Here is a 1,153,433-nt window from a genome sequence, read left to right on the forward strand (position 1 = left end):
TTATAAAATATGATCATTGGCCATCGGCGAGTTTTTCTTTTCAGTGAATAATTGCACACCATTTGATCCAGTTTGCCGACCCCAAACATAGTCTCGTTGCATGTAGTTATAACTTCTGATTTTTTCTTTGCAGTGGAATTGGCCATTTTTGACTGTTCATGAAGTGAACTTACATATTAGCATAATTACTACTTTATCTCTTTTGGGGTAATAGGAAGCTAGCATAAGTTTAACTTGAAATCCAAATAAAGTGAAATTGCATTCTCTTTTTTCGAGGACACAAACTCCGAAGGCAATTCTGGCTTTTTCGTTCGCATCGTTCCGACAAGTGCAAACGTTTTCTCATGTAGATCCCTGGCAAGATGTACATTTGTGAAGAAATTGTCGCATATAATATTTCTTCCACTTCCTTCTATTTCCTTTATTAAGTCTTTCCAACTATCTCACCTTCATTTATCTCCTTATTATCTCCAATTTCTTTTCCTTTTTATATTTGAGCCTTCCAAACATACGCTGTTTCAGAATCGCAAATCAACCACAACTTGATTGTATATTTTTTCAGGTTTCGATGGCATATACTGTCTCAAAGGGTAATGTCTTTTGAAAGTTACGAGCTGTTCATACACAGTCATATTCCAACTAGGAGCATATGCCTCCCTGAGATACACTATCCAAAACTCAAATACATTCCTGATAGGCTCCAGCTTATCTGATGATCTGTTTTATTCTTTTTCTGTGTGGTCAAAGCGCATCACTCTTGTTATTGCCTTGAATCTGTCACGACTCATTATTTGAGAAAAAATGCACACAAGTAAATTTTACTATACATTTCACTCAAATCTTCGTTCTTTGACTAGAATACGTCCATAAGAATAACCTCTTCAATATATTTTTTCAACTTTTCTCTCGTCAGCTCTTTGCATTGCTTCCCATACGCAAGATGACTTTCCTTATTTGTCCAAGAGCAAATTTTCTTAAGAAGTGGTCTCGAAAAATGTGAAGAAAGATTGATGAAGGAGTTTCACATCTTTCTGCCCATTTTGTTGGCCTTTGGATCTCTTTGATACGCCTAGTGACGGGTTTCGATCACTCTGCTTTCTGCGGTACTTGTGGCTCTTGTAACACTTCCTTATGTGATTCGATTTCTCCATCATCCACTTGCACTTCCACTTGCATATCCTCTAGAATGCGGGTTGATTCCTCAACTGCGTCGTATTCACCATCATCACTTGACAAAAAAAAAGAGTCAGAATCTTCTGAGCTTTCCAATTCTTCTAAAAGTAAACCTCGCTCTTCTTTTTTGCAGTGAATCCCCTGGTATATAGAACGAGAGACATTTGCATATAGTCACTTTTTCCAACCATTCGTAACGCACACTCCACATATTGTCCCACATGAAAACTTTGGTTCTGCAAAAAGTATTGTCGAATTTTAATTCATTCCTCTACATTCTTCAATATAATTATAATATTCAGGCCGTTAAAATCATTAGACTAGGTACTAAAACATTTCTAATGGTACTAAGTACTAAACAGGAACGAAATCTGCTGGAGTACAGTCTTTTGAATTGCAAAATAAAGTAATACCTAATTATTACACCTAATATTTTAGAATTCGATCTGGAATAATAGTAAAAATTTTGATTTTCAATGTTTATAGCGTGAGTAAAACGTGATTTCGAAACGGATTACCATGTGTCCCATATGTACAAGATACCATTTATTATCTACTTCTGTAATTATACAGATAAGTAACAGAGAAGAAGGAAAACTTTATTTAAAAAAATAAATTGGTTGAAATAGAACATCACATGATCGAATATTACATTTTTAGTATTGAGTCATATTATCTTTCCGTGTATGTGCTATTTATGTAATATATAGAAAAAATATACACTACACCTAATATTCGAAAGTGTAGTGACAGTTCCAGCGAAGGAAGTGATTCAAATATGTATTTTACGCACAAGAAAAACAAACTACGTGTGAATAATATGGCCGGGTCCAATAAGCCCGTCTGTCCGTAAATGGAATCATCCATAATTGTGATGAAACTAATTGATATTGAAAACAAGCAAAACAGGGTCTTGATTGTCTTTAAAAATGATGAATAGTCGCGGAAGCTGGCAAGGGAAGAGAGCGAGATTAGTGAATGGGAACACCCTGGTCGTCCTTGTCCAAAAAACTTGCGCCCTGCACACAATATTGGTGTCAAAGTAATGTTGCAAATTCTTGGGGCAACACCTTTGTCCTGCACTCTGGAGAAAGCGATGGCAGGTTCAGACACGGCCTCCGAGACATTTTAATGACAATACAGAGTGTCACACGACTAGCTCGTGAATCAGTGGCAGTGGGAGATATTGTAACATCCACCTGTTTACCTGATGTGAGTATATATGATTACTTTTTTGCCAAATGAACGAACCAATTCATGGGAAGCACTACAAAAGAGAAGTATCGCTTGTGATCCTTGCGGAACATCGACAAAGATAGATGAGCTGACGTGTACGATGCCTTCCATAGATTGAACAGAAGTTGATGGAGATGGTAGTCAACTACATTGAAGGAATGCAACAGGTGCCTACCTGTATTTAAAGCTAGGTATGAAATATAACAATGTTGTCATTGCTTACTATCTATGCCTTATAAGAATAATTTAACATCCACTTTCTTTTTAATGGTTCTGTTCGCATCCGCAGGTAAATTTCGAATCCGCAGGTGCACACAGTAAAGAAAAAGAGTTTGAAAAGATGTAGAAAACAGTTTATAATTAATCTGCTGATATCGTGTATACGGTTAAAGTAAAGATTATGGGAAGATGGGAACAAAACCTATTTCTCATTAGCAAATATAAAAACAATAACATGTATGTAGACTATGCATAGTGAATTATTTACAAAATATTCGTATGCTTTCACAGACTGAAACAAGACTTTCGATTCACTTTTAGTATGTAAAAGTCTGCTCCCTCTGAAAAAGTCATGACCCTTTATGGGTTTAACCTTACCTATAGCGTACACCGGGCCTAAGGTTTAGGGGGAACAATTACTTTATTTAACTGTGAACGAATAACAATAAGAGTTGGTGATAAGCCACAAGCGTATACCCATAAATCAAAACAAATTCTGTGACACTTTATACTTTACGTGGATGTCTAATTTCTTTGTCCTGAAGTAGTTCTAATTACTTTGATTTTAGTTATTGATTTATTTTATATTTACAAGTCCAATCAATTCAAAGTAATCCAACTGAAGAAACATTTGGCTTCCTCTGAGTACCATTGAACAATAGGTCTCAGCGGCTTAAGATTGAAGAACTACTTAAGCTTGAAGAATATAATCGGATTTGAAAAAATTTTAACACCTCAGATCGAAGAAAAATTCTGCTTCATTAATTATATTCATCTTAAGAAGTAAAAGAATATTAGATAATATTTAGACATAATTTCTCTCTTTAATATTTTCCATGCAGAATTAAAATTTACCCTTAGGAAACTGTTTCTGGGTTTAAATTTCTTGAATACAACATAGTTTTTTTTTTTTTTTTTTTTAGTTCATTATCTAAATGAGCTTACAACAAATTATAAATTACCAAAGTTAAACTTCCATGGTAACAAAATATAAATTCTGTGCGATAAGTAGAATTTCTGAGACTAAATATCTTAATTTATAATATGGCTCCAAAATTCAACCTTCTTTAATTTGATGGAATTGCTTTCAACTCAGTTTTCTTTCTTCTTTAGTGGTGAGTTTCGTAGCTTTTAACTTTGAGTGAAAATTAGATTTGTAGGTAGAAGTAAATAATAGAAATATCAGTATGTCGTTTGTTACTGTACGAGGTTATTCAAATATCTTCGGACATCTTTGTTTTTAAAAAAAAATAAGAAAAAAATATGAAATATCGTAGGAGATTGTAGGAGAGGTGGGCTGCAATTCGTGGGGCACATGACGAGCATGGCCACCGTGTTAGATGGAAATTCAAATTTTTAAGTGGAAACGAGAGCGTGTCTAATGTTAAATAACACCAGCGTCCATTCAGGAATCCAAAAGTGAAGTTGTTTCTTTCATATATTGGATGGTTAGCATGTTATGAATACTGAATGTTTGAAACGTGTCGCTGTTCCTGACAAAACTTGAAGTGCAGAGCATTTCACCTGATTTGTCATTACAAAAAATAAAAGTACTTATTGACGTCAGAATTTGTATCTATTGGATCACATACGTTTTCCATTGCTAATGCCCTTATTTAACACAAGCTTGGACGTTCAAAAGATCCGAACACTGTCATGTGACTTTAATATTTCTATTACATACTTGTCATTTGAGAGTTCGATAGAAACATTTATTGTTGGTGTGGAAAGTTCCTATCCAATATTTTGAGAAACAGTGGACGGAAATACACTGTAGCGCTGAGAAAAGTGGCACAACCATAAGAACTGCGAAGAAATACCATAGGGAGTCCAACAGTTCTACAGAAAATTTACTTACAAATTATCCGTAAGTGAAAGAAAGTAAGAAATAGAAGAGCCTATGGAAAATGAAAGATCTTTACAATTATAAAGACTTGCGGTATTTGCCTTTTCCATTCAAGTTACAAAGTACGGTATTTATAAAAGTCTTGATGCGTCAACTCAATAAAACGTAACCTCATTCAACCAGGAGAATATGCTAAATTTGGAAGTGAATATAACTCAATAAGTGATATTCAGGTAATGAGAGAACTCATAGAAAACTGATAGTATAAATTAATCGATGTATCTTGTGTTCATGGACTCTGTCCACGTGGAATTATAAACCAGATATAGGATACCCTCCCAAAGTGTGTAACTCGATACACATTTGTGCATTTTCTTCCTAAAATTACAATAGCTTTAGTACAGTAATAATTGAGGTAACCTAAAGCCTACACCTCATCTGTATTTTTTTCTTTTCTTACAAGTTTACTAGTTTTTGGTGAGAATATAAATGATAGTACTTAAAATTTGCTCTTTTGTCTTTCTCGGGTGTAGAATATCACCAGTTCAATACTACTAGCTGTAGTGTCTTGTAATTAGTATTGACCTCCCTCTAACAAACATTCCTGTGAACGCGCCAGGTCAACAATATTCTTAAGTCAAGTCAAAGAAGCCTTCGCAAAAGTTGTTGCTAATTGGTAACGACTATGAACATTCCAGTGCAACTGTTAGTTTTACAAATACAGTATTATTGTTCACATGCTTAAATGTTCCGGTCATTGAATTGAGAGTTCAAAGGATGGGTGTAATGGGAGGCATCTAACCAATTTTTGCATTACTAGTAAACTTTTTTTAGTAAACTAGTAAATTAGTAAACTAGTAAATTTTTGCATTACTGTATGGTTTTGAAATATCACAGAAAGCTAGATAGAAAAACTTCAATTATATAGCAAAAATACAGCATTGATAATAAATTCAGAAAATAGAATCTAATTTTTAGCACCTTCTATAGAAAGCTAAGGATACAAATTAAAACTATGGAATATAGAAGTAGAAATTATACATGTCCATGCTCGCCCGCGGTTGCGCCCTCTCAATTTTTGAAGTGTGTTGTTCTTGGAAATACATGTCCAGACATACTAATTTTCTTATATACTATATTACTTAACATATTTGTATAAAATACTATAGTACTATAGTTTATTTGCTATAGCTAATAAGGATATGTGCGTAAATAATTGTCGTTTTATGATGGCATGTGCACGTATGCTTTTATGTACGGTTTTAACTTCAGTCCCCTTAAAACACGTCTGCAACTTCCCTCACTCCCATGAACCTGTTGACTCAATCTCGTGGTTGACTTTCGAGGACTTCTTGTCATTATCTCCTCCACCTGCATCTTTAATTCAGGTGTGCAGACAGATGGTCGTCTGCTCTTGGGAGCATTTTGAACCGATCCTGTACGCCGCCAATTTTCAATCAATTCCTGAATGGTGCTTTTTGCTGGCACAGAACGTCCTGGAAATTTCTCCCGAAACAAATTCTTTGTTTTCACAAAAGATCCAGTAAGAATGAACCCTTCAACAATGGCAACACGCTCGGGTATCGAATACGGCATTATCACACACTGACACTCACCCGGCTTAACACAACGAGGCCTTTTTCTCAACTGGTTTCGACAAGTTTCACTGGCTGCGGCTGCACGTTACTGCTGCAGGTCACATAAGTCGACCCGACCTCGACACGCCATCTCTTGGTAGGAAGGTAGATTATTTAAGTGTTGCCAAAAACAATATACCAGAATATTACGACGGGCCGGTTTTACGTGCCGCACCCTGTATATATATATATATATATATATATATATATATATATATATATATATATATATATATATATATATATATATATATATATAAATATATTAGGGTGACACTTATTTTGCGTAATTTCGTGTTGCGATACGCACACCGCTCAAAAGGAATTCTATGTAACCGCACCATAAACACGCATTAGTGAAATAGCAGCACCCTACGGGAACGTTAAACAGTGCCGACTTGACGACAAGTAATGAAATGGCGTTTCCACATTTTAATATAATTTAGAATTTCCAACTGTGATAACGGAGTAACTAAAGGAGAGAGAGAAACGAAACTTTGCACGAAGCAACTACAGAAAGGGCGACATCTGCTCGTTTATTGACAAACCGCACCGGATGAGCAGCATTACCAACCAAACACATTCTTCTGCCTTGCATTATATGTTTTAAAGTATACAGAACTAGTGACCTTTTCCGAGATATTGTATCTGTTCCAAACTCAATTTATCCCTTCTAATGATGGCAACACTGTTCAGCGGATGCCTCTAGACTTAGAATCAATACAAACAATTCCTATCAATATCTGATTTAAGGTGTACAAAACGTTATTATCTCACTTCCTGTGTGCATGAACACACATTACATATTATTTCTCTAAAATTTTGCAAACTGATCTGCCTCTACAATCTCTTTTGTCTTTATTTTCATTGCTGCTTCCACGGTGATATTCAATTTAGGTTATTCCGTTTAAAAAAACAAAACATTGTCTTTGGTTGGCAACACTGTTCATCCGGTGCTATTTGTCAATAAACGAGCAGATGTCGCCCTATCTCTAGTTGCTACGTGCAAAGTTTTGTTTCTCTGTTCCTTTTAGTTTCTCCGTTATCGCGGTTAGAAATTCTAAATTATATTAAAATGTGGAAACGCCATTTCATGACTGTCGTCAAGTCGACACGAGTTAACGTTCTCGTAGAGAGCTGCTATTTCACTAATGAATGTTTATGGTCACATAGAATACATTTGAGGGGTGTGTGTATCGCAACACGAAATTACCCACTATATATATATATAATAGTAACTGTGACTAAATGAGAGGACACCTATGAAATTTATATGCCCAACAGTATACTTTGCCATGAAATATTGATTATTTAAATGTAATGATAATGGTTTCGAGCACTGATCATTACGTCAGAATTTCGTATGAGAAAATGTGTTTGTGAAAATAATGGACTATATTTGCACTTCGTAGCTTAACATTCAATCGTAATAGTGGGTACGCACTGATCATTTGGTCCGACGATGTGAATAGTGTTCATCTAGCAAATGATTGCGGTTAGTTTGCAAATAATTGCAGAAGGAATAGCTGTTTCTCCTAATTGACACAATTTAAATATACGCGTTCAGCTTTACAAATGTAATAGTACTTCGTGGTTCTGATTTTTTCACGTTACCTGATTAAACCAAGTTTATCACTGTTCGAAGAGGTGAAGAAGTGGATAGGAGTGAATAATATAATAAATTTATTACAGTAGAATATCTTTTTTACCGTACCAGAGTGTCCAATATTCCAATCTTCATAAATTTTCACTTCTTTTATTTTAAAAATATAGTGTTTGAAATTAGTTTGAAGTTTGCGCCCTTGCGGACTGGTAGCGACTAGTAAGATTTGGCAAACAACTTACTGGTACAAAATTTATTTTATTTAAGTTTTTTTTAATTTTGGCAAATCCCTGTTAGAATTTTTCTATTTATTTATTTTATTCTAGTTTTCTATACTTTACTCGTAACTCTTCTCAGTTTCTGAGGGGTCAGATTATTTAGAAGTTCTAAATTAGAGACCACATTGACCTTCCGTAGGACCGGAGGCTTCAATGGCGTTGACCGGATATTGTGGGTAGTGAGATTTCCACAAAGTCCTTGTCTTTATGACTCCCATTATGGGCATGGACTTGTCACGTACTTTGAGATATATATTTAGGTCACGCTTTTAGTAGGACATCTGTTTCGGCATATATGACTATATTTGGCTATGGATTGTCATATGTCTAAATTCGACCATTTATCTCCGTAGTATTTAGTGTACTAGTGTATTTTCCTTTGGCGCGCCGCTGTTTTCTTCTCTAGCTAAACTTCCATTTTCTCTTCTCTAAGAAGTTTTTTAAAATGTTTTCAATCTCCCCCCCAAAAAAATTTAACTTTACAAATATTTTACAATTTAACATATATCACAACCTTTTCAGCTACTATGGGTTTTCAGATATATTTTGCTGTTTGCAAGGAAGGACCTAGACCAAGCAGAATGATCACAAGAGCGTTTGTTCGCTGTACATGAACCCACACCATGACGAGGAAGGAATGGTTTATATCCACCTTTGACAGAGAAAGATATCCACTGTTCATCCTCTATCAAATTTCCCACCTACCACACACGAATCCGGCAACGGTATTCGCCGACTGAGAGGCAGATTACATAAAAATAAAGAGTGATAAAATTAATGATGAATGAAGATATTCTCTGAGTCCTAACCTTTCGCGGACTTTGACAATCCGCTGCATAAAAGGGAACAAGATTTTGGAGAAGTCAAGAACCACTATATAACTGCAATTAAATAAGTTTGTTCAGATACATGGTTAAAGAGAATACTGGAGAGACTTTCATATAGTAGTGGATTGATGACAGTTATAGGTGATGCTATTTTAAAATATATTTTATAAAAAAATATTGATAAGCAAAAAGATTTGGCTCCAAATACGCTCACCAAAATAATGTTAAGGTCTTATGTGTTTTTGGTATTACTGGAAGTTTCGAATATTAGTTTTTATTAACGATACCTATGAAATTAAACCTCCAGTAAAAAAATATTACCTTCTGTACTACATTAAATATTTACCACATTACATTATAAAGATGTGAGTTGTGCGCATTTTATCTAGTGAATTCTATTATCCAGAAGCTTGCACTGTATATTTTGGGCATAAGTTACAAAAACATAGAATGATAATGCGAGTGTAAACACTACATTGTCTTATGTCTCTAGTTTCATCCAGAATTTAATGATTAAGTATGTGATCGTTGCCAAGTAGCTAATAATGAATTGAGTTCGTGGAATAATGGATATCTTTTAACACATGAAAATTTTACGTGTTATACAGAACAAAACACCAGAGAGCTTTTCATGGCCCAATCGACTCACGCCTTTATGGGAAGAACTATAAGGAGGTTCGGTTACCTGACTCATAATTACCAATGTTTCATATCAAATAACACAATCAGACATTTTCAGATGAAGTTTCTGATTACTTAGATTTTTCTTCTATTTCTATATAATTTGAGGATGCTGGTTACGAAAATGAACTTCGTTTTACGCTTAACCCTAGATAGGCGTGTGGGTGACAGGTGTTCCCCAGTGATTTTTGTCTCGAATTTACAATACTGTGTATAGTTATTCTGAGTTGCGCCTTTCAGTAGCTGAAGGTTGGTTATTGATGTTTATTATTGTGGCAGTATTACATTTCTGTTTCCCGTCTGCAGTTTGTAACAAATAAATTCTCTCTGTAGCTGCGAATTTGGGTGACAATTGTCAACCACGCGCCTATATACGTAACTAGTAAAATGCCAAAACGCCGGAAGACGAAGACAACAAAAGATAAAAATGTTGCTCTGCAGTGGCTTGAGGAGGAAGAGAAGGAGTCGGAGGTGTATTCTGATGAGAGTGATTATGGAATTTATCACGTAAGTGCAAATCACCACAACACTGAATGGGAATACAATGACCCATGGTGATACTTTTTGATCTTCTAAAGATATGTTCAATTAATGCACTTTGCATCCTGAAATTCAATACCAGTTCACCGCAATTGTCATGAAGGAGTTGTTTTGGAGGATATCACCTGGAAAATGACACGCCTGAGAAGCAACACCTATTCTATATTTCTGAAGTTGCAGTTGAAATTAGGAAGAGGGGCCAACTCCGACTGTTACTTGGTGTTGAGGAAGAGACAATGATCGATCTTGAGAAGCCATCAGCCTCCAGAAGACATTGTCATGCTTGCGAAAGATTAAGAGACAAAACTACAAGGAAATGTTGCTTGAAATGTAAGAGATGGATGTGTGGAGAACATCTCAAAGACATTTATGTAACATGCTTGAAATCAGTTTAGTAATCATGAAACAAAACTATATTATATTCAGTAGAACACTATGTACAATCAAAAAATAACCTGTGATTAACATTTTATCAGATAAATGAAAGAATCGCCATTTAAAGGTGATTTTACTTATTTTAGAAAAATAATAGGTAGGTGACAGCTGTCACCCACGCGCCTAATCGTTCAACACAAACGTACGCGCCTAACGCAGGGTTTAAAAAATCAGCTTTCTTCAAAATGTTTGGTACCGTCTTCTGTAATCCACCACCAAAACAGTTTTCAGGGAGTTTGAGTTTTGTGTCACAATTTACATCAGCAGAAGTGCTGCTATCTGTTTTAGGCGCTCTTACACTTATTTTTGGTTTATTTCAATCCATAAAGACGTAAAAATGGTGCTAAGTCGAGAATATTTGATTTAGGATTTAGGATTTAGATTTCTGGACTTCCGGCATCTAAGGCCATTTAGCCTGTCACGTTTCGGCATTTACCTGGTGTGAATGAGGAAAACCCAGGAAAAACTCATTCAGAGTGATTAGCCTGAAAAAGCGTTTTACACTTTTTTCACCGAGTGCCCCCACCAGGAATCGAACCCGGCACCGCTCGCACCGAAGGTCTAGAATATTTCCGTGTTGAATTACTTTCCATGTAATATCCCAATGCTCTTCTTTCTTCAGAAAGCATTGTTGCCAAATCGCAACATTAAAACCCACTATGTTCTTCTTCCTCGCCGACTCTATTTTATTAGTAGTAACCACTTATTTATGCCACATTTTGTTATTCCTCATATAGTCATGTTTGCTTAATAAGAAAGAAAATGCTTTTTGTAAACGCAATTGTTGGCAACTATATAGAAAAGGCACACCAATAGTATGTTAGTAAAATTATTCCATGTCAGGTAGTTGATTTAACCACTACCATTTTAACAATTTACTCCAAAATCCGATGCAGTTGAAGCAGCATTAGTCACACATTAAATTTTATCAAAAGTAGTATAGCACAGCCATTTTTCTATTACTGATGTGAGTATTATATGATGATAGGCTTCCGGATTAATTTCTTAAAAGACTAATCTGGAACATGATGTAATACTTTTGTATACTCTTTCGCAGGTTGTGTTATGTTCATTTTCTAAATGACGTCTGGCGTTCCAACATATACGGAACACTACAAGTGGCCGCTTGAAATACGGTTTAAAAAAGGGTAAGCAAAACTTAATACTATTTACATTATGTCTACCGTAGTTCATTTAGTGAAGTTCAAAGTTAAAATTTTATTTTAATGCTATTTTCTAACACTGTCTGTCTGATCATCCTGAAAGTTTAGCTAATTGTCAGAAATGACACTTTAAGATCACAGGTTGATGAAGTAAAAGCCATTCGTAGACCATAACTGCAATATTGTGAAATGAAAAGCATGTGTAGTTGTAGTGACAGAAAGCGCAACACTTGCTGTATCGATATTTGTGATACTGGGACATTTGTGGTATTATTCGAAATAACTTCTTATTCTCCAAGCTAAGAGAGGATATTTTCGGATGTTCAGTTAGAGGATAAGCACACAGTATTAACTGCTATACAAAGACCAAATTTTATAAAATTGGTGTAGCCAGCAAGTTGTTCTAGAGGAGAATAATATGACTTTTTCAGAGGATTTGGAGCTTCTTGCATACTAAAAGCAAACTAAATATCTTCTTTCGAATATAAAACCATTATTAACTCACCATACATATATACATACATACATACAAACCTTTCTAAGAACACTAAGAATATGTAAACCCGAATATAAGGATCAATATACAGAAAAGTGAAAAAAAACATTTACTAAAATACATTATAGACACATTTGAAAGATGTAAACAAATGCTTGTTTGTGATTGGCCAAACGCCTGTCCATGATATTTAAAGGAAACTTCTAGAAATATTTATATTTTTGTTTTCTTTTATAGGTTTCATTAATAGTTTTCCAACGACTATTTTCCAGTCTTTATTCAAAGTTGAAATATTATATTCTTCTTTCTTCGTTTTCAGTGTATTGAGATATTTCTAATTACGAGGAAGTCTTACGGAATTATCAGTATTACGGAGAGCAACTTACCTGCGGAGTGATTTATCACAAGTCACTCATTTTGTACACAGTTGTCCATTAATGAGCATATTTAGGGATTTTTGGTCAGATCTAGTTCGGAATAAATATAAGAGACGAAGTCAAAATTAACGTTCAATGGATTAGTAATTTATTTTCATGATTTATAATAGAGTTCAATTAGTACATAACAGATAGAGATAAGCACATAACAGTAACACATAATGCTAGGGCAGAACACATTCTGAGGAGAGCCTCATCTCTGAAACTGATTTATAGTAATTTGTAAGTCCTTATTCCTAGACCTTCCTCCTCAAACACTGATTAAAGTGAAATTTACACCCACTAATGTACGTTTCCTGTTGGAACAGTGTTCTGCGAGATGTTATTGCTGCTTGCTTGAAATCCAATTTGATTAATTTCGGATTCCAATAATTAATATTAGCCTTTACCAAACTGAAAAAAAAATCCCTGATACGTCTTACTAGCTCTTGTTGGTAAGAGGCCGAAGATCAAAGGAAGAATATTTGTTTCCTCCAAGTTATGTTCCCGTTCTTGAAATTTCGATACAGGCCCGTATCCACGGGGGGCTAGGGTGGGTCGCCCCCCCTAAATTTTCACTGCCCCCCTAAAATTTTTACGGTAGGCTTGCATATGAACTATAATATGGTTGGGTCGGGCCCCCCTAACTTCTACCGGGCATCCCTACATTTTTGGGCTGGCTACCGGCCTGTTTAGATACTGTCTGTACTGAAAACCCTGATGAAAAGTGCATGGTTTCTTCTTAGAGGTTTCGATTACTGTGGTGGTTTTCATTAGGTGGCCCTCGTGATCTACTCTTACATATCCATAATCTACGAAGTCAGCCAATCAGAATGAATCACATAATATTAGACGGTTCCATCTCCAATCCACCTCCTTTATTATTATATTCATTCTGATTTAGATTAACTTGGGGTGAAATTGATGCTTTTGGCGCACGTTCCACGGTATGTACAGCAAATGTCCCACTGTCTAAGGAAAAGTATTGAACAGTACCGCGAATGTCCCAGAAGAACTGGTTTTCTGGTTGTACTGCAAATGTCCTGATACCGTACTGACATATCATGGTATTTGTCTTTGTTCGTGTCAGGCCCGCAGCCAGGGAGGGGCTAGAGGGGGAATTGTCCCCCTTAAATTATTTTTTGCCCGCTCTAAAATAACGCTGAAGAGAATTTTCAAAAGTGACTCAAAAACTGTGAAATTCTTGTGAATTGTACTCATTTCCGTGTAAAATTATATGTTCCTTGCTAGATGCACCAAATATCTTACATTGCCTTTACCCATTTCAAACCGTACTCTATTATTGCAACGATGACATTCATCTAAGGATATCAGGTGCACTTCCAAACAACAGTTTCATAGTCCACAACGTTAGTTGTGAATATTAATAAACGGTAGTCTCGCTTCTTTTGGAAGGAAGGAAGATTATATCAATATATTTTGTATTGATATAACCTAAAATTGCTATAATATAATTTTGTTCTAATGTTTAAAAAATAAATACTTCAATTTTAATTATTAATATAAAACAAAGTACCTCGCAAACAGCTTGTATTAAGCACACAAAAATGAAACAAAAATTTACGGTTTCGATATTTCAAAAATAAATACCTTTCTCTAAATAATAAATAAATGTACAATTTTATTGTGTTCTTTGATGTCTTTGCCATTGCTCCCTCAGTCTTCATTTCTGCCCCCCCCCCTTGCTAATAAATTAGGCTAGCTACGGGTTTGGCTCCTGTACAGTATATATATAATGATTCTATATTTTTAGTTGTTGCTGGAATAACATTGGAAATTAGCTTAGCGCTTCTACAACAGGTCCACTCAGGATCAATGTGCTGTCATACAGCTTCTCACTGTTGAAAGATACCTTCCAGATGACGTGTTTCGTCCTATTAAGTGCATGAGTATGAAAAGAAACTGTAATCGATTTGTCAAGAATATTTTGAGAAGGACGTGCAGGAACAAGTTGTTATCTGGTGAATCCCACATTATTGAAACTGAACACAATTCGATGGCTTAGTGTCATAGAAACGTATCTACAAAAAATTAGTTTTTCACAATCGCGAATAGAAATTGTTTTTTCGTATTTGATTTTAGTTTTTGATAATCCAAAAGGTTTTGTATTTGATTTGTATTTTGTTTTGTATTGAATTTTTGTTTTGTTTTGTATTTTTGTTTACAAGGAAGTTTGACTTACCATCATTTCACAGAAAAAATTGAGCTCTGATAATGTCAGAAATGTTCGTATCTAAAAAAATGTAGATACGTTCCTTTGACAATAAGCCATCGAATTGTGGAAAGGAGTCTGAAGTTACAGGCGCAAATAGCTGCCTCAGCACTTGATCCACAGTGGAGCAATTCAACAAGAGTACTAAGAGAGATGTAATGGAACGCATCGGGAGCATACGGCGTATTCCCAGTATACGGCGTAGTATTTTTAAATATAAATTTACGGATGACAAGTTTACGTTATATTTTTAAAAAATAATGATCGAGCATATACTTACCAAAAATCCCAGCATTATATCACTGAGAAGACTGTAAAACACCTGCTGTATCACCAAGTGTGTTCATAGTGGATTCGAGGATGTTGACAGAGCGATAAATTACTAGTGTATCTCGAACATTTGTCGGCTTATTGCTCCTGCGAATGAGTTTTCAACCTAGTTGAAAATCTTCCAGTATGAAAATGCCACCAATTCCCACACCTCATGAAATTCATGCTACAAGAGTCTATAGAAAAAGTAATTAATAATGTTTTCTGGTATGTACATGTAGTATGTGACGAGTTGATGGAAAGAGTACACAGATTGTCAGTAACTTCTTGCCTCTCACATGTTGTATAAGTTTGCTTTCGTTTCTTTTATTTGCAATGTAGAAGAGGGTGTGCTTACTGGGGAAAAGAAATGTGTAAATCGACTTTTGCGTGAACAACGTTACATGCGGGTTTTGGATTCAATTCCGGGTGAATATTGATTATGAAAAATGTTTTGTAGAAGCCAGATAGCACGCTCTGATTAGCCATTTCATCCAGATGACATTCGATGATTGGCTAGTGTCTTTGAATATGTGGTTGATATCGCTCTTTCCTTAAGCGATCAGGCAAAACTGATTGTCTTTGGTGATTGCTTTAAAAAACTAAATATATATCATAACAAGTGTCATGAAAATTGGTAACATTTAGTAGACTTTTGTGACATATTTTGGCTCCTTCAAGCTTGTGGAGGACGAGAGGAAGTTTTCGTTCCTTAAATGTGCAATGATTTCCCTGAGAGTGCTTCCAGAATTTTGATCAGTAGGATGAGATGAAGCTGTTGACTGCTCAGTTTCCAACTTCAGTGCATAAATGGGTTGGCCAAATGCATTTATGGTCTGTCAAGAAACTTTAGTCACTGAAATCCAAAGGATGTAAATTTGTGAGTAGCAAGGTGAGTTCATCCTTCTATGTTCTCTTGAAAAACAGAACAGCCGTTGAAATTTTGCGGAGTGGTTGCCATTATAATTGACAGAATAAGCTGGATCCTGACGATCGCTTTTTGGCATTCAAACTGAAAATATGAGTGTGGGGATTTCAAGCAGAATGACAGTGCATGGTAGTTCGTTTGGCTTTGTCTGAGACGCTGACATCTGAAACATTGTAAGAACTGAGGAAGTTTGTAAAACTTAATATACATGCGATAGTGAAGGAGAGTAGACAATTTATAAATTTCTCCTACTTCTGATTTTTCTTTGCACATTAATCAGCAAGAATGCAATAGCCTTCTTTTCCTCTTCAGTTATTCTACTTGTAGTGGTAGAAATGTCTAATATCTGCTCTACTGAGTGAAATACAAAACCTAGTTCTTGAAGTGCCAGTTTAAATTTTGTCATGTCCGTATCAAGTACATATTTGCCAATGACCACTTTGAATGTGGTTTTCTTTGGTTTGGCGTCATTGGCATATTTCAATTTATACTTCTACAGATAGGTTTCCAGAGTGAAGAAATCTTTCTTAGTTTTACAGACAACGTGTGCAAAATTCTGGATAATGGTGAATGTTGGGATATCGTGACACTCTTGCTTGACAAGTTCACAAAACTCGTATTTCTTACTTGTTGTGCTCTATACTTTTAAGGTTGGAATTAGTACTTTGGAGTTTACTGTTTAAACTTATGCTGGAGATTTTCTTGATATATTGGTATCAGTGATGTCTGTAATTGTCTCAAGCTGATTTGAAGTCATGCTATTTTGCTGATCAGCGCTTGCAAGTTCGTTTGGGGATTTGAGATAATATAGGCTTACCTACCCCCTAAACGATGATGATTGCTGAATCCCCCCGAACCAAAGGTCTCGGTGGTAATGAACGAAATGTATCCTTGATTATATCAGTTCCTGATTGCTGCGAAGAACTCGATTCTGTATAAAGTAATTGGAGGTTTGATTTGAATATCAGATTTCAGTCGAGAAGCTTGCTTTTGGACGCGAGGATTTGACTTCACGATTCGATTTCATGATATGCGAACCGGTATTCCATGAACAATTGACAGCTCTTCTAGAAAGCTAGGCAGTATCCAGAAACTTTGGAATATTTAGTACATAAACAATTACCATGCGTATGTTCTACTCATTTAGGCGCATTTTTTGTTGAATAAAGATTAATTGAGTATTAACGTACATTTTTCACTAGCACAAGTAAAACGTATCTGCTCCATATGCTCTCAGCTTCTATTCTAATGTCTTCGTTAATTGTCATGTACCAATTATGTTTGGCTTCAAGGAACCAAGAGAACACTACTGTGCGACTTTGAACTATCTTCGCAAATTCATTAAAACCAAGAAACCTAGATTGTGGACTTGTGGTGTATCAATGGTTCGAATGCCAACCTTCTAAATTTTACATCGGCAACATACGTAGATTGGTTACACAATGGGACAAATGTTTGAAGACATACGGTGATTTCTTCTGAAGTATAAATGTTGTGACACCCTCATTAATACCTTGGGAGACGAGGGTTTGATTCGTGGCGGAAGCTCATGTGATTCGGATTCCACGTTAATCAGTAGGTCCCGTCTTATATAGCCTCGCTGTAGAAAGGGACGTTAAACTCAAACTCAACTCAACTGAACTTTCATTGATACCTTTATGTTGTGTATAAATTGTACTTAAATACTATTAGTTAGTACTATTAGTTTTTTCACAGGTAACGTCTACAAATGGGTTTCAGTTGATTACGCCACATAAATTATCTTTATATCGTCTTCGTATACTACAGATAACATATTAACTGTTAATTTCAGAGGTGGTATGGGGAAGGGCAGGTTTGACAGCCTATTGGGCAGATTTCTCCGAATTTGAACACGCGCTAGACTGTACTTTCCGCTTGTGAAGAACGTACAAGAGTATGTTGCAATATATATATAACGTCGCATTGTATATATTACACTGAACTGCAGTGGTTATTTAAGAAACGTTTAAGGGTATTCTAGTTATTTTAGGATACTGGACTCAACTAGTTTTAAAATTATTTCCTAAAGTCAGTTGTTCCTTAAGCTAATAAGCATTATTTGTACAGTAAACTTAGTTTGCGGAAAAAATTGTGTTCTTCATACCGCCATAGAAGGAAAACTGGAAGGAAAGCAAGGACTCGAATAGGAAGAAAAAGAACACAAGTGATCGACGATTTGAAAATAGAAGAAAATATTGGGAGTTAAAAGATGGAGCTGAAAATCAAGAAACGTGGAAGAAAGATTTCCAGGTCCAAACATAAAATTGAAAAAAATCTCACTAGTCCCAGGACTTGCCAAAAGACAGAATACTTAATAATAATAAATTAGTACCAAAACTGTCAGGTAAATATAAATTTAAATGCGGCTGCAATTATGTTAGTGCTAATGAAATGTCCGCTTCAACATTTGGTGGGAAACGCACACAGTTGTGAGTGATTTTTATTTTCGAATTCGAATTGGGATATTCGGCTGTAAAAGGAAAGAAAGAAAGGAAAAGGAACAGTTGCAAGACAAGATAGAACATGACAGCAAGCCAAAAAAAAACATTACCAGTGGACCAGGAATGGTCATTAAGTGTACCATTCACTGTTGGTTTCTCAAATTTCATTCCGGTGACATAGCATTGCAAAAAGTAACCCCGACCAACATCACGTTTGGATGAGCTTCTCAGGAATGCCACAGAAGGGAACCTTAGGAGTTTTGGTGTCGCTGGAGACAAGCTGAACAGACGCACATCATATCATTGTAGTACGGCTGCTCCTTGCAATCAGTAAACTACAAAAGATGGATTCATGGGTGCCACATGACATCAACCAACAAGAATCGCCCTCTGAGAGTTTGCAGTTTGCTGAGTGTAAGGAAGGTTTCCTGCATCGGATTGTTGCTTCAGATGAAACTAGATTTGATATGAAAATCGTAAACAATCAGAACAATGGTTGAATTGTTATCAGAATCCGAAACGGCTTCCAAAGTTGGTAGATGTTATAGCTGGTACAGTGGTAGATGGTGGGGATGATCCATTATACATTTCTCAGCTAACCTAAAAATTAATGCAGGTCAGTAGTAAGAGCCCCAGTTGATCTAACTTTTGTGCCCTTGGGTCCCTGAGTTTGTGATCATGGTCCTTGTCCAGGGTTCTGACCAGGCCTGCATTAAACCATCCCTCTAAATTATGCCAGGGCTGTCTTGGGCCACCCCTTAAATTTTTGGGGGTACCTAGAACCACACCCTTAAATTTTAGAAAATTGACAAATCTAAAAAATTGTTATAATAATGTAGGTCCAGGATATGTATCTCTGTAAGTTTGAGTGGTCAATTTGTTCTCTTCATGAATAGAAAATTTCCAACAATTGTAATTCTTCAAATAATTAAAATAACATTACTAAATAAAGTAAGCATGAGAGAATGATGTACGAGGGTCACTACCAAAGTTTTGAGATACGCATTGTTGTGGCACAGTATTTGAATTCCAACAATTGCGTTCGGTAGTGGTATCCAGAGCGAAGAAGCGAAGCAAGTTTCAACTCGCCTCGCTTATCGGCGTGGCCGTATAGCCTTCACTTGTTTGTTGATGTGACCAATATTCGGCTGTCTAGAATGGAGCTCGAAAGGGAACATTTTCGGGCAATGATCCTTTACGACTTCAAAAGTGGTTTGAACGAGACACAAAGCCTTGACCGTTTGCAGGGGGCATTTGGGGACCTTCCTCCTTACCGTGCTACATTTTTTCGGTGGTTTGGTGAATTCAGAAGAGGCCGGACATCGCTTAATGATGAAGAGAGAGCTGGACGTCCGGCAACAGCTGTGTCAGATGAAAACATTGACGCTGTGGAACAAATGATTCGAGAAAATCCTCCAACAACTTTCAAGGACATTGAATCTACAGTGAACATTGGATCGCCAGCAGTAACAAAAATTCTTCATGATCATCTTCGGCTCAGGAAGGTTTCATCTCGTTGGGTGCCACACGCTTTGACTGAATAGCAGAAGCGCATGCGTGTGGAATGGTGTGAAGAAATGCTTGCAAGATTTGATGGAGGCAATTCTCGACGCGTCTCTGACATTTTTACTAGTGATGAGACTTGGATCTATCAATTTGTCCCTGAAAATAAACGCCAGTCTGCAGTTTGGATCTTTCCAGACGAAAATCCACCCACGAAAGTGAAGCGACCGCGAAGTGTGGGGAAGAAGATGGTCGCAACTTTCTTCTCCAAATCTGGCCATGTTGCAACTGTTCCACTTGAAGAATAAAGAACTGTTACTGCTTAGTTGTACACCTAACAAAAGTGTTCCAGAGCTTCGGGAACGGCGTCAAAGAACTGGATTGCATGGGATCCTGCTTCATCATGACAATGGGTCCGCACACAGGGCCAACAACACAATTCAGTTTTTAGAATCTACGGAGGTCATACTTATTACTCATCCGCCGTATAGCCCTGACCTGGCCCCGTGTGATTTTTTTCTGTCCCCCAGGATCAAAGATCGCATGCGTGGGAAGAGATTTTGCAGCCCTGAAGAAGCTGTAGTGACTTACGAGAATGAACTTTCAACACTTGAAGAAAAAGACTGGCAACACTACTTCCAAAAGTAGTTTTCGAGAATGCAAAAGTGTGTACAGTGTAATGGTGAATAATTTGAGAAAATGTAAGTGTTAAATTGATTTTAAGTATGTAAGTTATTTCACATCTCAAAACTTTCGTAGTGACCCTCGTAATAGGAGGATGGGTAGGCTTTAATTATATTTGTGCACAACCATATGAAATATTTCCATTTTAATTATCTTTATGAAAATTCATACGAAAAGTTCTGCTATCATTATCTCTGTGCACCCATATGAAAAGTCCCATTTTTAATTACATTTTTTGCATATCCATATGCAAAGTTGTCATTTAATTATATCTTTCTGCTTTAATTACCATTGTTTGTACCTATAGGAAGTCTGTGCTTTGATCACCTTTGCGCATACTTATATGAAACAGTCGTTCTATGGTAAGCTGTTAATATTAGTTATTATTAACGTTAACTTTACTCTTTTCAGAGTAGCGAGACCAGTATCAACTATCTGGTACGATAATTATATACCAAAGACAGTTACGTCTCTTGCTCAAGAAAGCTATTTTCCATTATGCAATGAACCAAATACAGGATTCTGCAAGAGGTTGGAAGAAATTAAGAAAATTGATCCTTGCAAACATGACAAGATGTACAATACGTTGAAACAGTTACCTCCTATTGTAAGTTCACTTCAATATTATTATTGTGAAATAATTTTTCAATCGTATTAAGTCACTGGAATCTGCCTACGTCAACCTTTTCGGGATTTGTATATATAACATACATGTGTATTCTTTCAAAACGCTCATTTGACATCTATTACGGCAGGATTATTTGTTCACTCGTACATGCATTGTGAAACAGGTCACATGTGTTTTGAGAATGAGCTCGTCAAGTTGGTGGGGGTCATAACGTCATCTGTTTGGCCTTCAAGAGTACAACGCAAAAGGTTTATTTTGTTCTCTCGCAAATGCTATCTATAGTACGGCCAACAAGAGATGGTCTCTGACGTTTCTTACCACATGCGGTGGGACATTGCAGCCCCTACTTTGATACCAGTGTTACCAACCACGATCACTCTGTCTTATACCATTAATTAAATTGCCACTACAGTTGCACCGAAAGAAACCTTGACACGCGAGTAGTGGCAATGTCACTGCGAGCTGTCAGAGACGTTCTCTTACTGGACGCACTAAATGTTTTATAGAATCAAGCAATACACATATATGTCGTCGACATAACCATCAGACAGAGTACATGTGTTATGGCTTCTTTTCTCCTTCTCTCTCCTCCCCCTCTAAGATTTCTTTATCATTGTTTACTTTGAGTAAAAGGCACTGGTCTTCAGTTTAAAATTCATTCTTTATATAAACACAAACTTAAAGAAAGAAAGAAGTTTCAACTGAATGTGTTTAGAACAAAGCATTTTCTGTTGGTGATAAAATGTAAACGCTGAAGAAAAACTTTTATGTTCTATTTTAGTCACCACTGCAAGGGCCTAATACGTGACAAATCAATCGAAACCTGTCAAATTGAGCGCAGCAGGCTTTCTTTCCTGCTTTGTTCAATAAAGAGGCGAAAATTAAAACATTTGCAATTTGTTGGAGTTAGTTCGATCACCGCAAAAGATGCATACGTTTCAATTGCTAAGAGTACACATTTAAGTTGATTGTATAGCCGGTGGTAGCAGTTTGTAATGCATAATACACTAGAAATTTCACACAAACAATCCGTTAATGTAATGGTTGTTTGGAAGTAATTTCATGTTGAGAAAAACATTGATGACGACACTTTGATGTATTGTAAAGAAAAATGCACTTTACAACACTTGTCAGCACGCTCTCCAGAAACGAATGCTTGCCCTGACAGTACAACACAGAAGAAGAGAAATTTCCTCGTTTAACTTTTAAAGTTAAAACCATCTCATATGGGATTCTCATCCCACTTTATACTATTTATCAAGCCTTTGAGGAGCTAACGAAGAGTTTATACTGTCTAATTTAATATTTCTCCGAATGTTTGGCATACTTCACAGTAATCAGCCTTAGTAGCTGCCTCCAGTACCCCGTGTTCATTGCTTGTGAACTTCCTCTATAAGATTTGTCTTATAAAGTTCCGCAGCCATTCTTAAATTCTTTAAGCCAGTGTTGCACAATCCATTTATTTGCCACATCCCTACGAAAATTCGGACATGTTTTTGCTTCTTATCTCACTGGTGTTTGTTCCAAGTTTGAACAGGTACACATACAAGACCAAGGTAAGACTTTCGAGAGTTCTCATGTTTTACCTGTTGTCAGTAGCATTTCTAACTGTAGCGACCATAAACAACGAAATATGAAAGGAACATTCACTGATATGTTACGTCGCTTTCTTCAGTTTCACATCTAAATGAAATTGTGTACGAAGCACGTGCAATGTTACCACATAGAAATACGACAGAACATCGTTGGTGCACAATATTTTCTGGAAATGATATTCGTTTATCACTGGTTTATAATTTATGATTATAGACTGTAGTTACAACATACTAGAAAAGTTGTACAAATATTCTCAATGCTGTAGAAATTAATTGGAAGAAAAATGATTAAAATAAAATTATATTTTTCGTATCAACAGAAGCGAAAGAACTAACATCGTTCCTCTAGTAAAAAGTGCTTATACTTGGATACGTTTCTAATTGTTCTAACACTGACTTGAGAAAACCAATGAAGCTATTTTAAATACAGGATGTTAATGAACTAGACCGACAAACTGAAACAGATGATTCCTCACATCAAAATAAGGGGAAAAGTTCATGTGGACCCGTGGTCAAAACTGCATAGTTTCAGAGCTGAGACTTTTCCGAAACCGTGGGAAAATGGACTTTGGAAGCGAATATCTTCAAAACTATTAGCTACTGAGCTCAGGTGGCATGTTGTTTTCTGAGACTTGTAATCTGCTCTACCCAAAAATGCATGATTCTGAACTGTTCAGTGGAGGCGCAAGGGAGTCCCCCACAGGAAGTTGGGGTCTTGCATATTTCCTTAGGACAGATGGGTCCGATTCATGATAAATTGAGCGATGTGTCAACAAGTAACAAAATGGCGTTGAGAGACCATAAATATTTTTAACAAAATCAAGGTGGCGAAGGATTTTTGATGTGTTGTGCATGATTGCATAACTACAACAGGGACAGAACGTAGTGGATAAAATGAAATTAAATAAAATAGTCCGTGGGAGAAGACGCAATTTTTAGCCGCACCATGATTATACACACACACACACACACACATATATATATATATATATATATATATATATATATATATATATATATATATATATATATATATATATATATATAAAGTTTTTCAGCTGATCTTATATGATTTTGGGGTGCTGATTTCGAATCCTATGAGTGCCACTCTGTAAACCTTGGGAAAACTTCGCAAACGGGTTAAAGAGGGGGTGGTCTTCTCTTACTTTCCATGTCTTGAATTACAGGATTATTTAAGCATAATTTAATTTTTTTCATGTCTTTTTGACAGTAGAATGCTAATTTCTAAACCAATTAACAGAATTTGATAATTTTCACACAAATGTCAGGGTTGCCAATTATCAATAAAATTTACAGAAAATTTTTATACAAAATATTTTATTTTACAAACTTTTTAGGGCGTGTCCTAAGTACAGGTAGGTATCTTACTGCACTCATTATGTTATAGTCTTATGGCCTTTCTCGGTACCGATACTACTACAAATAAAGTACTGACTTACCTTTGGCTTTCAACCCTTGTAAACTCTAGGAAACACACCCGGGATCCTTTGATTACAAAATGGTACGTGATATTATTCGTCCCTTGTGGCAAATGTGAACGCACCCGTAAACAACGGTTTTTTTTTAATTTACTAGCAATTTGTTTTCGCTGTCCCTATGATAATCTAATATGATCATACAGCAGAGAGGGGTTTGGGAGGTGGAGGATTACATTCAATATAGGTTGCTGTTATTCCCAGAAGTGTCTGTGTTTTCTTCCATGACACTGTGTAGTGCTGCTTTCAATAGTCTCTGATCCATTCAATGACACTCTCACATTGTTACTGCCTGGAAATATCATATGTTCTCTCTTCCATTACTACCTACCAGAAAACCCACATGTACTTTCCGTGTCAGTCACCGACATGCGCAGGTGCCTTTTTAGGAGTTTCCACGGATTTCTCCCATTGTCAAGCATATTATAATTCCCCCAAATCTTTTCATATTTCATTAATCATCAGCCTTCTATAGCCCAAGAGGCAACACTGTGGAATATATATTTGTTTAAAACAAATCTGGGAGGACAAGTTAACAACTCTTCTCGAGTATCTTCTTAACACGAATTTCTTAACCAATATTGTTGCTTTCATGAGTCATCATCTCCATACATTGTCAACAATCTATTGTTCGCTACGTGGGAAGGGGGTACCTGGTAGTGTGCACCTATATGACAAGGGGTCCACTTTAGATCCACGGCCGAGTGTGCTTTGGATGAACACTGTATCAATTGTTTTCTTTCCTTTTTCTTTTTTTGCGAGGGATTCTGCCATCTTCTTGCAGATCCTCATTGCACCAGTTCTTCCAAAATCGTTACGTATTATAAAAGTCTGTCTCCTTTAACACACAAGTTATCATTGTAAGTCATAAACCTGCATATGTAATGATTTTATTTAATTTCATTTTATCCACTGCATTCAGTTCCTGTTATAGTTATGCAACCGCGCACAACACATCAAAAATTCTTCGCCACCTTGATTTTGTTCAAAATATTTATGGTCTCTCAACGCCATTTTTTTAGTTGTTGAAACATCGTTCCATCTATCAAGAATCGGACCCATCTGTCCTAACGGAACATCCGGGACCCCACTTCTTGTGGAGGACTCCCTTGCGCCGCCACTGAACAATTCAGAATCATGCATTTTTGGATAGAGCAGATTACAGGGCTCAGAAAATAACATGCCGCCTGAGCTCAATAGCTAATAGTTTTGGAGATATTCGCCCCCCAAGTTCATTTTCCCACGGTTTCGGAAAGTCCTAGCTCTGAAATTATGCACTTTCTACCCCGGGACCATATGAACTTTTTTCTTATTTTGATGTGAGGAATCATCTGTTTCAGTTTGTCGGTCTAGTTTATTAATACCCTGTATATTCATGCATGACGTCATGATAAAAATGGCCTCAGAGTTAGAACATTTATATTTGTTTATATCTCAACTTGAGATTACGTTTCTAGGAACCCTATAGGTGCGTATGCTTAAAAGTAGTTTCCTTGGGTTTAGCGTCCCTTGATTAATATATAAAGCACGGTTAGAACTGTATTGCAGCGTCGGTACTTTTACCATTGTCATAAGCAATACTTCAAAGATCCAAACTTTGAGGTCATTTCTCACGTGATGCCATGGACGAATATGTTTAAAAATAGTTATACTGAATTTAGTGTCTTCAACCAAGTGTGGACGCTTATTGCTAATGGTGTGATATATAGTTCTTTGGTTAAAAATGAGAAGCAGAGATTTGTATGCAATGAGTGACGTAAAGTACTTCAGCATTTTTTTTTAAAGTTAAGGCATCTTGTAGAATCATAATGTATACCTTCAAGACTTTTTGGATCATCTTCAGCAATGTGTGGTTACCTCTAATTGTCTTCGTACTCACCTATTAAATTTTCATTTTTTCTTTATAATTTTCCATTTCAATTTAAAGTTTTTCTTGAGATTAATTTTTCGTTAAAAATCTTTTTTTTTTGTTGTTGTTGTATTTTCTACTAGAATGTTCCGGACATGTCCTTTAGGATAGACCCTAGTAATATTTTTGTATTGGTATTTTCATAACAGCCACAGAAATTTAGTGTTGTGTAATCATTGTACATATATATTACATCTTTCTCACATTTTCACTAGATCAAAATATAATATATAATTCAGGTATGTTTCATGGAAACCAACATTTGTTAGTCGTTTCCAACTTACATACCACTAGAAATCTAGACCTGACTGTTACTTTGGCCATTAATTGTCTATCAGGTCTATTCTCCTCCCCTATTCCATTCCTATTATGTCACCTCTTTATATACTTTCATGTCGCTTACTTCTCGCTTTTTCAATTTTGGATGCTTTTCAAGGATATTTACAAGCGCAGTGTTTCATAATTTTACATGACGTTTTGCTTCCTGCATTCCTCTTAGAAGATGGACAAGTTTTAATGTTTTCCAGTTCAGTTTCATTTTAATTCACACTGGCACGTAGCCAGGATTTCGTGAAAGGGGGGCGTGACATGAAATACTGTGGTCATCATACCAGGGGCTCGATCACTCTAAACTATTTTACTGAAACATATATTGGTTCGTTTAGCCAGGATTTCGTAATGGAGGGGGGAAGTGTGACATAAAATTCTGAAGGCCCAGGAGCTTAATCAATCTAAACTACTTTACTATCAACATATATTGGTTTGTTAGGACAATAAAATTAGGATATCTTGGTAAGTATTTTAATAACAAACTATGAAGAAATCTCGAGTAAAATAATAATAATAATAATAAAACGCATTGAAAAAGATTTTACAATATTTACGTCCTTCCTCCGTGTATTCAAATATAACAATTTTCCTTTTATTATGACCTCAACTATTATAAAAAGGACATATTCATTATTATAGAAAGTACTTCAATAATGTAAAAAGTATTTGAATAATGTCTTGTAAAATATTTTACAATATCTGCGTTCCTTTCTGTGTCGAATCAAATGCTAATAGAACTTTCTTTGCACATAAATTTTTGTTTTTATTATTCCGTCAACTACTGTCGGTTCGAAATGACAGGTTAAAGGAGCAGTAGAAAATTGTTTTTGGAATAATATGTTTGATATTGCAAGGATGCGATGACGATAAATTATGATAAAAAAATGTCCACGCTGTTGCTCAACGGCACTATGCATTCGGAAGCTTGAAATCTCCCTGACTAGTAGCAGAAATTCTGAGAATTCTGTAACTTTTCTAGAAATTTCAAATTTTCTGATTCTTCCAGGATATCGTGTTCACCTCGCCACCATGTATTGCAAGTAATACAAATCTCCTCATAAGAAAGAGTAACCAAAAGCTTCCTGTAGTTTTTACTTTTTTTATTTTTAACGCTGATCCTTCTTTTTCTCATTTCATTTTGTTTCTTCATTCCTTAATTTTTTCATTTCTGGTCTCGAAGGGGGGATCCGGATCCCCCGGACCCCTTCGCTTGGCTACGTGCCTGATTCACATCATTTTCTTCAAGGTTTCCTTAGATTTTTGCCTTATTCTTGTTACAAGACGAACGAGTGTCATGACTACCTGAACCATCAAATGGGATCAAATCCGACGGATCTAGGACATTTTCAACTGTGTTGGAACTTTACTACATTATTTTGTTAACATAAAAAACTTATCGTAGAGGATGTGTCTCAGAAATGCAATAAGCACAAGAAAAGAATTTTTGGGCTCCAAGGAAGCAAACTGGAGCCACCTAAGTTTGATATAGCTTGTAAACTAGACCACGAAGAACACAAATCTGAAGGAATTTTAACAATCAGACTTTCGGAACTCGAGATATTCGAACATAAAGTGACCACGAAAGCAAACAGGACCCCATCTGATTCTTATATATCTTGTGAAGTAGATTACGAGGAACATGAATCTGAAGGAATTTTGGCATTCTGAATTTCGGGACTCGAGATATCCCAACATAAAGTGACCACTGAAGCAAACTGGACCCCACCTGATTTGTATATATTTTGTAAACTAGACCACGAGAAACACAAATCTGAAGGAATTTTAACAATCAGACTTTCGGGACTCGAGATATTCAAACATAAAGTGATGATGAAAGCAAACTGGACCCGATCTGATTGGTATATATTTTGTAAACTAGACAACGAGGAACACAAATCTGAAGGAATTTTGACATTTCAAATTTCGGAACTCGAGATATCCTAACATAAAGTGACCAGGGAAGCAAACTGGACACCACCTGATTTTCATGTATTTTGCAAACTAGATCACGAGGAATAACAATCTGAAGGAATTTTGATACTCCGACCTCCCGAACTCGAGATATTAGAACTTATAATTTTAACTACAGTGTATCTACACGAAGCACAATATTCTCTATTTGAAACATATGTTCTGTGGGATGTAGTTATGGTATATTTAGTAGTTTTAGCAACACGTTTTTAGCCCCGTCAGAAACTGAAACTCGCTATTGAGATTAAGTAAGTGTTGCAGACCAACTTTAGAAATTCAGTCTATAAGTAATGGATATCTCACATGTTAGTCTAGTGTAAAACAGTTTAATAGAAAAGAATACAGATTGGAACTGCAATTCACAGTTTACAAGCGCAGTTCCTGGGGGCGCGGTGGCTCAGTGGTAGAGCGTTCACCTCCAGTGTTTGGGGGGTCTCTGGTTCGATCCCAGCTTGCGCCGTGTGGACTTTGTGGTGGACAACACCGTGCTCATGGGTTTTCTCGGGGTTCTTCCGTTTCCTCACACTTTCTTCATTCCACCATTTCACTCATCTCTCATCATCACCGTCTCCTTTAGTCTAACCGGCATAAGCGTGGAACGTAAAAATTTAAGATTTCATTTCATTTTCATTTCAAGCGCAGTTCCCACCATAGTTGAGATAATAAAGCGTCAGTGTGTTTAACTTTGCACCTGGTCTGCCAATGTAACAATGTCGTATTTAAAAAGGTTTCTCAATGCTGATAATCACTTGTATCAAAAGTATGCACAAAATAATTTAAGTAGCCAAAATCATGAGTATGTAACTTCACTCAAGAAAAGAAAAAAATTTGTTGCTTTGAAGCACTCTGGTAATGAGATAAACATTCAGTTCAATAAAGAGTTGTTCTTTTATATTATTCTTGATGCACCCTAACTGACAAACACTTGCATGCAAAAGAAGAAAAGTAGTTCTCACCTGCTATATAGCATTCAGAATGAAGAAAGAAAATAATTTTTTCACTTAAATACCTAGGTAAAATATTAATTCTGCACTTTGATTTAAAATAGGCGAATATACAGTTTGTCCAATAAGTCAGTTATATGGCCTACTTGACGGTCATAAAGTATTCTCCTGTGTTTTTGGCGTTGTAAGAGATTTAGTTATATTTCATGGAGACAAAGGATCGTGTCTTTTCCTCGCTGTTTATGTGGTAGTAATTTGTGTTTTTTTAATAATACGAATAATGTTAAATAAAAAGGAGCAGATGAAACAGTCACGTAAACAAATGATCATAGCAGAGAAAACTAACAACGGAATATGGCCTGAATTGGTTGATTTGACAAAGGACAATTTTCTCCGAATATTTTATTCTGAAGAATTCACTATTGAATTTTTACATAAATATCGCCTGATTCACAGACCAGAAGATCAATACACAGAAGATGTTGTCTGCCATCTGTGCCAGAACAACTTAAGGGTTGTTAGTCAGAAAAATTCCAAATTGGGCTGGGGCTTTCGTTGTATGAACAAAGGATGCAAACTCCGAAATTGTTCAAAGTACAAGCATCTCAAAGGAAAATGCAGCACCCTGTGCACACAGCGATTCTCATCGTTCCACAACACAATTTTCGAGAACACTCATTTGACATTCATTTAGTCTTTCATCTAATTTGCATTTGGCTTACAAGGAGAAGACTACCGACAAATCGATGCTTTTGAAAGAACTAAAGTACAATTTCGGATTGGACAAAAGTGTTTCGTGAAATATGTTACTTTGCTCTCCGTAAACGACCAAAGTTCAGAGGGATGCCATCAAGATTAACGAATGTCATCTCTACACACTCAAGACCAACCGAAGTCCAAAACTGAGAGGAGATTCTCTATGGGTGTTGGAGCTACTGAAAAAGACACTGGATACTGCTTTGTTGAAATCACAGAAACAAGGAATGCAGAAATCCTGGAGCAGATAATCCGCGATAACATTGAAGAAGACTTGACTCTGACAACTGATCATTGGAGTGGCTACAATCATATAGTGGAAAAGTGCAAAATTCACCACAAACGAATCAATCATTCACAGTGCTTTAAAAAACTGAACGTGAAGGTCACGAACGAAAGGGACTCACATAAGTTCGAGCTTGTAAGAATGAAAACAAATCATTGCGAAAATATGTGGGGAAAAATGGGACCACACATCAAATAAAGAAGATTTTATCGAATTCTCATCCATCTATTGCGATAAATTTGTTTACTTCCAGACTATTCTCAGGCCTTTGAAATACAATCATACGGGTTATATCTTGAGACATTTGCGGCGAATGTTCCAACAATTGTTCATCGCCATTCGAGACGTGTATTCCGGCATTGGAGGCGTGTGATATGAACATCCTAACGAAGAAGAAGAAGAACTTGAAGTCTATTTTGTTGAGGAGCCTCGTTAACATGACATATCCCCACTCAAAAAAGATGTTTCTGCGAATCACTTTGAATCAGCTATTTTGCTACTAAAAAGTAGCAAGGAAACCAAGAATCCGCCTCCCAAAATTTCAACAAAACCAGACTAGCATCCATCAACTCAGCATCGAAACCAATCTCTTGTAGAACTGAACATACGATCTCGTGTTGCACTAAGGTGGATGCGTTTGCATCACACATCCTGAGGATCTTGATACATTTCTTCCAACTCTTAATTGGGTTGATGAAGTTTTCCAATCTATTCAGCATCAAGATCAAGTCTATCTCTGGCAAATTCCACAGGTTCATCCCTCGAGAGACGAACATCATATGCATCGGCACCCTCAATTGGCTTTCTAGTTCACTTATTTCACAGTTCCACGGATAAATGGACTTGGCAATTGTTTGTTTTAAAACCATCAGCTCTACTGTCTTCGGTCATGAATTGTACGCTTACTTTTTTTACGAATTTATACTGTCAAGTACATGTGGAAGTTTTGAGACTGGATACTCACTCCTCAAGAAGATCCTCAACACGAAACTCAGCGTATCCAACTCTTCACCGACAGCCAAAATTATCTCCTAAATCACGAAGATCATAGCTCTGAGATCGTCTTCGAAGAAAACATAAGTGAAGGTGGAATAGCTGAGGAAGGATGGGGAGCGTCATTAGCCTGGCAAGAGCATTTTGTAGAACAATTTACTGTTATAGCCTAAGCAAACGAACAGGATTAGCAGCGGTTGAAAACCATCAAACCATTCCAAAGTAGAAGAGTTCTCGAGAAATTGCCATCAATATACACCTGATGTTTACCAACAGTATGATCCCTTAAGAATGTTGCTTCTTGATGCTCACTATGAGCCACTTATCAATGTCCAGAAAGAAATTAACTTTCATTTTCTTAAGTTATGAATTTGGCTATTCTATTCATTGTTATAATCTTATGCATTAAACCTATGTAGTGCCAGTTTGCATTATGAAGTTAATAAATAAATAAATATGTGGTATGTAGTTATATATATATATATATATATATATATATATATATATATATATATATATGTGTGTGTGTGTGTGTGTGTGTGTGTGTGTGTGTGTGTGTGTGCTCTTCAACAAGCACCTGGTTCTCGTCCCGACGAATGGAAACTGCTCACGCCGGCCAAGAGTGCTTACGTTTTATCTTAAAATACATCCCACAGGACATATGTTTCATATAGAGAATATTGTGTTTTCTCGTATAGATACATAGGGTCTATATTAAACTTTAATGTCTCGAATTCCGGAAGTCGGAATGTCAAAATTCCTTCAGATTCGCGTTCCTCATAGTCTAGTTTACAAAATATATAAAAATCAGGTGGAGTCCAGTTTGCTTCCCTGCAACCAAATTTTTGACGAATTGTTCACATAGTTAGAAAACATTAAAATATGTCCGATGTCGCCCCATGTGGTCGAGTGATTACGGACACAATAGTACTTCAGCATAATAGTGCGAAGCTGTGTCACTATGGTGTGAAATCGGACCGTAAACAATATTTGAAAGCAAAAAGGAAGGTTGTCGGACATTTATTTGAATGCTTTTATAGTTTCAATTATACATTTACAATTATATTTAATATAGTGACATACCAATGTCCTGTAAACTTGGAAAAGAAAAATACATATTGGTTTGAACCAATAGGACGATAGAGAACAAGAAGTAAGATTTGTACACACAGTCATGTTCCGTTTGTCCATTTGAGCTTCACATTAATATGCAGTTATGTGGAAGTTTACCCCTTACTTCACGAGGCTTGGCTAACACTCGGAAAATCTGTTCTTTGCCAACCCTATCTTCATCATCCAGATAGCCTTTCTGCCAGATATCACTTTACAAGATACCTTATATCTTCAGATGTAAAAGGGAAACCCCAACTTTCAGCTCTAAGAATGCCATGCACTAACATGTTTTCGTCTTCTGCACTTAGAACAGTTTGGCCTCTCCTAGTTCTGGTGTGTTTGTTTTTTATTATCGAACGCGGCACCTGATAAGCATATCTGCTTTACGATAGGACAGTCTTCCCTCCTCGACAAGGACAACATGAATATTAGCTTCAAGTCGCGCCGAATTGCAATTTCGTTTTCGCTACACACCAAATAATAATGTGGCACCGTCCAAAATCACCCCTACATCACTCTACTCCATTTTCAAATATGCACAAAGTTGCAAAACGAGAGGTTATTACTTATGTAACCAACGTATATTCATAGCCAGTAACTGAGGGTTAATAGTTTCCGCAAAAGGTTATGTGTAGTTTATTACTTTGATCTTCAATCACGTTATTTCCCAGGATACGCATTTTCTTTCTCTCCACAATGGCATTTCCACCCGTGTGTTTAGGGGTGGTAAATTACGTTACTGCTTTACTATTTACATCTAATGCGTGAGGCACCACCAATTGACCACCAGCCGAAACCGCGACTGTCTAGCTTTAACAACAGCAGAGGAAGCTACAAAAACAACAAATTAAATTCCAATCGTCCGACTTTAACCCATTTGTTGGTAGTTGAAACTTGCGAACAGTCGTAGAACAAACGTTTCATTTGTACTTAGGAACAAAAAATCTGCACACCGAAATATTTCACAAGCTTATATAGCAATTCAAAGTCTACTACCATGCCAAGTTTAATCCAAATTGGATGAGTTTTGTTGAACTCATAGAACATATAGTCCAATTTATGATTAATTTCTGATTAAGTTTTCAAGGAAAAATCTAATGAATGATGAAAAGAAAGTAAGTAAGTAAGGCCCGAACACAGGAGTATTTGTGTAGATAATTATCCGAATTTTGCAATAAAACTTTAAAATATCAATTTTCTTCCAAATGGAGTACTTCGTAAGTCAAATCACTTTCAGAAATATTTTTAACAACTGTGTGGATGCCCTTCTTTCATCTAAAGCAGCTTCGTAGCGAAGAAATTGCGAACAATGAAGAGTCCTATACCTTGAAAAAACTGGGGAAATTATTGTATAAAATGAAGAACACTCATTACACGATCGGGGAATGTTAAGATAGGGGGATTTGCTCCTTACTTTTATTGTTTATAATGTGATCTTATATTTAATGAAAGATGTGGGCTTAGAAGTATGGATATGTTCTGGATACACCCTTGGCCAAACAGGACATTTTAAAATCAACGAAATAGAGGCATCAGTCCTTAAAGTGTTAGCCAAATAATTGGCATTCCTTCTCACTTCGCTTTCACAACTCAAGGTTTGACATGACTTGACTTAAATTTAGCATTCCTTTCAACAGCGAGGCTATGTGAGACGTGGACCCACGGCTTAACGTTCATCCGAATCACATGGTCTCCCACCGGGAATTGAACCCAGGTCTCCCACGCCAAAGGTGCGTATGTTAACCGCTTAGCTACGAGGAAGCTCAACTCAAGGTTCGATAGAAAACGAAATAGGTTCACACAAGGTTCGATAAATGAATCTTTACTTTTAGTTACCGAGTGGTAATCACTTGTACTATTATTATCTGTTGACTAAACGAACAGGGACATAACGTTCTGTAGATCACATGTTTTTGTCCTCTAATTTATCCTTCTAAAACTCATCGAAATGTCCACTGATATGAAAGGTTTGAATTTCCAGTTAGTTCGAATTCTTTTTCCCTTCTATTAGTAGTTTGAGCAACTTATTGAAGAAATTTGAAACTTATTTACTTATTTAAACACTTTATATTTAAGGAAGCAGTAGTAGTTCCTTAACCTTTAAACTGAGGATGGCGTATATATAGGTCATGCATAATATAGAGTTGTATTTCGGGTGACCCGTACAGGATGACCCAAAAGAAGTGGTAAAAGTTGAAACCAGAGATTCCTCGCGGCAAACCAACACGGACGTTTATCTGAAAAACAGCCCTGAAATGTACAGGGCGGTGCTAAACACCGCCGAAAGTAGTGGAAAAATTAATTTTATACCTGCGCACCGTGTTGACGTTAGGAACGAGGAAGTCAGTACGTAGGTACTTACAAAGAAACTATATTTATTTTACCTGATTGTTATGTTCAAAACCGTGACATAACTGCTCAAAGGTTTTCCCATACGTTGTCTGGGAATTCATCAGGTGAATGTACGGCCGCAGGAAGAATAATGCGGAGCAGTGAAGATGAAAATAGACATGGATGACGATTGTATCCATGTATCGCCTTCCTAGCTCCCATCATCATCGTGGTACGCGGATGTAAAGACCCTTTTTCCATCACTTTCGGAGGTGCCTAGCTTCACTCTGATAAAATTTGGGACTTTTTGTCAGATAAACATCTTCTGTTTCGGTTTAGAACGAGGAATCTCTGGTTTCAGATTTTAACATTTATTTGGAAATACTTTGAATTAGGTTCTACTGGATCTGCCAGAAGTTGTTTATTCACAATTTTGCTACGAGATTTAGTAGTAGTGTTGTTGCAATAGATATAATGAAAAGAATGCTATTTTTTCTATTTTAATTTTTATTTTAAAATAAATTTGCAAACAAATTTAAGAGGAAAAGAATGCTTTTCAAGAGCAACTTGTCACCAAAACTTTCATACTTGAGAGGTTAATACACGCAATATAATAAAGAAGAAAAACTAATTATTTGCCCAATCGAAAAATTAAATGTTGTTAGTACTATTTCAGTTATATGTATTTTTTATTCTGTCCCAGATTAGCAAAAATAGCATAACATAATTATTTCTTCAAATCGACTTTTAGGTCAAATTCAAGCAAAATTACCTGCTTAAGGCTGGAGGTGTGCCACCTACACAAGAAACAGTAAATAGAGTTTACGATGATAGATATATAACCCAATATGGAGAGGATTTCATCAGACAACGTAAGTTACAATGTATTTACTTACTTCATATTATAATAAACTGTGATACTATAATATTATATCGCCATGTACATCAGGATATTCACTTGCTCAAAATGGTCGCTGTGAGTTTGTTATATAATAACAAAGATTCGAGTCAATTGTACAATACAGTGGTTGTCTACTTGTGGCACAGTAATGCTTGAAATTGTATTTGTCTCATAATGTTTCTTCTATTCAAAATTTCTGAATAAATTTAATAATGGTAGTGAATTGTGTCAGTCTTAGATCATGTTCTTATTTTATTACTATTATTATTGTTATATTACACTTATCCCTCTATTTTATGGATCTCCCTCTAATATTGGAAGCAACGGACAAAAAGTGGAGCAGCCGATTCCGTTCGGAAGTCCTGTTCCAACAGCCTTTACCTTAGGCACTAGCTACTGTTCTTTATATGCATTGCAGCTCAGTGATAATATATCATAGCAGCTGGAAACCTCCGATGACTGAGAATAAATTTCGACAAACGAAGAACACTTCTTCACCATCCGTGAATTCTGATTTTAAACTGAAAACAATGAATTTACGACATCGTAGTGTATATTTACAGTGTATTAGACATTGCTAGATTGGATAGCGTTCTTGATTAAAAGTACAGTATTGCACTATTCCTCTTTCAAACATGATGTTATTGTCTGCATTGACCACTATAGACATAGTGTCGGAACACACAATTGTTGACATCGGACGCATGTTCCCCTTTTCTTCGTTAAAACGAAGGATGAGTATATATACAAATCGTAGCAATAAATTTAAAAGATATTGAGAAAATTTACCGGCTGAGATGGATTTTCGAACAACATTGTATGTGAGAAATTTTTTTAGCATCTTACTGTAGAGTCTAGACGGGAGATTTTCAACTTGAGTGTCTTGTAATAAAGATGTCACGAGATAAATTCAGATTATAAGATGAATTAGAAACTAGTGATAAAATAATACCAAATTCCTTTACGTTTGTTCAACGTATTAACTGTGTGATTGACTTGTGGATTTCTATAATTTTATGCAAGTAATGTTCAATGATATCACTAGATGTTTCTGTTCTTAACTATATATTTGGGTTTATATTTTAACTCTTCGAGTCTTGACACCGTAGCGAACAAAATAGGTCATATCCTACTTCTTCAGAATCTGCTCATTATTGTAACTTTGTTTATCAGCGCCCGGCGCGGGCTGCGATTCTACCGCCCCTAAAAAGTTATGTGTTACCCCTCTTCTCGTGGTGAACCTTAATGCTATGTGCTAAGTTAATTATCAATTAAGGCAAAAGTTAGCGTACATAGCCAATTAGGAGCATTTATTTTCATTTTGGTATACCAATGTTTCTGAACACTGTACTTACGCACTGTACGTACGCAAGTTTACAGCACTTGCAAATGAATTTCACACGTTTTCAGGGCAGCGAACTCTGAAACTACATCATCAAAATCTATTCCATGTGTCAAGTATCTTTGAGTAATTAAAATTACCAAGTTAGTCAGCCTCGCCTGCGTCATAGAAGATCTTAAGTAAATCTTAATTGGCTTTAACTTAGAGAAGCTGTTCAAATCTGGCAACGATAATTCGAATCATCAAAAAAGGTCCATTACAATATGACAATATTTGAGGCAGAAATACCAAGGTAAAACTGTTGGATAAAATGTAGTTCAAAGGGACAATTATCCATATCTCCTTGTTCTGATTTGTCATCTAATTTTGGCAAACGTTTCCTCTTCGCTTGAAATTCTTCCTTCTTAACGTAACCAGGCATTACGCGTTTCTACTCGTATTCCTAACCCCTGAAGCTTTGATAGTGCCAAGAAGAAAAATTGGTTGTCTACTTCATGAAATTGCTGAAATTTTATAGAAATCTCTTCTGTAATCGTATCCAGTTACATAAATATGTTTTCGTATTTGAATTCAGCATCTACATATCCATATCTGTGAGTTTGCTTCTTCTTTCATGTTCAACATTGTGTAAGCTAGATATCCAATTACTTGCTAACATCCTTGGCAAAATTGAATCCGTCATCCACACGGTTATCTTTGTTATTCAGGAAGAACGATTCTACTGCAAAGTATTTTGCCACACAATCATGACTATTTATTCCTTTTGTTTGCAAGTACAACTATGTGTCATTACTTTCCCCAAACACACAACTACAGAGCCCGGGATAACACAAAAGTGTGAATGATTGCATTGCAAATAACAATAAGGCATCAGATTCTTGTTGTATATCTTAAACAAAGATTTGGGATAAGTGGGGTGAGGTTGGTTGTATAGTACATTCCATCGAATTTCAATCAAACCCTTCAAAGTTTGTCCTGTAACAGCAATAAGAGCGATCCATCTATGGGTTGACCAGTAGAAAAGAAATCAAAGCACCCTTCAATGTTGAAAAGAATATACCAGACTCATCTGCGAAGAAGGCAATGGATACGCCAACCATATTCTAAGAATGATTTGTGAATGCTACGAATGTCCTTTAAGGGTCACTCTCATTAATGCGTTGTCGGACTCCAAGCCTAGAGACATGGTAGTATTCTATTTGTCCCTCTTTTCTCTTTTAAAAACAGAATTGTGCAAAACATTGCCACACATGTTTACTCATTTTTCATTATTTGTTTACGTATCGAATTTCACGCCTCCAACTTAAGAGAATACTCACATTAAGCATCTTTTAAATAAAGAATCGAAAATTTGAATACTTAATGGAAACTTTCCTCTTTAGAAGTCGAAGTTTGAAAAGGTTGAAATACGTTTCAGATTAATTCGAATTACACGTTTATATACCAAATTTCTTACATTGAACTTAAACGAATACTGATATAAAGTTTTTCTGTGTAAATAATCGGAAATTTGAATATTATAGAAATTCTTTTCTTTCCTCATTAGATGGTGAATTATTGAAACATATTTTATTTTTAATTAAGAGTTTAAATATCGAAAATCCACTTCTCTAACTTAAATGAATCCTGGTCCCGATGTAAAGATGTTCGGTCACCTAGAGGCCATACCGTTCAACGTCTCAAGACCAAATTTAAAACTTTATGTTTTTATACGATTCCCTAGGGATATTTCTATTTAATTTTCTTCCTACCCCTAAAACTTAAGGTTAGCTTACTCAAAGGTGAAAATTAAAATTTACGATTTTCCCAAAAATGGCTCTACCGATTTCCTTCATATTTCATAAACCAATGTTCCAATCGTTATTCTAGGAAATATCCAGAAAGGGTAGTGTATTTTTGGGGTGAGTTTTGCGGACTATTTTCTCAAAAAGAACAGGCGATTTTGTTCAAATTTCATTAAAAGGTGTGTTTTAATAACCTAACAATATTGCATAACTTATTTTCCTTGAAACAATTCATAAGAGGTAGTTTAATCTTGAAGATGAGTCCCCCTCCCGAAAAAAAGAGAAAACACTCAGATGATTTTGTTCATGTGTCATTTATAACTCTACAGTGTTCCGCAAAACATTTGGTACGAAAATGTTTGCAAAGGTAGTTTTTTATAATTAATATTATATATTTATTATATACAACTTAAGCGATTTCATTGATATTTCTCAAATAAATGTTTCATTAATAACCCTAATACATGATGGTCGTTTGTTATTTAAAAAAAAATATCCAGAAACAGTAGTTTACTTTCGCGGCTGAATTTTCTTCAAACAAAGTTTTCCAATAACATAATTTTGTTCCTATTTCATAAATAAATATTTCAGTAATAACTGCAATATAACATGATTTAGTTTAAGAATTAACTAAAAAAAAAGTTTAGTACGGTGGTTCGTACTTTTTACTTATAACATAAAGGCAAAGTCAAACAAATGGGCTTCCTAACATATTTTTCCTTTTCGTATAAATATTATAATTAGCATATTTCAACTGCAACTAATAATAATAATAATAATAATAATAATAATAATAATAATAATAATAATAATAATAATAATAATATAGTCTATGCATTGTGAGTTATTAATACTTTTTCATTGTGAAGCAGGGCTTTCTGCTCGTTTTTAGTATGTGAAACTCCGGTCCCCCCAAGAAGACCTTGCTGAGTATACCCCTGTCTCATCTTTCTAATTTCTTTTGGAGCCTATGTATTCTTCCGATTTTATCTGTGGAGATTTGCTAGAGCCAGTGTTTTCTGAAAATATTGTCATATTTATATCAGATGTTCTAAAAATGGAGCCAACGGACAATAGAACACTATTCTTCAGGTCAAAATAAAGTGAAAATGTTATATAATTGTATACCTTCCGAGGCCTCCTTCAGCCGTTATAGTGAACCAAAAGTTTTATCATGTGACAACATCGCATATTAACTTGGAACCGTGGGCCTAGTTAGGAATTGCCTCCTGAGGCCAGACCTTTTGATCGGTCTCGGACCTGTGAAATATTCCATGGGGTGGCCATCTTATAGGTGAAATTTTTATTTTTTGTCGAAAAGTTGGGGCGCAATGCCCTCCTATGCCCCCCATAGCTCTGCCTATGCTTGGAATCATTAGCATTGCTCTGGAAATCCAGCAAATAGATTGATTGTTATGCTAATAAATGGTGTTAGTGTTAATGTCTATTGACTAACTGTCATCTGTCAAGAATCGATGTAACTGTTTGATGGATTAATAGATCTACTCAATGGTTCTTTATCTGCGACGTTGTCATATAGTGCAATTCGCGTCTTCAGACGAGTACCTGAAAAGTAGACAATTATATATATAGGAGAAACTGGAGTATTCACGAAACTGAGGTAAAGCCGAACACCTAAGTTTACGCCCAAGGAAGCTTGTTAGAAAACAAACGATTTTGCTGCACGCTAGCAGAGAGACGTGGAAAAGTGTAGGATAAATTTGATGACAGTCAGTTAAGTGGATTGCCTGGAAGAAGACGTTTTGTTGTTTTTGTCGATTCACTTATAACGTTGATTCAACAATCTGGGCAAGATAAGTTGGCTCTTATCTTACCTATACTGTTACAGAGAAGGCTATATATTCTTGTACATTTAAGCATCAGTTCTTTGTAATCTTACTAGCGTGTATGCAGTCAACAATTAGTTTCAACTATAACAATAAAATGGCGTCTCTTGGGGAAATAACAGACATAATGTTTGCCATTACCCCGGGGTGTTCGGGATTGTCTTATGGTGTTAAATAAATTATCAAAAATATTTAAATACTTTTTTTAAAAATTGAGAAGTAAGTAATAAGTTAATGAAATTGATTTGGGAAATAGATCATGTTTTGGTAATAAGCATCATTAGCTTTATTAATTAGAATAATTTGCTATATTTACTATCTGCTATATTTATTAGTTATGTTTGTAATTATAATTCTTATTAAAGATTTAAATACTAAATTACGGTATATTTTTAATATATTTTAATGTCTTTCGCTTCTTTCATAAAGGAAAGTTGGTATGTTCGGGATTACCCCGAAGACTGGGGCAATCCCGAACATGGGTACATTTTTAAAACATGTCACTGATTTGTTAAAAAAATGTTACTTTGACTCTCCTCTGCACTTTAGTAAACAGGAAAGTCTCCAAGTTCTCTATATACAAGAAATCTTGATTTTATCTCTAAGCACAAGAGTTATTTATAATCAAAGCTTGTATATAGAGAAGCTGGAGTTCGCGAATCCCCCGGTCTCCCCTACGAGTATTTTTCGCTTTGTTTTGACCTGTAGAATAGTGCTCTGTAGTCTATGGGCACCATTTTCAGAACGCCCGATATAATTAAATGGTTAATTCTAGCCACACCGTGAGATTTTTTCATATTATTGTCCTTATTATGTGTTTGCTGCATATCAGCGTGTTAAAGTACATAATAAATTCCAAATAAAATATTTCATTATGAAGATGTGTTCACATTCTGGCATTGCAGAATATGGTATTCCTATATACGTGACAGGTGAAAGACCATCTTTTCCTCCAGTGTTTAGGAAATACACTGTAATATATACGACACTCATCATACACTTCAGTTGCTTCTGTTAAAGTCGTGATTTATAACTATGATGGGAGAATTATGGCCTGCAGGCTAGACACGGACCCACGAAAGGTACCATGTGGCTCGCGGTATGATTTCTATTTTGACGAATGAAAGGATGGATTAAGTAAAAGAAATAATACGGAATTAGTTTCTTTTTCTTCTTTCCTCCTTTTATGTTTCGCTTAGTGGCCCCAAATTCATTTATTTACTTATCTATGATATTGGAACGTTATGTTAATATTTAAGAGTGAGCCATTGTTTTGTTTTCGATTAATCATATTTGTTGTTTTTTTTTCTTTCTTCCTTCAGCACCCTCTTGAAAATGTTTGAACCTCGCTGTTTTCAGCTATCATTTGAAACACATGTCAGACAAAACATTCTCGAAAAAGTACCCCTAGTCGATCTATCAGTAATTGCTTCAATCTATGATAGACATACTACATATATAGATAAATGAACAGTATAAATTCAGCCTAATATTATTAGTTTTACATGTAAATTAGAAGTTACAAAACCTCTGGATACGTAGTAATGTCCATTTGATTTCTGTTTGTTGTCTGTGAAACTCAATTACTATTATTTTTAGATAATTTTCATGATTTAGTAAATATATTTGTTTAAAGCCCAATGGTAGGCTACAAGCTCACGACGAAAATCATTACACATAATGCGTCATAAAATGTAAAATACCAGCAATTGAAGTATACTAATATAAAGTGGGCTGATCACGTTTTATATCTAACCTAACCTAATTAACACGTTTAATTATACAGTCAAAGTGTAGAAAGAAGTTAAAAATAAACACATTCATACCATACTGAAAAAACAGCATGGCCAAGTTATCATGTGTGACGTACCTTATTTATTTCTGTCTGGCTTGTGAAATATGGTAGTTAACGATTACTTCTTCAAAGGGGTATACGTCAAACACATGTGTTGCAACAAACTTATTCGCTAACACCTTACATATTATTTTTATAATTAAACTACATACAATAATACTACCTAACACTTTGATTGCAGGATTTGAAGAAAACAGTCTCGTTTTGCTCTATCTCGAATCGCTCTTCAAAAGCTTTACGATCACTATTTTGAATACACCATAAGTTAATTAAGTAACTTAAAACAATCTTTTTCTCATTTTATGTTGATTTCAAGTAAGTTGAGAACATAAGTGAATATATAACAAAATCGATATTATGTCACAGCATCATCACATCATGACTCAAAAAACACCACTAACAGCACAGCACGTTATGCACCTTCTCAAAATCAATATTCTGAATCAATCTATAGCGAATAACTCCACGATATGATGTCAAGAAGACTTAACGGCCCTGTTAGGATCACACTTTCATCACGTCATTATGATAGTTCTCAGTATCAGTTCAGAAGGTGCAAAATTTCTGAAAACCGAACCAACAACGACGTTTCGACATTCAACTCACTTCATCAGGTGATCTACGTAATGAAACAGATCATCAGGGACAGTAAGAACAAATAACTGGTGCCAACAAAACCATTGTACAATCCTCAGATTCAGATATGGACACCAATACGATGGGTGTAGATGGTTCGTCTGAAGGGTTCCAACAAGAACGCTCTAAAAATGCTTTGAGACATCAACTAGAAGCAAACGGTTCCGATACACAATGGATCAACCCTACAGACCATTCACAAGAATAGAGGGAGAAAATTACTCACAACGCCATTACCACTCCATACTAAACTTCCACCGCATCCAAAACGAAAATATTTACATCTACGGAATCTAATAAAACTGTGTGTTCACCAAGAAATCGAATATGCCCATGACTTTAAACCGAATGCAATTCAAATGCACAACTACATAAAATTCTAATGTTTCATCATAGTGGATTACGAAAAGATAGAATCTTACTGCAAGCAATGGAAACAACAATATGCCAAAGACGCAACAAGAAGGACCTTCCACTCAAAGTGGTCACTCGTAAGTTGCCGATTGACACTCCTGCGTATTAAACAATGTATTCTTAACTTAGATTACTTGGTACTAGATGTAAAACAAATAAAATGGAAGACATCCTCTTCAGGAAATCAGTACCCTACCTCTCTTCTTAGTAACATTCGCAGGGAATAATAGATCTCAAGCCAATTGCAAGGCCACTTTAAGGATGTTTAACGAGCACCTGTCCAAAGAAAACTCGAGATCAACTTGCTCAGTGCTACAATTATGGTGGTGACTATCTAGTGAACTTAAGAGGATGTCCTGTCTCTGAAGCGGAGAAAAAACTGCGAGAACAACTTTATCAAGCTTACCAGAAATCTCTCGTCACCAACATTAATTTTTCTCCATTACTGCAGCAGGCAGCACATCCAGTTTCTCAGCATTACAAGCCAATACTATTGTTACCAGCTCCTGGTACAGCTCGAGTACTGCAACAACATGACCGACATCTTTCAAGACTTCACAGGTCACCTCAAGTGACGCGGACCTAAGCTTTATTCTAAAATGCAGCTGTTTAATGGCCTTAACTTGGCAGCAGTGTTTCAAAAACCCAAAACAGGCTACCAAAAATTGAAACAGACTACCGATAATATCAGTATACCTACTACACTTGTCGAAATAGTTGTCTATATACTAAATAATGACAGTTATTAAACGCACGAGACAGTTATTAAACATAATACGACATACATCGGAGTGAGACTTGACTGGAAATTAACACTCCATCAGCATCTACAGTAAACCGTCAAAAGAGCCAAACACAGAATCGATTGCTCTCCTGTCTTTTGCGATATCCACAGCTAAACCTAAAGACAAATATTCACCTCTGTCACATGATGTTCAGACTTATGCTTTCTTATGTACTTCAACCATTACGGTGGGTCAAAAAAAAAACTTTTTTGGAATTTCGATTGGCCGGGTTGCGGAAAAGTTGCCTCGTGTTAGTGGTAGGTAACACAGAAAATTTGATTTTTTTAAATCAACTCCTTCCTTTGCCTCATGGAACTTGAATATTTTATAGCTGCAGCTATGCAACCCGCACGACGCTACGTAGAAAATTGTGCTGCAAAGCTATAACCTTTCGTTGTTTTTCACACTGGAGCGCTCTGAGGCCAAAAATAAAACGCAAGATAAAAGTGAGATGCGATATTGTTCCTATGTGGTTAAAAATTATAATCAATTAGACGAAAAAATTGTATTGATGTTTTCAAAACACATTATGAATATAGGTCATGAAAAATTGTTGATAAACCTTCCCCTGTATCTCTTAGCTCGTTTTTGTACATACACACCGAAACTCCCGGCCAATCGAAATTTAAAAAATAAAAAAAAAAGTATTTTTCGACCCACGCTACCAACCATGCTAACATGCGCCTATTTCATGTGTCAAAAAAGTATAAATTAATCAGAAGAATGCTTTCAGGCTTATTACGGGCCACACGGGAGATACTAGAGGAGCACAATTGCATGAAGAGCTCAATATTGTATACATAGTGACAATGATGGATTTACTACATAGGAAATTCTGACACACATTAAGGACTTCGGCAATTCCGTTCTAAATAATGTTATCACCCTTCAAACACAAAGCAATTTATGGCTGACCTCAACCACCACCATGAGTAATGCATTTAATCTTGTTTAAGTCCTTCGACTACAGACAAGAAGAAATCCAACTCCAAACAACAATCAACACGTCCAGCATAAAGAAAACGAATTGCATCTTATGGATTGCAGCTTCATCGGTCACTAATAAACAACAAAAGTGAGAAGTTATACATGTTAAAACTTGCGCATGGGTTTATCTTTGAATCCGACATTTATACCAGTAAACTTCAGGAACACTTACAAACAGTTTATTGATTACCTGTTCATTTATATACAACATTGAATATTGTTTATTTTAACCACGGAGTTTCAATTTCACAGTTACATGGGACACACTCAAATAGTGACTCGTGATTATAAACATGAGCGTTCTGCTACCTGGTATACCTTGAGTTTACTACCTCATTGATATTCCTAAGTAGGCATGGGATCTCTAGATCAGAAATAATTTAATTTTTCTTGTTGGAATATATATTAGCACTTCACTAGATATCCGAAAGACAAGAAGCAAACTGATGGTCCATCGTAATATCGCATGTTCAACTGTGGTCTACTGTGAGATAACCCATAACGGGGCGTTAATTAAATCTTTTTAATAGATCTGAGGGACATCGTTGTTTAACTGCTTATGTGACACAGAACTATCTTTTAATTTTACAATTTGCACCGGTATAGCTATTAATAAGATGACAATGACTTTTCCGTTAAATTATCCATTATTCAAAAATCGTTCTTTTTTATCATGTTTTAATATTGTTTTTATTGCTGGTTAATATTCGAATCCACAACATAGTATATCTTGTAACTATGAATGTTGTTGATTCGATTTTTTTGTTTTAGTTTGTATAAATGTTATTATTATTATTATTATTATTATTATTATTATTATTATTATTATTATTATTATTATTATTATTATTATTTAGCATCTACTGAAACAAAGCGTTATTTGACTGTGAAAGGAGATCCACTTAACATCGAACTGAAGACCTCCCCAAGCTGTACAGGAATGCAAACGTGGGGACAGATTCCTGGTAGTGGCCATATCCCAGGATCTCGGTACTTCTCAGAGAAGAAACGTTTCCCAGACGCACTGCATGGACTAACTATCACCAAAGAAGCTGATCCACTGTTGGCCAAAATCAATGTTCGAGTTCCTCCACCAAAATTGAAGGATACATTTGCAAGAAGTAAGTCATATAACAAAATTTAAAGATATTTTACATTTTTAAAAGTTACAGTAGCGGTTTACGGTCAAAGAAAATGAGATTGTTGACTTGATTGAGGTAAAAGTACTAAATGAAAGAGAAAAAGAACGTCAAAATAATGAGTCTATTTTTAGCAAATCATTCCAGTTGTTTCCAGATTATACCAGTTATATCATATAACTTAGAATTACAAGTGCCTGGGTATATTCTCCTTAAGGAAATATTACTAGAAATTGGTCTTGATGTGAAAATTGAACATCTAAACAAAACTTCCACTCCCAGGACTTTCATGAGCCATATAGACTTGACATCGTTTGTACACTCCGCATCAAAAAGATTGCGACAGCTAACGCCGTGCAGTTAGGCTACCCAATATACACCTTCTTATCCCATCATCGTGTCAGGTAAAGAGACTCCCTCTCTCTCCTCCTTTCTCCTCTCCCATACTAAAATTAGCTAACAATATTCTAATTTTAAACTATACATGTATTGGCTTCTATAAAATGAAATAACAAAACCGAGACGAAACAAGATTCATAAGTTGATGTAGGGAGAAACTGAAACACACTCAATGAAAAGTTGTAACCAATGGATGTCTATTATACAGAGATTAAAAAATCAAGCAGAGAGAGAGAAAAAAGAAGAAAAAGAAAAGAACAGATAATACTGTGGAATTCAAACGTAGTAAGGAAAGAACCTAACATTATAAAGTTGCATTTCCAGAAATCCAACAGTAATATAGAAATAACGTTTGTTTTTACATATTTTTCCAGAACTATTCGAATATATAGATAATGATTCAAACATTCATTATGTCACTTTCATAATGGATAGCATACTCAATTTCCAGCAGAACTGTATAACTCCGAGACATATCTACGATAATGTCAAAAGTTTAACACACATGCTTTGTTTCCGCGTGGTTCAATTGCAAATTCGGTAGTGTTCATTGGACGTACTGATCGAAAAACACATTCTAATGTACCCAGTAGATAGCGTTGTTCATATCCTCCACTTCAAACTACTAACGGAAACTGAACAAAAAAAACGAAAAGAAAAAGAAAGAAAGAAAGAGAAAATTGAAGAATGCTATTTTACTGCTAAATTTCTATCAGAAGTCCCTATATTAAAAGTAGAAACTGTATCGTAATGAAAAGTTACAAATGTTCGAAAGCAAAAGTTCGGACTTGTATATGGATTGTTCACTAGTCCTTCTTGGTGAACTTAGTCCACTTGGTGTATATCTATCCTGATTTTGGTTAGTTTTGAACTTCTTGATTTTTTTTATAATGGATAAATCACATATCACATTTCCTAAATCCATCCAAACTCCATACACTAATTTCACTTTCACGTAATCTTCCCATGCCTTGTAGCATAACTTTATGCGTAGATTCCTTTGCATAATATTGCGTCATTACGTTTACTAATAGAAGTGTTTTAAAGCAAAGTATATTAATTAACTTACAAACCTCACTAGTGACTAACAATCAATGAAGAAACACCTCTGTGTCTAGGTTTCATCTTTAGTATATTCCTATGCCTCTTGCAGCATGAACAAACACTATTCTAACCACAAAGGTACACACTTCCACAACCTTACATTTATATCATTTACATCAACCATTTTCTCAAGCTACCTAACTTTACGTGTTATGTTAGCCTTCATTACATAAAGAGAAGCAGAAATAAATATTGAACACCATTTCAACCAAGTCACCCACTTATGGTGCATGTTAACCTAAAAGTAACTTCCGCCACATCCGGCTCATTTCCGACATAAAACCTAATACACAGTGTAAACATTTAGATGATAACACGATTCAATTGTACTTACACATCTCAACACATTGTCCGATGATTCTAGATAATATTCAACCTTAACTCTCAAACCCCTAACAGTTCTTAATAGTAAAATGTCAACTTGAGAGATAAAAACATTAAATATGTATTTGTTACTTTCTCAATTTAAAATGTGTATTTCGTTTGTTCATGGAGTAAATACAACAAATGTAAAAATGGTAAATGAGAATTTCATGTATTTCTTCGGTGAGAACTCATGTGAGTCACAGGTCTCATATAACCTTAGTGATGAACTGAACGCTAAATTCCAAATCAATCAACAAGGAAATGACGTTTGTTTAAAAAATATTATAAACCCATTTCTCAGTCTTGAGTATTAATTGGTTTCCCATCCATTATGATATCGATATACGTATATGCTTACTTGGAATTTGCTAGTATAACTAGTATATCGAACTCTCAAGATCTCCACAGGCAACATGTCTGTTCGCAGTGTGAGATGAGTTAAAAGTAATCAGAAATTCGAAACTACTAATATGGGTTGTTTACAGTGGATGAATTAGATTATAAGATGGAAATGATCAAATTAGTCCGAACAGGACACAGAGGTCTAAAGGTGCATTAATTTAAAGTGAGATAATAATGTCCTCTCCATTTCTCCTGTCATAACATTCACAAATATGATTATCTGACAAAAGTAATAAACAAGTCATTTAGTAAATAAAAAACTTAGAAGTAATAATTAGATGTTATTTTAGTTTAGTTTAGTACCCCTTTCAGTAGCGAGGCTATATGAGACTTGGACTTTCTGTTTAACGTGGGATCTGAACCACATGAGCTCCTGTTAACTATATTTTGCCTGCGATACCGGTACTTAACATTTCCAAATGTGCTTGGGTATATGGTTGAAAGTATCTAACATTGCATATGTATAGTCTTGTTCGAAAAATCTGGCCACCCGGTGGGTTGAAAAAGCCCTGTAATTCTATTAGAGTTGACAATAAATCAAACAAATATGGAATTTATTTGGCCATTTTTGATCTTTATTCAGAAGCAAAATGTTACCATTTCATATGTGTAGTTACCAGAATATGTAAGGTCGGTGAACCAAATATTTTCAACAAGACTATACAATGTAAGATGTTGCGTTATCCTAATTCTCTTCTGAAGAGAAACTGAAGAGTGTAGCGGTAGGATTGCAAGTGATAATTCTACATATAAAATAATTAAACTGAATAAAACAGTTAAACTATAATATAAGATACATAATACAAATCGTTCAGACGAAACTCACAAGGAATGGTCACGAACTGGCTTCGCTGAGATCCGAACGAGACAATTTTGTTTGCATTTGATATGTTGTTATAACTAGACCAATCTCAAAGTTATAGTGCCACCGGTCGGGATATAGTGACTTAGAACACGTTTTGTAATGTGAAAGCTACAAAGCTGACAGAATAGCTTGAACAGGGTCATTTATTTGGAAACGGCTGGGTAGATAGAAAACTCGGGGAACACGTCCCATCACTTTCAAGGGCATACCTTTTTGAGGTAAAAAAAAAAGTTCGCCTCAGGATCCTCCGCAGGGACCCAGACGGGATTCAACTCAAAAGTTTCAAATGACAAGGATGGCTAAGTAGTCCAATTATGTTGCATCTTCATTCATTCGACCCGTTCAAATAGAGATCTACGAATGGCCCGACCGAAATACAGAGGTTGTCGCCCCAGGTGGCAGCTCTAACCGCCGCAGCAGACGATTGGAAGCATCATAGAACGGAACTACTACTGTTTTTTTTATTTTATTTACCATTTCGATTTTTCTTATTTCTTTGTCATTCCCACTTTAATTTTCTATTCTGTTTGTATCATACATAAATTAGTCTGTCATTATGAATTCAAGATTTCGCGTTTTTGAATATTTCGTAAGTTTTCGTCACCTTCGCTTACTGATCAACATTCATGCCAACTTTTGCTTTCCTAGTTTCAGCAGTTTGGAGTAGCTACCCTTTCGATATAGGTTTTAAGCGGCCATGGACTTTTCAATTAAGTTTGTCTTTACATTTTGACCTGCCATCATTTTGCACAGTTTTATCGTAGAGAGTCGAGACTGGTCCATCTTCTTTCATTTCACAACAGTTTTTAAAGGATGTACTACTTAACTCCCATGCCATTTGAAACTTTTGATTTCGACTCCACTTAGGACCCAGCGGGGTCCCTGAGACAAAATGTTTTTACTTTAAATTATTGTACTTTGAAAATAGCGCCACACGTCCTTTTCTGTTTTTACATTTGTCTCACCGTTTCTGATTTATAGCAGTCGTCATAAACTTTTCAATTAAGTTTTTGTTTACATTTTGACCCGCAGCCATTTTGCATAGGGTTGTCGTAAAGTGTCGAGACTTGGTCCATCTTCTTTCATTTTACATATTTCAAACGACGTGCTACTTAAACCCACCTTGCCATTTGAAACTTTTGAGTTCGACCCCGCCTGGGAGCCTGGGGCAAACATTTTTACCCCAAAATGTGTTCCCTTGAAAATGATGAGATAGGTGTTCGCCGAGTTTTCCATCTACCCAACAAATGACCCGGTTTAAACTCTGCCAGTTTTGCAGCTTTATATTACAAAATATGTTCTAACTCGCGATGTCCCGACCGATGGCACGTATAACTTTGGAATTTGCCTAGTTGTAACATATCAAATGCAAGCAAAATTGTCTCGTTCCGATTTCAGCGGAGCCATTTCATGACCTTCCCTTGTCAGATCGAATTTTTGATATTATTCGAAAGTACTTTAAGTGCCACTATCTCTAAGCAAAATTCAAAAATCCGTTATTCAAATAATTCTTATCATTCTAACACAAATATTGCACAACTAGATGAGTTGAACGACATCATTTCAAGCACCATCAAATTTAATATCATTTAAGTACGTATCCTTCTTCGTATGACTCTTATTTTATGCTGTATCATAGTGTGACATTAATAGTCATCGGTAGGTAACAATGCTCATATACAACAACGTCATTTGAAATTTTGCTTGTGGGGACAGCATCCTCCAATTGCCTATAAAAGTTTGAATTTCATATTTTTCCTTAGTATATTACGCGAAATGTTTTGTGCAATCCCCGATCAAGTCAATAGATTGATTTTAGGTAGCCTAACTTAATTTCATTTCATTTTATTTCGTCTTTGTAATCATACATATTGCACGAATTTGTGCGTGTGAATAAGACTCGTCAAGGCATAAAGATACATAAACATACATAGTTGTGACGTATATATGCTGATTACATTAAAATACTAGGCTATATCTACGGTCAAAGCAAAAACACAAAAATAGACGTTTTTAATACTATCAGTAATCAAATTTATTTACACATCTAGGTATCCATTCACGGAATAAAAGCAATGCTGTAATAGATAGGTTTTCAGTAATCTCTTAAATTCTTCTCCTTGTTCTACATTCGAATATACTGAAGAAGTTTGTTATATAATATGGTACCCATAAATGTTGGATTCCTTTCGTATAACTTCGGGCGATGCTGTTTGCTGGGGATTTCCTAATTACGCCTGGTATCATATTTATGGGTTGATGATGTGTTAAGTAATTCAATATTGGTTTTAACAAAGAGCAACATGCGAAATATGTATAGTGAGGGTAAAGGCAATATTTTAAGTTCCTTGAGTATTGGCCTACATGAGTCGTCTATTTTGGCCCCTGTTATAGTTCTTAAAACCCTTTTTTGAATCACGAACAATATAGGACGTTTTTGGGGAACTTTCCCAGAAGACTATGCCATATGTTAGTAAAGACTGAAAGAGTCCAAAGTATAAGTTACGAAGCGTATCTAGATTTAAAACATGTTTGATAGATTTTGTTGCATAGAGCATTTTATTCATCTTTTGAGCCAATGAAGATATGAGTTTTCCTAAGAAAGATTGTGATTTAGTCAAAGTTCCAGAAATTTTGTTGAGTTTGAATACAATATTATTTGATTATTTAACATTATATCAATATCTACGCAATGCTTATTTTGAATGTGATAGAAATTTAGGGCTGTAGATTTGTCTGTATTTAATTTTACCTTGTTTTAGGCAAATCAGTTTTCTAAACTGCTGGTTGTCTCGTCAATTTTATTGCGGATAATATCATAATGTTGTGTCTGCTGTGGATAGACTTGTGTCATCAGCGTACATAGTTGTATTTGCTACCTTGGATAGTTGGATAGTTTCATTGTTTGAATGGTTGATAGTTTCATATTTAATAAATAATTCACTTCAAATGAATTTTTGTCAAGTGACTTGCTAATAGTATTCCATCTATTTTTATTATTAGGCACGTATATAATAGTAAAAATGTTAATTTTTGTAAGTTGTACACTGTCATTGAGAGGCTACCTTGACAGTCATTCAAACTTGCCTTTTCTGGACCGACATGGATTTCAAGAAAATCGTAGACCTTTATATTGGTGGACCAAGTACACCTTCTAACTGTCACAGGAACATTAACAATGCCTCGTTGTAAAGCTTATGGAACATAGATTTCAACGAGCCCCATGTGCCAAACGTAGAAGAAAAAGAAGTTTTTTTTATAAAATGAGAAATTTTTTGTTTGAAAATTTGTGAAAGACTGGCAACAACAGTGTTACTTGTCGTACGCTGAAAAATATATTTTCACGTATACGCCAGATATTGGGTACAATCATGTACAACAAATGAAGTATACCAAGTGAGAAAATAATTCCGAACATGATTCCTACGAGAATTGCATATTTATCGAAATGTTTTGGTCTAACCTAACGTTGGCAGCCCTAACCACGCCGCTAATTGTCACAGAGATATAAGCCATACCTCGTTAGAAAGCTTCTGGGACACAGATTTGTGCTCTCTGTGTCAAACCCATAGACGAAGAATAAATTTTGAAAAATGATAACATTTTTGTTTTTGAAAATTTGTGTGACGGTGGCAACACTGTTATTTGTCGTATGCAAGAAAAAAGTTCTCATATATACACAGGGTATCACTAATTAGTTTGCTAATTTTTCTTTATTGATACCACTTTTTATGCTTGTAGCTTCTTTGCAGGAGAGTTCCTCCCAAATGCTGAGGGGGATGGGGACTAAAAACATCCAACTTTTTCTCCTGCCCTTCAGGTGTGGGATCCCTGATATGGATGAAATGCACACCATTGGAAAATTTTCGTCCTTGCTGAAAAGATAGACACCCAAACGGTCTCTCTAGGTTAATTAGGCGTCGAGCTATGGAGGTTTAAACTGCGGGCTCAGCCCTCGAGGCGTTGGTCCTGAAAAATACAGAGTAATTTACCGAGTATAGTTTAATAAGGTAATTTCAGAATTCTGTTACTGTAATAAGGTATGATTGTTACATTACAAAAATTATTAAGTATAAACAATTTTCTTTTCTCGTCCTATTACATAATGAGCCAGTTATATAAAACGTTGGACCAGTAGAATTGTTACCATTAAGTTTTGCTGCGCAATCATTGTACGCAGAATGGTTAGTGTAGTTAGTACTCAATGCTGTAGTTCGGACCTTTAAAATTTCTCTGGAATATCTCCTATCATTTTCTTCTATCTCGCAATTGTGCCAGTGAAGCATATATTGGATTGATGTTTCAAGTCATCAGACTCTTATCACATTTATTATTATTATTATTATTATTATTATTATTATTATTATTATTATTATTATTATTATTATTATTAATAATAATAATAATAATAATAACAATAATAATAATAATAATAATAATAATAATAATAATAATAATAATAATAATAATAATAATAATAATAATAATAGACACTGTATATGAAGTCCCAACTAGTTCGTTAATGGATGTGAAGGCGACATTCAAAACAAAATAACATAAAATTTCACTCCTTCCCAACCAGACGCTTCCCCATAGAAAAGGCTAACGTTATAAATTGACTTTTCTACATTTTAATATGTCAAAAATTATGTGTGAGATAATGAAAGTTAATATTTTGTGGTTTGTTCGATGTTCATTAAATTTAGGTGGTTTAGTTATGACTGTATCATTGTATTTTCGTAGTTTATTTTTAGTACTTTCATTTCAGAAAATGAACATAAACTGCAGGCATTAGTTACCAACCCTGAAAAAAAAAAATCACGCACCACAAAGCTACGTTAATGTATATTGCATAAAAGTTAGTAATGCATAACTTAGCAATGAAGTAAAACAAAGTTGGTATCAATTTCTGTTTAACCAGATCTTTCATACGTGAAATTTCAAAATTGACAAAACTATTTTAATATTTTAAACATAATTATAATTCCTTTTCTCATAATAAGTTTCTTACAAAAATACTTTATTAGAGTAATATTATGAATATGTACTATTTTAACCGGTCCACATCAAGCACTGATATTTTGTTTGGTACTTGCATTAAATAAAAACAATAAACAACGGGACCTCGTAAAGAGTTGGCCCTCGCTGGCCGCCAGGTCTTCGTTTCCATAAAATGGTTCTAATCCTAGTGTCATTGGAATCAATATATAGACTATAAAGCATGCAGTTGAAGATTGAACTTCTGTCCAGTGTAGAGTCTTTCAGATGCTGAAGACATATAACTTTATGGCCTATGTATTAGTGATCGAGTTGCATTATTTTTATTTTCATTGCAGGTGGTTACATCCGAGTGAAAAAGATGCCTTGCAGCACAGAAACTGAATATCGGCTTTCCTTTGGTGAAGATTTGTTGGACGAAGCGGTAAACCATCAAACTCAATATGTTTACTACACTCCTCCGGACGTTACAAAATGCTTACCAAATTACTATGCTGAGGAGAAGGAGAAGAAGACCAAATCCAGCAAATGCAAATGCAAGCAGCCATAATATGAAAAAAGGGATTAAATTGATAATGTGTATTTTCTTTTTTCATTGAGCTATACTAGAAACTTTGTCAAACGTTAATAAAATGCAAATTAAATTTTCTTTAATATTATTCTAGAAATATATATCTTGTTTTTGATTTATCTTATTTTCATCCTATTTGGCAGCCAAAAATGTTCTGTCTGGAAGACAATATGAAATAAGACATACCTCCAAAATCAGAAATATAGTGCTAGCACCAATTATCTCCCTGATTTCTTTCGTATGTTGTGTTAAAAATATAAGATGTACAATATTGAAACATATAAAATTAAAATTTAAAAAATCTTCAAGTTCCAGCTACAAATGTTATAAATGCTCGATTACCTTCCTTTAGTCACGTGGCACACAGTATCTCAACTCCACCCACACACGTAGGAACATATTCTGGTCCATAGTTCTTGGATCCAATTCTTGAAGTTGTCAAGATTAGCTGGCGAGGTTGGTTCCCTCAGCACTTTCTACATTGATCGCTGTTGTTTATCGAGCTATCTGCTTGCCTTTACAGTTGATTTGCTACCGCTTCGCATAAGCTTCTCTTACATGCTCAACAGTTTCGTCGACAACAGATGAGATTCCTGGATTCATTCTTGCAGACACCCAATTGTAAATTTTGAGTACTAATCACGTATTGTCTTTTCACTTAGTCCTTCTTTATGAAATCGTATGCATTATTGTCTTATGATGGTAACTACTGCTCTTGTTGTATGGAACTCAAGGACGAAATATGCACACTTCTTTTCTGTCTCTGTCATTTCTCAGCGATCACAGCAATGTGCTAAGGTTTCTCTCGATATTCGAAACGAAACTTAGTGAGTTTTCCTTTTCATACAATATATTTCAACACACAACGCCTTATATTGTTAGCACAACATGTGACAGAAATCAAGATAATTTGTGCTAGCTCTGTAGATCAATATCAACACACACTTAGGCAAACCATGAATCCACCGGTACCTTCTCCAGTGCGTGAGTTACCTCGTTAAGTTTTCGGAATCTTCGCTCCCGCAGAGAGTTGTCAATAGAATGGAACAAATGTGAAATTGCATTGTTGTCTCCGGGTCATAGAGGATACGATACATTAGTGCTTCCCAGTTAGATCAGATAAAGATGTCAAGAGATTCTTAATAACACGTGACTTCGTAGTATTCTGAAGCAGACTAACGCCTCCATGGTTTACAAGAACTGGCTTCGCGGTTTTGAGCATTTCAGTGTGTAAACAATTTGGCGATGCAGTCTGCGATGTATGATATCCTGAGAACTCACTAAACACATAACCTTCCTTTAGGACAGTGTAGATTTCACTTTTACGAGTAGGTTCATGATATGCCAACCAATAATGACGGTGCTGTTGTATCTCGTAAAGAAGTCGCCTTTGATTGCACTTGGTACTTCAACTAGAAACGGATCTTCCTTCTAAATAGACAACAAAGAAACAAAGCTGTTGTATGTATCGCTTTTTGAGCCGCAGTCAATTCCCTTGTCGTGTCTTTCTACTTTAAACTGATTCCGAATCTGGTAGATGTGTTGGCAAATGGTATGTGTACTGCAGCGAATGTTTCTCCCAATGTTCATGGTTGATTATCATCGGCCCCAATTGCCGCTTTAAGTGCCTTGATTTCTATACCTTTTGAATATTCTAGGGAGTCTTTCTGTATTTGTTTGCATCAAAAGAATGTAAAGTTTGCTTTTTGGTTTGCAATAATCGATATCGCATACTAATTCTCTGCTATAAAGTCAATAATGCATATTTCCCCTTTTGGAAATATTAATCCTCCGCAAATGTTTTTCAGTCACATCACCAAACGCATATATATATATATATATATATATATATATATATATATATATATATATATATATATATATATATATATTGCTTTGTGGGCTTCAAATTTTCCGAAAACTGAATGAAGTCCCAGGATTTTAATAAACTATGATCATTCAATATGTACAGTCAAAAACAATATTAAGTATAGGTTGGTGCTACCATTTCTTATACTTCCAAACTATACTTAATATTGTTTCATACTGTACAAATTATTAGGATCATGCAAGTGGGGCTTACAATATTGTTTTGTTAGTACGTTCAAGCTTCCATTACTAAACAAGCCTGGTACAACAATTTATAGTGATTGCTGGAAGTCGGATAGTGATAGGTTGAATGAGGTAGGATTTGAGCACTTCCCAGTCATTCATTACTTGAATTTTGTAGCTCCATTGACAGGAATTCACACTCGAAATTTTGAGCGTTTCTGGCGCTACGCTAAGTACAATATTCCACAATATGGTAACAGGGAGCACCATTTCGCTGGGTAACTGGTTTCCTTTCTTTTCAGGAGACATTTTCTTCCGCAAACGCGAGTACATGATTTCCTTCTGGGGGTTGGTATACTATACCCACCTAAAATTTAAGGTAAGTTAAAAACTATAATGCTTAGTATAGAGTATGATTAGTTAAGGTAAAGTACAGTAGAGTAGTGTTAGGTTAGGGTGGAGTTAACTATGGTAGACTAGGATAGGAGCTGGGTTAGGTTAGGTAAGTTTGGACCCCTACAGTGACTCAAAAAAGTATTCGTACAGTTTTCTGTTTAAAATTTTTTAACGAGTAAAATAAGTTGAGATTATATACATCATATATATGAAACCTGTACATTTACCTGCACACTATTTTTCACCATTAGTTCACCAGTTGCGCCACTATTCAGTACAGTTTGCTGGTTCCACGTCCTACTCCCGTCGAAAAAGTATTTGTCCACCCTAGGTACTTATGTTCGTTGTAAAGATATGTATATATATATATATATATATATATATATATATATATATATATATATATATATATATATATTCAAATGATCACAAATGATCGATATTAGTATTGAATCTATAGTTTTCTGATATGAATATAACACTTCCGATGTTGTTTAAATCCAAATTCAGCCCCGCTACTTGGGGAGGGGGAGATATATAAAAATGATATATATTAGTATCGAATCTGTAGTTTTCGGGGTCGCTGAGATGAACAGTGACACTTCCGGTGCTGTTTAAATCCAAATTCGGCCCCACAACTTAGAAGAGGGGCAAATATATAAAATGATTGATATTAGTATCGAATTGATAGTTTTCGGTGTCGCTGAGATGAATAGTGACACTTTCAATGCCGTTTAAATCGAAATTCAGTCCCACAGCTTGGAAGAGGAGTAAGATATATAAAAATGATCCAAAATGACCTATATTGGTGTCGAAACCATAGATTTTGGAATCGCTGAGGAACAGAGACACTTCCGATGCCGTTTAAATCATAATTCATCCCTCGTTAATACTCCTACCCTAACAGCACAATCACAGAGCAGACATATGCCTATCATATTCCCTCAGGTACCTGGGAATGTATCTAGTATGTGCCTTATGTACCTCTGAGAGAGAAATCACATGGATGGTAAGTGACAGTCTCAGTCTATGTCCGCCCCTAGGCACATGCCTGACGTACCTAGGGAACGTGCCTAGTATGTTCTAGTTATGATCCACATGATCTAGTTATAATCGTAAGGTATGATCTAGTTATGATCGTAAGCGTCAATGATCCACAAAATTACTCCCCCAAGATATGTTAAATCGCCTATATGTGTAATGTATTTACATTAAGACGAGTCTAAAAACACTTTAAACAAGTAAAAAAAAATACTCCAGGATGGGCGCAAACCACCAGCCTTTGGATTACTAGCCGCGTGCTCTACCTTTTTTAACAGTCTTTTTTTTTTTTCAAAAAATTACATAACAAATGTATATATAATATTCATAATAGAGAAAGAATTACAAAACACAAAGGATACAACTGCAACACAATTGAAAAGAAACCATGTTAAAGATATTCACACAAAATTCACACACAGACACAGGAAAAAATTAATAAACAGCAGTCGGTTAGTAATTAAAATGACGTAAGCGTAGATCTGGAGGCATTGTTTCAAAGGAGCACTGTAGTTTATAAATATACATTGCTTGTGTCATCAGCTCATTTTCTGTAAATAATATACCCACTGTGTAAATAGTTAACCACACTATAGTATTGTGTTTAGGACGTGGAAAATATTTAAAATCCGGCAAAAAGAAAAACGGCACACTATTAATAAACAGTGGTTCAACACGGAGTATGCGTGAGATAATGTTTGTATAACTACGCCACAGAGGTTGGGTGTAAGGACAGGTTTGCAAGCGATGGGTAAGTGTATCAACTTGTCCACATCGGATACATTCAACATCAGGTTGAAGACCGATTTCCCATGCTCTATGGTTAGTAAGAAATATATTATGCACTAAACTATACCATAACTCTCTCATGCCAGGTTATAAAAAGAAGAGTTAATATTATGTCAAATTTGCGCCCAAAAACAGTTTGGGTGTCCTGTGACACATTTAGGGGGTGTAGCGAAAATTTGCATAATAAGTATACAATTGTTTGACACTTATGTCTTCAATAGCTGTGTTACTGGTAAGAGCATACGCGATACCTAAAATGACGGTGCGGAGGTAATAATAAAGTTGAGACCAGCTCTGGATAAAAATAGGTGCACTGAGAGTCACGTGCCTAGGACATCGCATGATATGGCAAGCAGAGAAATATTCAGAAAAAGAAGTTGAGAGTTCGCACAGGCGGTTTAATAACAGACAACGACCTTGAAGAGCCACGTCTTTAATACCTAACCCTCCTATTTGCTTACTGGTGCACACAGTTCTACGATGAACGCGTAGTGGTATTTGATACCACAAAAAGGCAAACATCTTTGTTAAGTGTATTGGCGTGTGATACAAAAAGTTCAGAAACCTGCATACTATAGTACAATGAACTGCAAGCAAACATTTTTAAGAAGGTCGCTCTCTCATGTAATGTAAGATTTTGCGCTTTGTATATAGAAAGTAAGTTAATAACCTTAGCTCCATATGTTGCTTGAATAGATGCTTTTATATTGTTATGCCAAATAATGACAAAAATTTTATGAGTGTAAACTACAGGGAAGGGGGAGACAAAAGTACAAGAAGACGTATTATTCAAACAGAATAGTTTAGTTTTCGTGGGATATAATTCCGCATCGGACAGTTGACTAAATATCTGAAGATTATTAAGAATGGTATCTAAATCCCGTTGTGAACAAAAGAAAAAGCATATATCATCTATGTAAGTCTGAAGTTTAATGGTAGCTGGAGGAACACACAACCCCGTCATTTCAGTCTGGATCTTATGCAGAATCGGCATAACAGCAATGCTGTAGAGCAAGAGGGATAAAGGGCACCCCTGAATGAGCCCCCGGTTAATTGGGAAGGCCCTTGTTAAGGCTCAGTTCAGCTTAATTTGGGCAGTACGCTGGGCGTATAAAGCCTTAAGCATATTTAAATATATTGGGCCAAAATGAAACCTCTCAAGAACTGTAAGTAAGTACTGATGGCTTAGTTTATCGAATGCTTGAGAAAAGTCAGTACTCAGAAAAGTCAGCAGTCAGTCAGCGGCATTTAAATTCGGACGACTTTTAAAATATGCTACCGTGTCCCTAATATTCACTAAAGCAAGGTAGATAGGATAATGCTGTTCGTGGCCAAATTGTTCCGGTAACAAAATGGAACTTAAACTATTACGTAAGCGGGCTGCTAGAACTTTGGCGAGAAGTTTATAATCACAACAGGCAAGACTAATAGGTCTTAAATGATTGATTCGTTTGCTCTTGGCTTGCTTATGAATGATCACTAGAGTACTGTGCAGAAATGTTTTGCCGACTTGATAAATAGATCGAAAGGCATTAAAAAGTTCAGTTAAAAAAGGAATGAAAAGATCTAGAAATGATTGGTAAAATTCGTAAGGTAGGGAGTTAATGTCACTGGATTTATTCTTTTTGCATGATAGAGAGCATGCTGAATTTCTCCTCAGAAAAGGGAGCATCAAGCTTTGCTTACAGATTTGCTTCAATGCTGGTTTGCCCCGTTGTTCTCACCATTGGATAATATTGGTCCTTCTCAAATGGTGCTGATTTATTTCTCTCCAGCGCTGGCGTAGCAGCTGCTGGAATTCTGGCTCAGAAAGAATGCCGGTATTTAAATGTCATAAGCGATTATATTTCAGAAGCTTTTGAAGTGGTAGCTGGATAGTCATAACTAGTCCCATATGATCCGGAAAACAAACTGGGATCATTTCAATAAATTGCATATTTGGAAGTAAAGACTGTCAGATATAAAAAGAATCAAGGTGTGAAGATCCAGTGGCGTATAAATACGTGTGTCCAGGATTGTGTGGATGAAAATGACGCCAGACATCACATAAATTAAATTGGTTAATCGCCTGTAATAAAGTAGGATAGAAGTTCGATGTAGAAGTGGAATCTTAAACGGAAACTATACTGTTATGATCTCCGCCCCATATAATCAAACGAGAACTGGCATGTAAGGCGGAGGCTACCTCGGAATTAAAGAAATTATGACGGTCACGCCATCTGTGAGTACCCGTGGGTGCATATGAGATGCAAAATCGAACATTATCCACATTTCCAGTAATAATCCTGCCGTTGGGATGCTTGTATAACTGTTCAAAGTTTAAATCGTTGCGAAGTATAATAGCAGTACCTGTGCCGTTAACGGTTTTGTTAGGAAAAAAGGTGTGCTGGTAAAGGCCTTGAAGTTGGATTACGGTCACTTCCTGGACAAATAGTATATCAAGAGAGTAGCATTTAATAAAATCCAAAACTGCACTTTGCTTGGTAGGAGATGTGAGACCATTAAAATTTACCGTTCCTATTTAAAGGAGTATATTGGGGGCTGCAATGAAAAGTGCGGAGCGGGTTGGAGGACACGCCAACAAAACACAAAAGGCGCAAGATATGGAGCAAAAGGACTCAATATAAACAAAAACAAAAGTCCCAAACAGACCACTAGCGTATCCTCACTGTGTAGCGGTGATGTCCAAAGTCTCGTGGAAAACCTCCCCGTCAATAGGGGAAGCTGTAGCGTCTAATTGAGACGTTTGTCTTAATCTAGTACGGGTTACTCTCCTAGTCGAATTATAGGAGGTCTTCCCGGTCAGTTTCAGAACTTTGCCCGTATTAATTTCGTGGCTGTAGCGTTTCTTCCTTTTAAGTTGTTCACTAATAGGGGTGCATTAATGCCATCCACACTTGAGGTAGGCATAATGTGGGGACCGCTACAAGTCGAGTCGAGCACATCGAAGAGGAGGCACTTAGTCAGGGTGATCACTAGCCATAAGTTCAAGCTGAGTATTGTCTGAAATATCGGATGTTAGTGGCTGGGGTCCACGACACTCGGACGTATCAGATAAGTCACCTACCTTATTTATGTATGGGTTAGCCTCAGAGAGAAACTGGCAAGCCATACCATCGTCAGGAAGAGGGACCTGTGAGGATGCATCACTGGGTCAGGACATAGAAACTGCCTCGCAGGGGACTGTCGGTGCAGGGTCATCCACAGTTGTCGGCGTGGTACGAGGAGCGGGACAAGTCTTAGTCGGCAACACCGGGAAAACACTAGTTATGATTAGCAGGCACATCCTTAAGTTCTAATATAGGTCGAGCAATTCGGTTACCCGAAGTAGAATTTCCAGAAGGATCACTGGAATTTGCAGAAGGATCGCTGGAATTTCCAGAAGGATCATTATCTAAACGGCCGCTAAATGTCCGGCGATCACACTGAGACACCAAATGCTTGTCGCTGTCACACCTCGCACAAGTTTTAGTCTCTCCGAGGTACGTCACCCAACAGCAAAGAGAACTAAGAGTAATATATCAAGAAATCTTCTTTTTAAAAATCATTTTCACAACTTTGCGGCCAGTACGTACTTTATAGTAATGACCGTCAATATAAAGTTCGTCACTAATGATAAGAATGTCACCATAAACTTGAAGCACCTGTTTCACTTGGGTATCAGTAATTTCCATAGGTACCGCGTGGATACGTAAGAATTTAATTGCATGAGAAGCCGAGTCAAGCGGAAGATTGTAAGTGCCTTCGCCATCTATATACGTCACTTTATTGTCAAATTTATTAATAACCTGTTCACACAGCTATTGCACAATTAATTTGATATATAAAAGTTTACGTGGAAAATCGAGTTCGATATTGAGTACTGCATCTTGTGAAAGTTCAAAAGTGGTTCGTATCCACTCGTGGAGCGAAATCGAATTGGGGACTTTTGAAACACTTTGAAAACTAATTCGAAGTGTGTTAAGCCTAATCAGCGCCGTGCTGGGACACTAACGAGGGCGGTGGACAAGTCTAAAAAAAAGGGCGCCCATACAAACGTGAATATATATAATATGTGAGTGTGTGTGCGTTATAACTTAATTAAAATCTTAAACATCCAGAGGTGTTTCCAAAATTTTCGTAAAAATGCAACAGCAGCCATACTCGAGAACAAAATGTAGGATCGGAACTGGGCAACATTAGTGTACGATGGTGTGTAGTGCAATGGCGGTGCAAGGGTGACTCCCAAAGAAATTGGAGTATGCCTTCGAGTATTTTAGTAAACGTTGAATTAGGAAATGTACAACAATCAAGTAAAAGTAATAGTACAGAGTTCAAATTAGAACACTTAGAATTCGAAAGAGAAATACACATGTGTGATTGATCTATTTTGTCTCAGCACAAAATAAACTTCCGGAAGAAGAATTTAAATGAAGTCTTTAACGTATCACAGTTATATCTGCTAGGTTAATGGTAATGCATGTCAAATGAACTGCTTCCTGTCCAAGGTAAGAATGTGTGAAAATGGAAAAAATAAGTTTGATCCAGATTAGGTTTATAACGACTGTGCACAAGAGAGTCAGGCAGCAAAGATCATGTATGATGAACAAGAGTACAAGGGATTCTTCACATCACAGCAGTGATTGTCACAAATTATGTCAATACAATTTGGACCAAAGTAAGCTGCATTGAAAGATTTCCTCCTCGTAATACGTCATTCTGAGAAAGATAATAATTCCGAGCACAGAAGCAATAAAACTTGAAACACAAAGTGTTACGTGTGTTGCAATGATACAAAGAAGTACAGTTTCAAGCTACCGATTTATTCTGTTTCGTACAAAGTAGAATAACTATGAAATACTCATAGATACCTTGTACAGTATTTGTGCAATGCAATATGTGCACACTCGACAGATGTGAATAATAAGAATTAACAGTCTGATATTGTGGACCATTGACCGTATTGCAAAGATTATGTCGGCGAAGAAAATTTTTCCGCATGCGGTGAAACACACCTGAAATTTCGGAGATGACTGCCGCAGCTATATTAATTCGAGCAACAAGTTCTTCGGCTGTCGTAATTGGTGTTGTATACAAAACGCAATCAAAGGGGCGTGAGGTAGGGTGATCAAGGTCGTCACAACACAGGTCCTTCTCCCCAATCCAAAGAATTGGAATGTTTCATTTAGGTAGGTTTGCATATTTTTGTTAAAATGTGAATGTGCTCTGTTATGCTGGTATCACATCTGCTGCCTTATGTTCAAGGGCACATGTTCTAACAATTTCGGGAGAACATTGCGTAAAAATAAAAAAATAAGTCCTTCCACACAGTCCGTAATAAATAAGGTCCTACCACAAAATTATCCACCATACTGCACGGCACGCTCGCATTAAATGTCTGCTGATGATTCTTCACTACACTTGCATGTGGACTTTTACGTCCTACACTTGGCTAGTGCTAGTTTGAGGGCGATTTCTGATCATGCCAAGTTCACTGTCTTCAAATTCAACTGCACACATGGTGCGATTCCGATTTCACGTAGGGGAAATTGAAGAGACCTTATCTCTCGAATGCGAATATGGACGTGTAGAGAAAATACAAGGAATATTGGTCTCCTTTGAGAGCGACGGTCACGATATAAACGAATCGCCTCTGGGCTATTTGTTTTGCTTCTCCATAAATGAGGTGCATATCTTCCAGCTCATGGATAGGGTAATCTGCCATTGCGCAGGCACATACAGATTAATACAATCAATTTTACTTAAACGCCAAAGTCTACACTTTTATTCGATCGTGAATACCTAGACACAACCATCTAACGTTGAACGCATCACTTTCTATTCTGTTATACAGCAATTCCATCGGACTATTTGCGTAAATGCCTACTATAACACAGCCACGCTAACTGACGCTATTCCACGATAAAACTGGAAGACAGTCTTTTGCGAGCCACTCGCAATTGACACACAAGGGACGATAGTTCCGTAGTGTGCGCCCAAAGCATCATGCACTTAGTGAAAGTACTATAAGCTAGGTATGTACTGATACATGTACGGAAAAATGCCACATTCTCTTTCTTCCATGTAGATATTCCATCGAGCTACAAGGTACATTGGAACGGAGAAAAATGATTTCCCCCCATTTTTGGATGTAATTCCAACGAACTTTCTTCTAGAAATTTTCTACAGCAGTGACAACATCAGAATGTAAGTGAGCTACACTAGGACGCGATTTTGGTATATTCACAATAGCAATGTAGTTTTTCGTAGCTCATGGGTAAGGGGCGGTTTGCCAACTCCAAGGGAGGGGAAAAACCCCTCGAAAGTATTCCTGGAAGAATATTCACCTAATGGATAAATCAAGTATACTGTCTCAGTGCATTTCTTTGTATCGATATGTAAAGTGTACAACATCTTGTGTTTCGTCTATTTTTGTTGCTTCTGTGCACAGAAATAATATATACCACGGAATTACATATTACGAGAAGGAAACCCTTTAATCCAGCTTACTTTTGACAAATATATATTCAGGAAATATTTGGGAATCTTTGTGTTATGTGGAAAATCCATTATACATTCGTTCATCGCTTATGATCTTTGCATTTTTGGATACTACATGTTGTGTTTATTTACATGCCACCTGACTGTCCTATGCACAGTTGTTTAAAACCTAATCTTAATCAAAGTTACTTTTTCATTTTCATACACACGTAACTTGGACAGGAAGCTGTTCATTTATCATCCGTCAGCATTAGCCTACCACGGAATTACACATTACACGGAAGAAACATAACTGTGATACGTTAAAGATTTCGTTTCATTAAATTTTTTCTTCCGAGAGTGTTTTGTACTGAGACAAAATACATCAATTACACATATCTATCTCTCTTCCTTTCGAATTATAAGTATTCTTCTAACTTGAACGATATACTATTATTTCGGCTGCAATGAAATTGCGCACACTTTTCCAGTTTTATCAATTTTATCTGATAAGCCGTTGACAAGCTTTCATAATGTACAAGATTGCGCACAAAAATATTAAGCAACGTTGTCACATGGACAATATTTTCTCTTTTGTCATGTTTGTATATGTGCGTGACTATTGACAAGTGTAATTCTGAAAATACAGAGGAATTAACACATAAGCATATGAAGAAGTGCAGAGAAGTGATGAACTGTATTCGAAAAAAAAACTCACACCAGTTCGTCCGAGAAATATTACAGTCTGTTGAGCAAACGGTTGAAAGAGAAGATGAGTTAAGTCATGATGGAGAAAAAGTTTCTATTTGCAAATGAAGAAACTAAGATTATCGTCCTTGGCTAGTAGTGGGAAGTATGCCGTGTATATTATTATTTTTAATAATAACTTTGAGAATGTCATCGTAATGGTTTGCTTCGTTTTATTTAGGTTTCCACCTAGAATATGGGCTTCAGAACCCTCAGTAGCTCTTCGATCAACGAATGGGGCCGAAGCATTTCATAAGCATTACAATGAACAAGTCTATTCACCGGATCCAAATATTTATTAAGAGATTTCATCTTTGGTGAAGATACAATCAGAAACAAAATTGAAATTAAGATCATTTACGAAAGGATATTCCAATACACAATGAAAGGAAGATTTGAGGAGACATAACTTAATATTGAAACTGTATCAGATACTTAAAGGTGATACATATTCAGAGTATCAGACAAGGAGAATTAAGTTTCTAAAAATTGTAAACTTAAAATTGAAACTAGGAAAGTTTTAGCATGTGCATTATAAATATGAAAACTTGGTTTTGGAGATACCTTGACTTGTAGTTACTGATCAAATCATATTTAATTAAGCCTCAATATAATTTGCATTTTATATCTAATTTTTGTTTCTATTCTAGTCTGAAGGAAAACCCTGTTTGCGCACAGATTTTAAAGGTATCATTGTGGCAATGTTGGACAAAAATCTGTGTTCAGAGATTTGTGCGCAATTTGGGATCTAGAGTGTGCGCAATCCAGTTGCTCCCTATTATTTCTGATTGATGAAATCTTGAATTTGATTTTTTGTTCATTTCCCTCACTCAACGTTTGATAAAATACTAAAAGGAATACTCCACTTTCTCTGGGAGTCACCCTTGTGCCTCCATTGCACTATATCCCATTGTACACTAACTCAATCTAAAATTAATGGCCATTCTCTTTTATCTGACTTTGATCCGACCTTTTGTTCTTGAGTTTTGGCTGTTTTTACATTTTTCGACAAATTTTTGGGTGATCAAGGTGCCGAAAGGGGGTCTTTTTATACCCAGCTTGGTTCATATGTTACGTTTTATCTCGGTGTCAGGAATCACCGCCCGAGGTTTGTTATAATAATTAATTTACACCCTGTGTATATAGGGCTCCATTTTATGTATTAAATTCACCCAATTTATTTAGTAACATAAATAGCTAAACCGTGTAAACGTCTTTATTAGAGAAACATTATTATTTCTTCTAATAAATTTTTGTCCAACAAAATGAAGCTAAATATATACTAATAAATGAATATAGTTATATTTTAGAAATACATTAGGTACTGATTGTTCGAACACTGCTCTAAAACACACAGGAACAATCAAATTTTAATATAAAGAGCTTAAAATAAACTTAAATTCTTTAAACTGCGCTATATCAATTACGCTTAACTTCTGAAACTTTTTTTGCCAATAAATGACTAGCAGCACGAAAAGCTCCTACTTATCGTATCAAATAGACCTGCATGTTAATTGCTTTACTGGCTTTATACATAATTTGAAAAGTGATTGTACTCTTTACCTGTTCTTCCTCAATAGCAACTGTATGAATGCATAATACAAAACTAGTACACAGAAGAATTTTTAAAAAAATATTTGTAATATGATATTTCGTAGGTCGTCTTTTATAAGGGCGAACTATACCCTTTGCAGGTTCTTTAAAACAGTCATTGTATGAATTTACTATACTGAAATGGTATGCCACAGAACAATTAAAGCCACTAATATATAAAGTGATATTTCACAGGGCGCACTGTACCCTTCAAACGAGTCTTAACAGTAAAAATATGTATTCATTGTACAGAACTGTGCCATATAGAAGAATAAATAAAACCGTTTATATTTGATGTGGTTTCGTAAGGGCGCCTTACATAAAGGGCGCAGTGTGCCCTTTACAGGTTCTTTACGATCAGTAAAAGTATGTATTCATTGTACAGAACTGTGTCATACAGAAGAATAAATAAAACCGTTTATGCTTGATGTGGTTTCGCAAGGGTGCCTTATGTAAAGGGCGCAGTGTCCCTTCACAGGTTCTTTACCAACAGTAAAGGTATGTATTCATTATACAGAACTGTGCCATGCAGATGAATAAATAAAACCGTTTATATTTGATGCGGTTTCGTAAGGGCGCCTTACATAAAGGGCGCAGCCTACCCCTCTCCGGTTCTTTACCAACAGTAAAAGTATGTATTCATTATACAGAACTGTACCATACAGAAGATTAAATAAAACCGTTTATTTTTGGTGTTGTTTTGCAAGGGCGCCTTATATAAAGGGCGCAGTGTACTTATCACAGGTTCTTTACCAATAACAACTGTAAGAATTTATTGTACAAAAAACTCGTACTTTTATTTATAATGTGATGTTCCGGAGGGCGCACCGGGACATGACCCGGTGTCCTGGTGGGCCAGCACGGGCCTGAGCCTAAAATTGGCCATCTTATTCAGTCGTAATCTTGCACTATAGGCCTACTCAACAAAAAATGGGAAAAAATCACCCAAATCAAATCGCAAGATCACTTGCTGAAAACTATAAAGCACAACAAAAAACTCACAAAAAAGAAACAGTCACCACTTGAAGAATCAGCACCAAAGCGCGAGCAACACAGGACATGTTGCCTCTACGAAAACTCAGGCGGAACTCCTACCGACTTGACCACGAAGGCGATGAAGACAATGTCGCTTGTAGAGGGATAAATTGTTGAGGTCTTTTGAATTTGGCTAATCAGAGTACTCCTTTAACCGCGTATATTCGACGAAAACCGTTTGGGATCAGATAAAATCTACTCGCCATGTAATTTTATAACAAAATGGCGAGTGTATATTTACTTTATTTCATGGTTCTTCCATATTCACTTTCAAATGATCGGCAACAGTTGCTATCTAATAAATTTGATGCGTTTGTTGCTTCTAGTATACAATCACTTAGAAAAAGAAGCAACAAATGCATCAAATGTGGAAGATGAATTTAGAACACCTAAATGTAGCATGCCTAGCACATCTTGTGCTGTTAGAGTATCTGAAACGCACCTAGAACATGACAAATATACATATGTCACAAGTGACGAAAAATGAAATGAAATCTTTGAGTTTTACGTTCCACGGTTATGCCGGTTAGGCTAAAGGAGACGGTGATCATGATGAGAGACGAGTGAAATGGTGGCATGAAGAAAGTGGGCGGAAACGGGAGAACCCCGAGAAAACCCACGATCACGGTGTTTGTCCACCACAAAGTTCACTTGGCGGGGGCTGGAATCCCAAGCACCAGAGGTGAACCCTCTACCACTGAGCCACCGCGCCTCCCTCACAAGTGACAATATAAAAACAAATGACTGTTAGAGTACGAAACTGAGTGAGGTACATAGTTGCAAACATCAATTAGGTGTAACAAGTACCTAAAACTGTAGGTTGCTGAAGTAAATACTTATCACACGAATATCATATGCGCCAAGCGTCGGGTATCTAAAAAGTAGTTGGGACACCTAAATGGCATATACCTAGCACATCCTGTGCTGTTAGGGCAAGAGGGAACGGTGACGTAAAAATAATTGACATTAGTGTCGAATTCATGGTTTTTGAGGTGCCTAAATTTATTGGTGACAGTTTTAGTGCCCTTTATATCCAAAATGAATCTGTTCTCTCCGTGCAAGAAACGGGCATTCTGCTAGTAGTATATGAAAAAGAAGTAAAGATGGTAATACATATACTCCTTACAGTGACACACGTGCTACCTGCAATAATAATAATATACCGTAAGGTAGGGTTACTTTCCATCAGATTTAAGGAATTTTAAGAAAATCGCATGTAACTACAAACGAAATTATTTAGAACTGCATTTTAAACATATAACAGCTAGATATGTAAGGAAAACATTCGTGCAAGTGCATTACTAAATATGCAGTATGACCATAGTTATTGAAATTTAAAACTTTGGTGGAAAGTTACCTTATAGGTGGGGATAGGCCTACTTTCCACAACATAAAAAAGATATGTTCAACATACGAACACAATATTTCTGTGCAATATTTATACATTTCACTTCCTACACAAAACTGCATACAGTCTAGAAATATTGATAGTAGAATTATGGTAACGATATCAGTACTTAGTATGAATTATCCCTATTTGAAGAGAAAATTATGTATTTTCTGGTAATGGCACAGGAATCACATTTTGATAATTTAGCATATGTCCCACAGAAATGCCAACTCAGGAGAAGAAAAGAAATCCCGTGAATTGATTTGCCTTGCTTGCTCTTTATGTTCATGAATATCATCGCAAACGTAATCAGCGGAATATTTACGGGGTTTGGGGCTTTTAGGCTGAAGCCCAAAGAAAATGAATTATTTCTTTTTTATATATATAAAAATAATGTATTCATTTCTATGCGTATAAGCTTCAAGAACCCCAAGTCTAGTGATTTCTAGAAAAAAAACTAAGCTTTTCTGAGTGAAGCCCCTTTAAAACTACTTTCTGGATCCGCCACTGTTTGTAATCTATTTTCCAATAAGAAATCCATTCCGGCATCTAACTAAATAGGAAATTTGCCTATATTAGAAGGCAGGAGGTACCAGGAGAAGTAATTTCTAAGTTTTCATTATGCCGAGGTAACCGAATTGCTCGACCCTTTTACAATGTTTTCATTATCCGAAATGAAAGGCATTAATAATTGTAGAATCCGTTAAGAACATAGTACCTTTTAGTACACAGTGTTTCTAAATGAAGTCTGGATTTTCAATAACGATTATTACGTTTCAATAGTGCCCACGTTCGTATTTTCATCGGGATTGGTTTCCTCATAATAGGAATTGGTGCAACCACTGCAATTACAATCTACACACAACGAGGTACATATCAGTCCTGTTTTTCTGCACTTAAATACGCGTTCACATTCCATCTTGCAGCTACAATATATGTTAAAATAGAGAGTCTGAAGCTTGAGCTTTCACTGTGATGATTGGTTACAAACACGTTTCAACCCTCTGTGATCTCCAGAAAGTAGGGGTATCTTGTTACACTTCCAGAGTTGTGCCTGGTGATAAACCCGAAATAAGTGCTGATAGGCTGCTGCACTGGTAGGTGGCAAAGATTCCAACTGAATTTCACTTGTGACAGGATATTTCACAATAGCTTTCATGAATGCTTTATAACGCAGCTGATCTAAGGTAAGCACTGACGTTTCAGCACCGTACCAAGTAAGAAGAAACAATTCACCAGGAGCAGTGACGAATTCAAGAATCAAATTCTCATCGTTGAAAATGCCGATTTACTCTTGTAGGTCTTTGCGTTTCTTCAGCAAATGCTTTTGCCTTTGCTTGGCGGTAAGGAGCTGATGTTATATCGCACCTGTGACAGCATATAAGAATGGTAAGTGTGTCTTTATGTTTCCAAGATTTTCTTGTAATTTTCTTGAACTGAAGACTTTAGAAGGGATTTTTCCCCGGCCAGGGTTAATGAATGTGCATCTATAAAGGTAACAAATAAAGTTTTGTCACTTTCTCACCCACCACGTTCGATTGATATGTCACCTAAGACGTACCTGGAAGATCAAACATAGCCCCATGAGCATCAACGATCTTCTGCCAAGGTTCGGGAAGGCCATGGATTCCATCGCGGTAGAAATTGGTGGGCCGTGAAGAGAAGGTATCAAGTGCATTTTGCACCTCTACTAGGAATTTGATCTGGTGTCCTCTAAGATGATTGTCCAAGGAATTGAACATGTGATAATCGGACAGTGTAATGTCCGGGGAGTATGGCGGATGCAATATTGTTTTCCATCCAAAGCGTAGAACAGTGTCACGGGTCATCCTAGCCACGTGGGGCTTAGTGTTGTCCTGTAACAGGAGGATCCCTTTGCGATTCAGAAGTGCTGGCTCCAGAGTTTTGAGTTTTTCTTGAACACGGATCAACTGCTGACAGTACACAGTTGCGTTAATGCTCTAACCAGCTGGAAGTAATTCCTAATGCACGATGCCGTGAGCAATCCAACAAATACACAGGAGGACCAGGACAGGAGGTGTTCTTATGGTGCAGGCTGGTTTCGGCTGTTTTGTAACCGGTTCATGGGATGCTAACCAATGATGACGGCGCCGTGGAGCTCCGTACAGGACTCACTTCTCATCACGTCAACACCCTGTCCGGAAATCTCTCCTACCTCAAACGAGACAGCAAAGAAACACAGGTATCTGCTCGTATTGCTTCTGGCCCGGAATCAAATCATGTGGGACCTATCGATTCAACTTGTAGTGCATTCCAAGTTGATGGTGGTAGTGCCGAATGGTTTCTCCACTCACACTGAATTGTAGTCCCAGTTCCTCACACATCTGGCCACTGTTCCCTCAACTGCTGCCTCAAGATCATTTTGTACGTGTGTTGGTCTTGCGGCACGTGGTTCGTCTTCGAGTGCTTCGTTGCCGTCCTTAAACTTGTAAAACCACCGCTGCACTGTTCGCGTAGTCACGACACAGTCACCAAAGGTCTGGCATATCTTCCGCCCCGCTGCACCGACATTTGACTCCAGTTTCAACTCGTACAGCATACATGCCCTTATGACTCTCTGTGAAAGTCTCATGTTCACTCTATCCTTACGCAAGTTCACGGTTTAAAAAAACTGAACTGCCACAACCAGGTAGGATGTTGGATATACCCACTCCAACAACTGACCTTCGTCTTATCTCCATTTGCATTCAACTCACGATGTGAGAGCTAATTGAATACAGACCTCCAAAAAAGCGACAGAACTTTCTTGGTTAATTTTATATTTCCTCACTTGCTAATGAGGCCGAAAGTACAAGCAAATCAATATCTTCCATTAATAATTGATCCAGGATGTGGTTGTTTGAAAGAGAGTTCTATTGCTGTACGCACAATCTGGACACGCGTATTTCTATTCTTGAAAAACATTGGTGAAAGCAGCCGTGAGATGATTAGAAAGTATTCCAATAAATCTAGATTTGCTCTTCAGATTCACAAAGAACTTCTCTTGAGATGTGGCGTTGAAGAAGTAAACATAACAGCTGGGGGATGTAGCTTGACAGAATGCATTATTCGCCCTGTGCATAGTCAAAGAGTAGTACTTAATGATATTTTATTTGTTGTTCCGATTCTATCACTATGATTTGAATGAAACTTGGATATTATATTGTGTGTATTATGGTGTATTTAATGTAAGTTTAATTGCTACTCTCAGAGAACGAGATTGTTAACTGATTAAGAAAAAGGAATCGGAAGAAGAAAAGTTTAGGGATATTTTAAAAAATTCCTCCGTAACGTTCCTCATATGTGTAGTAGACTGGTAAGTGTATGTAAAAGTAGTCCTTTGTTATTCGAATGAAGTGAAAATAACATCAATAATGCAAATAATACGTGAGTTATAGTTATCAAAGTCAGAAACAGTTATTACCTTTAAAAACCACTATTCGGCGGCCATTTTGCAATATGGTGTCCAAATTCATCATCGGATGCTTCAGGACTTTTAGTATGTAGTTATATATATATATATATATATATATATATATATACACGTTCGCTAAGGTATCTGCAAAATTTCAACTTGTTCTGCTTTTTTTTCTGGGCTAATATATAAAAAAAAACTAATTGAAAGAAGGGAAATTTGAGATTTTTAAAAGAAAATCCCTCTGTTACTTCCCGCATGTGAACTAAACTAATAGTTGTAATACATGGCCTGTAAGCGTAATTCTTTGTCATTTGATTGAAGTAAAAATAACATCAATAGTGCAAATATAACGTGAGGTATAGCTATTATAGTGAGAACCAGTCATTACCTTGTTAAAACACACTTTGTCAGCCATTTTCCAATATGGCGGCCAAACCGCTCACCAGCTATTCCAAGACTTTTAGTATGTTATTATATACACCTTTCCAAAGTTATGTGCAAAATTTCATCTCGTTATGTTTTTTTTTCTGGGTTAATGTATAAGAAAACTAATCGGAAGAAGGGAAATTTTGGGATTTTTAAAAAGAAATCCTCCGTTACTTCCCTTATGTGGAGTAAACTGGTAAGTGTAATACGTGGTCTGTAAGCGTAGTCCTTTCTTAGTCGAATGAAGTAAAAATAACATCAATAGTACAAATACAACGTGAGTTATAGTTATTAAAGTGAAAACCAATCATTATGTTGAAAAAACACAGTTTGTCGGCCATTTTCCAATATGGTGACCACATCCGTCACCGAATTTTTCAGGACTTTCAGTATGTTGTTTTATACATCTTCCAAAAGGTATGTGCAAAATTTCAGCTTGTTATGATTTTTTTCTGGGTTTAGCTTTTTTTTTTTTTTTTTGTCTAATTTGACTGGACTATAAACAATGAATATATTACTATAAGGTAGAAGACTATCGGCAATAAGAATAGGACCCTATGTTGAAGCAACACAAATATCATAATGAAGCAATAAAACCAAACAAAAGCACAAAATAAAATAATTATAGAAAATAGAAGTTCTACATACGGTCAGGTCCTTATTCTTCATAGCACCTATTACAAAACCCTTTTAAACACAATTTTCACTTTCGCTTCACATGTCTTTAAATCCACTGCAACCACTTTTGACACTAAGAAAATTTAGATGTTGGTCCGATGAATTACCTTGATCAAATACACCCAACGTATATGCTGAAATACACCGAGCAATCGGTTGTATTATTTAACGTTATTTTCACTAGATGACAGCAAAATACGGAACTGCTATCAATCGCTCAAGAAAACTTGAGATCTACGAGTATAGTGAATCAATTTAAGTTAATGTCTCATTTTGTCAATTATCCAATGCAATACGTAGTTATTAGTGACTCTTTTTTTATCATCACAGTTACAATAGGTATGTCACATAATTAATAAATCGTTTGTGTTTAATACAAGTAGTGATGAGTTGCTAGAATTTTTGGTGGGGTGTATGGTGGGCTAGAATTAGTGATGAGTTGAATTTTTCAAACTCAAGTGCTTTCGAAAATGTAGCATATCCTCGCCATTATGCCCTCCATTATATCCTGGATGTAATAGGAATAAGAGGTGGAAAGTTAAAAGGGAAGTGTAAAGTCTTGTTAAACTAAACACATTACAAATCAGTGTCTATTATGAATTTAAAATATCCTAATACCAGAAGAGATATTGGTCTTAAAACATCTTATTCACTTTATGCTCAATGTCTTTAAACTAAGTTCCTTTTCACGTTATAACTAACAAAGAAGCTTTAGAGTTAGATAATTTGCTGTTAGAATATCAACCACTATCAGCATTATCTCATGATTTGTATTTTCCCTAACTCTAAATTCAAGTACCTGTTCAATTAACTTACTATACAGGCTTAACACAAAAAATTATGTTCCTCTGAAAATCGAACCAGGTACTACACGCGGAGCTTACAATTCGACTTTATGTTGATATTTTTATACATTTCTTAATTTTATGTACTAGCACTGCCGCTATTATTATTAATAGTTTTAATATTTTCTAAAATTTACTACTGTTGACCTACAGAATTTATGAGAACATACGTCATAAGTTGTGGAGAAGACAATGACAACAAAAAAGTTCCCCTTGCAAAAAAAAAAAAAAAAAAAAAAAAACCAGTGCTCTTATTAACTTGATATTGCTGCGATGGATATATCAGGTGTTCTAAAAACGGCGCCCATAGACCACGGAGCACTATTCTACAGGCCAAAATGAAGCGAAAATGTTATATAATTTTATGCCCTCGGGACCCTCCTTCAGCCGCTATGGGGAATCAAAATTTCACTATGTCGCAGACTATCTTGAAGTCATTTCCTTTTCCTCTACGAATACAACAAGCAGTTGAATCGATTGCTACACTAATAAGTTATGCTAGTGTTAATCAATATCGACTTTAGCTGCTATATGTAAAGAACCGATATAACTATTTGATAGATCGGTAGATCTAATGTATGGTTCTTTATTTGTGACGTTGCCACATATATATTGGTTTTATTTTGATTGTAGAATAATGCTCTGTGGTCCGTGGGCACCATTTTTAGAACACCCGATATATATATATATATATATATATATATATATATATATATATATATATATATAGTCTATTCCATGTAAATGAATATATTTCGATGGGAACGAGAGAGTGTCTTAAAAGTGGGACTCAGATTCATCCGGCATCTTTCATGATCACCCTTCATTTCCATCAAGTTTTACAGTTAAATTACTACGTTACAAAACAATAATGACATTAATTACTGATGTAGGTAATTGGAACCTAGATCTGCACTTGAAGATATAAAAAGTTATCACGAGAAAAAAGACGAGAGTATAATTTTTGAATGTGGGTCAAACACAAACTAAGTGTAACTCCAGCTAACTTACATATGTAATACAATGAGACAAAGATTGCCTGAGTCGAATATGAAAATTTTTAATAGTAATCATGGAAAATCCTAAAGTTGAACCTTGCAGTGAAGAATGTAAAACTCCTTCATGTTTGGGAAGGTTGCTAACGTACAATGTTGTACCGGATGTTATTAATGAAGTGCCCGTAGACGTTTTGCAGGTTAAATATGGTGATCTGTGCGTTGACTTCGGGAACGAGTTAACCCCAACTCAAGTAAAGTGTCCTCCTTGTGTATGTTGGCCAGCAGAAAGTGATAGTTTATATACACTATGCATGACAGATCCAGACGCTCCAAGTCGTGACAATCCCATCTATAGAGAATGGCACCATTGGCTTGTAGTAAATATTCCTGGAACTGATATTTCAAAAGGATACACACTGTCGGAGTATTTAGGCGCTGGACCTCCAGAAGGGACCGGATTCCACCGTTATGTGTTCGTGGCTTTTAAGCAACCAGACTATTTAGTTTGTACAGAATCTAGGCTTACTAACAGATCCCCTGACAATCGAGAATGTTTTTCCATCAGGAAATTTGCCAAGAAGTATAACCTAGGAGAGCCGGTGGCTGCCAACTTTTTCCTCGCTCAATGGGATGAGTATGTGCCTGTATTTTATAAGAAACTAAATGGTAAGTGAATATTTCATCATGGTGTTTTCAAGTTTTAAAAAATAAGTTATAATATTTTGTTGTTAAATTCATTAATTTTTGTGAATTATAGTTTCATCTCTACGGATTCGAATAAATCCAAGAAAATCACATTAACAATGTTATCAAATAATATTTAAAAAATATTATTAGGCATTTTAATGAGTAGCTCTACCTAGTTAGATTTGTTTATATTCTGTATACGGTAATGACTTTGGGCTATGTTTAGTTGAAGGGATTCAAAAGTACGTAAAATATAGATTTACAGGAGAAATAAGTTAAAATAACGGAATTGTAATTGATTTCTGTGTCATTTAATAAATCGTACTACATGTTGTGGAAGTGAGAAATCCAAAATGCTATAGAGACTATACGTACTTACCGCACATAAGGAAATATGACTACAAATATGCAAGTAGTTAGCCCCTAACCTAATCTAAACTAACCTAATATTAACAGAAATAAGCGAAATTTTATCATTTATTCAAAAATAAGGCTGGACTTCTTTAACTAAACACAGACCGTGACTTGTATTTAACTATACTTTCATCATCATCATCATCATAGGTATTCTGGCATTATTGGCAAGTCACTTACCGCAACTGAGAAGCTTCCATGCTCTACGGTCTTCCGCAAACCTCTTCATCTTCACGTACGATTTTTGTTCTGATATCGTCCATTAATCGTAATCTCCTTCGCTCCCTCACTCTCTTTCCTGCCACCATACCGTCTAAATCGTCCCTCATAATACGTTCCTTCTTGCACAATGTTCCAATCTGTTTCTCTTACCTCTTCTTAATAATATCTTATTGTTCTATCATCCCCCTCCATTTTTAAGACCCTGTTACTCGCTTTCGACTCGATTCAGCTAATTCTCTCCATTCTTCTCCACACCCACATTTCGAAAGCTTCCAGTCGTTTTTCATAACTGTTGCGTAATGTCCGTGTTTCTGACTCATACCGTACAGTACTCCACACTAACAAGGGACATCACCCAATTGTCCGGCTCCGATTTCAATGAAATTTTTGTTGCTGATAGAGGACATGTATTCTTTAGTTGTGATGACAGAAATTTTTGCCATGGTGCATGTTTTCTATTTTTTAATAATTTTTAAGTGTTGTGATGTGGTTAATAGAGATTACTGCAGAAGTCCCTTACTACCCTTTGTAAACGGAGTGTTAATGAAAGAACAGCCATACAGATACGTATAGGGCCTAGAGGGAAGTCGTATGGTACGTATGACCTTGACGGCAGCCATCTTAAAATCCGCCATTTTGAATTAAGGTTAAGTTTTTTAAATGGGAATAGGGTAATACGATACATAATTTCGGGCTAGAATTTAATCAGGGAGACAATGGTGAAGTTAGTTTTAAGATGCACCCATTTGGTGAAAAGTTACAGGCATATTAATTGTTTATACTTACTATGTGCGTAAGTCCCTTACCTCCGCTTCTAACCCGCATATTAATGATAATAAGTGGATAAAGATTTCGGTAATACATATTATGCCTAGAAAGAAGTGACACAATAAGGGTATCATTGACGGCAGCCATATGAAGTTTTGAAAACTGAAAACCATAGCATGTGGCACCAAATTTTAATTGTAAATTTTCTCCAAAAACCAATGGTATGCTTATTTTTGTTCTATAGTTAACCAGTATAAATTTATGACTTTTCTAATGTGCACGAAACGTCCATTATTCGATCTTTCAAGTTGGAAACACTCCTAATTTTCACCGCATGTTTTAAGATTCCAACTGGCAGTTTGCAATTGTTTCCATGGCTCATGTTTTCTAAATTTATTACATTCTTTTAAAGAGTTGTGGTTTGTCAGTTCATGAATAGTGTTTGGATAAGCATCCAGCAATCTTTCTGAATTTTGAAGACTTGCCATGTAATTATTAATTTCCTAGGCAGTGTAATTATTATTTTAACCCAGAGTACATGAGGAACCTATGGACCTATGTGATGTAAAGAAATACAAATGAAATTATAAGAAATTGGTGTAACACGAACTCAAAATTATCATGAAATGTAGCATATATGTTGCGCAAACGACTTTACAACGTTAAAGGAACAGCAGCAATGATAGGAAATATCAAAGAGGCATAATATGACTGTTCCCAACACGCTGTTTGTACCATGAACAAAATATGAAAACAGGTAACTTGTTTATAAAGAGGTGTAACTTAATCGAGTTCCCGATCAATACTGATTATAAATATTACAAACATGAACCATCGACAACAATCGCTAGAAAACGAATGACTTTTTTGTCTGACTAGCTAAAATATTGCCATAGAAAATAAATAAATAAATAAATATACAATAAACAAATAAATATAAAACAAAACAAAAGACCATTGATTTACAACAATCATATTTTGTCTTCTTTTTTGAAGTGAATTTTCAACTTATTTCTCGTCTCATCTACTATCCATTACAAGCTACGTCTCCGGTATTACCTGAATGCAAAGTTGAAGTTCTTTCGTTCTGCGATGATTCATGTCAGTAAACGAGTTTTTGAAGGGCAGGTATAGGAAATAAATAATTACATTGCCTATGAAATTAATAATTACATGGCAAGTCTTCAAAATTCAGAAAGATTGCTGGATGCTTATCCAAACACTATTCATGAACTGACAAATCACAACTCTTTAAAAGAATGTAATAAATTTAGAAAACATGAGCCATGGAAACAATTGCAAAGTGCCAGTTGGAATCCTAAAACATGCGGTGAAAATTAGGAGTGTTGCCAGTTTGAAAGATCGAATAATGGACGTTTCGTGCACATTAGAAGAGTTATAAATTTATACTGGTTAACTATGGAACAAAAATAAGCATACCATTGGCTTTTGGGGAAAATTTTCTATTAAAATTTGATGCCACACGCTATGGTTTTCAGTTTTCAAAACTTCACTTTAATTCAAAATGGCGGATTTCAAGATGGCTGCCGTCAATGATACCCTTATCGTATCACTTCTTTCTAGGCATAATATGTATTACCGAAACCTTTATCCACTTATTATCATTAATACGCGGGTTAGAAGCGGAGGTAAGAGACTTACGCACATAGTAAGTATAAAGAATTAATATGCCTGTAACTTTTCACCAAATGGGTGCATCTTAAAACTAACTTCACCATTGTCTCCCTGATTAAATTCTAACCCGAAATTATGTATCACATTACCCTATTCCCATTTAAAAAACTTAACCTTAATTCAAAATGGCGGATTTCAAGATGACTGCCGTCAAGGTCATACGTACCATACGACTTCCCTCTAGGCCCTATACGTATCTACATGGTTGTTCTTTCATTAACACTCCGTTTACAAAGGGTAGTAAGGGACTTCTGCAGTAATCTCTATTAACCGCATCACAACATTTAAAAATTATTAAAAAATAGAAAACATGCACCATGGCAAAAATTTCTGTCATCACAACTAATGAATACATGTCCTCTATCAGCAACAAAAATTTCATTGAAATCGGAGCCGGACAATTGGGTGATGTCCCTTGTAAGCATTTTTTGTGTTTTTCTCAATTAAAGGACGATATAAAAACAGAAAGATCATACGTGAAGACGAAGAGGTTAGCAGAAGACCATGGAGCATGGATGATTCTCAGCTGCTGCAAGTAATTACATCTGCCAATAAGGGTAGAATACCTATGATGATTATTATTCAAGGTTCCACATTATAATATTTTTTCCTCCTCAAGGCTTCTTTCGCCGTTTCAATCCTTGCTTTCATTTCACGTTCACTTCATATCATCACTAATAATACTACCCAGGTATCGAAAACTAATCACCCGTTATAGTATTTTCTCTCCTCCTACTTCTATATTTGACACAGACCGCTTTGTTCCAATCACCACCACTTATCTTCACATTTATTTTCATCCCATACTCTTCACAGACCTTCCTCAAGCTTTCTAATATCTTATTGATTTTCTCTTCAGATTCTGCAACCAGATATATATAGGCCTGGATCCAAGGGAGGCTATAGGGACTATAGACCTCCTTGAGGCTCAGGTATACACTGGATAAAAGGGTTTCAATCCTGCTTTACACTGGATAAAGCGGCAAACTATGGTTTAGCCCCTTCCTTGATCATATCCTGGATCCGCCATATATATATATAGTCTACTAATAAGGTTTATACTAATAATATATATAGTGCTATAGTCCTAAAATTTTTAGAGGGTATATACTGTTCTGTGATCATCTATAATTGTCATAAAAGACATAAAAGGTATTTTTCAATGAAAACGCATGTATTAATTCAATTAAAATATAAAGGATACATTACTATTTTATAGTCTAAAAGCATTTCATGCCATCTATCCCACCAATCATTCACATTACCATTCGATCCATTCCATGTTCTTCACTCCTCCGTCCCATGGCTCCGGGTTCATGCGTCTTAAAACCACAAATCAATTTATCATAAACAGGCCATAGTAAGGTTGGCATCTGAAAAGAGCAGTTCACATCTGAGGCTTATCTTTCTACTGTGCTCGATCCCAGGTTTCAATTGCCAGGTCATCGGCCCGGCACAACCCCCAACCTGGAGGACCAGGCTGACTGCAGTTCCGAAGAAGTGAGAGATGGAGGCGCCACATTCCGATGCCGGGTTACCATTGAAATCATGGCCCAATTAAATAAATAAATATAAACGAAACAAAAGTAGAAAGTACTATACGTTTTGAAGCAGAAGGTACACTCTAATGACTACGATTAAGCAGAGGGTATACGGCGTGTACCGCCGTGTACTCTCGACTACAGCTCTGAATATATACCGTGGAGCACATTCTTAAACTGAAGGTTGGATGCGAGTAACACTTCCAATCTGGGCAGATTTAAACTCTAAGTTGTAGGGATAATCTCAATGCCATAAGGAAAATATACATTTGTTATAATCGATTTTTTTACATTGTTTAACCTTAGTAAGTTAAAAGTCACTATCAACCTATTAAAGATAAGCATATGTAATATTTATATACACACTATATAATGATCTATAGGTATACGAATCATATAGAAAATATTATTGTTGCTTTGCTACAGGTTCCAAAATTGAAGTTTTATTATTTGTATAGTAATATAGTACAACTATTATATTAAATCTTTTAGAAGTACATAGAAGAAGAGCAAAATAAACATTACCAATACTTAAGAAGGAATCTCTGAGAAAATCTAGATACATCTTATATCACTGACTATTATTCTTTTTTCGTATTCAATAGTCTTTTCACATTACATTCCAGATTGGTTCATAAGTCACACTCAGTTATAACATATTTTGATCTGATGTTAACCACTTTATTGCAATTACGCAAAATGTAGTAGACATCCCCTTCTTTGTGTAAACACAGTAGAAACAATATTTTGTTGCACCCTCTAGAGAGGGAGTCTTGACACTTTCTTCTTCTTTGGAGGTACTTACTTTCCCACTTCCTGACAGCACCGTTGTCTTCTGTGCTTCTGTACTCTCCTTTTCTGAAAGAAGTCCTTGTATGGTCTCCTTAAGGCTACGTCTGATAGTAGGGATCATCAATCGATGTTTCTGCCATGATGCTGTCCATTGATCCTGCAGAGAACGCATTAAAATAAGTCTACTAAAAGTCTTTCTTCCGTCTCCATATTTCTTTGAAAAGTTGTGAACGTAAATAACATAGGAATTGATGTTATCTATGTTTACCATATTATAGGAAAAGCAGAGGGGCTAGCGCTTTGTTTTCCTGTTGCAATTCATCTTATGACACACCTAGTCAAAAGTGTCCACCGCTCCTTTTGTGTCATTATAGGAATTATTTCCGGTTTTCCTTATGCCTCCTGGATATCTGCATTTGAATGCATAGAAGAAACAATAGTTACGAGGTTTTCAGATTTCAAGAAGAAAGAAACTTCTGTAAGATTTTCATGGTGTAAGAACAAACTTGTTCCAACATACCGTTCCTAGAATTTCATGTTGGCGAATCTGCAGGTTCTTTTTTCTTATTTTTCTTTGTGGTTCCTATTACAGTGAAGTTTTCCCGCAAGAGTTCCCGCACTAATAGTACACTTACAAACCAATTATTCATTATGATAATACGATTGGATCCCTTGATGGTTGATATAAGCTTTTTCACGAAGTAATCAGGTACTGGGATTCCTGGAGGTGTTGTTCCCTTTCCCAGATAAGCATGTATTTCGATAAATTATTATTAAACTGTACTTATCAGACTTCGATGGCAAAAATATTCGGAAAACAAAGAGCCCTCTAAATTCAACTAGCTGTTCGTCTATTGTGACGTAAGCAGTTGCTTTCTAGTATTTCCGGCAGTTACACAAAAGCATTTCCCATATATCTTTTATTGGAGTACCCCTGCTTTGTTTTTCTTTGTTTCTTCTCTTCTTTCTCGGGAATCGGAATGAAGACTATTTATAAGAAATTTGACCCTCTAACATAGCTCTACCTAGGTAAATCTGTCACCACAGTAGGAATCATCAAACAAAAGTTCCGCCGAAAGGTGATTGTTTTGCAAAGCTGCTGCTAAAATCCGAATAGAGCGTATAATTCCTCAGAGGTGAAATCGGAAATATTTGGTTTGGTTTGAAGTTCTTTCTCTGTAAGGCTATACCTCCATTTGTGTGAAGAAGACTGCAGTATATAATATCCTGTGAAAAGAATAGATTGAAGCAATCCTGAGCAACACACCAACCGCAGTAGTAATAGGCCCAGGTCTAAAATGAAGTATATTCCTTCTTGGAATCTTCCCATCTAAATCTGTGATTGGATTTGTCTTCCAGGATAAACCATTTTTTCCAAGTACTTCAGTAACTCCACTAAACTTCACTTGCCTTTCTTCAATTGGAACTTCTTCACTTGCCTTCTTCCCTCTAAAATATTCTGCCCTTTCTGTCCGATCTTTTCCAGATTCTTCTCTTGAACGCGTGGTGAGACTTCTACGCTCGTTTTTACTACATTTGGCAACTTTCCACTTTTGGTTGGGTTTGAGGTTTCACATTCAACAATGCGAATAGCTGACAGAATTTTCTTCAGGGACACTTTCACAGGTGTAGTAATCTGGATATTTGTCATTAGAGTCAGGGATGAATTCAGGGGGTAGCCCGGGTCAATTTCACCCGCGAAGAAAATTCATACCCCCGGAAGATATTCTTAAAATTGCAATCTGAAAATGTGGAGATTAGTTAACCCTATTACCCGCTTATCTTTCCGTGCACGTGCAGAAGAAATCCAATTTTTCAATATAAATAGCTATAAATGACGCATTCTATATAAATATTATGCACTGTAACATGTAAAATAGAATGCCAAACAGTTAATAGAACCTGGGTTTCTTAACGCTATGAGCGAGTTTGGCAGAACATGGAACTGTCAACTATTGATGAAAGGTTTGTATTTTAGTGAGTACTGTACTCTCTCCCTATATTATACTTGTATGTTAGTACTTACCACTAGCACAGTTTGAGATAGGAGAGGAAACGAAAGATGGGAAATATCCATCGATCATTGTATATGATGTCTGAAGTCAGTACGATGTTTTTCCTTCCTTTAAAAAAACACAAAGACCTAAATCCCTTTATTTGGAGCGGAAGTAACAGAAGTAAGTGCAGGGAAGAAGCTGAGGCGAATATACTGGATTTAAAAAGAATCAGAAGTGTGAGAAATAATGGAAACTGTTTTGTTAAAATATTTCTATGTATGTTTCTTTCAGGAAAATTAAAATATTTGAGTTATTTTAAATCTTCTTTTACCAAACTTCTACATTAATAACAAACAGTAACTACTGTAAACAGGAAATAATAAGAAAAATAACTACTATAAACAACAATTAAAGTTTAGTATAAAAATACATTTTTTGTCAGTCTTTATGTATGGAATAATAATTTAATTATTTCAAATAAAATTAGACATTTTAAAAATTATTATCTTACATTGAATATTTATCCGCAATTAGTCCAAAATTAGATGTATATGTGGATGGATTTGTTAAATATGCTACTTTCTTGCAAATATATAGAAAACTGCCTCCCCCCAAAGAGTTTATGCCCCCCCTCCCGGGTGAAATTATCTGAATTCAACGCTGGTCAGAGTCATCCGCTTTTTCCGATCTAACATCAAATTCAACATTATCTTCCTCTATTTTTCAGTCTAAGTCCTCTAATATCTGTAAAATAGCTTCCTCGCTATTTATTGCACCACACTCGTCCATTTTTATGGTAATAATTACCGGTAAGTCTTTATGAATGACAATGGTCCATTGATAGTAAACATATGTTTTAAAAAAAGTGCAAGAAACCTAACGCTAAAGGTAAACACAAGCTAAACTTACGTGTAAGATTTTACGTTAAGAGCTAAACATACGCCAAATTTACTTATAAGCTTCTACACTTAAGATATGCGGGTTGTATCAGGAGTGACTTTGGTTTTCCTCATTTTCAACCAATTTGCACCGCGAGTATCAAATCATGGTCAAAATTTATGGGCGAGTTGAAGCTGCTTCTATGGTGGAAAATAGGTGGTATTCACTCAAACATAAAGCAAAAATATTTTAGTTCGAATATTTTCGACGCACTTTTCGCTAGAAATTTGAAGGGCGAAATAGGCCTACATTGGTAAGGCCCTTTAAACGTAGTATGTTCATATTTTGTTTCACTTTCGTAGCTTAAGTCATTTCCGTGGAGACGCTGTAGCTCAGTTGTAGAGCGTTCACCTCTGGTGCATGATGTTCCTGGTTCGATCCCAGCTCGCGCCAAGTGAGCTTTGTGGTGGACAAACACCGTGTGCGTGGATTTTCTCGGGATCTCCTGTTTCCTCCCACTTTCTCCATTCCACCATTTTATTCATTTATCATCATCACCGTCTCCTTTAGCCCACACGACATAAGCGTATGACGTAAGTCTTAAAGATTTCACTTCACTTTTTAAGTCGTTTTCGAGATATGAATACTTTCTGAGTTTCGAATTTTCAACAATAATTTCGAAATTCGAAGGAATTTGAAGTTGATTTGCTGACCAAAGTTATCTTTGGATATGAGGTACGTTTGGTATAAATACCACAGCAATCCGTGTAAGCGCACTTTTCACCACCTTATCTGGCTATACCCTTTACATCTTTTACAATTGCAATGCAGAGTGTGAAACATTCCGTTGAAGAGTGTAACAAGACAAGCGTGTCTTTGAAATAATACTAGTTTAGAAAAATGTGTACTTCATGGTGTACAATGTTTATGTAGATCAAGTGATACTTGGATCAACAGCCATCATGAATACACACTTGTATTGATAGCTAGTTTATTTGTAACAATATAAACATAAACTGTATAAACAATAACTGTCATGGATGTAGGCAGTTAACAGAAACAATGACCAACAAGTATTGCTTGTAAGAAAAGTAGAAGTTCATTTCAAGAGTACAAACAGTACAACCAAATGTATCAACATATAGAAGAGTTATTATTTCACATAGCATCATTTGTCTATCGCTAGAAAAATTATGCTCCTCGACAAAAAAATAAATACGGTAAATAAAAATAAAATAAATAAAAATAAAAAATAAAAATAAAAATAAAAATATAAATATAAAATTGTTTACATAAAATTTTCTGGTTGAACATAAGCTTTTAGTTGGATTTTCTTTCTTCATCTGCGTCGTATTTCTAGTTCCTAGAAGCTTTGGTTTTACAAAAAGCTTTATCAATAAAAATCTTTCAGTTTGAAAAATTTACAACACAAAAATTGTCAAATAAAAGGTTTGAAAGTAAAAATCTCCAAACAATTTGAAAACAAAGCTTTCAGTTTGTAAACCCAAACTTTGAAACAAAAATTTTCACACAGGATTCGAAAATTGGGAGATTGATATGCACATGCAATATTGTGTCTTCCCACACAAGAACATCAAACGACCAAAATGATCATGTTGGACAATGTTTCTGGGTGATGTGTATTCCTACCTGTCGCTAGATGAGTGCACGGTGAGTACTCAGATTGAATCTGCTCTCATTTGAGAAAAGAACGCGACCCCTCTCCTCCCTGTGGTCCAGTCTTAATGTTCTTGGCATCAAGTGCCTGGGGTGTCCAGGAGTCAACGGAATACAACGTAACGCCTGTCGGGCAAAGAGACCACCCAATGCAGTCGACATACCACTATGGAGTGTGAGATCGGATAGTACTCTTGTAGTACTCTTGGATATGTTTGCAATTGCATCCGCTGTTTGAAGTCGGTCTCTTCTTGCCCATATTACAATCTAGCAATAGTTGACCTCTCCTTCGCACACATTACCTGGGGTTCAGAAAGCTTCTAATGTACGCGAAACAATGCAGTGGGCAATACCATTCTCCTGGGCAACATTAATTACATTTTGTTCTTCTTCCAGTTTTCCGGTAATTCTCCTCCATATGAAGTTCCCCAAAATGTGTTCGGGCTGTGCATGCACCTTAACAGCTCTGTGACTAATACACACACTCAGGCGCCAACTTAAAGAAAATATTAGAGGGGGGGGGGCATACAATGAATAAATATCATAATCTTATTCAGCCATTTCTTATCAACTATTTGATGAAGCCCCCCACTCGCAGACTTTTTTCTTTTGCTTATTGATCTTGACTTGTCATATCAGTGCTACCAGAATGTTGGTTGAAGCTACAGTGCTATTCTAAACACCGTTTGGAAATGGCGTTTTCTATCGAATAAGAAGGCTGTTCGTAATGTTGAATGAAAGGCATGTCGAAGTTTACGACAAAAATTCTTGCTCCTCTTTGTTAATTATTCCTCGACTGGATTATATTCAGGGGCGAGGACCCCATCTTTAAATATTGGAGGGGCCAAAAGTGTCCTGCCTCCCCCCCCCCCCCCAAGTCGGCGCCTATGCACACACTGTCTCGTCTCTTTCATTCAACTGCTCTAATTTCATTCACCATTACCATCACGCTAAGCAACGTCTTCCTCCCTGTGCACGTCTGAGAAAGCCCTGGCAACATGCTGTCGGCTATCATTCATTTGCATCCACCAGGCAATATTATATATATACATATATATATATATATATATATATATATATATATATATATATATATATATATATATATATATATATAGGGTGTTTCAGAACAGCACCAACACGTTTGGGAGGTGATTCCTGACACCAAGATAAGGCAAAAAGTATAGGCCATCCTGGGTGCACAAATGTTCTTCCTTTTGAAGTTATAGGCAGCCGAAACATGAAAAAATGTACTTTAAAGGTCCATAGCTCCAAAACTGTGGGATCTACTGTAGTCGGGTCAAGATTTCACTTAGGAACTAGTATGTACCCTATCCAAATATCCAAGTTTCAGAATCCTAAGGTACTTCCACAACAATTTTTATAGAAGTAGTTGGAGAGTACTTCAAATTATATGCCCGTAGCCAAAGTCCCTCTATAAAAATTGCTTCGTGAGTACCTTAGGATTCTGAAACATGAATTTTTGGATAGTGCACATATTTGTTTCTAAGTGAAGTCTTAACCCGGCTATGGCAGCTCCCAAAGTTTTGGAGCTATGGACTTTTAAAAATCATTTTTTCATGCTTTCGGCAGCCTATAACTCCGAAAGGAAGCATTTGTGCACCTAGGATATATATCCTCCTTAAGTTTTACACACCAGTGTACATTTAAACATGGCATGTTTGTACTTTTACTACTTCTCATATATATTGCATTTTGAAGTGGAATGATTGCAATGTTTTTTTTTCTTTCTTTATCGGGGGATAATGTGCTCTGTAATCTGACTCCACTAAACTTCTTTTATATAAATCTCTTTTGATAGCACACTGTAATAAAAGCTCGCATGGACGGGTTAATACGTTTGTATGTTAAATTATTGCTCATTATTATATTGAATATGTATATTTTGGCTTTGACTATTACAAATATTACAATGTCGCACGGACGTCTTAACACTAGGTTCGTACCTCTCTAAATGACTTATTGGACTAACTTTTCACGCTCAGTGTATCCAACTACAATATAATACTACTAATTCAATTCTCTTTTTTTCTTTTTTATGCATACAAAATAATTCAACAGATCTTTACAAAATGTTTAACACTACACGATTCCTTACAATTAAAAATAATTATTCGGTATACCAAATTGTTGCTTAACTAAAACGTTACATAAAAAATAACATAGAGTTGGTAATTTAACTCTTTAAATTACCAATTGCTTTAATACGTATGTCTTAATGATTAATATGTTTTTTGACCACGGATTAATAGGTTTTGTGCTTCTTTTTACTGTTCAAAATTTTGAACTGTCTTTACACTTAGCAACACTGTAATACTCTCGCGGGTGAAGCCCGGATAGATCTGCACGTTCCATTGCCCACAATGTACCACTTGAATGTAATTCGTGCGAACGGCCGTACGATCGCCAGATACGGATAGGTGTGTAGGGAGACTAGTCATCCATTCCAAGAGGGTTACAATGTTTTTTGTAGTGTAACAATGAATGTCTACGTGGTTCTAAAGTCAGAAAACGTTATTACGCTCCCTGAACTCAGCATTATTATACTGCTTACAGCGAACTCACATGTGGGGCGATCGATAAGGTTTTGTCCTGCCATGTACTACTAGAAGTTTGAAATTAATATATGTTATTTGTCCTTTTCCACATAGTTATTGTGCAAAATAACACACTTCTTTAAGCTGTCTTTCAAATTTCATAGCATTCTTTGAGAAAATTTCAGTTGGGTTAAAAAAAAAAAAAAAACATTACTCAACAGCGGAAATGATCAATGTGATGGATGATTAGAAGACAGAACCTATCCTTTCAGCGACTGCTTCATTTTGGAAACGAAAACAGATGTGAAGGTACAAAGTCAAGAGTGGCGAATGGGCTTTACACAAACCAATGTTTTATTTCCTTTACCTTGTGGGTAAGAATATCGCCTACTAACAGAGGAACATTTGTCCTTAATATGTCACGGCGCTTTTCCTTGGAGCTGTACAAAATTTTTACAGCAGACCCTTGTAATATGTCCCAGTCACATTATGATCGTAGATTAATTAGACAATCAGTATGACCAGAAAATTGAAAATGTGATTTTATTGGCAGAAGTGTGTACATGGACCTTTTTGAATCGAGAGACTGAGAATGTTTTCACTGTATTTCAAAACTTCAGTGTCTAGAGTCATGGCACTATATTCTACATTCGTTGATTGTCACAAAATGATCATAAAACTTGTTCTTATTGGGTACACAGAGGGCCAACACTTCGGATTTACAATTAATTCAATTCTGTTTCTGGAAAAGGTATAGCACGGTTCGGTCCTTTCACTTACTCCAAACATCATGTAGCACATTTTGTTTGTTTGTTTGTTTTTCATATGAAAGAAAAGACTTTTTGATTACTTCAAGTATGTTATTATTTCAAATCATTTAAGTTCGGGAATTTGTAAAAGTCACGAAGCTTTGGATCTACATTTGAGAAATGTCTTTAACTTATCATATTCTGAACAGAAAAATACTTTGAGGGCGGTTGTAGGAGAAAAATTGTAGAAGACAGTGATAGGTGTCACTAAATCTGTTGAATATGTTGAATATAATTTAAATGTATTTTCGAAGTGTCTTTGAGAATACATTGGCGACTCTCCTCTTCCCTGCTTTTCACCTGTGCAACTTCCACAGAGAGAGAGAGAGAGAGAGAGAGAGAGAAATCACTGATTTAAGCAGCTAGGACATTAGCGTTTTCATCAATATCATTAGATATCGTTTTAATGATTTCAAATATTAATTTTGTCGTCAATAAGGAACAAAACAACATGTCATTAGAATTGCATATTCCACAAGTTATATATATATATGTTACATTTTATGATACTACTCTATGTCCTCTTTTGCCAGCGAAAATACATATTTCTAAAATTTGTTTCTGTTGCTTACAAGTGTTAATATGTTTTGTGAAAAATATTATTTAGAATTATTTTTTAACGATCTTGTATGTCATTAGCTTTTTATATTAACAATATTATATTAGCTTTTTAGAGTATTCTATCTTTATTTACAAAATGAGCTTCTTTGCAGCTGAGAAAAATGCCAGAAGATTAGGACGGATGTTGCAAGAACGTGTTGTACCTGATGTGATTTATGACGTACCTTTCGATGTGGCAGAAGTGATGTATGGAAATGTGCATGTGGATTTTGGCAATGTATTAACCCCAACCCAAGTGAAGAATCCTCCAACAGTGACTTGGCCAGCAGAACCAGGTGCTTTATACACACTCTGCATGACAGATCCAGATGCTCCAAGCCGAGGAAACCCTATTTTCCGTGAGTGGCACCACTGGTTGGTTGTCAATATTCCAGGGAACGACGTGTCAAGAGGAGAGACGCTGTCTCAATATGTTGGAGCTGGTCCACCTAAAGGCACAGGACTACATCGTTATGTGATTTTAGCATACAAGCAGCCCGCAGAATTACATTGCACAGAAGCACGTCTTTCGAATAGGTCACTTGATAATCGTGGGGGATTCTCTATAAGAGATTTTGCAAAGAAATACGTTCTGCATCAACCTGTAGCTGGTAATTTCTTTCAGGCAGAATGGGACACATACGTCCCTGAACTTTACAGACAACTTAACTGTAAGTATACTTTCATTTTCATAATACTACCAAACTTTGAAAGATGGCTTTATCAAACTAAGGAAAAAAGTTCTAGAAACTTAAAATGGAAAATCCATTCTTTCAGAGCTATAAGTTGCAAAAATGCCAAAGCCGATGTCCGCTAACTTAATGATTTGGTACATGAGGTTCCGGGCTTGGTTCCCGGTGAGAAAGTATTGACAATATTACAAGGTTCGGACTCCACCTTAAATTGTAGGTCCACGCTTCATATAGTCTCGATGCTGAAAAGGGTTGTTGAGCTTCAACAACTGCAACAAATTATAAAGTGAAATAAATTAATTTATATATAAAACTCTCAGGTTTGAAAACCTGGAATTTAAGTTAAGCAATTTAAGAAAACATCTGAATGAGAATTTTGTCTATCCATGTTTGTATATACACTATTGTTTCTATTCAGCGAAGGTAAGCCCGGTTGTCAGAAGAATTTTCATAACTTACTTATTGTTACCGCACTATTCCTAAATATCAATGTTTAGATAATACTTAAAAAAAGAAAAATGTTCTATAATATCTGAAACTTCTTCCGACTTTCAGCAGTTTATAACTGAATATATAGTTGGCATAAATTTATTGAAATACATTTATACCAACTGTTATCCCTACACTGTCTACATATATATGTGTGTGTATGTGTGTGTATATGCGTATGTGTACATATATATATATATATATATATATATATATATATATATATATATATATATATATATATGCCTGAGCCGTAGAATGTTGGTTGTCCACGTTTGGTACATATTGTAGAAAGTTCATATCTGAGACCCAAACAGCATGGCCTTTTAGTATTAAAAAGTTCGTAGTCCAACTATCAATAATTCAAGAAATGCAAAGTCTGTTGTCCTTTGAAGATATAGACGTAAAAGATCGGAAAAGGACTGCCGACCTTAATCCTCTAAAATTTGACTTTTGTAACACCTGACATTTTACGTCTCAAGCACAGAATATATATAATCATCTCTAAAAGTTTAGAAGTAATGTTTTTGCAACATGTAATAAAAACTTATTGCAATACATTTATACCAACTTAAAAATATGAACAATAATAATATTATAATAATAGAGTCAATGGATATAACATGGAAAACAATAGAACATCCGAAAATTACCTACAATTTAGTATTCGAAAATAATTAAAATATATAAAAAATATCTATCATGTTAATTATCGACAAGGGATATATATGATAGCTTCAATTCATGACTAAATTGGTAAACTGCTACTTTTAAATTACGCCAATATTGATTTGAAGAAAACTTAAGATAATCTGGTAAATATATATGATCAAATTATAGTATACGTAGATCTCATGAGACTTTTCAATATTTTTCAGTGTCAAGTACACTAACTAATAATATCTGTTCCTAACTAATGGCAATTCAGAATCGAAACAAGAGACCAATGCGTTACTTTACTCATATTACCATTACTTTACCCATAACAAATATTATACTATAACAAATACAATAATTTATTACAAATTGTGCAATACATTAACCAATATCCCTACCCATTAACCTAATGCTTGGTGCATCTGGTTCCATGTTCGATTTCCAGTGGAAGAATATTGAAATTCAAACCTATTATCAAAAGTGGTGTTTGGATCCTACTTTAAACTGTAGACCCATGTGTCATATTGCGTCGGTGCCGAAAAGGTGCTAAACTCAACAAACAAACAAAACTAATTACTTATCATAATTAATTAGTAAATTCAATGACGTTTTCTTCATCACAGATTAAATATTTTCACTTAACAATATAAAGTGTCTCACTAGTTAAAGAATCCAGCATTTTCTTAATCATTTTGACACTGGTGAAAATATTATAACAAAATTTGAAGCAGACTACTTCATTTAGTAAGAAATACTGTAACAATATGTGCTAAAAGTGATAACCATTTTTGTTCAGACAGTGTTTAATCCAATACATTATATTTTGGAACGTTCTTACCAGAACGTCTGCTGTCACTGTCTGAATTTTTCGTTGATATTTCCTTTCAAGACGTATTTGTAGATTTTTTTTCATAAGCTAACCATTTCCCATTTCTTATTAAAGTAATCAGACCGAGTTAGATCAAGCGAGTTTGGTGAAGGAAGTTCGTTCGAAATTACGCGTTCACCGTAAAAGGACTACATTTTGGCATATCTGGTATGTTCCTCTATTCTGTTAGAGGTAACTAATGGTTAAACTTCTTCGTTGTCAAATTGATTTAAAAAGTGTTGAAGACTTTCATATATGCAGCTATTGTGATAGTTTTATTAAGGGATATGGGAACGAATTACGCACTGAAAGAACATTGCACCTCAAACATCAGTCTTGTCACAATGAAGGAGTTCTACATACATCATGTAATGGTTTACACTTGCTCAAATAGGAAAATTTTGAGTATTAATGTATTCTGACAAGTGAAACTGCGTATCATTCGAAAATCAAATGTAACTAGAATCTTTTAGTTTCCTGAAGATATGTCTGAAATCATCGACAATTCACCACTTTTATAACTTGGTCAGACTCTTTTTAATTCGTGGACACGAAGGTAGGTATGCGTAAAGCTTTACTTTGCTTGTTTCAAAGAATGATGACAAGTGTTTCTGGATAACTCTGATTCCTGTGAAAGTCGGTGGAAGTTTTCCTGGAGGACACCAATTTATAGATTAACACCAATGAGTAAAGGGAAGATCAGGCAATGATGCAGAGACTTTCGGGAAGGGCGTTCAAATGTTCATGACGATAAGCATAGCGGAAGGCCTAGTGTTCAGACGGACGATCTGGTGAAACGCGTTAACGAGAAAGTGCGATCCATTCTCAATAACTAAACTCGCCAAAGGATTTTCGAAAGTGTCTGCAAAAACAGTGCATCGAATTGTGACTGACAAGCTGGGCTATCACAAACTGTGTGCGAGGTGAGTGCCAAAAATTCTGAAGACGTTCACAAAGAGCAAGGAATAACACCGGCACGTGACTTTTTGACCCCGTGGTGGGAGGATAGGGATGGCCTCTTTTCTCATACAGTGACGGGGGATGAAACCTAGATATCGCACGCCACAGGAAAGTCAAACTAGCAGTCAATACAATTATGACATTCTGGTTCTCATAAAGCGAACAAATTCAACACCAACAGTTCACAAAATCATGGCAAACTTGTTTGGGTCCAAACGGAGTGATTCTTGTGGAATGTTTGCAACCAGGACGAATAATTACAGCAACAGTGTATTGCCAAATACTGAATATTTGCGACATGCCATCCAAAATTGTCGGAAAGAGATGTCTAATCTCTGATTTTTTTTTTCTGATCCATGACAACACCTGCTCACACACAGCTGCTCATAATGTTGAGACAATTAAAAGATTTCAATGGGAACTATTTAGTCATCCCCTTACAGCCCCGATCTTTATTTATTTTTCTTCAACTGGAAAAACGTGTTTCGACGACAGTGAAGTGCTCAAGATATCAGTTCTGAACTGATTGCACTCTCAGGCGGTAGATTTTTACACAGAGGGTATACGTACTGAAACTTGTAACAGAAATGTTGAGGTTCATGATGACTACTTCGAAAAATAGCCAATATTTTATATCAATCACAATAAATTTCTTCTCTTATCATTTTCCATTTTTTTTAATATCGGCATTCTTTTTGACATGCGCCTTGTAAATGAAGGATAAATAACCATATGAAGACTACCAGGACAGAGTAAGGACGAGCCATAGTGAAGTGTGCTCTGAAACAAGGTAGTTTGTTATCTCCTATTTATTCAAAATAAGGCATAATTAGAACAGGAAAAGAGAGCAGAGTAATAGGAACATGTTTGTATTTTTATATGACATGATGTTTGACGTGAAGCTTAGGAAGCAGTACAAAGACAGTTGGATGATTGTAAGAAATTTACAAATATATATGTAAACTGTATATAGCCTCCGTATACGCCAAGTGAAGACTGGAGTGCCTTGTAAGGACATCAACAGGGAAAGAAATAAAACTACGAGGAAACTAATGAAGACATCAGAAACTTTCAAATATACCCAGAGATTACGTAAATGTTTAAATGAAAATAGAACTTAGAAGAAGTGTACAGCAAGGGAATGGGTTTAATCGAAGTGTGAAACATTTTTTGGATTGAAATATAACTATGAGAATTACTGCGCTATTGTGCAGTACATACTTCAAATCTATAATTAACTAGGCTGCTCTTTATGTCAAGTATAATAACAAAATAAAATAGGACACAATCCAGGTAAAGGGAATAGATTCCTAAGGAGCACTATCATAGAGACCAAAAAGAAAAGTTAGTAACATAATAGATAGAAAAGTAATAGGAAAGTAATCACTAGTAACATAAAGTACGAAAGGATGTAGAAAGAAGGAGAATAAGATGGGAAAGCTTCCAGAATAAAGAATCCTGTCCGGAGTGAGAATATCATTGGAGAGGAGTTGAAAACGCTCAGGCCCAACAGAATGCTAGAAACTGAGACCTATACCAATGATAACATTGAATGTTACAGTAGTATTAAAAAACAGTGTACATTAAATATGTGGATATTTTTAAGTATTTACTTCATTTTATTTTTTTTATGGTATTTTAAAGGCAAAAAGTAGTGAGTTCGGGTCCTATGAGATCTATCTTCAAATTTAATAATAAATAAAAACATGAACTTAGTATAAATGCAAATTAGTTTATTTTTAAGAGTTATATTAAATAATGAAATAGGATTAGGAGGGAAATGCAGATTGTATTTATATCTTAAATATATTTTTCGCAAAGGCAGTAAAGAATACCATGATAATTAGATATTTTTTTTGAAAGTTCTCTCTTAGAATTAATTTGCAACTAACAGATAAAAAAATAATTAATCTTTAAAGTAAATAAGTAAATAAAGAATTTTATAAGAAGTTAGTGTTAAATCACTCAGGTTTAACAACACTAAGCATCAACATCAAGCATAACAATTCTATACTAAAACAGATTATACAACACAATTAAAAAGAAAATTGTAGATAAAAGTAGTTTGTATTTCTAAAATATTTTTACTTTTCAGCGGAGAGGAATGCAGCGCGTTTAGCGAAGATGCGAGAATATCAAATTATTCCAGATGTAATTGATGCTAAACCTGTAGAAGTGGCAGAAGTTAGGTATGGAGGCTACAATGTGGATTTCGGAAATGAATTAACACCTACACAAGTAAAATATCCACCAGAAATAGTTTGGCAAACTGAGCCGTGTGCTCTCTATACTTTGTGCATGACAGATCCAGATGCCCCTAGCCGTAAAGAACCTGTCAACAGAGAAGTTATTCACTGGCTTGTCGTAAATATTCATGGAGTAACTATATCTACTGGAGAAACGTTAGCCGAATATATAGGCTCTGGCCCTCCAGAAGGTACTGGATTACACCGTTACGTTTTTTTGGTTTATAAGCAGCCATCTAAACTGATTTGTTCCTCAGAGCCTCATCTCAGCAACAGATCATCAGAAGGACGTTCCGGATTTTCCATCAGAAAGTTTGCCATAAAGTACAACCTTGGATTGCCGGTAGCTGGGAATTTTTATCAAGCACAATGGGATGAGTATGTTCCTATTTTGAAGAAAAGACTGAATGGTGAGTTAAATATAGCTTTTTTGTTTTCGTAAATAATCTGTTTCGTGGTCTAAATGTAAGTAGCCAACTAAAATAAATTTTCTTGTTGGTAGCGTTCTACGAAAGAAATCATATGTTTATTAGTTTCTAGAAAGCATTTGTTTCAGGACTACAAGTCACATATCTTATCTACGTACACTAGTTGAGAGCTTTTGAACAATAGATATTAGCGTAGAATCCTAAATTTAGCCGATTTCTTAAAATGTCCTCCGTTTATAGTAGTTTTACTTTGCTGTATAGCTTGGAGCAACTTATAAATGCGATAGTTCGAATTAGTATACAAAATCAAATTAGATCCAAATCCTGCAGAAATTTAATTGTACTATATATATATATATATGGATAGATAGATATAGATATAGATACATGGAGTGCAGTGTCTTGGTAAGTTAGTTATTATTTGAAACAGATTGACAAGTTAATATAATGTTTTGTTAACAGTTAACTTTCTTTGCAGAATGGTGTGTTATGTTGTGTAAAAATGGAGATTATAAATAAATAAGAATATAAGCCGAAATTATAATGATTTTGCTCAACAACTAACTCTGTAGTCTGTATTCATTCTGCTTTCAAGATATTAACTCCTAAAATTTCAGTGAACATATTGAAAATATCTTCGATTCGGTTTTTAAATAACTTCCCTTGACGTTCTAAGTATTGAAGGAGCTTAAAGAGAGCTACAGAAAACAGCGCTCAGCAACATTATTTATTTTACATGGAAAGATTAAAGATATTAAATTAACTTTGGGTTTGATATATTTTTGCATTTTGTGAAAAAAAAATCTCGAATAAATATTCCTTGTTTGCTTAAATTGCAGAGATTAGTGTTTAGAGATTTTAGTTTCAGTAAAAATTGATCCAAAAAGGTTTATCTTGTCCATGATTTTCTATCCACGATAAACCATAAGTTTGGCATAAAGTTTAACATACATAAATTAGATTGTATGTAATTAATTAGATTTAATTAACTAAATATTTGCTTGAGAGTTACTATGCATATGGATAATTTCAATTATTTTGGCCTTACTTTTCAGCGGAAAAAGATGCAAGAAGTTTAGAAAAGATGAGAAGACATGATATTGTACCGGAGGTGATTAGTTCCTTACCTAAGGAAGTGTTGGATGTGAGGTTTGGAGATATATTTGTTAATTTTGGCAATGAGTTAACACCTACTCAAGTGAAGAGTGCTCCAAGTGTGCGGTGGTTAAGTGAACATAACAAACTATACACTTTATGTATGACAGATCCGGATGCTCCAAGTCGAAAAAATCCAATTTATAGGGAGTGGCATCATTGGCTGGTGGTAAATATACCAGGCAACAATATCTTGCAAGGAGAGACTCTTACACCATACATAGGTTCAGCACCTCCAAAGGGTACAGGATTACATCGGTATATTTTCCTGATTTACAAACAGCAATATAAGATTTTCTGTTCTGAACCACGTCTTACAGATAAATCTGATGCACATCGCGCGTTGTTTTCAATAAGAAACTTTGCTAGAAAATATGAACTGGGTGAACCATTTGCTGGTAACTTTTATGTAGCTCAATGGGATGCGTATGTGCCAGAAATAGAAAATCGTCTAAATGGTAAGTATCATATCCAGAGCTTCTTAACTAGAAATAAACATTAAATTTTAATTAAAAGTTCATTTTTCGACAGTCTTTTGTTACGTGAAATAATGACTACTGAAGTAGACACAGATATTTGCCATCGATTTCGCTTCTATTGCGTGCATTCTCTAGAAAATCTGTAACATTTCCTTCATCTCTTGGTAGAAGAATTAACATATATAGTACTATGTCGAGTCAAATAACTAGTCTTTATTTACCTTTTGCATGAGAAACTTAATATATAATATTTGGCTCGCGGTTTAACGTTAAATTTTAGAATTTTATGTACTTTGAGTTCGATAAGTCTTCATAAAGAGTGAGAAAGTAATAGCGTAAATCAAATAAGAATAAGAATTGAGGCTTGAAGAAACGAAGAATTGCATTTCCAAGAAGCTGACAAATTACTAAAATGTGAAGACAAGTGACTTATTTTTGCCTCCGATTTTATTACTTAAATTAAATATTTCCTTTTCATCTGGGAATGTCATCAGCACCATTTTCACAAGATATTTACTTTTACATCTCTTACCGTAAGTTTGTTTTATTTAAAGAATAATTAGTGCAAAGTATTCAGTGATTTAATTTCGACGTTTGATTACTCTTAATAATCGTCCCTGTATTTCCCGTCAATTCGCTGTTTTAACAAAACTTCTAGTGGCGGTTTCTCTTAATGTTTGCATGTTTGTACAAACCTCCTTACAATATTTTTCAATTTTTATTTGTGCTAAATCACTTTTCGTTTTATTGTTGACATCATCTTTCTTTAAACAAGTGCGTTTGAAACGAAGTTGGCTAGTTTTCTTTCTGCTTGGGAGTTTGACAAACTCTCCAGGTTAACAGTTTCTGGGCCACTGCAGGGGGTGCGCGGTGCGGGGATTATCACTGCCTCATAAGGATCCATATGTTTGCAGATCTTTTGCAAGCAAATCTACCAAACAAAAACAAACTTTTCCAAAACAAAGCGCTTAGGAACTGAAACTTCTCCACCGTCCCTCCCCCTGCAGTATTGGATGACACGATTCTCACCTGAAGGAGAATGGTCTGCTCCTTTGTAACAATGTTGTGTACCTTAACGAAGTCGCCACAGAGAGGGAGAAAAAAAAACTTGCACCTTGCCTAAATGCGAGATTGCCAAGTGGTCATCTCATAACTATAGGTTCTGTCAACCAAGTAAGGCTAAGGCAGCTATGGAGAATGTAAAGGCGACCCCGTGAAGAGTGAAGACCGATTGAAAGTGTCAATATTTAATACACTAGTGCTTGAATGAGTAGAAATTTGGCAGGACAAATAGAAAGTTTTCCTTTTCATATGTGTATAGGTGGATGAGAAAGTTGGATAGCAGTTTTTAGAAAAAGAGCGTTATTGGGGAGGAGGGTGAGAGTTTAAAGCACACTTTGTAGTGTTGTGTGTGTGTGTGTGTGTGTGTGTACAGGGTTTTTGTTCATTGGAATATGGTTGCTGTAATTGCATGATTACGTGTCTATCCCTGATATGCGTGAAGTGGCAATGAATTCCGTAACATATCTGTTGAATGAGCTGTTTTCAAAAAGAACTTCAGAAGCAAAAACATCGGAAGGCCGATTCCAACTCTCAATATAAGGCAAATAATTAGAAGTCAGAAACAAACATTATAGGGAAGTTTAATCCCAACTTGTACGAACAGCATAAGTGGTTATGTGGATGTGGATTTTCCGTGTTTGTTGTTTAGGGAGGGGGAAACTGGAGTGAAAAAGATGTTGTGGATATCCAGCATCTGCACGAGAAAATCAAGAAACATAAAAATTCGTCATCTCCTATAAAACAATGTAAAACACGTTGTTAATCTCATTGTGTTGGGAAATGTGAATATTTCTGCTCAACTAGAAACTCAGTTAAAGACAGCCCATTGAGAATCACAGTCAAAAAGTGACGCAAAACAAGTACGTGCTCAATATTATTATATGTTTAAAAATAATAAATAAATAAAATTGATTTAAAACAGTGTAAAAGGTAAAAGTGTATTAGTATACCACAATAATGTAACGGGTAGTATAATGGGATTATAGTTATTGTCCCCTGGAGACAATTATATAAATGATCCATGACATTTTATTTAGATGTGACAGATAGTAGAATAAAAGAAATTGAATAAAAATAAGAATAAGAATGCATAATGTAATTAATTAATATTTAGAATAAGAGAAATAATTACATATAACAAATACACAAATAAAATACAAAAGAAAAACAAGAATGTGAGATTCTAATTGAATATTTAAGTTGTTATACGTTACCCATACGTTTCATTTAATTATACTTATCTTTTTCTGAATTTTTAATTAATGACCTGATTGATACTCAGAAACTTCATAATAAAATTGTGAAAAGTTGAATGGATCTAGTACCCAGAATGAACGCTGGAAGACGAATGATGGATAGAATTGGAATGATTGAAGCAGAATGATTAATTTATACCTTGGTTTAACAAATTTGTTTATTATTATTACTATTATTATTATTATTATCATTAATTAATTTATTTATTTATTTATTTACGTGAATGTCCTAGTTTGTTATAATTAGTTTTGCTTTTTGGAAATGTTGTCACTATATTTTTGAATTTTAGAAATTTCAAACAATGTTTTTCGATAAATATTATTGTTATGTATAAAAATATAAAGTAAATAAAAAATATAAAGTAAGCTTTCTTGTCCAGTTACGGAAAATCCGTGTATTATTTGTTCAAATTACGACGTCACCAGATATTTTTCATGTTTTTAACATTTCTTGAAAACAACAGATCACTGAAGCACATATTGAAATCAACTAGATGTTATGTTATAGTTTGTTGTGGGAAAGTTTATTTTCCAGTTCACACAACCTTAGCCTGAGGTTACTTTTACTTTTAGATTCTTTAGCTATTGTATGCAAATATTCGCACTGAAAAATATTATTTTAATTGTCCATTCTGTTATATATATATATATATATATATATATATATATATATATATATATATATATATATATATATATATATATATATATATAACCTTATGCATTACTTGTGATCATTCTTTAATTATGTGACAATATAATCATCAGCATTCGGTTTTGTGGCGCCTTTGAACTAGCTTTAAGAGGACATGATGAAACACAGTCTTCTTCAAATCCAGGCGTATTTCGTGGATTAGTAATTTCAGTGCTGAAATTGATAGCAGATCTCGAGAGTCATTTAGAAAGCGCAATAATTTTCAAGAGTGCATAAAAAATCATACAAAATGAGCTTCTCCATTGCATGCTTGAAGTATGCCATGAAGAAATCGGTATTATTATTATTATTATTATTATTATTATTATTATTATTATTATTATTATTATTATTATTATTATTATTATTATTATTATTATTATTATTTGTAATAATAATAATGAAAAAGGCAAGGTCATCTATTGTGCATCACCCAAAATTCAAAGCACGAGCCACCACTGAAAAATACTATTCATATTAATAATTTATATGGAATTCCATAATATATTTTTAATTTATGCTCTATATGGTTGCCTCTTAATTTATTTTTGGCTGTTGTAAACATTAATTCCACGAGCAGATTTAACACTTCACAAATTTTGTGAATTTCAGGACCAAGGTGCTTGAATACTTATTTTGGTTTTGTAGTTTGTCAATGAGATTTCTTCTGAAAGCTAATTCTACATTTTTGTTAACATCAGATGTAAGTATTCTGTTGATGTTGTGTTTGGGTCCCGTAATAAGATCTTTTTTAACAGTGAAGTTGTGCAAACTGAATACGATCTGGAACAAGAATATAAAGAAGTAATAAAATATAAATAAATATTGTTCATTAATTTTATGTTTTACTTGAGATACTGATTATATCGTTCCATTTGTTCTAGGTTGTCCTTATCTAAGTTGAGTTTGGGTTTTTTTGTTCTAATGAAAAAGAACTCGGGAACTCTAGTTTCTATATTATTGTAACATGGTTATAAAACCGTGGTGCATTCTATTTTATGTTTTGTATCCTGCAGATGTTTCGAAAAACTGAAAGTAGGGGTTCTTCTCCCTTAACGTCCCCTGATACTTTCTTTAATCCTGGTTGAAATGTTCGTCTTTGTTATACTATTATAAGATTCGTTACATTCGCACGTAAAATTGTAGGCCCTTGAAGAAACCAATTCATCCGTGAAATAATTTTTGTAAGTTGATAAGATATTTTCAAATCAAAGTAGTTCCATATTTTACCGAGAAAATGATTCCAAAAGTATTCTCTCTTTCCTTTAGCCTTTCAAAAATGTCTGGCCAACAGAGTAAGAAAACCCATTTTTTGCAAAGCTTCCTGTTGTTCTTTGGATTTCTATAATGTTTCCATGCTGAATTTTTAAAAAAAATTTCTAGTGTATGTGTACAAAAGTCATTTTTCATCCCTAAATCAAAGAGTATTTTGCTGGATTTATTAAGTTTTGTTTCTCCAGTGAAACACCAGAAGGCCCTTAGAAAGAAAGTTTTTATATATATATATATATATTCGTCTTGATGAGCTCCAAATGTGTTGATTCTTTGTAAACAAAAAATCTGAGGCTATTTTTTATTCTGTAGATCGAAGTGCAGAATTTGTTGTGCCGTTGTGCATTCTATAAATGTGGTAAATGTGGATGTCCAAATAATTAATGCCACTTCTGACTCTTCTTCTGTGGTAGATTATATACTGTTGTGAATGCTGTTGAAAATTAAATCAACAAAATTTTGCTTCCTACACAGAAAATAATATAAAAATATGTTCAGAAAATCAGAACTTGGTTAATGGTGGCTTAAGAACAAAGTCAACAGTGATTAGAAAACGGGAATAGACTGTGACAGGGTAGAACAACTCATTCATAAGAAAAGCTCCCAACCGGATTCCATACAAGAACATCGAAATGGACGGGAGGAAATCCCGCAAGTTACTGACAAATATGGTTTCAATTCAAAAGCTTTAGTAAAACAAAATTAACAGCCAATAACAAATTCAAACACCACAGAAAGTTTTCTTTTCAAAAGGAATAGCCATCCATAAGAGGGACGCGAAAATATGCAGATGATAATTGTACAAACTCATTCCAAATGCAAAGGTCATCGGTTAATATTCCAGTATGTCATGGAATTTTATCCAGCTAAATGGCACAGGTCCAAAGACTAAAAACCTATTCCCCAGCTTGACCAATACCAAGTTCCCAGGAAATTTTATGAGATTTTCAATAAAGGATTTCAATCCAGTTCGTACAATTTAAAATTTTTAATTTCGAAATTCATATCTTTCATCGAAAGGGCGACCAATTTCATTGAAGACTCCACAGAAAAGGACATTTTTTTTCTACAAATGCAAATTGGTATTAGACTTTAAATCTAAAAAAAAAAAAAAAAAAAAAAAAATCTCGCAAATATAAACTACTCATAAACAAATTTTTCACAGAATTTAAAGATTGGCTTAACAAAAACAACTGTTGGTACATCAAGTTAAAAATAATACGTTCACCATCATAAATGAAAAGAGTTACAAAGAGAAACTACTATCCCAAATCAACAATACATCCTTTTTCAAAGTGAAAAATCCCCCCATTAAATTATTAAAAAGTAAAAATTGTTCTCGAAGAATCTTTGATTATTGACCAGACCACAGGTGAATTCCTTAAAGTAGACGTCCGGTGATTATCGTTCATCTTTGGACTACCGAGAATTCATAAAGAAAATGTTCTTTTAAGACTGATAATCTCAAGCAAAACTCTTCAACTTACAAATTGGCTAAGAGGCTAACATATTTCATTCCTGACAAGATCAAAGTTTTAAATACTCCATCAAGAATGATATGGAGATTATTCCAGACATCATGTCACGAATTAGTGAGGATGATTTATATCTGGCTTCATTAGGCGTTACAGATATGTTCAATTCAATAAAGATCAATTTAGCCATAAACTGTACACAAGGAAAAGTAAGAGTAAACATGGTATTCGATCTTATCATCTACGAAACCACTAAACTCCTTGGATGCTGTCTTGACAATAGTTATTTCCAATTAGAAGTACATGTCTACAAGCAAAAAGAATGTCTTGGGATGGGAAGCCCATTATTTCCTCTACTTGCCAATGTAGTTATGAATTATTTCGAAAAGAAAATTCTTAGCGAAGATAAATGCAGATTTCTTAGATATTTTCGGTATGTTGATGATGATCAAACCCAAACAACAATAACAGAAAATTTGATAAAAATTGGTCTTTTCTACCCCTCTGGCCACGCATTTTTAAAAGTTAAAGAAAAGAGGTAATAGCTTTAAAATCAATTTCTTGGTAAATATAGAACCGTTTGATTTGAAAGTTTCTTATGAACATACAAAAACTATTTCAAGGATGAATTGACCTTGTTGTAGACCTACAATGTTTCGTCCGAATGTAATGAATCCTATATTAGTATGACAAAGATCATTTCTACTAGGATTAAAGAGCATGACAGGGACGAAAAGGGAGAAGAACACTTCTCCCTTTCCGTTTTCTAGAACCATCTGCACGATTCAGAGTGCAATATAGAACGCACCACAATTTTATACCTATGTTACAATAATACACAAAGAAAAGTTTTTGAGTTCTTTTTCATCAGGCCCAAAGGATCTAAACTCTACTTAGACAAAGACAACCTAGATTATAAATGGAACAACATAATCAATATCTCAAGGAAAACACAAAATTAATGGACAATATTTATTTATATTTTATTATATTATTTATATTTTTGTTCCAGATTGTTTCCAGTTTACACAACTTCATCGTTAAGAAAATTACCAATCTTAGTACGAAAGCTAAACAGGATCTCAACACGTGTTTTCTGAGGATATTTACATTACTTCAGAAAACTGGATCTGGACACATTGCGTTAATTTGGAGTTCAATCATCAATTAAAGTTATTTTACAAATTCACAGCCGATGTCAACAAAAAAGTAGAACTAGCTTTCAGAAGAAAGCTCATTGACAAACTACATCAGCGAAAATAAGTGTTCAACCACCTCTGTCCTGAAATTCACAAAATTTGCTGAGTGTTAAATCTGCCCGCGGAATTAATGTTTACTACAGTCAAAAATAAATTGAGCGACAACCATGTAGAGGATAAATTAGACACATATTATGGAATTCCGTATAAATTATTAATATGAACAGTATTTTTGTATAAACAGTGAATTGACAGGAAATAGAGAGACAATTATTAATGGCAGTCAGAAATCGAAATTACTAAATATATGGTGCGGCAGAAATAGTTAGACGATGTTTTTTTTGCAAATTAAATATTTTAATGACCTTTTATGAACAAAAGTTTTACATGTTCAGAATGTACATACAAAAGCATTACATATGGTAACTACGTCTTGAAAATTACGTCAGTAATGTGTGCACCATGGTTATTCAAACAGATCTCTGCACGTCGCCTCACAGCACTCACAGCTCGTTGAACCATGTCCAGCGGGGTTTGGTGGATTGCATGTTGAATGGATTCACGCAAATCCTGTAATGTTGCAGGTTTTGTTGCATACACTTGTTGCTTCAAGTAACCCCATAGGAAGAAGTTACATGTTGATAGGTCGGGCGAGCATGCAGGCCAAGGAACATTGCCGCGACGAGAGACAACCCGTCCTGAAAACATTCTCCCAAGAATGTTGATCGATACAATTGCTGTGTGTGATGTGCCTTGTTGGAACCACATCTGTCTAAGGCGACGCCGTAACAGTTCTGGGAGTAAAAAGTTTTTCGAGCATGTCCACATATCGAGCACACGTGACAGTTACAGTGTTACCATCCTCGTCGTTGAGAAATTATGGTCCAATAATCCCATCAAAATAAACACCACACCATACTGTTACTTTAGGGCTATGAAGGGGCACTTCATGCAACAACCTTGGATTTCTGGGTGCCCAGTAACGGAAATTCTGCTTATTTACACACCCATCAATGTGAAAATGAGCCTCGTCGGACATGATTAATCTCTGTAGAAAGTTTGGGTTCTCATTAATCATTTGCAACAGCGTATTGTAGAATTGTACGCGAGCATTAAAATCTTCAGGGAGCAACATGTAAATCATCTGAATTTTGAATGGGTGGAAGTGTAGGTCCTGGTGTAATATTCGCCGAACACTCCTATCTGACATGCCAAGTGACACAGCTCAACGCCTTGGACTTCTAATTAATGCTTCTCGAACCCTCTCTATGTTACCTGGTGTTCTCACTGAACGCCGACGACCTGGGGATTTCTTTGACCTTGCAGAAGCCGGAGCTCGGAACTTTTTCACTCAATTAAGAATAGTTTGTCGTGTTGGTACTTGTCCATTTCTGCCAATGTTAAAATGACTCCGAAACTTAAGCTGCGTAATTGTTGCAGTCTTTGTTCTTGAAGAAACACTCCACTGCGAAAGCGCGATGTTCGTCCGACCAACGCTCCATGGCTACTGACGGAAGGCTTACGTAATTCTTCCAATACTTTGCATGCGCACCGAACAGTCGAACAAACCTACATGCATACACAATGCTTTGAACTACTTTACAAAACAAAACAACAATGAGCACGTTATCTATCGGGTTACGTTTTCAATGTTCATTTTACATCGTCTAACTATTTCTGCCTCAACCTTTATTTTGCACTAATTGCTCTTTAAATAAAACAAAATTTACAATAGGAGATGTAAAAGTAAGAATCCGGTAACATAATAATAAAAATGGTACTGATAATTTTCTCAGAGAGGAAGGAAATATTCCATTAAAGCAATAAACATGGAGGAACAAGATGAGCCACTTTTGTAATGAATGTGTACGCTATAGCTTTCGTAAGCAGAAACTAAAATATGATCCTTTCTTCCTTTGCCTATCGGAGTAGTAAAATGTAATCAAATGTTCATCATTCTTACCGTGAAAGTCTGATTGTAGACTTTGCTTCTTTCTTCTTATTAACTAAGTCACAGTTTTCTCTGATCCCCAGTCTAGGTGTTCCTTGTCCAAATTTAGTAGTGACTTAAGAGTTGTAATAGACCAAACTCCTCTTTATTATCTTGCAAAATTAATATCTGCCTTTAGAAGTTTTACCTCTGTGATATCATTTGATAAATCATTCAAATGTATAGAAAGACTTAAGAGCTGTTAGTCTTTTTTAAAGTTTCTAAAATACCCTTTTATCTTGGTTACTTTTTTATGTATTGCTTGTATATGAACAATTAGAAAAGCAATTAATTTAATAGGCAGGTACAATTACCTTGCAGCAAATCAATGGAATAACTTTTAAAATTAGTGTAACATTTTTGTATGGTACGTCCTGGTCTCAATGCTAAATAGTACAAGGAAGGATCAATAAACAGTACACATTGTTTCACACTTTATACTGATCTTGAATGCGAAATTGGAAAGGGAAGTGTAGCTAGCAGTTTTCAATACGATGTATCTCTAATGGCAGAAGTCTAAACTACTGAGTACAACTGGCGCATATCTTACAGTTGTCTGTTTGAAAAAAAAAAAAAAAAAAAAAAAAAAAAAAAGATGTTCGTTTTCTGTGGGCAAAAGAACATACCCTAAGTGAAATTCACCAAATAAAATGTGTGAGTGTACCATTATAGGGAAGACTATATGAATCATAGCATTTCTAAGTGGTGCAGATACCTTGAAAAAGGCCGTTTGAACTTTGCGGATTTATCATGTACCGAGCGTCTAGTAGCACTAATGAACAGAATGTCACGGCCACTGAACAGGCAATTAGTAATGAATTGTACGGTACAGTGTGTGATGAGGAGCATGACAACTGAAATTTGGCAAAGTGAATGCTCGGTGAATGCAAAGAGCCTCAGAGACGTCCATGAAGTGCATCAAATGATGACCTATTTGGAACATCTGGCACGATACGCTGAAGAGGGACATGCTTTTCTTGAAGGTGTTTTACATATGGTGAGTTATGGGCGTAAACCATTACACGTTTGAAACAAAACTGTCATCTATGGAGTGGAAACATACCAATTCCACAATAAAGAAGAAATTCAAAGAGACTCAATCTGCTGTTTAGCGGCTGCATTCTGGAATGTAAAAGAGATTCTACTAGTGGATAATCTAACACACGAGATCACTGTGTATGATGGACCATATAAAACAACATTAGCTAAATTGTGGCACGCACTTCGTGACAAACGCCTTAACATTAATGCTGGAATTGTCAAACTCCATACCAATGCACGTACCCATGATGCTACTTCTGTTTGTGAGATACTCGAGAAATTTGGATAGGAAATGCTCGAGCACGCACCTAATCTGGCGGCTTTAGACCGTAAACCTTTTGGCTTGATGAAGAAACTCTTGTCCAACCCATGTTTCAATTCCGATGACAAAGTCAAATCGGTTGTGCGAAGATGGCTATACTCTCAAAAGACGGATTTCTATTAACAGATGTGTTGAGATACTTGGCAGTCATATTGAAAAATACAGTAGAGCGTCGATTATCCGAAGTAATTGGGGGACATGGGTGTTCGGAAAACTGGTTTGTTCGGATAATCGAACTGTACATGTTTATTTGCCAAAAAGAAGTATTGTACAGTAAATTTATTCATAAAAAGAAGTGTGCTGATTGTTGAAACACAGCGACTGGCGGCTTGGCCGGTCAGCAGCGCCTTATGAAAGCCCCATTAGAAGCAATGTTCCGCCATCGGTGGCTCAGTGCGGCGACTACTGTGGGAAACTTGGTTTGGGAGTGAGGGGGATGATGGACGGTAGGGTGGGAGAGTAACAGGTGCGAGCGAGTACACAGTTCGGTTAAGTGGTCGTTCGGTTGACCGACGTTCGGATAATCGACGCTCTACTGTAACATTGATATGAGGCTTTACTTTGTATACATTCTCAGTGTATTACCTATTACACTTCCTTCTGAATAAATCGTTGTGCGTCACTATTAAATTTATATATATATATATATATATATATATACATACATATACTGGGTGATCTACAATTATGTCTCTATTTTTATTTTACTGCTATTGTTATCACAAACGATGTAATATAAATAACTCTACCGTTATATTATGCTCTCTTCTATGCTATTACGTGCAATTATGAAATTATTACGTTATTGGTGTTTGTTGCAAGTCTAACCAGTAATTAAGTGAAGATGGCGCAGAGATTGAACATTACTGACTGTGCTCGGATTGCAGCGAGAATGGAAGTAGTGGCAGTTTCCCGTAATGTTGAAAGACGGTAGAGACGGGAGAAGGAGAGGCATGCGACTTTGGACGTGAAAACAATAACGAGACTGTATGCGAATTTGTTGTGTACGGGTTCGGTTACTCACCAAAAGAGTACTGAGCCCCCAAAGAGATTTGCCACTGAAAAGGCTAAAGCTAACGCTGCTGTGGCGTTTGCGCAAAGTCCTTCGAAGTGTCTGAGACAATATCATAGGGAATCTGGCTTATCGTATAGTTCTATCCAACGGCTAATGAAGAAGATCGACTGGAGACGATAGAAACCACATTTTGTCCATGCATTGTCACCGGAAGACTGTGGTGTTAGGGTGGAGTTTGCTGAATCCACATTACAAAGGGTGGAAGAGGAAACAGATATACGAGTAACATTCTGTGGTAGACAAAGCAGTGTTCCATATGGGTGAATTCATAAATCGCCATAATTGCCATCACTGGTGCCCAAGTAACAACAGTCCTGGAGCTATAATTGAAGAATTTCAGTCACATCCTTCGCTGACTGTGCTGTGTAGTATTCGTGATGATGCTCTTATCGGTTCTTACAGTCTTCGTGAAACAATGAATGCGGAAAGATATATGCACATACAACAAACGTTTGTATATCCCTTTCAACCTGGGACGGAGTGGACAATTTGTACTTTATGCATGATGGGGCACCTCCCAATTTTACGTTGATTTCGCGAGAATGGCTGGACAATGAATTCCAGGCCGCGTTATTGGACGTTGCGGAAATATTGAGTGACCACCGAGAAGTCCAAATTTGACCCACTGGATTTTTTTCCTCTAGTGGTATTTGAAACAGAAAGTGTATGCCAGAAACCTGCGTGATTTGGACACTTTGAAAGCAGTCATTAAGGAAGAGTTTGTGCGGCGCGCGGTTACCAAACGAAATGTTGCAACGATCTGTGATGAACGTTGGGCCCAGACTGCGATGGTGTGCTACTAATGCTGGTGCCTCGTTGAATAAAATGGCAAGGACCATAGTACAGAATAGAATTGACAGCAACCATGTAACATTGTTAATGACAGAATAATAGTAAAATGAAAATAGGGATATAACTGTGGATCACCCTATATATATATATATATATATATATATATATATATATATATATATATATATATATATATATATATATATACACCTAAATTTGTATGAAGAAATAGGAAATTTGGAATATGTATCTATTCCATGAACTTGTCTTTCCTCCGCCAAATTTTTATAAGAATAAAAGTTACGAAGTATGGGGGAGAAACACGTCCGGACATTTGTTTTACCCTCTAAGGGTGCGAAGATATTGAATGTAATACTGTATGTTACAGTTAATTTGCACACATCTTTCTTCAAAAAATATTGTTACTAATGCAAACCAAAAGATCTCAGCAATTCAATTGGTTATTGCTTTCATTTTATCTTATTCAATCAATTGACATCCAGGTACCTAAATGACTGAATGTTGGAAGTCTTTTATTATTTAACAAGTGGGTTCCAAAAATGAGTTAACACTCGATTGGTCAAACTAGAGATCCTGTGGTTTGGCCCTCTACTTGCTAATAACACTGCCCAACAACAAATTATACCTGCTGGGTCAAAATAGGAGATTCTTAAGGAAACGATTGTGCTCATTTACGAAATTACCATAAGAATGTTCTGTCACGTCAGGTTCAAAAGATATGAACAGATTTAGTGTTCTCATTATATATTATACGTAAATTAAATAGCTCCCACTTAGATTAGCACATGGCCACACCTATAAAATTTTGACACGCTCAAAAAAAAAATCACTTGACACTCTTGTTAAATTAGGTTACAAATGTACAATTGATATATATGAACATATACGTAACAATGGTGAAGATTAAGAAGGGGGTATATGAGGATATAACCTTTCGAGTTATTATTATTATTATTAACATTATTATTATGATTATTAACCTTGGTATTCATGAATATGAAACTCTCATGGATATAAGTTGTTTATACATGACAATGAGAAATTTTATCTGAAATTTTGATGATTTCATGATTTAATTTATTACTAGTATCCTCCTTAGCCAGATTCTATCTACTCCACTCATGCCTTATAACGAAACATTTTTGTTGCCTTGATTATAAACGCTTGCCTTTCTAGTGGTGGTTGTAATCCTGTTTATAAGAAATGAACAATAATCCTCATCATAGCAGGATCCTTACGACCTTGTTATCTCTTTTCTATCACAGAAGTATCTTGAAACATTTCCCCTTTTTCATCATTAACATCTCTTAGATTTTGAGGAGAAAAATCTAGATCTGCAGGAAGGAAGTACATTTTCAAGGACTGCAATCCATGTTTTCATAGCATCTCAACAAATTTTGACCAATATTCTGTAATTGTAGTCATTTCTGTTTCCAAGAAAGTCATCACTTTTAAACTGTACGACGCTTTTAAAGTACTGCCAAACTGCTAACTCAGCTTCTTGTAAAAGATTTTCAAATGTTTTGTCCAAAACGAACTTCCTGTTTTAAGGGTCGATGAAAATTCCTTCCCTCAATTTTTCATATGTCATCTCTGGAAACATATTTTACAGATACTTAGATACATCCTCATTTCTATTGAGTGCCTTCTCAAAGTTCTCCAACAACCCAAATTTTATGTGGAAGGAAGGAAGAAAACTTTTATGAGGCAGAACCAATGGTTCTGCTTTTATGCTATATACTCCTGGAACAAATTCTTCCTTCTTCTTCCAATGTTCGTCTTTCACATGGCTATCCCACAAACACAAAAGCAACAGAATTTTGCGAAACCACTTTGTAATTCAGCCAGTAAGCCAATCAGTCACCATATATCTTCCAATCAGGATCTTGATATTTTATAACACATACAGTTACAGACATATTTTTATGATTTTCTTTCAAACCGACAGACTGAAACACTAGAACTGATGACAGCGTGTTACCAGTATGAAGCAATATTACTTTCAAACTAAATGTTAAAGAATCGATGAACAATCACCACTCGTCTGGATTGCATACAACACCTACTTTGTTCATCAAACCAGTAATGTTGTAACCCTTCAGTCACAGTGTATGTAGTATATTTTGTTTAATTCTCGTCCTAATAATTTTAAACCTCACTGTATAACAATAAAAGGTATAATCGTGTTTTATTGTATAAATTTGTAGTTTACATCTGGAATCCGTTTTGCCTTCGTTTACATAAAATTAATTTAGAAGTTTCATAATAATTAAGCATGTAGGTTTTTGGGAAATAATTTCTTCTGTTTATATATTATATTTCTCCGTAATTTTTCGTGTATGGGCATCTCATTTGGATAATTATAAAATATATATTATTATTTCAATGTAATTGATATGTTAGTGCTTGGATAGAATTTTCTGAATTTTCCACCAATACGAAAACTGGTAGGACACTTAGGACCCCCTTCGTCCCGATGAGATACCCATATCCTGCCAAAATCTGGTTTTATCCAGTTTTTACAATTTTTTATTCGTTTTTTAATCCCGCCGCGCAAAATTTCTGCGTTGTGATTGGAAACTAGATGCAACCTTAGTGGTTTGGCGCGTTTCTATAATATTTCTTCGAGAGTCATAGTGGAGTCAACAACGTGTATATCACCGCTGTCCAAAATTTAACAAATTTTGTGGAAAAGCTACTAAAACCCGGATAATGATAGTTTAAATCGTTAAATAATCAACTCAGAAGCAAAGTGGACTCCTGAACTATTAAAATTTGATCCGAGAAAAGAACAGGAAGATATAAAATACGGAATCTCGTACCGTGATCGTCATGTTTGAAATCATAAACATCCCAGGATAGGTCTGAAGTGCTAGTGGATTGGTTTTCCGGTTTTGAAATTTTTTCAAGCTAAGATTTCAAGATTCGAATTCAAAATTTTCCCCTTTACCTGATCACTACAGAGTTAGATAAGATAACCTATCCGTGACATAGTTTTTTCGTTGTGTGTAATATATTTATAAGTTAGGTAAGAACATGGTGGTATACGTGGTTTATGAGTTAGTTAAATTAATTTCTAAAATGTCCGAGTAAATTTCAGTAAGAACTCCTATCTACTTTCATTTGGCCTAGCTTCCTAAAAACTCAATATGGGTTGAACAATGACGTGAAGATTCCTTTCAGAGGAGAATCTTCCTAGGCAAGGACCACCTAGTTCTAGCTACTGCCTCCCTTTTTCACGTTACAGCCGATCCAAAATATGTTAATTTTTGAAAGTATATCCATGTTTAGTGTAGATATGTAGATTTCCACTTTGTACAATAATGCTATGTCTTTATATGTGTAGTTATAGATTGTGAGTAGATGTAATATGTGTGTGTGAAAATGTTTGATAGTTTATCTAATGACAATGTATTGCTGAATTTTCAATTATTCATCTCTTCCGGAGTAATCTAATGAGCAATCCACATATAAATTAGATTCGTCATGATTCCGCAATATTTATTTTGTAATATTGAACGTGTAGTTAATCTACAAATAGTACCCAGTACATTTTCCGGTGCATTGAAAGTGCCACCTAACGCGAGGCAACAATAATATTTCACGAGTCATTTCTTAGGGATAGCATACTGAGCTTGGTGAAGTTGAAACTGGTAGTTTTTGGATTTTTTAAAAATATTTCTATAATCCCTACGATTTCGGCAAGTAACTAAATTTTAAAAATGCATTATCAAGTGTTCACACCAGAAGTGTCATCCAGTTTTGATGTCAAACAACTAAGTGGTAATAAAAAATTAAACTTTACATATTGTCTTAATTATAATCAGTTATTAAGAACACAACTCCCGAAGTTGTAGGCCTTGAATTGTTGATATTTCATAGCTTTATTTTTTTTCATTTCTTCTGCGAGTACTCTACTGCTTGATTTTCGGAATATATACATTTGCAGATGAGTACAGTATTGAAATATGAATCGTTTCGTACAGCAATGTGCATATCAAAATAGAAATGAGTATAATTGTAGATGTGAGTGAGAGTAAACAAACAAGTAAGCTACTAGTGCTATGTACCGCGTTAAAAGTAGGTAACTTTAGTTCGCAAAGCTGATGAAGGAGTATCGTTCATAGAAGATAATTATTAGCTAGAAGTGTAAATCAGTAAATAATACTAATTTCGTTTGTGTATATACTTTAATAAGCTGCAAAGTGTAAACATAGGGTGTCGTTTGTGTTGGGAGAAGTGAATTTTGGATCGTGCGAATCTTTCCGTGAAGTGGTCGGTGCTTGAGAAATTTTTATTTAAGTTTATAACCCCTACTCCGTTATCCTTATTGGGTATGCAAATATGGGTTATAAAAAGTAATTTATAGTACATGAGTACTCGTTTACAGTGGCAATATAGATTTGAATGTATAGGATATAACTGCTATAGGCAGTTTTGGACATTTTAATAATTGGGCGTCTTGAGAATGTACCTCTATGAAATGAAATATGAATAAATGAATATAAATAAATAATTATAGATGAAAATATAATAATCGTCGTCAGATGATAGGAGACCTTATAGTATATGTTGGCCCAGTTTATTCTCTTTTTCCCACTGGTTAGGGTTGTGATTTAAATATAGTTGTATGAATGTTGATGCATGACAGCGAATGTTTCAAGCAGTGGCCCCGGCATTGAAAGTTCGTACGGAAGCGAATGTTGCATACGTTGTTCGCTATATTTACACCTTGTAACTTGTCTATATTATCATAATTCCATAATTCAATCCATTAGAAATAAAATAGATGAACTAGACATACTAATCAGAAACGACACTGAGCTGATGAACCCAGATGTAATTTGTATTACCGAACACTGGTTGAGGGAAGATGAAATAGAGTATACAGTCCTACCAAATTATATATGTGTTGGTGGATTTTGCCGGACATTCAGTAGATGCGGTGGTGCTTTAATGTTTGTGAGAAAAATATTAAAGTATAAGGTAAAAAACAACAGCATGTATCTGAATGAGGAACAGACATTTGAGCATGCAGTAATAGAAATCGAAAAATCAGGACATAGGTTCATTATAATAGTCATGTATAGAACACCTGACAGCTCCTTTCCCCGTTTTATTGAAAAATTAGAACAACTGTTAACTTTAGTTAAGAAAGAAAGTAAACCAATCGTATTATGTGGCGACCTAAACATTGATTTCCTGACACCATCAAATCACCTAACATTATTATCAAACACTTTGCAATCCTTCGGCCTACAACACACTATAAACACTCCAACCCGCATTACAGAAAACTCAGAATCTTGTATAGATCAAATTATAATAGATAATGAAACTACTTCCTTTAAAGCAAATAATCTTAACACATCACTCTCCGACCATAATGCAGTTCAAATAAACATAACACTTCAACCCCAAGATCGGAAAATTGATAGAAAAGAATGTAAGTGGGCAAGAAACTTTCATGAAACGAACGTGGAGTACTTTCAATATCTTCTTAGCAAGGAAGACTGGACGGACACACTACTAGAAAATGACGTAAACAATAAATACAGACAGTTCATTAATACAGTTAGGCACTATTTCGAAATAGTCTTTCCACTTAAAAAGATAAAGGTATATTCTCACAAAACTAGATGCAACTGGATAACACGAGGCATAATTAATTCCTGCATGAGAAAGAAACAACTACATACAATTGTAAAAAGGACGAATAATAGGAAACTAAAAGAATATTTTAATAAATATAGGAGTATTCTTAAAGGTGTAATAAAAGAAGCAAAGAAAATGCACACATCAAATAGGATATCTAAATCTGATAACAAGAACAAAACACTATGGCAAGTAGTAAATGAACAATCAACCGCATCAAAAACGCAAAAAATAGAAATTAAAAAAATAATTCAGCATGGCCGAGAAATAACAAATAAACAACATATTGCAAACCTACTTAATGATTTTTTTGCCAACGTTGCAAAACATACTCAAATTCTGAGTCTGAAAAGACTAACAACATAAAATTATCTAGTAATTCTGTATCTATATACTTAATACCTACCACAGAGTTAGAAATAAGATCGATTATTAAAAAAATGAAGACGAAAAAATCTTCTGGGCCCGACGATATTCCTTATTACTTGCTTAAAATGTGTGCCGAATATTTTCTTATACCGTTGACTGATATATGCAATTCCTCTCTTGAAACGGGAACATTTCCAGAAGATCTTAAACTTGCAAAAATAAGACCTATACACAAAAAAGGATCAACTACTGACCCAGGAAATTATCGTCCTATCTCTATTCTATCTGTTTTCTCCAAAATTTTAGAAAAAGTTATGTATAACAGATTGGTGCCCTTTTTGGAAAAGAATAATATCTTCACGAAGAGCCAATTCGGGTTTAGGAAGTGCAAATCAATTAACAATGCTGTAGTTGCTTTTCTAAGTGATATATATAAAGCGAGAGAGAGAAGAAATAAAATATATGGAATTTTTCTGGATCTCACAAAAGCCTTTGACCTTGTTAATCACAAAATTTTATTGAATAAATTGCGTAGTTATGGTATTAGAGGTCATGCTAATTTATGGTTCCACTCCTATTTGACTAACCGCATGCAATATGTAGAAATAGGTCCAACCAAGTCAGAGGTAAGACACATTAGGCACGGAGTTCCACAAGGATCAATATTAGGTCCTATACTTTTCCTTATCTACATTAACGATCTTCCTGATTATATAGTTCCAAACAAAAGCGTACTTTTTGCGGATGATACAAATATTTTAGTTGAAATTCCAAATAACATTTGCTCCGAGGAAATCATATTTAAGAACACGACAGATAAAATTACAGAATGGATAAAAGCAAACCAACTTAACTTAAATGCAGCGAAAACAACTATAATGAGCTTCAATGAAGGAAAACTGAACTCTCTAAATATACATCAAATACGTATAGACGGGGAACTCATACAGGTATCTGACTCTTGTAAATTTTTAGGGATAAAATTGGACTCTAAGTTAACATGGGACGATCACGTGAATGATTTGTTGAGGAAACTAAGCGCAAAAATATATCTTATACGTAAAGTTAGTAAGATTCTAACTACAGAAACATTGAAAACAATTTATTTCGGATTGATTCAGTCAATTCTATCGTATGGAATCATTTTTTGGGGTAATACCTGTTATGCAAAGAAAGTGTTTACTATGCAGAAGAAAATGTTACGAATAATGTTATCAGTCCCGTTTCATACACCAAGTAGACCACTGTTTCAGAAACTTAAAATATTACCATTGCCGTGTATATACATTCTAGAAACAACATCATTTATACATATGAATAAAAGAAACTTTCAACTCAACTCGGACCTACACGAATACAACACAAGAACAACCAATCATATTCATATCCAAAATTTCCGTCTAACAAGAACTCAAAATTCGTTACACCACATAGGAATAAAACTTTATAATAAATTACCAGATCGTGTCAAACGAATGCCAAACTTGCAGTTTAAAAGACACCTCAAGTTACTGTTACTCAAACATCTTTTCTATGGTTTAGATGAATATCTTCACTGTGATCTTTCTTTATAATGTAAATATCAAAATTTATTTGAATTTTAAAATATATAAAACAAGGTAAATTTATATTTTCTCTAAAAGTACACTTAGTTTGTTTTATTGTTACGTATATATTTTATATTATTACTTTATATATTGTATTATTATATATTATTTTTTTTAATGATTGTAATACTAATTGTAGCGTACCTCTTGCAATTATTATTATTATAACTTGTAATAGTAACTGTATCTCTTGACGAAGCCATGAACGCTAAGTTCTTACGGCGGAAAATGAAATAAATAAATAAATAAATAAATTATTCAAAACTGAGATGAAAGCATCGCGAGTGAAATAAATTGGTCAAATAGTCAAAGGAATAGTGTTGCTGGAAACGATCAGTATTTCGTATTCTTTTATAATTTTCACCATTTACACGTATTAGTGATTTAAGTGAACCTGATATGTAAATGTTTGTATGTATTGACAGTATAATTGGCTTGACGATGTGGGTAGTGTTTGTTTATTAAATATTTCCGTACATCTTAAGAGAAATTACAGAACGTTATAAACAATTTGTGAATTGTTGTGCAGTTAAAGTAGACGTGTACCCTTAACATTTGACTCGCATTCGTGCCTGTTCGTTTGTTTGAGCAGTGTTGCCCATACGGAATAAAGTTAGTCACTGTTTACATAGGTGATAGGATAGATGAAGGCGAATAATATATTATATTTAGTACGGTAAAATTTTATTTTTTCCCCGTACCAGACGCCACCCACTATAATATTCTTATTGTTTCTAATTATGAAATTATTTAGAATCAGGGGTCCAAGATTTCGCTCCCTTGCGAAATTGGTAGCGCTAGCAAGGTTTCGGTCCAAAATAACTTGCTAGTACAAAATTATTTTTATTTAAATATTTTCTTAAATTTTTGGTTATCACCGTTTTGGATATCTCTTCACTTACTGACTTTTGAACTGTTTTCTTTATATCTTAACGTAAAATCTTTTTACTTCAGTAAGGAGTCGGATTTTTTTTTTTTTTTTAATTATAAATCTCTAAATTAAGAGACCACATCACCACCCTGGAGTAATTCAGACTCTGGAGAAAGTTCAACCGGATATGGCGACAGAAGGGCATGTTGGAAAGGGGAAGTTCTTTACAACTAGTCTCTTTATAACACCTTTCAGGACACAGACTTGTTGCGAGCTCCGAGTGGGCAATAGCCCTGTATAGGGAAGGGCGAGCATCTATTGGCATAGAAATATTTTGGCTTTAAATCAACACAATGGTTGTACATTTTTTTATCCGACTACTTCTTTTGTTCTACCTTTCTCTCTATACTCTTATCTTCTTTCCATCTGTCTATCCTCTTATCCTCTTTTCTAAGTTTTTGTTTTGTTTAGCAACCTGCCCCTTGTTTAACTTGACAATTTACATAATCACTTAGTATAACTGATTCAAATCTAGAGATATCATTTAGATATTCGTTTTAATTTGCACGAGATATTGTAAGTTATAATTTGTGGGTTATATACCTCTGTAGTATGCTGAGGAATACTTTACCATCGCTAGATTCGACCTACCGTGGTCGTGAACGATTGTTCGGTGGATGATTTATTCATGTTTTCATTTTCTCTACAGTGAAATCTAACTGAAATATTTTAGATTTTTTTAACCTTGCCATATCAATACGAAATATTTCGGGCCCCACAAACCGTCGTAGTCATTGCATTCAGTTTTGGTTCAATACCGCGTTAGAGATAAATCTTTACTGATTTTATTTCCGTGGGCCCACAATTTATTGCTAAATTCGAGCTTTGTCATTATGTATTTTAAACTGCAAAATTATCAATAATATAAATCAATTTGCAATATCTATTCATTATTATATTGCACAGTGTATAATATTCCGCGGCCATACCTGCCTGCTACTCTTGATAACTACAAATTTCAAATCTCTAAGGATCGATTAAGATGTGAACATGTTGTTTTCTTTGTTGTGGGGCTACTCATTGATTTGTCGAGTTTTTCTCTTTGCATGTGATATGTTTACGCAACATTAAAAATTATAATGAACGGGATAGTTAACTGTCACTTGTATAAGATGATTAAATATATATGTGTATCGAAATATAAATATGCGATAGATGTCTATTTATTACGAAGAGTGTAGTATAATGTCAAGATACGTTGTATCAATGTAAACTAAGGGTTTGTTGCTTTTCCCGTTCGGTTACGATATAATAGATACGTTGTATTGCTATGGTTTCGTAACTTCGATAAACATAGAATTTAAATGTGTAGAGTATACCGCTTTGTACTTAAATATTATTGTTGCCCTTGTGATGTAATCGAACCTATATATGTGTCTAACACCTCTATGTATCACCTTACTAATTGCATGTTGGATGTAGTAAAGAGGCAGGTTATGGTTAACGTTGGATGTATCCATAAATATTGTGAAACCAGAATTCTTTGATATAATTACATCTCTATTTCCTTTCCGCGACTTACGGATCTCCAAAATTAGATAGTGTCATTAATCTAAGTGAAATTACTGTGGTCGCTTCGTAACAGTGATAAGCAATATTCACAATATAGTTTAAAGTTTTTTTTTTTTTTTTTCATGACAAGTCCACCGAGGACATCTTTCATAATGAGTAATCTTACTAACTTGTAGTACTCTAAATTATATTAACGTAACTGTGATCTTTTGAAATCTTCAAGATATCTCGATTTTGACTATACACCCAACTAAGTGGTGAGAATAAAGATTTAGTCTGTTCAGAAGTGGGTAGTAGAAATTCAAGTGTGCTAAAGACTAATATAATATAGTCTAATAATTATACACACGTAATATGTATCAGTTCGAAATAAATAATTATCACAGTATGTATGTATGTTGAAGGAAGATACAGTGTGCGTAGACGCCTGACGAGTGAAATATGGATACGCTAAACACGTGATATTATCTAAAGCTACTAGAAAATAGACTCGTTCAGTGAAATTTTCTTCCTTTTTATAATACTATGACGAATGAGATTCGATCTCTTGTCACAAATGTTTGATTTTGTAGTAACCTGTGTTAAATTTCACGATCCAAATATGGTAGATATGTTTAACGTTTTATGTATACTAATATATATATATATATATATATATATATATATATATATATATATATATATATATATATATATATATATATATATATATATGTGTGTGTGTGTGTGTGTGTGTGTGTGTGTGTAACTGCATGTAACTAATATCTTTTTTTGTGTTCTTATCATCAGTAGATGTAATAATTGTTATAAAACTGTAGTTAGGTAATAGTTTCCTTTCTAAAGAAATACTTAACCTGTTTACCCACACGTATATTAATACAATGTCAAATATGGTATGAATGTGTGATTGAATGAATGATAATTCTGGTCTTAAGTAAAGAACTTTAAAGTTTACTGTAAACTAATAATCTTTGTTATGTGTATATTTTAATCGAAAAGTGTGTTTACATATGGTTCATGACCTAGATTATGAAAATTACTTATACCTGGCTCTATAAGGCTAATTCGAAATGGCTCTATAAGGCCACAAGCCGAAGCAGTGGAATAGAACAAGCGATAATAATTATTTTGTCCAAAAACTTCAAGAACTCCAATTTATGGATAATAAGCTTATCACCTGAAATTTCTTTCCCTTGACTAACTCAAATACTACTTTGATTCATTGTGCAAAATTCAATAAGCAAGTAAAGATTGCTTCATAACCAGAAACGACGAATGGGTCAATGAACTTAAAATTTCTCATCATTTGGGTTGGGTCTAGGTGACTTCGACTGCTGCATTTACCTGGATTCAGGTCAGAGTTGTATGGGTAGACATGTGTCTTGCAATAAATCAGTTCAAACTCGGTTCTCAGGTAATAGAGCGGGAATATAAAGAACTTCTTGTACCTATTTAAGTTTCTTTACTATATTTCGATGATTATCCTGTGTTTCTTCGTTTCTGCCTCTTCTATTCCTTTCTCTTTTATCTTCTTCTGTCTTCGCCATATACTATTCAATACACCTTTCCTGTAACTTTTTCTTCTTGTCTTTTACTACCTCCAACCTAATATATTTCCATCAGAAGACCTTTCTAATCCTCTTTCTTCCTTCTATTTCTTGTTCTTCTTGTTGTTCCTCTTCTTCCTCTGCTTCCTTCACCTTCCCCTTAACTTCCCTATATCTCTCTCTTTCAGTCTTTTTTTATTTTAATAAAACTGAAGGAAAGTGGTGACTAGGAGTTGTCGTCATATGCGCGGTCAATAAGTTTAGTTCGTTTTCATCTTCGGAAGTCCGATTTTGAATAACTATTGAAGAAATACATATAAATATTAAATTTAGCGATTAACTTACTTTATTTTATTAAATTAAGATACCCGATGATTGAGTATTCAGAAGTTTTAAAATGGCGACCACAGCGACTGTCTTCACCGTCGTCTTCTTTCAATGTCAGTACAGAAATGCATATTCTCCACTACAGCAAAGTATTGCGCAAAGTGCTGGTGCCTATGACGAAACTCAGTAAGTTTTGTACCAAGGGCAAGTAATTACCATTGCTGAAGTCTATATCCTGGAATTTCGGATGCTTGTTTAGACAAATTTAAGTTAGTATTAAATCATCCAGGTCTTCCTGCTGCTGTACTAAATATATCTCACTGTCAATGTGCTTAAGCATAGTTCGGATCCTTGAAGTAGAAACCGCCGGCTCCGATGAAATAGCAGGTCCATTTTCTTTAGTCTTCTTTAGCAGGTATTAAGATGGGAGTAATGTAAAGATGTCATTCTTCAATATCGAAAGGAGATTTAATACTATGCCAAACGATTCTCTCCTTAATGTCATGGAAAACCTATAATTCATGTATTTCAATTAATTGTAACGCTGCAAATTAAACAGTCACCTTACATGTGAACAGGAATTGGAAATTATTAAATATAATTTAGATTTATGTCCAAAATTGAAAACTCAAAAATACAACTATGATCCACATATAATTGACGTACGTAGCTCTATTAACATGAACTGATCATACATCTACTTTCTATCTATACACTCTGGAAGTAGAATAAAGTAAAAAAGAGTACAAGGAGGTATATTTAAAAATACTTTGAAATTAAGATCAGGGAAAATACTACATTATCTTACTCTTACGTAAGTTTTACATATGCTTGACTAAAGTGTTATTAAGTATTTTGTGCTAATGAGCACGATAGCACAGTGGGAGAGCGCTCATCTCTGGTGCGAGTTCTAGTTCTATCCGAAGCCATGTGAGTTTGTGGTAGATAACATCACGCCCGTGAGTTTTCTCGGGGTTCTTCCGTTGCGTCACTTTCTCATTTCACCAGTTGTTTCATATTCATTTACGTTCATAAATCATCCGTCTCTAGCCTAGAAGGCACACTCGTGGCCAGCAGTTTTTACTTTTTCATCTTGTTTTTTTGTTAAGTTACTAACAAATGTATTTAAGAGTTTTTTTACTGAACAATTTTCTTTTCAGCCGAAAGAAATGCCAAGAGATTGATGCGACTGGACATGTATGGTGTAGTTTCTGATGTAATTGACTGTGTACCAAAGGATGTAGTAGAACTTGCTTACGGTGATAAGAGTGTGGACTTTGGAAATGAATTGACTCCAACACAGGTGAAAAATCCTCCAACATCAGTGTGGTGGCCAATAGAAAATGACAGCTTTTACACTCTTTGCATGACAGATCCTGATGCTCCAAGTCGTCAGGAACCTACAGATCGAGAGTGGCATCATTGGCTTGTTGTAAATATTCCGGGTAAAGACATATCGAAAGGAGAAACTTTATCACAGTACATTGGGTCTGGTCCCCCAGAGGGAACTGGCTTACACCGATATGTATTTGTTGTTTATAAGCAGCCAATTAAATTGCAATTTATTGAACCTTTTCTGACAAATAGATCTGTTCAGAATCGTGGTGGATTCAGTATCAGAGGATTTGCTAAAAAGTATAATCTTGGTTGTCATATTGCAGCAAACTTTTTCCAAGCACAATGGGATGAATATGTACCAGAACTCTACAAACAACTAGGAGGTAAGGGAATAAAAGAACTCATTAACTTTAAAGTTTCAGTGTTGTTAAGGAATCATTATGAATAACACAATTTTATTTAAAAACATCGTCATAATATTATAGTGGATGAATTTGAACCCTTGAGAATCATTACAATACTAGTTTAAAATATCATAAAATAGAAAGAATTGCAGATTTCTTTTTCTCTGTTATGATAGAAACGCATTTGGGTTATGCACTATATTTAAAAAGCTTTCCGCCCTTTTCTAGTGGCCGTATGAACGTGGTCCCAGATTTGATACCCGCTGGAAGAACAAATAATAATAATAATAATAATAATAATAATAATAATAATAATAATAATAATAATAATAATAATAATAATAATAATAATAATAATAATAATAATAATAATAATATTACAATTATTTACTTTCATTAATCATCTGTATCTTTTATCCTTGGGACGTTAAACTAAATATTAAATTTATTTGCCAAAATAAAAAAATACGATTTTCATACCCATTAGATTGTCCTCTCACCTTTTCATAGTTCTCCTCCCTTTCCGAATTAGATGCTTTTTCAAGGATCATTCCTAAATTGAGGTCGCCAAATAGGTAATCCAATTGATCAGCAGTTGTAAACTATTCTATAAACATATTTTCTTCCTTGGAGAAAAGAACTCTCTGTCCTATTAATTCATTTTCCGTACTTTAAATAAGATTGTAAAACAGAATAGTATTATCTATGTTACATGGTAAACTTTCAAACCGTAAACCAATATACATATTTACCCTTCTTGATTATTTCAGAATTCCGAGAATATTTCAAGGCAGCATATATATATATATATATATATATATATATATATATATATATATATATATATATATATATAGATAGATAGATAGATAGATAGATAGATATCATTACAGATTCGGATTCACGAGTTCGAAATATTGAAATGTATGAAAATTGGAGCTTTGTATTTAAAAGAGGAAATAAAATGCCATTGCTTAGTGATAATCCATATACATGTTAACGGAAAGCATCAATACTTTTACTTTGATAGTGACAATGAATGTTTGGGGACTTTTAAAAAAGCAATAGGTGCTTAACAGCAAAATCTCACAAAAACAAGGTTTTGTTTATAATATTGACAGTTCAGAATACGTGAACTAGTATAAACTACATGAAAAATAAAAATGATGCACAGAAATATTGCACTACCTATATATTTCCTTTTATCTTGAATTTTTTTTCTATTTACCATACCCTTTCTATTCATTTTTTTTTTTTTTTTGGTCTATTTAAATACAACTTTTGTCTTGGAGTTAAGTTCTTCTGGTTTCTGTTAATTTTCTCTCCGTTTCCTTGCCACACAGTTGCCTTGAAAGAAGCCTTTAGTTTACTTGATCATTTATATATTATCTAAAATAACCGATTAAAATGCAGAAATATAGCATGAAAAATATATTACAACATGTCCATTAATTTTGTAAGTTCTTGCTTGGTTTTATTTCATCGATTAATTTGGTAGTCTTTATACTTCAGAGATACATTATTATATACTTTGTGATTAGACTTCCACTCTTAGTTGTTAAACATCAGATGTCGAGACTACGCTTCTACTGGTTATTATAAAAAATTAACTATAACAATACAGCTCGATAGGATGTGAACCTTAAGTATCTAAGCAATCAAATCTGTAATGACTGTTATATACCGAAAAAAGAATTGTTTCAAATTTCGCTACAAGAATGTAGACGATAAATTGCTAAATTCGCAAATAATACGTTGTCATGTATACAATTAACCTAAAATATCATCTTTAGCAAATATTCATTAGACTCCCGAAATAATATTTGTTGTAAAAAGTCATTCAGTCACTAGTTTCCAGCAATTAAAAAGGTGCTTATACTCGTTTATTATTGCTACACCATCAATACGCATAACTAGTGCATCTTTCCTATTGGGTTTTCCCTGACTGCCTGAAATAATACGCGATTATAAAAAGTGACATATTAATTTGCGAAAAATTATAGATCAGTATATCCTTGTTTAAATTTTCCAAAATAATTGAATTGTTAATGAAACATGGGTTGTTGCCTTATCTAAAACACAGAAAACTTGTCATTTCTTACATAGTTTCCTTCAGAAAAAAAATGTACTACTGCAATGCTTGATCTCTTACATAAAACAAAACCAATAGCATGTACATACCGGGTATTAGATTGTTTAAATTATTCGCTTCTGTTACCCATAATAAGTTCTTAAAGCATTAAAAAAAATTGTAATAATTGGTTTGCATAAAGCTAGATATCAGATTTGAACTGAATGACCACGAGAACAATGTGGATTTATTTCTTCACTAAACCATCCGTGGTAAATGTACAGGGTGTTTCAAAACAACTCCGACAACGTTTGGGAAGTGATTCCTGACACCAAGATAAAACAAAACTATAGACCGACCTCGGTGCACAAATGCTTCCTTTCGGAGTTATAGGCTGCTGAAAACAAGAAAAAAAATAACTTTAAAGGTCCATAGCTCCAAAACTATGGGACCTATCGTACTCGGGTCAAGATTTTACTTAGGAACTAATACGCGCGCAATCCAAAATACATGTTTCAGAATCCTAAGGTACTCACGCAACAATTTTTATAAAGGCAGTTTGGCAACGGGCATATCATCTGAAGTACTCACCAACTACCTCCAACTACCTTTATAAAAATTGTTGCTGAGTGCCGCACGATTCTGAAACTTGGATATTTGGATAGGTCACATACTAGTTCCTAAATAAAGTCTTGACCTGACTACGATAGATCTCATAGGATTGAAGCATGGACCTTTAAAGTTCATTTTTTCATGTTTTCGGCAGCCAATAACTCCGGAAGGAAGAATTTGTGCACCCAATTCATCTATACTTTTGGTCTTGTTTTAGTGCGAGGAATCACCTCCCTCGTTATCAGTGTTGTTTTGAAACATCCTGTAGATATTTCGTGAGGCTTTGGTTGAGCTTTGAGCTATTTCATGTTTGCATTTAAGGCCTGTTGAAAGGAAATTTAATCTATATACAGAGAAAAGCAATGCCATGAATACAATATAATATCAAATGAATGAAATAATCACAAAGAGTTACGAAAGAATTCGAAAATTGGTTTTATCGTAATAATAACACAAACAAAACCAAATATTTATATTACTCCACTTAATAATATGTACATTTTAATCCATACGTAACTGTTCAATATGCAATCATAGAATATGTAACAAATGTAAAGCTACTTAAAGGTAAAAATAGACGCATAATTCAATAACAATCAAAATCTACCTACTTTATATTTTATAAATAACCGTATAATAAAGTTTCTCGGACTTCGTGTAGACGATAAAATTAATTTTAAAGCACACACTACAAATCTAGTAATACTGTTTTGTCCATTATTTATTCGTGTAGATTATTAATTTCCATAGTAGGTAAAAGATGTTAATGTGTCCATTATGCTGTCTTCTATTTACGTATAAAATACAGCGCTACTTCCGAGGCTTCTTTGAATGATTTAATTAAACATTATACTGTATAATGTAAATACGTAAACACTTCCGCAAAGGCTGTGTAAAAGGTCCTTTTGAGTTTTCCTTATATATATGTATATATATTGTGTATGTGTGTGTGTATAATTGTCAAATAGATATAATTATTTAAATACACAAAATAACTCATACATATAAACATACACACAAGCAAAATAACTTAATTTCAATAATTATATTTTACACTTGTTATGCTATAAATATATAAATAAGAATAATACCATCAATTAAAATAATAAGAATATGTTTATATGACGTACCTATTACTCGGTAGAAAAAGATTTAAATGGCTCTTTAGCACGTGGTTAAAAATTTTACGTATATTAATTAAAGTACTTACTTTCTTTAACGTATTTATATATTAATGTATTAATGTATATTAATATATATATGTATATAATAAAATGTGCATATAATCCTAGAAATTACAAGTATATGTGCAATTTAACTCATATATACGTATATATGCTCTGAATCATTTATGCAAATGTTTCCAATGATGGTTGATTTACAAAGCACAATAATCATATATAAATGAATGAACGTATAACGTAAAAGTGTCTGAAAATATTGTTCTATGACAAAAATTAGCATATTTATGCGTAATATGAAGCGTAACATAGATATGACTTACCGTCAGATATGTCTCTACCAGTCTCCATCATTTAATACATCATAATCAGTTTCCTGTTAACCTTGTTATTTATAATAATCTTTTGAACGACCCTCTTTGTCTGATTTTCTGAACATGTGTTACAGTACTTGAAAGATTTGTCTTTGACACTATGGTTGACATGTACTTAAAACGCGATGGCAATCAACCATGTTGAAGCCAGCTAGTAATTCCCAATATCAGCTGTTGGATAGATCAGAGTTATACAATTTTTCAATTCGCACGACCTGGTGCATCTGTATTGCTGCTTACGAGACTAGCTGAAGCACGAAAATAATTCCATTAATTTAATTTAAGGGTCTACTTCTTGTTGAATCATTTCAGAAGTTTTTTTTCCTTCCCTTATGATTACCATTTGAAATTCTAAACCCCAATTATTTGCTTTACTATTTCTGCCTCCTAAAATGCAGCTATGATTATTTCCTGATAAATAGTACCTTAGCATTTATAAGTGTATGTGCAAAATAAAAGATCTCAAGTTCGAATTATGTTAAAGAGCTGAAACAATTTGCCCTAACTAGAACTATTAATGTCGTGTATCTATTGCCAATTCTTGTTACCTTGGTTTGTTGGATATGTAGAATATTTTATCAACTGTTTTGTTCTCCTCGTATACATATAACTAGTTGTAAACAGTATATTTAGGTGTATTCCTTATTATTTGAGAATTGTGAATCTTTTACAGTAATACCTACTGAGCCAAAACCACCTCTTCCTCCGAAGGAAGAAAGTCTCTATGAAAAAGTAAAGAAAATGCCCCAGAAGTTCCCAGTGCAGCCCCGTTTTCCTGATTCTAACTACAGATTAAATTACAGCAACGCATCTGATCCCTTTGTGGCACGTATTAATGAAAAGTTTCAAGGACCTCCAGTATTGAACACTTTTGAGCGAAGTAAGTGCAATTATGTATGTCACTAGGAAATAAATGTTAACTATTATTATTATTCATAACAAACTCCTGTATTCCAGCTGCTATCAAGCTCTGAAAATTATCTAAAAGTTTTATATTAGTAAGTAAATATATATTGTATTAACTTTCACAATTTAGTATTATTAAATAGATGTGTCTCTGCTTCAAGTAAAACAAGTGTAATTAAGGTGTGAACGTTAATTAACGCTATAGTTGATAACATTACTTTTCTCTCTGCGATGTATGTAACTCATATAGATATTATAGACCAAAAGGACCAAATTCATTTGGAGGTCAAATTTCTTAGGCGCGAATGAGTGTATATAAATAAACACTAGAGCGAATCTAAAGGATTTTGTTTTATTCTATGGCTCCCAGTAATATTAACATTCAAGAATGTATTGGCTTGTTGCAAAATTAATGAAGGACGCCAGGTAGTTTACTTCGAGTGGCCATAAAACGTTCTGTCTGTATGTCTTGTTAAGATAATCGTTCGACAGGTCACAATCTGCTCTTTGATGATATACATAATAAGAAATATCTCTACACTTTCTTCTATTTTCAGACCTGAGAAGAGAGATTATGAACATGATTTACACCAAATTTATTTCAACAGATTTAAGCTCGGTTGCAGAGCCATACAAACAGCTCAAAACATTAATTTTGAATGAAGACAATACGAACGAATACATAGCACAACATTGGCTCCAAATATTCCGTCATGAAGACTGAAGCTTGGAAGATAAGGGAGGTCATGGACGTTGTTCTGCTACTGACGACGACAAATTGGTGATCATCGAAACAGGTTTGCAGGAAATGACACTAGTGATTGCGAAGATCTCAATGTTTTTTTTATATATGACGGCATTTGGAACTAAGAATGGTTTAACAAATGGATGTCGCAAGAATTGACCAAAAACCTAACAAATCGTCGTCATAAAAATAATCAATCTTTCGACTAGTCACGGCATGCAATGAGAAATGGATCCTGCACGATAATCGACACGTTCCGGCAATAGTTGGTTCACATTTTCGCTCCTAAAATATTTCCAAAGTCGACGTTGTACAAAGATGCTTGTAGTGCGGTAAACTTGTTTGTAGCTGAATGAATCCATTATGGTTTACTTATTCTAGGTGAGGTCATTACGGTCGAGAAATATTGAGAACATTGACAGAATCAATCGACAACTGCAACTTTAGTTAGTAAGAAAGTCTAATCATGTTAAACGACAAAATGTGGATAAATGACACTGAAGAAATTATACGCATTTCGATTCTAATTGCTGATCTATTCACCATACTCGCCACATTTCACTCAGTGACTTCAACCTTTTTCTGAACCTAGACATTTTCCGTGAGGACACGTCTTCAAGTACCAATATAATGTTCAAAATGATTTTGAAGACTATTAACTTCAGAATACCAGATTTTTATACTACTGGGATCAAAAAACATGTGCTAATAACTTTAAGTTTTATTTTGATTAATTCCATTCAGCCTTAGGTAGGTTATGACAGTTAGAACTTATAGTTTAAAATTTTCCATTAATTTCGCAAGAATCCAATATATTATAATCAATTTATTGTTTAATTACATGTATTATAAGTGGACTCTGCAAAGCATCCAAAACATGTATCTAACGTTTAAATAAGTATATTATAAGTAACTATGGGACTAGTAGTCCCGCAGTCAGCCCATAGTACCGTGCATGTGCGTCCGCATAAAATATTTTTGCATTTTCATATCATTTACATCCTCCTAAACAATATTAAGAAGGGTGTCGCTCTTACACCCTTGGGCATTTTGCATAATACCCATTAACCCTTTCGAATCCAATGACGTTAAGCAATTTTTAGGACCTTTTTTTAAGTATCTACTGCTTCAACACAATTCATCAGAATTTTATGGTTCATATGTCATTCTCTTTAAAATAATGCAGTCTTTCAAATGCTATAAAGATCATACTCTTACAACGTACGAGAAAAGGGAAATTTAGAAAAAATCAGAAAATTACTCTGAAAAAATCCCTTTTTCGACTTTTGGGGTTCTTGGTGAAAGTACGGTACCACAATATACATTGAGATATTGGTAATGTTCATGTCAATCATTATTTTGATATCTTATATAATGACGTCGTTATAAAATGTTTCTCAATTCTCTGTGCAAGTAAAAAAAAAAAAAAAAAAAAAAAAAAGGTTTCATCGGTGCGTAGGTTAGGCTTTGATGCAAACTACAGGCTTTGGTACAAGTAAGCAGCTAATGTTTGATACTAATTGTCTGTAGTACTTCACGACGTTGTCTTGTCGTCATTGGATTCGAAAGGGTTACTATGAAAACTAAGTGCTGCTATTACTGATAAATCAAATTTTGTGCATACACCTCAAAGTTATTATCCCACCAGAAACTTGGCGTTGTGTAACACTCAAGGCTTTTTATCGATCACAAGTTGCTTTAAACATCTTGAAAGGGTTTTGCTGATGTCAGTAGCCAATCAGAAGAAAGATATCTTAGATGTTGTATGTATATACGATTGTACAGTTATCCTGTATCACATTGTGTCTGATGAAGCCAAAGAGTTAGTTGGCGAAACTGTAACACGTGTTGAATTTTTAATTTAAAAAAATATAGTTTTGCTCAGCAAATAATTAGTTTATATTTAATCTTAAAAGTATGTTTTAAAAGTAAGTATATATATATATATATATATATATAGTTTTTGTAAAAAAAAAAAAAATATCCTTGGCTTCCTGAAAGCATTGTCACTGCGAGCACTTTTCACAGTCACTACGAGCAAAAAGAGTCTACAAGTCATGAATAAAATATTCGGTCTCCTCTTCGTTTACGTTTGTATTTGCAGCGGCGATTGTTTTATTATTTTTTTTTTCGTTATTACACCGTGCTTCGTCATGACAGAGATAAAACATAGTACATGACAGTTTAACTGCATTGCAACGACAATAAGCTGTTAAGAATGGTTTATCAGATGAACAACGACAATGAATCATATCAAACACTTCTGGAGGTGCCAATTCAGTATTTGATAACAGTAGCACAAGAACAAGAGATTTCGACGCATCTTCACGTTTCCAGCCATACAAAGGGGGATCAAACTTGGAAGGCTAAAATTCGCACCCTGACATCCATATGACAGTTTGAATGTTTGTTCTACGCACATTTAACTCGAACACTCCCGTTGTAGATGAGAGACTTTTCAAACCAGGAGATGACCTTGCCTTTCGCCTTGATATCTTTGTCATCCACGCATCGACTAGTACATCAGATATATTTTCTCTCCTTTTACTTTCGTAGAAACGAACATGAAATACTAAGTTTCTTTTACAATATCGCCAATATTTGCATGAAATTTTCCAAGTAGCTTGAGTCTGTTGCCGCAGTGCACTCCCTTTTCGATGCCAAAACACTGGGCAACCGTGTCTCACCCTGAGAGAGCGTGTGTACCTGGAAGATCTGGAAAAAATGCCTTATCTTTTTCTACGCTTGCACCAACGTTGATAACGGTCCTGATAGTCCACTGCTTTCTATGGTTAACACTCGCGACAGTTTAAATGAGAGAAGGAAGTACATGAGAAGTATGAAAACATCGGTATTGTCGCACGTAACTGTGATACTCTTCACTCCCTTTTGCGCGATCCTCACTACTTGCTGCACTACGATCACACCTGCTTTTTCGTATGTTGTCTGCAAATCAGTTCTGTGTGCTATCTCTTTGGAGTGGGGTCCTTTCCAGTTATGACCAATTTATAGCCCAAATTTCTGATATGAACATCAGTTAGAAGTTGCTGGATAATTAACTCTGTCAGTTGTATCTTGTTTTCAGTGACAGTAAGTACATTTTCCGGTATGAAAGTGATGTTCCCAAACTCGACTTTTGCCTCCTGCTACCAAACTGGCCAGCTCGGGCCAATCGTGTACCACTCTTAATGATGTAGTTGCAGTATCGAATACCAAATACATATTAGAGAACCTTGTCTTCTGAAACACGTATTCACATACGTTACTGGAATAGCCATGAACAGTTCCATTGTTGGGACAGTCTACTACCCACAGTATAGTACTTCCATCAATCACTGTATCTTCTGGTCTGAGGATTACTCTTGCAGATGCATCAACTTTTAGCTGATTCATTATGAATGATTTCGCCTTTGTTATTCTCATCTTCCGGTAGTCATCAAATATGGCAATTGGTACCGGGACAAATTCGTGTTTGAGGACAGATTGAAAATTGATGTCTCTTGGCCCTTGTAATCCAGGAACACGAGAGCAGATCAACGTGGCATCACATACATCTGTAGTTCCAACGCATATGGACTTCCTGTTAATAGTCATCGTTATAAATTTCTTTGGTATGGAGAAACCTGCCTGCCAAGAAGGTGAATATTAAACCATTTGATCCATTCCAATATTCAACGATTGTGAATATTCACTTTTCTGACGCAATTCTGCCAGTGACTACGTTGGTAAGAGATTGAGAATGGTCTTTCGTGTCAAACGGATCAATACACGTTTCTAGCCTACTCTCGAGTTTCTCTCTGTCAATTCTATCTGCTCGAATCCTTGCTGGTTTCTTTCCTTTGTAAGCAGTGACTTCATCCCTCTGACTGTCGTTGGTCAAGTCGGATAGATCTTGCAAAATATGACTAAAAACGCGCATGCTGTATGCCCACGTCTTCATACTTTCTGGTTTCATTGTCAGTCCGATGTTTCCGCGGGATCCTTTACCGTATCTCGTAAATGTCGTTTCGATATACATGTCAGACCAAATGCCGTTCCACAGCCCTTCCTTGTGGTGCATGACGTGCTCCCCTACCATGAATTTCTTTAGTACATCACCATGATATTTTTGCATTGACTACAAATAATACAAACCGTACCCTGTATAATTGTGGTGACCAGCAGAAAAGAAATACAGCAGCATTTGCTTTACTGCCCACAGGTGTAGTGGCCATTCACTTTCAAGTTCAGCTCTCACAAACACCAACACAATAATAATAATAATAATAACAGACTTTACTAAATTTTCCACAAAATAGTTTGGATGTAGAGCTGCTTGATGCTTTGTTCTTTTTAAATATAAGTTCTACTTTTGAATTTACCGCAAGAAAAATAGATCTCTAAACTTCTTCAACAACCGATTGAAGAGCTCTGAAATTCTATGGAAACATATTACCAGATAGCATTTTTGGAACACTTCCAAATGCTGCCTTCAAAATATCTTCAAGACCATTTCATGTCATCAGACATCCAACGCAACCAATAAAGATCATTAGTCTGTGCATTCCCCCAAGTTTTGGAATGAAAGTTGAAAACCGTTTGGGGTAAAACCAGCTGATTTGCACAGCCAACTTGTACAGTTGCTGGTCGTTTGTGAATATAGTCACATTTTGTCCGCACATATTGTTAAGTCGTATGTCCTCAACCATTGTTATGAATATGGTGTCGAGGTCTACAGGATTCATGTCTATTAAGGTGGTATATATGGCCCTTGTTGCTGTTAGAGAATCTTGTCCTTGCTGGCGGCACAATTATGTATTAAATCTAGCAAATTCTAGGGTATCTGCTCAGTTCCTATCCGTTTTATAAATTGTAAATCAAAGTCTCTACATCTAGATAAGGGTGTGCCCTAAAATGATTGTCTATAGAAATATTTTTTTCTTACTGGCAAATTAATGTTTTCTCGTCCCACGCATACTGTATTTTCTATGGTTAATATCAGTGGCGGCTAATGATAGTGTTGCAGCGTTGCGCAACGACCAAAGTATTTAAAAAAAGAAATCATCAATAGTAGTAAAGAACAGAAAAATACTTTTTAATACTCGCATATATACACTTTAAATAACATATTTTTTACTTCCGTAACTGTCCGTTTCGTTAATCCATTTTAAAAAGCGAAAAATAATCCATCACAGAGTCTCTAATTTACATTGTGTTGCAGCGAGCATACAACGACCAGATTCCTTCAGCGCGGGAATTGAAGCGAATGTTAAGTCTCCTTTCCCCTATCTCAGAAGTTAAAGGGACTGGTCGTTGCAGTGCTTCTGCAACACAGCACGGTTTCCAGTGAACGAGAAGGTTTTTCGCGCTAAATAAGATTTCTGAATTTTCTTTCACTAGCAATTAACAAATGGAATTTGTTTTTATGCATTCATATTTTTAAATTGCAGGACCATACTGAAGCAAATCAATATAATGACAATTAAAAAAAGTGATTGCAGAATTACAAAATAAGAAAGAAAATATCTAGTAGAGCGGAAAACAAATTAAAGTAGACCCGCATTTACAAGTTAATTCTTAGCTTATATTGATAATGAGAGCTTCTTCCACAGTAATTTGTGATTCAAATATTAATAAGTCAGGATGTAGAATCGCCCCCCTCCCTCTGTGGATAGCCTAGTATTTTAGTATATACATATTTCTTTTATAAAATAAGTATATTTTATACTCTTGATAATTTCCACATAAAACTGTATGATGGGGAACGTCACATTGAATTTGGGACTAGTTAGCAATGCTCAGGAGCGTAGCCACGAGGGGGTCCACCGGGTCCGGACCTCCCCAAAATTTCGAAACTTGACTAAAATTTGTAGACTTTCCTAACAAACTATATTTGTTTAACAGAGAAACGATTGATGTAGGCTAAATATTTTATTTTACGCCTCATCATGTACTCTCTCTTTTCTTAAAAACAATTGTTCTGGCTTTTTTTTTTTTTTTTTGCTAAGAATATAGGTGACAGTTATTACTTATCGTGTTTTCGGATACAGAATAAGAAAGGTATATATTGCATAGACGTATCGAACCCCTCCAACACACATTTCTGGGTGTAGAACTGACAGTGCTGTTTGTTTTGATGTTCTTCGACTTTACCTTCTTTTAGGTATACATGCTGATCCTACATCTGGCGGGTTTCGAGGTTTCCTTTCCAGAACATATGACATTGATAAGCATTGTTTCGCGTCATGTGGCAGTATATTGTGTTCATCGTGCATTGCGTAACAACCAAGACGGATGATTTGGAATGTAGTTTTTTTCTTTTACGCACATGTGTGTGTGTTGATGTAGGAATGTGTAACATTCGGAATTCATATAGCAGTACCTCTTTTGTATCACTGTTTTGATTTTTATTTATTAAATTTAATTTTATTGTGTGTGCTTTAATTCTGTAAATAACCCACAAATTCTGAATGAATTGTATACCGTGACTTCTGTAAATAGCTTACAAAAAACATTGACCAGCTTTTAACTGAAGAAAAACTTGCAATTAAGGCCTAGAGAAAACAAGCAAAGGACAATTCAGGAGAGTGTTCGAAAAAAAAAAATTCAGTTTAAATTTACAGGATGTTTTATGGCAGTAATCGTTTGCACTAGATACATTTCCTCAATTTATTTTAAATTTTCCTGGATAAACTGTGAATAAAGTGTGTTCAATGGACATTTTTTATAACACTAATCTCTGTTACGAACTCTCTTCAGTCAACGCTGAAGAGGAATTCGGATCACTGTCAGGGATTGAGTTTGCTAGAATGAATCGTTCGCAATAATCTAGAAAAAATATTTAGTGAATCTACAAAGCTTCTGAAATTTATATTAACTGTACCTATGGCGTCAGCAAAAGACGAAAAGTGTTTTTCTACATGACCACCGGCATGTATTAGACAGATTTGCTCTAATCAAAGAGAGGAGAATGAACTTACTAATTAATTAAGGTAATTAATCGGATAAAATGTTCTGCATTTTTTTATTTTAAAAAAAACAGAATTTTATTTAATTTCACATGTCACATAGCATTTGCATCTAAAGTTATGCTGATTAGTCAATGAGTCCACTTCATATCTTCTGTCTCTTATCGTTCTTACTGCAACACCCAAAACCACAATCCACCGGCCGCCACTGGTTAATATAATTTCTTTTTGAATTTTCTGTATATACATAAATTTTACATTATTAAATATGGACTCAACAACAATGGTAAACTGCTCAAAGTATTTTTCGTCCGTACACTGCGTACACATTGCAGAAATTCCTATTTTGGATGCATCTGTCCATAAACACAAAGGTTTGTCTGGCCGGTAAGGAGCTAGTATTGGTGCTTCCAAAAGTTTCTTCTTTAATGTCTCAAATGCCTGTTGGTGAGTAGAGTCCCAACTAAATTTCACGCCCTTTTTTAATAACTTTTGTAAATTTTGTACTACTTCCGCGTAATTAGGTAAAAATTTCCTTACAAAATTGCACAAACCGAGAAACGATCTAACGTTCTTCGTCGATTTTGGGACAGGATAAGTTTCAATTGCTTTTAGCAGCCGATCTGAGATTTGGTAGCCATAACGCGACACTTTGTGTCCGAGCGCTAAAATTTCTTGAAATAAAAATTGAGATTTTTCTACTGAAATTCTAAGTCCTGATTTTCTAAGACGTTTAAATAGATCTCTTAAAATCTCAATTAATGCTCCTGTGAGTTGGCAAAAATGTATAAATCGTCTACATAACAGGCTATGTTTTCTGGATGGAGGTTGGCCAACACCATAGACATGAATCTATTGTACACAGCACCACTATTTACAAATCCTTGGGGAGTAACACAATACTGAAATGTCCCAAGTGACGGTAGAGAAAAGGCAAAATATGGACGAGAATCTGGTGTTAATTCTATATTAAAATATGCTGAAGAGACGTCCAAATTTACATACCAAACATGTCCAGCCATGGAAGAAATTATATCATGTATAGGTGGTAAAGCCAAGGAATGATGAACCACTTTTGAATTCAACATTCGCATATCAGCTATTTTTCTCAACTTTCCCGATAGTTTTCTCAAAAATAACACTGGCGAATTAAAAGGAGAATTAGACCTTTCCACAACACGTTGCTGAATTAAAGTATTCATGTATTCACGTACTTCTGATTGCAAGGCTTTCGGAATTTGATATTGTTTACGAGAGGTAGGTAACTCTGACTTTAGTTGCACCCTGTATTGATATCCTCTCGCACGGCCTAATTTATTTGGATTCCAGGTAAAAATATCGGCAAATTCCCAACATAGATCTATTACTTTTCATTTATATTCCGGACTAGCTTTTTCTCCTATTTTCAATTTTGAAGCATCAAATAACCTTTGACCTTCTTCCAAAAATTCATGATTTATGTAATCGTCATCTTCTAATGCGGTAATAACATCTGTCGGTTGAATATATACGTCTTCTGCCTTACCAACTACAAGATTAGTATTCAATACTACCTTATGTGCTAATGGATTTATTATTTCAATAACTGGAGACTTATCTGACACAAGAGCTCTCGGAATTAAAATTCCTAATCTTTCCGGTAATTCTTGATTCGGTTCAAGAACAATTTCTTTATGTGACCTAGATTGTTTTAATGTAAGTGGAACGATAACCTTAGATCTCGCTGGTAGCATAGATCTTTTCTTTACAACAAATTTAGGTGCAAGAGCTTCCTCAACCAAAAAGAATACGAAATTCGACACATTATGCTCCTTATTTACATCAATTTCTGTATTCTTGGGTGGTAATCCAAACCTAGTTAACGTTAAAAGATTCTTTCCTAGACACAAGTTAGCTTGATGAAATATTAAGAAATCGTTTCCTATTAACACTTTCGGTTTAAAATGTTCCAAGACACGAAACTTGTGGTGAAAAGTCCTTCCATTAATGCAAAATCTAACAATTGCCATATATTTTATAATTACGGGGTTCTGAGATACACCCGACACTTTAGTCTGTGTTTCAATAAGTGTTACATTTCTGGGCAACAATGATTTTTCTATGATGCTGATGGTAGAAGCAGAATCAGCAATAGCATTAATTGTCTTAGAATTTACGTCTATAGGAAACTTAGCTATTTCGTTTTCTATATTTAAAGGGACTTGAATGAATTCCTTTTTCGATTTTCTAGCATTTTTACGCCATTCGTTATATGTGACTATATTATCTTTCTGTTGACGGTTTTGATTATTAGGCTGTACTTTGTTATTCTCCGAACATGCACCGCCGTCATGCACGGATGAACTCAGTTTAAACCTTGCGTTTGAGATGCATTTGCGTTTGAAACCTGCATAAGTGGGAACTACATATTGGGGAAAACTTTGTTGTACAGGTATCATTTGTGGAATGCACAGATTTCCCTGTGACATATAATTTGGGTCATTAACTACTGGTAATTGCCAAGTTTGATACATCTGGGGTACAAATGACCGTTGTGGGTAGTAGTTATTTCGACCTCTACTTTTAAAATTATTTTTACCCCTAAAAACTTTGCCTCTATATGAACCTGTTCCAACACTATTTTGTGACTGATAATTATTTTGTCTATAATTTCTCGAATTTCCTCTGAAATTTCCACGAAAATTTCCTCTATGGAAACCTCTGTTGTTCTGATTAAAATTTTGTTTAGCAGAATTATTTCCCTGTGTTATCTGTACATTAGTTTCCTCACATTGTTTTTGTGTATCCTCAAAATTTTCCATTTTCAACGTTAATTGTTCTAGTTGTTTCTGAACATTCTCCATTGCCTGCGATATTTTTGTCATGTTCTTTGTTATTTCGTTCCGATCCACTAGTTTCAAATTTATTGTCGTCCTGTTTAGTCACTTTCGCAACCTGCGAACTTGATCTTATATTAGTACGCGGTCTCCTATTTTGACGCAAAACTATATTATCTTCATCTTCATCTGACTCGGATAATTCGGCCTCACTTGATTCTGATGATGTTTCAGAATCCGACGACATATATTTACGCAATTTTCCCAATTTACGCAACTCGTTTTTCATTGATGAATTTAGTCTAGCATGAAGCTCGTGTTTCTTCCTATTTTTCACCCTATACCTATTCGTTTCGAGATTATTCAAGGCTTGAATAAACTCATCCAATGAATTAAATTGCTGCATACCTACTCTTTCTAAAAAGTATGGCCTCAAACCGTTTGTCAAAATAGAAATAATCTGAACTTCCGTTAATGTAGGTGCTCCTTTATCTATTAGTCCTAACACATCGTATATGTAACTCTGTACCGACTCGTGTTTCTTTTGAACTCTGTTTTGAATTTTGGCAAAGATATCTACATTCTCTTTCGGTGTTTTAAAACACTTTTTTACTTCTTCCTTAAATGTGTCATATGACTTAGAATTTAACTGCTTTCTATTTATAAAAACATGTAATCTTTCTTTATCTTTTCCTGAAAAACACGTAATTACTAAATCTTTAGCCTCATCCGGGGATAATTTGTTTAGCTTTATAGTATCGTCAAATGCAGAAAAGAATTGCTGAATAGTCATTTCTTTCGGATCATATTTAGGAAAAGGAAAAGCATTGCTATACACATTTACAATAGGTCGTGAATTTTGGTTGGGTGTTCCTGACTGAGAACTAGATTGAGAAACATTATGGGAGGGAGATAGAGGGGTCGCCATGTCTGATCTTAATTTCACCCTACGTCTGCTCATAAGTTTTATAAGAATAATATTTAATTCTTGAACGTGATTTCTGTACTGAAACTAACTTCGTTTTTCAAGATAACCTTCGCACACGCTAATGTCTACATAAGCATTTCCTGTTTCAATGCACTGCAATACGATATCCTAAGAATGCCTGACATATGAAAAAAACAACTCAAACATGAACGCAAAACGTATATATATGTATATGTAATATTTCTTTGTTGTAAGTTACCACAGAATTCTCTATAGGAAATGGTAACAAATCTGATATCCCATGTAATTTTTCTCTGCATGATTTAATTCCTTACTCATATATGTGTGGCTTCGGATCGATATCTATATTTTAAACGGAAAATTGTTCTATAACGTGTTTCTAACACGGGCGCTAGCCACAAAATTCGGCGCTTATTCCACCATAACATATGCCAACATATTGGACCGAGAATCCGAACGTTGACATATACAATTTTATCCACACATAACTCAATGTATTAATAACCATAATAGCAAAGGGGCAATTTGAAGAGATTTCTTATAATAAACTTAACCATTAAATTTTAGGTAGAGCAAATAATTAGTTAAGATGGATAAATTAAATTGTAGAAATAAAAGTAGAGATATCAGATCAGAATATTACCCAAATCTGGTGCTGAGGCCTTACGTTAAAATTTATAATAGCTGTCATAATGAATTTTGAAGATAGGATAAGAATTAAACGAATTTTGAGACAAGGTCGAATAATAAGGTGTAATATCAATTAATAACCAGCATTGTACTCACCCAGACTTTGACGAGTAAAATTTTTAGATTTTGATCCTTCCAGTCAGACGGTCACTTCAGAACTCTCTCTAATTCCCTACTCTTTTTCGTCCACCTACCTTTTCTTCCTCGTTTTGGTAGCGACATTTCTTCCGCTTACCATTACATTTTTAGAGTTACTTCATAACGTGAAGTAGGAAGTCTTATTATTTCCTTGATACATTGCTGCATAACATATTTTTATATTTTCTATTTAGAAGAATGTTTTAACTAGACATAGTTTAAATTATTATGAGACTTCCTTGATTTCTTTGCATGTGTGAATAACCTACAGCACCAGACTGGGGATTGAATTTTATTTGCATTTAATATAACAAGGTTTACAAAATATTAAGCCAAAACCAATGAAATATTAATCGCCCTTCACCAAAATGCTTTAGTCATATTACAATGTTGTTAAGTCGTATGTCCTCAACCATTGCTGTGAATATGGTGTCGAGGTCTACAGGATTCATGTCTATTAAGGTGGTATATATGGCCCTTGTTGCTGTTAGAGAATCTTGTCCTTGCTGGCGGCACAATTATGTATTAAATCTAGCAAATTCTAGGGTATCTGCTCAGTTCCTATCCGTTTTATAAATTGTAAATCAAAGTCTCTACATCTAGATAAGGGTGTGCCCTAAAATGATTGTCTATAGAAATATTTTTTTCTTACTGGCAAATTAATGTTTTCTCGTCCCACGCATACTGTATTTTCTATGGTTAATATCAGTGGCGGCTAATGATAGTGTTGCAGCGTTGCGCAACGACCAAAGTATTTAAAAAAAGAAATCATCAATAGTAGTAAAGAACAGAAAAATACTTTTTAATACTCGCATATATACACTTTAAATAACATATTTTTTACTTCCGTAACTGTCCGTTTCGTTAATCCATTTTAAAAAGCGAAAAATAATCCATCACAGCGTCTCTAATTTACATTGTGTTGCAGCGAGCATACAACGACCAGATTCCTTCAGCGCGGGAATTGAAGCGAATGTTAAGTCTCCTTTCCCCTATCTCAGAAGTTAAAGGGACTGGTCGTTGCAGTGCTTCTGCAACACAGCACGGTTTCCAGTGAACGAGAAGGTTTTTCGCGCTAAATAAGATTTCTGAATTTTCTTTCACTAGCAATTAACAAATGGAATTTGTTTTTATGCATTCATATTTTTAAATTGCAGGACCATACTGAAGCAAATCAATATAATGACAATTAAAAAAAGTGATTGCAGAATTACAAAATAAGAAAGAAAATATCTAGTAGAGCGGAAAACAAATTAAAGTAGACCCGCATTTACAAGTTAATTCTTAGCTTATATTGATAATGAGAGCTTCTTCCACAGTAATTTGTGATTCAAATATTAATAAGTCAGGATGTAGAATCGCCCCCCTCCCTCTGTGGATAGCCTAGTATTTTAGTATATACATATTTCTTTTATAAAATAAGTATATTTTATACTCTTGATAATTTCCACATAAAACTGTATGATGGGGAACGTCACATTGAATTTGGGACTAGTTAGCAATGCTCAGGGGCGTAGCCACGAGGGGGTCCACCGGGTCCGGACCTCCCCAAAATTTCGAAACTTGACTAAAATTTGTAGACTTTCCTAACAAACTATATTTGTTTAACAGAGAAACGATTGATGTAGGCTAAATATTTTATTTTACGCCTCATCATGTACTCTCTCTTTTCTTAAAAACAATTGTTCTGGCTTTTTTTTTTTTTTTTTTTTTTTGCTAAGAATATAGGTGACAGTTATTACTTATCGTGTTTTCGGATACAGAATAAGAAAGGTATATATTGCATAGACGTATCGAACCCCTCCAACACACATTTCTGGGTGTAGAACTGACAGTGCTGTTTGTTTTGATGTTCTTCGACTTTACCTTCTGTTAGGTATACATGCTGATCCTACATCTGGCGGGTTTCGAGGTTTCCTTTCCAGAACATATGACATTGATAAGCATTGTTTCGCGTCATGTGGCAGTATATTGTGTTCATCGTGCATTGCGTAACAACCAAGACGGATGATTTGGAATGTAGTTTTTTTCTTTTACGCACATGTGTGTGTGTTGATGTAGGAATGTGTAACATTCGGAATTCATATAGCAGTACCTCTTTTGTATCACTGTTTTGATTTTTATTTATTAAATTTAATTTTATTGTGTGTGCTTTAATTCTGTAAATAACCCACAAATTCTGAATGAATTGTATACCGTGACTTCTGTAAATAGCTTACAAAAAACATTGACCAGCTTTTAACTGAGGAAAAACTTGCAATTAAGGCCTAGAGAAAACAAGCAAAGGACAATTCAGGAGAGTGTTCGAAAAAAAAAAATTTCAGTTTAAATTTACAGGATGTTTTATGGCAGTAATCGTTTGCACTAGATACATTTCCTCAATTTATTTTAAATTTTCCTGGATAAACTGTGAATAAAGTGTGTTCAATGGACATTTTTTATAACACTAATCTCTGTTACGAACTCTCTTCAGTCAACGCTGAAGAGGAATTCGGATCACTGTCAGGGATTGAGTTTGCTAGAATGAATCGTTCGCAATAATCTAGAAAAAATATTTAGTGAATCTACAAAGCTTCTGAAATTTATATTAACTGTACCTATGGCGTTAGCAAAAGACGAAAAGTGTTTTTCTACATGACCACCGGCATGTATTAGACAGATTTGCTCTAATCAAAGAGAGGAGAATGAACTTACTAATTAATTAAGGTGATTAATCGGATAAAATGTTCTGCATTTTTTTATTTTTAAGAAAACAGAATTTTATTTAATTTCACATGTCACATAGCATTTGCATCTAAAGTTATGCTGATTAGTCAATGAGTCCACTTTATATCTTCTGTCTCTTATCGTTCTTACTGCAACACCCAAAACCACAATCCACCGGCCGCCACTGGTTAATATAATTTCTTTTTGAATTTTCTGTATATACATAAATTTTACATTATTAAATATGGACTCAACAACAATGGTAAACTGCTCAAAGTATTCTTTGACCATTAAAATATAAGTGTAGACACCTTTATTTCTATGATAGAACAAGATCTTGGAGAGATATAAATGAAAATAGAAATTCCGTTAATGGCGGTAGCTTTTTGTACATACATAAATTTTACATGATTAAATATGGATTCAACAACAATGTTAAACTGCTCAAAGTATTTTTTGACCATTGAAACATAGGTATACACACATATATTCATATTACAGAACAAAAAGTGGAAGAGAGATTATTGAAACTAGAAATTCCGTTAATGGCGGCAGCCATTTCATATTAACGTGTTTTATACAAATTGCCCAAGGGTGTTAGGGCGACACCCTTCCTAATATTACTTGGCAGGGTTAAAAGATTATGAAAACGTGAAAATATTTTATGCGGACGTGAATGCACGGTACACTCAAAATCAGGGGTTTGACGGCCGGACTATAGTCAAGTAATACTTGTATGTCAAGGTAAGTGGAAAACTAAATTAAAAAGTACACATAAATGTACACATACCAGATTCACACTCATATCAAATGATTTCATTACTGATACGCATGTAATAAATTAAACCAGGCTTTTGAGTATATTAGGATGTTGAGCGATAGATGTACGTGAAAAGCATAAATCACCATTTTGAAGGAAATCAATGATGTACAATATATTTATAATTATTGATAAAACACAAAATTGCTGCAATGGATGATTTTACAGCTAATCGCTGAACAGGGCCGTGCCGAGGGGAGGGGGGGGAAGCGGAGCGACGGCCTCGGGCGCGAAGTAAGGGGACGAAAAATTCGGGAGAAAAAAGGAAAAAAAGATAGGAAAAATTGCTTGGAATATATGTATGGGGGCGCCGTCGTATACTCTCGCCCCGGGCGCTGATTTTCCACGGCACGGCCCTGTCGCTGCATAACAATTTCACTGCTCGTCAGAAAATACAAAATGTTTAGAAACTACACTAAAATATACTACACAGCCAAGAAATAAAATAAAATAAAAAATAAAGATAAAAAATTATATAACACCAATTAACCTAAAATAAAACCTTGAATAGTTTTTAAACATTAATTACCGTTTATAATCATCTTGTTTGACATAAAAACATTTTTAATCTGGACTTACACAGAAATATCTGTTTGAAGGTAATCGCCTTCGTTATTGAACAGATGATTATGCAACAATAATTTTACCTCTTTTTAAATTTCAAAATTGAAATTTGATTAACAGTATAATATCTAGGCATATAATTTATATACTTGTATAATTTTATTTCTATGTGGTGTATCGAGTTTTGGGTTTTTGTTTACCTAAAGTTTTGTATATGGATATGATTAATGGTTCTCATGTTGTATTGATGTAAATTTTAGAATTGATACTGGTGTAAAATTTAATTGAAAAAATCTCTCTTACACGTATATATAAATGATGATGTTTTGAGAATATATATACACACATATTGTAATATATTTAGCTCCAGATAGAGTAGTCTGCTGGGTATATGAAACAAACTGATAACATTATTTGTAGTATATTTTATTTCTGTTTATTTTATTTTACTTATTTAATATTTTATTTTTATTTATTTATTTTCCATTGTAAACACTTTCGTTGCATAGCTTTAGATCTTAAAAAATAACTCCATAAGAAATTAATAAGTAGTCAATCCAAAGTACGTAGATCTTTTTATATAATGGCTAAATTTAGCTATAAACTGCAGAATTGTTTGTTGAATCTTTGTGAGTTGAAACTTAGCACAAGATGAAAATCCCTTACGATAAAAGCTATAGGGGAGAATCACAAAAGGTACGAACTTGAGCTCTGAGTCCTATTGATATGATTGCCGCAATTACTCCGTTCTCATCTTCCCTATTTTTAATTTTTAAATATTTTTTTTTAAATCATAGAATTGTTGTAATTAACGTCTTCACTGACATACTAAAAGTCCTCACTCCTCACTGATCCGACCCGTACCAAGGCCAGTATTTTAGAAAAATGGCGGATGCCTTCATTCGATTTTTGTTAATGTCTCATAAACGAGTAACTTTAGAAAAACTAAAGAAAATGAACTAGACTAATTTGAGGGAGTAAATACATGTATCAAATAGAGTTTTTTAAGATTTATTCCAAGACTCAATATTCTGCAGAAAAAATGATCACTTTCTTGAAAATTGTGTTAGAGAAGTACCTAAGAGTTGTCATTTTATCGGAATGTTCAAATACTTATACAATTAATGGCCTTCATTCAACTGCAGATGACGTGTTTTTTATGATATATGTGAATTTTAGGATATTCCTTGCTTCTTGACGATCGGGAAAAATGTTTTGGAAACATTCTACGTTTTTTGTATCGTCCTTGTTTTTATAAATGAAAATGCAAATACGGTTTATTTCGTTAATATCAGGTTTGTACCCAGAAGAAACCAATGGGCCGTGGTCCCTACTTAAAAAATGCTAGCAAAAAAGAAAGCATGGTCACATTGCTCGAAAATGTCACAAAAGTGACAGGTATTGATGATACATCAGGATTAATATCACAATGATACATTTAGTACTATCTTTACTTAAGTTAGTATATAAAGTTCAGGTAATCTCTCCTCCAAAACATCCTGAGAGAGGCACTGGCTCCGTCTCCTGAAATATTTCCTGAGCCCGGCTGTGATTAATCTAAAACAGTGATCATCAAACCGTCGATAGCAAGCTACTAGTAGTTTGCAGGGACATTTTTCGGTAGATCGCGTTAACATTCCGGTTGGATAACCTTGATTCTTCCACTGATTCCTCCATAAACAATTGTAAAAAGAAAGTTGGTAGTTCTTTTGGTTGGTAGCTCACAGTAGGATTTAAAAATCATGCAGCAGCTCAGAAGCTTCATAAGTTTGACGATCATTGATCTAAAACAATTTTAGTTGATTTTCTTTCATGTATCAATCGTTGACTACGAGAAAATTTTAGACTGATTTGCAATAAGATCAGAAAAGCGCTGTCGGATCATTAGCGTTTGTATTGCATTTGCAAAGCAGTGAAAAATAACCTTCAATTAAAATGGGAATTTATTTATTTATTTACTTACAAATGTTTCAAATACAGATCAATGTCCATTTTACACTGAAACAAAGCGCTTAGTGTGAATCATTGCGTTTTCATTGGTTAATAAGGAGGAAATATTTTGCGATGCTGCTATTGGGACGTGATATCTTGCGATTTAACTAGCTGCTATAACTGAAAAGGATAAGCAATTTAAAGATCTGTTAAGTATTTTTGAAAGACATATTTGCTGTTACTATGAAAACACTTACTCTCCAATCCACATAGTTTTTTGTCAGTAACTTAATTTTCTATGATGTCTAAGAGTCCGTTTATTATGAACTGAAAATCAGCACTTTCCTGACAATGCATATTTTACCGGATTCAAATGATATCTTGATATCTCTGAGTATTCATGTCGTTTACCTGAGAAAGTTTTCCGTTTATGCATATAATCTGGTTATGCATATCTCATATTATTGTTCCTTCTTCGATACTAAGCATGAAATACTCGAAATACGACTTCTAATCTTCTTCCTCAATCGTCACCTCTCAACAACTTTCCATTGCAATTTTTTCTTTACAAATTTTCCTACGTTTTCTTATACAGATCTTAATCTCAAACTGCTACATTCTTCTCCAACAGAACAGGTACGATTTCTTGAAGTCAAAATAATATTCAGTAGGCCATAATTTCTTTTTACAGATCTTTTCGTCCAGCTGTATTCCTTAACATTAAATTGAATGATGTTTTTATTTTCGTATGCAACGTCTTTCTACAAACATTATAAACGGAAAGGGAGCCATTATTTTACTAGTATTTTATATTTTTATATACAGGGTGCTTCAGATAAAATGTCCAGTGCTTATAAATCAGAAACGTCTGAGAATAAAGAGATGAAACAAAAACTGAGATAGGAAAATGTCATAGGGCACATCACATGGTGTTGTTGTGGTGACCCCCAGGGCCCTCCTTGAAGGAAGCCCAGGTGCCAACTTGAAATTTTCAAATAGGAACATGTATTGAATCATACCTCATTCGATAGTGCTTGAAAAACGAAACAACGTTTGTAGGGAAAAAATTCGATTTGGGACACCGTTTTCAAAATGGCTACAAAAGTGTGTCCTGTATTAATTTGAAGTTGGCTCCTGTGCCCCCAACTTTTGCGGACATTTTGAAAACGGTGGCCCAAGTCGAAAATTGTTTCCCATAAAAGTTGTTTCGTTTTGCAAGCACCACCGAATGAGGTATGATTCAATTCATGTTCCCATTTGAAAATTTGAAGTTGGCACCTGGCTCTCTTCAAGGAGGGTCCTGGGGGTCACTAGAACACCACCATGTGATATGCCCTCTGACATTTTCCTATCTCAGTTTTTGTTTTATCTTTTTATTCTCAGCCGTTTCTGTTTTATAAGCACTGGACGTTTTATCTGAAACACTCTGTATATACACACCAGCCTTCGGATAGATGAGGACTTCACTCTCAGATACCGCGTTTGCTTGGACTACGACCTCGCAACTCATATTTCAGTCATTGTTTCTGATCTTCACACGGCAAGAATACGTTTGTGGCATTATCCTTCGCGAAAACTTTAAATCCCTTTTGCCCCTTAGTATAAGTATTTCAAGCCGAAATGATAAAAGCCGATATCGGCCCTAGCTAATTGTGTTCAAAAGTTAATTTCAAATGGTTCACTTGTTTTACCGTGATGTCGAGATTAACAACCTCGGTCATTATTATGTATTGTTTAAAAAAGAAATAGAAATTGTCCCTTTCGTTAAAACCAGAATTTCTGGAAACGCTGTGTCATATGCCCATTTGTTCTGAATAAGTAGTTTACATACGAAATTTCACATTTCCAAGGGATTTCGAGATATGACCATCTTATAACAATTACAACTTCCATCTTTTTTTCTTCCTTTCTAATGTCAAAAAAAATGCTGAAACATTTTTATTTTAAATGAAAAATCTTAATACTAATTTTCATGTACCTAACCTTCAGAGCTTTCGAGACTAGTCATCTTATTACAACAATTTTCAACTCTTATTCTTTTTTCTTCTCATACTCTTTTGTCCCTTTTAGAACAATGTCAGAAAAAAAACACTTCTTTTATTATTTTAAATGAAAAGTTTAAATACCAAATTTTATGATTCTAACCCTAAAGGATTTCGAGATATGACTATTTTGTTATAACAATTGTAACCTCACACTTTTTTCGTCCGTTCTAGAGGAAATGTCAAGAACACTGAAATACGTGTCTAATTATTTTAGATGAGAAGTTCATATACCAAATTTCACATTTCTACCCTTCAAAAATTCGGAGATATGGACATTTCGCCATAATAATTTTTACCCCCATTTTCCCCTTAAATTTTCAAAAAGCCTTCCTTAGAAATACCTTACGTCACAATTTCTATGTCCCATCCAAATTTCAAGTTTCTAGCTTAATCGGTTTGGGAAGAAAACTACCTGTATCTATTGTATCACTTCTTGGCGGAATATTGAAGTCCTATAGTTCGGAAATCTACAGTACTTGCATTATTATTGAAACTTGTGTTTCTGCATTTTGTGGGGAAGGGGAAAAAGAAGAGGACAAATACAAATAAAATTTTACAACTTAATAAAAAAAGCAAAAAAAGAAAGAAAAAAGAAAGAAAGAAAGAAAGTAAAAGAAAACATAGCTTAAACTTTTAACACTTCTTTCCTACTTATAAACCTTAGTTGAATAGGCAGAAAATCATTCTATTATATTACTAGCAATATACTGAAACTCGACCTGTTATTCATCAAAATACTATTCTAAAGTAAATAAGTTGAAGACGGATTTGACAATGTGCTATTTTCAAAAAATTATAAACACTAACCTTGTAAGTATACTTTGTCATATTAGAATCATTTAAAAATTCTGTCTGTTGTGAAAAATATTCGAATAATACGTCTTTCATGTATTTGTATACTAGAAGATATATTGATATTTACACTTCATCAGTTTAATATTTCTGAACTTCTTGACAAATAATAAGTTCGTTACGGTATCTTTTGCTGTTTACAGTTCAAAGAAAAAGCAATTCCTACAACATCATTTCAGAAAATAGGCAATCTTCTAATTTATCCAGAGTAATTTGTGCTATACAATTTGGCAGAATTATTTTCAGAGCTAAGTCACTTTCAACTTATAGATATTCCATCTTGTTATTGATATTGACAGCTTTCAATTCCGCATTACATTATTACCTCAAGTGCACAGTGACCTTGGACCTTCCTCTATCTTCTTCATCATCCCGAACTCTCTGTCCAGGTCGGACGTTCAATCAGAGCCTTCCATCCTCGCTCTTTCTATCCATATTTCTTTCCCAAACATCTTGTCCGCATTTCCGGTCCTTTTTTTCTGTGCTTTCCTTACTTTCTGCAACGATCTTTTTCTTGGCGTTCCTCTCGGTGTTCTCTTTTCTTTGGTCTCTTAACTTTTTCCTTGCTATTTTCTGCTTCTCCATTTTTTACATGTGAACGAATCATCTTATTCCCCCTTCTCAATCCATTCTACTCTTTCCACAATAATCTTCTCCCTTATTTTATCATATCTGACGCTTATCTGTTCTTATTTTCTGTTCTATTCCTCCCCGAAATTTAACTTTAGCGGCCTGTATTCTGCTTTTCTCTCTTCCCATTGTTGGGCAGGTCTCCGATCAGTATGTGAGGATTAATATATATATATAAATACTTGTATATATTTGTATACAGTACCTTTTTGCATTGTTTCGGTATCTCCTTTCTCCACGTCAGGAGTCATCATTTGTATGTCTCTAAATTGTGTAAAAATTAGAATTTGAAATAAATGATTGGTTACTCATTTCTATCAACTGTTTGTAATGATTTATATTACTTTCAACCATTACATAATGTACTGTACTATTTTCAGCTGGATCAATTCGTGTAATGATGAGAGAGACTGGTGACACAGAGTATCAAAGGAAATATGGGAAAGACGAATTGAAAGAGCACAGAAGAGAAGAAGATAAATGCGTGTGCTCCGTTACACCTGACAATATTGCATGTCTTCCTCTGGATAGAAAGTAGACTTACCAAATTTCTTTACCAAATAAACACAAAAAAGTATATTAAATTAATCTACTATATAAGCATTTCAGCAAAGAAACATAAATGTCACTACAAGAATACCATAATTTGATAGTATATTTTCCAGATTTGTCTAATCAACCAATGAGAAAAATAGAAAATTGAGTAAAATATTGTAGAATTGTATAAATAAGAAAGAAAAATAAAGAAGTATTATTTACATTCTTTACAACAGAACTCCGTTCCGTTATTCCGTTATTTATTCTTATAATGTGATACATTCAATAGCTAAGCCGAAATATAACCTAATAACTTTAAAATACCTAAATTATTATTAGAGAAATTTATAGTTTTATTTTTTAAATTACTTATTTACTTTTAATTTTGTTTATTTATTTTATTGACTCAATCTATAAAGAAAATATAAGGATTTGCATCAATTTTTGTGTAGTAATATTATTAAGTTCTTTCAAGAAGGCTTTTTGTGACGACTTGTAGTCTCCTACTATATTGTGCGTCACGCATAAAAATAGTGTACAGTTATTTCTCTTTCTTTCTCTCTCTGTCAAGCTACTGTTTCGCCATGAGGTTAAGTACTTGAGCATACTAATTATCGAAAAGACTTTGCACAAGAGTAGAAATTGTAGATAATAATGGTATTCATACGATATGTTCATTATTCGTTGCTGATGGTCTAGTGGCTAGATTGCGCGCCTTTGATGCACGTGGTTCCAAGTTCGATCTCCGGTGGGAGAACATTGAACACATTACGGTAGTTTAGATCTTACTTAATTGTTCTCAGATAATTTCCAGCCAATAGAGATATCTTCTTGGAAGACACATTAATTAGTTTCAAGCCTACCGACAACAGACGATCATAAACATTAAATGAAGTAAGTTCAAAATTTCTCTCAAAATATGTGAACATACACCGATGGACATTAAAAAAAAAAGCAATACCAACAAGCAAGCATTGGATTGGTTTCACATTTGTAGAAAAAAATACTCCGGCGAGAGCTCATATGGTTCGGATTTCACGTTAATCAGTAGGTCCCGTCTCATATAGCCTTGCTGCTGAAAGGAACGTTAAACTCAAAATCAACTCAACTTAATTTTAAAAAAATACTTGAGTACCTGTTTCTTTTTTGATATTCTTACTGCACCCACAGACTACACTTTGATGCTTATGCTGATGAGGAAGAGCCCCTTCTCCCAAGAGAAGATAATTCAGAACATAACCAATTTGTTAAAATCTTATGTAATATTAAAAGAAGGTGCTGGGAAATAAGTTTTGTTTTTAACATGATTGTACAATACTTGCAATAAAATATAATAAAAGTGATATTACCGGGGATTACAAATCGAATATACTGCATACTAGCAGAATCAGTTGTTGATATCACTATCCTAAGACAGGTAGCCTTAAGCTCGTTAGCCCCTTCTCTACGCCTTTGATCTATAGTGTGGATTTATGCATATACTTTAAATAGTATCGTTGAATAAAATACACTATCTTTGGTGCGAGCGGTCCCGGTGCGGACACAGTTCAAAAAATGTAAAAGCTTTTTCTGGCCAGCCATTCTAAGTGAAATTTTCCTGGTTTTTCGTCCTTCACACTAGGCAAATGCCGGGATGGTACCTAACATACAGGTCCCAGGCTGCTCCCTTCCTTCCCCTTCCTTAGATAGTGTGATCGCCGAGGGATGTCATCCCTGATATGTGACGGGCTCAAATGGACATAGATGCCGAACGAGAAGAAATCTAATATTCCTAAATCCTAAAATACACAATTTTAATAAGAGTTTTCATACTTCTGTCTACCGCATAGGTAGCTGTGATTGTTGCTTTATTAAATGCAATATTAGTACATTTTTTACTTTCGTTTTTATAAAGTTTCACACTTCATAAGTAGTCCTTCTAATAACGAAATGCTTTGCTTTTCATAGTGAGTTTTTCTTTCGTTGCCATGTTTCTTTCTTTCAAATCACAATAATCACTTTAACAATATTATAAAACAGCAAACCAAGAAATGGACTGTGTGTATTGTCTTGTAATGCTCTTATGTTCTGACCACCGTGTAAAGTAATGCAGAAAAGCTTTCATACCTTCCCTCGCAATAACTCTTTCAACCAATAACAGCAAATAAACACATAGCAGCGACTCTACAAGAGAAACGCACAGACTAGTCAGATAAGATGAAACTGATTCTAAAATATACTGTTACGATACTCTACGTCCTGAGATTCCTGGTTCGATTTCAACTACTTTTAATTATTTTATTTTATTTTATTTTAATCTCAGAAGACTTTGATTATGTAGCCTAAAGCTTCCTGGAAGCATTTCTGTGAACCTTTTTGATTTATTAGATTAGTACAATAACAGATTCCTTTCAACCACAATAATGTTTTGCCAACCTTGCTCGTTAGCCTTTTTTTGCAACCGGTTATTTTTCTACATGTGTCCAACAACGTTTCCTGGCTTCGACGTGTCACTAAACTGTGCTTGAGGATAATGCCCATATATTAAGCTTATTTATGAATCTATCAGCGACCACCTAGCACTCTTCACGCTTGTAACAGCAATTTCATCAGTTAAGAGAAATTGTTATGTTACTACGTCTGTGATTATTACGAAGTTGGATTTCGTTTGATTATTTCTATCTGCTAAGGTTTGGGTTCCCAACTTCGATTCCCTGAGTAAGTTCACGCATGCAGCTTGAGATAGTTTAACCAGCTTTGAGGTCTAGGGCTCACGAAACAACCTGTCATTCTCTGACTTCACGAACACGTTGTTGAGAGGAAATCCAAGTATGAAGATTTGACCATATATGGAAATGAGGAGGACAGAGGATGGTTCGTATCTCCGTCCGGAAGACAAAACCATTTACTTCAAAAGTTTCGGGAGAATACATTCATGATTCTCATACTAGCAATTAGGTAGAGACAGAGGGGTAGGATGGATTTATATCTACTGAAGAAGGTAAAGTAACTTCTTCGAAACAGTTGAGTGACAAAGCCAGACTTAGACTGTTTTCACCTATTCACATCTGCTGCACATTTCTAGAAAATGAAATTTGTGTTCTTATTTTATTAACTAGCACCTTTGAGCTACGTCTCCAACGTTTATTTTTTGAATTAGTTGTATTTAGTGAATGGCTAACTCATTCACTTTGCAACTCTTGAGGCTGCTGGTGGAGACCACTCCTCAACGATTAAGATCTTTTAAGTTAAGAATTAGTAAAGATTGTGGCCTTTATTACTCTAACCATAACGGCAAGCACGTCATGTTACAATACGCTAATCAAGCATTTCGTTATAGCACGATCAAGAAGAGAGAGTACACCTAAGATTAATGAAATATATTCCAAAATTATGATCAATTCTCAACTTTACTCTGCTGGAACAGTTATTATTATTAATTTATGCGCTGTAAGAAAAATATGAATCATTTAGTAACACATTCTATTGTTTAATTTCTTTTAATGTACATACTTATTTTCTAAATATGAAGAATTAGTTTACAACTTTTTTCATGAGTTCTTATTTTAAGCTTTTTCAGAGTTATATTGATAATTTGTTGTAGGTATAGTAGCCTCGTTCAAAATGTTTAATGTTTTCTGATATGCTAGAGTGGTGTAAGGCATTAAGCTTACCATCAAAAGATGTTACGTTCTATTCTTCGACTTTCTCATCTTACTTTTCAATCTAAAGGTCAGACTCATTGTCGCAAAACTCAAAAATACAATACAACAAATAGATTTCAAAAGGATTTCTCACTGTTCCAAACGCATTCCGTTCCATTTAATGGGTTGCTTGAAATTCCTGCTGCGCTATTCAAGACTAAATAACATTTTCTCTTTCTCTTTATTTAGAATATTAAACAGCGCTTTATTAACTGATATAAAACACAGTCAATATTTCTTACAGACAATATAGAGAAAGGAAATGTGCCTAAAATCAAGGCCCCCTCCAAAGGAATCTTTGATAGTTTCATACTTATGGTAACTTCCTCGAGTCTCTTCCTCTTTGTAATGGAGACAGCACGCGCTGAAATCTTATAAAAATCATTTGGCACCTAATTACCCAGATTCAATAAATTTCCGAAAGATGCTAATTAAAACAATCATGGAAAAACTATGATTATATTCATAATATATTGAGTCATTCTATCTTACATTGTTTTAAGTTAATGTTTTATGACTTATTTATTTTGTTTATTATCAACAATCAAGCTGTTGCTAAGAGTTAGGTATTTGTTATTAGCGTGATCAAGTGGAGTGAATTGAAGATGAGTGCTCTTTCCCCATCTTTTTCTAGTGACGTAGAGGATAGAAACGATACGATCAATGATTTCATTTAACTTACACTTAGAACTAGCAATCAATTACATGTGCTAGCTTATAACTTGGCTGTTAAGGTTACTTAAGGGCAACAGGGAGAAGGGCAACAGCGCCCTGGAGTAAGACCCTCTGCAAAGGAAGCTTCGAAGATTGTTTACCTTAATGGTATCTTCCTCAGATTCCTTTTCCCTTCGTAATTTGCAGGCCATGGGCGCTGAGGGCCTTTACACAATCAACTGGCATCTTCTCAAGCCCGGCAAATTCCCGAAAAATGCTCTATATTGTAAATACATGATCATAATTTATTTTACTGTAAGAATAAATTTATATTTTGTGCTGCGACTGATCTTAGGAAAAAACAATCACTTACCAAATTCTAGAAAAAATATTATAACACCTAGGTATATAAAGAAATATAAGATAATTAATTGTCAACTAAGCAGGTTTTGTCAGAAAGTTAAAATTTTCAAATTTTTAAAGTTTAAGATGATTTTTAAAATAAGGTTAAAATCAAAAAAGTCAGTTTCCTTAATACATCATTTTCAGGAGAATGTAAATTAAAATTTCATTTAATTTTCATTTAAAAGGTAAATTGATGTTTATTTTAACATTACATACAAACCAGGCAAACATTCAAAATCACTTTATTGTCATTAATGAAATTGGTTAAAATACAATTAATAATAATAATATTAATAATAATATGAAACATAATGACAAATCAGTCACAGAATTAAATGACGTGGAATGTTTTAAAGATGTTCTTCGTGAAAATTTTAATTTAGAATTAGGACATTGCGCAGATAGCCAGGTTATGAATTCTCCATCGCTCATTAGCAACCATGACTTTATAGATACACCAAATATCATTGAGTCTGATGTAATTCAAGCAATTAAAGTTATTAAGGCGATCACAGCTCCTGGTCCTGACAATATCCCCTATTATATAATTAAAGCCTGTAGTACCGAATTGTCAACTGCTTTAACAAATATATTTAATGTATCCCTGAGAAATGGTGAGTTTCCTTCAATGTGGAAACAAGTATATATTGTACCAGTACACAAAACAGGTGATCGTAGAATTATAAAACATTATAGGCCAATAACATTTGTCAATGCATTTTGCAAAATTTTTGAAATTATAATACATCAACATTTATATTTTAATGTAAAAAACAAATTAAGTGAATTTCAGCATGGATTTTATAAAGGGAAATCGATTGTAAAAAATCTTGTACATTTTACTGATTTTACACATTTAGGACTTAAGAATAGATTACAAGTAGACACTATATATATAGATATGTCAAAAGCTTTTGATTCCATAGAACATGAACTTCTTATTCATAAATTAAGAAACATAGGCCTATCTCCATTGTGCATTCGCTGGTTTGTGAGCTATCTAGCAAACATAACATTTAAAGTAAAAATTGGTCAAATAACCTCTAGTTATGGTTGTATAAATAATGGCATACCTCAAGGATCTCCTCTGGTACCCCTTCTTTTTTTTCCCCATGCTTATTAATGATCTGCATGAGAAAATTAAATACTCAAATATTTTGTTGTATGCCGATGATTTAAAATTATTTAGAATAGTAAATAGCAAGTTTGATAACTACTTACTACAGGAAGATCTAGATACTGTTAGTACATGGTGTAAAAATAACTTATTGAAAATAAATTTCGAGAAAACTAGATACATATCATATACTAACAAAACTCAATACTACGTGAGCAAATATGTAGTTAATGGAGTAACATTGCGTAAAGATGAACAGATTAAAGATTTGGGTATAATGTTTGACAGAAATATGAAATTTCCCTATCATATAAATTATATAATCCAAGGGACGAAGAGTATAATAGGATTCATTTTCAGACAATTGCCTGAGTTTAAAAATGCTAGTTCATATGTATATTTATACAAGATGCTTGCGAGATCAAGACTACAGTTTGGTGTAGTTATTCGGAATAGTATAGGTATAACATTGACAAACAAAATTGAGTCAGACCAAATGTTTTATTAGGTTACTATGCCATAAAATGAATAGAGATTACTACTCACGTAGTTATGAATACTGAAATCAGTTTTGGGGATTGCAGGCATTGAGCGACAGGAGAAAATTTATTGACAGAGATTTTATTAAGAAACTGCTAGACAATAGATATCATAGTGAATATTACTTGTATAATATAGGTATAAGGGTACCAATGTATAATACGAGAAATAGATCAATATTTGTTCCTTTAAATCCGAAATCTGTAATGTTAAGAAGATTGACCAGTTCTTTTAATTTGGTTTAATTTATTTTTATCAGTATAGAAGCATGAATTTTAGAGCTTGACAAATATTATTTTTAGTATTTATGACGATGTATCTATTTTGAAACTAAAAATATTTGGTATTAATTTGACAAGGAATTATTAATTCGATATTATTTTATTTTATCATTATGTTTTATTGTATTAGTATGTAGCTTACATTGTATGTAATATGTGTTAATCTTGTCTGATAAAGTGCTGTATTTTTGTCATTAGGCTGTTCATAGCACAGAAATAAACATTATTATTATTATTATTATTATTATTATTATTATTATTATTATTATTATTATTATTATTATTATTATTATTATTATTATTATTATTACTTAACTTTTTAATTTAGTCATCACAAAATTATCCGTAAGTTTTTAAGTTGATCTCAATAGTTCATGTTCTGATAACCGGAAACAGCGTGAAGATACTACTATCCCTTTGGGGATCCATGGTACAATTTTTGTACCATACGGGTGTTTCATGGTACATTGCGTTATAACTCTTCTATTTGAGCTTTTTCGTCCGGGTTTTTTGTTTTTCAAGTCCAGAGGCATTGTAGAAGACATTACGTATGGTTTCAGACCGTCCTGCGTCCAGACATAGGAGGTGACGACGTCATAATTTTGAAATATATATTTTCCCTTATGAAGCCTATGTTCATTATTTTTTGGCGGGCTTATTTTTTCACGTAGAAGATTGAAATTTTGCACAAACATTCAGTCCACAGAGTAGTATTTATCAGATTTTTTCCGATTTCTTTGTTAAAACAGGAAGGGGGGAAACAAAGGGGCAAAAGGTTGTAAAAAGGGATATTTTTACCAAAAAAATCCCGTTTTTCAGGATTTTCCCGCCTCACATACATGATGGGGACACGTGAGTCATACCATCTGAAAGGCAGTTCCATTCTGAAGAGAATGACGGTCGAATTATTATTCTAGGGTAATTAGGGACGTCTCAGTGAATTTTTATCAAAATATACTTCTGTATAGGGAAAAATGGGGCATGGTCGGTACATTTTTTGGCGGGCTTATTTTTTCACGTAGAAGGTTGAAATTTTGCAGAAACATTCAGTCCACCGAGTAGTATTTACCAGATTTTTTTCCGATTTCTGCGTAAAAACAGGGGGGTCCAGATGGGCAAAAGTTGAAAAAAGGGATTTTTAGACCAAAAAAATCTATTTCTTTTGGATTTTCCCGCCTTACATACATGATGGAGACACGTGAGTCATACCGTCTGAAAGGCAGTTCTATTTTGAAGAGAATGATGGGCGAAACATGACCCTAGGATAATTAGGGATGTCTCAGGAAATTTTTCCCTGAGATCATGGTATTTTGCGGTAATTTGGGGCATTTTGGGGATTCTTGATAAAATTTCTCCCGCCCTTACTATTCAAGATAGAAACTTGAAATTTGGTACACACATTTAGTTTACCAAGTACTATTTATCAGATTTTTTTGAGGTCTCTACGTTCACACAAGGGGGGGGGGCAGCGGGGCCCAAATTTGACAAAAAAAATTTCCCTCAAAATTTTCCATTTGACATCAATTTTCCCTCTCCTGGTATATGGTATGGGCATGCAAGTGATACCATTTGAAAGCCAGTTCTATTCTGAAGAGAATGAGGTATGAACCATGATCCTAGGATAAATAGTGACGATGCAGTAGCTGCTTGACTGAAAGTCTAAAAAATAGCCCAAAGGGGAGGATCCGGAAAGGGCTATGTCAAGATTTTTATTTATTTATTTATTTATTCACAAAGTTTTATACACTACTAGGCCAAGTAGCTGAAACAACATAAAGACAAAAAAATCAAACGAAAATAAAAAAGAGATAAAACATAGAAAAAAAGTTGATGTCTTAATATACAAGGTTCTCATCAATTGAATTCTAAAGTTTCTCTCAGATTTAAAAATGTTACATTCTGTTGCCAACGTATTGTAATCGTGCAGTAGTCTGTAAACAAGGAGTGATTTACAATCCATAACGTAGGTGTCTCATCTATTAGCAAATTGAAAGAGCGAGTTCGCCGGCGAGGAACACGGAAGTTAATCTGCGATAGTAAAAATTTAGAATCAATTTTGCCATCGATGATCTTATATAGATAAAGTAAATCAGCTTCGAGGCGTCATTTGTCAGGGGAACATAAGTTAATTGAAGACATTAGTTCTTGTTTGGAGTAATTGCGTAACTCAGGAATTCTAGATCTAATTATGACAAGAAAGAAGTTTAATACAGAGTCAATATGAGATAGATTAATAGGTACTGCCATGTTCAATACAGGGAGAACAATATTCAATGATCGGAAAATTAAAAGCCTTATAGAACATCGTAAGGGCTGGGAGACTTTGTATTTCCGTGAAAGAGCAATACTTGAAATATTCCTTGTAAATATTACAATCTCTCTCTCTCTCTTCTTTTATGAGGACAAAGTCCTCAATAATAATACGAAATATTAAGTATAATAATCTCAAGTAAGCTATTCTTGGTTAAAAATTTAATTACTAAAATTTGACAATTTTCATGGAATGAAGTGAATATGCTGTTTTTAGATATGAGAACATAATTTTAGGAAAGTGAATTTGGGAAATGTCATTTCGTGAGATCTAATGATTTTTACGAAATGTGATGAATCTACCACTTTCGGGTGCAATATAAAATTATTAATCTAGACCTCAATTTCTTCGAAGCTGATTCAAAGATGAACTTCGCCAAACTCTTTTGTTGGGACCAAACTGTTTATATGAAACTAAGACAACAAGATAGTTTACTTACGTATTGACTTTAGTAAAACTCATTTAGAGGAGGGGGCGCGGTGGCTCAGTGGTAGAGCGTTCACCTCCGGTGCTTGGGGTCCCTGGTTCGATCCCTGCTCGCGCCGTGTGGACTTTGTGGTGGACAAACATCGTGCTCGTGGGTTTTCTCGGGATTCTCCCACTTTCTTCATTCCACCATTTCATCCATTTCTCATTATCACCGTATCCTTTAGCCTAACCGGCATAAGCGTGGGACGTAAAACTTATAGATTTCATTTTTTATTTAGAGGACTAAATCGAATAATATTCTTGAGTGAAAATTTTCTTAGAAATAGACATAATGATTTTCATGAAATGGATGAGTATAGTATTTTCGAGCTCAAGGAAGTAACATGATTTAGCTCAGTTTTCTTACTTTTAGAAATGTTATAAAAGAACAATTTTGGAAAAACTTGTTTACACGGAGGGTAATGTTTTAATGAAATTGGGCTGCGATAAAGTTATTAATCATGAAGTTATTATTAATCATTTACAGTTTTTTGATATTACAAAGTGATTTAGTTATGTTTCAATTTGGAGAATTCACGTAGTTACTTCTAAGGAAGGAAAGATAACAATTTTTCAGATTGGTTGATATTTGGTGTCCTTCTTCAGGACTATCGGATAAAAGTAACTATCTGCTTTTTTGTTTGTTCTAAACTACAACTACTGAATTCATAATATAATTTCTTCATCACATATCTGTTGTATATCATGAATACTTTTTCTAATTTCATAAATATAAAAGTCTGTTTAACAATAAAGTGATTCTAATTTAACTTTTTTGTGTTAACATTTAATTTTTGGGCTCTTTTAGCATTTTTATTGGTTAGTTTTTTATTAATATTAATATATAGTTTGTTAAATGTTCTTAATCTAACGTGATGCATCTTGACAGTTGGATTCTAACCAATTCTGTGGTTTAATATAATCATCATCCTCTTTCGTTATTTATTCCCGGAATAATTTCAAAGGGAGGAAGCTTTGCTCCCCTAGAGATAAGAAAAATTGCTTTTGATTGTCAATATACCAAAAAATAGTGTATACCAGTGCAGCCTCTTCATATTTCCAGTTTGCCCCCGCCTGGACTTTTTTTTTTTTTTTTTTTTAAGAAAGCCTGAGTAGTAGTGAAAAAATTGAATTAGAGCAGCGGGGCGGGGCCGACATGGCTTGGTTGCTCGCAAATTCTCCATTTCTGAATGAGAGTTGACTGATTAATTATTATAATGCTTTTGTAGGATACTCCTAACTATTCATTATGAGTAAAGCAAAGGAATTATCAAAATATAACAAAATTTGTATTTCAATTTTATGCTGAGGTCGGTCCAATTCTTAAGGACGTTCACTGTCCCAAAAACTGCTCAACTGAGGCTCTCTTTCAAGCTAATTGTTTTCCTTTCTTTGATATTGTCATACATACCAGTCATGAAATCAGGAGCTTCGAACACGCCTAATGAAAATAGAAGGTAAATGGATTTAACGACATGTTAAACTGCAAATAAACGTAACATTTATGACACTTCTCATTCCACCGAAATTAGTAATTTAAAATTAATCACTCGCCAATATTTTTCATTACCGTATAAGTAACTGTTATGAAATGAAATCTTTCACTTCCCACTTTTATAAACTGTAGGATGTAAGCTGCTCTTTTCGAGCCCCCCAGTTTGTAAGTTACTCTTACGAGCCCTCAGCTGTAACGGTAACGGACGTATACCTGCCTGCGTGCGAGTGCTATTACCAGACTCCCTGAATCTAAGGTTATTACATTACCTACAATTAACAGCTATCTTTCAAAAAGAATATTCCTCTGGAGGATTGATAGAGCCACTAATTACAAATAATTAACTTCACCAAAGGTTGTTTACGGCCAGGTCTGCATAAGATTCTCCTCTCTCCCTTATTTCCTTTAACTTACTCAAGGGAGACAGAGAGAAAAGATGAGTTAAATATATCTTAATCCTTTAAATACCCTCGTACAACCTTTTCAGTCGACCAATTCTAAATTTACCAATTTATTCACCCTGTTTGCAAGAATCTAGGGGAGTTCTTACTACAACTAGCATATAGACTCAAATTATAAAGAAAACTCATCAAATTTCCTCTTTTAGATATCTTTATTTCAATAAAGAACGAACGATGAGAAAATAGTTTACGATCTCTAGATAAAATATTTATCTGTCTCTATTTGCCTTCCCGGAGACAGAGAGGGACTTAAGTATATCTTTATCCTAATCCCTAAAGAATAGGGAATTAGTCCCTACTATAATGGATCTAAGATTCCTACTTCAGTCATTAATACAAGGTTACTTAAACTTATACTCTAAATTATCAGGGTTCACTCAGGAAGCGTTCTCTTACAAGCTGATGAAGTGAACCAATTTACTGTTCTCAAAGGTGCCTTCACCACTTATCCAGCACCTGGCCTAAACCTAAGCGAGGAAAAGTCCGGAACCAGGCCTTCCTCAAGAAGGATTCTATCTAACAAAATTTACTAGGATTAGGTTCAGTGAGGATATAGGAATAGACCCCAATAAGAGGCCTTTCTAGATCAGCACTCAGATCTATAGGTATAGGTTAAATTTCACCCCGTTCCAGTCCCCTAGCATTCTAGAGCGGAACTAAATGTGTTTTTAAAATTCAATCTATCTGCCTGGCCTTATATAGCCAGACGTCGGCCGGACACGAACCCGGAGCCCTCCAATTCAAAATCAAAAGCCTATCCACTGGACCCAATCTAGGAGCCCAGGAAAACTCTAATGTAAACTAAAAACACTAAATATCCTAATTAAAATGCTTAAGGAGAAATCGCGAGCTAAACATTATCTAAAATAAAATATATATAATTATTTATTTTCATAGATTTTGAATTAAAACAAACATAGCTCTAAGCTACCCCGTGGACTCACTTGCCCACTCGCTATACTATACATGAACTTTTCGGCTTATTTCGAAGATACTCTAACGACAGTCATCATTTAGACTGTTCTAACCAAGGAACTCCCATCCCCTGAAATGGAACCAGAGAAGGACAAAACTGCCTCTCCCGCTATTCGAAGCACTAAATGGTTCCCCACCTCAAGAGAATGCCTTCTATATATATGAGAGGTTCGGAAAGATATCCAACTGTTTTCTAGCAAAACTACCTATTGACCGATATAGATGGCATAGGCGGAATAAAAGAAAGCGAAAGTAAAGTAAGGTCCCCGCTCCCCTCTGTTTGTATCCTAAACGTTTCTGGCAACGGACAATGTTTCCAACTAACATTCGTTATCTATAAAAGAGGAAGATTTATATATATATATATATATATATATATATATATATATATATATATATATATATATATATATATATATATATATATATATGTGCTGCAAAAGGAATATGCTAGATTAATATATGGATTACACATAGTAGATACAAGATATCTTACATGAAATAGTAATAGTAAGAATAATATATATATCACATAACCTTTTACCTTTTGAAACCAGCGCTGGTTTATCTTATACCTATATTGTAATTACAAATATACAAGAATATATTCATGTTTATGTATATATATATTTACCTTAAAATTTATATGAATAGTAATAAGTATAATAATAGAATTATATAAAAACTAGCAAGTGGCCCTGAAGGGGTCCCTTGCAAGGATAAAGGGAACGAGGAAGATGAGAATGAATGAAATGGTGTAATGAAGGAAGTAATGAAGGAAAGGAGAAAACGAGAGAACCAATGCACACGGTGTTTGTCCATTATAAACTCTACGTGTCACGAGCTGAGATCGAACCAGTACTCAAGTGTCTTTATCCAGGAAATAATTTGTGACAGTGACAGAATGATACTGAGATTTTGATAGTAATCGTAAAGAGTACAGAAGCCTACATTTTCTTGTTATGCTTAATCGGTATCTTAACTCTGATTTCATCAAAGTCCCTAATTTAAAACTATGTTACACTTAAGAATGAAATGAGGATGTCTCAACAGGCAAACATAAAATGTAATATGATATACAAAATGAATAATAAGCCAAAATAAAATAAAATAAAATAAATATTGATAATAGCCGAAATATCTAATACTTACAATCGCGATATGTGTTTTCCTTTCTACCTGGAAATATACTTCTACAACTAACAAAAGAGAATTTCCTATATTCAGAGTAATTTTAGCATCAAATTGCATAGTTTTCTAATTCACGGTAACTCCCATTGATTGAAAACAGGCAAATCACTCCAAACAATATTTTTTTATTAAATGATGTCAAGGAGAAAGTCTTCAGACTTCATGTTTCTTTTCATTAGAGCAGCAGACAAAAATACATGGTCATTGAAAATTGAATTTCTGTCCCCAATATTAATACAAAAAAAATTCTAATAAAATGCCGATCGTTGGAATAAAGACGTGCTTCTCTATCCTCAGGAAAACAGACTTCCTTCGGAACACCATGACAGAAGAAATACTATCTAAGTAGTGATGCTCTCCATTCAGAGAGATTTGAACAGCTTCCAGATTTCAATCAGTAGGTAATAAAAAATGCTACTAGAAAAGAACAGAGGATAGTGTTACACTTTAAATAACTTACTAGTTAAATAATGTTGTTTAACTTCGTGATGGATATATGGATTTATTTCTTTTTTCGTATATCTTTCATTTATGCCTTACAGTGCATTGTATATACGTATATTTATTCTTTTCTTGTTAAATCTCCAAACTATGCTATGCATAAGTGTCGGAATATCACGGCATTGTCCGTGTACAGATCAGAGCAAACATTGTAAGAGATCAAAAAATGAGTTGTTTTTTTTTTTTTTCAATAGATTCAGCGTCTAAACAGAGTATATCGCCACAACCCGCATCACTCTATCAAAAACGGAAGTGGTTCAAATTTATTACTACTTTCTGTTTCAATAACGATTTTTAAAAATCAAGAAAAATAAGAGATATCTAGATACAGTTTTTATCTAATTGATTCAACGTTCCAAAAAATACGAGGCTGATCAACAAAGACAGACTGATTATTGTACCGCAGCTTCCTTTGTTGCCGAATGGTGGCACGTTTGTTAGTTGAAAGAGTTGTGTTTCATGTATACTCTCACTAGATGGCAGCCTTGTATCGGTAGATTGGGAGTAATCCGCTGTGTTTTAGACATTGCTTCCATTTTGTCTTACAGCGTGTTGTGTATATGCATGCAATGGAGGTTACACGAGAAGAACACTATGGAGCAATAAAGTTTTGTTTTCGCTTGAACCATACAGCTTCTGAAACATACGAAAAGCTCAAGCAAGCTTGTTCCAGAGTCAACAGTCGTGTGGTACCCAACGGGCAGATTCATGGTACATATGGAGGTGATGGTGCATCATTGAAAAAACACTACCATATGAAATTCCCAACACTTCATTTAGTTGTACGTAATGTTATCCTTTGAGCCTCACGGACAATCACAGCAGCAGTATTGATGTTTCTTTATGTCGCAGCAGAGGCCGAAACACCAGGTCCACCTTGCTTAACGCATGAAACTCGTTTTTCTTTGAATTCTTTGAAGCAACGAAACACTGTTGCTCGAGGTAATGCACTTTCACCGTAAGCTTGCTTGAGCTTTTCGTATGTTTCAGAAGCTGTATGGTTCAAGCGAAAACAAAATTGTGTTACTCCATACCGTTCTTCTCGTGTAACTTCCATTGTATGCATATACACAGTACGTTGTGAGGCGAAATGGAAGCAGTGTCTAAAACAGCGGATTACTCCCAACCTACCGATACGATAATGCTGCCACCTAGTGAGAGTATACCTGAAACACAGCACTTTCAACTATCAAAAGTGCCGGCATTCAGCAACAAAGGAAACTGCGGTACAATAATCAGTCTCAGTCTTTGTTGATCAGCCCTCGTAGCCATTTCCTCCGTTAAACCTTTATTTAAATCCAAAGTAGTTCGAATTAATCATTTTCGATTCAACGTTTATCACAATGGAACAAAAATGTTATTAAAAGCGGTTTTCTGCAAACGACTCAGGATATGAAGAGAACACACTATCTCAACCCAGAACACTACCAGAACCGCAAGTGGATGGAGTTTACTGCTACGTCCGGTTTCAATACCGATTTTGGTAGAGCAAAAACGGTAAAAGATATGAAGACGTGGTATTTTGCAATTGATTCAGCTCCCCAAGAAAAGGTTTCCCTTACCTATTTATTTTTTTCAAGCCGGAAGTGGTTTATATTTATTATGTCCTGTTTCAAAATGTATCGCCGTAGAGTAAAAAGGTAATATATACCTGCACTCGATTTTGCAATCGATTTAGGGTGTCAAGAGAACATACCATCACAACCCACAACACTCTCCCGAAACCAGAAATGATTGAAACTTACTCGTACTTCTGGTTTCAATATTGATTTTCGTAGAGAAAAAACTGCAAGGGATATCGAAATGTAGTTTTGTTTTGCAATCGGTTCAGTTTCTCAGGAGTAGGTTCTATTTCCACCTTTAACCTTTAGTTGAATCCGGAAATGGTGTATATTAACCATTTTCAGTTTCAACCTTTATCGCCATATAGCAAAAATAGTTAAGCCATAGCGATTAATGGCTTTTTGATACAAATTCAGCGTCCAAGGAAACAGATTCTGTCTTATTAATATATCGCAACCAGTAGTAATAGATGTACTACTTCAAGTTTGAGTATTGAATTCCAATGGTTTGGAAGTCTACTGTAGTCCACACTATGAAACGAAACTCACCTATTTTAGTCTGACGACCACCATGATGCACCAAGGCTAAAGGAGACGGTGATGATGGGATGGATGACGATAGCGGAATGATGAAATTGGGAGGAAACGAGAGAACCCGAAAAAACCCACTTGGTGGGAGCTGAAATCGAACCAGGACCTCCTGTACCAGAGGTGAACGCTCTACCACTGAACCACCGAGGTCTCTATATTTATCTCTTGTACAATAACATCGGTATAGAAGTTTTATATATAAATAATGTATAAACGTACATTGACAGTGATTATTCATTTATATATATATATATATATATATATATATATATATATATATATATATATATATATATTAAATCAATAAATCAATATTAGTGAATGTACCTAAATCTATAAACATAAAAATAAAGCCTGAAGGATCATTCGTGTTCATATTTCGTAAGTATTAAAAACGTTATAATTATTTGGACGAGACCTAAGAGCAACGGAGGAAGGACCACTCGCTCGTACGTACATGCCTCTCATATTGCAACCCCTGCTTGAGCGTACCACGATCCGACGTAAGTTAGGAAACGTGAATAGTTTGAAATTAGGTTGTTGCGACTTTTGATATAGAAGTCAAGGTTCACCTCATGGATTCCATACTTTCTATTCCTTATTTCTTAACGGTGTAACGAATTCAGTACTAATGCTGCCCACGAGACGAAACGAGACAGAATTTTCGCGACGAGGATTAGCTCTTGCAATAGAAACAAATGTATTTCTCGAGACGAGATAACCCTAAATCTCTCGAGACAATGAAAACGCCACTGTGCACTTCGAGATACCACAAACTGATTTAAAGTTTTGCGATACACAAAATTCGACAAGCTGGACATAAGAGCATCTCCTTGACCTCTTCATTATAACAGAATCGCGTCTCAGTCCGGGTGCTTTCTAGCTTTCAAATCCATTAGCCAACCACTTCATAGTGACGCAATGCGATGCCTTTTGTATCATCTTTGCATGAATCCCACAATGTCTTCATTATTTGTGGCTGCAAATTCTTTGTAATTCCCTGGCTATTTAAAGAAATTTAGGGTATCACAGAAATGAATGTTCAGGAAGAAACACTGCTCCAATGTGTATTACAGCGCTCCATATTTCGTGTTTGCAAAACTGTAACGTTATGAGAGTAATTAAAAACATTTAAAAGTTCAGAATGAAAATTCTGGTCGCTTATCGTGAAAAAACATACAAAGTCGTTTCTCGTTGGCATATTTTGTCATTTCTCAAAAAATATTCTTATTTGGAAAATGAAACTTTTACATATGTAGGTCAATACTGTGCTTTTACTATGCATGTTGTAAACTAGTTAATTTTCTATCATTCTACGAAGTTGTAGTAGTATTAAAGGTTCTCTGAGCTCAAATGGTTCTGGTCGACGACACTTAGCATTTTATATCATTAATGTGATATCTTCAAAAATTTGAATTACGCGCATTGTGTAACAAATCTTAATATCTTTAGTGCAAAAATTTCGAAGTTTTGAACTGTGCTCACAGTATACCAAATTTTATTATCTTCACCGTAAAAGCCCATAAAGTTAAACATTCTAATAGAATTTGCGAACATTCTAATAAAACTTAGTTCTTGTAATTTAGCTAAAATCTTTCAAGATTTGAATAGTGCTTATATATATGCACGAACTTCGTTATCATTTAATTTAATTAAAATCATTCGAGGTTTGAATAAATGTATTCATAGTACATCGGAACATTCTAATGATTTGTTTTAATTAAAATCTTACAAGTTTTTAATAAACATGCGCTAAGTATATCAGAATTTCATTGCTTTGATTTAAACCTTACAAGATTTGAATTGTGTACACAGCGTACCACAATTTCGTTATCTTTACATGAAAACAAAGTTAAATGTTTGACAAATTTTACATACACTATACCGAAATTTACTTATCTTTCGTATATAATCTTTCAAACTTTGAGTTATGCTTACAATGTACCAGAACTTTTCAGATCTGGGACGCATGTGGATGAAAATCGGCCCGAGTACTGAAACCGTATTACCGGAACGTCAGCAGTTTGAGTTGTATAAAAACCTTTTATTTTATTCAATGGCATCATTATTAGAGGATCAGTACTTGGAAGAGTAGCATTCGAAGTTCAGTCATTCATCGAGTTAAGCATTATTAACTTTATTATTAAGAGAATCGTCTAAGAAGTACCAACGTCGAAATACAACCGACTGCTGTTATTGGGATACGATCATTCAGTGCTTGGCTCGAATATCATCACCGGCAACAGGTATGTGTCACAACCAAATTCTGTGCTAATCCGATTCGTTATTCATGATTTACACACTAAGCCATACTTTCTTAAGTCTTCATTACACAAACAACACTTCACACACAAATGATTATTAAGTTTGTTAAATACACATGTTTTAAATAGACATTTTTGTTATCATTTTAATAGGGCTCTGGTTGGCCTTCAATTAGTGCAACCAGTGGTGGAGTATCCCCAAATTACCTCTCAGATAAATGCGAGTAAATACAAAGTTGCTTAATGCTATTTAGATCGATCTGGGGAGCTCAGAGTGCTCTACCTAATCAAATTCTATTCAATTTAAATCAAGAGCAACCCAGGTTGGCAATAGTATGAATTGTTCACATAGCGTATTATATACATAAATATGCCTTACTGAAGAGACATTCTAGTTCGGTCTACATTTGTCTGTTCATCCCTCAGTGTTAATGTCTTTACTTGAAGCCATTGTGTAACTTTCAATATTCGCCACATCTTGACCTGAAATATAATTGCCTCCTGAACCTTTAGCGTAGTTTTGAAAAAAAAAAAAAAAACAAAAAAAAAAAAAAAACAACAAAAAAAAAAAAAAAAAAAAAAACCTTGTTTGAAGGCAAAATAAGGTGATAGGAGAAACCTGTTCAGCGTGAGGGAATTTTCTAAGATAATCTGTGAACGAGATGAGTGTATGCGATTCGAATCTTGATGCGGTTTACGAGTTCATACAAATATTAGGTTATTCTTTATAAACTAGGTGCTTAATAAGGACTTAAAGCAGTGGTCTCTTAATCAAGGACGAGTGAAATACAAGCACTGGTCTGCAGATTACTAAGAAACTTACATTGTCATCATCATGTCACTTTCCTTTTAAAATATTCGTGCTTTTCTGTTTGACACGGAAGGCTTCTAGAATAGTTGGATTGAAGCTTAGCATTTGTTTTCAGCACCGAGGCTATAAGAGACGAGACTACCTATGTATATATGTATGTAGTTTTCGAGAAAAACGAGTAAAACTAATTTTTATGGCACTAAGGTTTGTCGTTCGTTGACAACAATAATTGATAGTCTTTTGTTCTCTTTGAGGAAATTGTGTTTGTTGTTGTTTTCCTTCTCGTTACAGTGACACACACACATTCGTAATAATCACACAGATTCTTCTATCACTTACGCCCATACTATTTGTGACTTACAGAAGGGAGAACTTAAAAACAGTAGCTGTACTTTGCGCACGTCACTGATCTGAGATATAATAATTAAAAATAATAAATTGAAGAAGTTAGGATATTATCTAAGAAGTTGCGATCTCAGATAAATGATTCAAAGTGTAATGAAAGAGGAGGGAAAAGGAAGTGAAGAATGTTACACTTTGTTTTAAGTAATTCTAATAAACGATAAATAAAACTTCGTTAATTAGACCGAGGGAGCGCTCTATCAGTGGTAGGGTGCATACATTTGGCGCAAGAAAGATTTGTTTCATAGGAGAATACTTATTCTATGGTGTAAGGCATTATTCTCACTGTTATCTCGGGAGCATAATGGCTAAGTAGTAGATTGCTTACATCTGGTGTGTGGGGTCCCTGGTTCTGTGTAACGCACACATGACATATTATTTGCATACCAATATTTAAATTAGTGTTTAGATTATAATCATTTACATATCAGGGATTACATGTACTATTAATTTTCTGAATTAGTTTATTGATTTATGTGTTTTTAATTAACGAAAGAGGATGGCTGCATATAATTATAAGATGTATTATTATGTATATGTATGTATTATGTTTTGATATTAAATAATTATGATTTTAATTGGAAGTCCTAGAATCAGCATTACTCTAATTTTAATCGAGGATTCTGTCTTAAATGTAAAATTCAGTTTATCTTTGTTTGTATGTATAAACAGTGACATTCACATAGTAGTAATATCCAGTGCATCTAAGTTTATTGTTTAATAAAACCTACATCAAAAGGTTAAAAGCTACATCTATTAGACGTTGGAGAAAGAGATGGTCCATTCCCAAACCATCCTGTTGTTGGTAATATGTCTTCATACTGAAAGACGTTAGTATTAAGACAAAGTTCTAGAAGTATAATAATTCCTTTGGTTTCAAAATCTAGTTTTTGATTTTGTTTAAGTGTGTTAAGTGTACACTTAACAGGTTGACTGCCATGAGACCCAAAATTGGGTTTCAAGTACTGTCATTCGTGAGGCCGTGATATCCATTTCTGTCTCTCACCTCGCCAGCTGTTTCAAGCCGCGATACCTGTATAAAGGTTTCACTTTTCACTTGTTAACATGATAAAAAATTATCTTTTTTCTCCAGAATGTTACACGGTACTCGTACTCGTAGCTTGGCCCTAAAAAGCAAACGGTGCTTATAACAATGGCGTCAAATGAATGTACCATCTTGATTCATTTCCACAATTTTTTATTACTTACTCCACAAAGTGTTACACACTATCTGGGCTTGGCAGTCAACCTGTTAATTTTCAGATTTTTAAGTATTAATGAAAATTTGTTAGAATTTTTGTTCGATTGTAATATAATATGATTAGTCGATAACATGTTCCTTCTTTCATAGTATATCCATCTTTGGACAAGAATATTTGGGATTAACAACGTGTAACACTTCTTTCCTTTATAGCATGTCCGGGAATCCCTCCGTTCCTTTGGAGAATCCCGTGCGCACGCATAGCTGCGTTTTCAAAGATGCATTTTTCAATAGAGAAGGTATGACTTTCTAAGTGACGTTTTTAACTGCACTCTCTACGATGTATTGTTTTTAAGCTGTTGGCCTTTGAAGTTCATTTCCTCACGCTTTCGACACTCTGTCACTCCTAAACGGGATGGAATTTCCTCCATGTTCACTATACCTACCATTCACCACACATATATATATATATATACCTACCTTACTAAACACAACCATGCACTGAGCAAGGCTATGTGATAAAAATATATACACATAAAAACACAAACACGTAACAGTTTCAATACACTAACTGTGTCTTCATCAGACTTCCACTCCTTCTGGCTACTTGGGAGTTGATCTCCGGAAGGTATATTAGAAGTGAGCAACTCCCAAATAGCCAGAAGGAATGGATGTCTGATGAAAACACAGTTAGTGTATTGAAACTGTTACGTGATTTGTTGTTTTATATATTTATCACATAGTCTTGCTCAGTGTATTGTTGTGTTTAGTTTCACAATATGTAAACAGGTCTGATAGAATAGTTATATCTATATCTATCTATCTATATATATATATCTATATCTATCTATCTATCTATATATATATATATATATATATATATATATATATATATATATATATATATATATATATAAATTAAAGTTGCATATTTGTTTTGGAAAAGAACATATAATATCAAATAAACCGAAATAACTATTAAGATTTTTTTCTTTGTTACAATTGAGATAAAATTACATGCTCATTGTTGTTTTTATTTCTCCATAGAAATAAGGAAAAATACTGTACAGACGAACATCTGTCAGTGCCCATGGGGCAGTCTGACTAAATTTCAAAATTCCAGTCACCGCATGGATAATATCTTTGGGTATGGCCCTTCCTAGGTTGCCAAATGCAAAAACATCTAAATATATAACATTCAAAATTTTCTCTAGGCTCCTCCAACAATTTCTGAAGGTAAAGTTAAGTTAGACTTTTGATTATTTTTTAACTTTTTATACATTTTTCTTTTTTCTCTTTTGCTTTTCCATCAGTTAATGAACCAGCCAGTTTAAGAGTTAATTATATATATACACTCAGTCCTAATGGATATAACCGTGCTTTCATATGAAATAGAAAATATTGAAGAACACTTCAATTAAAGTGAAGTTGTAATTCTCTTTACAAGTTAGGAAGAATATTTCGATACGTCATATAGGTTGAAGATGATGCTGAGAAATCAATGTGGTTGCCGATACAAGCTCCTCTTGTAGAAAGTTTTTTATGAAGTGTATTTTATTGCTGTACCTTGCATAATTTTATCTGTATCAAAGAACATATTTATAATATATAATACAATATAATGGTCTTACCCGTGTTATACAATGAAAATATGAAGTTTTTGACGAAAGTTCATCTAAGTGTCACTCATTTATGTAACAAAATGCCTATTTAAATTCATACACATAAGTCATTTATATAAATTTCAATTTACTAATAGAAAAGAATTCTTGTACTATTAGTAACCATCTTAATAACATTCTCTGATTATAATGAACTTGTAATGGAGCGAAATCTTCCACGTAAAAAGACAGGTATAGTACTTCCAAACAAACTGTAATAGTTAGCGAGCATGGATATTGACTCGGTTTTTGGTAGATTCCATAATTTTCGGTGATGACTCAGTATAGTGAGAAAAATAGGGTGTCGTTTGAATTAAAAAGTATTGGAATATGAATGAAGATATGAGAACTAATGGTATTGATATTAGATTCACTGACAATAAATTACCCTAATTCAGTCCTCCGAGAGCCTTTAATAGGTTGGAAGGTATTACCGAAATGTTATCATTATTACTGATCTTTGAGCCTTAATTGCGTGTGAGATATTGTACAGTCAGCGACAAAATTTCTTTCCGCTTGGTAAAATTTATTTTGGGAATAATAGTAATATATCTGTGATACAACGGGATATGACTGGAACGTACAGAAAACTACTTTTCTTATAAAGGATTAATAGAGAAGATTACCTATTCTTAGAACGCTGAGCTTAAAAAGTTGTTTTCTCCCATCTCTTAGCGTTTTTTGAAACTTGTATGCCAGCAGGACCTTTCGTCTTCTAAAGAAGTGCAGAAGACTTTAGACTACGTAACAAAAAAGTCTTATTTTAAAATTATCTAAAACAAACACCTCACACTTCATTTGTCTTTAGCTAAAACTGGAATACGATCAGATATCAATCACAATAAAACACCAGAAAAAGAAGGAAGCCTTCTCTTGATAGTGGCGTCGTTTATCTCAAAATGTAATTTATTCAAGTAAGGGTTGCCTCTCATCTGTAGGTACAAGTCGTTCCTATCTATGTGTTAGCAATATTTGTTTCATTTTAATAAAACTTCCAGTCAATTGCTGAGAATTTACATCAAATTATCCTGATCTTACATAATTTTGATATTTTATTATAATGAAATACGTTTAAAATACGAGGGGCTACAGAGAAGTTCTTAGCCTAACCCAGAAGTGTACGTAAAACGATAGAATTTTACAGTTATTCTACATATTCCCTTCGATGTCCAATACACTCCCTTACACAGTGCTCCAATTTTTACAGACCAGTTTTAAAAATTCTGAAGAATGTTCGTTGATCCCTGTTCCGTAGCATTAATCGTCTCCTTGTCAGATCAAAACATAGTGTCCTCTCAGGTGCTATTTGAGTTTGGAGACAATGTCGGAACTAGATCAAAAAAAATAAGAAGAATGTTCTAGACATTGAAACCCTAGATCATGCAATGTCACTTGTGTTTGTAATACTCGATGGAGAGGGGCATTGTCCTGTAAAAACAGAATTTCTTTTTTCAATTTTCCACGGCATTGCACTTTCAATTTGCCTTTCAGTTTTGTAAGTAATACAGAGCAACACTCTGCATTAAATATCTGACCCTTGAGCAGGTAGTTTTATGAGTACGACTCCATCCTTATCCCAGTAGAAATCTGCAAATACTTTCCCAGCCGACTTCTCTCTCGAGAACTTGGCGTGACGGGAACTTGAGTACAGCCACTTCATCGATTGTTGTTTCGTTTCAAGATCATAGTGATACAACCATGTTTCACCTATGGTTACTATTCGTGAAAGAAATAGAAATTGGTCGGCATTGTGGTCAAAAAAGGAGATTATTTCCGTTAATGTCCTCATTTTTTCATGGTTTTGATCTGCTGGCAGATATCTGGGAATCTACTTTGCAGAGCTTGCATATGCCTAGTTCATTATGAGTTATGCTACTGACGCATTCTCGAGAAATGTTCACACGTTTTGCTGAGATTCTGTGATTTTTAAGAATAATGGCATGAATTTCATTCACGATTTTAGGGAACAATCACTGTTTTTGATCTTCCTGCAATCTTCTGTTGAAAAATCGTTACGTTTAAACTGTGTCACCCACTTCTTCACCGCTGCATGTGACGGAGGAAAGTCTCGTAGTGTTTCACTGATTTCCTCGTGGATTTGCTTCAGTGACTCCTTGTTAGAACAAAAATTTAATGGCAGCTCTGATCACGATATTCGTGAATTTCGCTGGCTGGGCACATATGATTACTATGGGGACATGAAAATCACAATAAGAATTTTCTTATTATTATGAAAATTTGTATTTTTATGTACAGAGATAGGTTCTTTAAAACTGCAAATTTGATAATTCTACCTGCACTCATTCTGGGTTGGGCTACAAATTTATCGGCATCCCCTCGTATATTTATTTTTGTAAAGTTGTGTATTATCTAAAATGTCGACTAATATACAATTTGGTTATATGTATTTGTAGAGACGAGAGACCAGATTTTTTTTCTTTTTGGTTTGTTTTAATAATGTAATTGCTTTAAAGATATTTTTTATTTCAGTCTTTGTCGACTAGATTCAATATCTCTTTTCCTTAAGTAATAATAGAAGTTTATTTTGAATATGTTCTGAATTACGAACACACAAAATAGGTTCATTTGGTACAATAAAGAGATCATAAAAAGACATGCTAATTTACTTTCTTAGAGCTGTTTCATTTCTAGTTTTCCAGGTTGCATTAAAGAATTAATATCAAGCTATAATTATGGAGAACAGCACTTACCAAGTTGACTATAAATGCCCCTGCCCTAAAAAGCAGGTAGCTAAGTAAGTAAAATTCTTACATATTGTAGTAAAATTTAAAGCATAATATTAACTAAAAAAGATAATATTACTAATCATGTTACATTACGAAGTATCTGCAATCTATATGAAGCTACGAACTATGCCATCTGACAAACATAGGTACTGTTTTGAAACACAATATTAATATAAGTGGTCCTGCAAGAGCCAATTCTCCATTTATCAGCCCCTTAACTATTTCTATGTTCATTAAAATAGGTTTTCTTAGTATGAACACATGAACAGCATTGAAACTATTTCTACAATCAGTAAGGAAAAAAGTATCCGGTTAAATTTACTTGTTATTCTTTAACCATATCCTCATCTGCTTTGATATGAACATCACATTTGAGAAAGACATCTCAACACTGAAGAAGCGTGCAGATCAAACTTACCAACAATATACAAAACCTTCATGACCATATTAAATACACGCGTATGCCTGAGCCATTCCACGAACCATGATCCCTTTCACTACTTCGATCCTTAAACAACTGCAGAAAAAAAAAAAACTTCTTTCCGCTAGCATTTTCCAACTTGGATTTCACCTTCTCAACCATACTGCAAACAATTCGATTTGAAAGAAAGAAGAAAACAAACTCTACCATAGGATTTTCTATTCCAAATTTCCTTACTAAGAAGCTAGCAGTCTCTATTTCCTAGAGTAACTTACAAATTTTGCTTATCCCACATTCTCCACCTTACTTGAAATGGAAAGGGCTCTCTTTCGCTCTCTCTGACTTTTTCCGTTCTAGCATCTCTCCGCATCTAGACATTCAAGGCACCTCTTCGTCTTCTACCGTTACACTACCTTTCATTCACCACTTGCTGAAAGGCTTTCCATATCCATATAAAATCATTTATTAAAAATCCCCAGCCTCTTATTCTTGCCAAAGAAATACCAGAAGTTTAGATGTAAAATTGTATCACATTCGACCCCAGTCTTAAGTTTTCAACACTCTACAAAGACAGCGAACACATTTCAACATTCCGATTTAATTTGTGATTCTTTCAATCGCATCTACATTCTTAACTGCATCTATTGTTCGATCATGTTGGAGAAAGCCTTCTTTCGATTCGGATCAAGAATCACCTATACTCCAGAGAACGTAAGCACCTCATTTTCTTCTTTTAGAACACAAAACCCATGTAATAGTACATTAAATACACTATTCACATAAATATTCTCAAACTTTCTCCTACAGACCCTTCCACTTCCCTCAGAAAGAGTCTTGTATTACCATTCTATATGGCAAATACTCCCCTCCCCTTCTTGCTTGGTCTTAACCATCCATAATATCTCACTTCAATACATTTACTCCGTTTCCCATGCATGTACTTTTAGTATTATGAAATTTTTAAATAATATTTTTGTCATTACTTTTTCATTATCACTTCGTAATTTTATTATTATTATTATTATTATTATTATTATTATTATTATTATTATTATTATTATTATTATTATTATTATTATTATTATTATTATTATTATTATTATTATTAATAATAATAATAATAATAATAATAATAATAATAATAATAATAATAATAATATTTTGTTTTTGATTTATTTTCAAAATTATTTCATTGCTTTTTATTTTCTATTATTTTATCTTTTTCAGTTCTTAATCTGTTCCTTTTCTTTGATTTTACATAACTGTACATATATAAATTTTCGTCTTCATTTATTATTTCATCTCCCTTCAGTTCTCTTATTGACCAAATCACATTACTAGTTCTATTTTTCCTCACTAAACTTACCTCACTTTTTTTTAATATTATAACATGAACCTGTATTCCAATATAAGGTCGAACTAAACTCTTACAAACTCTTTTCCATTCTTTAAATTTTCTTTTTTTATTCCATTTCTTCCTTCCTTCCTTCCTTCCTCTCCGTATCTGATGAAGTATTGACCGAAAGTACTTATAGTGTATCTTTTTCACTGTTGTGTGACAAAGCTTTCACTACTTTCTGGAAAGTAAGTTGTTTCTCATGCTTTCTTCGGGATTTTTTCTAATCGTGTTATTAGTTGAAGTTGCCATGAACGAAGTTGATATTAACTCTTAATTGAATAATTATCTTCTTTTACATTTGTATGATTTTGTTTTATTTATAACGATAAGCTCTACAAGCTATCAGAAATATTATCATCATTGGAGACAATAGAAAGCGTTAACAGAAGTCATAGGAAACAATTAATGAAATTGAATTCATGTTGTCTCCAACAAGATTTTGTTGTTTATTTCTTTAATGTCTAAAATTTTAAGCTGAATTTCAAAGGAGATATTCTTTAAGGTAGATATGCTTCCCATACTTCTTGGGACTTAATCTATTTCACTCGTATTCTCTGCGCCGTCTAAATTAAATTTTTAAAACATATATCCTCTATATTCCATTTTTATTGTCATTTTTTACGATTAAAAATTATAATTTCATCAGTAATTCTTCTACTTTATTTTATTTATTTATCGATTTCTAAATGCGATCGATAGTTTGTTATTTTAGTTTGAATTTCCACGTCTAATAGAGATTGAACCCAGAACCATGTCCCCAGAAGACCTAATACCCACTTGACTACTTGGGAGCCCTTAGGATTTAGATTTCTGGGCTTTCGGCATCAATGGCCATGTTAGCCCGTCACGTGTAAGGGATTACGTCGCTCGGCAATCATACTATCCGGGAAAAGGAAAGGAAGGAAGCAGCCTGGGACCTATAAGTTAGGTACCATCCCGGCATTTGCCTGGTGTGATTCAGGAAAACCCAGGAAAACCTAATTCAGGATGGCTGGCCTGAAAAAGCTTTTTACACATTTTCAACTGAGTGCCTCCACCAGGAATCGAATCCGGGACGGCTCGACTTGGGAGCCCTTATGAGAAACCTTAGTACATATATAGAACTAGATTGTAATGCGTACTACAGGCTTCATTTTCTGGAAGTAAGCAATATCAAGAATGATCGTCTCACTCTTGAAAGTAAAAAATTATGCCAGATATCCATTTCTCTGGTTCCTGTTACGCTTTGATAATGCGTCACGGAACGTAAGAAATATGTGTTGATGATTATGAAGCAATAGTCTAAAAGTTTTAAAGACAAAAGAAGTCGATATTGTCTAAATTCGTGTTGAAGTGGATTGCAAAAAAATGTCTAAATCTTACAAGTTTACTATCTTTTTTTGGAGATAAAAGAATGAAAATCAGACATCATTTCCGGACCAAAGCAGTACTTTCTTTTTCACAAAGCTGTTTAAAATATTTATTTCAAGTTACAGTTTTATAACCTACATTTTTATTTCAAATTTATCTACCTGATAATCTCAACTGTCTAATAATTTCCCACATTTTAATGTCGCCCGACTGATGGTAATTACATGCCTATAAAGTTCTTGGTAAAATATTTACTTTGAACCGGGCATCTTAGAAAGTTTCTGGGAGAAAAACTTTTAACTTCTTTCCGAATTTAATGTAAAATAATATTATTGATTTATATAAATTCGTTCAGTCCTACAACACCAAGACCGGGTCATCTTTAACCACTGTATATTGCAATGTCTCTTTAAGTGACTCTCTAGTGGTTAACGCATCGGCGCGGTATGTGCCGGGTCGGGGTTCGAGTCTCGGTCCAGTCAATCACTTTTCACTCTTTGTGAGATAGAATTCACATCTATAGAGGATCTGGTGCAAAAATTCGGTTGTTTCCTATTTCATTAGTATCTAGCACCTAAAACTGTTTACAGTTTCCTTTTATTATCGATTGGATTGAATTGGGACCTTATATATCAAGGTATAGATCACAGAATACTTTTTAAACATAATTTCTTTTCTCAATTTAACTTCATAAACAATTCCTAATCGTTTATTCTTATTCTTTTCATCTTTGAAATTATGTTAATTGCCTTAAGACCAGGTGCAACAATTCCACTTTTGTATTAAGTCCTTTGTAAAATTTTCTTAAATGATCTTAAAGTCCAAATCGATGCTTCACTCGTTAAGCAACGGAATATTTTATTTTTAAGGCTACGTATTGTACATGTATTAAACATAAAGTTACATTACTAAGTAAACTTATGTAAAATTTATTACACAGAATCGTAACCTATTCGTAGTGTGTGGGAAAATCCATAAAATCCTAAGTTTATTTTTTACTATTGAAATATCTTTAAAAATTTTTGTTTTCTCTTAACAGAAGTGCCAGGCCTCCTATGGGTACACCAGCTGTATCTCCAGGTTCCACGAGAGACTTAAAACTTCCAGAAAAACTGGCCAAGAAAACGAAAAAAATGACAAAGCGTTATGATGAGTTGAAGTCTGCTCAACATAAACTCTGTAAAGCACTTGGTGTTGTGAGGCATGAGGTAAGTTAAATTATTGTGTTCCATTTTGACACAGAAAATCAGTATTTAAAAAAAAGAAGAAAAAACTAGAATACATTTATGTTTCTGATGTATTAGTGAATATTTTAAAGTTAGTATTTAGCCAATAAAACGTAATTGCATGGACCAGTCACATTTTTGGGTTAGACCAGGTAAATTTTGTTTTGTAATTGCTCTTTAAAAATGTGTTCATATTAACTACTCAAATTATACAACTGAAAAAGGGATTAAATGAATAATGCATTGGAATTAAACTTGAGAGGAAACTCTTAGTAAATGAACTGAAATGAATTAGCACGAAATTATTTCTTTACTTCTGCAATAATACCTCAATTTATCAAATAATAATATTTTTTTTTCTTAGAAAGCGTTATTTGTGCTTGAGTAGTTCGACAATATTCTCTTGTACGTGCTTTAGAAAAGTAAACGATGCTTTTAAAATTCGATAATTATATAAAACAAAAAACCTGGATTGTTTATTAAAGAGATATAAGTCATAGTGATAATACTTGTGGAAATTCAAACGGAAATTGAAATCAGTAGTAAATATAAGTTCGAGGACGAGATTAAAGAGTGAAAATGTACATCTGAATCAGAGTCTAATCCAGTTCTTCGGCTTACCGTACCACTGCACTAACCACTATGACACCCAGCCCTTTTCCATAAGTTTTCATACTTTCAGTTGTGTTCAGTGAACAAAGACCGCACATAATCTCCTTTATAGAATATGATTTTAAGTTATCGGCTGATTACTTTTCCCAACATGTAAATTAGACTGGAGATATACTGGAGAAAGTTAATTGTAATTAAAGTATTCATGTAAATATAACTAAAATTTAAGTAAAAACAAATAGTAATTAATTGCTTGAAGAGCTATATCTCTTAATAAGAAGGTATGCTTCGTAAATGTCTAATAACAACTAATAATAACACGCATATTTTTCAAATCCACTACTTAAGGAAATTATAAAAAGTAAATTTTTTCCTTTAAAATTTTCTTTTATTGTTAATCGTTTTGATCCGCTAACGTATAGTGTTAGAACAAAAGAGTTCCATGATTAGCATGGAAGGCAGATACAAATTCTAACTTAAGAATACAACGAAAAGTAAAACTATGTACACGTACTATAGCTGACACTTCATTTGACAGAAAAGAAAAGAACAACACACTGAGCAAGGCTATGTAATAATGTGTGTAAAAAAAAAAACACTATCATGTAACATTTTCAACACAATAACTGTGTCTTCATCAGACTTCCACTACTTCTGGCTGCTTGGGAGTTGGTCATACTCTCCAGAGATCAACTTTTAATTAGGCTCCGCCCCTTCATTAAAAAGTAACACTTATGTGGCTTTCACTTTCACTTTTTAGCTGCACAAGTGTCCAATTAAAAAATTGCTTTTTTTGCTGGATACATTCTGTACTCTAATTATCCTTATTTTCTTTATTATTTTTTTCTTCTTTCTTTCTTCTTCCTTTTCATTTCTTCTTCTTTAAGCATTATCTTCTCCCACTCTTTATTTATCGAAAATCTTACATTCCAATTCATCATTTTCTCAATGAATAAAGAGTGGGTGAAGATTCTGCTTAAAGAAGAAGAAATGAAAAGGAAGAAGAAAGAAAGAAAGAAGAAAACAACAAGGAAAATAAGGATAATTAGAGTACAGAATATATCCAGCGAAAAAAGTAAGTTTTTAATTGGACACGTGTGCAGCTAAAAAGTGAAAGTGAAAGTCACACAAGTGTTACTTTTTAATGAAGGGGCGGAGCCTAATTAAAAGTTGATCTCTGGAGACTATATAAGTGATGACCAACTCCCAATCAGCCAGAAGGAGTGGAAGTCTGATGAAGACACAGTTATTGTGTTGAAACTGTTACGTGATAGTGTTTTTTACATATCACATAGCCTTGCTCAGCGTGTTGTTGTATATTAGTACAAAATGGAAACAAGGCCTGATAGAATAGTTAAAAGGAAAGAAGTAGGAAGAAACAGATTAAGTATATTATTCGACAACTGACAATGAAAGCTAGTAAATGCAAACAGTATTGGAATTCCTATAACAATGGTATACACACTGGTCTGCAAAAAGGTATTTGTTCTTTTACAAGAATCAAAGTTACCAAGTCTAAGTGTCTTTTCACTGTAAATTCAAAAATGTAATCAGAATTTTTTCATTAGACCAAGATTTTGTTGTAACGTCATTTTTTTCACCCTTATCCGCGAAATGGACCACATTTTCTTGAAACATAGATGTGTTTGGAACTGTGTAGTTAAGCTGTTTCTTAACGTAGAAGAACGATTAAGGTGACAGATTATTGTGGAAGGATAAAGTTTATATCTGGTATGGAGTTCGTCATGATTGATCCCATAGAGAGGTGGTGTCATTGAATTTTGGTAAAATATTGTGGAAATTGTATATTTTCGCTTGAGCAAGTCGCCTGTCTTGTTGCACCTTAACAACGAGCGACCAAATTATAAAGTTAGATAGCTTATGAGACATATATATCATATAGGTATTCGGTTTGCTGAAGGTGTTCTTGTTGTGCAGTAAAGAAAAAAAATCAAAAAAGTAAACATCATTGTTATTTACCTAAGAAGTTGTAAATGATGATTTTTGGCTATGTTTAGCTTCTGGGATATCTCTTTTCAATGTTCAGCAGTACTCAGTCAGCATCTTAGAATTCCATTTGCCATGACACCTTATTTTCTTTGTAAAACTTTGCTAATGAAATCGCTCGATATGTTTATTGCTTACTGAGCCAAGATTTTCTGAAAAAAAAATCTAAATGAGAGTGTAAGAAGTGAATTTTTAAAGACATATCGCATTCCATATCTTGGTACAAATTCACAAAAACATTTCTTGTTTCACGATAGTTGTCTGCTTTATATTTTCCAAGAAAACCACGACAGGTACATACGATGGATTTTCACGCTTTGTCTTCCAGGGAATTCAACAGTTGTGCAAAATTATCATAATCCAATAATGATGTAATCTGTGGCCCAATAAATATTCCTTTTTAAAATTTTGTATCGATAACTTTGGGAAATTTAAATATGAAATCAGGATTTTTTTTTTTTATCAAGAGCTTTTACAAAATTCTTCATAAGACGCAATTTGACATCCAGCGGTGGTAAGTACACGTGTTCGGGATTCACCAATGAGGTGTGACAAAGATTTTTGCTCCCAGGAATAAGAGTTTCACGTTTAGGCTATTGCTTCTTAACGTAGTGAATCTTCCTATCTCTACTGTCTCATTCACACAAAGAAACAGCAGAATTTGGTGTATCCAAGTTGAAAATCAAGCAGTAAACCTATTATCTTTAAATTAACAGATTTTCCAGTTATATTTTGTGTGCTAGAATTAATCTAATAGTAATGTCAGACTCATGGGCCACGGTTATTAATGGTAATTCATTGCCATCATGCAGAAGTACCGTCTTGAAAGTAATGTGGGAGGAGTTTGTAAACAATCACTATTCATGTGGCTGGTGTTCATGTCCAAGAACCTCAAGAACTACACTAACATTACTACAAAACATTTCATCCTCCTCTGCTGAGAAATAGTCTTTGAAATCACTATTGCAACTAATACATGCATATCTTTGTTTATTTATGTAGTGGATTCCAACCTTTCAGCCTCGAACCTAAAAGTTCGGCTTGTTGTTTGGACTACTTTAAATCCTGAACGAGATCGTTGAAATCTTAATAGGCAGGCTTCTGATGAGGAAGCGTCGAATGTTGGATCTCTTCTCTCTTGCATTTCTTCCATAGTATGTTCTGTGTTGGAGTCAGGATCATCAATTATGGTCATGAAATCTGTACACTTTGGCACAGAATACTAGTCACTCTGTACTACAGGCCTCATTACAGATGGCAAATTTAGATATGTGATACGCGTAGTATATTTACTTTTAGATGTGATTCCTTTTATGTTTGTTAAACAAAAGTACCAATCACGGGAATGTTTTTTTTTTTTTTTTTTTAATGTTCCCAACATGCATATAACGTGTGCTTTTTTATCCTGTGAGAAAGCACACACATGACACACAACATATATTCAGAGCCCAAATCACCAAAATCACCAGTTTTATAGCCAAAATAAAGCTCGATAACATTTTTTTTTTTTTTTTTTCATAAGCGGCATAAAATTTCGCCTTCGATATTTAAAATTTAGTTTGCCATAAATGTAGCAGAAATTGTCCGGGTGATTCAAACACTTTCTTGGCATTATGCATTTTTTTTTTAACAACACGAGGAATGAAATAAAAATCACTCCACTTACACAAAAATAAGTCTGACGAGCTCACTAAACGATCACTACTGGCTGCCTGCTGAACACGTCTGACCTTGATCTGCATTTGAGTGCTGTCAGACCTACACACACACAAACACAAACAAACAACAAATTTATCGGCATATGGCATGTATGTCTCATAAGCTGTCTAACTTTATAATTTTGTCTACCGTTATTAAGGTGAGGCAAGGGCGAGGGGGAGAGTTGCGCAATTGAAAATATACAATTTTCATAATGTTTTACCCAAATTCAGTGACCTGCTCCCACCTCCCTATGAGATCGATTAGAACAAACTCTATACCAGGTAAAAGCTTTGTCCTCCCAAAAACTATGCAAATGTCGATCAAGACCAGCATGTCACGACATTACCAATAACAAGAACATCCAGCACCAAACAGTGTTAAACTATTTGAAGAAAGCTAGCTGCAAGAAGAAGCTCGTTGTTTGGGTGCCATATGATTGGATTCAAAGACATTTACCCAATCGAATTTCTATCTGCGAAGCTCTACTGAAACGTAACGAACTCGAACTATTTCTGAAGCAGTTGATCACGAGTGATGAAAAGTGAATAACCTAAACAATAATCTCTGAAAAATATTGTGGTCGAAGCGGAGCAGAAGTGCCATTATGGAAAAATCCACACCAACGCCAAGGAAGGTTTGGTGGGATTGGAGGGGCATTGTGCATTACGAGGTGGTGCGACCAGTCAGAACGATAGACTGTCGACAATTTGCGCGAGTGCGCTTAGTAATTCTAAAGAAGTGGCCGAAACTGATCAGAAGAAAGAGTATCGTACACCACACTGACAATGCAAGACCGATGCACTGACAACGCCAATCCGATGTATCTTTAATGATCCGTCAGGAATTGAGATAACTTAACTAGAATTTCTTAATGTATCAACCATCTAGTCCTGATCTGGCATTGTCAGACTATCATTTGTTTCTGTGTAAAATGGGCTACCTCTCTCAATTCCAAAGAGAGCACATTTTGGCGCTTGCTTATTTGATGCGAGTGTGACGGAAATGGTAAATGGTAATGGGTGTGTCGTGAGGCACAATGTCCAAAGTGATAACGGCCAACAAGACTTACCTCAAAATAACGTCAGAAAAGAGGAACAATGGTTGGAAGAAAATCCTTAGTGAAAGGTCCCGTGGAGCATTAAAGCAGGCTGTCACTAAGAACCGTCGTGCGATGCGATTCAAGTCGTGGAAATATACAAACAACACTCCCACACCCTGTATCGACATCATAGTTTGCCGGGAGTTACATAATATGGGCATATGGGGTTGGGTTACACTAGCGTTACCGCTGATAAGGAACCAACACACTTTAGCACTACTTCAATCGTGCCGCGAACATGCAACATGAAACCCGACCGCTGATGTACTAAAGGACCGCTGATGATTGTAGTGCGATTGCCGAGGGACGTCACCTCCTCACTTATTATGCGTTCATATGTAAAGTTCTGGATGATCTTTGGCTTTTTCAACTCAATGTCTATTTCACTCTATTGTATAGTATATTTCTCTCTCTCTCTCTCTCTCTCTCTATATATATATATATATATATATATATATATATATATATATATATATATATATATATATATATATATATATATATATATATATATATATATATTCTTACTGACAGTGTTGCCAAATAATTAATCACTTCTCTTTTCTACTTGCTTTTAGGTCTCTCTTCTTTCTCCAACATTCATATTCTCTTACATAGCCAAACCATCTTACTAATTAAGCTTTTGTAATATTATCTTTTTTGGCCACTATTATTGAATATGTTTTTTTTTTTTCTTATATAATGAACTGTTAATAAATTAAAATTGTGAACAAGTTTATGAAGAAAGCCGGGACTTAATTGTAGTCATGTAACAATTTTCGTTTAATCTGGCTTGGTTTGTATGGAGCTAACACTCTTTTCAGCACCGAGTCAATATGGCTCAATATGGGACAGAAAACTAGAACTCTAAATCACATGAGTTCCAACCGCTATCTGAACTGGGATCTCCCGGACCAAAGGTGTGTATGTTAACCATATAACCAAGATGGAGAACTATAACTTATTTCTCTGGAAGCAAGGTGGCATGGTGATCTTTTATGATTATCAGTGCACTCACCAACAGTAACAAATTCGTCTCGACGTGCTTCGTAGCCTATGTAAATAGTAAAGTCCGTCTTTCACAACGTTAACCGAATTGCACCCTCAGACTAAACAAAATATTTCACAGGTCGAATTAAAGTCAACTCTTTTGTAATTGATCTAAATTTTTCCCAAAATTGACTTTAACCCTAATTGATGATTATGTATATTACAAAGGAAACTTTCCTTTAGCTTGCAGAGCACAACTAAGAGTCATTAAGCGGAATTTTTTAATTTCATTTTGTTTCATAAGAGAAAGAAAAAATGTTTCTTCAATTAAAATTGGAGCAATAATTTCATACTTTTGAAAAATGCAACTACATGTGCTTTTAACTCTTTGCTTCTTATTATCATGATAATTATCGATGGTTTATCGGTAGATGTAACATGAAGTTATTTACTTCATCATTAGTTATGGAAATTTGCATTAAAGGTTTTTTTTCCCCACATTTTCAAGGTAAGGGGATAACAAAAATTACAGTGTTTTTCAAAAAAATATTTTCCATTGCAGCTATCTAGTAAAATACAGTCTCAGTGTTAGTAATTGAGTTGAGTTGATTTTGGGTTTAACATCCCTTTCAGCAGCGAGGCTATGTGAGACGTGGACCTACTGATTAACGTGGAATCCGAACCACATGAGCTCCCGCCGGGAATCGAACCCGGGTCTCCCACGCCAAAGGCGTATTAGTAATTGAGTGCTAAATGTTTTCGAAAATATATCTTATTGTAAAGAAATCCATTTTATCCTATGATCTAACAAATTCCTTTCAGAAAAAAAAAAAAATTCTCAGCAATGAACAACGCATGGAAGAGTCGAATTGCTTTCTTCAATAGTAGTTTTAAGAAACCTGAAGTTATTTCGATATGAAGGATATGTAATAAGAATATGACAAATCCTATCGCTGTTGTTCAGTGGACAATTATTATTGCTGTCTGGTTTAATAGCATTCTTGGAACAAAATATGAAATTGTTTAGTTCAGGAGTTACCACGAATATATGACCGGAAATGATTCGTCTTGTTGCTAGATGGTTTGAAGAGTAATATGCAACTACCATGTTGCAACGCGTTATTCTGAAAAAGCTGATCGTACTTAAGTGAAAAGTACTTTATTTGATAACCTCAATTTACACAATAAAAGTAAACTCAATAATTGACAATACTGATTGCATGACAGTAGTCATTACCTGTCATGAAAGTTTAAAGACAACGCTTATAAGAATTTTACTTCTTTCAACAGCTGTAAACTAAAAGCCTTAATATTTTATTTTCCATTTTTTACTTCAATCTTAAAACTTCATTCTTACTTCGTGATCAAGGTTGTTGAACTTATTCGAAATGTAGAAGGTGTAATTAAGATTGATTTTTATTATTTTTCTTCCTTAGTGCATTTAAGGAAGTTATTTTGTAACGAAAGATGCTATTGTTATGATACATGTACGATAAGTCTAATAGATATCATACAGGGTGTCCGAGAAGTCCTTCCTTGATTACAGAAATTGATAACTCAGGCTAGAAATAAAATAGAAATATGAAACTGGTGTTGAATTGCTTACAAACTATAAAAGTTTTGGTCACATCAGTACACTTCCACATGAGCACCCTTGGTAGCACGTAGCACATCTAGGCGATATTCAATTTCCATCCACACATTAGCCAACATCACTGGAGGGATCGATGCAACGACTGTGGTTATTCGTTGCTGCAGGGTTTCAAGATCTGGTACACGTGTTCGGTAGACCTCATCCTTGACATAACCCCATAAAAAGAAGTCTAATCGGAATCGGAATCGGAAAAGGCAATTCGTCTGAGATAACCATTATCGTCCTCAATACGTGATAGCATTTCGACCGCAAAGTCATATCGACGTGTACCGTCGTCGGGCAACAAGGCCTGAACGAATTGCACTTTGTAAGCACGAAACAATAAACGTTTGTGTAAAATGTCATGGATAGAGCTTTTTGGCATCTGTAATTCACGTGAGGCCCTGCGCACCGATTTCTTAGGACTTCTCAGAAAAGACTGCCGCACAGCCTCCACCGTGTCTGCTGAGGTTCTTGGTCGACCAGACCTCGGAAGGTCAGCATCCGACCTTGTGTTCTTGAACTTCTCATACCAGGCTTTAATGCTCTTGACATCAGGTGGAGTCCTCCCAAATGTTGTCTGGAACTGTCTCTGCACCGTGGTTGGTGATCGTGTCTCATGGTACCACAGGACACACTGTGCCTTCTCCTGGTTGGTTGGCATGGCTTCTTGGGCTTCTTACTTACGTACTACAAACCTTAAAAAAAAAAAAAAAAAAAAAAAAGACTTGGTAAAACAGAACAAACCTAACACAGACAAAAACTTTTATAGTTTGTAAACAATTCAACACCAGTTTCATATTTCTATCTTATTTCTAGCCTGAGTTATCAATTTCTGTAATCAGGGAAGGACTTCTCGGACACCCTGTATTTTAAGGTAATATGATTATCTGACTTTTCAAAACGAAGTGTCTAGATAAAAATCATTTGAAAAAATATAGAAGCCTGGTTTCCCAATCCCTGAAGCCGTTTACTTTTAGGGCCATCCGAGTATATCATTCATGAGATACGATTACCAGATGTCGTTCGAACGAATAAAGTTTGGAAGTTTGTATATTTACCAAGAAAATATAAGAACATCGTAACGCATTAATTGCAAAATACTGCTGTTTGTATACAAGTATGAATCACTAGCAACATTTGTGACTCTTGTGTATAGCACTGTATAATAATTTCTCAGAAAGAATCTTCTTTCCTTGTTAATTGACGTAACTACCCGGGTTCGATTCCCTGCTGATAGGAACGATAAACTCAATATCAACTCAACTCAATTAATTGATCTAACTGTTCACTTTCTTCATGTGAACAAGAGACATTTTCCGGACATAAGTGTATGCAGGATTTTCTTCTTATTTTGGTTTAAATATTCTGAATTTCAACATTGAACAGCTTTTCCAGAAATGTTTTGCATATAAAGATAAAGATTATTACATCATCCTTTTATATATTTTGTAAAAATTTTTACGTGGTATTTTATTTCTGTATTATTTTTACTACGAGCAGAGAAAATTTACATTAACTTTAACATTCTTTTGTAGATGCGAGATATCGATAATGCCTTGATGGATGTGGCAGCAGAAATAGAAAAAGCAACTGATGGACGAGCTGCTCCAATGGAGAGTGTGTACCAAACAGATTACTCCAAAAAACGTAAGTGATTGAAATATTTATTATATTCTGGTTGTTTGTTATATCATTACAGATGGTAACAAAAGTGGTTCTGGCAAAAATGTAAAAAAAAAAAAAAAAAAAAAATGCACCTTTTCAGATCTGTAAGCTACTTTAAAAAGCGTGCCGGCAGGAGCTCATGTAGTTCGGATTCCACGTTAATCAGTAGGTTCACGTCTCATATAGCCTCGCTGCTGAACGAAATGTTAAACTCAAAATCAACTTAAGTCAACTCTAAAAAGAGTGCGAAAATAAATTTTCAGGAAACCTAGCTCAACAGTAATGTGACATAAAAAAGCAGCTGGGGAAGTTACACACAAGAAATATATCTACAATTTCGAAATATTCATGCTTCAGAATCGTACGGTATCTGCACTGCAAACTTTATAAAAGATGACTGGTTTTCAGCTCGAAATCATTCCAGTATTCATTATTACCATATACAAGAAGTCATCCCACTGTTACGATAATTTCTGAAACATGTCTACGTAGAAATCATGATATTAGTGAATGGATAACCCAGGCGCTTATCCAGAAATTTTCAATGGGAGGTGGGGCTGAAAATTTGGGGCAAAACTGAATACTACATAGGCCTATTTTGTGTTGAACATGAATCCAGATATGCAAGTATGGCTATTATACACACACAATATATGCATACATGTATAATTGTATATACACACATGCATTATATATTTATACATTAACAAATATGCGCAGGAGAAAAATACCAAGAACAGAAAGAGCCGAGTTGGTATGGGGCTTTAAAGCGTTCCGCTGCAATAACATTTTCACTTGTTAAAAGTGTTTGTTGGTGTGTGTGTGTGTGGTGGGGGATGGAAGTGAAGAGGGATTTGTCATTCTGTTGCAAATATGCTTCCTTTTGTTCTGCATTTCGACAAGAGATGTTAGGTGACAATTTCGTGAGTTTCTCTCTTATCGCTGCAAGCACATTGAAAGAAAACTTTGCACTTAATGAAGGAAGGGGGAGGGGCTCGAGCCGGGTGAGCTTCCTCCTAAATATGCCACCGGAAAAACCCTTCAAACTACATTTATGTTCGTTTCATTTTTATCAAGTATAGAGGTAATTACTGAAATGTTTACTTTCTCATTCTTTTGATAGTTTATAGCTCTGAAATATGCATTTTTTCCCACATAAAAGTTTTATGTTTCATTTGTTTAAATGAATCACTTCCCAAAGTTTGCAATATAGTTTCGAAAATTTTCTACATATGAGGGTAACCCACACGAAAGAAAACGCTCACCGAGGACTATGTGTTCTGTTATTAGCATAACAAATTGTACATAGCATAATACACTATCGATTATTACGAACATTGAGGCGGTCCAGAACTTTAAAGAATATATAAATGGTTGCTGTGTCTATCTTTTAATTGTACGACACTTAGTCTATTATAAGCAAATAACAAATACTTAATTCTGGCGAAGACTTTTGACTTTTAGTTAGATATTTAGGGGAATAGAAATAGTTCAAAAATTATTATTATTTCAATTGATATGCAAATAGCCACATATAAAGAAATTTTATGTAATATTTCTGAAATTTGGTTTCATCGTCAATACGTGTAATGAACAAAAACATTGAATTATCAATTTTTGTTATAAAAGTGTACAAAACAATCATTATATGTAATCTTTAATAGTAAATGTTAATGTCTTTTATATATGGTTTCAGCATCTCAAGAATAGGTATCTTTTCTGCTCATATCACTCTATCATAACCGGAAGAGGTTGAAATCAACTGTATCTTCTGGTTTCAATTTGTTATAGAGGAAAAATGGTCAAGAGGTGGCGAGTAATTTATATACCGAATGTATAAAAATTCCGGGGTATAGGCCACTCCTTTATGATAAAGATACGAGAAAATTTGTAAGTGAGGAATGTTGTTAGAAAAAGGTTGTTTTCAGTCTAAAGTGGTAGAATTTTTCTAATTACATTAGCCGTTTGGACTTTATAATGATAAGGCGCTCTATGTTAAGTGGGAAAGCAGGCTATTCCCTTCAGCACTCACCATATCAACACTACAGCATTTTTGTGAAACTGATTCGCGGTGTTCTTGGTTACCTCAAACAACAGTGTGCATATTCTTCGTTCATTTTTGCGTATTCTTACGTTCCCACCGAATAGCTTGCCAGACTGAAAATGTTGTTTTCCTATTTACCATTTATGTAATCCTCATATGATTACATTCATTAATATATGCTTCAATAAATATAGAACCTCATGCTAATATAAAATATAATTTAATCTCTAAGTTATAAGTATACATGTTCAGTGATCATTTAATGTAATTGCGCTGGAGAGAATTTCTTTCCTGAATTTCCTCACTGGAGATTCCAGCTTTTTTTCCTTACTTCTGACTATCAAATTTATATCTTCCTTCGTCCTTCTCCTCCAATAATTTCTCCATCTTCTCCGGGAAATCCGTTAAAAATTACTGCACGTCAAAAATGCATTCACTTTAAAAAAATAAATAAAAATCCTATAATACAACTCATAATAGAAACATATTTTTAAGTAGACAGTATTACTCAAATAGCTAATCTAGAATGTACTTTTGGATCATTAGATTATATGTATAATGAATTTCGTTTCAATTACGAAACAACTGAAAATATGAAGTTAAATCTGAGTAATGCAATTTAAGAGCTATAATTTCTTTCGTCAATGATCGTTTGTATTATTGCTATCTTAGAGAACATACACAATTATTATTATTAAAAGAAATCCTATACTTGTATACAACTATTGGTTACTCTTATTTATCACAAATTAAGAGCTATATGTACAGTCAGAAACAATTATAGGTTGGATGTATAAGAAATGATAGCTACGACCTACACTTAATATTGTTTCTGACTGTACAACACAGACAATACTTTTATTTGAGTTTTTTTTTTTTTTTTTTTTAATTATATCATACAACATATTGAAAGCTGCTTCCTTTTATTGTATTGTACTTTTTTCATTACAGAATTCCCCATTGTCGACTACACTAAGACAATGACTGCGGTTGATAAAGGTATTTGGACTGACCCTAGGAAGACTGTTCCTGTAGATAAGTTGCAGATTGGAGGACTCCAAGGCTACAAGGATCCTTGCAATTTCCGCTTTAATGCTCTTAACACTGTCGACGTTGGAGCACCTTCTCCTTTGAGCCTTGACAGAGGTAAGAATCTTACTAATCATATATTTTTTTTATTTATTTATGTTTAAGCTGCTTGAAATTTCCGACATAGTTTGAGATATCACCAATACAACTCTTTTATTTTATAACAGAGATAAATACTGGTAACTCTGTTATTCCAAATATATGTATAAATCAAAATTACAGGTATTTACGTTAAGGTTCAGCCAATAACATCTGAATCTCCTAAATATATACTTCTCTTTTAAGTTCGAATAGCATGTTAACAGAGAAAAGTAAGAAGAATAATATTTTTCTATGGAGAAAGAATGTATGGTTTGAGAGGAGAAAATGTTAGATACAATACCGATATGTCGCACACAAAGTAGTTGCAGACTTAAGGCACAACTAAAAAAATTGTAAAAAAGAAGTGAATAGAAATAGCTAATGAAATGTAATGACTGATAATGGATATTATGAAAATAGGAAGATAGAAAAAAATAGGGGCGAGGTTGGTGATAAGACAAAAGCAGTGTAATGTTGAACTTTTGTTTTAGAAAAAAAAAGATAATAACTATAAAAATTGAGAAAATATAAATAAAAGATATGAAGAGCAGATTGTTTGGTTTATATCAGATCGATTTTGAATGGTACTCACCTTATAGAGACCTCACCGATGGTGTTCTATTAGACTTTAGCACTATAGATTACCGCACTAGGTCAATGTTTCCATTGGAGCAAACGTCGGCAAAACACAAGTAAGGAAATTCGATCTCATCCCTCTCTGCAAGTTTTCCAGAGTCCAGCGTGATTGCGCGAACACCGATGCTGGAGACATTTAATAAGCCAATCCCTCAGCAATTCATTGGACTTGCATCAGAGATCTTCACAGGCATATCTTGAAACAAAATGACATGAATTCATAGTTTCCGATCCGTTTCCTGGTAAAAGCGCAGATATGTTCTGATGGTTTTTGAAGTGTTTTCCACATGAATCCTCACCCGGTTGGAATCCACACCGTATAATTGTGGGACGTCGATTCAAAAGATGGATGTCGTAATGAATTCTTGGAAGCATCTTGTGTTTACTTTGACAATTTCACGTTTCTATCAATCTCGTGTATTAATAACTTCAGCACGTAACTGAATCCCATAACAATCATAAGATCATTCAGGAAGTTTTCCTTACAATGGAGAAGAAAGGTGCAGTGACCCTTAGTATGTCAGCGCCAAAATGTTACTACTAGCAATGAGATGGATGCATGTTACATCCTTGTTATGACTGTCTACCATTCAGACTCAGCCTTGGCTTTTCATGCAGTTCCTCTCAGTTTATTTGCGATATGAATGTTGTGTCGGAGCAAGTGATGTATGTGAACCTTGTGAACGCAACTCAGTCGAAGCCCATTACGAATAGCTGTATTTTACAGTTGATGATGCCAATTAGAATCTCTAGCACATCGTATGTTGGGTCAGTGGATTTCCCTGGAATGACCTGCATTGCGGGTGTCACTTTTAATGGAGCTCTTTTCTTAGTGCTTACTCCTTTGCCACGGGCTACTAGTTTACGTAACGGGCCACAATAGCTTTTACAAACGAGACTCAAATCATGAACCCATTTTTCCAACATTATTTCATTATGTGTAAGTAAGAGAAATGAGCATAGAAAAGAGTCATAACATTCCCTTATCAGCAACGGTTTAATTTAAACACCAGTCGGTAAGACACACATTTACAACTTCAGAAACGCAACGGCTAAACAGCAGACGCATCTTTCCAGCATCATTCCCCATATAACAGTGGCGTTATTAATTCTACCATATAGAAACGTAATAACCTTCTCCCTCCTTCTCGTCTCTCTCTCTCTCTCTGATTGATAGATACATACTTTCATCAATTTAATGAAAACACTTAGATTTGGAAATGTACCAGATGTCTGAGTTGGCAACGACCAGACGACAACCGAAGCACCGCGTTGTTGGTGGTGGTGAGTTAGGACAAACTCCGTACTGCGTGACGAGCTGTAAAATGGCAGTGTTGAGTGAACTGTGTAGATGGTGGCAGTGTAAAGTGGGCGGCCTCTGATTACTAAAGAGAGAAAATTGTTGGTGCTTGGTTATGTGTTGTGAACGTGACGAAAGTAGAAAGTGTGTGTTGTCACGAAGGTCAGTGTCAAAGATGTTGGTGGTCTGTAAAACTCAGAGCAAAAGAGCAATCGAAGGGGAGCAATTCTTGGAAGGAAAACCTCAGTGGCAGGTCTCGCCAAACAAACTTGATTGTCACCCAGAACCGTAGCGCTACTGTGCTGCAAGTGACAGATGGATTAAACTTGCACTTCCAAAAGCCTGTGTCGACAATCACAGTCCGCCGCGAATTACAAGATATGGACATATGGGGTGGGGTTGCATGGGTAAATTTAATATAAGGGACCATAACGCTTTAGCACAAAGTCAATGGTACCGCAAATATCCAACATTGACCATTGAGGACTGGAAACGCGTAACATGATTCGATGAATCATCGTTCACCTTATTTCAAACTACTGGCCATGTTTATGTGGCACAAACTTAACAAGAATCCATATTATGATCCGACCAAACGTAACGACTGCCTACACTGTTCCATATAATTCATTGAGGCAGTGTCTTGAAGCAAAGTCTTGGCATATTCTCAGACGATCCTCAGGCACATACTTTCCCCAATTTAGCAATACTTCGAAAGTTGGGGGAAGAACAAGAGAGCCAGATTGTACTTGAGGAAGATCACCTTGACTTCCCTCCGTTTTTCATTGAGGTTCTGCTTCTTTTGACACAATTAAAATATCTTGCATAACAAATCACTTTATTGACGTAAGTCCTGACGAATAATTTGTAACGTCTCTCTTCTAGACTTACTTAATTTGGCTTAGAGTCTAATGAAGGTCTTAACTCAGATTGCTCTCGGTAATGGGATCGCAAAGCAACTCGCTCCTAGTCTCTCAAAAGCTCGTGCAGCGCAATTCTCAATATTTATAAATAACCTCACTCGTCACACTAACTTTAGATCTGTATACTCTACATCGGAAAGTGCATCCTCATGTGGCCTTCCTTTTAGTGTTACAGAACTAGTTTCAAGCTTTTTGTTATTATATTATCTCGTATTAGTAAGCGGTAATATTAACAGAATGTGATGAAATTAAACCTCAAAAAATATTAGATTTAATTTTCCTGTCACTCCTAAAATACATTCATTTCTCATTTATTGGGATCTTAGACCAGTAAAAAGAAAGAAAACTATAGTCCAGAAGTTCATCAGTGGTACATTCAAGACTGCACACAAAAAGTTTCAGTACTGAGTGCGGGCTGGTAACCCATTTACTATACCAACGAAAGGGACATAAAGTTTTAAGGGTTTACAAAGGGGACACCATGTAAAAACGAATGTTATTAACTTGTGGAATAAACCTAAATATATATTTTAGCAATGGAATTTATCATTCAATTCTAAATATATAAGAAAACACAGAAATTATTGTGCAAAGTCTCCTGTTAAAAAACAAAATTAATTTCAAATAAATTACAGAAAACATGAAATTATTTAAAACAATAAAAAATTACCTTAATATCATAGTGAGAATCACAAAGTGAAGTTGTTTAAGTCTCTTCCTTTAATAAGCTGCTACTTCCGCAAAATACAGATGCTTTATTTCATGAATTTCTTTATCGATATCTTTTAACTTGTAAATTTAGTGATAAAATAAACATTTTGAATTTGAAGAATTACAACAGGACGCTGTTACATCGACACTAATATGCAGTGTTGTCCATCTTACCTTTCATGTTTTTCTATTGTTATTTATTTAATAACTTTTATCTGTGTATTATATCCCGAAACTAGTTCCAAAAAAAGAAAGAAAAAAAAGCTTTTTGAGGGGTACCTAAGTAACATAAATGTATCACTTCATTGACACATTTGTGTCAACACTTCATTGGTACAACACTTTGTTGACTCTGGTGTCAAAAATTTAATTTTTAGTTTAGTTATCTTCGAAATAAGTCAAATTTTCATATTATTGTCTCTATTGTCCATTGAATATATTAAAGGTTTTTTTTTTTTTTTTTTTTTTTAACTTTCCGGAAAAGAAAAACAGAAGACAAACAGAAAAGTTGTCTTTCGAAATGTTCGTTGTGAAATCATTGCAATCAAAATCACTGAGCTACTTCTAAAATTAAATATTTTCTTATAAGTACATCCCCATGTAATGAATGCACAGATGATGAAGGAGTACACTAACTAAAGTGCAGGAACAATACAATGAGTGAGTCAACCAGAATCACTACTGTCATATAAACGCGTTATTACTCGAATAAATTCTGATTCATGCTACACATTATGTGAATAAGGTAACACTTATAGTATGATGTTATTTTATTTTTTTATTATCTTTTTTACAGTTCCTATAAATATTCAACAGTACTTTTATCCTCAGACGGGTAGAAGTGAGTACCAGGACACTATAGGCAGGAAAGGCAAAGAAGTGGTCGACCAACTAGAAGCGTGGAGGGAGCCACTGCCGTCATCGAGAAGAAGATGTTTTTAACAACCTTAAAACTTCAAGCTTTATAATTTGAACTTATAAGATGAATCACAGGAATACTTTAAAATGTAGCTAAATAGATTAAGGAAATAAAATGAAATGAAAATATGCGTGTATTCTTTTGCGGTTCTAGGAAGATATAACAATACATACACAATCAGTGGTGAATTGGACGTAAAGGGTTCAGGTTGATTGATCATGCATAGAGGTTTGCTCCATAGAGCATGTGACTAATTGCGTTATTAGTTATTTCACACCTACAACTTTTCAACCTTTAAATAGTTAAGCCCTATCAATAGTTATAATTATATGATTGACTAATAGAGCACAGGCGAACCCTCTTCACCGGGTCAATCTGCCACTGTAAACAATAGTTAAGAGGGGTTTATATACATGTGAATTTAGATTTAAAAAAAAAAAAATCTTTTAACATTGAAAGATATAACTTTGAAATTAACATTGATAAGGTACAGATGGGGAGAAAAAGAAATTAAGATTAACATTCTATAGAAATGGGGTTTTTTAACAACAAAGAAACGTGACAAAAACTAAGAATTTCCTTATTGATGTCAGAGTGATATGTACGCTCTAATTATAATGTCTTCTATCTTTACACTGACTCCTAAATCTTCAAACAGAATCTTACATATATAAAAAACTTTTATATATATATATATATATATATATATATATATATATATATATAAAAGTTTTTTATCTCAAAAAATCAATGCAACGGAATGTTTTCTCTCGAATGTTTTTAATTGTATACCATCATCAGTTCTCGCGTTAAAAGGGATCCAGCATTTCGAGTTACATCTCGATGCAGACCCAGCATTTTCAATACAATTTTTTGAATAGAAAAGAACATTTCTATAATCTTTCTTAGGGAATCGACAAGTACATTGAATATGTTCCATGAGTTATGTCTTAAATTCATCAAGAGTTCGAGATTTACTCGGACATAGCTATCCCTTTGCCTATATCCATTAAAAATCAAATCACGGAGAATAAGGCATGGTATTCGTATAGCATCTTTTGAGACCGTCAACAGTTTATCCACAATATGGAAAATGCTCATTGAGGAAATTCTTTACAGAGTAGCGAAATTTGGAAAACCCCGTGTTTGTATAAAATAACAGCTCATGAGCTCTTGTCCACACAAACATTTCTAACATTTCCGAGCAACTTTCAGTGATTATGGTATTCTGCAATAGATATTGCCCAATAATACTAAAAAGTTGTACTGCACGAGACTGTCAATTTCGGCTTGTTCTATTTCCTTTCAACCCTTTTCAGTGGATCCCCATCTTCGTAGTATGATAGTTTTGCAGTACGCCCATATCTCGTTTTAATAGAACTTTCAATATGAGCTTATGGAGATGTAAACTTAGCGAGAGAGGAAGGTAAGCCCCCTGAACACAGCTCCGACGTAAGATGATTTGAATCAGGGATCTTAGTCTGGATTAATCAAAGGAGTGAAACTGGGATTTTTTTTTTTTTTTTTAATAAATGATGCAGTGAATGTGAGTAAGATTGGGGATTAGGATTAGGGGGGGGGGGTAATCTGATATTTGACTTGTGCTAAAGTTATTTACCATGGTTTATATTCCACTTCTGTGAGTGTTTTCGATGCAGCTTCTTGGTTTAGTTCCTGCTTTGGCCGGTAGTTGTGGCTAGCACTAGACTTTGCTCCTGCTCGATTGGCTTCTACTGAACTGAAGCATTTTAACCCCCAAATCTGGATGGTGTTGGGCAGCGTGTCCTTCCCTAGAAACGTCATCCTGGTTTGTTCGCATTATGCAGTTAACCTCTCAATCGTCTCACCTGAAGTATTCCCACAAACTGAATCCATCCGCTGACCTCATTAGGTAGGTTATATAAACGGAAATGCCAGTGTGGGTGTTAAGCAATGCACTATGATTTCCAGAATTTCCGTTTGTGAGACTGGAGCACGAGCCAAGTTCAAACACTTGGGTAAGGATTATAAGTGCGGAAGATTATGTGATGATATATTAGGAAAATGAGTGAACTACGAAGAAAGAAATGCTTCAACTTTATTACAACAGCAGATTTTTGTTATTTTTATAAATAGGTCTTACAATTTTCTTTTTGTTCTAATGTTGTAACGAATAGATGTTTCTCAAATGATGGTGACGCATTGGCTTTCATGTCTTCTCATCCAATAAATTTGAAATTGATTTAATTTTGGTTCTCTGGGTTCCTTTGTGTGCAGCATATTCTTTCTTTGTATATTATACAAAGTAGCTGTTATAACTGTTTACGAACTCCCACACATGAAACAGCTTCATCACTTAAAAAGATAATTTTCGAACGGATTATTATACTTTTCCTACCATGTACATATATGGTTTCAACTGAACTAGCTATCGTGTCTTGGTCCAAGAAAAAATTGAACTATTTCTCAATTTTCTGAAAATGCATTAGAGCCAACTTCAGAAGAAGAGAGATTCATAAATCTGGAAAATGAAAATTCATGTCTATATTTTAAATAATGTTCCATTAACCTTATCTGTGATCAGGTGAAGAAGGAGTACCTTAGCAACTAAGTAGGTAATAATAATAATAATAATAATAATAATAATAATAATAATAATAATAATAATAATAATAATAATAATAATAATAATAATAATAATAATAATAATAATAATAATAATAACAATAATAATAATCCAAAGTTTTTTTAAGAAGTGCATTGGACTTTAAGTTCGCCAGTTTGGTTATTCATTGTTTCAGCTAACGTTGGTAGTCCACCCAAGAAAAGAAAGAAGATAGTTTATTATTCATATTATTCAAATCTCTTTCAAGATTTGTTGTAAGCTTTTAATTAATTAGATTTGTAAGTAGGACTTGTGTTCCGTCTTATCTCAGGGGGCAATTATACGTGGGGCAATAAATAAAGATAAGCATATATCCCTCTAAAGACGACTGGCAATCCTAACCTTAGTGTTAAACAACTTAAATGCTATTAAAATTAAACAGAGAGAACATATGTCAATAGTCAATAAATTTAACGACTAGATGTTTTCACTAAAACAAAACAATACACTACCAGCGCATCAATTTTAATGCAATATGCATCCAAATTTTCAATAAGAAGTCTTTGCTTGTGAGTATAATGCTCGTACGCAATGCTTAGTTTATACAAGAAATTTATCTCATACAATGTTGCATTACTTTATTAGCTTTCTTACATCTTGCTGAAGTCATTGTTCTGTGATAATAAGTAAATATTGCGAAGCGACACCAGGTTTTAACACAAGAAAATTTTCATATTTTTGTGCTCGAATATAATATGTATCTATTCTACGTAATAAACTCTTAATTTTTTAGATACTATTTAGTTTTAAAGGATGTACCTTAAATTTGCATCTTATATTATTGTAAATACTGTATGATAGCTAGCTATAATAAACATGAGCCAATAAGAAAAGCTATTGGAAATTTAAATAGGAAATTATATTTAAAATAACATGGTTTGAACATAATGGGAGGATTCCCTCGTAGCAATGATGCCTCAGATTTGGGTTCGATTCATTGCGAGAAATTATTAGAGTTCCTTAATTTACCATGTCGGTTTTGATTCTCTTAGTCCTATACCAAGGACGAATGCTCTTTGGGGCATTTAATGATCAGTTTCAAGTGAGTAGCAGAGAAGGTAATAGAGCATAAGGTATAAAAGCAATATACAAATTTAATTACTCATATGGCAACAGGTCAATAGTCAGGAAAAAAACCCAGGAAGATTGAACCCCATAAATGCTGTCTATTTTCACTCCTGGAATTATACTGAAGTTCGTTTGAGAATATAATTTGAGTCTTTTTTATATATAGTGTCAACTGCTAAGATATTTATGTACAATTAGAAACTGTACATAATTTTCATATACAGTTAGAAACTAAAACGATAGGATTAAGAAACAATGTCGAGACAGCGAAAAACACTCTCGTTACACCCAACAAGAGGCTTCCAGTAAAATGTTGTGTGATACAAAACGGATGGCTTGCCAGGGAAATCCAGTCCTACAAGAGGAGATAGTGCATATATTCCATGCGTCTCCAGCTAGTGTCACCTGAACTTTTCATGAACACTTCAAATTACTCAGTTAGTTATGTTCCTCGTCAATCTTTCCTCTAATATTTCGAGTTAGACATTTGACTACTGATCATCAGGGTATACAATAGCTTAAATCCTTCTCATAATATGATCATCACGTTGTACTTTTGTGCTTCAGTATTGTGAATATTGCGTAAAATTGTATTTATAAACAATAAGAACACTCTATAAGTGTTGACAAAAATAAGCAGCCATAAGTATCGATAAAATTTTACTCAGTATTCATAAATAACTAATGCTGTAAAAGAAATAAATAAAAATGAAGATTGTGTTTTGAAAAAGAACTTAAAATCCATTGTGTGCCCTGGAGATGAGTGACAGAGTGTCTCACTCGAAATATTGGAAGATTGACTAAAGAACTGTACTAGGTGAGTAATTTAAGGAATCACAATGTGCTCCATATACTCGATTATTAATTATTCAAAACTATCTAAGATTACAATGCTGTCATAAAGCCTGGTACACCAGATTTAATCTACCCAATATCAACTGAGGGAAACTATGAACGCGAGTTGGCAGGTAACAAGTGGGAATATGTGGTTTCACTAAATAAGTCATTTATTTACTTATCCGACAATGTTCAAATATGGTCTATTATCTATTTGCTAAAGGGACGTAATGGCTTTGTCCGATACCGCTAGGCAACTTTCCTGAAGGAATTCATGTTCGTTGCGGGATTGAGCATGCTGGGAAGTTGGTGAGCTGTAAGATTGACAGAAATGTAAAGTAAAACCGCATATTTTCAATCAACCATTATGGTCTTCATTTAGCTAAGAGATATTCCACGTTTGTGTAGACAGAATACTCCAAGGTGTCATTCATATGGATAAGTCATCTAGTTAGACCACTCGAATGTCTTCGTTTTTACCAAGAAATGGAGCACGAAAAGGCATCCATGTTTCATTCACAGACTTTCAATGAAATGTCTGATAGCGCATCAATAGATTTTTGTTGGTCTGGACTTCTTAAACAATGTCATGTCTGAACTAGTTATGGTTTCTGGAAAGGTTGTAGAAAATAATATAGAAGAATACCTATTCATATTCTTCAGTGTAGGCACCTTTAATGGCGTATTTGGCCCAATCAAACATTACTGCTGGTGTCGACATGTTTCTTGAGATGATTATTGTGCATCATACTTGTTCCAGAATAACTTTCTGTTACGCAAATTCCATTTTTAGTTTAATCTTTATATGAATATTTGTAAAATTCATGTTGAAAACAGAACTAAATATGTCCATCAAATGGTATAAATCTACCATTTTGAAGTGCACATAGGTTACTTCAAACGACGAAGCTTGATGTTCAGATGTTGATCAATAACAATAAATACGGAAAGTAGAATTAGGAGCTTAAAATTATATTTCAGGTTTCTTTAAAAAAAAAAAAAAAAAAAAAAAAAAAAAAAAAAAACTTGAGGTTAAAGTATATGCGATTATTTCATTTCGGATTTCTTTCTTTTGTCTTAAATTAGTTAATGAATAAAGGTAAAGACAGTAATTTCGGAGAGGGCTGTCATAAAGGAATTTTTGCACAAAAATTAATGCTCAGATCTAAAGGAGATTAAGGCCTTTGTCAACAATAAATAGCAAAATACGTACATGCATGTTCAGTACCATTACTGTCCATATGAAATTTAAGGTGCAACTGAAGCTCTTCTTTGGCCTCATCCCCACTTTTTTCTTTTTAATTTTAGCGAATAGCTTAAAGACAATGAAGAATGCAAAATAAATAAATAAATGTAGAAAATGGGTCAAGTAGTATCTAGAAAACGATCTTCTATGAAATAGTAATTGTTTCCAAGACCCTCCTTATAGTGTCTAAATTCGGGTGCCCAAGAGTTATGACGTCATAAACCGCGCACTCAAATTTCTGATCTAAAATATAAGAAAAGGTTTGGAAACAATTATTTGTTTATTTAAACTAAAAATACAAGCTGATTTTAAACTGAGCAAAGTAACGTTTCTTTAAAAATAATAAATGTATAACAGTTTCGCCAACTAACTGAACATATTGGCTTCATCAGATGCTATGAAACCAATCACCAACTGACTGAACATATTGGCTTCATCAGACACTATGAAACCATGGCTTCATCAGACACTATGAACCAATCGCCAACTGACTGAACATATTGGCTTCATCAGACGCTATGAAACCAATCATCAACTGACTGAACATATTGGCTTCATCAGACACTATGAAACCAATCATCAACTGACTGAACATATTGGCTTCATCAGACGCTATGAAACCAATCATCAACTGACTGAACATATTGGCTTCATCAGACACTATGAACCAATCGCCAACTGACTGAACATATTGGCTTCATCAGACACTATGAAACCATGGCTTCATCAGACACTATGAACCAATCGCCAACTGACTGAACATATTGGCTTCATCAGACGCTATGAAACCAATCATCAACTGACTGAACATATTGGCTTCATCAGACACTATGAAACCAATCATCAACTGACTGAACATATTGGCTTCATCAGACGCTATGAAACCAATCATCAACTGACTGAACATATTGGCTTCATCAGACACTATGAACCAATCGCCAACTGACTGAACATATTGGCTTCATCAGACACTATGAAACCATGGCTTCATCAGACACTATGAACCAATCGCCAACTGACTGAACATATTGGCTTCATCAGACACTATGAAACCATGGCTTCATCAGACACTATGAACCAATCACCAACTGACTGAACATATTGGCTTCATCAGACACTTTAACAAAAAAGAGGGAGTTGCATATAAATATAAACAAAATCCTAGAAGCTAGTTCTGAGCGTTGATTGGCTGGTCAGAACGGACTCAGCCAATCATAATAGAAGTTACCAGAAGTGAAATTAAAACATCATAAATCCCTTTCCTTCCCTGATCTGGCAGAAAAATAAGCTACAAATCAAGTTTTTTTTTTCAATAACTTGCCCCATTGTTCGACAATTTTAAGTCATCTGTTTTTATATGAAAAACTTGGATTTGTATCTTATTTTTCTGCCAGATCAGGGAGGAAAAAGGATTTGTGGTGTTTAGTTTCACTTTTGGCAACTTCTATTATGATTGGCTGAATCTGTTCTGACTAGCCAATCAGCGCTTAAAACTAGCTACTAGAATCCTCTCATATTTATATTCAACTTCCTCTTGTTTGTTAAGGTGTCTGATGAAGCCAATATGTTCAGTCAGTTGGCGAAACTGTTACACTTTTATTATTTTATAAATAAACGTTGCTTAGCTCAGCGATTTGTATTTTTAGTTTAAGGTATTTAAGATAGCAAAGCTAGTATGAACCAGTTAGTTATTGTTTACTTAATACCGTTTTGTAAATACTACCTGGCTCGCTTTATCTTTAAGTTATTCACTAAATTAAAAAAAAGTCCGTGTGAACTTGTAATGAGACTTAAATAATCACAATATATTAGTGTAGAAATACACTAATATTAATGCTCAAATTTAAATATGGTTACGACTGTTATCCAATATTTAAACAATTAAATTTAAACAATGAAGTTGCAACTGAATCATCACAATAACTTTAAATCTGCAAATTGCTTGTACACTATCGACATCTATTAGCATCGGATGGGAAGGCAGTGTAGTTAGCAACATTTATTAGAGAAACTGTGTGCTATTAGGAATTAGAGTGACACACTGACATGTTGTCTTTTATAAATATAATTATCAACGAACTTAAAAAGTTTGTTACTGAATTCTCTATGTTTGTGAGTTTGTATGTGTGGGTGGGTGTGTTATTTGCGAGTTTTTCAATTTTGAGTCCACCATTCTATAGAACACCAAAAACTATCTGAAAGAAGTGATGGAATTTTTCGCATCACTCTTACTCTTACCCAGATATTGACCAAAAAAGTTCGGATTTCAGGAGATTTAAAGAGCCATATCTCGGGAGCAGTGTCATAGAGAGATGATGATATCTTGCGAATTTTTCAATTTTGAGCCCTCCATTTTGACCATGTGTCTTCATAAAATGAATTACGCAGAACGTTTCAACAGAACTCTTAAACAAAACACGTAGAAAAAATTTAGTTTTTTCTTATGTGTATTCTACCGGACTTGCAGAGCATTGCTACGACTGACTGTTTATTTGCTTATTGAAGTTTAATGTCCCTTTTCAGCAGCGAGGCTATATGAGATATAGACCTACAGTTTGAAGTGGAACCCGAACTACCGTAATATGTTCAAAGTTTTCGAAGTTCTTCCACCGAGAATCGATGCGTGCTGGCCACTAGACCAGCAGGGAGGGCGCCAAGAGTGATTTTGCCACAGCAGAACATGCTATTATTATTATTTACAAAGCTATGTCATTTGATTTATTAAAACTTTTGTCTCTAATGGGTTGAGAATTGATTGTTGTTTTCAAATTCATCTATTCATAACATATATTGCTATCGTAAAATGTATTTTATTTTTATTTTGTAGTGTATTTTATTCTTCTCTAAAAGGGAACAAAATCAGAGGAAACTAATAATTATAATTTACGCAATAATATTTCAATCCAAATTTTTATTTAAATATTTGGGTCTATAAGTACTTTCGGTTTCATACATTAGTACCACATACTAATAACATATCCATGTAAGACTTTAGAACGTAGTCCAGGGAAAACAAATTCTTCCTTTTAATTGTAAATATTACAATAATATAGACTAATAATTAACTGTATCCTTTTCCTTCCGAAGGATTTTAGGACTTCAGAGTGAAAGTATCCGAATTTTCCATTCCATATATCTACTATCAGTTTGTTTATTTACTTATCTTTGCTAGGATATGTAACGTTATGGCTTTATAAAAGGTTAATCTTTATAGAACTTGTGTTTGGTTGGTTGAATTGGTATATAGCGTCCAGTTCATCACCGAAGCTACATGAAACATGGCATAGACTTCGTGTGGTTCGGGTCCCACGTTAAACTTCAGGTTTTCGTCTTAGGCAAATTCAATGCTGAAAAGGACATTAAACTCTAAAATAGCTAACAAATCTGTCTAACACTACGAGACTGGTCATCACAATTTTATACTCAGTGGATCTCGAGAACACGAACTAAAACGTTACCACTTTCATATCCAGCTTTCTACACTTATTGTTGAGATGAGAATTTCTTCCTTCCTTCTCTCTGGCGGTGGAAGTAGAAAGCCGGATATGTTCTGTTACTTCCAGTGTTGCTAACCAGGAAAACACATTGTTAATAGTCTATTAACATTTATATCAATCGTAGTTTTAATGTCACATGATCATGCTCTTTAGAATAAAGGAGGCAATGTTAAATGAAGCAGGACTGATAAGGAAATAATTAGTGATATGAAAAATGCGACAGAAAGGAAGGCAAAACCTTGAGGAAATCCACAATGTTAGTTATTACAAAATCTATTTATGATAACGACTCAGGATTGAATCAGTTGTTTGGAATCCCTCTTTCTTATTTTAAAATTTCCCTTTCACTCTATGTACAATTTCTCAGAAACCTATCTCTTCTATTGTTGCTTGTAGCAGAGATTATGTACTTAATTTTCTAAATTAGTTAATTAATTGTAAACTGATAAAAAAAATGATTTTAACGAAGTCCGCACTGGAAAAATTGGCAGAATTTTCGTGATAGACATATTTCGTTACTATAATAAAGACAATCGACAGTCAGAATAAATAAAATTATAAAATAGAAGAAAGAAATATAAGGCGATTTCATGAGCTTAGCAGAAAGTGACTTAACACTTTACCACTTTACGATAAAAACTATTCATAATTTATTTTGTAAGTTGAAAATGTTAAAACCTGGATTTACAAAAAATCACACAAAAAATGGAATATAATACTTTTATACTTCTATATTTGTAAACAAGGTATATAACAGTGTATCTTGCAATTTCAAAGAACTCCATATTTTTTTTTTTTCTTTTCTTTTTCTTGAATTCTTAATTTTCAGTGAGAATACTGTATACTTTGACCTTACATTATGTTATGTTGTATTCTTCATATTTCGGAGGATGGTGATTTATTATGCTACGAGCAATTAAAATTTAGACATTTCTTCATATTTCGTACGCTGTATATATGTGTGTATCATAAATAAACAAAAACGTTCCAAAATACTCCAATTCCATTGTCAAAATCTGTTACAAAATAAATAACTGTCTTTTATTGTTATATGCAATGTTAGTTTTATTCTGAAGTTATTTTACTATATGATAGTTATTTTTTTTATGATGTTTCAATCAAACACACACATTCTATCCTAGATGAGAGATCAGAGTGCAAATGTAGTTAGATTTTGTCAGGAAAGAAAACTTCTTTACGCGCCCGAAATTGCTGAGGATGATTACTCCGCTCATTTCACTCGTATGTTGGACAAGTTGAAGGAAAAAATTGGAATGAGTACGCCTCTAGTTTCAACACTCGAACTTGCGCGAATGGAAAAAAAAAAGTTTTCTATCTTCTCGTCTTAGAGATTAAATGCCCTTGTTTCAGGATAATGCAATATCTATACAACGACTTTTCAAATTAAAGGTCGAGTATTGACAGCATTTCTGATCTCTTATACAAACTATATTGTCAATTTTGTTAATATCAAATGAAATGTTCATTCATATTTACAACATATAGCAATAATCAGCAGTTCAAAAAGCAACCATTGTCATTTCATTATTTTTGTAGTAATCTTTCATAGTTACCATCTTATTTGCTTAAAATGCAGATCTAAACTTTTTCGGCCAGGAATTTTCAAAATTTACAGCGTTAGATAACGTATTAATTCAACCATAAAAAGTTTCCTCAAGATAAACACCAAATTTATACCATGTAAGTACTTTTAAAAGAAAAGATTCATTAGAAAGCACACTGATGAGATAGATTTACTGTTAAACTAATATCCTTTGTGCTTACATTTTAATGTCAAGTCATAAATATAAATGGTTGGAATTCAAGTTTCTTATGTAGGATTTCAGCTTGCTGTCCTTAATTCATAATTATATCATTTAACAAAAGAACTTACTTATAGTTTTTATAGGAGATAAAAATGTAAGGCAGAGACATGTATAAACTTTTGAATTAGGCAAAAGAGGACAAAACACCTACAGCTAATTCACTTGAGCTTGATAAAAGAATCAAAAGTGTTATGCCATTAAAAATTGCGTGTTGTTGAAGAGAAAATTTGTAAAATGTTAAACCATTAAACGATATTTGTCATCCTTCCCCTGAGCGATGGTCGTGAAACTGCGGGATAAAACCAAACCTGGTTCATTCAAAAAGTCATAAAATATATGTTGATGTTCGTACTAGTCGAAGCCGATTACGTATAGTTCTATCCATTAACTCATCTTGATGAGAAAGTGTTTAGCTCAACAATTCCTACAAGTATGAACTTTTATTAAGTTATTCGATGGAAATATAAAAGGTTGATTCAACCTGCATACAATTGTTTCTATCTTTCGCGCACAAATATAATTAACTTATTATTAGATTCAATTCTCATTGATATAGTCATTTTCTTGTTAATGAGATTATTATTTATATTTATAAGCGTTTGCATACATTCTTCGTGCGGCCTCAAGATTCAAGAATCTGATTTGTTACGTATTTTCTTCATGAGACTATTTGTCAGATAATGCCAAACATCTTTGCAGTTCTGCTCTCATTGTGATCCATGTAACATATGCGAAAAAATAACTACTTTTGCACTTATTCGTATAATGAAGGTGTTTCTGCTATAATTACTGTCTATCTCTGCAAGTTGTTGATGAAGTTTCAATATAATTGGACACGCGGAATTTGATAATTTCCAATAACATTTAGGTGTTCGAAATTACCGTAGTTCGTTATGTTAAACGTTTTAACCTTCAGTGATTTCATATGCATTTTTCAAGTAAAGGTAAATAAATAACTTGACTTTTTATTCAGCACGCACAGTATACAAAATATATTATAATATAATACAATAAAAACTAAGGAGGTAGTAATGGAATAAAAGTTACAATTTTAACTAAATACTTTGAATGACAGATCTTAATCTCTACCTGTTACAGAAACTAGAAGCTCTTTTTAAAAAGAATTATATTTGTTTCTGAATACTCCTTAACGATTCTCACAACATTGTTTCTTATAAAAATGATATTTCGAATTACAAGTTTTAACAGTATTCAAGTCAACAAGAAAGTTGATATTATTTGTTGCAATTCTAACATTTCCGTAATTTTTTTATAGCATTTAATAGGTTTCAGTCGTATTGATAAGCTAATAACACTATCACTTGACTAGGGATTTCAGAAATCAGGTCTGATGCTTATCAATTATTGTTCTTTGCTTTAATATTTCATTTGCTTCCTCTCACTGCCTAACGAAGCGCCAGAAAGAGCACATTCATCATGGCTTTCTTGTTAGTGTTTTGTGACAGATTTCAACTTGAACAAACAAAGGAAACTTGGTAATTCTTCATTAATCACACATTTTTATTTACCCAACTATTGGAGTAACTTGTGTCAATAAAAGCCAATCAATACATTAACACAAATTTATTTCTAAGACGGGAAATCAAGACCAAGAGTCTTCTAACGAGGAATATTATCCTCTTTCACGCTGTCAACAGTTCATCACCGGGTAATCCTGATTCATCTCACCTTTAGTCTTTAGGATGTTTTCATGTCTAATTTTTATTTGAAATGAAGATAAAAGATTTGAAGGTGATCCACATCAGTTGGACCAGGAAATGTACAGTAGAATAGAACATTGTTCATCACAGGCATGTATCGCATAGCTTGATATCACACAGAGAAAAAGGTGTGACCGATGCTATAGGGAGTGTTGGATTATGATTTTACTTTTCATGTTTGCATTTTACCAACGCTCATTTGATGATCATTATAATTTCTATATATTGAAATGTCTATTTGGTAGTCAATAATAATAGTTCTGGATTAGCCTTTCACCAATTTTGTTATAAAAATAATCCTCTATGGAATAATTACAAAATTTCTTTGAAAAATACAAATGAGTGTTTACAGTGTTAATCCTTAGCACACATATAGTGCTTCGGTTGATAAAGGTTGGAATTAGTTATGTACGGGTAACCCTTTTGCCCAATGCAGCCCCCAGGGTTTTTATAAAGGAACCTCCACACCTATGGAAGACGGTTTATAAGGATCCTCCTTCGCCCAAAGCAACCCCCGGAGGTGGGTTGTGATTAGGAATCTCTTTCGCTCAATGCAGCTACTGAAGATTATGTAAGGTAGGAAAACTCCTTTGTCCAATGTGACCTCAGGAGCGGGTGTTGTAAGTTAAGTGATCAATGGTCAACTGATAATTTGGTCTTACCAAGGTCCCTTTTTATGGATGGCTTCTATGCGAGTCGATCATCTTCGGATTCCACCGTGTCAACTTTGTGTCTTCCTGTTATTTCCGCGTATCGTCTGCTTGTGTTGATGTTTATAAACAATAGCACTGTTTTACAGTTGTAACATGTGCTTGAAGAAATAATACACACTGAAAAGTGGGGATCCTTACAATATATGCTGAAAATAATCACAATACTGAAAGTGTATAAGATTTTTCGTTAAATGCTTCATCAGGCAGGAAGATGGGAAAGTAGAAAGAAATAAAAATAAAAGACGAAAGAAAAGCTGACAAACGCCCAGGTAGAAAATATGTTGGAATTACATGATTACATGAATTACAGAATTACACGATTAAGTGGTAGAGTTATCAAGCTGTGAAGTTAAAATTAACGGAATGGGCACGTTGATAAGAGTACAGAGAGTGCAGAAGAACAAAGGAATAATAAATATAAATAATACATTTTGAATAAAATAGGGTAAAACTATTAAAAAAACGAAGGATGAAGTTAATCAAGAAATTAACAAAAAGTTTAACAAAGTAAATAATAAGGGAAAAAACAGATTAAAGCGAACTAAGAAGCTTCAGACGTGTAAAGCTGTGGAACACAGTCTCTGTTGCCGAACCGAACCAGTTCCTGTCCAATCTTGGGCACCAAGCCGACGTTAAGCCGACATTCTACTTATATATCTGCGAGTGTTCTCTTATCTGCGCCCAGGTCTTCCTAATGATCGTTTTCCAATTGGACTTCCAGTTATGACTTTGAAAGCATTCTAGTTTCTTCCATTCTGGTTACATGACTTGCCCACCTGAGCCTCTCAGACTTGATAACTCTAACAATGTTTGGTAAAGGGTATAAATAATGGAGTTCCTCGTTATGGAGTTTCCGCCATTTCTCATTCCCGTTCCTCTTGGGTCCCAATATGCGTATCAGGATCTTGTTCTCAAATACTTTCAGTCTGCGTTCTTCCCTTAGACTAAGCAACCATCTTTCTGAACCATACAGAACAACAGGCATGATTATAGTTTTATGTTTTAAGCTTCAAATTTCTCGATAGAATTCGCGACGACAAGATATTTTGAACTGAATAATAACACGAACTCCCTGCTTTTAGCCGACATTTAATTTCTTCTTGAATATGGTTTCGTCTCTTAATACTGATTCTAGATATTTCAAAGTATCCACTTGGTCAAAAATCATTTGATATTTTAACGCATCTATAACGGAAACAGTTATTCTGTTATGTTTTAATTAAGAGTCTACATAGTGAATGTTACATCTGAACTCCAGCGAATCCTCACATTTGACATTTTCTGATTAATCAAACGGAAATTTTGCTATTATATAAATGTCTTTCCTTGTCCACTTAAAAGCATAATTAAAAAAAAAAAAAAAAAAAAATGAAACAGATATTATTTTATTTTTAATGGTAAGTTTACATCCGGAGTTTCATCTCCTCAACTTTAGGGATTTGTAAGATGCTGAATTCATAGCAGAAAACTTGAACCCCTCTTTACCTCTTTAGGATAAGTGTTTCAAATTTTTTTTCTTATCTCTTGCTTCATGACAAAGAAGCATTTGTAATAATTTCACGTTTCTTCCTATAATAGTTTACCTGGGCAATAATGAGTCACTTCTATTGTTTAATGTAACAGCATAGATAATATTAATTTAAAATAATGATAGTATTTAATAATTATTACTTATAAAAACGATTGAAGAAAATAATAAAAATAACTAATACATGAATAATTATTATTAAACATTAAAATGATATAAAAATAATAAATTAAGTAATACGTAAAATATTTAATACTGTTTATTATATTTTGTTAATTTCTTTACCAATTTTCATTTTCCAATACTTTTTCCTTATATTATATAAGAATTATTATCTTAATTTGTTACTTCCTTACTCTAACTACATTTCTATTGATTACCTCTCCTGATATTTGTTTTATCTTCTTGTTAAACTGTGTCTATTTATGACACGTGGTCAGGGGCGGCTTTAGGATTGTAATTTTGGGTAGGCCCGCTCCCTTGCTTACGGATACATATACACATTTAATTAATTAATGACAGTAGGAAATTACTTTTTACAGTAGTGTTGATGCTATTTTTTAAATAATTATCTACCATTAATATAAATAGTGGAAAATATTGTAAGAATCCCCACATCACGACAAAAGCACATGTTAATACAACACGTGCTATTGATAACAAACAATGAAGCAGACGAGAAGTCAACACTGAAGACACCGGAGGAAGCCGAAAGGTGACGGACCTCACGAAAGGACCCGAAGAGGACAAAGAAAAGCGCAACCACGGAGGGATCTGGCATCAGTCGACCAACTGATCGTAACCTATCCTAAACCCTGGAGGCTGCTGTGAATATAATGGTTTATCCTAACCACAACTAGACCCTAGAGGCTGCTATGAAGCTAAGGGGATCACCTTAAACAGCACCATACCTCGCAAAGGCTGCTATAAGCTGCTTCCAAGAACCGAATCCTTGAGAACCCTGGAGGCTGCTATGAAGCTAAGGGGTTACCCGTACAGAACATTATAACCTGCAAACCTTGATCATTATAGAGAAAATTTGTTATTATAACTTTTGTAGACAAAAGACTTAATTTTGTAATAAAAATTGGTGAATGGATAAATCTCGCCCTGTCCATTATTTGACTCTACCCGTAAACATAATATGGTGATAGGCACTGGAGTTTTGTACTGGGCATTCTTTTTATTAACTTTTTAGCAGACACTAATGAGGTCAGTATCAAAATCCATCTAAGTCTCACTATCCCTCCTTTTATTCTTACCTTTCCCGAGTGCGATTTATGCCGGAAACTAGATCAGGTAAACAGACATATAGGTCAGGGGAAAATGATACACATATGACAGAGGGTGCATCTAATATATCTTTTAATATGCCTCATGTGACGAAATATTCAGGACACGTACATGAGGACCCGGACAGATTTTACATGCTATTTGATCATATGGCAACCATGCAATCATGGTCACCAGCTAAAAAGAAGGAAATTTTACCTATACACTTCCAGGACACGGCATTAGAACTCGTGTTGCAGCTTGAAAAACAAAATCAATTCGGAACGATGTCTTATGAAACTTTAAAATCTAAATTAGTTGCACTATGTAGGCCGAAAGTTCCATCATACAAAACAAAAACTTAACTAATTGGCTAAACATATCTTTACCATTAGAAAGACTCAAGCCACCGGCGCCTACTACTACGAAAGTGAGACTCAACCGATACAGACTACAAATACCGGATGCGACACAAATATAGATACTAATTTTAACCATTAATGAACTGGAATACATTTATTAATTACAGTGATGACACTTCTGCCCACTCTGAGGTAAATGATAGTGACTGCCTTCATCCTGCTTAGATGGGACGGAAACATAGTGTTATTACCACTACATATAGATATATCACACCAAGTTTTCTCATAGTGATTTTCTAGTGTATCATAGTGTTAATAGTGTTTTATAGTGTCTTTTATAATGTTTCCAACGGTATCAGTGTTGTGGTGCAAATAACTTTCATTAATAACAATTATGCATTTTTCTAAAAAATAATCTTGCAGATTATTTTTTTTTCCAGTGTGGGGGGTGTAAGGATTCCCACATCACGACAAAAGCACATGTTAATACAACACATGTTATTGATTACAAACAATGAAGCAGACGAGAAGTCAACACAGAAGACACCGGAGGAAGCCGAAAGGTGACGGACCTCACGAAAGATCCCGAAAAGGACAAATAAAAGCGCAACCACGGAGGAACCTGGCATCAATCGACCAACTGATCGTAACCTAACCTAAATCCTGGAGGCTGCTATGAATCTAATGGTTTATCCTAACCACAACTAGACCCTAGAGGGTGCTATGAAGCTAAGGGGTTCACCTTAAACAGTACCTTACCTCGTTAAGGCTGCTACGAGCTGAGATTTCCTAGAACCGAATCCTTGAAAACACTGGAGGCTGCTATGAAGCTAAGGGGTTACCCGTAAAGAACATTATAACCTACAAACCTTGGTCATTATAGAGAAACTTTGTTATTAAAACTTTTGTAGACAAAAGACTTAATTTTGTAATAAAAATTGGTGAAGGGATAAATCTCGCCCTGTCCATTATTTGACTCTACCCGTAAACATTACAATATATTTACTCGTTATTGTATCTTTCAGCGTTTATATATTTTTCAAAATTTTTGACTAGGTCCATGTCTACCCGGCCTACCCGCTAAAGCTGCCATTGCACGTGGTAAATTTATCTTGTGATATCTGATCCAGTATTCCAACAGAACTTTTTCTCCTTAATTCTTTCTTCTCTATCTCATGAAGTGTTTTAGGAAAATACTCATAGTGCACGTTTTAATGTTGTAATTATGTTATCATTATCTTCTGGTAAGTAATTCATTTTCTATTGCCGATTTGAAATTCCTTTTTTTTCGATTATCTATCTATCTATCTATCTATCTATCTATCTATCTATCTATCTATATATATATATATATATATATATATATATATATATATATATAAGTAGAAAGCTAATAAAATTGCTTCATATCCTACTATTGTTACAAAACATTATAACTTTATGTTGAAGAAGTAATGCTTCACATCTTAAACACTAATTCAAGTTATTTTTATTTCAGTTTCCTGTGACTTCGCAGCTTGTTGAAGTTGATTATTTTTAACAGAGCATCATGGCGATGAATAGTACTTATATGCGTGATTATGTCTTCCACGGCTTCAAAAGTGTTGACAAGAAAGAGTAAGTACCGGCACACTGATGTAGTGTTCAATGGTATGAAAGAACATTACAAATAATTTAGTGGTAGTTTATGATATAATGTGACGTTTCTTTAGGTGTGTTTGTATATTTAGAGCATTTAAGAACTTCAATTGCAACGTTTTAGACGAAATTCTGCTCAGTTTGAGTAAAATAAAATCGAAACTGATTTAGGATGGTAAGAGCACAGCATTCTGAATTAGTTATGCTGAACAGTGACCTAAAAGATAGGTGAATCCCCCAAAGTACACTCGTTCTTCCACTTAATATTTGCTGCTAGTTATAGCCCTAGCTATAGCTTAGCAATATGGGAATAGTAAACATATACGATATATTTTGTGTTTTAGAGGAAGTGTACTGTATATTTATACTTAGGTATATCACGGTAATAACTATACAGGTTTATGTTGATACCTATGGTAGATATGATATAGATATGAAATAGATATGATATTTTAAAACAACATCGACAATGTTTGGGAGGTGATTCCTGACACCAAGACAGGACAAAAGGTATAGACCAACCTGGGTGCACATGAAAACATGAAAAAATGGACTTTGAAGATTTATAACTCCAAAACTATGGGATCTACCGTAGTTGGGTCAAGTCTTCATTTAAGAATTAGTATGTGTCCTATTGCAACTTAGAAGTTGGGGAGGGAGAACTATAAAAAAATTAATAAAAGTTAATAACTCGTGAGCAACCCGACCGATCTCTACCAAATTTTCAACATAGATGAGGTAAGGGCCTGAGATTGTTTTTATGATTTCACTTTGACGATGCAACTTTGACAAGAGGAGGAGGGGAAAGAGACTTAAAAATGATCGAAAATGATCGATATTAGTGTCAAATCCATAGTTTTCGGGGTCACTGAGATGAGCAGTGACACTTCCAATGCCGGCCAAATCCAAATTCATACATCTAGTAACTAAAAAGTACCATTTCTGAATACAATAGAAAACTACTTGTATGTGTATTCTAATTCTAAATGTTTCTTAAATACTTGAATCATTACAAAATATTTTCCTCTATTTTATAAGTATGCTTTCACTTTTATCGCTTTAATATTCACTCACTATTCATTTTCAGATATTGTTAATAATTATTGCTTAAATTTAAAATAATTATTGCGTAAATTATTTCTACACAAAACTATCTCCATGTATGTTGTTAAACAATAGTTAAATGAAAGCTAACGTGTACTGCAAGACGTGAAATATTTTTTTTTTAAATTACGTATTCTATTTTATTTATGAGATTAAAATCAAAATCTCACCACATTATCCACACACACACATTTACAATACAAAAAAATATAACACTATATGGTACTTTACATTTAGCACGAGTAGAAACAAAATTTTGGGCACTTCTACTCAATACACAATATAACTAGCATGCAATTGTTGACAACAGATTCGGACGCGTATTCTTAATTTTTAGTAATTGTGTTTGAGTTTCATCATCCATTCTTTTCTTCCATCGCAGTTCTTGAATTACATCCTCTCCGTCATTTACAGAAGTGATTGAGTCGAGAATTCATAAATGTTACGAAAGTAGGTTGTCTAGCCGTACACCATATTTATACGAGTAATTCACGCACTTGAATTTTTAAACAATACTTTTAAAAAACAAAATTTTAACTGAGTTATCATGAATTCGAGAAAAAATTCCCATTCTCAGTGATATGTTAGTACAATTCTGTTTGAGGAATTCTTGGAATTCGTGAACATAAGGTTAAGAATGAGTCAATCCCGAGAAGAACTATCTGAAGTGAAACTAAATTTGGCCGTTTTCTGCACTGGTCTTAACAACATGAGTGAGTTGTATACCAATAGATTGCTGAAGGAAAACATAGTTTGGACACCAGCTTGACAGGTAAGACTCTCATCGATTAAACAGATGTGTTCCTGGATAGTGAGGGAATGGGACATGCTAAATCAACTCATTACAAGTTCTTTGAAGCCTGGAATTCTCAATGCTCTGGACGCCAACGAGAACAACGTTTTCTGGTAACAGATTGAGAAAAATGTGACTGAATCAGATGAAAACTATAGTTCTAAGGGAGGGAGCAATGATTACTGTAAGTTTCAGTCATATAAATATAATTTTTGCACTGATTATCATATTTTAGTTTCATCATAAATCTATGTAAACTAGTTTTCGAGCACAAACTACACACCAACTTTTAGATTTCTTAATAATAATAATAAAAAAAAAAAAAAAAGTGGGGGCATGAATTACTCGAATAAACACGGTATATAAGTATAAACAACTTTATACTGGAGAAATAGTCTGGATACTAAAGAAAAGTAGGGAAAGAAGTAACACAAAATTGAAATAAAACAACGAACTTATCTAACGAAAGCAAGAAAAGAAGTTACACATGCTTTGAACATGCCAAGCGTCTTAGACTTGTATTTATGTACAATTTTGCTTGTTTGTTTCAAAAGGTTTTGCTACAGCCAACTAAAACAGCAATGTTCATTGACAAACCGTCTAAATATAATACAACATGTATTCCTACAGCTAGGTAATAAACATTGGCTGTTTTATTTTCGTCCTTAATTTGATTTTTATCTGAAAAGAATTATATTAAAACAGTATATGTCGTACTCAATCGATCGAACTCATCCGATCTTGACCAAAGTTGGGATTGTGATGGAAATTCACGAGCTTAGTACACATATGATATGAAATTGGTGTGCAAGCCTTTGATTCCTTAGTCATTCGACATCGAATTTGGGGTTCGAGTTAGTGAAGTTATAAATCATTGGCCCTGGAGTTATTGACTACCAAATTTGGGTTTGGACTTTGTAAAATAAAGAAATGATTGACAAAACCCATCCAATCTTGACCAAATCTTGGTATGGTGGTAAAGATTGACGAGTTTGTACACATTCGAGCATAGCATGAAATATTATGACCTACGGAACTTTAGTTTTTGAGTTCGTGGCCACTGAATTCAGGTTTGAACTCGGTGAAATCAAGGAATTTCACTGAAACACAATTGACTGAACTTATTCGATCTTGATCAAAATTGGGATGTTGATAGGACATGGCAAGCTTAGTATATACATGAAATATTTTGGTGTGCAGACTTTTGGTTCCTGAGCTATTGGCCATGAAATATGGGGTTCGACTTAGTGAAACCTCATTATATGTGATACACAATCGACGATACTAACGCCATCTTGATAAAATTTGGTATGGTTTAGAGCTCCTGTAGCTTAGTCTGTTCATGAAATATTATAATAGATAGAACATTTATTCTTGAGTTATTGACCACCAAGTTTGGATTTGGACTTAGTGAAATGAAGAAATTTCAATAAATCATGTCTATAAAATCCATCTGATTACAACAAAACTTGGTTGACGAAGAATTTTGTACATATTCGAGCTTATTATGAAATATTGTACAGATATTTATTTTTCGAGTTACTGACCATTGAAATTGGGTTTGAACTCAGTAAAATAAAACATTTTGCTGAAACACTATTCATGAAACTTGTTCGATCTTGACCAAAATTAAAATAGTGCTAGACTTTTATAAATTTACTACGCATATTAAATACAAAGATTTCAAATTTGGCCAAATAGAGACCTTTAAGTCCCGAGTTATTAGCCACTAAGTTTCAGACTTTGACTAGACAAACTTGTTACGAGAAATAAGTACTGTGTGCATTTATAATCAAGACTTGCTAAAAATTATTGAAGGGTGATTTTGTTCCGATTTAGGAAAACTCATTAGTTAATTCTTCTTATAATTAAACCTTACCTATCTTTCATAGGAAACCTGATCCTATTAAGATTTACAAGGCGTCCATGATTCCATTATCGGCAACTGGATTGCCCGAGGACGTATTAAAAGAACGATATCCTCAGGCGCATATTAGCTCTGTAAGTACTTTCAAACGAATTGTTACCTATACCTTATTTAAACAGTTAATTAAAGTTTAACATAATAACGAAAGAGTCTTTAATGTAGCTTTGAAAACTATAAGAAAATATAATATACATTCAAAGCTATATGCAAACTAATAGACAGATGGAGTTACTTTACTGTACTATATTTTCCCAATCGGGTAGAGAAACTGACATAGCAGATATGTACTTGAACTAGGATTTACAGCAGTGTAATACAAACTTTTACAAGAGTACTAGAGAATTGGTTCGAGAGTTTTATTACTATATTACATGTTTCAAGGCATTTTTCTTTTACCTATATACCTTCTCAAAGAGATTACAGTGCTACAGTGTTATAATTCATAAGAAAAATATCTGAACAGAAATAGATTAACAGAACTTTCTTCTTACATCATAGTATATGAAGAATTTGTGTATCATGTAGATTGTCCATTTGAGTATACTTCGTTAGTCATTCTCAGATGTATCAAATAAACAGTTGGAAGTAATTTGAGTAATTATCTTTTTCTGTTCTTAGATAAAGGGAAGCAAAATAAAAAGAAAGGAAAGTAAAAATAATTGAAATTCAACTACCTTGTATACTTCTTTCGAGATTATAAGTCATATATATGTAAACAATGCTATATACAAGTCTCTCTATGCTTAGTCGGTAATCATTTTATTATTTACTGAACAAATTCCTCATGTATCTTTCCAAATTTAAGAGTCTTTTATCTTTTCCAAACTTTCAAACTATGCTATGCATAAGTATCGGAAGTCTTATATAGTAATATACTTCAGACTCCATCACTCCAAGATAATCGTCTAGCAATCTCCTCCAAATAGAAAAATTCAGGAAGCATGTAATGATTTAGACCGTATGTGTAGTGATCAATTGATACATTAAGATTTCAGGCATATTGATGTAAAGTTTGATGGTTTCCATTGGTAAATAAGGAAACTACAAGGTGAAAAGTAGATGTGAATTACTCTGCCCATAGTAATCATGATGATTTTTCTAAATAAAAACGGTGATATAAGACAGTGTTAGTAATTACCAAGATTTTTCTTATTACATTACAGTGCTTAAACTACAACTAGTTTAAACGGTTCGAAAATATGGTTAAGAAATAATCAAGCTACAAGCAAAAACGTGTCTCTAATAAAGTCTGTTGTGTATTTCATAAGGAGTACATTGAGTGAAATTAATGTATTCGTCATAAAATCTCTATAACGGTGTTAGAAGATATTATAACATTTTTATGTAGTATAAAGCGTGCACTTTTAAGCAAATTTTATAGAATTAAAATTAGTGTGGTAATAAGAAAGATACAACCATTTTAATTGGAATATGACATTTATTGCAAAATAATCTTTGTTTACATTTGGCACAGTAAATCGTAGAATGCTACTTCTTCAAATTAAACGAAACGGCGGATTTAAGTAAGTAGCTAAATCAAAGAAATTAAAAAATCAAGAATTTAACAGAAATTAATAAATAGTTTAAAACAAGGAACATAATGTAATAAATGGAAAAAATTTCGTTGTGTAGATTGTTATGCATAACAATGTGATGACTGTAGTGAAGTGCTAAGACTGTTTAAAATTATTTCTTTTATATATTCAGTATATATATCAGTGCAGGGTTATAAATATTGAAGCAGGAGACGCTCACAAGTATCAATCTACAATAAACTTGGTTAACATATTATGTAAAAGGTGCGAAAAAAGTAATAGGGTAAATCATTATGTTCCACATATGACCTCAAGGTAAGAAATCACTCAGAAATAACAAGCTCTAAATCAAAACAAACTGTCCACACCACTCATCAAGCACGCGAAATTGAAGAGGAACATGAAAACGTGTGCTCTTCATGTAATAAGCTGACTTAGCGTCAAAAGAAGAAATCATAAACACTCTTTTGATGGTATCAATAGACTAAAACAACTTACTAGCAAAGTTAACGAAGGTTATACAGGAAGTAACGTATTAACAAGGAATGTGGATGTGGTCGCATCCCGCAAACCAGCGTGGTCATCAGTTGTGAAAAAAAAAAAAAAAGTACCTCCTTCCGGTTTACGTCTCAATCTCTCACCTATATGACTTTAAATCCTTGTCAGGTTTTAAACGGTGAAGAGTCCAATGAAATATCATCTAAGAAAACAAAGGTAAGTCAAGTGCAAAATGGGTTAGAGTCAAGTTCAGGAAAGAAAGTGTCTGTTCAAAAAGCTATCAAGGTGACAAGTGGTAAATGTGTGCTCTGTAACAGAAATAGCTCTGTTACTAAAAGTGATGATGTGTTAAATGATGGAAATGCTAGACTGAGAATTGAAAATAAGAGAAAAGGTAAGGCTGAAGGAAGGAAATGTATCAGTGTGTATGCCGATAGTCATGGTAGAGGTCTGGCTCATTTAACTCAAGAAAATAACCCATCAGTGTTTGTAACTGAGTACGTGAAACAGGTGCTAGAAGAAATGAAGTGATGAAAGGTAGTTTTAATAGTGATCACAAAAGAATAAAAATGGTAATAGATAGCGAGAAACTTTTGGTATAGATTTACCGAGTTTCCACCTCAGCTCAAACTCCTCTATTGAAACCGGAAATAGTAAAAATCTGCTACTACCTCCAGTTGCAGTATTGATTTCTATAGCCAGTTTCGTAGGAGGGGTTAAAGGGGTCCTCTTTTTGACTCTTCATATCCTTCTCGAATTTCTACGTGTCCTCCTTGTATTTCTTCGGAGACTGCATCCGTGGGCTGCTTGGCAGTGCTTGTGCTGAAGCACGGGTATTGTTTACTAACATGATGGGATATTGCAATATTATCTCAACAGAGCAAGAATAATCATAGGTAGCGAGAAACTTTTTTAAAATGTAAATTTAGTGTTCCCAAAATAGGCACAATCTCGGCTTTAGTCCTTGTATTGTGATCGAAAATAATCTTTTTTTTAATTCTTCTTCTTCTTCTTCTTGTTATTCTTATTCTTATTCTTATTCTTATTCTTATTCTTATTCTTATTCTTATTCTTATTCTTATTCTTATTATTATCATCTTCAAGAGACAATAAGTGCAGACGACAAAGTTGTAACGTAGCAATTTTCCTCTTCTTAATTCCGTTCCCTGAGTCAAACTTTCTACTTTGGACATTTGTGTAAGTCAGAGGAACTCAATTATGTAGGTAACAGAAATTTTGTTCTGTTAGATTTATCTTTAACCATGTCGGTCCCGGCGTCCCCCACAGTGGACATAAAATATGATGATATTATTCTTTATTTACAACTTGAACATCAGATTGGCAACATTGAAAACTGTTTACAAGGGATGATCATAAATAGCTCATGCCCTGTAAACAGATTTCAATGTTGCTAGTCTGATTTTAAAGCTGTAAAGGAAGAATAATATGGTCATATTTTATGTCCTCTGTGGGGAACACCGGGACCGACATGGATAATGGTACACTGGTATGAAAGTAGCTTTTTTTCTTGCTATAAATCTTACTTATAGATATTCATAATATGTTATTGTATTCTCTCTGTTCAGTATGAAAATGATGAGTACATTTTGATGAAATCTCGCCGGGAGAAAATGAAGACAACTTATATGAGGGACTTCGCTGCACGAGGTAAATATTCATTCTAGATAGTGATGCACCGTTCTGTGCTACACATGTGAAGGATACGGATATGATATTTTATTATCTACTTAGATTTTTATTGATTTATTTTGCATTTTTAGGACAAAAATATTACAGCTCAAATGAGGCGCCTAGTATCAAAATTCGCCACATACATTTCGCTTAGTTTCGAGTAATCTCACAAAACGTGCAGTGAAACTCCATATACACGCGTACAAAGTCCCATATTTGAACTAGTTTTTTTTACTATTAAATATTAAGCTTTTAAACAAAATACTGTTTCCATGGAATTCGTTTAGATCCAACATATAACAAGTGATATATAACTCAATTTCGGAAAAAAAAAATAATAATGGATTTGGCGTCTTTTGATGATAGGCGCCTAAAATATATTAAATAAAGACAAAAAAACTTCGTAAAAAGTATGGGAATCTAGGAAAGCAATATAACTTTTCTCTCCAGTTAAAACAAAGAAGTGTGATAAAAAGTTATGCCTCAACTTGGAGAAAGTATAAAATTATTAATATAAAAGCTATCATTTTTGTTAGCATATGTGTGTTTGTCCATCTACGAATATGTATTTTAGCACATCACCAAAACAAAAAAAGGTTAATATCGAGGAACGTTATGCCATCAATTTTTATGTGAAGTTGATGAAGATCGTCGCTGAAGCGTACATTGAAGATGGAAGGCTGTTATACTCTCTTTTGTGGAAAAGTTTTGTTAGGAAAGTCATGATCAAAAATAATGTACGATTTTAATTATTATATGATAATTTTCGCTATATGTTTAATAAAAAATCTATTCACCTTGCACCCACAACTACTGTGTCTTGTTTAGAATCCATATCTTCTATATTTCAGTCCGTTCTAGAACCAGGATTGCAAAGAGTCACTTCAGAAGCTAGAAGATATTAAACATCATTTTTGAGCCTTGTCCTGTAAAGAAACAGACTAAGTATTTAAAAAATACGCTATTTATATTTAACACTAAAGTTGGAGTTGTGTATGGACCTCTCAGTGTTACTTTACAATTCCAACTTTACACCGTTAAACATACCACTGGAACTTACTATCAATAGTACACGATCCTGGTTATTACAAAATGGCGCATCTGCTTATGAAACTGATTTTTTTTATTACAATTACTTGAGGTCTGATTAACAACCAATGTATTCCAATTTGAAAATCATTACGTCTCTCAGAATGATGGCTTAGCCATGGGTAACACATTATCCCCAATATTATCTAATATTGTTTTAAATCAAATTGAAACTTCTATTTTACAACAGGATACATTTAAATATATTAGATATTACCGCTATGCTGACGATATTTTACTATTGTACGTGACGAAAATACACTTGTATAAATATTTGAACAATTCAACAATCAGCATCCTAGGCTGAAGTTCACCCTTGAACGTGAATCAGATAACTGTCTTCCATTTTTAGACTTATTGATTACCCGATCACATAATAAATTTATAACAAAAGTATATCGAAAACCTAATGCAGGCACTACTTACGTACATCAACAGTCAGCTCATCCGCCAATGTACAAGGCCAATATTTGGAAGAACTTCTTTCGCAGAGCATTATTAATTTGATCGTCAAAAAGATCTTAATGAAGAAATACAGTTTTTATACAAAATAGGACAAGAAAACGGTTATAAGCTTCTATTTTACCAAACTAGGGGTTTAATCAAACACGTAGATCGTTGCAAGTCCCCAAAACGGTAACTTCCAAAGAGTCAAAAACTTGGATTGGAATTCCTTATTTTCCACAACTATCAACAAAAATTCAACGTATTTTTGCAAAACATAACATACCTTGCTTCAAGTATTCCCCCCAAAACTTTACAAAAACATCTCACTGGATTTAAAAGCTACTTTGTTGATCCGTTAAATAAGTTAAGTATTTACCGCGATCAATGCGAATGTGACTCCTCATATATAGGCCAAACAAAACGCAATATTAACTATCGAATTAAGGAACATGTTAGACAATCAAAAAAGTCACAAGAAGAGGGCATGTCGGGTTTGGCACTTCATTTAAAACAACATACACATTATATAAAACAGGTTAAGGTAATAGGTTCAGCAAAAACAAAAAACAACGGGAGATCAAAGAATCATTCTTTATTCATAAATACAAACCTGCATTGAACGTTGATACTGGCAACATTGATAGAACTTGGGTACCTACCTTTGATGCCTACTTTGAATCTGACAATATTGACGTAACATAGACACCCCGCTTTCTTTAATTCAGTCCACTCTTTTTTATACTTCGCTTTGCTCGTTCATCTCAGGATCGACTCTTTACATTACATTTATTTATTTAGTGGCATGTATTCCTTGTTTTACACCTTTTGTCTCCTATCTGTTTTAATCCATTTCACCTTGCCACTGAGGAAGAAATCAGTTGTGAGTTCCGAAACGTCTAAAAAGTGCTTAGGTTTTTCAAGGGAGGATTCATTGGTAAGTAGCCATTTTTTTGTTAATTTAAATCATCCTCTCATGCGCCCATATAATTATAATTATAATTTTTCAGTAGTTTTTTTCAAATACTTAATTTTATTTCGTTACAGCACAAAGCACAAACATAATGTTTAACCCATTACTGCCCCTTGGCAACTTAAGTTGCCACGGCAATTTTTCGTTATAGTGCAGAAATTCATGGATTGACGTTGCAGGTTTTAACCATGAAGTTACTTTGAAGTCTGTTTCGTCATAGAATCGTTGCATTTTCTTTCTATGATGTAAGGTTAGCATTGTTTTTGGCTACAATGTGTTTTGAGGAGAAAGACTCAACTGGATTGATTTCAAAGACTCCAGAAGGAAGGATTGAAGGTCTGTAAAGGAAGGATTAACTCGATTTTAATAGTTATGTTTTCGCAGTGTATTTTCTCCCTCAAAATTGTAACTTTCCAAAATGTTCCCTTTTTTGAATATGTATGTGCCATTTGGTAACTTAAGTTGCCGGCCTAAAAAACAAGAAAAAAATAAATATTTTTCAGAAATATTCTAATGTCTATTTTAGAGTACTATTAAGACCAAATAGGCGAAAAGAAACTTTTCAAAATACCACTGGGGAATTCTGGGCACTAATGGGTTAATTGGGGTTTTCTAGTTTCTGAGGTGACTCTTTCCAACCAGAGAGCCGATAGAAAATATGGATTTCTGTAAATAAGAGAGAGCTTGTAGAGTGAAACAAAACCTTTACTTTATTGTACCAAGGTATGCCTTGTAAGCTAAAGGAGAATGATAAATGTTAGGAATAATACTGAAAGATTCAATTGAATGAAAACAGTGAAAGAAAATGGCATGAACATGATGTTTTTCACAAGAAAAGAAATCCATCCAGGGAAGATGAAATTGTGTAAGGAGAAAATGTTAGAAGTTGGGCACATGTAAATGAGTGGATCGAACATGATGTATTTCCATCAACATTTTCGGTATTATTTGTTTCCGGTAGGTTCAGAAGACATGAACTATATGAAGCTTACAAAGGTTATTGACTTATAAATATTATAATGAAAAATATAATTACTTAAATTTTCGAAATTCAATTGCTTAAATTGTTTAAATTTCCGAAAGATGGAGGCTTAAAGAGCAAATGGATCAAAGATAAGGAAGTTAAGGAAACGTATTTATCTGAAAATAAACTGAAATCACACCACCTTATGTTTTCTTTACCTAGCAGATTTATTGTTTGGAACCATCAGTGTGAGTTCGGGAACCTTGCACTCAGATTGAGTGCGTAAGTGACGAAATTACTTTATTTATCCATTAATAGAAGGAATTGAAATATTTGTAATTTATTACTTTGTTGATTGTTAGTAGGCTTCCGTGACGGTTGTGCAGAGCCGATATGTAGTGTATTGATTTTTGATATGTATTTTATGTCAGATAATGAGACATGTAGTCGACAGTATTAATTGTTTAAGTATTAGCTGTAGAAAGCACTGATAGCTTAAACTTATTTCATGGCATATAATTTAAGTGAGCATCTTACGTTATGTAGGCAGTACCAAGTGATTAGGGTTAAGCAGACAGCGTCGTAACACTATGTGTACAATGGAATCTGAATCAATAATGTTAGCTGCTATTTGGGATTGGCACTTTTACTGGTAATTACTGGGTGTTTCTTGCATAATCGGAAATATATTGTACGCCATTTTCAACCTCTTCAGAACCGTACAGATCAGCACTCTGGTACTGGACCAATTCAACATCAAAAAGAAAGGTTTGAGAGAGAAAAAGACAATATATTATCACTATTATGGAATTTTACGTGGGAACTGCATAAGATGTTCTTGGAAAACAGAAAAAGTTAGGGAAAAAATCTCGGTTCAACGGTCAGTTTTCACAAGATTCAACGTTAACATTGATCGAGTGCAGGTTTTCGTTCATCAATATCCACGTTTGACAAAGGGCATGTAGATGAAGAACTTATTTTGAATCTGATATTGTGCACAAAGTTTTAAACACGAAGAAAAAAGAAGTCAGAAAATATAGTTTCCAGGACTCGAGTATTTTCACAACAAATGTCAGTACACCGCATGAAATGAAATCTTTCACGATCGTACATCTTCTTACATGTGTTACAATATTATTGCTGTAGATAGAAATGAGGATGTTACTGTGACTGAAGGCACGAATATTGTAAAATGTTGCACTTTGAATGCTTAAATTAATAACACGATTTGTACGGGAAAAAAGAGTATCATTAGTTCTTAAACATCATTCTTGAAATAGGCTCTAAATTTGGAACACAGTCATTCCACATGATGGAGTCAAATTTATACTATATATAAATACTATATCTACAGTTTTAGAATTGTGTTGAATATATAGTGAATATCTGAAGGTATGACTTGATATGGGAATGATTTCCAGCCATAACTAAGATTTCTTGTCAAGTTTTTTCTTGCATTTTCTGTTGTTACTCACTCAAAGATGATACTTTTGGCCATTATATACTAAAATGTTTGATTTAATAAAGCACAAGTTTATCTATAACATTTAAAATACCTTGCATGTTTCAACGGCTCGAGGGAAGACAATGGTATGCACCACTTCCGCTGAAATTGAGTTATTAGGTGGAATTTACTAGGATCGGACCATAGAACAGTATGTAGGTTGTTTAATTTCGGAAATGTACTGCAAATGGCAGGGAAGCATGGCAGGGTGTGTGTCATTGTATTGAATTTCGTGGAATATTGAATTTTCTTTTGCAGTTTACTTTAAAGTTAGAAAAATATGACTTACCATTGTCTTTTCCCGAGCTGCTCATTTAAGCATCATAATTATAGTCATAGGTATTCTGATGTTACTGAAAGCCCAATTACTGGAACTTTAGTATTTCAGTACATTACGACCACTTTGACCAGAATTACTCAGTTTAACACTGTCTTGCATGAATTCTAATCTTATTCTTTCTCCTCTACTTCTTTCCCTTTTTATTTTAGTGTTTCTTCTCGAAATGTCTTCTGTAGTATCTCCGATAATAAAATTAATGAGTTACAATCTTGATCCTCCTTTTCTTTTTGCTTTCCTATGTCTTTTCTAGTGCTCCTTCTAGTAGAAATGTCTTCAATATCTACAAAGATAGAAAGTAATGATTTTCAATTTTATTCTTCTTCCATATCCTTTCCTTTATATTTCATAGTACTTCTCGTTGATATTTTCCTTAATACTTACGAGAATAACATCTAATGAGTTGCAATCTTCTTTTCTTCTTCTTCTTTTTCTTCTCTTTGTTTCCATGTATCCTTTATAGTGTTTTTTCTCGTAGACTCTTCCTTTTCTCTTTCCTTTCCTATGTACTATATAATACTTCTTCTCGTAGACATCTTCTTTAATATCTACGATAATAAAATTAATGAATTGCAATCTTGTTCTTCTTATTCTCTTTCCTTTCCTATGTATTTTATAGTGCTTCTTCTCGTAGACATCTTTAATCTCTACGATAATAAAATCTAATGAATTGCAATCTTATTCTTCCTTTTCGCTTTCCTTTCCTATGCACTTTTTAGCGCTCCTTCTCGTAGATATCTCCTTAATGTCCAAACTTTTTTCATACTGAAATGACCGAAATGAGACACCAAACTAAATCAAAGAAAAGAAAACGCAAGAATCAGTTCAGCTTACGGCTTCTTTCTCACAAACTCTATCTTTAGATACTCTTTTAAGTGCAAAGAAACTTTCTTGAGAGAAAGTCGTTTGAGATACTTTTAATTGAACCGCTTCTGCAGAAAGCAAACATGACCACATTTCGTAATTTTACGGGAGAGACAGAAAAAACTGAAAAAAAACTATTTTTACATTTTCACCATAACGTATTTTTCCTTTAATGATAGAAGTATATGTGATTAAAATACTCATGCAAAATTTATGTATCACGTATGGGGATAGAGGGAGGCACTGTTTTGTGTTTTGGACACTGATTTCTGCAGTAAATGCATTGTTCAAATGAATTGTGGACTGAATTGATTAAAGACGACCATGAAATTGATAAATATCATTTACTGGAAGAAACCTTAGCTGTTAAACATGAGTTGTGTAACTACAAATTAATCAGCCATCGTTATCATCAGAACGTGTTTACGTCGTGATGGGTTAGGATGCTATTGAACTGAAAATACCATTTCTTCTTAAGGTATGTAGACCAACGTTTTTTAATGTCATTCATTTTCTTGTTTATGGGCAGGACATAACGTTTAGAAGAGTTCCTCAGCCTAAAATTATTCAATATCAAACCACTAATATTCATGTTACAGTGAACATTGTATGGAGTTGCAGATGAGAAGTACATCTCATGGTATTTTGAAATGGTGAAAGTCGTTTTTAGGTGTTTAGCGACTTTTTGCCATAACAATCATCGTTTAGGCACGCTACTGTGTAAAATTCAGGCCACCAGGAACTCTAGTCTATGAAATCAGTCACTTTAATTTGAACAATCGAAAACTTGTTGGAGATGGTCGAGGAAATTTTAATGAGCTGAACAATGTCATCCACTGCGTAGTTTTAATCCTTTCTCACAAGAGAGGGTCACGAAGTTGCTCCGCTGAGATCCGAACGAGACAATTGTGTTTGCATTTGATATGTTATAACTAGACGAATCCCAAAGTTATGCGTGCCACCGGGCGAGATATTGTGAGTTACAATATATTTTGTAATGTGAAAGCTACAAAAAAAATTACCTGGCAGAATAGTTTGAATCGAGTCATTTGTTCGGAAACAGTTGGGTAAATGAAAAACTCGGCGAACACGTATCCCATCATTTTCAGGAACACATTTTTGATGGTAAAAAGTTTGCCCCAGAGTTCCCCGCAGGGTCCCCAAAAGCGCAGCTCGATGCACTGAAATGATTTGCTCGTGGTTTAGTACTATTCGCCAATCTTGTAAATGAATGTTTTTTTCATGTTTGGTATTGCTTGAAATTTTACTTTCAAACCCACGAATGACATACAAATGTAAAAATCACGAATACATTACAATAGAGCTCCCAACCTGACTGCTGCAGTAAGTCCTTTATGTGTGAACTACGTATGATGAAATTAGAAAAATACCCGAAGGTATTCAACTTTCGTTATCAGTATGAGTAGTCAGAGTTGTGTCTTCATCGCTTATTCGTTATATTCACGTAAAAGATATCGAGAGAACCGTGACGAACATGCATTAGGAACAAAACATATATATGTTGTTACGGAATGAAATAATAGTTGAAGTGAATCGAAATTCAATTGTTCTTTAGTCTTCTTATTGTTTCTAAATACATAATAGAGAAAAATAGAGATTTAGATTTATACTGGTATAAATGACATAGGTTTTACGCGGCCATCTTGGATTCAAAGTGGCCATAGTTTTCAATTAAGCTTTTATTTACATTTTGACCTGCCGCCATTTTGCACAGGATTGTAGAAAGTCGAGACTTGCCTCATCTGCGTTAATTTAACAACAGCTTTCAAACGATGTGTCACTTAACCCCTCTTGCCCTTTGAAACTTTCTAGTTGGACCCCGCCTGGGACCCTGTGGGGGCCCGGAGACAAGACGTTTTAACTTAAATCGTTGTACTTTGAAAATAATACCACAGTTTCTTCCCTGTTTTCACATTTGTCTCACCGTTTCCGATTTATAGGGGTGATCATGATTTATTCAATTAAGTTTTTGTTTACATTTTGACCCGCCGCCATTTTGCACAGAGTTGTCGTAAAGAGTCAAGAATTGTTCCATTTTCTTCCATTTTACAACAGCTTTCGAACGATGTGCTACTTAACCCCACTTGCCATTTGAAAATTTTGAGTTGGACCCCGTCTGGGATCCTGTGGGGCACCCTGGGGCAAACTTTTTTATCCCAAAAAGTATGTCCTTGAAAATGATGGGATATGTGTTCCCCGAGCTTTCCATTTACTCAACCGTTTCCGAACAAATGACCCGGTTGAAGCTATTCTGCCAGGTTTATACCTTTTACCTTACAAAATATGTTGTACCGCACGACATTCCGCCCGGTGGCACGCATAACTTTGGGATTCGTGTAGTTATAATATATCAAATGCAAACACAATTTTCTCGTTTGGATCTAGTGGAACCACTTTGTGACCCTCCCTTGTCAGCTTCGTCCGTATTATTCCGAAATCCCTATCATTAGGCATGAAGAAATGACCTCTAACGGGAAATCTACAAACTTTCATTTACTGCCGATAGGGAACTCGTCCGGGAAAAGTTTCCTTTTTGCATAAACGGAAAATTGAAGGTGTTGCGATGCCCATTTGTACTGAGCGAACAAGTGTCATTTCGGTGTTAAACGATGCATTGACCTATTACAAACCATTATCAGCACAAAAAAGGAAATGTGAAAATGTTGTACATGTTTGCTTTCTGCAGTAAGAGGTTCAATTTTCTACCATGTAGATTTCATTGTATTATTGTAAATTGAATTTTTACATTTAGTGGTTAAATCATATCAATATATGATGTATGATCATATTCAAATACATCCAGTGTTGGGTAAGTTGCTTGTAAAAATGTAACGCGTTACAAGTTACTTTACTTTTTCTTAAAATGTAACGCGTTAGTAACGCGTTACTTGCCTCAAAAAAGTAACTGTTACTTTACTTCGAAAGTAACGCGTTACTAACGCGTTACTTTTAGATCCGAAACTTTGAATATGTGAAAAAAATCTTATTACTTCAGTTTTCCGTACTACTATTACTACCGCTATTATTATTATTATTATTATTATTATTATTATTATTATTATTATTATTATTATTATTATTATTATTATTATTATTATTATTATTATTATTATTATTACACGTTCTGAATCGATTTATGTAAATGCAAGGACAAATTTTTACTTGACAGCTATATGAACATTTTAATGTAATGTAACATTGACTAAAATGCCACACTGCGTTACTCGTAGGGATAGGCACGAGTGAGTTCAAGCAAGTTTTCTTTGAAACTCGATTCGACTAGAAACAGACATCTTTGAGCTCGACCCGAGAACTCGACTTGAAAAATTTCCTCCAACCCGACTCGAATTCGGTCGAGTTTCGAGTCGAGTCGAACCAAATCTCGTGTATGGTTTCGAGTACTCTCTTCAAGTATCTTACATAGACAATATAATTATATTCAATGGTACTACTACAATTTATTATTATTATTATTATTATTATTATTATTATTATTATTATTATTATTATTATTATTATTATTATTATTATTATTATTATTATTATTATTATTATTATTATTATTATTATTATTATTATAACACTGTGTATACACATGAAAGATAGGCGGTTTATATCTGAATTCTAAGAAAGTAGTTGATTGCCAACCTCGGTAGTCGTGAAGTCTAGGAGTCAAGGACATTGTTCACGAGCTTCTGAATTTGGGTTGAGGGTCTAGGTTGAGTATTCGGGCTCGAGCCAAACATTGTTAAAAGTTATAGGGCACTGGCCAAATATCTTCAAAACTGCTCGCCTTTGGTTTAGAATTGTCAACGGCTCGAGCAGATCGGCTCACAGCTCATTCAGTATCGACCCAAACCGAGAAGTAGCCGAGCCAACAGCTCACCCAACCGAGTCGGCTAGAGTCCTTCGCTCGGTTAAATCGAACCGAGCAGATGGCTCATCCCAACCAACCAGCTCGAGCCGATGGTTCATCCCAAGCGAGTCGACTCGAGCCATCAGCTCAGTTAAGCTGAGCCGAGGTAAGCTTGTTATAAAAAAAATCTCTTGTAATCTCGCTATCGAGATGAGACTAGATGCGAACAGTGTCCCCTCTCGTAAGCAACACTAAAAGTGTTCCATATAACTGCTTAGCTTACATTTCTCATGGCTTTCGCTTTCCAGTGTAATCAGACCATGATTTCAAAACGAGTTAAAACGAGCGAGCCATTTATCAAACTCGACTCGACTCGAAACTCGACGCCAAAAGCAGTGAATCGGCTCGGAACTCGACTCGAGAATATTACTTTTGACTCGACTCGAAACTCGACTTGGATTCGAGTCGAGTTTTAGCTTGACTTATGCTCATCCCTTGTTAGAAAAATGGTTGCTTATTATTATTCTGCTTAACAATGTTGCTATGTAAAATTAAAAATACAGAATATAGAGAAACATTACACTACAACTGAAAATGAGAACACATGAACTGGGGGTGAATCAAAACTTGCCAGTAACTCTAAAATCGATACATGCTTTTTAAAGCTAGTTGTTCCAAACTCTATAATCAACGGGACTTTAGGATACGCAAACTGATCTCAAAGAACTCTAATATTACATACCATCAACATTACATCAATAAAGTAGGCCTGCTTATCAGAACACAATTTATTCATATTAACCCCTTATTGTATGTGGTTAATTATGGCACCCTAGTTGTTGATAAATATTTCCCGCCGGGGCACCACTTTACTTTTAAATTCTGTTCACCATCATCTTCAGCTTTTAAGAAAAGTATTCTCTCAAATGTTCAAACGATAAAATATTTTATCCATCTTTATAAAAACAACACCAATGAAAGTAAAATAGACTACCAGTACCATTGCACTAGTAGTTCACTCACTGAATGTATTGATTTGTAGCTTTGAAAATCTAAGACAAAATCTTCCAGGTGCTTGCAATCAGTACACTTTATTTCCCTGAGGCTGTTCTCATCTTCCAAAAAACAGCAAGTGGCAGTATATTTTGTTATATAAATAAATAAATCAAATTGTATCTATGAATATATTTGCAAGCCTACCAACATAAAGTTCGTAAGGCGAAACGGGAAGATGCACATCGAGATTTCCCGTTCCGCCTTACATTAAGATGAAAAGTGATAACAAGTTTTACATGCAAATTTCATTGCTAGAGGTCATAAGGCGAAACGGGAAAAGGCGAACAGTGCAGGAATCGTCGGTCACTGACATCGTTCATGCTCCATTGTTCCATTCTGAGAAATTCACTTACAGGAAAGAAACATTTGTTTCCGAAAAAAATATACATATATTGTAGTTACTCATCCGAAATGTAATGCGAAAAAAGTAACGCAAACTAGGTACGTTACTTAAAAATTTGTAACGCGTTACCGTTACAGTTACTTTGTAAAAAATGTAACGCGTTACTCGGAAACGTTACTTAAAAAGTAACGCGTTACTTGCGTTACGTTACTTCCCAAGACTGAACACATCATATAAATATATTTTTGCATTATTTTTTCAGAGCCTCCTGATGAGGAGACAGAGAAAGCTATTCAAGCAGCACTTGGCTGTGTTGATCTCAGGAATTACCGGAAATCAAGGCCAAAGAAGACGCCGTTCTTGTTGCCAATGCCTACAACATCACCTCAAAGTAAATATTTCCATTTACTATCTATTTATTTAAGACATAGAATTTTCATTTCCATTGTGTATCCTAACAAAATGACTAATACTAGATTAAGGTGAACACGTTTTCTTCAATGACCAGAAATTTATTAAACAAATTAGAATAAAATGAAATTATGAGTAAATATAATATACACTTCCCGATTTTTCAGTGTATATTATATTTGACTTGCGTTCATATTTATTCAGTAGTGTACAAAAGAAATTATATTGAATCTTCTAACAAAATTTTTCTCGATAAAATTGAGATAATTCTGCTTTGATAATAACATCTTCGACGTGTACATTAGGAAGAGTATTGAAGTATTGCAACAAAATAACTAAGATATGTAGCTCCTACATTAACAACAAATATTGGTTGATTGCTATTAAAAACTCTAACTGATCCATGTAATTTTCAAAGGTTAAAAAAAAAAAAAATCCACTAGTTCGTTACGCTGCTCTTCGTTTGTAGCCACACACTTTGCCATTGCTCAATTAACTAATGTTCCATAGCGATAGAAGACTTGAGTCTGTGATGCAAATAATTCCTCAACCGTATGTTTCATCTTGTGGTCATCAGGAAAGCTTATCCCTTTCAAGAGTGGATCGAGATGCTGAAAGACATAGTAGTTGGTAGGAAGGAAATCAGAAGAATATTGCGGTTAAGAAAAGGATTCATACTGCAATTCACCAAGAGTTGGCATCGTCCCTTGAGCGAAATGTGGGCGTGCATTGTCCTGCCACATGGAAACAAAGTTCGGAGTGCATTTTGTGAAGTTAAACATTGCAGTGTTTCACACTGGAGTTTCGTCTTGACGGAGAAAGTCATGGTGTATCATCCTTAGCATAGATCACGGAGAGGTGGTTTTGAAAGTTGTCCTGGTCGTTAATCTGGGGCTGACGGTTTGCGATTATCGTACTAGATTTATTTTTAATCAAAAATGACAATCCGATGAGAAAATCTTTGTAGTTAATCCGTAAACTCAGAGAGAATCTGCTTACCTCCAGACTGCAATCATTGTTGGCCGGTGGCAATTCATGTGGCACTCATGAGTCAATTTTTCAACTTATCGATTGAGTAGAGTCATCGAGCGACAGTATTATGGTGGACGCCCAACTCATCTGCGGTTGTATGAACACTTTTCTGAGGGTTAGACTCAACGGTGTTTTTGGTGGAGTTCATCAAAATATACTATCAGAAAGTGCTCTTTGTTTTCTACTTTGTTCTCATTAAACGCAAGTTCTAGTATTTAGTTTTTATCTTAAGAAGGAGTATTTAGATTTTAAATAGTTAGTATCTGATAAAACTAAAATTTATGGTTCTTTAATTGTCTGGTCTTTATACATGTGTATTGTAGTAACCAGTAGACTTGAACATATATAGACTTCTATATTTATCTATCTATCTACCTACGATAGACGGGAATTAACTAACTCCCTATTGAAAATTGTTTATCTTTTTTTCAATACTTTACCAATTTTCTTGATATGCATTGCTAAAGTTTCACATAAGTGCCATCATTACTCATTAGCTTTCGTAACCGGTTGGGGATGTATCCGAGAGAAGTTTGCAGTTATTCCAGCGGTACGTTTGCAAGAACTTGGCAAATTCTCTAATCCAATTCATCAAGAGTTTTTGATTTTGTGCGATGAATTTGCTTTTTCGCCCACCTCCAAGGAAAAAAGTTGCACGGTGTTAGGCTATGACTCCTTGCTAGCCATTCAAAGGGGCCACAACATCCCAACCAGTGCCTGGATATTGAATGTGAAACCACACATGGAGAAGATGTGCGAAATGAAGCAGGGGCCTCATCTTGAATAAAAATTACTTTATTGTAATTGTCCCACGTGGATACAATAAGCTGAACATAATCTTCTAGCATAGCAAGGTACAGTTCTGCATTCATTATGTCCCGAATGGCGTATGGACCTACAACTTCCGTTTATGTCATGCTACATCACACCGTGACGTTTAAAGATGCTGGTTTATTTCAACAATTACCCTCAGATCCTTTCCTGCCCAATAATAACAATTGTGCCGATAAACAAATCCCTCATCACAAAATACGGGTTCATCTGACCACAGGATATTATCGCAAATATTGAATCGGTCTTCATACCAAACAAGCATGATCTTCCGATACTCCAACTGATGATTAGAGTCTTCCGCGATTATTCCTAGTAATTATGTGGTTTCCATGGACGAAAGTTGCACATTTCTTTCAGAACAGTTCGGATTGTATGTCAAATTAAATCATTCTCGCGAGATGCCTATCTTTGTGATTTCTGAGGACATGGGGTGTACATTTCCTGAACCACTTCCACATTTTACTTTGTCTTGAATGTTGAGGGGTGACCTCATCTACTAATATCTGCTACAGAACCTGTGTCCATTAGTTTCGAATGACAATTCCTTGTGGTCTTTGCATCTACCGAAGCACGAGGTCCTTCCACATTTCGCCACTATCTCTGTGCTTGTGCCACGGACTACCATGCTTCGTACCAGGATGCCAGCTGAACCCGCTCACCCAAGGTTAGATGTTGAGCCATGGTCTGCCAATGATACTTCTCATAGCATAAGTGAGATATCATATAACAAATTCTATTATTGTAGGGAACATTTTTACATAAAAAATGATTAAATATTAAAAAAACAATTTTCAATAGGAAACTAATTCTTGCCCACCCTACATATATAAATTTTTCACACTATTTGTGATAACTATTTTCAAACTATGTCCTTAGATTAAAATTCATCTTGCAAATCTCTGGTGAATTGCAGTACCTTTCGGTTTAACATTAATTGGTCTTTTTCTAAAGGTACGAGATTGTTAGTTATCTTAGTTGATGAATGTACATTTGTTTCATTCCATAGTATTTTTGCATTAGGTTTTACAGTCATTCAATTTAATCAGCAGTCATAGATATTGACATGATACCAGAAAATCGATGTAAAAATAAAGCGTCAGTATAAGATAAGAAATTTCCCTGCTTCTTAACATCCGTTTCTGTTATTCCTTCTTTGTCCAATACTTTCTCTACAGTCATTTCTTTCTTTGATTATTGACTTGCATCAATTTTTCCGGATCATGAAGGGAATCATAAGGAAGAAAGTTATTACAATATTTTTTTGTATTTTGAATTACCTGTCGAAAGAAAATTCTCATGAACAGAAGACCAGAGAGAAATAGTGAGGTTTTAGAAAAATATTGTATATATATTCTCGTAAACAAGTTTAGCATCATTTCCAAGCAAACTATGTTTAATAACTTTATTTTATCATTTGTAAGAAAACTAACTACCGTTGTTAATTAATAATCTTAAATATTTATTATTATTTGTAATTATTAAATACTCTACTTGTTTACTAATTTAAGTTTTTAAATAAATTTTCAGTTTACTCGTATATTTCGCCACTTTTCTTGCTAACACCGATAAGCGAGTACCAAGACACCATTGGCAAAAATGGAAGCAAATTCCTTAAAGAATTATGAACTTATCTCCAGATTATCACTTAAGTTCACCGACAGTATGATTGCATCACAGAAAACTAAAAGATAGAAGTATGTATATTTATGCAGTAAATAAATTATCCAACAAAGTATAACATTTAAGTATTTATTAAATGATATAAAGTAGTAAGCGAGTGAGTTTCTGTCTTCTTCGGTGAATTTCTGTTTTCTTTTGTGACATAAAATAAGAGAGAGAAAGCTCCAAGTTCTCACATTGACTAAATCTTACGAAAGAGATATTTGGTTGTCTTTTTGTCCTTGACGTGGCAGCGTAAGTGCAAAACGACGAATATTGTTGAAGTTGAAAAAAAATAAAAGACAAGTTTTATATCCCATACATTACCTAACTTACCGGTAAACCCAGAGTTAAGTATTAGAGCATAAAGAATAGAAGAACAAGTGTGAACACTCTTTTTAATTTATGAGGTGTGACGCAACATGACGCTGGTGTTGCATCCAGTCTAAAACTCCAATGCAGTCCCTAGCAGATGGTCTGTCAATTTCACGATAATATTTTATTCTTTGTCGTATATTAGCTAAATACCTTTCCACAAATTAGACTCGGGGCCGCGGTGGCTCAGTGGTAGAGCGTTCACTTCTGGTGCATGGGGTCCTTGGTTAGATCCCAACTCGCGCCAAATGAAATTTGTGGTGGACAAACGCCGAGTGCATGGATTTTCTCGGGTTTCTCCCGTTTCCTCTCACTTTCTTCATTCCATCGTTTCATTCACTTTTTATCATCGCCGTCTCCTTCAGCCTAGAAGGCATAACAGTGTGAAGTAAAACTTAAAGATTTCATTTCATTTTACAAATTAGACTGATAGAATGCATATAAGTTGTGATAAATAGCATATTTTGGAAAACCACAAGGTATTTGGGTTTCGAATACTTTCAATCGAAATTATTTGTGTTCATTTTTATTTAATGGTTGATACAAATCAAATAGCCTAATTCCAATTCTACCTGTATTCATAGGTTCGTATATGAAATCTTTTACTGGTTTAAATAATTTAATTAGTTAAACAATTCCCATGGGGAAAATGATTATAGTTTTTCGAACTAGATGTAAAGCAAGCTCTTTCAGACTATATTCTAGTGTAACAAAACTTCATGAATTTAACAAAAGCTTGTAGAAGTTATTCAGAAAAGATATCAACTCTTTGTCGTATATTAGCTAAATACCTTTCCACAAATTAGACTCGGGGCCGCGGTGGCTCAGTGGTAGAGCGTTCACTTCTGGTGCATACCTTAAAGATTATACCTTAAGACAATTACAAACGAAGAAGAATGTAGAAATTGAAAATACATGAAAAACAATACGAATAAGTTTAATCTTTCCTGGCTACGTGATTTAAATAAATTTTCTACGGCTATTAGCCAGGTGAAAATATTGAGCTCCGACGTTTCGAATCCAGACATTGCATTCATCTTCAGAACTGTTATAAAGAGACTTGTCTTTTGCATCAAATCTTTCACAAGAGTTCCAGTCAAGGTTATGATTAAGTTGATACGAAATCACTTCAGTCTGGAACTAACTGACCTGTTCCAATATACATTGACTTCACACGTACTTTGTGTATGTTAATGGACTATGAAAAAACGGATGGAAAAAAAGGGGTCCTCTCTCCTTCAAGCCGTTGCCAACTTCCACATAGAATTCTTTGAACATGTACCCCTTGATGGTTTTTATTCCTTCCCGTTTCTTTAGATAGGAACATGGTACTTTTGCTATCTGGCCACATGGTTCTGAAACATTACAGTCAGTGGTGCTATGGTGCTATTCTAATTTTTTAACAACCGGTTCTCTATATACCTAGGTATATATATATATATATATATATATATATATATATATATATATAATGGCACCCACGGACTACAGAACATATTTTACAAGTTAAAACAAATAAAAAATATGTATAATTTTATTCCTTTCGGGTCCTCGTTTGGAGATGAATTTCAGTATGTGGCAACGTCACAGATAAAGAACCACAAAGAAGATATATCAATCTATCAAATAGTTACACCGGTTCTTTTCAGATGAAAATTAAAGTTGACACTAGAAACGCTTACTAGCATAACAATCTATGTAACTGCTTGATGGATTCGTAGGGGAATGCTAATGGTTCCAAGTTAATCTGGGACGTTGTCGCATAATGAAATTTTGATTCCCTATATCGGCTGAAAGAGACCTTAGAGGTATGCCATTATATAGCATTTTCGCTTTATTTGGATCTGAAAAATAACTCTCTGTTGTTCGTGGGCGCCATTTTTTGAGCACCCTATATATTTTTCTTCTTTTTTATTTCGCTTCTTTATTTCACTCTTGGTTAAGTCATGCGTTATATATGTGTGTATGTTTGTCTGGGTATAACAAACGGTTCTGCGAACTCGAAATATTTTAACAACCGGTTCTCGTGAACCGGCTGAATAGCACCACTGATTACAGTATTTTCTGAAATTTCGCAACAGTCGCCACCCTCAGATTAAATTCACCATGGAATCAGAGCGAAATAGATGCCTTCCTTTTCTTTATATACTTGTTTGTCGCCAACTTGACGGAACATTAGAACACAGCGTACATAGGAAGCCGACAGACGCAGGTATTTATTCCAACGCAGGTATGCTAGTGGCTGTTATCACAAGTCACAACGTTTTACAGTACTAAATTCCTTGACCCACAGTTCAGTTTCCTAAAGTAGCAAGGAAAGTTTACAAAAGAAGTTCAGTCGTCTTGTTTGATGCTACAAGGAAGTGTTTAAAGTCTTACAGATATCAACATGGCCGTAAAAAAATCCATTACTTACCAAGAGGACCTGTACAAACTAATCGAGAAAGTCAAGAGTAAGAAGGATTATCTGTTCTCTACTGTATTACCTTTCACCGACCATATCTCTTGTAAGTACTTGCCAGGCATGATAAAAGAAACATGATATAAGAATTACTCACAAACCTCCAGCTAACATCAGATTTTTAATCAAGCCTGTGAAGGACAACCTATACTTGCGCACTCCTGGAGTATAATGAATCCCTTGTGAATGTGCAGATCATACATAGGGCAAACTGGATGCACTATAGAACAACGATACAAAGAACACAAGAGCTACATAAGACTTTAGCATTCCGAAAAGCCAGGACTAGCAAAACATAGCTTAGAGCTGGGATATAAAGTCAATTTCACAACCATAGTTGCCAAATACAGCAATTTCTGGGACAGAATAATAAAGAAAGCCATAGCTGTCTCATGTGAAAGTAACAATCTCAATAGAGACAATGGATTTTAATTCAGTCTTATCTGGTCGGCAATTTATAGAAGAAGAAACAAGTGTTGAAAACAGGCTCTTGTCGTAATCACAACAGCCAATCAGCATTTCTCTCAGCCAATCAACACCCCATTCATAGCCCAGCCTCTACATAACCATTATATATATTCACTGAAGATGAATCCAATGTCTCCATTCGAAACATTGGAAGTTAATATTTTCATCTGGCTGATAGACCGAGAAAACTTATTTGAGTTGAAATAAATTTCGAGCAGAGATGTGCATAGAGATAGGAATAAATAGATTATTTTTTTAATTTTATAAAATCTTAAATGGGACAAAATGTAGTAAGGAATCCTAAACCTCAGAAAACGAGCGTGTAGGTAAACAATGTCGAATAACGTATAATTTCGAAGTACAGAACAAATATTGAACGTAATAGAGGTCAGAAGATAAAATAAAATACGAAGTAGTGATGTAAGAAATTCAGAAACATATTAAACGTACGCAAAGAAAGCAAACGAAACATGAAAAGACAATAGATGCAAAAAAAATGGAGAAAAATACGAATTAAGGAAATACAAAGAATACCTATATGTAAGAAAATAGTAAGAAGATTAGTGAACAAGTACATCTATGTAACGTTTTCGAAGATAGAAATTTGAAAATGTTTAAACAATCAAATTACTTGCCAATAGAAGAAATACTTTAAGGAAATTCATGAAGGGACAAATTCCTCCATTGATTAAAGAAATTGAAATTCCCGAATTTTATACTGGAAATTTGAGGATTAAAAAAAGAATGAGGAAAAGGAAATTTCCTGAAAAAGAACTATTAAATTACTAAATGAGATGTACATTCTAGATAGGAAAAGTGCTAATAGATTTTGAGAGGAAAATCCTAATTTTTCTTTCAGAGAAGAAGAGAGAGCGAAAACGTAAATACTAGGGAACGATAAGTTAGCTATAATGCAATGAAAGAGTTAGTTGCCCTCAATGAGAAAGCTATCAAGATGAACAGAAAGATGTTCCGCAAGTGAAATTTACAGAGAGCATCGCATTGGTGACAAATAAATAAGTAAAAAGAGTTCATTAACAAGACATTAGTAATTTTGAATGAAATATTTTTAAATATAGCATTTGTGATGACAAATATGAAGATGAAAACCCTCAGGAGCATGATGAAAGAACAGGGAAAGGAAATAATTGCCACTGACGTTGAGAATATTTAAATGACATTGTATTCTCGAATAGAAGAGACATTGGGAATATATATCATGAGCAGAACAGGTATTTTACGAAATGGAATACTAGCAACGTAGAACGTGCCGATATCAGCACATGTATGGAACGTAGCTCTAAATGAATAAGTAAGATAAACGTTTACCGATAATCTATATTATAAAATTGAAAGTGACTAAGTTTGTGACTCCTAATCTCTTGAACCTCTCGACCGATCTCGATAAAATTTTCAACATAGATGAGGTTCGGGTCTGGAATGAATTTTATCATATAACTTTGACGGACGAGAGACCCGGGTTCGATTCCCGGCGGGAGCTCATGTGGTTCGGATTCCACGTTAATCACTAGGTCCGTGTCTCAAGTAGCCTCGCTGCTGAACGGGACGTTAAACTCACAATCAACTCAACTCAACTTTGACGGAATAAAGTAGGGGAGGGGGAGGAGGAGAACGGAACAACGTAGAGGAGGAGGAGAGGGATATATATATATATATATATATATATATATATATATATATATATATATATATAATTCGATCTTTATAAAAAAGAAAGTTACTATATTTGTGACTTAATAACTCTTGAACCACCTGACCGATCTCAATCAAATTTTCAACGTGGATGAAGTTTGGGACTGGGAAGTTTCTAAAATAATTTTTACTTTGACAGTAGAACTTAGGGGATGGGGAGGGGAGGTATATATAAAAATAAATAAAACTTAATAACTCTTGAACCATCCGACCAATCTCGATCAAAATTTTAACATAGATGAGGTTCGGGCCTGGAATGGTTTCTATCATATCACTTTGACTGTGCAACTTAGAAGAGAGGGAGGGGGAGAGACTTTAAAATGACCGAAAATGAACGATATTAGTATCGAATGTATAGTTTTGGGATTCGCTGAGATGAACAGTGGGATTTGCGATCCCGTTTACATATAAATTCAGCCCCGCAACTTGGGGATAGAGGGAGGTGGAGATACAGAAAAATGATCGAAAATGACCATTGTCAAATCCATAGTTTTCGAGGTCGCTGAAATGAACATTGGCGCTTGCGATCCTGTGTACATCCAAATTCAGCCCTGCAACTGGTGGGAGGGGAGGGAGATATACAAAAAAATTATCGAAAATGACCAATATCAGTGTTAAATTCATAGTTTTTGGGGTTGTTGAGATGTACTTCCGATGCCATGCCCCGCAACATGGGGGAGGGAGATATATAAAATCATCGAAAGTGACACATATTAACGCCAAATCCATAGTTTTCCGGGAAGCTGAGATGAACAGTGACACTTCCGATGTCATTTAAATCCAAATTCAGCCACGCAACACTGGGAGGAGGAGGGGAGAAATACAAAAATGTTCGAAAATGAGCGATATCAGAGAGCACCTTAGTAATAGTAAAAAGTAACTGACTAACGGAACATATGACTATTTTTGCTTAATTTAACCAGCGAAGCAGGTAACATGCTAGTATATCTAATAATTTTCTTTGTGAGATATATCAAGATTTCGACTTTCGGTTGGGCAGTCTATTCTCGAATGAGCTAGAGATGTGAGATGTTGTAGAACTAAAACAAAAGAAATTATAAATGTTGTTAAGTTATAATATTTTATTACAAAATTATTACAGTCAATATGATGAATTGTCTATAGAGAACCCACATATTCATTTAAGTAACATATCAAATTAAACGTTACAACTTTTCGCTGAGTCAGATTTTCGATTTGTTCTCTGGAGATCCCAAGTACTTACTGGACATCCTAAGTAGGAAATCAAGGGTAGGGCATGATTCAAGTCCAAATAAGGAAAATAATACGTATTTTACAATCTTGTAGCCTAAATAAAGAACTGATATGATCGCCAAAGTTTTGAAGCAGTCCAACCTGTAAAGGAAACATATAAACACAAATTAACACAAAAAACGAAGTTACTAATATACTTATGTAATTAAAAAAATGAATCTTCGGAAATGTAAGTCATGTTCTAGTTTAAAAAGCACATACTACCAAGTACACAATAAATCACAATTTCAAAGCTATCAGCAATAATTAAGTATTTCATTATGTTACTGTAGATCACTATGTGCTAACAATAACATTTGATAAAATGTTTTATCTCCACATTAGTCCTGTTGCTCCTTCATTGCTATTTTACTGTATATTCTACAGTAATACAATCATAATTTTGTTCTAGAAGCCTACCTGGATTTAGCTCTATAATCACATACGTCAATTTAAAATAAATATACTTTTAAAGTAGCAAGCATTATATACTATAGAGTTATTAATGCATTATTTATTTATGAAACTACAAGTGTGTTATAGATATTTTACAGAAAGAAAAAAAAAGGAATGAAAACGAAAGAACAGAAAAATGCCCAAACAAAATTCACTAGTTCTGATATACTGGACGTTAAGGCTTTTCCCGTACCATATGGAAGATTCCTAGGAAAATACTTATGAAATATGAACAAATTCGTTATAGGTGTTTTCGAATATTTCATTGGAGTATACCACTACTCCTGAAATTTTCCGAAAGAATAGAATATTCTTATTATATGACTGTTAATTAAGTATCACATTATGAAATATGAATTCAGATCATTGTGTCTATTTTAGTTAAATGTCAACTAAAGCAGGGAATTCGTGTTATTATTCAATTCAAAATCTCTGATCGTCGCGAATTTTGTCGGGGAATTTTGTAGCTTAAAACATATAAAACGATAATCATGCCTGTTGTTCTGTGTGATTGCGAAACATGGTCGCTAAACTCTGAGGGAAGAACGTAGACTGAAAGTATTTGAGAATAAGATCCTGAGACGAATATTCGGGCCAAAGAGGGATGGGAATAGAAAATGGCGGAAACTTAACTGGCGGAAAATGGCGTAATAACGAGGGATTACACAATTTATACAGTTTACCAAACATTGTTAGGATCATCAAGTCTAGGAGACTCAGGTGGGCAGGCCATGTAGCCAGGATGGAAGAAATTAGGAACGCTTTCAAAGTCTTAGCTGGAAGACCAATCGGAAAACGACCAATAGGAAGACTTTGGCGCAGATGGAAGGACAATATTAAGATGGATCTCGAAGAAATGGGTATACAAAGTAGAAACTGGATCCAGTTGGCTAAGGATAGAAGTCAGTGGTGAGCTTCTGTGTACTCGGCATTGAACGTCCGGGTTCCATACACCATAGAGTTAGTTAGTTAGTGTTTATTTTCAAGAAAATTGTCTAAACAAACCTCTTCACATCTAATGGCATTATTTGTGCCTTTAAGCGGGCAATTGCTTCCTGAGTTTGATATATATATATATATATATATATATATATATATATATATATATATATACACCTGTATGTAGGGGAAAGTAGTACACAGTGGATCAGAAGGCGTTATTCATTTGTTTATTGCACAAATTCAACTAGCGCATGTCAGTTATTCTGTTTTCAGATTACACATTTATTAACGAAATGTCAACAACTGAGGATGCTTCTAACTTGTGGTGAAGTGAAAAATCTGTTTTCCTCGTGCTAAAGTAAAAAATTAAGTAACAGAAGTGAATGCTCTGACTTTGTGATTAATCTTGTAATTTCGAATATCATGAGCATGGGAAGTAGGTAAGAATGTATTTGTAATATAGCATTGTTTATTTTGTTCTTCTACTTTAATAGTTCCTTGGCGTGGGAAATTGTTTGACTTGACAGCAACAAGTACACAGTGGCTCACATCGGTGTGGTACACAGTCGATCACATCGGTGTGGTACACAGTGGACTGATCCACTTAGTACCTCGTTGTGTTTATAGAAGTTCAAGTATATGGCATACTCATTCAGAAACACATCATAATATTGGGATCTTACGGAACTTTTACTATCATGTTACAGATGAATGGTTTGACATCGTTTATATTTTTGCCACCAGCTATGTTTTTTCCTAGGAAATATTTTGAACATCATGTAATCAGTGAGGTATCGCCTAACCCACTTAGTTTGAGAACTTCATCAGGATGGATTAATTAAAAAATTGTTTCCACATTCTAGCAATAAAATACAACCAATTGTATTTGCCTGTTTTCGTACCATTGAAAACATATTAAAATGCAGCTGTGGATATTTAATTGTTACAAAACCCAAGAGTATCCATGTCAATATACGAAGCAGCTCAATCTTGGGAATAGTATTTGCACGAGCAGTGATTCCAACCAACATCAAAGCAGGTTTTAGAAAGATAGGAATGTTTCCTTACGATCAAAATGTATTTACAGACAATGGCTCTTTTCTACGCTGTATGCACGCAAAAACAAATAGAAGACCAAATCAATGTACCTTCCTTAAGCAACAATTCTTTAATTCAAGAAGTAGAGAATGTAGATGCAGATTCGAAAGAAAATGCTTTCCAGAAAGAACTTAAACTGTTTTTGTGTCACCTCAAGAAACATCGTAGAAAGAAAGGTAGAAGTCGTTTCTTCACAGACACTCCGGAAAGAGCTAAACGTTTTGAAGGCAAAGCCAGTAAATAAAGGGAGTCCAAATTCAGCAGCAATATGAAACAAAAAGGATAAAAGAAAGACGTTCCGTCCCGAAGAAAGTGAAAGAAAATGGTAGTTCAACGGAGAATTGCGATTTTCAGCCAATTGTATTATAAGATTCTTCAGATGATGATGATACTTTAGAAAACAAAATCTTTTAGTTTGTCACACGATTATGCCCCTCAGGCTAAGGAAGACGGTCGATGTTACTTTAGAGACAGAAACTACTACTTATGATGATTTGAAACAGAGTCAAAGAGAAGTTCAACCTGGTGATTACGTTGTTGTGAGATTTCTTTCACGGACACATTACATTGGTCAAATCACGACTAGGAAAAACAATGATTTAGATTTTCGATTTCGTCTTTAGATTTCGCTCTGTATCTTACCTGATAGTTTCATCCAACCAAATAATCCAGATATTTAACCCATACACAATATTTGAATAGTAAGAGGGCTTCCAAAACCTCTTGACTAATAATTTGCATAATCAGACAAATTGAATCCAGTACAGAAAGTTGAATACTTCATTCTTATAATGAATTGCTTATATTAATGTGCATAATTACTTAAACTTCTAAATTTACTAATCCCGAACCAATGCTTCTCTGTACAAGATATCAATTTAATTGTCTAAAACGTTTGTTTTATAAGAGTCGTTTGTATTATTTATTTTAGTAATCAATTCCTGAAATTAATAGTATGCTATTGAGATCTTGTAATACTTCAATTCTAACTTATATTTAGAATTTTAAAATTTATTTTGTATTGTGAGTAATAGTATAGATTTTGACAATAATGCTTACAATTTTATGTAGATTTGGAGATTTTCAAATGATGGGGCTCTTTATCATACGTTTCTATTCATTACTTTCAATACATTGTTCCTTTGATCCACTGTGTACGCATATATGATCCACTGTGTACGATGGTGGTACACAGTGAATCACTTTACAAGCATTAGCGTTAACTGTAACTGTAAGATACAGAGCAGCGCTACAAATTAATAAATTACTTATGAATGTAGTGGAGACATGTGTCCATGTTCTACACTAAACAAATTCCAGTAATACTTGCATTAAACGAATTTATGCTGAAAGTTTTAAAAATTGATCCACTGTGTACTACCTTCTCATATATATAGGTGGTTTGGGGCAACTCCGACAGGCTAAGGATATTTCACAAAATAAATGCATAATGAAGCAGCTAATGTAAAAGTCAAAATATACATTTTGAAGTTAGTTTAATGAAGAACATAATACAACACACTCATCCAAATTCAACATTCATAAGTACATGAATTCTGCGTTTGATGACAGATATACGAGGTGTCGAAGTTTCCCCATTTATTTGGGGAACATCGACATTTACTTGGGGAACTCCGACAATATAATATAATACCCAGTTAATCCATTTAATGTAATCTAAAACACTTTTAGCGGACAGTATGTAGTAACGTGTAATATATTTATGCTAATAATATAAGGAAATGGCAATAACAGTGCAAGACATTGTCAATTACTCGAAAACCACAACGAAGTGCTACATAGTAACATTGCAACAAAACACAAAAATAATATTGGAAAAGATATCTCTATTGATTAATGATTCTAAACATCTGAAAGTCTTAATCAGTATCAGAACAAACAGAACACACAAAGAAAGGATCAGTACCACCATCAACACACAGTTCGTGATACCAAGTTTTACATTGGGTGCACTTTATCCGATCTCCATAATCAGGACTGTCATTATATTTGCATTTGCAAATAGGACAATAACATGATTTGTACATAGAGCGACCGCGAGTTGTGGATCTCTTAGTTGTAGGAGGAAGAACCCTCTTACCACGTGTCTTGTGTTCGAAAAGGCGTTTCCTAATCTTGAGTGCACCCATGTACATAGAAGATGTTACAACTATTCCTCTCTGCTGATACTTACGGCTATTCCTTTGTCTTGTAGATGCAGAAGATCCAGATGTTTTCTGCGGCGTTTGTGCAGTCATGGAAAGTAACATATGTGTCTAATGTTGGTCCTGTAGTCGGAAGTACTTCTGTCAGAGTAATTTGTACTGTCTGCGATTTGATGAAACGGCTGCAAGTTGGCTGATCTTGTGTATGTAAATTTTAGGTTGAATGATCATCCTCTTTTCTTCAGATTACGCACTGGCACTGGATGAATGAATTGAGAATGGTAGGATTGCGTGATCTATAATTTTGGATGGATCAAAGGGAAATATTCCTGTTGACCGAAATCCACTGATATCTGTAGATGTAGATGCTGCTTTCATCCATGCTTGATTAAAGATATGACAAAAAAATTGTGCCTTCAACAATAGTCTTCCCAGGATTTGCTCGTAGAAACAACCGTCAAGCTTCATTGTAATATTGTTTCAGCGGTTTGAAAAATGAAATGTCAAGAGATTGTAACACATGTGTAGAATGGGGTGGTAAGCACAACATGTTAATACCTAATTTTAAAAGCGTGTTCCAAAACCTTTAGATCCTTAGAATGTGACGAGTGTCCATAAAGAATAAGTAAAATTGGACCTTCGGGTTTGTATGTTGAGAGATTATCAAGGTATTTTAAAAATACGTCCCCTGTCAGCACGTCCGAAAGGCCATTCCAGCTTTCACAGTGTCCACAGCTGCGCTCATGGTTTCTACAATCCAGCTACATTTTAAGCTTTTTCGGACGTAATTGCGCACCAAATTTAATCTGAAAATTACAGGATAAATTCTCATAAGTCTCTTTACTAGATGTGTTGTGTAGTATATTGAATTGATAAAATAAAGCTGACAGTCAGTTCATGTCGAAGTTCCCCAACTTTTCGATGTCGGAGTTACCCAACACTGTACAGTTTCATTTATCACCTTTTATCTACATATGGCAACACTGTGCACGATCCCTAGACATATGTGCATGCAGGCTAATGACACCCGACCACCATACACCATGTATTATTGTAAAGTTTTATGTACCCTTGTGCTGAGATCTTAATCATGAAACGCATAATCTTACATCCCTACTGTATTTTAATGTATTCACACTCACCTCTATGTCAATTTTACTTTGTTCTGTCCGTTTCCTCCAAGCAACCAGGTCAAAAGCACTGCGTCAACTTCTGCACACTACTACAATCTCAACACGATTGGCGCGTGCTCTTTATTTGTTTACCATTCTGAGTTACAGTGTTGCTAACTACCAAATGTCAAAGTTCCCCAACTGTCGGAGTTGCCCCAAACTACTATATATTCATGAATAATATATTAATGTGTCGGTGAAAAATAGAAAAACCTGTTATATCGGACAGTTTTGCTCCTCCCCTTCAAAGCAAAAGCTAAAATGGCGCTACTGCTCCCATCATCCATACAGAACTCATTCATTGCTTGACGTTATGCTTATAGGACCTAAATGCTCTGGCAACCAGCACAAACTGCGCTCTGTACATGGTTTCTGACTTGAGCTTCAGAAGCAGAATTTTATTTCTTATGATTTCTATGTATGGATTTGTAGGGTTTAAACTTTACCTTCAGAGAAAAAATACATGTACCACTACTCCCTGTCGGTTTCTGGTTACTTCAAAGGCAAAACAAAATTTTACATTATAAATAGATATCATTGCATATTGTCTCTTAGAAGATGTACTCAGTTTGGTCATGATAGTTTTATATCCGAAAATTTGATAGGTGATTAAAATTTGATAGACACATTTATTTTATGGATACATAGGCACATAGGCACATTTATACATGTTATAAAGACAAAATATTAAATTACATTAACTAATATCGTAAAACTTACCTTGTGTTTAAATTAACCAAAATCTTTCAGAGTGCAACACCATCGGATGGGAATTAGATGGTTTCAAAGTGAGTGCATCATACACGTGATATAAAATAATATGAATCAGTAGTCTAAGTTTAGACATGTCAGTTTATACATTTTGAAATAACCAGAAACCGACAAGAAAGTCATAATAGTTTCCAAGCAAATATTTACACCCGACCAATTTCTGGGTAGAAACCTTGAGAGCCCAAATTGGATGTAACTTCTAACAAGTAACATTTAATGACGTTAGTCAATATCACGTAACCTGATATTGTCTTTGAAGCAACCAAAAGCGAAAAAGTTCAGATTTCGAGTTTTGTTCCAAGCAACCAGAAACCGACAAAGAGAGTAATTTCCTAGGGAATTTATCTACAAAAATTATTGGATAGAAAGTATAAGAGTGCAAACTGAGTGCATGTCCTAAAATACAATAGTGAAATATCATAACATAGCTTCAAAAGCAACTAGTAGCCAACAGGGCATTTTCGGATACAAGATAAGGGACAAAATAAATGTTTCTTCTATTATAAAAGACAATAAAATGATAATAATATCGTAACATCTGACTTCCTCTTCGAAATTACTAAATTTTACTTTCCCCAAACAAATATTCGGATATAAAGCCATTTCGTCCAAAATGACTGCTTCCAAGGAGATAACATGTAATGATATCAATTTGTAATGTAACATCTGATTGTATCTGTGAAGGAACCAGTAGCGACATGGGGCTACACTTTTGGGTAGAAATAGGAATGTGACAAAATAAATGTGTTTTCTAAGAGATAATGTAAAATGATACTAAGTAATATATCAACATCTGAGTTTGTCTTTGAAATAACGAGAAACCGAAGAGGGAAGTACCGTAATTATTTCTTACGAAAATTTACCTTCTCCAAAGCAAATTTTCGGATATAAAGCCATATGGATTGAAGTGAGTACGTCTCTTAAAAGATAACATGAAATTAAATTAATTTAGGCCTATAATGTAACTTTTACTTTGTTTATGAACTAACCACAGACCGACAGGAGGTATTAATTTCCTAGGAAAATATTACCCTCTATTAAATTTTCGGATATAAGGCCATCTTACCCAAAGTGAGTGCATCTCCTAAGAGATAATATTCAATGATATCAGTTTGTAATGTAACATTTCACATTGTCTTTGAATAACTAGGAACCTACAAGGAGGTAAAAATTTCTAGGGTAAAAGTTTTCGTGGGTAAAGATTTCCAGAGGGTAAAAGTTCTCAGGGATTAAGAAAGCCGGTGACACAGGACCAATCTCCTAACTTCGTCTCTCAGAATCTTGTTTCGCATGTTGCAGATTTCCTTCGCTCGAAAAATGTCTGATGATATGAACTTTCATAATTGAGGGTTTCCTCCTACCAGTGAAATAGTAAGAAATCAAATACAGATACAGTGACTGTTATGAATAGTTCTAAGTTACTTACTGTTTGTGTTGTTCTCACTTCTATCTGCACACTAAAAAAGGTAGAACTTTTGCACTTACAGAAAGTGGCCTTCTGTGCACTTTCATGTAGAGTTAATAATATTAATAATAGGCCTATATGATTGATTACCTGTGGGAACTTTCTGTTAGCATATCACATTAAGCTGTAGGCCCACGGGTAATACGAAAGTGTGATGAACGTAACAAAACTCGAACAAAATTATTTTCATAATCTATATAATGGATCATCGGGTTAGGACTAGTGACGGACAATGGGGATATTCCCATTGGGAAGGAAAATTAAGAAAATGGGAATATTCCCGTTTTTTTCCCTGGCATATAAATTCTCGGGAAGGAATTCATTTCCATTTCTTTACTTTATTTTCCAAAATATAAAAACCATATGAGTAATTACTTCATTTTCATTTATTAACATTTACTTCTAGGTTTCAAATAATTTAGAGATTAAAAAATTGAAATTCGTTGACTGTACTTTATACAACTAATTAATAATATGATTTTTAAATTTCCATTTCCATTTGGACTAGAAAGTAGCAAAGTAAATACTAATTTATAACTGCTCAAAAGGAACCAATTTGAAAAGTAATTTAGAAATTCTGTAGAGATAGAGGTGAAGTACACTATACTCTCGCTAATCCGGCCCTCAGTAGTCCGGCCTCTCAGTAATCCGGCGCACATCCAACCAAAAACACGTGCACAATGAATTATCGTGCGCATGCGCATCAATGCTTAGTTAAACAATCCTTTATATACTGTACGTATTCGAAATTGTAGCATTCTTTACAGTTCAGAATCATGTCTTCTAAAAGGAAACACGTTACGCTAGACCTCAAACAGAAACTCGAAATTTTAGATAAGTTAAATCGAGATTCTTCGCAGAAAGCCATTGCTGCTGAGTTCAGTGCTGGGCGAGCAACTATTTATGACATCAAAAAGAAAGATGTTATTTGACAGTACTCAACACAAATGGATAGTGAGTTGGGAAAAATCAAATGTCAGGCACTCAATAATCTGGCACTTCCACTAATTCGGCACCGATATGTGCCAGGAATGGCTGGATTAGCGAGAGTCTAGTGTACTATCAATACACCCCGAATAACTGTCAGTGATAGATGTCGGTCTGCTGCTGTCACTGATTCCTATTTCGCTCTCTGGGAAAGAATGAGATATTGAATAAAGAAAATTTTGTAGTCGTAAATACATATACTTTTAAAATGTAATGTTTACATGTGAAAATTAGGCTTGCTCCTCAGGATGATTCATTGGTACCGGTGTTAATGAGGATTTGTTTGCTTCCTTTTACGTGTGTATTTATGTGCCGGTACCGAGTTTTATTGGGAAATTTTTATAACACAGTGTATATTTTTCGAAATAGACTATCTTCTTATATTAGAGATTTAATAGTACATAGTAAGAATACAATAACAAAACACTGTGTACCTCAAATCAACAATTTGTATATATGCCATCCCATACACTGCAACCTTACAATTTTTTTGAGAGACTACGTATGTTTTCTGGCAGTTACCAACCTAATTTGTTTATAACATAAAACTTTAATATGATTATAATATTAGTAGTAGGGCCATTTACATACAAATTTAAACTGTTTAGCGGTGTAAAGGTATGTGGACTTTCCATCCCAAATATTTTTCTACATATTTACGCGCATAAAACACATTGTAAGTAAACATACATTTATGCGTAAAATAACTAAACTAACTCTATGGCCTATGGAACCCGGAGGTTCAATGACGCGTTCACAAAAGCTCTCCACTGACTTCTATCCTTAGCTTATTGGATCCATTTTCTACTTTGTATTCCTATCTCTGCGAGATCCATCTTAATATTGTCCTCTCATCTGCGCCTAGGTCTTCCTTATGGTCGTTTTCCGATGGGTCTTCCAGTCAAGACTTTGAAAGCGTTTCTACTTTCTTCCATCATGGCTACATGACCCGCCCACCTAAGCCTCCTAGACTTGACGGCCCTAACAATGTTGGGTGAACCGTATAAATTATGTAATTCCTCGTTATGAAGTTTCCGCCATTCCCCATTCCCGTTCCTCTTGGGTCCGAATATTCATCTTAGGATCTTGTTCTCAAATACTTTCAGTCTGTGTTCTTCCCTCAGAGTAAGCGATCATGTTTCGCAACCATACAGAACAACAGGCATGATTATCGTTCTTTATATTTTAAGCTTCAAATTCTTCGACAGAATTCCCGACGACAAGAGATTTTGAACCGAATAGTAACACGAATTCCCTGCTTTTAGTCGAAATTTAATTACTTCGTGAATATGATTTTCGTCTGTTAATATCGATCCTAAATATTTGAAAGTATCCACTTTATCAAAAGTATTATTTAATATTTTAAAGCATCCACAATTTGCCGTATTACGGTCCATACGCTATTGAGTTTTCTCTGCATTTACTTCTAAGCCCATGTCCCTGCAAGCGTTTAATAAGATCTCTGCATTTCCTTCTATTGTTCTTCTATCATCCTCTATTACATTTACATCAGCACCATATGCCATAACCTGGTGAATACCATTCAACTCTAGGCCCTGGTTGCTATCTTTGATTTTCCTTATGGCGTATTCCAGCACAAAGTTAAATAATAATGGCGACAACGCATCTCCTTGTTTCAGGCCATTTTGGAAAGCTCGTGGACAAAAACTTTCCTACCCGGACTTTACTTTGGGATTCATTTAAACATATCTTAATTAATCTAATTAACTTTCTCGGTATTCCAAGTTCTGTAAGAACGTTGTATAATGTTTCTCACCTAACCGAGTCGTACGCCTTTCTAAAATCAATAAATAGTTGATGTACCGGGGTATTGTATTCCCACTTTTTTTCGAGTATTTGGCGAATGGTAAATATTTGGTCGATGGTTGATCGATTTCGTCTAAATCCGCACTGATAATCTCCAATACTTTCATCTGCGTATGGAGTCAGTCTTGCTAATAGAATATTTGAAAGGATTTTATAGGATGTTGACAGAAGAGAAATGCCTCGATAATTATTACAGTCAGTTTTGTCGCCTTTCTTGTGAATTGGAACAATGATTGATTCTTTCCACTCTTGTGGCAATTCTTCCTTGTTCCAGATACGGAGAATGAGTTTGTGTATCTTGTTCCACAATTTTTCGACTCCAGCTAAAATTAGCTCAGCCGGAATTTCATCTATACCCGGAGATTTGTGTTTCTCTAATTTCTTTATAGCGGTTTCTACTTCTATTCGGTGGGGTTCTGGAATATACGGTTCTGCGGTGTGTATCTCCCTTTCTCCACGCACATTAGTTTTTGGCTGTGTGTTCAGCAAATCGTCAAAGAAATCTTTCCATCTATTTAAGAGGCTATCCGTATCAGTGAGAACTGTTCCGTCAGCTTTCTTTAATATATAAGCACGAGGTTGATAGCCTTTCTTAAATTCGCTGATCCCCTTATATATGTCCCGAATATTTTTATTTTTACTATTATCTTCTAGTTCCTTAATTTTAGCTTTCAAAAAATCGCGTTTCTTTGTTTTAAAAGATTTGGAAGTTTCCCGCCTGATATCTGCGAAATTTTGTGTAATTATTTCATTCGGATTTTGTAGCCAGCGTAATTTTGCCTGTTTTCTCTTCTCTGCTAGATTAGGGCATTCCTGGTCGAACTATGGTTTGTTCCTACGTATTTCCGCGTATCCCAATTTTTCTATTGCTGAACTTTTAATGCTATCTCTAATTTCAATCCAAGTATCCTCAACACTAGTGCACTCCGAGTCTTCTAAAACCGAGAATCTATTCGAAACTTCAATCTGATATTCCTCTCTTACCTGGCTCTCTTCTAATTTCTTTAAATGAAATCTCTCCGTTTTCGGACATTGCATATTACCTTTATTGAACGATAATCTCTGTCGTATTGTCGCTACTACCAGGTAGTGATCAATATCACAATCAGCCCCTCTAAACGACCGGACATCAATTATGCTAGATTGCCTTCTTCTATCTACTAAAACGTGATCAATTTGATTATGTGTTTTTTCCGTCTGGTGATGTCCAAGTCTATTTATGAACGTCACGATGTGGGAATTTTATGCGTAAAATAGCATAAAATAACATAATACTGTTCAGAATATATATTTTAAAGAATCCTCTGTAGACAAAAGTAATAAGTATACTGTTATAAAACGAATTTTATTTTGAAATCATAATATAGTTATAGAATGCAATTTTCTTTGTCTTTGTACATAAATTCCCGGAATATTCCCATTTTTGGGAATCTTCCCAAAATATTTCCCGAGAATTTACCCATTACTAGTTAGGACCAAGTTTCCTCAACAATCTTTCCCGTGTCTTGTGAATAATATATTGGTGCACGAATACATACGCATATTCTACGCACTCTGTAGCAGGACAGTACGCAAGGGTAGGTCCTGGGGGTCCATACCCCCAAAATCCACACTTCTGTGTAAACTTAGTGCAATTCTAGGGGTTTTGGAACCCTAACCGAAATAAATTCCTGCACACGTGCCTGCCCAGTAGTGCTTTTGCGTATTTATCATAAGCATTATCTGTTAGAATGTTGTGATCAAAAATTTCTTTTCGTTCTTTTTGCAGTTTTTGCGTTTCTTACATCTTATATTGTTTTATTTAATTTGTGTTACTTATTTGCCTTTAAAATGGTAATGTTATTTTTATTATATATTCTTCATCACAGGAAACATTTAAAAATGTAAATAAAAAAATACATCACAAATTTCTGTAGCTCGAATGGATTAATTGTATTTACACTGATTTTAATTGTGGATGGAATTTGGTTCTCGAAACAGCGTAAAGAAACGGTTCCATTGCATACATATAAGATAATGCTTACCAGAGAAAATATAATTTCTCATTTTCGAACTTCTCCCGAAATTTATCAGCAAAGTTAAGCTCTTCACTATTGTTATTCCTTTTCTTTCTTTGTTGAGGTTCCATTGTTGCTCAAGACTTATGCAGAAAATTTGTTATTGTTACTGCTTCCTAATAGGCCTATATAAGAAACAAATGAAAATAGTTATTTGTAGTTATTTTACAAATGTTATATTAACTTAATAATACTGTACAGTATATAACGTAAAAATTTAAAATATGTAAAACCAATACTTCTTGCTATTTGTTTCTCTTACATAAAGCAAATTCAGAAATAAAGAGATAGATGCATTGAAAAATAATTTCTAATTGAAGAAGACTTGTTATAAAAAAGATTTTAATAAGTTCGTTTTCAGCTTACCTCACAGTGTTCCTCACAATTTTTCAGTTAATGACAATTTTAGAGGAGCACAATTTTTCGATAGTCCTTAACTTAAAACGTGGCAGTACATAAGACACATACATAAATAGACAAAGTAGCTAATTCTGGAAAATAAAAATACCGGTACACCCAGCAACAAACTACATGAAACGATCATACCGGCCTGTGAGTGTATGGATCGATGTATCGGAATATTTACTGGAGAAGGAGGAACGATGAGCGTTGCGTGAATTAGAGAGGCGGGCCTGAAAAGCAAATCATTCTTAAAATTTTGACATAAAATCTGAAGCTACGTAAAATTACATCAAAATGGATTGGCATGCCCTCACGGAGGTTCAAAAGTGGATATGCAGCTTGTTCCGATTACCTACAGCGCTATGAGATAAAGCCAACCAATTTCTTTTAAAGATCATCCCCATGAACAAATTCTGGGGCAGGGCGTATGTGAACCTGAGTTAAAATAACAGTAGCCAGAGCGGAGACATTCAGGAATACTGCGGAGACAGAAGTTCCGGCAGAATTCCTTGCCCACACGATTGGTGGTGATTGTAGCATGTGACACAGGAGGGAGTAAGTAGTAGAAAATGGATCGATCTGGGCCATAAGAGGCCAACTCAGGAGCCCCTGGGAAATTGAGCACCTTGAACCGTGAAACCACGGTCTTTTACGACCTCCATTTTAGGGGTGAATTTATTCCCTTTTATGACCACTTTTTAGGGGGTGTACTCGTTGTCTTTTATGAGCACATTTTTAGGGGTGAACTCGTTCCCTTTTATGAGCATATTTTTCCAACCCCTACGAACACATAGCAGAACATCAGATAACAGATAAGAATATGAAACATAGAAGGGGTGTATTCATTCTCTTTTATGAGCATATTTTCCAATCCCTACGAACACATAACATAAGGGTGTATTCGTTTTCAACCCCTTAGCATCAGACTACATAACAACAGAACTAGTAAAAGATAAAAGAGTATGGTATATTTTCCAACATAGCGCATCAGACAGAGACTACGAAACATGGCAAGGGTGAACTCGTTTCCAACCCCTATTTCAACGTAACACACAACCACCTCCATTTTAGGGGTGTACTCGTTTTCCAACCCTTATTTTACCATAGCAGAACATCAGACTTCAACCCTTAATTGAACATAGCAGAAATTACATAAGACTACGGGGGTGTATTCCACCCCTATTTGAACTTAGCAGAAATTACATAAGACTACGGGGGTGTATTCCATCCCTATTTGAACATAATGAACATAGCATAGAATAGGGGTGTGTTCGTTCCTTTTTATGAGCATATTTTTCCAACCCCTATTTTAATTACGAAACATAGCAAGAGTCGTTTCAACCCTTATTTTAATTACGAACACACAGCAGAGCATTCCACCCCTATTTGAACATAATGAACATAGCAGAGCGGAGAATACGTAAGATTCGTTCCCTTATTACGAAACATAGCATAAGACTATGTAACATATCAGGGCTAGTAAAAGAGTATGGCTCATTTTTCAACCTCTATTGGGGTGTACTCGTTCCAACCCCTATTTGAACATAACAGATAATACATTCGAACCCTATAGCAAAGATTCTTTTAAGGAGTGAACTTGTTCTAACCTATATTTAAAGATTGCAAAGGAATGCGAACTTCCGTGTTTTGTTATCAGTTACATAATAACTTCCGCCATATGTGGATAATTCTCATTACGTCATTCATCCGGATTTTAAAAAAAACATTGAGCTAGTTTTCTCTTCAACAGACAATACGGATTTAATAGTATAACTTGTCATTCAACGATAGGATTGAAAAAAAAGGAATCCCCGAACGTAATGCAATCAATCACAAAGGTATATGTCGATCGCTCGCGGTATAACTTGTCATTCAACGATAGGATTAAAAAAAAGAGGGGAATCCCCGACCGTGACTCATTCCTATTACGCAATATTGCGCAATGCATTCACACAGGTATAAAAGACTGACCGAGATGTTTTTTTGTAATCAGTTATTTCTTGGTGCTTCAGGTGTAAAGTTCAGATTTTTTTGTGTGTGTTTATATTATTAGTGTGTTTTTTTAGGTAAGACATTTTATAACAATAATATCATATTATAAAAACTCACTTCAGAATTATTATAGTAACATTGAGTTATTTTTTAAAAAAAATGGCAACAAAAAAGGTTAAACCAAATACTATCAATTTACCAACTGATACTCTATTTAATAATAATTTGAAAAAAATCATTTTAAAATGTGATACTGTTTTAAATGAGGATAGTGGATGTTTTTTAAATAATAAAAGAAAAGACTGTTTAGATATATTAAAACAAGAACAAACTAATACATCTTTTAAAGTAAATTTTTCTTTGGCTACAACTTTTGTAAAACCAGTAGCTTTAGAAACATGTAGATTCTTTGTAAATAGTGGTAACGAAATTATTTTACCGAATACAGATGTGAATTCTATAATTGAAAAACTATTTAATAAAATTTTAGTTGAACAACAAAATAGAGCAATTAAGAAATCAGGGTGGTCTTTATGTTCTGAACCAAACCATCACTTAGAAATTAAAATTAGTAAATATGATCTTCTGTCAGCTTCATCTTTCATAAAATTGCCTCAATGGATTTTATCCATAAAGAAATGTTATAAATATTCAAAATAACGATAATAGATGTTTTATGTATAGTATTCTAGCTGCTTTATATCCCGCAAAAGAACATCCACATCGTGTGAATAATTACATACAATATATTAATACTTTATTACCGTTATTTGAAAAAACGATTATAAAATTCCCCGTTGAAGTAGAACATATAAGCAAATTTGAACATATTTATAATTCTGTATTTACTAAGGAACAAAGTTCTATTAATATATATGGCATTGATTATGATAATGAAACAATTTTTTCGTTACGTATAAGCGAAAACACATCTGTATTTAAACATATAGATTTACTGTATTGTGAAGAAAATTGCAATAGTCATTATTGTCTTATAAAAATCTCAATGCGTTATTGAAAAGTCATAAAGAGAAAACTTATGTAAAATTACCTCAATGGATTTTATCCACAAAATGTGTTGTAAATATTCAAAATAACGATAATAGATGTTTTATGTATAGTATTCTAGCTGCTTTATATCCCGCAAAAGAACATCCACATCGTGTGCATAATTACATACAATATATTAATACTTTATTACCGTTATTTGAAAAAAACGAATATAAAATTCCCCGCTGAAGTAGAACACATAAACAAATTTGAACATATGTATAATTCTGTATTTACTAAGGAACACACTTCTATTAATATATATGGCATTATGATAATGAAACAATTTTTCCCTTACGTATAAGCGAAAATACAGGTATATTTAAACATATAGATTTATTATATTTAAACTCTCATTATTGTTTAATTACAAATTTAAATGGTTTAGTTAGACACCAGTTAGGTACTCACCAAACATTTATTTGTAGACGATGTTTAGTATCTTTTTATAACAAATCAAAATTAGATGAACATGAGAAATTATGTAAAGAACACACTCCAACCAAAATTAAGATGCCGAAACAAGGAGAAGTTTCAAAATTTCGAAATTTGAAATTGTTATTACAGAATGATGTGATAATAGTTGCAGATTTTGAAAGTTTATTAAAACCTATAAATAAACAAAGTAGATCTCATACAATACAAATTCAGCAACATATACCATGCAGTTTTGGTTATATTGTATGTTGGAGTAACAACTATATGAAATCAGATTTAGTTATTTATCGGGGAGAAAATGTACCGATGAAGTTTATGTCTGCTATGGAGAATGAATTAAGAAAAATCATAAACATATTAGATCAACAAAAAACAATAATACCATTAAATAGTTCTCAGTTACAACAGTATAATCTATCCACTAAATGCTCTGTTTGCGATAGTAAATATATGAGTAACAATAGAAAAGTTAAACATCATAACCATTTAACTGGTCAATATATTGCCACGGTGTGCAACAATTGCAATTTGCAAATTAAACGTCAAAGTAATTTTATCCCTCTTCTTCCATAATTTGTCTGCTTATGATGCACATTTATTTGTGAAAGAATTAGGTTGCACACCTGGCAATATTTCCGTAATTGCTGAAAGCACTGAGAAATACATCACATTCTCTAAGAACTTTAATTTTAATGGTAGACCTATCGAGTTACGTTTTGTAGACCTATTTAAATTTCTTCCATACAGTCTCGAAAATTTGGTGTCAAAATTAAAACCTGAGCAATTCGTCTATACAAAGCAATATTTTTCTGATGATAAGTTCCCTTTAATTCTTCGTAAGGGAATTTATTATTATGATTACATAACAAATTTAGATACATTTAATGAAATTGAATTTCCTGAAAGAGAGGCATCTAATAGCAAATTGAGTGGAACACAAATTTCCGAGACTGATTATCAATATGCAAAACTGATTTGGCGTGTGTTTAAATGTCTAAATTTAGGGGACTACCATGATCTATATTTAAAATGTGATATACTTCTCACAGCAGATGTGTTGGAGAATTTTCGAAAGACGTGTTTAAATGCTTTTTGCATTGATCCGATTAATTGTTTTACTGCACCTGGTTTGGCATGGCAAGCCATGTTATATAAAACAAAAATTGAACTTCAACTTTTATCAGATATCAATATGTATATGTTTGTAGAAAAATCGATTCGCGGAGGTATTACACAAGCTGTATTAAGGTATGCCAAAGCTAATAATCCTTACGTACATGATTTTGATGCGGAAAAAGAAAAATCTTATTTACTCTATATTGACATGAACAATCTGTACGGACTATCATTTGGTGGTTTTCGGTGGGAGGATAAAATTGACAATTGGCAAGACAAGAATGAAATTATCAATTGGCCCACGGATAGTGAATGGTTTTTTTTCTAGAAGTAGACTTAGAGTATCCAAATTATTTACACGAATACCATTCTGATTTTCCGTGTGCTCCCACTAATGAAGTTCCACCAAATGATAAATACTCAAAATTACTATTGACACTTAAATCGAAATCGAATTATATCTTGCATTATAGAGTATTACAATTTTATCTAAAACAAGGTTTAATATTGGTAAAAGTACATAAAATATTATGGTTTCGTCAATCTAAATGGCTTGCATCTTATATACAAGAAAATACTCAACGTCGTGCAAATGCCACAATTGAATTTGAAAAAGATTTCTATAAGTTATTAAATAATTCTGTATACAGAAAGACAATGGAAAGTGTACGAAAACGAATTGATATAAAATTAATTAACAATGAAAAAAGTGTAAAAAATTAGTAGCGCAAGATCAGTTTCAAAATTGGGTAAAATTAGGAGATAATCTTGCATTATTCCATATGTTAAAAAATCTGTAACTTTAAATAAACCGATCTATGTAGGAGCTACAGTTTTGTAACTATCAAAATTAGCAATGTATGAATTCCATTACAATATAATGAAACCTCGATATGGAGATAAGATTAGTATTACTTACATGGATACTGACTCTTTCTTTTACTACATTAAAACCGATGATATTTATAAAGATATAAAAGACATGAACGAATATTTTGATACTTCAAATTATGCAGAAAATCATGCTTTACATAACACAAAAAATAAACACGTTTTGGGTAAAATGAAAGACGAGTTAAGTGGAGTTCCTATCATTGAATATGTTTGTTTACGAGCAAAAAATTATGCAATAAAAACTGATGAAAATAAGGAATTGAAAAAATGTAAAGGGATCAAGAAAAATGTAGTTAAAGAACAAATTACGTTTAACGATTATAAATCATGTCTATTTCAAAACGAAACTATTCATAAAACACAATTTGAAATTAAAAGCAAATATCACAATTTAACAACAAATCAGGTAACAAAATTAGCGTTAGATCCGTATGATGACAAGAGAAAAATTTTAAATTGTAATATACATACTGTTCCTTGGGGGTATCATAATAAAGATTTAACATGTAAGATTTGTATATTGTAAATATGATAATGTTTTTTGGATATATTAGTATTGATAAATATGTCACAATCACTTCGAGAACAAATAGTTGCAGAATTACATAAAAGTGCAAGACGAAACTATCCTCGAATACCCGTTATAACGAAAGGTATTCATGATTTATGGCAAGCTGATTTAGTTGAAATGAATAGTGGAAAATTGAAAGGTCTAGCAAAAATTAATCGAAATTTCAAATATTTATTAACTGTGATAGATACATTCTCTAAATATGCTTGGGCTATTCCTGTGAAAAATAAAACTGGGAAAGAAACTACACAAGCATTTATAACAGTACTGAGAAAAGCAAACAAAAGCCCCAAATTTTTACAAACTGACAGGGGTCGAGAATTTTATAATTCAGAGTTTCAGAAGGCAATGAACCAAAATAGTATTAAACATTATTCCACGTACAGTGATGTGAAAGCAAGTATTATTGAAAGATTTAATAGATCATTACGTAATTTAATGTGGAGACAATTTACATTGCAGGGAAATTATAAATGGATTGGCATTCTGCCGGAATTACTACAAAAATATAATAATACTATTCATTCCACTATTAAAATGAAACCTATCGACTCTATTAAAAAAGAAAATGAAAAACATCTATTGACAAACATCTATTGCAAAAAGTTTTCTGTGATAAACAGAAAAAGTAAATTTAAGATAGGTGAATATGTAAGAATTAGTAAACTTAAGCGTCCTGGTTTTGATAGAGGTTTTACACGCAATTGGAGTACAGAAATTTTTCGAATTGCTAGTTTTCTTCACTAATCCTCCAACATATCACTTAGTAGACTGAAATAATAAACCTATTGAGGGAAGATTTTACGGACACGAATTACAATTAACGAAATTTCCAAAAACATATTTAATTGAAAAAGTTTTGCGAAAGAAAAATAATAAGGCCTATGTGAAATGGTTAGGTCTGCCAAAAAGTGAAAATTCTTGGATTGATTTAAAACATACTATACTGTAAAAACAGAAAAGTCAAGAATTTATAGGTGAAGCATGTCGTCACAAGTATTTTAAATTCTAGCAACACTGTAAATTTTCGTTGCTTAGTTAAATTGTCATCGTTATCACGAGGTCTATCAGTATCACAAGTAAAAAGTATATTAAATCAAATTTGTTCTGTTTTTTTATGTAAAGGAGAAAAGAAAGCAAAATATTTAAAAACGCTATTTAAAATAAATGTAATATATCTGTAATAGAGATGGAATGGAAAATTCCTTTTACATGTATGGTAGCAGGTCCTACAGGCTATGGAAAATCAAGTTTTGTTAAAACATTTCTTGACCATTATAGTAAGTTATTTAAAAATATTGTATGGTGTTATGGTGAATGGCAGCCGTTGTATGATACTCTTTCAGGCTGTACGTTTAAAGATGATTTACTTCAAAATAATGAATTTCAAGCACACGAAGGTCCACATCTTGTCATTATTGATGATTTAATGCGTGAGTGTGACCATCGGATTGTAGATATTTTTACTAAGGGTAGCCATCATAGAAATATAAGTGTAATATTTATAACACAGAATATTTTTCATCAACAAAAAGGAATGCGGGATATTTCGTTAAATTGCCATTATATTGTTTGTTTCAAAAATCCTAGAGACCAAGCTCAAATTAATTATCTCGCACGACAATTATATCCAGGTAATACAAAATTTATTCAAGAAGCAACTCGAATTGCACATGGTTATTTACTTTTTGATTTAAAACAAAATACTCCTGATGAGCAGCGAGTTCGAACAAATATCTTTCCAACAGATTCTTTTAATTATGTTTATGTGCCTGTAAAAAATAATTGCAATATGGTTTATATTCTAACAACTATTTGTGCTTTAATAGCCGTAAAAAATGATTAGTAAGGAAAATACACATTTTAAAACTTTTAGCAAAGTCAAAACCGAAAGCACGTAAGGCAATTTTACAAAATGCAGATCCTGATTTAATTCGAACTATTTGTGAATGTTCCTATAACGTATTACAGGGAAATGTTCCATTAAATAAAACAGAGATAAATAAGCTAAAAAATATAAAAAGGAACTGAGATATTTGGTGAAAAAAGGTCCATCATTAAAACAAAAGAAACGAATAATTATACAAAAAGGTGGTTTTCTTACTGCATTGCTTGCACCTATTTTAGGAGGTATACTATCTAGTTTAATTAAATAATTATGCAAAACGCACAAAAACTTATTTTAATCTCACCAGAAAAATTACATCATTATCAAACGATATCTAATCTTGATGATGAAATGAAAGAAATTTTAAATAATAAAAGTTTAAATGCAGAAGAAAAATGGATAAGATATAGAGAAGTCTTACAAAAATATTTAAATATAATTCAAAAACCGGCAGCAGTTACAACAACAGCAACTACTACTACTACTACGGACAAGGAAGAAGAAGAGGATGAGGAGGAGGAGGAGGATGAAATAATATCTACTCTCCCTGAAATTTGTAAACGTAAAGCAAGACCTTTATTACGTAAATTAAAACAAAATCCAAATATTCAATGGGACGATAATGGAAATGTGAATATTAATAATAAATTAATTCCAGGTGCAAATATAGTGGATTTGATATCCGATTTTGTTAGATGTCGTAAGAAAAATATTTCAGTTGCCGGCTGGAAACCTTTTGCTACGTTATTAGCAAAAGCCAATATACCCTTAGAGTACATTGGTAATCCTCAACGAATAGATTTTATTAGAAAACTCACAGAGGACGAAGAGGATGGTCCTCCACCCCGTAAACGCAAATGGTGTACTTATAAGCAATAATACTAATATTCTATTGTAATCTATTGATATTTGTGAGTATATAGAAAGAAAGAAAGATGAATGAGCCGTACTTTAATTATTACACACATCAAGCAGGAGGTGATTATAACGTGTATAAAGGTACAGCATATCAAGAAGGTTATGGCATTGGTAGTTTACTAGGAGGTTTATTTCGTACTGTATTTCCTTTATTAAAACAAGGTGCAAAAACTGTTGGTAAAGAGTTGATACGTACAGGAATTAATGTAGCAGGAGATGTACTAGATAATAATAGACCTATTGAAGAGTCTTTGCATGATCGATGGCAAGAAGCTAAAACAAATTTAAAAAATAAAGCTCAAAATAAATTAAATCAGGTGTTGGAAGGATCTGGAAGAAAAAGAAAGTTCATTTTAGTGGTGGTGGTGGTGTGAAACGGATATAAAGATCCAAAGATATTTTTGATTGATTGATTATGGAACAAAGTGATAGTTTTTATCTCACACTTCCTAGCAATAGTTCTATGGAATATTTTCCTCAAAATACTCTTGCTTGTTATACTACTAAATTATATCAACCTATTGTACTGGAAAAGGGAGTGTGGGAAACAGCTGTTGTTGAAGTACATTATACAAGTTCATTTCAGAATGTTTCCAAATATACAATTAATATTTATTACCGTCTCATGAATACAAAAAGCTGGAACATAACTAAAATCTTACCAGGACACTATTATAATGTTGATGATATTCTATCTCAATTAATCATAAAAGTGATATATTAAATTTACAATTAAAAGTTAAAGCATCAGTAAAACGAATCGAAGTCAGTAGAGTAATAAAAGATCAAGAGAAGCATATAGAAGTACGTCTATCTCCTGAACTAGCCAGAATACTAGGCTTTGATCACATACAACAAGAAGATATTGCAGTTGTGCATCATGCTCGTTATCCACCTGATTTACAAAAATCGCTACCTACACTTATGTATATTTACAGTGATATTGTAGAACCACAAATGGTAAGTGACACCATAGCTCCGTTGTTACGTATTATAAATACAAATATTACAGCGCATGGTATTAATAATGTACATATTTTTGATAATCCTCATTATGTGCCAGTGCAACGTAAACAATTTGATCAAATTATTATTGATTTAAGAGATAGTACAGGTAATAAACTTCCTTTCCAATATGGCAGTGTATGTGTAAAATTACATTTTCGTAGACGTTATACGGTATTGTAAATTTTACCATGTGTGAATAATAATAGTAAGAAAAAGAGAAAAATGCAGTGTGAGTGTATGAAATCAGAATTAGATTTATTTGCTGGTTTACCCACTCAAACCAGTATTATAGGTAATAAAATAGTTCCATATAAGCCTGTGGCTTCAATATCTGATAATGCACCAATAGAATTTGTAGTCCCCGGTCATGGGGATGATTATATTGACTTACCGCACACAATGTTTTATATTAAAGGTAAAATTACTAAATCAGATGGTTTTAATTTAACTTCTGCCGATAAGAAAATCGGCCCTGTAAATGATTTTCTCAATGCAATGTTCAGTGAAGTGCAATTATATTTAAATAATCAACTTATTTCCTACTCTTCACATACATATCCATATCGATCGTATATTGAAAAACTACTAAATTATAATGCTGAAGCTAAAACAACGCATCTTCAAACATCAATGTGGTTTAAAGATACTGCAGGGCATATGGACAGTGTGGCCGATGCTAATGTAGGATTTAAACAACGTTTTCTTCTCACTGCTTTAAGTCAGTCATTTGAATTATTGGGTTATATTCATGCTGATATTTTCAATCAGGAGAAATTTTTACTGAGTGGTGTACAATTGCGTATTAAACTAATTCCAGCTAAACCTACATTTTGTCTAATGGGTGACGCAGATGCTGATGGAAAAGTTGTAATTACAGATGCAACATTGCTTGTGAAAAAGGTTGATGTATCACCAGCAGTTAAAATATCACAAAATAAAGTATTACAAAATCCTAAATTTAGAATAAAATATCCTATAACAAGAGTGCAGGTGAAGACAGAAACTCTGCCACAAGGAATTATGGATAGTACACTTCCAGATCTGTTTTCAGGCATAGTGCCTAAACGTATTATTATTGGTTTTGTTACTAATACTGCTTTCAATGGTACTTATCAAACAAATCCATTCAATTTTCAACATTTTAGTATGTCATTTTTTACATTGTATGTTGATGGAACGGCAGTCCCATTCAAAGCATTACAACCGGATTTTGATAATAATCTATATGTACAAGCATATTCTACGTTATTTACAGGTTCAGGTATTTATTATTCAAATCAAGGTAATAATATTTCACTCGCTGAATATCCTAATGATTATATTCTACTGGTGTTTGATTTAACTCCTGATTCAAGCGCAAGTGCTGCATTTCATACTAGTCCACAACGGCAAGGAAGTGTAGGGCTACGTTTAGAGGTTCATTTTAAAGAAGCACTGCCATCTCCTATAACAGCAATTATTTATGGTGAATTCTCTTCAGAATTAGAAATTCCAGAGAAAAATATATATTAATTTAAAAAAAATATTAAATACAATTGAACTTTATGAAGCATTGCAACAAAATTTGCCTAAAGATCATTTTATTGGTGTATATGCTGCTGATGAGTTACCTTTGTTTATTCATACATTTCCAGCCGCCATAATTATAAATACTGATTCTAGTGATAAACCTGGTGAACATTGGGTTGCTGTTTATATATCTAATATGTGTGTGGGAGAGTATTTCGATAGCTACGGTATACCTCCCTATAAACAACATCATATAAGGTTTTTAAAACGAAACTGTCTGTATTATACATGGAATAATAGACGTATTCAAGGCGATTTATCTCAATTTTGTGGACATTACTGTTTTCTATATCTAGCATGTCGTGCATCTGGTTATTCACTGCACGATTTTTTAAACAAATTCTCACTCACTACTATTGATGCTAATGATATTATGCTTTATTCATTTATGAGAGTATGATGATGTTATTTTTTTAAACTCCGCCATTGCCGGTCCCAAGCCCTGGATGGGAAAGGAGGAGTGTTGGGGGTGTTGCTACCCCCGTAAAAGAAAATAGTCTCTGCTATGTTCAAATAGGGTTGGAATGCTCTGCTGTGTGTTCGTAATTAAAATAAGGGTTGAAACGAGTTCACCCCTGCTATGTTTCGTAGTCTCTGTCTGATGCGCTATGTTATCATACTCTTTTACTAGTTCTGCTATGTTAAAATAGGGGTTGAAAAATATGCTCATAAAAGGGAACGAGCTCACACTAAAAATGGACTATGCTCAAATAAGGGTGGAAAAATAGGTCCACTGCTATGTTACATTAAAACGAGTACACCCCTAAAATATGATCGTAAAAGGTAACGACGTTCAAATAGAGTGGAATACACCCCTATTCTCTGCTATGTTCATGGGTGGAATACACCCCCGTAGTCTTATGTATTCTCTGCTAACTTCAAATAGGGGTTGGAAACGAGTTCACCCTTGCTTTATGTATTATCTGCTATGTTCCAATAGGGGTTGAATATTATTTATTCACTGCTATCTTCAATTAAGGTTGAAAAATAAGTCATACTCTTTTACTAGTTCTGCTATGTTAAAATAGGGGTTGAAAACGAGTATACCCTTGTTATGTTATGTGTTCGTAGGGGTTGGAAAAATATGCTCATAAAAGGGAACGAGTTCACCCCTAAAAATGTGCTCATAAAAGACAACGAGTACACCCCCTAAAAAGTGGTCATAAAAGGGAATAAATTCACCCCTAAAATGGAGGTCGTAAAAGAAAGTGGGTTCACGGTTCAAGGTGCTCGATTTCCTAGGGGCTCCTGAGTTGGCCTCTTATGGCCCAGATCGATCCATTTTCTACTACTGGAGTATTTATTTTTTTTATTTCGTTCCTCGTGGCACCACAGTCTCATAAGCGTATTACAAAGACTTCCATCTACGACGCGCTGTAAGGAAGAGACATCTAGATCTACTGCATAATGCAATCATACTGCACGATAATGCAAAGTCACATAAGATGGCTTGTGTATCAATCTACTATGCCGCTGAGGATTGGAAGCACCCAGCAAATTCTCTGGATTTGTCATCATATGATTTTGACCTCATGCCCAAAGTGAAGTAACCACTGTCTGTAAGACGATATGCAACCCGCCTGGATATTGAAAATGCTGTGCGCGAACAGATCAACCGCTTCAGGCACGGTGCAGAGGATAATTCTGCAGATGGTATTCCACGTTTTCCACGAAGATTGCAGCATGCTGTGAACAATGCAGGAGATTGTTTTGAAAGTTTATCGTAATCAAACAAGTCCTTGTAACATCGATAGGGATGTGCACGAATCGAGACATGTCTCGAATCTCGACTTGACTCAACTCGAATATCCATGTTTTACCATCCTCCGTTATCGGCGAAACGAACGAGTTATTAGTATTTAAAGGAGCATCCCTATACCTCAATTTCCTATTTACAGTTCGTTTTGCCGATAACGGAGGATGGTAAAACATGGATATTTAGATAGTTCGCATACTAGTTCCTTTGTAATTCCTTAAACCGCTTGGGATCGGTCCTGTAGTTTGTAAGACAGAGCGTTTCGAAACGTGAATTTTCGAATTTTCGGCGGTTCATAATTCTGAAAGGAGACATTTTTAGTCCCATGTTTATTTTTTTTCTTTCATTTCATATAAGGAATCACCTCCCTAAGTTGTCGATGAAGATGTTACCTGCCACCCTGTATAATACAATTTTAATACGTCATCGATCGTCGAAATATTAGTGGGTTGCTATGATTTACTCCCAATCCTCGCGCATATACATCTTCATGCATGTACATTTTTTGAACGACTGTAGTACTTTCTCGCATGGGCGCTACCTTGGTAGACTCAAGGGGGCAGATCCTCTGAATATTGCTTGAGCCTTTATATTTGTATTAAAATCATCATTGATGTCGCCCATAGATCTAAACAACGCTGAAGTTTGCAACTGCGAATACAGCTACTAAAAGCTACTAGTGTAATGCTATAGAAGAGAAGGGAAACAACAATCCTTTTAAATATTTTTCACAAATACGCCCAGTGGTGCTATTCAGCCGGTTCGCACCGGTTCGGGCGAACCGGTTGTTAAAATATTTCGAGTTCGCAAAACCGTTTGTTATACCGAGATAAACTTAACACACATCACCACACAAACACAAACACAAACACACATACACACATCACTAAACCAAGCGTGAAAGAAAGAAGCCAAACAAAGTATGTGTTTAAACCTGGCAGAACCCATTTTCAGAATTTGAAAATTAAATCATGCAGATCGTTTGTCCACGATTGTTCTCATAAAATTTTCGTTTGTTCAGGATTTATAAACAATTTATACCAAAAACAAAATGAACGGTGGCAACTTTAAGTAGCAGAACCCATGGGCGCCCATGTTGTGGTTTCCAAGGGGGGCAAGTATAAGCGACATTTCAAATATAGTTTCAAATTTTGCTGTAACTAATGTAAAAATTCTATTGAGTTTTCGATAATCCCAAGTATAATTTCCTTTTAGGGGAGGCGAGCGCCCCACCTTGCCCCCAGATGGATGCCCTTGGCAACACCCACTTTTGGCAATCGAAAATAAACCATGCAGATAAGATTTCTATATCTTTTGTATTTCTATTAGCATAGCATGTGTGTGCGTTGCAAATTTCAGCTGGAAGGGCGGATTTGTAGAATACAAATTTTTCATAGCCAAAAACAATTGATTTATTTGAAGAAAATTACTTTGCTCTGTACATACGAGAAGATTAATGGAGGGCGGGGGTAACGGTAATTTTTATTTTAAGTGTCTTTGTTCTTAGAAATTCTTCAGCTACAGGGTTAAACGTACGATCTCTCAGAAGCCACTGATATACGCCATTTTCAGCGGTGTTGCAACTTTATCAATGTTTTTCATATCTCCGAAATGGTTTGAGATATCGAAGTACTGTAAAGGCAAAATAATTTACACATCAATTACAAACCATACAAGTAACTAGATATGTACTTATCTCAGCATTTTTTCAAAATGAAGGCTTTCAGAAAAATAAAATTTTCAAGCCCTGGTAACTTCGTACCTATTCATTCGGAACAAGTCACACCATGACCATGGTATCCAACACTAAAGTACTTTTGATGTGTATTATCCTCTGCATCTATGTTGTGCTCTATGTGCGTTAGAGGCTTCCGAACTTTGGATGCGTGTGATACTATAACATGCTTAGTTTGCAACTTCGAATAATAAAAGTGTATTTTAAGTTTACGTTTGACATGTTGATTTGAAATATTTAATAATCTGACGTAGTGCCATTTAAAAAAACTATAACTTTATATTGGGATGGCAACACTGTTTGTTGGGTCTTTCTGTTTAATACATACAAAGATGTCCCTTTCCTTATAGTTGCTTCGTGCAAAGTTTCGCTTTTCTCTCTCTTTTGGTTGGTCCGTTATAGCGGATGATCAAGATAAATTGTCCACCCTGTATATATTGTCAAATATCATCTAACAAGACATCAATGAGGATTTTAATACACATATGAAGGCTTAAGCAATATTCGGGGGACCGGCCCCCCTTGAACCTAGCAGGACCAGCCTCCATGCACGAAAGTACTACAGTCGTCCAAAAACTGTGAAAATACTATAATGTAACATCCAACGAAGATCTTAAGGGAATGGCTGTGAAGAAAAAGAACATGTATTTTACGAGTTAATAAGGCAATAAATCATGAAGCCTGATTGAAAATTTATTGTTACTGTTTCAATATGGTTAGTTACTCAGTCAGCTTAACTATCCATATTGAAAATACGTATATACACCGTTATTCTGACGTTTCTATTTTCATTTCAAACTTCAACACGGAAGCTTATTAACGTCCACGAAATATTTATATGCACAAAGATCATAAACAGTGAAGGATTTATATGTTGACCGCGTACAGTTTAAAAGATAGGAAAATTAAAAATATGCTTTATATAACACTTGAGACAGACTGTACAATACAATTTATGTAAAACCAGCGCCGTAACTTAGATTTTTTCTGGGGGGAGGGGGCGATCATTAATACTCTTATTTGGACTCCTAGAAAAAGTTGTTTTTCTAATTCTTGGGCTCCCTATTTCCACCTTTCTCTTACTTTTTTGGGCTGCCGGAGTCTGTGGGCCCTCCCGCATGGCAAGGTCTATGGGCCAGTAGTAATGCCCCTGGGCCCTTTCCATACATGCCGAATTAATTAAGGAGACACTATTGACAAATCTCAAAGCCATAGGAATAAATGTTATTCCTAGGGCCATTAATAGTAAAAAGTTTTTACTGAAATGGGCCCACGACTCATTTTTGTTTTATTTACTTTAAGTATACTGTTTTGTTTATGTAATGTAGTGAACCTGTTTGATGCTTTATTTATAATTTCATGTTCGTATCGTATATGGAGTAAGAAAATTTTGTCTTAAAATGGGCTCCCCTCGAACGACGGGGAGCTTCCCTGGGAGGGCTGTTGCTCCTCCTGCCCCCACAAGTTACGGCCCTGAAGCATAGTTTTGTCTTTTGAGTAACACGATTGGTTGTTTATCTGTTTGATAATTGATTGGAATGTGTGCTACTCACTGTAAAAGTTCTGTGCTCTGTAAATACAATTACAATTACGTCAATTCTGTAGAATTTACTTAAGGGGACAAACTACTAAATATTTTTGAAAAACTAATAATTTTTCTTTTGCCTGTTTTTCGTAAGTGGAAAGAGGTAATAACATGTAATTTACCACAATAATAGATAATGTTATTCTACTCCCGAAAATAAGAATCGGAAGAATTTTCAGTGCTGCCATCCATAGAAATTACAGTGTGACCAGAATCTGAATTACTCAAAAATCTAGGTACAGGAAGCGACTAGAAAAATGAACTCAACGGTAATTGATGACTTATCAACCTGTCTATGTTTCTTGTTTACTACTTTTTAAATAATATCTCTATTTATTTTATTAAACTTACATAAATTATTACAAAATAAATAATTTATTAAAAAATAAATAAAAATATTATTTAAAAAGTAGTAAGCAAAGAACATAGTCATAATGATAAGTCATCAATTACTGTTGAGTTCATTTTTCTAGTCACTGCCTTTACCTAGATTTTTGAGTAATTCAAATTCTGATCACACTGTAATTTCTATGGATGGCACCACTGAATATTCTTCCGATTCAAATTTTCGGGTGTAGAATAACATTATCTATTATTGTGGTAAGTTACATTTTATTATCTCTTTCCACTTACGAAAAACGGGTAAAAGAAAAAATACCGGTATTAGTTTTTCAAAAATATTTAGTAGTCTGCCGCCTTAATGATAAAGCTAGAAGTACCGCAAAAAAACCTTTACATAATGAATTCTATCCTTTGTAATCTGTTATGGATAGATATCAGTGTAAATGGTTTATGCAATGCAATTGTAATGAAGTATTAATTCTGAGCTATTGCAACGGTAATGAAATCATTTTAATTGAAGTATATACGAATGCAAATTTAACTAAGAAATGGATGCCAGTTTACTTTCTTAGATTATATAATTCAACCCTCTAATAATATTGTGCGTTGATTGAATTCCTTTCAACACTGAGGTTAGATGAGACAGAACCTGTATTGTCCAAAGTGGGATCCAGCTTGCTACTTGGGTTTCAATAGTCCTGCTCACTGAACGAAAAGTAGTTTTTAAATTCGAGCCGAGCCGAGAAACATAATGACGCATCCCCCTCAATTGTCTATCCGTAGGTGTTCTTCCATGAAGAAAAATCTTTTCGATTAATTTTTACACCCCCTCAAACGTATTTATATAGATTTTTACCCCCCCCCAAATATTTCAATGACGCAGTTTGCGTCATAGCCCCCCCCTGTGGGCACCGCTGCATTACACAATATATTCAATTGATGCGTTTAGTGCATAAGGGATTCAAATTCAGTTATGGTCATTTTGGACATTCCTTAAGATCTCTATCTAAAGCTCCTTTCAGAGCCCAAAAGATTCATGTCCAGATACTGTGAATAGTTCTTATAATAATAATAATAATAATAATAATAATAATAATAATAATAATAATAATAATAATAATAATAATAATAATAATAATTTTTCATGTACTTAAACCTACCGTACAAAGTTCATGTCTCTCCTTCTCACAACTTAGGCGATTGAACTTGCTTTCTTTGTGCTCTGAAGGCCTCAAATATGGTTTGCGTATTGTTGCATCACACCCTTCGTTGACCTCTCGTAGCGCAGAAGAATTCTCATAACTTTTAGATGAAATTAAGATAAAAATTAGGACATAAACTTACAAAACGAGATGAGAAGAGGAAAGCTTTTGCTAAAGTTGGTTTAATAATAGGCGGTACATTTACGTATGGCTCAAATGAACAAGTCTGCAGGATATAATTGCAAAACAATTTGTTCACTCTGTTTACTCAGAAACCTTACATTCTGACTAGAGTAAAACAATTTAAAGGATACAGAAAGATTGTGCTTACCTGGCTCTTAATGTTGCCTTCAAATGACATTATAATAGGAAACCATAACAGCTTGAAGTGAAAAAAGAACAATGAAGGTCAAGGTATTCAAGTTCAAGGATACATAATAAATTAATAATAATTAATACAATTATGCAAAAGAAAGTTGAGTAATTCACTCTAATTTTAATTTAAAGAAAACTATATTGTGAACGATAATAATATGCCAAATTCATTTCTATCTTGAAAGAAGATATAGCTTGAATTCAGTAATTCATTCTGTATCACATCTTTACGTAAGTGTGAGGTTGTGATGAATGAACAAGGAATTGTCTTAGATGGGATTCGATCTAAAGTACCAATGGATTATATTCCCAGCAACACACGCTCCAACAGCGTTAGCCGCAAGGCAACAAATGAGCCAATCACTTCCATTTTACATACTTTCAATGTCACGTTGTTAGTATTAGTTCAAGAAAGTATTGTCCGTCAGAAAACGAATGGACGTGTAAATCTTGAGAACAATTTATTTGTAGGTTGACATCTTGCAGAATACAGTGATGTCAAATTCATAAAACGTACTGAAAACCAGAAATATAATAGAAACCTTGGATGCGGACATTTTCTTTCCCTTCTCAGAGGAGTCGGTTTGTTTGAATCTGCATACCAGGATGCACTGAATTTGCACTTTTTTGAAAACCGCGTACTTTTAGTATCTTTCTGTAAAATATCGCAGATGAATCGGCCAGTTTCTTCAGGTGGCACCAACAGCCTAAATTTAAAAAAATGTTAAAAATACTTTTTGTAAAAAAAAAGAATTAACCCTCAACTGGTGTAGTGAATTTTTAGTGCATACTAAGGACTCCTCCCTGGGACTCCTTTTTAATTATGAATTATTAAAAGGAGCACAATTACTTTTGAAAGACAAACTTGTTTTAATTATACATTGTAGCTATAGGACATAACGCACCATAGATATAATAAAGAAATATAGCAATGTGCATGGATATAACATGCTTAAACCAGTCTGGTATAAGTTTTCTAATGTAAATAAAGATAGCTTTATATATGCCTACACTGATACTGATATGCAAATAATAATAATAAACGAACTCCTCAAAATTATTGTCAATGGAATGTAAAACATTGACAAATTTGTAAAATTTTTGAAGTATATATTAGTATCTCCAATTTTGCAAAGGTCTGTTCTATCTTACTTCTTACTGCATCACTTTCATTTTTTGACGTGAAACGTGTAACATGTAATTAACTTTTTTTCTGTAAATTCAAATTCATACACATTCACATTAGATGGGCCAGGTTTGTCAAGCATATTGAACGAGAAAAAGTTCAATGTCTTCAAAATGTATAAAATATGAACACTGCCGAGCTCTTTCGTGGCTAAGCGGTTAGCGTACTAACCTTTCAAGTGGGAGACCAGGGTTTGATTCTTATCAGTTCGGGTTCCACGTTGATTAGTAGGTTATGTCTCATATAGTCTCGCTGCTGAAAAGGACGTAAAATCTCAAAATGAACTCAACTCATGAACACTGTCCTCGAACAAAATAGTAACACAATTAGTGACGTGTGGTCCCTGGGACTCCACTAACTGCAAGGAAACGTAACAATGACGGTTAGACATCCGAATTCTACAGCTACTTGTAGCCAATTGCAAGCAAGGAAGATACTAGGAGTGGCACGTATTCAAGATCAATCGTCTGCTACAGAGAGAAGAAAAAAAAAATATGTTAGGTGTCCGTGAGACCTCACGTAATCAATTAAGGGTTAAAATATTTACTTTTATGAAATTAGCTTATCGTTACTGCTATTTTTTGTTAGAAAGGTTTATATTTTACGTGCAAAATCTCACCTTGATCGGTCAGTCATTCAACTCCCACCAATGGCTTAAAAGTTGCACAAAAATGTTCCAAAAGTTATTTTCCTTTCATTGTTTTGCAAAATTAAGTTTCAATGTTTGTGTTCCTAGTGAGCGTTTAACTTAAAAAATAGTTCTTTTGCATCTGCAGCTCTAAGCTTATTTGAAACATTGATGAAAATAACCCATAACTCACTATGGGGTAACAGGGGTTGCAGTTCGAGCTTCACTAACTCATACATACTAATGTTATATGTGATAGTGCAGAATCATATCCTTACTCTAATATCATGAATTGCTTTTTGTGTTAATTCTAGCACTAATTCTAGCATGTTCTCTCTCAATAGTAGTGTTGTTAGGATAAATCTATGTTGCACCTCTTGCTCATATACTGCAGGTGCCGCCCCAGTCACCAACTACGAGATTCTTTCTACAGTACGGATATGAGAAAATAAGGAGGTAATAGATTTATCGCTTTTTTAACAGTTTGTTTTAACTTCTCCAAGCTCAAGTGTTTAGTCAGTGGTGGCTCGGTCAGTCTACATGTTGATCAATTAATCATACCAACATTGTCGCTTCTCTTGAAAGTATAGTGCAATGGACATATTGAAGACTTCCTTAAGAAACCTGTTCAGAGAATCGCCTGTATAATACACACAAATGAGCTCTCATTTCGTCATTTGATTGAATCTGTAGACGACAAGATTACCGACCCAAATAAGTTTATAGGTCCAATCTGATCAGTACTTACAATCTACGGAGAGCTGTCATTTATGAGTTTTTAGTCATTTCCAGTAGACTGGGATCTCAGCTTCACAAAGGATTCATTGAGCACCAATCAGACACATTTGCTGAGCATCTGCCAGGTAGTTTCTTCAGGAAAATGCCCCATTGGGATAACTGACAAGAAACCCAGTAAAATTCATCAATCCAGGGGACTGACTACAGCATATAGAGTGTTGCGTTTGTACTTAAGGACAAAAGAACTAGTGGATGAACTTAAAGTCACCGTCCAGTACATCATGTAGAACAGTACGCAATCTCGTTCACTGTGATCCGTAAACCATACTGTGAAGCAGATTGTCATTTGTGCCAAATCATCATGACTTCTGGTATAACGGAAGCAAATTATAAGGAAACACTGATTGCACTGATGCACTGATGCAGAAATTGATGCACTGATTCGTAGAAATGGGTTGTACGCAATGATGAAAAATTTCTGGAAAATTTTGAAACGAAAAATTTTCCGATTCATAAAAACATACTACACTTATTCCTACATCGTTGTTTAGCAGTGATGTGAGGTGGAAATTTTTCTTCTATATTTTTCCGGAAAATTTTCCGTTCTAAACAAATATCAATGATAAAGTAATAATAATTCCTCAGTAATCATAAAATTGATTGAATTCATGTATAGAAATGTAAAAAAGTGAAAGATCGTTTAAAAAATCTGAAAAGTTTCATGGCTCAGACAATTTTCGGTAGTATGTGTAGTGCGTCCAGTAAGAGAACGTCTCTGACAGCTCGCAGTGACATTGCCACTACTCGTGTGTCAAGGTTTTTTTTTTTCAGTGCAACTGTAGTGGCAATTTAATTAATGGTATAAGACAGAGTGATCGTGGTTGGTAATACTGGTATCAAAGTAGGGGCAGCAATGTCCCACCACATGTGGTAAGAAACGTCAGACACCATCTCTTGTTGGCCGTGCTATAGGAACAAGTGAAACAATTTTTCATGAATCGAAAAATTGTCTGTCCTGTATGGAAAAATTAAAAACTTTTTATGAGTCAGAAAATTTTCATCATTTTGAAGCAAAAAGTAAAACAACTTTTTGTGAATCGGAAAGTTTTATTGCTCTGTAGAAACAAGTTAAAGGAATATTCATGGATCGGAAAATTTTAATTGCCATGTTGAAACAAGTGGAAAAACTTTTCATAAGCTGGCAAATTTTGGATATTATGTATAGTGATGTTAGGTGGAAAATTTTCCACAAATTTGAATTCCTGTAGAGGAAAGTTAGCAATAAATTATAATTTTCTAAGTAGCTTTAGGGAACCAGAAAATTTCCTAATATTTCAAGTTGGAAAGTAAAAATTTACATAGTCTCTCTCTCTCTCTCTCTGTGTGTGTGTGTGTATAAAGTGTAGGGAACATACATGGAGTTCGTAGAGAACAAATATCCAATTTCAATTCTTGAAATGTGACAAGAAATCGAAAAGAAACATTTGTGAATTTATCAAATATTTCAAAAACAGAAAATTCCACTATTTCTTCACATATAGGCCTGCCTATGTAATGAAATAACTACATTAAAGTTAATCATGAAGATTATTTATGTAACAGAAAATGAGAAGAAATGCTTTGATTTTATTGTGTTTAATACTCGTAAATCATAATTTCAATATTGGAATTTTGTATAATCAACATCTTAGAGCAGATATTTGTATTGTAAAACTACCATTATTATGTATAAAATGTATTAGAAATAATAACGATTTGATAGAAGAAGGATATATATATATATATATATATATATATATATATATAATTTTGTAAATTAAAATGAAATTTCTTGTTGTGTTTAGAACGCAGCGCTAATAGTGCAGCTTCTTACGTTTTTTTAAAAATTATTTTATTGGAAGAATAACTACACAAATCAGCTTCCGTATTAGTTATTTCACTTTCTCTTCTGAATGACTATGAATAAATAAATGTTTATTTTCAGGAAATGGTCAGTATTTGTTTTCATGAGTTTCTTAAAATCGAATTTTGGGTAGTCAAAAATTTACAGTGGGCACTTTATATTATCTTTACTTATTTATACATGTTGCGGTATGCAAATCTAGGAAAGTAGCAAAGCTATGAGAAAACTTCGTCATACGCTTATTGAACTGACAAAATATAATTTTGTGAGATCAAAGGTGGTTTGAAGTTTTTGAAACCTTTTTGAGAAAATGAAGAATCGTTAGATTTTCACTTCATGAAACTTTTTAAGACAATATTTATTACCAATAAATTTTAAGGCTAAACAACGATGTAGGAATAAGTAGAGAATGTTTTTATGAATCGGAAAATATTCATCCCACTTTTAATAAATTTAAATTTTAAATAATAGAATGGAATATTTCTACTCTACGAACTCCATGTATGTTCTCTGCACTTTACACACACACACAACGGAGGGGGAGAGAGAAAGAGAGAGAAAAAAAGAGAGAGTTGAATTTAGTTGATTTTGAGTTTAACATCCCTTTCAGCAGCGAAGCTATGAGACGGGACCTACTGATTAACGTGGAATCCGAACTACATGAGCTCCCGCCGGGAAACGAAGCCAGGTCTCCCATGCCAAAAGTGCGTATGCTAACCGCTTAGTAACGAAGGAGCTAGCAAAAAAAGAGAGAGAAAAACACTATGTAAATTTTTACTTCCCAACTTGAAATATTAAAAAATTTTCCGGTTCCCGAAAGCTAATTGCAAAATTATAACTTGTTGCTGACTAACTTTCCTCTACAGGAATTAAATTTTATTGCTCAATGTGCAGTTAAATGTAGTGGAAAATTTTCCGCCTAACATCACTATATATAATATCCAAAATTGTCCGGCTTATGAAAAGCTATTTCCACTTGTTTCTATATCATAATGAAAATTTTCCGATCTATGAAAATCCCTTTCACTTGTTTCTACAGAAGAATAAAAGTTTCCGATTCACAAAAAGTTGTTTTACTTTTTGCTTCAAAATGATGATAATTTTCCGTCTCATAAAAAGTTTTTAATTTTTCCATACAGGACAGACAATTTTTCGATTCATGAAAAATTGTTTCACTTGTTCCTACATAGTACTGAAAATTGTCTGAGCCCTGAAAATTTTCAGATTCTTTAAACGATCTTTCACTTTTTAACATTTCTATACATGTATTCAATCAATTTTATGATTACTTAGAAATTGTTACTTCATTACTAATATTTTTGTGGAACGGAAAATTTTCCGGAAAAATATAGTTAAAAATTTTCCGGAAAATTTTCCACCTCACATCACTAGTTGTACGATCATCTCGAGATTCTACTTAGATCACTGTTGACTGGCCAAGAAGTTGGAGGCAAGACAAATGACCCCATCTGGTGATCGCGTACCGTTATGTGAGTTTGTCGTTCCTGAATTCAGTTTACATGCGACAAACTATGTTGATATCATGAAATGGTCAATATGTACACTGGCAGAGCCACCACTCACTAAAACCTTGAGCTTGGAGAAGTTAAAATAAAATGGAAGACAGCCCCATAAGCTGTTCAATCTATTACATCCTTACTATACTGTAAAAAGTATGTAGTTGGTGACTGGGGCGGCATCTGCGGTATGTAGACAAGAAGCGCGGCTTGGATTTATCCTAAGAACACTACAATCGAAAGAGAATATATATATATATATATATATATATATATATATATATATATATATATATATATATATATATATATATATATATATATATATATATATACACTACACTATCACATACAACGTTAGTATGTACGGGTGGGCGAAACAACTCGAACTGCATCCCCTCTTCCCTTCCCTAGTAATCTGATTTATTTTCACCAACCAACGTTTCAAATAAGGGCAGAGCTGCGAATGCAAAAGATTTGTTTCTTACTCAATTAACCATTCACAAGAAACAGAAACATTTATAATTAATTTTATAAAACAATGAAAGTAAATAACTTTTTAAGTACATTTGTCGAACTTTTAAGCCATTGGTGGCAGCTGAATGCCTGACCGATCGCGATCAAGTTGATTTTTTTTTTTCACGTAAAATGTATACCTACCTTTCTAACGAAAATGCCGCTATGGATAAGGTTATTTCATAACTATTATTATTATTATTATTATTATTATTATTATTATTATTATTATTATTATTATTATTATTATTATTATTATTATTTACAATTGTGCATTTTATAATAAATTTTGAAATTTTAGGCTGTTGGAAGAAACCGACCAATCCACCTGCGATTTCCCACACGTTATGTGAAGACCATTTTGTAGAAACAAGTAAGAGTAAGCTGATTTTAAAAAAAGTGTAAATTCGATACATCCTAGTGTGTAAGTAATACAATTTCTAAATCAATGTTGTATTCTGTATCGCTTCTTATTTCATATTTGTAGACATGGGTGTCTCTGGCGGGACTAGGGTTGGGGGGACGAGGGAGACACATCCCCCCAATATTTTGAAGTACAAAATATTCAATATTTTATTTTAATTTAATTTATTACCTAACGACAGAATAATAATTATATTTATTTGGAATAGAATATTTAGACTATGAAAAGATTATAACAGACTTCTTGATATACCTTAGGCGGTCCGTGAATGTAAGCAGAAAGGTAACAAATGGAATCGAAGATAATAAGCAGGTTGGGCTAGGTAGTACCGTTTAAATCACTTTCTATGATGTCCCCTCCTCCAAATTTTACATGCAAGAGACGCCAGTGTGTGTAAGCCAATTAGGGGGTGAGAGCTAAGAACATTTAAAAACAACTCTATGAAATCTGCATTTTTCTCAAAATAGACCCGGTATCAATGATCGAACTTTGCAGAATAGTTTTGGTAACAAAAATATTAAAGAAAAATATTTGGATTTAAAAGTTGAAGTCTATGGCCAGCTGGGGGCCGCGGTGGCTCAGTGGTAGAGCGTTCACCTCTGATGCATGGGGTCCTTGGTTCGATAACAGCTCGCGCTAAGTGAACTTTGTGGTGGCCAAATACCGTGTGTGTGGGTTTTCTGGGGTTTTCCCGTTTCGTCCCACTTGTTTCATTCCACCATTTCATTCATTTCTCATCATCATCGTCTCCTTTAGCCTAACCGGCAAAAACGTGGGATATAAAACTTAAAGATTTCATTTCTATGTCCAGCTACTATCTTTCTGTTACGTATGGAGTTAAAACAAATAGCAGTGTCATGTGTACATTACATGAAGGAGTGTGGTTTGTACGGCGTGATATTTTCTCAATTATTATTGAAACTGGAAGTGGTCGTAGAATTCTACCACTTCCGATTTTAGTAGTAGAGATATTATAGTGCAGATGCAATATATTCTTGGCACGCTTAACTGATTGCAGAAAAATGGTTATCTCTATTACCGTTTTCACTCTATAGATTTCACCGTCAAAATTGGAGGTGATTGATTTCTACTACTTCGGTTTTAATATAGATATTATCTTTGGCCACTTAATCGATTGTAGAAAATCGATTCTCGCTGTTATAGGTTTTACTGTATAACGATGAGCATTAAAATCAGAAATCGTTAATTTCTACCACTTGCGGTTTGAATATGAGATGAAAAGAGAAAATGTTACGTATTCTTAGAACGCTAAGTCGATTCCATAAGACTGCCACTTGCTATCTCGTATTGTTTTGCGTTATTTAGATCAACATTGAAACCGAAAGCTGTAATAGTTTTCTATCATTTCAGATTTTAGTAGTTAGTTAAAATGAATATGAGATGTATTCGTGGTATGTTTAATCAGTTCCAGAAAATCATTTCTCGCTATCTATCACCGCTCTTACTCTATAGTGGTAAACGTAAAACAAGAAGGTTGATTTTACCACTTCCTGTTTGAATAACTTCTGAATCAAAGAACTTTTGATCTTTGACATCCTGACTAAGTTTGAGTGCTGATTTATCAAGTAATTCAGTTCTTGAGATCTTTTGTCTTCCGGACGAACGGTCGAACATACGAACATGGTAAATACAGAGGGCGCATCTGGTATTTGAGAACATACATTATAAGTGACATAATATCCTATACATCATAGTTACAAACCATTTCTTTTGCAGGTTAACGTGGAAAAACTTTGAGCAATTCAGGAAATGAAGAGACATGCTGTCATCATCTCTAATTCAGAGAATGCTGCATTCCTGAATTTCGCACGGTCTTTCATCTTTAAAGTTAGGAAAGAACTAGAGGCTGTCAAGGGCGATGTGGCCACCGTTTTTCCCACAGGAAGCAACATTGTCGGCGCTCGGACAGTATCAGGAAGCCGCATTTCTTTCATTTCGTTCAAGATAACATTCATGAAGATCCTGAAAAAACAAAAATCACGCTGGTCCACACTAGAGGGTTGAAGGTGATGAGCAAGCATACGGCGGATGGTTCATGAGAACTTTCGTTACAAGTCGTAAATGATGTGAAGAATACAGTTCTAGACCCACTGACCAGAGACAAGCGCTTCCCAAACAAGTTAAAATTTTCGGTGGAGCAAGGAATGCTCTGGATTTTCTGGATGAGAGAGAGAGAGAGTGAAACAGAAACATATATTTGTTCAGACTTAGACGATCGGTTGCTGTGTTAAAGCCACGAAGAAACTTCGTCCGTCCTGCAGATCAAATTTCCAATTCAATTTGCCTGCAAAAAAAAAGGAAACTTAAGGCTTTACTTTTGAATAATACTTTTCTTTAACACCGTGGGGTTCATAGTAGAATTGTCAAAAATATTGCCCTACGAAATTAGTGGCGGTATTGGTCAAGTGCTATATATGGAGCATTGGACTTCATGGTTCAGAGACTTGGACATTACGGAAGTTAGAGAAGAAATATTTAGAGAGCTTTGAAATGTGGTGTTGGAGGAATGGAGAAGATAAAATGCACAGAAAGAGTAACAAACGAAGACGTTTTAAAACGAATAGGAGAGAAGAGGACGCTTCTAGCCACCATCCTTCGTAGAAAGGCCAGTTGGATTGGACCCATCTTACGAAGAAATTGTCTTCTTCATACCGCCATAGAAGAAAAGATGAAAGGAAAGAAAGGAGTAGGGAGAAGAACACAACCGATCGATGACTTGAAAATTAGAAGATAATATTGGGAGTTAAAAGAGGAAGCTGAAAATCGAGAAAGATGAAAGAAACATTTCCAGGCTGAAACTGAAAACTAAGAAGAAGAAGAAAGGAAGAAAAATCTATTTGGGCCTGGGCCTAGGCAGACTTAATAACGATTATTCTCAAGTACCGAAACTTTTGTATTTTGCATACCGAAATATTGACTTCAAAATATATCATAGATCCTTATCGAAATACAGTCATACTGAAATATCGAAGTTCCAAAATACTGAACCATATCAAAGTACGAAAAATACCGGGGAAAATTAGAATCATTGTCGGAATACATAGTTATATCAAAGTTTTCTCTTTCTAAACTGAAGTAAAGCGTTTCGATAAATTTATCTCTTTAATACAGAATAATAGAAGCACGTTTGATTCTCTGTGAGAGTTTCCGTAGTTCGAATGCGACGTTAAAGTGTTGATTCATATCTCATAAAACTTCCTTGCTGAAAAGGATGTTAAACATAAGACAAACAAGAATTTCCTCACAATAAAACAAGCCAAAGGCAAACGAAATTTCAAGGGCTAGTAATTGGTTGATTGTATTCGAGTTTAGGGTCCCATTTCAGCAGTGAGACTATGTGAGACATGGACGTACAATTTAAAGTGGAACCCGAACCATCATAATACGTTCAAATTTCGCGGCTTTCTCACCAGAAATCATACCTGGGATCCTGATAACGAAAGACATGCACGTTAGCCACTATACCAACGAAGAAGGCTTCAGGGGCTAGTAAATTGTATGAGATCTTTCGTCAAAGTAATTGTTTCTAGTTGATACAAGTTTGAGTGTTTCCCAGAAAGACTATGCTTAATTCATTACGATAGGCCTATATAAAAATGAACAGAAACAACAACATACTGCGTATGTGCAATGAAATAGGTGCAAGGGTGGTTTCGAGACGAGACAAGAAGACTTTAGACAGTGCCGGTCTCAACTCGATTGAAAAATATCTGACTCAATCTCGATCTCGTCTTGAGTTGAAAATCACCGCCGCCTTGTTCTTGTTCTCGATAAACACACGCTTGTCACGATCTCGGTTCCGGTCTCGATAGTCTCAAGGGGACAGGGTGGTTCAGTGATAGAGCGCTTATCACTGATGCGTGGAGTCCCTGGTTCGATACCTGGCGAAGTAAGTTTGTAGTGTACAATATTGTTCAGGGTGTTCCCGTTTCCTCCTAATTCTCATTCCACCAATTTTTCCGTGAACATTCACTTACTTAATCGTCCATCTCTGTTAGCTTGAAGGGTATGATTGTTGGGACGTTAAATTGAAAGAAAGATTTCTATAGTCTCGAAATAAACTGTGAAGAAATAAATTGATAGATTACTCCTACAATATGTCTTGTTTCGCAACTCTAAGTTTAGCTCACACTTTATAATAACTAGACATCAATTTTTTAAGCGAATGTATATTTTGTTTGATTATATGCGTCTCTGTTGAATTTAACAGGGGTTTCTAACAACAATAATACAGCTCGAATTTGAAGTTTTATACTGCATATAAATAATTTTTCAAAGATTAGAGCATATAGGGCTATTAGTTCTCAAGTTCATATTCAGCATATTATATAAGTTTTATGTTAGATATGCTTATAGGATGGAATATCTTCAGCTTTAGTTTATATTTGCAATGCATTTACATGTCAATGCATAGGAGGATGGAAGAATGCCTAATTTATGGAGGACGAATAATGTTGGCCGATCAGCAGAATAAAGACGCTTACAGTTGCCGAGACTTTAAGACAAATCTGAGAATTATAAAAACACTGTAATAGTGTCGACATCAATTGAGAAAAACGAGACGCCAGAAATGCTGCTTAGCTGTAATTGAGGTTCGGCATGAGCTCCAGTCAGTTTCTGGTAAATTCGGACACTGTGAAAAAGAAATTGGCGGATGTTATTGTCTGAAACTCTGATTATAAAACAATAAAAGCTATGGGAAAATACATTTAAAGGTTAGATTTCAACTTGCCAGAAATTATACATACTAAACTTGCTCCTCTATATAAATATTGTCCAGTAACATCTATTGAGATTGTGGAGTCATTTTCTGGCTACAAATCTCACAAACTGACAGCAAAAAATGTAGAGATATATACATATTGTGGTATACTGTGAGGCTAATTACGGGAAGGAGAAAATCCTTAAAAACGAAAAGTTTTTATTTTATTCTATTTATTTATTTATTTATTTATCTCTTTTACAATGGAAACGTGTATAAAAGTGAGGCTTATATTATTTCGTGTAAAGAAACTGCACTATATGAAGAAAAACAACTAGAGATCTTGTTCTCATATCACTGTATTTATTTTAATCTCATAATTTGTGTATGTTTTTAAAAGTTAGAAGTATATAAACAATAAATATGATAAAAGTAAATTCTGAAGGGAAGTCCCTAAAAGGTAACGTACACTTTCGAAATGATATTTCACCTACAAAACTTTGCCACAACTTTATTGCATGTTTGGAAATGCTCCCTTTTTATTGCAATGTTAGTGCATATTAAGTCATATTTTAACACATTTAACAGCATAGTTGCATGCATATTTATGAATTTTAAGTGCATAAAAGTCCGTTGTCTAATAATAACACAGATTTTTTAAAATTTATGGTCCAGCAGCTATTGAATTAATCTTTGTTGCGCGTGATCTCGGGTTGGATCTCAAACGACTTAGATTCGAACTAAGATATCTCAAGTATGGCAGTTTGAGGTTGTCATTGATTCACAGTTCTACATTAATTTCGCAACAACCCAAAATCTCTCACGATTTCCCAATCTTTTACCAGTCTACGCTCACCTTAAAATTCACGGAACCTAGAAGTACAAGAAAAATACTCTGTAGAATATAGACACAAAACAATCAAATATTTTTACACTCAGAAAATTGATTCACGGGCTATATATATAGTCTTAATGCTAAAAATGAGTCAAATTTCCCTTTAATCGAATCTAAGAACTCATTCTTGTTTCACCCAGATGTATAGTGAGAAATGACATAAGTTACTCAAAGCTTCATCTGGAATTTAAGAAAATTTATTTTTTACTCACGAAAAATTGTTAACCGTAACAGTTTAGCCTGATACAAATAGAGCTCCTTCTTGGCTAAGCTTTTAGCGTCCGCGCCTTTTGCGTGGGAGACCCGGGTTTGATTCCCGACGGGAGCTCATATGGTTCAAATTGCTTGTTAATCAGTAGGTCCATGTCTCATATAGCCTCACTGCTGAAAGGTTCAATAAACTCAAAACCAATTGAACTCAACTGATAGAAATATTTCTTGGCCTACATAACTTCCCTCAAGATTCGTCACCAGTGGGTCGCGACTTATGTGTTGAGATTCACTTCAATATTGGCTATATGTATTAATATTTTTTCTAATATTCTATGACCTTGTATGTAATACTGCTCATAATTTAATAACTATTTGTTTTTAAAAATTCTTTCAAATTAAATTTCCTTGTTTTGAATAGTTTCTGGTGGTGACATAACCTCTATGAGATTCTAATTCATTTAGCACGCTCCTATGGTTTAACTGTCAGAAACGCTCAAACACTATAAATTTGTAGCGAAAATGAATTTCTATTCGAATGACCGACGTAAAATGTAGTTAAAACAAACACACAGCCTACAAGAAATTCCTCGCTTCCATTATAATGGACAATCATAAAGAATGAATTTTAAAAATGCTGAGAACCTTGTGGTATAACTTCAATGTTCTCTTTTACGAGTACGATGCTCAAACATCAAGTTTTGTATCACAAACTGCTTTAAAGCCTTTGGCAGAAGTACTACACTACGAGAACACCAGTACATAAATGTGGGAAATAGCGATTTCTTTCCTGCAATGTTTCCTCAGGAGGACAGGACTTCGTGTGAATGCGTATATGTTTCTTCTCTCGCTCTCTGCTTGTGTATGTCCTATATGTATATGCATGTGTGTGTGAGAGAGAGAGAGAAAAAGAGAGAGAGAGAGAGCTAAAAGTTGGGAGAGAATGAAAGAGAGGTGGAAGGAGAAGCAAAACGAGATTCTAATTTTGGCCTCTCGAACTCTCTTGAAGTCTAGTCAGAGTTCCCATCTAAAATTATCGCTTTCTCCCCCTTTCCCAACACAGAGTGTATCTGTGGACTGCTTACGTCATGTTCGCTGCTGTCACCTATGTTCCATATATCACACATGTGCGACCCACAATTCCGAATTTTCATCCTGACGTTTCTGTTTTCGTATTATTATTATTACTCTTTCCTTCTTAAACTATTACTTTAAAAAACGTTAATTATCTTTCTCCTTCTTTGAAATAAATAAAAGTCATTGAGAAAGAACCCGCCGAAACACATTCATTTCCTTTATATTTCTGTTAGTGTTAACAAAATGCAGGCATAAGCAGTGATTCATCTACACCCCCTAACACCCCAGCACCCCCTTAAGATTTTCGGAAGACCCCCGGAAATAAATTCTTTACATCTCCCAACTAGGGGGGTGCAATATTAGAAAGATTCATTCTCGTTCTGCCTAAAGCCCTCCAGGACTTTGTAGTAAATATTTTAAATTATCTTTAGGCAGAACAGGAATTTCCTTTCTGCCTAATCTTTGGAGACAGGGAATTCTATGCGAGGAGGAAATTTTTAGGGAAAAGCTTGACTCCTAGCGTGTTTGTATGCAGATCGGAACTCATGTGTAAAATGGCTTTAGTAACGACCGCGGAAACTAAATCCAAGCGGTCAAAATGCAAGGAAAATTCACGAGTACAAAATCCAAAGGACAAAATCACAGGAGTATATATTGGATATGCACACCCTATTTGATTATTTTTCCCCTTCAATTGTCATATATTCTAAAATGTTATCTGTATTTTTTTCAACTGAAATAACTTTTTCTTTCTTTTAAAATGCTGAAAACTCATAAAATGCGTAAAAATGTTATAATAGAAGGGAAGATTAGCTTTAATTACTTTCACACATACCCATATGAAAAGTTCTGGGTATTTCTACTTAATTATACCTTTAATACATTTGAAATACGTATGGCATATTACAGTAAGACAATTCATTTTAATTACGAAAAATAGCTGTGAGGCTATTTGATTTTTTTAAAAAAGTCGTTTTTGTGTGGTAGAATGTAGCAGTCTTTTATTTTGAGTAATTTATATATTTTTTTTAATTCTGAAATACTGATCAAGATTTTTTTTTAAGCAAAGATCAAAATTTGAAATATATACTTACTATAAGAGTGTTACGTCTTTTAATGGGTTTTCAGCATTTTAAAAAAATGTTATTTCCGTAAAATGAAGAATTTCAGATAACATTTTAGATGCATAATAGTTGAAGAAAAAAATAATCATTATTTTATCAATCTGCGCCTATGATTCTGTCGCTTGAATTTAGTCCGTTTCGTCTGAATTTTCCTTGGGGTTTGTCCTCTTGAATTTTGTTCTATATTCGTAATAATCTGTTTGGTAATTCTAACAGAGGCTGTGTTCAAGTTTCATCATAAATTTTAGATGTTATTCTTCTTGTTCTTCTCGGAAAAATTACGAGGATACTGTTCTTTATCAGCAGTGTTATTCATATCTACTTTGGTAAAGATGAATGTGATTAAAAAAAAAAAAATCTGCGGGCAAATGTAAAATGGATTGACTCAGTTGCAAGAAAGTCGTTTGACATTGTAACTGAAACGAACATAAAATAAACTTAATTCGGTATAATATCAAATTATTTCACATCAAGATTTCATTCACTTTTTCAGCAGTTCATCTCTAATATGTGCAGTACGTAAAAGGTGCCGCAGTTCAAATCCTCAAGACATGTTTGTTCATATAATAAGTAAACAATTCAAGAGGATGCATAAGGCGACTCTTAAGAAATAATGTTAATGTTCAACATCACAACTCCTTTTTCGGCATCACCTTATCATCTGATTTGTCTTATATACATAGTTCTATACTATATGCAATGTATCAGATATACTTCTATTTTCATGTGTATATTGTCAATGTAAATAGAAGCAAGACAAAATATCAATATCAAAATTGAAATACTTGATTTTTTTTTTTTTTTTTGTAATTTCAATCAAATCAAAAGGTCAGATAATCGGGGATAAGGGCCGTCTTACGCATCATTTGGATTGTTAACTTAATATATGGCCAAACATGTCTTGAGGATGTGAACTGTGGCAGTGGCGGTTTTACGTACTGCGAGCAATGGCGGTTTTAGCGGGTAGGCCGGGTAGACACAGGCCTACCCAAAAAGTTTGAAAAATATATACATACTAAAAAAATACAATAAAGAGTAAACATCTTTTCCACTTTCTTATATTAATGGTAAATAATTATTTAATAAACATCAACCATTACTGCAAAAGTAACTTCATATTGTCACTAATCAATCAAATGTGCATATGTATTCATACGCGAGGGAGCGGGCCTACCCAACATTAAAATCCTAAAGTCGCCTCTGACTGCGAGCCTTAGCATGTTGGAGGTGAACTACTGGAAAACTGAATAAAATTATGTTGTGGAACGACTTGTTACTAGACCGAAGTAAGTTTGTTTTATCTTCGTTTCAGCTACAATGTCAAACGGCTTTCTTGCAACTGAGTCAATCAATTTTACATTTCTCTGCAGGTAGCTCTTTTTGTTTTTTAAAAAATCACATTCATTTTTACTGAAATAGATGTGAATAACGCTGTTAATAACAGAACTGTATCTAGTCATTTTTCCTAGAAGAACAAGTAGAATAACATCTAAAATTTATGATAAAACAAAGAAATAGTTATTCTTCTTACAGAATCTGTTACAGTTACTAAAGAAAAATTCTCTTGAAGAAATCCCTCCCTGGACAGAATTCCTCGTCTCGAAAGATTAGGCAGAACGGGAATTCCATTAAAAGATCATTTAAAATATTTTCTACAAAGTGCTGGAGGGCCTTTAGGCAGAACGGGAACACACCATTAAAAATCTTGCTATTTTGGTTTTTAAAAGATTTTGCGTTCTTGTTTTTAAGTGCCAATAGAATAAAACAAATTACTTTCGACAAGATAAATTTTCAAGCATAGCACGGAACACAAGATTGAATGGAAATCAAGCTTTACAAGGCTGTAATCTTCACAACAACGTTTGATTAATCAATTGCCAACGATTTCATCTCGACGTCACATCAAGCATGAGAAAAAATGAAATGAAATCTTTGAGTTTTACGTCCCACGTTTATGCCGGTTAGGCTAAAGGAGACGGTGATGATGAGTAATGAATGAAATGGTGGAATGAAGAAAGTGGGAGGAAACGGGAGAACCCCGAGAAAACCCACGCACACGGTGTTTGTCCACCACAAAGTTCACTTGGCGGGGCTCAGATCGAACCCGGGACCCCAAGCACCAGGGGTGAACGCTCTACCACTGAGCCACCGCGGCCCCATCAAGCACGAGAAAGTCGACTCTAATAGGCTCTGGCTGAGGAAGGAAATCCAATGCAATCGTTCGTTGCATCAACGAATTTTAAAATTTGTAAAAAAAAAGCGATATTGCACCCCCCAGATTTTTTGAACACCCCCTAAGTTCAAAATTCTAGATAAATCTCTGCGCATTAGGAGTCATATTAAGAAAGTCAACCTGCAAGACCACTAAACGCTATAGTTTCTGCTGTCGGAAGTCTTATAGAACGGTTATGTCGTTCCCTCCGTCCGTTTGTCTATCGACAGGTACCAGAACAACAATGCTAAGAGATATCGAGAAACTGTTTTTAGCAATCGATTCAGTGTCCGAAGAATACGTGTCATCTCTTCCATAAACCTTTATTCAAACCGAAAGTATTTCAAATTAATTATTTCCGTTTTCAAAGTAGGCTATATAACCATTGAACAAAAACGGCAACAAATAGCGAGTAGCAGTTTCTTGCAAACGTTTCAGTATCTCAAAGCAACATATAATGACTATGGCTCTACCCAAACCGGAAGTGCTTGAAATTTACTACTATTTCCGGTTTCAATGCTAATTTACATAGAGTAAAAACGGTAAAAGGCATCAAGAAGCGGTTTGTTGAGTCGCACCAGGGTCTCAAGTTCCTTTTTCTCTTTTAATCCTCTATTCAGAATGAAAGTGTTTAAATTAACCATTTCCGATTTCAACGTTCATCGCCTAAGAACGAAAACAGTAACATATAGCAAGATTTTTTTTTGCAAACGATTCAGTGTCTCAAGGGAACATACTATTCCTAGTCGCAATACTATATGAATACTTGAAAACTGGAAGGAGTTGAAGTTTACTGATACTTCCAATTTTTCCAATACTGATCTCCATCCAGCAAATACGAACCAACATGTCGAGAAACATTTTTTTGGTAATCAATTCAGCATCTCAAGAATTTGTGCTATCTTCTTCGTTAACCCTCTATTCAAACCCGAAGTGGTAGAAATGAACTTTTTACGGTTTCAACATTGGTCATCATATAACAAAACTAGTAATACATTGTAGATAGCGAGAAGCAGTTATGTGCAGATATAGTGTCTCAAGAGAACATATCACCACTATTTGTAAGTCTCCTGAAACTACAAGTGTTTGAAATTTAATAGTACTTCCTTTTTCAATACTTATTTTTACAAAGCAAAAACTCTAAGTTATATCGAAATATGAAACGGTTCTTTGACGCAGATTCAAAGTCCCAGGAAAGAATTTTGTCTCGGCTTTTACCTATCTGTTCAAATTGAAAGTGATGAAAATGTGAGATTTCCAGTTACAACACTAATCGTATAACGAATAAAATAAAAATAGATAGACAAGCAGTTTTTTAACGAACTTAAAAAGTTCGTTACGAAATTCTCTATGCCTCTGTGTGTGTGTGTTATTTGCGATTGTTTTCAATTTTGAGCCATCCATTCGATAGAGCATCAAAAACTATCTCAAAGAAGTGCTGGAATTTTTGGCGTCATTCTTACCGTTCCCAAGATATTGGCCAAAACGTTCCGATTTTGGGAGATTTAAGGAGACATATCTCGGTAACCGTAAGTCATACAGAGATATTGGTGTTGATCAATATCTAAGAGGATGGTGAACACTTTCATACCAAATAGTAACCTGTAGCCAGTAGATAAACTGGTTTGTTATGAATTCAGTGTTGCAAGAATATGGATACCTCTGATTTTATTCCTTTATTGCAACCGAAAGTGATAGACACCAATTACAACTTCCGGTTTCATCATTGATGTCCATAGAACTTTGGTGAATGCGGCATTGAACCTGCGGGTCCCATAGGGAAAAGTGCAAAAGCAGCAAGAGATAGCGAGCGGGTAATGGCTTTTTGATAAGGATTCTGAGTTCGAGGAACAAGTTCTATTTTTTTTTATCTTATTCCTCTATTCATGTAATTTTAGATATACATTACCTACTCTAAGTTTGAGTATTAAATTTATGCAGTTTGGAAGTTTCCCATAGTTTCACACTGTAAAACGAAACTCACTCGTTTATTTTCAGTTTCTCCCTCAAATAGAGTAAATTTCGCTTTTCTGTACACTTCGTTAGCAGAATTATAATAATTAACTTTCGAATACGCAATTATGGCTGATTCATTGTTTCTCATTTGTCGTCAAACCTTAATTTTCTCACTTCTGAGAAGGTAGTTATTAAACATGGTTTTGTGTCCCCTGTCAGAGGTGATATATTTTATACTTAGATGTACTACATAGCATGAGATCAGAACCACATAGGCTCCCACAGGCAGGGCTAGCTCTACTGTATGTGGAATACGTGTACTTGCATAGAGCACCAAATTTTGGAGTCGGCAAAAATCTGGCATGAAGTATGCAAAATTGAATATATAAATAATATATCAAATAAAAATTCTTATTGGAATCAGATTTTATGGTAAATTAGTTACATTTACGATCTGATCATTCTATTCGCATATTATATTTTAATGTGTTATTACTGTCACTGACTGTAACAGAAACTAGAACTTATTGAAACTTACTTCCCTCTGAAACTCGATTAGAGACTTGTAATGAGTTCAACGAAATATCACCGGTGTAACCAGAACTTTTCATTAAATATGCACAATAGTAGATAAAGCTGCCTCACCCTCTCACTATAACATTCTTATTGTGTTCATTTTATTGGCTTTTGAGTATATTAAAGATCAGATAAATTGCTATTTCAACAAATTGAGAATAACAAAATGGAAATAAAATGCATGAAAATCGAAATTGGACTATTCTGGTCTTATTTCTGATTTCGCGAGTGTGAAAGCAGGAACAGTTTTTTTAAAAATACAAATTGATCCTCTTTAAGAATAGGAATAGCTATCCATCCAAAATGAGATTTTCCTCATTGAAACTACGTAAATGCTGGAATGGTACCTAATATATAGGTCACAGACCACTTCCTTCCTTCCCTTTCCTTTGATAGTGTGACCGCTGACTAGTGATGAGCGCAAGAGTCTTGGTCTTGCAGTTTTTGCAAGAGTCTTGCATGCAAGACCAAGACCAAGACCAAGACCAAGACCAGGAATCCCGATGCAAGACCAAGACCAAGACCAAGGGGTGCAAGACCAAGACCAAGACCAAGACCATACCTGCAAGACCAAGACCAAGACCAAGACTCTTGCGCAAGAGTCTTGCACAAGTATGGTACTACTTAATTTTTTATAGAATGTAAAAAGGAAGGGGGAAATCATTACATCTTTCACGTGAACTTCTTGGCTCCAGTAAAAATACCGCCGGAGTGAATGTGTTCCCAGAAGTTTATGCAATCCATGTGAGTCGATCTGCTCCTGTAACATATAGCTACAGTATGTCGTTTTTTGAATCGGTTGTTCACGAGACGACCGAAAGCATAATTCTATGAATTGTTACAAGATATAATAACTTCAGTGTCTGATTTACTTTGGTCATTATTTGATCATTCACGACGGCCCATGATTGATTTTGGGAAATCATACGAATAATAGTTGTGTCCATAAGAAGTGGATAAGTAAAAGTAAACTAGAAAATGTTATGGCCACGGTGGCTCAGTAGTAGAGCGTTCACCTCTGGTACATGGAGCCCTGGTTCGATTGCAGCTTGCGCTATGTGAGCTTCTTTGGTGAACAAACACACCTTGTGCGTGGGTTTTCCCGTTTCCTCGTACTTTCTTCATTCCACCATTTCTCATCATCACTGTTTCCCTTAGCATCAGTGTAATAATCGTGGGACGTTAAACTAGATATTTCATTTCATTTCAAAACATATTAGTAGTGTTCTTCTTCCAAAACTAAAGAAATGTAGTATTGAACATCGGCAATTCCGTACACCATAGGTGCCGACTACATGGGTATGGCCTTGGCTCTGAGGTTCAAGCATCCGTTGGAAATTTTTAATGCGTACTTATAAAATTAATATTGAAATAACATTTTCATGACATTGACAGAAACTTAGCGCATGTGACCGCAAGTTTGATTTCATAGGTGGATGCTTATACGTTGAATAATTGTTTATCAATATAACTTATAGCCCCCTTAGGTATACGGCATATCTAGGATTCAACGATATAACATTATACAACAATAAATAATCTATATTCACAACTGAGAGTGATTTCGTACTTATTTCACATAACTTGAAGTTTTATGCCGTTATTATGTATTTCTAATGTAGGTCAAAAGTATTTATATAAATTGAATTTACACAAAAGACATAGACAGTTAAGTCGTTTTCAGTTTTCACTCAAATTATTCTAAAATATTGGGGCCGCGGTGGCTCAGTGGTAGAGCGTTCAGCTCTGGTGTTTGGGGTCCCGCGTTCGATCCCAGGCCCCGCCAAGTAAACTTTGTGGTGGGCAAACAACGTGTGTGTGGGTTTCCTCCCACTTTCTTCTTTCCACCATTTTCATTTATTTTTCATCATCACTGTCTCCTTTAGCCTAGCCGGCATAATCGTGGGACGTAAAACTCACAAATTTAATTTCATTTCATATTCTAAAATATTAAAAGGTTTAATTATTATTATTTTAATTTTTTCTCTCTTTTTTGGCCAATATTGCAAAACATATCATCATCGACATAATAATAGCTATTCTGCCATTATTGGCAGGTCACTTGCTGCAGCTGAGAAGCTTCGATGACTGTGGTCCTCAGTTAGTCTCTTCGTCTTAACGTAGCAATTTTCTGTCTTAATATCTTTCTTCAACTACAATCTCCTTCGCACCCTCCCTCTAGCACGTCCCTCATAATACAGTTCCTCCTCAGCCAATGTCCTCTTAATTACATCTAAAATTCTTCTTTTCTTCCCTACTGCTAATATTTCTAAAACCTTCGTATTCGTTTTCCGTTCAACCCAGCTGATTCGCTCCTTTTTCTCCATGCCCACATTTCAAAAGTCTAATTGTTTCATTGTTTTTGCGTAATGTCCTTGTTTCTGTCCCATACAGTACATATTAGAATCAGTAAAACAAAATTTCAATATTTAATTGGGAGTTTGTTCAATACAAAGATGAGCTAATCGTGGTTGTAAATAAAAAAAAAATCTGACGCCTTTAGAGTGTAAAAATAATTTTGCAATTTATGGTATTTGTGCCGTCTTCGTTTTCTTTCATGCTCACTGTCAGGGGGTAGTCTCCCCAGTTTGGGAACCAGTGGAGTATTGGGTCTGTTAAAACATATAAAAATATTACGAAATGTTGAGATTTATAAGTAATGAAGCGTGATCACCCATTGAAAAAAAAAGTAAAGGCCATCGCCTATGTTGTACAGTATCATCACACTTACACGAAGGTAAAATATATTACATTTAGAAACATACACTGTATTTCCCTCACCATTGACGCAATGTAGGATTTATTATCCCTTATATCCAGAGTAAAATTGACTTATGACAAGCATAGATTTCTTAAAAGCAAAACTTGCAAGACTCTTGCAAGCAAGACCAAGACTGGGTGTGCAAGACCAAGACCAAGACCAAGACTAGGTGTGCAAGACCAAGACCAAGACCAAGACCGAGGGTTCCAGTGCAAGACCAAGACCAAGACCGCATGTGCAAGACCAAGACCAAGACCAAGACCACCCGGGTCTTGGTCTTGGTCTTGCATTTGCTCATCACTACCGCTGACGGACGTCATTCCTCATACGTGACGGTCTAATATAGCCATAGATGCCGAAACCCAGAAATCTAATTCCTAATCCCAATCCTAAGAATAATAGTGTAATTAAATATGCCTGCATTTATAATTATTCATCCCATAAAATGAGAAGTTAGCATGAGGCTGTAAGGAACTTCATTTCTTCCTACTTTCAATTGGCAGCATCGAGCGATATGTTTCCAGTGATGAAAATTTTCCGGAAAATTTTGAAATGGAAAATTTTCCGATTCATAAAAGCATACTCCACTTATTCCTATATCGTTGTTTACCCGTGATGTGAGGTGGAAAATTGTCTGCTATATTTTTCCGAAAAAAATTCCGTTCTAAAAGAAAATATAAGTAATCAAGTAACAAGTTCTCAGTAATCATAGAAATGATTGAATTCATGTATAGAAGTGTTAAAAAGTGAAAGATCATTTAAAGAATCTGAAAATTTTCATGGCTCAGATAATTTTCAGTACTATGTAGGAACAAGTGAAACAATTTTTCATGGATCGAAAAATTGTCTGTCCTGTGTGGAAAAATTTTAAAACTTTTTATGAGTCCGAAAACTTTCATCATTTTGAAGCAAAAAGTAAAACAACTTTTTGTGAATCGGGAAGTTTTATTGTTCTGTAGAAACAAGTTAAAGGAATTTTCATAGATCAGAAAATTTTCATTGAGATGTGGAAACAAATGGAAAACTTTTCATAAACCAGACAACTTTGGATATTATGTACAGTGATGTTAGGTGGAAAATTTTCCACTACATTTAATTCCACAATTTTCCTCTGCACATTGAGGTATAAAATTCAATTCCTGTAGAGGAAAGTTAGATGCGAATTTTCATGGATTGGAAAATTTTCATTGCGATGAAGAAACAAGTGGAAAAACTTTTCATTAGCCGGACAATTTTGGATATTATGTATAGTGATGTTAGGTGGAAAATTTTCCACTGTATTTAACTGCACATTGAGCTATAAAATTCAATTCCTGCAGAGGAAAGTTAGACAGCAACAAGTTATGATTTTCCAATTAGCTTTCGAGAACCAGAAAATTTTCTAATATTTCAAGTTGGGAAGTAAACACTTACACAGTCTCTCTCTCTCTCTCTGTGTGTGTGTGTGTGTGTTTGTGTGTGTGTGTGTGTTTTTTTTTTTTTTTTGTGTGTGTAAAGTGTAGTGAACATACATCGAGTTCGTAGAGAGCAAATATCCCATTTCATTATTTAAAATGTAACGAGAAACCGGAAGGAAATATTTGTGAATTTATGAATTATTTCAAAAACAGAAAATTCCACTATTTCTTCACATATAGGCTTGCGTATGTAATGAAATAACTACATAAAAGTTCTTTATGAAGATTATTTTTGTAACAGAAAATAAGAAATGCTTTGGTTTTATTGCTTTTCTTTAACACTCGTAAACCATAATTTCAATATTGGAATTTTGTTTAAACAACATCTTAGAGCAGATATTTGTATTGTAAAACTACTATTATTATCTAGAAAAATGTATTAGAAATAATGATGATTCGATAGAACAAGTACATATATATATATGTTTTCTCTTTTGTAAATTAAAATGAAATTACTTGTTGCTTTTAGAATGCGGCGCTAACAGTGCAGCTTTGTACGTTTCTTTTATTATTATTATTATTATTATTATTATTATTATTATTATTATTATTATTATTATTATTATTATTATTATTATTTTTGTAAAAACAACTACACAAATCAGCTTCTTTATTAGTTATATTTCACTTTCTCTTCTGAGTGAATATATGAATAAATAAATGTTTATTTCCAGAAAATGGTCAGTATTTGTTTTCATGAGTTACTAAACTCGAAGTTTTTATGTAGTCAAAAAGTTACAGGCGAGGACACCCGGGTTCGATTCCTGGCGGGAGCTCATGTAGTTCGGATTCCACGTTAATCAGTAGATCCCGTCTCATATAGCCTTGCTGCTGAAAAGGACGTTAAACTCAAAATCAACTCAACTCAACTCAAAAATTTACAGTAGGCACTTTATATTATCTCTACTTATTTATAAATGTTGCCGTATGTAAATCCAGAAAAGTAGCAAAGCTATAAGAAAACTCCGTCTTACGCGTATTAAACTGACGAAATATAATTTTGTGAGATCAAACGTGGATTCTGAGGGAAGAGCGCATTGAAGTTTTTGAAACATTTTTGAAGAAATGAAGAATCGTTAGATTTTCACTTCATGAAACTTTTTAAGATAATATTTATTATCAATAAATTTTACGGCTGCTAAACGATGTAGGAATAAGTGGAGTATGTTTCATGAATCGGAAAATATTTATCACTTTTAATAAATTGAAATTTTATATAATAGAATGGGATATTTGTACTCTACGAACTCGATGTATATTCTCTGCACTTTAAACACACGGACACACTGAGAGAGAGAGAGAGAGCGAAAGAGAGAAAGAAAGTAGTTGAATTGAGTTGATTTTGAGTTTAACGTCCCTTTCAACAGGGAGACTATATAAAACGGTACCAACTGATTAACGTGGAATCCGAACTATATATGCTCCCGCTGGGAATAGAAGCCAGGTTTCCCATGCCAAAGGCGCGTATGCTAACCTCTTAGCAACGAAGGAGCTAGCAAAGAGAGAGAGAGAGAGAGAGAGAGAGAGAGAGAGAGAGAGAGAGAGAGAGAGAGAAACACTATGTAAATTCTTACTACCCAACTTGAAATATTAGAAAATTTTCCGGTTCCCGAAAGCTAATTGGAAAATTATAGTTTGTTGCTGACTAATTTTCCTCTACAAAAATTCAATTTTGTAGCTGAATGTGCACTTAAATATAGTGGAAAATTTTCCACCTAACATTCCTATACATAATATCCAAAATTGTCTGGCTTATGAAGTTTTTCCACTTGTTTCTACATCGTAATGAAAATTTTCCGATCTATGAAAATTCATTTCACTTGTTTCTACAGAGTAATAAAACTTCCCGATTCACAAAAAAGTTGTTTTACTTTTTGCTTCAAAATGATGAAAGTTTTCGGACTCATAAAAAGTTTTTAAATTTTTCCATAGAAGACAGACAATTTTTCGATTCATGAAAAATTGTAACACTTGTTCCCACATAGTACTGAAAATTATCTGAGCCATGAAAATTTTCAGATTCTTTAAACGATCTTTCACTTTTTAACATTTCTATACATGAGTTCAATCAATTTTATAATTACTTAGGAATTGTTACTTGATTACTGATATGTTATTTAGAACGGAAAATTTTCCGGAAAAATATAGCGGAAAATTTTCCATTTCACATCACTATATGTTTCACATACCGTAAGTCTCATAATCTTTTCCCTATTAAGATCATGCAGCGAAACTTATAAGAGTGTGTTGCTAGATAGTCCGTCCATCCGTTACTTGGCGTGATAGATCTGAAACGGATTAAGGATGGCCAAAATTTTCCGGAATCGGAAATTTCACTTTCCGGATTTTGGAAATATTCCGGAGATCGGAAAATTTCCGGACACAGGAAAAGTTCCGATATTCTGAAAATTTCCGGATGTCGGAAGTATCAGGAATTTGTAAAAATTCAAAAATTTAGAAAAAATACGGAATTTAGAAAATTCCGATTTAAAAAAATCCAGAATACGGAAAGAACCCAGAATTTGAAAAATTACGGAATTCTGAAAAATTTCGGAATTTTTCCCAATTCCGGAATTTATTCGAATTCTGGATTTTTGACATCAGAATTTTTCCGACATCGGAATTTTTTCGATTTTACTTTTCGGATTCCGGAGAGTAAAAATTCCGGGATTGGCCATTCCTTGAACGGGTGCAAATTTTTAGTTCCGATTTTACCAAGACAGCTGCAGCCATTATCTCAGCCGATTATAGCTCATTATCTATACATATAAGCTAATTTTTAAATTCTATTTTAAATTTTATTTTTGCATTATATTGCTAGAATGATTATCTCTACCGAGTTCGTTAACGGAGTCAATTTGTTAACGGAATAACGGATAAAGATAACTTGAAATATTCGATCGCAGCCCGAGGCGTATGGACTTTGTGGTGGACAAACACACTGCTCGTGGGTTTTCTAGGAGTTCTCCCGTTTCCTCCCACTTTTTCATTCCACTATTTCATTCATTCTCATCATCATCCTTTAGTTTAACATTCATAGCCGTGGGCCGTAAAACTTAAAGATTTTATTTCATATTTTACTATACCAGCTAGTCTAAAGGAGACAGTAATGATGAGATATGAAGGAAATGGTGGAATGAAAAAACGGAAGAACTCTAAGAGAACCCATACACACGGTGTTTGTCCACCACAAAGCTCACTTGGCGCGAGCTGGAACCAAACCAAGGATCCCATGCACTACAAGTGAAAGTTCTAGAACTGAGCCACCGCAACCTCAATATCAACTTTGTGTATACCAGCGTTTCCCAACCTTTTTCAACTTGCGGCACACTACGGGTGTAACTTGAATTCTCGCGGCACACTTATAGATATTATTATTATTATTATTATTATTATTATTATTATTATTATTATTATTATTATTATTATTATTATTATTATTATTATTTGCAAATATCAAATATTATGGTATTTTATTTCTGTGATTTACTGATCTCCTTCTCACAGAGATGAAACCTCGATCACTGGTTTTCCCATGCTAATTCATTATGCTTATTTTTTTATTCTAATTTTAAAATAGAAAACAATTTCAATGAAATAAAGGACTCAGATTTTTAAAAATACACTTTCTTTTTCGAAAACTGTATCCAACTTTTCACTAAGAACGAAGATCACTAAATAACGAACGAACAAACAAATGTCTTGTACTTTTAACTTTGTTGTTTTAACCAAAACCGGTGCATATTATTGCAATCACACAGCTTGCGATGCGTGGAAGTCAAAACACAGCTATTGAACAAAGTGTTGTTCTGTCATTCACGTGCGAATGAGTGTTCTACGAACGTTCAGTTGACGCGTACCGTACAAGTGCTTCCATTTCTCGGTGTTAGTATGACTCTCAATTGAAGCGTAACATAGCAGCTAACCGTGGAAATATGTACGAGCCGAAATACTGTCTGCTACACAGTAATAGATGTAGAATAATATATTACAATTACAGTACTTTTTTCCATGGTAGAAATTCATAGTAATGTGAAATACAAAAATATACATTTTTTCCTATGTCTTGCAGTTTGGTTGCTATTGATAGAATTAATAATTTTGTTTCGATTTCCTCGCGGCACACCAGCGGCCCATTCGCGGCACACCAGTGTGCCGCGGCACACAGGTTGGGAAACGCTGGTGTATACTATGTTGTGATCATTGTGACTACGAAAAATCATCTAAATAATCAGACTAATGCTTGTATACTCAATTGTTTGAGATATTGCCCTTTAAAAGTTTCGACATTTTCAACATATTACATCGTAGTTTGTGATCCAAGTGTTTATATCAACTAAGGTTACATTATACTTTTATGTGTGAATTCCTGGGTTGTTTATGTTCTGGAGAGATTTGAATTGTAAATTTTCAGAAAGCTGTAGTTCCCTTAGTTTGAAATCTTACATTCCAGTTCGCGCCAAGTAAGCTTTGTGATGGACAAATACCGTGTGCGTGGATTTTCTCGGGTTTCTCCACTTCCTTCATTCCACTATTTCATTCATTTCTCATCACCGTTTCTTTTAGTCTAGCCGTTATAATCGTTGGACGTAAAACTTGGAGATTTAATTTTATTTAATTTTTTCGCAATCTTACATGCTTTCTTTTTATATTCAGAGTTGAAATATGTAATAATCTATATTAATGCCATTTAAAAATAACAATAATAAGAAACCTTTACATGTTAAGTGGCAACACTGTTCAACTAATGGTATTACAGAGTATGTTAGATGATTTTCTTCTATCGGTATTTGCTTTGCCGTATAAATGTTCAGTGTTTTCAACTTTTTATTTTAAAAGTTGCAAAGGCTTTAAAGATACATTGTCCACCCTGTATATTAATTTGCATTAATAATGTTAGTAGTACTATAGAATACTTTCATCCTTTATTTGTTTTGTTTTGTTCTATCAGTAAATTAAGTTTTGTACCTGAAAGTTTAGAGTACCGTTAAACAAATTTTAAAGGACCATTTAAGATCGAAATGGTTTTGTTTTATCAGCAAGTTAAGATAATAAGAAAATGTGCTACGGAATTGCTAGGCTTTATTTTAGTCACATGAGAATTTTGCACTTTTTTATAAAAGCTACTTCGTTTGGTCGCAGACTCGACAAAATTTCATTTTGACCAAAATTTGGGCATGCAAAAAAAAAAAAAAAAAAAAGTGTGTGCATAAAGAAGAACTATTATGGATCTTAAATTATTGCATTTTATCTTACCTGGAAAACTGACTTTGATATCTATAAGAACTTCATATGCTCCGAAGCATTATGCAATGAATTTGAGGATATTTCTAAAAAGCCGCTTGCCTAAAACACGTTTGTCAACTGGCAATGATTCGGCTAATGTTGTTAATGTATTTTTGAGGACTTTGATTTGGTTAAGAAGCAATTCTATCTATACTTTAAGACAGATTGGTGTTTTTCTTATCTTTTGTATGATTTGCATGTCTACGTTATCTTTTATGTTCCTTGTGTTTCATTTAATGTATAGTTTTATATCATTATGATCAGGGGTAAAAGTGGATCTGAAAAGGTGGGCGGACGATGTAGTGGCATGATGTCATACCGTCCACTCTGCCTATCTTTGCTCATTGTATTAAAAACAAAACTGGAGGGACGCCGTAAATATTTTTTCCAGGTGGGAGGACGGTGTTTTCCCGCGTTCCCATTCACTTTTACCTCCCTGATTACGATATATTCATTTTTAATTTGATGTAATTTTGTGTACTGAAAATTGGAATCAGAGCCATAGCTAGAGATTTCGGGGCGAAGTAGAATTCGTTGCCCCCCACTCAACTCACCAAGCTATTCATTCTTTTTTTCTTTTTGTTTACATATAGGAGAAGGAACTGTTGTTATGCTACGCTGAATTTTTATCAAGTTGCTTGGACAGACCATTGCAACAACCAAAAGTGCTCGTTACGTATTCTTTTATAAATAAGAGCCGTTTTTAAGAGGTTCACTTTGGACTTTTTACTAAACTTGACAAAACTATCTTTGAATAGTATACAGATCCACTTGGAGAACACTTATGGAAATTTAAAGTACATACTATGGATAAGAAATGAAATTTCAATAATTAGAAAGTGTGTGCTTTTAAAATTTCGAAATGTTAGTATTCCTCTTGTTTACCTTCATATTTAATATTAAACGTAAACAGCAACTTTCATATGGCTTTTCACCCCTCTCATTTTCATACCTTTATTTTCACCGTCGTGATTAATTCAATTCAGTAGAGAACAGGATTAGCTAACCAAACCCATCACCACCAAACGCCGAATATGTATTTGATACTTTGACCGTTGTTGATTTTGAAAACAGCAATGCATACACAGGTCATACTCGGGACCTTGGGTGTCTTCCCACTTGCGACACTCCTATAAGCGACAGGAACTGTTAACTGTCCTATGAGCGACCGATTCGATTTATTAAGTGCCCTATGAGTCACCGATTCGTTCATACTAAGATAATGGAAGAAGATAAGGTTCTCTCTTCTTTAACTTGTTTTATACTAATGTGATTTAGAACCTAACAAAATGTACTATGAAAAATTTCGCTCTACCTGAATTTAATACGTGAGAATGCTCTCATTATATTAACAATCTTTTATACATTTTTCCTAATATTATATTTTTGAATTAATTTATATGAATACATAGACTCTATCAAGGGGAAAACTAACTAAATATTTAGAGTAGCTCCGCCTTTGTCTATGATTCTATTATAATTAAAAATGTCATGTTAAAATGATACGGAGCATAAGTTTAGATTGAATATGTTTATGGCATAAGAAGAGAACCAGAAAGAGATATCGGCGCCCGAAGAAAATTTTCCAGGGAGGGGCATTCCATGGTTGCTGTATCACGTCTGGTATATCTGGTATTTAATATACATGGTTTGCTATATTACGTATACATTTTTGTGAGCCAGGGGGCGACCCCTGCCTTTCCATCGGATGCCCATGAAAAAAGGTGTTTACCATTTGAGGATATCAAAGAAATTATTACACAAGTTACAAATCTCTTGCAGGATAACAGTTCGTCTAGTTATAAGAGATTATTTCAGATTGCTTCACGACAAGCTTTTATGTATAAGTCAAAACAAGGGAGGAAGGCAAATTAAGCAATTAGTTTACATTTTAGCAGCTTGGAATAGGGGGGGGCGGTAGTTTTTGGATTGTTTTACCTTTAGGAATATAATTTTCATGGAAATATCCCTGTTGTCTCGTTAAGTTATTTGATATGTTTATGTCAAATCTAACTCAAAATTAAAATAAGTTTTATTTGCACTCACAGTAGAGGAAAAATATATATGACGAACAGTATCACTGGCACGTATATATTTCATACCAAGGTTGTTCGGGCGCTAATAACGCCAGAGGCAAACATATTTTACGAGATGGAATCGTATCATCTTTCAACATCTCAATGTAAATGAATCGGTCGCTCATAGGACAGATAACAGTTCCTGTCGCTAATAGGACTGTCGCTTCTGGGACTAATTCGGACCTTGTATATCACACCGTCATTAACAACTCATTTATAATAACCTTTTTAAAAGTAATACGTAAAAACTTGTGAGTGTTATTGAAATGTTTGGGTTGCGAGCGGAGTAGGGAAGAAAATTTTTACCAAATTTATTTCTTAGCAAACCGAGAACAATATTGATTTAATAGGGCTGCAATACTTTTAAGGGACCCCGCGTCATTTACTCTTTTCCAAAACGTTTTCTTTCTTCTTCCTCGTTCGGCGCTCTTTTGCTATCAGCACCCGGGGCAACAGCCTCGCTCGCTTTCCCTGTAGCTACGGCTCTGATTGTAAAATTGGACATATTGTCAGTCATTTTCTGATTTAAAAGAAAAAAATATTATTACTATCTGTTATCGCTGGTCTAGTGGATAGCTCGTGAGCCTTTGGTGCATATGATCCTGGTTTCGACTCCCGGTGGGAGCGCAAAAAAATTAATTACACAGTCATTTACATTCAGTAATCATGTCACCTTTAGCCTAAAGGGCATAACCGTGGAACGTTAAACTAAAATATTATTATTATACAATATTTGCTTTCTTCATTTCTTCGCTTTCGTCTTAGTACTTCAAATGCCACTTATCTCGAAGTTGGGACAACTTCAGATAAACGACAGCGCCTCGCAACGGCTTTACCTCGAAATGCTAACTCTTGGAGAAACATCTCGGTTTGCATAAGACTTCTTGATTGCAGCTCCATCCATCGCCCAACGGTGGAACTCTCTCTCTCTTGAAAATGTGAGTGTATTTGTTGTGGCAATGACGAGGGAGGGTCGGCGTAGGAGGATTGCCAAGATAAGTCCATACGAAATGCGAAGCTGTTGAGTGTGTAGCAAAAGTCGAGTGCGCGTGCTTAAAATTTCAAAGGCAAACTTTTAAGTTATATTACGCGTCTGCCGTTCAGTTGACGAATTACGATCAAAGTGGTTTACTTTTGTGGTATATATTATTTTACAGTGACATTATCTGAAGCAAGCACATGTTGAATGTACTTTTAAACTATAAACAGAATAAAAATTTAGGTAATTTTCAGTCATTACAACTACAAGCAACAACATTAGGAAACCTGTAGAAAAATTTATTTGTGTTTCAATTATGCTACTAGCGATGACAAAATGGATTTCTCGAAGAAAATTATTACTTAAGTACTTAAATGTTCACGTAGATGTACGTACTGCTATTATTATTATTATTATTACTAAAACTTGTGAGCCAGTGTACCCGGTAGGCACTAATTAAGTGAGTGTATTCGTTGTTCAACGTATATCTTTGCGTGTGCTTCGTGAAAATCGCGTACAGAAGTCAAATTTTACTCAATGCGTTTAACGAATATTTGATTCATAAAAGTTTGTGCCTAGAAGGTCGAAGGTTTGGTGTTTATTCCGAAGAAACATGGGAAAGTGATTGGAAACTCCTAAAATCCCAAACAGCTCTGAACAGTACTAATGGGAATTCCTACTAATTCAGAATATCTGGAGTTTTCCCCTATCGGTGAGTGTTCACTGCAACTTTGGATATATTTAGAAATTAAACATTTCTCCCCCTCTTGTTTCTGTCCGTGTCTGAAAGTATAAGTCTGTGGGAAATTTTAATTATTATATTTTGCTTCTGAAACATTTGATAGTGACCTGAGAAGGCAGGTGGGAAAAAAATCTTTATAATTGAGAAATTTAATAGTTAAGTGTTTATAATTGACAACTGTTGCCTGTGTTGAATGAATTCCCACTTCTGATAGCATTTAATTACTTTCATTTGGATTTTGGTGTTTACTATGACCTATGGTATGTTGTTACAATGTTGGCAAAGGTGCATATTTACCTAACATACAAGCGAAAATTTATCAATTTAGTACATAGTATTTTTTTTTGACGTAACAGAATCACCCAAATTACTTAATACGCGACTTACATAGTCAAGTCACATAATTACAATATTGCTGTATGTCAAATATTACTTTAATATAGATAATTATATATATATATATATATATATATATATATATATATATATATATATATATATATTACTTTTAGTTCTACTGCTGGGTCATGTTTCATTTATAAAATATTACTATGTAAATACTATATTGCTCAAGTGTAAGTTCGTAAGAAACAGCAGTAGTATATTCTAGTAGTTTTAAATAGACAAATCCTGCAAAGTTTAACAGCCAATAGCACAGGTAGCGACATCTATCAGCACGAGTGTTTATTATTAGGATTAGCGTGACTCAAAGACTGAGACGTTTGCATATGTTGCAATCTCTTACGAAGTTACACTTAAGCAATTTACAAATTAGACGTACGTAACATTCAAGTTACGTAAAGGTTTACGGAACAAATTACTGCACTTACGTAAGTTTCGGGGGTTATTATTTTTGTGTACTAGTGAAAAATGAATGTCAATTGGTCAATTTCTCTCCAAGTGATTGAAAGAAAAGAATATATATAGGGGAGACTTGCACCTTACGTTACGCTGCTGACTAATTTTGCTTTATGTTAACTCATAAAATTTGTTGACATTAGTTCTGCACTTGCGGTTTAGAATCTATAGCACCAAGCTTACATGAGACAATTACTTACATCAGCATAGATCAACAGACAATTACTTAGATCACTGAAACGTCAGTGTTTATTCAATATAAGAATTTGGAGAGTTTTCCATCTTTCAAGAACGTGCATTTTTAAAGTGCATTCTGAAATAGCTAGAGAAACTATACTTTTAATCCTATTAAATTATCTGTATAAGCTATCAGATTCTATTTGAAGAAGTAACGTAAGTATAAACTATTTATTGCATCGAGTAAGAGATTCACTATGAGATCTAATTATCTTATTATATACAAATTAATCCTCACATAATCCAAGACTACTATCCTTTAAAACAAATCTTAATAACTTATTATAGTATGCTTGTGAACATAGATAAAACAAACGCATTTTTTAAAAGTAAAAAATGGGTTACTGTTTACTCTTATTAAGCCAGTGCACACTGCATTCCACATTTTTATAAAGAAACTTGAGAAGATTTCTCTAGAGAAAGTTGGCTAAACCAGGTCTCCCATACCGACGGCAAGAATACTAGTCATTAACCGACGAAGTTCATTCATGCCTTTAAAACCTTTATTCCACATATCCCAAATTATATTCTATCTTATTCTAAAACTCTAAATGTCAGTTAAAATATGCACAGGAATACCAATTATTTTGAACACAGTTATACACTGTAGGCAGTAATGATTTCAGGGGGAGGTCTGGAACTGCGAAATCCCGCCGTCAGAGCGAATCTCTAATCGTGCTCAACAACGCTTAGGCCCTATCAGTATTTTTGAAGTACTATTTTAACCCCATGTGTACTGAAATTTCCCCTGGGCAAACCGTCTAAAATTACCACTGACTGTTGGAAAGTGAATTCTCTGGTAATCAATTCCACTAAAATTTTCCCTGTGTTACAGACAATCATTTTCGTCTTAAACTACATACTGTAGACTAGGAGAAGACATCATAGTTTTTGGCTTGCAAGATGCTGACAGGACGAAAATGCAGATAAAAGAATGAAATTGTCAAAAATATATTTAAGCCTATATTTATTTTTTAACCATTTTGGTCGCGTTCGTGACTATAGACTTAAGTAAAAGCAAAACTGAAAATACCATCATGAAGAAGCAGTATTAAAACAGAGATCTAGTCACTGAACTGTTATAAGACACCTATTGTTCTATGAAAGGATTTAGAACCGTTTTTATTGTTATGTATAAATTGTCAAGGAGACGCATGGCAATACAAAATACAAAATAGAAAACGCGATTTGTAAAAATTTGTGTGATTCTTGCAAAACGTGTTACTAGAAATTAATATATGATATATTCAGAATTATATTAACTAAATGTAGAATCTTTATTACTATTGCAGCTATAAATGAAACTTCTAATCTCTCTTTCTCTCTCAGTATATATGTATATATGGCTGAATGAGTGACTGAATATATGTGTGTGAAAATGAATTAAATGAAATTTCTAGCTTAACGTCCCACGTAATGCCATTCATAAAATGAGATGTGGTACGAAGCAGGAGAAGAAACCCACAGACTCGTACGATAAAGTCATATGGCCAGGGATCAAACACGAAGCACCCACACCAGTGGTGAGCACTCTACCACCGAGCCATTCTGCCCGCACCCTTCCATTTCTTCTGGGTATGTTCTTATTACAAACTGAATGACTGCTTTCAAATGATAACCAACCACATTCTCTCAATAAGCTAACACTCATTTTACAAATAACACTTCAGTTTCTATAAAGTATAAATCAAGTTCTAACTTTTGTATACGAGCAGAATCATAACCGTTGTGATTTTATACAAAACGTTAGATGCTAACAAGTAGCCATTTTAGAACACAGGCGGTTTACATTACGTCTGTCAAACACGGATCAACTGAAGTAAACTTATTAGAAAGCAGTTGAAACTTCCAAAGAAAAAGTAAACCGCAACTAGTGCCAATTCTATTTCCTAGAAATAATAATAATTATTTACAAGTGAGTTTCCTTTCACATTGTTCAACTCACGGTGATTTGATATTGAAACCTACAGTAGTAGATCAATCACTGATGGTTGCAATAGAGCGATAAGATCGGAGGTGGAACCTATGCTTCAGGCTTCAGGCTTCCTTTTCTCTTTTCAAAAACACATTTTCGCTATCTTACCGTTTTCCATTTATAGGAATCAATATTGGAGCTGGAATTTCTACTGTTTTACTACTTCCGCCTTGCATAGAAGAATAAGAGCTGATATGGAATTTACACAATCAGGGGTCGAACATCCCCAAAACTTTCAACATATATTTGTACAGTTTCTCAATAAAACTATATTTGTTTAACAGGGAAATTATTGATGTAGCATGAAAATTTGATATTTCACGTCATCTGTACTCTTTCTCTTGCTAGAAACATCTACGTAATTCTATTTTTTTTCTGAAAATATAGGTGGAAATATTTTACAAGTACTACTTATCATTTTTTCGGGTGGAGAATAATATTCGTTCACTCCTACATAGACGTAGTAGCTTGTAGTATTTGACCCCCCCCCCAAAGCTAGAACCCTCCCAACAAAAGTTTCTGAGTGTTCGCCTAACACAATGTATTCGAATCAATATCCAAAAGCAGCTTTTCTCTATCCTGGAAAGTTTTTATCTCCATAGCAATAAGTGTCAAAACTTCAAATCTTAAATTTCTACACCCCGTATTTGAATAGAGGATTAAGGGTGCACGGTGGCTCAGTGGTAGAGAGCTTAGCTCTGGTGAGTGGGTTCCCTGGATCGATCCCCGGCCAAGTGTGTTTGGGTGGACAATATCATGTCTGTGGACTTTCTCGGGATACTCCTGTTTCCTCTCACTTTCTCATTCCACTAATTTTTCCACCAACATTCACTTGTCTAAATCCGTTTCCCTTAGCTTAACGGACATACTCGTAGACGTTAAACTGAAAGATTTCATTTCTTTTACTTTTTCTCCATAGAGATTAATATTGAAGTCGGAGGTGGTAGTGAATTTCTGTTCAATATTTGATGTACGCAGCATTAGAGCAATCACTGTATATTCCTCGCGTAGTTTTACATCTTTTAAGTAATCACCCCGCTAAGTAAGAAAGCATTTAGTCATTCTGTCATTCTGCATATTTCGTAACATAATGAGGTGTTGGATGGCAAAGTGGCGTAACTCAGTTTTAAGATATTGTGAGATGTTGAGATTTTTATTAGAATAGATATAGAAAAAGCGGACAAAATCGGTTCTTTGTGCTGCCATTGTTTGGCCTATGGCCTGGTCTTTTAACTCTGAAATACGCAATTTTGCCATCCTACAGGTTATCGTTTCAACTTCACGGAAATGACTTAATCTAATTTTGTTTAAATGAGTTACGCCACTTTGCCATCCAATGCCTCATATATGAAATACACCTTTCTTCCCCCAAATTTCTGATAAATTTAAAAGGTAAAACATGTATTATCCTCTCCTCTCATTTGGCAATTTCCTTCGATTTAACTTTTCGATATATTAGTGAATAATTCAATGGTGTTAAATATCTAGACCATATCCCTTCTTTAGTCTATTTCGAGGCCCACGCGGAGGATTATTTCCCTGTTTTTCTAAAGTAAAGAGATATTTCAATGCTTTAATTTTACGGAATTCCTCCCCCCTCTTAGATTGTAAAAATGAAATTAAATGTCGACTAAAAGAAGGGAATTCGTGTTATTATTAAGTTCAAAATCTTTTGTTGTTTCGAATTCTGTTGAGAAATTTGAAGTTTAAAATGTATAAAACGATAATCATGCTTATTGTTCTATACGGTTGCGAAACATGGTCGCTTACTCTGAGGGAAGAACGTAGACTGAAAGTATTTGAGAACAAGATCCTGAAACGAATATTCGGACCCAAGAGGAACGGGAATGCGGAACGGCGGAAACTTCATAACGAGGAAGTACACAATCTATACCGTTTACCAAACATTTATTGGGTCAAGTTTACGAGGCTTAGGTGGGCAAGTCATGTAGCCAGGATGAGAGAAAGTAGAAACGCTTTCAAAGTTTTCACTGGAAGTCTAATCGGAAAACGATCATTGGGTAGACCTAGGCCCATATGGGAGGATAACATTAAGACAAATCTCGCAGAAATACCTGTAGAAAGTAGAGGCTGGATCCAGTTGGCTGAGGATAGAAGTCAGTGGAGAGCTTTTATGAACGCAGCATTGAACCTTCGGGTTCCACAGGCCATAGAGTTAGTTATAATTTTAATATTTAATAATCATGTTCAAGTAATATGAGTATTACATTTATGTATAATGCAAATTCAGTTTGGAAATTAACGAACGTTTAATAGACTTAAAAAAAAAGAAGCAAAATCATATAATGAAAGTTTATTTCAAAGAAAAAAAATAACAAATCAATGGGCTAATGAGTAAAGGTGGCTAGGGTACTTAAAACCGTTGACAGCTAAGAATATCAGAATTTCAGAATGTATGATAGGTAGAATATTAACTACTTTTAAATTGACTAATAACTGCTTCTATGCCATGTGATTGATTGATTTGCATTATGTCTTTTGTCAGTACTGAGATGAGGGTATTGTGTAGATAATTATAGGTCTATATCTTTCACATTTACTTCAACGGTTATTTAAAATATACAATGTGTATATATATAGTTGCAATTTAGGTAAGATATTAAAAGTTTTCTTGACATAAGATGAACCAATTTCTTAGAAGTAATTGATATCTTGTTATCTTGTGTATATCCTAAATATGTGGTTCCCAGAAGTTTGCAAAATTATATAATATATATATAATTTAACGCACAAAGTGATAATAAGTATCATCCTTTCATACCGAAGACTCATCCCAACATCACGGCACTGACTGCTATAACTAATCTGCGAATATTCTTTTGGGTTCTTTTGTATAACAGCATATTCATGACAAACATTTTATCATCAATTTCAACTTTTCTATGTATTGAAATGCCTATCGCAGAATAGTCTTCTAGTGGATCGTAGTGCCAATTCCGTGCACCATATGGTAGGAGTCTGCGCAAACTAAGGAAAAGACTTCTTCCACTGGCTATGGCACATGGCGTCAAAGAATTAATTACAAAAACTATGGGTATCCAATGGTAACGATCCCCGACAAAAGATTTCGAGGAGATTAGGAATTGATATACAAAATACGTCTCCTATGTTCAACTGCTTCTCGAATGATCGGCCAATATAGATCTAGTTGCTCTGAAAGATTTAAATCTATATTTTTTCCGACAGAATGGATAGTATTATAATCGGCAATTGAATTTTGTGTCCTGGCATCTACTAAGTTCATTTCACTAGATATCACAAGCATTCAACTGTAGATATGACTGCAGAAGGACCAATCCATACTAAATGTTAATTACAGATCTCGTTAGTTCTGATCCTGTCGGTGTAGCAACAGTTCCTAGTACATTAACTAGTTACTGGAATGGTTTGCACACCATAAAGGATAGCGTCTAAAAGCGACAAATAGTCAAATTTCCTCAATACTTCTTTCTCGCTTCAAACTTCCTGTACATATGAAATGCCTGGCTTTATACTGTGTTCATCATGCGGCTGCTGGTGGTTCCTTCTCATCCTTTGTTCCACTCCTGATGCACCAGGGAGGTCTTCAAGATCATTCTGTCCATTATGTAACCATCAACAAATATGAAGTAGGGGCGAATATGCCCATAAATAAACCGAACTTCAGTTTCTTTACCAATTCAGGCTTCTCTTTATATGAAAAGCATTTGATGTATTTTGAAAAGTTCAAATTGCTTGATTACATCACCTTGTAATTAACTTTATTACTTTCCCGCATGCATACGCACAACTCCGTCTTCTTTCTTCGTCTCGTTGCACAAATTAAGCAATACATTTACATCTATGGTTAATGGAACGTTGACCGAGTAGTAGATTTCAAATAACGAATCCAGTGCTTACAGCAGTAAGACAATGAAGTTTTGGCATGGTGTGATAAACTGAATTCGTGATGTGGAGAAGTGTACAGCATAGTTTCACTATAGGCTGTGTTTAGTATTTAATAAAAGATACAGATTTCCGCCTTCTCACTCAATTTTGATAAGGTATTATACTATGCAGTAGCAAAGCCATCCTACACCAACAGCAAACTATACATTTTGAAATATTCTGAAAACCAATTATAACTTATTCATGTGGAGTACTTAATAAAATACTGTATTTACGAGGATTCAGGTTAAAGAAAGGCAACATTTCTGTAGTTCTGAATTAACTATGTTACCAAGGGTGAGATTACCTACGTTCCTTCAATGTAATTTCTTCGATTCATATCTACCACGTTCTGCCACCCATGACGATGAGGTTGTGCACCGTAATCCAGCTCACTTCTGTGATCAGTGACTACTCTAACTTTAAGTTTAAATAATGCCACATAACATTTAGGTTTGGTTTTGAGTTGGAATGGAATTTAATATCCGTTTCAGCACATAGGCTATATGATACTAATTGACCTACAGCTTAACGTCATATCTGAACCACATGATCTCCTACCGAGAATCAAACATGGGACCACTCACGCAGAAGGTGATTACGGTAACCATACAGCCAAAAGGAAGCTTAACGAGCAGATTTCTTTCTCCTAGTACAAGCATAACAATCAGTTTGCAATCACTTGCTTGTATTCAGCGAGTACACTTATTCGTCATAGTTTCAAACAGAAAAGATAACAGAGTTCTTTAATATTATATATTATTGGATTGTTTACTTCTAAAGGGGAACAAGTTATTAAATAATCGATCTTTAAGAAAGTCAAGAAAACAAATTTTAGAAGAAAAGTTAGAGTGCTGAGGTAACTCAGTAGCAGAGCGCTTATCTCAGGCCGCGGGGTATCGAGTTCGATTCCAGCTCCACCATATGGGCTATGTGGTGGACAAACATCGTGTGCGTGGGTTCTCCATTTTCTTCCACTTTCGTCATTACACCGCTGTCATCCATCGCACCACCATCGTTTTCGTTAGTCTGGGTGCATAAATTTAAAAAAAGAAGGAAAGAAACATGATTCTATATAGACCCCTATTATTAGAAAATTTTCTTTGAAGAAAAACATTGAGTGGCTGCATAACTCCTAAAAATAACAGTTGGTACTGCTTAAAACTAAAAAGTAGTTCCATTACTCATTTGCGATCATTAATAGAGAAATGAAATAAGTGATTTTTACGTGTTATATTCTAGAAAATTTTCATTTATAACTAATTAGTACTTCAAAATATATCCCTATGCCCCAAGTTTCTTTATAGAAATAGTTGCGTAAATATCACAGGTTTGTAAAACCTAGATATTTGGATAAGTGTATATTATCATGTTAATGAAAGAACGAAACAACTGATTTAAACTTATTTTTACACAACAAACCACCCTACCTACCTCTGTAGGTGCGAATTGAATAATACACGAAGAGTGAAAAAGTGAACAACTGGATCGCAACTCGAACCCAAGATCTGCGTACCGTGCCGATGCATTAATCACTATGCACCCAGTCCGCTTCTAGAACAGCCATACATTCTGACATTCTTTCTTTGTTCTTCCACTGAGACCACGTATATTATTTTGTAAGTGTTTTCTTGATCCGGCTGCAATAGATCCCATAGCTTTGGAACTATTAAGGATTAAAAACCCATTCTCCGTCGCTCCTGGTGACCTAAACCTTTAATAGGATATGCCTCTCGTCCTATGTTCATTATATAATTTCCGCCTCCCTGGAAGTCCCTATCGAGATGACCATCGCCATTATTTCAGTAGCCAGTAGAAAGGAAGAAGTTATGACTGAGTGATCAACTCCTCAACGGCTTAAGCTAGAAGCTTGAAATTTTGACAGTAGATATGATTTCTAGCGTAAGATGTAATTTATTAAGGAAGAATTTTTGTAAATTCGGCACGGAAGACGGGGAGTATAATTATTGTAATAACATTCCTAAATCTTGGAATCTCTTAAGGTTACAGGCATGAAATTTTGTATATGGACTTTTGATTTAAAATAATTGAAACGAGCGAAGCATGCTTCTACCATTCGGCTTGATTGGCATTTGTGTGTGTCTGACTGTTCCACGAAAAGCGATCGTAAAACCTGCCCGATTTTATTGGAATTCGGCACATGTTTTTTTTTTTCAATTTTTTGAAGTAAGTCTGTTGTTTGAGGTTGGAATTCATGAAGAATAAGGAGATAAATTGGTACCCAATCTACCTCGTGTTGCAAATTTGAACATATACATACAAAAATATTTTCGCAGGACAAAAAACGTGAATATTATTCAACTTTTACAACACAGACCGAAATTGTTTTGCTTCATGTGTTGTTTGAAATTTTCTACTTTTCTTCCTAATAGTATGATATATATTCCATGTTATTATTATTTATATCTTTAGCTTTTGTAGATGTTACACCATAGTAAAGTTATCATAACGTATTTTATTTATTTAGTTTCTTCACAATTTATTCTTAGTGAACATTTTAGCATCATATACTTACACGATCCAAATCGTTTTACACTCGATAATTACTAACTTTTTATCTTCTCATCTATAGGTATTTCTACATCAACATATCCACGTTTCATATAGCCTCGCTGCTGAATGAGACGCTAAACTCAAAATCAAATCAAATAGTATAGTAGTAGACTCTTTGAGAATCCAATTTTCTCCAATTGGTCATTCACAACTACGGTAATGAAAAAGAAAGAGATTTTAATAGTAAAATATCTTTATCTTTTATGGTATTTAATTGACAGTAAAATATAATGGAGATAGACTTATATTTGTAAACCTACTAATGCGATGGTTATAACCTATGCAATCAAAGGCTTTGATATGTCTAAATTTGCTATCTATTTGTAACTGTTCGTAAATGCTAAGTACTTAAAATCGCATTAAAAATAATTTATGTACACTAATAAAAATCTGCGTCAAGCTTATTCAAATTACTTTTTTGCATTAAAAATATTCATATATTCTTATCTGTTAAAATACCAATTATCTTATTAAAAAGTGAGTTAGTAACGTTATTAGCCTATAATTTCTTATTCTTTGACTATCTTTGTGTATTGACGCCCATAATCGTTTATGTGTTGTGTGACAATATAGCCTGTTTCCATATTGAAAGAAATTCAACACTTCTTAACGATGAGCTAGTTGGGCGTAGGATAGTGCTTTACTTACTATCTCAATCGTTTCAATTATTTATCTGCGATGTTTGAAATACATATTAATTCACAGTTACTACTACAATATTGACATTCCATCATGAGGATACGTATTATTAAATCAAACTTTTCGCTAAGATTAACTTTAAACTGTTATGCAATCTCATTTGACTATCAGTAAGATATAGTATATTTTATCTGACTTGATATTTATTTACAATTTACTTTCTTAAAATATTTTCCCAGAATACACTATACGATATTATTGATAACGCATAACATTTTCTTCACTATTGTCAAATTCGAGTGTTTCTGATAGCATGTGATATTAATTTACCTGGCTTTGACCAAATACGTATTTCGTTTTCTGATTTAATACATTTAAACTTTAAATAAACTTTCAATTCTCAATTAATTCAACAGGCTTTGTAGTTATAGTGCTACTCCTACTACTACTACTATTACTAATTATTATTGTTATTTGTTTAGTCTCATTTTTAGACATGCAATTTAATGCGAAATGCAAACCATCTTATGTGTTCAAATTTCAATGTTCTCCCACCGTGAATCGGTCTCGGTTCCCATGAAACAAAGATACGTACACTAGCCAATTTTTAGTTTGCCACAACTGGATCGTTTGCCTTCATGGTCTTCTAAATGCTCTTAGTAACTTTTCTACTTGAATCTGTATGACATGAATACAAATACAGAAACTTCGAAAACATAATATCTGTTATGCTCTTCAGAGAAACTCAAAATCCCGTTGGATTTCGCCTAACGCTGCCGCTCACTCTACTGCACTACACCGGTACTAGACAATCTTACAGGGCTATTATTATTATTATTATTATTATTATTATTATTATTATTTCCATCATAGATGAATGTTATATTATAGTTTTATATTTTCTCATATACTGAAAAGCAAATAAATAAATACATAAAAATGCATTTCAGAACGAAACTTCTTTTATGTAATCCGAAAGAATGACACAATTTTAAATGCTAATGTTTTCAAAAAGTTACTTAATTTTTAGTAGTACGTCACCATATCGTTGATGTCGTAGTTAACTTAGAGGTTTATTGTTAAAGATAGAGAATGTTTACTGTTAAAGAAAAAATTTAACTTTTTTAAGATGTAATCACACTTTCTCATTAAAGACACAATTTGTTTCTAACTCTTCTTTTATTAAGATTTTGAAATAATTATGTGGACAAACGTTAAATGAAAATTCTTTAATCCTTACACACGATGAAATAGTAAATGTAAATCTGCTTTTTTCTTTTACAGAGATAAAATTCTATTTATTTTATGTATAAAATAAAGATGTTCTTTACTATCTCTGTAACGACTCAAAGGACAAGCAACATCTCACATTACAATAATATTTGATATCACGATAGTATACATTTAAATATCTCAATCTCCTAAAAGTAGCTTAACATTACGTTGAAATACCAAGAAGACTTCTCGATCATACAGGTTCTCACGAGATTAATTTCTGTCATGTGACAGTTATCATTCGGATAATTCTGTCAGTAGACACGAACATTGTAAGTGAAGCTCAAATAATATAAAGAGTGTCTCATAAAAGCGCCACTTTTGAAATGTCCGACATTTCTGTTCTAGTCAGTTGGTAGCACTGAACGTTATACAGTTCTCATCTGTTGTCTTTGTGGCTAGTAGTCACGGAGCACCAAATAGCGCATGACGTCGGCGCTCCGTGGAATGTTTGGTCAACGTCATCACAGTAGACTTATTCGGTGCATTACGTTGACCAAACATTCCACTAAGTCCTAGGCTAGTCGAGTTTCTTGCTACAATCCCTTTGCCTGGCAACACGTTTTTCCTTTTTTCCTTCCTTTTGAAATCTTTTACACAGCAGGCGGTCTATTGTTCCGACCCGCACCAAATACGCTCGAGCTGACGTTTTCTCAGCGATTTTATTGCTTTCGCGTTTATGATTAGCCATCTACATTTAAATACATGGCTAACGTATTCCAAGAGTACGCGTGAGCGATAAATACGCTTTGCGATCGCCTCAAATAGCCGGGTACTAAGTTTGCGAACAGTCTCTACACAACATTCGCCACATTTTAAATAAGTTTTCACTATGAGAATACGCTGTTCTGTCGTGAAGCGCTCCATTCCTATCTGCATAAAAACCAGTTGACGGTCATGCGCTATTCGGTGCTTCGTGACTACAAGCCACAAAACAACAGATGAAAATCGTGTAACATTCAGTGCTGCCAACTTACCAGAAAGGAAATGGCGTGCATTTCAAAAGTTTCGTTGTTTATGAGATAACCTTTGTATTTTATCTGAAAGCGATACTTACGATATTACCGATAGTAAACAGTACTTTTCACCCTCTATTTTTTAAAGCAATCGTTGGAAATATTATACAACTTGTTTCATTTTTAAATAGTTGCACCAAATGTGGTATTCAAATTTAAAGTGGCTTACTACTCAGCAACGTACACATTCAGTCTATTCAGTGTTGTTTAATGCAATGTTATATAGAATACATAGTGTAAAATATATCAATTCCTGATCAACTTTAAAGTTAAAAGAACTTTAAGCTCTGAAAACTTCGTTTAGCATTATTTTGGATGGCATTTTCACAGGCACGTAGCCAGGATTTCGTGAAGGGGGGGGGGGAGGTCCGTGACATGAAATACTGTGGTCATCACACCAGGGGCTCGATCACTCGAAACTATTTTACTGGAACATATATTGGTTCGTTTAGCGACGATTTCATAATAGGGAGGGGGGAGGGGAGGGTAACATGAAATTCTCAAGGCCCAGGAGCTTGATCAATCTAAACTACTTTACTATCGACATATATTGGTTTGTTAGGACAATAAAATGAGAATATGTTGGTAAGTATGTTAATAACAAACTATGAAGAAATCTCTAGTAAAATAATGTAAAAAAAAGTATTGACAAATATTTTACATTATTTACGTGCTTCCTCTGTTTATTCAAATATAACAATTTTCCTTTCATTACGACCTCAACTATTATAAAAAATACATATTCACTATTATAAAAAGTAAATACTCAATAATGTATTGTAAAATATTTTACAATATCTGCGTTCCTTTCTCTGTTGAATCAAATGCTAACAGAACTTTCTTTCCACATAAATTTTTGTTTTTATCATTCCGTCAACTACTGTCGATTCCTAATGACAGGTTAAAGAAGCACTAGAAAATTGTTTTTGAAATAACATTTGATATAGCAAGGATGCGATGACGAAAAATTATGATAAAAAATGTCCACGCTGTTACACAACGGCACTATGTTTTCGGAAGCTTGAAATCTCCCTGATTAGTAGCAGAAATTCTGAGAATTCCGCAACTTTTTTAGAATATACTAGAGAATACGTGCCTGGTTTTCAGAAAATATCTGTACAACAAATACTGATTTTCTACGTATAACACACACACATAGACACACACACACACACACACACACACACACACACACACACATATATATATATATATATATATATATATATATATATATATATATAATAACTCAGTTTCTAGAATTCACTTTTGATGAGTCAAGAGCACACTGCAAGTTGTTACAAATTTTGTAACCAGATATTTTGTATAGTTAATTTGCTGCCAGAGGAGAAAATTGAAAATTTATTTATAAGTCTTCTCAGTTGTCCTTCAAAACTACCTCTCTTCATGGGAGAGATCAAGTTTCTTGAAACTAATTAACAGACAGGAATAATTGATTGCCATGATGACCTTCATGTGATGGGAATAGATAACAATTTCAATCTACTTTATTTCTGTTTTGGAGAAAAAGAAATTAAAACATTTCCTAGAAACGTATTTCATGCGAAAGGGTATCAAAAAGTTTTGCAATCATCTGGAAGAAAACAATCATGCATACCTTTGAGACCATGATAAAATTTGTGCTTCTCTAGTAGTTCGTAACACATTTTTGCTAACCTTCTTCATCTTGCATAAGCCGTTTTAATAGAAGTCTGCACTTTGCGCTTGGTACCACATTTTTTTTTCAAAAATTACGTCATTCCTAGTATCAAAATGACGTCCTTTGAGTGGACACATTATTTTTGAAAGAAGAAAAAATAAGAGGGTGCTAGATCCGGTTAACAAGTAGAGTGAGGCAAGATTTCATATCCTAGCTACACAGCTTCTGCTATGGATGCATTACGTGAATGACCTTGTGTATTGTCTTCTAATAGCAGCAGCCATTTAATGAACATCTTGGACATTTAGTCTTGAGTTCCTCTCGCAAATAAATTAGGAAATGAGAATAATATTAACTAGTGATAGTTTGACTCTCTGGCAAGTAGTCTGTCATGATGATCCACTCATAGTCACAGATCATGGACAGCATCACTTTGTCAGGAAAGTTTGCACCTTTGTTTTTAGGGATGATGGAGGAGGGGTATTTTCACTGCTTACTCATTCCTATGTTTCTGGGTCATAAAGACTCATTATAACTAGTCGAATGAAAAAGTCCTCTTCATTAAGCTCACAGAGATAAAATATTTTCCTTGGCGCTCCTTCAAGAGTTCTCTTCTTGTAAGTAGTGTGTAGTAGTGGTACCCACCGTGCTGATAGTTTGTAAAATGCAGCTGGTTATGAACTACATTCCAAACAGATCCTTAACTAAAAACCAAATTTTAGCAATAGCACAGTGCGATCTCCACTTTCTCCGTTATCATGACGACATCGTCTGTGAAAGATGGTCTCCCAAACCTAGAGATACCGGAAATAATCATGTGTCTGGTCTGAAACGCCATTTCCATTTAACTATATCTCATAGCATGTACTTTCATTCCCATGAATTACTTTATTCTCCTCGTGAATTTGATTTGCTGATTTCCCATGAAGATACAAGTTTGTTAATCATTACACCTTAACTGTTTTACCTGTAAAACGAAATATGAATCAATATTTTGTATGGTTAATTTCGAAAAATCAAAATATAATATTGTATGCATGTCTGTAGTTCGTCTCCTCCTGAGTGAATGAACGTTTTTTTTTTTAAATACCACGTTGTACACATTGTACTAGGCTGCAGCTCTACTTTTGAAATAAAATAATTACTTTCAAACTGATTTAGTCTTGTGTTGTAATAAAATAATTAGCATTATGTTATTTCTTCTGAGGTATAGTTTCCTGTGAGATATGAAAGATCTCTTTCACTAAGTGGATAACACCTGAGGGTCTTGGCATGGCAATATCTACCTTTGCAATTAAAATTAATACTGATATAATGAAGACTTGCAATTTTTTTCTGGCATGTACGTCACATGTAAAAGCTCACATACGTGTTAAAACATTTTACTTTGGATGTGTTACATTACTAACCTCTATAATTAACCAGATAAGAACCGAGAACGAAATTTTAAAAAAGAGCAATTTTAAGTTATCCCACTCTCTTCTAACTTTTATTTCTTTCATTTTTGTCACATTTCTATCTGAAATTCGAACAACACCATTCTACTATATATGGTACAAGAAGAAAATAGTATTTTTGAAAACATAGTTTGTCTATAAGTTTGTACATTTCTTTAGTTAATCAAGCGCCATCCGAGAACTTCAGACTAGTCTTCAGGTGTTATACCCAGATTCGATCCTGATAGGAACTTATGAGATTCGGATCACACGTTAATCCACACATCCACGTTCTGTAGCCTCGTGTTGAAGGAAAAAGTTAAACTCCAACCATTCATAATATACCGTAAACTGGGGTGACTTCGGACAGTCGGGGCGACTTCGGACATTATGACGCCTATGAGTTTTAATGTTCTCTCTCATTGCTGTCGTGCTTCAAATAAGCCACAATGCATTACAATCAAGTCTGTATTGTTGGTTTTTACCGACTTCAGTTATTATAAGTTCTATTGTTGGCACCAACCCTTGAAAAATAGTCTTTGTTCTTGCCGATAATATTTTCTATTGTTACCGCGTGGCTGAAAAACCTCTTTATTGGGAAGCCTTCGCCGAATGTCAACTTAAGTCGAATATCCGTTCGCATGCACCTGGTGTTCGGTATTGAATTTAGCCAGTCAGTTCAAATGTAATCATTAGAGAGGTTCAGCTGAGAACGTTAATTTGAATTGTAAGCCAAGTGTGAGGTGACTTCGGACATGGTACGAGTGTATAAGAAAATTGTAGGGGGTCGGCCCTATCGACATTACAGCAGTGAAAATTTTCAAAAGGCCGTAAGTGCGGTCCTTTCGAGGAAAGTATCAATAAGGCAAGCTGCGAGACAGTATCAGGTACCAAGGAGTACCCTTTCTGACAAACTAAGAAACAAGCATCCAGGTGACCATGGAGGTCAGAAGTGTTTGACATTCAAAGAAGAACAGCAGCGTGTACAGGGACTCATGAAATGCTCTGAATGGGGTTTCCCGTGTCGAATATCAGGCGTTCAGCTCATAGTTCAGGGCTACTTGAACAGAGTAGGCAGAATAGAAAAGCGATTTAGGAATAATTGCCCAGGTTCCGAATGGTGCAAGTTATTTCTTCAACGCTACCCTGAACTTTCACACAGATTTGGAGAAAATGTAAAACGATTTCGTGCTGCTGTTAATTGTGAGATGCTAAACAACTATTTCGACAATTTGGAAGAAGTTCTGGATGGCGTACCACCATCAAATATAATAAATTACGATGAGACAAATTTCACAGATGACCCTGGCAAATCCAAGGTGATTGTAAAGAGAGGATGTAAACACCCAGAACTCATAAGGGACACGTCAAAAGCCAGTGACTCAGAAGATACCCCATGCATTGTTTGCAGTGAGCTGTGGTCGCGAAGTAAGCCTGGAGAAGAGTGGGTCAGGTGTCAAGTTTGCAAAGGGTGGGCACACGAACAGTGTGCAGAGTTTCCCAGAAAGCAATATAAATGTGTTACATGTAAGTAAAAAATGTGTATCTTCTTTTGTCAATCTCAAATTTCTTATGTCTCATTTCCTTGTTTTTTTTTTAACACTACCCGTATTGGTTTCATCATCATTGTAAATTGAAATAAAGCATAATCCTGAAATGAAAACAATAAATGTAAAATAAATAAAAAGAAACCTAAAAACAATTATTAAAAAGTCAATTATGACATGGTTAATCACCCCGTATAATATACTTAACAAATTATGTCCGAATACACTCCTGTTGATGCACATAAATCGGAAATACATTAAAAATAAATAGTGTCCGAAGCAGCCCCAGAATGTGAGGTGACTCCGGACATCGTTTATGTTTTTTTTACTGTTGTTGTGACCATGTCTACTTTCTTTGCTGGCCATCAAATGATAAGTAAAGCCTTGACTAATATATATTATTTTTTCCATTATGGTATTATAATTATTACAAACATAAACTAAAAAAAATTAAAAAATTGTCCGAAGTCACCCCAATTTACGGTACTCCAAAATTGAATTATTTTTCAACTTGAAATTTTATGTGTAATTGTAATTACGTAGTCTTATTTCCTGGTTGTTATACAGTACAGTAGTATATGTAATTATTACTTGCTCTTGTAAAATCTTTACGTACACTTACCTTGTTGCTCTCAAATCGAAGATGGATAAAAGTAGTGTTTGCAATTTAGGTTGAAAGGCACTGACGAAATTTATGAAATGCACATCATATTTACAAAATCCTGGAAAGTTATATTTGAAAGCAGTTTCACGTTTACACCACGTGAAGAAGTTTGGTTTTATGATGTGATAATTTTTCAAATTAATATTCAAACCGGAAGTGATGGTAAGTTTCTACTACTTCTGCTTTTAGTAGAGATACTACAACGAAGATGAAATATTGTCTTGGGACACCCAATCGCTTGCAGAAAACAATTTCTCACTATCTGTTATCGTTTTTTGTCTTTTAGTGATCAATGTAAAACCGGAAACAGTTTACTTCTACCACTTCTTGTTTTGAGTATCACCTCCAACGACGAACTCGCTTCATAACTTTTAATCTTGAAACATTCTGATCAAATTTGCTGATGACGTATCAATCAGCCAATTCTTGACTTTTTTCTTTCTTCTTCTTTTTTGTCTCTCGGGTGGATACACGAATAAATATATAAAAGTGTTTTGGTAACTAAATTCCCTAAAAATTGTTATTTTATCTCAGGTAACAAGAAATGTTTTAATATGAAGACGCGAGATACGTTTTAGTATTAACTGTATTTAGCATTTTAATAATAATAATAATAATAATAATAATAATAATAATAATAATAATAATAATAATAATAATAATAATAATAATAATATATTCAGTGCTGTTAATCGAAAACACCGAACTCATGACTTTCCAATTTTGTAGATCGTAAGAGCTTGGGAAGGCTAGCGATAAGAGCATTGCAATAATTTTAGGGTCCAGCGTCCTACCTATTAAGCAAATTTAAGATATATATATATATATATATATATATATATATATATATATATATATATATATATATATATATATATATATATATATATATATATATATATTAAAAGGGGCTGGAATAATTTGTCCAGCTTGAAGTCTTCGATATAAAGCCCAACTTGTCAATATTATTCTCTTTATCTGGTGTTGACGGAAAACTGACTTAGATAGCTAGGTATTATGGGTACGATAAAATATCAAATAATACTTTCGACAAAGTAGATACTTTCAAATATCTAAGATCAATATTAACAGACCAAAACCATATTTACGAAGAAATTAAATGTAAACTAAAAGCAAGAAATTCGTGTTAGTATTCACTTCAAAATCTTTTGTCGTCGCGAATTCTATCGAGGAATTTGAAGATTAAAATTTATAAAACGATTATCATGCTTGCTGTTCTGTATGACTGAGAAAACATGATCGTTTACTCCGAGGAAAGAACGTAGACTGAAAGTATTTGAGAATAAGATCCGAGACGAATATTCGGACCCAAGAGAAACGAAACTGGGAAATGGCAGAAACTTCATAACGAGGAACTGCATAATTTATACCGTTTACCAAATATTGCTAGGGTCAGCAAGTCTGGGAGGCTCAGGTAGGTATCTCATGTAGCCAGAACGGAAGAAAGTAGGAACGCTTTTAAACTTCTAACTCGAAGTTCAATCGAAAGCAACTATTAGGGAGACCTAGACGCAGACGAGAGGACAATATTAAAGTGAATCTGAGGAAATAGCAATACATAGTAGAAGTTGGACCAAGTTTTCTAAGAACAGAAGTCAATGGTGGGATTGAACTTTCGGGTTCCATAGGCCATAGAGTTAGTTAACTTTAACTTGAGTCTTTAAAGACAGTATATTAAAAATAACCAAGAAAGATTAGAACAAATGAAATTCTTTAGAACTTTTGTTACATCTATGTGACTCTTAGAAGTTCAATTTAATATTCATTCATGTTAAAATGAACAAATAATTGGACAAGTCAAGTGAAATCAAATACTGTGCAACAACATAGTTCAACATTTATAACAGCATCTAAACAGTTCAAGCTATGTGCGTAGATTCATCTACGCTTAACTGTTATTCAGTTTCTGCGTGTATGCGTGTGTTGCATAGCAACAGCACTGTATATGACAAAATGTTTTGGATAGTATCCAGTATCCACGTGATTCAGACGTGCCTGATGGTTAGAGAGTTTCTTGTGCCCTGTGACAAATAGCATGGAGAATAGCCTGCTACAGAACCATTTATTTCAACTGAGCAAAAGCATCGCTAGTTCACACCTGTTCGCTCCGGCGAGTGTGCTTATTTAAACTAATGTATCTCAGTTGGTACAGTGTTTGGCACAGTTTGATCTCTATATCTTATTTATAGAGTCAAAGAAATCTTCGATAGGTAAGGTCCATGACATTTTCTCTTGCATATGCCCTTCCTACACGGTTTTGGAAAGCGGATTAATCAGGATGACCACAATTTCGAAAGTAGAACTCACAAGGAACCATTCCGATTTTGTGAATTCAATTGCTGAAAACGATTGCTAGCACTAGATTCAGCACCAAAAGAAACAGAGAAAAAGAGAGTGTTTAGTGGCAGACATATACAGGGTAGGAGATAAATGAGGGCAAAGTGGGAAGATAGAAGATAGAAAATATCTAGAAATGTCATGTTAATTTTGAAACGAATAAAGGGATTAAGATCAAATGTTGGATGTGAAGAATGCATGTAGATTTCCACTGAATAGGCGTAATGTGAATCGTGGGGGGCATCTGAAAAGTCGCCATATTGGAATTAGCGCAAGAAGAATATACGGGAAAGGGGTCATGTGACATATGGCTCTTGACACACACCATCTATTAAATAGTGACCAATAAGATTTGAGACCTCTATAACAGTAGGCGTTCCACGCTATGGCAATGTATCAATACTGTTGTAAAGCTGAAGTGAATGAGGAACTAGAAACTCTAGATACCATGTAGTACAACTTCATTAACTTGCAATCACTCACCCACTTTGAGTTTACAGCACCAAGATTCTAAGCTATGATTAGATATGCTTTCTACAAAACTGGATATTTGCAACAGCATCTGGCGCATTCATGACACCTGTCGACTACTGCTTCAATTTCAATACCAGAGACAGCTATGACAAGTCTGATTTCCATCTTTATCGTTTTTGAAATGTGCCCACTGTTGTCTCCATTTTTGTATCAACCACACAATCATTCTTAAGGTTCATAACAATTGCAATTAAACAGAGGTCTCGAACTGTATTTGGTCACTATTGATTTCAATAGACGGTGTGCGTCAAGAGCCATATGTCTCATGACCCCTTTCCCGTATATTCTTCTTGCGCTAATTCCAACATGGCTGCTTTTCAGATGTCTTCCATGATTCATATTACACCTATTCAGTGGAGCTCTACAACTGCTAATGACTTCCAACACTTGATCTCAATCCCTTTATTCTTTTCAAAATTAACATGGCATTTCTAGACATTTTCTACCTTCTATTTTCGCACTTTGCCCTCATTTATCTCCTACCCTGTATAAGGCCTGCCACTAAACACTCTCTTTTCCTCTGTTTCTTTTGGTGGTGAATCCAGTGCAACCAATCATTTTCAGCAATTAAATTTACAAAATCGGAATGGCTCCTTGTCAGTAAAACTATATAAATAAAAGGTAATGGCTACCGCACTAAACTTTATCGCTCCAACTCCTTAAACTAAATCACGTTATGACCCAGTTTTTAATTAAATATTTTCTTGTGAAATATGAGCAAAGTTAAAGTCGTTTTCGGAAAACTTAGCCCGAAGTAAACTGCCCTCAAAAATAAACTATCCCTTGTGGATTTATTCCATAAGAGCCTTATTAACGGAGTATCTATTTATACAATATCATCTGTCTCATGAGTCATATTTGAGAAAAATGTCACAAAACCACCCAGAGTAAACCATCCTTTATAAATATATTAATGGAAATCATTTGTGGAAAATTATGGGATTGTTAATGAAATATTTATTTGTGAAATATGAACAAAATCATCTGAGATTTTTTTTTTTTAAAGAAAATAGTCCTAAAAATTCAACGCAAGAGTAAACTATTTCTTGTGGATCTTTTCATAAGAAATTGCTTATCTTGTATTGTAGTGCTTATTAATGACATTTATTCATGAACCATGAACAAAATCCTTGAGTTACTTTTCTGAGATAATCGCTCAAATATATTCACCTCCAAGAGTAAATTATCCCTCGTGAACCTTTTCAAGACAAATGAGTTACATCATATTGTCAGTCATATTGTCAGAAAATATTTAGCTGTGAAATATGAACAAAATAGCCTCCTGAGTCGTTCTTAAGAAAAATGTTCGAAAGAATGCACTCCCGAGAACAAACTACCCCTTATAGACTTTTCCAGCAATATTTCTTATATTAAAGTCTAGGGTTGCTAATGAAATATTGATATACGAAGTATAAACAAAATCGTTAGAACCGTTTTCGAGAAAATTACAATTTCTTATTTTCACCCATCAGTACATACATTGCCCGTATTTTTAAGGTAGGAAAGAAATTCGAGTCCCTACCCTAGAGAATCTTTTAAAAACCTGAAGTTTAAAATTTTGGTACTGATTCGTTGAAGGGTATGGTATCTAGGCGAATGAACATATTTAGATCAGGACGAACGAACTTAGGGACAGATGATCAAAAATCACTTTTTCGGTATGTAGAGGCCATGAAACGTGTAAATCCGTTGAAATCTTCAATTCTATTTTTTTAACAATCACCATACTGTGCAGCCATCCATGGTCAATTTGAAAGCTAAGATAACGCACGAATAAGTTGTACAATACGGATGACAGAACTGACAAGTTGCGCCCAGAATTTTATAAAACTTATATTTGGTAGAGCGTAAAGTACGGGATCTGACCTGGATTCCATTTAAATAAAACTGAACACTTACAAAATGAAACAGATTTTGAAAGGGTAGAATTTGGTAAGAAGTTAAATAGGTATTAGGATAGGTTAATGTACTCGTACTTACTCACAGGTTTCTGTACTCCTTTACTCATGGTTCCTTTGGTGGATCGACGTTTGTTCATTCGCGAGTCTCCTTGATCTATACTTTCAAGTAAACGATGAAGGGGCAGCGTGACTCTAACAGAGTAGCCAATGTATCTGCAGTGATTAACTCAACCGAGATTAAAATCACTTTGCAAAAGACGAGACATTGCCATTAACAACTTAATAACGTTAAGGATAGTAAATGCTCTCAAAGCCAAAGTAAGAAATAATTTCTAGAAAACTCAAAATAGTGGTTCGCGCTGTTGCATGTTTCTTGGCTCGAAATCCAACTCCAACTGCCTCTTTCAAAACTCTTCCAATGGTCTTCGCGTAACGTCTCTTTCGGGTTATTTCCTAGTTCATCGACAGTTTCTTCCGTGACGTTGAAAAGTGCAAACTACATAGATTAACCATAGGTGAGGTGATGACAGAAACTTCCTTGTTTGTAAAGTAAATGAACTTTAGAAAAGAAGAATTGTAATACAACTTCAACATTAATCAAATGATGATGCTTTTCACTGAGTTTAACTTAAAATCATATTCACGAAGAAATTAAATCTCGACTAAAAGCAGGAAATTCGTGTTACTATTCGCTTCAAAATCTCTTGTTGTCGCGAATTCTGTCGAGGAATTTGAAGCTTAAAATATATAAAACGATAATCATGCCTGTTGTTCTGTATGGTTGCGAAACATGGTCACTTACTCTGAGGGAAGAACATAGACTGAAAGTATTTGAGAACAAGATCCTGAAACGAAGTATTCGGACCCATGAGGAACGGGAATGGGGAATGGCGGAAACTTCATAACGAGGAACTACATAATTTATATGGTTTACCCAACATTGTTAGGGTCGTCAAGTCTAGGAGGCTTAGATGGGCGGGTCATGTAGCTAGAATGGAAGAAAGTAGAAACGCTTTCAAACTCTTGACTGGAAGACCAATCGGAAAATGACCTTTAGGAAGACCTAGGCGCAGATGGGAGGACAATATTAAGATGGATCTCGCAGAGATTGGAATACGAAGTAGAAACTGGATGCAGTTAGCTAAGGATAGAAGTCAATGGAGAGCTTTTGTGAACGCGGCATTGAACCTCCGGGTTCCATAGACCATAGAGTTAGTTAGTTAAAATAAAATGTTCTGATGTTTGAAATAAAATAACTCATAATGTATACAAATACATAACAAATTCGTATATCTTCACAATACTGTTTTCTCTCGTCGTTCTAAAGTAGTGAAAATGACTATAACAATGTTTGGTGGCCAACTTCTAGACCGCTGCACCAATTTTGGTGAGTTTTGGCACCTGGGTTTTTATTACATTAACTTTTCCTAGATCATTCCCTAGAGGGAGAAAACATCCCTAGCAATGGTAATTCAATACTAACATATGGGGTAACATTTAACGACAATGAGTTCATTTTTTATTTCAATTGCACAGAAAACAGTTTTCTTTTTCTTCTTTCTCTTAAACATATTCAATTTTATTTCTAGGATTTTAACGCCATTGATTGTGTTTTAACCGAGTACAAGGTTGGCAAAATAGCATAGAATGTTTTACACAATAGAGCATCATGCTCTTTAATTATTTCAATTTAAATTTAAAACACAATTTCAATTTTAGACACAATTTAGTGTATTGCAATTTTTATAGTATTATACATAATTTCTTGTATGTTCTACGTTTCTGCCTTTCTTCTTATTTAACAAAATAGTGGAAACCGAATTACTTGAAACAGGCCAATTCATCCATTTTGGAACGGGCCATCTTCTACAATTATAAATAATATCAACAAAAAGTTTTAAAACAATTATAGTGAAGCAGTCAACTGGGCCATAGTACTGTAACTTTTTTATAAAATCCCCCGCAAGGGAGATGAATAGATAACCGACAGCAATTACGAGTCTCCTTTATATATGCCAACAAAACTATTATCTAAGAAAGTACGGTAATAATGGCTGAAGTTTGTGAAGGTGAGCTCGAGAGGAAAGAGTTGTAAAATCGCAAATGTCGTTTTGTGTTTATCGCTATGAAAAAAAGATATCCTGTAAAAATAGTTCAAGAATTTTGAGTAGTTTAAATACAAGATACTATGTTTAATTTAAATATTATTGAAAAAAATGATTTTTTGTATAGTTTTACGGTTTTACGTCTCATGGTTATTCTCTTTAAGCTAAAGGAGGCAGATAATTAATGAAAGAGAATAATATACTCTCGCACCCGCAATCGAACTCGGGACCATGTAAATCAAAGACAAACCTTCTATAAACAATACACTATTACAGCTTATTGTTTTAATCTTGAGTGATTAGCAAAAGAAGATAAACAACAATTATATAATTATGTAAAGAATATATCGAGATTTTAGATAGTGTGTGCTGTACTTCCTAAGAAGTGTTTCAAACTAATATTCTGCAGGAGAACAATTAATCACTATCACTGCACTTTCATTCAAATGTGTATCCGAGGTGAGAAAGAAAGTTCAAATACAAGATTCGAATATCCCGGGAAAACCTACGTGCGCTGTGTTCGTCCACCACGTTGTTCATTTGGCGCAGGGTGGCATCGAATCAGAAACACTACGCACCACCACAGGTGAGTACTCTACCACTGAGCCACCGTGAATTTCAACCAAACTTTGTACACAAATGAGTTATAATATAGTAAAATATACTCTGGAAGTAAGACACCACTGCAGAGATGGAGTGGGTCAAGTGGGTCAAGATTTGTGAGTGAGTCAGTGAGTAGAGGGTCAACAGGGTGTGACCCACTGTGACCCACATCCCACCGTGTCCCACTCAAAACCACTGACCCATTCTAACCCACCGACCCACTACGACCTACAGACCCACTCTGCTCCGTGCATAGTAAACAGCGGTTAACACTAGTGAATTTGTCTATGTTTTACTTTCAAGTCCTCCAGTTTTCTTTGTGAGATGAGTATATTTCAGTGAAAAAAGAATTTTTGGATATTGATATTTGTAATTGTAATAATAGCGATAGGACTTACAACCTGGGCTTTGAGATACGGCCTGTGAGTTTTTAGAGGAGCTAACTATTGAAAAAATATTTTAATTACCTGTAATATATGAATTATTATATAAAAAGTTGAATGTAACTATGTGTGCGTGATCATCACAGGCAAATTACAAAGACAGGTGAAATGACTTTTTATATATAGTTAGGCCCCAATCCCAACTAGTATGTTACCATATCGTTTTCATTATAATACATATCCTAATGGAATGTCCGAATTTTTGCGAAAAATTGAGTACCTCACGAGCCGGTCAACTTAGGGAGCATATTAACTCTTTCTTAAAATTAAACAAAACGTGTTCTAGCAATTTTTAAAATTTTCTTTTATGGGGGGCACTTTCTATATTAGGGAAAATGTTAGTGGATTGATTTGTAAAATTAATCGAAAATTATCGATATTAGTTGAGAAACAAATAAACAATTATTAATAGAGAAACAAAAACTACATTACTTCGCATTTTATATCCACTGCTTTCTGTTATAATAATTGCTGAAGCTTGTGTCTACTATATAGAGCGTTCAGAGCAAAAGACAATCAAGCCATAAAGTTGTGAGGGAAATAGACATAAAATATGTACTGTAAGCTTAATTTCATGGAAATTTTAAGTTTGTACGGTATGCTTAATTAGATAGAAAATTTTATACCTACTTTTTTCCCTTTACGTTGGTCTAGTTTACCTTGATTTGAGACTTTCAAATTTTATCCTATTTTCCACTGTAAAGTATCTGTAATTCAACAAGGAAATAATTATATATGATAATTAAATTGAAATTCCTAGTAATTTAGCCCATGCAGATCTGCAGCCATAATATTTGACTTTGAGGCCAATTCTTCAACGAATGCAACACAACCGCAACGTTTGACCTCGAGAATCCAATTCTTCAACAAATGCAAAGCTACAACCGCAACTTTGACCTTGAGAATATAATTTTTCAGCAAATGCAAAAGTTACAATCGTAACTTTGACCTTGAGAATACACTTCTTCAACGAATGCAGAGCTACAACCGTCACGTTTGACCTTCAGAAGCCAATTCGTCAACGAATGCAAAGCTACAATCATAACGTTTGACCTTGAGAGGCCAATTCTTCAACGAATGCAAAACTACAACCATAATGTTTGACCTTGAGAATCCAATTCTTCAACGAATGCAAAGTTATAACCATTATATTTGACCTTGAGAATCCAATTCTTCAACGAATGCAAAGTTATAACCATTATATTTGACCTTGAGAATCCAATTCTTCAACAAATGTAAAGCTACAACCGTCAGGTTTGACCTTGAGAATACAATTTTTCATCAAATGCAACGCTATCCGTAACTTTGACCTTGAGTATACACTTCTTCAACGAATGCAAAGCTACTTTGATCTTGAGACACACTAGTAAAGAATTTGCTTTTACCGAAGCTGGTAACGACATATTCACTCCTTAGTATTTTTAAATGGTAACCTTGTGCCTGAACAAAATGCATCAGGAATACTGAGGTCAGTATCAGAGATAGACTGCGTCAGTGAGTCAAGGTTTGTGAGTGGGTCGTGGATCAACAGTACGTGACCCACTGCGACCTACCACTTATCGTGACTCACTCAGACCCACTGACCCACTCTGACCCACCGACCCAATACGATCTATCGACCCACTCTTTCTTAGTACATTGTAGACAGCATCTTCTGAATACTGGTGAATTTCTCTGCGTTTTTCCATTTTCTTCCTTTTCTTCAGTTGTTTCTACTTACTTGCCTGAGATGAGTATCTGTAAGTGAAAAAAGAAGTTCAGGAATTTTATTGATTATAATAATAGCAATAGTACTTACTACCTGGCTTTTGAGACACAACCTGTGAGATTTTAGAGGAGCGAACTACGAGAAAAAACATTTTTGAATCACGTGTAATTGAATCTAACTATGTGTGCGTGATCTTCACGGCCAAATTGCGAAGTCAATTGAAATGACTTTTGGTTTATAGTTAGGTCCAAATCCCAACTGGTATGTTATTACTTTTCATTATATTACATATCCTAGCGGGGAGTGGGGGTCCGAATTTTTTTTGCGAAAAATTGAGTATCTCACGAGCCGTTCAACTTAGGGAACTGAAATTCAGTATATAATCTCATTATTAACAATAAACAGTACTAACATTGTCCTAACATTTTTAAAATTCTCTTTTATGGAGGATACTTTCTATATAAGGGAAATTGTTAGGGGATTGATTTGTAAAAATAATTGAAAACGATCGATATTAATTGAGAAATAAATTGAGAAACAAAATGACAGTGTTTCGCATTTTATATCCACGGCTTTCTATTTTAATAATAATTGCTAAAGCTTGTGTTTATTATATTGTAATGATTTTATGGGTAGATACTACATGACGGTTCGGGCTAGTCTTTTCCACTTCACCAAATTATTATAAAATTGATAATTACAAAATGTCTTTGGTTACAAAGAGTAAAATAGTGTCTATCTTTTTATTGACCATATCAGAGGATATAGGTGTTTTGCACGGTGCATCTTCTCTCAAGGCAGTCTCCAAGGCGCCTACAGGTTCTGGTGAGTCTTGAAGGAAAGCTTCCTCAGCCCAAGGCAGCTTCGCGATGCTTGGTTGTAGTGAGGATCCCTAGTCCAATGCGACCTCGGGTAAGGATAGGTGTATCCCTAGTCCAATGCAACCTCAGAGCAGGTGTTGGTTAGTTGATCAGTTGGTCGACTGATGCCAGGTCCCTCGGTGGTTGGGCTTTTATTTGTCCTTTTCGGATCCTTTCGTGAGGTCCGTCTTCTTTCGGGTCCCTCAGTGTCTTCCGTATCAGCTTCTCATCTGTTACACTGTTTATAATCAATAGCACGTGTTGTATTGACATGTGCTTCTGTGGTGATGTGGGGATCCTAACAATATAGAGTGCTCAGAGCACAAGGCAATTAAGCCATAAAGTTGTGAGAAAACGGATATAAAATTTGTACTGTAAGCTTACTTGATGAGAATTTTAAGTTTGTAAAGTATGCTTAATTATATGGAAAATTTTACACGTTTTTCCTTTACATTGGTCTACTTTACCTTGATTTGGGACTTCCAAATTTTATCCTATTTTTCACTGAATTCAATTCAATAATTCAATCTGTAATTCAAAAAGGAAATAATTATATATGATAATTAAATAGAAATTCATTGTAATTTGGCCCATGACAAACGATTTACCATTTTATATCGTAAAGGTAAGATTTTCAGGTGTTGTAACAGAGTGGTGTTTGAGCGATTGACGTAGAAATTCAAACTCCGATTAGTGATAATTTCACACCCTTGTTTTATTACGAGTGTAATACCCTTCAGTTAGTGGAGAGGTGGGCGTGGATCATGGGGTCAGAGTTAATGACGATGGCTTTGGTGGGTAGGAGTGGATCACAGTGAATTAGAGTGGTTCATGGTGGGTGGTGGGTCGGAGTGGATCATGATAGGTCAGAGTGGGTCATAATGGGTGGTAGGTCAGTGAATTGCGGGCCAAGTTTTCATTGACCCACGTCATCTCAGGATCCCTGTACCGTCAGAGAGTAGGAAGGGTTAACATGTAACTATAATTGAAAACGACCGATATTAGAGTTAAATCCATAATTTTCGGAGCCGTTGAAATGAAAAGCGGTACTTTCGATTCTGTTTAATTCCAAGTACAGTCCCCATTGGCATGGAGAGAGAGAAAAGATGAAAAATAAAATATCCAAACAACTTATATTAGTGTGGAATCCCTAGGTTTCGAGGTTGCTTGGATGAATAGTGACAGTTTTGAAGTCGTTGAAGTCCAACTTCTGTCTAAATCAACATGGGGATGAGAAGGAGTGAAAGCACAATGTAAGAGGGAAAGGAGGTTCAAATATACATTTTAAATATTTCCAGAAACATAATCTTCCAGTGCGAAGATCGAACAAGTCAGCTAGTTTAAAAACACTGAGTGAAAACAGCTGATAATGTAATATTAACATCGAAACAAATTAATGACCTCGGCGACATAAAAGTTACATTTTGAAACAATTACATGCAGGAAATAAATGTTCTTGTTTTTGAAAAGTACATGAAGCATGAATTCCAAGATTCTGTGAACTTTAGCTCTAGTCAAGTATTCGGTAGTCGCTAAATGCCTTGAAGTAGTCTGTACACTCCATTATTTCTCTATTCAACTTGATTGTGTATACGTACATACGATGGTACGTGTTTGTGTTATTTACCACTATGTTGCAGCAGCATATAACGGAGATACACAATATGTTTATGGTTTCATTGCTCGTACTATTGCATTGGTGTGAGAGTTCCTGATTCGATTTCCAGTGGGTGTAGACCTAAATGTTCTTTGTATCTTAAGTTAATTTGCAGGTTGATGTTTACACATAACGTCGGTGCTGAAAGCGGGTGTTAAATATAAAGCATAATTTGAAAATAGAATTATGTGAAAACAAATTACGATTATAATAAAAACTGATAGTTACGTTTTCCACAATAAGGTTGATTAAAGAAATACAACCTTGAAAAGGAATATTACAAATAATAATAATAATAATAATAATAATAATAATAATAATAATAATAATAATAATAATAATAATGTCTAGTCCTAGGTTAATCCATTTCAAATAGTTATAGCATTATTACTGTGTATTTTTAACCGACTTCAAAAAAGGAGAATGTTTTCAATTCGACCTGTTTTTATTTATGATTCCATCGATTTTGATGATTCCACCCTTCATCCGCTTTTGATGATTCTTTCTTTCTTTGATACTTTTCCGGTTGTCCCATATAAATATTATTAGGATGTAGTAATAATCTTGGATTTTGATAAAGTAATTTTGCATATGCCTCCTAACTATCATCGTTAGAAAGAGAAGTTTTAAACTTTTGGATGTTTTCCTCTTTTCTTCCACAAATCCAACACTTGAGCCAAATTTTAAGTTTCTATGTCTATAGGAAGAACTTCATAGATTTTAAATCAAGTAACGTAATCATACGTAATTTTTCACTCACTTCCTGATTTTCTTCCTTGGAGAGGGAAATTTCATGTTTTCGAAATTTTCCCCTTTATTTCTGTTACCAATTCTACGTTTATGCCAAATTTTAAATTTCATGCCTATTGGCAGTAGCCTATATGTTTAGAATCAAGTGAAGTAACTATGTAAAGTTGTGCCTCATTTTTTAAATTTTTTCTCCTTGTAGGGGGAAACATTCAGTAAGTTTTTTTCCTTTATTTGTTGTGCCAACCCCACATTTCTCCCAAATGTCAAGTTTTCATGTTTACTGTAAGTACCCTATAGGTTTTGAATTAAGTGACGTAACTACATGTAATTTTTCCCATGCCCCGTAATTTGTCTTCTAGGAGGAGAAAAATTGCAGTTTCCGTATTTTTCCTTTTACCTGTACCTCATATCTTACATTTGTGCCAAATTTCAAGTTTTTATGTCTACAAGAAGCGCCTTATAGTTATTGAATCAAATGACGTAAGTTTGAATTTATCCTCTAATTTTCTTCCTTGAAGGAGGAAATTTATAATTTTCGGACTTTTTGTGCACTTGTATCACAAATTACACATTTATGACACATTTCAAATGTTCATGTCTACAGAAAGTATCCTATAGGTTTTGAATCAAGTAACGTAACTACATGTAATTTTGTCCTTGACCCCTATTTTTTCTCCTTGGAGATGAAAATTTAAAGTTTTTGGATTTTTCACTTTGCTTGCAACACAAACCCTACATTTGTGCCAAATTTTGAGTTTCTATGTGTACAAGAAGTACCCTATAGGCTTTGAGTCCAGTGTTCAGAGAACTTCACTGGCGCACTGGCTTGCGCTTTGCTTAAATAATCAAGTTGAAAGAGCAATCAAATGATATATACTTTTGAAATTATATTTCCCCAAATGTAACTTTAGAATTGGCAGATAAGTTAGGATTAGTTACGTAATTAATCGTAGATTAAATATTATTTTTTAAAAATTAACTAAATGAATTTTAACTTTAAAATTGTTCAGGGTTTTTGATCCATACACCTTTCTTCATATTGTACAGCACCACCTACCCCACAGTATTGAAAATTAATTAAAAATTTCCATGTTGCTTAGACATATTTTATATTTGTTGCAGTGAAGAGGATTCTCATGAAGTTTAAGCCTTCTGCCATTGTTGTCTTAAACAAGTTTTGGTGAAGAATTTTTTTTAAAAAATATGTCTGGGAAGTAACAGTACAAAACACATTTTATTGATGTCTGTAGGAAGTTAAGATTGCTTCTGCATTCGCCTCTGTATTGAATTACTTGTTCACTATTCACTGAGGAAAAATAATCCAAACATTTTAAGAGAGCATATCTATGCTATATTGGATATTCGTAGTAATGATTGTATTTTACATATTTATGAAAGAAAGATAGAAGTCAGAAAAACAGTACGTACAGGTTAGTAAGTAAGGTTTTAAAAGAACATTGATTCTGTAAATAATAAAATAGAATAATAATGCGTTTTGACTGGTCCTTTACCTCGGGATGAAATGTAAAATCGCAGCATACCGGTAAGTAATGTAGGAAATTCTTAAAACTAGTCAAACTTAATCTCAAAAATTGCTGAATCGTGACGTTCATGTCCGTAAAGGCAAACTCATTTTTCATTTCCTTCAGAGACCATAAAAAGATTATATTTTAAATGAAAACAAACTAATGATTTTTTAAAAAATCCAGAAGTCAGGTTTATATCTACAATGCACCTTCGAACAACTTCGGAACGAATTGACCAACGCGCGTGGTTTGTGGGCAAGAAGCGTGTGTTCAATTCCCTCTAAGGGCACTGACTTCGGATACAAACCGAGTAGTTGTTCCGATTCACTATAAATATTGCTTGAATTGCTCTTTATTTCAGCGGGCGAGGTTCACCGAGAATATCGTCTCATATACTCACGATCATGAAATGGACGATAAATTCCAGTCAACTAATTAATTAATTGAGTCCATGATAATGGGAAGCACGCTAACTGATAGGAATTTTTAGTTTTTGGCACAAACTTGAGAAAACGATGTAGTTAACACTACAATAGGTATATTTCAAACTATTAGCCAAATATAGTTGTTTTTGTGAACAGACATCATGATGCAAAAATGCCAGGATATGATTGAGTTATAGAGTATTTCTATAAATATTTAAATAGTTGGATTATTTAGTAGGAGTGAAGTTTAGTGTTCCTTTCGGTACTAAGACTATATAAGATAAGAACCTACAGTTTAAGGAGGAATTCGAATCAAAGCAATGCATTCAAATTATTCAAGGCTCTCACTGGGAATTGAACCCGGGACACCGTACCCCAAAAGTGCTCGTGCTAGCCACTAGACCAAAGATGAGGTCTTGGAGCAGCTGGAGATGAATAAAACTCGTTTCTATAACTTTTAATGTAAATCAACTTACTGTGCCTCAAACTCAACCAGTTCATGTTTGAACAATATTATGTCATTTGCTCTTTAAAATACTTGAGAACAACTCACCTATTACGTGTGTTAATACAAGGTATGGCATTGATCCAATATATAATAGCGGACGTTTGTGAAAAGCTGCGGAAAGTTGATTATTATAAGTGAAAAATGCAAAATGTTTACTTACCAACCATCTATAAGTATACTTTTACTTCCAGAGCAGTTGGCTCATTATTTAACACTTTCGTTTATTTGGAGTTTGATTCTCTTTTCAGTATCAACGAAACGTGAATTGTAGACCTGCATATTAAGGAGATCTGAACCATATATAATACTACTTCAAACTGAACCTAGATCTTCTACTGCCAATGCGAGAAAACTATCCAATTAGCTCTTTCATTTTTGAAGATAAACTATTTATTAGTGAAGACTATCGTTGGATAATTGGATAAGCTGTTCCGTGAATGAGGTGAACATTTGAGATATGTTATGAACAAGTTTGTTTAGACGTTTATGCTTATAGCGTATTTTTCGCACAGGGAAAATCAGAATATTTACGCTATTTCAAGCACTGTACAATAGTTTAGACGAGAGTATGGATTATACAAGTTTCTATATGACAGCAGGTTAAGGTAGTCCTGATGAGTTCTGAAGATAGACGTAAACAAGAAAATACGTTTGGTGGTAGGTCCAAGAATAGACATTTGTGTGTAACTACTATAGCTTACAAGATAGACAGCAGTTTGATTATTTAAAAATCAACACAACTAAAGCTGTTTGAATAATAAAGGAAACACTAACAGTTTGGCACCATCATGATACGGATTTACGCTATAGAGATAAGGGCCTCATTTTCAAATATTGAAGCATTTGATGTAGCTACTACGAGACGATTACAACTGTATATACAAAGATTTGAACAAGTTTTGTTGTCATCGGCATTGCCAGAAGAACGGGAATTGCCATCTTTTGTATCGATCATTTGTCTTCTTGCTTACGAGAAATTGCAAAGTTTGTGCATCTCAGTAGTCAGCTCAGAAGTCCTACGAAGACTTAAAAGACTGATGTTGGCACGTTATGGTCAAAAGACTCCTGAGATAGCAGAACGTTTTATGTTTCATGGGATTAAATAGTTAGGTTATCTTAGCGTAATTTGTAATGGTTCTGATAAATCAAGTGTCATATTGCAACTTTGAGTTTTCCGTGGAACATTCACTTAGGGACCAATTCATTTTCGAATTGGAGAATAATACTGCTCGTAGGCAAATGTTAGCTATATTCTCTCTAAATTTTCAGCAGGCAGTCGATATGCCTTCGCTGTGGAAAATACAGAGAAACATATAAAATTGTTTAGATCACCAAGTGTGCAGCACCAAGAAATTTGTAAATTAGAATGCTAAAGGAGAGAGAGAGAGAGAGAGAGAGAGAGAGAGAGAGAGAGAGAGAGAGAATAAAATACCTAAGAAATCGGCTGATCTAAGTCCAAACAATAGTGGTTCACATCAAAAGACAAGACAATTATCGTAATCACCTCGTCAACATGTTCGTTATATCATCAATAGAGCTACTGTCTTAAACAGAAGCGGTCACTTAAGAAAGAAGATTGCCCAGCCTACGGCAAGAGATGTTTCAAATGTGCGGACTTACATCAGTTTTCGTCTGCCTATTCTCTACAAGAAAAAGAAGCTGACTTAAGTGTAGTACAAGATAATGTGACTCACTCGAGAAATACCATAGAACAATCTGATAATGTTCGTGCATTTCAAGCTGAAAAGGTAATAGACTTGGATAAGTAATAGAGATGAATGTGCTGGTGGTCCTGCGTATAATAGCATTATTCAAAAGGTTGCAGACAGACTAAGATATCTGTATGGATTTTCCTGTTACACCAGACACGAATATCGTTCTAAATAATCTTTCTGTCAAGAATGATAACAATTATTCTACAGGTTACGACAGATTAGAAAACACCTGGGACTCCACCGATATATATACTGCATATCGACTAAAAATGTTAATTTTTAATCAAGTGCAAACTTGTTAATCCAGTATGTAGGGGTATGAACCCAGAAAAAAGTAACTTAATGAAACTTGCAGGACAGCTTCTTTCCATAGGCATATTCTAAAAGTACCCAGATACCCGCCTTAAGCTTCACCCAATACAACTGCCGTTTCTAATTTGGCTGCCGCCGTCTATTAGAACAATCATATTTACCATGGTTTCTTACCTTATGTTCAATTATACGGTCTTGAAACATAACAAAATATTTTGAAAATCAAATTTCCTTTTGTTTCATATATGATACATCCCCGTAGGTTAGGTAGACACAAAATTACAAATGATAGAGTTGGCTTTCGTCGCTTAATCTTGTATCTGTTTCTTTCAAGCGTATTTTTCCGATTTTTTAAAAATCTCTTCCATAAAGAAGATAGACTTCATCAACCAGCCAAAACGTTTAAATAGATGAAAATACAGGAGGAAATATGGATGATGTTATACTGTTTTTACATGAATTTTCATGAAGTGGCACTACTTTGTCTCTGTTCCAGAAAGGAAAGAAAACTTGTTAGAAACTACTTGGGAGATAGACAGTCAATTGCAACAGTTTATGAGTTTATTCAACAGGTCTACTGCGAATCCTCAAGAACTAGTAAAAGTGGGATAACATTTACAATTACATTTCTCTGCATCACATGATTTTGACGCACTGGTTCTCTGTCGATATTTTACATATTTCACTTCAGTCACTCATCCCTCAGTTTTACCTATAAGAGCAATTGCGAGTAGACGACACGTTTTAAAGGTGTATCATCAGAAGCAAACTTGGCTGGAGCAAGATATTTCAGCAATTGACTGGGGATAGGAGGAGAAAATGAAGAATGCTACTGAATTACTTGTGTGGACATACCAGTACCAAATTCTTTTCTGAAGCTGGTGTATTGCAAATGTAAAACTCTCATATACTTAGTCCAACTGTTCATGTTCGAAATTGTTTTACTTAGACATGGGCATTAATTGTAGGGAAATAACATTTTGGGAACCAAAACACAACAAGATAAAAGTAACATGTTGGCGTTGTCTTATGTAGTGTTGAACCACCCTTGAATTATACGCGTATTACTTTTATGAATATTTCGAAATTCCTTCTTTCTTTTTCTGTTTAGTTTTCAAGTGTAATATGTACCTTTACTGTTCTGAAAGAAACAAGAGATTGTTATATAAAAACCTAGACTACTAAAATATAAACGATCTCCTTAAAACTCATTGTTTCACAAACATTTTTCATCTGAAGCAGCAGTGGGTCTCATCCAACCCAACCATATCATTTACGTCCCAGCAATGTAAAATGTCAGGGATGGATTAATTTTTGTGTCTTTTATGTGTTACAAATTGTTTCTATCGTTTATATATATATATATATATATATATATATATATATATATATATATATATATATATATATATATATATATATATATATATATATATAACTGAGTTTTTCTTAAACATCGTTTTCTCTGCGGATTATTTTATTGAATAAGTTTACAGAATTTTTCGTATAATGTCCTATTATTCTTAAATGTATATACCATGTTTTGTACTTATCAATTGTATTTGTGGCATGTTAACATGATTTCTTTAAATTTTTTTTTACTTATGTAAATACTATATGTTTAATCAGGAAAATACACTTGAAAAAGTAAAAAAAAAAAAAAAAAGAAAAGAAAAAGAAGTACAAAGTTAAGCGACACAACCTTACTATATCATTGGTATACAGAGATGAATTAGACCCTATTTATCAAGTAGCTGTTTCAATAATAAAGGAAGCGCTAACACTAATACTATCAGATAGCCGAGTGTTGAAAGAAACTAGGGTATTGGCAGCGTTGCATCTTCCGTAGTTTTCCCTTCATGTAACTCATTCTATAAGAGACGGCAAAAGAAAAGAGAGAAGAGGATAAAGAATCTTAACGTCAGTTTCTCCCGGAAGCACATGACAGACATACACACACACATTTAAATAAACATATTTCTATGACGTCATATCTTCTCTTATAAAGGAAATGAACGAATTAAGAAGGGGAAGCGCACAGAGGGGAAGGAAATGACGCGACAAAGCAAGAAACAAGAAATGAAGGTGGGTACCTCAAACTGTAAGAGATTTCTGTATAAAATGAAAGAAGATCGTGTGTGTTTAGACTGACATTCCTGTGATGGTTTTCATATGTATCAATAAAGAAAAATTCTTTTCATCAATCAAAACAGAGACAAAAATGCGATAGAAAGGAATTTGTTAGCAGTAACAAAGAAATAGTACCCTATGCTGAATGCAGGAGATAAGCTTCGTGAAAAAAAGGAAAAGAAAAAAGAAAATATATATGGAACAATGTAAAATGTTTAAAGTTATAGTATGTTTTGTATGTTTTTCGTACCTCGTGTTCTATTTATAGAATGTCAAACGTCTCAGATGTAACAGAAATTCCTAATAGTAAATAGTCATGTTATTAGATATCGGATTTGTGTTAACATCCAGTTCAAAATCTTTTGTCGTCAGGAATTCTGTCGAGGAATTTCAAGCATAAATATATAAAACGATAGTCATGCCTCTCCTGTATGGTTGCGAAACATGGTCGCTTACTCTGAGGGAAGAACGTAGAATGAAAGTATTTGAGAACAAGATCCTCAGACAAATATTTGGACCCAAGAGAAACGGGAATGAGGAATGGTGGGAACTTCATAACGATGAACTACATAATTTATACGGTTTACCAAACATTGTTAGAGGCATCAAGTCTAGGAGACTTAGGTGGGCAGGTCATGTAGCCAGAATGGAAGAAAGTAGAAACGCTTTCAAAGTCTTGACTGGAAGACCAATCGAAAAACGACCATTAGGGACACCTAGACGCAGATGGGAGGAAAATATTAAGATGGATCTCGGAGAAATAGAAATATAAAGTAGAAGGGCTAAGGGTAGAAGTCAATGGAGAGCTTTTGTGAACGCAGCATTGAACCTCTGAGTTTTATAGGCCATAGAGTTAGCTAGTTATCTTCACTATTGCTTGTCCTCCGTGACGCTAATAGATGTTGCTAACAATCTGCTGATTAAAATTTTTTGAGACATTTAATTACAACTTAAAAAATATTTTTTGAGTTTAGTTATTTCAAAATAGCTAGTGATGATCAATGCTGTGAAATTAAATCGCTGAAAAAAGTTTTTTCCTTTTTTTTCCCGGAGAAATTGAAAAATTGGAGGAATGGGAGTTTTGTTTGTATATCACTTCTACCAATATACATTACCTTTGATGAACTTTAAATATAGTATTGCTTGCTTCAAATACGACTATTGTGATGGATGAAACGCTCTTAGACAATAGTAATGAAATTGAACGAAGAAAGAGGTCTTCTTGATTAATCTTTGAGATTCGTGAATGTGTGTACTGATTCGTTCATTACTAGATGTCCAAATCTATTAGAAGTAAGCAAAGGCGTCGATTTCTCTGTAAATTTACGGGGTGGGGGTGGGGGCGTTTAGATGCAGAAGCGTATCGTCGATCCAATGGCAAAATCGCGAATGTCTAAATTTGACTTTGAGTTATAAGCATTTCAATATTTAACTTACTCCGAAAAATCAGTATATAGACTTAGGTACATGTTTTAGGAATTGACGACAACTTCTAATATACTCATATTTTACAAATGGGGCTTTGGTATTGAAATCTGTGTGCCCAAGTAATATGAAACTGCATTTAGGTGAATATAGCAAAATTTGCACATTCGCGGTTTCGGCATTAGACCGAGGATTTTAAGATAAATTACACTCAAATTATGCCAAATATTGTATTTCATGAATACAATGCAGGGAGGTTCACATGATTTTTGGGGGATCCCGGGTCCCGCGGCCCCCAGCATTGGCGCCCTTGGGAGTAGGACCTTGAAATTTTGTAGAAATAATTTCCTTGTACCCTAGATTGCAGGTAAAATGCGAGTTTGCTGTTTACGGCCACTAACAGAGGAAAAGATGATCTTCGATTTGTTGTTGCTCTTCAGATATCAGAGCCTATTAGATAGAGAACTTTTGTATAAATATTCCCCATGTGCCGTACCTTGACGATAAGATGAAGTTTTACGGGGTAAGCTAATGTAGTTAGCCAGATATAACTTAAAAATAAACAATTGAAATACCATTTAGAATTACAATGTTCCTGAAAATTATTAATTATATTACATTATTAAATATTTTGTAGTGATCCAGGGCTTTACGGAATAAAATTTAGGAACAACTGCTATATAATAACTGCTAACTGCTAACTGCTAATAGTTTCCTCGAACAATTCTACACAATAGTACCAGATGGACACACTATACAGTTATAGTTGTAAATTCCATTTAGAGGTGATCTAATGCTCTGCACAATGGAAATTTAAAATTAGAAGGGATTCGTAAAATTAATCTTCTAATGTTACTTTTCATTGATAAAATCAACTTTCATAATGAAGTAATAACCACGAGAAGAAGGAAAATAAATACAGCTGTAAAATACGAAAAAAGAAAAAGAGCTAGAAACATGGCCATTTTAGTAATATTTTCAGAAGACTATTCTACAATTCTCGGTTACTGTTTTAATAAAGAAATGTCAAAGTTCCATCTTAATTCCGGCCGAAGTATTCTTCCACTTCATTGCGCTGGCAATGTCACTGCAATTGGGTTAGTCGACGTGCGAGCACCGCTGGTCATACACCAGTTCAGGTGTCGCGTACTATAATATGGTATTCTATTAATTCAGGGGTGTAGAAGGAAAACCTCTAAATCCATTTTCAATTTTGTCAAGAGACGAAACAAAATGACTTCCCCGCGGTGGCTCAGTGATAGAGCCTTCACCTCTGTTGCAAGGGATCCCGGGTTCAATCCCAGCTCCCGCCAAGTGAACTTTGTAGTGGACAAACACCGTGTGCGTGGGTTTCCTCGGGGTTCTACCGTTTCCTCCCTTCTTTCTTCATTCCACCATTTCATTCATTTCTCATCATCAACGTCTCCTTTAGCCTAGCCGGCATAACAGTGGGACGTAAAACTCAAAGATTTCATTTCAAAATGACTCCCTTATGTTTCAGAACTGTTCACAAATTTCTTTATTTAGTGGTCACTACTTAATGCAAATGAGTGAAATCTTCTACTGAAGAAAAACAATCGTTCAGCAATTCTAAAACATAAGGGAGTCACTTATGGGTCATTCCATGTCAAATCACCTAATTTTGAAACATGACAGTGCTTCAATGTCTCAGATTCTCTTCAAAAATTTTTTCATACATAAATACCAATGAAATTATGTTAAATTAATTTTTTTTCAATTTTTTGGATAAGAAATGGGCCGTGGAGAAATTTTTGAAAAATGTGAATCTTGCTTCAATTTTACTTTCCGGCACTCAGTATTATGGAACTAAAATTACCATAATTTCCTTATTTTCGAAGTTATTGCGCTCATCCAGGTGTCAAATGAAAGCTTAATGTTTGTTCTTTCAATAGATCTTAAGTAACCTTGCAAAAGGTTACACTGTCAAACATTAAGGGGTATACAAAGCAAATTTGAGGGTTTTTACAAATTGTGCCATTGATCAAAAGTTACAACTATGAAACTTTTGACATTTTTTTGTACATTCATCTTAACATATACATGGTATGGTTAAAAAATAAAGAGAGTGTTTTTTTTGTATTTTTGAAATTATTATTTTTTATGTACTTAAATATATTGTTTTAAGTGTTCTTACAAATTGTGTCATTGCTCATAAGTTACAACTATGAAACTTTTGAAACTTTTTAAAATCGAATCGTCTTAGCACATACGTGATATGGTTAAAAAATAAAAAGAGTGCTTTTGGTATTTTTGTGATTATTATTTTTTTGGTATTTTACATGTATGGAAATATACAGTTTTAAGTTTTGTTACAAATTGTGTCATTGCACGTAAGTTACAATTATGAAACATTTGAAACTTTTTAAATAGAATCATCTTAGCACATACATGATATGGTTAAAAAATAAAAAGGGTACTTTTGGTATTTTTGTAAATATTATTTTTTTGGGTATTTTACGTGTATGGAAATATACGGTTTTAAGTTTTGTTATAAATTGTGTAATTGCTCATAAGTTACAACTATGACACTCTTGAAGCTTCTTTTTATAGAATCATTTTATCACATACATATGGTTAAAAATAAAAAGGGTGTTTTTGGTATTTTTGCAAATATTATTACTATTATTAATTGTGTGTTAAATGTACAGAAACATACAGACTTACTGTTGTTAACAGATTATGCCTTTCCTCTGAAGTAGTGATGGCCAATTCCGCAATTTTTACTTTCAAGATTCCGGAACGGAAAATCGGAAAAAATTCGGAATTCGGAAAAATTCCGATTCTGGAAAAATCTGAAATTCGGAAAAATTCCGAAAAGTGAAATTTCCGATTTCGGAAAATTTTGGCGACCTCTACTCTGAGGTAACAACTGTCACACTTTAAAGCTTTTTCAAATAATCATCTTAGTAAATATTAGGTATGCTTAAAAATAGAACTTGTATAATGTGTGGTTTTGGTATTACCATAATATTATATTTTTGTACTTTAAGTATGACTTTCATCTTTTTTCCAAATTATACCATCGCTTACAACTATCAACCTTTTATAACTTTTTATAGGATTAGCTTGCATTTATTAGGTATGATTAAATAATAAAAACGGATACCTTTTTTTTTGTAATAATCTTGCGGTTTTGTGAATGGAAAATATAGGCCTAGCAATGTAAGTTGAGTGATTATTACAAACCCTATCAACAGAAATAAGAAATAATAGACTAATGTACATAGATGAAAACAATAAACATACATACCAGTAATACTTCTTAGAATTACGTAGCTTTACATACAAAATGCCGTGTCCTATGTTTCACAGTTCATTCTTTTCATTGATGATATTATATCTTCTTTTAATTTTGCTTTCAGTTGCGTAAGTCCGGGCTGATTGGCTTGTAAGAAATGGAACAGAAACTTCCCAGATGATATTTTCAAATGGTATCCAACAAAAGTCTTCATTTTCTGGCCAGTAGAATATAGAAGGCCCAGAGCGATTCATTAATTGCACTCTGACGTACAAAAATAATAATTACAAAAATATCAAAAGCACCCTTTTTATACTTTAACCACATCATGTATGTGCTAAAAAGGTCCTATAAAAAGGTTTCAAGAGTTTCACAGTTCTAATTTACGAGCAATGACAATTTGTAACGAAATTTAAAACTGTATATTTCCGTACATGTAAATACCAAATAATAATAATAATAATAATAATAATAATAATAATAATAATAATAATAATAAATATAATTACAAAAATACCAAAAGCACCCTTTTTATTTTTTAACCATATCATGTACGGGCTAAGATGATTCTATTTAAAAAGTTTCAAAAGTTTCATAGTTGTACCTTACGAGCACTTACCATAGTTGACACAATTTGTAAGAACACTTAAAACTGTATATTTCAATACATAAAATATAATAATTACAAAAATACAAAAAGCACCCTCTTTATTTTTTAACCATACCATGTACGTTAAGATGAATGTACAAAAAAAGTTTCAAAAGTTTCATAATTATAACTTTTGAGCAATGGCACAATTTGTAAAAACCCTCAAATTTGCTTTGTATACCCCTTAATGTTTGACAGTGTAACCTTTTGCAAGGTTACTTAAGATCTACTGAAAGAGCAAAAATTAAGCTTTCATTTGACATCTGGATGAGCCCAATAACTTCAAAAATAAGGAAGTTATGGTAATTTAGTTCCATGATGCTGAGTGCCGGAAAGTGAAATTGAAGCAAAATTCACATTTTTTAAAAAAAAATTCCTCCACGGCCCATTTCTCATCCAAAAAAATCGTAAAAAATAATTTAACATAATTTCATTGGTATTTATGTATGAAAAAAAATCAAAGAGAATCTGAGACATTGAAGCACAGTGCTCTAGGTTATTTGACATGGAATAACCCTTATTTTTATTTCCTGATAAAATTGAAGAGCGGATTTAGCAGGTTTTGCTTCTATACCCCTGAATTCATTCTCCGACTCTCGTACGAGCTGTGAGCATCATTTCTCAACTTCTAAATTTAAGTTCGTTAGGTATAACTTGAATTAAAAAGTAAATTATATTTTTTCTAAAAAGTTTTAAAGCTATTTTGAGGAAAGTTTTACTATCAGCATGTTTAAAATTTAACAGAAAATTAAGTCGGTATTATTGAGCATAACAAATATATATAAAAAAGATAAATCTGAAAATATTTATGTGATATATTTTCTTTATTGCGTCTGGATTAGGAAATGAAATCTTTCAGTTGGACACCCCACAATTATGCCTGTTGGGCTAAGGGAAATGGATGGTTTAGTCAAGAGACTGATAATGATGGGATAATTGGTAGAATGAGAAAGTGGGAGGAATTGGGAGTATTTCTAGAAAACCAATGGACAGGATGTTGTTCTCTACAAACTTATGGTGAAAGTACCAATGCCCGTCACTTTAAGGCTGAAACATTACTCTTTTGTCACTTTTGTGAGCATCGTGAATCTTTCGGAGCTGTACCATAGTTTGGAAGACACATTGATCCTTCTTGTACATGACCACGTAGTTACAATTCAAGTCCAATAGCCGTTCAAGGAAAATCAAATATATTTTTAAATACCTTATTTTGCACCAGTACCCATCACCTCAAAATTGAAATGTTCCAGTGATCGTCAGGGTTTTGCACCAGTGTCCGTCACTCACATAAGTTGACATATTTTATTTAAAAACTAACTGTTGATCAGTTTATGGTTAAGAATAGAGTATCAAGTACTAAGCTTAAGTACTGTACAACATTTTTAGCACTCAAGAAAGAAAATAAAAATGTTTTTACAGACTTGAAAAGCAATTGTAGAAAGAAAAATGTTAACTGAATTCAAAAGTTAACTGTATATCACTTTAATCTTAAGACTACAATATGAAAAACTAAGTTTAATAACTATACTTCTCTTTAAGCACTCAAGAATGAAAATAAAAAGGTTTGTACATATTTTTTAAAAAAAATTAAGAAATAAAATATAACTGAACTCACAATTTAACTATACATTACGCCAAGCTTAAGAATACACTATATATATTAATATATAAAACAAAGATTAACAATATATTACTTTAAGCCTGGGGATGCACACGATACAAGATTTGATGCTGTCTTCTCTCGAAAAGATGCCGCGAAAAATATGTCTTGTCTCGGAAACTGTATCTGTTTCTATTGGGAGAGCTCTCTCTTGTCTCGAATTTCGTAAAGAAAATTCTGTCTCGTTTCGTCTCGTGCGCATCCCCAATCAGGCCCGTAGCCAAAAACTTCATTTCGGAGGTGGTTCGATATGGCTTTACGATATCCGGATTTAGATATCGATAATCGATATCGACAAAATATCAAAATATAAACAATATCGAAAGTATCGATATATCGTTATTTTCATACTTGAATGTATCAATCCTTCGATCGCAATATCATGGCAATATCACGGTGTAAAATCATGGCAATCAAAGTGAGGAAAGACTAACTGGTGAGTAAAGAGTAATAGGAATTATACCGCTTACCACTAGGTCACTCATTAATTAAATATGAAATACACGTTATTCAAGTATGAATTACTCTAATTATTTGGCAAACTTCTGACTTTATTTCACACTATTTTCCCTGTCACCCAGCAGGTTTCTAGTGGGTGAAATTTTCTCTCAAAAATATTTAGTGGAGGGTTTCCCATCCCCCGAGATTTCACTCTCTGCGTGCAACTAGGAAGAGAGCAAAATTTACAGTTTTAATAAAGTGGTCGAACGTAGTGTTGACAGTGTTTATTACCGTGACGACTATTGGTTCCTTTAATATACAAAGTATGATCCAGTAAGCAATCAGGTGTGGCGAACTCTAGTACAAGTACGTAAAATGTGATCCAATAGTTGCCCACTTCCATTAACTCATAAAGTTGCTCGGAGATATACAATCTATCACGACAAACGTATTCTAGGGGTATTAAATCCAAGGTTTAATCATTCAGATTAATAAAACAACTATAGTCTTGCAATTGATAAATGACGAAAACCATACCTGATTCGCTTACGTTTTTATACTTGCGAACACTCTCCTTCACGTTGTTGCATCACACACTTCGATTCTTTCCTTTAAAGCATTCCTCCACCGAGGGTTCTGTTGTTATACGTCAGTGACATAGTGAGAAAGGATGTAACGAAGCTAGTAGTGTATATCTGAACTTTTAATCTAACTTGTTTTTCTTATTTTAAGGATTTTAATGTGTAAACGACGGGCATTGGTGCAGTGACGGCCACTGTTGTTTTACCCTACTTGCCATGGATCAAACCAGGGATCTCCCCACACACCAGAGGCATGCGCTCTATCACTGAGCCACCGTACGCACCTTTAATAGGGTTCATTGCGTCCTGTATATACACTGAGAAAAAAAGGACTTTCCGTGTGGATACATCGTATTTACGCGGGTACGCTCCTTAAGTAATGTAATTTCATGTATAAAAGTACATCAGGTGAGAACACCATGCCAAGTCTGGAGTTCGGCGTCGAACTAGACTCGCTGTGATTGGATAATTTCATTCACATGATTGATTTCGTGTTAAAAACTATTACTCTAGTAAGGTAGGTAGTCACAGATTTAGAAAGAACCAAGAGGGGACACTCGTAGGAAGGTAGTAACAACATTATATACCTACTTTACCACCGTCGGAATGGGTATGGCGTTAATTCTAGATTTGAAATGGTGGTTCCACAATACAAAATTTTCACTGGACGGTGGTGTAGATCGTACACGGATGAAACAACATTACTTAATGTGGTGACGCGCGTAACCTGTTAAAAACAGCATTTACATGCCGACTGGATTATGCATTTTTCTCCGTGTACATATTTCTGTACTATAAATACAGGACACACGTTTCGAATAATAATATTATTAATAATAAATAGTGAAATCATATATCTAAACATATGTACATGCAATACATAAGTTACTTTGACATTTAAAAATAAGTGAAGTTAACATTTTTTCAACAGTACACGTAATTTCTTGACCATTTTAATTAGAAGGTACTTCATGAACTTTAGAGGGCCGTTTCCACACCAAAATTCATATTTCAAAGCGGAGTTTATTAGTGTATTTATCTGCTGATTTCGAATTTTTTCAGCAACTGTTTGTCTTGCAACACATAGTTATGACTTCATTACAAGTCATGTTCAAATTCACTAAACACTACAAAACAATGAGAGAATCTAATGTTACAGTTCTTTTGTACTGAAAAGACCATCTTAAAAGTTTGAACTATCGATACTAGTAGGTACATAAAGGCCAAAAGTATATCCTGTACAACTTTTATACAGTATAGGAAAATAGACTGTAAAATACAGGATAATCTCGTATATAATGTACAGAACGTCTGGCAGCTTTAGTATGGATGAATATTGTTTGCTAGCTTTCTATAATGTTTGTAATAATACAATATGTAATGTGTAAACATAGTTACAATATGTAATTTTGCATATACGTTATTGTTTTTATTTGTTGCTAAAGAACATCAATTTATTGTAACGGGAAATGCAGAGAATATTCTAGCGACAACTATACAAAGAAGTTCCCGAACTGACGAAAAGCCAGAGAACTTGAATGAACAACCTGTCACGAGTCATGTAAATTCACAAAGGTCCATCGTTATCTTATCACGAACTGCGGTATACAATGTTTCATGAAAGGCACAGGAACAAAACTATGTGCCTTTTTCTTCATCGTATGAAATGCATTTTGTGTACCTCGTTTTCTATAGATGTTCCTTTGGACAATTGCTGAGAATGTGTAGGTGATGAGATGTGTTTGTTTTGAGGAACAAAAGTATGAATTCTGCGAGTTCATAACTGCTGCCAACAGAGTGAAGAGAGAATCTATTAAAGAAACCATCATCTTTGTTACATTTCATACAGAAATGTAGCGCGAGTAGGAGGAAGGAAACGTCTACGTTCTCTTTTCTCCTCACTGAAAAGAAAAAAAAAAACATCAATGTGTGTGCGTCCCTTTGCAACTCTTTGCAGACAGCAATCAGTGATGCTACCAATATCTCTCTTTGCCGAATGTGTAAAAATTCCCTTTTGATGCAGATTTTTCCCATCTTGTTCGTAGTGTTAGAAATTTTTAATTTATTATTGTTGCATGGTTCTTCGATGAACATCTTCAACTAGGGAACACGTAGTAGAAATAATTGAGTGTGAAGACGGAATGTTTTAAGTCAGCGTTACTACAAGTTGTGTCAGTTGCTAAACTTCCTTCAACTATTGTTACTTCAGCAATTATTTTGGCTGTATAATGTTATTAATAGATGAAATATCCATATAAATTAGTTCTTTTTATAAATAATGAAGTCTGGGAGGGAAAGTAAAAAAAAAAAACTCTGGGGGCACGATGACTCAATGATAGAGAGGTTACCTCTCGTGCGGTGGGTACCTGGTTCGGTTCCCTGCCAAGTAATTTTGTGGTGGATAACATCGTGTCCATGGATTTTCTCGGGGTACTTCCGTTTCCTCCCATATTATCATTCTACCAATTCTTCCACTTGCCTTAATCATTCCTTTCCTTTAGCCTAACGAAAATTCTCATGGGACGTTAAACAGAATAGTTCATTTCACTATCAATTATGATGTATGTTACACAATTTACTTGAATTTGATTTTTCCTGTCTATTTTGAGACAAATATTCAATCTAAAAGAGTCACAAATCGGACCACATTTTGAGAATGCTGTTTTAAACAAATGTCAAAGCAAAATGTAAACTAAAACATTGAAAGGGCATATCCGGTTTGTCGTAAGGACCAGACTGTGTCAAGTGATCAGGTCAAAAGTCACGTTGCTTGCTAAATCGAATCTGGAGTTTCTAAATCTAGATGTGAGATATTTCAAGCACGTAACCTCTACGTGGAGCAAACTGGGTAATTCGAAGAATATACAGTATATATAGACCTACTATCTGTATATCATTATTATTAATTATACTCAAACAACTTGACTTTTGACAATGCTCTATCCATATTTATCTTACGTGCTGTACATCGTTTTTAAGCTCTTCATTATATCTTTGCAATAAGCTTTCAATTAGCCATATCCTCATTACACTTTTGAGATAATGTGAATAGCTTCATTTTTCGTTTATTTTTCATTGACTTTAATGTTCATGTTTCGTGATTTTTTACTGTGTGCTATCCAATTTAGGACAAATTCTTTTCTAAATGTAAATTCTACATAGTCCGTTCTATAGTTCAGCTGAATTTCAGCCATTTCTCTCTTTCAAATTTTGAGATAGCTGGATAAATTAATTGTTATTCATTTATTTTCCACTGACATTAATGTTAATATTTCCTGTTTTTTCTATGTTCCATTTATTTTAGGATAATTTGCTTTCAAAATATAGAATCTACATAGTCTCCTTTATATTTGATCTGAATTTCAGCCATCTTCCCCTTTTGGGTTTTGAAATAAGTGGAAGAATTATTTGTTATTCATTGGTTTTCCATTGATATTAATGTTAATATTTCATACTTTTTCTCACAATGTTCCATCCATTAAGACAATTTTCATTTAAAATATAGAATCTACACAGTCTCTTCTACATTTGATCTGAATTTGAGCCATCTTCCCCTTTTGGGTTTTGAAATAAGTGGAAGAAATATTTGTTATTCATTGCTTTTCCAATTATATTAATGTTAATATTTTATACTTTTTCTCACTATGTTCCATCCATTAAGACAATTTGCATTTGAAATATAAAATCTACATAGTTTCTTCACACTTGAGCTGAATTTCAGCTATCTTAACCGAAGTTTGTTCACATCGTTGTAACTGGAAAGGTCCTTTTGACCGTTTTTTGGATTTGTTCACAGGGCAGTTTTATTTAGAAAATACCTTCGAAAAATAGCTACAGGGATTAGGAGAATGGAAGTTGCGATTATTATAATGTGATATTCATATATCGGACTTCCTTAAAGTTAGATACATGAAATTCGCTATTTAGGCCTTTTATTTAAAGTAATTAAACACGTGTTCCATCATTTTAGACTTCCAGGCTATACTACACGTAAGTGTAGGAACCCTTACCTCCCTCTTTCGCTCTGTCGACAAGCTAAAATGGTAAGAGTTTTCGAGGAGCGGTATCTTGCATTCAATTAAGTACCCCGCAGGAATAGCTTCCATTTCTTCCATTAACCATATTCAAACTGAAAGCGGTAGAAATAAACTGGTTTCGGTTTCAAGGTTGATCAGCATAAAACAGAAAACGTAATAGGTAAAAGTAACAAGTGGTTTTCTGGAACCAATTCAGCGTCACAATAAAACAGACGGTACTATAACCACTCATAGAGTTCTACCTAAATAGGAAGTGAATCAAATTTACTAGTACTTTTGGTTTCAATACTGATTCGCATAGAGGAAAAATTGAGAGATATCGAGATGTGTCTCTTTTTAATCGATTCAAGTCCTGAGACGAAGTTCCATCAGCTCCATCAACCCTTTATTCAAACTGGAAGTGGTAGAAATAAAGTTTTCCCGGTTTCAACGTTGATCGCCATAGTACGAAAACGGTAAGAGATAACGGCAATTGGGTTTATATAACAGATTCATCATCACAAAAAAACATAATTACCCGAAACATTATTCTGAAATCGGAAGTAGCGGAAATGGTTCAAATTATTTAGTACTTGCGGTTTTAATATTTATTTCCATAGAGCAGACACAGTAAGAGATATCAAGAAACTTTTTTCCTTTTGGAATCGATTTAACATCGCAACAATAAGTCCCATCTCCTCCATTAAACCTATGTTTAATCGGGAAATGTATAAATCAACAGTTTCCGGCTTCAACGTTGATAGTCACAGAACAATAACTATAATAGATAGCGGCAAAAGTTTCTTTAGAATCGATTCAACGTCTCCACAAATAATGCCATCTCCACTCGTATTATTCTACTAAAACAATAAGTTCTAGAAATCAAACATTTCCGATTCCAACGATGATCGCCATAGAACAAAACGGTTATAGACACTGACAAGCAGTTTCTTGGAAACAATACAATGTCTAAAGGAAACATATCACAACCACCCGTAACACTCAACCAAAAATTGATATGGAAAAATTTACATTTGCTAGCACTTCCGGTTTCAACGGTGATCATCAGAAAGCAAAAGTGGTAATGGATGTAAACAAGCAGTTTTTGAATTGATTTAGAGTCTCAGGAAAATATACTATATTCATTTGTATTACTCTACTGAAACCGAAAGTAGTAGAAATTTGGTAATACTTTCCATTTTTAACATTGATTTCCGTGGGGCAAATATAGTAAGAGATATCGAGAAGTTTCTTACAATTTATTCATCTTCTCAAGAATGTTCCCATCTCCTTAAGTAATCATCTATATAAACAAGAAGTGGTAGGAATCAAAAAGTTGATCACTATATATATCAAAAACGGTAGTACATAGTGTAAGAGGATTTTTGAATTCGATTCAGAGTCTCATAGAAAGAGATAGTATCTCCACCCGTGTTACTGTACTAAATCTGAAGTGACAGAAATTTGTTTGTGCTGCCGGTTCAATATTGATCTTCACTTAGCGAAAACGATAATAGATATCGAGAAGCGGTTTCCCGGAATAGATTCAACGTCGAAGGAATAGATTCCACCTTTTTTGTTAAACTTCTATTCAAACCGGAAGTGCACAAATCATTAATTTCCGGTTTCAACCTTTATCACCATAGAATTAAAACGAAAACAGCTACAATCGTTTTCGTTTTTTTTATTTTTCAATCGATCCAGATTTGGCTTTTTAGAGAGAACTCAGCAAATTTTATTTTTGAACAATTCTCAAATATAAGGGTTAATCTTATGTACACCCATCCAAATTTTGATGGAAAGCATCAATGTACCCAAGTTTTATGAAAGGGATTGAACCTCTCTATTTGCTCATGTAACCATATAAGTTAATAAAGCCTCATCAAAGAGGATAAGTGAAAAATCTCCGAAATTTGAATTTTTGACAATTTTTTACCCATGAAAGGGAACAAGCAGAACTAACCAAATTTACAAAAACATATATTTGAGCCCTGCAGAACGTTTACTATTTTTTTGACAATCTCTAAACTTAACGCGTAATCCTATGTATTATTCCCCAATTTTGAGAATGCAGTATCAATATACCCATGTCTTACGTAAGGACATTAACTCTTGCACCCACTCGTATAGCCCTCGTCCAAGACGATAAAGATAGGTAAAAAAAAAAACTTCCAAAATGTATTTTTTTGGCAATATTTTATCCATGAAAAAGAATGAAATGGACTACCTAGTTTCATAGAGGTGTATACCATGGTCCTATACTACTCTACCAAATTTTCAATTTTCACAATTTCCAAAATTTAAGGGATCGGTCCTATGTAGCCCTCCAACATTTTAGAAGGGAGCATCAAAGCACCCATGTTCTATGAAAGTGAATGAACCTCTGTACTCTACCATTTATTCACATATCGTGTTGAATCTAATCAAAGAGGATAGATTAGGTGAATAACCTACCACGTGGCGAATATATGATAAAATTAATATTTGGCAATTTTCTATCTGCAGAAGGAATAAAAGGAACCACATAAATTTACAGAGTTATATATTTGGGCTCTAGAAATCATTTATCAATTTTTCTTTTTGACAATTCCCAAATATAAGGGAAAGCCTTATCTCCTCCTAAATTTTAAAGGGAGTATCAATATAGCCACGTTTTATGAAAGAGATTAGACCCCTGTACTTGCTCATATAAGTTAATAAAGTCTTATCAAAAATGATAAAATAAGTGAAAAACCTCTAAAATTTAAATTTCGAAAATTTTTTTTATCTATGAAAGGGAACAAAGAAGGATTACGTAACCTTACCGAAGTATATACTCAAGTCCTTTATTACCATACTAGATCTTTAAATTTGACAATTCCCAAATTTAAGGAGTGGTCCTTTGTACCGCTCCCAAAATTCAAGAAGGGCGTGTCAATTTGCCGGTGTCTTATGAAAGATAATGGATCCGTGTATTCAAGTACGTGACAATATAACGTGATAATTCATCATCGAAGGGAATCAAATAGGTTAAAAACATTTCATTTGAAGTTTTTGCAATTTTTTATTCATAAATGAAACCGAAATAGACCACCAAAACTTACAGAGATATATACCATGATCCTTACTACCATACCAAACTTTTAGTTTTGCAATTTTCAAACCTCTAGTTCATTGACCCTGGGTTAGGGACGATGGTCTTTTTATCAGGAACCCAGGGACACAAAAGTGCGATCAAGTTTCTCGCAAACTACTTACATGGCTACTTATTTTTAACAAGAAGTTTATATTATTACTTAAAGTCCTGTTTTGATTAAATCCTGAAACAAGCTCGGACTCTCCTTCAGCGAAATCAAAAGGAGTTCGATTAGTCTCTGCTAAACAGGAAGCAAACCACACGGGACAGTCCTGGTTTGAAAATTGTTGTGTTGGTATCCGATGGTTAATATTTTGTCCCAGTTTTTAGTTGTTAAGATCTTTTTTAACCCTTTTGTGTGCTCTCTCTTTATTGCAGTATTCTGAAATATGATTTTTGGTATGCATACTTTTACTTTAATAGCTGCACTGTAACCTAAATTTATAGTACGTTTGAATACTTGCAGAACATGCTACTTCACAACGTACAGTTAACTTGTAATCATTGGATCTAACAGGCATGTTATTTTCCTAACCATCCAACAAGAATGAAATAAAAAAGTGTCTCTTTTGGTGTTTTGGTTAGATATTTTCTACAGATGGAATGACTGAAACTAAGTCTCCTACCAAATTGTCTTAATTTGTAATAGAATAATGATGGTAACAACTATTTATATACCAAGTTTTATTTCCCTAATGCAAGAGGTTTGTAAGATACTCAATTTTCCATATATATTTAACTCTCCCTCTACGCTTAGTACGCGTATTTTAATGAAAGTGACATAAAATTTCGATTCTAGGACAGTGCTATTCATGTTCGAAAATTCATTTCGAACTGGTCAGCCGAATGTCGATTTGAATGCTAAAAAAAAAAAAACAGATCTCCTTATTGTGAATTTTCGAATCAGAATTTAAACCTGATTTTTCGAACCTGAATTTTCAAATCCTCTGAAATAAGTGCTCCATTATTTTTTTAGGCAAGAGTTTACATAAAGAATTTCATAACTAAAACTTTAGCGAATCATGGCATTTTGTATTTTCTGAGTAAATAGTGGCAAATATTTATTTAGGAGCGGAATTTTCGAAATTCAGTACTACAGATCTGCTTCCGTTTCCTTACTTAGAAGGGGAATTTTCGAAAACGCTGAAACAGGAATTTAATGGAATTTAATCGTTTTTAGTTAAGGGTTTACATACCGAAATTTCTTATCTTAAATTTAAGCAAATCCTTACAGTTGGCATTTACTGAATATATAGTGGGAAATTTTAATAATATAGTAATTGGATCCCTTTCGCCTTTAAGAGTGGAATTTTTTTGGAACGCTTAGAAATTATTCAACTATTTTTAGTTAGGAATTTCACATCAGAAATTTGAGAAATCTTACATTTGATATTTTCTGAATAAATAGAAAGATATTTTAATATTTCAGAAATTGCCTCCCTTTTCCTTTTTGGTGCAAAATTTAAAAAAAAAAGTATGATGAGACTCATGTTGAGGTATTTAAATAATAATATTATGAACCAAGTTACATCTACCTAGCATCCACATTAGCCGAAACGACATAATCGAGGGACGTTAAAGTTAAAGATTTCATTTTCATTTGATTATCATCTATCATATGTGATACATCCACCTAGCTTCAGGGATAATTGTAATACTTTAAAAAAAAGCAATACCTAATTTAGAATATTTATGTAAAAAAAAAATCTTTCTTAGTCTCTTGCTTTTGTAGCAAAAGCAGTATTCTGTCGAAGTTTCACATTTCTAATTATAGTAGTATGGCCTGGGGAATGACGAGAGAGTCACTTCAACTTCTTTTATATACTCGTATAACTAGCTGAACCTGGACTCTCTACGCACAGCATCATTCACATATGAGCATGAATCTCCTTGTCATTCCTCACAGACAAGTGAAAGACGTCTTTATAAAAATCGGCAAGGGGTACCATAAAGGGGAGATTTTTTCCATTATTGTTTCAATATTCGCACCGTTTGCAAGACTGAGCCTACTATACTTCCGGTTGGAGTTTCTAATTCATGTATAATCAGAACCACTTTCTTCTTGCATGCAATATGTAATAAGCAAACATATTACATATACAAAATGAAATGAAATGTAATCTTTGAGTTTTACGTTCCACGGTTATGCCGATTAGGCTAAAGGAGACGGTGATTATGAGAAATGAATGAAATGGTGGAATGAAAAAAGTGAGAGGAAACGGGAGATCCACGAGAAAACCCACGAACACGGTGTTTGTCCACCACAAAGTCCACACGGCGCGAGCGTGGATCGAACCAGGGACCCCAAGCACCGGAGGTGAACGCTCTACCACTGAGTCACCGCGTCCCCTCATTACATATACAATTATAATGTGAGTGATATATGGTGTTCAATGGGCAAAACATTCCAAACAATAAATATTCATCTTAGCCTGGAGAAATGGTTATCCTTCATTTTTAATCATTTGGCCATGAAACAAACGCCTCAGAGATATACAACTCCTGTATATAACTATGTTGATTTGGAATGTATAACTCACAAGATATAGTGCTTTACTTTTTTAAAAAATCAACACTTCCAGTGTACCCGTACAAAATGTAATAAAGAAATAACGGCCTCGTTTTCTTAAATATTCAATTAGAACTAGACAATCTGTACAAAATTTGGAATCGATCAGTGAAAACGACACGTTTCTAGCATTTGTGGTTTTCGAGATCTCATTGTCGAAAGGATTGGAGACAAACATATAAACTTTTCATGGAGACAAACATATAAACCTAGCATTTTAATATATAGATAGTATAGATTAGGCCTGACAATATACTCATATATTTTTAACACAAGCTCAGTTGTACTTCAGAAGGCATGTAAACATACGCCGCAAGTAGCATTACAGCATATATTTCAAAATATTTAGCACATACAGAAAATATGAGTAATGTTTTCTGAAACTGAGATTAGGTAATGAACTTAATCTCGTTCATTTGTCTCGTAAAAATGTCGTTTGTATAAAACCGTTTATAAAATCTATATTCAATCTCGTTTATTTGTCTCGTAAAATTAATTCGCTGTGTAAATTTAAAATGTAACCGGAATCCTTCAAATTCCTAGTGTGTAGTTTGCAGGATTAATAGTGTACATTGCACACAAAGTTCTTGGCTGTATTATTTTATCGTAAATATGGATTATAATTATAATTAACGCATGCTTTATTTCTTTTTTACCGAGGCAATTAAATATTTGATTGTCCCATTGTTTAACCCCGCCATGGCCAGTCCCAAGCCCGTGCTGAGAAAGGGGGAGAGACCCCCTGTGTATGCCCAGGTCACATGCCTTGTAGTGGCTCGGTAACCCCCAGGGGGAGATATGGTTTCGGGAGCAGCGTGGGAACACGCTTAACTCTTGTCTATCCTGTGCTAAAAGCTGGCAACGATTATTTAGTTGTCGGTGCGAACCAGGATAACAACCAAGCAGCGGAGGTGAGGCTCCGGCTATCCTCCGAAATGGGCGACTAACTCGTGCCATTGGATCTGGGAGAGTACGTGTGACCTCATCACGTCCTCAGTGAGGTAGGTAGTCTTGACTGCCGCACCTATCGGCGGAGGTGAGTCTTCGGGCATCATCCGAAATGGGTAACTAGGCCGTGCCCTTGGGTCCGGGAGATAAGGCTACGTGGTGCCCCAACACGTATGAAAGAGTGGGTAGCTGGTGTGCCCTGGGTGGGCGGATCCAGTGCCCCACCTGGAGGATGATGTAGGTACTGCCCTCAAAGAGAGTGTAATGCGTTCTCTTGGGTCCGGGATGGGATACCTAGTATCCTAACGCATACTCGTACCTCAGGAGCGCTGAGGAAGTGAGAGAGTGCGGAAGTGAGGAAGTGAGTGCGCTGAGAGGTCACTCCTTCGTCCCAGGCTTACACATTCACTGGGTGCAGGAGCCATGACCCTACCAGGGGAGCCGCTGCTCCCAAATGGCCATTGTCTTTAAAGGTTGACAGTCTACATCAGCCATTGGGTCTGATAATGTACGGTGTACCTCTACCGCAATCAGAGGTAGTTCCGTATTGATTGAACGGCCCTACCGAGGAAGGGTGTGGGTGTCCCTTCTAATGGTGTTGTACACGTACCATTGGGTTTCGGACAGTAGCTTAGCTACAACTTGTACGTGGTACCTAAACACGTAAAAGATAGGTAGCCCCGTATTGTTTGGGCGAGCCTACCAGGGGAGACACGGCTCCCAAATGACAATGTTGAAAGAAAAAAAAAACGAAGATAAAAGAGCTAATGTAGAGGAGTCGCTAAAATTAATTCTCTTTAACGAGGACGATTACGAAACATCACCTACTGATTGAAATCCGGATTATTTTCCAATAAAGTAAATTCCAATAAACTTTCTTGTTATTGTTGATTATTCCATATCGGACTCCCGAAGAAAACTCATCTAAACAACTTATTGACCGTGCCAATAGCGACTACTCTCAATCATGACTCCATTTTCTTTCATTTAGAAATAGAAAAGAAAGAGAAGAAAGTAGAGGGGTAAAAGAAGGAGGTAGAAAAAGAAGAAAGAAAAAGAGATAGGGTATTTTAATAAGAAACAGATTACTGGATAATTCCGGAAATATAGTAAAAGGTCGGGAAAGTCGTTGAAAGATGAATCATTCTAAATGTTATTAACGACTAATCAATTTTGGAATGCTTCGAAATAGACACATGTTCCCTCATACCACCCAGACCTAGCTCCAGGCACCACGATCGTGGGGTTGCCCAGACCTAGACCTGGAGATGAGAAAAGTGAAATCATTCTTTGTACTGTTATTCCAACCGGTGATTGATAACCATCCAGCATCCGAACTCTGTTCTCTAGGATCGACCACACATATGAATTAGCCAAGAGGAAAAAAAAATCAGACTTATAAACTCAATATAAATTTATGTATCGTATCAATAAGAATTTCAACTTCCTGGAAGAAAGATGTCGTATTTAGGCTCATCCTGCTATTTTTGTTTCACTCCTAGAACCGATTTAAACCATTAGTAGCGGTCCTTCATGACCTAGGTTATTTACCTTAACACATATATTAAAACACGACACATATATTATAGATGTTAATACAACAAATGATATCACTAAAATTACTTATATTAAATCTATCATGCATTCACACGCTCACTCACTCAGGACAGTGTATATATGGTTAAAGGAAACCATCTAACTACAAAGATACAAATAATTTATTACATCCATAGTGAAAAGAAAAGACAAACAAATAATTATGAAGAAAATATTAAAAGCACAAGTTATTGGTTATATATTAATAGAGTACATAGTGTTATATTCTAGTAAATTTTTATATATTCAATCATATTGACAAATGGAAAGAAAAGAAAAAAAATATAATTACATGTATCATATCTTAGGCATGCTAAAACAAATTATGAATTGCGACATACGCAAAAAGACACTTATTTCACTTGAAAAAAAAATTGACAAAGAGGAAAGAAAAGAAAAAAAAAAGAACTTTTTGGTGTATCAGAACTTATATGAGTCTCTACCTCACATCGGGTAATAAAATATTAATGATTTTGAGCGTTCAAATCACAGATCACGCACTACTCATAGTGTCCAAAACATTTCGCTCCATTTGACTTAGTTTGTGGTCATTTATATATCTATATATATATCTAACTATCGGTTTACAAAACCCATTTATCGTCTATATTTGGTTTGTAACTCGTAACAGTTTATGTCTGCAATCGCACATTACGACGCTTTACCCATCTAGGGATTTTGAGAAAATAACTTTCACTAGAGGATGTTTCTCCTCTTAGACGATCCATTTCCAAACTTATTATTTGAATAGTTTTAAGTTATTTATTTAACACAGGGACACGTCATGAGACCTTTCTTCAAGATCACTTTCGTATATATGTGTATATAATTCGGATTTTTAAAAACGATCTCCCGCAGGTGTACGGAGTATAAAGGTTCAAATTGAGGATAAAAAAAAACTGGTCAAGTCACAGGATACATATGAAGGTGAGAAGGATTCAAGGTGCACTTTCCACAATGATTTTAGGTTGGTAGTTCGGGGATAATATGCGTTATGATGTGAGTTACGTTTAGACCTGCCGTTACTTTCCAATACATGCCATTACATAATTACATAAGGTACCATTTACATTTATTCAAAAGAAAAGGAAAATTACTTAAGTGCACGGCGGTATTCTTAACAAAATCTACATTCTTACATTCGTCGGAGAACTTACTGGTAAACTATAGCAACCAATACACGTTTAGGGGGACAGACACGAGCGCTCTTACATATATTCATAATACATTTAATATCATACTTTTACTTTAAAATCATATTCGTATACTAAGTACATATACATCTCGACGTATTCATTCCTCTCTATATATATATATTTATTATAAATGCGCACACATTTAAATTAATCACCCCAACAATAAATTTTTTGAAAAAGTTGCAAACATTGTCCAAAAACAAATGACTTCCGACATTACATATGAAAAAGAAAATTGATTTTTACTTGATACCGCGCATCTATAAATTTTTCATTTTTATATAATCAACTCGTGTTTAAATCATGAAAAAAAAACTTTGGAAGGCAGGCACGTAACACAGAGCATTTCTAAAGATATAACTAGATAACCTAAAATACAATTTCTGGGCCCAGATCAACTACAAGGTAATCGAAAACCAAAACAGAAAGGAAAGTGACCAACGGATTAAAAAATAACTTAAAGGGACGACGGTGAAAGAACGTAATTGAAGTGTCGTCAACTACGAAGTCTTTGTTCATTTCGGCGATAGGTCAAAATGTGATGGAGGACCCAATCACTATCTACTTTATCCATGAATCGTGTCTTGCAACGTCTCAGCTGGTAATTTCAGATCAGAGTTGTACGTTAAATAAATCGTAAGCGACAAGTTCAAAATCGGGGGGGGGGGGGGGAAGGTTGAAATAAAAAAATCTCGAAGTAAGAAGGAAGAGACAAGGGAGAGAAAGCGGCGCCAACGAAAGGAGAAAGATTAAAGTACTACTCGCTACTCAGAAGAGTGATCGAATTTAAATATATAACAACTCATAGCCAAAAATATTCACATATGCCGAAAAAGGGTGGTTTACTTAAATACGTAAACTAGGAGGGAGTCCCTGCTGCCAAGGATGCAAGTTCTGTGTCCATCAGATCCCAATCCCACAAGAGTTTGGTTGTAAGATTGAAATCCGAGCCCCGCATCCGGCCCAAACCAGCAGGATAAAAGGAGAGGGGGAAGGGGACCAGGTAACTGCGTCCCCAATTTTGAAATCTCTAAGTAAAAAAAATATTCGACCCCTTAGAAAAACTAAGAAGGTTCGAGGGCAGTAATGAAACTAGAATAGAAGTGTTAGCTAAGATATCCCTAACTAATGATTTGCCAAAAATAAAAAAAAAATTAAATAAACTGAATTTTGGATCGGTGATTTCTATGGCCAAACCTCACCGATAGCTCCCCTTCGCAGAATGCGCTAAATTCTGAGGCATCGATTAATTTCCATCACTATCTAGTTTGGAAACTAAGAAAAGAAAACGAAAATATTCAAGGTGGGATGGGATCGATGCCCGGGTACGGAAAAATAAATTTCAATAATTAATTGTTTTGATTCTGTAACCCTGTCAGAGCTGTCGCCTCCATGAACATTGTAAGCTAGCCCGAGTAGGTAACGTGAAGAAAAAAAAATCTCACGGAGCAGGATATTCTATTTTAAAACTGACCAGAAAATATAATTCACTACAGCCCTGATATATAACTACTACTGTCTTTTCACAATTTATTATTCAATATGTCTAGTCAGCGATTGTATGATTCTACCCCTTCTATCAGATGGTATTAGTATGGTTGATTATTATTATAACACATTAAACTACAAAGTATTACAATAGTCCGACTATATATCGCCCTCCGGTCCGCGTGATATTATGGTGCAGGGGTCAGAACCTGAGATGTTTGTAGCTACACGTATCTATTCAATATCTATATATCAACACGCGGCGAAGTATTCACTGGGCTACTATACATTTAACTATATGGGTGTCCTATCTTCTATATTCATCTACTACAATATTCATATACTTATTAATATTCATATAATATTCATATAATCATTCTTTTCATTTACTACGACGCTATATTTTACAAACACCCTGTTTCCTCTATCTACGCCCAGCCTATATACACATTTCATCATGACACTTTAAAATCTATAATCACTACAAACATTTCCCGTTCCGATCACCGCACGACAACCTCACTCGAACCCAAGACTCTTTCACCACACACACAATACTACGTAATACCTGGTAGCTTTATTAAGAACGAAGAGAAAAAAAATCCTACGTATATTCACTGAAAATAGGATTATCTGCGATAATGTTTAATGTTTATAAAATTCTGCAGCAACAATGAACTTCTGCAGCCACGAAGAAAAATGAACATCTAATATAATTCCAAAGCGAAGAACTAGCATCATATCGCCCGACTTCTGTTAAAGATTTACGTATAGTTTATTTATTTAAATATTTCGATTTCTAGACTAGGCAGAGTGTTGAAATTTTCAGAATATATTAATTTTGGGTCACTTGACCTAACTGTACATTCATATGGGCTGTGAATTATACCTTCTAGGTTTTATTTCGGAAAGAAAGGTCAATTTCATGAAAACTAAATCACTAAGTACCTCGACAGAAGAATGGCGGTTAGTACTGACTTTTGACACTAGGGCTAGCGACGATATAATCAACCCTTGAACAACTGAATGTGACCTTGTACACGGAATTATTATACTATATTACGTTCACTTTTGAATATTGTGTATGAGTTCACTTAATGACGGAATAATAAAGAATTTATCACATAGTAAATACTACACTGTCCATATTTAATTATCTCACACACTCTTTCATCACTTAACTACCACAATGACTACTACTACATTACAAATATACACATACTACTTAAACTACAAGACACATCATGCCAATACACACCAATCATCACTATCATTAATACATGTTATCCTAATAAATATACACAGAAAACATTCATATTTTACCATGTTAAATCGGCTCTATGAAAAGTAACGAAAGGAAAGAAATGAACAGGGCCAACTGGCCCTTATATTTATTAAATCACATTCTTTACTCAACCTGTTTAATCAATGCCCTGAGGGGACATATCGAAGTATTAGCTAACAATAGGACCCCTGCCCTGAAGGGGCAGGAACCCGGAACAAACTACATGTTCAACTCATTCCGCTGGAAGCCGTACTCCCAATTTGGGAGTCAGATAGGAGCCCTTATTGTAAATTTACACGTGCATTATGGTTACTATCCTAACTACAGCAAAATTGAATACCGCCATGTATGTTAAAAAAAATCACTCGCTACCTACATAAACAAATCTATATATGGACAGGTCTTGTAACCCTCAATTAGCAGGAAAATTGGAGGTGAAAATATCAGGGGAAACACTGATCTTCAGAACCGGTTTTAGGAAAAAAAAACAGAAATTACACTACTTCTGAATCCTGTCCATAGCGATCAGTAGATGAAATCATGGCGTCCCTATACTGCACTTCCTATTTTAGTTCTTCAGTCCGGTTTTTACTATGAAAATCTAGCAAATTTATGGCTCCTTAGCTTCCTGCTTGGTAGTTATTCCATTATCAACTAGATTTACCTTGTTAATGCAGCTTTTCCAGCTAATTTCTACCTTTTATATCCTGGGAAGATCTTAGTCCGGCGTCTTCAGTGAAATTCTTGGCATGGAATGGAATAATTGCGCCCTAATATCATAGCGTGGGTTTATCAGCCAATCAAAACTAAGCATTTTGGCGGTGGGGCTTTGAAACGAATAAAATTTGGTAAAATCTGGATTAAACTAGATTTTAGAAGGACCTAGGTATCTAAAAGAGAGGTGAAGGGTGGTCCTGAAAATTCTGTCGAATTTTAGATTGGTTATTTAATCTGACGAGTTCCGTCCAATAGTGGATCTATATTTTCAGATAGCACTGACACCGTAAGAATTGTAATAATCCATTTACATATCCATATACAAGACTTATTACTAATTTAATATATAAATAAAGATATTGATTCCCAAAACTCTAATTCCCAATAAATTTTTTACAGTTTTCCATGTTAATTTGAAATAGAATAACGAACAATATTACGAATTATATAAACAGCCAGAAATTTTTTGTTGAACGTCAAGTACAGTCGGTGCAAAAAATTTCGGGCACCCTCCTATTAAGAACATAATATCATTAGACTGTAATGGCATATTACAGTTCCCCGGCGTCGTTAAAAAAAAATTTGTTTGAATAACAAAATTTTGTTGAATAGAATTAACATGTATTAATACTAATAAACTAACTACTCACTCATACTCTCATACACTCAAATGAGACAGTGTAACATTCACTTTGGGTATTGAGATAGAAGTTCCCGTTTTTTGTCCTCAGTACAGTTGAAAAGCTTAAGATTTTGGAAATTGTGAGTTCCGATACTTTCACCTTTTAGATTGTATAATACAGCGCAATTTTTCGATAATTTAACTGCTAAAATGTTCACAAAGGAACAGGACTGACAGGAGTTCCAGCTGAGATATTGAAAGAGACAACTCATATAACTATCCTTCCTCATTTCACCAGGTAGTTGCGGAATTAGTTTGTCGATTTGACAGCGGTCTCGCGACTATCAATCCCTCGAGTGGCTAGAATTCCATTTCAGCCATTAGTTGGTATTTGCGAAGGGGCAGAATTCTGAGATCTACTTGCACAATTATTGTTAACATTGCCGTTTTGACCAGTACCGTTTTCTCTTCTCCGGTACGCCCCGTTAAAGTTCCTCCTATTATCGTCCCTATTCGGGTTCGATTCCCCCATTGTGCGGTCATAGGGGCGATAACCCCGGCGATTGTTAAACATCGGTCGGTTACGGAACAGACGTCGACCGTTATATTGATTGCTTTCTGAGCCACTCCCACTCGGATAGCGAGATCCAGCTTGGGTGTAACTCAGAAAGTCCGTTTGGCAACTTGCCGTTGCCTTGCTTTTCACGGGTTTCACAACTTTTGCTTGTCGGGCGAAATACCTCTTTGGTGGGCCTCCAGTTTCTTTCCCACACAGGGCAGCTAGGCGTGACGTAACTTCTCGCACCGTTTGGCACAAGTGGGAAGCAATAGCCCGCGACTCATCTGGTGGAAGAGCGTTCACTATTATGTTTACTAGCTCGGCTTGCGATGGATTTTCTGCAATCTGATAGTACAGTTCGATGATCTTCCAAGCATAGTCCAAAAGGGACCCATACTTGGCTCGATCATATCTTAAAGATTGGAGGTTGCGTTTCTGAAGCCTCTCTATATGTTCGTTGCAGTATTCTTCCTTAAAAAGGATCAGAAAATCATCAAACGTATGAATTCTATATTTAATAGAAGCAAACCACGCGCCTGATGCTGCAATTAAAAGTTTTTCAACTATTTGTAAACGTTCTCTATCGGTCAGCCGATACATTTCTAAACACTGCTGCAATCTACGCAGAAAAACACGAGGCTGTCCATTGGTAATATTCCCGTCAAAAGTGGGAAAACGTTCGATGTCCCTCAGCGAAACCTTGGAACCCATACTAACATAAGCAGGGGAATAGTTACTGGGAATTAACATATTATCCTGCACAATCGGAGTCGTCACCGGATTTACCACCGACGACGTAGTAGCGGTGTTATAATTACCCATGTAAGTGAAAGGGATTCTGTTGGTCGTATTGAATATGTTGGGATCCATCCCCGGACCAATCGCACCCATGAACAACGACTCAGAATGGCACCCATCTCCTCTTCCCGGCAACACGCTATGTGATTGTATACCTCCATGTAAGGAGGGAGCACTCACGCTAGTGACCGTAGTCGTCACAGCACTCGACTGATTCGGCACACTATTGGAATTGAACCACGACTTTGGTTCTAACCGATGCATGGGGTAGTGCGTCGCAATATCCCGTGCATCAACTGACGTTAAATTTTCTTTTCCTGCGCCACGGGTAGTTGTTATAGCGGGTAATATTTCTGAGGAATCGCTACCGGGGAAAGGATAGGTTACCTCTGATTTTTCGCGACTAGATTTCGTCATTTCTTTTTGAATATTTACTATATCGTTTTGAATTTTCGAAATTTTCTGGTCAGTTACTTCCCGTTTGGTTTCCAATGATAAGTCTGACAAGGTTGACTTTAAACTATCAATTTCGGCCTGCTGTGTTTCTAATTTATTGTTGATTTTATGCAATTTGGTATCCATTTGTTCAATTTCAGAATTTACATGATCTAATTTATCCTCAGTCTCCTGCTTAAGTTGCTTTACAGATTGCTGAGCCTCGCATCTGACCGAGTCAATTTCATTAGACATTTGCTCTCTCAATGTAGTTATTGAGGAAGCAAAGTCCGAACATATGTTGTCGATTTTCTGGGTTAATACCTCGAATCGAGATTCGGTTTCTCGTTTCGAGGTGTCAAATTTTTCATTTATTTCACGTCTCATCTCCAGGCTATTATTATTTATTTCGCGTCTCATTTCCAGGCTATTATTATCTATTTTTTCATCTATTTTTTGTAGCATTTGTTGCAATGAAAGGAGGAGAGCGTCATTATTAGATGACACAGTCTTCCTTTGCTTTTCTTTGGGTTTATCACCAATTGGATCCCCATCTTTTTCATCATCGAGGTCAGATATCTCCACTGGAGATATTTGGCCTCGGTTCTTCGGGGTACTATACCCTCGCTCACCGTCCGAATCAGGATGTTCATTTTCTTTTTCAGAGGATAAACTCATGGGTTCACGCGACTGGTGGAGCTTCCCCTCACATTCTTTGCAGTATTTAACTATTTCACCAGCCCGGACCTTTTCTGCATTTTCAGCAGTATCCTCTAAATTAATACAACTGAAATGGATCCATTTCAGCCCACATTCGTGACACCTCACTAGCCTACGAGAGACGCGAGCTCTTTTCTCACTACTTTCTAAAGTACATTGTGTACATGAGACTTCCGCGTTCTCGTGTGATACTACTTCCCTATTGGTTGCCATAGTTTCCATATAAAAAGACACAATATAAACACATGCAATTATATCCTTATAACCTAACAATACTTATTAATCAGGTACTATTCATAAATTAAGGGACTCCTATCTAATTCCCTCCTTGGGTCAACTTCCAGCATTTTCAAATTTTAGAAGTCACTTTAGCAAATTCCTTCATTTCCCCCTTTCTACAGAGAGAGACAAAGATAGCAGAACAGCCAATGACTATAATTATTTAATCTCACTGTAACTTTTTAATTATGCACCTTTTGTGGCCAAGTCAATATGTGCTCGATCCTAAACAGTGTTTAATAAATAATTTCAGATCCGTTACCAGGGAAAACAATTGTTTCCATGGTAACTGTCCGATGTCAACGGTCGCCAATGTTGAAAGAAAAAAAAACGAAGATAAAAGAGCTAATGTAGAGGAGTCGCTAAAATTAATTCTCTTTAACGAGGACGATTACGAAACATCACCTACTGATTGAAATCCGGATTATTTTCCAATAAAGTAAATTCCAATAAACTTTCTTGTTATTGTTGATTATTCCATATCGGACTCCCGAAGAAAACTCATCTAAACAACTTATTGACCGTGCCAATAGCGACTACTCTCAATCATGACTCCGTTTTCTTTCATTTAGAAATAGAAAAGAAAGAGAAGAAAGTAGAGGGGTAAAAGAAGGAGGTAGAAAAAGAAGAAAGAAAAAGAGATAGGGTATTTTAATAAGAAACAGATTACTGGATAATTCCGGAAATATAGTAAAAGGTCGGGAAAGTCGTTGAAAGATGAATCATTCTAAATGTTATTAACGACTAATCAATTTTGGAATGCTTCGAAATAGACACATGTTCCCTCATACCACCCAGACCTAGCTCCAGGCACCACGATCGTGGGGTTGCCCAGACCTAGACCTGGAGATGAGAAAAGTGAAATCATTCTTTGTACTGTTATTCCAACCGGTGATTGATAACCATCCAGCATCCGAACTCTGTTCTCTAGGATCGACCACACATATGAATTAGCCAAGAGGAAAAAAAAATCAGACTTATAAACTCAATATAAATTTATGTATCGTATCAATAAGAATTTCAACTTCCTGGAAGAAAGATGTCGTATTTAGGCTCATCCTGCTATTTTTGTTTCACTCCTAGAGCCGATTTAAACCATTAGTAGCGGTCCTTCATGACCTAGGTTATTTACCTTAACACATATATTAAAACACGACACATATATTATAGATGTTAATACAACAAATGATATCACTAAAATTACTTATATTAAATCTATCATGCATTCACACGCTCACTCACTCAGGACAGTGTATATATGGTTAAAGGAAACCATCTAACTACAAAGATACAAATAATTTATTACATCCATAGTGAAAAGAAAAGACAAACAAATAATTATGAAGAAAATATTAAAAGCGCAAGTTATTGGTTATATATTAATAGAGTACATAGTGTTATATTCTAGTAAATTTTTATATATTCAATCATATTGACAAATGGAAAGAAAAGAAAAAAAATATAATTACATGTATCATATCTTAGGCATGCTAAAACAAATTATGAATTGCGACATACGCAAAAAGACACTTATTTCACTTGAAAAAAAAATTGACAAAGAGGAAAGAAAAGAGAAAAAAAGAACTTTTTGGTGTATCAGAACTTATATGAGTCTCTACCTCACATCGGGTAATAAAATATTAATGATTTTGAGCGTTCAAATCACAGATCACGCACTACTCATAGTGTCCAAAACATTTCGCTCCATTTGACTTAGTTTGTGGTCATTTATATATCTATATATATATATCTAACTATCGGTTTACAAAACCCATTTATCGTCTATATTTGGTTTGTAACTCGTAACAGTTTATGTCTGCAATCGCACATTACGACGCTTTACCCATCTAGGGATTTTGAGAAAATAACTTTCACTAGAGGATGTTTCTCCTCTTAGACGATCCATTTCCAAACTTATTATTTGAATAGTTTTAAGTTATTTATTTAACACAGGGACACGTCATGAGACCTTTCTTCAAGATCACTTTCGTATATATGTGTATATAATTCGGATTTTTAAAAACGATCTCCCGCAGGTGTACGGAGTATAAAGGTTCAAATTGAGGATAAAAAAAAAACTGGTCAAGTCACAGGATACATATAAAGGTGAGAAGGATTCAAGGTGCACTTTCCACAATGATTTTAGGTTGGTAGTTCGGGGATAATATGCGTTATGATGTGAGTTACGTTTAGACCTGCCGTTACTTTCCAGTACATGCCATTACATAATTACATAAGGTACCATTTACATTTATTCAAAAGAAAAGGAAAATTACTTAAGTGCACGGCGGTATTCTTAACAAAATCTACATTCTTACATTCGTCGGAGAACTTACTGGTAAACTATAGCAACCAATACACGTTTAGGGGGACAGACACGAGCGCTCTTACATATATTCATAATACATTTAATATCATACTTTTACTTTAAAATCATATTCGTATACTAAGTACATATACATCTCGACGTATTCATTCCTCTCTATATATATATATTTATTATAAATGCGCACACATTTAAATTAATCACCCCAACAATAAATTTTTTGAAAAGGTTGCAAACATTGTCATAAAACAAATGACTTCCGACATTACATATGAAAAAGAAAATTGATTTTTACTTGATACCGCGCATCTATAAATTTTTCATTTTTATATAATCAACTCGTGTTTAAATCATGAAAAAAAAACTTTGGAAGGCAGGCACGTAACACAGAGCATTTCTAAAGATATAACTAGATAACCTAAAATACAATTTCTGGGCCCAGATCAACTACAAGGTAATCGAAAACCAAAACAGAAAGGAAAGTGACCAACGGATTAAAAAATAACTCAAAGGGACGACGGTGAAAGAACGTAATTGAAGTGTCGTCAACTACGAAGTCTTTGTTCATTTCGGCGATAGGTCAAAATGTGATGGAGGACCCAATCACTATCTACTTTATCCATGAATCGTGTCTTGCAACGTCTCAGCTGGTAATTTCAGATCAGAGTTGTACGTTAAATAAATCGTAAGCGACAAGTTCAAAATCGGGGGGGGGGGGAAGGTTGAAATAAAAAAATCTCGAAGTAAGAAGAAAGAGACAAGGGAGAGAAAGCGGCGCCAACGAAAGGAGAAAGATTAAAGTACTACTCGCTACTCAGAAGAGTGATCGAATTTAAATATATAACAACTCATAGCCAAAAATATTCACATATGCCGAAAAAGGGCGGTTTACTTAAATACGTAAACTAGGAGGGAGTCCCTGCTGCCAAGGATGCAAGTTCTGTGTCCATCAGATCCCAATCCCACAAGAGTTTGGTTGTAAGATTGAAATCCGAGCCCCGCATCCGGCCCAAACCAGCAGGATAAAAGGAGAGGGGGAAGGGGACCAGGTAACTGCGTCCCCAATTTTGAAATCTCTAAGTAAAAAAAATATTCGACCCCTTAGAAAAACTAAGAAGGTTCGAGGGCAGTAATGAAACTAGAATAGAAGTGTTAGCTAAGATATCCCTAACTAATGATTTGCCAAAAATAAAAAAAAATTAAATAAACTGAATTTTGGATCGGTGATTTCTATGGCCAAACCTCACCGATAGCTCCCCTTCGCAGAATGCGCTAAATTCTGAGGCATCGATTAATTTCCATCACTATCTAGTTTGGAAACTAAGAAAAGAAAACGAAAATATTCAAGGTGGGATGGGATCGATGCCCGGGTACGGAAAAATAAATTTCAATAATTAATTGTTTTGATTCTGTAACCCTGTCAGAGCTGTCGCCTCCATGAACATTGTAAGCTAGCCCGAGTAGGTAACGTGAAGAAAAAAAAATCTCACGGAGCAGGATATTCTATTTTAAAACTGACCAGAAAATATAATTCACTACAGCCCTGATATATAACTACTACTGTCTTTTCACAATTTATTATTCAATATGTCTAGTCAGCGATTGTATGATGCTACCCCTTCTATCAGATGGTATTACTATGGTTGATTATTATTATAACACATTAAACTACAAAGTATTACCATAGTCCGACTATATATCGCCCTCCGGTCCGCGTGATATTATGGTGCAGGGGTCAGAACCTGAGATGTTTGTAGCTACACGTATCTGTTCAATATCTATATATCAACACGCGGCGAAGTATTCACTGGGCTACTATACATTTAACTATATGGGTGTCCTATCTTCTATATTCATCTACTACAATATTCATATACTTATTAATATTCATATAATATTCATATAATCATTCTTTTCATTTACTACGACGCTATATTTTACAAACACCCTGTTTCCTCTATCTACGCCCAGCCTATATACACATTTCATCATGACACTTTAAAATCTATAATCACTACAAACATTTCCCGTTCCGATCACCGCACGACAACCTCACTCGAACCCAAGACTCTTTCACCACACACACAATACTACGTAATACCTGGTAGCTTTATTAAGAACGAAGAGAAAAAAATCCTACGTATATTCACTGAAAATAGGATTATCGCAAATTCTGCAGCAACAATGAACTTCTGCAGCCACGAAGAAAAATGAACATCTAATATAATTCCAAAGCGAAGAACTAGCATCATATCGCCCGACTTCTGTTAAAGATTTACGTATAGTTTATTTATTTAAATATTTCGATTTCTAGACTAGGCAGAGTGTTGAAATTTTCAGAATATATTAATTTTGGGTCACTTGACCTAACTGTACATTCATATGGGCTGTGAATTATACCTTCTAGGTTTTATTTCGGAAAGAAAGGTCAATTTCATGAAAACTAAATCACTAAGTACCTCGACAGAAGAATGGCGGTTAGTACTGACTTTTGACACTAGGGCTAGCGACGATATAATCAACCCTTGAACAACTGAATGTGACCTTGTACACGGAATTATTATACTATATTACGTTCACTTTTGAATATTGTGTATGAGTTCACTTAATGACGGAATAATAAAGAATTTATCACATAGTAAATACTACACTGTCCATATTTAATTATCTCACACACTCTTTCATCACTTAACTACCACAATTACTACTACTACATTACAAATATACACATACTACTTAAACTACAAGACACATCATGCCAATACACACCAATCATCACTATCATTAATACATGTTATCCTAATAAATATACACAGAAAACATTCATATTTTACCATGTTAAATCGGCTCTATGAAAAGTAACGAAAGGAAAGAAATGAACAGGGCCAACTGGCCCTTATATTTATTAAATCACATTCTTTACTCAACCTGTTTAATCAATGCCCTGAGGGGACATATCGAAGTATTAGCTAACAATAGGACCCCTGCCCTGAAGGGGCAGGAACCCGGAACAAACTACATGTTCAACTCATTCCGCTGGAAGCCGTACTCCCAATTTGGGAGTCAGATAGGAGCCCTTATTGTAAATTTACACGTGCATTATGGTTACTATCCTAACTACAGCAAAATTGAATACCGCCATGTATGTTAAAAAAAATCACTCGCTACCTACATAAACAAATCTATATATGGACAGGTCTTGTAACCCTCAATTAGCAGGAAAATTGGAGGTGAAAATATCAGGGGAAACACTGATCTTCAGAACCGGTTTTAGGAAAAAAAAACAGAAATTACACTACTTCTGAATCCTGTCCATAGCGATCAGTAGATGAAATCATGGCGTCCCTATACTGCACTTCCTATTTTAGTTCTTCAGTCCGGTTTTTACTATGAAAATCTAGCAAATTTATGGCTCCTTAGCTTCCTGCTTGGTAGTTATTCCATTATCAACTAGATTTACCTTGTTAATGCAGCTTTTCCAGCTAATTTCTACCTTTTATATCCTGGGAAGATCTTAGTCCGGCGTCTTCAGTGAAATTCTTGGCATGGAATGGAATAATTGCGCCCTAATATCATAGCGTGGGTTTATCAGCCAATCAAAACCAAGCATTTTGGCGGTGGGGCTTTGAAACGAATAAAATTTGGTAAAATCTGGATTAAACTAGATTTTAGAAGGACCTAGGTATCTAAAAGAGAGGTGAAGGGTGGTCCTGAAAATTCTGTCGAATTTTAGATTGGTTATTTAATCTGACGAGTTCCGTCCAATAGTGGATCTATATTTTCAGATAGCACTGACACCGTAAGAATTGTAATAATCCATTTACATATCCATATACAAGACTTATAACTAATTTAATATATAAATAAAGATATTGATTCCCAAAACTCTAATTCCCAATAAATTTTTTACAGTTTTCCATGTTAATTTGAAATAGAATAACGAACAATATTACGAATTATATGAACAGCCAGAAATTTTTTGTTGAACGTCAAGTACAGTCGGTGCAAAAAATTTCGGGCACCCTCCTATTAAGAACATAATATCATTAGACTGTAATGGCATATTACAATGTCTGCGGAAGTGAGGAAGTGAGTGCGCTGAGAGGTTACTCCTTCGTCCCAGGCTTACACATTCACTAGTGCAGGAGCCATGACCCTACCAGGGGAGCCGCTGCTCCCAAATGGCCATTGTCTTTAAAGGTAGACAGTCTACATCAGTCATTGGCTCTGGTAATGTACGGTGTACCTCTACCGTAATTAGAGGAAGTCCCGTATGTTCGGACGACCGTATCGGGGAGGAGTGTTGGATTCCTGCCTGCAGGGGGACCAAACGGAGGTGGGGGAGGGGCCAATCCCAGGAATCTGGGTAACGGTTCTGATCCTGTTAAAGGGAGGAAACTCTGTGGGATATGGGCCGGCACCAAACCCAAATGGTGACTAAACACGTACCATTGGGTCCGGGATGAGATACGGGAGTATCTCGACGTGTGCGTGGTACCTCTACACGACAAGGCGGTTGCCAGTTGAGAGGTAGGCAGGGCCGAGATTGAACAAGCCACCTCGGACATTGCCTGGGCCCCCGGAATTGGGTTGGACTCTGCCGGGCTGTGGTCATACCGTGGGATTCGGTAGCTTGTGGGAGCCAATCCCAGGAATCTGGGTAACGGTGAACACGGGCGGGAAGTGAGCTTGTCTTATAACGCTCAGGCGCCATGCCTGCAGATAATGGTAAGACTGACTCGCTAGCAGTCTGCCTCAACCAGTAGGTTTACTGGTAGGCACTCAGGACTTCGGTCTGGCCGCGCAGTGGGCGTATCCCACTCCCTCAGGGAATGGGGGTCACATCGCTTCGGCGAGTCAGAATTAGGGGACAAATTCTGACGGTGCACTACATGCACGAGGATCAATAGCGTATATTGAGGAACTACGGGCGGGTTGCGACACATTTTAGCGGTACCCGTCCATCAAATAGACCGAACGGTCGCGGCCATGCTCCCCATGCATGCAACTAAGCGTGGCATAGTAGACCACTAGCTCCTAATGTCCCATTGTATGTTATTTCGAATATTCGCTACTTTCTTGTACAGTCAACATCAAACATCAAAATTGAGTTATATTACTTCATTTGTCGATAACTTCAAAATAGGGACTATTATTCGAATACATATTTCTTTCACGTACAAAGAACAGTGTTTCCGCAAGTTAAGAGAGCTGTATCCGATCTAAAATAAGTGTTTCTGGCAAATAAACGACCTGGAATTTTTTTGAAGACAGCAATTATTGATTAATATCAAGCTTGTAGATGTAAGTATGTGGGATACTGCAAAACTTTAAGAAGTAAAGCTTTTATTGTTAGTACGATTCCAAATGATGTGAGATTCATTGGACAATGTGTGTCCTTAGGTTTCCTCGAGAATTTCCTGTTTTTTTTTTATTTATTTTTTCATTCCATTGATTCTATCATCATTTTTATGTTCAATTACACTTTTCATTTAACCTATAAGACTTCTTTATGGGATGTTAATATAAAGATTTCATTTTATTTTGTTGTATGAGCGTGCACTAAGAGTTTACAGACTTTAATAACCGCATGGACTTATACTGCTTCCGAAGACTTGACTTTTATACATATTGTTTGGAGTAAGTCGTCATGTGTGTGAGTGAGAAAAACATTGCAGAATGTGGTACAATTAATTAGTAGTTTCCCTTAATTCTTACATTTGGTGCAAATTTCTGCCTTAAAACTTAAATCTTTAATTTGGCGTAACACATTATGCCCTTCACGCTAATTAATGGAAGTAGATGGATAATTAATGGAAGTAGACGATTATTAAATAATTGCTGGAATGAAAATATTTAGGCAACGGAAGGATCTGAAAAAATCCATAGACATGACGTTGCCGACCAAAAATTCATATGGTCAGAAATCTGAAAAAATCAAGTACATTTACTCTTCACAGTATGACTTACAAGCTATACTTGAAAACACCTTATACGCGGGAGTTAAAAGTTCTAAGATTACATGTAGTAAAAAAAGGATGGTGCACATTTAGACCTTTCGTAAATGTGAGGTTAACATTTCTACACTCGCCAGAGATTTGAACGAAATCGTAGACTCTCACGTTGGGGACCCTGGTGACTCCCCTAATTATTACGGAGTCATGATAGATAATGTAATCGTTGAAAATCTTATGAAACAAAGATTCCAATGAGGTATCATGTGTGCAATTTCCGCCCTATTCGTAGAAGAAAAAGAAGAAACAAAAACACTAAAAATATGAAACAAATAGAATTTCGGTCCCCCTGGCAACCCTTGCAGTCACCCTAAGCTGATAATATGACGCTAATGTATAGGCAAACTACTTGTGACAACAATATAAAAAATGATAACCATTGCTGCAATGCAAAGCGAGAGTTAAATTCAGAACGAAATTCCTATTAAAAAAAATTGTATATCATTTTCGAAGGGCTGTTGCAGACCTTTGAGTTGGCGGCCCTAGTGACCCCCCGTGAGTATCACGGAGTAATGATTAGTACATTGTTGGAAAGCTTATGGAGCATATTCCGATGAGGTAACATTTTTCCAATTCTCGCCTAATTTACGTCAAAAACTGAGATTCGAAAAATTGGCCACGGTTGCCCACTTCCTTCTCCCATATAAGCTTCACAAAATTTTATGAGTGTACCCCAGAGGGGACATGGCCTCCCAAAAAACCTGATGGAAAAAAAAGAAAAACACAAACTTTATCCTCCTCCCTGCCGCTGTGATATAACTCACATACAGAAAATGCATATCGGCGAAAAGTGCCATCCTTCAGAAACACATTGATACCAAAATTATCTTCTTAGCTTAATTAGAGCCTGAGAACTGAAAGCCTTAACGCAGCAGTTACGCCAATGGGTGTTTACAGGTTAAAGAGAAATAACTTTCTTACAGAAAAAAATACATTAACTTATATAATGAGAAGACTTGCCAGTAATAGATTTAATGTTGAAGATAGTTTTTTTTTTTTTTTAATATAGCCTAAGTTTGATGTTCGAGGTCTTTGATTCAGTTTCGGTGAGAACACAATTTCGGTGTTTACCCAATATGATGAAATACCCTTGATTTAACGAGATTCTTGAAATAACGAGGTGCCTAACTCTAACCTAAACAAAGCTCTATCGTTACTATATAGTTAGCGTACAGGACTTTGACACAGGAGACTCGAGTTTGATTCCCGGCGGGAGCTCATGTGGTTCATATTCCATGCTAAGTTGTAGATCCATGTCTCAAATAGTCTCGCTGCTGAAAGAGACGCTACTCAAATCCACCCACAATAATCTAATCTGAAAGTCCACAAACAAGGCAATAGGAAAGCCCACGTATCACCCATCGGCCTGGTTATAGCCTATTGTGAGTTGTCATGCCAGCAGTTTAAAGGGGTGAAATTTCCCTATATTTTAAAATCGGACATCTTTATGTCACTTTAGATTTTTCTCTTAAAATTTCCCTTTGATACATAAAATTTCCCTTTATTATCATTCACATCGAGACGAGGAAATATGAAATGCATCAAAAAACATTTGCTTTTGTTTCAGCCAGGTGGTTCTTTCTGCGAGTTCAGCGTTAGAACACACAAAGCATCAAGTGATAACAATAGAACTTGATGAGTGGAGGAGGGAATGAGAGAGAATGCCAATGAGAGAAACGATTCACAAACACCCGAAACCAGAATTGGAATCAAACCAAAATAACAGAAGAAAGAAGAAAAGAAAAGTAAAAATTTCTCCTTACGTCAAACAAGTAGGGCGTTTCCAAGAGCCTTGAAACCGTCTGCATCGAAAGAGAACACCCTTCGCTGCACCTCGGACATCAAAACAGTGTTTTCCTCACAAACATATGCTTGCTCATTTCACTTTTCCCTGTACCTGTCATTTCACGCCTATTAATTTTTCTTTACTTAATAATGATTGCTAAAAGTAATTATATTAGCTTCTTGTATATACGTTACGATCTACTTTATATATTCAGTTCCAACGATCAATTTGACTTTAACATGCTTAACTACTATGAACAGCGTACGTGTCATATATGCTAGCACGCTTCGCGGAATTTTCATTAGGAAACCAAAAATAATTTAAGGATACAATGAAAATAGTTTCGTAAGTCAATTCTTACATTATATCACGTTTCAAGCGTCAATTATTTCAGTAATAAACACATGTTTTGAGATCAACAAACGTTTAAAATATGAAAGAAAACAACGATTTTTCAAACCAGAGGTAACAAATAAACTGTACTTCCTGTTTTGAATTGGAAGTTTCCAGATTTGAACCTGATAGTCGTTGACATTTAACGTTTTAAGCCCTACTTGATCCAGTGATGACCTTTGTTTTCTTTCTGAGCCTCTTTTCATAAAAAATAAATAAAGTTCTAAAGTGGCTTCATACGTAATATGTATGTCTATAATGTCAATAAGTAAAAAATATACTTATATATACCGTATTAAAGAAGTGCATTTATAAGGGAACTCAAAAAAAAAAATGTAATTTTCACTTACTATACAGGGTAGCTCATAATTATGTATAATGATGTTTCAAAGACGGCAGTAAAGAAACATAATTTGAACATAACATTAAACATAAACACATTACTCTCATATTTTTCCTGTTCTTTAAGGTATAATCCACCACAAGCAGCTTGACAGATCCATACTGGTATCCTGTGGAACTCTTCTGTGACAAATTCCCATAATTCGTACAAATTGTGTATGTGATATTAATACACTCTGTCCTTAAAAATACATCATAAGAAAAAAATTCAGGCGGTGCCAAATCGGGAAATCAAGCTTGCCACTCCACGTCGACCGATCCAGCGGTTCGGAAATATTTCATTCAGCCACTCTCGCATTGGTATGGCATAGTGCAGCGGTGCTCCATCTTGCTGTCGCCACAGGTCATGGCTACACAGTGCTGCCACATCGAAACTTTTTGTCAAGAATTACAAATACTACAGTCAGTCAAATATCATATACATAATTATGGGGCACCCTGTATATACATACATTGAGCTACTAGGAATGGGGCAAGGCAGAGATATCTCAAAAATGAAATATGTTCAAATGACTAAAAATGGACTTGATTGTTTTATGCACTAAACGCTCCATAAACCCTCAGTATTGTAAATGGAAACAAAAAGTGAACATTCAATTTATATAGCTTAGAAGTTATCAGAATACAAAGTAGAAACTGGATCCAGTTGACTAAGAACATGGTCAAACTGCAATGGAGAGCTTTAGTAAATGCAACATTGAACTTCCGGGCTCAGGCCATAGCGTTAATTAGTTCCTTAGTAACAATTTATCGGATTAGAAGCCAAATTGCTGTTATTGAGATTCGTGTGTAGTTAATTGAACCATATCCTCTGACATACAAGATTGTGATAAATGCTAACGGAAATCTAGGTCAAAATTTTGAGCAATAGCGTCGTGACAATAAAAAGATGTGTTAATGAACTATACAGACAAACTTTAACAGGTGATTCCTCACATTAAAATAAGACAAAAAGTTCATATGGACTTACGGTCAAAAGTGCATAACTTCAGGTCTAGGGCTGTCCAAAATCGCGAAAAATCCAAATTTCAAGAGTGACTTCCTTTATGCTGATAATTACCACCATCCACAGACTCTTGAATTCGAAATAGGGGCTTTTGAAATTTGACTTTTTCGCGATTTTGGACAGCCTTAACTTTGAAACTATGCACTTTTCGCCATAGATCGATATGAACTTTTTCTCTTATTTCTATGTGAGGAATTACCTCTTAAAGTTTGTTGGTATAGTTCATTAACACCCTGTATATCTATATCTATCTATCTATCCATCTATCTATATCTATCTATCTATCTATCTATCTATCTATCTATCTATCTATCTATCTATCTATCTATATATATATATATATATATATATATATATATATATATATATATGAATTGGTGCATGCAAAAAGGACGTCAGTTACCAAAATGGTGAAATTCAGTTAACATCGTTTTTTTCCCTATTGGTTACACCTATGTTTCTGTGCATAAATAGCTTCAGTTTCCTTGGTCATAAACATTTTATAAACGTATGTCAACTTCGATTATTCTAGACAACATGGGCTTGAGTCAGTGACTGAAACCCTGTCTGCATGGAGAATTATATTTGTTTTACGTGTTAGTGGCAATAGGTATTGATTTCGTTGCATTGAGTTGGTAGACCTACAACGGCTGAAACCCGGCAAAAAACATCTTAACAGTTTTGTGCTTTAAAAATGAACGAAAAATAATAACTAAATAAAATTGCATGCAAACAGGGCTTCATCTATAATTTATATGCAAGAAGGACTTCAGTCCACTGCGGAAACCATTGTGTGTGTGTGTGTGTGTGTGTGTGTGTGTGTGTGTGTGTGCGTGTGTGTGTGTGTGTGTGTGTGTGTGTGTGTGTGTTTTACCATGGCAATGATCATAATTTTTTTCTATACGGCATTCCATTAATGTAATTGTTATCTACACGAAAAAATATTGATTTATTTTTATTTTATAGTTTGAAATCTGCAATGTTTTTTTCTAATTTTTTATAAAACTAAGTTTGTTTGACTGAAGCGCTTTTTGCATTAACTGATTCATATCTGTAAACAACAACGATTGTTAATCGTTCAAAGATCGTAATTAAATGTGCAACATCCATACGTATTCTTATTTGACTCGATGTCAAGAGTATTATCAAGGAAAATAAAATCCCGTCGAAAACAGATTCAGAAATGAAATTTGGTAAAATTTAATCTATCTGACTTTACAAAGTTTTTGCTTAAAAATTTTAACATAGATTTCCGTAAGCAGTCATCATAATCTTACATGTCAGATCCATTAATTGTACACTTCACTCAATAGTACAAATTTGATTTTTATTTTGATAACTTGTATCTAACTATATTGCATATGGGGGGGGGGGCACGGTGGCTCAGTGGAAGAGCGCTTACCTCTGATGCGTGTTTTCTGTTGTTTGATCCTCGGCCAAGTAAGTTTGTGGTGGACAACACCGTGTCCATGGGTTTGCTCGGGGAACTCCCGTTCCTACTCATGTTCTGTTTCCACCAATTCTTTCATCATTCACTTGCCTTAACACTAGAAGTCAACTAGTCAACTAGTGCCGCTAGTTTTAAACAGTTGGTCTTTTTTTGCCCCCCAACATGATATATTTTATATTTCTTACACTTTTGCTTGTATTAAATATTGATAATTATATGGGTTATGCACATGTATGCCTTACTATTATTTAAAATGTTTTAGTTAACTAGAAATCAGTGAAATAAATAAATAAATAAACGTATCTGCTGCTAAGATAAGTGTGGGGTCGAATTTAACCCTATGCGAACTTAATGTCACAATGTTCAATGCGGACTTCTAGTGTTAATTATCATCCCCCTTAGCCTACAGGACATAATTGTGGGACGTTCAAACTGAAAGAATTCATTTCATTTCAATTGCTTATGGAGTCCAGGCGTTTAATATTGCATTGACTAAAGCTCTACATTGACTTTTGTATTTAGCCAACTGGATCCAGTTTCTATTTTGTATTACGATAACTTGTAAGTTCTATAAATTGTATTTTCATTTTTTTATTTGTATAGGTTTTACTTACAGTACTGAATGGTATATTCAATGTAGAAGGGAATCAACTTTAAATCTATTTAGTCAATTTGGACAGATTTGTATCTGATTTTCCTTTCAGAGCTTAGAAGATTTCATATACAGATGTTGTAAATAAATCTTATAAGTAAAAAAAAAAAAAAAAAAAAAAAAACTTTTCCATCTATTTAATAGTACCGTTTAAGACCGAGTCTCTTCTCTGAACTTTGGTAATTGGACTAGATTTACTTGTATTCTGACCCCTCCCCCATCTGAAGCTTGAGCTTACACGTTTGAAATGGAATACAAACTACATTTATTTTTCTAATTGAATTTCCTAAAAAAAAAAAAAAAAAAAAAATGGATGAGTTCTGGAAGATTACTCTTTCTTTCTAGGCAGCGATGTGTAATCTGAACACTTAAATGGATCATTTGATTGGCTGCTTACCCGTCCATGAGATTCCACTGACAATATGGATTCTGATTCTAGAGAGAAAGTTACACGGTAGTACAGTTGTAAAATTACTATTTATTAAAAGTACATTTTCATAAACTCTTACATTCTTGTAACAAAATTCAGAAGATGAACTGAGAGTAATTATTCCACTAAAACATTCCAATAAACACAGAAAGAAAATATCCAAAAGCAAGTAGAGGCACAGAACATGGTTTTGCTTACCTGTACCGGTGCTACGCCTGAGCAGTAGGCAACCTGCATAGTGGCAAAGTTCGTGTGGTTGCCACATATTGCAGGAAGTAATGGAAGTTGCAATTTTGCGTGGTCGGTTGATTTCGAGTTGAACATTCTTATTCAGCACCGAGACAATATAAAAAAAAATTAACTATAGTTAATTTGGAATCCTAACTACATAAATTGCAGTGTGAAACATAAAATACTATCTATATATATTCTAATCAATCATACTGCTCTCGAAATGAATCACTTAAAGTAAAGTAAGAAGAAGAAGTTTTCTTATTAATATCATGTACGAAATAACAGGCAGCTAAACACATAAACGATTATTCATGGTTTTATGCTTTTTGTCCTAATTAGATTATTTCCCTTAAAAGTATTAGAATTATTCAATATAAAAATTTTAATGTGGGTGTATATCGCTTTACATGACCTATACGCCCTAATTAAGATGACTTAGTGGTAGAATGCTCACACCTATCGCGTTAGGTCCTTGGTTCGATGCTTGCTCCCGACAAATGGACTTTGTGGTGGACGAACATCATATGCTTGTTTTTTTTTTCGAACGCTTTCACAATTTCACCATTCTTATCCATCTCATCATCACTTCCTCCTTTAGCCTCGGTGCATTATCGTGGGACGCTAAGCTAAAAAGAAAGAAACGTCTGTTCTCAAATTTAAACCAATCTACTGTAACTTAAAATTATACCCTATGAATAGGCGGGGGACTTTCATGATCTAAAGAATATACACATACAACCTATAAAATACCCTAAGAATGGAAAAAAGACCAACAGAATAGCAAACATAGTAAATAATGAACATCATGTACGCGTTCCGTGTAACGTGGGTTCCTGTCACCACGGCATGGCGCGTCCTCAGGTTGCGGATCGAGGAGAAGGCCTCTAGATATAGAGGTTAGCTGCGAATATACTGAATAAGCAGTCGCGGACAGACGACTAGGAGTGGTCCTCCAGCTTGGGGGTTTGGGTAAGGCTAACACCCTCATCCTGTAAAAAAAGGTACTTGTTCAGAAACATTCACAAAAGCCTCGGACAAGGACTGATAACTTGGCACGACATCAGCAAAAGAAAATGGACATGAGATTTGGAACATGGAATATTAGAAGTCTTTATAGGGCAGGCGCGTTAAAATCTGTAACGAGTGAGTTAGAGAAATACAGGATGGACTTAGTAGGAGTTCAGGAAGTTAGGTGGGAAGGAAATGGATCTCAGAATTCCGGAAATTTTACGTTCTTTTACGGGGAAGGAAATAAAAATCACCAGTTAGGAACAGGGTTTTTCGTTCACAAACGAATATTACCAGCAATTAAACGGGTTGAATTTGTTACTGACAGACTTTCTTTTATTACTCTTAAGGGACGGTGGTGTGATATTATTGTTTTAAATGTACATGCTCCAACTGAAGATAAGGGTGACGATATAAAAGATAGTTTTTACGAAGAAGTGGAACGAATATTTGACCAACTCCCGCGATACCATATGAAGATTCTATTAGGGGATTTCAATGCGAAGGTAGGACGGGAGGATATTTTCAAACCGATTATAGGGAACGAAAGTTTGCATAAGGAAAGTAATGACAACGGTGTTAGACTCGTGAACTTTGCAACATCCAAAAACCTAATCGTGAAGAGTACAAAATTCCCACATCGCGACGTTCATAAATACACTTGGACATCACCAGACGGAAAAACACATAATCAAATTGATCACGTTTTAGTAAATAGAAGAAGACAATCTAGCATAATTGACGTCCGGTCGTTTAGAGGGGCTGATTGTGACACTGATCACTATCTGGTAGCAGCGATAATACGGGAGAGATTATCGTTGAATAAAGGTAATATTCAATGTTTGAAAACGGAGAGATTTAATTTAAAGAAATTAGAAGAGAGCCAGGTAAGAGAGGAATACCAGATTGAAGTTTCGAATAGATTCTCGGTTTTAGAAGACTCGGAGTGCACTAGTGTTGAGGATACTTGGATTGAAATTAGAGATAGCATTAAAAGTTCAGCAATAGAAAAACTGGGACACGCGGAAATACGTAGGAACAAACCATGGTTCGACCAAGAATGCATTAAACTAGTAGAGTAGAGAAAACAGGCAAAATTACGGTGGCTTCAAAATCCGAATGAAATAACTACACAAAATTTCGCAGATATCAGGCGGGAAACTTCCAAAACTTTTAGAACAAAGAAACGGGATTTTTTGAAAGCTAAAATTAAGGAACTTGAAGATAATAGTAAAATAAAAATATTCGGGACATGTATAAAGGGATCAGCGAATTTAAGAAAGGCTATCAACCTCGTGCTTATATATTAAAGAAATCTGACGGAACAGTTCTCACTGATACGGATAGCCTCTTAAATAGATGGAAAGATTTCTTTGACGATTTGCTGAACACGCAGCCAAAAACTAATGTGCGTGGAGAAAAGGAGATACACACCGCAGAACCGTATATTCCAGAACCCAATCGAATAGAAGTGGAAGCCGCTATAAAGAAATTAAAGAAACACAAATCTCCGGGTGTAGATGAAATTCCGGCTGAGTTAATTTTAGCTGGAGGCGAAAAATTGTGGAACAATATACACAAACTCATTCTCCTTATCTGGAACAAGGAAGAATTGCCACAAGAGTGGAAAGAGTCAATCATTGTTCCAATTCACAAGAAAGGCGACAAAACTGACTGTAATAATTATCGAGGCATTTCTCTTCTGTCATCATCCTATAAAATCCTTTCAAATATTCTATTAGCAAGATTGACCCCATACGCAGATGAAATTATTGGAGATTATCAGTGCGGATTTAGACGAAATCGATCAACTATCGACCAAATATTTACCATTCGCCAAATACTCGAAAAGAAGTGGGAATACAATACCCCGGTACATCAACTATTTATTGATTTTAGAAAGGCGTACGACTCGGTTAGGAGAGAAACATTATACAACGTTCTTACAGAGCTTGGAATACCGAGAAAGCTAATTAGATTAATTAAGATATGTTTAAGTGAATCCCAAAGTAAAGTCCGGGTAGGAAAATTTTTGTCCACGAGCTTTCACGTTGAAAATGGCCTGAAACAAGGAGATGCGTTGTCGCCATTATTATTTAACTTTGTGCTGGAATACGCCATAAGGAAAATCAAAGATAGCAACCAGGGCCTAGAGTTGAACGGCATTCACCAGGTTATGGCATATGCTGATGATGTAAATTTGATAGGGGATGATAGGAGAACAGTAGAAATAAATGCAGAGATATTATTAAACGCTTGCAGGGACATGGGTTTAGAAGTAAATGCAGAGAAAACTAAATACATGGAAGTGCGTCGGGACCGTAATACGGCAAATTGTGGAGGCGTTAAAATATTAAATAATACTTTTGATAAAGTGGATACTTTCAAATATTTAGGATCAATATTAACAGACGAAAATCATATTCACGAAGAAATTAAATGTCGACTAAAAGCAGGGAATTCGTGTTACTATTCGGTTCAAAATCTCTTGTTGTCGCGAATTCTGTCGAGGAATTTGAAGCTTAAAATATATAAAACGATAATCATGCCTGTTGTTCTGTATGGTTGCGAAACATGGTCGCTTACTCTGAGGGAAGAACATAGACTGAAAGTATTTGAGAACAGGATCCTGAGAAGAATATTCGGACCCAAGAGGAACGAGAATGGGGAATGGCGGAAACTTCATAACGAGGAACTACATAGTTTATACGGTTTACCCAACATTGTTAGGGTCGTGAAGTCTAGGAGGCTTAGGTGGGCAGGTCATGTAGCTAGAATGGAAGAAAGTAGAAACGCTTTCAAAGTCTTGACTGGTAGACCCATAGGAAAACGACCATTAGGAAGAGCTAGGCGCAGATGGGAGGATAATATTAAGATGGATCTCGCAGAGATAGGAATACAAAGTAGAAACTGGATCCAATTAGCTAAGGATAGAAGTCAGTGGAGAGCTTTTGTGAACGCGGCACTGAACCTCCGGGTTCCATAGGCCATAGAGTTAGTTAGTTAGTCATGTACGCGTTACGAGTAAAAGTAAGATAAAAAAAAAATAAGATAAAATAAGATTCAGTTGAAATATGTAAGCTCGATTCTAAACGAAAATAACCAAATAAAATATTGATTGAAACACCTTAATCATTAAGACAAATACAGGAAATTATTCACTGCAAAATGCACTTATTTTTCGCATGAACTACTACGGAATATTATGGACTGCTACGTAGCACTGTGTGTTTCCGTATCCTGTGTGTTACTCCAAAAATAAAGAAATAATGCCTTCATGTAATTATTGTTCAGAATTAACCAATTGCATACTTCTGTATAGGAATTCGTAAAGTGAAAAATTAGGAACACATTCGGGAGAGAGGGGACTTCCTAGGCACTCGGTATCTTTCCGCCAAAATGCAGAACGTCGAAAAAGTAACAAGTTTGAAAGTCTGAAATGACTATTTAAAAATTTCACACCTGAATTTATTTTTTAAATATTTAATGGAAATTAAAACTCCCAAGTTTTTCCATTTACTTTGCATATGGTTGCAATGAACCTCCATTGTCTTCACAACATAGGACCAAAGACTAATGTCTGTACTTCGGATCCTCTTTCTTATGCTTGTAAATTGTCATATTATGAGAAAATGTGTTTAGCTCGGTTAAAAAGTCTCGAGCATATTTCCAAAGTTTAAAGAATGACAAAAATAATAATAAATTCCCGAAACAGACTGAAAATGAAGATAAAATCACAAAAAAATATTACCTAAAACTCAAAGTTGGAAAAATATATTAAAAAAGCACTTTACCATTTTTTGTTTCAGAGCGAAAAGAGAACTTCATCAACTACATTTCATCAACTTCTGGCTCCTACTTATAAATGATTCAAGTGTAATATATAGTAAATTATTTCATATTAAGACTACTCAAAGGCATTTAAGAATCTTGAAGCTTTATAAGAATGGAGACAAAAGCCCTTTATTGTATCCTACTTTTGTGAAAAGGCAATTCAAGCGTTACTTAAGATCGATATTTTTTCATTAGTCTCCCTAAAATTAGTCTATTCAAAGAACTTCTTTTATTTCGGAGAATCCCCAATACGCGCCATGCATGCCACATGTATTGCCAGTATCAATAACGTGAATAATCCATCCGGAGGCTCATCTATGTGGGAGAATCCATCTTGTCTGGACTGTCCCCAAAAAACTTTCTAACTCGACATACATTTGTACACTTTCTCAATAAAAAAACTATATTTGTTTAATTCGGAAATGATTGATGTAGCATAAAAATTTGATCTTACACTTCATCTGTACTCTTTCTCTTATAAAAATAGACTAGTTCTATCTTTTCTCCTGAAAATATAGGTGGAAAATTTTACAATTACTTATCGTCTTTTCGGGTGCAGAATAGTACGCGTTCAATATTACACAGACGTAGTTACTTGTAGTATTGAACCAGCCCCAAAGCTTGGAACCCTCTCAACAGAAAATTCTGGGTGCTCGTCTGCATTCATCTAATTGTTAGAAATCTCTCTAACTGTTAAGATCATGCAGTGGAGTTTATAAATTATAATATTAGTACGTTTGTCAGTCCGTTACTCCACACAAAAACTTTTCAATGAAAACCATTTTTTAAAATTCTGTTTTCTGCATTGGAGAACTATAAACGGATTAATTCGGGCGAGTTCGTTAATGGAGTCGATCTATTAACATTTTTACGGGTAATGAAATCTTTAACGTCGGCTATAAATATTTCATATATGAAAATCTGAAATGAAGGTAGAATTTTTTTTAGGTTAAAAGATAAAAATTTCTTAAGGAAAAAGCTTTTTTATTACAAGTGTTTTTTTAAGGTTAAAATATTTTTGGTCAAGCATTCAAAATATTGCTGGTGTTAAAACCTCACTAACTTCGAACATGAGAGTATGTATGAAGCTTATAGTATTGTAATAATTTAAAATGATTTCATACAGCAGTACTTCCTGGAGGTTAAAAGATTTTAAGGTTAAACCTAAAACAAATATTGGTGTGGTTAAAACATCACATACTTGGGACATGAGAGGGATGTAATACTCACTGAGAAGGGTAAGTTTCGAGTGATCTTCCTTATAGTCTTCACCAGAGTTTGTTTGTACTGTATTAATAAGAGAGTTTTCATATTTTATTTCATTTTCCTTAAGAGGAAACCAATGACAAGGAAAAGTCCAGACCACAGTGATTTTACCTGAAAAAATTCATAGTAATTCTGGAAATATGCTTACTTTCTGTTTTCTGGGTCGACTAATCCGAGTTTTTGATATCTTAGCAAAAACTCACCCCATAACATTCTTAAATTTAGAAAAATCCCCTCTCAAATTGCTTTTATTTTAATAAAAATATTTTTCTCGTTGTTTTCGAGATGATATACGTAGAAATTCGGAATTAGACAAATTTTACAACAACAAGTGTCTTACGATATTTTGACTTTTGACGAATAGGGGGACTGGGCGCTAGCGCGCCTCTAAACATGAGCCTCAGAGCCAAGAAGGTGTGTACTCAACGTTACTTAACTCTGCTATTAACCACTGGCGACGTTTATTTTCGCTTTCACGTATTCACTCTCATCTTTTCCTTCAAAACTCTTCCTGTCCTTCATTCGTTTTCTTTTCAGATCTAGAAGTCCCCAATCTTCCTATGAAAGACGTAAGAGAACGGAAAGAAAGGAAGAACTTTCCATTATAAAACTCTGGAAACAAGATTTTTCAGTAAAGTTAAGATTGAAATTTATTATGAAAATAGATTTTCTAGATTTTCAAACTAATAAAACATGGACATTCTATGAAAATTTAATGTATACTCATATCTGAAGTTATTGTTTCTGTCGTCCAACCTGTTAACTTGATTTGTTTATTCTTGTAACAAGAAAAGAAAAACTTAGTTTTCCACTTCTCGTTTAAAGGCCATATTCTCACAATATTATATAAAAAAGTTAATAAACGACCATTTGACCCCATGAATAATATATTTGACCCCATGAATAAGACTGACACCAACTGTGAATAAGAGTAAGTATTTGGGGCAGTTGGACCTACCATCCTGCCGAAAATGGAAAGTTTTAAAATTATTGTTTTACTTATCACAAAGAATTAATAAAATAGAAGGAGTTATGGAAACATCTAAAGAGTAGGAAACATTTAAAGAGTCTAAACATTGCAGATACATTCAGATGTACAATCTTGTTGAGTGACAGAGGGTACTATCAGTTGATGTTGATGAATTTTTAATACCCCAGAAATGATATTAGCTTATATTTTCAAAAGAAACCGGGCCATTTGGTGACCCAAAAATTTCTTTGGGACAGCGGGACAGATGATTTAAGTCCAGTACTGTCTCGGCTAAAATATTACATCTGAGATTCTTAAATAAACACTAAGGAAATACCGAAAATATTATAAGGCTGTTGAAACATGATTTATTAGTTCTGCGCCTAGTTTTGTGTCCTAATCTAACTGAAAATATAATAGATAACCAAAAAAGTTCTGTCACTTTTTGTGGAACTCTATGTTCAATTGGCCCTCACACCGTAAGTTGAATACGAAGGGAGATAAGTCGAAGGTCACTTGTTGGTGTGGGTATGTCCAACATACTACCTGGTTGTGACAGTTCAGTTACACCGTGAACTTGAGTAAGAACAAAGTGAACATGGGACCTCAACAAAGCGTCATAAGGGCGTGTATTTTGTATGAGTTCAAACTAGGATCAAACGTCCCTACAACGGAGCGGAAGATATGCCAGGTCTTCGTTGAGGATGTCGTGACTACGCAGATAGTGCAGCGGTGGTTTAACAAGTTTAAGGACAGTGACTAAACACTCGAAGATGCACCACGTGCCGGAACACGAACATGTACACAATGAAGATCTTCAGGCAGCAATTGAGGCAGACAGTGGTTAGACGTGTAAAGAACTGAGATTACAATTCAGTGTAAGTGAAGAAACCATTTGACAGCACCTCCTTCAACTTGGGAAGCACTATGTGTTGGGTCGATGGGTCCCACATGATTTGACTCTGGGGGAGAAGGCAATGCGAGCAGACACCTGTGTTTCTTTGCTGTCTCGTCTGAGGAAGGAGCCGTTTCTGGACAGGGTTTTGACATGTGATGAGAAGTGGGTCCTGAACGATGATCCACGGTGCCGTCATTATTGGTTAGCATCTCATGAACCGGTTCCAAAACAGCCGAAACCAGCCCTGCACCAGAAGAACGTCCTCTTGTGTGTTTGGTGGATTGATCGAGGCATCGTTCATCGGAAGCTGCTACCAGCTGGTCAGAGCATCAATGTAACTGTGTATTGTCAGCAGTTGAGCCGTGTTCAAGAAAAACTCAAAACTCTGGAACCAGCACTTCTGAATCGCAAAAGAGGAGTCCTGGTATAGGACAACGCTAGGATGACGCGGAACACCATTCTACGCATTGGATGGGAAACAATATTGCATGAGCCATACTCCTTGGACATTGCACCGTTCGATTATCACCTGTTCGATTCTTCGATTCCTTGGACAATCACCTTACGAAAAGGAAGAAAAATAGGAGGTAAAAGATACATAATTTTCTTTATCGATTGACATATATATATTACAGGTATACAACAATTATAGGTTAAGTGTCAATCATAATTTTAGTTATATCAATTAACTACACGCGAATTGCCGTCTTGCTAGTGCCTCAATGAAAAGATTCATTACTATATACTGCAGTATCAGTTTCGTCCCAATCTGTGGCGTGGTCATTGTCCAAAATCGATTTTTATGTTTTCAGAAACATTAGTTTTTCTCGGGATTCTCGAAATTACATATGAGTATTTATACTTAAAAAATAGGTCTAGTTACATCAGATCTGTCGATTGATCTATGTCTTTTCTCTGGACATTTTCGTTATATGCCAATAACATTGAAGAAATTACTCTTTTCTTCCTTTTTTTTAATAGGAAATACATTAATGGACATAGAAAATGTAATAGCAGGAAGGTAAAGAGGTAGAAATCTCAAATGTGCCACAAAGGGGTCTTAAGATACAAGGGTTAAATGAGTGTACTTATCACTTTTCACGAAACGAGCCTAGCAAAAAGTTTAGTAGTCAGTTGCCCATAGGCCTACTATGGCTTCCAAAACGGTTGCTACACATTATAGAGATAGAATAAGACGACTGACATCCTATTGGAATGTGACAAACATGCATCTACTATACGTTGCTAACCTCATCAACTGTAGCAGGAGAGTTACTCGTATATTAAAGTTTGTACAATCATACTAGTCGTGTCCGATCAGCCGGAGATCAAGTTAACGCGCCGGTCAAGGGCACAGCAAAACATCTGACCAAGGAAACAGGATGTGCACATGCGATCGCGTATTATTCTATTCGAAAGTGATTTCATTCAGAAGCTGCAGTAAATTGATTACAACTGGATCCAACACGTTCTCGATGTACCATTAACTAGTTAGCAATTCATTAATATTATAAGACCCTCTATCATAATGACTGATATTATTTTGTATCGATGCAAAATTCAGGCATCACCAAGCCTGTTACCACGGTACTGCCAGCCACTTACACGCTTATCGTGATGTTGCAGACTAAACCAGAGTTAGTCTGAGGAAAGGATGTCATGCAATTTGAATATCAATGCACGACATATGTGATATTGTTACACAAACAGAAACACACACACACACACACACACAAACACACACACACACACACACACACACACACACACACTGCAATTGGCTGTGTCGTGCAAGAAAGCCCCACCACGTCAGAAAATTGAGAACTGTTGTGTGGGGACACTGGTTGCTACGGAACAACTCGAATTAATGCACCATCGTTTGGGTTATGGTTTTCTAATCCGTATAAACATGTACTCTCGATTATGGCATGACGCCGCGGGGCATGATTTCCGAACTTTACGTGCCCTGGATTTGCACTGGAAATCACTTTTCACTTCTGTACACATTCTGCAAACGTGGAAACTATCCGATATCTCGCTCTTAGTGTTACGTTTTTACACTCTCACTGTACTTTTCTCGAGACATTGCTTTAGCATACTCTCAACCTGTATTCTTCTCGAAAAATTAGTAAATATCAAATATATTAGAGAAAGGAAATTTGATATTCAAATCAGACGGAATTGGTGTTATATATTTTTTAGTGTGTAATTCTAGAATTTTATAAATTACTGTAGTTGAAATTATCGTTTTAAAACTTTTATTTGAAATATAAAAAGGCTATGGCAGTATTCTTATTATCCATATTAAATTGACTAAGGAGAGAAATGGTCATGATTCTACGAAATATCTGTTTTCTTTTGATAAAAGAAAGCTGATGTAGCCGACAACAAGGAACAAGTGCATGTTGATGTTAACTGGATCCGTATTCATAACGTGTTTTCCTTGCCAAGAAACAGTAACGCAATACGCATGGCTCTGCTTGTGCCAGTTGTTTTGCCAGTCACTGGTCGTAGCAGCTTTTTTTAATGGAATCAAAATATGGAATTAGAAGGCAGTTAAACATGAACAAATGGACCAATGTCGCAGTTGTTTTATATGGGCTATTAAAAGCATTACAGAGAAGTGGGCTACTTCACTTCACTTATGATTTAAACAGGTCTTCATATAAAGAATGAATATTCAACCTTCCTTGTGTTTCTTGAGTGTGCTTTATAACGAAACTGCTTTCTAAGATATTTGTTCTTGGATATTTAATCAATGATTTCTTTCTCCACTTGCATAATTTTATATTTGATGTTGTGGGGACAATGGTTCAGTGGTAAATCGTTCATTTCTTGTGCGATGTGCCATTCGTTCGATCCACGGCAATGTGAGTTTCTGGCCAGCAAAGCCATGTCACCTGGGGTTCTCCCGTTTTTTTGTACATTTTCATTCAACCAATTAGCTTTTTTCAAAATCATTTACTTTCATTAATCATTCGTCTCTTTCCAGGGGTGGATATAGGAAGAACTTCTGGGGGAGGGCTGTAATACTAACATTTAGAGCTACTTTTAAGAGCTCCGAACTCTGGAATAAGTTTTATTTATATATAAAATAATAAAGTTTCTTCTCCTGGGGGAGGGGCGATCACCCCGATCGTTGTCATTGATCGTTGCCGAAAACCATTGAAACGCGTTGCAAAATTACACCAAATATTATCTAAATTATCAAGTTTTCGAATGATATGAAAGCTGATAAATCTTATATTGTGATAATATATTTGTTCTATATTTTACATATTTTAATTTTGTTTATTTATTATTTATTTTGCAAATATCTTTTTATTTAAAAAAATAGAATGATGAAATAGTACTGCTTTCTATAGTGTTAGTTCAGTTAGCATTATTCAAAGATCCAAATTACCACCTTTTCTTTTTGTACTATTTCTGATTAAAATTCTAATTTTTACTTTCTTTACTGAGAGAAGTTTTCTATTACTATTTTTTGTTTTTCCTCTATTCTCCAGAAATTTAATTTCTAATTCTAATCTTTTGTTCTGAGCAGACAGTTACATCACTCTTTCGGTGGTGGTGTTTCTCTTATTGCGTATTTAAACATATTTTGAACGGTGAATGGGAAGTTTTTTGTTAACTTTGTTGGGAAGAGAAAATTCATAAATAGACAAAAACTAAATAGTAATGGAGTGTGTGAACTAAGGAAACAGTGAAAACTAACAGCGACACCCACCTAGTGGGCTTTATTCTGGACATACGCTGTGTGGGTCGGTTTTCTTGGGGTTCTTCCGATTTCCTCTCACTTTCTTCATCCTATCACACTTCATCCCTTAACTTAATCACCGTCTCTTTTAGCCTCGGAATATAATCATGGGACGTTAAACTTCAAAAAAGGAAAGAAAACTATGTGCAAAATGCAGTATGTTCAAGAATTGGATATATGTCACTTCATAAAACTTCATGGAACGCTGGATTACAGTTAATAAACAAAGTCCATTCCTTAAGTAACGTAAGTCACATTGATAATGTTAAAAGTAACGCAAGTCTCATTTATTTCATATTTTATATTTCTTAATCTTAAATTTTTATTTCTTTTAAATATATCCTAACTATATATAAAACTACATGAACTGACGTACTTCCGGTTGACATGGAACATTGAAATATGGCATGATTGTAGCTTTCCGGGACAAACCGACAAGAAAATTGTCAAAACTGAATATATTTAATTTTTAGGGGGTCTAAAGGAGGAATGAAGAATTTTCTCATGTTATTTACGGTAAATGATTTTTTTTAACCTATAATCTCATGTTATAGGTACTTGCAATTAGAATAAAAACTAGTCTTGTATAGAATTACCATCTGAAAAGCATGTTTTCGCACAGAAAGAAAAGGTTTCAATAATACAATCTGGTTTACAGTTCCTCTCCAATAGTAACGGTATTTTCCTTAATGACTCAATATCTGCTTTTCACACATTCCGCTTCAATCAAGTTGACTATCTCGTCGTGCTTATATTTCTCTTTGGGTTTACGTACAAAATATTCGCCCAAGACTCCAATGTTTCGTTCTTGTATCGACACCTTCTACAAATCACGTCATTAACAATTAGCACGGCTTAGGGCTAGTTGTGTTCCAGACTTGTTTGTCGTAAGTTTCAATGCATCAATAAACCTATTATCGGTAATTTAACTATCATTAAATAGAAAGGTATTGGAGGTTAGTGACTTCTTGAAATAATGAACTCCTTTGCCCTATCACATCTTTTATTCTTTCTATCCATTTAAATAGTTATTCTACTGTGCTTTTCCATAAATCCTCAATTCATTTGCCACCGTCATATGTTCTTCAAGGATGTTTGTAATCGTTAGATATCTCAGTGTAGCATCTTTGGTTTCTACTACAGTGAAACCTCTGAATAACGGACACCAGTGGGACATGAATTTTTGTCCGTTATTGAGAGGTGTCCGTTACAGAGAGGTTACAGAAATTTAATTTCGCACAATGGTAGGTCTAATTGTATTCAGTAATATACAGTAAAAGCATTATGTATGAGCATAGATACGTAAAATTTAATATGAAAATACCCTATTTAGTGCGTATTTGAATTACTGGGAGGGATGAAGGAGAAATTCATTTCTCTTAAATAATATTATTACTGGGAGATTGTGTTAATATATTCTTTCTTTGGTGGAATGGATGAAAAGGCAAGTTATTGGGAGTGCATATGTCTATTGCCCCAGTCCAAATCACAAAGAACTATCCTCTTAGTGACAGTGAAAAGGAAGCCGGAAAAACTCCAACTCAGAATTGTTCCAGTATCATAAGTAAAAGAAAAATGTTGCTTTTCCAAAAAAGTAAGAAGAAACATTGCTCGTTGAAAATGTTATTGTAAAACAATGTTTTGTCATCTATGAAATTGTCGGGAAAGATCCAAGGACCAGATGAAAAAGGACTAAAATTTGTTAGGGAAGAGAAGTTCTTCTACATAGAATTCTTGGCCATACGACTGACCCTGCACGAGTGTTATTGCGGACAGAAAAAAAGAAGAATTTCATGTTTAGCTTGAAGCTGTTCTGTTTGATGGTTCACCAGGTTTAGACTCATGATAGATACACTTGTGGGGAAAAGACTTTTCTGTCTCTTGTAATATATCGCAGAACCGAGAATAATTTCTGCCCGTTATGAAGAGGTTATTGAAACGCTTGGGGAGAAAAAGGACTGTCCGCGTCCGTATCTGAGAGTGTCCGTAAAAGGGAGGGTTTTGTTCCGTAAGAGACCATATACTTTTGCCGGGGCAAAAAAATCTGTCCGTATTATAGAGGTGTCCGTTATTGAGAGGTGTCCGTTAAGGGAGGTTTCACTGTAACACTAAAACATTCTAAATATTCTTTTTCGAATGATCATCATCATACACGGTATTGCCAATCATTCATTAATATTTCTTGCATATAACAAGTGGTCCGTAACAGATAATGGTAAATGGAAGCACTTCTTTACAAATCTCGTCATTGCATCATTAATTAAGTCCAATTCCTAATTCGGTCATAGTCCACATATAATAAAATCTTACTAGAATACATGTAGATAACAGATATAACTTCTGCCTTGATTTCAATCGTACACGGTCCAATCTTTCCAATAGAAGAAGGTTGGCAAATTTGCCATACTTATAGTAAAGTGGCATCACAGGTAACAAAAACCCTCTTTCAGTAATCCTATGTTCACGAACCCAAATTTTAGGTTAACCGCTAAACTATGATTTCAGCGAAGCATAGTTCGACCATTGCTATGTTCAATAGTAATTACCTCAGAAGATCTCTCTACTTCACTTTGCGATTGGTTGACGATTCTATATTGTGATCCTTAATCACATATATATTTTCATTGCACAAATTTCAAACAAGGTTGGGAAATACATCTTCAATTCTCTTATTTCAAAGTGCTACTTCGATGGATTCATGGGGAATGGTATCAAAAGCTTTCAATACGTTCAATAAATAGAAATCTCTCCCCCTTTTTGGATTCTCTGACGCATTCGTGAAGCAGGTAGCAATTAGTATCCATGCTTTCTTTTTTCTTAAAACCCTTCTGAGCTCGTTGTAATTTAATTTGGACAATCAGGCGATTACTCAATATGCTTGTAAAAATTTCATCAACATAGACCCTATTGCTATGGGTCTCCAGCTTTCCGGTTTTGCAAGTTCCGTTTTCTGTTTAGGAATGGGTACAGTTCTACTTTTGCAGCATTACCGTGGAATTATTCTCGCTTGCAAAATGAGTAACCTTACTAAGTGTCTATCTCACTGAATGTGATAACCCTTCAACCTTGCTTGTTGAAAATCAGAATGGAATGCTTAATTTTCATTTCTTTTTGTATTTACAAGTAGCTCCAGAATGGATAATACGAATAGAAGAAGAGTGCTAAAAGGAAAACTAGAAATGTTCCCCAGACACCACAGATGTAACATACAAGATAATTTCCACGAAGATGCTGCTCATCTGCTAAATATAGATTCTGGAGAGACGATGAAGGAATTCTGAGAAAGAATAATAAGGCTTCCAGAGTTCCAGATGATAACAATAGATTTTAAATTATTTTAAAAGTCTCTAAATGTTAACATGATAAAATAGTTACTCTAAGAATGAGATGAACTGAAATATATTAGGTAGATACTATGGATTCAGTTTCGTAAACTATATTAATTTAATTGTAAGTTTCTTATTACAGCTGCATATCTTCAATAGGATTGTTTACAAGCCCATTGCTTCCAATAGTTCCGCTCTTTTCCTTACTTTACCACCCTCATCTTCATCTAATTTAATTTATAGTTTTCTTGTGTTTGATATTGTTCGGTGTTTGTTTTAGGGTGCTTATCTTTGTAGCGTGTTCAACAGGTGAAGAATTGCAAATGTGAGAAACCATCCCATACAATGGCAAATCAAAAACTCCAACAATCTGTAATTGATTTGTATTTCAGCACTGGACTATAGCTTATTAAGAAAGAAGACAATCAAACAAAATTAATTATGTAAAATAAAACTTTCAAAATTAGTAGTTTCATTAATTAAATGGTAATTTTATATTTCCAGTGGTAGCTTTATTAGGCGTTATTACGTTTAGCTTGACTTGACTTCTACTTTTTGTTATTGGTGATATTAATGTTTTAAAACTTAAAAAAAAGTTTTCCACCTCTAGCGCTTTTAAAATTATATTCTTTTTTCATAAGTTTTTTTAAAAAATGGTTAATAGACTATTTCATAAAAAGTTTATATTTTCTGCTTTTTAAAATCTGTAAAGTTAATTCATACGTTTTTCTTTTATTTTTCCATACGTTTTTCGTAATCCCAGTACTTTAGATACATACCTAAACTAAAGGTAGGGCACTAACTTCTTATAAAATGGGCTAGCCTACCAAACATGCGTGGAACAGATTTTTTTTTTTTACATCGGTTTATGCGTTACGAAATTATATTCTTACACTCAATTACGTTATTAACACTGTTACTTATTGACGAGTTCCATGATTTAGCTTTAAAGTGTAGCATTGGAACCTAGTTAAATTTATGCGAGACCACCGCAAAAGTATTTTCTTTCAAACAAAAAGAATCATAGAAATCGGTGTACTTATGTCGAAATTATTTGTAAACACACGCACAATGAATTAGGTTAATTATGGTTTTATAATCGAACCCTTGAAGTGTTTTATGGTCTAGCTTCAAAAACTATTTTTAAATACTAGTGAAATTTACATGGGGTGGACCCGCGTAACGTGGTTGTTAACGCTTTCATCTTTGGTCTGAGCAGTCTCGGGTTCGATTCGTGGTGGGGGCACTCGATCGAAAAAGTGTAAAAGCTTTTTCACGCCATCCACTCAGGATGAGGTTTTCCTCATTCACACCAGATAGATGCAGAGATGGTACCTAATACCTAGTTAGGCCCAGGCCGCTTCCTAGGCCCTAGTCCCAGGCCGCTTCCTTCTTTCCCGAATCCTTTGTTCCTTCTCTTTCCTCGGATAGTGTGATCGCCGGGAAACATCATCCCTCATACGTGATGAGGTAAATTGCCCATAGATACCGAAAGACCAGAAATTTAACTCCTAATCCTAATAGTCGACAGTCGAAATTTACATGGAACTAGGAAAGTATATTCTGTCCAATACAAGAAATATCAAAATTAGTGCACATAAATCAAAGTTACGTGTGAACATTTCCAAACACACACATAAACGAATCGAATTCAGAACTTCCTCGTTTTCCTCCTCTAAGTCAAAAAGCTTATACAACACTGTATTATCTCAAATGATTTCCTTTACATGTTTTTCTTTATTGTTTTTCTTTATACACAGCTGTATATTCACTTGAAGATAATAGCATAATCATCAAAGAGATTGAATGAAATAAGGTGATGTGCTTAAAATTCAAACTTAATATTACACATATTTATTATTTAGATTAGTGACAGACAAATGACGGTCTATTGCCTGCATCTCGGCCGCGAGTATGTTTCATCCTGCTCGTGAATAAGATTCAATATAATATTATGAATATTATCTGTCCCCCCTTTTTTTTTAAACTTCACACGTAACAAAAGGTGTGTAGCTGGCCATCATAATGCATTCCCTGCTGAAAAGGGACTTAATTTTTACTGTGAAACCATTTGGCTACGAGACTCATTCAGCAAGGCAAGCTGATTGGTAATGGGCCATTTTTGTGAAAAATGCACATTTCATACGGTAAGTAACTTTCCGTAATTCTTTAAAACAAAGAAGCAAGAGAGACAGGATACAATAACGCTTCAGAAAATGCACGCATGACTTCAGCGAAACGTAGTCTCAGAGGTTGAGTGTAGGGGAAAGAAGGGAATGAAAAATGGTCCTCCAAATTTGGTTCTTACTCATATTTTGTTTTGAACCGCAGAGCGTTACAAATTGGTATCACTGATTTAGCTCCACACTGAGAAAAATTTTCATAGAAAATTTAACAGTAAAGACATGTAAAGTTGATTTTTTCGTAATTCCGTACTTAAATTACGTACATTTGGACTTGAAACCATTATAATGTTAATTTATCATGTGGTGAAATGGAAATACAACATGCTGTATTTTGTCTTTTATGAAACATCTGTAGTACGCAATAAATGTACGTAACGACAGAAAGGTTTTCAGTTCTGTAATGTTAAGAATACATTCCAGACTGGACAGAAAATGTGACGTACTCCACGAGAGATAAATGCCTTTCAGGAATGAAAATATTACAGGTTATCCTATCCAGTACGTGTTTTTTGACATGAGTAAGGAAAATATCGCAGGAAGAAGAACAAATAGTCTTTGTAATGCATTTTTTACATTATAATGTTAAAAGAAACTCAGTAATGTGAAAATGTTCGTAGTAAAGTGCAAACTTCACGTCAGTAATGAAATTTTGTCATGATAATGAGACCTACCCATTCTACACTGCAAAGATCCAACAAATCCGTACTCTACAGACATTATGCAAGGAGACGAAATGTTTTATCATTACTTTTAAAAGACAGTCTAAGGAAAACATGATTACGTACAATTGCTACGTACAACTGACCTTTCACTCGGAAAGTGCGACAAATAAAGTACGTAAAGGTATGATAGAAAGTCATTATAATGTTATATATCCCAGAAAATGGATAAAACTACATTTAGAACGAGTAATTTACAGTAAGTAACGGAAAAAAGTCCTGAAACTCTGTGTAATCATACAGTTGTTTGGTATTAAAGTCTGTACTGTCATGTTACTTTAATATTACCATACAGACAGTAACGCATTACTCCAGTTATAATAGGTGGGGAAAAAGAAATGCAAAATTTCTATCACCCACAATTCCACACTATATGAAAAAAAACCGGAATGTTTTTGTGCTAGGACACAAGAATAACAGATATGGCAAACAGATGGCAGCACTATTGACTTGTAACTTTTATCCAACAATTCACACGTTCACAAAACTATTATTGAGACAGATGGGCATACAGAAAACATATAACATTATTTGTTACTTGGTATAAATGCCAAAGATACTGCGTAAACCTTTGATTATTTCAAACAATAAAATCATGCTAATTTTCATAGCCAGTACAGAAGTTATTTCTGATATGCTTGGAAGACATGCGGTGGGTGCTTACCACCTCTCCCGAATAGAAGACCCACCTCCTCCAGAAGCCCTCACAACACCGCGGGAGATACAAGCAATCATCAAGAGGATCAATGCACACCGGGCTCCAGGTCAAGACCGAGTGACGCCGCAAGCACTGAAGCACCTCCCGATAAAGGTCCTGGTCCTACTCTGTAAGTTGTGCAACGCCATTATGAGAACCGGACACTACCCAGAAGCCTGGAAAGAAGCAAAAGTCATAATGCTGGCCAAACAAGGAAAGAAAAGATCAAACCCGGCCAACTACCGCCCTATCAGCCTGCTCTCGCATACCAGCAAAGTGTTTGAAAGAGTACTGCAGAGCAGACTTCAGCAATTCATAGAAGATCATGACATCATCCCGGACCACCAGTTCGGCTTCAGGAAAGGACACTGCGCGGATCAGCAGCTGGTACGGGTGGTAGAGAAGATATGTGACAGATTCAACGAGGGAGGCCACACCTTGGGACTTTTTCTTGACATAGAAAAAGCATTCGACAAGGTGTGGCACGAAGGCCTCTTTCACAAGATGATGCTCCAGGGCACTCCGCACTACCTTCTGAGAATCATCAAATCCTTTCTTCAAGGAAGAACCCTTCGTGTTGCCCATGCAGGACACCTAACACCCTCCAGACCTATCCTAGCAGGAGTCCCCCAAGGATCCTGCATATCCCCAACCCTCTACGCCATGTACACGGCGGACATTCCCACAACCCCCAACACAGCGGTAGCAACATTCGCAGACGACACGGCAATCTTTGCCAGCCATGGAAACATCAGATACGCTGAACTATACCTCAGACGACACGCCGAACTTCTCCACCGATGGTCTGAAGAGTGGAAGATCAAAGTCAGCGAACAGAAGACCTCAGTAGTAAACTTCACAAGAAACAGAAGAAGGGTTCACGTCAGGATCACCATGGCTGGAACACCCCTCCAAAACCGAGATGATGCCAAATACCTCGGAATAATACTGGACAGGAAACTTACATTTGCTCACCACATACATTCCATCGCCAAGAAAGCCAGTCAACGCCATCAAGCCTTGCTACCGCTACTCCTCTCCCCATCCCTCACCCTGAAAACCAAACGCCATATATATCAGATGAGCATTCGTCCCATCCTGATGTATGCCCACCCTCCATGGCAACACGCAGCAAAAACGCACCTCAGCCAACTACAAGTCATCCAGAACAGAGTAGCCAGGGCTATCACTGGACACTCGAGAGACACTCGCCTCGAGCAAATACATGAAGATTTGGAACTCCCATTTCTACATGACTACAGAATTCACAGATCAGCCAACTTCTGGAGGACAATCAGAGCCTCGCCACACCAACACATAGCCACCATAGGAACGGCCAACCCAAGAAGACGAACTTACAAGATGCCGCACCCCTAAAACGCACAACCACTAAACTGACATAGGAACAGCAAAAGAGGAGCGCGACAGTTGCGTCCTCTCTCACAACAAATACGCACGCAAAACAAACGACAGTCAACAACACAAATGGAAGGCAAGGGCCCAAGCCCGGTACTTAAATCAACCACAAAAAAACCGCCAAGAAATCTCTGCTCTGCTCTGCTCTGGGGGCTTATAATTTGTATACTCCGAAGGAGCGTGTTCCGATCCTATGTAGTGGAGTCTACATTCTCTTAGTGTTTGCGTGCACTATTTACTGCAAGCTTTATTTCGATGCTTGCGGAAAACACATTGCTCGATTAAGTTAATTTCGTCCCTGACTGTTACAAGCATTTCATTATACCGTGGTAAGAAAGTATATGCATGTATTCGTATCCTTTCGTCATGGCATTTTCACAGTAGTGCCTGCAGATTTAACTGGAACATACAGTGCGTAAGTCTCCACATACAGATTTAAATGCAGTCAAAGACGGAGTTTCTACCATTCCTTCATGTGATTTTTCCATGTTTGCCTCGGAAAATGTCTAGCAACAGCTAGAAATATAACATTCCTGTTTTGTGATTTTTCCATTCCACTTGAGTTTTAACATGACCGGTAATGATGTCGCTCCATTATTACTGTTATTAACTATGACGTCATATCTTTCATAAGTTCTGACGTCATCATTTTTATCTGGAAAAGTAAGGAGAAAACATACGTAGAACGGACAAGAACAATTAACATTCTCAGTAATGTTGGAAAGTCATTCTTACGAAAGGTCCTAAAAATCACTTGAATTTACGTACTTTTTACCCGTAAATTTTTCTCAGTGCAGTCCAGTCCAGTCCAATAATACTGAGCTCCAGTTGAGATCTAAACTAGGAACCATATGCATCACAAACAAACGTTGGAATTAATTGACTACTTGAAATATGTGACAATGGAATAGGCAGTATTCTACAAAGAACATTATACATACAATTTAAGAAAATAATTTACATGAATTTTGAAACTTCTAACCGTCAAATATTCGTAATGGTACTATATTGTTCAAGAAACTTAGCCATCCATAGAATGTCCTATGAGACAAGATTTGAGGCTGTCCCGTCTCGAAAAAGTGTTGCGAAAACATGACGTATCATATAGGGGATCTGGAGATCGAAACCCACCTAAAATTATTGTAGAACTTTTTTAAAAATAATATTTTACATGTACAATACAATAAACCGTGTTATTTATTTCTTTTTGATGTTTATAACTAGTTAATTATTGACCATGACAACTTCCAATAAAACATGCTCATTGTACGTATTTTTGTATTCAATTAAAAAACTGCATGCAACTTAATATTGTATACGGTATTTTTTTTTTGGGAGGGGGAGTCATAGACAGTAGTTATATAGATTTTTTTATTTTACGTACTTGTCTTTATGTATTGTAGGCATAACAGCATTATGAATGACGCATGACTAAGTTGAAATGAGAATATGCTCGTATAATCTAATTTGGGCTTTACAGAGACGTGTCAACATGTTGATAATACATGAACGTTAATAAATTAAATTAATTGCGTTTGTAGTTTGTAAATTACAAACACCTCCTTATAAGTATTGAAAGATTCATTCTGAGCAGTTTCGGTAAAGATAACTCTGTTATTAAGCTTAGGTAGTGTACATATCAAGACACATACATTTATCTTATCCCATAAATATATGTTTTGATTTTGAACTGTAAAACTCAAAGTGGATTGAGACTATAGAAATCGAATAACTCAAATAGTATTAACGGATTGGCGTATTGCAACCAAACATTTTACCCCAATATAAATACTAATATATATTAATATCTATGTCGACTATCTAATGCTAATATATCTATGCCGACTGATTCAGCTGAAATAAACTGTATTATTGAAGATATTAAAAGCTACCTGCTGAATGCAATGATTCAATATCTACATACTAGCCTATAATCCCTTAAAAAAAAAAAAAAGTTGTTCCACAGTTTCTCAAAATTGCACACAGGATGGATTCCTGGAAGATAAGGGGTGAAGATTCTTCAGATCTGAAGCTGTCGCAAATCACTAGTTAACGAAACAGACCCGGGCTTTTGCAGCACTGATGCCTGTGCCGCTTAGAGGGGTGCTCACTTTTGTTCGAAAAATGTAGAAGAAAACATCTTTTAGAAATTTTTCAATGTTGCCTTTTTCTAAATATGTCTTATATTTATGTAAGATATGCGGCAAAAAAGCAGAATACATTTAAATATCTAGAAATCTGTATAAAAATACGGTATTTAATTTTATCACAGACTATACACATCCGATAACACCTTATTTTCTTACTGGTGATGGAAGCAGAGGTGTATATTCTACTGAAACTTTATAGTTATCATAGTACTCAATATGTCATTAGGTACTGTTATGTCACTCATCGCCTAAATAGTATATTACTTTCTCAAACCCCTTCCGAATAAAATTTCACGGTACGCCACTGCATGAAAGTAATGTATCAGCTCGGAAAGTATATCTGTTCCTATTTCTTGTACCGTGTTTCGTCACGAAAAGTATATCTTCTCTCATTTCGTGGGCCAACTTCCGTCATCCACCTTTCTTTAAAAGCCCATTCTGTTGCAACCATATGTACAAAATTTTAATACTTCAAGTTAAACTAAAATCTCACAGTCAGTTGGGCAAAGATGATTTTGCTTAATTTAGGTTCATCAATAAGTGATAGTACAGAGTACCGAGCTTTAGAAAGACAGGTGGGTGGCTATGTTTTCTGAACAAGACGGTACATTATTAATAATATGCATTTTATAAGATTTAGTCTCTTAACGTGCATAAATACTCGTACACGATCAAATTTTATGAAGAAAGTTAAACATAGAGATAACTCTTTTAAACTGAGAGTACTTTTTTTAAAATAGAAGTCAAGTTCATGCACTTGGTGCATCAATAATGCAAAGTAAAAGAAAGGGGAGGTCTTTGACTTTGCCGTTCCGTAAGGTTGTCGTCTTTAAACTTTGAAAGTGCTTCACAGGTGTTGACAGGCCCTCCGAGGTAAATGAAGCAAATCCGTTATGCGCATTAGCAACCAAACTGGCTGTAAAAGTTGCACTAGAAAAAGAAGGGTCTTCTTCGCTGGAGTCGTTAGTGTGATCTTTCAAAAACCTTTATGCTTCAGCATTCAAGACCTGGCAGATGCGCATAGGTTGTTTTTGTAAGTTTCTTTAGTGACCGTATCTCGTAAATCATTGTATATGTAACATTAAAAGTATTCATGAATCCTATCCTCTGTTTCTTCAAAATATTTTTGTAGGAATCAAAGAATATTATTATAATTTCTTTGTGCAATTTTCTGGAAATTCTAAAGTATATTGAGCAAAATAACATGTTTCTATTTATTCTTCTCCCTTTCCTAATTCATCGCCTACGCCTACGATATTATGAAAAAATTCATATGTTAAAACTCCATTAGCTGTTGTACTCTTTATCTCAGTCGCTGTGCCGATATTATACATAACCAATACCCTTCATAAAATACATAAAAGAGTAAGGTAAATTTAATTCAACTTTGTAGTTTGCTTTGCACCTGATGTATCCAGTAGCATATATTCTTCAATTACTAATCTTAAATGTACCTATAATCAAAATTGTTCTCCTTTACGTTATTTCGACATAGGATTCTAATATTCACTTTCCATTCAACAAACATTAAACTTCATGGAAACATCACAGTCAATTGTTTCCCTGAATTATCAAAGATATTGTCCGATTAATCATCTATAAATTAACACATCAACGAGTTAGCTAACCCAATATGATTTCAAGTGCTACTAATGGGGCAACAAATTAACAAGAACAATTCTTATAAAATTGTCTCACAAAATCAACATTTCATATTTCACTAAGTAATATTTTCTAAGTTCTAAACAGTTACGAAAAAGTAGTTTTCCTTGACCTGCAATATTTTGAAAAACGTGAAAAAATATCGTCGACAGTGCAAGTGACGAGGTATTTCCAAGCATTTAATAAGCAGACAGAATGCGTTTTTCATAATTTCCTTATATCATCATTAGTTACTTGAAACTTCCTATGACACCACAATGGCTCACTGGTTGAGCGCTCTTCTCTGGTGCTAAGTGTCTCTGGTTCAATCACAGATTAAGTGAGTTTGTGGTTAACAGCATCATTTCCACGGGTTCTCTTGGAGTTCATCCTTTTCCACTCACATTTCCATTCCACCACTTCTCTCATAATAGTTCACTTCCAATAATAATCCGTATCTTTTATCCTAAAGGGCATAAAACTGAAATGTATTCCTATTACGTAGGATGTAAAACCAAAATGCTCGTTTTTTTTTTTTTTTTTTTTTAAAGTGGCTGACTTGTCACTATGCTACAGGGCGAACGAATAGCAGGCTTTACTTTTTTTCGGGGAGGGCGCGGTGGCTCAGTGGTAGATCATTCACCTCTGGGGTATGGGCTCCTCGATCCCAACTCGCGTCAAATAAATTTTGTGGTGGACAAACACCGTATGCGTCCATTTCCTCAGAGTTCTCCCGTTTGCCCCCACTTTCTTCATTCCACCATTTCCTTAATTCCTCATCATAACCGTCTTCTTTAGCCTAGACGGCATAATCGTGGGACGTAAAACTTAAAGTAGACTATTTTTCTACACTTAAATTCTTAGAACTTATTAATTCCTGACAATTTTTGAACCCAGTAACAAAGTATAAGTTTTAAACGAATGCTAAAAAAAGCTTTTCGGTTAAGAAAAAAAGCAGTATATACTTTTAAAAAATTACACTTATTATTATTATTATTATTATTATTATTATTATTATTATTATTATTATTATTATTATTATTATTATTATTATTATTATTGCACTCATCTATGTTAATCCACATCTTTGAAACGTAGAAGGAAAACTACCTGCTGAGTGTTGTTAGGTAATCCTCATTCACTGCTGACCACGAACGAAGTACCATATAGTTTCTTCCAAAAAAAATATTATTAATACTGACTAGTATGTTACTACACAATCATAAAGCATAGTAATGTTTCATCTTTAAATTAAGAGACACACTAATGAAGAAACAAAACAATATTTTTTCCTCTGAAAATTGACACTTTATATGAAACGCTTATGCATACTAGGAAATTCAACGGAAGTTTTCTTGACGAAGCATTTATTGATAGCATTCATTTTCAAATTGACATTAAATGTTCAAGTGTATCAAGAAGTCTTTCCTCACAATTCATAGAATCGTACTTCAGTTTGAAGATTTACTGTGTGTTTCCACAAGATGGTTCCATTATGATACACGACAAAAGATATATATGACCTATTGACCCTCTTAATGCTTTTTTTTGGATACATCTGTACCGTCAAAAATAGCATAAAAAATCTCGTCAGGTATTCGTGGATTAGCTCTAACAGATTTCATATTTTGTAGAAATGATTGAATAATATACTGCACATAAATAAGTTTCTGAGTTGGCAAAATAATGAAAAATAACATTACCATAGTAATTTGCCGGCTGCGATAGTGTACTTTTTCACAGGAAATGTTATTGAATTAGATGAAATGTGTTCGCATTTGTAAGTAGAAGTTAAGTAGTTTTTTTCTAAGTTCTAAACAATTTGGAAAAAGTATTTTTCTTTGACCTGCAGTATTTTGAAAAAATGTGAAAAAAATATTGTCGAAAGTGAAAATGACAGGTATTTTCAAGCATTGAATAAGCAGACAGCATACATTTTTTAAAAAATATTTTGTTATTCGTATCATCATTAGTTACTTGAAACTTCCTATGGTGCCACAATGGCTCAGTGGTTGAGCGCTCTTCTCTGGTGCTAAGGGTCTCTGGTTCAATCACAGATCAAATGGGTTTGTGGTGTACAACAGCGTGGCTGCGGGGTTTCTTGGGGCTCTTCCTTTTCCACTTACCTTCTCATTCCACCAAGTCTTTCATTATCATTCACTTTCAATAATCATCCATATATTTTAATCTAAACAGCTGACTCGTCACTATGCTACAGGGCGAATGAATAGCAAACAGTAGTTTTCTTTCTGCACTTAAATTGTTAGAATTTACTAATTCCTCACAAATGTTTAAGGCATTAACGATGCTAAAGAGAACATTTCAGTTAAGAAAAAAGCTGCATATATATATATATATATATATATATATATATATATATATATATATATATATATATTAAAATTTATAAATGTTTATTATTATTATTATCATTATTATTACATTCATCTAAATCCACGCCTTTCAAACATATAGGAGAAAAAGTACCTGCTGAGTGTTGTTAAGTAATCCTCATTCACTGCTGTCCAAGAACGAAGTACCGTACAAAATAGTTTGTCCCCAAAAATATTACTTTGAAATCTGACGAGTATCTTACAATACAATCATATACCATTATAATATTTATCTTTTATGAAGTAACACGGTATGATTTCATCTCAAAAGACACATGAGTAAAGAAACAATACAACATTTTCTTTCCTCTCAAAATTCACACACTTTATATGAAACGCTTATGCATGCTACGAAATTCAATGCAAGTTTTAGGATTGCTTCGTTGTTTCGTTCTTAACAGCATTCATTTTCAAAATGACATTAAATGTCCATGTGTATCAACAAGTTTTGTTTTTTCACAATTAAAACTACAGTATTTAGTTTCAACATTTACTACCCATTTTCAAACGATGCCTGCATATGGTACACCTTGTCTCAAAAAGGTTGAGCGCATTCTTTATTGGTGTTTTGAGGCAAAAATTTTCAAAGTCCAGCTTCGGGTATCTTCGGGAAAAAGTAAGCCAGGTTCGAACCTCGAAGCCAGCCTTTGCAATCGGGAAAAAGTTTGCAGATGTGTTTTTCTTCTTTTAAATATAATAAGACTTGTTACCAATTATATATAAAAAAGCAACATTGATTGAAATACTTAATGATACAATATTTCGAAACTTTGTATTAATGTCAGCTCATGCTTGTTTGTCATTTTGCTCTCCATACTTAATGGAATATTTAGATACGTAAACGAATCTTTCCATATGTAAAAGAATGGTGAAAGTTAAGACATAGAACATTATTCTCTCCTAAGTACTAAAATAAAAGTCAAAGTAGAACAAAACAGCCTTTGCAGTGGATATGAATGTCATTATTATCTTAAATACAGCTATATATCGCTAGAAGTAGTCTTCGCAGAGCGCTTGTGTTAGCTCACTGGTACGCTCTTGGATTTCAAATCTTAAGGTTGAGGGTTCGATTCTCGTCTGAGTCAACGTTTTTTTATGAAATTCTATTTTCCGCAATGCATAAAAAATTATATAATAATTACATTAAAATACGTCAGTTGTATATATATAACATATAATCATTGCAGAACATAGTGATTATTATGTTTAAAATATAACAGGTGTTCACAGTACGTTGGCATTCTATGATATATATGAATGTTAAATTCAAATTAAGAAAATAATATCATCGCAATAAATAAATTATGTAGTGTATTTATTTGCAGCTAGTTGTCATATAGAGGTTACTTCTCAACATTCGTATTACAGCATGTCATTGATATTCTTGAAAAAATACCCGAGGCATTAAAAGAGGGTATAAACAGAGAATCCAAAGTCGGAACGCTCGCAAGAAATTCATGAACCCCAAAGGTCACGTGAGCAGACTGGAATTGTCCTTATGAAGCATGCCACAGCAGAAGGTCTTTACATAGATTTTCAATTCAATACCTGATATATGCTTTTGCAATGTGGATTTGGTGATGCCTTTGGTCGCTCTCTCTCACTTTCTCGCTCGCTCACTCTGTATTTATATATATATATATATATATATATATATATATATATATATATATATATATATATATATATATGAAAGTGGATGTATGTGTGTGTTTCGACATAATTCTGATATGTCTAGAGCAATTTTAACCATATTTCTTACAATCTGGAAAAGAGTACTGTCGGGATACATATCAAAAATTCTAGAAAAGGATCGATATTAGTATCGAATGCATAGTTTCGTGGTCGCTTAGGTAAACAGTTCTACTTTCAATTCAAGTCCAATTAAGCTCCCATTAGCACCCAGGGTGGTTACGCAACGACAAAAAAAAAAAAAAAAAATCGAAATCAACCGATATTAGAGCCGAAGCGTAAGTTTTCAGTGCCGCATTTCCCATTAGTCCAACTAGGCCCGTGCCTAGAGGGCAACATATTTGAAGAGCGCAAAGTTTAAAATTTCAATTTTCTTCGTATGAAAAAGTTAAAAAAATCGAGAGCAAATATACTATTTCATGAGCAATCCTCTTTTACTATTCTAATATATTTAATGATAGCGTAAGAAATCTGAAAATAATTCAGAACATGTTTCGCATTTATTTTTTGTTACGTAGTTGTAGCTGTAGCATCTAGTGAGTGGTATTTAACTGCAATAAATTCACTAGTTAAGCATATTCGAATTAAGTTTTATTTGTAAGTTAGGGATCAAGGGGCGGAGAAATATGTAGTTATTGGGGGCGCGGAGAGCAAAAGTGCGTAGGGACGCCGAGCTTCCAAATGCAGCACTGTTCGCTAAATTAATTGGTAGAAATGTTAATGCCATTTAAGACCAAATTTAGTCCTAGCGGTGGCAGTATCCGTTTGCTGTCCTGGGAGGAATGAAAGGGGCTGACATCAAAATTATAAAAAAAGACCTACATTAGTGTCGAATCTATAATTTTGGAAGTCTCTTAGATAAAGAGTGGCACTTCCGATGCCATGTAAGTTGAGCCCTCATTAACACAATAAAGGAGTGTGTGAAATTTGTGACATGTAGAAATAATTGAAAATGACCAATGTTAGTATACAACCCATATCTTTCGTGGTCCCCAAGTTCATTGGGAGCAGTTCTGATGACCTTTAAGTTTAAGTTCAACTTCCAGTAGGAGTAAAATTCTCCAGCACATCTAATAAGGAGAGTCGAAGGGAGTAACATATACAATGATTCAAAACGACCGATATTAGTGTAGAGTTCATCGTTTCGTTATCACCGAGATAAATAGCAACACTTCTGAACGAACATGTCAGCCTGATTTTGAATTTACAACGGCAGCATCGAAGGCATTGCTCGCACAGCTCTATGTATTTTAATGTTCCTGTATAAATGAATATTCCAGCGTATTTCTGCAATGTCTGGGACAACCTTTACCAAACTTGGGGGACATATTACTTTCAATCTAAGAACAAATATTGTAGTAGTATGAAGTTACGGAAGTTGGGAGGTGTGACATGTAAAAATAATGTAAAACGACTGATCTTAGTGTTTTATCCATAATTTTCTCGTTCGTTGAGATGGATAGTGATGCACCCAATGGAGGTTACATCCAAATTCATCCCCATCTTCACAGGATGATGGCCTGGGAGAGCTAAAAATAAAATCTCAAAAATTACTTAAATATTTGTCGAATTCATAGTTTTCGGGGTGAGAAAGCGTTTCTAAGAACTTTCTAAAGTAATTTGTACCCACTTCAAGATGGGCTTTTTAATAATATCAATTTCTCACCTTAAGAAGAAATTACCATTACAACTATGATATTAAGCCAACCTTCGCAATCGATGAAAAAATTATGTGGATGTATGTTTCGTCTTTTAAATGAAACAAGACATGTTAAAATCAAAGATGGAGTGGGTAAGTGGGTCGGTTGGAAAGTGGGTGAAATAGGTCAAGATTTGCGAGTGGGCCAGTGTATCGTGGGTCAAAAGGACGTGACCTACTGTGAAACACCACTCACCGTGACTCACACTGGCCCACCGGGTGGCCACCCTTTTAGTCCAAAGATATTTCGTCCAAAGAACATTTCGTCCAGAGACATTTAATCCAAAGACATTTGGTCCAAAGGACAATTCGTCCAAATGACATTTCGTCCAAAAGACAATTGGTCCAAAGGACATTTCGTCCAAAGGAGAATTGGTTCAAAGGACATTTCGTCCAAAATACAATTGGTCCAAAGGCCATTTCGTCCAAAAGACAATTGGTCCAAAGGACATTTCGTCCAGGGATGTTTAGTTCAAAGCACATTTCGTCCAAAGAACATTTGGTCCGGTAACGCTTGGGAGTCAAGGGTTTGTTTCTATTAGAAGAGTAAAAGTGATTCATATAACATTATGACTCAGTAGCTTCTTATTTCTAAAGGAAATTTTAAATAGAGATTTATTCCGCAATTTTCATTTCGATAGAACAAATAATGCAGAGATATTCAGAAAAACGTAAATGCCTGAAAAGAAGATGGCCGAACAACAGGAGTGAGGGAAAGGTTGCAGTGTGAAGTATGTTGCTGTAATAACTGCTAACATGACATCTAAAATTTTCATGTTGTGAATGAAATAGTTCTAAAATAAGTACCGGTAACTAAAATTAATGTAGTTTAAATTTGAGTAAGTTAAATATTAGGTATTCAAACCCTTGTGTTAGAAAAGTGAAAAATTATATGTCAAATATCTTTGAAGAAATACTGAGAATAGAAAAATACACATGTATGAAATATATTCTTAGTGTCCAAAGATAATGCTTTTAAACAGTCACATTCTTGGCTGCAACATTGTGAAAAGTGATTGACAAATATGAGATGAAAGTGGAACATTTCGTGTAGAATATACGTATCTTTTCAGGTTAACCACAAGTCTGGTTTCTATTCGTAGACTATTGATAATGTGTAACTTCGGCAGACGTTTCTACATAATTAGTGAGTTGTATGACAAACCAGAATTGTTAACTTGTCTTGTATTTTTATTTCAGTGTTACTCCTTATGCAAATATAGTATATAGTTTTGCTTTCATATTAATTTTCTCGGTACAGCACAGTACATTTAAGATATCCATTGCAAAGTCTCAAACCAAATACAAGACCATGCGGAGGCAATGTTGTCCGCAAATGAAAAGGGAGTATGCTCTTCAAAGGGTTGTTTATCATTTTGGGAGGTGAATTCCTTAACCAACGAAGCTACAACTGTATTTCTGCGAAGATAAAACTGTATTTTTGTAAAATTATTAATGAAAGCAAAGAAAAGTGACCATTTAGTTTTCAGGCGTTTACATTTTTTCTGAATATCTCAGCATATATTTGTTTTATCGAAAAGAAAATTGCGGAATAAATCTCTATTTCAAAATTTCCTTTAGAAATAACAAGCTACACAAGTAACACTTCCCAAATGTAACACTCCAATTTTGGTAACAATTTGACAGGCAGATACTACACATAAAATAAATAAATACGTGTTTTTTTTATTTTCTTGGGAAAAAACTGTTTTAGGAGGCACAAGCCCCCACCCAAAATTTTGAAAGTTGTCAAATTTGTAGCAAAACGGATAGGGACACTTCAGAAACACGAAAGACCTTATTTTACATAGGGTCTCTAAAATGTCTACCTACAATTTCATTTGCTTTGGTCCACTACTTCCTGCGCTATTACGGTAATATTTACTTTTTTTCGGAGGAGGCTTAGGCCCCAACACTGTTTTTCCGCACAAATTAAAACACGTTTCGTTTATTGTTTTGCGAATTGTTCCTATACGAGGTTTCGTTGCAATTCTCCATACTCTTTAAGAAGCTCTGACGTATAATTATTTGCACTTTTGACATTTCGTAATCAACAGTTTAAAAGGTCCGTGATATACGCAACCTTTTTTTTTTTTTTTTTGTCAGGAAAATACGAAACCCAATTACCTTAATTTACGTCTACAATATCTGTGCACAGTTTCATTCAATTCTGTACACTTCTTCTTGCCTTTTAGGCCTCAAATTTTAAAATTTTGGGTAGGGGATTTTGTCCCTTAAAACCGTTTTCTTTCAGAAAATAAACTCGCATTCGTTTATTTTTTGCGTATTGTTCCTACACAATGTGTCGTTCCAATTCTTCATGTCCTTTAAGCACTTCTGACATACTTTTATTAGCACTTTTGATATTTCACGATCAAAGTTTTGTAGTGGTCTGTGTCCCACCCAAACCTTTTTCTTTCTTTTTCTTTCTTTTTTTTTTCAGGAAAATACGAAACCAGTATTCCCTCATTTTATGTCTACAATATATCTGCACAATTTCATTCACTTTGGTTCATTTCTTGTGACCTTTCGGGCCTCAAGTTTCAAACTTTTGGATAAGGGCTTTTGCCCCTAAAACCGTTCTTCCGCAGAAAATAAAAAAAACGTATTTATTTATTTTTTGCGTATTATCCCTACTCAAAGTTTCGTTGCAATTCTTCATGTTCTTTACACACATCTGACATACTGTTATAAGTACTTTTGATATTTCGTGATCAAAGGTTTGGAGGGGGTCTGTGCCCCACGTAACCATTTTTTCCAGGAAAATACGAAACACGTATTCCCTCATTTTAAGTCTGCAATATCTGTGCACAATTTCGTTCCCTTCGGTCTACTTCTTCTTGCCTTTCGGGCGTCAACATTCAAAATTTTGAGTAGGGCTTTTGCCCCTCCCTAAAACCACTTTTCCGCAGAAAAAAACACGTATTCGTTTATTTTATGTGTAGTATCTACCTGCCTATTTTTTTCAAAATTGGAGTGTTACACTTGGGAGGTATTACTTGTGAGTCGTAATGTTATATGCATCACTTTTACTCTTCTAATAGAAGCAAACACTTGACCCTCAAGCGTTACCGAACCAAATGTTCTTTGGACGAAATGTGCTTTGAACTAAACATCCCTGGACGAAATGTCCCTTGGACCAATTGTCTTTTGGACGAAATGTCCTTTGGACCAAATATCTTTTGGACCAATTGTGTTTTGGACGAAATGTTCTTTGGACCAATTGTCTTTTGGACGAAATGTCCTTTGGACCAAATGTCTTTTGGACGAAATGTCCTTTGAACCAATTGTCTTTTGGACAAAATGTTCTTTGGACAAATTGCCCTTTGGACCAAATGTGTTTGGACTAAATGTCTCTGGACGAAAATTCTTAGGACGAAATATCTTTGGACGAAACGACCCCCAACCACCCACCGTCCCATTCTGTTCAGTGCATTGTAGACAGCATCTTCTGAACACTTGTGAGCTTGTCTACGTTTTACTTTCAAGATCTCCATTTTTGTTATTTTTTTCATTTGTTTCTAATGAAAAAAAAGTTCAGGCATTTTTGGATTTTGATATTTGCAATTGTAAGAGTGGCAATAGCAATAGGAGTTCAATTTTGAGATACAGCTTGTGAGCTTTTAGAGGAGCTAACCGCTGTAAAAAAAAAAAAAAAAAAAAAAAAAAAAATTGAATCACCTGTAATATATGAATTATTATACCTAGTATAAAAAACTGAAAGTAACTATGTCTGCGTGATTATCACGGCCAAATTGCAAAGTCAAATGAAATGACATTTGGTATATAATCAGGCCCCAATCCCAACTGGAAAGTTATCATACGCGTATCACTTTCATTATCACACATATCCTTAGTGGGGAGTAGGTGTCCGAATTTTTGCGAGAAACTGAGTATGTTACAAGCAGTTCAACTTAGAGCGCTGAAATTCAGTATATACCTTTTTATTAAAAATAAACAGAACGTGTCCTGGCATTTTTAAAAATGTGTTTTATAGCGGGGGGAGGATTTTCTATATATTGGAAATTGGTAGTGGGTTGATTTGTAAAAATTATCGAAAACGATTGATATTAGTTGAGAACCCATTGAGGAATGAAAAGTCCAGTCATTTGCATTTTATACCCTCTGCTTTCTATTATAATAATTGCTGAAGGTGGTGTTTAATATATGAATCGTTTAGAGCATAAGGCAATCAAACCATACAGTTATGAGAAAAATGGACATAACATTTGTATTCCAAGCTTAATTTCATGAGCATTTTAAATTAGTACGGCATGCTTAATTATATGGAAAACTAGTTTTTCTTTCTCTTTTTCTTACGTTGGTCTACTTTATCTTCATTTGATACTTTCAAATTTCATCCTGTTTTCTACTGAAACGTATATGTAAGCCAAGAAAGAAATAATTATATATGATAAATTTAAATTCATCTTAATTTGGAAGATGAGAAACACTTTACCATTGTATATCGTAAAGGTCAGATCCACCGGTATTGTAACAGAGCGGTGCTTGAGCGATTGACGGTAGGAATTCAAACTCCGATAAGTGAAAATTTCACAGTCTTGTTTTTTTCAAGTGTAACCTCTTTAGTCAGTGGAGAGAAGGACGTGGATCATGGGTCAGAGTTGATTACGTTGGTGGGTCGGAGTTGGTCACAATGGTTCAGAGTGGTTCATAGTTGGTGGTGGGTCCATTCGTATTCTACCATTAATTTCATAATTAGCAATCACCCTGTCCTTTAGCTTAAAGACACAATCCTGGAACGTAGAATTTAATATTAGTGATGTAATAAACCCATAATGGGTCGTTTCTTGTTTTACTTTGGTGCATTATACTTTTGCAATGGTAAGATAAGTGTTTACCTCTTCTGGATAGTTTCATAGTTTCACATTTGTAGAGGTGGTCACGGAGTTTTCAATGAAGGATTTATTACGATCTTGAACGCTCGCTATTTTGCACAAGTTAGCATAAAGACTAAAGACTCTTACCATTTTTTTTATAAATTTTAGTAATACTTTTAAATGGCATACTACTTGATTCCCCTTGCCATTTTCAAATTTTTAGTTGCACCCCTCCTGAGACCTCCGGTGAACCTTGGGGCAAATCTTTGTCCTGGGCACGGGGTACCTTTGAAATTATAAAATACACGTTTTCCGGTGTTGACATCTGTTTCATCGTTTCAGACTTTTATTAGTGTCAACGGGCTTCATGGATACCATGCTTCTTTATTCTCTTAGTTTTCAGATACAAGCTCCCATGCCGTAAGCGTCAGTGGACCACCGATGCGCAACTGGCGACTTTTCGCCAAAAGTTGGTGATTCCGCAGGTACGATCCATGGTGGCCCCATTTCGGTTTTGAAAATTATACCACCAGCGGCAGAGACTCGACGAAACGCCAACGAACCACAAAATTTCTCCCCCAAAATATGTTAAATCGCCCATATGCTTGATTTGTTTATATTCAGGTGAGTGTAAAAAAAAACACTAGGGAAAAAGAAGCAAGTATCCCAAGGTGGGCGCGAACCTTCAACCTTAAGTTTACTTGCCGCATATTCTTCTGACTTCGCCACGGAAACGATGAAGAAAATCTCGCTTGTAGAAGGATAAATTATTGAGGTCTTAATTTAGCCAATCAAACAAATCCCTTTATTTCGAGATCTGTGAGATGGTACTGTGAACCGTTTCGAGATTTATTGCTTTCTGGTGGGGTACTATCTATGTGCAAAATTTGAGAAAATCGCCGACGCGCACCTTCGGAGACTCTTCTTTTTAGTGCAAAGTTGACCAAAGATGGTGTGGGTCAATGAAACCTGAATCCACTGCTGAATCCACTGAATCCAATGAAACCTGAATATACTGCCCCACCACACATCGTGACCCACAATGACCCAACGTGACCCATTCACCCACCATGACCCACTCTGACCCACCACCAACTATAAACAACTCTGAACCATTGTGACCTACTCCGACCCACTAAAATTCATCGTCATTAAATTTGATCCATTATCCACGCCATCCTCTCTACTGACTTAAGAGGTTATATTTGTAATAAACCAATTTTTTCCAGTAGTTAGCTCCTCTAAAATCTCATAGCCTGCATCTTAAAAGCCAAGTAGTAAGTCCTATTGCCATTGTTACAACTGGAAATATCAAAATCCAAAAGAGCCTGGAATTCTTTTTTCATGAAATGAAACCAAATGAAGTAAAGAAGAAAAATGGAGGTCTTAAAAGTAAAACGTAGACAAACTTGCCACTGTTCAGAAAATGCTATCTAGAAGGCACTGAGCAGAATGGGTTGGTGGGTCAATGGGTCAGTGTGAGTCACAGTGATGGTGTTTCGCAGTGGGTCACGCCTTGTTGGCCTACGATGCACTGACCCACTCACAAATCTTGACCCATTTGACCCACCGATCAACTCAATCTCTGATTTTACATTTAGTATATCATTTAAAAGACAAAACATACATCTACACATTTTTTCTTGATTGCAAAGGCTAACTTGATACATATACTAGTTGAGATGGTAATTTCTTCTTAAGGTGAGAAATTGATACGATTAAAGAGCCCATCTTGAAGTGGTTACAAACTACATTCCAAAGTTCTTAGAAACGCTTTCGGACCCCAGAAAACTATTACTTCGACAAATATTTAAGTAAGTTTTTACATTTTATTAATCATATCTCCAAGCCCCTCATCCTGTGAAGACGGGGATGAATTTGGATATAACGCCATTGAGTGCCTCACTACTCATCTCAACGACCCAGAAAACAATGGATAATACTCTACAATCAGTCATTTTACATTATTTTTACATGTCTCTCCTCCCAACTTCCATCCCTTGAGGTATCTGAATTCCACAATATTTTTTTCTTAGATTGAAAGTAATATGTCTCTCATGTTAGGTAAAAGTTGCTCCAGACATTCCGGAGTTTCGCTGGAATATACACGTATACATACATCAAAACATTTAGAGCTGTGTGAGCAATACTTTCGATGTTGCTCCTGTAAATTCAAAATCCAGGTGGCATAGTCGCTCATACAAAACGTGGCATTAAATGTCATTGTGTTTGTAATAGTGTCACGAACTCAAACTATGGATTTGACACTAATCTCAGTCACTTGAGACATTTTATTTTTCATCTTTTATCGTCCGCCATAATAATGGGTTTTAAATCGATTGAATTGAATTTGAGTTTAACGTCCCGTCAGCAGTGAGGCTATATGTGACATAGACCTACTAATTAACGTAGAATCCGAACTACCTGAGCTCTCGCTGGGGGCCGAATCTGGGTCTCCCACGCCGAAAGCGTGTACGCTATACGCTTAACCCCAAAGGAGCTTTACGATAAGAGTTAAATTTGGAGTTTAACGCTTTCGGAGTTGTAATTATTAATACCTGGAACAACGAGAACTATGGATTCGACACTAATATCAATCGCTTTTACTTTATATATATCCCCATCCAACTCCCAATAGCTTACCCCGAGAGTACTTTTTAGACTATAAGCACTATATGTAGGAAGTTTGTTTACATGATGGAACATACACACACACAATATATATATATATATATATATATATATAAGGCGGAGGGAAAGGGACCACATCCATATACAAAAGCCTTGCAGATTATTGAACTGAAATCCTTTGCAAAGAAATAGTATTCTGCCTTCTTTCTGGAGTATAAATAAGTCTCTTAGACATGACTTCGTGTTCGTAAATTTCCTGTTTACATGCTTTTGGGGATCGGGAGTTTTGTGTCTGTAACGAAGATTGGAGTTTGTATAATAATTTCTGTTTATACCCGAATAGTCTCTTTACCTTTCAGAAAGTGTAAATCACTTGCTGTAATGAGAAAATTCAGAAGTAACTTCCGATGACAAATAGCTGCAAATAAATACACTACATAATTTATTCATTGCGATGATATTATTTTCTTAAAATGTATTTAACGTTCACATATATCATAGAATACCAACGTACTGTGAACACATGTTATATTTTAAACATAATAATCGCTATGTTCTGCAATGATTATGTTATATATATATACAACTGACGTATTTTAATGTAATTATTTTATATAATTTTTCATGCATTGCGGTAAATAGAATTTCATAAAAAAAAACGTTGCCTTAGACGAGAATCGAACCCTCAACCTTAAGATTTGAAATTCAAGAGCGTACCAGTGAGCTAACACAAGCCCTCTTCGAAGAATACTTCTAGCGATATATAGCTGTATTTAAGATAATAATTACATTCATATCCACTGCAAACGTTGTTTTTGTTCTATTTTGACTTTTATTTTAGTACTCAGGAGAGAATAATGTTCTATGTCTTAACTTTCACCATTCTTTTACATATGGAAAGATTCGTTTACGTATCTAAATATTCCATTAAGTATGGAGAGCAAAATGACAAACAAGCATGAGCTGACATTAATACAAAGTTTCGAAATATTGTATCATTAAGTATTTCAATCAATGTTGCTTTTTATATATATAATTGGTAACAAGTCTTATTATATTTAAAAGAAGAAAAACACATCTGCAAGATTTTTCCCGATTGCAAAGGTTGGCTTCGAGGTTCGAACCTGGTTTACTTTTTCCCGAAGATACCCGAAGTTGGACTTTGAAAATTTTTGCCTCGAAACAGCAATAAAGAATGCGCTCAACCTTTTTGAGACAAGGTGTACATAACAATGACATATACGATACATTGACTCTCTTAATGCTTTTTTCCTTTTAGATACATCAGATCCCTCAAAACTGTAGCTTCCTTGACATTCTGCATTAGCACTCACAGATATCGTGTTTAATAGAATTAATTATATAACATACTGCACACAAACAAGCTTCTCACTTGGCAAAATATAAAAAATAACATTACCATAGAAATTTGCCGGCTGTGATGGCGTATTTTTAGAGGAAATTCCATACAATCAGGTGAAATATGTTCGCATTTGTTTGTTGAAGTTAAGCATTTCCACTAACTATAGTTAAACGAAGAGAATTGAAGGTTTGTAAAAATATAAGAAACGCCATTTAATATAGATATTTCTGTACAGACTTGTTTAAAATAACATAAACACTAACATATCTTTGAAAAGCCCAGCATTCTTGTCTATACATAGAATTAAATAAAACAAAGGTGAAATTCCTGTGGTAAATTGAGACCTATGTTTCAAGAAAAAGTATTAAAATCTACATATAGTTACTGACAAGATGGCCCATTAAAGAAAGAGAATGACTATGATTTTGTGGATAGCACTCTACATATTGAGTGCAGTGTATAGCAGTGGTTCTTAAGGTGGGCGTTAACGTCCTTCTGGAGGAGTTCTCGTTTCCCAAATAGACGCTGGAACAAGATGGGGCGATTGGGAGGCGATTGGCTATTTAGAGGGTGCTTGAGATTTCATAACCTATTAGACTTTTTTCTTGTTATCCGACAAAAGCCGATATGCGTTTTACAAATTACTAACAAGGGAAGTACATGAAGTGATACGGGGGGATCTGAATGCGTTATATAGCGTTGGAGAGGTCACACCGAGTACACCTCACAAGTAAAATATCTCGCTGAATGGGGCCTGTAGAGGACGTGGCGACCACTTGAAGATCAGAAAAAGGCACACTACTAAACACTAGAAAACATGGACAAAATGGGAAGCTATGATGTAATTGTTTTGAGACGTGGTATATTTAGGTTTAAAAGATAGCTGAATGCGAATATGATATCAAAGTTTACAAATCAAGATTGTGGATCCAACATGGCGGACAACAAATTACAAAAGAAAAAACTACGGATCTGAAATTGGGTATATAGAGATATTCGACGTCGCTTTGTATGTATCGGATACCTAAAGTGTAAAATTCAAAATGGCGGAAAACATGCAAAAACACTACTATGGAACTGAAAGCAAGTAGGTAAAGGTTTTTGTAGTGTATAACGTATGCAGATAACATACTATTTCGATATATAACATATTCAGATCCCCGAGTACCACTTCATGCACTACCCTTATAAAAGTTTAGACCTGCTACAGATAATACTAATAGGCTTGTTATAATATGTCTTTAAGGTCATTTTTAAAAAAGTTGGTCAAAGAAATACTCGTTGGTCACTTTCTGTTGGAAAGTAAGGAGGACAAGCGTAGGCCTGTATTTAAAAAGTAAATAAAAAATTACATATTAAATAGAAAATTACTAATGATGGTAGTACTCTTAGCAGATATACGAAAAAAAACCTCTAATTGTGGTATCATCAAAGAAAATAATTGATAACTCGTTTTTATAAAGAGGCAAACATCACGAATGTTCTTTCTATTCGATATCGTGAGCACTAATATATCACATTTTTTTAAAACACTTTCCAAAATTAGTGCTGCATTACTAAAATCGGAGGGGCCGTCTTCATGTGGAAATATCCCAGCCACAAAAAAATGTAGAATACGTTCTTTCTGGTAAAAGCACTAATTTTATTTCTATGAGGTATCTTCACCAATTTTTCACGATATTTTAGCGTATGTGTTAAAATTAGTGCTCATGTGGATGGTGCTCTCTTCAGAGAAATCTGACTGAGATGAACAGCTGACAAGACAACACAGAACATGTTGTCAGAGGATGTATGGAGTTAGTCAAAAAGTATATATATATATATATATATATATATATATATATATATATATATATATATATATATATATATATATATATAGGGGGTGTTGCATGAGTTTGGACACTTTTGGAATTCATATTTATTTTCCAGATGCTAATACAAAATATGAAAGACAAATGTGTTCATTGGCTACATTGGACATTGTACCAGAAGTCATATAAATATTTTCGTAGCGCCGTTGCGAGAATGATTTCCACTAGTAGAAATGTTAGTACAGCTACTACGCGAAGGTCAACCTAAAGGAGCAAGGAAATCGTGGTCTGTGAAAACAGTATAATCAATAGGCCAAATGCCCGTTTTTCCTGAAGCCATTTGCAGCATTGGCTACGGTAGCTGTCTTGCCATATACGATATTGAAGTTGATGTTCTGTGAAGGATCTGCCAAGATGTTGCCGTAGCCACATTTGAACAGCCTGATACTTCTTCAATGGACCGAATATGGAAACATCCGTCGGCTGCACTTTACGAACACAATATAGGAGCAAGATGAGAAGGACGACTCCGTTCTGAGAAGGCAAATTATAATGTAGCTGGATGTAAAGTGTGAGACATGTTTCCGTCTATAGTGAGAGGTACAGGATTCTGTTGTCATGATTGAACATGAGTAGCAAAATGCTTGATGCATGCAAAGAACAACTCTGCAGTGATCCATCTGTTCTTACTAACTGAATCGAACTTGCTATTGATGTTGGCTTTTCTTGCGAAATTAAATGCCAGTGGAACATTTCCGCCAAACGCATTGACACAACTACAACAGTAGTAATACCACCCACATCTAGGTTTCCCTTCTTACCCAGCACTTTCGACGATTTATATATAGATTTCATGCCTGTTTCATCTCAGTTGTAGATATTAATTACAGTAAATCCATGTTTGTTACACACTTTTTTTTAACAAGTCAAAAAATTTATCAACACTTTATTTGTTGCATCCATAAATACTAGATGGGGCAATTGTTCCTTGAAATTTTCTGTAACTTCTATAAACGATAACTTACAACTCATTTTTGCTTTAGTTTGTAATGAGAATTTTCACCTTTTGTTCTCTTTCTTTAAACAAGTTCTTTGCATCACCACTCAAACATTGACATGCGCTTTGACTAGATTTAACTTAACTTCCAATTCTGTACGGAAGTAGCCACTTTTGAAATATTCTTTGTACTATGTTTAATATATATATATATATATATATATATATATATATATATATATATATATTGATTTGCCTGGGTCGCCACCACGCGTTCTGACGTGGAAAAGTCTTCTCAGAAGATTCAGGTAAGTGTGGAGATACTAAGTGTAACAATAACCAGGAAACAATCACATCGCGCGGGCACTGAACACCGCGACTTCGCTATTATCTGTGGATTATGTATGTATTGATTTAATTAAACTAATAAGCATTAAAGAAATCAAATATCACAGTTACAGGAAGTCAAATTTATGTTCTAATGGAATTACAATAGCTTCTTGTAGGTGAAACAATATACATAGAACTGAATAAGTTGAAGCAGCACAGACAAAATTACACATAACTGAATTTATATATATATCTCATCATCCTGAACGCTATGATAATCCAACGTAGTAATTAGATTAATTTTACAGAATCAATATTTATCTTCGGAAGGAACAGACTATGTGTAACAAACTTAGCTTAATGACTCCTGGACATGACATTTTACTTGTACTTGTAGAATGTCGGCCGTATAATGGATTTGTTCCTTATTCCTAGATTAGGTTACAACTTCATGCACAAGCACTAACTGATATGTAGTTAGTGTTAAAATCATTCTTCCTCAGCTTTAGATTCGTTTTCATACTAACATTGTAAGAATCCGACAGTCCGGCAGAAGACAACTGTATATATATTCCCTATATTAAACTTCATATTAATTACATTATTTCATTACTCTTAACACATTTAATTGTATAATTCAATATTCTTATTATAATTATATATCTTTCTATCTTAATAAACCTTCGCCTATGTCGTAATTATTCTTACTTTGCCGTAAATTATACAATGCATAACTTCATAACTTTGTAATGCTGGATTAACCGGCTAATCTTGAGTTATTCAACTCCTATAAACCGTATTAGGTGCTGTGCTACTGAATACCACTATCGACATTTTTAATAAAATATTTGGTCATTAACATATTAGCTTTACTAACAATGAAGGTCACGCCAATAGCATATATCATATCAGGTTGTATATCCTTCCGAAGAAATTCAATTTTAGATAAACTGTCATTGCGAAATACTAAAATTTTGTTTGCTTTGTATTTGTTAAGCCATATTTTTAACTAAATCGTATTTATCTGGTGCCACGACGATACAGAAGAATAAGGGCCTAAGCCCCCAGAAGAGATTATTTAGCTACTCATGTTGGTTATTTTCAGGTCCACCATTATAAAATATCTTCAATATCCTAATAATTCATCTAATTTTCTGTTATTTCAAACATTAATAATTCTTCTTTTCTACATCATATCTTTCTTCTTTTTTTAAACATTTTAAAGTACAAAATCTTTTTTCTCTTCTTCCTCTCGCAATATATATATTTCACATTCATTAATTAGTGTATTAAATAGGTAAATAGTAATTTTGGTGCAGGTAAATAATAAAGTAGCCAATTAAATACAGTAGGAAATTACGACCTTAGAAAAATTAAACAAACGACAAATATTACGAATTGCATAACGTAAACACATTAACTTATAAACTAAATCTGTCAATAAAATAAACTAAGTCACAAGTAACAAATAAAAACAGAACTGTTAATGCCAGTAGTGGGGCATAACAGTTTTCCCCCTGCCGACAAAAAAATTGGTCAATGTTTTTTACACTTCACATTCATTATTTTCCTCTGATTCATTTGGATGTATTCTGTAAAACGACGAGGAACACCATTACTTCACAACTTTATAACTAAATGGGGACCAACTGAGTGTGAACATCTATATGAAATTTCAAACAAATCAACTTCTTTATATTTTCATAGTCTTTTCTTCCTGATAGCAACTTTCTTCCTTGTTCTCTTTCAAAAAGTTATTTAAATTTCACAATTAGATATCATAACGATTTAAAGTAAATTTCGAAATAGCATAATTTCGTATTAAATGGATCAAGTCTCGACTCTCTACGACAACCCTGTGCGCATTGATGGCGGGTCAAAGTGTAAACACAAACAATTGAAAAGTATATATGGCCACCTTGAATCCAATATGGCCGCTTAAAACCTATGTCATTTATAACAGTACAAATCTAAATCTCTATTATGTATTTAGAAATATACGAAGATTAAAGAACAATTGAATTTCGATTCACTTCAACAATTATTTCTTTCCATAACAACACATATGTATGTTTTGTTCCTAATGCACGTTCATCACTGTTCTCTCGATATCATTTACGTGAATATGCGATGATCAAACAACTCTAACTTTCTATTCGTGCTGCTGCTTCCTATGCATGAAGGTATACAAAAGTAGAATACCTTCGGATATTTTTCTAATTTCATCATACATAATTCACACATAAAGGACTTGCTGCACCAGTCAGGTTGAGGGCTGTATTGTAATGTATTCGTGATGGTTACATTTGTATGCCATTCGTTGATTTGATCTCAATATTTCAAGCAATACCAAATATATAAATAACGTCCATTTACAAGATTAGCGAGCAGTACGAAACTACGTGGAAATCATTTCAGTACATCGAGCTGCGTCAAACCTTTTGGTTTGATCACAATATTCCAAGAAATAGCATATTTATATACAAACTCATTTTTCACACTGGGAGCCATATTGGATTACAGATGATACTCTGTGATATTTTGTGGATATTTACTATTGACCATAAACGTAAATACCATATTTCACTTCTCCAACACAGTGGTTTGAGGTGGACATGCGTTCGATATATAGTGCGGCATTTTGTACATTTCGCATCTTTTTATCACCTACTGATCAACATTCATGCCAAATTTGGTTTTCCTAGCTCCAGCAATGTGGTATCCCTGTCCTTTCGACATAGGTTTTAAGCGGTCATCTGGGATTCAATGTGGCGATAGATTTTTCAATTAAGCTTATGTTTACATTTTGACCCGCCGCCATTTTGCACAGGGTTGTCGTAGAGAGTCGAGCCTTGCTCCGTCTTCTTTCATTTAACAACAGCTTTCAAACGATGTGCTACTTAAGCCTCTCTTGCCATTTGAAACTTTTGACTCGGATCCCACCTGGCACCCTGTGGGAGCCCTGGGACAAGACGTTTTAACTCAAATCGTTGTACCTTAAAAATAATGCCACACGTCCTCTCCTGTTTTTACATTTGTCTCACCGTTTCCGATTTATAGGGGTGGCCATGGAATTTTCAATTAAGTTTTTGTTTACATTTTGGCCCGCCGCCATTTTGCACAGGGTTGTCGTAGAATCGAGACTCGCTCCATTTTCTTTCATTTAACAACAGCTTTCAAACGATGTGCTACTTAACCCCTCTTGCCATTTGAAACTTTTGAGCTGACCCCGTCTGGGACCCTGCAGCGGACCCTGGGTCAAACTTTTTTTTACTCCAAAATATGTGCCCTTGAAAATGATGGGATACGTATTCGAGAGTTTTCTATTTATCGAAACGTTTCTGAACAAATGACTCGGTTTACACTATTCTGTCAGGTTTTTTTTTTTTTTTTTTTTTTTTTGCGAGGTTTTACACAATTGTCTCGTTCGGATCTGTAACGTGCCCGTTACAAGTCACAGGAAAAAAAAAATTATAAAAATAAAAATGTAAATCTTCGATAAGGAAAATGGTAAAATTACTATTTATGTATTTAATATTATGTGTTACAGCAAGAGACATAAGCTTATATAAAAGAAATATCATCTTCGAATATTTTTTAAAAATTAAGAGAGAAAGAATTAAATGTAAAAATAACGTTTGTGAGAAGATTTCCTTTGCCTTTCGTAAACCGAGAAATATCAAGGTCTTGGCTTATGCGCTGGTCGTCGACTGCGCATGGTCACGGCTTTGCGGCCGTAAGTAGCTGGCCTCGGCTAGCTGACTTGGGCTGTGTTGTATGAACGGGTAACATCTGGAGGGATTAAGCTGTTCGAATGGATTATGAATCTAAATGGACGTTTCGTGTTGGTTCACGTTTCTTGTATTGAAGTCTTCGTTTGTAGAAGAGTGTGTTATAGAAGGAAATAAGAATATCCATTACAAGTGAGGATTATGATTATAGTGATATTTCATTTTCTGCAATATTTAGTGTATTTGCATATTTTTGAAAAATTAGTGAAAATAGTGTTGCTTGGAAATTCGATAAAAGTGTTGGAAGGGAGGCTTGGTTTAGTTCTCTCTGTTTCTATTAGCAAGCAATTTGCAGAAAGGTGCATGAGTAATACTCAGAATCACGTAATTATAATTGTGTATATATTTTTTTCTCGATTTTGTGAATGTGGGAAATTGTGGATCTACGTCCCATTTTCTCAATTGAGTTTCTAATTGAATTGAGATCATTTAAATTGAATCCTGAGCATAACCTCACCTTACAGTGGAATATTCTTGTTTTGATAAGAGAGTCCGAGACAATTGAGGGCAGAGAAACTACTGAAAGTTGAGGTAAAAACGTGGATTTTCAGAGGTGAGTTAATTTTCAATTTTTCTATTAGATTGTCTGTCTACGTCTTTATGTGTATTCTGTGGGTTGTCTTGTTGGCTCCATTTGGTTAAGTTTTTCAGTGGAATAATTATCGCGAATAAGCTCGGCAAATCCAGGGGATCAAAGGTGGAGGGATTTGTACCCGAAACCTTTGAAATGTGCTATTCATCCTATGTTTATTACAGGTCTGAAATTCATGTTTTTGATTCAAAGAGTAAAATCCGAAAGGCTTATTAATGCTGTTTTTGAATGCTGAAGAACTGACAGTAAAATTTAATTCTCTTTTTCTAAAAAGTAAATCTTCGTTTGACTTGTTCGTGCTGTTTGAAGTATGTTTGACCGGTTTGTGTTTGAAATGTTTCGATGTTGGAACGCATTCAATTGAGTATAGCAAAGTTGTTTGCGGTTGTTTTTCGTCGGGAATTTTCTATTTTCAAACTAAATTGCGAAAAATTAATAAGAATAATTTCTTTTTATGATAAGAATTTATGAAACTTTTTCTTCGGTTTGAGAGAAAGGGAAATCTTCACTCGATTAAAGGTACGAATTTTTCTTATTTTTAAAGAAAGGAATATATTAGTACTAGACAAGAGAGGTCCTGGACTGGCTTGAGTATTCATATTAGAGTCAAGTGTGAGAGGTCCTTGACTGGCCTCGAATATTTGCGTCAAACTTCAGAGGTTCCTGACTTGACTGGAGAATTTGCTTTATTATTCAATTTTTGAAGATTTACAATTCAGCGAACAATTCTTTGGAATTATATTAATTTTTTTCTTTTCTCAAACTGAAAAATAAAATATTTATTGAATCCAGATTTTGACTTGGCAGCGAGAAGACAGATTAATTATTGTAATTTATTTGTAATAAACATTTATTTCCTGAATTGGTTGTGTTGTTATTTGTTTATATATATATATATATTTACTGTTAATTTATGAACTATCACTCCTCTGGATTTCCGAATTGAAACAGCAGCCTGAGCTATCCGGATGCTTGCTCGTGTAAAGCCCCTTCTGAGGCCAGGCTGGATTGGTTTTTCCCACCTTGTCTGCTAGGCTACGGATGGGGGCGTTACAAATTTGAACACAGCCCAAGTCCTTTTCTAAAATTTTTGGGTTTGTATTGTAAGTAAGTCCTTTTCTAAAATTTTTGGGTTTGTATTGTAAGTCAGTCCTTTTCTAAAATTTTTGGGTTTGTATTGCAAGTCAGTACTTTTCTAAAATTTTTTTTGGGTTTGTATTGTAAGTATTTCATGTCCGTTATTAATTTTGTTGTTGTAAGTATTTCAAGTCCGTTGGTTATTACTTTTGATATACTTATTAAACTCATAGTTATTTTTGGATTTTCGCACTTGCTTTTGCATTTCAGAATTAAATTCGTGATTGCTAATTGAAACTTATTGTTCATTTATAAATTACTAGTATCTTTGATAAATTAAATTAAGGTGAAGCAAGGTATTATTAGGATTCTTTCCATTTGGTCAAAAAAAAAGTCTGGGTCGCAGTAGTGTTCGTAGATAGTATTGTATTTTGTATGTATTATAATTATATTATTTATGTTCTATTTATATTTGTATTGTTTTATAATAATACTTATGTGTAATCCGATGGAGTATGTCAGTATTGATATTCCGGAGCAATATTCCGAATTGATAACGGTTGATAGAACCGGCAATCTTGAAACAGATACTAGATCTGATTTTGGACAGTTGAATATGTCACTGACTCCGCCAACTCAAGGGAGTTTTCATATTAGACAACCATCTATGAGAGCTAATAATTTAGAATGTGGAGGTAGTTCGCAGTCACCTGCGGATGAATACAATTTCAGTAGATTTGTTAATATTGGGAGTTTGAACGAATCGTTTCGAGATCAGAGGCAAGTCACTTTTAATGAGCCTTTAATGAGTTCTGGTTCAAATAATGATAGGAATTCGATAAATTTTGGAAATTCAGGTCCTGATAAGAATGAGGTTCCTTCTAGGTACTTGAATCTTAGAGATTATTACCGAAGGGTTTCTCAAATTAGGAATTCCACTCCCAAGACTTCGTTACATCCGCGGTATGGTGCTCCACCTAGGAGAACTCAGATGGGTGAAAATGTGTTAACAGGGTTGCCAACTTTGCATAGTACTAATGAATCTTCAAATGTTGAGCATAATCTCCTGATGAAGTATACATTTAAAAGAACTAGTGATTTTCTAGAGTCAAAATTTAAGGAATTTAAAACAACTGATGGCAGTAATAGTTTGCAAGTTTTTGAAATATTAGCCAAAATTGAGGAAACTCTAATGGATACTAGCTACTCTTTGAGTATGATTCTTTCTGTTCTTGTCGGGAAATGTGAAGGTTCATTATTAAAAGAAATTTTGTTAGCATTAAATCATCAAATAGCTTGGAATGAGTTAAAATCTAGGCTTGTTAAGAATTTTATTACGCCTGTAGCATTACATTCACTTATTTCTGATAGAATTTATAGACGTCAACGCCTGTCTGAATCAGTTACTCAGTATGTAAGATCTATAGTAATTGCCATGAATGTATTAAATTTTATGGATAGTGAGTCAGACATGGTAAATATCATAGTATGTGGCATGAATCCAAACCATAGATATAAAATGCTGAATTATTACATCCCAGCTACCCGATCCGAGTTAATGGATATTGCTGATAAGCATGAATTAAACTTTCGAAATCAATTGGAATATAATAAGGAAATGGGTTTTTCTCGGAAAAAGACTAATTTAGTAATGTTAAATCCTGATCAAAGTTTTAAAAATAGAGAATTTCCAGTGGGTGATAAAAATTTTTCTTTGAATAAAGAATTAAATAATTCTTACCCTACTAATGTAAAGAATCGTTTGAAAGTAGAATCTCAGGTTCATGGAAAAAACAAGATTCCGAATGAACGGTCTGATCAATTCAAAGCACCTAATGCTTCAGTTAACACAATTCCTAGTGAATTGGATAATACCGTCGCTTCATTTGTGGTTGGTAAAATACATAACTATTTAACAGACATTTGTGTGGATGGAGGTTCAAGCTTTAACATCGTTCGACTGGACTTAGTGCGGTTTTGTGGATTGGAGAAATTTATTAGATTGACTCCTGAAAAGGTGGTGAATGCTCCGTCCGGGTTAAATTTTTCAACAAACCGGGAGATAATATTGGCTTTGAATCTCTCCGGTCATTTTGAGAGAATATCATTTAAGATAGTGGAACAGTTGCCTTGTATGTGTCTTCTGGGAACGCCTTTCTTACGATCGACAAACTCAGTTATAGATTATGCTAGAAACTGTTTGATTCTACGCGGTGGAAAGAAACGGGTTAGGTTAAATTATAAGAAGGTGATTCAACATAACAAACATCTTAGGGGATTTAAATCTGGTGATGAGTCTGGCCAAAGGGATGAAATGATAACTGATCATCACTCTACTAAACATGATGTTTCTTCTGTTTTGAACTTTATGGTATCGATTTTTATTTGTGAAGATGGGTTTAATTTTCGGAAAAAAGATGCGAGTATTCAGTGTGATTTGGATTATTTAGATTTTGAATCCAAATTATTAGAAATTCCAGCGCCTAGTGCTATCCAGCTCAATCATCTGAGATCTATGATTGATTCAGAAGTTGGAGACGTTCGAAAAATCGAAGATTCCATTGAATCCATGTGGAAGGATGAAAGTCGTACGAATTTTGGGAAAACACTGGGTGGTGCGATTGAAAGGTCCGAAGTTACAAATCCAGTTGGGACTCAGTATAATAATTCATCTTCAGAGGGCAGTTGTGTCTCAGTTATTGATAATTTTTATGCAAATCAGAGTGGTGCAAATGAAATATCCGAAATTAACTTGGAGAATTCGGGACAGTGCATTGCGAATTCTCGGTTAATGGACAAATTAGGAAATAGTAGTTCAAAAGAAAATTCGAGTCAACCTTTAGTTGTCGATTTAACATCTGCAGTTCTGAATGTTGAACGTGGTCAGAGTGAACATTCGGCGAGCAATGCTAGGTTGCCAGATAAGGATCAAGATGGTGTTGTGAAACCCGATGCGAAGGCTAGTGGAAAGAAAATAAAGCGTAGGAATCGTAGGAAGAAAGGATTAAAGAATAAAACTTTAGTGGTAACTCCGGATACAAACTTAGCTGAAAAGAAAGTGGAGCTTAGTCATAGCATTCAATTGAGTATAGCAAAGTTGTTTGCGGTTGTTTTTCGTCGGGAATTTTCTATTTTCAAACTAAATTGCGAAAAATTAATAAGAATAATTTCTTTTTATGATAAGAATTTATGAAACTTTTTCTTCGGTTTGAGAGAAAGGGAAATCTTCACTCGATTAAAGGTACGAATTTATTTCTTATTTTTAAAGAAAGGAATATATTAGTACTAGACAAGAGAGGTCCTGGACTGGCTTGAGTATTCATATTAGAGTCAAGTGTGAGAGGTCCTTGACTGGCCTCGAATATTTGCGTCAAACTTCAGAGGTTCCTGACTTGACTGGAGAATTTGCTTTATTATTCAATTTTTGAAGATTTACAATTCAGCGAACAATTCTTTGGAATTATATTAATTTTTTTCTTTTCTCAAACTGAAAAATAAAATATTTATTGAATCCAGATTTTGACTTGGCAGCGAGAAGACAGATTAATTATTGTAATTTATTTGTAATAAACATTTATTTCCTGAATTGGTTGTGTTGTTATTTGTTTATATATATATATATTTACTGTTAATTTATGAACTATCACTCCTCTGGATTTCCGAATTGAAACAGCAGCCTGAGCTATCCGGATGCTTGCTCGTGTAAAGCCCCTTCTGAGGCCAGGCTGGATTGGTTTTTCCCACCTTGTCTGCTAGGCTACGGATGGGGGCGTTACAGATCTCAACCGAGCCACTTCGTGACCCTTGTGAGCTTGAAACATGAAATGTTTCCTTCTACACTTCTAGGATTGTGATATATGCTTTGAACCAGGTTCATAACATAAGACGCTGTCCCATCGTAGGATTTCAACCACTGTCCCATCTTACGAACTAGCCTTCTGTTCCACCTTTGTCACCTTTTACAAGACACTATAATATCTATGACGCCTTCGTGCTTTGTCAACATTCACATACTTATATAGTTGTCACAACAGAAAAACTAGGTCAAAATTGTCACTTATTGAAGTACAGGCGAATTTTATATAGCATTCAAATATTTTAGAAGCACATTGTTCAAACATACTTGCAATACTCATGTATTTCTTGTTGCAGCTAGTCACAACTACAGTCGTGCCATTTCTTCATTCAACCTCTACACATTAACACCTGAAGCGTGTCATACAACGCGCTTAATAGCGCAGTGTTGCCAGTGCCCCATTTTATGAACTGTCCCAACTTATGCAACTCTCCCGTAGTGCTGTTATAGGTACATATAGAAAATTACAAACAAAAAAATATATAAACATAACAAATATATATAAAAATTACAAACATCAAAGTACCAAAGTACATTGTCGGACCTCCTTGGGGGGTGGCCCCTCTGGGCCCCCCTTCCCTGCGCCACTGTATATATATATATATTACGATATTAGTAAAACTTGAAAATATGGAGGAGGAATGATGAGTCGGACAATTCTCTAATTACAATATTGTATTGGGTAAAGTTTTGATATATATTCCTGAATTTGATTGATTGAATGTGAATATTGTCGTTTTACAAAAGAAATGTTGCAAAGATAGCTTAAGTTTTTAAATGGCCAAAATTCTGAATATTTCTTAGAATCAAAGGTGTTGAAATTTCAAATGAAATTTATACTGTATATTTTCAAATGGTTACCGGTACGTCAAATTGCTGTAAATTTAATCATCAACTATAAATACATATCCATTATCTTTATTTGCTATAATTTTGTATGTTTATTCTATGTTATTGGATTATTTATTTAAACCGAAATTCTTCCACTCTCGAAAGTTACCAGAGAACATTTGCAGTTCCTCTTGGCATCGTCCACGTTGGCAGAGATGAAATAGTTTATACGTTGATTAAAACGGTGCCAATCAACTTATTTAAAAAATGTTTTCCTTGCTTTTTGTGCCTTCTAAAACATTGATTACCAGTTGGTTATTATTTTTCATTTTGCGCTCCTGAATTCCATGAAGGAGATGATCATTAAATCTGTTTTTGAGTGCTGATTCGTTATATCGTTTTCACCATAAGTGTTTTTCTAACGTATTTCCACCTCATAGCCAGTTTTCCTGTCACGTGAGTCATCCTGAGTTGACTAACATATTCTTCATGCATTTCATTCTGTCTTTAGCTAACGTTTTCTTCCGCCTCCTCTTCTTCCTTTCTGACATTCCTTTTCGGGATATATAGGAAAGATTGGACTGCTTTCATTTTATTTTCTCACGTAGGAGGATGTGGTGATGCCTCTTCATTTTTTTTTTTTTACCTTTATTTCTGAAGTAGCATTTAAATATAGACTGTTGAAATAGCAGAAAGAATCTCTGGGTGGAAATTCCAACAAGACAAGATTACAGATAGTTCAAAGATGAGTGCCTTTTAAGGGTGTTTTCAGTGTTGCCAGAGTATGTCCTTTTATACACAACGGATTCCACTAAATTTTTCTCACATTAAACATATATCAATATAAAGGTATCTGTGGATATTGTTAAAATTATTGAATGCAGAATTTACCAGATTATACTAGATGAAATATTTGCTAACTTGCTAGGTTAATATTTAGTAATGGAGATTAGTACTAACTGTTTGCAGCATATTTAATAAGTTACCAATTCTTCTCCTTTGCTCATTATGTAGGTTTTGCTAACTCGTTGCCAGGCCTAGAAGAAGAAGCTTCGAGAGGGGGAGTCAGAAATATGTTTGGGAAGTCGTTAATATATGTAAACCATTCTACATTAAATACCTTCCCAGAAAAAAATAAATGAAGTAATGTAGGTCAGTTTTATGTCCCACGATTATGCCGTGCATGCTAAAGGAAACGATGATGATGAGAAATGAATGAAATGGTGGAATGAATAAAGTGAAAGGAAACGGGAAATTTCGAGAAAACCCACGAAGACTGTGTTTCACCACCACAAAGTCCACTCGGCGCGAGCGGGGATGGAACCAGGGACTTCATGCAGAAATAACTACCCAGGGTTTTTATGTGTGGTAACCATTTTTCTTTTAAGATATTCGTTCACTTTAGCTCATTACTAGAATATAATAATACCAAGTGAGTTTCGTCGTTCCAAACCAGAAACGATTTATTTCTACCACCTTTGATCCGAATGGATGCTTAACCTAATGTATGGAACCTATTCTTGGAACGCTGAATCGATTGTAAAAGAACAAAAAAATCACTTCATGATACTTCTTGCCGTTTTAGCTCTATGGCAATATTTAAACCGGAGCTATTACTAAATTTCAACCACTTCTGGTTTCAGTAAAATAGTGCAGATTGTGACGATATATTCTGTTGTGACTTTAAAATTATTGCAAGAAATTGTTTGTTATTACCGATTACCGTTTATGTTCTATGGCGATAAACATTAAAATCGGTTAAACAGAATTTTAACGAAGATGGAATTTGTTGTTGATAGGCTGAACCGATTGCAGAAACCATTTCCCGATCATTTTAATTGCTTTTATTCTATATAAATTATTATTGAAACCGAAAGTAGTAGTAAATTTGAACCACTTTCCTTTTTAGTAGAGGGTCAATCCATGCCAAATGATCGACAAAAAAGAAGAATTGCCGCTCAACCTTTTCAATAAAATCTAATTGTTTCATAAATGTTTATCCTATATCAGGGTACTTCAAAACCACAATTAATTATTTTTATACAACATTCCATGGCGAAGCATCGCCTGCCGCCATTTTGCGTTTTTTTAGATTTTGGGCGTTTACGTTGTTTTGAATATCTCAGCATGTATTTGTCCTACCAAATTAAAAATTGTTGGACGTCTCCAACTCGTGCAGAGGTAAAACTTTGATCGCTTAACATTTTTTTTTCTTAAAACCACTCGAAGGCCTTGAAATCAGGGTCTACAGTAGCAACATTTTTGGATATTAAAGACATGTTTGGAAAGAGGAAACAACAGATGTAGAGGTCTGAATTTGTGTGTGCATGTAGTCCGGGGCTATAAGTTAATACACAAAAATTTACAGACCTGTAGCTGCTCCCACAGGCCTGGAAAAAATCGTAAAGGTGAGAAATTATGCCAATTTGGCATATTTCACTGTCCAATATCTCCAATGGGCGTTTATAAAAAAAATCTGAAATTTTGGGAATAGTTAGTCCCAAGTCAGTGAACACTTATTTGTTTTAAACACTGACTATGGAGTGTAGATCAAACGAAAGGACAACAGTTTCCTGCATGAGTTGACAGAAAACAAGAGCAAGGAGTACTTACGGACTTCTGTTGTCAAGTGCGCATTTTGACTTTCCTCGCCTTCTGCTGATAGCGGCATTCTTCACCAGTGCTACTGTGGTGCGATAAGACATTATTACAACTAGAGGAAAGAAACGAACTTGAGAGCCTTGACTGGACTAACCATTCACCCTACTTTATTTTACTTCACAACAACAAATTTCCAGTTGAAGTTATGAAGAAAACATTTCCTAGAGTATGACGTCATTCCTTACTATTTTGACCCCTTCTGCTCAAAAGCACAAAACGCGCTTTCTTGTGTGTTATGATATACTAAAGGACTAACTATTCCAAAAATTTCAATTTTTTTTTTATCCAGGCCCATTGGAGATATTGGACAGTGAAATATGCCAAAGTGGCATAATTCCCCATCTTTATGATTTTTCCAAGCATTTGGGAGCAGCTACAGGTCTGTAGATTTTTTGTGTATTAACTTATAACCCCGGACTACATGCACACACAAATTCAGACCCCTGCATCAGTTGTTTCCTCTTCACAAACATGTTTTCAATGTCCAATAATGTTACTACTACAGACCCTGATTTTACCCCCTTCAAGTGGTTTTAAGCAAAAATGCTAAGAGATCAAAGTTTTGCCTCCGCACGATTTGGAGACTTCCAGCAATTTTCAGTGCGGTAGGACATGCTGAGGTATTCAAAACAACATAAACGCTTAAAATCGAAAAAAACGCAAAATGACGGAGCCGTTGCGTCGCCATGGGATGTAAAAAAATAATTAATTGTGGTTTTGAAGTTGCCTGATATAGGATAAAGATTCATAAAAAAAAGGGTTTTTTGGAGATGGTCGAGCGGCAATGCTTGATCACTTAGAATGGATTGACTCTAGAGTGTTGCGGGTGGTGATGATATATTCTCTTGCGACGTTGAAATGATTGAAAAAAAAATGCTTGAAATTATCTGTTACCGTCTTTTTTCTATGGTGATAAACATTAAAACCAGGAAATGGTTAACAACTACTTCCGGTTTGAATATAGAGTGGACGAAGGAGATTGGATATTTTCTTGAGGTGCTAAATCGATTGTAGATAACCACTTTTCGGTATCCGTTACCATTTTTGTTCCGATATCTATCGACAGACAATTAACGGACGGGCCGTCATTCTAGTTTTGTAAGACTTCGACACTTATGCATAGCGTAGTTAAAAAGTTTATTATTATTATTATTATTATTATTATTATTATTATTATTATTATTATTATTATTATTATTATTATTAATAATAATAATAATAATAATAATAATAATAATAATAATAATAATAATAATAATAATAATAATAATAATAATAATAATAACAATAATAATAATTGTATTTTAAAAGAACCGTTTATTAATCCATACAAATAAAATATACAGGAACAAACATTTTTGTTGGATGCTTGAGAGGCTTCCTTAATGAAATTCGATCTATTGGAAAATCTTTAGGTTAAACGTGCCCTTTAGGCTAAGAGAGACGATGATTAAGGGAAATGAATGATGATGGAAGATTTGGTGGAATGAGAAACTGGGAGGAAAGGGATACCTCTAGAAAACGCACTGACACGAAGTTGTCCACCACAAACTTACCTGGCCGAGAATCGAACTAGGAATCACAGGCACCAAAGGTAAATGGTCTACCACTGAGCCACCGTACCCCTTCTCCCCACGATTTATTGAAGTATATTCTAAGTAGAATGTTTTAATAGCGTAATGGTAGTTTCAACCTTTCGTATTAACCTTTTAAATTTTTCTTTTGTGATAATTTCTTTCGCACCAGATATCATTAAACTCTTGTTTCCTTAATCTGAATGAGGTAAGTGTGGAGGCTCTGTATACACAGAGAAAAATCCGTTCTCCGGACAGCGGTATATTGTACAAATATACGTTATCCTCTTGCTTACTACAGAAATCAGTACGGAGCACACGTTATCCATATGCTACATAGGCACTGCCCTTCGATGTTACATGATGCGGTTGCAGGATGTCTGACATGTAACAGTTTTCCGTAGTTCACATGCATATACTTATGTTACATTCCTCAGCTGTATGTTATATACGTATATTTGTATGTGAGATGCTGACCGTCTATATTGTTTCATACGGAAAGTACGTATTGATGGAACACTTATACAGAAAGTATTATAAAACATGCGTTTTCAGTTATACGTCTGCTGTACGTTAAGTCCAAAAACTACAGGAATTATGCATGTAACCTATCTTTTTAAGTATGTCACCTACAATTTTTTTTTCTCAGTGTAGGGGAACGTGGGGCATAACGGGGTAGGGGGGCATAACGGGGTATCGGTATTTTTTGAACTGTAATTAACTGCAATCTAGCGATAAGTACCTAAACAAAATTCTCAAGGACGAAGGGCTGTTGCGCTTGAGCAGCGTTCTTATCAGTTGAAAAGGAACAGTGCTGTGTGTCAGTTTTTTGTTTTCGCGCTATGGCATATAACGATTGGGATTTTACTTCGGTCAAGGTAAGGCAAGTTATTTATTATACACTTTTAAACTATTGATATGTTGAAAGAATATTTCTTCTGTGTTTGTTGTGTGTTTTTGAGGTTTACGGATTGTAAGTTATAACAGAGATACTCGTTGATTTAACACTACAACTCATCTGGGGCAAAACGGGGTGGGGCAAAACGGTATTGCAATCACCCCATATTGCCCCATTACCCCATTATGCCCCGTAAGAGTATCGATTGTGTAGTTTACTATCCAGCTCGAAACATTTCTTGTTAATGCTGGGATTGCATTTGCGCAGTTTTGTTTAAGTTCTTCATGCTGAATTTTCAAAATTTGGTTATGTTGATTTGATACCAGGAAATATTAAGATTTAACTGACAATAATTCGATGTAATCTGCATAAACTTTGTAGTACAATTCCCAATGATCACATTTTTTCTTTTTCTTAATAATGCCTAATTCAGAATGTACCTTTTGAAGTAATTATCAACATTTTTTTTAAAAAAAAAAAGAGTACTCATCTTTTGTTATATTTGATTATTGAGTCTAATAAATGTTTCATAAAATTCAAGTTGTGTTGTATAATAGTAATCATATATTGTTGTTTTATGATAAGTCTATATTAGATCTGGATATTATAGATGTAATAGTGTACGGGGCAGTATGGGGTAGGGGCATAATGGGGTTGACTGAATCCAATGTTCCATTATGCCCCACGTAGGGGGCATAATGGGGAAAAGAGCCATTTTTGGAATAAGCTAAGCAAAAAGGTGCAAAACAATATTTTTGAAAGGATTTGCTGGTTGAAATATCACAATAAATGTCCAACGTGTCTACCGCAGAAAAATTAATGCAATTGAGATATTGGTTACCAATTTAGAAAGACAAATATCTTAGCTTCCCCATTATGCCCCACGTTCCCCTACAGTCCTTACTAGCACATTGAATGATTAAATTAGATTAGTGGAACACTATTCTTTACATTTATATTTACATATTATTATTTCTTGCTAATTTAACCTAGCGAAACGGGTAATCGATGCTAGTAAATAAATAAGTAAACAATGAACACTTATCCCAACCATAGTAATAAACCTTCCGAAATTTCCTATAATACACACAGAGAAAAATCCGTTCTCCGGACAGCAATATATTGTACAAATATACGGTATCCTTTTGCTTACTATAGAAATCAGTACGGAGCATACGTTATCCGTATGCTATATAGGCACTGCCCTTAGATGTTACATCATGCCGTTGCAGGATGTCTGACCTCTAACGGTTTCCCGTATATCACATGCATATACTTATGTTACCTTCGTCAGCTATATGTTATATACGTCCATTTGTATGTGAGATCCTGACCTCCTATATTGTTTCATACGGAAAGTACGTATAGTTGGAACACTTATACAGAAAGTATTATAAAACATACGTTTTCAGTTATACGTCTGCCGTACGTTAAGTCCAAAAACTACAGGAATTACGCATGTAATCTATCTTTTTAAGTACACCACCTACATTTTTTTTAGTGCAGGGATGCAAATAAGCAACAACATTTTACTAGCCCAAAAGAAAAGCTACTAGCCCACATCCCACAATATAATACATTTACTTACCTTCGGTATGATATTAAATACTCGCCCCGGGCTAGTGGTTATTTGCATCCCTGCTAAATATCTCTTCCCAAGTCGAGGGCATAACCCTTGGGTGGGGCTAGCTTAGCTAGTAAAAAAGAGCACGACTCTCATAGACCACTCGTATATACCTTCTATTCAGAATCCTCTTCGTTTTCTTCCCATATAAAGAGCATAACCCTATGGGGGAGCTAGCCATCAAGCTAGCACTATATATATATATATATATATATATATATATATATATATATATATATATATATATATATATATATATATATATATATATATATATTCGAGTGGATGATAACCTTAAGGAATCGTCATTTATTTTCATATTTCATTTTTTGATGTGTATTCACAATCGTCAGAGTTGTGTTTGAAGGAACAATACCAGTTATTTTAACCAATTAAATATGTTATATTACGCAGAATACTCGATTATTATACTTGACCCACCCTGTTTCATTAACCGAGCAGTCGGTTCTTTTAATATGCTAACTAGGTTACTGGTGATAGGCTATGTTCGTTAGTGGTAACTATGTTATCGGTTAGCTTACCCCTGTAAGTTATTACACTGTAACCTAGCAATATTAACCTGTAACACAAGGTTGCGATCACCTCTCGTTAACCTTTTTGGCTTGGCTGCTGGGACACACGACTTTGTTGTCCCTATATTGACACACTAACTTGATTACTGTCCACCTTTTTCTTGTTTACTGGTAATCTTTCTTTCTTTTCCTTTTTTTTTGCGTGTATCACCTTAAAAGTTGATTACCTTAAATCAGGGTTTCTCAACCTGGGGGCGCGTCCCCTAAGAGATCGCGAAGATAAGCGGAAGAGATAAATATATTTAGAATCAAATACCGGAAAATATTTTTAAATATTATTTTGAATTTTGTTCTGATAGATTTTTTTTATTTTTATACATACTGTTAAGAACAACAAAACGTAGGTCTACTAAACACTTTCAATAGGTGCGCAGTTGTTTAACAATCAATTTAAATGAAAGAGGTACGATATGAAACTAATGAGAACTGCATATTGAAATACCAGAAAAACAAAAATGCAACAAAACCTGCATATTGAAATACAACGAAAGCTAATGATACACCTGAGCATGATGTTATTTCTCTAGTGCGGCAATACATGGTTCAATCTTCGTGACGCACAGGTCATTTAAAGTACGCAATAACCTTTTATAACAACTGTCCAAGTTTTTCTAACCAAACTTAGAAATCACTTTATTTTTTGTCATATGACTCAAAATTAAGGGAGTTATGAACTTTTAAAATTTTCAAACGGCCTCCACTTTGAAACAGTATGACGGATGGAATTCGATATTTGCAGTATGATTGAACAGACCAAATTTGGTTTTAATAAATTTGCTTTTTAGAGAAGTTACTGTATCCACTATATATAATACAAAAAATGGATTCTATCGTGAGATCTTTGCTATAAGTATTTTAAAAATTCCACGCAATTTTATTACAAGCCAGAAATTATAAGAAGGTCGCTGGCAAGAGGATGTGATAAAATGGGGATCGCGATAGGAATTAGATTGAGAACCATTGCTTTAAATTAAGCCACAGCTTTTCAAATCAGAAATAGAGCTTATCTACTACCACTGGGCAATTACGTGCTATCGTCAGTCTTTCTTCGGTGATCATTTTAAAAACATATGCATCGTCCAAATCCTTGATTCCATTTGATATAGTGCTTCATGCAATCTTTATATTGCTTACTTTATTAAAAAGTGTTTTCAAAAGTCAACGTGTTTTCTCAACATCGCAAATAACTTTCTTTTCTCTGACAAAGATCTTCTAAAAATATACATGGAAAGCACCATTAATTAATACAAAATGTTACTTTTATGTTAACATTTGTTTTAACATGCATATATATCACGCGAGTTTTCTCGTTAAACTCCCAGCCGTAAATACATTTATGAGCGCACTCTGTGGATTACGCTGTACGTGGTTAGGTACGATCATAAAATATTTCGGGTGTATTGGTTGACTCTCCAGAAGATGTTGGAAGGCGTTCTGTTCATAGTTTTGTTCCTTAATTCCGGTCATAAATTACTTTGTATAATTTCCCATTTAGATTAAGTATTTCTAAAATTATAAATCTTGCCAAAGAATATTGAAAGTTAGCAAATGTGAATTTCAAGGGTGTTCAGGATTTCTTGCTCTGATTTTTTTTTAAATCTTTTAACACCAGAAGCAAAGTCGCGTTGACATTTTAACACGTGGCAAGTGTCATTATGTGTTTCGCTATGGTGTGTCATGTTTTGAGGCTTAACCTTTGTCTCTATGCTGGTGGCGTAGGTTGCGGTGTGTGAGGCTTTAAATACTGTAGACATGCCGTGACCCATCTTATAAGAAGCTGGCAACGGTTTCTAAGCTAACAATAGCAAACAAGGATCCATGCCAACGCATTAACAGATCAACGATACATTATTTTAAGTTTTTGCCATTTTTATTAATTTTTTTTTTTTTTTTTTTTTTTTTTTTTTAACTAAATGAATGACGAAAACAGTCATTTACACACGAGCACGTTATTCAAGAGTACTGTCGAATAACAGTGTACAGTGTACGGTACATTTGTAATGCTTATATGATTAATAACATGAATGATATGAAATTAAATTTCTATTTTTACATCCAACTGATATGCTCTTTAGACTTATGCAGTCATGTGCAATACCTAGAGCCGGTAATGGCCCATTGAAGAACCCTTTTATCCGGCCCATCTGATCTGTTATTGGAAATGTATTTCTTACGTACTCTCTAAAGCCGGAATTGATTTTTTTCCCCTGGATAACTGATTTCAGCTTGAGAATATCCTCCGCGTTGGAATATCCAGTGCACTATTGAATATTGAGAGATTAACTAACTAACTAACTCTATGGCCTATAGAACCCGGAGGTTCAATGCCGCGTTCACAAAAGCTCTCCACTGACTTCTATCCTTAGCTAACTGCATCCAGTTTCTACTTCGTATTCTAATCTCTGTGAGATCCATCTTAATATGTCCTCCCATCTGCACCTAGGTCTTCCTAATGGTCGTTTTCCGATTGGTCTTCCAGTCAAGACTTTGAAGGCGTTTCTACTTTCATCCATTCTAGCTACATGACCCGCCCACCTAAGCCTCCTAGACTTGACGACCTTAACAATGTTGGGTAAGCCGTATAAATTATGTAGTTCCTCGTTATGCAGTTTCCGCCATTCCCCATTCCCGTTCCTCTTGGGACCGAATTGAGAGATTAGTTCAAAAAAATGAAGGACCAAATTTTAGGATTCAGGATTCAGATTTCTGGGCTTTCAGCATCTACGGCCATTTAGCCCGTCATATATGAGGGATGACGTCCTTCGGCAAGCATACTATCCGGGGAAAGGGAAGGAAGAAAGGATCGGGGAAGGAAAGAAGCCGCCTGGGATCTATAATTTAGGTACCACCACGGCATTTGCCTGGTGTGAATGAGGAAAACCTCACTCAGGATGGATGGCCTGAAAAAGCTTTTTACACTTTTCGACTAAGCATCCCCACCGGGAATCGAACCCAAGACCGCTCACACCGAAGTCGAGAGCGTTAGCGACTACGCTACGCGGAGCCACAGGATCAAATTTCCCACCAGAATAGTAAATAAATAGATGTTTGTGCCTTTCTTTAGTAAGTAAATATTTTGGTTACTGTTATAGCAGTTTTGCTGTTTCTGTGGTAGTACTGTACGATGAACAAATTTCTCCATCAAATATAGCTATTCAATTCTTATGAAAATGTTATACATTGTCTCGTGCGGTACACGATACCAGTAAGTCCTTTGTAATTTTCTCTCCCTCTATTCCAGCTTGCACATGCCTGGGCTAATGGATAGAATGATTGATGAAAGCGAAAGATAATAGAATAATTGCTGCAAGGAGAGTGTAGGAGAAAACGGGAGAACCCTATGGAAACCTACTTAGCCTACGCTCACAATTCCCCAAGATACTGCATTTGTCATATACTCATACACCGCACCCTTTACAGCTTCACATATCACCGATCCATTCTTTGGCGCATAATAAACTATATCACTATACCTCGAACGCCCAGAACCGCACGAAAATGTCCTTAGAATATAGATCTATCCAAAAACATACATGCGGGTGGTATGAGCCATTCGCATGTATTATAATTAGAGATTTACATTATGAAAGACACCAATGTAGAACTCGAACCTGAGAACCCCCATTGTCAACAAGTAGGCCCGAATATGATAAACCACCCTACAGAGGCTGGCATTGGCCAAGAAAGAGTAACAAACTAACAAACATTCAAGTTGCCAGTTTCTAAGTATTTACAACGTATACTTGTTTTGTAGGGTATTGAGGGCCAGTAGATTTTCGGTAGGCCTTATTTACCGACCATGTACTTGTCATTTTATCTACAAACATGTTTTGAACTAAAACAAAGTAACTACTATCTCAAATACTAAACATTATGATCCTCACAAATATACAAGATGTTTCAGGTTAGCTTTATTATACGCAGAAAAAATGAACTTACTTTGTCCCCCTAAATTATATCAACACATGGAAACTGGCATCTCGATGCTTCAACACTGTCAGTGTTTCGTCTAACTATGAACAAGAAGACGAACACTCTCAAGCAGGCATTGTGTGAGTAATCACTACTTGTGATGTTGTCAGATTTCTCCTAGAGTGATTCTAACCTATGAAATTTTACACTGAGCCTTATTTCCCTCTGGGCCTTATTTGCCGCAAGTACCTTATTTATTTATTTATTTATTATTTAAAATGGCGGAGTTAAGGCATAACTTTTTCTTCCACTCAACCATATAAGGTGACCATAATATAGGTAATTACTCGCCAGTCTAATTTTATAAATTGTCCATACCAACAATTTTAAAGTATTTTTAGCAAGTGTATTCACCTTTATTTTCCTTACATTGTTTCAAGACCTAGCTGGTATAACTCGATCATTACTCTACGACTTCCCTCAAAATTCCAGCATTCTCGCAAGCTCTGATAAACTTTCGCCGAATATAGGCTGGAACATATTGTAAGGATAATTATCTCCGGATTAATACACATTTTAGTATACATAACATAACATGCATTTCGAGTATATTTACAATATGGTGTTCGTTATTGGTTCTCTATGGTTTTGGCTCCGAAGCTTCCCACCACCATCAGTTAAAGATCTTCCAGTTATCGTAGTGGTTATGCCTATTCGTAATCATATATAAAGATATAAGTAAAGTCAAAGAGCAAATCAAGTCAATCATCTTATGAGGAACATATATTATTTCAGCAACCTCATGTGCAAGCCGTTCCGTTAGTGAAAAAAAAAAAAAAAAAACACTTTCACAATGTCCTTTCTCATACCCCTATGAATGTATGAACTAATATTGTTTGAACAACTAAGTTGAGTAAGTATATAATTATTAATAACTACTACTTGTTCGCCTAAAAAGTAGTCAAATAATTATTCAGTTTATCTTAAGATTATGAACAATAATTTTAAAATGATTTATTTATTTATTTACTTAAGCGCTACTCTCCAGGTTGTATACAAAAGTAGTTACGATCGGAAAGCAACGAGAGCTCTTTGAGAAATTTGAAAGTGGCTTTAAATTAGACCTATATTTTTTCTAGTGTAATCCTGAGAACTAGATAATAGGTCCTATCCTAATTTTTTCTTACTACATACGGTCTTGCACCCTCCTTATCTAGTACTAACATAAACATTTGTGGCACTACAATAATTGAGAATCGAAGCATCCTCCGAATAACGCTGTATGGCACATTTTGGACTTCTCTGGGCTATCAGAGGAATCATGCTGTACAGAACATACCTGACATATACTGAAAGACTCGTTTCTCCATTAGGTGGGCAGGAAAACCGACAAGGGGGGGGGGTAAGAATATCCTAGGATAGATTTACCCCCTATTGTGAGTGAACAATATTTCCTTTTGTGAATAAGATTCATCGAAAGATATGACTGTTGTCTCTTTTGGCGCTCTTTTACCGGGGGTATATTTGTCCTAGAATAGTTTTACCATGGGGTATATCTGTCCTAGGATAGTTTTACCGGGATGTATATCTGTCCTAGGACAGTTTTACCGGGGAGTATATTTATCTGTGGTACTATTTTACCGGGGAGGTACATTTGTCCTAGGATTTTTTTTTTATCCGGGGGTATGTTTGTTCCAGGACTGTTTTACAGGGGGGTATAACTATCCTAATACTTTTTTTTTTACCGGGGAGTATGTTTTACGGGAGGTATGTCTATCCCGTTACAGTGGCACAGTGATAGAGTGCTTACCTTTGGTTCGTGGGGTCCCTGGTTCAATCCCCGCCCAAGTAGGTTTGTGGTGGACAACATCGTGTTCGTGGGTTTTCTCAGATACTCTCGTTTCCTCCCACTTTCTCATTCCACCAATACTTCCATCATCATTCTCTTGCTTTAATCATCGTCTCCCTCAACCTAAAGGGCATAATCATAAGATGTTAAACTGAAAGATATCATTTGATTTCATTTCGTTTCTTTATTATCTAAGATATGACACAAATACGCTCGCGAACTCTGAGCGGAACATTGCTGTATTTGGAAGCCTACTACAGTTTTCTTCTCTTTGCTCGGTTTCACTGAAATGTCCTATACATTGTTATTCAGTGGAATGCTTCATTCGCTTTTGAAAGAGTCAATAGATGTAAAATCTATCAACACTGAGTTACATTGAAATGGCACGGTATTTTCCTTTTAATCAATATACGTTATAATATTTTGCATTTTTTGCCCAATAATGTGCAGAGATTGTCAAAAATTATGAGCTTGTTTTTAACTTTCTGCTGATACTATATCGTAAACTAAAATGCAATGAAGGTGCAAGATAGATAACATTAGTATGAATAAAATAATAATAATAATAATAATAATAATAATAATAATAATAATAATAATAATAAAACACTCCTCAAGTGGGATTACTTCCTGCTGCCAACCACATGTTAGTTTTCGTAACGTTAATGGAATAAAATCTAAAATACTGAAGCTCAATAACTCATGTAAAATAACTGCGTTAACACCGTCACTATCGAAAAAGTAATATATCAAAATGTCAATGTGGCCTAGACTAAATAACTCTCAAATACAAATAAGCACTGTTAATAAAAAATGATTTATGTTTAAAAGCACGACTTCAGTTTTTAATCATGTATTTTTTGATCATTTACATTTACTAATTTGAGATAAGTTTTGTAAGAACCAAATTGAAAGTTTATTTATTTTTTAAATAGTGTAAAAAAAATTGTAAATGGTTTGTTGGGTTACACTTTAACGTTCCTTTTAGCATCTAGGGTATATAAGATGTAGAAATACAGATTAAGATAGAAGCCGAATTAATGTTCAAATTTTTCGAGGAATCAAACCGTGGACTTTACGCAGCACAGACCACACGCTAGCCACTAGAACAATAAGATTAAGTCTTCAAGTTTTACATCCTACGATTATGCGGCTAGACTGAAGAAGACGGTGATGATGAATGAAGGAAATGGTAGAATGAAGAAAGTGGGAGGAAACGGGAGAACTCTGAGAAAACCCCCAATACGGAAGTTGTCCAGTACAAAGCTCACTTGGTGCAAGCTGGGATCTAACCAAGGATCCCATGCACCAAAGTTGAACGCTCTACCACCGACACACAGCGGCGCCCACTAGAACAGCGAGGAAAACATAATTCGTAAATGTGGGCATGTTTTCTTGTATGAACTTCTATATGTTTGATGCAATAAATGCGTTTCATTTATTGATTCTTTTATTTTTTATATTTTCTCATCTTGTCAAAGGATATTTTAGTGCAATTTTGCTTGATTTTATCCAGCTTATTGTGTTACTAGCATCAAAATCAAGGGAGAGAAAATCGTCCCGTTTTAGACACAAAAATTATTATCACGTGACACATATTGATATTTCAAACCTTCTATATTTGACTACGGCTGAAGTGGATTTGGTGCTTTGCTTCACTCTTCCAGATGCTATCTTTAGAGCGGAGAATTGCAAATGAGGCCTATTTACATCAAGTTATTTATTTATCGAAAGATTCTAATACTTATTGCAGAGCTGCATACAGAATCTTTAAAGATAAAGGAAGAATGAAAGCAAGTGAGACAGAATTCGCTTGGACTGTTGTTCCAATTTTGACCCATTTAATTAGAACGTAAAATAGCGGGAGAAAAGTGGCGGAAACGACAGAAAAAACAAGCCGAGGTTTCTTAACTGCAAGGCATTGTGGAAAGCGGTTTCCTGCCTTGATGGCCATTTTTACGTAAAAGATGTGACGTGTGGAAAGGAAACTTGCTCTGCGGGTGCGACTAAAATGAATAGCGCCTATGTTTAGCGACGGGTGGTCTATTAATAACACGCTCTCTCATACGGCACAATGTCTATGCTGTCTGCTGCGTTACCAAGTTTTCAAGGAACGGAAAGCAAAACATCACACGATCAGTTTGTTCTCATTTAACCCGTGGCCCATGTCACTACTAGGGCTGACAGAACATCAAAACATTGGCATATGTTATGGGTCTACGACCTCTATCACCTGATCTCCACATAATGGGTTCTTTGGATATTCGATGTAATTTACCTGTTCTTGAAGTCATTAAAATTTCAACAAATGTGACAATGAATTTTTTTCCTATGTAGTTCATTGTAATGCAATTTTGCAAAAGCTAAAGTCTTAAAATAATTGTCATCTTTACAATGAGGGAAAATGTGTTACTGTTTATGGAAATGATAATAATTGAAATAAGACATTTTGTTCTGTAAATTTTATGCTATGTATTTTTTAAATTGACAAAATATACACGAAGTAAAACTGAAAACATACTTTACTATAATGAAACTTCATCGTGCAAGCTTAAGTGATCAAATATATAATAGGAATTCTTTACTGTACATTAAAGGAAATTAAGGAAACATAATATTTCGTTACCTATTTAATGCCAACTAAAAGAAAACAGGGAATACTATTGTGCAATATGATATTTCCTTCCTGGACAATATTTCGCTACACATATACATACATTATATATATATATATATATATATATATATATATATATATATATATATATATATATATATACAGGGGTGCCCATCCCCCCCAAAGCTGATGGCGCACTCCCCCCCAAAACTAATAATCTCTTCCCTCCTCAAAACTCAAGTCCTCTAAAAACAATTGCCCAGTGTAGCAGTAGTTTTTATAGTACTAGTAATTGTTATTTTTGTTGTTTTTATTTCCTGTAGTACTATTATAGAATGCTTGTAGTAGTAGTAGGGCCAGTAGTAATTATAAAAATGGCATTACTTTTATTAGTAGTCTTGGTAGTGTACAATACTAAATATGTTCTATAAGGATATTGAAGGGTATAAAAACTTCTACACACTGTGTATGGCACAGGTATTCTTTTTTAACAAATAGTTTTTTTTTTTTTTTTTTTTTTTTTTTTTTTTTTTTTTTTTTTTTTTTTACAAAATATTGATATAATTCCCTTGCACATGAAAAGTAAGACGCAAGTTACAAGTTATTGAGTTTGATACCAAAAGAAAATGTTATCCTCGAAATTAGCCTACAAAAAGAAGTGATATCCAACAAAAAACATTCCTGTAAAAGAGCCAAGTTTGAGTGGACTCAACAAGAATTGAAATCACAAAAATAGGCGCCAAGTTCTGGTGGACAACAGTTACAAACACTCACTGGCTCACTTCAAATTTAGATTTGAAACTTGGCTGTTGTCTGTATGGTTGCCACTAGCTCACAATTATGTCAAACTACATTATAATTTTCAACAGACAACATAGGCAAGTTTCAAATCTAAATTTGAAAGTGATTCCTTGAGTGTTTGTAATTGTTGTTCACCAGAACTTGGCGCCATCCTTTCATATAGCAACTTGCGCGGTACTTCATTCATAGAGTTTCTAAGCAGGGGGTAGGGGGATTCATTCACGAGAATTAAAAAAAAAACAAATCGCATCGTGTTCCAATGTTATTCTGACGACAGCAAAATTACTTATTCGATATTAGAGTAAAATTCTTCCCCAATTTTTTTTATTCCCCTCAATTTTTTTCTCGATGAAACACCTTGCGCCATTCATCCCTCCTGTGGGCGGCCCTTCTCTTAAAACGAACCAACCTTTCCTTTCATACGGCTACTTGCGCGGTACTTCATTCATCGAGTATCGAAGCAGGGGGTACGGGGGTTCACCCCGGAAAATTTTTGAAAATTAGCTTCTCAAAATCGTGTTTTAATGCTATTCCGACAGTAAAATTGCTAGTTCTAAAGTAGAGTAAAATCCCCCCCAAAATTTTTCTCGATGGCGCAGCTTGCGCCATACATCCCCCCTGTGGGCGGCCCTGTATATATATATATATATATATATATATATATATATAGTGACTAGAGTTCAATAAATATAGTAAAAGATAGTCACTAACCAAAACTTATTCCCGGATAATTCTAGATTAAATATAACGGAAAATATACTTGTTAAGTACGGTAATTTTGGGTAATATGGGCAGTTCGATACTAATGTTTAAAGTTTTCGGAGTATTACTCATACCAGAATCAATCTAAAACTGAATTTGTTAGTTGATAACTTTGGGTACACCAGTTAAAAGCTGGATACAAATGTGTACGATTGTTGTGCTGTTATTTTGTGTTATTTTCAAAAACAAAGGTGAGTAATTGTCGTTATTTGATTCGCACATGTTGTTGTTTGTAAATTTCGGTATCATGGATATAAGGAATTCATGCATTATAATCTTTTGAATACAATAGTCAGCTCATTTATGGTAATCTACAGACATTGCATTATCACTACCTGCAAAGAATGGAGCTGCCCGATTACATTCTAGCTGCAGTGTTGCAAATTACTGAACACTGTCATATATAATATGGGCATATTCATTTTATACAAAATGGGTAGTTATGATAAACGTGCACTGAACAATTATCGGATAAACAATGAAACATTTTCATCTTATAGATACCATTTTCATCTTGAAAGAGTATGTTTTGAAAAATATTGGAAGCGCAAAAATTATATTTTATTTCAAAGTACACCTCTGTCTGACTTGAAATAATTGGCTACAACCAACTGAAAAATCTCTAGAATACACATTACAAATTTGTGCCAAGTATTTAACTTCGTGATCACAATGGTCGACCTTTAACTAAACTTGAGTTTTTGCCACATTTTATCGCAAACGTGGTGAAAAATCGGAGAAAATGACAAAGACAGTCAACGGGTACCGCGCTCGGCCTTTCTAACCCTAATGCAATAGTAAATGAGGCTTATGTTGGAAATAAATTGAAGCATATGAGCAAAAACTATATTTTACTTACATTTAAATTTATCACATTTGGTTTCGGTATCTAATATTATAGTTTTCAAAAAGCTAAGAATATTACAATGCACATGGTGTATTTTCTTTTTAATGCTTTCATGTATTTTATAGTGCTATTGTACGGTTTAAATTTGTTCAGTACTTAGTACCATTTCATCTACTATTATATTTTGCTCTTAGTTTCCCATGATAATTTAAGTATCACTGGTAGGCACCTGCTCATTTTGTCCATAATGCCTGCATAATTTTTATACATACATTTTGCTAAATATGAGCAATTGCAGCAAGCTTAGTATTTTTAATTTTTTCGACAATCATTCAAATATTTTTTTAAAGCAAACGCTATGAGAGTAAATACAAGGTATCAGTGTACATTGCTGTGATATTTGTTGTCAAATTATATTTTCATATCTATTAGAAATTTTAACATTTTTCTTTACTGCCCATATTACTCAAAATTACCCTATCTTTGGAACAACTTTCTAGAAATTTAAACCAAGATAGAGATAGAGAACACATCTTACTGCATTTTGATAAAACTTATCTCTTAGAAACAGAACTAACTTCTTTTTTATATGCGGTACCCTCAACACTAAAGGACACTACGTTTTTGCATATGATTTAAAACTAGTGACAGTGTGGTTGGGACCAGGTAATGTGAAAAAAAATGTGCTGTTACACAAACGTAAAATGCAAAAAGTTACAGGTGAGGCTACGTTTACACTCACCTCATCCACTCAACCGCCTCCATAGAACAGCGCTAATTTTCTTTCTATGCAGTATCGTCATCTCTAATTTAGCACTAATGATGGCAATAGTTTACAAAAGTAGTGCTGCGTTATTAAAAGTTTGTGTAGCTATCTTCACCTAAGACGGTGCTATCCATTTTCGTTAATAGAGCACCAATTTAGGAAAGTATGTCAAAAATTACTAATAAATTAATGCTTACAATACTGCATAGAAAGGAAGTGAATGCTAGTAGAAGGAAGGCAAATGATATACGTAGAATCATCAAACAAAACATTGATCCCTTATCTTCATGATGAGATAAGCAGTGTTAATTTTCTTTCTATCAAGTATCATCATCACCAATATAGCACTATTTTTTTTTTTTGTTGCATAGATTAGAAAATTAGTGCTGCATTACTACACTGAAAAAACAGCCTCAAGGTGCGTGTTTGCATGTAACAAAATTCATTTGTTTAACTTATTTTTTATTTCAGAAGAACAAACTTTGTCTGCGATTAACAAATCTGCTTTGTAACACGCAAAAAAGCTGGTTTGTTTAAACGCGACTTTGTTCAGTTTAAACAAAGTACAGAATTCATTGAACTATTTGGTTATTCCAGTTGTTAACCATTAATAAATCATTCATTTGGTTTCTGTAAACAAACAAAAATGGCGGCTTTGACTGGAGTAGAAACTCATCAGCTCGTAATATGTAATCAAGAAAATGAAGCAAATTGTGAAGCAAACAATTTGATAGCAAGAAAACTACTATCCTGGGGATTCGCAGAAGCTATACCCAAATTTGCAGGTAGGAGGAATATGTTTTTAATATTAAGTATTTAAACAAATTAAATGCTGTAACTCAATGCTTTATGAAAACAATTAATTAAAGTGTTTGGCGTAAGTGTTATATGTGGTAGCTCGTGTAAAATTACTTTATTGCGTCTGAACGGTATATAATTCATATGTCCTTATATGTGGAACAGCAAAGTAGGTCTACTACGATTGCCGCTTTTTATAGCTACATGATATGATGGAATTTCTCTTTCAAAACCCTCAGTTAAGAACACCACAGGATAGGATCAATTGACAGACTCTATTTGAAACCATGAAATGTAGGATTCCTTAAACGAATAAATACGAGATGTTAAAGTATTTAGTGTGTAGGTAAACACGGTGCCTCTAATGTGCGATGTATATGACAGTCATGCATACATTGTGTACATGTTCTTTGTATCTCATTACTAGATTAAGTTTGCATAGGTTAGTGTAGGTTCTTCTCTGCTAAATAAAAGTGGTCACTAGTCCATTAAAACGGCATTCTGGAAAGGAGCATGCAACTACACGGAACTTTACCTCTACAAGTTTCATGTGTAAACAAGTTCCTGGTTGTAAACCAAGTTATCAAAAAATCTTGGGGTAAAAAAGTTACTTTCAGCAGTGATGCTATTTGAGATGTTGACCTGCAGCTTTACGAGGGTTCCGAACCACAGGAATCCCTACTAGGAATCGAAACAGGTCTCCCTCGCTGAAGACACGCAGTTAATTATATACCCACAAAGAGTTCATGATCATGAATATAATTTCTGTGGCATTACTCGAGCAAACGATTTTACCGCATTTTCACACATTTATTACATTTTCCGGTTTGTTTTTGCAGAACATGCACTAAATGTGGAGCTAGTGCATGAAACACGAACCAATTTCTGCTAGGTGGACACTAAAAAGCACGAATAATATCTAACCGAGTCAGAACCGGAGCGCAGCAGGGGAGCCCGAGTAGAGCAAGAGGTGTGTCAGGAGGGAGCAGGCGCGTCAGCGACATGGGGCATACGCATAAACGAGGATAGTGGAAGAATACGTAAAATATCCGCAATAATTTTTACTACAAAAACACTTAAGTAATCGTAATAATTCTTATCTACGAGATGGCTTCCTCTTTCCAGGATACTGATGGCCTGCTGCGAGGAAGAAGTTAGTCTGTTCTGAATTTTTACTTTTCCACACTTCGCACAGTTGATTTTACGTTTCAACATACCATGACGCTGCAAAGAGTAAAATATGACGTTCTTTATCACACAATTCTTTGTAATAAAAGCATATGTTCGCAGTATATATATCACAAACGTCCATTGTTAACTCGAACAGAATATTCCCGCCGTTTATTTCCACCTTCTTCGCATTCTTGCATTCTTCCGCTTTAATAAATAGTAATACTTAGTATACGTTCACTACGATCCAAAATGTATTTCAGTATGCTATCCACTGACATCTTATTTTACCTATATATTTTGTTTTGGGTAGAACCGTCTGCTCGAGTAAACCCATTTTTTCATCTGATGTATTGAAATACATTTTGAATGGCAGTGAACGTATTCTAAGCGTAACTATTTACTGAAGCGGAAGAATGCAAGAATGCGAAGAACGTGGAAATAAACGGCTGGAATGTTCTGTTCGTGTTAGCAATGGACGTTTGTGATGGATGTAATGCAAATATACGATTTTGTTACAAAGGATTGTGCGGTAAAGAGCGCCATGGTATGTTGAGGCATAAAATCTACTGTGCGAAGTGTGGAGAAGAAGTAAAAATTCAGAACAGACGAATTTCTTCTCGCAGTTGAAGCCATTTTAAAGGTAAGAATTATTGTGATTATTTAAGTGTTTTTGAACGTAAAAATTGTTGAGGATATTTTGTGAATGTTTCCACTATTCTCGTTTATGAGTATGCCCCAGTCGCTGACGCGCCTGCTCCCTACGGACGCACTCGCTTGCTCCACTTGGGCCGCCTGCTAACCCCCTGCCCTGACTCGGTTAGTTCTTTTTAATACGTACTTTTTAATGGCCACCTAGCACAAGTTGGTTCGTGGTTTATGCACTAGATCCTCATTAAGTGCATGTTCTGCAAAAAGAAATCTTAAAATGCAAAGTAAGTGTAAAAATTTGGTAGAACCGTCTGCTCGAGTAATGCCAACTCACGAATGAACCCTGATACGACATTAGAATAAAGTTCCCTCAAAGTATATATAAAGAAAGGCACCTTGGAATTTATAATATTTGTGCTGGCCTATTCTTAAACTGTGCGATTAGGGCAGTCAATTAAGCTGAGACTTGTCTATGTTGTTATGCTGTTGGTATAGGAAGTTACATACCCAGAAACGCGTTGTATATTTTGCTTTACTGTACTTTGACTGTTTGTACTATGCTGATGGAAAATTTTGTTCCTAAGTACCGGTATTTCAGCTTCGTATTGTAAAAGTTACAGTGATATTGCAGCTACTGAGAGAATACAACTGCAATTTTTTACCGAGCAAATCATTTTGGTAATATATTAAAAAAAAGCCGACATCATGTGTACGTACAAAGTAGCCTAACAGAAACTGTTGTACCTAGGGGCAATAATAAATCTAATTATAATCGATTGTTTTTTAAGGTTGACCAGAGAATTTTTAAAGTTTTTTGTTTCAGCCATTATTATTTTGTTCAAATAGAGTTTTTTGTTTTATTCATTTATGTTACACATTGATAGATATACCTTCGTTTAACCTTAACGCCCTCATGCAACAGCGAGGTAATGAAGGACGAGACCTGCAGTTTAAAGTTGGATATGAGCCACTATTCTTTGCACAAACAAATCATCCTTCACCTTGACTCGAATCCAGGATTGGGGTGACAGTGGGCTCAGTGCTGGAACTTCACGTCTGGTCCGTAGGTTTTCTTGGTATTCTCCCGTTTGCTCCCACTTTCTTCATTCCACCATTTCATTTATTCTCTTCATCATCCTTTAGTCTACCAGGAATACCCATAGGACATAAAACTCAAAGATTTCATTTTTGAACCCAGATTTTTTTGGTTACAAAGGCTACCAGCCACAATCTCTTCCACATAGGACATTTTTTAAAAATACGTTGTATTGATCTTACATACTTGTGAATATTTTAAGAGTTATTTCAGAAAGATAAAAATACAGAACCAAACCAGAGACATTAGTGTACAGAGTTATGCACATTTTTAAAATAAATGGGAACGTCAAAACGCTACAGAATACGGAACATCTAATTAAGTCCAAGTTAGATTACCGAGTCAAATACAGCGATGTAATTTAACTTGCATTTCTATAAGAGAAGTGATTAACGATATTATTCGTTGAATTCAGTCGTTCTTTGAACCATTCATATTATTTTGTGGAGAAGGGGTTAAACCATTTTCTTTCTTGTAGAAAAAAGTTAAAACCATGCTGGTTTCAACAAGTCAACTCAGGTTTTCAGTAGTTTATTTCTTATAAAATAAACTATGAAAAGCAGTATCAAGTGGTAGAATCTTTGCAAGCGCACAAACCCTTTGAGCTACGTTGGTGAGGAGCCCTCTATGTTAAATGACAAACCATCATTTCCAGTCCAGTAGGCTGTTCGGACAGAAAGTAAGAACACGCATAAGTGGCACAATCAACTTGCAGATTGCTGTTTGAGGAAACTTAGAAAATACATGAAATTATAACGCTGCATTGTTGATAGGATGAGAGCCCAAGGGAACAGCATGCTGTACTGCCAACGTTGCGTTTTCATTAAATATAGGGTGCCTTCCCAGCAGGATTGTCTGGTTTAAACTAGATAGGTTCAAAAAAAGGTTGAAGCAAAAAAAAAAAAAAATCTCAAGTTCGCTGATATTTATGGTGATGTTTTGCTCATATTTCACACGACCTGTGTTAATTGCATCTAGTTTTCACCTTGCAATCAAGGAGTCCAGGCTTCAATTCCCGGTGGGACATTTTTTTTTTTCAGCTGCAGTACTCTCCCCGCTTGTCGAGTGGCTAGACGCGCGCCTTTGGAGCATGGGATCCCGGGTTCGATTTCAGGGCAAGCGGTGGCTCGGATTTGACTTTAAAGTGTAGGCCCATACCTCATATAGCCTTGCTGCTGAAAAGGGGTGCTTAACTTCAATAACCAAAACAAATCAATCTTCCAAGTGCATTCTAGAACGTTTCATGCAAAGGAGTTGCTTTGTTTAGTTTAATTGATTACTGAGAAATTTACTGAAGCAATTATCATTTTACAGAACAAGAAATTGATGATGAGTCATTTCCCTTGCTTACATATACGATGATAGAAAATTTGTTTCCGAAGATTGGACAAAGAGCGAAATTTCTCAACAAATATGAAAACTATAAGAGATCTCTGACTGTTTCACCTGTGGAAATAGGTGTAGGACTTGAGAATGACCAGGTACTGTAGTATATAAAATGTTTTGTTTAGAAATGATTAGTGCCGATTTCGTAGTAGCACCAAGTCAAGACACGACTATGAAATGGGTGCATATACATTGGTTGATTTAAATACCCTGTATTGTTCAAGTAATTGTAAACAAATAACTATAACTTATACCACCTGGTATTTTGTATTATTTTCCAAATATTAAAGAATCTAAAATTTCGTTTTGTATTCACATTATTGAAATTATTAAGAAATTGAACTTTCTTCACAGGAAATATTTGAGAATATCAGTAGCTTACAAAATTTTGAGGAAAGCAGCAGTACAATCACGTCTTTTGCGATAAGTGAAACGAGTTCGCTTAGTTCTCCTGAAAACAAAGAAAAACAAGTGTCAGAAGAAACCAGAGAGGTTGATACCAATCCTTTCCAGAAAGTAATTAACGTTCAGGTGAGAATTGCTATGTTTATAACTCTGAAAAGCATGTAGTTGAAGAGAGTGTAGCGTAGCTTCTATCATTAGACTCCATAGGCATTTGTATGTATGTGTCTCTTCGTGTATCTAGTCCACGATAACTCGTAAAACAGGGGGCCACGGGGATTACGTTGTAGCGCGTTGCCGTGGTTCGATCCCAGCTCGTGCAGATTGGGCGTTTTCTCGGTGTTCTGCAGTTTCCTCTCACCTTCTACATTCATCATTTCGTTCATTTCTGAATAAAATGGTTTCTGTTCACGAACCTAGGTTTGATAAATTCTGAGTAATATAAGTTAACGAAAAACCCTTACCAATGCAAAAATCAGCGTGCATTTTAAAACAAAAATGGCTGCCATATGGAAACCAAAAGTACTAGAATGTAAATAATGTTCATTTTGAACTACGAAAATGTTAAGGCAACTGCACAAAAAGATTTTTTTTTAATGGTCGAGCAACCAGTGTTGTATCACTTTATGTGGATTGACTCAGATGCTACAATTCATCAATACTTCGAATACAATTCTCGAGTGCTTATCCTCAGGAAAATTTTAAAGATTACATCACTTCACGTAGCTGGATCGTTACATGCTATGATTTACTACAGCAGTAGCAAAGTAATTATTCATAGGTTCTCATAAGTATTTTGTTATGCCGAAGTACATCATGAGCCAGCTACAACGTGATCTTTAAAACCTCCCTGACGATAAACATTCGAAACTTGTGCTCGATATATTAGATATATTTGAAGAATTATGGTAGTAATACGAATAATGTCAGGTTACTAAGTGACAGAAACTAATACGTGTTCTTTATGTTCCATTCACAATTATAGATATTTCATCACATTGAAACAATGAGGAACATATAAAAAGCTTTCATTAAACTATCTTTGAATGGCTTGGGGTAATATATGTGTTGTTCCGAAAACAAAAGTACAAAAACATTAGTCAAGGTAAGAACACTATCATGTTTACTACCGTCTAATCTCGATTTTTGCAAACTTCTGAACAGAAACTAGTAACGAGTTATACAAGAATCCTAACAATAGTGAAATCGCAATTAAAAAAAAAAAAAATCAGGCATATGGTCCTAAGCTCTTTGTTTGTAGAAACTAGTACATCGTTTTGAGAAAAATAGAAATGTACTATTTACTTTTAAGAGATTTGAGAGAAGACTAATCATAAAACTGTATAATTGTATTATAGGTTGTAAGAGATATATTAGCCCAGTCTCTTCTGGGAACATCTATTTTAAAATCTTACCAAGATAAAAATAAGTTGGATGGAAAAGCAAGGAGACATATTGTATCCATTATAGTAGATCATTATATGGAGTTATGGTGTGGATTGTAAGTATATCTTTTAGCTATTTCAACATTCAAGTAAGTGATACTATATGCCATATTTTACCCTTTTTACAGGAAATCGTATATAAATATCATTTATTGTGATCATTGTCCATTTATCATTGTATTGGCTGCTTTAGTTTTGTCACTTTTGTATGAAAATTCAAGTCATATTGCTTACGGTTGTTGTGGAATGCAGTTTGAGGTGTAGAATTTAACGCTTGCCTCCAAACAGGATTAATTTATGTTCACCAACCAAACACTTGGGACGCATGATTGATGTTAATATGAATTTCAAACTGATGACGCGCCTCAAATATGGTGTTAGTAAATATTGAAAGATGTTTTCAGGTGTCTAATGCATCTTAATGGACAAAAGATATAACTTGTGTAAGGACAGTCTGAAGAAAATGCTTAAGATTCATGTAATCTTAAGTGAACTTTGTGATATATGGCATGAGTTCTTTATCTAGTGCAAGGGAAGGATATACCTGTTACAATGGTTCACGAACAGTGTGCTCCTGCAAGGTGAAAGGTGTGACGCAAGTGTTTACGCATTGTTAGAAATTTTTTGTCGATTATTTATTATTGATAGTTCCAGTTACTGTACTTCATATACTTGTACACTAATTGATTTTCAGTAGTATTTTATGGGGCCGCAATGGCTCAGTGCAGAGTTCTCACTTGGTTTGATCTCAGCTTGCGCTAGTGAGTTTTGTGTTGGAGAAACGCCGTGCACAAGGATTTTTCGAGGTTCTCCCGTTTCCGCCAACTTTCTTATTCCCCCATTTCATTCATTCTCATCATCACCATCTCCTTCAGTCTACAGTGGTAACGCTTGGCGTGGTCGCTAACGCTCTCGCCTTTTGTGCGAGCGGTCCCGGCTTCGATTCCCGCTGGGGTCACTCGGTCGAAAAAGTGTAAGAGAAAACAGGTAATTGTGGATTACGACAGGCGTTCCGGATGAAATAACGTCCAGAAAACACTTACCCTATCCTTTTTTTTCTCTTTCTTTCTTTCGATTTTAATCTACTAGTTTCTGTGCACTCTTTCCATTATACTAGTGAAGAAGACTTAGCTTTTTCAACATATTTTACAGGCAAGGGCGCCGATTCTAGGAGGGCCGGGCCCTCCCAAAGCTCGTGTGAGCCCCAGCACTGTTCTTATGAACATAGAATATTTGACATAATTTGAATGCATAATTTGTCTTAAAATCCTCATATATACCTTCTGCATCTGAATGGGCCCCCAAATTTACAGAGAAATCGGCGCCCTTGTTTACAGACTGCTAAATTTCAAAGTATGCAGTCGTATGTGGCGCTCAACTTTGTTTTGAATTTTGAATTCAGCGTATTATACTGGAAATATACTAAGAATTTCCAAATCAACTGCAGTGGTTCTTGGATCAAAAAACGGAGACGTTAATGACTGCCAAAATACGTGCTTCTGAGAAAAAAAATACAGGGAGGTAAAGTATCCGAGCTTATCGCAAAGGTCAAGAAACTCCACGCAATAGCTGAAATGTAATTAATGTTGCTTACAAAGACAGTAATCCTGGGTTCAGCTAATAGTGAAATTTATGAACTGTCCTTTCAGCCGACAATCAATCGCAAAAAGTACTTTCAACTACATATTTCTGTGAAGTGGGCTTTGAGACTTTTGAAATTAAAACGTCAAAGAGAAAAGGCTGAAATCCGTCGGTCAGGAATGTAGAGCTCAAATCAATTGCCCTCTTCTGTCTCAATAGATTTTCATTCATTTTTATAATTTATTAATATATGCAATGTTCGATTTCTTTAATAATAATAATAATAATAATAATAATAATAATAATAATAATAATAATAATACGTTGATTACAGTATGAATTTGTATTAATAGTATCGTATAATAAATTTTGAAGGGAAATAACGTTTTGGTATGCCATGTAGTCATGCATAATTTAGACTGTCCCACGAGTAGAAAGAGGTGAGGAACACGGACCTAATATGAACTCACTTTCTATAACGTAGCTTTTGGTTACAGTATACAGAAGTTCACTTTCTCTGCAATTTTGTTTGTAATACAAGTATTTGTTGTGATAGTAATATTTTTGCATAACCAGTAATTATATATGAGTACTGAAATTGTATATATTTAATACATATATTTTTCTCTGTATTCATATTAGGATATCAAATACTGCTTTCGAAACCATAGCAAACACCTTACAGGAAATTTTTCCAACAGAAAACAAGGTAAGTTCTTATCATTCTACGATTGAATTAAAACAAGGTTTTCATTATTGGTCATGTTTGACTATTTTTATAAGTCCTTTTTAACACTACACATTTTCAAACAGAAAATGAGTAAATTGGTTGGTTGGTGAGTAGAGTGTAATGTCCCTTTCTCTGGCGAGCATTTCTGAGACATGTACCTATAGCTCAATGTGTGGTCTGCATCACATGAGCTCCCACCGATAAACGAACCCAAGATTTCATGGAAGGTATATACATTAATTATTTAACCACGAGAAAAGGCCACATAATGGGTAAAGTTTTCTTACAGAGTTTGGTCTGGTAAGAATAATAATTTTAAGGTATTGAAAGTTTCTATAGAATATAGTATGAAAATCATGAAATTTGTGAATAAATTTTGAAATTGAGGCAGATGCGTGTATTCAGAAGCCTTGAATAAACCATTTTGTACAATACCATTCGAATTGTTGAACTGTTTTAACATTGTTACGATAGAAAGTGTATTGCTATCTATTGATACGTGCTATGGAATACATAACTTGAATAGAAATAGTATTGTCTTGTGTGTTACGTTTTTGCAATTTACTTGTATGGTTCAATGTTCTTTTTCACTTTGTTCGCTGACGTCCCAAAATTCCTAGCCAGCCAGCAATTTTTAACCGTCTTTGAAGAAGGTGACAGAGGAAACGAAGACCATACTAGTAAATCACACACATATTTAGAGGTACAATACAACGCTGTTCTTATTTGTATAACTTACAAATCATTAATAAAAAGTAATTTTGAATGTAAACTGATGTAATAGTACCTATAGTGACACGTAAAGAGTGTTTAGTTGTCAGAAATATAGTAATTTCGGGAGTTCAGAAAATTTCTCAAAGTTGTTAAAAGCCAGAAAACGCAAATTTTAATAAGTTACCATAATAATCGTATTTTCCGTAGGAAATATATTTTGTGGCTCCGAAAACTGAGGGACGTAACCAGCGTATTGCGAAAGGAAAGCTCGTTGACAAATATAGAAACAGAAGGAAAATTTTGAGAGAGACATGGATTGTAAAATATTACAGTTCATCAAGTAATTTGAATCAAACAGAAACTAAGAAAGGTAAGAATAAGTTGAAAAACATACTCTAAATCAGATTTTGTATAACCATTGTTCCCTTTTTTGAAGGAGTTATTATATGAAGACATATTTTACAATAGTTATATGTGTAGGTAGATATAATGTTGTTGTATTAACTTAAAAGAACTTAAGTGACTCATGATTAAAAATTTTCACATTGATTCGTCTTGTTATATGTCTGTCGTATAATAATTGTCTAAATTTTCAAGGTGAAATCCCATCTTGCTCAGCGCCTCTTTCTTATACATTAACAGCAAATTCTTTACATGTAATGTGATCTAAAACAATTGCTGTTGATGTTGGAATTGGCTGCTGAAGAAGATAGGAGATCACATTGAAAGTTTCGGTAATTACTGTATGACAGACGTATACCAAGATTGCTCTTATGAAGTTTTAAGATTTAGTTTTTCGTAAGATTTACTATCAATTAGAAGAATTTGATAATTATCACTATTGATAATTGGAAAACGTTTTAAAAATACGATGGGTGTATAAAATTTATGATGTGATTGCGTTTTTTTCGATTCAGATACTGAAGCTTACGTGACAGAGGAAAATCAACCATTAGGTGATTACCGGGCTGCAGAAGAAAGCAAACAGTGGTTGAAGTATAATTGTGGACCAAGTGAAGAAATGTTAATCCATTGGAGGAATAGTAGAGCCATTCGGCAAAGAGCAGTATTAGGAGGGAAGGTCTTTACATTTTTTGAGGAATGTGCTATTTTGAAACTGCCCACATCGTACAATTTGGTAAGTTAATTACTTGTGAAACTGTTACAAACGCTTGATGTTACAAGATAGAGGATATGCCCGTACAACAAAATAATATGTCTACACGCCACTTCGTCACACCATCGTTTTTGACTCTCAATGTCCCATAACCTATTGCTAAAAATCTTGCATGTTATTTTTTCAGAATTTAACGAAAAAGTGACATTAAAAGAACCCATTGCTCTTTGCACAAAATGGAACTTCGAAGGTATTGTAGTTTGATATTTTTATGAAAGCATTTCAAGCGGATTAAAGTACAAGGCTCACATGCAAGTTTTATCGCTTCATCCATATTCCAAACTGAAATTCTTATACTTGGTGTTTTCGTTACTTTATTTTACACTTCGAATTTTATTTGTAATTGACTTTTGTATACGTCTCCCGAAATTAATTGGTGAAAGACACTTGGAGAAATTTTCGGTTACTGTTGCCGTTAATTTCGGTTAATTTTTTTTTGTAAAACTTCAAAAAAGTGTCTGTAACTGATATTTTGAGTGTTCTAAATAAAGTTCTTGAAATGTATCACTTTCACATTTTTTTATTTAGTATTTGCTATCAGATTTCCTATTGAAAATTGTTGAATTTCTATAATGAATATTCAGTAAGGTATATGTATTTTCATTGCACTCAACCTGGTTGACATTCAGTTATATTTACTTTTTTAAAACTTTGACTCAGTAACCTGCTCTATGTGTAAAAAGACCGCGTTTTTGGTTTAGCACAAACCTTCTATTATCTTTGCTCGCCCCCAGTTCGAGAAGCGTTATCTTTTTATTTTTTCTATTTATTAACAATAAACATAAGAATGTGGTTAAATGTTTCTACAACTTATAAAGTAAAATACATTTTGTGCCATGAAAATATATTAATATTAACAGAAATTATAACATTTTTTCAATAGGGTCTCATTTTCCTCCGACCTTCAATATTTTAAGGTTTTTAAGTGCTATGAAATTCATTTTAAATTACTTTGTTCTTTGTGGCTGCTTTAAAATAACGGTAAGTTCTAGGTGTGATACGCATCTTGGTATTCGACAGGTAAGAACGTTAAAATGACTTTTTTTTTTCAACGGCTGACGATTATGCACTGAGGCCAAACGAGACGACGATGATGAAATGGATAAAAAAGATGACGTGAAGGAAGTAAAAACTGGAGGACTTAGCAAACTCACGCACACGGTGTTCCTGCACCACAAAACTCGCTTCCATTGTATTTCATAATAAAGTATTTTGATTGCATAGAAAGTGCACATCCAGAAATATTTAGGTCTGAATTTGGTTAACTTTCTGTCAATGCTTATCTGGTGAAGACAAAACACAAGGTAAAATATTTTAAAAGATTTACGAAGTTTCCGAAGGGGTTTGAAGCCTGAATCCCTGTATATATATATATATATATATATATATATATATATATATATATATATATATACAGTGGCGTAGCACACTTTTGCGGGCCCCCCTGCAAAGTATAGAGAAGGGGCCCTAGTTGTAAAGCCGATAGAAGTAATGTTGAGGTTCTACTTCTTTAAATCTTTATTCATCGCAAGACTTCGGGGGCCCCTATACCTCGGGGCCCCCCCGCACTGCGGGGGTTGCGGGGGCAGCTGCTACGCCACTGTATATATATATATATATATATATATATATATATATATATATATATATATATATATATATATACTACAATGAAGCAACGTATGCTTGTGACTGATCTATGTTTATGACTTGTCAGGTGGTAAATTCCCCTTCTATAATAGAACAAATTGTATTATGTAACAAACAATGGCAATAGCACAAATAGTTCTTAATTATTATGTCACGCAGATTCTACTTTAAGTGATGATTTTCTTCAATATGTTACTGATTATTTATTTTCTATAAATAATATAAATAAAGATATAACCAAAAATTACAATTAATGCATAGATTTTCTTAAGAAAATGTATCATTTACGGAAAATGGAAATCAGTAATATATTGAAATAATTTATCACTTAGAGTAGAATCTGCGACGATTCCAGTGATTTTTGATTCATTTTGTTCTGACAAACAAATCACAGAAGTCACTTTTAAACAAACATTTGTTTAAATGGCATTTGGTGTCCTATCACAAACGTTTGTTACCTACAAACAAACAGCAGTTTGTTAAATAGATACAAAGTCCTTCGTTTGCATACAGTAAACAAACCGATTTTTAGGTTCTGTAAACAAGCTTCCTATTGCTGGTAAACACGCACTTTTAAACAAACTAATATGGGTGTCAGAAACAATCATTTGTTTGGTCCCTATTTAAATAAACTTGCTTGTTTACCAACAATTGTTTTTTTGTTACTTGCAAACAAGGCTCTTTTTTCTGTGTAGAGGTCGGTGGGTCTTTCTTCACGTGGACAGCCCCACCCAATTTTGTTAATGTAGCAGTAATTTTGGAAAGTATGCTAAAACTTAGTGATAAAATAATACTGACAATACCACATAGAAATAAAAATCACTGCTCTTAGTAGAAAGCGAAAAAGTAATCGAAAAATCTAATGGCGGCATCATTATGACAAGAAAAAATTGAACACTTATTGAGACAATGGAGAAATTTTTCTTGGAAATAGGCCGAAATTCTTTAAAGTTCTTTCTGAAATAGCGATAACGACAATGGGCTGTGATTACATGCTGTATGTTTCGTTTGTGATCCCGTATGGTGAAAGTTCTTTCAAATTTATATCAGTGAGCCATCAACATTACGTTTTAGAAAAATCTTACTTCAAGATTGATTTATGACTTGGTTTTTGTTCCGATCTTTCAGTTTTCATTCCGATCTCAACGTGGCTGTGTGAATAGCATACGCGCCTTTGGCGTAGGGGACCCAAGTTCGATTCGCGATGGGAGCTCATGTCGTTCAGATATCACGATTAGTTGTGGGTAAATGCCTCATACAACGGAGTTGCTGAAAGATATGCTAAACTCAAATCAAACCAAATCCATTTCGATCAGTTAACTGAGTGAGATTAGGTTCATGCCTTCGCTCCTTCCAAGTTTTGGCGCCAATTCCTCCGTTGTAATACGAACACAAATTTTCTTTATACGTTTATTCATCAGCACAATTTCAGCATTTTTTCTTGACATAGGTTCCATTCTAATTAGAAACCATTTAACTGGGAATGTCTAGATTCATACTCTCTATCCCCTCCTTATAAGTTTTGGCGCTCATACTTCTCCGTTGTAGAAACGGGACAGATTTTATTTCCACATTTATTTATGAGCCAATTTCGGTACTAATTTTTGTCCTTGTTTCCATTCTGATCGGTTAAGTGAGTGGGGTCAAGATCACGCTCCCCCTTCCCTCTTTCCAAACTATGACCGAATTTCTCCATTGTTACATCGGCACAAATTTTCCTTGTATGCTTTTAATCAAAACAATTTGAACATTATTTTCTTTAACTTTCTTACCATTGTGATCGGTTTGAAGCAGTGAGCAAGTTGATACTCCCTCTCCACTCCTTTTAAATTTGGGCCTTAATTTCTCCGCTATAAATACGACACAAATTTTATTTGTTTGCTCCTTGGTTAGCATAAGTGTAGCATTATTCTTTTTAACGTAATTTCCATTCTACGCTAGGATCACGCTTCCCTCTTCTCCTAAATTCTTGTCGAACTTCTCTACTGTCAGATCTTTACAAACTTTAATTTTGTGCTTATTGGTCAGCATAACTGCAACGTTAATTTTTGATGTGTTTTGAAATTACTTTCGGTCTGGGTATGGCTAGGTTCACATTCATTCTTCCCTCCTTCAAATTTTGGCGTCAATTCCTCCGTTGCAAAAATGGCACAAATTTAATTTTCCAGTCTTTGATTAGCACAATTGTAGCAACAGTTTTTTTTTAAAATATGATTTCCATTCTAATTAGGTAGCACTAGATTCATGCTCCCATTCCCCTCCTTTCAAAGTCTGCTCGAATTCTTTCCTTTCAAAGTCTGCTCGAATGCCTTTCTAAAATTGGCACAAATTTTCAATACTCAGGGATAACCACAATTTTATCATTAATTTTTGGCACAACTCGCATTGTAATCGCTTAATTGGGTACGGCTATGTTCACGCTTCCCACTCCCTTCAAATTCCAGACCAACTTCTCTGTTATAATAACAGACATTAACAGCAAAACTGATCAGTTTTTGCTCACCGGTAAGTACAAATTTAGCACAAACTTTTCGAATGCATTTCATCTCAATCGGTTAAGATACCCAGACCAACATACATTTTAAATTATATGTCAAGAATTAGTGCCTAATTAATGTTGAATACCTACAAGATCAAAACTATGCTGTTATATAAACGTAAAGAAAATAAAATGAAGATAGCCCACCTACCTTTAACAATAATGCACTAATTTTGTAAACTACTGCTAAATTAGGGCTGATGATACCGCATTGAAAGAAAATTAGAGCAATTTATCTCATCATAAAAAAGAGGGATCGATAGCTTTCTTTGAAGATGCCGCCATTAAAGATTTTCTTATATATTTTTGCTTTCTCAAAACAGGACAAATTTTCTTTCTATGTGATATTGTCAGCACTAATTCTACAGTAATTTTGTGTATGAATTTTATCTCAATTGGTTCAGTAGGTGGGGCTAGTTTAAAATCAAATCCGCTGAGATTTTTTTAAAATTTTGTGATGTTTCTGTAATAGCACAATCTTTTTAAACATTATAGTTCGTTAGTACTAATTGGGCACTAATTTTTGGCAAATGTTTTAAAATTAGTACAGGTATGGGTGGGGTGAGGTTCAAGAACATCAGTATTTATGTGCTGAAATTCTCAGTCATGTTAACTTTTCTGGGCGAAATAAGAATTCTCAACTGACCTAACTCTCATTTGGCAAACAAGTGCATCAAGATCAAAATCTCTCTAAGAGAATATTTCACAATCTTTCCAATGATACAGTAACGCTAAGATACACTCTTATTAGTTGATACACTTGTGAACTTCGTAAATTGTTGTTTGTTTGTGATTTTAAAATGAATATTCAAATCATGTTTTATGTCAAAATGATAGGTTATTTTTGAGTTTAGTGGAGATGTCAGTAGCGAGGCTATTTGATTCCGATACGATAAGTCCAATCTCCAAAACTATTAGATGTAGAGACTCGAAATTTGAAGTAAACATTCTCCAACTATAGTTTACTGTAAATAAAGTGAAATTTTATGAAAACGACCCTAAAGGCAGAATGGAGTTTTTTAATGTTTCCTACTGTTCTTCAGTTTTCCGACACTATACGATACAGAACCTTGAAAGTTTTATATACCTAAGTAAAGATTTGATATGTTCCCTAGACTAAGAAAGCAAAGACGTTTTACGAAATGCCACTCTTACAGGAGGTAAGAGGTCTTAGACTTTTTCTTCGACTTTTGCCAAATCTTCAGAACTACCGGGTCTAACTTGTAAGTATAGTATTTCTTATTTTGAAGTACTAATGTTTTCCTTGAACCCTAGGCCGAGGGTGAGATAGAGTATTATAAAATAGCCCTCCTACGTGGAAGAAGGGGGTCTTCAACCTTTCTTTAAACTTCTGTCAGATCTTCGAGACGTAGGGCAAAGCGCTTGAAATTTTGTACATATATGCTAATTAATTCAAAATCCGAGGATAAGACGAAATTTTATGAAATGTGAATGTATGGAAGAAAACGCGCTAATTTTTCTCTGTTTGACAGATTTCCGAAACAGTTAGACAAGGGTAATTGAAATTTTGTACCAAAGTTTCCCTCAAACTCTACGCTACGGATAAGCCAGAAACTTCAGGAATTTAAGATCTGAGAGGACGGAAAGGCGAATAAACCTATTGTTAGTCTAGGAATTTGGAATTTTGTAAAAGGGAGTTTTCAATAATTGTACTCCGAAGTTTACACAGATTTATTAAAACGTTTTACACTTTTATTATGAATTTATTTGAAACAATCAGCATACAGCTATAAAATTTGTTATATTTTGACACACAAAAGTCGAATATCTCATAGAAGGGAACAACTTGGCTAAGTACCGACACTGAAAAAGGACTAAAGAGTGATTTTTCGAAACTTCAATGGAGGATGTAAATTTTTAGTAACAATTTCCAAGAAACGAAGAAAATATTCCAAATGCGATTACAAAACAGTTATTTAACTTGATCACAATTTTGACAAAATACATTTATAGGCGCCCCTATACATTTCGGTTGACGGGGATTGACTAAAGGTTGATTGACTAGCCTTACGATAGCCATGGATTGAAATGTATCTACTATTACGGGATGCGAGGAAACGATTTGGCTCGGTCTTGATGTTATGAAAAGTTATTTAGGAGCAACTTAATTCTAAACAAACTTTCAGCGAAATATGAACTTACACTGAAAAATATTTTTAAAAACTTGTATATATATCTCAAATATTTTCCGTAAATCTTATTTCTCCCGTACGAAACATTATTAAAGCTTCATTATTCTCCTTATGGTCCACATTTCGCAAAATCCTGTTTTGTTTAGAGCCTAGCGCGCAAGGAGAATATTTATACAATCCCAACCCTGAAATTAAAAGGAATCACCCCATTATTCCCAGGACCTGCCAAAAGGCAGAATACTTATTAGTATTACAAAATGACAAGATTCTATGTCTAATAGTTTTGTAGATATGACAAACGCTAGAAAATCATTCAAGCTACCATATGCTCTCTTTTAGGCGTATTTCGAAGTGCAAGGAAAATACTTGTACAAAAGTTCAAGATTCTACATCTAATAGCTTCAGAATCTGTTCAGTGAGTTAGTGGATTTATTCTCTTTCTCTCTCTTATGCAATCAGTATTTCTTAAATGTTCATCATTTTCACTTTTTCGTATTTCTTTTTTAAAGTTATGATTATCTAATAAGTTTTAGACTCGGTTTCCTATATCTTCATTGTTACATTATACACTAAAACTTAAGCATACAGATATCCATCATACTAATGAAAACACCATAGTACTGTAACATATACGAGTAATTAATGAGATAACTTTTTTTTTGTCTTGCGCTGCAATTATCTTATGTTAGTGCTGGTTGATCGATAGCGAGTAGTCGTATCTAGGGTGATGAACTCATATAGAATTTGTCAAGATGTCACCAAGTAACAAGAATAGTAGACGGAAACCAAGGTTAATTGACAGGGGTAGACGAATACTAAAGAGGATTATCAGCAGCAGCACCGATTTCTTTTTTGGGGAAGGAGACGTTCCGGTATATGTTTCGTTGTCAGATGTAGAAGCAGAGATTTAAGCAAAAGTACAGGGGAGCACCCACGCAGGAAATCCACCTGGTCCTAACCCCCTCTAAAAACTTCATAGTTTTGTTATACATTTGTATACGTTCTGAAAAACTTGTGTTGGGATTGTATAAAACTGGTGCATGTTTTTTAGTGGAGAAATGATTGATGTAGTCTAAAGATTTGAATTTACGTTTCATCTGTACTTTTTTTGGTAATAAAAACAATTTAGTTCCATTTTCTCTGGAATTATACAGAGTTCCTACTGATCTGGAGAAATATATTTCCCTGACTTCTCCCTGACCATTCCTGACCTTTGGCAGAAAATTCACTGACTTTCATGGTGTCGGATGACGTTGACATGTAAATAAGGAATAAATGAAAGTGAATATTTATATATAACATTTATTCTAGAGACAAATAATCAATTGCTCATACGTACACTCATGTCCAAAGTTATTGTGGCATGTCTATAAATATGTTGTTGTAGAAATATAATTTGATAACGAATTCGCCCGGCATTTCTTATAATGTTAGTATGTGTATATTCGGCAGACATGTATGTGGCAAATTTCATGTCAAAAGAGCAGTAAATAAGAACAATAGTACGAAAATAAAACTTCCTTGTCCATTTAGCAACATTTTGTTTTACTCACTCTAATTTTCGTATTTATAATTCTTTTCGTATGAAATTTACCACAAATATACCTTTCCCGATTATACACATAGGATCAATATTCAAAATACCCTACAAAATCATTATAAAATTATATTCTTACAAGAAACCAGTTATAGATATGCGACAATCATTTTGGACATGACTGTACATTCCCAGTTACCTCCCATAAAAATCTGAGCAACGTTGCATACTGTGATCATTAATCGTTGGTTAAGCTAAAATTGGTGTACAATTAATGTTAGAAAAAATATATATTTTATAAAATTTCCTTGAGTTTCTCTGACCTGCACCATTTCCCCTGATTTTTCCTGACCTGCACCATTTTCTCTGACTAGTAGAAACCCTGTTATATGTGGCAGTGCTTAATAAAGGCTTATCGTCTTTTCGGGTGCAGAATTCAAGAATGAACGCAAGAGTGGGCTTATGGGTTCGGATCCTCCCGAAATCCTGACTTTTCTCTAAATTTAATCTAATTTTATGGCTGATTTAACGAATTTTAATATAATTTATCCTCATATTAAACATCAACTTCCGAAAAATTTTGGACTCCTACCGAAATAAATTCTCATGTACGTGTCTGATTGGGTCAGTACTTCATAGATGTAGTGTCTTGTAGTATTGGGCTCCTCGCAACAAGAATTTCTGGGTGCGCGCCTGCGAAGGTAGCTCAGGCAATCTTTGGGACCTGAGGCTTCCTCGTTTCTCGAAGAGGGACACCCACAATTGTCACAAAGAACTCGATAGAAGAACGGAATGGAAAACTTAACAAGCTTCTGCAACGACTTGTTCTACAGTCAAAGTCAAACGAGAGCTGCATAAGATCAGCACCCGCAGTCGGCTTGAATCCTTTGGTCACCGCTACCAAAGGCATTACTGGAAAATAGACTACGTCTACAACATAAAACTTTAGGCGCTAGTGATTAGAAGATAGAAACTTTTTTAAAGACAGTAGCGAGGAACAATCGTAGAAGTTTGTTTCGTCTGGTTGATGTCAACTACTGGAAGATAATTGCTGCCATTTAACGGTGCATGTATGACTTTTAGCATTTTACAATTATACATTTTTGTTTCATTAATTTTCAGTAAATAAAGGGAATATACATTAATAATGACAACTTTAGTTCAAATTTAATTTTTAAAATAAATGAAAACTAATTGACACTAAGATTTGTGTTCAAAATCACTTTAACTAGTAATCCTATCAATTAAAATTAAATGTATTGGTCCAGTAAGAGAAAAATCAAAATTTCTGCTAGAGTAAGTGAATTAGATTTTTTAATATAAAAACTTATGAGAAATCACTAATTTCTCAAACTTTTGAAGTACAAGATGGTGGAAGTTATCGAGAAATATGTAACTTAGAGACACTTGCCGCATACAAACTCTTTTCCCCCATGAACTCCAACACATATCTCATGATACCATTGCTTACAATGTTGGCAACGGATCTATTCTTCTTTGTTCACTACTTCTTCAGAGTAATATTTCACCTTATAGAATTGCTATAATAAACTGTCATCGGATTCATTCTGATCACTATCATCATCAAGTGCAACATATTTAACACTTGAAGTTACAGGTCTATTTATTTTTGTTTTCTTGATGCTTTTCGTCCCCAAGTCAGCTTTGGCAGGTCCCTCCATTAATCACTTCCGTTTTGTGAGAAGTTGTTTGACATTTTTGGAAGAAACAAAGAAACAAGTTGTTCGTGTAGATATCTTTGACATTTTTTGTAGGATTGCAACGAATTTGAAAGAACATGTTGAACATGTTGATGTCGATGTTGAACATGATAGTGTTGCTCATGGACATTCTTCAGATCCTGATACTGAGCTTGAGGAGGGAATCTTTGCTGTTATTTTAACTTTTGACTACTATCGTTATTTTTATAACCACAATCGTGGGGTCAGATTTAACCCCATTATTTATTTTGAAATTAAAATATGTCAAAATGTATTTCTATTAGTAGTTCACTGTAGACTGTTTACTAGTGCTATACTTTAATGGATTTAACTAGTTTTGAGGACAAAAATTATTTTCAATTAAAAATTTTTGACTAATTGTTTTTTGATAATATATTTTACAAAGCGAAACAACATACATAAATGAAATATTTTTTTTTGGTTATCCAAAAATAATAAAGTATGAAAATACACTTATTCTCATATCAGTTATTAGTGCTGAGAAAACAAATGTCATAACATGTCATTTAAAAAAAAACTAGCGATTGATGCTTTCGCGTTTCATCAGGTGCTTGGCTACCTATCAATACACACAATGTTTAGTCTTAAATGTGGCTTGACCACATGTCTGTTAGACACAGAACAAATATAGAGACTTTACTTGTTTTACTGACAGTCAGTACATACAGTGGTTTGTCTTGAATGGCCTTTGCACACAATTTGGTTGCATACAGAACAAATTCAAGGATGTTTATTTTATTATTAATTCGAGAACAAATAGCACATCTCCCTCCTCCTTTTAGCTGGAGCACCTGTTTGTGGACGGTCTTTTTTGGTGTTTCCAGTTAGTCGTAACAATGACTACCAAAAGCTACGAGGAAGTATCCTGCATTCGACCCTTACTTTTAGGTGATCTTGGATGGCACTCATCCCAATCATAGGCGGATCTAGAAGGTAAAAACTGGGGGGCAGCCATAACCCAGACAATGATAGGTATATCATGAGTTTACTATAAACTTTGAAAAATATATACAATAACTTAAATTACATTTGTTACTCAAAAAACTGAGGACATAGCCCCCCCTGTCCCTTGCTAGATCCACCACTGATCCCAATACTCTTCATGAAGTCTCGTCTCTGAAGCCTTCTTGGTTCTCTGGTAAGATGGTAAAGAACATGGCTAATCACGCATGCATCGTCCAATATTATGTAGAAAATTGCAAGAGGCCATCTTCTGCACCATCTGCGAGTTCGGAATGTTGCACACATATCTGTAACGCTGTCTAAGAAAACAACAACAACAACAAAATGTAATGCAGAAAGAAGTACAGCGCAAGTACTATCCTGGGGTCAATTTCGACCCCAGAGGTCTGCCAGCATCAAAACAACAAAGCGCATGGACATGTACACTGGCTTGCTACGAGATCTCAAGGTCAATTGAGAATAGACGACTGCATGCTTCAGTGAAGCAAAATTCATTTTGTCCACAGCTAGAAATGTGTTTGCTGGGGTCAAATTTGACCCCGCGATGATAGTTAAGAGTTAACTCCTGCTGTTGAACTTGAACCTGTATCTTTCGGTAAGCGAGACTCGTACAGCGTATGATGGAATTGTTGCTGTACCCCATATATTCTTTAATCTCTTTCCAAAACTGGTTTTCGTAATTCGATTGTTATTTGAACTTCTGGGCTGTAATGGGTTAGCTACGAAACTAATTCGTAGTTTTTAGATGGTTAAAGGTCTTCAAGGTTTAAATGGTGCTCTATCCAGTGGTTGTAATAAATGAGTGGTGTGAGGTGGCAAATACAAAAGTTCAATGTGCTAACATAGCTCTCTCTATATCAGACGCACCTGTGCTCAAATTGAACAATTCGTTTAAACAGGTGTCCAATTAATCTAAATTTACTAATCCTTGTTCGAGTTAATTGAAGGTCGACAACAGTGTTGGATTTTGGTTTGATTAATGTCTTTTCAACAAATTCATCACAGATATTAATCTGTGTAGGTTTATATAAAATTGTTTTTCATTAAAGTTAGAAACATAATGCATGTCTTTATTGTGTACCTTTTGTTCGAATAATCCGACTATCATACTAATATTTACAATTGCGATATTCAAAAGTAGAAGTAAGTCAAACAAACGTAAATATTCTTTAGTTCTTCATTATTTATTTTCAGTAAAAGTACTAAATTGTCATCGTACTACTGTGAGAATACATGGGTGACCATTTTTTTTATTAAGATTGTTCGTTTTCAAACTTTTTCTTTTAAAACAAGTGGAAATTCGTTAGAGACAAATTACATTTTATTCCATGCATATAAGAATAAGAAGTTTTGCTGGTGTATGTCGAAAAACTATGAACTAGATCACTATATTCTGAAATGTCGAAATGCGATCATACTTCCATCTGGCAAACTCGTTTTATAAACATTAACTTTGTACACAAGATTGTTAAGTTTTATCTTTTACTTTCAAGTTCGCTTTTTACATTTTTACGTTAAGAATACTGTATTGAAATGTATGAAAAAAATAAACAGTAATACTTACACACCATCATGTTGACTTTGCATATTTATATTTTTCAGTAGATCAGTTTTTTTTTTTGACAACTTCTTTTTTGAATACAAATAACCAAACACATACTTACATGTAAAATGACAAAATTGAGTTGACAATACACTTCTGTTTAGAAAAGACACAAATGGAGGAGTTTTGGAAAGTGTATACAGATCGAGATTTATACGTACTCTAAAAGAACGGACATGTGGTAATCCTACCATGAACTTCCCTTGACATTCATACTTCAAAAGATAAAATATATTAAATTCTGTTCCACTGAGCATAGCATAGATCCTGATTGTTAAACAAGCATAGATCCTGCAGCACGTTTCACTATGGGAGTACGATTTTTTTTAGATCCATCTCTGTTCTCTTCATTCTTCTCATAGGTTTTCTTCCATTTGACCCAAACAAGTTGTACTTAATTCTCGTCTATGAAAATAACTTTGTTTCAAATGTCAAAGGGTTTATTTACCCCTTCAGACCAAATTCTAGGCTCTTCTTGCGATTACTGTTAATCACCCAAGTTTTGTTTATTGAGATATGGCAATTATAGCATGTTGTTTTCAACACAATACTCACTATAGCCAGTAATAACTTTACTTGTGGTTTATACAGCTCATTTGCAAGCAGAAAGGCACTTATCTTTGGATTATTTTTGATAGTATACGCTATTGTGTTCTTGTATCTATCTGATAGTTTTTCTGGGTGACTACTCCTACGTCCGTTTTTAATTGACTTTCCTGAATCTATCTAATATCAACTGCACCATTGAGGGAAGTCGTTCCATGATTTTAGATATTTCAGAATCCAATTTACTCTAATTGTGAACTCTGTTAGGGTCGTCAAGTCTAGGAGGCTTAGATGGGCGGGTCACGTAGCTAGAATGGAAGAAAGTAGAAACGCTTTCAAAGTCTTGACAGGAAGACCAATCGGAAAACGACCATTAGGAAGACCTAGGCGCAGATGGAAGCACAATATTAAGATGGATCTCGCAGAGATTGGAATACAAAGTAGAAACTGGATGCAGTTAGCTAAGGATAGAAGTCAGTGGAGAGCTTTTGTGAACGCGGCATTGAACCTTCGGGTTCCATAGGCCATAGAGTTAGTTAGTTAGTTATAACAATTTTTCTTTCATCCTCCGTTGTTTCTTTTCCTTTGTGCCCCATCTTATTTTTTTCTAAATGTTTGCGGTGAACGGAGACCGAGAAGTAGGTTGATACTTCTGTCAGCAACCTTCTCAAGCACCAATGGTACAGTGATCACACTAACAGTGCTCACACGTAGCAGGTATCTTTGCTACGAACAAAACTACGGTACAAATTATTTTTTCGACGGGAGTAAGACGTGAAACCAGGAAACTATTCTGAATAGGTGGCGCAACTGATGAACTAATTATGCAAGATAGTGTGGACGTAGATGCGCAGGGTTCATATAAAAGATATACATATCTCATCTGAGCTTAATTTACCCATTAAACAATCGTAAACAGGCGAACGCCCTTAAAAAATAGTAACTGTACTAATACTTTTTCGAGTCACTGTATAAATATAATACTACAAGTCATCGTCGATTTACTACTAACCGTATTTACAACCGCACTTACATATTTAAATATTAAATACTACCTTTATATATATAATAAAAATAATTACATTAGTGCATATTGGTTACTACATTCCTGGAAAAGTTTCTCAGTGCGACATATCTTGAATGTGAGCACTTTTACACCAAATAACCTGTTCAAAGCGGCTGCACATGTTTCTTACCACTCTGCGACACATCTCACTACATAACTGCACTATGCGAGCTCAAAATTTCCAAATCATTTTGTAGGTAGAATCTGTCCTTTAAATACCCCTAGAGAAAGTCACAGGGATTTAGATTTGAAAAACAAAAAACAACAAAACTTAAGTTCGCTGCAATACGGACAAACATGCTGGTTCAGTCACTCGTTTCCTTAAAATGCAGGATTGCGATAACCTTAATTGCTACGTCACCTCCAGGCCTAACGGTAACTTTCCGTGACCTTGACTATCTGTATTTCCAGGATTTCCAAAAGGTGTTTGTGTAACTTTAAATGTAATATAAAATATTTTTGTCATACTCTTAACAGTTACATGTGTCAACTATTTGTGCGTCACCTAGGTAGATCTATCACTAACAGTACCCAGAGCGATAGTATACGGCGGCGCCCCGTACATAATTTTCCCTCTCTTTTCTTTCTTTTTTTTTGTTCCCGAATTTTGCACCCCCTTTACTTCGGCACCCGGGGCTGTCACCACGCTCGCCCCCTCACGGCATGGTACTGATCACTAATATAAAAAATTTACTGTTTCTAAGATAATAGATATATAATAATGAGCTTTATATATGAAAGCAACATTTAATTTGTGAGAAAATTCGCACGACTAAATATTTGTACGAATTCGGATCCATTGTAACCACACCCTAAATCTTCACTCAACAACTAATCAAAATGGTATTTTATATTTCATAATGTGCAATAGGCTACAACTAACTTTGCCAGTTTAACACCAAGTGGACTTAACGACTGAGCAGTTGTAATAGAAGTCGGTCGTAAATCGATGACTAACTGTATCTAAATTAAATTTGATTACTACATATTAACATTTCATATAGTATAAAATTGATTTTCGCGAAAGTGAGGGCATTTGAATATCTTTGAAGAAGAAAATCAATAAAATCGATCCACTAAAATTTCAATTAATTTTAAAGAAAATAGAAAAATAAATCCCCATGTAAATTAATGGGATAAAAACAAAGGTGACAAGTAGACCTATTCAAGACCGTTAAGTATTACAAAGACATTTATATGGGTAATTGGTAAAAAGTCGGCAAATGTACCTTAATTTTTATATGAAATCGGTACATATATTCACGTTAGAAAAACATATTTTCTAGTTAAACACATCAGCAGATTCTTCCACACTCTGCCAGCTGCACTGAGTTTGATATAGAGACCACTGTAAACTCTATGGTAAAGAAATGAGAGATTCTCCGAATGCAATTTATTTCCCCCATGACAGTTGTTCGTATTTAAATTAAGACTTACCTGGGCTTTCTAAGAAATTGTACAACGTGTTTATTCGTCGAATTTCATAATTGAAAGAAGAGTATTACAAAAAAAAGTGGCAAAAAGAGCGAAAATGAGAGCATATGTATGTAATAGGCTGAAAGAAGGCTAGAGGAAGATATGATGAAATTGTTTAGAAAAATGTCTTTCTCCATCTGGTGACGTCAAGAGCAGTTTGGAAGTGGGTCTGCACCATTCGCACCGGGTGTTTGATGTTTGGTCCAGCTTGGCATCATCACAGAGGAAACGCGCCGCCAGAATTTGCTTGCTCATTCTTCAAGAAGGGAGATTCTCTGACATCTCATATGCAACACCACCAGCAGGATTTTCTCACTTACAGACAAGGGAGGAATGAATCACGCCAAGTAGGAAAGCTACGCCGTCTAGCAGCCGAAAATGTTTGAAAGTTACAAACATATAATTTTTTCCTTTTCGTTTTTTTAAAATTTATTATTAACGATGCAATCTTTTTGGCAAATTGCTTGTATTTGTGGATGATTTAAGCATAATAAGGTTTAAAAATATCTCTACCTTACCAGAAAAGTTGCTTGCTGTTGTTATTTATTAACTGTTAGGGTCCCTTTCCAGCACTAGGGGCATTTGAAACTTGGAACAGTTTAAGGTGAAATAGGAACCACGGTAGTGCGTTCAAATTTTAATGCTGTCTCACCGGAAATCGAACTCAAGACCCGATGTTACAAAGCCGCACGCGCTAGCTACTACACCCAGAGGAAACCATCATAAGAGTTAAATTTCAATATTAATAAGTATCAATTTTATTTGTATACAAAAGTACTTTCTTGGTTCGTGATTTAAAAAACATGTAGTATAAGAAATCAAACTCCAAAATGATACAAGACAAGAAATTTATATTTTTATTAGCTAACTTTAGAATTCAAGACTTTTATGCTAAAATTATTGAAAATATGTACAGATTGAAACTTTAAAACTCCGGCCGTTAATAATTCAGTTAATTTAGACTTCTGGCATTGATTTCTACCTGCCAACATGCATTTTCAAATTTACCGGGTTGGCACTTCTCTGCTTTAGGGAGGTTACGTTGATGTTTCGGTGGCGCTGTAGTCGCTAATCAGTTGTTGAGAATTGTTTACACCTTGTTCACATGCGTTTCTACTAATTCCGTCTTATTTTAGAATTTATTTGTTAATTTTCTTTTTCTAAAGGACTGTACTGGTAATCATTTTCACTCAAATACTATAGGCCCTATATGGAGCACATATAATCATCAGAATCTCGCATTTCCCAAAATATGGAACTTCTCATGTTCGAAGGTTGCCGAACCTTTGAATGTCAATGTGTATTTTTTTTAAAAAAGTTACTAGAATATCAATCAGTTAATAACAGTTATAAACAATGAATTATTTAGCGACTTAACAAATTTGTAGAACAAGTAATAAAGTAACTCAGAAGTTCAAGATGAAAACTAAATCCTTCCGTTTAACGTCTCACGATTAAAACCTTTAGGTAAAGGGAGAGAAGTGAATGTTGATGGAAGAATTAGTGGAATGAAATGTGGGGGAAACGGGAGTACCCCGAGAAAATCCGCGAACACGACGTTGACCTCCAAATACTTACTTGGATGGGATCGAACCAGAAACCCCACGAACGTTCTACCATTGGGCCACCGTATCCCCCACTTAGAAGTCCACCTAACAGAAACCTACACTTCTTATATATATAAATATTTAGTATAGCGTTTCTGACTTATTTTGTTTGGAGTTAATCGTGTGTGTTAGCACTGAAACAATATGGTGACTTATAGTTTAATGTAAAATCAGCATTTGTACCTGTATGTTTCCACACCGGTGCAAACAAATTGAAACAGTTTTCGTTTTGAGCAGTCCACCAATAACACTACTGACAACTCTAAAAATTACTTCCAGTTCCTGGTAGTTCTCTCAAAGAATAAAAATAGAAAAGTTCGAAATGATAAATATTTGAATGTTATCCATTGAGTGCATGGAACACATTTTGATCACTAGCTTTCCTCAAGCTCCGTAATCTATGTAAACTCTAAAGTGACTATTTCATCGACATCCAGTTCACAGTGTATAAACTTCTAATTAAACTCGCACATTGTTTAAAGGTTTTTTCAAAACCCAGCCCTCAAAGAGAAAAAGAAACGAAATCCATTTCTTCAAAAGACTGTAAGTTTGTTTTCCACGTGCTACTCTCTCCACGAATAAGAGCCAATAACTTTAGGAATATTTGTACTGGTGTGGGCCGGTGACATGAACCGAACTATAATTTTAACATGTGGCCAAATGTGGCATGGAGAGTTATTGAAGTACACTCATGTCCAAAATGACTGTCGCATATATATAACTGTTTTGTTCTAAGAATATAATTTGATAATGATTTTGCAGGGTACTTTTAATAATGATACTATGTGTATAATCGGGAAATATATATTTGTGCCAAATTTCATAGGAAAAGAAATATAAATACGAAAATTAGAACGAGTAAAATAAAATGTTGCTAAATGGACGAGAAAGTTTTATTTTCCTTGTGTTGTTATAATTTACTGCTTTTTTAACATGAAATTTTTCACATATATGTCTTTGCCGATTATATACATACTAACATTATAAGAAATACAGGACGAATTCGTTATCAAATTTTATTCCCACGACAACATATTTATAGACATGCGACAATAATTTTGGACATGAGTGTACATTTCTGTTCCAAGGTCAGAAGTTCATGAGATTTCCTTGTTATGTGTTTGTGAAGTATTGAGCGCCCTTAGCGCACTGGGTATCACGTTCACTAGTCCTTGGTCTTAATGTTGAAATTATCCCCTTTAATACCTCAATACCTCAATTAACAACAATTTTCTTTTTTTCCTTCTTCATTATTCTTCCCGTCTTCTACAATTTTCCTCGGGATATTTTACTTTATCGAACACGCTCCCAACAAGGTTATCTTCTTCAATTAACTTTAATACTATTATTATTTGCTCTATTATCAAAATTTGTAATGGATTTTCCTTCCATTGTATTAATTTTATCGATTCTTCTTCACACTTACGTTTCTATATTCTTAAGGCATTTTCTGTCATAGTCATTGTCATAGTCATAGTCATAGTTATTTTCTATAATGCTCATATTGGTACTCTGGACAATAGAACACACTGCACACAAGATAAAAAAAAAAGAAAAGGAAACTTCAACGATTCAGCTTTTGCATTTAGTAACAAGTTTTATGTATTCGTTACTGATGCCGACTAAGTCCAGAAAAGTAGTCATCTGTTCTGTTTCCTCCCCTAGAACTTCTGTAATTATTACAACTATTTTCGTGTTTACGTCTAAAATTTGTTATTTGAGAAAATTTTGCTTCACAGAATAAAACTATCCTATTTACTTTTAAGAATTTTGAAAATTACATTCTGGATTCAAATGAAGTAATTTTATTAGAAACACATGATTGTTTGGAACTATTGATGACAGAGGCTTGAAATTTGGTACATGGATTTCTCGTTTTAGCTAATACACATCTCTTGATAAATTGGATTAATTTAGTGTTCCAAACAAAGATAGAAATCACAAAATATTTTACGTAGTGGGGTTGTGGTGTCTTAGTAATTGGGAGCTCTCCTATGGTGCATGAGGTTCATTGTTCGATCCTAGCTCGTGCCAGTAAGCTTTGTCGTCGACAAACAGCGTGTGCGTGGTTCTATCATTTTCTTGTGGGTCTCTCACTTTCTCCCTTCATTATGGTAATTTTGACCGTCTCTTTTAGCTTCGGAGCATAAGCATGGGACATTAAACTAGAACTAATTGTTCATTATAATACACGGAGCATTTATTATCACAATGAACATTCACCTACCTTTCAATCCTGTGAAAAGGTCTTCTGAATAGGAGAGTGCAGGTCTGTAGCCAGAAACTCATTTGGGAAAGGGGGGCGGACCGTCCGATTTTTGCCTCTTTTAAAAGTTAATGTAAATATTGACTTTAATCTTCCGGAGGTACTATTTTTTTCTGTTTCAGCATACATTTCGGGTAGAAGGGGGAGGTCTGGATTCCATGGATCCTCATTGGGCACGTCCTTGTTTGACTACAAGAGATTTAAATGGTATTTTATTTCCGCAGCTACAACTATGCTCAAGTACCTTGGATGAAGTTTTCTTTACTTAAGAAATCGTACCTATTTTTATTTTTTTCTTATTGTTTAATTAATTCGTTCCTTAAGTTATATATAAATTAATATATATTAATAGCATAGTATGAGAAACATTTAATTCTACTTATAACGGTAGAAAATCTTCAACTAAGAAAAATCAGTTATCTGGACAGCGGTATATTGTACAGATATACAGAATCCATATTTTACTACGGAAATCTGTACGAAGTATTCATTATCTACATGCTATGTCCGTACTGCCTTTTATCTGCTTAAATATTACATCATGAAGCTGCAGGATGTCTGACATCTAACAGTCTTCCATGTATTACATACATGTAGGTATGTTACATACGTCAGCTATATGTTATATGCTTACGTCAGCTATATATGAGATGTTTACCCCCTGTAAACAGTCATACGCAAAGTACTTCAGATGGAACACCTTCCACGGAAAGATTATAAAACATACATTTTTCAGTTATACGTGTGCCGCAAGATGTTATATATAGTCAGTGCAGAGTTTTGCCCAAGGGTGTTAAAAAGGATAATTGAAGTCCCTTTATTTAGATTTTAACTAACTGGCTCTATGGCCTATGATACCTGGTGGTTCAATACCGCATATATTGGTACAAAAGCTCCCCATTGAGCTAGTTGTGCTCACCCAACTAGATCCAGTTTCTATTTTGTATTGTTATTTTGGCTAGATCGATCCTAATATTGTCCTCCCATCTGCTTCTAGGTCTTTCTACTAGTACTTTTTTGACTAGATTTCCAGTTGAAATTTTGAAAGCGTTCCTACTTTCTTTCATTCTTGCATAATAACCTGTCCACCTGAGCCTCCAAAGCTTGATGATCCTAACAGTGTTTGGTAAATGGCATAAATTATGGAATTTCTAATTATGAAGTTTCAGCCATTTCCATTCCTCTTGAATCTAAATATTCGCCTCAGAATTTTATTCTCAAATACTCTTAGTCTACGTTCATTCCTCAGAGTTAGCGACCGTGTTTCGCAACCAAACAGTACGAGAGGTATGATTATAATTTTAGATATTTTAAGCTTTACATTCTTCGACATAATTCGCGACGACAAAAGATGTTGAACTGAACAATAACACGAATTCCCTGCTATTAGTCGACATTTAATTTCTTCGTGGATATAGCTTTAGTCTGTTAATATTGAGTCTAGATATTTGAAAGTATCCACTTTGTCGAAAGTATTATTTATTTTATGTCGAAAGTATTATTTTGACTCATCCAGTATTATGATCCCTTCGAATTGCCATGTATTTAGTTTTCTGTACATCTAATTCTAAACCCTAATTCCTACAAGTGTTAGTAAAACCTCTGCATTTCTTTGTATTGTTCTCCTATCATCCCTATCAGATTCTCATCATCAGCATACGCCATAACGTGGTGAAGACCATTCAGTTCTATGCCGTGATTACTATCTTTGATTTTCTTTATAGCGTACTCCAGAACAAAATTAAATAATAATGGAGACAGCGCATCTCTTTGTTTCAAGTTATTCTCAACGTGAAAGCTTGTGGAAAAGTATGTCCCTACTCGAATTTTACTTTGGGATTCACTTAGATACATCGTAGCTACTCTAACTATTTTTTTCGGTATTCCAAAATTTGTAAGAATGTTGTACAATGTTTTCCTCCTACCCGAGTCGTAGACCTTCTAAAATCAGTAAACAAATGATATACTGGGTTATTCCCATTTCTTTTTGAGTATTTGTCGAATGGGAAATGTCTGGTCGATAGTTGATTAATTTCGCCTAAGTCCACACTGATAATCTCCAATAATTTTATGTGCGTATGTGGTCAATTTAGATTTTATTGGATCATTTTAATTTTATAAAGTCCTAACATACTGGTCAAAATACGCAGATTCATAATAATTTTATATTTTGACTTATATATATCTGTCTTATATATCTGACTTTTATATATCTGAAATGTAATAGTGCTTTAAACACAAACATTAAGCAAACTTCATAGCACGAATAGAATTCGTCCCTTCTCTCGAACGTTACTTAGCTGAAAATAATAGGAGTGCCGTAATTTGTTTCTTCAAACGCAATCGGCGTGGAGACTTATCTATGGAATTTGGCACCTGAAACAAGCAACATATTTGGGAAGTTGCCCATTGACACTATTACGCTATGTAATGGAACGAAAACACAGAGATGCAATCGTTGTTTACAGACATATTGTCGTTCTAAGAGAACACTTTGTAACTTCACGGGTTACAGCAGAGACATTGCAATGTGCCAGTCTTCGTTGTTTATGTTTCTCTCTACTTCCCCTCTCTTTAACTCTCTCTTGATTAATTTTTATTTGCGGAACGTATTTGAAAATGAAAGAAGTTTGAAGTTTTGTAGTAAGTATTTTGTTCTATAGTAAAGTAAAATGATTTCTATACTGTAAAATTTATCAATAAGCTTAGAACGCTGCCAAGAAAATGTTATTGAATATTTTTTATCATAATGCAACAAATAAACTTAAGTAAATATTAGTCGGAATGCTTTCAAACTATGCAATATATAAGTATGTGAAGTCATATCGAACATACATGTCTACCGCCAGTCTGTCTGTGTGACAACAGATAGAAGTGCTAAAATAAGATATAGCAAGATTTTTTTTGTATGCATTCAACATCCAACCAATCATTATATTTAATCTCTGCTTTTGTCCCTTAATTGAAACCTGAAATAGTCTTGTACCACTTCCGATTCAATCATGGATTCTCGTTGAGCAGAATCTGTAAGACGTACGACTAGAATTTGTCTCTCGTAAGTATTCAAGGTCCAAAGAATAACTTCCATTTTTGATCTTATATGATAGATCTATTGTAATTGGAAGGAGTAGATTTACAATTGGAAGCAATAGTTTCATTGTTCAGGATTTTACTTACGGACCATAGTGCTGTCTGTCTCTTTTTCTTTCTCTATTCAGGGGTATGCACAAAGTTTCTTACAATTCTGCACGCACCTAATATAGGCCTTCCGTAGCTTTATTATTATTATTATTATTATTATTATTATTATTATTATTATTATTATTATTATTATACTATTTTTAATTTTGGTTTAGACCGGTTTCAGCGTAATAATCTGACTGCCGTCTCTGGCACATGCAGATTATTTGAAGAGGCCTAACTTCCTGACTATATGACAGGTGTCTAGTATCACTGAATTTTGTAGATTTGTTAGATATGTTTTGCGTTTACACACAGAGCCCGACACGAGTCAAAACGACTGAAAAATGCATGTCTTCGAATTTGGACATACTTTAATGTGTACAAATGAATTGCCTTCTAATGGTGGACACAAGAAAATATGTCGATTTTTTGACATTACGGATATGTCCACCATGAACATAAAAATGTGAGCAACTATAGCATGTCAAAATGATCTACTGCCTTGTTTTCATTAGTTTTGACGGATTAGTATGTTATGTTTGAGATGATATAATTGTACGTCAAAAATTTATACACATGCGCGGAAACGAGAGGCAGTTGTCGTTTGTCTCTTGTTATCAGTGTTACCAATGTAGTACTTTGTTGCTTGATCTAGAAATTTTTAAGGATATTTTTATCAAAAACAATTGGTTCATTTATAGTTTTTAGAATAGAAATTTAACACCTTTTGAATGTTGTCTAGTGACTAAAGTAGCATTATTTCCACTAAAACTAATATTTCTAGCGCCTTCTTGCAGTGTGTTTAGCGACAGTATTATTCACGTTGTTGACAGTGTGTTTAGTATAATTACATGTGTGTGTGTGTGCCCTATTACGGACAGGTTTGACATATATTTGTATGACATATCAACATACTTCGGGCTCTGTGTGTACTTGTTCCAGTTGTGTCATCCCACTACTTTTAGGCTGTAGCTGAGTAAATGATTGCTCTTACTTAATGTTTTGACATTTTCATAATTTTGTGATTTCGTTTGCGTCTCACTAAATATTGCACGTATGTCATGAGTCAATAGTATTGCTGCATCTTAGAGAGTTACTTCTTGGTCCATTTTATTGGCAATAGTGATGTCGGGGTCTGTTTGCAGGTACTGAAACATCCGATTTGATTTCTCGATCGAAGTAAAGTTTGTATTTTTCGTTTTTAAATACTGGAAATGGCTGGTATTTGTAGTATGGCTTGGTATCGATGATTAATTCCATGTTCTGTACCAAAAACGTAATACTTTTTGCAATATTATTGCGCCTTTTCGGATAGTCTGTGGGAGCCATTGTACGGCCTGAATCTGTGATTTGTTCAATTGTTTTTGATGTATCCCTACATTTTCTGCATTTTCTGCATGTATTAGTAGAAGATTCGGATTGGTATCACTCAGTCCACCATGAATTCCACTGTTTCGGAAAAGAGTCAAGTTTTCTTGAGATAGGCAGTTGATTGTCGTTTGTGTGTTACTGTCCTCTAAATGATACTTAACGATTCCGTGGAGTTCTTTTGGTTTCTATTTGCTATGTTTTTGTTCATCTTATTCACAGTTTGTGGTGAACTCTGTCGTGACTAGATGTAGTGGTATAGTTTTCTCTCTGTATCGTATATTACGTAAAATATATGGTTGATTTTTTTCTGTTGGGAAATATTCTCGAAGGTTTTCAATCTGTTCCTGGTGGAGTTCTGGTATTCTGTTAAATTAACTAAATCAGTCTCAGTCCATTTGATTAAAACAAATGAACATGTAATGAAGGTAACAACATTCTTCACTTTGTAACACTGAAACAGAACTGCAGTGCGCCAAGCCAAGCTCTCTAGCTGGAGTACGCTGTGTGTTCTTTACACGAAGCAACTGAGGCATTTTTCGAACATCTTTTAATAGAAACTTCGTTCCTATGAAGATTGTGCAACGAAAATTGAATACATCACTAACCTGCACAAGTTCATGTCATGTATAAAATTTATATGTTTTATCTCAAACCGTTTACGAGATCACGAACATCTCTAGAAACCTCAATTTCTTCTAAAAAATTGAAATTCTATATAAGTAGAGTATTTATGGGGAAAATGTACTTACGGAAAAAATGCACAGTATTATGTTAAATTTGTAATTGGAGACATTTGTGAATATGATGACTGTAGTATGTCAAGTGTACGGTAGGGGAGTACGGTGGCTCAGTGTTTTCTGATCTTACGTTGAAACACCTGTAACAACTTTTCTTAATACATTATTATGGCCATATGATTATTCAACAAAGGGGCCGCGGTGGCTCAGTAATAGAGCGTTCCCCTCTGGTGCTTGGGGTCCCGGGTTCAAACCCTGCTCCCACCAAGTGAACTTTGTGGTGGACAAACACTAGGTGCGTGAGTTTTCTCGGTGTTCTCCCGTTTCCTCCCACTTTCTTCATTCCACCATTTCATTCATCTCTTATCATCACTATCTCCTTTAGCCTAGCCGGCATAAACGTGGGACGTAAAACTCAAAGATTTCATTTTCCGTCTGTATTTTTACTTCCATAAACTTACTGTTTACTTAGTACCCTTAGTAATAATTGTGTTTATGTATAGTTAATTCTGTTATGTAATAAAAATAAGTAAAACAGCAATAAAGTGCTTTTCCTGGTGTATAGGTCTCTGGTTCGATCCTCGGCCAAGTAAGTTTTTGATGAACAACGTCGTGTCCGTGAGTTTTCTAGGGGTACTTACATTTTCTTACACAATCCCCTTCCACCAATTCTTTCATCATTCTTCTCTAGCTTTAACCATACTCCGTTACGCTAAAAAACAGAATTGTAGCACGCTAAACTGAAATAGTTCATTTTATTTTATTTTCAAGTGTAGGCTATATTAGAAGAGCCGTTGCTAAGAAGAAATCAATTTTTTATGATAAGCAGGTGAAAAATATCGGTTTTATATTTTCTATAGTATTTGATATAACTTCAAGATAGTGCACAACTAATTACCGGAAAAAATCTTTGCGTAATTTAGCAGATTAAGTAGTATGACTATCAAGTACTACTTCCGGCGTGTAGTGTGCTCCAGTTCACATGACGCTGATGGTAAAGATTTTGTCTGTGTTACCAAATTCCTCGGTTTTGTCTGTTTTGGAGTAAAATGCACACATCCATATATGGTGAAAATGCGCATGCGTATTTTACCCAAGAATGTAATATAAACTCCAAGAGAACCTTCTTGAATCCTATTCAAGCTGTGCTTCATTGATTCAAATAACTATTGCGGTATTTACTACGTATATTTGTTTGATACAGATTATCCTCGTTTACACAGCAAAATATGACTGTATTAAAGAACTAAATTTGTCTGCCACTATTAGTGTTATTTCAACACCAAGCCTAGTTTATCATAAATATCAAGTACTGAGAGTTAAAATGTGTATAGGTTGTTATTTTTATCCTAAGAGCAAACATTTATGAGATATATTTCACACATATACCAGTAATAATGAACAACATGTGCGTCTCCTGTAATCAGTCACGAAAAAAGCTTCGTAAGCGTATACATTTTCTTACAACATTTGCATGAGTGCATGTGCATATGTTATTCCTATGTGCACTAATCAGACTTTGCTATGTAGGTAATTGACTAATATGTGTGAAATGTCTCTATTGGTGCTACGAAGAATGTGTTATACTATTCGTGAAAAACAAGAAATGGTTAAAATGAAATGAAATCTTCCAGTTTAACGCCCCAGGATTATAACCTTTGGGCTGAAGGGGACGGATGATTAGGGCAAGCGAACGATGATGGAATAATTGGTGGAATGGGTATGTGGGAGGAAACGGAAGTACCACAGAAAACCCACAGACACGAAGTTGTCCACCACAGGTTTACTTGGCTGGGGATCGAACTAGGAACCACGTGCACCGGAGAGCCGCCGTGCTCCCCTAAGAAATGGTTAATTTGTATTGTGTGTTAACTTTCGCCATTGACATGCAAACTAAGAATAATATGTCGACTTCTATCGTGAACACATTTAGCATTGTGTGTCAACACGGTTTGTGTTTCTGACAAAGAAGTATTTTCCTAAAACACGTGGAATAACGTGAACTAGGTTTCTAATGTTATTAAATGACCATTTTCCGATTGTTAATATATATATTAGGGTGTATCGAAAAAAAACTTTTTTTCGAAATCCGGTTACGGCTAGTGCGGATTTTTGGCCAAATGGCATCAATAAAACGTATAAAAAATCTCAACTCGATCAGACAACTCCTTCTGCTGCCGAGTAGAGTCCAAATATTAGAAAAATCAACAAAAGATTCACTTTTCAACTGATTTTCCAAAAAATATTTTTTAAATATTTCCTATATTTTTCGGTCTTTTAAATTATTGAAATAGCATTGGAAAGGAGAAATAAATACATAAAACAAATTTATTACGGTTATTTCTGTACACCACAAGCATAAAAACCTAGTTAATTATTTGTAAAAATGCACTGATTTCCTGGCGTATCGTACAATTAAATTTTAATATAAAATTATTGAAGATGTCTTGAATAACAAAGAAAACACTTTAATGCTAAATTCTAAGAGCAGTAATAGTATAAATAATTTGCTCCCAATGCCGTATGCATCTGCTTATCACACTAGATCATCTGCCGCCCACCTCTCCCCGAACGCCTCTTCTGTGTACATGCCCAGCTGAAAGGATTGGTCTTATCAGCCGCCAGTAGTCAACCAGCTGTGTCGAACGTGATTGTCGCTGCTTGAGTTATTTATTAGTGCTGTAGGAAATTTTAACTAAATAATTTGTTTTCGTGTGAAGTGCAGTATGTAGAAGTGAGAACAGTGTTTCAGTTGTGTTAAGTACTTTTTATTAGGAAGAGAGTGACAGATACGCTGACGTTATTGCATCGACAAATTTGTTACGATCTGACGTTAGGAATAGCGTTATTGGGACACCCAAGGAATTGGGTCGAACACAGCTACCAACCGTTGAAATGTATTGAGACAATACCTAGGGAGCGAGAAGAAAAAAAATGAGAATTTCGGGATCCCGGAAAGAGCCTTCAACAAAGGATTTATCTTCTATCGTCGCCAGGAAGATTGTAGAAAATTGAGATTATGCCTCAATCTTGTGGTTCTTTGATCTAGAAGAAAAGACGCCTCTAGCACTGGCTATTTTCTTCCTTTTTCGCAGCTGCAGGCAAGAGGATCGGAACACTTACAAAAGGCTATATCAAATGAAATATTTTTGGTAGACTGTTGAAAATCAGCAATTCGTTTCGCAGAAGTTAGGAAACCGGACTTTGCTGAGTTTTGCAAGTCACGGACAATATTATGGTGCTTCAATATCATTGCAACAATCCTTCTGACACTGAAAATAGCTTCGCCGCTGATTGAGGCGTAATCTCAATTTTCTACAATCTTCCTGGCGACGATAGAAGATAAATCCTTTGTTGAAGGCTCTTTCCGGGATCCCGAAATTCTCATTTTTTCTTCTCGCTCCCATAGGTATTGTCTCAATACATTTCAACGGTTGGTAGCTGTGTTCTACCCAATTCCTTGAGTGTCCCAATAATGCTATTCCTAACGTCAGACCGTAACACACTTGTCGATGCCATAACGTCAGCGTATGTCACTCTCTTCCTAATAAAAAGTACTTAACACAACTGAAACACTGTTCTCACTTCTACATACTGCACTTCACACGAAAACAAATTATTTAGTTAAAATTTCCTACAGCACTAATAAATAACTCAAGCAGCGACAATCACGTTCGACACAGCTGGTTGACTACTGGCGGCTGATAAGACCAATCCTTTCAGCTGGGCAAGTACAAGAGAAGAGGCGTTCGGGGAGAGGTGGGCGGCAGATGATCTAGTGTGATAAGCAGATGCATACGGCATTGGGAGCAAATTATTTATACTATTACTGCTCTTAGAATTTAGCACTAAAGTGTTTTCTTCGTTATTTAAGAGACTTCAATAATTTTATATTAAAATTTAATTGTACGATACGCCAGGAAATCAGTGCATTTTTACAAATAATTAACTAGGTTTTTATGCTTATGGTGTACAGAAATAACCGTAATAAATTTGTTTTATGTATTTATTTCTCCTTTCCAATGCTATTTCAATAATTTAAAAGACCGAAAAATATAGGAAATATTTAAAAAATATTTTTTGGAAAATCAGATGAAAAGTGAATCTTTTGTTGATTTTTCTAATATTTGGGCTCTACTCGGCAGCAGAAGGAGTTGTCTGATCGAGTTGAGATTTTTTATACGTTTTATTGATGTCATTTTTCTAAAAATCCGCACTAGCCGTAACCGGATTTCGAAAAAAAGTTTTTTTCGATACACCCTAATATATATATATATATATGATGAATTTCTAGATGATTGTCACATTATCATTACGTTCTGTAATTATCAATATCTGTATGCATAACTAAACCTTTTTATTTTCCGTCTGGTTGCCTTATGTGGCCCACAGATTTGTTTTCTACTTATACGTACTACATGTTTGTAATTACCATTAAATAATGCCATTAAATACAAGTTTATTTATTAATTTTCTCAGTCATACATACGCTCTTATTTCCCATACATGTGAATATTGCTCCAATATTAGACTAAAACACTCAATTTGAGTGCATCACTTAAAATCATTATCATTTACTCTATTTAACAGTCATTTGGAACTATGCACAAAAGGGTGACAAAGGAGTGACTAAAGTTAATATGAATAATTTTCATATAGATTACTCTTCTTATCTTGTAGTTATGTTATTTAATTCCCCAATTTACTATATACAATACTTATTTGGAATAAGTAAAGATAAAACTTATGAAAATGTGAACTTCACAAATTCGTAGGGGATAATAAGGGCACAGATTCGTTAAAATTGGATGATGGGTTGTTGAGTTGCTGTCAGTCGAAACCAATAAAAACTTATAAGGTACTTATTATAAACGAGGATTGCCTGGAACTTGAGAGGGAAAAATACGAATTGAATATTCATCACTATCACCATTTAATACACTAGCTAATAGTCTATCTACCGCTTTAGATACTAGGTAAATCTTTGTGTAAATTCTTTCCAGAAAGTAGTGATATCTCACTAAAAGATGAATGTGAAAAATAGAGCCAAGTTCTAGTATAGTTATCATTTTGCTGGGCCAGAAAGAGAATAGAGATCTGAAACGATGCCATATTCTATTGAAATTCGGAAATCGTAATATGAAATTTCCAATTTTAATGCTGAAAACGAGTTCTATAGAATATCACCTCGAGACACTTTTGCCTGCCAAGTTGTTTGGAGCATTAAAGTTGCAAATTTCATAATACGATTTCCGAATTCAATAGAACTTGGCATCGTTTCAGATATCTATTCATTTTCTAGCCTAACAAAGTGATAAATGTTCGAGAATTTGGCTCGATTTTTCACATTTATGTTTGAAATGGGATTACAGAGTAGCGAATAGTAAATTATACTATTAATGCCCGTTCTTCGCATGGCAAGAATAAATTAAATGCATATAATACCTAATTTGAATATTGCACAATTGTCGGAAAGGACGAAATACTTATCTTGTTTTTAATGAAAACTTTTGAATAGACTTAATCTTAGACCTATTTACGGCTCTTACAAGTGAATATCTTTTCTGAAATGCTAGGCAAAAATTGTGTGCGCGCTCTACAGACGCGACAATACAGTACATCAGAGTTGTATTCAATATTTCTTATGACTGCATTATCTTTGGGCTACATTTTAAGACATTCTTTTATTTTGTGATATTAAAAACTGAAGCATTTTCTTAATCTCTCGGGGAAACCAAACAATAAACAAGTAAAAGTGAAATATTTTAAATAAAGTATCGATAAGCATCCTGGTAAAAATAGTGAAAGTAAGAAACAAACATTATAAACACAGAAGACTTTCATAAAGGAAAATAAGCCATATGTAACCCCGTGTAAATCAAAATATTATTTATTATCTTCTCCATACCCTCATTTACTTTAAATGTTATTCATTTCTCTCTTATCATTTTGGTGACGGTCATACATTATGTTCGTATATCCAATAAAATCACGTTTCGTATTATTCTTCTAAGAATCTATTTGACTCCTTTCAAGCACTGTACTACCTGCCCTATGGCAATCAATAAAATCATGTTTTCAATTACGTCTTAATTTGTATTTCCAGCTTCTTTACAAGTTCCTTATCTCATTATTTCGTCACAAGTATAGTTAGACGTTCTTGCCAAACAATCAAGAGGTTACACTTTTAAATTTAGCAGCCGCTCATCTTTGAGTATAAAATCTTTCAGTTTAACGTCCCACGATTATGCCTTTTAGCCTAAGGGAAGACGGATGATTGAGACAAGTGAATGATAATAGAATAATTAGTGGAATTCGATTGTGGCAGCAAACAATAGTACCCCGAGAAAACCCACGAACACAATGTTGTCCACCACAAACTCATTCAGGGCCGCGGTGGCTCAGTGGTAGAGCTTTCACCTCTGGTGCATGGGGTACCGGGTTCAAAACTTGCTCCCGCCAAGTGAATTTTGTGGTGGACTAACACCGTGCTCGTGGCTTTTCTCGGGGTTCTCCCGTTTCCTCCCACTTTGTTCATTCCAGCATTTCATTCATTTCTCATAATCACCGTCTCCTTTAGCTAGTGTTGCCACGAGACGAGACGAGACGAGACTTCAGGCTGTCTCGTCTCGTCTCGTGCAAAGCATGTCTCGTCTCGAGTCTCGTCTCGAAAAAATGTGCTCGTCCCGTCTCGTGTCTCGTCTCGAGAGGTTCTGTCCCGTCTCGTCTCGTTTGTCTCGTTTTGTCTCGTCTTGTCTCGTAAAAAACATAGCAGCATACCATGGGAACCAAAGTAAAATATAGCAGGCTGCACCATGCTAATCAAGATACAACTAAGTTACAAGTATTACCCAGAATACACAAGACAAGAAATGTCACGGTAGCTACACCGTGAAGCCTTCACCTCTACTGTATGTGGTAGTCGGTTCGATTTCGGTTAGTGCCATGTGGGCTTTGTGATGGACAAACATTGAATGTGTGTGGGGACCGCGGTGGCTCAGTGGTAGAGCGTTCACCTCTGGTGCTTGGGGTCTCGGGTTAGATCCCAGCCCCGCCAAGTGAACTTTGTGGTGGACAAACACCGTGTACTTGGGGTTTTCTCGGGGTTCTCCCGTTACCTCCCACTTTCTTAATTCCACCATTTCATTCATTACTCATCATCACTGTCTCCTTTAGCCTAACCGGCATAATCGTGGGACATAAAACTCAAAGATTTCATTTCATTTCATTTCATTTTTCGAATGTGTGTGTTTTCTCGAAGTTGTCTACTCGCTTTTTCACAAACCTTTGCACTCTTCAAAAACAAACCGCGTAACTCAATTTGTATCACTCCGCACACGAGTATTCAGCGATTGGTGCAGGAGAAAATGCTTCGTCTGTTTCCCGCAATATTTCTGCTTCTGCACGTGCATGTAATCCTTCACTGGTAACCTTCCTGCCTGCATGGCCATCATCAAATATAGCGCGCGCTCTGCGTATTTGTCAGTGGGTGTAACTGTTTTCCTGTTAAATTTAAATTTTTGTGTAAGATGTCAACCCACATATAGAGATGTGCTTTTAATTGAAACTAAAATGTTCTTAGTGTGATTTAAAAATACAATAATTGCTGCTTAGGTTGAACAAGTGGAATTTCTTGGGGACTATTTTCTTATGGAAGAATAATGGTCATTTGGCTCATTGCAAGTGTTGCTCACTTCTGATTATATTTCGTTTTTTTTTTTCTTTTTGTGAAGAATCGTAGTCAGACTGCTTAGTCAGTTTCAGAGAACTGGGATGCAAATGTTCATTATGTTACCCAAAGGAAAAACTGAGCCCTTGTGCTAAATTTCTATTTAATATATTAAATGCATTATACTTCAGATAATTGGAGAGCCTTTCATTGTATATAAAAAGTTGTAGGCCTATTATTTTAAAGATAAGTAAGAAATAAAAGCAATTTCACCGATTCGAAGTAGCGTAACGTCTGATGTTAATTCTGTATGTTATAATCAGGGGTAAAAGTGGATCTGAAAAGGTAGGGATACGGTAGCAAGCGGCATGACGTCACGCCGTTCCCTCGCCTATCCTTGCCCATTTTAATTTCTTAAGAACTGGGGGACGTCGTACATATTTTTCCGAGGTCTGGGATGGCGTTCTTCCTCGTTCTCCCACTTTTACCCCTGGTTATAATTCGCATATCGATTAAAAGAAACGATCGGGTTTAACTCTTAACATACCAAGCGGGGTCCTCTAGGAACCCCAGAGGGCGATATTTGGTGATACTCCTGCAACTATAATAATCAATTTATTCTGGATGTTTATGTGTGTACTGCATCCGTTTGGAATATACTATCTATTACATAATTATATCAACGATGCGTTCGTAAAAAAAAAAAAAATACTTAGGTATGCTTTTAGACACCCAAAAAATAATAATTTTGAGTTGCAATACTATGTTGAGAAATTAAAATAATACTTGGGGTCCGCAGAAGACCCCAACTTGGTAAACAACGTTGACGAGTTAGGCTTGGTACGTTAAGGGTTACATGAACATTTAAGAATCGCAAGAATGATTGTCCGTTCTCAGGAGTAACTAAATATCTGAAAAAATCTTCAAGGGATACTAAAATTGTAATCTATTCAATAATTAATATCTTTTTTTTTTTAAATGAACAATTACTTGATCCATATGTTCTCTTGGCTCTACTTGAGAGTCACGTAGTGATCCGAAACTCAGTTTTGAAATGGATGGGGGTAAAAGACCCACATGTTTTAGTACATCTGCTAGTCAAGCTAATAACTATAGTAAGACAACAAAGACTAGAGAACATAGTAAAATCCAATAGCTCTGATTCTAATTTTCCATGTTATCCCTTGACGCTATGGGCAGGCTAAATAAAATTTAGTAGTGATAGATTGAATATTTTGAACCATTAATGCGAACTCCCTGATATACAGAGGACGAAGATTTATGGTCAACCACAATTAGCCATGATTTGCAGTTACAGGGAAAATTTAAGAGATTGTCCAGCCCGGCTTCCAGGCATGGACGTCCGCAGGACTTTTTCAAGTAGGCAAAATACTGATTCCACGAGGGGGGGAGGACAAAAGACCGACACACAAACTCAGTCGCGAATACACAATATTTTGATACACGAGGGCACATAATACATCAAGTAAAACAACAGTTATTTACGCCCATATGCTTATTAACTACAGTAAATAATCTATAATACCAGATACTATAATATTTAATATGAATATATTAAGTGTTATAACATTTAAGTAAGCAAATTAGTATGTCTTGACATGCACTTCCAAAAACCTTTCAAAACCCAGGGAGGCAACATCCCCTTTGCCCCTTCCCCGCTGCGGGCAGCCATGCTTCCTAGTGTTCTTTGTCTATATTTATATGCTGCTTCAAAGATTCAGGAGAGAGAAAATGTATCTTGGTAATCTATCAGAAGTCCATGCCATTTCATTTTCAATCTCTCGGTCTTCGGTTTGTTTCTTAATTTGTTAGCTCGAGGTTTTCTATAAACTTTTTAGTCTGTTAGTTGGCAACATTTACACACTGCCGTCTGCGTTGTTTACAAGAGCTGCAAAGCTTCGTGAAAAAACGAATAGTATCCTACCACTAATTTTCCCATCATCATCCATTCGGCCGAAGTTGCCTAAAGGTCTTAAAAATAAATTCAAATAAGCTCACAAGGCAAGCACAAATAGTTTACAAGATAATATATCTCTGCTGCTAGTTGTCTGAGGTTTCTCGACCCTTGCGTTTTTTTTTATTTTTATTTTTATTTTATTTTATTTTTTTATTTTTTTTTTACATTCTGAAACTTTAAAATTTGTTTCACCAGTTTCAATACACGAATATACAGCAAATTGCTCATAGGTACGTCGAAGATGAAGACACTAATGTCAAATAATTTTACACGACAAGCAAAGTTCGATGTAAAGGTGTCACCATCCCCGACACTATTGATACTTGTTTTATAGTGTCTGTATATATATATATGTATATATATATATATATATATATATATATATATATATATAGAGAGAGAGAGAGAGAGAGAGAGAGATGGAAAGATATATAGATAAATACAGAGATATGTGTGTACACTTTGATTTCATATATTCCAGCCTTTAGTTTTCACAGTGTTAACCCATAACAATCCAAAAACTACTTTCCATTTTAGCATGTTTAGATTTGTTGCAATTACTTTTTTTTTTTTTAAAAAAAAAGCTCGGAACCAAATAATTTTATTGAGTAATGGAAAGTGTTTGATTGAAATTTTATGTGTTAGTGCACAGTAAGCTCTACTTAAAGTGCCATAATAATGGGAGCTGAACGACACATCGGACGAAAGAATGCTTGGGGCCAGTCTTCGCCTCCATGGTTCAAATCTGTTCCCATAACCGCGGGGTGTGTGCTACTATGTGGTGGTTGCCCCGTTTGTGTAACAAAATCATGACAGTACACCCAGATTAGCTAGTGGCTAAAAAAAAAAAAGTTGATTTTTGGGTGGCCATTTTGGATTAAAGTTTCTTGTATTGTCGTGATTTATTCGCAATCATACAACATACATCTTCACAGGGGTGTAGCCAAGGGGGGCCTATCGGGGCCAGGGCCCCCAAATGGTTTACTGGCCCCGCCAAATGACCAGCTTTTAAAACATCATAGTAAAATTATCTCGCTTCATTCATTTAAAAGTAACGAAGTTTATTGACAATTAATAATTTATGGCAAAATAGTATGGAGAAATATTGTTTTTCCTTACCGATCGAAAAATAGTATAGTATCTCTTCCTTATACCGATCGAAAAATAGGATATTTTTTGTGACAGCAGATTACACAATTTACTGCGATTTATATTTGACAGTTTGAAGACAAACGTTTTAACAAGGTACTACAAATACAGCCATAAAACAAAGGTACTAAACTGATTTGTAAGTACAGTATATTTTTATATGGTTTAACAAGTGTTTTAAAAGACATAGAGGATGGAAAATTTGGTAAGAAACAATGTCTGTCTTTACGCAAGTTCACGGTGTGTCTGAATTGCCACAACCAGGTAGTATGTTGGATATAGACACACCAACAACTGACGTTCGCCTTATCTCCACTCGCATTCAACTCACGGTGTGAGGTCCAATTGAACAGAGACATCCACGAAAAGGGACAGAACTTTCTTGGTTACCTTTATAGTTATGCACAAACGTATAGCGTTTGGTCCCGGGCAGTAGTTCTTGATTAAGCATAATAAAAACTATCTTGAATATAATTTATGCATAATAATAATAATAATAATAATAATAATAATAATAATAATAATAATAATAATAAGCTAAAATAGTGTTTTTAGTTTTCCAGATGGAAACCAAAATTTTCCTTTCTTTCAGGCCTCAAAAACACTAGCAGCAACACATTTTTTGCCTTGTACATTATAGCTGCCCCCCCTCAAAAACGACGGGCCCCCCTACACAAACCTGCTGGCTACGTCCCTGCATCTTCATACCAAGCCGAGCGCTCTGCGGCGATAGACCATGGCTTGAAGGCACCGGGTTGAGTCCCGGAAGGGTCATGTGTATGGATTTTAACAGCAATAATTTTTTCGTATTGTGTCAGGGGGCGAAATCGTACGGGATAAAAGGATTTCAGTCTGAAAAAATTGGAGAAAATATCCTCCCAAGGATACTTTCATGGGAGTAAGTAATTAGTAAAAATATAGGATATACATTTTATAGCAGGTTTAAAAATATGGTTTGGGTATCCTATTTCTTTTCTGTTAATTATGTTCTCCAATGTTCGAATTTTGATCATTCTCATGATATCTTCTGCTTTCAACGGAGTTCCATGAATATTATACCAAATGTTCCTTAAACTTATCAAGTTCGAGAGGTTTTATATGCCTGTAAGAAACAATTTCTGAAGATAATTCAGGTAATAATGAATATTATTCACTAGGAAAGAGAAGTACTCCCCTCCTCTCAACATGGAAGCAGAGGGCAATTTCGCACTCTGGTCAGATCAAACATTTCCGCGTAACAAAACGAAGGTCCCCCTGTAAAACCTCTTCACCTAAAGTGTTTGAAGGGTTTGAAAGCAAACTATTTGAAGGGTTCGTCGATAATATCTTTGCTTTCTTTGTCCTGCGCCCGCCTTCCAAACGAAGAGGTGAATTTTAGAACATGACTGCTGTATAATAAGCGAGCGATTGGTAAAATGGTAAAAGTATGTTTTTATGTGTATGTGTGTGTGAGAGAGAGAGAGAGAGAGAGGAGAGAGAGGAAGAGAGAGAGAGAGAGAGAGAGAGAGAAGACAAAATTTTAGTTGCAAGATGACATACTTCAATTGCCGTTTTCGGTTCATATAGCAAAAAGAATACCGCCACCAGAGAATAAAGACAAGTGTAGTCTGTTCTGTTCTCTTCCGCCATCTCAGCCAGAACTTTCAACTACAGCCTGTAATGAGTGTAGACTTTACCCAGTTTTCAAATTGAATAGATGGTGGTGGTAGTTCGGTTTCTTGACCTTGTAAAAATCTTCCGTCTTTGATTTTGTTTGTCATCATTCCAGCCAGAAATAAAAAAAAATGAGAATTCCTCAGTTTACAGCAAGGGGAATTGGGGACAAGACATTAAGGATGATATTCCTGGAAGCTCATGTATCACGATTGTTTCATTCAATAGACAGAGGACACTTTTCTATGAAAGCTTTTCAACATGTTTTCTCACAAAGGGGATTTTCCTTTTGCAATCTATATCTCTCGAGAAATTTGAAGCTTAAAATATATAAAACGATAATCATGCCTGTTGTTGTGTATGGTTGCGAAACATGGTCGCTTACTCTGAGGGAAGAACATAGACTGAAAGTATTTGAGAACAGGATCCTGAGAAGAATATTCGGACCCAAGAGGAACGAGAATGGGGAATGGCGGAAGCTTCATAACGAGGAACTACATAGTTTGTACGGTTTACCCAACATTGTTAGGGTCGTCAAGTCTAGAAGGCTTAGGTGGGTAGGTCATGTAGCTAGAATGGAAGAAAGTAGAAACGCTTTCAAAGTCTGGACTGGTAGACCCATAGGAAAACGACCATTAGGAAGACCTAGGCGCAGATGGGAGGATAATATTAAGATGGATCTCGCAGAGATAGGAATACAAAGTAGAAACTGGATCCAATTAGCTAAGGATAGAAGTCAGTGGAGAGCTTTTGTGAACGCGGCACTGAACCTCCGGGTTCCATAGGCCATAGAGTTAGTTAGTTAGTTAGTTAGTTAATCTATATGACCACTGGCAATTTCAATCTTGGCCATTCCCGCCAGCGTTTTCATTTTCGAGACACGAGACGGGACAAGTAGTCTGTCTCGTCTCGTGTCTCGTCTAAAAGGGTTCTGTCCCGAGACACGAGACGAGACGAGACGAGACACGAGAAATGTCTTGTCTCGTGGCAACACTACCTTTAGCCTAACTGGCATAATCGTGGGACGTAAAACTCAAAGATTTCAATTCATTTTCATTTCACAAACTCATTCGGCAAACTCATCGTACCAGAGATGCCATGCATCAGAGGTAAACGTTCTACTACTGAGCCCCAGTGCCTCACTTCTCTGAGTTCATCTCAGGGTTATTCCCAGACCTACGTATAGCTCTGTAATACCGCAATAGCATCTTTTGAATATAGATCCCTCGCTCAACTTACTTCCTTGCATCCATCTTAATGTTTCCAGTAAAAAAAAAAATCTGGAAAAAATGAACCATTAAAGAAAAAATGTCCAAATATGAGACATATATACACTATCAATTGATGGGTAACAAACAAGGTAACATGTTTAAGGGTAAATTTTAAATACGTAATTTTCTAGAAAACTCAATGAAACGAGCGTTAAAATAGCTACCTTGTCAAACTGATGCAGTTAATAGTTTTATTCCGCTAGAAGAGATTATATATTTATCTATGAACTGTCCATGAAAAATATACGTATACTGTTCGTAACAAATTAGATCTATTATTGTTGCATTTCTAATAACAGTGACGCTCGGAACCTGGGTGGATCAGTTACAGAACGTTCAGTTCTGGATCGTGAGGTTCCTGGTTTGATCCCAGCCATTGCCAAGTGACCTTTGTGATGGACGAACATTATGTTGAATGGGTTTTCTTGGGATCTCCTGTTTCCTGCAACTCCTTTCATTGCACCATTGTCATCCATCTCACAGTTACCATCTTCCTTAGTCTTGGTGAATAAACGTGGGACGCTAAACTAAAAAAACTGACGTTCGTATCCTTAAAACGAATATACTTGTATGTATACTATTTGTAAAAACTACTTGTAGATATATTACTTGTAAAAAAAAAAAGCCTGAACCAGAGAAAATAGGCTGGTACTGGATTTTGCCGTAGTTTTCTTTTTCTTTTAGTTGCTGATTTTCACTACATTTTAGATACTTACGAAAATAATTTACAAACTGTTAGTTCGGAGCGCAAAATTTCAAAGTCAGACGCACTCGCCAATCCAAAAATTATGGTCGCCAGTATTTCTCACGTACAAATTATGAGACCTCTCCTCCAAGGCCTTTGATTTGACAAAGAAAGAGATTACATCAGGGTATAAAATTTCAAAAAGACACAATTAGATTCAGGGTAGTCAATTTTGGATTGGAGAATTCATATACATGTTAAAAAATATCTTATCTTAAGACTTCACCAGGCGGCAAACCATTTCGATTGAGGGTGGGAAAGGAGAGGCGAATTTCAACGTTGTGAAGATTTCACTTTCCTTGTCCGTTGTGAAGACTTCACATTCCGTATTTTCTCTCACTCAGTGATAATTATTTTCGTTAGAAACAGAAACTGCGGAGCCCTGTGAGTTTAGACAAAAACCATTCCTATTGATCACTGGTCGCTAGCTCTAAATTTTTAGTCCCCACTGGCGACCGGAAATTTTGCGCCCTGTGTTAGTTTAATCTTTGAATTCATAAAACGAGCTAATGTGAAGCTATGCCATTCTTAATATTGTGAAATTCTTCGGAAACACAATGAATAGTCATTAGAAAAATCAGAATAACACCTATAGGCCAGAGATGGCATGGATCAATGAAAACGTCACTCATGACCCACGACCCACGACCCACCGGAACCCACTCTCACCTACCACACACCAAAACCCATTGTCATCAATTCTAACCCATGATGATCCTCTCTCTGCTCTCCATTGACTAAAGATCTTACACTTGTAGTAAAACAAGGCTATGAAATTATCAATAACCAGAGTTTGAATTTCTACGATCAATTGCTCAAGTATTGCTCAAGTATAGTTACCGATAGCGGTGGACCTGACCTTCACGATATAAAATGATAAAATGTTTGTTATGGGCCATATTGGGATGAATTTAAATTTAACTATCATATATAATCATTTCTTTGTTGAATTGTAAATAGTTTTCAGTGGAAAATAGAATGAAATTTGAAAGTATCAAATCAACGTAAAGTAGACCAACTTAAAGAGAAAAAACTATGTAAAATGTTCTGTTTAATTAAGCATACCATACAAACTTAAAATTTCCATATGATTAAGCTTACAGTACAAATACATATTTTTATCACAATTTTATGGCTTGATTCCCTTGTGCTCTGGACACTCCACTTATAACAACCACAAACTTAAGCAATTATTATAACAGAAAGCAATGGATATAAAATGCGAAGCATTGTAGTTTTTGTTTCTCGATTAATTCTATGTCAAATGTATCTGACCCGGATCACCTAAGCCCAGTTATCCATTTATTATTATATTAGAGTGATTCAAAAATATGTTGTTTCCAGTAGTCAGCTTCTCGAAACACGCATACGCTGTGTCTCGAAAGACATGTAGTAAGTCCTATTTCTATTATTTCAATTACAAATATCAATATCCTTAACTGCCTCAAGTTATTTTTTCACTCAGATATACTCATCTCAGGTAAGTAAATAGAAACAAATGAAAAAGGGAGAAAAATAGAGGCCTTGAAAGTATATTCACCAGTGTTCAGAAGATGCTGTCTACAATGCTCTGAGCAAAGTGGGTCGGTGGATGATGGTGGGTCTTTGAGTCAGAGTGTGTCATGGTGGGTGGCAGTGGGTCACTTCCTGTTGACCCACGACCCACTGACCCACTGCATCTCTGCTGTAGGGCATAACCTTGCTACGCAAAACTAAAATTTCATTGACTTCCGTTTTCGCATACCACAGTTTGTGTATTAAAACGAAAATTCTCGGAGCCAACTCGGCACTACGACAGGGGCGCAACGACTGGGGGGGACCCACCAGGTCCGAGCCCCCTCAAATTTTCCTAACTCAACATACATTTGTATGCTTTTTTAATAAAGCTATACTTCTTTAACAGAAAAGTGATTGATGTAGCATGAACATTTGTTTTTACACTTCATCTGTACTCTTTCTCTTATAAAAACAACCTAGTTCTATCATTTCTTCTGAAACGTAGGTGGAAGTATTTTACAGTTACTTATCGGGTACGTAATAATATCTATTCAATACTATATACACATAGTAGCTTGTAGTATTGGATCTCTAAGAAACATTTCTGGGTGCGCGCTAGCACTCGGCACTTGACAATTCTATTGACAATCACATTTTGGAAATTCATCATTGTCTAATTTGGGAAGAAAGGTTGATTAGTTGGGGCGGAAGGAATAACTATATAAAGCTAATTTACGCTGAATGCGATAGGACTAAAGTTACGCGTTTGCAATTCAGGCTAACCCTTCTCATCAACATGCTTCTGTGCCTCAGAATGAATTCCACATTGCTGTACTGTTAGAAATACGCTCCAAGTGAACACACGCTGCCATCTACACGTAGAATTTGGAGCTTCCGAGATGAACACAGAGTGAGGAGCCACCAATGAGATAAAATGAGAACTAGTAGAGCACAATTAAGCAATCCAGAATTGCAACCTTCTAGTAAAGCACCACAAGTATTCCAGCACAAGCTGAACTTTTATTCTTCTATTCACGTAAGCATATTTCTTCTTTTTTAGTTTCGACCGACGAAGGCAACGGAAAAAGGAAGTATTTATGGCGGTCGTGAAAAATATCGAATTCGAGATTTCAATTGATTTACACGCTTCATGGCCCATAAAAAGCGAAAAAGTGATTTTTCGACATCTGTCAGTCTGTTCATCCGTTCGCCCTGATATACAGCGCAGTGCTTCTTTCAGTCATGATTTTTTTTGGGGGGGACACTAGCCCCCGGAGCTCTGAGAGTGTCCCTCCGGACGAGACCAAAATAATACGTCTATAATATAATAATAAATACCAGCAGCGGAAGATATGCCCCTCCAAATACTAAGTGTGCTCTCCCGGAACATTTTTTCTGAAAGGAACACTGGTACAGTGCAGTGGCCTAGAGGCAATATCGTTCAATGTATCTGAATGAAATTTTAAACTTAAGGTTTTCAAGTTATTCTCCAGAGAGTTTTTTTTTTTTTTTAATTTTCTTTCGTATCCCTAGACATAAGGGTAGTTTACTGAAGGATGAAAATAAAAAAAAATGCAGTTATCTCAAAAACAGGTCAAATGATTTTGTTTTTATTTCATAAATCAATATTTAATTAACAACCCTATACTCTAATGTGTCATTTCTCCGGAAAAATCAGAAAGGGGTAGTTTACTCTTGGAGGTGAGTTGTTTTCGGAGAGTTTCTAAAAAAAAAAAAAAAAACTACTCATTCAATTTTCTTCCTATTTCGTTAATAAATATTCAATTAATCTGATAGTATAAAATAACTAATTTCTTCTGAAAAATTTTACGAGGGTAGTTTCTCTTGGAGTGTTTTTCTTTTGGACGATTTTCTCAAAACCGACTCAGGTAATATTCATAACTTGCAAATAAACATTTCGTTAATAATCTGATAGAATGGTGAAACTCATTTGACCTGAGGATATCTACGAGGAGTAGTTTATTCTTTGAGTATGCATTTTTTTTCGGGCGATTATTCCAGGAACGACTCAGGGGATCTTGTTTATATTTCATAAATAATATTCCATTAATAACCTGGCAGTATGGCAAATTCATTTATTCCGAAAAAAAATTGCGAGAGGGGTACCTTACTTGTGGGTATTTTTTAACGGAAATTATCTGAAGAACAACTCACGCAGTATTGTTCATATCCCATAAATAAATATTTAATGGCGTAACTCATAGCCTGAAAATATTGCGTAACTCATTTGACCTGAAGAATCCTACGAGGACGTCTATTCTTGCAGCTTTTTTTTTTTTTTTTTTTGACGATAATAGAAAAAACGACTTAGGCGATTTTGTTCATATTTCATAAATAAATATTTGATTAATAACAACAGTACATAACTTCTTTGTCCTCGAAAAATATGGCGAAGTGAATATTTGATTAATAATTGTATGATTATTGTTTAATAATTGCGTAAAGTTCAATTTCAACTTAAATATCAATTTATTATAGACTGATTAAGATTTGTTTCTTATTTTCTATTCGGTCTATTTCATAATTACATTAGTAATAACGACAAATAAAAATAAAATAGAAAAGATAAGAAAGAAAAAAGCAAACATGGCAAGAACATTGAAAAGAGAACATTTAAAAAAGCATTTAAAAATATAAAGCAGAAGATAATAATAAGAGTAATGAATATGTGTTATAGATAGAATATGTACCGAAATATTAATTTAGGTAGTTGTGCTGTTAAGTCTGAAACAAGAAGTAACTTTTGAGTTGATTTTTAAACATAACTATCGAGAATGGCTTTTGAATATCTTCTGGAAGATCAATTACTTCTTTTTACTCTTGTGGGTGAGTTTTTTTTTTTTGACAGTTTTGTGAAATACAACTTCATGATTTTTTTGTATTTTATAAACAAACATTTCATTAATAACTCTAACATACAGCATGCCATTTTTATGGAGAAAGCTACAAAAAGTAGTTTACTTTCGAAGCTGAATTTTCTTTGGGTGATGTTTTCCAGAAACATCTTATAATTTTGTTCGTATTTCACAAGAAAATGTTTCTATAATAATGCAGCACAACATGATTTGGTTTAAGGAATTGGAGTCTACAATTATGTTTATAGACTAACATAAAGTGAACTCCAACGGAAGTTGAACAACCTATATATATATATATATATATATATATATATATATATATATATATATATATATATATATATATATATATATATTCATTATAAGAGCTAACCAAACAAAAGTCTAATCAGAAAACTGATCATGATGGTATGTGAGTGATTTTCTGTACGAGTCTGAAACGCAGATAATAAAATTAGCACTTCTAGGTGATAGAGTAATAAATGTATGACTAGGGAGGATGTAAGATTCTGTTGTTGATTGAAAAATGCACACCAACTAATTCGTACACAACAGAGATCAAGCAGAGAAAAGGCACGAGAAAATAGAAGAAATATACATAGATGGATAAAATGTAGCGACAACGCTATTCTTATGTGAAAGGTATGTATCTTAGCACTAGAAGAGCTCCTTCATTTCTAAGCGGTTAGCGTACGCGCTTTTGGCGTAGAAGACCCGGGTTCGATTTCCGGGAGCAGCTCATGTGGTTCTGATTCCACGTTTATCAGTAGGTCCCATCTCATATAGCCTCGCTGCTGAAAGGAACATTATACTCAAAATCAACTTAACTCAACTTAGCACTAGAAGGTTCCCGTAGCTGATAGCGAAATGTGAGACAATGAAGTGGGTGAGTGATAATGACTGTGTGCTATCCAGTCACAAGTAGGAGTGCTGTAAAGTAGAGGAAGAAAGTGGGAGTGCTATAACAATATGTTTCGAACAACGTGAGTGGATTAGGATTGAAGTAGCATGTGGTCTCAGTGCACAACAATGTTTTCAGGAATTTTCCGGGGCTTCACCAAAATGAAGGAACCACTTCACGGGAAGTATTACGACACAAAAGAAGCCCATCTATGCCGTATGACGGTCCCTGTAGGGTATCGACAAAGGTGGAGGCGCTGAAGATGTACGAGGCCTTCCACATTTGTAACAGAAAGTGTTAGAGATGGCAGGCGATTAACTGAAGGAGTGTAGGAAGTGTACTTCAGTCAATAAAGCCACGTACTAATAATAACAATGTTACCATTACTTCTTATTCAGCTCTTGTAGATAGCAAGGAAAGACGAGCTGATAGGCAGGTGATTCTTCAGTGAGGGAAGGACAGGAATTTAATATACTATATATGTTGTATATGGTTTAAGGGAAATAACTGAGAAGATACAGATGGTGATCAGAAAAATGGAAACACCTGTAGTTGGCATTACGTCAGATGTATGGGTTGGCAGTAGTGTCGTGGCGCCCGCAGCGCCGGACCGCTGGTGGTGGTGTGTTAGGTCGGTCTCCATACTACGTCAGGCGCAGTGGAACAGCAGTGTCCAGGGGCTGCAGCAGACGGAGGTGGTGTAAAATGGAAGACCTCCCAGATTTTCAAAGAGGGCAAATTGTTAGTGCGCGGTTATGTGCAGTGAGTGTGACTCCAGAGGCTACTGTGTTAGGTGTGTCGCGTGGGACAGTGTCGAAGGTGATGACGGCCCACACAACACACGGGAAAACCACATCGGGGAAGCGGAACAGTGGACGGAAGAAAATCATGAGTGACAGGTCACGCCGGGTATTAAAGCGCATTGTCACGCAGAACCGTCGTGCCACTGCGGTGCAAGTGACGGAGGAACTCAATCAGCACCTCTCCCACCCTGTTTCGACAATCACAGTCCGCCGCGAATTACATGACATGAACTTACGGGGTCGTATTGCACGGGCCAAACCGCTCATCAGGGACCATAACGCTTTCGCACGACGCAAATGGTGCCGAGACCATGCAACTTGGACCGTTGAGGGCTGGAAACGTGTGATATGGTCGGATGAGTCATCCTTACCCTATTCCCAATCACGGGCCGTGTTTATGTGTGGAGAACGCCCAAAGAAGCTTATGATCTGCAGTGTCTCCGTCCAGCTGTGAAACATGGCGGCGGCTTGGTGATGCTGTGGGCCGCCATATCATGGTTTTCATTGGGTCCTGTGGTCACACTTAGCGGACGAATTACTGCCAACGATTAAGTCGCAATTTTAGGAGACCACTTGCATCCTATGGTCCGGATGTTGTTCTCGAACAATGACGCCATCTTCCAGGATGATAATGCACCCAGTCACACAACTGGCGTTGTTGCAGCGTGGTTTGAGGAACATCGGGATTAAGTTCAACACCTCCCCTGGCCCGCCCAATACCCAGATCTCAACATAATTGAACATCTGTGATCCGTCTTGGAAACACGACTCCGGCGACGATTTCCACCTCCATCCTCTCTCACAGAACTGGCCGATGCTTTGCACGAGGAATGGTGTAAAATTCCACTTGCTACCATTCACGACCTCTATGCCTCCATCCCACGTCGCATCAAGGCTGTTCTGAAGGCGAAAGGTAGCCAGACACCATATTAATCTGGTAAGTTGCAATTTCGTTCAGGTGTTTCCATTTTTCTGATCACCATCTGTAGATTATTTAAGTAATTTTTTAGCTGCATAAGTTATTGATGACAGGAAAGTTTCGTTCAACCAACATCAAAGAAGAATATCTCCACTCGTTAAGTGATATATAAAATTAATTCTAGAATATACAGAACATGTTATAAAATTATTTTTAAAATGCAAAGGTTGCATTTGATGCTGAATGCTTTCAAATCACAATCTCATGTTGATTTATAAATCTGTTATGAATAAGTAATGTTCATCATTCATAAAAATCAACGTATGGGCTGGTTCAAAACATAAATACAGATTTCGTGACATAGTTTCTGACATCAAAATAAATATACTATACACAAACCGAAAAAGATGTTTAAATGTAAAAGAGCTAGGAAAATCGGCAATATTTTAAAGAATGTGAAAGAAGCAAGAAAATAAATAAAATTTAGAGAAAAAAGGAAACGTATAAGTTGAAACGAAATTATGATGAAATAATGAGACAAAAGAGAGAATGAAAGATTAATTCTTCCAAAATATTTCATCAGTGTGTACTACATAAAATATTCGCGTAAATTAGTATATTTTTACAAACAAAGAATTAGCAAAACTATATAGCAATTTTCTACCTACTAGAAAAAAAATGGGATACATATTGATAATATGAATTAAATTTCCTTTAGTATAATAATTCTTAAGCGCCATCAATTCAAATTAACCTTATTACATTCACTCAAAAATAAGTTGGTTATGTTACAAATACATTGTGATTTGCCGTCCTTACATGTCGCTATTACTTGATGCTCAATAATCACTCCGTGTGATCTGAATCTCATTGTACAAAATAACTCAGAATTATAGTTATGCCAAAGCATGGGAAATAATGGTAAGGATAGGAGAGTATGAATGATTATGAGGTGCATTTCACAAGATAATCTCAAAGGAAATGTTGAGAGAGAGAATGCTTGTTATCTTCTTGTTCAAGGGAGGAGTGTTCTGGAGAGTGATGTGGACAAGTAGAGCCCTCTTAGTACGGTTCATTCTCATCTTTCCTAATCCCTTCTCACCTAATGGCTTATCAGCTACTGATTTCTCCAAGATAAGAATTTCAGCTATTTTAGGCGAAATAGGAATTTCCATTTCTCCTAATCCCATCTCACCTAAAATCATGAAGAGGGAATTTCTGAACTATAGAGGGATTTTTTGTCCTAGATTTTTAACCATTAGCATTAAGAAATTATCGCCTATGAAGTTTTCTTACAAAACGTATTTAATTAAATTATATCAGTTTTTAATTAGTCATCATATATATGAACAAAATCATCATAGGCATTGTTTAAAATATAATTAAAAATAATCCAGTACGAACAACAATTAATTCATAGTTTTTTTCGAGATAAATCATGATAAATATGTCAAATTGTACGAATGTTAATGAATTGCTAGAGTTGTTTTTGAGAATTTTCTGAACAAAATTCACTTCACTACTAATTTTATTCTACTTATTTCTTCCTACTAATATATTATAAGTCTTTGAATCATATATTCATTGTGAAACAAAAATCGCAGTGACCGTTTCCTAAAACAACCATTAAAAAGAATTAATATGTATCACTCTTCCTGTAGATTTTGAGAAGAATTAGTTACTATTTTATAGAGCTGTAAATGAAGTAATTTTTATGAAATATGAAGAAAATCTACGTCTCCTTTACAAAATCGGATGAATAAAGCATATTCTTGTTAAGAAACTATCATTTTTAATACTTTGAGAAATGAGAATTATAGAAAATTGTGAAGTTGAAATTAAATATTTATTATGAAACATGAGTAAAATATTTTTGCGTCATTTTGGGGGAAATCGTTTTAAAAATCATCCTACTAGTGAACTCTTCTTTCTGTATTTTTGTATAAGAAATGAGTAATGCAATTTCACGTATTGTTAATGAAGGATTGATTTGTAATATACGTATAAACAAAACTATTAGAGTTGTTTCCGAGGAAATTAAATTTGCTTTTTACTTTACAATGTACGAGTTTTAAACAGTAAAAAATGGTTGTGTTAATTCAACTCAATTTTAGCACAAGGCAGTGGTTCTAGCGTGACTACCACTATGCGGTGTTAGTTCAACACATACCCCGCGGTGTTGGCGTTTAACACAGGTGGTGTGTTACGTCGTTAACACACAACCGGTATTGAGCTGTGTCGTAAGCGTTAATGAACCACAAAATTACTCCCTCAGAATATGTTAAATCGCCTATATGTGTAATGTGTTTATATTATGCTTAGTCTAAAAAAAACACTTTAAACAAGTAATAAAAATTACTCCAGTGGTGTGTGGAGGGCACGAACCACCAACCTCTCGATTACTAGCCGCGTGCTCTTTCGAGTTGGCCACGCAGCGATGAAGGAAACGTCGCTTGTAGAGGGATAAATTGTTGAGGTCTTTTGAATTTGGCTAATAAGAGTGCTCCTTTAAGCCGCGTATATTCGACGATAACTGTTTGGGATAAGATAAAATCTGCTCGCCATGTAATTTTATAACAAAATGACGACTGTCTATTTACTTTATTTTATAGTTCTTTAAAATTCACTTTCAAATAAATCGGCGACAGTTGGCATCTAATAAAGTTGATGCGTTTGTTGCTTCTAGTACACAATCGCTTAGAAAAAGAAGCAATAAACGTATCAAATGTGGGAGATGAAGTTTTGCGTATATCTGGATTTGTTTAAGTATTTCTTTCTACTGTGTTTGTCTGCAGTTTCAATTCATAAGCCTTTATAATTAGATGCCCAACATATTTGGCAATCACGCAGAAAACAACATCGCAGATTCTACACTTGTGTTAATTTAACACACATGTTGTGTGTCATTTCAACTACCGGCATTTGACAAACAACTCCAAATGGAGAGTGGTTTTTTCTAACCACCTGTTTGTGTTACATTTTAACACAATCATGTTAACACATAAGCATGTCGTTGAAATAACGCAACGAGTTTTTACAGTGTACCCTTATTCTTAGTGAAAGAGCTGTAGAATCACTCACTAGAATCTTAAATTTGTTTTAGGCAAGTATACATACGAATGAATGAACGAAAAGATAATCGACTGAGGAACAGACAGACGAACATCGAAAATAACGTTCAGCACGTATGGGCCATGAAACAAGTAAATGCGTTCACATCAAATTCTATTTTGTTTACTCTCGTTTCTCCTATTTTAGTCCAGAAGGAACAAGTAAGAAATTTGCAATATGTTGATTAAGGCCTAACAAAGCTTTCAAATATAACGGAGACGACGAGCAAACCGTTGAAGACAGAGTGATGTTCATATTTTAGGACTGATCAATTCTATAGTAATTCCCTCATTTTTTGACCGATTTTAACAACAAACAGTAGGAATTGTAAGAAAGCCTCATAAAACGTATACACTAAATTCTATCAAAATTTAATAATTTGTACGAAAACTATCGAGGAATGTATCTTCTAGTTGGCATTTTGAAATTTTGGAGAATTTTTCCAATTTACTAATTTAGACCGGAGCCAATAAGCTTCTAACAGTGTACGATTGTATTACAAAGCTAAAAACTTTTATTAACATGTTCAACTGTAATTTGTTTCTGCAACTGTAGTTAATCTGAAACTGTGATTTGAATTATGTTTCTTCTGCATATATTAAAATTTTGTGTTTTTAGGTTGATTTTGGGTATAATATATTGACGTACGTTTTTAAATAATGATTGCAAAGTGTTACACCCTATATTTATGATATTTACGTATGATTTTATTAAGGGTGATCGGCGAAAGGTTTATAGGAAAAGGTAAAGAGATATATGTGGTATTTATTGACCTAGGAAAGGCTTTTGACTGCATGAACTGGGAATTGTTATTGGAAAATTTAAAGAAAGTTGGGTTGTAATGAAAAGAGCGAAGACCCATAAGGAACTTATATATGAACCAACAAGTAAGTGTTAGAGTAGGGGAGGTAATGACAGAAGAGAGGTCAATTGGGAGGGGAATTCGACAAGGATGCTGTATCTTGCCTACATTCTTTAATATTTATCAAGAAGATATAGTGAAAAAGAGCTTACATGATGAAGACGGCACTTCGGTAGGAGATAAAATGATTAGATGTATACGGCTTGCAAATGATATGGCGCTTATTGCAGAATCTGAAAGGAAAATCAATAAGATGTTAGAAAACTTGAGGAAGGATTGTGAAGAATATGGGATAAAAATAAATGTTAGAAAGACAAACACCGTGGTGGTTAAAATGAAACGGTCTCTGTCAAATATAGAAGTAGGAGGGGAGAAAATAGAACAAGTGACTTTTTTCGATACCTGGGGCGTATTATTAGTGATGATATGAAGTGCGAACGTAAAATAAAATCAAGGATTGTAATGGCGAAAGAAGCCTTTAGGAAGAAGAAAGTACTATTTTGTGGGGCCTTGAATAAAGAGTTGAGAAAACGACTCATAAAATGCTTCGTGTGGAGTATTATGCTGTATCGGAAAGAACATGGGCGTTACGCAAAAATGATGAAAAATGACTGGAAGCTTTAGAAATGTGGGTGTGGAGAAGAATGGAAAGAATTAGCTGGATAGAGGGGAAAACGAATGAGGGGGTGTTAGAAATGGTAGTGGAGGAAAGAACAATTTTAGATACTATTGAAAAGGAGAAGAGAAACTGATTGGGACATTCGCTAGGAAGGAACTATATCATGAGGGACGTGGTAGATGGTATGGTGGCAGGGAAGAGAGGGACGGGGCGAAGGAGATGATTAATGGATAATATTAAAATAGAAAAATCATATGGGAAGAGAAAGAGGTTAGTGGAAGACCGTGGAGCATGACAATTTCTCAGTTGCATGAAGTGATCTGCTAATAATGGCAAAATACGTATGATGATGATTATGATATTTGTATGAAAAAAGATAATGCAGTGATCTAGGCGTGATACAAATACGTCGAAACTGAACTTAGGAATACCATATATTTATAGGTATTAAAGATTGTATTGGCTCGTAATCTACGGTGGTATCAACGAGACTTGTTAGTAAATTGAACCAGTTATAGACCTTTTGAATTGTTTAATTAGACGTAGCCACCAAGTTAAATGATGATCGATTGTAACACTAAGTATCGTCAGCATATTGAAAAATGTAAACATTGGGAGGAAGTGTTGGCAAGTCAGCTGCGAATATAATATATATAAAAGGGGAGAGAGTAGAGCCTTGAGGTTCGCCAGAATGAATAAATTCTGGTAGATTATGAAAAGGATGATGTACTAGAAGTTTCAAGAAGTTTTGTCCGTTACAAGGCGATATTATTGCCACTCTTCTGTCATCACAGTTATTTCTCATAATTTTTAAAGTGATTTCGTAAAATTTAAATTAATCATATTGTTCAATAGTGCCGACCACCCTATATTGTCAAAAGCTCCAAAATATGAATATAGCTGCTGTGTATTTATAGTTTACGCAGCCATTGTTGATTGTGTTAAGAAATCTGTTTATTGCAGCTTCAGTTGATCTACTATGTTTGAATCGTTATTGTATTTTGTCTTGATCTAGTTTGGAGCTTAATTTGTTAATCTTGTTTGCTAGTGTTTTCTCGAATATTTTGCCTAAGGTATTTAGAAGACAGATATATCTGTATGATTTGCTAAGTGTTTTATCTTTTATCTTCTCCTTTAAGTAGTAACATTACATGTGCTTTCTTCCAAGTTGTTGGGAAAATTTGCTTTCGTATGCACAAGTTTAATAGTCTATAAATATAGAGAGTCCAAAATTCTTTCAGTTTTTCGAATACTCCATTTCTTTATCTGATCTGGTTCAGGAGCTTGTTTTCTTATTTTAGATTTTTTATTATTATCTCTATTTCCTCATCAGTTATAGGTGTTAGAATTCCTGATTTATTCACGGAATATTGTCAATATTGTTAAATTTAGTTCTTAGTTATTTATGATTTTCGTTTTCATCATTCCATTTGGTTTATTTATTGTTAATAATTGAGTTGGGGAGCCAATGTTTAAAGTACCAATTTTGTAAGGGAGACCCCATGGGTTGCTCTATAAGTTTTCTTCGACAGACGTTTGCCATGAGTCTTGTTTTGTCTTAATAAGTGCATTATGATATTCTTCTTTGTTCCTTCTATATATTTCCAGTCTCCTTTGTTGAATTAATTTTTTTAGGTGTGTTGATAGCTTTTCCTCGATGGATGTCCCCGTGATTTGATTTCTCGTAGTCACTGAAATTAAGGGTTCCAAAATGGTTTTCCAAAACGCGTGACAAAATGATTATTTTCTCTTTGAGTGAACACAAAGAAAGCCTTTTTAATTGTCTTTCCTACCTCTTCTACTATTTCGTTTGGATCATCTGTGCAATTGATGTGAGGTTTTAATTTTTTTCCAAACTTTATTTGATTTTATTGATGTCATAACTAAAGCTTTTTATTGTTCGTTAGTTTATATTTATGTTTGTGATGTAGTCGGGTAATGTGAATATAATTACATTATCATCAGTTGTAATAGCACTTTATAATAACCATCCAGTTTTTGATGTTAATATTTTTCATTAATGTCACATCAACATTGTCAATATTATTATGTTTACATTTATATGTTCGAGGATATCCGCGTTTATTCTGTATACCTAATTTGTGTTGCACTATAAGGTCTTCCAACTGGATTCACTTGTCATCTACTGAACCATACTGGAGACTTCATATTGGCGTCTGCGGTTATTATTATATATAATTTGTTATCGTGATAAGTATTGTATATTTCGTGTAAGGTGCTTAGAAAGCCTTGAATTTGAAAGCTAAATTAGAAATAAATGTTAATTGATATGCAGTTATACCTTACTAGACTAATGGACAGGATAAATATATCGAATACTTTGGGAAACCTAAATCTTTAAAAAAGATGTATTCTTTGAAACTGTTGTGTTTGTTTATAGTCTATAAATAAATATTTCAATTTTTTGGGAAGAGCCGCAGAGTAGTTGTTTATAGGAGGCGCAAGATTTGTTTTAGGAAGATTTTCTCCCAAACTGTTCGAAAGTTTCTGTTAGTACATACATGAATGTTTCACTCATAATCTCCCAACACGAGATAACCAATTTCTGATAGAACAAGATAGGACGCGTTGTTTAAAGATATTCATGAACTTTTAGAACAATTTGTTTTCTATACAGCTTAGGCGATTTTATTGTATTTTTTAAGTAAATATATCAGTAGAAGTTTTATAATATGACGTAAATAATTTATCCAGGAAAAAACAAAGTGGTTGGTTTACTAGAAGGAGTCAGTTTTGTTGAGATGATTTTCAAGGAAATGTTTTTTTTTAAAATATTTTCTTGATATGTTTATTGATCAACATTTAACTAACCCTAGAATAAGATATAATTCAACAAGGGTTCTATATAGACGAGGTGAATTTTCTTCGGACGAAGATTAAAAGATGAGAACAAAAAAGTTGAAAATGTTATATTATGTGTCTGGAAAGTTTTTTATGTCGAAATTGACACATATTTATGAGTTAACGGAATTGACATAAATGATTTGTAAATACAGGCTATTATTCAGTAAAAACGTAGGATTTTGGTTGTTTGGAGTGTCGTCATTATTATAATAATCGAAGAATTTGTAGATGTGTATATATAATGATATTGTGTTGGTATACAAGCCATTGTTTTCAATCGATTTTAACTTCAAACAAAGCAGAAAAATTTTAAACCTCAAAGAATCACTTGCTGTGTTTCACAAAAATAGGAATATTTAGTAAATAAAAGTTACCCTCAAACTATGCCTGCTTCCACGGTGAGACAAGAGAGAGGGTACAATTCCTTTCTCCTGGGCTTTTGAAGGAATTGTAGTTCTATGAAATACATAGACAACTCGCAGACCATACTATTTAACAAATTTACAGTGAGAAAAAATCGTATGTGCCATACGTAAAAACGTAAGCTACATGTGTAAATCTTGTAGTTTTTGGACTTAACGTACAACAAACATATAACTGAAGAAGTATATTTCATACGTACTTTTTGTAAGTGTTCTGAATAAACATACTTTCGGTACAAACGAAAGAATTGAATATAGGAGTCAGGATCTCACATACAGATGGACGTATGCTAACATACAGCTGACGAATGAAGATACGTATTCGTATATAGTATACGGAAGACTGTGAGATGGCAGACATCCTGTAGCGGTATGATGTAATATCTAAGCGGGGAAAAGGGCAGCACTTAAGCATATGGATAAGATATGCTCCGTACTGATTTCTGCTGTAAACATGAGGATTCCATATATTTGTATAATATATCGCTGTCTGGATAACGGGGTTTTTCTCAGTGTATATTAGATAGCATAATTAATAAAGTTATTCAAAATATGTAAATAAATTTTATATGCACTTGTGCATTAAGGTGTGTCTGTATTCGCGACTTGCCATCACTTCTTTGGAGGCATTTTTGCAGGGATCCTTTTTAATAATTAGAAACTAATTTATCTCCTTGTGTTTGGTTAATTTTAACATCAAGCAATATATTCCATTAGAAAAGAAAACAGAGAGAAAACACATATCAGTTTAATGTAAGTTGGATATTTTTTCTTTAAAGATAGGATTGGAGTCACCTTTTTCCTTCTGACTGATCTAAACTTCTCTTGAATAAAAAGTAAGCTGTGTTAAAAACAGTTACGTATTTGTTTATATATTTTATTTTTCTTCTTATTGTCGGTCACCGACCTGAACCTTATATAGATTCTTTTCAAAGTCTTGTCAAGTATTACACATTTTTATCGAATTCGAAGAACCTTAACAGAAGTTATTGTGGGGATTTTGTTGTCACGTTATTCTGCAGGTTGGATTTGAATTTATTTCTATTTTTCTTATTCTTGACTTTGGTTGTTAAGTACATTTCATACAACTTAAAGAGAGTAATCAAGATGCATTCACAGACCTCTTAATTCAGTAGCACTGAATATACCATATTCGCTTGTATTTAGAAAGCCTTATTTAAACTCTCGCTAAGTTTTGTTAAAATTGCACGAATTTCAGGAAAGTGTTCATTGATGAAATACACCGATCGAAACAAATGTCGAAGATGATTTGAAATTGTTACCTAATTTTGTTTATGCCGCTCAAAGGGTTCTATACTGAATTTGGTTTAAACTGTTAAAACTATTGATTAACTTGTTTAAGATAAATTTATTCGATTATTATTATTTAGTTTACCTTTTCAGAATTCGGTAAACCAATTTGTGCTTTTCTCCCACTAGTGGTGGGACTAATAGTTATTACTATTAATATAAGACTTCCATAGAAATGTTAATTGAAAAGACAACTGAAGTATTTTTGTAATTTTCTTCGTTGGATTAAAAACCTGAGAACAAGTTGTTTTGTCCAGTTTCTTCTCGTCTGAAGGAGATTAAAATAAAAGCCGGTCCAATTAAATTTACGGTATATATGCATTCAGTGTTTCAGCGTTTGATTCACAGATGGCGTAGCTATTCTCTTCTTCCTTCCGTGTGTGTAGTCTTTTGCGTCCAAAATAGAAAGATAGCATAAGTGAGTTAGGCCAGAATGTAATCAGACAGGTTTAAAGTAGATTTTGAAAACACGTGAGTGTATTTTAAAAGTCGAAGGTTTCTTGTACGATGGCAAGCAGAGGACCTCGTTGAGATAAATTAGGTTTGTTCCTCCCCTTTCCTTATGTTGTGTTGAGGAACGTGGAGTTACCCTGACAGTAGGAAGAAGAAGTGACGTAGAGGACACAAGGTGTTTCCAACGTGCTGCTATCTGTAGGCCACCGGATCTAAAATTAGTCACCCTCCCCTTCTACCTGAATTGTAGCTTTTTTATAGACGGGGTCACATAAATAGCATCTGCTGGAAACAAAAAAGGAAAAGTCTTTTTTTCTGGTCTAATCATACCCCTTCTTCTCTGATGTAACGAAAAAGGTTGCTTCAAAAAGAATGCAAAGAATGTCACCTGTGGTGCACTCGTGACTTTCTTATTTCAAACAGAATATTAGCTTACCTGGTCCAGTTCTAAGCCCAAATTAAAGTAGAATAATATTGAAGCATCTTTGAACCTATCATAAATTCAAATTTTATTTATTATCTGCCAACACAACAGATTTCCAATCAATTAAAGTATGTTACAATGACAAATTATGAGCTGAAAGAAATTTATGTACCTTTATAACTTATGAGGACTTCCTCGTTAAAACAGTCTTTGACATAACTTGAAATCAAATATAAGAAAAATGTTAAAATTTGAGTTTCATAGCTGACCATGAAACAAAATTGTCACTACTTTAAGATTTTGTATATCACCATGGAATTTAGTTGCCCATCAAGTTTCACCTACTTCACTGAACAGGCGATTAAACTATCCAAGATAATAGATAATATTACAGAAACATTGCTCATTATGTTTCATAATCCTGTCTGAGTACTAGATCACTACGAAATACAATATTGTGTAAGTTAGTGGGTTCTCAAGTGAGTCATTTACGGCCCCAAAGGGCGTTCTTGTTTCCACAGAGGGCGTTGGAACAAAAAGAGATGATTGAGGGGAGATAGACTATTTAGGGAATATTTGAAATTTCATGGTATGTTAGATTTTTTCTTATTATTGGAAGTAAACCATTATGTATTTTTCAAATTATCAAAAGTTTAAACATATTTTTTACAAATAATAATGTAGATTCTTCAAGGCTGATTTTAAGAATTCAATCCCTATTTTGGTTCTTAGACCAGTGGCGGATCTAGAAGTTAAAATCTGGGAGACAGCTACAACCCAGACTATCATAAGTATATCATGAGTATAAATAATAGCTTAAATTATTTTGTCATTCAAAAAATGGTGGCTAGGTCCCCCCGCCTTTGGGTAAATCTGCCACTGTCTTAGATTCAGACTTCTGCATGGGTGGATTGAGTTAAGTTTACAGAGGGGGAGGGCGCTTATGACAAGGAACTAACCTTGAAATTGAGAACCACTGGTTAGTCATTAAAAAGCTGGAGAAAGAGACGAAAAATCCCAAATGTTTACTCTTAAATAATAATAATTTTAATAATCTGGAAACTAATAAGACTGTTCTGGATTGATTAGCCGTTTACATTTTGAAGTGGTAGTTTACTTGTATGGATAACTCATTAAACAACTGTTTACATAGCACTGTATTGACATTAGTGTTGTAAAAAAACGGTTTTTTCTGTGAAGTTTTTTTTTCAATAAAAAAACATCGTTCATTTTCATTTTTTTTCAAAAGACTGTTTTCTTTCTGACAACTATTATTTATTGATTTATGTTGCAGATTATTGAAATAATCAACAGAACTTGAGTCGAAGTCCTCGTAACTTACAAATCGTTTGTTTCTTTCTACCTATACGAGCAAAATTGTGTGATTATTCCTTTCGGACCCAGGTCATTTTTGGCGTTTTCCTACATTTTCAGTTAGTGACTTATTGCTCAAAAACCATTCATTCGATTCATATAGTTAAGGCCTTTTTGTTTTAGAAAATGTATGTGGCTGTTTTTTGGTGTAAGTTTCATTGCAGTCTTGCCTACGTGTTTGAAATTATTGAGGGAAATGTAGGGGTGACAATTTACAAAAAATTCCCTAACCGAATTTCATTTTTTTTTTTTTTTTTTGCATCTAGCACCACTGCTGCTATATGGATTGAAGTCATCTAAAACATTCTTTGGTGTGTTGACAAGGTACAGTAAAATCCTGAAGTTGTTGGCTTCCATTCAAAGAGGGAAAGAAAAAATTCTCTGTCATCATACACATGAAATTTTGACACTTTTTACGCCTCAGAATCAAAAATCAACAGATAAGCCGGGGCTACGGCTTCTCTAATTATCCTATTGAAACTTTTTATAGTGCGTTCTGTAGGGAAAAGAGGAAGCTTTCAGGTAGTGGTACATTTGTTTCAATGTAGCCAGCAAAAGGGTTATAATAGAGGGGAAAAGGGAAATTTTCCGAATTTTTCACCGAAAATCGGGAATTAATTGTTTTGACTGGAAACACTGCCATCAGATGGACAAAAACTGTCTGAAAATAAAAAGTAGTACTCCAAGAATATATCCCACAACTATCATGGCGATATATAACAAAAAATATATCATTATGGCGATATATAGATTTAAAAAAATATCTCATTCTACCTCAGAAATTCACCATTTTCTTACCATTTCCAGAACATTTTTATTATAAACCTCAACTGTACTTCTCCTAATTATTCTGGTGAAACTTTTTATGGTGCGCTGTGTAGGCTAAGAACGGGGCTTTTAGACACTGGTGCGTTTGTTCCAGTGTAGCCACAAGAGGGAAATAACAGAAACAAAAAAGGGAATTTTTCCCAAATTTGTCCATAAAATCTGGAATTAAAATTTTATGAAGCTAGCAACACTGCTATCAGACACACAAAAACTATCTTAAAATAAGCTTTGGTATCCCTCTAATATATCCTACAAGTATTGTGGCGATATCTAATAAAGTAAGCATGTCAGTAAAAATATCTCATTCTACCTTTAAAAAATCACAGTTATCTTTCCAATTAGAGAACAAGGTCTACTATAAACCACAACTGTACATTCCCTAATTATCCTATTGAAACTTTCTATAGTGCGTTGTGAAGGGCAAAGACGAGACTTCTAGATACTGGTACGTTTGTTCTTACGTAGCCAACAAGAGGGAAATAATAGAGACAAAACAGATAATTTTCCCCTAAAATCTGGAATTAAAGTTTTCTGTAGCTGGCAACACTGCTACCAGACAGACGCAAACTATCTTAAATTAAACATTGGTAAACCGCTAATATACCCTACAAGTTTTATGGCGATATTTAAGGAACAAAACTTCTAATTATCAAAAATATATTACGGTAAACATAAAAGTAGGGGAAAACTAGAAAAATCAAGGGTTAGAACCTAACTACGAATTTTTCGTGCGGCCCCTAATTACCCCATTGTAACGATCTGTACTTGCGTTTGTTAAGTAAGGACAAATGTTCGATTGGCGTAAGTTGACTTGCACTCGGACGTATAGGTACGGATTTATAAACAATAATCTCGAATTTTTTGCCCAAATTTAGGGAAGTTTTAATTTCCCTAATTGGTAACACTACACGCAGGCCCGTCCAATCGATGTCAACAGTTAGGTATCCATTGAGCTATCTATCTGCCAAGTCTTAAGGAGGTCTTTCTACAACGAAGGAAGCTATAGGAAATAAGAAGTAAAGGAAATTCGAAATTAGAAAATTCTCGAATTTTTGACTCAGGTGAAATTTGAGAAGGAAATTCGACACCAGAAGAAAAAGAAATTAATATGATAAAGTGTGGTCCAACCATATTTGGCAAGATTAGTGTCCACACAGGAGCGGATTAAAAAAGTGACACACCCGTGTGTGCCACTTTGACCACCTGGGCCACCTAGTGTACATTTGATTACATTTTTTTTTGACTAGTAACCCATGTTGTTGTTGTAGTTATAGTTTCGACTAATAATAATATCGTTGTTGTAAACAATAACTTTATAAGGAAAATTTTCTCTCCTTTTTACATCTTAGTTCCAACACTGTTGGTGAGAAATGCAGGGTGTTTCAAACTGAATCTCGGGGATTTAAGTCTTAGTAGTACTTATTACATTTCATGTGCAATTATAAGCAATGCATCAAGTAAAAGAGCACCTCAAACAGGCTTTGCTACAAGTGTCCGATGTGAGATTCATTCGTCACATGGTACACATCTAGTCGATGGCGAGAAAGGCCCACAAACCTTCCGCCATATGGCACAAAACACATTCAATTTAGGGGAGTCTCGTTTCAACCGTACCATCTCCTGAGAATTTGCTGACCCCCAGATGCGGACATTATGACTATTCACATTAGCTCTTAGGTAAAATATCGATTTTAGCTCTGAAGACGACACGATCCAGAAAAATCTTCATTGTTATGCAGCAATATTTCACTTCGGCAGCAATATTTCAAATTGGCACGTAAACCGTAGTCTGTAGGCTTTAGACCTGTAGCAACTGCAAACGATAAGGACGTAGTTGCAAGCGTCTCCTTAATATTCTTCACACAGACGGTTGCACTGTACAGAGTCAACACAAAAAGCTTCCTGCTCTCTATTCTTCATTTTTGCTACTTGCTCTTTCTAACGGCAAACAGAAGAAACAATGCATGTACATGCGTGCGTACAAAACTGAGTTGCTCTGTCATTTGATATAATATTTATAATTGTAAGTTAATTGTAATAGATACTACAAAGTTTCAAAACCCTAATATTAATTTTGAAACATCCTGCATTACTTCAAATTCAGTCATCCTATATTCATGCCTTGTATATACATATACAAGAAGTGCCATTATTATCAACTACTAACTTTCATCATCATACACACGGCCGGCCCTAGGCAATTTGTCGCCCCGTGCAATGGCATAATTTGCCGCCTCCCCCTTTCTCCAGAAAGAACAAATCTTAAAAGTCATGATTTTAAGTATGCTACTCCAGCATGAACAACGAAGAGGAGGGTAAGTGTAGTCGCACTCAGAAAGGCTTAAATACTTACTAAAAATGCAATGCCATTGTGTCTGTTTTTTTTTAAATATTAATCTATTATGTTAGTGAAAGATAAAGCAAACACACCTGCAGAAGAAAGATGGTAATCCTTTTTATACAGGGTGCGGCACGTAAAACCGGCCCGTAAAGTGAACACATAAAATGAAATGTAATGTATTGAATATGATTAACTACAACACATAAATGAAATGTAATGTATTGAATATGACTACTCACCTTCACAGCAGCCTTCACAGCAGGTGCTGAAAGTGTCCTCCGCCCACTTCAACACACATGTGAGCACGATTGAGGAGATTCATATATACCCTTGTCAGTTCTTGTGTTGTAATGCTATTGGTGACATCCTGGATCCTGGTCTTGAGTTCTTCAATTGTGTGTGGATTTGTTTCGTATACTCTTCCCTTTAACAGTCCCCATAAGTAAAAGTCACACGTGGACAAGTCTGGTGACCGAGGAGGCCACAAGCCTTTGCACCCACTTCTGCAGGTCAGGCTCCTTCAGTTCTTGCACAACACTTATCCGGTACGGTTTTAACTTCAGTCCCCTTAAAACACGTCTGCAACTTCTCTCACTCGCATGAACCTGTTGACTCAATCTCCTGGTTGACTTTCGAGGACTTCTTGTCATTATCTCCTCCACCTGCATCTTTAATTCAGGTGTGCAGGCAGATGGTCGTCTGTTCCTGGGAGCATTTTGAACCGATCCTGTGCGCCGCCATTTTTCAATCAATTACTGAATGGTGCTTTTTGCTGGCACAGAACGTCCTGGAAATTTCTCCCGAAACAAATTCTTTGTTTTCACAAAAGATCCAGTGAGAATGAACCCTTCAAGAATGGCAACACGCTCGGGTATCGAATACGGCATTATCACATACTGACACTCACCCGGCTTAACACAACGAGGCCTTTTTCTCAACTGGTTTCAACAAGTTTCACTGGCTGCGGCTGCACGTGACTGCTGCAGGTCACGTAAGTCGACCCGACCTCGACACGCCATCTCTTGGTAGGAAGGTAGATTATTTAAGTGTTGCCAAAAACACAATATACCAGAATATTACGACGGGCCGGTTTTACGTGCCGCACCCTGTAGAATTCAGTATCGAGCTTCAATCTCAATATATCGGTTTGCAATTACAGTGCAACTAGTTCTTTTATCTTTATTTCTTGATTTTTCTTCAATATCTGTTAACAGTTTTTAAAAACTTGTTTCTATCTTCAATGATAAGGAATCTGTCTCTGACAAAAACAACTAGTTGTCATTTCAAAACTGTGATAACTTACTAAATGGAACAGATATTCGCTACTATTCGAGAATTGAATTCTTGCATTTGTAAACAATGAAGCAATTTGTGCTCGGATTGATTCGACCATTTGCTTTAGCATTGTCCATGTGACCTTAAACTAATGGAACATAAACATAATTTATGAATGTAGTATTCAAATAGGTCAGTTTAGTAAATGTAACTACCATCATCATGAAGTCTTTTTCCAATAAGAAATATTTAATTTAAATAATATACTTATAACTAGAGACCGGATGTTAGGCAAAATGAATATTCTTTAATGTTAAAGAGATGATAAAATATAACGTTTTAAAGTTTATATCGGGGATTATAGTTTCGATTTAAGCCAACTTTATTTTACCTATTTTGCCAATTTCGCACCTCACTGCCTAAATAATTGTTTAGTGCCTAATGTTGCGTATTCTATGCATTTTCTTTGAAATAAGATTTAATTGGGAAATATATATAATTTATATACTGTAAATAACACAAGCACATGGTACATTACAATTTCTCTCTCTCTCTCTCTCTCTGTATATATATAATATGAAATAGATATCAAGCTTCGTTTTTTACATATAAAATGAAAGAAGACATTAACACACAGGTATGGTGCTATTTTTTGAACACTATTTATGACGAATCTATTTTTTAAATTGTATTGAGTATTTATCTTCATTATTTCGAGTTACATTTTAGTACCTATTTTACTGCTTATTTTTAAAATTTTAAGTGCCTATTTTCCAAGTTTTTAATGCCTAAACATCCGGCTTCTACTTATGACAGATTTTGCCGGACCCTCCAAACTTGCCGCTCCATGCAAATGCACGTGTTACAGATATGGTAGAGCCGGCTCTGCATATCATATATATCTAGTCGACAAATTATTTATATATGATATTTAGAAAAATACTATTAGGCAAATTAGTATTACTTTTTTACCTTTAGACAAGTTATTTGAATTTTATACTGTTCGTGACATTATTTTCGTACATATTAAAGGCCTGCTTTCACGAAAAAACAAAATTTCATTTCTACTTTTATTTCTTAGTTGATATTGATGAAAGCTGCTGAAACCCGAATTGTTAGTAGGTATGGTATTCATGTAAATTGTAAAATATTTGTAGCGTATCACTATCTAGTGTTTAATTTATGTTGCATTTTACGGTGATTACACCTATATAAAAATATTTCATACTTAAATAGACGTAAGATGCATTACGATTGACTATTTAAAAAAAACGAAATTTAGAAAAAAAGGAGAGGCAATGTTTTTTTTTTATAAAAAACGTACATTTCTGAAAAAATACGAACTTTTTTTTTCTATTACAACACTAATTGACATCATACACTTGCCATAGTTTACCCCTTCCGACAAGGCAACCCACATGACTCTGAATGCAGTTGGGTTGCATATCAATCTGCATCTTGCCAATAATACTTTTTACGAATCAATATCTCAAGGAATCTTTTTTAGTTCTCCGTCACATTTAAATTAAGAGTTATTGTTTCGAGTCTATAGTAGTTCATTTGAATACTTATAACATTCACAATTTTCGCTTGAACTTTAAATATTGTCTCCAATACAGTAAAGCTGTTGACTGTTTAAACATAAAATTAATTTTATTCCAAAACCGTAAATGTATACTTAGAAATAAGCGTGTTCACATAACCAGTCAAAATTAAAATATTCATTTCAAATAAAGACATTTTTTCTTTAGTTATTGATTGTTTTCAGATAAACACTTTGGGATAGAGAAAATTCAAAGAGTGACTTTCATCCAAGACATTCAGAAGTAGCGCATGGTTGGCGGCAAACTTACTTTGAATGTGAAAGTATAACAGCGCAATTTCTTTACTTCGACACGTACATGAGAAATGTGTATTATAATTTCGTCAGGTCTTACTAGACACTAATTTTATCGATGCTGAGTGACCAGCAAGTGACTTTGGGACGCGGCCTGAATGGCGAATTAGTCCCACTACCATCAAACCTTAGACGTTCGGGTGTTAGGTCACCGAATTGCCACCTTATTCTCTTCAAAGAATTTAAAGAAAATAAAATTATATTTTAAAAGAAACGAACGAAGTTGGAGAAATACCTATTAGCCGTTTTCCTTTAAATTTAAATTCATAAAGTCACCTACTAGTCCATCGAATATTTTGATTCTTTTTCCTTCATTTACTGAGTGAAAATTCGAAACAGATTAATTAATGACAGATCAAGTTTAGTAGCTACGCGGTGAGTTTGTTCGCAATTAGTTCCCTCGTTAAGCTTAGTGAAATTGTCATCCAGGTAAATTTGGCCCAATCGGAGTAGTACATTATTAGATTCGGGCACCAGGCTGATGATCCTATTGGGGATGACGTTATAAGAATAAAACTTAGGCTGGTATTTTCTTAAGAGTAGGAACGTATCTCTCTATATTCATAGCCTTTCATTAAAAGCGCATGTAGTTTGGGAGCCAGTCAACCAATTCCCTTTTCATAGTTTTTATCAATAAATGGATATAGTACAATTATTACAAATAACACCAAAAATACGGAAGTTGGTATTTGACTAAGCTTTGACGGACAAATAAATTTTCAATGAAAATCAAATTTTTCATAGTGGTACAGATTTAGTACTATGTAAGTTTGCGATTACGAAACACAATCATTCAGCCAATACCAGCTATGAAAGATTGAGCCACCAAATAACTAATGAAACTAACAGCTACAATGATTGTCTGGAAATGATTTTCTTCTATCTTTCCTTTCCTCAAAGATATGAAGAAGAAATTATTTAACCATCCGTCAAGCTATTTGCTCTCTTAATGGAATACTAGGAGCGGAGAAAAATGACGCTGCGATTTATAGAAAACATTCTAGTATTTGCCTAGTTATACTTAGTAACAATGAAAACCAGAAACATCTCTGCAAGGAGTTCGTGCATCGGAGATCAAAGTCGAAACTCTTTGAAAGTGATGTAAGCAAGAGATATTTTAAGTAAGATTGGATCGTAATTATCAGGATCACAGGTCTTGGGGATATTTTGGTTAATATCTATTAAGCAATTTGGTCAAATATGCTCTGGTCACAGTTCAAGATGAAAACACTACTTCTAGGCGTAGCCTAATATACCTTCATTCTTATCATTAATTAATCTCTTCTATGTATTATTATATGTATTATTTTGAAAGTTACCGAATTCAATCGCTGTTGAGATATAAAAATCCTGAGAAATAAAGATTCGACACTATTGAACGATTTTCTGAATTTAAATTTGGAAGGTCAGTATGAGGTTGGCCCTTAATTATTTTTTAAAGTGTTCCTTTATGTTCTCCAAAGAATGGAAGTGGTATCACCGATGAGTAGCAAATCACTATATTCGATTCCCATTAAGGGAGGGATTTATTACCGATTTAACTCACATTCCAAAGCAGCTTGCAAGTTCAATCAGCTTCTGCAAAATGGTATCTGAAGAAACCTCAGGGATAATGCATAATGTTAATTACAACATCTCTTTTAGGTGACATTATTCGTTGGCCATGCCAGTTTGACCTGAATAGAGGAATTCTTTACCTTCCTTGTGTTCTTCGAATCAAATAACACTACTTAACAAAGGTTTTGTTACATAAAAGGAAATACCTGTTCTTAAAGGAACTTTTTGCGCTGAATTCGAATATGCACTCGGTTTTTCTCCATCACGTACGATTTTCCCGTAACAGAGGGATTTTCGGGAAAATCCCTCAAAAATTTCCCTTTTCGTTTATTTTACACCCCAAGATCTTGTCCCCTTGCATATACTAACATAGAAATTATACCTAAGTATACTTTGATTCATATTTAACAAACCCTCCAAGTTTCGTAATAATCGCTTTATTCTTTCTAAAGAAATAAATATGTTTGTATGTATACTGTGTGTACTGTTTATTGCACCTTATAGTAATGCTTTCAGATCTCTTAAGTTGAGGTATAACATTTTGTTTTATTACCACAAACACATATATAAAATATAATACAATATAATTTACAAGTGTGACAATTAGAATAAACAATAATACAAATGTACCAAAAGGTCATGAAAAGACAATCAAAACTATCACAATATATGAAACTTCCATTGGGTTACAAAAACGTACACTACTTCCTTCTTTTGTAAGAAATGTTGCATTCTCTAACAAGACCCCAACAATAGTCCCCCATCATTGAAGGATCCCATCGTCCCTGATACCTTTTCTCCATTGCCATTATATCTTGGTGGAATCTTTCCCCCTGTTCGTCGCTGAGAGCACCTAGGTTAGCAGGAAAGAAGCTGAGGTGGGAGTGCAAAAAGTGGATTTTTAAAGACATCCTACAACCCAACTCTTTGTATTTCTGTATCATGTCCTGTACGATTTCTGTGTAACTCTCAGCTTTGTTATTGCCCAGAAAGTTGCGCACAACACACTTAAATGCTGTCCAGGCAGCTAGCTCAGCACTGTTTAACTTGCTGTCAAAGCTATCATCAAGCATTAATTTCCTAATTTGGGGACCAATAAACACTCCCGCTGAAATCTTAGCATCACTCAGGTTAGGGAACTTATCTCGCAAATACTTGAAACCTTCACCAGATGTGTCCATGGCTTTGACAAAGTTTTTCATAAGTCCTAACTTGATATGAAGTGGCGGTAGTAATATCTGATTAGGATCTACTAAAGGAGCGTATTTGACGTTGCATTCTCCAGGTACGTAATTCACTCTAGGTTCCCATTCCTTCACTTCATAATGTTTGTCATCAGCTCGGCTGTCCCATAAACATAAAAAACATTGGTACTTCGTGTAACCGCACTGCAGTCCTAATAAAATACCAACTACCTTGAGATCACAACATATTTGCCAACAATGGTCCTTGTAATTTATAAGATTTAGCAAAGTTGACATGGTGTCATAGGATTCCTTAATCTTCACTGAGTGCGCAAGTGGTATAGAAGGTTTTTTTATTTCCATTATGTAAAAGAACAGCTTTAAGGCTGACCTTTGACGCGTCGATAAATAACCTCCATTCTTCTGGAACGTAAGGAATTCCTAGCTCCGCCATCAACCCATTTATATCCGTACATACGCACACACTATCTTGCATTGAGAAATAGCTTGAAAATTGAACATGCCTTTTCCTGTACACTGATATGTTCGTTTCTGCATCCAATAAGTTCCACTGCTGGAGCCTTGATCCCAGAAGTTCCGCCTCTTGTTTTGTCAGGTGCAAATCACGGACTAGGTCATTAAGTTCACATTGCCGGATGAAATGTGGCTCGCGAACACAGTCAGGGATGAACGTTGGATCCTTGGATGTACATGTTGATGTCGATGGTTCATCAAGGTCATGATTATCATCAGAGTCTTTTGGCCATATCTCTTCCCAGTTGGTAGGGGGCTCGGGAAGTGGAAGTTCATCCCCGTGCGGAATAGGTCTAATTGCGGATTTAACGTTGGGATAACTTATTGTGTATTTGCTTTTTTTAGAATGTCCCTTAACTACTGTGAGACAAAAATAACAATCATCCAGATGGTTGGTGGGTTCTCTCCACACCATTGGTACAGCAAATTTCATGAACCTCCGTTTCCCTTTGGCCCATGCAAGTAAAGTGACGTAGCACGACGCACAAATTATGTTGGGTGCCCAAGTTTTGTCCTGATCTCCCACACGACATCCGAAATATATATAATATGCTAGTTTCACCGATGGCGTAATGGATCTACACTGTCCTTTAACTACAAACTGGCCACACACATAACAAAAACTATTTGGTGAGTTAACACACGAACGCCGTCCTCTTGACGCCATTGTACTGATCACAAACTAAACTTCTGGTCTTAGTTGGGTATAATGCCGTTAAGATCAAACATGAAAGCACTCTTAGCAGCAAAGAGAACTTTGAGAGTGAAGTAGTGTTAAACCACACGTCAATATAAAAATGTACAAAACTCCCTCACCAGGTGTCAAGAACACAAGAAAGAAAGAAATGCGCGGGGGGGGGGGGGAACGATACCGTAGTGGAAAATTCAGACTGCATTAGTTCATTGTTGTGAACAATGAGTCTGTATTCCATTCTTTCTTTCTTTTGCATTCTGTTACATTTGATAACAAATATTGATAACCATTTCATGAACAAAACGAAAAAACTTGGAGAATTGTATATATATGTATTAAGATATACATATACTGTACGTTTAAAAAAAATATACGTTGGAAGTACATTCTATTTTTATACACGTTTCTAATTTACAGAGAGCAATACAAGTGTGTTGTTGACTATTGTAAATATTCATTTTTATGTCTGTGTTTGTAGTAATAAAGCAAATCGTTTTTACCCCAACTCAGGAGATCTGAAAGCATTACTATCAGGTGCAATAAACAGTGCACACAGTATACATACAAATATATTTATTTCTCTAGAAAGAACAAAGCGATTTTTCCGAAACTTTTAGGGTTTATTAAATATAAATTAAGATATACTTAGGTATAATTTCTGTTACTATATGTAAGGGGACAGGAGCTAAGGGAATAAAATATCTGAAAAAGGGAAATTTTTGAGGGAATTTCCCGAAAATCATTCTGTTACGGGAAAACTGTCCGTGATGGAGAGAAACCGAGTGCATATTCGAATTCAGCGCAAAAAGTTCCTTTAAGATCAGGTGATTTTTCTCATGTAACAAACAAAAAGTTTAAATTTGTTAACTAGTGTAATTTTTATTTAAAAGAATCAAAACTTAAGAAGATTTATTTTGTTCAAATTGAAATTATTATTTGGAAGAATAGAGTAAAACTTTCGCTAAAATTGGTTTCCTATTTTTTTATCTGATTACAATCAATAACTAAAGAAAAATACTGGATGTATCTTTATTTGGAACCAATAACTGAAATTAAAAATGGAGCAAGACATTTTTCCCAAGTTAATTTTTCATTTTTAAATAATAAAGTCGATGGTGTAAATGTAATAAAAATCAATCAATAACTATCAAAGATAAGCAAATTACAGTATCTGTGTTTTGAATTCCCATTTTAAATTAAGGCCTTACCATGAAGCTTACTACCAATTCGTTTTGTAAATAGTTCTTTATATTTGTAAAAGAAAGAAACTTTAACGTCAAAACAGACCATAAATAATGAAAAACAAACGATTTAGACGTAGATACAAATGTTAAATGGAATAGCTTGAAATTGACACCCAAAATTGTTTTCGAAATATTTCAACCATAAAAGTATCAATAACTACCAAACAACAAACTATTTCGAACGTTCCAATTTCTCATTTTAGAATAGAAGCAACTTCTCGAAAATCAAATACTTCTGGAACAGAAGCTTAGTAACATAAATGTTGTTTTTTTTTTATAAAATAAATGTTTGACTATTTGTACGTGCTAGTACTGTGATAATAGGCAAGCCCGTATAGTATAAAATTTTCAGAGCATTATAGAATTGAATTTGGCTCGGATTAGAAATATGAGCTAGACTAAAGTTATTTTTCTTCTTCATTTTTGATATAATCTCTCTCTGTTATACCACTGAGACTCAAGCAGACAGAAGATTAATGAAGATGAACTACTTTGAAAAAAAACGAAACTAATATAGCCATTATGTGTTTTAGTTAAGTACGTTTTATTTGGTTAATACATAAACTTATATGATATGATAGTTACAACAGGATACGATAGGTAGCGTAAACTTTTATATTAAAGGAAGATCTTCAAATTCAAAATTATATATTACAACATTTACTAGTATATATACTACTAAAGAATAAATTGCAATGAATGCGTGAAGAACACAAACCAGGTTTAAGTCGAGGCACAAAGAAATATCTACATGGATAACCTCCTACATGTACATTCTAAATATTTGTTGATGAATAAGGTACAGTGTAAAATTCAAACTCCGCTATATGTATATATTTATTATTTTCTCTGCCTGTTAATTGATTAATACAAAATATAATATCAGCCTAAATGCATTTTACAAATTGTTTCTTACGCGAAACATATACTATATGAAATAAAGATTTTCTAAACGAATATGCGTTATATAACACGATTTTATTGGATATTTTTAAATAAAAACTTGATGTATTTTGTATCATACAATGTATGTCTCTTAAGCTAAAACTTCAAGATGTAGGCATCGGTACTTTCTAAAATCACTGATTCACATAAAAATATCCTTAAATAAATGAAGAAAGGTTGTTAATAAAATACTTTTCCTTCAAAATATGTTATTTGTTTATATTTTTCACTTTATTTGCAGTTTATATGTCACGGCTACACCGTTGCATTGTTCTCCTGGTTTCATTCCCACTAGGATACTTGTAGTAAGTCCAAAGGGGAAACGTTCTGTTAATAAACCATGAAAAACTTTCTGGCAAATAGCCGCATTCAAGATTACACTGCCAACCAGTTATGTGTATATTGTATTAGCGACTGCTTCCTTCAAGAATTGGACTTTGTATATACTTTAAGCACTATACGAGTTAGTATTGTAATTATACTGGAAACTTCCTCTGACACTGTCCTGTTATTTATTTCGATTACATGTTGAAGAATTATCAACGGAATAATCGAGCATTCAAATCTTAAATACATCTTGTTTAACACGACGTAATGAAAACTAATGGAAACATGAAAAAATATTTGTAATTTAATATTGTTAATCTAAAATACGTAAAGTCGTACGATACGCACCTTTCAAAAGATATCTTAAATATACCATTCATAATGAATCTTTAATTAACTTCAGCGATTCACAAGATTCAATAGATACAAATAAAATATCAACAAAGGAAGTTTCAATAAATAATAAAGTAAAATGGATACAACATGTTACATATGACTTAAAGTGGATTGAAATTATTTATTGAAACTTCCAGAAGCCTTTGTGTTCTTTAGAATATTAGGAACTGTGTTGTAGGAGAAACTGGAATGAATTATAAGCATTTATAAAAACGTGCTAATTATGTATTTCCTAACACGGAAAAGTATGACTCTCTACATACTCTAGATCGACATGCTTAATGATCGATGGGAATACTATATTAAAAAACTAACACAGTTTTTAGCTCGTAGAACAAACGCAAACTCAGAAGAATGTGAAATACTAATCACCTAATTACATTATTGAGATTAGAATGGAAGATTTAGTAAAGACAATAATGTTTTGAGTCAGTAGCTTCATTTCGGATTTTGCCAGGGTGGGGGATGGAAGGCAATATTGTACACCGGCATAATAATTTCATGTTTTATTAGCATGTTAGTATACAATTTATTTTTTTTTAAAAAAACACTTGTTTCTCAAATTCAGGAGAGCAAATTGTCACCCCAGCCCTTTCCCAAATTGTACCCTTGTTTCCTTATGACAAAGGTTGAATTAATTCGACGCAAATGGAGCCATTCAGATCTTGAAATTGACTCACTCTTGTAGATATTTGACACAATTATTGTAGAAGTTGGGAATAAAATTAATTACATCTGTATTTTTGATTAGATCTTCATGTTCTAGATGGCGAATCAAGATCTTCAACTTATTGAAAACAAACATGTTTCTGCTTCTGTTTCTACAATTCTGCAGAAAATCGTCAATTACAGATGACACTTTCAATGGTGAAATAATTTTTCTTCAATTTTTCAGCATAGTAGCATGAACAATGGCGGAAATGTTGTGTACCAAGAAGATCTACAACTTAGCACATGGATTTATGAAAAATGTAATTTCTACCCAGGAACGTCATTTGGAAAGGGCAGGGACAATTGCCCCTGAGTTTGAGACAAACACTTTTTTACAAATAAATTTTATAATAATAAAAAAACGTAAATCACTTATATCGGTGAACAGTCTTGCCTCTCCTTGGCAAAATCTGAAATGACAGCTACTGCTTCTGTTGCAAAAAAAAAAAAAAAAAAAAAAATAAGATTTCAAATTAGGATAGAATGTCAGGACTTTCTACGCTTTTGCCATAAATAAGAATCATCATATTTGCTTGTATCCCAGAATGCGTTGGTACTTAATCATTGAAAAATTACAAAATGTCTTCAATTCTTCGACATGAATGGTATACGTGCGAAATTAAGAATGTTTCCACTACAGATTATTCTGTTTCAATCTATATTTAGAAATTCATAAATTATGTCTGATATTTCTCTAGGAGTGATTGCAGATGTAATAACTTGACCTCGACATCCGATGACGAACTAAAATATCTCTAACTGTAAGAGTATGAATACCTTTATTTCTTTGTGATTGGAATTCGTCTCAAATAATCTCTGTACCAACTTCTGGTGTAATTCATGAGACGAAAGCTGTGGTTATGGAATATAGCATGGTAAACAAGTTCTTTCGGAAGCTAGTAACTTGGTTTCTCTGTTCCAAAAGTTGCTAATCAAAAAGTTTGTTACGCAGTAAGTAGACATTATCGCAGACTGAATTGTCGTATGCTAAACAAATTTAAGATCTTTCGTAAGTCCGAATTATTATCATGAGCAATTGAAACTTCAGATTTGCGCGTGTCACATCAAACATGGGAGTAGTTGTCTGTTTCTTCTTAATAAAGGAGAACTATTTTCGAATTGTTTCTATAACTCGTTTGGACTGCGTCGGTGAAACCAATAGGAGACTAAATCTAAACTAGCACGTCCAGGTTTATTACACAGATTTTAGAATAGGTTAAAGATTTACCGGTTCAAAGGTAGGCATGGGCATTAGTACGTCCCACCAAAACTTTCTTTGACAACGGTACAGCACTCTGAATTGCAGGACTGTCCTGCCTAAAGTGGGACGTATGGTTTAAGCTTGAGCTTTCTAGAAAATTACACAAGAAAATTATAATTTTATATTTCTGAACTTTATGACTAATAAGCAGTGATAAGATAAGACTGATACGCACCTAAGGGTCGAATACACAAGTTATTAGATGCTACAATATTGCTAATGTCAGATTGCTTTATACAAATAAGTACAATGCGACTACATTAATGAACTTCCGTATACAAATTACAAGACAAACTTAGAATGAATGGAATATTTTAACGATAAACAACAATGATCGGAAAACAAGTGAAAATGAATTGACCAGAACTAAAGGTATCATTCTAGTGTATATCTGGCGCAACAAGCACAATCTTTCCGTGAGTTCAAACTCAAGACTTCGATTGCACTAACGCTCGAGAACGCAAACATGACCCCGTGTATGTTAGATGCTAACGCCCTGTGGGGACACTCAGTCGAAAAAGTGTAACAGGTTTTTCAGATCAGCTATCTTGAGTGAGATTTTCCTGGATTTTCCTCATTTACAACAGAAAAATACCGAATGTTACCTAACACAATGGTCACAGGCTACTTCCTTTTCCCTTTCGTATCTTCCTTCCCAGTTCCCGGACCGTGTGAGCGCCAAGGAGCGTCATTCCTCATATGTAACGGGCAAACATGCAGTGTGTATAGCTGCCGAAAGCCCAGAAAGCTAATTTCTACTCCTAATCTTAATCGAGAACTCAAACTACTAATCTATAACCTGTACTGTAGGGAGGATAGTCAAATATGGGGTTAGAACACGAGATCTAATGACGCTAATCCTTCAATTACTGGATCATAATATTGAAGTTACCGAATCTGTTTAGCAAATAAATTAGTTGACTTCATGAGACTTGTGATTGTAGCAGGGGCTAGTGGCATTTTCCTGTATTACAGCTATCCCTAAGGCGACATAATGTAAGGGGAACAGCTTGTAATGTCTGTTTACTCCCAACTATATTGGATTCAACGCAGGCGTGGTTAGAAGCCGTGGATCCCACCCTTCATATTCTTGGTTTTGCATGTGAAGTTAAAACTTTCATAATTGTAGTATATGTTGCCACCTTCCTTTCTTCATCTTTAGTGTACAAATGATACCATACGTAGCCTAATCCCAACATATCTGAGGGAACAATTGCAATAGAATTTCGCTATGAATCAGAATAGATATAGAGAGTTCTTTGTGACTATATGGTTAGCGTAGAGATCTTCGAGACCCGAGTTAGATTCTCGATGGAACCTCATGTGATTCAGATCCCGTGTAGGTTCACATCTTATACAGCTTCGATATTGAAGGGGTCGCTAAACTCTATTCCAACCAAACAGGTATTGGCATAGGAGTGTTTTTTGTCTTTAATTTCTTCAGATTTTTAAGATAATAACATATTACGTGGCAGCAATTTTATGTTGGCTTGTAGTTCCGTAAACTAATCTCCAGTAGTAAACCTCAAACCATTACAACCGATTTCCTTGTTTTCTTCTTAGAAACTGAAAATATACTTTTAACACAATCATGTTTATTTCTACGTAGTAAAATTCCTAGAATTAAGTTCCGAAAGATCTTCAATATAACTAATAACACAAAGGTCAATCTCCACGTGTAGACACATCAAAAGTTTGCATAAAAGTAAGTACCTTATTTCTTTAGCTTTAAGAATTTTCCCTGTGCATTTCCTTATTACCCTATAAAATGTCTCAAAGGATTTTTCACGCATCTCACACATTGTTCTTACTTCTTTATCTTCTTTTGTTTTACAAAATCCAATTTATCCCCCCTTTTCTACCGAAATGACGTTGCGTGGTTCACAGAATTAAGTAAAATTTTTATGTTCCCTATAATTTCAAAGGGAAGTCCAGAAGTAAGCCATTAAATTGTTTGCGGTAACAATAGAAATTTTGAAATGTGTTTTACCTGGCACCAAACCAGAACATTTCAGTCGTGTCTATCTTAGATCATCTTCGTGAATTTTCAACAGTTTTAGTAGATTGGAACTATAGCATCATTTATATAACTCATTTTACACTAGTTTTACATTTCACGTCTATACTGTATGGGCTAATGTATCTTATGAGAAATAAATTATATACTTTATATTATAAAGAAAGGAAATACAAGAAGCGTGACTAAAGGTAGTATACCTAATCGATCTACACGTGATCCATGTTCGACTTCATTTCAACTTAAAGACTTCAGTTCTTGAAAATGATAGCGCTCTGTGCTGAACCTTGTTTTGGCGACTCATTGTTCTTACTTATACTCATTTCATCATCTGTGTACAAATACATTTTGATGTGTTATCCTTAAGAGCCTTATAAATCTACCATTCCAAATAAGGAAGTTATTTAAGATGTTTGTGCTATTTGCGTACCAGATGGTGGTGAAGATCAAGAACGTTGCATAAGTATAATTCAAGAGTTTATATCTTTTCATTAGTGTGTCGTACTGTAAATAATAGATTTCCAAACTTTAGCTCTCTTGAAGTAAAATAATCGTTTTGCATTTATACCCTGAGACCAGGATTTTAAAGTGAGAATGAGAATATACGAGATTCGATACGAAGTTAAGTTGTATTCTCAATTTGTGTGTAATGTCAATGCTGAAAAGGCAAACAATAAGCAAACAAATGGATACGAACTCATTTAAGATGCTGAAATATTCACAGCATCATTCCATGTTGCTGTGTCAAAATACAGCTTATTATTCTTTCTCGCGTTTTATTATAAATTGAGTTGTTCTGTTTCTTTATGGCTGTGTCTGCTAATCTTTCTTAAATTAATTCAATTCCAATAAGAACAATTAGAAAAAAAATGTTTTGCCATTTTCGACCTCTCTTAGTTGGGTGCTGTAGAAATAAATAGTGTCATTTTCCAATGGTTCATGATGCACTCATATAAATTAAATGTACTTTTATCATGTTCGGTTAAATTTATTCAGTAGTTTTAACCGTGGGCAGGACTTGTATAAATATTAAGCATTGTGGGTTTTTAAAATAATTTATTGCACTTTCTGTAAAAAAAAAAATGTTGCTGACTAGTTTAAGATATTTCGATGTATTTTTTACTGATCTCAAAAAAATGAATGATACAGATACACTATGCGAAATAATCTCTTTTGTGACTACTTTCAACAAAGATTGATCAATGTCTTAAATGTGTATCTATTTATTAATAGCGTCTTTGAAAGTCGAATTTAGAACAAAACTGCTTACTAGTCTTTATAAGAAATTCTTCTCCATTTTAGAACGGGTTTAGAAACGCAGAAACGTGGATTTAGTGGATTCCTTGGACGTGTGACATTTTGAAAAATTCCAGCCGCTAATAATCATATAAAAGAGTTATGGTGCAACAATATACGGGGATAGTGGATCCTGGTAATGGAAATATTTTAAATAGAAATATGGAAAAAAGGAAGCAACAAGTGAGAAATTTTTGTGACATTGTATACTTATTTCCAAAATTATTGTCGCATGTCTGTAAATATATTGTTGTAGGAATACAATTTGATAACGAATTTGCCTGGTATTTCTTATAATGTTAGTATGTGTATAATCGGCAAAGACATGTATGTGGCAAATTTCATATCAAAAGAGCAGTAAATAAGAACAGTAAAACGAAAATAAAACTTTCTCATCCATTTAGTAACATTTTGTTTTACTCATTCTAATTTTCGTTTCTATAGTTATTTTCCTATGAAATTTACCACAAATATACATTTTCCGATTACATAGTAACAGTATTAGAAGTACCCTGCAAAATCACTATCAAATTATATTCTTACAAGAAGACAGTTATAGATATGCGACAATCATTTTGGACATTACTATACATCCAAAATACACACTGTATAATCCATAATTATTTACAAGCATTATCGTAAATGCTTAAGTAATGCGCTGGCGCCAATTCGGTAGCAACTGCCCTTCAGCTCTAGTCTTGTGGCTAGCGCGCCTTCGGTACATGGGTCTCGGATTCGAATCTCTCTTGAGGAAACCTTTAAACTTGAACACATCATGAAGGTCATTGATTCAAAATTCCAATTCACTAAATCGACAGTACTTTTTTTTTTCAAATGGCGTTACGCCTAAGCATTATATATTCCAACTGTCTGTATAGAAGTAGACAAAATACATATGTCTTATCCGAATTTTTGACCATGCCTGAAGATCCAATACAGTGAAAGATTGTATATATATATATAACAGTGTTCTATACTAATACTACCAAAAGATATTTTAAAGATTGTTTTGGAAAATTAGACATAAGCTTTCACACTCTTGATCAAGTATATTTACTTCAAATGAAGGTAAATTCTGTGTTAAAATTAAGAAATTTTCATATTGTTTTCTTTATTTAAATGAAATTTGTTAATTTTTCAGCATATGAAAATCTTTAATTCATTATACTTTTAATATCTAAACTTTACTACTAAGTATATATGGATTTTAATCCATAATTCTATGACACAGAAGTTAAACTAAACTTCTACACGATTTTATTTTTTTAAATCTGCTTGTCTGTCTTAATAATATATTTTAAGAATTAATTTTTCACTCATTTTTACCTAAGAAGTTTTCTTCAAATTTTGTGCATACGTTTTTCTCCAGTGAAACTACAATAACCTATCAATTATGTTCGAATAGGCATTATACATATATTTCTTTAAAATTACTATTTTAATGACTAACTATGATTGTAAACTTAGAACATCTTAAAACATAACATTTATGAAATAATCATTTCTGCGAGTGGATTATGAAAGCAATTTAGCTTATTCTACTACAGGGATTTATTAACAGATTTCTATCATGTTGAATCCCACTACACTTCTGATAAATTCTGTATAAAAAGAGAAAATTGTTCAAATACTACCTTCAGAACGATTATAAGTTCATGTGCGTGTGTTTGTGCTGCTTATAGCAACTGCTTCAGTTCGTGGGAGAATAAAGCTTGAGTCTATTAATAGTCTGCCTGGAGGTCAAGCGTCTATTTTTCTATCTGTTCGTGTAAATAGCCGGTGAGAAAATTCGTCTGACATTTTGGCCACCTTAGGACAGGTTAGGGAAAACGTTAAGTTTTAATCATTCATGTACGCTGACATTGCAGACATTTTATTGTTACACTCAAACTCCTGTGATACGAGCAAGTATCTGACTGCTTGACAACATACAGCTAGGAGTATCAGAATAATAATAATAATAATTATGTGCAAACGAATACATAGAATGAAGCAATAATTACTCAGTAATTGAACAATATATGATATACCGACTTCCAATTCTCTATCTATGTATTCCACCATTCCGGTCCTCTAACTCTCAGTTTCCCATACACCTTTTTGAACTGTAGGGAAAGGAACTGTCCACCCTACTATGCTGTACTGGGTTAGTGGCTACACTAGCTGTGGTGGGTAAGTGGGCTGGAACCATTCTTATGGAAGAATATTCAGACTAGATAGCATGATAAAATTGTTACAGTAAATGACAAGAGAATATGAGCTATTGTTAATTATTTCCGCGAAATTTTAAAATAAATATGATTTATATATGCGACCACACTCATCTTACCATTTAACGGATTATCGAAATAAAGGATAAAATCTAAAGTACTGAATTGAGTTTAAAAATCTAATTTTAAACTAAAAATGTTGTATTTATTGTATTATAGTGCATATATACAGTGTACCAGGAATTGTACCAGGTGCTTGATTACAATACCACACTGTATCTGCCCTCTTTCTTTCGTAGTGAACTGAATATATTAGCCATTGCAGACAACGTTGAAAATTAAGGACAATCGGCAACATCGAACCAGTGACACCTTTCTTTAGTTCGTTAAAACGAGGGATGGGTGTAATATATATATATATACACTTCAGAAACGATTGCTATTAATGAACAATACCGAAATTCTTGTCCATTTGTACTGACTGAGAAGAGATGATATTGTTAGGACATAAAATCGAACCGCGAATGTTAACAGTGAGATAAACAGGAACAGACTAAAATTTGTAAGCACTAAAAACGGTCGTGTAATGTACAATGTCATACAACGACAGCCTCTCTGAAGGGATTCTTTTCAATATATGAAATTTGCTCAATAAAATGTTTAGATAGTCATCATCATCATCATCGTGGGTATTCTAAAATTATTGACAAGTCACTTAACGCAACTGAGAATCTGCCATGCTCCATAGTCTTCCGCTAATCGCTTTCATTAAAATTTTGAATAGAGGCCACACAAAATTTATAGTAGTGTCAAATTATTTGTCTTGAAAAGACATTTCAAAAACATATTACTCTACTTAATTGTAAACGTTTTGAATTGCTTCCGCTCACACTTATCGTAACATCTCCGTTCATATTTTATTAGCTCAAATTATCATCACTTGAAATTAATCAGTTTCGGATTTTTATCTAGTTCAGGGGTTTAGGTTCGGACTCTCCCCCCCAAAAAAAACTTCCTAGCTTAACATATATTTGTACACTTCCTGGATAAAACTATACTTTGTAGCAGGGAAATGATTGATAAGCATGATCATCTGATCTTACACGTCAGTTGTATTTTCTGTCTTACAAAATCAATCTAGTTCTATCATATTTTTCTGAAAATATAGGTGGAAGTATTTTTCAATTACTTATCGTCTTTTCGGGTTGAGAATAATATCCGCACAATACTACATATAGTATTGGATACTCCAAAGCTTGAATCCATTACAACAAAAAATTCTGGGTTCGCGCCTGATCTAGTTTAATCCTTATCATAAAATACTGAGGTGGATTGAGACTTTACTGTAGTTAAATTCTTGAAATTTCAATATCCACCATTTTTAACAGATATTTGCTTGTACCATTTTTTTTTCTCTTTCAAAGACATCTCAAATGATTTAATACCTATGAGGTGTTCTTCTGATTACTTTTGATGACACTCCTTGGCTAATTTGGTTAAGTCAAATGCCGGCCACTTACATTAATGCAATATGATCTTCAGTATTTTGTTTTACTAATATCAGTTGTTTCTAACATAAAACGGTTGATACAGACTAGCCTACCTGGAAACGTAATATTTGCATATTAGCTAACTGTGTTCAAACTTTGATTTAATGTGTGTTTTTGTAGCGAAGAAAGTATACTCTCCATTGTTACAGACAAGGAAATTTCCGTTCTTCGTCTTATTCTTCTAACCAGCTAGAAATTCCCAAACTGTGCGCCGCGACACCCTGATTGACTTACAGATTGTCGCGAATAATTGGAGAGATTTCGCTGAAATGATACGAGCTTAGCGTGCATTATTTTCAAGTTGCCCATACGTTTGCCAATAAACAGTAAAAATCATTAGAAACTCGACATGGAGAAATTTACCATTTTAGACTGAAAACCACTCATTTCCCAGAATTTCCTTCTTTCTCCATGTTTGTATCTTTATTCATAACGGAATTGTCCTATGGCCCCCTATTTTTGATACCTCCAATATACAAGCAAGTACGTTAATACCCCTTGATCGATCATAAATACAAGGTCGAACTGCCCCAATAGATAGATGGCAAGCGATTTATTTAATATGAAGGTGTACAGTCCGTCAGTATCTTCATTCAGTTTTTAGTAACAGTGACAATGACCGCTCAATAACGTCTGATACGTGATCTGTTATTGTATGAGTATGAGGCTAGTTTCTGTGAATAACAACTTTGATCGAAGCAATAACTATGAAATGATAATAATTTGTTATAGTTTCTGAAATTGATCATTGCCTTATCAGCATCTAGTACAAACAGCCATGTTTTTCTCCCTCATATATATATATATATATATATATATATATATATATATATATATATATATATATATATATATATATATATATATATGATTAAGGGATGGGCTAAACCATAGTTTGCCGCTTTACCCAGTGTAAAGCAGGATTGAAGCCCATTTTATCCAGTGTATACCTGAGCGTCAAGAGGGGAGGGCTATAGCCCCTATAGCTTCCTTGGATCCGCACCTGTATATATATATATATATATATATATATATATATATGATCGAAAATGACCGATATTAGTGTCGAATCTATGGTTTTCAAGGTCGTTGAGACAAGGAGTGATATTTCCGATGCCTTTTAAATCCAAATTCAGCCGACAATAGTAATACTTAATTTTACTGTCATTTGTTTGAAACATAATGCATAAGGAGTGGTGCATTTAAAGTTTTTATTTCAACCCAACGGGTTATTCCAGCCCAGTGGTTTTTATTGGGCAAAATTGGGTTTTATTGGGTAATATTGTGTTTTATTAAATTTTGTACGTATATTTAAAGCCATATTTCTACTTAATATACCATTTAAGTATATATGTTCTACTGTACACACGAAACTATGGAATTTCCTTGTGAGACTGCGGTAGTTCATGTCTGGCGCGGGTTCCTAGTTCGATCTCAGCTCCCGCCAAGTGCGTTTTGTGTACAAGCATCGTGTACATGGGCTGGTTTCGTCATGCCACCATTATTATCCATATAATCACAGTCTCCCTTATCCGTGGTACATAATCATGAGACATTGAACTAAGCTTAGAACTAACAAATAATAATAATAATAATAATAATAATAATAATAATAATGCACAAGGAATCCGTGAAGTCCCATACGTGTTTCGTGAGACACACTTTGCATCATTGACACTCGCTTATATTTCGATTTCTAGCAAGAAGGAAGTACACAATTTTCTAGAGTAACAAAGAGGTCGATAGTTTTACGTAATATAGAATAGGAATAAAATCCCCTCTTACACTTATGATTCAAATCCCTGAGCCAGCCGTTCTGAGTTTCAAATACTGGGATAGTACCTCAAGTTTAGGAGCCAGAGATAAAAAATAACTTTATTGAATTGATGTTGTTTTTCTAGATATTTTTTAAAGAACTCAAATGTTGGAAATGGATTTTTTTTTCATTTTTAGTTGCCAGTTTGGTTTCTTACAATATATTTTACGATTAAAGGGGTTCTGTAGAATACAATAATTGTACTATGTTTCACATACTCCATCAGGCACGCAAAAGGAATTAAGGAGTTCCACGATCTGATTGCCGTTGGTCTTGAAAAGATAGAGGTGTATCTTTAGTAATTGCCTTTTTCAAGTGAAGCGTTCTGTTTTTGTAATTAACTGACACATGGAGAAAGACATTTTATCTCTTTATATTAATACCCAAGTATATAACAAAAGCAAAGGAAATATAGCTGTATTACTTTTGATTCCATACTAGCTGAAGTGCCCGTTCTTTGTACGAAGAGAATTAGGCTCAAGAAAAATGTTTGGGCCTCGTCTGCCCCTTAGGATACGCATACCAATGAAAGTGTAGTAAGATATTCTATTTATGGCATGAATTTTTAACCCCCTTTTCCCTTAGGAAAGTTACCTTCTCCTTCTCTTACGCCCTTTAAGGAAAGTTACATAATAATATCCCAGCTTGAGGTAGGTACTAAATATCTTCTAAAATTCATTTCAAACTGTTCAAGCATCTCCCATGACGGGATCACAAACAACAGGCAACATCGCTTTCAATGTGAACAAAGGAATCATGGAAAATCGATCCCTTCCTCTTAAAACGAAAATTTTCAGAAACACTACAACACATGCCAGCTTATTTTAAATGAAAAGTTTATATACCGAGTTTAATCTTCCTAACTTGGCGAGCTCGTGACGTACTGTATTGTTTAACATGAATTTTGAACTTCCTCTACTCCTTCTCCTAGGATGCGCCCTTGAGTCATTGTAATATAAAAATCCCAGCTCAGGGTAGGAACTAACTATTTCTTTATGTTCAAAAATTCATTTCAAACTGCTTAACCGTTTCCCCGTGTGATGCGATCAGAAACAAGAGGTAAAATCGCTTTCAAATTATAGAAAATGCTTCACTTTCCCACTTAAAATGGAAAATCTCAAAAGTATTGAAACACGGGTCAACTTACTTTTAGTGGGAAGTTTACATAAAAAATGTCATCTTCCTAACTTGATAGAATCGTGAGATACTAAGATTTTCGCATAGATTTTGACCATCCGCTCCCTCCATTTTTAAGAAAAGTAACCTGATTAAACACCTAGTTCGAAGTATGTGATAGCTGCATCCAAAAATTCATTCCAAACCGTTTAACTATTTCCCGTGTTGCGCGCACAAACAAAATTATTTTCATTTCTATATAATAGGCTAGCCTTTGGCTAGGTCGGGGCTCCGCCCCCATGACCCCTGAGTTTGCTTGACCTACGGCCTCGCATTACTTATCTATCGGCCTTTGCATCAACATTGAATTTCGCGAACTTGCTCCTCATATTTCTTGAATTTGCCTATCCGGTGGCTTCGCCCCTACACACTGTCTTTGCTCGGCCTACGGCCTCCCATCTCTTGAACCCACAATTCTATGGTTTCTTTTCCTATTTTCAACTATAAGATTTTGTATCCGAAGAAAACATCCATTTAAATAGCATGGGCATTTTTTCATCCCCCTTTAGGCCCCTAAAAAATTAAAAATGTTCACTTTTGGCAGTTTTACTGTGGGTTAGCCCTAGAAGGCCACAATCATACCAAATTTCATCATTCTAATCCTGCCGGAAGTAGCTAAACATTTTGAGGTGTAGAAAACGTCCCATATAAATAACATGGGAAAGATTTTTCAGTTCCCCATAAAGCTACTGTATGATTGGAAATTTTTATTTCTGATGATTTACCTAGGTAACGCTAACAAAAACGTATAAGCATACCGGATTTAAATTTTTATTCCAATTCTAAGTACCTAAAACATGAGATTATAGGCCCAAAAAAGGCCCATTTAAATAACACGGGGAAATTCTTCATCCTCTCTTTAGACCCCTAAAGATTAAAAATATTCACTTTTGGTAATTTTCCTGTCGGTTAGTTCCAGAAAGCTACAATCATGTCAAATTTAATCATTGTAGCCCTACAGTAAGTGCTCAATAATTTATGTCAGCTCATGTAGTTTTATAATGACACTTATACCTATTCAAAATAAAGTTCTGCGATGAACCACCAATATATATATATATAAATAGAACGTCATTACTCAAAGATCCTCAGTTTGTGTATTTATATAAGCAAGAAATCATCATAAAACATTTTACGGACTGTATTTAAATATTACCTTTTATTAGAGCACATAACAAATTAATCAATTATACTCCTTAGAATTGTTCGTGTAGCTTACACAAGATGGATCCGAAATTAAACTATTTATCTTTTGTTGCTATCACAACCAATTTCACATAATCGAATTACTATATTAACAAAATAGCAACGTATAACAACTACAAAGAAATTACATCTATATATCCTTTTTTGTTTCATATACTTCTTCCTTTTCTTAAATAGGTTGTGCATAATTTAAAAGAAAATTCTGCCCACAAAATACAAATAAAGATATAATAAAGAGTGATGAAATACAAGTATCGTTGTATATGGCGCCTGAATAATAGGGACCTTCTTTTTCTAAAAACAAAAAAAAAAAGAGAAATCCTGGACCATTAACTATTACATACTAGTTACTTGAGTTTCAGAATGACCTTCATATACAAAAAATTACAATTCATATATATATATATATATATACAATTCACTTTTATAGCAATATTATTTTTATATTTTATCTTAATTCATTCAATTAATTTCATTTCAAATATGCATATACTTTAACGTCGATAACATAAGGTACATTGGAATAACGGCATAGAAGTTGTATACTTTTAAGGTGCTTTTGGGGCGACTGATACATATTACAAGTTGAAAATAGCGGGCAAAACTAATTATGACATTTACATAATTGCTCTTTTACACAAGAAAGGATCAAATATATGATATATTCAAACAAAATATAAATTAAGATTGAAATTCTGACAATATTCAGAACAAAACACGATAATTAACAGCACAACAAAAACTAATGTTACAGTTTGAACAAATGAAGTTCTTATCAAGATCATGAATGTACGAATTGTTCAATTTGTTGATTCATTGAATTATCTTTATAGAATTCAAATGAAATGCAAATAACAAACGAAATCATAACGGTATTTACAGTGAAAATAAACAAAAATCAATTGAATATATTCTTTCGGACGCCACAACATTAGCTTAACTTACATGACCAACGAATTCATTCAAATTGCACTGAAAGTCATAAACTGGAATACAATATTGCGGGTTATTTACCTCTACAGTTCTTAGTTTCTTACTTTGAGAATTTGTTCCATCTATGGAATTTCTACGAAATCCAATTCGAGGGAAATTAGATTTAGTGATTACATGCTTTCTAAGTGTAAGTAATCGTACTAACACTTAGAATAGTAATCGTAATCGTCTAACCGAACCTAGTCCTAGTGTAGTAATCGTACTACACTAGGATTAGGTTCGGTTACGCGATTACTATTACTGTTACTACTAAGGTTACGTTCGGTTATCTTACCGATAAAATTAGGTTCAGTTCTCATTCGTTTTATTGGTGGCGAGATGTCGTGTCTCCCAACAGATCTGTACCTATACTTTCCACAATATTCACGGTAATGTGTCTTACCACAGTTTTTGTTTCCTCTGTAATTAGGTTCGGTTACATTACCGGTACTCGTGAATTTAACATCACCTTTTACATTGGGATCACACTTTAATCTCACATGGATGTTTCGAATTTGGTTTCGATTTAGGTTAGTATGGTTCAGGTTAGTACGATATTGCACCATTGATGGATTTTCAAAATTTTACAATGTCATACTTAGATGGTTGAAGTCAACGCACTGCCTCACGGTTTGAAAAAGCATAATCGGATTGTTTACTAACATCATTTTGGTCTTTTCATTGAATGAACATTTCAATAGCTCCAACTTACTCGACCAATCACTACAAGCGTTGGTGGGAATACACGTTCTCTTTCTGAATTTCACAAATACTGGAATCAATTTTCTTCCTGCTACAATGCCGTGTACATATCATTAAACGGTTCTATTACCATTACTTCATCTTCAGGATTAATATCATGTTGAATATATCGTGAATACAAGCAGTCAATAGCATTCACTAGATGAAGATGACCATAACTTTTCGCATATTGATGCATACTAAAATCTTCGTTACACGCAGCATCAATAAGACAGTCAAAAGAGACAATAAGACAGAATGAAGAGAGAAGTTGGGATAATCTGATCCAACCAATACCGCATTATATTTTTGCGAAAGCTCACTAAATTTCACCAATGCAAACTCAAGATCTGCATTTTCTGTTGTTACTGTGGAAGGTTCAGGTTTATTTGGAGCATTCATGTTAACCTGAGATGACATTTCTTCAGTGAAACTACGGAATATTTCACAAATACCTAGTCTCAGTTGTGCAAACTACTGATCGATTTTACTATAAAGTTGGTTCATTCGTTCCGTTTTTTGATCCATGCGATTACCAAAATCTTGCTTTAATTGTTTAATGAGATCGATTAGGTCAGAAAAGTTCATTTCTCTGTCACCATTTGATTCTGTTGCATTTCCGATGTCAGAACGACTCATTTTGATATTTCTGAAAATTTTTGTGCCACTCCTTAATAAAGAATACTCCGTTTTGATACTGCTTTTAACAAAATCACAAAGTAGCCTTAAAGTCAATCTGCACATATGGAATTTATTGTTTAGGAGATTGTCTACTTAACTTCATACGAATCTCCTAAGGTCCTGGTGGCAAACCACCAAATTATATAATGACAATCCTGCGGCGAAGACCACCAAATTATATATATTTATATAACTACAAAGGCTACTGATTTTCATCAAAAAAACATTTACACACGGCATCATGATATTACCTTTTATTGTAGGATGTGACACATTAAACTTTTTACACACCTTAAAAATTGTACATAATGTTCACAAATTGAATCCGCAATTATGTATTATTTATTTTGTGTTGCCATGACAACCAATTTCACATAATCGAATTACTATATTAACAAAATAGCAACGTATAACAACTACAAAGAAATTACATCTATATATCCTTTTTTTGTTTCATATACTTCTTCTTCCTTTTTTTGATAGCTTGTGCATAATTTAAAAGTATATTCTGCTCACAAAATACAAATAAAGATATAATAAAGAGTGATAAAATACAGGTATCGTTGTAGTTTTATATATAGTTAAGATTACAGTTGAACAGTATTACAGCGAATTTGATCGAGCGCAAATAAAATTCATTATGAATGATTCCCAAACCTTTTTTGTTTTCAATGGTGTTGTGTTCTGTTCTGGTTGTAAATACATATATTATGCCAATTTTGAATTTAGGCATACACTAAGAAGTACGATTAAAAGAAAATGATTATAATCATATTACGATTAATATTTCAATCCAAGTTTTGAAGTGTATTTTTTTAGGTGGGCTTTTTTGGGTTTTATTGTGGGTTTTTTATGTTTGTTTTATCCAATAAAACCCACTGGGGAATTTTGGGCTGGGGAAAATTCCAACAACCCTGGTAATCGACACTAATATTTAATATCCTTTGATCTTTATTTTTGGGGAAGCTGTAACTCAAGTTAGTATTAATATATAAATACATCCGCTTGTAATAAAAGACTAAGGACGGTACTGAAATCAATTCTCTGTACTAGAAATTCATTTCAAAAATTGTTTCTGACTATCTCAATTCAATTATCATATAAAAAATATTTGTTTATTAAAACTTGATTTCCTACACATTGTTAGTAGTTTCCTTGTTACAAGAACCATTACGAAAGATTAAACATACTGATATTAGTATCGGTCGTTCGGAAATTTGAAAAAAAAAGAAATGAAATGAAATCTTTTGAGTTTTACGTCCCACTCTTATGCCGGTTAGGTGATGATGAGTAATGAATGAAAATGGTGGAATGAAGGAAGTGGGAGGAAACGGGAGAACCCCGAGGAAACCCACGCACATGGTGTTTGTTCACCACAAAGTCAACTTGGCGGGGGCTGGGATCGAACCCTGGACCCCAAGCACCAGAGGTGAACTCTCTACTACTGAGCCACCGCGGCCCAGTTTGGAAATTTGAAGTTTCTTCGTTTACGTAAATTTTTAACTGCCATTATTCTAAGCACTTAGCCGTTGATTACAAAGGAATTTGCATAGTTTTTATATAAAATAATCAAAATCTCAATGGAGTGGAGTAGCCGGATGTGATTCCTGGCGTGGTTTGGATCTTATTTTAAGTTATATGTCCGCATCTCTTGTAAATCTTAATTCAGTGCCAGAAGGAACGTTAGACTGAAAATCAAGAAACAAACCGAAACATTACAAATGTTTTCATTTTAAGTGTTTACTTATTAACTATAAGCATTCAATTTTACTATAATATTTTATGGAATAATGGAACGAACTAGCCCTCCAGCTGGTCAAGTTGCTAGTGCACGCGTCATTGGTGCACGTGGTCCGTCTTTGAATCTCCGATAGGAGAATATTCTTGAATGCATTACGATGATTCGCATTCCATCTTTGACAGTAGGCCCACGTCCCATGTAGCCTAAAATGGAACTCTAAATACCAATAAACAGTAAACGCAAGAACGAACCTCCATAAGGTCATGGACTATGAGAGTAGTCCAGCAAACCTATAGCTAATAGCTAGATCCCATGTATACTGATATTACGACTGATCCTGTAGACTGATATTACGATGAGTAGACTGATATTTCAAACTTTTCTTGTGTAAGTATTCTTTTCCACTATATTTGAGTTTCATCGTTCTCTCCATTAGCATGCCTAATAAACTTAAAAAAAATGGATATAACGTTAGCGAATTATCTTGAATTAAACGTTCCCTTTTGACAATTTGGTTTTTTGCTTATTCTTTCAAAGTGAGAGAGATATGAAAAAGTTTGATATTAAAATGTCCTATATTTAAGTTGATCAAAAAATTAAGCAAAATGCTAGAATTGTTATTATTTAATTGGTTGGTTGGTTTAGAGTTTAACATCTCATTCAATACCAATGTTATGTGAGTTGTGTTTGTACAGCTTAACGTGGGATTGAAACAACTTCCACCGCAGATCGAACCCGGATTTCCCGAATCTTAGAATTACTGAGAAATTTTCAGATAAAAGTAAGCATGTTTATGTTTAATAGTATCATAATACTTTTTCGTCTGAATTTTCTGAGAATGTAAGCTATTTCGCATTAAACTATGAAATTTGAGTATCTGTACGCGACGTTGTTTGAAACACATTTGTGAGGGAATTTGCCTAGTTAAGTCGACCAAACATTGCCTTCATTATTGTAAGGGCACAAGTCAAGGTTACCTGACAGGAACGTTGTATACCTGAAAATCTATATATAAGTTATCTACTAAATAACAGAGGCTTCAAGAGCCTTGAAACGACATTCCATTCTGTTCTGTCTTACGTCAATCAACGCTTCAAACTTCGAGATCTGTTTGTCCAAAGTCCATGAAGGACGTAACAAAAGTATCTGTAGCTTTGCACTGAATCTTCGTTTCATAGCTTATCTTGTCCTAAATTCTTTGGTTTTAAAGTTCTCCAAATTATATGTATCATCTCTTTTTTTTCCAGTGACAACAATTTTAAAATTATTAGTAGAAGTACTTGCTTAAATGATTATATATGTTACCGTTAGTAAAACACAAAAATAGACATTGCTACACACAGTTCATAAATAAGTAAATATATAAAAAGAAATCTAAACTAAAATTGTCAGTTACTATCGGTAATGAGCAACATACTTTTTATTGCCAAAAAGGATTTGTTTCATTTCAATTTTCTCAAAAAGTGCGCTAGATAATTTATCCGCAAGCATGTTAAACATGATGTCATCAATACTATGTTTTATCCTATACTATGTCATCTATTATTTTTATTATTATTATTAAGTACAGAAGTATTCTGCCTTTCGGCAGGTCCTGAGACTAATGAGGATTTTTTTTTTTCAATTTTATTGTTTAGGCCTGAAAATGTTTCTCCCACGTTTCTCGATCTTCAGCTTCCTCTTTTAACTCCCAATATTTTCTTGTATTTTTCAAATCATCGATCAGCTGTGCTCTTCTTCTTCCTCTTCCTCGCTTCCCTTCCATCTTTTCTTCTATAGCGGTGTGAAGAAGACAATTTTTTCGCAAGATGTGTCCAATCCAATTGGCCTTCCTACGAAGGATACTGGATAGAAGTGTCCTCTTTTCTCCTATCCGTTTTAAAACATCCTCATTTGTTACTCTCTCTGTCCATTTTATCTTCATCTTCCTCCAACACCATCTATACTACAATATTTTAGTTCAACAGAAATTAAAATTTGAGAACTAAGGATCATTTTATATCAACTCTATCATATTATGTGCTATCGTGTTGGTTGTAGCATAATGAAGACTTTAATGCGCGTTATTCAGTATCAGTTTCATTTCAATAAGTATCATAGTTTACAAACAGCATCAATTTTCAGATTTTGCAAAGAAATTAGTTTTGCTTCATTTTCTTGAAAGCTACGGATGAACTTTTTCTACTCTCGCACATGATTTTCTTCAGATCAATAAGATATTTCAAATTATATATGTCCTGTTTTGAGGTTTTGGAGAATAACCAGTTTTAGTAAGGATTTCGGAATATGCATGTCATTAGCAGCTTGTTTGTTCTTAATCTGGTTTCACTGAACATAAGGTTATAATACTGGGGATATTAACTAAATATTCTAATGTCCATTTTAAGGAAAATTACATACTTATAAATCCGTATACCACCTAGCTTTATGAATCCACACGAAACATTCCTCTAGCCAAATTCAGAAGTAAGTGCTAATTGTGAAATGAACGTACTTTCATAGTACACTAAATCAAGATTCTCTGAATTTTGAAGCCAATCGAAACATTTTCTCCAAAGTTCACAAAAGTTGAGGAAAGAATTATAAACTGAAACACAACATCAGAGAGATATAGATACTATAATCCAATTACTATATTTTTTTATCAGAATTTATATATAAAATTGCATGAGAGAAATGCGTTTCTGTATGTATTGCTCAAAAAAACGCAAACCTTTCTTGGTAGGATATTTATACGTATGTGTAGTGATTAAAAAATTAATTATTGGGTACAGTATTAGTGTGCTATTTAAATCGTCATTAATCTCTTTATCCAAGGGTAAAAGTGGGTCTGAAACGGTAGGTAGCTGCATAACGTCCAGCCGTCCCCTGCCTATCTTTACCCATTGTAATTTTTTAGGAACTGGGGGGACGCCGTACATATTCTTGCAGGTGGGGAACGAAATCGCCCGCATTCCCCTGTACTTTTACCCCTGTCTCTATCTATATTTTCGTTAATCTGTTAATTCTTTTGTTTAACACAGATGATACTTTCACATCACAGATCACAGATGCTATTTTCAAAATGTGTAGAATGTTCCGACACAAAAAATTTTCATTTTAGTGCCGCTAGCCCTAATAAATATTTGTTATATTTTCGATAGAGGGTGTCCTAAAAATAGGTATACAGACCAGCATCGGTCAAGTATGACATTTTAATTTGTTAATACAATGAATTTATTTGCTTTGGTTTGTTCCGAGCTTAAGGTGTAAGTAAAAATAAATTAAGAACAAATAAGAAAGAAACTAAGTCAATACCTGTGCGGATAACAATAAGTAAATGATATAAAATGTCATGACCGATCAGTATGGTACTGTATATCTACTTTTGAGCCACCTTGTAGACCTCCACTGCATTGTTCTGATAGTTTATGACTAACATGATAATTTTATTATATTATAATAATAATTTGGTTTAATGTTAATAAGTAATAATAAATATTTATGAATAATATCCCAACTGATGTACATTGCTCAATGATGGTACACTATGCCGCGACGATGGTACACTATGTTCCAGCAGATCAATTTTAATTAAAATTTGATGTTGTTGCAGTAATATGCCAAGAAAAGATGATGTTGAAGTAAATTAATATATTATAGAACATCTTGTTACATCCATTAGTCATCTGTACTCGTTTCCCATTATTTACTTAGACTTCTTCCTTATTTAAGTGGCACTACAAAAATATTGAACATCAAATTACACGTACCAAAGCCACAAAAATATCTCAGACGTTATAGGAAAAAGTCAATCTTCATAAATCAGCTTATACTTGAGAATCAAGTCAGTTCACTCCTCAGCAGTAATAGTGCAGTAATATTAGCAGGTTCACTCATGCATAAACATTTCCCTCTTCAATACAAAACAACACTGTCTTAGATCGTTTTTAAGCAGATTTCACATGAGGTCCGAAGTCATTTTGCGGCAGGTATATATTTAAAACTCTTGCTCCCATATAAATCTTATGGTCCTAGCTTTACTTCATCTAACCTCGCCCTGAGAGAGAGTGAGATTCAACCTTGTAAGAGCAACTCATTTCAGTTTGAATACATCTGGTTTGGGATGAAACACAAGTAAATGAAGACAGAAGATTTAACATATTGAGTTGTTAAGTCAAGCAAGAGTATTTGAGGAATAATGTAAGCACAGAGTTTATTAAGATTTCGTGACAATACATGGAACAGAAGGTATGGCCTGAGAGAGTTAGTTAACAAATCGTAATGATTCCGTTGAAAAAGGAAAAAAGAAACTTACTGTTAGCTACTCGAATATCGTAAGAAATTTTGTATCCTCTTTGGTTTTATTTGAGTATTGCAATCATTAGAATATGATGATAGGATATGGCAATTTTTCTTGCCTTATATGTACACGATAGGAAAGAAGAAAGTGTGGTGATCTTAAAAAAAAAAGTGAATTCGAAATCTCAACTTATGTTTCATGGCCTCTTCACACTGAAAAAAAAAAATATTTAAAAATTTGTCCGTCCGGTCGTTCATTCCGGTGTTAACAAGTTCACTCGCTTAGCGGCCATGATATTCATTGTAGCTGCAGCAATTTTGTATTAACAACCCTATACTGTGATATAAATAAAATAACCTGGAATTTTAATCTAACTTCCGTATTTAGTTGCACCTGTTTTAAGTCTCAAAATTGGTTCATAAAATTGTTTTCTAACAATACAGAAAGGAAATTAAAGCTTAAGCAAGACGCTCGGACATGTGGTAACACTTTGTGTTTCACTTTTATTATATCCCCAGAATCACATATGTGCAATCGGGATATACGAGTATATATATAGTTTGTGTGTAAAATAGTATTCTATTTACATAGATTTGTTTGTAAGTTAATAAGAGTTGCCAAGTTCTACGATTTCTAATTATGTTGTGTCTTATTTAAACTATTTACTTCTGGTCATGACATAATACAGCATCGAATAGTTAACACACTATTCCGTTCCATACAAGTGAATAAAGGTGCGTAAATTTCAATGACTATTTTGTATATGTTACGTGTTGATATAATTAGCAGGAGAGAAAGTTAAATGACATAACAAGACAGGTACTTTTCCATCATTGCATACCAGAGCTAATGGAAAGTTGACCTAAATTTTAGATTTAGTCCAAACAAGCATTAAATGACATAGCCCTATTTCTGTTTAGACATATCAGAAACACCCTACTCCTCTTCTCCAACATTATAAATAACTCTTTCTGAATTCTGTCAGGAGTTTGGATTCGCTTCACTACCTCTTCCCCCTTATGCCATTCCTCTCTCTTTTTGTTTCTACTTTGACAGAAAGTTCTCTTTCATTAGTCCTCCGATTTTACTGATTTTGATGGATGTAACTATTAGGAATTTTACTCTCTAAAAACGACATAATTGAAGTATTATACTGTATTAAACTATAATATACTGTAATATAATATACTGTGTAGCAGTTGTATTACACTATATGGCAGTTCAAAATTATTGTCAACGTATCAATTAAATACAATTACGATAAGTCTTCATCATTCTTAACTTTGCACGCCAGGTTACGGGTGATTTTATACATGTACATACATGTTTATATATTAATATTGTTGACGGAATCATGTATATGGTACAAGTAACTATATAAATACAATTATTATCAGAACACCTTAAAATTATCTCATATAACTTGAGAAGCAAAGTGCGTAACAAAGTTTACATATTTTGTTAATTACGCTTGATTTACGGTATCAATAATCGCACAAGCTTTCTTCTTGTCTTGACCTCTCTCTTTTTAGAGTTTATGTGGATTTCATAATTTAGTTTAAACTGAATTGAATTTTATTGATTTTATTGTGGAGGTTCGCTTTGAGTTTATTACCTGAACTAAATTCTTTGTAGCCAAGCTCTAGGATCTTAAGCCAACCACGCTGCTATTTAAATTGAGCCTTGGGCCCCCCCACATCGCAGTTCTCTCCGACTTTTGCTGGTTATCTTTACTGGAATCCGCCTTATCTATCATTAGAAACACTTTCCACTTATCCTCACAATTCTGTGATTTTACCAACATATTAGCACATTTCTCCACTAAATCAAAGACTTAAAACCACCAGAAAAATTAAAAAGTCATTAGAAGCACTACCAGACAAGCAACTAAGAAACAAAGCCGGCATATTTTTCACACGCAATGGACTATAGTTTATTGAGATTTCTGTTTAATGAGCAACGGTATAAATGTAATTGTGTGGTATAGCCCGAATTAATTTAAAAGTTGAGAGTTAAATCGAATGATTCTGATTCTAGAGCTCAGTTGATGTCACATTATTCTTTTAATTTTTTTTTATTTTTTCAAGAATCTAAATTAGATTACCAACTTTTGCAGTATACTAAACATCAAATTTAAAAGAAAATGACATTTCCTTTTAAAGCATGACTTGTTTTCGTGACATGGAGGTTGAGCTAAGGTCAACCATTCATTTGTTTGTATGAAGCAAGAAGGTTTTTCAGGAGAGTTGTCGGTTTCCCTATATTGCTAACTTTGATATTTGGTCTATATCGATGTGTCTGTATACGGTTTGAATAATTCTGATTTGTTCATTGTTGCTTGGTCAGAATGAAAGGAGGTGGGATTGTTTAAAAGAATGCATATTGATTTTTCTAACTGGCTATCAGATTTAGTGGACTGTTAAAATTTCTCAGCATTCAAAACTACCAGAATTTAGTGGGAAATCTACTAAATTGACAATACTAAACTGTCAAGACTCAATCCACCCTACTTCAAACCCAGTACTTCTTGACTTCTGTAGAATCAGTACCAGATCAGCAAGGGCAAAACTTGCGAAAATTTTACCTCCTAAACCTACAAAAAATACGATACAATTGTATACCTAATTATGACATTACAATAGATAATGGTTCTCAACCTTTTTGACTGCGGCACATTTTACTGAATGTCCAGGACATTATTATTTGATGTTTTACTATAAATAATACTGTAATATCTGTTATAATACTGATAGATTAATTTTTATAGACTCTATATAGTACTGAGTATTATTGCTACCACTGGAAATATTGACTGGTACAGTTTGTCTCGATTTTAACTAATTATTATTAAATTCTAAAATTTCGCGATAGACCTTAGGGGACTGCGTAACACACACGCGACGCATCAGTTGAGACCCACTGCAATAGACTATCATGCTTTATATCGGAAATAGATCTGAGATCATAATAAAGATATTCAAAGTGCACACCAATAGTGTTTCCGTTACCTTCACAGCCTAATAGTTTCACATTAAATATTTACGAAAGTATACATAAAGTATAAAGTTGGGTTATATTCATCTTTAATAATAATAAATAAAATAATGTATGTGTCTACTTTTTGAGTACAAAGAAGTGACCTGGAGCTACCAAATTTTGTACACAACGCTTATGACAGATATAATTGCCTACGAAGATCTTTTTCTATTTTCTGCTCGCGAGAGTGGCAGGGGGAAGGTAATAATGAATAATAAGATACGGTAAATTCTCTCCCGCGGACGGAAATTAGTGGTGGCAAATTGGAGTTCATCATCGGTTTCAGCAACCATAGTATATGATATGTGGTGGACTTACTGCTTAACGAGGGATCCAAACCACATGTCGGGAATCTAACCCTTATCTGTCACGGTAACCATATAACCATGAAGAAAGTTCGGACGAATATTGGTATCAAATGCATAGTTTTCTGGTCGCTGAGATGAATTTGGTGTTGCTATTCACTATTTATGTATTTATTTACTACACTCATATTAACAGGGACAAAGCTGAAGATGATACTCTTCGATATTTATTTTATTGATATTATCAGAAAAACATTCAGGGCGTTTGTCTTATTTATTTATTTATTTATTTATTTATTTTACTTTACTTTCTAATGTGATATATTGCATAAATCTTAGTCCTCGTGTGAAGAATAAGTATTTCAGCTAGTACACTAATTTTGGTAAACTATGTAAATATTGTGTGTGAAGCTCAGGAATGGCAGGCGTCTTAAGTTATACGCTAGTTTAACTGATTATTTATTTTTAACTTCAAAGAATGTTGTTGAACTGGTGTTTGGGTAAAATTAAATTTTACTCGTCAGCATAAGACAATAGTAGTGCTGAATCCATATCAGAAACAGTTTTTTTTAACGTTTTTTCTTACTCTATATGAATCAATATTGAAACTGCTATCACTTTCGGTTTTAGGAAAGAGCTAAATGTAGAGATAAAACCTATTCTTGTGACACTAAATCTACAAGGAGCGTTCCGTAAGTTTTGCACAGATTATAATATTGCAATATTATGACGAAACTTTAGGTAAACATACTTTGATACAGTACTTTGACAATACTGTCTCACTCAATGTAGCCTCTATCTGCTGTGATACATCTCAACTTTCTTTTCATGCCTTGAAAGCACTTTGGTAAAATTCAGGTGACTGATTTTTACACCATTGTTTCACACAAGGAATAAGAGCCTTGTCACTGTCGAATGTTTTCCCTTGCAGAGAACCAAACAGGATGAAATCCGAAAGAGCCAACTCCGGACTATAGACCAACGAGACTGAGGGACGACTTCCCATCCCATTTTCATGATTTCCTGCAGTGTCATCATGACTGTGTGAGGCTTTGCATTGTCACGATGGAGTTTGATGACATTACCTTGGAGCTCCAGTCTCTTGGTCTGGATAGCACTGTGTACCTTATCCAATGACAAACAATAACGCTTCTTGTTAATTGTGAAGCCATGTTCCAAGAAGTCTATGAAAATGACATCGCATTTATCTGAGAGAAAAGAGCCATAATCTTCTGGCATGATCTGGAAAGTCTAGATCTTTTTAAACCGCTGCAACCATCGTTGGATACTGGCGCGGTCTAATGTGTGATTCCTGTTAACCAAAAGCAACTTTCTATGAATTGATGTGGCTGGTTCATCATCGATTTGAACAAAAATTCCATTATCGACCTACGTCGGGTCCTGATGACTACTTCGCTGTCCCTTGTGGTTTACTTGTGTAAAATGAGAAACAACAACCATTACGATTTTGCAGTCAAAGTATGTTCACCGAAAATGTCATCATCTTATTGTAACTGATAAAAATATTATTCTCACTTGTGCAAATCTTATTAAATGTCCTTGTATATAAAATGAAGACTTGTCGCTATCTATTACTGCTCTTTCTCTGTCAAATTCAAGCTGGGACACTCTGTACATCTAGCAATAGTGATTCGAACAACCAGAAGTGATGAATGAACGTACGATGTGATATTGAATTTTTGAAATTTCTTGCCGGTGATACAATATTTGCAAATGAACCCCGCAGCTTCCGCCAAACAGCTTGTTGGGACGAGCTCTTCAAGGACATAATGGAAGCGAACCACTGGAAAGGGTTCCACTAATCCTCATTGCAAGCGGTAAGATGAAGAAAATAGGGCTCATGGATGCCACATAACTTGACAGCTGTCAAGAAAAATGGCTGAGGATGGAACAACTGGGAAGGTTTTATCCATCGATTGTAACTTCTAATTAAAAATGAATCAACTACGACAATCGTAGACGATCAAGATAGCAGTGGATTTGTGATGAACGTCGAGGACTCTTCCCGAAAACCACCCCTCCAGAATATGTCACAGATATGGTGATCTATTGTGGTGGTGGTTTTAGATGATTTTCTCCGTCGAATTTAACCGTAACTGCAAATCGTTGGTGTCAAACTTCATGAAATGCACCACAAATATATTCACATGCACCCAGAAAGTAACATTGTGTCTTATTGCACAGTCATACATACACACATATCGTTCAAAGGACGGCGAAGACTCTCAGTAAGTTGGAGAATGAAACCCTTGAGAATCCCCCTCATTGCATACTGCAGACTAGTGTTGCGAAGGCCTGGAAAAACCGGAAATTTTGGGGTAAAAATCCAGATTTTTAGATTTTCCCGAGCTTGGAGAAAAACGAAAAGTTTGTGAGAATTGAAATTTTTTAATATTTTACTACATTATGCTTTTAAAAATGAAAACTATTTTATACTTACTAGTTTACAGTTAAGATCATTGAGTACTTTTATTTATTGTATTAGAACAAGGAAATTTTGTGGCAACAAATATGTGTGCACCAATCATCCAAACTCTATAAAGTTAACACCGTGATAAAATGGAGTTATGGCTACAAAAGAAACTAAAACAAACCCTAGTTAATTAATATAGACACATTAACATTATCTTAAGCAATCTTATGAAGTTCCTGCTTGATGGCAGGGAAGTGTTAAAATAACGGGAAAGAAATCGTTTTACTTAATATGTTAAAATCAAATATATATATATATATTATAGAGATATCTTCCTTGTGCTGTGTAAAATTTCCGTAATTTTGAACCAATTATAAAGAAAATCTTGTGTTCGGAAATATTCGCAAAACCCGGAAAAATATAATTTAAAAACTATTTCTTCGCCTGATGCTAATCTTACTTGCTGTAACCTGTCTGCAGCATATATACATTGCATTTCGCGAACAGAAAAAATACTTAAAGCAACAAGTTTTAATTTTACTTTTTAGTTTTCTGATTTGTGATAAAATTCCTCTTTATTATTTGTATGGTTTTCGAACAACTCAAAAAGAGAGATGATTTTTATTTACACACCGTACGAGTGAGTAAATTTGAGCAGGGAGAAATATATTAAAAGGTTGAATATGTGAATCTTCCAGTCATTATTATTATTAGAGACTTGCAGAATACTTGTTCTTCGCACGTAGAAAATACTTTCATTTTGGACTAAAGTTCATCAAAACTGTCACCAATCAACTTAGGGACCTCAAAAGATATGAATTCAACACTAATATTGGTCATTTTCAATTATTTTTACATGTCACCATCCCCCTTAGGAGTACTAATGGTGCTGAATTTGGATTTAAACGCCATTGGAAGTGTCACTGTTCATGTCAGCAACCCTAGAAACTATGGATTCGACACTAATATCTGCCATTTTCGATCATTTCATGTCTCCCCTTCCACTAAGTTGGGCTGAACGTGGATTTAAATGGCATTGGAAGGGTTACTGTTCATCTTAGCGATACCGAAAACTGTGGATTCGATACTAGTATTGGTCATTTTCGATATATCTCTCCCTTTCTCTTCCTGTGAGTTGCACCTTCGAAGTAAAATTATAAAAACTATCTCAGGTTCGAACCTCATCTATGTTGAAAATGTGATACAGATCGGTCATGTGGTTCAAGAGTTATTAAGTTACATAATCATTTTCATAATAGATAATTTGTCGCATTAGAAAACAGGTAGTGTTTACATACAAATTTTGTACATAAAGGTTATATAAAAGTCTATCTTACAAGTAAAGTTTCCAAATGGATGAATCGAGTTGCGGGATGAGATACAGTGCATCTGATAGAGGGTGTGAAAATATGTGTATGTGCAAAGTTATAGCGGCTGAGCGCCATAAGAAACGGAGGGAGAGGGGGTCAAAGTTGGTGGGAGAAAGGCTATGCTATGTTATTGAAATACATCAAATAAACTGTTGAATCGTAAAAATAGTGAAAGATAGACAATGCAAACGGTGGTAGTATCACATATTGACAAAAGAAGAATGGACAGAGTAGATCATGAACCTCTGCGGCCATCTTGAAATCCGCCATTTTGAAATATGTGATATTTTTTGAAATGGAAAAGGTAGTCATGTGATACATTAATTAGGGCCAGCATGTTCTCAAAAAGTCAATTATGAACTTTATTGATCATTATCTGCACTTATTAGGAAGATTTAAGATCATCTTTATAGTTATTTACAAAAATCTAGGAGACTGATACTCGTGTATTGAAAGTTAGGATTATCACGAAAACACATGTCAGTTAAACAATCTACAAGCCAAGAAAACTAACAGTAAAATTTGATATCCAAGTTGTATATTATTACATTATTATTCATGACATTATTTTCAAGTTGCTTCATGTAATGCCGAAGAGAACTGTTCCAGTCTGGAAGAACAGCTTCAGCCTTTTTTCTTTCTTTCTTGCGCTTTTGGTCGAAAACAATGTGGAGTTTATATAGCTATCTTTCGTTAAATGACATACGAATATAGACCATAACACAACAAATCTGATAGATTGGAAAGCAATTATTACATACTGTACGTAAACCACTATATTTGTCACCATTTGCTATATTTTTCACTCAACTTTCTTTGTCAACCTACTGCAGTCGAATAGAGCAATGAAGTTGTAGCGGAAAATAAGTTATCGGGTGAGATGGCTTTCTCTAGCCGTGCCGGATTTTGTTTGATCAGTTTGTTTGCAATATGAAGCCTTCAATTATTGTCATAATGTTGGCACAGGACACGATTACTGTGCCCTCCGACGATGGATCATGATTGCAACTTCCGAACTTGCGAACCACTTTTCGTTTAGATATCACATGCTACACTCATCCCAAGTTGCTATTGCTTAAGAAGGTGAACAAAGAAAGTTGAGTGCAAAATATTGCAAGTGGTGAAAAATATAGTGGTTTATGTACAGTACGTAATACTTGCATTATAATCTATCAAATTTTATTCTGTTATGGTCTATATTAGTAAGTATGTCATTTAACGAAAGGTGGCTATATAAACTCCACATTGTTTTCGACCAAAAGCACGAGAAACAAAGCAATAAGAAAAAAAGCTGAAGCGGTTCTTCCAGACTGGAACAGTTCTCTTCGGCATTACATGAAGCAAATTGAAAATAATGTCATGAATAATAATGTAATAATATAATGCAACTTAGATATCAAATTTCACTGTTAGTTATCTTGGCTTGTAGATTGTTTAACTGACATGTGTTTTCGTGATAATCCTAACTTTCAATACACGAGTATCAGTCTCCTAGATTTTCGTAAATAACTATAAAGATGATCTTAAATCTTGCTAATAAGTGCAGATAATGATCAATAAAGTTAATAATTGACTTTTTGAGAACATGCTGGCCCTAATTAATGTATCACATGACTACCTATTCCATTTCAAAAAATATCACATATTTCAAAATGGTGAATTTCAAGATGGCCGCGGAGGTTCGTGATCTACTCTGTCCATTCTTCTTTTGTCAATATGTGAAACTACCACCGTTTGTGTTGTCTATCTTTCACTATTTTTACGATTCAACAGTTTACGATTCACTATTTTACGATGAATTTCAATAACAGCATAGCTCTTCTCCCACCAACTTTGATCCCCCCACTCCGTTTCTTATGGCGCTCAGCCGCTGTAACTTTGCACATACACATATTTTCACACCCTATATCAGGTGCACTATGTCTCATCTCGGAACTCGATTCATCCATTTGGACTCTTTACTTGTTAGAGTATTAATAGTAATTATATGTTTTAGTGCACGAGTATTAGTGAAATTTACTTACTGTTCTTTAAGAAGTAATTTGGTTAAAATTAACAAACCTTTACCAGATCATAAAGCAAATCAAGAATTTAGTTTCATTCAAGAGCTCTTTTAGTTGCAACAGAAAAGCTTCACGATGATAGACGTATGTAACTGTAAAAGTTCTGTAATTAATACACATCCACGAATAAACGACTAAAAAAAGTACATAAAGGAAATAAGGCAGACTATTAATTTTCAGGAATAATTGCAACAGTTTTGTTTTCGAGTGCTTTTTCTTTTTTAATATTTGCAATATTGGAATTTCTCAACTTACATTTTCACGCGTTCGAAAAACAAAAAAATAACTATTTCATTACTAGGAAAATAAACCGAATACAAAGATTTTTGTTCTTTTTGCGTTTTTCCAATTTTTCTAGAAACTAACTGGAAAAAACGGTTTCCTACCAATAGGTTTAAAATTTTACAACACTACTCCAGACTTTTTTGCCATAGAATATACTAGTTGGCTGTGCGATGGAAAACTGTATGGTTGCATCAAGAGACTACTTTGACTAATCAGCTATTCTAGATTGTTTTCCTTTGAAGAGATCTTAGTAGGATATCTCAATTGTAGTAGCCTAATGTTTCTCTTTAATTTATCAGGAATATTTCCGAACTGTAAAATGGATTCTGTATAATTCAAAAACAGTTTAGATAATCTGAAAGTGTAACGTATTCCAAATGTGTAGCTCCTGATGGGCATAAATAATAACGTTATATCACAATAAAGATTTGAGAAAAGTGAACTCATAAAAATTTTAATAAATTGAAATAACATCAAATGCATTCAAGCAATCGATAAGAAATTTTAGTAACATTATATGTACCAAAAACATTAGCGTGTATACTGTAAGTAATGTAATGCTACTAACTCGGCATGTACTTCTTTAAAACTTTCATCCTAAGGAAATAAATTAATGGGTCAATTTCAGAACATAAAGCTTGTTCGTACCACATCCGGGAAAGTAAACAACGCATAATTGATAGTTGAATTAGGTCATCTTTTCTTCAAATCCTGTGTTAATTCATACAAATGTTTTCTTTTTTCACTGATGGATTGGAACAATGGATGAAGAGATATGATAGACAACCTACTAAAAATAACTTAAATAGCAAAAACTGAAACTCTCCGAGAGTTCCACTGCTACCATATAGCTATTATACAGGGTGTCTCAAAAGCTCCCTGACATAGGGTAACTCTGTTATTATCAGAATTACAACAAAATGTAAGAGGAGAAATCATTTCCAAATATGTTTTCAATCTAAAGTGAAGGAAGTTTTTAAATCGGACGAGCCGTTTGGGCTGTACACTCTTTATGCGCCCAATGTTATATGAAAATGCGATGTTGCCATTTACCAAGACTCACAATATAAGTGAATAAAGTTACTGTCGTTTACACAAACATATGGATGGTCAGCCCCACTTCAAACAGTAACTTCATTCACTTATGTTGTGGGTCCAGGTAAATGGCAACGTTGCATTTTCGTTTAACATTGGGCGCATAAAGAGTACAGTCCAAACGGCTCGTCCGATTTAAAAACTTCCTTCACTTTAGATTGAAAACATCATATTTGGAGATAGATTTTGTTGTAACTCTGATAACGGAGTTACCCTATGTCAGGGGACTTTTGAGACATCCTGTATGAGGGTTTTAATGTGATATCTAATACATTGATACATTACCTACTAATTCGGCATCAATGAAATTCCATATAAGGTTTAACACAAAAGCTATTTGTGGCTATTTTTAACATCGAATCTTCTCCTGCTTTTGAATCACTTACCCGTATGAATCCAGATATTGGTGAGTTGATTCACTATTTGACATCAATGTAACATTTCTGAATATTGTTCACTTTGTCATTTTAACACTCTGATGTGTAGTTCTTACTGTGAGAATGTATTTTGTTTTGTACTTTGTTCAAAGCTTAAACATTATATTATACCTTTGTTTGCATAATAATATGGCAAAGTTATTACTTTAATTTAGCATTATTTGTTTAATGTTGGTATTTGACATCTTGCGTGCATATGAAGCTTTCTAATGTTCTCTAATATGTTTTCCGAATGGCAAAACCAATTCTAAAAAGAAACCGAAACTAATTCTATACGAACCCTAACATATCGCGTGGGAATTCGGTACGGAAACCAGCAGACAGCTTCATTTTAGTTATTTTCGCCTCACTCTCTCTTCCTGACCTGATTCTTTGATAGCTATTCCGTTTGATTCACTGTGATATTCATTATTTGTATGCTTGAAATATTTTGATATGAGAAATGTGTTCGTTTGAAAATTATTTCATTTGGAACATTCTTCACAAAATTATTGAAAAATAGTGTTATATTCTGACAATATTGTTGAATTATTGTACATATTTAATACTGAGATTAACATAGCTACCTTGGAAGTACTTTCGTCAGAAACCATTATTTTTTCTCGTGTATTTTGCAAACTATTCATCAAAATTCTAGCAATAAACATCACAAGTAACTTTTAAGGTTTACAACACTGTTACATATTAGACATATATTTTTATACACCATTAACAAAATGGTGTTAGCCATCTTATATACGTAACAATGTGGCGTAGTGCCATTTGAAAATAAGACAAGATAAAACTACATACCAAGTTAGTTACATTGCATCATTTACAGCATTCTTGATAATGCTTTTGGTTAGCCTCTATGGTATGTGTAATGTTACTAAAAGTTCGTAAACCTTTAAAGTAATTTAAATTTGTCTTAAAAATTTCGTACTACGTTGGTTCACTTTTCTCAAATATTTATTGTGCCATATTTTCATTATTTATATCTATTGACACCTACAACTTTGAAATAAATTATAGCTTCAGAAGAGTTGTCTAAACTTCTTTTCAGATTATGCCAAATCAATTTTACAGTTGGGAAGCACTCTTGCTAAGTTAATTTAAATAGATGATTTTCAAATATTTGATTATAATAAAGTGAACAGCATTATGTTATATAAGATGCCGAGAAAATAATGGCGTTTATACGAGTGGCATTTTCCAGAATATGTACGCACTATATATATATATATATATATATATATATATATATATATATATATATATATATATATATATATATATATAAGTGGATATATGTATGTGTATGTTCCAGCATAGCTCTGAAACGTCTGGAGCAGTTTTAACCAAACTTAATCCACCACATATATTACTTATACTCTGAAAAACATTGCTAAGGGGGTAGGATCACCTAAAACGCCTAAGGGGGAGTGGTAGGGGGAAGGCATATAAAAATGATCGAATATGACTTACATAAGTGTCAAATCCATTGTTTTCGGGTCTTTACGTTGATTAGTAATCCTGAATGGGTAATGGTAACATATAAAACTAAATAATAATGTTCTACCACTATATCAATGTCAAATCAACAGTTTTAGGGGTTCCTAAATTCATTAATGACAGTTACGATGCCTTTTATATTAACATGCAATCCAAACATTTGGCATCCATGAGACGAATTTTGATACTTGTATACCATTTAAATTTACGTTTAACCACCATTAGCACCCTAAGGGCGATAGGAAGGGAGTGGCATGTAAAAAATAACCAAAACGACTTTTATTAGTGTCGAATATATACTTCTCGATATCACTGAGATTAATAGTCACACTCCCGATAGCGTAAAGTCCTAGTTCAGACCCCATCGGCATGGGGATTCAGAAGGTGTGAAATATAAAATTATTCAGATGATCAAGATAAGTGTCGAATCCATAGTAATTGAAGCCGCTAAGCTAGTAGATGGGAATTGCGATGCTATTTAATCCAAAATTTAGGTATGAACGGAAATGTTAATTGCATTGGGAATTTACAGTGACAACGCCAAAGCATTGAACATTTAAATATATGTCCCTTATTAAGGGTAATTTGTGTTCCAACATGCACACCAGCTAAACGTATTCTACGTGACGGTAAACACGCATTATTGAAATAGCAGCTTCCTACGAGAACGTTAACCGCCTTCCGCCTCCACGAAAATCATGAAATGACGTTTCCAATTATAATGTAATTTAGAATGTCTAATCGTGATAACGGAGAAACTAAAAGAGACAAAGAAACGAAACTTTGCACGAAGCAAATAGAGAAGGGAACATCTGTCCGTGTATTGACGAACATTACCAGCTGAACAGTGTTGTCAATCCAAGAGAAAGTTGTGCTTTTGAAAATAGAATGACCTAAACTGGATATCATCATTGGAAGCAACAATGAAAATAAAGACAAAAGAGGTGGTAAACGCAGATCAGTGTTGCAAACTTTTCGGGAAATAAGTAAAATATGTGTTACATGCAAACGCCGTGGCACACACAGGGAGTGAAGTACTAAGGTTTTGTACACCTTATTATTGACAGGAACGTTGACTCCAAGTCTAGAAGGGTCCGTTGAACAGTGTTGCCCTGAACAGAAGAGAAAAATTGAGTTTGGAAAAGGTACAATAACTCGGAAAAGGTCACTAGTGCAGTATGATTTAAAACCTATAACGCAAGGCAGTAGAGCATGAGGAGCAGTACCGTGGTTATGTAACATCGATAAGTCACGTACTGACCGAGATATTCAGTATCTTGTTAAGACTGAGAAGTAAGGTTTGTAAAAGATGGCAATGCTGCACACTGGGTTGGAATCCTAACAACCTGAGCATAATATGAGAACAGCGTGCAATTTGTATGTGTGTGTACTCGTGGGTTTTTGAGGACGCTGATAGCGATGATGACGTCAAAACTGAGAAGTTCAGAATGGCTGATCCGATTTGGACAAATTATGTTCGGAATGTTCCAAATGAGCTAAAAATTGAGTTTGTTGTATTTGTGAGTCTCTAATAATGTTTTGGATGTCATAATTGTAAAATTCAATATGCCGAAACCAATACAGTGGATATAATGGGCGTAAATGGCCATTTCGAGAATTTCGTAAAAAATTTGCCTTCTATATTGAATTCAGTAACAGGAAACAGTGCTGAATTGAGCCTGAAAGTAACAATGTATTCAGTAACAGGCACTGGATTCAGTTACAATTGTGACATCCAAAAATTTATTAGAGATCTCACAAATGTAACACACTTAATTTTCAGCTCATTTGGAGCATTCAAAACGTATTTTGTCCGCCAAATTGGATAAGCCATTCTGAACTTTTCAGTTTTTACGTAATCATCGCTATCAGTGTCCTCGAAAACCCACTAGTACATAAGCCCATGCAAATTGTACGCGGTTTTCATATTTTACCAGGTTGTTAGGATTCCAACCCACTGTATCGTCTCATATAGCCTCGCTGCCGAAAGGGAAGTTAAAATCAACTCAACTCCAACCCACTGTGCAGTGTTGCCATTTTTTTACAAACCTTGCTTCTCATCTTTAACAAGATACCGAATATCTCGGTCAGTACGTGACTTAACGATCTCACATAACCACGGTACTGCTCCTCATGCTCTACTGCCTTGCATTGAAGGTTCTAAAACATACTGCACTAGTGACCTTTTCCGAGTTATTGTACCATTTCCAAACTTAATTTTTCTTTTCTGTTAATGACAACACTGTTCAATGGACCCTTCTATACTTGAGGTCAGCGTAAAACAGTTCTTGTCAATGTTTAATCAATGTTTAAGATCCTAAAGATCCAATATATTTCAACCACAATTTTTCTTGTACGCCTTATATCTAGAGAACTACCATAGTATAGCCAAATCCAAACTGTCACTTAACTCAGTATGATGTCATTATTCCGAAAAAAATACGAAAAGTAGATTTAGGGAACGTTCAAAAATTTTATGGACCCTGATCCAAAAACTAATTATTACCTAAGAACGCAATCTTTTGATGCATTTTTTTTGGATAATTCGTAAAATTCATGACCAAGATACCAAACTTTTGATCCATTTTTGAACATTCCCAAAATTCTGGTATTTGACAACAATTAGCGCTAAACAATTGATGCTGGGATGTTTGACCATTAGCTTTAGCACTGTCCATGTGACTTTAAACTAATATAACCTAAACATGATGTATGAATGTAGTATTCAAATAGGTCAGCTTAGTAAATTTAGCTACCATCATCATGAAGTCTGTTTCCAAATATTTATTTTAAATAATATAGTTACGGCAGATTTTGACGCCCCTCGAAATTTGCCGCCCCGTGCAAATGCGCGTGTTGCACATATGGTAGAGCCGGCTCTGATTATAGTTGAGTAAGAAGTAGTATGAATCAAACTGCTTTATATGTATACAATCTTGTCTTAGATTAAAAGAATAATTTTAATTAGTGGAAATTTGAAGAAAGATAAAGACAAACTAAAAGAATAGGATATCGAGAAGAAACAATAATATGTCAAACACTAGATTAGGAGCGTAGATTTCATTGTCAGTTTTAGCCACAATCGTGCTTCTATCATGAAACAATGTTTGACGTCACCTTAATTTCGTGTTGGCAAGAATACCTGCATCGTTAAGTAGGATGCTGCTTCAAAGGAATTACTCCTCTCTCTCTGTCTTTCGTGGGCTCACAGGAAAAATCTCTTCTCATGAGGTTATCAAGAGCACACGTTACTATTTCAAGGTTTTCCTCTGCGAAGTTGTTTATCTAAATTTAACTTGGACGATTAATTGGACAAGGCAGCTACATAAAATGTAAAGTGGCAAGAGGAAATCGGAGAGTCATTTCAGTTAGTTTTTAATAACCCATTTTGGGAACGTTGCTATAAGCAAAATACCACGGAACTATTTTGTTTTTAATCCTCACGAAGGGCTTTGGGTACAAAGTTTTGAGATTATCTGAAACCCTGTTTCCTGAGGTCTCCCAAATTGAAAGAAAACTGTATATATATTAATTGGAGCGTATTTATTATGTGTTTATTATTCCCGTTATTGTGACCTATTAACTATAGATGTATGATTAATAAAAAATGAATGATGGAAAGTTAGCTGGAATAAAGAGATAGATCTGATTTCTCTGCACTTAAGCACTGACCCCTCAAAAGCAGTATCTGTGAACAATGAATTAACTACATTTAATTAATTTCATTAGTGTTGTATGTCATATAAAAATAGCGATAATTAATTATTACAAAAATGATTTTTTTTTTAATTTAGCGTCCCACAGTAATGGTGTTAATTCAAAAAGAAATAAGTGATTATTAAAGATGAATGATTATGAACGACTAGAGTAGAATAAGATTTGGTTGGATTTGAGTCTTGTTTTCCTTTCAGCAGCGATGCAATACAAGATGTGGACGTACAGTTTAAGGTGGAATCCGAACTACACGATCTCACGCTGGGAATCGAATCCGGGTCTTCCTCGCCAAAGGCGCCTATGCTAATCACAAAACCATGATGCATTTCCAGGAGCAACTCTTGTGGTGCGGATTTCACGATAAGCTGTAGACCTACATCTCATATAACCTCACCGTTGAAAGGGACGCTAAACTCTAATAATGCAATGCAATAAAATACCATATGAAGCTTTGCTAGATTAAAATTGGAAAGAAGCGGAAAAAGCCCTATATACACGATACTACCCACCAGAAACTGTCACCTAGGATCGAACTAGAGACCACTCGCGTCAGATGTGAGCATTCTACTTTTAATAATAACAATGGGAACCGGTCAAAACCCCCACAGCCAAAACACCCACACTCAAGAAATGTCAAAACGCTTACACAAACGGTCATATCCCCCACACAAATGGACAAATCTCCCAAATACACGAACGGTCATAACCCCCACAGCCAAAACCCCCACACTCAAGAAATGTCAAAATGCCCACACGATCGGTCATAACCCCCACACAAATGGACAAATCTCCCAAATACACGAATAGTCATAACCCCCACAGCCAAAACCCCCACAGTGGTAATCGGTCATAACCTCCAACGGTCATAACTCCCACACAAATGGACAAAACAGCCACACATAGCAACGGTCACAATCCCCACATAAATGGACAAAACTCCCACATGCAGAAATTGTCACAACTGCCACACAAATGGACAAAACCCCCACACAATCGGACAAATCTCCCACACTCTGAAATGATCCTGGTTGCATGTCTTGCCCTTGTACTTTTTAATAACATTTTTTATTCCACTTAAACTGATGTTGCAACTATTCTTCTTGCACTGTTTTCTAATGACAGAAACACTAAAGTGGGCGTCATAAAGAGCCGCAACAAAGACGTGCAATCACGATCATTTCAGAGTGTGGGGGATTTGTCCGATTGTGTGTGGGTTTTGTCCATTTGTGTTTCAGTTGTGACAATTTCTGCATGTGGGAGTTTTGACCATTTGTGTGGAGGTTTTGTCCATTTATGTGGGGATTATGACCGTTGCTATGTGTGGCTGTTTTGTCCATTTGTGTGGGAGTTTTGACCGATTTTGTGGGCGTTTTGACATTTCTTGAGTGTGGGGGTTTTGACCATTCGTGCGTTTGGGAGATTTGTCCATTTGTGTGGAAGTTATGACCGATCGTGTGGGCGTTTTGACATTTCTTGAGTGTGGGGGTTTTGGCTGTGGGGGTTATGACCGTTCTTGTATTTGGGAGATTTGTCCATTTGTGTGGGGGTTATGACCGTTTGTGTGGGCGTTTTGACATTTCTTGAGTGTGGGGGTTTTGGCTGTGGGGGTTTTGACCTAGACCCATAATAATAATAATAATAATAATAATAATAATAATAATAATAATAATAATAATAATAATAATAATAATAATAATAATAATAATAATAATAATATAATTCATGTTAATTTGTTTCCAAATAGAAAAAAAGCTTTCTTTGGACTAAATATCAAACAAGTCTAGGTATCTTACTGGTTGTTTAGTCTTTCCGAGTTATGGAGAACGAAAACCTTTATACTTTAGACTTGGTGTTAAAATAACAATTTTTTTTTATTCCTTAAGGAAACATAATATTCCTAAGTTTTGTTCAGAGATATTTTCATATGCAAAATAGGATAATTGGATATAAAAATATCCAGTCAACTGATTGTCAAGTTTCCGTGAACTGTGGACAAGAAAATATGATAGTTGAGGATATGGTCCCGTGAACGTAAAGTCATTATATACTCGAATTCTTTTGTGGAACATTTACACGTTTCTTTTACATTTATAGAGTTGCCCAACCAGTGTTCCGTGGGATTCGTTTCTTTCACTAAGTTCTAAAATTAATTTTGATTTCAGGTTTCATGGTGCATGGTATTACTCTGGGTGGTTTCAGGTTTATTCCTCAGTGATGGCATCTGTTTTCAATATGTAAAGTAACACATTATGAATACCGTTATAGAAATTATGTGATGATAGTGGGAGTCTATGTATTGACTTTACGTCATCCAAACAGCAAACTATTTTATTTTCCTTGTTAGTCATAATTCTGGAAATTTATTTTTTGTTTATTGTAAAATGTTTATTCAACATTAGATGTATATATGTTACCGACTTTGTTTCCTCCTCCTTCTTCTTCTCATACATTAAACATACTTCTAACTGTCCTTTTTGTTCTTCATTCGATTATTCTAAAAAAAAAAAAATATCACCAGGGCAAACGATATTATAAGTATAGATTGATAAGTATCATCCTCTATTTCTAATGGAAATTGGAACAATTTCTGCAAAGAAACATATTGACAAGTAGTTCTTACTAACTAATTTTAAAAATGCTAACTTTGTTCAATTTATAATACCTACTTGCACTGGAAGTTATGCCGTCATATACCAACGTAAATAAAAGAGTAGATTGTGTATACATCAAAATCATAACCGATTTCGATATCAATGTTCGAGAGAAACAAAGCAATATGTTAGTTATCGTTCACTCGTACCCAAAGAGGTTCAAGCAGTTAAAAATTATATATATAAAAAAGAAATTATCACGATCTTTATAAGAAAACAGGCAAAGAAAAGAGATATAGTTTATTCTCTGAAAACAGAAAATGAACTAAGAAGTTATATATATTCAAGGAAGTTCAAAAACTACTATCATTGAGATCTTGACAAGTTTTACCACAGTAATTCGCAGTACATCTGGTCACAATTTAAAAATAAGATCCTAACAATGTTGATAGTATCCTGTGTGACACTCATTTATATTCTGACAAGCAAAATATGTAAGACGTATTAGTGAATTGCTTTAAACAATCTTTTTTCAATTATGTAAGTATAAAAGATATATTTCAATCAAACTATTAGAATGGCAAGGTATTTGGAATTCCAAACATTATTATTTCTGACGTCTGCAAGCAGGGACGTACGGAAGGGGGGGGACACGGGGGTCCGGACCCCCCCCCCCGAAATTTCGACTTTTTAAAAATTTTGCCTAATTTTAGGGGCAATTTTAGCAATTTTAATATAAAATAGCTTCATATTTAGTTTGAACCCCCCCCCGAAATAAATTCCTGGGTACGCTACTGTCTGCAAGCTATAAAGAATCTTAAATTTCGTATTGCATTTCGTCCAGATAATATTCCAAATTATGTAATCAAAGTATTGTCAGATTATTGCATCTATATTAGCAAACATATTCAACAAATCATTGAAAGAAGGTATCTTTGAAGAAAAACGGAAAAAGCATTACCCATAATTTCAATATTTAAAGGAGGAGAAAAGAATACGAGGTGTGAAAACACAGAAAAAAAAAATGTGGCTGTATTACTAAAATTAACTTGATGCATATTGTTTATGCAGGAATAACTATCATACCTGCCCTCCTTAGCATCGTGTATAAACTCACCCCACCCAGCCAGTCGCGAGATAAGCGTCACTATGTGAACACGTATGTCAGTGTATTGCCGGGAAATGATGAGCGTGAAAAGAGAACAAAAAGTGAACATCAAGCTTCTCGTGAAACTTCGAAGCTCTGCTACTGAAACATTCCAATGTTAGGGAAGGTTTTAGTAAAGTGTAAATGTCAAAGACATGGTTTCGAGTGCACAAAAGATTTTTGGAGGGTAGAGAGTTGTGATGATGATGAACGACCAGATCGCCCGCTTTCTTGTGTGATTGCAACAAATATCGAAAATGTTCATCGTGTTGTGAGAAAGGACCACAGATTGAATGTTAGAGCAATTGCTGAGGCTGTGAACTTGGACAAGGAGTCAATTAGACGCATATTAATGGAAGAGTTGCGAATGAGAAAAAATGTGCAATGAGGTTACCATAGTGTTGTTACATGATCTAAAACAGTGTCGAAAGGAATTGTGTATGGACATCGTGGAAAGGATTGACGACGACCCAAATTTGTTTAATTTGGTTGTAACTGTCGACGAAACTTGGATTTTCACCTACTACTCGGAAACAAAGTGACAATCGATGCAGTGAAAATTCCTTGGTTTCTCCCGCCCAAAAAGGGCTTGAATGTCAAAGTCCAAATTTAAGACAAAGTTACTAGTGTTCTTTGACATTCGTAAGACACAGATGATTGATTGCATTTCTAACGGACAAACTGTAAATCAACATTACAACCTTCAGGTGCTGGGAAAACTTCGTAAAAATGTTAAAAAAATGCTGCAGTTGTGGAAAAGTGGATAAATATTGCAATAAGACAGTACAGCTGTCCACAAGGCACTATCTGTACAGTAAATTTTGTGTAAAGGCGTACAGTAAAAGTGTTCAAAGAAATAAAAAGTCATGATAATAAAAAAATCCTACACAAAGAGTTGGACAGAATACATTATTGGTCTATCAATAACAGTATGAATATAAACAATAATAAATGTAAATATATATTCTTCAGAAGAAACACTCAATGTAACAGCTTGCAGGTTAAATTACAAGATAGTTGAGAAAGTGGGAAATATAAATACCACTTTACCTTGGTATAGTATTTCACAATAAAATTTTAGGACGCATGTGGGACATAATAAAACAAACGTTAATGATAATAGGTTGTATTTTAAGATGATCAGATTTCATAAATATGAAAAGTTACCTATGTTTGGATTAATATATGTAAAACAAACAAAAGAAATGACCGAAAGAATACAGAAAAGGTTTATTAGCTATGTATATCATTATCTCAAATTACATCATATTCACTACGATTATAACACATTAGTTGACCACCTTGATTTAGAATCGCTTACATGAAACAAGGCAATATAACAACGCAACGTTCATGATTAAATTAAATGAAAACTAAATAAACACTCAATTTATCTTAACAAAAATATTATTGCGAATTTCAACTCACAAAACAAGAACTACAGACCTAATATTTATAAAGGAAAATAAACAACCACTTCTGAAAGATTTACACAAGATTATAATACACAGTTAAGTGTTACGTGAAACTGCAAACTATATATTTTATCAAAAGAAACCAGAACATACACTTTGCAAAGGTAACGGAGAATATCTCGGTGTATACCTCGTATATTATTTCTAAGTATTCGTTGTATTCAGGTCTATTTAGCTGTACACTTTAGAAATTCCTTATGCGTTATCCAAGCAGAATATATATCTATTCCCATGATAATTTCTTCATCAAATTCACTTTTATTCAATTTGTTATGTATATCATTATTTAGTGCTATAGTGAGTTTCTGGCAGTTTTAGGCACTAGAAATTCCATTAATTTAAATTATTATTCTAATTAATAATAATAATATTTTTTTGACAATCCGAATGATCTTCTCTGGAAGCGTTGAAGCAAACTTTTATTTTCATCTAAATATAGATCCACTAAAATCCAACTCCAGGTAGAAAATGGTACGTACATCTTTATTCCATGAAAATTAGTAATATTGATTAGTCTCTAAATACAAGATGAATAATGGAGATTTGCTAGAAATCAATAAACGATTAATAACTAACTTTAAAAAAAAACTAACTCCATGGCTTGTGGAACCCGCAGGTTCAATGCTGCGTTCACAAAAGCTCTCCACTGACTTCTATCCTTAGCCAACTGGCTGCAGTTTCTACTTTCTATTCCTATCTCTGCGAGATTCATCTTAATATTGTCTTCCCATCTGCGCCTAGTTCTTCCTAATGGTCGTTTTCCGATTGGTCTTCCAGTCGAAACTTTGAAAGTGTTTCTACTTTCTTCCATCCTAGCTACATGACCTGCCCACCTAAGCCTCCTAGACTTGAAGACCATAACAATGTTGGGTAAACCGTATAAATTATGTAGTTCCTCGTTGTGAAGTTCCTGCCATTCCCCATTCCCGTTCCTCTTGAGTCCGAATATTCGTCTCAGGATCTTGTTCTCAAATACTTTCAATCTATGTTCTGCTTTCAGAGGTATCGACCATGTTTCGCAACCATACAAAACAACAGGCATGATTATCGTTTTATACATTTTAAACTTCAAATTCCTCGACAGAATTCGCGACGATAAGAGATTTTGAACTGAATAATAACATGAATTCCCTGATTTTAGTCGACACTTAATTTCTTCGTGAATATGAATTTCGTCTGTTAATACTGATCCTAGATATTTGAAAGTATCCACTTTATAAAAAGTATTATTTTATATTTTAACGTATCTATTATTTGCTGTATTACGGTCCCGACGCACTTCCATGTATTTAGTTTTCTCTGCATTTACTTCTAAATCCATGTCCCTGCAAACGTTTAATAAGATCTCTGCATTTCTTTCTATTGTTCTTCTGTCATCCCCTATTAAATTTACATAATCAGCATATGACATAACCTGGTGAATACCGTTCAACTCTAGGCCCTGGTCGCTATCTTTGGTTTTCCTTATAGCGTATTCCAGGACAAACTTAAATAATAATGGCGACAACGCATCTCCTTGTTTCAGGCCATTTTCGACGTGAAAGCTCGTGGACAAAAATTTTCCTACCCGGACTTTACTTTGGGATTCACTTAAACATATCTGAATTAATCTAATTACCTTTCTCGGTATTTCAGGTTCTGTAAGAACGTCGTATAATGTTTCTCTCCTAACCAAGTCGTACGCCTTTCTAAAATCAATAAATAGTTGATGTACCGGGGTATTGTATTCCCACTTCTTTTCGAGTATTTGGCGAATGGTAAATATTTGGTCGATAGTTGATCGATTTCGTCTGAATCCGCACTGATAATTTCCAATAATTTCATCTGCGTATGGGGTCAATCTTGCTAATAGAATATTCGAAAGGATTTTATAGGATGTTGACAGAAGAGAAATGCCTCGATAATTATTACAGTCAGTTTTGTCGCCTTTCTTGTGAATTGGAACAGTGATGATTCTTTCCACTCTTGTGGCAATTCTTCCTTGTTTCAAATAAGGAGAATGAGTTTGTGTATCTTGTTCCACAATTTTTCGCCTCCAGCTAAAATTAACTCAACCGGAATTTCATCTACATCCGGAGATTTGTGTTTCTTCAACTCACAAATCCCCAGTGTATCACAGGTGTAACATTGATTTCCTGTTGACCTTATAAAGTCAGTTTCAAACGTTTTATACAAATACCCATTTTACTTTATAAGCCACACATAAACCTTTGTAGCAAGCTTTGTTTCGTTCCTTTTCTTCAGGTTTTAGCAATTTTATTCAACTTTTCTTGTTAGTAGCTGCATTTTGCTTATGGACTTCTCGAGCGCCTTTCAGCTTCCGGATATATTTTATTTATTCCTATGATAAGTAAGTATTTAACTCCCTAATAATTTATTTTTCCTGTATTTAAAAGGGTCAATAATTATTCTGATAAAATAGTAATTGTTCATGTACTAAATTAAAGTTGTAAACTACGTCTGTTCCTCGCTGAGTCACAGGTGTCACTTTTGGTTTCCAATTCATTCAAAAACTTTTTTTTTTTTTTTTTTTAAGATTTCTGTTATCTAAGACCCTCATTTAGTGAACCATGAAAGTTTTGTTCAAAAATTCTTACTTGAACAATGTTTGGGTTTTTGTGAGTTAATTTCTTTATATCGGTTTCTATTTCTATTCGGTTATTTTCTGGAATATAAGGTTCTGCGGTGTGTATCTCCTTTTTTCCACGCACATTAGTTTTTGGCTGCGTGTTAAGCAAATCGTCAAAGAAATCTTTCCATCTATTTAATTTGCTATCCGTATCAGTGAGAACTGTTCCGTCAGCTTTCCTTAATATATAAGCACAAGGTTGATAGCCTTTCTTAAATTCGTTGATCCCCTTATACATGTTCGGAATATTTTTCTTTTTACTTATCTTCAAGTTCCTTAATTTTTGCTTTCAAAAAATCGCGTTTTTTGTTCTAAAAGTTTTGGAAGTTTCCCGCCTGATGTCTACGAAATTTTCTGTAGTTATTTCATTCGGATTTTGTAGCCAACGTAATTTTGCCTGTTTTCTCTTCTCTGCCAGTTTAATGCATTCCTGGTCGAACCATGGTTTGTTCCTACGTATTTTCGCGTGTCCCAATTTTGATTTTGCCGAAATTTTAATACTATCTCTAATTTCAATCCAAGTGTCCTCAACACTAGTGCACTCCGAATCTTCTACAGCCGAGGATCTATTCAAAACTTCAATCTGGTATTCCACTCTTACCAGGCTTTCATCTAATTTCTTTAAATTAAATCTCTCCGTTTTCGGACATTGAATATTTCTTTTATTCAACGATAATCTCTCTCGTATTATCGCTGCTACCAGGTAGTGATCAGTGTCACAATCAGCCCCTTTAAACGACCGGACATCGATTATTCTAGATTGCCTTCTTCTGTCCACTAAAACGTGATTAATTTATGTGTTTTTCCGTCTGGTGAAATCCATGTGTATTTATGAACATCGCGATGTAGGAATTTTATACTCTTCACGATTAGGTTTTTGTATACTGCAAAGTTCACGAGTCTAACGCCGTCGTCATTACTTTCTTTATGCAGACTTTCGTTCCCTATAATCGATTTGAAAATATCCTCTCGTCCTACCTTCGCATTGAAATCCCCTAATAGAACTTTCATATGGTATCGCGGGAGTTGGTCAAATATAAAAGATTAATTCTTTCCGCAATTAGGAACTTAGTTTGTTTTTGAATATCTAGTGTGCAACGGACAGAAACTCAATAGTAATGTCATGAATAATCCAAATAATTAGAAATTTTTGAAGATTATCTTGTGTGTTATTCTTTGTAATGGGTGTTTGGGTGATTAAACTAACAGGAGTCTACGATATCTCAAACTGTTCTGGAGATATGAGAAATATGGGTGCTTTCCATTGCTTGTATAACAAACAAGAACAGTTTTGATAGTTTTAGCTACAACAAATTCTTGCAATTATATAATTTTAGGCAGTGTTGCTAACTTTACCATACATCTGGAATTGTTTGAGATATCATTTTTTTTCGTACAGGTGTAGTAATTTTTACTTGTATTGAAAATCACCTTCTTGATTGGATGTGCTACTTTAACTGAGCAGTGGGACCGCGGCAGCTCAATGATAGAGCACTCACCTCTGCTGCATAGGGTTCCCTGATTCGATTCCACCCTGCAAAATGAACTTTGTAGTGAACAAACATCGTATGCGTGGATTTTCTCTGGATCTTCCCGTTTTCTCCATCATTGTCAAACATCTCATCACCAGAATCTCCCTTAGTCTTGGTTTATAAATTTGGGACGTTGAAAAATATCTAAGGAGTCTATCAATACGAAACCTTTTAAAAAAGTAAAATTTTCAATTTCTTTTACCTTTGATTATGTTATAGATATTTCGAATAAATAAAAACACAGTGTTTGACACTACGGTACTTTCGATCTGCATAGCCTTGTCACTTTCTATCATTATTAGTGATGTAGAGGCTTCTAAAATACGTTGGTAGAAAGACATTTGTGAAGCTGTAGCGTCCTCAGTTTGTAAGAAATGTGGTATTGTAAGGTTTAGTTTAACAAGTGGATCTCAAATGTCAAAGAACCTGACGTGGTGTCACTAAAAATATTTTAAAAAATAAAAAAAAACTTGAGTTGGAACACTCTTAATTTGGTGGTAGCATATAATGTGTTAATGTCGCACTGAAAATTTTTGCATTGTGCAAAAGTTCAGTGCTTTATTTTTTTATCTATTAGTTAACCCCTTTCTGCATGATTTTTTAAGCAAATTTATAATAATAATAATAATAATAATAATAATAATAATAAGAAGAAGAAGAAGAAGAAGAAGAAGTATTGGAAATCCTCATATGGGAACTTGAAAAATGAATTGAAACTTGAATTTTAGATTTTTCACTTAATTCCGACGAGAAATAAGTAAGTGCCATGTATGACGCACTTACAACTCACAAAGAACATGCCAGATGACACCAAAATCTCTTATTCATACACGTCAATAGCTCACACAGCAGATAAAATAGTCATCTGATGCCTTTGATAAATCACAAAAAAAACTAAAGTGAAAAAAGGGTGTGTGCCATATATGGCACGGCATGCGGTAAGGGTTTAAAAAGTAAAAAGGCTTTTCAAGATAAACGTTCATCTTGTATTTAGTTGCAGAATTACACTTGCGGTTTTAAAATCACACTTGCGTGGGATATCTGATTCTATCTCCGGCCGAGTAAGTTTGTGGTGGACAACATCTTGTCCATGGATTTTCTCGGGTACTCCCGTTTCCATCCTACTTTCTCATTCCACCAATTCTTTAATCATTTATTTGATTTATTCATCGCCTCCCTTAGCCTAAAGAACATAATCATGGGACGTTAAACAAAAATATTTTCATTTTATTTTCATTTCAAAATCACACTTCCTTTGTAGTAACACTTCCTAGGTGATATAAACAATAAATAAAATAGACCTTTTATAATATTCTTTCTAGGTAAAAAAAAAAACGCACGACCACTGCTTTATAAAAATTCTCTTCAATTTGCTTTTGAATATAAGACGTCAGTTTGATCAGAAAGCTCTGGTTGCTACATGCGAAGATTGTGTGTTTTATTTTTTGATTTCTACAATATGTTTTACATTGACCATTTGCTTCACACTTTCCACAGTAGACATGATTTGCTATCTAAAACATAGTTTCCTTCTTGATCCGTAGTTTGATCGTTATTTTCTGGGCCGAATTTATATTAAACGCAGATCTATAGTCTAACATGAGATTCGAACTAGTATTCCCGCTGATAATCAAACCTGAATCCTATGCATTACAGACGAGAACGACCAATGACAAGGAAAATCAAACAGATATTCAACTTTTATCCTTGTTTTGAAACGTTTCTCATCTCTCTTTAATAATAATAATAATAATAATAATAATAATAATAATAATAATAATAATAATAATAATAATAATAATAATAATAATAATAATAACGAATGATTCTTAATTACAACATTCCTTTAAATGTGAAATGTTGCAACTCCACTTAGAGGTGGTATGGAATCCAGTAATGTGTAGGTAACTTAGCGAAAATATTAAGTCGATATTTAAATTTCATGGAATTACTGGTTCTCATTTTCTCTTTGATCAATGAAACTGTTATTCTTAAGGAAAGAAGTAATTTTATTTGAAGAAAAAGTTATCGCATAAAATGAAACTTCTAGTTGTATACACATTTTATAATATATTTTATATAATAATACGATAACATGGTACTACAGCAAAGTACGCTCAAGATGTGTTCAACATTTATCCAAATTTTGGTTGGTTAATTGAAGTTTAATGTTCCTTTTCGATATGGAGGTTATACAAAGTGAAACTTACTGTTAGAGTGGGATCCAGACGACTACAGGGGTTTGTGTTTTAGGTTCTGTTGAAGTAAGGAAAAAACGCACGTTTACTCTTAAAAATATATATACATTTACTTCCATATACGTATATTGGTAAAAAATATAATGGAAAAGTAACGTCGCTGTCAGTACAAATCAGTATATATTATATTATTTAATTAATATATTGAAGTTTTACCATTGATGTTATATGACACTTGACCAATGGATTTTCTCGGTCTACTCTCGTTTCCTTCCACTTTTTCATTCCACCAATTCTTTCATCATTCACTTCATTTAACCATCGTCTCTCGTAGCTTAATCGTGGCACGTTAAGCTCAAAGACTTCAATTTATATGACACTTCAGTTACAATTTTGTAGGATTTGAATTGCATAAAGTATTTTCTGCTGTTGATATGATGGCTGAATCTTCCGTAAGCCCACCCGGCGGTCTAGTAGCTAGTGGGCTTCTTTCTTGTCGGGATCCGGGATTCGATTCGCCTTGAATGCATTATATTTTAAACTGTAAGCTTATAGCCTCGATGTTGATATGGGCCACTAACATCCAACCAACTTTAACATATCACGAGAGAAGTAAATATCTGTAGGGCTATATTAGATATTTATATTTTATTTGTATGCATTATTTGTGATGACAGAAAGTTTTGCCATGGTGCATGTTTTCTTTCCTTTTTTTTAATTAAGAGCTGTGATGTGGTTATTAGAGATTGCTGCAGAAGTCCCTTACTATCCTACATATAATGCCTAGGGGAAGTCGTACGATAGGTATGACCTTGACGGCAGCCATATTGAAATCTCCAATTTTGTATTAAGGTCAAGTTTTTAAAATGGGAATAGGGTAATATGATGCATGATTTCGGGCTAGAATTTATTTAAGAAAAAAAAAACAATGGTGAAGTTAGTTTTAAGATACGCGCATTTGGGGAAAAGTTATAGGCATATTAATTGTTTATACTTACTATGTGCGTAAGTCTCTTACCTCCGCTTCTAACCCGCGTATTAATGATAATAAATGGATAAAAGCTTCGGTAATACATACTATGCCTAGAGGCAAGTGTTAGGGTAAGGATAACCTTGACGGCATCCATCTCGAAATCCACCATTTTGAATTAAAGTGAAGTTTTGAAAAATGAAAACCATAGCATGTGACACACATTTTAATAGCATTTTTTTCCAAAAGAAAGCTAATGGTATGCTTATTTTTGTTCTCTAGTTAACCAGTATAAATTTAGGACTGCTTCTAATGTGCACCAAGTGTCCATTATTCTATCTTTCAAATCCACAACTCTCCTAATTTTCACAGCATATTTTAAGATTCCAACTGCACTTTGCAATTGTTGCCGTGGCTCATGTTTTCTGAATTTATTACACTTTTTACGAGTTGCGATTTGGCAGTTCATGAATAGTGTTGGGATAAGCATCCAGCAATCTTTCTGAATTTTGAAGACTTGCAATGTAATTATTTATTTCCTATATCTGCCCTTAAAATACTCATTTACTGACATAAATCATCGCACAACGAAACAACTCCAACTCTGCATTCAGGTAAACCAAAGATGTATCTTGTAATGGATAGTAGATGAGACGAGAAATCAAATAAAATTTCATTCCAAAAGGGAAAACGAAATATGATTGTTGTGTAATTCAATCGTCTTTTGTTTTGTTTTACATTTATTTCTTTATTGTTCATTTATTTATTTTCTATGGTATTTTTTTTAGCTAGTCAGACAAAATGTCATTCGTTCTCTAGTGATTGTTGTCGAATGTTCATATTTGTAAAATTTATAATAATTTTTGATCGGGAACTCAATTAAATTAAATCTCTTTATAAACAAGTTACCTGTTTTCATATTATATTCATGGTACAAACAGCGTGTTGGAAACAGTCATATTATGCCTCTTTGCTATTTTCTATCATTCGTGGTGTTCCTTAAAAGTTGCATTTTATTAAAAATATTTTATTGTTTGTCGTTTCCGCAACATGTAGGCTACATTTCCTGATACTTTTCTGTTCATATAACAATTTGTTATGATTTCATTTGTATCTCTTTACGTCAACTTTGTCCATAGGCTTCTCATGTATTCTGCTTTGAAATAAATAATTACATTGCAAGTCTTCAAAATTCAGAAAGATTGCTGGATGCTTATTTAAACATTATTCATGAGCTGACAAATCGCAACTCTTAAAAAGTGTAATAAATTTAGAAAACATGAGCCATAGCAACAATTGCAAAGTGCAGTTGGAATCTTAAAATATGCTGTGAAAATTAGGAGAGTTGCGAATTTGAAAGATAGAAAAATGGACACTTGGTGCACATTAGAAGCAGTCCTAAATTCATACTGGTTAACTAGAGAACAAAAATAAGCATACCATTAGCTTTCTTTTGGAAAAAATTGCTATTAAAATGATGTGTCACATACTATGGTTTTCATTTTTCAAAACTTCACTTTAATTCAAAATGGCAGATTTCAAGATGGATGCTGTCAAGGTTACCCTTACTGTAGCACTTGCCTCTAGGCATAATATGTATTACTGAAGCTTTTATCCACTTATTATCATTAATACGCGGGTTAGAAGTGGAGGTAAGAGACTTAAGCACATAGTAAGTATAAACAATTGATATGCCTATAACTTTTCCCCAAATGCGCGTATCTTAAAACTAACTTCACCATTGTTTTTCTGATTAAATTCTAGCTCGAAATTATGTACCATATTACCCTATTCCCATTTTAAAAACTTGACCTTAATTCAAAATGGCGGATTTCAATATGGCTGCCGTCAAGGTCATACCTATCATACGACTTCCCTCTAGGCCTTATATGTTTCTACATGGTTTTTCTTTTATTAACACTCCGTTTACATAGGGTAATAAGGGACTTCTGCAGTAATCTCTAATAACCACATCACAACTCTTAAAAAATATTTTAAAAAAATAGAAAACATGCACCATGGCAAAAATTTGACATCACAAATAATGCATACATGCCCTCTATCAGAAAATAACATTTCATTGAAATCGGAGCCCGACACCTGGGTGATGTCCCTTGTTAGACTTGAGCATTAATATTTGTATATTTCTACAGTAATACGAGGTTTGTTAATGAACGAACTTCTAAAATAGCTCGTAAACGTACTGCAGTTACTGAGCACACCTCCTGTCAGATTTAGACAACAGACTGTCATTTGCCTCGTTGCGCTATGACTGTTAGTCGCCGAGCTGGAGTCGCTGAATTGAGCACATGCACAAGGTGTTCGTCGGATTAGTGACAAAATGACAATGAAAGAGCCTGAAGAACGTTTGTGTGTGAAATTTTCCTACAAACTTGACGATATTTTTACAGAAACATTTGAATTTCTTTTCAGTTCATTCAGGGTCTTCTCGTCCAAAAAATGTACGCATAAGTTGGACAAAGATCAAGATGACGTTGATTGTGTTTTTTGATTGGAAAGGCATTTTTCATTATTAATTTGTACCAGGACATTAGGACCAACCAGGACAGTTGTACCAGGACATTTTAGCACGTTTGAGGATGTGCGCAGGAAGAGGCCCGAATTGTGGGTAAACTAAACTTCGATGGTGCATCATGCTAATGCGAGCTGGCTCAAGCGTCACTCCCTATCCGCAGTTATCTGGCAAAACATCAGATTCTCGTTATTCCCCATCTACCTTGTTCTCCACACTTAGCTCCAGCAGACTTTTTTCCGTTTCCCAAAGTTAAAATTCCTTTTAAAAGATGTCGTTTTCAGACAATGGAGGAGATTCAAGAGAATGCACGCCATCAAAGAAAGTGCGTTCCAGGAAGCTTCTCATAAATGGAAGAAACGTTGCGAACGGTGCATTGCCAGTAGCGAGGCTACTTTGAGGGAGACAGTTCTTAGAATGCAAGATGATCAATGCAGATTTTACAGCAAAAGTTTTTTAACATTGTTAGAACAAGATTTAGGTTTAGATTTGAGCCTTAATATTTGTATAACCGCGTGTTAGTTAGTGGGAAAACTAAAAAAAAAGTTAAATGTAAACAATTCGAGGTTTTAATTAAGCACTACTTTAATCTACAATGCAAATAGGTCGAGATCTCGGATGCAACAGCTAGTAATTATAACAAGGATGGCACAATAGTGGGTCATAAGGTCAAATTCTTTATTAACATTTAGGGCGTCGAATGGATATCAATTGAATCAGATAGCTACTTAGATGTTAGAAGCTCGGTCAAAAAGTAATGCATAAACAACTATAGCTTGGTAATGGTAAGCACTAGAGAAAGGAAATTTTGTAAGTAGAAACATGGTTGTTTACCACCTAACTGACACTTATCTTTTTTAATGTTCATTTATCACAGGTAATCCGTCATGGAGGATTAACATGATACCCTACGACGCCACCGCATCGAATTCTACTACAAATTAGGGGATCATTCAGCAACATCGATTCATATTAAGCTGCTGCCAGCCAATGAGGACAATACAATGAATCGAAGTAATCTGTTTCGATGAGTTCAGAGATAGGAGCATGGTGACTGCAGCATCTAGGACCAACCACAATTAACCTTCACATCCGACGAAAATATATAAGTGAATGAAGAACTCATCTAAAATGATAAATGCACTACAAAGAGACAAATCAATGATCAAAGAGGTCTAGTAAAAGGATCTGCGTTAACGCTAATCCAACGATTTGGATGCGGAAAAGATTGTGCTCTCTGCATTCCAGGGCTTTTCACAAGGAAGATCTTAGAACTCATGTGATGATCGTCTCTAAAATATTCTCTGGGGAGTTTCAGGACTATTTCGTGGAGTTATCACATGTAAAATAGTGCCATCGGAATCATATCTGTTTGGACGACTGAAGGTTTAACTACATGAAAAACCATTTCAAGATGACAACCAGTCCATTCCGTGTGCGAAAAGTAGCATAATGACCAACCTTAAGAGTATTACGAATGTGCATTCGTGTCATAGAAAAAAAAAGATGGCTGCAGAACAGTGAAACAAGTCGATCATATTTTGAATGACATTTCCAATACGAATACTAAGATGATTGCAGTACAGTGAAGTAAGTCGGTAATATATTGAATGCCATTTCCAATACTGAAGCAAAGATGGCTGCAGTACAGTGAAGTAAGTCCATAATATATTGAATGGTTTTCCAACACGGATACAAAGATGACTGCCATACAGCGAAAGAAGTCATGAATGACATTTCCAATACGGAAACAAAGATGGCTGCAATACAGTGAAACAAGTAGGTAATATGACATTTCGTTTATGACATTTCGTTTATGACATTTCGTTTATGACATTTCATAAACGAAAGGATCAAGGCTTATCTACAAAATTGTACTTTTCTAGTGCTTATCGTTACCAATAAGCTACAGTGGATTATGCGTCATATTTTGACCGACCTTTGTATATTTAAATGTCTAAGTATACAAGATCAACAAACTTTAATGAAGGATATACATATAGAGGTGCTATTGGTGGTACGCGCATTAAAATTCTTGCCTACATCTACCATCTTGATCTCTCAGTTCATTGCTTTATATAAGAAACTATTTTTCTCTTTGTACTTGAAGTAAACGTCGATTTTAATGTTTTCATTTTGTACTGATTTCTTCTTCATATCTTACAATTCCAATGCGTTAAAAATCAAATTTAGTTCAAATATTTGTCATCTCCATAAGCTATGTAAAAGAAGAAGCCTTCTATGACTGGCTCAACAATGCTAGGCCAAACTAGAAACGTAAGCTAGAAACTTGAAATATGGAAAGTACATAGGATTTGTGACGTAAAGTATCATAAGGAAGTTTTTATTTTGGAAATTTGATGTGAACAGGGAGATAAGGAAGCTGCAATTGTTGTAACAAGGTTACTACTAAGGGGGCAGACTACTGAAAAAGATACAAAAGCTAACCATTTTTTGAAGTGAAAAGAGATAATGAAATGCAACTTACCACAATACGAATCAAAAGAATTTTCAGTGTTGCCATCCATAGAAATTACAATATGGCCAGAATATGAATTACCCAAAAATCTAGGTCAAATGTAAAGAAAAGGTCTGAACGTGTATTTATTTTTTTAAAAAAAATGAAAAGTGCAAAAGTCTTGTCTTTAAACATAACTATTCCGAGATATGTAAGTGTATAAATGTAAGATTCATGAAACCACATTCTTCTCGTACAAAGAATATAGGACTTGTGGTAGTTTCATATACAAATACAAATTCCGTCTTAAAAAGCAATTCACATCTATTGAATCAAGGAAACACCTAAATGACTTAGATCTATATAAGCAAGCCCGTATCCAAGGGGATCTAGGAGACCGTTCCCCCCTAAATTTTTACTGGCCTCCTCACAGTTTTCACGGTAGGCTTGCAAAAGAATTATAATATGGTGATGAACTATAGTATGGTTAGATCAGGACCCAACTAACTTCTACCGCCCCCCCTACATTTTTGGGTTGGGGACCGGCCTGTATATACGACCTGTGACATTACACAGTATCATGATGTTTCACAAAATTTCTCACGGAGAGCACTTCCAATACACGGAGAGGAGAGGGTGAAAGTAGTACAGCTAAAATACTAGTAACCGACGTTGAGCACGATCGGAGATGTGGCTCAGAAGGGAAAACTCTCCATTTGGGCAATCCCTTAAGTCATCACTACATATATACATTCTAGTATCTGTGATATAATTACATTTTGCATTATTTATTGATTTAATTCGTTTATACTTTCATGTTTGAACATTGAGATTATGTAAGATTTAGTTTAACATTAGGTCCGAATCAAATATTTTCCATTAGTTTCGAGCTCGGATCTTCTGTAAGAAAAGTGGTGGTAGTAGTGGTGAATTACGAGTTAAAATGTTCATTTCAGCAGCCAGGCTATATAACACGTGGACGTAAAGCTTAATGTAAAGTCCGTACCACATGAGCTCTCGCCGGGAAACAAACACGCCTTCCGTGCCGAAGACACGTACACTAACCATATAGCTACGGGGGAGCACCTCCCGTTACAAAGGCGAGAACGCTAAACATATAATCACAGAGTTGTACCATACATACTTTAATGGATGCAGTCTCCTTTGGATGATAAATGAAATCTGTCTTCTTATAATTTTGACACGTCCTATACAACTGATACGAGCGGTTCTGGGTTCGATTCCCGGTGGAGGCACTCGGTCGAAAAAGTGTAAAAGCATTTTCGGGCCAGTCATCCTGATTGAGGTTTTTCTCGGGTTTCCCCATTCACACCAGACAAATGCTGGGATGGTACGTAACACATAGGTCCCAGGCCGCTTCCTTGCTTCCCTTTCCTCAGATAGGGTGATCGCCGAGAGACATCATCCCTCACGTAACGGGCTAACATGATCATAGGTGCCGAAATCCTAGAAATGTAATTCTTAAATTCTGAAGGTATTTCACAACATTTTATTGAAAAATAGAGTCATGGCTAGTAGTACTTTTGGTGAAATAAACTCATTATGAAATAATTACCCGTATTAGATGTTTGTGCAACACAAATTGTGCATTTTAAGTGTAGTTTCCTTGCCAGACGTGTATTGTTTGTAACATAGCTTTTTTAGAAAAAAGCAAAAAAAAATCAACCACCATCAATGTTTATTAAAATATCTTTTCAAAGGGTATTCTTTTGTATTTGGCGTGTACCATTCTTACACCTAGTCAAAGAGGCTATGAACCTTCTCTTCGCATGCCTGACATATTGTTCTACTTCTATCCGTCGCAGTTGTGGACCAGTGTTTTGTGATCTCGGCCAAGTCTTGCGTCTCGACTCGTGTTAAAAAGAAAAAGCCTCCAACAATTTTGGAGGACGCGCTCTTTATAAACCAACATGTATGTGACGTCATAATGTGCTTTTAATTTCGACTACTCCAATTTTTCTGCTCCACTAGCAAACACACACACATATATATATACACATTTCCACATACATCATCATCCACCTATCATATATGTTTTTGTCATTTGAGTACAGCTTGCTATTCTGCCACCCGCTATACCACACTGTTCGGTATTAATAATATGCACATACGTGTGATACATAAAGACGGTATAGTTAATAAAGTATATACTACTTGCAAGAAGAAGTAATTACCAAAATATAATTAACAGAATTATACTTCATTCCGATGGTTCGGATGCTCTCGGAACAATTCGGGTTCTTGACGTTTTCTTTCGGTTTCTCTTGCCAAGCTGATATTTTTGCCCTCGTGGGTTTGCCGATTTACTCGCGTCTACTTAGATGCTGCAGCACCTCCTCTTAAAACAAGAAAGAAAAGATATATATATACATACATATATATACGTGCATACACCTTCGACTTGTTTCGCTTCCTTTCGGTCATTGTCGTATTTTTCTTTTTCTCTGATTTTTTCTTCTTCTTCTATTACTTTTTTTCTTCGCATGCAACCACATTTTCGGCGCACGTTCCAATCCCTAAGCTCGTCTTGGACGAAAGGAACACCGGGTTCGGTGCGCGTTCACGTAACACTCTGTAACTACTCTCGCTTGCAGTAGTATATAACCCTAATAATTAGAAACAGAAATCTGATTGCAAGTTCTAGATTCGACCCTTCGGACAAATCACGCGGATCTTTATCAAAACGGCTTTCCCACCTGCAGAATTTATGCATTTCGACAGTGATCATGTATTTTCGTGTGTGAGCTATTCTAGTGATACCAAGTGTTGTGATAAGTGGAATAACACTATTTATCCAAATTGTGCTGAATATAAGTGGTTCTCATAATTACAATAAATTAATACGTGTATTCTTTTATGTTTGCGTTAATGAAAGGTGTGCTTGATATTCTGGTGTTATCAATTAATACTCGAGATCTTCATCTAATATGAAACTTTCGTCTTTCGATTCTATTTCTAAAGGCGACCTTCTATTGATCATATTAATGTTATTTGTGAACACGATTGGCCAAAATGTTATTTTACAATAATATCAATTTTAGTGCTGGTAGTATAATATCGAGGTAAGAACTATGACATTAGGATAATGGTTCTACTAAGACTAAAAATATTACGTATTCTAGTTTGACGAACTTTTTGTGTATGACGTTACTGGACTGACATTTCCTTTTTTTCCTTACCACTATACAAATTGTATCCCCCTTTTCCTCTCCCTTTTTTTAGTCAAATCTTTCCCCTACCCCCTTTACCTGTGATAACGAAAGATGGCAGATAGAAGAGGCAGTAATGATGATATAAGCGGAATGGGTAAACCACGTGAACAATCAAAAGGAAAACGTAAAAGTAAAAAATCCAAAGAACGATGGTTGTTGACCAGGAAAACATGGAGGTATATGGCCGATGCAGGAAGACGTCTTATACCCGAAGGAGCTCTCAACAGACCAGAGGACATTCCAAAGATTGAATCTTACTTTCAAGAAGTGTGTCGAGGAGAGAGTAAATTTTTGTTATGGAGAAAAACTCCCTGCCCTCCTGCTGGTCCCAAGGCGAAGGAATTAAAAGAAAGAGTAGCTTCAGAACAGGCACAAGAAGAAGAAGAGGAAGGTGCTGTTGGTGGAGAGGGAGTAATAACTGATCCTGATTTTGATCCTCAAATATTTGAAAAACTTAAATATGATTTGGGGCAACAGGGTTTTCCAGGAGCTTCACGGCGGTCGCTAGTTTTACTAGAACACGGTTACCATTGGATGGGTTATGGCGACGAAATTACCGCAAGTAGACTTCCAGCTGTGAGCGAAGGTAAGACTGGTGAAGAAATTGGTGGAGATGACGACGACGAAGAAGAAGACGATGATGAATATGCAATCGGAAGTTGGCGTAATCTTGGAAGGTCAAGGTCAGGTTCAAGAAAAAAGAAAGACGAGTCAGAGGAGGAGGTGGCTAGGAGGAGGGCTGCTGTTTCGGAACCAAAATTTAAAGAAAAATCTATTCAAACAGATCCATTACCGTTGAGAATTATGAAAGTGATTGAAGATGAACTTAAAAAGGCCAAAGAGAAGGAGGAAGAACAAGAAAAAGAAGGGAAGAAGGATAAAGGAAGTTTCCGAAGGAAAAGCAGTGCCGATGCTATTGAAGATGAATTTTCGCCTTCAGTTGGTGACACCATAAAACGATATTTAAGAATGGCACGTAAAAAGAGTCTCGAGAAAGATAAAGCTGACAGATTTAAGACAGTGAATTACGATCGTACTCTACGATACATTAAACCTAAAGGCATTCCAATAGATGAGGAGGAAGAAAAGGCTAAGAAGGAGAATGAAGAAGCTGAAGGAGGGAAAGGTACTCAACCAGAAGAAAGTTGGTTAAGCATTTTAAAAGATATAAAAATTGAAAGTGCAACAGAGGAGATCACTTACCCAGAAACACCTCCGTCATCTTCTAAGTGGTCTTCAATGTATGATCCAAAATTACAAGTAGGAACTGACGAACAAAGACTGGTAGCCTCAGGTATAAGCTCAGATCAGGAATCGGATGTAGGAGTACCATCAAGTAGATTTACAAGTTCACGTAGTAGTGTAGAGACTGTGTACGGAGTGACACCAACACCTGAAACTACAGGAGGATCTTCCATCCCGAGTGCAACGGTAGTTATCCCAAGTGCAACGGGAGCCATACCAAGGATGGTAACTTATTCGACTTCTGCCATTCCATCCCCAATATCTCCTCATATCGTATCCCCAGTTCTGACTGTGCATCCACAAACTACTGTACAACAGCAACCACAACAAGACGTGACAACTTCAGGTAAACATTCTTTCTTCTCCTCGATATTACATGGTTTACATGGGTCGCATAGCAGTAGCGCCCAAGTGTCATCATCTTCTGCTCCATCTCAGTCTGTTTCTTCATCTGGCCATGTTGTTTCCACAGCCATGCAGAAGTCCAAGTCTTCATCGAGTGTCATGCATCATGGCAGTCGGCTCATGTCGAAGAAGATTTGGAGATCGAGGTCCAAGAGTCAAAGTCGGGCCACACCATCTGCAACCTCTACTTGGACACCGCAGGTGAGTAAACTTAACTACATTTTCTAAGATTAATTTTACTGTTTAATACTAACTGGATGGTTTTACTGAATAACTAACAATGTTTAACTTATCAAAATTCATTGTAAAAAAAGTTAATAACCGGGCATGTTGAAATGCTGATTTTGCATGAAAAGATATTATTTTTGCGCGCCTTAAGTATGAAATAATATAAATCAAACAAGAAATATTTTCATAGAAACGCGTTATGTATATATATTATTCAAAGGTAAAGGAAAGTAACTTCATTTATCTTGACTCTGGAACTATTACTTAAATAATTAATATTTTTCTGACCAGAGTATATTCTTATTTATTAAAATTAAAATATGTCAAACAGTTTCAGTAACTTAACGTTGTCTTCATCAGACGTTAACTAGTTATTTCTGCTAGCTAACATCTGACGAAGATAATGTTAAGTTATTAAAATTGTTCGACTTATTTTTATTTTAATGAACAAGTATATATTCTGGTCAGAAAAGTATTATTATTTAAGGGAAAAGGATCTACACTTACGTCAAAATTAGTTTTCAACATGTCTCTTTTGAAAAAACAATACTTCAATAGTTTTGCAGTTTGTCGTAAGTAAATATATGTTTAATAATTAATCTTCAGAATATATTGGCAAATCAACAACATTTTTTTTTGGCCTATAACTTCAGAATTAATATGTAATTCGCGTTCGATTTTCCCAAAGCTACATCATGTTCTTTCTGCGCAAAAAATGTTATCAAATTTCGAAGAGCGCGTGAAAAAAAGTGATGGATTCTTTTATAATAGTTATATATTATAATTTCAAATATAATTATTTTCTATCAGAAATTTAATTAATTTCTGGCATTCTCAAAATTTCAAATCAACACAGTAATATATTTAGTCAAATTTTACACACATTTAAAATTATCGAGAAAATTATTCTATTGATTTTATTAATATATCAGTAAAATGGAAAAGCCTTAGCGCCTACTGATTTATTGTCAGATTGGAAACTATAAACGAAAGATAAGATATACACAATATTCTAAGCATATTTCTCTATTTTGCCACATAATCACTATACTTGTTGAGGCACTTGTCCCTTGTACCTAAAATTTTCCGATGTTCGCTGCCTAGAAGACGACCAGCTGATAACGGAATTAACAACAATGTTCTGGGCTTCGGTGTCGTTCGTGGACCTCTGTCCTGCCAGGAACCTCTTCAATGGACCAAGAAGATGGTAATCTCTGGGAGGAAACGTCTGGACTGTAGAGGAATGTTCCATAATCTACAATCCCGAACAGTGAAATCTAGCAATTGTTTTGATCGCCACGTGCGGCTTTGTACTTTCAAGGATGAAAATCACATTGCCAACATCTCGAATATCCTTATGTCAATTTCCAGATTCCTTGCGTCACCGCTGCACACTTTACACTGCTAGACACTTGTTTCCATTCACTGTCTTCATTTGTCCGTGGCTGTATATTCTCTTGTACCGTAAAAAATGAATAACACTTCGCTGCTCGTATGGCGTGGAGGTGCTGAGCACTCCGGCTATCACTAGCAACTGATAAAAGTGCCATGTGGTGAAAGATATTGGAAGTTATGTGGCCGTCCCAAGAAAAGTTTACTTTATCATCTCGATTTTGTATTAAAATGTATCACGCTCGAAATAAGATAGGTGCAAAGACTTTTCATTTTCCCTCGTATTAATATTATTTTTTTCATGTGACAACTGAATATAAGAATATCAATATTCTTTCCTTAATCATGGATGTAAACAGTGACGTTTCGAAGGCTCATCAGGTGGTAGAGTGTAGTGGATTAATGAGACAAGTGGATTAGTATGGTGTACCAAATAACGAGATATAACATCAAATAATTTATATGTAATAGGAAGATTCCGGATTCGAGCTCCAGTCCAGCCTTTCTGAATTGTTTTCCGCTTGTCTGCGAATGCATTAATAGTTATGTATCTTACTCTTTCTATAATATACATTATAATATTGAATGTGTTTTGAAATGTTTGCTATACAACTCTATACACATATACAACACATTTTACGTAACACCAATGCAATATTTTTTTTTTAATTTTTGAATATTACTTTACACGATAATTTTTAATATAATAAATAATCGATTTATATTTGATAAATGCTACTGAAAAGAAAATACTTTAAGTATACTAAAACAGTAAGACTTTACAGCAAAAAAATAATAATGGCTGTATATAACAAAATTCACATGAAGGGATTTCTGGATAAAGGGCTTAGGAAAAGGTATTACAACAGAAAACTAAGTTTGATGTTATTCTTGTGATTTGTAATGAACTTCGACCAAACGTTGCTAGTGTAAAAATATAACACTACCTACATTAAGATTCAGCAAACATTCTAGAATGACAATTCTATTTTCAATTAACTATAAACTTTTGATTTGTGAAACATCCTCTTCATACAGAAGACTATTCAATTATTGTCAACATATGAAAGATTTATGAAAAAATTAACATTCTATGTCCCTTACATTTAAATACCGCGAAAGAAAAGAAAACATGTTACTCAGTTTTCCCTATTAAAGTTATAATAATAGTATAATAATAAAAATATATTTTTTTGTGTGGAATTGTGTTTACATTAATTCGTAAATCATATATTATGTAAGTTAATAATAACAATAACGTGCTTCTATATGCAGAAATGCATTTGGCATTATATAATTGTAGTGTAAGAAGTTTCTTAGTTGCACTGGCGTCTCTGGTATGTGAAATTTGGGTTGGGGGCATTAAAGAAAGTGATTTAAATCGTAGCACTTAGTCTAAACTGTTTATTATCTTTGATTCCATTTGTTACCTTTCTGTTTACCTTCACGAACCCCCTGAGACATATCAAGATTAATCGTTTCACAACCTGAATATTATATTTTTAAAAAAAATATAATTATTATCATTTAAATGTTATTCTGTCATTAGTAAATAAATTAAACCAAAATAGGATATTGAATATTTTGCACTTCAAAATATTGCGGAGACGCGTCCCCCTGCCAGAAATGCACGTGCTTAGTTGAACACACATTTATTCAAATTCTTGACTCAAACAAGGATTTACGTACCGCACGCAGTTTTATATCTTACATTTTATATGTGTATATACGAGGGTTATTTTTTTAAGATTCTGTTGTCAATATGAACAAAAATAGTAAAAATAATGGCATATATTTCTTGCTATTTCTTCTGAACACACTAAGCTACTTTTCTAAATAGTCACCATGTTTGTTTAACTATTTATCATAGAGTTCGACAAATTTTTATATGTCCACGTCGTAGAAATCACTTGCTTGTGACCGAAGCCAATCTTCAACCGCTGTTTCTACTTCTTCATCGGCTGACCGGCGAGTAACTACTTCAAGTAGAGGAACAGATGATAATCGCTCGGCGCAAGGTCCAGGCTGTACGATGGGTAGTCCAGTAGCTCCCATCCAAAAGATCTGATTAAATCTTGAGAGTATGCTCAATTTGACTGAACATTTCAACTTCGCACACTGAACCATACACTCTAACGCTACGACCGCAACTGGTGTCGTTTCATGCCCAAAGCATGCTGGGAGACAGCACATATGCGCATTTCGACAGAAACAATCATATTCAATAGTAATCACGTAAAAACAGTCGAAGATGTAGAAGAAGGATGAAGAATTTTTGACCATAACTAACTCCTATATATCAAACGAGGTTTTTATTATGTCACTTTGATTGAATTGTGTATCCTAAAGGCAAAGATAAAAAAGTTCAAAATTTCTGCCAGAAATAGTGTGTCTAGCGAACCTCTCAAGTTAGAACGATAATCGCTCTGACTACAAACTCCTCATTAAAATTGCGAACACGTACTACAGCTTTTCGAAAATTCCGCTTTTAAGGGGAGAAGAGCATAATTTCTACAATTTTTCTTCACACTCAAATCGACATAGTCTGTCTTATCATTATGAAAAACAACCGATGCTGAACCACTTAAATTGAAATTTTCTGTCTACTGTACGCAGATTTTTTTCAGTTGCAGAAAGTGTTTTCTGTGTTAAATATGTTTAAATTAAGACTAGCTCCTGTTCATTGTGAAGAGAAGGGAATAAGACTGTCTATGCTCTATTCAAGAGTGTCGTGAAATAGAGCGATTTCTCCCATACTAATGCATACATTTTTGCCGGAACAACAACAACAATATATATATCCGTATTATGCTGGTATCCGCTAATGATAAACATCGGTAAATAGAGGTCACAAGGCATATATACATCGATATTTTGAACATTGTGCACCGAAGAAATAGCTATTTTGCCCTTCGAAGTTTTGCACTCTAACTTTAAAGAATAACTAAAATAACTATCGTATTTGAGGTACGTAAATGTAATTTTTATTCCTATAATTCGGTGTCTACCAATGTTGTGAAATAAATATTATTTGAGTGGTCAACATCACCATAAAGTTTTGACTTTATATCATTATTTTTATTATACAAATTGTTACTTTTTATATTTTTCTTTACATAGTTAATTAAAAAGTAACGGTAATTTAACAACATACCTGGAAACAGCAGATGGCCGTACATTATCAGAGGCGGAGGACCTACAGAGGTAAACAAGGCGAATTTTTAACCCTAATAACCATCCTACATATTAAAGGAAGGGGAAAGTTTACCAAGAGAAACAGATATATATGTTGCATTTAAGCAAACAACAACACACATTTATAAAATCACTTCTCATGCTCAATGCGTCGTTGTTTTGGATACTCTGATCAAATATATCTGTTTTTCTTCGCGTACAATAATAGTTATAGCAGAGAAATGTATGCTAAACAGAAACTTGAATATGGCGGTGCAATGCACAAGGGAATTAAGTACATCTTTTTCTTTCTTTCTTTTTTTCTTTTTTTTTAATGTTTTGGACATATTTCATCTTTAAGATCTCTATCTTAAACTCCTTTCGGAGATTGACAGATTTACGTTCAAATATTGAAAATAACTCTTATAATGTTAAAAAAAACTAGTATTTTTTCACTTACTTAATTGTATCCTATAAACTTTATGTCTCGTTTTCTCACAACTTTGGTAGTTAACTTTATTTTCTTGTGCTCTGAATGTTTCCATATACCTGAAATAATAATAATATATATACAGAATTAGTTTAGATTTGTGTATGGGAATGGGATGTGTCACTGGTTCAGATCCTCATGTTATTGTGAAAGAACCAGATACATATCTTACAACTTTTGTTTTCCTTATGAAGAAATTTAATTAAGTACAAAAAAAACTAACTATTTAATATGGAATCAAGTCAAATAGGTGCAAGTTTATATATATATATATATATATATATATATATATATATATATATATATATATATATATATATATTTGTTTTTATAAGACAGGAAAATCACTACATTGTTCAAAAAGAAGTTTGCAAGTGATATCTTAATATGAAACTACATTTACTGGCTTTACCTATAACATAGGGCTAAGGCTGGCAATCCACTAGTATTAGACTTCCAAACTATGCTATACACAAGTGCCTGAAATATTATAAAACGATTTTGTCCGTCCGTCAATTGATGGGTATCAGAGCAAATATAAAAAGAGAGATCGAGATGTGATTTATTGTAATCGATTTAGCGTCCCAAAGATAGGTTCCACTAATTTTGTTAACTCTCTATTCAAATCGGAATTCGATCAAATTAGTCATTTCCGGTTTCAACATTTATAGTTATAAAACGGAAACGGTAACAGATAGCGAGAAATTGTTTTTTCTAAACGATTGGGCGACACAAGGCAATGTATCACGGCTATTCCGAACACTCTACCAAAACCAGAAGTGGTTCAAATTTAATATTACCTACGATTTCAATACTGATTTCCACAGAGCAAAAACTGTAAAATATATCGAGATGCTTTTTTTTTTTTTTTTTTTTTTTTTGCATTTATTCAGCGTTCTAAAAATAGGTTCTGTTTCCCCCGTTAACCCTCTACTCAAACTAGAAGTGGTTAAATTAACCGTTTTCGGTTTAAACATTTATCCTCACAGAACAAAAAGTTATTAGAGAGCAATAACCGGTTTTCTAAAAACGATTCAGGTTGTCAAAATATTGTACTGTCACAACCCACTACATTCTACTAAATCCGGAAGCAGTTGAAATGTGCTACTACTTTCGGTTTCAACACTGATTTTCATGTAGCAAAAAAGGTTAAGAAATATCAAGATGTTGTTTTCTTTGCAATTTATTCAGCGTCCCAAGAATAGGTTCTGTCTTCTCCATTCTCTCTTTAAAACCAAAATTGATTAAATTAACAATTTCTGGTCTAAACATTTATCCTCAGAGTACAATATGTTATTATATAATGATAAGCGTTTTCCTGCAAGCGATTCAAACTGTCAAGAGAACATACCTTAACAACCCGCAACACTCTACCAAAACCAAAAGTGGTTGAAATTAACTATTACTTCCGGTTTTAATACTGATTTCTGTAGAATAAAAACGGTAAAATATATTGATGTGAAGTTTTTTGCAATCGATTCAGTTTCCCAAGAGTACGTTTTATCTTCTTAATTAACGCTCTATTCAAACTGAAAGCGGTTCAAATTAACGATTTCCGGTTTCAGCCTTTATTACCATAGAACAAAAACGGTAAGGGATAGCGAGTAATGGCTTTCTGATATCGATTCAGTGTCAGAGGAAAAGTTCTGTCTTTTGATCTCATTAACCTATTCAACTAGCGTGATCTGGAAGTGGGCGTACCCCTAATTGGTGTTTTCTTACGGTTTTAGGTTTTACCCACATTTGTTTGGTAATATTGCTTGGCATTGTCTGGCTACATTGCTATCCATGTTCATTTGTTTTCTGCTATCCATGTTAATTTTACGTGCGTAATTACCAGAATCAGACGTTTCCTGGCCACTGGATTGAAAGACGTGCATCTTCAGCAGCTCCTTTTGCCTGGACGGCACCAGACAATGCTCTCTGGGAATTTCATAAAGCAACAAGTAAGAAATACTCAATATCACGAGCAGAATTACGAGCAGCTGTGGAACATGCCTTCGCCCTCGTGACTCCGGAGTATCTCCGCAAAACACCTGCGAGAAATTGGCGTAGAATTCAGCTGTGTTACGACATAGATGGTGATCATACCGATGTTTAAGACTCTTAAGACTTCAAGGTAACTGTGTACAGACATTCTACCATAACTAACACTATACCGTTGAAACTAAAGGGGGGTACCTCCACTTCCGGACCACCCTGTAGTAGTTATAGATGTACTTTTTGAAATGTGGATGTTGAATTTCCATAGTTCGAAAGTCTACCGTGGTTTCACATTCTGGAACTAAACACACTTTTTTGTCATCTCTAGTTTGATAAGCTCGAGTTTAATACTTCTTAACTAAAGTAGCTCCCTATCTGGTTCGAGATCGAAAATTATGTAGGCCTATTCCTATTAATAATATAACATTCGAATATTTAAGACGCACGAAAGTCATTTTTCTATCTTTCTTGTATACAGTAAATTGAAGAGTATGATTTCAGTACACAATAAAAAAATCTACGGCCCTGTATTGTTCACTTCGATAGAATTCTACATAGATTTTATGGTAACTAAAATAGTATTTTAAGTACGTAGTAGGTAAGCAAGAGCACAACGTTATTACGGCTGTTACAGGACTAACCCGGTAAGAAGAGGGAAATTTAAATTAACTATTTTATTAGTTTTAGATTATAATTTTCCTAAAGAATTATGTAAGTATTAGATTTCGTTCTAAATCTAAGATATCACTAATTTAGACCCAACCCAACTGCAACCTCAATATGTGTTTTTCTAAACTTTATTCTGTTTCTTCTTTTCTCCCCTTACACGCGTACTTCTGAAACAGGCAACTTGTCCAACTCAGATAAATCCACTTAACAATATCCTATTTCAATACTTCTGAGTATTGTCTCCATTTTAGTCTGAATTCTATTCAATATAATTTTATTGGATGTTAGTCATTAGTCATGTCGACTGTAAAGTCATGTCGGCTTCATCACTAGAATTGTGCAGTCGCCCCTTGTCGGTCTGAGAGCTCAGATGATGTGTGAGTAATTGACGTGTTTGGGGATGTCAGATCCGACAAGTTGCGCCCAGGATTTCGTAAATATAGAACTTAACAAAATATGAGGTACGGGATCCAACCTGGGTTGCATTTAAATGAAATCCAACACGTACAAAAGAAACAGACTGTGATGTTAAAGGGGGTGAAAAGGGGCAAGAAGGGAGTAACTTATGGGATAGGTTAATCTACTCGCACTTACTTGCAGGTCTGATCGTTGTCCTCTCCTCGATTCCTCCAACGGGCCGACGTCCGTCCATCCCTCTGTTTGGCTGGCTGGTCGTTCAAGTAACCAAAGTTAAGAGTCGGGGAAACCCGGACTGAGTAACCAACTTCGCGAAGACCGCAACTTTAGACAAACTTATAATTTCTTCTTAAAAAGCAATACATCGTCGTTGAATCAAAGGTGCTCTCTAAGATAGAGCAAGGCTATCAATCGTCAATTTCAAATGTAGCTAGCGGTCTACCTTCTATCTCGTCCCTCGCTCCATGTCGACTGTCCCTTCCAATAGTCTTTCAATCCATTTTGTCTGGCGTTCCTTCCGGGTTCATATCCTCGGTTATTCACTTTGATTTGTGTCTCGATGAAAAAAGTGCATGCTCGTAGATTAACCAAGGTAAAGTGATGATAGGAATGCGGACGGGGAAGCAATCTGTTATTTTATTAACTGAAAAATTTACAACGTAAGAAATGAATGGCAGACAGCAAAGGCAAATGAACTTAGAAAAAACAAGTCGATAGGTGATTTAATTTGAAACGAATGATGATGCTTTTGACTGAAATGTTCTTTTGAAATAAAATGTTCCATTGTTCAAAATAAGAAACTTTTTCATATGTCCAAATACACATATCTTCACATCCCCCCCCTGAAATCAAAGTCCCGAATGAAAACATTTCGGAGACAAACAAAAAAAAATCACTTTTTAGAATTTCTGTTTAAAAAAAAAAAACTTAAGCATCTTTGTAGTTTCATTCAGTCTTCATGATAAAAACACAGCAGCAAATATAGTCTGGAAAGAATCATATGATAAGAAATGATGAGTACAGCAAAAATGTTCACACACTAACACAGTTGATAGCAGAACAGTCAATGCCAAATGACGTAAGCACAGCAACGTCGATGTTGTAAACACAGCATCACTAAGCATAAAATGTAGATCTGGAAATCACAGGTACAATGTCCTTACACATCACATAACTGGAAAGTTCATACAGTACAAGTAGATTATAGGAGTAGGGTAGACAGGTATGTAGCAGTAACATCACAAGATTTAGGGAATACAATCAATGACTGCCCAAAACACGTAAGATATGAGAATAGGGACAATAATTGGATAAAATAATGGAATGAATAAAATTGACGAAAAATCAGGGGAAAAAAAGCAAAATTAATAACTAAACCATAATTCATACGTATATATCTATATATAGTAAATAAAAACTCCAATTCCAATAAAATTGTAACTCTATAATCAAAATAATCATTACGCGGTAGAAGAAAAATTAATCTAGCTACCCATAGAAAGAACAGATAAAACAACACAAAAGAATGTTGATTTCAGGTTTTAGAAAAACGAATTGTGGAGAATTTAGTTCCACAATGACCGACGTGTTGGCAGAGTTATAGCCCTCTGCACTGGCTATTAAAACCTCAAAAGAAATCAACATGACAGACTATCACCAAACATATTCCTAAATCCCTAACTAATTATGCGCTAAAAGAAAAGAAACTTCTTTCTTCTTATATGAAAGTAAAAGTACGTATACCCACAGGAAAATGTGGAATCAAGTCAAATCTACAAATATACAAAAGTATATATCAAATAAGTACAAATCTTCGTCATGAATAAATCCCAAGTCATCTTCATGATGAAATACGCAAGTTTACTATATACACTGCAGACGATGAAAAATTGATCATTCCAAAAGATCACTAAAATCACACAAGAGGTTATAACAGTGTATATTCCTTTGAAAAGAATACATTGACTGAGTATATTCCCAATAACTAATAACAAATCGTAGGATCAAATCAAAAATCCAGGGAAAGAAAAACTTCATTCTTCTTTACATCCACATTTGGGTTATAAAATGCATCTTGAAAAATGCAAAAAACGTAAGGATTCCTTCTTCATCACTATCATAACATAGATAGTATACAAATATCAATTCATAGTTGCGTCTATCTCCCTAGTTTTCTTCTGCAAAACATAATGTATCAATAAGATGTTGATTAGATGACCAAGAAAAAGAACGTGTTCTACAAAGTTAACCAACAGTTCTAAGTAACTGAAAAAACAATGATGTCTATATGAGTACTCCTTTTTCTCCTTGTCTTCGTTGTAATTGTTATTGCCGGCAAGACTTAGAAATACAAACAAACCAAAACAAATTCCATAATGACATGGCCAGTGTCAAAACAAAATTCGTTACCAACTGCACAGGTGTTCCTAATCCATCAAATCTTCCTTTGAGAACCGTCTTCTTTTTTCCTCTTTTTTTTTTAAAAAAAAACTTCATTGCAGAGAAACAGCTTCCACTTCTTTTCCTTCTTTCAAGGGAAAATACACAGGTAAAAGACGCTGATAGAGATCCCAATTCTCCTTGTCGAAAATACACAATACAATACGGTCTACGTTGTCCACATGATCCTCTAAAAATTTTCGTGTACTCAACAATGCAATTCTAGCAGCAGGTTCCTTAGGGAAATGAAATGCACCAGCAGCGATGCAAGGAAAAGCCACAGTTGAAAACTGATTTTTCAACACAAAATCAAAACAATTGTTATAACAATTCTCCAAAGTCTTCTTGTTCGCATCTCTGGGACCACACGTCAATAATACATGATCAGCGGGGAGATTATAGCCTGGAGCAATCTTCACTTGTCCTGGTTTTAAAGAACGTATTTTCTCACAATCTTTACGAAATTCTTCTCCTGCAGCTTCTTGGATACTTCTATCTGCTCCTCCTAATGGAATAAGTAATTTATTCGTGGGATTGACAACGGCGTCAGCTTTAATCATAGCGATATCTCCTCGAAAAACACTGATTTTCTTGTTGATTGCAGAATTGGCACCAAACTTCGGTTTGAAACTGGAACAATTCTTCCCTGTTTCAGCCCAAGTAGGTAATTGGTTGGCAATCACAACTTCACGAAGATTCACAGATGGAATATCTTCTTCTTTTTCTATCATGTTTACCGAAGGATTAAAAATAATTTCATAGTGTTCTTCTTTTTCTTTCTCTCTCTTATTTCTTCCTTCCTGTTCTTCGGCACAGCAGGCATTCGCAGTAGCATCCTCGACAATGTCTTGTATATCCAAGTCAACATCATCTTCTTCTTCCTCTCCCTCGTTTTCCTTCTCCTGTCTCTCGTAGTACTTCTTCAATCTTTGTACTGCAATCGAATCAACCTTGAATCTTCCTCGCGCAGTCTTGAACTTAACAAAATAGGAATTTGGGTGGTCAATATCTTGAATTATTCCTGGACCAAAATAACGTCCACTGAAAGCTCTGGTGGATCCTTTCTTCATGGTGCTGTCCAAAATCCATACCTTGTCTCCGACTTTGAAATTGGGTTTCGAATGACGTTTGTCATAAAATTTCGTTGCCGTCTTATGTCTCTGGAACCATTTATCATGGGCTTTGTCTCGTATTTCTCCAAGTTGCTGTAAACGTTCAGCATTGTCCTGAAATTGACAAGGGGTGTCCAAAATTGCTTCGTGTAGCATTCTACATCTGAATCCATGCAAAAGTTCAAAGGGGCTGTATCCAGATGATAAGTTAACAGTTAAATTGTGGGCTAACATAATAGATGGCAGCAGTTCGACCCATTTTCCTTGATCTTTATTACACAACGCAGATTTCAGTCTCTGTTCAATGTTTCGGATAGCTATCTCAGCAGTCCCGTTAGCGTAATGAGCTTGAACATTTACAAATCGAATCTTAGCTCCAATCATTGCACACAACTCCTTGAATAGGTTACTTGTAAAACATGGACCTTTGTCTGTAACTAATTCTTTGAAAATACCGTATTTCAAAATTACATTTTCATAAAGAAAACTACTTACAGAAGACGCTGTTATATCTGCTAATGAACCACAGATAGTATACCGAGTAGCTGCATCGACTACGACAATCAAATACTTGTGTCTCAAAATATTACTCGAGGAGTACACCCCTCCAATGTCTACAAAAATGCGATAGAAGGGCGGCACTTGAGGATACGTTTGCAATGTACCATAAGCAGAACCAGGTTTATTTTTGCTGGACTGGCAAATTAAACATTCTTTGCATTTCTGATAAATATATTGTTTCATATTAGGGAAATACACAGATTTCACTAAAAGATCATATGTCTTAGAAAAGCCTCCGTGACTTGAACCAATGGCAGAAGTATGAGCCGCATCAAAAACTTTGTAGCGTAATGAAACAGGTACAGCAACTAAAAATTTCATACCACTAGATGTTTTTTGTTTTCTATACAAAATTCCTTCTTTAACCGTGAAATAAAATGCCTGTCTTTCAATTTTGGGATTTTTCTTTTCCTTGTTTTCTAACCAATCAAAAATATCCTTATAAAACGGGTCCTTCATTTGTTCATCTCTGAGAGAAGGCTCGTCACTTAGCATATTGTTACACTCTGTAACAGTGGAAGAAAATACTCGAGGGTCTTCCTCATTTTGTTGCTCATCAGAAATGTCCCTGGGGGCACGAGAAAAACGTGAAAGTGCATCGGCTTCTATGTTAGATACCCCAGATATGTGTGTCACAGTAAAGTTATACTGTTCAATAAAACTAAGCCACCTAGCAAATTTGCCTACATTTTTCGTCTGCTTCAAAAACAAAAGACTCTTACAATCGGTTTTCAAAAAAAAGTGACGTCCTAGTAAAAAGTAACGAAAGGATCTAAAGGCATATATTATACTCAAAAGTTCAAGTTCATAAGGGTGTCTAGACTTCTCGCTTTTACTTAAGCTACGGCTACAATAAGCAATGGGTGCTAACTCTGGGTCATCTGGAGAGGATATAGGTTGTTTGAGCACGGCAGCCAGACTGCGAGTTGATGCATCACAGAACAAGTATACAGGGTGTTTAGGATTATAATGCATCAAATATGGCGATTTTATGATAAGATCTTTAATTTTCTCAAAAGCATCTTGTTGTTTTTGTGTCCACTTAAACGGTACATCCTTTCTGAGAAGCGAATTCAAATGCTCCGCAATTTCAGAAAAATTAGGTAAGAATCGTCTTACAAAGCTAGCTAATCCTAGAAAACTTTTCACATGTTTTTTCGTCTTCGGACGTTCATAATTACTAATGGAGTCATTTATTTTCTTGGAAATGCGCAAGCCATCGTACGAAATATCGTGTCCCAAAACTGTTAATGAAAAATAAGCCAATTTCGTTTTTTCTGGTGCAAGTTTAAGACCACGTTCTCTAATTCGTTGAAATAACTTCTTGGTGAGGTTGATAACATCCTCAAAAGTATTCCCACCCCAGAAAAAATCATCAAGGTACCCGAAAATTTGTTCAGATTCTAATCCTTCCAATGTCATTTTCACTAATCTGTTTAAACCAGCGGAACTAGTGATAAGGCCCTGAGGAAGTGCTGTAAAACAAAAAGAACCAGCTCCTGGGATTGAAAAGGCAGTGACGTGTTGGTATTCTTCCGCGATTTTCACTTGAAAAAAACCACTGAGGAAGTCCGAGCAGCACAGGTAGCGACACTTACTAAGACGCGAAAGAATGTCTTCTATCGACGGTACAGGAAAACTGTCTGGTGCAATGTGTAAATTGATCGCTCTACAATCCAAACAAAATCTATAAGATCCAGACTTCTTTTTCACGAGAAGAATAGGCGAGTTATAACTCGAGATGCACCTCCTAATAACCTTTTGTTTAAGCAAAGTATCAATCTGTTTTTTAACTTCTTCTCTTAAATGGAAGGGGATAGGAAACTGATTGGTGTGAACCGGGACGTTATCTAGCATTTTAATTTCATGTACGTAGCCCTTGGCCACTCCAAAATCATCCTCTGACCAAGAAAAACAATCCTTATACTCCTCTATAACAGAATAAAACATTTGCTTCTGATCGTCCGAAAGTTGAGGGTTAATGTCCACACGCTTGACATCAAAACCAGCAGGAAAGTTATTGTTGTCTTGTTTACTGGCTAAACCATGATTTTGAACACTATCTGTATCATTTGGATCATGTGCACCCGGCCTAATGTCAATGGCTTCACCTAAATGAAGATTTTTCTCTAAACACAACTTCTTGTTGGTTGGGTTGACTACTCTAATGACAGGATTAACAGGATCCACTCTAGATTCATTAACAAAAATTTCGGCTTTAGAACAGATTTTCTCATTGGGTTGCAAAATATTTTTAATTCCCACTAAATCATTAATTTTTCTAACAGGTACTGAAACACTGGAATTTGGTGGCAAAGTAACAGATTTCGCCGTTATGAAATACGCTTGCATAAGGTTCGCTGTTTGTTCAGAAACTGTGCCTATAGCATGACTTTCAGGTAAAGCGTGATCAGTAGGCTTCCCAAACCTAACTATATGAACTACGTGAATATCCTGGTTAATAGTGACATGTTGAGGAAGTAACCAATCATTTCCCAACAAAACAGAAGAAGCAAATTTGTCAACAACTCTAAAAGTATGCGTAAATGAATAGCCGTCAATTTTGAACTTCAGTACAGCTAACGTGTTAGTTTCAAGTCCTTTACCCGAGATGCCACGGATGATAGTACGTCTTTTAACAAGTCTAGTGTTCGGAGGAAGGAGCTCTCTAGTGCAAATTGAAATTTGACTCCCAGAGTCCAACAACGCTTTATACTCTTTATTTCCAATAGTAATTTTGATGCAAGGCAGAATCCTATCCCTAACAATAGGCGTAGTAATCGTGTGGGTCTTAAAAACAGGTCTTTCACTATTCCCTGAACTATTTCCACTATGTAAAACATTACAATTATTACTTCTCCTGACTTGCGCCATGTTGCACTCTAATGCTTTGGCCGGACAGTGTATTTTATTATTCGCGGGAGACGTACTATGATTCTGTTTGCGCTTGTTCTGTTCGTTCTTAACCATAACAGAGGTATTCGTCGCAGAGCCCATTCTATCATGCATATTATTATTATTCTCGGCACTTTTACATTCAGAGGAACAAAAAGAAAAAAAAGAGTTACATTTCTGTTGATGAGGCGGAATAGAATCTACAGACTGTTGATCACTGCATTCTTTCTCAGCGGATAAGATATCATAATGCAAACGTGCAAGCATTTCTTTTTTTTCCCGTTGTTCTTCGAGAGGAAATGAAACATGAGAATTATCGCGCAATGAAACATCAGCTATCTTAGCGATAAATTCCGGTGTACTAAACTGCAAGACTTGTTCTTTCGAATTAGATTTAATGAGCGTCTTGTAATTTACTATTAACTCAGCTGACTGTTCTTGTAATAAAAACTCACATAACGCATCAACAGATGGAAACAATTTGTTGCATGTAAGCTTAAAATACTGAGGCAATAACCCTTCAATAAGGAAATTAATTTGTTGTTGAATCGGCATGGCTTTATCAAAACTAAGTATGAGATCTAGCTTCTCATAAATATATGTCATAATAGGTTCCCCTTCTTTTTGATCTCTAGAACGAATGGTGTGTTCCGTCACCTTCTTAACCACAAAACCACCAAATAATGTGATCATTCGTCTCTTTATGTCTACATACGACAAGTTCACAAATTCGTCTGTCCTAGTTAAAGCTAGAAACCACGCTAAGGCTCCGTCCCTTAACAGATATGGAAGCAAATGACGCTTCTTTACTGCATTGAACTCATAAATGACGCAGTAAGATTCGAAATACTCAAAAAAACGAATGACGTCTTCCCCATACTTGCCGTGAAAAAATGTGGGGCGCACAATAGAATCTAGAGACGTAAGTAGAGTTTGTGCCATAATGCTAGTATTCACCATTTTCTCTAAATATCTCTAAATAATATAACTAAAAGCACACAAAACAAAATAACACAACAAATTGAGAGGGTGGAGGGAGGGTGGCAAAACAAATAGAATTTCATCAAATTCTAACGGTGGGCGGCAAACAAACTAATGCAAAATAAATCGAGGGTCGCAGATATGTGTGCATCCACACAAGTTAAAACCACATCTCCGCCATGTGCAGTCGCCCCTTGTCGGTCTGAGAGCTCAGATGATGTGTGAGTAATTGACGTGTTTGGGGATGTCAGATCCGACAAGTTGCGCCCAGGATTTCGTAAATATAGAACTTAACAAAATATGAGGTACGGGATCCAACCTGGGTTGCATTTAAATGAAATCCAACACGTACAAAAGAAACAGACTGTGATGTTAAAGGGGGTGAAAAGGGGCAAGAAGGGAGTAACTTATGGGATAGGTTAATCTACTCGCACTTACTTGCAGGTCTGATCGTTGTCCTCTCCTCGATTCCTCCAACGGGCCGACGTCCGTCCATCCCTCTGTTTGGCTGGCTGGTCGTTCAAGTAACCAAAGTTAAGAGTCGGGGAAACCCGGACTGAGTAACCAACTTCGCGAAGACCGCAACTTTAGACAAACTTATAATTTCTTCTTAAAAAGCAATACATCGTCGTTGAATCAAAGGTGCTCTCTAAGATAGAGCAAGGCTATCAATCGTCAATTTCAAATGTAGCTAGCGGTCTACCTTCTATCTCGTCCCTCGCTCCATGTCGACTGTCCCTTCCAATAGTCTTTCAATCCATTTTGTCTGGCGTTCCTTCCGGGTTCATATCCTCGGTTATTCACTTTGATTTGTGTCTCGATGAAAAAAGTGCATGCTCGTAGATTAACCAAGGTAAAGTGATGATAGGAATGCGGACGGGGAAGCAATCTGTTATTTTATTAACTGAAAAATTTACAACGTAAGAAATGAATGGCAGACAGCAAAGGCAAATGAACTTAGAAAAAACAAGTCGATAGGTGATTTAATTTGAAACGAATGATGATGCTTTTGACTGAAATGTTCTTTTGAAATAAAATGTTCCATTGTTCAAAATAAGAAACTTTTTCATATGTCCAAATACACATATCTTCACAGAATTGTTCTGATATTGAAATTGATTCAAAAGTTACAGTATGAGATGTAAGAAAAATGATCTTGCCATGAGGCCGAATAGCCTGTTCTAAGTGGAATTGTTAATACTAAAAAAAATGTAATAAATAACGTGGAGTAATGGCGCAGACATGTATAAATTGTTATAAGTAGCCTAAAGATTATATCAGACTAAAAATTATCTAAAAATAAAATTGAGTAAAAAGTTTAAAATTGAAAAAAAAAAAGTCAGTTTTAATTCGTGTTCTCAGCTCTCCGGCTGCCATCTTGTTCCGATTTTAACATTGATCATTATAAAACAGATGCACATCCAGAAAATCTCGTTTGGAGAGGTCCGAGGTTTAAGGGGGAGCAGTGGCGTAGCAGCTGCCCCCGCAACCCCCGCAGTGCGGGGAGCCCCGAGGTATAGAGGGCCCCGAAGTCTTGCGATGAATAAAGATTTAAAGAAGTAGAACTTCAACCTTACTTCTGTCGACTTTACAACTAGGGGCCCTTCTCTATACTTTGCGGTGGGCCCGCAAAAGTGTGCTACGCCACTGAGGGGGAGTCCAGTAATACAAGTCATATGTCTATGTAGTGTTGAACGGGTATTATTCTGCACCCGAAAAGACAATAAGTAATTGTAAAATATATTTTCAGAGGGAAAATGATAGAACTAGATTGTTTTTATAAAAGAAAGAGCACAGATGAAAGGTAAGATCAAATTTTAATGTACATCAATCATTCTCCTGTTAAACAACTACAGTTTTGTTGCGAAAGTGTACACATGTATGTTGAGTAACGAAGTATTTTTTGGGGGAGGTTCGAACGCGGAGGACCTCCCCTCCGTGGATACGCCATAGCTATAGAGCAAAAAACGGTAATAGATAGCGAGAAGTAGTTACCTACAATCGATTGCGATTCCAAGAATACATTTAATCTCCATCCTTAACTCTTCACTAAACGCAGAAGTAATAGAAATCCACTACAAATTCTGCTTTCAATGTTGATCTATTAAACATAGAGGAAAAGCAATAAAAGATAACGAGAAGTTGTTTTTTTTTTTTCTAAAACGATTTAGCGTTCCAAGAATGAGTTCCATTTTTCTTAACCTTCTATTGAAACCGGAAGTGGCAGAAATCAACCACTTCCGGTTTTAACATTAATCGCTCTAGAGTGAAACAGTAATACGGATAGCCAGAACCGATTTTCTGCAATCAATTGTGCGTCCAGAGAATAGCAGTATATTCAATGTTCACTCTACTCTCTGTTCTAAACATAGTACCACTTCCGGTTTTAACTCTGATTGAGAAAATATCACGTCATACAAACCAAACTCCTTCATGTGCTGTATGCGTGACACTACAGCATTCTTTTGAAGACAGTCACAGTGTCGCTTGTCCGACGGATGGGCAACTTGCACAATTATATTGTATATGAACAATTTATCCCAACTGGCAGCGTTTATAATTATTGACTCCTTGTGTTAAAGCTAATTGGTAGTCAGTAGGTACTAACTCATTGAACTACCCTGAGACATTGATTACATGTGTCAGAAATAAAAAAAATGTATATTTAATATTGTGCCATATTCTACTCCAATTATAAATTATTTCTCGTTTACATGTCAATTTTTGTTTCAGGGAAGCTACGTTCTACAAAATAGTACAAAAGCATTTGGAACATAACAAGATAGATCCATCTTATTATGTGTATAACTGAGTACATCTTCTACAGAGGGTTGGGGATAGTTGCTCCTTGAGCTTGAGAAACCAACGCTATTTAATAAATTGTATATTAATATACAAGTAAAAAATTTGAAACTTTTATGTTGGTGGACACTCGTGTCCCCTTTTCCCTGGCAAAATCTGAAATGATGCTATTGGTTCCAAGCTATTGCAACTGGTAGAACAAAATATAATTTACATAATAAATGGCTGTTACACGGATTCAGTGATGGTAGAAATTGTGTACATCATTAAAATATAGGATGCATGTATTTCTTTAGCTCAAATCTATTAAAACACTTTCCATATAAAAATAAATGTTTGTGTGTCTGTTTGACTGATATACAAATTCAAACCGTTTACTTGGCATACTTCAAAGTAATTTTGTTGTGGAGACCGTAGTCTGAAAGAGATCGTATACTGTCTAGAACTTTTTATTTCGTATTCTAAGGGAAATGAGGGAAAGAGTGATTTAACATTTACGTAGAAAGAACTCACAAATTCCTCATGTTAAGAAGATGAAATTCGGTAAATAAACTCATTTCTAAAAACAAATTGGCATACACATATTACTTAACATTTGAAACAAAAAATATTGTGGAGTAGGATGCCCCTCGAGGGTGGAAACTAGTTGATATGTAAAAATAGTAGAAAACGATCGATCTTAGTGTCGAATCCATAGCTTTCGGTTTGCTAAACTGATTGGTGACAGTCTTATTGACATTTAAGCTCACATTTAGTCAAGCATGTACATGTCAACTGGCTTGGAAATTGATAGGGGCAAAGCGTAAGGCTTAAATGTCAATGGGCCTGACACCAATCAGTTTAGCGACCCCTAAAGCTCTGAATGACTGAAAAAGCTGTTACATTTTTTGATCCCATCGGGAATCGAACATGAGACTCCTCGCCACTTGGTCCCAGGTTCAATTCCCGGTAGAAGAGCATTGAACGTATTACAGAAGTTCAGATTCCACCTTAAACTGTATTCCACATGTCCTATTCCAAGAAGCAAACAAACAAACTTAACGTATTTAAATGTTGCAGTTGCATAGTGAGAAGGAATGAAGTGACTTGATGTACTATTTTCATGTGACAATGAAAGTAGTTCAAAGCAATAATGAACCAAGCTGAAAAAGCAAAGTTAACTGTACGCGGCTATTAATATACAGGGAAGTGTTAGCAAAACACCTAAAGACACTTGCTGACTTTATTGCAAGAAACATTTTGCCAAGTAAACAAACTCTTCCTTTTACCATGACATTGGTAGCATCTGCCACTTCTCACATTTTAAATGGTATTTTGTGATATTTTTAACTGCAGGAGACAACAAACAACTTAGTATAGAGTTGTCTGTCACAAAGCTTAGTTGGCCATAAACCACGTTTAGTACTCACTGCCACACCGCTATGTACTGTGTCCTTAATTTACTTTATTTTACTTACGATTTGCTATGTTTAGTTTAATTTTATACAAAATAGCTGTTTTCTGTTTGTTTTACTATGCGTTGCAACACAGTAAATCCTTCTGCCCCGATGTTTGCCTGTGTACATCACCATACAAGTATGAATAGCAACTATGCTATAATCACCAACAGCTCACCAGTTGCAAATTGAGGAATACGCGTGGTCTTCTTTTAACCTTTTATTTTTGACATAAGGGTTTCCCTTTTTAATATTTTTAAAAAATTAATTACCATCTTTTTTATTTCTTCTACTTTTTCTTTCCATCATTATATTTGTAAAATATCTTCAAATACAAGTATGTCGTTTACATTTTATAATTAGTGATGATTGTAGAAGTGAAGTACTTTTTTCTTTTCTTTCTTTCATTTACATCGCTTTACAGTTCAGTAGCTAACAGCAGTAATTCTTTACTTTCCAATGCTTCAAGAAATCAGAATTAATAATAATAACATTGACGATAGTTATTCTGAAACATAAGCTTAATTTTGGGGTAAATTTGCTTCCTATTTGTCTATAGCAATTCACTGCCTTTGATGGTCTTCCTGTCTTTTGTGTTCGTAAAGGTACTTGAACAGATATAGTGAGAATTGGCAAGATTCATGCTCATACTAGAACTGTGTGCTGTGTAAATAGCTCAAGTTCAGCTAGTGTTTATTTAAAATATTTTTAAAAAGTAATCACCTTTGCCGCTTTTTAACTAAATCATCTTAAACTTCTCTTTCTGGATATGTTCCCCATAGATTCGACTTAATTATTAATAAAATAATTAATAAAATAATCATTTAAAATATAAATAAAATGTCTATAGTCTTTTTCTAGCTCTTTTTCTTATTTTCACTTTTCAATAGTGTATATTTTGCGGCATGCGGAGTAGTAAAAAATTTGAACCATTTCTGTACAACCTTGTAAAACCTTTATATTTAAATTTTATCTTGAATTCTTTGAACGGAACTAACTACAGACATCCAGATATATGTTTCTCTCTGCCCGTTAAGACTACGAAACGCGTAAAGATTTGTTTTATACTTATCTATTGGCGCCAGATATATCTAAGTGTTGTTGCAAACATTGTAAGCTATGTTCAAATTTTATTTTCTTTTCCAGAAAAAAATATTTCTTGAAAGCAAATAATGTTTGTTCATAATAGAACTTACTGAATGAAAATTACATCTGTAACAACTAATTTTTCTTTCCTTAAAATAAAATTGAAACATTTAACTTCTTTTGAATCGTACATGATTATTTTTTAAACTTTTTTTAAATTTATTTTTTTTAATTATTATTATTGATCTTCAATTCTAATAGTTTCATTTCTTATCATCTATATCCTGACTACATAATAGATTGCGTGGAAATCTATTTGTCATTTAACATAGTCACTTTAAATAAAGAATAAATAACTATCCTTGATTATATTTTTGACATGTTTAATTGAAGAATTTGGGGGAAAGTAGTGCTGTGTCACATTTGGATAGTTTGGAGATAAATGAAAATTAAGTTTTCAAAATATTCCATAAATAACAGTTCCATTTTTTCCTCGGAAAATGATACAATGGAGAAATGTCCCACATTTCTTTTAACAACATAGTTCAAGTTTGAATGAATTTGAACGTAGGTTTGTATGTTACTAAATAAATGTACAAAAAAATCAGATTAGCGTTGAAACTTGTAACATAGCCTATATCACTCCTAGGCGTTATTATTTATAAAAGATGAACTCGAGGTAAGATAGGTATATTAGGATTATTTCGAGAAGAATGTTAATGAGAGTTTCAGAATATTCAATAATTACTAGTTTAATGCTTTTTCTTGATATACTTTTCGTAGGTACGTACTTAAATTTGAATGTTTGAAGTGAAATAAATATGGATATAGAAATACAACTAAACAGTACAGGAGATGAATGTAAACCGAAGTGTGTGTTATTACTGATGTACTATCAGAAATATCATTGCAACGCAGAAAATGACAAGTTGTCTGAGTCTTCCTCGTTGCAATTCATCTTTGGAAATGATGTAGAAATGATGTCATGGCTTGAGAACGGTATATATGAATAGTAGTCGCGGCCACGATATGGATCGAACATGAAGGGGTACGAAATAAGCACGAAACCCTATGTGTCACTTAGTTTTAACAATCGGCAAAGCACGGCTGTGTCTATGAACACAGCTCACCGTACACTGTTAGATATTGGCCTTCGCAGCCGATGTTCCACACGTATATCAATGCTAACTGCACACGCTGTCGATTACGACTGAAATGAGCACGTACTCATGATCATTGGACCACCGAGCTATAGTACAATGTTGCATGGTCCAATGAATCATAATATTTCTTCTGTGACCTCAATGACTTTGTCAGGGTCAGTTGTCCTCCAGGGAAACAGCTGTTCGAAATGTGCACAGTAGGACAACAACAGGCAGATTGTGGAACTTGGGACTTCAGGTGTTTCAAAGAATGTTTTCCTGGAACGCTGTATTAATACTAGATCATATCCAGGATAGTACTGGTTAAATCTGGGCTGCTGGTTACATTAGTGTCAAAATACATTCGTTGGAATTGTTATCGGTCCATTACCTTATCAGTAGTGATCTAAGTGTCGAACGTTGAAATTTTTATTCCTTTTTGTTACAGACAACTGATCTATTTCCACAGCTCATCGAGATAACTTTTAGTGCTACAGAGAGTAGGTAAAGCGCATATTGCTTGGTTCTCTCTACTTGCCCTAATATTTTAATATCAAGTTGAAAGCTTTACTCAATTATTTAATTAGCCTATAGTATCTAAATTTCATTAATTTGTTAAATATTTGTCAAAAGGCTATTTTTAGGCGTAAAATTTTCTTCTTCTTGAGTTTTACCTTGCCTGGAACCCTCAATCATCTGGGTTTTTTCACTTCCTTCGCGTAGCTGCAGAAGAAAACGCGAGATCCACTTTTCCGCTAGTGTTTCGGCGTAAGAAATGTAGGTTGGACACATTGAAAAATAAATAGGAAGTATATGCCAAATAAATTGGTGAATACATTAAGTTTTAATAAGTTTAAAGCTGCAGAAATGGACTGGGTAATGTTAATACCGTAATAAAGTAATAACAAATGAGTATTGTGTTACAGTGTGAAACACTAAGATTTTGAAACTACTAATTCAATACTCAGACTGTAAGCAGTTTATATATAAGTACTGGTTTGAATGGAGTAATAAGATCGAAGATAGAACGTGTTCCTCAGTCGCTGAATTCATATCAAAAACCATTATTTCTATCCATTTTTTTTTTTTTTTTGTTTCATAGCGATACAGGTTGAAACCAAAAATCGTTTATTTGAACCCCTTGTGGTTTGAATAGAGGCGTAAGGAGAAGATAGATCCTTTCTTGGGACACTGAATCGATTGCAAATAGCCGCTTCTCAGTATCTCTTACGGTTTCTGCTCTATGGAAATCAATATTGAAACTAGAAATGATAGTAAATTTGAACCAAACTGAAAATGTCTAATTTTAACCATTTTTGGTTTGAATAAATCTTCAATGGAGGAAAAGCTATTCTTGGGATGCTGAAACGATTACAGAAAATTGCATCTTGATAGCATTAACCATTTTTGCTCTAAGACTGTCCCAGAAATAAAGTAACCACTTGGAATTGCGTTTATCTACTACATTGTTTACAAGTTGAACTCAACATTCTTCTTGACTTTAACATTAAAGCCAAGCACATTTCGTCGCATGAGAACCAGAGAAACGTAACTCAATTTTCGTAGATTTGCAGACGAGAGGACAAAAATATTGTTTTCTTAGAGAGTTATGTTTCTAATAAGATGGTAATTGAGCTACATTACAACAGATGATCAACAAGGAGAACAGATGGCGTTACGTTATATTTACCAAGGGCTTTCAAAATTGTCCAAACATTAAGAAAACGAAAACCGCATTTTTGGAGTTCCGTTCCTCTGGTTCTCATGCGACGATATTACAACACGTAAAAAAAAAAAAAAAACTGCTCCCGAAAGAATTTTAGAACTTTGCTTCTGATACCTTGCATTAAGTTGCGCACAGTCATTTCACTGATAGTACGGACTGCACTGTTACACATTTGTTTGAATTCCTGAAGATTAGTGGCAGTTTGACCCTTCTTTCTCAGAATTCGCTGCACAGTTGCCTAGTAGCGTTCGATGGGGCGAATTTGTGCAACGTTTGGAGGGTTTAGTTCTTTCGTCACGAAACACACCTGATTCGTGGTTAGTAGTGCTGTGGTGGCAGTGGCATAATGGGCCAGGGCCAAATCTGGCCAGAATAATGGGGGAATTTTGTGTTTATGATACAAGGGCAGCAGACGCTTTTTAATGCACTCATTTCTATAAATCTCGCCTCCAATTGTACCATTCGCATAAAATGTTGAACTTCTCAGACCACACGAACAGATGGCTTGCCATATTAGCATTTTGGCGTCAAAGTTTGAAACCCGGGTAGTCTTATCCGCATCACCAAGCACTTCACCCTTAATTGCTGTGTAAAACTGAGGCCCAAGCAATGTTTTTGTGTCCATTTTGCCGTATGTCTCGTTGTCCATTAGAATGCATCGAGACGGATTTGTCACTAGGAGGTCATAAAGTTTTCTAGCGCGGGTTTTAGCACGTTGTTTCTGCTCTGCACTCTGCTTAGGTGTTCTTTGCTTTCGATACAATCGTGTGTTATGTTTCAACTTCACTGTTGCACTGTTGATTTGCTAGTATGTAACTTTTTGGCTACTTCACGAACTAACAAATGTCTTTTCGTCTTCAAAATGTGCAGAATCTTTCCCTCTAAAGTTTTAGTAAACATACCTGATTTTCGTCCTCTTCCTTTTAAATCTTTAATAGTATAATGTTCTCCAAACTTGAGTATGACTTTTCTGACACCAGAGTACGACACATTTACCGACATTGCGATCTTTCGCATTGAAAGTCACTTCTGAGTGCACCATTTGTGTAGAATTAATTTTCGCTCCGCTTCGCTAATCTGTGGCATGACCGCCCAGAACGACTCTTTGCTATGGCATTTCAACTATAGTTATGTGGGTTTGTTCAGAGCCATCTATGAGATACTACTGAAGCGTCTGTGGAGTTTTGATATGTATTTTCTAGTGGTTATTTTATTTCTGGGACAGTCCTTACTTAAATTATTATTGAAATCGAAATAGTAGTAAATTCGAACCACTTCTGGTTTCGGAAGAGTATTGTGAGTATTCATGATATGTTGTTTTGAGAAGTTGAATTGTTTGCAAAAACAAAAAAAAAGCAAAAAAAAACTGCTTCTTGCTTTCTGTTATCATTTTCGTTCTATGACGATAAACGTTGAAACCGTAAATAGCTAATTCTAACCACTTCTGGTTTGAATAGAGGGTTAACGGATCAAATGGAATCACAAGCTGAGTCGATTACGAAAACCCGCATCTTGCCGTTCATCGAAATTAGCATTGAAACCGAAAGTAATAATAAATATGAATCACTTCCGGTTTCGGTAGAATATTGTGGGTAGTTGTCTTGTGACGCTGAATCATTTACCAAAAAAAAAAAAAAAAAAAAAACTTCTTGCTATCTGTCACTATTTTCGTTCTATGGTGATGAACGTTGAAACCGGAAGTAAATAGTACATTTGAACCCGTGGTATTTTTTGCTTGATCCTGCTCGATCACTATCTGCTAGCCACCAGCAGAACTACGTCCAGCCTTCCGATAAACACGTGGTTAGTGCGTCGCGTCATCCTGCCTCTAACAGGCGTATCAGGAGCTTCTCGAGCGTAGTGCTCGTCGCGTCTTTACTTACGTGACTCCCCAGTTTGGTTCACGACGCTCGATAGACACCGAAAATTGAGGTGTACCAGCTGGGAATCCAACCTGGTAACATGGGTCTAACGCTATAACCATAGGAACGTAATATAAATATTAGTAAATACATTTTGTTTAATGCTTACTAACCGGCAAAATACGTACCGCTAGTAATATTTGAGGTAACAGGATCTTATGAGAAATATTAAATACACTTTATATGCTATTTTCTCTTTTACATATAATACATTTTTTTAGAAGTTTTATTTCGAAACTATGTATCAACTTGGTGAATGGAAAAACTTACAGCCCAACAGTGCAAAACTTACAAGGAACGGACACGAGCCTGTCATCCGCACATCCGAATCAACCCTAGTCCATTCGATAAACATAACAAAGATATGTTCATGCACAAAAATATAGGTGCCACGGACAACGGAGTAAATCCCTGGGGCCCATTAACCCCGTTAGTATCAAGAAAATCGTAGACTCGCAGTAAAATAGCTATTGCATCAACAATATTCATTGGAAAGTAATGGATTGTAGTTCATTCTCTTCAGCGTGAAACAAGCTATCCAGAGGTGCTATGTATTGGGAATTATAACGTACTTAAACAGAACAAATTGGGAGAATGTCAGAAAAATTCTGTCCAGAAATCCCTCCCATTAACTTTGGAGCCCTCTGGAGTAGCCCCGGGTAAAATCATAGAATCCAAATTATCTCGAAATATACTAAAGGAGATAAGAAATGTGTGCACCAAGTTTCGTATTGATAGACAGAATAGATATGAGGGGAAAGCGTGGTATACAAGCTATTTCCTCATATTTATTCCGTCGATGAATACAAAACTTGCTAGACATTTCTTATCTCCTATAATTATAACATCAACGAATCCTCTCTTGAGCCAACACAGAGAATCCGGACATCAATTGATGGGTTCAGGACATCGCTTATCCAGATTCGCTTCACATTGGAATCCCTGATTGTAATTATGGTGATCTATGGTATTCAATATTACAAGGCATTTCAAAAAAGCAGTCGACGTAAGCATTTTCACAAAACCAACTTGCTCAGAAATGTGCAGCCACACATAACAACATAACTGCATGTATAGGGGCGATCATAAACTAAGGTCAACAGGATTACTAATCTATTACATGGGATTCAACACCAACCATTATTCAGCTCGGCATTACTACGGCTCGAACTTGAAATATTATTTATATGTGGAGGCATTTATTCCAAAGTCGGGCGTCCGTTTTCCTCACGTTTTTTCGCTGTTATCTCCTTTCCACACTTTCTGCAATTTGTTATTACGTTCATTAATCCGTGCTCTCCACAAACTTTTAAAAGATTTTGCTCGTTATCAACGTATTGCTTCACAAATGTTAAAACTGTTAGTTCATTGCCCTTGTACATTCGCCATGTTGATAACATAAATGCTCGTTTCTTTCCCACAATGCAACTGTTCGGTTACCTTGCGTCAAGTAGTTCCCTCCGCTCGCCGTATAATCCCATGTTTATAACCGCTTATATATAACACATAAACAGATTTTTCGAGACTCTTATATATTATCAAGCACACAAACGATCAAATTATCCATATCTTTCTTGTAAATTTTAAAAATTTTGCTGGAAACGGACGCCCAACTTTGAAACTTAACCCTAAGTGGAGTCCATCAGTACCACTCATTGACTTTAATAAATATATCCTTCGACCATCCAGTGCATGTCAGAAGTAAGTATACAGTACATACTTCTACACTACTTCATAATTCTATCCATAAAATAATCACAGCTTCAACGTCGAGATTTAACTTTATTATGGCAATTTATTAAATTACTTGAAAGGTTAAATGCCTGTACAGTGTACATAACCATACCAAAAGGCTAGAGAGGATTATATTATAAGGTGAGGTGAAGAAAAAAAGCTTGAGGGGACCCGAAGCTGAATTACGCAAACATATTGGTAAAACTATCCATTTTACAATAGAATTCCAACATTTTATAACACTAACGACTAATAGAAATGAATAGAATCCTTGCACATCAAACTATTTCGATTTCAAATACATTTTCTTAATTATAATTTTGATGCCATTAACAAACTAGATCCATATATATTTTACTTCTAATCAACAACAACATATATACAGTATATCTTTCTTTTCTTTTTTTCTAATATGTTGAATCCTAGTTGTCATATCGTAAACACTAAAATGTAGTTTTTACCCTAGATTTGGAATATATTCAAGAAAATTTACAAAAACAAGAGCTGAGTACTACCGTACAAGTATAGAAAATACAATAACTGGAAGATTAAACATGCGAAAATACAATCTATTACTGAAAAAATCATAACATAATGATATGATTATTTCTTGCAACTACTGGTCAAACAAGTGATAAAAATTAAATTTTAACTATTACAAGAATAAATAACATGTATACAAATAACATGTATATAATATCGTAAATATATTTACAACAGTAAGGAGAGAACATAATTAGATTATACTATATTACAATACTCAAATACATAAAGATATTCATAATTGAAAGGAAAGAGATTCTATAATAAGTTTAATTTTTTATGTTAAAATAATCCAAATCTATATGTTTATGTCCTTTCTTGATATAAAATATCTTTCAAAAAGAAAATAAGTCTCCAAGTTAAAATTTGCTAGTTAATTAACTAATAAATCTGGAAGATGACATGACACACGTTCTTAAAGTATTTAAAACGTCTGTAACGGAGCGAACCTAGAAATTTTGGTCCGTTACATAGTATGTTTCGAGATACATTTGGATTCTATGATTTTACCCGGGGCTACTCCAGAGGAGTCCAAAGTTGATGGGAGGGATTTCTGGAGGGAACTTTCCTGACATTCTTCCAATTTTCCCTGTTTAAGTACGGACATACATCTCGCACGGGAATTATTCAGGTAATACACAGTCTTCCTAAGAAACTAGCGAGCACAACTAAATCAAACCACTACAGTTCCTTTTTTTTAAATCGAGATTTTTGTTCTGAAGTCCGAGTCAGGACCGGATTAAGGGAACTTCGGGGAATGTAGCCCAGGGTGTCCAGGTGGACAGGAGCCTTTACTCTGTTCAAAATATCAACTGGCTATCTAAAAAGATTCATAAAGATACAATCATCATCATAAAATAAAACATAACCAGAAATAAAAAACATATTCCCTTAACTTTCTTACTGTACTTTCTCAGAAAGGTATTAGGCGAAGTTAGCAGGGGTCATATATTTTTCTAGCCTCGGCCCTCCAGATGGGTTACGCCGGCCCTGGTCAGAGTAAAAAACTTTCCAGTCAGACAGAGTCAGAGTCAGACAGAGAGATAGGTGAGTAACAAGCATTATGACTAAATAGAACAGGAATCAATTATATGCCTTTTTTTTGGTTCGTTATAAGGGTGAAGTATTCTTAAATAAGCATTCTTGATGTTAAAAGTCACAAATCAAAACTAATAATAAAAAGCAATTTAAAAAAAAACTTGATTAATACCTTAACCATAATTTATTCTACCTATCACAAATAATATTTCCCGAATTTTTGATATTGCAATTTTATATTTAAACAAATATTTCAGTTGCTTAATTTTGACTTAGTTGTCATTTTTCAACATTCTGCAAAAGAAAGTAAAAACACGTCAGTAAAACGATGAAATTTATTTCTCTTCCCAGCCGAAAAAAAAATGACCCAATTACACGAGAACTATTCACTTCTTCTAAATTAGTCGATGATATCTTGTTGTACCTTAGAAAATGAATCATTCTTAGAGAATGTTACTTATGCGGCCAAAATATTCTCGTAGTTTTCTGGTTGTCTTGTGATGACATGCTTACGTTGGCGTTAGTCCAACTCTATTGCCCACAGGAAGAGGATTAACGTCTGAGACCATGTTCGAAGGAGAGCGTATACGCTCGGCTGTGTTATTTACATGTATGTTTCCTTGCTGTCACGAGGTGTTAATTTCCTAAAATGTTAATAAACAGAGTACGAACATTTTACCCACATCATTCTACTCCTTCAAACATCGTATCAATTTACGTAAGTGTTGACAATTTTTTGATCTTGTTTTCTTTAAACGCTCTGTTCTTACGAAAGTTCTCAAGAAACAATTATTGTACACAACTTAACTGTGCATGTTCTTGTATCCTAATGAATAACATGCTTAGTCCTGGTTTGATTCCCTAAGGGAGACAGAATATCATATGGTTGATTGAGGAATCTAAAGTAATTGAAGAGTTAGATCTACGACGATTGAGCTCCGGTATAAAACTAGAAATAATGGTAATAGAGTAAGCTGGCCACACATCACCTATCTGAAAGTTATCTGATTTGTCTAGGTTTTCCTGAATTTTAATGTCTAGGATTTTTTTTAACAAACGTTCTTGCAGTATTATGGGTACGAAGGATGCAACAAAGATTTATTCAAATCTTCTAATTATGTAAGGTGGATGGAATAAGAATGTGGAAGGAAACAGGAAAATCTCGGGAAACTACACGGTCACAACGTTATCCACAGTAATCTCACATGTTGTAAAATAATAAAGGCCAGAGCTATTTTAGAAGGGATTGCTGGTTCAATCTTAAGATGTTTGAGTGTCCATGTGTTTTTCTGTGTTCTCCTCAGATTCTGATTCCAAAAATTCTTCCATAAACTTTTATATTCATTTATCATCAGTCTTCTTTAACCTAAAGTGGCATAATTGTGAGACGTTAAACTTAACGTTTCATTCTCTTTCTTACGTATAAGGAAATTAGATATTCAGTTCTCTTACTTGTAATTATTAAAAACGTGAATAAACTTTAAAAGATAAATAACTAAGAAACTAAAAGTATTACTTTCTACTTACAGCTTCATTCTGAAGTATTTCTGCTTCATTCGTTACCATCGACTTAGAATTTCTGAAGTGGCCATTTTTTCTTCATTCTTACCCAACTTGAATGTCTCCACCTACTTTTTACCTCTAGCCTGATTTTTCAACGTACCAGCTTAGATTTTTTCCATTAGTGGCAGGTCACTTGTGGTGAATTGAGATTTCATGTGCTGTAGTTCTTATATAATATATCCATATTGAAATTGATCATTTAAAACTGTCCAAACAATTGCGGGCTATTTCCCCCCCTTTTTTTTTCGCTTTCACCATGCCTTCTGGCAAGTCTTTTTGAATACTATATCTGATTAAATTATGTCCTAATAAGTAATCGGTTATCTTTTCCACGTAACTATTTTTCTATTATTCTTCATATCTACAATTCGATAGACTAGTCGTTTTATCACTCTATTTCCTTTTCTTTTCTATTTTTCCTTTCTTTATTTTTCAAAAATATAAGTTAGCAAACATTAACTTTTGAGTTTTCTATTAAGATTATATGCGCTAACTTATTAAGATTATATGCGAAGAACTACTTATATTATTTGGCCACACTTGACGTTTGTTAGCTTTCAGTCTAGATATTATTATTTTTATTACACATAATATGCACATCGCGGAAACTGTGAGATGTACACTAATTATTTCATTTAATATGTTAAGAACATATAAACGAATGATACAGAAGTTATCGTGAACAAAGAAACTATGAATTACGGAAGAGATGTAGAAGAAAAGAATAAAAAGGAAAATATTTGAACAGGGTAATACCACGAAATGAAAAAGGAACGATGTATGAGAACTTAGGAAAGGAACAGATATAAAAACTGAAGAACTCTACAAAGGAAAATATTAGGTTATATTATATTATACAGAGCGAAATATTGGACAAAGAAAATAGAGAAACAGAAGTTTTATATTGTTGAAATGAACATGTTGCAATATGTGTAGAGTGACGCCAAGAGGCAGGACTAGGAAAGAAGTGAGACGAGGAACAGTAAAAGTGAGGTTAGTAATGCAAAAACTACAAAAACGTAGGTTTCGATGGTTTGGGCATGTAGAAAGAAGACGTTTGGAATATACAACTCACACAGTAGATACTACAACCGAATGGGAAACCAATGCAAGGACGACCAAAGAAGAAGTGGATTGGATGTGTAAAGGAAGGGATAGCGCGGTGTGGTGTTTCAGTGGATATGGCACAAGATAGGGAAAGGTGGAAGTTAGCGACCATTAAAGCCGATCTCAGCTAACTGGGAAACTGTTTTAGAAGGAGAAGAATTATATAAGAATTAGGAAGAACTGGAAATATGAGGAAACGAACAGCAAGGAATTAAAATCGCTATCAATTCATAGCAAACAAGGAGATAAAATGGGAAGAAAATAAGTATTGGAAGATATTTAGGAAGAAGAACGAATTTTTAATGACATTGAAAGAATTTATTGAGACCTTGTATAAGAATAGAATAGACTTTGTACTGTAAATGTTGAAGAAAAAGCATGAAATATAATAAGTTTCAAATTTGAGTTGAGTTTAAGAAAGTAATGTTTTGATTATGATTCGGAAGGCAATCAAGGTGGATACTGTACAAATTAATTACAAATAACACACAATATATATTCCCAAGCCCGTGCTGAGAAAAGGGGAGGGACCCCCTGCGTATACCCGTGTCACATGCCTTGTGGTGGCTCGGTAGCCCTCAGGGGGAGATAGGATGGCACTGGTTCCCAACTCGCTGCCGGTACTTTAACTGCCATATGGCAGCGGGTGTGTACGCGGTGTCAACAACCTCCCGGCAGAGGTAAGCTTGCGGGGAGCATCCTCTGAAATGGGCGACTAACTCGTGCCATTGGATCTGGGAGAGTACGTATGACCCCATCACGTCCTCAGTGGGGTAGGTAGCTTCGGCTGAGGTACCTACCGGCGGAGGTGAGCCTTTGGGTATCCCCCGAAATGGGCAACTAAGCCGTGCCCTTGGGTCCGGGAGATAAGGGTGTGTGGTATCCCAACACGCTAAAAAGAGTGGGTAGCTGGTGTGCCAAGGTGTGGGTGGATCCAGCGCCCTACCGGGAGGAAGATGTAAGTACTGCCCTCAAAGAGAGTGTAATGCGTTCTCTTGGGTCCGAGATGGGATACCTAGTATCCTAACGCATACTCGTACCTCAGGAGCGCTGAGGAAGTGGGTCCCTCCTTCGTCCCAGTAGTGTGAGCTGGGTGCAGGAGCCACGACTCTACCAGGGGATCCGCCACTACCAAATCGCCATTGTCTTTAAAGGTAGACAGTCTACATCAGCCATTGGGTCTAGTAATGTACGGTTCACCTCTCCCGTAAGAAGTGGTAGTTCCGTATTGTTTCAACGACCCTACCGGAGAAGGGTGTGGGTGTCCCTTCTAATGGTGGCTTACACGTACCATTGGGATTCGGACAGGTAGCCTCGCTACAACGTGTACGTAGTATCTAAACACGTTAAAGATAGGTAGCCCCGTATTGTTTGGACGGGCCTACCAGGGGAGACACGGCTCCCAAATGACAATGTCTGCCTTGAGCAAACGGTTTATATCAGTCATTGGCTCTGGTAATGTACGGTGTACCTCTACCGTAATTAGAGGAAGTCCCGTATTGTTCGGACGACCCTACCGGGGGGGGAGTGTTGGAATCCTGCCTGCGAGGGACCAAACGTAGGTGGGGGAGGGGCCAATCCCAGGAATCTGGGTAACGGTTCTAATCCTGCCAAAGGGAGGAAACTCAGAGGGATATGGTCCGGCACCAAACTCAAATGGTGACTTAAACGTACCATTGGGTCCGGGATAAGATACGGGAGTATCTCGACGTGTGCGTGGTACCTCTACACGACAAGGCGGTTGCCAATTGAACGATAGAGGTAAGTAGGGCCGGGATTAAACAAGCCCCCTCGGGCATTGCCTGGGGCCCCGGAATTGGGTTGGACTCTGCCGGACTGTAGTCACACCGTGGGATTCGGTAGCTTGTGGGAGCCAATCCCAGGAATCTGGGTAACGGTGAACACGGGCGGGAGGTGAGCTTGCCTTATAACGCTCGGGCGCCATGCCTGCAGAGCATGGTAAGACTGACTCGCTAGCAGTCTACCTCAACCAGTAGGTTAACTGGTAGGCACTCAGGACTTCGGTCTGGCTGCGCAGTGGGCGTATCCCACTCCCTCAGAGAATGGGGGTTACATCGCTTCGGCGAGTCAGAATTAGGGGACAAATTCTGACGGTACACTTCGTGCACGAGGAACAATAGCGTATAAGTGGTACTACGGGCGGGGTGCATTACATTCTTGCGGAACCCGTCCATTAAATAGACCGAACGGTCGCGGGCATGCTCTCCATGCATGCAATTAAGCGTGTCATAGTAGACCACTAGGTCACAATATATATATATATATATAAAGAACATAGAAAATATAGGAAAGTACACAATATAAAAATATATTAAAAAGTACCCAAGAAATCATTGCTTAGAAGACGAAACCGTAACCCAAAACACTGAATAAGAAAGAAGTAATATTTTCTTACTAAGAGTAATAGGCGAAATCTCTATAGAAATAAGGAAAAAATGGTTGTAGAGTTAATTGGCCAACGCTTTTGAACACGCGAATATGTAAAGTTTGATATAAATGTCACAGACACGTAGCCAGGATTTCGTGAAAGGAAGGGTCCGTGACATAAAATACTGTGGTCATCACAGCAGGGGCTGGATCATTCTAAACTATTTTACTGTAACATATATTGATTCGTTTAAACAGGATTTCGTAACGGGGGAAAGGGGGGCCATACATGAAAGTCTGAAGGCCCAAAAGCTCGATCAATCTAAACTACTTTACCATTAACAAATATTGGTTACTTAGGACAATAAAATTAGGATACGTTGGTAAGTATTTTAATAACAAACTATGAAGAAATCTCGAGTAAAATAATAAAAAAACGTATTGAAAAAGATTTTACAATATTTACGTCCTTCCTCTCTTTATTCAAATATAACAATTTTCCTTTCATTATGACCTCAACTATTATAAAAAGTACATACTCAATAATGCAGGCACGTAGCCAGGATTTCGTGAAGGGCCGGGGGGGTCCGTGACATAAAATACTGTGGTCATCACACCAGGGGCTAGATCATTCTAAACTATTTTACTGTAACATATATTGATTCGTTTAAACAGGATTTCGTAACGGGGGAAAGGGGGGCCATACATGAAAGTCTGAAGGCCCAAAAGCTCGATCAATCTAAACTACTTTACCATTAACAAATATTGGTTACTTAGGACAATAAAATTAGGATACGTTGGTAAGTATTTTAATAACAAACTATGAAGAAATCTCGAGTAAAATAATAAAAAAACGTATTGAAAAAGATTTTACAATATTTACGTCCTTCCTCTCTTTATTCAAATATAACAATTTTCCTTTCATTATGACCTCGACTATTATAAAAAGTACATACTCAATAATGCAGGCACGTAGCCAGGATTTCGTGAAGGGGCGGGGGGGGGGGGGTCCGTGACATAAAATATTGTGGTCATCACACCAGGGGCTAGATCATTCTAAACTATTTTACTGTAACATATATTGATTCGTTTAAACAGGATTTCGTAACGGGGGGCCAGACATGAAAGTCTGAAGGCCCAAAAGCTCGATCAATCTAAACTACTTTACCATTAAGAAATATTGGTTACTTAGGACAATAAAATTAGGATACGTTGGTAAGTATTTTAATAACAAACTATGAAGAAATCTCGAGTAAAATAATAAAAAAACGTATTGAAAAAGATTTTACAATATTTACGTCCTTCCTCTCTTTATTCAAATATAACAATTTTCCTTTCATTATGACCTCAACTATTATAAAAAGTACATACTCAATAATGCAGGCACGTAGCCAGGATTTCGTGAAGGGCCGGGGGGGTCCGTGACATAAAATACTGTGGTCATCACACCAGGGGCTAGATCATTCTAAACTATTTTACTGTAACATATATTGATTCGTTTAAACAGGATTTCGTAACGGGAAGGGGGGCGAGACATGAAAGTCTGAAGGCCCAAAAGCTCGATCAATCTAAACTACTTTACTATTAACAAATATTGGTTACTTAGGACAATAAAATGAAGATACGTTGGTAAGTATTTTAATAACAAACTATGAATAAATCTTGAGTAAAATAATGAAAAAAACGTATTGAAAAACATTTTACAATATTAACGTCCTTCCTCTCTTTATTCAAATATAACAATTTTCCTTTCATTATGACCTCAACTATTATAATAAGTACATACTCAATAATGTCTTGTAAAATATTTTACAATATCTGCATTCCTTTCTCTGTTGAATCAACTGTTAACAACTTTTTTCCACATAATGTTTTTTTTTATTATTATTATTGCGTTAACTACTGTCTGTTCCAAATGACAGACTAAGGGAGCAGTAGAAAATTGTTTTTGAAATAACATGTTTGATACTGCAAGGATGCGATGAGGAAAAATTATGATAAAAAATGTCCAAGCTGTTACACAACGGCACTATGCTTTCGGAAGCTTGAAATCTCCATGACTAGTAGCAGAAATTCTGAGAATTCCGTAACTTTTCTAGAAATTTCAAATTCCCTGACTCTTCCAGGTTATCTCGCTCACCTCGTGACCATGTATTGCAAGTAATACAAATCTCCTCAGAAGAAATAGTAACCAAAAGCTTGCGGTAGCTTCTTTTTTTTAACGCTGATCCTTCTTTTTTTATTTCATTTTGTTTCATCCTTCCTTATTTTTTTTCATTTCTAGTCTCAAGTGGGGGTCCGGACCCCCGGACCCCTCCTTTGGCTACGTGACTGAATGTGAATGTGTGTGCCTGAAATTTTTTTTTTGGAAAGAAACATCTCAAATTAAATGAAGAAATAATTCGTGAAATAGAATAAAAATATAAATGATAATATGAAAGTCTAGTTGGAAGAGGAGTGCAACAGAAATGTCAAGTCACCAATTAATTCTCATTTAAAAAAAATAACAATGGAAGATAATAGTACCGTACAACAAAAGCATTGGTGTATATGATTTGCATATTATGCTGATCTTGTTAAAAATCTGTAACTCCAATTTATGTGACGTTAGAACACTTGAGGAAAACTTATATATTGAGGAAAACGTTAGGATACTTAATGTGACAGAACCTTTCAAAGGTTGGAAATAGTATTTTGGGAATGTTTAAAGGAAGAATAAGGAAGCGTTTTCTCTAAAAGATCCACAAAACAATATCCAATGTTTCGTGTTGAGTAATGTACTCTACGGAACAAAGACATAGAGACTGCTGAAAAGCGGTTAAAATGTTGCTGTAGAAAATAATGGAGAAAATTACTGAAGTAAAGGAAAACCAGTTAGCAAGTACCAGGAAAGTAAGGAAGAAATTAGCAATATCTGAGATAATAAAAAAAGATAATAAGAAATTATTTAGGACGTTATTTGAGAAGAAACTGTACTCTGAGAAGTAGTACGATGGAAGGTAAGGTGCAAGGGAAAAGAAGGAAGAACAATGCTTTAATTGATGGTTTGTATCAAGAAGAGTAGACGCTGGCACAAGGGGAAAAATTAGTTGAACACTGTACGTTACGAAATCTCAATTTCAATCAAATGATCTGTCAGTAATGTTGAATGCTTATGATGACTGTCCATTCTGGGAAGCCAAAGAGGCCGGTCCCAAAACTTTGCTCGGACTGCCCACAATCTGAATATTTTTGCTTGAACCTTTGCTTGGATATATGAGAAAGAAACCACATACTTGTAGCTATACTGCCCTCCCCTCAAAGTTATACAAAAACAATTCTTTACGTTGAATCAAGTTAGGATAAGAAGGCCAATATCTAATTATAAGAAAACTTAGAATGGAACTGATTACTACAATATCAGAAGTGCTCACGTTATTTTTACTGTAGCAACTGCAAGATGAGATAGATCGATTTCAAGATAATGTCTGTGTGATGATATTTTAGTTGCTCTTGTCGGATATCTGATTTAAAGAACGATGAATACAATGCCAAAATTTCACAATTACTTTGAAGGAACAAAAATATAATTGAAAGAGTACAGGAATCAAAATGATAATTGTGATTATTAAAAACTGAATGAACTTTAGTTTGTTAAAGAGTAAAAGATGTGATGACAAATACAAACATATCGGATAAAAATAAAGTGAGAGAAACCCAGATATATCAGGAGCTTGGAAGAAAAAAGGGCGAACCCTGAAATCGGATTGTTAGGAAATCAAGCTGAAAGTTTTGCAAGTACTCCAAGGTAGTAAGGGCGAATCTTTGTTTATTTAGAAACTGTGAGAATACTAAATGCGAACCAAGACAAAACGCGATATCAATGTGTTGTCCAGACCTCTCTGATGCAAGGAAACAAAGCAAAAAAGTGATTTTTCGAGTTCGCCCTTTCTCTTTCAAATATGATATCAAACATTTTTCACAAAGACTATAGAAAACATGTAAGCCAAACAAACATTTAATTTGCTCGAAATGGTAAAACTATATTATTATTATTATTATTATTATTATTATTATTATTATTATTATTATTATTATTATTATTATTATTATTATTATTATTATTATTATTATTAAAGTAAATGTATGATCTATGGAACCTGAAACTTCAATACCGCATTCACAAAAGATCTCCATTAACTTTATAATCTTAGCTAGCTGGATCCAGTTTCTATTTTGTAATTTTATTTCTGAGATATCCGTATTTATATTGTTGCCCTATCTGCACCTAAATTTTCATCTGCAGATGGTCGTTTTCTGATTGGATTTCCTGTTAAAGTTTTGAGAGCGTTCCTTCTTTCTTTCATTCTAGCTACAACTGAGCCTCCTAGACTTGATGACCCTAACAATGTTTGGTAAACGGTATAAATTATGCAGTTCCTCGTTATGAAGTTTCCCCATTCCCCATTCCCGTTCCTCTTGGGTCCGAATATTTGCCTGTGGATTTTGTTCTCAAATACTTTCAGTCTACGTTCTTCTCTCAAAGTAAGTGACCATATTTCGCAACCATACAGCACAACAGGCATTATTATTATTATTATTATTATTATTATTATTATTATTATTATTATTATTATTATTATTATTATTATTATTATTATTATTATTATTTCCTAGAAGTGAGGTAGTGGAGTGTCAATGGATTTATGGTATTTAATATCTTCAATAGGGATAAAGCTATTACTTGTTCTAGTTCAATAATTAAGTATATTTTTTTTAATAACGTTTTGTATTGTTCGAAACGATAAGAGCCACAACTAAAACACACTGATGGACGTACGTATAAAGCTCATTTCTTAAAGAAGAAGTTGGTAGTCTTCCAAATGAACAACTGTTCTCTCTTTAACAGGAAATACCAATAGGGTGAATAATCTTCTTTGCATTTACTTAATTGTGTTGCACAGCAAATGCTGTCGTTAATGTCTTAAATGCTTTGTTATTGAGTTTGAGATAATAGAAACTAATTTAGAATGAGTTTCACTTCCCCTGTTTTAGATAAGGTTATAGTCTTCCATAAGGACCTGCAGTTCCCCTGTGTTTTTAACTTTATTCTAAGGTTTGCAGCAAGCTTTTAACAAAACCTGCATCTATCCAATATCACGCTCCTCTGTATCTTCTTTATTATTTTTCAATTCCAGTGGTTTTAATTGCATTTTTCAGCATTTTGTGAACTACTCTGGTATCCGATATTAGCATTGGTATTATTTTTTTTTCAAAAGGTTTGGTCTTTTTTGTTCTTTTATGTTTTGAACTAGTTGTTTGTATTTTTCTATTTCTCCCAATGTTGTTTCTGCAAGTTTGGTTTGGTCCTGTGTTGTCTATTAGGTGTACCTCATTATTATTATTATTATTATTATTATTATTATTATTATTATTATTATTATTATTATTATTATTATTATTATTATTATTATTATTATTATTATTATTATTATTATCCTGTAGATTAGTTGCTCTTACTTCCAACCTGCATTCTGAATTAAAAATTCCACGTTCTTTATTCAGCGGTCATCCAATCTAAGCGGCTAGTATAGTATTCGGTCATGCATGTTCCTTATATAAATAACTTCTTCTCGATTGGTAGTTTACATTATCATCACACTACCTGATAAGGATGTATTCTAAAGTATTGTTTCTATATCTAGATTATGATCGAGGAATTCGTGATCAGGACATGATCCGTCGCCTAAGATTCGACTACATTTTCATGACACAGGCACCTGCTAGTACGCTCAAAATATGTTCATTTAATTATGCAGTTTGTAAACATAATGACAAAGAAGTGAGACACGAACTTGAGAAAACCAGAAAAAAAACTTACGAAGTAGTATGCACCGAAACCAAAATTTATAATGTATGTTATAGATTTCCAATATATATATATATGAAAAGTTAGGTTTCGTTTAAGAAGATCCGCGTGATAAAAAGAACCTTATTCAATGCAAATCAATCCCTTAAATTGAGATATTGGGAAATATTTATAGATGTTATTTTGTAAGCTATCAAACATGAAGTTCAGGGATATCTTCAGTCATGACTGCATTGTGTAAACAAGCTGGTTTTGAGATATTATTTTCGAAGATAGACATAAAAACTCCACAGTTAGGGTTGTAACAGTTAGGCTCTATGAAGGTGTGTTACAATTATCAGAAATGAACTTAAAAACATACATATGTTGCCCTACTCTCTTTTGGAAACAATTCCTCAGGAAATCACGAAAATTATTTACAATCTTTTTCCTTGTAGAATGATCTTGACTTTGTTCTGAATTAATGCAGCTTATTGTATTCGTTCTTTTGTCACAGGTGACTAAGTATGAATCTTGCATTTCGCCCTCGCTATGTGGATGGAGTATTCCGTAAAGGTTTTGATAATCCCAGTCTTGGTTAACCAAGTAACCCTGCACACGAATGAACACGAATATAAAGTATGATGGTTGTCTGAGACCATCGCTTGTAACATTTTAATAGTCATTGACTGAGGTCTTAGTGAATATGACACCAGCATCAGGTCGTGCAAATGGCAAGAAGTCGCAGCGTCAATGTACCCAATAAGGTTTTCGTATTGAATAGACTGTTGTCTTAGAATCCAGTCACGCAACACTGTCTTCATCTCTTCATTCACAAGCTTGAACTAACGATCAAATTGATATATTGTAATTATAATTGTGCCGGCAGTTTTTCGAGGCGGGGATTTGACTGAATTTGAAACTGGTGATGTGCTTACTGTTACTCAGGGACGAACGGAGGAGGTGGGTCCAGGGGGTCCGGGCCCCCTCCCCGAAATTTCGACTTATGTGTAAATTTAGCATAATTTTAGGGGCAATTTTAGGAATTTTAATATAAAATACCCTCATATTGAGTTTGGACCCCCACCACGAAATAAATTCCTGCATACGCTACTGCTGTTACTATATTCAGTATCTGAAGATTCACTCTCTGATATTTCGAGTCTATAGACGCAACCTCTGACGTCACCTACAGTTTTTTGTGAATGTGTCGCAAAACCTCTTTCGATCTTCTCAGAAAGTATACAGTGTATTAACACTTTAATTAAAAATGGTTTCAAAATCAAGATCATTTTGGAGCACCTAAATGAGATCCTTTCGTAAACGAACATTAGTTGGAATAAGATGACTTCAAGCCTTCGGACTCTAGACAAAGTAACATATAATATTCCAAGAGGCACATCTTTATCACCAAGAGCAATGACAATTTTTCACAACGTCTTGCCTTGGGATGAGTGAATAGTCGTATCGTAACAAATAGTGATAGGTATCTGTCATTGAGAGAAAGTTTTACCATTTTCACTCCACGTTCTAGTTATTGGAGGGATCATCATCATAGGTATTCTGCCTTTATTGGCAGGTCACTTGCCGCAGCTGAGAAGCTTCCATGCTCCACAGTCCTCCGCTAATCTCTTCGTCTTCGCGTATGATCTTTCTGTTTTAATATCATCCATTGATTGTAGTCTCCTTCGCCCCCTCCCTCTCCTTCCCGCCACCATACCCTCTAGGACGTCCCTCATGATACAATCTCTTCTTAGGCAATGTCCCAACCAGTTTCTCTTCCTCTTCCTAATAATATCTAAAAGTGTTCTTTTCTCACCCACCATTCCTAACACTCTCTCATTCGTTTTCCGCTCGACCCAACTAATTCTTTCCATTCTTCTCCACACCCACATTTCGAAGGCTTCCAGTCGATTTTCGTCACCTTTACGTAATGTCCACGTTTCCGCCCCATACAGTACAACACTCCACACGAAGCATTTTATGAGTCTTTTTCTCAACTCTTTGTTCAAGGTCCCACAAAACAGATTTTTCTTTCTTTTAAAGGCTTCTTTCGCCATTCCTATCCTTGCTTTTATTTCACGTTCGCATTTCATGTCATTACTAAGAATACTACCCAGATATCGAAAACTATTCACTTGTTCTATTTTCTTCCCTCCTACTTTTATATTTGACACAGACCCCTTCGTTCCAATCACCATGGCTTTTGTCTTTCTAACATTTATTTTCATCCCATATTCTTCAAAGCCTGTTCTCATTTTTTCTAACATTATATTGATTTTCTTTTCAGATTCTACAACAAGCACCATATCGTCTGCAAATCTTATGCATCTAATCATTCTACCTCTTACCGAAATGCCATCATCATCATGTAGGCTCTTTTTCACTATCTCTTCTAGATAGACATTAAATAGTGTTGGCGAGAGGCAGCATCCTTGTCGAACTCCCCTTCCAATTCCACTCTCTTCCGTCAGTTCTTCCCCTATCCTAACACTTACTTGTTGGTTCATGTATAAGTTTCTTATGAGTCTTCTATCTTTTCATTCCAACCCTATCTTTGTTAGAACTCCCAACAACAATTCCCAATTCACGCGGTCAAAAGCCTTTTCTAGATCAATAAATACAACATACATCTCTTTCCCTTTTTCTATAAATCTTTCACCAATCACCCTTAATAATCCAATAGCATCTCTTGTGCCCTTGCCTCTTCTGAACCCGAACTGCTCTTCCTCAACATCTTTAATTGTTCTTCCATATAACATTCTGTTCAGTATTCGGAGCAGAATTTTAGCTGCATGAGATATGAGACAAATAGTTCTATAATCCTCACATCTCTTTGGGTTCGATTTCTTAGCCATCGGTATCATGATCGTTTTCAGAAAGTATTTTGGCCATTCTCCTGTTTCATATATTTCATTGCATAGTCGGAACAATTCTTTCTTTCCCTTGTCTCCTATATTTTTAATGAATTCGATTGGTATGTTATCTATTCCTGTTGCCTTTCCATTCCTAATCTTGGATATAGCCTTTTCAAACTCATCCCGAAGAATACTAAATCATTTATCATCCTCGCCTACTTCATTTTCCACTTCAACATTTAGGCTACACGGTCTATCCCTACTCTCATACAAGTCTTCAACGTATTCTTTCCACCTTCCTATGACCTCATTTCTCTCGCTGACTACCTTTCTATTCTTATTTTCTACTGCCATCATAATACTCCCTTGTTTCCTCCGAAATTACATAGATTTCACCTCCTTGTACATTTCCTCATATTTCCCAACTCTTTCTAATTCTTCTATGTCCTCGCATTTTCTTTTGTAAAACTCTTCCCTCGCTCTGTCTGTTTCTCTTCGTAATTCATTATTTAACTTTCTGTATATCTTTCTGCCCTCTTCTGTATCAACCTGTTTCCACATCTTCCTCTCCCTCATTTTCTACAACATATGCTCTGCAACCTACTGCTTCTTCTGCAGCCTGCTGTAAGCAACGTTTAATATGTTCCCACCGTGCGTTACTACCTGCGCCTATCCTTTCCTCGTTTGAACATTTTTCTTCGAATTTTTCAGCGAAAAGGTTTCTTATGTCCTCGTTTTTCAGCTTTTCAGTATGCAACACTTTGTTACCTACTTTTCTTCTGCCTACATTTTTCACTTGAATATCTACTTCGGCCAGCACAAGATTATGATCAGAGAAAATATCAGCCCCGGGAAGGGTCTTCGCGTTCTTTAAGCTATTCCGATACCTGTCCTGAATCATAACATAGTCTATCTGGTATCTTCCGCCGTCTATTGGTGATTTCCATGTATATCTTCTTCTCTTGTGCTGATTGAACCAAGTGTTCCCAATTACTAGTGAATTCTGTCTACAGAAATTCACCAGTCCCTTTCCCCTTTCATTTCTTTCGCCTAAACCATATTTGCCTACGATACTACCTTCCTGTTTTTCTCCCACAACTGCATTGAAATCTCCCATTAGAATTATGCATGCACCCTTCTTCTCTCTATCTATAATTTCTTCTATTTTCTCATAATTTTCCTCTACTTCTTCATTTGGATGCGAAGTCGTCGGTGCATATGTCTGTATCACCACTAGATCTTTCGTTTTTCCTTTAAGTCTTAACATCATAACTCTATCATCAATAAATTCTACTTTCACTACTTTCTCCTTTAAGCGCTTTCCAAGAATTATTCCTACGCCATTATGACCGCCCTTTCCATTACCTGAGTAAAACATTCTATATCCTTCTCTGTTCAATACCCCATTACCTTCCCATCTAACTTCACAAACGCCTACCAAATCTAAATTATTTTGTTTCATTTCTTCTTTAAGATTTTCTAATTTTCCTCCTTGTAACATAGTACGTACGTTCCACGTCCCCATCCTAAATCTTTTGCTCTTCTTTGTCTTTCTTTCTCTGTTTGTCTTCCCCCCATTATTACTTTCTTGTCCAATAGTCCTTCCCACACCATCCCCCTCCCGGAGATCCGAATGGGGGGGATATTTTACCTCCGGAACTACATTTTGACCTCTGAAAGACCATTGTTCATATGTTCTCTTTTTGCTGCCAGCAAACTAGGGAAAATAGAGTGGTGGTTTCCCGTGGCCTTCCACCCCGCAGTATCCCAGCCGTTAAAGTCACTCTCACCACGCCTGGGACTAATGTCCAAGTTGCCGTACCAATCACTATGATTTCCGCCAACTTGGCTACTGGAGAACTGCTGCCTTCTCCCAGAACACTCTTCGCCTGGCTACTCCATTTAGACCAATTCGGTACGGGTGGCCCTTCTGGTAGTGAACTACCACCGACACAGCTCTAAATTTCACTGTAGCACGCAATCCTCCCCACCCGACACATAAGCGTCTTCGTAAAGGTGGTGTTTATCGGGGAAGATTGGAGGAATCAATATGGTATTATTAGTGACTCGAGGTCCAGTATAGTTCGGAAAGTCAACGAGAGATTGTTAATTAAGAAATTTTACAGTTAACATTTATCCAATCACTTCTACTCATCTCAATTAATAAGACTACGTTCTCCATTAATATTTATATTAAATACTAATATATTTTCAAATTTACATGTTTTCTCCCTTATGTAAGTGAATATAGGCGTGAACTATGCTGGCATACATATTATTCAAGTCAGTAAAAAAAAATGCCAACATGTTGATATGTCGTACATGTAGGTGGCTGCATCTATGTATGAGTTATAATTTTTCTGTGATTTAGTAACCACATCTTCACCTCTATTGTCTAATGTCTTCCAGACTTGTCTTTTCATAGGTTCCATATGTGCACTAAATTTCAGCTTTTTCATCGCAACGATATGCAATTGTTACATTCGTTATTTCCTGAGAAAATTCTCCTTGCAGTCGAATTAATGATTAGTAATATGCTTTCTCTCGAGATTTTAAAAATGTAAATAGCAGTTCTATTAACCCTGGAAAGATGTACTCAAGGTTAGATCGTGACCAAGTGGATCTGAGGTTTTCCCTTCTTTATGGCGAAAAGTGTGATCTATTAGCATATTTCCGTGTACTGTGATTGAATCTCGGCATTAATTACATTTGCAGAAACATATATCGATTTTAAGCCCTTGATTAGTCAGTAATGGATGGCTAATGGATTAAATTTCTGTGTGCCTATCAGCAGTAGTGCTATATGACAAGTGAACCTAAAGCTTAACGTGGGGTAACCCTAACGGCCGACAATTGAACTCTGGTCTCTCGCGCCCGTTGACGTGTACGCAAATCAGGAGGGAGCTATATTACTCAATAATGACAGGAGTTTCCGTCAGCAATTTTCTATGATATACCTACTCTATTTATCACACACGTTCCCATGATAAAACTTTACCTGTTTTTAATCATACTCAATTGTTATCACATGTAATACTTGGGTATGGCCAGGACTAAAAAAGTGTTCTATAAATTACATACTTCTTCTATGAATTTTCTCCAGTGTCAATTAATATTCTGTTCACACCATGCGACGAAGCGTAAGATTTATAACACAACACGCCGTGGTGCCGGGCTAAAAACCCACACAAAATAATTTAAAAGTTTCATACTTAAGAGTGTTATACATACAAGGGCCGTACAAATACGATTATCACTCAACAAAACCACCATTAAGTCCTAAAAAAAATCAAATAAATAAAATTCCATTAGTATTTAAATTTGATATATTTTAATGATCACTTTTACGTAGATAGTCCAAACATTACACAGTCTTTCAAAGTAATAATTTATAACAGTAGCACTGAAGCTAAAATCAAGTTCCTGAAAATACCTTTCATTATAGGTCTATTAGCAATCATTCGCATTCTCACTTATACTTCTGATAGTTCATTTTCTTTATTCAAAATTAAATTGAATATAATATGAAGTATATGTATCTGAACCACAAAATATAGACTTGCAGACACCGCATTCAAATTCGGAACTTTTCATAAGAACTACTTAATCAGTCATTACCAAATTTGGTCAGAAATAGAGAGTCAAATATTTGGAATCGAATTCAGTTTTGGAGCCGATATTCAAACCGAAAGTATTAGAAATTAGCCATTTCCAGTTTTAACGTTGATGTCTACAGACCAGAAACGGTAATAGATAGAGATAAGCGTTTTTTCGCAATCGATTATGCGTCCCAAAACTTCATTTCATTTCCATTCTTAACTCCTTATTAAAGTGGAAGTGGTATCAATACACTGCAACTTCCGGTTTTTATATTGAACTGATTATAGTAAAAACGATAGTATATAGTGAGAAGTGTTTTCTTTTTTTGAAAAGATCTAATGTTCTATAAAAGTAACAAATAAAGTTCTTTCGCTTTTCACCCACCACATTCGAACATTGATATGCCACCTAAGACATACCTGGAAGAGCAAAAATGGTTCGCAGCAGCATCAACGACCTTCTGCCAACATTCTAGGAAGCCATGGATTTCATCGCGGCAGAACTTGATGGGCCATGAAGTGAAGAAGGTATCAGATGCATTTTGCACCTCTACTAGGGATTTGAACTGGCGTCCTCTAAGGTGATTGTTCAAGGAATGCAACAGGTGATAATCGGACGGTGCAATGTTCGGGCAGTATGGTGGATGTAATAGTGTTTCCCATCCAAGGCGTAGAATGATGTCCTCTGTCATCCTAGCCACATGGGGTTTCCCATTGTTGTGTAACAGGTTCCCTTTGCGATTCAGCAGAGCTGGTTCCAGAGTTTTGAGTTTTTCTTGAAAACGGCTCAACTGTTTACAGTACACAGTTGCATTGACGCTCTGACAAGCTGGTAGCAGTTCCCGAAGCACGACGCCGCAAGCAGTCCACCAAACACACAGGAGAACCTTCTCCTGATGCAGTGCTGGTTTCAGCTGTTTTGGAACTAGTTTATGGGATGCAAACCAAGGATTGCAACGCCATGGAACTTCGCACAGGACCCACTTCTCATCACATGTCAACACCCTATCCAGAAATGGCTCCTTCCTCAGACGAGACAGCATAGAAACACAGGTGTCTGTTTTCTTTGCCTTCTGGCCCGAAGCCAAACGATGTAGGACCCATCGACCCAACTTGAAGTGCTTCTCAAGTTGATAGAGGTGTTTCCGAAGGGTTTCTTCACTGACACTGTACTGTAGTCTCAGTTCTTCATATGTCTGGCCACTGTTCGCCTCAATTGCTCCCTGAAGATCTTCATTTTGTACATGTGTTGGTCTTCCGGCACATTGTGCATCTTCGAGTGTTCCATCATCGTCCTTAAACTTGTTAAACCATCGCTGCACTGTCTACGTAGTCACGACACCCTCGCCAATGGATTGGCATATTTTAATCAATTGTATGGTAATGCACTAATAAAAAAACATGATACTCATATGTGGTGGAGCATCTTGCTCCCACCACAAACAAAATCTGAAATCACTCTGCTGTTTAATATACGTATTGCTATGTAGATTCTTTTAAAGAATAAATCTTTAGTACAGATTATTTTTGGTGAAAAGGGTGCGGTGGCTCAGTGCGTGGATCTCTAGTTCAATCCCCGGCTAGTAAGTTTGTGGTGAACAACATCGTGCTCGTGAGTTTCCTAGTGGTTCTCCCATTCCCTTCCACTTTCTCATTCCATCAATTCTTATATCTTCATTCAGTTGCTTTAATCATCGTCTCCCTTAGCCTAAGAGACATAGTCGTGTGACGTTAAGCTCAAAGATTTTATTTCATTTCATTTTTTGTTTTGTTTTTGTTTTTATTTTTGGTGAATAAATGAGATTTCCAACATGTTCATCTACATACTGACATACAAAATGTAAGTATTAATACACTACCTGAAATGCCCGCTTTTGGCCCGAAGAGAATAGGTTTACACATTTGAACCATCTTGCCTTCCCGTCAGGATATGCATGGAAGTGTAATTATAAAAACTCAAAAGACATTCTTCTTTTTCCCATACATTTTACACTCCCTTATTTTCCTTAGGATACGCCCTTTAACCAAATTGATATGATAAAAGACTTAGCTTGAGGTAGGTGCTAACTACGTTATGAAACTCATTTTAAACCAGTAAGGTGTCTTCTGTGATACAAGCATAAGAAATACGTCTATTTCAGTGCGTCGAAGAAGTGTAGAAAATGTCCCCTTCCTTCCCTAAAACGGGAATTTTCAAAAACGCTGGGTCATGTGTCTGCTTATTTTCAATGACAAGTTTCATTTCCTTAACTTCAGGGATTCATAAAATGCTCTATTCTGGCCAAAAAAGTTTTAACTTTCTTTGCCTCCCTTAGCATACATAGTGAGTAACTTTCACTCATTCTTATAATAATGGTATTAAATCCCTCTTTACTCTTTCAGGAGCGGAATTTTCGAAAGTGATGAAAAACATATTCTCTTATTGTTAGTTAAGAATTCAAATACCAAATTCCACACATGCAACTCACAAAAATCCTTGTATTGGTTGTTTTCTAGGAAAAAAGTTAATTTTAATATTATAGAAATTGTCCCTTCTTTCTCTCCTTAGCTGCGCAATTTTCGAAAACGCTGGAATATGTATTCTTTTATTTTTAATTGTGAATTTATTCACCGAATTTTGCAATTCCAAATCAAGCGATTCTTCTTATTCTGCATTTTCTCAATAAATATAGGAACATTTGGATATAATAGAAATGTTCCTCTTTTCTTCCTTTAGAAATTGAATTTTCAAAAACGCTGAAACATATTTTTCCTTATTTTTAAGAGTTTGTGTATCAAATTTTGCATCTCCAAATTAAGATTAAGCAGATTCCGACATTAAATCCTTTCTATATAAACAAAGGGAAATTTAAGTATTTTAAAAATGTACCCTTTTCCCTATACAAATGGTATTTTCGAAAACGTTGAAATATACTTGCCTTATTTTTAATGAAGAGTTTATATGTCGAGTTTCATCTCTCTAATCTGAGAAATTCATGAGATACTTAATTTTTGGAACATAATTTGAACCTCATTTAGGATATGTGTTCCAAAAAAATCATTTGATTTCTTGGCAAGAGGATTATTCTGTTCAGATTCCGAAATTCTACCTATATTAGTGTCACCTGGGCGATGTTAAATCACTCTCTTTTACTGTTGTATATACAAAATTATTTATAGAAAATGTTTTCATCAGGACAGGTTTTTTGTTTGAGAGGAAACAAATTTGACAATCTTGATAAGTCAAGAGCATCACTTCTAAGTGAGCAACTAGCTATTTTCTCTCACAAACAGAAACAACAAAACAAACAAGGAGCGGATTCACATGATAAGATACTTTGTTGGACTTGTTTGACTACACGGTAGGTAGAAACCGCCTTTGTATTATCTGACTATCTATCTTGTACTATCTGACTATACATTTGCAATAGATAAAAGATATTTTTGTTATTTAAATGAATACGAAGAGTAGATATATAGTTAATAATTTCGTAGAAATAAATCAATCAGTCTTTCTGTTACTTCTTCGCATGATTAAACCATCATCAGGAAAATTTAGCACTAAAATATGGTGGATAAATTCTTAAAGAACTAGTATTTGCTCTGACTTTCAGTGTAAAATATCTTTCGTGCCATATTTTAAACTATTTCGTAAGTAAATAAAATGCATAATTACCCACCAATATGACTAACAATTCAGTTAATTTCATAAATATTATATTCTAGCAATATACACAGTTTTGGTTTGAGGTTTTTTTTACTTCCCACGGTTATGCAGGTTAGGTTAAAGGAGACGGTGATTATGAGAAATGAGTGAAATGGTGGAATGAAAAAAGTGGGAGGAAACGGGAGAACCCCAAGAAAACATACCAGCACAGTGTTTGTCCACCACAAAGTACACACGGCGTGAGCTGGGATCGAACAGGTGTGGATAGCGATGAACGTCGGGTAAATGTCCAGCGTGTAGGTAAATAAAAATGGGTGTTTTCCGGATATTTACACAGTTTTGGGGTAGCCAAATAGACAAATGATAAATATTCGGGAAAATGCCCATTTTTATTTACCTGCCCACTGGACATTTACTCGACTTACGTCACTACCACATCTAGATGTTTACTACATATTTTGGTTGGTTATTTTTGTTAACTCTTAGAGCTTACTCTCAGCTTCAGAGGCTGGGGCCATTGATATGGTTCTGTAATTCAGATCTCTTCACGAAGAGGTAGCGTGGTAGTTCTGTACTGTGAAAATTGATGTTTCATGCACCGGCCTGTTGTGATTCAGAGCCAGGCGCGAATCCAGAAACTTCTGATTGTAAGGTACAAACTTTCGGTTGGGTGTCGAATACTACAAGCCACTAACTTTATCGAGTATTAAACGGGTATTATTCTGCACCCGAAAAGACAAGTAATTGTAAAATACTTCCACCTATATTTCCAGAAAAAAGTGACAGAACTAAATTGTTTTTATAAGAGCAAGAATACAGATGAAGCTTAAGATTAAAGAGTATAGCCAGAGAAGGCAGTGAAAAGTATCCATACACGGATTTATACCGAAGCTATATTAGACCAGAAAATAACTTCAATTTCTTCGAATTTCGAAGTTAATGTTGAAAATTCGAAAATTAGAAATTGTTCATATTTCAGAAACAAGCTACGTTATGAGGGTGAAACAAATTATGAATATACTTTGCTTAAAGGGCCTTACCGGAAAGAAGAAATAATGTATTTCACCCTTCAAATTTATAGCGAAAAGCGCGTCGAAAATTTTCAAATTCAAATATGTTTTCTTTATGTTTGAGTGACCACTTTATATTTTTCACCATAGAAGCAGCATTACCCCACCTATAATATATTTTTACCATAGTTTGATACTCGCGGTGCAACTTGGTGCAAAATGAGGAAAAACATAGTCGGTCATGCCTGGAAGATATGCAACCCATTACTCCATAAATGCTTCGGCCATCACGAATACTATCAGAAGTCAAAGATAGTCAAGTTTAAATTTCTGATTAATCATGAATGGCTCTACATGACAGCATAACTCTCATAATTGTACCTCTTCGAGAAACCGCGTGAGAGCGCTAGTGCCTCTGATAATCGAACTATCATATAAATAATGTTACGTAATTGCACTGGCAATTCGAATAATGTTAGTGCTGGAATTCTAGGACTGGAAAGAAAACAACACGTTTCGGATATGTGTGCTGCTGTCGTGACATCCTTCGTAAAAAGTCATTTTAACCTATAATTTCGGAGTCGCGTGAAGAACTCATAACAATTGGAAAAGCTATTATGGCAACGAAACTTCACAATACTGTTAACCATTTGGCACTAATCTTTGATGGAAGATATATTCGATACGACAAGAGGTCGAATAATAAGTATGAACAAAAATTGTACTCTGGAGAAAGCAAAAAAGTAGCATCTATGTAAGCCATTTATTATTTATACTACGAATATTGTAGATATACTGAGGCCATATACTGCCATCACAAATGACTCAGCAATAGTAAAATGTGTGTTTCAAGATCCAAACGGGCTAGCAATTCTCATGGCACAAGATGATATTCATTGTGTAAATCGCGACTTTCGGGATACAACTGAATATTTGGAAGAAAGAGGATTTACAGTTTTAATGCCTACACTGAAAGGTAAGCGCAGGCAATTGACTACAGCTGAGGCGAACTTTTATGTTACAAATCTCGCTGGTTGTTGAGGCCATTCATTTTATTTTAGTATTGTTTTCTACGTCACCAACCGGATAACAAGTTGCGTCCTCAAGTTGGATTGTTATGCCGGATTGCTTCTTTTTTATATAATACTTTTGGTCATCATCTTAATTATGACGATGATCTCTACAAGGAAGTTCAACAAATGAAACGACAGCATATCGCAGAGAACATATTAGGATTAGAAGGAGAGGAGCACGGTTGGGGCAGGTGTTCACGTTTTTCGCAAAAGTCACATGTGCGAACATCCTGGGCTTCCCGGAGTTGACGGAAAGAAACCAAAACTTCTTTTTACAGGTTCCTATCAGTTGTCTTAGGTAGTTTCCTACTCGGATGAAATGATGAACGAGATCTCCATTCCTGGCTAAGTGGCTAGCGTACACACCTTTGGCGTGGTTCGATTCCAGGTGGGAGCTCGTGTGGCTCGTATTCCACGTTAATCAGTAGGTTCACGTCTCATATAACCTCGCTGCTGAAAGGAACGTTAAACTCAAAATCAACTCAACCCATACAATAATGAATGAAGATAACAGCATCTCTCTCCATTTTCTGAAAGAAAATACCCACACCGTTATATTCGAGGTACGATCTCGACATATTAGTAGGAAGACATACAGATGTTATATTGTGTTTGTTCCAAATACAATAGGGTATTCAGGTCTAAAACCGTATTATTGTGAATGTGCACATGGGAATCGAACAGTTTGATTTTGTTTATATGTCGCTACAAACATTTATTACCTTTCAGGTGCTCGATACTTTGCTAAGACTGTTCGGCCTACAGAGATTTTAAGCATATTATGTGTTGTCGGTCGGTCTTGTCACTCCAGTAATAAAGACATATAGTGATGAAGATTGAAGGTTCCCAATACTGTGTTCTTCATTTTCCTTGTAATGTTTTCTAACACAGGAAATACATTGCAAAAATATTTTGAATATTTTTGCATTATCGTCATCTTGTGCAATATAATATTTTGTACGATATATATGGGTATACATTATATGTAGGGATAATGAAAATAACAATTGTTTTCTGTAAATAACAATTTAAAATATTGGTATCCTACTGAGGCAGACGAAAATCAATGACACTAATGCTCTAACGCTTTTCTGGAAGATTTATGATGATGAGAGTTATATTCGCACATAGAGCTATTCAAGACGAATCAGAATCTCAAACTTAACCATCTTTTGACTTCTGACAGTATTCGGATGGCGAAAACATTTATGGAGTAACGTGGCTTGCATGTCTTCCAAGTGTGTCGACATTGGTTTTCCACATTTTACACCAAGTTGCACCACGATTATCAAACTATGGTCAAAATATATTATAGGTGAGTTAGTGCTGCTTCTATGGTGGAAAATAGATGTCACTCAAACATAAAGCAAAAATATTTGAATTGAAATTTTTTCGACGTGCTTCTCGCTATAAATTTGAAGGGTGAAATACATTGTTTCTTGTTTTAGGTAAGTCCCTTTAAGCTAAGTATATTCATATTTTGTTTCACCCTCGTAACTTCAGTCGTTTCCGCGATATGAACAATTTTTGATTTAAGAATTTTCAAAAGTAACGTCGAAATTCGAATTAATTTCAAGTTGATTTTCTGGTCAAAATTATTGTTGGATATGAGGTACTTTTGGTATAAACATCAGAGCAATCCGTGTAAGGGCACTTTTCACCGCCTTATCCGACTATACCCTTTGATGTTACACCAATCATTTCACTGTTAAAACAAGTAAAGTTCTATTAAAAAAGTGTACGAATGTATATTGAGCAAGTAAGTATTGGGAGCTGGTGAACCCTTGTATGTGCGCCGTGCTCAAAGCTTATGTTAATAGTAGGATTCCTTCTTTGTAACCTCGTTCTTGCATAAGGATGCAAAACACGCATAGAGACAAGAAAATATTTTCGAGATTTGAAGAAACATTTGCAACACCGTACTTTTTAAACAATAGTTAATTTATTTTTTCCCTTTCTTACCTACGTTTTCTCAATACAATTTGCATTTACGGTTTCAATGAATTCCCTTTCTGTGATACACTGTTTTCTTTCTATTTTTTTTAAATGAAAGAATAAGGCTTTAACTATGATTTAAAAGGAAATTAAACAATTCTCTTCTGTTTCTTTCTCTTGGTTCCGTTATCTCCCAGGTTTGTTTATTTTAATTCAGAAACATGTGAATATTCTAAAGTGTGACAATTGTCTATCTGCTGTACCTTTGTTAAGTTTTTGTTTTCCTGTACTAACGAACGTAGGGAATGTTTTCTTAGGCGAAAAAGAAATAAGCATTTCAGACACGTATGAAGGCCTAAGAAGAGTAGGAGAACATAGAGATATGGATATAGGGGGAAAAGAAAAAAAAGAAACAGCTCCTCGCTCAAGCCTCCTTGACGTCATTCTTACGTCATGCAAAACAAAGATTAAAACTCCAGCAGAGAAAGTTGTCTTCTTTGCTTGTGATAACAGCCGAGTGCTGAAGCAGCAAGTTCGTCCGTTTCCGTATGTGCAGGGAAAGAGAGAATCATACCAGACGTACACGGGAATATACTGATTTTAAAAAATAGTAGTAAATACTAATCTAAACTTCTCGTGAGAATCTTCCCACATACGTAGCTAGTTGTGAAACTTCTGGACACCTATGTAATTTGACTCTCTGTGTTATAGGCCCTGAGAGGTTGCTATATTCTTGAGAATGATTTCACCTCATCTTCAGTTAGCTTTTTTATTTGTCCATCGCCGTGAGGTTCTGTACAATTGCTATTCAAGGAGAGAGGCGTTGACACTTTGCCAGATGGGCTGAACGAACGAACTGACTTGCTCCGTCAACGTGAACGCTTTGTTTGTATTCGCTCAGGTAGGCGTGTGATTCCGATAAATTGAAAACAAGGAATTAAACGAAATTATTGCCTTCCGGGCTAGTTTTACTAGAATACTAATATTGATTATCTTGATTGTTACAATATTATTAGTGTTTAAGAGGGAGAAGTATTAAAAGATCATACAACAGTCGATAAAATTCATTGAGCTGAATATGATTTGGATGAGTGCAGGCGCACACCCAGAAATTTTTGTTGGGGCTCCAATACTACAAAGCACTACATCTATGTAGTATAGAATAAGTATTATTCGTACCCGATACCATCATCATCATCATCATCATCATAGGTATTCTGCCAGTATTGGGAAGTCACTTGCCACAACTGAGAATCTTCCATACTCCACCCCTTCCCGGAGCTCCTTCATGGCTGAGCGGTTAGCGTACGCGCCTTTGTCGTAGAAGGCCCGGGTTCGATTCCAGGCGGGAGCTCATGTGGTTCGGATTCCACATTAATCAGTAGGTCCACGTCTCCTATAGCCTCGCTGCTGAACGGGACGTTAAACTCAAAATCAACTCAACTCAACTCCACGCCCTTCCGCTAACCTCTTCCTTTCCACTACGATTTTTCTGTTTTGATATCGTTCATTAATTATAGTCTCTTTCATCCTCTTCTTCTCTTTCCTGCCATTACATCCTCTAGGACGTCCTTCAAAATGCAGTTCCTTCTTAGCCAATATCCCAATCAGTTTCTCTTCCACTTCTTAATAATGTCTAAAATTGTTCTTTTCTCCCCAATCATTTCTGAAAACATCTCATTCGTTTCCCTCTCGACCTAGCTAATTCATTCCATTCTTCTCCACACTCATATTTAGAACGCTTGCAGTCGTTTTTCTTTCTTTTATCATTTTTGCGTATACATGCCCATGTTTCTGACACATACAGAACAATATTCCACACGAAGCATTTTATGATTCTATGTAGTACTGAATTACTCTCAAATACCTATATTTTCAAAAACAAAAAGAAAAAAGATAGAAATAGATTGTTTTTACAAGCAAAAGAGTACAGATGAAGTGCAACATCAAATATATGTTAAGAAGTTTTCGAGCTGGTGGACGAACGAACGTACGGAATGTTTTCTTAGCCGAAAAAGCAATAATCATCTCGCACACTATTTCCCTTGGGTGCGACCCTGGGTGAGTGTAGGTCTTCATACGTAGGTTTCCAGAAGTTCTAGGGAAAAAATAGTTTTTGTAAAGCTAAAGATTGATAGTGTACGAAAATTACGCCACCTGTTTCGATGAAATTGATATCGAAGTATGTGCTTATCAATCTTTTTATTATGACGCTAGCAGTTAGGCAATATAGAATATAGTTAATAAAGCATAGCCTAATATTATAATAAAGTGCACAATTTCAATTTTTGTAGTATAATATGGTACAGCATCTATGCACCTATACAGCACCTTTTGGCATCTATGGCCATGCTAGCTTGTCACGTATGAGGAATGACGTCCTTCGGTGATCAAACACCATTCGAGGAAAGGGAAGCGGCCTGGATTCTGAATGTCAGGTACCATCCCGGCATTTGCCTGGTGTGAATGAGGAAAACCCAGGAAAACTCACCCAAGATGGCTGGTCTTAGAAAGCTTTTACACTTTTTGGAACATCCCACCTGGAATTATAATATGGTACCAACAAAGGCGCCGATCCTGGGATGCCAAGGGGGCCCGGGCACCCAAAGCTTATGGGGGCCCCCTTATTGTATTTAAGAATATACAATATTTGGCATAATTTGAATGCAATTTGTCTTAAAATCTTCATATGAACCTTCTGCATCTGAATGTCCGCCCTCCAAAAAAAAATTTACAGAGAAATCGGCGCCCATTGGTACCAAGGTAAAACATATCATAAGAATCGATAGATATCATTGAATTTAACAAAATGACATGCTTGTTTAAATTGTTATGCGTCGTTTCCAAGAAAACAGAAAAAAAAATTTTACGGCCTTAAATAGTATGTCGTTCTTGCTAGTCTGATCCAGTAGATAGTTTGTATCCTTTTGCAATAGACTATTTACTTATTTATGTATCTTAAGTAAAAAAGTACACACTATAAATAGCAGATTTTGTCTATTGTTGATTTCTCATAACCTTTAGCAATACTACTTGTATTCAGAAGTGTACTCACGGGGATTTCACTGGATCCGGATATTTCTTAAACTTCCTAACTCAATATGTATTTGTACAATTTCTAAATTAAAAAAAAAAAAAAAACTAGTTTAAGAGGAAAATGATTGATGTAGCATGAAAATTTGATGTTACTTCATCTAAACTCTTTCTCATACAAAAAGAATCTAGTTCTATCATTTTTTCTCTGAAAATAAAGACGGAAGTATTTTACAATTATTTATTGTGTTTTCGAGTGCCGAAATAATACCGATTCAATACTACATAGGTGTAGTATTGAACCCCTTTTCCCAAAAACTTGGACCTCTGCCAACAAAAATTTCTGTGTGCACGCCTGCGTGTAACGCAACTTTGGATGAAATGTTATTTACAATGGAAGCATGTAACGATTTATCGAGAAAGAATAAGTAATGTTAGTTCGCATATATTTTGAAAAAAAAAAAAAAAAAGGCCTTGTAAATCAAATCATTATATGTCCGTCCCTATTACTTCAAGTTCTATCTGAATTAGTGTCGGCTTTTGAGGGAAGTCACATTGGTAAAAATTTTAAATTTTATTTCTACAGGCTAAGGAAAGAAAGCTTACCTATTGTGCTAATCCTTGAAAAGACCTACCTGAAGCTATTTTTCCTTAGCTCGTACCGATAACAATTATGTATTTATGCATTTACCGATATGATTTCTCTGAAGAGCCGCCACTCGTCGGAACACATATTCAGACAGTATTTCTGCAGACTTCTCGATCGGGGACTGAAAAGCTCTAATATAAAGCGAACACTTCCCAACAGCATAGTAGAAAGCCTCAGCATTGAAAGAATTGTGCATTCCATAGTGTCATATATATATATATATATATATATATATATACATATATATATATATATATATATATATATATATATATATATATATATATATATATATATATATATACAAGGGCGGATCCAAGGATAGGGGCTATAGCTCCCCCCTTGACCCTCAAGTATACACTGGATAAAATGGACTTCAATCCTGTTTTACACTGGATAAAGCGGCAAACTATGGTTTAGCCCCTACCTTGATCATATCCTGGATCCGCCACTATATATATATATATATATATATATATATATATATATATATATATATATATATATATATATAAAACAGAACAGTGTACCATCTCAATTTTAAATCGGTGAAGTTAAATGTCAATTCAAGAAAGTATCTGAAGGATTGATAGAATGATTTAATCTTTAATTATAAATTTCCCATTTGCCTATTTTTGATATCAGTTCCTTAGTTGCTTCCACTGTTATCATATTATATCCCACATATTAGTTTTAATTGTGTTTTTAATCTTGTTTCATAAACTAAACTTTTCCATTTCTATTCTAAAACAAAGATATGACTTGAATGTGCATATTCAGATGTCGTTGAAAGGATCATAGCCAGATTTTTAGCAAAGAACAGACGCTGGAGATGATGTATAGACTACTAACCAATTAATGACTTGATAAATCATTAAGTTCATACAAACTTAAAGACCAAAGTTATAAAACAGATTTGAAACAAATATATGAGGAAATTGTACTGCACTTTTACTTTAAACTTGAAACATGTCCATGTGTTTCCCAACAATACCGCTAAGCATTTTGTTCCACCATAAACGAAATATTAGCTCATCAGAATTATGTCAGGATGTATTACTTTCCACTTGTAATGTAGATAGAATCAATATACCGATCGGTATTATTTGCGTAGGAATTGTTTTGGCTTATAGCAGGATATTTCTGAACCAACTAAGATTAGTTAGATAAATTTATGTTACTTTATCAGCATTTTGTTTCCAAGATCAACAAAAATAATGTGAGAAATGAAGTTCTCATACTTATCATTGATAAGAGGAACTTAGGCCCTACTTTCAAAACCGTTACTATCATTACTACTACTACTCATATTACTACCAATAATAATAATAACGAATCTTAAATTTCTGGTAATATTGTTGTGCCTCACGTATGCTATGTCCATGACCATGGATAACAGTATATAAACAGGGTGTTTTAAAACAACGACAATGTATTGGAGTTGATTCCTGACCCCAAGTTAATACAAAACTATAGAGCAGCCTGTGTGTACAAATGCTTCCTTTCGGAGTTATAGGCTGCCGAAAACGTGAAAAAATGAATTTTAAAGGTCCATAATTCCAAAATTTTAGGATCTCCCGTAGTCGGGTCAAGACTTCACTTAGGAACTAATATGTGCGCTATTCAAAAATACATGTTTCACAATCCTGAGGTACACAACAATTTTTATAGAGGGAGTTGGACTACGGTCATATAACTTGACGTACTCACCAACTATCTCTATAAAATGTGTTGCTTAAGTACCACAGGATTCTGAAAGCTGGATATTTGGATAGGTCACATACTAGTTTCTAAGTGAAATCCTGACCCGACTACGGTAAGTTCCATACTTTTGAAGCTATGGACTTTCAAAGTTCATTTTTTCATGTTTTCTGCAGCGTACAACTCCGAAAGGAAGCACTTGTGCACCCAAGTTGATCTATACTTTTTCTCTTATCTTGGTGTCAGAAATCATCTCCCAAACGTTGTCGGTGTTGTTTTGAAATACCCTGTATAAACAATGGGGGATGTGCGTTGGAAGTTTCTTAGAAGGAAGCAGGAGCATATTATTGTATATACATACCAAACTAAAAGTTTGAATCTTGAAATATCTCAATTATGCAATAGTCAAAATTGTTGTTTTACACATGGTTAAAGGAAGAATAAAAACAATATTCCGTTTATGATTTTAAATTCAGTATCAGTTAGTATTTTTTTAACGATCTCCTTAAATACGACTTATTCGATTTTGTTGAAGTTTCATAAAAATATTTCATTTAACAACACTAGGTAATGGCATAAATCACTTCTCATTTAAAAGCCCCAAGACGTAGTTACATTTGGGTGTGAGTTTTTATCGGCCGAAATTTTCCGAAAATGCCTATTAATTTTATTTGTATTTCAGATATACACACACAAAACGTTTCAGCTATAACTGTAGCATAACACGATTTCCTTTAAGAAATTGGAGCGCATGAGTTTAGAGAGGTAACCTGTACCTTTCACTTTATAAATTTACGAATCTTTAGAATTGGTTTCTTAAAAAATAATTATTATAGAAGTACATTATTTTCCTTGATTTTTCTACGCGTGTGTGTGTGCAAGTTGTGCTTATTTCATTCCACTTTGCAGAAATAATATATCCGTTTGATCGAGTAACTTTATTTCGTTGTAATCGCGAAAAGAAATTTTAAAATGTGATTCGTTATTATAGGAAAAGCCATTACAATGAAGAAATAGTATGGACCGAACTCGAACATTGAAATGGGAACAATATTAGCATCGTTCTTTGCTCCATGGTATTAGGAGAATTGGCATAATATAAGTTACAAGTAGTATATGCGTCATTGTTTGGAGTAAGGGTGTCACTGTTAGGAGTATGTGTATTAGCTATTAGATGCCAAAAGGCCAGTATTTTGAGACGGGCGTTTGGAGACGCAGGAAGAATTGAAATTTAGCTTTCTTTTGGCTTTTTATAATTTTCTTGTTTAAGGACTACCTTTGTTTTCTTATACTGGATTCTACAATTATAAAAAAAAAAAAAAAAAAAAAGTGGCTTTGACCACATTCATTACTTGTGAATCACATGTTCTGTCAGTGGCTGGCTCTCTTGATTTATTTTCAAACTGGCATTTCTTCAGATGCAAGGACATGTAACTTATGCAACCCAACATACGTATCTATGCTGTAAGTTTGGCTGCCTAAGCTCCTAATCCAAAGCCTGTAAATTATACATGTTGCCATAAATACAGGTAATCATTACGGGTTGCCTAAATTCAAAGTAACAGACTAGGAAAAGGCATCATAAACCAAGAAAAAATTCAATATTATTTCGATTTTGGGTATAAAATTTCGTTTGTATTTTGTTTTCCGTTTGGAAACACTATTGTGAGTTTCAGATACTCAATTATTACAACCTGGAATAATGTTAAGTTCAGTTTACAAAATTAAAGATATTAACGACAGTTTTGAGTATGATCCTACGCGTAGAATAACGATGGTAAAACTTCATTATTCTCAGAACTACTACTTTCTTTACTGTTATATCTTGTCAATATGTTTGAAATGGGAAACTTGAGTATTGCGGTTTTACCTGTCTCCTCCTCGATATGCCTCTCTCTTAATAAATGCTACATACTCGTATATAGGCAGACAGTTAGACATATTTGTTTCGTATAATCTCCTTCGAACAATGTGCTTTTAGCACCTTAGACATTACTAACTGAAATTTAGTTTATGAATAAATTGTAAATGGTAATAATGTTTCTCGAAATGTAACTACACTGTCAGAACAGTTACTGCTAAGACTACTAAAATATTTATTAAAATATTTTTGTCGTTGAATGTTACTCTTTAAAAGCTCTACAAACAATTCATTGGAACTAGAAAAGCTACTGTTCCACTGTCTATCTTTTTTATTATTATTATTTTCTTCCTTTCTTTCCTATCAAGTAACCTATTTTTGTTTGATTTTCCTCTTCAGTATGCAGCAATTAAATGATATTTCGTGTTATAATGAGAGAAGAAAGATACAACATACTGTTATTTCTTCATTGAAATCGAAATTTTCAGAGAGTTCAAAATTACCGAGGCATAAAAGAGGTGGACAAAACGTTTCTAATCCATTTTCTTTTTAAATTTTCATTTTCTAAAAATTGTTTTTCTTTTTTTTTCTAAAAGAAAAATCCGAATTTTACGAGAATTTGCATCTCCAGTGTTACCGTTAGGAGAGGATAAATAACCACAGATACAATCTGCAGTTAACAGTGCATCTATTTACATATAATCTTACATAAATAAACAAACCTTATTCAGCAGACTAAATCTATCAATTATTGTTTTCAACAATCGGCATACTTTCCTGTGCCATCAAAATCCGTTTTTCTCCCTTTCTTTCGAAAACTACTCATCGAAATTTATCTTCAGGCATGTCATTTTGTTCAGATTGATACCATATATCAATTCAAATATAAAAGATGAGCCCATAAAGAAACCGTACTTCTTTTCAAAACAAAACTAACCAACACTCTTTAAAAATGTTTTCTGACTGACCTGCTAGTGCCTATTCAAACCGGTTTCAAGCTGTTTGTACCTGGGTAAGCCTGCGACAAATGTAAATATGTGAATTCGTTAAAGGAAACACGCGCACCAAAATAAAACAGTGCTCCAACTTCAAGTTTTGTTATACAGTGACTGTTGCAAAAGAAACGAACAGTGAATGGTGATGCATCATTATCAAGAATTCAGATGCATCAACTGTTTCAAATGTGAACACGAAAATTTTGATTCAAAAATCAGAAGACCCTATAACGTCAAGGAATGAGGAAAATGTGGAGGAACTTCTTGCACTGGTTAGAGCTGATAAACATATAACTAAGCATCAACTGCCAACCATTCGCCGGTCTTACTGAATACTGATCTTTCCCCTTTTTCCCAAGCTCAAGTGGCCATAAGAAGCCAGAAGTTTTTAAATGTCGAAGGCATTAAATCAAATGTTATACGTATTTTCCCATCAGATATTGTTAGCGACTACCAAAGTAGATGGTTCGAAGACCTACTTTATATATATCAGGTAATATATATATCAATATATATATATATATATATATATATATATATATATATATATATATATATATATATATATATAATTATCAGAGACGCTCCACGTAGTAGGGAACTCATCGCAAAAAAAATGGAGGATATTCGGGGAAAAGTCGAATAAGATCGGCATGTAAGTAGCCATGACATTATTATTATTATTATTATTATTATTATTATTATTATTATTATTATTATTATTATTATTATTAAGTATTCTGCCTTTCGGTAGGTCCTGGGACTAATGAAGATTTTTTCATTTTAGATTTGGACCTGGAAATGTTTCTTCCACTTTTCTCCATCTTCAGCTTCCTTTTTTTACTCCCGTACCAAAACGTGTTAAACCATTTCGAGAAAGCTAGCTAAGAAATGAAACCTCGGCATTCAGGTTACACATGATCTGACTCAAAAACATTTACGCGATTGAATTTCTATTTGCGAATTTCTACTCAAATATAACAAACCCCAGCCATTTCTAAAGCGATTGATTACAAGTGGTAAAAGGTGTGACAATAATTTGTAAAAAAAAAAAAAAAAAAAAAAAAAAAAAAAAAGATTGTAGTCGAAGCTCCACACTTTGTGGCAAAACCCACATTGACGTTCAGGAAGGTTATACTGTGCGTTTGGTGGGATTGCAAGATCATCGTACATCACAAACTGCTGCTGCAAGGAAGAACTATTCGGATCTATACTACCTACAGTTAGCACGAGTGCACCTAACAAATTAAAAGAAACGACCTGAATTTGTCAACAGAAATGTGTCATATACTACGCTGACATCGCCAGACTGCATCAATTTTTAACGACCCGTCATAAATTGAGAGAATTTTGCTCGGAAGGCTTTAATGCATCCGCCCTGTATAACGGACTTGGTACCGTCAGAATATCATTTATTTCGACCTCTGAATAATGTTAAGTTAGTTTGAACAAAATCCTGTAAAAACCATGTGACACAACTTGTTTCATCAAACTATACAAAAGTTCTATTGGGACTTGGTTGTAGTGGTGCCGAAAAAATAGCAGAAGGTAAACCAACAATATAGTGTACTGTATATGTAATTTTATAATGGTTTACAATACGTTTATTCTCATTTCTGACTTACAAAAGCTCAATACTTTTTTGACAACCTGATGTATTCACTTGAAGCTAAATGCTTTCTTTTTTTGGAATAAAAAATAAGTTTTGTTTCTTTATCGGTGCATCTTGTATGTCATTTCCAAGGATCATATAAAATAGAGGATCTGTCCTTACAACAAAATTTTGAAGCCAGACGTCACAGTTTCGCCACCCCTACTCTGCCCACTCCGTCCAATAGGATCGCAATGTTTTGAGCCAACAATCATGGCGGAAACGAAAGTATCCAATCAGACAATGGCAGAAACGAGAGTAGCCAATCAGACGTGCCGATGCTTGGTTGTTTTTTTGACTTCATCGATTTAATAGGATGAAGATACATATGGGCAAATCCTCTATTCATAACATCCTTGGTCATTTCATAATATTATAATTGAATAAATAAAGTTTAAGAGTTTATCACAATTACGGCTACATTTCATTAACCATTCTGTGTGTTGTCGTCTTGTTAGTGCCATAAGAAAAGCTTTATGACGACATAGTTCAGAATCAGTTACTTTCTGTTACTGAAGTGTGGTTAGATTATCGCATACCATCATTTTATTTATTTATTTTATCATTTTATTTATTTATTTATTTTATCATTTTATTTATTTATGTATCTATTTATTTTATAATTTTATTTATTTATTTATTTATTTATTTTTGCATTTGCAAGCTCGTTTTTCATAATTGTCCCCAAAACTACTCAGAGGATTTAGACTCAGTTAAATGATTTGGTTTAGCTCAGACCTATCATCTGGTGTACGTATGGTTCACTTTTTGACATTGTTCCCGCTGTATACTAATAATATGATGGAATTACTTTCAAATTTTAATTTAAATCTATTATACAATTAAAGTCATTATTTAATATATTTATTTAAACAACCTTATAAGATTTTCTTCTTTCACAACTTACAAACAAGAAACTAAATTAAGTTGTGTATTTAACGATTAGAATTCTTTTATTGTCTTAAACTTCAGAGAATATAGAGACCATTTGGTTAACCTATAATCTGTTCCGTTGGTTTTCCACTTACAGTTTAGAAATTGTTGTTAACCAAAGATTGCTAACAACTGTTTCTCTATTATTCTTAGTTCTCTATGAGTCAGCCACTTTAGTTGTTCCGTGCTCATCCATTGAAACGATACAACCAGCTGGCGGAAGTTGTAAATTCAACAGACGACGAGTTAAACACAGCTGAAAGAACTACATATTAAGGAAGATTTTATTTCAAGCAATGGATTGGAATTGTTTATTGCATTTACTTTGCCAGTGTTATCGAGGCATGAACTATATATGTAATTTTATGTGATGCATAGAAAGCAAAATAAATTTATTTGTCTAATATTTCCAATTTGTATTCATCATTAAGTTGTGACATAATTTTAATATTCCGGCCAGACTTACTGAAGCAGTACATTTTAGCAGTAAGAATGAAAATACAATGCTTTACATTAGAGAAATGAATCTCATTTTTGGATTGTTTAGCCAAATTTACTTTCAGCTAAGAATATTAATTGCTAATTACAACTATTGGGAACAGGATTAGGTTTTCCCCAAGGTTTCACTTTGGTACTTCAGTCAAGCGTAATAAATGCTATTGAAATGTATGTACTATTCTAAACTTTGTTGTTGCATCTATCAGTTAGTTAAATAGTGTCACAAAAGAACACTATTTGCAACAACAAGACACTTCCTATTAGATCCATATACGATTATCTTAAATGTCCCACTGTTATGTTTGAGTTTGGATAAGTTGAATACACTGAGAAAAATCCGTTATCCAGACAGAGGTATAGTGTATACATATATAGAATCCATATGTTTACTACGAATATCTGTACGGAGCATACGTTATCCATATGCTACATGCGTGCTGGCTTTTTCCCGCTTAGATGTTATATCATGGCACTGTAGGGTGTCTGACATGTAACAGTCTTTCGTATATCACATGTTATCAGATATGTTATATACGAGGCGTGTTTTTTAAGTAAGGTCCGTTTGAACATAAGTACACAACGAAAGGTTATTTCAAAAAAGTAAATGTATTTTCAGAAAGTACATACTTTACTCTATTTTTCGACATAGTTGCCGAGTTTGTTCAAACTATTATCATACCTCTCAACCAATTTCAAAATTCCCTTTTTATAAAAACTTGCCGCCTGCTCCGATAACCAAGAGTTCACTGCCGTTTTCACATCGTCGTCATCATTCTAACGGTTGCCACTGAGGTGTTGTTTGAGGTGGAGGAAATTCGTTTGAGAAACCTGTTATTGTGAAGCGCCTGTTCTCACGAACCCTCGCTTCAACTGAAGCCACCAAATCGTCTGTAATCGAAGGGCGACCGGAGCGATCATCATCATGAACGTTGTCACGGCAATTTTTGAATTCTCGTACCGACTTACGCACTTTGCTTGCACTCATAACAGTATCACCGTACACTTCGCAAATCTGTCGATGAATTTCTGCAGCAGACAGGTTTCTTGCTGACAAAAACCGTATCACTGAGCGAACCTTACATGCAGCGGGCGACTTGATAGTCTTAAACATTGTGAAAGCAAAGAACACAACCGTACAGGTCAGCTAGAGAGCTGAAACTGAGCACAGTTGTTCCCGAGGCATGCCGGTACACGACGCACACGCTCGTTGCGGTATGCGTGCGAACTACTAGTGTCTACGACAAAACGGACCTTACTTAAAAAACACGCCTCGTATATGTCCATGATGTATATGTGAGATCCTTACAGCCTACACACAGTTCTCTCTTTCTTATGGAAAGTACGTTTATTCGAAACACTTCTACGGAAAGCACGCATAAAGCATATATTTTCAGTTATACGTTTGCTGAAGGATGTTACATATGGTCATATGTTAAGTCCAAAAAGTACAGGACTTACGCATGTAACCTACGTTTATACATCCCACATACGTTTTTTTCCTCTGTGGAGTTCTGAAATAGCCACTATAGTACTCGTGTCGAGTCGTGAAGCTTGGGCTCTAAACCAATCATAGAAATATTTTGCTTGAGCTCCAACACATCGGAAAACTTCGGTACACTTCGTGGAGCCGTTTCCCGAGCGCACACTTGCAGAAACGTCAAACAGCTTAAATTCACCAACTATGTTGCCAAACTTTGAAGACATAGTAAACGAGTATATAAAAAAAGCATTTAAAATTACCAATAATAACAGTGCACAACAATAACTACTGTAACAACTAGTCTAAAATGGTAACAATAGCACAAATAGTAACAACGAAAACATAACGCAAGAAAAAAGAATTAGCAAAACGGAACTTGACGTCAATCCGACAACACTGTATTCTCGAGAGATGTTTTCCGTGTAACGCGAGAGAAGACACTGACAAAATTTGATGGGTAGGGGTTGACGACCGGAACACACCCTCGCGTTTTATTGGGTGGTGAAATCGGTAGATCTAGGTCAAGCTTCACGACTCGGCGTGAATACTATAGTATTTACTGTATCCAAAACCAAACAAAACAACGCCTTCTATTTATGTCCTTTTTCAGCAGGAAGGTTATTCATGACAAAACCTGGGTTGTACCACTGTATGTTCGAGCCTCTCCGAAAGAAATGAGATACGGGACCTCATTCATCAAAGGTACGAGCGTTAGTTATTAGGCCACACTAAAAGGACTCAGTATGTAGAATTCGAAAGTACTCAACACGTCCCAGTGTTCAAATTCGTCGCGTCTCGTGAACGTGAGGTGATAATGCTTATAATACGACTGTTTGCAAACACAATGGAGCACGTAGTCAAAATTCATTAGTTCTTTTCCATGAACAGATTTTTAGTTTGAAATGTCAATGACAGCAACTTTCTTGAGCAATTCCAGTCAGTGATCCCTTTGATGGGTTTAACATTAGCTAATTCAAATATACTATAGTATTGACCGTACGTTGCTGGTAGGGTCGCATTTCAATTTAGGTCAATTTCGCATTCACATACTGTCACTTAGTTTACTATTTCTGTATTATTACTATTTATTTGCATTTTGATCAGTTTCAAGTATAAACATCACAATCTTTTATTCTGTAAAGAGTTGGATAAATCTACTCTCCGCTTAGCTGAAGACAAATTGTTAATGGAGTAAAGATAGTCATAAAATATTTTCAACGTCACAAATTTGTATTTGAAGGAAACTGTTATATTTACAACTGTTTTATTTACATTTCTATCAAAAGAGGGCCAAAACCACATGTAGTACTTCTTGTTAGATGTCAGTTATGTCTGCATGTACAAACTCTCTCAAACGCAGTATATCTAAAGTTTAATCAGTTTTGCGTTATGTATCGTGTAACATTTTTAGAGTTATATTTGCAATAGCGTCAATTCTATCTTTGTTCTCAATATGTCCAGATCAGGTATAGATGTTCCATAAATTTTGTCCTTGATATAAGTCGACAGAAAATTGTCCAGAAGTGTGATGACAGGTGACCGTGAAGGACAACATGCAGGACCGTTACAAGCAATTGATTTATAGGAAAATGTCCCTCCAGGAAATCTTGAATGATTAATCTTCAGTGTGGCGGAGCGTCATCCAGATAGAAAGTCATCGTAGGTTGCAAGATGTAAATTGAGTTGAGGTACTACTAACTTTTTCAATATATCTAGATAAATGCCAGCTGTTATTTTATACTTGGAAAAAAGTAAGGGAAGAATACCTGTGTTATTACGTCAAACTCTACCAACATTAGTTTATTCCATGATGATATTAGAACTTTGTATACTTCATATTCGTACGTTATGCTTGTCCACTTTTCTGTAGATTTAGAAAGCAGCCTCGTCTGAAAAACACACAACTTGCATATAGCTATTATTCTAATCGATCCGATGTACACTCTCAGTCGCAAAAGCAAAACTACAATGGAGATCCTCTAAAGCAAAATATTTGTAGTATCTAGATAGACATTTTACTTATACAGTACAAGTGCAGGCATTTCTATAAAATTTTGTGCTGAGTGGGTCGGAGAATTCATAATTGACAACAAACACGACGAATAAACTTGGAAGAACTTTGTTGAAATGATTTTAGGTGCAGCCTGGACATTTTCATCGCTCGCAGGTGGTCGCCTATTTACAGAAAGGAAAGCACACTCCCAAGGATTCATTCCGTACCGTATCGATTTGGTTTTTAATTTGTGATAGTCGGCATAACAGTTGTGGAGTAATTACTTGCATTTATTTGCGTTCCGTTTCGAACAGCAAATTTTGCAAATACCATTACGGAATAAAGTCCCCGCGGCCTCCTTGATCTTCGACAAGCACGTAACAGTAGTTTTGTAAACAGATGTTGGCAATTATGATTTCAAGGAGTGCTCTGAGATAGAGAGAAGTTTTCCCTGGAGTATAATCGTGCTCAATGTGGGTTACCAGTGTTTCACAATGCTACGTTAATCCCTTGTTTAATCAAAGTCCCCCGAAGAAAATCTGAAATCATCACTAGATTGTGGTTGTATTCTCTCCTGAAATTTTGCTGTACACTAATGTGTCTCATGATTAGACTTCGGATATTGGCATATTTGCATCTTTTATTCCTGATGTGATATTGGTGTGCTCTTTAAACAGAAATTCGTTTCACTTGTTTCGGGGCAAAATAGCAGAGTTTTATAGTGCATATATTTGCATATTTCGGAGGTTAGTGCATGTTTATGTCGTTATTGCATATAAATGCATATTTAAAGGAACGAACAAATTGATAATTTTTAACGTTCGACAACTTTCTTTATAAGTGGAATTTCAAGTTTCTAATGTAAATAGACTCAAAATCTTTAAATGGTTTATTATTGTAGGTTTAGAATATCTTCCAAGGTCATGTGAAAGAAAAATAAAAGATTAGGTGAGTTATCCTACTACAGCAATGATGCATGAATGCCAGCTTTTGGGAAGAAGATACAAATAACGATGTCAAATCACCTACAACAAAATTTCTACGTCACTCATCTCGGCAGTTAAAGTTGCTACTGTTGTGTGTGTGTGGATTTGAAATTGTGTGGTCGTGTGGCTGTATAGGAATACCAAAAGAAAAATCTGGGTCCATTTAGTTATAGTGCGACATCTTCAAATTCGAATTTTAACTAACTCAGAATTTTGTCCACTTTTTGCCCATTTTTGTCCACCCAAGAAAAAATTTGGTACCATTCAAATTAACAAAGGAGGGTCATTCCAAAATTTCGGCCACTTCGAACACCTGTAGTGCAACATCGAATTCGAATTTTAACTTGCTCAGAATTTTGTTCAATTTTTGTCCATTTTTGTCCACCCAAGAAAAAAAACTGTACTATTCAAATAAACGAGGGAGGAACATTTCCAATTTTCGGCCACTTCGATCACTTGTAGTGCGACATCTTCAAATTCGATTTTTAATTAGCTCAGAATTTTGTCCATTTTTGTCCACCCAACAAAGAAATTTGTACCATTTAAATGAACAAGAGAGGGCAATTTGAAAATTTTTCCACATCGATTACATCTTGTCCAATTTTTGTCCACAAAAAAACACTATACCACTCAAACAAACAAGGGAGAGGCATTTCAATAAATTCGGCCATTTCGATCACCTGTAGCGCGACAGCTTCAAATTCGAATTTTAATTAACTCAGAATTGTGTCGAATTTTTGAACATTTTTGTACTACGAAGAATACATTCTGTACTATTGAGATAAACCAGGGAAGGTCATTTAAAAATTTGACCACTTAGATCACCTGTAGTGAGATATTTTCAAATTCGAATTTCAAGTATCTTGGTGGTACAAAAACATACAAAAAATAGGGAAAATTCTAAGATAGTTAGAGTTCAAATTTAAAGATATCACACTCCTGGTGATCGAAGTGGCCAAAATTTTGAACTGATCCTCTTTTGTTAATTTGAATGGTACAATTTTTTTATGGTACACATTGTTTTGTTGGTGGTACATGAATGCACAAAAATTGAACAAAATTTTAAGCTTGTTAAAATTCGAATTTAAAGATGTCGCACTACAGGTGATCGAAGTGGCCAAATTTGAAATGCCCCTCCCACGTTTATTTGAATTGTACATTTTTTCTTAGGTGGACAGAAATGGACAAGAATTGGATAAAATTCTAAGATAGTTAAAATTCGAATATGAAGATGTCGCACTACAGATGATTGAAGTGACCAAATTTTGAAAGTCCCTCCTTTGTTAATTTAAATGGTACAAAATTTGTTCTTGGGTGGACAAAAATGGACAAAAATTGGATAAAATTCTGAGGTAGCTAAAACTCGCATTTGAAGATGTCGCCCTAGAGATGGTCGAAGTGGCCGAAATTTTGAAATGGCAAGGGATGCGCATGAGACGAGTCAAGACAGGATTTTTCCTCACAAAATTCGAGTCGAGACACGGCTCTTCCAATAGAGAAATATACATTTTTAGAGTCGAGACATCACTTTTACAGCACATTTTCGAGACAAGACAGCCACAAATCTTGTATCGTGTGCATCCCTAAATGACCCTCCTTTGTTAATTTGAATGGTACGAATCGTTTTCTTGGGTGGACAAAAATGGAAAAAAATTGGACAGAGAAGTCGCACTACAACTAAATGGGCCCGAAAAATCTTCTGAAACAGTGGATTGAAAATGAGAGACGTTAACAATTCAAGAAGAAAATATATGATGCAAAATGTATGCTAAACAAGTAATATTTTAAAAGTAAGCAAGCTTGATTTCAGAAGAGGACATTTCTATGTTTTACGACAGCAAAAGCTCAAACGTCAGCAGCACTAAACTATTTGGCCTTCTTATATTTTCATAGCAGTTTTAAGCCTAATAAGGAGTTTATACAACTGTGAAACAACTCATATGTTTTTGTTTTTTTTTAAATACTCGACAGAGTTCATCCTAAAGAAACCGTTGAAGAATGTATTTCAGGAAGAAATGAACAACCCTTTGGAAATGATCTCTAAATTAATTAAAATATTTGCTTTACAAAATCTAAAACTTATCACAGCAGTTACTTTCTGAAAGAAGGAGATAAGTTCCCAAGTTTTCCTTTAAGGAGTTTATGAGAGTATTTAAATATAAGCTTGTGTTGATTTGATACACATCTCGGTTTCTCGAAACGCAACTTTCCTACTAAGTCTTCTGTTATGTTTTCGATAACTATACCTTCTTCCTATTCATGCTCCATGTCTCGCTTAAATCACTTTATTCCATTTTAAAGTATCAATATTATACATTGCAAATTATTACTTCTAGCCAATGTTACGCTAGAAGAAAATATTTTGGGATTTACACATAATTGGATACAAAAAGTAATTTCAAGTGGATTTATTTTCTTTTAGACAAGAACATAAGGTTTTTGAATACAGGTTTTTAATACAGAAAAACTGCATTCAACAGGTCCCTTATTAAACGGAAATTTATTTTAAACGAAAATATTTCACCGTCTCATGAATTTAAAGGTAAATGAACATGGTTAAATTCTCTTGATTAGGCGGAACCTGTGTTGCGAAGAACAGATGTTAAAATATATTTTTTATGGAAAGTTTAAATTCCGAAATGTAGCCGGAATTTTCTAGCATTTAGAACATTTTTCGACATTTTGTAAAAGGTTAGATATATGAACTACGATTTCTGTAAAAGTCTTTGTTTAGTTGTTACAAGACCCGAAACCAGCCACAGAGGTTTGGGGGGGGGGGGGGCATGAATATGTTAGGGAGGTCAAGTCATCAAAAATTTTCTTACAAATATCTAAATTCTGTTTTTGTATAGAGGTCTGGAGGGGCCATGAAAAGTTTAGGGGGGCCCCTAGTCCCCCTCCAGTTGCGAGCTTGCTTGTTACCCTACATATTTAAGCTTTAGTCCACCGCCATGTAAGGCCCTAGATACCGTGCGACTTTTTGAACGAAGTGCAATTCACATAGTAATTTCCAAATACCAATAACTCGTTCTCTAGCTGGTTTAGAGACATGGAACAAGGAGCATAATATACACAATAGTTCAAAAGCGAGCCAACAGTAGAGGGAAAGCGCTGAAAAGGGCATGGCGTCTACTTTTGTCTTGGCCTGTGAAACCGTAGGTAGGCTTTTTTTTTCTTTTGTTTACTGTAAGTTTTATGTGTATTAATTCATAGCACAAAAAAGAATACTGTAATTAAATGTGGTAGGCCTATGTACACCATTTTATTTTATCTCGCTATATCCATTATATGTATGTACATCACTTAATTTTTTAAAATATACATCTATCTTCGTTAACTTTAAAACCTTTAATGGACATTTTTGATAGTGCTGTTCAATTTCGCTAAGTAGGTTTTATTATATGCTTATGCCAGAAATGTTTATTTACTTCTCTGACTATATTTATTCTTTATTGACAGATACTTGGCGCATTATTTTTTATTTGTAAATATATATATATATAAGTGTGTGTGTGTGTGTGTGTGTGTGTGTGTGTGTGTGTGTGTGTGTGTGTGTGTGTGTGTGTGTATGTATGTATGTTATATAAGTAGGGTGGGGTGCTGACTGCCACGGGTGCTGACTGCCACGGGTGCTGACTGCCACAACCAATTATTGGTGCTGATTGCCACGACCGGCGCTGATTGCCAATAGCAAGGTGCTGACTGCCACGATGGCGTGCTGACTGCCACGAGCCTGAGAGAAAGTTGCTAGACGTAACATTACCGGACGCCAAGAAGCATGAAAGAAACTAGATGATTCTTAGGATCTTGTTGTTCAGACCAACACCTATGTCACATGATTATAAATATGTTGTTCTAGTAATATAATTTGATAACGAATTTGCCCGGTATTTCTTATAATGTTAGTATGTGTATAATTGGCAAAGATAAGTATGTGGTAAATTTCATGTCAAAAGAGCAGTAAATAAGAACAATAAAACGAAAATAAAATTTTCTTGTCCATTTAGTTACATTTTATTGTACTCATTATGATTTTCGTATTTATAATTCTTTTCCTATGAAATTTATCACAAATATAAATTTCCTGATTATACACATAATATAAGTATTAAAAGTACTCTGCAAAATTATCAAATTATATTCCTACAATAAGACAGTTATAGATATGCGACAATAATTTTGGACATGAGTGTACTTTCAGTTTTGTCAGGGAGCGGTGCGTATAAAATTGGTACGATTTATGTAACTATTCTCACTTGAACTCCCTATGTCAGCATGAACTGTGTACAGCTGTGCAAATTGTTTCGAGCAGCTCTTGAAAGTTCCATCAAAAAAGCACTGCTGGCTGTACCTCACAAGGGAAGTTCAGGAGAAAGCACTCGCCTGCAGAGAAACTAAGCATGCCATTTGAAGTCCCAATTCATGCTGATTATAACAAGCTAATAAAATTCCTGTACGGTTGAGAACTGTTCGAGATATTCAACTTGGAAGTTTATATGAGAAAATGAGGATATACGCATTTATACGCGTTAAGTACAACATAATTAGTAACGAATATTGACATACGAATTAAAAGCTATCGGAAGTAACAGAAGAAAAGTGTTTCGCAATAACTAACGGGTTTGTTAGATACAATTAATCATTACATTGTTCACAATAATCATAGGTTAGAGATGAAAATTGATCACTGTTGTTCTTCTGTTTTATGAAGAAATGACGCAGGCAAAAGACTCCCTTACACCATGAACATTTTATATGAGCAATTGTGTTGCATCCGTCAAGAGAACAGTTCGCAGAACCAAAGCAAAAAGCAAAGTCGACAAGTGATTCAAAAGTTATAGGCCTATAATTTGGTCGTAACCTGCCTTGCAGAACGTAAACTGATACAATCCAATGTATCGCGGCGATCGGAAGTGATTCGTATGGACACGAACTTTATTTGATTGCCAAAAAAACACGGAAAACTACATAGTTGTGTATTGTAGCATAAATGCATCATAGTTATACACCAAGTATAGGTCATGTAATACACCTTTTTCTCTTTTTCCTAATTTAACTTTAGCTTTTGAATGGTGCATACTTACTAATTTTAGTGCATATTTGCATATTGTCAGTGCATATTTTCGTCATTTTTAGTGCATATTTGCATGCATATTTTGCCGTGTTTTAGTGCATATCGATCCGAAGTCTACTCATGATATCAGAAAACACTGTGTTTTACTACCAACGGTTGCGGTGCCTCTACATTAACACAATCCTAACCTTAAAGATAAATAACTTGTCACTTTTTTGACACAAACTGTAACTTTTTGTAATGTCGGATACACATAGAAATTTAAATTTTTAGAAATGTTATTTTATAACCCAAAATAAACATTAACCCATAATAAACTTCGTCGATAATATTTTCAAGATTTCTAAAAACGTGTATATTTTATAACTTAAATACTGTCTCAGATCTATTTACGGGGCTCCACCAAAAAGGAAAGAAAAAAAGATATGACAAATTCCACAGTGTCTCATTCCCCTATCGGATTCTTCTTTCTTACCAAAAACAGGGGTAAAAGTCGATCTGAAAAAATAGGGGATGCATGACTTCACGCCGCCCCCCCCCCCCGTGCCTGACATTTGCCCATTGTAATTTTTTAGGAAGTGGGGGACATCATAGATATTTTTTGGAAGTGGGGTAACGGCGTCCTCCCGCGTTCGCCCTCACTTTTACCCCTGACCAAATTGTTTGATAGGGGATCGTTGTTGTTTGGCTATCCATTTGAGCAAATCGACATTTGCATTCCAAATACAGCTATTAGAATCACAACAAGTGATGAGTGTTTCTACTATTTTATAATTATTTATCACGTAGGACTATACTAAACTTGTATTGCTACTTTTAACATTTATCTCACTATTCCACATATACTGTACTATTTTACGAGAAACCATAAAATTATATATTTGTTTCATCCTTTCTAGAGCTTTGTAAACATATCCCAATGTTTCTTAATATAAGAAATTTTTAGTTATTGTGACCACATTGTAGTAAATTTCCAGCTAAAAGTATCTAGATAATCCTAATAAAGATACAATACAATCTTGTTCGTTTAGTTTTCTGGTATTTCTTATTTCTTTTGGTTGCTTACCTTCTAATAGCTTAATACGACTTCTGTCGATATCTTTTATTGATTGTACTCTAGAGAACTTCTTTATCCGTTTGCAATCAAGGGCGCCCATCAAGTGGGGCAAGGTGGGGCGCTTGCCCCCCCTAGAGAAAATCGTACTTCGGAATATCGAAAACACAATAGAATTTTTACATTAGTTACAGAAAAATTTTAAACTATATTTGAAATGTCGCTTATACTTGCCCCTTCCTTGGAAACCACAACATGGGCACCCTTGTTTCCAATGATGTATGAAATTATGGTCATGAAGTTTATAATAAGTTTTGGCGAGTATTTGTTTTATTTTAGATACATAATTGAATCACTTCTGTGAAGGATGTGGCTTCTTGACGCTGACAAAAGTCAGAGTGCATTGCATTGAAGCAAGGTCGTACCCATACGGGAGAACCACTGGGTCCAGACCTCCCAAAAACCTCGTGTACTTTACATATATTAGTATATTTTTCTTAATAAAACTGTACTTGTTTAGCAGAGAAATAACTGATGTAGACGAAATATTTGATCTTACTTATCACTGAGAAAAATCCGTTCTCCGGACAGCGGTATATTGTACAAATATACGGAATCCTCTTGCTTACTACAGAAATCAGTATGGAGCATAAGTTATCCATATGCTACATACGCACTGCTCTTAGATGTTATATCATGCTGTTGCAGAATGTTTGATATCTAACACTTTTCTGTATATCACATGCATAATTATACTTATGTTACATTCTTCAGCTATATGTTATATACATCCATTTGTATGTGAGATCCTGACCGCCTATATTGTTTCATGCGGAAAATATATATAGATGGAACACTTATATGGAAAGTATTATAAAACACGCGTTTTCAGTTATACATCTGCTGTACGTTAAGTCCAAAAACTAGAGGAATACGCATGTAACCTACCTTTTTAAGTACGCCACCGACATTTTTTTCTCAGTGTACTATTTCTTTTCTGATAAAAACAATCTAGTTTTATCATTTTTCGAAGGTTAAACATTAATTATTGTTTTCCTTCGGCTGTAGAATAACACCCGTTCCATACCACAAGAACATAATGTCTTGTATTATTGAACCTCTCTCCCAACAAAAAATTCTGGATGCGCGCCTGTATTGGAGGAATATTAATTTATATCTTAAGGGGACTAGGTGTTAAATGACTCATAATATTCCGTTCTTGTACACATAGTGTATCCCATCCTAAATTGCAATCTATCTACAACTTTTATTCAAAACAACTACGCGGAAGCAGCTATTACACATTATATTGGTGACCAATAATAAACATTATCTCATTACAGTGTTGTCTGCTAATAATTTAGATACTAATTGGGTTGAATTGACACAGATTAGGGTGCATTAGTAAACTTTCATTGCTTCTGACTTGCACTCAAGCTGTAGAATTAGTATACACACTACAGCTATTTTATTTGATTATGTTCGTGTAAAATATCGTACAACTATCTGAGACGACTTTGTGTGCTTCTTTGAACTTTGATATACTCATTCCATTAACTTGCCGATGTGTGAGGTAAAACCATATGCCAGTGGACTGATCTGTTCGTCTGATCTTCGTTTTTGTAGCTTTTGAAGGTCGTAATTTTAAGATTATCACTTCCTGTGTCATGAAACAGGTAGTGGATGGAAGAACTGAACTCTCAATATAGGCTGATCTCATTATAGGCATAATCGTTTCGGAGCTGATCATTAAATTTTACCAAAGAGTTGTGAATGATGTACTGAAATGCGTAGTAAAGTCTTCATTCATAGCTTCCTTTACCGCTGTTCATTCATTTTAATTCTGTTTATATATATTTAAAAAAAATCAACTGCTATAGGACCATATAATCAAATGAATGGTCGTTATATGCATCTCCTTAAGTACAATAGATAATAATGTAACTATGTAAAGCTGAATGAAATTACATAAAATCTAAAATACATAAACAAAATTTTATGTTTTCTTATAAAATAATCGAAATCTCTTCTATTCTTACTTAACGTAAATTAGTTCAATGTCTCCACAGAAAAACTAATTTTGTGAAATGACATTTAATCTGTAGCTTTAAGTCCCACGCTGATGCTCTGTAGGCACGAGGAAATGAATGATTGATCATCAAAGTGATTGATCATGGGAGAGTTGGTTGAATGAGAGTATGGCAGGAAACGGGAGAACCTCGAGTAAACCCACGAAGACGATAATGTCCGCCACAAACCCACATGTCCTGGTATCGAAGTAGAAACCCTTCGTACTAGAAGAGAGTACTCTACCTCTGAGCTACGGTATTCCCACAAACCGATTTTGTGTTTATATCACCGATTTGTGTAATTGGGAAACTACGAGAACTAAAATAAGTAGTGATGTAGGATAATATGTTGACCAATGATCTTCTATCACTCATCTATCCGTTTATAGCTCTTCGTTTTTCTAGCTCTATACGTACGTTTTTCTGTTCTTCGAAAATGTTATACTTATCAAAATATACTTCATATCGATACGTCGCTTTATTGTATCTCCTAGATTTGTTGCTTTTTAAACTTCTCTAAATATGAAATATCTATACCTCGTATATGGTATAATTGTACTATTATAATAAAAGCCCAGTGTAAAGCAACAGGTACACTAAACTATAGGTGAACCAAAATTAGTCTATCAAAGAACCCTACCCACACTTTCATCCAAACACATGTAGTTTGTTCAAAAATACCCTAATTATATTTACAGAAAAATGTGCATGCAGATACTACAATTTTACATTAATCCCCTTTTAAGTAATCTTCTTGGTCTGCCACACACTTCTCCCGACGGTTCTGTTGGAAGCAGAGCTAAAACGCTTCTTCTGAAATTACGCGCTGCTGGCCCTTCGTATTCTGCATGATGTTTCCTCTAGACTGAAATCTGGTTCCTTTTAGGGGCATGCTCAGCTTGGGGAAAGTCCAACATCATTAGAAAGCAAATAGAAAGAGAAGGGAACCTAACGAAGCGCAAATATAGTGTGTTTGGCCAGGAAAGTAAAGGAGATTGACTAATGTGAAAAATGGGAGAGTGATTGGTTGAATCTTGTTCAAGTTTTTCAGTTATTTTATCAAAAACAAAATTTGCTACGTCACTCACACCTCATCACTCATCGGCGCGGGCGGTCTGCCGGCAACTGGCTACTTCTACAGTCTAAAAAAAAAAAAAAAAAAAAAAAAAAAAAAAACAAGAATGCGCATTAGAGTTAACTACATACGTGCATCAAATTACGCCTCCCTAACTCTCTCTAACTGTATTTTTTACTTCAAAAAAGATGGAATACTTTTTTTTTGAACAAACCTCGCATTATAAACAAAAATTACAGTTTAATCCAACACTACTTCAGACGTAAACTACAAACGTTACACTTTAATGTAGCATGCATGTTTCGGCAATTGGCTTTTTTCGTGACCGGCAATTGGCTTTTTTCATCCACCGTCACAACGAATTCCCAGCGCTCGTCAGCTAAGTTGTACAAATTTCTTTCTTTACCCTTTTGTTCAGAGATGTTCCATCTTGTTAATGCATTCATGCCAGCCTTGTGGACAATTTTCGTCCTCAATTTGTAGTGGAAAACACGATTCACTGCTGATTTGGCAACATGTACCCGGAAGCAACTTATTGTGGTAATGAATACTGACAGGCCATCATATCTCGAAACTTCTTTAGCACAATTTTTGTAAGATTTATTGACGCTTTCTCTGGATGCGATTTCATTGGTGGCGTGAATTCTGGTGTTGGTACGCATAATGTTCGATTATAACACTAACAGTACCCCCTTCTTACACGAAGTCATTTTTCGACACTGTTCTACTATGTGGGAAATTTTAAAAGAACCATGATCCTTCACAAAATCGATTTTTTTTTCGATAGCATTTTGCCCATCAGGACACTTTTACTCTGCTGCACAACGGCTAAGAGACTGATAGAGATTCATTGTTCTGTGAAACTCGGTTTGGCAGATGTCGCTGTCTACAAGTTATTTCAATTAATTTGATAGTGAAATATTGCAATTTGATTAGTAACATGATATTTTATTAACAATTTTTTCCTTTTTTTCTAGGGCAATTGTCGATGGACCAGTGTAACTGGACGACAAGTTACGCTAACGGATACATCACTTCTTCACTTATCGGACTTGGAACGACGAGTGTTACAGAAAGTGGCGTTAGCGAAATTACAAGCTCTTAACTTAGGAATCAACATTAGGATACCTAGTGGTAAGTACTACGAAAACTATATAAGGAACAAAGAATTTAAAGTAATATACACACTAGCCAACCACTGAATACAGCAATGCCAGTGCATATGTAATGGGCTTTATAATGAAGTTCATAACAAAAAATGCGTAGTATTAATAACATTTATTTTTTTATAGGACAAAGTTCCAATTACAATAGGCATTACAAATCATAATTAAACGTAATCAGTGCATTGCTACATAATACAAAATACACAAGAAATGCAAATCCGAAACAATGAAATACAGATATTAAAAAGCTTACATATTAAAAAAGAATGTAATTTCGCACCACAAAGTACACAAATTCAAAGATTTTTCGAATCCTTAAAGCTTCAAGTGTATAATCAAATGCTGGCATATCCCCAACCGTGTTATAGCGGACGATACCGCATTATGCCTTAGATGTTTAACCCTGTATTATTTGAATGCCTGAAAAAGCAGAATTCTCGGTTGATCACAATGTGACACTATCACACTAATCGCACACTTCAAGAATGTATGAAGCTATACACTGTAAACACTTCAGAACGAGATGCATACATGATTACCACAGTTGGAAACTTCTATCTTTTGTGTTGTGAGTACCTAAAGAAGAGGATTAGGCTATTTTATTTCAAGTTAAACAGATAAAAATGCGCATCTTTATCTAACACGCTGCTATGAAAAAAATCACAAGCATTTATTTTTGAACTCTTATAGCACAAGAAGTAATAGAAACCGTGTTCACTGATAAGTCTCTATGTATACTTGTTTTAGAAAACACTGAAAAGGATCGTAAATTTTATTTAACTTCTCATCTGCAATTATAATCATCGAGAAATCTTCGAAAGGTTTCAACAAAGAGCCCCATATTTTAAGTGCTAATAGAACAAGGTTTGACTTTTAATCGTGAAGCATTGGCTCTCTTTTAGGCGTAAAAACCCTTTTCAGGCATGAAAATGTATTTTCACATGTTGCTGTTCACATGTAATTTATACACATAAGGAAAATCACTTTTGTGCGGATATAACATATCTAAGGTCTTTAAAGTATTACTGTCGTCCTTGTTGTAAGATAAAAATATATACTCTAACGACATCAACTTCTAATGCGAAATCTTGTTTATTGAAGACTAAAAGATATAATAATGGTAATATGTTTGAACTGTTCAAAAATGTATCTGACTGCGGCAACGAACAATCGAGAGAGAGAACTCAGAATCTGATATTTTTAGTGCAAATCTTCTATAATTTGTCTTTAGCTGTAGTAAGCATATTGTCCAATTCATAGTCTTTTTTGCTCCAGAACTGACAGACAAGATCTCACAGCTTGATCTGCTTTTCCGTAATGCATTTCTTTGTCTTGTAATGCTCTGTTGTTAGGATCACGTGTAGGCTCACGTGTTGTTAGGATTTGTACCACTAGAAAGGTAATGAAACAGAATTCTAATGTACAACACTTCCTTATAAGTCCTGTAACTTCAATAGATCACTCAGTATCTTCATGACCTAAGTCCTCTTGAAAAATGAAAAAACTCCAGAGCAGATACTATATCTTCAAAATTCTCATCAATAGTTTTCACTTTATTCAAGTGTTCAGTCCATCGTTTATCCAAAAACCTTTTAAGTTTTTGGCCTTTCTGCATCTGTGACATTCAATGTTTTCTGAAAAATCTGTACAGCAACTTAGCTAATTAAAAATGCTCCTTCATATTAAGGATCGCTGAACAAATATGAATTATTACAATATCATGATTATAGCAATGAATATAAGGAATTGGCTTTTGAAGTTCTTCTTGTAATATTTTTTGAACACTTTCCTTAAATCTTGCCATTACGCTACCACCGTCATAATACTGACAAATTATTTCTTCTTTTAGAAATCCTGCTTCGGAAAGAGCCTCAAAAATGTTTTTCTCTAGAATGCCTTTAGATGATAAATTCGATTATTGAAAGATCCAATAAATGTTCATGCACCTTTCATTTCACAAATCTCACAACGGCTGACAAATTTTCCACACTGAGGAGTCTCGTGTTTCATCTGCTTTCAATCTAAGAATCTGTGATTCACTTTCATCATATTTTGTTCTTATGTTATCCAGTATCATCTCTGCCAACAGATGTATTAGTTCTTTCAGGTGACGTATGTTGAGTGTTCTGAGGAATATGTATAACTATGGATAGTATTGGAAAAATCCAGTAGAACTTGATTCAAAAGGATTTATTTCTTAGAGTTGTTTGAGTCCATATTTCCACAATATGATAGCTCATTGGCGGCGAGAAACTGCATTACCTTAACTACACACTTAACATTATATCTGTTTCATGCTATCTGTTCCACCTACAATTATCTTAACATCTTTCCTCGTGAACTTTGTAATACTTTCAATGCTTCAGTAGATAATTGTTTTTATGTGGGTTTTAAAGAAAGCATGCTTATCAAATCGTTTCACTACTCCTATGTTGCCTTCCAATTGCAAAATACTGTCACAATAAAATCTGATCCCGTAGACTGTTCCTTAAAAACTTCCTACAAAGATGGCAGAATGCTTGGTCCCTTAAAATGGAATATTCTACTCAAGACTTTGTGTGATACACTGACTTTGGAAACTACGCTTTGTTGCACTGAACTTTATTTTGAGGTACTCATGTAGATTGAGCTGAGCAGATTTTTCGTCTCCAAAATCCCTTGCTTGTGCAATGCAATTCGAGGTTGTAGCATTACACTTGACGACTTGCTCTGAATATTATCTACTGAATCTTCAACGCCAGGTATTTCACTGTGACTGTTGTTAATCACTTGTGGGTCATGGTTTAAGCATTTAGTTTTTTCTTCCGCCTAACAACAAACTTATCCATACTACCTTCAACAGACGTCTACAAAAACACCATCACTTTAAACTCACAATATTTTCTTTTCTCGTAATGACACTCACTTTTTACATGAGCAATATAAACACCGACATAAAGTAATATATAATCAGAATTGAAAGAATTATTCTTTAGATAACGTTAGTTTGTTCCCGATTAAGAACTTTCTACATTGATTCACTAGTCTATTGTGAGTGATATTTTTTGTTTCAAAAATATGATTTTTAAAAGTTTTACAATACCCGTACTTTTGAATCCAAAGTTTAAATTATTTGAGCTATCCAAATTTCTCCAATAAAATTATTTAACAGAAGCTGAGGTAATTACATTACCTCTACGTAGGAAAAAATGTGGAGTATCGATTTAAAAATAATAGAAAAAATGTCACTAGTGTAAGCATGAATTCAAGTATGGTTTTAAGCGTGCTTGTAAAACGCCATATTTTGTTTATTAGTATTACCACTCTCACCAAAAATACGTTTTATATCTTCAGTACAACCTAATGAGGTTTGAAAGGACAGCTGAACAAATTACACAATGATTTAATTCACAATTGTTCTTGTACAATATATCATAGCATTTATTTTAAAAGCTTTTGTCAGGCAAACCTCGCTAATGTTCAGATTATATGAAAGTGTCTCTTATTTAGGTTTTGGCCCTTTTGTGCCCACCCAATACTCCTGTTGCTTCAACCTTTGCCCTATTTGAGCTCCAAAATGACGAAAGTCAGCACTGATCGATGAAAGATACTACTAAACTTGAAAGAAAACGTTAAAAAAAAAGTAAACGAAGAAAATAGCGCAAAATAGAGGAGTCGCTAAAATTAATTCTCTTTAACGAGGACGATTTACGAAACATCATCTACTAATCGAAATCATGATTATTCTCCAATAAAGTAACTTCCAATAAACCTTTTGTTATTGTTAATTATCCCATATCGGACTCCCGAAGAAAACTCATCGAAACAGCTTATTGACCGTGCCAATAGCGACTACTCTGTCATGACTCCGTTTTCTTTCATTCAGAAATAGGAAAGAAAGAGAAGAAAGTAGAAGGGTAAAAGAAGGAGGTAGGTAAAGAAGAAAGAAAAGAAATAGGGTATTTTAATGAGAAACAGATTACTGGATAATTCCGGAAATATAGTAAGAAGTCGAGAAAGTCGTTGAAAGATGAATCATTCTAAATGTTATTAACGACTAATCAATTTCGGAATGCTTCGGAATAGACACATGTTCCCTCATACCACCCAGACCTAGCTCCAGGCACCACGATCATGGGGTTGCCCAGACCTAGACCTGGAAATGAGAAAAGTGAAATTTAATTCTTTGTAATGTTATTCCAACCGGTGATTGATAACCATTCAGCATATGAATTAGTCAAAAAAAAATCAAACTTATAAACTCAATATGAATTTATGTATCGTATCAATAAAAGTTTCGACTTCCTGGAAGAAAGATGTCGTATTTAGGCTCATCCTGCTATTTTTGTTTCACTCCTCGAGCCGATTTAAACCGTTAGTGACGGTCCTTCATGACCTAGGTTATATACCTTAACACATATGTTAAAACATGACACATATATTGCAGATGTTAATATGACAAATGATATCACACAAATTACTTAAATTAAATCCGTCATGCATTCACACGCTCACTCACTCAGGACAGTGTATATATGTTTAAAGGAAACCAACTAACTACAAAGATACAAATAGTTTATTACATTCATAGTGAAAAGGAAAAAAATTAATTACAACGAAAATCTTAAAAGCACAAGTTCTTGGTTATATATTAATAGAGTACATAGTGTTATATTTTAGTAAATTTTTATATATTCAATCATATTGACAAATGGAAAGAAAAAAAATTATTTACATGTATCATATCTTAGGCATGCTAAAGCAAATTATGATTTGCGACATACGCAAAGAAGACACTTATTTCACTTAAAAAAATGAACAAAGAGGAAAGAGAAAAAAACTTTTAGGTGTATCAGAACTTATATGAGTCTCTACCTCACATTGGGCAATAAAATATTAATGATTTTGAACGTTCAAATCACAAATCACGCACTACTCGTAGTGTCCAAAACATTTCGCTCCATTTAACTCAGTTTGTGTTTATTTATATATCTATATATATCTAACTATTGGTTTACAAAAACCATTCATCGTCTATATTTGGTTTGTAACTCTTAACAGTTTATGTCTGCAATCGCACACTACGACGCTTTACCCATCTAGGGATTTTGAGAAAATAACTTTCACTAGAGGATGTTTCTCCTCTTAGACAGTCCATTTCCAAACTTATTATTTGAATAGTTTTAAGTTATTTATTTAACACTGGGACACGTCATGAGACCTTTCTTCAGGATCACTTTCGTATATATGTATATATGATTCGGATTTTAAAAAAACGATCTCCCGCAGGTGTACGGAGTATGAAGGTTTAAATTGAGGATAAAAAAAACTGGTCAAGTCATAGGATACATATGCAGGTGAGAAGGATTCAAGGTACACTTTCCACAATGGTTTTTGGTTAGTAGTTCAGGGATAATATTCGTTATGATGTGAGTTACGTTTAGACCTGCCGTTACTTTCCAATACATGCCATTACATAATTACATAAGGTATCATTTACATTCATTCAAAAGAAAAGGAAAATTACTTGAGTGCACGGCGGTATTCTTAACAAAATCTACATTCTTACATTCATCGGAGAACTTACTGGTAAGCTATAGCAACCAACACACGTTTAGGGGGACAGACACGAGCGCTCTTACATATATTCATATAATACATTTAATATCATACTTTTACTGTAAAATCATATTCACATACTAAGTACATATACATTTCGACGAATTCATTTCTCTCTCTCTATATATATATATATTTATTATAAATGCGCACACATTTAAATTAATCACCCAAACAATAATTTTTGAAAAGGTTGCAACATTGTCCAAAACAAATTACTTCCGACATTACATATGAAAAAGAAAATCGCTTTTCTACCTGATACCGCGCATCTATAAATTTTTCACTTTTATATAATCAATTCGTGCTTAAATCATGAAGGAAAAAAAACTTTGTGAGGCAGGCACGTAACACAGAGCATTTCTAAAGATATAACTAGATAAACCAAAGTACAATTTCTGGGCCCAGGTTAACTACAAAGTAATCGAAAACCAAAACAGAAAGGAAACTGACCAATGGATTACAAAAAAAAAAAACTTAAGAGGAACGACGGTGAAAGAACGTAATCGATGTGTCGTCAAATACTAAGTCTTTGTTCATTTCAGCGATAGGTCAAAATGTGATGGAGGACCCAATCATTATCTACTCCATTCATGAATCGTGTCTTGCAACGTCTCAGCTGGTAATTTCAGATCAGAGTTGTACGTTAAATAAATCGTAAGCAACAAGTTCAAAATCGGGGGGTGGGGGGAAGGTTGAAAAATTAAAAAAAAAACTTGAAGAAATGAAGACAGAAAGAGAGATAGAGAAGAAGGAAGACGAAGAATAGGGGCGCCAAAGACTTAAGTGAGAAATAACTAACGCTACAAAGATAGAAGTCGAATTTCACTCTCAACAAATCCATAGCCAAAATATCCTTAATATGCCAAAAGGGTGGTCTACTCAAATACGTAGACTCAAGGGGGCGCCCTGCTGCCAAGGATGCAAGTTCTGTGTCCATCAGATCCCAATCCCACAAGAGTTTGGTTGTAAGATTGAAATCCGAGCCCCGTATTCGGCCCAAACCAGCAGGATAAAAGGAGAGGGGGAAGGGACCAGGTAACTGCGTCCCCAATTTTGAAATCTCTAAGTAAAAAAAGATATTCGACCCCTCAGAAAAAGTAAGAAGGTTCGAGGACAGTAATGAAAGTAGAATAGAAGTATTAGCTAAGATATCCCTAACTAATGATTTGCCGAAATAAAAAAAAATTAAATAAACTGAATTTTGGATCGGTGATTTCTATTGCCAAACTTCACCGATAGCTCCCCTTCGCAGAATGCGCTAAATTCTGAGGCATCGATTAATTTCCATCACTATCTAGTTTAAAAACTAAGAAAAGAAAACGAAAATATTCAAGGGAAATGGGGTCGATGCCCGGGTACGGGATAATAAATTTCAATAACTAATTGTTTTGATTCGGTAACCCTATCAGAGCTGTCGCCTCCATGAACATTGTAAGCTAGCTCAAGTAGGTGACGTGAAGAAAAAAAAAATCTCACGGAGCAGGATATTCTATTTTTTTTAAACCGACCAGAAAATATAATTCACTACAGCCCCGTTGTATAACTACTATTGTCTTTCCATGAATTTATTATTCAATATGTCTAGTCAGCGATTATATGATGCTACCCATTCTATCAGATGGTATTACTATGGTTGATTACTATTATGACATAAAACTACAAAGCATTACCATAGTCCGAATATATATATCGCCCTCCGGTCCGCGTGATATTATGGTGCAGGGGTCAGAACCTGAGATGTTTGTAGCTACACGTATCTATTCAATATCTATATATCAACACGCGGCGAAATATTCACTGGGCTACTATATATATATATTTAACTATATGGGTGTCCTATCTTCTATATTCATTTACTACAATATTCATATACTTTATATTCATATTCACATTAATATTCATATTATATTCATATCATCATTCTTTTCATTCACTACGACGCTATATTTTACAAACACCCTGTTTCCTCTATTTACGCCCAGCCTATATACACATTTCATCATAACACTTTAAAATCTATAGTCACTACAAACATTTCCCATTCCGATCACCGCACGACAACCTCACTCGAACTCAAGACTCTTTCACCACACACACAATACTATGTAATACTCGGTAGCTTTATTAAGAAGAAAGAAAAAAATCCTACGTATGTTCACTGAAAATAGAATTATCTGCGATAATGTTTAATGTTTATGAAATTCTGCAGCAACAATGAACTTCTGCAGCCACGAAGAAAAAATGAACATTTATTATAATTTCAAAGCGAAGAACTAGCATCATATCGCCCGACTTCTGTTAAAAATTTACGTATTGTTTATTTACTTAAATATTTCGATTTCTAGACTAGGCAGAATGTTGAAATTTTCAGAATATATTAATTTTGGGTCACTTGACCTAACTGTACATTCATATGGGCTGTGAATTATACCTTCTAGGTTTTATTTCGGAAAGAAAGGTCAATTTCATGAAAACTAAATCACTAAGCACCTCGACAGAAGAATGGCGGTTAGTACTGACTTTTGACACTAGGGCTAGCGACGATATAATCAACCCTTGAACAACTGAATGTGACCTTGTACACGGAATTATTATACTACATTACGTTCACTTTTAAATATTGTGTATGAGTTCACTTAATGACGGAATAATAAAAAAATTATCGCATAGTAAATACTACACTGTCCATATTTAATTATCTCACACACTCTTTCATCACTTAACTATCACAATTACTACTACTAGAACATGTTTCTACATTACGAACACATACATGCCACATTCATACTACACACTACATTAATACATGTTATACTAATAAATATACACAGAAAACATTCATATTTTACCATGTTAAATCGGCTCGAAAGGAAAAGGAAAGAAATGAACAGGGCCAACTGGCCCTTATATTTACTAAATCACATTCTTTACTCAACCTGTTTAATCGATGCCCTGAGGGGACATATCGAAGTATGAACTAACAATAGGACCCCTGCCCTGAAGGGGCAGGAACCCGGAACAAACTAAATGTTTAACTCATCCCGCTGGAAGCCGTACTCCCAATTTGGGAGTCAGATAGGAGCCCTTACTGTCAATTTACACGTGCATTATGATTACTATCGTAACTACAACAATATTAAATACCGCCATGTATGTAATTAGAAAAAAAATCACTCGCTACCTACATAAACAGATCTATAGATGGACAGGTCTAACGTAACTAGAAAAGGAATAATTTTAAGGATAAAGTATTTTAAGGGGAAAACACCACTTTCCGAAACTATTTGTGGATCCCTAAGAACAACTCGCGAAATGATGCACTTCACAAAACCAGTCCACTACTAACTATATCTGCTCAACATGGCGTTACTAAATTATGCTTCCTATTTTTGCTTTTTAGTCCAGTTTTACTATGAAGTTTAGTAGTTTATGGCTCCTCAAGACTTCCAGTGATTTTTAGACGTTAATAAGTCCCAATATTACCTTTATTTGCAGCTTTTCTCACTCCTTTTCGACCTTTTAAGCCAGACGATCAGAATCTAATGTCTTCAGTAACACTTCCCGGCATGGAATGGAATAATTGCGCCCTAATATCATAGCGTTGGTTTATCATCCAATCAAAACAAAGCATTTTTGGCGGTGGGGCTTTGAAACGAATAAAATTTGGTAAAATCTGGATTAAACTAGATTTTAGAAGGACCTAGGTATCTAAAAGAGAGGTGAAGGGTGGTCCTGAAAATTCTGTCGAATTTTAGATTGGTTATTTAATCTGAAAAGTTCCGTCCAATGATGGACCTAAGTTTTCAGATAGCACTGACACCGTAAGAATTGTAATAATCCATTTACACATCTATATACAAGACTTATAACTAATTTAAAATATAAATAAAGATATTGATTCCCAAAACTATAATTCCTAATGAATTTTTTACAGTTTTCCACGTTAATTTGAAATAGAATAACGAACAAAATTACGAATTATATGAACAGCCAGAAATTTTTTGTTAAACATCAAGTACAGTCGGTGCAAAAAAATTTCGGGCACCCTCCTATTAAGAACATCTCATTAGACTGTAATGGCATATTACAGTTCCCCGGCGTCGTTAAAAAAATTTGTTTGAATAACAAAATTTTGTTGAATAGAATTAACATGTATTAATACTAATAAACTAACTACTCACTCATACACTCATACACTCAAATGAGACAGTGTAACATTCACTTTGGGTATTGAGATAGAAGTTCCCGTTTTTTGTCCTCAGTACAGTTGAAAAGCTTAAGATTTTGGAAATTGTGAGTTCCGATACTTTCACCTTTTAGATTGTGTAATACAGCGCAATTTTTCAATAATTTAACTGCTAAAAACGGGCCGGTATAGACTTTCATCCATTTTGCTGACTCATGCTTTATAAGTGAGGATAAGTTATGCAGTTTCAACATCACTAATTGCCCTTCTTGCAGATTTATAGCGTTTGACGACTGTTTAGCATGACTTTTTAATTTTACCTCTACTTCAGCGTATCGGAAACGGTTATCTACGGAATCTAACTCTTTGGGCCATGGGAACACTTTCCTATAGCTATCAACGGCAGAATAACTAAGAAAGCGTTCCGCAGGCGTACAGCCAATACTGGAACAATATGAATTATTTAGGAGATCCTGAATTTTTACTAAGTACTTGTCCAAGTGGTTTGATCCTCATGACACCATAATCTAACTAACCTATTGAGTTCTTTATGGCTACGTTCCGTAACGCCGTTAGCCTGAGGGGAATAACTGGAAGTTTTCTTATGTTTAATTTTGTATTTGTTACAAAAGTCCTGCCATAACTTAGATTGGAACTGCGGTCCTTTATCGGATAAAAATTCCTGTGGGTAAGGCAATAGATGAAAGTATCGTGTCTCTAATACTGTGATTATTTCCTTAGTATGAGCCTTTTTCAGTGGAAGGAAAGTAACGAAACGAGAATAAATATCTGTTAGAGATAAAATATAATAATATCCCTGACTGGGTGGCAATTTTCCAATAAGGTCCACCCCCAGAGTCTCATGGGGTACGGCCGCTTGGATATGATATTCCTGCTTAGCTATAGCACGGTTCGTAAACTTTGTTTCGGCACATTCTATGCAATTTCGTATGAAGTTTTTAATCGTGTTTTTTTGATTTTTCCAATAAAATATAGCTCGACAAAAACGATAACACTTCTGAACTCCAAAGTGACCGGTAGAATGGACAACACTGATAATTTGGGGTATACAACTCTGCGGTATCACTAAGAGCCATTTCTGAATACGCAAAGGTTTAATATAAATTAACCCACAGTACATTGTTACTCTGTCCAGATTACGGTTGTTTTCATATTGCTTTAACAGGTTCTTACATAATTCATCCGTTATTTGATTTTCTCGAATAAAGTCTAGATTAATATCAGCATCCTGCGTTTTGGTTAAAAAATGAACATAATGTGTATCGGGCTCAAGCAATACCTCAGGTGGGTATCTACTAATTGTGTCGGCTACAAAATTTTCTCTGCCTGGACAGTGTTGAAAAATTAAATCAAATTTCTGCAGTTTCAATAGAATACGGGTGGTTCGTGGCTCAAGGTTCTTTTGGGTGAATGCATGTGTGACTGCCGCGTTATCTGTATGGACATAAGTAGTACGACCCATGATATACTGCTCAAAATGTTCACAGAGGAACAGGACTGACAGGAGTTCCAGCTGAGATATTGAAAGAGACAACTCATAGGGTTTCACCCGTCGACTGGCATATCCAATGACGTTAGGATTATCTTTATCTGAAGGATATTGTGCAAGTAGGCCAGCCAAATTTTCCATGCACGCATCACTATGGATGTGAAAAGGCAAGGAGAAATCTGGCTGACTTAATGCAGGTGGATTACTAAGAAGAGTTCTCAGTTTATTGAAAGTTTCCAAGGCTTCGTTATTCAGTACGAATTTCTGATCCTTTTTCAGGAGTTGATACAGATTAGCAGTGAGACCAGAAAAGTTTGGGATGAATTTTCGCCTCCATCCTATAAGCCCTAAAAACTTCTTTAATGCTTTCTTGGATTTCGGTACTGGAAAACAACGAATTGGCTCATTGAGTCGAGGGTCAACCCTTATTGTTCTGCCACTAAATATATGTCCTAAAAATTTGATTTCCCGTGCAAAGAACTTACATTTCTTGAAATTTAATGAAAAATTCGCTTGTTTAGAGATTTCGAAAGTTCTCTCTAAATGAGCCAAATGCTCTTCTTCAGTAGTTGATTTTACTAGAACATCGTCTAAGTACAAAATAACAAAAGAACGGGTTGAGTCATTTAAAAATTTTGTCATTACCGATTGAAATACAGCAGGACTACTTTTCAGCCCCTGTGGCAGAACAGTAAGGCAATATTGTCTCCCCTTGTACACAAAACTGGTGCATTGGTAAGAGTCTGGGTGTAAGCTGATCCCATAATATGCACTTGACGCGTCAAACGACGAAAACCACATTGCCTGCGAAACACGGTGTAGTAACTCATTGATAGGTTCTACCTGCACCTGTGGAGATATAATTTTTGAGTTGGTAGCCCTCAGATCTAAAACTGGACGTACACAGCCAGAGGCCTTCCGGACGACATGAATAGGATTTCGATATGGAGACATTTGTTCTATTGCTATCCCCAACCGTAACCATTTATTCAACTCTGCCTCAAACTCAGGTTGTATAGCCTGAGGAACGGAATAACACGGTCCAACAACTGGTTCTTCATCCTTCAGCTGTATTTTATAGGGAGGCGCGTTAACGCGGCGTGGGTACTCAGAGAAAAGAGAACGGTACTTTATTAATAATTTCCGAAGACCTGATTTAATCGGTGATGGTAAGTCATCCCGACTAGCAATATATGAATCAATCTCTTGTTCCGAGACATTGCATTCGGTGCCCAGGAGTGGATCCAGCTGATCTCCCCTGTTAACCCCTCCCTTGTGGAGAGGTGTCACTGCACAGGCAGCTTGACAATTTAAACTGGGGTCAAGCATGGGTTGATCCACCACCGGCCATCCTGATTCACCGATTGCAATCTCTTCTACTGGTAATTTCACTAGCATTATGTTCGGTCGATTCGTAGGAACGACAACAGTGTTTCCTAAACTATCTTTCATTCTAATCTCTTTCTTTTCCCGGTCAATGATACAATGGAATTTGTCCAGAAACGGACATCCCAGTATTAGGTCCGTTCGCAAATATTTTATGACGAAGATGGCTATTTCGAATATATGATTCTGTATGTTTAGGTTAAAATTTTGAACGCCCTGAACCGAAAAACTCTCTTTCCCAGCGAAAGCGCCAAGTGTAAGGCCCGTGTATGGTCTCAATTTAGCGGATGGAAACCGTTGCTTTAATTTTTTCCACACCTCCCAGTCCATTAGGCAGAGCTCCGAGCCACTATCTATTGTAGCGACAAGTTCAACGCCGCCGATACTTCCTCGTAGGCTGGGAGAGGTAGAAAAATAGCGTTCTTCACTTGAAGCAAAGGGTTCCTCATCTATAACAAATTTTATAACAAATTGTAACGAGTCCCGAAATGATAAATTTTGTGTCCACAAATTAGATTTACATTCGTGGTCAGTCTGATTTTTCAAAATAATGGGGTATATTTTCCCGCAACTATCCTCCCCCATTTCACCAGGTAGTTGCGGAATTAGTTTGTCGATTTGACAGCGGTCTCGCGACTATCAATCCCTCGAGTGGCTAGAATTCCATTTCCACCATTAGTTTGTATTTGCGAAGGGGCAGAATTCTGAGATCTACTTGCACAGTTATTGTTAACATTGCCGTTTTGACCATTACCGTTTTCTCTTCTCCGGTACGCCCCGTTAAAGTTCCTCCTATTATCGTCCCTATTCGGGTTCGATTCCCCCATTGTGCGGTCATAGGGGCGATAACCCCGGCGATTGTTAAACATCGGTCGGTTACGGAACAGACGTCGACCATTATATTGATTGCTTTCTGAGCCACTCCAACTCGGATAGCGAGATCCAGCTTGGGTGTAACTCAGAAAGTCCGTTTGGCAACTAGCCGTTGCCTTGCTTTTCACGGGTTTCACAACTTTTGCTTGTCGGGCGAAATACCTCTTTGGTGGGCCTCCAGTTTCTTTCCCACACAGGGCAGCTAGGCGTGACGTAACTTCTCGCACCGTTTGGCACAAGTGGGAAGCAATAGCCCGCGACTCATCTGGTGGAAGAGCGTTCACTATGATGTCTACTAGTTCGGCTTGCGATGGATTTTCTGCGATCTGATAGTACAATTCTATGATCTTCCAAGCATAGTCCAAAAGGGACCCATACTTGGCTCGATCATATCTTAAAGATTGGAGGTTGCGTTTCTGAAGCCTCTCTATATGTTCATTGCAGTATTCTTCCTTAAAAAGGATCAGGAAATCATCAAACGTGTGAATTATATATTTAATAGAAGCAAACCACGCGCCTGATGCTGCAATTAAAAGTTTTTCAACTATTTGTAAACGTTCTCTATCGGTTAGCCGATACATTTCTAAGCACTGCTGCAATCTACGCAGAAAAACACGAGGCTGTCCATTGGTAATATTCCCGTCAAAAGTGGGAAAACGTTCGATGTCCCTCAGCGAAACCTTGGAACCCATACTAACATAAGCAGGGGAATAGTTACTGGGAATTAACATTATCTTGCACAATCGGAGTCGTCACCGGATTTACCACCGACGACGTCGTAGCGGTGTTATAATTACCCATGTAAGTGAAAGGGATTCTGTTGGTCGTATTGAATATGTTGGGCTCCATCCCCGGACCAATCGCATCCGTGAACAACGACTCAGAATGGCACCCATCTCCTCTTCCCGGCAACACGCTATGTGATTGTATACCTCCATGTAAGGAGGGAGCACTCACGCTAGTGACCGTAGTCGTCACAACACTCGACTGATTCGGCACACTATTGGAATTGAACCACAACTTTGGTTCTGATCGATGCATGGGGTAGTGCGTCGCAATATCCCGTGCATCAACTGACGTTAAATTTTCTTTTCCTGTGCCACGGGTAGTTGTTATAGCGGGTAATATTTCTGAGGAATCGCTACCGGGGAAAGGATAGGTTACCTCTGATTTTTCGCGACTAGATTTCGTCATTTCTTTTTGAATATTTACTATCTCGTTTTGAATTTTTGAAATTTTCTGGTCAGTTACTTCCTGTTTGGTTTCCAATGATAAATCTGACAAAGTTGACTTTAAATTATCAATTTCGGCCTGCTGTGTTTCTAGTTTTTTGTTGACCTTATGTAATTTGGTATCCATTTGTTCAATTTCAGAATTTACATGATCTAATTTATCCTCAGTCTCCTGCTGAAGCTGCTTTAGAGATTGCTGAGCCTCGCATCTGACCAAATCAATTTCAGTAGACGTTTGCTCCCTCAATGTGGTTATTGAGGAAGCAAAGTCCAAACATATGTTGTCGATTTTCTGGGTTAATACCTCGAATCGAGATTCGGTTTCTCGTTTCGAGGTGTCAAATTTTTCATTTATTTCACGTCTCATCTCTCGGCTATTCTCATTCATTTCGCGTCTCATTTCCAGGCTATTTTCATTCATTTCGGGTCTCATTTACTGTAGCATTTGTTGCAATGAAAGGAAGAGAGCGTCATTATTAGATGACCCAGTCTTCCTTTGCTTTTCTTTGGGTTTATCACCAATTGGATCCCCATCTCTTTCATCATCATCGAGGTCAGATATCTCCACTGGAGATATTTGGCCTCGGTTCTTCGGGGTACTATACCCTCGCTCACCGTCTGAATCGGGATGTTCCTTTTCTCTCTCAGAGGATAAACTCATGGGTTCACGCGACTGGTGGAGCTTCCCCTCACATTCATTGCAGTATTTAACTATCTCACCAGCCCGGACCTTTTTTGCATTTTCAGCAGTATCCTCTAAATTAATACAACTGAAATGAATCCATTTCAGCCCACATTCGTGACACCTCACTAGCCTACGAGAGACGCGAGCTCTTTTCTCACTACTTTCTAAAGTACATTGTGTACATGAGACTTCCGCGTTCTCGTGTGATACTACTTCCCTATTGGTTGCCATAGTTTCCATATAAAAAGACACAATATAAACACATGCAATTATATACTTATAGACTAACAATACTTATTATTCAGGTACTATTCATAAATTAAGGACTCCTATCTAATTCCCTCCTTGGGTCAACTTCCAGCATTTTCAAATTTTAGAAGTCACTTTAGCAAATTCCTTCATTTCCCCCTTTCTACAGAGAGAGACAAAGATAGCAGAACAGCCAATGACTATAATTATTTAATCTCACTGTAACTTTTTAATTATGCACCTTTTGTGGCCAAGTCAATATGTGCTCGATCCTAAACAGTGTTTAATAAATAATTTCAGATTCGTTACCAGGGAAAACAATTGTTTCCATGGTAACTATCCGATGTCAACGGTCGCCAATATTGAAAGAAAACGTTAAAAAAATAGTAAACGAAGAAAATAGCGCAATGTAGAGGAGTCGCTAAAATTAATTCTCTTTAACGAGGACGATTTACGAAACATCATCTACTAATCGAAATCATGATTATTCTCCAATAAAGTAACTTCCAATAAACCTTTTGTTATTGTTAATTATCCCATATCGGACTCCCGAAGAAAACTCATCGAAACAGCTTATTGACCGTGCCAATAGCGACTACTCTGTCATGACTCCGTTTTCTTTCATTCAGAAATAGGAAAGAAAGAGAAGAAAGTAGAAGGGTAAAAGAAGGAGGTAGGTAAAGAAGAAAGAAAAGAAATAGGGTATTTTAATGAGAAACAGATTACTGGATAATTCCGGAAATATAGTAAGAAGTCGAGAAAGTCGTTGAAAGATGAATCATTCTAAATGTTATTAACGACTAATCAATTTCGGAATGCTTCGGAATAGACACATGTTCCCTCATACCACCCAGACCTAGCTCCAGGCACCACGATCATGGGGTTGCCCAGACCTAGACCTGGAAATGAGAAAAGTGAAATTTAATTCTTTGTAATGTTATTCCAACCGGTGATTGATTACCATCCAGCATCTGAACTCTGTCCTCTAGAATCGACCACACATATGAATTAGTCAAAAAAAAAATCAAACTTATAAACTCAATATAAATTTATGTATCGTATCAATAAAAGTTTCGACTTCCTGGAAGAAAGATGTCGTATTTAGGCTCATCCTGCTATTTTTGTTTCACTCCTCGAGCCGATTTAAACCGTTAGTGACGGTCCTTCATGACCTAGGTTATATACCTTAACACATATGTTAAAACATGACACATATATTGCAGATGTTAATATGACAAATGATATCACACAAATTACTTAAATTAAATCCATCATGCATTCACACGCTCACTCACTCAGGACAGTGTATATATGTTTAAAGGAAACCAACTAACTACAAAGATACAAATAGTTTATTACATTCATAGTGAAAAGAAAAAAAAATTTAATTACAACGAAAATCTTAAAAGCACAAGTTCTTGGTTATATATTAATAGAGTACATAGTGTTATATTTTAGTAAATTTTTATATATTCAATCATATTGACAAATGGAAAGAAAAAAAATTATTTACATGTATCATATCTTAGGCATGCTAAAGCAAATTATGATTTGCGACATACGCAAAGAAGACACTTATTTCACTTAAAATAATGAACAAAGAGGAAAGAGAAAAAAACTTTTAGGTGTATCAGAACTTATATGAGTCTCTACCTCACATTGGGCAATAAAATATTAATGATTTTGAACGTTCAAATCACAAATCACGCACTACTCGTAGTGTCCAAAACATTTCGCTCCATTTAACTCAGTTTGTGTTTATTTATATATCTATATATATCTAACTATTGGTTTATAAAAACCATTCATCGTCTATATTTGGTTTGTAACTCTTAACAGTTTATGTCTGCAATCGCACACTACGACGCTTTACCCATCTAGGGATTTTGAGAAAATAACTTTCACTAGAGGATGTTTCTCCTCTTAGACAGTCCATTTCCAAACTTATTATTTGAATAGTTTTAAGTTATTTATTTAACACTGGGACACGTCATGAGACCTTTCTTCAGGATCACTTTCGTATATATGTATATATGATTCGGATTTTAAAAAACGATCTCCCGCAGGTGTACGGAGTATGAAGGTTTAAATTGAGGATAAAAAACTGGTCAAGTCATAGGATACATATGCAGGTGAGAAGGATTCAAGGTACACTTTCCACAATGGTTTTTGGTTAGTAGTTCAGGGATAATATTCGTTATGATGTGAGTTACGTTTAGACCTGCCGTTACTTTCCAATACATGCCATTACATAATTACATAAGGTATCATTTACATTCATTCAAAAGAAAAGGAAAATTACTTGAGTGCACGGCGGTATTCTTAACAAAATCTACATTCTTACATTCGTCGGAGAACTTACTGGTAAACTATAGCAACCAACACACGTTTAGGGGGACAGGCAAGAGCGCTCTTACATATATTCATATAATACATTTAATATCATACTTTTACTGTAAAATCATATTCACATACTAAGTACATATACATTTCGACGTATTCATTTCTATATATATATATATATATATATATATATATTTATTATAAATGCGCACACATTTAAATTAATCACCCCAACAATAATTTTTGAAAAGGTTGCAACATTGTCCAAAACAAATTACTTCCGACATTACATATGAAAAAGAAAATCGCTTTTCTACCTGATACCGCGCATCTATAAATTTTTCACTTTTATATAATCAATTCGTGCTTAAATCATGAAGGAAAAAAAACTTTGTGAGGCAGGCACGTAACACAGAGCATTTCTAAAGATATAACTAGATAAACCAAAGTACAATTTCTGGGCCCAGGTTAACTACAAAGTAATCGAAAACCAAAACAGAAAGGAAACTGACCAATGGATTACAAAAAAAAAAAACTTAAGAGGAACGACGGTGAAAGAACGTAATCGAAGTGTCGTCAAATACTAAGTCTTTGTTCATTTCAGCGATAGGTCAAAATGTGATGGAGGACCCAATCATTATCTACTCCATTCATGAATCGTGTCTTGCAACGTCTCAGCTGGTAATTTCAGATCAGAGTTGTACGTTAAATAAATCGTAAGCAACAAGTTCAAAATCGGGGGGGGGGGGAAAGTTGAAAAATTAAAAAAAAACTTGAAGAAATGAAGACAGAAAGAGAGATAGAGAAGAAGGAAGACGAAGAATAGGGGCGCCAAAGACTTAAGTGAGAAATAACTAACGCTACAAAGATAGAAGTCGAATTTCACTCTCAACAAATCCATAGCCAAAATATCCTTAATATGCCAAAAGGGTGGTCTACTCAAATACGTAGACTCAAGGGGGCGCCCTGCTGCCAAGGATGCAAGTTCTGTGTCCATCAGATCCCAATCCCACAAGAGTTTGGTTGTAAGATTGAAATCCGAGCCCCGTATTCGGCCCAAACCAGCAGGATAAAAGGAGAGGGGGAAGGGACCAGGTAACTGCGTCCCCAATTTTGAAATCTCTAAGTAAAAAAAGATATTCGACCCCTCAGAAAAAGTAAGAAGGTTCGAGGACAGTAATGAAAGTAGAATAGAAGTATTAGCTAAGATATCCCTAACTAATGATTTGCCGAAATAAAAAAAAATTAAATAAACTGAATTTTGGATCGGTGATTTCTATTGCCAAACTTCACCGATAGCTCCCCTTCGCAGAATGCGCTAAATTCTGAGGCATCGATTAATTTCCATCACTATCTAGTTTAAAAACTAAGAAAAGAAAACGAAAATATTCAAGGGGAATGGGGTCGATGCCCGGGTACGGGATAATAAATTTCAATAACTAATTGTTTTGATTCGGTAAACCTATCAGAGCTGTCACCTCCATGAACATTGTAAGCTAGTCCAAGTAGGTGGCGTGAAGAAAAAAAATCTCACGGAGCAGGATATTCTATTTTTTTTTAAAACCGACCAGAAAATATAATTCACTACAGCCCAGTTGTATAACTACTATTGTCTTTCCATGAATTTATTATTCAATATGTCTAGTCAGCGATTATATGATGCTACCCATTCTATCAGATGGTATTACTATGGTTGATTACTATTATGACACATAAAACTACAAAGCATTACCATAGTCCGAATATATATATCGCCCTCCGGTCCGCGTGATATTATGGTGCAGGGGTCAGAACCTGAGATGTTTGTAGCTACACGTATCTATTCAATATCTATATATCAACACGCGGCGAAATATGCACTGGGCTACTATATATATATATATTTAACTATATGGGTGTCCTATCTTCTATATTCATTTACTACAATATTCATATACTTTATATTCATATTCACATTAATATTCATATTATATTCATATCATCATTCTTTTCATTCACTACGACGCTATATTTTACAAACACCCTGTTTCCTCTATTTACGCCCAGCCTATATACACATTTCATCATAACACTTTAAAATCTATAGTCACTACAAACATTTCCCATTCCGATCACCGCACGACAACCTCACTCGAACTCAAGACTCTTTCACCACACACACAATACTATGTAATACTCGGTAGCTTTATTAAGAAGAAAGAAAAAAATCCTACGTATGTTCACTGAAAATAGAATTATCTGCGATAATGTTTAATGTTTATGAAATTCTGCAGCAACAATGAACTTCTGCAGCCACGAAGAAAAAATGAACATTTATTATAATTTCAAAGCGAAGAACTAGCATCATATCGCCCGACTTCTGTTAAAAATTTACGTATTGTTTATTTACTTAAATATTTCGATTTCTAGACTAGGCAGAATGTTGAAATTTTCAGAATATATTAATTTTGGGTCACTTGACCTAACTGTACATTCATATGGGCTGTGAATTATACCTTCTAGGTTTTATTTCGGAAAGAAAGGTCAATTTCATGAAAACTAAATCACTAAGCACCTCGACAGAAGAATGGCGGTTAGTACTGACTTTTGACACTAGGGCTAGCGACGATATAATCAACCCTTGAACAACTGAATGTGACCTTGTACACGGAATTATTATACTACATTACGTTCACTTTTAAATATTGTGTATGAGTTCACTTAATGACGGAATAATAAAAAAATTATCGCATAGTAAATACTACACTGTCCATATTTAATTATCTCACACACTCTTTCATCACTTAACTATCACAATTACTACTACTAGAACATGTTTCTACATTACGAACACATACATGCCACATTCATACTACACACTACATTAATACATGTTATACTAATAAATATACACAGAAAACATTCATATTTTACCATGTTAAATCGGCTCGAAAGGAAAAGGAAAGAAATGAACAGGGCCAACTGGCCCTTATATTTACTAAATCACATTCTTTACTCAACCTGTTTAATCGATGCCCTGAGGGGACATATCGAAGTATGAACTAACAATAGGACCCCTGCCCTGAAGGGGCAGGAACCCGGAACAAACTAAATGTTTAACTCATCCCGCTGGAAGCCGTACTCCCAATTTGGGAGTCAGATAGGAGCTCTTACTGTCAATTTACACGTGCATTATGATTACTATCGTAACTACAACAATATTAAATACCGCCATGTATGTAATTAGAAAAAAAATCACTCGCTACCTACATAAACAGATCTATAGATGGACAGGTCTAACGTAACTAGAAAAGGAATAATTTTAAGGATAAAGTATTTTAAGGGGAAAACACCACTTTCCGAAACTATTTGTGGATCCCTAAGAACAACTCGCGAAATGATGCACTTCACAAAACCAGTCCACTACTAACTATATCTGCTCAACATGGCGTTACTAAATTATGCTTCCTATTTTTGCTTTTTAGTCCAGTTTTACTATGAAGTTTAATAGTTTATGGCTCCTCAAGACTTCCAGTGATTTTTAGACGTTAATAAGTCCCAATATTACCTTTATTTGCAGCTTTTCTCACTCCTTTTCGACCTTTTAAGCCAGACGATCAGAATCTAGTGTCTTCAGTAACACTTCCCGGCATGGAATGGAATAATTGCGCCCTAATATCATAGCGTTGGTTTATCATCCAATCAAAACAAAGCATTTTTGGCGGTGGGGCTTTGAAACGAATAAAATTTGGTAAAATCTGGATTAAACTAGATTTTAGAAGGACCTAGGTATCTAAAAGAGAGGTGAAGGGTGGTCCTGAAAATTCTGTCGAATTTTAGATTGGTTATTTAATCTGAAAAGTTCCGTCCAATGATGGACCTATGTTTTCAGATAGCACTGACACCGTAAGAATTGTAATAATCCATTTACACATCTATATACAAGACTTATAACTAATTTAAAATATAAATAAAGATATTGATTCCCAAAACTATAATTCCTAATGAATTTTTTACAGTTTTCCACGTTAATTTGAAATAGAATAACGAACAAAATTACGAATTATATGAACAGCCAGAAATTTTTTGTTAAACATCAAGTACAGTCGGTGCAAAAAAATTTCGGGCACCCTCCTATTAAGAACATAATCTCATTAGACTGTAATGGCATATTACAAACTAGTAAGTCTGACATAAAAAAATATAAAACAATTTGTATTCGTTTCATTTGGGAAGCACGACTAAATTTTGGAAGACCGTTACTGTAGGTACGGATCTTCCCCAGACATTTTGTGTTGTAACATAGATTAATAATTATAAAACTATTATTTTCGGTAAAGAAAATAAAAGCTGCACCCCAAAAGGTGACTTTGCCCCTCCGCTTGCCCCCCTTCCCTAGGAAATTAACACTGGTGTCGTTCCTGCTTTCACGACACCTTGTTGAGATGAGATAGCCTTACCTCTTATTTGCCCAGCAGTGAATTATAGAACCAGATAAATGTTAAGCTTGAATGCAGGATTGAATAATTCCACATTTTAAAGGAGCTCTGATTAACTTACTCTCGAAGTGATAAAAATGAATAAAGCTCAAGCTTATTACTTGAAAAAGAACAAAGCTCCAATTACGCACACTTTTTCCATTGGTTTCTCTCTTCTCGAGCTTTCTTTCCTGAAATTACTAATCGAAGTTACTCGTAGTTTGACACTTGAATTTAAAAAAAATAGTGAAGGAACATACAAGAATGTGATACTTGGAAAGTCAACATAAAGGAATTGACGTGTGCTATATATTGGCACGGTATTGGGGCAATGATAGAAATAAGCCTCAAATTTAGAACGAAACTAAAGGGAAAAAAACTCAATTAATTATTTTAAATATAACTTTTATACATCTTTATATAGCACTATAATCATAAAATTTTTATACTTTCACATTTGTATTGGTAAAATACATGCTCTAAATTCGATTAAAAGAGAAACATATTTATCTTAAAACCCGTCAACGCCCAATGTCACAGGCGTCTTCTTCCTGGTACAGTACGTCAACTTCGAAACTTTTTTGTGTGGTGATGCAACATATATACTTAAGTAGCTGGTGCTACTGTGGTTCACTAGGATCCCCTGGTGGACGATTGGTGAACAAGAAGACGTCTTTAAAGTAGTGTCACCTGTAGGTGGCACTGGGCGTTGACGGGTTAAGTGTATGGACAACCAGGTTGACACTTTGTAGCAGAATCTCTTAAACTGTATTCCACAGAAAAAAGTGAATCTGTTAGATTGAATGTTAGTTCAGAATAAAATAAAATTTAAATCAGTTACGTATCATACGTTGTAGTTGAGGACATGATAGCTCAGTGATACAGCGCTTAACTCTCGAGCGTTGGGTCCCTAGTTCGATCCCCAGCCAAGTAAGTTTGTGGTGGACAAAATCATGTCTGTGGGTTTTCTCGGGTACTCAAGTTTCCTCTCACATTCCCATTCCACCAATTCTTCCATCATCATTCACGCAACTTCATCATCCGTTTTCCTTAGCCTAAAGGGCATAATCGGAAGACGTTAAACTGAAAGATTTCGTTTTCGTTTTTTTTACATACACTGTAGATAAGACACTCAAATTTGGAAATTGTCTATGCAAATTTCTTTCACTTTCCCTCAGATTCTTCAATTAATAAAAAATAATGAAAGAAACTAATAAGGACGAGTATTTTTTTATATTAATATTATTATGAAATTATGATAATTTAAAATATATTTTAAATATAGAAATACGCTGTTATTAACATACAATATGTTCAATATATGTAGGGTAGACCATGATCTTGAAACTTCCTGTAGCTTTAAACCAATAGATAAAATATATAAAATTTGCAGGATACAAATATTGCCAGTTCGACATACTCCTCAACACCACCAGATCAGTGTTGTCAACCTAACTAAAAGTTGCTTTTCAATTCTTATTACGTTAGATTATTTGGAATGTCAGGTCTATAATAATAATAATAATAATAATAATAATAATAATAATAATAATAATAATAATAATAATAATAATAATAATAATAATAATAATAATAATAATAATAATAATAATAATAATAATAATTTTTATTGTCGTTAAGCTATACATAGCAATAGACACCGTCAAAATGTGATACAATATTCATACGTAAGTATAAATAAATAATGATCTATAACTAAATTAATGATGAAATGACATTACAAAATAAATTACAATAACAATATACATTTTAAATACAAGCTCAACACGAGATTACAAAATACGTTACACTTCTATTGAACAATTAAAATACTCCTGTAAAGAATAAAAGGGCGTTGCGACTAACCAATTATATAACTTACTTTTAAATCTATCTATATGTTCATCTTTTAGTGTTGCAGGCAACTTGTTATACAATTTTATTCCAATTGTCTCATAACTATTTAATGATTTGGACAGTTGTTGATATGGGACATTTATGAATTTACTGCTTCTAGTACTATACGAGTGGATGTCTTCCCTGAGTTGTAAATTTTGGTGATTACTTTTTATATAGAGGAGTACTGTGTAAATGGATTGATTATTGTCATAATTTTAAGATTCATAAACAAAGGTCTGCAATGAGCTAATTTGTCTACGTTTGAAATAATTCTGATGGCCTTTTTCTGTATTAAAAGAATGCTATTTACATGATAATTGTTACCCCAAAATAATATACCATACAAAATTATACTCTGAAAAAAAGCAAAGTAAGCCGATCTGACATGGTTATCAGGAACATGATTTTTTAGTAGTTTTAGCAGATATATTACTCTTGAGAGTCTTCCAGAAATATAATTAATATGCTGTTCCCACGATAACTTGTTGTCAATATATATATCTAGGAACTTCACACATGTTGAGTTATTCTCAGCAGGCACTTCTTTTAGACTAAAAGTCATATGTTCAGTTTTATTCTCGTTAGGTAAAAAACCATTAGCCTTAAACCAAATCACAACCTGATCCCATGTATTTTCAGTTATAGAATTAAGTTTACTAAGATCAGGACTAGTATTTAGGAAGGTCGTATCGTCAGCATATAGTATAGAGTAAGCAGATAAAAAGTAAGGTAGATCATTTATCATTAGTAAAAATAGAAGTGGCCCAAGTACTGAACCTTGGGGTACTCCGTATTTAACTGATGCAATACCAGATTTATTGTTATTTACAAAAACAATTTGTTTACGGTTTTCTGAGTAAGACTTGAATAATCTAAAACTTAAACCCTTGATACCGTAGTACTCTAATTTTTTAAGGAGAATTGTGTGTTCAACACAATCAAAGGCTTTGCTTAAATCACAAAATGTTACCTGAACAAAATCCTTGTTTTCAAAGCCTCTAATAACCTTCTTTACCAACAACCTCTTATATGTTAAACAAAAACACGCAACAGCCCGCTTATTGTTCAGTGTTGGAAGCTAAGAAGGATCAATATTAACAGACCAAAACCATATTCCACGAAAAAAATTAAATGTCGACTACAAGCATGCAATTTGTGTTATTATTCAGTTCAAAATCTTTTATCGCCGCGAGTTCTGTCAAGAAGTTTGAAGCTTAAAATATAGAAAACGATAATCATATCTGTTGTCCTGTATGGTAGCGAAACAGATCACTTACTCTGAGGGAAGAACATAGACTGAAAGTATTTGAGAACAAGATCCTGAAATGAATATTCGGACCCAAGAGGAACGAAAATGGAGAATGACAGAAACTTCATAACGAAGAATTACATAATTTATACCGTTAACCAAACATTATTAAGGTTATCAAGTATAGGAAGTTCTGGTGGGCAGGTCATGTAGCCAGGATGGAAGAAAGTAGGCTCGCTTTCAAAGTTTTAACTGGAAGTCCAGTCAGAAGACGACCATTAGGAGGACCTAGGAGCAGAAGGGAGGACAATATTAAGATGGATCTCGCAGAAATAGGGATACAAGGTAGAAACTGGTTCCAACTGGCTAAGAACAGAACTCAATGGAGAGTTTTTGTTAACGCAGCATTGAACTTCCGGGTTCCATAGGCCATAGAGTTAGGTAGTTAGTTGGAAGCTAGGAATACTGTAACACCCATGAAGGTCCCAGGTAAAAGTAATAACGCAAATGAGATGGATGAGGCATTGCTCATCCACAGTACCTTCGTGTCGAATATTATAATCGTGATGTGAGGCATTTCGAATAAATAAGAAAGTTTTTACAATGGATTGAAAACTTGACATTTTTCAAAAGGTTTCGAATAAAGTGATTAGATAATTCCTACATTCAATCATGTATTTTATTTTCAATACACGTAAGAAGAAAAAAATAATAATACCATTTACAGCAATTTGGTATCTGAAACCGTTCCGGAGATATGATAAACATTGGTGAAGTTCGCAACACTGTTAAAGATCATGTACTTGAGAGAACTTGCTGTAATAAAAATTACAAAGAAACTATTGCTGTAATGTCGAAGAAACAAATAAGAGGGACACCTATCTTAAAAATTTCCCACTAATCCGCCATTTTAAGCAGTACGGCCATCTTTGTCCATATCATAGTGTATGGTATAGAAACGGTACACGGATTTTCACCTTTATTATTATGAAAGTTTCTATACAGTTTATACACTGGATTATAAATGACTAATGTTTGTAATAATCCTTTCTTCTATAAGTTGGACTTCCTTCTCATAGCAGCACGCAGGTTTAGGGTTGTTAGATACGAACGACCCTGCCCGATGCAGCTGGGTCTGAAGGAACTCTTGCCCGAAGCACCACTGACAAAGGTAAAGTCAGGGAGTCTCTCCCGCCCAGAACAGCTTGGAGAGATAGGCAGGATAGGAACAGTTGGTGAATGATGCCTTCTGCCTGGTCCTCTTCTATAGAGAGGCCTATGCGTCCTCTTCTATAGAGTGTCTATGGAGGGGTGAAACGGTCCTCTTCGGGACTCTTCATGTCCTTTTCGTATTTTTTCGTGCCCTTCTCGTACTTCATCGAAAAAAGTATCCGTCGGCTACTTGGTGGTGCTAATGCTGAAGCATGTAGTATTGTTTGTTAATATAAGAGGGTATTGCAATATTCTCCATACAACTATCTGCTGAACGATTTGAGATATTAATTTACTGCAAACGACATTATAATTTTTGTGTCTTTCTAAAACTGTCTACATGGTTAGATGTGATACTTATGTAAGCACTTTCTTTTAAGAAAGAAAAACCTTTTGACGAAAGTCAAATTTTCAATTCCTTGTAACCTTGATTATTATTTATTCAAAATTTATCATATCACGATTGTACAGGGCTGTCGAGGTAAAACCGGAAAATGAAACGCAAGTACGAAAACCCTTATAACTGAGAAAATAATGATTTATTTTCTGCACAACGTGGCACAAAACTGTAAGGCATTTGTTCAGAAAGAAATCTACTCGATGTAACCGCCGTCAGCTTGTACAACTCGCTCAAGTCTGCCTCGGAACCGGCTACACGTACGTTTTACCTCCTCCTTGTCCATGTTGGTCATCACCTCCGTGATACGGCCTCGCAGTACGTCTTTCGTGTTGTGGGGCTGTGCGTTGACCTTTTCTGCGACGGCGCCCCAAAAGTAATAATCAAGGGGGTTGCAGTCTGGGCTAAACGGTGGCCAAACATCGGGTGACCAGTGGTAGGGCACATTGGTATTGTGTCAATCAATGTACCCTGCTGATATTTATGTGGTTCAAAATTTCAGATTTTTTAAAAATCTTTTAGTTTAAAAGTTACAAAGGGATTTCAAGATAAATAGTCAATCATGTCTCAAAGAGAAAAGAGCAGGGTCGTCCGTAGAACATTTTAATTAATAAAAGTGGTCCCCACTTGTAAAAATGTTTCAGAAACGCTGCCCTACGGAAAGTAACAGAATACTTCTGAATGGTTATTTGTTGAATTTGAATGAATACAGTCCTCCAATTGGCAGTTATTAACATTTAAGATTTACGCTCAAATCTCAGTTATTTCAAGCGAAAGGCAGTGAATTCTTATTTTGCAGAAATAAGTTAGCTCTAATGCACTCACTACGGCAAGTGTGCTGTCGCGAACATGTTCATAAGTATAAGTGGTATTCTAGAAAATCTTGCTAAATATGTTAAGTACATAAAAGGACAATTGTTTCTCTACTTTTAAATGTAATGTATATTTTTCACGAATTTTGGCAGTAGTGCTCTTATATGTGACGTATTTTGTAGTATTGAAATGAACAATCATTATTATCACACAATATCATATACTAAAAGTATTATTGTTGTTATTTCAGAAACAGTGAGTGTAGTGCATAAACCGAAGAGAAGGGCGTATTTGCTTAAAAGAAAAGCTTTAACAACGGGTTTCTTTGATGCGGGGAAAAAAGATGGAGAGAAGGATAAAGGTAAGTGTGATTACTAATTACGTTTATATTTCATACGGTTAGCCTAAGAAGACTCGAGAATATAATGATGGCTCTGGTGGAACATTAGAACCAACAGAAAGAGAGTTGACCGAAGTGAGATAAATATTAGTTTCTAGCAAATAAAGATAGAATGAGTGCAGATCAAGATCATTATGAATTATAAATAGCTTCTCAATTTATAGCATGCTATTTATTTTCTGTTTTTCTTCCGCTCCTTTCGACAAATTCAACTTCCTTATTAGGTATGTGTAAAATATCTAAGGAAGAAAAAACTTTGTACTAAAAACCGACGTAGTACAGCAGGCAGCACTCCTAAATATATTTTGTGATTTGAAAATTATTTGCTCAATGTTTTCTTCAAATTGCCTTTTCTGGTTTTTTTTCCACTCGTAAACAAGGAATTTTGGATTCTAATCTTTAAGTCGCCCTTGTCTATGGACATGCCACTACTTCCATCGACAAATACCGGACATACCTTTAAACATGGGATTCTGGCCAATTTTCCTACCGAAAATTTCCCCTTAGCTCTAATTACCAATATTTCAGTAAACTATAATCATGTTCGTTGTTAATGAAATTTTGTTAGTAATTAAGTAAGATCAAAAAATCAAAATGAATGTTAAGGTAACGTCATCAGCTGACTCCTGAAAAGAAATCCTAATCGTAAAATAATTCTAATTTGAGATTTCAATGGATTTACACGTTACGTAACACCTACTTTGAAAACTTTAAAATAAATAAATAAATAAAAGGATATCCTTCCAGGCATATACGAGGGGGTTGGATAAGTTTCTCGTCTCGCAGTGAAAACATGACGTCAGTACACAGTTATACCATTTTACTCAACGTAGTTGCCTTGTAGGTTATCCGATGATAAAAATATTTTGTCTTGTGCTGCAAACCATACCTCTGCAGTTGCTATGATGTCATTAGTTTTTCTAAATTTAGTTCCGTTCAGATCTGTTCATTCCTTTCGTCCCGATGTATGTATTTTTCAACCCAGGCCCGTAGCCAGCCCAAAAATGTAGGGGGTCCGGTAGAAGTTAGGGAGAACGATTCAACTATATTATAGTTCATTTGCAAGCCTACCATAAAAATTTAGAGGGCTAGTAAAAATTTAGGGAGGCGGCCCCCGTAAACACTCCATGGATACATATTTCCAGTGGCCTGCTTCTAGCAGCCATACCGTTCAATGTATACAGACTAACATTTAAATTCAAGTTAAGATTCTCCAGGGAAAGATTGTCAATTTTCTTTTTACTCCACATAATAAGGATAGCTTAATGGGGAAGGGGTGAAAATTAAAAGAAAATGCTACGTACTTGTACACTCATGTCCAAAATGATTGTCGCATATCTATAACTGTCTTCTTGTAAGAGTATAATTTGATAATGATTTTGCAGGGTACTTTTAATACTGATAGTATGTGTATAATCGGTAAATGTGTATTTGTGGTAAATTTCATAGGAAAAGATTTATAAATACGAAAACTAGAATGAGTAAAACAAAATGTTGCTAAATGGAGAAGAAAGTTTCGTTTTCGTTTTATTGTTCTTATTTACTACTCCTTTGCCACATACATGACTTGGCCGATTATACACATACTAACATTATAAGAAATACTGGACGAATTCGTTATCAAATTATATTCCTACAACAACATGTTTATAGACGTGCGACAATAATTTTGGACATGAGTGTACGTAAATGGTTTTACAGCTCCCTCATGCTTATATGCTTAACGTATTTGCTTTCGGAGCGGGAGACCCGGACTGGATTCCCAGTGGAAACTCATATGATTCGGACTACACTTTAAATTGCATCCATGTCTCACGTAACCTCGGTGCTGAAAAAGGATAATTTATAAATCAACCTGCTAAGCATTCAGAAACAGCTCTAACGATTTTGTTTATAGTCCTCTATTTTATAAGTCCATATTTCGTAAATAACATTATTATATACTATATACATATTTCCAGGCAAAATTCAGAAGACACTTTACTTTTAGATAATGTTCGTTTAGAACGATTTACTTTAAATCAGTAGGAGTGTTTTGTTCATATTTTAACGAAACAATATGGAATAAATAATTTCTTTTTTTAAAAAAAAATGCATGAAGAATAATAATCGTGGAATGAGTTTTAAGATAATATTCTCAAACACAACCCAGGCATTTTTGTTCATATTTAATTAAAACCCTATATTAAACATGAGATTTTTCTTCAGAAAATACACAAAGTGTTGGTTACTGTCAGAAGTATTTTTTTTTATAACTTTTTAAAGAACTACCGTCTCCTTTAGCCTAAGCGGCATAAACGTGGGACGTAAAACTCAAAGATTTCATTTTTTAAAGAACTATTCAAGCAATCTTGTACATATTTCACAAATAAATTTAATTAAAAAGCTTACAATATACCATGCTATTTTCCCTTTTTAAAAGAAAAGTAACCGTGAGTTCAGTTTTTCTTTTTCTTTTCATTTCTATTTTTTTAAAAATATTCTATCCAAATAGTAATGAAGAGTCTAGCAATGTAAAGAACTACTCCTCGACATATCAACTGATTTACCATTGCCATGACCTGTATATGACTAGGGTTCTTTTTAAAATTCTATTGGCCTATTTGTTTCTATGTAGAGAGATCTACAGGCCACATAGGGTATTTTTTTCTAGGTATAATCTTAAAACATCGTTCTGATATGATTCTCCAGGGTGGTTCCTAAAATATTAACTCTATGGCCTCAATGCAGTGTTCACAAAAACTTTTCATTTCCTTCTGTTCTTACCCAACGGGATCTAATTTCTAGTTTGTACTGTATTCCTATTTCTGCAAGATTCATACGAAATCCTCGTTATGAAGTCTCCGTCGTTTCCCATCCCCGTTCCTCTGGAATCAGAATATTCATCTCAGGATTTTATTCTAAAATACTTTCAATCTGCGTTCTTCCCTTAAACTAAGCGACCATGTTTCGCAACCATTTTTTTCCTATACAAGAAAAAGAATGATTCACTAGATACTGAAAATGAGAAACGACTCTAATGATTACGGATATATTTTATAAAGGAACATTTAGATAACAATAAGTGTTGTCCATGTCTCGTCTTGTTTTCTGCAGTAAATTTCTGAACAAAATTTATGCTCTTGTTTTTTTTTTTTTCTTTTTTTTTTTTGTTAATTTCATTTAGAAGGTACCGATATCCGAATCCCACCAGGTCATGAGAGATCCACAGAACGTTTTACATTACAACGTTTAAACCACATTAATTGGAGTTCATTATGTAATAACTTGCGAATCTTTAAACGTTGGTAAATGCTCTTTATTATATTGGAACAATTATTTAATCAATTTATGCTTTTTATACTTTGAATCATGTAACGCTTAAATAGTGTTTCAAATCTGAGAATTTTGGGGATTAGTGTTGCCTACGAAACTAGTGTTGATGAAGAATTACACTTCTCGTCTCGTAAACGATTCGAAAATTGTCATGTTTCTCTTCTCGTCTCGATTCTCATCTCTTTTTCCAAGACAAGGCGAGACATTTCTTGAACACTCGTAAAAAAACACTGGTAACAACACTAAAACATGTGAAAAATCTTTTTTTTTTTTTTAACAAAATTTTAGAGTGGATACTTTACTGGCGTACTTGTGTTTTTCCAATAATTTTCTCCAGAATATTTGTAATGATTTTCTTGATATCATGTGAATAAATGTTTCTTTATTAACCGAAAAATCCGTTGTTTGCTGAAGAACTTAAAAAAAAAAAACTCTCCTGCTAATACAATATGTTTTCTTCGGAATGTTTTCTAAACACGAATTTAATATTTTGTTCACATTTCATCCGTAAACATTTCAGTTCTACATGCAGATTGCAGATTTGAATCGAACGCTTAGTTGGACGGTTGTCAAACTCTACAAATTTGACGTGTCATAGCTGATTCAAATTTATGTGTCAAATTTGACGTCTTGAATGTGATTCATATTTGAAATGTCAATTTTAATTGACATTTGAATTATCTTTAGGAGGTCAAATTTAATAGGAATTTTGAAATTTAGGGGACAAAACGTTGAATTTTGAACAAGAAGTAAAAATGTAGTAACTTATGCCCCAGACAGCAGGAGATTAGCACGGTCTATAAAGTGAGAAAAGCAATTTTATGATATTGGATTTAAAAGTATGTCTTCTTTAGCATTCAAAGGCTTGTATATGTAACAGGTATATACAGATAGTACCAATCCTATTGTGACGTCCAGATGTTAATTGACATAAACTTGAAAAAAAAATCCAGGCGTGAAATTTGCTATGTTAAATGAAACTAAAACAATTGTAGCTTACATATTAGCTTCATTCAAGTTTAACTCAAATTAAAAACGCAAAATTCGATGTGTCAAGTGTAAATCAATATAAAATTAAACTTAACCTAAGGTAACGTGCTATCTGAGGCATTTGCAGCTAGTAAAAAAAAATATATATATATATATGTAAATACGAATATTCATGCAGTTCAGGCGCGCTCCCAGAAATTTTTGTTCGAAAGGGTCCAAAGTTATGCGGTCCAATACTACAAGAGACTACCTCTAGGTAGTATCGAACCAATGTTATTATGTGCCCGAAAAAATGCTAATTGTTAAGGACTGTCGCCTATATTCTCAAAAACAATGACAGAGCTATGTTGTTTTTATAAGAAAAGAGAGAGTGCAGATAAGGTGTAGTATCAAATCATTTTTCGCTAAACAAGTAGTTTTATTAGAAAAGTGTACAAATGTCAAGTTACGAAGTGTTTTTGGAGGTCCGCACCCAATAAACTACCCTGATATAGCTCCATTTCTTTGCTAGGCATGATGAACTGCGACTAAAATATGAGAAGAAATATTTTAGTTGGAACCCAGGACACAAGAATTGAAACTAAAAAGAATGAATCTTTTTTTCAAAGAGCAGACAAATTATCCAAGATACATGTAAGCTTGAGTTTTCTTCAAACACGCAGCGACCCACGCGGCAATCCACGCACTAGAGAAATAATGAAGCCGGCTTCTCCTACGTCCTTGGCTTCCTTCTCCTATTCTACTGGCGCCATCATTTTTGTTTTTCTTCCCTTAGGAATGGTTCTATTTACCTGCACTGGTCTTAAATGCTTGCAACTATACAGTATGCATGGCTTTTAAATCCTTTAATTAGTGGAAGAAAATAAGCAGACAATTTATATTTTATTTCAATATATTTTATTTCCTGATGGTAAATGTGACATTTGGATCATTCTTGAACACAGGCTTTCCTTCTGCCCTCTGTTGGTAGTTACATAAGTTCATTTTTTGACGAAGACTATTAAAATTGGCGACAATTAACTTGTCCTACTTCCCGCCAAAGCACTTGGTTCTTAAACTTTGTACTTTTTTTTTTTTTTTTTTTTAAACTATGAAACACGTGTAGGCATATTAATCCAATAAACTTCTTAATTCTGTTGTCACGCAGGTGACGTGGATTGACAACCAGCCAATACAATTAACCGTTGTCGTCGGATGGAATATTTGAATGCTCATATGTTACGTATGTGATGAAGATTTAAAAACGACCAACAAGTCTCTACATAACAATAACGTAAAAACAGTGTGTAACGGAAAGTTATATCTTTTAGGTAACTAGTGAGCCAAGTTAGATGTTGTGAATCATAACTGCACCAATAATTTCATTTGGAGTGCACTTATTCTCGGATAATAGTTTAAAGTTTTGTTGAGAGCAAAGGAGCCAAGGGGCCCGGGCTCCCCAAAACTTATGTGGCCCCCTATTGTATTTGGCATAATTTGAGAGCAATTTGTCTTAAAATCTTCATATCTGAATTCCCTCCCCCCAAATTTAAAGAGAAATCGGTGCCCTTGGTTGAGAGTACATTAGCTCTATGATGTCTGATAATTTCATTTGGAGTGCATTTAATCCATGTCTGGTAGTTCAATCTAGAGATCACTAACTCTTTCTCTGATAGTTTATTTGGAGTACATTAACACTACCGGTATACCTGATAGTTCCATTTAGAGTACTTTACTCCATGTTTGACAGTTTCATTAGAGGGCATTAGTTCCATGTTTGGTAATTCTGTTCAGATAGTGTTAATTTCACATCTCATTTCGTGTAACATACACAATCATCATCACCATCAATATAGGTATTGGCAGATCATTTGCTATAACTGAGAAGCTTCCATGATTCGCGGTTTTCAACTAACCTTTTCGCCTTCATGTACGATTTTTCTATTTTGCTGGCCCCGCGTAGCGTAGTCGCTAACGCTCACGCCTCCGGTGCGAGCGGTCCCGTGTTCGTTTCCAGGTGGGGCAACTCGGGCGAAAAAGTGTAAAACGCTTTTTCAGGTCAGCTACCCTGAATGAGGTTTTCCTGGGTTTTCCTCATTCCCACCAGGCAAATGCCGGGGTGGTACTTAACTTACAGGTCCCAGGCCGCTTCCTTCCTTCCTCAATCCTTTCTTCCCTTTCCCCGGATCGTGTGCTCGCCGAGGGACGTCATCCCTCAAAACGTGACGGGCTAAATGACCTTAGATGCCGAAAGCCCAGAAATCTAAATCCTAAATCCCTTTTCTATTTTGATACCGTCCATCAATTGCAGAGTCCTTCGCCCTCTCCCTTTTTCTTCCTGAATCCATACCCTTTAGTACATAATCTTCGCACTTACAGTAGTTCCATGTTACATTGCATTAACAACCTATCTCGAATTCTGAGTGCCGGATAAATGAATGCAAAATAATGAAATAGGGAATAACATTAAAATATGTATATAAGAGAAAGAAAGATAAAAAACAAAGAGAAAAGAAAGATAAGAAGAACCAAGGATTGGGAATAGAAAAAAGGAAGACACGCTTTAATAATAAAAAAAAAAATGTTACGCCGATTTATCCGGTTATACATAGTACAGTACTTGCATATCTACTGAAAAATGTTTGAGGGTGTAATATTTTAGAGTGGTAAGAAGATATGGCAATAAGTTCATACTCGTTTGTTGTATTCATTTCTCCTTGTTCGTAAGTAAATGCAGAAGACAAATACGTATATTATTCGTTTCTTTGAATCTTTTCTTGCGATCCTACGATTTGGAAAAAAAAAAACGAAATCTTTAAGTTCTACGTCCCACGTATGTCGGCTAAGCTAAAGAACACGGTGATCATAAGAAACGAATAAAATGGCGGAATGAGAAAAGTAGGAAGAAACGGGAAAACCCCGATAAAATTCACGCACACGGTGTTTGTCCACCACAAAGCTCACCTGCCGCGAATCGGGATTGAACCAAGGACCCCATGCATAAAAGGTGAACCCTCTACCACTGAGCCACTGCGGCCCGATTTGAAAAGAAAAATTGTCTCCAAAGAGTTTTTAAAGCTCTACAATGTTATTAGCGTTTAAGATCGGAAAATGTGCGAAGACGAGGCATATATAGCAATAATCTATATATGAGATTGAGCTGAATTGAATGATATGTCTAAATGTAAATTTCCATGCATATTCTTCGAGGAAATGGAGGAAAACAAATCTCTTTATAAATCTAAAAACTTGATGCTATACGAGAAACATATCACATACTTACTGTTACTAAAATATGTCCACACTATGATACTTGCAACATAACAGTGTATAGTATGGTTAATGATATGTGGCCTAAAATAGTCATCAACTCTTGAATTTTAATTTCATTTTAACTAAAATATTGTTAAAATATAAGACTATATAGGTCGATGGATCACATCAAGATTAAGAAGATAACATGCTTCATGATAAATACTCATGTGCAGTAATTCTTTCAGAAAAACAGTTTCGGGGGTGGGGGGCACACTTGGTATTCTGGGGAGACTGCTGATAATATTCTATTTATTATTATATTATAGACGTATTATTTTGGTCTCCTCCGGGGTGGCCACTCTCAGAGCTCCGGAGGGGCAGTGGCCCCAAAAAACATGCCTGGAAGAAACACTGCTCATGTGTAGCTTTGGAGGATTGAGATTAGGATTAGGAATTAGATTTCTAATCTTCCAGCACCTAAGACCATGTTAACCCGAGACGACGTCCCTCGGCGTTCACTGCCAGGGGCATTGGAAAGGAAGAAAGGAATGGGAAGGGGGCTATTGTGGACTATTGTGTTAGGTACCATCCCACCATTTGCCTGATGTGAATAACGAAAAAAAATCCCAGTCATGATGGCTGGTTTGAAAAAGCTATTACACCTTTTTGGACTGAGTGTCCCCACCAGGAATCGAAACCTGGACCATTCGTAGTCTTGCAGAAAATAAAAGGGAAAAACCTTTTGTGGCACTGAAACGTATTTCGTTTCTTGCCAAGTTGAGAGTTTTTATTAAGTGCACTTTCATTCCCATCAACAGATGGACGGGTCACAGAAGGTAACGCCTTCTCTTGGGCCAGTGACATCAATTTAAGTGTGGTAAGAAGATATTAGGAATGGGTATCAGGATTTTTTTTATTTATTGATTTATTGTCATTAATACATAAGAATGCGATAAGAGATGAGGTGATGGTAGCAATGAAGTACTGTTCACATAATATGAGGTCATTCGATGTTGGTTGAGATGAGGATGATAATCCTTTGGTCTAGGGATACTCAGGGTGGGTTGAGACAATGGGTACCCTGTAAGTAAAAACAAAGGAGTGCAAGAATGAAATTAGGCGCAATAGATAGGCAGATAGTGTTGTTATTTATTTATTTATTTATTTATTTACGCATTATATATGTAGCAACATACACAAATAACTAGCAGATTGCTATTTGTCTTTTGCTCACGATGACATACATATTCTTAACGCACATACTACTTGTGAAGGTTACTGTTAGATTTTCCTCTTTTTTTTCCTGAGAGAAAAGCACGGTATATGTATAATGAACGATATACGTATACAATGAATAATAATAATAAAAAATAAGTAATGTAGGATGGCACCTCTGAATGAATTTTTAAAAGTTCTGCACAGGGGCTTGTTCTTACAGATGAAAAACAGGGGCTTTTGGCATGGAGTGCTAGATTTAATGATACCTGAAAGGTATGTATGTGTTCTTGGAAAGAGTCGCCAAAGACTAACCGAGTGGGAGATAGAAACTTAATTACACACACACACAACCACACCTATACACACACTGTTTGTCTCATTCTTCGTCATGGTCACACATCCATACACACCTGAAAACAAGTTAGATATGTCTATATTTAATATATTAAACAAATTTAACATATCATTTATTCGACTTGTTCTTTCAGCATTCTAAAAATTTAATTTTTCCCTTGCATGTAACCTAAACACAGAAACACATTCCGGTAATTAAAAAAAACTTACCTGTTTCTTTATCGCCATTATCTCTTCCATTCCTTTCCACACAGATGAATATCAGCATCATACCTTTCAATATAGGAACTGGACGACTTCATTCTAGCTCAGTGCTTATTCTTAACAAAAAATATTAATTCCGAAACAATTTTAAAATTTGAAGAGAATAGAAAACCTGAATCGCTCTTACCTCTGGTGCATGGGGTCCCTGGTTTGATCTTTAAGCACGTAAGTTTGTGGTGGAATCCATCGTGTCCTTGGGTTTTCTCGGGGTTTTCCCATTTCATCCCACAATTTCATTCCATCAACTCTTCAATCTTCACTTCTCTCACTCATCTGTCTCCCTTAGCCTAAGGGGCATAACCGTGGGATGTTAAAGATTTCATTTCATTTTTTATTTTTACTTATTACAATGTTATGTAAGAATTGTAGTGGAGCATCGATAAGGTCGCCGTCTACGAACAGGGAGCTCGAGTTTGATTTTCGGTGGGTTTCGATTTATGCTCTCATTTTACCTCGTCCAAATGAACTATAGTTCACTTATTCACTCTACTCCTCTCAAATAGGTGTCTGGGAATATCTGGAAGTTGAGGCGGCCAGAGCGTGCTAACTCGATACTGAAAAGAAACTTAAAACATTTTTCTTTTTGCATTCTGTTATTTTTGTCCTTTATATTTTATTAATATTCAAGTTTATTTCCTCTTTCTACCGGTATTTCTACTATTTTTCTTTTCTTCCCAAACCTTACTCTCTGCTATTATACTTGCCGCGTAGTTTACTGTTGCAAAAATTGTTCAGTATATATCATGAGGAAGTAATTATTAAAGGTCTGTGTAGGGAAGGGGTGGCCAACCTTTTTAGAGTTGAGGACTACTTTCCATTTCAGGTACTATTAAAAGTTTACTTACCTGTTCACTAATTCCACGAAAGGGAATCATCAAACGACATCAGTGATCGATACATGAAATATGACACAGACTACCGCGGGCCAACTTTCATGATTTGCGTGTCGACTAATAGACTGCTCGACATGTTGGTTACCGCTGGCGTAGGAATATAGAGAAGTGTATTATAGGTTTGCACGGGCCGGAATTTTTAGCCCAAGCCATGCCCGGCCCGTGAATTTACAATGGGAGTCCCGACACGAGTCCGAAATATGTTTTAGCATTTAGGCCCGAGCCCGGCCCGGCCCGAGCTTGCGTGGTAATCAAATTAACCCGAAATAAGCCCGAATTACATAAACTTAATAATTAACGCAAAATTGTATTTTTATTGACAGCAATTAAAGGTTTAATTTTGCAGTTGTGCTTTAAAAGTTCTCCAGAAAGAACGGTGCAATACAGGCTATATATATATATATATATATATATATATATATATATCGTTGTACAGTATATTTGAAAAGTGAGGCTAGAAAAGGCCCGAGAAATATGGTAGAATATATAAAAATTTACGGCCCGAGCCCGGCCCGGGTCCCAGCCCGTGCAGACCTCTAAAGTGTATCTGCTTAGCAACGTTTGTATCCTCAAATCTCAAGCAAAAAATAATAAAACGTTAGAAATTTTGAGAAAATTATGCAAAATCTAAATAAACTCTTTAAATGGTGAAAATAAAGATAATGATAACAAACGCAATTGTGCCACATGTAGAAATTAGAGTGGGGAAAAAATAGTACAAGTTGCTACATTAAGGTACCCTTCTGTTCGCGAAAATTTAGATTGTGCTACCGAGACTAACTCCGAAAAAATGAACCTAGATCCTTGGACTTGTGTTTCCAAGAAAATTCATTTTTCCTCTGTTCTTTCACAGAGTAACGTGCACAGACTGACAAGTGCAATAGATCGTTTATGCGTTGCCGTCAAGTGAATAACGCCTATATGATTAGCATATACAATACAAACATAACAGATGACAATACATTAAAATTGATGTATGTGTGTATGTTCCAGCATAACTCTGAATCTCCTTAAGCAATTTTAATGAACTTTGACACACATATTACTTACAGTCTGGAAAAGGGTACTATGGAAATACGACCCGTAACGCATGTAGGAAGGAGTAGGGGGTGACATATAAAATTAACGTAAATACCTATATCAGTATCGGATCCAAGTTTTCGGTGTCGCTGAGATGAATAGTGACACTCCAGATGACGTTTAAGTCCAAGTTCAGCTCCCATTATCAGCACTTAGTTGGGAAACGATATCCATGTAAAAATAATCGAAAACCACAAATATTAATGACGAGGAGCATAGTTTATGTCCACCAAAGTGAACCGATTTGGAAGGTTTATCTCCGACCAAAGCGTCCTGTTTTGAAAGACATACAATATCAAACTGCTCCTGTTCGGAAGATTTTGTAATAGCAAAAGCACGGTAATAGGAATGTATCACTACCAACATTTCAATGAGCTCACACAACATTCCAGTTGCTGGAAATTTCAAACTATTTTTTATTGTTTCTTTCTTCCTATTTCCAATATAATTTCAGTTACATATATATATAGGTGTTCATTTATTATATAGCCAAAATCCACTGGTGAAATCCTCACACCTAAACAATAAAAAAAATCCATATGAACATAAGGCTAAAAGCTATTTGTTTCAAAGATACGAGCTGCCGAAATCGAGAAAATTGTAACTTTAAGGCTGCCTAACTCGGAAACTATGAGAGATATAAATTGCGGTTTAAGAAATATTAGCGGACAGACTATAGACGTATCATTTTATAGAGAGCGCTGCGGTATAGGTTCCGTTCTTCTACCTCTCTCTCTCTAAAATCAAGTACGAAAGTACACCCAACTCTGAAACGTGGGTATTTAGATAGAGAGTGTACTAGTGTCTCTAATATTTCTTTAACTGCCTTTGATATTTCTAATAGTTTTCGAGTTAGGCACCCCCAAGTTACAATTTTCTCGATTTCAGCATCCCGTAACTTTCTAACAACTCGTTTTTTTTTTTTTTTACCCTATGTTCATTTGGACTGTTTTATTGTTTAGGTATGAGAATTTCACCTGTGTATTTTGGCTACATTATAAATGAACACCCTCTATATATGTAGTTTACTTTTATTTCTAACATATATGTATGTATATAATATTAGATTTAATTTATTTCATTGTTACAAGCTCTAATGTTACAAAGTATTGTAAATTTGAAATGCTACACTGTAAAAAAATGGTTGTGTTAATTCAACTTAAATTTAACACAGGGCAGTGGTTCCAGCGTGACTACCACTATACGGTGTTAATTCAACACAGGCACCGCGGTATTAGCGTTTAACACGAGGGTGTGTTACGTTTTTAACACACAACTGGTGTTTGAGTGGTGTTAAATTCGGATCTGTGTTGGTATTTCCAGTGTTGATTCAACACGATGTCATTATCAGTAGTGTGGGGAAAAGTGTTGAGTGTTAATTGTGGCGGTGTTGTACCTACACAAAGAAAGTAATACAGTGTGTAATGTGTTAATTATTTTGTGTTAATATTACACCAACTCAAGTATCAATATAACACAGTACTTGTGTTATTTCAACATCTTTTTCTTGTTATTTCAACACACAATCTGTGTCATAATTCAAGGTCAAAGCCGTATAAGTAACACCGTTTTGGTATTAATTACACACTCACTGCGTTAAAATTCAAGGTCGGACCACCAGATTAACACCGTTTTTTGTGTTAATTCGACTCCAGTTTTGTGTTACTATGACACCTATTTCGGTGTTGGAAAGTGTCGTGGTGTGCATGCTTACGATTACCAAAGATTCTAATTTTAAAATAAGAATAGTAAACTACAGAACATTTCATTTAGAAAATCTTTATAAACTTTTATGTCGTCTTCCCCAACACTTATTGTGAAGTATTTCTTGATAGTTCGAAACACAACCTTCACTAACAACTTTTCAAGAATGATAGGAAACTCTTACCTATATCCTTATAATATGTTTGCCTCTTAATCGTGTTTCTACTGGTTTTCAGCCATTTTTGAAACACAGTCCCTGCTGTTGCCTGGTGAGCTCTAGCGCAGTATAGAAGTAACACAGTAATACGGTGTTGTTTCTCGGTGTTGGCATATTTCTTCAGAAACTTATGTAAAATAATTGACAACACATCGCGAGATTTGCATGTTGAAATTTTATGAATACCTGGATTTGTTTAAGTATTTCTTTCTACTGGGTTTGTGTGTAGCTTCAGTACACAAGCCTTTATAATTAGATGCCCAACATATTTGGCAATCACGCAGAAAACAACACCGAAGATTCTACACTTGTGTTAATTTAACTTACAGGTTGTGTGTCATTTCAATTACCGGCATTTGACACACAACTCCAAATGGAGAGTGAGTTGTTCTAACCACCTGTTTGTGTTATATTTTAACACAATCGTGTCAACACATAGGCATGTCGTTGAAATAACACAACGATTTTTTACAGTGTATTAATAATTGGTTAATGGTAATATATTAATTTAATATTAATGATTAATTAATATAATACGAGCTGAAAAATACATGTATAATATGCTTTGAAAAAAGAAATCTTTTCTCAAACATATTTCTAACCACCTGTTTATGTTATATTTTAACACAATCGTGTCAACACATAGGCATGTCGTTGAAATAACACAACGATTTTTTACAGTGTATTAATAATTGGTTAATATATTAATGGTAATATAATGGTTAATGGTAATATATTAATTTAATATTAATGATTAATTAATATAATACGAGCTGAAAAATACATGTATAATATCCTTTGAAAAAAGAAATCTTTTCTCAAACATATTTGTAAAGAGTGAATAAGATTTTTCATAATTGTCAATTGAAACGGATGTTTACATGAAAAAGTTGAATAACAAAACGTAGTAAACAAGTGGAAAATAATCGTAAAGAGACAGGGTATCAACAATATTTTCCTCCTTACTGGTCTGAGTTGGTATTATTTTGGTGGAAACATCGGAAGTGGACCTTGTCTCAAACATCTGAAATTTATTTCCTGCAAGTTACTCAAGCTGAATGATTGACTGACGAAAACGAACTAAGGCTACCACAAACGAATGTGTCTCATACGTTCTCAGCTACTCTATCAACGGATCTCTTTCCCTTAAAGAAAAACAATTCTTTCCAATTATTTACTCAAATGACGTCATCTTGTTCTATATGATAAACAATTACATAGATCCTCATTTCCTCATTGAAACACGTGAGTTTGCTAATATCGGGAGATGCACAGTGATCTTAATTGACAAAAATGTGGCCAAAAGTCAAAAACAAAATTTAATCTTTTTAAAACTCAATAGTGGAGTTTATGAGATTCCTGAATTAGAATATGATATTGTTATTTGTATAAAGTCAGTATAGTATGGCGAACTTAAAACGAAAAAAAAATCTATTTTCTTAAAAATTAGTATTGGGGCTTCCGGGGTACCTGATTTCGAGTCTCATAATATTGTTTGAAAAAATAATATGTCTGATTCAATATGGCGGTAGAACCCCCGCTTGGTCTAATGGCTAGCACGCTTGACTTCGGTTCGCGTGATCCCGGATTCGATTCCCTGTGGGTGTACGGTTAAACGACCAAAGTGGTTCGGATCTCCCTATAATCAGTAGGTCCACATCTCCTTTAGCCTAGCAGGCATAAGCGTGGGACGTTAAAGTAAATCTAACCAAATCAAAGCAATATGACGGTCTTAAAATAAAGTAATTCTATTTTAAGAAAATTGGTATTGAGGAGTGTCCGATCGCTGATTTTAAATTTTTAATTAATTAATGTCAAAATGCTGTAATTTCATTACTAGCATAGTTCATGTTGACTATTTTATTAAGTGTTCATCGGACAAAAAAAGAAAGTGTGCAATGTGCGTTTAAAAGAGAATTTACTCATTTTTGTTCTACAATACCGAAGGATATGTAAAAAAAAAAAAAATGTTGAAAGTGGGTTCTTGTGCGAGTTTCTACTTCTGTGTATTTTAGGTTTTGTGATTTAAACTGGAAATCATAAAGAAAAGATATATTGTAGGTGCTCCAATCTATAATAGTAACCAAATTTTTATTGTATTTTACTTACATAGTTGAAATTTGCTTAGTTTCAGTGATTGTTTGCATCTAAGAAAAATAAGAACATTTAAAAAAAAAATTACGGACTTCTAAAAGGCTCTGAAATGGAAAATAACTCACTATTACCTTTAGAAAATTTTGAGATCAGTACGAAGGCAAACAAAAGTGTAATTTTATGAAGCATTAACTTGTTTGTCTTCGTACCCACTTCAAATCTTTTAAAGACAATAATGAATAATGAAATTTATGAATTATTTTCTGCCATTTAGAACTCTTTTTGAAGTCGATTAATATAGTGGGACATCGATGACTCGAAGCTGAATAGAATAGGCAAAAATTTGAGTTTTCGAGGTTTTCAAGTAATAAAGGTTCCAATTATTAAGGTGGCCACAACAAAAATTCTAGATATTGAGGTTCCGAGTTCCTTATTAAAAGTGACTACATATATAACCTCTATAACCAGTGGCGTATTTAGGGAGGGCTTCCGGGCTTAAGCCCCCCCCCCAGAAATTTTACTTACTATAGTAAAGTATATGAAATATCTTGCAGAATTTTCACATTTTCAGGCAAATCCCCCCCCCCCCGAAACAAAATCGTTAGTACGCCACTGTCCATAACTCTAAGTTGTATTCGTTCAATTTCTAGAACTTGTTCCTTAAATTGAATAAGATGATGAGTAAAAATGAAATACACTGTACATGTATTATTTTAGAGGGGGGGTTTCATGTCTAACATGAGTAAAACACAATAACAGTACACAATAGCAACAATGACAGGACTAGCAACAATGACAATTGCGCAAAAGCCTAGACCTATAGCTTTGAGTTATAGAGGTAACATCATGAGAAATTTTCATTATAAAAGAAAACTTCAACTTGTAGAGGTTCGCAGATACGAAAGTTCGAGTTACCGAAGTTTTTAAATACCATGATTATGAAACCCTTAATATTCGAATCACGAGAGGCAGTCATATATTTTTGCTCTCGTATAGAAATGTTTTAACTATTTGTATGCAAATTATGTACGAAATGAGGCAATGTCTGATGAGACTAATGTGTAAATTTTATGCTTCTAAGTTCAAAACTGTTGAAGATATGGCGTCTGGGAAGAGTGCAAGTGTAGAAGTGGCAAAAGTGAAATATCGCGGGGTCATAAAAGTTCCTCCATCTAAAGGGGATGAAAGCCAAGTATATTTATACAAAGATGAAAACTGTTGGTGAAAAGTGTCCATGCTTAAGTACTATTAAAACATTTAAGAGACAGCTGAAATGTGGACGGATGAGTTTGGAGGACGAACCTAGAGAGGAAAGACCCGGATCAGCACGACATGATTCGGAAAGTGGAACTCTAAGTGATGAACGACAGACGAATAACCATACACACTATTGTTAATGAGTTGGCTCAGTATCCACTATCTTGCATGATCACCTGCACCTATCCAAATTGTCTGCACGGTGGGTTCTCTGCTTACTCACTCCTTTTCAAAAACAGCAACGCGCTGATTGTGCATCGGAAGTGTTAGCTCCCTATGTACCCAATGAGAACTTTTTCGTTCGTCTCGTGACAATGAAGAATGCTTTGTATATCACTTTGAACCAGAAACTAAAGTGATAAGTAAACAGTGGAAACATAGCAGCTCCGCCCCCCTCTAAAACGGGCCGTGTGCAGCCTTCTGCTAAGAAGATCGTGCTTTTAGTTTTCTGGGATTGCAAGGGAGTTATTCTTACCGAGTACCTAACTTATGGGCATAGTGTAACTGGAACATATTACAGAGGTCTGCTGGGAAAACTTCGCGATGGCCTAAAGGAAAAACGCCGTGGCATCCTCACCAAAGCTGTTCGCCTGTTATTTGACAATGCTCCCGCCCACAAATCCCAGCAAATCATGAATCTTGCCCAACGTCTTGCGTACCAATTATTTCACCATCCTCTATATTCACCTGAACTCGAACCATCATATTTCTTCTTGTTTCCAAAACTGAAACAGTCTCTGAAAGGACGGTATTTTTCTTTAGATGCGAAGGTCATTGCTGAAGTGGAACACTTGTTTTCAACGAATGTGACACTTTCTACAAAGAGGGGTTGTGGAAACTGAAAGACCGGTTGCAGAAATCTGTTACTTTGTTTGGTGACTATGCAGAAAAAGACTAATCATATATCTGCATTTGGCCCTTCTCCTTCAACCCCTTCACAGTGAGGACAAAAACTTATTAGCCGCCCTTCGTATCGAGGTTGTAATTTTTTAAACATTCGACTTACAGAGGTTATTTTAACATTGAATGTTACGAAGAGTTCAAGGTAATGTGAAAAAATTTGAGTTATGAAGGAGTTCGAGTTATCGAGGTTCAAATTGTAATAACAAGTTTTTATTTTCTGCTTTTAATTATTTTTGAGTGTCGGCTATTTTTCTTTTAAGTTTGATTAATTTTTCCACTGCTTCGTTATCCCAATAGTTTAGTTAAGTCGTACCTAAACTAAAGGAGAGGACAACTTATCTTCGACGTTTGAGACCCGGGGGAGCTCATATGGTTCGGAGCTGACGTTATAATATGTAGGTCAAAATTTCATACAGTCTTGGTGCTGAAAGGGATGCTAAACTCCAACTCAACCAGAGATATGACACCAGTACACTAACTTCCTAAAAAATGGTCATCCTACGAAACATGCATTTACAAACATATAAAATAAATTCATTTATGCGTTATGGAATTATGCATGAATATATCTTACACAATATTACGGTATTAAGACTGTCAGACATTGATGAGATCAATGGTTTAGCCCCAAACACTCCCATTAGATTTTTACTAAATTTAACTAAGATCACCATGAAGTCATATTGTTTCGAACAAAAGAATGCCATAGCCACTACACATCGCCATCTTCATCTTCTTCAAACGATGATGGAACTTTAGAGTTAGTTTTATTCTAGGATTCAGGATGTCGCTTTCCCAGATCTTCCTGATGTGGTCCCTTGTATGTCTGTGATGTTGTGTATTATTCTATGCGTCTGTATAAGAACCTGTGGACAACGTAGATTAAGTAGAAGAAACTCTAAGACATGGAAAAGAAGTACTCACATTTATATAAGGACATCTGTTAACACTAACGACAAAGGCGACGGTAGTAACTTGGGCCACTGACGTGATTTCTTAACAAGGATTCGGGTTATGCTTAGGAGAAGGGGTCCTGAAGCACTTGAAAAACAAATACAGGAGAAATATGATGCAAATAACGAAATCTAGATAATATAACGCAACCAAATCAAACCTAACCTAATGTAAACTAACCTGAACAAACTTAAACTAATCTAATATTAGTAGAAGTAAGCGAAATTCTATCTTTTTTTTTTTTTTTTTTGAAAATTATGCTGGACTCCTACACTGACACAATGTAAGATAAAATAACCTAAACTAACCTAACCTAATGTGAACAGAAATTACCGAAATTGTAACATTTTTTAGTAACAATTGTTGGACTCCTCCTGCTAAACATTAGCCCAAGGATTCAAACACCACATTCAAATCTAAAATCCCGTGTACGTGGGTTTTCTCGGGGTTCTTCCATTTTCTCCCACTTTCTTCATTCCATCATTTCATTCATCCCTCATCATCACCGTCTCCTTTAGCCTAATCGGCATAACCGTGGGACGTAAAATTCAAAGATTTCATTTCATTTCGTTTTCAAATCTAAAATGTTCGGCATTCATTTAGCTCGAACTCATACTCTTCAAGGCGGAGTCCTTCTATAACATCACCGTGACGAACTAATATCTACATCAGTCTGGGTAGTGTCAGATGCAATACTTTCAATTCCTCAATCCTCCAGAAGTGTTGAGATAACAGAATTAGCCATGTTACTCATCAACACACAAATTATCAACATGAATAAGATTATCTAATTTTCTGGTGGACTCACAGAATAAATTTAAAACATTCGTTAGAAATCTTGATAACATTTGATTATAGTGAATAGGTTATCATCATCATCATAAGTATTCTGCCCTTACTGGCAGGTCACTTGCAGCAGCTGAGAAGCTTCCATGCTCCACGGTTCTCCGCTAACCTCTTCGTCTTCACGTATGATCTTTCTGTTTTTATATCATCCATTAATTGTAATCTCCTTCGTCCTCTGCCTCTCTTTCACGCCACAATGCCCTCTATGACGTCCCTCATGATACAATCTCTTCTTAGGTAATGTCCCAACCAGTTTCTCTTCCTCTTCTTAGCAATATCTAAAAGTGTCTTTTCTCGCCCACCATTTCAAACACCCACTCATTCGTTTTCCGCTCGACCCAACTAATTCTTTCCATCCTTCTCCACTCCCACATTTCGAATGCTTCCAGTCGTTTTTCATCACTTTTACGTAATGTCCACGTTTCCGCCCCATACAGTACAACACTCCACACGAAGCATTTTATGAGTCTTTTTCTCAACTCTCTATTCAAGGTCCCACAAGACAGACTTTTTTCCTCCTAAAGGCTTCTTTCGCCATTAGTATCCTTGCTTTTATTTCACGTTTGCACTTCATGCCATTACCAAGAATACTACCAGATATCGAAAACTATTCATTTGTTCTATTTGCTCCCCTCCCACTTTTATATTTGACACAGACCTCTTCGTTCCAATCATCACGATTTTTGTCTTTCTAACGTTTATTTTCATCCCATATTCTTCAAAGCCTATCCTAATTTCTAACATTTTATTGATTTCCTTTTCGGATTCTGCAAATCTTAATCATTCTACCTCCTACCGAATGCCGTCTTCATCATGCAAACTCTTATTCACTATCTCTTCTAGATAGTGTTGGCGAGAGGCAGCATCCTTGTCGAACTCCCCTTCCAATTGCATTCTCTTCCGTCAGTTCTTCCCCTATCCTAACACTTACTTGTTGGTTCATGTATAGGTTTCTTATGAGTCTCCGATCCTTCCATTCCAACCCTATCTTTGTTAGAACTCCCAACAACAATAGGTTATAGTTTGATTTATATTTGTTTATGCTCAACGAGTTAGCTGCTAACATATTTATTATTCTCATTTTCTAAAATTCAGCAAGCTTTTGAGATATAAATAATGACTTTTAAATCGACAAACTAAAACTTAAATCATTTTTTTTTCTTCTGAATCAATTATCTTTCGACATTTTGTATTCTTCTTTCCATCTAATCAACAACAGTATATTCTATAACTATTTTTTTTCTTCTAAAATGTTATAATTTTGATAAAACATATTTTAGGATTTGCTAAACATTCAATATATTGGACATAATTATTTACAATAAGTAATGATTTATATTCTTAAATAGTAAATAAAAGGATAATATTGTTAACATTAAATTGGTTATTTAATTCTAATGAAATCTAATTACGTTCGATAGCATATTATGCTTTTTATTATCAAAATAACCTTTGACAACTAATTTTAAACTTGACTATTTGTTATTTCTTCAGGATGAAGCTACTAAAAGAAGTGTCAGGGTTTATTTATCTCTGTAACTAAACAAATGTAAAATTTGGTCCCTTACAAGAATAACCATTAAATTCAGTGTGTCTATGAAATCTTTAAGTTTTACATTCCACGTGTATGCCGGTCACGATAAAGGAGACGGTGATGATGAGAAATTAATGAAATGGTGAAAGTGAGATGAAACTGCAGACCCCGAGAAAACCCGTGCACACGGTGTTTATCCATCACAGAGATCACTTGGCGCGAGCTGGGATCGAACCAAAGACCTAATGCACCAGACGTGAATGCTCTACCACTGAGCCTGTATACGAACCACTCAGTTTATTTGTAATACCAAGAAAGTATATTCCGTAAAAAACTAATGTAATTACTGGTTCGAGTATGGCCTCATATTCTGTTTGTTGCTATGGCGTTTACCATATTTTCTTTATTAAGTGCATCACAAGCTAAAAAATGTCTAATATGAAGATGGTGTTATGTTCAGATTATAAAGACTACAGTATGAAGAATTCTAATAAAACTTAATATTTTCAACAGATAAACGTAAAATAAGAAATTGAAGTAAGTAGTAAATTTCACCAGATGCAGCTAAGGCGTACATCTAGAGCAAAGTACGGCATGCTAAAGCAAATGGGGGGGCTTTTGTATATAATACTAATTTTTAATTTGATGCTTTGTAACGTCGCAGCTTGCTGCTCCCTTTCTCATTAACAACAACAACAACAAAAATGAACAGGTAGGGCAAATAACATGATACTTTCATAAAAACATTGCTGACAAGGAAACGGAAAGATGGAGAAATGGTTTTGCAAATACACAACTCATACATATATGACTACTCGTACACTGCCACTAGTTCCTTCTTCTTTCCTGCACTCTCCGCTCCTTTGCTCCAGGTAGCTCGCTCAGAAACTGCCCCAATCGAAAAGGCGGCTTTGTTCTAATGGAGTGTTTCTCAACCTAATTCCTATCACGACCCCCATTTTATCACATCCTCTTGCCAGCGACCCTCTTATAGTTTCTGGTTTGTAATAAGCTTGTGTGGGATTTTTAATATACCTATTGCGGAGATTTCACGATGTCCATATTTCTATAATAATAGAATCCATTTCTTGCGTATGATGGGTTACAGTAACTTCCCTAAAAGCGAATGGATTAAAACAAAACTTAGTTCATTCATATTACAAATATTGAATCCGATCCGTCATACTGTTTCGAAATGGAGGCCTTTGAAAAATTTAAAACTTCATAACTCACTTAATTTTGGGTCATATGAGAAAAAATTTTGGTTAAAAAACTTGGACAATTGTTAAAAAAGTTATTGAGTATTTCAAATGACTTGATAATGTGCGTCACGAAGATTGAACCGGACATTGCCGCACTAGTGAAATCACACCATGCTCAGGTATCTCAGTAACTTTCTATTTTAATTGTACTTCAATATACAGGTTTTGTTGCATTTGCATTTTTCTGGTATTTCAATTATACAGAACTGATTTCTGGTATACAGTTCTCATCAGTTTTCATACCGTACCTCTTTCATTTAAATTAATTTTTAAACAACTCTGCACCTATTGAAAATGTTTAGTAGACCTATTTTTTTTTTTTTTTTGTTCTTGTTGTCCTTAACAGTATGTATAAAAATAAAAATATGCCTATCAGAACAAAATTCAAAATAATATTCAAAAATATTTTGCAGTATTAGATTCTAATTATATTTATCTCTTCCGCTTATCTTCACGACCGCAACCCCTTAGGGGTCGCGACCTCCAGGTTGAGAAATCCTGTCTAATGCAATGGCCAAAGGATTAATATATAGCTAGCGTTCAGCATGGTAAGAGGTTACCTAGTTTTATGGTCTATGGAGCCTGAAAGTTCATGCCATATTCACAAAGGCTCTCCATTAACTACTATTTTTAGCCAACAAGATTCAGTTTCCATTTCGTATAACTATTTCTGCGAATCCTTCTTAATATTTTTCTCTTATCTGCGCCTTGTTCTTCCTGACGGTCTTTCTCCGATTGAATTCGATTTAACATTTTCAAAGTGTCCCTAGATTCATCCATTCTAACTACAAGACCCGCTTATCTGAGCCTCCCAGACTTAATGACCCTAAAAATGTTAGGTAAAGGGTATTGAGAAGTTCCTCATTACGACGTTTCCGACATCTGCCATTCCTGTTCCTCTTGGGACCGTAAATTCTTTTTAGGATTTTATATCAAAATGATAAAGAACAGGAAAGAAAACGTCATTATTCCAAACAATTGCTGGAGAATAACATTCAAGAAACTGCTAATGGGGTGATAACCTCATAAGGGCTCTAGGCATTCTGAAATTGATGTTCTATAATTATTTGAATTAAAGATATTTAAAATTAATAATATCATTAGTGTTTAGTTCTCAAGGGAAACGAATCAAAAGATAAATCTTCTTCTATAATCAGGTATTTATTTCAATTAACAATGTTGGATGCAGCGGTTTGTATCGACTATAAAAATAGGAAGAGGAATAACAAGGCTAGTTTTTAAGTTTTAGGTACGCAGCAGGCCCGTAGCCAGCCCCAAAATTTAGGGGGGCCGGTAGAAGCTTTAGGGGGGGCCCGACCCAATCATATTATACTTCATCACCATATTATAGTTCTTTTGCAAGCCTACCGTGAAATTTTAATGGGGCCATCCAAAATTTAGGGGGGCCCGACCCCCTCTTGACCCCCCGTGGATGCGGGCCTGGTACGCAGGTAGTGTTATTAATGAAAATAGTAATATTATTAGTGCGAAAGAAAAGCAAAACCAAGAATAGGAATAGTGAAGTACAATACTCCACCTTCTATAAAAATAAAAATTATCTAATAAATCATCAAATACGCTCTGTGAGGCAGAAACATGGACATTACGCAAACTGAAAAGAAGGAATAAAGTGTTGGTTGGTTAGATTTTAATTTAGCGTTTGTCTTAGCACCGAGGCTATATAATATGTGGATCTACAGCTTAACCTGAGATCCGAACCTCATGCGCTCCCAGTGAGAATCAAATCCGACCCTCTTGCACCAAAGGCACCAAATAATGAACAATGACTAAAATCTTTCAAAACGTGGTTTAGAAGAGAATTGGGAGAATTAGCTGGATCGAAGTGTTATAAATCCAATTGTAAAATATAAGCTATAAATGAACATGAAATTGTTAGTAAAAATAAATTTGCTTATAATACACAATAACTTAGTAAGCACGGATTTTGTTGTTCTGTTACTTTTCTGTAAGTTTCATGCTTTGCTAATATTAGCTTCATGCATAAGCATAACGTATAGGATGTTTATGGGCATAATGTGGAAAGCCATAGCTAAAGAATGTTTAGACATAATTCAGTTTTACTATTAACACAAAACACGGGACACAGAATCAGTTGTCCTTCTGAAGTGTGTCGTAAGTTTAAGGTAGTGTAACTATCTTTATTGCATCAATAGTATTCCAGAATATATAATATTGGATAGATTTAGCAATGAAAACGCTATTTTGATAGTAAAAATATTAGCCACAATATATATATACATAGTAACTCAAAGTAGAAATCACTCTACTAAATTGTTTCTGTATAATAATTCAAACTATATTAGACAAATTTGGAACCAAAGAGATTTCTATAGTCTCCCTACCGATATGGTATGAGATGACATTACAGATGACAAAACTATAGATGCCATTATACTGGTATGCATATATGCTAGGTGTTTTAACATTTGTATACTACTACGAATGTTAATGTTAGTAAATTAACCGAATTTTTTTGGTCACAGACGTCAGTGACCTCCAAATACGCAAAAGAAAACCTCCTGAGATTTTGAGGAAGCAACAACATGAGTCACATTAGAAGAGTGTACAAATATAGCAACTAGCGTCATTTGCCGCGAAAGGTCACATCATGCAGACAGATCGACACTCTAGTGGAATGACAAACACGCCCTTCTCTTATTTATTTTTTTTCTAAATCTTCTTTTGAGTCTGATGTGACGATCAACTAGGTACCTCGTAGCCTACCAACTGCCTCTTTGCAAAGAGGATCTTTAAGAAGTAACTGACTGAATGACAGAATAAACAGCGTTAAGTGAGTTTCTGGTCGTTTAGTCTCTTTCCTCTTCAGTGGGTGCTTTTTCTTCATCCGAATACTTCAAAGGAAACAGTGACTGTGATTCATGATTTTAAAGGAAAGTTCAGCTCTTCAAAGACAACCCTCTTAATATTCGTTTAATATATCCGCAACATTGGTTTTGTAATTAACGAAATCTTACACTTTGTAGTAGTGGTGATTCCAGAAACTTTAACCTGGGAGAGACTTTCAATACACAGAGGATTAAAAATAATACTATGAATATACTAACAATCTACACTGAATGTAAACGGATGTATCGCTCGGAGGGAATTTCCGACTTTCAGGGGGTTATTTCCAACCCAGGTTACCCCCTAAAATTATCTCTGATTGATAGGAAGTGTTAACTAACATTTTTTCATGTAGCGTATTATATTTCTTTGTTGCTACAAACACGTTTCTTAAAGTATATCAGTTATAAACAGAACGATTCAGCATAGCAAACCAGGAACAAAACACTGTTTTTGAACAATAAGACAGTATGAATCAGAGGCATAATTTGGCGAGGGCAGAATGGACAATTGCCCGAGTGTGAGAAATATACGATTTTTAATAAATCGTATACCAGAACGGAAGAAGAACTTTAGGAGATGATGAGCAAAATAATTAACACTGACAAATACTATGCAATGGAAATCAACGAAGGAAAACCGGAAGTCACAAAAATATCCTATTCAAACACACTTCTTTACAGGTAAGGGGAGAGCAAAGAGAACTTGAAGAGGTCTATCATTTCAAATATCTGAGATGTATTCTGAGTAGAGACGCTTCTTCACCAAAGAGATCAGGTCAAAACTTACCGTAGACAATGAGGCATTCAAAAATGAAATGAAATCTTTGAGTTTGACGTCCCACGGTTATGCCGGTTAGACTAAAGGAGACGATGATGATGAGTAATGGATGAAATGGTGGAATGAAGAAAGTGGGAGGAAACGGGAGAACCCCGAGAAAACCCACGCACACGGTGGTTGTCCACCACCAAGTTCACTTGGCGGAGGCTGGGATCGAACCCGGGACCCCAAGCACCAGAGGTAACGCTCTACCACTGCATAACCGTAAAACGTTACACTAGATATTTAATTTCATTTCAAAACATCTGAATGATGTTCTTCTTCCAAAACTAAGGAGAAATATAGTATTGAACATTAGTAATTCTTTACACCACAGGTGCCGACTACATGGGTATGGCCTTGGCTCCAAGGCTCAAGTATCCATTAGAAATTTTTAATATGAGCTTATAAAATTAATATTGAAATAATATTTTCACGATATTTACAAAAATTTAGTGCATGTGACCGCAAGTTTGATTTCATGATTGGATGCTTATACGTTGAATAATTGCTTATCAATATAACCTTTAACCTTCTACGCCACATCAAGGATTGTACGAAATAACATTATACAACAATAAATAATCCATATTCACAAATGAGAGTGATTTTGTACAGTTATTTCAAATAACTTAGAGTTTGATGCCATTATTTTGTATTTCTAATATGGGTTTGTAGATATAGACAATTGAGTCGTTTTCAGTTTTCACTCAAATTATTATAAAATATTAAGAGGTTTGATTATAATCATTATTATTTTAATTTTCTCTCTTTTTTTTTTTTTTTTTTTTTGCCAATATTGCTAAACGTATCATTATCACCATAATGATAGCTATTCTGCACTATTGGCAGGACACTTGCTTCAACTGAGAAGCTTCAGTGTACGGTGGTCCTCAGCTAGTCTCTTCGTCTTGAAGTAGCAATTTTCTGTTTTAATACCTTCCTTCAACTGCAGTCTCCTTCGTTCCCTCCCTCTCTTTCCTTCCACCATATTTTCTAGTACGTCTCTCATAGTACAGTTCCTCCTCAGCCAATGCCCCAACCAGTTCCTCTTCCTCCTCGTAATTACATCTAAAAGTCTTCTTTTCTCTCTTATTCCTACCATTTCTAATACCTTCTCATTCGTTTTCCGTTCAACCCAGCTATTTCTCTCCTTTTTTCTCCATGCCCAGGTTTCGAAAGCCTCCAGTTTTTCATCGTTTGTGCATAATATCCATGTTTCTGCCCCATAGAGTAGTATTAGAATGAGTAAAACAAAATCTCAGTATTTAATTGGAAGTTTGTTCAATGCAAAGAGTAGCTAATCGTGGTTGAAAATTTAAAAAAATCTAACGCCTCTAGAGCATAAGAATAACTTTACAATTTATGGTATTTCAGTAATCTATGTCGTCTTGATTTTCTTTCATGCGTCTCAGGGGTAGCCTCCTCAGTTTGGGAACCAGTGGAGTATTGGATGTGTTAAAAAAAATGTTTTAAAAAATTACGAAACGTTGTGATTTATCTTATAAGTAGTGAAGGGTCGGCACACATTGAAAAAAAATTAAAGGTCATCACCTATGTTGTACACTATCATCAGATTTACACGAAAGTAAATTGTATTACATATAGAAACATACATTGTATTTCCGTTACTATTGGCGCGTTGTAGAATTTCTTATCCCCGATATCCCAAGTAAAATTTACCTATGAAAAGCATAAGAATTCTTTAAAGCAAGACTTAAAACTCTTACAAGAAAACCAAGACCAAGACCAAGGGTTCCAGTGCAAGACCAAGGCAACTACTACTACTACTGCTGCTGCTGCTGCTGCTACTGTTACTACTACTACTACTACTACTACTACTACTGTTACTACTACTACTACTACTACTACTACTACTACTACTACTACTACTATTATTATTATTACTACTACTACTACTACTACTCCTACTACTACTACTACTACTACTACTACTAATAATAATAATAATAATAATAATAATAATAATAATAAACGGAAACTGCTGTCAATGGGCAATCTTGCCGGGCCCCCTCCTCTCCCGACAAAACCTGAAATGACGCTATTGATATGAATGATTTTATTTTTGAAGCACTTACGCATTCACGTTGTTGTTGTGCACGTTGAAAACCTGCTATATCACACAGTTGCGAAAACAAGTAAACATCTTCCCCAACATTTGATGTTTATTATTTGGAAGTAGTGGAATCATTTTAACAGTTTTCTTTAGGCTTGGGCTAGAAAGCATTTGTGCTGGAATCCTATGTGTAATACTGCTCAAAAGTTTTCAAACACCTCGGATTTGAGAGAGTATCTACTTGTGGACCTGTTATTTTGATACGAAAACTTTGCTGCCGTATGTCAGAAATACGCTACTTCTGTCTAAAGCATAAAATTTGGCTAGTTAGGTAAATTGTAAAATAGTTAGGTCAATCTAAATTGTATTTATTTTTCAATTCTAAAAAAAGAGTGTCCCTCCTCAACTAAACATTGGCCAGATATTTTCTCCTCCTTATATTACATTTGATCAAAGCATTGTTTTTATAACGGTTATTTTACTATTTTTAGAATTGTGCAATAATAATGATTATGAAGAAGAGAAAACTTATCTATGAGCTATGTGTGTGAAAACAAAGAAAGACTAATCCTACTTAACCCGGGAACACATACGCAAAACCACTCACGTCAGTGTTGCAACACTTGGTACAATTGTACCAAATTCAGCCCTTTTTGTCATTCATCGGTCCGTTGGTAGCACGCTGGCATTTTCAGTCCCTTTTATCAAAAATTGGTATAGTTTTATCCAATTCAACACCATTTAACACATACTTGTCACACTTTTAAAAGTGTCAGTAAGGCTTGCTACATCTAACGTTACCCATACTGTGCGTTGGACTTAATAAATGCTGTTGAACATTCATTCTGTGACACTATACCACATAACACTACGAACTTTGTGAGGAGAATTCGTAATACGAACTATGCAAAAAAAAAAAAAAAAAAATGACTTTAGATGGGTGTATCCGCGTAACACATGAAGGAGACGAGGAAGAAGCAATACCCCATCAGGATTCTGCCGTCTACAGTCGGACAATTTGTCCATGCCGACCAGATGCCGCAGTCGGATTGCCGGCGCCGGACACCGGCGTCTTTCGACCGCAGCGAATAGTTGCCTTGCCGAGCAGTCGGCAAGCAGCCGGAAATGAGCATTAAATGCGTCGGCGTTGCCGTCGAAAGGAGGCCGGCATAAGGAGTCGGTAGAGGGTCGGAAACAAGCCTTTCCGACTGTTTTGCCGAATCTGATGGTCGGCAACAGTCGGCAAAGGGTATTTTATTTTACGATTTTCGACCGCTTGCCGCCTCGGCAAAAGGTAACCAACTTTCAACAATTAGATGGTCGTGCCGCCGCGGGCGGGTGCCGGCTGCCTCCGGCGGCAATCCCTCTTTCCGACCGCGACTTCCTGGTGGGATATGGTGGAAATTTTAGCTTGAAATCTTAAAAGCAAAAAGAAGCACAATATTCTTCTTACAGTCTATTATGCTTACAACGACTCACCAAAGGTGGTCGCCAACCCTGGTTCGGCTAAGAACATAAGTAAATCTTTAGTGGCCGTAATTGTTCACACCTTAAAATATCTTCCGTAATTATATCCACTAGTATTCTCACCTTTTATACTGAAATTACAAGTCGATGATGAGTAGTAAATAATTTATTCGTTGATTCTCTTTTAACGTATATTCACACAAGCTGTTTTGCAATCAAACATGTTAATTATGTATCTATAAACAACTACTTAGCAACCAATTATACAATAATGTATATTTCTTACATATATTAAAAACATTCTTCTTTTGTTATTTTTAAATTAACATTATATCAGGTATAGTGCTTATGTAGAAGCACTTTCTGCCCAAAAATACAGGTAATTATCAATCGATACAAAGTATCTCGTTGTATAAAATGTCGCCCGACGACGGGACTGAATATAAAAGTTACAAGCGAGCTTGGCTTTTATATTTAAGAATCACTGGTCCGTTTATAATAATGATATTCTATTAATTACGTCCTTTTACATTTTGATCGACCCTCGTATATAACTTTATTAAGCTTCCTTTATAGAAATACATTTATAATAAATCTTTTATTTCATTAATATTTATCTTTTATTATAGAAACGTCGTCGCTTATTAATCTAATCACTGAAGGGTGCGATGTCAAAATTGTAAGAGACAATTACATTTTAAAACATAAATCACAATGATCAATAGTTTCAATCATTATTAAAAACGATCATATTAAGAAAAAGATGTTTGATCTTTTCAGGGCGCATTATATAGTAATTATGTTAGATGATATTTTAAAATATACATTATATCAATAAGGCGTCATGATACAAAAGGATCTTATTCGAATAACATATAAGGTAGCTCATAAAGACAGCCGTCGAATAATTAGCTTAATAGAATGAATCTTATATTTAACATAATCTTTGACAACAAAGTTTCAACACAAATCAATATAATATAAATAACCTTTGCTTTTAATCAATTACGAATCGAATTATAATTCTTCACATTAACAAGAAAGAATTAAAAATCATTTGAAAATTATCATTTGTTGAAACAGACGTGATAAAGTATTTAAAAGTCATAAGGGTTGGCGTTGGCCAACCCTTATGACTTTTAAATACTTTATCACGTCTGTTGTTTTCATTATTAACATTAACACATAAATTTGAAGATAAATGTTGATAAGAATCTATAGTTGATATGGGTTTAACCCTTACTTCATCAATTGCAGTCAGTTTAAATTCGTACCTGCATATGATTCTAATAAAGTACATTGTACTGCACAATCGTGATTAGGTCCCGCATTATCATTTTGTACATGAATTGCGTCATTATTTTGATTTTGAGATGAAGTGCCATCTCTTGAACTACGGTTATGTCTATACATAGGATTTATAGCATTTCTAGAATTTCGCCATGCATTTCGACTGTTTTTGAGCCTCCTTCGATTAAGTGATCTGACATAATTATTGTCACGATTGGTTAGGTTAGGTGGATTCCCATCATATCTCTGTCTATTTTGTCCGTTCTGATTGTTGAAATTTGTTCGACTTAGGTTATATTCCGTATCGTTTACATTACAGATATTTAGATTCCGAACAGGTACAAGGTGATCTGAATTGTTTTTAATTTTGCCTAATCCTGCTTGATGATTCTGAGCGTGATATTGAGTTTCATAACATTGGACAAGCGTTAATAGGTGATTAAGACTCATACACTGGGTAGAAAACAGGATCTGTTGTAGTTTAAACGGTAGCAAATTTCGAATTGATGCAATTACTCTGGATTCCGATTGCAACGGATTTACGACTTTTAATTCGTTATATGTATTTACGACAAAATCGACAACAGATTTGTGGAAACGAGGATTAAAAGGTTGGTTTCTAATTGTGGCATCTCTGTTTGCAAGCAAAAAGTCGTTTTCGTAATTTGCAATCAGCGCTGCTTTGAATTCCTCATATGTATTGATGTGATCTCGTACTGCTTTAAACCATAAAGAACATGGTGGGAGTAATAAATGAGGGATTAGTTTCATATATTGCGATTTATCTATACACATTATATTGCACTCATCTTGAAATTTTTCTAAGAAAGAGGTAGCATTTTCATTACATTTACCACTAAACTTACTCATAGCACGTATTTCACTCATCTTTACACTTAACTTTACCTTCCTTTCACCATTTCGTGTTCGTGTTGATTGACAGTTTTTACCGACTGCATTCTCTGTGTTTTCACCATCTCTTTTACGCCCAACTGTATTCCTTGGATGTATTCTTTTCAAAATAATGTCCTCATCAGACGGATTACTTGAAGATGAGATAATGTGATATCCACGTTGATCTGTTACGGGTGAATGCGAGGTCATCTCTTGAGAACAAGGAAATTCCGAACGATCATTAGTCATGTTGTTGTGATATGCGTTGTCCTTAATCTGCAACGTCCTAATTTCCTCTTGTAATGTAGATATCCACTGAGTATTCGCACGTATTTGGTTAGAATTATCCGTAACCTGAATCTTTTGTTGCCGTACAGAAGATTCTATTACTTCCAAATCCTTTTTTACACAATTGACTTCTTGGATTACATGGTTGTAATTATCCTGGCAATCTTCTGATACTCTTTTTAACTTTTCATCAAATTGTATTGTAAGGTCTTTCACCGCCTGGATCACAGATTGTTTCGTATCTTCTGATTTTTGATCTGTTTGCTCCAACCGTTTACTTAATTCCTCGGATTTCTGCTGAACCGTATGCTTTAATTCTTCCGACATCTGGGCTAACTTTTGTTCTTGTCGCTGTAAAGCCATTAAGATTTTGTCTTCAAATGTCAACACTTCAGGTACAACAGGAGCTGTATTTTGTTCGTCGTTACCACTGTCACCAGTTTCTTTCTCCATTGCCTCACCGAGCATAATTTTTCTTGTGATTATTTTACCACTTCTAAGTATAGTTAAGTTCGTAGACATGAACCTTATTACTGAAGTAAATTCACCCCTTACTTTGTACTTCAGGATATGAATTTACAAAGCTCCCGGGTGAGGTAAACCAAAATTTTACAACGACTCACCAAAGGTGGTCGCCAACCCTGGTTCGGCTAAGAACATAAGTAAATCTTTAGTGGCCGTAATTGTTCACACCTTAAAATATCTTCCGTAATTATATCCACTAGTATTCTCACCTTTTATACTGAAATTACAAGTCGATGATGAGTAGTAAATAATTTATTCGTTGATTCTCTTTTAACGTATATTCACACAAGCTGTTTTGCAATCAAACATGTTAATTATGTATCTATAAACAACTACTTAGCAACCAATTATACAATAATGTATATTTCTTACATATATTAAAAACATTCTTCTTTTGTTATTTTTAAATTAACATTATATCAGGTATAGTGCTTATGTAGAAGCACTTTCTGCCCAAAAATACAGGTAATTATCAATCGATACAAAGTATCTCGTTGTATGCTCCTTCGGTCGTGAAATAAGCGAGAATAAGGTGCAATAATTTATATTTTAATATTTTATTGTAGCGTACTGTTTACACACGAACTTGGAGATGATTTAAAAAAATTGATATGTTCCTTGTTTTATATTTTTCAAATATGGTCATAGCACCGTTTTGGTTTATTGGTCACTTTGAAATAGAGGCGCGTTTGGTTTGCTTCCAGTATCTACCGAAGGTAACTTTTCTCTTTTAACTTGGGCCTCTGTTATACTTCCTACGTGCGAGAAAAGTTTCATCTACTTCCACGATTGTTGGGGGTGCTCCTATTCCTATTTGGATGTTTTTGAAAAGTAATTTTTAAAAAGAACAGTTTCTTGATTTGGACTCTTGGAAGGGAGAGGGTAAGTGTTCTAGAACTTTACCTCTTATGGTTTCGTCTTCGTGTATTACATTGGTATAAAATAATAAATTCATCCCTTTTTGTTTCAATTTGGTACTATTTTTAGCCCACTCCAGAGCTAGGACTGTGGCAACACTGACATACGTTAAAACATAGTGTGGTGCTGGAACACCCCAGACATGTTTTTTTCATTGGTTTTTCGTTTTCTTAAATAAATGTAAGAAATGGATAATAAACACACTTCTACAGAACAAGCAGAAAGTATACTTAGAATACTAAGGAGAACAGCTCCAAATCATTGCTCTACTTCTTCGAATACCTACTGGGGTGTAGTAGCACCCCGCTATGTGTTCCCGGGTTAATTAATAAAATCTTAATAGTATCCTCCTCCCCATTCAAGTAATACTACCGTTTTCAGAGCGATTGACTATTACTATCTCAATCGAAGAAAGTAAACCATTTTATTTCATATAACCAATAGGTATTTTCTTCCTCTGATTACGGTTGTAGGACGCGTGTTTTATTTCTTTCCTTTCCACAGCTTATGTAAGGTAAAGATATAAATGCCATTGGTTCTCAAGAGTTTACATGCTTTTCTTCGTTTTCCTTTTTTTTTCTCGGCCTTTCTTACATGTGCGTACCCATTCTTGTGTATGCTATATTTAGATGACCACAAACTATTTTCAACGTAAAACACTGGGTGTCAAGAATCTTCCCTGAGTGTTACTGTGCCTCAGTGGGTTCATTTGTGTGTGTGGTGGATGTGAAAGAACTAATGTGTGTATTTTCGTAAAACAAAACTATGCATTTTCAAGCCGATCTTCACAAGCATTATACTTTACATCTTTTACAATTTGCTACAGCATATGAACAGTTACAATTATCGTTAAACAATGTATATCAATCTTAATTCGATCAATCTTGTACATTGTTGAAACAGTAACTTTTGTTCTTTCATCGTACAACGTGTCTAAGCACATTTGTGAGATTTTATATACAAAGTTAAAATAGTAGACATTTGTCACTTGTTTGCTCTTACATTTGAAAGAGTCCTGTGAAGATTTGGTGCCAAGTTCTTAACGCCAAGAAAGACTGTGTTACGATAAATAAATGAAACTTTTCATAAATGATATACAATATCTTTTTTTTATCATTAGAAGAGTCTATTTGTATTCACAGTTGACTCATTCTGCCAAAATGCAGTATTTTTGAACTAGAATTATAAATATTCTTATTGTATGAGACGCAGATTTCTACATCTAAGTTCACTGAAATCTATTTTAACGAAAAAGTAATTTCGTAGGTCAGTATGAAAGTAGGAAAGAAAATATATTTGTATATCCCTGGATATTTGAGGAATATTGAAATAAAGAATCTTTAACGTAAAAATCAACAACATATTTGGGATCTACATCTTGGGAGAAAAATGTTTCTCTCTGAGAAAATATGCATATCAATTTGTTGGTCTAAGTCAGCATTGTTCGTACACTAACTGTGTAATCTAAAATCCTACAGCACATATTTTTCTTTTTTCATGGCTACTGTCTACTTAATTAATTTTTTGATCATCAAGGAACATTATAATGTACAAAAGAAATGCAATTCAATAACTGAAAACATTACAAGTACTACTGTGTTACCGTTTGAAGTATGTGTGCTACTGTTACAGTATGTGTGTTATCGTTAGGACTATTTGTATCATCGTTAGGAATATATGTCATTGTTGTAGTATGTGTCAGATTGTTAGGACTATTTGTATCACTGTTAGGAGTATGTCTATCACCATTGGAGTATTGTGTCAGCATTGGGGTATTGTGTCACCTTTAGGACTATGCATGTCATTGTTCGACTGTGTGTGTTACCGTTAGAAGTATGTGTGTCACTTTTAGGACTACGTGCGCCATCCTTTGGAGTATATGTGTCACTGTTAACAGTGTGCATGTCATCGTTAGGACTATTTGTATCACCGTTAGGATTATGTGTCACCATTCTAGTATGTTTGTCACAGTTAAGAGTGTCACCGTTAGGAGTATGCACGTAACTGTTAGGAGTATATATGTCACCATTAGGACTATTTTTGTCACTGTTAAGAGTATGTAGTCACTGTTGAAACATGTGTGTCACCGTTAGGAATATGTGTCATCGTTAGGACTATGGTAACACTGTTAAGTGTATTGTATCCCCGTTAGGACAAATAAAGCAACAATTGATACCGTCTATTCCTGATCAATGCATATTTTTCATATACAGCACAGATACTTAGTACATATATGATTGAATTATTACTCAAACTAATGATAAATACATTTTTCAACATTAGTTAAAGCATATTTGTTCCAAAATAAACATCGGACAGCTTGACAACAATATCTTTCGGGTCTTTAACGATTTTGAGCAACAAAGTAAAATATGTAGATAATGTTGCTACCACTCCCAAATTTACCGGTATTAGCCATAACTTCCAAGAATTTATATTTATCCAAACTGGATTCAAAACATTCTTCATGAACATAGTCAAAGTGGTTGTCAGCCTCTTAAGATGTCTCTACTTCCGTCTTATTGTTATAGAAGAAAAATCTCGTCCAGTTCTTTACCAGGAGGTAATGTGCCTAAGATCGATGACACATTCCCGCGCTGGATGGCGATGCTGATACGTTGGAAAAGGAATGCAGTAGCTCGGGGATCACCAGTTTTGATTGCTATTCGATGACCTACTTCATTAATGAAATTAGATCCTTCGTGACCCCAAGACCCACTGGTTTCTATTGCTACTGTTACAAACCAATATTTGTCCAATAAGTTTGAGTATTTTAGTCTTTTGTCTGATTCTCCGTGAGCGGCGACGAGACCTGCCTGAATTGAAGAATGGGATAAGTTGGAAGGAGCAAACGTATCGGAACATGTGAAATCCCAGACTAGTGCTTTTCCATTTTTCCACGGTACCAAGGTCATGCCATCAGGCCTTTTACCATCAGAGCGGCAACAACAATTTGGTTCTTTCATTGAAGGAACTCCCGCTGAAACGAGGGCTCTACAAATAATGTCGTTTACAATATGATGTCGAGATTGTCTTCCCGCACTTTTTTTTTTTTTTTTTTTTTTTACATGAAAGACCATGTAATCCTTTATTATCAACATACGCGTTGCAAGCAGGACATACAGCACAGACATAAAGGAATAATAGATTCCGGCAGAATAAAAGCTATAAAATGCATGAGATTGGCAACAAACGAAATGCCTTCTAACAACGCCATAAAAATTAGATTTCTCAAGTCTCTCGAAAACTACACATGATAATTTACGTTCAATTTACTCAGCTCGATATGGTCTATCCATTGATAGATATTTTATCGTTTTACAAAATTAAATTCAAACAAAAACATAACGTTTAAGAGTTAATCATAGTTTTGGGTTGTGTCTCATTAACCAATTGTATAGCGTCGCCCAGGGGGGTTCCACTGGAACTGAACCTCCTCCAAAAACTCCCTAACTGAATATGCATTTTTACACTTTCTTAATACAATTATACTAGTTTTAACAGGGAAATGATTGATGTAGCATGACAAGTCGATCTTACACTTCATCTGTACACTCTCTCTCTTACAAAAACAATCTACTATTATTTTTTCTATCTGAAAATGTAAGTGGAAGTATTTTACAATTACTTATTGTCTTTTCGGATGCAGAATAATACTATTAAAATACTACATAGACGTAGTGGCTTGTAGTATTAAACCTCACCCATTCAAGAAAAGCTTAAGGATGCGTGTCTAGTATCGCTTTGTTAGCGTCATAATAATCAGCTTACAAGCAAGGTTTTCCAAGTGTCACACTCCGATTTGCTTGAAACTCCTGGAGTGAATAAAGAAATCAAAAGTAGAACATACGTGTTCTTTATATTGGCTTTCGTGGGGAATGAAGGGGGTAAACATCCCTCTAAAGTGCAAACATAGGACAATATAACATATTGCAGCAATTCCATAACTAGCAACGCACAATGGAAATTTGGTTGAAACTTCTGCAGTGAATAAAAAAAATCAAAAGTAGAATATACGTGCTTTTTTATATCGTCCAACGTGGGAAATAAAGGAGGTAAATACCCCACTAAAGTGCGAACACAGGACAATATGACACATTTTAGCAAGGCCATAACTAGCAACACACAATGGGAATTTACTTAAAATTCCTGGAGTAAATAAAGAAATCAAAAGTAGGACACACGTGTTTATTTTTAATAAACCAACGTGAGGATGAAGAGGTAAACACCCCCTTAAAGTGCGAACATAGAGTAATATGACACATTTTAGCAAGGCCATAGCTAGCAACATACAATGGGAATTTGCTTGAAACTCCTGGAGTAAATAAAGAAATCAAAAGTGGGACATACGTGTTTTTTTTTTAAATCAACCAACGTGGGGATGAAGGGGTAAACACCCCCTTAAAGTGTGAACATAGAGTAATATGACACATTTTAGCAAGGCCATAACTAGCAACACACAATAGGAATTTGCTTGAAACTCCTGGAGTAAATAAAGAAATCAAAAGTAGGACATACGTGTTATATATATATATATTGGCCAACGTGGAGGATGAAAGAGGTAAACATTTCCCTAAAGTGCGAACGTAGGGCAATATGACATATTTCAGCCAGGCCATAACTAGCAACGCACAATGGAATTTGCTTGAAACTTCTTCAGTGCATAAAGGAATCAAAAGTAGGGCATACCTTTCAAAAAAATCGGCCAACGTGGGGATTACTCTTCTAAACTGCGAACATATGGAACACTACACCTGTTAAGAAGATCATAACTAAATACGCCTTTAGAGATACACACTAGCTTCTGTAGGAAAACAGCTATAAGTTTGGTCACTTTACGTGAAACAATATTGAGCGCTCGCTTAAATGCTCACAACCACGTTTTTGAGGCCTTAAATGAAGCGAGGTTATGCTTCTGACTTGCCTGGAGAGCCCGCCGCTGCTGATCTACGTCATGCAGTGGTAAATGTGCACCAACGGCGGTTTGAAAGTTCTGAAGCACGGCAAGCGACACCTCATCAAATTGTCTTTGCGTGTTCTACCTGAAGAGACTTGCTTTCTCCAACGATTTTCGAGACGTTACTTTCTTGTAGTGTCGCGTAACGGACATTACGACAATCCCTTTCGTTTTTCACTCTTCCATAATTCAACTGCGTTCTTCTTGTATTTTAAGTTCACAGAACCATTTATAACACCGTAGATCCTCGATGCTACCCTTCGCAAGTATTCCTCGTAAGTTTCATTCACTTCTCCAGAGTCGGTGATATCATTTGGTTCCGTGACATCCTCATCCAAACCAAAGTTTACAGTAACGTCTTCGTTGTATTGGGTGACTAAAAAGTAGGTATACAATATCGTACTGATCAGCTCACTGCATTTTATATCATTTCTTATTGTTATTCAACAGATAGACTTAGTTGCTTTATTATTTGTTCTTAATGTGATTTTACTTATATCTTAAGGTCGGAATAGCCGAAATAAATAACCCATAAACTAGAATGTTATACTTGATCAATGCAGGGGTGTATACCTACTTTCAGGCCATCCTGAATATTGACATGGCTCTATCTGCAGCGTCATTGATCAATTCCTGAAGGTAATTTGCAAGGTGTATCTCTTCCCTGTTTGGATGTGGTTCTGGAATGTCTACAATAGCAAAATAGACTGCTGGTAGACGAATGACATTTAATGAGTTTACAGCCACTTTTGTTAGAGCCCTATAACTTTAACTTATTACGGCCTAATAAACATAAGCATGCCTTATGGTGCGTATATATATCATCAATGATATATCTATAAAACAGAAGGCATACTATTAACACTTTGACCACTGTTCACTGATACTTTATCGGCACATTTGTACTTGAGTATATTGATAAACGCTTTACTATGGAATGATTCTTTTTATTAATACAAAATAACATACCACTTGTAACACGCTTACCAAAGATAAAACGAATTAAATTCAGTGTCCAATTGTGTTATGAATTTTTCTTATTTATAATTTAATTTGTAGTATCGTGTGATGTAACCATGCTCTAAACACTCAAGATATTGCTTTCTAAAAATAAATAAATAAATAAAAAGTACAAACAACAATTAAAACTGTAGTAACGAATTCCAATCTTCTCTCTCCCTTGGCCAATATTTAGGGCCTACAACGGATCCATCTATTGTTTTCCTAAATCTATCCATAGTAATAGGAATTCATAGCACTTCTCACATTGCATGCAAATGATGACACAATATCCGTTATCGACTACTATTACAATGTTTTTACACTTATTGTTTCTTCCTCTACGAATTTTAAAGGCGTCTAGCGAATTGAAAGAATGCATTACCCGTTATGGCTTTTCCTATATGGTGCTATATTGCTCAATGTTTGGAGTTTAGCGGGTGTTTATCCCCTTCATCCCCACGTTGGCCGATATAAAAAAAACAACGGCATTCTCATAACAAAAAATCATATAAATAATAATTTGTCCTACTTTTGATTCCTTTATTCACTCCAGGAGTTTCAAGCAAATTGGGTTGTGACACTTGAAAAACCTTGCTTGTTAGTGTGTTCTGCGGTACCAGTTTTATCTCAATAGGTGGTGTAATTACTGTATAACATAACGTTTTAGGTTTTCAAAAAATCATTTTTGTAGATTTTGCCGAAAATCACGCGTGAGAGTTTATGCTCCAGCATATAATTTTATTCAGTTCAATAGTATCAACCTATTAATATATTATTGTGTACCACAATGTGTAATCAAACAAAATATTTAATTACATTTTTAAATGTGTATAAAATAGACAATGTATAAAGTAAAGGCAATTCGAATATTCTTTAAAATTCATAATCCAATAAAAAAATTTAAAGTGCCTTAACTTTTACAATACAAATAACAGGCTATAACTTCTAAAACTAAAAAGAATATATATATAATCTTTAACATCAAAACTCTACAAGTCAAATTATTCATCTTTAATTTTTCTACTCCATCATTCTATCCATCAAAAATTCAACTTATCACCATTACCAAAAATAAATAATTATACATTATCTTCTCTAATCTTTAAATCATACCAATCCATACCATGCTCTATAATTATTCAATTATTCAACATCAAATCATTAAATTTTTATTCTAAATTATTTCTACAATGTTATCAAATTTTATCTTTAAATTTCTATTTCCATATTTCTAATCAATTCTAAACTACGTTTTCTACGCCACCAAAACTTACATTAATTTAGATTACTTCTTTAAAAAACTAAATAAATATCAAGGCCATTCAATAATTTCATATATAAAAATAATTTAAAATTCGCAACCCAAACAAAAAATCTCCATTTAACATGCCTCCCAAAATTTTTAACTGCCTTTTACATCACAAAACCAATCACATTTAAGATAAATTGTAAATCTATTTTAGGTTTTAGTATGGTGGAGTGCGCGGTCTTTTAACAATATGTCTTATCTTTGGGCAGTTATTCCCTCTTAAATACTAATGATATTGTAGAATATCACGAAATCAAAATTTTTGGAGGTAAATAAAGGTAGTGGAACCTCTCCAGCCGAGTGCAGCTTGGAGAGATAGACAGGATGTGACCAATTGATCAATGATGTCTTCTACCTTGAGATGTCCCTTTTACTGCCAGTTTTGGAGACGGAGCCTGTAGAAAGGTTGAAGGGATTCCCTTCGTATCTCTTTGTATTCCGTCAGAGATGCCGTCCGTTGGCTGCTTGCTGGTGACTGTGCCGAAGGCGTGTTGTTTACTAATATGAGGGGATACTGCATTATATACTAACTTTTATATAGTTTTTTTTATCTTTATGATGCTTCCTTTTTAACCTTGTTGTAGTAATAGAGTTGAAACTTTTTGCTGATGTGACCTCTCAAGAGGCACTGCTGCTTCATCGTTATTTATATGATGACTCTTGACAAGGGTCATTTCTATATGTGCTTGGTAAATCTCTGGTACAATTTGTTACTTTAGTTCTCGAACAACTGTCAATACCAAATAAATTCCCCTGCACTATATTGTTAACAATCAATATATTCCGAAGTGTCATTATCCTAAAATGTTTTTCACTCTAGTTATGTGCATCACATATCATCTTTAACGTTTCATCATATTCTGATAGCACACCAGTTGATAGCTGTCAAAAATTGGTGTAGATGGAGAAGTAACGCTAAAATATAAGTCCGTACGGAGAACGTGCAAATCGTAAAGGTCATTAGTATTATAAGATGAAATTCAACAGTTATTTGCTTTGCTAGTTAATAGTATTAAAAACTAACATTACAATGCTCTAAATACTCTGTCTTATTTGAAATATGTGTGCAATAAATTGTAACAGCTGTGCGGATAGTGTGAAAAACCTTCTAAATTGAATCAAGCTAACTTTAATTTATGTTCCATATTGACAAAGACTATTGATTTCTCTTAAAAACAGTGGATAAAGTTCAAAAAACATTCCTGATGTTCTTAATTTTTCTAAACATTATAATGATTAGCTTCTCTGTAAGAATTCCGATATTCTGCTTTCTATGAAATTTCTTGATGATTTTGGTTCTCTGTAAACATATCCAACATGCTTACTAAATTTCTTGTCACTGTTAATACGCTGTAGATAATGATTGACTCTAGTTTCAAAAGTTGGTGAATCGCAATTGCTTTGAAGAAGTAACTTCCTCAGGAATTTCAGAAAAGTTAGATTTTTATGTATTATTTCCATATTTGAAAGGAAAAATGAAATGAATTTTTTTAGTTTTACGTCCCACGGTTATGCCGGTTAGGCTAAAGGAGACGGTGATTATGAGAGATAAATGAAATGGTGAAATGAAGAAAGTGGGAGGAAACGGGAGAACCCCGAGAAAACCCACGCAGACGGTGTTTGTCCACCACAAAGTTCACTTGCCGGGAGCAAGGTTTGAACCCGAGACCCCTAGCACCAGAAGTGAACGCTCTACCACTTTTTTATTGTATTTATTTGGAACAATATAGAATACATTCTGTGCTACAGTTGCGTGAGAGACATATATAGAGACATATTTATATGGATAGGCTTAAATCTAAAGACTAATATGAACACCTAAAATATATGGGAAAGGAGAATATACAAAACAAACAACATTACAGCTTAAGAATAAACATCGAGAGTCACCTGGAGAAATCGAGAGAACAATCTTTGCTCGTCTAGGTGAGTAAACTATTTTTTTCGAACTCGGTTCAAGTATGTCAGGTATAGATGTCGGTCACAGAAAAGTCGGTAGTTGTCTATAAATAAAATAGTACAGCAGGTGAGCCAGGTAACTGCTCGTTGTTTGGTAGGCGGGAACCACTGAAATTCCGGAAATAAAAGGAGATCAAAGGTGAAATATCTCCCTGAACCGCGACAAATCAGCCCAAGAAAGGAACACAGAGTTTGCCACGCAGGTCGCGTAGCCGTGCATTGTGTATTTTGGTGTTCTAAAGTGTCCACCTGCGGACAAAAGTCACATATGTCGGACGCACTCCTACCAATCTGTACCAGTCTGGTTTTTGTGACAGTCAAGTTATTTACTAAACGATACCAGGCTTCTCTCATTGGGGATGTAAGATACGGCGCTTGAATGGTACGCCAAATAGCAGGCCAATTGTGGTGCGATTCTCTGACTTCACATAGGGGGGTGACATTTATCAATTCAGATTGCAACAGTGTGATATAGAGAGATTTAGGAGTCCAAGCATGGGAAGGATTGTCACTCGGAACCATCGACCAGGCCAGGATGACCTGTAAGATGTATGTTGGACACGATTCAGGAAAACGAACATGGGCAGGATTGTTCCCTGGCCAAAGGCGATCTACCCAGCATTGGAACTATTGCGCAGTGTGAGAGGAGGCATGTTCCAAATGATGTAGGACGGTGAGCATGTAAAGAGCTCGACATTTGTGACGCACACTGATGAGATTTAAACCGCCACGCGCAGTCGGAAGATATAAAACGCGTCGTTGCACGCGGAACATGTAGCCTTTCCATATGAACCAACCAAACAATGACTCAATTTGGCGCGCATATTTATCGGGCAGTGGAAAAAGACGCGCTAGGAACCAGAGTTTGGAACTAATGTAAAGATTCAGATAGTGAATGCGTTGAGCTAGAGTGAAAGTTCTTGAGCGGCACAATGATAAATTCATACGCAGCACCTGGAGTAATGGCTGCCAAATATGGTCGTAAGACGAGCGGCATACGGCTTGAAATCGGACGCCTAAAATGAGGGATTCTGTCGTGCAGGTCAAAGAGGTTAAGACGTCCCTGGGAAGCAAGGTCTGAAAGTTATTGACCGTCAGAAGAGTTGTTTTGTGTAGGTTAAGTTGCAAACCGCTCGCTAGGGAAAAGTCTTCGACTTTTCGTAACGCTGAGACAAGTTGAGCAGTGGTAGCACAGAGGAACGTTAGATCATCCATATACGAAATGGCTGTCAATTGCTTGAAGCTGGGAAGAGCCGATGTAGGGGGGTGCTGGAAATGATGAAGGAGAGGATCTAGTGCAAGGCAGAACAATATTCCCGAGAGCGCGCAACCTTGCCTGACACCTTTATGAATCCCAAAAGGGGAAAGAAGATGGCCATTAAGTTGTAACTGGGAAGTAGCATTGTGATAAAGCTGGTGCAGAACGGTAAGTATCTGAGGAGGGAAGTGATACTGTTGTAAGACTTCAAACAAATAAGAGTGGTTTAGGGTGTCAAAGGCTTTCCGAAAATCGCATGCAAGAACTCCTACGGGAAGAGATTGAAATTGGGCATAAGCAAGGAAGTCGCGAATGGTCGCAAGTGCGGTATGAATATTGTGGGAGGGGTGTAAAGCCGTTTGAGCGGGGCAGATGTACGGAAGGATAACTTGCTTAATACGATTGGCTAAAAGCTTAGTAAAAAGTTTGTAATCTGTGTTTAGAAGTGTGATCGGGCGATAGTCCGCCACGCTTGTCGGATTGCCGCCTTTGGGTAGTAGAATGATAACGCCTGCATGTTGATAGACCGGTCCACCTTGCAACAGAAAATTAAATAATTCACAGAGTATTGGACCGACTAGTGTAAAAAAGCTTGAGTAAAAGCGGTACTCAATCCCGTCTCTGCCCGGAGATGTACTCCGTTTAACTTGGGAGAGGGTTGTCTCGATTTCGGAAAGAGTGATGGGCGCAAGTAAGGAAGTGCAGTCTTGTTCGGATAGGCACGATGGGATCTTGGTAAGGAAAGGAGGAGGTACTGTGTTAACGTCGGGTAATGTGTACAATGACGTGTAATATTCCTGGAAATGCTCGTACAAGGCGTCTTTGATAGTGAGCTGTTGCCCATCCGAAGTGGACACATGAGAGATAAACTGATGTTGTTGGCGATTTAGGCGTTTAACATAATGATACAAAGACGAAGGTTCAGAAACAAGTCTATCTGCCGTCCCGTCGTCAATGTGAACGCTCAGCGATTGAGTATGTTGCAGCTGTTTCAATTGGTGCTTAACACGCATGATCGCTGCCATATTGGAAACGCTACTTGGTTGGTTCCACAGTTAGCATAGGACACTGTATAAGAATTCGTGCATCTCGCGATAGTTTTAGCGATGTAATTTCCCCATGCCTTGAAAGAAAGTTCGAATTTGGGGTTTAATGTAGCGACACCACCACATGTTAATATTAGGATAGATCGTACGAGCTCGTAGCCATCGTGTCCAACTAGCATGAAATAAACACCGGACGTGGTCGATGGTTAAAAGTTGATTGTTTAATTTCCAATAACCACGACCGTACAATTTGGGAAGTTGCGTCGGAAAGCGTAAGACCAGCTTAATACCTGTATGGTCTGTAAAGCAAGCCGCATATTGCTGTATATCAAATACTCTGCTTAGGAGGCTTGCCGGGAGATAGCAGCGGTCCAAGCGTGAACCCACTTGGGCTGATTTGAAAGTAAAAGTATGATTCTTATGAAAATGAAGCCAAATGTCTTTTAAGCCCAAATGTGTAATAAAACGATGAAAAGCTGGAGATGGGTGATATTCACCGCTCGTATCTTGAGGAAACATGTGACAATTCATGTCTCCAAGAAACAAAATTGGATATCGTGTAATAGGTAGCAGGTCAACAACTTCTTCGTGATAAAAACGTTCGCGGGCCATACGCTGATTTGTCCCTGAGGGGCCGTAGGCAGCCAAAATACATATACCATCAATAACACATCGAATGGCCCGCCCTGACGAGGATAGTTGAATATGCGTAGCGTGGAGGCCTCGTTTCACAAGTAAAGTAGTGCCCAATGATGGGGGCGCAATATTGACAATAGCAGTATAATTAGGCACAAAGGATAGGTCGGGATCCTTGACCTCCTGCAAACAATAAGTATCAGCATCGTGAAGCGCTATGAAGTGCGCTAATAGCTGCTTATTCGATATGCTGCTTATAGAATTAATGTTTAAAGTTAAATACGAACGGGAGTTGACCCTAGCGTTCATTAGGTAAAACACAAAAAGCGTACCCACAAGATAAATGTGTACTTTACAAGGCCGTAAAAATCTCCAGGACACATACCTGTGAGTGTACCTCGCCCGCAGAACAGCACACACACTGAGTAACTCTGCGAAACACCATACATATTGTTGACCACACACATATACACACAAAAAAAACACTGGATTGTAAACACAAAATCAAGAACTTCTCGAAAATAGGTTAATATCTTTGCTATACACAAGCAGTAAAAATCCAAATTGACATAGCTTTCCCACATAACGCAAGTAACACAAGCAAGAAGCAAAACACCAGAACAGCATACAACTCGTGATGACGAGACGAAACAAGGAAACCAGTGAAGTCTTACCACAGTTGCTATTCCACAAGGTCAGGCGTTTGGAGGTCACTGACACTTTCTCGTATATTCGGTTTACGTTTTTTCACGTGTTTTACTGATAATATAGGCGAAAAACAGGTTGTATCATCATTAAACACGTCAGCGGGCAAAGGCACAGCTGGACGAAGCACTATATCCTGGGTCGTGCCATGCTTAGCAGAAGGATGACCTGTTGCTGGATCATGAAGTACTACTGTCGCATATGAAGCGAGAGATGAGGGTGGTGTGCCTGGGGGGCCTCGGGGGGGCATGGTACCCCATCATCCAAATCAGTGGGAACTGAAGGTTGCTTAGCTGGTACTATGGTAGCGGATGAGTCATTTGATGGCAATTGGGGGAAATCAGTTTCTGAAGTAGACAGCAGTGTTGACACTTGTTGGCACGTAGCGTCGGAATTTGTAGCACTAACAGAGGATGTCAAGGGCACAGGTCGTTCGGGTACATGACGTGTAGTTTTTGTAACATGACATAGATCTGTCATTACAGGGGTGTCCCCTTCCAGCCGCGTGGACTGGGCAGGACGTCGCCGCTGTTTACACGTGGAAATCAGGTGATCGAGTGATCCACAAGCGTGGCAAGTTTGTAACTGTCCTGGATAGGAGACATTGCCTTTAATAGTGTCAAAATGTAATCGAGTAGGGATATGTTTTATTAACGTCATCGGAAAAATCCTGTTACCATTATAAAGGCGTGTAGGTAACACAGTTTTCCAGACTTCATACTCCACACTTTTAATTTCACCATAATTACATAATACCTGAGACACTTGTTCATTAGGAAAATCGAATGGCAAGTCCATAATTTTAACTCTCGTGAGATTAACTTGTGCGTCCATAATATACACATCGCTGACAGATTGATCAAAATGGGTAAAGGATAATTTGTCTGGAGCCTTAGACATAAACTTTTAGTAACTATCACTATTTTTGAATTGAACAAACATGCAATACTCTTCGTTATGGAGCTGTAAAGCTTGGATATCCTCAAATATGTTGGGAAAATGGACACATAACCAGGCATGTGATTCAGCCGGGCTAGGGCGTATCATGCGTGTGGTTTTGTCAAAACCAAATTTTACACTATTCTTACGAAGTTCTTGCATGGTACCACTAACACTGGAGCCACAAAACACTACCAAAACTTGCAAACCCTGTTCAGGTATAGTAATGTCGAAAGAAAGGCGAAGCTCGCAAATACAATCACTATTCCCGGAGCTTAACTGTCAACGTCTACTCCCGGCAACAGCCAGTCAGCGAATCTCCACTGAGCCACTGCGGCCCATATTTGATAGGAATTTTTATCCTTTAAAGAATATTCAAAGTTTATACTTTAGTATTTACTCAGTTTCTATGGAGTAATGAAATATTGAGATGCAGGTTCGTATCTCAAACTGTATTTTATTGAAATATCTTAATTTACTATAACCTCTTAAATATATCTAGTAATTACAGTATTTACAGATAAACTGTTTTGAAATTAAATGAAATCTTTAAGTTTTACTTCCCATAGTTATGCCAGCTATGCTAAAGGAGACGGTGATGATTAGAAATGAATGAAATGGTGAAATGAAGAAAGTGAGAAGAAACGGGAGAACCCCAAGAAAACTCTCACACACGGTGTTTGTCCACCAAAAACCTCATGACCCTCAGAGGTGAACGCTCTACCATTGAGCCACCATGGCTCCATAATATATATGTTTTCTTTATATAGAGTATATAGTAGTTTAGAGTAAATTATGATCTTTCAATAAAATACAGTTCGAGATATTTACCGGATATTCAATATTTCATTATTCCATAAAAACAGAGTAAATGTTTTACATGTTACCTATTAGAATGTTAAATATACTAGTCATCAGTATCTTGATATGATTTGGCATCTTCTCGAAAGATTATTTTATTTTATCACACATTGAACAAAATAAGTGTACACCTATTGATAGTGGTCAGCAGAATACAGTACATACATAGTCAGTACATTCATAAATATTCCTTCTATATACTAAATTATATGTTCAAAGTATTGTTCCACATGCGCATAAAGTACATCTATTGCAGGTCTTCTTATTTGAGCGATATTACACAAAGTACACATTGTTCTAATACGTGATATACCCGATACATTGGTATACTGTGATGGTTCGTGAAATGTTTGTAACTGCGACTTCATTTTCTTGTTTAGGACATAAGAGATTTGTGATAGTAAGGTTAGCGAATCTATCTCATTGTTATAAGTTTATCTAGGAAACACAAAAGTAGCTCCTCTTGTTTCAAGAAAATACAAAAGTAATTTGATAGAAGCGCAACATACTTCTCATATCGAGGATATATTTCTGTGATCTTGTATATTAAATGACTAAAAAATTTTGATTGAATTGACTCTAAATGATATACATATTCTTGTGCACTAAGATTCCAAATTATTGAGACGTGTTTTAGTTCGACGCGTACTGTAGGGGTATATTTATGCAGTACACAAAATTTTAAACATGTTAATGTTTTTGAATTAAGTTCCAATCTCAATACAAATCCGAGATTTCTGCAAGCCTCATTTATAATCTGATTCAGACGAATATTGAACAAGATATTTGATCTTGTTGACGCACCTAGATCAGTTATACGGTCGCTCTTTGTAGTTGTATATCATTTATATGATATTCAAATGCCAAGTTTTTTCTCGTATAGAACATCACACAGAACTTCTCAATAGTTAACGTTAGGTTGTTTATTTTGCATCAATTACAAAATGCATTAATGTTAGTTTCCAAACTGATCCAGTCTCTCTCTCTAAATATGAAACGATAAATTTTTATATCATCTGCAATTTTTGTGGTATACCTGAATAAATACAAATTCAGAAGTCAGAGCATTTCTGTAGCATAAGCGATACTTGTGTTCACTTAGATATGACGATAGAAATTTGCGTAGGATGTCAAAAATAAAATATTATAAATTTTATAAGAAGAATATCATGATTTATATATCAAACGCTTTATTGAAGTCTGTAAAAATTGCGTCTACATGATTTTTATCATCAGTTTCTTTTTGGTAATAAGTGAATGAACTCAGCAAAATTAGCTGTTGCTCATTTCCTGGAGAAAAATGAAATGAAATCTTTAAGTTTTACGTCCCACGGTTATGCCAGTTAGGCTAAAGGAGACGGTGATTATGAGAGATGAGTGAAATAGTGGAATGCAGAAAGTGGGAGGAAACGGGAGAACCCCGAGAAAACCCACGAGCACGGTTTCCTGGAGAATGAAGAGAAATTTCATAAAAATTTCATAACATTATTGATATATCATTTACAGATTAATTTAATATACTTTGTTGTGTATACGAGAATTATAATCGAAAGTTGTTTGAGAATATTCATACCCACGTAAAGTGTTGACATATAACGTCCAAGAAACTTTAGGTTGGTGCGTGTTTTTGAATACGACTCATTGTAGCTTTGGAACTTCATGCATAAAATAAAAGACAAATTCTACCCAAAGCATATACCATCTAATAAATAATAGCGTTCCATTTCGGCAAAATATTTTTGCCTTCATCGGGCAGATTATGCGATGATGTATTAGATATTAGGTGCTATTTATTAGATTGTATATGCTTTGGTCAGAATTCATTTTTTTTTTATTTTATACATATGTACGTGTATTGCATTGTATGTGTAATACTGCAAATGGAGTACCGCATCCTATATGCTATGCATCGAATAAAACATATTGGAAGTAACATGTGTATACGTGTGTTAAACATTGTAATTAATATATTAAATGCCACACTGGAAATACAGTAAATGTAAGCTTCAGCAATATTTCAATCATCTGGCATAATTTTATATGTGTAAAAAGTAGAAGTCAAAGTAACCCTTGTACGAATTTATAATGAAAACATGGATGTAATGTTACAGATTTAAGGTAAATACTGCAATAAGTAAGTGATAAATAATGTTATAATATTATAATTTGTCATCTTCTCAATATTTATTGATTAGAATAAAACTACATTATATTAGTAAATTAGAGTTGAAGCAGTCAGAATTGAAATTTGTCAGATGATATGTGATAGAGAGAAGATTGTAAGCAGTATTGTCAAACTTCAACGACGAACTAGCAATTTTAAGCATTCATGGCATTTTTAAATCCCTATTACTCGATCATGCCCAATCAAAGAGAATTAATATAATAGTAGCAAAGGTTGTTAAGGTAAAGATTTATGATTGGCTAAAGTTCATGTGATGTAATTCTCTGTCTCTCTCGCATACTATCTGAAAGATGTAAATTTGGATCGCTTCAACTCTCTATCAACTTACAAGGAACATCTGCAAACCGTGACAGCTAGATATTTATGAAAATTGATACCCCGACTAATTGTGTATCGCTAATCATCTTGATGATAGTCACTCGGTGCGGAAATGTCTTGTTTACCTGCTACGTATAATACATATACCAAGCAGTGACGGGGTGAGGCTGTGCCGAGTTATACCCCAAAAACACCGGGGAAAGGCAAAAAATGAAAAATGCATGCAGGTAACCTGATACCTACGGGGAGGGAACACGTGCCCAAGAACATGGCAGGAGTGTCACACAAACAGTGTTGCCATCCCTACATAAACTTATAGTTTTTCAAATAGAACGTATACTATTTTATGGCATTAAGACAATGTTCATAAAACATGAAAGAAAATAAGCAAAAGATGGGTTATAAGTGTTGCCAAATAAGGGAGATATAAGGCTCTAAAGTTGGAAAATTATCCGGTCTGTGCAATGAAACGAACAAATTTACACCAACAACGAGACTGCAGAAGGAACAAATGTACAGGACTAACGGGGTTGATACAGGATTCACCTACAAAGGGCACGTGTTAGAGTAGCTGTAGAAAGAAGTCCCATGTTACTTGATGCTAGCAAGTCTTCCTGTTGCGCAGCAATTCCAATGCCGTTTGTGTGGAATCGATATCTCGAACCAACACTGCATAAAATCCTGCATGCCTTCCAAACCACAGAAATGACGGTGTAGCGCCTGAAAAGAGTTCAGAAAAGCAGTGGCATGAAAGATAACAAATCTGTGGCAAGAAAGTACGTCGGAATCGATTCGCAAAGATTAATGACTTGTGATAGGTGTCAGTCGAGAGTATAGGAAACGTTAGCATGCGAGACAACGATGAAGATGAAGCACACTGCATTCAGGTTACCAGTAATATACAGGCGCGAAATATTTTAACATAATACACCAAAACATTAAACAGAAAAGTCATAAATAGTACGGCAAAATGCGTACATTTCTCGCTCTAGCCGCACACTTGATATGACGTATCAAGCCCGTTAGTTACTGGATACTATGCATGCTCTAGTTTACTCCCTACTGTACATTTGTTTCTTCTGCAGTCTTGTTGTTGGTGTACATTTGTTCGTTTCATTGTACAGACCGGATAATTTCCCAACTTTAGAGCCTTATATCTCCCTTATTTGGCAACACTTATAACCCACCTTTTGCTTATTTTCTTTCATGTTTTATGAACATTGTCTTAATGCCATAAAATAGTATACGTTCTATTTGAAAAACTATAAGTTTATGTTGGGATGGCAACACTGTTTGTGTGACACTCCTGCCATGTTCTTGGTCACATGTTCCCTTCCCGTAGGTATCAGGTTACTTGCATGCATTTTTCATTTTTTGCCTTTTCCCGGTGTTTTTGGGGTATAACTCGGCACAGCCTCACCCGGTCACTGCTTGGTATATGTATTATACGTAGCGGGTAAACAAGGCATTTCCGCACCGAGTGACTATCACCAAGATGATTAGCGATCCACAATTAGTCAGGGTACCAATTTTCATAAATATCTAGCTGTCACGGTTTGCGTACGTCTCTTGCTAGTACAATCAACAACATCAGTGTAGTCAACAATTACCAACTATTACATTCTCTCTTATAGAAGGCAACACTAGTGGTGGTGGACTTGTGTTCGGTATTCCAATTGGTCAGTGCATAGCAAATGATAGGTTATGTCGGCCTCGAACAGAAAGTCCATTCAGGGAGGAGGAAGACTCGGAGCTCCGGAGAAAATCTCACCATGGCAGTCGCGCTAGCTTCAGTTCCCTCATTGAAACCGCCAGAACGGAAGAAGTAAGTATCGTAAATATTTTAATCTTGCTTTCTGTTACGTGTTAATTTTATTTTGAGATTATTTTGGAAATAACTAGATGATAAATAAGGAGCACGTGATGCTTAATTGAAACTTGTTCCTTTGAGTAAAGATAATAGCACGACTCAAAACAGAAAAAAATGTAATATCTAGAGCAAACTCTGGTCATAATACTTTTATTTCCTTTCCGCGTATACACTTACAAGACAAAAAGCTGAAATATGCATATGTCAGCGTTTCCCAACCGGTGTGCCGCGGCACAGTGGTGTGCCGTGAATGGGCCGCTGGTGTGCCGCGGGGAAATCGAAACAAAATTATTAATTCTATAGTAATCAGATTGCAAGACATAAGGGAATATGTATATTTGTATTTCACATTACTATGAACCTCTACTATGAATCTACAATTTTAAGTTTCATACCGAGTACAATTTTAATGTTGAAAAAGGTATTTATCATTGTTATGACCATTGTTGCTCCATTATTGTTGCAGACTATTTCGTACCTGAAATTTTAAAATATAATTCAATACTTTCGACGAAGCAAACATACATACAAATTACCTACATTTATGTTTTAAAAGTAAAAGAGATTTGTTTGTCCGTTCGTTATTTAGTGATCTAAATTTATATTCTTAGTGAAAGGTTGGATACAGTTTTCGAAAAAAAAAAAAAAGCATAATTTTGCAAACCTGAGTCCAATATTTCATTGAATTGTTCTCTATTTTTAAATTAGAATGAAAAGTTAACATAATGATTAACCACGGGGGAAAACCAGTGATTGAGCTTTCTTTGAGAGAAAGATCATTAATCACAGAAAAAAATACCACTGTATTTTATATTTACAAATAATAATATCTACGAGTGTGCCGCGAGAATTCAAGTTATACCCATAGTGTGCCGCAAGTTGAAAAAGGTTGGGAAACGCTGGCATATGTAGTTTGAAATAGGTAGACAACAGGGTGATTTAACAATTTAGTTTCGCAACTTCGTGTTAACAATAATTAAAAGTAGTTACTTGAATGAAACGACCAACCGTTAAAAGTTTTATTTCGTATTGCTTGTGGTTAGCGATTCGCGCATTCACCTCCATAAGAGAAAAAATATGGCAACAGAAGAGAAGATATTTTGTGTAAATGCGTTCTGTGGAACAAAATCTGTAATTGTAGTCAAATCTGTACAGTTTCGTAAACGTTTCCGAGAGGACGTACCGAGTCATTCGATTGGTTAGTTGCTCGGAGTTTAGAGGTTCCTCGCAGCTCCGAGGATATATGAGACAAGGATCTTTAGTTTTGAGCTGGAATCCGAACCACCATAATGTTCAAATTTCAAGGCTATCCAACCGAATCAAACCCGAAACCCAGTGCATGAAAGGCGCCTGCCCGCCAAGTCATCCGAATATCTATTAATGGTATTTGAGAAAATCACGCTACCTGTGTCGAGTAGTGGTCGGCTCTGTGAGTCCCAGAAGAATGTTGATCGCTTCAGGAATCTATGTGTGAGGCTTAGAAGAAGGTGTTCATTGATGTTGAGTCATTTGATCATCAAGTAAAACTTTGAGAGTTTATCTTTTGTTTGAAAGAGTATTTCGTGTATTACAATTCATCCAAAAAAAAAAAAAAAAAAAGGTGTGCAAATGTAATCCTGTTGTGTCATCCAGTACCAATACCGAACAATTCAACAAATGTTGTAGACAATTTGTTTTTTGCTAATATTAAAATAAATTATATGATACAATAAGAAAACTGATAAGTTGATAGTCATAACGGTGAAAATAGAATACGAAGAGTGAGGAAAAGGTTGATGTCTTTCCATAAAACAAAGAGTCAGAAGGAGAATAGTAACATATCTTTTATTCGACATTTCGAGAACAAGGAGAATTTCTTTAATTGTTCAACTGTTCTTGTGTAAAGCGGGGAAGAATCAGAAAGATGACTTCAAAGCAAGTTTAATATTTTGCATAAATTGATCATGAGCCCTCCCCGCTGGTCAAGTAGCTAACACGTGCAACTTTAATGCTAGGAGTCGGAGTCCTGGTTTCGATTCCAAATGAGAGACCCTTGAAATTTAACTGCGGTGATTTAAATCCACCATAAACTGTACATTCACGTCTCATATTGACTCGGCACTTAACAGGAACGCTGAACCCCAATTTAACCAAATACTAACGCAACAGGAGAGAGAACATAGATTGCAGCTCTATTTTGTTAAATGTCTTCTGAACTGTAATTGCAAGGCTAAGTTACAACATATCTCACATGATCATTACCAATTTCTAAGTAGTGTTCGTAGTTTGAGGGTAATTTTCGTAGATAAATTTAGCAAAAAGGGAAAAATTTATTATTTTTTTTTTTTGCGATTAAATTTGAAGATCCAGGGAAATTTATCGCGCTAACTGATTGACCTTTGTAAATCCTTAAATTTTCCTTTGTTCTGCAAAAATAAACCAACACAATAGCAATAGTATGTGTATGTTCAAAGTAGCATAATTTGCACCCATTGCTGGTTGGGTATATATCGTCGACAGCGTCACAAAGTGTCGTATCTCAAAAAAATCGAAAATTGAGATATTTTACTATGTGGTTGCATACACTGACTTCTACAATTTCCCAAAACGACATATCTGTAATGTGCGTTGTTTTGACGGTGGTGATGACGTCACTGTGTCGTATCTTAAGATGAAGCGTATAAACCATTTTCACAAACAGTCGTATCTTGAGTTACGACAGTTTGTGAGCAACAGATCTTTCCCAACTGGACAGATACGCCTATATTCAAAGCAATTTGTTTATATATACAAAGTGACCCAAAAGTAGGTATACAGTCCCGTACTGATAAACTCATTGCTTTTTATATCATTTCTTATTGATATCCACTTAGTTTCTTTATCATTTGTTCCTAATGTATTTTTACTTATGTCTTAAGCTCGGAACAGCCGAAGCAAATAAACTTATAAGCTAGAATGTTATACTTGATCAATGCGTAGCTGTATACATATATATTTACATGGCTGTTGCGTCCTCAGGTTGCGGATCGACATGACATGACATTTTTGAGTTTTACGTCCCATGGTTATGCCGGTTAGGCTAAAGGAGACGGTGAATGAAATGAATGAAATGATGGAATGAAGAAAGTGGGAGGAAACGGGAGAACCCCGAGGAAACCCACGCACACGCTGTTTGTCTACCACAAACTTCACTTGGCGGGAGCAGGGTTGGAACCCGCGACCCCATTAACCAGAGGTGAACGCTCTACCACTGAGCCACTGCGGCCCCAGGTTGTGGATCGAGGAGAAGGCCTTTAGAAATAGAGGTTAGCTGCGAAGATACTGAATAAGCAGTCGCGGGCAGACAAAGAGTGACCCTCCAGCTTGGGGGTTTGGGTGAGGCTAACAAACTCATCCTGTAATAAAAAAAAAGACACTTTTTTTAGAAACAATCACAGAAGCCTCGGACCAACACTGATAACTTGGCACGACATCAGCAAAAGAAAATGGACATGAGATTTGGAACATGGAATATTAGAATTCTTTATAGGGAGGCGCGTTAAAATCCATAACGAATGAGTTAGAGAAATACAGGATGGACCTAGTAGGAGTTCAGGTTGGTTGCTATGATGGGGTATGCGGTGCAAACACGTAAGAACATCAGAGAAATTTCTCTCCTATTCTTTGAATCTAGGCATGGTAAAATGAGGGAGATTCAGTCCACAGTGCTCTAAGCACATCTATTAAGCACTGTGGCAGTAATTTGGTACCCTCGTAACTTGAACCGATTGTTAAACTGGCAAGGAAAAAGAACCCATATACCGTTCATTGTGTTGACAGAATCGAGTATGAGACTAGATCTCTGTCCCAATGTCTTTGTATTCTGTCAGTTAGATGTGACGAAAATGGAGATCCAATCAATTGGACGGAAATGCGCGAAGTGAAAGTGAACTAAGACTATCCAAACTGCATTCAGTTTAAGACAAGTCATTTTGAGGACACCTACATAACTATTTTCCTGAAAAGAACGCAGATTGAATCCACCAGATAGAAGTTCCTACTTTGCATACTTGTCAAAAATTATCGGTCCAGAGAAGTACGAGGACTCGTTTTGATTAATTGATTGATTTTTAACGTTCATTTCAGCAGCGAGGCTATATGAGACGTTGACCTACTGATTAACGGGCAATCCGAACCACATGAGCTCCCGCCGGGAATCGAACTGGGTCTCCCACGCCTACGAGGACTCGTTATCATTGTGTCCGGGCCCAACTTCAATCATTCGAAACCCTGAACATGTTAAATTTTACAGAAACTTACATTAGCCATCCTTCTCAAATGCAATATCAAAGCATGCAATTTTCAAATTACTTTGCAAGATTTTATATTCTGGCAATGACAACTTGATAGCATTATTTTATGTTATGGTTAGTATGCTCTTAATATTGTGTTTCTTGTGTGCTCTCAGGAATTTCGTTTTACCCTCAAGAATCTCAGGAAGCGTTTGTTAAATTTTTTTGTGTAATAAACACGAAGTTTTTCAATAAAAGTGCAATATATTCCGATTGTTCATCTATTAATGTAGTTCTCAGAGTAAAAAATATGCGTCGTATCTTTCATACAAGAGAGGATTACCATCGTCACAAACTGTCGTATCTCTTTCCCGCCAAATTTTTCACAAGCGTTTACAAGCAAATTCCATAAAACTTTCTACACTGATTTCTTATCATTTAAGTTATAACTTGGTAAATTTTCTCTCCTTTCGGTAAAATAGGTTTTGAGTTATGGCTGTTCAAAGTTGTGTGAAAACCTAAAAATCGCTCTCCTGAAAAGTTTAGAAAACTGAGATACGACAGTTTGTGACGCTGTCGACGATATTTGTGGGTATTTATTTTCTTTAAAAAGTGGAGGAAAAAGTAAAAAGTAGCAGGAAAATGGCAAATGAACAAAACAAATATAGTTGGTACTTCCTTTAATATAGCTAAATCAATCTTGTCACATAACTTCTGTCATAAGTATTGCACACTCAACAAATTAGGGAAAATTTAAAAAGGGAAACTTTTTGTGTCTATCGAGGGAAATTTTCTTAAGGACACCTACGAACACTGTTCCTAAGCCAATATTAAGAAAATAGTAATTACAAAGCTTGTGGAAACTTCTTTTCTAGAATGTTGTGTGCTGCGATTGCAACAATTATGACTACGGCTTTCCAGGCCCGTAGCCAGCCCAAAAATTTAGGAGGGCCCGGTAGAAGTTAGGGGGGGTCGACCCAATCATATTATACTTCATCACCATATTATAGTTCATTTGCAAGCCTACCGTGAAATTTTATGTGGGCCAGCCAAAGTTTAGGGGGGGAGGCCCCCTTGCCCCCCGTGGATACGGGCCTGCGGCTTTCACTTTTGACTTCTGTATACAGAATTAAAAGTACAGAAATACCGTACTAAATTTTATTTAAACCTAAGGTATGTAGTTTTAAAGAATTAAAGCAATTTTTTAAGATAACAATTTAGACCGACGCCTAATTCTATTTCACCGTATTTTTCTCTAATAAAAATCAGTCATTAAACTCAATCGACAAAGAAGTGCAACCTAGACCCCACCTAGCCGTCCGTCTAGTTTATTTAAAGCAATTTCTACAGAAAGTAGTGTATTGTTATTTAGAAGAAACATATTGTAGTATTACTTATCGTGATTATCTGGAAATATGTGTATATGAATTTCTTAAATATATATATAAAAAATGTTTTTAAACAAATTCAGTATATATTCATCGATCATTATAGACCTACGAAACTAGAAAAAAATCCACTAAACCTATTGCAACACTTTTATTAAATATTTTTCTTTCAGATTGGTTTCTTTCGTATTTCAAATTGGCTTAATGTATATATTGTTTTTCTTTTCCAGAGCGGTTCTTGTGAAAGCTTAGCGCCCGATAGGAGGCCGGGTTTAGCAGGAAGTGTTCCGGGACTAGATACGATCTCCTGTGGCTCCATTGATGTGGAACCAGATCCTGGTCCAAATGTCCCTCAAATTGTATCCTCGTGCTTCAAACATCTCGAAACATATGGTCTGCACACGCTTGGCATATTCAGGGTTAGCAGTTCGAAAAAAAGAGTGCGGCAGGTAAGTAACCACGAAGGCAAATGAAGCAACATATGCATCACAAATGAACGAAGACAAATGGCAGTAAATACATTTTGCGACTTTGTAGAAATATTTTATAGTCCGTCTAATATCCAGGGCCGGATTAAAAGAGGGGCTTAGGGGAGCTATAGCCCGGGGCTCTAGGTGGACAGGGGCCTCCACTCTTATCAAAATCTCAACTGCTTATCGAAAAAGAACCATGAAGATACAATCATCATAAAAGAAAATATGACCAAAAATGTGAAACATATTCCCTTAACTTTCTGGATTTTCGCAGACATGTACCAGGTCATCATAAAATAAGTATCGCTATTCAGAGAACTCTGGAGACGTAACCACTTGACAGAATGCAACCAAACTTAGTAGGGGTACATTTGGGAACATGCAGAAGCGATTGGTGTAGAAAACAAAATTAGTTCAAATTTTCGCCACCAGAGGTAATTGTGGCGCTGTACAACACCAAGTAAATGCAGCGTGGAAGAAAAACGACACTAGTGATGCTAAATAATAAGAAAGGCTGTAATTAACCTTCCTGTGGATCTCGTGGCACCGATTACTAATGTTATTAATACCACGTGGTCAGTGCCGGATTTACAGGGAAGGGGCCTTTTGAACTGAAGCGTTTCTTTAAAATTTTTAGAAATCTAACAACAACGAAATTAAATGTTAGTGGTCCCTAAAATGCAAGCTCTCTCCAAAATTCCAGGAAAAGATTAGTCTCAAATATCGCCTCCAGGGGCTATTGTGTTTCTGTTCAGTGTTAACCCTAGAACGGACGGGTGAAAAAAAGTTACACGAGCGGACGGGTTGGGTCTACAGGACCCCACCAAAATATTATATATAAACATACATCTATGTTAAAATTCGTTTATTTTTTTGCACAAACAACTATAATGGCCCTTTATTCTTCTTAAAATGTTATACAAAACAATTGCAAACTGTAAGTTATTGATTAAAAGGTAATTTTACAAATTCTTAGAAAATCCCTTAATGTTTTCGATTATTATTTATATATAAAATATTCTGGATGGTATGCAGTTACCTTTAAGCTACTTCAGTCTCAGAATGTTTGAACTTGAATGTTCAGTCTATAGTGCGTTTTAGTTTGGACGTTCAACACAGTTGTCACATACCATTTTTGTGTGTTTCAAACATACCCACACTTTACAATATGTGCAAAAGTATTTGGTTTTGCTGTCTGGGCACTGGTAACAACGTCCTCTTTTGTTCTGATTGTTGATTTCACTGGCCTGCCTGATGTTAGTAGACGTACCACTGATCCTTCCGGCCAATTCTCTAATATGTCTGGGCAGTTTTCCATGTTGAGCTCTCGTTGCCATATGAGGTCTAATTAAAAGCAATGCAAGTTGTTTTATAAACTTACGTCGAGTTAAATTCTGAGAATCCATTGCTTTGTTTGCTTTCAGAACGACATATGCATTAACTCCAGCGATATTCGTCAGTGCATAGAACAAACATAATGGCCAACGCTTAGTTGCTCTCCCTACATTGTACTCAGCACACATCGCATCCAGCACATCTACTTCACCTTTGGTTTCATTATAAAATGTCACAATTTCGGGTTTTTTAGCTTCCCCTGTGGACTCATCAATGTTTCCATCATGGTGCATCGAAGACAGAAGAACAACTGATTTGTTTTTCTTCGGAACATACGACACAATTGTTGCATTTTCCTGGTACCCAAATAAAGAAGAATACACTTCTCTTGATTTCGCCGGAAGAAATTGTGGAGGGATCTCTTTTTTGTTTTTACGCACTGTGCCGACTAAAGTAAGATTCTTCTCTCGCAAGATCTTCATTAGCGGATACGAGGTAAACCAATTGTCCATTGTAATATTTCTACCAGTACCACTTATGGGGTTAATAAGTCTTAGCACGACATCCTTGGCCTTATTACTACAATTAAATGGTCCTTTGGGCTGCTCACCAACGTACACTTCTAAGTTTTTTGCATAGAAAGTTTTTGAATCGGCCAGTATGAAAATTTTTATACCATACTTTGATGGCTTAGAAGGAATATACATTCTGAAACTGCATTTTCCTCTGAAAGCCACAAGCATTTCATCCACTGTCAGATATTCTCCTGTTGTATAATGAGCATTACAATTATCAGTAAAAATATTTAAAATATCTCTAATGGCGGCCAACTTGTCCACTAATTTCCTTTCATTCCTAGTTTTAACGTTATCAAATCGGATACATCGTAAAAGAAATCTAAATCTTCTAAGGGACATAGTAGCTGGAAATGCCTCAATACCAAAACCAGACGTGTCCCAGAATTCTTCAATATTTGCGTGTCCAGCATGAAAAAGTCCTGCAAGGTAGAGTAAACCTAAGAAAGCTTTTATTTCTTCCTTTGTACACTCTCTTGCCAGAAATGGATCATCTTTGTATCGCGGCCTCACAATTTCAATAAAAGTATTCGTGCTAGTCACAACAATATCTAATAAATTTTCATCAAAAAACAAAAGCCAAGCGTTTAAAGGATTATCTGCCTCCCTCGCATCTCCCTTCACTCCAGGCAAATGAGTAACAATATTATGACTTCTTGTTCGACAATTCGAGGGATAAAATGTTTTGTTCCATTTTGTTGTTTTATCTCGTCCAACATACTTTGATGCTGTACCACACCTCGTAGAATCAACATCACTTTCACCATCATCAACATTCAACCTTTGCACAGGTGTAGAAAAAAAATTACGATCATCAGGAACCGCTTCAACACAATCTTCTAATTCACTGTCTGTATTATGTTCACTCTCCAACTGGAAATCTGGATCTGCATCTGAGTCATCGAATTCACTAGGTTCTCTTTCCAATTCAAGTAGTATTTGATCATCGTTTAGCACTTCAGCCATGTCTAATCGGTCAGATACGCTGCCAAAACATTCACCAACAAATAAGCACTTTATATTCTTATTCTCGTTAACAATATGAAGTTTTTACGGGAAACGTTACTCAGTATGCCATAAAGAAACCTATTATTGGCGCAGCTCACAGTTATTCCACAAGACTGACGTAAACGGACGGGTTGGGTCTCACAGACCGAAAGCAATTTCAATCCTCACTCGTACACAGACTAATTGCAACTGAAGTAACATATGCATATTCCTGACATCTAGTGACATTACCTGAAAGGTATAGAGAAGGACTTAACAATAGCTTAAAATCGTTCAGAAATGCAGTACTTTTAAATATGCTTGGGTCTGTGAGACCCAACCCGTCCGTTGTAGGGTTAAGCACGGTGAGTGTGGTATGGAAGACAAATGGTATTGATATTCAATGAAAGAATCGCCGTAATTATGTCCCCGTGATACACGTGGTATTGATTCGTACTCGGGGCCACGGTGGCTCAGTGGTAGAGCGTTCACCTCTGGTGTGTGGGGTCCCTGGTTTGATCCCAGCTCGCGCCAAGTGAACATTGTGGTGGACAAACACCATGTCCGTGTGTTTTCTTGGGGTTCTCCCGTTTTCTCCCACTTTCTTCATTCCACTATTTCATTCATTTTTCATCATCACCGCCTCCTTCAGCCTAACCGGCATAAGCGTGGGACGTAAAACTCAAGGATTTCATTTCATTTTTGATTTGTACTCTTATTAATAACCCCGTGGTGTAGCGATGTGTTATGAGCGATGGTGATGATGTGGAAGTCCTTGAGCAAGGAAAATGCATGGTGACTAGTGCCGTAAGAGATGATGATGGCGTTCTAAGGACGGGACCTACAGGGTAACGTGGGATCCGACTCACGTGTGTCTTCACCGGAAATCGAACCCGGGAACCCTTGAACACAACGCAAAGAGAGTGGAAAGAAACAAGAAGCAAACATCGGATCACCATCAGTTCACTTCTGGCACATAGTGATCCTCAAACCCGTATCACTGAAACACATGCAGGCGTGAGTAAGCGCCTGGAGAGGTAATTACAGTCTTTCTTGTCATTTAGCATCACTAGTGTCGTTTTTCTTCAACCCTGCACTTACATGTCGTTGTACAGCGCCACAATTACCTCTGGTGGCGAAAATTGGAACTAATTTTGTTTTCTACACCAGTCGCTTCTGCATGTTCCCAAATATGCTCCTTCCAAGTTTGGTTGTATTCTGTCTAGTGATTACGTCTCTAGAGTTCCCTGAACAACGAAACTTATTTTATGATAACCTGGTATTCGGTGAAGTCAGCAAGGGCCGCATATTTTTCTAGCCCTGGGCCTCCAGATGGGTTAATCCAGCCCTGCTAATACCGAAGATTTTTTTTAAAAAATCTACGATGTTATTAGCGTTTCACGGATAACATTTGTTCAAAGAAGAGACATATATCAGTCGGTATATATAATTGAGCTGAAGAAAATGATATAAGTTCATATAAAATCTCGGTATTTATTATTGAGCTCAACAAAATGATAATAAGTTCATATAAAATCTCGGTATTTATTATTGAGCTCAACAAAATGATAATAAGTTCATATAAAATCTCGGTATTTATTATTGAGCTGAACAAAATGATAATAAGTTCATATAAAAGCTCGGTATTTATTATTGAGCCTAACAAAATGATATAAGTTTATATAAAAGCTCGGTATTTATTATTGAACTGAACCAAATGATAATAAGTTCATATAAAATCTCGGTATTTATTATTGAGCTGAACAAAATGATAATAAGTTCATATAAAAGCTCATACTTAGTTTTTGAAGAAAGTCCAAAATTATCATTAGTTATTAGACTTCAATTTCGGTTAAAATAAGATATTGTCTAAAGATGACATTTATATCAGTTATAGGCCACATTAAGTTGAACTAAATGGCATCTCTCATGCTTAGGTTTCCATAAAAATTAATTTTTATTGAAATTATTTATTTGTTTTTGTGTTATAAGTAAAAAAAATATATACTATAAACTAACAGATTGTGTGTATATTGTTGTTTAATTTCTCCTTACTGTAACGTATATACAACTTGTAAAAAAATTCTTTAAAAAATCATTATTTTCGTTATTAAAATGAATATGGAAGTTAGTCGCTGGCACACGTAGGTTAACTTGGGCTGAAACTTTCTAAAATACTTTTGAGAAAAAATATTTGGCACAGAAAGAGGTAAACAAACAAGTGCATACGACACTTTATAATAACTAGGCCACAAAATACGGGTAATTCTAACGCAAGACAACTCACATTGCTAATACGCTTGTAGTGTGTAGATCCTAGTTGGAAAGCCTAGGGGAAAAGCCCTCTAGATAGATAAACAAGAAGATGGGAGAATATTAGGAGGATCGTAAGGAGGTGGGTAATAACAATCGAACAATCCAGAGATATTTAACTTGGTATAGAATAGAATCGAAGATGATTTTTGTTTCTGCCGTCATAAAGCTTTGTGTTTATGAAGCCAAAAGTCTGTTAGTGATTTAGTTTAAATCATGCTGATATGATATTAAAAATAAGTTAATTCATTTCCAAATTTTCATTCGATCATTGTATCAAACGGTGTTTCTTGTATTAACTTAAGATATTCTCAGAAAATGTGTGATATGACTAAATACACCTGCTATTGTATGTGTTATGATAGTATAAAATAAAAATCAAATGGGTTAAGCTATGTGTTCAATATAGGCCACTATGTCACTTAGTACTTAAGTGCGAATCAAAATACAGTGAGACAAAGTGAAGAAGTATTTTCTTTGAAGGAAAATTTCATGATGCTTGACCGTGAAAAGGAAACGTTACGGATGCTTGATTTCCAAGTCCAACTTTTCCTCTTTCTCTATTTATTTTTTCTCATTTTTCCCCGTTTCTTCTTCCTCTTGAAGTCTTGTGGTTAATGTTGGTGCAAAAATATGACATTGGTCTTCCTCCAAAGACATGAGGAATAATGCCTTTCGCCGTGGTACTGGGTGCTGGCAGATGCCAGCGTTAAAGATTAGTGGTTGCCAAGCGTTTTCCACGAAGCAGACTGAAAGAGCAAAGGCAGGAAAACATATCTAAAGCCGAATTTATACCTGACGCTGTAATAGTTAGAAGTTTCGTGTAGGATCGAAGTGGAAGCATGTAATCTTTTTGAAGTTACTCTGTGCTTAATTATTCCTAAAGAAAAAAAAACGAGAATAAAGTCGAGATGTTCTTTTAATTATTTCCTCCGAGCGACAACAAATTGCACCTTGTGTAACTAATATGATGCACTCAGCATATTTAAAGTACAACTCAATTTTGTGCTTTATCTTTATGCAATGAGATCAAAATGTCTTGAAGTGGGTTAATGAATATGAAATTGGAATAATCATATATTGTACTGTATACACAAACCAGATATTGTATTCAAGGCGGAATCAATTTAATTTTGTTATTGCCGTATAATTGATCGAATGAGATTTTAACGTACTGGTACTTTAATTGTTTATTTACTCGAATTTATAGGTACCGAAGTTGATTAAATTAGATGCAGTAGAGTAATACCAATAATAAAACACGTCGTAACTGTAACAAGCATATGGAATTTTATCAGTCATGGTGCAAAATAGTTTTACTCCTCAGAAGGAAATAACAAGATGTTTACTAAAGAGATCGAATCATTCTTTCTTGGTATTCGTCAGATGAATATATATATATATATATATATATATATATATATATATATATATATATATATATATATAATATCACTAATTTGCTCATTTAAGATTACCAAACTCTGAGATGTTATGTTGAAAATAGCTAAAGAAACTTTGGAGTATGTAATACTTTTTTTAATTTATGCAATCATGAGTTGATTATGTGAGGTTAATAGGCTTTACTTTTACCAGGATAATTACTTCTGGAGGTTTTGTAAGTGAGGAACCTATAATACTTTTACGAAATGTGCTGTACACAGGGAATGAATAATTCATTTCCTCATTTACGGTTGCCGAATAATCCATTTCTAGACCTTTACTTATACACTGACACAAAATATCCTATAACTAAATACAAATAATTCAAAATGTCGTCCTAATTTGCATAAAGCGCGAGTTAAAGTAGGAGTAAATAATAGTTAAATAATTCCTTTGAAACAAATCTGTTTATGTAATATTGATAAAATTTCTTAACCGCAATAAACTTTTACTGAATAAAATGTTTTCTCAATAATAAAACCGCAGTAAAGAATTAGATACGTCATGGCTAAGCAGTTAGAATACACACCTTTGGAGTGGGAGGCCCGGGTTCGATTCTCGGCGGGAGCTCAAGTGGTTCGAATCCCACGTTAAACCGTAGGTTCATGTCTCATATAGCCTCGCTGTTGAACGGGACAATAAACTCAAAAGCAAATCAAATCCGTAGTAAAGAATATCAGTTGTGTTAATGTATCATTACAACAGATATTCCATTGTTAAACTCGACTTTATTTTTATTCCATTAATGGTGTTTTACGTTCTTATGCAATATTCACGTTAGGACGGAGAGAACCAATTATTAAAGTTAGATCTGGGCAACTGCTTGAGAACATACTGCTGACATTTTAATCCAAGCAGAGTTTGAATCTACAAATAGATGCATGAAATCTAGTGTTGTGAAAGCGGTTCTAAGGAAAGTTCTTTGAAATCTACTTTACTGGAGAGTGTATTACAATAGGAGAAAGAAAATGTTTTAGCAAACTTTAGTATAGGAAGGTCATAGGGAAAAACGAGGATTTTAAAAATAATAATAATAATATAAATACGTAGCCAGATATCTGATAGGAAATGAAGATACTTCTTTGCCGAATAAAATAAAAAGATGAAAAAGTATTGCAGTACCAACTAACAATTCATTCAATAATGCCCTACAATGGTAGAAGAAGCTTTCGAAGATTTTTCTTTTAACTTCTTCGATAGTAATCACAAGACCAAAAGTTTTTACTTAAATAATAACATTTATTTCTCACCATTAATCTATTTTTCTAATACTTATTTCTAGTGTGAAATGTTATATGTAGTGTGTGTAAAATACAATAAATAAGTGAACGTAATGTATTGCTAACACATGTTGCAACCACAACAGGCCCCTTAATATGAAGTGATTTTGAAATCAAGTAATATTGTTTGTTAAAATTTCTTCAATATAATATTATGAAAATTAGACATACTATGAAAGCAATACGAAAACTATTCACTGTGTATACTTTCTATTTTTTGTGGATGTCTTTTAATATTTTATGCTTTAATGAAACACAGAAGAGCAGAAATAATCACATTCAGGGTCCTTAGATAAACTTGAATGAAAGATATGAATTTCTACAGAGAATCAAAGAAGTATACTTTGAGGAAACCTGAAAATAAATCGCCGCTGCTGTACTTTTTATGTGTATTACCCTTATATTCTTTTTCTTTTATAGAATATTACTAACCACGTTTCATATTTTTATTTTTGAATACTCTTTTAGTATGCTGTGCAGTCACCGATAGAAGTAACTGCATATTTCATATGTAGTTTGTTGTGAAAACATGTTCTTTTCTTTTCTCGGTAACTTTCAATAATGACATATCTCGTAAGAAAATATCTATTGATGTTATTGAATGCTATACTATTGAATGAATAAGGATGCTATTGATATGAAGGTAACTAATGCTATGCAGAGAATATTGATAGATCTGAGATTTTTTTCTGTTTATATTGGAGAACTTTTTTTATGCCTAATTACTCTTTTTGTGATGTATGTTGATCTGTAGATATCAGTTATGATGTTGTCGTTTTATTATATTTGAAATCTTTTTTAAACAGTTATGTACGATGCCCAGTGTTGTTATCTAACTAGAATAACATATCAAAATATGACAAATGCTAAGTTACATTTTTCTTTTGCTTGGTTGGGTTATTGTTTTGGAATTCAATATCAGTTTCAGTACCGAGACTTAAAGGTATGGACAATAGTTGAATGGGAGATTCAAACCACTTAAAATCTCTTCGAAAATCGAGCCCGGACTTCGAGCACTGAATGTTGTAATCCTAACAATGGAAAAGCCATTTATTTTAATTTCTAATATAATATACATACTATTTATTTGTTTATTTCATATAACAGCTGAGAGAAGATTTTGACTGTGGGAAGGAGATAGCGTTGGGAGAAGACCACTGTCCGCACGACGTAGCAACGCTGCTAAAAGAATATTTCCGAGACCTACCTGAACCTCTTCTCAGTAGGGAGTTGTATCCAGCATTTGTTCAAACTCAAAGTAAGTGAATATTATAGTTCTTAATATCAAATATATTCATAAATAAGTTGCTCCACTGAAAGTAAATACTTTTTTTTTTTTTTTTTTTTTTTTTTTGCTAGCCGAAGACTAGCTCTTTTGCGAGGGTATTGGGTCAGAAAGGAGATTGGAGCTGGTCTATGGGATGTATTACTTCTCGTTGATTATGAAAGATTAATATAGTTTGATGTTTCTTTTCTTCCTGGGAGAAATAGATACAGTCAATGTATCTCTTTAAAGAGTTAGTTAAATGAGTATTAAGTAGATATATTTACTTTGTTCCAATTTTAACTATAGTGATAATTAACTGAACAATTAACTATTGAACTATAAGTGGGATTACGTAATAACTTTTTACTTGTATTATTATAATATATTTCCATATATTATATTGTAATATATAAAATTAATTAATTATATGACTATGTTTGTGAACTACCCTACCAATCTTGATCAAATTTTCAACACAGATGAGATTCGGACCTGAAATTTTTTTTTATCATTTCACTTTGACGGTACAACGTAGGAGAGGGGGAAGGGGGAGATATATAAAAATAAATAAACTTATTAACTCTTGAATCACAAGACCGATCTGATTCAAATTTGCCAAATAGATTAGATTCAGGACTGGGAGAGTTTTTATCATTTCACTTTGATGGTGCAACTTGGGGGGGAGGGAGTTCCAAAATGATCGAAAATTACCTATATTAGAATCGAATCCATAGTTTTCGGGGTCACTGAGATGAATAGTGACACTTCCGATGTCATTTAAATCCAAATTCAGCCGTGTAGTTTGGGGAAAGGGGGTAGGATATATATATATATATATATATATATATATATATATATATATATATATATATATAGATAGATAGATAGATAGATAGATAGATAGATAGATAGATAGAGATAGATAATTACAAATGATCGAAAATTACCGATATTAGTGTCGAATTCATAGTTTTTGGGATCCCTAAGTTGATTGGTGCCCTTTATGTCCAAAATGAAACGTATTCTCCCCGTGTGAAGAACATGTATTCTTCTAGTATATGATATTAATTAATTATATAATAACATAAAGATAATAATAATTTATTATATTATATTGTAATGTATTTATTTAGGTATCGATACAAAATCAATCACATTAGCTAGTCCTTTATTTTATCTGAATACTAGTTATTCCACCCAAACCTTCGGTCCACTATATACTATACGTTAAAATCATGCTTAATTAAAAGCTCTAATTGACTACATTTAACAAATTTATTTATTTGTTTGTTATTTTGGAAATAATTAAGTTGAAGCATTAGTTTTTAAGTTGCTATTAAATAGTCACAATAGTTTTTCCTGCCACAGTTTAACATTTGATAGCGAAGGTAGCGACATAGCGTGACTGATTATTATCAGGAATTAGTGTGATGCACAGATTGAAATATTTACCGTTTTATTAGGATTCTAAAACTTTCCACAAACAAATAGCATATGGGAAATTGTACTTAATAAGCAAATACTTACCTTTTTTGTCACTTTAGAGAATCACTGTTCCTAATAAACTGCTAATTCAAACATTAGGAAAGAATAACAGAAAGTAGAGGATACAGCTTTTTAAAGAAGTACATCCTCAGTGTCTCTTTACTCTAAAAAGGAGGAATCTATCACACATCCTCTATTTGAGTAGTGGAATCAGTAGAACGGTTCTGGTCTGTTATTTCTGACCTTCAAGGCTGGAAATCACTAGTTCTTAACTCAAAAAGTTTTCCAATTGTTTCCCAGCGCTGAAATATTAATATTCATTCCACCTATAGGGAGAAATTTCAGAAACCCGTGTTAATCATATTCTCACCGTTTGTACAATCCGCGGCAAAAAACCTGCAACATGAGGATGTAAGTTTATTGTGAAACTACGCCTAACAGCACAGGCAATCAACATAACTTTTAAGTGGAACGAATCACGCCAGGATAAACCTCGGCCTCCTCCCGTGCACACTTATTTTGGAGCAAAAGACTTCGTCATTTCACAATAAACTTATATGCTCATGTTGCAGGTTTTTTGCCGCGGATTGTACAAATCATTTTACTATAATATTTTCAAAGTTGGTTTTGTTCTGACCTGAATTAGTGATGAGAAATTTTAATTTTGTTCTATTGTTAAAGAATCATACTGTGCAAAACTTTAAATATACCATATGACTTCATAAATGAGTTTGTATTCAATGTCAGCATTTTTAAATATTTTTATTTCCTAAATCATACAGTTTAACTCACTCATGCTGACCCTGAAATATTGAAAGATGAGGCTGATAACGATGATTCAAAGCCGAAATTTACTAAGACTTTTTGTTGTTTTGGCAAACAATAATCAACTCAAGTTTTGGGGGGAAAGAGGAGAGGCAGAACAAATAAGTTTTGCTAGTTATTCAATAGAGTTTTACATACTGGCATACCATTTAATGTAAAGAGCAAGCTCAAGGATTTTCAACAGCATTATCTTTGTTGATCTGGTAGAACAGCCAATAATCTTACTCTATTTGAAAGTACTCACATTGACCCTCAGCTTTCCAGCAGCCAGCACATAACTGACATGTTGATATACAAACGGATACGTCACACATTCGTCATCTCATTCTGTGTCTCTTACGCCTACTCGCAAAATCTTTGGCTACGTGATCTTACAAATGCTTTTACGAAAAGGTCTTCTTCGGAGATTTCTCCGTGACAAGGAGTCAACATATCTTCTACGCGTAGTTTCCTTTCAGAAAATAAAAGTTAATTTATGCATTTAGAATTTTATTTAATTCAATAAGTGATCTGTAACATCAATAAAATCAACATTTTTATACAAAGTGACATCTTAAACTATTGCTTGCACTGTAAATAGTTTTCTAAACCTAAATATAAGAAACATCACGTTTTTAACAACCACAAAGATTTTACAACAAAATCTGAACTCTCGTTTCTTATACTAGCACTCATTGGAGTTAACAATTCTATTTATATTATTAGTAGCTGAGACATGATAGAGTATTCGATAACGATTTACTCTTTTCTTCTATTCTTGTTCAAATGTGGTTCAGGATTTCACTCATCCTCTGTCAAATGAGTAACTGAAAAAATGTGATGTCTAAAAGTGGTCGATAGATCATGTTGATTACATCACCATGATTATGAATCCTGTCTTTCACACTGTCCATGAGCCACATCAGGCTTGTAACACTATTATTTGTAAATTTCCTTTTTTCATATTAACATGAGACATTAAGTTTCAAAATATCAAGATGATAATAACACAATTTACATTCTATAATAGTTATGTTCTTGTCATGGAGCACTTACCTCTGATACATGAGATCCCTGGTCACGTTGATTCAGGCCAAGTAAATTTATGGTGGACAACATCGTGTCCGTGGGTTTTTTCGGGGTACTCCCATTTCCTTCTACTTTCTCACTCCACCAATTCTTCCATTATAATTCACTTGCCTTAATCATCGTTCACATGCTACTAAATAGTATTCTTCACAGTACTTCTAACAAGCCAACTTGCATACTCCAACTTCATTCTTGCTCACACGAACTCCTGACTCATGCCAAAGCCGGCCATCCTCGTGCCCATCACAGACTATTGACAGTAGTCTCACACTCTTCACAGACTATTTGCTATACCACATTCTCCACAGATTATTCACTATTTAATTCTTCCACATTCTTCACAGATTATTCACTATTACACTCTTCCACATTCTTCACATATTATTGACTATTACACTCTTCCCCCGTTTTTTTTTTTTTTTTTTAACAATGACAATCTATTAGATGGTCTCCTGATCCTTCCGGATCTTCTTGGTAGCTGCCAATGGCCATGATCGTGGGACGTTAAACTGAAAGATTTCATATTTTCTTCTGGATTCTAGAATTAACGATATCTGTTAACAAGAAATTGAAATAAGTCTCTATTTTCAATTTACCTCATAGGTTGTAACATATTTAAGGTGCACAATTAGTAATAAGTACTCGAAATTCAGAATCTTGCTCTATAAAGTAAGATTATATAATTTTGCCATAAAAAAACTTTTCTCCTAAATGTCGATCATGAAAATCAAATTCCAAATAATTTTTCCAGGTGCCGTGAATTCGATTTATGAAAATCGGAAACTAGCTAACTGGTTCCTCGCACCAAAAATTATAAATTTATTCTATCTCTTAAAATTGTTAACTCAAATAAATTTTCACAAACTGCCACTACCATTTATGACCCTTCAGAGTTAAGACCCATCTTAACACTTTCGCTGCCGGGTCATAAGACTATGCAAATTAGTTTTCTGTCAGTTTATGCATTTTTAAAAAATTAGGTAGTAAAGGAAGGTATGGATGCGAAACCTATGGGAAATAAATTTGTGAACATTTCTTAAGATGAGTACAGCATTTATTGAAATTGTTGGATGAAATTGCTACAATATTACTTCATACAAATACTCTTTCACTTACATTATTATTTTCCCTTTTTCTACATCACAAACATAATGTGGGGAAGTTGCAAAACTTCTTCACTATTGTTTTAATTTATCCATTTACGTATATTCCTTCATTCGTTACCAAAAACATACAAACACACACACACAAAAAAAAGCTCAGCATAAAACGTTCATCTGTGTGTACCGAAAAAAAACTGTTAACGGCTTTTAGCATGCAAAAGTTGAACAATTTCATCGCTATATGACAAGCAAATATTCTTAATTTTTAGGTGCAAACCTAAATAAGTCTCCTACACAACCAGGAATCAATCGCGGAAGATATCTGAGAAACCTATACGTAATACCTGAGCAGGACTTGGGCTTTGTTTGCATTAATAAGGTATCTCCAGTCCTACTCAGGCTTACGATCTTCTCTCTCCATCAAAACCATTAAATGTCCCAAAATGATTTCCCTTATTACTCCTTCCAAAGAAGCTCTTACAAAGGCAAAATCTTCATAGATCTTTATTCCCACTAAGAAATGAGATTTGCCAATTTTCGTGAAAATCCATAGAGTTCTTTCAAAACATAATTTAGACTTTCCCGAAATCTGTTCTTCTACAACTACTTTTGGGTCAATTAATTTACCTAATATCGATTTTGTACTTTACTCAGTCGCTTTGTAGCACGTGAGAACGTGTTTTCGTCATTTTTCAAGTTAAAACTTAGAATCTAGCAAGAAATTCACATTTATGTTGAGACGCCACAGAAATGCATTCCCACAAACGCTTCGAAATCTGCAGGATTTCCTTTCCCTTTTATTAGTATTTTATATTTTCTTAGATCCAGAGGTAGCTAAATATATACCCAAAAGAGTGTTTTTACCAAGTTTCATGAAACTCGCTAGAGCTATTGTTAAGACATAATTAAGTCTTTTCTAATGTAAGCTTTCATAATAACACTACTGAATGACTTTTAGCCAAGTCGAGATATAGATAAATGACTTTCTCCTACCCAAACACAAATTGTTTCCCTGCAGAGTCATCTAAGTGATTTCCCTAAAGTTGACATTTAGCTTGCTCGTACCCAAAACCATGTTTTAGTCAAATATTATTTAAAATGTTAGACTTTTTTTTGGTTAAAATTTAATATCATGCAAATCTCTTCTGTAGACGTGCGGGTACGGTGACTCAGTGATAGAGTGCTTACTTATTGTGCGTGAGGTCCCTGGTTCGACCCCCGGCCAAGTAAGTTAGTGGTGGACAACATTGTGTCCGTAGGTATTTTCGAGGTACTCCCGTTCCTTCCCACATTCTGTCCACCAATACTTTCGTCATTATTCACTTACCTTAATCATCGTCTCCCTTAGTCTAAACGGGATAATCGTGGAACATTAAACGGAAAAAAAGCATTTTATTTTCTGTAGACATCCCTGAAACAGGCTTCTCAATATAAAACTAAGTCAATTCGCTCATTCGTTATGTGAAACGTGCTTTCATCAAATTTTATGAAAGTTCTTAGAGTTATTTTCAAGATATAAATGCGCTGTCCCGAAAAGAAATTCTTTACAAAATCACTAAATGAATTACTTAAAGTCAAAACTGACTTAAATTGCTTTCTCGTACTGTAGTACGGGTTTTCCCGAAATTCCATGAAAATCGTTTGGTTAGGATCGTTTCCACTGTAAAATTTGAAGATATTTAAATATTCATTGACTGGACTAAAAATTCTTCTACGTAGTTTCAGGTTCTACGATTGCACTAAAGAAAAAGAGAGAAATGAAGGAAGAAAGAAAAAAGAGAAAAAGGCAGAACAAGGAGAGAAGAAAGAGAGAAATGACGGAAATGTAATTTTTAATCCATAATTAATAATTGATGTATTTTTGTCCTTGAGATCTATATTTAGAACTATATTTCCGAAATAAGGTTTCTTTTTTTTTTTTAAAAAAAAAAAAAAAAAAAAACTCTATAGGGTATAATTTACACAGGAAGATATATTTGCACATCTTTTCCTCTGTGTAGCAGGTACATCGTGTAATATCACTTATGAAATGTGGTCGACTTGTTCCATTCCTGGAGCATTGTATATTTATCACATCTGACAACAACATTCCTTGGTAGCTTTGGTTTCTTATCCCAAAAATTCAGACGTGGATTTCACTCTGTCATCATCTCCATATGGAACTCATAACACACTAGCTTCCGAGATGTCTATTATTAGAGGAAGCGTTGCTTTTGATCAGTAGGCGTTCTACATCTTTTCTCGCTGTGTGTGTTTTCACATTTTTCACTTCTACGTAAAACAAACTGTGTGAAAGCCTACAATTAAAAAAAAGCCTACTTGTAAGTTTTTTATAAATTTATTTTTTCTCCTTGATGGTAGACAGTAACAAAAATTGTGTCATGTCAACAAAAACTGTACTTAAGGATATATATACTACAAACCATCTTCCTATTGTGTATGGAGGAATATTTTTCGTTGTTGTGTGAGAATCTGTTATATCTTACTTTTACGTAGGTATTCTATATGATTATTTTAATGTCACAATGCTTTGTAAAAACAATTTATCATTCGTATCCACATATAAATTTGTCTAAGCATCACAACTTTAGTTTCGACGTAAGTCTTTTGTGTCAGCAACTTGAAGCATCTTTCACTCAAACTCTTCTGTGTCCTTGAACACCAGACTGCAAATACATTTCATTTACCTAGCTAAACATTTTTTTTAAAGATTTTACGTCATGTATATTTTAATAACTATCACCTGATTAGGGATGCACACCAGACAAGTTGAATCTATCTTGACTTCAAAACGTGTCATAAAAGTGGTCTCGTTCTCTAAAAATGTATGTTTCTATTGGAAGAGATGTCACATCTAATATCGTCACGAACATTCTACCTCGTCACGTGCGCAACCCTCCACCTGATAATTATTAAATTCATTATTTCTTATTAGAAATGTGTAAAATATCTAAGTATATCTATTGCATATTTTTAATGTCTATGATTACTATCATTCTTCTGCCATATCTCAATGACAAGTTTATTACTTCAAATGTAATTATTAATTTTAAACTTGAAAGTCTCATACTACAGAACCCATTTTTTTATGTTCTTCTACATATTAATAGGTGTACCCGGGTATATATCAAATTAGAGTTGTACTCTTTTATTCAATTTTTTTTTTTTTCGTTTATCTCGACGGTTTCTCTCGAGATGCTCTCTTTATGTTCACTCTGTATGATTAATTTTCAACGAGAGAAGAAACTTAAATTGTACCCACTCCTTATCGAATATTACTTTTCTATACAGCATATTTTAATGATCTAATTCAGTGGTCGCCAGCTTCTGAGCTACTATACCGTTTTTAAATCCTATTGTGAACCAACCGAAAGAACTACCAACTTTAAAAAAAATCTTACATTTGTGTATTGCCTGTAAACTTACATTTCTAGTAAATATTAAATAAACTATGCAAGTTAGCAAATTTCTAATATACACACGAAAAACATAACGTGCGTAACCCCAAACTTATACAATCAACTGTCAGATGAGGCTGACATTGGCAGTTGCGCGGAAGAAACAAGCAGTTAACTCTGCGCCCCTTGTCGTTAGCGTTAACTCAGTACTGCTAGTGGTAGTTCGCGATCGACGGTTTGGCAATCACTGCTGTAATTTATTCCTCTACAGTTCTTTCTGTCTGGCCTATATTCTAGTACTTGCCAATTCAAAATAAACATTTTATTCACTCTTCGTCACTTTGGATCTAGTTTATCTTTAGTAGATGGCAGGCTTTGTCTAATCTAATTTTTCGGAACAAACACTGTTCGCAGGGGCGTCATTTAGGGAGGGCAGGAGGGGGCAATTGCCCCCCCCCAAGAGTTTGAGTAATACATATACTTTAATCGATTGACTACTAATATACTAGTACAAAACGTGAAAGTTTTCTTATATCGGTGGTGCTCTTGCCCCCCTCAAGCGAAGTCTGAAATGACGCCCCTGACTGTTCGCATTCCAAGTACTTTCAATAATTCACCCAACCTGTATACTTGTTCTTCTGATGTAAGAAACTATATCGTTTTCTATTCTGAAGGTTTTTCCTGTTTCTTAATCTTATTATTTTGAGTGTTAAATTATAGTATATATTTATTTCTATGCTGTTTGTCAACTTTAAATTCAGATTTGAATCATACAAAGAGTATGAGAAATATTACATTAAAATCTTCCTACGGAAGGGAAACCGTTTTGGACATGGAGTTGGTGGACGAGGATGGTTGCTCTGGAGAGGTCCGTGTCCCCCGAGCACAGTGGTGATGTCAGAAATCAGGCCTGGCCTCGAAATGGGATCCCGAAGTGTTGGGCTAGGGTCCCTTCTATTCACCTGTTAAACATAAAGTTGTTGCACATGGGTGGTGTGGTTGAAATGGTCCGTGATATCAGAAATAAGCCCTGGCCCTGAGGTCCCAGAAATGAGATTCCGAAGTTTTGGGTTTGGGTCCCTTCTATTAGCATATTAAACATGAAGGTTTTTTGGACGCGGATGGTGACATCAGAAAGATCCAGGTTCCCTGAGCACAATGGTGATGTCAGAAATGGATGCAGGGCCCGAAAGCCACAAAAATCAGACCCTGAAATTTTGGAATGTGTCGCAAATCTTTGATATGGCTTGAAGTCAATACTTGAATACCTGATTGCGCAAGATAAAACCATCAATTCAGCTAATAATATAAAATAATAATAATAATAATAATAATAATAATAATAATAATAATAATAATAATAATAATAATAATAGAGAGACAAACAATTCAAAAGATATAAAAGCTAGAGCTACCTATTGGCTAAACGATTAGCATATGCGCCTCTGGCGTGGGAGACCCGGGTTCGATTTCCGGCTGGAGCTCATGTGATACGGATCCCACGTTAAGCTGTAGGTCTACGTCTCATAGAGCATCGCTGCTGAAAGAGACGCTAAAGAAAAAGAAAAGATATGAAAACTAGTTAAAAATTGTTAAACCGACTTCAAAACATATAAGCTGTAGACGGCAAATATTTAAAACGAGATAAAAAGTACGAAACATAAAAGAAAGAAATAACACTTATTTTAAAACATAAATATACATTAAAAAGTACCTATACTACAATTTTCGAAATCGTGCTAAGCCGTGCCAACTTTACCGTTTGCAAATACCGCTCGAGCAGCTTACTACTGCTCGCACTACTAGTCGAATGAACAGCAGTTCTGCCGAATGCTCCCGATGTTAACATTATGGAGTAGACAACCAAAACTGCCACACGTCGTTGCGAATAGACGTCTCGGAGTTATTGTTTTGGAAGTACTGGTTTGATGCGTTTAATATTGAATGCGATGAATTGCTTTCGTAAAATTTGAATATTTCTAACAGTCTTAGTAATATTCAGATCGAAGAGTTTAATTCGATTTCTTTGCTTTCTTTCATGTAAAGCTTCATGTTGATTTGTATGTTTATAGTTATCGTAGGTAGGTACACGGTAAGGAGATATTTTTCGTTGTAATCTTTTTTGAAAATTTCATTGAACTTGCAGAACTTAGTTTTTTTTTTTTTTCAGCTTGGCATCGACCTAAAGAAAATAATATACGTACTTCTTCATTTACAATTATGTTTTAAAATAAGTGTTATTTTTCTTTTTATGTTTCGCATTTTTTATCTCGTTATTTTAAACATTTGCCTTGCATAACTTATACGTTTCAAACTCGGTTTGATTATTTTTAATAAGGTTTTATTTTGTCTCTTTTTATTTTTGGTATCTTATTATAATATTGTGGGTAATTATAATAATGGCTAGATCTATATCAAAGTCTGCTACTAAAAAAAGAAACATTCGCGAAAGCGAAAGTAATGCTGGGAGAGAAAAAGAGATTCGCTGGGCAATATGTAAGACAATGCAAAGCACGTCAGCTAAAAGTCGAAAGCAAAGGTCTGAACGACTTAGTTAACTGTAGAAATATGGCCACAATAAGCTTGTTGTCGAGCCCGCAATTATACTATATAAAACAATCTAAGTCTATTTTTATTTAAGTCATCATCAATTACCTATTACACCATTAAGCACCTAGCTTCTGTTGGCTATCTTTTAAACTACTGAACCGATTTTAATGAAGCTTGTACTATTCCTTAAGTTGAAAGATACCAAAACTACTACAGAAAGAATTATCACAACCAAATTTGTATTTTCAGAGAAACACGTGGACAAACATATACACATACACACTTTTTTTTGTTAAGGATTGTGTAATTTCTAAGTTGCATAATCGTTGCCCCTTATGTACCTCTGAAATAAGTACGTTGGAAAGTTGGAAATTATTTTCCAGGTTCTTGGAAAATTTATATACCACCTCCTCTGGAACAGGAAATTGTCAAAAAGTCTCATGAGCAACGGCATTTTGGTTCAGAGAAATTATAGCCTTTATTAAAGAACATTGTTACTAGAAATCAATGAGAAGAGATGTTATTGATTATGTTAGAAATTGTACAGATTGTAACTTAAGAAATGTAGAAACTTCTCCACCGGCTAAACCTTACAAACTAATAGCTATCAGAATATACGAGATATGCTTTCTCTTGATATTTTAGGACCCTATCCAGGTTCTCATAATGGAAATAAGTTTGTTTTATCAATATTAGATGTTTTCAGTAGATATTATGTAATATTTTCCATCAGAAATGTTACTGACAGATGTGTTGTAAAGTGTTTAGAACAATATTATTTTCCGCTTCTCGGAGTTCCATTTTCTGTTTTGGTTGATAATGGTACTTGTTTCATTTCTAACAAAACAAAACAAAAACAAAAAAAAAAAAAAAAAAAACGCGTATAGAATCAAAATTTGCTATGTTAGTCCATATTACCCAAACAGCTCGGCGGCTGAAAGCATGATAGAGAGACGAATCATCTGTTTAAATTGTTGTGTAATGACGATCATGTAATGTGGGAAAAGTATATTCCCAAATTGTCATATTACTGAATAATTCTGTATGTAGTAGTTTATGTGTAAGTTCAGTCAATCTTCGCGTTAATGTAAAACCGCAATATTCTATGTTTCGGCATTTAGGAATTGTGATGAATGATGAAAATGAACCTTTAAATTGGGAAAATAAACTTATTATGACAAATTTCTCAGAAAAAAAAATCAGGAAACGAAATGAAAAGTACATTAAATCACAAAATGGTAAATATATTATAAAAGAAAATATTTGGTATTTTTACTTCAAAATCACTTAAGCTCAGCTGTAGATAAGAAAATCAGTAATTATTTTATTTATATGAAGAACTGTTGCTTTATAAACAAAACTTCACCGACAAAGTGTTTGAATTAATAGATCCACTTAGAGGTGAGTCTTGCGGAACGTATTTAATAGATTGTATGAAAGTCTGGAAATATAAGGCTAGACAATTATGGTTAGAAGTTGCTATTAAAAAAGAAAAAAAAATTAAAAATATATAGATTCAATAATGCAAAATTGTCCGAAGTTAAATTCACCGGAACTGAAACAACAGTCCATGTAAATTTAAGTCATATTACTAAAATTGATTTGTCTGTATGCAACTGTAACGAAAGTCATGAAGAATGTGCTAAAACGTTGTTAAAAAGATTGACTGAGGGTGACCCATATTTGAAGTATTTAATAGGGAAGCTTAATTCTTCCGATTACACGTTACAGTTCATTTTAAATCATCTTGTAAATACCAAAAGTAACGAATTGGGATGAGTAAAAAATAGTTTTCGAAAGAGTCCCAAATTCATTTATATAATCGTGAATAGACTTTTCATTTTTTAGGACATTACAAACCATTGGATGCAGTACTTGGCGAAAGTTCTTTTTAGCCGTCAACTTGAATATTTTCCAGAACTATTTGTGTAAACGGTATTTTCCAAGATTCACTTGTACTGAACGTTAATATGTAAGGTATGACGTCGAATTTTAAGCTTTAAGTTAATTTCTGTACATTGTCAAAAATTTATATAGTGACTTGTGACATAGTAGTTACCAATCGCATAAAACTTTATATAGCTATAAAAATGAAGGGCCAGAGCTCTTGAAGATATTTCCATGGCTGAGAAAACTCTTCAGTCCCTACGGCCACCTATGTGACACTCTAGTTTTTCAATTCTTACCAAACAGTAACATTTACATTAATTTTAAAGATTCTTTCACTTGTCTCCGATTTGCATAACCATAGCAGGTGCCATAGCAGATGATAATTTGCAACTTGGATTGGTGGTGCCGCTTAGCGTGCGTAGGCGAAAACAAAAACTAAAAATGGTGAGAGTGCGTGTCGAAAACCAATATTACCATAAATGAATGGCTGGAAAGATGCAGCCTTAAACTCAGAATAAATGCAAAAATCTAAAACATATAAAATAAAGAAGTGAAATACTCTAATCTAAAGTTGACTTGCTGAAAATATGTTATTTTACTGTACAATAGTGTTAACTATTTCCCTATTTTAAACATGTTGTTTTGTGGGAAATTCATAACAAATATATTGAGAGAAACAATAGGGAAATTTTCCTCTCAACAAACTGTATAATTTTTCGATAAGAAGAGGGGCCGCGGTGGCTCAGTGGTAGAGCGTTCACCTCTGGTGATTGGGGTCCTGGGTTCTATCCCAGCCCCCGCCAAGTGAACTTTGTGGTGGACAAACACCGTATACGTGGGTTTCCTCGGGGTTCTCTCGTTTCCTCCCACTTTCTTCATTCCACCATTTCATTCATTACTCATCATCACCGTCTCCTTTAGCCTAACCGGCATAACCGTGGGACGTAAAACTCAAAGATTTCATTTCATTTCATTTTTCGAGAGGAACGTGTGATAGTGAGTGAGGCAGGAAACGATAGTTGACATGATCCTAACAAAATTGTTCAACATTCTACTTTAAAAAGCAAAACTTTCCCTTACTGTAAAAAGAATCTAAATTATTAATTCTGTTAAAAAGTCAGAACAAAGATTTAACTGAAGTATGTTTTCATTGTCCAATCTGTCTCCTGAGAAACATCTCGAAATTATTTGAAAGGATAATAGCTAATAGAATTCAGAGGCATAGGAACGTTGGAAATGATGAATTACAGTATGGCTTCGGAAAGAGTAAATCCACTGAAAATGTTTTAAACGCATTTGCTTATCCAATTAAAGATAGTAGCATGAAAAAATATGCTTTGACTCTTTTTTACGATATAGAGGGGGCGTTTGATAATTTATGGACGCCATCACTAATGGCAAGGTTAAAAGAATTACCTCTACCTCAATATTTAGTAAATATAGTGAGGGATTACTTGCTGAATAGGCTGGTTTCTATCCATGAGAGCATGGGAAACATAAAAATCACTACACAAAAAGGGTGCCCACAAAGATCGATTATTGGACCTTTGATATGGGATTTGGAATTCCATCCGTGCTTAGAAAGATTAAACCAATTAGAGGATACTGCAAGGGTAATTGCTTTTGCTGATGATTTGGCAGTAACTATCTCAGCCAACTCTAGCCAAGAACTAGAAAGGAAAGCATCACATATTATAAATGAATTACTTATATGACGTGGAATATCTAAAGTAAAAATCTCAGAAAAAAAACTAAATATATGATTTTTGGAAAAAATTATTAAGAGGCCCTATAATTAAAACTGGAAACAGTAAGATCGAAAAAGTATCAGTATTTAAATATTTAGGAATTATGATAGATGATAAATTAAATTTTGGAGAGCATATCAATTATGTTACTAAAAAGGGTCACAGAATAGGTAATAAACTCATCTCATTGGCGTTAACAAAGTACAAGTTCCCAAAAACTAATTAAGACCTATCAGGAGATAATCCTAAGCGCCTCGATGAACTATGCTGCCAGTGTATGGGCACGTCGTCTAATAGAAAATTATTCCCTAAAAATGAAAATCAATCGTCCAGAAAGAAACTTATTAATTCGTCTCGGTGGTGCCTTCAGTGCAATACCGAACAATGCACTGTGTGTTCTGATGGGAATTAAACTGCATTTAACAGTACTCTAGAGAGCGGCAACGTATTGGCAAAAGACGAAAATGTTACTAGGGACTAAAGCAGAAAAATCGGAGGAAATAGAAAAAGAATAGTTTTACAAAAATGGGCAAAGGATCCGCAAAAGGAAGACATATCTAGAAGATTACTCAGATTTATCCCAAACGTTGCGACACGACTAAATTGGAACTATGTCAACTCTAACAAAGGGCTAATACATCTACTTACAGGACATGGTCCCTATCCCACCCATCTTTGCAGGATGAATAAGAAGCAAAATGACAGATGAGATTATGGAGATTTGGGTACAGCAGAACACAGTGTTTTGTGGTGCCTGCTGCTGGAGGAGCACCTAAGAGACCTGCGACAATATTAGAGGTAAAGGAATCAAAGACATCCTGGAATCAGAAGAGAACTATAAAATCGTGGCAGATGTAGCCGAGGAATATTCAGAGTTATGCACAAAAGCCTTTTATGGAGATAATATTACTTAAATATAAACGGAAATTTAAATAGCTATGACTACTGAATGAAGATCTCTCCTGGACCAGAGACAACTTCAGGAGGCGCAGGATTTCCGTGCCCCCAGGAGGGAAGTGTAAGCGATGATGTGCGAGAGCATGGGGCATCTCCGGCCTTGGTCCGGTAAGGAACTCCGGATGCTCTGGGAATGTGTCCGTGACGTTGGTGTTGGGATGTGCGAGAGAACTTAAATCATATGCTATAACGTAGGAAAATCAATCAACAACATAGTAATATCCTAATTGTGATAAGAAAAACCCGGGAATGGGCATCATCTCGAAACTGTTTCGCGACTCGGCTACTATAGCGTGCGACTTCCGGTCCGGAAGTACACGGCGTAGGACAAAACTGACCAGGGCCTGCACTAAGTGCTTCGAAAGGGCCCTGGACCTCAAACCAATACATCACGGTCCGATAGATGTACTTTAAACTCAACCGTGAACACTGATGCGACATTAATAAATACAGTTATAATCACGAACAATAATTAGTGAATGAAGTGGTGTGAAAGAACACAAGGTGAATTATAGTGAAGTGTTTTGTGTAAATGTTGTGTTTAGTGTAAATGTAGTGAATATAGCAGTTATTAACCGCCTAGGGAAAACCGTATTACGGGAGAGAAATATACGCGAGGTGAAACACTTATAGGTGTAAAAACAAGAAGATATAGAGGGATTCAGCTGTAAGGAATCATACTAAGCTGTCAAACTGAAGTTAGTGCTCAACAGTGCAGAAATAAATGCAAATTTATTGATTTAATTTATATGAAACAGGACGATGGGTTTATAGGATAGGACTGGGTGATATAGTAATTAATATAAAATACTTAATATATAATATCCTTGGTTTGAAAAATAGGAATTAGAGAGCTCAAGTTTGTTATGTCAATTGCTCTTTGTTGTTTTTGTTTTGTGTATTGGTTTGTTTTGTTTCGTTTACTGTGTGCTGTGGTTTTCTCTCTACCCACCCTTGTCCTTGTTCCTTGTTTTCTTCTTTTCATTTTCCTTAATTAAATATAAATAAGAGTGATGATGGAAAAAGGCTGGAAAAAATGCAATGACGACAGCTAGTTTCGGTTAAATTCTTCAGGTGGCGAAACTGAAGAGGTGCGGCTAAAAAAATATTGTCATGATATAGTGTGTTAACTAAAAGTTCGATTTTCAGTATCTACAAACATTTTTAAGTGAATTATAAAGCGTTCATTAAAGAATACATACTAGTAACTAATAATTTTTATTAACCGGACAATATTAAAATATTACATAAACTATCTGTTTCTCGTTCACTCGCGTCGCGTACTTAATGGGGCAAAAACTAAACTTAAAAATAATAATATGAACAATATTAAAGCTTATATCTGAGCGATGAATTATATATGTGATACAAAATGATAGTGTGTCATATTTTCTCATAAGTATTTAGTTATAAGGCACTCTGACTTAGAATTGTGTAATTTCTAAGTTGCGCAATCGTTCCCCCTTCATATGAAGTAATGTGCGTTGGGAAGTTGCAACTGATGTAACTAAACTCTACTGGTGTCTCCAACTTGGCGGCTTACAGTTCTTGGAAAGTAATATAACATTAGTAACATTATTTGGTTTGTTCGGACGGATGAGAACTGGAGAAACTTGTAAAGATTAATATTGGGTGCTAGGATCAAACCGATGGACCTGATTCAAAAATCTCAGGATATCTTTTCTGGAGCCTCGGGATCCGGACCCGATTTCTGAAATCACCGTAGTGCTCAGGGGACCCGATCTTTTTAAACTCCATCACCCGCGTCCAACAGCTCCATGTTTAGTAATCAAATAAAAGAGACTCAAGCCAAAACTTCGTATCCGCCTTCGACCTCATGCTCAATTTCTGACATCACCGCTATGCGTAGGGGATATAGTCCTTGCTAACACGACCACCCGCGTCCACCTTCTGCATGTTTAAAACGATTTCCTTATCGGAGGAGAATCGACTCCATGCTCTCTCGCGTTATGTTATTCATCATCATTCTTCTTCTTAATTTTATTCTATATATTATGTTACCTCTGTCGAGCACCTAGCTTCTTAATACTAAAAGAGTTTGGAGTGCAGTTGCTTCTCTTGAGTTCCACAAGAGAATTCACATAGCCACAAATAAAATTTAATTGCTTTATATTAGTAACGATTTATCCAGTTTATGAAAGGTAAGAACTAAAGTTACAAGATGTACAAACTTATGGTATATGAAACTTGTTAATAATAGGCTGCTCCCTTACACCCTTGCTTCTTCTGACAAAATACCTAAATTAGAATTCATGCATTCAAGTACGAACAATAAAAATAAGTTCTTAGATAAATATTTTTTGGTTCGAAACAGCAGCATGGAATAAATTTTAGATCATAATCTCCTATTTTAATAAAAGAAAATTCATGAGAAAGCTAAATCAATTGGAACAAGCACTCACACTGATTATTTTCGTCCTTGTTTAATCCTTTAAGCTCTAATTGTTATGTTTGTTGAAATCTAATACTTGAGACAGACCCACAAACAATATATATTATTTTTCCTAATAAGAATTTACTAGATATAACTGTTTATATCTTTCCTTTTCAGGGATACGAAATAGAAGACTACAGTTCGAAGCTCTTCAGCATCTCGTACAACTACTCCCAGTTCCAAACAGAGACACACTCTGGAGTCTATTAGCTTTCCTTTCCATTGTGGCCAATCATTCAGTAGATCGACGGGATCATTCAGGTAAATCACTCCATATGAATTTAACCTACATGGAATGTTGGTACCTATCCCAAGTTTCATGATAATGCCGTATCTAGTCTTGGTTGTATTGTGATATTGAAATATCAAACTTTTTATTTCTCTCTTATTGATTTATTAATTGAAATTTAAGATTTCTTTCCAGCATCGAGGAAATATAATATGGAGCTCATTACTAAAAGCTTGACCCATTACTCTGTTTGCTTTCAAAGCTTAGTATCCCACCAGTGATCGAATCCGAAACCATGAGGACAGAAACACATACATTTACAATTTACCGTTTTTTTTTTTTTTTTTTTTTTTAATATTTCGCCTTTTGTATGTACGATACATAAGTTTAAATTATAATGTAATAATCACAATCAGTCTTGCTTTTTAATTGAAACTGTATTTGCTGTTCACTCTGCCTATATTCAATAAGCAAATAAAAAGATGCATTATACCAAATTGACGAACTAGATATCTTGGTTCACTTGGACCAGCTTTCTTAAACCATTGTCCTTACTTTAAGCTGACACACAATCATAGTCAACGTCTTGCGAATAAAATCAGAAAAATAAACACACTGCTGAACAAGACTGCACTTATTTAATATAAAAACACATTTACACGTGACGTTTCGAACTTCTAGCCAAGATCCTCATCAGACGTACACTCAGACGTACGATCTTCTAGCCAAGATCCTCATCAGACGTACAGAAGTGTACGTCTGATGAGGATCTTGGCTAGAAGCTAGAAACGTCACGTGTAAATGTGTTTTTATATTAAATAAGTGCAGTCTTGTTCAGCAGTGTGTTTATTTTTCTACTTTAAGCTGCTATGAGTGAAAAGAAATATGTCTTCAAATGCTAAACTTTGAATCATAAAGTAATGTAATTGTTCTATTACTGCTACTATTACAATTTTATTTAAATAGAAAAGCACACAAAACATTTCCCATATTTGATTGTGTGTTAGCTTTTATTTACTGATAACGATGACAAAGCTTTTTGTGTAATTTTTCATGATTGCTTATTTTTATGAAAGACGTCGGACGAATTTAAGGAGTTATGCAAATAGTACCATAATATATTTTGAATCTATCTTATATATTTCTACATGCCTTGAAATAAGATGAATCCAATTACGATACATTATTTAGGAAATTATATTATTGTGTCAAAAGAAAATCGATTTTTTTTAAAAAAAATTAATGAGTATCAGAAGTTCAAAACACTTATTTTCAAAATTAAGTTAGATATTTTCAGTTTCTCATAATAACAAAATTTATCATTATTCAAATAGTCTGCAGGAAAATATCTTTGAGAACAGTCGCGGACAGAATCTTCGTATGAGAATGTTATGGGGTAGAACTTGTCCCAAAATGAGAGTTAATCCAATTGTCTTGCTCAAGTTTAAGAGACTTAAAAGGATACTACGTACCAAGCAAATTTACTTGTATAGATACTGTTACATAACATGAGATAACAAACCACTATAGCCACATATTTACATAGAAGCAGACTCCAATCAAAGACAACATTCATTCAAACTTCTAAGTGTGATAATAATTCTTTCTGTATATTTAATAAATCCATCGATTTCCTTGTTTAGTATGACAAGAATAGAACAGCCTCAAGCTATACTACAAGTTGTAAAATATCAATAATTTGCTTCTTATTAAACTTCTCATTTGTTCTTGATATGAGATATCTCAAAGATATTATAGTAATATAAACAACATTTCATAATAAACAATTTGTTCTACTGCTTTTTAATTCTTTTTTACCCACAAAAAATAGCACAAAATCATAATTATTTCCATTGTACTGCATGAAAGTGAAACTCTATAACTAACTCGTTGAAAATAGTAAGATGTGAAAAATGTCTGACAGTTTAGAGGAAAATGTTTGTTCAGCAAACACAAAAGCGGATGAATTGAGAAACAACGCAGAATTGATAATACCTGTAGTTATGGATCATTTCAGTTCTTCAGATAATAATATCAAGAAAGTAAACATACTACTCTTGTGGGAAACACATGAGGTGTTGATAGCTTTAGTTTGGAAGTGTGTGGAGAAGAAAGTTTCTGGTAGGCTAAGAAGAAGGTAGGAGAATAATCACAGTTTAAAGCAGAATCTTAGATATTGTAAAGACAATCTTGAATGAATTTTCTTGGCAAAAAAAAAAAAAAATCTATGGAAATGGACCTTCGGTTTTTTTTAAAAGGAGTTGAGTTAGTATATATGTGTGTTGGTGTTAGGTTTAGACTACAAAATTTCTAGGATATTAGCGGAAGATATTTTTGTAATATTAAGAAGTTTTAAAGTGTGGTAAACTATTCTGTTTCTCACTCAAGAATTATTACTCAAGGACACGATGGTTCAGTCACAAAACAGTCTTGTCTGGTGCAAGGGGTTCATTCTAGGCCATGAGATTGGATAACATCGTGTCCGTGAGTTTATTCTAAAGTCTTTTGCACCTTCCATCACAACAATTTTCCAATATTTATTACTTATGCTTTTATAATTTACCTATTTATCTCCTCTAGCCTAGAAGGATAACCGTGACACGTTAAGCTAAAGGTTTCAATTTACTTTATTTAGATATTTAAGATGAGTGATTGTTTTCAATAATTATCAAATATGAATACTTTTATTTATCTTTATTCAGGTGAATGGAAATTAGGGAACAAAATGGATAGTAACAATCTTGCAACTTTGTTTGCACCAAATATTCTTCATTTTTCGAAGCCCGGAAGCAGCAAAGAAATGTCGGCCGAAAGAGCTGAAGAAAGAATCGATGTTATTAATGTCATTAGAAGTATGATAGATCATAATAGAGAATTGTTTGAAGTAAGTTTAATTGTACAATGTTTGCTTTAGTTATTAAGTAATATAATTTTAGAAGATTCGCTCTATGGAATGGAGATCCCAGAAAAATTAATCTCAAATATATTGTGACTAAGCAGCAAGAAGAATTTATAGCTCGTATACCATGTGCTGTAACAAGGCAACGATATTTTAGTCTCGCTTTCTTGCTCGCGTTCATCACATCATCTTTAATAATTTGAGTCTGTACTTCTTTGAGTGCAGTTCACTTTTCCCACAAACCTACCATATATATTCTAGAATTTGCTTTTAAAAATGAATTCTAGAATATATAGTAAGTTTGTGAGTTGCTGTGTTATTTGTAACTCGCTCGCGTAGGCACAGCTGGAATCTAACAGAAACTTTTTTTAAATCGGATTTAAGTATGTTGCTGTTAGGCTCTACCAGTGCCTACGTGAGGACGTTACATATAGTGAAGTAACTAGATTCCATTTCCATCGCTACCGACTTTGATGTTTTGTTGCGGAATAGCGAATCTATTTTACTGAACTATCTGTACCAAATAAACTTTTCCCATACAATGTACCAATATCACACACACATACACGTAATTTGTAACGTTGTTTAAACTTAATTCTAGTGTATCATGCGCGTTTTAAGTGTAGAATAGCATGAAGGCTACTTTTTTCTCTAACTGTTACTACAAAATCATCTTATTAATTAAGAAATAATCATTCCATTCAATATTCAACTTGGTTCTTGTATTTATTTCTAATGGTAGAATGAATGATAATAGCTATAATACATTTCGAGAATCATAAAGTCATAAAGCTTTATTTCCCAGGAAAAAATAGAATAACCAAAAAGTGATATATACATATAAATATGGAAATCTATTAATTAGTACTGACAAAAAGAACCTGAAACAGCATTGATTTTATACATACTGTAGCACATAAAGAATTGGGTCAGAAGTAGGATTTCAAACTTGAATAACAATCTAACATAAATATGGAGCACAATCATGCTTACGGAAAATTATCATGCTACAAATAACGGTGTCATCAGATTTCGGAGATTGTAAAAATGATTCAGATCTTTTGTAAGTCTTTTACTATGCTGTGAGAGGCATGGAATGATATTAATCAGAACTTGTTTCTCAGAGTATCGTACACATGCTTGGTTAGATTGGTATATGGTAATTCATATAATGAATCTATTTGACTTCTTATGAAGATATTTCTTTACAAGCTATGTTCAATAGGTATTAACAATAATACAGTGAAACCTCTGAATAACGGACACCAGTGGGACATTGATTTTTGTCCGTTACGGAGAGGTGTCCGTTACAGAGAGGTTACAGAAATGTAATTTCTCACAATGGTAATGTTATGCAGTAATATACAGAAAATACATTATGTATGAGCGTAAATACGTAAAATGCAATTTGAAAATACTCTATTTAGTACGTATTTGAGTTACTGGGAGGGATGAAAGAGAAATTCATTTCTGTTAAATAATATTATTGCTGGGGGATGTGTTAATATATTCGTATACTGCAAAAGATAATGCGTGTGTGATAATTTTCTTAAGTACATATCATCACACTGTAAGCATTTTCCATTTATTTCAAATTCTCAGAACCTTCTCAAAAGATGCGTTAGGAACCAACTAACCGGCTAAACTCTTTTGTTTAGCGTAAAATACATGCTTTTTCTTCTACAAGGGTAATAAAACTCTTTGGCAAGTGTCCACTGAGAATCCTTAGTACGGTTGCAGAAGAAACGCGTGTTTGTGTATCGCAGAACCGAGAATAATTTCTGTCCGTTTTGAAGAGGTTATTGAAATGTTTGGGGGAAAGGACTGTCCGCGTCCGTATCTGAGAGTGTCCGTAAAAGGGAGGATTTTGTTCCGTAAGAGAACATATGTTTTGCCAGGACAAAAAATCTGTTCGTTTATTGAAGTGTCCGTTATTGAGAGGTGTCCGTTAAGGAAGGTTTCATAGTATACTAAAGCGGCTTATGTATTTCCATTGAATATTAGTAAAGGTAAACCAGAGATTCAAAATATTATTTCGAAAACTTAAGAATATGTTTTCTCTTTGAAGACGTTCAAATGAGACACTAGGTTTTCCGGTTTTCCTGGGAGGAGAGAGGCAAGAATCTCCAATAAACGTAGTTTTACGTTTTTTTTTTTTTTACTAATATGTTATTATACTATTTATTTAAATGTATGTACATCTCAAACGAAGGGGGTTCCCCCTTCCTTCCCAAAATGATAGCAGGATGTGTTTGTTTAATTTTAATTTATTTGACTGACAAGAATCAGGTGTAGATTTTTCTATTCTGATTGTTGCTTAAGATACGTATAGTGACTGATGTACACCATAAAACATTTTTATGACTAATTCTGAGTACAAAAAAAGTAGATATAATCGACTAGTAGCTTCGAACATTCGCAACTGGCAAATATAGACTAACATACATACACCCTATTTGTGCTTTCATTTTCAATACTTTGTCTGATAGATACTTATGAAATTAACTCCATGATTTAACATTACAATAATTACAAACGAAGTGGTTGAATTTTTGTATGGTGAATTACGAACTTCCTTAAACCTTTTTAAATTTATATTCACAATTATGTTTCTTATGTATAAAATAGAAAGCTACAAACTACTATAAGTTGTGGAATCTTTATGAATTTTATGTTCAATATTTCATAGTAGATTTCTTTTTAATATTATAATTTTGATATGTACCTTGGTGTTTTGATATCTTTCCATTATGATAATTGCGACTAGTTATTACTCAACTTTTTGTTTACTATTTGAACAGAAAATTTATTATAATCGGAAAAACGTTGTATCTTTGTATAAGTAAGTTATCATATTCATCTAAAGAAATTAAAGAATAATTCACTTTGACACCTAAGCACGTATTTTTGCGAATCAAGTAAGTTGGGAAATAATTACATATTTTTAAAGTATTTTCAAAAAAAAATGTTTCTGTAAGATATTATTTTTTAAAAATTATATAGCACTATACGATGTATCTATCAGTAATTATAATGGCCTTATGTGAATCTATTTGACATTCATTTGTTTAATAATTTTAACCAGAATATATAATTTTATCTTACGTAATTTAATAGTGATGAATTGATTAGTATTCTAAACCTTGTATTTCTCTTTTAATTAGATCATATTAATTATAATTAACATTGATAAAAAATATATTTCTATTTTCGTTGCTTGTACATCGTTATCATAGTAGGGTACAAGATACTGGAACATAAGTTTTAAAAATTTTAGTTTTCTATATGCTTTTAGCTTTGAATTGATCGATGATTTTTTCTATAACAGGTGCCAGCTGAATTGTTGGATGAAATTTACGTACACATGATGGATAGTCATCCGGATAGTTTAGATAGAGTTTTATCCAAAAGATGCTCTATAGGAGACGAGTAAGTACTTAAACTAATGGAAAAGAAAGTAATTCTCTTGTAGGGAAATGACGAGGTAAAATTATGACATTATTATTATTATTATTATTATTATTATTATTATTATTATTATTATTATTATTATTATTATTATTATTATTATTATTATTATTATTATTATTATTATTATTATTATTATTATTACTTTTTCTACTCCTCATCTTATCAGATAATACAGTAATATACAGGCCATTCAATGATTTATTACTATATCTTTTTGTGATTTTTTTCTTCTCCTTCCTTTATTCTGGGACTTGCAGGAAGTTTCTTACAATTGTGTATGTGTTGAGTATTACACTCCTGTGTATCAGCTTCTTCACGTTTTCATTCTTTAATTAAAATGGTTTCAAGTTTCTTTTTCAACTTCATGTAGGCCACTGTTGGTATTATTTTCACATTCTTGATGCTCCATTGTTCTTTTAAATTCTAGACTAGTTGTTTGTATTTTCTATTTTTGTTTCCATGTGTGCTTTCTGGAGATTTGTTCTGTTTGATATAGCGATGTATGATAAGTTATGTGTCTCTTCCTTTTCTTTGCTTATTAATGTATTGTCCGGCATGTTATGATGTATTTCTTTGTAGGTTAATATTTTTGTATTCCAATAAAAGTGTTTGTTTGCCTGTTTCTAGTATGGTTTCTGGTTGATATTTGTAATACGGTACTTCTTCCGGTATTATTTTCTGTTTCATTGCTATTTCCTGATGAATGATATTTTCCCATTCTGTGTTTTTATTTGCATTCAGTTTATGTCATCATTGTGCATCCATTTGTAATATATCGTATTGTATCAGGTTATATTCGACATCATCTACATTTGCTATCTTGTGTTATATCTTTAATGTGTGTATTTTCTGTAACGCTTCATATTTATTGCCAGGTTTTATGTCTCTTGCACGAAGCCTTCTGTCTTTATGTCTTTCTCTTTATGCTCTTGGTTGACTTGTTCTGGAAATCGTCCATGTGGTAGTTTCTCGTTCCATTGCTTCCTTATGTTTTCTGTTGTTTGTAATATTTGTATTAGTTTTGGTTCTTTCGTCTAGGTTACGTGAAATGATGTATATTAGTGGTCAGCTACTACTATTGCTCCGTAGGTTTTGGATTTTCTTGCTTTCTTTAGGAGTGGTTTCTTAATATTTGGATTTGAGTGTAATGTAAATTTCGGATATTGATCGGTCCTCGTCCTTCTGTTTTTCATGGCAATGAGATTCTTTCTATTGCCGCTCGTGGATGTAGTATTACGTTCTTTGTAAATACTGTTCTGGTCTTCCTTTCAAGTTCTGCCGGTTCGCTCTCTGTATTTCCATTTTATTACTCTGAATGAGTATGTTGGAATCTGTACTATATAATATTAATGCCTTTATTTAAGTCCTTACTGTTGAGGTTTGTTCAATATATCTTTCAGTCTGTGTTGGTTATTTAGTGTTATTTCTTCTGCTATCTTTTGTGTTCAATTCCTCTCGATTGGTTAAAACCTCAACAGTACTTGCATACCTCTTTCGAATTCATAGCTTCCATTCTCTCTTCTGTGGTTATCTTGAATTATTTAATTATTTGTTTCCTTTGATTAACTTGTATTATTTTACATCTTCCTATTACAAATTTCATTCTTATGTCTGTCGAGAATATTTCAGTGATCTCTATTAGATTCCTCAGTTGGATTTCTGTGCTCGTGTATAGTTTGATATAATTCAAATACTTTAGGTGCGTCACTAAGAAGTTTGGTTTCCCAAAACTCCTTTATATAATTACCCTGTCCGTCCGTCCCGGAGACAAAAGTCTCAAGAACTGCTCGACCAAACATATTCAATTTTAGTGGAGAAAGTAAAGGATCAAAAGTAAGAAATAGAGTTCTTTTTATAGAGCCGATATTTAAATCGGGAATAGTAGAAATTAAACATTTCTTGTTTTAATGTTGATCGCTATAGAACAAAAACGGTAACAGATAGTGAGATGCCGTTTCTTGGAATCGGTTAAGCGTACCAAGAACAGATTAAGTCTCCATCCTTAACTCTATACTATAACCAGAAGTGGTAGACATTAACTACAACTTCCGGTTTCAATATCGATTTAAATAGAGCAAAACCGATAATAGATAACGAGAAAGGGTTTTCTGGAATCGATTTAGCATTCTAAGAATAGGTAGCACCTTCTCTCTTAACTCCTTGAAAGATCAACCACTTGCAGTTTTAACATTCATCGCCTTAGAATAAAAACCATAGTAGATAGCAAGAAATGATTTTCTGTAGTAACTAACTGAGCAGTCCAAAAATATCTTCCATCTCTACTTTAATGAGCCCTCCTCTGAAATCAAATGTGCGCAAATCAACCACTTCCGGTTTTAACGTTAATTGTTATAGAATGCAAATGGTAACAGATAGCAAGAAGCGGTTTCCTGGGATCGATTAAGCATCCCGAGACTGTATTTCAACTCCACTCTAATCTCTTTATTAAAATATGAAGTGGCATAAAATCAACCACGTCCGTTTTTAACGTTGATCACTATGGAGTAGAAATCGTAATAGGTAGAGAGAAGAGGTTTCTTGCAATCGACTAAGAGTATGAACAATATATTTCATTTTCATCATTAAGTCTCTCTTAAAACTAAAAGTGATACAACTGCTCTACGACTCCCAGTTTCAGTATTCACCTATAGAGTAAAAACGCCAAGATATAGCGAGAATCAGTTTTTTGGAATCAATTTAGCGTTGTGAGAATAAATACCGTTTTCTTTTTTAATCCCCTATTCAAACTGAAAGTGGCATAAATCGATCACTTCTGGTTTTAACATTGGCTGTTATAGAGTAAAAACGTCAACAGAGAGCGAGAAATGGCTTTCTGTAATCAATTAAACGTTCTAAGAATATGCCATCTCCAATTTAATTTCTCTCTTAAAACCAGAAGTTACAGAAATCAGTCACTTCCTATTTTAACTTTGATCGTTATAAAATGAAAGCGGTAACGGATAGTGAGAATCTGCAATGGATCAAGCGTTTTAACAATACATTTAATTTTGATGTTTAAATATATTAAAGCCGGAAATACTGGAAATCAACTTCGATTTCCGGTTTCAATACCAATTTACACAAAACAACCGCTAAGATATGGAGGAGAGGTTATATCTAATATTACTGCTCTAGCAATATGCCATCTCCTCTCTTAACATCCCTATTCAAACCGAAAGTGATTCGTGGCTAAGTGGTTAGCATACGCGCCTTCAGCGCGGGAGACCCGAGCTTGATTCCCGGTGGGAGCTCATGTGGTTCGGATTCCACGTTAATCAGTAGGTCCACGTCTCATATAGCCTCGCTGCTGAAAAGAGACGTTAAACTCAACTCAACTCAACTCAACTCAAACCGAAAGTGTTAAAAATCAACTACGTCCAGTTTTAAAGTTGATTGTTATAGAATAAAAATAGTAGTAAAGCGGGGAGCGGTTTTCTGTAATCAATTAAGCGTCTCAAGTATATATTATATCTCCACTCTATTCTCTTTACGAAAATCGGAAGCGTTATAAATATACTATCACTTCCGGTTTCTATAATCGTTGAGAAAATATCACACCGTATAATCAAAATTTCCTTACGTGGTATAGACGTGACACCGCTATTTGTTTTATATTCTATTTGTTTGATTGGTTCTATGTTATATCCATATTTTATGTTGTCGAGTAAGTCAGGCAGAACATCCTAAACAAAAACAGAATATCAGAGAACTTAAGTTATATCTCTGAAATATTTCTCTCCTAATTTGTATATCTTCTATTTCTAGTATTTCTGGTTATCTTTCAAACATAGTGTTGAATTTGATTTGTTCATGTTATTTTGTACAAACTACATCAAAATTTCTCGTTTGTTCCATACATTTTAAACAGTGGAAGATGCAGGAGTGTTGTATTGAGTTGTATGCTGTCTGAGAGTCTGATATATATATGCTGTGTATATGTTTCTACTTTTTTTTTATAATACGCTTGGTTTCTTATTACCGCGTCTACTATTAATTGTTAAAGGAATAATTAAGAGTTTTGACCAGAGTATATACACTTATTTATTAAAAACTAAAATGCAGTTTAACGGTTTCTACAACTTAATGTTATTTTCATCAGACACTACCTCTGACGAAGATAGAGTTAGTGTATGGTAAAGTGTCTAAACTAGAGAGTTACTGTCTGATGAAGATAACGTTAAGTTGTCGAAACCGTTACTCTGTATTTTAGTTTTTAATAAATAAGTGTATATACTCTGGTCACAAGTGTTAATTATTCCTTTAGTGAGTTCCAAAGTCGTGACGGATAGAGTTGCATATTAATTGTTCTTTACACGCTTGTGACTATCTTCTGCAACTTTTTTGGTGTTCTGCTTTTATATTATTTGTTTTATTTATTTTTTAAGTTTTTAATTTAGTTTTAAAAACACATGCTGTCATTATTTTGTATATTGTGTTTAGGTACCCTTTTGTTCTCTAATTGTTGGATCGGATTTATTTATTTATTTATTTATTTTTATTTTTTTATTTTATTTTTTTTTTTATACTAGGCATGTCCCACCCCTCGTAAGAAATTTTGGCTTTTCTTCGAAGTTACCTATAAGATTCCTGATGTAGTGTGAAATCATGCTATGAAAGTTTCGAATTGTTCATACCAAGAGCTATTGGTTTCCAATTTCGTGTTATTCTTATTACTCCTTTAATTTATTGATTTTTTCAGTTTTCATTGCTTTCCTTGTTTTCAGTTTGCTGGTCTCTCTTTTCCTTTTTGTTTCAGTATTACACCTGTCTTCTATTTCCCATTGTTGTTTCAAGTGGTTCTCTATTACTTCATTTTTTGTGGTTGTTCTTGTTTACTTAGTGTTTTGCTTTGCTGGCAGTTTCTTGTAGAACATCTTCTCTTTTTGTCTAAACAGTCTATTATTCTTTGTAATTGCTAAACTCTTCTTATATCTTCTCTGTCTAGTGCTGTAAACGCTAAGTTTTTGGTTGGTAAGATTAAAGTTTAGTGTTTCTTTCAGTAGGGAGGTTATGTGAGACGTGGGTCTGTAGTTTAACGTGGAATCCCGAGAATCGAACCCATATCTTCACACCGAAATGTACGCTAACCATATAACCACGAGAGAGAAAAGGAAGTTTTTTTGTTTCAATGTATCTTCGTACTTCTTATGTTTATTGTGTTCTTCGTGTGTGGTACATGTTTTTGCTTTGTTGAAGATCTTCTTCATATTCTTTTTCCTTTACTACATTTCTTTTATTGGTTTATTCTGCATATGTCTCTTCTTATTTCCTTTAATTTTCTGTTAAGCCTTTCTTATCATGGGTATTTATTTTGGGTAGTTATTTTTTTTCACGGGTTCTTCTTTGCTCATGCTTCTCCACCTTCTGTAATTTTTATTATTAATAAGACTGCACACTACATTATTGTATGAATTTCATTGAAAATGTATGCTTACTACACTTCTTATATTATTTTATTTAGTGTCTCTTTTATTTGTCTTAGTTTTCGTAGTAGTATTGGTTTCGCTTTTGATGGTCCTTTATCTGGAATATATTTCCCAGAGTTCTGCTTTTGTTTTCTCGTATTCTGAGTTTGTATTCTTAATCGTTATCCAAAACTATGTTATAATAATAATAATAATAATAATAATAATAATAATAATAATAATAATAATAATAATAATAATAATAATAATAATAATAATAATAATAATAATAATAATAATAATAATAATAATATGATGATGATTATGATGATGATGATGTAGATACTCTGTCCTCTGATAGTTTTAATACTTATTTTTTTGCTTGTATATAGGAAATCAAAAGAAGCACTTGGGAATACTAATGTTAATATGTATCACTATAATAGTAAACATAGTCAATTTAGTATGAATTTCGTTATTAATCGCGTTAGGTATGAAGACATTATAGAAGTATAGTAGTCAAGATATTGAAAACTGTGACAGTAACTATATATTCAACATTTCTAATACCCTTATGGAAACTATCATCAGTCACATTATGAAACCCCTTAAATATGTTTTAATAAATGTTTTTCTTAAGGTATTTTTTCTAATGCACTTCAACTAGTTAAAGTTATTCCCACATACAACAAGGGAGGCCGTTCGTGTCTGTCTAATTATCACCCAATATCTCTTACTCATTTTTTTTTTTTTTTTTTTTTTTTTAATTATGGAGACTATTGTAAAAGATCAGATATACAACTATATGGTTCAGCAAAACATACTTCTGGAGACTCAATTTGGATTTAGACTTGGGAAATCCACTTTTAATGCAGTAGAGTCACTAAGGATTAAAATGTATGAAGTGTTTAAAAATAAGAATTTTGCTCTCGGGATATTCTGTAATTTAAGTAAAGCATTTTATTATGCAGAACATGTAATCCTATGCGATAAAGTAGCTACTACGATTTATATATCAGTAGTTTGAACTTTATAAATTCCTACTTAAACGACCGTAAAGAATCGTTAGTTTCAATAATATACATCCAAAACACCATGAAAGTAAAATGTAACGTACGGCAAAATTTTGTTTTGGGTCCCTTTCCTTTTTTTCTTTTTTTAAATAATGATAAATAATTAATATCAAAATATCAACCTTATGCAAATTATATATGAGGATGATACTACATTACTCAATATGTATACAAGTTTTGAGGAAGTTTATATAGAAACTGAAAGGACATTAATCAAGGCTGCAACATGATTTAAAATAAACGGTTTTGTATTAAATTGAAACCAAAAATAGCATTAATCTTAATTATTACAACAATTAGGAAAAATATAATGGTATTGAGATTAAATTTCTTGGCACACACATACACACATACACATATATATATCAATATACATATACCCCGGTGTATATATATATATATATATATATATATATATATATATATATATATACAGACAACTGACTTGGAAGCAACATGTTAAATAAATGTATACAAAACTCTCCCGAGTGTTCTGCTCAGTAAGAAATCTAAATAATACTGTTCATCATGAATATATTACAAATTCATTTTGTGCATTTTTATACAGGATAATTAAATATAAATTTTGCTTTGGAGTAATAGGATTCAAATACATGATGTCTTAATTTTACAGAAGAAAGTTGTCAGGATTATTGATTGGATACTTGATAAAGAACACTGTAAATCGCTATTTATTAGGCTTAAGATAACGACGGTGATAAATTTATATATTTATCAAGTGCTTAATACACAAATTAAAATCTCGGAAGTATGGCACTTATGGTCGTGATACATACGTATAATACTGAATGGTGTAAGAAAATTTATGTACCCTTTAGTAGATTATACAAAAGAAGAAAAAAGTATTTAAATTTAGTATGGAAATAATAATAATAAGCTAAGAACGTCCATGCAGTAGCTACCATAAAGACTTATGAAAGAAAGTTGTATGACTAGTTAGTGGAAAGTTCATTTTACTCATTATTATTATGATATTTACTATATTTTATCATTATATTAATCATTACTTGCCATTACTTAAATATTGCCACTGATTATTACCTCAGTTCTCTCTGTGTCTTTATATGCATTTATTAATTGGACGTTGTCTACTCTTGGAAAGCTTAGTGACAATATAATACTCTATACTCTAATCATTATCACAGGCGTAACCTGGAAATGAAGGGATCAATTTATACAACTTTTCATGTTTGTGACAACACTAAGAAACTAAATAATGTGAAATTATATTATGTATTATATTGCTCCATACCACAATTTTCTTTTCCGCTTCCTCCGAAATACTTGTATTTGATAAGTTGCCCTTGCGTTGATTACTGAATTACAAATTAATGTTTTATTTCTCTGAACAGCATTGGAGATGATTTAGATACAAGCAGCAGTGTATTTGAAGGTAGTGAATGCTCGTCTGTGCCTCGTACACCTACTGAACCACATGAAATTGCTGTAGTACCGATTGAAGTTTCTACACCAGTGATTGTAAGAACAGACAAGTGAGTAGTGCATTTTTGTTTTCTTCTTCTTCTTCCTCTTCTAGAACTACTACTACTAAAATAATAATAATAATAATAATAATAATAATAATAATAATAATAATAATAATAATAATAATAATAATAATAATAATAATAATGTGGTAATAAAGACTTCATAATTTGGACTAATTTTTAATACATTAGGTAGTTAAAAAATTATATATCTCAAGAGAAAATACTACTTTGAAAAAAAGTATTGGAAAAACAAGCTATTGTGTATTATTTTGAAACATTTATTACCTTGTTATAACTTGTAGTAAGTCTGAAAATTAAAGCTGTTTCATATCACTCAGCTGAAATAATCTTTTAATTTGCTAACCGTATATTTGATTTCTTAATTCCATATTTTGCTTTCCTGAACAACAATGATTCTATATTTTTTCTTTCTTGCTAATGCTTAACTTTAAAATACTTTAAATAACACTAATACTACTAATAATAATACTAAAAATGTGAACTGTCAACTAAAACTGAATATACTTTATCTGACAACGTAATGTGATAGAATACATCTGAAGGATCAGCCTTACATCTGATTGGTTACAGCTGAAGGTTTCAGAACTTTCAGCAGAACGAAATTCAACGAAACTCACTTCCAATTTACATTCTGATATTTCTATCACCTGTAAAACAATGTTACATACGCATGAACATTTTCTGCAAACAAATGAACATTTGAAGAGAAAGATTCTCTCTATATATGGAGGGAAATTTTAGTCCACTGTTCTGTCGTGAACAATAATAATAATAATAATAATAATAATAATAATAATAATAATAATAATAATAATAATAATAATAATAATAATAATAATAATAATAATAATAATAATAATAATAATCTTCGAGCTTTAATTTTTTTTCAAATCTGTATTTGTTTATACTTTGAACTTTAGAAAATTATAACTTTTCAGTTTGGATCTTAAATACGATTATCAAATTAATGGTTTTGAGCATATATAGTTTGTAAATGTTAGTATCAACATATTGTTAACTAACAAATGCACCAGGGAAGGAAATACTAATTTAAGATATTCTTTGACTAATCTCGAGCAGGTTGATATAACACACTGAAATTACATGAGAAGAAAAAGCACTGAGTCAATTGATTGATTGAATGAGGAATTAATAGGGACGTCAATATCTAGGTTATTTCTCCCCGTCATGACTAAGTCAATAGAAAAAAACCGCAAAATAAAACAATATTAAAAAACAAATTAAGATTATGGAAGCTAAATGAATGCTTTTGGATAAAGAGACAGAGAATCAATTTACTAAAAACTATCCTTTCATATTTTCATCTCAAACTGCAAATACTAAACTAGAAAAAAAGTATTTTTATTGAGTTCATGTAAGACGTTCTCAATAACAGTAGTGACGAACTCAGCAAAATGTTTCTCTATCAATTAGTTATTATTATTTTGTTGATATGTCTATATTATTATTATTATTATTATTATTATTATTATTATTATTATTATTATTATTATTATTATTATTATTATTATAAAAATAACCCGATGTTAAGTTTGCCTTTACTATACGAAACGCTTCGTACAATCAGTAGGTTACAAAGATTGCTTAGGAACAAATGACCAATAGCTCTCATAGCCCATGATGCAGTGTTAACTTTGAGAAACCGTCACAAGATGTTCGGGATATATTTTGGCATACCCTAATATGTTTTGAGATTTTTTTCTCATTTTGGTAAACCAATACCTGTAATGAGTGGAAATTTAAGGGAGATATTGCATGCTCATTACAAAGAATATTGTTCCATTCTTTGTCAAATAAATCAACTGAAATGCGCGTTTTTCACATGGGAAAAATAGTTTTTTGGAAAACGTTTAAACCCTATTCTCCCTTCCCTATTCAGATACACATTTCGATGAAAATGTAATGATAAAAACTCATAAAACATTATATTTTTGACATAAATTTTGAACGCCTACACCTCTTAATCAAAGTAACATCATAAAAACCCAAATTAACTACGTACTAACTACGTCCGGAATTCGTTACAAATGATTCAGCTGTTTTTCTGTGATGCTATTACAAACAACAGACAACATCAATTTTAATGTGACAAAACAATTATAAAAATTGTTCCCTCTTTTCCATTGAAACTGGAATTTTGGAAACATTGGGACGCATGAGGGAAGTTGAAAACCTCATCAGCATCTCCCTCCTTACACCCATGCTGACGACAGGGAGTGAACTTAGACGACATATAGAGTGTCACTATAAATCTCAGCGACATGAAACGCAATGGATTCGACACTAATATTGATCGTTTTCAATCATTTTCTCAAGTTAGCTCTTCCCAATTTCTCCTACAGGAAGTAAGGAATCTTGACTTCATAGTACTTTCTCAGATTGTAAATGATATGTACATTAAGTTTCGTTCAAATTGTTCCAGGTGTTCCAGAGTTATGCTGGAATATATATATATATATATATATATATATATATATATATATATATATATATATATACACAACACACGCACACATACATTAATTTCTCTCTCTCTCTCTCTCTCTCTCTCTCTATATATATATATATATATATATATATATATATAGTGGATATCAAGTATTCTTGCAGTGTCATTGTAGTAGCGTTGTCATATAATGTCGAATTTCTTGTGCCATCAGCACCAACTTCACACACCCTTAGTAGTATCTTTAGTATATCTTAATTCAGGCATACTTGTGTTTGGCACTAGATATTGGGTGAATTTGCTCAGAGCATTGCTACTTCTTTTCACTTTCTCGATTCACCAGTGATTTGATAATTATTCGTTTGTTATTTCTTATCATCTCCACTACTTATAGAACATAATTTCATAGAATATGTTTATAGTTGCAGATAATTACAGTGACAACGAAGTACCCGGCGTTTAAGTTCAAGTTGAATCCCAATTAGCACCCGTAGGTGTGAAAAGAGAGTGATATGAAAAAGTAATGGAAATCACATAAATGTTTAAAATCAAGAAAAGAAAGCTGTTTGAAAAATGCATTTTCAATAAGATACTGAGGAAGTTTGATTTCATTTTTCATGTATATATATTTGGGAGTTAGTTTTCTCAATACACCCAGTATGGCTTTGTAGATGACTTGTTAGCACAGAAAAATGCTTTCTTGCACATGGAAAGGATAACTTCACATATTTCTTGCAAGTCATTAGACAATTATTACTTCTCTCCTCAAGTGGATTTCCTCAGAGTTACCGTTGAATTACCTCTATCAAAGACGAAATTAAATTGCTCCCGTCCGAAAAAAAATAGATTCACTTCATTCCAAGGAAATTTTATGCAAAATTGTTTTTCTTTAGTATGTAAAATTGCCCGAATTCGTATCTTAATAACTTGTTAATAATACAATAAGTCAAGATATTGTAAAATCATTTTCTAGTAGTACCTTTTGAAACGGAAAATTAGCTTCATTCAACAAAATTTGTAAAAGAAAAGTTCCTCGGGCAGACAGAAGTGAATTTTCCTAAGTCATTTTTTAATGAGTTTCCAAAATTTAGACATCTGGTATAATTGTTTCGTAGCATCCAAAACGGTAGTTTTCTCATGTTCCATGAAAATTTTTAAATTTTCCTAAACGATGTTTTGTTTTTAAAAATTTTTGAAAAGTAAAAATCTATCATATCTGTGAAGGTTCAGCTAACAAAATGTTTCATTTGCACTTTATTGAGGTCAATACTTTTGTACTCTTCTTTTTCTACTTCACTCAAATTGAATTCATGCAATTCATATTCTTTGACACAGAAACCCCCGAGATATCAAAATTTATGATGATGCTTCGACGCTCAGAAAGAGACAATTGTCGGGAAGTGACACTGCTCCACCTCTTTCGTATGTAATGTTTATAATAAATTTGTGCAGGCGAATGACAATTTGTCACCTAAAAGTAATAAATTTCGTATCATTGTATTCAGTGGTTATGGTCAAGTTGGGTAAAATCCATCTTCAAACCTTTTAAGGTTGAAGTCATTAATATCGTCTCTTAATAACCATCTAAGAGTTAATGACTACTAGGCCACCTTTCACTTCGTACTTTCAAAGATGTTCCGAAGACACAGTAATCATCCACTTTGTCAGTCAATAGTATTTTGATTTTATATCCATGTGTCATTTGGCGGTCAGTATTTTTCAGCCTCCTATTTTATTCCTCTCGCTGCATTACCCATATTGAATTCATGCCGACGAATGACATATTCGTATTATGTGAAACAAAAAGCTCTCGAAATATCAAATTTCATGTTTGTATGTCCAATTGTTTAAAATATATAATAATAATAAACTTTTCTTATTTTCCCCTCCTTTTAAGGATGATTTTCCAAAGTGCGTGCATGTAAATAATGTACACCAATTGCTCTAACAGAAGCATATAATGATAATTAAAGAAAAACACACATTTTAAATTTTTCCTCACCTCTTCAACTATATATCTTCAAGGTGAAAATTCTCAAAATACCATCTTACCTATTGTCTAGAGTCAAGGAGAAGATTGCCACAGAACTTAAGGCTTTTAGGAAGAACGGTTTCGAAGATCTGGTATAGGAGAAAATATTTACCTTCGTTTTCTTTCTTTCTTTCCTTGAGGGTTGAATTTCATAAAACCCAGTATAATACAATAGCCTAAAGTTTAAGTATATAACATTTCCTTCCTTCAAGTACCTTCTTTCTTTCCTACTTTTCAGTATCTAACATTTTCGAATAAGAACTGTTGTTGTGTACACTTTGCGTTACTACACATTAGATAGTATTGTCATTGTTACTACTATTGAAGCTCACAAAAGATACCTTCTAATATTCGATCAGATGTTGATTTATGTGTGTGTGAATTTTCCCAACAAAATTCGTAAAATTTATTAAACTTTGATTAAGCGTTTCTAATTCTGCTGAATCACACCTGTTTCGTGGAATTGAAATAATAAAGACTTTACCAACTAGGATGGATGACTGCATATGTTCGTAGGTAAAAGCCGAACCTCAATAACTTAATGATTGAGACGATGAAAACATTGGAAATTACTAGTTTATTTGAATATTCAATATTTTATTTCCATTTATTTGCAACATTTTCTAGCTATTATCTTAATTTAACTGTTTTATTCCTTGTAATAATGTTTTATGACTTCAGTTTCGCATTCAATCAACTATTAAATCACGATGATTGTAATATACATAATATGTATTTTATTTGTTTGTTTACTAAAAATATTTCCGATGCATTAAAAAGGCTATTTTAGACTGAAACATTAATAACAAAAGATTAAACTTTTAAAGAAAATTTGCCAAAGCTTATTTATTAAAGATATCCCGGCACTGGCCTGGTGGTACTGTAAAATCACCAGTCAGGATGTCTGGAATCGGAAGTCGAATCTGGAGACTTCCAATTACAAAGGGTCAACACTAACCACTAACCTACAGTTGCTCGGAAAATGTTATCAAATTATTTTCTGTAATTACTTTTGTAAAATTTTTATTATTTTCATAAAGAAAAGAGTGAATTTTTATTTGGGCTGAGAACTATCACTACTATACTTTTAATCGGCAACTAATAGTTTACGTTCATTATTTCTGTAAAGTTTCTATATATTACTTTCACAGACCACTCATAGTAAATGTTTTATTTTAGTAAAGTTTCATAAAATTTTAGCCATATATTTCGCATATTTATAAGTTTTCCTTTCCGATTTTGACAATAATTAGAATGAGTTTTCCTTCTTTTACAAAATTCTTAATAATTTAACATTTTTAAAGAAATATTTCCGAATTACTTGCAAATATTCAAAAAAATTGGGATCAAGAGGAAAATTCTAAGATACATTATTAGAACAGAACATTGTTATTTAACAAATTCAAAGAATCAAGCTTTTTCTTTAAAAAAATACTATAGGCTATGTTATTTGAACTGATGATCGTGGAAAAAGTGAAACACGTAGCAAGCATACGCTAGACAACTACTCTACGAACGTGATTTAAAATTTCTTTTAGTAGTTTAGGCATTCAAGACAATGCGGAAGTTGTTCGTTTGCTACTGGCACTTTTACCTTATTGTGCAGATAGTCAATTTATTATTCGCTTTTATGGCCGTCACGTTAGTTTCAAACATTCTTTCATTTCATGGTTTATATAAATATTGAATAAAAGTAGTGGTAATTCATAATCCTGGGTCACATTTCTTCCTTCCTTTTGCTTCCTCTCCCTCTATTTGAGCCGTTTGACTTTGCATGATTCATGATGTGTTACACGTCTGCCTCTGTAGTTCGTTCAAGTCCTTTAGTTTTTTTAAACATGATATTCTTACTCACGTTATAGAAAGCTTTTTTCAACTTCTATGCAATCTATCAATATTTATTTGCTGAGTCAAGAAACTGTTCGACTGTCATTCGCAAGTTTAGTCTCACATCTGTTCTGTTTTCGTTTCTGAACCCAAATTGGTTCCTTCAAACTTGATAACCTATTCTTCACAGTATTTTAGACACATGAATAGCGTTCTGTAGATTTGTTAGCATTGAAATAATAGTATTTCTCTTGAAGTTTTTAGGTATTCGTGCTGCATACTTAAAATAAAATTATAATTGGCATCTTTACTTTACAGCGTAGCTACCTTATAAATTATGATTATTTCAAAAGTTAAGGCTGGAAAACATCAGTTTATTATCTCTTTGAGAAAATTTCTTTCTCTCTCTCTCTCTCTCTCTCTCTCTCTCTATATATATATATATATATATATATATATATATATATATATATATATATATATATATATATATAATATAAACCTTAGTATTGTTGTGAAGTAGCCTATCAGAGACTGATATTTTAGTAAATGTTTGAGTTTATTAACATTAGGTCGATTAAGGAAAAAATTGAATGTATCTAAATATAGCATAAGGAAATTGCCCGTTTTCTTTGGAAAGCAATTTGGTGCGATTTAAATGCGATAAAATGATGTTAATATTATTGTAATGTAATATGACTTGAATTTATGTATCAATTTACTTTTTTATATAATACAAACTTATTAATATACACACATATGCTAATACAAAGAATTATAGATAAAATATTTCTTATATCTTTTATTAACTAAATTATTAATAGCATTTATTTGTTATTTTGCGTGATTATTTAATTAATAATATAGCAAATCATAGCTAAAGAATTTTAACAATTGTTGGTCTCTTGGTAATATTGTCAACAATAAGATGACCGAGTCATCTAACTGCCAGTCTTAACAGCTTCAATTATGAACATTACCCAATAAAGGTTGCTTGCATTATGTCAAGTGGTATGCTGGATTTCTCTTGCCTATAAGGAAATCTGTTTATGATTCGCTGCCTCTGGCACATTCAAATTCAGATTTCGTTTCAATTTGTAAAATTATAAAAACTGCTTGTTCCTTAAGGAGGTAAATTTTCAAAGAGTTAGGGACTATCCAAAGACTTCTATATCACTCAGAATTACCAACTAGTTTTATCTTCTTGTCTTTCTCTATTCTGCTCCCGAGATTAGAAGTATTGTAATTTTCGTAGAAATGAAGTTCTTTGTTTTTCTAGCCCAAAATTATTCTTTTAGCGTAAAAAATAGGGCTTTTCACTTTATGTTTACAATAACTATTGGTACAATTATTTCTTTGAGTTGATCATAGGTTCCGGTTATAAAAATAAATGTGTTTTTCTTCAATTCTGTTTTCTTTTACATTTTATGAAAGTATTTCGTTCATAGTTTTCATGAATATATATTATTGTTGTTGTTTTTGTTTTTATTTAATTCTTAATTTCCATATGTTGTATCAATAATATTAAATTTCCAATTTATTTGAACCAGTTTAATATAAAATGACGTTAATGTGACCAAAATGCTACAATTTTTGGATGATTTTAGGCCTAGCGCCCATTATCAGTGTCGAAGTTATATGCGATGAGGATCTACAATTTAACATGGGACCTGGACCATATGAGCTCCCAACGGAAATTGAACAGTTATATTTTTTAAATGTGAAAATAAAATACAATTCTTGTAATATATCAGGGTCTCTATCGCTTGCAAAAGTCACGAAAAAGTCACGAAATCAGAAAACGGTCATGAATATCAAGAAAAACACGAAATTTAGCTTTTGGATCACGATTTTTTTTTTTTTTTTTTATCTGTACAATATAAGTATAGACTGGAAAATTTTGTTCTATAAAACGTCAAAATTTACCACCAAAATGTCTATGGTCGGCTTTAGATGCACCAAATCGCAAGCAAAGCACGTTTCTATTGCATTCATGAAAATTCGGCCTAGTTCACATCCAAATTCACTCTTGAGAACGTTACGAAATTTTATGGTTTGGTAAAGAAAAGGTCACGAGAAAGTAACGAAATATCATTTTGAAATTTTAGTAGACACCCATAATTCAAGTATTAAACTCGATTTTGAAACAAATCAGGCACATCTTCCATCCATTATATTGCCACTTACCTCATCCAAGTAAATTATATGGGAGGAGTATGAATGTGATTAATCGAAATATTATATATATATATATATATATATATATATATAGTCAATAGTATATCATTCTTTGAAGTATAACTATTTTCTTTCAAAATTAGTTTGGTAAAACTATTTTGAAATGACTTATTTCCGTAATTAGGAATAAATGTAATATTTTACTTCACGTTCTTGTGGCAGGTCTACTGAAAGAAGTTCAACTCGAACAGAGGAATCGGTAAAAGATGAAACTCCTCGTAAGGTATGGTCAAGAGAAGAATGTCTTCACGAGAAGGCCGCCCTAGGTGGTCCTGATGTGGCGCTATTTCCTCGGTAAGATCTATGACTACCATCAAAAACTGAATACGAAAAACATATTTTCTCTAACTTCATTACCTTGCTCATTATATTCCTGGCTTTGATTGTGCAACTGATGTTTTCAGCATATCATTCTTGATTTATAAACATCCCTGTCTCTGTTAATTATCGTCTACTTTGTGAATGCCAGTTGTTTGTTAGACCATCATTCTTTTTACTTCCATTGATCGAAACATACTGAGAGTTTCTCTTTCAAAGATATTTTGCAATTACTACAACTACTTTCAAACGTCCGAATACTGTATGAATATAGTTTTGTCTAAACTAGTTTACGTGTTCAAAAATGTTTTCCTTGTTAATACTTGCTGTTTTCTTTCGGTCTGCACCAATTTAAGAATATATTTTGACACTTCCATACACGCAAATTTTTACAATAGTAAATATCTGTCTTCTTAAAGAGTTGTAATGTCTCTAGTTTCTACTCTGTTTTGTCAATATGTTTACTTATTCCTATGTGCATGCACTATATTCATGTTATTTTGTGCTAATTTTCACAATGCATAAAGTACATCTTATCTATATTTTCGAACGGATTTCCAGAAAGAAACTGAGAATATTTGTTGCATAACATAAAAACAAAGAGTCCTTCATTAACTTTCATATGGGCTATAAGTATTCAATAGAAAATAGTTAGAAACATAAATGCTAGAAATCACCAATGAGGGAACAGTTCTTAGATTTCTCATTAATATTTATAAAACAAAATTAACTACTTCATAACAACCATTACAGATTTGCAAATTCCTGTAGAACTTCGTTCAGAGAAAAAGGCGAGAATTTAAAAGATTTGAAAGAAAACTGTCATGAGACACCATAACGCGGACAACAAGTGGAATCATCATAGATTGAGGCGCATCATAGTTTATACGAACTGATCACTTCAGAACTCGATAAACTAAGAGTATAATGGTTTTATTTTTTAAACGGACTTCTAGGATAAACTAATAGTTCTGATGAATTCATTTAGTCTGCTATCAGATTCAGTGTTTATATTTTAGTAGTTATGATCCGTTTTGTAAAATCGTATTCTAACTTTGAATGCACATGATTGATGATAACGTTATTAATGGAAATTTATGTTCGTCTGAGGTATCCATCTTCATCTTGTACATTTACCTTTTAAATAAAATAATATTTTACCAAATCTGATCAGAATGTGACTGATAAACGTAATAATATATTGCTGAAACTATGACACAGATTATTTAAAGTTAGCGTAGCAAGCTTCTATAATTCGACTCAACCGGCACTTGTGTGTCTGTCTGTACGTTCTCATATGTCTATCCCACGAGAACTCTTGTAAAACTTGACGAGTTTTAAGAAAACTCGATACACGTCTTCCTCCAGTATCCCGAAATAATTTTCTTGTTTGGGGTTTCAATCCAACAAGAACATGGGGATAGAAGGTGTTAAAAGGCGCCTCATGCGGCAAGTTTCAACAGCAAAACTTTTTCGATCAAAATATCGAAAATATCGTGGTTTCTTTAGGGCATCATGATGACTCACATTGACTGGGGTTAAAATCTACCAAGAAGGAAAGGGTGAGTTACCCTCTCCCCCAATTTAAATAATATAATCCACGATAATTACCGATAAAAAAACGTTTAATTGCTAATGCCATATGGCATAAATTTTCTTCGAACCTTCGAAATTATTTCTTCTAGATGGAACTAAAGTAAGTGAAGTGTAAAAGGATGGATAAACTTCGCCTTCTACCTCCGATTTTTAGAAAGTTCCACAATAACTTTCATAAAAATTGTTCAATTTCGATTGAATATTGTGTATATTTTCTGTGAGACTTTCCCACAAACCTCGTGTTTGGTGTTGGTAAGAGTCACATATAAGCGGGAAATTTAGCCCACTAATTGCGCTGGATACCCTTTTCCTTCGATTAAGAAGTTGTTCCATAATAACTTTTGTAAAAATATAAACATTTGGGTGCAGAACAGCACACATTTTTTGAGACTGCACAATCTCCCCCACTCACTGGATTTAAAATCAATTGTGAACAAGAGAGTGAATCATTTCTCTCTTTCCCAGAATGTTCTACGATAATTTTCGTACTTAAAAATACGGATGCTAAACTCAAATTGTAAGAAGAAAAAAATCATTTCGACACAGTATGATGTATATGTTTGTTGAGGCTTAGTAGTCAGTCAAAAATGTAAAGTAATTCCATTCCCTATTATATATATGTAGAGTAATTCACGAGAAAGTGGAAATACTCGGATATGATAGTATGGGTGATTATAAGCAAAATGTTCCCATGAACATAGGACTGATTATCAACGGTTTGTAAGGCACAGGTTGTTAATCATTTTGGGCATCTCCCCACAGCAAAATATATTTTTACTCGGCATGCATGCAGGTGCCGTTCTGGAAAATTCTATAGCACATTGGCAAAGTAAGAGAGTGACTTTTCGAGTTGTGTATAGTATGACGTAATACACATGATATGGAAATAATAAAAGGAAATTTCTAAAATCCCCTCGAAAGATTTTCTCTTTTTTCGAATAATTTGTAAAAATCGAATGGCGACACTGTCACCGAAGAAAAAAAAGTTGTATGCTAAACATCAATGAAAAGTTTCAAATCGTTACATCTTATAGTGAATGAGGAAAAAATATTAACATTGGTGACAGATAATAAGAAATTATCGTCTAGAAACCCTGAAAACCAATTTATATGAAGTATAGAGGGACTAATACTGAAGTGAATAATCATAATAAAATCAAGGACAGGAGGCAAGCTTATAAAAAATGTATAAATAAGAAAATGTAATGTAATCCAAACTAATTAAAATTTGAAATCGATTACTAACACTAATAATAACAACGACGAATGTTTATGTTTATTTGGAACAATCAAAGTGTACGTTATAAACTAAGGAACATCTGTAATCTAAAGTAGAATTAAATATTACCTAATTTAAATGGCAAAGAAGTGGACTTTTAGGTGCTGATACTGACAAGAGGGAAGTAGCAGAGATTCTTTCCCCTTAAATTACTTTAAAAATCTACCACCCGTTGGATGGTGTATGATTGAAAACACTGACTCTGGGTAATGCAAATGACGGGGAAAATGTGGCGAAAGGTGACAGCACTAGTATCTCGTTCTTGCAGTAATAGGTTACAACAGATTTCGGTAGCGTTGACTCATAAAGTAAGTGGCGACAGAAGGCAGTATTAATTTTCCTTTAACAGCGATCTGTAGTGAGTTTGAAAAGTTGTTGTGATTGTTGAGTTTGTAAAGAAATTGCCACACACATTTACACATGAAGAATATGAGGACATGGTTTTCAAGTATGGCTATTGTATTACGAATGCAAACGCAGCTGCTCAACAATACAGAAGACATCACCAGTGTAGAACACCAGACCGAAAAGTCTACAAATGTGTCTAATGTCTTATGTGAAACGGGGTTCATTTCTCAATCTGATGGCGTCATCAGATAGCGGTGTAATGCAATCAGTTGAAGTACAAGATAATATTGTCATGAGTGTAAAACGAAGTCCGACCGCCAGCAAAAGATGGATTGTGTCACATGTTCCACAGAGTAGCGTCTGACAAATATTAGTCTGGATGGATTGTATTCACTCCACCGTGAACAAGCCCAACATCTTCAACTGAGAGATAAAGTATAAAAACTACAATTTTGTCATTGATTATCCCATAACAAAGTTGCTACCGTACATTTTGTTTACCAACTGGTCCATGGTTACTGGAAACGGTATCAATAATATCCGTAACACTCATCATTGGTCAGTGAATAACCCCCATTCTACTGTCGAAACCAATTTGCAACAACGTGTAAATCTGTCATTTTCACCTCCTTGTCTACATTTCTTAGAAAATGATTTACCCGGATAAATGAAAGATGTACCCTTGGCTACAAGAAGACGCATGTATATACAGTATATTGGCCTATGGCACTTCTACTTTTATGGATTGGAGCGCCATCTTAATTACGTTTACCCCAACAGATGGATTGGGCGAGGGAGTCTCGTCCACTAGCCTGTATGTTCCTTGGATTTTTATTTGGAGGTGGTTAAAGGAAGAGGTGTACGAATCCAAAGTCAACATAAGATATGAACTTGTAGCTCGCATTAACAGTGCCTTTTCCCGCTTAAGGAACAACCACGATGCATTAAGACGTTCCACTTAAAGTACTCTGAACAGAGTTGACAAATGCATTCAGATTGGTGCTGGTATCTGTGAACATTTGCTGTGAGATGTGTAATACGTTAATGGGAAATAGAAACTTTCGAGTTTACTTATACATATCTCGTCCTTGCAAAATTGAATGGTGTATATTTTGTAGTAACTAATTATTGTTTAAATGAAATATATGTTGTTTTATTTCGAAACACTTTCCATTTTATTCTTTTTCCATTAACTTCCATGAACTTCTTGAGTGCCATCTTTTTTGGTTCTTCGATTATTATCTTTCTTTCATAAACCTAGCCTTTTGTCTTCGATTTTATTATGATTATTTACTTCTGTATTTGTTCCTTTATCCTTGATATCAATTGGTTTCCAAGATTTCTAATGGACAATTTTTTTTTATTACGAGTCATCAATATTTTTTTTCTCATTTACTAAGATAGCTAACGATTTAAAACGTTTCATCAATGTTCGGGATACAATCGGTTGCGCTGTGCTATTTCTTTGACTGCCTCGGCGACCCATAAATTATTCAAGAAAAGGGAAAATTTTTCGAAATAATTTTGGAAATTTCCCTTTATAATTTCCCTATCATGTGCATAAGAGTACCATACTATACTCAATCCGACAAGTCACTCCGTTACCTTTCCAATATGCTACACTACTTCCCAAATTGGCAATTACATATCGAGTAAAACATACTTTTCAGTAGGGAGGTGACCAAAATGATTAATAACCTGTCCCTCGCAAACCGTTGAGATTCGGACCTATGTTCATGGGAACTTTTTTTGCTTAGAATACCCATTTTTTTTCCCCCCTCATAAATCATCATATATATATATATATATACAGGGTGAACCATTTCTCTTAGTATACCCTTGTTACTTTTAAACTAACAGATACAAAAGCTGAACTTTTGTACCATGCAAACATCGAAAGAGGGATATTGTTTGACATAATCTGAAAGACAACCAGATTATCAATGTTGCTAACTCAACTTAAAATTTTATTATTTTTTTTTTCAAACAGCGTTACGCCAGGTTATTACGTATTTCAAATCTACAGGTAAAACGAAAACTTACAATATTAGACATGTTATGCAATGTTTCAAATTAAGGACGCTACAGTATCACAAAAATGGAGAAACAACCAAATTCTGGAGGTTTCTACAACAATAACAAGGAAAGCGAGATAAACATGGCAATGCGTATCAAAATGCCTAAGTGTCGAATACTACGTTCACCGTATGATTATTTCGAAAGAGTAGAAACAAAGTTACAAGGAATAGAAAATTTGACCTTTTTTTCAAATTAGATTATTTCGAGAAAGTGTTTGGATATCACATCCAATTATATGGATGGTCTTTAACTGACATAAAGATCATAATGCCATTTACAACTATTTGATATCACAAACTATTTAGGAGATATTTTAAAAAAAATGGTATAATTTCAATTTCAATTAAAAATGGTATAATTTCAATTTCAATTTATTAAAGACTCCTTAATTGGCTTATTCCTAGGCTTAGGCCTTAAGGCTTATTCCTTATCTTACATTCTGTCTAATACAGTTACATTGTCAACAATAGCAAATAATAATAAAATAGAAAAGAAAAATATATCAAATTTTGCAAGAAGATTGAAAACAGAACACATTTTAAACAAAACATTTGAAAATACAACATAAAAATTAATAATGAGAGTAATGAGCATGTGTTAGAATACGCATCAAAATAAATATTGATTTAATTAGTTGTGCTGGTAAGTCTGAAACAAGAAATAATTTTTGAGTTGATTTTTAAACATGGCTATCAAGGATGACTTTCGAATATCTTCTGGTAGATCATTACAATTTCACGTCTCTGACAGTGAATAAATTTGACACAGTACTACTTTTATGCCTCGGCAGAGAAAGTTCGTTACTCTTATTATTACATTAATGAGATTTCTGCTGATATTGAACACACGACTGAAATACACTGGGTTTTTACTTATTAATATCTTAAATAAAGTTGTAAGTGTGTAATATCTGTGTCGTATCTTCAATTTCATCCACTTCATCTTGACAGAGCAGCTAGTTAAATGATTCGAATATTTCAAGTTAAATATATAACAGATACAGGCATTTTGAATTCTTTGCAGTCTAGTCGATAGATGGTCGCTCAAATCTAAATAAACCGTATTGCAGTATTCTATTCTAGAAACCACTAAGCTTTCTATTAGTTTCCTTTTTATGGCGATGGGTAGAATTTTTAAGTTTACTTAGGGAATAAAGAGGGACGAAAGCATTTTTTTGCACGTATAATCAATGTGACTTTCTCAATTCAAATCTTTATCAAAAAGAGCCCTAAATTTTTGATTTAATACGTACTTAAAATGACGTATTTGTGGAAATTTAAAAGAAAATGATATACTTTGCTCCTATGATATTATCACAATAATTTTTTGGTAGGTGTAATTAAAAATTCTCACAAGTAAACCTTACGTTTGGGTGAATCGAGTTCCTGATTGAGACACATATGAGCAAGTAGTACTAAATGTGGGCAGTATTTCAGTGAAGTTGTAGGTGCGAAGCTCCAGGGATTTAGGAGATATAGCTACCAGAACATCATATGGAAGTACAGAATAGTCTTCATACAGTTGGAGGTAAAAGCCCTGTAGGACCTCTTGTAACGACAAAAGGTGAATAACAAATATATGGGTACATATTAGGACTAGGGGGAAGTCATATAGTAAGGGTATACCTGACGGCGGCCATCTTAAAATCCGCCATTTTGAATTAAGGTTAAATTTTTAAAATAGGAATAGGGTCATGTGATACATGATTTAAGGCGCAAATTTAATCAGAAGAACAATGGTGACATTAATTTTGATTTACGCGCAATTGGTAAAAAGTTACAGGGGAACTAAATATTGTTGCAGCATATGTATTAGTCCTTTACCCAACCTTGTAAATTTTGTGTTAATGATAATAATTAAATAAAAAGCAGGTGGATACATATTAGGTCTATGGTAAGAGTTGCCTTGATGGCGGCCATGTTCATATCCGCCATTTTGAATCAGACAAAAGTTTTAAAGAAAACGTATAACAGTGACACCTTATAATAGCAAATTTTACCATAAATCCACCGGTATAACCATTTTTGCTCTATCATTAACCAGCACAAAATTAAATGGGAATAGGACAATGCAATATATGACTTCGGGCTAGAAGTTAATAAGAAATACAATGGTGGCGTAACAAATGCTGGTTAATGATAAAGCAAAAATGGTTATACCGTTGGATTTATGGTAAAATTTGCTATTAATAAGGTGTCACTGTTACGTGTTTTGTTTAAAACTTTTGTCTGATTCAAAATGGCGGATTTGAACATGGCCACCATCAGGACAACTCTTACCATAGGCCTAATATTTATCCACCTGCTTTTTATTTAATTATTATCATTAACACAAAATTTACAAAGTGGGGTAAAGGACTAATACATATGCTGCAACAATATTTAATTCCCCTGTAACTTTTTACCAATTGCGCGTAAATCAAAATTAACGTCACCATTGTTCTTCTGATTAAATTTGCGCCTTAAATCATGTATCACATGACCCTATTCCTATTTTAAAAAACTTAACCTTAATTCAAAATGGCGGATTTCAAGATGGCCGCCGTCAGGTACACCCTTACTATACGACTTCCCCCTAGTCCTAATACGTACCCATATATTTGTTATTCACCTTTTGTCGTTACAAGAGGTCTTACAGGGTTTTTACCTCCAACTGAATGAATACTATTCTGTACTTCCATATGATGTTCTGATAGCTGTATCTCCTAAGCCCCTGGAGCTTCGCACCTACAACTTCACTGAAATACTGCCCACATTTAGTACTACTTGCTCATATGTGTCTCAGTCAGCAACTCGATTCACCCAAACGTAAGGTTTACTTGTCAGTATTATATAATTTTAAGCAGCGTTTTTATACCAGTTTTTATCGTAGTTCCAGAACAGCTTGAGATATCAAATTGCTGTAGTAAACTACGTTATGATCTTTACCTCTATTAGGAACCATCTTCGTGGTTGGATAAGGTGTCTTGAATCTAAGGAGTTTCTCGAAACAAAACCTTTTTAAAATATCAGATTTTTAATTCCTTCTAACTACAAAATCCGTTATATCATGTGGATATTCGTTGTCTCGTTCGTCTCACTTGCGTTCTTTCTGCTGTAGAGGCCACCAAAATTTAGATATTTGTGATACTAGAGCGTCGTATTTTGCAACACGAAATAATAAACGTGACATTGCATGTTTTCGTTTAATATATACACCTAGGTTTGAAATGTGTAATAAGCTTACGTAGTACAATATGAAAAAATATAACTTTATATTGGATTGGCAACACTGTTAATCTCGTGGTATCACAAAGTATACCAAATGATATTCCCCTGCCCATTTTTCCACGGTACGAAACTTTAGTGTTTTTTGTCTATTAATTTAAAAGTTACAAGGGCGTATCAAGATAAATTATCCACTCTGTATATGCACGATACTTTTTTGTTGAAAAACAAACACACAAACAAAAATATTGAATTTTGATATATTAGGGAGTAAATGTTTCTGAGGATTCTGCATCATTTTTACCTCTTAAAGTTAAAACGTGTCAGTAAGAAGTGAACCTTCTTTCCGACTGTAAATAATGTTCCGTGAAACTTTCATAAGATTTTTTTTTTATGAAACATAATGTTTATCTTTTTCTAGATTAAAGAGATATACGTTGAAATTAGTGATAATCTGAGGTTGAACTTAATGGAAGATTGAGACTTGCCTCTACAATGCACATCATTGGTTAATATTGTGTTTATTTTGCACATTTTATTTTTTCAAAGTATAGTATTTTCGATGACAGAATGAATAGTACTCTAATATATCCTTTTCTAAGTACCTAGGTACCAGTACTTTTTTCATTTTGTTTTGTATCCAGCCTAAATCTTGCTGAGAATTTATGTTAAGTATTTTTAACGCATACTTGTAAAAGAACGTTTAGTTTTTTCTTACCTTTCTTCTAATTTTTTGTTATATTTCTTTCTTTTAGTCACAAAGATCGTGGGCGAGACAGGGCGAAGAAAAAGGACAGTACAAGTAGCACAGGAAAAGAGGATACTGATTCTAGTGGTACTGGAAGATGGTTCCATCGACATAGTCATGATCCTGACATCGGGCATAGACGGCGAGATAAGAGCAGCCATGGAGACTTGGGAAAAGATGACTTTACAAGCAGCAGAAGAAGACCTGATAAAAGTGGTGTACGTAGAAGAGATGAATCTGAAGATGCAGATACGGGAAAGAGTCGTTCAGCTTCCACAGAAGAAAGTAGGCACGATTCACAAGGTGTTGTCCGTCCAATAGTTGTAAGTGAGAGTGTCATCGAATCTAAGTTCGAGCCACGTCAAAGAAGTGGATCTGATCAGACACTTAAGGTCCCAGAATCACCCGGTAGAAGACTTAGTTCCCCAGTAATTGATAACAGTGGAGTAATAACAGCTAGTCTGAAGATTCCTGTACCCTTACAAGCGTCTACGGGACCACCACTTGCTTCCAGTTTACCTAGTAGCAGCAGTACCAGTGCAATTGCAACGTCTTTTGCACTAAGTTTGGACGATTCAGACATTCCATTTATCGAGGATAGTGAAAGAAGTGAAGATAGTGATTTGGCAAGGATAGCCCGTAGTACTTTATACATTGATAATCGCCATGCTACGTCTCCGTTTGTTGTTAAAACATATGAAAGCGGAGGTATCTCTCTTAGTGGGGGTCAGGAATCATCAGGTTCATCAGTGTTTAGTTCACCTGGTGGAAGAACTGCTCAAGAGCATCATCGCAGACGTTCAGAAAGTAGTGATTCGTCAATAGGGCACCCAATAACCGGTGTTATATCGTTGCATCAAGGGGGTTCAATCGTGTCTTCAAAACAGAGCTATGATTCAGCTATAGGAGGATCATCAACAGAAGTAACCTCGGCACCAAGTTTAAGAAATACACCGTCAAGTGATCCTATGTATACTTCCGGCCCAAGTACACCATTAAGCATTGGTTCTCCTCCATCGTGGCATTCTGGTGCATCTACACCAACTCTTCTTTCTCCTCCTACTTCTCCTTCAGCTCATGATTCCAAAACTTATTTCCCAGAAGAAATTACAACAACTGCCAGGATATCCTTCACAACGAAACCTAATCCACAAAAGGCGTCAATAGTGATTGGAAAAGAAACAATCGCTGCTCAACAGAAAGTTACAGTTTCTACTTCTGCCCTAAAACAGTCTGCGTCAGCATCAGCGATCAGTGAGAAGCAACAACAGCAAAAATACAAAGCATCCACAAGTCCATCGGTTACAGGATCTACTGTAGTGAAGAAATCAGATACCAAAGTGCATGCTAAAGAAACCAAAGGTGCAACAATTACTGCCGGTGGAGTGATCCGTTCTAGAACAGCTGATTTAGAAAGAATGATGAAAAGTACTAAAGCTGCTACAACTGTAAAAGAAATAACTCCAACAAGTACACCAGAGACTCAATCAAAGACTGGTACTGGTTCTGAAGAAAAGAAAAAATATCATCGAAGACGATATACGGGCACCAAACATTTAACAACTCATATACCGGATGTAACGGCGTTAGAAGAGGAAGGGATTGGTACTCCGAGTGCAACTACCACTGAGCAAACTACAAGTGCTTCTAGAGGACCTAAACGTACTCAGGGAACAGTGTGGAAAAGACGTGAAATTATCGCTAGTGATCCTAAAGATCCTGAAACTTTTGTATAACTAATTCCTTCCTTAGTTTGGATTGAATGTAAAATTATTTTTAAAAAATGATGTCATAAATTGTGTATATGCCAAAGTATGAATGCACATTACAATATTTGTTCTTCACTTGATTACAAAATTTGCATGATCGTAACTCAGGGGAAAATGCACTACAATACTGATGCGATTTTCATGATTAATGAAAGAAGAAATTCGTGTTGTTGCATTTGTTTGCCAGTGGTCCTTCCTTTCTCCTTAAGGGATGAATTTACTGTTTTACTCTTTTCAAACCTTGAATGATTATAAAAGTTGAAGTATTTGCTTTTGAAATAAGTTTTATCTAGAGTTAGGTTCCTCTTTCTTCAAAATTGAAAACAAATGGGAAAATCATGATAGTATAAATATAAATCATGTTCAATATAGAAAAATAACGTGATAAAAAATGTCTAGTCTTTTGTATACTTACTTATAAAGTTGAAATGTATTTTCAATTATCGTAAAAGGTTGTAAATTGTATTGTAAATACGATGGTTTCAGGAAATACTGCACTTTAAAATACCAAACAAAGAATACTTAAGTCCTGAGTTAGTCATGTGAGGACAGAAATAAATAATAATACAAGTTGCTGAATTTATAAATATATTAAGAATGGTCTCAAGAAAATGTATGTGATATTATTATGACTACCGTTAAATATATCGGCAGCTAGCGAAAAACTATTTTATGTACTGTGTGATATACTGAAATCAATAAAATAAGACTTTGTTGTTATGGAGTAAACTGCAAACTTATATTGGATGTTGTCTATTTATTGAAATCATAAAATAAAGCTCACCAGAACAGTATTCAATCCTATTTGTAACTTTCAAGCTACTTTTAATATAAATATTATATTAAGTTGGACTATACATCACAAGAGTAGTTAAAGTGCAATGTATGCTTGGTTAAAAATGAGTATCTGCATATGGTTTTCTTAAGTTATACCATGTTCAGAAAATTTTTCTTTTAAAAATGCTGACTGTAATTTAAAATATTAGCTTTAAGAATAATTGCTTCGTTACTTATTTGAATAACTTTTAATGTTTTACTTAACCTTGTATCTATGTTTGCTCTTGTTTTCCTATTTACTTGTTTATATTGTGATTGTCTACAACAACCAAAGATTAGCTCCGCTTGCTATATATAACTATGACATAAGACCTGCGTATATAAATCTAGTCCTCTTTTGCTAGTCGTCTTGTATGGGAAAAAGAAAGAATATTATGTGTCAAAATAGTACTATGTTTAAAACGAATATTATGTGTGATGTGTTATGATGAGAGAATACGAGATAAACTGTTATCTATATGTATATATCAGGAAAAGAATATATATGTGCAATGTTTGCATTATTGTCTAACACGTTTTTATCGCTACATAATGGTGATGATGAAAGATTTTTATGTTACAAACAAAACAAAACTATAAATATACATATTTATTTTAAAAGCTAAGTGAAGAAATAATGTGAATAAAATATTTATATTTCAAATTATCGATGAGTATTTTTGTTAAGTTTAATACACCCTACTCTCAAGTATATCAAATACTCTATACCTCATCAAAAATATTGCCCTTGATAAATAAATAAATAAAAGAAGAATACATATTTTTAATGTTATAAGAACATAATAAAATATTTTGCACCATACCACTTCGTCCCATCGTCGTCCCATCGTTTCACATTAAAATAAATTTTGAAAACACGCAATGTAACACACCGAGATAGCATGGGAAAACTATCATCAAAGTTGCGAAAAATACATAGTTATATGGAATAAATGAACGTTGCTAGTAATATATCAACCAGTTACTCTATATTCACTATTAATATCAAAGACATGGAAATATATTAATCATGTACATTCAAAAATAATATTAAGTATAGGTTGGATCTATCATTTCTTATACCTTCAACATATACTTAATATTGTTTCTGACTGTACAAGCATAGGGGTCTACGAACAATATAAGAACTTATTCAAACATGAAAATAAATTTGAACGACGCGTTACACAATAAAAAATAAGTAACTAATCCTTTTGTTTTAGGTCTGTTTTAGCTTCTTGTTACGTTCAATATTTATACTTGTATTTTGTTCAATTTTTTTATATAGGTATTTTAACACAGCCAACTACTATATGTCTCGATTGGATATTCTTTGCTTTTCCTCCTTTGCGTTCCTTTCCCTATGTTTTGATGATGAAACCGTAGTACTGAAAGCTTTGAAATCGTGCATTAAATTTTTCTGTATGCTTTCAAATGAAACGAAGTACTTCAATTTAACGTCCCACGATTATGCCCTTTAGGCTAAGGGACACGATGATAAAGGCAAGTGAGTGGTTATGAGAAAGTGGGAGGAAACGGAAGTAACCCGAGAAAATCCACAGACGGAATGTTATTCACCACAAATTTACTTGGCTGGGAATTGAATCAGAGACTTCCTAGACCAGAGGTTAGAGCTCTGTAGCACTGAGCCACCGTATCCCCCTCGGTATGCTTTTATCATTAACAATTATGTAAGTACGCCTTCTCTTTACTTATATAATTGTTAATGATAAAAACAATTATCGATTACTTTTATCACTAATAATAATAAAGTCAAATATATTTGTATGATTTTACTTCAGGCAATTTTATATCTAGATATCGATATATAATATTTGCTACTTATAATAACTATTTTTGTCATTATTACGGTCGTCATGAAAATGGTCCATACATGCTAACTTCATGTTCCTTTTCATGCTGAATTCGAAGTGAAATGAAGAATTGCAGTACTGTTTTCTTTTATTTTTCTTTATTGTTTTAAGCAGAAAACTTTTCAAAAATGAAATACATATATATTAAATAAATCTCAGAATATGTACAGTTAAGACATTAACGAAGTATTGCAAGGAAATCTACTTAGATAAGTCAAAAGTGACATAAGTTTGTAACAGCTTTCCGGATCTGCTCCCCCCCCACACACACACACACACATACACTGTCCCATCAACAAGTACTTTCAGGACATCTGAACTTACCTGGTTAAGACATCAAAGAACATTTCCAAAAAGGGATTACAGAACTTTTCCCGGATCGCCCTCAGGACTCAACAATCAGATGAGCATCAAGCACCGAGAGGTTCAAATGTCTCGTCTCGAAATCCTAACGGACATCCAGACAATCGCTCAGACCACGACACACAAAAATATCATTCACACATGCAACGAAAACACATTAAATGGAATAATGCTATGCTTATTTATTACATGCACTATGTGTAAATATATATATAAGAAAAACAATCACAACAGTAAACACTGATATGAGAATAGACATTTGACTATTTCCACAAACAGAATTACACTTCACATTTCTCGAGATAATAGCCCTTTGTATCACGCATATAGATGAATGAAAGATTATATTTGGGATTCACCAGAAATAATTTGCTCACACCACTCACTTATGCATGTGGGGGTTAACACTGTAGGGTAACACTAAATTAATCCCAAGACGTAAGTTCCTAGCTGCTGCGAGAAGAATCCGTATCCAGCAGAACAAATACAGATAGTCACAATGTAGAATTATGACATTGGAGAACCCGTTTACTACTTATGCTCACAGTATCTGCGGACCCGGGACTTCACTAAATGGGGGCTAGCCGCTGTACCGATCCTTGACCGGTCACTAAACGTGTGCATCTTTACTTAATTCTGTAGAAAATTTCACAAATGAGATGGCTATCTTCACACACGGAGAAAAATTCCTAGAGTGCAGGTGCTCTAGGTGTGAGCTGGGTTGACCGACTGGTCAATGTTGGTAGTTCATTTTAAAAGGAAATCAGGTTAAGGTACCTGTATGGATATGCAAATTAAATGTCGAAAAAATTTGCGTTAATTTACAGTTTACTGGCCACAATGCATAAGGAGGGGTGAGTAGTTCGAGCGTGATAACGTGGAAATAAAAAGGGACTTAATGATATGGTTGGCGCCTGTGGTCTGGTCTGCTCTGGCCTGTCGCAGTATTTCCATAAATAATTGAAGAAAGCACTTAATTTAGTTCTAAATAACTATAGAACGTAGTCTTTGTATGTTAATGAGTAAGGAAGAAACACTGAGGATCCAAGTAATAGAAATACAATATATGTAGTTCAGATAATGAATGTGGTCTTTGTTACTCACTAAATTCTCTCACGGTGAAAAAACGTTTCAGGTATATGTATGAGTGAACGATGAAAGACTCTTTTGTTCTTGATTCGTGGGAAAGAATTTGAATTATTAGCAGTTCCCACTGAAGAAAAGAAATTATAATTATTATTTGCGTCGCAGAAATATAATATAAACTGAAGGATTATTTCTGTCTTTCCAAACTATACAGAGCATCCACAAAAAATAATTATATAACCTGGTGACAGTTATAAGTTTACTGAAATTGCAAAGTACTTCAAAAAGTAGTAATATATGATAAATGTTACACTCACAGAACATTGGATGAAAATAAATAATTAAATAATTCAATTATTAAATAAATAAATAATTAAATTTTATTCATATTTGTTTTATATGAAGAAAATAGCTTATTGCTAATCTTTAGTGAACATAAGTTCGTAATGTTAAACAAAGATGCTACTTAGGGTAATAACAATTGTTTAATCTGTTTTTGGTATAAGAATATGATATTAGAGCAAATTAAATTAATTAATAGATTGGAGATTTAATAGAAACGTCAGCGACGAAGTTATTTGTCTCCGTCACGAAAAGGTCAATTGCTGAAATCTACTTATTGACAGACTTTCAAACATAAAAGCAATAATAAACAAACATGACAACTAAATAAGAATACAGAATAAAAGTCGATGAAATATAAAATCATAACAATAAGTTAACCAAGATAAAAATTAAAAGAGAGGTCGTTAAAAGCATAAAATAATAAATAACAAATATGAAATAATAACTACAAAATAAACTATAATAATAATAATAATAATAATAATAATAATAATAATAATAATAATAATAATAATAATAATAATAATAATAATAATAATAGTAATGATAAAACAGGCAGAAACTAAAACAATAAGTCTCAAAGAACGTAAGACAAGCATAAATTATCTGTATGGTCTGAGTATTTCAGATATATCACAAGACTGTACCAAATACTCAGGGAGACGATATAGTCTTTACTTAGATCAACACTACAGACGGTTGGTGCCACATTCTAAATATAAATGTACAAGATGAGAGTACCTAATATACGAACGCCTCAAGATTAGTTTATCTCGGCCACTAGCGCCCAACAACGTCTCCCAATTGCCCAAAATAGGTCTTATAGTTTGTAGAATAAAGCTTATTTTCATTCTCCTAGTTCCAATTCGCTTGCTATTGAACGAAATATCTACAGATATTGGAGCAAATTGGAACGCAAGTACAACATTTACCAACGGGATTATCGGTACAGTTATTTCTTCAAATGCCAATAGCACCCAGCAGATAACAATGAATCAGCCCTGTTGTTGTAGCTAATGTTACCTCATAAGAATGCTTTGCGCAAGTGTGTGTACTAAATACATTCCGCAGCAGTCTTCCAGAAAAGCATTACAATCCAGGGGAAATAAGCGTACGACGTAGTGATAATTGAAATCGAGACAAAAACTTAACTGCGGTTAATTCACCAGTGACTACTGAGCACAGAGGAAGCAGACTAAAGTTTGAGCTGACAAAGGCATAACTAATTCAGTTTTCATCTCTGGAACTGTTGGTGTTATTATACCAACGCTCCAAACTTTCTCTGGCATTTCTTGGCCATTTGTATGCTGTTTAGTGAGAGGGGACGACAACCGAAGTCTGACAATCTTGGCGACAACAATATTGGAATAGCACAAAGTTGTACCAAATAAATAGACGTGGGCACGAACGTATCGTGGGAGTCTTTCCCTGACAAAGCGCTGCATTTCGGGTGTAAGTCTCGTGTCAATGTAAAAGAAAACTGCAGGAGTATTCATCAACACTATGCATCGGTTAAATAATTTTGGAAAACTCTCTCGTAATGATAGTGGTTCGTTCGCTTCAAGATCAAGTGTACAACAAGACTAGTGCTGAAAGTCCATGTGATGAACAGTGTCAAACCACTCAAAAGAGACGAACGAAACGAAGTATAAGGAATGAAACAATAGTCTAATCTGAATGAATTAAACTACGGTATAATCGTAAGAGAACAATATGATGAGCACCCGCAGGTGCGGTGGGAAATGAATGTGTGATGCCCATGCTAAGCGGCAATGAAACATTTTAACTCAGAAACAAGACAGTATCAACACAGAGACAACTTCCAACTAGATAAAGTGCAGACCAAGAAGGGAAGGTTGTTGGCTGTAAAAGTACACACACTGGTTTTCTTAGTAGAAAATTGATAGCCTGTCTCATTCGACTAGGAAACAATCGAAATTAACGTTAGTTGAACCTGTCGAGTAATACAGGAAGATATATGAAACGGCAACAAATGACGAGACCAGCAACGTGGAGTGTACCACAAACAGAAGCCCAGATCTACGGCAGAACATTGTCGATGGCAACAACAAACAGTGTGACACTATAGGAACAATGCCTTGAGAATCATTATCTTCCTTTAGAAATCACTCCAAGAAAAAAAAAAAAAAAACACAATGATCATCCAGGGAGATTATGTACGAACACAAAGAACTTTGAAGCCACAAAGACCCCAGTCGTATGACTGTTTCAAAATTCTCTAATGCTAAATTGTGACCCAGGCCATCTATAAATCGAACAATATACCAGCAATGTGCTGACGATGGAAATAAGCTTCTTGAATCTAGCTTTCGAGATTATTGAAAACATCTGTAGCAACCTAAAATAGCAAATTCATTAGGAAAAGTTGCTCAACATAAAATATGAATTTAAATACTTTACCAGGCGCTTGTTCACTATGCGTTTAAAGGGATTATAGACTCAACTCATGGGAACAATGGGTCTATAGCTTATGACAATTATAGCGTCTTTTTTGTTTTTCAGGAGAAACCAGTCTGAGGCCATCGAAAGGGAGGAGAAAGTTTCCTGTGACCAGATACGATAAAACAGCAGTAATAATGCTGGCTAAATATCGCGTTAGACTTTGCACAATTCCATCGTATAACATACAATCAATCCCTGGTGCAGCGTTGAACGACTCACGTAAAGCAGAATCAAACTCGAGAGCTGTGAACGAAACGTCTTAGTAGTTCAGTATTAGTGCCAGGGAAGTATAAAGAGTTTCCCTTGGTATAGGTCTGTGAAAGCAATTAAATTCTACAAAACACTGTGAATAAGTAGAGACAGAAGAAATGTGTCGATCCGAAGGTGTAAAGCTATCTCTATGGAGTTAGTCTCGAAAGCCTTGTTTACTAATAGAGTCGACATATATAGCGACCATTTATTGAAAGAACCCTATGTTCCACAGTAGTCATATGGGTCCGCTTACTAAGAGACTACATAGTCTTTCCAATTTGTCGCTTCAAAGATTGGTATTTAGCATTAATTCAAAGAATGCGAATCGCTGGAGATTCACCCCAGTTGGATTCAAATTAAAAGTGGCAAGAATATGCCAAAGAATTAAGGAAAGCCATCATGGATCGTCGCCTCAGCATTTAGCAACTGAATCAAGGGCAGTATATCGATAATAGCTCGAACAGATCAGCACCATATCAAAAGAAAACATTTGGAGGATTAAGCTCAAGGAGCTCTCGAAATGTTTGCAAATCAGCATGCTCCAAGCTGAAGCGAGAAAGATAAATTGAACTGGAACAGACAGACCCTCAGTGATTAGGGAAAGATGATCCCTGTTACAGAGATCTAGATGCACGACCACTGGCGCAAATTCCGGGGGGACGAGGGGGACATGTCCCCCAATCTTGGACCTTGGGGGATTGTCCCCCCCAATAATCTGACTTGAAAAGTGCTTTTTGGGATAAGTGTGATGATTTGTGTCCGACTGCCATAAAGGAATGTAAGATGAAATTGATTTCTCTTGGCTTTTCCATTTTTTTTAAAAAAAGAATCGTATTCTGTAGTATTTCAAACTGAACTTTGTGCTGTAGTGAGTTTAATAGTTTCACCAATATGTATTGATTCCACTTCCCCTACTTGGGTATAAATTGCAATAAATGCCAGAAGAGGATATGCCCCTCTCCTCATGCTGGAAAGTTGTCTCAGCTGTAGGTACGGGCACAAATTCCAAGGGAATGAGGAGACATGCCCCCCTCCCCTCCAACATTGGAACTAGAGGCTCTCCTAATTATCCGATTTGAAAAGTGCTTTTTGCAGATAAGTGTGATGATTTGTGTCCGACTGCCACAAAGGAAAGTGAGATGAAATTCGTTTCTCTTGGCTTTTCCATTTTTAATGAAAATGAAGGCTTGCGACTGTGCGTGACGTAACCTGATATGAAATCTTATTTCCTCCTCTCCCCTAGGCCCTAGCACACGAAGAGTACATAGACCATCCAACGTCAGTAGAACCTTTTTTTTTTTTTAAGTAAATGCGCATTTCATCTATTTGAAGAATCGTCCATATAATTTACGTAGTTCCTCATTATGAAGTTTCCGCCATTCCCCATTCTCGTTCCTCTTGGGTCCGAATATTCGTCTGAGCATCTTGTTCTCAAATACTTTCAGTCTATGTTCTTCCCTCAGAGTAAGCGACCATGTTTCGAAACCATACAGAACAACAGGTATGATTATCGTTTTATATATTTTAAGCTTCAAATTCCTCGACAGAATTCGCGACGACAAGAGATTTAGAACTGAATAATAACACGAATTCCCTGTTTTTAGTCGACATTTAATTTCTTCGTGAATATGATCTTCGTTTGTTAATATTGATCCTAGATATTTGAAAGTATCCACTTTATCAAAAGTATTATTTAATATTTTAACGCATTCATAATTTGCCGTATTACGGTCTCGACGAACTTCCATGTATTTAGTTTTCTCTGCATTTACTTCTAAGCCCTTGTCCCTGCAAGCGTTTAATAAGACCTCTGCATTTCTTTCTATTGTTCTCCTATCATCCCCTATTAAATTTACATCATCAGCGTACGCATAACCTGGTGAAGACCGTTCAGCTCTAGGCCCTGGTTACTATCTTTGATTTTCCTTATAGCGTATTCCAGGACAAAGTTGAATAATAATGGCGACAACGCATCTCCTTGTTTCGGGACATTTTCGACGTGAAAGCTCGCGGACAAAAAATGTCCTACCCGGACTTAACTTTGGGATTCATTTAAACATGCCTTAATTGATCTAATTGTTTCTCGGTATTCCAAATTCTGTAAGAACGTTGTACAATGTTTCTCTCCTAACCGAGTCGTAAGCCTTTCTAAAATCAATAAATAGTTGATGTACCGGGGTACTGTATTCCCACTTCTATGGAGTATTTGGCGAATGGTAAATATTTGGTCGATAGTTGATCGATTTCGTCTACATCCACACTGATAATCTTCAATAATTTCATCTGCGTATGGTGTCAATCTTGCTAACAGAATGTTTGAGAGGATTTTATAGGATGTTGACAGAAGAGAGATGCCTTGATAATTATTACAGTCAGTTTTGTCGCCTCTCTTGTGAATTGGAACAATGATTGATTCTTTCTACTCTTGTGGCAATTCTTCTTTGTTCCAGATAAGGAGAATGAGTTTTTGTATCTTGTTCCACAATTTTTCGTCTCCAGCTAAAATTAACGCAGCCGTAATTTCGTTTACACCCGGAGATTTGTGTTTCTTTAATTTCTTTATAGCGATTTCTACTTCTATTCGATTGGGTTCTGGAATATATGGTTCTGCGGTGTGTATCTCCCTTTCTCCACGCACATTAGTTTTTGACTGCGTGTTAAGCAAATTGTCAAAGAAGTCTCTATTAAGTATCTATTTAAGTCTAAGAAGTATCTATTTAAAATGCTATCTGTATCAGTGAGAACTGTTCCATCAGCTTTCTTTAATATAAGCACGAGGTTGATAGCCTTTCTTAAATTCGTTGATCCCTTTATACATGTCCCGAATGCTTTTGTTTTTACTATTATCTTCAAGTTCCTAAATTTTAGCTTTCAAAAAATCACGTTTCTTTGTTCTAAAAGTTTTCGAAGTTTCCCGCCTGATGTCTACGAAATTTTGTAGAGCTATTTTATTCGGATTTTGTAGAAAACGTAATTTTGCCTGTTTTCTCTTCTCTGCTAGTTCGAACCATGGTTTGTTCCTACGTATTTCCGCGTGTCCCAATTTTTTCTTTTGAGAGAGGATGCTTCGTAAGCAAAGAAAGGAATTCAATTGCTGGAATGTTTTTCTCCATAATCTTAAGGTTACATCTGTTAACTAAAGAGTATATGATATTCGTCACATTTCTGTAACGATTCCTGTAATGTTATTGAGATTATCATCATTTTGCTCAAAGAGTATTGTTGCGTCATACATAATTGATATTCTTTCTTCATAGTTTTGGGGAAGTCATTATGTATATTATTATATTATTATAAAACAATTTTAACGTTGATCTTTGTGGATACCTAATTAGAAACATACCAATTATAAATATGCATGTATTCAGATTTCAGAATGTGTTCACGGCAGTGATTTGTAATACTGATATGTACTACTACTTCATCTACATCGCCTAATATATTATATACTCTACAACAGTTGATCAGATTCATCTACCGTAATACGAGTTTCATCTCCCTTCTCTAGAACAAACCTCAAAATCTGCCCACCTCCCAATGTTAAAGACAACCAATGGTGTATTTAAGATTTTGTTTCGAGGGTCTATGCCCAACACAAGGAAGGAAGTGGGCAATTGCACACCTGAGTTTGGGAATTAAATATATTTTAATTTATGCATAAATTGAAGTTATAATGGCAAGAATTGCAGACCGATAAATCCTATATGATATGATACAAAAATTTAGGAGTGAATCTAACCCTTTATTCTCTTCATACAAGAAAAAGGAAGCATCCTCTTGGCCTTCCTAATTTCCCGGGCTAATTATTCCATCGTTTTGATTTTCTTTAATTCAAACATTTTCTTCTTTTAAAAATAACTAAACGATATAATTTTTCCTTTGTTATAATAACTAAAGTACTGTCATGTTGATATACGTGCAAGTTGGTGTGGAACACCAGTTTCGCTTATCAATTCCTCTTAGTTTTGGTGTTACTGATGGCGGCCGACTTGAATCACAACTGACAACGGTCGATAAAGTATGATAGGCGAAATGAAAGAAAGTATCGTCAAGAAAGAGAAACAGAAAAGTAGAAAGGACGAAAGAAAGAACAGAAGGACGCAGTTCTTACATGGAATGAAATTTGACAAATACAGTATTATTTCTGAACAAAGAGCGTAAGAAAATGGAAAGTCAATGACATTCTTAGAAATGGTAAGAAGGATTATTCTTGTACGTGGAGTGCGAAATACTAACAAATTTATTTCGGGGGGGGGGGGGGGGCTTGAGCTCGACAGCCTCCTAAATACGCCACTGAAGACAATTCTGCTCCCCTGATCCTTCCCAGCATTGTTTTTCAACTTCATAAATATTTTGAACATAGCTTATATATATATAATATGGGAATGATCTTACCCGTCCCCCCCCCCCCAATGTTGAAGACAGATTTGCGCCGATGTGCACGACCCATGTCCAGAAAACTGCAAGAGAAACACTAGACAGGGAGAAGTCAATACATGAACATTAGACTCTCTTCAAGGAATGATGTTACCTAATGTCATGATGAAGCTAAAGAGGCGATGGTACACATTCAGATCTACTACAATCAACACATGTGGAATAATACATAGGTGCACATAAATGTTTGTACAGTAATTATCTTTTGAGAATAAGATTTAGTAACATTAACAGAGTTCTAAGCTAAATTTTCCAGATAGAGTGAGAAATTTAATTGATTCTTGACCAGCGTTTTCCCATTCCATATCTTGAATATTAAAAGAGAGAAAAATATTAAATAAGCATTTTATAGGCAATTAAAAGTTTTAGTGTGGAAACATTACCTTAATTAATTTCTTATCATCAAGTATATTATATCTCCCTATCAGAGTATCTTGCAAATGAGTCATTTTATTAGTTTATTCGTTGGATTGTTTGCGGTCACTAGCGTTCTCTAGGGATACTTTTCTTCTTGTATTTTACCCTTATTATAGAACTTAATTTCCTAAAGATTATAGATTTTCCTCTTAAAATTCGGAAATTAGGACCCATATTTATTTCAAATATTAAATGATAAAACTCACAACTCGAGGACAGCGTGAAACTTTTAATAAACTCTACAAATTTTTAGTTATGATTGGCTCATTTAGTATATTTGTGTTCATGAGAATTACACCGCTTCTTCTTCTTCTTCTTTTTTAAATATCCTTATGATTTTATTATTAGTAAAATTTAATTTTCCTGATGAAGAAGTAATAAAAAGACCTATCACATATGAAATACCTATAAAGATAAAGTTTAAATTCTTGTTAACTCTGGGTTTAATTATGACCATGTCAAATATACAAGTGAGTTTTTCTTGTGCTACAGATGTGTAAAAGCTTTCAAAGGATATGTTAATAGCAGTGGCATAATGTTAGGGCTTTAAAGGATTGCAATGCAGGAAGGTCCATCGCGGTTTGGAGCTCTGTAGACACTCCCTTTTTTTGAAAGATTATGTATTTAAATGAGAGTATAAATGATAAAGATATACGATTTTGTATGATAGTATTAACTATTTATTATGGGTAGGTCGAAGTAATTACAAAAATATCAAGTAATTCCAAATTTGAATTTTGTCCTGAGGTTGGTGCAGTTGTTAAGAATGTCCACTGTTTCAAAATCTGACCAACATTGCTGAAGGTATATAGGCTCTCTCACAAGTATACTGATTTCCTTTCTCCAAGTGTTGCCATACATTTCAACAGGAAATCAGGATAACCCAATATGAAAATGCTGAAGCTAAGTCTACTATGAAAGGCAGTACAAATACAGTAAAGGATGAACAAAATTATAAAAGACTTTGTAACGTAATATTTTCCATAAGTAGAAGCTTTGCTTTGTATATACTTAAACACAAACAAACTATTTGCTGAGCAAAACAATATATTCACATAAAAAAAACTACATACGTGTTACAGTTTCGCCAACTAACATTTTGGCTTCATCAGACACTATCTATTCCACTGTTGGTCGATGATCAGTCCTGAGTTCCAGTTCATAGCTTTATTTACCCTTCATTTCTATAAACCGTGCCCCCTTCCATTTCCTAACTATGCTTCTTTCTTCCTGGCCTAGAATTTTTACTTCATTCCAATTAACGAATGTCCCGTGTCCCTTACGTGTTTGTAGACCGCATTTTTGTTCCTTTCTAGCCTAACGTCATCCTTATGTTGTCTTATACGCTCTCTTAGATGGTGTCTGATGAAGCCAAAATGTTAGTTGGCGAAACTGTAACACGTATGTAGTTTTTTATGTGAATATATTGTTTTGCTCAGCAAATAGTTTGTTTGTGTTTTGTAACGTGTCCAGACTTCGACCCTAATTGTCCCTGGACAGGAAGACAATTTATGTAACAATCCTGGATTCGTTTCCTATTTGGGGACCAATCTATGTAACAAATACCACGTTCGAGATCTATTGTCCCCTTTCTACCAGGAATTGGCACAATTTTTCCAGGATTCGAATAGGCACTTTATAGTTACGATTGGCATTACAATGTGAAATGGGAATGGAATTCATCCTTTCCGGACATCCCTGTTTTACTTAAAATTTGATACCTTAGCTTAATATACTGGGATTCGAACTCTGGTACCACCTAGAACTTAAGTATTCTACTAAATGTGTTCGTGGTATATCTTTTTCCAGTTGCGAAAACAAAATAAATAACACCCAGGATTCAAGATATGGAAGGTTTACTCCACCTTTAGAATTTAAAAGAATGAAAGAATGATGTAATCTACACTTTCCCTATGATAATCGTCCCAATAACCCCAGGCTTATCTATGAGTACTGTCTCATATAGCTTCGGAAGTCAAAGAAATACAAACCACACTAATTACTGCACTGTATTGAACAAAACCAATACATAATGAAAATATTTCAATAATTGCTGTAAAAAGGAAAACACAGTTAGCACAAGTGAAGGATTACTTTACTAAAATGCAATTACTAACACTCATTTGCACAACACAACACTTCTACATTATTAGGCACAATAAAAATAATATTTCTTGAAATTAACTTTTATTCAAACCAAGAAAAATGATCACTGCATTAAATTCTGATTTCAAAATACTATGTTAGTACTTCATTTTTGTACATTCAACATTTCTTTTTTTAAAATAAACTCTTTTGGCCCTTTGTCATCCACGCGGATTTATCGTAAACGGTAAACGACGCTGATTTATCACACGCGAAGGACGAGATTTTTCGATGTTCATTGCTTTCAATGATGCGTCGATGTAAGAGGTGTTTGACCAAGACATGGTTTGCTTGGGTGATGAGTAATTTGATAATAACACAAAAACAAAGGTCATCAATTTTTTTTTCACCATATACTGATTCCATTTTGGTATTTTTTTTCCTAAAATTGCACTGTTTTTGTAAACTTCGTAGAATAGAAGTATCACCATGAATCTTTCACGTTTTGCTTCTAATAAATAAGCAAAACAGTTAATTTCTTAGAGCATTGGTTTTATGTACAATATTAAAGTTCACATGGCGCCGACTGAGCTGCTTGCGTAGTGTCACTCTTAGCTCATAAAAAGGAGGCATTTGAATACAATATCCTCACTATAGTTAGTCCCTCTGGAATTCACACAATATTTCAATAAACAAGATAAAGTTGTATTAGCGTTATTATTTTATGTAATTGTTATAAGTACACTGCACTGCACTATGTACTTATTATTATTTAAAATGAAGCCAATTATTTTAACTCTATTTGCGCCGAATGAAATGCTTCACTCACAAGTAGGTGGAAGAACACTGCTGGCTCATTCCTTACCTAGAAAGAGGATGACTGGAGCTACTGAATTTCGTAGAAAGAAGAGGCGCTAGTTGGATAGCAAAAATAAATAAATAAATAAATAAACAAATAAATAAAGTAAGAATAGTGCTTGAATAAAGATTTCACTTGGCACAAATATTTTTTTTCTTTCACTGTTGGTCCAGTCACAACTTAACATTTATCTACAACATTTCTTCAATCCCATTCACTTAAAAATTTTAAGTGAATCTGTCGTGAATATTTTTTACTGTCGTGTAAGTAATTTTTTAATCTACTTTAGGAAATACAAATGTGACAGTGAAAGAATGATACTGAGATTTTAATAATTTTACCATAAACAGAATGCTTAGTTAGTTTTGCTTCAATCGAATTCCCTCATTTAAGAAACCGTTACGCTAGCACTGAAAGAAAGAAGACTCGATAAGCACAAAAAAAAAAAAAAAAAAAAAAAAAAACATTAAGCAGAAGTGTCTAATACTTGGAATCGTGTTTTCCTTCCTACTTTAAAACATGCTTTTACTACGCACAAAATATAAATTTCTATATTCAAAGCAATTTCACAATCAAATTCAGAAATTCAGTTCATTGCAATTTCCGAACATTCAAGTCCGACAGATCACTCCATGTATTAATATTTATTAAATTATGTTACATTGAAGAAACAAAGTCTTCAGATTTTCAGCAGATAAAAAATACTTGTGCACTAAGACTTATTTTTCTTTCCTATACAGTAATATAAAAATAACAATAATATATATGCTAAAAGATTTAATAATTCCCTCCAATAATATGGCCTAGTAATGTTAATAAGTATTGTAATAAATTGTGTTTTTATCTGCTGCAATGCGCGTTAACTAACTGTAATTCATTTAGTTTCTGTACATTTTTATTATGTATTTAAAGCCCGAAATTTATTTTACAGGGGAGCCCATATCGTTAATGTTGCAAGACTGGTTAGTGTGGTAGATAGTCCCAATTATATTCATATATTACAATCCACTTCTTTAAGTTTGAGGAGTTCCGTCTCAACTTTGTTGGTATTAATATTATGATGTTCATACCAGAATTGGTTTCGAGAAAAGAGTTTAAATACAGAAGAAAAAAAAAAAGAAAGAAAAAAAGAAAATCATAATATTATTATATATACGAGATACCAGGTGGAGGAGAAAGATTCATCCGTCACTTTACATCATCATCCATAAGTCTCATCAATTTTACATTCAAATTACTACACTATAAAAGAATAATTTACAACAAAACTCAGTAGTATCGGTGACTATGACCTAGGTCTTCATCCAAAGACATAAATCTTCAATTGAAGCTATGAAGGAAAAGAGATAAATTGGAGAGAGAATGACAACCGGATAAGTACAAGAGTTTTACATTGACTTTTATCACTTTTAATCTTTGATACACGTTGAAATATGAACGATCTATCATATTAAGTAATTTTTTTTTTATAATTTGCAGATAGTATAGCACAAGTCGACCGATAAAATAATAATTTAATATAGGCAACTTGGATTAATGATCCTGTCATTATGGTTGCATCTTTTTATAACTAACGAACAATCAGAATAAGAAAAGAGATACCGGGGAAAGAGAGATAAGTATGTATTGTACTGATGTTGTTTAACATAAATTATCTATATGGAAACTTCATGTATTGATAATATCTGAAATAAAACACTGAACTGTTGAACAAGACTGTACTATTCATAAAAATAACTACTTTACACGTTACGTTTTGATCTTCTAACCAAGATCCTCATCATACATACACTAAATATGTATACAATGTAACCTTATTAATATAATAACTACAAAAACCTAGCTGCTCCCTCATTGGTCCGAACAGCTAGCCAATCAATGACTCCGTCCGTCCGTTGAAGACAGCCTAAGCCAATCATATACGCCTAAATTTAAGACTACCCGACCAATAAGAGAACATCTCAAAATAAAAACAAAAACATCATGAAGGAGCATTAACATGTAATTCCCTGTGTTTATCAATAAGCATTTTCCATTCTTTATTAATACTCAAGCCTTTACTCCAATTCATTAAGTTCTTATCCCCTTCTTTTTCTGTCCACCATGCCTCGTTCCGTTTCCTAGGCAACATACTTTCTTCACATTCTAACACAATAACTTTCACCCAGTGCACCTTATGTCCTTTCTCCTTGACATGTTTGAATATAGCATTACTTTCTCTACTATATTTTACATCACTCTTACGTTGTTTAATTCTTTCATTTAACAATTTACCCGTTTCTCCAATATATTTCATATCACAATCTAGACATTTTATACAATATATAATACCCTTTTCCTCCTTTTTTTTTCTATCTCCCACTTTACTTCTTACTAACTAACAACTTCCTACTGCCTTTTCTGTATACTCTCACAACCTACTTTTTAAACATTTTTTTCCTTAACATCTTTTCTTGGTCAGCTGTTCCCACCAATGAGGGAGCAGGTAGGTTTTTGCGGCTATTATATTAGTAAGGTTACATTGTATACATATTTAGTGTATGTTTTATGAGGATCTTGGTTAGAAGATCGAAACGTAACATGTAAAGTATGTATTTTTATGAATAGTACAGTCTTGTTCAGCAGTTCAGTGTTTTATTTCTGTTCTTATTTGCAAGACGTGCAGCAATGTTGTGTTGTCAGTTTGAAATGGGACCGAAGCTAAAAAGGGCTGTGGGTAGGTGGAAGAATTATAGAAGGAAGGAAATCAACATGGAGCAGCAAGTGGGTTTTTACAGAAGTGTGAAGAAGAGAATATTATACCAAGAAGTATGAGAATTTAGATGAAGAACATAAAGGGGCGATCAGTGAGGTTGAAGACACTTATAAGGAGGACAGAAATGGGAAATGTGAGGAGCATGATAGTTGGTTTGAAGAAGAGTATTAAAGTGAGTAGAAAATTTACACAGTGTTTACTAGTAAAATGTTCGGACTTAGCATCAATATTTGTGAGGGAGTGGTTAGTGAAATATTTGGAACAATGGGAAGTGTTTTTCAGTAGTAAAGTAGAGCAGAGACTAAGAAAGAAATTAATAGCATTGGAGATTTGTGATAATAAGAAAAATAAAAGAGTAGTGGTGATAGGGGATATATATGTATTAGAAGAGGTTTCTCTTTTTAGGGTGCAAGTTTAAAGTGAAGGAAAAGGAGACGGGGGTGGATGACAGAGAAGGAAGGCGATATCGTTGGTAAAGAAGGAAGTCCACAGAAGAACTACGAATTTAACGAAAGAAGAAAGAAGAGGTTAGGAGAGGATTAAGAAAAGGAAAGAGAGCTGATAAAGGAGGGGCAACAGTGGTCATGGATAAACGGTGGTACGATGGCAAGCTTAGAGAGTTAATGGACGGTCAGTATAAGTTAGTGGATAAGAAGAAAGAAGAGATCATGCAAGAAATAAAGAAGAAAGTAAGGAGAAGGGGCTTAAAAAGTGGGTAAATGAAGAAGGGAGAATACCAGTGTTAAAAGGTTTTTCAAAGATTGATAAAATGGAAGTGAAATTAAGACCAGTGATGGATTGTAAGAATAATTATTTTGAACCAAAGGAGAATAAATTAAAACCAGTGTTAGAGTGGGTGAGAGACAGGCAGGACTCGTTGGCAATCAAAGATTATATTGAGGTAATAGACTACATAACTAATGCTGTAATTGAAAATAATAGTATATTATTTAGTCTGGATGTCAAAGCTGTTCCCGAGTTTAATGAGAGGTGTCATATTGGATGTCATTAAGGGAGTCATGGGGGTAGAAAGTATGAAAAATTGGAAATGGGAGAAAATGAGAAAAGCTCTCAACTTATTATGAGATTTTAGTTTTTGTAAAGTGAAGTGAATATATAGAATTAAGGAAGGCTTGAGTATAGGATCTAAGATAAGCCCTGTGTTATCAGATATCGTTATGAATGTATAGGAGAAGAAAGTGATGGAGAAGGGAGAAGAGAAAATTAGGTATTTGTGTAGATATGTTGATGACTGTTTTGGGATTTGGGAAAGGTCTAAAGAAGAGTTGTTGGATTTTGTAAATAGCATTGAGGATAAGGAAAAAGGCATAGAATTAGAGCTTGAGATAGAGAAAGGAGATAGTCTTTGTTATCTGGATATTTTGGTGAGTAAAGAAGAGAGGAGAATTAGAACACAATGGTACCAGAAAGAATGCAATGCGGGTATTTATTGTAATAAGAAAAGTAATGTGGACAAAAGCACAAAATCTAATTTTATAAAAAATATGATTACAAGAATTACCAACATTAGTAATAAAAATGTAGAGAAGAACATTAAGAAGTTTGGAAAAGAGTTATATGAGAATGGGTATAGTAGAAGGGATATTTGTAAAGTTTCTGTGGGTTCCAGAAAACATGAAGAAGGAGAAGGTAAAGAGGTAATATGGAAAGGTATTATTGAGTTAGGAGAGAAGACATAAGTTCTTAAAAAGATGTTAAGAAAGTGTGAGTGTGTACAAAAAGGGCAGTAGGAAGTGTTTAGAGTTAGTAAGAAGTAAAGAGGGAGATAGAAAGAAAAAGGAGGAAAAGGGTGTTATATATTGTATAAAATGTCTAGATTGTGATATGAAATATATTGGAGAAAAGGGTAAATTGTTAAATGAAAGAATTAAACAACATAAGAGTGATGTAAAATATAGTAGAAAAAGTAATGCTATATTCAAATATGTCAAGGAGAAAGGACATAAGGTGGACTGGGTGAAAGTTATTGTGTTAGAATGTGAAGAAAGTATGTTGCCTAGGAAATGAAAGGAGACGTGGTGGATAGAAAAAGAAGGGGATAAGAACTTAATGAATTGGAGTAAAGGCTTGAGTATTAATAAAGAATGGAAAACGCTTGTTGATAAACACAGGGAATTACATGTTAATGCTCCTTCATGATGTTTTTGTTTTTATTTTGAGATGTTCTCTCATTGGTCGGGTAGTCTTAGATTTAGGCGTATATGATTGGCTTAGATTGTCTTCAATGGACGTCGTTGATTGGCTAGCTGTTCCGACCAATAAGAGAGCAGGTAGGTTTTTGCGGCTATTATATTAGTAAGGTTACATTGTATACAGATTTAGTGTATGTCTGATGAGGATTTTGGTTAGAAGATCGAAACGTAACACGTAAAGTATTTATTTTTATGAATAGTACACTCTTGTTCAGTAGTTCAGTGTTTTGTTTCTGTTCTTATTTGCAGGACGTGCAGCAATGTTGTGTTGTCAGTTTGATAATATCTATTTAAAACAAAGTTATCAGGTATTTATATTATTGCTTATGAATCTCTGATTCATTTCTCTGATGATGTTACACTCTACATCAACTGAATTTAGGAAAATATGTTGGCTTTACTCAATCAATAATTTGCTAAACATGATTAATTACACCCTGGTGCAAATGAAGTTTTGTTGATAAATTCTGTCGACTGCGCCATTAAAAAATATTATTTGTACTAGTTAGCGTACATAATGAATCATATATGTAGCAATTTACTAATTGGATAAGCCCGAAATATGTTTTCTATATCTAACTAAGATAGAGTATAAATTAAATGAAAACTTGATTTATAATTAATATTCTATACATACTTTAGCTAGATGTTACTATCAACACAGTATCAACACATGAGGTTTTCATTTGTGTACTACTAACAGAATGTTCTTGGCACGAAAAAAAAAAAAATATTAATGGAAAATATTTGAGAGCTATATTTGAACCTCTCAACCCCCCTCAGAATGTGCGTTTGAATTGAAGTGAAATATAATGGTAAAAGGTCTCTACACAAGCGCTGTCTACGCTTAAATGTTAATTTCCAATTTGGTACACTTTATTCTTTGCAAAAAGAAAAAAAAGTTAAAGCCCCTAACATAAACATTTCAAACATTTCAAAGTTAAATGATAAAAAAGAAAAAGTCAACTTACCGCTAAGTATGTTCAGAAATTTATTTCAAATGGTTCAACCATTTCCTCACTTCCCCAATTTTATGAATAAAAATAGAAAATTGAAATATTATTAAAAAGAAATTATATATCCATTCTTTTCTTTGAAAGCAGAATTCTTGGAAAGTTTGGTACATGGGTCAACTTATTTGTAATGACTACCGAATTTCATGTCTTTTATTTAATGGGTTCGTGAAATTAATTTTTAGCATAATTCTATTTACAACATAAATTTTGAGCTTCTTATCCTCTTTAGGATACAAATTTTGATGAAAGGGACATGACAAAACGCTCGGCTCGAGCCAATTTGCAAAATTCATTTCAAAAGGTTCAACCAGTTTCCTATCGATTTCGTTTTTGTGTATTGAGAAATGTATTATAGAAATTGATTCTCTTGTCTCCTTTAGAAGCTGAATCTTCGAAAACGATAGGATAAGTGACAATTTACTTTTAAGGAGGAGGTAATGTACTGAGTTTCATCTCCCTGACGTGGGAGCTTTGTAAAATACTCTATACTCTACTTCTGGTGTGCATTTTGGATCATTTCCTTCAAATACACCTTTTAAGAAAGTAATGTTCCTCCTTTGATCTGTTCGTCTCGTCCTATATATCTTCGTTGCTGGCAAAGAAGGTAAATAAAAATAAAATAAAAAATCAAGAAAATGTGATAAACAACGTCATCCTTTTAACTTAAAATACTTATGTATTAATGTTACTATTATAATATAATTGATATGTATATACTTCATGTACAATTAATATTGTAGAATATAATATATATATTAATGAAAAAATTAAGCAAAGTACTGAATATATTTATTATAGTCGTATAACGGTTTCGCAATGCAACATAGTCTTCATCAAACACGTTATAATATACGATTGTTATGCTTGATAACGTATTTGTTGAAAGAGGTTACAATGTCGACTATGTTACACAAGTGTTTATAATATATTTAGGGCTTTAGCCAGTTTCGTTTTATTTATTAATACACGTTGAAATTTTCCAGAGCTATAATGAACAGTATACCACATAAAATTATCAATAGAATCAAATACACTACTCAGTATTCTCTTTTCCAACTTCAAAGCTTCTTGACGTTCTATAGTTATACTTATATAGTGCTACACATTCACTCACACAATTAAAAAATAAATAAATAAATAATAATAGTTATATTATTTTGCATCAGTTCTACTTAGTATTTAAAAACTCGTTTAGTATATAAAGAGAGTATTATTTTTAGATAATTTTCAATATCGAGAATTGTAAGTTGTCATGTGTTGCGTTTACCACTATTTTCTTCCACTTTTTCAAGAATAAATGCTTTATAGGAAATTGTAGTAGAATATTTTCGTCAGTTGATAATTATCTTCCCATGATGTTAGAAGTTATTCTAAAATTTTAGGTACAACTCTTCGGCAACTATCACACACAGAGGAGAATATGATTCTTTACGGTGTTGAATTTTGACTTTAAAGATACTTTACCAATTATTTATTTTATTATTTATTTATTATTTATTGTTAATAACTGAACAATAAATTCTAATACAATGTCGTATTATTTTCTTTCCGAAAAAGTGTTAGTGAAAAATATTTCAAAACGTTAGAAGAATTATTATAAGTATAACAAGTTAACAAATTATGCCTTTTAGAAAAGAAAGCTTCACGGTTTTCAGCAATGTCTTTATAATAAAAATATCTTAAATCAATGTAGATGTAAAAAAAATCATCTGGCTACTAGGAAAGACTGTATTTGGAAACACGTTCCCAAAGAGTTAAGATGTCTGTCCTATTCGCGGTAACATACAACTTAATAAACCCAACTTAAAGGTATATAAAGCTTTGACTTTTGACACGATAAACTCGTAAACTCAATTATAAATTGACGAAAGCTTATAACAATTTATAAATACTCTTTAGTTTACTATGTCATAATATTTAATGTACTAATAACTGTATTATTTCGGTGTTCCTTGACGATTTTTTCAGAAGATCTGAACAATTTACATGTAACTCAATATCTCATTTCTTACAATTTTATCTTGCACTGTTTCATTTACCTGGTAGACAATGATGAACTCGAAAACCTTGTGAATACAATAATGTAAAATTCTTTCCCTAGAATACTCTTCTTTTAAAAGTTTTGTTGTGGATATTTCGTGTAGAATATTTTTATGAATATTTCTGCAAACTGTCACGAAATTATAAGTCTTGATAAAAATATTTTGCATAGGTTTTTGACAACAACAAGACTTTCAAAAGAAGAGGATTCTAGTGGAAAGGATTTTACATTATTATCTTAACAAATGTTTGGACCTCATCACTGTTTACTTGCCATGCGAAACAATAGAAGACAAAATTGCAAGAAGTGACGTGACTTATCCAAATTTGCTGAGAAAGTATATCAAGGAACACTGAAGTAATACAGTTATTAATATTAAATGTTAATGCAATCAATTAAAGAATTATATTACAAATTGTTAACTTGAGTTCAAATTTACTCGCGTTTCGGATCCCAAGTCACCCTCAATTCAACGATTAAAAAAAAAACAAAAAAAAAAAAACTTATATATGAAAAAAGGAAATGAACATTTCAGTTTAACGTCCCATGATCAGGGGGGTAAAAGTGCGGGGGAACGCTTGGGGACGCCGTCCCGTCACCTTCAAAAACTATGTAGGGCGTCCCCTCAATTCCTAATAAATTACAATGAGCAAAGATAGGCAGGGGGACGGCGTGACGTCATGCTGCTACCTACCGTCCCCCTACTTTTCAGATCCACTTTCACCCCTGCCCATGATTATGTGATTTTCCCTAAGGGAGACGATGATTAAGGCAAGTGAATGATGCTGAAAGAACTGATGAAATGAGAAAATGAGAAGAAACTGGAGTATCCCACGGGAAATGGCTCTGTTCTGCGTCTGCAATATTGAGTTACTCTGAAACTTTTAGCCGAAAATCCAATTGGGATTGAATTTTCAAAATTTACACAAAAGAATGAGATGTCATATTTTGTTTATGAGAAAGTGCTACAAAAAATTTCGTAACTTATCTGTCGGTTCAGTGGTAACTGTAAATTTTCTTTTCTTCTTATACTTATTCTCGGTAGTATTTCTAGAAGTCATGAAAAAACTTATTCATTTCCTCTTTATTAAAAAGTGCCCGTTACCAAATTGAGGGTATCTTTTCAACGGGTTGAGAAGAAAAATTGTAACAATATTTAAATTTTACCTTTTTAAATTTCTTTATGTTGGTATTTTAGTAACTTATGCAAGGAAATTTAATATCAGTCTGTTGTGTTTCAAGAAGTCTCCATATATCATCATAGATACTATGTTCATTCGCCTCAGTATTGGGTTCAAAATACGAACAAAATAATCGAAAATGTCGAAGGAAATTCACTCTCTCTTACACCACTGACTATATTCGTTACGCAACTTTCTAGATTAATTATACTAAGTTACTTCTCCAATAATTTGATCACATTATATACACACACTCTACCCCAGTGAAATTTTTATTCATACAACTTGCTTTTTCTTAAGATAAATCATTCGTTAGAATTGAAGTTAACAATCGATTAGGACCTAAGTAAGCAGTTGATATATGTATTTCAATATAAACGGAAATGAAATTAAAGTAATATGGTAGCCGAGTGGGTAAGTGTTGTCTCAGAAATTGCAAATATAACTTCTGAACTTGGGGACGAGCTATATCTTTAGGCACTTCCAACTTTCTTCTTCCTCAAAACTTTTCGTTGATACACTTTTAAATATTCAAATTATGTTGTTAATTAGTATATATGTGTGAAATATTCAAGTGCAGACAATTAGAATTTTTTTTAAAGTCATGAAATTAATTTTCATACTCCCCTAATGAGCATGCAAAGTTTGCAACGGTGTAGCAAGTTTTGTTATACTGATATAATTAAAACATGTAACAAGGTATATGCAGGTTTCATTTGGGTTTATGCTTGAATATATTAAAGTCATATGATTTTTATTTTATTGATATTAATAAGTTCATTTACGAAGTGGCATACCCTTGATCTCAAAGCGTGATATTAAAATTGGTAGTGAAATATCTACAAGAAGTATAACATTGAAATTGGTTCTAGGGTGTTTGTGAATCCGCAGTAGCTCAATAAGTGTCTCAATAGCATATTGGTTTAGCCGTTGGACTTATAATTTACAGATTGGTGTTCGAATTCAGGCGATGTTGCTTTCTTTTATTTTAGCAGTCACAAGTTAATTAGGAGGGAATTTATACTGATGAACGTTGAACCTTGAAACTTTACTCCGGGTTGCCATGAATTTAGACCCTCCTACGAAATATTTTATCAAATCGTATCCAGCTCCTTTATTTATTTATTTATTTATTTATTTATATATTTATTTATTTATATATTTATTTATTTTGTCATGAACTTATTATAAATATTAGCTGCAGAATTCTAATATTAGTTTCTAAACATTGACTTACATATATATGAAATAAAGGAGGGAAATTTTCAGTCGAAATACGTGAACAACAAACTTCTTTGACAGTATTTTTATATAAGCCAGCAAATGAGCCCTAATGACAACCGGACAGATAAGCCAATGAAGAATAATAGGAAAAATGAAATTCATAAAACAAAAGATCAGAAATTCTAATCATGCCAAAGAGGTGTTCTTTTCCCCTTTCTTGAGTAAAATTAGGTAGTAAGTAGAAAAGAATGGCTGATAACAACACGTGAGACAAATCAGAAAATAAATACAACAATGAAACATCATTGATACATCGATATCATGCACACGAAGAAACACCCTGCTCCATGCGAAAATATCGCTTGCGTTAAAGAATAGTCAATATTCGTCAATAGTTGAAAGCGGAATGAGGACTTTAATTATAGCAAAATGAAACTACAACACATAAAAACTGAGTAAATTCGTTTCCTCTTTACAAAATGATACACATTATAACATACTTTATTTACTGCAAATCGAAAACTGACCAATTTAAATAGTTCATTCTTAAAAATGTAATAATATAATACGTATGGAACTCTAATGACCAGAAGATGCACGTTCTTTTGAGTTATAAGGTGGTATGCAAATCATTTACAATATTACTATTTCTGGGAAACCGACAAGATCCAATACGAGAACTAAATAGGAAAATAAAATTAAAGAGAACTATTTAGAAAATAAAAGTGTAACAAATAGTACAGACAAATAACCATGATTGGCTCTGTGAAAGAAATAGTATCAGCTTATAAATGCATATTTTAGAACCAAGGTACCAAAATTATATTTTAATAAATAATATTTTTTGAATTGAAAGTAAGCATTACTATTTGATTCTTAGGGTAACGAAATACTTCATTAACTTAATTCAGAATATTTCAAAACATTAATATATATTTCAATATTTCAAGCTATTTATATATATATCTTTGATATAGCTTCCTAGTAACATAGTACCACCGTTTTCGCCGAAAGTGGTAGACATATATGCAGAGATTTATTTGTGTAGGGGTCCCAATCTTTTTGGAAGTCTGAACTCAATATGAAGATAAATTATATTAAAATTTGATAAATCACCCCCAAAATGTGATTAAAATTACAGAAAAGTCGGTATTTCGGCATACGACCGTGGGAGGTGGTATTCATTATTCCGCGTTTGATACTTGGTGTGAGCAAATGAAGTTCAGATCGACTGTAAAGCTGCAGAGTTATGTCTTATGCCTCGGTGTTGAAACAGGAAGTTATATTATGAATAAACGAATGTGCGAAATGAAAATTTAACAATGAAGTAGGTAAAGGAATTGGAGACACTTTTACAGGAAATTTTGTGAATGAAGTTTCGTTGTACAAAATTTGTGTAAGAATATTTCGGCTGGAAAGGCAATTATTTCAAGTCGTAGTTATTAAATGGAAAGTAATTATTTTTTAAATCTACATGACAACATGTTTTTTAAAGAAAACAACAGACTGCGAATTTTCTCTGGAAAGACAAGAACTCTACAGTTGCTTCGTTGACTTTTAGAAAGCCAATGATTGTATCAGAAGGTAACTGATATTTCACAAATTAAGCTGATACGGAACCCTACTATATAATTAATAGTTTACATAAAATTTATAGGAGAACAAATTTTAGTGTCAGAACATCCACAAAAGGGATGTCTGAATACTCCTAGTGAACATATAATGAATACTCCTAATGGTTACAATACTATTGATAATATACAAATAGTATATAATAGACTTCTATACCAATCTTATTGTATAAAAATGAGATCATTTTGATGTATAAAACTACAATTGGGCTGCACGAAGCACGAAAATATTGTATACAATGGAAAATGAAGTAAATATCGGTGATATGTACACATTCGAGGTGCGCTGTACCATTGAACCACCGTCGCTAAGCCGTGCATTTATTGCTACTTCTTCGTTAAAAACATTGTATGATTAATGAATTGGTTTCTCATCTCCATTCAGATGACTGAAAAAATTTGACAGTTCGTCATTTTCAGTCATGTTGTTGTTTTACACACTCCAATTTCCAGCAGTCTTTGTCAACCCTTAATTGAATTACTTAATTGGTGTTGTTCACACATAGAATATTTTCAAATTCTGATTCTGACCGATATAAATTCGAAGCTAACTTGGTTGAACCTGCTAGTAACTTACAAGATTGGGTAATTATTTCTTCAATATTAGACATAATTATATTACGATAAATTACATTACATTCGGAACACTATGATAAATTAACCAAATATGTAAATCTTTAAGTCGGTAATTTCTAAATATTAATCTTATTGTCTGAATCACTGGTATTAGAATCATTTACTAGTCATTGGTGGAATGTATTGATTATGTTTTGAAACCAGTCTTCAATTGATACATCAAATATCTCCTTAACATTAATTCTCTTAGACTTGATCTTTTCTTTTTTTCTTTCTTTAGAGTACCATATTTGCAAAGTGATTCATGTTTTGGTACAGATATCATTCTATGCAAAGAACTTGACTTTTCTTTATAGTGACTACACACTGTACATAATGGTCTGTAAAGTTCGAAGAATAAGACTTTCTCATGACTTCTTTTAAAGTTTCAAAATTTAACATTAATTTTATAAAGAAAAAATTGGAATGTGATTTTGCGTATGAAAAATAAACCTAGCTTTCCTTCTTTGATTCAAGGTATGATTTCTAAAATCTTGTTCGAGGTTAAGTCAGATTCCAGGCTTTTATTTGCGATCCAAATATCGAATTATTATCTGTTCTAATCAGAAAAATGAATTCGATATTATTTGTATCAAGAAAACGAGGAGATTTTTGAAAGATACCGTCAAATCGCTGCATGACCATCAAGATATGAAACAAAAATGATAGCATTTGGTAACGTAGTTAATACATGCAATAACATTCTAAAAATAGTAAATCTATTTGAAATATTAGTGCAGAAAAAAGGCTGAAAATTGATAAAATCAAAATAATGGAACTCATATTTTAGTTTTTAAAATGGTATAGAATTGGCGCCCCCTGATTCCGCTCTCGGTAATTCAAAAACAATTATGAAAAATGGGGGCTGCGTTGCATCTGATAGAGAGATAAGACAATTCCAGAAAGGGTGCCTCTTTTTTCTTTACTTGAGAGAATTAGTCATATGAAGGTACTATTCTTTCATTTGCTGATGTTCAACAGTAGTTAATTACTACTTTAGGAAGCAACTGAAGTATTCCATCTTTAATAAACCCTAACTATGAATTTGCCCATGATTGAATAAAACAGCTTATTTTATTACGCTCTTAAATACAATTTCCGAAAAAGCGCAGCGTGTTAGAAGCTCTTGTTAGAAATTCACCAACAATTCCTTTTTTTCTTTCTTCGTTTTTTCACAGTTCTGTGGTTAATCTACTGGTTGTTCAAAATTATTCTGAAAAGGTTTCCTCATTTATCTGTGGAACATTAACGAAAGTTCCCTGAAATGGCAGCCTTGAACAGACGATTTTTAGTAAAGGAAGAGTAAAGCTGCCCAAGTACTGAGTGTTTATACACTTCCTGAATCTCCTTTTCGCTAGACGCAAAGATTAAAATATTGAAATCAATAATGTTGTTGATATCGTCATCCAAATATTATTGTACTGTCGTACATGTACAAATCTTTGATTCATTTATTGCAATTTCAACTACTTCTAATAATACTGCTTCCGATATATCTGTTGCATATACAAAAATGATCCTGGAAAAGCATTTCTCTGCTGAGGTTCAGCAACTATATTTTTACAAGGATACCTCATTTATCTGCTGGAGATTCAATAACAACCATAAAATGGGTTTCACTTACTCGAAGATAAAAACAGTTCCTTAGATGTATCCCAATTCATGCTAGAACATAAAGCATTATTTGGAAAAAGGTATAACGGACAACGATCCAATACAGATCTAATCGAAATTTCTTTGCGTTCTATGTCATTGGAATTATATTGTGTCTCTTTTGTTTATTATACGGTATGTATGTGCTGGTGTGAAAATTTTGAAGATTTACTGAAAATTTGAAAATTTGAGAGACTACTTTTTTGAAAATTTATTTATTCATTAAAAGAAACGAAATTAAATTTACACAAGGGATGCTTGGGTGGTGAATGGAGACGGTGACTACAAAATTTTCACAGCATTGGCATGACAACAAAAATAATAACATGAGCTGGCAACCTTCCAGCAAGGAACAAGTAAGGCGCACAAATTGACTCCGCCATATTTTAGTTTGCATCAACTCCATCCGATGATTACCGACGTATTTGAAAGGTGTTTTCGTACAACACAGCTCTTCCCTTCGTAAGTCCGTTCCATTTTTATTTCTTGATGTTTTTATTCTATTTTTCTTGCTTTTATCCTCCGTGATCAAGACTCCAGGGGAGAGTCGAAAGCTTGAAAGTTTAAACAAAATTCAGAAATTACAGAAATATGTAAGCAGAATAATAGTTAGAATTCCTGAGTGCAGTTTTACATTGTCTAAAGTTGACATACTACTAGTAAAAGTGAAAACACGCAAACATGAGAGCAAGAGGATAAAGTTGGAAACATCAATTCACGATATTTTTCTCAAATCATGTTTTAAGTCGGAAGTAATCCCTACCTAGATTTGCCATGTAGAAGTTTGCCACTCTATCACAAATAACGACTAAATTGTACAGAAAGCCCAAAAGAAATTGATAAAAGAACCAATTAAGGAAAACCAAATTCCAAAAAACAGGTTGAATCATGAATGCTACCATCTACGGGTGAAGATTAATGAGATGGTTCCAAGCACCATTTTGTACAAAATATTTATGACCATTCATAATAAAGTTGATAGCGCAATAAAAGGAAAAGCAAATAGGTTAAAAACGAAAATTAAGAAATTGGGGGGGGGGGGTAATTGGAATATAAAACTTAAGAACAAAAACAGGACTAACGACATTGACACGTATGCTCAAAATTTAAATTCAGTATAGGTACCTCAAAAAGGGCCTGTGACACATCCATAAAGTGTCTGGGCCAAAACAACCGATTTTGAGGAAACTTGGTAGACTAATAAGACACCTTGCAAAACTAATATAACAGCAGGAATTTATCGGAAAAGCTGTAGTCTCTGAGATACAGTTGATTCATTAAAGATGACATTTGTCGTGATATCTCGGGAACGGCTCCACCGAGAACAAGCAAACCTTGCAAGCCAAAGTAGATACATGATAGATTTAAAACGAAATTAAAACGAAATGTCTGCACTTGTCACGTTTTTGAGATATGCGCATGCGCACAATTATATGCGCTTTATGCGCAGTTCTTCGCAGGTAGAGACAATTCGTTTTTATTTCGTTTTAAAGCTATCATGTATCTACTTTGACTTGCAAAATTTGCTTGCTCTCGATGGAGCCGTTCCCGAGATATCACGACAAATGTCATCTTTAGTGAATCGACTGTATCTCAGAAACTACAGCTTTTTCGACAAATTCCTGCTAGTTTTATTAGTTTTGCAAGGTATCCCATTAGTCTATCAAGTTCTATTAGTTTATTAGTCTACCGCTCTGAAGTCACTGGATTGCATGTCTTCATGAATTAAACTGACATCTTTATGCTTTACACTTGCTAATAAACATGGGATTGAGCTTGTTTCAGTTTATCAGAAAAGACCATAGCTTGGAATAATAAGGCTCTGTAAGTTTTAAATGTTTTAACGATTATTTGGAGTTATGCTGGTCTTAATCTTCTTCCATTTGATTGATATTTCAACACTAGAACTTCCACCGGGCAACACATTAGTTGTATCCCGGACTGCATCTTCTACAAAGTCCTGATGTTTTGAATTTAACCTAGAAGTTATCAACATCCTTCCACTTTACGAGAGGTCCACAGAGGGTGTGAAATAACAAGGTTCGTTGATCCACCTGATGAATCTTTAAAACTGATCTGAGAAAGGTGTCCCTCACTCATTACCTGGAATTTCAACAATTGTTACATTTATTTATTTATTTATTTATTTATTCACTAAGTTTCATACAGACAATGCCATTTGGCTGAAACTGAACAACATCAACATTGAAAACACAAATATAAAAAGTAAAAGAAAAAAACAAATATAAATAAAAGAAAGTTCACTTTTGATTTCTAAAGCTTCGTTCAGTAGTAAAAATGTTGACACTGTGTTATAAGCTTGCGCTAGTCTGTAAAACAGGGAGCGCTTAACAATTGATAACCTAGGAGTCTGGAAAGTTAGTAAGTTTAGGAACCGAGTTCGCCGCGGAGGAACACGAAGTTTAATTTGTGATAATAAGAACTCAGAATCAACTTTACCATTGATGATCATATATAGGTACAGTAAATCAGCTGTGCGACGTCATTTTTGAGAACATAAGTTCATTAAATACATTAGTTCCTCTCTCGAATGATCACGTAACTCAGGAATTCTAAATCTAATTAGGCAAGAAACAAGTTTAAAATCGAGTCAATGCGAGATAGATTAGTAGGTACAGCCATATTCCATACAGGTGAACAGTATTCAATGATCGAGGAGATAAAAACCTTGTAAAACATCGTAAAGGCAGGGAGACTTTGTATTTCTGGAAATCTAAAAGTAGACCAAGTAGTTTCATGGTTCTGGATGAGGTCGATATGATGTGATCCAAAAAAGTCACTATTTGAACAGAGGACCCTAGCAGAGTATCCACTGTTGAATGTTTAAACATTCCTGAAACTCTGTTTCTGCTGGGAGCAGTCAATTTGACTTCCGATATAGAAAATATGGAAGTTAATAATTTCACAGATTTTATCATGCATCCATCATATACTGGACCATTTTGGCTACGTGATCCAAAAAAGTCACTATTTGAACAGAGGACCCTAGCAGAGTATCCACTGTTGAATGTTTAAACATTCCTGAAACTCTGTTTCTGCTGGGAGCAGTCAATTTGACTTCCGGTATAGAAAATATGGAAGTTAATAATTTCACAGATTTTATCATGCATCCATCATATACTGGACCATTTTGGCTACAGTATACATTTAAAGCTACCAGCTCCGGTTATCTAAGTTTCTTCATTTTCAGAAACATCTTATTAAGGAAGAAAGGGCAAAATTTGAAATTCCATATTTCATTCCATGTTCTTAGTGGTATGTGGACAAAGATCTTCATATTTCATGATGTCTGTAACAGAGAGAGCTGTCATAAAATTCATATAACCTGCTACTTGACAAGCTTTTCTTACCCATTCCAATATATAAGATAATGTGTGTGTACCGGTTTGCCTATCTGTCATCGACTTTTCATATAGGAAAGAGTGATCTAGAAGCTCCAAATTTGGTAAACGGATAGATCTTTACTGTGTCTAAATCTCTGTGAAGCCCTATTCCGGTTAGGAAAGGAAAATGGGAGATTGGATTTGGGAGGAGGTGAAAATGTATGCATGTTTCTCGCGGTTTCTAAGAATGCCTTGTGTGTATGCAAACCCCCATTATCTAATGGTTGTACGGGCTTACATATTAGCAGACGATCAACTCCAAGGAATGTAATAAAAACAATTTATGTTCTCCTTTATCGATGTTCTGAATTAAAAAGTCTGCAACAAAGGGTTCTTACTCTTTTTATCCAAGTTCTAAGTTAAAACCCGACAACGACGATGTTTACATCCAGTTTTGTAACAATCTTCACATGTTTTCCATATTTTGTTAATCTATAACTTTTGCTTCTTAATCGCTTAAACTTGAGCGAAGGCAAGAAAGAAAGAAAGGAAAAAAAAAAATAACTCTTTCAGGATCTATTCATAAGGATAATTGGAATTACTGTTCCTGTTGTAGTAGGAAAGTCGTTTTTATAATACACGTCTTGAAAGTTTGTCTCCATATCGAATTTCTGCACTTTTGAACTTGTAAACTCTATTAGATATCACTAACATCCTAACTTAAAGATCTGCAATCAGTTTGTAATTCATTTGAAGTAATGTGTGGTATTCTTGCTCATGTATAGAATTAAGTATTGAAAGTGAAGATTGGATACAATCTGCCTAAAGGAAGAGTTAGCAATCGGTGTTCGAATCCAATTACTTTACAATCGATAGACTACTTGTTTAGTGCACATTTTGTAACTTAGTTTTCATTTCGGGCCTTACAATGTTAATGCTACATATTTTAATGAAACTCTTAAATAAATTTGAGATGTAAATAATCTTGATTTCTTTCGTGTTCATGCATTTTTTTAAAGCAAATAAATGTTTAGATGAAAGTTTTGTGTTTTAGATTTGTATTTACATTTACGCTTTTCAATTCGACTGTTTCTAAGTGCTTCACAAACTTAGTTAAAATATGTTGATTAATATGCATATGGTTATAGGTATGGGCATAGTTTTGGGTTTAATTTCGCACTTCTTTCACATAAAATAAATATAAACAATATATTATAATAACTGCAGAGGTTTGATGTAAGCCTACACCTTGTAATTTTAAGAAGGTACATAAATATATACACATGTCCTGAAATGTATTTTTATATTTTTCTTTTTTAAAAAAATCATTGAAATTTCATATTGTTTACATTTATAAGCTTGTATGTTTGTATTTTACTAAGTATCTACATGTTTTGTTTTTGCTTATGTAATTACGTTAAAAAAAACACCTTCATTATATAATCAAGAAACGATAAAAATATAGTTCGAGAAGCATAAATTCATTAATCAGCAAAATGAGAAAAAATACAGTTCTGGAAGTAGAAGCATAAATTTATTAGGTCAATTTATGTCTCTTACACAGTTTTTTTTTCTTTTAATCTTCTCGTGAGTTCGCATGATTTCAGAGATTTTCTACTTATTAGCTGAATTCTCTGAGTTGTTTCAGGTTTACGTACCCTATTTTGTTACTTTAAAAATACTTTTTTCTCTGTGTTTATAAATGCATTACATGCCACCAGTATAATTATATCTTTAGAAAGTATTGTTATTCTCCTTATTATATTTTGTCTACTTAGATTCTTGCGGTAATACTTTCTATTCTCAATTCTTCTTACAATATTCGTAAGAATTAATTCTCATTTAGAAATATATACGTGACTTTCGAGAGAAGCGATATCAGTTCTCATTTTGAAAGCGATAATTTACAAAGTAACAACGTAACAAAAGTTACTAGTTCTTTCAAAACCTAATCAATAAATTCATTCAATCTGGTATTTTTGTTTCACGTTAATAATTTAATAAAGATTACATAGATTGTGATTTAAATTTTTGACACATTTACTTGTTTCAAGAAAAGTTAAAATTGAACTTAGATATTTTGCTTGAAAATAAGATTTAGCCAATGCCCTTTTTAAAAGACAATTACGTTTATATATGTGGAGTACCAGTATATGTATAGATTTTCTTATACATACAAAATATTAGAAAAGTAATAATACATCTTTAAAAGGGAGAAAGAAAGGTAAATTTTAAAATCTGAAATAACTAATGTTGTATGATGCTTTACATAATGTTGTAAGGACTTTGAAATCCTGCCATCTTAAATATTCAGTGACCGATGTTATTATATATATATAGGCCTATATATAATAGTAATAATACTTGACCGTTGAACAAGTGCCAGCGGCCGACTTTGTAACCAAAATGTGCATAGTAGTATTACAAACGCGTTAACTTGTAATTAATATATTGTTGTTCTGATTGTTCTGAATGTTATAAAATATACGTTTAAGAAAGCAAAAGATCATAAGAACTATTCAAAACATTTTAATTATACTGTCACCCTCAAAAATGTATATACACACACACTTCAAATTCATTTGTGAGAAATTTCCGAACAGATTGACCGATTAATATTACACACATAGAGAAACAGATTCTCTCTATTGCAAGAAAACTTAATTGAAATTGATGGACTTGACACATTCCAAAATTATTGGAGAAGGAACATGTAGGATATGTGTAGTGTGTGAAATCTTAACTGTCGAAATGTAAGGGAGGGATAGTAAGGAGGAGGGGGACCCGACTGAAAAAAGATATCTTCAATCTGGAATATTTTGACACAGAGAGCCTTTGAACATTCATAATTATTAAACTATGTAAGTTTAAAAATACTGCTAACCATTAATTCATTTTTAGTTACATATGAATTATTGTAATTAATTTGAAAACTTTTGGCATTAGTATCAATTTATTTCAACAGTAAATTGTTAATTGGTGTAACTCTAATAGCATTTAAAACTTTAAATGGCCTTACTCAAGCCTTCAATCCTAAGTGTGTAGGCTAGTACAAGGTTGTATTTACACGGCTGTAGACCTAATCAAGGCTATAGCAAACTTGCTAGTTCTTCGATTGCAAACTTGCTTCAGACTTGCCAATGATACGTAATATATAGCTAGCCTTAACATTTCTTTAAATTAACATTTTAGCTCTCTTTATTCTTACATCTGGTCTAAACGTATACAGGTTTATACGGCAAGGCTATCTGGACTTGAAACATGAAAAAATTTACACTTGGCAAAACCATACACAGAGAGAGTTACGTAAGTTATGTCTACGAAGGAAAATTAAGGGCAAACTTAGACTTAAAGTACACGTGCTTGTTTCCTGTTGCATGCTGGGTATGTGTATCTATTATTGCTACTATAGTGATTGTAGTACCTAGTATCCGTGAGTCTATAGGATATGCACAGTTATAGATTCCGGGGGAGAAAAACATTTTTCATTCATGAAAATAAATTCTAGAATTCTTACAGGATAATATCTACCCTTTTCAAAGAACTCATTAATCCCTCTTCCACAAGTAATAGTGTCTGAATACACTGCTAAATATGTAATAACTGAGCGTGTAAAGCTGCAAAGTTACAGTTCTGCTTTAGTCACATAAGCAAGCAGTGGTCTTTATTCAATCTAAGTGAAATCGTATATACACTAAAAATTCTCTGAAAATAAATGACCAAGTAAAGTACAAATCAAAAGAACCTGATCGTTTCCCCCCTGAATTGAAGATCACAATTGGCAAAGGACTGTTCACCTTTAATTTAATTCCATCTGTAGATAACAACACCAGAGCTTTTGAAAGAGAGGCCAGTGGGCATTTGTTTTCTTAAGAACTATACATCTGATAAACTTGAGCAGTAGGCATCTTATCTTTCCTGGCTGAAGTTAATCATTTCAAGTCAATTGATGAATGCGATTAAAAAGTTGTTCAATAGAATAACATGGAACTTTATTATGTCCAGAAAGACGGACGCAAAGATAACAATAGGGTCTTAAGCAACAGCATAATTAAGGATCCATGTACCCCAGCCCCAGTGAAAATGTCATATGCCTTCTCCTCATCTTTCTACGTTCATGAAGTCACGCAAAATTTATACAACAGAAAACTTTTCTTTTTCACATCATAGAAAAATTACACATTATTATTATTATTAAGCAATTACATGGTACTAAAAAAAATTTGATAGAAATATTTTTTCTAAATAAATTAACACATAAAATGTTTATAACTGTAGCTAGCATATGAAAACTCACCAAAACTTCTGGATCCTACTCACTTCGGAAACATAAGTTGTCGCCGAAAGCAGGTGGTAAATCTATCGAATATATTACTCGTATATTAACGAAAGGAGGAAACAGCCGATTTTTAATGCACCAACTCCTCTATAGGTGCTTATTGCTTTGTGTATTTGTGTACTATCGAATATAATTCACACAATCAACCGTTCCACAGCTTGTTTCTCATCTAATGAGCACTGAAAATTCATCTGTTATGTCATTTATGCTTTCATAGAGTGAGTAATTTATTTTTGTTGTTTATTTAACGTTCAAAAGTATTGTACATGAGGGTGGATCGAAAAAAAATCAAAGTTGTCCAATTAAATAGCACTAGATGTCAAAAGTTGTGTATTGACTAGTATAACATTCGTGATTTTTTTTTCATAATTTTTGTACCCCATCTTTATTCCCCACAAGAGTCTTTAATGTTTGCAATTTTTATGAAAATTAGAATTTTTTCAAAGTATTGATTTTTTTTTTCAAGCTGCCCAATGAAGTCGAACTAGGTGACAAAAGTTACATAATGACTAGACTGACTACATCATTCATGATTATTAAAATAATTTGCATCTTCATTCCCCATTAATTCTCAAGCGATTGAAGGAAGTTTCGTGGCCATGGAAGAACAAGTCAGAAAATGTAGCACAGACCAAAGATACATATGTGGAATAGGATGGAGCAAAATGAGGGGTTGATTATCAAAAGTTATCCAACGAAATAACACTAAGTGTCAAAACATTCGTGACTTTGTTCATACTTTTTGTATTTCCTCTTCGTTCCCTACAAGGGTCTTAAAATTTTGCAATTTTTATGAAAATTAGAATTTTTGAAAATATTGAAAGTTTTTTTTTTTTTTTCAAGTCGCCCAATGAAATCAAACTAGGTGACAAAAAGTTGCATAATGACTAGATTGACTACACCATTCATGATTTTAAAATAATTTGCATCTTCATTCCCGGCAACAGCCTGAAATTTTGCAGTTTTTATGGTAAATTTCGAAGTTCCACTTAAAATGTTAAAAATGTTTTAGAAACCTCCAAATCCTTTCACACTAGCTTAGGAAAGAGTTGTGTTCACTACCCTAACACCCATGGTTTTAAAATGATCTTCTGCTTTGTCTTATTATCTGCAGGGACCTTAACATTTTGGAATTTATATGGTAAATCTCAAAATTCATTGAAGACACTGACAATTTCCAAGAACTGTCAAATAATATCTTACTAGATGTCAAACCTTGTGCGTGTCTAGTATGATTTTTAAAAATATATTTTTCCTTTATTTTCTTTACTTCCAACAAATTTTAAAATGCAATTTCACAGTATTTTCTAAAGATACATTGAGCATAATATTAAGATACATTATGTAAATATAACAGTTTTGCATTGAAATTATTTTTGATATGCAGCTCTTTGCTGGTTCCCAGAACTCACCACGAAGAGGTGGCTGCATGTAAAGTTCCGCTTATTCTTCCATCCCATCCACCCTACCTTTGGAAATTATCTCTTTAACTCGTTGGTTTATATTCAGATTTTGTTTCGAATGTGAAAATAATTGACCTATCCAAATGTCTTGCTCTGATAAATACATCTCGAGATAAGACACCACACACTTCAGAAGAAGCTTTGGTGACAGTTTTAACGCAGTAACAGTTTGAATGTACCTCTCGACTGCTTGGGTATGACATGGCAACTGGAAAATAGGCGGAAGGACAGATAAATCTTCTGTTACACATTTCTGTAGATCCTCCTTCGACAAATGGCTCAACAAGGGTGGATCGGTTACTTCGCGTCCCTCGCAGTTGATTAGGTCAATGTAATCTTGAGCACTAACGCGTCTTGCTACAATACTGAACATGAGTACAGATAGTGTTTGGTTTGAGGTTTTTGACCTTGGGTCAAGGACTCTACCCATAGCTAGTTCTCGAATATGCTTTCGATCATCGGCGACCATAGGTACCAGTAAATCCTCCGGATGCGCAAAGAGACCGTTGCGTTGAATTGTCCTATCTACAATGAATTTCAGTTCATTGTTTAAGTACCATGAAGGGGCTATAGTACAATATAAATTCATAGGAGCATCCTTGACAGTAGGGTTACACAACCATATCGGAGCATACACCTTTATGATGAATGTAACCAGCTCCTTCAAGTTCGAAGATGGGTCAGTAGTAATTATGTACACTAAAAGCACTCTGTTGGCAATAGTGATAATTTTATGTTGGCATGGGATAATTTTCCACGACTTCTTGGTGCAAGATTTTGTGAACACTCACCAGCAGATGTTGCTATGCAAATATTCCACATATATATCTTTGGTCTCTGCTAAGGTTTCAGACGTCTTTTTCTTCCATGGCCGGGAAACTTCCCTCAATCGCTTGAAAATTAACGATTGGTAAGTCTTCACAATTGGTTTAACTTTTTCCTATAGTTCCCGACAAGTTTTGAGGACCATCTAAATGCTCTAGAATACGCCTTAGAAAATACTATAAAAACTGCAAAGTTTCAGGTCCGTACGGAGAATGAAGATGCAAATTGTTTTAAAAATCATGAGTGGTGTAGTCAATCTAGTCATGTAACTTCTGTCGTCTAGTTCGATTTCATTGGGCAGCTTAAAAAAATGTAATACTTCCAAAAAAAATTCAATTTTCATAAAAATTGCGAACATTTAAGAATCTTGCGGGGAATGAAGATGGAGTACAAAAATTATGAAAAAATCACGAATGTTATACTAGTCAATACACAACTTTTGACACCTACTCCTACTTAATTGGACAACTTTGTTTTTTAGTTTTTTTTCGATCCACCCTATTGTACATTACCGACTAAGAGAAAAGTCGAAAGAAGATCTCTATTCAGCACATTGAGAGATTAGGGCAAAGGGGCCCCTTTGATGGGTCTTGTATCATAGTGGTTATGTCCGTGCTCGTATGTTTCAAACTACATGCATTATGTAAACATAGATAGCAGAATGAAGTTTTTGTTGTTTGGGTGCTAGAACCAGAGATAAATTCAGAAGGAGCCAAGAAGAATATTTTCCTCCTTTCATATTTTATTAAATATTTTCGTTGCAGTTGTACCAAAGAGCATGACTCTTCACTAGCTGGGTTTGAATAATGATCCTTTAAAAAAAAAAAATCTTATAAAACTTTACAAGTCAATTCGGAAACGTAAGCTATCCAATCTCATAACATTTTAAAAATGAAATGAAATGAAATCTTTGAGTTTTACGTTCCATGGTTATGTCAGCTAGGCTAAAGAAGACGGCTTTTAAAAAGTTCATGGATTTTTTTTTTTTTTTTTTAGTTCCTTCCACGGAGGGTTTAGATTCATAAAATGAAAACAACTGGATTCTTTCTATGTTGAAACTCGAGAAAATAATTTGTGTCAGACTCAAACGTACACCTAGATCATTCGAATGCAATCATCATAAAATTTATGGAGCTGCTAACAACATACTTTACCCTTAACTTGGTTTAAAGTTACATTTACGAGATATGGTGCAACTCTCTAAACTATCGACCCTAAATTCATTTATTAGTTATTGATATCGTGTTCTTGAATTTTGCAGGTTGTCCTTGCTTCATAGTACTTAAGGAGAAGGAAGTACTGAAAGAAATTTTCATAGAAGTTACCTAACGCACATAAGAAGGCACTGAATTGGCAATTGCAATGTTATTCTCTGATTGATAATAGCCACACGTATGTTGCTACCCATAATATGTTTTCCTTTGTTCAGGAATAGTTTCGAGACGAGCCATTCCTACATTGTATAACAATATATAAGTTACGACATTTCTTATTAAATGCAAACAACTAAGGCTAAAATGCGTTGGGTGCACTGCAGCAGTGACATTATTCATTCCCCTGTCCCACAAAGCTTACCCAAAATCTGCGATGAACGTAACACTGGCATCCCGAAAATCGGCACTATGTTGGGCGGGTTTTAATAATAATAATAATAATAATATATTTATTTATTTATTTATTGACACACAGCGTACAGCCACTTGTGCGCTAAGGAATAATAATAATAATAATAATAATAATAATAATAATAATAATAATAATAATAATAATAATAATAATAATAATAATAATAACAAGAACAACAATAAGGAGCAGTTGAGAAGAGCGATTACTCCATCATCCTTCGTTAAACTTATTTTTGTTCTTATGTGAATTAAAAAAAATGTTTATTTCTAAATGTTTGTGTATACAAAGTGAAAGGAAAACAGCTATTAACCAACATTAACATAACTCTGTATGACATGAAAGTATAATTTTGAATACTAATAAAGCTAGTATTCACCGAAGCATCAACCGGTACACTGTGGTAATCTTCAACGACGATTTGTCACCTTCATCAGTACACCTCATTAAGAAATCGTAGCAAGACTATCCATGGCTTTGGATTGTTTATTTTAACAAAAGAAACAGTGACCAAAGCTTAAAACCATATTATTTTAAATTATAATATGTAACGGTTTCGGATATCTAACATATCCTTCTTCAGACACTAACGAACATAAATAAAGAAATCGATGTTGCCTAAAGACTTACAGTAGTAGTAACTTTCCTTCAATATATCAATAATTTAAAGCTGAGCAATTTTTTATTAAGTATGAATTTTTGTGTACTATAGAAAATGCCTGATAGGCCAATGCTTTATTCTGCGTTCCTCGGTCTATAGTTGAGCGTTCAGAGCACAAGGGAATCACGTTCAATTACGAAAATTATGAGAAAAAGGGACATAAAATTTATACGGTACGCTTAAGTACATGTAAAACTTAATACCTTACTTTACATTATAAGAGTTATTTGCAATCTTTGAACATTAATCTTTCAAGCTCTAAGAGGGACTTTACATAAAAATCTTAAGGATAAAATATGTCCAAAATGAAAAAAAAAAAAAAAAAGTAGACTTGATTTTCTTTTACACTGAACGTACCACTTGTGTTGTTTTCTATTTGCCTGTATTCAAACTAGAGGATATGAAATAAACAAATTTTATGTCTATGCCAGTATGGTTTTCCTACTTTTAATACCTTTGGTCCCTTACAAAAGATTACTTTCCTCGTGCATCTAATTCTTCTTCTATTTAGTACGTGTATCTGGTGATTACTTTTATACAATTTGTGAAGAAGTTACATTTTTATGTTACTTCATTCACGCTATAGAGCCATGGGTTTTGTGGAAGTTCTCCTGCTTCTTCCCAAATTGTCATTTCACCAGTCCTTTCATAATTATTCCCTCATTAAATGCCCTCCCCGTAGGTCTGATCGCTAGCGTCCACGCGTCTCGGGTTCGATTTCCAATGGGAGAGCCTTAAAATTTGAACTCATTATGTGGTTCGGACTCCACCTTAAACTGTAGGTTCACGTCTCAGATGGCATCAGTGCTGAAAGAGAAAGTAACTCCAATCTAATCAACTAACCACCTTTCATTACTCATTCGTGTTGTTTATCCTCCATGGCTTAATTATATGAGTAAACCTAGAAATTTGATTTTCATTTTATTTTAGCTCCTTACTTTGCTTTACAGATTTACATCAGAAATTAGCTCAGTTGTAAACCTAACGAGAAATATATAAAGTACAAATAAACACTAAGTAATATACATAGTTTATAATTACATTTTACAATAAAATTTTCATTTACAATATGGAGAAACTTTATCTCAAATATATATATATATATATTTGGTTTCAACACATGAATTTAAAAAGCTAAGGTGTTTTTAACAAAAGGACTGAAAATTATGAAGCCAAGTACCTTATTTATATATGTTTTATTATGTGAATAATCATGCAGAAGAAAGACGTAGAGTAAGTTTTCCAAGCAATTAACACAGATGGCTAACTAACATTTCACACCGAGTTCGATTTTCAATAAATTATTGAAGATTGGATAAAACAAAAATACGTCTTTAATGGTTAATTGTAATCTCAAAATAATTCAATTGAAATTAACTTCTAAAGCTGTAAAACAGATTCAACCTTTGCTGACATCGTACTGGAACAATTCAACATTGTAATAAAATTTATGATGTGCGCGGGAGAAATTCGTTGAACTGGCAATCATAGAAAATGTTCTCATTTGATGTTACTTCACACAGGGTTACATACAGGATAAGGCCGTTTTAAATAATCCTCTGACCAAGACAATGTTTGAAGTCAGTGATACTGTTCAGTGTACACAAAGTCATAGTATCATCGTTAAAACTTAATGTTTCGGTATGCTCGAGATACCCATTGTACTCATATTCCAAAACATTACAACTTAATTATAAGCTTATAATCAAGCTGTAGCATTTTTCGAATATTACCGTAATGTTTTAGGAACAAAATAATGTCGAAACCGTTAAAAAAAATATTCATAGTTATATCTACAAACAATGGCATAATCTGTGGCTTTCGGATTTTCAACTCAAAACGATATCAATTATTAAATGAAAATTTCTTTGAAGAAGCATTTCTCGAAAATCAACTTGATAATACAACTACTTTTTTTTTTTTTTTTTTTTTTTTTAACAAAGCCAATATATTTAAGATTTGAGAACAAAGTAAAAATGAAAATAAGAAAATAGGTTAAACATTTTACAACTTCAAAGATTTTAGTTTGAAATACAACTTTAGTTTGTACTTAAATGTTTTATAACTATCTTAGAAAACTAAATTATATTTATAAAGTTTGAATTAAAACTTTGTTTGGAAAACTGAGGAGGAAATAAAGAAATGTAATAATAATAATAATATTTGTTTTATACTTTTAAACAAAACCAGAATAAAGCATCATTGACATTAAAAAAAGAAAAAAGAAGGGTATTCTTGGATACTTTTATCAAGTTCTTTTAAAATTTGAGGTTTGTATTATTTAATATGACACTGTACTTATTCCGCGTCTTTGTTGTTTCTGAAACATGTGTAACAAATCTACAGAATTAATGTTTATTTCTTTCCTAAGAATTGACTTGATTTTAAGTTTAACAGCCCTTTCAGCAGCGAGGCTATATGAGACGTGACCTACTGATTAACCTGAAATCCGAATCACATGAGCTCCGTCGGAAATCGAATCCAGGTCTCCCACGCCAAAGGTTCGTACTCTAACCGCTAATTTCTCTTCTAAGAGTATTAAAAAACCATAACGACGAAAATGTAGTGATATGGATGTGATTATTTCACTATAAAGGAAAAGATTAAAAATTAGATTTATGTAACTACTAGCATAATACCCGCTTCGCTGGGTTGAAATAAATAATTTAAATGCACATCTTTCTATCTCATGTATTTTATTGCCTATAAATTTTTATTGTTTATTGCAGCAAGCACGTTTACACAATTTTTGTTAATGTTTGGGAACATTAAGATTTAGCAACAATCTTTTTTCTTAGTTGTAAATTAAGTGTGATTCGTGTTCTAATACTGCAGAAATAACGAATTTTTTCCGTAATTCAATTAGTGTCACTGTTCATCTCGGCGACTGCAAGAACTATAGATTGAACACTAATATCGGTCATTTTTGACCACTTATATATATATATATATATATTCCCTGTTGCGGGCCATGGCATCGGAAGTATCACCGTTCATCTCAGCGACCCCTAAAAATGAGAATTCAGCCCTAATATCGGTCATTTTCGATCATATTTAAATATCTCCCCCTCCCCCTCCCCAAGTGGTGGGGCTGATTTTGGATTTAAACCGGATCGGAAATGTCACTGTTCTTCTGAATGATCCCGAAAACTATGGATTAGACATTAATATTGGTCATTTTCGATCATTATTGTATATAGCTCCCTCCTACGTGCTGCGGCATACGGCATCAGAATTGTCACTGTTAATCTCAGCTACTTCTAAAACTATGAATTCGACGCTAATATTAGTCATTTTCGATCATTTTTAAACGTTTACCCTCCTCCCCTACGTTGTACCCTCCACCTCCACAACGATCAGGGCTGAATTTGGATTGAAACAGCATCAGAAGTGTCACTGTTTCTCTCATTGACCACGAAAACTATGGATTCAACACTAATATCGGTCATTTTGATCATTTTTAAATTTCTATCCCTCTCCCCCTCCCCTACGTTGCATCGCCAAAGTGAATAGTCTAAATTAATCCCTGCCAATAAACTTATGTATGTTGAAAATTTGATTGAGATCGGTCGGGTGGTTCAAGAGTGATTAAGTCACAAAGGCATTTTTTATTTTAATTTTTTTTTTTTTTTTTTTTTTACATATAGCTCCCCCTTTCGTTCCCTAGGTTGGCTCGTCAAAGTGAAACGATAAAAACACTGAAGACTCGACACTCATATATGTTGAAAATTTGATCGAGACTGGTTGAGTGGTTCAAAAGTTATTAATTTTATTAGTTTTTACTTATATGTCCCCCTCTCCTTCCCTCCACTCGGATCTACCGTTAAAGCGAAATTACAAAAATGTTTCCAGATTTGAACCTGATGTATCTTGAAAATTTGATTGAGATCGGTCGGATAGTTCAAGAGTTATTAACTTACAAAAATAGACACTTTCAGTCTTACATAAATTGATTTTTATATATCTCTCCCTTCTTCTCCTCCCCTACGTTGCTCCGTCAAATTTAAATCAGAAAAACGACCCCAGATCTGAACCTCATCTATGTTGAAAACTTGATCAAGATAGGTCGAGTGGTTCAGGAGTTATTGAATTTTATTTATTATTTTACAATCCCTCCCCCTCCCCAAATCTCAGTTCTACCATTAAAGTGAATAGCCTAAAACCAGCCCAGCTTGGAACCTCATCCATGTTAAAATTTGATCGAGATCGGTCGGGCGGTTCAGGAGATTTTGAGTCACAAACAGAGTGATTTTCAACTTTATATAGATATATAGATTCGTCAAATTTTACTATCTTTTCTTATTTAATTTCTTGGGCTTCCACAAATAAAAAAAAGGATAAATAAAAATAAAATAAAATAAAACAAAATAAAATAAAATAAAACAAAATAAGATAAAATGAATGAAATGTGAGAATTGTTTTAATAACACAAGAAACCCTCAGCCGGTGTGTAACGCTAATTTCTAATAGCTGGCACTAGCAATAGATGACACTAGCTTGCAGGCGATTTCTAGATTTAATTGGAATTTATAAATGACATTGTCTCAATGTTTTTATTTTCAATATAAGACATAGCACTATTTTAACCTATAGTGTATAGCAAGCTGAAGCCTTGGGAGTGAAACTAGTTTATATAAGGGTGAAAAACATGTGTGTATGAATGGTTTTATTAATGCTCTTGTACTTTTAAATCAACTCTATTAATCATACTATTTAGTTATTAATAGTTTATTTAGTTATTTATTGCCATTCGCTTTGACATAAAATGAGTAGTACCACTCTTCTGTGGTAAACATTCTTCGTGAGTATATGGTTAGCGTACACGATTTTGTTACGGGGACCTAAGTGGAAGTTTATATGGTATGAAATCCACGTTAAGCTATTAGTCTATGTCTCGTATAATCTAGCTGCAAGGTACGTTAACTCCCAAAAGACCAAATCAAATCAAAACAAACTTCTGTAGCAAAATGACTGGCATATATCCCATTGCTTAGCTTCACTTTGATACACTCGACTAAGGACTTAAGCTGAATAATTGTAACAAGCTTCTTGTCTATGTTAAAGTTTGATAGGACGTTGTGATATGTGGTTAGTTCAAGATAATACAAATTCTCCATGATAATACGTAGAGAGTCAATCCGGAAGTTATCAAAAATAGAACGAAGTACATGGTGAAAACACAAAATACTGTTTACGTACCAAGAAAACTATCATAATTAATAATAATAGTCTCGAAGATATGAAGAAAATTACCTATCGTATAGTTTAAGAAATCAGAACGAGTTTAACGAGCAGATAAAAATTGATTTCATAATAGAAAATGAGCGCTTTTGTCTTGTACTTGTTTTCCCTATTAATTTAAAAGAAAATAAATATGTATAAAAACAATTTTGCTTGTTATAATCTATAATTGTGAAAATTTGGTGAAGACACACATAGTCTGGTTAGTTTTGAAAATAAAAATTTGAGGAAGATAATATAGTTCGAAAGCAACACTAAGAAATTGGTTAATATAAAAAGTTATATAACCTCTTAATCTACAACATATATACTCATTTCTATAATGGAAATAAAGAAATCAAGACATCTGTGAGGATACATCACTAAAATACAGTGTTATTTTTCTGAGCAGGACTTAACTGAACATACATATTTGAAAAGATTGAAGCTTGCCAACCGCGGGAAGGGAATTGTCTTTCAAAGAATGAATAAGTAGTCTCCCAGAAACACGAATTTAATACGCCTTGAAATTTATCTATTGTGCCTTAGATCCATAGTGTACAATGGAAAGAAATGCAAAATGTAACTAGTCGTAGGGAAATAATCGCGTCATGCATTACGAAATTAATCTCCAATATCTTTCGTCATGTTAATCCTAATTAACATTCAACGGCTGCCATGTTTAACCCTATCCGTGAACTGGATATTTCTCGTACGATTCCACACATATTGGGCATTCTGCAGAAGAACTAGCTTTGGGGTGCAAGATTGCAGTATCTGTCCACTTCAAGGACTATCGTATGGATTTTCAGTTGAACAAACACTCTTTGGTTTTACTTCTGGACTACAGAACCTTTTCGTTTCTGTTCCTATTAAGCATTTCTTAGATCACATATGAATTTATCATCGGCCCACCATCACTAAAAGCATATAGTTATAAGTTACAAAATATATATATATATATATATATATATATATATATATATATAATCCAGTGATTTATAAACGTTTGCGCAGTTTTATGCAGTGATCCGAACTGATTATTTTTATGTTTATGATAATAAAACTTAATTTTTTTTAACCAGATATCCATTCTATTTTATTAATCTGCAAAGAAAACTACAAACACTCTTAACACATACATATATTTAATACTTCGGTAAATTGCTAATTAAATATAGCTTCTTCTAAACTTAAGCCCCCATGTTAATACAAAGTGAAGATAGCTCACTTTTTTTAAAGTATATTTTGCTGTTGATGTATTTTCATTTACTTGAGGTACTTTTCTAATCAGTAGTACAATGTAAAAGTTTAGATGTAAAAATATGCTGTGAATGATGCCAAGAAGATGCCTAATTTTGGTCAAAAAAATGTGCTAAATAAGATGCAAATTTCTATCTCAATACAAATACATTACAAATATAACGACACAAAACAATTAATTCATGCAATGCTTGTTTCATTGTTCTGCAACAACTAGAACAACACCACATTATTAAAAATATCAATGATGCAGATTACTAATGAAACATGCACCATTCAATTTTTTTAAATTTAATTTTATCTTTTTAGAAAGGCTGTATTTGCAGCCACTGGACAATACTTAAATGTGAAAAGAAGGAACGCTCCAAGTCAACAGGAAAAATGGTACACATTTTATTTTAAAGTAGTGTTCCAGATTCATGTTAGTTGGAACCTTCTCCATATCAGAGTTTTTGACTAAGCTTTGCACTAGCTTCTTTTCCCAATATCCTACAATTCTTTAATATCCGTGAAAATAGTCTACTGTAACTTTCCTTAAAAAGAAACGGAAGTGCGGTAAAGGGGTTAAAAAGCGAACAAAGAGGCGTAAAATGTTCTGACTTTCAGAAAGATTTAAAGAAATGCAGCCTAAACATAATTTATAGTTTACTTTTCATAGTCCCTTTGGGAGGTAAGCAATTTTAAACCATTTTAGTAGCAAACGGACAGAGCACCAGGGACGGTCTGGCATCATTGGGGGCCCTCGACTGCAGGAGGCTAGGAGCAAGCACTTTAAAAAATGCCCACTTCCGTGTAATACTGAATTCTATTATTACTGACCCATTTAAGTAAAGACACGTACCACATTGTTTTATAGGGGTTTTATTTTAATAGCAAACTTCTACAGTGGACTTACATTTTCTAATTACATAAATTATATCATAATATTCTTTAAAAACAATTTTTCACTATTTTGATGAATGATATAAGGTAAGTAACTAATAAATACTATTAGGAATACTTTATACTTTTCATACTTTAATACATGTGTGCCGGTGCTGTGCCATCAGTTGTAGCTCAGAATAATCTTCAAAAATACTCATAGAATAAAGTTACTATTGGGGATGGAACTGATGCACAACACGGTACTTAACAACTAAATTGTGATTGAATTTAAATGAAATTCAAATATTTCTAATTTTGAAAATGACTAGTAGGGAAAGGGTGAGTGAGAGAGAAAGGTTATGATTAAGAGATAAGGGATGAGCACTAGCCTGATAGATCCAACAAAGCTGGCGTCGTCCTAGTCATCTGGAACGATGAATGTTTTCCCCTGGAAGAGCCTGGATAAGCTGGAGACAGTCAACATCTGGATCTCTATCCTGTTGATCTGCAAGGGGCGTCGATAATGCGTCTTTATGATGATGTCCTCCTACACCTTCATTCTACTAGTCTGCTGAAGCTTAATGAGTCTGCGGTGATAAACCAACAGAATGGTACTCTTGACTATGGAGCTGTTTATTCTCCAACGGTGCGATCCGCTTCTCTCGTCGATCCTGCACCTATCCTAATCGTGTGTCGAATACTCCCTGTTGTTCTGTTCCTCGTGGTTTTGTTTGGCTGCAGAATGATGACCTAAGAGTCCAATGAATCGGGAAGTTTCAGGCTATGCTTAAAGGTATGCGGAAAGGAAAGAAGGAAGCTAGTCGAGTTTATTTAACAAATATGCATTTACAACAGGTGTCTGAGAATGTACAGTTCTAATCAAAGTTTTCTTTCAATGAGTTTTCAAAAGTTCATGTTTTTTTTTTTTCGTTAATAAAGTAATTTAATAATAATCGAGTTTAATGAATTAAATTCACAGTTACTTCTAATACACAGTCACTTCATTTCCAATACACAGTTACTTCACACACCCTCCTCGAAACCAAAATACACGAAAATTTTAATTTTCCGTAGTACAAATAATAATAATAATAATAATAATAATAATAATAATAATAATAATAATAATAATAATAATAATAACTAACTAATAACTCTATGGCCTATGGAACCCGCAGGTTCAGTGCCGCGTTCACAAAAGTTCTCCACTGACTTCTATCCTTAGCTAATTGCATCCAGTTTCTACTTTGTATTTCTATCTCTGCGAGATCCATCTTAATATTATCCTCCCATCTGCGCCTAGGTCTTCCTAATGGTCGTTTTCCTATGGGTCTTCCAGTCAAGACTTTGAAAGCGTTTCTACTTTCTTCCATTCTAGCTACATGACCTGCCCACCTAAGCCTCCTAGACTTGACGACCCTAACAATGTTGGGTAAACCGTATAAACTATGTAGTTCCTCGTTATGAAGTTTCCGCCATTCCCCATTCTCGTTCCTCTTGGGTCCGAATATTCTTCTCAGGATCCTGTTCTCAAATACTTTCAGTCTATGTTCTTCCCTCAGAGTAAGTGACCATGTTTCGCAACCATACAGAACAACAGGCATGATTATCGTTTTATATATTTTAAGCTTCAAATTCTTCGACAGAATTCGCGACGACAAGAGATTTTGAACCGAATAGTAACACGAATTCCCTGCTTTTAGTCGACATTTAATTTCTTCGTGAATATGATTTTCGTCTGTTAATATTGATCCTAAATATTTGAAAGTATCCACTTTATCAAAAGTATTATTTAATATTTTAACGCCTCCACAATTTGCCGTATTACGGTCTCGACGCACTTCCATGTATTTAGTTTTCTCTGCATTTACTTCTAAACCCATGTCCCTGCAAGCATTTAATAAGATCTCTGCATTTATTTCTACTGTTCTCCTATCATCCTCTATTAAATTTACATCATCAGCATATGCCATCACCTGGTGAATACCGTTCAACTGTAGGCCCTGGTTGCTATCTTTGATTTTCCTTATAGCGTATTCCAGCACAAAGTTAAATAATAATGGCGACAACGCATCTCCTTGTTTCACTCCATTCTCGACGTGAAAGCTCGTGGACAAAAATTTTCCTACCCGGACTTTACTTTGGGATTCACTTAAGCATATCTTAATTAATCCAATTAGCTTTCTCGGTATTCCAAATTCTGTAAGAACGTTGTACAAGGTTTCTCTCCTAACCGAGTCGTAAGCCTTTCTAAAATCAATAAATAGTTGATGTACCGGGATATTGTATTCCCACTTTTTTTCGAGTATTTGGCGAATGGTAAATAATAATAATAATAATAATAATAATAATAATAATAATAATAATAATAATAATAATAATAATAATAATAATAATAATAATAATAATAATGATAATAATAATGATAATAATAATAATAATATTGAAGAAATTCAAAAAAAAAAAAATGTTTGTTGAAGATAAAAGAGTTCTTTGTATAACATATTGTTTGTTTTGAATTAATCCTTGACTGCAAAATGCTGAGTGAGCGTTTCTGAGACAGTTCATATAGTTCACTGGGCAACCTGAAGATATGACAACAGCGTCTCTGGGAAGATGGAAAGTAAGAGAAAGAAAAATAAACATTATTGCTTGCATAATATCATTGTGAGTGACATGTGTTTTAAAACGTTAGTGTGTAGTTCCGTTAGTGCTCAGGGAAGGGAAATGAAAGGTAGTAATAATACTAAATTTAATTATCACTATTACAGATTATCAAAACTTAGATACGTATAATAAAATAAAATCATAATCAAATAAATAAATATTTCATAATCCAATGTAGACCTCTATATATATGTATATGTATATGTTCCTCTAATGCAGAAAATAACTTCAATATCAAATGTGACTAATACGCGAGAAGAAAAAAAACGGTGTAATACTATCTAGCTGACCAAAGATAGTAAAGTTGGACTGCACAAGAAGGGTACTGATTTCAGTTTGAGAAAAATGAGCTTTAAGTTATTTAGGCTTAAAGCGTCCGTAGACTGGAAAAGAATTCCAAGATATGGTTATAGCCCCATATACTGGCTGTAATCAAACTATATGAAATCAGCACGATAGAACTATTCACCACATATAACCTACAACCCTAACTAACATATAAATTCTTCTTATCATCATCTTCTTTCTTTTTAAATCTTGTCCTCTTCGGGCATCGGATGCTGGACATCAATCATGGCATCGAATCCTAGACATCTAAAAGGATGGAGCATAGTTCGTGCAGTCTTGACTTCAATCTTCCGACATCTTCTTAATATATTCATCGAAATATCTATCCATATACGTGTCGTTGATTTTCTTCATTCTTCACATACTCACATTTCAAAAAAAAAAAAAAGAAAAGAAACTTCTGTAGTGATACGCTGTCCAATCAAATGAAATGGTACAATTCTTGAAGATACTAACGTGTTCCAAATTTGTTAACGAGGCTAGCTGATCGTAAATAACCTGATGATTCGAAGATTTCTTGTTTAACTGTTTGAAGTACTTCAAGTTTCAAGGTGTTCTACGTTTCAAAGTGTTCTACCGGTAGATTTGGATGCACAATTTAAAACCAAGATAAACTAACTTTTTAGCGTGGCCAGTGCTAAAAGAAAGTTCATCATCCATCGGCAAGGTGTTCCTATTCACAATCCAATCTTCAAGAAAAGTAATCCACATACAAGTTACGTACGGACAGATGGACTAACAGATTCTTCATCAATAGGAAAATATATGGGGAGTAATCGCTGATAAATGTCCCAATTTTCTCTATCATAAACACAAAATACGACACGGTTTACGTCATCAAAATGTTCCTCTAAAAATATTCTTGTTGTAGCCAAGGCAATTTTGGCAGCTTCTAACTTCGGAAATTTAAATGCTCCAGTCGAAATGTTAGGTAATATAATTGTGGAAAGATCATTCTCCAACATCATTTTAAAACAATTTTTATATGTCTCTCGTAAAATCTTCTTGTCTGAATTCCGTGGTCCACATGTCATAATTACATAATTAGCTGGTAAACGATAACCATTGGCAATTTTCGCTTCTCCTGGCTTCAATGATGATATGGTTAAACATTCTTCTAAAAATTCAGATCCAGCTGCGTTTTGAATGGCTTTATCTGCACCACCTAAGGGAGTTAGGGTTTCATTCGTCGGATTTACTAAGGCATCTGCTTTTATGTCCACTATGTTACCTTTATAAATACTAATCTTCTGATTGATGGCAGTATTACAAGCAAATTTCGGTTTTTCTTCTATGGAATTCTTCCCTATAGTTGCCCACGTTGGTAGATTTTCGGCAATCACAACATCTTTAATATGAAGAGAAGGGATGAAAATTTCTTCTTCCAAACATTGTTTCTTGGGGTTGAAAATCTCTTCAGTTGGTGGTCCTTGATGGTCTTCACGTCTCGTCTTCTTCTTCATCGTATGGTCTTCCGTGCAGACGTTGATAGGCATCTCTTCGTCAAAGTCTTCAAGGTGGTCTTCCTCTTCCGGGTTTTCCTTTTCATAAAACTTCTTCAATCTCTGAACTGCTATGCTATCTATCTTGTAAGATCCTCGGGCGGTCTTATACTTAACAAAATATGAATTTGGATTTTCCACACGTTTAATTATGCCTGGACCAATAAACTTTTCGCTGAATGCTTTGGTGTGACCTTTTTTTCTTGTGGTGTCTAAAATCCAAACTTTTTCTCCTTCTTTAAAAGCAGGTTTCGTATGTCTCTTGTCAAAAAATTTTGTCGCCTTTTTATGTCGTTTATAAAGATTTTCTTGCGCTTTATCTCTAATCTCTTGTAGTTGCTGTAAACGAATGGCATTATCTTCGTATTGACACGGGGTATTTAAAATTGCCTGATGAAGTAACCTAGGTTTGAAGCCAAAAAGACACTCAAATGGTGAAATTTGAGACGATAAGTTCTTGGTGACGTTAAGCGAAAAAACTATAGTTTGTAATAAGTCAATCCATTCTCCTAAATCCTTGTCACATAAAGCTGATTTCAATCGTTGTTCTATGTTCCTAATACTAACTTCACAAACACCATTACTGTAATGTCCATGTACATTTACAAAACGCATGTTAGCACCAATCATAGCACATAATTCTTTAAATAGTCCACTAGTGAATGCACTGCCTTTGTCTAAGACAATTTCATAGAAAATTCCAAACTTTAAAATTACTTTATGATAAAGAAATGAAGCCAAAGTACTTGCTGTAACATCAGGTAGGGAATCTGCAATTATGTATCTAGTACAATTGTCTACTACAACTACCAAATATTTGTGATTTAACATATTATTGGGGGAATAATTAACAGCTACATCTATGTGGACGCGATAGAAGGGGGGAACGGAGGGATAAGTAAGCAATGTGCCATACGGAGAACCAATTTTCGATTTCGATACTTGACATATCGTACATTCTTTACACTTCTGATATATCTCCTTCTACCTAGATCAGGTCTATAGGCCTAACGCCTACATGCTTCATTAAACTATTAACTTTTTCCCTAAGTTCCTCACTCGTCATTGCTGCTTTATCTGTAATCAAATTTTTTATCTAAATTTACTAACAAGTATCGTTCTACATTCATAACAAGTAGCTAAGACATTAAATCTTGGTTTAGCAAAGACCTTAATCTATTCTTAACAATTTGAAGTTTTGAAAAGATCCTTTCGCAGGTTACTTGCGTACATGACAGTGTTAATATAAACTTGCAAGCTGTATATAAATCGGTGAAAGCACGAAAACAATATTAAAGGCATATGCTATGCATCTAGAACATTTCTTCTTCACTGAGCTGTTAACACAGTTCTCTTCGCCTTCTTCTGTCTCTGAACCGTCATTGTCTTCTTCGTCCTCATTTAAGTTATTCAAATCTTCTACCTCATCATTTTGATCCCATTCAGTCTTGACAAAACTGTCGTACTGTTCAGCAAACTGTTTCAGCTCTATTATAAGAATACTTCTACCAACTTTGATTAGGTGACAATGGTGCGTAAGACTACTGTTGGAAATCCGTCAATATCAGCGATTTTAGGGAACTCTTTTGGGTGAAGGCATGAGCAATCTTTCAAAATATCATTGTTTAGGTTAAATCTTTTTCCAATACTTGACCTAGCAGTAACTGAAGTAATTTCTGAAACTTCATCTTTAGCTTTTTCACCAGACATTTTTTCTTCTTTAAAATTCTCTTCTTATCGAAGTCCAGTGAAACTTCTACATCATCCACGTCTTCTAAAATACTATTTTTGGCAATTGCATATTTTTTTGATTTGTCAAGCAGAAATTCAAAGTGCTCTGAACTCCTTTTGGTAGTGATTTGTTGTAACGAAGTTTGCACCAAATTCCAAGCTGTACAGTAACAACTTCTTTACTCTAAGTATTTTGAAACAGGAGATGTGAAAAAAAAATCAAGCGTGACAAAAGACATGAGAATATTTGCCTATTTGGAACAATGATTTATCATATTTCTAGCCGCGAACTTTGATTTGCAATCGAAGCTTCCATTCGATTTTTCATTGAAAACATTCAACAAAAGGGCCAACTTTCCTGAGTGGTTATCACTTATTAAAAACTGTTCGTCAATAAATTGATGCAAGTGCCGTATGCTTACTCCACCATCTTGTGGCACAAATGTTCTGACATGAGCACAGGTTGGCGTTTGTTTCTTTTTAGTCTCTTTCTCCCAGACAGCCTTTCTCTTGTAACAAGAGCTTAAGAAAACAACCGATTCCTCTACCAAACCAAATAAATTTTTTGCTTGAAGCAAATTTACTGTAGAATCAGCTACAATTAAATTTAGTACATACGCCATGCAGTGTGTGTAAACTAGATCTGGGTTCTCCCTTTTGAAATGAGCTTGAAGACCGTTGTAACAGCCACTCATGTTACTCGCTCCATCAAAAGAACACGCAATAATATTCAAAATATTAATACCACATTCAGCTAGCTCTGAATTTATATATTCATGCAAAAGCAAGTCCACTTGAATCATCATCAAAATTATTACCTAGGTAGTAATCTAAAATTTCACAATAATTCTTTCGCACACATAAGAATTGAATGAAATATAAGTATTCAGTATGGAGTAATAAACGGATTCAGCTGGGGGACCCGGTGCGTTCCAACGCTTGCACTGTCATTATTCTTTAGTGAGCACCACTGAGTTATATAGTTTCATATTTTAGGTCTAAATTTCAGCAGTCCATCAGAATTGCTTTCTTTCAAAATGTCAACTAAATGTGTGTACCTCCAGGCTTCTTGCAAACATGAGTTAGTGCGAACAAGATATAGCCCTATAACTTTGATATAATTTTCACATATCCTATCCTTGAAAGCGATGGAATAATATCTAAATGTATATAAACGTTTTTAATATCAATCAAAAATTTATCGTTTTGTTCCTGGTTGCCCCAGAACTCCGCGGCCCTCGGCAGTTGCCGACCTGCTGACCTGGCCAAACCGCCCCTGCAAAGCACCTACAATTCCTAGCTCTATTCATTGGTTTCTATGTGTGTGGAAAATAAAATAACTCGTTTCTACTGTTTAACGTCTTTTACCATGCGTTTGCGTATTCGATCTTCCTGCCCCCCAAAAAAGTAATGTGTAAGTGCGACTGTGGATGTATGAGGTTATAATTATATAGTGCTCATTCATAAAATAAACAGAGGAAAACTACAATTCCACACTTTAGTTATGCGCTTGTTTTCATTGGTATGGAAACAAAATTCAAAGAATAAATAGTTAATATAATTAAACTATACATCATACAAAGACTTCTGTCATTTCGTATCCATATATAGAAGCATTTAGGATTCGCAAGCTTTTTAAGTATCTGAATGATCTCAGATGCGCAAAAATATAATATATCGATGGTGCAGATGAAGGGAAGATAACACAGGTTATAAAACAAGGAAACAACGGTAATACTTTTCTATCCCATAAATTTTATTCCTACAGACATGAAGACATATCAAACAAGTAGTTCTTCGAATGAACTGAATTTGTTAATAATAATAATAATAATAATAATAAACTTATAATGGCGAACCATTATCACTGAAACGTCTGAGATTGGATTATTGCTTGGATGCTTAGGTGAACGTTAAGTTTCCGTTATTATTACCTAGATGATCCTAATTTCGGAGTAAAAAAAACTTCTTTACTTTTCCTAATTTTTCACAAAAATAGGCAATTGGTAGATACTGATGAAAATCGAAGAACATGAAAGGAATAAAATCAGCCAACAACTAAAAAAAAGAAGAAGAAGAAAGAAAGAAAGAAAAAAAATTTAGTAACGTTTTCACATTTTATGAAATCGAATAAGACAAAGATGGTACAATTGAATTTTGTTCAAGATTGGTCTAGACCAGACCTAATAACAAAATTCACAATAATTATTCAACAAGACGTTATAAATACATTATTACTATTAAGGAAATAATGCATATCTGATGATATCTTTCTGCATTTTTATCAAATATTGAAGTTTTGTACAAATGTCTTCCAATTTACACAACTTTGGTCATCGGCAAGCTCCTCGATAGCAGTACCCCGTTACAAACTTTGTGAAACAATTTTCAAAGGATTCACACAATGCTAAAGGAGACAGTGCTAAGACCAAGTGACTGATGGCAATACTGGTGATCCACAAGGTATCAACTAATAGAATCTACATGGGACACCATAACTCACTTGGAAGCCAGAGTGTTAAGAGTATCTTACTTTTTTACCTCAAAGTTTTTAATGGCTAATTAAATTTGAAATTATACTGATTTGATGTTAAACGGGTTATTTTAATCAGAAATTAAATATACATTATTGAATACACAGAAATTGAATACAGAATACAGAAATTGAATATACATGAGTTTTATTTAATCAGAAAATTTCTATCTTTTAAAAGTTTCAGTATTTGGTAGATTTTTGTGTGAAATTTATCACTTTATGCAATTTTCAAACTTCTATTAAGAGAATAATTATCTTTTCTTAATTTAGATTGTTTCTGGAACTTATGAGGTATCTTGAAGTCGATTGCAAGAGATAACAATACCATTAAGTTACTTTACATTATGTAATTGCTCCTGTAGTAATGTCGCATGAAATGCAGACTTCCATTAAATTAATGTGCAAATATTCTGAGAAAAATACAGCACGTTTCAAATTGTACACAAGTGGTTATTTCATATGAATTTTTAAATTCATTTTCAAACTTAAAAGTATGAAAAGCAGTAACAGAAGAAATTTATCATCGGAAGTACTATGAGAACTGGAAACATACAAGTTCGATTATTTTCATAGTGTAACCTATCACTAGTGACGTGATGTGTAAGAAGCAAAGTACTAAGTCATCAAGGCAACAGCTTAGAAGAACACAGAAACCAAGATAAAATGAAGAGACTACTGTGACTGTAGTGAAAGATGTAAAGAGAAACGTGTTATCTAAAACGCACAATTAAGCATATTTATTTAAAAAAAATCCTTCTGAAAGGCTTTTTGAACAAAGTTTAACCTTTCTCTACATAGACCAACTTTTTCAAAATTATTTCCTTTCTCACCAAAATAACCAAAGCATTAAAACGCATGAAGTTGAAATCTACTTACATGCAGATAACATCTTTCTTGATAAATGCAATCGTATGTTTTAGAATTCCTAGGTTCACGTTGGTATATAAAACAATAAAACTCATGTTAAATGATTTCATGTTGATGTAGAGTTTGAAAGAAATTCAATTTACAGAATACGTGCTGTTATAACTCTTTATTAATATTTTAATACAACAACTGTTCATATTTAGATATTATTCATTTAATACAGAGAAGAGACATATTTTCCGTAAGATACAAAAACGAAATAGAAAATTACTAGCTATTTCATGTGACAAGTAGCTTTCCTTTAATTTAGTAATAATCGATCTCTTTCATATACACATTTTCTTATAAATCATCTTTGATCTTTAGAAATAGAATGAGTCACCATCAAAAAAAGATAAACAATAAAAAATCTATCAGTTAACAATGTAGTTGCATCTACAGCACAGAAATAAATGATTATTTCTTACAGCAAAATAAGTAAAAATAAACTGCCATTTATTATTGGGAACAAACGACACACATTTTAGTGTGACAGAAGTTCGTTCTATCGATTTTCTCGAAATCTATGCATGTGAACTACTTTCAACCAATTTGCGAATAAGAACATTATTTTGTTGAGGTTGATGTGATATATCGAATGACATATGTATTATATTACATTTGGACATTATTGTATTTAAACAGGACAAAAATTAAAAGTTAATGAAAATTTTAAACTATGCCTCATTAACTATACTATTCGCTGTCACCTTACTAGTGTCATAATCAAGAGCTTAATAATTGTATATTTCAGTATCGATTTCATTTCAATAAGTGGCATCGTTCTCATACAGCATCCATTTTTATTATTATTTTTATTATTTATTTTTTTTTTATTTTTTTTTTTTTTTATTTTTTTTATATTTTTTTTTTATTTATTTTATTTTTTTTTTTTTTTATTTTTTTTTTTTTTTTTATATTTTATTATTATTATTATTATTATTATTATTATTATTATTATTATTATTATTATTATTATTATTATTATTATTATTATTATTTGCAGTTCCGTCGAGTTCGCTAAACATGCTAAACTATAATGTTGCATCCCTATAAAATTGAGAGCATTCTATGACGAAATTTTTACAACATGTACTGTATGTGAGAACAATCCAAGATATGCTTGTGGGCCATTGTACACAATGATTGTCTAATGTTATACTTGTACACAACGACGTTGACAACCCCAGTATAAAACTTGGCAGGGGTATGTTGGTCCACTTCATTCAAATTTCTGGAAAGATGCATTGAACCACTTCTTAAATTTTGGAAATTACCTAAAATAAAAATCTTGTATAGTAGTACAGGATTGGTTCACCTTGTTCCCTTCTTTGAATAAAAAGTAGTCATAAATTCTTAAATCTGGAAGTTTTATTTTATTTGATGAACCTTTATCACATTATGGAGTTACATGGCGATGAATACAGGAGCCTATTATCTTTCATAATACATGTGTATATTGATACACCTCTCATAAATTTTGGGAGAGTTATCTGGACCTAACCATTAAATTTAGAAATTGTCAAAAATATTTGTAAATGTTTTGTAGCATCCGAATAAATATCTTACATTGGGTTGGTCATGCTTGTTCTGAGCAAAATGTTGCCAAAAATATACGTAACATGGTAGGTTATTGACTTGATTTATCTTCTTTGATGAATATTTGTTGCATTACATGCTTATATGGACGAGTTTTAGGATTCATTGTCTTTTATAAAACATGGGTAAGGGCACGTAGCTAGAATTTTGAAATGGGGGGTTGTCCGTGACATGAAATACTTTGGTTATCACGCCAGGGACTCGATCATTCTACACTATTTTATTGACAACATATATTGGTTCGTTTAGCCAAGAGTTCGTAACGGGAAGGGGGGGAGGTGACATGAAATACTTTGGTTATCACATTCAGGAGCTTGATCAATCTAAACTATTTTACTGGCAATATATGTTGGTTTATTAAAACATTGGTTTGTTGGTAAGTTTTAATAACAAACCATGAAGAAATCTCGAGTAAAAGAATTAAAAAGAAAAATGAAAAAAGATTTTACAATATCTACTTTCCTCCCTTTGTTCATTCAAATGTAACAATTTTCCTTTCATTCTGACCTTAACTATTATAAAAAGCAATCTTCTATTATAAAAAGTGCGTATCCAATAATGTTTTGTAAAATATTTTACAATATATGCTTTCTGTTCTCTATTAAATCAAATGTTAACAGAACTTTCTTTCTATATAATTTTTTTTGTTTTTATTATTCCGTTAACTGCTGTCTGTTCCATATTACAAGCTAAAGGAGCAGTAGAAAATTGTTTCTGAAATAACATGTTTGATACTGCAGAGAAGCGATGACGAAAAATTATGATAAAAAATGTCCATACTATTGCAGAACTCACTGTGTTTTCGAAAGCTTGAAATTTTTCTGGCTAGTAGCAGAAATTATGAGAATTTCGTAACTTTTCTAGAAATTTTCAAATTTCCTGACTTTTTCAGGATATCCCGCTCATTTTCCAAGTAATTCGGCTAGTGCGTTCCTCGTAAGGCTAAAGTGAAGAGGAAACAAAGAGAAGGGCACCTGCCGACAATGATGTGCTGAACTTTGCCTATCATGGACTACTGCTTATTAACCTTGTCATTTGGAACAGACAGTAAAATACACGTAAATTACTTTCTCATTCTGTCTCTAACTAATATTTACAAGAGCAACTTCATTTTTCCTCTTCGTGACATTACATTTAACACCTCGTCAGAGGTGAAAGGCACAGGGCACAAGCGAACCTCACGATTTGCAGTTACAATTACCGTCTAAAGTCATTGTTCAAAAACCATTTTTTTGTATTTTCTGATTAGCTGTTCAATTAACACTTTGATGTTTAACAGAGTATTCGAGGTTCAATATCTAAAGTTGTTGGTGTAGCCTAATAGATGAAACTCATGTATCTTGTTAATCGAATAGTTAAAAACTGTTTGACAGATACAGTTTGACGATTAACCGTGAAAAGTTTTTATTACAATATTTGTACTGGATAATGTTTGTTTTGGTAGAAAGTGTAGCTAAGATTTTAAATTGAAATATTTTATATTTGGAGAAAAAATGTTTGACAATTTTTGGTTGAAAATTTCAATTCACAAATTTTGTTTGGAAATTTTTCAACATTTTTGTTTGTTTAAATTAGTAATTTTGAAAATTTTTCAACTTAGTGATCATTTGAAAATATTTAGTTTGAAAAGTTTTATTCGAAAGTTTTACTTAAAATTATTGTTTGAAAGCTTTTGCAACCACTGAAATTTTTTTTGTTTAAAAAGTTTCCTGAATTATTTTTAATCTGAAAATTTTCTTTAGAATTTTTAGTTTGAATATTTTTGTTTGAAAATATCTTCTTTATAAATTTTTACACACTGAAATTTCTAATAAAACTTACTAATTAGAGGCAATTACATAGTTTAAATGAGAAAATTCATTAACATTAAACTACGAGTGGTGACTACAAATCTTAACTTTCTAAGTGCACAATTGATTTTGTATATGAATTAAATTTAGTAATTATCATTGGGTTTCAAATCTATAATTTTAATAAATGGCTGATATTATCATAGGCATCAGAGTAGAAGCACATATCAAGATTCTGCATCATGTTTAAATTCATAGCATTATCACAAGAAGATTTAAATTTTGTTCCTAAATTTTAGGAGGTGTTTCCTAGTCCAGATATATATGAAAGACCAATCCTTGATGATATTCTTATAACTCTCATTGGGAGTCTGCAGATCACTTAAATCAAGTATCGGCCAACTTCTTATTTATCAATTTTCGTTCATAAATTTTCGAAGTAGTACAAGAGACTAATATTCATACCATAATGGACTCGACGTACGAGTACTTTTAATATTCTTTTATCTTCCAGGAATCTAACATTCGATCATCATAAGCTATAATAAAGATTCAGTTAAAGAATGAATCAGAGCTCCTTTCAAATATAATTTTTGACAAATGTTTACTGACGAAAAAGATTCTCTCTGCTGAATAAATCTTTCAATCAATAAGAAAATTGTTAAGTTTCCACTTACAAGCAATCATATTTCATCAGTTCTAACTTTTTATCAATGACCTTAGACTTTGAGTCGTGATTAGAATCCTAAGTTTCAAAGTGTTAATTGATCAACCAATCAAATTGCACCAAAGATAAGTTTTCATTTCTGACAATACACTAGAATCATGGTTACAAACCGTAAAGCTCAAGGCAATGATAGATCAGAAATTAGAATTCATGCTTCTGTAAATCAATAGGTTTAATAATTCCTTGTCAGGATTCAAGTCCAAAATTACAATGAGTAAATAATATTGTGACATGTATCAGAATACAAGTTCAAGTAATATGTAAGTGTAATATTAAAACAATTTGGATTCCATAGCCCTGAACTCAAAGCTTGATAAACTTGATAAATGTGAAAAAATCAAACCACCAAAATTAAAACAAAAAATTATTACCAGTAATCTTTGGTAGAAGTTATGATAAAAGTTAAAAGTATGATGTTGTGTTGCATATCAATCGATGAGTGTAAAATTTTAAAATAACCATAATTTTCATACTAAAAATTTGTAAACAAAATTTCAAAGAAAATTGTAAAACAAAAATTTGAGCTATAGAAAAACATTGTCAAACTTAAGAAAAAAATTTTGAAACATTGAACAAAGCTTTTGTAACATTGAGCAAAAAGTTTTAAAATTAGATTTTAAAAATAAAATTTTAAATCAGTACTTAAAACAAGTTTTCAAACAATAATTGAAAAATATGCAATTTTTAATCTTGAAAATCAAAACTCTCACTAAAATTTTAATCTTTTTTAATAAAAAAATTCAAATAATAAAATTAAACAAATTTTCAGTGATCATAAAATTTTTCAAACTTAAAATCTAAAATTTTTTTTGGAAAAGCTAAACGACACATTTTCAAACATTTTAAATCATTTTTAAAAACAGAATAGTTTTAAATCACATTTTTAAATCAAGAAACTTTTAGTGTCCAGAAAACTTTTTAAAACTAAAAATTTGTTTTTCAAAAATTTTGAAAATAACTTTGCAGGAAAAAATTTAAAGCTGAATATTTAAAACAATTTCAAATGAAATTTTTTAACACATTTAAACAGTGAGCGAAAAATAGTTTAAGTTTAAATTAAGGAAATGGGGAACACTAAAATAATTCAATACTAATTTCAAAGTAATCTACCAATTGCAGATTTTTACTAATGATGATAGACTTCTACAAATTATAATTTTCAAAATGTGAACAAAGACTAACCAATCTAATTTCACAGAGAATAACTTTCCACCAATGACTGTCGACTATGAGCCACGTCCTACAAATTCTGCTGTTCAAAGCGTGAAGTTGTTATAGTTGTATATAAATCTGTTATAATTATTATTTCTCAGGTTTCATGTTCTAAAATTATAAGTTTTACTTTGAAGACAAAAAATGTCGTTGTTATATCAGAACACATTAATCAAATTTCAAAATGAAGCAAAGTTCTTTATCATGTTTCAAATCATATGATGAACAGTTTAAATTAACAACATTGTCAGTTTGATTTTGGAGATAATAAATATGAGAATGTGCGCTAGAACATTTTTCTATTAAACAATGATACAATATATGTAACATTATTATTATTATTATTATTATTTTTATTATTATTATTATTATTATTATTATTATTATTATTATTATTATTATTATTGTCTCTCAATGCTATATATTAAAATCTATATTATAAAAGAGAACGTACAAATCCTTTGTTCCCTCATCACGCTAATACGGCTGAACCAATTTCTTTTATTTTTGGGGGGTTATTAGGATTTGGACCCTAGATGGTTTTTATCATATCACTTTAATTTTTAATTACCAGTGTCTTGAGATAATTGACCATTCAAGTGTCCATACGTACAAATCCTTTGTTATTAGTTCATCATAGGTAAAAATAAACGTATTTATATGCAACCCGCATGACCGTGTCACTCGGCGGGTTAACATAAATGACAGGCGCTATAATGTTAACATTTACTGCAATTTGAAAGCGAAAAAGTAAAAATTATCTAAGTAACAAAGTTTATTGCGTTCCGGGGTGACCGCAGCGAAGCGGGGTGAACGCTGCTAGTCTCAAATAAATTTTATTTCTGAATTGTGATAGATTGTGATAGATCTAGGACTCAGACCTAATGTAGACCTCTAAGAAAATTTACCCTTGGAAATAAATGTTCTAAATCAGATCTAAATCACCTATTTGATTAAGAAATTTTCTTAGACAATTTTAAACCAGAAAAAAGATCTATCGATTAAATTGCTATCGACTACATAAGACTTCATCTAACGTGGTTAAAATTGATACAAATTGACTTCTAAATTTCAAATTTACAAAAGTTGGCTCCAAACATTCGATAGAATTACCTTAGACCAAGTACATGATAAACACTTTACTTTACAAATACACAAGAGTTTCTCATAACACTTCAACTAGGACCATTGAAACCAAGAAAAGTACCTCCCGAATTCATATTTACCAATAGTGGTTTATAAGTTTTAGGGAGGTACCTCGACCAGATATATATGAAGGTGCATAAAATCTCAGATCTTGATAAAATTATTGTACTTATCATAAAGCTTTAACATCTAAGTTTGTTTTAAGTAATTAAAATGCATCCCGTGGAAAAAAATATCAATTTTTTAAAACTCCCAAATAAAGGATAGTCCATTATACCTATATCAAAATTTAGTTGTGTTGATTTTCAGTTCAACGTCCCTTGCAGCAGCGAGGCTATATGAAACGAGACCTACTGACTAACGTGAAATCCGAACCACATAGGCTCCCGCAGGGAAAAAAGTAGTGGGTATCAAAGTAGCATGACTTATGAAATAAAATGAGCCCTAGTATACTTACATACGGATTATATAACCCATAAAATTATATCTTAGAAGATAAATGAAGACAAACCCCGATTACATAGCGATCACATGGAAAGAACATAATTTACGTTTATATTTCTGGTAATTTGTTGGCCATAGAAGCGACAAGCTGAAATACCTAAATTTACAGAGGTGTATGCTATAGTTCTAGAGAATAATTACCAACAATTTTAACAATTCTCAAATTTAACGGGACTTTAATACTATATTCCTCTATTCAAATTTAAGAGAGGTACATCAGTGAACCCATGTCTTGTAAAAGGTAATGAACCTATGAACTCATCCATATAAAAATATAGTGCAACAAATATTTACCAAAGAGGATAAGCTATGTTAATATAACCTATTATGTGGTCATATGTATTGCTTACTTATGTTTTGACAATTTTTTTACCCATAGAAGGGGAGAAGCATGAGAAACCCAATTAGCAAATGCATTGTATCTTAGAGAACATTTATAAATGCTTATTTTTTGGCAATTTCCCAGTTTAATAGTTGTGCAATGTATCTCCCCCAAAATGTATGAAAGGTACGTCAATATACTCATATCTTATGAAAGATAATAAACCTCTATACTCATCCATGTATATGCACATAACGCAGGGACGTACGCAGGATTTTAATTCTGGGTTCCGGAACCCCTCCGAATTTCCGACTTTTCTGTAAAATTAATTTTGGTAGTAACTTTATAAATTTTAATATAATTGATTTCGTGTTGAATACCGATTCCTTGGAAAGCTTTGGATACACCTGAAATAAAGTCCTGTATAAGTGCCTAATCTAACTTGATAATGTCTCATCGAAGATAATGAAATATGTCATGAAATTGCGAATTTTGAGATTTTGGGAATTTTTTACCCATAGAAGGGGACTAGCAGAACCAATCAAATAATTTATAGAGATGAATTTAGATTTTAGAGAACATTTATAAATATCTATTTTTTTTTTTTAGATTTTCCAAGTTTAAGAGGAGAGCCAATGTACTCTCTTCCAAAATTTATGAGGAGTATGTAAAGATAATTACGTTTATGAAATACAATGGACCTCTGTATTCATCCATATATAACCACGTAAGGTAATAAAGAAACATGGAAGAGAACAAAATTGATCTGAGACTTCCGAAGTTTTAATTTTTGGCAATCTTTTGTTCATAGAAGCGAACAAGGTGGACCATCCAAACCTTCGGAAATACATTTCCCGGTCGTATAATACCACGCATGATTTTTAGGTTTTGTAATTTCTAAAATTTAAGGAATGAGTTTATGCAAAATTTGAGGAGAGTAGTCCAACGCAGTCCGGCTAGATTTTAGAGAGGTGGTCTTATGTACTCCTAGGTCATTGCCTTTAGACCATGAATCAAGGGTTCTGAGCCAGGGGCCACGTAATACTTTTGCTGACTCACTCGCATCAACGTGGGGGGGGGGGGTACTACTATAACACTTTAATGTAGCTGTTAGGTGCAAGAAACGAACTCCTAATTCATTATGTTATATACAATGTGTTTCAGATTTAAGAGAACCTTTCTTTCTGTGCAAGAAATATATTCTCAATGATTATTGTTTTAGTACCTAAAAACCACAAAAATTACTTTTTAGTAATACAGTATACTTGGCATGTGAATGATTGTGCATTCGAGTCTGTGTTCAGCTTCAGACATTTTATTTAGTGTTGTACACTTTTGAAGGTGTAATGAGTGTTTAAACAAAATTGACATGCTTTTGAGTTGAATGCTCAACTAAAATTTTGAATTCTGATTTACAAAGTGAATAATCTCTATAAAAAGAATTGATATTCCTAATATATATCCATATAAAATTATCAAGAAACAGGGATATAGATGTCCCATTGTAAGAACAATATTTCCTTTACGTTTATTGGTAGATGCATTTAAACAGTTATTCCTTGGTACGCTATTAATGTCTAGCTCCCATTTCTTGACTAGACCACTCTCAATAGTTCGCATAATTAATGCATTAACTCTATTCAGGTACGGGAAACCTTTCGGTACACAGAAGGAAGCCAGCATTAATCCTATCTTTTCTTCCAAAATATGATATTCAGTGCGACGTACTTCACACGAACCATGAATTTTGAACAAATATTTCCAATGCCAATCATTACAAATAACAGCAAGTAATGCGTTATTAGAAAACTCATCAACTGCTTCAATTACACTTGGCATTTCTTTGGATTTGTGAGAAAGTTGTCTTAAGTGTGGGTTAACGCTTTCTTTCAAGAAGTTCAGATATATATCTTTTCCAAGAAGAGTCATTTCAGCTTCAAGACATTCATGGAACTTGTTTATCTGCTTGTAATATCTAGGGATAGTTAGAAAAGATAAAATCGATCCTTCATATAGAGATGTAATTATAAGAGAAAAGAGTACCCATAGTCCAAATAGGAAAGAGCCAACCGATTTTTTGAGTGGCTTTGCAGCAATCTTAAGTAAAATAGAGAGTAAGTATATGAACACACTTGCTGCATTAAACTTAGATTTCCGTTGTAAAAATAATATTACAATTTCCATCATAATAAATGCAAGAATAAGTAGCATCCACGTACTGCTCTCGAACGGCAAGCATATTGATTGCCAAAGAGGTATCGCTTCAGCTTTGTGGACAATAATTACAAACTTCCCAACGAAGAAAGGGATAGCAAAATCAAATGATTTATGTCGTTCATAAGACAACACAACTGCATCTAAAATGAAATGTGCTTTTTTATTTACTAAATCACCTAAAAGAGATGTCCAAGTTCCGTTAGGCAGTCTCTCCCCAGCATTACGAACGTTGTTGATAGAGACGTGGACAGGTGTGAAGTTCATAAACTTAGCTAAACACAGAAACATATTTCCAAATATACCTTCGTAAGAAATAGTACCATTATTGTCTACTAGTGTTCGTAGGAACGGCAAGTTGTTCTTGACTCCTGTCACATGTAGATATTGGCCATTCATATTGTTAGTAATAAATGAACTTTTTGTCAAATAGTTTCCTTCGAAATCTCCAGCAACATTTTTCAAGCTCAAATTGTTGTTGATTGCATTCATTGTAGAATCACTTATTCTCACTTTGTAACAGTCAGGGTTATCCATCGATAGCCTGTAGTAAGGAAAGCAATCATTTTGGATTTGGAGACGTGCTCCTGACAAGTTTAATGAAATAACGTTAATTATAATTTGAGATGTAAGAAACTCAATAATGTACGAAGACATAATTATTATAACTTGGGTTATTGTTATAGTAACTTCATATGGTTACAAGTGCCTAATAGCATTTCATGTTTAAAAGAAGATCATATTAAGAGTATACTGCTCAGGTTGTAATCCAGGTTACGTTTTCCTATGACTAACAATACAAAACATCAATGAATTTCAGACCAATTGGATCTAACCTGCAAAGAAATTAAATTAATATTTCCATATTGAAAGTTTCAAGGCACAATTTGCAATGCTAAATGTTATATTAAGATATAAAGAAAATTTAAACTCTTATGCGGTACGTATATAATACATCAATTGACCAGTTCTGGTACCTATTTTATACGTATCTTTACTACTACTACTACTGCTACTACTACTACTACTACTACTACTATAATAATAATAATAATAATAATAATAATAATAATAATAATAATAATAATAATAATAATAATGATAATGAGTTTCGTTCACCGTATGAAACTACACCAGACTTCCAAACTATGGAAATTCAATACTCAAACTTGAATGAAGTGCTATATGGTTGCAATAGAATAATAGGTCTAAGAGCAAAGATAGAATATATTCTTCGGACACTGAATTAATGTATAAAAATATATGCAATGGGCAAAGATAGGCATGAGGGACGGCGTGTCATCATGCTTCCCCTACCTTTTCATATCTACTTTTACCCCTGGTTGTGTATATATAACCAGGGGTAAAAGTAGATATGAAAAGGTAGGGGGACGTTTGTGTACGCTTGTGTAGAATGCACGCTTGTGTAAAAATTATTTAATGTATAACACGCGTATGCCACGTTCAGCAGCTGTTGAACGATTTACTCTATGTGGAACAGGCCCGCAACCAGCCACAAAGGTTTGGGGGACATGAATATGTTAGGGGGGCCAAGTCATTAAACATTCTCTTACCAATAGCTACATTATGTTTTTTTTTGTATTAATAATAGCATTTTGTGTTAAGGTTTGGAGGGCCACGAAATGTTTAGGGGGACCAGGCCCCCTAACCCCCCTTTGGTTGCGGGCCTAATGTGGAGATTTCATGAAACACCCATAATATGTATTAGTGACATCGTATTAAAAAAAAATGTTGCTGAAAGCTAATACATATTTGCGGAAATCAAATAATTAAAGTTCATATAATACAGTAACACAAACACCAGAATTAAAACATCTATGCAAGGGGCGGCTTTTGAGGGAAGTAACATCCGCTAAGACTACAATTTTATCACTTCAAGCTAAGGAGAGAAACCTTAGTAGGAGGGAAGCAAATTGGACCCATTCTTTTGCTCGATTCTTATAATACTCGAGGAGACAAATATGATTGCATCAAAACTTTTAAAATTTGACTGGGGCAACATGGGTAATTTTGAACTTGAAGGTGAAAAAATTATCTAAGAGGAGGAAGTGAAGTCGCTTGATTCCTGCAGCGTTCGAAGGCGAAACGAATATGGTGGTATATATATATATATATATATATATATATATATATATATATATATATATATATATATATATATATATATATATATATATATATTTACATCAGCTAATCATTATCACAACAAACACTATTCGAAGCTTTCTTGCACCCACTGGAAAACGTGAAGTATATTAATATTTATTTGCATATATTGTTATTGTAGACTGTTCCCATAATGCCCACCGACTTCGATTTTACAAAATTTGAAAAATAAATTTCACTTTTTATTTAGTGGTCAATTTGAAGGCATTTTGTTATACTACCATTAATAGTGTGGTATATTAACGTAAGTATCCTGCATTTCCGGTTACCAGCATGAAAGTTTGCCATTTTGTTACATGTTCAATCAAGGTTGGAAAATTACCGGGAGGCAGTTCGTAGGATCATTATGGTCGACACTGGACGCCATATTGGAAAATGGCTAACTTCTAACAACTTAATCTAAATATTTACATGAAAGCTTTAGAACACGCTTTTCTTCTTCTCCAGTCTGCTGCCAAACAGAATAAGAAACAGTTAATAGCAAAAATTTTCCGATTTTAGTCATTTAACCCTTTGGGGACCGATGGAACAGATCTGTACCAAGCATCGACCTTCGGAATTTGCCTTATAAGTCTCTAGTTTAGCTTTTCACACATTTTTGCCATTTATTTAAGTGTGAAAGCATCAAAGAACGTGTTTCATGGGCATTTTCCAGTCACACGTGCGATGCCTACGGGTGGTGACGTCACGAACATTAAAGAAGAAAAAAATTGGGTAAATTTTAGCTTTTTTGGGAATTTTTTGAGACGTTCCTGTTTATTCTAGGATCATGGTTTGTACCTCTTTGTGTTCATAATGAATCACTGTTTCCAACTATTACAATACCCCTCTTGTATATCCGAAGTGAGAAAATCGCGTCCAAATTAAAAAAAAAAAGATATTTCAGGAAAAATTTCCCTTTTTCGGGATTTCTGCCCCTGAGGGACACGATAAGGATATGTGAGTGGTACCATTTGAAAGCTACCCTAATTTGATACGAAATCGTTTGCGAATTATAATCCTCGGATAAATAGGGACGTGTTAGGAATTTTTTCCTTTAAAGTAGTACGAGTTATGCTTTCCACATGGGGGAATTTTCTTTACCGCCCTTGGTTTTTCAAGATAGGAAATCGATATTTTCCACAGATATTACATACACCATGTAGTATGTTTTAGGCGATTTTGAGATCCAAGCGTTAACACAGGGGGAGAGGGACCCAAACTTGAAAAAGAGTGATTTTTCTGACAAAATTTCCTTTTCGAGGTAATTTTCGGTTCACAGGCACATGATACCCACATGCAAGTGGTACCACTCGAAAGGTTGATTAATTATAAAGACAACAAGGTACGATTCATGTTCCTACAAAGAATAATCTTTATGCTGTAGCTCATTGAAAAACAATTGACTGACAATGTATTATTGGGGGGAAATTGGTAAATCGGCTAGAACATCTACAGTAATTTTGGGGAGACCATTCTTCATACTTCATTCTACTCACTATAAAGCAATTTTTTTGGTACCACTTGCATGTTCGAGTGGAGATATTTGTGCCTTTTGTAATTTCCGTTTTTCACACTTTGGGCGGGAATTTCCCGCCTTAGGTGCAAAATAAGGAAATTTGACTAGTGCAGTTGGAAACACAGCTTCATTACAAAAAACGAGGCATGAACCATGATCCTACGATAAATAGTCTCGTTGTAATAGCTATTTGACTGAAACTAAAATTTACCTAAAAAGGTAATGTTCCATAAGGGTAACTGCATGAATGGCCTCCCCGGTCACCCGACCTCACTGTGAGTTTTTATTGTAGAGGTGTTGTATATCAAGTACAAACTAATACAGTTCATTATTCTACAAGTTTAATACGTTTGCTACAATGTTACATATCTACATAACTTATATGCACTTTCACATTAAAAAAAAAGTTCAGCTGCTGTGTTCATAGTGATATCACTGTGAGCATTGTCCTTCACATTCGCAAAACAACGTACAGACGAGGCCGTTCTTAATACAAGTACATTTCCCAGTACAGCGCAGTTTGCAACGGCATGTCACCAGTTGTCGACTGTTATCAGACATACTCCTCAATGTAGTCCACACAGGTTGCTAACCGAGTCGTCATCTGTTTCCTTCCAACCCCAGTTCAGGGGTTCAACATCATGCACATCCTTTTCGAGGCACTATTGCCAGATCTTGTACTGGGGAGTTGCTCTTCTTGTGTGGAGATTCAATGCGTCTTCAGTTGGAGGTATTCTGTCTATTGTGCGAATTTTCTTGCTGAATAGAATACATCTGGTTTCGTTGACTTCCTCGCAAGTACTTGATCTGTAGTACATGAGCGTCACAAACCGCTGGATTAGTATGCGAGATTGGTAGCTTACAGCATCGTGAAAATGAAAGACTGAAAGTTCCAGGAAAGCTGTATCCACTTCTCTAAACGCCATTCACGTATTCCATGCACTTGTCTTGCCAACACCAAGAAAGGCTGACACTGTGTCACAGCCCGTAAAACTGTGAAAAAAGGCAGCAAATCTATCGTTCCAGAAGGTAAGTTCGTGCACATGGTGTGTATAGCAATGAAACGTCGCATTTTTGCAGAACCATAATCAATCCATAGTTTCTCCAGAGTGGGTGACATATGCAGAAACGCAAAGAGAGCGATAACAACAACATCGGAGACAACTGTACGAACTGTAATATTTTTGTGTCCCTTCTCGGTGGCATGACGGACGTGCAGAAAGATTCTTCCATCAGCTTTTATGTGGAATGAGGGAGAAATACCAGTAATATCTAAGTCTGAGGAAGAGGATAAGACTTGATTTCCTCTTGTGCAGAATATTCCTCTTTCTGAAATATCAGCCGCAGTTATTGTTTTGGCGAGGTAATGAAATAGCCTTTCCTTGTTGTCATCGTTTGCAAGGAACTTCTGGAAATTTTTTAGAAGCGGTCTCGTTGGCTTGACAACAAAGCGGTCGCCCTGCCCACGCATATGTGTTTTCAAGCTCTTTCCAATGTAGCGGTCAAAGACAACGTCTAAGCGTTTAGTGTCTCGAAGTGTGAAAGAAACCCAGTTATTCACAACTGCAGCATATTCTGCAAATGTTTTCGCTGCTGGTGGTTGCAGTTGGTGTACCAGCATCGCCCATCGATGACAAGACAAGAGTAATGAGGGATGATAGTACTTGTACACCCATCAAATTTTTCAAAACATTTCAAAATATCTTATTTAGAGATAAAGTGTGAGATCTCCAAATTCAGATATTGATGGAGGATAAGTTGTGTTCTCATGAGAAAATAATTTTCTGATATCCCCTTCCCTTTCCTGACACGCTATGAACATCTTTCAGAACAGGTTAGAAACTTTGTGTGCACTAGCAAGTTTCATCTTATCTTTGCAACGAACTTTCAACGAGCTCAGTTGAAAAGCTGCATATTAACTTTCTTTATAACACCGTGTATGGACTGCTCGCATGTTCTTCCGTTTCCTCCCACTTTCTTCATTCCACCATTTCATTCATTTCTCATAATCACCGTCTCCTATAGCCTAACCGGCATAACCGTGGGACGTAAAACTTATTATTTTTAATGTACACAAAATAACTGCCCCCCAGAATACCTGCGCCCTTTCACTAGCGCCCCCTCAAGAAATTAAAGATATTACCGTTATTGTCTAGCAGTTCACAGTCTTCTATAGGCGTTTTACCTGTTAATTTGAGCCCAAAGACGATGTAAATCGGACAAAATTTGGGGAACTTGTGAAAAGTAGGCCATTTTTCAAGATGGCGCCCAAAGTCTGACGAAACATATTGTGAAGCTGTCTCCCGGGTTTTTTCTCATTTATATGTTGCGTTAAACACTCTGACCAAATGTCGTGCTGGTAACCGGAAATGCACGATCCATACAAATTATTGCACTTACGGACCGTACTATAAGAAACCCATATACATCATATTACGAATCAATCATTATGGAACAATCTCATGTGTGACACGCAGCAGTGGTACCAATCTTTGAAAGTTTCATTTACAACTCTTTTCCTTTTTTTTTTTAACTGATTTTGTGAGTAATGGTGCATTCAGTATAAAGGTACAACAAGATATTCTCTCTCTCTCTCTCTCTCTCTCTCTCTCTCTGTGTGTGTGTGTGTGTTTTTTTTTGTTTCTAGTTTCCGGCGTAAGCATGTGGATACTACCAGGTATACTTTCGTGTGTACATATGCTAGTGTGTGTGTGTGTGGCGCGGGTATATGAAGTATTAATTGGGATCGCGTAGTGCAACTTATCGATATTAGTACGTACATACAAACGGCTGTTACTTCCAACGATAACTTTGAACGAATGCGAATTTTTAAATTCTGCTTTTTGCAATAAATAAGTAGACTGATTCTTCTCGAGGGAGTTCCCCTAAATGGTAGCCCCTACCATGTCCAATTGAACCACAAATTGCCGCAATCGTTTGTACATTGTTTGTACAGAAATGTGCAAGCCAAATTTTCGTTTGTACACTATTAGGGGCGCCGCCAGAACGAAAACAAATTGGGGAGTGTCTAACTGGTAGCCCCCACCAACATGTCCTATTCAATCACAAATTATCGCAATCGTTTGTACTTCGTTTGAACAGAAATGTGCAGGCGAAATTTTCGTTTGTACACAATTAGGGGCGTCGCCAGAACAGAAAAAATGGGGGCTGTCTAAGTGGTAGCCCCCACCAACATGTCCAATTCAATCAAAAGTTGTCGCATTCGTTTGTGCATCGTTTGTACAGAAATATGCAGGCGAAATGTTTGTTTGAACAAACTTAGGGGCGCCGCCAGAACGAAAGAAATTGGGGGCTGTCTAAGTGTTATCCCCCCACCAACATGTCCTATTCAATCACAAATTGTCGCAATCGCATGTACTTTGTTTGTACAGAAATGTACAGGCAAAATTTTCGTTTGTTCACAATTAAGGGCGCCGCCAGAACAGAAAAAAATGGGGGCTGTCTAAGTGGTAGCCCCCCACCATGTCCAATTCAATCACAAATTGTCGCATTCGTTTGTGCATCATTTGTATAGAAATGTGCAGGCAAAATGTTTGTTTGAACAAAATTAGGGGCGCCGCCAGAACGAAAACAAAGTGGAGGCTGTCTGATTGGTAGCCCACCTACCATGTCCAATTGAATCACAAATTGTCGTAATTATCTGTACTTCGTTTGTACAGAAATGTGCAGGCGAAATGTTTGTTTGTAGACAATTAGGGACGCCGCCAGAACGAAAGCAAAGTAGGGTGCTTTCTAAGTATAACCCGTCCACCATGTCCAATTGAATCACAAATTGTCGCAAGCGTTTGTACTTCGTTTGTACAGAAATGAGCAGGCGAAATGTTTGTTTGTTCACAATTAAAGGCGCCGCCAGAACGAAAACAAAGTGGGGGCTGTCTAAGTGGTAGCCCCCGACCATGTCCAATTCAATCACAAATTGTCGCAATCCTATGTACGTCGTTTGTACAGAAATGTGCAGGCAAAATTTTCTTTTGTACACAATTAGAGGCGACGCAAGAAAGAAATTAATGTGGGGTCTGTCTAAATGGTACCCCGTCCATCATGTCCAATTCAATCACAAATTGTCGTAATCGTTTGTACATCGTTTGTACAGAAATATGCAGGCGTAATTTTCGTTTGTACACAATTAATGGTGCCGCCAGATGGAAAACAAAGTGGGGCTGTCTAAATGGTAGCCCCCACCATATCCAATTCAATCACAAATTATATCAATCGCTTGTACATCGTTTGCACAGAAATGTGCAGTCGAAATTTTTGTTTGTACTCTATTAGGGGCGCCGCCAGAACGAAAACAACGTGGGGGACTGTATAAATGGTAGAAACATTTAAAAAAAATGTGTCACATTTATGGAGTATTTTTCTAAGAGGACTTTGTTCACACTTTTGTGTGGTTTGGTATGTTCTCACTATCGTGTGATTCACTATATTGATCTTATTCTAACGATGATGGAATTAAATGTTTATTTTTTGTTTTTTTTTGTTTATATTTATACTTACAATCATTATTGCTGAGTTAGTTTATCACTCCTTGGCTCTTATTATTAAACTTATTCATTATTTCTTACGTGAGCTGAATCCTTATGAGAAGAATTTATTTTTTTTCTATCTTGCGCAGAAACCGTTATTCTCATCTTGTACAGGAAATTGATAAGTGGAAGATATAACAAATTCACAAAGTAGACTGTTAAAGGGAAAATTATAACACAGTATTTTGTTTTATTTGATCATCTTCATTAAACTCATTTTGCAGAAACTATAGAATGCATGGTGAAGTATTTTGGTGCATTCAGCATTCTGATTTACGAGTAGAGTTGCTAACTGGCCGGTATTTGCTGTGATTTTGATTAAGGCCGGTGACCGGTACAAACTTATTAGACCCCTTCTGACGGGTATTTTGGAATCTGCAATCCAGAATATAACATTGAACATCGAAATTTTTCAACATTGCCTTTACAAACACAAATTTCCGTTGTATTATACATTACCGATATTTTTTTAATGTATGGCAGTTTTTTTTATTTATTTAATATAACAAATTTGATAACACTTATATTTTATTGTAAAAGGATTTTATACATTTATTGAGAGTAGAAAATGACTTTTTAAAGCAATTTCCTTTGTTTGAAGTGTAAGTTTATAGAGTAAATTTCATTTTATGAATCAACTATTGTTACATAAAGATTAATATCCAGTATTATTCATCTGTTTCGATAATTTTAAACAAGTGGCAATTGCTGGTAAATAAAATAACGATCAATACAGTCTTCAGTTTCTCATTTGTACAGAGAATTTTGAGGGTGTGCCGGTAATTTTGTTTTCCTGAGTTGGCAACCTATTTACGAGGTTTTGTTTCAACTCTGCTACGTAGTGGCTCCGTACTGACACTCCGCATGCAAATAAGTATGTAAGGCTACCATACGCCCCGGTTTCTTAAAATTTGTTCCGGTGTGCAGAAAATTTCCTTCTTGTCCTGTTTTTTCTTTATTATTATAATTAATTACATATCAAAATTTCTGAAAAGATAATAAAATCGACTTATTCCTTTTGCTTTCAATTCCGACAATAATATAGGAACAATTTCATTCTAATCTTTATTATTATTCCAATCGCTGCTTCCCCGGATATAAGATGCAATGTTTAAATCCTCCTAAGTAGCACTCTTATCACTAAAATTAAGAATGTATACCCCGAGTTGGCATCAAATTCTTTTGACGTTGCAGACCAGCTCCGAAAACACATTCTGCTTCAGAAAAACAATTATGCAAATTGCTTTCTTTTAGTTCGCATTTTAGGTTAACAAAAATAAATCAGTCTATTGAAATTTGGAAACAACTTCATAAATCTGGATTTTTTTTCTTTATAGACATGTAGAGCATGTAAAGGTGGTATGTGTAATAATACTGAAAATATAATTTTTGCCTAAATATTGTATGTTCACTGATTGCGTTTATATTGTATAACAGCTTCTAGCTTCTATAATAATTTTTAGCACTGTTGATTAAGTATGGACTATATTAATACATTATTTTAAGTTGTATAACTAGTACGATACTGTAGTAAAATTGGAAAGATAAAATTAATACAAAATGCAATATTTACTACTATTTGTAAGATGTCCCGTTTTTTCTGTTTTCAAAAAGTATGGTAGCCTTAAATTATGCTAAACCATACAAAATAAATTGTACTGTAAATTGTACCCCTGTGATAGTGCTCTCAAACGGGTCGGGTTACGGGTCGGGTCGGGTCGAGTCGGGTTGTCGGGTCGGGTCAGTCGGGTTAGCTCGTGTCGGGTCACTCGGGTCGAGTCGTCACATTCTTCACTTATTTTCTATACGGAATACTATAAGGAGCTTTGTTGTAGAATTCAATTCGAAGTTGGTGAATGAATGATAATTGTGACTAATTGAAGGTGAAATAGTAACAAAATTTTAATTTAACCCTATATTAACTAATTGGCATTGTAATTGTAATTAATATTACTACTGACTTTTTTCCTTTCTGCGTTTCTATGTCAAGTTGAATGTCACATTAAGTGAAATTGAAAGGAAATATCTAATTAACGTCCAACGTTATGCAGCAACGCTAAGAGAGACAGCGATGATGAGAAATAATTGAAGTGGTTGAATGCAGAAAGTGGGATGAAATGGGAGAACACCGAGAAAACCCATGCACATGGTGTTTGTCCACCAGAAAACTTACTTGGTACGAACTGGAATCAATACCCATGGATCTTCGGGTCAAACATCTGCCTTTGGGCAGGACACATTATTATTATTATTATTATTATTATTATTATTATTATTATTATTATTATTATTATTATTATTATTATTATTATTATTATTATTATTATTACTTTAAGAGTGCCCAAGAAAGTTCCGCCGCCTTTTCACCAACACCTTCGAACATTGGTATGTAACCTAAGACGTACCTGGAATATCAAAAATCGTCTCCATCAGCCTCGACGACCTTCTGCCGACGTTCTGGAAGGCTATGGATTCCATCGCAGTCGAACTTGGTGGGACGTGAAGTGAAGAAGGTATCAAGTGCATATTGAACCTCTACTAGCGATTTGAATTGGCGTTCTCTAAGGTGATTGTCCAAGGAATGGAACAGGTGATAATCGGACGGTACAATGTCCGTGGAGTATGGCGGATCCAATAGTGTTTTCCATTCAAGGCGTAGAATGATGTACTGGGTCATTTTAGCCACGTGGGGCTTAGCGTTGCATTGTAACAAGAGGACCCCTTTGCGATTCAGAACTGCTGGATCCAGACAGTACACAGTGACAGTACACAGTTGCATTGATGATCTGACCAGCTTGTAGCAGTTCCCGATGGAAGATGCTTCGAGCAGTCCACAAAATGCACAGGAGAACCTTATTCTGGTGTAGTGCTGGCTTGGGCTGTTTTCAACCGGTTCATGGGATGCTAACCAACAATGACGGCGCCGTGGAGCTTCGTACAGGACCCACTTCCCATCACATGTCAACACTCTGTCCAGAAATTGCTCCTTCCTCAGACGAGACACCAAAGAAACACAGATGTCTGCTCGCGTTGCTTTCTGGCTCCAAGTCAAATCATGTAGGACCCATCAACCCAACTTGCAGTGCTTCCCAAGTTGATAGTGGTGGTGCCGAATGGTTTCTCCACTCACACTGAAATGTAGTACCAGTTCCTCACATATCTGTCTTCGCCTCAATTGCTGCCTGAAGATCTTTGTTTTGAACATCTGTTTGTCTTCCGGCACGTGGTGCGTCTTCGAGTGTTTCGTCACCATCCTTAAACCGTCATACCACTGCACTCTCCGCGTAGTCACGACACCCTCACCAAAGGTCTGTCATATCTTCCGCCCCGCGGAGCAGCAATTTGAACTCGTACAGCAAACAAGCCCTTATGACGCTCTGTGAAGGCCTCATGTTCACTCAGTCCTTACGCAGGTTCACGGTGTATCTGAACAGCCACAACCAAGTAGTATGTTGGATATACTTACTAGTGTTGCTCACGAGACCAGGTTTGGGGCATTCTCGTCTCGAAAAAGTGTCGTGAAGGTAGTCTCGTCTCGAAAAGTGCATATGTTTCTATTGAAAGAGCTCTGTCTCATCTCGTACCCCTTCATGAAAATTCTGTCTCGTCTCGTCTCGTCCAACAACTGACCTTCACCTTACATCCATTCGCATTCAACTCACGGTGTGAGGGCCAATTGAACACATACCTCCACAAAGAGACAGAACTTTCTTGGTCATCTTCAGATTATTATTATTATTATTATTATTATTATTATTATTATTATTATTATTATTATTATTATTATTATTATTGCTGCGGTAATGATTTGACTTTCTCCGCAATGAAATACTTGCTAATTTTATATAATGTTGCAAATATCTTCTAGATAAATTAATCAAGAAAAAATAAAAGGTAATTCCCTACAGAATGAAATTTCAGTGCAATTAGTTCCTTATGATCCTATCAGACAGCAACGCTGTTTTTAAATAGAAAAATCGGGATGTTAACGTGATGAAATTTTTGTTTGTTACACAGCAAAAAATATTAAAAGAAGTTCTATATACATTCCTTACTAGAAAATAATGTTGTCTTCAGAACTTTTATTCTTTTAGTCTTCAGAACTTGTCTTCAGAACTCAGTCAAATTTTATTTTGATTTTCGAAGTTGATTGCCTAAATTTTAACCTTGGAAATTTGGATGTGGAGTAAAATAAAGAAGGTTAGCCGGGTAGAGAGGAAAACGAATTAGGAAATGCTGAAAAAATGCAAGAGACGAGAGCAATATTAGACGATATAAGGAAGCGAAAAAATGGACGGATCACAAGTTTCGATCTTGCTAAGGGATTGCATTCTGAGAGATGTAGTAAAGGGGGTGATATCAGGAGAGCGAGAGTGTGTAAGAAGGTAGCAATTGATAGATTGTAATAAGGAGGGTGGTACTTTATGTTGGGTTGCGAGGCAGATATTAGCGGGAAATCGCAAAAATCGAAGCTTCTTACCTAGTTCACGGAAACTGGCCTGTCATTAATGGCAGAACACTGAGGAGGAGGAGGAGGATAATTATACTACAAATAAAAAAGCCAAAACAATGGTTTATGTATAAGAATTGGTCAGCATTTTTTTTTCTGGTGGCAGTTTTGTAAGGTTCTAGCTCTCTCAAACTGATTAGATTGTAAGGTCAGGTCACTCGGGTCGGTTGTCGGGTTAGGTCACTTCGGGTTGGTTCACTCGGGTCACTTTGGGTCGGGCCAATCGGGCCAGCTCTGGTCGGGTTGTCGGGTCGGGTCAGTCAATTCGGGTCACTGGTGGGGTCGGGTCGGTCTTCAACACATATAATTTCCACGAAAATTACAATATACCACGGTTTATACCTCATTGGACTTCCAATAAAACATTTTCAATGATGTGTACACCATGTCACCATTTTTGTATGAGGAAATTTCTAGAGGGATTTTGTGGGAATTTGATGGAGTGTAGATTCCTGTGTGTGTGTGTGTGTGTTTGTGTGTGTGAGTGTGTGTGTGTGTGTGTGTGTGTGTGTGTGTGTGTGTGTGTGTGCGATACGTTACAGGATACAAGATGTCGAGGAAGTGTGTAATAAACCGGACAATTTCTGTTATGTATGTGGGGAGCTGATATTTAAATCACAACGTCGATGTTTTACTCCACTTGTGAGGAAGTGTTATCAGTTATATTTTGGTTGCTGTGTAGGAGACCAAGATAAGAACTGGGTTCCTCACTACATTTGTTGTACTTGCGTGAAACGTCTGACTGGGTGGGCAAATGGTGGAGGAAACATGAACTTCGCAGTACCGATGATCTGGAGGGAACGAAAAGATCATTCTTCAGACTGCTACTTTTGTATGACACAGATAAAAGAAATAAGCAGTAAATCTAACCACACAGTACAGTACCCTAATTTGCCATAAGCAATTAGGCCAGTTCCACACAGTGCAGAATTACCTGTACCAGTACCTCTTCCTCATCTTACGGTAAATGAGGATTACGTACTTGAGGCAACTATTGAAGTTCCAAATGAAGATGATGATCCTACTTATGTAGGAAGCACATCTACATTGGATCCCCATCTGATAACTCCGGGTGAACTAAATGACCTCGTACGGGATTTAAAACTCTCCAAGACACAGACAGAACTTCTTGATACTAAACTTAAGGCTGGAATCTGCTCCATCGTGACACTAAAGTGTGTATTTTTCGAAACCTTCATACATAGTTTCAAAACTATTAATCTCAAGAAAATGATTTAGTGTATTGTAATAATGTCTGTGCTGTGATGGATACACTTGGACATGCACATAAGTACAGAGTGGAGATTGCTTATTGACTCTTCGAAAACTAGTTTTAAGGCTGTCCTTTTGCACAATGGCAACAAATTTCCTTCAGTGCCTTTGGTTTATGCAACTAATATGAAGGAAACCTATGAAAACATCGAAATAGTGTTAGAAAACATTCAGTATGAGAAATACAAGTGGACCGTTTGCTGTGATTTACGTCATTTCTTTGTTAATGGGTTTGCAGCTTGGTTATACGAAATGTTGTTTCCTCTGCGAATGGGACAGCAGGAACAAAGCGGCACATTACATCAAGAAGGAATGGCCAACGCATGTATTAACTCCTGGACAGAAGAATGCTGTTTATTCCTCACTGGTGAGCCCTGATTAGATAATTCTACCTCCTCTTCACATAAAGTTGGGGCTCTTCAAAAACTTTGTTAGGGCAATGGACAAAAGTAATGCAGGATCTTGTTACCTCAAGGAAAAAATTCCTCGGGTTAGTGACGCTAGGGAGTTTTGCAGACCCCCAAATAAGATGTTTGATTCGTGACCAAAAATTTGAGGATCTCTTAACTCTGGTTGAGAAAGCAGCTTGGTGTCCATTTAAATGTTTAACAGAGAAGTTTTTAGGAAACAAGAAAGCCGCAAATTACCGTGAAATTGTGAGTGATTTCCGGCAATCATTCAATGAAATGGGTTGCAACATGTCACTTAAAGTTCAATTTCTAGACTCCCACCTGCATTTCTTTCCTGAAAACCTTGGTGCTGTTAGTGATGAGTATGGGGAACATTTTCATCAGGACAATTCCTCCATGGAGAAGAGATACCAGTGACAGTGAAGTTCAAAAATGCTAGCTGATTATTGTTGGACACTTAAAAGAGATGTTCTAGAAACCAAACACAGAAGAAAGTCGACAACTAAAACATATTAGTTGAGGTAAGTAAGTGTCCATTTATTAAGAAGATACCACTCACTTCTATTGTATTATTTATTAAGTAGATATAAAATGCTGACACGGTGTATACATCATTGAAAATATGTTTTATTTCAAATCCAATAAGATATAAACCGTGCTTATATTGTAATGGAAATTATATGTGATTTTATCTGCACTAATGAATATTGTAAAATGAACAGTACACATAGCATATTTTTATATAAATATGTTTATTTCTCTAGATAGAATAATGCTACTTAGAGGGCTTACTAAGTATAAATCAAGCTAACATACAATATAATTTGTGTGTTTATATACCTAACGTACCCAAGCTACAAGTATGAAAATGGTTTTTAAAAAAAGAAAAAATAAAAAGAAAAGAAATTTGAGGGGAAATTTTCCGAAAACACCTCTGTCACGGAAAAACTGAGGGTGATAGAGAAAAACTGATTGCAGATTCGAATTCTACGTGAAAAGTTCTATTAGAATCAGGTATTTTCTTCCGTGTGCCAGAGAAAAATAATTTTTTTTCGACTTGTGTAATAGGTACCATTTTCAAACTCAGCAACCGTTATTCAAACCGGTTAACGTTGATCGCAGATATTAAAAATACTCACATCCGTATATTATTTAATACAAACGAAAATTTTACCTGCACATTTCTGCACAAACGATGTATAAACGATCTCGACAATTTGTGGTTCAATCGAACATGGTGGGGCTAGCACTTAGACAACTCCCCTTTTTTTCGTTCTGTCCACGCACCTGATAGCGTAGAAAAAAAAACTTTCGCCTGCGTATTACTGCTCAAACGATGTACAAACAATTGAGATAATTTTCTTTTGAATCGGAGTAGGGAGGCCAATTAGGCAGCCTATACTTTGTTATCGTTTTGGCGCGCTCGCAATTGTGTACAAACGAAAATTTCGCCTGCAAATTTCTGTACAAAACCGTAATAAACAAGTGCGACAGTTTGTGGTTGAATTCGACATGGTGGGAGGGCTATCAATTAGAGAGCCCATAGTTTGTTATCGTTTTGGCGGGGCCACATTTATGTGCAAACGAAAATTTCAGCTGCACATTTATGTACAAAGGCGTACAAACAAGTGCGACAGTTTGTGGTTGAATTGAACATGGTGGGAGGGCTACCATTTAGACAGCCCCCATTTTGTTTTCGTTCTGGCGGTGCCCCTAATTGTGTACAAACCAGGGCCGGCGCGAGGGGGGTCGAGCCGTGCCACCACCCGGGGCGGCAAGTCTGATGGGCGGCAACATTTGAAAAAAGAAAAGAATACAGGGGCGGCAAAATTTGAGAAAGAAAACAATAAAAGGGCGGCATGTGAAAGAACCGCCCAGGGCGGCAAAACTTCTAGCGCCGGCCCTGGTACAAACGAAAATCTAGCCTGCACATTTCTCTATAACTATATTCAAACGATTGCGACAATTTGTGGTTCAATTGCACATGGTGGGGGGCTACCATTTAGACAGCCCCCCACTTTGTTTTCGTTCTGCCGTCGCCCCCTAATTACGTACAAATGAAAATTTCGCCTGCATATTTCTGTACAAACGATGCACAAACGATTGCGACAATTTGTGATTGAATTGAACATGGTGATTGGGCTATCACTTAGAAAGTCCCCCACTTTGATTTCGCCCTGGCGGCGCCCCTAATTATGTACAAACGAAAATTTAGCCTTCACATTTCTGTAGAAACGATGTGGAAACGATTGCGACAATTTGTGATTGAATTGGACATTTGTGGGGGGGGGGCTATCACTTAGACAGCCCCCAATTTGTTTCAGTTTTTACGGCGCTCCCATTTATGTACAAGCAAAAATTTCGCCTGCACATTCTTGTACAAATGATGTAGAAACGATTGCGACAATTTTTGCTTGAATTTGACATGGTGAAGTGCTACCATTTAAACAGCCCCCACTTTGTTTTCGTTCTGGCGGCGCCCCTAATTGTGTACAAACGAAAATTTGGCCTGCACATTTCTGTACAAACGATGTAGAAACGAATGCGACAATTTGTGATTAAATTGGACATGGTGGAAGGGAATACCATTTAGATAGACCCCACTTTGATTTCGTTCTGGCGGCGCCATTAATTTTGTACAAACTAAAATCCCGCCTGCACAGTTCTGTACAAACGATGTAGGAACGATTGCGACAATTTGTGATTAAATTGGACATGGTGGAAGGGAATACCATTTAGATAGACCCCACTTTGATTTCGTTGTGGCGGCGCCCCTAATTGTGTACAAACAAAAATTTCGCCTGCACATTTCTGTACAAACGATGTAGTAACGATTGCGACAATTTGTGATTAAATTGGACATGGTGGAAGAGAATACCATTTAGATAGACCCCACTTGGATTTCGTTCTGGCGGCGCCCCTAATTGTGTACAAACAAAAATTTCGCCTGCACATTTCTGTTCAAGCGATGTAGAAACGATTGCGACAATTTGTGATTGAATTGGACATGGTGGGGGCTACCATTTAGACAGCCCCCACTTTGTTTTCGTTCTGGCGGCGCCCGTAATTGTGTACAAAGGAAAATTTCGAATTCACATTTCTGTGCAAACGATGTGGAAACGATTGCGATAATTTGTGATTGAATTGGACATGGTGGGGAGGCTACCATTTAGACATCCCCCCAGTTTTTTTTCGTTCTGGCGGCGCCTCTAATTGTGTACAAACGAAAATTTCGCCTGCACGTTTCTGACAAACGAAGTACAAACGATTGCGACAATTTGTGATTGAATTGGACATGGTGGGGGGTTTCCATTTTGACAGCCCCCCACGTTGTTTTCGTTCTGGCGGCGCCCCTAATTGTGTACAAACGATAATTTCGCCTTCACATTTCTGTTCAAACCATGTACAAATGATTGCGACAATTTGTGATTGAATTGGACATGGTGGGGGCTACCACGTAGACAGCCCCCACTTTGTTTTCGTTCTGGCGGCGCCCCTTATTGTGTACAAACGATAATTTCGCCTTCACATTTCTGTTCAAACCATGTACAAACGATTGCGACAATTTGTGATTGAATTGGACATGGTGTGGGGGGGGGGCTACCATTTAGACAGCCCGCACTTTGTTTTCGTTCTGGCGGCGCCCCTAATTGTGTACAAACAAAACTTTTGCCTGCACATTTCTGTACAAACGGTGTACAAAACGATTGCGACAATTTGTGATTGAACTGGACATGGTGGGTGGGGGGCTACCATTTAGACAGCCCCCACTTTGTTTTCGTTCTGACGGCGCCCCTAATTGTGTACAAACTAAAATTTCGCCTGCACATTTGTGTACAAACGATTGAGACCATTTCCGATTGAGTCTGATAAGGGGGGGGGGGGGCTGTCTAAATGGACGTCTCCTTTTCACCTCTACTGTAATTAAATTCTTCCTCGAGAAAATCTGTAATCAACACTGTCAGTAGCTACGTCGTCGACTGATATACCTTAACAAGTACAGCTTTATTTTCGTATATTTTTCAACAGTTAACTAATTTAAAACTATCGCAAACAAGAATATGTAGTCAACTTCTTAAATACTTCGCTCGCAGGAACCCGTTCAGCGCGTGCAACAAGCAAAAACAACATGTTTGGCGTCTCACAAATGAAAAAGGGGAAAAAAGAAAAGCAAAAGCAGCACGGCAGTGCCTTATCGCAGTCAGAGCTGACAACATAGTTTCGGTCGTCACTAACGCCAATAGACCTACTAGCGGTGTACAAGAGTTATACTGTTACAATATACGTTGTGCCACAGTAGCGCTACAGGCGGAATGTGCACGAACTACAAATGAATATGTTTCCTTACAAGCATCAGACACTGTTGCACCCTCTTTACATTCTACACATCATTTTTTCTCCCACTTTTTGACCTTGACAAGCAGAAGTACCAGGCTTTCCGAGTTCACAACCATAAACTGTTTGTGTACAGAGTACGTTTTCAGTTCTTCCAATGACTCTGCGCGCGAAGAACAGGGGTGATGATCGGGCTACCGAATACGGCAGTCATAGACACCCGGTTGCAACTTTAAATGTAAAATACAAATATAGAGCCTTGACAATGCCGTGAGGATGAATACCGGTATATATATATATATATATATATATATATATATATATATATATATATATATATATATATATATATATATATACATTTGGCCTGGAGAATACTGATAATGTTCCACTTGAAGGTGAAAATTCAAAGGGAGGGAGAATACTCCCCTCCTCTCCTACCAAAAACTAAGTGTCTAATACCCTGATTCTTGTATATAACAAACGGAACATTGGGTAAATTTTTCTCCCTTAGCTTGTAGGGATAAAATTATAACGCTATAAAAGACATTATGATCTTTATGCCTATTGAAAACCATCTGTGTGACTGGATGTGATACTTAAGAACTTTCACAAAATAAAGCCCTTTGAAAAATCCAGATTTTTCAATTCCCCCTAACTTTCTATTTGTTCGAAACACATAATATTGTGAACATAATATTCGATGCTAAGGTACTTCGATTGTTAATTGCCCCGAGTGAATGTGAGTTTTGGTAAATTTGAAAGATTTCTAATAATCTGACGTAGTGCTACTTGAAGAAATAAAACTTTGTGTTGAATTCTCTATAGGCCTACTCCTAACCTGGCGGTATTGCAGATTGTCAAACAATATACGGCACCCTTATCGATATTTGCAATCTTTAAAAAAATCCAGCATTATCAATCTATTAGGAAATCTATTAGTTACAAGGGTGTTTCAAGAAAAAGGTTCACTCTGTATAGTAGCGAATGAACATTTTCTAACATCCATATGCTGATTATAAATAGGCTATATATACACCAAGGTGTCCCGTAAGTTTGCCATCTTGCCAGAACATGAATTTTGGGCATCTCTGGAAACATTAGTGGTTAACAAAGGCATTACAAGCACGATACAGAGATGTAAAGAGGAATTCTTCCCCTGGTATATGTCCATTAATGGTCGTTTTTTCGTATCGTTTCAGCTAATCTTGTAAACTGAAATGTGGAGCGGAAAAAACACAGATTAGTAAGTACGCGTATGAGTTTCAGCTGAGACAGTCCATGAAGCAGCACGAAACTTCTGTACGGCGAAGAGGAACATGCAGTGAGCTGCGAAGAAAGAAAGGAAATGAATCAGAAAATTCAAAGAGAATGATTATGACTTATCAGAAAAAGAACGCATGTGAAGATACACCACCTAGAGGTCCGCACGGGCCAGAATTTTTAGCCCGGGCCCAGCCCGTGAATTTATTATGTGAGGCCCGACTCGAGTACGGAATATGCTTTATCCTTTAGGCCCGAGTTCATGTGATAATCAAATGAGCCCGGAATAAGCCCCAATTACAGAAACTTAATTTAGCTCAAAATTGTAGTTTTATTTACAACAATTACAGGTTTAATTTGCAATTTAAAAGTTTACATGATTCAGAAAGAACAAGGAAACAAAGCTGGTCATTTACACTTACTAACTATATGAATTCTCTAAAGAAAATTGCCATTTATATAAATTCTTTCTTCCTTAGCCTCGGTGCGTAAAAGTGGGACGTTAAATTAAATATGTTATTTCATTTATATGAATTCTTATGAAATTCCCAACTTGAAATGAATACTCCAAATATTTAAAACGAAATGTCAGTGTGTGCAAATTCTTATGCAAATGGAAATGTACTGAACTTACTCAGATATTCCTCAAAATAGTCACTGTTGATTGCTGTGAAGAAAAAGAATGGAATCCACACTCTGGCTGCTTAAACTTTCACTCATAGATAAGCTAAGCATGTTTATTTATATTACTTTAGCTTTTCTCTCCACTACACAGCTTTACTCTCAACTGCACAATGATAATAAATTTGTTAGTGTGGGCGTCTCAAGTTACAAATTTAGATGTACTTTAAAAGTTCTCCAGAAAGAATAGTCCGATAAATATCGTTGCACAATATATTTACAAAGTTAGGCCCGAAAAGGCCCAAGAAATATGGTTGTATATTTAAAAATTTACGGCTCGAGTCAGAAGTAATCTATGTTTTGTAGGCCCGAGCCCGTGCAGACTTCTAACGCCGCCATCAACATGGAGGTTGCACGCCAAGCAATCCAAACATTAGCACCCGTATTTAACGAACAAACTGGGTACAGAGCCGGTATTTGCTACTAGGCCAATGGACCCGGGTATAAACGCGCAACGTTCTATAGGGCGCACGTTGGACGTAAACTGAATAACCAAGAGAAAAAAGTCGTTGATTATTATTATTATTATTATTATTATTATTATTATTATTATTATTATTATTATTATTATTATTATTATTATTATTCAAATCAGAGGAAACGTCTAACAATTAATAATTCCTATAACAAGTCCATTGGCTTCAATCATTGTTGGTTGAAGTTGAGTGGAATTTTAACGTTATACTTGCAGTAAAGAGTTACGTAAAAGCAGGAACGTAAATGGGTGGCGGCAAACACCCTCCGGCCTAGGGGCTGTGAAACATTAAATCCGTCCCTGGGTGAGTACCTCAAAGTCAACCATACAGAAGAGATTGGCCACCGTTGGCAAGGCGTAATGACGATGTCGAATTGCCCCGGACGATCTCACTCCTGAGCTATAACGAATTGTAAAAGTGTCCAAAACACTGTTGAGTAATCCCATGGATCAGTGTTTCAATAAATGAATTGTGACATCAGACGAAAAATGGGTTTACTATCGAAATCCAGACACCAGTTATCAATGATTGGACCCAAGCCAGAACAGAACTCGTGTGAGGCGATTTAAGCACTAAGTGATGCTTAGTGTATGGTGGAAATATGAAGGCCACGTGCACCGGGAACTTGTTTCTTATGGTTGTATTGTGAATGTTAAGTTGTACTGTGAGCAACTGGAACGAATGTATTAAGCTATATTAGAAAACAAGCCACATTTAATCACCGAGTTTCTGTTGGTGCATCAGAACAATGTTCCCTACCATATATCTGCTGTTAATTAGAAAAACAAAATCGTTATGAACTGTTACGACATCCAGCGTACAGTCGTGATTTAACATATTCAGATTATTATTTGTTCGGTGCAATAGGATACTTAAATTTTTATGTTAGTAAAATATTCTCCAGTGAGGATGATGTGCTCCGTTTGGTGCAAATGTTTTTCGACGCGAACTCCAAGGTATGATGTGCAGAGGGAATTCGTAATTTGACAGAAAGACGAGTATCCACTATAAAACATTGCGATTTGTATTTTGCAGAGTGAATTCACTTCTACACTGTTCACTGGCGTTTTTATTTTGTGCTTACTTGAAACTTGTGGGACACCCTGATATTTTACTAATCATAGCCATGGTAATTATTGCTACTATTTGATGTTTACAGCAGTACTTTTAAAACGTGCATAAATCACTTACGGTAATCCTGTAAAATATGCAATAATGCTTTTTAGGAAATAAGTTGCTTGCTTCTGCATATGAATTAACTTTCGAATCTCACTTTGCATTGAAAATATTTGCTAACACATTACAATAAATACACATTACGGTTATATTTTCCTTTTTAATAGTGTGTCAACTTATTATAGGAATTCATTTTCCCATATATATATATATATATATATATATATATATATATATATATATATATATATATATATATATATATATATATATATATATATATATATAAAGTTAATTTGTGACACACAACGTTCATAAATCTACTTAGATTAAAAAGATTTCTATGTGACAGCAACAAAATTATACTAATGTTGTAACAATACAAGTTATATTGTACTTCACTATGAACATGGAATAAATCTGAATACTCGATATACACATATGGAATTATATGTAGAAAAAGCGTTAAGAATATCATGACTTAAATTACTTACATTACAATCTGTAGCAAATGCATGGTAACCTATAAACCTATATTAATTGTTTGCATGTAGCTTTCTTGATGATATGGAAATCGAAAGAATGTTAGTTTACGTTTTTGCCATTAATAGAAACACGATTCTTTTTAAATAAATATGTAGTCTTGTTATTCATAAGTCATTGCTTTTGTGGTTCTTAAAGTCGATATTTGGTAGCGTCACGTTACAAATTAGCTTCATGATTTACGGAAGGTTCATCAGCACAGACAAAGTCGTAAATGTTCACTTTTGAATTGAGATTAGCTCAGTTCAAACTTAGAGTTCAAATTGAGTTAATTAGTGCTCAAATTCAAGTTTTCAAAAGAAACGCACTGAATTCACGCTCGATTTTTAGTTGAGCTATTCTTAACCCGGTGGCACTGGCGCCAAGTCTCACAGATCCGTGCCATTTGTATTTGTAGTCTGTTACTAGTAGCTGCCGTTGGTTCTGATTGGGGTTCAAATTAAAAATTTTTATATTTCAATGGGCACTTCTGGAACATGATTTATTACCTTTGATAACATATTGAAACTTTTTACTAAATAATAATTGTAATTCTACCATAGTTTTCACAACTCTTCAATTTTTCCAAAGATACACTAAAATGTAACATTTGTATTGAAATTCGCAATATACATGTTTAACATGCGTAATACAAAATAAAATTATCAACAAAAAATTTAAACAAAAATTATAAGGTAAAGGTTTAAAATTTAACAAATGGGTCTGTGAGACTAGACGCCAATGCTCAAGTCACATTAACAGGCGCCAGTGCCTCCTGGTTAACTTGACAATAATAGGAAAATTACAAATAAAACTGTTTGATGATTTTATAACTAAATATGTTTATAATGTTCAGATTGAGAACGGATTGGTATATAAATGTTGGGTTGCCATATTTCAAAAATGAAAATCCGGCACACTACTAAATTAGGAGAATCTTTGAAATGCTTAAAATGAAGAGAAATGTTGTATATTAATTTACTTTCTTCCATTAGATAGATGTTGTTGAGGTTGAGTTTAACGTCCCGTTCAGAAGCTAGTCTATGTGAGACGTGGACCTACTGATTAACGTGGAATCCGAACCACATGAGCTCCCACCGGGATTCCATTAGGTAGAGTTGCTCAAGTATTAGTAATCGCATTTTTAGTAATTTTAGTAGATCTTCTCCTCCTTAGTTAAGCAAATGTAAGCAGATGATTTACTCCCTCCCCCTTTTCATTTCCCAGGATGTGTTATGTTTCGTGGCTTTCAGAGTGCGTTTTAGCTCATCCAAGGTATGATGATGTTCCCCATTGCCGTCTATTTAATTTTATTACTTAAAACAATATATTTTTCTTCATGAATGGTCAACAGAAAATTACCAAAAATATCGGTAAGGGATTATTGATTAAAATATTTCAGAAGCAATATGCAGATTGAAACAGAGTACTAAAGATAATAATAAGATTGAGCAGTAAAACCTTTCGTCTCTGGCTGAATGAAACGAAAGCTTCGTTTAGTGTGAAAGTGAACTTAATTAAATCAATGTTTTATGTATTCAAGTTTTTTTTTCAACTTTTGAATTGCCACGCTCAGAAGTTAAAGAGAATAATTATATACCTAACCTGTGGAAAAAGGAAACTATAATATTCACTTCTTTTCTTCTTCGTTGAAATCTGGGACAGTTAAGCCTCCCGAGAAATATTTTCGAGACGCCGGGACGCAGATCTTGATTCCCCCATGGTCTCGAATTTTCCGGGACTAATGGCAACCCCGTATAAATGGAAACTTTAGGGTAACATAAACATAGGTATTATACTTTGTACATTATTCATCCGATTTTAAAGTGAAATATATCGAAAACTATTCTTTCAATTCTTTTTGTTCTAATGATAAAAAGAAAAATTGGAAAGTTTAATTTCTTACATTCGTAATCTTGGCTTATGGCGACAGATAGCAACGCAAGGCTAGTTTTCAAAACGGAAAGCAACGGTGTATTTTGGAATACGAGAAATGTTTTTCCTATTACCTTCAAGATCTCTCGATTTGACAGTGTATATGCCTACGCTACCAACTTTAGCGATTGCATTACAATTGCATTTACGATCATTAGTAGAGGTATGCTAGAGCGCGTGTGGGCCAAACTAGAGTATGTCAAACTTTCCTCCATAGATTACTATAATAAACCTTAAAAAAATAGGTTTGATAGAGATTTTTTTCTCTAATTTGTGTTTATTTTACGGTTATATGTTCATTCATTTTGAAGTCTGTAATTTTTTTATGCTTCCAATAAGCATTTCTGTTACTTAAATCCTTTTTCTTCTTTTTCTTAGTATTATCATGGTTTTGTAATATAGTATATTTAGAAACTTTGAGTACATTTTTATGGCAAGATTTATTCCCGTGAGGCTTTGGTCACAAGATTTTGTCCTGCCAGGATTTGTCCACGCCAGATTTTGGACGGTGTTGTTTCGGCCCGCGAGCTCTTGGCCACGCGAGATTATGGAGAGGATGGATTTTAGGCAGCGAGATTTTGACCGTCGAGGTTTTCCTCGCTCGAGATTTTGGACCCCGAGGTTTTAGGCGGCGAGATTTCGAGCAGCGAGAGTATGTATGGCCCGTGCAAGTTTCGGCGGAGAGGATTCGGCCGCTAGATTTTGGACGTATGCAACTCGGCATAGCATTTTTAATTGCTTCTTGCATCTTTTGGGTTGCTCTGCGACTCGCAAAATTTGCGAAGGCTGCTGTGGAAAGAAACCCAAACATCGGTGTAAGAAAAATGTGGAAAGAAAAGAAAATTACATGCCAGTTTTTATTAAATGTTGAATAATTTTTCAACTCCTGAAACCAGTTGAAAAGATAAGAAGAAAAGAAAGGAGAAATTTCAACCTTCCTTGATCAGTTGAAACAAATATGTACATTATTAGCTATCAACAAATCTTTACAAGAAGATTTCCAATTACGTCAGTTGTCCCATTTCCAACAAGAAAAATAATGATCGGACTCTGCAGTCATCGACATTTTGTCGCGTACTATATATTTAAACGCAATCAGAAATTATGTTATCCATACGAAAATTGCGGTGCGGTTGGCAACTCTGCTTCTTCCTGAGTATTTATTAAGCTCCTTCAGTAGCATGTACAAGATTAAGTTCAATTTAGGTTCCATTCATACAGCTTATGCATCATCTAGCGATATAGTAAATTTACGGTCATTGTAACAAAATGTGATGATGTAAGTAGTATATATGATGCTGCACTAGGGTGGGTCGTTTTGCCACTTTTTCTTCGGAACGAAATGTAATACCTGGCAAAAGTGGCCAATCCACATGGACATTTCAGGTATAGATTTTTTTTCAAATCTGATAATATCTTCTGTGAGAACTATTGCATCAAAGTTTCAAAATTTAACTGAAAATTGCAAAAAATACCAAAGTTGTTCTTTAATTTTAGTTATGTTAAAGTAAACATATTTTTGGTTAAATACATGTCAGTAGTTATGAAAACTGACATTCAAGTATAAAAATGCCAGTTATATGCCCTTGGGGGGAATAGGGGTGCCTCTTCTGGGGCCAGAAAAGGGGGCAAATTCAGTACAATTAAGCGTTTCTACAGCTTTTTTCGTCCTTGCCTTTTCCTTTGGGACCTGCTGGACCAATATGAAGATGAACGTGACAATTTTTTGGATAGCATCGTCACTGGAAATGATACGTGGTATTATCACTACGAGCCGGAATCCAGAAGACAGTCCAGGGAATGTCGATTTTTACAAGCGCAACATGCAGGCTCTGGTTCATCGTTGGCAAAAGTGCATAACAAATGGTGAGAACTATGTGGAAAAATGAGTCTGTAGCTGAAATATTGCTCTGAAATATTGTGTTGTTGTTAATTACAAAAAATTATGAACCAGCTACAGTGTTAGTATGAGTTAGCTCCATTAGTTTCCATAAAAAAATATGCATTACTTTGGGAACGACTTTCGTAGATTTGACTGAAGCTGTTATGATTGCTCAGAGATACAATGTAAGCGAGAGGGCTGCGGCACATATAACAGCTGTGCTTCAGGCAGCTTCAAAGGCTGGAATTATAACTTCTCAAAAATCTAGCGACATAACATCTGCTTTAACTGTAGACAGGAACAAAATAAGGCGTGCGAAACTTAAAAGAAAGTTCTAGAAATGATGATCCCATTAAAATCCTATACTTTGATGATAGAAGGGATGACACTAAAACACACACAGGCATCGTTAGAGAAGAGCACTTATCACTTGTGGCTGAACGTAACTCTCAATACGTTGGTCACGTGACACCATCCTCTGGCTCTGCACATGACGAGGCCAGAGCTATTTTCGAATATATCATGAACCAACTCAGAGTTGGCTTTGATAAAGTTGAGGTTCTTGGGTGTGATGGAACATACACTATCATGCTTGGAATGAAGTTGTTCTTCGAAAATTAGAGGAACTAACAGGAAAACAAATGCAATGGGCTATTTGCCTCTTCCATTTTAATGAACTGCTGTTGTGAGCTCTCTTCACGCATATTCGAGGCGCTTATTCAAGCCCCTATTCTTACACACGTCCCATATATTTCAAAACTATCTAACTGTGAAAAAGCTTTCAGTGTTGCTATTCAAACCAATAAAATGTGACTTACCTCATCATAGTCCAGAAGAGCACAGAAAACTCAGTAAGGACCTGAGATGCTTGTTCCAGATATCTCAAGCCATTGATTCCAGAGCATGCCCGGAAGAGCTTGTTTCTATGTTCCCTGGCAAACTAAACGAAGCTAGCTGGTTGATTAGTACAAAAAGAATTTTAACATTGTATATTGCAACAAAAAACCTACCAAGAAATTAATAGAAATTGCGACATTCATACTTAGAGTCTGTGTGGTTATGCAATGCCGTATCAGAACATAGTCTTCCATTGCTGATGGTCCTCTCACGTCTTTGAGGCCATTCAAGGTCTAGATACTTACCAAGGGAATACCAGGCTGTAATCCGTTCATCCATTTAGAAGAATGCATTTTTTGCACTCCCAGAAAAAATTCTTCTCGCCATGATGACTGATGGTCGACTTGCTGTCCGACAAGATGCATTACATAAGATTCTTACTGCTCGAGAATACGAAGCAAGGAATCTCCATAACTGCATTAGATATAAAATCATTCCCAGACTGAATTTTGAGGCAAACGATTACACTGCAATGATCTTGTGGGAAAGCACTGATGTTTCAATAACTGTACTACCAGTAAGTTCTATGGACGGTTCCAAACAAACAGCTCATGGTCAAACTTTCACTTCCTGACAACACTGTGCCAAAATAGTCCTTCACCGTCCATCCGTGCCACACAGTGGTAGTAGAACGGATAGTGAATATGTCACTGAAGAAGCCTCCCGAGTATGTGCCAGTAATGCTAGAGGCGGAATAATCAGGTCAACCTTACTTTCTAGGCAAGCTGCGTCTAAATTTCAATCAAAGTCCCAATTTTGACAATTTTTCCTGACAGTGTCTAATCGGATCAGTTGATCCGGCCCAACATATGGTTGGTTGATTGGATAGGCCTAGCAGAGGAGCCCTAGGTGCAGTCACCTCTACATGGTGGGCTCTGGGTCACTTGGCCAGGCTATATTGCCAGGTGAGCGAGGAGCTGCACAACCGCTTAACTGTACTGAATTTGCCCCCTTTTCTGGACCCAGAGGAGGCACCCCTATTCCCCCCAAGGGCATATAACTGGCATTTTTATACTTGAATGTCAGTTTTCATAGCAACTGAAATGTATTTAACCAAAAATATGTTTACTTTAACATAACTAAAATTAATGAACAATTTTGGTATTTTTTGTAATTTTCAGGTAAATTTTGAAACTTTGAGACAATAGTTCTCACAGAAGATATTATCTGATTTGAAAAGAAATCTATACCTGAAATGTCCATGTGGATTGACCACTTTTGCCATGTATTACATTTCATTCCGAGAAAAAAGTGGTAAAACGCTGCACCCTAATGCTGCACCAATGACGAATTCTCACTTGCCGCTTACCTATCACACTACTACTCTATTGCGCGCGCTGACTGCCACGCGATCCAGTATTCGTACTTTGAGGGAATTTCCCTAATTTAGGGAAATTTCGTAGGTAAATTTAGCAAAAAGGGGAAAAGGAATTTTTTCAATAAAACATGAAAATCCTGGGAAATTCTCGCACTGACTGATTCACCAATATAAGTGCTTATTTTTTTCTTTTTTCTTCAGAAATAAATCAATACAATAACAATCGTGTGTGTGTGTGTTGAAAATAGCATAATTTCACTCAATATTGACTGGGTGTATTTCTGTGTATTTTTGTGTAAAAAGATGAAGAAAGAAATAAAAAGTAAAAGCAAAAAGCAAGTGAATAAAATAAATGTGGTATGCACTTCCTTTAATTTAGATAAATTAAGCTTATTAGATAACTTCCGTAGTAAGAATTGGACATTGAACAAACTAGGGAAAATCTGATAATGAAAGAGAAAATTTGGTGTGAATCGAAGGAAATTTTCTGTAGGAAACTTATGAATGCTGCGATCCTTCGACATCGCTATATCGACGATAGGCATTTACCGGCAAGCGGGCCATTAGGTGTTGACGACGTTTACGGCAAGGGGTACTGATATTAAAGTAATGAGAAATCACGTTGTAAAATAAGGTAACAAAGTAAAACTTTAATATATGAAATAGTTGTCTAAAGAAAAACATACCCACACATTGCTCGACGTCAAGAATATACAGTAACTTGCCCGACTCAATTCCGCAAAGATTTTGATAAGTAGGTTTGTTATATATAATTTTATGTAGTCCCTTAATCAGAACAAGAGTAACTTCTCATTCAGAAGAGATTTGTTAAGGCTCTATAAATAAATAAATAAATAAATAAATAAATAAATAAATAAATAAAAGTTTCACTCAAACATTGATTCTGCGGAAGGAGCTTTTATCTTCAAGACATCTACGTAAGTTAGTCTTTCTATTTGTCCTAGTTTAGGCTGAGTCTTTTCAACTATCTCTTGCTTTGATTTTGGAGGAATCCATGCATCCAAAATCTTTTCAACAGCTTCAGGCTTAGTCAAAAATTCTAATTTAAATTCTCCAGTTCTCGATGTCGTATCCTTCACTGAAGATGTGTCCACACTTCCTTCGTTATATAGGAAGTTAAATATACCAACTAACTGTTGTAGTTTGCCTTCGATAAGCTTAAGATATAGAGGAAAATTGTCGAAGTTGATTTCAGTTTTGTCCCCTAACATTGCTTGGAAAATTGAATCGTTACAGTGAAGTATCTCAAAGAGTTCTTTGATGTTTTCCAATAACCTCTTGATATCTTCATCTCTTTTTTGTAAAATAAGTTCTATGTTAGTTGATTCAAATTTTGCTGTAACCAGCTGATCTTTCAGTTCATTTATTTTTTCCTCCCGTCTTTTCTCCCACGACTTCATTGTTGCTTGCTCATTTTCAATATTGTCACGAAGTTCGCAGACTCTGTCGGCAAGAAATTCTGTCTCATCGTAGAGTATATTCGAATAATTTAGAGCAGATAGATTTTGCTGTTCATGCTTTTCGTACTTCAGTAATATCTGTTCAATCTCTGTATCACACATTGTTCCTTTAATTGCATTTAATATATCCTCATATGTTGCCAAAAGCGTACTCATTTTTTCTTGTTTTTCTTGTTGCTTATTAAGACGTTTAATGAGATAGCCTAGTGGTTCTCGTCTTTGTGATGTTATTCGTAAGAATTTTTCTAGATCTTCATTTTGTCGTAACGTCCGAGTTAAACTGTTCATTTGCTCCTCAAGGTTACTGAAATTATTTTTATTTTCTTCTTTTATACTATCCAATGCATTGCAGCGCTCATCAATAAGATCGAAGGAATCGGACAGTTTCACGAGAAGTTCTTTCAGCAAATTTCTCCTATCGATCATTTGATTTAAAATACTAGTTTGATATTTATCAAATTTAGTTCGTTCAGTTAAGAGAGACTGAATGTTTCCCCGTCGCTGTTCATTTTCCGACTTCAGAATATTAAGATTCTGAGTTTTGCGATGTATATCATTCTCCATCCATTTTACATTTCGTTGTAGTTTTCGCTTTTCTTCCACTTGTAGAGCCCCTCCTTTTGTTTTATCATACATATCTGTTAGTTTCTTTTGTTGTTGGCTTATGTGAAATTCCAGTTTTTGTACATCATGTTCCGCTTTCTCAATAACTGGCTTGAATTCCATAAGTTTGTGTAGAAGAGCTTTGATTTCTTCATTCTCTTCTCGAACTTTTTCACTTCTTGAGGATAATTTTATCATCTTCAGTTGTTGTTTCATGTCATCACTTTCCTTCTGTAAACGATCAAGTTCCTTCTCTTGCTTGATAAAGAATGCTTTCTTTTCTTGTTCGAAAATCTCACGCTCTTTCGCAAAAGCCTTCCCTTTGTTCTTGAAATATTCAAGCTCCTCTTTTAAAGATTCAATTTGCTCTTCTGGAGTTATCTCCTTTAAGCTATAGCGCCATGTTTTACACTTATCCGGATCAAAATCTTGTGTCATTTTGTAAACAGGTGATTTAGAATGGATGTTTCAATGACAATAATTACAGATGCACTGCTCTTCTCAAATATTAAAAATATTTATTAATGAACATAAGCTTAACTTGTAACATTCAGTGTTAAAACATTAACGAGAAATGATATTATTATACGATATATAAAGTCTTAAACAATTTTTCTTTGAGTTCCCAAATCAGATCCCCAAAAGTCGACCACCCAAGCTCAATTAAAGTAAAATTGTCTCTATGGTTATATAGCTATATATAAATTTACAACAATACCTTTAACATTGATCTTCTAAACGGGCATGTATTCTGATTATATTTAAGCCTTAGCGAATAAAATTTATGTGAATACCAATTTAGAAAATTCGATAATTTTTACGTTGGCATTAAAATATTGCTATTTTGCATGTGACCAACGAAATATGAAAGCAACTTCTTCTACAGAACGCTAAATTTCAGACAAAACTTTCAGTATCAATCATCATTATTGCCATCATCATATATATGAAGCGGTTAGAGGATAAAGGTTGTATATATGTAACAAATTCTACATTTCGGGATAATTAACTTTAATAACTGTGTTTGTTAATATACAACCTCCATCGTTTCCAAATCTCTTCACTTAGACAAGGACACTCACTAAATGATGTGTTATGAAGAATGTGCACGTGTTATAATGCACGTGTTATATAACATATGCATGAACCGTCAGAATTCGACGTTTCGAAAAAATGTAACATAACACCTTTATCCCCTATGCGCTTCATATGTTCTTCCATTACCGGCAAGTCACTTACGGTAAACTAAGGAGTTTTCGTGCATCACGATCCTGAGCTAACTTTATCGTTCTAAAGAAGAGATTTTCCTTTTTTTTAATACATTGTAGGAAGCAATATCATTTCAAATCTGATGCATAATACGCGTATGAAAATTAAAAACAAGTAAAATTGTCTTACGCTACACAAAAAATGTGGTGCAAGGAAAATTGAAATGAAATCTTTCAGTATAATGACTCACGAGTATGACCTTTAGACTAAGGAAGACGATGATCGAGGCAAGTGAATGATGATGGAAGAATTGGTGAAATGAGAATGTGGAAGGAAATGGGAATATCCCGAGAAAAGCCACGAATTTGTCCGCCACAAGCTTAATTGTCAGGGGGTCGAACCACGGATTTCACGCACTACAAGTAAGCGCTCTACAACTTAGCCACCGCTCTCCCAGTGGTGTAAGGAAATTCAAATAACCGAAATATTTAACAAAATATCAGCTTCAGGAAACATAACCACTTTTAGTATTCTTTGAAGTAGTGCAATTACAGGAAATGTCACATTAGTAAATAAAAAGCTAAGTATTTTCTTTACGTATATACCAATCTTTACTTTGCACTTTAAACGATACGCTACATGAATCATATTTTGCCCTGCCCCTTGTATACAATACCAAGAGTATTAAATAGTATTCACTTCCTGCAGGTTTAACCTGAAGGGAAGTGGGGAAAGGAGCTCCCCTTAAACAAACACTGGGTAATGTATTCGTCCGATTAAAATTTACGATTTGACATACTACATTAATAAATTAAAATGAATTTAGTTAACGGTAAATAACAATAACAGTATTGGATATATATGGGTAGTTTAATGTTGAACACACAGAGATTAGAGCTGCACAAATGTTTCTTCTAGGAATACAAATATGTATCTGTAGTGTTGCGATAAACTCATCTGATATTTTTAAATGTACCTAGTGAGATTATAAGGAATGGGCCAAAAGATAGGTAAGAGTGCTGATGCAGAAAAGGCTGCTGGGTTGAGGATACATATGGGTATTTGGCAAGTGTTGCAACCTCAAAATATGAAGTTATAAACATGGTTGCCATATTAGAGTCCGCAATATTGAATATAACTCTTAAGTTTTTAACTTAGGAAAGTTGGTATACGTCACATGCTCTTTAAGCAGTTTTTCTCGCTGTAATTCATTGTCGTTCATCGTTCTATCTTAATTCGCTAACCGTTCACTAATTATGCGTTGCGTTTCTTCTGATAATCCTCTGAGAAGACATGCTTGAAATAAGTTTCTTACTGCTAGTCGCAGTTGTTGGTCGGCACTAAGCGTCCGATAGACCATAACGTATTTTAATACCACCAACCACTTTTGATATATCAATCCAATGTGGGTTGCCGTAACTCCAGTAAGGATGCACTGAAAAAAACAAGTCTAGATTTAAGGAGAAAACGAAGATAATATGCTTTCTGTTGGGAACACCATGACCGGTGGTGTCAATCGTAATAATGTGTTATACCCCCTTATTTCCTGTGGCGACGTACATCAGAAGTGAGAGCACCAGTTTTTCCCGTGAAAGCAGTAACCATCGCTCTCACTTACTGACGTACGTTGCCACAGGAAATAAGGTTTCATCCAGTATTGCGATTCATATCACCGTCTTGTCATGGTGTTCCCAACAGAAAGCATATTATCTTCATTTTCTCTTTAATGGAGCTCCCTCGTGGCTAAGCGGTTAGCGTACGCACCTTTGGCGTGGGAGACCCGGGTTCGAGTCCCGGCGGGAACTCATGTAGTTCGGATTCCACGTTAATCAGTAGGTCCACGTCTCATATAGCTTCGCTGCTGAACGGGACGCTAAACTAAAATCAACTCACTAGACTTAGTTTTTTTCAGTGTGCTTTTGTTTGTTTACTTCTCCGTCCATGAAGAGATACGTATTGTCGGAGACTGTGTAGAAGGGGAGATTCCAGTTCCTCCGTTGCTCATTTGGCAAATTGCATCCAACTGCCTCTATTGTTCTTAGAAATAAATAAATATAAAGTGGAAGCATATGTATCCATAGTTCCGTGTAAACAAATTATGATTCAGTTTTACTTTATCCAAACAATGGTAAATGTCTGTCGCTCAACGAACACTATTTTGTTGTTCGTAAGCCATCTTCGCAGACAGCAATTTAAACTTGCCGCAAGGTTTCATCAAGCTTGCCTATGCAGGTCAATTAGCTTGCTGCAAGCTCGACTACGCAAGCCTATTTGCTTGCTGCAAGCTTGCGGAAAGCTAGTTAGTTACATCAGGGCAAGGATTGCTGCAAGCTTGTCTTCACAAGTGAAACACAAGTCAAATTATATCAAACGCAAGCCAAGTACAAGCGAAACTCTTAAATGACAAGCCTGATTAAACCAAATGCAAGGGAAGACACGCCAATCAAGCCATACGCAAGCTTGTGGCAAGTGACTTTAGAAAAACATTAAATCGTAAGAAATACGTGCCACAATCCTTAAGCACATCAAAAATATCTATGACGTCTCAGCTTATCCAATAATTGCAGCAAAATCACTACCATGAAAACATCCACTACTCCCCTATGCTTCTACAAAAACTCAAAATAATCATAACCATAACGATTTTGTTATGATAAACACTGAGTTTTTTTGGTAGCTGCGCACGAATAGCCCCGCCCAAAGGGTCATGCCCTTTATTAGGGGATGAGGAATAAAGGAAATCTCTGGAGAGGAGAAAGATAGATGGGACAAGTTAGGTTTAATCTATTTATTATATCTTTATGTTATTTCAAAATCATAACAACATTAGAGGGGAAAGCATCAATTATCAGCACTGGTATTGACTAGAAGAGCTGCAGAACATCATGGCCTTTAACCATGATCATACTATTAGGGGATGATGAGATGAGGATGAAGTGCAGAAGACGCCACAACAGAAGGTATTTGGTTAGTTCGACAAATGCTGATTATCTTCTGATCCAGGGCTACTCTGGATCGTGATGAAGACAGTGGGAGGCCTGTTGAGACAGTAGGACTACTGTGCAGTAGATGGGAAAATGTAAGGTGAATCGAGATGAGTGATGAAATCGGCAACGAGAGGAAGATCAATGATGTCAGGTGGCAATGAGTAATAATACAGTGAGAAAAGCAGAGACAACGGTGTATGGTGAAAGGTGGTGTCGGCGTGCATGGTGTCAAAAAGTAAGGGGTGGTGGTTCTTTAAGCGTTGAGAAATATTGCGTAGGCGGAGTGTTTCATGGTGGTATAGAATATGTGAAAACGGAGTACGGTTGTCCAGATCTCAGAGAGGGCTGGGAAGACGGATACGAAAAGCAAGTCGGAGTGCGTGGCGTTCTAGAATTTGGCGTTTATAGAAAGAAGAGGGAGCAACGATCCAAGCTCTAAAGCCGTAGGTAAGGACTGGGCGGAGAAAAGATTTGTACGTATTAAGAAGAGTGACAGCAGAAAAATCCCAGGTAGTGCCTGTAAGGCGGCGAAGAAGGTTAAGGCGTGAGTAAGCCTTGTCACATATGTACATGAGGTATTAAGTCCATTTAAGATGTTGCTCGAAAGTAATACCTAAATAAGTGACTGTTTTGCAGATGGTGACAGGAGTATGGGATATACGGAGATGGAGATTGGTATGATTACGACGAACACGGGAGCGCTTTCCAGGCGGTAAGAAGATAATCGCTTGCGTTTTAGCGGCATTGATGGTATGACGCCACTTCTGACACCAAGAAAGAAAGAAATCTATGGCAGGTTGGAGAGAATAATTAATACGTTGAATCATATTTCCTGTTGTCTAGAACGCCTGATTAAAGGAAGGTATCGAGGCTGAAGGGGCGGTTTGTGTGCATGAAAGGTAGACCGAGGTATGTATTTCGTAGATGCAAGATGAATGGTGTCAGTGATAGTGTCAAGAGTTGTATAAAGTTCAGTTTCGGAAGTCCGGGGCGGAACAGTTTCAAGAGCTGTATCAATGTGGGAGCGGTAACTAACCCAATCGGCCTTTTCGAAACGAGGGGTGGTGCGAGCGGGAAGAGATTGATAATTGACAGGAGAGCGTTGCAGGAGCAGCGATAGTTTAATGGGGCCGAGCGGATCTAAGACCGAGATCGTACAACGATGAGAGAGATTGGATTATGTTATCACCACATCAGGTGTAGTGTTACTGTCGGGGCGAGTTCGTTTCGAAAGAGTATGAATAAACCCAGTAGTATGAGTGGTAATATAGGTTTGAAAATCTTGCTGTGGTTGGGCTGAACGGCTATAAAAGTTGATATCGGCCATAATGATGAAAGAGCGGAAATTTACAGAGATGAAGTGAAAAAAGTCGTGCGGAATGGGATGACCAGGGCGAACATAGAGAGTAGCGACAGTGACAGATATACGACTAAAATATAGAGTGAGAATGAGATGCTCAGGGAGATTGGGAACAGCAGAAGTATGTTGTCGGAAAGGAATGCTGGAAGGAAAGCCAATGGCAACCCCACCATTTGCACGGCGTGCTGGGAGTGCATTATCATGGTGAACTATCTGATAGCCAGAGATACGGCGATGGAGATGTAGAGTCAGATAAGTTTCGTTGAGGAGAAACATACTAACATGTTCTTCTCTGAGCAGAACTCTGAAATAATGAAGAGCAAAATCTTCGGTTGTTACTACCTTTATCAGTAAAATTAATAAAAAAAGCGAAGAGTAATCTCTTCAGTGTTAGCCCTGTCAATACAAGTGTAATAAATAAACACATAAATAAAGAATGAACAGCGTCGCCTTCGATTTTGTCCATCGCAATATGAATGTAATAAATGAATAACAATCAACAGGCGTTGTCCCCTCGTTTTTGAGCCAGCTACTATATCCTTTCTTGCCTAATTTTAGGCTCAATTGTGATCAAGAATGTCACCAATCAGCTTACCCCAAAAACTATGCATTCGACACTAATACCGGTCATTTCGGACACCTTATTTCTCCCATCTCTTTCATCACGATGGGAGCTAAAGTTGGAACTGAATGGCGTCTGGAGTGTCACTATTCATCTCAGCAATCCCGAAAACTATGAATTAGGTACTAATATCCGGCATCCACTGTATTTATCATCTCTTATTCACGCATTTTGATCCCTCGTAATTTCTTCCTTGAGTAGTAAAATCTGTGTACACATTTCAGTGACTCTACGTCACTCGCTTCTTTTCGAAAAACTAATGCCAGACAAACAGATACAAATTATTAGACTTGCATGCACATGCATAAGTGTCGGAATTCTTACAGAACGGTTTTGTCCATCAAGCTGTCAACAGATATAAGAGCAAAAACGGTAAGAGAAATCGAGATTTTGCAATCGACAGTGTCCCAAGAACATCTCTTCCGTTAACTCTCTATTTAAACCAGAAGTGGTTCAAATTAACCTTTTCTGGTTTTAATATTAAGTGCCATAGAACGTAAACAGTAACATGTAACCATGTCGGTCCCGGCGTTCCCCACAGGGGACATAAAATTGTCCATCTATGATCATCCCCTGTAAACAGTTTTCAATGTTGCCAGTCGGATTTTAAAGTCGCAAAGCAAAAATAATGTCGTCATATCTCATGTCCTCTGTGGGAGGACTCCGGGTCCGACATGGATAATCAGAAGCGGTTTTCTACAAAGAATTCGGCGTCTCAAGACAAAATATATGACTATTCACGATACTCTATAGAAACTGGAAAAGATTCAAATTTATTACTACTTCCGGTTTCAATGCTGATTTCCGTAGAGCAAAAACGAGAAACGATATCTAGATGCGGTCTTTTGCAATAGATTTAGCGTTACAAGAACAAGTTCCACTAGTTCTGTTAGGTTTCTACTCAAGCCGGAAGTGGTTCAAACTATACATTTCCGGGTTTAATGTTTATAGGCATAGAACGTAAATTTTAACACATAGCTAGCAGCGGTTTCATACAAACGATTCAGTGTCCTAAGACATTTCATGACTATCTCCGAAAATCTAGTGAAACCGGAAGTGTTACAAATTTACTATTATTTCCGGTTTCAATACTGAATTTTGTGGAGCGAAAACGGTAAAAGGTGCCAAGAACCTTATCTTGTGCAATCAACTCAATGTCCCAGGAAGTAGGTACTATCTTCTCCCTTGGTGGTTGAACCGGAAATTATTGAAATAAACGATTTTTGGTTTCAATCTTTACCGAAGGAGTAAGAGATACCGAGTAATGGCTCTTTGATATGTATCCAGTGTCCATGAAACAGGTTCTATCTTTGACCTTATACTCTCTTCAAACCAGTACTTATAGATGCGCTACTTTAAGTTTGAATATTGAATTTGCATAGTTTGGAAGCCTTAGTTTTCACACTGTTAAACTATACTAACTTCTTTTATTATTAATATAGTAAGTCTGGTACGTATCAAATACAGCTTAAAAGCTGCATTATTTGATCACAATATGCTACTTCCAGGTTTAGTAGGTTATATTAAAATAAAGCTTTTCAGATAGGGAGCCATTTCAAAATCTATGTAGAACACCAAAATGGCGCCTATTCAAGATGGCCGCCATCGACTTTTTAAAATTCACTATATCTCAGGTTCTATACTTCCGATTTCAATTTTCTTTTCTTTATTTAAAAGCTTATAAAAAGTGGAAACTTTTTTGTTATTACACAGTTTTTCCTAAACCTTAAAGTTTCCACACACTTTTGAAAAAAAAATCACTTTCTTCACAAAACATATTGTCTAATAACTTCTTTATAGCTCGGAATTTCACTTTCCAGCCTCAGTAGACAAAGAAAAACCAGTGTATCAGGTTTCCATCGAAGGCATGGAAGTTCCACTTCGTTCCCAAACTTCCTGGATAATCGTCGTTTAATAGGCGTTTACTTACGTATAAGCGATCGAGCCATTTTCTAGTGAAGTTCGCGGAAGTCTTATTTTGAAGATTTCTAGTATTCTTTGAGAATTCTCTGTTAATCTACACTCTTTTCTTTATTACAAAGTTTTCTTAATTTTGAATGTTCCCTGTCATGAAAGTGATCTCAAGTCATATACTTTTTTGCGGATTATATTTTATAATTTCCTAAAATATGATTGAATATTTCTTCCTATGTATTCTCATATTTTTATTTCTTTAATATTTCTTCCTATGTATTCTCATATTTTTATTTCTTTAATATTTTACCCACTCATACAACTTACATTCTTTTTTTCTTAATTCTTAACAGGTTAAATTAATTTGAGATGGCTTCAAGGCGACTACAGCTGGCAGATATTAGCTTAGAACATCAAATTCATGGAGTCATAGACTGGACTAAATGTTACATTTGTCAGAATGCTACAGATGAAGACTTGGTTTGTCCAGTGTTGCACAAGGCAAAACCACTCATTGGTGCTGGCTACAAGACACTTGCAGCAAATTTAATCGAATTCCAGATGATAGGAGAGGTGAATCTTGATTTGGATTTAGAGAAGTTAGATGACGGGGATGGAATTGTGGAAACATTAAGAAAAAACAGAGCAAAGTGGCATAAAAAGTGTGCTCTTAAATTCAATAAAATTAAACTTAATAGGGCTAAGAAACGGAAACGATCAGAGAGTCCATGTACTCCTTCTGAGGCTGATGAAGACATAACCCGGTCTAGCCGTTCCATTAGTGTTTCTATTCAAATCAAAGATGAAATATGTTTTATATGCAAGCAAACGGGCGGAATTCGTAGACCTCCTTTTAAGGTTGCTTCCCTTCAAGATGAAAAACTGAAGAGATGTACAGAAGTCTTCAATAACATAGAACTAAAAGCATTCCTTGAAGGTGTGATTTAGTTCCTAAAGAAGCGAAATACCATAGAAAGTGCTATATAAATCTGACAAACTGTCTACGGACACCAAGTACAATAAGAGAAATTGTGGTCAGCTCTGTATGCGAAAGCATGGCATTTGCTTCTGTTGTACGCTTCATAAGAGAGAAATTGCAGGCCTCTGTGATATGATAAAAACCATAGAAGATTGCAGTAAATGTTAACATTATATCGCCTGTCATTTATGTTAACCCGCCGAGTGACACGGTCATGCGGGTTGCATATAAATACGTTTATTTTTACCTATGATGAACTAACAAAGGATTTGTACGTTATGGACACTTGAATGGTCAATTATCTCAAGACACTGGTAATTAAAAATTAAAGTGATATGATAAAAACCATCTAGGGTCCAAATCCTAATAACCCCCCAAAAATGAAAGAAATTGGTTCAGCCGTATTAGCGTGATGAGGGAACAAAGGATTTGTGCGTTCTCTTTTATATATAAGATATATATATATATATATATATATATATATATATATATATATATATATATATATATAGATATAGATAGATATATATATAGATATAGATAGATATAGATATATATATATAGATATATATATATATATAAACAATGCTTAATCGCTCTTGGGGGAAGAATAGTGTTGTGAGATGAATTGTCCATTTTGCAATAACAGGATTATATACAGACAAGTGCGTATCCAGAAATTTTCAATGGAGGCGGCTGAAAATTTTGTGGCAAAATTGAATACAACATAGGCCTATTTTGTGTTGGACGTGAATCCAGATATGCAAGTATGGCTATTACATACAGAGACACACATATATTGGTATCGGGATTTACATATATTAATCATTTCTCGTTTTAATGTTAAGCGCCATAGAACGTAAACAGTAACAGATAACAGAACCAGAGCAGTAACAGTATACATTAACAAATATGCACAGGAGAAAAATACCAAGAACAGAGAGAACTGAATTGGTATGGGGCTTTAAAGCGTTCCGCGCAATAACATTTTCGCTTGTTAAAAGTGTTTGTTGGTTTGTGTGTGTGGGGGGGGGGAGAGGGATGGAGGTGAAGAGGGATTTGTCATTCTGTTGCAAATATGCTGCCTTTTGTTTGCATTTCGACAAGAGATGTTAGGTGACAATTTCGTGAGTTTTTCCCTTATCGCTGCAAGTACATTAAAAAGAACCTTTGAACTCAATAAAGGGGGTCGAGCCGGGTGAGCCCCCTAAATACGCCACTGTATAGACATTCAGTAGCAGAATCATTGCGGAAAATAAAAAAAATATAAAAGAACAATTTTCCTATTCACCTTTGAATAAGCACTCGTACGCACACTGACAAAATATTGTATTTCGCGGTTTTGTTTCTGAAGGCTATAAAGTATATACACGATATAGTACCTATAATACTGTATGTAGATAAAGTTTCGTATATTTTCCCCACACTGTTGGTTTACATAACAAAGTATATGACTAAATGGTTGTCAGTTTACTTTATGAAAAACAACCAAACCAATACATCACAAAATGATTGTATTTATTAACATGGGTTTTTCTACTCGTATATAATAAGAAACAATAAAATAATTTCATTTGATATATTTATTTATCGATTGCAGGAATGAAAATTAAACATTACACAATAATACATAAATGATAAGTAACATGAAATACAGTAGCTATAGAAATAATACAATACAAGAAAATGAAACTTTCTGCTACCTTACCTAATACGCATCATGACTGTGTTTCATATTCAACTCAACCTGTTCACAGTGTATATTCAAATAATCTTCGATTTTACGTCTCCGAAATTTATTATTATCATTCTGTAATATACTAATACTCCACGGAGTGATGCAGATAATTCCACTACTCTAACCAGGATGTCGAACATTTGCTCTAATTTTAGGGAGTTGTAGCTCTCTATGTCTTATGATTCGAGGAGTCAGTAAGTTCCAACTATTTGTTCTTCTCTGAGGAATGGTTGTTATTTTCCAACCGATTTCATAGAAAGCTTTTGTGGAGGTTTGGAAATGGGAAATCCTTTGTCGTGAGGCGAATTACAAATAGAAAATGATATATTTAGAGTATGCAAGTTTTCTCTCTCTCTCTCTCTTTCTATTTATATATACAGTATCTTCGTACACAAGTTAATACAATAAAATATTTCGCGAAAATGTTCCCCTTTAATTTGGAAGGCGTAATGTAGAAAATTGTTGTGTATGTAAAGAATTACGCAGCTAAAGGAGCAGCTGTTGCAGGAAAGATTAACCACGTGCGGCGAGCGAAAAAGTAGACAACTCTTGAAACATGAAAATCCAAGGGAAGACAATGATTGTTTCGACTTCAAGCAAAATTTTCAATTCCTACGTGTTCCTGTGCAGGAACTATTTTCTTGCGACAGCAATTGGTTTATTTTCTGCATCTATAATTAAAAAAATGTATGTTTCAATTATACTATAAAGAGAATGCTCAAGAGGTTAAATATCAAAAGAGATCAAATAAAGTGTGCACTTTTCATTTGGACTATATTAATGAGCATGTTTACAAGAATGTGAATACGTTACTTGTGTTTTGTGATAACTTCTTCAGTCTGAATATGAATCACACCGTAATTTGTCTGAAGTTAGCGCTTGTTGAGATAGGACGATTTCACAAAACAAACTACTTATATCTTGTTCGAGGACAATCTTATCTACTATGTGACAAGATTTATAAGGAAGTGAAAAGAACTCCCATGAGAAAGGAGAGAGTATCTAGTCAGAGAATTGAAGGAACTAATAGTGAATATGAGTAATACGTTTACCAATCACTTGGTAGATGGTAGTGAACTGATCTACTCTATATAAGAAAACCTGCTTTTAGATCGAAACAGCAATATGCGATGCGGCACGTGCAAACAATGTCCTAATAAACATTTCAGCCTATTACTATTTTTGTTACAACGTATTCACACCTGAGTCTCTGATAGATTAAGAGTTCATCGATGGACTTCTAAGGAACATAGTTGCTTGATCCTCAAAAGAAAATTTATATGCTAACAACAAGAGCATACTATGAGGGTAAAAATACCAATCAACATAAAGAGAATGGAGGATGTAAGAAAGTATATTGCTTATGCCTCTGATGAAGAAACCATTTCTCCTTTTTGGAGAGGTACTAAGTTGGCCTGTTACGCAAGTGATTGAAATCTAAGAGCAATATACCAATACCAACACATTTTGACTGTTTTTCATTACTATCATTATGACTGTTAAACCTTACTTTTAACAACGGAAGCTAAAAGAAATAAGCACATCATACACCTGAAACATGTAAAAAAAAAAAAAAAAAACAATATTTACTTATTATTAAAACGTTTATTTTAATATATCTGTTAAGATATTTGTTCGTTAACCTAATCATAGAAAAATATTACTAAGTAGTAGAGTAACAAATAATACAGTTATTATGTTTGACTTTGTATAAAGGTATAAAAGAGTATATTAAGCTGCAAAGGAAGCAATGTAAAGGCAATTTTGATTTAATTTGAAAAACACCCCAAGCCCAAGCAAAAAAGACGGATTAGAACCCTTGTTTCACCTTTTCCCTGTCGAACTTGTCGAACTTTCAAGCATTTTCTTTCCCTCTAAATCATAGGTATGGATATCCCTTTCCGCACGGGAGTAGAAATTCTTAGATTATTTTCATGAAATTGGTTTTTCCATACTACAAGAAACATGTATAGCATATTTTTTATTAAAACAATGCGTGGGTCCATCATAGGTTCTGAGAAAGTGAACCCGCATAATTGTGGATGGTTTGAAGCCGTAGTGAGCGTGAAAAATGAAAAATTCTCGCTTGTGTAATACAGAAAAGCTATCCACACGATTGTGTGGGTTCGGGTGGAAAGGGATATACAGGATGACCCAAAAGTAGGTATACATAACCCCTGCATTGATCAAGTATAACATTCTAGTATATGGATTTATTTACTTTGGCTGTTCCGAGCTTAAGATATATCATAGAAGTATATTAAAACAAATAATAAAGAAAATAAGTTGACCTGATGGATAACAATAAGAAATGATATAAAATCTTATGAGGTGATCAGTACAGTACTGTATACCTAGTTTCGGGTCATCGTGCACATATATGCATATGAGCAGCCCGGCGAGTATAATGGCATGTCATATTTTTTAACTTTCGAGTAAGTTGGAAATTAAACTGGAAACGAAGGTTGACAGTTCCCACAACTATCAAACAAGCTTCCCCAGGTACGGTTTCGAAATTAAACTGCCTACATACTGTTCTCTTGTTTCATACCAACCGGTTGCACCAAATAACTCAATTTCTCCGGGAGTAACGCTTAGCATGCATTCAGCTGAGATGCGTATATATAGAAATGCTGAAACACATGTTTAAACATTTTAAATGAAGAGTCCGAATACATTTCATGTCTCCAACGTTCAAGATTTTCGAGAGATTAGCATCTTCTTACAATAGCTGCACGTCATTCGCTCTTACTCGTCGAATTTACAAAAATACTTCCTTAATGGTATATTATGACACAAATTCTATGTCCTGTCCAAATTTCAAGTTTTTAGGTTCTGCAACTCTACCCGTATTCATCCCTTCTAGGTCAAACATGGACAACTTAACGTAATAATTCCATGAACTGTATCCACCTCTTCATTGTCGAATTCCAAAAATCCTTTCTTAGTAATATCTTACGTCACAAGTCCTATGTGCTGTCCAAATTGAAAGTTCAAGTAGTAATTTGTCCTGTATGTTGATCAGTCAGTCAATCACTCAGGACTTTTCCTTTTATATCTATCTATCTATCTATCTATCTATCTATCTATCTATCTATCTATCTATCTATCTATCTATCTATCTATCTATCTATCTATCTATCTATCTATCTATCTATCTATCTATTTATTTATTTATCTATGCTTATGTCTGCACAAAATGCTTATATTTAAATAATAATATTGAACGAATTAAATAACTTTTGCAAGAGTTTCATTTTGCTGAAAGATGAAACCTATACAGAATATAAACATTTTAGAATATAAACATTTTACTTAAGATTTAGCGTGAGCGTTTGAAAATGTAACTCAAATAAATAAATGATTAACTCGTATATGAGATTTTCTTGTGAGAAAAGCTTTACATTATACACAACCATATTTTTACACAACGAGATATTACACAAAATTACAGAATGATACATTAAAATGATAAGTGTATTTTTAGCTTTGCTGTAGCTTTGCTGTACTAACATTCAATATTTGATCCACGTCAGTAATTGCGACTGAAATTCCACATTGAAGTGTAAACGCACATTACATTTAATACAAGATCAACTTTCATAGTGGTATATTAGGTTCCCAATCAACTTGAGAATAAATTTTATAATTACAAAATCTACAATATTATATCACTATAGTTTCTCAGTAATGAAATATAACAACCAACACCAAGTTGAGCCTGAAAGTGATAATGCTATCAAGTAACAGACACAGATTCCTGTTACTGGATCTAATATGGAGGACAAATTTGTTACGAAATTCTCCAAATAAACATTTACGTCCATCTTACCCACCGTATTGGTTCCAGCATATTGAATTTTACAATTGTGACATCCAAAACGTTATTAGAAACTACACAAATATAGCAAACTCAATTCCCAGCCCATTTAGAGCATTCCGAATATATTTTGTCTACCAAATTGGATAAACCATTCTGAACTTGTCACTTTTAACATCATCATCGCTATCAGAGTCCTCGAAAAACCACGAGTACATAAACCCATGCAAATTGCACAGTGCTTTCATATTTTGATGAGGTTGTTAGGATTCCAACCCACTGTGCAGCGTTGCCATCTTTTACAAACTTTACTTTCCAGCTTTAACAAGATACTAAATATCTCGGTCAGTACGTGACTTATCGATCTTACATAACCGCGGTACTGCTCTTCATACTCTACCGCCTTGCATTATAGGTTTTAAACCATACTGCACTAGTAATCTTTTCCGAGTTATTGTACCTTTCCCAAACTTAACTTCTCTCTTCTGTTGATGGCAACAGTGTTCAATGGACCCTTCAGAATTTGGGGTCAGCGTAAACAGTTCTTGTCAATGCTTAATTTAAGGTGTACAAAACGTTATTACCTCACTCCCTGCATATGGCAAGGTGTTTGCATCTAACACATGTTTAATTTATTTCTCGAAAAGTTTGCAACACTAATCTGTGTTTATAACCTCTTTTGTCTTTATTTTTACAGTTGTTTCCAATGATGATATCCAATTTATGACATTTTATTTACAAAGACAACTTCCTCTTGGGTTGGCAACACTGTTCATCGGTGATGTTCGCCAATTCACGAGCAGATGTCGCCCTTTCTCAAGTTGCTTCGTGCAAAGTTTCGTTTCTTTGTCTCTTTTAGTTTCTTCGTAATCACGGTTGGACATTCTAAATCCTAACTATATATAAAACTACATGAGCTGACATAAATTATTGAGCACTTCCTGTAGGGCTACAATGATTAAATTTGGCATGATTGTAGCTTTCCGGAACTAACCCACAGGAAAATTGTCAAAAGTGAATATTTTTAATTTTTAGGGGGTCTAAAGGGGAGATGAAAAATTTCCCCATGTTATTTAAATGGACCTTTTTTTGGACTTATAATCTCGTTTTAGGTACTTTGAATTGGAATAGAAACTTGAAATTCGGTATGCTTACACATTTTCGTTACACTTCCTAAGTAATTCAGTACAAGTAAAAAATTCTGACTTTAGAGTGGTTTTATAGGGAACTGAAAAATCTTTCCCATGTTATTTATGTGGGACACCTTTTACACCCTCAAATTATTGAGCACTTTCTGCAGGGCTACAATGATTAAATTTGACATGATTATAGCTTTTCGGGACAAACACACAGGAAAATTGCCAAAAGTGAATATTTTTAATTTTTAGGGAGTGTAAAGAGGGGATGAAGAATTTCCCCATGTTATTTAAATGAGACTTTTTCTGGACCTATAATCTCATGTTTTAGGTACTTAGAATTGTAATAAAAACTTCAAATTCGGTATGCTTGTACGTTTTCGTTAGCTTTACCTAAGTGAATCATCACAAATAAATATTTCTAAACGTAAAGTGGTTTTATGGGGAACTGAAAAATCTTTCCAATGTTATTCATATGGGACGTCTTCTATACCCCAAAATGTTTAGGCACTTCCGGCAAGATTAGAATGATGAAATTTGGCATGATTGTAGCCTTTCAGGACTAACCGACAGAAAAATTGCCAAAAGTAAACAATTCCAACTTTATAGTGGTTTTATAGGGAACTGAAAAATCTTTCCCATGTTATTTATATGGGACACCTTTTACACCCTCAAATTATTGAGCACTTCCTGCAGGGCTACAATGATTAAATTTGACATGATTACAGCTTTTCGGGACAAACCCACAGGAAAATTGCCAAAAGTGAATATTTTTAATTTTTAGGGGGTGTAAAGAGGGGATGAAAAATTTCCCCATGTTATTTAAATGAGACTTTTTCTGGACCTATAATCTCATGTTTTAGGTACATAGAATTGGAATAAAATCTTCAAATTCGGTATGGTTGTACGTTATCGTTAGCTTTACCTAAGTGAATCATCAGAAATGAAAATTTCTAACCGTAAAGTGGTTTCATGGGGAACTGAAAAATCTTTCCAATGTTATTCATATGGGACGTCTTCTATACCCCAAAATGTTTAGGCACTTCCGGCAAGATTAGAATGATGAAATTTGGCATGATTGTAGCCTTCCAGAATTAAGCGAAAGAAAAATTGCCAAAAGTAAAAAATTCCAACTTTAAAGTGGTTTTATAGGGAACTGAAAAATCTTTCCCATGTTATTTATATGGGACACCTTTTACACCCTCAACTTATTGAGCACTTCCTGCAGGGCTACAATGATTAAATATGACATGATTATAGCTTTTCGGGACAAAACCCACAGGAAAATTGCCAAAAGTGAATATTTTTAATTTTTAGGGGGGTAAAGAGGGGATGAAGAATTTCCCCATGTTATTTAAATGAGACTTTTTCTGGACCTATAATCTCATGTTCTAGGTACATAGAATTGGAATGAAAACTTCAAATTCGGTATGCTTGTACGTTTTCGTTAGCTTTACCCAAGTGAATCATCAGAAATGAAAATTTCTAACCGTAAAGTGGTTTCATGGGGAACTGAAAAATCTTTCCAATGTTATTTATATGGGACGTCTTCTATACCCCAAAATGTTTAGGCACTTCCGGCAAGATTAGAATGATGAAATTTGGCATGATTGTAGCCTTTCAGGACTAAGCGAAAGAAAAATTGCCAAAAGTAAAAAATTCCAACTTTAAAGTGGTTTTATAGGGAACTGAAAAATCTTTCCCATGTTATTTATATGGGACACCTTTTACACCCTCAAATTATTGAGCACTTCCTGCAGGGCTACAATGATTAAATATGACATGATTATAGCTTTTCGGGACAAAACCCACAAGAAAATTGCCAAAAGTGAATATTTTTAATTTTTAGGGGGGTAAAGAGGGGATGAAGAATTTCCCCATGTTATTTAAATGAGACTTTTTCTGGACCTATAATCTCGTGTTTTAGGTACATAGAATTGGAATAAAAACTTCAAATTCGGTATGCTTGTAAGTTTTCGTTAGCTTTACCTAAGTGAATCATCAGAAATGAAAATTTCTAACCGTAAAGTGGTTTTATGGGGAACTGAAAAATCTTTCCAATGTTATTTATATGGGACGTCTTGTGAGTGACGTATTCGCTCACGGCCAACTGTACGTCACACTTGGACGTGTCCGATCAAGGGATTCAGTCGGAGTATGATACATGTCTGCTGCAAAAATTCCTTTTCACTTATACTTGATGGTAACATAAGAGTCTACGCAAAAAGAAATCCCTTTAAGCTTCTTTATGGAGAATGCTTGGTGCCTGTCCAAATACAAATCATATTGAACTTCATTTTCACACTACGATACGAACCTTCCCAGACACAAATACCACTTACGTTCCAGTTCTTTTAGTATACGAAAGACATGACGAGGCAAAAGCTTTCATTCAAAGGAGTATGCGTGTAGCAGGATACACAGGGGTGGTGTGGAAATACTACAAAGTTACAAGAAAAAGAATCGACCTTTGTCTTACAAATATGCAAGAGTTATGGTCGAACAAAAATCCCAGATTTCTTTTTTGAAAATTATAAATAAGAAAAAAAACCTCTGAAAATGAGAACCCAACATCATCATTCATTATATAATAAGTCGATAAATTGTGGTTGACAAAACAAAGGTTGCTATAAAAGTTAAACTGTGAGTTATTAAGCAGAGTATTAAGGAGCAAAGGATGATAAATATGAGATCTGGGGATGTTGGACCGATTTAAGGAAAGATTAAGAATAAATGCACGAACACATGACATGTGAGGCCGTAGGCCGAGCAAATATGGGGGTCTGGGGGCGAAGCCCCCAGCTGGCCAAAGGCTAGTTATATTATAAAATGGAAAGGTCATCTCATGACTTTGTCGTTAAGTCGGCACGGGTTAATATTCTCGTAGGAAGCTGGTATTTCACAAGCGTGTTTACCGTCACATAGAATACATTTAGCGGGTGTGCATATCGCAACACGAAACTACCTTAAATAAGGGAAACCCTAATATATATATATATATATATATATATATATATATATATTAGGGTTTCCCTTATTTAAGGTAGTTTCGTGTATATATATACACGAGTTTCTTCTGCTAATAATTATTTAAACCAACCTTAAAATTTACTGTTTGCTTGTAAATTTCTATTGGGTTTCATTCAATGAATGAAAAGATATTAGATAGTTAATGTCTTTCGTAGGTCAGACATTTTAAATCACATAAATACAATTGATCATTTTGTTTAATATACGCCACTTCTGGTAAATCGCTGTGGTCTTTTTAGCTTTAGTACGCGAAAGCTTTTCCTCAGCTTAATCTATGGAAGAGGTAGCTTAGAGGTGTTTTTAAAGTGGAAAGAAAGCTTACACCAAATTGCAGTGAAAATTTCAGTCCATTGTGCAATTATGTCAGTTATTTGAGAAACGAATTGTAAAGAACACTGAAGATGTTAAAATGTTAAAATATGTGACTCAATTATTTTATCATTTTAACTTAACAATAACTTCGAAACTTTTAGCATCTTGTTTCAGTTCACATTAATTGTTACTCCAACAAATTAATGAGCCCAAATAAGAACTTCTTCTTATTTTTTTAAACATTTTCCTCGTTGAAAGATTGAAAGTTTTGTACTTGCCTTTGCCTTTAGGTTTGCGTGTGTAACTCTGTCAATATCTCACATAGAATTAGAAAATATTTCTTTCTCGCTCCGATAAAGAGTAAGAGCTATCTCCCTCCTTACACTCTTTTAATCTAGTTGGGAAAATTGGGTACTTTAACCCTGGGGTCCTATTCGTTCAAGGATCTGTATTGATCGCACCAAAACTATATGGATTATCCACTTTGGAAGAAGTGACTCTTCCATAGATTAGAGGATAATTTAAGTTACGTGTTCGATGGGAGGTGTCTTAAAGTAAACAAACCTAATTCAGTTTTTTCGTGGTGGTATGATTCCCAGAGTAAAGGCTACATTGCCTTTCTGTACTGCCACTTATTCTTCGAATTAGGAAGGTGCTAGCTCTATCACACCGGATAAGTGCGAGATGTATTTACCAACTTCATTCATAAAGTTGAGACCTTCTTTGCCCCTTGAAATAATGGGTTCAATGGCAATGTTTACAAACTGGTACTTCCTTATTAGATTATTGTATTTTCTTATTTTTTGCTATTTGTTTTCGACTGGCTGTATTACCAGCTTGGAGTGGGCAGAAAGAAGGGTTGGAAAGGGCGGAAGTATCCGTGCATGTAAAATCCCAAATTAATGATTTGCCTCTCTGCTAAGATATTAAGGTCTAACCATATTATCTTTTACCATCTGTTGTACTAAATTATTTGGCTCCATTATTGCTGGTATAACTACTGAAATGAGTGATCTCGTTATAATTTCATTGACACTTGAGTGTCGGGAGTGTCTACCTGTACGGTTTTTGCAACAGTGTTCATGCAGTCGTTTTTTTGGATTCTTACATGCCTGGCATTTATGAAGTTTACAAATATTTTCTCCCAGAAGTAATGCAACTGCGAAAACAAAGCTCTAAAATGAAACTTCTTTCTTTTATGGATGATGCATCGATTAGTCTAGCCTTGTCTTCTAGACTGTCTGAACACTTAGTAAGAAGGAGAAGTTTGATTTGACAATAGGTTCTTCCCACATTGATTGTTTTGCTCGGGTACTAAATTCAGGTAATTCAGAGCCTACTAATAATGTCTAAGTGGAAGAATAATATCTAACTTTTGAATTAATGTGGAAATTAATATCCTGCTGGAGAAGTAATTCTATAAGATTTCGGAAGTTACTCTATTAACACTACAGTGTGATGCTAAGAATTCCAATAATGCGGGAATAGCCAAATGTATGGCTCGTCGGATGCCTAATCCACAAAAATTAACTCGGAGAGAAGCCTGAAGCCATATCTTTTCCTTAAGAAATGGATTTAGGATAGATTGTAAACCGGATATTACGGTGTTATCGGAGCTTTCTAATAAATCTTCTTATATCCATGAAAGTGAACACAATCTTGGAATGGTAAATGATGATTTTAATAAATATTTTTATTTTGTTTTAATAGTTTTAAGATGAGGAAACTTAGATACGACTGTAGTGCCTCTGAGACGCTACTTGCGTAAACTAAGGCTAAAATATTTATAATAATATACTTTTAATTATTCAAATATTGAGTAGTACGAAATATATCACAATACATAATGCGATTAACAACTTAAAACCACTAATTTGAAACCATTTGCTCCTCATCAAAAACGACATCTCAACAGATATACTTTTCCTATTTTTATAATGCAGGTAAATAAAATTTCATACCCAGAGTAAACCAGTAGCTTTATTGGAAAACTCTACAGTGAAAACTATCATCGCTACGAAGAGAAGAGAAGCTATTGTTGAGTAAAAAGAAACTAAATATATATGTACAGTTATAGGCTAATTAGATTTATAATATATATATATATATATATATATATATATATATCTTACATTACATTGAAAGTTCATTTTGCACAGTGCGTTTTAATGTATATACTACACCTTAAAGTGCCTATAAAGTTTCATTGATTACAGATGTAATTAGTCAAATTATGTTCAACACATCCCAGTACAAAGATGTCAGTTATTTTGAATGGTTTAGCATGAACACACATCTAAGTTGGTAAATTGCGGAATAATTATCTTATGGATCTTTGAGTTCCAGTGTATGTCCATCACGGAATATAAAAATATTATTTATAACCACTGTTAAGTTATTATTATTATTATTATTATTATTATTATTATTATTATTATTATTATTAAAATCTATTTCTGAAGTTCAAAATTAGATCGACAGCGATCACACAAATTGACAATTTATTCTGTTTATTATGAGCGATAAACAATTTTACCAAATTGTTAAACAAAATTATAAACCATACCTCTTGTAGTTTCGATAACTGTGTTGATCTTAATTTCTTACAATTCAAACCTTTTACTAGTATTGTTGGAGATTATAATTTCAGTTCTTAACACTATATAGAGAATTAATATAACTTCATACGTATTATACGTTTTCAATTCAGCTGAATATATTTGCATGTGGCAGTTAAGTTGTGTCTTTGAATATTCTCCGCCGTTGTTGGGTACAATTATTCGATAAAAGTATACTTTCTAAATGGGTAAATGAAATATAATGGTTTTTAGTATATGAAGAATTTTGTCACAAGTTTTGATACCAATAAATACTAATTTTAATACAAAGTGTTACACTAATACAATGCCACATTTAGTGCTCTCGTTCTTTATAGCCATGAGTTTGTAGTATTTATTAACATGTTTATGTTAAGTTTAATATAATAAATGAATCCTAATTATTGCGACAATACATATATATGTTCATATCTTGAGGCATGTTAGTTTATTATGGAATATTACGTAAGTTTGTTTCGGATGTGCTGTATAAAACCTCCTTGTAAAGAGCGGAAAAACGTCGGAAAAGCTAGACAATCTTTCCAATTATGACATCATTACATTCTCATTATTTTCTGTAAGACCTTAAGAAACACAATCTGAGAACAAAGTAATGGAAAACTTCTATAATTGACATAGCGCTGAAACCAAGACATAATGAGAGTAGGCCACCAACAGCAACTGCAAACACAAAGAAAAGTATTACTCTCTCCTTATATTACAACTCATCACAAGAGTAATGCCAATATGTTACTGTATTTTACTAGCCAAAATATAATACTATTTTAATAACTGAAGGCATTTCAAGAAGAAAAAGTATAATTTAAATAGCGCACATATAAACATGACAGTAAGGTACACAATAGGATGTTTCTTTAAGGTTTCAAGTATAATATATGTCAACTTTCGTAGATCCTATGTGTACAGCAACTACATATTTAAAGTACTTATTTTCACAGGTTCCTCAAAATTTTCCACTCCAGTGCAATGTTTGCAATGACATGGTATTATTGCTGCAACAGGACATCATATACATCTTTGGTTTAAATAAAACAACAGAGACACGATATGTTTATTGGTTTTTAGGATATATATTATTTAGCCACGATGTGATTGAATAATCTTAAAAGATATTTAACATTAAAGTTGTAAATAACTTCAGATTTAAAACTATACCTAAAAGGACGGTTTAGCCTAAGTTGCAGCAAAATTAAGAAATTTGTGAAGTTTCATTTTTGTTTTGATCATCTTAATGCATTCACCACACGCTTTGTAAATAGTGTTGACAATATGAAATAAGAATCAAACAAATCTCACGACAGAAGTAGTACTATGTTCATATTTCTTGTTATATTTTTATTACTGAAGAAAGAAAACTTCACAAACTAAACAGCTTCCATACTTATGCGTCATATAAGTTATCTTTTACAGCTCTACTAAAATATGTGCTTAATCATCAATTTGGAAGTATTAATTGCAGATATCTTCAGTACAAACAACAGTGCATACAATACAATAAGACAGACGTAGGAGGGCTGGAAAAAAACCAGGACAATACTGTCTTATCCCCGCGCAGCGCGTTCAAGCTGTTGTTGGCGACACATGTAGAGGGTGGGTGGAGCTATTCAACTCGGGTGGCGACGCTAATGTAAGTGCTGCAGTGATAATAGTAAAGTGTATTGAACGTAGAGTGGAGTGTGTGTGTGTTGTCAAGTCACACTGCACTAAAGGGAATGTTTTCCAAGGTATAACAACATAAATGGATAAAGATCGAAGTGGCCCGTGCCAGGGAAGGTCACTCTGGACTACGTAAAGCATGCGGTAATGACACATTGTCGTAACGGACTGTGGCACTTTGGTTTCCAGCGTTTCGTGTAGAATGTTACAGTGTGCAACAGGAACCAGATTGAGGTCGACAACCGAACATTGAATTAATTCAATCTTTGCTGCATACGGACAGGCGATTGCTAACGAGGTAGGAACGAGGTAGAAACGAGGTAGGTCTGCTACGGAATAGGCTAACGAGGTAGGAACATCTCAGACTAGAGTGTTGAATGTGTAGCTCAATGTCCTTGGTTACCGAAAACTTCCATCCAGGTGGGTACCACACTACCTTACAGATGTTCAAAAATGGCATAGACACGCCCTCGCCGCTGATCATTTGGCACTTTACAGACGGGAAGCTTTACACTTGACGAAACATGGGCACGCTCTTATGAGCCAGAAATAAAGTGCCAATCAAATGAGTGGAGAAACACATCGTCTCCCCGACCCAAGAAGTTGCGTCAGGAACCAGGGAATATGAAGGTGATGCTGATAGTGGCATACGATGCACATGATGTCATATTTAGCCGTGCAGTTCCTCCGAACCAGATCGTTAATGCAGTGTACTACCAGCAGGTTTCTGGAACATCGTCTTGCACTGCACAGGAAACGACTCAACTTCATAAGGGATGCACCCATTCTTTTGCATGATAACGCCCGTTGTTACAACGGAGTTGCTGTAAGAAACCTGTTTGCATCCTCCCTATTCGCTGGTCATGAGTCTACGTGTCGAGCTATAGAGCGCTCTCTTGCAGACACTCAGAAAGAGGGCACCGCTCCTGGTGTCCTCCTACTTCCTCATATCTGGCAACTGGTGCAACACGCTGCAGGGGATTACGCTGATGGCCTGTAGAAGTCTTATAATTGTACAATACATGGTTCACGAAAGCTTTATTGGTTGCTAATTATTTTTTTCCAGCTCTGTGCAGTGTGCCATATTTTCGCTGTGACCAATAACTGTTTGCTTGAAAATAAAGTATACATCTTATATCTGCCTACTGTCTGTGCACTGAATTTAATTACAATTCTGCATGTGTTTTAGATAATTCTGAACTACCTTCTTTACCAATTTTGACACTTCGTAGTTACAAGAGTGGAAGGAACTCTGTGCCTCCCAACAGTTTTTCAAGAAAAATGCAAAATATCTATTCTCTTGATTTACGTCTACTATATTTGTGCCACTTTATTTCCTAAGAACTACATCTTTCGTTGCCCTTTTCGTTGGCTTTCAAAATTCAGATAGTGTCGTTTGCCCTCAAGAATAGCTCTTCCGCAGAAAATAAACAAGAAAATAAGAACACTCATTTGATGAATTTATGTTTACTGCTTTTGTATACAAATTCGTTATACTCTCGCATGTACTTTAGGTACTTCTGAATACAGAATCTTTAATACCATCTTTGATACTTCGTAGCCATAAGTTTGGGATAAAATTTTTCCTATCGAACCTTTTCGTTAAGGGAAATACAAAACACGTATTTCGTTAATTCAAGCCTACTGTATCTGTAGGTAATTAAATTCCCTTTGGTGTTTCTCTTCCAGCTCTCTTGGCGTCAAATTTAAAATTTTCGGCGGGGTTTGTGCATTAAAAAGTCCACCTTTTAGCACACAACTAAACAGAAATGAACATATTCATTTATTTCGTCTTTTTAATATTGTAGTGATATACGATTTTATTAGTTTATTTTTGGTGATGGAAATTAATATTTATTCAAAGTCAAATTAAAGAGATTAAATTGTAGTAATAATGAAATGTTGTCATGTCTTACAATCACGTGTATTTGTTTATTTGTTTATTTACGTCAATGGTTGTTAAATGTGTTGAATGTTGTTACTGAATGTTATGGCTAGACGCTAAGTCGTCAGTTTATTTGTTTTGTTTTGATTTGCAACATTGTGTACGAAATATGTAAAGTCATCAATGTGAAATGTTGTATGTTAACATTGACACAATTTGACTGTGGCATAACTGTCAGATTTGCAAAGATTGTTGGTCTGGGAATTTGGTCACGATATAATCCGGGTTGAAACCAATGTTTCACCAATAGCTGAGATAAACAGAAAGGATCAACGAAGCGAATTCCAGTGTGTCTGGAATTATGAACAAAAACCTCTCGTTGGAGAGGATTGGGAGGAGAAGTGGATGAAAAGGAGAGATACGGTGACGAGAAGACGTAGATCGACAATTAGCAGCCAAGCAGTGAGCTGCAACCCATTCCACTTCGAATAGATCAAGGGTGATCTATTCTTCTGCAACAACAACCATAGTCCTATAGTTATGGTTGGCATCTAGTCGGATACTATAAACTACCGACTATACAAAGTAGGAGATCCAGTAGTGGGAAGTATAAGTATCCAGTCCAGACACTCATCATAAAACAGGTATGTGTATCTCAGCTATGTGCGTGTTGCTCGTGGCACAATTTCTAGAGGTTTACGATTTGTGATCTGACTTGTTATACTACATTCACACATAAACATACACACTAACATCATGATATTAATGAGAGTAATACATTTCTTAAATGAAGCTTAAATGTGTTATCTTTTCCTCTCAATACACTCCGACCTACTCATTTCAGACAATGAGTAGTAGCAATCTCTGTTCGTCTTACTTAAGTTCATCCCCATGCTATTAAGGCACGATGTGAGGAGGTTGTTAATATGTTTGAAAAATTTGATCGAAATGGGCTTGGAACATTAAGATATATGTTCCGTGTTGGCTGTGGTTTTAGAATTATATACTTCTTTCGGTTACTAAACAAAGATCCCCTCTTACGAAATTTTTGTCTTTGCTGAAGTGTTTCTTTAATATAATAATATTAGTACGCCAATGGAAATATAACATTTTCTCAACGGTCACACGTAATAATTTATATACTTCTTTGTGGCTAGATTTCATTACAAAATAATTGCATTAAAAGTGATGTTTGATAAAAGCAGCCATTGATAAAAAGCAGCATATTAACAATAGTGTGAATATTGTACATTCGCATGTTAATTCACGAGGGTTGTGTGACTACTTTTGGTGGATTTAGTATTTTGCAGTAACTGACTTAATGAATTTGATTTTTGTCTTATCAGTTAAATAAACATATCAAAGTGTCCTACGACAAATATCCTTTTGTTTGACCTACTTAATTATATTTGAGATATGCAGTGAAAATATAAACAAAATAAATTCAAAAAATAATATCAAAGAAGCATTCAGTTGATTTCAATATTACTTTAAGAATGAAATGTCAAAAGCAGATGATGCAGTAAATATCAAATTATTGAAGGTTTTCAAGACGTTAGTTATGATCATATGAAATGAAGTCCATAGTTGAATGTATTTGTATCATAAATTTCTTTCACCGAATTCGTCATTTATTATTATTCTTTAATATTGAACAATTAGTCATACTGTTATTTGAATTATTGTTATTACTCTTATAATATATTTTACTTTCGTACTAAAGGCAGAATTTTAATAAAAAAATAATACAGATTCTCCACGCTGGCACAATGACTATCACGCAGGAATCTTGGGTTTTATTTATGATTGTACAGCCTTGAAATCTCAATGCAGTACAGCTGTACGTATTCCACCTTATTTCTGTTTACAAGAAATATAACTTGATGCTGAAAAGAAACAATACATTTCCAACAAACCAATCAGGTACAAATTGCATTTTATTCAAGTTACTTTTACTATATAAAGATGTTGGCATATAAAATATACAATAATACGTTATTAAAGTAATCGTCTTATTTAAGGAAATCCATGGCTGACATTTAATGATACTCATACACACTGGTGTAAATATTTAAATACTAAAGTAAATTTCACTATTTGTGTCACACTCAAGTAGAATAAATCGCAGAAGCTTGAACAAATTATAGAAAATAATGGTATATTATGATACATGAAACAAAAACAGAAAAACGTGATTAAAAGAACTAGAAATACAATTTAATAAAGAAACAGTAACTTACACAGAAGACAGTATGACTCATAATGGTCATCATGATATTGTAGAAAGGGTAAAATGGACTTACAATGGTATGTGATTACCACGGACAGGAATACTCTGGAATGTGGTCTCATAATGTTTAAACATCACAAGTTTTAAATGAGTTTTTGTGGTATGGAGTTCCACTCTTCCACCAGCACTGTTGGCAGCTATTGTATGATCCTTGTTGTAGAAGGATGCGCTGAAAGACGTCCCCCAACAGCATACCGCATGTGTCCGATGCGATCCAAGTCAGTGAAGCGTTCAAGTCTAATTATCTGGCGAATATCATATTGTTCAAACAGTGCCACAACTTGCGCCGTTCGACACGGTTGCTATAAAGATCAAGTCGGAAACTACCATACTTCTGAGAAGACACACACAGAGAAGGGGTAGGGACCGGCATAATAACGGTTGATCGGTAAATGTACCACTTTAAAAATTTGGTAGTCGGTATACTCATACAACATTATCTCTGCAAAACAAGAACAAGTGGATTACAAAAACGTTTACGTTTGACAATGGTTCCAGGTTAATTTTAGGGGCTTCAATCTCTTGCGAAATAAGTATATGTCCAAAATCAGTATTCAGAGTAAATCTTCTCTGATCTGAAAAGAACGCAACCTGATTCTACTCCGTCCGATGCGGATGCGATTGGCACCATCGCAAAAGCTGCTGCCAATTCTAGGGTGTAAACGAATACAAAGTAATGGCCGTTGAACAAAAGGACCATTCCATGCAGTCGGCATGACACTGTGGATGCAAGATTAGGTGACTTACAGATCTGATATATGTGTTTGCATTTACACTCACTGTTTTACGGCAGTTCCTTCTTGTTTGTTGCACCATCTATCGTCCGCTTTTGTAGTTGACTATGGTTGACCAGAACACAGCATTACCTATGGTTTGGAAAGCTCTAAATTTAAATGAAACCATGCTATGTATAGTACAAAATTCTTGATAACACTAGTCAAATATGATTCTCCATGATTCTAACCCGTGTGTAGTCGCCAAAATGTTGTATCTGGGGAAGAGGTTTGTTAGTAAGGTTACCAAAATGCACTTAGTTTGCATACTTCGAGGAACATGTTGGAAACGGAAATTTCACAACATAAGTGACTGAACTATCCTTTGGCGGTTGATTCTCGTAACATATCTTGCCATAACCAACATACATTTCTTCAAATGTGACATATTTATTAATAAAAATGGCTTATTATTAAGATTTCCACTTACCTACTATGGTGCTTAATGGATATTTAGTGATGAGTTTCAATCTCTCCTTTGACGCCACAATTGTAACAGTAATATCACAGCTAGGGCCATAAAATGCTCTTTACAGTCATGAAATAAAATAAATGAAACTAGTAAGTTAGTCCTTTAATACTAATCTTGTTTCAGTACCTCCTAATATTATACCAGGTTAAAAATCATCCATGTTTTTAAAGAATAATTTACTTCGCTTAAAGCTAATACCTTTAGCTATTAGTGCTACTGAAATTTTTATGTAATATAGTACTAATATGTTAATATACAAATATGTAAACCGCTTATGGAATTTTGTTTGATGTAAATATCTAAAATAACCTGTTTTGAAACTTTTACACAGTATTCTTATATAACCGTACAAACTTTAGTCAATATTTGTGTAATACCTGACAATCTGATGTTCATACCTTACACAAAATCCCTGCAAAATTCCTATTAGTTTCTATTGTGTGCGTAGAAGTTTGTTTGTTTAAGTATATATACGTATAGTAAGTTTGGGTGATTCTGGAAGTCGCTGAATCCGGACATCCTAAGCATATGATAATACTGTTCTTCGCATGTGTAATGTGGAGACTTGTTGTGATGCCTATTTGAAGCACTGCACCTTCCTACAGTTCAGTGCTGAGTACGAAGTGCAAAGAGTGTCATACGTAGCTTCAAAGTTGAAAAAAAAAGAAAAAAAAGAAACAGGAAAGTTCATGCACGTTTTTTTGACCTGATGTAACCTTTTAGTGGAACATGTTAAGGTTTTACACAGAAGTGGTTATCAGCAAATGGTTAAGTAAGACATGTATCGAGGCGAAGATCCTACTTTACTCGTTGCATATTGGAAGAATTCTATTACTTTGCGAGTGCCTGCTCAACGCGTGCACAAGTTTACAGTGCTTAAAATAGGCGAATTCAGATGTTTTTGAAGGGTGAATTCGGACATGTTTATTACGTTAAGCTGAATCCGGAGAATGTGATTAATGAACTAAGAGGATTCAGAACACTTTCTCCTCTCTCGCTTTTCACGTTTATGAGTGTGAAATAGTACATGAGGTATGTTGCTTATATCTAGCGTCTCTTCATTTTTGCCATAAATGGACTCCGAGGAATCACCAGAAAAAGCTATAAAATTATCTTAGGATCTGCAAACACAACTAAATTACAAAATGGTAATCACAAGGTGCTCAAAAATTCTATACTAGTGAATGGCTACATCATCTGGTATATTTCCATTTGATCCGCAACAAGTTCGGGAACATGAATTTCTTTTGTCGAAGGAATATGATCCGCCAGTAGCTGGAAACAATTCCTCTTCTGTCATCAGATTCATCCTCAAACACGTCTCAATCGCCTTCAGAGTCCTCATACAGTTCATATCTTTTCCTGCTGTTGCTTCTTCCAAACCCACATCCCAAAGGCCAGGTGTTACTAAAATATTAAGTGTCACAAATTGCAGTTTGTTTCAAACTGTCTCCTCAAGCACAATCGAAGGTATGGATGAAAATGACTGTGGATTTTGTGGGAAGAATTATTATGCACCATCATCAAGCAAATACGGTTTCTGGGTGTCGTGTACTGTGTGTAAGACCTGGTTTCAAGAAAGATGTGTGGAAGGTGATAAGGAACTCTATTTTATCAGTGGACGATGTGTCTGAAATATGCTTCACGGAACTGGCAGACGTCATTAACGCAAATAAATAAATAAATGCTAGTCTCAGTGCACACATATTTCTAATTTGTGTACATTTTACTAATAATCTAGTTGTTACTAGCAAGACATAGTAGTACAATGTAGTTCTAATGGAAATAAATGTGATTATTATATTTAATGATTAAACGCTCATAATGGTACTGGGTTCGATTACCACATGTCCCTGTTCAGGAATAGTCATATATAAGAAGATCAAGGTTCGTTTCTTGTGGGCTACCGTTTGAGTAAACAAATTTAATGGTATTGGGTTTGATTCCTGAATGTCCTTTAACTGATTCATGAAAGAAAACAGACCTTTGGACTACGAAATACAAACCCACAAGAAAACATTAACCAACTAAGAACTAAGCTGGTGAAACTCGGGATTCGAACCATGGCCTTTTAGTATACACTCTGTTCATGATTACTTCCTGCGTTCACCTCAGCTGGATCAGCTGATCGTTCCATTCGTGGTTACCTAGTATACGGTCAGTGTTCGGGGAACGTTGGGTGCAATATATGTATTTCCCCCCTGTATTCCATGCAAAACAATACCAACCTGTCGCACTGCTGGAACAGTAAACATAATAAATAAAATACATGCACAATACTTATCCTCTAACACAAAATATTATTATGTAGCATGTACACTTTTACGTCACTTGCATATTATTTAATTTACACAAAAGATATATTTGATACGTATATTTTAAACTTTTCACATATGGTGGCATTTTACATATTATAAGCACTAAGATACTTTTTAAATTGTAATGATGTGGCCCCGTATTACGTGACGACCGAATATTGATATTTCCACGCGCGTATTCACGGTTACGAAAGTCGAACAATTAATAACGTAGGCATGAACACTATTCACTGATGTCAAAAGTTAGTAGCACTGTTTATTAAAATGTTACTCCTCCTACATGATGGTTCCATTTTCGCTAGTACTGATGACTTCGTAACATCTTGGTATGAATTTAGTAGATAATTCTAACTGAGACCTTTTCATATTAAAATCTTCCCTGTAAATTATTGTTTAGTTGAAACATTACTAATGAACTTAACAAAAAAAAAAAAAAAAAGTATTGAAACTTTTGAGCTTGTATTTAGCACTATCTCAAATGTTGGAGCTGTTTGTCGAGTATTTTAATTTTTTCCGTTGTCTAAGTTGCACTTTCCGCTTTCTCCTTGCTGCTTTCTTGGCTTACACAATGGAGGCTCATAAATATTGGAATAAAAAATAGTTCCCACAAAACATTTAGTTTTTATATAACTGCTTCGTTAGTAAGAAGTAATTAATTAATTGTCATTTCATTGAGAGTGCATCAATTATATTAAAATACATAATAATGTAAATAACTAATAATTATTATTAAAAATGCACATTATGACGTATGGTCCACTATTGTTTTTTTAACTTAGGAATTCAGCTTTGCGTAGGTGTGAATGTTGGGAACGAGCAAATACCTTCCCAAATACGGCTTGGCGAGAGGTGCTGAAATGTCTTGAGGAAAGAGGCACCTTCAAGGTAGAAAAATTCCATGAATTCGCTCTTCTGCGAATTTCGATTGGCTAGTCGCTAGTTCCAAGAATTAACAATAAAAAGCCGAGACTTGGTTAAAAAGTACATATAACGTTATGGTTATACGCTATAGCGATAGTTAGACTACTATGCATTTAGCTTACAATTTCAAAAGTAATAAGTATAGAAATTACTATGTTAGTAATTTGTATGTATTTATCATGTTTTTGTATTTATATTCGCACTTATCATGTTAGAATGTTAGTGTAGCTGGATAGTAAGCGAGAAAGTGAAATTAATGAGAGTTGATCCTTGTATTCCATAGTAAAATGATAGAAAATGAACCCATTATTATCAATATAGAAACTTTATTTTAAAGAAAATATTTATTTCTAAAAGTAATTTTATTTAGCGACAACGGTAACACATTCCTCTTAATTTTGAGTTACACCTTTATTGCAAAAACTAACTCCAGAAAATTTTATTACTGAAAGTATTACTAGAAATTTTTCTATGCTTACTTTACTCAAAAAACTGAGCATTTTATTGCATATTTTCTGCCTAAAATGAAAAAGGCACATAGTTTCCTTTCCCATTTTATACAAAATGGTGGCAAAGATCATGAGATTGATGCACACCAACCATATATGGTTACTTCCATAATGAGTACCTTGATGAGATGGTAATATTGTACCTGCAAAATTCGGCAACGCTGTAGCATATCTTGGTATTCTAACATAAGTACTTTGGAATTTAGAGGATTTGGTTCTCTTGAAGTTACAACTTTGAAACTTTAGTAAAAAAAAAAGAAAAAAATACATTGCTATCACAGATTTAGACTGACATACGAAACATATAAACTATTATCCCGTCTTTTTCTGTCATTCAATTCTAATAAATATTTGATGATGCAGAAATCTCCGTTTTGCTAGTCAGTAGTATTAAATAAACCGGTTTGAGCGAACTTTTTCAAACGAAATTTTACAGCTAAATCGCTTTCCAGACCACATTCGACTATCTTCCTTTTTCCAAATGATTCTAATGTAAAATCACTGATAAAAATACATTGCTCAACATCTATTAAATACGTCACTGGAAAGCATTTAGAGAAGATGCTTTAATCAAATATAACTTTATAGCTTTGAATCCATAAATACTTACATCTAAACTTAAACCTAATTATATATATATATATATATTCTAGGATCAGTTTGATTTTTCTTCTTTTTCTCTTAAACTCATGTTCTAATTCTTTTAATTTCAAATAGGTACCAAAATGATTTTAGCGTTATCAATTTTGGTGGTATTACATTACCTTCGCAAACAAATTACACACACTATCTAACAACAGACATAACAATCTACAGACATAAAATTTACTTACAGATACTTGCAGGTATAATAGTTTCCATACAAACAATTCCTTACAATTTATTTGACAGCAATTTTCACACAATTTAACTGCAAATACAACAATATCATTTCTATACAAATAATTCGTTAGAGTAACTTCTACAGCAGTTTACACACATGCAATTAAGCTATAGATACAACAATAGTAGTTTCTATACAGTTATGATTACTTTGTCAACAATAATAACTTATAATAGTACAGTGAATTTTCCAATTAGTAGTATGTTTTAGAAAAATAAATAACACCAGTTTTAAATAGGTTACATTTCACAAGATTCTCCAATTATCAATTACAAGGGGTACAGCTAATTACCTAATTAATAGCAGCGTTTACAAGAGCGATAACACCAGTTTTAAGTAAGTTACCTGACATAAAATTCTCCCAAAGCCCATTTCTATTATATTTTCTAAATTCCTATAATTTTTTTCTCTCTGTTCCTCTTTCTAATTGATTATTTAGCATACATTTCCAAGTTTTAAAATTCGAATCTACTAATAATAATAGCCAGAGAAATTACATAAATTATGTGCAAATTAAGTTTCTTTTTCTTCTTTACATAATAAATAGCAAACTGAAATTTCTAGTTTACTCTCTTAGAGAGTTATTGGGCAAGGACTAAGCAACAGTAGAGAGATTAACCAATAGCTATTGCTAGTAAACTTACATCATAGGAATTTACTTACAAACAATGGAAATATTATTTATCCGAGTCAAGAACCAAGACATCGTTCTTTAGAGCCAATTACACAACCATTCTGTGGCAATTTGGTACTTTTTAAAGTTACCTCCTGCTCATTATGTTACGAGGAACAAAAAGTTATCAATAGATTTATAATTGGAAGGATGTTTGTAGTTCTTTTAACATTTTGCACGATTTAATTTCTCTGAGTTTTTTTTAGCTTTACAGGGTGTTAAGGCTAAATCACTTTTCTTTATAAATCTTTTACTAAAAGAGCAATAGATGAACGACAAATTGTGCAAACATATTTGGGAGATATAACTAAAAATACAAAGATACGATCTAAAGTAGAATTAGCAGATATACCAATAAAATGATTGCTAAAACGTCTACAAGAGATCTTAGGATATTTACAAACAAAATGTTATTTTCTTCTTGATTTTGATATTACACAGATTTACGCAGATTCGATATTACGAAGATTTTGTAGGTATTTAAATTAAGAGAGATATGGAGAAATATCTTATTAGTAATTTTAATTTTAGAATGTAAAGTTCTTCTATAACTAATTTCGAGAAGGACAAGCCTATTAACATTATTTGTAACACCGATGGTTAGATGAGTTTAGATTGTCTTAGATGGAATACAGGTATTGATTTCTTTAATTGTCCAGACAATGTTTACAGAGTAGTTTTGTTAGTGAATTAGCAAAAGAACTTGAAATTACGTGATTAGAAGCTACTATCTTTAACTATTCTATTGTTGAATGGACAAGTTGTAATAAGTGGGATATGTTACAAAACTACATATATCTAATTTTACACACGATTCCCGGCGGGAGCTCATGTGGTTCGGATTCCACGTTAATCAGTAGGTCCACGTCTCATATAGCCTCGCTGCTGAACGGGACGCTAAACTAAAATCAACTCAACTCAACTAATTTTACACACCAAAGAATATTTTAGAGAAGCTTCGTTTTGTGAAGCTTCGATTTCCAAGATACGGACAAAGTTATCAGATGCATTACAGAACAGATTTTCAGTAGTTAAAGAGACACAAGATCTTTTAAGATGCACTTATGGGGATTATTTACATACTAGAAAGTTAACAAGTAAAGTAAAATTCCGAGATAAAAGAGAAGATCGAGAGAATTTAGTAATGTTTGCACTTTCTGCTTTTAGTTTAAATACTAGACTAGCTATTTATTATTTTAAGAGAGTGTAAGGGGAATCGAATTTCTATACAGAAGAAGTGTTATTTAAAAGAGGGATATGATATTTTACTTATAAAAATTATCTTTTCTCCTCTATTTACAAAGAGATTAATGTTGCAGATCTTGGTTTAGAGGGCACACATTGAAAGAAATGTGTATTGAAACTTAATCGGTATATTTATTAAAAAAAAAGAAAGATTAAGAAATAATATTACATATTTAATTCTTATAATACAATATTTCATTAGCTTGGGAATATACAACAGGTACAGTCATGTACAAAATTATTGTCGCATGTCTATAAATATGTTGTTGTAGGAATATAATTTGATAACAAATTCGCCCCGTATTTCTTATAATGTTAGTATGTGTATAATCGGCAATGTAGTGTATGTGTCAAATTTCATCTCACAAGAGCAGTAAATAAGAAAATAAAACGAAAATAAAACTTTCTTCTCCTTTCAGCAACATTTTGTTTTACTCATTCTAATTTTAGTCTTTACAATTCTTTACCTACGAAATTTACCACAAATATACATTTTCTGATTATACACATAGTATCAGTATTAGAAGTGCCCTGCAAAATCACTATCGAATTATATTCTTACAAGAAGACTGTTATAGATATGCGACAATCATTTTGTACATGAGTGTACATAAAACAAAAGAAAGTAATTACAACATAATATCCGGCTTTAGATAAATATGGCCTCAAGAATCCATTTTAGAATATGTCAGATTAAACCATTATTGCAAAAATGTACTATAACAGAAACTTTCTAACTAAATAAACATATAAAAGTCCATATTAATTAACAGTAAATACCAATCTCTTCTCATGGTTATTTGAAGGAGTCTTAAGAGGACCAAGCTTTATCTTAAACTTTATATTTAAATCTAGATGCTTTTTAAAACTAGTTTGAGTGGAATCAAGATGGCGTCTAGTGGTGTGTCGGTGTTTTGTTGTGCTCTGATATTTTTTAGTTTTTGTTTGGTTTACCCGTGTGTTAGAGTGTTTTGGTTATCTGTAACTGCACGATGATCTGATGTTGATAAACAGTGTGTTTCTCAGTGCTGTGTTTGAGATCTGTCTTGCTCTGAAAGGATGTTTTCTTTTCCGGTATCATCCTTATCTGAGACTCTTTGGGCTGCCATTACAAAATGTTCTTCTTCCGAGCAGGTTGACTCAGGTAAGAAATCTGTCAATAGATGGCACCACCTACTGCTGATCGTTCTGCTCAGTGGCGATGTCCACCTCAATCCGGGACCCAGTGAGGGTTATGCCATTTCTATTATCAAAACGTTCGCTCCGTTAAAAACAAACTAAGTGACTGCGAAATACATTTAATTGAACTTTTAGAATATGACTGTTTAGTTTTTACTGAAACTTGGATGACTGATGATATTCTTGATTGTGAACTGCCATTCTCTGACATACTCACCTGGCGACTATAGTCCTCTAGCGGTCTATTGTCGTACTAACTATCTAGGCTAATTATTGTTCGTTTAGTTAGTTCTTATATTGCGGAGGATTCTCTTCAAGAATCGACATCGGCCTCACGGTCCGAGCCGCACATTTATAGACAGGGCTTTTGTTACTAACTTGGTCGTACAGTCCACTTATAACCTGCACGGGTCGCTGCACTTTGTGTCTCTAGCTCCCTAGCTCGTCTCAATCCTCTGAGGGCTCACCCCCTCGGGATAGAGACCGTTCTCGCTCTCCGACCAAACTGTCATACACTGCAGCCTTGCTGAGTCCACCAAAACCTACTGCTGGTACATCTAGGACCAATTCTCCTCAAGCCACACCGACTTCTTCTCTCGAAAACCTTATGGACATAGGTGCCAACAATCCGACCAATCCAACAATCTTTAACATACTCTTCAGCAATCTCAGCCCGGCCTATTCTACCATTAAATCTTTTTATCAGCAACTCATGCGATATTGCACACGGCTCGATCTCCAACAACTAGTGAAAACGCAGAATGGTATTATCTTGAAATCCACTAATGCAGACCTATATCAACAGCTAATCAATAAAGTGGGACCAGCAATGTTCGGCCCTGATGCTAAAATACAACTTCTAAAACCTACTACTTCCAAAACATCACCTCCACCCCGCCGCACGCCTCTCCTATCAGCGGTGATACGTGGTGTCGACCCCGGCCTTACAGAGCAGGGTATACTCGAGGAGCTAAAAGAGGAGGGTCTGCATCCTAAAAGAGCCATACGTATTCGCAATGCTAATGGGCCCACCTATATGGTTCGTATCCTTACTGAGGATCAACACCTAATAGACAGTATTCTCCGCAACGGAGTTTACATCTATAGATGTCATCATCGTGTGGAGCCGTCACGTACGCCACCCCCCATCCCGTTGCGATGCGAAAATTGCCTCTCTTATAATACGCACCCCACCAACAAGTGCACTTTACCGCCAGTCTTCCCTCACTGCAAGGGAGCACACAAAGTGAAAAACTGCCCAAATCTACAACAAACAGCCTCATGCAATACTTGCGATGGTCCACATCCAACCTACTCTTATCGATGTACTAAGAAGCCGCCACCTCTTCCCGAAAAACCAGAAACGGTCGTTCCTCTCAGGCTCCACCCTGCAACTCAAGTGTCGACCGGTACTCAAACTTCACTCCTACCACCTCCAACAGTTGAGAATATTCTGCAATTTATCACACTTGTTTTGCAGAACACTTTTCCATACCAGCGGGAAGCTATCCTCACTCATGCCACAAAGGCTGCCATAGATATTTTCCGCATTCACATGGCTGCAACTTATTCAGGCTTGTCTACTTACTTCCATTTTCATTGCGACCCGGAAATTGACCATGAATAGTAGACCGATGGGAGGGAAACCGATCCGCATTCTCTATTCAAACGTCCGTTCATTATCTATGAACCGAACACTTTTGGAAGCTACAGCTACAGCGTATCACGTTGACTCCATATTACTGAATGAAACTTTCTTAAAATCTTCAGAACCTTATTATTTCCCACATTTTCATCTACTACGCTCTGATCTACCTCAAAACGTCGCACGGGGTGGCGCCGCTGTAGCTGTGCGATCTTCATTACCTTTTCGACATATTATACCAACACCCGCTGATGCATACCCGGAGAGCGTCATCGCCACTTTATATTTTCCTGCTAAAATCATCACAGCCGCCACTATATATGTGCGCTCCACCCAGCCGCTCCCATATCGTTTTATAACGTATCTTGACATGCATTTTAAGAGCTATGTACTCCTGGCAGATCTGAACTACGCTTCCCGTACCGTAGAACAAAAACAACGCTTTCAGGACTTTTTACTCACCACTAAAGCCTCTTTTCTGCCGCTCCCACAGCCTACCCGTCCAGTTAGTGGTACTACGCCTGATGTTGTCCTCATCTCTCATAACTTAGTCTCATCTTCTACTCTTGAAGTCTTAGGGACCATAGGCAGTGACCATCTCCCAGTCCTACTTACGGTCACCCACCCTGGGCGAGACACTGCACCCATACCTTCACGTCTTACCTACAATTTCCATCGGGCATACTGGCAGAAATATAAAACCTCCATCACTAATACTCTATAAGGCACCCCTACCGACATCAACAATGCGGATTCTATAACCTTGCTCTCAGACACATTGACCAATGCTATACAGTGCGCTACTGACCATGCGGTCCCAAAACAACCGGCTCATCCATCACGGCCTCCTCTTCCACCCAGAGCGCTAACTCTTCTGGCACGCTCCCGTCAATATCTAGTGGAATACCATAGAACCAACGACCCACATTTTCTCCAGTTACATCTGCAATTCCAACGAATGGTCAAATCCTACATAACAGCTAAGAAACGACTAATGTGGCGTAACTCTTGTAACGAGCTGCGCAATGAACATAACCCAGCCAGATTTTGGACCCAGTTCAAACGACTCACTTTCCGAAATAATAGCACTCAATACCCTATCCTCGTACACGATGCAGCTCCACCATCTGACGAAGACAAAGCCCAGGCTTTCGCTGATTACTTCAAGACCGTTTTTACACCTCATACTGACCCTCTCTTCAGCCATCCTACTCATCAGCATATAGCCGAAGCAGGTACTCCAAACCACCCGCTTTTCCAACCGGTATTTACACAATAGTCCACACAGGTCTTCTCGCACCTATCACAACCGATGATATCCACTCTGCACTTTCCAATAGACGTCACACCTCCCCGGGTGTTGACAAAATTAGTTATCGACAGCTATCACAGGCACCACTGCTCTTCCATACCTTGCTCGCCCTGCTCTATACAGCAATCCTAACCACTGGCTTTTTTCCCTCTACGTGGAAACTGGCCAACATCATAGTATTTCTGAAACCGGGGAAAGATTCCACACACATCACATCATACCGACCCATCAGCTTAACCTCCGCTTTCAGTAAAACATTTGAACGAATACTCGTTAAACGGCTGCATATCTATTTACAACAACGTAATGTTTTACCACACACTCAAGCCGGCTTCCGTCCCTTTTACGCCACATCCGACCAACTTCTTAAACTATCATCACTTCTAGTTAACCACTTCAACAAAAGCCTCCCGTCGGTCTTAATCTCCTTTGACATAGAGCGTGCCTTCGACACAGTCTGGCATGAAGGATTACTCTATAAATTAAAACAAATCCTGCCTATTGCTTGCGTCCGCCTCATAGCCAACTTTCTGTCTAACCGGCGTGCCTTCATATCTATCAATGGCACACGAGCTGCAGAATTTACATTACAGGCAGGGGTACCCCAAGGGTCAGTGCTATCCCCTCTTTTATATATTCTTTATGTTGCAGACATGCCCATACCAGCACCACCTGTTCACGCCTTCCAATACGCGGACGATACAGCCTACCTCGCTCTGGGATCATCTGTCGACCGCATCTCTATTCAGCTCCAATCCGCAATCGATACCTTACTTGCATGGTGCCTCCGTTGGAAACTAAAAATCAATCCACTAAAAACACAAATGACGCTCTTCGGGCCTAACAAAAACAAGTTCTGTCCAACACGAAATCCCGATCGCTTACATATTAATGTCATGGGCGCACCCATACCTTTAAGTCATAGCATTAAATATCTCGGCGTTCAATTCGACAGTCACCTTACTTGGAGACCACATTTACAACATCTGGAGAAAAACATACGCCGGCGCCTTTATTTGCTCAGTCGTCTCAAAGGGACAACATGGGGCCTAAATTCCGCACTTTTGTTACATACTTATAAGGTCTTCGTCCATCCCGCTGTTACCTACGGACACCTTGCGTGGCTCTCCGCAAATAAACACTTTTATGACCGCCTCCAAGTTCTTGAACGCCGAGCTATTCGCATAGCGTATGCCATACCTGTCAGAGCACCTACAGCCGTTGTCTATAGCCATACCTCTATGACTCTCCTCTTAGCGCACATCTACCACCTTCGAACTCGATATATTCTGAATCACATAGCAGCCAATCACCCAATCATAGCTGAATTACTGGACCAAACTCCCACACGACCACGCAGAGCTTACCCACCGGTGGACCATCTTATAGCAATCTACGAACGAGAAACTGATAGTGCCGATTACAATCCTGCTCGACTTATATATCAACGCCACCCATACATCTATCCGACTTAGGTTTCTCGCATCTATACACCGCTGACGCCATTATCCAATGCTCACATAGGCTACATATTCTTCCTCATCTGACGTAGAAGCACATAATAACTCACTCCTGTTAAAGTACATCCTGTTTTGAACTAACTTTAAATTTTATCTCCATTTTTGCAACCTCCGGCCAAGAGAAGGCATAACCTTCTACGGCCCGCCCATCTCTGGATGGGAATGAAAGACTGTGAAAAGAAATTCTCTGACAGCTTTACTATATACAGACGGGACAGGGGTTCACGTGGTGGTGTTGTAATGATATGTGTGAACTCTAAACTAAAAATTAAGGACTGTGAAATCTTATGGGTTGAAATTAATGTTCCAAACGGTCCAAAACAACTCATAGGCTGCTTTTATCGACCACACAAGAACTCTCCGTTGTACATATTGGAAGCTTGTCGTGATTCCATGATTTCCGCCGTAGCAGACTGCAATGCAACTCTTCTTGGAGATTTCAATCTCTTCATTGACTGGCTTTCCCTCACATATGGTGTCCCAGATTCTAAAAACTATAATAATGACTCTTACTCTTGGTTTTTAGACAATTTTATACATGGTCTTGGATTAGCACAGCATAATATGCACCCTACTAGAGGCAATAGTAACCTGGACTATATTGTGTCAACTGACAAATCAATGGTTGTGGTCCCAAAGTTAAACGTTTTCCCATCAGATCACGACTCTCTCAGTGTGTTTTTCCCTCACATCAAACATAAAATATCTCAACGTCAAAAATCAGTAATTTCTTTACCCCAGTGGAAAAAGGCCCCTTGGGATGAAGTACGTCAAGCTCTTCATATTTTCCCATGGTGCTTACTTGCCTCAGGCTCAGTTGATGATGCAGCTGACTTATTTGTTGACGTCATTCAGGCTGTAGTTAAAGACTTTGTGCCTTTCCGAATAAGACCTTCTTCAAAGTTTCCCCCGTGGTTTGATGAGGAACTAAAGTGCATACTTCGCAACAAAAAAGTGCATGGAAGCTATGGAAGGATTTTCCCAGTGAGTATACTTACAAGAACTTTACAGATATTAGAAGACATAGTAAATATCTTATGAAAAGAAAGTATGAGGAGTACATTGAGTACATCACAATTGATAGACGTAAAAACCCTAAGCGTTTCTGGACCCTAATAAACAATCGAAGAAATAGTTCTCGCAATCCGACAGAAGAATACAGGGCAAAGGTATTCAATGAATATTTTGCTAGCAGCTTTGCTTCATTCCCTCCCACCTCACCTTCCTTCCCCTAGCCTCTTCAACCTGTTAGTTCTGAGTCTTTGTCTTCTATCAGTACCACACCGATTGAAGTACTCTCTCTTCTCTTGTCATTGCCCCAACAGCGCGCCTTAGGGCCAGATAATATCTATACTTGCTTTCTACGCAGTGTTGTCAGTTCTCTTTCTCAACCCCTTTCGGTCTTACTAAATCGCTGTTTTGCTGAAGGTGTCTTTCCCACCAGTTGGAAGAGAGCTAATATCACTCCTGTTCATAAGTCTGGTAAAAATAAAAAATGATGTGTCCTCCTATCTACCTATTTCCTTATTATCTCCACTGTCACTTGTTTGTGAAAAGATAATCAAAAACAGGCTTTTTCAATTTGTTGCTCCATTTATAAACTCCTCACATCACGGCTATTTGCCAGAAATATCTTGTCTTACTAATTTATCAGTTCTTCTGTCCGATGATGTGGACAGCATCTCAGAAAATTTGCAACTCAACATTTTGTATTTGGACCTGTCTAAGGCTTTCGATTCTCTTCCACACCATCTTCTTCTATACAAACTCAGTTCTAGATTGAATATACATGGTAAATTACTTAGTCTTCTAGAAACATATCTCAGTAATAGGACACAACGAGTTCCAGTTTCAGGTTACTTTTCTGACTTTATTCCCGTAACTTCTGGAGTTCCTCAAGGCAGTGTTCTGGGTCCACTTCTATTTTTATTATACATTGACGATTTGCCTTCTTTGTTCACAAACAGCTCTACCAAAATTCTTCTATTTGCTGATGATTGCAAACGCTACAGACAAGTTAAATCAGAGTACGATGCTCCTGCTCTTCAGCATGATGCTTCTATTCTTCTCAACTGGTGCAACTTTTGGAAACTTAATTTAAACATCGAAAAATGTGCTTCTCTTACGATTTCTCTAAAAAAGGACCCTATAAACAACATCTACAAAATTGGTCATCAGAACATAAATCCTATCACCGCTTTCAGAGATTTTGGTGTTATCATTGACAGTAAGCTTACTTTTGCGGACCATATAAGCACAATATCTTGTACTGCTATGAGAAAACTAGGACTCCTTTATCGCTTCACTGACACAAAATATCCTAGTTCCTTAAGCTTATTCTATAAGTCATATGTTGCTCCCACTATTGAGTACTGTTCTCCTATCTGGTCTATGGCCTTCCCTACTCATCTGAAAAAATTAAATTCTGTAATTAATTTCTTTTTAGCCATTGTATCCTACCGAGTACCTCACCTTCGAACACTTCCAAAAAATGATGTTTTAACATTTCTCAATATTAAACCTCCCCTAGTGAGAAACAAAATTTCTGACCTAATTTTTTTGTATAAAATTGTAAATGGCCATACATCATGTGAACAGTTATTAAGTCAGATCAATTTTCGCGTACTCGCCGGAACAACACGATCTAGTGATCCCTTTTACACTCGAGCTGCGAGAGTTAATATTGTCCAAAGGTCCCTTCTAAACCAAATTGTTAGAACGTATAATAAGTTACCAGAAACTGTAGACAATTTTTCAAATGAACATACCTCCAGGTCATCTATAAATAAACTATCTTTGTAATGTTGCCAATGTGCTGTACTATCTTGATTTCAAATTGTTATTCTATTGTTATGCTACAACTAACTAACTAACTAACTCTATGGCCTATGGAACCCGGAGGTTCAATGCCGCGTTCACAAAAGCTCTCTACTTACTTCTATCCTTAGCTAATTGCATCCAGTTTCTACTTTGTATTCCTTTCTCTGCGAGATCCATCTTAATATTGTCCTCCCATCTGCGCCTGGGTCTTCCTAATGGTCGTTTTACGATGGGTCTTCCAGTCAAGACTTTGAAAGCGTTTTTACTTTCTTCCATTCTAGCTACATGACCTGCCCACCTAAGCCTCCTAGACTTGACGACCCTAACAATGTTGGGTAAACCGTATAAATTATGTAGTTTCTCGTTATGAAGTTTCCGCCATTCCCCATTCCCGTTCCTCTTGGGTCCGAATATTCTTCTCAGGATCCTATTCTCAAATACTTTCAGTCTATGTTCTTCCCTCAGTGTAAGCGACCATGTTTCGCAACCATACAGAACAACAGGCATAATTATCGTTTTATATATTTTAAGCTTCAAATTCTTCGACAGAATTCGCGACGACAAGAGATTTTGAACCGAATAGTAACACAAATTCCCTACTTTTAGTCGACATTTAATTTCTTTGTGAATATGATTTTCATCTGTTAATATTGATGCTAAATATTTGAAACTATCCACTTTACCAAAAGTATTATTTAATATTGTTATGTTACATAATTGTTAAAATGTTTCAGTGTAAAATGGCCTAGTGCTGTATCTGAAACCTATTATAAATAAATAAATAATAAATCTAGATGCTTTTTAAAACTCGTGCTCTAACCAAGAATTAAACACATACAACTCGGAAATACCTGCAAACTTTAACACATACCGAGGTTTATCTGTAGATTCTAATAATTGAATGGCTTCTATTAATAATTCTTGTCCTTTCTGTAAATACTGCAATCTCCGGCTTAGCTTATTTTAAAATAAGTTCGTATTTTTTTCCATTAATATAGTATTGATTTCTTCTAGAGTGTCCTAGTTCCAATTAAACTCCTCCTTATTTTTTAAAAATTAATCGTATACAGTGACAATAGTAATACAATAAAAGAGTAGCAATTAAAGTAACTTATACCATCTGTTACCAAAGTAGCGAAACTAATATGTTTTGAGAAATAAACAATTGTAACCTCGTTATGCTTTAAAATACAATATCCCTCTTTCTTTTGTAATCTGTATGGAAATATAACTTTAAAAACACATTCTTGTAACTACCTTTTACATAGCAAACAAGCTTATCTTCTGGTTGATCCTTTTTAGCTACCAATGCACTTACATGTCTAACTGTAAAAGCAAACATAAAAATGAAGATTCACTAACAAGTTCGCTCAGAAATTTAGAAAACAAACCTTTTAACTTTTTGCTGTTTTGTCTCTTTAATAACAGCTAATAATTCTACATATCTACTCTTTCTCTCCTACTGTTTCCTGCATGCATCTCTCGTCTTTTTTAGCTCCTCCAAATACTTAATTCTCTTGTTAATAAACTGTAAATAATCCTTATTAAGTGGAGTAATTGCTCGAACAGTAAATGGATACAAACGTTTTGTAATATTAAGACTTTCTCGAGACACATTCGGAACAACATTACTTGTGTTCACTAAATCAAAAGCTAAAAGATAAACGTCTTTGAAAATAACATGGAAAAGAGATTTTGTCTTACAAGGTACATTCGTGAAGCGTCCCCTCGGGATTCGTGTAAAATTGATTCAAATGCAGAGTTCTCCCAGTGTGTATGGTACAAATTCACTAAACTAAGCACTGTAACATTATTAGCAACATTTTATAGAACTCTAAGATAATTAAAGAAAACCTAAGATCGGAAACCCTTCTTCAAGATCTATCCTTTCGTGTCCCCTTTTCACAAAACCTGGAATATCCACCTATTCCATCTTGCACGGCCTAGGTTGACGATTATATAGAGGTCTCTTTTTCACAGAATACCGAACTACTATAAAGGTAACCAAAATGTTCTGTCTTTTCTTTTTTCACCCAGCACATTCGAACATCGATACGTCACCTAAGACGTACCTCGAAGATCAAAACTAGACCCCATCAGCATCGAAATCTTTCTGCCAACTTTCTGGAAGGAAATGGATTCCATCACGGTAGAACATGGTGGGCCGTGAAGCGAAGAAGGTATCAAGTACATTTTGCACCTTTAGGGATTTGAACTCGCGTCCTCTAAGGTTATTGTCCAAGGAATGGAACAGATGATAATCGGACGGTGCAATGTCTGTAGAGTATGGACGATGCACTACTGTTTCCCATCCAAGGCGTAGAATGGTGTTCCAGGTTGTCCTATCTACGTAGAGCTTAGCGTTGTTCTGTAAGAGGAAGACCCCTTTGCGATTCACAAATGCTGACACAAGAGTTTTGAATTTTTTTTTGAATGCGGATCAACTATTCTTAGTATGCAGTTGCACTGATGCTCTGACCAGCTGGTAGCAGTCCCTGATGCACGATGCCGCGAGCAGTTCACTGAACACACAGAAGGACCTTCTTCTGGTGCAGTGCTGGTTTCGGCTGGTTTGGGACCGGTTCATGGAATGCTAACCAATGATGACGGAGTCTTGGAGCTTCGTGTACGACCTAATTTTCATCACATGTCAACATCCTATCCAGAAATGGTTTCTCCCCCGGACGAGACAGCAACGAAACACAGGTGTTTGCTCCCGTTGCCTTCTGGTCCGGAGCCAAATCATGTCGGACCCATTGACCCAACCTGTACTGTTTCCCAAGTTGATGGAGGTGCTGTCGAATGGGTTCTCCACTTACACTGAATTGTAGTCCCAGTTCCTCACATCTCTGTCCAATATTCATCTCAATGCTGCCTGAAGATCTTCATTTTGCACATGTGTTGGTCTTTCGGCACGTGGTGCGTCTTCGAGTGTTTCGTCACCGTACTTAAACTTCTTAAAACATCTTTGCACTGTATGCTTAGTCACGATATCCTTACCAAAAGCCTGGCATATTTTCCACCCCGCTGGAGCGGAGTTTGACCCCAGTTTCAATTCTTACAGCATACACGTCCTCATGACGATCTGTATAGGTCTCTTGTACAGTCTGTCCTTACGTAAGTTCACGTTGTAACTGAACTGCCACAAGCAGGTAGTGTGTTGGATACATCCACACCATCAACTGACCTTCGCCTTATCTCCATTCGCATTCAACTTATGGTGTGAGGGCTAATTGAACGCAGACCTCTACAAAAGCGACAGAACATCCTTGGTTACTTTATATAATCATCTAACTAGTGAGGTGGACATTTTATCGAGCTACCCAATGTTTGGCAGAGCAATAAAACGCATGCTGGCCAAATATGATTATTTTTGCACTGTTTGTAAACATTATTGCTATTATTGTTGCATTTTATTTTTATTTTTTATCGATTTTCTTATCTTTTTTCTTTCCTGCTTGTTAACATTTCCCTGTGTAAAATGGCAAAATTATGCTGCATCTGGGAGTTTGTTCAATAAATAAATAAACAAATAGATAAATTTAGCCGCCTATGACAGTGTTTTGCGTATTTATGGGCTCTCATATACCCAGAATTCAAACTTATACTGCTCTTACGCTACGACACAAAATTGCTTTTAGTTTCTTTTAGATGTAACTCAACATAGGTATGCACATATGCAAAATAAATTGGATGAATTTTTGCTTCTCCGACACATATTACCCACTCTGGCCATCATCTTGGAGCCGCCATATTGAAATCCACTTTCTGGTTTTCAAAGAGTTATAGGTCCAAGTGAAACATCAAATTCATGTTCAAGTTTCTTGGAAATTCACTGGTGTAGTGAGTTTTACCGTAGCTTGTACCGTTTGGAAGGTATTGCAGGATAAATCTTTCTAGGCACATCATGAGTAGACATTGCAGAGTAATATCAGTTACGCTTACGTTTTTGATGTTGACAAATCAGAATAATATCTAACTGGGAAAATAATGTAGGTATAAACAAACTCTTTACAACATTGGTGTCATAATTCTTATTACATTTCTATGAGTGATTTTTATTACTATACTATAGCAAGGAAGTATTGTGTTACGGTCAAAATGCCTAATGCAAATCCAGATACGACCAAATTTGGATGAAGATCAACCATTTCCGTATTGACGTCTCTGTGTCTGTATGTATGTGGATTCAGAGAATATTTCGTCAACGATAAATCATCAAAAAGATTACGCATGCACACGGTGCCTTGTACAACTTTCTATTTGGTTCAATTTTCGTGAAGTGCTTGACATTTAACAGGTAATACATTACAAACGGTATAAATTACGGCAAACCTCAGTACACTAGTTAATTTCCGAGAAAATTGTAAATGAATTTTATGTATCTCTTAAACCTATTCCCACTTGTAAAACCAAAAGTTGAAACCAACATTGCGAATTTAAGTTGGCGGCGGTGGTGGATAACATCTGCCAGAGAAGCAGTACTTTATCCAATTTGCTTTGCTTATGTCCACACTCATGCCCATTTACATCTAAAGAAACTAAAAGCAATTCTGTGTAAGAGCGTTACAGTAGTGTATGATTGAATTTCGGGTATGTGAAGGCCCATCAATACGCAAATTACGGGTATGGGCCGCGAAAATTAGTACAATTCACATTAAACCTCGGAGAACTTTGCATTTGAATCAACTTTACACAAATCACGAGGAACTTCGTGAATGTACCTTGATAGTAAAAATATATTTCCCTCTTTTAAATAACTCCTCTGCTGTATAGAAATTCGATTTCCCTTACTTTCTCATACAAGAATATTAATAGGGAATGTGTTTAAACTAAAAGCAGAAAGTACAAATATTATTGTAAAATTTGATATAACCAGTATTTTATCGGATCCCACTTATTAGAATTTGTCCATTCATCAATAGAATAGTTAATGATAGTAGCTTCTAACCTCGTAGTTCCAAGTTCTTGTGCTAATTCACTAACGAAAGTATTCTGTAAACACTTGTTTGGACAATTAATGAAATGAATTAGGTGATTACCCAAATTTTTAGATACGCCTGGAGAAGTAATGTGGCAAACAAATTTGTTATAAATTTTATTTGACGAATTACCTGTATTCCATCTAAGACAATTTAAACTAACGGAATCATCGTTGTTGCAAATAATGCTAAAAGGCTTGTCCTTCTCGAAGTTAGTTACAGAAGAACTATATATTCTAAAATTAAAATTACTAATAAGATATTTCTCCATATCTCTCTTAATTTAAATACCTGCAAAATCTTGCGTAATATTGAAATCAAGAAGAAAATAATATTTTGTTTGTAAATATCCTAAGATTTATTGTAGATGTTTTAGTAATCATTTTATTGGTATATCCGCTAATTCTACTTTAGATCGAATCTTTGTATTTTTTAGTTATATCTCCCATATATGTTGCAGAATTTTTTGTTCATATATTGCGGTTTTAGTAGAAGAATTTATAAAGAATAGTAATTTATCCCTAACACCCTGTAAAACTAAAGAAAACTCAGAGAAATTAAATCGTACAAAAATGTTAAAAGAACTTCAAACATTCTGCTAATTATAAATCTATTATTAATTCTTTGTTCCTTGTGACATAATTCCCAGGAGGTAACTTTAAAGTGTAACAAATCGCCACAGAATGGTTGTGTAATTGGCTCTAAAGATCGATGTTTTGGTTTCTCACTCGCATAAATAATAATTCAAATGTTTGTAACTAAATTGCTATCATGTAAGTTTTCTAACAAAAACCATTGGTTAAGTATTTCTGCTGTAGTTTTGTCCTTGCCTATTAACTCTCTAAGAGAATAAATTGTAAAGATTTAAACGGATATTTATTATATGAAAAGAGAAAAGAAACTTATTCTGCACAATAATTTATGTAATTTCTGGAGATATTATTATTGGTAGACTCGAATTACAGAACTTGGAAATGTACCTTGTAATAAACAGTTTAAAAAGGAGGAATTGAAAGAAACAAATTAATAAAACCTTAGGAACACATGTACTACAAATAGAAAATGGAAGAATTTTTGTGTAATGTAACCTATTTAAAACTGGTATTACCCGTCTTGTAAAACCTGCTATTAATTGAAAAATCAACTGTACCACTAGAAATAGATAATTGGAGAGTCTTGTACAATGTAATCTATTTAAAACTGGTGTTACTGTTCTTAAAACCTACTACTAATTGGAAAATTCACTATGCTATTATAAACTATTATAAACCACTACTATTGTTGTTGTCGAAGTAACTGTTACGATTGCGTGGAAACTATTATTGTTGTATCTGCAACTAAATTGTATCTGTGAAGATTGTTGTATCTGTTGATATATGTATGTGTGAATTATGGGTAAAGGTATGTCTGTATAGTATAATGCCGCCGAAATTGATAATGCCAAAATTATTTTCGTACCTATTTGAACATTTAGAAAGAACTGATTGCAAAGAAAGTAATGAATATAGGTTTAAACAGGTTAACAGAAAAATATTTAAAAAATTTAAAGATGAGCTTAAAGTTGTTGTAATAGAAAAGGTTGTAGGCATTAAATAAAAAATGTTTACTGTTAAGAGAATAGGAAGTTAAACAACTTCTGCTTGCAATCGCAAACCAATGAGAAGCAAAAGAACTGTACAGACACCGGAAGCCATTGACAATGTTCGTTCTGCAATATTGCTTACCCTAAAGAAAGATCTTCTTGCTAACATTCCCAATGTTTGCAAATGTCCAATCGCTCATTCAGGAGATTGTTACATAAAAATCTCAATTCTTACCATTATAAGTTGCAAATTATTGATAAAAAGAAAACTCGCGGTTGCGTTTTATGAGAACAGTTCTGCATAACCATACGTGATCTCTTTCGTGAAAATACAGAAATGTTGGACACCATAGTGATGACAAATGATGCGCATTTCGAGTTATGTGGTTCTGTGAATTAACAGAATCCAAGTTATTGCTCTGACAGAGCTTAGTGCGCACAGTCAATAGCACTAACGCATACACCAATGGCTAGACAAGAATCACAATTTACATAATCATACTACTACTACTACTACTAATAATAATAATAAAGATACAGAAAAGAAATATAAAGAAGCAAACACCAGTAATAGCCAATTACATGAACACAAGGAATGATACAATCCAGTCATCCCGACTGCGGCTTTTGCATGGACTCCGCCAGATGCTACCGTCTCTACACTGCCCAGGGCTACTGCCTTCCCCACTCCCCATCTTACCTAACAGAGCCGCTGTGATATCGACGTTTGAGGTCCGAACCACTCCCTTAGTCCTTTCCTTCCACACATACCTAAATCAATAAATTAAGAATAGGAACCAGCCATACAAACAGGCGACTCCAGTTGGCATATTGGCTTCCGCACGATTATCTCTCATAGTAAACCTGTCAGAAAACGACATGACTTATTTTCATTTGTTTGTCTTCCTCGTATACCTCCTATCTCTCTTTCCCCTTCCAACTTGTGGTGCTGACGCCACTGTCGTGGGACCTGCAAATAGGTCTGCCCTTTTGCTCTTTAATTTACTCCCCTTTCTATTCTATTCTCCTTGGCCCAGGGTATTTCACGCTCCAGATTATTTCATTCCATCTTGTCTTCCAATGACGTGGGAACGTTGCATTTTCCTTTATTATAGGGTGCTATATAAGTGTCGAGCTTAAACGGTTAGTCCGATTACGAACATTTCACCATTTTAGATTGACAACCCACATTTGGCAATCAAAATGCTTTCTTATATATTTTTTTTCATATTTTCAATAGTTACCGAGTTGGCCTATGGCAAGATACTTTTGACTCACTCGGTATATACTGACTAACAATATTATACAACTAACAATGTTCATACTGACTAACTATATACTGTACGTATACTTGCTTAGAATACTGTATTGTATATTTACTTGATTAATGAATTTCAATATATTTAATATTATGCTCTTCTATTATTTGAATGTAACTATTTTATGTAGTTTAATCCGGATCCTGGCTTTTTGGGCTATTTTTTAGACTTTCAGTCAAGCAGCTACTGTATCGTCACTACTTATCCTAGGATCATGGTTCATACCTCATTCTCTTCAGAATATAGTTGGCTTTCAAATGTTGCCACTTGCATGCTCATACCATATACCAGAAGCGGGAAAAAATGTCAAAGTGAAAGTTTCGGAGGGATTTTTTTCTCGAACTTTGGCCCCCTGGACCCCCCCTGTGTCAACGTAGCCATCTAAAAAAATCTGAGAAATAGTACTTGGTATACTGAATGTGTGTGCCAAATTTCAAGTTTCTATCTTGAATAGTAAGGGAGGGAGAAATTTTATGAAAATTTCCCACCATGCACCAAATTACCACAAAACACTATGATCTCAGGGAAAAAAATCCTGAGACATCTCTAATTACCCTAGGGTCATGTGTCGCCCATATTCTCTTCTGAATAGAACTGCCATTCAGGCGGTACCATTCACATGTCTCCATCATGTATCTAAGGCGGGAAATTGCTGAAAAAAGGGATTTTTTGGTCTAAATTTCCCTTTTTTCAACTTTTAGCCCCTCTGGACCCCCCCTGTTTTAACGCAGAAATCTGAAAGAAAATCTGTTAAATACTACTCGGTGGACTGAATGTTTGTGCACAATTTTAATCTTCTAGGTGCAAAAATAAGCCCGCCAGAAAAAAATCTGAAATTTCCTCATGTTACCCTATACGGAAGTATATTTTAAAAAAAATCACTGAGACGTCCCTAATTACCCTAGAATAATAATTCGACCGTCATTCTCTTCAGAATGGAACTGCCTTTCAGACGGTATGACTCACGTGTCTCCATCATGTATGTGAGGCGGGAAAATCCTGAAAAACGGGATTTTTTGGGTCTAAAAACCCCTTTTTTCAGTTTTCCCCCTCATGGACCCCCCTGTTTCAACGCAGAGATCTGAAAAAATCTGATAAATACTACTAGGTAGGCTGAATGTTTGTGCACAATTTCAATCTTCTAGGTGCAAAAGTAAGCCCGCTAAAAAAAATATACCCACCATGTCCCATTTTTCCCTATATAGAAGTATATTTTTCAAAAAATCCCTGAGACGTCCCTAATTACCCTAGGACAATGATTCGACGGTCATTCTCTTCAGAATGGAACTGCCTTTCAGGCGGTATGACTCGCGTGTCCCCATCATGTATGTGAGGCGGGAAAATGACGAGAAACGGGATTTTGGGAGTAAAACTATCCCTTTTTTCACCCCTTTGCCCCTCTGGTTCCCCCCTGTTTTAGCACTGACATCGGAACAAAAAATCTGGTAAATACTACTCGGTGTACTGAATGTTTGTGAAAATTTCAATCTTCTACGTAGAAAAATAAGCCCGCCAAAAAATATTGAACATAGGCTTAGAAAATGAGGAAAGAAATTTTTGACTTATGACGTCATCACCTCCTATGTCTGGACGCAGGACGGTCTGAAACCATACGTAATGTCTTCTACAAGGCCTCTGGACATGAAAAAAAAAAACCGGACGAAAAAGCTCAAATAGAAGAGAAATAACGCAATGTACCATGAAAAACGCGTATGGTACAAAATTGTACCATAGGATACCCAAAGGGTTAAAAATTATTTACAATATTTCCCGACAATGAGTAAACGAAAAATAGTGCTTTAGAAACAAAGTACATCATATCTGCACTGGCATAAGATAAGCCATCCAACAGTGAAAGAACTCGGGAAATCGGTTCAGTAGGTTCGGAAAATATCCTATATACAAATAATAAAAAATGATACCCTTAGTGCTCAAGGTCTCATATTTGAGGATAAAATATATAGCATATCATCACTGGCACTAAATAAAGAATTTTTAAAATCAGTTTATTAGTTTCTTAACATTTCTGCTATACATAAAACAAAAATTGATTCTCCAACACCCGACGAAAAGAAAATTTAGAAGACAATTTAGAATATAATCACATGCATTAGATAAACTTCCAACAGCGAAAGGATTACTGAAATCAGTTCACTATGTTTTGAAAATTTCTTAAACATAATGAAACAAAAAATAACGCCCCAGCGAACGACATTTCATGTTCCAGAATAAAATATACTATTTCATCACTAGCAATAAATAAACTTTCTAATATTGAGATAATTTTCTGAAATCGGTTCAGTGTAGTTTCTGAAAAGTTCTTATACATAACGAAACAGAAATGACGCCAAAGTGCCCGAAGGCCCATTTTTCGGGATAAAATATAGTGTACCACCGTTGGTATTAGATAGACTTCTCAAGAGGGAAATAATTTTTGAAATTGGTTCAGTAGATTCTGAAAATGTTACATATATATAATGAAGCAAGAAATGACGCTCCCAGGGCCCCAAGGTCCATTTTCAGGGATAAAATATAGCGTATCACAACTGACATTAGATAGGCTAACGAAAAGTTAAAGATTGGTTTAAATCTGTTCATTAGTTTCTGAAAATTGCTTATATATAATGAATCAAATACCGACGCCCGAGCGCCTATGAGCCCATTTTCCAGTATAAAATATAGCGTATAACTACTGACATTAGGTTGCCAACAACGAAATAAATTTTGAAATCGGTTGTGTAATTTCTGAAAATTTCTTATAGATATAAAGAAGAAAAAAAATGATTCCCAGCGGTTGAGGACCGATATTCTGGGACAGAATACAACGTTTAATAACTGGTGTTAGATAGGATTTCCAACAGGAAATATTTTTTGAAATCCATTCAGGTGTTTCTGAAAATGTCTCTTATATATATTTAAGCAAAATAATAATAATAATAATAATAATAATAATAATAATAATAATAATAATAATAATAATAATAATAATAATAATAATAATAATAATAATAATAATAATGCCCCCAGAGCTCAGGAGCTCATTTTGTAGGATAAAATATAGGGTATAATCACTGGCACTAGATACGTTTTCCAACAGAAGAAGAATTTCTCAAATACGTTCAGTAGTTTTTGAATATTTCTTATATATAGTGAATCAAAAGTGAGGTTCCTAGCCCCCGAGTACCCATTTTTCGAGATAAAACATAGCGCATTTACGCTGTCATTAAATAAGCTTTCCAACAGTGAGGAATTTTTTAAATCGGTTCAGTAGTTTCTGAAGATTTGTTATATTTAATGAATAGAAAAATGACGCCTCCAGCGCCCGATGAACCATTTTCCGGGATAAAGTGTAATATATCGTCATCTACATTAAACAGTCTTTCCAGTGGTGAAAAAAAACTTTTAGAATCGGCCGAATAGATTCTCAGAACTCGTGATATAAAAATTAACTATCAACACACTCACTCAACTCACTTTTAATACCTATCAACCAAAGAGCTCCTTCGTGGCTTAGCGTACGCGCCTTTGGATTGGGAGACCTGGGTTTGATTCCCTGTGGGAGCTCATATAGTTAGGATTCCACGTAAATCAGTAGTCCAATCTCAAATAGTCTTGCTTCTGAAAGGGACGTTAAATTCAAAATTAACTCAACCTATCAACCAGTACTTGCTGTGGAACGAAATCACATACACAGTCTCAGACAGATGAATAGAGAGAAACATAGATTACGTGCGCCCGCTCTCGCTGTGCTCTCCTATAAAACGATTAAAAAGCCATTTCACGCTGCCGAGCAAGGCTACCAACACCGCTAATTGTTTCCACAATATTGATACATAGATTTGCTGTCTGCGATATGTATATATATATTTTGCGATCAACCGCAGCATGCGAAATGTACCCGAACTGAAAATTTATACGTTATTCATATTTCGTATATTTTATTTCTACCAGTTCAATTTTTTCATGTTAGCTTTTCTTTGATAATTTGAAACATGTAAAGCATGAGGAACAGAATGTAAATTGACGTCCGTATAAGTTCAGTGCAGATAAGCGATGGCTGTAGTCCGAAGTATGAAGAGTAGGAAAATCATGGAAAGTGATACGACAGTATACGGTGGTCATAAACGGGTAGATGGCACATTAAATGTATTTTCTTAATATAAGGGTTGAACAAGGATATATATTCCACGGTGAGAATTTGTGGAAAATATTTAAACCTCTTCCCTTTATAGGATAGGATTCATAGGATGAATCAACAATAACTATGTTTCAAAACGTGACAATTTTTAAAATCCCATAGAACTAGCTCTGGCTCCGAATCTGCCAATATAACTTTCCTCTCTATTACATTATTATAAGCTGAAGACCTATTTATATTTTTGCAGTCGTTACTTAAGTTTGTGTTCACAACTATTAGCTTACATGGCTTAGCACTACTCTAAAAATTAATTCTTAGACATATTAAGTATATTTTCTTATAATTCTTGTCACATTAGGAAAATATTACAATTCTTGGCAATAAAATATATTTTACGTCAGACTCCTACGACGCATAATCTTTTTAAAAGTTCTTCATTGTACATTTTTCTTTGTTACCTTAACATCAAACTTATTACATATTACTGTTTTGTTTTATTTTAATGAATTTCCCGTAGTTTCATCTTAGTCAGTTATTTTTCAGAATGTAAAATAAATTGATTAAAGATGAATCATGCTTACCCTGCTGGCGGACGAAGATCACTTACAAGAGATGTCGTTAAGGTCTGTTCACAATCACCCAAACATCCACACTCATTTTTTGAGTAGGGGCTTTCTTGAAGAATAAAAAGTAGAATATAAGCGTGATTGTTTTCAGTAGTAAAATCTTAAATAGATATTTAAAAAACTGATATAAGTATGGAAACGAGATAAATCATTCACGAAAGCCACTGCCAGAGTCGTAGCTATGGTTGCAGAGTGCGGAGGGGAGGAGGTCGCTCGGGGAGCTGATAGCAAGAAAGCTCCGATAGAGTAAGAAGAAAGAAAATGTGCTGTAAATGAGTAAACGAAGTATTAGCCGAAAATTGTTGGCACCCTACTAAATTAAAATTGTTGTTGGTTTGTAAGGAAATAATTTGTTAAAAATTTATCTTGCTCGTTCCGCTCGCAATCCAAACTTTCAATAAGAGTCACAGCAAGTGTTTACTCTTAGTGAATAAAACATACTGTATATGATTTGTTAACGAAGATGTGATGTACCAGTACAAGGTGCTGAGTAATGACTTAGTGTACGCAGGACCATTTTCAAAATTAGAGGCGGTAGAAGTCTAAAATACATGTACGGCGTTTTCATGATGATGATTTTTCGTAGTTAATGACGCTTTTCTACCCAATCGGATAAATCACGACTGTGAGAATGAAGCTATAAAAATGAGAGGAATGAAGAGACACACTCAAGCTACTAGTTACGAAGGAATATTAAAAATGAAGGTAAACAAGGGGAATAATAACATTTTGGAACTAAAAGCAGTTGTACTTGTGAAATAGGAGTTCAAGGGGTCAAAACTTGATCCAATGAATTTCACCTTTTTCAGACTGATCACTATCGATATGTTTCCTTTTTTATTCCATTGACATATGAAATGCTTCCAATTTGGATGAATTTATTGGGATAATTTCTAAAACTGCTTGTATCGCCAGGATATTTTTTGTGCGTGCATATCTAGGCATATCTAGTTGTGTGATATTTTTACCTACAAAACATATACACGCACATTATATATATATATATATATATATATATATATATATATATATATATATATATATATATATATATATATATGTGTGTGTGTGTGTGTGTGTGTGTTTGTGTGTGTGTGTGTGTGTGCGTGTGTGTTTATGCATGTAAGTGTATTTTTAATAATTACCAATAAAATTCAAACTCGAACTCAAAATCGAACTTTCATTCATTATGAAATTAAGTCATTTCTATAATTTCGAAAATACACTGGCTGTCATAGATTAAGCAACAAATGCAAACTCAGGTTTATAAGGAAAGTAAATGCATGCTGGTGTACAAACTGTTATTGAAAATGAAGAAGCGCATATTTTACATCATACAACAAGGAAAGCTACCAAATGAAGGTACACGCATAGGAAAAAATGGTGCTGGACGTAGGTGACTATAAATCTGGGAAACAATGAAGCCGCAAAAGGATGGTTAGCTGACACTAATAAGGGACATGATCACCACGCATGGCAATACAGGTTTTACAAGGTCATTTCATGATGGTAATAAGTGTCTGTACTACAGTACCGGTAGTTCATTTGGTATCTGAGTCCGTTGTTGACGAAGAGCCCGTTGAAGACGTTGGATAGTTCGTGGAGGGGGTACAAGGCTTGCCATGCATCGCCCTAGAGTATCTCATATGTGCTTGATCAGGTTAAGGTCCAGGGACCTCGATGACCACTCCATTTGTTGAATATGGTGTTGCTCCAAGTACCGGTCAACAAGTTGTGCTCTATGCGGACGAACATTATCGTCCTGTAGAATGAATCCCTCACCTCTAGCACGTGCTAAGGGTACAACGAGACGGTCCAGAACATCATTCCTATAGCGCTGAACTGTCATTGTGCCAGACGGGAGAACACACAGATCAGTACTTCCTCGAAGCGAGATGCCACTTCACATCAGCGCACCTGCACCACCATATCTATCATGTTTAGAGTACTGGATGGATGGTAACGGGTTCCCTTTCTCGCCAGACGAATCTGCGTCGAGAATCACTGTACGTAGAAAATGTAGACTCATCAGTAAAGAGAACTGATTGCTATTTCTCCTGGGTCCAATTCACATGCGCTGCCTCTTGTGACACCGTTTAAGAGGTGCACATACCACAAGTCTTCCGGTATACAACTCATCTTCGTGAAGTCGCCTGCTTACTTTACTGGTTGATAGAGGATGTCCATTCTAAGCAACAGCCTTCACACACACTTGAGTTGATGTTGTAGATCTGTTTCTTCCATTTGTCAAGACGGATATCTCGATCGTTCCTGGCCGATGTCACACGCGGTCGACCGCCACTGTAGCTTCTCGAAGCATTATGCGTCCTCTGAAAATTGCTCAAGAACCTTCAGACCACTGCTCGATCGATATTGAGCTACCGTCGGCCTGTCACTGCTCTGCTCCCAATTTGCCGATGGTACGTCAGAGTAATTTATCCGGCAAATAATGCTTCGTTACCATATTCGCCTCACTCCACTAGACTTGCCTCTGCACTCTGCACACACTGTCAGCCAACAATTCCGTGAGCTCAAGTAGTCCTCGCCCGTACATAACACTTTACGTAGTCGTGTGGGTAACAGCATAATCGCAAATTCTTCCGCACAGTCTTTCCCTGATCATTCGTCAATGATCGTTGTATTATGACATCCATTTTCTCTGCATTTCACCACAGCCGCCGCCATAATTTTTTATTGCACATTTTATCTTTGTTGCTTAGTTTATGACGGCCAGTGTATGTAGTAATCAAGCTATATTTTGGATTTTAAATAGACAAGAAACATATTCTATTTCGTTCCGGACGCCAAAATCTCTAGCTACGGCTCTGGTCACAGCAAATGGCATATTTTAGTATTACGTTTAAAACATTCTTCGAAGTTGGTTCCGCTGGATATATTATTTTTATAAGAAAATTAAATATTTACACTTACAATGATAGCATTGATTGTCTAAATATAATAAAATATTTTATTCATGGAAAGAAAATGTAGTAACATATTTGGAGCAAAAATAAAATGAAATGGAAGTGTAGAATATTGAACATGATACATATTAAAATAGAGACCAGCACGTACCATCTGCTAAGAAAGTGATTGGACACCTGTTTATGTGTGTGGCATTCCTGCAAAAATTGGTGTGTAGAAAATGAAAATTAAATTATTGAAAACTATAGTCTTCTGCAGACAGGCAATGAAAGTTCGGAATGTATTATGTAAAAGAGTAGAAACTGTAAATCCAAATAAGGCATGCTGTAGTCAGGTAATGAGGACATAAGAGAAATTCAATATAAGCTAAGAAACAAAGAATAAATATAGAATATTTGAGGAGGAGACAAAGAATTCAATTTGCTATATAGACATTATAAAGTATTCAGAGCGAAGTGATAGTGAGTTTAAATTAACGTAGAAATGCCATTTTTGTTGACAGTATAATTTCTACAATGAAAACTATAATTTCTACAGTATAATTTCTACAATAATATTACATACAAATGCTATGTACGTGCGTATAAAAATTCATCAGCTGAAAGAGTTATATATCAAAATCCATTACGAACGAACGATCCATCAGCTAAAAGAGTTAAGTCAAATTATGGATGTGAATATAAAACGTACATTAAACTTAATTGTTACGACAAAAGAGAAACAAGAAGTAACTCTATCATAAAGCAAAGAAATGACGGGTAAGGGAATTAAACGATACGCAGATTTCCTAAAAGAATATGGATGAATGGATGATGTTAGAAAGTTAGTACATAGATTCACCCAAAAATTAGGAGTTTACGAGAAGAACATATTTATGGTTTTGACCCGCATCCGCCGAATGTACCATATAGTAACGCAAGAAAGAGAAGCAAATATGAGTCATCCACCATAAGCTGGGTGAAAACGAAAATTGCATCAAATGTCACGTGAGAGTTCTATCATGCACCTGAGGATCAAATATTCTACTATTTGGTTATCAGCATTAACAAGGACCGTCGTAATTATGTACAGCTTGTCAATATGAATGGTGAGCACATACATTTTAGGTAATTACTCATATCTGCTTCATTTGGCTCTTATGCTGGCATTTCAGTTTTATGGTACTCCACCAACTGTTGTCCTACCGTTGTTTACGTTCTTGATTTTACAAACAAATATGTTAGTTTCAGTGTTATGCCACAAAGTACATACAATCATTGTCCAGAAATAACAACTGTTCTATGCAGAAACGTTCATGGGGGGCTTAGGGGGCAGAGCTACCAGAAACTCAAGTTTATGCAATATAAATTTTTCCTTACTTTATACGTCCTTGTCATTATATTTCTTAGTTTCAAAGTTTATTAGAAAGTAATATACGAATTGAAACGTACTTCTAACTATCATTGATGCAACTAATATTTTGCTGAGGGCCTAGCGCCTTACTTTTGAAAATTGCAATTGATATGTGTGAATTGAGATTACCTTATCAGTTATTTTTGTCAAGTAAAACAATTAAGGGGGTGAGCGCAACAGTGTTCTAACCCACATTTTTAAAAATGGAGAAAATCAAGTTAAACTTAAACACAAGTGTATTTTTGTACAATATATGTATGTACAATGTATGACACATTCAACCACTTGTGGTTGCTTTTGGTATATTGCACAAAAAGCACATGTGTTTAACTTTAACTTGATTTTTCTCCATTTTTTTAAAAAAATGTGGGTTAGACCACTGTTGCGCTCACCACCTCAATTATAATCGAGGCATCTTTAGTTCTGGAGATGGCCTGGTACCTGACCCTATGCTAGGGTCTATTTACGCCCATGGTATCAATAGACTAAAATTGGGAAGAAGGGGGACCTTATGAATGAAAGGCTTCAAATATTTTAAACTGCTACAAGCTTGACAAATCCACGGGTGATAATTGAAATATGCTATCTTTTTTCTTTCATTAAATAAGTTTTCAGTATATTGTATCTTATTAATAATTAATGAAGAAGTGTGACTAAATCTTGATAAAATGAATCTTTCTGCCGATCGTTGTAATAAGTAGTGGTGGTGAATTTATTTCTTCTGAAAGTGCTTTGTTTAGACAAAATTTTGGTTGTGAGAAAATGGATTTAAGTAAATAATAGATGATGTTTTTCAAACGTATATAAAATTGTTTGGTTTTGTTAGAATAGAACACTCCTCCATATATAAACGTAGCCACAACAGTTTGTTTTAGGATAGTTAACAAACTGAAAGGATTAATATAATAATTTTTGATGCCATACACTGAAAAGTTTTGAACATTTACTCGCTTCCTGTGAAAGATAACGTGAATGTTGATTGCAGTTTAATTTTTTATCTAGAAATAATCCTAAATATTTGATATGAGGTTAGTTCGATAATTGGTTATTTTGTATATTAATCTTGGTTATAGGTATAGATTTCCTTCGTGAAAAAATTATAAACTTTGTTTTATCCAATTTATTGTAATTCATTTTGCTGAGTCCAATTAGTTGGGGATTGAAGTGAAATTTCTATTTTCATTTTCTCAATCTCCAAGTTAAGTTGCCAGCATATTAATTAATATATCATCCTCAAGCGAAAGTAATTCGATTGCATCAGTGCTTAATTTTAATAAATCATCGATATATATGCGGAAAAGTATGGAACTTAATTTGCTACCTTGCAGGAGACCTAATGATGTAGTATGAGACATATAAGTATTATCAATGTTTATATAGATTTTTCTATTAATTAATGTATTATGTATTATTCGAATAATTTTACCCACTATATTTAGATTATATAATTTGTTTATGAGTATATCCAAAATTACTGAGTCATATGTTTTTTGTAGGTCAATGCTAATTGCTATAAGATATTGTCTTGTATAAAATGCATATTGGGTATCCAATATTACTGGACTAAAGCATAACGGGTGAAACGGGTGGAAATTACTGAGTCATATGCTTTTTTTTTTAGGTCAATGCTAATTGCTAAAAAATATTGTCTTGTATAAAATGCATATTGGGTATCCAATATTACTGGGGCTAAAGCATAACGGGTGTGTTTTCTGAAACCAGTGATACTGTTATCAAGAATTTGAATATGTTCTAAAAACCAATTTAAACGATTGAATATGAGATTTTTAAAGATTTTATATCCATAAGGAAGTAATGCAATCAGACAATAATTCTCTGGTGTACCAATTGACTGTTTTGCTTTTGGAATTGGGATTTTAGTACCTTTTCCAGTCCAATGGTACAACGCTGGTATTCCGTATGTTTTTAAAATATTGTAGTAGTATTTTGAGACCTATTATTAATACATTTTTGAAGTGGAAATGTGTTCATCACAGATGAAGTTGATTCTGTAATATTTTTAAGTACGATTTCTAACTTTTCCATGGTAAAATCTTGATCTAAAACAAAGTTTTAATTATGGAAAAGTTGTTTCTCTAATAGAAGACATGAAGTATTAGCAAAAGGTGGCAGTACGATTTGATGACATTCGTCTATCAAATTTCACTTGCCAAGATGTAAAGGTGTATCCAAATTAGGCATATTTTTTCTGTACTTTCTCCAAAAAAAGTTGCTGAAGCGAGGTCCTATTAGAAAGTTGATTACAAAATTCCTGCCAACTTTGTCATGTAATGCATTGTATTTCTGTTTTTGATTGAGCTTTTCGTGAGCAATAATAGAGAAAGTTGTCATTAATATAAGTGCGAAAAGCTTTTTGCGCAATGTTTTTGCTTTGTTGAAAAACTTGATTCCACCATACGGGTTTTAGTGTAATTTTATCTCTTTATTGAGATTGATGAAATGGTGTAACTTCAGTAGAGTTGGTAATAGTGGAAACAGTCGATTTGATGAAAGTGAATATTTGTGATGGATTGTTATTTATGTATTTAGATGAGGAATTAAAATTTTTTTCATCCAATATATGTTTGTATTCAGTCCAATTTATTTTTGTATGTTTCTTTTGTAATTTCGACTTAAAATCTAATTGTATTGCGGAACTGTTAATATCTGAATAAGAAAATAAATGAGTTGTAAAAATAACTGGGAAATGATCACTATCGCATGGTGCAAAGTATGTACACCATTCGGTTTCGATATAAAGGTTAGTCTTTGTTAATGGTGCACAAGGGCTTGTTGAGGAAGTTCTAGTGAGAGTATCCATTATTTAAGTAGAGGTAATGAGAGCTCGCTAATTTCGATATAAATAATTTCCCGCATGTACCTGAGCGATTTGAACCCCCTATGACATGATGTATGTTCATATCGTCTCCTATATAATCTGTCTAAATTATTATTTCAAAGTTGATCCCAAAAATTATATTAATATTAGGTGGAATACAAAGAAATTTGATATTGTTACAATAACTCCAAACATTTGAATTTGTGGGAAATTAGCAGTATTTGGAAGTGTCAAGGCATATGAGTAGTATATGAGTAGTTATTTGTAATGCAGATAGCAATGCCTCGGTAATTATCTGATCTGTATTGATAACAACTGTATATTTTTTATTTTTAAAATGAACTTGGGATTGCACCAAGTTTCATGAAGTGAAATTATGTCAGGGTGGTAACTTTGAATTACATGATGAATATGATAAATTTTACCCTTGCACTCTGGTAATTCCATTAGATAATTGTAAATCTACGAAGTTGATTCTGTTTCATACTAATTTAAAGTTAGAGAAAAATATAAGGATGATAAGAGAGTATAAATGAGCATCAAATTTGCTTGCCAAAAGCCCACCAAAGATGGTAGATAAACACTTCCTAATTGCGTCTTTATATTTGTTATTAATGTTGGTAACTCTATTCAAACCTTCCGTCTTGGATAAGACATGAAAAGAAGTTGAGGGCACTGATTGGTTCTGAATATATCTTTTGAATTTTATTGATGAAAGGAGTTCTTATAAATTATTCCTGATTTGCATTTATCATATAAAGATTGTTTTTCCTCTTAAATGGACGATTTTCCTCGAGTACACTAGTTGTTCCATCTCTATAAGTTTCGAATTCTCAGATTGTGAAAAGCGATCTTTTAGTCGTTTAGTAATAAAATCATCACCAGTATCCGGTTGGTTCTGAAGAGGGAAGAAGGTTAGATTTGGTGAATCCGTATTATTTCATCCTTTCATTTTTGGAGGTGAATCTATAACGTAAGTTTTCTGTTGTATAAGTTGAGGAGTATGTTTATTATTTAAGTATTTGCTTTCACTAGATTTTATATTCTCTATTTTCCCTGGGATTTAAGAAGGCTCCCTGAGAAAATTGATATGAAGTATTAGACTTATCTTCCATTTCACTTACTAACCTGTTTGCTTCATTAAATGAAAGTTTTTTGATCGCCATTAATTCTACTATCTTTCTTTGTCGGAGTTTTTCAGGACAATCAGTGCTATCTGCAATGTGTTGTTGGCCACAATTAATACATTTGCTAGGGTTTGTACATGCTTCGTATTGATAAATGGCGCCACAATTTTTACACAGCGTATGTTTATTCGAAAATTACGTTTTAATTGTCTGCATTTGTGACATCCATTTAGGCACTTTCCAATTGAGGGAATATGTATCTACTTTTCAAGAATATAACTTGGCATCTAATGGTAATTGTTGGGAATTAAAAGTGATGATAACTGTTTGGGCCGGTTGAAGATCACCATTGGAATCCTTTCTATGTATTCTTCTCGCTGATGTTATTGGAACGTCACACTGCGTATCTGTTAATAACTGATTCATTGTAATGTCGGTGTCAAAGTCCCTAATTACCCCTGTAGTGTAGAGCATATGGTTTTGTATGAATGCTTCCCATTTATGTTGCTGTAAAATAGCATGATCTAAGAAAGTATTTGCTTCCTCTCCTGAACTAAATTTAACTTTAAGGAGATTTCTGCCCGTGCCCCCAATTGTTTCTACACCTGAAATTTCTGCTAAATGTAGCTTACGGCTAATTGACAGTATATGTTTTTTGCGCAGTTAATCATTTTTTGATTTTATAAAAACATAATACGGGGCTAAGTTCGATGTCGTATATTTATTAGGCTCCAACCTTGTGAAGTTTGGATTTTTTGTTTTCAAAATGTGATTTATTTACAAATACAGACTTGGAGTTATATAGCAGGTTGTTTTCCGTATCAGACGATACCGCTGGATTTGGATTTAGATGTGGCACAACAACATTTTCAGTTACTGCAATGTCGTCTATCTTATCCGCCATATTATTCAATATGAGAGGATCTGGAGCTTTTGTTGGGGATAAATTATTATCCTCGTCCATCTTCCAAAAACTAAACCTAAACTAAACTAAACCTTATCAAACTATATTAAAGATTGTACAGGCAAAGTTCATGCAAGAGACATGCAAATTATGCCTTAAAATTAAAATGAAAATAAAAGTTAAATAAATGTATAAACAAACAAAAATCGTCTTAATTGAACTATCACCTTTCAAAATCAACACTCATCATCTATTCATTTTAGCTTAACACTAAAAGTAAAGGCACTTATAGTACACCAGAAATTTTAATCTACTGTATTTATATGGAAACTTTGCTACAGATTGAGAATAAGGTGGAGATTGCATAAGTTCTCAAAAACGTAAGAGAATTAAAATTATCTCAATAATTAAAACACAAAATATGAACTAAATGGAACGAACGAAACGAAGCAACCAATAAAACCTAAGTTAAATCAAGTAAACCGAAGTGCATCGTTGTCGTGGCGGTACACAACAGACATATAATGTTGATTAATTGTGTTGGGTAGTCTGTGTGTACAGTAGAAGTTTATGAAAATTTGAGTAAAGATTGTATTATAAATTTAAGATGTAAATTGATACTGAAGTTACTTAGGTTATTCACTTAGTATCAAATCTTTATGTAATAGTTGTAGTGGTCATAGTAGACACAATATAGAAAACTAAGATTAAAATGAAGAAGCTGAGAGTAAAATTTACATCATAAATGATATGTGTTATCTTTAAGACGTTTAGTTGATAACGTTTCTGGGCCTCTAGCAGTCATATATCAACAAATAAAATTCATAATTGTACTCGACCTACGTTAGTGAAATTTAAGTTTCGAACTTCATTCTGTAGTCAAAACAACCTATTCTGTTACGGCTAATTATTTTTCTAATATTGTGTAACGGGAAAGAGAGAACAACCAGAAAAGAGGAATAGTACATAGAATAAATTGATTGTAAATAATAACACGTGAAATACTTGGGAGAAACAAGGAAGAGACGGAAGAAATAATAATGTAACATGCATATCACATCAACTTATAAAGCACGTTAAAGAAGCAGAATACTAAATAAATTAGGAAAAATAGGTGAATATAGAATTAAAAGATAAGTATTATGATACTGAAGTGGAAAGATAATTAATGGATTAAGAAGCATGGCAAGGACACATTAATGAAGATGAATATTGGACTTATGACCCTTAAGTTACGGAATGTAGTGCTATATAAATTATGAATAGAAAAGTTATAAGGAAAGAACTGAAAATGTAAAGAACATTGTTATATGGGCATGTATCTCAAATTCAGAATAGCTGGATAAAGAATTTGGGAAACTATGTAACAAACACATATTTAAAACATCTAGCATAAACAATGAAGGAAAGAATTTGATTGGTTCTGGAAAGTAACCATGCCCTTTCTTCACTTTCTGTTTATATTTAAGTGTTAAACTTAGATTGAACTTCCACAACGCATCTGATGAAGGCGATGTTACACTGTAGAAACTGTTATGCAAGTACTATTAATATATACATATATTGCTTTGCTTAGTTTCAGTTTATTAAGACTTCGAATGGAAGAGTTTTCTTTCCAAAGTAAATACGATGTTATCATCTACTAATAGTCTATTACTTTTTGGAATTTCAGAATATTACAGTAAATAACTGATTTGAATGATAGTGTTGCCACGTTTATTTAAGTTTTAAAGTTACGCTGCAGGTGAAGTGAACTTGAACAAATAAATGCTTATGATGTTATAATAACAAATATAATAAATGCATTTTTTGCAATGAACACAAAGGAACAGGTGACAGATTCCATGTAAATGCCAGTCCAGCGTAGTTAATACTTTAATTATTTTACAACTAAGAAAAATGAATAATATTAAATAATTCAATAATATTAAATATATGAGCGAACACGTTACAATTGGAATGCCAATTGACATTGAATTTTACCACTCACGTTATGGGACGACTGAAATAATGGTATGAATATTACAATTAATATTATAGTTTCGAATCGAGTTGCTTCTGAAATTAAATTCAAGTTAAACGTTACATAAAATAAGAATAATGATGAAAGATATTTAAAAACAAACTGCATTTTACTTACTTTCCCAATGATAACTTCTATGTCCCAAGTGGCATTTACTCAAATCACACATTTGGTAAGAGCCTATTAAAATAAAAATAATACAGTGTATTTTCTGTCAACTAAATATTACAGTTTAGTGTTCTATTAGAACAGTTACTACCTGAACACTGCTAAGTGAAATCACACAAGTAATATAGGATAAAAAATGTGAATACAGAAGAGTATTTATTTAGAAGGTAAACACTTTTTAAGTAATCTGAATACATAATAAGGGTTGCAGCACAACTGATCATTAAATTGGTCACATAAGGTCTTCATACAACTTGCTGTACAGTCCGCGGCTTAGAAATTGTTACAAAAATTCTAAGTCCAAATTAATAACAAACTCTTGCCCCGTTCTCTTATGCAATCCAGAAATATATGTCTCGATCGATTAGTTATTTCTTGTCTTCAATCCAACTCCCTCCCTCCCAGACCTCTCCTTGTCTAAAGCAGTGTGCGTGATGTAGAACACTCTTTCCATTCAGACGAAAAAGAAACAGGAATCAAGTTTACAATGTTATAGCTCTAAAATAGCCTTTTTCATTAGTTTGTTCTGACATAACATTAAATAGCCTATTTTTTAAAGAAAGTCATACAATCTTCCCATAGCTTCATTAATAACTTTAGTTTCATTCCTTCCCTTCTTTAAAGACTAAAAGCTAGTAAGACGCTCCCTAAGAAATCTATGGAAATTTCCAATAACGGCAGTAAATTTTGTGCTTCCTAAAGTCTGTAATGCACGCACAGAGCTCGAGAGTATCTACTGACGGAAATGAGTGTTATTCAATGATTCATTTCATTTCCTTTCAGTAATTGCAAGCAAATGTTCCAAGAGCGTCATCTCGGCAGGAAAGGAGGGTGTAATTTCCCCTCCCTTGAGCTGCATAAATACATATTGTTTGAGCAAATATATAGCAATACACTAATAAAAAAGTGAAAAATTTTTGTCGGCGGAAACTCTCCCCCCACACTGTTCTAAATTCTAAAAGAACACTGTTTTTAGCAACAAACCTGTAGAGTTACGATAGCACATTGCTAGAGAATTTACTTTGGTTTCAAGAGTCGAAGGTTTGATCTCAAGATATATGAGTTCCTGGGCAACATTGAGAGAGACAGACAAAGAGAGAGATTGAAATATGGAGACAGAGAGGAATGGTTTATATACACAGATTTAGAACTGAGGAAAAATTATCGGACAGCATTCGAATTATGACGAAAATTGTGATTTTGTGAAACAGAAGAAGGGAAGGTTTCGAATTGCGATGATCACATTAGGCAGTTTTCGAATTAAGGTGGAGTACACTTTTGAGAGCATCAGATGATTACGAATGAAGAGAAAGATCTTGAAAACTGAGGAAATAAGAATTTAAAAAAGATCTGAAGCTTCCAAGACGGGTTTCGAACCGCGAACCTTGTAGTTATAGAACCATGGTTTTATCCATTCTGCCATGGATATATATTTAGATAGTTTGACTCAGAAAAAAAACGTACAGTGCAACATTGACTCTTGGAGGAATTTCAAACGAATTTACTATACGTATAAACTACCATCACAACAATCTACTGTGAGGGCTAAGATACTGAAACCATTCCCGGGAAGGAAAGGGGTTATAAGTAAAAAAAGTAATAGAATACAAAAAATATTGGTATCAAATTCATAGTTTTCTGATTCGAAGAGATGAATAGTAACTACCAGATGGCACTCCTCACTTGTTTGTAGCCTTTCATAAATGGAAAATTGTTTTAAAGGTATATTTTACATTCAAGTATGATTCTTAAAAAAAAAACTGTCCTTCAACATTATGTTTTATAATTATTTTCTACTGTATTTCTTATTTATAATAACATATTTTCTATATATGTTGAATTCTATGTTATACGTTTCTTAATTACATTTTACGTATTACATTTGAAGAGGAGCTTATGACAATTCAGAGCATCAGGGACATACACAAAATGCAGGCCTTGGGAATCCAGAGCTTCTGCCCCACGAAATCACTACTTTTCTGTAAATTATATCTAATTTTAGAGATTATGATAGACATTTTAGTAAAACATGCCCTCAAAAAGCCTTGTCTACGCCCCTGCAAAGCAGTGAAAATTTTAGAGTGTCAGCAGTTAGTAATGTTTCCCCAGAAGTTATATCTCCGATAATTCCGAGTGTGATATCAGTATTTGTACATTTTCACTTTTCACTTGCAGTGTATTGAAACGCACTAAAAAGGAAGTAATTCAGTTCTGAATTTTCCACTGGTTCCCCCTATGACCTCATTCCAATAGGGTCAACCTTGGACATATCCACATCTGAAATATCACGTTTTATTTCAGTGATTCCAAAAAACTATCCATTCGACACAAATATAGGATATTTTCGATTCTTTTTGCCTGTCACTCTCCCATTGTCAACTTCATGCCAACCAAGTCTTGATTTGGACTTACACAGCATTCACAGTGTCACTATTCATCTTTGCACATGAATTCGACCCTAATATCATTCGTATTTGACGTCTTTTACATGTCATCTTCACCTCTTGGTAGGGGTTGTTTCAATGTCTCGCCCCCATAACTTTGGAGAAATTTCAACGAACGTAAGTATAATTATAAATTACTATTTGAAAAATAAGTGTACAGGTGATCTTTTTGGGAGAGGAATTCGTTAAATACTTTTTCGATATCAATGTATTGCCTTTTTTGCTTTCCATGTTAAAAATTGCCAATGGGCTCAACTTCATCTTCACAACCGTTCACTGAATGCTCGCTTAGATGTTGCTCTGGTCACAGGAAAAGTGAGATACAGTTAAGAAAGAAAAATGAAATGAAATATTTAAGTTTTACGTCCCACGTTTATACCGATTATGCTAATGGTGACATTGATGCTGAGAAATGAATAAAATTGTGGAATGAAGAAGTGGGAGGAAACGGGAGAAACTCGAGTAAACTCATGCACTCAGTGTTTGTCCATAATAAAGTTCATTCGGCGCTAGCGGGGATCGAACCAAGGACCCCATGCATCGTAGGTAAAGTTATAAAAGAATAGGCGTCTAAACAAATACGGAACATTACTAAGAATGAGAGTTATATAAGATTAGATCTTTAGCTATTTCATTCTAAGGTAAACTTTCAATCAATCTTGTTCTTCATTACTGTTCGAAAACGTAAAGTTGTTGCTGCAAGGACGTGAAAAATCTTTTCAGTAGACTTCACAGTCTATAGCTCCTTCACAACTTCTTTTTCTTCTAAGGCTAAAGTAGTTACATTTTAGACATTGAGGAAAAAGTGTGAAATTATATAAAAACCACCAAAGTGTAATTTCAAAACTTCAGTGGGTCCCTTTTCTCTTTAGGACTCTTTCACCGCACTCCCGTTAGTTACGCCGGTGCATGATAAAGTCTCGCCCTTTTAGGAATATTTTCTAAGGCAGAACAAGTTCTTTTTTTTTACTTCTGTGTGAATTGAGTTGTATGTGTTAGAACTGTTTTTAAAGGAGACGAAATATCCTATACTCAAACACAAATCATGTCTTTCAAAGCTCTAATGGAAAGCGAAACGAATCGTCGTATACATGTTACGTTTTTGAAGAGAAAAAGAGCAAAACATTGAATGCATAAACGTATAATGGTATCATTTGCATGCAAATGTATAACTTATAAGAGGTGTTGGCTTGTTAGATGAGGGCTTATTAAACGGGATTCTTCTGCTGGTGCTCCTACCTTCGAATCTCGTCCATTCTTTTTGCGTTCTTCTTTTAGCTACACTGAGTTTGTGCATTCTAGATATTCAAGCTTGAACCAAATTTAATACCAGTTAGTGAACTAAAAGTAGCTGACATTATTTTCAAATACGAGACGTTATTATATGCTTTTCATTAGCTTACAGTACTCAACTTTGATATCAACTCTTCCATCCTTCATTTAACTCATTTCTTGACTTGTTTTGACACAAAATTCATTAATTCTGACAGAAAAATTGCTTTGAAAGCAAATGAAAAACATGAGAATTAAATTTGTCATATCTGTAGTTTCGTGTGTAGAAGAAAGAAACTTGTGGACCAAAGGTTTAAGAACAACTCAAATTATTAATATAAACTTTGCCGAAGATTATTCACTCATATGATCATAAAAGAAATACGAAAGACGTTCTGAAACGAAGAAATATAACATACAACTTTGCAAGCGGAGGCAAAGAAACCTAACGTAACAAGACTAAAGACGAATTATTTACGGCGTAGTGATCGTTGTTGAGTGCTCAAGGCACTCGATTAGTAATCTTGACGTTCTTGGTTCGAATCCACGTCGGGCACTTTTTTTACTTTAATATTTTTGATGGCGATTGATCGACGATGACACAAGTTTTATTATATTCAGATATTTCAATACTCGGATGTTTGAATACTTCAACTACCAAATCTTCAGGGATAATAATAGTAAGAATAATACTTATTATTATCGCGTAGAAGATTAAAAGCTAGGAGCTAATTATCGCTCCGGCCATACCGTTACAAGCAGAAACGTGGTATTTGGCAAGAATATTTCTGTTTTGTTTAATGTTGCCCACGAGAAGAGACATTTCTCATCTTGTTTCTAAAACAAACCAAATAACATGAGAATTAACATTTTACATTCGAGAGGGGATAAGGGTAACTCAAATTATCATGTCGCTTTATAGATGAGAATCGAGACGAGATGAAAAGTATCGTAAACATTTCTCGTTTTGTTACGATTCTCGAAATAGTGCATGTCCATTGTTTAAGTAACAATTGCTCTGTAGACGGAATCTTATGAGCTTTTTGTTACTTTGTACTTTACGGCTCATTGAATTATGGTCTGTGTAGGTATTTTTTTAGCAAAGCTTGTATACTTACCTCTGCATATCCTAAATATTAGTATATTATATGCCTTACTGTTGAGTGATATTCAATTATTTCTATTACAGTTATTTTTCTTAAAACATACAGTAGAACACTTTCTACATGAAACGTTAGTGGAAAGCTTTTGTTTAAAATGTGGGTAGTTGCAGAAGTGTATCTTGAAGGTAAGAATATCCTTCTTCGAAATACCTACGTTTAAGTAAGTTTTTCCAAATTTTAGACCTAAATATTACGTCTTATTCCAATGCAAATAAGCATATTGTAGTTAAGGAAAATCAAAAGAAATTTGTTGGACCCTCTATAAGGATGAATTGCCTTATAAGAGATACTTTCGAAGGAAAAGAGGGGGAAAAAGAAGGTGTTAGCTGCTGGACAATATGAAAATCGAACATTCAATTGCCTTAACAGAAATTAAGTAGGGTTTGTCTTCATCACGATACATAGCAACACCCTTTCTTTGGGTAAAAGACATTGGATTATGTTTGCGTTATATTGATATTTTAACAAAATATATATATACAAAAAATTTTTCGTATTTATCAATTTTGGTTGAATGAATATATGGAACGTGTTTGAAAATGGCAAACGAAAATATTATTATTATTTTTAGTAAGAGTGGAAGAACGTAACACGCCGTTTTGAGACAGCAGGAATCAAGAGTGTAGACTGTGATGTCATGTTAGTTTTCCCCCTGTGAAGGAAGTAGTTTCAACTCTAACTTGTAAGAGTGAGAGAAATTGACTATGTTTTATGTTATTATACATCAGAAATATCAACTTTGTAAATTATAAAATATTTAGAAATTTCGTCGGCGGGACTCGAAGCGCGGACCCCTGACTCACGAAACGACTGCTGAAGCCACTACCCTAAGACTGCTCTTCTAAGGAACAGTCAAGAAACACTCGTCTATATAACAAATTGCAAACGTTTACGATTGCAATATTTTATTAACGATGAAACACTGATTTCGGTCATGATAAAATACTATAGTCCAGAGAGTTTAAGTTTATTTTCTAAAAGAAAGACCGAAAGTAACTCCGTAACTTACCTCTATTATATTCGTTTATTCTCGTTTTACATTTACTTCCAGTAACGTTGAACGACAGAGACACGAACAAAAGTACATCGAGGACAATTAATATTTCAAAGGTTCTCCCATCGGGAATCGAAACTGACCCCCCGCCAACTGAACTATATGATGGGTGGGGTGCCGGGTTCGTTCCCAAGGCAAGTAAGCTTGAGACGGACAACATCGTGCTCGTGAGTCTTCTCGGGACACTCCCACTTTCTCATTCTACCAATTTGTCCATCGGTGATTCTACCATTTGGGATTTCGGAGAAGGGTTTCCGTACCTTCAAGATACACCTAGTGATGGGCAGTGGGAATATTCCCGGTGGGAAGGAATTTAAAAATGGGAATATTCCCGGGTTTTTTCCCCTGGCCTATAAATTCCCGGGAAGGAATTTATTTCCATTTCTTTACTTTATCTTCCAAATTATAAGAACCATATGACTAATTACTTTATTTTAATATATTATGATTTACTTCTAGGTTTTAAAGACTTTGGAGGTTAAAAAATTTAAAATTATTTGACGATACTTTATATAACTAATAATATGATTTTTTAAGGTCCATTTCCATTTGCACTAAAAAGTAGGGTAATTGTTTAGTATAGGAGACCAAACCTAGCAAAAAGTAGGATGATTACGGAAGAAATGAGTTGATAGTGATGTTCAAGTTGTCAAGAAAGTATCGAACATATTTTTTTAAGGTAGTAGGGGATTTGTACAAAACGGAAAAGTAAGTGGAAGTGATTTATGTGAGAAAAGAAGATGAATTGTTGGTAACAAAGATAGAAAACAACGTGCCATGCGGGACTCTAACCCGCCTTCATTCGTTATCTGCAATGCTGTTTGAATTTAATGTTGGTAACGAAATTTAACGTATGAAACCATAAAACAACCGCATCGGAATAGAATATCGCAAAAAAGAAGGTGCAAAAGCTGGTCCCCAATGCTAAAGAACAGCCAAAATTAGCAAAGTACTAATTTATAAATAGTGAAAAGGAACCACTTTGTAAAGTATTTGGTCTAGGAATTAATTCGTGCGGTTGGGACGCACACATTGAAGCTGTAGTACAAACACAAAATACATAAATACCTTAAGAAAAATATTGTCCATCGCTAGCCACCACTTTCGCCCATCTGTCAGGCAATGTACGGATTCCGTGGCGAAAGAAGTCCTCATCCTTGGAAGCGATCCAGTCAGAGACCCATGTTTCGATATCTTCTGAAGAAGTAAACCGCTGTCCAATCAAATCGTTGTTCATGCAATCGAACAAGTAGTAGTCCGAAGGAGCAACGTCTGGTGAATACGGCGAGTGGGGTAAAACTTCCCATCCGACATTTTCTAAATAGGTTTTGACCGGTTTTGCGACATGTGGGCGAGCGTTATCATGTTGAACAATAAGTTTATCATGTCTGTTCTCCCATTCTGGTCGTGTTCTGGCCAGAGCTTGCTTCAAACGCATTAATTGTCGTCGATAACGTTCTCCATTCATAGTTTCACCCGGTTGCAGCAGCTCATAGTACACCACACCTTTCATATCCCACCATATGCACAGCATAACCTTTGCACAGTGAATATCTTGTTTTGGTTGTGATGGACCTGGTTCACCTGGTTTCACCCAGGCCTTTTTTCGTTTAGGGTTCTCGTAATGGATCCACTTCTCATCACCCGTAATAATTCGATGCAGAAACCCCTTTCTGCTCTGTCGTTGAAGCAGCAATTCGCAAATGGTTTTTCGTCTTTCAACGTCTCTGTCTTTCAATTCATGTGGAACCCAATGTGACATCTTTTTAATCATTCCCATGGCTTTCAAGCGTTTGGAGACTGTTGTTTGATCAATGCCTAATGCTGCTGCAAGTTGTTCCTGCGTTTGACACGAATCCTGCTCGAGCAATGCTGTCAATTCTTCGTCTTGAAATTTTTTTGGCTGTCCAGCTCGCTCTTGGTCTGCCAAGCCGAAATCACCACTTCTAAACCGTGCAAACCACTTCTGACACGTTCGCTCAGCTAGAGCATGGTCACCATACACTTCCACCAAAATACGATGACTTTCAGTCGCACTTTTCTGCATGTTAAAGTAATGCAGCAGGACACCCCGCAAAAAAACTTTATCAGGCACAAATTGCGCCATGTTCACTTAACTACAAACTGGTGTTGTTGACGCTTTAATCCACTGCCCTATACTACGAACGATACGCGATGACAGGGGTTTGCAACACATGTGTGGATACACGGAACTGTGGGACGCTCCGTTCGTTGCGCCATCTCTTGTCCACCCGCACGAATTAATTCCTAGACCAAATAATTTAGAATTATGTAGAAATAGAGATGAAGTGCTATTAATAAACCCTGAACCATCATTAGTAATAGACGTCGGTCTGTCTCCTTTCTCTGACTCGTATTTCTGAAGACGTACTCGTACTTCTTTTACATGCGAATTAACGTATGAAATTTCGAGAAATGGGTAGAATGAAAGGTCGTGTATGGCAATGTTACGTGCTAAAATATAAAGAAAAGTAAGTATCTTGCAAATTTTGGGAACATAAATATGTATGCGCAAATGTTGATAAATTGGTGAGACATATATCTTCTAGCATTTACCCAATCTAATTGGTTTATAGCATTTATAAATTTAATGTGTTTATAATATCAGTAATAGAGTCAAGTTGAGCATATCCACATACACATAAATTTAAACTCTTACTATATAATTTTTTCACACATATTTAATTGATAGAACATATTGTAAATAAATATACATTTATGCGTACTCTCTAAATACGATAAAGTGTTAATAAAGTAACATAGTATCGTTCAGAATATATAGATTTTAAAGAATCCTCTGTGGACAACAGTAATAATATGCTGTGATATAAAAATTAATTCAACTTTGAAATCATAATATAGTAATAGAATGCAATTTTCTTTCTTATTGTACATAAATTCCCGGATAAATTCCCATTTTGGGAATCTTCCCGGGAATATTCCCAGGGAATATTCCCGAAAAATATATTCCCGGGAATTTACCCATCACTAGCATACACCTCTGCAACTACCCACATTTTAAACAAAAGCTTTCCACTAACGTTTCATGTAGAAAGTATTCTACTGTATGTTTTAAGAAAAATAACTGTAATGGAAATAATTGAATATCACTCAACAATAAGGCATATAATATACTAATATTTAGGATATGCAGAAGTAAGTATACAAGCTTTGCTTAAAAATACCTATACAGACCATAATTCAATGAGCTGTAAAATACAAAGCAGCAAAAAGCTTATAAGATTCCGTCTACAGATCAATTGTTACTTCAACAATGAACATGCAATATTTCGAGAATCGTAACAAGACGAGAAATGTTTACGCTACTTTTCATCTCGTCTCGATTCTCATCTATAAAGCGACATGATAATTTGAGTTACCTTTATCCCGTCTCGAATGTAAAATGTTAATTCTCATGTTATTTTGTTTGTTTTAGAACCAAGATGAGAAATGTCTCTTCTCGTGGGCAACATTAAACTAAACAGAAATATTCTTGCCAAATGTCACGTTTCTGCTTGTAACAGTATGACCGAAGAGATAATTAGCTCCTAGCTTTTAATCTTCTACACGATAATTATAAGTATTATTATTACTATTATTATCCCTGAAGATTTGGTAGTTGAAGTATTCAAACATCCGAGTTTTCAAATATCTGAATATAATAAAACGTGTGTCATCGTTGAGCAATCACCATCAAAAATCCTAAATTAAAAAAGTGCCTGATACAAATCCGAACCACGAACCCCAATATTACTAATCCAGTGCCTTGACCACCCAACCACGATCACTATGCCGTAAATAAATCGTCTTTTGTCTTTTTACGTTAGGTTTCTTTGCCTCCGCTTGCAAAGTTATACGTTATATTTCTTCGTTTCAGAACGTCTTTCGTATTTCTTTTATGATGATATAAGTGAATAATCTCCGGCAAAGTTTATATTAATAACTTGAGTTGTTCTTAAGCCTTTCGTTCACAAGTTTCTTTCTTCTACACACGAAACTACAGATATGACAAATTTAATTCTTATACTTTGCACTTGCTTTGAAAGCAATTACCATTAAGTGGTAAAGCATTTTTTCCGTCAGGATTAATAAGTTTTGTAACAAAACAAGTCAAGAAATGAGTTAAATGAAGGATGGAAGAGTTGATATCAAAGTTGAGTACTGTAAACTAATGAAAAGCATGTAATAACGTCTCGTATTTGAAAATAATGTCAGCTACTTTTAATTCACTAACTGGCATTAGATTTGGTTCAAGCTTGAAGATATGGAATGTACAAACTCAGTGTAGGTAAAAGAAGAACGCAACAAGAATGGACGAGATTCGAACGTATGACCACGAACAGAAAACCCGTTCACTAACCTCTCATCTAACAATCCAACACTTTTTATAAGTTGTAAATTTGCATGCAAATGATACCATTATACGTTTGTGCATTCAATGTTTTGCTCTTTTTCTCTTCAAAAACGTAACATGTACATGACTATTCGTTTCGTTTTCCATCAGAGCTTAGAAAGACATGATTTGTGTTTGACTATAGAATCTTACTTAAAAAAGGCAATACATTGATATCGAAAAAGTAGTTAATGAATTCCTCTCCGAAAGAGATCACCTGTACACTTTTTTCAAATGGTAATTTATAATTATACTTACGTTCGTTGAAATTTCTCCATAGTTATGGGGGCGAGGCATTGAAACCACCCCTACCAAGACGTGAAGATGACATGTAAAAGACGTCAAATACGAACGATATTAGTGTCGAATTCAAGTGCAAAGATGAATAGTGACTCTGTGAATGCTGTGTAAGTCCAAATCAAGCCTTGGTTGGCATGAAGTTGACAATGGGAGAGTGACAGGCAAAAAGAATCGAAAATATCCTATATTTGTGTCGAATGGATAGTTTTCGGAATCACTGAAATGAAACGTGATATTTGAGATGTTAGATATGTCCAAGGTTGACCCTATTGACATGAGGTCATAGGGAGAACCAGTGGAAAATTCAGAACTGAATTACTTCCTTTTAAGTGCGTTTCAATACACTGCGAGTTAAAAGTGATAATGTACAAATACTGATATCACACTCGGAATTATCGGAGATATAACTTCTGGGGAAACATTACTAACTGTTGACAGTCTAAAATTTTCACTGCTTTGCAGGGGCGTAGACGAGGCTTTTTGAGGGCATGTTTTACTAAAATGTCTATCATTATCTCTAAAATTAGATATAATTTACAGAAAAGTAGTGATTTCGTGGGGCAGGAGCTCTGGATTCCCAAGGCCTGCATTTTGTGTATGTTCCTGATGCTCTGAATTGTCATAAGCTCCTCTTCAAATATAATACGTAAAATGTAATTAAGAAACGTATAACATAGAATTCAACATATATAGAAAATATGTTATTATAAATAAGAAATACAGTAGAAAATAATTATAAAACATAATGTTGAAGGACAGGTTTTTTTAAAAAAAAAGAATCATACTTGAATGTAAAATATACTTTTAAAACAATTTTCCATTTATGAAAGGCTACAAACAAGTGAGGAGTGCCATCTGGTAGCTACTATTCATCTCTTCGAACCAGAAAACTATGAATTTGACACCAATATTTTTTGTATTCTATTACTTTTTTTACTTATAACCCTTTTCCTTCCCTGGAATGGTTTCAGTGTCTTAGCCTCTACAGTAGATTGTTGAGATGGTAATTTATACGTATAGTAAATTCGTTTGAAATTCCTACAAGAGTCAATGTTGCTTTGTACGTTTTTTTCTGAGTCAAACTTTCTAAATATATATGCATACATTCCAGTAAGAACTGAATTTTGTATTAATGCCTGCCGATCATCGTTGTGCAAACATTTTTGATGATATGCCGTAGAGAAATTAGTTACATTAAGGTAGTAAGATTTAATGTGAAGTTTGAAACATCGCAAGTTAAAGAAACGCATGTAATAACAAATATCATATTTGAAAATAATTTTGAATTATACTAGCTGTGATTACATTACTTCAAAATTGAATTTGTGGAATGCACAGTGTGAGCGTAGCTCAAAGAAAATAATCAATGAGAGTGGTCTTGATTCGAAGCTCGGACCATACAAGTAGGAGTAACTTACATTAACCATTTACCTAAGAGACGATGACGTACAGGGTTTGGCACTAGTTTATCAGATGGTTCTATCAAATTTAACCCAATTAACACAATAGCAACAAATTTTACTGCTCTAAAAAGTGTTCTGAACAAGGATTAGTTCATTATGCACATTGTAACTAAGTTACAAGTGCTTTTTATCCTATCGGAACAGCGCATCCACCAAATCAACTTTTGGAATATTTCATTAAGTTAGCTTTCAACGTAGCTAAAGGAAGCATTTGTGCATGAGTACAGAGTACTATGTAGCAGAGTGGATTAAGTCATGGTTCGATAACTACAAGGTTCACGGTTCGAAACCAGTCTCGGAAGCTTCAGAATTTTTAAATTCTTATTTCCTCAATTCTCAATATCTTTCTCTCGATTCGTAATCATATGATGCTCTCAAATGGGTTCTCCACCTTAATTCGACTACTGCCTAATGTGATCTTCACAGTTCGAAACCTCCCTTTCTTCTGTATCACAAAATCACAATTTTCGAATGCTGTCCGATCATTTTTTCCCCAGTTCTAAATCTGTGTATATAAACCATTCCTCTCTGTCTCCATATTTCAATCTCTCTCTCTGTCTGTCTCTCTCAATGTCGCCCAGGAACCCATATGGCTTGAGATCAAACCTTCGGTTCTTGAAACCAAAAGGAAGCTCTCTAGCAATGTGCTATCGTAACTCTATAGATTTGTTGGTAAAAGCAGTGTCATTTTAGATTTTTTTCGGGAGGGGGGAGAATCTCCGCCGACAAAAATTTTTCACTTTTTTATTAGTGTATTACTATACATTTGCTCAAACAATATGTATTCATGATGCTCAAGGGAGGGGAAATTACACCTTCCTGTCCTGCCCAAATGACGCTCTTGGGGCATTTGCTTGCAATTACTGAAAAGAAATGAAATGAATCATTGAATAACATTCATTTCTGTCAGTAGATATTTTCGAGCTCTGTGCGTGCATTACAGACTTTAGGAAGCACAAAACGTACTGCCGTTAATGGCAACTTCCATAGATTTTTTTAGGGAGCATCTTACTAGCTTGCAGTCTTTAAAGAAGGGAAGGAATGAAACAAAGGTATTAATGAAACTATGGGAAGATTGTATGACTTTTTTTTAAAATAGGCTCTAAAAAGATATTTCAGAACAAGCGAATGAAAAAGACTGCTTTAGAGCTATAACATTGTAAACTTGATTCTTGTTTTTCGTCTGAATGGAAAGAGTGTATTACGTCACACACGCTGCTTTAGGCAAGGAGAGGTGGAGGAGGGAGGGAGTTGGATTGAAGACAAGAAATAACTAACCGATCGAGACATGTATTTCTGGATTGCATAAGAAAACGGGGCAAGAGTTTGTTATTAATTTGGACTTAGAATTTTTGTAACAATTCCTAAGCCGCGGACTGTACAACGTATTAGTAGGTAGCACATCTAATGAGCAGATATTTGAAGTATTATTCAAGATTGAAGCACCTCTCGTTCCATAATAAAACCCTGCAAATGCCGTGGGTTTACCACCCTCTGGTCTAATGTTTTACACTTCCAAACTATGGCCCGCATAACAACGAATAGTATTATGCAATAGTTATCTTTGACGATCAGTTTGACAACATATAAGAAGGCAAAACAGTGAAACATACGGAAATCATAATTCTAATATAGATTTTGAATCCCCTAATTAGCTTCCATCTTGGTCCTTTTTCATCTAATTCATCTAATAGAAATATTGCGTTTGATTTGCTTATTTAGAGTGTAGCAATCCTTTTCAGAATCGGAGCTACATTTGACGGGGGCCTACAGTTTAAGGTGAAATTGCTATCACCAAAATACGCTTAAATTTCAAGAATCGTCTCAGAAATCAAACATAGGACCACGTATACAACAGCAGCGCAAACTAGCCACTAGAACAGCCCTGGCCACGGCGAGCAGATTGTGGAAACTCTCCTCGTGAACGCTCACGAACATTCTACGAGCAAATATCGTTGTTCGTACTTCATGCATCTTCGGGTTTCGTCCTTAGAGGAGCGGAAGTGTTGTCAACCTTGGCGGTAACCACTAGCTTACCAAATAAAAAAGTATGTATGGTAACTGATTTCCATTTAGTGTAAAGTGTTTTCTACAATGTGGTAACCGTTAACTATAGACAACACAAACTGGTAACAGCAATCAAATGATAAACTATGTACGTTTCTTTTCTTCTTTTTTCTTTCCTTTTGTTAAAGAAGGATGTCGTGGAACCAAACCATCGCTTACATTTATAAAAATTTGCTAGCTTGTCCAATGGAAAACCAGTTTTCAATATATATATATATATATATATATATATATATATATAATCAAGTTCTTAATCCGAGTGTGGGTTTGTTATTATCTCCAGAAAATTAGCTTATGCATGTATGTGTGTACGAATAGGCTTAGCAAGGGGTTGGTTGTGGAGATTAGAAGCCACTATTACACTACCAATAGGAAGAATAGTATTTCTTACTCCACTTTTAAAGTTACCTTGATCGCAAAGAATCAAACAAAATATTAAGAGAGCCAAAGAGATTTTCCATTTTTAAGAGTGACCATTAGTGACTATCATTAGTGTTTTTTTAACAAGGAGTGTCTTTTTAATAATGAAAAATATATTGTCTCTGGCTGGTTGCTTGCCGGTGGCTTGTTAAAGTGAAAAAGAATGTTAAATCATATCAACGACTGAAGCTACACGCTTGTCTTTCTTCGATAGTTACTGACTGATTTTGAAAGTCAAAATGTTGTAGGTCTACTGTAACAGGGTAAACTTGGAAGGAAACGTTCCAACTGAATGATACGAACAATTATTCCCAATGTCTTGAACATGAAACGTGGGTTGCACGGATAACGCTTAAAGTGGGCTGGACTGCACTGGAATTTCCTTCCGGCAAATTAGTGTTTTGTCGGAACTCAGTTCTTCTGTGTAATTGTCTCTTAACAACATTTGAACATTTCTTTTAGATAATAATAACTAACTAACTATATGGCCTATGGAACCTGAAGGTTCAATGCCGCGTTTACAAAATATTTCTACGAACTTCTGTCCTTAGCCAACTGGATCCAGTTTCTACTCTGTACTCTTATTTCTGCAAGATCCATCTTAATATTGTCTTCCCATCTACGCCTAGGTCTTCCTAGTGGTCTTCTTCCAATTGGGTTTTCAGTTAAAATTATGAAAGCGTTTCTAATTTCTTCCATTCTGGCTACATGGCCTGCCCACCTGAGCCTTCTACACTTAATGACCCTAACAATGTTAGGTGAGCGGTATAAACTTGCGATTCCTCGTTATGAATCCCCTCCAATCCCTATTTTCATCCCTCTTTGGTCCGAATACTACTACTACTACTACTACTACTAATAATAATAATAATATGTATTCTTCTTCTTCTTCTTCTTCTTATTATTATTATTATTATTATCATCTTCAACCTCCCGTCGTTCTGCTATCAATCTAGCAACGAAAGGCGTTTACAACTTAGAAAACGTGAAGCGAGTGACAAGTTACAGACCGAGTGCTAATGTAATACAACATCACGAATTGTGTAAGCAAGCAAAAAAGGTCTGAAACAATTCGTTTCCGATTTTTGCAGTCGTTTTTACGCCTGTAAGCTGACATGTTTATTATTAGTTTCTTTCTTTCCTTCTTTCTTGTTCATTAGTTAGTTACTTCAACGCCAACTGTAACCTCTATCATGCGTCTTCCTCGACCAAAAAACGTACCATGCTTTCGAAATGGGGAGGGGGAGAGCACACCTACACATTTCACGCTTGTGTCTGCTCAATGCTTCAACATCGTGCGAATTTCTGACCAGGCTTGGCGGTAGGTTTTTTGCCATCATGTGTGGTTGGCAACACTTATCGGATGCAGTGGAAGGGGCGAAGCTACCAAAACCTGTGCTCACCTGTTCTTGTCTCCGCTCGTGCTCGCTCACGCTTCGGCTCCGGGAGCCAATTCATGGACAGGAATGCACTAGAACAAATTGAAGATTTCTACATACTATTTCTGCCTTCAATCTTAAACGAAATAGACTAGAAATTTTAAGAGATAGTAAAAAACTTTGCTTAATATGAGTTAAAATTTAGCAACCCAAGAATCAACTAGTGGTGGGCACAAAAAACAGTTTTTCAGTTTTTAGAAAAACCGAAACCGTTTTTGAAAATTTTCGGTTCGGTTTTTGACCGGATTCGGTTTTTTTGAAAATTGGTTCCGGTATTTTTCCAAAATTTGTTCTATTTCTGACCAGAAGAGTGTTTCGTTGTTCTCCGGAAACCGAATCCGTTTCCACAGAAATAGTTTTATGTTTTTTTCCAAAAGTTTCCAGCGAAACCGGTTTTGGAGAAAATCGTAACCGGTTTTTGTAAAAAAAAACCGAACCGGTTTTGGAGAAAAAGAAACGTTTCGGTGAAAAAACCGAACCGGTTTTGAAGAAAAATAAACTGGTTTCGGTGAAAAACCGAACAGTCGGTTTTTCGGGTTTCTGTTTTTCTAGAAACTGGTTTTCGGTTTTTATAGAAACCGATTTTGCCCGTCTCTAGAATCAACCCGTCCTTTGCTCGTATCACTACTTTCAAAATCGGAAGAAACTTCAAATATACTTTCACTTCTTTTTCCAACATTAATTGCCCTTTGATGGGGAGAAACAGTTTCTTTGAAATCTTTTTAGTGTCCTCTAAATATATATAATCTGGAATTTAGTGTCACTACCGAAACCTAAAGATTTTTAAAACTGTCTTTTCCGTGTTTAATGCTTGTTTATTATATAACAATAACGTAAAGATAAACGAGCAAATCTGAAACAGATTTAACATTACAAGACTACACCGTATGTTTCGCCTTTCCGTTGATAGACTATTGAAACTCGAACTTTCCAGGCGGGTATTCATATAGTTATTAGTATACGTAAAATTTTAGTTTCCCGTCTCATATAAGAGGCCATGCATACTGCTGAAATGGACGCCTACCGAAAATAAAAGGAAACGAAGTGATAAATTTATCATTAATATTAATTGAATATTAAATATTAATTATAATTTGAAAACATTTCCTAAGTTCTCAATTGTGGAAAGGAATTATCTTGTTCATATTCCTTATACAATTTAAGTTTTATATGTACTTAAATAAGAACACCTTTTACAATTTTTACTTTTACTATATCTTTCTAGTGTATTTCCTAAAGTCGCAGTTTATTGTTAACTTTTGTTACATAATTCAATTATTTTAGAGAAAGTGCAATATTCTGCAGCAATCTTCTGATGCGAACAACAGTCTTTCTACAGAATGCATTGATTCCGCATCATATCGGTCCTTGAACCGACACTGTTTCACATAATTAATTTGCTTGTCCTTACAAGAATGAACAGGTTTGGCGTTGGCTTGTTTTGCCATCAAGAATGTTGTCCTAATGTAACTCTCCGCTTTGCATTCATAGATAAGTCTCTGAATAAGTTTCGGTTATCTATGAGCGAAGATATAATCACCAATTGTATTCAAACTCAGATGACTGTCCTGGCAATGTACAATAATTCACTCATGGGCGTGAAAGACCTGTGCATGACAACGATGGTCAGACTCACTTTCCCATTGGACTCAGCACTCAGCAATGCATTAACATGACGGTGTAGAATTTTAACTAGAGATTTCTTTTACGTTTTAAGTACATCTATATCTCACTACCAGTGATTATTTTCCTGTGATTAGTAAGTGTCTTTATCTTATTAATTAGTCACAATTACCAAGCTCAAGTTAAAAAGGTTCTGATTGGCCAGAGTTTACTGAAATCACAGGCAAAGATACATATGCTTGTCACTCTGGCTCAAGAGGTTCTGATTTCGATTCGCAATGGAAAAGCACATATTTCGGTCTTTACTTAACATTGCAAGACAATAGAAGATCTATATGGTAACCGTGTACTCACGGGTGACGTAGTGGTTAAGGAGCAACTTTAAGTTCACGAAAGTCGCATCGGATCCCAGTGAAGAATCATTGACATTTAAATGCATTACGGTGAATCAGATTCCACCTTAAACTTTAGGTCCAGACCTCATACGGCATCGATGCTGCAAAGGAAGGCTAAACTCGAATGAAGAAACAGAAAGCTCTTTGAATGATTCGAAATTAAGTAATGTTATTTTCCATCTTGTATTGAATTCTAATACTATACCTTAAAAGAATAAATAATACAATGATGTTTTTGTTGTGTTTCAACTTGTGACACATTCCCTACACTTACATTAGCTCAGAGGGTGATCTCTACGACTATTAGTAAATTGATTCCTGCTTTTGTTTGTAGAAATTTGAGATTGAAAGAAATTTAATGTAAACAAAACTGGTTGAAACATATCCTAGTTTTATACATATAATATTTTCTAGTGGTTGCCTAGTTTATAATGAAGTTTCATGAGTACATCTATGAAGAGTTATTGCTATACATTAAATATTTTTATTATATGAAATTATGCTACTGAAGAAACTTACCATGATTTCCATCAAATGAAAAAATTGAACAGTTACAATGACGTAATACTTTCTTGTAATTACATTCAAACAAGCACGTGGAGTAACTATAGAAAGGAAATAATATTCCATTTTCATTTTCATTACTGAAGCGACAACGTCGAACATGAATTGGAATACTTGCCACAGTTTCATCTGTTACTAGTTCTTTCATAGTGACCGTAATATTTCCGACAACCATATATATTATAAGGGATGATTTAGACAACTTTAAATACGGAATTTCATGTTGCGAAAGGAAAAATATCTGAAAAGAATAGGAATCACTATGAACTCAATATTATACAATTTGAAATGGAAGATGAAATAACCTATATTTTAAGTGTAGATTTCACTTTTCGTTATTGTTAACGTGTATACAGCTATTCGCATGCAAGTATCTTTGTCTACTGAATATATACACTGATCACCAGTTGAATTAGAGACAGCAAGAAGTTGCAGAAACCGCTCTGCAGAAGCTCCACCGGTGCATGTGAATGAAACGCATCGCACGTGTACTGCTGCCGAGTGCTTCTTCTTTCGGTATGCGTGTCAGTGCAGTGTATGATGGGCAAGACGAACAACCTGAGTGCATTTGACCATGGTCAAATCGTAGGGGCTGGCTCGATTTCGAAAATAGCTGCGGTACTAGGATTTTCAAGGGCAACTGTGTCAAGGGTGTAGCGTGAGTATCTGGCTTCCAGTAAAATCGCACCCACACAGGTAAACTGCCGTGGTCAGGGGCGTATCGACTATAGGGGTAGGCCCCGAATTCCTTCATCGTAACAGCCGAGAGACGGGCCACAGTGCGTTAAATCGCGGAGAGGTTCAATGCAGTAAAACAACACCGTGTTAGCAGGAACACAATCCAGAACCACCTAGTCGCCATGGGGTACAGAAGCCATTGGCTCTTGCTCTGCAGTCTAAGTTTACCCTTGATTATCTGCAAATTAGGGTTTATTCAGCTGACCATGAGTAATACAAAAGTTGAGCATTGAAGTTAGCTGCAGCGAAGTGCAGGTGGAGGACTCAGTCCTATCTAACTGCAAATGCGTGATGAATAATTTTGTTGTGATCGCAATCGAGATCCGTTATTTGAGCCTTACAAAGAGAAAAGGCATATTATCTTGTACTTAATTTGCATGTCCTTCGTCCCTGAATCAAAGTTCTAGTCAAAGCCTCATACATATTGCAGCAACGTGCAGCTGCTATATATTACATGTCAGTGCAGTAGTATATAGTAAGACTCTATACTGAATCTTTTAGCCTTATTGAAACAATGTTATGTTATTTGTATCCAAAGTTCGTAATGTAAGTGTTCTGGTTAACTCCGCTCTAACAAAGTTTAATTTGTTCGAAAAGTGGGAACCGTCGTTGGGTGAGAGTTTAAGAAGAACGGTATTGCCACAATGCAATACAAATGGATAAGTGTCATCGTATAAATTCGAAGTTTTTGTAGAGCAATGAGAATTGAGTAAAAGACTGCCGTTTTGAATGGTCACTTCCACAAGAAAACATCCCTCCTTTTGTAGATGAGCAAACAAGTTCAAGATGTGGTTGGCCAGGAAAAGGTTTATGTCTCTTTCTGAATGTTTCAAACGACGAAAAACTCATTTGCTTACCTAAAAATATTCGAACCGTGAACTGCAATGTGCTCTAGAATATAACCGACATGTGTCAAGCAAGAAATCAATTGCAGACATCATTAATAAACTTTTAACTACAATAGATGAGTCAGTTAATAGTGAAGACATGGAAGTGGAAGCACAGACCTCCCCAACGTTGTCTGAGGAGGAAGCGTTAACCCGTAACCGCTTGCACATTAACACCTGTCATAACTTCGTACTGACTAGATTCACGATGGTGGATTTCAAGATAGCGGCTTTCATTGTTCTGTGTCCTTCGCAATTTCTCCTCACCTTTATTACTCACTTTACATTGTTCCTTTGTCTATATTTTGCAGTATTTGACATTTATGAGACGGTTTCCACACTTTCGGACCATCCTATATTATATATGTAACTGCAAGTTCTGCAGTAGATGTTCATCGAATCACTTTCGCAGTAGTTGCAATCAATTTAGATATGACAATTACGTATAGAACTGTAGGCAGACGTCCATCAACTTTCATTGTTTCGTAATAAACTATTTTTATCAGCTTTTTCCCAGTTTCCAACCCCTGGGCAATGCCTTCGGGCTGCGAAACCTCTTCCGACCAACCTGCGACTCTGTGGGAGACTTTGCAGCAGATACGGATTGAGATGCCACAAGAACACTTCAGGTGCCTCGAGGAGTCCATTCCGCGGCGGGTAGCTCCGTTATCAGAGCGAAAGATAACGCTACACGGTATTAGGTAGGTGCCTCTAATTCAACTGGTGATTAATGTCTAAATACTTTATATTTTTTGTATTATATAAATAAACTACGAAACTTGAATCACTATGTGTTCAAGCAGCCACTGTTTCATCACAGGTACTTGCAGTACGTTATTTGTTTCGGCTACTAGTTTTCTACTGTTGACCCAACCTCTGACACAAATAGTGGCCTCATCACTGATTTCTCTGTAATCTAGGAATATAGATGCTAACAGAATTCGAATAAATTGCAACCGATGAGTCGCTTCAAATGTATAAGAAAATAATTCAACATTGACACTTGTGTTCAGACGCATGTTAGTTATGATGATGATATATATAATATTAAGGTTAACCCATTATTAACTACCTAATACACAAATTTTGATTGCGAACTAAATTTATCTGACAACTTTTATTACCACCAATATCGGGTTAGCTAATATAAATTTGATCACAGCAAGCATGAGTAAAGCTTAATTGAACTCCTTGAGGTCTACAAGCTTAGAGTATTAAAAATATGAAAAGTGAAAGAAACTTAACGTAATATTTATAACGATAACAATATAAACTCTATTCTTCTCCAAAACGATATTTTCGGAATAACAAGAAGAAATTATCTGAGCAGCACTTTAGAACTTATTAAAGTTTATATATATATATTTTTTTTTATAAAAGATACTTCACTCCATTCAAGAATGAAAGAGGAATTGTAGATTAATGTAGCTTTTCAGGGTGACTGCAGTGTTTATTACTTTTACAGCCAAATGAATTATAACCTAATAATTAATTGCTGATTGATTGTTTTGATCTCTATTATAGGATTTTAAACCTATTTTACACTAAAAATATTTGTAACAGTATTCAATATAATTAGCAAGTAAGAAAATGGACATAGAAATAATGGAGTAGAAAGATAATTTTACTTAATAAGAAGGATTTTTACTTCTTCGAATTTAAGTTAAGTCATGACTTACAAGTAACAGTGTATGTGTTAAAGTTAAAGACAGGCAAACGGATAGGAAAAAAGTGTCACGATAAACCTTTATATTTGCATAATAACCAATAATAAATATTATAAATGAATACACACAAATAGGGCATGGCCGAAACTTGACATACAAATGCATAATCACTGTAATAAGATCACATTAGAAAGTGTCACTCAGTCCTGAGAATCAAATTTAAATACATGCTTCCTACTGTCCTTCCTACTGAGCAAGCAATTTCTGAAGACTATGCAGCTTGAAGAAGAAGAGAGACCTTCGTTGTTACGATGAAGTGTGTATCATTTTCTTGGACAACTCTATATGGTGGAAGTAGTCAAACAGTTAAAAAAAAGGAAATTTTAGCTCTTTCAACATGGTCTACCGGTTGAAAATTTGGCAAGGTGTGGTCGCTCTGGCAAACTGATCCAAAATAACAAAAGGAAACTGAAGAAGGTCCAGATAATGAGTTGCAAAAAGTAAGCAGAAACTGGCTGGCAAATCTCCTGTTTTCACAAGAACAATTGCTCATAAGTTGTAGAAAATTGACGTTAAATATTTCAAGCGTCCTACAGCACCCAAGTATACAAAGAAAAAACTCTTTACAATAGCAGGGAAGTGTTGAAACCTTCGTTGAGAGATTTTGCACCCTGACACAATTATCATCATTCACGATGAAAAATGTTTTTCATTTGCAGAAGATGAAATGCCAGGAAACTACGGATGTTATAGTTTAGATATTATGAGGACTCGAGCTACTGTATACTACAAAAGCAAGTTAAATATTCAGAAGAAATATTGGTGTAGGTGTCCATTTCACCAAAAGATGTCCATGTCACCTAATCATTCATCAATAGAGTTAATGTTCCTGCAATCACAGATGGGATATACACCAATAGATGCCCACCGAATTTGATCAATTCATAAGCCCACTTCATCATGGTAATGGTCAGACCTAGCAACCAGTCATTATCTCAGGAAAACAACTGACTGACTAGCGCACTCAGTTCCATTCTTGGGGGCGCGTTGACTCAGTGGTAGAGCGTTCACCTCCGGTGCTTGGGGTTCCTGGTTAGATCCCAGCTCGCGCCGTGTGGACTTTGTGGTAGAAAAACACCGTGCTTGTGGGTTTTCTCGGGATTCTCCCATTTTCTCCCAATTTCTTCATTCTACCATTTCACTCACCTCTCATCATCACCGTCTTCTTTTGCCTAATGGCATAAGCGTGATACGTAAAACTTAAAGATTTCATTTCATTTTTCAGTTCCATTCGTATCAAGGAACGGCAATCAACCAAATGTCTCACAAGCACACTCTAGAGAGTATTGCTGATCTCTGATGCTGAGAGTGTCCATGATTGGGATGGGAAGGCACAACTACATCACTGTTCCTCTGTCGCATCCAAACTAAGTTAGAAAACTTGGACTTTAGGCTCGTCCAAAGTATGATGAAGAGGGTACACCATAAATAGCGACAAGTTGAAGAGTATGGACCTCGTGGAGCATAAGTAAGATTTTTATAACAGTGTCTCCATTGTTGTCTTGCTATTTTCAATAAATAAACACATTCGACTTGCAGTAGCGTCTTTTTGTCTTTGTGGTTACAATATTTGAACTCGTCCTCAGAACATAATGTTACTAATTATATATATGTCTTGTTACTATATATATATATATATATATATATATACACAAAAGATGTTAATGTGTACAGTTGACGCCCTTTAGGGTAAATATACACATAGAAACAAGGCAATAATGTGAGTAAACATTTACTCGGAAACGCTTGGTTTTAGAGTTACAGGCTACGGAAAACCTGCGACAATGAACTTTGGTCACTTCTTAATTATTAGCCATGTTATCGTCTTAAACTTGTGATGTAGTCCATTCAAAAATGTATAATTCAGAGTATTTTACTAAAGTGCTTATTTCAGGCGATACTTCTGAAAGTCTCTGATCTCTCTTCTTAAAAGTAAAGGGCACGCACTGGCGCCGCTTAGATCCGAACGAGACAACTTTGTTTGCATTTCATATGTTATAACTAGACGATACCCAAAGTTATACGTGCCACCGGTCGGGATATCGTAAGTTAGAACGTATTTTATAATTTAAGGCTTTAAAAATAAGCTGGCAGTTGAACCGGGTCCTTTGTTCGGAAATTTGATTGGGTAGATGGAAAACTCGGTCAACACGTATCCCATAATTTTGAAAAACACAATTTTGGGGTTAAAAGGTTACCCCAGGATCCCCTGCAGGGTCTCAGGGGCCCAAATAAAACTGTTAAATTTCAAGGAAGTTAATTAGCACATCGTTTGAAAACTGTTATGGAAGGAAAAAAGATAGAGCAAGCCTCGACTATCTGCGGTAACCCTATGCAAAGTGGCGGCAGGTCAAAATATAAACAAAAACTTAATTGAAAAGTCCAAGGTCACCTTAAATCCAAGATGGTCGCTTAAAACCTTTGTCGAAAGGATATACACTCCAAGTTACTGAAGCTAGGAAAACCAAATTTCACATAAATGTTGATCAGTAAGTGTAGATAACGAAAAGATACGAAATGTTCAAATACGCGACATCTTGATGTGAAAATGCCGCACTATGTATCGAACGCATGTCCAGCTCAAACAACTGGAGTTGGAGAAGCGAAATGTGGTATTTACCTTTATTATCAATAATAGATATCCACAAAAAGTCAGAGACGTATAATCTGTAATCCAATATGGTTGCCAGCGTGGAAAATGAGTTTGTATAGAAATGTGCTATTTCTTGAAATATAGTCACAAAAACAACGAAGTTTGACGCAGCTCGATGTCCTGAAATGATTTACACGTGAGTTTGGTACTGCTCAACAATCTCGTAAGTGAACATTTTCTGTGTATTTGGTATCGCTTGAAAAATTGTGACCAAACCAACGAACGGCATGCAAATATAACCATCACGAATACCTTACAATAGATCCCCAAACCTGACTGGTGGCGAAACCCTGTTCAATTAAGTTTTTGTTTACATTTTAAACCGTCGCCATTTTGCACAGGGTTGTCGTAGAGTCGAGACTTGCTTCATCTTTCATTCCACAACAGGTTACAAACGATGTGAAACTTAACCCCCTTGCCATTTGAAACTTTTGAGTTGGACCCCACCTGGGACCCTACGGGGATCCTGGGAAAATGTTTTTACTTTAAATCGCTGTACTTTAAAAACAATGCCAAACATGATTTACTGTTTTCACATTTGTCTCACCGTTTCCGATTTATTAGGGTACACATGGGATTTTTAAATACGTTTTTGTTTACATTTTGACCCGCCGAAACTTTGCACAGGTTTGGCGTAGAAAATCGAGATTTACTCCATCTTCTCTCAATCTAGAACAGCTTTCAAATGATGTGCTACTTAACCCTCCTTACCATTTGAAGCTTTTGGGTTAGGCCCCATCTGGGAGCCTGCAGAAGACCATGGAGCAAACCTTTTACCCAAAAAAGTGTGTCCTTGAAAATGATGGGATGCGTGCTCGCCGAGTTTTCCATCTACCCTATCGTTTCAAACAAATTACTCGGTTCACCTTCCAGCTGTCTTTTGTAGCTTTTACGTTACAAAATATATTGTAAGTCACCATATCCTACCGGTGACACTGTGACATCTGGGATTGGTCTCGTTATAACGTATCAAATGTAAACAAAATTGTCTCGTTCGGATTTCAGCGGAGCTAGTGCGTGTCTTTCCCTCGTTAGGATTGTTTTCCTTGAGCTGTAACCGTTCCTGCTTTCTTTAGTTTATTGTCTTGTGATACTTCTTGAGAATAACGAGCATCGTTTCCTTTTGTCCCACTAGGACAACTCACAAAGGAGAAAGGTGAATTTTTCTTCTGGACTAAACTATCAGTTAGGGATTTACTGAAGGAACATTTGGTACACTAGGGATTTACAGAAGGAGCACTAGCAAAAGCACACTGGAGTTTAATTATCATCAATAACACTAGGGGAACGGGAAGCACTTTCTTGCAAGATCATCCTGGTATCCTGCTTAATGTCGTTATTGAGTTTTAGTAGAAGATCGAACTCAGTCAATTGAGGCGAATCATGCAAAGCTGGAGGAGAATTGCTGTTTTAAGTTTCTGAAGAAGAGTTCATTATCGCCTTTAATATGTAAATTGTCAGAAAGCTTTTCTGAAAATATTTGGTTAGGAATCCTAATAGTAGGCCATATCAGAGTATTGGCAATATGGCTACTTTGTGTTATAGGTTCGGCAAGAGTGATAATTAACTATGAAAAGTCCACATCTGAAGTAAAAATCGGTAATTTGAAGGTTCAAGAAAATTAATGTCTTGTTTTTGCTAAACTGCAGAGTGTTCCGCAGCACTTTCAGTTTCCTAAGTTTGTTGCAACAACGGTTTTCGACGCGGAGAACATTAGTCTTGTGAATGGTGACGCGAATGAAAGTGGTAACAAGTACTGTCCTGATGATAATAAGTTACAAGGAACCTGTGGTTACGTATATCAATGAATGAAGACTTAGGTAGTAACAAATGTATAGACACAATCTTTAGTCTGGATTTAATTTTATAAAAATAGATATTGTCAACAGAGACAGGTACGTATTACATTATTACTGCTATATTCTTTGGAAATAGCATGTGCTCGTACGTGGATTAAAGACCTATAAGGTAATTTTAAGTTTTCTGGGTATATTAGAAATTCACATTATCACCACGTGCTCGGAACATCTTTTCACACAAGAAGTCAGACAATAAATAAATGTGAAGACATTTTTAACAAATATCCAACTCAAAGCTCATTTTTTTGTTCTTTATTTAAAGTTGTTTTGAAGAAACTCATGGATTTTGATTGTTGAAGGATGGTTAGGATTCCCACGGAATCGAAAGTTTAATGTAGTTAACATATTTGATATATATTGCGTAATTCTGAAGCAAGCCCACTGTTCACTACAGGTTTAAAGATCTTATGATCAAGGAAAGCGTAAATTCCAATCAAAAACGGAGTACACCAGGCAGTTGCATGGTAAACACATTGGACATAGCATCAACAAAACACGTTCTGCCTCGTGGGCAGCAAACACGCAACTTACGCGGCTACACAGCCAATGCAACAATCGTTGCTCTTGATTTCGTCTACATTTTAAACGAAGACATTTTGCAATTTTCTTGCAATCCGTATCATTCTGCACACATTATTTACAATTTCGTATACAGCTCGTTGAACCTACCCAAAGATATACATTGTGTTCTAGATTTACACCACCCAGCTGTTTCATTCGCATGCAAGGCGGTGACATGTTGCCTGAGATCAATGTCAAAGTTTTGGAGATATTCTTCTCCAAATTTCATTTTGGCACGCTTTCGGCAACTTGTAACTCTGAAACTAAGCGATTCCGAGTATATGTTTACTGGCATTTTTGTCTTGTTTCTATGAGTAGATTCACATCTTAAGTGTCGTCAATTGTGCAGATTTTGTTCCTGTATATACATACTGAGTAATGGAATTACAAATACAAGTTATCCTTTCGAAAATCGCCTGACAAAGGAAATATAAGAAAATGTACCAGCTATACTGGAATGTGGACAATCAAGTATTTTATTTTTCATAAATATTACTCATGCGCGAAATAGGGTTGCATATTTCATGCACTTTTCTGCATGAAATTTTAAGCTAACACAATGAAACTAGTTTCTCAGTAATTCTATGAATTTGTAAGCAAACTTCCTTAGTTTTGCAACACGTTTTACAGGTATAAATGTGGAATTTGGAATTGATGCCATCTCGACTTCAGTTAATGATACAAGGCCTGTTGAAAAAGTATCCAACATGTTTCCTTTTTTTAAAATCATGTTGTAGGTTGGCAAAATTTGGGTCGAACAGGAGGGATCTAGGTTTTCTTTAGCCTACAATTGGCGTTACTTTCACTTGAAAATTCTGTTGTCTAGTAATGGTTAATTTGGGTGTTCTTCTGTGGTCTCGACGCTGCTAAAAAAGTAAAGACATAGGTGTAGGGGAGACCCCGGACAATTGTAACGCGAGTCAATTACAAAATTGACCATTACTTGAATGAGTGATTTTCCAAATATCATTTGTAAATGTCATTGGAGTCACACACGCAAAGTGTATGTGGGGAGAAAAAAAGAGCGTCGTTAGTAAAGTGTGTAAGACTGGACAAGGAGAAACGTGATTTTGACAGAGGTAAGTACATTTTTAACTGACTTGTTTTTATTTTCTCTTGACAGAAATGCGTTTACTGTATATATATACCCTGCAAGTGTGTAATCTATGTTCTTTCCTTGACAACGTAGATATTGTGTTTGATGCTTTGACTTAATGTAATCATGAGAAATCAAGGTATTTATCACTGACCGTTGAACGGGTAAAATTGTACTTATAAATAACATGACAATTGTAAATAACATGAAGGATCGGGGACGAAGGTTTATAACATGTTACAATCGTCAAAGACAAAGTTGTAATGAACCATTATGAAAATAAATTAGATATGACCGAAGATAATACAACTAATCTAATAAATAAAAAATTGTACATATTAAGTATGCTTTTCCGGGGCCACAAGTAGGTAGGGGAACTTAACTCCCCAAAAATCTTTAGCGGTCTTACTGCATAATATATCATTATGGTTACTATAGGCAAAGTTCCAAAACTTTTAGAACAAAGAAACGCGATTTTTTGACAGCTAAAATTAAGGAACTTGAAGATAATAGTAAAATAAAAAGAAAACATTCGGGACATATATAAGGGGATCAGCGAATTTCAGAAAGGCTATCAACCTCGTGCTTATATATTAAATAAAGCTGACAGTACAGTTCTCACTGATACGGATAGCATCTTAAATAGATTGAAAGATTTCTTTCACGATTTGCTGAACACGCAGCCAAAAACTAATGTGCGTGGAGAAAAAGAAATACACACCGCAGAACCGTATCTTCCAGAACCCAACCGAATAGAAGTAGAAACCGCTATAAAGAAATTAAAGACACAAATCTCCGGAGGTAGATGAAACTCCGGCTGAGTTTATTTTAGATGGTGGCGAAAAACTGTGGAACAATATACACAAACTCATTCTCCTTATCTGAAACAAGGAACAATTGCCACAAGAGTGGAAAAAATCAATCATTGTTCCAATCATGAGAAAGGCGACAAAACTGACTGTAATAATTATCGAGGCATTTCTCTTCTGTCAACATCCTATAAAATCCTTTCAAATATTCTATTTGCAAGATTGACCCCCTACGCAGATGATATTATTGGAGATTATCAGTGCGGATTTGGACGAAATCAATCAACTATCGACCAAATATTTACCATTCGCCAAATACTCGAAAAAAAAGTGGGAATACAATACCCCGGTACATCAACTATTTATTGATTTTAGAAAGGCGCACGAGTTGGTTAGGAGAGAAACATTATACATCGTTCTTACAGAATTTGGAATACCGAGAAAGCTAATTAGATTAATTAAGATATGTTTAAATGAATCCCAAAGTAAAGTCCGGGTAGGAAAATTTTTGTCCACGAGCTTTCACGTCGAAAATGATCTGAAACAAGGAAATGCGTTGTCGCCGTTATTATTTAATTTTGTTCTGGAATATGCTATAAGGAAAATCAAAGATAGCAACTAGGGTCTACAGTTGAACGGTATTCACCAGGTTATGGCATATGCTGACGATGTAAATTTGATAGGGGATGATAGGAGAACAATAGAAAGAAATGCAGAGATCTTATTAAACGCTTGCAGGGACATGGGTTTAGAAGTAAATGCAGAGAAAACTAAACACATGGAAGTGCGTCGGGACGTAATACGGCAAAAGGTGGATGCGCTAAAATATTAAATAATACTTTCAAATATCTAGGGTCAATATTAACAGGCGAAAATCATATTCACGAAGAAATTAAATGTCGACTAAAATCAGGGAATTCGTGTTACTATTCAGTTCAAAATCTCTTGTCGTCGCGAATTCTGTCAAGAAATTTGAAGCTTAAAATATACAAAACGATAATCATGCCTGTTGTTTGTTCTGTGTGGTTGCGAAACATGGTCGCTTACTCTGAGGGAAGAACATAGACTGAAAGTATTTGAGAACAAGATCCTGAGACGAATATTCGGACCGAAGAGGGACGGGAATGGGGAATGGCGGAAACTTCATAACGAGGAACTACATAATTTATACGGTTTACCCAACATAGGGTCGTCAAGTCTAGGAGGCTTAGATGGACAGGTCATGTAGCTAGGATGGAAGAAAGTAGAAACGCTTTCAAAGTCTTGAGTGGAAGGCCATCGGAAAACGACCATTAGGAAGACCTAGGCGCAGGTGGCAGGCCAATATTAAGATGCATCTCGCAGAGATAGGAATACAAAGTAGAAACTGGATCTAATTGACTAATGATAGAAGTCAGTGGAGAGCTTTTCTGAACGCGGCATTGAACTTCCGGGTTCCATAGGTCATAGAGTTAGTTAGTTAGTTAGTTTAATTACTATAGGGACAGAAAATACTTTCACTCCATATTTCATTATGGGGCTTCTCCTGACTTCTTTATACACCCTCACAAACATTTGTGGCTAGCTACGGATCACTGCTTTTCGATGTAACAGAATAGGCTAATGTTTTAATATCTTCCTTTTTGCGCTATCTTTAAATAGTATTTAGGTTTTTAAAACTCATTTATGAAATTGGCTCCTTTTCTGATTCATCAGAAATAATCAACAATGTAATTTTTCAATTGTTTTTTTAATCTTTCTCGAAAAGTAGCGCATTCTCTATCCGCGTTGTTGTGTGAGGGATGTGTATAGGGGTTACAAATGCAGTGTTGGTGTCTATTAGTACAATATCAATAGTACTTGAAACAATAAGGTAAGCAGGGTAGACATTGCCTAGGGGCACAGTGCGCTTGGCCATATAAGGGGGTATGGAGGCGCCACTACGGATTTTGCCTAGGGACGACAAACGAAATTGTTACGTCACTGACTTGAATTTTTAGGTTACGTCATATTTTAATCTAGGTTTGCTTGTCTTTATTTAAATTAGGCCGAAGAAAAGTTATTTCGAGCTAATGTGGTACGGTACTGGTAACAAGTAACTCATCATAAATGCATCTTATTGATGCGTGGAAATTGTATTTTTTTTTAGATAGGTCTACTTGTAAGTTTGGGGATATAGTATATACTTTTAGTTGTCCCCATCCGTTGTTAAACTTATCAGTATTATTATTATTAGTATCAGTATTATTTAACGATATATATTGTTTTGTCATGCCATATATATTGTACTTTTCATTAAAAGCATCATGTTACAATTGTTCCAAAGCTCTGTTACAACTAACCCGTGCACGGGCATTTGTAACAAGACAGATGCTGTCATAAAATGCTTCGTAACTTTCTATATTAGAAATTTTCATGTATGAAAAAACTTGAATGGAGCAACAAAGCTTCACTTAAGTTGTTGTATAATTTTCAGACTTATTGGAGCATAAACATGTGAGAATAAAATAAAGTGTAAAATTTGTTACAATTGCCACGATCTCCCCTACGGACAGGACGTGAGCACAAAATGATAACCGACGTTCTGGTTAAACCCGACCTCTACAAGGCCTTACAAAGCTCGTGAAGTCTTAGAGAAGATCGGAAGGCGCATAGCAAAATAAACCAGTGTTGATTGTGTTTTTCGATATGTGGTTGTGCGCTTGACGCGTACGTACAGGAACAATGTAGAGGTAGAATAACTTCTTTTTAGACATTTTACGTTTACATGACACTTTGTCTGAAATGATCAGGCCTGTGGACCTCAAATCGCATGGACTGCACCAAGATAATAATTCTATTCATGCAGCTAATGTGGTTGTCCTTTTGAGTATAGTACAATATTTATATATTTCGTCAAGCTCCGTACTCTACGCGTATAGCATTGTGAGACTTTTGTTTGTTCCCCAAAATTAAAACGTACCAGATTGAAATTCACTTTCGTGGCCAAGAGGACATCTAGTGCAACATGACGGCTGTTTTCATAACAGTTCCAAATGAAGGGTTCCAAGCCTGTCTCCAGCAGTGGAAAAGCTATCAAATTCGGCATGGTGAATCAGGAAGGAACTCGTTTGAAGGGAATTAGGACGAACAATAGCCAGATGAGTGTATTTGTTATCTAGAACTATGGTCGGATAATTTCTCGACAGGCTTCATATGCACCTTGAAGGCAAGATACAGATCGAAACATATTACGTTTCATTTGATAATTTAAACAATATTGTAGTATCAACTGAATGGTGCATGCCTCAAATTTGGCATGTTAAGTGGTTAATGTATTTTCTTTATTTCATGCAAGTGATCTACAGACTAGCCCTACATTAATATCTCGTATTTCCAGACACAACTATTCGTTAAATTATACCCCCTTATCTAATTAAAAGTAAACGACTTATTTGTTTTAGTTTATGAAGGGTGAATAAACTTCCTCTCTTTCTCATTTTACTAATAGAGGAAAAATTGTGAATATACAAGAAAACATAGCTGAAATGATTTCTGTGACATATTTGCAACTACTTGCATTTAACAAATTGTATAATAGGTATTTCATCCAGTGTTTGATCAGAAAGAAGAACTTAGGGCTAATGACACTTATAAGAATGGAAAACGCCTTAAAATGTGACCCAACGCTTTGTTATGTGTAATGGATGGTTTTAAAATTTAATTGTGCTGTTAGTCGTTACATTTAAATCCGGTGAACTGAACATAGTTTTATGAATGACACGTATTACTTACCATGTTAAAACCATTTTCTAGGGCTATATCGCCAGTTCGAACTCGTAGCTTAGCTGAACTTCCAGGAAGAAGGTTTGTCATCAACATCTTTTTGTTGCTTTGAAAGTAATAAATAAATGGTACATTTATTGTATATGAACAAACTGTTATACTATTGCATATATATATTCGTTAAAAAAATTTCTCCATTGATAAATTCACACATGTGTGAGGTATTTGTATTTACAGTATACTAATTTTAATAGATGGTTGTATATATATTTTTGATGGCTTGAGATAATCTGTTAGTCAACATTTTATTTATCTGCCGGAAACACACATGTTTCCGAATATTAGCATGTCTATGTTTACATATCCAGTTTTTTCTAACTAGCATAGATACAACATTGACAAAACAACTTTACTTTTCTCTAACAATCTAAAATATTGATATATGGACCGCCTGGATGCCAAGCAGCCTACGATCAGAATAAAATGTTCCCAGAACAGAATTCAATATTTCATGGACTATATAATTCAATATTTCATGGAATATCCATATGCTCGTTATAGTGGCAACAGCAATTACGCAGTTTAATGTCTGATAAGTTACTCTTTAAAAAATTATGTTTTAATAGAATATGATATTAGTCATGTTTTTTATTTTTCTTCTGCATCAATATCCTTTGTCATCCAAAAGGTCTTGATATTTCTCACGAAATGGTAATATTTAGTCACGAGTTTGGTATTTGATCTTCAAATTTAAGATTGATTATGTAGAACATTTTTTACATGTCATATGTGATACTACTTACATTGCTTTACTTGTCTGTGGTTGCATGGTAAAACTCTTGCGGATTTATCTGTCTTGGAAACAAATGGAACAGTGTTTAATTTATCAAATGAAAGGGTAGATTATTTCTCTCCGAAATTTGGTATTGCAAAGAGACTTTTATCTTCAAGAAACCAATATTTGTCTTTATGTTTAGCAAAGATACACCAAAAGAACACCAAAAGATACAAAGAAAAAGAGGGTCTTCAGTGGCAGACCGTCTACATGGTGGGAGAGAAATGATGGCACATTGCGAAAATAGAGCGTGAAAAATGTCTAGAAATGCCATTTTAAATGAGTAGAGGAATTGAAGTCAAATGTAGGATAGGAATGCAAATGTAAGGAATGCATGTAGGAATGCAATAGGTGTATATAATGTAATAGGTGTATAGAATGTAATAGGTATATATAATAAACAACGCTACTAGTAAGACGTTTAAGCGATGAGTGCAAATAATCAATTGCTATTGCACACCTGTCGAGACGACGAAGCATTAACGAAATCATACGAGACAAGACGAAGTAGAGCAATACCAACATCAAAGGTCGAAAGGGACGAGTCAGACTGATGTGTATTGAAAACGAGACTTGACAGCCAAAATCTTGTCTTGTGTGCAACACTACAATCCGTAGTGTCTTAGCTACCAATTGTATGTAACTGGTTGCGAGAAGAGTCACCAGTGTTACAACCGGCACGTTTTGTTGAAGGAAGTCATTAATATATCTGAACCCTGAATGGGAGAGGTGTCTGTGCAACGTACTACACCAGCGTTTACCATATGCTTCATCCCTTGTTACACACACAAACACAAACATATATATATATATATATATATATACAGGGTGTCCAATATACAACGCAACCCGGAGTTTGAGATAGTAGAACTTTTGAACCTGAAGTGATACACAAATAATAGTTATACCAAAATGAAGCCTTGTTTATGCATATATTTTTAAAACAGGAAGCAACGATTGAAGTACACAAGGAACCACACAGTGTTGCCAGATGTAACCGAAGGTGTAAATAAGTTTTTCTGCAAAACATGTTAATTGACTCATAACTCATAAGTATGGATGTTTTGTCATGAATTTTCAGTTTGTTTAGTTGGAGAAGCTTGCAAAATATGGAGCAGAAAAAAGAATTTTTCATTTCCGCCGATAACTAATCGGATGAAGCCTCTGTAAGGGGGAACTAGGTAAATCGTAGTTTTCATAAATTAACACTCTGAAGTGGCAACCCTGCTGATGTTTCGGTGCATCAAAAGGTGTGTTAAGGATCTGTCTACATTATGCAATTCCTGAAAAAATGAAAAACAAACTTTGAAATTATCATGATAAAATTTTTACTTACATTCACCCGGCAACACTGCTATTCATTTCTATGGGGCTATTCAAAGCAAAAGGTATACAAGAACAATTCTCGAACTATTCAAGAACTGGAAACGAATATTCGCAGTGCCAATGAGAACATTAACACTTCTAATCTTCGTAAAGTTGCTGCCAACATGTTGAAACGTGTGAACCAGTGTATGAATAAAAACAGGGGACACTCTCAGCATTCACTGTAGAGCTGATAACTCATTTCTGATAGTAGCAGTCTTGCCGAGTGCATATAAGTAAACGTATTTTAAAATATGCATGAGCAAGGCTTCATTTTGGTATAACTATTATGCGTGTATCACTTCAGGTTCAAAAGTTCTACTATCCCAAACTCCAGGTTGCATTGTATATTGGACACTCTGTATATATATCTACATCTATCTATCTATCTATCTATCTATCTATCTATCTATCTATCTATCTATCTATCTATCTATCTATCTATCTATCTATCTATCTATCTATCTATCTATCTATATGTGTGTGTGCGTGCGTGTGTTTCATAATTCCTATTACATCCCTTCGGAACTAAATGTAGACACGAAAACAAGCCCAAAAAGTTTATTACACCGAAGTCAAAGGGGTGTCCTTTCCGGGTTATGGGAGCGAGAAAATACAGAAAATTGTATTTGGACGTTAATAGCGCAACGATTAATAGTGTTAGAAGAAGCGGTGTGCTGAATTTCAGAGGAAACCGCAGATGTATTTTCGAAAAATGCAACATTCAAAATGTTCGGAAAATTACGCAAGATTTTATTAAACCTTGCAGGACTCAATCTACAATTATCTACGATACCTTGACTTAATTTGTAAAATTCTGTACCTACTTTACCCATACTAACCCATGAAAAGTGCTTCACCACTGCTTATTAAATTATTAAACATTGAACACAATATCAGATAAAAGGATTTGAAAGGTGGTGCCTGTACTTATAAGCTGACGTATTGATCCAGGATTCACTTAATCTGTCAGATAAAAGCTTGGAAAGACCAGTGAGGATGGCTGGCTATCAATTTTTTAAAAATAGAATTACTGGATCAGCTATTTCCAGTGAAATTTAGACTTAAGAGCCGTTCACACAGATGCAAATAATAATAATCTGAATATTATATTATATGTATATTATCGGTCTTATAGCTATGACCTTCTTTCATAGCTTATCTGAAGCCTTTGCAGACAAGCTATCCTAATAGAGGTTATTCTTCATTCGCAACAGGTAAATGTCGGAATGGTACCTAACTTACAGGCCCCAAATAATCTATTTTCTAATGCCTTTCCAAAGGACGTTATCCCTCTGAAATCTTCGTCATCAAGCTCTAGATGCCACAACAACTTTTATAATGTGAAATAAATAAATACGTCTTTCACTGAAGTAGTAGCTGGCAAATTAACATGTTCTTTGGATTTTCCTTCACTATTTTTCAATTTCTATGTTTTTACATTTTCATCAACAAATTTTACACAGCTATTGTATCTTTTTATTTTTAACTAATTTTCTAGTACCTTCTTGGATATCTTGAAAATTGCGAAGCAACTCTTAATTCGCCAAAACACAAAAAAATTAAAACACTATTAAGCAAATATTTTCGAAGTGACGGCTTTACTGAAATGATCAAAGATTGCTGTGACATGCTGATATGCTACAAATCTTTCCTAACTTTTGTTTTATACCCCCTCCTGTTAACATGTTTTTTTAAATGTTTTTTTTTATCTGAACGAAAATGAAACAACAAAGAAAAATGTTTATTTTTACCCCCTCCCTTTTTTGCCCAGTAGGTTGCGGAAAAAACTACTACTAGTACCAGCTGGTGAATATTTATCAAAATCAGTCGCCGCTTCCTTGGATACTAATTACGCCTACAAATGAGCAGTACTAATCCGAAGTTCGTTGTTGTAGTTGATGCTATTGGGAAGCATGGTAAATTCTTCAAATTAGACCAACGATAAAACACTTGTTTTGTTATTTTTGTGGAGATCAGCGATTTCTTGGCGCTAATATATTCATTTATTTTTTCTTAATCCTTGAACTAAAATAAAGTCCCCATTTTTTCCTAATCGCCTTACATCATTAGAAAGGAATTGTTTCCATCCCGCATTGCCTTGCTGAAATTGTATCGAATTGACAGACATTGAATTGGATCAAAGAAGGAGTAAAATCTGTGGTAATCACAATATCAAAACAGTACAACTTCAATCTCACCACATGAATATAGGCCCTACTCCTAACACTCTGTCCCCTACTGTTCTTTAAAAACAAAAGAGTTTCTAAGAGTTTCCAAGAAAAAATTTGAAAACAGCTTGGCTTTATAATGTAATACCAGAGGTCAGCTTTCAGAAGGTAGAGACAGCGCATCTGACATCTTGAGGAAAAAACATTGCAGGGTCAGAATGCTGTTTTCCATTATACAAGGGATTCTCGGGAAACTCGATTCCCACACCGCAAACATACCGAAAACACAAACATTTTAAAAGAAATTAGACTTCGTTCCCGGCAACAGCCTGACGACCAGCTGTTTAGTGAGATTTTTTGTTTTGAAATAAGTATATGAAAATCAGTTTTTGTTTGTTCCAATGAAGTGAGTATACTTGCGTACTTCATAAATTTTAGGTGGCTATACGATAGTTTCCAAAAATTAGACGTGGGTACACGCCATATACCTGCGTATACCCTCCATTACATCCATGATACACGTTACAAACATTCTTCTTGATGTTTCAGGATTCGATTCTATCTCTTGCTATGCCTCGTGCATACAACGTGCTCATGGTCTCTAGTTCCTCGTTCACATCACCTTTACGATAGTATTGATACATTGCCATAGCGTGGAAGGTCTCTTGTTACAAAGGTCTCAAACTCTATTGACCACTATTGATTTCAATAGACTTTGGGTCAAGAGTCATATGTCACATAACCCCTTTCCTGTATATTCTTATTGCGCTAACTTCAACATGGCGGCTATTCAGACAACCCCATGATTCACATTACACTTATTCAGTGGAGCTCTACATGCATTCCTCACATTAAATATTTGATCTTAATCATTCTACTCGTTTTAAAATTAATATGGCATTTCTAGACATTTTCTACGTTCTATCTTTGCACTTTGAACTCATTTTTCCATCCTGTATACGGTCTGCCACTAAAGACCCTGTTTTTCTTCGTTTCTTCTGGTGCTGAATCCAGTACTATCAATGATTTTCAGCAATTGTACTCAGAAAATCGGAATGTTTCCTTGTAAGATCATTTTAGAAATCACACGTCATAGTAACAAGGTTGTAATTCATGTATTGCGTGAGGAAGGTAATTTTTACAATCACAGTGGAAGTTGGCGTGGTGTACCATATTAAGCGACGGTCATGGCTAAAATAAGTTTTGCATTAAAAAGTAGATATGTGTATCATTGCTTTATTAGTGCATTTTCAAGACACGGTAAAGCTTGAACTATGATATCAATAGAATAATAAAACAACGAGTTGCTTACTAGAATGTAAAGCAATTTGTCTTTTTGTACTACAGCCTCAAGATCAAGCACAGGTTATTGTGATGGAAAAGGACGAAAAACTATCTTTAAGTCTGAATGATGTTGAATTCTTGGGACTCAGTGGCCTGATAATCTTTTGAAACTTGATCGGAATATTCTGCAGACGGTATATTGAGAAGTCTAGATGGGAACATTTGTCACCGTGGAGTAAGTAGTCACTTGTCAGGAATTAACATTTGCTGCAGTGGGCATGTGTGTGTGTCAATACTCACATAATGGGGTGATCTGGACATGTAGTAAGATAAGTAAAAGTGATAACTACCATGATATGTGGAAGGAGATCATAGTAAACTCACCACTACGATAGAAATTACAACCATAGAGTTTCATAGTATTCTTTACTTGGTTTACACCAAAATATGCGAATATTCCTTTCGGAATAAACGTATGGGTCAGTTTATTTTCCAAATAAAAGAGATCTCAAAATTGTACTTTCTGGTTTTATGGTCGTTTTGATATGCATGTCGTGTTATTATTATTGGTACTTCATTTGTAAACGGCAGAATCAGGCTTTAAAAAGTTCTCACCTTATTGATTTAGTTTATATTGTAGTCTTTATACTGGAGCATATATCTTTACACTACTGCTCATCATCTCCACAGTTAATCAGGAAACCATTATCTCTCTCTCTCTCTCTCTCTCTCTCTCTCTCTCTCTCTCTCTCTCTATATATATATATATATATATATATATATATATATATCGAAAGTTATTGTTGGGAAGAAATATCGAATAACAACTCATAATTTATCATTGCACTCATCACATTTGTAACGTGTTACCTGTGATGATTTGAAAATTAAGAGTCGTGCTGTACAAAATAAAGTCACTCTTCTGACAAAAGATACTCTATCTAGAGAGACATCAAAGACAGCAAAAACTTTGAAATACTGTTCTCACTTAATATAATCACAATGGGAATGAATGAAATGCCTTCAGGCAGCCAAAGTTACAGTTCACGTATATTTCAGTGTTTATGTCTGTTGAAAATATAATACAATTAAAAAAATACTACTGGTTAGTCTTTTGTGTGAGTAGGGATACTGTATATTAGGGTGAGCGAAAAAATCAAATTTTCGAGTATCGAATTCTAATAGGGCTCAAAAGTTGCGTATTCACATGCTAATCAATTGAAAAATAACGAAAAGATCACACTTTGGATCTTCAGTTCGCTCAAACGTCCTAAAGTTTTAAAAAATATATATAATAAAGAAAATACCAAAAGTTACCTTTACGCAAGATATATACATGTTACCTTTTTCATTTCTATAGTCTAAGTATTTTATTTTAGTTGTGAGAGATCAGGTTTGTTAATATTTCGTTAATGTGAATGATTTTATGCACTTTATTTTCATAATGATTTCGCAGCTATTCTCCCATAAGTTTCTTTTTATGAAGTGATCCAGAACTCACCACGAGAAGGTGGCTGCAATTGAGTTCCTCCCACACAGAATATCCAATTCAGGTGTGTTAAATTATGTTGATTTAGTCAAGAATTTAGCTTTAAATTTATTTATTTATTGAAACAGATCACAACAGGTATTATACCCAATTACAGTGCTCATCTTTCATGAAATAATATATATACATAATATATTTATTTAGATTTTTAAAATCAAATTTTAGCATTGTGAGTCTTGAGAGCAAAGTTGCTCTAATGTAGCCACCTCTGTTTTCTTGTCCGCGCACTTCTCTTGTATACTCAGTGACAAACTTAACAGGTCTTTCAACTTCCTGAGTACGGCATGTAAAACTTTAAAAGTCAAACTCAAGACCTGATTTCTTGTGCATAAGTGATAAGATAATTTGTTGTCAAATTTTCGAGCATTGGAGGGAGACAGCTTATATTTTCTGTAATCTCTCAGCAGGCCCGTCTCCAGGGTGGTCTAGGGGGCCGGCCCCTCCTACATTTTTGGGCTGGCTACGGGCCTGTCTCTCAGCTCACTGTAGTCCGTGGTATAGAAATTCATTGAAGATGCCATAAAAGTTCTAACAGAGCAATTCAGAGAGGGCAGTGTGCTCCAGATGTGGCTCTAATAGATCCTGGACCTCTCAGTCACTCCCGGTAGCTGACATGTGGAAACTGGGTTTTACTGCGCGTCTATTCGAAGCGTTCAAAACGCGTTTTTATTGCTCATGCGTACGCTTGGAATACGCTGACCATGTATTTAAATGTCGGTGGATAATCACAATGCCTTACAAACCTGAAAGCAATAGAAACGCGCAGAATACGTAGGATCGAGCGTATTTGATTCATTTTGAAACGATAGGCTGCCTGCTGTTTTGGAAGCAGTAAAAGGGTTTCCAAAGAAAGGGGGAAAAAGGAAAGGCGTGTTGCTATTCTAGGGTATTTTAGCAAGAAACAGTTACTCGGAAGATGCTTTGTTCAGAGTATTGGAACTTTCCTATTATAAAGTATATGCGTGTATAAGAAAAGAAAATTACAAGTAAAAAGTTACAAGGAAATTCATAAAGATGAGCTAATCACAGAAAAATCTATGTAACTCAGTAGGGTTATTTCTCGTGATTTGCATGAATGAGAATAAGGGTGTGGAAGTAAGGCCTAAAAACCCTGAGTGGCTTACAGTATGATTTATATCTCTGGTGAAAGTAAAATTATCGAGTAGCCACCTTGCTCGCGTTTGCTGCGGGAGTAACGCGTCGCAAACGTATCCTCGAAAAGCCATACACCTTAAGTTTGTGTTCAAATAAATCCTACTAACAAACTCGAATTCCTTGTAAAGTACATTATAAAGATATATGCCCATGTCTAGTTCGACAGAAACAGATATCAGTCAGTGAAATATGGACCTAAAGGAAGCCATTTGCATCCATAGAAACATTCATCAAATTAGAGAGTTATGTCCAACCACACCGGAAGCACAGATAGTGTCAGACCTTGTAGTGTTACTTCCATGGAAGTATAAGGAAGCATTAGTAGTGAGACCAGTTTATAATTTCCCTGAGTTCATCGCTACGGTCGAAAGAGTCGAATCGTTACGAACTACGGATATGAAGTCAGGGGAAAGGGGACAAGTCATCAAAGAGTGATAATGAGAAATCTTCATCGCGAGAGCAATTCAGAAGAAGAAGAAGTAACAACCTCGACGAAGGAAGTTCAAGTGTGATGGGTCTGAAGGCGACGAAACTGAAGAAAAGGGAACAGTAGAAGACCAGAAGGAAGACAGAAAATATGCATCAAAAGAATCGTTAAATACTCCGAATCAAGGGGGGGAACAACCCTTCCCGCACACGGAGAACTAAATATGTGCAACGATGAGGGTCCGAATCGTGTCCACATAAAAAAACCAGGGCCAGCTATAATAACTTTCTTGTATGTGGCGTACACATGTACGGCGATACAGAAGATAGAGTGATGTTGAAGATGTTTCCCAGTGAAGGAGTGTCAAATTGATGATCGGTTAATTCATTCTATGTGCAAGGTACATATCAAGGTAAACAATGGAAGATTGTTAAGTTTGTTGTACACAGGAAGTGAAGTGTCATTAATGGCAAATGCTGCGTGGAAGAGAATCAGCCCTGACGTCTAACATCCTCGGCTTCTCCCCACTTGTAGACTTTTCTGGCCGTACCAAGAGGGTGAAAGGTCAGATCGAAATTCTAGTGATGATAGCTGAAAAGTCAGTGAATGCTCGAGTATTCGTGGTAAACCAACTCAGCGTCGACGTAATCCTGGGTTTGGATGCCCTCCAGCAGATGGGTACGGTAATTGACTTCACAACAGAATCAGTCCATATAACTTCAAACGAAAAGAAGAACAGTGTTAAAGATGTTACGAGCTGTACCTCACGAAGATGAAGAAGATGATGCAGGAGGATTATGTCAAGTAGAGTTCTTGAAGGCAAATAATTATTTACCAATCCTATGTGAGGGTCCATCCAATGAAATGCATCAAACAATAGAAAAGGCCGACCATTAACGACGGAAGAGAAAGACAAACTTGGTCAGTTGGTGCTGGAATTTTGAGATGTACTAAGGAACATCCAGGGAGATGCAACATGTTCAGTTAGAAAATCGAAATGAAGACTGATCAATCCATTATCCGGCGCCAATATCGTATTTCTCTGAAGTATCGACCACAACTTCGAGGAGAGATACAAAAGCTTTATTCTGCAGGAATAATCGAACATAGGAATTCGATTCATTCCAATCCAATTTTAGTAGTCCCAAAGAAAGGTACAGATAGAGTTAGAATGTGCTTGGATATGCTAGAAACGAATCGGCATGTTTATCTTAGGCAAAAAAGGAAGAATCCATACAAGATATCTTTAGCAAGTTATGTTATAGGAAATATCAGTCCCAAATCTATTTGGTGCCCAGTTACCATGGTATTCCTTTGGATGTCGAATCCTGACCATATACTTCTTTTTCATTTGAGGGCCATATGGATATGTTAATGGGTCAGCAGCCTTAGCAAGTGTCTTACAGAGGGTAATACCTTTCAATAAATTGGGTGATAATATAATCAAATATGTAGATGATATTTATCTAGGACACGATAAGTTTGAAGAGCACCTCCAAAAATTGCGAGAAATCTTCACTTCTCTGAGAGAAGCCAATCTAAATATCAGCCTAAAGAAAGCAAATTTCTGCAGCCGAAAAAGGAAATTCCTTGGGTATACCATTGTCGCAAGAGTAGAGAAAGATGAAGATGCCATGAAATACCCCAGACCAACTAACATCAAGTCGGTACAGAGGTTTTTGAGATTCATACAGTACCAGCATAAATTCTTAAAGAATTTAGCTGAAATAGCTGCACCAAAGAATACACTCCTGAAAAAGAAAGAAATGGATATGGACTGAAAACTGTGAGAATGCTTTCCAAAGTTTGAAGCAAGAAATCTGTAAAGAAGTGAAATTTACAATGCCTGACCTCAATAAAGAATTTGTACTACGCACGGATGCTTCTTACATTTCGATTGCAGCATCCCTAGAACAAGAACAAAATGGAAGAACTGTGGTAATCCAATATGCGAGCCGAACACTATAGCCTGTGGAGAAGAACTATAATACTAACTGGATGTAGGTTCAAAACCATGCTTTAGGGTTTCTAAAGGCTGCTAAATGATGGAACTCAAGACTCTTACATTGGTCAGTGGAACTACAACAGTTCCAGTACGAAGTTGTGCATATCTCAGGCAAGCAAAATATCGGACTGGATGCCTTATCGAGAGTGAGTCCAAATCAAGGTGAAGTGCAATACCAGGTACACACCATTGAAGCATTCCATAAGGAAGCGGAACAGATAAGTGAAGAGGTCAAAATTGCTCAGGACAGCGATGAAAAGATCATGTGACTACAAAAGTGAATCCAAAATGACGCCACAGATAGGTTAGATCATGATCACACCAAGGGTCGATGAAGAAATAGTATACGTCCGTGATTTTAATTTCCCGCACAAATGAAAGATTCTCGTGTACAACAGTCTGGTGCCGAAGATCTTGAAGACATATCACGAAGATGCGGGACATTGGGGTACGGAAACGACTGCAGTAAAAATTATTGAAATATTCTATTGGAAACATCTAAAAAGAGACGTACAGCAACACATACGCAATTGCCGAAGGCGCATAGAGGTGAAGCCGGAGTATCATCCCTTGGCAAAGATTATTAATTGCGGATACCCTCAGCATATCAGACAACTACTTTGTGTAGACTTTGTAGGATCATGGCCAACCTCGTATAACGGTTACAAATACGTTTTGACGGTTACAAAAGCATTCACCGACTATCTAGTCACATACCCACATCGCAAAGCCAACACTACAGCTGTGCTACGAAGTCTAGAAGAGTACATGAAGCATTTAGACAAACCCGAAAGTATAATTTGTGATAATGCCCCAGTTATTAAGAGCCAAAGATTTGTGGATCAAATGAAAGACCTTAATATCAACATCCATTATACCACCATTTACCATCCTTGCAGCAATTACGGAGAACGACAGCACCTAGGTTTGGTGAGGTTGATACGGACTCTTTGTACTGATAACCATCACCGATGGTACAAACATTTACAGCAATGTGTTTGGTTGATGAACCATAGTGTCTCCAATCCTATGGGTATGTCACTTGCAGCACTCATGTTCAATGTTGACGATGCCGCAACGGCGCGAAGATACTTTAAAATTACGGAAGATTACTACTGCATATTAGAATGGATTAACTTGTGGAATAACATACACCTCATAGCCAGTCAAAGGAAAAGGATCAAGCTCAACCGTGAAAACGATTGACACAACCGATCGCAGGAAGCTAGGAAGAAAATACAAAGGAACGAATTAGTCTTCGTGAAACAACACCTGTTAAACTGTCTCCCTGATTCGAAGATACGGCAGTTTTATGATATATACAAAGGCCCATATATATACAGAGAGGTAATAAACGAGAAGGTATTATTGTTAGAGGAACCCGAAGATGGGAAAACATAACCCTTAGAATCGATAAACAACTGTCGATTATGGGAACCGACAGCGGAAGTTAAACAGAAGTGGCTGGAAAAAGCATTGACAAAACATCAGCAAATAGGGCAGTAAAGTGTACAAAGTTAATAGTATTGTGTGTCTTGTCAAAAGATTGTAAATAGTACTTTAGTATAATGTGTTGTGAAAAAGTTGTATAGTGAAATCCTGTAAATACTACCTTCTAGAAGGCCCCTGGCTAAAGATCCTGGTCATTCCTAGTTCGGGCGCCATTTGTCTCCATCCGACAACTCATACAACTATATATCTAACCAAAGACCCATATAAAATTATCATTCTTGTGACATTTGGATAAAACCACTTCTCTTGGTAACACTAGATATCTACTCAATGATTGTTACATTCGTAAGGAAAGTGAAAGGGAGCGTGGAGGAAGCGGGGAAAAGCGAGAGTGGAGGAAGAGAGAATAATTGTTGATCACTTCAGTATCGAGACTACGAAATTATACTCTTATTTAGTGTGGTAATGAACACGAAATCTTCGTGAATGTGTGATTTATGTGAATCTGTAGATTTGTATGATATTTGCATATATAAAGGAGAGAAAAAAGGGGGAAGGTAAGATGGTGTGTAGATGGATGCAAGAGGTAACAATGTACAGCGTTAACAACCTTTATGTATCCAGAAGTGTATACAACGCTCAAGAAAGTGAAATAAAAATAATTGTCCTTTAAACTAATTGTCTGTTCCTCGGTAATAGTGTGGTTGGAGATTATTATACTGTATATTTATCTGGCAACAAGATCAGTGTTCTTGGGCAACTTATCCTACTGCTAGCATGGTGTTAATCATAATTTAAGAACAGTCTGTTCATTTATTCCTATCGTGGACGATAATTAACGGCCTATCGGCTCACGGTGCCAATATAAATAGGTCTAATTCAGTGTCGTCTGGGTGTGCACATTGTATATATAAATATATATAATGTGTGATCATTACTAGCATAGCGACAGAGATTTCTCGATACTGGGATTCTGTCATAATATAAAGAATGAGAAAATCAACTAGAATAATCTTTAGAAACATAAAACAGAACATTGCGAAAAAGTCATGCTCGTACTTCCATGGAAATCAATTATTATGAACCCTGTGAAGACTATAAAATGTATATTTGCTCTGCTGCTAGTCGAAGGAATAAGACGAAATTTTCAGTTTAAGTTGAACATAAAAAAGCACACAAATATATTTTATTATTCACCTAGTTTGCAGTGTTGCCACGTAATAAGTAAAAGAATCGTGAGAAGGGACTTTTTTGGTGATTTTTAAAAATATCCCTCAATTATTTTTCCTTTGTATAAAAAATGTCTCGTTTATTAAGTAAACTGAAAGCCTACACTCCTACAAATCGATCGAAGTATAACTTGTTTCAGTGTTGTACTAACGGTCGAAACCTTGACACAAAGTCAAACTTGTACTTCCATGAAAATCTATTATCATGAAATCTGTGAAAACTATAAAAAACGTTTTTCTTCTGTTGCTACTTAATGGATCTAGATGAAATTTCCAGTTTGAGTTGAACATAAAGTAGGACACACAAATGCACCAAGTGTGCAGTGTTGCCATGTAATAACTAAAAAATTTCGAGAAGTGACGTCTTTAAGGGACATTTTCTGTAACATCACTCAATTAGTTTTCCTTTGTACACGGAAATATTCCGTTCATTACTTAAACCGAAAGCCTATAGTCTTACGAGTCAATCGAGGTATAACTTCTTACAGTGTTGCACTAACGGTCTGATCTACGGTCATTAAAAGAGATCCCATTGGTGTCTGTAAATATACACGGGTGCTAAACGTTAAGGGCACCAGGACCCAGGTGTTGCCGTCATATGGTGACCAGCAACTATTTTTTCTTCTAAGGATCCTAAGGAACATTACTAACATAGAGGCAAATGTTCCCAAGTGGGGGGAGTTATAACCCCCCTGGAACTTGGTCTTCAGAGTTGACAACGCCGATGACACATTGAATAGTTTCTTGCATCCCGCACTTTTGTTCGTTGTCGATACAACTACAGTAGTTTTCGCTTTATATTCATAGCGATCAAGCATTTGTGTTGACCTTCGTTTACACCATTCTTTGTCTTTCTTTTTTAAGCATTCCCTCGCAATTGCACAACTTCAAAATTCGAAGGATTTTAAGATTTAGCATTTAGATTTCTGAGCTTTAAGCATTTATGGCCATATTAGCCCGTCAGGTATGAGGGATGACGTTAATCGGCAAGCACACTATCGAACGAAAAGGAAGGAAGAAGCCTAAGATCTATATGTTAAGTACCACCCCGGCATTATCTGGTGTGAAAGAGGAAAACCCAGGCAAGCCACATCCAGGATGGCTTGCGTGAAAAAGCTTTTTACACTTTTTCGACGGAGTTCCTCCACCGGAAATCGAACCAATACCGCTCACACCGAAGACGACAGCGTAAGCGACTGCTATGCTGGGCCACTCAAAATTCGAAGAGTAGATTCTGATGTAGTTAGAAAAATTTTGGCAACACAGAAATTAAGACACATTACTGAAATAAATTAATGCAACGAAGGTGAGTCTACAAGCGATTCAAGTGTAGATGACAGGAATGTGACAACAGATTTCAGACATGCTCACTTATGGAAGGTTCTGTCCTCAGTAACTCAAAATCGAAGAGCAGGGAGAGTGCCAGATATTTAGGTATTGGTCGGCATATCGAAATATATGGTTTAAAAAGATAGCCGGAAAGTATAAGTAGAACAGGATATAAATATCTGAAGGAAGATTTTATGCAACGAAGATAGTATAATGGGAAAGCATGCTGAACATATTTTCCCATTTTCATTAAAGAAAAAATGACCCCAACTCCGAACGTGGAACGTAATACTGTATTGCGATGATGAGTGTGGAATTTGGGTGGGTAAACTTGATTGCTATCAATATAGTGTCGTACAGAAAATAGTGAATAGAAACAAGCTGTTCGTGTATTATAGAACGAATAGTGGTTAATTAAATTGAGGGAACTCGTAATATTTAGTGGAACAATGTATGCATATAGCACTATCACTGTAGGACTAATCGTATTCATATAACATGATCTTAAACTTATAGTATGGATCTAAATGTTTCATTTTTAACTTTTCCTATAGTGCTAATTTATTTATATTATATAATTTTTGTAAATTTTCGTTTTTTTCACCGAAACCGGTTTCAGGTTCAGTTTTTAACCGGAACCGGTTCCGGTTTTGTCCAAAACTGGTTTTGGTTTTCTTCAAAACCGGTTTGGTTTTCATCGAAATTGATTTCGGCGAAAACTTTTGAAAAACACATAAAACTCCTTCTGTGAAAACGGAATCGGTTTCCGGAGAACAACGAAATACAACTTTGGAAAAGCCCGGAATCGGTTTCGAAGAAAGCTGATAATCAATTTTGGAAAAAACCAAACCGGTTTCAGAGAAAACCGATAGCTGGTTTCGGCGAAAATGGAACCTGTTCTAGGGAAAACCGAAACCGGATTCGGTGAAAAACAGCTCGTTTGAAAATTTTCGAAAACCGGTTTCGGTTTTCTGGATACTGAAAACTGAAAAACCGGTTTTTGTGTCCAACACTATTTAATACTTCTCTCATGTGTCTATTTTGTTGTTGGAAACTTCACAAACAGAATTATTATCCACAAAATGTGCTTTGGTTTTTTAATCATCATTATTAATTACTTATATATGTACGTGTGAAAGTAATTGGTTCTTTTTCTTTAAGTTGCTATATTGTCAAAAAATTTAATTACTTGTGTTTTTCGATCCGCAGTGTACTTAGGGTTAATTTTCTCCTTAATTAAAAGATTTAATTATTTACATTTAAACAATGTTTTGAGTTTATGTAACAACCACTCCAAACACCACAAAAATTTTCACGGAAATACAATGGACTGAAATGGGAACAAAATTATGTTAACTTAATTAGTTGAGTAAGCAAGAGGCCAGTCAAGTAGCGACATTTAATAGCGTTATCACGGAAGATAACACAAATAATGACTTAAATTAGCGTGATAACATTACACACAGTCTAAGGTCCTACCGTTTATAATTACGATAATCATTACAGGAAAAATGAACATCTTTAATAAATAAAAATATGTTTTGGTACTGCACAGCTAAGAGGTGTTAGACAAAATTATTTTGTCAAAACTTTATTTCAACAATATTGAATTTAGTTATCCAAAACTTTAATTTCCTTCTTACAGTATGTTTATAGGTTCTTTCATATATATATATATATATATATATATATATATATATATATATATATAAGAGAGAGAGAGAAAATAATAAACCGTACCTTTGCTGTTTGAAATTGAAGGCACAACAAAGTGCTCCACGGAGGACCAATTGAACATAATAATCGCTACACTTAAATGCCTTGCCATTCAATTCACAATCAGTTAACATGGAACAATTAGGATGACTTTGAAACCTAGAATACGGACACTTTCATTACATATATTTCTTATTTAGACGGAAGTTGAAAACGACTCACTCAATATCCTCACTTAGGAATCTTAATCAAACATAGATTACGGAGAGGTAGTGAAATAAACCTAGTTCATTTCATAACTATTGAGTAATGAAATAAGCTATTAAATGTTGCTTGTTATTTATGAAAGAGTTTCGTAACAATTAAAGTGGAGTCTCTCTTTAGCCTTTATTATGCTTTTATTCAAGTGTAGAAATTAAGATTAAAAAACTGATTTTTTCGAAATGTTTGTAAAGTAGGTAAGATATGTTTTGGAAACTGACAATACACGTAGCACATCTATTCAGAATCTGACTGTTGTAAGACCTGATAATATATTCATTACTCCAAGAGAACACGTACATTTTTGTATTAGAGTCTTTTCTCTTTTCAGTATTGGGGTTATATGACATGTTTTCCTATAGTTTGCGTGCGATAATAACACATAAAGTACCTGTTGCGAACCAAAAGCGTTTCTACCACATGGAAAAAGATAATGTAAACAATTTAATCAACATCGAAACAGTTCATATTATTCGGTATTGAAAACAAGGAAGATGAATACTATTTACGGGGGAGAGCTTATTACACTGAAAGAGTCTTACCAAGTGTAGAGAGTCTTCTGTAGGACATACGCGTACGTTCTTACGATTGTAGCGAATTGATTGTAATCTGGAGCTCTGTTTATACGAGCTGTGCACACTGTAGGACGCCAAGTATAAGAAAAGTTGGCGTTTGTTGAGATCCAAACAGAGAACTCAAGCGTCACATGTGTACCTTTAGAATAACCAACCACGAGTCAGTTACTCAACTAAAGAAGAGAGCAATTACATATTACCATGACATTTATCAAGCACCAGAGCAAGACACACTATCGAAGGAATCTCAGCGCTGTAAACAGTATAAGACATGTCTAGAAGGTCAGTAACTTTGTATCATGTAATCGAAGGACAGTTTCATCATTGCTGCTGACAAACTGGAATGAACCATTATGGTAAGAGAGGGAAGAATTGGGGCAGAGATAACTGTCAGTAGGCGACTAATATAACATACATTGCATCTACTAAATAGTGTTGTAACGTTAAGTGCATATCCGACCACGCTCTAGCGTTCCCTGCAAATCTCTCTGTTATTATTTTTTGTATGTTACATACCTTGTCCGTATGTATTTTCTGTTTGTACATGCATAGTCTGTACCAGAAGAATACAGATAAAGTCTGCTACTGTTTGATATAATCCTCTATAAATGAATTTGTATACGCACATATCAGCTTAAGTCTAAATGTTTAGAGGTCCGTGTATAACTATCGCCTGCAGCCATTCACAAGAAGACGTTTCCTCCCGAACTAACTAACTAATTAACTCTATGGCCTATGGAACCCGAAGGTTCAATGCCGCGTTCACAAAAGCTCTCCACTGACTTCTAACCTTAGCTAACTGCATCCAATTTCTACTTTGTATTAAAATCTCTGCGAGATCCATCTTAATATTGTCTTCCCATCTGCGCCTAGGTCTTCCTAATGGTCGTTTTCCGATTGGTCTTCCAGTCAAGACTTTGAAAGCGTTTCTACTCTCTTCCATTCTAGCTACATGACCCGCCCACCTAAGCCTCTTAGACTTGACGACCCTAACAATGTTGGGTAAACCATATAAATTATGTAGTTCCTCGTTATGAAGTTTCCGCCATTCCCCATTCCCGTTCCTCTTGGGTCCGAATATTCGTCTCAGGATCTTGTTCTCAAATGCTTTCAGTCTATGTTCTTCTCTCAGAGTAAGCGACCATGTTTCGCAGCTGTACAAAACAACAGGCATGCCGAACAAGTTGAAAATGATAAAGAGAAACACTTAATTGTTAAGGAACTCAGGTTACGTCAAAATAGATTTTAAAAAAATCAATAATACTTACCAATTATTCCTGGCTAAGTACTTTTACATCAAAATAGTTCTCATTCACTGTTTTAAAAATACGTTAACCTAGTTAGCACCCAACAAGGAGTTAATCGTAGATTAACATCACTAAAAACAATTGTCTTCAAATATTTGATTTATCACAGGGCTAATTATAATAAATATAATTTCGATTATCATGTTTCTTTGGGTTAATTTTGTTTTGGAAATTATTTACATGAGCAACACATGTATTTTGTCAATTATATTTTCCTTCTAGAACATTCCGCAAATAACCTGGTAATCATGATGTTTTTTGTTTTCCTTTAATACTAATTATTATCTTATAAAATTCACACCACAGTTCGATTTATTTACTTATTTGAAGATTTGTCTCGTAGTATATACTCATATAAAACATGATTCCTATGATAATTCAATGCTTACATATTATTTTAGATAGTTTCAATACACTATAAATTCAAAATAGTTACTAATGCTTCAAAGCTATTGAATACACTTATTGATTATTTGGTTTCCTGCTGCATTACATATTGCCTATTATTTCTGAACAAATCCCTCTCAACGAAAACTAGTAACCGGATTACAACCAATAAACAAACATTTACCTCTAGCGACAGAAGAATAAAACATATACAAATCAGGAATATTCAAGGCGTTTTTATAACATTTCTTCTTCTAATTCATAGCTATTGCCAGATAAATAGAATTTTCAACCAACACATGAAATAAGATTAACGAAGTACATAGTTATTGTTGTATAAATGGCTTACGAACTATGGTAGTTGTTAAATTACATACAATTTAAGAAAGAATCCTCTAACGGTAAGATAATTCACAAGATACGCATGTGGTTACCTTACCTTTGGAACTGCTCTACTATACAACAAAATTGCAATTGATGAATACAATGCATTATATTTATTTATCTTATTTAAATATTTAATTTCATAATAATTCTCTATATTTAATTTTAATCAATCGTCGAAGAGAAGGCAAATTCAAACTTTTGACAAATCAGTTATTTAATTAGGTTCCCAAATGCATTCTTTCCTTAATAATGGATTATAATTATATTTCCATAGATATGCATGGATTGTTGTTAGAGCCTATATAAGCTGAAATATAACATAAAAGTGTTCCTCTGTTTGGACGCAGGTATCATAAAATTGGAAAATCTAGTTTGTATGTTATGAAGCAAAATAAGAATAAATCAGATAATCAAAATAATAATCATAATAACACTCAAAATAAATCAGAACAATAACTACAGGAAAAGAAACAAACAATAACACTGTTCTACAAATTTTAACTTTTTCCGTTACATAAATGAAAACACCAGCTTTCAAGATATTTGGAGATGCTGAATACGAAAATGGCATTACAAAATTTCGATTGGCTTTCGTCTAGGCATAATAGGGAGAGCATATCCAAGCGCCCCCACACGTTTTTATTTATGTGGCAGCATCGTTGAAGGTCTGGCAACGTCATATTCCAATATATTACGTCAACATTGGTAGCGAAATGTACCCGCAACCCAGGCCTATAACCAGAAGGGCCAAGGAGGGGGGTTAGTCCCCCTAAATTATGATGGTCCTTCCATTAATTGCTGTCTTAGTAATCTGGTTGGGTCGCAAATATACAAATTTATGGTCTTGATATGCATTCGGTTGTGTAGTATGCATTCAGTGCCTTAGGGAATATTTCATATATGCTGGCTGTGCAGCAACTTGGAAACATTGTTGGTTGTTTGGAAATGTAGCATGCTTATCAATAACACTCACTTGAGACATGCCACGTATTCAAGGAAGTATTTCGCTTCAGTGTGCGCGCATTTATTTTCTTTCTTTCTGTACCAGTTTCTGGAACCGGTGCGTGTGTACCAAGTATCTTGCGCTGTGTAGGGAAGTGATTTGATTTGCAAAGCTGCTAATCATACCTCATACTTGTGTGAACCGATCAGGCATTTGTTACATATATGGGGAAATTACGTTTAAGTCGAGAAAACGTGCCTTAACGCCTGGAACAAGGAAAACATACTTCTTGTACTTCGGATGGAAAGTGGGAGAACTGGACTGAGCCTGGGTCCTCGCGTTTGTTGCACTACGTGTTTTTCTACTCTTAATGCATGGGTGCATGGGAAACGTCGCAGTATAAAATTTGGAATGCCCATGATGTAGTGAAATCCTACTGATCATATCACTGATTGCAATTTCTGTTTGGTCCCACTTATTCGGAAAGGCTATAACAAAAAGAAAAAAGGAGATTGCTATATCGGGATCTACTTCAGCCAGACTTCGTATTCACACGGTCTCGATATTCAAATACCAGATTCACCAGAAAATTTCAACATGGATATACCTTACGATAATATGCAGGATAGAAAACAGCCACCATGTCAAGATCGAGATTTTTCCAGAACTTCCTCTGACCGTGAGCCACATAAGGTAATAGGCCGAATTAAACGAACTAATTAGATACTTAGAATCAAATACAAAGCCAAAGTGAGTAATACATGTAGGAAGTTTGTTTGCTTGAGGCTTTCCAGTGTTATACTGGAATACCTACAAGTACACACACACACACACACACACACACACACACACACACATATATATATATATATATATATATATATATATATATATATGTATACATGAAGATAAGAGAAAGAGAGAAGGAAAGAAAGAAAGAAAAAAAGAGAGAGAGAGACCAAATACTCACTACAACAATATACAATAGTGTTCCAAAGTATTGAACTGAAAACATTTTTAACGAATTTCTGTTCTGTACTAAAGCACATTACTAAAGTACAAAATATTCTCTTAAAGTGATTTGTGGGGATCATAAATTTCCTGTGGACACAGTTTGGAGGATAGGGACTTTCTGTCTGGAAGCACCTTCCGATTTTATATATTCTATGTTCATACCTACATGTTCTCTTTACACCTTTGACTATATTTCAAGAAGGCATATACCGTTTTCTTAATTTGTACTTAACATTATCATATAACATACATACATTCTGTCAACACTTACAATATCTCAGACGGTACATTTTAAAAATAATAATTACACGTATCCTGAAATGATTATATGAATATAATATAAACTGATTTATTTGAATTATTTTATGTACATATTTTTGATTTGAGGAATGTAATATTAAATATAAAAAAGCTTGACCTAAACGAGGATCTAAGTCACGACCTTACAAGTAAGAAATCTGCAGTTTACCACTGAACTAATATGAACACTCCTGGTGATTTCCTTCTGAAGGAACATAACTGAATTTCTAAGACAATGTCTTTCATATCAATTGTATAAACGGTTGTTTTTCATCCTTCGTCTCTTTTATTCTGCTACGGATGCGAGAACTATGTTTTTGTTTCTGCTTTCTTTTATTTTAAATGCTCTTTACGTAAGAAACGGAGAAGCAAATTCATAATTTATTCATATGTATATCTAGATTCGTAATATTGTGTTATTAAGTATTTCCATGAATGTTACTTTTTCTACACTAACATTTCATCATGCATTATTACACTTAAAACAAGAAAAAATCATCTCCAGAAATTTCCCTAATTTCAAAGTTTGACATGGGATTTCGAATTTGAAATCTCTATTTTACTGTTTCCAAAGATACGTCAAGTTTTACTTAGAAAAAGTTTGCCCTAAAACAAACAAACAATGTATTCTTCCTTTTTCTTTTTGGAATAAGGGTACACGTGCCAGTATAAATTTCTAAAGGCTTTATACAAGAACTTTGGTTTCATATTAGTAAAGTAAACTGACAACGTATTAGAAAACACATACCTGAGGTACTGTACAATGAAATGACCATAATTCTAGTATTTTTACATTTACAGATCCGAACTCTCTATATTTTCTGTTATTAATGGTGCCTTATTTTGTTGAAATACTTATAAATCAAAACGCGCAATGATTACGTGATATCAGGCACTAATGGGAAGGAACAAATCATATATAAATTTTTCTAAGATGCAGGAAGAAATGGTCTGGGTATATTCAACCAAATTACATGTGAATACAATACACAAGGACGCACACGGATTTGACTTGTATGCGTCTTTCTTATACTTGCTGCTTTCGGTTACATACACGTTGTGTTGAAAGAGTAAAATTTTCCTTTGAAGAGAAACATGCCCTAGCGAGCTGTTCTGAATCCAGTACCCCTGAAATGACATGCAAGTTAATTTCACTGCACTTTGAACGACAAATATTTTCGACCATGTCAAGTTGTTTTTAACGGAAATTTAACTCGATTTCAGAAATCACACTGCAAAATTACTTTCATTATTTACTTTGATGTTACATCAGACGAGTAGCCGTAGTTTAGAAAAAAGGGAGGAAGATAATAGATATTAAGTTAATTGATACATACTTGCAGTAACATTTTATTGATTTAAATCTTAGTAAAGAATACTTTCAATTTTCTGTACATACTATGAAAATAAATACTTGAAAACCTTTCTACACTATATGCTAGTTTTCTAAAAAGAAAAGAGTTCAATAGTTATTTTCTTCGAACAGGAGGCACATTCACTTTGTGTCGCTATCTGGTTCTGTAACTCTTTTTACTATTTACAAAAGCAGTCTTCTGGTTAGCAACACATTTTGTTTACAATCCGTTGGGACCCCATTTGTAGTGAGTAATTTCAACCTAGAACTCTTGCAGTATATGTATGTGTGGCTCCCAGGAAGACAATGGTGCTTCATATGTTCTAACTTTCGAGTAAATAGAAAAAGAAGTTGAACATTATCATGCAATGCAACGTAATGATATACCACACGTCTTCCTTCCTTGTCGGGGCCGCAGTAGCTCAGTGGTAGAGCGTTCACCTCTGGTGCTTGGGATTCCGGGTTCGATCCCAGCCCCCGCCGAGTGAACTTTGTGGTGGACAAACCCCGTGTGCGTGGGTTTTCTCGGGGTTCTCCCGTTTCCTCCCACTTTCTTCATTACACCATTTCATTTATTATTCATCATCACCGTCTCCTTTAGCCTAACTGACATTACCGTGGGACGGAAAACTCAAAGATTTCATTTCATTTCATTTCCTTCTTTATCTTCCGTTAAGTGATGGACTTAAGAATGATCGTTAATAATATTACTACTGGTAGTAACATAATAATAACAATAATCACTCAGTTTACGTGAAGATTCAAATATTAACCGAGTAGGTAGTCAACATAACCCAGTGCAAGATATGAAATGAAGGACTAAATCCCAAATCGGCACGACTCAAGTTACACTGAAGTATTTGTAGATATGGAAAATAGACGTCTATAAGACTTGGCGAAATAAATTCCCGTAGGTCAACTAAAACGAAAAGATAATTTATGAACAATCTCTAAGGCGGAACAGAAGAACTAACAACGGCTTGGAGGGCGGAAAACCAGACTCTGGGGATTACAACTGCAGTTTCAACTACGAGAAAGAGGCTACATCTGTCCTCCTAAGAAGCTTCACCACAAGACATGATGGACATATCTATAAAATACTCCATTGCGCATCCAGTGACGGACATTACCAAACCTTCCTAAAGCTTTTGGGTTATAGAGTGCCTATAACATCATATAGGGAATAGTATGAACTTCTTGGATTCTCAGTACACAAGATTAGAACCAAGCAGCAACACCTCTTTAGAACATTGAACATCAATAAACTACTAAAAGTTAAAAAATTAAACCTTTGATCAGTATCTCGAAGAAAGAAACATCTGCATACTGACACTACAAGATAGTAGATATAGTGACTAAAATTCTATGAAATCGGAGAGTTTTACAATTTTCAAAGAAAAAGCTGCAATAACAACAATAGTTCCAAAGTATTGACCCTTTGTACTGCTTTCATAGTTGAAAAGAAATCATGGACTCCATAATCTACTTCACGTCACGAACGTAGATCTCGTTTCTCTTTTCTAAATCAGAAAATAAATGTTTAAGAGTATCAACGCACACGTCTCTATAAGGATTTATTATAAGAACGAACTCACATAGGTATGGAGCTTTTGGAGACTCCCGAAGACACAATATACAAAATTACGCAGCGCCACGTAAAAATTCTAATCCGCGACTTCAATACCCAGGTAGGTAAGAAGAACTGATATAGAAGTGTGTGAGAGTATCCGGCAAACAAAAGAACAAAAAAATATATATGGAAAAACTAATCGAGTTCTGTGAATATTTTAATATTTTACTCATATCCACATCAAGGCCCATCCGTGTAATTTAAAAAGAAAGGGGGATACTCGAATCACCACTTTTTGGATATTAAGGTAAAATTCCACCCAAACAAGGAAAAGAGCACCAATACAAACGAAATAATTAATGTAGAGTCTAAAACAGAACAAAGGAAAGTAACGCGCAAATCTGTCTCCGCTTAATATGAACAGCAACTGTGAAGAGGCCAGCTAGTCAATTGTCACAGCAGCTGAATATTTGTTAAATCCTACAAGGAAACGTAAACACAGGCGATGAAGTGAAAAATATAAGGAAGTCCTTGACAAAAGACTGAATACCTAAAATTGGGGGCACTATGAAAATGACTTAAGGAAGGCGGGAAGATTTCCAGGAAGAAAGTAAGAACTAAACGAAATCATACGTTCAAAAAAGATAACTCGTGAAAGAAATAGGTTGAAAGAACAAGATGATTTTGAAATAAAAAGAATGACCAGCTTCTTCATAGCCAGCCAAATTAATAAATAATAATAATAATAATAATAATAATAATAATAATAATAATAATAATAATAATAACACTAGTCAACAAGATTTTGGCACTGAAATGAAAATACCTGATTCTAATAGAACTTTTCACGCAGAATTCAAATCTGCAATCTGTTTTTCTCCATCATCCTCAGTTTCCCCGTGACAGAGGGTTTTTCGGGTAATTTACCCTCCAATTTCCCCCCCCTTTTTTTAGAATTTTTGTACCTGTAGCTCGGGTACCCTTAGGTATGTAAACACAAAAATTATATTGTATGTTAGCTTGATTTATACTTAGTAAGCCCTCTAAGTTTCATAAGAATCACATCATTCTTTCTAGAGAAATAAACATATTTATATAAAAATTATGCTATGTGTACTGTTCATTTTACCATATTTATTAGTGCAGATAAAGTGACATATAACTTCCACAAAAATTACAATATAAGCCGGTTTATACCTCATTGGACTTCCTGTAAAACACATTTTGAATTATGTGTACACCACGTCGCCATTTTTGTATGAGGGAATTTCTAGAGGGATTTTGTGGGAAATTCCCTCCAAAAAGTAGTTTATAAGATTTTTTCGTCTCAACTTGCTATTTGTATATTGTGATACAGAAACAGGAACTGCACTGAAACATAGTTTTTTGTCTACTTAATAAATAATGTTAATTTCATGTGAATCGCATTATTCTGTCTAGAGATATAATTTATTGTGTCTATTTACAGGTAATAAAGGATATCTATGCAAGACTTTTACCAAACACAAAAACCTAACGTTGACGTATTATTGTTGGCACATAGATGGATACTCAAATACAAGCACAAATACACGCATGATTTATGTGGAAAATAAGTCTGGCAACAATGCATAATCCGGCAACAATGCATAAAAAAATTGATGACTCACGCAGCCTGATGACTGTTAGTATCGTTGAATGACGGCCCAAGCTGGACGTGTTTTAGATGTGGCCGCGTGTAAGTTGAAGTGTTTGTGCATTGTGGAGTTCGAATAGATGTGTTGTGTGGTGATGCACTGAGTTAGATTAGGCTTGTGTTGCTTCATGATTGATGGAGTGTAGATTCGTGTGTGTATGTGTGTGTGATAATTTACAGGATACAAGATGCCGAGGAAGTGCGTAAATCACCCTGACAATTTTTGTTATGTATGTGGGGAGCTGACATTTAAACCGCAACGTCGATGTTTTACTCCACTTGTAAGGAAGTGTTATCAGTTATATTTTGGTTGCTGTGTAGGAGACCAAGATAACAATTGGGCTCCTCACTACATTTGTTGTACTTGCGTGAAACGTCTGACTGAATGGGCAAATGGTGAACGAAGCATTGACTTCACAGTACCGGTGATCTGGAGGGAACCAAAATATCATTCTTCAGACTGCTACTTTTGTATGACACATATAAAAGGAATAACCAGCAAATCTAAGCACACAATACAGTACCCTAATTTGCCATCAGCAATTAGGCCAGTTCCACACAGTGCAGAATTACCTGTACCAGTACCTCCTTCTCATCTTACGGTAAATGAGGATTACGTACTTGAGGCAACTACTGAAGTTCCAAATGAAGAAGATGATCCCACTTATGTAGGAAGCACATCTACATTGGATCCCCTTCTGATAACTCAGGTTGAACTAAATGACCTTGTACGGGATTTAAAACTTCCCAAGATACAGACAGAACTTCTTGCTTCTAGACTTAAAGGCTGCAATCTGCTCCGTGACATTAAAGTGCGTATTTTCGAAAGCGTCATACAGAGTTTCAAAACTACTATTCTCAAAAAAATGATTTAGTGTATTGTAATAATGTCTGTGCTGTGAGGGATACACACGGACATGCACATATAAGTACAGAGTGGAGATTGTTTACTGACTCTTCCAAAACAAGTTTTAATGCTGTTCTTTTGCGCAATGGCAACAAATTTCCTTCAGTGCCTTTGGCTTATGCAACTAATATGAAGGAAACCTATGAAAATATCAAAATATTGTTAGAAAGAATTCAGTATGAGAAATACAAGTGGACCGTTTGGTGTGATTTAAAAGTTATTTCTTTGTTAATGGGTTTGCAGCTAGGTTATACAAAATATTTTTGTTTCCTCTGCGAATGGGACAGCAGGAACAAAGCGGAACATTACATCAAGAATGAATGTCCAAAGAATGCACAGAAGAATGCTGTTTATTCCTCACTGGTGAGCCTTGATAAGATAATCCTACCTTTTCTTCACGTAAATTTGGGACTCTTCAAAAACTTTTTTAAGACAATGGACAAAAGTAATGCAGGATTTTGTTACCTCAAGGAAAAATTTCCTCGGGTTAGTGACGCTAGGGATTTTTGTAGACCCCCAAATAAGATGTTTGATTCGTGACCAAAAATTTGAGGATCTCTTAACTCTGGTTCAGAAAGCAGCTTGGTGTTCATTTAAATGTTTAACAGAGATTGTTTTTAGGAAACCAGAAAACCCCAAATTACCGTGAAATTGTGAGTGATTTCCTGCAATCATTCAAAGAAATGGGTTGCAACGTGTCCCTTAAAGTTCACTTCCTAGACTCCCACCTGTATTTCTTTCCTGAAAACTTTGGTGCTGTTAGTGATGAGCATGGGGGACGTTTTCATCAGGAAATTTCCTCCAAGGAGAAAAGATACCAAGGACAGTGGAGTTTACAAATGCTAGCTGATTACTGTTGAACACTCAAAAGATATGTTCCAGAAGCCAAACACAGAAGCAAATCAACAACTAAAACATTTTAGTTAAGGTAAGTAAGTGTTCATTTATTAAGAAGGTACCACTCAATTCTTTTGTATTATATATTAAGTAGACATAAAATTATGTTTTAGTACAGTTCCTGTTTCTGTATCACTATACACAAATAGCAAGTTAAGACAAACAATCTTATTAACTACTTTTAGAGGAAATTTCCCACAAAATCCCTCTAGAAATTCCCTCATACAAAAAATGATGACACGGTGTATACAATTTTCGTGAAAGTTATATGTGATTTTATCTGCACTAATGAATATGGTAAAACGAACAGTACACATAGCGTATTTTTATATAAATATGTTTATTTCTCTAGAAAGAATAATGCGATTCTTATGAAACTTAGAGGGCTTACTAAGTTTAAATCAAGCTAACACACAATATAATTTGTGTGTTTATATATCTAAGGGTATCCAAGCTACAGGTATGAAAAGTGTAAAAAAAAAAAAAAAAAAAGGAGAATTGAGGGGAAATTTTCAGAAAATCCCTCTGTCACGGGAAAACTGAGGGTGACGGAGAAAAACTGATTCGAATTCTGCGTGAAATATTCTATTATAATCAGGTATTTTCTTCCGTGTGCCAGAGATAAAGTATTTTTTTGTCGACTAAAATGTAGCTATAAGAAAACTGACGTAAACAATAAAATTTGAGGAAGGAACTTAATCGATACGACAGTGTTAGAATGGTATTAGGTCAGCAAGTGGACAATTGTTGGGTATTGCAATTACGACACATTTCTCCTTGTAAAGCAGTGAAAGTGAACTATACAGCGCATGAGTACGTTTGCAGTCAATATTTTAAATTAAGACATCTCGAAACCTGACTCATATTTCTTCATGCTTTGATTACAGTTTAAGAATTCAAAATTATTGTCTGCTCTCTTTTCCTTTTTCAAAATAGAAGTTCAACTGAGGAAACAATGCAAGAAGATAGGGACCAACAGACAAGGCAAACTTTACTTCAGAAACGTTTTGAGACTTTTTATAATTGATTAAGATATATTTAACATGTTTCTGAATTGGAGGAGGAAATGATGATAAACTTACCTAAGGAAAGTCTGTTCATACTAGCGTTAGCATCAGGCCTATTCTTACAAGAAAGGTTTTAAACTAGTTAACATTTTTTCTAACTTCAAGTGAGGTATTGGCATAGGAAGGTGGCATTCGCATTACACTTGTACACAGGAGGACTTGGTTCAAGTGATGACAGGCGCGTACTATCTCATGCTTCAATTTCGTTCTATAGTCAATTTAGTAAGCAAGATATCATATGAAACAGGAAGTATACGTAAGTTATATCCGAATGACGAAAAAGGATGAGCATTTAAGTAGGCTAATGAACGGAGATGTATGATCAGAGTTCTTTCTTCTCTTGTTCTTAACATGTAATATGTAAAGAACTAATAATGCATAATACATCATCATCATCTGTACAGTATAGAAACCTGGTTCAGGGCTAAGTATCCTTTCCTTTACGAGAAATGTCACATGAGAGATGAGATGCATCTGTCCAGGCGTTTGGCACTTTCGATAGTACTGGATAGGAACGAATGAAAATATGTCAGTTAGGTTTCCATATACTTATGGAGGAGACTTCCCAACATGTTTCGATTAAGGAAATGTACTATAAATAAAAGCTACCCTCAATTATCAGCAATAGATGAACTTGCAAAGTAACAAGTTAATAGGAGATACCAAATTAATCACTGCATGATAATATAGATATTAAGAATATTTGATTGATAAATAATGTTTTGATGCAAATATTGAATGCTAATTTTAATGAGTTGGTGTGAAATAAAGAGTTTGGAATATAAATCTGAGTTCCATCTTTCAAATTAGTATGTATGAATGCTTTGTATAATTATTCTACCATGTCGGCTTTTGCCTCAATACTTTAACCTTTTCCTATTATAATTACAAAGGTCAATTGAGTTTAGGTAATTAAACCCCTATATTAAAGTGGAGAGATGTGTATTCTTACTCAGGTATAACTATAATAAAAAAATAATTGTTAAATCTCTACTAAAATTTTAATAACAATTACAAGTCATCATATATGATTGTGTTCCGAATTTTAAGTTTGCTGCGCCCCTCTACGAAAATTACATAGTAACACACATCGTGTATATTTTTCTTACAAGAAATCCGAATATCTAGGAACAGTTCTAAACCTCTTCCTCTCTAATAGAAGTAATGATTAAATTAGTCTATTAGGTTACTTACATCATCAAGTGGCAAATGTGAATAGAAGGAGCTCGCATAGTCCACTCGTTATAATTTGTATCCACATCGTAATTAAGAATAGCCCTGATCGTAACTTCATATAATATCATCATTGTAATAATTGCAAAAATAATATGAAAGGTAACTACTGTCCACCAAAACAATCTATAAAAGAAAATGAAGAGTGAGTATTACAATTTAAGTATGTATTCAACAATCTTAGTATTAATGGTAAGCACAAAACCGTTTCTACGGTTTCCGGTTTTCAGGAAAACCGAAACCGGCTTTTGGTAATTTTCAAAAAAAAAGATTTTTCTCCGAAGCTGGTTATTGGTTTTCTCCAAAACCGATTCGGTTTCTCACCGAATCCGGTTTCGTATTTTGCAAAACTGGTTCTGGTTTTCTCCAAAGACCGGTCGAGTTTTCTCCAAATTTGTTCAGTTTTCCATCGAAATTGGTTTCAGTTTTCCAAAACTGGTTCTATTTCTGACCAGAATAGTGTTTCGTTGTTTTCCGGATACCGCTTCCGTTTCCATAGAAATAGTTTTATGTGTTCGGTGAAAACCCTACCCTTTTTTGAGAAAACTGAAATCGGTTTCGGTGAAAAACCGAACCGGTTTTGGAGCAAACCGAAATGTCATTTTTAAGAATTTCGATTTTTCTAGATATCGGTTTCCAGTTATTATAAAAAGCAGTTTTGCCCATCCCTACTTATTATTAATAGTTTCTTAACAGATCCCATGACAAAACAATATAAGAGATTACTTATAGTTCATTATTTTCTACAATGGTATGTATTATGTAAGATATAGCACTTTATGAACGCGACACGAGCCATAATAATGGAACCATCTTATAACTGATAACTATCTAAAAGAACTCCGCCAAAGAATGGAGAATAAACCAACGTAATAATGTTAGAGAATTTTCCTGAAATGATATCAGAATTACACGTATGTACATCAATAGGTTTCAGAGAATATTAACATGTTTTTTGAACAATTTCTTAGTATTTTAGGTTTATTATATTAATATAGGATTGGAATCAATACGTTTGCATCTAGCGTAGTTCTCGAGTTCTTTTAACCTTGTTTGTTCATGTTACTCATACTTCTTGAGCAGAGTGTACTTTTGTTTTAAAATGTTTCGTGTGATTCCAGTCAGTTTCGACAGTCTTCGGTTCCGACACGACCGAACTTATTGGTGTTGTTTGATAGTGTTACAAAAAAGGCGTCATTGGTTTGTATGCAGTTAGGTGATATTAATGCAGTTGTGTTAAAGCGTGGACTTTTGCTCGAAGATGATGTATCGGGTAGTAGGTATATATGTGAAAATACAAATAAAATCTGTGGATAGGACTTCATCTGGTTAAAATAAGTCACGTGTAAGTGAGCTGCTCAAGAAGAAAGAGAGAATTGCTACAAACCATTTCTACATTCGGGCACTTTTATAGGAGACAAGACTGTTATTGGCAGTGGAGGCATTTATGCAGATACAATTCAAAGATCCAGTATTTGCAGTATGAACAAGGTAAGAAACTTTTTTCTTAATCATTAATAGAACATTACATTGGTATCAGGAGACATGTTCTATAGCACTATGGATACTCTGTTAATTCAAGATAGAACATTGAACAGCCATGAACGAACACGTGCGTTAAATTTTAGGTAGTAAATGCTGACAGGCTGGCTCACATCTACAGCGACATATTTCCAACAATTCAAACTTGTGATCTTTCACTACTAATTTTCTTTAAATTACGTTTTGAGAGCGAGTAAGTCCTTAATATAACGTAAGTTGCAAAGAATCGAAGCATAAAACCATTCTTGGGAGAAAAGAAACAAATAACTTGCTTAATTTGAACTTAATTTGTACAAAAATAGATTGACTGATTGGGAATTTATAAATACTCTAACAGTTGCATTTATACAAAGTTGTGCAATCTAGTGTCGCAAATTAAATTTAAAATTGCTGCTGCCAAATTTATTTAGAAGGTAAGATTTTTAATATAAGTTTGAAAAATACTAAGTATTAAACTTAGAAGTAAAATATCAAATTAATTTGATCTATCTTAAATATCTATACCGTTTTTATATCAAATACATTGAGCTCAAGTTAATCCTTTATTCTCTCAGTTCAATGAATAACAATAAATCAATGTATGATCTATATATTTATTACTTTAAATAAAATCTGTATTCAGTACCAGGGTACTTGTCGAATTAATTGTATTACTTTCCAATTTTACAGAGAAATAACTAGCGTTCGTCATATCATTTGATGACTAAATGTACTAATTTGTTTGTGATTTGTATTTTAACAACCAACATGCCTAGCATTTGATTAATAAACATCAGTATTATATATATCCCTGCATTAATGCAGAATTATATCCTTTGTTGTTTTCATTCTAGAAGAGCGCGTGCACCAGTAGTTTTGGCATTGTGATTGCTCTTTGAATATTAAACTTTTCTTCTATCAAAATTATTAATTATTACTACTGTTATTTTATTTACTCACATGGAACTGAATCGGTTTTCTTTCAAATATTTAAATCCATGAAGTGTAGTGTTTTCAATATAGTCATTCCACGCTCTTTTCAAGTTCAAAGTAAATACTAAGAGTCGCACAATGCATTTATACAACTTTGTATATTTGTGCTCATATCTGGTTCTAGAATAGAAAAAAATATGTATGTAGAAACATGTTTACTATACGGTTAATTTCAAAGATAAATACACCTGCATCAACAAGGATATTAAAGGAAGAGTTGGTATAACGTTTCATCCTCATGCAATTAAATGTTCATATAAAATTACACCAAAACTGAAAAACTTAATGTTAGTAATCTTTGAAATATGCTACATATATAACCCTTCATACTATTCATGACAAGAACAACAATTTAACCTATACCATTGCATCTATGAAAAGATTGTAGGGTTTGAAACAAGGAGATAAAACCATAGTATGATCATTACACAAAGTACACCGTGGAGTCATATACGACCCATTACAAAATGTATACATTTAGAAAACACTAGCCGAGTATGAGTTGGTACCATGAGCTAAATTATTTTATATTAGACTACAGCATGTATACCTCACGTCTGTAGATGCAACATTTCTCAAAATCTGACAAGAGCTTTGATCATTAAACACAAATATTGGGTTAATCGTTTACTATTAAATTTTCGCTAATCTTCTAACTAGTGACCTATCGACGTATATTTAAAATTATCCTGGTTCAACCTAACCTAACTTGTATTTGGAAATGGTTAGGTTAGTTTAGTTTAGATTAGGTTATTGTTATAGTTATAGCTCTGTAGGTTACCTGTTAGAAAATATCGAATTTTCTGTTCATTAGTTATATTACGTACTTAAATACTCATTCAAATGTTAATATTCTTTTCCAGTCCAAGCTATTTGAAACAGCTACACAAGTTTTTAAAATTCTGATTTGTTCACAGCATTAGTGAAAAGTCACTTCTGTATATTTATAGTCGCTACAAATTCCAAAGTTACATTCAACACATAAGCTGCGTAAGCAATACATACATCGTGTTTGTTCCTTTCTGTTTTTATTACAGGGACAGAAAACACACCGACGAAACCTTCCACGTGCTGATTCTTTCATACTTTGGGACTGATGCTACTTCATTCAGTATTGCAGATATTTCTTCTACTGAGAGTCCCTTACTTACTGACTCCATGATATGTTGCACTTCAGCCGAAAAGTTTGAAAGAAAAGAAATAAATAAAAATTTCCAGCAATTCTGTTTCCGTACCACAACGAACACCCTGGGTCGTATGAGATCCAGTTGCATTAAATAAACACAAATAATGTGCAGAACCAACAATAAAATTTTCCCACTTTGACCACTTCGCAAGCAATGAAGATACACAAATAATGAACTATTTAGGTTATTTAGCGCCGGCGCAGATGTTTACATCAAGACACGTGGGGTCCCCGGCGACACAAGTATGTCTTTCCAGGGTTAAACCCTTGCTGATTGGAATTCTTCTTAAGCAATGAATTAACGAAAAGAACATTTAACTTTCATTATCCAGCGAAAAATAATCATGAAATTAAACTTGAAATAATGTTCCAATGTTCTGGCTAGTATTAATGTATTCGAGGAGAAAAGAAAGCAAATTAATGATTAACGCTCCAATGGTCTTGGGATCAATACCACCCCAAGGGACACCTATTTCTTAAATAATTTCTTTGTAGGATGTTTTCGGTTGCTGGTTATGTTAGTATTCCTCGCCCTAGTCTAGTTCTTTATATAATAAAAATATGAAAAGTTAATTATTTTAAGTAATGTTGTAAAATAAAAAGGTTATACATCAGACCTTGGGGTAATATTGACCCCAACGGCTAATATTATACACTTCTTATTATTCATTATTATTATTACTCTTTATTATTATTATTATTATTATTATTATTATTATTATTATTATTATTATTATTATTATTATTATTATTATTATTAAGCCACTTCAAGATACTAGATTAAATATTATTTAGTCCATCTTACATGGCTGCAATCCCTTATGAGAAATTAAATAATTGGGGAAAAATAGATCCAAGAACGGGCGTGGTTGTTCATTAAAAGGGCCATAGGAGGGTTAAATAGGAGAGTTTGATAAATTAATACTTTATTATTAAAACTAATATATATATATATATATATATATATATATATATATATATATATATATATATATATATATATATATATATATTGTAGCAAATTAGTAATAACTGAAAAATAGTATGTTTGGTTTAACTAAACAACAACTTATTCTGTATAGATAAGTAGCTGTTGGAGAAACAATAGAATTTGTCTCTTAGGCTGAATCACATAAACATAAGACCTTAGACTGAACAATAAAAAATGAAATAATATAATTTTAGTGAAGAAGGAAAAACCGAAATGATGGGCTATGTAAATTTATTACATATCCACAGATCATACCTAATAATAATTTGCCAAGACAAATTATAAAAACTAATTTTACAACTAATCATTCACATAATTTTTGTTTTTAAAAGATGAGAAACTAATAGAACGGGAAAGTGGAACATCGAAAGAGACAGACTGGCAGACAGAAAGAAGGCATGTAAACAGCCAGGCAGATAGAGGTTATGTGCTAATTTGCACCTAAACATTGCACTCATTAATATTCTAAGCATAGGTAATATACAGGAAAAGAAAACAAATATACGATATTGTTGTCTATAATTCTAGTAATAAAACAAACACGAAGAAGGAATCAAAGGAACTAGATCTATATAGTTCAAATGAAGTACTGCCCACTTCCTTGTTTGTACTCGTATTAACTACCGTGAAGATATCTTGTCAAACACTATGAATGATATGATTTAAATGATAATAGTAATAATAAAGTTTCGGGTATGTGATAAATTGGATTGAGATTCTTTAAAAACGACAAACATTATTTAAATGAAATCATGGACGGTGAATTTTCATTTTCTGACTAATGTTAAAATTATATTTCAAATATGCATTTCTTTCAACACAACATACAATTCACTTACAGAGAAAAAAATCTTTTTTTTTGTTAACTCCTTCCTTCTTAATGAATAAAGGAATAGATCTTTCCTTCATTCGCATTTCGAAAGATCACTTTATCTGATGTCAACCTGTACATTCTGCGTTTCATCAGTCTACTTTTGATTCATTGAACTCGGAATTTAATGACCGATGACTTGGAACAATACTACAGAGAAAACACGTCACTAGATTGAGTTGACCAACGGCAATGATGAGAGAGGAACTCTCCACGACATTTGATTTTTGGCACCTAAGTTTTGTCTGTGTTTATGAATGTAATCCATATAGGTACGTATTCTTTATCAACGTCAAAGATGATTTTGTTTTAGAAAGCATTAGGACCAAATCACATGAAAAGCGACGAAGCGGATTGTTATAATTATCTAGGCATTTCTCTTCTTTCAACTTGCTACAGAATTCTCACAAAAATTCTATTATCAAGATTGATCCAATACGCAGATGGAATTACTGCATATTATCAGTACGGATTTAAATTAAATCGATCATCTATCAAACATATATTTACTATCGATAAATACTCGAAAAGGAATGGTAATACAATATTCCGGAACATAGATCATTTAATGAATTTACAGAGATCTTAGGGCTGTATTAGGATGGAAACATCATACAACATTCTTGTAGAATTTGGAGTATCAAGAAAGGTAATTAGATTAATTAAGACGTGTTTAAATGAACCCAAATGTAAAGTCTGATCAGTAAAATTCTTGTCCGCGAGCTTCCAGGTCGAAAATGGCCTGAAATAAGAAGGTGCATTGTCGCCATTATTACTCAACTTTTTTCTGAGGTACCCTGTAAGGAGAATCAAAGACAGCAACCAAGGTGTAGAGCTGAATGGTATTCTCCAGGTTATGCTGATGATGTAAATCTGATAGGGAAAGATAGGGTGACAAACGAAAGGCAGAAGCTTTATTAAACGTTTGGGGGCACATTAGTTTAGAAATAATAGAGAAGAAACTAAATACATGGATTTCACCTGGATCGTAATTCTGCAAATTATGAATGCATCAAAGTGTGAAATAATACTTTGCATAAAGTGGATACTTTTTGATATCTAGGTTAAATATCAACAGACCAAAATTAAATCCAAGAAGAAATTGAATGTTGACTGAAAGCAGGGAATTCCTGTTACTATTTAGTTCAAATTCTGTCGTCATCGCGAATTCTGTTGTCATCGCGTATACAAAGTGGGAGACAAATGATGGAAAGTGCGAAGACAGAACGTAGAAAATACTTAGGAATGCTATGTTAATTTTGAAACGAGTAGATGGATTGAGATCAAGTTTTGGATATGATGAATGCATGCAGAGCTCCACTGAATAGGCGTGATGTGAACAGTGTTCTAACTGAGAATTGTATGTAACTGGTTTTAAGAAGAGTCAAAAGTGTTACAACCAGCACGTTTTATTGGAGGTCATTAATATATCAGAACACTGAATGAAACATGTGTCTTTGTGCAAGGTACCACGCCAGCATCTATGCAGTGGAACTACTTCTCATTCCGTTAGAGGTTGCAAACATTCTTCTTGATGTACCAGGATTCGGAGTCTATCTCTTTCTACCCCTTGTGCATACAACGTGCTAATGAACTGTACTACAAGGTCTTTAGTTCCTTATTAACGTGACCTTTACGAGAGTATTGATACATTGCCATAGCGTATAAAGCCACCTGTTAGAGAGGTCTCAAACTGTATTGACAGCTATTGATTTTAACAGACAGTGTGTATCAAAAGCCAGATGTTAAATAACACCTTCCCATATATTCTTTTTGCACTAAGTCCAATATGGCGGCTTTAGAGATGTTCCCTATGATTCACATTACACCTATTCAATACCCTACACACATTCCTTATATCCATCATTTGGCCTCAATCACTCTACTCGTTTTGAAATTAACATGCCATTTCTAGAGATTTGCTACGTGCTTTCTTCCCGCTTTGCTCTGATTTATCTTCCACCCTGTATATGGTCTACTATTAAACATTCTGTTTTCCTGTGTTTCTTTTAGCGCTGATTCCAGTGCTGTCAATCATTTTCAGCAATAGAATTCACTAAATTGGAATGGTTGGAAGGAAAACGTCGAAGCTTCAATTTTTTGTACCTTCCTTTCTGCTTGTTCGAAATACGTCATATGATAATAGTAGTTTTTGAGACTAAAATGCCTAGGATGTATGTTGCCTCTACTTTCACACTTGTGTCACTATTGTTGACAACCATCCATACTTCGGTTTTTTCTCGATGTTAATGATAATTAAAGCCCGGAATTAACGGCGAAATAAAAGCCCGAAAATGGCTGGCAAAATTGCAAAATAAACACCCAAAATGGCAGGTAAAATAGCAAAATAAAATAAACAAGCAATCACGAACTTTGGGGATAAAATAGATACTAACATATTGACAACCTCCTCAGTTCGTGTCTAAAAACGGGGATGTAACAGTGAACTGAAGAAGTCACCTTCCACTCACCATCTGTAATGAGTGGGAACGTTTTCTACTTCTATACGAGAGGTTAATGTATCGTACATTCTCTTATGGGGATTTTACCATAAAATGACAACTCAGATATAAATTTAATAATATATGTTTGTATTTCTCATAGGAAATGTCTAAGTGTAAAATGTGATGTTTTAGTTACGGGTATTTAGAAGTATCGCCAGATTGAGCAACGCAAACCAAGCATTGAGCTGTTGATTACTGTCTTTAAAGTTACACATACCTCTGGGTTTAAATTCAGCTGGTGCCTCTGTGGTGGTCCTTGGTGGTCTCTCCGTAACTGGTCTCTGATTGAAAGATATCGCCTGGGTTGATATCTCTGTCGCAGTTCGTGCCTCAATTGGTAAGACACTCCGCTGTAGTCATCGACGATTAAGATGTGATCGGACTCCACATCTAATATACTCAATGTGTATAACTCGAACGTTAGATTGCTAAATGAAGTAGGATCGTGACTAAGGGTTAGTCACATCGGACATAGACTTCTCTCAGATCAACTCCTGGGCTTCTGTATGAACTTCTGCCGAACTGACCTCCTGTCCTTCTGTCGCACTTCTGTCCTTCTGTCTCGAGACCTCTCGTCCCTCCGTTTTTGTTTGAACTTCCGGACCATGGAATTCGCCACAGTAGAATGACGTCAGAAACGCGTGTATTTCTTTCTTGAGGAAAACGAGGTCGTTTCCTCATAGCGATCAGCAACTGGCAACACTTGGAATGCTCTATCTCATGATTCTTGACAATTTCTACATACCCGTGAATGTGTCTTCTTGTTCACAATAATTTTACAAATGCATGATCGTAAAATTCTGTCAGTTGTTCTCGTTTACACATTTGCAGAATTCGGTTCCTGAATTCTCAGACAGAGAACAATGTGCTACAATGTTAATCTAAAGAGCTGACAATACAAGCATGTGAATTTACTAAGAATTGCATTTGTGTGATTACTTATATTAACATTAATTATTTTCGTGTTTTTAATCCTTCACCAAAACAAAAATAAAATCTTTAATAAAATGAATATCCCAAAATATACATGAAAATTAATCATAAAATATGGGCTTTGCCACAATATATAAAAGCTATAATAGGCTATAATTCGTTTACTAATCGTATAAAATGTTTCATTTTACACTTTCTACGTACCACTTAAAATTCTGGAAACTTGCGCAACCCGTTAAGGGACGGCAACTTGCAACTCATTAGCCATTCTTCAGTAGTAACAATGAAACAATAACTTAAAAACACTATCACATTTTAATCACACACCGTTACATTAGCACAAACATTCGAAGCACAAGAAATACTAAAGTGAAGTCATCTTACACTACATTAGGAGTTTAGTTTCACTTACGAAAGGGTTTTCATATTTTTGTTCTTTGAAATTATTAACATCTTTTTAAGATTTTCAAAAGAAAGACTTTGTTTCCTGTCAGGGAAAATTTGCTTTACATTGAAAATGATTTCCCACATCTACAAATGCCACTGGAGCATACTTGAAACATGTAATTTGGGAACGATTCGTGCCACTGTTAACAGTTGTAAGAGCATCACTTTCCGTAGCACTAGCGACGTCCTTCAATTTTCCCAAATCTGGATTAGCACTTACAGCACGATCACACTTACACCGAATGTACTCGCCCTTGTCACCAGGTGCAACACTCAGATCGTTGAGAGTAAGATTGAAGATTTCCCGACAACTAGCGAGAGCCAGTTCTTTCTTTCAAGCTTGGCAATAGCATTTGGTAACTTTGCAAAATGTGTTGCAATGAAGAATAAGACCATTTCAAGGAATTCTTCTTATGCAAACTTTGAGCAACCTTAATTGAACATGCATCATCCTCATCAAAAGTATCAATGACTTTTTTGTAGGGTTCAAAGTTGTTAGCATAATAGAGAACAGCTGTAATCCATGTACTCCATCTGGTTAAGACAGGCTGTGGTGGAAGCGGAAGTTCAGGGGCTAATTCGCGAAACGCACTTGTTCGCGAAGGAGCTTTCAGAAATACCTTTTTCACATTTGACACAAGAAGGTCAACGTCAAGAAAATGAGCACGAACTTCCTCTGCAATTCTATGTAGCGCGTGTTCCAGACATGTGTCATGCAGCATACGTAGGAATAGAACATTAAGGACTTTTGCTGCACTTTTCATCTATGCAGCTCCGTCTGTGAAAAAAAGAAGGACCTTATCGTATTTTAGACATTCTGGCCACAGAATATCCAGCGATTTTGTAAAAACCTGTGGAATTGCCATCCTACTTACTTTTTCCAGAACTTGTGAAGCAATCAAAAATGTTTGTGTCCCTCTTCCCTTCCAAAGTTCGAATTACAATGTTGGCAACAGAACGTCCTAGAATATCGCAAGTTTCATCAATTGAAAACCATACATTTTTGTCAGCAACGCTTTTACGGATATCTCAATAGTTCTGGTGTACGCGCTATCAACGTAAGTCTTTCTCAAAGATGATTCACTTGAAACTTTTTGTTTTGTGTATTTCTCCAGAAAGTTTCTAAAGGAAACATTTTCTAACTTCCATAAAGGAATGTCCGGGTTAATTAGAGCTTCACACAGATCATTTGTAAAACTGTTAGTACGCGAAGCGGAGTTCGTGATTGTTCCAAGAAAATTTTGAACCTTTTCACCAGCTGATTTGCGTGTCCTTGCAGAATTGTGTTTTGCAGTGCTTATATTGTGTGTTACGAAATAACGCTTTTCAGCGGAAACCCAGGTTCACATAACGTCTGTTGAAAACAGTACAGAACCGTCAGTTGAAAACACAGTACGCCCGAACTTACAAATTTTTCCAAGTTCTGTTGCCTACAAAGACCGACTTTCGGCATCTTGAAACACTGAAACGCACTTAAATACCAGTTCTGTATCACACATGCCTAAGTTTCACAATATCTGCCCACCTGGCTACTTCTTGAAAGTAAGCATCCTCGTTTGACATTCCAAGAAACGAACACTGCTTCAAAATTCCAAGAACTGAATACGCACTAGTATCCACGCCCCTTCACTTATCACATTTCAATGGGAATAGAGCAGTTATTATCAAACACCGAGATCGCTTGGCCAGAAAAGAACGACTCATATCTGTGGTATGCTGTCAGTCATGAGTAAATAAAGAGTAGTGGAAGAGAACACATGTACAATGGCAACAAATTGGTTCTAAATTGTGAAATTGCTCTTTTCTGAAAATATCGTGAAAATTGCATTAATGGTACTTATGGCATTTTGCCATTAATTAAGGGCTCTAATGATAATATAGCGCTCTCAGTTTACAACACTACATAATAAGTGTAGTATTGTAAGTTTCCATCTAACATGCAGATATGAAATACGTAAAAACCTGGCATAATATTTTTAAAAACAAAAATATAACTTGATGGTGAGTTGCCAACAGTGTTCATGTAGTTGTTATTCAGGATACGTCAAACAATTCCTCCCGTTCGATATTTGAATGGAACGATATTTCAGAATTTTGTATCTATTAGTTTGAATTTGACGAGCGCGTATGAAAATAAATTATTCTCTCTCTTTCTCTCGCACACCCGGTGAAGGACTGTTACAGGTGACAAATGCACATTTTTGGGGGAATGAATTTTAGAGTTTGGTTATCTCTCCTTGCAACGCATGGGTCTGAATAAGCACTGTACCTATTAAAAGACATTCTAATATTGTTTGTTAGTCAATTTTGGCCATACAAGTATTTTCGCATTGTTTGTATAAAGTGGATGTGAGGGGAAAAATTAACTATTGTTACATTATAATCAAAGTAAGTTGAGGTTACACCACATTTAAGTAGTAGTTTTATGTTACATTCTCTCCAATTGTATTTTCTTCGAATTTTTACATGCTCTTCATGCTTTGGAAATCAGTAGAGTTCCTGAACCTGCAGTCCATTGGACACAAAGAAATGAACATGACGGAAAATAAATGTTACATTTTTGCAAGGTTGAAATCTCCATTACATTGGATTATCACAAAGTAAAACTATTTGTTATGGTCATAGTAAAATCAAACGCTAGTAGTAACTTCCTCAGTCTTGAAAACAGCTATGGCTATGTGTCCGTTAACTAGGCACCGATTACGCGTCAGGCAGTGATGTCACTTCCTTGCAGCAAATGCTTTATTTGAGTAATCGGCATATTGAACAGAGAAAACCAGTTTGCAAAGTGGTCCGATCTTTGTCCCGTCAGCACCACCCTTGATACATGATAGCTCTTAAACTATCCGTCATCTAAGTGGTTAAACGTGTAAGCTAGTTACAGTGTAAAACCAGTAATTTAATCTGGAATACCTTGTTCGCAAAAATAACGCAAAAGGCATACAATGGAAAGCGTTCAAATAGAGTAAAAGTAAAATAAAATCTACATAAATAGGAAATAAAAATGTTGGATTTTGTTTTAATTATCATACACTCCATCTTCTTTTACTATGTGTAAATTTACAACCTTGTCAATTTTTTAACTCACGTTTGATTTTCCTCTTTACTTCTCCCATTTGCGGAGATGCTTCATATTATCTTCAGCATCTTTTTTAATTTTGAAATGCACGTTGTGTTAGGAATGAATAAAACTTCATTTCGATTATCATCATAGTCATTTTCTCATTAACTAGACAACACGAATATACTGTGTCAGTTACGTCAGTGGTACGAACGTCAAATAAAGATGCGTTGCGAAGAAGTGACATCACTGCTGGATGTGGAATCGACCTCCAGTTAGCGGAGGGGTAACTAGTGTAAGGCAGGTTGCATTTATTTTAAATGTTTAGTACTCTAAATGTTTTACTGAAAAATACCAATTACTTCCCGTACAGCTTATGATTTTTAGATAAAATCTCTTACAACTGATGTAATTATGTCATAATTACATAGATATAAGACAGAAGTCGACATGGCACAGCACCACATCTATAATAAGAGAAGACATCATAATAGAATTAGTGAGCTGAAGAAGGTAATATTACATCGAACAGTTTTCAGAACCAAACAAGAAAGTATTTTGTAATTAAAGTACAACGGGTCTAGTTATCTATCACCACGCTACTTAATACATGCATAGAGAGCGTGCCTGCTTCAGCTTATTTGATGGACAGGTTCCACCAAGCAAGGCATCCTGTTCGTAGTTTCTCTTTCTTTTTCCCTTGACTTCGTGTACGAAGTGTACCATCAAGATCTGTCCTTCGACCTTGACGCCTTAGCGAGTAACCTGTATTCTCTAAGGGATTGGAATACGCCCACTGCGTGGCAGAACCTGAATGCCAGTTACCTACTGATGGAGGCGGACTGCTAGCGAGTCAGTTTTTCCATACCTTGCTGGCATGGTACCCTAGCGCTATAAAGCCAGCTCATCTCCTGCCCGTATTTATCGTTACCCAGATTCCATGAACTACAGAATCCCAGGGTATGAGAAAGCCCGGCAGAGTCCAACCCAATCCAGGAGCCCCAGGCATGCCCTAGGGGGTTTGTTCAATTCCGGCCCTGTCTACACCTAATGTTCACCTGGCAACCGACTGCGCGTGTAGAATTACCACGCACACGTCGGGATACTCCCAAATTTCATCCCGAATCCTATGAAACTTGTTAAGTTACCATTTCTGTTTGGTACCAGCCTATATCCCACAGAGTATCCTCCCTGTCACTGGTATCAAATCGTTACCTAGATACCTGGGATTGGCACTTCTACTCAGTCGCTGTTCAGTTCCCATGCAGTCAGGAATCTGACACTCTCCTCCAAGGAATATGGTACTTACTCTAATTACGGTAGAGGTGCATGGTACATTATCAGATCCGATGGCTGATGTGGTTCAAGACCATCTGTTCAAGGCAAGCATTGTCGTTTGGGAGCCATGTGTCCCTGTGGAGCCATGTCTACCCTGGTAGGTTTGCCCGATATGTCATGTAGCACTCGACCGAGCGACGAGGCAGCGGGAGTAGTACTTTGACCTGGAGCTACTTATCTTTAACTTATTTAAGTAACACATACACTTTGTAGCAAAAGTACCTTCAGAACCCAATAGTACGTGTATGCAGCCATTTCAGTGGGACCACGATAGCCACCCTCGGTAGAAACATCCAACCAATACGGGGCTTACTCTAATTACGTTAGAGGTACACCGTACATTACCAGACCCAATGGCTGATGTAGACTTTCTCCCTTTAAAAACAATGGCCATTTGAGAGCGGCAGCTTGCCTCTTAGGGTCGTGGTCACAGGTGCCAAGAGTCGAAACACCGGGAAAATCCACTTCCTCAGTGCTCCTGAGGTACAAGTGGGCGTTAGAATACTAGGTATCACATCCCGTACCCAAGAACAAACACAACAGCTCTTTGAGAGCAGTACCTGCATCATCCTCAAGGTAGGGCGGTGGATACACTCCACTGGTCACACTAACTACCCACTTTTTCATACGTGTTGGGGTATCACGTAGCATTATCTCCGGACCCAACAGCTCAGCTTAACCGCCCATTTTGGAGGATAGCCAAAGCCACACCTCTATCGGTAGATTGTTGTAGTTCTATGAGTAGAGTCTATACGGAAGAACTGGCCAATCTACACGACATTCGAGATAGTAGCTTATTTCCAAGGCACATTCGACCTATTCTCAACCAGTGCTACACGGTTGCTATAATACATGCAACAGTCACGCGCTCAGCGTGGGTCAACGAGGTCCTGTTTTACGAACGCTTATTTTTTCTGTACCCCAAGATACTAGTGTGTTGCACAATGAATGATGATAACACTGTCCTACAAATTTTCACCTTTTTCTCTTTCCTGAATGAAAGTAGGTGTTCGTTATATTTTTGACCTTCTTATTACGAATCTGAAGCCAGATATGCTGTATCAGTCTGGTTGTTGAGACATTTGTAAATAAAGATTAAAAGTCTTTTTAATGTATGAATTTTAATAAATATTTTGGCTTTGATGTAAAAACATGTTGAGAAAATATATACGTGGAACATTTGGATATAAGAATATAATCGAAAATGTATGTCTTTGTATTTCGTGGCATTTCCATTCATATTATACAGACAAACAATGAATAGGGGCAAGTCGTTTTTTCGCAAGTTCATGACGTACGTATATTAAGGATGTATTAGAGTTTGTATAATACTGTATATTTAATTTTCTTAACTAATTTACTTGGCGACAAAATGCGCAATTGTATAGCCCAAAATGTGAAAAATGCGAGATTTGTAAAAATCAAATGCGACAGTTTGTACCTCAAACTGCGAATAGCTCCTATGCCCCTAACAATAAAAACTACAAAGTTTGCACGTGTAAGTGAATCAAAGTTGGGGCTGAAATCACTGTATTTATAAATTGGCACTTAAACCAAAAGGAACACTTATGAAACTTATCTCTTGTTTTATGTGGGTATCGTACCATGTGCCAAGTGCCAAAAATCTGCGAGCATTGACACATCAGATTTTCCTTTGTAACGCTGCTCCAGAGTCTGAATGGATTGGTGAAAACTCTCATCGTGCTTATCAGACACAGCTCCTAAGTTTTCGGGAAAGGAAGACAGTTGACTGTGTAGAAAATGCACTTTGAGTCACATATTGCATCCATAGTGTGCATTTTTGACAACTCCTCCACTAGATGCACATAGTTTGCAATTTGTTATTTCCCAGAAATTTTTCTAAGACACTCTTAAAAGAATTCCAGATTTTCCTTTCCACCTCAGTCAGTTTTGATTTGAATGTATCATCTTTCACCAATTGACGTACCTCGGGTCCAATGAATACACCTTGTTTTAGTTTAGCGTCTTTCATTATTGGGTACTTTTCCTGGAGTTACTTAAATCCTTGTCCTTCCTTTTCCAACCCTTTCACGAACACCTTCATAAGGCCTAATTTAATGTGCAGGGAAGGCATAAAATTTTTTTGGGATCGACAAGGGATTTCTCTTTTACATTCTTAATTCCGGGAGTTAGGGATGTATGAGTAGGCTATTCTCTTTGTGTGTAGTGTAGATCCCTTGGTTTCCTGTTCCACTCACTTAGAAAACAACAATACTTTTTATAGCCCAACTGTTACCCTAACACCAAAACAATCACCTTCAAGTCGGTACATATGTTCCGCTGATGCTCAGCATAATTCATTTGGTCGAAAAGGAGTTTCACATTTTGATATGCCTCCTTCAGATTAAAGGAATATCCAATTGGAATGGAAGGGTTCATATTACCGTTGTGGAGAAGAACACACTTCATACTTGCTTTTGACGAGACCAAGATAAAAGAAACACATCGACTTTATACTTTATTTGTAATGCCTGCATCAGACCTTCCACGTCTGTACAATATATGCAATTATCACTACTGCTGCAAAATTTGAGGAAGTCATGTTTTCTATCACGGTAAAATGTTACCTTCGTTTCCTTTTGAAAAAGGGTCTAACCTTGAAGTCTTGAAGCTAAGAGTTTAGCTTGTGGTTTGAGCGGGTTCAAGTCTTTAATAAGGTCGTTTAGTTCCTCCTGCTTTATCAAATGTGGTTCTCTGGTACGTGCGCTGTATATAGGGTATTCACTCTCAGTATCCATGACATCTTCAGTTTCATTAACATCACTGCTGTCTACTGTCCATACATCTGGCGGCATTAGCACAGGAAAACCTGCACTATGTGGGATGGGTCTTCTAGCTGATTGTAGATCTGGGTATTGTACTAATCGTTTAAGGATATTTACCCTTTGAGATTATTCCCTTTACATTTGAAAACAAAAGTAACAGTCGCGTACATGATCACGTGATTCAAACCATAACATTCATGTAATAAATGGCATACACTTGTGATATCAACGTAACCAGCCCGTAGATTTACTGCTCAGGATTTACAACAGAATATCGGTGCAAAGGGTTTGTCTACATCGACTTTCGATGAAAAATACGATTCATACGCTTTTTTCACAATAGGCGTTATCCTAACTTTGGTTTTGGAGCTATCCGTACACACACATAACAGAAGTTGTCAGGATTATTTTTGTACTTCCTAGGAGTTTTCAAAATTTTACCATTATAAAATACAAAACATAACAATGTTTTGAAATGTTACCCAGTTGACAACAAAAGATCCACAAGTTATGAGTCACAAGAACATACATTTCTATTTTGTTTATCTTCTATTAGTACAGTACGTCAAGAGAAAATACAGGTCACCCAGCAAGAACCAAGGAAGTAAACTACAACGTTGATGCTCAGTTGTTTCACCGCCGTTCTATGTTGCCAGGTGTAGGTGGGAAGTTAGTTACGACGGTAAAGTTTCCACTTTTTCCCGCAAGAAGTTTTCAACTTTCGTCAATGGCGGGGGCTGGAAGTAATGTATTTCTCATTAATGATCGTTTATATTTTATATAGTGCAATGTATGAATATTCGCATGCTGTGTGCAGTATATATATAATTATAAAAAGGATATTTTTAATAACAAATCCAAATTAGTTTAAGAATGTAGAAACTTGTGATTACATTTTCCAGGTTTTCCAAAAATTGAGACCTGATTCACAAAAGCTATTACTATTTTCGAATTCAGTTGGACAAAATCTTTAAGAATCGCCTATTAGTTTTCAGAAAATAAATTTGGTGTTCAACAGTGTAATCAATAGTTGACCATCTATAGGCACAAGAAAGATAGTGAAAGAGAGGTTATCAAAGTAACAAGACCAAGCAACATGAATAATGTGGACTAAAGGAGTAGTTGCCGAATACCAATGCTGTGAGCCATATGCAATTCCATTTTATGGGTGGAACGTAAGGAAAGATTCAATAAGCCAGTAGAATCATATTCTAATTTGGACCGTAGTAGATTACAACATTATCCTAACAGAAAAGTACAATTAACATTGGACGATGCATTGGAAAGGAATAGGAAGCTAATTGCACGTAGGGAAAGGGGACTTAAGATTGAGAATGTGTTGTATGCACATTGAACGGCGAGTAAATAAACCTACATATTTGTATCGAGAAACATTAACGAGGATCGGCCAATTAGAGGAAGTCCATTTTGTGGATAACTACTATATATATAGACATTTCTGTCAGGAAATGTGAAGATCGTTTCGTTGGAGACAAATTTAATGATAATTGATGATGCACGATTTAACGCTAGTTGAACCTATCTTGTAGTTCCTCTCCTTACCCGAAAGTTTTGTAATCCTAAATGTAGCAGATTGAAAGTGTTGAGTCCTTAACTACATACAAGGTTTCATGCAATCTCTGTAAATCTGCAGCATGAAACGGAATTTTCTTAAATTGAAAATACTGAGTGGCCTGCAGAACAAAACTTTGGAATTTTCACGAGGGGAAGTACGCGACTGTCCCTAGCCATTCTTCAGGCACACTTCACCTGATATTCAGTAAGACCAATTAGGGTAAGGGAAGCGGAAGATGTTTCGATCCACTGTTCCCTTCGATAAGAGAAATTTCTCCTACATTTGAAGAATATCAACGAATAAAATAGCATGTGTGAACAAAAAAAGTAGTTCCCATTAAAACTAAACAATCCTTTGTTGAGAATGTGGGTGTTTAAAAATAACGTATGCATTTATTACCATCACCTGTTTTACGTTAGTGTGTTCATTATTATCTGTCTCTTGTATGTTGTATAGATCACAACTATCAAACACAGAGACCGCATACACAAATATAGAGATGTCCTAAAAGAAAGCTTTAAAAAGCCATGTTTTTTATACTTCATGCATCTACCTGCTAGTGCAACAGTAGATTTCACAACTAAGTGAGTATTTCATTGAAATAAACTTATGATTAATAAATGGTAGATGAAGCTGCTTTTCAAGTTGTATATTTGACTTACTTCAAAGGTACTACGCTTGAATGGCATGCACTCAAGTACCCTGACATTTTTGTTGTTATGCTATTTGAAGCGTGGAAGTTGGATTAGTAGTTCTATAAAATTATTTTATAATTTTCCTCTAATCTATTTGGTAAAGGATAATCTTTAAAATGCAAATATTGTTACAAAGTAAAATACTTTAAATGAATCGTCACTAAACTTAAACAGTAAGTGACACATTTCTGAAGGAATGAAATATGGTGTTGCTCGTATTGCCCATAATTTCATAGACCCGATTTCAGTGATATTAAAGTTAGTGTATTATAAATAATTAAGTAGAGTTATTAAATGTTTCGACCTTTAAGCTGTTCATGGATCAGCCATATAATCTATTACTGAAGATTTCTAAAACCCCATGCATCCTGTAGATACTCCAATCCATAAATAATTGTATTATATTGCTGTACTGTCTTCTATTACGATTTTGATGCATAATATGAAGCATTTCCGTGTTCGAGTATAACAAATAATGATGTCTAAGTGACGTCACTTTGTCCTTAACCACCTCGTCCCTTTTGTTTAGCCTACTGAACATTTTCATCGAAGTCTCTAGAGCTATTGAATGGTAGATCGTTTTGTTGAGGAAGCTTGTATAGTAAGAAATGCTGACTGGACGCTCGTCGATTTTCAACTTTTCTCCTTGGCAGGAGAGTGTATTGCGCATGATTGGCTGCAGTAGTGAGCACTTCGTATGGTAACAAGAAAGTTAGGTTTGTTTTACATATTTGTTAATTTCTGAACGTTTTCACGCTATATTAGTTTCAGAAAGGTTTTTAATTCAGTTTCTGTTAAATTAATTACAATATGTCATTATTCATGTAACCCATATCGTCTGCAACTGTTTGTTAAACGTGCTCTACATTTGTACACAACATTAGCTCATTGCAATAAAAAGATCCTTTTAAATTGTTTCATTCCTTTTTATTTAAATCATTAATATCAAATGTATGTAGTAAGAATGTCATCCCTCGGTACTAGTCCAAGAAAACCTTGTGAACAAGCTGCGCACTTACAACCAAACGGTTCAGAACCAGTAACTGACACCTCTACTACGATTGCTGCTCATACGGGTGACAACTCTTATTCCACATCTGGCCTTATCAACAATGCAGCTGACGAAACACATAAACCTAGTGTTAATGTTAATGATCTTCCAAGTGTTGATAATATCAATACTCCGTCTGGTCCCCCTGGTAAACAGCCTGTTGGTACTGAGGGCTCCTTCCAAGCTATGAAACAAAAACTGCTATGGAATTCATTGCATCTACTTCAGATACAGACGGTAGTGACCTTGACCTGGAAAGTGAAACAACAGACATTTCTGATACAACAAGGGAATTACGTTCACGAAAGAAACGTGGCTCGCGTGGTTCTTATTCTCAACCTGTGAATATCATAACAACTACTTTTGCTTTTCTGTTTTCTTACTGATAACACTGTACATTACACGTATTATTTCCCTCAATGTAAGCCGTATGCAAAATAGTGTAAAAAATTATTTAAGACATTTTTTATGATTATGAAGCAGATTTTATGTCTTCAGATGTCTTTATACGTCTTTATATGTTTTCTGATGAACACTGTTTCATCTCTGGTTATAGGAGTCATGTTAATCTTGGTGTACATAGTTTTGGAACTGCTGTATCAGTGAAAGAAGGTATACAAATTGCTTCCCTTAAAATGTTGGTGGATGGTAGAGGGATAGCGTTGTATTGCAATATATATGGGAATTCGGGGCATCAAGGGAAGACGGGTAGAGAGACCTTATATTCTGAAGATTTGTTGTATTTGCTTTCTGAGCCCTTTAATAACATTATGCTCATGGGTGATTTTAATTGTGTCCTTCGAGCTAATGATTGTGTCGGGACACCATCATATAGTCCTGCACTACAATCTTTTGTTTCTCAGTATAGGCTGACTGACAGTGCTATCTACCAAAAAAAGGATCATATCTTTACTTACGTGCGCAGTAATGTGGCGTCCAGAATTGACCGTTGGTATTGTAATTCAGACTTGGTTAAATTGATTGTTAAATATTACGACTGTCTAGCCCCGTTTACTGATCATTTGGGTCTAGTTCTTTAATTTAATATAGGTTCGGCGTACTGTGTCTGGGGACAATCCTACTGGAAAATGTCCCCCTTGTTCTAAATGATCCTTATTTTCTTAACCAGTTTCATCGGCACTGGTCAGTCTTTCTCCACCACCGCCGTAGATATACCTCAAGCCACAAATGGTGGGAGCAATATATGAAACCCAAAATAAAATGGCTATATATCGATAACTTTCGAGATAGGAATGCCAACAGTAACCATATGATGCAATGTTATATGAAATGTTTACAATGTGCTAGTGGTTTATGGGCTACCTCTCCAATATCGTACCGAGATATGCAGTATTATAAAGATAAAATTTTAAATTTGCAGAGAGATTGTACTGAAAAATTTCGTTACTATTGTAAAGATAAAACTGTGGTAGAAAACGAACTTATGACGTTATACCATCTAATTCATAAACAGAAATGTAAGAATGGAGCTTTAATTTCAAAATTAACCTCTAATAGTCAGCAAGTACTAACTAATCCGAGTGAAATTAGAGCTCTCATTCATAATACATACCAAGAGTTGTATAATGTATCACAGAACAAGACTCTTGTTTGGCATTTTACGAATCTGCCAGGTTATACAGTGACATCTGATTATAATGACATGTTAATGCAACCATTTCTAAAAATGAGATCCATGAGGTAATACTGTTTTCAGCGTTATAAAACTCCTGGCATTGATGGATTAGTAGCAGAATTTTAACAAAAGGTGTTTCGTATTATAGAAGATGAGTTTACTACAATTGTCAATGAAATATTGCATCATCGTGTAATTAGTTAATCCTTTGCTATAGGTGTCATATTAGTACGAAAGTTACCAAATCCTACTTGTATTAAGCATTATAGAGCGTTAACTATGTTAAATATTGACTACAAAATCGTAGCAAAATGCTTTTTTATTAGGTTAAAAACAGTGCTGTCAAGCATCCTATACCCGATGCAAGCAGGAGTTCTAGAAGGTAACAAACTTCTTGATGTATTGATGGATCTTCGCTATGCAGTGGCACATTTTAATTTGTAAAGGCGGCCTTCTAGCTATTCATTTAAGGACAGCATTTGATTTGGTTACCAATGAGTATTTATATCAAGTAATGGAAAAATTTGTATTTCATCCTGCTGTAATTAATCAAGTGAAAATTTTGCATATGTTTGCGAGATCTAAAATTCAGGTGAATGATTATTTAACACCGTTTGTAACAATCAAGAGATCTGATAGACAAGGGTGTCCGCTTTCTGTGTCTCTTTTTAATATTTATATTTCAACATTGATTTGTGAATTGCATGCTGTGCAAATAGGTATTTCCTTTGCTGATCTCCACCTTACAGTGCGTTCCTATGCTGATGATCTTTTTGTTTCAGTAGGAGATGAATCTCAATTTAATCAAGTTATTCATGTCATACAAAATATTGGGCAATCTAGTGGAGCATACATAAATTTTCAGAAACCAAAATTGCTTGCATTTTGCACTTGGGATTTTCAGATGATTACTCTTACTATTCTCCATGTTGATAGGATAAAGATTATTGGTGTCTATTTTTATTGCACGGTCCAACAAATGATTTTAGAAAATTGGGCTTTAGCCCTTCAGAAGGTGAAAGGTTTATGTCAATCATGGAAATTTCGTGGCTACTGTCTTGAACAAAGAATTTGGATTGTTAATACATATATTACATCTCACCTTTGGTGTTTAAGTCCTGTTTTACAGTTGCCGAGTCGGATGGCCCGCTCTATGCAAGCTGCAGTTTATTGGTTTGTTTGGAGAGGTAACATTTTTAAAACACCCATGTATGTTCTTACTCAATCTAAAAATGCTGGAGGTCTCAACATGGTGGATATATATTGCAAAAATGTTTTATTTTTTATTAATTGGATGTACAAGTTACTATTAAATACACCCAGTTTTGCTAAAATCTGGGGTCTTTATTGGGTACAGGCCATGGCGGTCACCCCTCCTCTTAATATGTTGATCCTGTCAAACACTGTAAAATATTTGTAGGAAGTACTCTTGAATTCTAGTTACATGGTTCTAGACTTAGATATTCCCAAACGTCAGAATATTAAAATCTTGTACAGTTCGTATCAGTGTAAACAAAATATTACTATTACACGAAAAGACAACTTTTCTAACTATGATTGAGATATGATCTGGAAAAATATCAATAACACAGTCCTAAATGTTAATCAGCGCTCTGTATGGTACCGAATTGTACATAACGTCATAGCAACTAATATAAAGTTACAGAAAATTAAACTGATGTCTATCGAAACATGTTCGCATTGTAATAGAGACGATACTTTACAACACCGGCTTGCAACTTGTGATTTGGTGCACGATATATGGTTGACGGTCGCACGTATCATGTATATTCTAGTTCGTTGTGGGATCCAGGATATTTCCCCGTTAATGATTCTATTTCCTGCTTTTTCATATTATCCTCATTACAAACACAATAGTGTAATCTGGTTGTGTGGTGTAACTATGGAATATTTGATTCAAAGTCAAACGCCAAACCTTGCAGACTACTATTTTCACCTCTTGAAAGAACGATGGAAGATAACTGAAAATATCAAACGGAAACAGTTCTCGAATTATTTAGCTGTTATTGATGAAAAATTAACAATGATGTATTCATAATTTTTGCATGTATAATACTTTCCTGCATTTAAATAAAAAGGTAAAAGAAGTGGTAGGTCGTTCATCTCCGGTGCTTGGGGTCCCTGGTTCGATCCCACCTTGCGCCGCGTGGACTTTGTGCTGGACAAATACCTTGCTCGTGGATTTTCTCGGGGTTCTCCCGTTTCCTCTCCTTTCTACATTCCACTATTTCATCCATTTCTCATCACCATATTCTCCTTTAGCCTAATCGGCATAAGCGTGGGACGTAAATTTAAAGATTTCATTTCATTTCATTGGTTTTGCAATTACGACAAAAATCGATCGACGTTATTAAGAAAAAGGAGGGTTTCATTGTTCTATTTATTGATATTATGCTAAAACAGTCCCAAAACTCAAGTTCTTGGTTTGCCATAATTTTTGTGACCAAGTATATGAGCAAATTGTGACATTTATCTCCAAACACAATGGTAAATAATGTATTGTATTTGATGGTTATTATGATGGACCTAGCGTAAAGGATGTAAAACACTGGACATGAACAAACTATGAATATGCGTAATCGTTGAGGATAACATCCACGTTGTTCGTTTATCTCAACAGGAAGTTCGTTCTAACACAAAGAACAAATCCGAATTGATATCCATTTTGACGAAATATCTCGAGAAATCTGGTTGTACCGTACATCAATCAACTGGGGATGCAGACATAATAGTTGTGTTAATCGCAACAAATCTTGCAAAATATGGCTTGTCAGTAATAGTGGGAGAGGATTCAGATATTTTAGTTCTGATGGTAGCACTCGTAACAACTGACGCTTATATGTTTATTCCTGGCTCGAAGCCAACACATAAGATGTACAAAACTTCAGAGAACATTGGAAGATATGGTGAACTGCATTTTATTTCTGCATGCCTTTAGTGGTTGTCATACAACTTCTGCTCCATACAGTAAAGGGAAGAAAGTTGAGGACAAAATAGTGGGAAAAATGAAGAACTGCGTCGAGAAATGGATGTTTTCAACAACCCAATATCACCTGCTGATGATGTGGCAGCTGCTGAGAAAAAAAATGTTAGCGCTATATAGATGTGCAGAGAAAGAAAATATGGATTACACAAGATTCTGCATATACAAAAAAATTGCATCCAAACAACGCATTAGTGACACTTCCAACTTAGCAGTACTATCTCCAGCAACAGCTGCTGCAAATCAGCATAGTCTCCATGTCTTCTATCAATTTCAGCAGTGGAAAAATCAAGAGATGACTCCAACTGAATGGGAATGGAGAATTTGTGGTGATTACCTTCTCCTTGTAACAAGATTTGAACAACCTGCTTTAGAAGATTTGTTAAGGTTTATAGCATGCAACTGACAGGCGAACTGTGGCCATTGTAGGTGCGAAAGAAGAAAGCTAGATTGTACATCATTTTCTGGGCAAAGTAGTGGACACGGATGTGGTAATAGCTCTACATTAATTGAAGACACAGATGAAGGCATTGATGATGAAGCTGTCATCAGAACCAACTTCTTTGAGAAGGAATTTAACGAAAACTGTGGACATTCAACTGCAAAACGCCATCGAGAAAAGTAAGTTTTAAGTACACTGGTATATTTAGAACTTTTGTTTAAGTTCATGTATCATCGCAAGTGTTTTTACGCTGCCATATATACTGATCAGCTGTTGCAGAAACCGCCCTGCAGATTCACCACCAGTGCATGTGAATGAAATGCATTACAAGAGTACTGCTGCCGTGTACTTCCTCTCTCGATATCCGTGTCAGTGAAGTGTGTGATGGGCAAGACGAAGGACCAGAGTGTACTTGTCCGTGGTCAAATCTTAGGGGCCAGACGACTGAATGGCTCGATTTCGGAAGTGGCTGCGGCACTCGGAGATTCAAAGGTAACTATGTCAAGGGTGTATCGTGAGTACCTGGCTTCCGGTAAAACCGCAACTACACGGGCAAACTGCCACCGTCAGAGGCGTGTCGATGACACGGGTAGATAGACGGGCCACAGTGCATCAAATCGCGGAGAGGTTCAATGCAAGACAACAATGCCGTGTCAGCAGCCACACGTTTAGCAACCACCTGCTCGCCATGGGATACATAAGTGGTCGACCCACGCGAGTATCCCTTCTAACAGAACAACACAGGAAACAACGTCTAGCATGGGCAAAGGAATATTGTCTCTGGACCGTGGAAATGTGGAAAAAGGTTTCCTGCACAGATTCATATTGGTACATGCCTATGAACCAGTAAGTCTGCTTTGCCAACCGCAAGAGAAAATGGATGCATTGTTACAGTGGGCAACTGTGCAGGCCGGTAGTGATGGTATTCTCATCTGGGGTATGTTTATCTGTACTGAAAAGGGTCCCCTAACACATGTAACACAGTCTCTCACAGGTAAACGTTATCACGATATTTTAGACGTCCATATCATGTCATTTGCTCGGCTGCTACATCCAGATGGTGAGCTCATCTTGCAGCAGGAAAATATGCCGGCCCACTGCTCTAGAATGGCAGCAATCTGGTTTGATGAGCACATCTCTGATCTGGAAACACTTCCCTGGTAACACGGTAATGAGATCTCAATCCAATCTAACACTTATGGGACGCCATGGACCGACAAGTTCGACTGTGAACCTTCTTCCAACTAATCTGCAAGCTCTGTCGGAGAGTTTAAAGAGATATGGATTGAGATTCCACAACAATTCCTCAGACGCTTCCTGGAGTCCATGCTGCGGTGGGTAGTCGCTGTTATCAAAGTGAAAGATAGTGTTACACGCTATTAGTTAGGTGTGTATAATTCAACTGGTGATCAGTATATATTTTCTTCATTTTTATAACTACACTACTTTTAAGTTCAGCAGTTTAATAGAAACGCAGAAGAATCTAAGCACGATTATAAATCTATTAAGTATAGTGAAATAGTAAAAATCATGAAACACTATATGGTGGTATTTACTGCAAATCAGATGCAAAATGCAATTACAATAATTCCGGTAAGTATATTTTCCTACATTTATAATAAATTAATCCCTTGTTTAAATCAATATATTTTTTTAAAAAAAATATATGTTCAAACACTAATATATAAAACTTTAAGGTACACTGAACCAAGGCAGAAAGTTATAACTTATTATATAACCTATGACATTGGAGTATAATAAAGAAAGAATTATACTTTTAAGTTTATTGACTTAGGAGCCATAAGGCAAAAACTAGATTCTGCGGAATATTTCAAGATGGCATAATGCTTATTTGAAATCACGGGAAACCAGCAACTAGAGTTTTGGGACAGTTTTAGTATAATATCAAAACGTAAAACATATTATAACAGGTTTAATCTTTTTTTTTAAAAAAATGAGTTTGACCGAATTTTGCCGTAATTGCACTGGACTAACGCTATTTATTCAAAAAGGCGGAAAACCTGCAACTGGATTTTGTTTGCAGGATTACATCAGCAAAACATATTTCAATAGATATCTTCTTTTTAAAACATTTATCTCAAACACTGATTTCAATGGACACATAGGCCTACATACAGGAAGATTGTGCAAAAGTACACTTTCAGGGTTCTTGCTTCCCCACTGAAGACGTCACCGTTTACGAACTATTTATTAAACTATCTTGACCTCCAAAACTGTTGATAGTTACTCTAAGTTGCAAGAAAAAGCAGTCTCAAATCAATAAATATGTTTTTCTTCATGTTAAATGATTCATTAATATGTTTATACAGAAATTGTACGCAGTCCGACAACGTTTGAAGCTTCATTGTGCATCTCTGACATTGTATAGTGACAACACATACACATCGTTTTATAGCTTATGAAATTTCCAACAACTTTTATTCGAGCACTTTTTTCATATTTTTACTCTCTTAAATTGTATGAGGCAATGAAAAGAATATATCTCCTAATACAGATCACAATTTTTTACTTTAGGATAAAGTTATGCAAAAATGGTTACTCGGAGAAACGTGACAATAACTTCCTGCATTGCCTATAATATTAGAAGTATAATATAAAGAAAAAATGATCCTTCTATGTTAATTAGTTTAGAAGTTATGTGGCATAAACTAAGTGTACCTGAGAAATCCAAGATGGCAGAATGTTTATTCAAAATGGCGGAAAAATTCGCAACTGCATTTTTTGGGATTTTCTTAAGGTTAATGAGGAAGGGATCACGAACAATTCTAGAAGGTCCCAACTTTTTATTCTAAATGTCTACCTCAAACCTTATTTTGACTGCACTATTCTGTAAATATGAGTCGAAGAAATTTAAGGTAGGACTAACTGTAAAATTCTTTTTATTTCAGTTTATCTGGATTAGGATGCAATTGATGATAGTGATATTGATTATGATGATGTGGATGATGATCAAGAAACCAAAGCCAACCACCTTGGACCACTCGACCAATGAAACGACAAAGCCCAGTGATTATAGGATTTTTTTGCAGTTAATTCTCAATAATTTTCACCATGGGGATTGATGAGGAGATGCATATGAAGAAAAAGTAAATCTATTAATAACCCGCAAAACCAACTCTGAAATATTTTTGATTTACAATGATAGTCACGTGCACCACGAAATGAAACTGTTTCACTTTCAGTCTGTTCTGAAACTAGTTTTCTTTAGTGTACAAATAAACAAACGAGTTCAAATCTTTGGATTTATGAAATCATATCTCAAGTTTACTTTACGTCGTATTGTATGTTGTTGTGTATGAAATCATTTGAAATGTAACGACATATTTAGTTTAACGTCCCACGATTATGCACCCAGGCTAAGGGAGACGATGAGGACAAGAAATGAATGAAATGGTGGAATGAAGAAAATGAAAGAAAACAGGAGACTCCCAAGAAAGTCCACACACACGGTGTTTGTGCACCACCTGGCGCGAGCTGGGATCAAACTAAGGACACCACGCTTAACCACTGAGCCACCGCGAAACCGAAATAACTTGAATCGACTCATATATACATTGCGTCATGATAGATAATATGTATGTTTATTTTTTCTCTATGTAAGCATTTGCATTTATATTGCATGAATACTTGCAGATATTTATCTGCTATTGTTATTTTAATTATGTATATTTTTCAGAGGTCATTGGAACAAGATGAGACCGAAATGTTCGAAGGAAACGTTTACGTCATAAAAACTTGAACCTATAAATAGACCAATTTACAATGAGAAACCTTTGAATCAGGATGTTAACATCGTCAACTGGACTCAAGTTGATCATTTTTCGGAATGTTACAATAATGACTTTTGGGTACTAGTGTTAGAACGGACAAAAATACGCCTGCTTCAGAATGAAGAGTGCGTTGAACTAAAGACAACACCGGAGGAAATTACAACTTTTTTTTTTTTTTTTGGAAACACGTGTTATTTTAGATTGTTTAGGCATTCCTCCCATACGTCTCTGCTTTTGGCCCTAATTTATTATTATTATTATTATTATTATTATTATTATTATTATTATTATTATTATTATTATTATTATTATTATTATGTATTCTGCCGTGTGGTCAAGTCCTGGGACTAATGAGGATTTGTTTTCTAATTTTAGATTTGGGCCTGGAAATGTTTCTTCCACTTTTCTCGATCTGCAGCTTCCTCTTTTAACTCCCAATATTTTCTCTTATCTTTCAAATCATCGATCAGCTGTGTCCTTCTTCCTATTCTTCGCTTCCCTTCCATCTTTCCTTCTATGGCGGTGTGAAGAAGACAATTTCTTCGCAAGATGTGTCCAATCCAATTGGCCTTCCTACGAAGGATGGTGGATAGAAGTTCTCTCTCTCTTCTCACCTATCCATTTTAAAACATCTTCGTCTGTTGCTCCCTCTGTCCATTTTATCTTCTCCATCTTCTTCCAACACCATATTTCGAAGCTCTCGAAATATTTCTTCTCTAACTTACGTAATGTCCAAGTCTCTGAGCCATATAGTCCAATGCTCCATATATAGCCCTTGACCAACTTCTTCTTGAGTCCAATATTGAGCCTGCTAGTTAAGAGTGATCTTTTCTTGTTGAATGCTTCTTTATCTATGGTAATTCTTGACCTTATCTCTTTGATGCAGTAAGCGTCTCTCGTCAAAATACTTCCGAGATACTTTAAATTATCAACAGCTTCAAGGTCTCCTTGTTCCACTCTGATCCGTAAGGACGTGTTTCTACGGGATATTCTCATGATTTTCGACTTTTCGATGTTAATTTTTATTCCATACAGCTTTTCATTCTCAACTATTTTGTCAATCATATCCTGTAGTCCTTTTAGTTATTATAACCGTATCATGTGCATACCTGATCTTGTTAATGATGTGCTCTCCAATCTTGGAAACTCCAATTCCCATTAATGCTTCCTTCATTAAAGATTCACTATAAATATTGAATAATTGGGTCGGCAAACCACATCCTTGCCTGACTCCTCTTCCATTCTCTACACCATTGGTTTTTCAAGCTTAACTTCACTCGCCCTGTGTACAGGTTTTGAATGAGTCATTGATCTCTCCGATTTCTTTAAGTATTTTCAGAAGTTTCGTCCAATTGACTCGGTCTAAAGCTTTTCGCCAGTCGATGAAGCACAAACACAACTCTTCCTTTACATCAAGAATTCTTTCTGATATAATTCTCATCAATCCAATAGCATTTCTGGTGCCTTTTTCTTTCCGGAATCCAAATTGATCATTTAACCTCTCATCTATCTTACTTCCAGCCGCCTGTTCAGTATGCGTGCAAAGATCTTTCCAGTGTGGGAAATCAGGCTAATGGTTCTGTGATCGTTGCTCTTCTTTGCTTGCTTTTCTTGGACAATGCAATCATTGTAACATCAAGAAAATCCTTTGGCCATTCTCCACTCAGGTAGATCTTGTTAATAAGTGAAGTCTGTACTTTCATTGCATTGTGCCCTAATCCCTTGAGCAAATCTACTGGAATGCCGTTTTCTCCAGTCGGCTTGATTGCTTGTACTACTTCACTTTTCAGTATACTGGGTCCTTTTTCATGATCATCCACCTCTTCCTCTGCTTTGATCGCATTATCTTTGAGGCGGCTCTTCTGATCATTTACTCAAATTACAAGAGAGGCTTACAAACTGCGTAATCGTTTACATTTTGTGACCAATTTGGAGGTCACAAATCTAGAAATGGAAAATAACAAACTTTTGAAGATTGCTCTTGCGCTTAGTAGATTTAAACAAAAAGTTTCTTAAGCTTCCCAGACCTACCCCAATAACGTTTGCGTGGATGAGCAAATGGGTCCTTTCTCAGGTACTACTGGACTATGGCAATTAGTGCCTGGAAAACCGAATATTGTTGGATTGAAATCATTTATACTTGCTTCGCCACAGGGCTTAGTAGTGGACTTTTTCATTTATCAGGGAGCAAAACCTTGGCCTGAAGGAAACCTTATCCTTTTCTTAAATACGAGGATCTGTGGTAATGAAGTTAACGGAAACTTTGAAAGAAGCTAATATAATATATTTTGATAGATATTTTACTAGTTTCACTTTGTTGGATGCTTTAAAAGGAAAGAGTATATTAGGTCCTGTTACATGTATGTTATCGAGGATGTATGTACAAGTTGTGTTGATGTCAGACAGTGATTTGAAAAGACAGGGAAGCGAGGCGTACGACGAAATTGTCAGAGAAGATGATTCTCTTGGTATAGTTAAATGGATGGACAATCGCGCAATCTTTTTAGCATTAACGTACCAAAGATCCGAACCAGAGTCGGAACTGAGGCGTTACTGAAAAAAAGACACAATTTACGTATATATAAAGTGTTCTCATGTTGTAGAAACCTACAACGCTAATATGAGAGGTGTCGATTTGCCGGATAGAATGTTAGCATTGTACAGAATTTAGACAAGAACAGTGTATTGTGGCACTTCATTGATCAGGCTCTTGTGAACTCTTGGATATCTTACGTTCAAGATGAACGGTATTTTGGACTACCAAATAAAGTCTTCATGCACCTCTTTAGAATTTCGCTTGTATGTTAGAGAAACTTTGGTACATGCAAAAGGTGAAAAACGAAGTAGCCTCTATGACGAAATCGATTATTAGGTGTCTAAGAGGAAATATATTCCTAACAAAGACATAACAAAGGTCTTAAATGGGGGCTCAGTGGCTCAGAGGTAGAGCGTTCACCTATGGTGATTGGGATTCCTTATTTGATCCCACGTGCGGACTTTGTGGTGAACAAACGTGCTCGTGACTTTCCTCGGGTTTCTCCTGTTTCCTCTCATTTTCTTCATTCCAGCATTTCAATTATTTCTCATAATTATCTTCTCATTAGACTAACCGCCATAAGCGTGGGACAATATACTCAAAGATTTCATTTCTTTGAGGTGCTTAACATCTGTTAAAGCAGTTAGCAGCAGTTAGAAAAGGGTTTCAGCGGTGTAGGAATGCTAGATGCAAGAAACGTAGTAGGTTTAAATGTATTGCTTGTAATGCATTACTTTTGTTTGCATAAAGTTCGAGTTGCAGTCAGTTACTTGATCTCTTGCTCCGAATCGAGCCAGAAACATGAAGTTAGAAATAGGAGATACATATTGGAAAAGAATTCGCAAAATACTATAATTATAGAAGTTTCAATCAACCGGCATATTCAGGAAGGAAGAAAATTTACACAAATGCGTAGATAGCACGTTTGCCCTCTTTCGAACAAATCAGTTTTCACACTTACGTCTTAAACATTTGCAACGTACTCAATATTTCCATCTTTGTTTCCTTCTACTTAGTGTAGTTTTTCTTTATCCGACGCATACCCCTAGACTACAAATCATAAGTAAATTTTGTGTTCAGGGCTATTATTGATGCAGAACATTGGTGTAAAGAAGTTAAAACATATGGTTTTTCCCCACTAGGGCAAATGCATTTAGTATTTTTGTGTTCAATGAAATGCCGATCCTTGGCCCGATAAGAGATTCACAAATGCAACTCATTTTCTTTATTAATTTAGCTAAGTTCAGCAAAATGCGGTGACTAGTGGGACTATTCCATATGTTCTTGATATAAACGTCTTATTTACATTACATGTAATTACTGCATAGTTTGGAAGAATGTTTGAGATGATAATTTTCTTGTAAAATCAGAGATTTTGATGAAATTTCATTTCTCATTTCAATGGACATCAAACAACCTTTTGTCCATTATTTCATTAAGTCGAACTAAATTAACCACTTGATAGTCTGTGAAACATCTCCAAATATTGACGCCAGATTCTCCGTGCCTTGCCGTAGGTATTACGCTAGACAAATTTGAGAACGAAATGATAATTGATGGAGAAAATTTCTTGATTGAATAACAAGAGATGTAACTAACAAAGTTCTTCACACAATGTGGCATGAAGAAGTGAGAAGGGACTGAAAATCATTTCCACAAAATGCCGAAAGTCGTTTGTTGCAGAAAATAATTTGAAATAGATACACAATGAGTGTTTATATTATAGTTAGGATAAATACATAATTAATGCACCAAGGTTACTTTTATCGCCCATCAACATATTCTTATTACATCAACTCATCTCCATTTCGGTGGTCTACTTGAATGTATCAACAAATATTCTCCTGTAGCAATATGTTCCAGAAAGATACATGATAACTGTCTACCTAGGAACTAACGAAGTTGGGTTAAAGAAAACTGTTTGAAATTAGTTGGTATATTGGATTAAAGTTAAGTGCCCCTTTCATCGGCCAGGTTATATGGGACGATTCTAATATCTCAACGTGGGCTATGAATTGCCTAAGCTTCCATTTGGAATCTAACTTGGATTTCTTACGCCGAATACAAGTACAGTAACCACTAGCCTCGAGGGAGATTAGTTACACAATAATGTAAATTTCACATGTTTATGTAAATTTCACATAAAAGAACAGATGGCATCCATTCAAGATTTTGTATGAAATTAATCAGAATATGAAGCTTAATTCTTACTTCATAAGAATGATACATTAATTTCTTAATCATAATCCTAAACTTTTTATTTGTTCGGAACTAGTAACCAGATACCAGCGTAGCTAACCATTTTCATGAATAACAACAATAAATCAAGACACTATTCAGACATACATAACGTACGTATTTTAACTGCAAAAGGAAATATTTTATGATTGAATTGAAGTAAATAAATCTTGTATTTTATGATGCACAACTATATCTACTAAACTAAAGGAATATTCACCAAACAATTCAATAATTTTCAAAAGATTCTAATATTTATTAAAATTTAAATTTTTTGTGCATATCTTACCTGAGGTTTCTTTGCTTCTTTCCCTTCTGAACACAATTCTCTTTAGAAGGAAGTTTGATTTTCTTTGTTTTCAATGTTTCAACGTTTTTCCTCTGCATTACTATCCTGCACATATTGAAAATTTGGATACGTTTCATCAGCATGCAGCAAATTGTGTTTATGTGTAGCGTTCTTTGTTTCCTGAATAATGTAGTTTCCTTCCAGAACTTGTTTAACATCCACACCAAGTTATAAGCAATATTGTAAGCAATTTCTATCAAGGTAACGAAACTATAACCAGTAAAAAAGCTTAGAGTTCCACCGAGGTAAGCTGAAAGTTAAGAATAATAGTTTTAAGAGAATACTTCATCCGTTTCAATTAGATAGTATTTCAAAATGAAATCTTTAAATTCAGGAACTACGTATTGCATGTACTTACAATAATATTAATGATTTTTTATTTATTATTTATTTCAGACTGACACATTGTTCAAAGAAGTAGTAGTTACTATTTCCGACTTTTCTATCGAGTTCTAATATTTATAGAAGAAACAGGAGAAAATATAAAACTAATATTCTAAAAAATCTGTACTATAGAATTGAAAGTGAAACTATAGATATTCTAAAGAAAATTTTAGTATTTTAAACTTTCACTAAGATCTATTTCTAAATATTATCACATTTAATTCCATATTCATTTTTTTACAGTATGTATACTTCGTCTCTATGCAACTTTTGTCACAAAGTTACCACAAAAATGAAAATAAAGACATCAAAATGACTTCTGAATGTCTCCTGTAGGTGTAAAATACTCATTTCAACGTACAACACTAGTGTCTAAAAATCATTAAATGAAACATTTTACGTTAAAAAGAGCAAAAATGAGAATGTAAAACATTGTATTTATTAAAACAATATTTCATGTGCCTTTCCCGAAATTAGGTCAGAATGATACGCGGTAACATTGTCAAAAATGTATAGAAAATGAGAAGACAAAATATCTCTCACCTTTACGGTTGAAACTATTTTTCATGTTGTCAGCTTATTTTTATGCTGTAAGGAAATTACCGTAATAATAAAAGTACCAATGACCAAACGGAAAGCCAGGAGATAGATAGTAAGGAAGATAAAGATAACTAAGAAACAAAAACTTAATTTTAAAAGTGCAAACTACGTTGAAGCATGTACAATTTCAATAGGCTTTTAAGAAATTTATTCTACTATTAAATAATTTCTATACCCTGTCATTAATTCTTCGGATAGAAACATAGAAATAGTTTCCTTCATTAAATTTTGCCTGTACTTTTCAAACGTTATTTCTTCGTTTTTGTTACTTGTAAGTTCCATTATGATTCATTTATGATTACGTAATGGAAGTCTAATTACCATGTAAACATAGTCATCATTAGTAGTATAAATTGTACCAGTTTAAGCGCAATTGTGGCAGTATTTTTTGACCTGGTTTTTAAAATACAAAAACGCATTTTTTAAAACATACTAGTATTTTGAAACATACAATTTACAACATGGTATTTCGCATCACACTTTGAGAAGATTTATTTATGCATATGATTTGACGATATGTTTTGACAGATAAATCTAGGTTTGCTTTACTGTAATTCAAGTGATTGATGAACATCTGGATATAGTGTAACTTTATAGCACTTAACTATAAAATACTTGCATCTAAACTTAAACGTATCCACCCCCCCCCCACATATATATATATATATATATATATATATATATATATATATATATATATATATATATACAGGGTGGCATTTAACTCCACCGACAAACTTTGGGAGGCGATTCCTTGTAGGAGATGAAAGAAAAAGTTCTACTAAACATGGACCGAAAAATGCCTAATTTCAGAGTTATGATCCATTGAAAATTCGAAAAATCATTTTTCAAAACTCCCTAACTTAGAAACTATAGGACCAATCCCAAGCGGTTTAAGGAATTACAAAGGAACTAGTATGTTCTCTATCTAAATCTCCACGTTTTACCATCTTCCATTATCGGTGAAAGGAACTGTGAAAAGGAAGTTGAAGTATAGGGATACTCCTTTAAGTACTAATGGTGCGTTCGTTTCGCTGGTACCGGCGAATTCTGAAACATGGATATTTAGATAGAGAGTTTCTAAGTTAGGGAGTTTTGAAAAATGATTTTTCGAGTTTTCAATGGATCATAACTTTGAAAGGAGGTATTTTCCGGCCCATGTTTATTAGAACTTTTTTTTTTAATTTCGTATAAGGAATCGCCTCCCAAAGTTTGTCGGTGGAGTTACCTACCACTCTGTATATATAGACACACAGGGTGTTAATGAACTATGCCGACAAACTGTAAGAGGTGATCCCTCACATCAAAATAAGAGGAAAAGTTCATACAGTCCTATGGCAAAAAGTGCATAGTTTCGAAGCTAGGGCTGTCCAAAATCCTGAAAAAGCCAAACTTCAAGAGGCCCTATTTTGAATTCGAGAGACTATGAAGCCAGGCATACACAGTTCAAAAATGCATATTTCATCAATTGTCAATAGATGTAAAGGTTATTCTCCACAGGGTGTAATTCTCAGAAATGATTTCAATAGAGTTTTCAGATATACCCTGGTTTCAAGAAGGGTCCAAAGTAGGCAAACTATAAGCCTTGATAGCAATCAACACGGAATCCTTTAGCGCGATGTCGGCTTAAGGATAATCAGTAGCACGGTCTCTCGTATTCGGGAAAATCCATCCTGCGATGTTTTCTTTAACGCTTATAAGTGAAGAAAACGTGAAATATACCGTGACGAAATACGTATCATCACACGTTATTCCGAACACACACACACACACACACACACACACAAACACACACACACACACACACACACACACACACACACACACACACACACAAATAAAACATGGAGCTGCCGGTTTCTAACATTTTTGTCTTCTAACATTGCATAGTAATATTAAACACATGGAGATTTGTAAGAAACTTCTGCAAACAACAGACTAAAGGGAAAACAGAGAAAAGTAAATACCAGTGTATAATGTTCAGCTGTATATTACTATATTGTCTGATTAAATGAAAAATGGAAAATATAATAATAATAATAATAATAATAATAATAATAATAATAATAATAATAATAATAAACTCTGCTAAAGATGAGGAAGGTGATTGCAAGTAACTTACATGTAGAGCGGATGTCGTTTGTTATCCATTAAGATGTTATCTAATATATTTTCTGTAGCACTTTACCGAGGTGATTGCTCTAGCTGTCTATTGTAAAAAGACAATGCTCAAAAATGGCTTGTCTTAAGTAGTTATTGGCAAATAATAACGTAGACCATATCTATAATCGATGTATAAGATTCCAGTTCGTGATTGAAATAATGGCAAAGAATAATTATTTTGTAAATAAATAACTACATAATAAGAAAACAAGCTTTTCGAAATTTACCTGTAAGATCTAACCATCCAAAGTAGACATCACGACTCATAAGCAAACGATCATAAAGTGGTGCATAGGCGAAGACTGGAGAGAGTCTCCTGCTGTAATTACCAAATGAATAAGTAAAAAAATACATGCAAAATATTACACGCTATCGCAAAATTAAAACATTATTGGAGATAAATATTTTATTTATCTAGCATCACACTAATACGAGGGTCACTACGAAAATTTTGAGATACGCATTGTTGTGACACAGTATTTGAATTCCAACAATTGCGTTCGGAAGAGCTATCCAGAGCGAAGAAGAAAAGAAAGTTTCAACTCGCTTCGCTTATCGGCGTGGCCGTATCGCCTTCACTTGTTTGCTGATGTGAGCAGTATTCGGCTGTCTAGAATGGAGCTCAAAAGGAACATTTTCGGGCAATGATCCTTTACGATTTCAAAAGTGGTTTGAACGAGACACAAAGCCTTGACCGTTTGCAGGGTGCATTTAGGGACCTTGATCCTTCCCGTGCTACAATTGTTTTGGTGGTTTGGTGAATTCAGAAGAGGCCGAACATCGCTTAAAGATGAAGAGGGAGCTGGACGTCCGGCAACAGCTGTGTCAGAAAAACATTGCCGCTGTGGAACAAATGATTCAAGAAAATCCTCGAACAACTTTCAATGACATTGAGTCTACAGTGAACATTGGATCGCCAGCAGTAACAAAAATTCTTCATGATCATCTTCGGCTCAGGAAGGTTTCATCTCGTTGGGTGCCTCTCACTTTCACTGAACAGCAGAAGCTCATGCCTGTGGGATGGTGTGAAGAAATGCTTGCAAGATTTGATGGAGGCAATTCTCGAAGCGTCTCTGACATTGTTACTGGAAATAAGACTTGGGTCTATTAATTTGACCCTGAAAATAAACGCCAGTCTACAGTTTGGATCTTTCCAGACGAAAATTCACCCACGAAAGTGAAGCGACCGCGAAGTGTGGGGAAGAAGATGGTCGCAACTTTGTTCTCCAAATCAGGCCATGTTGGAACTGTTCCACTTGAAGAACAAAGGACTGTTACTGCTCAGTGGTACACCACTTTTTGCCTAACAAAAGTGTTTCAGAAGCTTCGGGAACGGCGTCCAAGAACTGGATTGCGTAGGATCCTGCTTCATCATGACAACCCGCAACGGACTTATGACTCATCCGCCGTATAGTCCTGACCTGGCCCCGTGTGATTTTTTCTGTTCCCCAGGGTCAAAGCTCGCAACCGTGGGAAGAGATTTTGCAGACCTGAAGAAGCTGTAGTGGCTTACGAGAATGAACTTTTAACACTTGAAGAAAAAGACTGGCAACACTGCTTCCAAAAGTGGTTTTTGGCTATGCAAAAGTGTGTACAGTGTAATGGTGAATACTTTCAGAAAATGTAAGTGTTAAATTGATTTTAAGTATGTAAGTTATTTCCCATCTCAAAACATTCGTAGTGACCCTAGAAACACCGCACTTATAACTTGATCTAATCACAATGACAGTTGTACTGCTAAACAAAGCCAAAGCAACAAAGTTTTTTCTCGCATATTTGTATATGCAAAAGTTAGTTATGCAAATGTTTATATTTGTTATATCCAATTTATTGTTTCGATTAAATTATTTGTTTACGTCTAAATATTAGACTACAGAAAGCACAGCTGCATTTTAGAATGCTGTCACCCGCTACTTTGATGGGTGTATGGCTGTACCGTCGATGATGAGGTCTAGACGATACAGACTTCGTCTAATATGTGAGCGCGTTTGTGGAGAGTGAAAGAAAATTGTTTCTCTTTTGGTGGATTTTACAGTGAGATTTCAATAAGTACATTATTGAAACAATGAATTTAAAGGAGGCTGTAAGGTACGATTAATATGGTGTAAAGTGGTTCCCAGACAAAGAAATGCTGTGTACTCAGCACACTGATTTTTTTAACAATTGGTGGAAAAGAAAGCATTTCTGACATATACAGAAAGAAGAGTAAAAGTGACAGGTTTGAGCCTTGAGGTACACCAGAGCTTAGCAATGTTGGATCTAATAGAGAACTGTTATTACTAATGTAGGCAAGCTGAGATATAATGGAAAACTGAATGAGTTATAAGCAGAACAGAGGAAGGTTAATACGGCGAAGTTTATATAGAAGTCCAATATGCCATATTTTATCGAAAGCTTTTTCTAATTGAAAGATTAAAATGCATGAGGGGCGAGATGAATTGTAATGATTGCTAATAACAGTGGTAAGACAAAGAAAGTGATCGAACAAGATGATAGCAGGTCTGAAGCTGGCTTGGTAAACTGGCAATGGGTTATAGGCAGCGAGATGGTCATGGGGTTGAATTGCGAGAATTGTGTTTCGAAAATCTTACTTAAGCAATAGTATCATAAATTGCATTGGACGATAGAACGAGAGTGCCTGATAGAGTTTATTTGGCTTAGAAAACAACAATATTTTAGGTACTTTCCATTGGGGAGGACAAAAGCCGGTACGAAGAATGAAATTACAAACAGAAGAAACAAAAGTATGAAATAAAGTAGGTGTGGCTTTGATTAGGCAGTAAGGAACAGTGCCGAAACCGGGTGCAGTATTGCGTACATTGACGGAGTACATTGACAATGTTAAAAGAAATGATTTGCGTATCGAGAAACTGTGTACCATCATAGTATGATCACAATGAGGACGTAGGTGTATGCGAGTTGGATCAGTAAGGTGCTTGATATATTTGTAAATCTGTTTGACAAAATTATGAAGAGGAGGTGTAATGATATCCTGAAAATAATTGGTGAAAGACTGACCCTTTTGAACATACGTTTGAAGGGTGTGGCCAAGCTGGACAATTGGGTAGGTAGAATGAACATTAGTGCATGTAGTTGATGGAATTTGTCCAATAAATTGAAGGTTCTGATGTTGTCGGAAGCCTGTTGCAGATGTTTGCTCATCACCGCCATTTATATGCCTCAAGGAAATTTCGAACCATCCAGTTCCATCTGCAATGTTGAAGCAGAGCTTTAGGATTTTAAAGGTGCAATTATTCTCGACACGGCTGTCCATATGCAGTAACAATAGAATGATATTAAGGTTATCCTGGAGGTGGATGGAAATATATAGTTCTTACAGGTATATTCGCTAGCGGTGCAATTATATCTGAATTATAGCTGAATTAGATTCTGTAATTATATGTGATAAACTGAAAGAAGATTGTTGTCGGTGTTGAGTGTAAGAATAACTCTTAAAGTATGCTCGCTATTGGATTGGTAGGAGTGCCATCGGTTCGTTGATGATCAAATTATTGAATAAGCTCTCGCGAAATTTTAGCTGGTGGCGAACAAGGAAAACGAAGAAGGATCGCTGCGTGATCACTGCCAAAAGGAGATAGAATTTGTAAGTTTGATATGGTGAGTCTGGAACAGACGATGTTGATATCAGGAGCTGTCTGGCTAATTGAACGTATTGCACAAGGAAGCTCCAATATTTCTGCAGCAGTTGATTGATTAATACAATCGATAATGAGTTGTTTCTGCCCAATAATCTATTATGTACATTAACATAATCCATGATCAAATAATGACGAAAGTTGTATCAATATGTTGAGCAAACGTTTTGTGGCATTCCATGGCCTGGTCTTACATAAATAGTGCAGAATATCATAGATTTATTGCGAAAGTAAATAGTAACATCGTTATGTTCTGAGTGATGCACGGTAGGAGGAAATACAGGTGTGCAAATTGGCATATGGTAGTAGGTACTGATAGTAATGCACCCTGTGCCTGAGCAATATGCCATAAGCAGTTAAACCTGGTGTAAGAAAGGTTTCGTTGAGAGCAAGAACGTTAACTCTTTCATCACTGAGAAATTGCTCAAACACAAGCTTATGAGTTTTGAGTGAGCGGATGTTCAAGAATAAGAAGATATATGATTTTATATATCAAATCCAATCCATATTACACAGAAGTTTCAAGTGGTGATATGTGAATGTGTTTTCAGAGTATGAGACAAATTGAATGTTAAAGGGAGTTTCTTTGCAGCTGTAATTTGCGATAAGAAAGGATAAATGATTTGAAGAACAACTATAGTGAAGATATCTTTCATGGTGAGAGATATACGCAAATAATTTGACAGAAACATTGATGAATCAATCGTGCGAATGGGAAACATGAACTCTGTTTTTCAGGTTGAGATGCTGGCCTTGTGTAGGAATTGTACCTATGGGTAGGGTGTAGAAAAAACAAGTAAGTGAACGTACAACTTGGTTGGTGTTGCTGCAGGAAGATGTGGAATATGGTGTAGAACAGTGGCCACAAGTCGGATTATTTCATCACTAAGACTTAGGGTGTTAATAATATTTGTCATCGCTCATACATGAGGGGCAAATACGGTGGTGAAAGAGATGGTTGAACCCTACGCCGGCGACGATAGGTGTAAGTATCATGCTGTAAGAGATCATGTATCGTGCTCTTTCAATCGGTTAAGAGAAGAGTCACGTAAGTTGGTTCGTTATTGCTCTTAATACGGAAGTACTTCTCAAACGAGCACTCCTTAAAACGTACTTCTGTTTGAATATATTCTTCGTTATATTCGAATGACAACAAAAAGCATTGATAATTGACGTGCTGGAAGTTGCGTTTTTGTTACCACTAGACAAGTACTTTGCGTTTGTACCGAATATGTCGTAGTAAGTTTTATTGTGCAAAGTATTGATATACAAGGAACAGTAGATTTTATGATTGTTCGTTTCTTGTTTATACGATTTCCTGCAGGTTTTCCGGGAAAGATACTTGACAATTCCAAGATAAATATGCTTTTATGTAAATTTGGTGTCAAAACAAATAAGGAAAAAGTTATAGAACGAAAGAATCGCAGTGAGGAAGCAAAAATATTTAGTAGATACAGCATTAGCATCTGCGGTGTTATTACCAGAGTGAGAAGGAAATGGACCGACTGCAAAAGGATAGGTGACGTTCACAGCATCAGTATCCATAAGTATTACTTCAGTCCAAGTAGATGAACGGGAACTATTACTTTCATTATCTGAATGAAATCGTCCACTTTGGGTGCGAAGCTGTTTTGACGATTTTACAGGTGTGGGAACAGCAGATTCTTCTCTTTGAGATTTTTGATCATTCCTGTTGCTTTCGAAGTATAGCAACACTCGCTCTCTTCTATTCAACCGATCAGGTATAGGTTAGAGATAGAAAGCATCCCGTTTGATAGGTGTTAAACACAACCATACAGAAAGATAGCACGACAGGCATTGCCATAGTGAAATGTTTAGTATATGGCGAGCTCAGACTGGTTGGACGGCCCAATACTCCACCATTGATAGGTAAATGACTTGTCAGGGACTGGCGTCGTTAAAAAGCAGCCACCCAGTGTTAAAATATGGGACTTGGGGGAAATAAAGTGAAAGAATTAACTATATAACAGTCTGAAACTTTAAAATAAGGTGGAAGTTTTGTCAGAACAAGAAAAGTTCGGAACCTTCCACTAGCCTACCGATTTAGGGAACTGGTTATCAGCCATGTTACAGTCTCAATTTTTCCAATAGCTTAGATTTTAGGTCCAGGAAACGATACTGGATGTACGTCACATATATACTCGCAAATCTATTCCTTACTCATGTTGCTGTGTCTTTGCTTTCCTACATTGGAAATAGTTTTAATATTTCACCAAGGAATTTCTTTTTCACAGTAAAATATAATTCTCTACCACATTGTGTTATACTCTTCGGTGCTACACAGATTATAAGATTTTTGCTGCCTTAAATTTCTAGAAATGAAGATCGGACACAAAATTCAGATATTGTTGGTTTATTACAAGGTTTTCAACGTCGTTTACATAATTCTACAACACCGAATAAAAAGGTTAACTTTTCTAACTAGATTTACTTGCTCGAAATTCTTGTTAAAATGAGGTAAAATTTTATAATTAAATCATTGTTAATTCTTTTACGATTGACTATCAAATACAATTAAAAATTCTGTTCAGGAACACTTTGTTTCGTTGTATTCTAAGTTCAGATTGCTATAAGTGAAATGATATGATATGGCAAAGAAAATCGTAACTTGTATAAAATCAAAAAAATAAAATTTTAAAGTTTCGATTGACAAAGGTGTAGTGGTAGCACATTCATATTGCTTAAAGTTTTACAAGTCCACATTTAATTTATTATGCATGAATGCAACTATGCTGAGACGAGCCTCGCACTGTTTGGCAGCTCTGGATCACTCCATTGCCGGTTAATGCCAAGTTCTAAGTCCGTATGCTTACGGGTTGTCGCTGATTGCAAATGTTTACCGGAGCCTGGCTATATGCCATGACGGAAAGCAAAGCTTTAAGTCTACCGAGGGTTTCGATGGAGCTTCTTACTTGTCTGCTGCCGCGAGTAAGAACATTACATTTTTCTTACCACGCATTCTAACATGATGCACGGCACAAAATTTATACATAGACCAAACTTCAGGTTCGGTTCTTGATTTCGCTCGTTACCTCGGTTTTCCGGAGTGTGGGTGTCACTTTGCTACATACACACTTTCTATTTCCGCTTGGGAGAGTACCTTGGGATGACGACATATGGTGCAATAATTCTGTTTTTCCTCCTGTGATATAAGAATCAATCGGGAATATCCCTGACGTGGGTTTGTTTACAATTTTGGTTGTTGCTTTATAGTATGAATTTAAAATAATTTAAATATATTATTATTTTTATTTTGTTTCTTCTCCAATTAGTTAATTATAAATTAATTAGTTGTTTAAGCTTCAAGAATAATTCCTCATGATTAAAAACTCATTATTGCAGGCTTTTCTTGACATCTTCTGTCTTCATTTGTTTTGTGTTTTTCCTAATTTTCTTTAATATTTTATTTCGCAAAGGGAGAGAGAAGTACACGCAAATACTGATGTTAATTCCAATTACTTAATTACACTATAGCAGAGTCATATTGCATCTTCTTAGTTTCTTTCCCGATGTATTCCATCTGTATTTCGGCTAATGGTGGAATGTCCATATGTGGTTGGGATACACCTATTGGTGTTAGCGGTAGTTACACTTCGATTAATTAAGTTGTTACACATGGTATCTTCCTTTGGCCTGTTGTTCTGCATCGGATAAACAATACCAGCAGACTAAGCACCAGGTGGCAAGGTTGGCTATATCCACTGGACAACTATTGTTGCTTATTTTCTGTATGCAGAGGTTGTTGGGCATGTGTTGTAGTTTCACTAAAGTTTCACAAGTTCCCAAATGTTTCTCAGTTCGAAAGGCTATCATGTAGTGTCCATACTCTCTTCTTGAATTCTACTTTCTTGGTTCTCTCCCTGACTGGCACTGATCTTATGCATTGGTTTGGCTCTTTCTTTAGATATCGGATAAAACATACTTTTGCAACCATATTGGGGCAAATTAACGAATTGTGGTTTTATAGGCATGTATGAATATAAATTTTCATTCCCTTGTACGCTCCACACCTATAACACGTAACATCAGGCTCACCTACGTTGAATAAGATTGTTGAAATATAAACGAAAGAAGTTTAAATTTATTTTATTTTTCAAACTTCATGTGAGAGTGAAGAATTAAATTAACTTAAATTTTGTGAGGAGATTATGAACACGCTTGAGCTTGATAATGATTTTTGAGCATAATAGTGTTGAGATATGTGCAATAAGTTCCGTAGACGTAATGTTAGAATATGTTGTGAGCCGAATCTACATCAGTTAATCGATTAAATATGGGACGCACCAAAAGTAAATATATTTTCTACATGAATCATGACTGAAGTGTTCAATTTTGCTTCTTTGCTGTGCCCTTTATTATTTGCATATACATATACAGTATCTCAATAATCTTCAAAGTTATATTTTATCACTTACGTGAAGGTATCGTTGGAGGTTATATTTCTCAGCAATATGGAACTGGAGACAACCATACTTGAAATTTAAGTCCATTCACTAAAGCGGCATAAATACGTAACGTGTGGTGAAACAAAGAAACGTAGCACTCGAAACAAAGCGTCATAAAACGCTTGCAACAGAAATGAGAGGACGCTCATAGTTAATTACAAATAAATGAGCGTGGTCAGTAGGGCCAATACATGTAATAAAGGATTTCTGAGAAATTGTATATCTAACATGTTACAATGTATAATCTAGAGGAAAACGGAGACTGTTAAAATCGCAACCACTATCAGGGAAGTCATTAAAGTTGTTTCAAAGTGACCGGTCATTTTTTGATGCAAATTAACGCTACACTCAGAAAAGTCGTTTTACATTGCGGCCGTATAATTTTGGTAGGCATCTAGAAGTAATATCCGTTCATGAACTTATTTGCACCAGTCTTCAGAACCAAGGTTTTAATTGACTCTATGCAGCCCAAAACCTAAGGATCTCACAAGTGATGTTGCAGTTCAGGTCGGTAGCCAGCCCAAAAATGTAGGGGGGGACTGAAGTTAGGGGGGCCCGATCCAACCATATTATAGTCCATCACCATATTATAGTACATTTACAAGCCTAATGTGAAAATTTTAGAGGGGGACAGCAAAACTTTAAGGGTGGCCTGGTCCCCCCTAGACCCCTCTTAGACCCCTGTTGCAGTAAAATCAATGAAAGAGGTCGGTAAACAAAAATGTCCTAGTATATTGACAACAAAGTGTGAAAATAATTATAGACATACGAAATGAGAAGGTTATTGGATATGATGACATAATAGCGAATTTATTCAAGGGATTATGAGACAATACATTTAATATATTGACTTCTTATGAAGAGGATTTTTTTGAATAGAAGATGGCCAAAATAGTTTCCAGATGTTATTATAGTTGTATTACCAAAGAAGCAGACAAAGAAATGCAATGATCACAGGACTACTCACTTCATTTTCAGGAATGCAAAGATTATTGAACCCATAATGAATAGGCAGCTCGGAAATAAGACAGAAAAGTTATTGAGAGAACGTAAATTTTGATTTCTGACAAGATAATCCATCATAGATGTTAATGGTTTGATTGAAAGTGTGTCAAAAGGTGTTTCTGACGTAAGACCAGTTTTCGATTAGGTCAATTGGATGAAAGCTCTGAGCTTACTAAAAGCAACGGTGTTACCAGGACGTATAGTACTCTCTCACAACCTGTATTTATGGAAAACAATGAAGTTGCAGTTGAATCAAAGAGGAACAAAATTGTGAATGTTGGTAGAGAAGTAACAAACGTAATAACATATAAACCCAGTTATTCAAACGTTTGGCCAACTCATTTGCAAGGTTAGGTACAATGATTATACTATTATTATAGCTAGGAAAGAAAGAACTACTAGATGAGATTATGAAGAAAGAACAATAATGAAAGCAAATAAAAATTGAAAGGTCAAAAATTACATCATTTGGTGAAACGCTTGCTTACTATATATACGCTCAGTAAAATTATCACTAATCTTAGAGATCTTAAATCAATTAGTATCAAAGGCACCTAACAGGTAATTATAGATAATGATTATTAAAAAGCCATTGCAAATATGCAAGTTCTATGTTGAAACAGTTGTCAGACTATAAAAGCAAATACTTTTTATCGCAATATTACCACAAAATATTTGAATATTTATTTCGATCTCTCAATTTAAAGAATAGAGGGCACAAATGGAAGTAATACATTTAACATATGTTTGTTTCAGTGGTAACGTCGTTTTCATAACAAACAACCACTCCGAACTGCATGATGAAATAACTTGATTTAAAGATCAAGGATTTCAACTTGGAAAATAGTGTGGTGAATGTTAAAGTGATATGTGTTCTAAAAAGTCAGACACTCTACGCGGGTGATAAATATATAGACAAACTTTGGGATATTTATATTAGGATGCACTCATGAAGGTAGGAAAAGAATGGCGTAATGAGGAATGAAACCACTAAAATATTACAATCACAAAAGAGGAATTAAAGTTGTAGCGTTAAAATAAGATTTAATTATTATTTAAGAAAAATAACTCTTGTCTTAATAACAAGGGGCAACAAACAACCTACGAAACGTGCAGAGAAACTTGCAAAACAAATATAAAAATGGTTGTGTATAGAACTTTATCCAGCAGAAAAGTGTAATTGATAAGTATGATAAATACATATATATTCTTACCTTCCATAACTTACGTCATACATTGGATCAGTGTGTACTTCAGTTATACGTATTTCATCGCACGTATGATAACACTCACAGTCTGCACTTCTTACTTTCTGTTCTGTGAATGAATAATTTTTGGTGTAGTGAAACATCAATACTAAATATTTTTTTAACGCAACTAGTACCGGTATCGAAAAATTGTAAGTGAAGCATGACAAGTTAGAATTGGTTGTATGATGAAGATATGTGTCATGCATTTATAATAAAGAAGCATGCGTATTCTATTATATAATGCTCTAATTCAAATATATGAGTTGAGTTGAATTTGAGTCCCTTTCTGCAAGGAGGCTATATGAGACAGGACCTATTCTTTAACGTGGAATTCACACCACATGAAATCCTGCCGGGTTTCGAACCCGGTCCCAACACGTCAAACGCGGGTACGGTAACCACACAACCACGGAACTCTTAACTCAAACATAAAAGCAACCAATAAAGTTCTGTCATTTTTTCACCCACCACCTTCGAACACCGATATGTCACCTTGTACGAACTTGGAAGATCAAAAATAGCCACCATCAAAACCGACGATCTTCTGCCAACATTCAGGACGACAATGGATTCCATCGCGGTAGGATTTGGTAGGCCGTGAAGCTAATAAAGTAGCAAGTGATTTTTACACTTCTGCTAGGGATTTGAACTGGCGTTCACTAAGGTGATTGTCCAAGGAATGGAACAGGTGATAATCGGACGGTGTAATGTCTGGGGAGTATGACAGATGCAATAGTGTTTCCTATTCAAGGCGTAGAATGATATCTTGAGTCATCTTAGCCACGTCGGTCTTAGCGTTGTTCTGTAACAGGAGAATCCCTTTGAGATTCATAAATGGTTTCTATAGACTTTTGAGTTTTTTTCTCGAATATGGCTCAACTACTGACAATACAAAGTTACATTGATGCTTTGACCAGCTCGTAGCAGTTCCCGATGCACGATGCCGCTAGCAGTTCAGAAGGAACACAGCAGGAACTTCTTCTGGCGCAGTGATTGTATCGGCGGTTTTGTAAATAGTTCATGGGATGCTAACCAGTGATGATGGAACCGTGGAACTTCGTACGAGACCCACTTCTCATCGCATGTCAACACCCTGTCCAGAAATGGCTCCTTCCTTAGGCGAGATAGCAAAGAAACATAGGCGTCTGCTTGCGTTACGTTCTGGTCCGTAGTCAAATCATGTGTTACCCATCGATCCAACTTGTAAAGCTTTCCAAGTTGATGGAGGTACTGGCAAGTGGATTTTCCACTCACACTGAATTGTAATCCCAGTTCCTCACATATCTGGCCACTGTTTGCCTCAATTGCTGCCTGCAGTTCTTCATTTTGTTTATGTGTTGATCTTCTGGCATGTAATGCGCCTTCGAGTGTTTCGTTACTGTTATTAAACTTGATTAATCAGGGTTATAATCTCTACACCCACACATTTTATCCATATGTGTAGCTATATTTATATGTTCATTGCTATTTTATTCCTTGTTTAGAACAGTTTCTTGATTTTGATGAGTATAACCATTGTTTGCTTCTTTTGTTAGACTTGTGTATAACATTTCACATCACTGTTCTTAATGCTATTCCTGATGTAGCTTTCTTTCCAACATATTTAATATTTCTCTCAGATATACAAGGTGTATTATTATTTAAATGATTATTTTTTCTGTTTCCTTGCTTGATCAAAACAACATTGTTCTTTATCTAGTCTCATTCGTTTCTTAAAATTTCCTTTGCTCTCTACCGTTCACTATTTTATTAATCTATTCTTAATCTTTTTACTTCTTTTAAAAAAGATGCTTTCCCTGCTGCTATTGGATATATCTTTCTACCATGTCTTCAATATTATATTAACTTTCCATTTACATTTTCCTTCTGAGTTTAACAGGGCATTCAGAATGTTATTAGAACAAATACTTCTACAGAAATTAAGAAAATAGCGAACTGTTTTTTAACAGTAATCTAATTATTATCAAAATATATCAATATGCCTTTTTCGAGAGATGTATATATAGATGTACATACATAAAGATATACTTCAATTCTTAAGTGGGAATTTGTAAGTTTTAACAATGTACTTTAGATATTGTATCGATAGCAAAAGAAAACAATTCTTCATTTAAAAAAGTCTTGCAAATTAATTGTACTTTATAGAGAATTTTAAACACAATCTTTATCTTGGAAAAACTTCTTGTTAAAGCATTCCATCTAAGGCGCATTATCAAATATCAGTTTCGAAAAGATTGTCAAGTACTGTTGGATTTGCAACGAAAGTATTTTTTTACATTGCAGTGATTAAGAATCTCAAAAAGAATTATTTTCAGATTATTTACTTGGACCTTACGTAATATTTGTACACTATTTCTATTTGTTCTCTTATTATATTGTAGAAAATTAAATTCCTATAACTTCAGATTTATAGTTATTTTAAATATCGATATCGTCTTTCCAATTCCGTTAGCAGTTTGTTTTCTACTAAAGTTCTCATTGATATCACCAAACGTATTTAAGTTGTTTTATGTAAGTGTTTATACATCTGCATTGGTAAGACATTACGAATGATCCTTAAGGAACTTACTCATAGGACTAAGAGAAAGTTGCTATTAGTCCAATGAGAATATAATTCTCATAGGATATGAAAATAAATATTATCGCAAAGTGCAAATGTATTTGCAACTTGCAAAAAATTGGTTTTCTTAAGTAGTATTCAATTATTATATGCAGTCTAAATTTAGAAATGAATATATCTAGTCCGAGCAGTTCAAGAAGTGCATAGGGTGTAACTGTACTAGTTTACTGATTGTTTCTGTTATTGTTGTAGAATCTGAGACTAAATCAATTGATAGAAACATACAGAAAGTGTAATAAAACATAAGAACTTGATTCGGACGAACAGTACTGTACGGACTACAGAAATTATAGAGAGTAAAATATAGAACACGTTGCTAGTTTGAGATATTTTGGTAATTTAATCAGAGAACTTTATGGTTGAGTAAATGAAACATTACTTAGAAATGTTCAGTAGTTTACTTTCAACGTTTTCACTAGATCTCACAAATTTCTCACCAATTTCTGACTTTAGAAGTGTGAGTTTCATAATACATATTTAAGCTATGTCGAAAACTTTACTTTTAATGGGAAAGGGTATTCTATCTTTAATATTCAAGTATCGCCTTCTTTATTCAGAAAGTATCGAGTAGGAAGAATCTCTTAATTTGATGGAAGTGGCATCTCGTAACTTAATTTATTCGTAGTACGCAGCCGAGGGAAAAATGTTTTATATGATCATTTAGTCCCTTTAATATTTTAAATAAGTTAAACGAAGAATTCAAAAATATACATTTAATCTTAATAAAGAGTACCTATTGATATCAAATGCTTCATTTTATTAGTACTTGAATTTAATTCTCTTGTGCTTCTAGACTGTAAACTTCTCTATCAGTTTCTTAAAGTTCAGTATTGTTCATCACATTTTATTTATTGATATTCCAGTCAATGCACTGATACAATTCTTAGTAATGCGATTCCTTTGATTACATTTATAAACGTTAATATTGTGAATAATCTGTCAGTTCTAAATTGAGCATCCGAATAGTTACTATGATTTTTAGGAGCTATATGTGCGTCAGTTAGTCCATAAATACCAAATATATTTCTATGTATTTACTACCAGTGTTATAGTTGTACAGTAGTAGCATCTGTACCAGATTCTTAACACCTAATGTCTGTTATATTCGAATTTTGGTTTTGAAATTTTCTATGCAATATTTTAAATCTCTTCTCTAAGCTTATCTCCATTTTTTCAAGTTATAGTAATAACCATAAAAAGTAAAGAATATCAAACATGTAAAAGGTAAGCCAGATACTGCCTAGAAAATGATATTAAATAACATAATACAATTTATCAATCCTTACTTGTACACCAGAAATGAGGGTACGTAATATGTGACGTCATAAAACGTATAATGTAGCTAAATGACCTTTGACGGTTATCGGTGGAAAATAAAATTAGGAATTAATTCAAAAGTTGATTGAAGTCATTTATGTTAAAGGAATAACTCGTGTGAAAGGAAAAAGATTTTTTTTGATTACAAAACACACTTGGATGAAGAGTCCAAACACATAGCAAATTTCATAACGGGATGTTATGTAAATCCTTTATAGTATCTTATATCTGATATCAACGTATAATGTAACAAACGTCCTCTGCAAGTAACGTTTCCAAACTGAAGTAGAAACATTTTTCATTCCAGCTCCAATAACATTGACAATTGCAAATTACACCACGTTCTATGACAGTGACCTTAGTAATCGATTTTTTAAATAAAAACTTAATGTTCATTTTTACAGATGATTCTAATGTACGATGCACATTAATCCCCTCTGCAAATTATAGTTGCAAATTAGAATGATGAATGTTTCCGTTAGCACTCAAATGGCATTATGAAAAGTGCAAGTTGCTCCTTTCTCTTTGTAACTAGCCTCTTGTATCTAACTTTGTATCTAATTTCTTTTGGATACCTTCTGTTCATACCAATGAAGGATTCCAAATTATAATGTATAACAATGCCCTCTGCAAATATAGTTTCACGGTATGATGGTGATTTTTCTCGTTAATGCATAAACGATATTGTAAAAATTGCAACCGTACTACTTCATATGATACTAACAATATTGCCGAAATTCCTCAGACGTCTTATTTTAATAAAATGAGGATACTTTCAATATATAGCGTACCCTTAAAGCCGTGTCTAGCGTTTCGAGCTGAGATAATCAGTTCCTATACAATAACATGGTGAACTTGTTTCCAAAGTATTATGAAAACTATTTGTCTTATGCAGCTCAAAATTTCTCCAGTTAGTAACCTACCCCAATATTACATACTAACTTTTTATTTTGAAACTAATTCTTATAATTCATCTTACTTATAATAAATATTACTTCTTACAAGGAAATACGAAACGCTGGAAAGAACATAAATACATACACATATTCAGTACTGAAGAATCAGCAGGATTTCTTTTCCTGCTCGTATAGGTGAAGATCCATTCACACCAGTGTTCCTCATTGAAATTCAAGAACTTGGTAGGGGTGGGAAACAAGTTACGAAATTAGAAAAATCACTCATCTAACAATGTGGAGAATGCATATCTTCGAAGTTATGTTAGTTGACAACCTGATCATATCTTTTGAAAGAAGAAAGGGTTGCGGGAAGCAAAACTGACTGCTGTCAGAAATGAGACAACCTTTTCTATTTACACGTATTTTTACTTGTATTTTATAATAAGCCCGGTGAAACATGGTGCAATTTTCCTATTTTCATTTTTCAACCACTTTAGATCCTATATCTTGATTCTTGCGCGGTTAAAAAGGAGACACAACAGAGGAAATACAAAACTAAAAGCATTATCAACAATATTTTGCTTTCCAAGATAAGGAATGCAAGTTTAAAAAATAAGACAAGTTTAAAAAAATATCTGGGAAGATGACAGAACAAATCGTGGCATTTCTGGCATGTGCGTGACAGTAATATAAAAGAATAGGCAAATAAATAGTACACTTTTTCTGTGGGTCTAGATAATTTGGACCAGATATTGGTATTCCAAGGGCAAGAAGTGAAATATTGTTTACTTGATTTTGGCTGAAAATCTAATGTACAAAATTGTATATAGAGAGTTCATAACTTTTCTTAATTGAAGGAAAAAAAAACACCTGGCAAAGTGCATCACTGCTACCCTCCTATTTTACTTAAAAAATCAATTACCGGTTGGTCGCAAACTGGAATTGTTATTTTCGTCTGAGAAATCTTACCAAACTATCAATCAAATTTGGCCGATACATGAACGATAATGGCTTTGTCGCAAATCGGAATGAAGACAAATCGAACGGAATCAATAAAAATATATTCACAGAAAGTTATATTAATCCATATATCCACATTCGTGCATACTTCAATTTTGTAGTTTACCATCCATCACAACAGAGTTAATAGTTGATCTGTTAATGATTTGAGGGAGAAACATAGCAACAAAAATCTCGCACCTACAATATCGCCTGGGGAATACCTCGTGGACCGAAATCTCGCATAGCCAAAATTTTGCTGGATTAAATCTAGCCTGGTCAGAACCTCGCGGGATAAAACTTAGCTATCTAAAATCTCGCGGGACCAAACCTTGCAGTAGCAATTTCTTCTGTATGGAATATTTAAAATATATATTTCAAAATATTCGCTGTACGCTTGGAAAATAATAATAATTATTATAAATAAATGACAATAGAGAACATAATAAGTGATTTTATTAATTTTTGAAAGAGGAAAAAAGGAAAGTAAGCAGTTAGTTCGCGGCTTATTAATATAACAATTACATCGAAAACAGATCTTCACAGTTTACACTCACCATATAATTTAATTAAATAGAAGTGCAGAACAAGATTGGGTGAAAATATTTTAAAGAAAATTTACGGATAAAATCTGTTAACCCAGAAACGAAGAAATTATTTATAGGCGTGGAAAACGTGTAACTCATGTAAGTGAGCTACAGCACTGAAAAGTTTGCTCCATCACCATGATATTGTTTTATGTAAACAATGCAGTACGTACTTAGTAATATTATAAAGAGTAATTTACATTTATGCATTTATAATTATAACAAATATGTTTCGATCAGTGGTGTATTTAAGGGCTATCGGGCTTAAGCCCTCTCCCAAAATAATTTCATTATTATTTTTTCGCATTATATGTAGAACACAAATGCTTCTTACTGGTTCTCAAGCCTCCCGTTTCGAAACAAGATCCTAAATACGCCTCTGATTTTGATAATATTAGAATCGATGTTATAAGAAGAAATATTTTATAGGAAGTTCAAACTTGAATTATCACAGAAATAAAACACGAAAGAATTTGATAACTGTAGTCGTATTGACGAACGAACTTCGAAAGGGTTGACCTCTTGAATGAAAGTAGGGATATACACGAGCGAGTTTTCTTCGAGCTCGAAACTCGACTCGAATAAAGAATTCGGCTCGAAAAATGTCCTTCAACTCGACTTAAAACGGGACTCGAATTCGAATCGAGTTTCGAGTCGACTCGAACCAAAAAGAGCAAAATCTTGTGTGTAGTTTCAAGTACTCTATTCAGGATCCTATCAATGATACTACTACTATTACTTATTATTATTATTATTATTATTATTATTATTATTATTATTATTATTATTATTATTATTATTATTATTATTATTATTATTATTATTATTATTATTAACACTTGTATACACATGAAAGATAGGGGGTTTGTATCTGAATACGAAAAACTAATTAATTGCTGACCTCGGTGGTCGTGAAGTCTAGGAGGCCAGGACATCGTTCACGAGGTTTTCGGTTTGAGTTCCGGAGGAGCAAGTACTCGGGCTCGAACCGAAAGTCGTTAAAAGTTATAGGGCACCGGCCAACATGTTCAAAACTGCTCTGTCCAGTTGTAGGGTTGTCAACGGCTCGAGCGCTTGGACTTAGGGCTCGTTGATTATCAAGCCGAACCGGGAAGTGACCCGAGCCAACAGCTCAAACAACCGAGCAGATGGTTTATCTGAGCCGAACCAAGCCGAGCTGATGCCTCACCCCAACTAAGTCAGCTCGAACCATGAACTCAGTTGAGCCGAGTTGAACCGAGCCGATGGACTCGTTTCAACCGAGCCAACTCGAGCCGATGGCTTACCCGAGCCGTGTCGAACAGAGTCGGTGGCTCAACCCAACCGAGTCAGCTCGAGCCATCGGCTCAACTGAGCCAAGTCGATTTCTAATCCCTACTGAGCCAACTAAAGCTGTTCGCTCAGTTGAGCCGAGCCTAGCTGGTTGATGTCACTACCCGAGTTGGGCTTCTGCTTGGCTCAAACATTCGACCCTGCAAGTCTCAGCCCTGATGGTAATAACTACAGTGTATACTTATATTGGTGCACACCACATTTGAGGCTGTCTCGTTATGAAAATCTATTGTGGTGGAGACGAGATGCAAGCAGTGTCCTCTCTTGTTAACAATACTAAACGTATTCAACATTCCACATTTCTCATGGATTTTGCTTTCCAGTATATCTCTTGCTTGTAGTGACTGCCGGGTAGATGTTGGTGCATTTTTGCACGAATAGTCGATTTTATGGCATATCAATATGCACGCTATTATTGGGGCATTAGCCAAAATAGAACATTATAGAATGCATGAGGTTATTATTTAGAAATGAAAATGAAATGTTTGTATTTTACGTTCCACAGTTATGCCGGTTAGGCTAAACGAGACGGTGAAGATGAGATTGAATAAAATGGTGAAATGAAGAAAGTGAGGAGAACTCACAGAAAACCCACGCACATGGTATGTGTCCAACACAAAACCCACTTGTCGCGAGCTGTAATCGAACAGGGGACCCCACACACAAGAGTTGAAGACTCTATTACTGAGGCACTGCAGTCTTCGTTATTCTTCAGGGCATAATAACTGATGTAAAAGAAATACTTGAAATTCCCATATTCTTAATCTGCACGAAAATTGATTTGATGAGTAATGTTTCTTCTACCAGGACTAATTAGAATTTCTAACTATGCTATGCATAAGTGACGGAAGTCTAAGAGAACGGCTATGTCCGTCTGTCTCTTAACATTTATCAGACCAAAAGTTGTAAGAGATATCGAGAAATGATTTCCGGAATTGATTTAGCTTCCTAAGAATAGGTTCCATCTCCTCTTTCAATCTTCTATATAAATCGGAAGTGATAGAAGTCGACCACTTACGAAACATAAATCAAAAACTATAATAGCGAGCGACAAGCGGTTTTAGGGAACTGATTCAATGTCTCTAGAAAATACACAATCTCCATCCTTATTTCTCTATTAAGACAGGAACTGGTAGAAATTTACTACTACTTCCGGTTACAATATTGATTTTCATAGAGCAAAAACGATAGAATATATTGAGAAACAGCCGTTTTCCTCTTTTACAGTTTCCTATCATCACAAAAGGGTAAACCCTATTTGATCTGTATGTAAACATTTTTCACTTCATGCGACAAATAAGCGAGTTTAGTCTACAGTATATAGTTCGAAACTAATTTTATAAGATGAACATTTTCCTCACTTGAAACCAACATAGAAAGATTTTCTGAAGCTTTCGTACTTCATCAGCTCCAATAAGCCTCTACAGGTACCTATTCGCCGAGATGTTTATGTAGATTCAATGAAAACTTTAAGATCTATGAAGAGAGAGAAAACAAACTTTTCTCTTGTCTGCTGTCAATCTGCATTCCGTCGATTTCTTTGTTTGCGGGAGCAAAACGAGGTACACACATGTGACCAAGTGGGGTCAGAGAATGGAAGAAATCTAACTGATTAGCCTGCTATCTGCTGTTTTGCGCTGTTGCAAAAAAAAAGGTTTGAATTTAAAACAGCTTTTAAATGGAAGAAAATAAAATTTTAATTAGCGCTCTGTAATCTCACCCTAGCAAGGAAAAGCAAAGCTGAACATGCAATATTAATATTAACAAATATTTAGATGAATTTCAGGATGTATAAAATAAATAGTTTTATAATATTTTGGAAAGAAATGTTCTATGTTATTATACAGGAAAATCCTGCCGCATTCCGAGTGTTGGACACAGTCTTAATTTTATACTAATAATAGTTGCAAGCAATTGTAACTGTTTTCATTTGCCCATAAATTGCGCTATGAAAAGTGTAATTATACAATTTTCTATGAGACTAATCTTCATTGTCAATTTGTTTATGTACCTAATGTTTAAGAAAATTGGAGGATTTCATAGCATGGTATACACTAATGTTTTGTGCAAGCAATAACTGCAATCTAACACCGTTTTCGAACAAAAGTCATTGAAGAAGGTGCAAATCGTGCCCTTTTCTACCAGACTGACTCTTATTCTCTATTATTGCAAGGCATACTTTGGTGTCACCTGCAAATATTTTCAAACCAGAATTATGACCGTTCTCGTTTGAGCATAAATCATTGCAAAAGCGTGTTCTTGAGTGCTATTTCAATGTTCTTTCTGACTGATGATTCATGATTGGTAAGCGTATTTCATTTCCTTGCCATAACCTAAACCATCCTTTCACTGGCAGAATTAATAAACAGAATTAATAAAAAAATCATACTATTCTTGATTGCAATATTATAGACAAATCTGAAGAGCACACTATAATTTCGTGAGCTCTGTAATACTCTTTAATTATGACGATATCCTAGTACAGATAAAGTCTATTTGTGACGTAAGGTCCGCCGTTTGTATATTTATATAACCAAGGTTACCGATTTATCAAAATACATCTAAACACTGCATTTTGCTATTACCTTTTTCATTGTAGTACGTAACCGTTAAACATTTACACAATTTTTAAAAATTGTACATAGAGTTGTCACGAGATGGATCCTTCGTTTCTTATTTGTTATTTATTTTTTGTTGCTATGACAACTAAACTCACATCGTCAAAACACTATCATAAGAAAATATTATCGGATAACAACAGAAAGAAATTACTTCTATTTCTCTTTTCTTCACTTTTTGAACAGCTTGTGCATATTTTAAAACTACATTTTGCCCATAAATATAAATAAAGATGTTAAAAATACAAGTATCGTTGTATTATAAATATTCTTTAATTGCACTTAAAGTGTCACATCACGGGAAGTTACTCAACTAAACCTGTCAACGCTGTACGTTCAAATTTTCTTTCGAATATCGGCAGACAGCAATTCCCCTGCTCCGATGCTCCTCTTTACTACATAGGGAATAGGTAATCACGTTCGCAGCTTACAAAGTAGTGTACGTAGTGTAATGTTAGAAAGTATATATGCAAGGAGTAAAACAATGGAGAGTAACTGTATTTAAAACAAAATGCTGTAATATATTGCTGAAAAGAAAATATGAGTAAAGAAACGAAAAGAATTTCACAGTAATATATCTAAATGTTATATATATCTTAATTAAACTTAAGATATAGGCTCTTAATTAAAATTAATAAAATATGTTATAGCGTTTCAAAGTGTTCCCCATCTAAGGGAGATATTTGTCTTTCAAAATTACATTTTCTTTCCTTTATTCTCGAAGTGTTGAAAGTAACGAAGCATTAAATTGTGGGTGTGAAATTTGGTAATAAACCCTTATTTAAGGATAATGATATGTGAGTGTTCTTAAAAATCCCGCCTCTAAAGGTGAATATACTTATTTTCATATTATTCAAATCTGATTGCTTTTTTAAAACAGTGTCCAATTTGAAGATTTGCCCAAAGTAGAGTGTAAAATTCGATATGTATATGTAATTACAAGGAAGAAAATACATGTTTCAGCATTTTTGAAAACTCCGCTCCTAAGGAAAAAAAAATAAGAACACTTCTAAACAAATTAAATTTGTCCCTTTTACCCAGAAAGAGCTCGATAATATTGGATGATGATTTTCTTCACCTGGAGTATTTTCTTCTGCCAATGGTTCGCAAGATTCAGGTTTCGGCGTTTGAAGCACCCTTGAACAAGGCATTAAGGAAAACAATCGTAGTGGCGCAGTTGGAAGAAAAGTTGGCTTCGTGTGCAATTTGATGATACAAATATGCCGTTTGTGACATTCAATTATTTTTACGTTCCAGGTGAACAATTACTATCGTTACACTCTCTCCAGCCCTTAGGACGCATGTAGTGACGTCATCAATTTGGCCGCCTCTTCAAAGTACTTAACACGATTATCTTGAGAACCGCTCAACCGACTTTTATTCTGTTTGTCTCAAATGAAAAGTTTAATTGAAAGCCAAAAGTTACGTTTCAGTGACATTTTTTTATATAAGCCATAATTAAAATGTACGAGAGACTTTATATATTTTCAGAAATTAAAATTTGTGTCTGTAATTATTCTGATAAAGGTGTATGTCTTAAGAATTGAATCGGGTGTGATGTAGGGAGCCAGGTTTCTATTTTCACCTTTTTCTTCCCTTCTTTTACATTGCTTTCTGTATTCCAGTTGAGTATTACTTGGTTGCAATATTCATTGTTTTATATCTGTTAGAGAATGTACATGTTACTCTGTAACATAATGGAAAGAATTTCGTAACCAGACTAGAGGGACGTAAGGATCTAGGTTCACTTTTTTCATTTTTGACTTTGGAAAGCAGTCTGAATTTTTGCGACCATACCTGTACCAGAACCAGCGCATATGAAAGACTACTCCCTTATATGGTACTTGCTTTCTTGATTCAAAAATAAAATTTAAATGTTCTTAAATTGTAACTACAAGAAGTCCTATAGGCTTTAAGGTAATTGGTATATGCGCAATGACAATGTTGTTTAGAATTGCTTCGAAGTAAGAGGCTTATGTTTCTCTTTATTACAGGAAATCGTTACAAGATACTCATTTGTACTTACCTGCCTCATTAACACATATTAGCCCATCAATATCACATTCCTTTTGAAGACCTAGAAAAATATTTAATTTTGAAAATGTTGTTATTGATAACTATAAAATATGAAACAAAGTAATTGAAAGTTAAGAGTGGGTGTCATAAATAGTCAAATTTCCTTTTAGAAGCTAACTATATTTTAAGAGACATTTCATAATAAATGACGTACTCATAATCAAAACTTTACTTTTACTTTCCTTTTACGAAACAAAAGTATCAAAATTACACATAGGTATATCGTCGATTATGGTAGCGTGGGACAAAACAAAATATCAGAGATCTGCATTTGAACGTTATTTGGCGAAGGAGTGTCCTTCACAAGAGTGAAATGTAATTTATCTTTGCTACTGGGACATTTTTATTTATATTCGACCGGATTGAATCAAGTGCCAGAAAGTATGTCTGGAAGTAACATTGCTGTTGGTTGCCCTAACATTCTTTTCATTCTCTTGCTTTCACTCCCTTTTATAAATAGCGTGGCATCATTTATAGATCATTTTCAATTTGGCGAGAATTGGACACATACTATTAAAAATCATGTCATACTTCTTATTTTAATATCAGAACATGGGCATGAAGGTGACTTCATCTTTATAACCATATCGACCTCTGTGGAAAAAATCTAATATGCAAATATTAAATGTAATGTTAAATTCATAGTGGAAAGACATCATGTTCGGTTGGATTAGGTTTGAATTTAGCGACCCCTTCAAGAGCGAGGGTATATGAAAAGTGGGATCCTAACCGCATGAGCTCCTGCCAAGAATCAAACAGGATGTCCCGCGCCGAACAAGCGTACGCTGACCATATAGCCACGGAGGAGCTCTCATCATTTGCGTATTCTGATTAGGAAGTATTGGATTTAAATACTTTTTTTCTCTATGCAAGGAAAATTAATAATAGATTTTAATTAGGAAATAATGTCTCATTTTGTGCAATAGAAAATATTAAGCCGAAATCTTGTGTATTGAATAGAAAGACAAACTAGATTGGAATGATGGTTCCTCGTGAGTCTACCTGTAAACCTGAGCAACGATTCGCCAGAAAAACACAAGAACAGGTTTCCTCTTCTGAAAACAATAAGACCAAACCGGGGAGAAGGTCTGGGAAGGGCAAGAGAACACCTGTTGCTCGAAAACTATTTCATCTGAGCCGTTTTTACGCACCGTATCTAGGCCCGAAGTTAAAAGCAGCAAGACTTTTCCAGCGTATAAAAATTCGGTACATAAACTTACAAGCCCCATACACTAACGTATTGACAACTGCTAATAAGACTAGCGTATGAAATTTTATGTTTTCGCTGGAAAAATACACTAGTGTATGAATCTCTTAACGGACGTGTGAACTGTGATTAGATTTAGGACCCAGTATATAAATCTTAACATACCTGAATTATGATAGACATGAGGTACGCATCCACATTTCCTCACATAAAAATCTGCTCTACATTGGGTTTGACATGTAAGATAGCTGTATAATTCACTCACTTCCAGCTTCTTTTCTTCTTTATATAAACATTTCCTTTGATGGATTGTAAGAGATTTCACATTAGGAGAGCTCACTGTCGGTAATAACTTATAGCTATATTGAAGAAATCGGTACAATGGCTCATCGAAAACCATTGTAATTGGCGATGGAAAATCATAAGATGAAACAGCGAAATGCTGAAAAGAATTCACATTATTATAGTTATTTTCGATGAATTTCTAATATCAACAATCAATAGCTCTAAACTACTAAGACAAACATTGGACATGTGTGAATGTTATCATTATTGGTATTCTCTGTTTTATTATTATCTCTTTAAATCAGATAATTTAGTAAACGATTACATGATAATAATCATTTTGTAAGACTGTATGATAATTTTTACTATGTATAAATATCATTAGTGTGCGTAATTATTATCACAGTCTATGATGACATTGCAGTTATTCACATTTTCTCTTTAAATTTAACATTGAAAGTAGTTTATACAAAACACATAAATACTTCAGTTCGCACATCAGAATATCAGAAGGAACATTTCAAGTGTAACAGACTGGATATTAGAAGAATTCTATTCTCGAATTTAGACCCACTGCATAGATGCATGTGAGTATTATTTTTAATCGGTATTCTATAATAAAGGGTGAGTCAAAAGTCCTTGGACACCTGCATAAGTTTGAAAATCGACGGGAAAAGTAAAGTGTGATGATGAGAACAGAGATTTGATGAGAGCCGCAACTTTTGGAATGTATGTCATTCATGGCCGCCATCTTGAAATCCACCATTTTGGATTGAAGTCAATTTTTTAAATAGGAAGGGGGTGTATGCCACACCAAATAACACTAGCTTGAGCTCAGGAATTTAGTGGTGTAATGTGTTTTTTCTATCTTGTACAGTTTAGAAGTTATTAATGCTCAAAGTTGGGGAAATACCTTGATACTGACCTAGTTTTCTCTTTGTTTTAGGTGATCTAAAATGGGTCTGGCACGTGAACAGAAGATCGAAATCATGTCCCTAGCATGTGGAATAAGCCCATCCTTCGTTGTCCGGATACTGCACGCCAATCAGTGTCATCCTTACAAGCTGCACATGCAACATAAACTGAACGAGGATGACCGTGATCGCCGGTTGGAGTTCTGCATGTGGGTTACTGAACAAAACGAACTGGATCCTGCGTTTGCAAAGGACATACTGTTCAGCGACGAGCCGTATTTCACTTTGTACGGGGAGGTTAATCGACATAATTGTCGAGACTAGTGTGACGCAAATCCGAACTGGGGTGACCCGAGTCGAGAACATAGTCCAATGAAGGTGGTGGTGTGGTGTGGCATATGGAACAACCGCATCATTGAGCCATTTTTCATTTACAACACCTTAACTGCACCACAATATCTGATGCTGCTGCAGGACCTTGTGTTCCCTGCCACACTGAACGCTGACGGCATTTTCCCATCTTATTTTCAGCACGATGGAGCCCCTCCACACTATGGACTTCATGTCCGTGAATGGTTGGATAAACAACTGCCAGGGAAGTGGATTGGTCGCCGTGGTCCCATGGAGTGGCCGCCCAAATCCCCTGTCTTAACGCCCCTTAATTTTTATCTATGGGGACATCTTAAGCAGATAGTATATGCTGAGACGATCCGTGATTTGAGACACCTGGAGGAACGCATCCAAAAAGCCTATGACCAAATTTCAGGAGACATTCTCCTTTGTGCAGTCAGAGTGGTTGCAGCGACTACAGTTGTGCATTGCACGGGATGGACAACACGTAGAACATGTGGCCTATTCCATCTCAAGACAGGCAAAGGGTGCCCAATGATTTTCATGAAATTTAAATATGTTATACTAGGTACAAAAATAAGGGACCCATATTTTTGCGTTTTGCTCAAAAAAATTTTTGACTAAGTTATGTCCACTTGAAATTTTGGGTCAAATCTCCCGCGCTTTTGGGGTCAAAATCTTTAAATACATATATCTCGAGAACTGTTCAAGATATTTTCATTCTGTTTTCTTCCTCTGAAAGCTCTCTGAAGGCTCTACGAAATGAAACTAAATTTAGCTCTGTAAGTTATACAGGCATTGAGCTATTATTGATGAAAGGAAAAAATAGACCCATTTTTGGGTCAGTATATCTCAAAAACTCCACTCTTAAAAAAATCATATTTTCAGGATAGATTTAAAAAGATCCCAACATCCTTCTGTATAAATTTCAGAGAGAGTAAATGCTTGGTTCAGATGTTAGGACACATTTATTAATTGTGGTTATGCCGGAGAAATTACACATATTTCGTTTTTCAGATTCACTACAAATTAGTTCTGTACATTAAAGCGTTTTGAATGTCAGATTCTTCTTCTTGTGTTATACCGTGAAGTCTTCCTGACTGTCCTAAAGGATGTGGTGGTGACAGAATCTTGAGAATATTTTCCATTGGTATTGCGCACTCATAAGCCCGCTGTCTTTTCCTCTCTGGAAATTTATAGCCTTTGGCTGGTCCATGGGGCAGCATGAAATGCACTTCCTGAAGTTCAAAATAAACTTATTTAGCCTTTGCAACCCACCAATTATCATCATAAATCACAGCCAAAAATGAGGCAACTTTGATGTCTTGAATTTTACGTGAAACAGCACTTGCCATATATATTGTAACTGCATAAATTTCGTCTTTCTCATGTTCTACTGTGCGTGCAGTGTAAACATTCTTGTCACATACATACCACAAAGACTCTTCTGTATGTTTTTTACAGCCCGTACACTGGTCCACTGAGCAATTTTTTCATCACGAAATTTTTGAACTTCTGTAGCTGCAAGATGGGTAATGGTGATGGCTTTCGTATATGTTGCAACAGTGGCAGCAAATTCTGCTGCATTTTGAATGCATTCCAAATGGTCTGATGTCAGGTTGTGCTTCGTTGCAATATGCTTTACTGTTCTGCCTATTCCATCACTGGTAGATTTTCCGTGACCTGTTTCTGAATACAGCCATTTTTATTTTCGAAATTTAAGTTTGTGAGTTCATGAAGTTGATAACGATTTTTAAAATGGCTCGCTGCCCCATCCGATATCATTGTGAAAGTTTTAATGTCAGCTATACTTTCAGTGCAGGAGATGATCTTCTTTGTTACCAGCAAAGCATGTGCCGAATCATGCGTAAGGTCAACACTAACAACTGCATAACGTCTAGTGTTGTTGGCACAGTAAGAAACTCCTGTAAATATAGTGACCTGGTCATTTCTCCAATGATAGCTTTGAATCTCATCTTTCATTAAGGCCGTCCAATTTTCAGCGAAATCTACATGGAGCACCAGATGATGAGAGTCTTCTTTAACTACCATCTTCTCTGCGGCTATGGCTTTTCTTTGTACTTCTTTGATGTGAAGATGAGTCACTGCCTTCAGAGTCCATGTTGCTACTTCTTCAGTGAAAACATGTACTTCTGTTGACTTCTTCACTAGACTTCCTGCTTCCCACACTGAAAATGAAATTTCTTCGTCATCTTCTTCTTTTTCCACTAATCAAAGAGACCCTGAATTGATACCTTCCTTTCCAGGACAATCTGCACATTCTCCATAGAAGCAAGATTCACGTGGAGAGAACCACAGCACCAGATTTTACAACTGTTGCCTGATTTCAGTTTCGTCGTTAGATAGCGATGTGCTGAAACTTTTTAACGCTGCACAACAGAGTTCAAAGTTTACACAATATATGCAAACGCGTACTTCTCTTGGTGGATGGAGAATAACCCATTTCGGGCGAAGTGTGTAAAACTTTGACACGCCAATTTTTACATTCGGATGGTCTTCTGTGAACTTGTGTGGTAAATCTCTTTAATTGTTTTGTTAAGAAGCGCTTAACTTTTTGAATACGCTCACCATTTTCTCTCACTGTTATAACGTCCTTAGCATTGGGGCTCTGAAGAGAGCAATCAACATCGTCACTAAGGCAATAACTTTTTGCAAGTGCCACAGTTTCTGGAGGTAATGGGTGACCTAAATATGGATCAGGAATATGGTATACTCCATGTATTCGTTGTATTCTTTTGGATCTATCTATTAAGTGCTTTGTCATGTGGGGAAACCGGGACAGCAATTCCGTCTTCGTTATCTTGTTGGGTACAATTGTCATCAATCGTACTTTTTCATTGTAAGAGCGGCATCCTTCAAAGGCAGCATTAATCTCCTTATGCCACTGTCCGCAGTTAACACACACTACACGCTGAGCACTTAAATTTTGTTCGTGGACAGGAACATCATAAATTTCTGCCAACTTAGAGTTGGTTTTTGCTTCAAATTCTGTTGTCAGTTGTTTTCGTTTTCTGGTCACATAAGCTCCTTTTCTTTCAGGCTTTACAACAGTAGGTGTCCTCATGGTGTCACATTCATTTCAAGGCTGGAAATGGTCGTGTTCATAGCTTGCATCACTTCTTCAGTTTCGTAAAATGTTGTGTCCTCATCAAGTACATTGAGTTCAGGATCACTTTCTTCTGTAGAAATATTTGCTGTGCTTGCACTTACATAGGAAACATACCCTGTTGGTTTGGAGACGTCAGAACTCACTTCAAACATGTTGAAATACCGGCGATAACAGTTGAAACAAACCCAAGTCTCACTGGATATATCATCACGTTTAAATAAGTTTTTCAATAAAAAGAACATATCTTCCAGTTTCACAAATCTAGATGTTGTGCTTTTGTACACTACATTTTTATGTTTATGTTGAAAATCTGGACACATATCTTTCACCAGGAAACACAGATGCCCCATTTTTTCCCCATAACTTTTAGAATGATGTACACAGAACTTTACCGAAATGATACAAAAATACCAGTAAGTGTTCAACCCTCAGTACACAACTCTTAACATACATTCCAATTTCCAGCTGAGTTTATAAAATTGAATGAAGCACATCTTCTGATTGGCTGGGAGTTGCGACTTTTGAGCCACACTTCGAAATGCCCTCATTTAAAGAAGAAATAAGACGAGTTTGTTATTATGACATCATCCTGAAACATAAATAATAAAATAAAATTAATTTGTATGTAGATAATTGTTAAAGAGTAGCAAAGATAATTTGTTACTTTTGTTGTATATTAACGATTATAATAGTGCAGTTCCTAAAAAAAATTCAGGGCACGAACATTGCTTGCACAGCTCAGTCCAATTCACTGCAGAATAGTAGTACTTTTTATCACGGATAACGTAAGGTAATTTTACCTTACGTGAAGTCAGTAATACCTAGGTACATAAATAAAATAAAACTATTCTGCTCTGTGACTGCTCAATTCTCGAGAAAATTGAACAGTGTTGTACAACCAAGGCGGTAACATCTTAACCAAGCATTTACTCTCTCTGAAATTTATACAAAAGTATGTTGGGATCTTGTTGAATCCATCCTGAAAATATGATTTTTTTCAAGGGTGGGGCTTTTGAGATATACTGACCCAAAAATGGGTATATTTTTCCTTTCAGCAATAATAGCTCAGTATGTACATAACTTACAGCTCTGAATTTAGTCTCATTTCGTAATGCTTTTAGAGAGCTTTCAGAGGAAGAAAACAGAATGAAAATATCTTGAACAGTTCTTGAGATATATATATTTAAAGATTTTGACCCCAAAAGCGTGGGAGATTTGACCCAAAATTTCAAGTGGGCATAACTTGGTCAAAAAACTTTTTTTGAGCAAAACGCAAAAACATGGGTCCCTTATTTTTGTACCTAGTATAACATATTTAAATTTCATGAAAATCTGAGACAATCACTGGACAGATTTTTTTAAAATTTGCCTGAGTTGAAATGGAATAGGCCATGTGCTGTAGCATTCAGTATCAAGGTAATTTCCCACCTTTGAACACTAATAACTTCTAAACTGCACAAGATAGAAAAAAATACACATTACACCACTAAATTCCTGAGCTCAAGCTAGTGTTATTTGATCTGTCCTACACTCCCTTCCTATTTAAAAACATGACTTGAATCCAAAATGGAGGATTTCAAGATGGCGGCCATGAATGACATACACTCCAAAAGTTGCGGCCCCTCATCAAACCTCTGTTCTCATTATCACTTTTTACTTTTCCCGTCGATTTTCGAACTTATGTAGGTGTCCAAGGACTTTTGACTCACCCTGTATATATGTTTTCCTGCATCATGCATTCTTACTATCAATCAACTCGGGCAGTCGTTTCACTCTCTTAGACAATTTCAACCTTGACGCAAAGATCCAATTATGTGAGGTAGTTTAATATGTTTGAACCACATACACATACACACAGACACATTATTAAACCATACCTACACCACCTTGGCCAATGGTCTACCAATCCTCCCAATTGCTGACGGGTTGTTAATTTGCATCAGGTTACCATGTTACTATGTTATACCACACCCTTTCTGTTCAACAATGTTTCCGTTCTTTTTGAAATGATAGGCGCATTGGGTCGATAGTATAGGCTGGGGTATACCATTCTTCCGCGCAGCAGCAGCTCATGATGCACGATACATTTTTAAAGACTTCAAACGAGCAGCATAACCTTCATGGTTGGTAGTGTGGGCCTCATCAAAATGCTGGAGCTTCTCACGCTACGACAGCGACATATCTGCCAATGGTTTTCACGTGCTACCCACTTTGTCAGTCAAAATCAATCGCTTCAGAATTGGGTCGAGATCATTACATTGAGTGGAAGTTCTCATACAGAAATTTGAGCGGGTAAATGTGTTAAGTCAGACAACATGGCAACATAAGGCCAAGCTTCTTTTGGTAGCTATCTTTCTAAAAATGGTATAATGCTGTACGTTGATAATGAGTGTTTAGGTAGTTATTGATGCTAACCGTGCTTACATGCCGTTCCTGATCGGTTTTTAAGATATAATTTACTTTCTCTCTGCTAGGACCATCATGGTAATCCAAATTTGCAGAACAAAAGCTACTGAAACCTCTTTCTTCTGTTTCTTCCATTTCTTTCAAACAAGATTTTAAATATATATCGCAGGTTTCAGGAAAGTTTATTCAATATTTTACGTTTGATTGCCAGGATTCTACCCTTTCCTTGACATCTGCTAGGATCAACTTTTATCTATCAAATGTCGTTAAACGTAATTTGGTTTGCCTCATGTAGCCTACAATTTGACCCACTAATGCCATCCAGAGTGCAAAAGGTGTTATCTAGTCTGCATGAAAAGTGGCTCTAACACTATTTCTGCTGATTCTAATTTGAAATGGCCTCCGTTTCCCCCTTCAACCACCGTTTTGAGGGTAGGCCCCCATTTCTTTTTATCACTTTTCAAAAAATCGGTGCGAAGAAAAGGATTATTATTTTAGACTGTATATTCCTTCTGAGGGGCTGAAAGGTGAAAAGTTCCAAAACATGGACAGTTCTAGCAAGGAGGTAGATTTGAGTAGTTATAGTATGTGTGCTATTAATAATTTTGATCCTTCTACAAACATACAAAACATTGAATTTGCAATTAGAAAAAAGGAAATAAAATGCATGCGTTTGATTCATTCTTGGATAATCCACCAAAACTCTCATAAAATTTCTCAATCATGGAAAATATAGTACAACATTTTGATGAAATAATCTGCGGATATTTGTGTATTGTAGTGTTAAAAATGTTAGAAACGAATGAATATAGTTTTTCGCAAATCGTTATCCAACCAAATAAAGATTACGATATTTGTATAGATATACTTAGGTTATTAAGCAATATAAGACAAAAAACTCAATATAAGATTAAAAAAAACTCTTGGTTGTTTTTTTCAATTTCTATAAAAGATCATAATTAATATACCTCTATCGTATTCGTATCTATTGTAAAAATTAAAATATTTTACATTTTATTATTTTACAGCTTGAATTCATAAATCATTTAAACCATTAATGTTTCATACATCTTATTATCATGATATGTATGTAGGTCTTGAAATTAAAGGAAGAGATGCTGATGGTAATATGATGTTTGCAAACAACAAAACACCAAGTATTAAACTTGCTAATAAGTTCTTTTCATATTTGTTTTCTCAAAAACAAGTCAGAACGCTATGGATAAATATCATAGACTATCCTGGTTTAACTTCGACACTAGGAAATAAATGTGCGATCTCGAAAGCAGAAGCAAATCATTATGGTGAATCTAAATCGGAGAGAATTACTTGATAGAGAACAAATGAAGAAATTGCAGTTTTGTTAAGTTATTTGCAGGGATTTTGTTTTGATTTTAAAGCTATTATGTGAAGTGTGGACTAAAATATACACCAGGTTTAGAACGATGTAATTTTCTTTTAAAAAACGCGATGAAACATTTGTGCATAATTTACTACATTCAGGTAACGTTACGATTAAACATGGATTTGAGTTATCTAGTTGTTAATTATGAACCAAACTATGCATATTTATTAAGATCAATCATGTTGGGAGAAAATACCACCTCAATCTCCTTCAACACATATCAACGATTAGATAAATTAGTCAGTAATAAATACTTGGAGCTTGATTTAATCACTCTACTTAGAACTAATGAATTCGATATGCCAAATTTGTTTATCGCATTTTTCAAACTAATAGAAGCGAAAATCAGGACTCAGAGACATATCGACCACTGAAGGTTCAATATACACACTTTTGAAATGGAAGAAATTAACGTGTTCCTTTAGAATTTTTAAACGTTTCAAACCACAAATATCATAAAGCGTATGAGATGCATGCACTGTGTAGGGGAGATATATCTGGTATCTGTGAAATGTATTACTTCCAAAAAAAGTTCCTAAAAAGTAGGCCATTATTTGTAATTAATAGTAACAAGCAAAAATCTGTAATAACAAGTCATGGAACTAATTTGAATTTGTTAATTTTGAAATCAATGCACCTGATATAACTATTTGCTATGTTGTTGTGATTGGTAAATATAATTTTGAATACTGTTCTACAGAAAGAGAACATAATTGAAGTAAAGTAATTAGGTTTTCGGTTTTGGATTTTGTAGATGTTAGTTATTAATGAATGAACATCATAAAATTTATACGAGAAATGAATATTCCAGATTACATTTCGCGAGACTCTTTAATTATGCTGGTTGACAATGTGGTACTAAATCTTGAGAAGTGATTAATAGAAACAAAAAATAGGAGAATAAATGTATTTATGTTATTATTATGATATTGTCATTACTGATTTCAGTGTGTTCAGGTTGCCTAAAATAAGACCATGGAAAGAAAGTAAACTTCTAGCTAACTTGTAGTTTATACAACATATATCGATATGTAGTACAGATTTAATTATACCTTTGAATTTCCTGGAGTAAAGAAAGCATACAATGCAGAGTCATCTTGCATAAAATCAACGACGAAAAGAGTTTTCTGTCGTAGTGTTGAAGATCTGAAACATTGACTTTTATGTTATTACACACACACACACACACACACAAACACACACACACACACACACACACACACACACATATATATATATATATATATATATATATATATATATATATATATACATACATTTAGATGATTATTGCGTGATTTTACAATATCCAAATTACAAAGTAGCTTATCACCCTGGTTAACGAACGTAAGTTATATAAACCACTGACAAGACTCTGTGCCACCAATGAAAGATTTAGCTCCCTAATACGCATTCTCGTTAAGTAATATGATTGTTTTGAATCTTTATCTAACTATAACCTGTAAACCCACACTGAACATAATACAACGAGCTAAATAACTGTATTGAATGAAGTAATAGCTAATTACAAACAAATGCCTTAATGTTGGTGAAAAGATGTTTTATAGTGACAGACTTACCAAACTTAATTTTTTAAAATCATCATGTACTACAATTTAATCCATGTTATAACCATCTTTCAGATTACATTTGTTGACCCTTGTATTTACTATTCTCATAGTTTGGCTAAAATAAAACTTTTGTATACGGATTGATTGTTTACCGGTGCTTGTAACACAATGCTAAGAGGAAAGTAAAAATCTTTTTCGCATTACACTTGAATATGAATAATTATTATTACTGTAAAATAATAACTAACCCAAATGTAGTTACGAGAGTTATTTGGCATCTGAAGGAGAAGTTATGTAGTATTTTTGCCTCTTATTTAAAATGAAATATTGAAAAATAATAAGAAATTGGTTGCTTTACGTAAACAATTAGAAATAGAGATATTGTGTGTAGACACTGAATATAATATAAGTGTTACAGAAAACATGATAAATTGTACATAATACATAATAGCCAATTATTATGCTTAGTATCCGCAGTATTTCGCTAATGTAGGGAATACTGTATAATTTATAAAATATACCAAATACTTCTAGTCAATATTTAAAATTTTCAGTTTATATCGAATACTTCCTGCAATCATCCACTTACACTTCAAGCTTCATATAATCACAAGTTGATGATGCTAAATTTATTTAAGTTCCTTTTACGACGTAAGTTAACTTATTTTATGAACGTTAAAGCAGCAGTCTATGAAAAAAAGCTGTTGCGCATCTCAAATAATATTTTCCTGCTCCATCCTATGCGTCAACAATGAAGACTTAACATTCTCCAAAATCGAAACGTGTCAGTTTCTCTGTTAACAACTAAATTAAGTGGCCGCAAGCCATTATTTAAGTAGGATGTATGAAACTTCTTCCTTTCGTATTTAGTACTTTAGTACTTACAAATATTTCGTAGTGAGCAATTGAGTTCCGCCGAGTTTACCACGTAGTAGATGTAAGGTTGTTCAGTTGCCTAGTGTGAAAATATTCGCGTTCACGTTTGTCCGACGTTTTATTTTAATTTGTTATTGAGTAAGTGATTGAAGAGTATGCATGCAAGTTACAAAGAAATAATGAATTATCGCTGTGAACTAGATAACATTATTATTAATAAGAAAAAAAAAACAATGGCATTACAGGAAGCAAAAATAATGTGAGTTTGTTGATAAAGTAAGAGCGGGTGAATGTGATAAGTTTATCCTGTAAATGAAGAAAGCTCTGCTATTAGATATCATGCTTACACCGAAGAGTTTCTACTGTAAATCCTGACACAAGTTTGGGAATCAGACATGTTCGCAGAATTCAAATGATTAAACAATTCTATAGTACAAATAAGAATATAACTTGTTGGGAAGTTATGATGTATTTAAATCTGTGTGAAACTTGTGAAAGAAGAGAAAGTTCCTAGATATTAATATATCTTATTAATATTATATACAGATTCTCCCATAATTCCTGTGTAAATTTTAATTTCATAGTATTCAGCACTCGTAAAAGCTAGAACTGTGAAATTTTCAGGCAATTTAGAGGAAGGTCAGAAGATTTGTTTGATAGTAAAACGAGATCACGAGAGATACAGGGTTAAAGATCAAAATACGATTTTTCCTTATAGCATTTCAATGTTAAATGGTAGTCTCACATGTCATTGTTTTGAATATTCATTTCCAGTAGCAAAAATTGGTATATCGACATAAAATTTGAATACCCAAAAAATTATATCATGGAATTATCTATACACGACTCCAAAAGTGCATTACCACCTGCAATTCTCCTTTTCCTCCAATAGCAGGCAACCCAAAAAGCTCGGCGGTTGGGTTGGTTGCAAATTCGAAAGGCGTTGGACTAAGCCTCAATTTTGAAACAAATATATCAGTGTGGCAAACTGCAAATAAGAGAAAAAAATTGTTAAAAATGACAATTTTATTATTGTGACGGAGTTGGATGACATCAAAAGTTATAAAATGACTTACTTAAGCAGTTGAAACAAGATGAATGGTAAGAAACAGATATAAGAAGAAAGCATTTCTCTCTTTTCCCCTCCCCACCCAAAAAAGAAACTCATAAAAAGAAAAAGTTATGTAATATAAAGGTTTCATATAAAAGCCTAACACCACGAAAACAAATAGCTAAACGAAACGAAAAAGAGACAAACACAGAATAGAGGACACCAGTGGCGTTGCAGTCTTGCGGCCCTCCCATGCAAGATAAAGAGGTGGGATCCTACTTGTAAACCTCATTTTTATAATAATAATAATAATAATAATAATACTTATTATTATTATTATTATTATTATTATTATTATTATTAAAAAGTCATTTCCTTTTCAAGATCTCTGCACGTGATTTTTTGTTTCCTTTTTTCAGGGAAGAGAAAAGTTCTGGCGCCTAAGAAATTATACCATATAATATTGCAAATTTGCAAGTGGATGTATTTACATTGCAATTTGTAGTAATAAAGATATTATGATTAGAAAACAATATTGTAAAAAGTAATTTTAATTTCTTCATCCATCTCAAGTCTTAGGGGTCCCTTATACCTCGCCCCCCGATTATCGATATCGAAAATTTAGAATGATATATTCATGTCCATAAATTTCCGATATCGAATATTGATATATGATAATATAGATATCGACGATAGCGATATTCGACATATCACAGGCGCAGGTTCGAGAAGTGAAGCTTGAAATATACTGGATCAACAATCAAATTCTAAATAAGTTCTCCATTTCCGTATTCAATGTTGAGGGGAAGGGTGTGAACCCGAATAGAAATTTGAAGAAAAAAATGTTAAGGTAAAAGTCCTTTTCCCCTTGAATACAAAACTATTAACAGAAAACTATTATTGTAATTTACCTTTTACTTCTGTTTCTGATTGTTATCACAAATCAGCGACAGTATACATACTTTACATAGTATACCAATACAGTGTATAACTTTTCACAACCAAGCAAACCGGAAGATGAATTTCCTGTGATATTAAAGTGGAATGTTCTACAAAACAGTCATAATTCATTTGCCATATTTCTATCAGTACTTTGGTACAGAGTAAGAGCCATAAGACTAACAGAACTAGAAATTAGAGATTTCATTCATTTTTTTCTCTCAGTCTAAAAGACTTCTGCATTTTCCTGCGATTTTCATTTTCTTAATATATGTTCCCTATCCTGGGCTAATTCTGGCTACCGTGGTTTCGTTGTAATCAGTAAAAGAAAGAGTAAAGTTTGTCGACTCTCAACCCTTGACAGTTTGTGAGAAGATATTTCACAGTTCATGTTGTTATTTCTTCGTTACAGAAACACTTCTAGTTGACTCTATTCATGGTATATTACTAAACTTAATCATTTACAATTATTGAAAAAACGAATAATTATTTTTAAACATAAAAAGGCATTACAGTTCAGTAGAATGCAGTAGTAGATGGAAGTGAATGAAAATATTGTTTATTTATTGAGATGTGAAAACTGAATGTGAATAATAAGTTTTTCCCATACTCCTGTCCAGAGGCGGATCTACGATGTACTTCTGGGGGCTCGGTGGTTTGTAATACTTCTACTTGGAGCTCGAAACTCTGGAATGGGTTTTGTTTATATATAAAATAAGAAAGATTTCCTTTCTGGGGGCAATCGCCCTGACCGCCCCCAGGATCCGCCCCTGCTCTTGTGTAGCAGACTTGAAGACATTTAGTTCGTATCTGATCCTGACGATGGTGACTAGGTATAGCCACATCTGGATAACCTTTAATTCTGATATCGGATAGAAATTTATCCGGACTTGCAATATCCCGATGACGGATAACAAAACAGATGACGGATAACGGATAATTACCGGATGACGGATAACAAATAATATCCGGATAACGGAGGATGGATAATACACGGCTGAAGGATAAAATCCGGATAACGAATCACGGATAATAACCAGATAACGGATAATATCGAATTAACGGATATATCCGGATGACGGATGATATCCGGATATCAATATATACGGATGTCAGATAATATACGGATAAGGGATTTATCCGGTAATTTATAAAATTAAAATAACGGATAAAACCCGGAAATTAGAACATTCGGAGAACTGATTACATCCGGATGACGAATGAATTATTATGTCCGGATAACGTATATGGTTTTAAAAATATCATATAGGAGAGGGATATATCAGTTTATTCTGCTCATGGAGTTACTAAAAGACGATCATCATCGGGCAGTTGTCTTTACCTTTGAAAAATATTTGTTCTTAAAATGATTCCTAGTAACTTCCAATTTTCTTGTTCTTGTTGTGGGGCCCGTGGGTTTTCTCAGGGTACTCCCGCTTCTTCTCACTTTTCACCAATTCCTCTTTTGTCATTTACTTGCTTGAATCATTGGGTGCGGTGCCTCAATGGTAGAACGCTTCCTGTGGTGCGTGGGGTCCTTAGTGTTTCGATCCCCGACCAAGTAAATTTGTGGTGGAGAAGATCACTTCCGTGGGTTTTCTCAGTACTCCCGCTTCTTCCCATTCTTCTATTATCATTGACTTGCTTAATCAGTGGGCGCGAAGGATCAGTGGTAGAGCGCTTCCTCTGGTGCGTGGGGTCCTTATTGTTTCTATCCCCGGCCAAGTAAGTTGTGTGGTGGACAAGATCGTATCCGCGGATTTTCTCAGGGTACTCCTGCTTCTTCCCACTTTTCATTTCACCAATTTTTCTATTAGCATTGACTTGCTTTAATCATTGGGCGCGTCGAATTAATGGTAGAGCGCTTCTGCTGTTGCGTGGGTTTCTTATTGTTTCGATCCCCAACCAAGTAAATTTGTGGTGTACAAGATCGTATTCGTGGGTTTTCTCAGAGTACTCCCGTTTACTCCCACATTTCATTTCACCATTTCCTCTATTATCACTCAATTGCTTTAATCATTGGGCACGGTGGCTCAGTGGTAGAGCACTTTCTCTGGTGGGCCAAGTAAGTATGTGGTGGACAAGATCGTATCCGTCGATTTTCTCAGGGTACTTCCGCTTCTTCCCACTTTTCATTCCGCCAATTCATCTATTATCATTGACGCTTTAATCATTGAGCGTGGTAGCTCAGTGGTAGAGTCCTTCCTCTGGTGCATGGGGTCCTACTGTTTCGATTCCTAGCCTGGTAAATTTATGGTGAACAAGATAGTATCCGTGGGTTTTTTCAGGGTAGTCTCGCTTCCTCCCACATTTCATTTCACCAATTCTTCTATTGTCATTGACTTGCTTCAATCTTTGGGCGCGGTGACTCAGTGGTAGAGCGCTTTTTCTGGTGGGCCAAGTAAGTTTATGGTGGACAAGATCGTATCCGTGGGTTTTCTCAGGTACTCACGCTTCTTCCCACTTTTCATTCCACCAATTTCTCTATTATCATTGACTTGCTTTAATCATTGGGCGCAGTGAGTCAGTGTTAGAGCGCTTCCTCTGCTGCGTGGGGTCCTTATTTTCGATCCCCAGCCAAGGAAATTTGTGGTGGACAAGATCGTATCCGTGGGTTTTCTCAGGGTACTCCCGCATCTTCCCATTTTTCATCCCACCAATTCATCTATTATCATTGATTTAGTTTAATCATTGGGCGCGGTGGCTCAGTGATAAAGCGCTTTCTGTGGTGCATGGAGTCCTTCCTATTCCCACTTTCCATTCAACCAATTCCTCTATTATCATTGACGCTTTAATCACTGGGCACTGCGGCTCAGTGGTAGGGTGCTTCCTCTGGTGCGTGGGTTCCTAATTGTTACGATCCCGGCGAAGAGGCTGTGTGATGGTCAAGATCGTGTTGTGAGTTTCCTCAGGGTACTTCCGCATCTTCCCACTTTTCGTACCACCAATTTCTCAATTGCCATTGTGTGGCTTATTCATTGGGGGCGGTGGCTCAGTGGTAGAGCGCTTCAACTGCTGTGCCAAGTAAGATTGTGGTGGACAAGATCGTATCCGTGGGTTTTCTCAGGGTACTCCCGCTTCTTCCCATTTTTCATTCCACCAATTCCTCTATTATCGTTGACTTGCTTTAATCATTGGGCGCGGTGGCTAAGTGATAGAGAGCTTCCTGTGATGCGTGGGGTTGTTATTGTTTCGATCACCGGCGAATTAAGTTTGTGGTGGTCAAGATCGTGTCTGTGGGTTTTCTCAGGGTACTCCCGCTAATTCCCACTTTTCATTCCACAAATCCCTCTACTATCATTGACTTGCTTCAATCATTGGGCGCGGTGGTTCAGTGGTAGAGCCTTTCCTTTGGTACGTGGGGTCGTTATTGTTTCAATCCTCGTCCAGCAGGGTGTTTGGTGGTCAAGATAGTGTCCGTGGGTTTTCTCAAGGTACTCCCGCTAATTCCCACTTTTCGTTCCACCAATTCTATTGTCATTGACTTGCTTTAATCATTGGGGGTGACTCAGTGGTAGAGTCCTTGCTCTGGTGCGTGGGTCCTTATTGTTTCGGTTCCCGGCCTAGTAAGTTTGTGGTTCACAAGGTCGTATCGGTCTATTTTCTCAGGGTACTCGCGCTTCCTCCTACATTTGTTCCACCAATTCTTCTGTTATCATTGACTTGCTTTTATCATTGGAGAGGTCTTGGTCCTTTGAGCATTGCGGTGATGTAAGAAATCAGGTCCCAAACATTTGGGTGGTGATGTAAACCTTTGCTGTGGTTCAATCTCAGTATTTTATTATGCGATATAAAACCATCTATACAGCTATAAATATTGTTCTATATTGCGCTATCAGGTATTGAGATTAAGCCAATTCAGAACTTCATTTCTGGTGCTTTGATGCCAGGAAGCAATTTCGGACATTACCCTGTGCTCAAACGACTATGATCTTTCCAATGTTAACATCCGCGTCCAACAACCCTATGTTTAAAAGGGGAATAGAAAGGACCCGCGTCTAAAACTTCGGGTCCCCGTTTCTTGGGGTTCGAGGCTAGGGATCGATTTCTGACATCACAATTGTGCTCAACGGATCAGGTGGAACCCAGACACCTCCAAAACTTTGATCGTCAAATTTCTGAAGTGCTAATAATAGTATGTCAGAAGTGCTTGAAGGACATGAAGAATTCAAATGACACATTGTATGGGGACAATACGCAAAAAATAAATGAATACCTTTTTTTATTTTCTGCGGAGAAACGGTTTTAGGGGGCAAAAGCCCACACCCAAAATTTTGAAATTTGAGACCCAAAAGGCAAGAAGAATTTCAGCAAATTAAATGACATTGTGCAATGAGATAATTGGGTTTCGTATTTTTCTGAAAAAAAAAAACGGTTGAGTGAGATACGGACCTTGTAAACCGTTCATTACGAAATATCAAAAGTGCAAATAAGAATACGTCAGAAGCTCGTAAAGACTGTAGAATTGCAACGAAATTTCGTATAGGGACAATTTGCAAAATAATAAATGAAACGTGTTTTAATATTTGCTGAAAAACAGTGCTGGGGTCTAGGCCTCATCCGAAAAAAGTAAATATTACCGTAATAGCGCAGGAAGGATTGGACTGAAGCAAATGAAATTGTATGTAGATATCATATAGACCTACTGTAAAATAAGACCTTTCGTCTTTCTCAAATGTCAATATCCGTTTTGCTTCAAATTTGGCAGATCAACAGCAAGCTGGAAATAAATTGACACTTTTTATGCGCAAAAACATTGTAAGGGTTAAACGTTTCTCCTGAAATACTACATAATACGCTATACTGTTTGTGCTTATAGTTGATATGCCAAATTTGAGAAATCGGATGAAGTCACGACACATGTGAAACACGAAAGGCCTTATTTTACATATCCAATATCTATATATAATTTCATTCGCTTTGGTTTACTCCTCCCACCACTCAACGAATCGGTCCACTCAACAGTTTCTTTCTTTCAGGAAAATACGAAACACGTATTCCCTCATCTTACCTCTACAATATTCGTGCACATTTAATTCACTTCGGTCCACTTCTTGCCATGTGGGTCAAATTCCAAAACGTTTGACGAGGGCTCTTGCCCCCCAAAACCCGTTTCCCATTCGAAAATTAAAAAAGGGGTTCCGTTTATTTTTTGCCTATTGTTTCCTCGTCGCTAAAAGTTCCTTTACATCGCCGTGACGGGTATGTTACCGCGCAGTACTCTAAGGAAGGGATGGTTGCATAAGAAATTGTGATTAGTTTTGAAGAGTTTTTATTTTGGCTAGGGAAATAACGTAGGTATAGGGAGTAAAGCCATAGATTAGAAGCATCGGCGAATTGTCCTTTCTGAAAAGATTCGTATTCTCAGTTTTTCAATTTACTGTCTTATATGTTAAGTTGATAACTGCTAACAACTGCTACTAGCGCTTTTCACTCTTCAGGACTTTACTACGACATGTTCGCAGGGCACTTTTCTAAGTCCTAAATGTGTGCGTGAATTATTTCATTCCTCTCTCTGTAATTATTTGAGAATGGAAACTGAATACGCTGAACGTGAATATGTTTCGCTGTCGTAAAGCAAGGACCGTAATAAATGTAGATAAGGTTCTTATTATTATACAAAACACAGAAGTATTTATTCCGTATATCGAACAGTATAATACAGTTACTAAGAATCATCATAATCACTTACGCCCGCAGGACTTTTTCCAACGGCGGGGATACCGATATAGAGTTTTTCATTTTATTGCCATATATATGTTAAGTTAAAATCCATAACGTTAAAATTGATAGCGTCTATCGTTTTTCGCCGCTGTAGCCCATTAGTCTGAACATTTAACTCCAGGTATGATGCCGAGAGAATAAAGAAGAAAGAGATATGAAGAGTGGCGTAAATAATTTTACTGTGCCCTGGATTGATTGACCATTGATTTACTCATACTCCACCAGGCCCCGTGTCCAGGTATTTCAGCTGCTGCCTTATATACAGGGTTCCATGTCAGAAGGGCAGACAAAAGGGCAAACACAGAAAGGCCCGAGTCAAAACGGCCGCGACAAAAGGCACCCGCTACAAAAGGTCCAGACCAAAAGGGCCCCGCGTCAAAACTGCCGGGGTGAAAAGGTCTCCGCAACATAATGACCCGAATCAAAAGGGGTCGAATCAAAACGACCCATATCAAAAGGGCCGGGTCAAAAGGTTCCCAAGACAAAAGATTCCTAGTAAAATGGGAACTGCCTCAAACAAGCACGGGTCAAAGAGGGCTATGCTACAAAAGGGCCCCAGTCAAAACGGCCCCCAGTCTAAAGTGTCCGGGTGAAAAGGTCTCAGCAACAAAAGGCCTGAGTCAAACGGGCCGAAATCAAAACGCCCCTTATAAAAAGGGCTCTGGTTAAAAGGGTCTTAGAACAAAAGGACCCGAGTCCAAGAGTCCTGTGTCAAACGGGACCGAGGTCAAAAATGGCTGTCGCTACAAAAGGGCAAAGTCAAACGGCCCCGAATCAAAGGGGCCCGGTTCAAAAGGTCTCCGCAAAAGAGGGCCCGAATCATATCACCTTTCATCAAAAGGACCTGGGTCAAAAGGGTCCCGCGACAAGTGGGCCCTGCGTCAAACAGGTCCTGGTCAAAATTCCTCCGCTACAAATTATCTGAGTCAAAACGACCCTTCGTCAAAAAAGCCTGGGTGAAAAGAGTCCCACGACAAAAGGGTCCGAGTCAAAAGGGCTCTGCGTCAAACGATCCCGGGTCAAAAGTGTTCCCGCTACAATATGTCCGAGTCAAAAAAATCCATGTCGAAAGGGCCCAGGTAAAAATTCTCCACGAAAAAAGGGCCTGAGAAAACAAAAGAAACCGTATTTCTTTTTTTGCATATTATCCGTACACAAAGTTTCCTTGCAATTATTTATGTCCTTGACACAAATCTGACATAGTTACTAGCACTTTTTGATTTTTCGTGATCAAAGTTTTGGAGGGGTCGGTGCCGCAACCAACCGTTTTATCCAGGAAAATAAGAAACTCGCATTCTTTTTTTTACGTCTGCAAGATCTGTGAACAATTTCATTCACTTCGGTCCTCCTCTTCATTCCTATGGGGCGTCAAAATTCAAAACTTTGGGTGGGTGTTTTTGATCCCTAAAACCGATTTTCCGCAGAAAATAAAAACCCTTATTCGTTTATTTTTTGCGTATTGTCCATACACCAAGTTATGTTACAATTTCTCCAAAATTTGACATACTATTCCTAGCACTTTTGATATTTCATGATCAATGTTTTGATTGATCCGTGCCCAACCCAACCCTTTTTTCCAGGAAAATACGAAACCTGTATTTCCTCATTTTACGTCTACAATATCTGTGCACAATTTCATTCACTTCGGTTCATTTCTTTTTCGTTTCGGAAGTCAATTTTCCAAACTTTAGGTGGGGCTTTTGCCCCGTAAAACCATTTTTTCGCGGAAAACAAAAAAAACGTATTCGTTTATTTTTTGCGTATTGTCCATACGTAAAGTTTCGTTGCAATTCGTCCTGTCCTTTACACACATCTGGCATACTGTTACTAGCAATTTTGATATTTCGTGATCAAATGTTTGGAGAGGTCCGTGCCCTACCCAACCGTTTTTTTTCAAGAAAATACGAAACCCGTATTACCTCATTTTATGTTTCCAATATCTGTGCACAATTTCATTCACTTCGGTTCAGTTGTTCTTGCCTTTCGGGTGTCAACTTTCTAAATTTTTGTGTGGGTTTTATATTAAAGCTTTACATTATGTAACTTTTTCCTTTTCTATGAGATTACTGTTTGGGGGGGAAAGAGAAATGCTATCCTCTGGTATCTGTTTCTTGCCATTCATTTGTTTGAACTGCTTAAGTAAGGTCATTTTGTAACTTTTGATGCCATCTAACTCCGTCACGATAATAAAATTTTCATTCTTAACAATTTGTTTTATTCTCTTATTTTTAGTTGGCCACACTGATATATTTATTGCAAAATTGAGGTTTGGTCCAACGCCTTTTGAATTCGCAACCAACCTGACCGCCGAGCTTTCTGGGTTGCCGGCTACTGCAGGAAAAGGAGAATAGCAGGTGGTAATGCACTTTTGGAGTCGTGTATACATTTAAAATAAATATATTGAAAACTATTACAGCAATCAAAACAAAAGTTGCACAATGCAATGAGAACAAAATGCCCTATCGCAGGCTAGAAACAGTGCTACCATAGATAAAACAGTGTTGTCAACTCAGCATAAAATATTTTATTTGAAATAGCATCATATACAACTGTGCACATATTTGAAATGCACTATTATCACTAAACATAACAGTGAAATGTAGTGGTGCAGTGTTGCACACTATTGAATCTACCGTACTCAAAATGTAAAATAGAGAAGTCTGATATATGACAACAAAGGGTAATAAAGGAATGTACTAGAACAAGTGACGATCTTGCATTATACTTCGTACCCCGATGAATAAGCAGACAACTCGTGAAAACAAAATGACATCTGTGAGGAAAGAAACACGTGTTTTCTAATCCTGTAAACTGGTTCTTGATTATGTTATCAATATCTGGAAGGGTACTTTCTTGGTTTCTGTCTTTCATGGTAAGTGACATAGTCTTTTATTTCTCCTACATGCCATATGATTATGTTTGTACACTAATATTAGCATATTCACATTGGAAATATTTTTTTATTACTACCTCATTTCGTTTTCAGTCGGCCAGAATAGCCGTGTAGTCTAGAAGGCTAGACAACTGACATCGCGGGTTCCAATCACACCTCGGACATGTTTTTGTTGTACATATCACCTTACATTTTATTGTAATCTTTCTCTTTGATAGTGATTCGGAACTCACTTTACACTCCTATATAGATTCGGAGCTGACACAGGACGTAAAAATGGCATCACTCTATTTCGTTTTTCAAATGCATCAATGTTTTGTGACACTGCTTACATTTTGCCATGTTATACTATCTGTCTTAAGCATTTGAACTAAATTCATAGTATCAGAACCAGATTTCTTTATTACAATCTGTTGCCACATATCAGACTTTTTCATTATACATTTTAAGTAGTGTTGTAAATAGAAAAAAAAACGTTCGTATTTTTTCAGAAATGTACGTTTTTTTTTGAAAAACACATTGCCTCTCGTTTTTTTTCTAAATTTCGTTTTTTTTTCAAATAGTCATTTGTAATGCATCTTACGTCTATTTAAGTATGAAATATTTTTATGTGGGTGTAATCACCGTAAAATGCAACATAAATTAAACGCTAGATATTGATTCGCTACAAATATTTTACAATTTACATGTATACCATACCTATTCGGCAGTTTTCATCAATATCAACTAAGAAATAAATGTAGAAATGAAATTTTTTTCGTGAAAGCAGGCCTTTAATATGTACGAAAATAATGCCTAACTTGTCTAAAGGTAAAAACTAATACTAATTTGCCTAATAGTATTTTCCTAAATATCATATACAAATAATTCATGGACTAAATATATATGATATGCAGAGCCGGCTCTACCATATGTGCAACACGTGCATTTGTATGGAGCGGCTAGTTTGGAGGGTCCGGCAAAATCTGTTATAAGTAGAGACCGGATGGTTAGGCATTAAAGCTTGGAAAATAGGCAGGCAAATAGGCACTTAAAATTTAAAAAATAAGCAGTAAAATAGGCACTAAAATGTAACTCGAAATAATGAAGATAAATAGGTCTACTCAATACAATTTAAAAAATAGATTCGTCATAAATAGTGTTCAAAGAACATAGCAACATACCTGTTTGTTAATGTCATCTTTCATTCTATATGTAAAAAATGAAGCTTCATATGTATTTCATATTTTATATATATACAGAGAGAGAGATTGTAATGTACCATGTGCTTGTGTTATTTACAGTATATAAATTATATAAATTTTCCAATTAAATTTTATTTCAAAGAAAATGCATAGAATACGCAACATTAGGCACTAAAGCAATTATTTAGGCAGTGAGGAGCAAAATGGGCAAAATAAAGTTGGCTTAAATCTAAAATATAATACCCGATATAAACTTTAAAACGTTATTTTTGATCATATCTTTAGCATTAAAGAATAGGCATTTTGCCTAACATCCGGTGTCTAGTTATAAGTATATTATTTAAATTAAACATTTCTTGTTGGAAACAAACTTCATGATGTTGGTAGTTACATTTACTAAGCTGACCTATTTCAATACTGCATTCATAAGTTACGTTTAGGTTGCATTAGTTAAAGGTCGCATGGACAATGCTAAAGCAAATGGTCGAATCAATCCGAGCACAAATTGTTTGTTTTCAAATGCGGGAATTCAATTCTCGAATAGTAGCGAATATCTATTCCATTTAGTAAGTTATCACAGTTTTGATATGACAACTAGTCTTGTTTTTTGTCAAAAACAAGTTCCTTATCATTGAAGATAGAAACAAGTTTTTTTAAAAAATGATAATAGATGTAGAAGAAAAATCAAGAAACAAAGATTGGAATTACAAACTGGAATTCGTGCAAACTGCAATGTATCGGTTTGCAATACTGGAATTGCAAACCGATACATTGATATTGAAGCTCGATATTGAATTCTATAAAAAGGATTACCATCTTTCTTCTGCAGGTATGTTTGCTTTATCTTTCACTAACATAATAGATAAATATTAAAAAAAACAGACACAACGGGATATCATTTTCAGTAAATGTTTAAGCCTTACTGAGTGCGACTACACCTACCCTCCCCTTCTTTGTTCGTGCTGGAGTAGCATACTTAAAATCACGACTTTTAAGATTTGTTCTTTCTGGAGAAAGGGGGAGGCGGCATATTATGACATTGCACGGAGCGAAAAATTGTCTAGAGCCGGCCCTGATGATATGTACGCAACTCAAACAGTTTTGTACGCAAGCATGTACATGCATTGTTTCTTCTGTCTGCCGTTAGAAAGAGCAAGTAGCAAAGATGGAGACGAGAGAGCAGAGAGCTTTTTGTGTTTTAATAAAGACTGAATCTGTACAGTGCAACCGTCTGTGTGATGAATATTTAGTAGACGCTTGCAACTACGTTCTTATCGTTTGCAGTTGCTACCGGTCTAAAGCCTACATACTACGGTTTACGTGCCAATTTCGCAAGTGAAATATTGCTGCATAACAATGAAGATTTTCTGGATTTTGTCGTCTTCAGTGATAAATCGACATTTCACCTAAGAGCTAATGTGAACACTCATAATGTTTGCATCTGGCAGTCAGCAAATCCTCAGAAGATGGTACAGTTGAAACGAGACTCCCCGAAATTGAATGTGTTTTGTGCCATATGGCGTAAAGTTTATGGGCCTTTCTCGCCTATCGACTAGATGTGTACCGTGTGATGAATCAATAAATAATAGTTGCCTGAAAAAACAGACATTTGAAAAAAAGACATGAAAAAGAACGATGTTTTTTATTGAAAAAAACTTCACAGAAACTTTTTTACAACACTAATTTTAAGCACACGTAGCTCCAATTGTGTGCAACACTGATCACTACACTTCACTGTTATGTTTAGTGATAATAGTGCATTTTAAATCTGTGTACAGTTGTATATAGTGCTATTTCAAAGAAAATATTTTTATGCTGAGTTGGCAACACTGTTTCACCTATGGCAACAAAGTTTATAGTTTTCGATAGGGCATATTTTCTCATTATATTGGGCAAGTTTTGTTTTGATTGCATTAACAGCTTTCAAGATATTTACTTTAAACATACCTAATTCCATGATATAATTTTTTGTATATTCAAGTTTTGAAGCCCCCTAGCTCCTATCCTTCTGGTCCATAGCGCCTTAAATTTTGCTTATTTTCATTTCTCATGATGCTCTATCAGATGTTGTATGTGGTAATCAGATTTTAGGACAACTTGTGAGACCCTCCCGTGTGAGTAATAATTCTACAATACAGAATTAAGCAGTTTGCATAAAAATGTCTATAAGATGGGGTGAGTATTTCAGGTAGATGTAATCAAACGTGCAATACAAGAAAGAAATCAGTAATTGAATGTACTTCGCACACTTTCACTAACGACTTTCATTAATTATTTAACATGCTTGTCCTAGTGCGTAGCAAACTGTATCCATATAGTGATTATACAGTTAGAAACAGCCTTTCAACATTGTTACGGCCAAAACTCATTATAATCATTCTCTGAAGTTTACCGTATTCTACTTATTCACACCATTTAGATACCTTTGGAACTTGGTCAGACAGAAGCCAAAGCTTTTGTTTTAATATTTTCACGTTTTTATATCTATGTTAATATTTTACAACTACACACTGATAGAAATGATTGGGATGAAACGTGACCACGCGTTGTGGTTAAAAAGTTTTAAACCACATTGTGTTGTTTGGAAACGATGGGTGTTCACTTGCAACACAACTACATTAACCGTTGGGTCAACAAAATGATTGTATGTCATTGTGGAATATTTTAGCCCAACACTTGGGTTATGCCTGGTTAACGGAAAGTTTCATGATGCGTGAAAGGAAAGGAAGTTGATTTTCGTGGAAAATTTAGTACTACAAAAATTACAACACATGTTTTTTTTATATGCTGTCTATTTAGTCGAAATTATATATATCTTGACGGAGCTCGATTACTATAGCAACGTTAGCTCGGGACCAAGCAGAAGGCTAGAAACGAAGAAAATAGCAACGAAAAAAAAATACATTACATCGAAGCCACAATGCATGAATAGAAGTGCTGTCATATTTCTTCCTTGTCTGTTGTTCTTATGTCCTACCACATAAGAAGAGCAGATGGCACAAGTGTTACTCGTGTGTTGTCATACTATTCACAAGGTTAAAAACGATTATTGTAACCGATTACAGAAAGCATAGAACGTTATTTATTACTCATATAAATGCTTTGAAGTAACTACTAACTTGCTGTAAGCAATGCAAATACTCAAAGCCAGTAACAAGTTATTTCTGTTATGCTAGGAAGGCGAAATCCTTGGTGTTGAACTAAAATCCAAGTAGCACATAAAGTGGTGGTCATTTTGTGTTGTGTTTTGTAGTGTTGGGTCACCTTTGCAACCAACTGACGGTTTAACATAACTACATGTTGTGTTAAATCCAGTAACGTAACCTTGACATTTTTAACCCATTATTTCGTCATGTTTTAACTCCAACGTGGTCAATTTTACTTCATTGTTGGGCTATTTGTACCCTCTTCTTCTTCAAGCGACCCCACAATGTGGTCATTTCTTACGCCACGCTTGTTCACTTTCAACTACACGTTTGGTCAAACGCAAAATCGGGTTAATGGAATTTACAGTTCGTTGAGTCATATTATACCCCAAGTAGTTAAACGTATTAACTGGTTGTGCGATTTCACGCCAATTGGGACGTTGGATTGGACTCTTATATTTAACTACACATTGGGTTGAAGTTATTTCAACCCTAATTAAGTAAACGCTTTGACCCAGTTTGGGTCGGAACACTTTTCGCCACCTGGTTTTGTTAAAATATACGCAAATAGGGTCAATTTCAATCCAATCATTTTTCTCAGTGTACATATGAATGGCTCGAGTTAATACAGAAATAATATTTTAATTTTACAATCATCAACTTTCTAGAAGAACTCCCTAGTAGTCATATGGTTATTTTCGGCACAGCAGAACCGTATTCGATTCCCGGGAGAACTTAGTAGGGTCACTAGGCTGTAGATTAACGTGTCATGTAGTCTTATTGAAGATGGACGCTAAAATCAAATCAAGTAATAAACTTTTCAGAGAATGTATACTTTCAATAAATGATAACTGAAATCGGAATCAAACATGAATCTATTGATTTGTTATCTAAGTAAACATTCTGTTTCAATCGCCGAGACTATTTGGAGCGTGAAGATAGTAACAACTGAGCAATTACCAACCAAAAATTTTAAGGAACCAAATGAAGTATAAAATCATAAACTAAATGCTTCTTTAATGTGGAATTTGAATTACCACTCGGGTTTGTGTCCAAGGAAAACTTTCGACGAGAGTTCATACCAGGGACGGCTCTAGGATTTTAACTCTGGGGAGGCCCACTCCCTCGTTTTTCAATACATATACACATTTGATTGATTAATGACAGTAGGAAATTATTTTTACAGTAATGGTTGATGCTATTTGTTAAATAATTATCTATCATTTATATAAATAGAGGAAAATATATTTATTATACCTTTTAGCGTTTATATATTTTTCAAAATTTTTGGGTAGCCCCGTGCCTAGCCGGCCTACCGCTAAAATCACCATTGGTTCATACTTGAATTTGCATGCAAACATTAATTTGCATGCAAACATTAATGCAAACATTAAACACACCTAGGGTGTTCACTTAATC

At 34.9% G+C, this 1,153,433-nt stretch overlaps 7 protein-coding genes and 1 long non-coding RNA gene across 9 annotated transcripts; 6 read left to right on the forward strand and 2 right to left on the reverse strand.

The window, feature by feature from the left end:
* The first annotated feature begins 11,531 nt into the window (after nucleotides 1-11,531).
* LOC145681586 (uncharacterized) lies at nucleotides 11,532-55,504 on the forward strand. Its single transcript, XM_081753213.1, has 5 exons — nucleotides 11,532-11,623; nucleotides 21,081-21,276; nucleotides 35,773-35,893; nucleotides 46,430-46,693; nucleotides 55,184-55,504. The coding sequence occupies exons 1-5, from the start codon at nucleotides 11,556-11,558 to the stop codon at nucleotides 55,393-55,395; spliced, it is 861 nt and encodes a 286-aa protein (XP_081609339.1). The 5' UTR covers nucleotides 11,532-11,555; the 3' UTR covers nucleotides 55,396-55,504.
* A 21,724-nt stretch (nucleotides 55,505-77,228) lies between these two features.
* Nucleotides 77,229-153,525, forward strand: LOC145680971 (uncharacterized). The gene is made up of 7 exons (XM_081752189.1): nucleotides 77,229-77,949; nucleotides 92,036-92,593; nucleotides 97,684-98,244; nucleotides 99,318-99,875; nucleotides 125,204-125,764; nucleotides 130,697-130,903; nucleotides 153,144-153,525. Exons 1-7 carry the CDS (start codon nucleotides 77,358-77,360, stop codon nucleotides 153,299-153,301), a joined length of 3,195 nt encoding a protein of 1,064 aa, XP_081608315.1. The 5' UTR covers nucleotides 77,229-77,357; the 3' UTR covers nucleotides 153,302-153,525.
* A 21,737-nt stretch (nucleotides 153,526-175,262) lies between these two features.
* On the forward strand, nucleotides 175,263-200,549 carry LOC145681587 (uncharacterized). Its single transcript, XM_081753214.1, has 6 exons — nucleotides 175,263-175,449; nucleotides 178,527-178,629; nucleotides 182,831-182,999; nucleotides 192,598-192,709; nucleotides 195,723-195,917; nucleotides 200,308-200,549. The coding sequence occupies exons 2-6, from the start codon at nucleotides 178,568-178,570 to the stop codon at nucleotides 200,451-200,453; spliced, it is 684 nt and encodes a 227-aa protein (XP_081609340.1). The 5' UTR covers nucleotides 175,263-175,449; nucleotides 178,527-178,567; the 3' UTR covers nucleotides 200,454-200,549.
* A 10,737-nt stretch (nucleotides 200,550-211,286) lies between these two features.
* On the forward strand, nucleotides 211,287-241,788 carry LOC145681588 (uncharacterized). The gene is made up of 6 exons (XM_081753215.1): nucleotides 211,287-211,423; nucleotides 218,643-218,761; nucleotides 222,572-222,680; nucleotides 226,226-226,307; nucleotides 238,045-238,173; nucleotides 241,587-241,788. The coding sequence occupies exons 2-6, from the start codon at nucleotides 218,694-218,696 to the stop codon at nucleotides 241,682-241,684; spliced, it is 486 nt and encodes a 161-aa protein (XP_081609341.1). The 5' UTR covers nucleotides 211,287-211,423; nucleotides 218,643-218,693; the 3' UTR covers nucleotides 241,685-241,788.
* Nucleotides 241,789-247,812: 6,024 nt separating this feature from the next.
* LOC145680972 (uncharacterized) lies at nucleotides 247,813-652,966 on the reverse strand. Of its 2 annotated transcripts, XR_014130703.1 has the most exons (5): nucleotides 652,936-652,966; nucleotides 611,108-611,196; nucleotides 279,354-279,495; nucleotides 260,897-261,054; nucleotides 247,813-248,091 (listed from the first exon to the last, which is right to left on the reverse strand). It is a non-coding gene; the product is annotated as an uncharacterized LOC145680972 (long non-coding RNA). The 2 variants fall into 2 exon arrangements; XR_014130704.1 differs by lacking the exons at nucleotides 611,108-611,196; nucleotides 652,936-652,966 and having other exon boundaries at nucleotides 279,354-279,690.
* On the forward strand, nucleotides 464,240-475,485 carry LOC145681589 (uncharacterized). Its single transcript, XM_081753216.1, has 7 exons — nucleotides 464,240-464,616; nucleotides 468,861-469,027; nucleotides 469,287-469,463; nucleotides 470,693-470,835; nucleotides 473,003-473,069; nucleotides 474,012-474,174; nucleotides 474,722-475,485. The coding sequence occupies exons 1-7, from the start codon at nucleotides 464,478-464,480 to the stop codon at nucleotides 474,949-474,951; spliced, it is 1,086 nt and encodes a 361-aa protein (XP_081609342.1). The 5' UTR covers nucleotides 464,240-464,477; the 3' UTR covers nucleotides 474,952-475,485.
* On the forward strand, nucleotides 603,306-836,432 carry LOC145680973 (uncharacterized). Its single transcript, XM_081752191.1, has 12 exons — nucleotides 603,306-606,054; nucleotides 686,659-686,815; nucleotides 715,190-715,300; nucleotides 767,411-767,601; nucleotides 773,515-773,733; nucleotides 782,798-782,948; nucleotides 800,554-800,697; nucleotides 803,368-803,549; nucleotides 806,893-806,993; nucleotides 814,887-815,027; nucleotides 823,772-823,903; nucleotides 833,191-836,432. The coding sequence occupies exons 1-12, from the start codon at nucleotides 604,255-604,257 to the stop codon at nucleotides 834,917-834,919; spliced, it is 5,058 nt and encodes a 1,685-aa protein (XP_081608317.1). The 5' UTR covers nucleotides 603,306-604,254; the 3' UTR covers nucleotides 834,920-836,432.
* A 96,136-nt stretch (nucleotides 836,433-932,568) lies between these two features.
* LOC145680974 (outer dynein arm-docking complex subunit 1-like) lies at nucleotides 932,569-934,762 on the reverse strand. Its single transcript, XM_081752192.1, has one exon. It carries the CDS (start codon nucleotides 934,513-934,515, stop codon nucleotides 932,881-932,883), a length of 1,635 nt encoding a protein of 544 aa, XP_081608318.1. The 5' UTR covers nucleotides 934,516-934,762; the 3' UTR covers nucleotides 932,569-932,880.
* Nucleotides 934,763-1,153,433: the final 218,671 nt, after the last annotated feature.

The sequence above is a fragment of the Thermobia domestica genome, chromosome 3 (genome assembly GCF_964235325.1).
Source record: "Thermobia domestica chromosome 3, izTheDome1.hap1.1, whole genome shotgun sequence".
Lineage (NCBI taxonomy): Eukaryota > Metazoa > Arthropoda > Insecta > Zygentoma > Lepismatidae > Thermobia > Thermobia domestica.

Excerpts from the sequence above, each read along its gene's own strand:
- LOC145680973 (XM_081752191.1), top strand. The coding sequence starts at position 604,255 with ATGGCAGATAGAAGAGGCAGTAATGATGATATAAGCGGAATGGGTAAA. Across the intron at positions 715,301-767,410 it reads AGATGGAGAGAAGGATAAAG|AAGGCAACACTAGTGGTGGT; the intron begins GTAAGTGTGATT and ends TCTCTCTTATAG. Across the intron at positions 803,550-806,892 it reads ATAATAGAGAATTGTTTGAA|GTGCCAGCTGAATTGTTGGA; the intron begins GTAAGTTTAATT and ends TTTCTATAACAG.
- LOC145680974 (XM_081752192.1), bottom strand. The coding sequence starts at position 934,515 with ATGACACAAGATTTTGATCCGGATAAGTGTAAAACATGGCGCTATAGC.
- LOC145681587 (XM_081753214.1), top strand. The coding sequence starts at position 178,568 with ATGGAGAACAGCACTTACCAAGTTGACTATAAATGCCCCTGCCCTAAA. Across the intron at positions 178,630-182,830 it reads CCTAAAAAGCAGGTAGCTAA|AAGTGCCAGGCCTCCTATGG; the intron begins GTAAGTAAAATT and ends TTCTCTTAACAG. Across the intron at positions 183,000-192,597 it reads TTGGTGTTGTGAGGCATGAG|ATGCGAGATATCGATAATGC; the intron begins GTAAGTTAAATT and ends ATTCTTTTGTAG.
- LOC145681586 (XM_081753213.1), top strand. The coding sequence starts at position 11,556 with ATGACGTCTGGCGTTCCAACATATACGGAACACTACAAGTGGCCGCTT. Across the intron at positions 21,277-35,772 it reads TGAAACAGTTACCTCCTATT|GTCAAATTCAAGCAAAATTA; the intron begins GTAAGTTCACTT and ends ATCGACTTTTAG. Across the intron at positions 46,694-55,183 it reads GAAGGATACATTTGCAAGAA|GTGGTTACATCCGAGTGAAA; the intron begins GTAAGTCATATA and ends TTTTCATTGCAG.
- LOC145681588 (XM_081753215.1), top strand. The coding sequence starts at position 218,694 with ATGGCGATGAATAGTACTTATATGCGTGATTATGTCTTCCACGGCTTC. Across the intron at positions 218,762-222,571 it reads AAAAGTGTTGACAAGAAAGA|GAAACCTGATCCTATTAAGA; the intron begins GTAAGTACCGGC and ends TATCTTTCATAG. Across the intron at positions 238,174-241,586 it reads GCCTACAACATCACCTCAAA|TTTACTCGTATATTTCGCCA; the intron begins GTAAATATTTCC and ends ATAAATTTTCAG.
- LOC145681589 (XM_081753216.1), top strand. The coding sequence starts at position 464,478 with ATGGCGGCTTTGACTGGAGTAGAAACTCATCAGCTCGTAATATGTAAT. Across the intron at positions 470,836-473,002 it reads ATGGAGTTATGGTGTGGATT|GATATCAAATACTGCTTTCG; the intron begins GTAAGTATATCT and ends TATTCATATTAG. Across the intron at positions 473,070-474,011 it reads TTTTTCCAACAGAAAACAAG|GAAATATATTTTGTGGCTCC; the intron begins GTAAGTTCTTAT and ends TATTTTCCGTAG.
- LOC145680971 (XM_081752189.1), top strand. The coding sequence starts at position 77,358 with ATGGAAAATCCTAAAGTTGAACCTTGCAGTGAAGAATGTAAAACTCCT. Across the intron at positions 98,245-99,317 it reads TTTGAAGAAAAGACTGAATG|CGGAAAAAGATGCAAGAAGT; the intron begins GTGAGTTAAATA and ends CTTACTTTTCAG. Across the intron at positions 125,765-130,696 it reads ACTCTACAAACAACTAGGAG|TAATACCTACTGAGCCAAAA; the intron begins GTAAGGGAATAA and ends AATCTTTTACAG.